At 40.8% G+C, this 1,100,137-nt stretch overlaps 36 protein-coding genes across 53 annotated transcripts; 24 read left to right on the top strand and 12 right to left on the bottom strand.

The window, feature by feature from the left end:
- Positions 1-20,368: 20,368 nt before the first annotated feature.
- spast (spastin) lies at positions 20,369-25,744 on the bottom strand. The gene is made up of 16 exons (XM_063491380.1): positions 25,407-25,744; positions 25,226-25,309; positions 25,067-25,150; positions 24,823-24,983; positions 24,588-24,721; positions 24,393-24,486; positions 24,207-24,281; positions 24,008-24,079; positions 23,840-23,915; positions 23,648-23,739; positions 23,437-23,516; positions 21,812-21,854; positions 21,526-21,605; positions 21,378-21,448; positions 21,244-21,284; positions 20,369-21,154 (listed from the first exon to the last, which is right to left on the bottom strand). Exons 1-16 carry the CDS (start codon positions 25,522-25,524, stop codon positions 21,029-21,031), a joined length of 1,431 nt encoding a protein of 476 aa, XP_063347450.1. The 5' UTR covers positions 25,525-25,744; the 3' UTR covers positions 20,369-21,028.
- Positions 25,745-28,695: 2,951 nt separating this feature from the next.
- Positions 28,696-37,381, top strand: memo1 (mediator of cell motility 1). Its single transcript, XM_063492250.1, has 9 exons — positions 28,696-29,164; positions 30,421-30,502; positions 30,592-30,660; positions 30,843-30,955; positions 31,409-31,520; positions 31,962-32,104; positions 32,224-32,300; positions 33,344-33,448; positions 34,837-37,381. The coding sequence occupies exons 1-9, from the start codon at positions 29,104-29,106 to the stop codon at positions 34,966-34,968; spliced, it is 894 nt and encodes a 297-aa protein (XP_063348320.1). The 5' UTR covers positions 28,696-29,103; the 3' UTR covers positions 34,969-37,381.
- A 116-nt stretch (positions 37,382-37,497) lies between these two features.
- LOC134640455 (3-oxo-5-alpha-steroid 4-dehydrogenase 2-like) lies at positions 37,498-45,083 on the top strand. Its single transcript, XM_063492251.1, has 5 exons — positions 37,498-40,385; positions 40,967-41,130; positions 41,236-41,337; positions 41,412-41,562; positions 41,670-45,083. Exons 1-5 carry the CDS (start codon positions 40,111-40,113, stop codon positions 41,734-41,736), a joined length of 759 nt encoding a protein of 252 aa, XP_063348321.1. The 5' UTR covers positions 37,498-40,110; the 3' UTR covers positions 41,737-45,083.
- Positions 45,075-48,851, bottom strand: mkks (MKKS centrosomal shuttling protein). The gene is made up of 4 exons (XM_063492249.1): positions 47,848-48,851; positions 47,467-47,648; positions 47,039-47,149; positions 45,075-46,940 (listed from the first exon to the last, which is right to left on the bottom strand). Exons 1-4 carry the CDS (start codon positions 48,821-48,823, stop codon positions 46,512-46,514), a joined length of 1,698 nt encoding a protein of 565 aa, XP_063348319.1. The 5' UTR covers positions 48,824-48,851; the 3' UTR covers positions 45,075-46,511.
- Positions 48,852-49,615: 764 nt separating this feature from the next.
- slx4ip (SLX4 interacting protein) lies at positions 49,616-82,835 on the top strand. Its single transcript, XM_063492230.1, has 7 exons — positions 49,616-49,642; positions 58,310-58,399; positions 58,701-58,827; positions 70,923-70,989; positions 72,489-72,588; positions 80,622-80,728; positions 80,826-82,835. The coding sequence occupies exons 1-7, from the start codon at positions 49,616-49,618 to the stop codon at positions 81,589-81,591; spliced, it is 1,284 nt and encodes a 427-aa protein (XP_063348300.1). The 3' UTR covers positions 81,592-82,835.
- A 1,197-nt stretch (positions 82,836-84,032) lies between these two features.
- jag1b (jagged canonical Notch ligand 1b) lies at positions 84,033-109,744 on the bottom strand. Of its 2 annotated transcripts, XM_063491200.1 has the most exons (26): positions 109,436-109,744; positions 108,839-109,144; positions 102,228-102,279; positions 99,262-99,519; positions 98,642-98,702; positions 95,471-95,601; positions 95,241-95,360; positions 94,085-94,198; positions 93,881-93,994; positions 93,683-93,796; positions 93,167-93,213; positions 92,524-92,697; positions 91,945-92,095; positions 90,907-91,071; positions 90,716-90,829; positions 90,466-90,579; positions 90,193-90,306; positions 89,641-89,757; positions 88,858-88,885; positions 88,465-88,550; positions 87,759-87,872; positions 87,540-87,649; positions 86,619-86,858; positions 85,896-86,033; positions 85,547-85,688; positions 84,033-84,976 (listed from the first exon to the last, which is right to left on the bottom strand). In XM_063491200.1, the coding sequence occupies exons 1-26, from the start codon at positions 109,490-109,492 to the stop codon at positions 84,501-84,503; spliced, it is 3,657 nt and encodes a 1,218-aa protein (XP_063347270.1). In that variant the 5' UTR covers positions 109,493-109,744; the 3' UTR covers positions 84,033-84,500. The 2 variants fall into 2 exon arrangements, with proteins under 2 accessions (XP_063347270.1, XP_063347272.1); XM_063491202.1 differs by lacking the exons at positions 108,839-109,144; positions 109,436-109,744 and adding an exon at positions 107,930-107,968 and having other exon boundaries at positions 84,036-84,976.
- A 54,261-nt stretch (positions 109,745-164,005) lies between these two features.
- Positions 164,006-191,692, top strand: LOC134640262 (uncharacterized). 5 transcript variants are annotated; one of them, XM_063491920.1, is made up of 17 exons: positions 167,259-167,385; positions 174,699-174,761; positions 180,290-180,340; positions 182,138-182,238; positions 182,437-182,575; positions 182,689-182,738; positions 184,835-184,940; positions 185,307-185,465; positions 185,557-185,674; positions 185,778-185,839; positions 185,997-186,122; positions 186,202-186,320; positions 186,412-186,573; positions 186,671-186,867; positions 187,110-187,239; positions 190,096-190,289; positions 190,946-191,441. In XM_063491920.1, the coding sequence occupies exons 4-17, from the start codon at positions 182,212-182,214 to the stop codon at positions 191,178-191,180; spliced, it is 1,824 nt and encodes a 607-aa protein (XP_063347990.1). In that variant the 5' UTR covers positions 167,259-167,385; positions 174,699-174,761; positions 180,290-180,340; positions 182,138-182,211; the 3' UTR covers positions 191,181-191,441. The 5 variants fall into 5 exon arrangements, with proteins under 5 accessions (XP_063347988.1, XP_063347990.1, XP_063347991.1 ...); XM_063491918.1 differs by lacking the exons at positions 167,259-167,385; positions 180,290-180,340 and adding an exon at positions 164,006-164,098 and having other exon boundaries at positions 190,946-191,692; XM_063491921.1 differs by lacking the exon at positions 174,699-174,761.
- A 29,867-nt stretch (positions 191,693-221,559) lies between these two features.
- On the top strand, positions 221,560-229,248 carry btbd3b (BTB (POZ) domain containing 3b). The gene is made up of 4 exons (XM_063491772.1): positions 221,560-222,529; positions 223,447-223,537; positions 225,298-225,416; positions 226,084-229,248. The coding sequence occupies exons 1-4, from the start codon at positions 222,219-222,221 to the stop codon at positions 227,114-227,116; spliced, it is 1,554 nt and encodes a 517-aa protein (XP_063347842.1). The 5' UTR covers positions 221,560-222,218; the 3' UTR covers positions 227,117-229,248.
- A 63,528-nt stretch (positions 229,249-292,776) lies between these two features.
- On the top strand, positions 292,777-312,287 carry sptlc3 (serine palmitoyltransferase, long chain base subunit 3). Its single transcript, XM_063491810.1, has 12 exons — positions 292,777-292,878; positions 295,835-296,026; positions 296,759-296,913; positions 298,234-298,382; positions 301,498-301,622; positions 302,841-302,934; positions 304,836-304,941; positions 306,227-306,446; positions 308,705-308,831; positions 310,613-310,748; positions 311,821-311,950; positions 312,036-312,287. The coding sequence occupies exons 1-12, from the start codon at positions 292,777-292,779 to the stop codon at positions 312,147-312,149; spliced, it is 1,650 nt and encodes a 549-aa protein (XP_063347880.1). The 3' UTR covers positions 312,150-312,287.
- Positions 312,288-316,875: 4,588 nt separating this feature from the next.
- On the top strand, positions 316,876-326,587 carry ism1 (isthmin 1). Its single transcript, XM_063491604.2, has 6 exons — positions 316,876-317,110; positions 322,371-322,586; positions 323,402-323,666; positions 325,183-325,326; positions 325,472-325,561; positions 325,867-326,587. The coding sequence occupies exons 1-6, from the start codon at positions 316,973-316,975 to the stop codon at positions 326,382-326,384; spliced, it is 1,371 nt and encodes a 456-aa protein (XP_063347674.1). The 5' UTR covers positions 316,876-316,972; the 3' UTR covers positions 326,385-326,587.
- A 4,148-nt stretch (positions 326,588-330,735) lies between these two features.
- Positions 330,736-361,474, bottom strand: tasp1 (taspase, threonine aspartase, 1). 2 transcript variants are annotated; one of them, XM_063491989.1, is made up of 14 exons: positions 361,318-361,474; positions 360,602-360,767; positions 360,336-360,403; positions 358,689-358,757; positions 356,347-356,467; positions 355,520-355,604; positions 355,364-355,443; positions 355,097-355,203; positions 350,937-351,056; positions 348,104-348,182; positions 343,662-343,772; positions 340,883-340,990; positions 339,476-339,549; positions 330,736-332,500 (listed from the first exon to the last, which is right to left on the bottom strand). In XM_063491989.1, the coding sequence occupies exons 2-14, from the start codon at positions 360,762-360,764 to the stop codon at positions 332,408-332,410; spliced, it is 1,278 nt and encodes a 425-aa protein (XP_063348059.1). In that variant the 5' UTR covers positions 360,765-360,767; positions 361,318-361,474; the 3' UTR covers positions 330,736-332,407. The 2 variants fall into 2 exon arrangements, with proteins under 2 accessions (XP_063348059.1, XP_063348058.1); XM_063491988.1 differs by having other exon boundaries at positions 330,737-332,500; positions 360,602-360,806.
- A 10,876-nt stretch (positions 361,475-372,350) lies between these two features.
- On the top strand, positions 372,351-786,844 carry macrod2 (mono-ADP ribosylhydrolase 2). Its single transcript, XM_063492022.1, has 18 exons — positions 372,351-372,560; positions 383,501-383,602; positions 385,408-385,521; positions 503,519-503,548; positions 547,296-547,412; positions 655,183-655,304; positions 689,570-689,600; positions 699,847-699,920; positions 751,380-751,458; positions 757,996-758,034; positions 759,680-759,739; positions 764,340-764,378; positions 764,812-764,850; positions 766,408-766,632; positions 767,181-767,243; positions 783,514-783,549; positions 783,967-784,029; positions 785,522-786,844. The coding sequence occupies exons 1-18, from the start codon at positions 372,524-372,526 to the stop codon at positions 785,539-785,541; spliced, it is 1,290 nt and encodes a 429-aa protein (XP_063348092.1). The 5' UTR covers positions 372,351-372,523; the 3' UTR covers positions 785,542-786,844.
- Positions 388,216-395,655, top strand: LOC134640370 (uncharacterized). 2 transcript variants are annotated; one of them, XR_010095464.1, is made up of 2 exons: positions 388,216-395,095; positions 395,414-395,655. XR_010095464.1 is itself a non-coding variant. In XM_063492114.1 (2 exons), exon 2 carries the CDS (start codon positions 389,021-389,023, stop codon positions 394,760-394,762), a length of 5,742 nt encoding a protein of 1,913 aa, XP_063348184.1. In that variant the 5' UTR covers positions 388,216-388,472; positions 388,791-389,020; the 3' UTR covers positions 394,763-395,655. The 2 variants fall into 2 exon arrangements, 1 of the variants encoding a protein (XP_063348184.1); XM_063492114.1 differs by having other exon boundaries at positions 388,216-388,472; positions 388,791-395,655.
- On the bottom strand, positions 454,168-464,366 carry flrt3 (fibronectin leucine rich transmembrane 3). Its single transcript, XM_063491717.1, has 3 exons — positions 464,102-464,366; positions 458,353-459,073; positions 454,168-457,333 (listed from the first exon to the last, which is right to left on the bottom strand). Exon 3 carries the CDS (start codon positions 457,289-457,291, stop codon positions 455,339-455,341), a length of 1,953 nt encoding a protein of 650 aa, XP_063347787.1. The 5' UTR covers positions 457,292-457,333; positions 458,353-459,073; positions 464,102-464,366; the 3' UTR covers positions 454,168-455,338.
- Positions 786,845-818,950: 32,106 nt separating the features above from the next.
- kif16bb (kinesin family member 16Bb) lies at positions 818,951-838,128 on the bottom strand. Its single transcript, XM_063492228.1, is given in 16 exon segments — positions 818,951-819,043; positions 821,871-821,950; positions 823,279-823,339; positions 823,670-823,789; positions 829,726-829,794; positions 829,875-829,934; positions 830,037-830,212; positions 830,359-830,478; positions 831,054-831,222; positions 831,455-831,594; positions 831,678-831,793; positions 836,130-836,227; positions 837,471-837,587; positions 837,741-837,848; positions 837,935-838,004; positions 838,082-838,128. Coding segments are annotated over 16 exon segments (1,644 nt in total).
- Positions 838,129-838,882: 754 nt separating this feature from the next.
- On the top strand, positions 838,883-841,056 carry mad2l1bp (MAD2L1 binding protein). The gene is made up of 3 exons (XM_063491532.1): positions 838,883-839,261; positions 840,055-840,335; positions 840,440-841,056. The coding sequence occupies exons 1-3, from the start codon at positions 838,913-838,915 to the stop codon at positions 840,965-840,967; spliced, it is 1,158 nt and encodes a 385-aa protein (XP_063347602.1). The 5' UTR covers positions 838,883-838,912; the 3' UTR covers positions 840,968-841,056.
- A 192-nt stretch (positions 841,057-841,248) lies between these two features.
- Positions 841,249-844,284, bottom strand: ephx5 (epoxide hydrolase 5). Its single transcript, XM_063491531.1, has 10 exons — positions 844,176-844,284; positions 843,994-844,057; positions 843,690-843,906; positions 843,429-843,609; positions 843,104-843,313; positions 842,901-843,030; positions 842,404-842,615; positions 842,154-842,262; positions 841,762-841,887; positions 841,249-841,670 (listed from the first exon to the last, which is right to left on the bottom strand). The coding sequence occupies exons 2-10, from the start codon at positions 844,014-844,016 to the stop codon at positions 841,469-841,471; spliced, it is 1,410 nt and encodes a 469-aa protein (XP_063347601.1). The 5' UTR covers positions 844,017-844,057; positions 844,176-844,284; the 3' UTR covers positions 841,249-841,468.
- A 159-nt stretch (positions 844,285-844,443) lies between these two features.
- Positions 844,444-846,068, top strand: cst3 (cystatin C (amyloid angiopathy and cerebral hemorrhage)). Its single transcript, XM_063491533.1, has 3 exons — positions 844,444-844,641; positions 845,236-845,346; positions 845,649-846,068. Exons 1-3 carry the CDS (start codon positions 844,444-844,446, stop codon positions 845,727-845,729), a joined length of 390 nt encoding a protein of 129 aa, XP_063347603.1. The 3' UTR covers positions 845,730-846,068.
- A 4,847-nt stretch (positions 846,069-850,915) lies between these two features.
- LOC134640130 (cystatin-like) lies at positions 850,916-852,899 on the top strand. The gene is made up of 3 exons (XM_063491748.1): positions 850,916-851,198; positions 851,903-852,013; positions 852,469-852,899. Exons 1-3 carry the CDS (start codon positions 850,989-850,991, stop codon positions 852,547-852,549), a joined length of 402 nt encoding a protein of 133 aa, XP_063347818.1. The 5' UTR covers positions 850,916-850,988; the 3' UTR covers positions 852,550-852,899.
- A 6,808-nt stretch (positions 852,900-859,707) lies between these two features.
- On the top strand, positions 859,708-861,472 carry LOC134640129 (glycine N-acyltransferase-like). 2 transcript variants are annotated; one of them, XM_063491747.1, is made up of 5 exons: positions 859,708-859,941; positions 860,026-860,136; positions 860,226-860,331; positions 860,738-860,864; positions 860,945-861,472. In XM_063491747.1, the coding sequence occupies exons 1-5, from the start codon at positions 859,864-859,866 to the stop codon at positions 861,354-861,356; spliced, it is 834 nt and encodes a 277-aa protein (XP_063347817.1). In that variant the 5' UTR covers positions 859,708-859,863; the 3' UTR covers positions 861,357-861,472. The 2 variants fall into 2 exon arrangements, with proteins under 2 accessions (XP_063347817.1, XP_063347816.1); XM_063491746.1 differs by having other exon boundaries at positions 860,223-860,331.
- A 1,924-nt stretch (positions 861,473-863,396) lies between these two features.
- Positions 863,397-864,925, top strand: LOC134640131 (glycine N-acyltransferase-like protein 3). Its single transcript, XM_063491749.1, is given in 6 exon segments — positions 863,397-863,531; positions 863,606-863,713; positions 863,809-863,836; positions 863,839-863,928; positions 864,253-864,385; positions 864,499-864,925. Coding segments are annotated over 6 exon segments (840 nt in total). The 5' UTR covers positions 863,397-863,456; the 3' UTR covers positions 864,905-864,925.
- Positions 864,926-868,656: 3,731 nt separating this feature from the next.
- On the top strand, positions 868,657-871,715 carry LOC134640073 (glycine N-acyltransferase-like). The gene is made up of 5 exons (XM_063491654.1): positions 868,657-868,832; positions 868,917-869,027; positions 869,111-869,219; positions 869,637-869,763; positions 869,844-871,715. The coding sequence occupies exons 1-5, from the start codon at positions 868,755-868,757 to the stop codon at positions 870,253-870,255; spliced, it is 837 nt and encodes a 278-aa protein (XP_063347724.1). The 5' UTR covers positions 868,657-868,754; the 3' UTR covers positions 870,256-871,715.
- A 4,124-nt stretch (positions 871,716-875,839) lies between these two features.
- On the top strand, positions 875,840-877,539 carry LOC134640344 (glycine N-acyltransferase-like). Of its 2 annotated transcripts, none has more exons than XM_063492074.2 (5): positions 875,840-876,011; positions 876,096-876,206; positions 876,300-876,405; positions 876,812-876,938; positions 877,019-877,539. In XM_063492074.2, the coding sequence occupies exons 1-5, from the start codon at positions 875,934-875,936 to the stop codon at positions 877,428-877,430; spliced, it is 834 nt and encodes a 277-aa protein (XP_063348144.1). In that variant the 5' UTR covers positions 875,840-875,933; the 3' UTR covers positions 877,431-877,539. The 2 variants fall into 2 exon arrangements, with proteins under 2 accessions (XP_063348144.1, XP_063348143.1); XM_063492073.2 differs by having other exon boundaries at positions 875,841-876,011; positions 876,297-876,405.
- mgme1 (mitochondrial genome maintenance exonuclease 1) lies at positions 877,514-879,333 on the bottom strand. The gene is made up of 5 exons (XM_063491295.2): positions 878,670-879,333; positions 878,350-878,578; positions 878,113-878,245; positions 877,872-878,002; positions 877,514-877,650 (listed from the first exon to the last, which is right to left on the bottom strand). Exons 1-5 carry the CDS (start codon positions 879,181-879,183, stop codon positions 877,617-877,619), a joined length of 1,041 nt encoding a protein of 346 aa, XP_063347365.1. The 5' UTR covers positions 879,184-879,333; the 3' UTR covers positions 877,514-877,616.
- A 422-nt stretch (positions 879,334-879,755) lies between these two features.
- snx5 (sorting nexin 5) lies at positions 879,756-886,411 on the top strand. Its single transcript, XM_063491958.1, has 13 exons — positions 879,756-879,920; positions 881,426-881,530; positions 881,683-881,793; positions 882,019-882,140; positions 882,291-882,414; positions 883,430-883,525; positions 883,633-883,738; positions 883,831-883,906; positions 884,001-884,040; positions 884,121-884,207; positions 885,278-885,437; positions 885,540-885,625; positions 885,829-886,411. The coding sequence occupies exons 1-13, from the start codon at positions 879,888-879,890 to the stop codon at positions 885,877-885,879; spliced, it is 1,197 nt and encodes a 398-aa protein (XP_063348028.1). The 5' UTR covers positions 879,756-879,887; the 3' UTR covers positions 885,880-886,411.
- A 3,467-nt stretch (positions 886,412-889,878) lies between these two features.
- On the top strand, positions 889,879-902,908 carry rrbp1a (ribosome binding protein 1a). 3 transcript variants are annotated; one of them, XM_063491676.1, is made up of 27 exons: positions 889,879-890,088; positions 891,847-893,059; positions 894,339-894,493; positions 894,616-894,738; positions 895,286-895,438; positions 895,654-895,772; positions 895,981-896,134; positions 897,048-897,186; positions 897,327-897,508; positions 897,627-897,661; positions 897,750-897,825; positions 897,946-897,983; positions 898,076-898,157; positions 898,246-898,283; positions 898,428-898,506; positions 898,596-898,685; positions 898,794-898,880; positions 898,963-899,052; positions 899,136-899,228; positions 899,374-899,424; positions 899,506-899,586; positions 899,990-900,073; positions 900,307-900,384; positions 901,021-901,104; positions 901,205-901,303; positions 902,162-902,305; positions 902,393-902,908. In XM_063491676.1, exons 2-27 carry the CDS (start codon positions 891,865-891,867, stop codon positions 902,429-902,431), a joined length of 3,588 nt encoding a protein of 1,195 aa, XP_063347746.1. In that variant the 5' UTR covers positions 889,879-890,088; positions 891,847-891,864; the 3' UTR covers positions 902,432-902,908. The 3 variants fall into 3 exon arrangements, with proteins under 3 accessions (XP_063347746.1, XP_063347747.1, XP_063347745.1); XM_063491675.1 differs by having other exon boundaries at positions 889,880-890,088; positions 898,243-898,283; XM_063491677.1 differs by lacking the exon at positions 900,307-900,384 and having other exon boundaries at positions 898,243-898,283.
- Positions 902,909-904,628: 1,720 nt separating this feature from the next.
- cfl1l (cofilin 1 (non-muscle), like) lies at positions 904,629-907,063 on the bottom strand. The gene is made up of 4 exons (XM_063491590.1): positions 906,978-907,063; positions 905,844-906,139; positions 905,527-905,603; positions 904,629-905,375 (listed from the first exon to the last, which is right to left on the bottom strand). The coding sequence occupies exons 1-4, from the start codon at positions 906,978-906,980 to the stop codon at positions 905,266-905,268; spliced, it is 486 nt and encodes a 161-aa protein (XP_063347660.1). The 5' UTR covers positions 906,981-907,063; the 3' UTR covers positions 904,629-905,265.
- A 5,656-nt stretch (positions 907,064-912,719) lies between these two features.
- LOC134639766 (calpain-2 catalytic subunit-like) lies at positions 912,720-920,804 on the bottom strand. Its single transcript, XM_063491146.1, has 21 exons — positions 920,568-920,804; positions 920,366-920,435; positions 920,074-920,192; positions 918,664-918,797; positions 918,397-918,565; positions 918,211-918,294; positions 918,023-918,108; positions 917,612-917,686; positions 917,001-917,161; positions 916,740-916,906; positions 916,626-916,637; positions 916,243-916,454; positions 916,058-916,094; positions 915,792-915,857; positions 915,659-915,716; positions 915,514-915,578; positions 915,328-915,396; positions 915,157-915,235; positions 912,985-913,101; positions 912,829-912,887; positions 912,720-912,743 (listed from the first exon to the last, which is right to left on the bottom strand). Exons 1-21 carry the CDS (start codon positions 920,802-920,804, stop codon positions 912,720-912,722), a joined length of 2,100 nt encoding a protein of 699 aa, XP_063347216.1.
- A 2,926-nt stretch (positions 920,805-923,730) lies between these two features.
- On the top strand, positions 923,731-933,911 carry capn1a (calpain 1, (mu/I) large subunit a). Its single transcript, XM_063491026.1, has 23 exons — positions 923,731-923,863; positions 924,925-924,942; positions 925,648-925,894; positions 927,547-927,616; positions 927,708-927,826; positions 927,909-928,042; positions 928,149-928,317; positions 928,415-928,498; positions 928,600-928,685; positions 929,711-929,785; positions 930,270-930,430; positions 930,551-930,720; positions 930,821-930,832; positions 930,987-931,198; positions 931,290-931,329; positions 931,436-931,501; positions 931,689-931,746; positions 931,895-931,959; positions 932,069-932,137; positions 932,214-932,292; positions 932,643-932,756; positions 932,863-932,921; positions 933,008-933,911. Exons 3-23 carry the CDS (start codon positions 925,649-925,651, stop codon positions 933,032-933,034), a joined length of 2,115 nt encoding a protein of 704 aa, XP_063347096.1. The 5' UTR covers positions 923,731-923,863; positions 924,925-924,942; position 925,648; the 3' UTR covers positions 933,035-933,911.
- A 191-nt stretch (positions 933,912-934,102) lies between these two features.
- On the bottom strand, positions 934,103-935,700 carry mrpl14 (mitochondrial ribosomal protein L14). The gene is made up of 3 exons (XM_063491025.1): positions 935,595-935,700; positions 935,289-935,391; positions 934,103-934,546 (listed from the first exon to the last, which is right to left on the bottom strand). The coding sequence occupies exons 2-3, from the start codon at positions 935,366-935,368 to the stop codon at positions 934,180-934,182; spliced, it is 447 nt and encodes a 148-aa protein (XP_063347095.1). The 5' UTR covers positions 935,369-935,391; positions 935,595-935,700; the 3' UTR covers positions 934,103-934,179.
- A 232-nt stretch (positions 935,701-935,932) lies between these two features.
- Positions 935,933-956,834, top strand: tmem63ba (transmembrane protein 63Ba). 3 transcript variants are annotated; one of them, XM_063491021.1, is made up of 24 exons: positions 935,933-936,245; positions 943,080-943,291; positions 943,566-943,645; positions 946,269-946,331; positions 947,071-947,161; positions 947,282-947,319; positions 947,415-947,557; positions 948,101-948,152; positions 948,260-948,368; positions 948,460-948,530; positions 948,997-949,074; positions 949,215-949,335; positions 949,801-949,934; positions 950,045-950,182; positions 950,671-950,824; positions 950,999-951,105; positions 951,225-951,311; positions 951,400-951,465; positions 951,756-951,918; positions 952,306-952,411; positions 952,605-952,772; positions 952,885-953,000; positions 953,122-953,193; positions 954,186-956,834. In XM_063491021.1, exons 2-24 carry the CDS (start codon positions 943,100-943,102, stop codon positions 954,363-954,365), a joined length of 2,529 nt encoding a protein of 842 aa, XP_063347091.1. In that variant the 5' UTR covers positions 935,933-936,245; positions 943,080-943,099; the 3' UTR covers positions 954,366-956,834. The 3 variants fall into 3 exon arrangements, with proteins under 3 accessions (XP_063347091.1, XP_063347093.1, XP_063347094.1); XM_063491023.1 differs by lacking the exon at positions 946,269-946,331 and adding an exon at positions 945,931-945,975; XM_063491024.1 differs by lacking the exon at positions 946,269-946,331 and having other exon boundaries at positions 935,934-936,245.
- A 1,726-nt stretch (positions 956,835-958,560) lies between these two features.
- LOC134640135 (zinc transporter ZIP9) lies at positions 958,561-961,068 on the top strand. Its single transcript, XM_063491752.1, has 7 exons — positions 958,561-958,820; positions 959,012-959,117; positions 959,338-959,499; positions 959,595-959,663; positions 960,000-960,085; positions 960,169-960,303; positions 960,418-961,068. The coding sequence occupies exons 1-7, from the start codon at positions 958,725-958,727 to the stop codon at positions 960,676-960,678; spliced, it is 915 nt and encodes a 304-aa protein (XP_063347822.1). The 5' UTR covers positions 958,561-958,724; the 3' UTR covers positions 960,679-961,068.
- Positions 961,069-963,054: 1,986 nt separating this feature from the next.
- Positions 963,055-965,385, bottom strand: LOC134640134 (coiled-coil domain-containing protein 177). The gene has a single exon (XM_063491751.1). It carries the CDS (start codon positions 965,287-965,289, stop codon positions 963,595-963,597), a length of 1,695 nt encoding a protein of 564 aa, XP_063347821.1. The 5' UTR covers positions 965,290-965,385; the 3' UTR covers positions 963,055-963,594.
- A 14,154-nt stretch (positions 965,386-979,539) lies between these two features.
- On the top strand, positions 979,540-986,050 carry nsmce4a (NSE4 homolog A, SMC5-SMC6 complex component). 3 transcript variants are annotated; one of them, XM_063492096.1, is made up of 11 exons: positions 979,540-979,590; positions 980,231-980,455; positions 980,560-980,640; positions 980,727-980,857; positions 981,780-981,925; positions 983,307-983,406; positions 985,094-985,184; positions 985,277-985,371; positions 985,457-985,505; positions 985,590-985,675; positions 985,787-986,050. In XM_063492096.1, the coding sequence occupies exons 2-11, from the start codon at positions 980,251-980,253 to the stop codon at positions 985,850-985,852; spliced, it is 1,050 nt and encodes a 349-aa protein (XP_063348166.1). In that variant the 5' UTR covers positions 979,540-979,590; positions 980,231-980,250; the 3' UTR covers positions 985,853-986,050. The 3 variants fall into 3 exon arrangements, with proteins under 3 accessions (XP_063348166.1, XP_063348168.1, XP_063348167.1); XM_063492098.1 differs by having other exon boundaries at positions 979,546-979,590; positions 980,206-980,455; XM_063492097.1 differs by lacking the exon at positions 979,540-979,590 and adding an exon at positions 979,649-980,141.
- A 1,911-nt stretch (positions 986,051-987,961) lies between these two features.
- tacc2 (transforming, acidic coiled-coil containing protein 2) lies at positions 987,962-1,035,787 on the top strand. Of its 3 annotated transcripts, XM_063491823.1 has the most exons (24): positions 990,837-990,937; positions 991,603-991,671; positions 995,668-995,912; positions 1,005,264-1,005,893; positions 1,009,504-1,009,788; positions 1,021,213-1,021,319; positions 1,022,269-1,023,676; positions 1,023,850-1,023,885; positions 1,025,397-1,025,454; positions 1,025,560-1,025,767; positions 1,026,128-1,026,177; positions 1,026,338-1,026,447; positions 1,026,724-1,026,877; positions 1,027,296-1,027,442; positions 1,027,779-1,027,820; positions 1,028,652-1,028,711; positions 1,030,251-1,030,280; positions 1,030,915-1,031,055; positions 1,031,153-1,031,229; positions 1,032,197-1,032,240; positions 1,033,611-1,033,771; positions 1,033,867-1,033,973; positions 1,034,676-1,034,796; positions 1,034,884-1,035,787. In XM_063491823.1, the coding sequence occupies exons 1-24, from the start codon at positions 990,905-990,907 to the stop codon at positions 1,034,947-1,034,949; spliced, it is 4,389 nt and encodes a 1,462-aa protein (XP_063347893.1). In that variant the 5' UTR covers positions 990,837-990,904; the 3' UTR covers positions 1,034,950-1,035,787. The 3 variants fall into 3 exon arrangements, with proteins under 3 accessions (XP_063347892.1, XP_063347893.1, XP_063347891.1); XM_063491822.1 differs by lacking the exons at positions 990,837-990,937; positions 991,603-991,671 and adding an exon at positions 987,962-988,367; XM_063491821.1 differs by lacking the exons at positions 990,837-990,937; positions 991,603-991,671; positions 995,668-995,912; positions 1,023,850-1,023,885 and adding an exon at positions 1,001,599-1,004,609.
- Positions 1,035,788-1,039,527: 3,740 nt separating this feature from the next.
- On the top strand, positions 1,039,528-1,043,163 carry ly6pge (lymphocyte antigen 6 family member pge). Its single transcript, XM_063491634.1, has 3 exons — positions 1,039,528-1,039,779; positions 1,041,188-1,041,304; positions 1,041,931-1,043,163. Exons 1-3 carry the CDS (start codon positions 1,039,719-1,039,721, stop codon positions 1,042,116-1,042,118), a joined length of 366 nt encoding a protein of 121 aa, XP_063347704.1. The 5' UTR covers positions 1,039,528-1,039,718; the 3' UTR covers positions 1,042,119-1,043,163.
- Positions 1,043,164-1,100,137: the final 56,974 nt, after the last annotated feature.

Below are 1,100,137 nucleotides of genomic sequence, written 5' to 3'. Positions count from 1 at the left end.
AATAACAAATGTATTTACCCTTGTCCAGTATCAACAGGCACCTAACATCAAGTGTTTGGGCAGCATTTACATTTAAGAAAATTTTATTGTATTTAGTATATAAACATAATGTAGGTGTATCTACTGGATAATAGATACTGATTTCTAAATAACTGTACATGAATAACTTTATTATACTTTATTATAAACTGTAATATTATACTGCAGTATATTTCTAACCAGGCAGCTCATTCTCGCTCTCTCGACAATACTTTTGTCATAGATATAACACATTTTGGGGATGTGAAAGAGATGTGAAATGTAAAAGTGAGGTCAGAGGTCAAATGTGATGTAATATTTGGATACTTAGAATCCCCATACAAAAGTATAATTTCCTAAATGTTGCGAATGGCAGTAAGAAACATACTTTGAAATAGAGTTTCAGATCAATCTATTGACCTAAAGAAAAGATGAGAGCTCAAATGTGATGATACTTGAAGTCTTTATGCAGTACTTTCTGTATGCTGACAACAAACATCACACTTGTACGAATTATAGTTAAAGTTATAAGGATTTTTGCCATTTTTTGATCAATAAATCATTAAGTTAACCTTGAAGACCTTGGTGGATGTAACCAAATTTTAATGGAGTTTTAACATGACTACGCTCTACACCCCTACAAAGTTTTAGGGGTAATTTCAGAACATTTCAAGCCCATCATTTTAACAGAATGACACGCACACACATATGTAAACACTACTAAGAACATCTGTGGAGGTAACAAAAGTCAATCCGAAAACAATTTTAAAAAAATAAGTGCTGGGATACTAATAAAATTGAGCTTTGGCAGCTTTTCCATCTTGACCATTCAAATATCTGCTTGCACTTTTAGTCCAACTCCTGAACCCCTCTCAAGAGTTGTGTTCCTGTTTCTGTACTTCCATTTAGAAGGAGGTGATGACTTTAGACCTGCTGCAGTAAACACAGAGGACATTCATCTAAACATACACCAAACCTCAGAAATATCATATGAAGTATAATTTAGTTTGTTTGAGCTAATGTGTGCACTGAGAAATGTGCTCTGATGTCAGTGTGAGAACATCTGGCACTTCAGAAACACGATCTTTATTTAGCTCCACCAGCAGATGCTGGTGCAGTGTTATTGATTAACATTGTTTTGTTCTGTGAAAACTTATAATTGCAGCACATCTCCCCTCCTCCACCTTCTCTCCTTCTTCTCTTCACAGTGAACTTCTCTGTGGTGACACACCCACCAAAGGGGTATCCTGAACACCCCCCCTCAGTTTGTATTTAGTTCACAGTGTGCACCTTGTTTCTCTCTTCTGGCTGCCACAGCCCAGGATGTGGTGGGAAGGGCTGCTTGTGCTTCTGATGCCAGATGCCTCTGTGCTTCCGCGTCTTCTTTCAGCCTCTGAAAGCCAGCGAGCAAGAGAAAGAAGGAGCCAAAGGGGAAAATGAACCTCTGACCCCAACTGTCACCCGTCCAGCAGCAAACACTGAACGCAGTCTTTGCACACCATACCTTCAGCCAGAGACTCAGAATGACACGGCTTCAGCCCTGCAGTGATCCCTGTGTATGCAGCCCGCAGTGTCACAAAGGTTTCCTGATGCCTCTGTGTGATGTGATAATGGTGCCGTTCATATGCGATGGTGCTAGATGTTAAAGTTCCTATTTTTGTTCGCATAATATGAAGTCATGACACTGTTGATGTTAATTTCCTGCAGCAGGCTGGAAAGCTATCCTCCTACAGTGAAATTAAGGTGATTAGGAGTGCATGACATAAAGTCATTGTTTAGTGCAGCTGCTCCTGAGATTAAACTGTTGCTAAAGGAAAAAGGACAAAGAAGACCCCGCATCCAATCTACAAGGACAAAGCTAAAGACAATGACATCTGTCAACAGAGGATAAATGTGTGAAGCTGGGATCTTGTAGTCTGTCAGCTGCTGTGCAGAGATGTGGGCTCTGTTCTGACAAAAATACAAAATCCATGCATCAAGCACAGGTTTTGCTGAGTTAAGAACAAAGCACCGGCACCTACCATACGCCGCACAGTGCTTAAGTGTTGCCACATTACAGGAAGACGACAAGATTACCTTAGCGCTCACCTGTATACCTTGGCACGTGTTTGAGTTCACAAAGCTGGGCAATCACGGTGCACCTACAGTAGGTCACTGTATCTTTCTCTCGATCTCGCTCTGTCTTAAGCAAAGCCAGAGACAGAGCAAGCAATTTTCCAAATGGAAAATCACAGACACATATGCTATTATGAAGGTGTGTGTTAAAGGCTAAGAGCTGTCTGAAGGCAACAAAGCCTCTCTTCACTGGGGACATTCACCAGGTCAAGAAACCAATACAGGATCTGCTTGAAAAAAAGTGTGCATACTTTTTTCCCTCCCTGTCACTGAACGACAGACACAGGGACTGATTGTATGAAGGTAAATGGCTTGCCTGTCATTTTTGTGTGCCAGTCCATGCATGGCATTCGTAGAAATACATTTTCACATCTACAGGAAATCTGTAATAAAAATTGTTCGAGGGGGTTTCTCAAAAGGTGGCCTCTAGCAAGGCTGGTAGTAGTGACAGTGATTCTACACAATTTATCATAAATGGATTCGAAGTAAAGCTATTTACTGCCTCTCCATGCCCCTGTGTGCTGGATCGTTAATATGAATAATAATCTCTGCAAGGCTGAAGCCTTTTAAGATTTCCTGCAGTGGCTCAGGAAGTAGAGCAGATCATCTACTAATCAGAAGGTTGGTGGTTTGATCGCTGGCTGCTCCAGTCTGCATGCCAAATGATCCTTGGGCAAGATACTGAGTGTGTGAACGTTAGATAAGCACTTAGACATAAAAACAGTGCTTGTGTGAATGTGAGATAGCTGTGCTCGAGTAGAAAACTGCTATATAAGAACCAAGCCATTTATATTTGACATAAAATAGGGGGGAAAAAACTTCAAGGAACATCAAGCTGGCTTACTGGCGATGGGATGGGATAGGTCCCATAAAAAAACACAAACCACGAATGCCTGCCCACAACATGTTCACACCTATGCTTCAAAGGCTTCGTCACTCTGCGCAAATATAATTTCACACAAGTTAGGAATATGTCTAAACACTGCGGGGCATCTTTTTATCCGATGACATAAACTTAAAGATTCATGCTGCAGTTAGATGCTTTGAAAAAGTTATAATTAAAATGTGGCTATTATACGCTGTATGTGAGGTAAAGCTCTCATGAAGTAAACAGAGACCACAGTTCCTAAGTTCACCTCAGACAAAGACCAGACTAATTTTACTGTTCCCTCTGCACCTAACTGTTTCATGACTCCACAGCCAAGCCTGCTATAACCACAGATTGCTGCTCCAAATATAATTATGCTAAAATAGTGCATGGTGTTACAGTGTTAAGTTGTCCAGTTGAGCTGTCTGAAATTGCACAGAGGAAATGAACACTTTATATTATTGGTCTTATCTGCCAGCTTTTTATTTTCAGGACAAAAGTGCAGCACTTTTGTCTAAAATACCGCTTTTTTGGATAAAACCTTCAAATAAAGCTCATATGAAATAACAGATGAATGGTTCAGTATGCATTTGAAGTGAACACAGGCTCTGTGTTGTGACCAGCAAGCAATGTGGACTGGTTCTGTGGCTCGAGATCTTTGGCTCTGGACCACATGCAAACATTTTTTTGGGCACTGGTCTAGTTTGCAATTTCTCTTCCTGAGTGTGTTTGTGTAAGCAGGTAACTTATGTAAGAGAGTCTCACTGAGGGCTGAATGTTCACCTTTCCTAAAGTGGTCTGCACATCACCTTTGACATAAGGGGATATTTGGCCAAAGTATAAATGCGGAAATATTAACCTACAAATCAAACTCTAGATCCTGTAAAACCTTACATCCTAAAAATATGTGAATACAACTGGACACCTAGAGCCACGTGCTTTTCAAGACTAAATTGACACAATTTCTTCATCTGACAGATGACGGCTTATGCTTCCATTTAAGTTTATATGGAAGAGCTAGTAGCTGATGTGAATGGCCAGCTCTTTGCATCAGCCTCCTTTACCTGTGCTCCAACACTTGAACTCTTCTTGAAACTTCTGGGGACTAAGAAAATTAGTGATCTCCTTTGACATCTTGAAGGAATCCAACCTGTCCCTTTGCATGATGCGTTGCAACACATAGGTGCCTGCTGGTGCGGGACAGGGGTAAACATGTTTCAGACATTTTAAACCTTTTAAAAAGCATGACCTTATTAGCAACAGAAATGTCCACAGCTGTCCTAACGCCTCATCAGGGTGAGTGAGTTGAGCCGTGTTTGACAGAAGGTTAGTGGGCTACATTATTATCCTCTCCCTGAGCAAAAACTTATGCTTAATGATGGCAGCTTCGCTACACCTAATCACCCAAATGACACATGCCTGGCTGGGCTTAAATAAGACAGCTGTTACTGACCTGTTTACTTGGAGGTCAGTGTAGCTCCTAAGGAAGAACATTTATACCTCTAGTCTTAAATTACTAAATTTCAGACACAGTTTTAAAAATGTAAATGTTTTCTGCAACTCAGAGGAAGAAAAATCCAGTTTTTGTTGTTGTTAGCAATGTGCTAGGTGTCATGTAAGCTAATAGCCAAGCTAGTTAGTGTTAGCTAGTGTGTACACAAGGCTAGATTAGTTTCCTTGTCATTACATTGAGTACCACGTAATTATAAGTCCAAACGGTGCATGTGCAGTTCTGGTCAGAAGTTTACATACACTCATCACAGGCAATGTCATGGTAATGTCATGGTAATGTGGGGCTTTTAATAACTTCATTTAACAGTTCTTTTTCCAGGGTGGAATGATTGTATAGGATACATCTTCAACGACTTTAAAAACAGGAACTGGGTGGACAGGTTTGAATTTATTCTGAATTTCCTCTAATCCACATAAACAAATTTATACGTGAAGGCTGAAATATTCACACCACTTGCCATTTGAACAATACTAATATTTGCAAATTTTATTGTTAACTTGTACAGCCTCCAACAGAGAAATTGGGAAAATACAACAATAGAAGAGAATGGTACTTTTAGGGATACTTTAACACCCCCACTAAGGGTCTAAACTCGACAATGCTAAAGACAGAAACTGAGGAATCTGAGGGAGGTGTATAAGGCTATGGCCCAGGAGGAGGAGAGTGATCAGGAGACCAGTGGAGCCCTGTTCCTCTGTAAGAAGATCCTGTCTTATTTATTATAAAGGAGTTATGTATAACAATACTATAAAGCTGCACGGAGCACTGAGGTTCAAAGTACAGTAATAAGTGGAAGAAACATATTTGTAGTGAAATCTACATAAAAATGCAGTCCTTTTCTTTTATTTGCAGATGTGGAATGTGCACAAAATCACTATTCACGTGTAACAACAAGTTATTTTTTCGGAGACACCCACATGGCAGGTAGAGGCTTTTACAGACGAATCATGTTTTTCGCGGTTTTAGTTAAGTTACAATGAACAACATCCACTTTGGGTCATCTTTCATAATCCCCACCTGCATTCCTACTCATTATCATTTATCCACCAGCTGCAAAGTTTAAAATTTAAACTTGTTTAAACTTTCACTCAAACCAAAATAATATATCAACATATTCTTCAATCTTGTAACAAAGCTAAAGCTGTTCTAACTGACCGCATTCCTGTTTTCATGCTTTTTTCATTTGTCACCCTTAAAAGGATTAGTCAAAACAAATACATATATTTCTTTATAAAATAAAAGCCAATGGTTAAAGTGGGACTTTCCTTGAGTTTTATTGTCAAATAAAGGAGAATTATTCTAGAACTACTGCCTGTCAACTCATTTTAATACAGTCATAAAAAAAATAAAGTTTAAGGTATTCAGATTTTCTTAAGTACCATCAGTAATGTTTCTAAACAATATTAACATTGAATAACACTCTGAAGCACAGTGAATTATTGGATCATTTGCCCCTGTTGGAGGAAGATGGGTGGAATCTTGTCAAGGCTGAACTGAAGAAGCAGCAGATTCTTTCTTCCAGAAAAACCTGAAGTGCTTTTTCTTCTTTTTCAGGCACAGTTCTTGGAGATCTTTGTTCTGCGCTATGAGATTTCACATCTCTTGGAAAAGCTCTTTGATGGAAAAGCTCTTGGAAAAGCCCTTTGTTTTTTTTCTCCATGTTCTAGAGCAGGCGTGTCGAGCTCCAGGCCTCGAGGGCCAGTGCCCTGCAGTTTTTAGATATCACCCTGGGTCAACACACCTAAATCAAATGATTAGTTCATTATGAAGCCTCTGGAGAACTTGAAGACATGCTGAGGAGGTAATTTAGCCATTTAAATCAGCTGTGTTGGATCAAGGACACATCTAAAACCTAAGGCCTTCGAGGCCTGGAGTTCGACACCTGTGTTCTAGAGCTTGCACTGCATCTCTTGGTGTTTTTCGTAAAGTTTGCCCTGCAGGTCTTTGTATTTAGCTTCCTTTTCTTCTTTCTCATTTTCCAGTTGTGCATTCTTTTGGAGCGCTTCATTAATTATCACTTGAAGCCCTTCGTTTTTCTTCTCCATGTTCTGGAGCCTGGACTGTATCTCTTGGTCTTGTTCTTGAAGCTTGCACTGCAGGTCTTTGTATTCAGCTTCATGCTCTTCATTTCTCTCTGCTTCTCCACTTGGTTGCAACCATATTTCTCTTGAAATATGCCTTTAAATTACAATATAATCAATTTTTTAAAAAAATTTATTAGTTTTCAAAAAAAAAGAAGAAAAATGTTCAGTCTACCTTACTTGTATGCTTTAGTAAACAAGAAGCAAATTCAAATCAGCGCATTCGAACAATGAGGCCGCTGTGTTGTATCATGGAAACGTCGATGCAGTTTGTGGTCTGTTTATTGATTCCACTGATAGCTCCACTGATATCTTTGGAGAAAGTGGGTCAGCCATAGATGCTGAAAGAATAGGGAACTGTGCAAAAGGTACTGAAACAAATTGAGTTGGTGAGACAGGCTGAATGTCAAATAAATGTGTTACAATGCAGTAGTCAATTAGTAGCCATGTAAAATACAAAAACAGCTCAGTGTTCTTATGAGATCATTTCTCATCCCTGAGCAAGGGTATTTATTTGGCTCACAGTGATAGAGCGTACTCAGAAATGTGTGCAGATCAGGTGCATGCAGACAGGTGATAAATGTGAGTAATTTACATAGATAAATGCACAGAACACAGAGGATTTTCAGCAACTCTCTCCAGCTCATTTCCATATGTGTGGGTTCAACCTCTGAGGCCTGGTCTCACTTAAAAGAAAGTGCTTTCCTGACCACCTGGACAACATACCAGTCAGTCCTTAGTGGGTCACTTAAAAATGCAATGCACAGATGTAAAACACCTAGTACAGTCTGGGCCATTGGGTATCCGGTCTTTAAGTGATGACGTGATAAACCCGGGTCCAAGCTACTCTGCGTTTTTATTACCACTATTCATTTTAAAGCTCAGTATATTATTTGAAAGTCCCAATGCAGCTTTCTTTAACAAAACAGACTGTACTGTCATGTCAAACACAGCAGGTAATGAGCAAGAACAGCTAATAAAGTTAGCACAGAATCTTGTTCATTTATTAGCTCCAGTCATTTAAAAGAACATGTCACAATCTTGTACAGATTCACAAATACCCTACCTAATCTCTGTTCTAGGATGCCCTCTGGACCCAGTTCAAATGCTCTCTACAGAAAAGGGCAGAGTTTTGGGTCCATTATTATTTTCTTTTTACATGCTTCCTTTAGCTGGCATTATTCAATCTTTTAGTGACATTTCTTATCATTTCTATGCTGATGACATTCAACTGCATATGTCCTTTAACCTCCTATGAGCCGAACTCTTCCATTACATGCATTTTTAATTTCTCTTTGATATTTGGGCCGATTGGGACCTGATGAATGTAAAAACAAAGAATTACCAGATCTTTTTTTTTTTTTTTTTTACCTAATTTTTGTTCCTAAGAAAAATGAGAGCCACATATGAGGATATTCGTTTAAAATTTCGATAGAACTGTAGCAGTATAATGTCCTCGTAAGTGGATGTCAGGCCCTTGTAGAGCAAAATTTAGTATTTTGGTCTAAATAACCCAAAATGTGATGTCCACATATGTGGACGCCAGGTCCTAGGAGGTTAAGCCTCATCAGCTGGATAGGCTGTCCACCCTAGTCCAGTGCTTAACTCAGGTTTCTGATTGCCTTTCTAGCAACTAACTTGTTTTAAACACGAACAAGACAGAGACCATGATCATAACTCCTCCTGAACTACACTCTAAAATCAGTCTGGTTCTTGCTTCTTACTGTCCTTCTGCTAAGTCAAATATTCGAAATCTTGGAGTAACATTTGATTCTTCTCTGGGCCTTGACTTACATGTAAAATCTTTGTCTCGTTCCTGTTTCTTTCGTTTAAGAAACGTTTTCCACTCACAGATAGTTTGTTGGTTGTTCCCCGTACATGACTGAAGACAAAAGGGGACAGAGTCTTTCAGTCTGTGGCCCCAAGGCTGTGGAACAGTCTACCACTACAACTACGTTTGGTTAGCTCTGTGGAATCCTTTAAAAAGCAGTTAAAAACTATTCTGTTTAAACAAGCCTTCTGTTGATCAATGCTTTTTAATTTTTTTAAATTTACATTTAACCTTTTATATTGTGTATATTGTCTATTTTGTTACTTAACATTCTGTTTATTTTAATCTTTGTGTACAGCGCTTTGTGACTTTCTATGAAAAGCGCTTAATAAATAAACTTAACTTACTTACTTAAGCACTCACATACACATTCAAGAGAAATCAGAATAGAGAAACAGAGAGCAAGAGTAAAGAAAAAAGAAAAGCGAATAAATCTGCGCTAGAGGCATGTAGACCATGACAGAGGTACTTTTAGCTGAGGCCCATGATAAGGAAATTACCATAATCCAAGCATGATGTAATGAAACCATGGATGACTTTTTTAAGGTCTGCTTGAGATCAAAATAATAATAATAAAAATAATTTTTGTAACATTTCTTAGCTGGGCAAAGCAGTTTTTAAATCAAACCAAAATTTAGAATTCAAGGTTCAATATTTAACAATAAACCTATACAATAAGCTTTAAACAAAGAATCATGTTTGACTTGATGACATAAAATCTTGACCCACAAATATTTTTAGGGAGAAAAGATTTCTTCATCTTTTCAGAAAGTGCTGAACGTTGAAGTGACATAAAACACTGAATGACACTGATTATAGAAAAACATCATATTATTTTGATATGATGGTGTATTTATTAATGATGACTGCTGCTCCTGCTCCTCCTTCTTTTCGTGTCCCTCCTGCAGCTCTGTCTTCTCATGTGTCCTGCTTGTTCTTGTGTTCCTGCTGCTCCTATCGCTCCTACTGCATCTCCAGCCGCTCCTGACACATTTCCTGCTGCTCCTGCTCCTCCTTCTGTTTCTGTCGCCCCTGCAGCTCATGCTACTTCTGCTGCTATTCCTACTCTTCTCGTCATTTCTCCTGCTCCTCTTTGTGTTCCTGCTGCTCCTATTGTTTCGACCATAACTACTGATGCTCATGCTCCTCCTGGTCCTCCTTCTTTTTCTGTCACTTTTATGGCTCCAGCTTCTCCTACCGCTTCTCCTGCTCCTGTTGATGCTGTTCCAAACGCACCTGCTACTCTGACCATTTTTGTTACTCTTATGACTCCGGTAACATTCCCCCTTTTACCGGAGTCCAGGGAACGCTAATCCCACGTCACTGCACTACCGTACACGCACAAGAGGCCACAGCTCCCACGCCGCTCCCACGCAACCGCCCCACATTCTGGACCCTACTGGACGCGTGCAAGAGGGCGCCACTCCCATGCCTCCACACAATCCGGACCCATCTCACACGTGCACAAGAGGCCACCGCTCCCACACCGCCGCCCCACATTCTGGACCCATACTGCACACGTGCAAGAGGGTGCCACTCCCACGCCTCCACACAATCCGGGCCCCTCTCACACGCGCACAAGAGGCCACAGCTCCCACACCGCCGCCCCACATTCCGGGTCCCTACTGCACGCGTGCAAGAGGGCGCCACTCCCACGCCTCCACACAATCCGGGCCCCTCTCACACGCGCACAAGAGGACATCGCTCCCACGCCGCAAACACCCCAGAGTCTGGGCCCGTGCTGCACATGTGCAAGAGGGTACCACTCCCACGCCGCCACACAATCCGGACCCCTCTCACACGTACACAACAGGCCACCGCTCCCACGCCGCAAACACCCCAGAGTCTGGGCCCATGCTGCTCGCGTGCAAGAGGGTGCCACTCCCACGCCTCCACACAATCCGGGCCCCTCTCACACGTGCACAAGAGGCCATAGCTCCCACGCCACTCCCACGCCGCTCGCACGCCGCTCCCACGCCACATCCCCACATTCTGGACCCCTACTGCACACGTGCAAGAGGGTGCCACTCCCACGCCTCCACACAATCCGGGCCCCTTTGCACACGTGCACAAGAGGCCACCGCTCTCACACCGCCGCCCCACATTCTGGACCCCTACTGCACACGTGCAAGAGGGTGCCACTCCCACGCCTCCACACAATCCGGGCCCCTCTGCACACGTGCACAAGAGGCCACCGCTCCCACACCGCCGCCCCACATTCTGGACCCCTACTGCACACGTGCAAGAGGGTGCCACTCCCACGCCTCCACACAATCCGGGCCCCTCTCACACGCGCACAAGAGGTCACCGCTCCCACGCCGCTCCCACGCCACAGCACCACATTCTGGACCCCTACTGCACACGTGCAAGAGGGTGCCACTCCCACGCCTCCACACAATCCGGGCCCCTCTCACACGCGCACAAGAGGTCACCGCTCCCACGCCGCTCCCACGCCACATCCCCACATTCTGGACCCCTACTGCACGCGTGCAAGAGGGTGCCACTCCCACGCCTCCACACAATCCGGGCCCCTCTCACACGCGCACAAGAGGACACCAATCCCACGCTGTCCCACACTCTGGGCCATGAGGTGCCGTAAGGGACATTATTACCGACATTACTACTGAAACGCTCTCACACACTCCACTGACAACCAAAGCATTTCAGCTAACAGGAAGTTGTTTCCTGACAAGGAAACTGAAGGAAAAAGTGGTACATTTCAAACCACTACACAGATGTCTACTCAGCAACCTGCTAGTAGCCTCAGTGAAGCAGCTGCATTGCTTAACAATATATTAGCCTCAGCAGAGACCATCAGAACTCAAATTCGACAGCTGTGGGGCAGCAGCCTGTTACAAGACTGTGGTCAAGTGAGCCCTCACATGCAAAGTCACAGTCAAGCTAGCCGCACCGCGAGCTGCACCTACATTCTTGTTGCACTTTACTTTCGCATATTACGGTATGGGTGCCGACTGGCTTAGAAACACATGTCTGATGCATACTGGCATTTATGTATGTATATATATATATAGCTAATATTTAAAAACTCAAAAGTGGATTGAGAAGAAAAATCGTGACAAATGCCAGTATGTAGTGGTTTGAAATGTACCACTCTTTCCTTCAGTTTCCTTGTCAGGAAACAACTTCCTGCTCAGCTGAAATGCCTTGGGTTTCAGTGGAGTGTGTGAGTGCGTTTCAGTAGTGTGTGTGAGAGCATTTCAGCAGGGTGTGTGAGAGCATTTCAGTAATAATGTCCCTTACGGCACCTTATACTGGACCCCTACCGCACGCGCGCAAGAGGACCACGCCACTGCACTCTCCGGTCCCCTCCAGCAAAGTATAAAAATCTAAGACCGTTCATTTGCTCTGGTTTTGCGATCAAATAAAATAGTTTGATGATTTTTTTGCTAACTGAATTAAATGCCTATATCATAACAATTCAAGAATAATTTCATTCATACACACACAGACACACACACAGACGCACACACAAACATATATATTTTAACTCTGTTGTAAATTTGCACCAAAGCCAATTCTATCTATTGTCTTGCAAATGTCTTCCATGAATTTTAACCAAGAATCCTTTATTTTTAATATCTTTCATATCTCAGCCTCTAACCATGGCCTAACTTATTAGTGATAAATAACGTTTGAATAACAGCTAATTATTTACTTTTCTGTTGAAAGCATTTCACACTAAGCAGCAAGCAGGTACCTTAGAACAGCAACACATCTACAGGTCCACACTGTGTTTAGAAAAGTTTAACATTAACGTGGACACTGACACCTTTACGTTTCCACTTTATCATCTGTCACTTTCTGAGCAGTCCTTACCTTAGAAAATAATCTCTTCTTCCTTTTCTGTCCTCCGTTGTTCTCCACTGCAATCCACAGCAATTGTGTATGCATCTTACCAGCATCCTACAAAAATGTTTCATTCTGTTAATGCTATGACAACATTCATTTGAATTAAAAGCATTCAAGGGCCTTTGGCACATTAGCAATAATCAACCTGGTTTCTATATTTCAAAATTTCATGTTTTTGTAAAATAACAAATTTTCCCCAGTCTGCAGGAGCCTCTGAAATGGCACAAATCTCAGTTTTTTTCAGGAAAGAGAAGCATTAAAGTGCCAGTGTGTTTTTTTACTGATGGATGACAGAAATTCAAGTGTGCTTTCAAGCATGAAATACAATTAAAACAAACAGACACTGACACACACATGCACATAGATGCATAGTTTCTGTAGCTAAATAACAAACAACACCAGATCCTAAGATACAAACATTTTCATGTCTCTGTTATAGGGTGTTGACTTCGTCTAGAGGCAGGCTGCAAAATGTTTAAACATGGTTGGTGTAAGAATGGGCTGTAAGAAAGTACTTGCTTTGTTATACCACACCAAAAGAATTACAAATACCCATGTACAATGCCATTGTCTCCTAAACCCAGTCAGACAAAATAAATAAGGAGGGATGCCAATCTGGAACAGTCTTTTATCTCCATGATCAGTGACAGGAGCCTTTCTTTACTTCAGTAAAATTATTACAAATCCAATAAGATAATATGCTACTACAAAGCAAAAACTTACTGAAGTAATATATATATATATAATTCAATTTTCTTTTGTAACAGCAACAGATGTACAAGTCCACACTGTGTTTAGAAAAGTTTAACATTAACGTGGACACTGCTTTGTCACCTTTACGTTTCCACTTTATCATCTCTCACTTGCTGAGCAGTCCTTACCTTAGAAAATATCTCTTTTTCCTTTTCCTTTGATTTGATAAACCTGCGTCCAAACTAAGGCTGTTGCGTTTTTAACATGTTTAAATGATTTTAAACTTGTTCTATTTAATCTGAACAAGCCTCTGAGAGATGCAGTAGTCACTGTCGGTTTTTCTGGGTTTTTATTACCACTATTCATTTCATAGCTCAGTTTTTAAAACCTTACCATGTAGCCCTTGCAGCAATAAATGAATGACTAACCTCGTATTCTGGATGTATTATCCAAGTTGCTCTCCTGACTGAAGTTTGGTCCGTTTACAGCACCCTGCCCTGCAATGGCATTTGTCCCTAGCCATCGGGAACCCTCACGTTAACTTTTATCAAGTGTAAGAAAGTTAGCCATACTCCAGCTTTACTGTGCTAATGTGTTTATATTATGCTAACCGTAGCTGTGTAGCTAGCCACCACGTAGCACACCGTTATATACCAGCTAGCTGTATCCAGCTGTATCCAGTAACCATACAAACGTCATTACTGTTTAGTTTTCTGTCTTCATTTATGTCAGAAACATAGCAGAGCTGTACGTTTGAATTTTTTCAGAAATCCCTCAGTCAGAACATGGTGTGTGTGTTTGCAAACAGCTGAGTCAACGGCTTACGCAGATACTGTTCTGCTCTGTTACAATTACATCTGGCATCTTTTTTTTAAGCAGATGCAACACACCTTTCACCAAAAAGTAACACCTCATAAAAATTCGAGCAGCCATAAATCTGCGATGAAAGCAGAGCAAGGAAAGATATGATAAACTTGCTTTTCCTTTGAGGATTACACTGGCACATGTCCAATAAAAAACCATCCCAGTTTAGTAACTGATCTGATCACAGCTAGTATCTTAATTTTTGCTAACAAGCAGAATAAAAAACTAAAATCTACAACCATATTTTACATGTTTAAAAAAAACATAGTTTAAATAGTAATCAATCTGTTATGAAAAAAGATTATTTGGAGCCATTTTTGGCTTCTTGGTGTGTTTATGTATGCACACTAGTCTCTGCTTTTGAGCTCACTGTTTGGTGTGTACCATCTCCTGGGGCAAATATCTGTCTCTTTAGCTGTTAAAAGCCCCATTACGTTCACTAACTATGTGATAATTCTGTCTGCCAGCTGTTTGGTGATAAGTAGGTAGTGCACAGGTACAATGAAGTGGTGAGAGTGAGCCCATCAAAAACACTGACCTGGCAGAGCTTATCGCAGTTGATTCCTTCCTCTGAATATCCCCATAATTGCTGAAAGCAGCCACATACAATATGACGCATATGGCATTTTCATGCTTTTTACATTTCGTGTCACTGCAATAAGCTGTAAGCTCTGTGGCTTTGAGGCTCAGATGGGCATGCAATATAATGCCAGGTATCAGTGGTATCACTGGGCACACTGTAGAGGTAAATTCACACCTTACTTTAACTTTAATTATACAGTGGTTTCCACAGGATGCTGCAATGGCACACATTAAACTTTAAAAGCCTCGGTGCTGTGCTACCCTATCATACACTGTATCAAAATTACCGTCTAAAACATTTAATAATTACAGCAGGATTTCTTCCTGTTCCTTATGTGGTACTTTCTCGGATGGCATCACTTTGAAAGCAGTTGACACATGCAGCTTCTTCTGTGACTCAGCCCTTGTGACGTACACTTCGGCTCAGTATGCGTGTAATTAAAGTTTGTGATGTTTGTATTGTTTCCCTGGAAAGAAATCACAGCAAGCGCTGACTTGAGGGATTTCAAAAACACTGCTCTCATAGTGGCCTCATTCTCTGGCCCTTCTCTCCAAGCGATTACGCTGCTTGATTCACTGCTTTGTATAGGGACACCTCTGTTTTACAGGTCATGTGGCAGAGGTCAGAGTCTGCTCTTGGATCAACTTAGTACTGCAGGGTGATCTGTTCGGTTCTGAGGCTCATGCTCAGTGGCAGAAACCAACCCAGAAGTGTCATTTCCACTTGGATTTCCTAAAAGAAGTCTATAAAATAGCGTAAAAATATGTGTTGTACTGGGTTGTCTTTTGTGTTGTGAGCAGTGCTGTGAGACACTGCAAGATGCTCTAGGATACATGGAGATGAAAGAGCTCCTGCCCTCTTCCTGGGCATGTGGCCAGGACATTCTGCTTTGAAACATCCCGATAAAACAAAATCTCACCATGGTGTCTTTGAGAGATTTTGTTGTGCTAGACAGAGGGACACCAGGGGGGCTATGGACACAGTATGTTGAATTAATCATGATAAACAGGCGGACATGACATATACCAACAGTAACAGTTTCGCTTCTGTAGCTCTCAGGGATGTGCTTTGATTGGATTGAAATCATCCTGTTACACATCTGTAAACGTTCCCTTGGTATGTTTTGCTGAAAACACGCAATGATAAATGAGCTGGAATTTATATAGAGTATTCAAAGTGCCTTTAACTACAAACCACACACACACACACAGTGCTTTTATTCTGCACCTTAGAAGTAATTTCCAACTAGATACATTAAGGGCAATTGGCAGAGTACAGGAGCCAAGGACTGAACCACTAACTTTCTGATTGGTAGATAACTGGCTCTACCTCACTGCCTTTAGTTCTGTGGCTAATACTGAAGCACTTTGTTTTAATTGCGTGCCTAACTCCTTCAGCACCTGCCAAAGCAAATCATATTCAAAAGGCATTTGATTACTTTAATCTTCGCACATTCTTACTTCACTACACACAGAAGAATGTTTGGGAAGGTGCAGCTGTTTTTGATCCATATTTAAAATTCTTAGAGAGCTTATTTTATCAAGCAGAAGATTTGATGACCAGCCCATCTAAACCATCCTTTTGCCCTGATCAAGGGAGTGTGATTATGGTTTGATTTGTCTTACTCTTTGATCAAGACTGAAATATTTCAAACTAATGAATGAGCATAAATCACCTGGTTTTTCCTTTTGTGCCATTATAAGGTTGACTTTACTAGTTTTGTGAGCTAATTTAGTGCATAATCAGTTTGGTCATTCTTTTACTTTCAATCGTTCATCAAACTAATGCTTTGTGTTTACACTAATTATTAAACTTAACATGCTACTAACCTAAAACTAATTTGAAACTGGAGATCCTGCTAAACATTAGCGCTGGACTAATCCAGACAGTGAGAGATATAAATCAGCCTGTTGTCAAATTGCTTCACACTGAACCTGACCAGGATCTGAGGTGGAGCTGAACGTCACTCTTGTTCTCACTTGAATGTCCCAAGGGAAGGGCAAAGATGAGATAAAGCCAGAGAGGATGAGGAGAGTGTGAAAGGCAGAATGACAGAGTATTATTCCTGTGAAAATGCTCAGTCCTTAACGGACTTGCACTTTTCATCAAGCGTTTTGGCTGCATATGAACTGAAGGAATGCCCCGCAGGGCAGCCTGCAACTCAACTTGACAGTGTACTTCTCCACCTCCCCCTCGCTGCACCAGGTCTACGTCTTAACATGTCCACCTCAGTCCAATTTAAGTCCTGAGCATCATCTCCGAGGGGTATTTCTACAGAGCGAAAATAAAACACACCTCTCATTCCTTACAGATGTGGCCAAAATTAAGCTTTTCCACAAATCTTATGTTTGGTCTGGGGGGCATCTGGATGCGAGACTGAAAACTGTCCGTTTTAGTGATGTGTGGACAAACTGATGTCAAGTTCAATACAGCTGCACCAGTTCTGTGAAGTCAAAGGTAAGGGGGTTGGCTCCTGAGATTAATGGCTTTGCAGGACATGTGCAGGCATGACAGACAGTTTGTTCTTGTCCATCCACCTTGGCTTTTTTTTAGCTTTGTGGCTGCAGGAGGTCACTTCGGGGCATACAGACATGTATAATTTCTCTTTAAGAGGACTTTTTTTTCTTGCGAAAAAAGAAACAAACAAACTTGATTTAAAAAAGATTGTTTTTCCTATAAACCTTGGCCTTTGAAAATTAGGTTGTGAGACCAACATGGCCATGTCTTTTAACTTGCTACTTGAATCCTGTTACCTCTACAATCCAAATGCATCCACTTAACCCTAATTCCAAAGAGGCTTTGTTTATTGTGTAAAGTCAGTGTGAGCTGATATGGGCCACAGCACCCCAACAACCCTAAAGGTAAAGCTACCGTGGTTATGTTAATAGATGGATGTGCTGTAAAACTATCCATTACTGCCTCACCACATCTTTATCGGCCTCCTGGAGTGAACATTTAAGAGGCCTTCACTCGCGTCTGCACTGTAAACTCTTTCTGAAAATACAAATCAGACAGAAAAAAAACCCCAAACACTCTACGGGCTCCTAGAGAAGCAAAAGCATCGCTCTTATTTTGGGGTTTTCCACAATGCATGCTGAAACTGTGTGGAATGTCTGCCATCCTTTCACAGTCTGTATTTTTCCACTTACTTCCCAGTGGTTACATGTATTGCATGCATATCGGCCCATTGTTTAGACAAGAAACATGCAACATGAGCTCGGTTTTTACTAAATTAGCATTACTACTTATGGCAATTGTTTTCCTTTGTTTCAAGTTCAAATAAAGCTAAAATAAACTAAGCTTCTTGTCCCGCTTTCTGAATACTGTCTTTAGTAATGACTTCATATGATCTAAATGACCCAGTTTTCCTCAGGCAGGAATAGGTCAGTTTTTCCATTTGTATATCGATTCATAACCATACACAAACAGCTCATTTGTTCTTAGCAAACACACCCACTGACACACACACACACACACACACACACACACACATATATATATATATATATATATATATACACATATATATAACAGTGTGCAAAAAAAATAAATGGGCTGATAAAGGACAGATGTTGCCTTTGGATAGATAATTAGTCTTGGTTTTGAGCTTCCCATGAGAGAGAAAGAGAAACACCCCTAAGGTAAATGAAGTTATGAAGAGGGTGTAGCAGTTGGTTATACAGAAAAAGCCAGTGCTAGAAAGTGGATACAGCTCAGGTCTTGAAGGCTCTCCAGTGTTTAAGCCCTAAACCATATCTTTACTCCAAGGGCAACATCACCGAACTTCCCTCCAGCTCAAATGATTTACAATCAGACTTTTCTTAGAAATATTTGAGCTCACAGCAGCTCTTGAATATGGTGCTGTACACAGTTAGTTTGAACTTTCTTTGGAGTTTAAGCAGCTAATAGGGCAACTGATAAATTATATCAGGGTAATAATTAAGTCCCCCTCAAACTCAAAAAACAATCCTTTACAATCCAAACTACCTTAAAGCGAGGCACGTGTAGTTGCTCCTTGCAAAACTCTCCCATCCACATGCTGTTAATGGGCAACTCAAAGAAACAATCACCAGTCATTGTTTGCTCAGTTAGAGAGAGATCCTCACTGTGCTGTTTTACTCTCTACAGGGTGGGCTGTTAGCTGGCGGTATCAAATGATCACCAATTCTGTTTTCCCTTGAGTGGATGTCGTGGTCAAAGCATCAATGAACCACTGTGGAAGTGGAGGCCTGCTGACACTCAGTCGAGAAGGGAAGCTGTCAATCATTTTATAGGTTTAGACCACCTCAGTAAAGCTCTGTCTTATGCCTGCTACAAGTAATGCGCAATGTGAACATATAATTGCTTTGCACTGTAATTACAAGCTATTAAAAATACTTGTAGGAACATTGCAATTACATGCTGCAGGTTTTTAGTTTCTACTCTTCTAAGTTCCAAGGTGAGAGAACAACATAAAATAGTCCTGCAACAAGTCTGCAATAAAATCTATTTGTTTACTGTCCAGGATAATCTCAGGGGAAGAGTAAACAGCGAGGGGGAAAAAGGTGATGACTAAACCCTAATGCTCTTCATTCCTGTCTGGCATCATGAAAGCAGCTCTTCAGTCATGACATGTAAAATGAAAAAAACAAACAAAAAAACCCCCCAAAATCCTCACTCCATCCAACAAATCTCCCCTGAGGGAAAGAGAGCAGTCTTAGGTGTGGTTCCAGCTCTATGAGTGAATGTTTTGCATTTTAGCCTCCCCCCTCCCCCCATTTTTAAAAAAGTCTTGAAGCAGTGTGGAAATAAAACTCATAAGAGCTTGAGAAAACTTCATTAACTGCAGAAAACGTTTGCATACGTAGAGTCTGCAAACAGAACTGCAGGAACCAGATGATGCAGCTGCTCGGCCACATAAACCAAAAGCAACACCGCCAGCTGACCATAGGAAGGGCCGTCGGGAGAGAGCTGGAATTTAAGCACACTTTTACAGTGAAAGAGATTGGAGGGCACTTAAAAAAAGATCTACAGTCAACCACAAGCATTTACGTTAGCTTGAATCAGCAAAGCTCCCACAGGTGGAACCTCCTGAATAAGCGGAGTTACACCCAGATAAGAGGTCTTGACCACAGAGCTGCATAATATAACTTCACTTACGACCTTGACTGCATATATGCTCGCACTGTTGCGCACACCCATGAAAACTGCATACTTCACTGATCTGTCAACCTGACAGTCAGCTCAGCAGAACATGATTTTTATTCTTATTAACAGCAATTTACTGCATACCACATAACTTTGGTTGCAGGCAAAAGAAAAAAAAAATCTGACAGCTCTAAAAATGTGCAGCATGAAGACGCAGAAAGTAGTGTGGAACGGGCAAAAACCAGATCTGCAGCACCATCTATCTACAAGGGTGAAGTACATCAAAAGGCTTCATTCTTCTTTAGTTCACCTCACAGGTCTTCAGGTCTGTCAAAGATGTTTATTAGAAGTGAGAACTTCACTACAATCCTCACGCCTGTAAGCATTAATATTTTAGATCTATTATAACTAGATGATAAAATATATTGTATGTAACAATTAGAATGACAGATACAAGCTGCTATTAAGTTCATGGGCATGTCTGGAGTGCTGCTGATATTAATCTGTTATGCTCCCTTACTTCCCCAGGGATCACCATAGCAGAAGATGCTCGTGTTTGATTTGGCACAGATTTTCTGATACAAAGCTCTCATTTATCAGAGCTTGGGCTCAGCACAGGACTACACCAGCTTGTAATCCCTTAAGGCAAAGGAAATCATTCACATGTAAGGCAAACATGTTAATCACTGCACCACAGGGCTGCTATTGTGACTCAGATACATGTGACATGAGTTTTGCTTGTTTATGAAAGTTATCAGATTTCTGTTATTAAAGGCAAAAACCCAGATGTAATGTAATGAATGCATTTATTGAAGAAGGAAAGTGGGAAACCACCACTGCAGTTTGGCTCAGTGAAATAATTTTCAGCTTATTGTAACAAAACAGCAGTTTACTGAGTCTCCAGCTGTCAAATACAAGTATTAATATCTATAGACGACTGGTGCAGATGGAAAACCTTCATAAACAAACTTATAATACAAAAAAGCCCACATAGGCAACTCTTCTCCCAATTATTGCTCATGTTATGCATCTAGGCACGGAGAGTGTTAAAGTCAGTGCCATCAATGTGTCAGAGTATCAGGTGACTAAATGATGTCATCTAAAAAAGGCGAGGTCACGCTCAAGATTGACTTCCTTCTTTTTGCGAGGCAAGTGGAAAGCTGTCATCTACAGGATGTTTTCAAAAATAAATATTACAATTTCAAGCAGCAATTCAGTATTTTAGGAGTGTAAAATTACAGTTTCAAGAAACCCCATAAGAATCGTATTAGCAAATTCCTTCTGTCAAACAGAAAAGGTACTGATAATGCATCCAAATGTCCCAACATTCATACATTATTGCTTTAACATTATTGCTTTAGGGTTTATTCCATGTTTAATTCAATTCAATTACCTGTAGAGGAAATAAAGGTAAACAAATGTGATTTAAATTCAGATTCTTTTCCAAGTGAGATGGTGAGTGAGTTTAAACTGCTGATGTATCACCAAAATCTTTGTTCCATTTGGTGTACACATCAAGAGTTGCTGGACTAACAGTTGGTTTGATTCGTTTCAGAGAATCCTCAAAGTCTTTCTTCTTAATGTTGCGCACCTATGGATATACACAACAGTATAACTGTACAAACAGTACAAATGAGACATATGTAGGATTGGAAGTACTTAAAAAAGCTATTCTCTCACCTCAGTAGCCGCCATATTACGGACTTGGTCTGGTCCCAACTCTGTGCAAAGCAAAGTTCATATAAACATTAAACTGCTTGAGCTCATTATGAAGTATGCGTGACTCTGTGACCAGCATGATAAAAGACTCATACCTCTTATTGGGCCAAGTGCAGCATCTCTGGCTAAGGCTGTCAAATCGCTCCCTGAATATCCTGCAGTCACTCTGTGAAGAAATTATTGAGGGATTAATGCAAAGTGACATAAAATTATCCCTCTGAAGTCTTCAGAAGTGGAACTCACTTTGCAAGACAGGACAGTTCGTTTTGGCTCAGTGGACTCCCGTGCTTTCCCAAAAGGTTTTTCAGCAGCGTAAATCTTGTCTGGAAGAACAAGAGTTACATCATATACAGTTATTAGATTTAAGGGGCAACTGCTTTTTCCTCACAGGGCCAGGTAGGTGTAGATAATCTTTTTCCCTTAATAAATGAAATAATAATTTTAAAACCGTACTTTGCATTTACTCAGGTTATCTTTATAAACAATTATTTCAGTATATTTGTGTATGTATATTTTTCTATGTATATACCTTCTCATCGGGTAAGGTCACATATACTCTTTTTGCAAAGCGCCTGAAGAACAAAAAACAACAAATGGTTGTGAGTCACGCATGAAAATAATCCTCCAACAAACAAAAATATATTTACAGTATTTACAAATTGCTTTGTAAAATGTAAATACAGCCAGAATGCAATGATATGCAAATCTCATAAAACCTTATTGTGTTCATGATTGAATATAGAAAACATAATATACTTAAACTGCGAAAATTTACCATTTTGAGAAAAATGCAAGGTCATTTTTAATTTGATGGCAGCAACATATTTCAAAACAGCTGCGACTTCTTTTCCCTATTTTTCATTTTATGATGTGACAAATGTTTTCAACTGGTGAAAAGTCCGGACTGCAGGCAGGCCACTTCAGCACCTGGACTGTTCTATGAAGCCATGCTGTTCTAATAGATGTAGTATGCAGATTAATATTATCTTGCTGAAATATGCAAGGGCTTCCCTGAAAATTATGCCATGGGAGCATACGTTGCCCTAAAACCTGTATATGCTTTCAGCATTGATGGTGCCTTTCCAGATGTGCAAACTGCCAACGCCATAGGTGCTGATGCACCTCCATACCATTAGACATTTGAGCTGATTGCTGATAACAAGCCAGATGCTCCCTTCTCCTCTTTACATTCCTCTGACCACAGAACAGTTTTGCACCCGATCCATTTTAAATGAACTTTGGCCCTGACAACCCAAACTGTGTTCACAGATCATTTCTGGAAGCAGCGATTTCCATGATAGAATCACGTCTGTTTTTAATGCAGTGCTGCCTGAGGGCTCACACATTGAGTAGATTTTCAGCCTGGTCCCTTGCACACATTTCTCCAGATTCTCTGAGACTTTTAATAAGATTATGTACTATAGATCAGCGGTCCTCAAACCCCGTGCCACGGACTGGTAGCGATCCATAAGTCGTTTGGTACCGGGCCGTGAGAGTTGAGGCTCGGGTGTGAAATTTATGGTTTTCAGAGTTTTTATCGTTAACTCGGTTTCCCTGCGTCTTTTCCCGTGTTGTAGTTGAAAGAAATGTTTACACGTTACCATAGCGACCAGAGAGCATAAAGGGGCAGAGAGGAGGATGTTACTTTCAGTGTTGTTGGCGCATTTCAGGAAGACGCTGCTAATAAAGTTACACAATTACACAGTGAATTCGCATTTATTATTACATTTGCAAAATACTACAGCTTTTGTCTTGGTCGTATCATTTTATTTTGTTGTATTTATCCGCAACACCTTAAAGGCTTGTCTGTGAAAATATTGGCTGACATTAAACCGGTCCGTGGTGCAAAAAAAGTTGTGGACCGCTGCTGTAGATGATGAGATGTGAGTTTTCACTACTATAATTTGTTCTGAAACTGTAGACTATTTGTAGACAGTATTTTGCAGATTAGTGAAACTATTTACTTCTGAGAAAGCGCTCTAAGAGGATCTTTTTACACCCCATCGTTCTTACTTACGTATGTAGTTGCAAAATTTTCAAATGTTAAAATTTGGTTTTATGAGATCAGAAAATTGATGCATTCTGCTTTTCTTTTGCATTTTACACAGGATTTAAACATTTTTGGAAATGTTTATGTAGAACGGCATAACATACCTTAATATTGCTTCATCGAGCTCCTGGGGCCTGTTAGTTGCTCCCATTACAAGTACCCTGTCATCCCTTCCTGACTGCACCTGAAACCCAGAAGAAGAACTTCAGGGAAAACACCACGGCTCTCCAAGTTAACTAGGATTTGAGCTCCTCTGACGATGTTTGATGAGTGAATTGCTGAGCTCTGCTGTGTTTAACAAATTTCTGAACTTACCCCGTCAAACTCAATGAGGAACTCAGTTTTTAAACGGCGAGAGGCATCGTGCTCCCCCTCCCTCCTTTCACAGAGCAAGCTGTCCACTTCATCTGAGTGTCAAACAGTAAACAGTGAGGTTTATTCATGAGCTGAAAATTTTTGAGATACACTGGTGTTTAAGGCACATCTATTCTTTAGTGTAACACACACCGATGAAGATGACTGAGGGCTGCAACTCTCTTGCAACCGCAAACAGTGCTCGTACAAGCTTCTCGCCTTCTCCCACCTGTGATGGTGACGACATGAAACATTTAGAAGGAAAAAAATGAACTAGTAGGCGGAGAGAGCTCATTAAAAACTGTTAAAAGTGTTTCTTACATATTTGGAGGTCAAACTAGCAGCACTGATGTTGAAGAATGTTGCATTAGACTCTGCAGCAACTGCTTTGGCCTTGCAAGAGGAAATAAATGGCTGTGATTCAACTGAGGATAATGAGGGCTATCAACAGCTATATGCAAAATACAAAACAGTTTAAAACGTGACTCATATGATTTGTTGTGCTGTAAAATGAACTTACAAGCATGGTCTTCCCATTTCCTGGTGGGCCAAATAAAAGCAAGCCACGTGCAGGAGCTCTCAGACCAGTAAAGAGCTAAACAGGAAAATGTAACAAAAAAACAAAAAAAAACTTTGCATCTTAACAAAGAAAAACTTTGAAAGTATATTCATGGTAAGCAGACAGAAGAAGTTTAGAAGTAATAACCTCAGGTCTTAAGGCAGGAAGAATGACAATTTCTTGAAGTGCTTGCTTTGCCAGATCCTGCCCTGCGATGTCATCAAATGACACAGTCGCTCCACTGCAGTGAACAGAGGAAATATTTTAAACGTGCAATCCTTTTTTTTTTTTTTTAATTTCACCCAGGGAAAAATGTCTTGTTGATTGTGATGCTTCTGATACCTGTCTACAATTTCATTCATAATTAAGTTGGCCAGTTTACTGTCCACATTCTTGAAGTTTTTCATATCCCTCTTCGGGGGCTGTTTCACAGCTGCCGGTCTTCCATTCTGAGTTTTTCCCACCCGAGCGGTTGTCTTAGCAGGAATAAGATTGTCCCAGAAAGCATTACACATTAGACAGGTAGCTTCAAATGGCATGTGCCTGCACTATTAAATAACCAAAAAAACGCACAAACCTTTGCATCAGTTAGTCTTGATGAAGGTCTTACAGGAGTGGAGGGTCTGATGGTGGTGGAAACACCTGCGGGTTGACTTTTAGGAACTGACTTTGGCTGTGGAAGAGCATGACGTGATGTCCTTTGGGGGTCATTTCTCCTTTTAGAGGCCAGTGTCGTCTCTGTGAAGGAAGACATTTGATGATCTTCAGCATGCCTTCTCAGCTTACATTTACTTTGATAAAAATAATCAAGGCCAACTCACCTAAAAGGGTAAGCCTGTCTTTTGCCATGGTGAAGTTGGTGACCATTTTATCCTGAAGTCTCTTTGCTCGGTCATACTGCTCTCCTGTTAAAAAATACACTGAGTATGAAGTTACAGCTGATTGACAACTCACAGCATACCTGGATGTATTTGTAATACCTTGCCCAGTGAGCTCTATTGCAATACCCCTTTCAAGCTCAGAAATCCCTTTCTTGTACCACTGCACAGCCTCCTTCTTCTCTCCTGTTATGACAGAAAGGATGAGGTGTTTATTACTCTCTTGCACACGTACAACAGCAGTTAATAACTCAGTAAAAAATTAATAACACAATAAACAAACCTGTGTCGTCCTCGTCGATCTTCAGTGCCTTGGATATATACTCAAACGCCTGCTTGTGGATGTTTTTTATAACTTCAGCGCTGTCTTTGGGCTTACTTGCGTTTGTTTTGGTCGACATTACTCTCGCGCTACTTCCCCCCTGTTCTCAGTCATAACACGGTAAGCTAGTCATAAACGAAAACGTTTAGGCTTTAAATCGCATTTAAAGGTGATGCAGTCCTCTTTCTTTGGGACAAAACACAACGCTTTAACTTCATAGAATAAAAATTCTGGCGCTTCGTGACAACACAAACATTTCCAACACAAGCTTCCGGCTTACCGAGCGACCCAGACAGACTCCGCCCCTCTCCGTTCGACGCAACAGCGCAAAAAGCTAGAAGGCGCCCGCAGAGCTCGTCCTCATGAATATACCGTTACAGTCCCATTAATGGACATTTTACTAGGTAAACAGAAAATACACTAATTAAAGGTAAAAACAAAAACATATTTTGTTTTATCCCTTATATAGTATAAGTAACGCAAAAGAAGCAAAGCCAATTTTTAATTTTTTTTACGTAATTTCCTTTTTATTAAAGAAAAATTATATAGAATAAGACGTAACTTCCGGTTGAATTCCAGACTAAAAGCATGCGATGTGTGCATATTTCCGGGACACAAACTGAAAATCTTTTTTTCTAAAACCTTAAAAATGTGCACTTACTGGTTCTCTTTAAAACAAAACAAAAAAACAAAACATGTATTATGGCAGCTATTTGCTTCAAGATTACATCTTTAAAAGTGGAAGGGTTAGCCATTCAGTCTTTTTTAATTCCACATTTTCTTTTAGATCCACCCATTTCTTATCACAATACCCGTGTTGTGTGCTGCACCCATATGGTTTAATGAAAACTGAATTCAGGTATAACAACATGACTACAGCTTTATTTGATAAGTACTTGTTCCCATCCCATGATGGACAAAAGGTGTAACGACCCAGCAGTGCTGGCACGAGACTAACCACTGAAGATCAGTGAGACAACTCTGAAGACCAGCTAAAAGTATATTAGGATAAATAATTGTCATTAGACATTCGTATTAGTGTAATAATGTGCTCATACTGATTTGTGATGCTGATTTTTGTTTGAGAACAGAGTCTCACTTTAACAAGACTCAACCACAAATCTAAATGTTTCCAGAAAAGTTATGTCAGTCCCACAAAACCACCTACAGTGAAACAGATCTATTTTGACAAACATTTGTGTTCATTGTTATCCAACACCCAAAAGCTAAACAGAAAATAAATCTGAAGAGCATAATTATGGTAAACAGAATTAAAAACATTTAGAAGGAATAACCTCAGGTCTTAAAGCAGGAAAGTCGACAATTTCTTGAAGCACTTTTCCAAATACTGTCCTGTACTTGTTACAGCATAGGAGGGCCAGATATCCTTGGAAACATCTGCAGGGTGGATTTTGGAAACTGGCTTTGGTTTTGGAAGGACAAGATTAAGTGTTTTCATTTGTCTCCTCTCCTTTTAAAGGGCGTTTTCTTACCTAAATAAGCTGATAAATAAGCTCTTTTCACACAGAGAAAATCCAAGCAAACAAAAATGCGCCACTACAAAACACATTAGAATGTTCAGTCCGCCCCAAGCACATCTGGCCAATAAAGCAGATGTGTCTGACCAATAAGCCAATAAGCTGACTGAACTCAAGTTTAACAGGGTTTCACACCTTTGTTATGAGAATGTTCAGCCCACTTACTGGACAGATGTGTCTGGGGCAGGAGTAACAAAAGTAAACAATTGTTAACAATTTTATCTTATTGTCTGTTTGCTCTGTCATATTGATCTCCTGGTAAAATATGAAAGAGGGCATAAGACTTTTAGCTGTATTTTTATCAGTTTTACAGCTTTTCCAATAGACAAAGACCTCCCTCGTGGCCACTCATGCTACACACAGGAACTGAGTAACAGATAAACAATTAAGTTACAGAAGATAATGCTTTTCCCACAATGTACTACAGAGGTTTTTTTTTGTTTGTTTTTTACTGTGGGTCCACAGTAAAAAGCCCAAAGTGCTGCACTGACCGTATTTTTTTAATTCACTATGGCAGCATTTCTTTATCATGGAGAAAAACTGAGACATACTGTTGAAATTTCACTTCTTCCTATATTAAGATAGCTCAGGGATTAAATATGTAGTTAAAACATCTTTCCATTAACAAAAAAGGCAGTTTCTCTGGTACAGACTAAAGTGGACTGTAGGCCCACGATGTAATATGAGTTTGACATCTCTGGTTTAGAAAGGTCTTTTTGAAAATAGAGAGCACAAGTTTTGTATTTTGTCATCCAGTTTTCTTACAGTATTTAAAAGTAGAATGGGAGAAAGAGCCTTCAGTTTTCAGGCCCCTCTTCTATGGAATTAGCTTCCAGTTTGGATTCGGAAGTCAGACACTATCTCTACTTTTAAGATTTGGCTTAAAACTTTCCTTTTTTCTCTAAAGCATATAGTTAGGGCTCGATCAGGTGACCCTGAATCCTCCCTTAGTTATGCTGCAATGGGTGTAGGCTGCTGGGTGATTCCCATGATGCACTGAGTATTTCTTCTTCAGTTACCTTTCTCACTCACTATGTGTTAATAGACCTCATTGCATTGAATCATACTTGTTATTAATCTCTAGCTTTCTTCCACAGCATGTCTTTTGTCTTGTCTTCCTTCTCTCACTCCAACCCAGATGGCCGGCCCTCCCTGAGCCTTGTTCTGCTGTAGGTTTCTTCCTGTTAAAACTGAGCTTTTCCTTCCATCCTCATAAAAGTGCTTGCTCATAGGGGGTCATATGATTGTTGGGTTTTTCTCTGTATGTATTATTGTAGGGTCTACCTTACAATATAAAGTGCCTTGAGGCGACTGTTGTTGTGATTTGGCGCTGTATAAATAGTTGAATTGAATTGAATCTAAATCCATGAGAAAAGCAATTAGTTTTTAAACAGTCATAAATCTCTCATGGTAGCAAACAATGACTGTAGAAATGACTGTTTTCTACAGTCATTGGTAGCAAAAGTACTCCTTTCAATCCTAAGAAGAGAAATAGGTACATTTTGGTTGATGCCCTATTGACGTCCCTGCTTCTTTGCCACGCTGTACCCGCTCACCTGACGGACAGCACAATTTCACAATCAAACAACATCTTAGTAATGGCTACGCCTCCTGGATTTTTTAACCAATCATGTAAAAATGAGCAGTCAAGCAGCCAATCGGACCGCTCTGACGTCTCTTTGATAACATTTTTTTTCAGACCCGCCCCTTGCCTGGCTTGACAGACAAGTCTGTAATCCTCAGATCCCAACTGTGACATCGCTGCTTTTATTATTACTGTTCTGGGTGTTTCATATCGGCACATTACAAACATTCTGTAATTTGTGCCTTTCCGCATTGCATGCTAATATTAACAGACTTTATGCCAAACGGACCCTAGCTACTCTCCTGGCTAACTTATTAACCGGTAACAACACAAGGGCCATCTGACGGTACACTGAGCTTGTTAGCCAGCTAGCTGCTGATTCTCCAGTCGAACTGCCCTTTGTCTTTTCAGGCAAGTCAGCTAGCAGGCGTTGGTTTCTTCTCTCGGGTAGTTAACCCAGGATTTTGGAGTTTTGTTTTTAATTTTTCGCCTGACAGGAGTGAAGCAAACCAAGATAGGCGGCTTGGGAACCAAGATGTCGAACCGAGTGGTGTGCAGAGAAGCAAGTCACGCCGGGAGCTGGTACTCTGCTTCGGGTAACTGTCAACGAAGCACCATCCGCGTTAGCACACTGTGTGCTAGCTGGCAGTCTTATTTGTTTGTTTTATGCTTTGTGTTCTATTAGTTTTTGAGGCTTCTCATTATGCGTAACTTACTGGCTTTGTAACTGGGCTCCTGGTGGCTTGCCACCGCAGAAATTGATAGCCAGTGTCAGGGCTGTAACGTTAGTCCATCCGATTTTTTTTTAAGTCGGCTAACTAACTGTTATTGACTGCCGTCTCTGTATTATCCCATTTGGTGTACGATTGGTTTGAACTTGTTCAGCACCTCCTCCTCGGATAGTGCGTGGAAATGTCAAAACAAAGCATTTTTGACTATCAACTCAACCAACGCTAACTTGGCTAATATTGCAGAACTTCCTGGCCTACGTGCTAGCTAGCCAGCTACACTTAAGATTTCCCGAAGCTGATTGCCTACATTAACTTATGCGGTTATTGTCATTATTGTGTTCTTGTTGGTGTCTGCCCCTGACCCGCTTAAGTTATGTGTACAAATGCTCCCTGCCACAGAACAAAGGATTGGGTAGGGCAGGGCAGAAAGCTGAAGGTTCATGTTGCACCCCTTCCCCCATTTCACAAGCTGTACGCTAGTTTCTTTTTTTATTAAATCCCAAAAGGCTGCCCGATTATCCATTAGAAGCTGCCATGTACAATCCCTTTTGAGACAACATATAAAGCAGATAAATACTCAAAACCACAAATGCTGAGCTAACATTGATTACCGTGATTCTGGTTGTTTTTCTAACAAATCATTCAGCTGTGTGTGCTGTTAATGTTGTCAACTGTTGACACTGGTAAACATGAACACAAGTAGTTTATACTGTAATATAGGCATTGTATTCCAGTGTAGTTAATCACGTTTAGTAAGGTTAAAATTGGATTATGACACATTATAATGAGCTCCAGCTTTACAATGACAGTTGCCCAGCATATAAAAGATTGACAATACTATGTTAGGCTTTGTAAAGATGGGCTCTTATCCATTTCTTTCCCGTTCCAAAATAACTGACAAGGAATAATGAACTGCTGTCACAGCTGGATTTCAGCCCAGTGCATTGCTATTACAGTGAGACATTGGTAGGGATCTAAAATGATTGTAGCCTTATCAAAGTGTATTTGGACTATTTCTACAATTATGATTTGATTTTGTGACCCCTCTTTATTCTAGTGTTAGTCTATTCTAGTGAAATATATATACGTGTATATATCTTTGTTTTTGTTTACTTTTTTAGGATCCCAGCTGAATGCACAACTAGAAGGCTGGCTGTCTCAAGCACAGTCCACCATCAGACCCGCTAGAGCCATCATAGCACCGTGAGCACACTATGACAAACGGAAGGAAAATGTCTTCTGAATGTGTTCAATGCCTTCTTAATTGTAATATGGCTTGTTTTTGTTTGTAGCCATGCTGGGTATACTTACTGTGGTGCTTGTGCAGCACATGCCTACAAGCAGGTTGATCCCTCTATTACGTAAGTGATTCCGTTTTCTAGCTCTCTTCCTCATTTAAGAAGATGCTTTGCATGATTGTTTATCTTAATTCCACTTTTTCCACAGACTGAGCAGATGTGAGTGTAGATAGCAGAGTACAGAAATGTTGGTGCTGTGCTTTTTGCGAAAACAGCTAATGAAATAAAGTTCTGTTGCCCTTCAGTCGTAGGGTGTTCATCCTGGGACCTTCACACCATGTGCCCCTCTCTCGCTGTGCCCTGTCACCTGCAGACATCTATAGAACACCCCTCTATGACCTGAGAATCGACCAAAAGGGTATTCACTGTTTTCAAATATGTCTTACATCTTAACTTGTGCTATAATTTATTTATAGGTATTTTGCACATGCTCATAAAAGGTATTTTGAGGATGTGCAGTGATGTGAGGTAGTAACATGACAGTTTGGATAACATTTACAGTGTAAATTTCATGTTTTGTGCCAAAAGCAAAGTGAAAAACAATTTTTTTTTGGAGTCATTGCTCTTAAAAATGTGAAATGAAGCAAGCACAGAGCTTCAACATACAGACCTTATGCCAGTTTGGCAGGTGATACACTTTTAATGATCCTCCAGCGACCAGACATTGCCTTGACTCTGTGGTCAGGGCTTTCTTTTTATTATTTAGATTTTCGTCAGCTAGGCACTTGTCAGAATTCTAATCTCACTGACTTTATCAGTAGTCGTGACTATGAAAAAATTCACAAAATAAAATGAAATCTCTCTCTTTCAGTTTATGCTGACCTCTGGAAAACTGGGTTGTTTGAGAGAATGAGTCTGCAGACAGACGAAGATGAGCACAGTATTGAAATGCACTTGCCTTACACTGCTAAAGCCATGGAGAGGTAATGCACATGAGAGTGACATTCATTCAAGTGAAGAATCAATCTATGCATTTAAAGGGAACTATCTGACTGAAGCTTTTTCTTGACCGTTTCTGACAAAAGTGAATACAAGGTACAACAGCTCTGTTACTTCTGTTCTCTCATTTTCCTTGACCTCCTATACTATGCACCAGGCACTATTGTAAACCAGAATCACACTGGTGCAGGGACACATGGATGTGCATAATTTATACAACCTTCTGTTAGGTTGGCTGGAGACAGAGCCATTTTCATGGTTCTGAAAAACAGGGATCATGTAGTAGAACTTGAACTGAGCTAAGTGACTCCATAATGGGAAATAACAAGTTGAAATCACACCATTGATGTTGACCAGTGAGACTAAAGTCACAAAGTTGTTGTTTTTAGCATGTAAAAGTTAAGTTATTATTATTTATGTTGCAGCCACAAAGACGAGTTTAGCATCGTGCCTGTGCTGGTGGGTGCGCTGAGTGAGTCAAAGGAACAGGAGTATGGGAAGCTGCTTAGCAAATACCTGGCAGACCCTTCTAACCTTTTCATCATCTCATCTGACTTCTGCCATTGGGGTATGTACTGACATGACACACTGAAAACAGCAGTTTGTGATGCAAGGATAATTTGGTCTAAATGGCATAATTACTTGACTGTACCCAGCTGTGTACTGCGGTGTGTTTCTCTCTTGAAGGTCAACGGTTTCGCTATACATACTATGATGAATCTCAAGGGGAGATCTACAGGTCTATTGAGCATCTTGATAAAATGGTAACTACTGAGATATGTAAGATATAAAATGTAATATAAATTGTTGGGAAAAAAGTAATTGTAAATTTTTTTTCAATGAAAAGAATAAATCTGATCTAATTCACTGAGAAAAAACACTTTTATCGGCCACATGCACGGCTGCTGTGGGTAATTAAGCACATATAAAACGCCCCCAACCAATAAAAGGTATTGTACATGGCATTTTGAAAATCTCAAGGCCTTAATGAGACAGTTTATTTGCTTGTTACAAGTTAAAGATTAACTAAATTTAATGATAAAAAACTACTGAATAGCAGAGAGGATTTATAGATTTTTCTTAGGGCCATGATTTTTTGTGATAAACTCCAAAATAATTTGTATATCAATTAAGTACAGTATGTAATGGACTCTGATAAGACTGATATATTGTTATATTGGTAGGGGCTTAGATATTGGCCATTTAACTACTTATGGATATCAGTATCTGCATTTATAACTGCCAATTAATGAAAATGTGAAAAGTGAAGAAGAAAAGGGAGACGTCATTCGACCACGCACAATTTGTCCACTAGAGGGCACTTACCAATTTATTGTGAAAGCAAAAAAACTACACTGCCATATTATCATAGTAAGGACTCAAATTTACATATAACCATGTGTAACTATGAGTGTGTGTCTCAAAGAAAAAAAAATTATTGGCCAATATATAGAATTTTTAAATTACACAGTATCAGTGTGAAAAATCTTATATCGGTCAGCCTCTAGTATATTACATGAATATAAAAAAGGAACGTGAATATCCAAGCTGATTTTCACTACAGGGTTTCTGATTAATGACAGTTGCATTCCGCTTATCGAAGATCGTTTTATTGCGCATGCTGATTCATTGTCATGACCTACTTGGCCAGTCGCAACACCTAATGGAACTGAGCCATTATGAGTGTTATTCATTTCACTTATTATTCCTGCTGTGGCGAGTCATAATGTGTTCTTATCCAAAAAAGATACAAATTTTTGCAGGTATGAGGGTACATTTAAGGTTTAATTTTTTTCTGTCTGTCAAGGGGATGGGCATTATAGAGCAGCTGGATCCCATGTCTTTCACCAACTACTTGAAGAAGTATCGCAACACCATATGTGGGCGTCACCCGATTGGAGTGCTGCTAAATGTAGGTAACCCAGGAAAAAGTCTTACCAAGTGTATTTCACTCACACTTGTTGTTATTAGGTACACTCCCTTAATTCTTCATTACATAGATTCAGGATATTGACATGATGGGGTGTGGATGCCATTTGAATACAGTGAACTCGGTGTCATGTTTAAGAAACCAGTTTGAGATGATTTGAGCTTTGTGACATTGCACGTTATCCTTCAGCCATCAGAAGATGGCTACACTGTGGTTAAAAACAGATGACCATATGTTTGCACATACTCAGAAAAAATACTATACTCACACTGTGGCGTTTAAACAATTCTCAGTTGACACTAACGGACCCAAGGTGTGCCAAGCAAATACCCCACACACCATTAAGCAAGGATTATACTTTCTGCATCCGTGAGTTCACTTGGGTCCCAGTGACATGAATTTTGTCATCAAACAGTTTACTGAAATTGAGGAATTTCGATGAGCATCCCTAAATAAGAGCCTCAGTTTTCTGTTCTTGGCTGACAGGAGTGGCGTCCTGTGTGCTCTTCTGCTGCTGTAGCCCATCTGCTTCGAGGTTTGACTTGTTGTGTGCACAGAGATGCTCTTCTGCATACCTTGGTTGTAACTAGTTGTTATTTGAGTAGATGTTGCCTTGCTATCAGTTTGAAGCAGTCTAGTCATTCTCCTCTGAGATCAACAATACATTTTATTTCTTTTTCGAGCCATTCTCTCTGAACTTCATGTCTATGTGCCCAAATGCACTGAGTTGCTGCCATCTGATTGCCTGATTACATATTTGTGTTTATTCATTTTTTGTGTGTATATGACAGTCGTTGATGAAATTCATGTTGTGGGCTGACTTTATTTGTATTTTTCATTTTGACCCCAAGTAGAGAACCTTCAATGAAATGAGGTTTAAACTACATGTTTTAATCAAGAAGTCAGCATCCTCATCAGCTTTTCTATACAAGAAACACAGAAAATACAGAATCTGGATTGATCTTGAGGTGATCATCCAGAAAATCCTAAGGAAATACTACACTGTTATATGATTTTAATATAACCTTTCAATGTAACCTCTAGTCCCACATGTATGACATCCTTCTGGGCTCTGGAAGCAGTGCTTTCCAGGTAGTCCATTCGTCATGACACCCCTATATTTCTTGTTTGTTTTTTATTTTATTTGGAAAAGCTAAATTAAGATGTGACATAAGGAGGATAGGTCTTAGTGCTACTCAGGTCCTCTGGCCAATGGTCAGTTAACATTCAGGATCCAAATTCATGTCCTTGTCGAGAATAATTCCCTAAAACGAGCCAATCTGTCGTCGTTATCGTCTTTGTTTGTCTAAAGTCTCTTGCTGTGTCCCATGATGTGAATTAGTGCCTAAGTGGATTTTGCTGTTTTGCAGGCTGTGGCTGAGCTGAGGAAGTCTGGTCTAGAAATGAACTTCACTTTCCTGAACTACGCCCAATCAAGTCAGTGCAGGAACTGGCAGGATAGCTCCGTGAGTTATGCTGCTGGGGCACTCATCGTTCATTGAGGTCAACTTTTTGCAGGGGCCACTGCAACGCCGCCACCCTGCCCTTACTATCTATCGCCATAACCCGACCCAGACACCCTCCCTCTCACCCCCTCCCCCAGTTATGCCCACTATTTGCAGGAAGGACCTAGACACTCAAAGCCAATACAGTCTTCTTTCTGTCTCTCCCTCAGCTCTCCTCTGCCTTTTCTCCGCCAGTTTGAAGTGTGTCTCAGAGCTTTTGGTTGAAACATTTTGCTTGAAGTGCAGTTTTGAGATTTTGTAGGAGCAAATGGTTAGTGGAGATGGGAAGAGTATGTAGTGTTTTGGCTTGGAGTAAGCAATGAGAGGGGAAAAATAATCTTATTTAGGTTTTTGCAAGGACTGTAGTCCTCTTAGTTCCCTTTTGTTTTCCTGACTAAACAGATTTGAGTTGTAAAAATGCAATCTTTATATTTGGACTCAATCTGTTCTCTTGTAATTTGCCTCAGATTAAGAATTAAAATAAAACTGCAGATATTAATGGAGACTATTTAAATGTTGCCAGATGAAAATGGAGTGTTTTGACTGACTGCTTCAAGCTACATGCGATTTAAACTTTGAAAACAGTGTCATAGGTAATTACTACCATTGCTCAGCACGTGTTGTAGTTGCTAACAAAGGGCTGCACCCAACAAAGTTCACTAACCCCCCTTACTGTACAAAACCAAAAACAATATTATTATCCTTTTAGTTTATTAAACACAATATTTTAATCATATTTTATTCCTTTTGTTTTCCTTATTTAGTAGTTTTAGATGTGATGATATTTACTCAATTAGTGTGTAGGTTTGAACAAAAGCCGAGTCGTCACTTGAGCTCTAAAGCCATCAGCCAGTTTGCCCAGTAAACTAGTGTATACAAACACCGCTTCCTGACTACAATCCCATGCTTTCTAGCATGCTAGAGCCAAACTGCAGTTATGTAGAAATACAATCAACGGTGGATATTGTGTACGTGACTCCATCTATGAGACGTCCAGTCTCCGTTTACAACTCCACCCCGACTTTCTGTAGTTACTGAACTGTCAGAATAGGAGAAAGACAGTTTTGTTACACATTCAGCAACATTTCTTTTTGTCTAAACAACAGGCAAAGCACTGAAGACCACAATGACTTGCTTAAATAAGATCTGTACCTCTCTCCAGTGCACTGCGTGGTAAACCTTATCTGGATTTTTTTGATTGAGGAATGCCAAAATTTATTGGAAAAATGTAAGTTTTCATCCTCATATTTGGTTTACAGTTTTGAGAATTCATTTCAGAATTACTAATGAGACAGTGCAAGTGTCTCTTAGGCAAGTACTGTGCACAAGGCAATTAAAAGATGGCTCGAGTATTAATATCAGCACAAATGCTTTCCTGGTAGTTTTAACAATCTACCCGGTGTTGCTCCCTGCTACATTTTGGATTTATCGGAAGTGTCAAGCACAAATATTTTATTTACTAACAAGCGAAATAGTTGCTGCCTGAAATAATTCAGTTTCCAAAGGAATGCTAAATGCAGACCCCCCCCCCCCAGTGATTCTTAGTAGCAGTTTAGGCTTTTAGTACCAGTAATGATAATAGGCAGCACACAAGTGTCTGCTGTCCTGTTGTTTAAGATTGGAACGTCACTTTTCTCTGACTTTTGCTGCTAAAGTTGAATATTCCTATTTAAGCAAAGCAGTCCTCTAACATTAGCCCCTCCCCTCTTGGCACCAAAAGAGGCATCACACTCAGCATTAAACTACAACATCTGTTCGAATGAAGTGGGCACAGACTGAAAGATGAAATCCCAGAATGGCTCGACCTCTATTGCTAATTTAAGGGAAACTAGTAAAGCATGACACACTGTGCTATTGTGCCTTTTATCACTGTTGCACATATACATATAAAGCATATTCTCACTTTTAGTCTTATTTTAGAATGTGTACTTGAGTTTTGTTTTTTCTCACGTGTACCCTCCCCTTTGCCTATTGCCCGACGGTGTCTCCAGCTCGCCCGACACACCAGGAATATTCTACCTGTCCCCCCCCCCCCCCGTCATCCGTTGGTCTAAAATGGCACCAACTGTTATCTCCTTTCTCCAGCAGGGAGTGGTATTCCTCTTTCTCCTAATCACCTCATTCCTGTAGAGAGAGACAAAGGCTAAACCTCAACACTGTTCATTTTCTGTTATATGAATATTTGTTTGTCTTTTAGAAATGTTTTTTGTATTTCTTTTTTTTTCTTTTTTTCTTTTCTTGGTTTGAGAATTGGAACTTACACGTCACAGACCTAAAAAATATACTACTTAACTACTCCCTTAATGGAGTTTTTTTGATCTCAGGTTCCACTGGTAAAGCATCCCAAAAGGCTCTTCAGATGAGGCCGAGGATTCATGTAACAAAATGAGTAAAATGTACTGAAAAGCTTGTCTGCTCTGGTGTCTCGTTCTTCTGGTTTTTACAATCACAGAAAACGCACTGATCTCATACATCCATGTAACTTCTCAATCACTGACTACATTGAAACCAATTATGTTTTTCAATACCAAACACTCATTTTCACCCCAGTTTACCAACTAACAGACATAAGCGAACAATAGGTTTACAGTGCAGCTTCTATAATAGACATCCTGTGCAAACTACATCAGTCACGAAGCAATTTTAAGGCCAATGTCACCAACAGGGGGAGCCAGGTGGGAGGAACACAGTAACATGACAACACTAGTGTGTTTATTTTGGGAAGTGAAATATGTGAGGACTTCAATAGTCAAGTTTTTGTTTCAGATAGGAACCGATTCCACTTTGTGGTCATTTTCAAGGCTATAGTTTGAGTTGGTGTTAAATTATACTGTTATACTGAGAATTATTTGTTATTTAGCCCATTCTTACTAATGGAGAGATAGTGGACAGAATATTACAAACACTAATCTGAAACTCTTTCAGCACCAATTGATCATTAAGTACTTTCTGAGCAGTTTTACTACACTATAAGGTTTCCAAAATGTACCTAATAAAAAGGCAGCCGATTGTGCTTGTGTGTATTTGCACAAAACTACTACAGATTGTGTTGCTTTTTAAGTCTGCCTTGCTTTATAATACATATTTCTACTAGTTTTTACATATTTGACCACTGAACTCAAATTTAATTGTTGTTTTTTTTTAAAGAAAATGTGTATATATAAGTGCTGCAGCTTTGACTTGACTAATGAACTCAGATGCTAGAAAGCTGCTGCTGGTTTCTTACTCATCCCATTTTCACACCAGTCGCATTTAAACAGTTGGAGAAGGAATCATAGTACAAGTTGAAGTTAACAAGAATTCTAACCACCAAAATGCAATGCTAAGGCTTTAGTTACCCTTCACTTTTTAATTAACTTGGTTGGTTTATTATTTCTTTGTTGTAACCTTGCTTCTGGGCAATAAATCATGTACAGTTCGAAAGCCTGTTTATTTCCCCTTAAATGGTCCCACATTCATGGAGATGCATTTGCGGGTTGTGCACATGAAAAACTTGCTAAATCATCTCTGCCAATGCCAAACAGCTTATTCCGCTATTGACTCTTGTTTGGTGTCGTTTATTGGACTGGATCACTGAGGTCTGAAGGAATAACACCAAAAAAGAGTGAATAGCAGAATAAGCTGTTTGGCATCAACAAAAAAATTTAGCAAGAATTTTCTGGGCTCAACCCACATACTCAACTTTGCTTCTCAGCCCAATTGTATCCCCTTAATGCCAGTTCCTTACTTTTTTATGTGAAGTTTATTTTGCTTTCAAGGAGGCAGACTGTTATTTTTGGTGCAAAAGTTCCTCAGGCTCTCTGAAGGTCTTTTGGAGTTTTTCTTTGGCTGACATTGGCTGCTTTTTCATTCATTTTAAGTGCAGTCCTTGTACCTGACCTTTTTCAGAGGAACGTTTTGTTTGTTTGTTTTGTTAAGCCACTTAATATTGACTTATTATTAAATAGACATAAAACAGGCAACATAGGCACTTTGTTGCCAGCGGCCTGTCACAAATACACATAATTCTTTCACATTTCTTTGGTTGAATATATGAAAGAAGCTTGGAGAACTCTTCTCAAAGACTACTTAAAGAAATGACAAGAAAATTTGACAGAAATATAAACTGCCTTTCCATGTATGCTTGCACCTTTCAGTTCATTGCTGCACCTATTTCCCATTTTCCTAGCAAAGTGTAAAGAAATGAGGGGTGGGTTGATACTTTTACACAGTATGTTTACTGGGGAATGAACATCAAAGACAATACAAGTTAAATGGTGTTGCACAGAATGCTGAATTTTTATATGTTTCCCTCATTTTCACATGTATTTAGAATCCATATGAAAATGAGGGAAATGTATCAAATTTCTACATTTGCTACATTTCTACATTTCCAGAACAGGTTCTGATGTTCTGTAACAGGGACCTAACTGTGTGCTTGTCATGGTTTTATTGAGGCTGAATGCTTCAAATCATTAATTTCAGTACTATATTCATACCGAGTTGAACATACCAAAAAAATGAACTTTCTGTGCAAATTCATATCATATATATCATCTGATCACTGAACCCTGAAACTAGGTGCATTTATGTAATCTATAATCAGGATTATAATCTGGACTTTGACTTTGCTATGAATTTTTGATGACTTCAGTCAGTCCTCCTGTGCCAGCTGTACCCTCTTGATGGTATTTAGTAGGAGAGAAACTCTTACTCTAAAGCTACCAGACTCTGAAAATTTACTCTCATGCCTTTTACATATCACTTGGAAATACAAGAAAGCAACATAACTGAAGTGCATGTCAGGGATTGCCATGTGCATCTGTAAGCAGTGGTGGTTTTGAGCACTTTGGTTACCTCTCATACTCGAACTTGTGGTGCCTCTTTTCATGTGTGTTACAGCTTTTGGAAATGTGACAGTTTAACATCAAAATGTTTTCCAAGGCAGAAAAGGCTAATCAAGACATTGCCTCTAGCAATGTTTGTACCTACACTCTGAAAGCTCAACCCGTCAACAGCCTGATGAACACACACACCTCTTTCTTTATTTGGGAGGAGTCTGCGTGGCGGTTTACATCCATTGAGCTTCATACATATGCTTAGTTCGCGAGTGGAAACGGTCACAGCAGCTTTTACCGGCTGAGGCGAAGACTTGCTAGGATGCACTGCCATCAGGACTTGGTGAGCTTTCTCAGCTGTGGACTTATTCTGGCAGGAGTTTGGCACCTGGTTTATCACAAGAAGTCACAGAGCTCCTATGGACGCTACATGGCATGCCCTCCTCCTGCTAGAACAGTTCCTGCTAGACTAGCCTGGTTCCTTCAGGAGATGCCGGCTTTCATCATCCCTCTACTTTTAATGCTTACCACGCACAAATCCACAATTATGGGGAAGTACCTGCTGCTAGCGACCTTTTGCGTGCACTACTTTCAAAGGTAAAAGCAGAAAAACAAGTCAGCTTTGTGCCATTTGCTATGCATGTGAAGGGAACAGGGAACAATGTATTCATGACAGTAAACAGTGTGTGTATTCCTATTTAATCTTTCCAACATCAGAGATCGACTTTGATGTTATTTAAAAAAAGGAAAGTTAAAATCCCTCTTCTCTAACAGTTTGTCTTTTCTATTTTACATAAAACAACAAAGACGTGGCGTAATCATCTTTTAGCTTCTGGATGTACATTACGTATTGAGACATTTTGTGAAAGCAAGAGACAAAATTTCAGATGGGGACCTGAAAAGCAAAAGAAACAAACAAAAGGAGGTTTGAAAAGGATTTTTCCTGCTGCTATAATTCAAAACAACACTCTGAGGAATGCTTTCCTAACCTCCCATGAAGAGTGGAGCTTAGTGGCACCATTTTAGTTTTCACCTTAATGCCAAATCATTTATACAGTGTGCTTCCTGTGGATTGTAAAACACAGCTTTTTCTGCATGTACCAGCATGGAAAAAATGCACCATTATCCCCGTCTTTCGCCACCCCTGCTGCATCTACCATTTTGTTCCCCAATCATAGAACATTTGTGTACTCGCTATTGATGAGAGGAAAGCCTTTCCCGCTGAGTGTGATGGTGGCAGCGGGTTTGTTCTGCTCTCTAAATGGTTTCCTGCAAGGACACTACCTGCTGCATTGTGCCCAGTTTGATGATGAGTGGTTTACGGGTTATTGCTTTAAAATTGGTAAGTGGAATATTTACTCTTTGGATGTGAAAGTCAGAATCAAATTGTATTTTTTTATATATCTCATATACTGAGAATTCTTTTTGTTGTTGTTGTTGTTTTCAGGTTTACTGCTGTTTTACATCGGCATGGCCATTAATATTCACAGCGACTTTATTCTACGCAACTTGAGGAAACCAAAGGAAGTAATATACAAGATTCCTACTGGTAAGAGACAGATTACAAGTGAGCAAACTCCCACTGTGCTTGTATTAACCTGCAGTCTACTTAATCTCCTGCAGGAGGTCTGTTTGAATATGTGTCTGGTGCCAACTACTTAGGGGAGATTGTGGAGTGGTTTGGGTACGCTGTAGCCACCTGGTCTTTTCCAGCACTTTCATTCGCTCTGTTCACCCTCTGCTTCATTGGACCAAGAGCCTACTACCATCACAGGTGCCTAAGATATTGATGTGAAGGAGTCCTGACACAAATACTAACCCCTCAACTAAGGATTTTACCCACATGCTGTTTCTAAACTGTTGTTGTTTCTTCTGTTGCAGGTTTTATCTTGAGAAATTCAAAGACTATCCCAAGTTTCGAAAGGCTTTAGTTCCTTTTATCTTCTGAGGGAAAACGTTCATGTATTGCAAAAAACTGTTTACCGTGGTCTATAACATGTTATACAACATTGTTATTAGTGAGGCCTTAACGTGGAATAGTCTAGTTAGCTTGGTTTAGTTAGTGTTTGTACTTAAGAAGGTACCGAGGTGAAGTGTATCAATAGTATTTGCAGCTTGTGAAATTTATGCATGATGTATTAATAAATGTATTTGTCTTGTTTATTACTGATACTCATACAACCGAGTTTCCAAAAGTCAGGAATGCTGTTTAAAATTAAATCAAATGTAAGAATCCACTGATTACCAATTTTACCAATCTTGCTTCAAAACTGCTGGTGCCATAATTTTTGGGACAATGTCACAGCTTTTGTAATTGTGTCTCTGTAGACCATCAAAGTGGGATTAAAACTAAACAAAAAGATGTTAGTTTCAACTCAAATGGTGTAACAGCAATAGGACCATAGCCCACCATTTTCAGTTGTTGTGAAACTAATTAGAAACTTAACTGACAGCCAGTTTCAGTTGGCCAGGTAAGACCAGTTCTGTCATTATTCTGTGACAAATGAGATAGATAAGAGATTTGGAGTTGATCCAGTTGTTGAACTTGACATTAGAACTTAACATGAGGTCTAAAGACATGTTGATGCAAGTGAGGCCCTCATTAGGCTGAAAAAAAGAAAGTATAAATTAAAAACAAACCTCTCTGTTTAAGAATGAACCAGCAAAATGAAAAGCCCACAGAAGGCAATTAAATTCCTTCTTTGATTAAGAAAAACAACTTCTCCACCAGTGGAAATGTGCCACTCGTATTTAATGATGATGTGACTGCTGACAGAAGTAGCAGGATGAATTGTGAAGCGTACAGGCCAATACTCTCTGCTCCAACTCAGCCAGATGTTGCAAAACTGATAGGAGACCCTTTCGCAGTGCAAATGGAAAATAACCCAAAGGCCACTGCCAAAGAAAGACATGAGTTTCTCAAGGCAAAGACATGGGATATTCTTCAATGGGCAAATCAGTGACTTGATCTCAACCCAACAAAACGTGCTTTTCAGTTACTGAAGACAAGACTGAAGGCAGAAAGTCCCACAAACATGCAGGAACTGGCTGCACTGAAGGCCTGGCAGACTATTGATGTTACCTAATACCATTTGTGAGCCACGGTTCAAATTCAAAGACTATCCCAACTTTCGAAAGGCTTTGTCCATAGGCTCTAGACTTCAAGCAGCCAGTGACTACACTGGCTACAAAGAATTTTCATCCAAGTTTTAAAAACAATCTTTATAATTAAAAATTTATATAAGTATATATAACCTCTTGAATTAAAGCTGAATATATGCACATCTGTCACATTTGATTTAAAATCTACTTCGTTGGTTTACAGAGGCAGCATTACAAAAACTAATGGACCTAACAACAAGGCTCCAAAAAAACCCCCCCAAACCTTAAAGTTACACTTTTAAAATCAGAATACCACATCAAGTCAATGTATCTTCTGGGATATTGAGCTGGTCAGTTCAGTAGCAGAGGGGGTTGTTAATCAGTTTCTTCATCAGTTTCCTCTTTGATGTTAATGATATTAACGACAGGTGCACTAGAGGGGCAACAATGAGATGAGCCCCAAAACAGGAATGGTTTTACACGTGGAGGACACTGACATTTTCACCTCCTCATCTTTTCTGTTTTGCATTTGGCTTAGGGTCAGAGTCACTACTGGTAGCACGAGGCAATACCAGAAGGTTTGCTGGGTCTCCCATCACAGTCTCAAGAGCATGGAGGAGATTCCAGGAGACAGGCTCTGGGAGAGCTGGACAGCTGTGCATGTAAAAGGTCCTTAACACATCAGCAGGACCGGTATCTGCTCCTTTGTGCAAGGAGGAACAGGATGAGTACTGTCAGAGCTACAAAATGACCTCCAGCAGGACACTCACGAGGGTGGTCTAAGGGCCTGACGTCCTCTAGTGGGCCCTGTGCTCACTGCCTGGCACTGTGGAGCAGATTAGCATTTGCCATAGAAAACCAGAATTGACAGATCCACCACTAGTGACCTGTGCTTTTCACAGATGAGAACAGGTTCACCCTGAGCACATATGACAGATGTGAAAGGGTCTGGAGAAGCTGTGGAGAATGTAATGCTGCCTTTAACATGGTGGTGGGTGAGTGATGGTCTGGAGAGGCATATCCACTGAGGGGCACACAGGCCTTTACAGGCTTTACAACGACACCATGACTGCCATTGGGTACCAGAATGAACCCCATGGACCCACTGTCAGACCCTATGCTGGTGCAGTGAGTCCTGGGTTCCTCCTGATGGATAACAATTCCCAGCCTCATATGGTGAGAGTAAGGAGAGTTCCTAGAGAATAAAGTAACTGATGTTGCTGACTGGCACCCACACTTGCCTGACCTAAATCCAATAGAACACCTCTGGGAACACCTCTAATGACAGGAGCTCATTGATGCCCTGCTCCAGATCTGCGAGGAGATCCCCCCAGGACACCATCCGTCATCTCATTAACGGCATATGCAGACGTTGTCAGGGATGCATACAAGCATGTGGGGGCCACACAAACTACTTACTAGTATTTTGAGTTGCTTTAATGACATTTCTGCAAAATGGACTAGCCTGAACAGGGCTCTAGACTAACTTTTTGACATGGGCGCACCGGTGCGCCTAACTTAAAAAAGTTAGGCGCACTCAAATTTTTCAACCGCATCGCTTAACACCGCAGTTTTACATGTGCACTTTTTTTTGGGGGGGAGTTGCAGTCCATACAGACAATTATAATTTCTAAATTATTAACTAACAATCTTGTGCTTAAAGTGCTTTGTCAATATTGTAGAAAATGTTAAACTTAATCATCATCTCGGCCTGACGACCTGTTTGCTGTTGCATGCTGCTGAAAGGCAGTGGGGAGAGGGGACACTTGGGCAGTGCATTTATTGCAGCATATAATGTGTTTTCTGGATACACTGTGCTTTTTCAGCGTTCAAAGATTGATGGCACTGTGTCAGAGCACTGGCTATGAATTTCAGACGTATCAGGCCTTAACTTAACAAAAAAGTTATCAATAGTTCTTTTCATCTTTTATTACCCACAGCTACATCCACTTCTGTCGGGCCTAGGCTGCTCACTAGGGCTGGGTATCATCACTGATTTCTATAATCCATTCGATTCCGGTTCTCAAAGTCCTGATTCGATTCAATTTCGCCTCAGACAGTCAGAAATATTATAATTCTGATCATTTATCAGTACTGATACACATGAGACTTCATCAGAATTGTGAACATCACAGCAGATGCCTTTGTGTCAAAGTAACTGAGAATAAAACACAGAAAAACATGAAGGAGATTTTCCTGGCCTGGCTTTTTATAGCAGATAACCTTAAAAATATTCTGCAATATTCTGTAATTTTGCACAATTTTAAAAAGTTTAAATTTCTTCAGTATTGAACAGCAGAAATTAGGCTTTCTTGTCCGAGGTCATTTAAGTGAAAAAAGAAAAAGAAAAGAAAAAGACAGCGGCCGACAGCGCTGTAAACAACGGTAGACTGGTGGGTAATAAGCGAATGAATAATGCAGAAAACAGATTTGAGACGGGAAACTGTTCTTGAAGTACAGAGAGAGAGAGAGAGAGCTGTGCAGGAGGTGTGATTTTTATCGTGGTGGAAGCAAAACAGCTGAAGTCAGAGGGAATTCATGACGACATTGAGCAAATATGAAGCGCAGTTTGCTGCTTCTTTTGCTGCTGGCTCGGTGAATTTTGGTTGGAGAGACAAAACCTGCAGCTCAGACTCAGCGCAAAAAGACGTAAACACAGCGCGGACCCGACGCATCAGAATCGGTGAGCTCCGACAGCGTGTCCGTCTACGGGCCGTCGGGTGAGAAAGCCGAGAAAGACAAGGCTGATTCTGATGCGTCGGGTCCGCTCTGTGTTTACGTCTTTGTGTGGAATCCGTGTACCTGCTCTCATTTGCTGGTTGTTGAAATAGTTTTGTGAGCTTTAATCTGAGAATCTGGCAAAACACAGTTATATTTAAAAGTCCATTCAGGATTTAATGAATCGATATCGCTTTATTCAAGCTACTCACCTCCCTCTTCCACCTGCACTTTCAACTGGACCACGGCCAATCAAAGAGGTCCCGCCCCTGACTATCTCTGATTGGTTTAGTCATGACCGGGATTCGAACCTGGCCCTTCTGGTCTCAAGGCAGCTACTTATCTCACTTAACCAAACTCATTCTCACATTGGTTTAGTCCAGGATAGGGGCATAATGTGTGTCTGTTGTTGACCACACGGAGAGTTGCAGAGATTTTTATTTTTTTTTGTTACCTGAACAGTTGCGACCAAATTTTTTTTTTTTTAGTCGCACCATCGCACTCTAGAGCCCTGCTGAAGTATCAATGTTTCATTTTTATTTTTGGGGTGTCTTTGAATTCAGCCCTCTGCAAGTTGATAATTTTCATTTCCATGCAACAACATGGTATCTCTTTATTGCTAACACATTACCCAGTCCAAATTATTATAAATGCCCAGCATGATTTTTTTTCCCATACACATCAGATGCGTTTTCAGCGTAGTTAAACGTTAATGCTACCTTCACAGATATAAGTTACCCATGTACTAATGTACCTCAGTGCCAGCATGGGTTTTAAATGATATGCAAAAGGACTCCCTACTGTTTAAACTTTTTTTTAAAATTTGAAACCAAAAAAGCAGCATTCAGTCCCCATTTTAAACCCACGAACCAGAATTCCACACTACACAAAAAATCTGTTCTGCTAATTCATATCTTGAATTATATATTTAACATCCAGAGCAAGATTAGCAGTTTCCACAGCAACTTGCAATGCGCTGAGTTTAGCTGTGAAGGAGTCTAGTACACGTGGCTGCACACGAGTGTCTCTAAACACGGGTGATGGACAGAAATCTGAATATTTAGTGTTTAGATAAGTCCACTTCTTACTTGGGCTACTTTGTACCAGACCGCAGCCACAGAAGCCCAAACTTTCCTCCATGGTTTCTTTGATGGCATCTGCAGGGAGCATCCAGCGATGAGCATGAGTCAGATCAATTAAAGAACTCCCACCATCGTGCTCCAGCGCTCCAGCTGCAGACTCCAGAGCACAGCAGAATAGCTCCACACCAAGAAGGTACTCTGTCTGTGAGCACATTAATACCGATGCAGTCTCTGGTACCTCACTCTTGCTCTAAGAAAAAAAATATGGCATCATGAAGGCATGTCATTGTGAAAGACATGTGAAATCAATAAAACTGGGGTAAGTGAAGACCAAATACTGGATCTCACCTTGTGTCTAACATAAGCAGCCAAGTTTGTCTCAGTACAGCCACCCCCAACCAAGGCAAATGGTTCCCTTAGAGTGAGCCTCAGTACATGTTCTGCCGTCTGGCACACCACCTTTAGCACAAACACATCAGGAAGTGACCACTTTGTCACATTTACATGACAATAATGGGTATTCCATGTCTCTGTGTTAAAAACGTATATTTTCTGAAGAAATTTGATCTCTCAATGGACGAACACTAAAACATTTACTTTGTGGGAAAATCCATTACTGACTTCTCATTTATTGAACTAACATACAGCAGGAATTGTAAATCTTAGCGATAGGGAGTCTTATGAGTGGAATCTACGTTGTTTCAGGCAATATGTCTCTCTATCCATCATTAACTCCAGAAGCCAACAGTACAGCTTTAACACCCACTTCATCTTACCTTCAGCTCATTTAACATGGTCTGGTTCCTGTGGCAGAGGATCATTGTGCAGATCGCAGACTCCCCAAGAGGGAATAAATGCAGCATTGTCTTGGATCCAAAGTGCTTTATACAGAGATCCTTCACCTTCCCGTAGGTCTTGGGTGGGATTGTGGTATGTAATGTGGCCACAGGTTGAGCCCCTATTTGAAAAAGGTATGCAACAAAACAAAACAAAACAAAAAACCCCCACCATAAATACAACACAAGTATATTCCACTTGGACAGTAGATAGATTATTACAGTACTGCAGTGAGCTGAATTGAAAAACAAATAAAGCTATTGGTGTTTAACTGGTGCTTGTATGTATGGCATGATTTTGCAGCCTGCATCTAGGCTTACCTGTCAGCTGAGTAAGTGGCTCCATAAGAGCAATTCCCAGTCTCTCTACCACTATGACACCATGACTCCTCAGGTATTGCTGCAAAACTGGGTGGATGACCTTCTGGCACATGAAGAGCTTCACTTCATCGTTAATCACCTGTCTGCCAAGCTCCAGAAGTTGACCCAGGATCTGTGAGTCTGTGTCTACATCCGGGTGGGCCTCAATTACTCCATCTCCTAGTTCAGAAATGTCCCCAGCAAGAGATGCACTGAAAAGCACAACACTGAGGGGATTTAAAAGTTTGTCTTCCTCGCTCAGGCCATCAGGCATCTCCACCAGTAAACCTGGAAGCACTTCAGAGTTTAGCACAGAATGACCTTCTACAGGAACAGTCACTATTCTGCCAAAACTGACTATACCTGGACTGCTGCAGGGAACGGTGAGCAAAAAAGCTTGCACAGCCAGTTTGCTAATGTGAAGCGTCTCGGGCTCTGTTAGTAAACATGCGGGTTTGCTGGAGATAACACTGCGAGCTAACGTGATCAAGTTCTGAGTGCTGCAGAAGTCGAGCTTCACTCTACAACCACAGTCTTCTCGTTGAAGGTAGCTGATACACAGAGTGAGCAGGTAGTTGTTCACTCTGATAGCCACGCTTTCCCTGAGAGCAGATTTTTTGATTTGTTCAATAAGAGAAAGGCACAAGATAGCTGCAAACAAACCGCAGTCGCTGAAGCGAGAGACGTGGTTGAGGATGGAGGTTTTTATGAGATTGATAAAAGGCTGCGAGGAGGAAACGGATGAAAGAAGAACCGAGGAGGCAGAGGTGGTCACGACGTGTCCTCCAATGTTGTTGTGAACTTGTTTCAGTCTACCTGTGGGACCGAAACAAGACGTTAGTATCTGTTTCAGCAGGTGAAGCTTGCTGCAAATATCAGTGTTGTCCAGTGGCATATCAGTGCAAACAGATGGAGATTTCTTGCTGAGTCGAGACATGACCGAAGCAGATTTAACATTGTTAAGGTAGACAGTACCAACATACGGCAAATCGGTAGTGATAAGTGTTAGTAATGATAGAATAGTGATGCTCGTAGCATTGCCTGACCAAATTGTGTTTTAAAAGAACGGGGAACAGTTGCAGATTAATTTATTAAATCCAACCAAAACCATCACTACCTTATTGTAGGGTCTAACATTTGATGCCATATATATTTAGATGTAATTTGACAGTGTGTAGTTTAAGAGATTGACAAAGGCGTTGTACAGACACAACTCGTTTCCATGGTAGCAACACAGCGCTTGGCCAACCTGCGGTCCTACTCGAGAAACCGTCGCTTGCCTCTAGTACCGGCTTTTCATAAGGAATAAACAAACTAAAAGTGAATTTACGAGTTTTTATAGTAGAAGAGTAGTTGTCTATTTCTATTATTATTTTTTATGCAAAAGGCATACAGTGAAACGTCCCACGCACAATGCGCTCAGTTATTGGACTACAAATTGAAGGTGACGTCATCTCCGGTCGCCCGGCTGTTGAAGAACCATTCAAAACTGTTGGCGGTATGAAGTCCTGGTTAACTTTAATATACTTATATGTTTTATGTCTAACGAACTTATAAGTTTTTATTTTATTTTATTATAACACTTGTTATGTTTTTGTAATTGTTGATGGTGGCGGTTTGTCGCACGAGCGTAATAAATAAAGAAATCTGTCTCTGTTGTCTTCAAAAAATACAGCTAATAGCTGCCCACCGTGCACTTACTCTAGTGAAGCTAACTGAATTCATGAGAATGGCTCCTGTCAAACTCGTCATTAAGGTAAGTGAAACGATATACCCAGTACACGAACTCGTGCGGTGTTGTGTTGAATTAACATACTGTATATTATATTTGTTGATGATGAATGAATAAAACGAGGTAGAGAAGGGAGTGTGGATGGAGGACAGTACAGATCAGGAAGTACAGATGATTAGTAAAGAGGAAGTGAGGGCGGCTGTGAAGAAGTTAAAATTATCGTAAGACTCATTTGCGAAAAATTTGTAGCAGTATGAGCAGTACTGTTTTCATTACTGGGATACAGCAGACACAGGAAGAAATCTACACAACAATGTAGGCTTGAATAGAATGCAGGGTAGGAACCCAAAGGAAGAAATGTTGATTATTTTGTTGACAATAGGACATATAGGCTAAACCATACACTCGAACAGGCAAACACCGAACAGGTCTCTGCATTTATGTAATCCACCAAAACCTGTTGAACATGTACCAATCCTTTGCATTAAGTTTGAGTGAAAAAGAAGAGAATAAGTGGCTTTATTCAAGGACAGAAATTACAGTTTTACACTGAGGAATTTGTTACTGAAATTAAACAATTTTTTATTTAAATAGCTTGAATTAGATGATTGATGTTAGTCTCCTGTCCACATTCCAGTCCACTAGGTGGCAGTAATGCACCTGTAAATTGGTTTGCCAACTTACAGGTGCTTTACTGCATTGACGAAAAAGCTACAAGAGGATGAAGAGTGGAAAAGCAGTTGGTTCAAATGACTTGCCTTTGGCGGCATAGAGATGTCTATATGGGATGGAAGCATGTGATAGGATGCCAAGGAAGGAACTGTGTTATTGCACGAGGAAGTTAGAAGTGGCAGAGGAGTATTTGAGGGTAGTATAGAACATATATGAGGACACCAAGATGATAGTGAGGTGTGCAGTATAAGTGACAGATAGGCTTTGCCGTGAGCCCATCCTTTTTGCTGTTGTGATGCACAGCTGAAATGAGTTCTGGCAGGAGTCTCAGTGAACTGTCATTTTCACAGATGACTGTGATCTTTAGTAAGAGTAGGGAGCAGGTGGAGCCTGGAGAGACGGAGGTGTGTTCAGGAGAGTAGAGGAATGAAAGTCATTAGAACCAAGAAAGAATACATGTGTGTGAATAAGAGGGAGATGGGTGAAGATGCAAGGAGTAGAGGTACGGAAGGCGCATGAGTTTTAATATCTTTGAACAACCATCCAAAGCAACGCACAATGCAGAAGAGAGGTGAGGAAGAGAGTGCAGGTAGAGTGGAGCAGGTCAGAGGTGATTTGTGGGAAAGGGATAGCAGCAAGACTGAAATGGAAAGTTTACAAGATGGTAGTAAGACCTGCTATGATGTATGGTTTGGAGATGGCACTGACAAAAAGACAGGAGGAGGAGCTGGAGGTAGCAGAATTGAGGAAATTCACATTGGTACTAATCAGGATGGACAGAATTCGAGATGAATATATCGGGGGACACCTCAAGGTAGTTTGGAGACACAGAGGGCCAAGTCTGTGCATGTGTGCAGATGATGGATAGTGGATATGTTGAGGAAAGGATGTTTGCTATGGAGCCCCCAGGCAGGATGAAAATAGATATACAGAGAAAATGAATGAATGTGAAGGAAGACATGAAGATGGTTGGTGTGAAAGAGAAAGATGCTAAGGATATGGTGAGATGTAGGCAGATGGTTAGTTGTGGGAGCGCGTAAAGAGATCAGCTGAAATAAGAAGGAGATAATATATATTTGTTAAATTAAAGAACATTGTGCTCCCATGTTCAGCTGTGCAACAGCAGTTGTGCCTCAAGGTGCTTTACATAGTATGTTAAAGACAGAGTTTGAAATTCTTATCAACACTCATTTTAAAAGCCTGCATCTCTGATGGTGCATTAATGCCCGTGGGCTTGGCAGCTAACACATCTGGAATACACTCTCATCCAGATGATGTCTTTTTCAGGGAAGGCCTTGCATATTTCAGCAATACAATGCTAAAGCATGTACTGGATCTATTACAACAGCATGGCTTCACAGTAGAAGAGTCTCAATGCTGAACTGGTCTGGCTGTATTCCAAACCTTTCACCAGTTGGAAACATTTGGCAGAATATAAAATGAAAAATAGAAAAAGGAAGACGCAAGACTTTTGAGAATGGGATAATGTTCCTCTCCTAAAAGCTCAGCATCTGGTCTCCTCAGTTTACAGATATTTACGTTATTGAAAGAAGAGGACATACTACGCAGTAGTAAACATGTTGCTGCCATCAAATTCAAAATGACCTTGTTTTTTTCTTGAAATAGTACTACAGTTTTCTCAAGTTTAAACATTTGGTATGTTTTCCATGTTCTCTTGTAAATAAAATGTGGGATTATAAGATTGCAGATCATTGAATTCTGCTTTTATTAACATTTTATACAGTGTCCCAGCTATTTTGGAATTTTGTCTGTAACTCTAATTGAAGTACATTTGCTGAGAGCTTTCCCAGTAAACTTTGCTCAGGGCTATAAAACAGTTTATAGCTTATTTCAGCGTCTTGTCAACAAGTACTTGCCATATGTATTTGGGAAATATTTTGCTTCTAAGAAGCTGTTTTGTGTTTTTCACTCACCACAAAATGCATTTTTCTGACGTAAGATGCACACAAGGTACCAAGCGACGAGATGAATATGCTTTCTTTTCAAACGTTTTAGCCGTCATGATAAACAGCTCTCTGTGTTTGTGCTACGTCCAAATAGTAGAACAGCTACACAAACTACTTCCAGCAAGTGACATGAGTTTTTATGGTCTGTGCTAAACCTTTGAAAAGCTCTCGTGCAGCCCTGGAAAATATGCAACCCAGCAATACAGCATGTGGTTGTTTTTCTAGCATTTGCTGTATTCATATTCTGATGTAAGATTTTCTTTCTTTTTTTCCCTCTAAGTAGCAATTTATTTGTCCACTAGAGGGCACTACAGATGCATGTTTCAGCTGCTGTAACACCACGTTACCATGTTGAGGTTCATTCTTTAGAAAAAGTTGGAGTTTCTGGTCACCTTTTGGAAATCTCATGCCTTCCCAAGAGCCTTTTGTTAATGGGCACAACCATACCGCGAAGAGGAAACTCATTCTATGAAAAATCCGAGCTGTTCATCCTCAGTCTGTTGCTCTGACAGAAATAATGCACATCAGATGTTTTTGTTAAGTGCAGGGAAAGCCGTTGGTCTCTCTTTTGTTGATGTTTCATTTATTGAGAGTTTTGGATGAGGGGCTGCAGACATTTTCGCTGATCTCTCACATCCTCCGTAATGCCGTGTGTGCCTAGCTGACCAGATATTGCGTTCATTCCCTTTTATTTGTTTCATATGCATGCCTGCATACAGGCTACCCCACCACCCCCCTCGGTTGGATGTGGGAGAGTAAAAACCCTGGAGGTTCACGGAAGGTTCCTTCCCACTGGGCACATAATGATACTGTTGTGTTAGTCTGCCTGAGAAAATCCACACAGCCTCTACCATGCTTAACCAGCTAACCACAACAAGTATGTTAGAAGGGATCAGACCAAACAATAGCATTCAAGGCTCTGCCTATGGCTTCACTTTTACAAGACATACAGCACTGCCACCATGTTTTCTTAATGACTGAATTAACTTCTTAGAATAATAAAGAGAAAAAAATCTCCTGGTTTCTGTTTTCACAGATGTTGCTGATTGTGTTTGCCATCTTGCACAGAGAATAAGGTTTATCTGAGAAATTGTGATTTTTATGTTCTTGGATTCATCGGGCCATGTTCAGTAGGTTGTTCGGGGTGTTTTATGGTCCTTTCTACTGGGATGTTTTCAAAGCAGCTCCCTCCGTGGTCTGTGGAACTGCAGGAGGTGTTGGTATGCTCCTTCTTAAATAGGCTTAGACCATATAGTGACCTGCCACTTCTCAGACCTCCCGAAAAGGCCCTGCGGGCTAAAAGGCTGATCCACTCAAGTGCATGCTGTGTCTGCCAGGACATTATTGCTACAGAGCCCTGCAATCTGCCTTCTATTAAGAGCATACACCACCAACTTTTTACCCATCTAATGTAGTAAGTTGAGACAGAGACCAAAGTGTTTTTTTAAGGAATAAAAGATCTGAGTTATCACAGAGCAGTTTAATGTCAGAGGTTTATGTGCTGTTTAGTGTTATTGTTGGTCTGGAGATGAGCTCATAACAGACCACACATCGTGGCTCTGAACAAAAATGATTGCATTTTCTTCTTGGAAACATTTTTGACACTTTCCATTTTCAAAAAGAGAAAGTGACAAGGATAAAAAAAAGAGGAAAAAAACGCTTTCATCTCAAAACTGGCCTACATTGCAGCACAGAAATCACATCTCCTAATGAGGCAAAATGCTTCTCGGCTTGCTATTTCTGTCTATCTACCAATTTCTCAGGGATGTGTCTGCCTACACTTTGTTTGCCGAGTGTTACCTGGAGATATTCTTGTCTGTTCTTGCTGCTGGAATTCCTCTCCTGGGTTGTGTCTCTTTTTATCATCAAATAAAGGAAACTCAGGTGTGCTAACATTCATTCGGAATGAAGGGAGGCTTGCACACAAAACACTTTGGTGCACTGTTTGTAAATAACATTTGCCTTGGGAATAATCAAGTCTCAGATGTTAATGTTAAGTAGCCAGTGGTTTGAAAAACTGGAAAACAGTTTTTTTTGTCTGTTTTTTGCTTTTTTTTTATAAGGGGAAACCCAGGTGACTCACAGCACAAAGAAAGAGAGCTGGGAATGAGAAAAATAAAGCCAAAGTTGTCACACCCACATATCTAAAGAGTTCCCCAGGGTGCTTTGCGGACTTGCAGAAAGAGTCAGAAAAAGAGAGAGAGAGACAAAGGGAGAGTTGGGATAGATGCAAGTTTTATTGAGTGAGACCGCATCTGCTGCCCCTTCTCTCCCAATGTAAACATCTGCGGCTGGTTAGTGTTAGCCTCTGAGCTAAGTGCAGTCTGAGAAGGTCTGGTTCTTACACTGCGATAGCAATGGCAAAGGGCAGCGAGGTGGGGAGGCGGGTGAAGCTGGGCTCCGTGCCCAAGTTTGAGCAGCTCAGGCAGGAGGTTTGGAGAGCTGGGTCTGGGAGAGAGATAAGGGAAGGTAAAGAGTGTTTTGGGAACTGAGTGTGACATAGACCAGAGCTCTGCAGACGAGAGAAAGTAAAAGAGTCATCGGGATGTGTTTATTTACAGGCAGAAAATAGAGAGGACCTTTCTTGTGTTGTGCTGTGGACTGTGGGCAGGTTTAGTGTCTGCTTTTTTTGGATTTTTTTCTCTTGGATAACCTTTTTTCACCCCCACGCAAGTTATCGGTTCAGAAGCAGGGAGACTTGGGATAGAGAAGCTGAGCCTTAGCCTGCAGGAAGACTCGGTCCTATCTATTCAATATGTGACAGCAGACCACAAAAGATGGCACAATAAAGGATTTGGGATTAAGTAGCGCTTCTTGCCGCCTCTCGTTCAGCCTTCAGCCTCTGTTCATAACTCTAAAGCCCGAGCAAAGCAGAGAACAAAGCGGTGCTGGCCCACTTTAGTATGTATGAAAAGAGTAACTTCCTCTTGAACTTGGCCCTTTATCAAACTGTTCCTTTCCAACAACAGTGACAGAAGCTCTGAGTATTTCCTTAAATGTGTCACAATATAAAATAGCTCTTCAATTTCATCAGTGAATATGTCACATTTAATGAAACCCTTAGGGTCCTGAGTATGACATAGTAGAAACTGTGTCACAGAAAGAATAAAATATGGAGTTTTTACTGATGGGGTGATGCAAAATTCTCTGTTGCCCTTTTACTGTGTTTTCTAAAAAAGAGAGAGAGAGAGAGAAAACTTGTGGTTTCATCGCTGCATCTAAAAAGTATCCTTGCGAGGATCTCACTTTAAAAAGAGTAATAAATAAATATAAATAAACATGCACGAAGGTTATAGTTCGTGGCATAGTTCAGCCAAGAGATGCACTGGCCACTCTTTGTGCTGGAAGTTGACAAATTTAGGCCACATGATGTGATTGTACTCAGAGCCTTTGTGCAAAATTAAATTAAATGCCAAATTCTGCTGCTATTTTGTCTTGTCTGCGACATTCAACATAAATGTCCCTTGTAAAAAGCTCTTGTAGCTCTAGTGCCCAAGCAGCACAGCGTTGGCCAAGATATCAATACTTTTGCAGGTAATTTGTCTCTCTACCAAACTGGCACTTTTGCTGGGCAAATTAATTGGTTTCTCATTTGGGTGATTGCATTAGTTTGCATTCCTGACAAAATCCCCCGTTTCCGAGAATCTGGCAGAATCACATGCTGTTTTTGTATAAGGGCAGACCAGTGTTTATCATTAACTTCCAATTCCCAGTCGAGCCTTGTCTGCTGTTCTAATGTGATAAAAAGAAGTTAGTCTAAAGCTTGATACTTGTCTGGCTTGCAGCCCAAAGGACACTCACTCAGAAGCACAGAAACCACGTCAGGGGATTTACAATGCTGTGCTTTTCTATAACGATCTCCCTCTGAACCCTATACTGATTGCATATTTTTAGCAAATTAATGTGACATCACACTTTTTTGTGATTGCAAAAAAGTTTGCATGGTATTTTGTCCCTTCCGATGTCAACACAGCTGAGCAGACAGATAACCGCTGGTCAGGTTCAGTCTCTGCCAGCACACATGAGATTGTGTGATTTTGAGCCATCTAATTCAATGATTGTAAGATTTTGAGAAAGCAGAAAAAGTGCACAAGTCCAGTAGCCACAAAAAATTTGACAAGTGTCAACTGAACATTTGTCTTGCACATTGTCAGTAAAAAGTAAGGATCATAAGGATCAAAGGGTGGTTAGACTGGATAATCTGGTAACTTGTACGCAGTGAAAAGAGTTAAGTCTTAGAAGTCAGGAACCAGTATACCAAAAAATCCAGTCTGCATGTGTCATCTCCACTAGCTGGTCTCTGTGTTTTGATTGACAGGGTCTGACCCTCTGTTGCTAGGTTTTCCCACACATGGGTATTTGTAGGAGGCCACCAGTCATTGGTGCGCAACTGTGAGACAAAGGTCAAAAGATGAAGAGAATGCTGATCTTTAGGGACGAGCTGATACTGACAGGCAACATGCACACAATTTAAACATGAGAAGCTGGCATTAAATGGGGCTCCGTTCTGGTCCGTGGGGTTCATTTCTTTGTGCAAGCATGCTATTGTATAAGAACCTTTCTGTATTTTTTGCACACTCTGTTTTTATTTTTTAAACAGTTTTCCATTTGTAAGTGTATTTTAACATTTAGACTTGCATTAGTACTTTAACATGAATTGGCATGCATTAATGCTGTAGGGCTGCACATACTTAATACTACAAGACATGTCTGAGATTAAAACCAGCTAGAAAGATTCACTTATCAGTCATGTGGGGGCACCCTCTGCACTCGTTTAGCTGTGGAAATAAGAAAGCAGCTTCACTTCAGTTATTATAATACAGAAAGAACGAGAGAGGATAATGCTCTCAAGGGGAAAATAATGCAGAGTATTTGGCAGGCTGATTTGCTCACATGTAGCCTTTAATAACATTTGATGAAAGGTTCACAGCCAAGCTTTACTTTTACCAGTTGAGAAACAATGCAGTACTTTAATGAGAAAGCTAAGCTAAGTCCTAACTAACAAAAGAAAGAGACAACTGGAAAAAGTTTGGAGGTCGAAGTGTACATTTGTGTCCAGAGTTAGAACATTAGTAGACAGTTATACCCCTGTGGGATGAGGTCTCTCACGTCATGCTGAGAGCATGCTGGATTGTAGAGTTTAGTCATCTTGTCTATAATACTATGCTTTAACACTAGCCCAGAGGATGTGCCTGCTTAAAAACAAAGCTTTCAGTGTGCACCAGTTTCCCCTGTTACTGAATGATCCAGTGATCCTTCTCCTCTTGTTACACACTCTTCAAGTTCCACAATGTGATCCTCAGGTCAGTGTCTGGTTTTGGCTTTTCGTGACCTTAGTGTTTTTGCACCGTCATTCTCATGAATGCTTTTTGCCGCATTATCACTCTGGGTTTTAGTACTCGCTGCTCCACTGTGTCATGTTGTGGGTGGTCTCAGTCCATCCATTACTTCCTTGACCATGGAGAGGCTAAGTTCACACGAGACTCACATCCATTTGCTCTCTGCAGAGGGCAGCTTTTTCACTCATATGTAAACCATAATCAGGCTAGCTTGAGAAAGATTTAACAGCAACTTAAACAGCAGCGGCACTTTCCTTGTCCCTTATTGCTTATTGTCACAGGGACATAGTGCTTCAGGAATCCACCCTGCTGCTCTTTTCCTTTCTTTCTACAACACACAAAAAAACAAGGTTTTATTACCTCTCTGATACAAACTGCGATAATAATCCTCATTTTGGTGGTACATCTTTAGATTTTCCTGCAGCTTACTGTGTCCTCAGGCACTGTATTGCAGATATAATTTACGCTGAGTGAGGGGAAATATGAGGAGACAGACGGGGCCATACTCTTTGTAAAGAGATTGGTAGAGAGATGGCTAGACAGAGAAAAAAGAGGGAGCGGACTGCTGTGAGAGGCCTGGGGTGATGTTTGAGGACACAGGGGGTCGTTGTGGTTTGTCTCGCTGTCAATCACCCGCACTTTGATTCCCTTTGTTGCCTGTGAGCTCAATGCCCCTCAGCAACCTGTGGCTATCCTTCCTCTTTGTGTTACAGTGTGGGAACTATGCTGTGCTGGTGGATCTCCACGTTCTATCCCTGGGCGGCCAAGAGGACACTAGCTGGTTCACTACGAGCCACATCGAGGTACAGACACGGGGAGATGGGCGTGGCTGTTATTAAGTGTGAAAGGGAATATATGGCTTCTTTCCTGCTGGAGACCTTTTCAAAAGGCAGCAGCAGCGTAGAATCTAAAATGACTCTGAGCCTCGTCTATTTTCATTGTTGGAGAACTTTTCCCATCTCCCTCTCAGCCACATGTGGAATTTCAGTAATCATCTTTGCCTCATCTGAACTTTAACTTTACTTGTTACGCCAAATCGAAACTTGTGTTCTCTTACCAATTCAACACATGTTTACTTTGTTTATCTTAAATATGTGTTTTTAGGAGGTTACAACCCTGGTTCAAGATTCTGTGGACCAGAGGGTTAAGCAGTATACCGAGTTCCTCCGCAGTAGAAGACAGCCCAAACAGAAGAAGGAGCTGGCATCAGCTTCAGCCTTTTCTGTGAAAGGTAAAACCCCATTATTCCGACCCTCGTTATACTGGATTGTTTTCTCTAGCAGCAAATATTCCAGTGTTTATCAGTTTATATAATTTAGGTGCTTTAAGAGCCATTATTTAGCACAACACTGTTTTTCAGTTGTTTTCCTCCAACATTGGTTTTAATTGTCATGTGCCAGTTGTATTTATTCTGTTTTGAAATCATTGTTGCTCATTCTGATGAAGTCATCTATGTCTTCCCTTTCCTTCTCCTAGGCGTGTCTGTCGTTAATTCTTGGATAAGTAAAATGGTTTACTTTGGCTTTGAACTCAGTACCATATTTACTCACACAAAGCAGAGATGTTACTTTGTGCAAGAAGGTGGACTGTTGAAATCTGTACGCAGAATGCAAATTGAGTTACAAAAAACGAAGTTACAGGAAAGCATTTCACGGCTACCTTGTTGAGTGGGTGAAAAGACAACAGAACTAGTTGGGACTTGGTGGTTCCCTACGCCCAGGGTGTGACCTGTGAAGGCAAGAGCTGATAGGAGTTTTTATATTGTGTTGTGGTGTTTGACTTGGCAGGTCTCAAGTGCATTTGTATGCGCAAGATGCATGTTCATTAAAACTTCTAACGTTTATTATCATTCTGTTTAATGCGCCACTGGCTAGTCTGAGTTTATCTGCACCTGTAGTTAAACGATAACATCAAAAACCAGCTGCTGTGACACAAAAAAGTATGTACAGTAAATGTCAATAAATTATGCACAAATTTACATAAGTCAATTCGGTTTGTCCCTGTTTATGCAGAAAAGATACATTCCCCCAGCCATCCACATGCATGCCTTTGAAGCACTATAAACCTATAAAGCATCAGAGGAACCTCCAGCTGCGTGTTGTAAGACAGACAGGTTTTGTCACAGGTAGCAGTTAAGGGCAGTTAAACTGGGCTCTCTCAGCAGGGCAAGCCTGACTGTTAGAGTGGGATTACAGGGCAGTCGGCCCCATAAAGTTTCTCCTGCGGCTGTAGCTCTGCCTCTCACGCTACCTCCCACACACACAACCACACACACTTAGTCCTACCACCTTTTCGTAGTTTTCACACATAGTGTATATGTACACATTTTTCAACTTTATGTCCATATAGTCCCGATATAGTACAACAGTGCGTGCACACAGGTGCTCATATGCATCAGAAAGAGTGTGAATCAGAAGTTGTACAGTGTGTTTGAGACACATATCCTCCCCCTGGGTTAGGTGTGAACAGGCTGACAGTGTAAGGTTACTGAAAAGCCTGACTCATATTTCCCATGACAGACTGACGAGAGACAGACATGTCTAATGATGGTGATCGTAGACTAAGGCTCCACGTGTGCGCGCGCACACACACACACACCAAATGGTTGTGCACAGTTTACAGTGTGAACAAGGGGACTATCAGTATTTCAGCAGTGAAATATGCATGTAAAAATGATTAAGCTCCTTGCAGCTTCGCCACAAAGAATGTAACCAGTGGAACATGACTCCATAGCATATCAGAGAATTTTCCCCTCTTACAACATGAAAAGGTATAGTGCCTCAAACAGGCCTACACAGTTCATGTTCTCTAGTCCTATTAAAGGTCTTAAGTGAGTGTAATGACATTCTTGGGCTTTTCATTGTCCCAAGTGAGGGAGGTGGCTGAGCAGTAAAGACTGAGGCTGTGACTGTGAGAAGTGAGCATGCAAGCAGGAGCCATAAAAAAGGGGAGGACAGACTATAGGCTTAGGGAGGGAAACCCAGCAAACCACAGGGTGGGTATTAAGTATTGATGGTGTCCATTCAGCAGTGGAGGTAGATATTAATCTTTCAGACTGTTGGAGAGATTGTTTTTTGTTTTAGCAGAGGACCTGTTTGCATCTGTTTGTTTTATGTTTGATGGCAGGATGGTCCTGGATATCAAGGGGTGAGCCACATGCGGTGAAACATGTGCACATGCATGTAGTTGCATATAGAGAAAGGTGTCAGGCAGGATAGTACTGATGTCTACGCCAAGAATAGGCAGATGGACCGTTGCGCTATGTGTGGGATGGTGCGGGAGGGGGCTTGTGGGTCTTGTGTGAGGCGACGTTTGAGCTGGTGCCAGTGTAAAATCACAGGGACTTCCGCCAACAGACAGCAGTAAGAACGGCGTAACAGTCTCAGCTGTTGGCACTTCAAATGAGCCATCAACAGCTTTTAGCATTCCAAGACTCTTCAGCACAAGTGTCTGTATCGGACTTCTTTCTGTGAGTTATGGTATTTATGTATGTACGCTGTGCTGAATGCATATGTGTGTGTATAGCACCCAGTGAACAAGTCAGAGAGCGGCTTATCTCATGTCTTCTGTCAACATAAATCTAAGCCATTTCTACAAATCTCAGCTGCAGAAGCCAATTCCAACTGTCAGCCCCCCACCCCTCTCGTTTTTTTTATACACGCTACTTGAGACTTCGTGATTAGCTCACAGTGATGTGATTTATTTATGTTTTTAGAGAGATGAACAGAGGGAACTTTTCCCACCAAGCATTTTGGCTCTGGACTTGCAGAATGGACATGGTAGACTTTAAAAGTCCAGGGAAGGGGAGCATGAGTGAGGCCTCATGCATTCTCACTGGTAGACCGTGTTCAACACACCCACATTTCTCATAGTAATTACAAAATGAAAATGAGTGCATAATATGTTCTCTGTGTTTTGAATGACATTTTTGTCATGCAAGATGATATTTGAGTAATGAAAATGAGTGCATAATATGTTCTCTGTGTTTTGAGTGACATTTTTGTCATTCAAAATGTTATCCGAGTAAAGAAGCTGGTGGTTATACGCTACAACAAAGACTATCCACAATAACGTTCATGAAAATTCATGACAGATGCTAATATCTTGATCGTCATGCTGTCGAAAAACATACAGACTTGGAAAAACATACAGACTGTCTAAAAGATTGCCATACACCACCTACTGTATTTCCTTTTCCTTTTCCTTTACCAGATTAAATATGATCCTGCACTTTCTTGCCTCATATTGTTTCCACTCAAGAGGATATTGATTTTGTAGACCATAATAGCAATATGTATGTGTCTATGGGTATAGTGTAAACTGAGAAGTCCCATTTTACATGGGTTTAGTTAACATGCCATTTCAACTTCCCAAAGTACATTGCCAGATGTCTTTTGTCTACCATTGGTATTGAAATAGGCACACTGATCTGCCTATGTGAGGCAGAGCTCAGGTGTGGTTTAACCTGGCATTTGGAATCCTGCTACCAGTCGGAGGACTTAGAGGCACTCTGGCAAAATGGTACCTAGAGTCAGTTTGAACCCATGAGCTGGTTCCTTCTTCCTCTCCCTGCACAGGTGCCAGGGCTTAGAGGGAGGGAACACCTGCCAGCCTGTTTCCCCATGGCCACGGCAGGCTGGAGAGGCATTTTCCCAGGCTCCCCAGATGAATGGTCACTAATAGCCGTGGGAGAGGGCTTTGCGAGTGCTGCACAGTGTACCACTGACTCCTTTTGGCAGGCCTATGAAGGGGGCTTAAGGCAGCCTGGACACGGCCAATGCGGGAAAAGCACAAGTGTTGCTGGATAGCTTTACCGTTGGAGAATGTGTTTACGAATGACCATCTCCCTTCCAATAAAGAATGCGGAGGATGTTCAGGGACAAGAAGGGAGATGGCTCACTTTTACTCAGCTCTGATTTAACTGTTGTTTGACTTAACCATGCATTTCAAGATCTACAGCCCAACAGTGAGTTTCTAATTAGGATAGGAATGTAGTAGCATAGGACATTTTCTGTGCAGATATACAAAGCAGTGCACGTGTTGCTTGGGATCATTTTGAAGAGTGTTCGGCCTGGATGCAAACCTTTCTGCTTAGTACTGTGATGCTTCTCTTGAGGCAGACTTTTTATCAAATGTCATTAAGTGGTGACGGTCTGATTTAACACACTTTGTTGGTTTGTAATGCAACGTCAGCTATTACTATTTATATTAGCACTATTATGTGGGAACTTGTCTGTAAATAGAGAAGCATGCCTGTGTGGTTTAGTTACCTGCCCTGCTCTATGTTACTGGGCGTGAGGCAGGCTGGGATTAAGGCAAGAGGGAAACGGAGACCTGTGACAGGAACAAAGGAATTCCAAGGCCTAGGCTGGAAATGGATCCTGATCAGAGTAGCCGCTCCATCCAGCCCGCCTCTCTCTCTGCTTGCTCTCCCTCCCTTGGCCCCTGCCAGGCAAGCCCCTTCCCCATGGTGCTTTGTGGTGTTGCTGTGGCTCTTTAAATCCTTTCTCTAAGCCTCTAGCCTTACTCAGCAGCAACACATAGGACAGTCCGACTCCATTGTTAACCCCACTACCTATTATTTCTCACAAACACGCACACTTCTCTTATTTGTCTTTCTTTTTTTCCCCTTACATTTTATGCATTTATATTTGTTATCGCCTCTTCTCTGCCTTCCATGTCTGCACTTCTTTGCTCTCCTAATGCCGTCTTTTTATGTTTTCCCACTTTCCCTGCTTCACTTTCTCCACAGGGTCAGCTGTAGTCTCTTAGGACACAACCGCAATCCCCACCATAGCTGTCACACCACACTCTTTTCCCATATAATTAGGGCCTGAGTCTTAGCCTGAGCATGGATCACATTCATGTGACTGTTCCCTTTTACCACAATCTGGTGTGGGAGACGGCACACACACACTCTGTTGAACTCATGCTAAGTGTTCAGCCTGACCAGAATGCCTTGTTGCAGGCATTACTAAAACATGTCAGAGAAAGCAGTTTCGTGCCCTTTCACTTTGGAAGAAATGGGCGTATGTCACGTGCTTTTGAGTTTTGTTTTTTTTGTTGTTGTTTTTTTTCCATGGACAGGTGTTATTATAGTAGTTTGCCTAATGCACTGTGTTTTGTCAACACTGGTGAGGTCATAATTTAAAACAATATTGCATTACACTTTTAAATTTTACATAAAGTAACAGTTTCTAGTTAATCCACAATCACTTAAATTGCAGCAGTATAACTTTAACATTTACATAAGACAGCATATCATGACAAATTTCTAGATTATGACTAGATCTTTGAACTTTAGCGTAACACGCTTGCTCTTTTACGCAACAAATTCCAAGTAATGTGTATATCTACTACTCACAAGTCGTAGGCCGCTCTTAAACTTTTCCCCTTGTTGCACAAGTGGAGTTGCAGCAATGCATTACCTTGTAATACACTACCTCCAACACAGGTTATCAGAAAAGCCTGCCCACAATGGCTTTAACAAAAGCAAATACAATGGATAGTGCACGCTGACCATTTCCAGTTCACGTAGTGTTACATCATTTAACTATTTACAACAGATTATAATAAGATTCAGACCTAGTCAGAGGAAAACAGTTTTGTTTTTTTGTTTTTCACTCACTCACTTTGTACCTTCCTGTTATCAATAAATAGTGGTAGACGTTCCAGGTAGCAGAGGCTTCTTTCAATGAGACTTTAGCCCTGGTTTTAAAGAGCGAACACTTTGCATAACTCAAAGCCCCAAAATGCACTTATTTTATTTAAATGCAGATTAAGCAGATTGCTTCCTCACTCTGAATGCTCCGTTTGACTGCACTTTGGGAAATTTGTAACCTCGCGAGCTACTTAAGATATAATGATGATTGAACACGACATTTTGTATTGTGACTTCATGTCTCTCATCAGATTATGTTCCTGAAAAATATATTTTTCCCTTTGGTAATTGTTCTGCACTTCAAAATGCTCCCCACCACTTTTAGTCACATGCTGCATTATGGGTTGGCCTGAGCTACCATGCTGCGGCGTATTTTGTAACTGCGATGAAGGGGTCACCCAAATGTTAAATTGAACACTCATGTGCAAATATTGTTTCAGGTGGAAGTTGTGCGGGATGATAAGGCACAGTTCTCTGCTACGGCCGTAGTTACAGTTGCACACAGAGAGTGATGTCCTTCCAGGAAAGCCCCCACTTACATATGGGTAACTTCCTCATGCACTCTCATCCCTCACCACTCCACCCCACTCTCGCGCACTAAGCCTCGACTCTCCACCCACACTTGAGGACAGAGGGAGGGGGTCTACATCAAAGAAGAGATGTCAGGAGATCAGGATTCTCAGGCACTGGTGTCTGAGTGTCCTGCTGGTTCAACTCCTGTTCGTAAAGAGGTTACGTGGGAATTACAGTTTTCCCGACATGCAGTCATTAGTTTTACATGCACACTAAGAAAATGTTAATGAGAGAAATTAGGTTAGAGGAGGAAATCAGTGCCTTTGCAACCACTGCAGTAATCAGATTTTTGTTTTTGAGGCAGTGCAGGCATAATTTAAACATATAATACTGTGGCCTGTAGAATTCTGTTCATTTTGATTTGAAACAGTTAAACTGACTGACTAAGCAGCTCTTTTTACCCCCAAGAGCCTGAATTTTACATAAAATCTTTGTTAAACTGTGGAAATTGGTTTCAAGGATGCATCAGCCACATGAAGATCAGATTACAAAACCCAGTCAAGAATGCACATACACAAGAAATCTGTATCCTACAGCAGAAGATTAGCTTTGAAAGATTTCTCATGGAGCTGTAGTTTTCCTTTTTTATGTTAGTGTAACAATATTGGTTTACTTCGTGAAGTTTTGGGTAATCAAGTAACTTAAGAGTCTGTAAACACAGAGAGAAAAAACTGAAGTTTTCCTCGTCACCACAGGACAGGCTGCTAGAAATGCAGATGGTAAGACGAAGTATGCTGTGTTTTCTATGGGTGTTTTAATGATCTCCTCAGGATATGACTGAAGTTAATGAAGTCTTTTCCATGGGTGCTTACCTTTGACCCTGGTCTGAATGCCTCTCACTCCTGTCTGGTCCATTTTACTGTCCTACTCACTCTGGACGCCTTCTGGTTTGTTGACTTTTCTTTCCTCTCATTGTTTTCCCAGGAAGTGGTGAAAACTGCACTGTGTGTGTATGTGTGTTTCGAAAGCATAGCACTCTAGCATTGGTCTTTCTTCTGCAGTTGTTCTGCGGTATGTTACAAGATGGCAGAAGTCTCTCCAAACAAGAGGTTAAAATATTATCTACCACATTTCTAAAAACATGGCATACTGGCTTGTTTTATTGTTTGATTTGACCTGTCATAATATTGTTGTGCATTGGATTTCAAAACAATTAAGCAAGGCCATCTTCTTTTTAAGGAAGTACAAATGAAACCTTTTAAAGTCTCTGCTCTGCAGATTTGAGTATTGCACCACTGTGGGCCACAGTTGCCACAAAAAGGGGCCACTTATTCCCAGAGGAGGGACCAGCAAACTGTTTGTGAGAGAGAAACATGAATGTAAGCTTAGCACGAGAGAACCTGGGCAGAGGGCCAAGAGCAACTCTGTGCTGCGCAGGACGTTTCAACATTGGAGCAACAGCTGATGTCTCGGGCCGCGGCGTTGCACTGGTTCCCAACTCCATGTCCAGACATCCCTGTCAAGTTTGTCCTGGGAATTGGCAAGCTCAACTCGCCAAGGGAAAGCAGTGAGAACAGTTGTACAGCTAGACAAGTGGCTAAGAGGGCTAAATCACAGCCTCCAAAAACAAAGAGTCATGAAAGTGCAAAGAAAGATGCTTGCTTCCTGGTTCCTCATGGACTAAGGGCAGTCAGAGAAAACAAAACGGAGATACAGATCAGCATTCCACAGTGGGTGATAAATGATTTGCTCCTTTGCTATTTAGGGAAAAACACAATATTAGATTTTGTTCCTGATAAAGAAATTCTGCTGTTAAATACAGACATGCTCAACATACCCAATCTGTGTGTTAATGCAATTTCCCATTGGGATTAATGGCGATCTATTTAAAGACTGTTGACTTATCCGTTATTATTACATACCTTATGTGCACCAGACTCTAAAGGAACAGTCTTATAAGGCTGGAAACTCTAAAGACAATTTAGTGAGAGCACTATCAATACCATATGTACTCCTACATTAAAGCTAACACCAGCACGGAGGTCCTCCTTCAAAGAGATGTGCACCAAGTATAGTGTAGTCAGTAGGAAGGACAGTGACATTTTTTTTTTTTCATTTCGGCTCTGTACTCATGCGCATTGTATCTAAACCGAAAAGACGGCTAGAGCTTAAAGTACAGCAAGCCACGTTAAAGGAATAGTAAATAATTTTCTTAGGTTATTTGATAGGAAAAAAAAAGACTTCTTTCAAACTATATATGCCCATTTAACATTTATACATGCATATTTTCATCATCTCTTTCTCATTATGTCTCCTCACCTCAAGCCTCATCTCCTGAAGTCAGGGCTCCAACACACAAAAAAGTGCACAAACATGCTTATTTATTCCAAGTATTGTCGCAGTTACTTGTTATCGTCTGACATTTGACCCTCTGAACAGCTGGCTCAAGCGTCCTAAAAATCACATTGATTGTATTCTCACATTGCATGAGACTTCATTTGCTAAGTGTCCAAGTTCAACAATCTTAGATCCACTTCAAGGAAGGAAACGCCAGCTAACAGCAGCAAAAACACCAGCACTTACGGGCAGAAAAGTTGAGGACATCCTCAACAACTCACCTCAGTATTGCTGTCATTGGACAATAATAAACCTTTTAGTTTTACAGTCTCCTACAGCAGGCACTGTTGCTAGGATTATGCATTTGAATTGGGAGGGGTAAGAAAACAGAATTCAGTTAAGTGCAACCTGCATTCTACGGTCGTCTATTGGACTTTAAAAAGCCCATTGACATCAGGATGGAATTCTGTATGATAGGACCGTGCATATTTTTGCCTGCCGAAATGTTTGGTTAGAAGTTATATTCGTTTTTTTGTCTTGCAGTCTTGCAGCAAAAAACTTGTATTGATTGACTGATTTGTACTTGACACAAACCCAGCAGCTACCCAACACAATCCAATATGTGCTTAACTTGATGAAGATTAAACATAACCCCTTAAAGCCTCCCCCAAAAAATAAAAACCTGAAGATTGCTGCATTACAGGAGCAGGAGAACACCTTAAGTAACAGTACCATGCTAATTTGTGTGGCTAATACATTTTAGGCATCATTAACTGTAAAGGCTTTGCTACCAAATTATCAGGCTTTTGACTTTATGTTATTATCTGCTTTTCATTATGGATAAGTGGATGTAATCCCGTATAGCGCAATGTTGGCAATTGAACATTATAATCACTGTTTTCTTGCAGACCTACTGTGATGGGGGCACATAGCCAGTAAAACAAATCATTATTATACATGCTGAGTGTGCTGCATTTCCAGAACTGCAAGCTCTCGGATGATAAAACAATTTGTACAATTCTTTTTTATTAATAAACATGGTCTTATGGGTCTTTTTGGAAGGAGCTTTTTGCTGCAAAGAAGCAGAGTTTAATGCCAGCCTGCGCAACCTAGATAGAGCTGTAGAGATTCTATTCACTGACAAAAAGACAACTGGGTTGGTCCCAAGAGATTAGTCATCCACTGATGGCTTGTGTAAAAAATCATTTGGCCTGAGGAGCAAGAGTTTTGTACAGAAATAAAGAATATGGTAAGCTGAGCTTCTTTTATCACCCCAAAGAAACATCTCAGTTTCACACAATTAATGTTATGTAACTTTTGAAAACAAATAATGTGATGTAATGTGTAAGAAAATATTTAACCAATATGCAGTTTGAGTGAAGAAATAGCTCTTTACAGATCTCACAAATGTCACTACTAAAAGTCACCTTGCAGTTGTGCACGTTAGATATTTGGGTTTTGTTCTCTTGCAGAGAGATTCTGTTGAATGTTCACAAATCATAGTTACGATGCTAAACATTTTCCAAAACAAATTTTGGTAAGGCTCAATTTATACCAATAGATTTGATGGTAAAAAGCATTCCTGAAGGTGTGAAATTGAAAAGATTGTAGCCTATGGGTAACAATTTCCCCTGATTGTCATTAAAATACTGATTGTAATTGCTTAGTATCATAGTAACTCATAGTAACACACATCCAGTTTCAAAGGCTCTGTGATGAAGTTCACGATTGATGGATTTCAGTCTATATTTATAATGTCAGACTGATTTGATTTGTGTGTTTCATAATCTATGTTGGTATTGTCTTTTCTAATGATGAATATTATTCTTGATGTGCTGACTCTAGTTGCTAATTATACCGCAGGCACCAACAGAAAGAAACCAGACATGATGCTATCAATCACTGGGTAGTAAACTTAAGAATATACAATAATATCTTGAAGTGTTAACACTGTTTTTGTAGTTTTGCCTCTGTACACCACCAGATTGGATTCTAATTTAAACAATTAAGATGTGATTGAAGTGGAGACTTTCAGATTTAATTCAGGGGATTTAACAAAGGTATTGCATTAACTGTCTTTTAGTCTGGACCTGTTGTTCTTGAGTGTAATGGGTGGTTTGCACCTTGTTGTAAATGCTCTGTAGTTTCACTCATAAAGCCATTTCTTGATCGTGGACTTTAACAGTGATACACCTACTTTCTTAAATTTTGTAAAGGGTTTGTCATGAAATAATGCAGCAACAGGCTTCACGGACATGGACATGAAACTAGTTGTCAGTCAGTTATCCAATTACTTTTGAGCCTCTGAAAACGGTGGACTGTGCATAACTGTGTATAAAAATGGCTGTATCTCCTAAAGAGGTAGTCCAGTACCTTTTTAAACTCCTTGAATTACGGATGAAATCCTGCCCTTCTATCACATCTTGATTGTTTGATTTAAAATCTACTCTCATGGTGTACAAAGGAAACTGTCATACTGTCATGTAGTCATACTGTCATGTAGTACTTTAGTGGCAAACTGCCTAACAGCTTATCACCATATAAATACAGCTTCATCTTGGAGACATTCACATTGGTTTGTGGGTCGTGCTTTTAATATGTTTTCTGCTCTCTGTATTGTATTGTCATGCTAATGGACCATGTAAGACACACTCGTCCTAGTTGTAGTTTATTATTTGAAGTAGACTTGTCCAAGTTGTTCCAAGTTTTCTTGATGGGTGACCGTTAGTGTCATTACCGGCAGATTTAAAAAGACTTCCAAAACAGCAGCTTTTCACAAATACAGACAGCCTCATTTTTAGCCTGATGACAGTGCACATTTGAGATTATCCAGGGACTTCTGAAAGAGCCTTAAGTGCAAGAGGTCAGGATTTTCTCAAACTTAGGAAGACATGTAATCCTTTAATTGGAAAAAAAAAAAAAAAACAAACCCAGACAGTTTGCAGAAAATGGGTTTTTTATATGTCCACACATGGGAGAGAATGTCAAATAAGAAATAATAGGAAGGTGGTGTTAAAGTTTCACATTCACTTTCTTATGAGGACAAAAAGGGTAGGAAGAAGATATCAAAGGATGAACTGGCTTGGTCAGCTTCCCAGCACTGTGTGTCTGTTTGCAAAGAACAACTGCATAGCGTGTTAGCCAGGCCCTTGCTTTTAGTCAACAAATTCCTGCCAGATTAGGCAACAAGCTGCTGTTTCTGCACAGCACATCTTACATACCATGAAATCATTCCATGACAAATAGAGCAGAGACCCCAGAAATGGTTTCTGTGCTTGTGCCAAACTGGAAGGCCTTTTAAATTAAAGGAGAATAAATTGTTTCACACTCAATAAATAATTTGGCTTGTTTTAGCGTGCTGTGCCTTAGACCAAGCATAAACTTAAAGTTAGTAGAAAATTGATGGGTATGTGTCCAAGCATATGGAGCCATGTGCAGCACTGTTATCTGCATTAATGGAGTGTGCTGTATTGCTGCAAAATACCCTAATCCTGTGTTCAGTTTTTTGTTTTTTGTTTTTAAAAAAAAAAAAAAAAAAGCTTTACTGTGATTCTTCTACTGCATGTGACAGCAGTAAGGCCAGTTGTGGAACTCATCATATGAGGGGCTTTATACTCACGTAGTGTGTCCATTATTTAACCACTTTGTCTCACTATAAAATTTGCAGCTGTTTCGTGTAATGATGGGAAATTGAATTTAGTTTGTAATCGGTGTATCAAAGCATGCCGGCATGCACCGTCTCACCAAAATGTGCCCACTGTTAGATAGGTAATGAACCTTTTATGTTAACTGTCTCTCTGTTTTGGTTTATACAGGTGAAAAATTCAACCTGGTGGCCAATTTTCTGAAGCGACACTCCAGTCTCAGATGTATTGTCAAGCAGGGTAAGTGACTTACATGTTTTCAATAAATCCAACCCCAGTTAAAACTCAGAAATAGACCTCTCAAGGGTTTATACTCAGCCAAATTTCCCACAGAATGAGTGAGGCATCTGTGGTCTGCATGTTGATGTTTCTCCCCCTCACTTGTTTTTATGTCCTGTCCCTACCTGATCGGGGTGTTGTTGAGAACAAGCGGCCATTAAGTGGTTCCCTTGAGAGGCTACTGAGAGAGGCAGAGAGAGAAGGATTCCTTAGCTGTCTGTGGAGGGCAGTGAGAATCTATCTCCATGGCTCATCTAATGCCTGTGACCCTTGGCCACCTTTTCATGGGACCAACATGGTTCTCTTCCTGTCAGTAAAGTTAATATCTGCTCCTTGGGGGAGGACCAGGCCTTGGCTGTTGAGGCAACGGTGACCTGTTGCTGGCTGAGATGACGGCTTCTCTCAGCAGGTCCACTACACATCAAATTAGACTCGGTCTCCTGAGGTCAAAGGTTGTGTAATTTGGTCCACTGAGTTGGCAGTACATATGTGGTTAGATCATTAAAAAAATCAATTAGCTATAAAACGGATGGTGAAAAGTTTTTATCGTGGTTGACGAGACGGCTACAAAAAAACGTTCTTAAAAGGAGTTCAAGGCTGAACCACAATAGGTCTTAAAGCTATGTTACGGTAATTAGTTGGTCAGAATGCAGTGAAATATTGTGATTTAGCTGACTTAAATTTCACTCCACAATGCCAACATTTTAAAGAATAAAGAAGGAAAAGCTGACATTTGGTGGAGCAAAGACTGTAAAGTTTGTCCAGGGGTTGGCATTAAAGGAATAGTTACGAGGTCATTGAGACTAAATGTTTTATTCCTCTTATTTAATATGATTTGCAAATTCCATGTCAATCTACTTGTTAGATTTCAAGAAGGCTTTTGGGTTTGCTTTTAATTTTAACTGGGATCGGGGTCCTTCGAAGAAAAGTTAGATTTCCAAAATCCAAGAAGTGCTCTGTCTAAAAGTGTCCTGAGAAATTTTCATTGAAGGTTCCAGTTTCGCTTGAAACATTTCATGAGCTCTGAACTTTTTGTCGAGCAATCAAGCAGAACCCAAACCCAACTGAAAACAGCAGATATTATAAATTTAATTATTATTAGTGTCACATGTCATCTGGGCAGAGACCTTTGGAATATAGCTGGACCTGAGTTCCTTGACATTGTTTGGAAAAGCGGCTTAAATGATCTTTCCTTCTGAAGTCAGTGAGACAGTATTATTACTCCCAAGAGCCATTGTTAATGTAAAATTTCCTAATATTTCATGCTGTTTATGCAGCTCATAAAATTCAGCAATTATATATAAACTGCTATTTTCTCCCCGGTCTGAGGGATAGTAAATACTTGGTACTGGTAGATGTAAAAATTAAACATTGACCACAATTCCCTCTGTCTGAGTTTGACTGATAATTAGAGGTGAGCCCACGTTATTAACCAGCAGGGTCTGTGTTGTTTCTCTGCCTGCTCTCAGATTTGCGTGTGTTTCCCGAACGATATGTTGTGTGTGTGAGTCGTCCAGAAGATGCCTCAGCGCACCATAGAAACCCGAGCCTGCCCGCGGTAAGTGCTGTTTATACTCCTCTATTTCCTCTTCCAGTCGCCTGGCAAAAAGTCGTCCATGTGTCTGTGTGTTATTATAGGGATGTGCTGCCAAATTGCACTCTCGCTTATATATGCTTATCCTCTTTATAAGGGGTGGACTCTGAACCTACATGGGCTTTAAGGAGACCTAGTGAGAGGAAAACCAATGATCGTGGGAGGCTGGGTGAAGTGGTGCCAAGTCACGCTTTTTTGAAAAGCTCCTGCTCCCACATTTTTAATTACTTACCTGCATAACTTTAGTTCTCTCTGTCAGTTTCAAGCATGAGGTTTTGGGGTTTGCATGCTCAAGAGAACCACAACAAAACCCTCTGTCCTTCGGTTGCATGTGCATTGTTTGGGTCTTTAAGAGAGAATTCGGTTAACTTTACTGTCTGCAGTTGAATGCCGCGTGCCTTGATTAATTGGACTCAAATAAAGTTAGGTTCAGTGGGTATTTCCCTGTAGTCTGTGCTGTGTAGACCAAGTTGAACTCTTGTCAGTGCCATAAGACCTACTGCTGTAGTTCTTTTTTTGTCCGCCTGTATTATAATCAGTTGTCCTTTGGTCAGTGTTCATTTGATCTCAAACTCCCCAGAGTATTCTGGGAAAAGCCTGTGGAGCCTCTCACCTTGGCACTCACATCAAGGACAGACATCTCTCCCATCACATCCCATGATCAGTGGCCTGATGTTTTTCTACAGGGTTTTTGCTATTGTTTCCCTTTGAAATGTCTCTGCACTCTCCACAGTTTGGCTTCCAATGAAAGCAGCGATTGTAATATTTTTAGTGGAGCAACATAGTCGTCAGTGAAAAGTTCAGATTGTGTAACCAATTTTCCAGTTCAAGGAGGCACTGTTGTCGATTGCGTTCCTCTCCTCAGGATGTGGTTCTCTGGGCTCATACAGTACAAGCTGAGGGAATTGGAGGGTGGGAGTCTTGTGGTGAAGCTCTCACTAGCTCAACCTCGAGCCCGCTTTGTAAGGGAAAGATACCAGACAGAGAGGCTGAAGTTTTTCACATGACAAAAACAATAATTTGTTTACATCCCTCACTCTGTTCTTATTTGTCAGAAAGGGAGTTTTTGCAGTTTTAATGCTGCCAAGGAAGTCAGAAATCAGAAAGGAAAAAAAGGTTTAGACTGTGAGTCACAACTGATGTAAGGTATAATGTTGCTGTCTATAAATAATGGGGTGTTTGGAGTTCTGTGTCAGAATTGATATCATGTTTAAAAAGGGGTCTTTTATCCCCCAATTCTTGACAGCACAAGACGGGCAGTCTCAAAAAAATGCCACATTTGTCCGTGTTTAGGGAGGTTTCAGGTTTGTTGTTAGGATTCAGTTTGTGTGACTAGTTGTGCAAAAATCTTCAACCGCAGTGGAAATGTAGACTCATCAATGAGCAGTTTTCACAAGGTCAGGGGGTTATGTTGTGAGGGAGCTAAGGTGACATCACTGAAAGGCAGCGTCTCACTCCCGCATTTGAGTGTACTCTATTTTAATTTTATACAGTTTGTTCACTCTATATTAGTCATATTTTCAACTGACATTTATTCGGGAAGCAGAAGCATTTTCCTTCCAAACAGCCACACACGATGAGAGAAAAGGTGTGCTATATAAAAAGGTGAGATTCTATTTCTATCAAACAACCTTCCCAGGAAGGGATTAGCAGTGTAATACACAAACTATGGGAAAGAGCAAACTTAAGGGGGAAAAAAGGCCAACTCCAGCTGTTTTGGTTTCAGATGGTCATTTGCTGCAGAAACAGCCATGATTGTCTAGTTTGAAATGCTTGATTCAGCCACCTCTGACTTCAAATGTTACTGGGGCAGAGAGTGTTCAAACATCCGGCAAATGTTTTGGTTCAGACATACTGAGTGCCATGTTTGGGATAAATGCTGAAATCCTATCAGCCTAATTGACTCTGTTTGTTAGGCACCTAGAATCCACTGTTGCTACGCAGAGGTTGGGCAATTGATGCTGCTTTGTTTTCATGAGATAATGGAAAAAAAAAAAAAAAAGGGCGTACGCAGAGGATTTGAAGATTTATGTCCTTCCCTTCATAAAAGCTTGCTCCTATTGTGAGTCAGCACCAACACTGAAGAGGGCAGCATGGGAAGGAAGATCTAGTGTTTAGGATTGCGGCCGTTGTTTTTTAGTCAGGCACAGAGTGGGCAGCTGAGGTGAGTGGCGTGCTGGGCTGCAGAAGTTTGGATCAAAGGCAGAACAGATGTGTTTCCAGTCTCCCCCCCTCCCCTCCTCTTTTGAGCTCTGGACGAGCTTGTGTGTTTACTCATGACCTCAGCACGCCTCTGTTCTTCAGAGCTCACAACAGCTAACAGCAGTCCGTTCCCAAGCGTCCAGTGTCTACTGACCTCCTCTACACCTAGGCCGAATGCACGACTATGATCTCTTACAGGTCCTCATTCCAGCCCATCTTAAACTGCTTTCAATGATTTACATGAAGTGTGTTCAGTTAACCACTTGTCTCAGTCCTTTGACATGGGTGGATCCAGAAACTCTTGTCATTGTTTGGGGATAAGAACTGTCCCCTATTTTAGACAAGTATGTGCCCATGCATGTTTGTTGACTTTGTTGCAGAGAAGATGTGGTGAGCCTACACAAACAGGGCATGCTTGCCCTGTGGGAGCAGGGTGGGTGCATGATGAGGGGTGGAATTTGTGGACTGCATTCACGAACATCTCTGCAGGAGGTTTTTCATCCCCTGACAGTTAAATACTCTTGTTGTTTCTTGGTGCCAGTTTGAGGACTTTGTATACTTAGATGTGTCATCAAAAAAAAGCTGCTCAAAAGAAGTTCCAGTGGAAAGAATAATTCATTTGTTATAATATGAGTGCTGTGAGGGATTCAAGCATTTCAAGCTGCCACAGATTTCAAGTTGAGACACTATTATTTTGTGACAGATGAGTGGATAATTGCTTTATGGGATTGCATCTCACTGGTTTTGTATATGTTAGGTGAGGTACAAAGATATTAAAGTAATCCGAGAACAAACAATCTGACTTCCACTGTGGCACATGAAAGTTGATGGTTCATCGGAGCCTCCCATGCTGACTTGTTAGATTTTTTTATTTGAAGTTTTTATGTTTTAACTTCCATGCTTAAAAGCTTTTGGGAAAACCTATGGGATTAACTGAAAAATGCTCTTTTTCTACAAATTGTTAAAGTAGTATTTAGATGAATGTGTATTTGTGCAGACTATATACAAAAAAAGCTGTAGTGTGTATAAATATGGCATTGTATATCAATAAGCATTGTCTTTAAACACCAAGAGAAGTTTGTCATCCTTTGCAGCAACATTTTAAACAGCTCAGAGACCTTTTGTCCATATCGCTGCATTACTTTTGAGTGCAGCTGCATTAAAAGATAACCAACATAATCGTCCTATCTGTGTTCTACCTTATCTTAGACGGCTTAGAAGCTGTTGCCTGTATTTTATGGAGGCTGTTGCTGGTTATCCTTTTGAAGTTTTTTTCCAGGAGTCATTCAGAGTTGGGGCAAGTGCTGAGAATCTGTCCTGGTAGCCTTTAAAACCAAATGAATCATTCTCTCTGCTATCCTTGCCCTTTTGCCAGGCTTATCGCTGTAATCTGACATCCAGATGTGCTGTTTTGTTGCAGCTCCTGTGGCGAGGCTGTGTTGTTTTGGAGGCTCTGGGGCCAGGGAGGGCACTGTTGGTCTGCTCTACATGTTGTATCACGAGGAGCATTTTTCAGCTTTGTGTGGGGGCGAGCAGACTGGCTGGCGGTGGGGGGGTTAAATCCTTTTTTTTTTCTCTCAGAGAGAGGTGGTAGCAACGGCGGGTAGACGTTCTTATTTACCACCATCCCTCCCTCCTTTTTCATGGGACTCTCTCCAGCTATTTAGAGTTTGCATCATTCCTTACAAGATTAGGCCACCTCGGTTCCCACACAATTCTTACCGTTTTATCCACATAGCTTGTGATAATTATAAGGTTATTTAATCCGACTGATTTCTTCTGTAGTTGCTATATACAGAATCTCCAACCTCTAGACCCCTGCTGAAAATAATTTATGCACAATCTCTCTCGCTCTCTCTGTTTATCTATCTTTTCTCTACTTGCTATCTATATCCAGCCTCTTCCTCTCTTCATGCTTCTTCCTTTCTCTGACTCTCCTCTTTCACTCTCTTGCTCTTTTGAAGTCGTGCCGACAGGAACAGAAAGGCACTAAACTTTCCCAGAGAGCCTCCCTTTAGCTGCTTGTTGATTTTTCTTTCAAGTTCATTTTCAAACGGCATTTATTCATATTAAACAGGCTAGAATACATATCAAGGCATTACAATGCAAATGATAGCACCCACATTTTTCTCAGAATTGTTGTTGTTGGGGTGGGTGTGTGAGTGTGGAGGCGAAATGAGAGTTTGTATGTGTGTCACTGTCCCAAATCCATGTTGAAGGTTAGCTGTAGCTCTGGGTATGAGAGAAAAAGTCTAAAGACCAGAGCTCTGCCCACACTGTAGCATGACTCCATCTCGACACAAAGAGGAGCCTGTGTGGAACTTCCTGTGTGAGGATTCTTGCGTTTGTGGGCATGCTGGAGAGACTGTTGAGGTCAGGCAGTGTGACTCTGAGGGGGTGCCTTTGCTTTTGTTGTGCTCCACTCTCTTTTTTTCTCTTATACACTCTGTAGTATCTTGTCTCTTGTATTTCGCCAGCTCCGCCTCCTTCCCTGCTGCCCGGCCTCCCCTCCCTCTGTCTGGCCTCTTTATTCCGTCTACCACACCACAGACCAGAGTGCAGTTGCTAGGTCTCAACACCCAGCGCAAAGCCACAATGCCCCAGCTTGCCCTCGCAGCTCGGGTCGATCACTCCATTTCCCCCTTGCGTGTCGGGTCACATGTTGTCACTAGTATCGTGACGTGCGGGGGAGGACATTTATGATATTTCTCTCAGTTTTCACAACATCTGCAGGATGCCAGAGCTTACCGCACTGGCTTTCCCCATCTTAGAGTGCACATTGATCATTTTACCAACCAGTTTATATGATAGTAATGATCTGAAAAATGGCTGATGTTGAATAAACATAGCGGCCACGACCTTGAATTTTCCCAGATTTAATTTCTGTCCAGTTGTTGTTTCCCCTTTGCGAAAACCAATAAAGTTTAGCGGCGTGAAGCTGTGGATAGCGGTCTCAGCCACGCTGATCCAAAGAGCGATAGCTTCAAAAGTATTGGATGGTTTGCTATGAGCTTGGGCATAGCATAGCGCAGTGGCCAGAGAATAGATCCTGATTATTAATAAATCCTATTTTTGGTGATCCCTTAAATCTTGTGCCGCCACTAGATCAAATTTTTCACTTGTCAGTGAAATAGCTCAACTTTTATTACACAGAAATACACTAGAGGATAAAGCTTAACCACTGTGGCGATCCCCTAACTTTTTGCTGTCAGGTTGATATGAATGTTTTTGAGTGAAATATCTCAACAGATAATTTAGCAGCCATGAAACTTGTCCCATCTTCTCCTTTAAACTATAAACTCGCTACCAGTACCCAGGAAAGTACTACTCAATACCATGGGGTTGAAAACAAAAAAACAAGATCACGTTCTTTTCCTGTCAAATTTACACTGTCCATTAACATTACAGACAGGCAGAACTTATAATAAATGCTGCCTAGCTCCAACATTAACATGATCATTTTATTATTAGCCATAACCTCTACCTTACTGAAATGGCTAATGTGGGCAATTGCTAATTGTTAAAAAGCTAATGTTAGCATGTGTGCCAGCCAGGTTAATATTTATTACTGTTTTAAAAATAAAATAAAATAAAATAAATTGTTGGAACAGGAGCTTTACTTACCTCACAAAAATATTCCTAAAGACCAGGGTGTCTGTCTTACATTTCCTTTGCCAGGGTTGTTGTTCTACTGTTTACATCTTCAGCTGCTAGTGAGGTGGGCAGAAAGGCCCTCCCCTATCTGCAGCCATCCTGTGCAAAGCTATCTGCCAACTGTAGGAGGTGAAGACGGCACTGCTGGTGTCAATAGTGAAATATTTAGTGGTCTGTCAAGAGACCTAAAAACAAAACAGTCAAAGACACATAGGTTAAAATGACAAGCTTTATTTCATGACTTTTGAACTTTAAAATTGGGTCATCAGATGGATTCCTATTTAATTCTGTAGCCTAAAAATGCACACACCACCCTTAAAAGGATTGCAAATACATCAAATGTGCATATCACTGCAAAACCTACAATGTATGCAAACACATAATAAAATCATTCTTACAAACCCACAAAGTAAAATTGAGGCCCATTATAAATTTCCTGACAGAGACCTCACCCAACCACATATGCATTAGGATTTAATTCAGTTCAACTGAATTTTATTTATATACCATCAAATCACAACAGCAGTTACTTCAAGTCACTTGTAAGGTAAAGACCCTACAGTAATAGAGAGAAAACCCTAGAAAAGATCGAACAACTCACCCCATCTCTCTTTGCCTTCATTGGCAGCAGCCCTAAACAGCTGCAAACAACCTCGTTCCCCTTGAGGTAAGTGCAGATACACCATATAATGTTCTGTGCCTTGCTTACACACACGTCAAATGCCCATTGTTCGCTTCTGTCAAGTCCCACAGTCTGACCGCCTGTGATATCAGTCATTCCTGTTGGACAAGTGACAATGAGTTCAGAGTTCATTCCAGTCACATATAATGCAGTTGCAAATGGGCGTCTAATCCAAAAGCAATTTTTAATATCAGTTAGTATCCAAGTATCAATTTCGTTGACAACCCAACTTGGTTGGTATGCCGCTTAGGTAACTACTGTACTGAAAAACAAAAAAGTACTGTAGCTTTTTCAGGTTTATATATAGATTACTTGTAAGTATCAGTTCTGGCAACATCCCCATTCTAGACCATGAGCTGATATAAATGCCCTTGTACGGCTTCAGACCTTTAGAAGTTCTAGTATGCAAAATATAATATAATATACTGCTTCTCCAGATAAAAACTAGCAGACGTGCTCATTTTCTAAACCATTGCTAGTCTATTCCACCAACTTTTTTTGATTTGATTAATTTATGATGAATTGACAGGGCTTCAGCCTTTGAAGTTCTGCTCAATTTGCCACCAGCGTCTCTTGTTCTCATAAATCCAGAGTCTGTTCTGGGGCAGCCAAGGAAAAGACCCCATGATTAACCGTCATTAGTGGCCTGTTGAGGGCACACGTTGGTGAGATCCAATTTTCAGCTTGTTCCTCGTTCTGCCTCAGAGGTTTCCCTTAGTATGTGGATATTTTGAACTTTCACCCCAGAGTTTTAGCAAATAAGACTTGCTTTTCAGAGACACTTAGGGGTGTAGCGGAATTACAGATGAAGGCTTTAGACACATAAGGACATAGAAGAAGCGCTCGGCACTCATCCTGCTTTGTTCAGTTACAGTTTCAAAAATCATGGCTGAAAGTAAAGAAGGGTTTTTTTTTTCCTTCAGCCTGTTTACATTTGCAGCTGTCCCATAGCATGCTTTTTACACCTTTTAAAAAAAATATTTTCTTTCCCACGCAATGCTGCCCTTGCTTCACATTTTTTCTCTATTACTGAATTGTTGTTATTCGCTGTTTTAACTTGTCAATATGGTCACCGTTTCGTAACTCTGCCTAAGGCTGAGAGCATCATTTTAAGCCTCAGATAGTGTAGGCTGAACAATTGTCACGCCATAGTGAGCCAGTGATTAATTTCAAACTTTGAGGTGGAGGATTTGGGGAGTTTAGGGTGGGGGGGGGGCAGCTGCTACTCTCTCTGAAGGCCCTTTCATCTTTCATCTCAGGCAGCATCATAGTTTAAATAGTAAAGTGACTACATTGATTGAACATCAGACGGTCTGACATGAACTCTTTTAGTTTTTAGTCTAATGGATTTAATGAAGGTGTTCAATGAAGGATGATGACAGCACTGTGAGGCGAAATGTTTCCAGGGTATTCCAGTAATAATATTTTTGTTTACACCGATTCTGTTTGTCCTCTTTAGACTGAGCTGTGCGAACAAAGCAGATCGGAATATTTTTCCAGTGTGGGAGAAACCCAAGAGCCTTTAAACAGCCCCACGAAAACAAAGAAGACTGTGCTTCAAAAGATGTAAGTATGATCTAATGCAGAACTTTCCAACCCCACCAGTCAGAGAGGACACTCAAGTATCTGTTTATATCCTTTTAACATTTTTTTTCTTTCTCAGAGCCAAACAAGCCAGTGTCCAGCGAGAACTTTGTGGTTCCACTATGGCAGAGCAGCAGATTGACCAGAGAGTCTGTGCTGAAAACCAGAGACCGGAACTTCAAGTTGTCAAGTCAGAATCGGGCTCAGTGAGTCTGTCCAGATCTGAACAGAAGGCCCTGTCAGAGGCAAACCACAAGGTGCCTTGCTCCAGTGCATTAACTGTAGCAGGAGCTCTAATTGGGACTACTCAAAAGCAGGAGCAGCATGCTGAGAACGATCTTCCAGACTGTATCAACCTAAATGGGACCTCAGCAGGTTTCTGCCAAAATGAAATCAGTCAGGAGACCAGCACGAGCAAGAGGTGCAAGCTGAGTGATGCTGGGGAAGACCCTCACCCACACAGGGCCAAGAGGACGTGCCTTGGAAGACCTCCAGCTCTAATGCAAACTTACTCCGCACAAACATCCAAGCACGACCTCCTTCCTCTGCCACCCCTTCCTCCACTTGAAGCCAAGGCAGAGTCCCAGGCTTCCCCTGTCTCAGAGTGCAAGAAAACCACACTGGAAGTAGAGCTGCTTACTCCAGGGAAACGAGCCCAAAGGCTCTCCCTCACAAGCAATAACACGGCACAGACAAACCAAAACAGGCTGGCCGCAAGTCTGAGGAGCCTATCTGTCAAGCCTGCATCCTCAGGCTCCTCTATTGGTTCCAGATCCACACTCGGAGAGGAGTGGAGTGAAAATGTGCCCAGAACCTCTAGATTACGACGACTGAAGAGGTCCTAAGGGGGAGAGAGAGACAGGCTACAGTAAAGATGCCTGACGCCACAGAAATAGAGATGAGACTCTGTCAGACTACATGCTTCCCCCATACTGTCCATGTGGTCTGCTCAGATGACTTGCATTTGTGCTTGTGTCACTTTTTACTGCGATATCTGTTCTTTTCACATATGCTGCACACGCACAGATCAAATGCTGAACACATTATGGCAACTGATACATGTGCATTTGAGTTACGCTTTGTCAAATACTTGAAACGGATCTCTGCCTCCACCCATAAGTAGTGGTGGTCAAGAGAGGCTCGCAAATGAAAGTCAAAAACCTTTAATTGGAGTTAAGATTTGGTTTTGTGTTAAAGATTGGGGATTTCAGACAGGCAGGAGCCATGCAGTACGTCATGGCTTTCAGACTCAAATACTGGCTCCTACGTGTCTCAAAACTGTCCAGTTTACCCGCCGAAGCTCGAGCATGATTGATTGCTGTTTCCAGGTTTATTTCATCACCCCATTCTCAAAAAACGTGTTTTTGTAGCTAGATATTTTTCATATACCAGTTAGTTGCTAAGCACCTGAAAACAAATCTATAAGTGGAAACATACTGTGCTGTTTTTTTAAACTTAACCTAAACCAAATATATGCAGGAATGTGATCAGTTTTCAAATCAGAGGTTGAACAACAGCTGCTGTCACCAGCCCGCTGCTTGGTATAGGTCCTTAAATCTGCCCACTGGCCTGAGCCCACAGAGAAAGCCTACCGTCAGCTCCGTTTACAACCCAGTATTTCTATTTCACAACAAAATGTTGACTGAAAATTTTACTCGTTTTATTTTACTGGAAAGACATTTCGATATAAATACATTTTCCCCTCAGTCAAAACAAAACAAAAAAAGCCCCATTTGAATCATTGTGTAAAATTCACAGAGAATTTCGGGAAAGCAGCCGGCACAGATCTCATTGCATTGTTTTCCTCTCACAGAGTCCAAACCAAATGCTGCTTGTGGCAGTTTGACAGTGGGGTCTGTCCAAAAAATGAAAAAAAGTATTAGTGGTTACAACTTGAGTGTCACGACTAGGAGCCAGTTCAGCTATCAAATAGGGCAGATTAGTGAAACTCGTCCTAAGGTTTTAGTCCCAACATGTTGAGGATCTTTCTCAAGGGGTGTTGTAATCTCTCGTCTTTGTTTTAATTCTGGCAAGAGTTTGCCCAAAAAAATAAATAAAGAACATAATAAATCACTTTTACTCCACAGCTTAGGCTTCTCCAGCCCAACTTTTTTAAAAAAAAAAAAAAAGCTTGCTACAGTATCTTAACCAGACCATCAAGGGCTACAATATCTGAGCGTTATGAGTACTGCGTCTCCAGGACTCGACTAGGAAACAATTAGCTGTAGTTCCCATGCCACCAGAGATCTTTAATATGCTCCAACACGTTTGGCTCAATGCATCAGACTCGTCACTCTCTCTCCAGAACAGAGACAACTTTAATTCTCGTTTCATACAAAATATTTAATAAATATGACTTTCAAAAATATATTGCCAGATCAACACATAATTCTCAAGTTCATAACACAAAGTAAAAAAAAAAAAGGGACAAAGTGTTGCCACGATCTCAAAGAGTTAACAAATGAGATAAAACATGTTTGTCTTTAAGAGCCTCAATTTTTAAAAAGAAACAAAATGTGCACAGAAACAAAGCGGACTCTTGCAGAGCAAGGCAGTGTATTTATCTGATACTACAGTGTTCCCATTGCTCCCCTACTGTTCAAGTACTCAGTCTAGCTTATGATATTATGCTGACTAAAGCAGATGGGAATTCTGGCGTGTCATACTGATGTGACTTGCCTTGCAACTTGGTTGATTTCGACAGCCTTTGAAATACGTCTGGGTTAAACTGAAGCTGCTGAAGAATTTTTGTTCCCTTAAGTATTTAACCATTAGTGGCAAGCAATGTGTCTGCCACCATGTCCAACCCTTGCAGCAGCCGTGATCTTTTGTTGTCCTAACCTCACTTGTCTACAATTAAGGTCCTGGCAACAAATAATGAAATGTCCAACGTGTGTATGGGAGGGAAACAAAAATGAAGTGTTTCTTTCAGGGCCAAAGCACCCATCTTTTGTCTTCTCTGAAATTTGGCTTTTATTGAATGCATTGGAAACAAACAAAACAAAAAAAAAACCTTGAAAGAAATGGTAGGCTTCCACAGCTATCAAAACCTTCAAACTAAACTGGAACGTATAAATAAAAAGGAATGATATCTTAAGGCTCTTGATTATTAAGTTAATAAATCAAATATACACAATGATTAATAAAAAAAAAAATGTACATATCTACACGTTCTAAATTGTCACATAAATTCTTCATATTGACAGCAACTGCTGACATCGAACCCCTTTCATCTCCCTCCCCACCCAACCCTAAAAATAAAAATAAATAATAAAGATGATCTTTTTTTTTTGTCTCATTTGACAGTTGCTGAAGTCTAAAGCTGAAAAAGCACTTCCTCCAAATAGAACTAGAAAAAATTCAAACACATACTAAAAATAATTAGCTCTAGTGTTGAACACGTCGGGTAGTTTAAACTCATTGTACAACAATTACACCAGGAGCCCCTTAAATGTGTCCGCTAAAAAAAAGGAAACGGGGAAATGAAATGCATAGGAGGACACGTTTGCAACTAGTTCTACAGTGAAATGTATACCAGTGCCTTGTGTTTCCAGCCAACCAAAGCAACTGTCACTGCCAGTGTAAGCCAGCTTGTCAAAACTTAAATTAGCACGGGGAAATATCTGAAAATACTGAGGGGGAGGAGGGGGTCACAACTGACATGACTATTTACACATGCCAAAGCTCCCCCAGTTTCACCCACCACCTGGGTGTGAAGGTGTAAGGCTAGGTTGCACAGCAACACAGCTGTCTGCTATACAATGTAGTCCATCCTGTTTATGCTGTTTGCTGTCTCCAAGTCTCTATTGTCCTGTTTGTTAGTCCAATTAGCGTGCTTGGATGTTGAGTTGGGATTGGAGATGGTCGCCTTCTCGTCCCTCTCCACCAGTGTGTATGCTGGCTGTTTGGCAAAGCGGCCCTTCTGCAAGTGCCTCTCCTTGTCGTCCTCATCTCCCTCGGGATGATTTGTCCTTATTTTGGCAATGATGGAGTTCTTATTTTCATAGTCTTTAATGGCCACTGTGAGGCCCACGTGCTTCTCTATAGGGTTCTTGATCTGGTTAAGCTGCTCCCGGACGTTGTTGGTTGTGTTGTCTTCTGAGCTGGTCGCTGATGTCCCGTTGTGGTTGCTCTGTTTCCGCCGCCGGCGCATGCACCACAGCAAAATGGAGACCAGCACGAGGACCCAGATGACAATGAAAATGGAGCTGAGAAGGGGCACTAGGTAATCTGGTAGAAGAAAACAATGACAAGTCAGAAAGAGACCACAAATAAAAAAGAATTGACTCAAACGGTGAATAGTAGGATTTCTGTATTAATGCATCAAGCTAGCTCAGTCATTAAAGCGCTTTTGCCTGAACAACCTGACCTCCAAGCCTGGAGCTGAAGAAGAGGCTGCTTCTACTTGGCTGTGGCAGCAGTCTGCTGTCACCGTACTGATGGATGGTGAACACAAGTGGGAGTCTGACTAAAAGTCCAGCCAGTTGTACCGCGAGCCAATCTAAAGCCATGTAGCCAAGCAGCTCTGCTCTTTCCATTGAAGATCCTGGCTAGATTCTTTTTAAGCTCCATCACAACTGCCATGAGTCGTGTGGGAGGCTAAGGAATCAGTTTACATATACATGGAATGTTTTTTCTTTGGTGTGCAGCTATGTTGTCACTTTTAGGGCTTGGCTCTATCTCATGATCTGATCTTTAGAGAAAAAAAAATTGAAAAAATTCCTCCCACCCATTTCAGCACATGCAGGTGTGTGCAAGTGTGGAAAACTTCACAATCAAACAAATAGTTTCAGTTCATACCAGTTTTGCTGGGACTTGGCACACGCACTTCTGCGATGGCGGAGATGATCGTGTTGTTCCCGTTATGCTTGCTAACCAGGTCAATTATCCTTTCTGTGATCTTTTTAACGGGGCTCCCGTCCAAGCGGTGGTCGTCAGTCGACTAAAGGCAAAGAATAAAGCGAGGTGTGAAATTTAAGTGTTTAGTTGTTGTAAACTGAAGCCACAGAAACTCAACCCTACGTCCATAACACATCCTACTGCAGCTGCAAGAACTCTGCGATGCAGGTTATAAATCAAAAGCATTTTTTTGTGTGTGCTTTAATGGAAGCAGCCAAACATGGCAGAGTGAGTGGAAGGAAGTACTCACGATGCAGACGTGGATCTCGTTGCTGGCTGAGAATGAGGGGTCACAGGTTATGGACACAGAATGCTCCAAGGAGAAATTCTTGACCACGTATAAGCTCCTCAGCTGCTTACATACTCCTTCCACAGTCAAGCCCTGGACCTGAAGGGAATGAAGCAAATGTTAACAAACACAGGGAAAAAAGGGAGAAAAAAGGGCAATCAAGAAGAAGAAAAAAAGAAGAGCCAAGGCTGCATTTTGGCAGCATGTTCCAACATCCTATCCACCTAATTTAGATTAAAGACCGCAAACTCATATGCTTGTCACTATCTGCTGTCATGCTTGTTAGGCAACTGGCAAGTGATCATTCTATGTGGTGACAGAGTCGCCAGTGGTCCTGTTCAGCTCAAAATCCATATCATCCTGAAATTAATCTCCCCATGTGGTTGGTTTAAGATTGGGATTGGCAGAAGCTAAAAAGTCATGAATGCCTCAGTCTCAGGAACAAAACTGGTATGCAGACAAGGCTCCGAGAGAAATATTCCCACATTTCCCCCACTCCTTCATGGAGCACATTTAAATACATGGCTGAATTGTTAAGGAGTCTCTCTGCCCTGGAGGAATGGGTAATCTTTCACAGTTTGCTGCTCCCATTCATTTAAGACTGCTGGTGGAGGGGAGGGATGGAAAACGAGCCCAAAACCTGTTAAATTCAATCTCTTCCTCCCTGGTGCCTAGGTAACTCACTCGAGGCATGATCTCCTTGTTGAAGGTGAAGGTGATGTTGGCGCAGCTGTTGTCCTGGTAAGTGGAGCTGGGGTGGCATTTGGTGGGGGGCTGGGGAGGGTCGGAGTGCCAGCACTCTCCCAGCTCAATGCAGGGCTTCACAAAGCAGTGGCCCTCCCTGAGGGGGATGCAGCTCTGGCCTGAAGGGCACTCGCCTCGGCCCTTGGCACCCAGTTTGCATGACATCGGGCCACACCACATCTGGAGAGGAAAAACATAGGAGCATTGATACATTTATATTATACTGAGTACACTATACAGTAGAAAACACTTTCAAACTGTCGCTGCCGTATCCCCAGATACACCTGCATAACTGTGGAAGAGATTTGTATTTAATTTACTACTCGGGGTCTCCAGAGGATGAGTCACACTGTACGAATGTCTAAAAACAAAAAACTGGACCAGTGGTAACAGCTGTCCAAAGATTGATTTGTCTCCACTGCATGTCAGAGATTGTTATGTATCACAAACAAACAATACTGTGATGTCAGGCCAAGTTTTAAATGCATCTCCCAGATCTTTTTCAATCCTAGGATGCATTTTCTTGCCGAGGTGAGCTCCACTAGTAAGCCACCAATGTTCATCTAGCGGTTAGACAGCCATGATGATGACAGCACTACTGTCTAACTCACCCAATCGTCCCTTAGTGGGAACCGGTGTGTGTGTTCGTGTTCTAAACAACTAACTGCATCAAGAAATTGGCACTCCGAGCCAACTCCACCCAGTGACACAGAATGTCGTGGCCCTGCCTACACCTTCTCATGGAAAACAAGACACCAAACATCAACGTGATCCATTTTGTGCAGTTCTCTGCAGCACTTCTTCCATTCGGAAGCATGACATAGACTTCACAGGTGTGCCGAGCATTCATAAATACTTTACCTTTGTGCATACAACTTTCCCATTGGAACAGTGGCAAGTGTTGCAGTCTTCATCCCATTTCATTCCATCAGGGGTGACGTGTCCATTAACGGAGCAAGGCTTTCTTGTAACTGTGTAAAAGCAGTCACATTGTTAGAAATATTTTCAATTATTATTTTTTTCCCCCTTCATTTTCATATTTGTTGGGGGTTGTTTTCCCCATCATGTGGAGGCTGCTACCTTCTTGGCAGTGGGATCCAGTCCTGTCTGGTGGGCATAGGCAGCGATATCCATTGATCTCATCCACGCAGGTGGAGCCCAAGGCACATGGAGAGGACTGGCACTCATTAATATCTGCCACAGTGGAGAGAAGCCAGGGGTAAGAATTGGTTCCTTTGTGGCATAAAGAGCACAGCCACACAGCATTCAAATATTTCAGTCTGCACACAAGTCTAATTCCTAGGCTAAACTCACTAAGGCTGTGCATCATTTGAACAGTACATACTAACCAGTTAATAATAATAATAATGATTACTTAGAAAAAACCAAACAAACAAGCAAACATGCTTTATGCCAGCCCTGGTCTTATTAGGCAGCATCATTAGCAGGTATGCAGGAGCTAAAGGCTGGACTTAGACGAACAAAGGGTTTGCAATGGGAAAGAATGTGGCCATCTGAAAGCCTTTAAGAGGGAAAACAATCTGTGTAATCAGTGTCAGAGAGCATGGCTGATTAGCCGTTGGCCTGCTAAGCTGGTTTCCCCCAGGGAAAGCAGCGAGGCTTGGTGGAGTGACACCAAAATGGCTCAGCCTGGCCTGAAGCCCAATGAAAAGATAATTGGCTGACTAGACCTTCCATTTGGAGTGACTGATGGTCCCGGGCATGCTCTAACTGACTGCTCAAACTGCGATCAGGGGGACGTTCTGGAGGCAGGGTTAATACTCACTGATCCGACAGTCTGGGCCAGCGAAGCCTGGGGCGCACTCGCAGCGGTACCAGTTATCCCCATCGACACAAGTTCCACTGTTGTAGCTGGAAAAAAAAAAAGAGAGAGGGGAGGGGGATAATTTCAGTCTGGAATTTTCTCACCAGTCAACTGAACAATTTCTCAAAGATAATTAAAGCAATCACTCCTATTCTTTGTTTTGGACAAGTGTGCTTGGGTTAGGGAGTTCACTAAACAGAGTTAACCGACTGCATCCCAGGAATGACAGGGGCAGGGTGTATGCCTGGTTCCCAGCAGAGAGTGAAAGCGTCGCAGGTGAGAAACTATCACACAAGGAGGAGCAGCTTGTTTACATCTGTCTAAATCTGCAGGAAATGTTTGGCTTCCACTTACCATGGGTGTGGACTGCAGTCGTTGGTATCTGAAAGAGAAAAAAAAATAGAATAGGGAGGGAGGGAGACGAGAGCAGTGAGCATGTTGATCGTTCTCATGTTTTGTGCACATGACAGCAAGAGCACGTCTGAGCTTGCGTGTGCAGAGGCGTGTTGGGCCGGTTGAGCCCGGACTCAGCGCTGCCTGATCACGATGCCTTATTAACAACACTGGGTCGACTCTCACCCTCAAAAATGCAACCCACCCCCCCACCCACCCCTTGGCAACACCCATAATTCCATCCCGACCTTCTCCCTCCCGTCCAAAAAAGTTTCAAGAGGAATTCATGTTTTAGAGTGCATGCATACAGGGCAGGGATCCCAGAAAAAGGGGGAGGATGATATATATATATATATATATATATAAAATCAGGGAAGTGGAGGAGGAGAGCTCTAGAACAAGCAGACATGTCACTGTTTGGACAGGAATGCAACGAATGAGAGGGGCGCGTGTTGAGCTAGCAGAAAGGGGGAGAAACATCTGTCTCCACTTTCCTGAGCCCTTTTCTCCCTCCTCCTTTGCTTTCTCCTCTCATGGCCGGCAGCAGCCAGGGAGAGAAGAAAGAAGAGGAAGGAGGGGGAGAGGAGAAAAAAAAAAGCTACAGATCAAAAGATGATGGGAGAGTCTGCTCTAATCAGATGCAGGACTTCACCTTTGCACTAGGTAGCACAATGTTTATCATAATTTAATGGCAGTAACTGTCCACCTTTATCTATTACACCACCACCCGCCGCCCTTTCTTACTTTGGGTGCATGTGGGACCCTCCCAGCCTTCCTTGCAGACGCAGGTGAACGAATCCCCTGTCACCACGCAGGTACCTCCATTCTCACACGGGTTTGGAAGGCAGCTCGAGTTTTTGGCTGAGAACAGAGAGAGAAAGGTAAAGTTTGATTTTGTCAGTGAGCTTTCCCAAACAACCAAGAGGATCATCAGCACAATCATGAACCTCCACCCAACTCAGAAGACTGCCTTTGACTGGGCTTTTTTTTCTTCTTCTCCCTGACAGCCTTAATTTTCCTTTTTTACCCCCTATATTCTTTGACTTTGAAGTGTACTGTCAGTGCAATCAGGCATTTTAAGCATACGTCTGTCAGCACTCAAAGGAGAAAGAGAAATGGGCGAGATGAGAGAGGGAGGGAGCGTTGACAGAACGAAGGGATAAAAACTGTTTGTGGACCTCGCAGATCTGACAGATCTGATTAAGATCTGACGCAACACGGAGCTCTCCCATAAAGCAAACTTCTTCGTGTGCGTGCGTGCAGAGATGAAACATTAAACCAAGCTGGATGACTCACCTATGTTGCACGTCGTTCCCTCCCACCCCGGGGAACACTTGCACTGGAATGTGTCACCCTCATCATAGCAGGTGCCTCCGTTGTTGCATGTGGCTTCATCGCACTGACTCTCGCCTGGAGGGTGCATGGACAGTCTTTCTTACATGACACTCAGCACAATGTAGAAAATACTGGGTAATTACAAAGAGCCATTAGCACATACCATGAGCCTGCACAGACAGTCTACACGGGTGTGGAAAAGCAGAAAAAAGAAGAAAAAAAAAAAAAGCTTACGGGAGTGGCAAGTCTTTCCCTTCCAGCCATTTTTGCATTCGCAGAAGAAGTCCGTCACCAGGTCTCGACATGTCCCTCCATTATGACAGGGGTTGGTGCTGCAGTCATCTATGTCTGGTTGCAACAATAGACAGCAGCGTGATTTATGTGCGGCATATCAAACAAACATCGTGTTGAAAGATGAATCGACAGGCACCATGAAGGAAGTGTGAGCTTGTTTTGAGGTTGCAGGATAAACAATCGTACTCACTGATCTCGCAGTGGTCGCCTTCCCAGCCGTCACCGCAGATGCACTGGTACACGCTGACTTTGTCAATACACGTGCCCCCGTTGCGGCACGGGTTACTCTCACAATCATTGATGTCTGAAAATGGCAAGAGATGTGTTAGATTTATGACGTGATACATTGTGATCAGTTGTAGATTTGGACTCTGTCCTTACTCTCGTGGCAGTAGGTGCCTCTGAAACCCTCTTGGCACTCGCAGCTGAACTGGCCCCCGGCCTGACTTTGACAGCGACCGTGAGGTCCACAAACGTTTGATGAGATGTAACGCTCTCCTCCTGGTGTGCTGTTGGATGCCACGGCAACCGTGCAGCTATCAATCACTGCAGAGAGGCAATCAAGTTAAATAGTAAAACCAATGACTTTATGAAAGGCTTATTGCAAATTATAAATAAGCCTTAAACCAGGTCCCATTTTGCCTTATGACCCATGTTTACCATAAACAAGAAGGGATGTAAGACACATTACGACAGATCTAAAGGGCAACAGGCCTTTACAGATATAATGCCCATGTGGTTAAAAAAAAAAAAGTCCAGAGGAAAAACAGTACTGTTAAAAAAGAAAGGCAAATAAAAAGAATGACAGAGATAAGCTGTTATGCTTTCATAAGCAATTCATTCTGATCTATTTTACTCGGAACTGAAATCCCTTCCTTTCCCCCTGTCTGATCAGGTTAGGTGAGCTGGGTGAATTTGTTCCCCTGTAATCACTTAATTCTTGCCAAGAGCAGAAAGAATCTTTCGCCTGGTATCTGACTCTGTGGTTGGTCCACTCACTCAATTACACAGACGGGGAGAAAGAGAGAGAAATGTGCGCATTCACTGAGGGGGAAAAGAAGAGGTAGCCCACCAAGTCATTACTAAGAACACACACGGTGCTATCAGCCCTTTGCCAGGTTTTCAGGGAAGAATCATTGGAAAAGCTTTGCTGAGGAGAGGGGGGGAGGGCCATCATCAAGAGAGCTGAACAAAAAAAAAAAAAAAAACCCTGCTCACCTTGGCCAAGAAATTACTTTGAGTGAAACTAAAATACAGGTATTGCCCTCATGGGGAAAAATGTGGGCAAAGTATCCAGGCAAATAGTGAATATCTGGCCTTATTCAGCATTATACAACATCACAGTGCACAGATCACCTTTCAGGCCCCTCGCTGGGGGGGGGGGCAAAGAGCTTGCAGTACTTGCATCAGGAGACGTACCTTTGCACGTGGTGGTGCGACAGTGGTCCTTAAGGTGAGAACAGTTTTTGCCCTCGTAGTCCTCTGGGCAGGCGCAGTAGTAGTCTGTGGCCAGGTTGAAGCAGCCTGCTCCGTTCTGACACGGGTTGGGCAAGCAGTAATCAATATCCAGCTATGGAAGAAAAGGTTTTGAATAGAGAGTAATGAACCTGATAGTTGACATAGTTTCTGCTACAGAAAACAGAGCAAAACCCACAGCATCCTCCCCACAAACTGTGCCAGGAAACAACACACGCACAGCGCTCAGAGGAGGGGAGGGGGGGGACGAGCCAGAGACATAGGACCCGTCCTCTGAGTCTGGGCTTCAGCGCTGAGGAATGTATCCCACTGTAGCCAGGAGCAGCTTCAACAAAGCACTCCCTTTTTAAAAAAGTAGGACTGTGGAACAACAGCCGTTTAAGAGGGTGGGGCAGGAAAACTTTACAACAAACCCAAAAGATACAGGCAGCGCTAGCAAAGAGAGGCTTAAAAACGCTGAATGAGGAAAGGGAAGATGCTTGCACGCACTGGTGTGGGATAGTGGTGGGAGTCATGCCTCACCTGGCAGAGATTTCCTGAGAAGCCAGTCAGACACAGGCACTGAAATCCGTTCACTTCGTCCTGGCAGCGGCCGCCGTTCAGACACGGCGAGCTCGCGCACTCGTCGATGTCCCTCTCGCAGTGCTCGCCAGCGAACCCAGGCGGGCACGTGCACCGATAGCCGTTTACCAAGTCCTGAGAAAGAGAGGGAGAAAGAGAGTATGAGGGAGAGAAGCCGGAGTTAACCTCGCACAGCCACAAATTTGATTAACTGCTTTCAAAGGGTGGGGTCCAAACAATAACTGTCAAACCAGGGCACAGAATGAACAGGACGGGGGGGTAAATATCACAGCTACACAATTATTTCAACACATTTTCCTGGCACGGGCTCAACGCAATAATGTTTATGGTAATTCTATCTAGTGTGGTCGAGAAACTTGCGCGCCCCTCCCTCAGAAACCCCTCTGAACCCACTCCTCTCAGATTTGATTTCAGAGGAATTCCACAACAATTCCACTGTCGGTTTGGAGGGAACCGTTTACGGCAGCTATTTATACAACCGCTGCAAATGTCTCTGGCTTTGACAAAAGAGACACAATAAAGCAAACAAGTTGGCAAGCAAACCAGCAATACCAGATAAAGCGAGATGGGTTTTTGACCTTACCTTACAAGTTCCCCCATTCTGGCACTGGTCCTTGCAGTCGTTTATATCTGCACATGAAAACAAATCCGAGATTTAATTCTGAACAGCTTAACTAAATAGTCTGTCTTTAAAAACAAGTCTGTGCTTTGAGTTTCCCATGCTAGGGGCCTTTAAAAACATTGTCGGAGCTGGAGAGTGCTGTGCATGTGAGCTGGATGATGTGGCTGCAAAACAGCGTATTGAGCAATCCCCTCTGCTGCCAAGTGAAACTAGTCCCTGCGATTGTTTTGAGCCACCCTTAATCACCGTGGCCTTGGCCACACACAGGCCTCATAATGATAAAGCAGATTCATTTATACTGCAGGAGGAAAAAATAAAAAGGAGGACTGCACTTGTCCAACTCTCCCTAACACCTTCACGTTACAGCTTCTATGCAGCATGTACACGATGAAAGGAACTGAAATATCTAAAAGAGCGACAGGAGCTGGACAGACATCCTGACCCGCAGCTGCCGCTGCTGACAGAATTCAGACTCACTGATGTCACAGTTCTGACCCGTCCAACCAGGGAGGCACTCGCAGAAGTATCCACCAATCAGGTTGCGGCACGAGTTGGCATTGACGCAAGGCTTGCTGTCACATTCGTTGGCATCTAGAGGGTGAGAGAAGGCGGTTAGTGGCATGCACACGTGTTGCCGACAGCTGTGAAGTGGTGTAGAGAGGGTGCGTGATTCACCTATTAGACAAGTCTTCCCCGTCCACTGCGAAGGACAGTGGCACTTGTAGCCGTTAACCAGATCCTGGCAGGTACCGCCATGGTTGCAGGGGTTGGGAAGGCAGTCGTCAACATCTGCGCAAGAGAAGAGGGTCTCGTGTAAGCAACAGGATATTTTCTGTGAAAAGGTACTGACATTAAGAATGTGCACACATTCAGGCTTACTGATCGTGCAGGAGGGGCCGGTCCAGCCTGGTGCGCACTGACATTCGTAGCCTTGACTGGTTTCTGAGCAGCTCCCTCCATTCGAACATGGATTGGAGAGACAGGCGTGTTCGGCTACAAAGAGAGATCACAAAACAAAAATCCTTGTTGTTTTAATGACAAACTAAGCATCACAAATATTAATATTTCTGCCACTGCGCCTGCTAACAGAATATATATTATTTTTATTGATACTGAAACAAATCATGATCTGAAAAAGCACATTCAGGTTCTGACTTTGATCCCTTAGAAACATGAGCCCTCTACCCGCGGTCCAAGCTGTTACACGTCCACGATCAAGTCATTCCTTCACCTCTGAAACCTCCTCCTCTGCCCCGAAAGGCCGCTCAAAAATCCCCCTCTCTCTCTCGCTCTCATTACCCGCCCAGGCAGACTACACCACCAGGAAATCATCTTTCATGCTAAGTTGACCCGGCCAATGCACCGTGACTTCCCTCTGACTCCCCGCCATTCTTCTTCTGAGAGGCAGCACAAGATGAGAGTAGCGGGAGGGAGAGCGGGAGAGGGGGCAGTCGCGGCACCTCCTTTACAGATGAGTTAAGGATGAGTGAACACCAAACAAATAAAAAAATTAATGATTCGCTCAAGGAATAACTCGGCAGTCTGAGGTGATCGGCGGACGTCTCCTCGGTATGCTGTGGGGAGGAGGGAAGGGATGCAGCGCTCGCACCCTGGGGCCTCCTGGTTACAATAGCCCAACGTATCGTCCGGTCTGCAGACCTCCTGTTATGAGGGGCATGGTTTCCTGACATCTCTGCAGTTAAGCTGTCAGCACCCTGTGAGCCTCAGATTTAATGAGGAAAAAAAACCATCATCTCCATGGTAAGTGTTTGCAACAGCTGAACCTTAGCAACACACCCCATCTGTCTCGAGGAGAGAAGGATGACAGGCCCCAAAAGATCAAGATCGGTGGATTACCTGACTCGGGGGCCACTTACTCTGAAGTGGAAACAGATTATTGCCGAGTTACTGCCTCCTCTGATTACAAACTGAAGGCACCTCTGACCTTTTGTCTGCAAGCTTGGTGAGCCCAGAACATTCCCATTTATTGTAACTGTAAGAATGCTTGGAAGATATAGCCAACACGGACACTCACCTCTCTCACAGTTGGCTCCAGAGTAACCCTCCGCGCAGGTACACTGGTACTTATCAGGTCCTGTGTTGATACACGTCCCTCTATTCAGGCACGGCTGGTGAGTGCCACAGTAGTTCAGGTCTGGGAGAAGGAGAAAAAAGAAGAGGGAGGGGGGAGGATCACAGTTTGTTTGGGCACAACAATGGCTGCTCCTACAGTGAGCGCAGCTGAAATAAGAGAAGGAAATTAACCTTTATCACAAAGGTGACCGCCCCAGTTGATGTCACAAAGGCACTGCCACGGCTCTTTACAGGTGCCGTGCACACAGCCGGGGTGGGGGATGCACTTGTCGCAGTACTGACCCTGCCAGCCATACAGACACCTAGAAAACACAGAGATATAGATGCAGAAAATTAAAAAAAACAAAACCAAAAAAACCCAAAAAAACAGTGACAGACGCACAGCCTTCAGAAAAGTTCACAACTTTCACAGAAGAGGTCAGATAATCCACGCACTGCCTGAAAATGTTAATATTTTAATCTTCCATGTATTCCAGATTCGTTCAGCAGCTACTGAGCCATAATCTTAACTTAATGAAGTACACACTAGCGTGAAACAAACAGGCTCCCACAACTGGGCTGCATCTTAAAAGACCGCAAATGAATTTTAAGTAGCAGGGTGTTTATGTAACAGCCTTTAAACAATACTTGGAGCCGACGACGACGAAAGAGGAGCATTTAGCATTTTACTAAACAAGGAAAACAAAAACCCAACACACTAAATTACAGTTCCAATGGGACCTTTAGCACAGCTAACATTAGCATGCGACTAGACGCTCCCTTTAACATCACTACGCCTGTGGCTTGGCAGCGGCAGACAAGGAGGGTTCAGCCTTCTTGGCTGTTACACTGCTGCTCGTCCTGGTTCCCATGAGTCAGAAGTCAGACTTGCGCCCCGAGGGTGAGGACACAGCCTGCTGACCACTGAAATATCCAGGTTCATAATTACACCGATAATGCTGCTCCCTTTCTTGCTCGGCTCCATAATTAAGACGGCAATCCAGCCCCGGTTGATAAATCAGCTCTTTAAAAAGCTGGCAAAGCGGCGATGCAGTCCCTGCTGCGGAGCCCAGCGACAGGAAACGCAGCGTCCCCCCCTCCCACTCCTGCCCACCCCCTGCGGGCGACTGGGGGGGAGCGGCGCGCTGATTAGCCTCAAGAAACGGACGGACTGTAAAAATAAACGCGGCGGTTAAGTAAACCTCAGTCTGTGATTAAAGAGGCTATTCTTAAAAGTGTGCTAATCCCCCTCCATGAGAAGTGGAGCTGGAATCCCCGCAGCAGGATCCCAAATCATTTACAGTTATTACACAGCCAAATTACTGGGGAATGTGACATTAGACTGTGCAGTTCTGCTGATGCACAAAGATTTCATACCCATGAGAATCTGATAGGTTGCTGCAGTGCACGTGTGCCTTCTCAAACTGTTGTGCAGGCCACAGGTGCACTGTTGTTACTCCATTAGCAACAGCGGACGCTCAGGGTATCACTAAAGACTCTAAAGTCATTAAGCTACGGCTTTGCTGCGACAACGGGGCTGCCCAAGCCTGCAGCTAATGTTGCTATGTACTGCAGTTGTTTGAGACGCCGCAACAGCCCAACGATGGGAAACTGCTCACTGACTACAGTAGCAGTAGATCTTGCTTGGAGAGTTTGTTGGCGGAGTGCATATAAACAGAGTTAAACCCAGAGCTTTAAATATAGCCACACCTGTACAGGGACTAAAAGACATTCAGGCTCTTGTTCTGCCAGTAGTCACACAAGCAATTACATGAAACTCGATGATGTCAAAAGCTTGGGAAAAACAACAAAGCTGCAGCACAGAATGAACAAACCTGATCATCCCTGTGCTTGATTTATGGCCAAATCAGACAAGTAAGAAAGCAACCATTGCCTCAACTGTGGGAAAAGCCGGAAGCCGTGGGGCCCTTCTCCGGGATGAGGATGAGAGTCGACTCTTACTGATCGCACACAATGCCCTAACGCCGATACCCTTCTGTGCTGGGCTTTTCCTCTGGCTGCGCGCGTAAACAGCATTAGGAAGCCATTAGCTACATAAACAATACACTTTAAGACTCATCCGAATGTTACACACGATTTCGCTGCTTAACACTTCCCCTCGTTTGGAGAGCTACATTTCCAGCAGGGCTGTGGCAGTCGAGCCCTACTGCGCAGACTGGCAGCCCCCCATCCACAAGAGCTCCACGAGAGATTTACAAGCAGCTCAGCCTACATCTCTGTTAAAGCCCTGGTAGTGATAGTCTGTTGGCCGGGAAGCCAAAAACATGTACAGAGAAAGATCTGTGCCATGTCAAAACTGGTGCTTGGACACGATCCCTACACATCTAAATGATCACCACCACAGGCTTCTGGCAACACACCCCACAGTAAGTAAAGGCACTTGAATCAAATGGCTCCCTGCGCAGGGTATTCCAGCCAAAGAAGATAAAAGGCTGGCTCAGTCCAAAAGGAGCGAAGACTGGGATATTTTGTGGGAAAAACAACATTTGGACTGTTAAAAGAAAAGAGGCTTAGATTAGCTGTTGTCCCAACTGATATTACATGACAACTGGTAAATAATCAGCATACTGATATACATAAATTGGAAAACATTGGTATAACTTATTTTGAGAACACCATCATACATTTTGCAAAGTAATCAAATCACTTTTTTTTACCAGAGGTTGCAAATAATTCAGCTCTGGGTAGTTTGTTTTCACTCGTGTGTGTATTTTTGCTTTGTTTTTAATCTGTGAAAATAAATCATTTGAGCACGGGCCCCTGATGTGCAAACATCATCACCCTTCAGCTTACGTCACTGCGACTTTGTGGCTAGATTTTTCTACTCTTTTCCCTTTCGCTTCAAAAAGCGCCTAGAGACACATCTAGCGTCAGCCACCAGTAGTGTTTCACCGCAAGCACGCGGCTCTTTCCCACCGCAGGCAAACTTCTTCTTTTTTTTCTGTGTCTGAGCTGTTTGCACCTGCAAAGTTTTTGTTTTTGTGGTTCGTTACTCAGGAGAAGAATGTGCATGCTGCGTAAAAAACTCTCTCATTTTACAAGGAAATTGCTCAAAAATCACAGAGTATGGGGATTTTGTTCGAAAGACACATCCCTCCCCTGCAGGGCGAAGGACGAGGAAACGTATGTTTATTGACAGTTTATTACTGCAGAAGCTCAAACGGTTATATTTGAGCAAGCGTTGGCATTTGGAATATGGAGGAATTTGGTCGAGGGACGTTCCCTTAGCTGACATCCTATGGATCAGGAAGTAGTGTAAATGTACAAGAAGGGGAACTGGGCAATCAACGGTCGGCATTTCATTTGGAAAAGTGCAGAAAAGTCTCACAAAGCAGCACTTACTTGCATCCACCTGGTTCCTTACATGATCCATGCTCAGTGCTGCAGCCCTGTCGACATATAGCTAGAAGAAGAGGAAGAATTAATCATTTAACTGCACGGTGACTAGATTCACACTTGGCCTGTGGCAGTTTTAACCGCAAATAATATGATTAGTGCTATTTGACATTTCTGTCTGTAGAACAATCAGACCTGTTTACAGACAACCATGCATGCCTTGCCAAAACTGCACTGGATCTCTAACTTCTCCTGGTTGCCCTCTTCACAGCCCACAACTGTTAGTCAATCAACATTTAACAACATTTTAGTGACATACAAATCAGCAGACTGACAGTCTAAGAACCGCAGTCTCATGGCATGGTAAGACACTTATTAAACTGACTACTGCCCAGGCTTGTTTTTTGGAGGAAATAAGATTTTTTTCACACTCCTAGCAGGAAAGAAGAAAAAAGAAAAAAAAAAAGGGGGGGGGGGGGGGGGGGGGGACGGAGATGTCATTCAATTCAACAGAAAGCATTTCCTTCATACTCATAAAGACTAATCCTGCAGTCTTACGCAGTTTTCTCCTGTTTCAAAGTGACTTCTTCCATTACTTCATGCTGCCATCTCACCAAAGGCCTCACCTGTGTTGCAGTCAGGTCCAGACCAGCCTTCCAGGCAGGTTTTGTTTCCATTGTTGTCACACGTATAATGCCCGAAGAACTCGTCTCTGGGCCGACAAAACTTGTTGCAGCCGAAACCGTAATAGTGCTCGTCGCAGCTGACCCGGATCTGGTATTCAAACTGGGCTACGGGGCCGTTGTGCGTCAGCTTCTGCCATTGCGGGCTGGGGTTGATCATGCCAGAATGAGAGGCTTTTTCTATCAACCTCCCATCTACACCTTAAAAGGGGGGAAAAAAAGGAAGCACAAGCAGTCGTACTTGTGAATTTCATAGTAAAGGAAAGAAAAATACTACTTTTTTCTGTTCTGGTTCTTTTGAGTTTCATCAAATGTTTGGGCCCGAGAGGAGAAAACAAAAAAACCCCAACATCAGTGGAATGCAGCATCCTACATTACGCTTTTGGCTTTTGCACTTTGCTCCTTGATCATACAGCGAGAGCCCAAAACCGGACCAAGAATTCTGACACAAATTGCAGAAGATCCCTTACATAGCAGATTATATGTAATTAAAGCAACTATGTGTGCTGGAGAGGAAGAAAAGTAGTGGGATGAAATGCAGGAAAAAAAAAGAAAAAAAAAAGGATGCGGGTAATGAGCACTTTTAACTGCTTTTTTTCTCACGCTTCCCTTTCCAACTCTGCATGGTTGGTTTGTGATTCTCAGGTTTACAGCTTGAGGAAACTGCTGGTCTCTGACGCTGCCCTCTGCATCTGCTCAGGCGAGGACAGAACTGCAGCCGCCGTAAATTACAGTGCGAGGACGCCACAGTCACTACTGGGAAGCCAGCCAGTGTGCCATCAGCACTTTTCCCCTCCAGTCTGCCTTCCTCACATGCATTTTTTTTTTTTTTTGGCACCAACAGCACCCAAAAGTATTGAAATCAACACTTGGAAGATTCCATCTTCACTTCAGGAGGGAACCAAGTTTATGTTTTGATTGTAAAGATCCACACAGAAACAGACCTGCGTTTTAGTCAATCTTGGAGAGGTCACAGCTCTGGCAAATAGAGGACGGAGGCGAGAGCAACGCTCGCAGAGCAAACACGCTCACCCCAACCTCCAGACACCGCACCGTCTACATGCAAGCCCTTTCGCATTAACACCACTCATTCACTCGCGCTCGCTACTCCATGTCTAAATCTTCCACCTGGGAGAGAATGAAAAATGTGTCAGTCATCATTTACTGCGCTCACACGAGCAGGGGTAGTTGACCGCGAGGTAAATCGCTCCTGTGTGTAGTATGATGCAACGCAGCGCGGGGGGGCGGGTGGATGGCCCGCTGTTATTTATTTACTGCGCTGTGTTGTGTAGGGCAGCGTCCTGAAATCACAGTGCCCGGTGATATTTCGCAGTACTCTGGAATCCAAAGATTAACCGTGTGGTATTTCTCTACCGACTGCTGGCCTGCAGTGTCAGGAGTAGCACGCCCTTGCTACCTGCTGCCTGGCTCGTAGCTTAACATAAATCAGACCAACTTTAAAAAGTTTAGAAAGGACATGCTAGAAAAGAAAAAAAAGAACTTTTTTAATCTAATTTTAAAAAAGAAGAAGAAAAAAAAGCAAGAAGAAACTGGTTTCTCAAACACGCTATAAACACTAAACGATTCAGGTTCTACATTTACACAGGTGTTTAACTTCAGCCAGATGTTTTATTCTGTTCAGGAATCTGTTTCGATGTCGGTCAAAACACACGAAGCCTACAGAACCTCGAGCCAGCCTGCTGGAGGCTCAGAGGCTTAAACAGCACCGCATATGTACATTCGGGGGGCTTTTCACACCGATGCCCTAATGGGTCTCCGGGGAGCGGCAAATACAGCAGAAAAGACCGAAACCTCGCTGAGCTCAAAAAAGACATAAACAAGCACGGGATAAGGCCCTGCCCTCATCTGGAATCACAACGCTGACCACCAGCCAGCAGGAATCCCAGCAGGAACCAGGATTTAGAGTCAGGTTGATCGCATAATTATGGGAAGAGCAGCTCAAGTCTCAGAGTGGCAGAGTTGTCAAAAATACAGACTTCTAAATTCTGAAAATTTCAAGCAGTTTAAGTACCAATATTTCACAGATACCCCGCTGGGCCCTTACTCTGCCCATGTGAAAATGCCCACATAGCGCCGCCTCCTCTCTCATAGTGGTGTCTACTTCTTGTCACTTGTCCTACTCACTCCAGTTCACTAGCATTTTACATGGTGATAGAAAGCCGCTTTTGTGGCTGAACATCTTTTTATAATCATCTTAACCCCCACCCGCCTGTGGTATTGACCATCTGTATTTTTCAAGGCATTTACCCAAACATTATTGACTAGTAGTCTTCCACCGCACATGCTCTGAGCTCAGCCCGCCTATATGCCTGTGGTCAGGCACAGGCCAGAGGTCACTTTAACCTCAAACAGAGCAGAGCTCTGAGGCTTCAGTCTCCTACACACCAGTCAAAGCCTCAAGCTGGTTGGCTGGATGAACTATGTTTCACGCCTCAGTGACAGTGAGACAGTGTGACCCCGACCCTGGCTGGCAGCACCCGCCATCAGTCATGAGCCAAATAAAAATGTTTTTTCTATTGGGGGAGCAGTGTGGCTCTGTTGTCTTTAAAAAAAAAAAAAAAAAAGGGGGGGAAGGGGGGGGGGGGCACCCGTCCTCTGTCTTGACAGCCCTCCCCAATCCCATCTTCTTCCTCTTACTTCCTTTAACTCATCTCCTCCCTGTAGCCACCTGTCAACACACTTTAACACACACGCACACACAAAACCACCCAGTGGACCATGTGGAAGAGGGCAGGGGGGTTCAGGAAGAATAAACTTCCTTCCCTGACCTTCAACGAAACTCCTCCCAGGCACTGCTGTGACAGAGGGGAAAGGAAAAAAAAGAAGAAAAAAAAAGAAGAAATGAACAGAAGGCAAGATGGAGATACCAGACAAGGAGAAATACTTACCACTGGTTTCATTGTTGAAGTCCAAGGCTTCCACTATCAAAGTGTAGGACCTCTGAGGAAGACAAGACAAGACATACAGGGAGCGTTAGTGGAGAGGAGGAGTTCCTGCATCATAAACAAAATGATTCAGTGGGAAATCTTTTGAAAGACTTCATGATAAGTCCAGTGAATTACGTCACAGTAGTGCCCTTGTGTTTTTTTACTGACCATGCAAACTAACTCGTAGGAGGTTCACACGTTCTCCCTTTTATCGGGAATGCTGCAGTTCTTGGGCCCATTTATCTGTGAGCTCTGAGGGCTGGAACGTGTTTTTCCTCAAGTGTCATAAATGGTACATTTGTAACGCCTACGAAAAAAAAAAGAGACTAAAACCCAGAACTTTTCCATTTCCCATGACCTCACCAACCTTGCCAATGACGTTTCATCTGCCTCTCACCGGGTTAGCCTACAACAAAGCCTAGTACAGAAACCAACGTGAACTATGAACAATAGTCCCGTTGATCTGATTAAGAGGATAAGCTCGAGGTGGTGCGGAGGTCTCTGTGATTAGAATGGCAGACACAGTGGGCAGTGGTCTGGTCTAGGTGGACACGCACCCGGCAGGACGGCGCTGGACGTGCCAAAAAAGCAACCATAAGTCAAAAATAAGAGAGCGCACAGAAAAAGCCTGCAGAGCCAAAGATCTGTCTTCATATTAGCCGTTGTAACCTTGCCCCTCTTTAGAAACAGTTTTTCCCCAAATACAGTTTTTCCACATGTTTATAAAACGGTGGTGAGAGGCCAGTTGATTCCTTTTTTTTTTTTTTTGCAGCGTAGGTGGGGTTTTCAGTTTCATCCTAATTTATGTACTTCAATAGGCGTGCTATGATGAAGCCAGGCAGAAGTGCTTCGGAACGCCACTTTATTTTTTAAAGGACAAGCAGAAAAATGGGACACACACAAAAAAAGCGTGCGTAAGAGATGGTGAAATGGGGAAAAAACTGAAATACAAGAAAGGGGAAACCACAGAGAAACTGAATGAGAGCTACACTCTGGAGGACCCGTCTACATTTCAGCACTGCCGAAAATGCTTTGTCCGATTCAGGGTCGGTAGCGCTCACACCGATATCGGCTTACACATCCACCCTGCGCTGTAGTTATGAGGGAATCGGACAATGTGTCTGCGAGCGCACACGACAGAGTCCCAGAAAAAAAGCATGCGGCTGTGAGAGGGTGTAATCCACTTACATTAACTTGGGCATCCAACTTAAACACCTACTTGTTACATTCACACGTGTACTCGGCCCTAGCAGCGATGCTTGGAGGCATTTCCGATATATATAATTTTTTTTTTTTTTTGCATGGCCACCATGCCCTCTTTGTGCCGCAGCAATGACTTCACGATAAACAAACCAGCTTGAAGGAAAACCCCTGGTCTCTTTCCACAGAGGAACAAAAGGGGGCATGAGTCATTCCTGATGCTTTTTCATGGCTTCACCTTGTTTTCTCAGGCATTCGCCTTTCCATCTTTCCAGGAGACATTCATCTCATCCCGTGCCAGTATTTCACTGCAATCAGGGCAGCCATTATTTGAGATGCAGCGCTCATCAGCAACAGCCTTTACAGTATATTCTGACTCACGATTGGCTGCAATCGCTTGCTGCAGAGCTCCAACAAGTGAGTCAGTAGTTATGTGATACCTAATCACCTAAAGCCACGGCCCAACCTACAGAGAGTTGCTTTAACAGTAGGAACAAGAGTCTTCTGGCTTCTCTTCAAGCATTAAGTAGTATTGTGTAAATGTTGTCATTCACCTCCTGTGACCAGCACTTGACACAGTTGCAAAAGAGTAGACTTCTCATTAGAGAACCAATACTCCAGCGTAAAGAACAGCGCTTGGATACATCTAGCAAATGTTTACAGACTTTTGAAATATCGGGATATCACCCATGTGACACCACAGCACACGTGGAGAAGTCATCCTAAAAAATGGGAACTCAACTGAAAGATAAATAAATAAAGATGAGAAGCATCTTTGGAATTTCCGAATCATGGTGACATTAACTTGATGTGTTTGTCATTTAATGTGTGGAGAAAAAAAAAAGGATTTTGTGTTAAAACCCTGTTTTTGTTTTGTTGTTTGCACTTGCCAACACGTTATCATTCTACTGGCAGTTAAATAGGGAACAGCAATGGATCCCTGCCAAGTGAAAACATCAACAAGCCCGGATTCACCTGCTCCACAGCAACATTTCACACTGCGTCCGAGACTGATGGGAAAGAAATCCCTCATTGTAGTGAACTGGGCGTTAACAGGCGGCAAGTCTAATGGAGTACTCCTTAAATAAATAAACAAACAAAAAAAATACACAGAAAAAATTCTTTAACGTGACACACACACTTACACACCCATATCTTCTATGATTAGACTTGCCTGAACACGGACGCTTTTGAAGCTATGCAATCATGCAGTCACGTGATCGTGTAGTACTCCTTGATTAACATGATTAATAGGGCTCGCAGTTAAAAACTGGGAAAACAAACAAACAAACAAACAAAAATTCGATATCGATGTTTTCTGTTCTGCACTTTTTGGCACACTCGTAATGTTTCTATACCACGAGGTTCCCAACATCAAGTGAAACGTCAGTGCGGCTTGATCCAACAAGTAGCTTCCCCATTAATGGGATGCTTAGTTTCATGCTAAATAACTGCTCCCAGAAAGTGAGATACTGGCTGGCTCCTCATTCGCCAACACTCCATAACTCCTTGGCGGTTATCAGCTCCGAACCGTCTGCCACTGCCAGGTTCACTTTTCCCAGGCTCCCAGCTGACTCACTTCTCCTCTTTGAACTACATAGCACACTCTCTAACCCCCTCCCCTCTCTCACACTTGCACACAGACACACACATCCAAGTGCAATAAGTGTGGCCATATGTCTTCTTATCTTTCCCGGCCAAGCAGGCACTGTCCAACAGACAAGCGGCATAAGCGATAAAGATCATTCCAGTTCGAATCACATTCACTTGCCAAAAAACACTACTGAATCCTCTCAGTAGGGGAATTTTCCCCTCACACACCCTCTTATCTTCCCTCTTTCTGAAAATGAAGCCATTTGATGTACCATTACTAAGAAATTTATGAAAAAAAAAGTACAGGGGGAGGGGGGGTGTCTCATGGAACAGGTCAAAGGTCTAAATAACGGCAAGGCAGAACAGATTGGACTAGTCTAGGCCTACAGTCAGCACAGAGGAAATGTAAACAGTTTCATCAAAGGCATGTTGACTTTCTGTATCAGCTCTCCTGAGTCAATCACTTTCATGGTATCAGCCTGCAATCTAACCAATGATTGGGGCTGCTAAATAACACACCCTGTTTGCCACCAAACCTTGGTTCAGTCCTGAAAAGCCCACTCTTGTGATCTTCTTTAAAGCCCACCGGCTTTCACTGATTGGGGTTGGAAGGAAGGAATGCATTGTTTCCCCAGGACTTTTTCATCACAGGAGTTACATGGAGACTCAGTTTATGTATCCTGTTAAAAGGTACGTCGGCCCATGGTACAAACAGAACCTCACCCCGACCAAAAGAATTTCACCTTTCGCCAACTAAAACACAAGGCACCGCAAACAGATTACTCACAAGGCAAACTTAATCAAAACATGAACCCGAGTCCAGGAATGAAAACCATATCGAAGTGTTTAAAGAAGCAGGCAGTCATCGGTCTTTGTCAAGGTTCACAGGCCATTAAGGGAAACAAACAAAATTAAAGGTGCAGGTTATCTTTTCCAGTTAAATACATATTTTCAATTCATGTCTCCCTTCCAAGAAGCTGGGAGCAACTGATAAGAAGTGAAGCATCAGAGGGTATTATGTAATGCCGCAGTGACAAAACACAGCAATTACACTATTATAAAAAAAAAAAACAACAACATTCTTTTCTCTCTTTCACTTGAGTAATTTGCACTTAACTGCCACATCAGAGCCAACTACAAACATGTCATTACTCCCACCGCTCCCACGCTCACAGTCCGACCGAGCTCAGCATTGTTCTTTGACGCACCTGATCCCGGTTCTCAGACTGCTCTGACTCACTCCAAAACCCAAAAACAGGGATACCACCGGGTCTCAGGCCTCAGAGACGCCAGAGGTTTTCTTTTTGTTTTGTTTTGTTTGGTTGGTTTTTTTCAAAATGGAAAGATACTTTGAAATCCAGGCATCACTGGAGCGAGGGAAAGGAATCGCTCAAAAGATAAAGACGATGGCGGGGAGGAGGGGACTCCAGAGCAACTGGATTGATCCAATTTTAAAGTTCTGGCCTTTTCCTTTTACAGGTGTTACACAGGCAAATTATTGCTGAGGTGGGCAGAGAGGCAATGCCTGAGAGCCAACCTTTATATCACTGCTGAGTCTACTACTGCAGCTTCCTGTTGCTTGCCCTGCGCTGGCATTACAGCTGCAGTGCATCTATTATGCTCTGTAATCCTCACTGTAGTCACCGAGGGCACACTATTGTCCCGGCTTGCCACTGTAGCAGGGCCCTCACTTCTCTGTGGGACACAAGCATGAGGTGGACATTAACCAGGACCTGCATGGGGCTCTGAAACACTTCTGAAAGAGATGTGCAGCCGATGTCATTCAGCTGGATGCCTGGCTCTTGCCCCTACCTGATCTAAGCGCATGTGTGTAGCCTCATTAAGTGCCGCAGTTACCGTGGGTGGCAAGGTTAAAGCGATGAAATGCCTGGGGTCCAACCGAGCGTGACTTAAACAAAGCCCTTAGCCTGGACAAGAGGCCAACTTCATGCAGCTCAGTAGAGAGGATGAAGGGAGAGAAAGAGAAGAGTGGGGGGCTGGGGGGAGTTTCATGAACTCAGAGTACCCAACAACCCAACTGCACCACACTGCCATCTGTCCACAACAGCCAATCAACTGATGAAAAGGACAAAGAGTGATATCATACCTAACCTGACAATTGTTAATGTGCAGTGAAGTAAAGCACTTGAAGTGAAGGATGGGAAAAGCTAGCGAGCAGCTCCAAACTCCCGTTTTCTACAGATATGGGTTCAAAACAAGTGACCTGATGGATTGTGCAGAACTTTTTTTTTTTTTTTTAGAAAACAGCATATTTCTATGTATCTGGACATTTTAAAACACGACATGGACATCCTTCATTAGGCCCAGAACATGCAGGCCATGTTTGGAAAGAAAGCATTCACATTATCAGCGTGCGAGAAGAGAAATGTGAGGAAAGCGAGCAGAGCGCCGGGTTGCATTTCAATGTCAACAATGTGCCGTTTCCAAGTAGAAATGGTTTTATCCAGTAAGATGAAACTAGTCCGGCTGCAAGGATTAATACTAACTTAGTGTTGCCATAGTGTGAACATAAACACAAACCTTTGTCTTTTAAAGAAAGTTGTGAGGTGCCAGAGACTAAGAGGAGAACAAATAAAAGTACAAGCTAGATCAAATTGCACACCATCCTGCTGAGAACATGATTTTACTGGCAGATTGCAGGGAAAACACAAATTTAAATGATCTGTTCTACCTCACAGGTAAGGCACACAACAATGAACCACATGAAAGGGGAAAATTGAAAAGTCCACTTCTTTTTTTCCCTTCTCCTCCTCGAGGCCTTTCAAGTGCGTGCAGTGCCTGAAATTACAACAAGAACCTCCATCAAGTTTGAGGTAAAAATAGCCTTGATGTAATTGGACAACACATACCAACAGACTGTGCCTTTCACCCATCAGGCACAGCAGAGGAGTTTGCGGGCCAAGCTGTGGGGCCAGTCAGTCTGTGCACAGTCCTTTTTTTTTCTCCCCCTTCTTCTCTCTCACTACATAGAAATGTGCTCCAGCATGGCAAATCATCTCCCTCTCACAGAGCTGCAACACTCCCACAGGCCTGTCAGGCCCATTTATTTATTCAATGAAGAAGAGCTGACACTCAAGGAAACCAGAAAGTGGGTTTTCACCCTGGAGTTTCTGTACTGTGCTACATGACCAGCTTTGCCAGGAAGGCAGACAAGGGGAATCTGAGAGTTAAAAATTCTTTTAATCTACTCAATCGGGCCAGACAAGGGGGCACACATTCATAAGGAATGGTAGGAAAGGAGCAAACCCATTTAACACATTAATAATAACAACAACAACAACAAAAGAGTGGATTTCTTGAAATGTTTCATCTTTTTTTCTACTGGATTAGATGACTCAGGAGTTCAGATTAACTACAAGTCATAATCTGCCCACTTGCACTCCCTTAAGCCAAATTCTAACTCGGGTTTTATGATTATATGTAACGCGGTTTTAACAACCTTACACATAAGCAGACAGGTCTAGGCCTGATGGTGCAAAAATGCCTGCACCTGGTCAATTAGCGCACATAATGAGGAGACATGGGGGGGTTTCTTGAGGGGGGGCGCTTTCTCAAAGGGACAATTCACTGAGAACCAAGTGCCAAATGAGAAACTCACTCTTTGTTTGTTGTGCTTTCTATCCTTTTTTTCTCCTATTTTTTGAGGGGAGGGGGGTTAAGAATGATTGACAGGCAGTAATTGCGCAGAATTGCCCTGCAAACACACATTTTCTCTCTTTGGAAATTTTTTTTCTCGCTTTCTTAGAGTCTCCACTCACCGGCCAGGCAAAACTGAAGGGCAAAACTATCCTGGATTTGTCAGTCCTGACAGAGCTCTTGAAAGAAAAGGTATTCCCTCCCAGGACAGGCGTAGATCCCATTCCGAAGCTGCAGGGCCCTGCAGCGGAAACTCTGGACTGGTATTCCTTTAGGCAAACTTTAAAAAACGTATTGCACTCGTCCCGTGTGCACTTTCTATCCGCGCCGCTCCGTGCGCCGTCGCAGCACACGCCGCTCAGCAGCTCTCCGTTCGCATTGCGCATCGATAAGATTTGTAACTCGAATTGTCCGGATCCCTCTGACACCTGTTGAAGACAGAAAAGTGAGTGCAATGGGACTGTGTGTGGAGGGGACTAAACAAAAAAACAAAAGCTGTACTTTTAACACTTTTGCGCCACTTGCACGCTAGTTTTTACGCACGCAGCATGCTAACTGTTGAGATTTGTCTTGCAGAGGCATGCCTACATGTAATGTTAGCATAGCTGTGAACTTTCAAAGGCGACACGCATGCAGAAAGCAGAGGACATCCAAACGGCCCGAACTGAGTGACCTTTCCCGCTTGTTTTCAGCGGAAAAAAAAGAACCAATCCACGTACCTTCGCGAGAAAGCAGAGTAAAAAGGCAGCAACCACCGAGCCCCGTCTCAAAATCATGCCTCCGGACTGCTGTTGCCACTCGTTTGTACTAATCGTCTGGCCGACACACGGCACCAGAGCTCTCCTCTGGTTTAAACATGCACGAGTGGGGAGCAACGATTTGGTCAGTGGAGCGCAGGTTCCCGATTCATAGACCTTCCTAGTACGTCCCTCAGGTTCTCCGAGCCTGTGCGCCTCTTCGTTTATCCTACACTCTCCACTTGTTGTTGTTGAGCAAAGTTTACACAGTAGCCATGCGGCGGCCGAGCTCACTGCTGACTGACTGCTGCTCAGAGTTGGAGAAAGCTACACAAGTTCAGCAACGAGGGAGTGTCCAAGCCTGCAAACTTCATATTCATGAGCGCTAAGCCCTGCCCCATATTTCTTTCTCTCTCTCTCTCTCTCTCTCTCTCTCTCTCTCTCTCTCTCTCTCTCTCTCACACACACACACACACACACACACGCACGCGCGCGCGCATTATTATGAGGATAACCATAAGGACTCTTTGGCAGTGCTGTGGTGGAAAAATAAAAGTGGAAATAATCTATGACCCGAAGTCATTTTGATGCTCATAAGTCAGCACAAGCCACAAACATAAACGAATTATACCTTAAGACACGCATCATGCTCCACCTCCCCACCTCTCCGTTAGATTTTATCTGTTTTTAAACGATTGTTATTATTTAAACGCTACTCTCACCACAGTGTATACTCTTATTTTACCTCATAAAGATTTATGTCAGCTTAAAAGATGGACAGAGCGAGTTCGGCTGGGTTTTACCCCCCCCCTTCAATATTTGAAGCAATAAGGAACATACTAAATCATCTGGGCTGCAAAATGGGCTCGCATCAAGGCCAGTGCTGAGTCAAGGGCAGATTCCAAATGCATGGTATGTCAGACAAGCCTTGGATAAAGAGCATAAAATTCCACTGTAAAAAAAAAAAAGAGAGAGAGAAAGAAGCTCAATCTCTCCGCCTTTTTTTAAAAAGCACACTTTATGGGCAGAAATACTTAATTGTCTGACATTTTAAACAACCTAAAAGTGGCAGCTTGATAGTATTAGGAGTATATGCAACAGTGCCCCAGAGTGGAAGACATGCCATAAGAAATGTAACTTACATTTTAAAGCTGTTTCCAATCAGCTTCTATAGCCAAGCATAATATCGAGATGGGAAACCCCGCTGTCTGGATTTAGAGCTTCAAGGTTCAAAATCGCTGATAGTTTGCTGAATGATGTTATTACCACACTGTCCTTTTGGTGTCAAAGGGCAACGTGTCCCAGGTGTATCTCTGCCAGAAGGTAATCCGTGAACCGGATAGGTGAGTGCCTTACATACACATGTACACATGTGGATATGAGAGGATGGAAACCACCCACCCCCTCCCCTCCCCTCTCTGCCCCTGTGGTTAGTGATTTGTGTGGACCAATTACACAGGTCACTCAATGGGTCAGAATCAAAGAAACACACAAAACTGGCAAAGTGAGGAGCATCATCAATCAGTAACTATGTAATACTTCACCATCTCACTTTATAGCTGTTTATGAGCCTATTGCATGTCTCAGATGTATCCGTTTGTATCTGATAAGCAGAAAGGTCATGGGTTTTCTCACCATTTTTGATCTAAACCCCACAAGTAACCGAGGTGCAGTGAAACATGTAGCTTATCTGATATTTTGTTGAGATGTGTTGAGATGACAGAGGGTTGGTGCATGGTAGCACTGTAAGTAGTGGTAGCCCTTTAATGTATTTGAATAGGGAGGCATGTGTGAGTGTGCAAAATAATTGAACCACCGCTTATTTCTTTAGAAATTTTCTTATAGAAAAATGGGAAACAGGTGCAGTGATTTATTGAAATATGTGCATACATGAATGGATGTGCATGATTAGTCAATATAAGTATGTAGCAGTCATACCAAATATTGCAATAATCACTATATTTCAAGTATGACCACCTTTATTCTTCAGCACAGTCTGAACTCTCTTAGTCAAACTTTCATGTCATTTCTTTAAGTAGTCTTCAGGAATAATTCTCCACCTGAAGGACATTCCCTCTGAGGACAGGTGTAGATCCCATTCCGAAGCTGCAGGGAAACTCATCCAAAGAACGCTTTGAATGTCACTGAAAGACATTCAAAGCTCTTCTTTGGATGTCGTCTGTCTTTAATATTCATCTCTCTAAAGATGATCCCACATTGCTTCAATAATGTAGAGGTCTGGGCTCTGGGGAGGCCAATCCATGACTAATAGTGTTCCACTGTGTGTTTCTCTATCCAAGTGTGCTTTTACTGCACTGGCAGTGTTTTGGGGATTATTGTCCTGCTGAAAAATGAAACTGCTGCCAATCAGATTCTTTCCAGGTGGTATTACATGGTGGTTCAAAATCTGATGGTACTTTTCTGAGTTCATAATTCCATCAATTTTGATAAGATGACAGAGCCTCCGTTGTGTTTTGCTGTTGTACCTCTCTCCAGACCACCTCTGAACATACTGATGACGAATTGAACCAAAAAAATTCCAATTTGGATTAATCACTCCAGAAGTCCACAAGAACTGGACTGATTTTCAGTCCAGTTCTTGTGTAATCTTGCAAACCTCAGCCTTTTCTCTTGTTTCCCTTTCTTAGGAATGGCTTCTTGACTGGTGTTTTCCCACTGAGACCATTTCTGATGAGACTTTGTTGAACAGTAGATGGATCAGTTGAAGGGCCAGATACATCTCTCGGGTCCTGTGTCAGTGTATGTTTTCACCTTATGTTTCTTTGGGAATCAGTTCTTGGTGTAAAAAATGCTATTTTGAGCCTGTCAAACTGTTATCTTTGGCATTTTTATGGTGATTCAACTAAAGAAATTTGAGCAAATGATGTATTTTGCTACAGGCTCTTAGTAACAAAGTGCCTAAAGATAGAATTTAAAATTGGTTCTTTGCTAAGTTGTCTGTGTGTAGACTCAACACTGGTTCACCTCATGAGTTAGGAGCCTTTTTATAAGCTTGAATGATTCGTAGGCTAAGCGGCTTACCAAATCGAACCAAAAGCATTCCTCTGAAAATGAGCCTGTACTAGGACTGGACTATAAATGAGGGAAAAAGCAGCCAATGTACAAAGAAAACCTTTGAAGGACTTTTAGAAAACCTGGAGAACTGTTACTCAAAACCACTTAAAAAAATACCAAAATGTCACTGGAAGAATAATATTTTTTAAAAATGAGGGGAGGCTCAAGACTTTTGCCCAGCACTCTAAGTGGTCTTAAATCACCGCTGTCAATATTCAGGTGTCACATTTCCTGTGGTTGAACTTCAAGATGAAAGGTGCAGCTTCCTCTACCCCAGCTCCACTCACTGACCTGATAAGCATCTCAGGTTACAGGCCTAATTTCAATGCTGTTCTGGGTAATTAGGGTTAATTGGAGAAGTTTTTAACCTCAGGGAGCATTTTTTCTTCTTGATGGGAAAAGCCAATCTTGTGGACACTTTGAGTGGGGCGGGGATATCTGTCGGGTCTTCACTGTCTGCCCAGAGGTGATGCTGGTGTTTGGGTTGATGACAGGAGTGGTGTGAGAAGTGAGAGTACATCCATAAAAATAAGAGGGGTCTTTCTTTCTTTTTTTTAAAAAGAAAGACAGGATGTTTTTTGTGTTTGCACGTATACACAGGAAGCCTCCACCCCCACCGATGATTGGTGCTCCCTGTAAGCATGGTTCGTAGCCGACACGGCGCACAGACAGGGTTTCTCCTCTGAGGCCACGGTGATAATCTCCTGCAGCCTTAATGTGATTATGGTAATGATCACACAAATGACCCCTGGGCTTTGGGGGATCCGTGTTTCATAGATCCCCACATATGGGCTGCACAGGCACTGTGACTCCATTGGCCAGCATAAGAGACCACCGGACTGAACCAGTCCTGGTGGGCCACTTCTGTTCTTATGTCCTTGCTGAGCTTGGAAGAGTAGAGTGAATGACCAAATAAATTCCAGCCAGCCACAAAAGAGCTGAACGGCCATGAGAGAGATGGATATCTTTTGTTGTCTGACACTCAGTGCCGTATACCAATCCAATTACCTCAGCCTTTTGCAACCCCTCCTATCACAGGGCATGGCATTGAAGCCTGCCTGAATTCAGACTCAGACCCCTAACAAGAATGCGGTGGATTAGATGGTTAGTGAGCACTCCCTTCCCCCCTATATTTACTAAGATCTGTGCACTCTCTCCTAAAGAGATTTACTCCTCGTACTATCTTTTAAAACATGTATCCTGTTCACATTTTAATGTCACTGTTGTCCTGCCAGCAAAGGCAGAGAACGGAATAATTACTTTCCTCTGTAACCAAACATTACGTGACTCTGTTGTTTCAACATGGACTTTTATTGTGGACAGTCAACAGTGAAAGGCAAGAAAGCACCGTGTGACACACGTTGTGGATTTGATCACGGGGTAGTAAAAGTGACGCTGCACTACTACAGACATGCGGCTGCACATCAGAGCTAAGAGGGCTACTTGTTCGTTAGTGACGAGTGTGTAGAGCAAAATGGAAGTCCCCCTTCCACTCAGAAATGTGGTTTTCTTATAACTACACCTCCATAGTGTACAGCATGTACTACACTGTGTCCGGAGAGAGTTGCACTTTAAGGTTGTTTGTGGTCATCTGCTGGAGGCGGCAAGATTTTCTGTTCTCACCATAAAATCTAATGTTAGACTATCAAAATGCTCTAAACATAAATCCTGTTTTCCCCCTCATGAGTTCTTTGACTCATAATCTTTAGCTGAGAATCTAAAATAATGCTTTTTCATGGTTTCAAAATTGTAACCACTCTATACAAGATGTCTTAAGATTCATTCAGTGTATGTATGTGGCAGATTGCATGTTGGCCCAGTACTGACTTCCAGCTTATTATTACAAATTATTATTTAAAATAGCAACAGAGTACTTTTTGTTGTAAAAGATGTCTATTTAAGAACAGCTGTGCATTAAAATACTCCAAAAGTTTGCTGCCCGTTGGGGGAAATATTGGAAACTTGGAAACTGACAGCTGTAGTTATGTATGAGCTCCTTTGTACTGCAGTTCTTCGTGAAAATACAACACCTCTGAATCATAGATGCAACTGGGTTTGTCCTCTGAACTTCTCAGATGATTTCATCTCTGCCAGTGCTGTAAATTACATAAAAGTACCTCATTATATTAATGTCTTCATAATGCTGCATGCTAAAGAACTGCTTTTTGTGTACAACTTGGGCTGAGATTTTACACAAACAGACCAGGCAGGAGGGAAAAGTGGCTTAAACCTCCCACTATCACATTTCCTCTGATTTTTCTTGCAACCCTTTGAAGGAGGTGTATCACTTACATTAGTATTAGCCACAGGCACATCAAAAAGGGCATAAATGTTTTAGCTTAAAGAAATCCAGTACTATGTCAAAGTCTTGCACCACCTCTCATTTCAAACAAATTTCTACTCATTTCTTTAAGTAGTCTTTAGGAATAGTTCTCCAGGCTTCCTGAAGGACATTCAAAGCTCTTTTTTGGATGTCGGCTGCCTTTTGTTCTGTCCTCTGTTAAACTGATCCCATAGTGCTTCAACAATGTTGACATCCATGGTCTGGGGAGGCCAGTCCATGACTGACGTTGTTCAAGTGTGTGTTTTTCTATCCAGGTTATGCGTTTAGTGCGCTGGGGTTGTGTTTGGCATCATTGTCATGCTGAAGAATGAAGCTGTTACCAATCAGATGCTTTCCAGATGGTATTACATGGTGGACCAAATCTCATGGTGCTTTTCCATGTTCATTATTCTACCAATTCTGAAAAGATCCCCGACACTACTGGCTGAAATACATAAACCATGACAGAGCCTCCACTGTCACTGTGTTTAGTCCAGTTCTTGTGTAATTTGTCATACCTCAGCTTGTTCTCTTGTTTCCCTTCATTAAGAATGGCTTCTTGGCTGCTACTCTTCCACTGAGACCATTTCTGATAAGACTTCATTGAACAGTAGATGGATCAACTGAAGAGCCAGATACATCTCCCACGCCCTGTGTCAGGTCTTTTTTCTTCTTCTGAAGGACAGGATTTAAGATACTGTCTCAGAAACCTTGGTGGTTGTTGTAAAAATACATTTTTATGCCCATCAGACTGTGTTACTTTTATAATTTTTGTAGATAGAAATCAAACAAATTATGTTTTTGTGAGAGACAACACACAACAAAGTGCCTAAAGATACAATTTAAAACTGGTACTTTGCTGAGTTTTCTGTCATGTGTAGACAACAACGATTTGCTTGAGTTAGGAGCCATTTTTACTTTTGAAAATGGTCAGGTACAAAGCCTGGATGAAAAAAACAGCGAAAAAGAAGCCAATGCCCAAAGAAAAACTTTGAATAACCTTCAGAAAGTCTGGAGAACTATTGCTCAAGAGCACTTTAAAAGATTCCAAGAAAGTCTGGCTCCTTGGAAGGAAAATATAAAGAACTTTTGCAGAGCACCGTACTGTAAATTAAGTTTTCTTTATGTCAATTATTATGGCCAGGCCTAGTTTAACTGCATGTGAGTGAAAGATGTGCAAGGTAAAAGAGGAGAAGGAGATGAGTGCCTAGACCACTATAGAGGGAAAAGGGAGGCTCTCTGTAGTGACATTTAAAAATATCACAGTGTTTACATGACGTGTTTATGGGACCTGCTTTTACAGAACGTGTGACAGATGGTATCAGCAGTCGGCACTGAGATAAATATTATTTTCCACCGTTAAAGGCGGCCTCTTTGTTATTTTCAACATTTATCCAAAAACCCTTTCTGTGAGGTGATGGTATTTTTTTTTATGTCTGAGTGTATATGTGGTAAGTACCTCAATGCGGTTAGTGCACAGGGAGTCCAGCTGCTCTGTAGAGGTTAAGTAAAAATTGGATTATGGAGGGTTTGTTTGAGAGCATAGGTTTTGATTTTCATTGGTTCAAACTGTGCCTAATTGCTGTGGTGATGCTGTGGGTGAGTCTTTTATGTCGTGTTTATTCTCCTCTTTCTTTCTTTCTTTCTTTTCTTTCCAAATTTGTGTTGTGTGTCAGTAATATAGAAGAACTACAGGGAACAGTGACAGCGTCATAAAAGATGAGTGGATCAGCAGTCTGTACAAGCACTCAGGTTAAGAACCTTTGAATGGATCATCTGTGTGTGTGTGTGTCAGTGCACATCTTTAATGGCCAGAGGTGTTCGATCCTCTAAGGGGAGGAGGGCTGCGGTTGGTGAAAGAAATCAGATTATCCCTTCTTACTCTACTAGCTTGCTACTCACCAGGTCTCGTGGTCCCGAGCTGACCCTCAGGATCATGTGATTAAGTGATTTGTCTGTGAGTGTGTAACGTCAGAGCACAATTGTTGTCACTGTGAGTTTACAGATGCATTTGATTGCCCCTGCAGGACACAGAGGAATGTTTAGGGGTTAAATCGTTAATCTGGGTGACAATTTCTTAGGTGGGAGGATGCAAACTATCCGTGCAGGAAGATTAGATACTTTGCCCATCACACCATTGAAGGTGGTCTCCCTTTGGTAAGGAGGGACTGTGAGTGTCCCCCTCAGGATCAGTGAGTCAGAACAGTGCTCTCTTCAAACAGGATATTGGCCTTCGCTTGAGGTGAGTGCAGCTAATTACCTGAGCTTCCTATCTGGAGGAGGTGACACTGATAAAACTCTTCCTTTCTTTTGTCTCCTTTTTTAGTCAGTCGCCTGACACTTTGGATCCTTCAAAAGAGCCCCTTACTCTTCAGACCTCACAGTGTTTTAGAAAAACAGCCTGTAGACTTGCAGAGAGGACTCTAAACTCGAACATGAGCCCCATCAAAATGACATCCACTGCCAGCCTTGAGGGGAAAATATTGATGCTGGCAAAGTCTTGACGTCCACTCGCACCATGACGTAGCGGTTTTTCCATGACACATTTGATGATTGCTTCAAAATGGTTCTGTCAGCTTTAATATACCCTAGAAGAAACCAGCATTTCACTTTCCTCTAAAGTAAACAAAATCCACTAGCTCTCTCCCACACACACACACACACTCACACACACACGTACGGATGTGCGATCACAGTCCAGGAATGAGTTTTGAGATAGAACAGGCATTTGTGAGCTGATATATGTTTTCATGGTCAATCTTTTTACTCTTGAGTGAAGCAGTTTGAATCGATGTTGTTTTTGTAAGTTTGCAGACTGAGAGCCATGGTGTTATTTCAGGAAACATGGATGTAAGTCCATGACATGGCGTTAAACGCTAGTATGTGGTGGATGTAAAGAGATTTTGCTTAGAGGAACCCTGTCAGAGAGTTTACCTTACGCTTTTCCTCACGGTAATAAATTAAAACATTGCTGAAGTGCGCTTTGTTAATTTTATATGACAATAAACCAATTTCTTGTCATACTTACTCCTGGGCTAAGACCCAATGCCAACATTTAGTGAGTCAATATACTGACAATTGGATTATTTAGTGTCAACTAACAAAAAGGAAGGACAACATCCAGTTTGTTTATAGGCATATGTGAGAGACTGGGCTGTAAAAAGCGGAGCGGTCACAAAGAACATGGAAATATGTGGGAACAGCGCAATTACAAGACGCACTGCGAAGCTGAATATTGGACGGGTCCAGTTCGCTGGAGCATGTCAACTACCTGTTAATGTTAAACTAATGAGTCTACTTTCTTTCCCATTTCTGTGAAAAGGCTGACGCACAATGTAAATCACCATGTGCTAGTCTGTGGTGGAACAGAGCTGATTATTGCAGCATGTGTTGCAACTTTTACGCACTGTAACAGCTATCTGTTATGACTTTAATGAAACAAACTGACATTTTGGAGAAGCGGGTTATTTGCTTTCTTAGCGGCGGTCTTGATTACACCATCATGCCTGTGTGCTAAAAATAATGTCAGGGAAACAGTTAGCCTGGTTCTTCAATGAGTGAAAAAAAAAAGTTTATATTTCTGTGAAGATTCAAAACTGAAATGCGGTTTTTCAGCTTAGTGTTTAAGTGTTAGTCGAATCTTCTTGTAAAGCTTTTAGAGAGTCACGACAATCCTCTGAGAGTTCATCGCTGTGAGTCACTCATTTCATACAATTTATAATTGGTCGTGTAATCCGCGGTTAATATAAAAATACTGACTTCTCTTTTAAATTGGATTAACTAATGTTTTGTTGATGCACTCTTTTAATCTCCACCTCGAGCTGTGTTTGTGTTTTTTTAGCCAGAAAAATTTTACGATGCTGTCACCATAATTTTCCCAAGGTACTGATAAAGCTGTTCAGCTGCTGGAATCTGATTTTAAATTATCCTGCTCAAAAAAATTAATGGAGAACTTTTTAATCAGAGTACTCATGACGTCAGTTAGACCTCTGGGATATTGATCTGATCAGTTAAGTAGTAGACGGGGCTTTTCTGTTTTGCATTTTGCTAGGGTGAGTGTCACTGCTGGTAGCATGAGGTTATACCTGGACCCTACTGAGGTTGAGCAGGTAGTCCATATCCTCCTTGATAGCACATCAATATGTGCCAGAAGGTTTGCTGTGTCACAGCATGGAGGAGATTCTAGGAGACAGGAAGTTACTCTCGGAGAGCTGGGCAGGGCCGTAGAAGGCCCTTAACCCATCAGCAGGACCAGTATTGGCTCCTTTTTGCAAGGATGAACAGAATGACATTAGATATCAGGATGAAATCCTTGATGCACAACAATGGATGGTGTCATGTGGTGAGAGTATCCCTGCAGTTCCTGGAAGATGAAGGACTTGATACCACACTTGCCTGACCTAAATCCAATAGATCTCCTCTAGGATCTTTATATTTCAGTCCATCCGACATCCCCAGGTTCCACCTCTTACTGTCCAGGACCTCAGTGACAAGTGCCCTGGCCCAGTGCTGTGAGGAAATCTCCCAGGGCACCACCTCTCATCTCATTAGGGGCAGGCCCCGGCGTTGTCAGACATACGTATGATACAGCGGGGCTCATTGAAACTTCTGAGTACTATTTTGAGTTTCTGTAATGAACTTTCAACAAAATGCGCTAGCCCGACGCATCATTTTTTCACTTTGATTTTTGGGGTGTCTTTGATTTCAGCCCTGTGCAGGTTGATAATTTTCATTTCCATCAAACGATGTGGCATCCTATTGTTCCTAACACAGTACCCAGTCCATATCAGTATAAATATCCAGCATGAATTTCCCCCCAATTGACATGATTCGAAATTGAAATGAAATTCTGAATCTGAATTTAACCCTGGAGAACCCATGGGGTCAGAGCCGACCCCATTGGTTTTCTAGGGAAACCATGGGGTCAAATTTGACCCCATGGGTTCTCCAGGGTTAAGTAGTTAGTGCAATAACACTGAAACAAAATAAACTTTATCGCTCTGCCTCAGCTAGTTGTTTATACAACTAGTTCATATACACTGCTAATATGACTGCCTTGTTGTTGTTGTGTGTTTTTTTTTTCAACTTGTTGTTGACAGATCTTGTTTCGTAAGAAACTTAGACATATTTCAGGCCGTTTGGGAAACACAAAGAGGACGTCACGCTTCTGTTCTGTCTGCACAATAGGAGTAGTGACACACCATCAATGGTAAACCTCAGTATGGTTAAATTTCACTATGGCTTAATAAGCAACAGGAGGGTTTTATTGCAATGTCTTTTTTTCTTGGCCATGAGTCTCAGAATGCTGTGAAGTAATCATAAAGCTGTCAGTAGGAGGAATATTTTCCACACAGCTTGATGACAAATAGCATGTAGGCCATACATGTGTGGGTGTTAAACAGACAACATACTGTAATGTGCAGTATTCTTTTTTTTCATTATCAGTCTGCATCAGTGGGCTGTCGTCTGAATGCTGTGTGTGTGTTTGTCCATGTAAGCGAAAGTAACAAAAAACAAAAAACAGTCTGGTTCCCAGTTCTAAAAAAAATCATAACAAAGATAAGAAAGAAAACATCCGTTTTTCTTCTGTTGAAACATGTTGCCTCCCTAAGACTTTTTCATCATCTGAATATAGTGGAAGCCTGTGCGTAAAAAGAATCCAGCACATCATGAAACGTGGGAAATGTTAATGTTAAGGCTCAAAATTTCCTTCACCCCGTACCTCTGATTATTTAGACAAACACAGGAAAAAACAAAACCTAAGCATGCAGTTCTGAAAGTGTCCAAAAGTCTAAAACACAATGCAGTTTTAAAACTTATCGTGCTGTTAAGTTAAAGATTCCATCAGCTTTAAGTGTGAATGTCAGAAAGAGGATACCTCTGCATGGTTGGTAGACTCTCAGCCCTTTGAAAAGGTGTCAGCTTGCAACAAGCTGGCATTTCTGCCTGGCTCTGTCCTCTTGTGGTTACTCCGCACTAAATGGTCCGAAACACTAAAGCAAAGCACGCTCATTAGCAAATAGAACAGAGGGGGGAAAAAATCACATTAAAATGTTGAAATTCAAAGATAATAGTGAAGGCAAAGAGATCAAACGTTTAACTGAAAGAGAATAAGAAGATGAGGTCTGCAGATCAGAGAAGGGATGGTGTATGGAAGAACTTCACAAAGCATTTAATAGTAAAAATACATGACTGTTTGCTGGGCTGGGCAAAAAGACGTGTTACTCTTTTATGTTGTCGTCATACGTACAAGAATGCACTGGATACATAAGTGCGTGAGCACAGAGGGTGACAGTAACTGTGCTTTGCTGCTTACAGTCTCTGTTTTGACATGAGAGTGCCTGTCTGTCACTGGCCAAGTCAACTTGTGCAGAAAGAGAGCGAAGCGCTGGCAAGTCTCACGGGATCCGTGAATCAAGGTCGGCGCAGCAGAAGGGGCCCAGTGTTTTCTTAATTCACTGACAGACACAGCTAACTCTGTTTACAGCAGCGTAACAAAAGCAGTCTGGAAACCATAGAGTCAAAACCTTGTTTTAATTATTTGCATTTGATAATGTTTTTTCACTCTGACCTAGTCAGAATTCCTGAATGCATTTTAATGTGGGGTGCAAATCCCTGGATGTCTCATCTCCCCTCAGCGCATTATGCTTTATGTAAATCAAGGCGGAAAAGGAGAGATCTTTTGTGTCAGCACATCTGACATTCTTTTGTGCTAAGTTAAAGGCTTGTCTCGCGAAATCATGCCTCGCTGCTATTGTGGAGTTGTGGTTTGTGCACATTCATTAGGAGGAGCTTGTGAGTGACATTATGTTAGCTCTTACGGTTGAAAGTGAGAGGCTGTGCTCATTAACAAGACTACAATAAGTCCCATTCGGGGACCAGTCTATCCAGTCTTAACGATCATCCACTACAATGCAACTACTATGGGAAAAAAAATAAATGAATAAGAAAAACACGAACATTTAGTCATAGTTACTCAACAGGTTTCCTTGCCAACTTATATATGAAAAAGAAAGGGGGAAAAAAGAAAAAACAAACTTTATATTAATTCTGGCTCAATTAATACAGAGTGCATTCACGTTAACCAGTAATCATTACGCTCCACTGATCTAAAGGCCATTGTCACTCAGGCACTTGAAGAAGTCTTTTGTGTAACAGAAGAATGGCAGAGTAACCCCCGACAGTGCCGAGCAAGGCCAGGGAGACATTTCTCCAGCCCCACTCCTCTCAGCAGCCTGGAGTAGGATTTCAGGGTCTGAGTGGCCATGAGTGTTGCTGAGTGATAGGCAAAGAGAAGAGACCCTAAACCCAATAGCTTTGATGATTGAAACAAAACACGGGAGTCCCCTCAGACCACAGCCTGCGGCTCTGTGACTAAGCAAGCTGTCATGCTAACTTGAGGGTTGCAGCTACCAGACTTTGAGTATGAGTGCACCCTTCCTTGCTATAGGTGTTTAGTTCAGACGTACACCAACAACCCACTCTAAAAGCTGATATAGAGTACACTTTCAATCAACAGTCGCTGCAGTTTTTCCCGTGAGACTGTGAGTAGAAGGCTGGAAAGTCTTGACAATGACAGTAATTTTACGGGGTCAAAGGTGGTTAGGAGTCGCACTTCTCTGAAATGAAACGCTGTTCTCATGAATTCTAATGACGTTCTGAATGTTCTTTCCATGTCGCCTAGAAAACATTTCTAGACTACGACATTTCTTTGCCAAATACTTTTGGGAGGAAACATAATTGCTGCCTCGATTACTTTAACTTCCAGTGTTTCTTTTTCTGAGTTCATGGACTGCGATGCTTTCATACCATCAGATCTATTTGGAAGCGATACAGAGAGACAGGACCACATGGCAACTTCACCTGGCCACAAAAAAGTTCATTTGTAGGCAAATAAGTACTGATTGCTTCATTTACTATTCATTTATGAACCCGCCAAAAAAGGTCCTGCAATGACAGGATGACAGTTTGTCACTGTCGCTGTTATTTTGCGAAAGTCATTTAAAAACAAGTTGAAAGCGGCGACATTTTGCTCCCTCTGAAGATTTAATGCTATAGCTGATGCATTTTTTTGGCCAGTAAAGTATTTGTTTACCCAACACTTGGACGTATGATTGATGTTTTCAATATTTTGAGGTATAAACCATGTCCTGTGGGTGTGCTTCCTATAGGTGTGGTGACCAGCAGTTCAGCTGGTTGTGGCTATTGAGTGGCCTCAGTGTTGGGAAATCATAAAGCAATAAGAAATGTAGAAAAATAGTCCCAGCAAAGCAAAGAGTAACAGGCCTGCATCTGAGTGTCACGTTGGACCCATGGAAGTTGACTGGTTATCAACAACAGGGATCATGCTGCCTCACAGTGAAAAGTTGGACATTACTTATTCTGAGCAGCCACACACAATCATGTGTTTCTTGATGAAAAATGTTCAATATCTTTATCCCTTTTGACTTGTTATTGTAGCTGTCATAAAAAGTTGTACATATTTACAGTACTGTGCATGTCTTGAGCAACCCCTCATTTCTTCATATTTTGCTTGCCAGACCATCTAGTAATTTTTACGAAGGCCTTTTGAAAGTTTCTTTTTTGTTGGACATTGGCTGCTTTTTCACTCATTTTTTGGCAATGGACCCATTTTATCTTTAGCCACTTTTTTTTTTTTTTAACTAGGAAAACAGTTTAGTTAAATCTTCAAAGCTGCCAAAGTCTGGCAGGCATAAAACTGTAATTTTGCAAGGTCATTCATGAAGAGCTTTTAGCTAGAATTTTTCTTCTTTAAAACAACTGAGGAAATTGACAAGTGGAAGAAAAAAGAAGAAGTGGAAGGCCTAAAAAAAACTATACAGCAGATTAACAGGATCTGAAAGTAAAGTCATTAATAAAAAGTTTTTTTTTGTTTTTTTTTTAATCTGACACTGACCAGACACAGTACGTGCATCTTCCCCTTTGGTTCATCCAGCTAGAATTTTCTGAACTTTTATCATAAATGATCTCAGTGCAAGGGTGGCTGTCAAAAAGCCACTCTTAAGTAAAGGAAACAAGGAAAAAAGGCTGAGTTCTGTCAGATTACTCAAGAACTGGTCTGAAAATCAATGACAACAGGTCTTTTGGAGTGATGGATCCAAATTTGAAAGTTTTGGTTCAGATTGTCATCAGTAGGTATGGGAACAGTCTGGAGCACAGCAGTGAGTGACTACAGCCATCTGTAAAACACAGTGGAGGCTCTGCCATGGTTTGGACCTGGATTTTAGTCAATGGTGTTGGAGATTTTGTCAAAATTGATGCACTTATGAACGTAGAAAAAGTGGGGTACAAAATTTTGGTCAACCACTTAGTACCATCTGGAAAGTATCTGCTTGGTAACGGCCTATTTTTCACCAGGACAATGAGCCTAAATACAGTAAAAGCATACCTGGATAGAAAAACACACAATGAAACAGTATCAGTCATGGACTGGCCTCCCCAGAGCCTGGACCGCAACATTATTGAAGCAGTTTGGGATCATCTTGATAGAAAACAGAACAAAAGACAGCCAACATCCAAAATAGAGCTTTGAATTTCCTTCCTTTAGCCTGCAGAACTATTCCTGAAGACTACCTAAAGAAATAAGAAAACTAAGTAAGTTAAGGGTAAAGACAGTAATACCAAATATTGACTTTCAAGCCCCTTAGAACTGTGCAGTACAGCTGTTTTTGCCTTGCATCCTCTATTTAAGTGCAATTTTTCAATAAACTGCTGCACTTATTTGTGCAAAATATGAAGAAATGAGAGGTGACTTAGGACTTTACTCTATGCTGTATGTGGAATAACTTCCCTGTTGCACGTTATAGATGTACCAATGAATGAAAATGAAACTGAATCTTGATCACATCATGGATTTGTAAATTGGCATAACAAATAATAATAATAATAATAATAATAATAATAATGATAATAATAATAATAATAATAATAATAATACACAGCTGATCTTAACTATAAATTGTTCTTCTTCTGTTTCATGTAAAGAAATAAAAGAGAATTGGAAACATTTTTATAACAAAATGTTAAACAAATGATACTGGTACATCTTGTAAGGTGTTTCCCTAAAAGAATTTAAAAAATGAGAATTTTACCTTTTTAGGCCGTAGCTCTTTAACACGGTTGCAGCCAGTTAATAAATGAAAAATGTTCAACATCAAAGGCACAAACAAACGTGAATCTCTTTGAGGGTTAAAAAGAAAATAATTCTCCGAGCCTTTCAACTCCGCTGCGTGCTTCACATCTTCAGGATGTGTGAAAGACGGAGAGAAAACACTGCATGCTAAAATGTTCCAGCTTCATGGGACGTGTTCAAAACTGCCGTTGCTCAATCAAAGCGCCGATAGCATCTCCTTCTCTTTTTATTACCCTTTGGAAACATGCTCAGAGTATTATGTTATCAAACTGGGAAAAGGGAGGGAGCGTGCAGACAGCTGAACAAAGGCAACGCAAACAGCTGTGCCAGTGCAAACAGCAGACAGATTATTTGTGAGAGAAAAGTTAGGCAGGCCTCACTATCATAACACTGTTCTAAAATCATAGCAGCCATGAAGTGCTCTTCAGCTGTGTTTATTTACACACTTTTTTTTTTTTTTGAGCAGTTTCTGGAAATGACAGTTGTGTCGGTAAAAACCAAACTGCAGCCTTTGATGTAAAACTCTGATCCCAGTCAGCCTGAATGACAGCGCTTGCCTCTTGTCTGTCAGGATGGTCTCGGACTCGACGGTTTCTCTCTTGAGGTGGCTGGCTGCAGTAGGAGGACCAGTGTTGATACAGCTGATCGCTGTTATTCCAAGTGAAATATATGGTCCTGTTTGTTTTCAGAGATAGACCCAATGCTTTGCTTCAAGTTCATATTCATCTATGTAGGGAAATATCTCAGCACAGATACAGTCTCTTCTGTATCAGGAGCATTTCTAGTACATTAAAAGTCCCACCAGGGTGGGATTATAAACCAGATTCTGAGCAAGCTCTGACTGACTTCCTGCATTTTTCCTCACAGCAAACTACACCAATTACACGCGATTATGCCCTGTGAACGCCATACGATGAGACGGTGGGTGGATTTTATGAGCCACGTTCCAAGAGATATGATTGCAGTTAAAAAAGAAAAAAAATTGACACAACAAACATAAGTGCCCTCAAGGTGTTGAAGGAGCGCCAGCAACAGGGGATAGCAGTAATTTTAGAGTTGCGTGCAAGAGACACTACCTTGTGGAGCTGCTGCACACCCATGTGATGGATTTCCCCTCAAGAAGGTTTCATTGGTATCTATCAGGGGGGAAACATGAAAAAATGACTAAAAGCATTGTTTGATGCTCTTGGCAGGAGTCGGGGTGATGCGTTCTGCTGCAGGACTCTCACAGGCTCATGTTACAACCAGAGGAAACTTTGTCACACAGCACTAAAATGTATTCAGCTCCAGCAACAATCCCAGAGTTATGGTAATGTTACTGCCTTAATATTTGTCAAGACAAATTGGCCTTTGTATATACTCTCACTTAATTTGGTCTTGGACTCTTAAGACAATATTGAGGTTAGACTGCAGCATTTGGTTTAAGTAATGATATTACCTCAGTGGTGGATGAGGCAATACAGTATTCCTCTACATCTTTGGAGGGAAGGGGAAGTCCCCGCGTCTGTGTGCTGTTTGACTGAGCCGGTTGAGTAATGCAGCCTGGGATTAGGTGGAGCAGCCTCACAGCAGCAAGCCCTCCCTCACACTGATCTGTCTGGACCCACACATGTGAACAGCTGGATCAGAACCGTAGCTGGCCTGCCTCCTTCCAAGGTGTCAGACCATTTATATATCAGTCCTAATGGAAGAACATTCTTTCTTTTTTAAAGCTGTAAAAGAGCAAATAAACCAAATTTACTGTTTTAACAAACCCTCGCTAAAAACGCACACAGAGGAATGCATTCCTCCTCTGATTTATGGTCACTGAGTGTTTCTATGAACAAAAGGCATTGTGCTTTTCCTCAAAAGGCCATCGCCAACAAGCAGATGATGAAATTAAGAGTCTGTGCCTCTGTGTAAACTTTTAAGGGTTTTTTTTTTAAAAGCAAAAATAAAGATTTACAGAGATAAATCCTGAGTACGCTTTAACTTAAGACTTTGTTTCTGGCAGAAACAAAAAAGAAAAAAACAGGGACTTTCAGGGCAGCACGACCTGCTCTCTCATTCTCTGTGTCACCAGCGGCAATAAATTAGCGGTACACTTCGTCACTTATTGCAAAAGCCACTGAATGTTTAACATAAATTGATGGATTTTTACGGCCAACTAAATATTTGTTTACCCAACCCATGGAACATGGACAATACTTCCAATATTTTGAGGCTTCAACAATGTCCTGTTTGTGTGTTGCCTATAGGTGTGGTGACCAGGAGTCAGCTGGGCTGTGGTAACTGAGGCTAGTGGCCACAATGTTGGGAAATCATCGCATAACAACAAATGGAGAAACCAGCAAGAGACATAAGATGTTGCTGGAAGAGAGAGCGTGAGAACTCAGGATAATAATGATGAGATTCTTGAGGTCTAAAACAAGTGGAAGTGAAAAAAGTAGCGTTGCCAGTAGTGTGACTTTTGTAGAACGACTTTCCAGACATGCTCCTCAAAAGAATGCTCCCCGCGCCTCACCATATCAAATCTACTACGATGTGGAGCACTAATTTGGTTAAAATGAGTTACGACTGCTTCATTGCATTAGAGCATCAGAATATATTAGCGGCAGAAAAACAACTCACTGTGTAATATGTCGACATTAAATCATTAGGCAGATGTTAAGGGTGGCAGCTTAAATGCGCGGCTAAAAAAAATGATTAATGCCACGACATGACAGAGTGAGAAAGTATAGAACAATCCAGTCATATAAGTGGTTGAAGGAACTGCCAAAGATGGAGAACACCCCTCGTTTAGAGACGACAGCAGCAAATATGTGACGCCCCCCCCTCCCTCCTTAGCTTGCGCTGCTGTATTGCAACATATTTATGGAAAATGAATTAAAGTGTAATTTACACACGCACACGTCTCGTATACAAAGAACTGTGTTCGCTTAATTAAAAAAGAAGCAATGATTAGTCTGTGAGAAAAAGTAATGGGAGCACAGCAGATGAAAGGCTTCAATTATGTGATTGTTTGTAATGCAGCACCGGAGACCTGGACCCATGCTGTTCATTATAAAGGAGTGTGATCCTGAATAAGGCACCGCCAGCTCTGCACCAATCAGATATATGTAGCAGTGTGGAAATTGGCTGTATATTATGAAAGATTACAATCTAAGCAGTGTGGTGTGTGCATGTAATTCATGCCATATCCTGTGAGGGCCTGGGGTTAAACAGGCAGACTTAGTGACAAGAACGAGACTTCAATCAGCGTGAGGCCCCAGTAGGGTACGGAGAAAAATCCACCGCTGGCAGTCGATTGCGAACGACATTAGCTGGGACGGAAATTGAACAGCGATAGCTGAGAAAATGTGTTAGGTTCGACTTGTGTGGTTTCAAGTTGGAAATGTCTGTAAGTTGGTTTGAGTTACAAATCTCATGTTTATTCTGGATTTTAGCATTGCAATGGAACGAAGCGTGTGCAGATAGAGGAGATGGGTGATATGGTGTGTGTGTGTGTGGGGGGGGGGGGGCTCACAGCTGGTTAGTGTGTTTCTTCCGAGGCGGCAGTGGCAGCCTCCGTGGAGTGTCTATATTTAATGTCCTTGGAGAGGCTCAGATGAACTCTCATACACAGGTCCAGGCTTTAGCGAAGCATGCAGCAGTGTGGAGAGACAGATTGAAATGCTGAGGGAAGTATTTAACCCCTGCCACCTCTCCAATTAGACAACTTATGTCCCATTTCCTTAAAGATCTTGAGAACATATTTATTGAAAAGGGGCTTTATTTTGGCCACGAAACAATGGCATGTCCCTGTCCGCAGCAGGCTTCAAGTTACCGTTTTTAGCTAGATGCTACTTTTCAACCAACATCTTCTGATTTTAAAAGGAATTGTGAGCCAAGGATTTTTAAGTCACTTTGTGCGATATTGCATTTCTGTTTGCTTTTCCTTTCATGATGTGTTGTCTTTACAAACTTTGTTCATTAATCTTAGTGCAGAAATATGCAGCGCCTCCAATCTCCAACCCTAACTTGTTCACTATGACTAAAACGGACAAACTTCTGATCGCACTGTTCTGTTCTTCTAGGATCAGTGATTTTAAATGATGAACAAAAAGCTTAAATGTGTAGAAACAAGCCACGACATGGGAGGAAGTATTGTGCCAGTTAAATGGAATATCCCATTAAATACAGTGGGAAAGTATACTATCATTAAACTAATCTCACAGGAAAAATACATCCACCAGCCACTTCATTAAGTACACATGTTCAACTGTTTACTAATGCAAATATCTAATCAGCCAATGACATGGAGTTAACTCAGTGCATGTATTCCTGGTCAAGGGAACCTGTTGAATTTCAAACTGATTATCAGAATGGGGATAAAGCTGCTTTGTGGTGCTTTAAATGTGGTATGGTTGTTGGTGCCAGACGAGCTGAGTATTTCAGAAATTGCTGATCTGCTAAGATTTTCCCACACAACCATATCTGGGCTTTGAGAAATGTTTTCTGCAACTTACTGAATCTGTTTAAGGCAGTTCTGAAGACAAAAGGGAATCCAACCCAGTACTAGCAAGGAGTACCTAATAAAGTGGCTGGTGAGTGCATATATTCCCGATTTGTATCAGAACAAGGGGAAAAGTCTAAAATCCCAAATAAGCAATGATGAAAAAATGTACACAGTAAGTACCATGCAGCTTCTTTGTTCCAGGTGTTGTTGAAAGGTAGATAATAAAAGTAGAACGTCATGAATCTGTCATGATTTCAGGGCTGCCACTGAGAACAAAGTGGAGGAAATGAAGTGGTGTCCAGGGATAATGCCTCCTTTCTCCAAACTCTTAAAGGCTCCCAAGCTGCCAGTCAGCACCTGATTAACACCAAAGGTCTCCCGTTTTCCACTCCCCCTTTCATCTCTACCCTTGGAGTGAAATGGAGACCGTGGACTTGTCAAAACTGAGTCTGCGGACAGTCTGTATCCCGTTATTCGCACATCAGTGGGTTTTACCGAAGCCAAAAAGGAATACAAATTAGACCTAGTCCGTCATTTAAGTGTTTTTTTCCCCTCTCAAAGCGTAAAGCTTCCAGGAAATTATCATGAGTCCAATCATGCGTCTTTTGAACAATGATCAAATCGGCTATTAAATTTCGTGATTTTTCTCGGACCTGATTTACAAAGTGATTGCTTTGAACTAGAATGTCACAAAAAAAAAGAAAAAAAGAAATTTGATCTGATGGGGGGTTTAAGATCTATACACTCCGAAGTCCTGAGAGACGGACTATCTAATGGTTCGTGTGGTTAACAGATATAAAAGGACTGGGTCACAGATGAGCCACGGCTATATCACCATGTCTCCTAAATGTGCAATAGTAAACATTTACTATTTCAGGGTTTCAGTGAGGTTATTGTGCTTTTTCCCCTCCACTTTCACAAATACTTCTAATGATTCAAATAACCCAAGAATTACAGCTTTGACACAAGTAAGAGTTTCAGGTTAGATCTAAAAGAAAAAACAAACTGTGTGCTCTGATAGCTGGGCTGCAAATTTCTATTTTTTTAGTTTAACAAGTGAAATGTAAATAAAAATTAACGGCAATGATAACAGAATTAACATACCCAATCGACTAATGCTGACTTCAAGTCCAGTTATACTTTGTGTTTTCTACTTTCCGAGATTTCCATACATAACATCTACTTCTGAAAAACCTCAGCCTTCAAAGCATGCGCGAGGATGTAGTAACAGAGAAAAACACACACAATCTGGGGAAGATTTCTGATGACAAGGCAATTTCTCGGGTTTACCACATTCAGGCCTATTAGAAGCATGTTTATTTGAGTTCATCCCAGCAACACATGCATGTAGTATTTTATTACTAAAGCATCGCCATAGGACTTTCAGGGCAGATTTGGGGTGTGCGTTCAGGAAAACACAACCACTTATTAAAGTCTAGACGCAACATAAAACCATCAGAAGTCCTGAAGTAAGCACTCACAGGCTCTCGTGGACAGAGCTGTCAGTGTCTGTTTAACCATGCTGGTTTTCTGCTGCTGTCTGCGCAGTGTTAGGAGAGATTTAGTGCAAACTTTGTGGCGGGACAATAAGAGCACAAACTAAATTTCAGTCATTGTCAGTCTTTTGGCCTACAATCGATTTCCCTGGTCACGATGAAAGTCTTTTGCAGCGTAAGAGATTGTTTTAGTCTCCAACTGATGCCTTCCTTTGCAGCAGAGGAATTCCACGATATCTAGAGGTTTCCCACCTGCAGTGCACTGAAGATATCCAAGTTTGATTTACAAGCTTTCTTTTGGTTGGACCTGCATGCACAGGAAAAATAAACCTGCGGGTAACACTCAAAGGAGTGAAAAACGTTCGCTTTTAAAACAGTATCCTGTCACACCGTCCCCTACAGGTAAACCTGCACAGATCACCTCAGTTTAATTACAGTGAAGGTGGAAAGCAGGAACATATTTCAGCGAGTCAGTCATGAATATGTGACCTGCTTATGTAACCCAAACAGTTTCTTTCTTGGTGATCTCTGCAGAATACAATTTGAAGTATTCAAACGACTTTAAATATTTTAAGGTCATCTGATGAATCCTGTTATTTTGTAGGGTAAGCTATCACAATGATAATCATAACTTTGTGAATTTTAACTGAAGGGTGAAGAAACTCAGACAGTTTGCCTCAGCCTCTGTCAGTATCTTGACATTCAAAGAGAAATTATGAGCACTTTTGGAATGAAAGCATTTCTCTAATCTTTTAGCGAGACATTGAGATAGAGAACATAGCAAGGTGAAAGGAATGGTGCTGCCTATGTCTGTGAACAGGAGCGGGTCTCAGGAGTCCGGAGGTCTGGCCCACTCTTCAAATGGCACAGTGTTTGTTGGGGAATGTGCAATTATGGAGGCCAGGCCTTTGATCCAGGTTTTCCATCAGGGCTAAATTGTCCTCACATTGAGCGCTGCAGTGTATCCTTGGGCACTCCTTTATATTCTGCTGCTCTTTCATGTGCACCCCTCTGGAACTCAAAGCATCCCCTCTTGAAAAGTGAGCTTTGGTCTGTCCATGCTCCAGTGCGATAAGGGAAAAAACTGCCCAAGCTGTCCGTGTGCATGTGCATTTGTGTACGTCTGTGCCAATGACCAAACAGAAAGAGTTAAGAGTTGTGCAAAGTTGCGCAGTAAAGTGGGATATAAAATGCCTTTGTGTATGGTTATAATTGTATGTGGAAGAAGTGTTTGTGACAGGAAGTTTGTGTTCCTGTGCTTGCGTGTGTTCGAGTCTGTGATTGTGATTCTTTCCACATGCTCCCATGTGTTATCTGTCCTCCTCATAATAACTACCACCTCTGTCAGATTAACCAGAGGGACTTTCTCCCTTTCTGTTTTCTTCCAGATAGTTTGTGTAACTCCTTTTTCCCCCCAAACATCAAGGCCGAATGCTTATTATGCTTTTTCTCAAAAGCATTTCATTATAGACTCAAGGCACTGTCAGTACAAGTGAGTAATTTCGGAGGCTTATTAATAGTGGCCATTTCAGATCATTAGACTGGCTCCTGGAAAAAAAAAAGAAAAAGTAAAAAGAAATAACGTACTGTCCAGTCTGTGTGCTCTTAATCATCTGTCGTGACACTATAAGCAAGCCAATATAATCAACCACAAAGTGAGACCACATGTTTTATGACAAATAAAATAACAGTGCCCTTAGTTGCGTGTTGCTGGGATGTTCTGTTTGAATTCTTCACGTGAGTTCTTAGAGAGATGAGTATTGAATGCTTTGACTTCGATCCAAATCATTTGTTATCTAAATTTGCTGTAACTTTGTGTATGTTGGATTACATTACTTTGATGTAAACATGGATCTACTGAGGAATGAAAGCATTGCATGAGTCCACCAATCCATAAATAATTGAAAGATTTATTCAAAGCATTTCTGAGAGAAACAGAGCACTGGTGTGTTTTTCTGCACAAAATTTGATTAATTTTGTATAGAAGTGATTTGACCAAGTTTAAAAGCTCTCCAGACTGTAAAAGTGGCCTTTCTTCAGACATTGAGCAACATCAGAGCACAAATATACCAATAAATCAGTTTGTTTTACAGCATATCCACAGAACACTGTTGCTAAACTCTCTTGAGCACTGTATGGCTAATGCTAACATGTGTACCATGTCAAAGCCAAGTTCCTTAAATGCTGTCTTAAGACATAAAGTTCTGCATTTTAATTAACTGGGTTGCCCTAAGTAAAATATGAGGGCCTTTTTTTGATTTAACTAGCATTTGGTTAAGCTAAACTCAAATCAGATATTTGCTTTCTAACTTTAAGGTCTCATTTAACGTCACTGAGTTATGAATGTACCTTGCTAGACAAGCTAGCTAGTGCTAGCGTTAGCACGTAACTCTCCTGGACTCTCTTGTAATCCAAATAAGTTCATACCCAGTTTAAAACCAGTGAACAAACTAACGAAATATACGCCAGGTTGTTTAACTTGATGCTTCAGAACAGTAGTCCAGAAACAAAGAAATAAGACGTGTCATGTGTAGCCTGTCCACCTTTTATATACAGCCTATGACTAAACTAACAGTAGACATGGTAAGTTATTTTTTTAGTTAAGAACATTGCTGCTAGTATGACTGTAGGTGTTTTGTGCCAGTCATACAGGCCTAAGGACCACTTGGTCAACTCCTGGCAACCTCTGGTTGCTACCGCTACAAGTTGGCGGGTTGTTATTGGAGGTTGATGATAGTCATGAAATCAGTTGCAAACACAGTGCTGCACGAAACAACAACAACAACAACAACAACAACAACAACCTCCCCATAAAACAAACAAACAACCAAGCAAACCAAACAACAAAAAAAGAACAAAAAAACTCCTTGTCATTTACTTTTTTTTACTAGCAGATTGCTGTCATCACCCGTAGTTTGCATGGAAGACAGCAAGTATTTGGCACACTCTCTAAATACTATCGAAGTGGTAGTAAAACTTAAAACTCAGTTTAAAACCTTTACCTTCAAAATAAAAGTTGAGCCAATGTTTTTCAAATAGCACAACTGTTATTATTGCACTTTTCACTTTCACTACCCTTTGGAGAGCAGTTTGCAACTGCTTGCAGACAAGCTGGCATATTTCATGGAAACTACAGGCAGCTGGAACAAAACAGTCACAAGGGTTTTTTTTTTGTTGTTGTTGTTGCAGCACCCTGTACTTCCTTGACCCCAATTTCACCTTGTAATTGTCAGCAGCTTCCAGCAACCATCTACCAATGTGTCTGGGGATAACATGTTTTCCCTAGTGATTTGTGGTTGCCAAGGAGTCACTGATCAATCTCTATGGCTGTGCGACAGGGTTTTAGTAATTGATTTCACAGCAACTGCTAGCAACCTCTCAGCAACCAGTTGGAGAATACACATTTTTTCCTAGTTACCAGAGGTTGCCAGGCTGTTGCCAACTGGCCTCTGGTGTGACTGGAGCCTTACTCTTGTGTGTGTTTGATTTTTGTATAAAAAACAACGTACACTGATTTATAATAGGTAGGTATCCAGACATGGCAAGATCCAACCTGTCCCTGTAATATAGAAGTTCTATTCCCCAATCCAAAGCTCTTACCCCTGCTGACATTATGCCCCATGGCTTCTTCGTTTGTGATCAGTTTGTCAGTTTGATCAGTTTGCTTTTTCCCACTGTTGTTGGTTACATTTTTTCCATCTGATAATTACTCTGTGATAAGAGGACAGTGACGACAAGTGCTCCCTGGAAACCTTAAGTTAGGGTTTATCAAAAGCACCTAGGCAGGAACAAATAGCTCAAGAGGAGTTTTAGGGACATTATTAGGTTTCATATTTCAGCGTTTTTCCTGTGGTTAAGGTAATAGCTTAATCCCACAGCCCCCACACTGTTTTCAGCCTTCTGCACTCGACCCCAACCAGTTCAACTGCTCTAAGAGTTTGTAAGACCTCAGCTGTTGAGCTGTGTTGAGCCGTTGCGTTAAATAGCTGCAGGAATGTGTTTTAAGTGGTCTCTGGGATTTGAATGAGGCGAGGGCAGGCTCCGCACTTAAACCCCTCCTCCCCTTCCCTCTCAGCTGGTGAGGTGCCAGGCTCTGCGGCAGGGTGGTGGGTCCCCTCTGAAGGTGATGGTGTGAGAGTGTGTGCGTGTGCATTTCAAGCATGTTGGTAGGGCAAAGTCTTCGTTAGTAGCTGTGGTGAGGAAAGTTCTGACGTGATGTCTCCTGTCTCTCAAATCTGGGCCTTGCATTGGGTTCATTGTCGCTCGCGTCCAAAATAAACATGTATCTTCTACACACCCAGAGACCAAGAGTAACCTGCACCATGTCTCAGAATATCTACTTGGTCTTTTAATACATTCTCACTGTGCTTTATTCACTGCCAGCCACTTATTACACCCTCTAGACAGTTTCTTGCAGCACAAGAAGAGAATATTTTAATATCTCAGGATAATTTTTTAGTGTTAAGTGACATTTAAGTAAATACCCCTGTTTTCACACAAACTTCCGATCACCCCAAGACAAACCCGTCTTGCTTTAATTTACCAACAAAGCGGCACAAAACAAAGACATGCCTGGTGCCTTTGCTGTTTTACTGAAGGTTTCAGGAAGCACGAATGGAACGAGATCCTTCAATACTATGAGACACATTCCCTTCTGATAAAAAATGTACTACCACAGACAAAGGGGAGTCGCTTGGTAGAATTAGATCAGACTGGGACTGGTGCCGATGAGAGTTTGGCTGGCTGCCTTGAAAAGCCACACATGAGCGTACTTAATTGCCAGACAGACCAGAATAATTCTTCCATAATCTCAATTTATACAGTCACTTGAGTGGGGCCATAACACGCTGACAGTGTGTGTTGGATATCAAGACAGAGTGCCTGCTGCACATCGGCAGAGGCAGATAGAGACTGATAATGTGGGTATTGTCGAGCCAAAGGGCCTCCTCAGTGTACCAGACCAGTGACTGTAACAGTCGTGAACAAGCTCTGCTTCTAAGTATCTGTTGGACACCGACTGAGAGATGTAAAAACATCCCTCAGCCCTCGACAACGCATGCCACTCTAGGGGCAGCTTGCAGTCCGGCTATCTTTTGAAATGTGGACATGAGGGGTCTCTCTGTGTGCAGCATTGTCAGCGGCAAAGAGTGAGAGTGGCCTTGGTTCCTCTCGAGAGTCTTCTGAGCACCACATTCATTAGAGACGTCCTGTCATGAAAAGAGGACAGATGTGTGTGTAGGGGGTGGGGTTATTTCTTTGTGTATGCTGTGGCGTACATGTATGCGTGTCCGGTTAAGGTGCCAACATCTTCAGCGAATGAAAGACAACTCCAGTAAGGTCAACACCCCTCCCCCAAGCATCCCTGTGTTTATCCTTGACCCTTCCAAGAGGTCACCTTGCCTTGTTGCATCTGTCCCACTCTAGAGACACTCAAGGAGAGCGGGTGCTTTTTAAAAGGCACGGTGCAAGGCTAGGCTTCCCTTCCAGTTGTAGATCTTTCATGCTTGCCTGGCTCTGGCCTTGAAGAGCCATGAAGGATTATTGTGTGTGGTCCGAGCTTTCTCTGATGACACAGCTGTCAATGCAGCATTTCATCTGCGTTTCTTTTTAAGCGCGGTGCAACCAGATTCTTGAGTCAACTTTTCAAGGAAAAAAATATTTTAAATCAATATTAGCTGAAGACATGTGTTCCTTATTTAGATTAAGATGATATTCAGTGAAACAAAAACAAAATCCCACCTGCTGGCACTTCCGAAATCCTGGAAACATTTTTGTTTCCTCTTTAGCTTTTCAGTTATTTGCATGAAGGACTGCAGGAGAACATTTATATTTAATAGTGAGCACAATTATTTAATCATCGTAATGAATTTTATTTCTATTAGCGAGCTGAAAGAAAAACATTGTGCATCGAATGCTGCAAAGATTTATGTTGCTCAGCTTAAATGCGGCCATGGACTATTTTCCTATTGCCCTCAGTGGGAGTAAATTTATCATATTACCTGCCATCTTTCAAACACAATTTCACCAAAAGGCGGTCTGATTTTTATAGTGCAACTGAGAGTTTTGAATTTGCGGGTAAATCTTGTCATCTGGAAAGTACATAACAAAGGTCCATCTGCTATCTACATCCAGCCCAGGCACGACATTAGATATTATCTTCCGGATGAGGTGGATGTGTTTTTGGGCTTGGAAGCAATCTGATGATTTTTTGACTTACTGAATGTGTTCTCTCCTTGACCAGGGGGTATGTTTTCATCCATCCCTCTTTAACATGTGATGAATGGTTCGGTCCCGAGTGAGCAATAAGTAGTTTTTATAGCTGAAGGTGGTGCACGGTGCTTGCAGCCCAACATTACGTTCAATTGAAGGTGAAGGATAAACAAGCGTGCACATGCCTCCCCCTCATGCATTTTCAGCATCAATCTCTCCCCTGAGCATCAGTCCTAATTAGAGCTCACTACCTCAGCTGGCTCATCAGTAACATAATCCCATCCTGAATCACATCTAATAGGAGGTGGGTGACCAGAGGTGACTCTGGAGCCCGGCTCTTTTTTTTTTTTCAATGGAAATTAATTTAGCGAGAAACACAACCTTGCAAGCTCAATAACAAATTGAACCTCAAGCCTTCTGTCTCCAACCGCCAATGATACAACTCTGGCCCCAGATATTCTTATTATTCTTTTATTGTGGTTAGCCATGAAACTGCACACCGCAGGAGAGAATTTTTTCCAGGGTTGTACAACTACGTGATAAATATTGCTCACACATACGATAGCTTGGCTCTTGGAAAATTCCGTGCAACATGGAGTAGAAACTTGAGGCCGCAGTCATGAAGAGGTGGGCTGGATGCTGCAGAGGAACCCCCAACTTGGAAGTAATTTAAGCTGAGGGGATGCACTCTAAATCATCTGTCTGTGGCTTGCAAAAATTCAGTGCGCTGACCCCGTTGTCGCTGCAGAAATGTTACTTGCCATCTTTCTTATGCTAATATTAGTGAATATTAACATAATACTGGTGTATTTTAGCATAATATTAGTGTACTTTGGCTGCATAAGATTCTGTAAAGTTTAAGTGAGTCAGCAGAATTGTTAATACAAAATTAAAAGGCTCTGTTTGATTTGCTGAAAAAAAGAAAAGAGACTAGATCTAACAACACCAGCAGGGAGAAGTAATACATAAAGGATTGTGGAATGTTTTAATTACAGTCATTTGGTTGAGGAATTGCATGTGGCTACTGCACTCTGGGCGAAATGTATTGTATGCACTCCACGGCTAGCCTATCATTAGTGAATGTGTGGGAGGACCTTCAGAGCATGGACCTGACCTCACACTGTAATCAAGTGGATCTATAGGTTAATAAATATCCAGTGCCTAGAAGCAAAACAAAGGTGGTTTGAAAACTTCTCAATCCCTTCTTTATCATTATGGAAACTGCTCGGTTTTGTCTGCTGTGATAATTTTTGGCCGCAGCCCCGATGTGTTTGTGTGCGACAGTGTCAAAGTTTAAAAACGGACACAGGATGTCAGGCTGTGAGAATTCCGCGACTGAGAGAGTGCACAAAAGCAAACCAGGGTACTGTGGTTCACAAAACTACATATTGTGATAGGGATTGAGAGAAAGAGGACATGAGCGAGGAAACATGGGAGAGAGAGAGAGGAGGGGAGAGTTCAACAGTGAGGGAGTTGGTGGGGAGGGCAGAGGGCGGGGTAAAAGCAGGAGGCCCAGACAGGCTAGAACAAGAAAGCAAAGAAAAATATCTAATTGGAATCAAGTGTCCTGACAGGGTGCGTGGGCGACTGAATTCTGCAAAGCGTGCTGCTTTTCCACTAGCAAAAAAAAGAAAAAGAAGTGCAAGATTGTGAGCAAGACAGAGGTGAAAAAAAATTGAAAATCCCCTTGCATTTGAGTAATTTTTTTTTCTGGGCGGGTTTGGTTAAGACAAATGATAGAGGGGTGTGGAGGCTGACCACAACAGCATTTCCATTTCAAACTCTTTTCTGCTAACAGGCGTTAGATACCACATTGCCTGCGTGGCTGGCATTCAGAAAGAGGAAATGCGGTCCGATGACAATCTATAACCACTATTAAATTTACATTTTCTAAAGCGTCCTAATTGCTAATGAGGTGAAGTATTAGCGTGTGTTCCTTTGTGCGTCTAGATGTGTGTTCCTGTGACCCTCGGAGGAAGGGGGCCTCTGACCCCTTCCATTTTCCCATTTCCATTTTTAAGGACCGGTTCCTGCAGCTTTTTTTCCCTCCTGCCTGCCTGCTGCTTACGAGCATAAAAGCTGAAGCAATCATTCTGGATTTAAATAAATACGCTTTCTTCTTGTGTGTTTGATAAAGAGATTGGTACTACTGTAATGGCTCGGTCACAATAGAGTGGAAAGGGGATGACAACCTTCTTGCAACTTAGAAAAAAAATCAGTGGTTGAACAGTGACTGAATTTGTTTTGCTTTTAGGGAGCGATTACAAGTAGTTTCAATGACCGCTTTAAAATCAAATCAAAGTTTATTTATGTAGCACATTTTAAACAGCCTCAGTTGACCAAATTGCTGTGCAAAATATACAGTATATTACAGTAAATTTTACAGGTCATCTGGTGAGAGGCAACACCAGTGTAGCTCACTGGGTTCACAGTGAGCTACACTGGTGCTGCTGAATGTAAACGGTTAATGTGAATTAGCACAGATAATGTAAATATCTGTGTATGTAGCTGCACTGGATTCACAGTTTGTATTATCCTTTTATTATCACAAACAGATTGCATGTAATTGCCAACTTGACCCGATTCAGGGACTCTGTCGTATTGCTTTGTTATCAAACCAAAGTCGCATTGAAGGTGGCAGCTAATTGCAAGCAGTCCAAGACCTGGTCCCCATCTTCAAAGCAATGTTCGTTGCACATGGTTGCAATAATTTTGGTCATGCTGCGGTCTCCCACTAATGTTTTCCCTGGTGTGACTGTAACATAAGTGAAACTGTAAGTTAGGGTCAGCAGTCAGTTACCTTAGCCTATCATACAAACAGCATACATAGGGGAAATATCTGTTCCTCGTATCTGTCCAAATGTGATCAAATCCATCCACAAGTACCTATCTATCTCTCTCTCTCTCTATATATATATGTATATATATATATATATATATATATATATATATATATATATATATATATATATTTATGCAGCTAATTTGTTTTCTAGTCTAGTCTTTCTAGTTCAGCTAAGCAAAGCTCACCATCACCAGGGCTCATGAATAACAGTGGCATCAATCATCTCATCAGATTCCTGCCAAAGAGAAAATTTGCTTTTTTCCCCCTGAAAATTACACATTTTTTGTGGTAAAAAAATAAACTCTACTTGTGTATGCAGTAGATGCTCCTGTTCCTGCCTTTAAAAGTAGATTCTTTAAGCTGTGGAAATATGATCTCAGTCAGATGGGCAACCTTTCCTCTGTCTGTTGATCTTTCATTGTCCAAGGTAAAGGTTGCTGTTTTCTTCCAAGTCTTGGTGGGGGACCACCGAGCAGAACCACAGGCTATAGTTTTATACATGACATATTGCAAAGGAAGCCAGCCATGTTTAAGCATGATGTGCATGTCAGCATTTTTTTCATTTTTTTTTCTAGCTGTCTGTTATAACTGATGGAAATCAATCCAAGCATGTTTTCCCATCAGACTGTGCTATGCTGTAGTTCCTGCTGTGTGGGCTTCCCCTACTTTGCTCCTCTGGAGGAGAACTGTGGTTCTCTGGATCAGGAGAGCAGACACAATGCTCTCACTCTGTGTCTCGTACTCGTTTCCTTTCTTTTTGTCCTGAACAAAGCTCCTTAAGAGGGGAGCTTGGGCTCTACATTGGTGGCTTGACGCAAACGCCAAATAACACATGTAATGCAGATGAGTGTGGAGAGAGAGAGAGAGAGAAGAGAGAAAGGTGGGTGGGATTTTACAGTGTTGTGTAGCTCAGGACCCCCCAAAAGCAATTAGGGGCCACCCGTGGAAATGCACAAGGTGACAAAAACTGACTGTGGAGAATTATGATGGAAATTATTAAAGAAAAATTAACTGGATATGGCAGCAAAAATGATGGAAATTTGCAGAACTTTTAAAGCTAATTGAAATTGGCAGCAGTACTCATCAGATTATGTTTTTATATCATAATATGTGACATATCTTATAATGAGAGACAATTGTATTCTTTGGCTTTGCTATGTGATAATTTGCCCAACTTCTAACGATGGGTTTAGCTGCCGTAATTAGTGGGTAAGAGGAGCAGAGACATTATTAGCTTGGAGTAACACTGGAGCAGAGAGACACGCATTTAACCATAAAGCACTCTAAACACATAAGGCTCACATTTGTTTTTCCCACATATTGCTTAAACATCCCAACACCTGAGCCAGGGGGAGCCACTGTGGACCCTTTGAGACTATAACTGAAAACCTAAAAAGCTCTCTCTGCGGTAGAGTCTCAGGGCACAGAGGAAAACTTCACTTCAGTTATTGTTGTGCCATAACCATGATCAAGGGAACACCCTTTCTCACTATAAAGTCAAAAATAGTCGTATGAAGTGAGAGTCTTCCACTCTCAAAATGCATTATGTGCAAAATAAAGCTATTTGTGAACCTTGTGATTTGTCTGGAAAAGAAAATAGTGGAAATCTCGTGTGCCAGAGCAGCTCTGTGGGGCCACGTCTGCTCCTGCTCCAGACTAAGAGGACATTTTTCATTAGAGACCGCGCTGTTGCTTCATTGTTCTGCAGCGTATCTACACTTGACATTGAAGTCTAGCCATGAATGCAGGGTGTACCTCTTAAAAAAAAATCTCTCAGCTGAACGCTCTCATCCTGACACACCCCTTAAAGCATAAACATTCAGAGATTCCAGCCTGATAGCTCGGCAGTCCTTCTCCTTCACAGGTCATTCATCATGTTCAGTCAGAGGTCGAAGTAAAGCCTCTGGAGGCCATTTGTAGGTCATGAAATTTAGACGTTTCATACAAGGTATCATTTAAATCCCTTTCGTAGAGGAGGTCAGTTTTATTTCCTTTTATCTTGTCTTTCACCGTCTTTTTTCTGCACCATTTTAAGAGCATGTTGTAAATTCTGTTTAGGCCAACGCCACTTAGTCACATTTGTAGCCACTTTGTTGCATGAAAATAAAATATGTAATATTGACAAAAGATGCCAATTAGCAGTTGTTCTACACACTGGTTCCACTATGTAATCACAGCATCCGTGCGGAAAGTATAAAAAGCATTGGCAGACCTGTTGCCCAGCCTAATATACTGTTTTCCTGACCATAAACACGATGATATGGTATGTTCTCACACAATAATCTAACGGGATCTAGCTTTACAGCATTTTTATGAGCGCAGCGCGCTGTTTGTAGCTTTTGAAACCATCTTCTCCATTTAATGGAGCTTTGTCCAAGCTTATTAAACAATCACGTATCACCTCTTGAATGCCGTTACCCAAGCTGCGCTCGTCGTGCCACAGCACATAAACAAGTATAACATTTTCTTTGTGACCTCCGAGGAGAACTTTTTCGGTGTCTCTTACTGTAACTGGCGAAGAGCTTGCGCTGCCTTACCCCTAACCCCGTCCAGATGGGATGTCTGAACGCCGGTTTGGAAAAGTTAAAAATAGTCCATAAAGTAACACTTCATCTATCACTCTCAGCTCTGTGGCAACCAGCTGAAAGAGAACAAAACCACGTCACTTTTTCTCAACACCGAAGGAGATGCTGGAAGAGCTCTGACATTTACAGAGATGTTGTTTTCTTTTTTGGTGGAACAAAGAAAAGACATTTTTCAAATGTTTAATTCAGACCATCCTGCTTTTAAAATGTCAAATTTAAGCCTGTACCGCACAGAAGCAATTTCTCTTGCACATTACAGCGGGCTGGTGTTACTCTTGGTTAAGCGTAGCTGCTTATACTTGCAGGAATTTGCATCATTTTTTGTCCTTAACTTTGCTTGTAATACCGATCAGACACAGTGTTTCACCGAGTCGCTGTTTCAGCTCAGGTAATATGTGCCTCGGGGTGAGAAGTATAAAGTTTTTATCATGTGCATGTTGTGACTTATTTTTGGTACAGGCATGGTTGGTGATACACGCAAAACAGCTGTTGCAGGTGTGCGCGTGTGTGTGTGTTTGTGGAGGGTGTGTGGGAGAAAGAGAAAAGGAAGTGAGAGGAAAAGCGAGAGTCGGCTCGAGCTCAACATGGTTCACCACAGATGGTTATTGTTTAGAATTCCAGGGTCATGATCTCATGCTGTGCTCTCTCTCGCTATCTTCATAGACCCTGTAGGCTATGAATTAATCAAACGAAACACAAGCCTTGATATTGTAAGTACTCTCCTATCAGATTACCGACTGTCAACAGAAATCGGATTACTTCAGCAATAGGCAGAGACACTTGTGATTATAGCTGTAGCCAGCAGCGCTATTGGAGAAGAACTCCGGGCTTGCCAAAGTTCAGGAACTAATCTTTTATACATCGAAAAGCATCTGTGAGTATCTCATCTCGAGTCTCTGTGACAGAGGTAGACTTCCTTTCTCTTTCTGTCTACCGTGTTTACTTTGCTCTTAACCGGAGGGGATATCCTGCCGGTGCGCTCTCTCTTTCTTCTTCCCTGGTCTCCTCAGCCGGTCACACCTCTCGGCTGCGTTGAGGATGTCTGTGGGAGAAGTCTCTCATAGATAACGCTCCAAAAAAGGCGCTTTGTTTGCACAAGACATCCAGGAAAAAGCCTTTGATGAGATGAAGTGTCCCGTCCATCACCCACTGCTGCACACCTCCCATTATCTCCGTCTGCTCCTCCTCCTCCTTGTGTATGATCCCCGCGTGAAGCCACGTAGGACTGAAGCGTTTAGCTCCCGTCAGTCAGTGAAAACAGGGCTACAGAAGAGGACGTAGAGGAGCTGTCTCGGCTGACTGCTGGCAAACGAGCCACAGAGGCCCCATTACTTTCCCTCGTTGTCAGGAAGGAGTTAACCCTGAGAAGGGGGGGGGGGAACTAAACATTGGACTCAGTGGTAACTGACTATGTAATTAATGCCGCAATGCGTCCAGTCCCCGGGACCTTCTCAACCTCAGGACCCTTTCTCAGACTCTGGAAGAGAGAGAGAGGTCAGCAGGAGAAGAGGGGGGCATCCGGGGCCCCTTATGCCATTGCATCTGTCCAGAGAGGGGATCTAGTCTCCAACTGGGCCTCAGGCGAATGACCCCTCGTCAACCATGAAGTTATGGGAGACAACAGATCGGTCTCCAATGACGGATGTGTGGAAGGAGAGGGTGTTTCATAGTCTAATGAGTTACGATGACTTCTTACAATAACCACTAATGATTGATGAAATTTAAAACAAAACAACAACAGCCATATTAACCCAAGTAAATCACTTCGACTGTATTCTTTTTCTTGAGAACAACATTCAAATGTCAGCTGCTGATTCTCCATTGTTTAATGAGTTCAATTAAAAATGAGTTCAGTTCTATTAAATTCTATTTTATTTCTATAGGACCAAATAACCTCAATGCACTTCATAGTGTAAGGTATTGTAAGACCTTAAAATATAAAATTACAGTTAAAAATATGTAAGGAACAAGTTTCATCCCAAAAATTGCTGATTGTAACAAACAACTAGGTTTTTATATTTCCACACTATTGACATGAAATATAAAATATCAGGCAGAAGCTCACAGCAGGTTTCTAAAAACCATGTAAATCTGTTTAAACACATATTGTTTTTTTCATACTTGGCCTGTTTGATGAAGTAAACACATTTGAGCATGTTAGAATTACCACAGATGGTTATGCCTGTCAGTGGACAGCAAACTGTATGTAACATCCATCTAGATGCTTTAACATCTTCTTGATCCAAGAAGATATTTTGTTGTTCCTGCACGGATTCCTAAAAGTTCTTACTTCATTTTTTGAAAAAAAAAAGAAGAAGTCCCCATTAGGTGAGCCTAACACTGATGTAGTTAGAGACCCTCAGAGTCGCTGGGACTGTGAGAGCATTTCTGAGTTGTATGAATAAATATGGAAAGACATTCATAGAATTACACTTGATCTGGGAAATGTAGCTGTTGGTCATGTCATTCCATGTTTGTTTCAGATCCTGGTAAGTGGTGATTAAGTGCATTTTTGGCTGTGTCAGCCAGTAAACAATAGTGTGATTGGTTGCGTTGAGTATGAAGTAAACAAATAACACGCTTTAGTAAGAGACTTGAGCCTAAAAGGAAACTGTCATTTGCAACCACGGCCTCAACTCTTGAAGTCAAATGGCCTCCTATGCAGCTCTCTCCACCAGGAATCTTGATGACCAAAAGCCATCCAACTCTCTTGTCAATGGTGGTGAGAGCCGCTCCACCACATGTGAGCATTCCTGGGGCACCACGGCCTCACCACAAGCTCATATTTATCGTGTGTGGTTGAAACGCCACAGAGGAGCCCAAAGCCAACACATGGCTCAAGGAACACACACACACACACACACACACACACACACACACACACACACACACACACACACACACACACACACGGCGTACACTGTCTGGCCTCGTTCTGCTTTGTCTGTCCAGCTTCTCTCCTCTGTAATATAGAAAGAATCAGCAGTATTGTCAAAGTCAGCAATTCAACTCCTGTAAAACAAGTTTGCAAAGACGTCTGGCAGCTGTGAAGTCACGATATGAGCAGCCGCCCATTAAGATCAGTGTACTGCTAACTTGCTTGAAGGGTGACCTACAAGGCTGGCACAGGGTAATTACTGCTCTTCTGAGTCTTTTGTATTTTAATTAACCCAAAGTTAATGGAGTTTAATCACTAACACAGAAAAAAGTTCCTTCTCTTTACAACGCACCAAGTGTGCGTTACAGGAGATATAACGACTGTCAGATAGGTTGTGTCTGATATATTCAGCCCATTAGCAGCCAGTAAGAAGTGTGGGGAGTCCTTCCTTTGGGCCCTTTGATTGTGGACTTTCTTAGTAGTTTTAGTGGTGCTCAGCTATTATCATCCTCCAAGGTAACATGCAACAGCGCTTTTATGTCTTCTCTGAACTTTGGACCCAGCTGGATGTGTTTAGAACTGTTATAATGTAACAGAGGTTCAAAAGATTTCACTACCTTCCATTTAGCTCTCCTGCTGACACTGTTGGGCCACTTTAATATGCTTCCACACAGGGTCTGGATCTCATCAAGGCCATATGAGGCAAGGGGAGAAGGTGGGTGGGTTGACAGAGGGGTTGGCTTTACAGGGGGAATCAATGTGATAAAGTACCAATCCATTAGCCGCAGTGGTGGTGAAGCCTGACAGATACAATTGGCTTGTGGGCTGATAAGCACAAGTCGAGAGCGCGACATTACACTAGGGATATCGTGTTGTGATAACAGCAATCAAATGTGATGCATGCTGTAATTTAGCAGCTTTGTTCTGCTTTTAGGGCGTGATGTTTGACTACAGTAACACTTGGAGTAAGCTGAAAGAAAAGCAATATCGAAAAACCAAACTTTCACAGTTTTCAGATACCTCAAAGCCCCCGACTGCACCAGAGTGTCAGTCCAGGCATGACTACAGAGTATTTTCCTAGGCCATGGCGTCACTTTCCCCTGGCCTCTATGGAGAGTGTGGTGGGACGCTGTAAAACTTTACTGAGGGGAGTAGTGCGACATGGGAGTGTCTCACCTCCATTAAAGTCCTTGCCAGGGTGCTGTGGCATTTAAACACTCATAAATAACGGTGAGATCCACAAACCCCAACAACGGAGTTCCGCACTTTGAGGGGAAACAGCAAAGGGGCACAACAGAAAGTGAAGGGTGAGCGAAGGCATACTGGTCAGATACCAAACTAAATGACTCCCAAAAAAGCTTTACAGTAACCGCTAATACCCTCTGGCCCTCCGTAGTCGCACAGAACCTCAGCCAAGCCTCTGCTCCCTGGGAGAACAAGGCCACCAATATAGCCATCATAACCAGGGTGTTTTTCTTACTCTTGTTTTACAGGCAAGGGGTTAAGTCACCAGCATCTGGATGCCCATGCTGCAGTTGAGGGAAGGTCAGTGGAGGAGCAGTCTTTTTCAATACTGCGAAATAAATAGCTGAACCAAATGGCCATGATGGAGTGGGCGAGGGCAGCTTACACAATGTAAATTTCAGTCAGGTGTGACATTAATAGGCTATATTCTTGGTCTTGGCAGACTGAGTTTGTACATGCAGTTGAGAAAGTGATGAGTGTGCGGTGGAGAGCCACGGATTAATCCGCTGGCAGCACTGACACACAGAGTGAAAGGAGGAATTGGGAGAGAGTGGCATAAAGCTGTTAGCAGCAGAGCGGGCTGACATCACCCGAGCTGATACAATCAAAGATCTGGTTTTAAACGAGCCCTCCAGTCCAGAGCGGAGGGGCTGGCCTATGTCTGCCTCCTGAGGTAATTCACACTGCTGTGAGTCCTGCTTGCTCTGCATGAGGAGGATTTGCAGGGATTTCGGGTGGGCCTTTTGTTGTGGCACCCCTCTCGTGTCCACAGTGACAGTGCTGGTGAATTGAGATTGATCTGCGGTTGGAGCCAAGCCCCGTCTGTGTGACAGTGAGCAGAATGAAGACAAAACGAAGGTCCCCGCAGCAGCCAGTGGTCCTCGTTGGTTACGCAGAGAGACAGAGAACGAGCAGGACAAGAGCTAGATCCTAGTGTGTTTATCCAGGTGTGTGTCGTAGCTTGCCAGCTGCTGTAGAACAGTACTGGAAGCAGACTGAAAGCTTAGCTGTATGTATAAACTTGTGCAAAAAGAGTGTATCCTTTACAGAAGTGACTCGATTTCATTATTTTCTCAAAGAGCTGAAGTGCATTTCCACACTCACGTCCTTCTTTATCTCAGTAAGGGGAATTTTCTGCAGTTAGTAGAGATCAGTACTGCAAAAAGAACAAGTCTTATTTAAGTGCACAAAACTGAGAACAGGCTGCTTTCAAAGAATTCACGAGAGAGTCATAACTAAATTTGTAATTTCAATTAATTCAAGCAGTTTGGCAGCTTATTTTAGAAATGCTCCAGCTGTGCTATACTTTTCCACAGAACATGAATTAACACTCAGTGCTGTTCAGTGAGTCTAACGGCACCAGAAAAGCAGAGGTGGTTTTGCAGAGAAGTTTCTGGCCTGCCTGTGTAGCGTATATCTGTAACACTGTGGATTCATATTCCCAACCCCAAATTTTCACTCTGCATGAGAGAAGGATTGCAACAGCTATTGGCAACAGAGATTGGCTACATGCTCTTTTTTTCACTTCAGTGTATAAAAGTATTAGTATGGTAGTCATGCCAGGAAAAGTAAATCCTCCAGAGCTCTGTGCATGCACATATAAGTCTATGCATGTATACTCTACATGCACAAGTGTGTACTCAAAGGTGTGTGTGTGTGAGACAAAATCAATCTCATCAATTCAGCGGGGTATTTCCAGCAAGCACACTGCTTGTAATTACAATAGACCTTGCAGTCATTGTCTATTTTCTCTTTCTTTCATTTGTCTGCCATCAGCTTCATATGGTTGCAGTTTGCATTAATTCATATGTGGTCCACATTTGTGTTTGTAGCCTCAGTAGTTTAATCTCAGCCCAATCACAACAGAAAGGTATGTTCCGGATGCTTCTAAGAGCGATTCCATCTCTGCCCTCTGGATACATCACACACACACACACACACACACACACACACACACACACACACACACACACACACACACACACACACACACACACACAAACATGCACACACATGCACTCGCAAAAGACAACATTGCAATGTAAAATTGTATAGGACAAAAATGAAAACTCGAAACGAGAGCAGTTATGGTTTCCAACGTGAAGCATATCCATATGGCAGAGGGATAGATTCATCATGTTACAGAAAACAATGAACAGAACCGCCAGGGGGTTTCAGTGCAGCACACATGGAAACGTGGAAGGAGGTCATGGTATCTGCATCTGCCAGAGAACTTATAAATTTAAAACAAACAGTACAGAAAGAAAAAAACAACAAAAGAAAAAAAATTAAGCGCTCTGTATATGCATACATTGAACTCACAGGCGTTTTAGGGACTTTAGATCTTTATATCGTTGTGCATTGTGCAGCACCGCCAAGAACCCATCCGATTTAGTCTCAAATACACTCTGCTGCATGGCAGCGACGCCAAACATACAGCCAGTCATAAAGATCTTAAGTGACAAGAACGGGTTGTGCAACAGCTGGTAGAGTCGCCACAGAGCGCCAATCTCAACATCTCTGGGTCAGGCTGGGATTACACCAAATCCTCAGAAGAAGTGCGGAAAGTTCACCGCGATGCTCAACAGCAGACCTTTCAAGAAAAAACTGTGTGCAAGTATACCCGGAGCCACTAGTAGTAGAACTATTTTTATTAATTTTTTGGTTACTACTGCCCTTTGGTATGAAGCTAATCAAAAATTAAAAACCATTGTTCTGGTTTTACTGAATGTCTGTCAGTATGTTCTGTTTCCTGTACATTTATTTGTCTTGGCAATGAACTCTGCTTTGCTTTGCCTTTTGCCATCATTTTGAGAGTGGAAGTCATTAAAGTCCAAGCCAAAAATGAAATTAATCTTCTGGCTAAAACAGTTGAATTTGACAATGAAAACAAAATGCAATATCTTTATGATTAGTGGGAGTGCAGGCAGTCAGCTCATTTTATTTCTCTCTAAATGGGGGCCAATCAGGGCAATAACTAAACTTGCCGGAGCTGGTGTGGTGCCACATGCTGAAAATGTGACAAATTGGCTCTCATAGTCAGTGCGGTTTTCCACAGCGATGATCTGACTTGACATTTGAGAGGGTATTCCTCCTTTGGCGGCGACTGTGGAAGATAATGACTGCCATATTACATCAACAGAGTGCCATGCCAGCTGCTCAACTGATGACACATCCCATGATGCAAAGCTTTAATATGTTTCCCGTCAATGGTTGTCATACGGCTCTCAATACTAGTTATTTCTCAAGCTGTGTAGCAACAGACAGTTACACAATAACAGTTTTCAAGTACATAGAGGGAGCTCCAAATGGATTAATATTTCATGTCTACTTAACTGATATGTTAAAAAAGTAACAATATCAATATGCATCAGTATTACAAATGACATGAAGAGTTTGTCCATCCATCCATTTTCTTCCACTTTTCCCAGTCCAGCTCTCAGAGGGGGAGTAGTCAAAGCAGTAATAGTATAAGTGTACCCAGGGCAGGAGTCAACCCAGCACAATGTAACAGTTTTCCAGTTTTTAAAACTTGACGTTGCTATCTTGCACTCAAAGCATCTACCAATAATCACCAATCCAAACATACTGCATTTCACCAGCATCTGGCAAAATAATCTCCTACCATCTCCAAATTGCTGCTCTGCTACTTTTTAATGCATCCATGCCCAACTGCAACTAACTGCAGGGCATCTACACACCTTGCTCTGGTAACATTTACTAATTTCTAACCACAGATGCAGCCAGTTCACTTCCACGATGAACCATGCAATCTAGCAAGAGCAGAATAGGTCAAACGCAAACACAACTTAAATGATAATGTCTAATCTATTAACTAAAATAACACTGTATGAGCAGCACGGTAATTCCTATCAATGGGAGACGGTTCACATTATATGATACTAAAGGGAAATAAATAAAGAAAGTTAGTTTGTGATGTTGCAGTGCTCCGTGTGTCCCCTGTGTCGATCTTTTGTGCTCTTTGTGGACTGTTGTGTAGAAATGTGAGTTAAAACTCTACACACTGCAAACTTCCCAGATCACTGTAAAAAGTACCCCTGCTCCTTTTTAATGCATCCATGGCGTGTGTCTTCTATTGGACAGCTACTCTGTGTCTTCCTTTTGTTACGCCACATTAATTTCTAAGCGAGGACTCAGTGGAGAACTTTGGGATGACCCCAAAGTTCCTGCACAACTTTGAGCCACCCCAAGTGTCAGTTACATCCAAATCTGATTACATTTCCCCCATGGCATTCCAAATAAATGAACACTCCTTGCAGCAATTATAATAGAGACGTCAAGCATAAAATAGGAGATGCTATTTTGTGTAAAATAATTGCTTAATTTCCAGTAAATGGCCTCTGTTTTTAAGAAATAGTTTTTATTGTGTTTCAGTTGACAGGTTGTTAGTTTTCATTGCCTGTCTCACTCCAGCTCTTATTTTGAAAATTAGCTTTCTCTTGTGCCTTATTCTGCTTTACTTCTTGCTTTTGTTTCTCTCCTTTGTAACTATCTGGCCCACCCTCATCGTCTTTGCCTGTTGTTGATTATTTTCACCTGTGCCTTGTTCACACCTCACCTCAGAAGCATTTGGGAGGCATGAAACTTAATTTTGAACACAACTGAAAAACAAATGAGTGAGTATGGCATTGTCAAGAATGATGATTCCCTGTACTGTAATTAATTAATTTGCCTGTATCTACAACTATTCATGGTCTTGGGTAGATAAACCTTAAAACAAAAGGAAAAAAAAATCCCTGCTTTAGTTTCCGTTTGTTTACTGTACAGTACTTGCCCTGCTGTAATGCTGGTACACAGAATCAGTCTAGAGAAAAGTTTATTCAAGGTCTTCTCCCATCTCAAAGGAACTGCAAGAAGAAGATTATTCTATTTGCTTTTACCACATTAATCATCACCGAGTCTTTGTTGGATTCATTTTCCTGGAAACTGTCTTTTGATCGCCATTTTACTTTCCTCATGAACCAGAACTGCTATATATTGTTGAGTATTATTAGAGCATAAATATACCTCACACCCTGCTGAACTGCTAAACAGTTGACCCGACATTTCAAAAGTGTGTAAATTATTTATTTATTTTTTTAAAACCCTGTTTGATTAATGCCTGCTTTTCCTTTCCTTTCCATTTTTTTATTTTGGATATTACCCCTGGATTGTCAGGTGTGGGTGGGCTTGGCTCTTCTTCAGCCTATTAGCTTCAAGCCACAGACTCCCATCTTGCCAGTTTATAAGTCACAGCAAGCCAAGACAAGGTGGTGGTCTAGATTTCCAGAAATCAAAGCAAATTGTTGTAAATCGTGATCATCACTTCCTTTCTGCATCCAAGGAAAGCATTTTGGAGATGGTAGGAGATTATTCTACCAGACGCTGGTGAAATGTAGTATGTTTGGCTTTACCTATGCATCTGGAACACATTAACCAACACATTGTACACACTGTCATGGCAACATAGGCAACAGGGTCCTCTGACCACAGGTCACATCATTGAACTTGACTCTCAAAGAAAACAACTAATGTCATGGTGTCAAATGAAGACATCAGGTATATTTTAGATTATGCATAAATGATCCTGTCGCTATTGTTGCACTGGATGCAGGAAAGTATTGCACAGTACTGGGGTTTGCAGCGTTTTAGGCTAAACTACTGCGGTGAGTGGACTCCCTGCTGGGTGCTGTTGGGAAGGGGCCACTCTGTGGTTAATTAGCGGGCAGTGATTTGGCCCCAAGAGGGCAAGGCCAGCCCACCAATGAGCTCACTTCCCCTCGTCTTCACACTCGCATGCACGGCCGCTCCCCGGCTATGAGTCAGCCCGTGAGAGTGAGAGCACGAGAGGGAGAGCAAGAGACAGGAAGTCATTTTACCCGCATTGGGCCCATCTCCAATCTTGTCGCCTGCCAACTCTAAGTAGTGTGATTACAGGCGAAACTGATTAAAACAAAACAACTTATGCTCCCCCCCTCCTCCCCACATATACAGTACACATGGACTGTGACCCTCACCATCCCCTATACAGCACACACATACAAACACACACACAGTCAGCAGAAACAGGATGTTAGTAGGATCCTAGATGTGATCTTTTTAGACTCTAATGGCATCCTGATGGAACACAGGTGCCTCCTGAGAGTTGCGGCACTTAACGCTGAATACACATGAGATGACTCAGTGCCTGTTTTCCCGGTTTAATCATTTAATGATTATTAAGTCTATAGGTATTTCCTCATGCTTATGCTTTGGTACTGCTTGGGAGCTTCGGTCTGGTCCTCTTTTACAGACAGAATTAAAAGACTTGATAATAAAGTGATGAGAAAGCAGGTTTCTGTGGCAGCCACATAAACATGCCTCTGACTTTTAAAGGATTTTCCCTGAGACATCGGATGCAGGTGCTCTGCTGAGATCAAAGACTCCAAGTAAAACCTACTTAGTTTGAGAACTCCAAGAGAGCTGATTTATTCAGCCGTCCCACTGTAAAAATGCCCTGTAGTTTGGTTGAGAACCTCCAGCTAATGATGCTGTATTCCTCCAGTTAAATAGGGTGATGCATTTTCTTTATTGGGGGAAAAAATGCTGGCACGGCTAATCTGCTTATCATCTGTGTGTGCATCAAAGTTGTGGGCATCGAGATGTGACATCTTACTGTCTACATTTTCTTTTTAACAATGTAGTGCATCATAGCACACATGGCTTTAATTGTGGGCTATGTGGTACTTAGGTACTGTAGTATATTGATGCCTTCTCTATAACTGCCATGTGCTCAAGGCTGGCATGTTGTAAAGTGAAAGAAATGTACTTAATTAACACAACAATGCCACACACTTGTTTTTCAGTGTGCCTCCAGTTACGCTGTCACACCAGCAACAGTTTTTATTAATAAGTCAATTCAGTTTGGACTGTAGACCAGAAAACTGGGTCAGAAATGGACCAATTCCAAAACACTGTGAACATTTACTGTTCACTCATCAAATCCACCAAACATGCAAGTCCAACCCAATGCACTGAACCATTGAGGGTGAGCAAATCAGCCTACAAACAAATAAGGCTTTCACCCCATTGCCATGGAAACTGGGTGTTTTAGTGTGCAAGTCAAACACAATACAGTAAAAACAAGCTAGCTTAATACAAGTGAGTTGCAGCAGAGCAGAGTGTTTAATAACGGGGAGTTAAAAGGGTTCGAGACAATGACATGCGGAGCAAATTCGCTCGAACACAGGGTTCTTAACATGAAAAACAAAGTCACAGTGAATGAGAAGTCTATCAGCAGCTAATCCCGTCCACATGTGTGGGTGCTCTGTTGAAATTCTGTATTGTGAAACTGTCCCTTTTTAAGAATCGCCAACTACAGTGATGTTGCATGAGAGTGTAACACTAAAAATATTACGTCAACACTGTAATCACAAAGAGCCTAAAGGAAATTATTCACATTATATGATCATAAGTCATTCGGTCCCAACCCTTTGGGTGATGCTGCAATGCCAAAAGTGACTCTCAATTCTGGCAATGACTGCCATTATGCTTGACCTGTCAATACATGCTTGCTTTTCCACTGAATCATGGCATTTACGACCGTAATGCAGAGCAAGCTTTCAGAAGAGCTTGACGGAAGACACCTGGCTATATGCTTTGTCCATTATTGCACATTTAATTAAACAAACTGTTCATTCACAGAGTTTTTGCTTGAAGCGAACATTTTGACTTCAACTACATATTGCAAACTCATTCTCAGCAAAAGAAAAATTTGCTTTGCGCTACTTTTAGGACTCTCCTCTTGGTTTGTTTTGCCAAGTACTTGAAGTCGGCTTCCGTGTGTACAGTTTCTCAATGATCATCTGTCAAAGTAGCCATAAATAACATTTATCCAGTGCTAAAGTAGCTTTTCCTCCTACATGGTTTCAGTAGGGGATGTATGCCTTATGTAGACTTGCAACTCTGAACGTCTAGCATGCACAAACACATCTATAAATAAACACACATGCTTTACTTTTACCTGTGTGATGTCCACAAAACACTATGTAGGCAGATTTTGCTAAAACATATGTACATACACCTCTCATATCTGTATATTAGCATTAATGAAGCTGGACAGGTTCCAGGCACTGCAACAATACTTGACATTGTACTCCACTGTACTATAGAGTGCTTCCGAGGATCACAGACCTCAACACTGCAAACACAGATCAGTCCCTATGGAGGACATGCACCCAGTCATTATGGAGCTTAAGGATCAGAGCACGGGTTTTGTTCCCTTGTCATGGCTGTTTAAGGCTGAAATCCCGTGTTTTCCCATGTGAGGTGCTCCTCACCTAAAACACCGTCTAGTCCTATATCATGTCAACATACCACATGTAATGGTCACCTCAGAGATGAGTGGATTTTCTGCATGGTTTGTCCCCAATGCAGCCTCCTGTAACCGCTCGTATCCCTGCTGAGTGAATGTTTCACAGACCTCATCACAGGGAGTTGACGGAGGACAAAATAGAGCATGTGCTACAACACCAACTACTTTGAAAGCAAGGGCAAACCAGAGGTGAAGCGCAGCTGTAAGCAATATGGGTAAATAGTATAAACAAAGCACTAAGTGCAGAAGTGAGCTTCTTGTTTTAACATGCATGTTACACTACCTAAAAAAGAATACTGGAGACGGTGAAGGGTGGAGTGATTAAGCACCTCCATCCAGTGTGTAATCACCTGAGGAAACATGCAAAACCCTCAGCAGAGTATGCAGGGTCCCTGTATTTTAATTTATTTTTTTGTTGTGTGTTCATGAACCACGCAAAAATGACACGCTGCCTGTAATGATCATCTGCTACACCAAAACTCAGTATGCCAAAGTTTGCCAAACTATTTGTGAAATTTTAACACAACTTACAGATTTATGCTCAAATTTAACACTCCACACGATGCTTTCCACACTGCCTCACTCAGGACAATGCTGCATGCTGTCTTTTGACCTGACACACAGAAAAGGTTAGTTTTAGCATCTTTTTCCTTGTTCTCATTCCCTTTTTGTTTTCTACCGCTGTGCTTCTTTGAATTTTAATAAAAACCCCTTCAACTTATTTATCCTGATATGCATTATGTTGGGAATACGCACTCATATTTTACAAAATTTGGATACCTGTGAGTATGTGTTTCAAATATCAGTCAAATGCTTTCATTTAATACTTGTACTAGTTGGTTGGACTTTTGTCTGGTATGATTTTGCAACTTAAACTAAAAAATTTGTACACTTTGGCAAGTGAACTACTAATTTCCTTAACACTGCCCCAATAAACCATAAATAATCTATGCAAATACTTACCTACAGAAAACAGAAATGTAGTTATTACAGCTATATTACATTGTATAACATGGATCATGTGGGTAAAGGCACATTTTTTGTTATCTATACACACCCATACATGGCTGATAAAAATCCTGCATGCAGTATTTGAATCAAGCATGTATGCACAAATGTAACTTTCTCCCTCTCTCTAAAAGATTTAGTTTCTTTAAGAAAGCTGGAGCAATTTGATGATATTTAATTGTTATATATGAGATATACATGGGGATCTATGCAAAGGTGAACTTTAGCTCTTCTGCACCACAATAAGACAGTTTATGCGGGTTTCATCTTTACATGTCATTTTGTGCTGATTTCTATATAAAGCATTTAACTGCTATTATATAACTACTCAAATAGCAGCATTTAGAGTTGTATGTAAAATAAAGTGCAATGGTGGTCGCAACTATACATGCAAAATTTCATTATACATAATATTTAAGTCATTTTTGAGATGCAGTGGTCAGGACTGTTACTTCACAAGAGGAAGGTTTGGACTCCGCCTGCTGGCTGTGTCCTTGCTGTATGGAGTTTGCATGTGTGGATTCTGCTTTCCTGCCACAGTCCAAAGAAATGCATTTCAGGTTAATTGGTGATTCTGAATTGGCCAAAGCAGTGAATGTATGTGTGAATGATTGTCTGTCTCTTGTGACTTGTCCAGGGAGTAGCCCACCTGTTGCCTCATGACAGCTAGGATAGGCTCCATCTAAATCAAATAAAAAACAGAGGATACCCTTAGTGATTGTTTAACAATAACTTAGCCAAATTGCAGAAGCAATATGGGAAAAAGTACACCCTTACTGCTTCCATGGTAATTAACAGAGCAAGTAGCAGCCAGGTACTGCTAATCAAATGCTAATCAGCAAGTGTGAGCGCCTCAATGAAAGCAAAAGTTCTGGCAGTTTGCGGGTTTGGAGCATTCAGGTTTGTGTTAATACAATGCCAAGATGGAAGTCCATCATTCTATAGTGAGAAGGTATATTCACAAATTTACCCCAGGGTCAGACTGTGCAACACAAAAGCTACATCACAAAGACTGAACAAGTATGCCCAAATATGCTGATTTGGGCTTGTTTTGCAGCCACAAGACCTGGACGCCTTGCATTTATTCAGTTGACCATAAACTCCTCTGTATACCAAATGTGAACCCATCTGTGTGATAACTAGAGCTTGGGACAAACTGCAATAGGACAGTGATCCCAAGCAAAGCAGCAAGACTACAACAGAATGACTGAAAAATGTAAGGAATTAAGGTGTTGCAGTGGTCAAAGTTCATATCACAACCCGATTGAAATGCTTTCTCGGGACCTTAAAAGTGCTCTGCATAAACTAATGACTGCAAACCTCAAAAAAGTGAAGCGGCACTGTAAATAAGAGCAGACCCAAATACCTCCACAAGGTATAACAGATTGATACAGTCAATCAGAAAAAGCAATTAAACAATTCAAAGTTATTGCTGCTAAAAGTGGTTCTACAAGCTACTGAATCGTGGGGGGCACTTCACTTGTTTTTCACAAGAATGCATAGTCATGTCGAAACTTTGCATTTCACATGAGTCATCCATGACCAACATAAAATCACCAGTGACTCCAACATGCATGACTTTGGAATATGGGAGTAAACCACAGCACCTGGTGAAAACCTACTCAGGCACAGAGAAAACATGCAAACTCTGCAAACTCAAAGAGGTTTTGAACCAGGAACCCACATGCTGTGAGTAGACAGTGCTAACCAATGCACCATTGTGCCACCAATACACATTTATGTGCCTTTGGTGATGATGTGTACCGATACCAACGAGTCACATTGCTCTTGGTAAATAAAGGTGAACTTTATTGTGTTTATAACATATGTAGTTGTTTTGTAACTAGGTTACTGCAGTCCAGTTACACTGACTTCTCATCTCTGAGAATAAGAATAAAGGGGGTTTTATTGCCTGAATGACTAGTGGCCTCAAATGGGATGTAATGACAAACATTCAAGCTTATTTCTCAATTGTGAAACATATACTCAGAGTCCAGGCCTAATAGCCTAAAAGACTGGACTTGGCCACAGCCACTAATTTGTAGTATAGTGGCCATTAGTGAGAGACAGCAGCCAGCTGCGGTGAACTGCTGCTTATCTGGAGGTAATGAGAAGTAACATGGGTGTAATGCGGTTCCATGTGCACATATTTGTCTCCACATCCAGTATGTCTCTTGACTCTCCCCCTCTCTCCATTCTCCCTCTGTCAAATAAATCCTCTGTGGCTGTTTTTGAAAAATCCATCCACCTTTTTTTTCTGCCAAACATTCTTTCTCCCTCTCTCTTTCTCCTATTCCTCATTAAAATGCTGAAAAAAAGAAAAGAAAGCATGTTCGGTGTGAGCTAAGAGGCCCCCTCGCTCAGTTGTGGGAAGAGAACGCTTTATGTAGGGAGGTCTCACCCAGGGAGAGAAGACACCCACATTCAACGCACACATAGATCAGAGACCGACGGTGCTTTTTTGTTTTTTCGGGTGATGCTCAAGGTGGCAGATGAACAGAGGAGCAGCGGGACTCCTGATGGGACGCTGGTGATGGAGGGGAGAAGGAGAGAGGAATAGCCCAAGGAGACACGGTGCTTGTCTGGCCTGTTTCCCGGCCTCCCGTGTTGGAGCATGAAAAGGAGCAGGTCGTTTACACCCCAGTGAAAAAGCCACCATAGCCACAGCAACACCTGGATGTTATTTAGGCTAATGGACTTGGGTCTTACTCAATAGTAATCAAGTGGAGGGGGGTGGCGGCGCAGGCTTCTGGCTTTGTTTCATGAGTCACCTTTCTCCAGAAAAAACTTTTCGCAGCTATTTTCTCTCCTACCTGCGCTCCCTCCCCGTGTGTCCTTATCGCTCCCCACCCTCTCACCTCATGTGTTTATTTTATTTTGCACAGAGCTGTGTTATGACAAGGCCTTCACTCCCCGGATGTATGCAGTCAGAGCTTGTGTCATGCCCTTATGAGGTATGAGGGCCCTCACAGCTCTACCAGCCCCACCCGGCCTGCCCTTCCCAGGCAGAGAGAGCGGAGAGGAGGGGCTGGAGGAGGTTGGAGGGGGTGACTCCTGCTCATACCCTGTCCCGTTCTGCCTGGTGTTGATGGAAACTTAACACACAACCACACAATTGCTAGATTCAACTGACAAAAGCCATTTTTATAGCTTTTGTTGTCCTCACGGACAGTTGAAAATGCTTATGGGGGACTTCCTGGGTCAGTCTGTTTACCTGTCTGGCTGCCCGTCTTACCTCATTCATCCAGGCTTCAGAAGGTTTGAGGATTGCTTACCATCCATCACAGAATCCCACAAGCCTTTAGCTGAAGTCATGTAAAGCTCAATACAACCATGAAATAGTTTATCACACAGAGACTCATTTATCCTCTGCTGGCTCTTTACATTCAAACCACCAGAGGGTCATTTTTTGTGCACTCCTCTGCTATGGAGTGTTTTCTATTAGTGAGTTTTATTCTCAGTGAAAACTTTGTGTCTCTTTTTATCCTTTCTTTGTTCGCTGTGAAATCCGCTTCATTTGTCATACCATGTAAGAATCTCAGGACACAAAGAGCAGATGCAAAGGGGATTTCCTTGCACACAGCATAGTCTGAGTGAATTTAAATGGAAGTTTTGAGGTGAAATAATCCCCCGGGACTGTGCTGAAAACATCTTTAGTTTTTCAGGTTTTCTTTCAGTTTTTCAGAGAGTTAACCGTTTGATCTCGAAAACAAAGATGCCACCCAAGACATGCCGCCTGGCATTGACTCTGCGAAGAGGAAATAACACGGGGCTGCACATGAAAAATAAACCCAGTGCGATAAAACTTGTCAAATATGTTTCCATCTGTCTCATCTTTTCTCTCTTTTTCTAACAGTTCGAACGTGAAAAAGCCCTAAGCAAAATGTTACATTTCAACATTTTTCCATTCTTTAATTTTCACCACAAAGCCTGACATGTTTTAAGAGGTGCAATCTAATATTGCCTGAACTCCAGGACCTACCACAAAGATCTCTGGGTAAATGGGAGGGAAGGAAGTGCACAGACAGGAGGACGGGTGTGGATGGAAAAGTGCGCAGTAACTTGGCTGCAGCACACCCTTAAGTAACAACACATGGCAGTGGAGGAATTCCACATTCATGGACACTCTACATGAGCGCGGATGCGACGGGCTGACCAGGCTGCTTGCAGCAAGTGGCTGCCCGGTCCCGAATGGGAAGCCGATAAGGCTCTGTCGTACCTAATTCCTTTCCATGTTCTCATCCTTGGTAGGCATCACAATGGGCATGATTCATGGGGGTAATTCCGCCTGCTACTGACTTGGCTCCTGTCTGCATTTGGGAAGAATGTGACCTCACAATATATCTCTTTCAGGCCCATCCCTGTCTGAATTCGACCAGCCTCTCCTTGAAGCCCTCTTCTGTTAGAGACTGCAGAGTGAGGACAAGGGAATGCAGCAGAAAGGCGAGGAAGAGAGGCTAAACTAAGGGGGAAAAAATTTTGCAAACATACTCCTCCTTCCCCACCTTCTCTCTTCCGACATCACTCTCCTTCCCAGTGTAATACCTAAATGATGTGCAGCGAGGAGGGTAATTTAAAAGTATGAAAATGAAAGTCAGCCACTGTGACAACCACAGAGACAAGCCCTGATTGCACAGGGGAAGTTGTAGGTGTGATGCCTGTTTCATGTTTCCATATATAAGCCCACAGAAACGACCACACGTCTAGCCGGGCAATGATCAGAAGTAGAGCGTGTGATGCAACAGTGTTTTGTAACATGAGCCCTCTGAAGCGCTCTATCTAGTGCTTAAGCAAACTGCAATCATCGCGGGTAATTATTTAGCTGTATTAGGTCATTTGAAGCTCAGTTAATTCCTGGTTACATTCCATCTGTCACAGACACAAAGGCTCTTGTCTTTATCTGCAGTCAGTGCTGAAATATAAATTACACTGCAGAGTGGCTCGGGGAAAAGTAAGCTTACAATGGAAGGAACATTAAAGTGTAGAATCACAGTCGTTGCCAACAGCAAGTTAAAAAACAAACATGTGGTGTGCAAATGCCTTAAAAAAATCATAAGGATTTAAGAGTATCCTTTAATGTTCCAGCCGAGCGGGTTGTGCATTTCCAACAGGATTAATTGAGCATCCAGCAAACGAGGCACAAGTTTGTCTCCTGACTGACTCAGACAAAAAAAAACCACTAAAAAAAAGGGTGAGCAAGAACATCTTTTAACAAGCAAATTTATCCTCTAAAGTACAATATATGGAATGTGGGAGGCATAATTTTAGTCACCAATTTCTCTGTCTGGTTGTAGCCTGCAGAAATATCAGTTATTCTACCTTTTCTTTAAAAAAAAAAAGTTGAATAATGCCTCAGCGGTCCTATAAATCTCCTTTTTCTTCATACAACTTACCTCTACCCTGTTTAACTCTGCTTCAGGGGAAAATGACTTTACAGACCTGCACTGACATCAAACGGTTGTACGGTACAATCTGGCACAAGTAACGGCACGCACACACTGTCGCACGTGTAAAAAGGGCGTTGACACCTACATACACGTTCATAAGCAGAGGTGGTTTTGTCATGTCACCCTCCTTAACATCTTGCTACAGGCTGCCTCATAGGAGGAGAAAATATGGTGTGATGTCACTTCTGGCATGGCCCCGGTGTCTGAAAGCTTTTTATGCGCCGCCCCAGTGAATGAGAGGCAGACATTACTCAGAATAAGAGTGGAGACTATCTGTTCTCCACAGTTAAAGCTGTTATTTGTTAGCGTGGACCTCTGCCAGAGTCGGGCCACTGTCTGTTGACTGCTGATCAACACAATGCAGATCAGATCACCGAGACTCCATAAAACATCTTTAGCATTTAACTGTGCCATACATTCAAACGTCTTCCTTGTCGCTCTCATTGGCAGGGCTGCACTCGCTCCACCAGCACCACTGGCACTCTCAAAGCAGCCTGGCGGCACCCCCTTAAAGCCACCAAGGGGGTTAGTCATAATAGAGTTTCATCTGGCCATCAATCTTCATTCTCTCTCCCTGTGAGCAGCACAGGACCACGTCTTGTGTTGCAGTTAAAAGCCTTGGAACCGCTGTTCCAGCCCTGCGATAAATTGATTGCTCTATACGGCCTGTGGCGAATGTTAGGAGATCCTGATCCATACTTGCAGTTTGTCACTGTGCATTAGGAACAGGCGAGGGGATTCCCAAAGCCTGACTCATAAGGCAAGCACCTTTCAAATAGAATTTAGCAAAAAACAGTCAAGTGGAAATGTAAATTGCACACTCATTTAAAACGTTTGGGATTTTTGCATTTATGTTTGAGAGGAAAAACAAAAGCCAGAGGCATTTCAAGCAAACAACGTGACAGCAGTTAAAAGAAATAGACTGCTGAAGGACCAGTGAAATAATAGATTTTGGGCAATTCATCAAACGCACGCACTCCCTGCTTTTCATCACTGTGAGCAGCAAAGGGAAACTCTCACCCAATTCTACTCCTTTTTCATGTTACTTCCAACTTTTTTCCCCTCAATTATGTTTTTTTTTAATATTCGCAAAAATGCACTAAAGTCATTACCCATTACAACTGTCGAAATTATGATTCTTATGCACATAGGACTCATATTTTTGTGCTGACATGCACTTTTTCCTTGCTCAAACATTTCACTTTAAATCAGCATTACATTATCATGCAAAATAGTGCAGCGGCCTTCAACTTTAGACCAGCTATCCTTGTTGCATCTCATAGATCCTCAGCATTAGCGATCCCATCCCAACTGCCAGCACTACTGAAGGGCGTGCTTACTTTCACTCATGAGAAAGTGCAGAGAAGGACAGAGTTGACACTCGGCTAAATCCATTCACTGTTTCTATTTCTGTGCAACGTCTAGACATAAAAACATTTTGCTAGGAACCAAAAGCCACAGCTGGGTTATGCAAAGCTGGACTAGACTCGGATCCTTCAAAAACACTGCACTACATGTTAAATTAAAGCAAGTGTCTGTTATTGATTTTCCTGTCAAGCACCTTGCTGGATGTATATTTTAACTCCCCAGATAAAATGTAGTTGATGAAGTCATGTGTTTACCTCCTATAATGTCTTTGTACTAGGGAAAAAGATTGTCTGCCGTCATAAAATGTTTATATTAGTGTCTTTTATTGGATGTTCCTTGTATACATAATTGTTCGCAGCATCATAAAAAACATGGCCAACAAAGTGCAAATTACAGGGTTTGTGGGGGTACTGACCACCTATTTTCCACACTCCAAGTCACAGCATCTGTAAACAAAGTAAATGTGTTGAGCCATCAACACACACCCAAAAGGGTGACCGCACATGATGTCATTCCAAGGCTAATGAACATTTGGAGCTGAGGGCCAAGCTGTGCATTCAATTAAAAATGAGGTTCTTGTTATTAATTTAAATATAAAGCTGTTGTGTTTTTGGCACAATTAACAGAGTGCACGAACACGAAGAATCAAAGTTTAGCGAAACAGAGCACAAAATTGCATTTCATGGAAAAAAAAATGTGTTTAATACTTGCCTATTTTTACTAATCTCATTTGCACCTGCTCAAACCAGCTATTACCATGAAAGGAAAGCTGATTTCTAGTACGAAAAGCTTATGCCTCAGTCACAATGAAATAATTTGGGTTATTTTTAAAGAAGCCTGTGTGATTCATCAGTGTGATGATGCATCACTTCCCTTTTGGGACTTCCTCAGCTTCCTACATCTGCTGAGTGAATCTCAAATGTCAGCATTGTCAACTCTGTGCTTCCCCATGTTTGTAGCACAGTGGGTGCCTGATATATTTCAGGAGAGAAGGACTGTCATTGGACACGTCAGCACCTCAGTATGCTGCAAAAGGAGCGCTTGCGTGATTGACAAACAGCATCTGAAATAATCCTCCCCCGGAGCTTTTGCTGGAATTCAGGGGAGTGTGTCACAGAATGCTGGAAATCAATCAAATAACAGGACTCGTACTTTATGGAGAGACTTGCAAGGTGTCCCGAGGTGAGAAAAACAGCAGGACTTTAAACAGCTAGCTGTATCGGTTGCATCAAGTGCAACATTATGAATGCTTTTGCAAATATAAGTCGTCGAGTGTGGAATATAAAGGATGCTTTCTCCCATGGAAAGCATAGAATATAGCCATAGCTATCATGATGTCACTCACTGGATTGTGAAGTCCTGATTCAAATATATTTTTGCTCCTAAATGTCGTAACAGCTTATAAAATACTCATACATGTTTATATGCTTACGTGTTCCCAGAAAAAGTATTTCACAATTAGGGCTATGATTCAACAGCTCCAACATTAAGACACTTAACATCAGGTCTTTGAACTAAATGAAACAGGCAGATGTTCAATAGATATTATTTACCATGGCCCCTGTTATAATGTAGGCCTGACCCGGGAATTTTATGGTGCTGTACAACCTGGGCATTAAAGGCTACTGCTATATTTTTAAAATGCATGTACATACATGTGTGCGAGAGAATGCTGTTTTACTGTAAATGTGTTTTACAGACATTTATGAGAAATGTGAAGTTGCTTGCACAGAAAAAAAGAGATGGACACAGAATGTATAGTTTTTGACATGGCATGGACTTCTAAGTATTTATTTGACTGAAGTCAGAGGTAAGACCACGTGCTTAGTTTGTGGAGAGCAGATTGCTGTGTTTAGAAGGATTACAGTATGAATCACCATAAAGACATAAAAGATGCAGGGAAATACAAGAACTTGACTGATGCAGAGCGGGAACGGATATCTGAACCTTTGCTAGAAAAGCTCCAAAGCTTCTTTTTTTTTTTAATCAAGCTTCACACATCCAGGGATGGATCAATCAAGAACAGCTTTATGAATTCCCAAAGAATGCCACCCTGATATATTTCCTGAAAAAAAAGAAAATGGGCCACTCTCCTAACGAATCATAACAAGACTGATCAATGACACTGCAAATAATCTGACAATAAATTTGAACTTTTTCCTCCTTGGCTCTGGATGACCGCGTTGATGTTCAGGCCAGTAGCTAATTTTTGAACGTGAGATAACAAAAGAATTTGAGATTATTGAGGAGCTGGCAGCAGTGAAAGGGACTAAGATGGGAAATGATTTGTTTGTGAATGTAAGTGCATACTTTGAGGCAGAAATAGGACTAAACTGGCAGGTGTTACAACTGATGGCTGTCTAAATCTGGCAGGGAAAAATATCTGACTTTTGAAGTGGTTGCAGTACAAAATGACTGAAATGATCCCAGAACTGAAACTGGTATTTTTGTATTGTATTAGCACCAGGTGGTCCTGTGTAAGCCAGTGCTAAATAGGGATGATGGCAGAGGTTGCTTCCTGTTAAAAGGGAATTGTTAGGGTTTCTAATATTGTAGCGTTTACCTTACAATATAAAGTACCTTGAGGCACAACTGTTGTTATGAATTGGTGCCATATAAATAAAAAGAAACTGAATTTAATTTAATTAAATCATAATCTACTCTTTGTATTAGCTTTTTCATGTGGCCCACCACAGCAATCCCAGCGTGTCAATTCTGGCTGCTTTGGAAAATTAATTGCTCGCCCCTTGTCTGGGCAGACAATTAGTACAGAAATGCCTAACAAATAATTTTATTATGATGGCATAAAAATAAAGGCCAAAGGATAACAAAAAACATTTAACCACTTTGGGTTGGGGACTAGCCAGTATGAAACTGCCATTGCTAACAGAAGCTTTCTGTTGAAAATATATTCCAAAATCCTAAAATAAAGAAATGTTTAAAAGGTCTGTCATTGTTTCTGTTCAAAGTCACAACTGAAAAATAAGCAAACAAATCATTTGCAGGTAAACTGCTGTATTTAACATTAAACAGATACTCTATTATGACAAATGTCTTTGCTCCAACAGAGAAAATTCTTTTTTCCACTAAAAAGGAAACATACTGATGCAAACAACCTGTTTCAGCACACCAGTAATGACTGAGAGTTTAGTCTTGATTAAAATAAGTCTAAATTGGTCCAGTCTCTGATACCGCAAATGGGAACAAAATACACAAAGCGTAAGCAGGAAGAAAAAGCCTCCATTAGCCTTCACTGCAGCCACTGATGATTGATATGATAGCAAGCCCATTCAAACTGCAAATTTTACACATGATTGAGGCTCTATTGGATGTAATGAAATGGCCTTCCTGAATATTGCACTTGAGTGACTGTGTTACCACCAGTACAATAGCTGCTATTATAGTTTTGGGCCCTCAACCCATTTTTCATTGTACCAGGTCCACTGTGTTATTACTGCAGAACTCAGAGTGAACCCGCGCGGCTTTGGTTTCTTGCTGTTACGGATGTGACCGTTCTCTCCACTGGGAGCAATTCATAGAGTGTTAATTGACCACCGCAATCACTCAGCAGATTTATGGAAAGTCTGAAGGGTCACAGGAGACTTCCAGGGGAGACCATCCAGGGAGCAGGGCTAGCCTCTCAGCTGCAGCTGGGGGAATTTCTAGGCTTTCTAAGTACACTACAGGTTCATAAACTCCCTGCCTTTCTTCAGTGACCCCAGAGGAGATTTACATTATATAGAAAAACTGTATTTAAACAGGCCATAAAAGAAATGAAATAATCTTGTGGGTGTCCTTGTGTGGGAATGTTGCATTATAGCAACACTTTAATAATGGCGCAGCAGTTATGATGAAAAAAATCTGAAAAACAAACACAAAATCTATTATCTTCAAATACAGACATGACCCAGTTTGTTTCTATTTTTCATCCGCTCATCCAGATGTGCATAATTCACTGGGGGGGAGGAGCTGTAACACTGACAGACTGGGTGTGGGCATTGGGGCCCATCTGGCCGACTATAATCAGCTTTAAAAAAAAAACAAAAAAAAACGGTGCTACAGACAAATGAAGGATACAAGGCGCTTGTAGAAAACCAAGGTTTCAAGCTACAGTAGCCAGCATCCTCTTGAATCTTGATTCAAGATCCAATGTGCAATGTTGACATGGGGCAGTGAAAGGATGGGCCCTGGTTTTGAGTACTGAAACAATAAAAATGGTTTTGTTCATTGTTTATTCTCCAGTGCAGTGTGTCAGTATGTCAGCGCATTAGTTTGAACAAATGCATCTGGACACTCTTAATACTGTTTAATCCCCTCTGTCAGCTGGCCAGGGTTGTCCTCGTGCCAACACACCATCTCCAGTGTGTCTCTTGTCTTCAAACAGAGAAAGTGAGCATCCAATAACATATTCCTCGTGTTCCACAGCCGAACTTCACACTCGTGGAATAGTTGTTTTTGTTCATATTAAGGTAAGAGTGAACCTTCCGTTTCTTTTTAATGCACTCTTCTTTCGTTTCTTGACTCAGGGCTTGTGTAGAGTGTTCAGAAGGAGCGCTTCTCCTTCTAATAGGCTACTAATGCTGGCTTAATTTTGAATTTACTGGGTTGTTTTTGTGGACTGAATGGTTAGGAAATTGCTCCTACAGTTTAACATGGAGCAGTTAAGATTAATTACCTTAGGCGTGCCAATAATTTTACAGTTATTATGTGATAAGCTCTATCACTTCTTCTGATGAAATGTGTTACAGTTTTTTTTAGTGAGAGTTGCCCAGCCATGATGATTTACAAGAGCTAAAAGTCTGTGTTTTGCTGTGTGGAGTCTAAACGCCATGCTCGCTTGCAGCAAAAGGCAGTACTAATGGGTTTGTGTTACATTACTAAATCAACTCGAGCTGTGAAGCGGCTCCCAGCAAACCTTTATGATCCATTAACCACCAGGGACGGTTTTGCCAGGGCCTCGGTGCCAGCTGGCAGAAACTGACGAGCCCATATCATAAGCAACCCCTGCCAGCGATAGCTTTACTGAGGTTTGCAGAACTCCCCCCACCGTTCTCTCGAGCTGATTACATACATGTTGTTTTCTCATTAGCCAAGGCTCCACGTGGTCCTGTCTCATGGAAATGTTTGATGGAACGAAGGTAAATGCGCTGTGTACAATGTGTTAGACTTGATGTCTGCAGACAGCTCGGGAAGAGAGACAAGTCTGTGGAGTGGTTTGAGTTTGGGTGGAGACAGCAGCATTTACTGTAGAACTGCAGACAAATATGCATGGACCCCACCCTAGGCTAGTGATCAACTCCTCTGTCATCAGTGTCTTTATCATGCAGACAGAGATTGATATCCAAGGATCAGATTCCCTGGGATTCCTCCTGCAAAAGAAAGTCCCATTTTTCAAACATTTGGAAACATGAAAGATTTCTGTAGCACCGCTCGACTGTTTTATTGTGTTACCCGTGAAAGCTGGCAGCGCTCTGCAATATCTACACACAAATAAACGCCTCGTTTTCCAAGTTGCTTTTCAACATTTATCAGTGCACGGCTCCTTTCTGAATATCCTTAATGAAATCTTTATGACTTTTTTTTTTAAGTTATGAGGCTGTTACAGTTAAATGCTGAAATCTTTTGAATTTGCAAGGCCTTTTCTCCCGAGTACACTTGTATCTTAGGGGTTTGTAGATGACTAATCGTCTAATGTTTCATGGCTCATTTTTTTAATGGGTGAGTAAAGGCAAGAACAAAAGAGAGCAGAACTATGCAAAAAAAAAAAACACAACTAAAGGATGACAAATGTGTGGGATTTTCTTTACATTGTAAAAGGTAATCATATGGATTGCATGTAATCCCACTGCATGTAAAATATCTATTTTTTTTCAAAATCTTACTCTTTGCTCGGAAGTGAATGTGATCTACCTACACGCCCATGGTTTCCAAACTGCATTTGTTTTATGACTCTTCGGTCAGATGGATGTAGGGGAATTCCAGGAAACAGAACTTTTATCAGAGTTTTAAAACATTAGCGAGCCGGAGCGAAGGCTGTTAAACTAACATGCATTCATTGAGTAGACACTGTTATCTAGGTCACAGGTAAATGAGATAGGCAAATCAGAGATTCCCTCCTCCTTTAGAATGAGGCACTTTCACTGGGTTGGATACCGAGCGAGGAGAGGTGGAGCAGAGGGTCATGGTGGGCATGAGCAATAGAGACTAACAACAATACTTCAAAGCCTCTTTGTATTTTGGTTTGTATTTGATCCATTGTCTCCGATGCTCTTTAGGGACCACCGCTAACAAGGCATCGTCTTACTCGGGTTGACAGAGTTTTGTATAGCTAAGATTCCCTGGGAGATTAGGTTCAGGTGAACCTCGGGGTTAGAACAGAGTGGGCAGAACAGGGAGTTCATCATTGTTGTAGGCTGTGTCTGCCAGAATAGAGGACAGTTTGATACCAACCTTTAAATGGCAGCTTCAGAGTTTTATACGCATTAGAAGTTGTAATTATGAACACTTTTGTTCAAGTATGAAAAATGTGCAATGCGGAAAAACCCCCAATAGATAAGCAAAATGACTGTTTCTTTATCTCGCAGGGATTGTAAATCCCTTTTAGAGGATTATCACAACGGCCCATTTTATTCCTCACCAGATTTTCCCTCCTCCATAATTGCCATTTGCGTCTATCTCTCTTTCTCCCTCTCTCTCTCTCTCAGTGGCAAAATTGATGGGTGGAATATCTTGAGAAATATGCGAATAAAAGCCAAAGAAGGAAACATCTCAGAGGCACACCACAATGAATGAGAATTTGAAGGATGCTAATTAAACAATGTCATGATTTATTGTCAGTAACAAAACATTTACTGTTTCAATCCCAAAGGCTTGGCTTCCTGGAAAATGTAGCATTTGGTCACAGCTCTGTTAACTTATTCGCTTCAGTTTGGGTTGCACTGAGGGTTTCGGAAAAAAAACCCCTCCTGACAGCCAGTATAATATGACCTAGATTATAGCCTCTGTGCCTGCTTTTGCCATTTTTACATCAATAAAGTTTTATTACGCTGTATTTGGATTTATACAAACATTCAAGGTAAGTGATTAATTAGCAAGCACCGAACACCAAACGAGTTTAATCATGCAGCGAGTTTTAGCCATTACAAGCTGTCAGAGTTTTCTTATCTTGACAACAACTCTAAACTGTTTACTGCTTGTAAAACTGTTGTGTAGCCTCACACGTTTTAATTGAAAAGGCTTCCTAGAAAGCCTCCCTACATCGACATGTGCAGCTCCCCGGGTTCAGAGCGCAGGCTTTTGGCTGGCTCGTGAATGGACAGGACAGAGATGTTATCTGGCCTTAGGGAGGATGTTTGCGGAGTGGGAGTGGAAGGGCTGTGGGGCTTCAGTGTGCTAATGCAACTAAGAGCCAGGAAGGCAGAGTGTTGACTCTGCAGATTTCAGCCAGCTACTGATGGCTACGGGGCTAAATACTGACCCCATGGACTAATAAAGAAAATCACCTCGGGCACGAGCCGCAGGGGTCAGAGGTAATGGCGTGGCTGCGAAAAACAGAGGCCGCAGCTTTCGATGACGACCCTGCCTAATTGAAATGACAGTTGAAGACCAGTGGGGGTAACAGTGTTTATTTACGTCTTTGTTACGCGGTGAGCAAGCACAAAGATATGCCGGGCCTGGCCATCGATGACATCGCTCCTGTATGCTGTCTGGCTCCGGGATCTCTGCGCTAGTACAATAAGGACTTCCTGTCTGCCATCAGATTCCCCGGCATTCGACCCAGGCCCTGGGATGAGGCGAGGCGGCTGCTGTGGATGTGGTTTTGTGAAAGAATATAAGTCCTAATCAGACTGACACCATGGACCTGTTCCATTCTTTTGACCTACCAGCTGACCCTCAATCTGATCTGCCGTCTATTTTGGAGCCACAGCGGTCTGCTATTTGCTAAAGCTGTATGGATTTTAGTTTCCTGTGCTCCAACAGCCTTAGGGAGACGTTGAGCCTGACTGTCAAGACCCTGTTTCACACTGCTGATGTCAGCATTTCTCTTAAAGCTCTACAGCAAGTCTGGTGACAAACTAGTTGCTGTAGAGCTAGAAATGTGTTCTGCTTGTCATAGAAAAAAAGGTTGGAGGCAATAAGCGCATGTTCCCAGCAGCAATATTGCTGAAACAACAAACAGTGGAATATAAGAGGCCAGAGGCTTAATCCTTTATTCCATTCAGTAACAACAAGGGGAACTAGAGAGAAAAAGACAGAAAAGGAGCAGCAGAACAACATACACTCGAAAATGTAAAGAATATAGCACGTAAAAAAAAAACCCTGATCTTGCTATCTGAAGAAACAGAGGAAGGCAGCATTCATGGTCTCCTGTTTCACTGGGGTCAAGGTGAAAGAGCAACCTTCAGCAACCCGAGTACTAAAACAGCCTGCTGCTGTCTAGCATGACTAGACATTCAGCATTAATGGCCTCCTGAGAGGACCTTCAGCACAGGAGGAAAAGAACACAAATACTCCCCTCTCACACCCAAGGAGCTTATACAAGTGGCGGCGTAGAGCACTGACACCAAATTGATCCAAGTTTCCAGAGCATGCCAGGTGACTGAACAATGGACACGGTACATGTACTGGAACCCTGTTTAGGACAAGTGGTTTAAAAAAATGGACGAACGTATGCATCTTCATGATATCTGAGACAAATGATAGTTTTTTTTCCCCTCTAAACATTTTTTTATAGCAGATAAACCACCACACATGTAATTTGTACAACATGTAATTTCCTGTGCAAGGATGACATAAATTAAATTTCTGATAATAGGACGCTGTGAGTTCTGAAGAAAAAAAGCTGCTTTGTGTCATGCAAATTCTGATCGCCGCAACAAGATGAGTGCGCTTGTGGTTATTTGAAAAGCAGGAAGCAGGAAATGAGCAACTATTGTCCTGCCTCCTCTTTAATTCAGCCGAAGGTTCAGGTTTCTGTCGTCACTTCAGTCCGTGAAGACTAAAACGATCACAGCCCTGCTTCCTCAAATGTTGGCAAATGTGCGTGAACACGGGGTGCCTGCCATAGGTGATTTATACGTACACAGTACATTTGATCTCATTGTGTTTCCAGGGTTTTGCTAAAGTCATTAATTCTAATATTGTGCTCTCAAAGGCGGCCTTTGTGCCGCTTTTGTAGCTTTTTTGTTAGACTGACATAGAAAAAAAAGTGTGCAAGTGCCCTTCCCTTTGCTTCCTTAACATCTTGGACAAAGATTTTGTGCAGTCTTTTGTTTGTTTTCCAGTGTTCAGTGGGCTTCTCCTCAGCCTGAGATATATCCAGCTAAATATGCATCCACATGCACACATGCAATAAAAAAACAAGTTAAAAACATGACGAACTGACTACAAGTCCTGAAGGGAAATGTGCCAGAGAAGGGAAAATAACATATCAGATGTAACAGCACAAGCTTTATTGATTCTGTGTAGCATAGGACATGCTGTACTAATCAGACAGGTTGGCACAGTAAAGTGGATAAACAAGCTCAAAAGTCTTCCATGACAGGCTGCATTCATTTTTAGATTTGCTCCGAGCAAAACATACATATAGAAAAATCCGCCTATAGTTCAATTTTGACCTTAAACTCAAATTACTGTTCTCTTGTACTGATGTGAACCACACCCTCCCCAGACACCTATGCAAGATGAAACAGAACAGAGACTTGCAAGTAATGGAGCTTTTTTCATTAACTGGAACTATCTATGGACATATGGCAAAAAAAATGAAAACATGTAGACAATAACAATTATAATAATACACAATAAGTATTAAACTGAAAACTGGCTGCTGTTTATATTTCAGCCACTGTTTATTAGGTTTCACCCCTTGTTAAGACAAAACCAAAGACAGATATACTTCTGCAGTATACAGTACGACTACACACAGTATAATAGTGTGGTTTATACACACTTGTAACGCACTTTACGGCCTTTCACATAACTTGTCTGTTAGAGCTCTCTGAATCTTTCTTTACTCTTTGTTAGTCTTTAAAAGTTGCAGGATTTCTCTCTGGTCCCATTTGTTTTATTCACGGCTATTTCCAAAAAGTAAACACATTCCCGTCTCATTCATCCATGACATGAATTTAATTAGAAGTTTCGCCTGTAGCTCTCTCAGAGGGGTCAGTGCCTTTTGAAAAAAAAGAAAAAGATCTGATTTATGTGTCCTTAAAAGGAGGAAATTTATCTGTGTGAAAAAAAAACTTGATCAGCATTCAAATATCTTTCTTAATCTGCTCCGATAGCTTAAGTCAGCAGACAAATTCAGACTTGCCTTCAAGCCTTTGTGTTCAGAACTTTCTCCCATGAACTGTATAAACTATAAATTTGTCAACTCAATCAAAACCAATAACAAATCCTTGCAACTGGCTAACTAGAATTTATATTATTTTCGATGACTCATAGCATTAAGAAGGATAACTTTTCTCACTCGACCACATGCTGACAATTTGTCCTCCCTCCAAAAAAGAATAAAAAAATAAAAAATCTTTTGTAGAAAATGCACACGGTGTCTGAAAGGGTTATTTAAAATTATTCTGAAGCTTTGGACCTCTGTCATATCTATAATGCCATTGACCTGTTGGCAAGCTTCACCTCCTAGTGCTAACACTTCAATGAAAACCTCATGAGGCCACGGTAAATTTGTTGCAAAGAAAAGACGTCCACGAACAGCGCTGATCGGGCTGAGGCCCGTGACTATTGTTGCCATCTGCTCACCATTTCCTCCTGCAAAGAAGATAATTGAATCTGAAATCACTTTTCTCTCTTGGTTTAAGAGCGAGGGTCATGTCTGTGACTAAAGTCTCCACCACAATAGTTCAGGCTCTTGTTTGTATTCTTTATGAAGCTATTTCACCCCGTGGTCGTCTCTTGCAACATCTGCCCCTCGCCCTCCAGATAAATATGGACCATCTAATCACCTGCCACACTTAATTAAAACCCCCATCAGTGGCTTTACGAGAGCCATCGAAGGGCACAGTGCCCGAAGGGGGTCGTGCAGATAAGACTTCGGCGTGTGCTTTGCAAGGTCTTTGCACAATAGAGGATGCTAAAAAATCTTTAAGCTGGTTTGGTGAAAATAGGTCAATGCTGGCAGCTGTGGGTAACATGTCCCTCGCCTGGCCTGTGGTCCAGCATGCCCCTCGTCGTCTTTAACACCCTTTGTGCCACCATCTCGGCACTAATCTGTCTTTTCACTGAGTGTTAAAATTAATTTGCAGTGATTTCTATGAGGGCAGAGACGTCGTTAGGAAACCTCAAAGGGAGAACAAATGGACAAGTTGCCAATAGTGGGCCTTTGTCCTCGGCCTGCCCCTTTCTAAATACCCATGACAGCAGCTTTGAAATGCCTCCCTGATGAGGCTCAGATGCTCTGGCCGGGGACATCACAGTGACCGTACTTGTCCGGCTGTGAAAAACATCTCATGACAGAGACAAAGTCAGCACAGCAAACAATGAAACGGACCAGATTCCAGAACTGCCAGTCAGAGTCCAGCCTGCACTGCTCCGGTGATGTATCTCGATCTGAACTTACAGATAAAGCTTAATTTTATTTCTTGCTTTATTTCCTCCGCGCTATCTTGACAGCATAGGTCCCGCCGGACCACATCAGTGAAAAGAGATAACTGTATTGCTTCAGAGAGCTTGGCTTCAACACAAAATGGTGTTCCCATGGGAAAATCAGAGACACAACTGTTTAGCTGAGCTTTCCAGTAGTGCTCATAATGCCATTAATTGTGTGCAGGGAGAGTTGGAGAAAGAGGTTGGCCACAGAGAGCTCCAGAGGAAGCCACATCGTGTAAAGCAGGTTTGTGTGAGACCGCTGCAATCTGCTGAGTTACAACCCCGATTCTCCTGCTCACGTCTTCTATCTTTTATCCCTTTTTTGCCTTTCTTATCTTTCCCTATTTATTTTTTCTCTGTTTATATCTCTCATCCACCCCTACTCCTGACACATAAACGCTCTTTCACTGTTTTACCCCACGAGGGAAGATTAATGACACAAACATTTTTGCAGTTTACAGCCGTGCGAGGCACTTTTTCTCCTTCAGCCTTACCTTCGCCCTGTAAAAAAAGGATAAACCTATAAATGCACAGGGGAGACACAGCAGGATTAAAGTGAGAAATCGAGAGCAAATGAGGAAAAGTGCGAGGAGGGCAGTTGTGGGTGGGTGTGGTGGGAGAGTTCCTCTCATCGAATTAAACTTCAATCACTGTCAAAGACACACTCAGATTCCAGACAGCCAATCAGCCAATCTAAGACAAATGATTTTGTTAAGCTTTCCTGCCACACTGGGCGTGGGAACGGCACAGATTCTCATAAAAAAAAAAAGGAGCCTGTAAATTATTTCCCTCCTGCTTCAAAGACCTGAACAACTGAAAAGAAAAAGATATGTGTTTATATGTGGTGTTTCTCTGTTGTTGTCTTGGGTCTGTCAGTCTCAGCTGAGTGGATGGGAGTGCAAACAATATCAGGGATCTACAACCGTCTGCTCACGTGCAACTGACTGAGACACGGGACACAAAAGGATGTCATCTTTCATTCTCGTGGATAAATAAAGCTCTTCAAGCATCATTTAAACCGGGGGGTATGCATTACGCTTTATTTGAGGCAGCATTTTGATCAAAGCTGCTCGGAGGAAGTTTTTTCTCTTCCCCCCTCCACCCACCCCCACATGCCACCCTCCCAGCCTCACACATCCCGCAATCCAGTCCCCCACCCCGCCAAACCACGTCTGCCTTGCTGTTGCTAATCACTGGTGGTCTCCTGACTGCCAACGGTAATTGATTAGAGAGAGGAGTGCTGGTTGGGGAGGAGGGGGGAATGGAGGGGAAAGTTCAACCCAGAAGTTCTCAAGGTCACTGCCCTTTTCTTCCCCCGTCTGAACTTCTTTTCTCATGCTATTAGGTATCAGCCACAGGGGAAACTGCAAATATTTGGCTCACTCTGTATGACTTCCAAGAGGTTTGGTGGTGGCGAGCACAAACAGGATGGTTTACGTAAGCAAAATGGATGCATCTGCTGAAGAGAAACACGATGGCGAAAAGGCTCAGAGTTTGCAATGTGTTGATTTAGGAACTCAACATCCTTGAATGAATAGGATTATTTTTGTAGACCTCCCCCAACATCGATGGTTCCCGAATGCCGCCACATTGTTTGGCCCCTGTGTGGCCACTCAGCATCCTTCACAATATAAAGACAGCTCAGTGGATGTTATTCTGATGAAATAACTCACTCCGTTCGTCCTGATTTTACAGGAAGATGTGACATTCCTTGCCCCTGGAAAGTGACTCACACTGCCGTCTTGTTTAGTAAATGCAATTACGGACCGGTTGAACCGTTCTCCTTTTCTGTGAAAAAGAGTCACGAAAAATACTCTTTCACTTTCCTTTTTTTTGTGCGTGTGAGTGCTCTGTATGACCAAACAGGGTCATGTTCACGCTATGGACACAGAGCCTATGTGTATGGAAACATGACTGTCACAGGAAATGTTCAACATGTTTCACAGAAATGCAGCCGAGCAAGAGGTGAGGGCGTTTTAGAGAGGCGCCCTCCCAGTGCTGCGGGCTGGTGTTGATGTTGGCTTCACGGTTGTCTCGGGGGTGCCCAGAGTTTACCACTCTCTGGTTGCGAGGCCAGTAAAAAAACACTCAGAGCATGCTCAGATGCTCACAGACCTATGTCTGGACATGTAGGCTAACTCACAGAGAGCGATGAGGACTAAGTGATGTAACTTTATGAATGTAAGGAAAACGTCAAACAAACCCAAGAGGCAAAGTTAAAGACAAATAATTAGAGTAGCTCGGAATTTATATCATCACTCAGGGAGTGCAGACTGGTGGGTTTCCATATTTGTCTCAGTCATCTCTCCCACTTTTTTTGCCCCAGGCTGTAGCAGCTGTAAAGCATTCATCTTTGTCTGCTCTGTCACTTACACTGTCTCTCAGCATTCATCATAAGGAACTCATTTTTCATAAATCTGCCAGTAAGGTCGCAGATTTTCAGCTAATTTCAAACACAACCCATATAAAGGAGACGGAACATTAATCCTACATATATCTTTTCGTTCCCCTACTGCTTAGGTATATTCAAACAACATGTAAAAAGGATTATGACAAAACTTGATATTCTTGCAAATACCAGATCAAGATATCATGAAAGCCAGCCGCACTAGCCCGCGAATGAAAAGCACTTGTGTGGTTTAACTTTATCCAGACTTGTGAATGCCAGTGGAGGTCCTTTTTAAGAAGTGGTGGGCTCTGTTTTCTGTCCTGTCAGCGTTGTGCATCTGCTCTCCACTGCCCCCCTTTGTTGGGCTTGAAGTATTGATAGTGATTATGTCAGAGACCCTACTTTCTAGCTCCCCTCATAAAAGCACTGCATTTTTCTGATGATGCACACCAACTTGTGCCATTTTATATTAATTTTAGATTATTTTCTCGTAAATCTTTAACCCCCAAAACAGTGGAAAGTATGTCATTTTGTCTAATGTCTATAGAGCCAGTAGCTCTCAGCTTGGTTCTGTGCTTTGTAGCTTTGCTGTCATGTTCATATCTGAGGAAAACTAAACATATACGTTCTCATCTGCAGCTAAAAGCATAAGTCAGGCTGCTTATTTTAGATCACCTTTCTTCCAGTAGAAACTACCATGTGGGTCTTTGAGTGATGCAATATAAAAGCACCAGAAAGCAACAAAGAGTCTTCAACCTTGCGCTAACCCTATCAATAGTCAACTGGCTTCACACTGAAATCATCTCAAACCTCTGTTATTTATGTTAAAAAAAATAATTTCTGGAATATTACCAAAAGCAAAAATCCAGTTTTATTGGAGCTTTACTGGGTTGAACTTGTTATTTGAATACGGTCGATACAATTAATTTTATTACAGATAAAAAAAAAAGAACATTAAACTGGGATTTCATAAATTGTAGGTGAATAAACACCTTGAAACTTGAAAGATGAGACGCAAACAGAAACAGCGTCGAAGAAACAAACAGTAGTGGCTTCCTTTCGCTCCACAAAAGGTGAGAGGTGGGTACTCAGGGAGGAGTAATTATTCCCATCACTCTACCGTCACTGTATGGGCGTGAGAAAAAAAGCACGTATATCATCTTTTCATACAAGCCTTCAATGTGGGTGGTGTGGTAAAATGGTTTTAAGCTGATGCTGGATGATTTATCAAGTAGCAGAGAACAGGACTGGGCCTGTGGAATGAAGGAAATGTCATCCGATGCCATACGGGTTGTATGAGCCAAGCATCCGCAAGCCCATATTCTCACCTGTGTCCAAACACGCTGACTGATGACCTCCAGAGAAACTGAACACTGCCTCATATTAATATAACTGTCTGCGCTAGACAGACATATATATACATATATGTACACATATATAAATAAATGTGTTTTTACTACATATTTAAAGATATACTAAACCATTAAAAAAAAGTTATCATCTCATCACCTTGGGTCATGGCCAATGTGGATATTACTTTGATATGTTTCACTAACACCCCTATATACTGCTCTGAACATGACAAAACTGTCCCAAGATCCGATCTGATGTATCAGGTATCAAGGTCACGGTGCCAGGCACTACTGGAGGTTACGAGGCTGTGACGAGCACCGCTGTAATACTGAGGTCCTCTGAAGCAAGAGTGTATCTGAACTGCTTATCATATCAAAGCATGCTGATTAAGGCAAGCATTCATTTCAAGTGTTCACCTAAGCTGAGGAGCATGAATTGGTGGCTAAGCAACATATATTGTAGCTGAGTGTTTGTGCTGAGTGCAGGCGCTGTGGCTTTTATCACACAGCAGCATTTTATACCAAAGGACGGGACAGTATCTTGTCTTATTTCAGTCCACAGAAGCTGAGCTGGTTATTGTGAAATAGGTGTGTTTAGTAGTATAATGAGCAGCCAGTCACAGGCATGGCAAAAGCAAATGCAGTAAAACAACGACCTCGGAGGTGCCCGTGGAGAAAGAGCCCTCAATGTTTTTCACGCAGGCTGTTCTGTTGCTCGTGTTTGCGTGGTGAAAAGGATCCTCTAAGGGAGCAGGAGAAAAAGATTAATGGGGCCCCTCTGCATGCACACTCGGATCAACGGGGATCAGGTGAGAAGGAGACTATCCAGATTACAGTGGAGGATCTGGGAATAGTTAACACTAACTTCAGCCTGTTTGATGAGGACTCTCTGACCCCGAGGAACAGCATGTCTCGCTCAGCAAGCTCTGTGTATGCCTGCTCAAGAGCTCTGAAAAAGAAAAGACTGAAGCCTCTGTCTTCACTCTGTGTACAGCCCCAGGCTGAAGCAGCAGTCACTTCTAGCAATGGAGAAGATGATGAGCAAGAGGATGAAGTGTTGTCTGGAAGCAAGTTGGATCCTGAAAACCTTTTGACACCACCTGTCATCAATCTGATTCCACCTACGCCCTCTGACTTTGCAGAGATTGATAAATTCTTTGAAATGAATTTAGAGGAAAGTGTGACACACACAACTGGCATTGATGGAAGCGTTGCTGCTTGTGACCAGGACACTTACGAGGATAAAACAAAGAGTGTGGAGACTGAGCAGCCAAAAAAAGTATGTGTACTGGCTGAGAGTACGGCCAATAGTGAAGTCGAACCTGAGAGGGGCCTTAGGGATGAGCTTGGAGAACAAAGAGAGGCTGTGCCAATTAAAAATAAAGAGAAAACTAAGGGTGAGCTCTTCCGAAGCACCTTCCAGGTGGCTCCTCTCCCTGAGCTCCAGGAGAAAAGTGAGTCTAACAGTTTTATTTAAATGTACACTACAGTTAGTCCTTTTCTGCCAGGAGCTAGTTGGATGAGAAGATTAATATCAAAGGATTTTTTTTGGGGGGGGGGGGGGGGGGGGGGGGGGGTTCAGTGGTGAGGTAGCACAGCCCAGCCTGGCCAAAACACTGAGACCACCTAGCTTAGCTTTGAATAGTGTCCCTTCAAAAACTCCAAAGCAGTCCTGTTTCCATGTTGCATACTCTAAACTCCAAAGTCAAAATATCTTGTGTTTTTGCACTAAACTCTGTCCAGGTAAGACTTTCAATGAACTGCAGACTAATCTCATGAAACACATTTGATGCATCACAGAAGGAAAGGCACAGATGCAAATAATAAATGTCAGAGTTGCATCAGCTGCCTCGTGCTCTGCATCCGCTCCATCCTGCAACGTAACAAGCTGACACGGCTAAATAGAGCACAGCTAAATATAAAGCTGGCAATGAGGCAAAAGAGAAAGAAAGAACAAAAGAAAAGTATGTGTTTCCTTTATCGTGTTTTATTTCAAGCAGATTTAAGTTGTTGTTTCCTTCTCTATCACAGGGAGCTTCAACACTGGAATAAATCTGTTACCATTTACTGAGAACAACTTGGGTGAGTTTTGATGACATGAACTTGCAAGTGGTTGTGTTTAAACCTTTTTTGTAAGCTTTAGAAAAAAAACTTAGGTGCGAGGTAAATGACACCAGATGATGATTCTCTTCATCCAACCATTAAAGCTCCTGTGCTGCCTCATGGTTTTGATCTTAGCTCCCTGTTCACATTAAAATTGCAGGCATTATTTGACACGGTTACAGTACCTCGAAAGCCTCCTTGGGGAGTTGCAGAAGTTCCCCTTTGTTGGAATCTCTTTTTGGCCATTGTGTGTGTATTCCCAGTGTGTAACTGGTCAGGCCGTTCCCAGGTTTTGGGTTCCTGTGACTCAGCATGCTCTCCTCCCTCTCTCAAAGAGATGACTCTCTTTTCAAACCAGAGCTGGACAATAACACTGGAAACGATAAGCATCGCTTTTGCCTATCCATTACATAAATGTGCTGAAAAGTTCTGAATCTCAAGCTTTGCTTTGTCACTGACCCCGTGTGTGTGTTTAAACAGTTGCCAAACTCTGTCACGCACAAACTTGGAGCGTTTAGTGTGTCTGCAGGTGTGGGTGCAAGGATGCAATGTGTTTGTCTGTGCCAACCAGTCAAGGGTAAGACATCTTATTTGTGTTTTGACGTGTCCCGACGGAGCCGACTCAGACTAGGAATGAAGTTCATCGTTCCATTATTGGAGTTTTCACCCTTTTAAGGCAACATCAGGCCGGGTCCCTCAGCCTGCACCAAATTCCCTGTCCTTTGTTTTGGTTGGCATTCTTTTTGGCTGTGCCAGGAGGAGGGGTACAGCTACCCTCCATTACCATTCTCAGACACATCTCCATCTTGTGCCCATTCTGCCATTCATGGTGAAAAGAAATCATGGAGTCAGACTGGAAGCGATTTTCTCAGCACTTCAAAGACACACTGTCATGTCTGAGGTCGGCTAGAGGATGGTGCTCCTACATGTCTTCGCATTAAGCCAAGATTCATCACTTTCCTTACATGGCTGTTCAAGTCAAGGCGGTTGTGTTTTGCACTGAGTGTTCTGAATCTGCTTTGCAACAGACTAGACTTTTGATCCTTCCCAGAGTGACTCAAGAGCAGCCAGGTGATGAAGAGAGTGCCAGCTCGCTGCCCCCCTCTATGCACTCCACTGTCTCTCCAGGTCCCAGACAAGATTCCACTGCTGACACGCATAAACCAATTACGCTGTCTTATCTGATTCTGACTCCATCTGAACCCCAATCCATGTCAAACCAGCCTTTCAGAGACAGGCCCCTGAAATGAAAAACACGCGTTAAAGATTTCTGTGTTGTTGTAATCTATTTGAACAGACTACTGTTTTTGAGTTCTCAGAGGGGTCCTGACACTTTTGTCTCAAAACATATAGTTAAGTCAGAGTAGTCACAATCACATCACTGCCTTGTGTTGCCTGAAAAAGCCAGGCTTTGATGTCATATTCTCAGCCTCATTCATCTTGCTTGTTATGATAGCAGATAATAAACATATCTGCTCGCTGACCAAGTGACATTTGGAAAATAGAAGAATATGCGCTTTCTGTGGGAAAGAACGCGGGCTGTCAGAGAAACATGTCATCAACTAGACAGACTTTACTGTGTTGCCCAGCAACTCCATCTAGCTGCGTCCAGTATCAGCACTGCAAATAAACCTGGTGACCTGGGCGCCAGAAAAAGGACACACTAGCTTAAAAGGAAGAAAAAGGACTTGATTGAATTGCTTCTTCCTCTTCTTTTTTTAAAAACACAGCTCTAATAATGAATTTTGCATTTATTGACTGACTTTGTCTTTGCAGATGACCTGACCAACAGAGACTTAAGTTTCTCCGATATTCTCAAACGTGAACTTTGCCCGCTTCCTCACACCACCATGATGGCTACATTTGCTCACCAAAGAGTAAGGCTATCAACCAAAGGTTTTTTTTTTCATGATTGCTTCATACTCTGTAGTCTATAGTCTACATCTTTGCTTAACGAGACTCAGGTAATATACAGAGCATCTACTTTAAGATATCTGACCTTTGCTCAAGAGATGCTCTGTAAGAAGTCAAAATTACAGACTGACTGTAAAGTGAATCTGCTTTTTCCTTGACAGAGGATGATAACTCGTTCGTGCAGTCTCGAGGACAGGCTGACTAGGAGTGCCACTTTCCACGGTTTAACTCAGACCACAGATCAACACCATGAAGAGGAGGGGTCGCCAAGACAGCGACGAATAACTGTCGGTGATTCTGGTAATATAATATGGCCAAGCAAGCTTTGTTACTACATAATACTACTATTCCAACTAATTAGAAACACAACCTTACAAGAAGCTCATCTGTTTTTCTTTGTGTATTTTGCGCAGCATCCTATATGCCTCATTCTAAGGATCAGAATGGAAACTTTTCCGAGAAGGTACTGTAAATCATCAAAGCCGAGCCTTCAGGGTGGCATCAGCACACAGCCCAGAGCTGCTGCAATTATAGAATATACTCTGTTTATATTTCCCAGCTCCCTTGATCTGTCAAAGCAATGACTCAACAAATAGTCTCAGGATTTTAGTCTTTGTGTCCAGGATTTGCCAAGCAAGATTGCTTGTATCCTTAGCAATCTACGTGTTAGCCGAAACACAAGAAAGTACAATTTTTTTTCAAGGCCAATCACTCATGTCCTGTATTTGCTATCTCCAGGCATTAACAGTCATTTAAGCAATTGTGCAACATGTATCTTAAGCAGCCACATCTCACGCTGGAGCACCATAAAAGTGCTGATGCTATGGATTATTTGCATGGTTTAATATGTTGTTTTTGCTGTGTCATGCAACATAATGGGGAAATCCCACAGACGAGGCAGACTTCATATATTTAATCATAGTTACTCTGTAAAGCTTCCCTTGAACGGGACATTGTAGGTTTTTCTTCCGGGAATGTCATAAACAAAACAAAAATAAGACAAAAAATCTGACTAAGGGAACAATTACACAAAAACCTGTGTTTAGGGTCCCCACTTAACTAAACATTTCATTGTCTTTGACGAAAAACATGTTTACAGTTAAACACACAAATATGTTTTTTTGGTGTAATATGTCCAAACACTTATATCCAACGTAGTCATACTAATTTCCATTAAAGCTGTGATTCAGATGAATACACGTCTGGAATTTCATTGTTATGTCTTGATGTTTTACCACCTACTGACTTGTTGTTGGGGGGGTTTTTTGCATCCAGATGTTTGAGTCACAATCGTCTTTGTGCGTCATTTCCTGCTCTCAGGATTTTCCAACCGCTACTACTGTTTGGACTGAAAAAAGACCCCCAAAAATCCCCAAAACAGTACAGAATAACTACTCAAACAGGACTGGAAATTGGATCACAGAGTAATCAGATCACTTTATGAAGTTAAAATAAAGTGATCTGATCTGTGCAAATAAAAAACAACAACAACAACAACAACAACAACAACAAACAGATTAGATCGGTACGACTGCAATTCAGCAGAAGTGATAACTGCACGAACAAGATTACAAAAGAACGTAAAAGTATTGCAGTGTTACGTTTTGGCCTGAGCTGTGCCTGATGCATCATGGCTCCTCATGGCAAAGAACTGACTGAAGCGAAAATGAATGAGCCAAAACACAGCTGCAGCAGCAGTTAGATGATATCAGAGGAGTCATACTACCAATAACGCAGCCATCCTTGCAAAATTATTTCACACAGCAATGGTTGTTTATGTGAACTTGCAGCATAGCAAGAAGCCTAATATGTGTGGGAAGTGCATGCTTTAGTCAGATAATATCAAAATAAAGCCGAAGAAAAGTTATGCTTTCAGTACACACCCAAGTACACACCCCAACAGTCAACATTTTTTGGGAAAAACAATTTTTCCAAAGAAGAAGGTAAAATAATAAAACTCCTACAGCAAGGAGCTGCTAAAGAGAAGTGCGTGAAAAATATTACAACATTTATGCAACTTGCTGGAAAGCAGATTTGTGCAAGACTTATACCAGGGAGATGTAATATGTAATGATACAAAAAATATGATGTCATTTTGGATAATTCACCATTCTAGTTAAAATACACAGAGATATACACATTTTGTAGTCCGCAAGTTGTATGCCAAAACTCATAAGCAATGGTCTATAGATGCTTGTGTGTATGGTATAATGCTATACACCCAAACAATATGAATGTCCAAAATGCTGACTTTAAGTAATTTGATTACACATAGATTTTCCATGGAATTTGTTACATAAGTACAGTGTAAATCGTTAAATGTAATGGAATCAAACATGTTTTTTTTTCTTAATATTTAACCATTTGAATAAATAAACCTTTGCTTTGATATACTTCAGTTGCATTTTACTTAAAATTACTGCTTCCTGTTTATGAGGGCAAAGAGTCATTTTTTTGAGTGTATATACTTAGTGTGGTGTGTTTTCACACAACACTTGCTCCACGCCTCTGTGTAATCTGGTACAAGTTAGCAGCTGTCTAGCCTCTCCTTCTCCCCAGGATGTAGAGAGGCAAGTGGCCAAATCTTTCAGGGATCTGAACACTGAAGAGGTGTGCCAGTGGTTTACCAGTATTGGACTACAAAAGTGTATCCCTTTCATCAAAGGTAAAACACAGTCTACTGGCAATGCAGATTGGTTTATTTTTAGTGTAGATGGAATAAACTGTAATTAATGAATGCTATTAAATTGAGATGAAAAAAATAGATGAGGATATAAGAGTATTAAACCTCTTAAAACTGAAACATGTCAGTGTCTAATGCATAAAAAGAGAAACGTCTTCAAGAAAGTCCTGTCGATTAAATCAAACAGCCTACTATCCATAGTATCTGCACTCTAAAATATGATGCATGTGTTTTGATTGCATTTTGAATATTACATGTCTTAACAATACTTGATTTTCAGGTCTTGATTGTTGCAGTTTATTGATGGTTGTTAAAATCAGCTGATACATGAATAAATGCTTGTTGCAGAGGCAAATCTGTGTGGTGCAGACATGGCGTCTGTAGATGTGAATACTCTGGACACCCTCCACATTAGCACAGTGGACGACAGGGAGAAGTTACTGTCGGCCATTTATAATGAGCTTCACCCTCCCAGCACGGTGACTCAGAGAATCGACTCGTTGCTCGGTATAGTTACTATGTCAAACCATGTCAAATAATATTTCATGCAATGAACAATGTAACAATGTAATTTATTGATGTTTTCCTTTTTAAACAGAATCATTGGGGCCTGGTGATGTGGAGACATTCACTGCAACGCTGGTGTCAATGTCCAAGTCCAAGTCTTCTCCTCATGTGAGCTGTTTGAATACAAATCGGCGTTCCTTCAAGCTGAGGTGAAGCCACTCATGTAATGTGAATTCCAGAAATTAAAAAAAGCAGCAAAACAAACACAAAAACAATCCATCATTTTAACCTATTAATCTAATTCTGCTACAGAAACAACAGCCAAAACAACGCAGTGCAGAGGAGTGCTCAACTAATAGAGATTACTATCAACGGTGAGTGCTGAAGCTCAGTTTGCTAAGATCTTCAGTGTCTGCACTATTTGCAATGAATGGATGTGAATGTTAAATATTCAATTATGTTTCCATAGGCAACAGACACTGAGGATGAAACAGGAGTCATCTTTACCTGTGATTTACTTTTGTGTTTCAGCGTCAGAGCGAATAGTTCATCTCAGAACCCCGAAGGAAACAACAGTGGGAAAGATTATGGACTCGTGCATCAAAATGCTGGGAATGACAGAAGACAAGAGTCTCTTCACACTAAAAGACAAGCAAGGTTCACCGAGCGTTATTCAAAAACACTAAGCCATACTGTTTACGCAGTAAACGTGTTAAATATATGATTTAATTTCAAGGTTCACCAGAGGAGCTCTCACCAGATCAACAGATTGGGACTCTACTTCCATCATCATCATCATCATCATCTGCAGCAGCAGCAGCGAGCAGTCAGCTGGAACTGCACTTGGTTAAAAGGGTAGATTAAAAACAATCATAATAAACAGTCCGGCATAAAATTCAAACACACCAAAACAAAGCTTTCTGTATGATTTTTTTTTAAATTGTAGGACAAACCGACTGCTTCTGCATCCCAAGACAGTCCAGAGGAGAACAGCCCCGATGAAAATCATAACATTAACAATGACATCCGAGGCAAACAGCTGGCTAAAGAAGAGCGGATCAGGGAACTAAACCAACAAGTGGCCTCACTACAAAATGTCATCCATCAGGTCCATATCTGTGTTTAAAAAATTTGCAACACTAAAAATATTGTACTCAATTAATATTAAACATCACGATCTGGTTGATCTTTACGTCCCCCAAAAGGTCCAAGAGCTCCATCATGGCCTGGTAGCTTTTTGCTCAGAGTTGAAGAGCATGGATGGAGACACGAATGTTGATGCACTCGGCTCTGCTGAGCTGAAGCAGAGACTGGAGCTGGTTAACAGCCGACTGCATGACAAGAGGCAGAACCTGCAGACCCTCAGAGACAACATTACCGACTTCACAGCTGACAAGCAGAAGTAGGAGGACCATCACCTTTAATTAGCAACTTATTTAACAATACAAATACTTAAAAAAAAAAAAAAGAAGCTTTTTTCACCTTCCAGAGACAAAGTGCAATTTAGAAATACAAGCACCTGTTGTAGTAGTTAATGATCTGTTGAGACTTTTACTTAGTTTTTAAAGAAATATACCTGAACCACATTTGTTTCTGTGTATGTGAGCTTGAACTTCCATGAAATGTGGTTCCTTTGCCTTTCAGGCAGTTGGAGGTTCATCTCTTGGAAAAGATGAAACTGAATTGCCACGTGTTTAAGGAAGAAATCTGCATCGTGCATCTCAATCGACAGGCGGCTCAGCTCCACAGTGCTTTGCAAGAAAGCTACGTTAAGGTACTGCTGATAAAACGAACCTTTCATCGATTTATTTTTAGTGCTGCTGTAGAGTTTAACTGGCACAGCGAAGGCCTGCAGGACTTTAATCAACAGCATGTGAACTGCAGCTACACCAATATGTGGGAAAGCTCTATGGTCTGAGTCAGAGAATGTTTTGACTGCTAAAAATAAACAATGAGAAGCTGATGTTTGCACCAAAACAACTCTAAATATTGAGAAAGGCATCCGTGGTATGGGATAATAAAATGCTACTGGAGAAAAAAAGGACAAATTTGGAGCTTTCGGAATTTCATGCCATTGCGCATGCTGTCCCTAACCATATCAGAGCAACTCATGTTCCTGACCTTTGCCCTAAAAATTGAAGCCAGACTTAGAGGATAAATTCATCTGCAGAACAAGTGACGTTCACACATTTGATCCGACTGGTGACTGAATTAGACAGCACTGGGAGGGGTGGTCTTGGCCTCTTAAAGTGGAAGGCCAATATCTGAGACTCTTAACTTTGGTCCTCTGAGTGACACACAGTGTCTGCTCTGTTTCATTAAGTTGCGCACTCATCCCCGTTGTGAGAATGAGTACACAATGCAGAGTGAAATCCATTGTACGAACATGCACTTTCTTTTCCTGAGAAATGATGTTTAGCGCTGACATTCGAGAGCCTGTGACCATACCAACAATGGAATGTGTGTGACAAAAGCCACTTGGAGAGAGCGGTGGCGAAACGGGCCAGCGTGTGTAAAAGTATCTCCATCTATCCCCCGAGGTGCCCACTTTTTTTTTTTTTTAATGTGGCCCTTTTATCCTGCTGGAGAAGCCCTAACGAGGTGCCATGAAAGGACACGCGCGGCTTCGGCTTTGAAAGGTGCCCCGTGTCACGTTGCCACCCCAAGGCAACGTTTTTTTAGGTGCCGAGTTTGTGGGAAAAGCAGCAGTGCTAATGTTTATCATATGACCTAATCAGAGTTAACACACAGGTCAGAGCTGAGGAGCAGCCTGGGAACTGATAGATCTGCTGTTCAAATAAGGAACAGACTGCCCTGTGTTTGGTCTTGTAGACTGCCCCACATTACAGACAATAAGGAAATATTTCATCATCGGCAGTCTAATCTCCTGGATCTATTGCAACTGGAGAGCATCAATAAAGCAGCCGAAGGGGAAGGCGAAAGAGAAACAGAGGCGCGGAGTGAAGGGAGGAGGGGAACGACAACAAATGGAGGAAATGACTTTAAATAAGCAGTTTAGCTTGGACGACTCAAAAACTTCAGACAGATTATTAAAGTGGGGAAGTTGGGAGAATTATGTTTCACCCAGGCTTGAGTCGCGCTTTGAGCGTGGGTCACGTTTTGAGAAGAACCTCCCACCTTTTATTTCTATTTTTTCGCAATGACATGCATGAGTTTAGGAAACGGATAGTGTGTTTCCGCTTTTTATGTAGACAAAGTCATCGTACAAGCTGCGGTTTATCAGTGTGGTCACACTGTCTCCCAATTCTCTATCCCTCATTTTCTTTCCCATAAGACCTCTGCTCTGTGAACAGCTAGGGCATCTGCATTCACAATGACAGGACTGAATGTAGATCTACTAACACCCTTCATTTCAAATGAAATATAATCCCTTCCACTTAGCGTCTATGTTATTTAGCCTGTCAGAGAATCTTTTCTCACTCTGTTTGAAACAAATCTCTTTCACAGATGATGTTTTAAACGGTTGCATTCGTGCAATATACGGCAATATTTCTTGTCGCCGAGCAGACGTGTGAGTGATTCCCACCTGAATGACCTTTGTGATCTTTCTGTTTGTGTTTTAATTGCCTGCTTTTGGTCTGCTCATGTGTCTGGTGGTGTGTATGGGGGAGGAGATGCGCTCCATGTCTGGCTCAGGTAGGCTGGGATTTGATCAGCTTTTGTGGGTAAACAAGAAGAATATGAAGAGAAAATTCCTCGGGTTCTTGGCGTGCGTCCAAAACGGAGCAAGCCAAGAGGGAAAACGGTGGGCATTAGAGTCTGTTCCTCGAGGGGCTTCGGCTGCGTTTCCGTGGATATATCCTGTCTGGCCCACTTGTCTGAAGAAAAGAGAAGCCTTAGCTTTGACCCCTGACCCCGAAAAAGCGGCATCTATTGCTCCAAGGCATTCACACGCCATGCGGGGGGGAGGGGAGTATGCCAAGAGGCTGGATAAGTGAACATTGGAATTCAGCGGTCGGACTCACAAGTTATTTCGGATCCCTGCAAGCTACTTGTGGTGCGATCGCTTCCCAAGCTAATCATTACATCTTGGTGGTCTCCTGGCTTTGACGCAGCCTGGGCCTTTATCTCCTGTAGATTTCCACGTACGATATCTGTAATCTTTTTAGTTTGTTTTCTAAGAAGCAAAAATAATGAAGTTACAAGTTTATCTTAAGAAAATGGTAACTGAGTTAGTTTCATGTTTCACTGGCACAGAAGCTGGTTTGGAAGTCAGTCCTTGTATAGCTGGCAACCTACACAGAGGAAGAAGAGGAAACCTGAACCCTATACTGAGAATGGTCTCTCATTATTTTGTAAAAATCTATGATGAAGCTGGAGGCCATCTGTAAATGAGTATTACTGAGTGGTATTGATCTTCTCACCATAGAAAACAGAATTATTCCCTCCAAATGTTGAACTACTCCGAACTTTCCTAAAAACCAGCTGTGGCTGAGACTTCACTACCCAGGGTTTGTGTATCTATTTACTGTAAGTGAGACATGGGACACAGCAGATTTTGCAATAAATTTGTATCACTCCACTGCAAATGCCTTCAAATCTCAACCATCTGTCTCTAAGCTGTCTCTGATTGCTTGCTTTAAGGAATACGCTCTTTTTCTGCTTTCAGGAAAAGGCTCGAAAGAAGACTTCGCCCATTGGTAGCCTGAGCCAGCTGGTGTCACCGCAGCGTCCGGCCATGCTGCTGGTCGTACAGGAGAACCAGAACCCCGATGGCCATTACGGCTTCTCCTGTCGCTATGGGGAAGGCAGCGGACTTGTGGTGGTCGAGGCGGACAACTCGCAGCTCTGTGTGGATGACAGGTGACTCAAACAAAAACAAAAAACGTATTCATAAATGCACGCTAGTTAGTGAGAGCGGAGCTCAGCATCTTACTCATTTCACCCATTCTTTCATTCACTCTCTCTCTGCGCGTGGTAGCGATGGCAACCCATCAGAAAACAAGCAACATAACGTAATACTTGGATGCAGAAGAGAGTGAGAGGGAACAGATAAAAGAACTTCATGCAATTAAGAAATTATAGAATTACAGCGAGTACGAACTGTGCTTAGAGACACTGCCCATCATTTAAAACAATACTGCAGGGGAAAAAGAAGTCTGTGTGACAGAATCACGGTAGCTGAAAAGAGTCTTTCAGGCTCGCTGTGTGTGTTCCTTTATCGCAGCATTCGCGCCAATGCTCTTTACGCAGCTAATGAAAAAATACAAGGAACTGCTCTAAGTTTAACCTGGGTGTCTATAAAGAAAAACTAATAGAGGGCTTTTAACGAGCTCTGTGTAAATGTGTAGCTTTTTCATTTTTAATGCTCTGTGATTCGTGAATTCTTCAAGAGCATTTTTTGTGTCTTACATAAGCCGAGGTCTTACATTTACCTGCAAAGATGTATTTTTTCTCCATACATAACTTGAAATAAAGATCTAACACGTTATCTTTGCATGTGTGTGTTTCGCTATCAGATTGGTGGAGGTGAACGGTGTGTCGGTGGTCAACTCAACACACGAAGAGCTGACCGACCTCCTGTGGCAGGGCCCCAGCATTCAAGTCGTCGTCCTTCGTCAGCCCCCGCCTGCCCTCCCCTCCCCTCTGTCCCTGCAGCACATGGTCAGCTGTGATCTGGAGCAAACATGCTGCCCAGGGGGAGACGTGGGCAGCACAGAAACCCGTCCACAGCGCAGGGTGATAGCCATATGATGACACACAGCAGTATTAAAACTGTCCAGTAATGTGAGACACCATGTCGTCTTTTGTTGTTTTTACTGATGACACTGTTCGTCATAAGTTGTTGACAGCTGCCTTTTAGTTCAGAATATCAAATAGCAATAGGCCTGTTTTTCACCATGTGTGCACCAGCTTGTTTTTGGTATTTATTAGCATGAAATGCATTTCAATGTATGCCTGGCGGAACAGTTATTAAAAAAAAAAGTAAGACAAGAAAAGACTACATTTCCCTGTTTTATATCGTCTTTTGTTTTCAACTAAAACGAAGAAGGACAGAGTCTGACAGTTTCACTCCACTAGATATGTGATAAGCATTTCTTTTAACATCCACCAGAGTAGGTGTCACAATGTAAGACTGATTACTGTGCATGCTTCAATTTTTTTAAAAACACATATAGAGCTGGATATAGTCTTACAAAAGTGATCTAATTTACAGGCACATCCAAAAGCATCCTGCCTGCACAGGTTTGTCTCTAAGATCGTCTGGTCAGCGTTCAGAGCAAAATATTTCTTAAAAAGATGAGTCACCCCCCCCCCCCCCCCCCATCCCCTTTCTAACTTGTAATGTAATCCACTGTGCTGTAGGAATAAACCCTTGAGCCCGGAAATGCCTCATTTCTCAGCCTCGTTCTCCCTCGTAAAGTGGCAGTGGATCATGCAAGTCTGACAGAAAGACAGCAAAAACACTACCAAACCCTGACCCAGACCCCAAGGGTCCAAAGAGCCTGAGAGGAAGAGTGATGAGACCAGTTTGGCTTGTCAGTTGATGAGAAAGGTCACAGGTCAGTCACCGACACATTTGTGCCTTAATGGTTTTGCAATCAAAGCCAAATGAGCTCCATATAATCCAGATGATGAGAGAGATGGTATTTTCTCGTTGCCAAACAGACCCGCAGCGAGGGAGGAGCGTGATACTGGCAAGCTGGAGATTTGAAATGCTTAGTCACAGGCATGGGAAATTGAAGTCAACCGCGCCACAACATGTTCATCTACCCACTGACACATATGAACCAAAATGACATACTTTGGGAAGGATAACAATACAATGAGAAGTTATCCAAAGCCACAAAACAATGCAATAGCAGGGTGTGGACACTTATAGCTTCATAGCAAGGCTGTGGGAGACTGAAAGAACTGAGAAAAAGGAGGAAGAGTGGGAGAGGAATTAAAAATCATGATCACGCTCGCTGTCAAAATAACCATGTAGCAGCAACTGAAGTCAGTCTAGCCTATTCTTCCACTCGGGGTAGAGAGACGAGGAGAGAAATTCATAGCTCAGTAAAGTTAAGCCACACAGAGACAGAAGGCAGAGGAGAGAATGTGTCATGGCTGCCTTCATGGAAATAAATTAACACTGGAGAAAATGAGGCAAAATCCTATAAACACTACTGCTGGAAAGAGAACATGGGATTCCCAGTGACCAACACACCCGAGAACACACACACGCAGGCTTTGATACCCCGGCTATAAACTACTGCAGGCTGTCAATCTGAAAAAAAAAAAATTAGGAGAAATCCATCTGGGTGAGTAACTGAAGTGACAACATGAGACCTGCTAAAGTCTTCAAAGTCAAAAAGATGAGCTGCGGGAGCTTACATTCTACTGTACACTAGTCGGTAACATCTGCAGTGAGTTTAAAATGTATACTGGCCTCTTCCTATTCTACTGAGGCGCCTCAGGTTGACCCAGGCTGTACCTGACACATAGTGGCACAGAGCAACTTACGCTGCATCTGGTTTGCCTTAGCAGCCTCGATAAAGCTACATCCAGCACATGCTGATAAGCTCAGAGAAGAGCCCGCTGTGGCTGGATTTCTCTCTTCCACCCAGCGAGCCCGAGCTTCCCACTCCTCAATCTCCGCTCCCTCCCACCTCCGTCAACTCTCTAACCACCTCATGACATTTAAGGGTGCCTGGCATCCGTTTGAAGTGGGAGAGGGGGCATTAGCTCTGGTTTCCTGCCCAAATCCCACACAACCCAATAAAATGCATGCAGGTCTGAAGCGAACCAAAGGAATTCCTTTTCACTGAAACGTTAAACAAACAAGTTTGGCATTTAGCCTCATATTACACTTTACAGTACAGAGCATTGTTTCCTAATGCAGAAACAACTCGGCCTGCTTGTTTTCTTTGTAATAATAATGCTTTAGTGTGTTGTGTTTGTATCCGCTCCAAAGACTCTAAATTACAGTTCACTGCAAATGTTAATTACAGTACACAATAATTGTTAATTCATGTAAAACAATTCATATTCGGGCGATTATGTAGCTTTGCGGTTAGGGATTATGTGGCAATTCAGCTCTGCACCTTCCCGTCTCTTATATTTCAGTAATCACTCAAGTGCCGTGGGAGCTAGGAAGGTCAGCCTCAAATCCCAGGGGCTTTTGATTTCATTTTGCTGAGGTGGAAATGGGACCTCTGCCTTTTCCTCCGGCAGATCTCACACTAAGTAGCTCCACTAGGCACTTGAGAAAGTCCCCGGTCTCCTGGTGACCACTATTTTATATTATTTGACCTTTGTCCCTGGTTTATTCTCCCCTGCGTTCATTACCACAAGGAGGACGTGAGGAAATACTGCCATCTACTGGGAATCCCACAAACATCAGTGATGCTCCCACAATTGTCTTGTTGGTGCGCATGAGAAAATGCCTCTTGGGCTTGATTATGAAGTGATTCTGATTAGATCCCATTATTCATACAGAACAGGCAATGTATAACAATTATACTCCTCGTGTGGATGAATTCTCGAGGTTGGGAAAAACACATTTTGAACTGTAATCAGTAATGTAATCTTCTGATAGATTTATTTGAATAATGTGCAAAATAGATGCACGTCTTCCTTGTCCAGGTGCTGAGCTCAAAACAAATCGACTGCAACTTCTGCACAACGGCTCATAACACTGATATTACACAGACTTTAATAACTTCAGTAGTCTCATGATTTTTGCACATCTAATATACATATAAAAAACAATTAAGTCAAACATTTATCATCATATTTCTGAATTTTGGCTAATTGCAGCTTCATCTGAAAAACCCTGCATGCATCGATCCTTAAAAATATAAATAAACCCCTGTTTACTCCATCAACAATTTCCCATTCATCCAAGAACTCAAACAATCAGCATTTGCAGTGAGATCACTGAATATATTGAAATCCTGCATTTATTCGTTTTCCCCTATGCCTGCAACACGAGCACGGCTGCTATGTAAATGAGCGCTCATCTCAGCTTATTTACTGTGCAACACAAGCATGATAAAGAAGAACTTGAGTAATTGATGGCTATACTTTGTGCTTAATGTTGGCTTAACTACCCCAAATTACCGTGTATAGGTTAGATATGACATAAGCTCCCGAGAGACATTTAACACTCACAGTGCAGCTTAATTAAAAGGGTAATGAAAAGGCCATTAAGATTAAGTCTAAGGTGTGCTTCGGATGAGATAAATATGTTGGGGAAATCGCTTTGTGTAGCTTTGCCAGCGGGCAGTGATTGAGAAAGGTCAGCATAAGGTGTTTAGTCATTTTCCCATCTATTCTCTGAAATATAGAGAGCATAATGGTCCGTGTCTCCGTCCAGTGAAAGGTTTAATTAAAACGAGATGAAGCTGGTGATAAGAAAAATCATTGTGGGATGAGTGGCAGGGATATTTTGAATTGTGTAGAAGAATTGTAGCACAGAGTATAAAGGGGGGAAAAAAACAACAAGAGAAGGAAATCATATGAAAAAATGAGGTGGATAATACATCAAAAGGGTTTTAAGCCTCTGATGATCCGTGGTTTCCTCTCTTCTTTTAGTCGCTGCTGTTGGGTTTACTTGTATAATAAAAAGAAATATCTTCCCACACTCTGAACAACAAATAGTTCATTTATAAACCTCCGGGCAATTTCTGGCAGTGGGAACCGTTCTGGCATTACTTCTATGCTGTGAGTAGGCTCATCGAGGAAGGAAAGGAGAGGCAGTAAAAGAACAAATCCACAAAAAACCAAACCAGGAATTGTCATGTGTTTGGCATAAATAATCCTATAATAAAGACAGAGTATCCAGTATTTAAACGATCGACACAGGGAAATGATGGGTGTCCGTGTTATGACTTGTGATGTGCATAATTCAAATAAGAGCTTGATTTCATGTACTGCATTGCAATTCACTTTGGTGTTGTAAAGATGATTAGAAATCCTATCTAGCCACGCAGCTCAGTCCCTCGTGATCCTCCTCTGATTATACTCTAGGTGGCAGTAGAGGTCTCAAAATCCTCCCTGTTAGCTACAAGAAATGGCAAACACTCTGAAAGTCTCTCAGTGAAACCCAACACTTGCAAACAGGGATGTTTCACAAGCATCCACGTTTGAAAGAGTGCCAGGCAAATCCTTAGCTCGAGCTGATTATTTGCTCCTCGATGGTTTGGAAACTAGGCCAAGGCACCACTGATTCGGATTTGCAATAAAGGTTTAACACAAGCCAGAATAAAAAAAAACCAACACATATCAAGCTGAAGAACAGACATTCTGATATACGAATATCAGGTTAAGGTTCTTCGTCCTCAAGTATCTGATTTTAGAGACATAGTCTTTAAATATAGCCGGTAAGAGTACACTACATGCTGTTTGCATCCTAATTTCAGAATAAATTCAACTGAACTCAAAAGGCTAAAAACAGTAGATGTGAACTTTCAACAGAAGATGTCTTTGGTGCCATACTTGTTGCTTTTAACACATTATATATGAAATATGACCCCAGCTAGTTCCTTCAAACTGACATCACACACCATCTTCACAAACACACACTTAGACAGCGTGACGAAGCAAGCTGCATGAAACAGTGTGCTTGACTATATATTATTTAATGTGATTTTATGGGCTGCAGACTGAGGCACAAACACACACACACACACACACGCACAAATAAAAGGGTTTACGTGGAGTGGTTGATGGCGAGTGAACAGGCCAGAAGAGATGGAAGAAGCACACCGGGGGGAATGATGAGAGGAAATGATGCGCATGATGAGTGCTGAATGGTTGGCCAGTGGGACAGACCCTGTCAGACTGTCTGCTAAAGGGGTGGAAGACACAGAGAGAGAGATGGCGGCAGAGAGGACAAGAAAGAGAGACAGAGAGAGCACAAAACAGCAGGAGCAAAATGATGATCGGTGTCAAAATTCTATTACTCTGTGACAACCAACCAAGGTTTCCCCTGTCTCGTTCACGAGCACAGTGACTGTGCTCCATCTCTGCCGCGTGGCTACAGCAGACCGCCGGGCGATTACTAACTCGGAGGTTTCGCAGATAGAAAAGCAGGCCAGTAGGATGTTTTATTTAACTCTTATTACATAAATTCTGCGTCGCAGTTCATATTCCTCCTTTGCACGGGTATTTCTGTAGCACAGAAATGTCTGCGGCTCCCGGTACTGTATTGAGCGTCATTTGCTCCTCTTGTCTTCAAGCTTTTCATCTGCAGAGCGGGCCCTCACACAGAAACAATGATGACCCAGTTCTGAGTTTGTCTCTGTCTTACAGCCAGTTCTCTTCTGTCCTAATCATAGTCCCTGAGCTCCAAGAGCTGCAGCGCTACCAAAACATGGGAGGGGAGGGGAGGGGAAGAGGGGCAAGGAGAGATAAAAAGAGAGGGAGCGGCAGAAAGAAAGTCAGCATAAGAAGGAGGGAAAAAAAACTTAATCTCCGAGGAGGAAGAAGAGAAAGGTTGACAAAATATAAGGCTGGATGGATAGATATGTTCACGTTTAGAAATAGAACGACAGAGAAGGTTAAACCACTGTACCTTCTCTGATTAGTTCCCTATGGAGAGCACATCTAAAGGCAGGATTGATGCCATGACAGGTTGGAGAAAAAGGCAAAAGGAGGCCTGATGCACCGTGCTCCTTCATCTGCACAGATGTCTCTGGAGATACAGGAAATCAGGTCATTCTGTTCCTCATCAGGTGTGACTATTCATTCGCTAGCAGGGTTGAGGAACCCTGTTGTGCTTATGTAATACATAACACAGGACCGCACTTCTCAGCAATCCACCTGAATGTACAATAAGCGCATCCAGCTATGCGCTCAGATCATTTCTTTTCTTTAATAAGTTGATCTTTTGAAAAAGAAAAAACAAAGATATTGGAGTGACATAAAAGCTTTAAGGCAGCTGTTTGTAATCAATGGATTTTCTTGGAATCAACAAGCCTGACAAACTGCAGCTTTTTTCACAGTGCTGTGTCCTGAAAATCTGCCTAAATGAGTTACATATACTGCAGTGATTTTTTCTGATGCTTTATTCAAGATGCATGTCTGAAGCACAACCTAACCTTCCTGTATAAGTGAGGAGACTCACATATTCAGTTCCCAGTTTGGTTCAAAATGTGTCTGTAGTTGCTTTTGAAATTGGTTTTAGATTTTCATAAATGCTTTAACAGTTTGAGTTTTCACATATTTCCCCTCTTTACCGAGAAGATCGATTCGACTCCTATTTCTGTCTGTTCCGCTAATGAGAAGCAACAGCAAGGAGGTAGGAAGCTTGGTCGGGAAACAGCGGGGAAACAGGCAGCTCAGCTCTATCCAAAGGTTAAAAGCTAAAGCCCACTAATGTACAAGTTATGTCTCTTTTATTTAACTGTACAATGAACCTGTTGTGTGCTAGCTTTTGGCATGGCTCTGGGATAATCACTGCAGCTTGTAAAGAAATAGTCCACTTATCGCTCCACACTGTGTGGGTACAATTCATACTTTGAACTCTGCTCCACTTTTTTGCTGAGAATCTATTTTTCCCCTCATCGTATTTCTCAGAACCGATCTCTTAAGATGCTCGAGGCTGTTTTGGCGTCTAGCTTACATGTGGAGTTGCATGTTGCATCATGGAAGCATCATATGCAGAATCTGGGAGATGATCTCCAAGTACGAGGAAAGCGGCACTACTCTGACAGTAGCTTCGTGTTAATGTCACTCAGATCTACTGTCAGTGATGCAAATGGACGGAAGAGTAAACAGTGGACAAATTGTGCATCCAGCATGAAACTCGCTCCCTCTCCCAGACACCCTTGTCACTGGGGTTAGTGCCAGATGGGGACTGTAGAGAGGGATTTGACCTTGCCTGTCTCCCTGTATCTGGCACAGTACTCAGCACAAGGATGATATTAGTTGACGATAAACATGTGGTTTATTGGGAAAAAATATAGGCAATTCTATTAGAGAATACAAGGTGACCTCTTGCGTAGCATTTGAATGTAATGTGACCAGACAGGACGGCCAAAGTGGACCGTATGCTGTCTCTTTACATCCTTTGCGAGTGGGGGAGGGGAGGTGTGAATCAAATTGAGTGAGCGGTCAAGAGTGCCAAAGCTGGAGAGGCACAGAGTTGGCATGAAGCTGGCAACGAGCATTTTTTTGAGGGGGGGTCCCTTGCCTGGCAGTGTCTTTCTACTGGAGTAGATGGGCCACATCTCAATGACTCCTAAGCTGTCTGTATTATGCTAAGACATGTATCCTTGAGGGAGCATGGATTGGAGTTGAATGTCACACAAGGACGGAGATTTAGCAGTGCCAATAAAAGGATACCAGCTACAAGTCCTGGATGACGCACATCCCTGCATTTACATAAATTTGTGTAAAGAGCCACATTTACATCCGTTGATATTGCTTCAGCACACAATCACTGCTAAAGTCTGCCTACTTTTTATAGAGCTGCAGTGAAAAGTTTAAAGTGGAAATTTAGAGCAATAAACATTGAATTGACACTATTTAGACGCATGGCTCAAAAGGCTAATAAATATAGACATCTGTGCTGTGTTTGTGCTGGTGCTATCTGGGAGTTTAACTGTGATATATATATCTCTGACGTGAAGAGATGAATTACACCCTCAGCTCATTTCCTTCTCCTTCCCAACCTTTACACAAGGTGACCTTGCGTGAAACATAATTTACAACTGAATGACACGTTTGCCGTTCAAACGGCTGCCAAGCTGCATCAGCAGCGCTTGTGTTGTGACATGCCGCTTAGCCGATCTGTACAACTAAATTGTACAATTCAACGACGGAGCAATTGCATCCATATGCGAGCCATCTGCTTTGCTTTTGCTGATCCTTTCTTTCCACTATGAGACTGCAAACAGCTATGGCACGTATGGGTGGATAAACAAAGCGCAGATGTCATTTCAGTGTGATCAACAACTTCCAGCTTATCTTCTGGTAAATTGGGAGCTAAACTGCTGCAAAAGCAGTGGTGAATGTGGACTGGGTGCTGAACCAGAAATGACTTCATGCTAGCTGGCTTGTGATTTGCCCTACTATATTTACTGCGTGTAGTGCAACTGTAACCAAGATGCAACCACTAACTGGATTGCCTTGACTTCCCTTGCGGTTTAAATCACTGACAGTATTGGGTGCACCTTGTCACCCCTCCTCCGTGCTCCACCAGCCGGTGGCTGATGTTGTGAAATATTGATTTGCATGTCACCACACCTTGCCTTCGCTGTCAGGTTTATTTAAAAGAAGCTTCTTTACTGGCCCTTCAATGCCAGTCTTGTGGCTTAAGCCAGAGCAGAGGTGCAAAAGGCGGGGTGAAAAGTCCCTCGGAGTGAAAGCCAAAATGCACACAAGAAGGCTAAAAAGCACAATGTCGTGCAGGGATTCTCATCATCTAGCAGTGCTCATAAGATCAATACTCTACTGGATGCCATGGTGTAGGAAGCTACACATAGGTGCTGTATTTAGGGCACAAACCTGCAGTTATTCATGCAAAGGAAGGAAGTTGCTCGGTGCATCAAATGAGGTTGTGCACTGTATTTCCCAATTAGTCATTTCAGCATGGATACACTTTTATGCTTCGTGTAAACAGCCCACAGCCTTGCCTAAACCTAGACATACACACACACACACACATACACATTAGTTGATACACACAAGCACAAACTTACTGAGAGAAAGGAGTGCTGGCTTCAGAGTTGCTTCTGAGACAGGATGGCCTTTGCCAAAAACATGAGGTAAAAGGTTATTCACTTGTCACAGAGTCAGTATAACGTCCCTGGTTCAATGGTCTATAGACAGATTTCAGGCTGAAAACTAATGTCACATAAGACCATGTGAGAGATAACAAGATGACCTTTTCATCTACAGTACGCAAACGACAAATTGATGTTAATGCCTTGACTCGAAAGCCTTTTAGTCTTCTTCTTAACTGCAAGGCTTTTTTTTTTGGTTTCGCTTAAGAAGAGAGACACTGCTGCAACCCTGGGCTGGCAGAGAAACCCAGCAGAGAAAGTGTCACGCAGATCTTTTTTTTTTGGCTGATGGTTGATGCATTTGTTTACCACTTTTTTTCCCCTACAGTGAATTTTAGAAGCTGCTTCAGTCACAAGACGACAGCCCATCATGAAGCAAGAAACCAGTGGCCTTTATTTTCCCTGCCATGGTCCTTGACATCGTCTGAATGGCAGTGAAGAAGAAATCTACTGAGACAACAGAGGCAGGCAGACAGGGCGAGGGGAGAGGAGCGAAGAAGAGAGGCAGAAAAAAGAAGACAGACAGACATGATCTGGGGACAGAATAAAGGAGAAAGGCCACATCACCGTCAATAAGAAAAAGACTCCAACAACCACCTTGTGTCAATGTCAAGTCTGTAAAAAACACACCGCATGAAAGCCAGAGAGAGGTGAGTCACAATATGCACTTGAACCATGAGAGGCCAATTCAAACACTACCACGCTGGGATGGATATTGCAGGGTGCATTGTGGGATAGCCTGATTATGGGGGAAGCAAAAGAGAGGAGGTGAGGGAATGAGTAACACAGGATTGGTCTCCATTATGCTCTCAGTGTGAAATCCAAACTCTTTATTGTTGTCATTAGCTCATCCTGTGTCCCACTTCTGAAGATTTGCATCATCCCCTCTAAACCCCGTTTATTTATTTATTTGCATGGAAAATATAGGTCATGCATTCATACAGGGCCATACATTTTTAATAGTTTTGCAGCTTTAATTCAAATGTCTGCAAGCTTCCCCGTGAGCCAATCTGCCACAGACGAACTGAGCCCAAACAACATCAACAATGCATGGAGGGGCTGGGTGTCTTTGTGAAAACCCGGGGTATTTAGAAACACCCCTGTTAATTTGTCTGTGGTGTGATTAATGAATCCTCTTTTCATACTGTGTGCTGTGAAAGCGAAGAACGGACAGAAATCTCTGCTTAATGCTGAAACTAACCCAGCATTGTTACTCATTAATGAGCATTATTTAACACGGGACAACATCAGGGAAACAGCAATGAAAAAGGTAGATGTGAAACGTCTATGCAGTGATCATCCGAGTAACCCGATCAGTTACATACTTTCGTGAGACAGCCGCAAATAATTTCATCCTTGTTTATGTTGATCAGTCTGGCTCCATTTCTAGGAGGCATGAAGGAGCCCAGAGGCTGTATGTGGCCTTTTCCTCTCCCACAGCATGCTCCATCATTTCCACTCTTATGTCCTTAAAAAGAAATAGAGAAAGGTCACTGTGTCTGTATCTTCAGCAGCAATCATCACTTCTGTCACTGTATGAGTCTAACATGTGTGCTCGCTCAAATTAGCATCCTTAACGTGATAGTTTAAAAAAAACAAAAAACAAAACAGTTTAGAGAAAATGTCCTCTTTCAGTGGGACTTCACTCTTACCAGTGGTTTGTTTACCTAGTGGTTTGGATGTTTCACCAGCACTCAAGTCCTACCGCCAAAGCACTGAGTCTCTGGTATATTGATGGAAAGAAAGAGAAAGATTGATACTGTGATTCCACCGATTCATTTTACGTCCATTAAATCTGATTAGACCGAGATCTGAAGCCCTCTGCTCGAGAACAAGAGAACGTCGGCGTCACTTTTAAACAGGGTTCCTTCTGGGTAGCAACAAAGCGGTAACTGTCTCTCGGATGATAACAGGAGATAAAATGACAGTGAGGGGAAGATGTTAAGGACTATTTGATTCTTCATTTATTACCTTTCTCACATCAGCAGTTTGCCAAGTGACACCGCATTTCAATTACCATCATTTTCCCGCTATGAAAGCCCGCTGCTTTAAATGTGTGCCAAATTACTGACTTCTGTTTGTTGCTTTTGATCTCAATAGAGGCGCATCTGTTTGAAACCTGTTTAGTTCGGTGTCTGCTGCAATCACTAATGACAACATTTACCTGCAAATAAAGCCACGATTGTATGTGCGCTTTAAAGTGTAATCTATTAAGTAATTGGGCTGCACACATTAACAAGTCTGCATTTTTTGTGCAGGAAAGACAGAGCCGCTTCTTTTAGACAACCGTCATCCAGCTGCGGCAACAATGATACAAATGACGGTTGTTAGTTATGCTTGATAGAACAAAAGCAGACTGTTCCTCAGCTGAGCGGAGCGGTACTGTTATATCTTGAATGCATTAGATGGAGAGAAAAAAAATCAATAAATGTCTGCATGTTCAGCCTAGCAGAGGAAAACATATTTTTTTATTTTACGCTCTGTCTAAAAATTAAATTGCCAAGAAAACAGAATTTAACCATGGCTAAGTTGAGGCATTTTTGCATTTGTGTGGCCAGGATGCCTACCCACCAGTCCTCTGAGTGACGGCAAAGGAATGTACTCATTGCATTCACAAAGCCCTATCCTAATTAATTCTACATACCATCATTATATCATGCAATTAAGAATTTATCTAGCTTGTCTAGTACATATTTCTGAAAGAATAACAGTTTTTCTTAATGATTAAAGTCAGGAAAGCCTCCACGCAATATGTCTTAAATAACCTTCATATGAACTAATTTTGTTTGACATGAAGAAATAATATAGTTTAAGTTAGTAACCACACTTACATTCACATCAGCAATGAAATAAACCACCTGTAGACTAATCCAAGAAGACATACAGCTGTAACTGCTGCTTTTACAAGTCAGTCTAATCAAAATCAGACTGCTGTGACCCTCTGTTCATATTGTACTACTGTTGCTTTACTGGAACACATACATAAAATATTGATTGGAGAAAATGACCATTTTTAAAAACTGTCTTCATTTTAGAATTAAATGCACAAGATAATAAAGTAGACAAAATGTGCATGAGTGGGAATACTTTGTGAATTCACTGTACCAAGCTAACCTGCTATTCTAAAGTTCAGGTTATGGTAAGAATTAGTTCCTTTAACGCGCTGAAGAAAACAGGGAGTGTTTACAAAAGATGGACATAGTTGCTCTGACACTGGATGTTGCTTTCTGTACTGTCCTTTTGAAGCTTTGGTTTTGGCATTTTCTCTGTTGTGCTCTCGGTTTTATTTCTTAAACCACACGCAGGAGCAAAGGGTGGACCAGACTGAGAATACTGTCACTCACGAGGTAGCCATGTCCACAAGCACATTCTGTTTGCTGTCTATTTAACTCTAACTCTCTCTCTGTTAAACTGAGCTAGAGACCATAAAATCATCAGTTTTTTCCCCTTGGGTCTCGAATCAGTTAGGGAGGAAGTCTGTTTTCTCATAGACTTCAGGGGTAGCTGTAGCTCAGGAGGTAGGGCACCGGTCAGAAGGCCGGTGGTCCGATCCTTGGCTCCTCTTTGGGCTAGGATGTTAAACTCAGAGTTTTCCCTGATGCATCGGCTGGATTGTGAGCGTGAGTGTGTGTGTGAATGTTAGGCAAGGCGCTTAGGCATAGAAAAAAAGCTCTTGTATAAATGTGTGTGTGAATGCGACTAACAGTAAAAAGCACTTTGAATTCTCAGTTAGAGTACAAAAGTACCAAATGTACAAGTACATTTGTAGAATCTTTAGACGTCTTTTTGCAACCAGAGGCTGGACCTCCTGACAGCAACCTCAAATAATGCAGGTTTGTCTATGTTAACATGAATGCTCACACTAGCACCTTGACAATTAACAAAAACTGTACCCAAACATAGGGGATGTAATGAGATAAAAACAACTTTAGGACCATAATTTGTACTTTTGAGAGCAGCACGTACAAATCAGGACCGATCTGTTTTGTTTTTTCCAGACAAACGACACTGTTTAATGATTTAACAGCGTCGTCAATTCTCAACTCGGCTCAAACAAAGACTTATAGCTGTGCTTGGATGTTTTCTGTTGATTTTTGCGCTTTGCACCAGCAGCGCCCGGTGCATGTAGCATCCCAGCTGTTGTAAAAGCAAAACCAGATATAGCCAGCTGGGTTCACAATTTATCAGGTTACAGTATAATGTCATTATATCACAAGTTAGTGGGAGCAGCTGGAGAGGCGGCATCAGGAAAAAGGGAAGAGAGAGAGATTGCCTAACGCTGATGCATTGTTGAGTCAGGGCTTTGATTAGGTGTGCTCTCATTCTGGAAGTAGATTGCAGCATCATTTTGTAAAATTCATTCACTTGTTCCAAGTCCCTTGACACAAACTGCTAGCAACTATCAAACGTAACCCACAAAAATCAAACTATGCACAATTATGATTCAAATTAAGGAACAAGTTGTAGAATAATAAAAATATTAATAATAGCGATATTATTTTTCTTATTAGATGAAGAAAAAATAATAAATAAAAAGACAACAAAAAGAAAGCAAAGCTATTCTACAAGTGTCTGTCTGCATGACTGACTCTAGGAAAGTATCTATGTGTGTGTCGACTATATATTTTTATCACAGTGAGTGCTGTGGTAATATTGCAGAGCTGCGATGAGCACCATCAGCCCTCTGTGGCACATCGGGGACAGCTGGATGTTGTCAGGCAGCTATAATGCTGATGAAAACGGGCTGATTGCAGCTCGCGGGCTCCTCCCACTTATAAATCAGCTTCACAGCACTCAGGGGTGGAATAGAGCAGCGACAAGCCGTGTCACACCTAGTGTACCGCATAGGTACTCTGCAGCAAACTGTATGTCCATATATCTGTCGTGCTGTCCTAGTGATACAGGAATATTGGCCAAAATGTAACATTTAGAATCCATGACCATAACCTGCTTTTCTCACACGGTGTGCATCACTGTCATAATAAAATCAGTCACATGCATGCTTGTTATATTTTTGTTGTTTTGCAACCTTTTAAAAATCAAAAGAATGACAAGTTGATGCTGAAGGCTTTAACGCATTAAGACAAAAACAGTCTTATATCGTGTTACTCAGTGACAATGTTCAGTGATGTTCGGCCTTTTCTCTCGGCGGTGTTGAACGTGAGCTGAGAGGGATTTACACCACCCACATGGGCCACACCACTGTTACACAAATTTGAAATTAGAAAGCATAGTTGTGGCATGCAGCTCCAAAAGCAGTATCATTCTAATTAGTGAGCTTTGGCTCCGCTTCAGAAACAAATTGAGATGTAAAAGGTCTCAACAGATTTTTTTTTTTCTCATAATGGCGTTGGACTTGATTGACGTCAGCACCTTTGAGAATGTAAATTTACAAATATGACACTGCTCAGGTGTACGACGCCTGTTATCTAATGTACCTCAAATCATTTTTGCAGTCAGCGGTATAAAAGGATGTTTAAATGTGCATCAGTGAAGCTTTGTAAACCCTCAGCGGAATGATACATGCAGCGTGAGCAAATTAACCTGAACTATTTATCATTCACTGGCAGGTAGCACACACAGTAAAAATGGTTTGTATTCGAATTCATTCGTTATCTCATTTTTAGCGGTGTTACAGAAAAAAATATAATTAAAAACAACATAATCTATCATTCACTATTGACCTTTTAACAAAGTCTACTTGAATTAATTGTGCTGAGAAATTACCAGATGCCCAAAGGGCGAGCACACACAACAATGAAAAAAAAATATTGTTTTGAACTGTCAAGTAGAACTGGCACCTTGCCTTGTTTGAGGCCTCAGAGAGGGTATTTTTTTTCATTAGCACAGCTGAAACCATAATATGATACCTTTTTTGTGGCCATTATCCAAGCCGAGCTTTGATGACATTCATTTCCACTACAGCCTCGCAGCAGGGCAGATAAGGTTTTTGGTGGCAGGGCACCAAAACAACAGTCTCTTCCTCCTCCTCCGTATTTGCTGGCTTAACCTGAGCATCTCTCAAACCCAAGAGAAACTAAAACAACTTACAAAGTCATTGAGCTCTCACTAGTTTCTTAACATCTACCCATTTATTTTTTTATGGTTTAAACTTTTGTGTCGCTGCTGACTTGCTGAACACTTTGAAAACCTTTCCAGTAGAGATCCAGCAGATTGCTAACTGCTAACAGCTTTGCCCACAGTAACACAGATCCCAGTGTTGTTGCTGTAAACTGGGCTCTTTGGGTCAGATAACAAATGTTATCAACAAAAATGTTCTCCAAATGTCTCAAAACAGTACACACTAATCAGCCACTTCATTAGGCACACTTGAAAGAGTTGCCAACTGCTCTTTAGGACAAATATCTAATTAGCCAATCACACGGCAGTAATCCATGTATTTAAACACGTAGACACAGCCAAGAAAACCTGCTGAAGTTCAAAGTGGGCATCACAATGAGGAAGAAAGGTGAATTAAGTGACAGTGAACCTTGCTGTTGTTGTTAGTGTGAGTATGTCACAATCTGCTGCTCTGCTGAGGTTTTCCTACAAAACTATCTCTAGGGTTTAGAAAAAACTGTCTGAAAAGAGAAAATATCCAGTGAGCAGCAGTTCTCTGGGTTTGGATGCCTTGTTGACGTCAGACGTCAGAGGAAAGTGGCCATACTGCTTTGGGCTGATAGGAAGGAAACCTGAACACACCACACATGTAACCTTGAAGCAGATGGGCTACAGCAGCAGAACACTCGTGTCAGCAAAGAACAGGAAACCAAGGCTTCAGTTCACAAAACATGAGCACATTACAACTGTGCTCGGCTCTTCATACTGGTTGCCTGTACATTTGATTGTTGTTCTTGAAGTTTTATTGTTTGCTTTTAAAGTTTTAAGGTGCCAGGAGGGCAACTTTAACTGTTGCAGCCCCCAAATTGTGTAATGAGTTTTCTCTACATATTAGTCTGGCAACACTTGAGGTCTTCAAATCACATTTAAAAATACACCTTTTCTCCATGACAATTAGCTTCTAGTCAGTTTCAGTCGATTTTTGGACACTTTTTAATCTTCTACTTTTAATAAAACCTTTTAAAGTCTTTTTAATTGTATTTATTTTAAACTTATTGTTTATTTTATTGTCTTATTTTTTATTTTTGTTTAATATGTGTTTTTTATTTTATTCCTGTCTCTTAATTGGAAAGCACTTTGATCAAGTTAGCTGTTTTGTTTTAATTGGTCTATAAATAAAGCTGGATTGGATTGGATTGGAAAATTGGACAACAGAAGACTGGAAAAACGTTGGCTGGTCTGATAAATCGTGATTTCTTCACATTTGGCATAAACAACACGAAAGCATGGATCCATCCTGCCTCTTATCAGGCCGCTGCTGGTGGTGTAATGACATGGGGGATATTTTCTTGGTACACTTTAGACCCCTTAGTACCAATTGAGCGTTGTTTAAACACCACTGTGTTGTTGCTGTGACCATATCCATCCCTTTATGACCACAGTGTACCCATCCTCTGATGGTTGCTTCCAGCAGGATAATGCACCATGGTACAAAGCTCAGATCCTCACAAACTGGTCTCTTGAACATGACAGTGAATTCACTGCACTCAAAAGGCCTCCGCAGCCTCCATATCAATACAATAGAGCAGATTTGGTATATAGTGGAACATGAGATTGCCACCATGGACGTGCAGCCAACAAATCTCCAGAAACTGTGTGATGCTGTTATGTCAATATGGACTAAAACCTGTGAGGAGTGAGGAATGAGCTAATCCAAGACGTCATACAAAATCTCGCAATCAACCGTGTTTTGGAAGTACTGACAACAGGCACACCGGATCTGAAATTCCATTTGGTTTGGTAATGGTTATATTTTCCTACCATCCATCCTGTTTCAGAAAATATGTCTGAGATTTAAAAAAAAAAATATGCAAATCATGTTTTGCAAATAAAAGCCAATCAAATATTTGGTCAGCTTCATTATTACCATCTGATGCTCCAAAATGAAATGGAATGAGATGTTTTTAAAGGTGTCATCACATTATCCTTATTAGTGTCATTTTGTTTATATTGCTGATAATAAAATTAGAAAAGGTCATTTTTCCCCCCCTGCGGGCTGCGTCAAGGCTTTGGAGAAATCATGAGAAATTAGCTGTGAGAAGGTTAAACCATCCACCTCCCACCCCAGCAGTAGGTAATTAGTATAAATGCATAAATCTAGGTGGTCGCAGCATAGGATAGATTCAAATAGCTGTGGAAAAATTTAAATGTTAATGCAGTGTCGGAGATTAAACTGAGAGAAGGAGAAGGGAGGAGGTCTGGGATAGAAAAGGATTAGGAAGCAGCTTTGAAGGGCTTTTCCCATGTGCTCCATACAACCATATCTCACTTTCTGCTTTTCTCCTGGTTTCTATAGGGACTGTTCTCACTCAGAAAACTCAATCTCCTCTCTGACCTTCTCTTGCCCAGCAATATCTGCTGTCTTCAACTTAAAATTTAATGATTTATGTTACGGGGACTTACTTTATGTCCCAATAAGGAGGACAAGCCTCTATAATGTGACCGTGTAAACAGATTTAGGTCCCAGTATGATAAGCACCATGTGGACCACAAACATATACACACACATAGAGTTTTATGCTGCAGTATAAAACATCGGGATTACCTGACAGCATCCATATTGCAGCAAGCTAAAATATCTGACCACACGACATCTCGCTTACACTATTTTACTGTTAAGTAAATCAATTTGTTTCCTCCAACCAAAAATATATCACACGGTTTAATAATCACATTGAACTGATATTAAAACACATAAATGTCTATTTTCATGTTTAGGATATGTTCACCATCCTCCCCTCGCTCTCCTTCTTTTTGTATGAACATGACAGATATGATCTAGACAGCTGAGCACATCATTAATACTGTCCCACTGCTGCCTCCCTCCTGCTTTATTAAGACAGCCAAGAGACGCCCCCTTCTTCCTTAGCAAAAGGATCCTCATTACAAGCCTTCTCTTCTTCTCCTTATTCTTCCCCTCGCTCTCTCTTTGTTTTCTCCATGCCTGTATGTGCCTTGTCAGCACTCAGCTCCTTTGGTGCAGCTTGAATACATATGAAGCCTGTTTACATTAGCAAATGCACATACAGTATTTATCACCGTCTAACACAGTAGAAGTGCTACAATAATGTGCAGTTCAAATACGTATTAGCAGACGATCCATTACGATCTGCATGATGGCTGGGCATTTTGTGTTAATACTCTGATTCCTGCATCTGCTTGGGTTGCAGACATTCTAAATCACATCACAGGATGAGCCATATGTTCAGCCTTTTCAGCGCTGATGGGACTCCCACCACCATCGTAGCAGCCTCGTCAACACATTGCTTTCCATATTTTTAGGTATCGGAGAGTCTGGTACTGTACTGCAGAAATAAGCATCTGTGTTCCACATGAGTCAGAGAGCATGCAGGCTTTACCTAAAGATCACTAAGCAGCTGATTTTATTTGACAACCACCTCCTGCCTGGTTGACATTATGCTAATCACTGAAATCATTTGCCGATGTGAGGTTCGCTCTGAACTGCAGCCTGTTTGAGTTAAGCTGTCACTAAGTGACATGAAAAACTGCGTGATGTGCAGGGGAGTTTGTCCAGGTGAGATTGTGGATTAGAAATCCAATGCTGACCTACTAGAAGTCTTGGATGCCGTAGTTGCATGATAATGAGCATATGAGGTTACAGTTTTTGGTAGCCTAAAATGATGGAATGAAAATACAATACAATTCTGGGCAGTAACCTGCATGCGCGGCCATATTGGAGGCACTCGGAGGTAAACACTGCAATGGATCAATATCCGAAACCACAGAAAAGCTCCTCAAAATGCGTTATAGATGCAAAGGCATACAGGGAAGGACTTGTTCCGCAGCAAATGGCATGATATTTGGAAAAGTTAAGGTTTATTGGTGGTGCAGATCCAAACGAGTTGGCTCCTTCATCTTGGATCAATGACGACCCGGAGAGTCTTCCGTCTATTGCGTATCCTGATATCCTCAACTACCTGGTTTTCTCGCCCAGAAGACAGCAGAAGACCTTAAATCTTATAAAGGTTTGGAGGCCTATAACCAGATGGTGTATGGATGGGTGAGGGATATGCAGTATCAAGTCATCAGCGACAGATATGTTTTGAATGCTAAAGTAAGTAATGCAATAACATCTTTAATCAACCAAACCTTAACTGTATGATATCATCCCTTACCAAAAAGTAGCATAATTCGAGTATATTTTATTAAGTATGCTTAACTATAGAAAAGAAATGAGCAGAACAAATTCGGATGTTGTCCAGATTTTTGCCTTGTAAGTAAGTAAGTAAGTAAAATTTATTTATATAGCACATTTCACAGATAAAAATCACAAAGTGCTTCACAATAAGATCAGACATACAAGTTAAAATTAATTAAAAGCCCGTTTGTATAAAAATGTCTTCAGCTGCTTTTTAAAGGAGTCAGTCGAGTCTAGACAGCGTAAAGACAACGGCAGGGAGTTCCACAGCCTAGGTGCCAGTGCCTGAAAAGCCCGATCCCCACGTGTTTTAAACCTAGTACGTGGGACCACCAGTAGCCTCTGACCTGAAGACCTAAGTGCTCGGGATGAAGCATGAGGTTTCAACAGGTCAGAGATATACTGGGGAGCATGCAGAGCTCTAAAAGTTACAACTAAAATTTTAAAATGAACCCTAAAATTTACTGGCAACCAATGAAGAGAAGCCAAAACTGGAGTAATGTGTGACCTCTTGTTTGTACCAGTTAAAAGTCTTGCCGCTGCATTCTGTACAGACTGAAGGTGATCCAGAGCTGATTTGTTGAGATCTGGTTTAGCTTCGCTAACCACAACCGCCTCCTTTCCTCTGATAACTTTCGGCATTGTTCTCCCTGATTTGTAATAACTTTTGGCAGTCTATAAAACTGCAAATGTTTTTCACGGTCTGACCGATTGGTACAGCCAAAAACACGGCAATAATTCACCATTTCCTTTTGTTCGACGTTTGGAATCTGTTTGAGTGCACGCGCTTTGTTTACCTCCAGTATCTCCAATATGGTGACTTCCGGTTTGATGACGCACCGTGAAAACCCACTATACAACTTTACTTATATAGCACATTTAAAAAAACCAGCGGTACACCAAAGTGCTTTACAATAGAAACAGGAACATTAAGACATGATTAAAGAAAAGACTATTGACAAAGTAACACATATGTCAACAGCTTGAGGGCACTAATTATACAGGAATAAAGAGAATATAAGGATAAAGTTACTAAGAACAGATATAATTAAAAGATAAAGTACATAGATAAAAATGGAGCCAAATATAAAATAGGGACACTAACTAGATGGAAAAGCTAGGTTAAATAAATGAGTTTTTAAACGAGATTTAAAAGATAAAATGGAGTCTGACCACGGATAGCGATGGGAAGGTTATTCCACAGGTTAGGTGCAACCAGGGCAAAAGCACAGTCACCCCTAGATTTAAGTCTAGATCTAGGCTGAACCAAGATTAATTGGGTTGAAGACCTGAGGGCTCGCCCAGGGACATATGGACAGGAGATCGACAAGATAGCTAGGGGCTAAATTATTTATAATTTTAAAGGTGAGCAACAATATTTTAAATTCGATACGATATTTTATGGGTAACCAATGCAAATCAGCAAGAACAGGGGTGACAGAGGCATGCTTTCTAGTACCAGTCAGGAAATTAGTATTTTAACTATTTAAAAATAACAGATATTACACTAAATGAAAGATTCATGATTTGGGAGACACCAGAAAGACAAGCAGAGGTGCGGTGAATAATTTTAATTCACCGAATCAAAAATTACATGAATAATAAACAAACAAACCCACAAACAATCATGATCATCACAGGCCAGGAATAAAAAAAAAACAAAAGTCAACACTGCTTCAAGAACTACTCACAGAGATATTTTCAGAGACAGAGGCTGCATTGCTGTCTATACGAAACTGAGTGTGGTCTGTTTGCTCTCGGCAATATCCTTCCTCCTGCCGGGTTTACCAAAACCTCTGCAGGGGTGTCCAGTGACATGCTGGGAAAAACTAAAAGTTGTGTGTGACTATCAGTGTTGGGGTAAAGATTAGACTCCTGTTAATATATTATGATTGCATCATGTAATAATTAATCACAATAAATCTTTTAAAGATATTTGCCAAAACAAAATAGACAGCGCATTGGGGTCTCTCCCCATCTTTTCATATTTGCGGTCAAATTGAAACAAGGTAGAAAAGGATACTTTCCAAACCGTGGCAGCGCCTGGACTTCAGCCAGTGAAAATCAATCCAAGGACCTGGCACCAGCGTTTGTTAAGATTTAAAACAGCAGCTATCACTCTGAGTGTAGAAGACCTGGGTAGCTTCCTGTAGCGGCCTCAGCACCCACACATCGGCAGCATCTCTTCATGGAGATCTTAAGGAACATCACGTTGAGAGAACATTAAGCATTTCCGCTGCAAAGCTTTCTAACAGCCTCAGTGATCTATGCGAGGCAGATAAGCTGTGTCCAGACTGGATTAGTATTGCAGGACAATCAATGTTGGTTATGTAATTTAGCACATTCCACGTCAGTGGTTTTAATGAATAATATGAGCTCATAAAGTACTGCTTTATGATTCTCATAAATTATTGAGGAAGCATATCCTTTAAGTCAGGCTCCAGAATAACTATGCTGCCAAAAGTGTTTGTAATTCAAATATTGATGTTAGGGAAACGGTAGTAGAATTAGAAAGTGGATGAAAGAAATCCTGTACTTCCTGTGTGGATGTATGACAAGTTATAGTCACAAATAATCTAGATCTTCACAGGACTACACTTGCTGAAAATTACCAGTGAAAGCCTTCACTGCTCCAACTGTCTGCCAGCACTAAATGCAGCTGAAAGAGGGTTTTACAGAAACGCCACACTGCAGCATCACCGACTAGACTGAGAATGCACTTTCAGGTACAACTTTTCCCCAGACAAATTTCAGCGTGAGTAATATCCTGACTCCCACTACACTTTAACAAAAACACTTTAAGGTTTAGAAATCAGAAACTAAAAATCATTTTCCATTACCCCCCTGAACTCGTCCTACAATGAGCTGTCACTTGTGGAACAGCCGGTCCTCTGGTTTTTGCAGCCTACCTGCTACTCTGTGTCCAATAGCTGCAAGCCTGCACTGGAAAGCCAGAATACAAGTTCCAGGCGAGACATTTTGGTCAGGATGTCCCTAACTGTCGTTGCAGTCTTAAGTTAAATTAAATCATTAGGTTTTAATTTAACGTATTCATTACCATCTGAAACAACTTCTCACTGGGTCGAGTGAGAAGTGGAAAACATACCACTTGATGTTCTCAGTTATTTCAGACATATCGTTGTAACAAAGATATTTGCAAAGTACGTGTGAAGAGTTTTAAATTGGTGTCTCACTATGCACCTGAGTAGAGTTTTGTAAATATGTGTAAATTTGTGACTGTGTGAAGGAAAACGCAAATGTGCTCAGATTTGCAAGTACAGTGTATTAAAGAAAGTGTGAAACTGTGAAAGGGTATGCAAATCTTCTGTCTTCCTGTACAGGAATATACAAATCTCCGTGTGTTGTTTTCTTTGTAGATGCTGTTTTCTTTGTGGACTGCTGACCTGTGCTGCTACTGCTGGAAAAAAATGATGCGTGTTGAGCGCGAGGATCGAACTGAGGGGTGTAATTATTTTCTGATTTATAATGTGTAAATATCTAGATGTCATCAGCTGAAAGGAACACCGGGCTAAAGCAAACAAACTCTATGTATGAATCCAATTTGCTTATTAATCCAATATGCTCAATTGTTCTTTAACCTCTGTATTTACAATTATTTACATGCACTCATCACAGGCATAAATTTCATGGCAATTCGGGGCTTTTAATAGTTTCTTTGAACTGTTCTTTCTCTGGGATGGAATTATTGTACAGCATTAATTACTCTAAAAAAAACAAGATTTGCACACGTTTGTATTTATTTTGGATTTTCTGTAAACTGCACAGGATCAAACGTATAGATATTAGGGGTGCAACGATACTCGTATCGATATTGAACCGTTCGATACAGTGCTTTCGGTTCGGTACGCATGTGTATCGATCAATACAAAATTTTTAATTTATTTTATCAACTTTTCTTCTGACGATGCTGTCTGTGTTGAGACCTCAGTGGATCTGCGTTCGACTACTCCGCCTAGGCTGCACTGTCGAGCGCAGATCCACTGAGCGCAGCGCAAGCTAGAAAGACCTCGTTGCAACATGGTAAATTGAACCTCCCCCACCCTCATTCAGATCTGGCCTTTGGAACTATTTTGGTCTTCATCTGAAGTATGACCCTGAAGGTAAGCGCGTCATGGACAAAAGTAAAACAGTATGTCGGATGTGCCACGCAATGCTCAGTTACATGGGTGGGAACTAGTGCGTTAGCGCAGTTTGCTCGTTAACGTGTTGACACCGTCCAGCCCCCCACACGGGGCGATCCGGGGTAGCTCGTTAACGGAGATTTGCCGTGTTGTGACGTTAACGTCATTTCAGATTAACGCTGACAACACTAGTGGGAACACAATGAATATGACTGCACATTTACGCCGACATCATCCTAGTGCAAAGACAAGTGGAAGCAGACAAAAACAACAAGCACGCATGCTACAAACTTTACCCGAGTCATTTAGACAGCCGTTAGCACATGATTCTCCTTATGGGGACCTGATATGTTTAATATGCTGCTGAGAATATAGCCCAGAAGAAGCGTATAGTATAGCTTTTATTTTGGAAAGAGCCATTTCTCTGTAATAAACTCTCTTTTCCAAAGATGAGGGATTTCTCCATCAGATATTTATTTTTTTATTACTTTGTTGTTTCAGCAACATTAAATTTAAAAACTGTACTTTTGAGTTAAAATATATATTTATAATTTTAATAAATGACAAATTAAAAAAGCATGAACATTTTTTTGTATCGAAAAAATATCGAACCGTGACACCAAAGTATCGAACCGAACCGTGAATTTTGTGTATCGTTGCACCCCTAATAGATACGGGTGCAAATATCTACATATCATCTTTTAATAAGTGGAGCTGAAAGTTCCACAATGTCTTTTAATTTGACAAGACCAAGGATTATTAACATCATGGTACTTTTTCTTTGAAAAAGATTAGTTTGACAGCACTAATTGGATCGACTGAACTCAGTGAAGATGCACAAAGGGGAATTGGAGCTTTATATAAGTTGTGAACGTCTTGTGGAGTCATTTCTAAACAATTCTGCATGTAAATACAAGTTCAGGCCTGTCACTTATTTGCCAAGGTCAGGAAGAAGACCCAAACTGTCACCCTCAAATGAGAGGAAATTGATTGGGATGTTCAGGAACAGGAAGGTTAAACCTGCCAATAACTGAAGACTGCTGGAAAACCAGCATCAATATCCAGATCATAGCAAGTTTTACATCACAATGGACTAAGAGACTGCCGATCAAGAAAGAAGCCCCTGCTCCAAAATCAACACCTTCAAGCTCGAGTGAAAGTGCAGCTATTTGGTCACATCGAAGCAGTGTGTTTGATAAAGGTGAGGCTTTCAAACCGAAGAACACTATACCAGCTGTCAATCATGCATATATAGCATCATGCACTAGGGCTGTTTAGCTGGAAGTGGTAGGGTACGCTGCACAAAGTGGATGGGATAATGAAGAAGGGGGACTACCTTCAAATAATCAAATTTCACATCAAATCAACAACCAGATGGTTAAAACTTGGACACAACTGGATGTTTGATCCCAAACACACACCAAAACTGGTTTTGGAATAGCTAAAGCAGCCTAATTCTGCCAAGACGCGCAGACAAATATCCAGCCAGAATTGTGCCAGGAGCTTGTTTATGGCTACCAAAAGGGTCCAGTCGATGCACAACTTCCTACCTATTTGACCAAATATTAGTGGAGGTGGATGGATATATTTGATCCTGTATGTATATATATTTTGACTTTGTGTGGGTTGGATAAAATCCAAAAAAGAACCACACTTCTTCATCAAATTGTCATTAAAGATCTATGCTGTACAATCTTTCCACCCTGTTCAAAGAAATATTTAAAAGATTGAAATTACTAGGACATTCATGCCCATGATTAGTGTATCTTAACTTCTGGCCACAACTGAAACTTTAAAAACAAATGTACATGTCTTTTATTATGAGTGAAAACTGAGTCACGAAAAACAGATAATTCAAATAAACTTCAAGCACAGCAAGACAGTAGAGAAATCAGGTGGATACAACATCAGATACCAATAAAACCATCCTGCAGCATAGCTCGCGTACACACCAAACACCATCTATCAAGGTCTTTCAAGGTTTCCCAGTTGCTAACACAAATGTCAAAATCTTTCAGCATAATTACCAATTTAATACATGCAGCGCCAATAAGCTGGTTTGCACACACAAGCCAGTAACAGTCTCCGACAATAAGTTGCAAGGTCAATGGTCTAGACAACAAATAAAAAGTGCCGTGATTGAGCTACACTGCCAAATTACCCGAAGGGCACAATACGTAATACATCTGCAAAGACCATCTCACATCACATGCAAAACATTTAATCACAATGAAAATTATGGCTATTGGGTTTTATGTGACAGCAGCGAGAGGGTGATGAGTGAGCAATGGTGGAAAGTGTGTGGGAGTCAGCGTGTGAGCATGTGGTGGGCCAGGGTTATAAGGTCTTCTCTACACTGTCATTACTGTGTCCACGCACTCAGCAGTAGCAGCGCGCGCACATAAACACGAATAGACATGCACAGACACACAATCGCATAGCTCCGGGACAGATGCATAAGGATAGGCAGATACATATAGAAAAAGACAGATAGTGTAAATGTGTGGGGGAATGAATCCATGCTAAAACAGCTGTTCCTGTGCATGTGATCCAAGAGTCTTTTGGCTCCTCCAGCCCACCTACAGTTTCTGTGTATTTCTGTGCTTTCTAGGCAAGTAAAATTACCCCCATACATCTTCTGCCTGTGACATATTGATTGTGAGCCAAAGGAGAGGCTATCATCTCATCTATGGTCTTGTTGTCTTCTCTGGTGTGTTAGGCTATTTGTTAGACAGGACGTTGTTAAAAATTCCCTTTGATAATCGATGTTGATTGGTTTTTCTAGAGAAATCTTTTATGTGCCATTGTTAAAACTAATTCTGACAAGCTGATTATGCAACGGAGGCTAAATCTGGAATGACAGGCAAAATTAATCCTCTGATACTCGATGTGAAGAAGCAGGGAAAACTGGAGAGTGCAGTATTAGAAAGAGGGTATCGATAAATGACACGTTTTAATTTCATAAACACGCATCACGTTGCGTTTTAACTTGCACGCACACACGCACACAAACTCACACTGTTCTTGTGTTTGACTGCCTGTTCACTCCTGGATGTCGCCGACTAGCAGCTCTATTTTTCAGGAGCCTTAAGCCCCATCTCTGGGCAGACGCCATCATTCCCCCCCCCCCCCATTCCACCTGTCAGGTGCCCTTGCCTGCTTTAACAGTGGCAGCAGAAGGGGGAAGGCTACTGGGAATGTGGGGGGAGGCACTGGACGAGTTGCTGGATCCTGTCCCTGCATTCGTGTGCCAGGCGTGCATCACAGTTCATTTCGCAGCCTCCTCTCTCCTCCACTGTGCTCAGCCAAACCTCTCAGCAGGTGTCTCTCTGCAGAAGAGTTTTGCCACTACTCAGAACAGGATCTCTGTGCGCCAGCTCACGAATGGCAAGCAGCCACTTCCGCAACATAATTAATGACCCTAGTACTCAGTGAGTTTTGAAAAAATTATACTTAGATCCTCCCACAAAACTCCATTAATATCGCTTATGTTCACTAATATTTTAACACAGAGAACTTACAACTCTGATCTCTTGCATAAGTGCATGCAGTTGTCTGGCTACATTCTGAAAATGCAATTTAATCTTAAATTTACCCCTGCACATCACTTCTTGTTTATTTGTCCTATATAGAAAACTTTTTGGAAATTTAAATAAGCTAAAGAGCAACTTTCAAATACTTAGGTATGTTCCTAACAACTGCAGTATCTGTTTCTACTTTGTCCAGCTTTTCTGGCTTGTATGCATTGCACACCGGCTGCACCGGTTACTTCTTAGAAGATGAAGGTGTCCCGGTATACCTACTTTGAAGATAAAGGTGTTGCATTGAGTACGGTCATCAAGAAGCAATCAACAAAGGCACAGCTGGACTTCTGCTGCTTTTTAACTTCGCCTTTTGAAGTTAATAAACCCGAGGTTGGAGCAATGCGGGGCCTTGAAAATATGAGGGAAATGTTTAAACCGCATACCTGCATGAAGAAAATAAGACGATTTAATACTTTAAGTGCACTGCTTTCGTACTACTACCTCAAAAACACGCAAGAATAACACGTTTGGCACTGGCTCTATCAGTAATTATTATTAATTATTAAAGATTAAAATATGACTTTTAGTGTCAGCCTATTCTTGAGTAAAATCATCAACATTTAATCGTCGGTGAGTCAAGAACTGCTATAAATTTTTGTCCACAATGCTGATTGCTGCTCTACGTTAATGTTTTCCTTTTCTGTGAAAAAGGCTGACTGTGTGATTAGAAAGTGTGAGACAAAAAGGTGATGTTGACACTGTGACAAACACCATCATTATTTCCTCCTCTCACTCCCAGCCTGAATGTGTGAATAACAAGATTACATTTTCTGCTGATGAATGGAGGGAAAATGTAATTAAAGAATGCAGGAAGCCATTTAAGGTGATATATAGTGACACTCTATTTATCGTGTACTGTACGGCCGCTTCACCGCGATGCCAGATAAATCACAAAACTGTCAGTTTTAACATGTGTATTCTGTCACCGGTTATCCAGATTGCCTCCTAAAAACACTACACAGCTTTAATGTAGCGTTTAGTGGTGACGCTGGATTGCTGTGAAATATTTAAATCAAAAGATGCACAGATACATTAGACCTTTTCATTTACTGTCCCTATTGTTGGTCTGTATGTTACATTTCTGTCCTGCTGTTGCTTGTGGAAGTGGTTACCAGGGTAACATCTCTAGTGGCCTGCAATTTGAGAGTATGTTGCCCTGTAATGTTGGCTCCATGTTACCATAGCAAATTTTCTGTGTTCTACAGGGTGCACTGTAGAGGGGACTTAGTGGGCTAATGCTCCTCAGCGCAACAAACACTAAGACAGTTAATTAAGGTTTATGGAAAAATCAATACAGTGACAGTGGTTCAGGGAAGACTTTCTCTATTAAATCTATTCACCTTATCTTGTTCTTTTTGTCAGTTTTATTCTCACTCTTACAAATATAATATGCTATTTTACACCAATGAACAGCATTTAATAGCTGCGATAGCGCTGCCTAAAATAGTACTGTTATAAATGTACGTGTACACAGTAGCAGGAGTGGCAACAGCAACATGCTATGAAATAAAGGAAATTAAACACCTGATCGCTACACAATATATGTCTGCAAGGCCATTTAAACCACCGGCAAACAACTGAATCATCCCAGACGTTTAAACAGAATCCCCACTGTGCTCAGGTTTAACTAAACAAAACCAAAAAAAAAGCAGGGAAAAATATGAGTCATGCATTTTAATTCATCTACTGTTTACTATTCTTTGAAGATGGCTTCTTGACAGCCACCCTTTCAATGAAATAATTTCTGATGATGTTTCATTGGATGTCTCATGTCCTGTGTCAGGTCTTTACTGGAAGGACATGACTTTCAGGCTCTATAGATGTTCTTTTTAGGACTACCATCTCTTCTTTTGTCCTCCACTTGTACAGTTTTGTCAGGTTTTTTAAGAACACATTTCACACTGTGCCAAGATATGCCAAGTTATCTGCTAATAGCTCTTTTTTGTTGCAAAAACAATCTTTTATTTCTTTTAAACTGTGTTGTCTTTGGCATTTTTCATGGATTCAACCAAAGAAATGAGAAGAAATTATGTGTTTTTGTGACAGGCTGCTGGAAATAAGTCCCTAAAGGTGCAATTTAGAATAGGATCCTTTCTAAGTTGTCTGTTCTGCTTAGACACAGCACTAGTTCATCATTTGAGTTAGGTGCTTTTTTATGCTTGAATGATTCATAGGTCAGTATTAAGTGGTTAAACAAACAAAAGAAAGATTTCTCTGAAAATGGTCAAGTACCAGCAGTGGACTGAAAAAAAGTGAACAACCAACCAACGTCCAAAGAAAATCTTTAAAAGACCTTCGGAAAGCCTGGAGAACTATTGCTCAAAACCACTTAAATATAAGAAAGTCTGGCTCCTTGGAAGTAAAACATAAAGAAATGATGGTTGGCTTAAGACTTTTGCATAGTACTGAATGTCAACAAAATATTTTAAACCACCACCACCGCCAAGCAGCTAAATCCTCCCTTCAGTTTAAACAGAATCCCCACTGTGCTCAGGTCTAACTAGAGTAAAAGAGCAGAGGGAAAAATATGCATCATGTTGTACACTGTGTAGAGAGTGCATTACATTCAGAGATTCATGTACTCTCCTGAAGAGATGACCTAACAAGGAAGCCTAAGTGCAAGCACATATTTGCCTTTTGAGTACTTCAAAACAAAAAAGGCTCTGAGAAAAGATCTTTGTTATTACTAAAAAGCAAAGAAAAAAAGCTATTAATTAAAATCTGAAATATTTAATGTTTTGGGGATATTTACACATTGCAACATGTTACAAGATCAAATTCTACAAATAAAAATATCCTGAGTATAACTAGCTTTTTGGCATGAACAGGCATGCTATAAATCTTTTACTGACTGAAGTCTACTAAAGTTTTGCAGAGGTAAGAAGTCTCATCAAAGCAGGCCAGGTGAAAAATGAAGTTCAAATTCAACTGTTTGTGTAAATGTACGGAAACCTCATTTAAATAACGAGTGATTGTCAGACCACTCAAGAATTAGGCAAATCCTGCCCTTAAAAAGACAGTGTAAGTTTACATTGTCCTTTTGCATTATAACATAGTCTGCATTTACTGGACTCAATCAATGCTGCTGCTTCAGGTAAAGGAACCACAGACAGTAAAGCCGGAGATAAATATATCATTCTTATGGGGCATGGCTGTCACTTTAATTGAGTTTAATTGACATTCACTATTGCATATTCAAGTATGTGCTGCTATAGGCTGCATTAGCCAATCATGAATGCTGTGTGTTGCCATTGGCTGAGCTCCGGAGAGAGCCATGTACTGTGCTGAGAGAGGGTGGGGAGTGGTGGGGGGGTCTCCTCCGCCTCCTCCTCCTCTCTCTCCCTTTCTCTCTCTCTGCACTCTCTCATTCAACCTCTGTAGTCAGCAGAATGAGAGGCTGAGCAGAGCGGAGCAACACGGCATCCACGGCTACAGCATCCTGCAGTGGACTCTTGCTCCATGGAGGAGAGGAAGGGGAAAAAAGAGGCCGTGTTGGAGAAAAACGGGTAGATCCACACATGAAAAGAGAGCAGAGAGGGGAGGGAAAGCACAGAAGGAGTAAGAGCGCAAAATGAAAGGAACTGATTAAACAGCGTTGCTTGAGGACCACTGCAGCTATACTAAATCTGGAGCTGTCAGGCCAACCCTCAGCGAAGCAGTGAGTGAGAGAGGCGAGGGAGCAGAGGAGAGAAAAAGAAGTGATTTAGAGAGCTGATCTCATCACTCTGGACTAACAGGGATGGGACCCACAAGAGCCTCTCCGTCAGCAGATCAAACTTCACACAGGAAAAGTGCCTTTCAATCACCAGTGTGAACCTGCCTCTTTAGAGGAGAGAAGGGAGTTATTCTATTAGTTCCCTAAAGGTCATACAAACCTCGCACAGGATCTTTGACCGCTGCGCTGCTGAGTGCAGCTCAAGTCTCCACTGTCCTTGCTCCCCCATCGCACCTGCCTGCTCCCGGTGAATGTTTTCTCTGCATGCACACTCACTGCTCGGCAGTTGAACACACTCATGGTCGATGCCAAGGGAAGGAACATGAAATGTCTGACTTTCTTCTTAATGCTTCCTGAGTCAGTGAAAAGCAAGTCAAGTAAAAGCTCCAAGAAAGGGAATGCGAGTGGCAGCTCCAAGCTGCCCCCAGTCTGTTATGAGATAATCACACTTAGGAGCAAGAAAAAGAAGAAGATGGCAGCGGATATTTTTCCCACCAAAAAGCCGGCATCCACCACCACAGTGCAACAGTACCAGCAGCAGAACCTCAACAACAACAACACAATTCAGAACTGTAACTGGCAGGGACTCTACTCCACTATAAGAGAGAGGTAAGGAAAATCTGCAAGTTTTATTAACATTTAGATCAAAAAGATGAATTGGATGATTAAATTTGAGAATGTCCCATAAAGTTCACTCCATTTTAATTGGTTTACTGAATTGCACCCCTCTTACATTTAAAAATGTACAACAAAACACTTCATCTAGTAAAGTAGTAGGTGTGACGGGTGGTGCCTGTGTTTGTGAGTGCATGTAGGTTTGAGCAGGGGTGGGTGATGTCTCTGCCCTGCCCTCCGTCTGACAGGGGAAACTCTGTTTACACCCTTTTTGCCTCCTGCAGACTTTGCCGCTCTGACACAACAGAGGGCGGACAGTCACAGCGAGTGCGTTTTTTTAATGCACAACAGGCAGAGGGCCGATCTGTACTAAAAGCAAAATATTTACCTTGGCCTATCAGTAAAGGATCCCAGCGGTCCAGCGCAAAATGTGTGTTTTCTGACCCGGCTTTGTTGTCTCTCCAGAACATCATGGGGCTGTTTACCCACCCCTGTGACATGTTCCACTGCTCAATAATATATGAACGCAGCTTTATTGTTGGTCCCATTCTTTCACGGTGGGGATTTTCCACTGACTTCATCATCTTCTCCCTCTGTCTTTATGTGGAAAGAATGAATAAAAGAACATAAGGATAAAAATGATGAGCTTTCATTGCTCTGTGCGAGACTTAAATTTTAATTTAAGCACCTGGCACACTTTGCACACTCATAAAACTTGTGTTTAGAGTGTTTAGAATAACAGGAAAGATCAGAGTAAATGTGATGTATGATATTTGGTTTAATTTCTGCTAAAAGCTACAATCCCTATTTGGTAAAAGGTTAAATTAAACAGAAAGAAAATCCTAATCGCCTAATTTTCTGTTTGTCCCCTCCCCCCGCTCCCTCCTTTTTTTTCCCCTTTCCCTTTGTAGAAATTCTGTGATGTTCAACAATGAGCTGATGGCAGATGTTCACTTTGTTGTGGGTCAGCCTGGAAGGACCCAGCGACTTCCGGGACACAGAGTAAGAATTTTAGCATCAAGTGAAGTTGCACTAAAAGGCTGGAAAATGAACAAACAAGCAGCCACGCAGGCTGGCCCATTGTTGCTCATATCATACAAGCTTGAAAAAAAAAAACATCTTTCCTCTTTGCCAGCCATAATGAAACTGATTCCTTTTGTGCTCCACCCTCACTTCTGCACCATGTGTCTTTTCAAGACAGTCCTCAATTATTTATGTAAATGAGGCTGAAGGATGGAGGCACAGAGTGAGCGACGGAGGAAGGGCTATCCTCTTCAGCGGTCGTTTCGCGCAGGATGGAGCGTCTTTGTCTCCGCTTTAGCTCAGCTTTTCATGAAAATGCTCTGCAATTACTCAACTTTTAATCAAACAATCCCAACAACACACCGTAACGATGATCAGACGCAGAGTGAGGCACGTCCATGTGTGCGCCTCGCACCCTGCACAAACTTTTGTACTCATTTAACTGATTATCCTTTAGGTTTGACATGACAATGCAATTTCTAGTGTAAATACAGCCGAGTGGGGCCCGGCTCACCCAGTCTATGGCTGTCATCTTGACTGTTTAGTCCACCCTCTGACCTCATGACTTTTTCATGATTAGCACATAAATCATTTAAAAGTCATTTCTGCTGTTTGATTGTGATTAGAACAGTCACATGAATTTGTAAGCGCACAAATTTCCACATCAACAGGCTCCGAATGGCTCTGCACAGGTCATTTTTAATGTTCTTTACATGGGACCAAAATGTGTAATCCATGAATGGTAGCTGCAATGCACTTTGTACACTTTAGAGCGCAGTTATGGAAGGACTCTGACTCGACTGTGCTTTATGCTGAGGCATTATGGCAACGAGATATGACACTCAGTGCAACAATCTTTATCGTGTCCAGTTGGCAGGAGATGGAATATGCCTCATGATCTGCTTTTTGTTAACAGCTCTATCATAGTGGGATGGAGGGTGGAAGTAGAAACAGTCATTTATGTCGATATCTTTAAAAAATAAAGGGCCGCAAGGTGAGAATAATATTATTCCAATATGCAGCGTATGAATTCTTGTCTCTAAACGCACATCAAAGAGCATCTGTCTTTCAGTTGACCTTGCTTAATGAAAATAAGCATGAATTTCAGAGTATGACAGCAGCCACAAAAACAACGGCATTGTTTCCAAAAACCTTTAGATTTGCAAGGTTTATTTTCGACTAGTGCGCATGCAGTTCACTTTGGAGAAATTCTGTGTTCTTTATACCACCCACATACCCACCTACACACACTTGTGCCGCACACACACACACGTATGCACAACGCAGGCATGAACACAGAGACCTTAAACTCGGGTTTAATAACAGAATTCATAGCATTGTCTAATAAACTATTAGTCACACAGTCATATTGAGTTGCATGTGATTTCATCATACGTTCAGATGACTCATTAGCTTCAGAAATTGAACTTTTGCTGCACTCGGTTCAGTAGTGTCACAAGCAAATACAAGTCTTCTTCATTAGAAAATTGCATCCGTGCCCTGAGGGGACACAGTAATTGTCTAAGCAGCGCTGAGAAAATCAACAGGTGCGATTTTGCCAACGCACAAAGGGATTTGTGTTTTTACGTGAATGCACTGAGATTCCCCACTTCAAATAATCTTCCTCCATTTTCCAGATGTTAGTACATGTCACATGAATTACACTGAAGTCACAGATAAACTGTTTTCATTTTGGTTTATCCCCTCCGTCACTCTGTTTTCTTTGCTTCTTTCAACAGTATGTGTTGGCTGTGGGCAGCTCGGTGTTTCATGCCATGTTTTACGGTGAACTTGCTGAGAACAAGGATGAAATCCACATACCAGATGTGGAACCGGCAGCATTTCTGGCAATGCTGAAGTAAGGATTCTCTAAATTCTTCCTTCGACTGGGCCCGTTGACCTCGTAGTGCTTTAGTTGAACAAGTGGTCTATGGGTAAAAAAAGAATAATTTGATAAGACTGATCTGTATCTATTTCTCTGGCAAATCTCAGATAAAACTGTTAAGTAAGCCTTGACAGACAAATGAGATGAAGTGTTCTTTATATATCTCAGGGACAGAATCTATATCTGTCTGTTGTACTTGTTCATTTCATTATACTTTCAAATTTTCCTGTTGAATCCCAGGATATTTTTTCTACCTCCTCGTTGCCTTCCTTTCATCACTTTTATTTCTGAGTTTTGTTTCTCTGTCCTTGCAGGCAAACTGTGATAGGTGGTAGACACAGACGTAGGAGGAATACTATTATGTTGGCCAGTTTGATAAGTTTGCGCAGCGATTTTTTATCTGGCGAGAATCTCGTTTCGTTCCTCTCTTACATATTTTTGAACAGATACAGGAACGTTTTCCTTACAGCACTTCAATGCCAATCACTTTCAATCATAAGAAACTAAAAATAAACCTCAAATGCATTATTGTTTGAATCATGTCATCTAAATTAACGATCATAGAAAACACATTTACACCGTGCCGTTTTCTTGTCATTTCTCCGGTGTTTGCTGAGAAATTCCTATTTTATGTCAACAGGTACATTTACTGTGATGAAATTGACCTGAGTGCTGACACAGTGTTGGCCACTCTTTACGCTGCCAAGAAGTACATTGTCCCTCACCTGGCACGTGCCTGTGTCAACTTCCTGGAGACCAGTCTGAGTGCCAAGAACGCCTGCGTGTTGCTCTCTCAGAGCTGCCTGTTCGAGGAGCCAGAGCTGACGCAGCGCTGCTGGGAGGTGATTGATGCCCAGGCCGAGCTGGCGTTACGCTCAGAGGGCTTCTGCGACATCGATGCCCAAACCCTGGAGAGTATCCTACAGCGGGAAACACTCAACGCTAAAGAGATAGTGGTATTTGAGGCTGCACTTAGCTGGGCAGAGGCCGAGTGCCAGAGACAAGAGCTCACCTCGTCGACTGACAACAAGCGTAAGGTTTTGGGCAAGGCCATGTACCTGATACGTATCCCTACGATGGCTCTGGATGATTTCGCCAATGGAGCAGCCCAGTCGGGCGTGCTGACGCTTAATGAGACCAATGACATCTTCCTGTGGTATACAGCTGCCAAGAAGCCAGAGCTGCAGTTTGTCAGTCAGCCTAGGAAGGGCCTCACCCCCCAGCGTTGCCACAGATTCCAGTCCTGTGCCTACCGAAGCAATCAGTGGCGCTATCGGGGCCGCTGTGACAGTATACAGTTTGCAGTGGATAAAAGAGTTTTCATTGCTGGGTTTGGACTGTATGGATCTAGCTGTGGCTCAGCAGAGTACAGCGCCAAGATCGAGCTGAAACGTCAAGGAGTACTGCTTGGACAAAACCTCAGCAAATACTTCTCTGACGGTTCCAGCAACACTTTCCCGGTGTGGTTTGAGTATCCGGTCCAGATCGAGCCAGATACCTTCTACACCGCCAGCGTGGTTCTCGACGGGAATGAGTTGAGCTACTTTGGACAGGAAGGAATGACAGAAGTACAGTGCGGGAAAGTAACATTTCAATTCCAGTGCTCCTCAGACAGCACTAACGGCACTGGCGTGCAAGGAGGGCAGATCCCAGAACTTATCTTCTATGCTTGACGAGACCTGGTTAAACTTCTGGCTGATTCTCAGTGCACTTTTGAAAATGGAAATGTATCACTTTGTGCATAGTGTCACTTTCTGTTATTTATTTTTGTCACTATTGTGCAGGAAAAAAAGATCAGATCTCAGACCTGTGAAAGGGTCTTATGTGTTTTGGAATTTAGTAAGTGGTCCACTTCAGTAGGACCATATATTGTATATGTTTCAAGATGTGGATTTACACAAATACACCAATCAACTGGTCTTAACCTCCCAAAAAAACAACAAAAAAGCAGACATCTTGCACTAAATGTGCCTGTAGATAGTAATATATTGTACATTCTGAAATGTATATATAATTCCACAACTGTGGCCAGTGCTGCCCACAAAGAAATCATATATAATGAATACGCTACAGTATGTTTATTATTTCTATGCTTGCATAGAAGGCACATATAGAGCAGCAATACTTCACATTCTGTATTGTATGATGAACATTTCATGTCATGACATCATCGGCATCACAAAGGAAGTGAAAGTGGCTGTGTGATATTCAAAACCAACACCAAATTTCAAGTCACGATTCCATAAAAAAAAACAAAAAAAAAAACACAACAACAAAAAAAAAATGCACTACTGATTCCTGTTGTATGTACGAACCATTTGAGAAAATTCAATCTGACTCTTGATTGATTCTTTGACTGTAGTAACAGGGCACTTAATGAGGGCTTAAGGGGTCTTAGATTAGGGAGCACTAGATATAAGTCACACAACCCCTCTGTAGCATGTTGCTCTACACCTACACCCACTCCACTGAGGTTCCATTATCTTTACAGTTAAAATTAGGACTTCTGGCTACTCACTACTACATGGTAGACCAAGGGATTTCTTTGATTTTCTATCTAAACCTGTCTGCACTGGAGTACTTACAGCATGGGCAAAGCTGCTCCATTTCATCTGATGTGTACTACTAATTGTTCTGGCGCCTTGGTTTTGTTTACAGTGAAAAAGATCAACATTGATTCTGTGTTAGAAGCCGTTTATGGACTTTTACTTCCCTTAAAGACCCTGCGCACTCTGAACTGCTGAGCACTCCCTCCCAATGTGATTGTACAGTATCAGTATTTGCAGAAGCATACTGTACATGCTACAGAATTGCACTGATGTTGGTTTGTAAATGAATTTGTTTTGTTTTACTCCAGTGAGGGAGTTTGTTTTGATTTTTTTTTATTTGCTGTGCTACTGAATATTCGCCTGCTGATGACAGTGGACGGGTAAACTGGTGTTCATGTCCTGTGTTTACGTGCTACAGTGCTGGGAGACCGACGAATGTGTATGGTTGTTGATGATGGAAATAAACAAAAAGAAGTGGTTGGTGCTGGCTGTGTAGCCCATCTGTAAAAAGTGATAAAGCTACGTACTTTGCCTGAAATTAGGAGGGGCGACAGATGATGCCCATCGGCACTGCAGTGATTTACAATGCCAAGAAGAACTCTGTTGATTGATGATGCCTGTCTTCCTCCAACTTTTACATCCTGTCTGTCAAACCTTAACTCTGTTCCGTCTCCCGATTAAACACGCAATATTACACCTCACAGCTTAGCCAATATTGTATGCCATCTTGCCTGCCATTATAAAGAATGGCTCCTTAAGGCCATCACATCTCATGATTCAAAAGATAGAAAACAAATCGAAAAACAATCTCAAAGCACCAAAGTTTTTCATTCACAGCTTGGCTGCTTGACCCAGAGTTGATCTCGAAGCATCTGTCTCCTGAGATGAACTCAAAAATTTCAATCACAGATACCATTCTCATAGATGATAAAACAATAAAGTAAAGGCAGATTTTTAATTCTCTCCGATTGCCTGATACGCTATAAAACTCCCAAACAAGAGTCATTGGTTGAATATATATAAGCAAATCTTTGTGAGCTGTGCGTTCAAAATGATAATCCCTCCTGGGAGCTCAGGGCAGGTACTTGATTACAAAGGCACTCGATAATACCGGGACTAGGTTTGACACTGGCAATGAGCATAAGGTTCTTGATGAATTGAGCTAAATCGGTTGGGGTTGCTTGGTGCTTTAGTGCAATTTTTCATGACTGTGGCACTGATGTTGTAAGCAAAATCATTAATTATATTAAAGGAGGTCGGGGACTAAAATGTGCCAGGACTCCAGCCTCCCTTCGACACACACACACACACACACACACACACACACACACACACACACACTTATTTTATAACTGTGACAGATCTACGGAGGAAAAAGACAATTCAAGTACACTTTCGATTTTGCAGAATGTTAATTAACATTTATAACACAAACAACCCCAGTGCAGGGATTACTGAATTCGTGTCACCTTCGATGCAAAAGCAAAACCCCCACATCACTGGAGAGACCTCTCCTCACTTTGTTCTCCTGGAACAGCAGCTACTCGAGCCCATCAATTTGCTACTTTTTTCGGAGTTATTCACAGTCAGCTCAGATGGCAGGAGATCTGCCAGAGGCTACCAGCTCACTGCCAGAGCTGCTGTGGGAACACCTCTGCTCTACGTGGCGCACATTACCAAAAACGACTACTGGATCAATAACAAGACTTCAATCAGCAATTGTATCGGGGGCTCTAATTACTCACAATTCCACGCTATATATTTCAAAACCCTCAAAAATATAAAGCTATCACGCACCCCTTATGCGCTTAGGCTATGTTTAATAAAAACAATATTTTTATTTTACGGGAGGTGACAATTACTGTGGGAACCCATTTTAATTATAAGAATGAAATGCAATTAAATCCAACTTGGCCAAAAATAAAATGCATGGTTAGGCCTCTAATTATGATGACTTTGTCAATAGAGGGAAACATATGAGACATATCACTGATAAGCAACTCAGTACTTTCATCCAAATAAGCAAAATGCTAAGATACAATGCTGGATAAGAACTTGCTACAGAATAATTTATGAACAAGTGTCATAAAAGGTGCTATATATACATATATACACACAGTAATATAAATGCAGAGCATTGACTGTAATTTGTAAAACATAAATGAGGTTTGTGAAAAAAAAAATTTAAAAACACGGTTCAGCGTGGGAAGGCAAAAAGGGAAAACGGGGGTTGGTGGGTATTGACTCAGACTGGGCACATATTGCCCAGGAAAACCTCACTCGGGGTTTAATTACTGTTCAGTACAAATTAAGGATGAAAAGATTCGGTCTGACTTGAGGGAGAACTGTGGATTACCATTGATCAACATTCTTAATGCTCTCTAAGATTGATTGTTTCAAGTGCAGATATGCCTGAGAAACGAACCAAAAGGTCATGCGGCATTTAAGAGGGATGGTGCTGTTTTCTTACTCTTCGCTCGCTTAACATGCCGCACCAAAAAGATCACCTCATTGACTTTTGTGAACGTTAGTGCAGTTTGTAGTGTGAAACTATACAGGAAAGAAAAGCCTCCCGAACCCACGCTGCTGGAAAAAAAGACAAAAATAAAGAAAAACAGCAATTCAAACATACGGGAAGGAAAGAAAATAGCGAGAGAAAGCACATTCAGTTGTGGCACCGCATCAAACATTGCTCTGTTCACTGCAGGCAATCACATATCCAATCCTCGACATCCTGATAATTTCCATCCCAGCAAAATGTCAATGAATTAATAATGGCCAAAGAGAGGAGGGAAACACAGCTGTGGGTTTAAAGAATTCATCAAAGAAAATGATTTAAAAATATGTTTTTTAATTCAACAAATCTCTCAGGATATCCTCTTTTCCCCTACGTCCCCTTAAACCGTATGTTAGACAATGTTCAAAGAGCAGGTTATGTTTCACCACATACTGCCTGATTCTGGGTGCAAAAACTGCCCGCTAAGTGTAATGAGAGTATTTGGCAAAGGTTACAGCGAACTGCTTGTAAACCTGACATAAAATAAGGGTATCTGAGCCCTCGACTACCCTTACTGGTCTAATCTCAAACTACTGGCAGGAAGTCAAACAAGGAGGTGAATGGAAAGGAGGCAACAGAGGCAAGCAGCAAACGTGGTCTGACTAGTATTCAAGTAATGTGGTCATTCCCTTGGTGATTATCACATAGATTATCAGCAGGCAGCCACAGTCGCAATTAATCACAAGCCAGAATGGCAAAAAGTCACGAAGTTCAGATGGAGGATGCGGGTCGAGGCAGGGAGAAGGCAGGTGTTTGACTGATGATAGTCGCTGTCACTTCGCAGCCATTCCCAACCCTGTGGTGCTGAAGACCTGCAGAAGTGTAAGGGATATTGCGCCAAATAATCTCCTGTTTCTTAGCTGTTGCTTCCCGACGCACATGGTTGGGATGCACTGCAGGGCCCCAGTGGGTTTCATTTATCTATTTATTTATTCATTGCCACCAGGCAGAGCTAAATCGCTTCAACAGGCCAGGACGTGGAGAGGCCACGTTTTATGTTAGATTAGCCTGTTTATAGGGATGTTGCTCTGCTCCGGATGGATCAATACAGCTCGGATTTCTGGAGGTAAGTGCTATATGTGTATCAAGTGAATTATGATTGCTGAAAAGAGTGGAAATGCGCTTTTAGTGGACAATGGGAGACGCAGAGCCTATTCAAAGTAGGCAAAAATAACACAGACAACAGCGGCAAGTGTATCAGCGACATGCTGGAAGCAAATTTTATTAGCTTCCAATGGCGCAGAGGTAAATACCTGTTTATGTAATTGTGTTTCTCCTATGAAACAGGATCCCAGAAGGTATGTGAATGCTGCAGTCGGGCAAAAAAGAAAGTAGTTCTTTCACGGGCTCTGAAAGCTAAATTTGTTGGTGATGCATTATGCTAATCAAGCTATTTATTCCCTCAACTGTGGTTTCGTATACCTGTCACCCACAGCCATTACAGCAAGCCTGATCAAAACCTTGAATGTTGGCAGCTTCCCACCGAGAGAGGTGATGAGGGCTGAGCATGCTACTTTTTTGCGTGTACTCTAGAGCCTCTATTCACACTGAAGCATGTCCTCTAAGGCAGCTCCATGGCTTTGATAGTATGGAGTGAGAGGGCCCTCCTCTCCCCAGGGTCTGATATAATGAGAGTGAGCTTACTAAACATGATCTGCAGCTCTCTCAAATAAGCTACTCGAAATGGCTCGAGTCTGAAACAGTACAACAAACAGCGCTGATTCATTTGTACACATGCTCTCGCTCTGTGTCTCCTGTGCGCCGCATGGGGGGGGAGGGTTTGGAGGGCTAATGTGTTTTAATGCGTGGCAGAGAGAGAGCAATGGAGAGATGGAGAAAGAGTGCAGAGTGGCACAGTAGTCTAGCTTTATGTGCATCCATTCAGAAGTCACACAAGAAATCTGGATTTCCAGTTTAATTATTTCCTGCGTGCACAAAAAAAAAACAACAAAAAACTCCCCAGAAAATCGTGAAGCGACAGATTTTAAATGATTGCATTCACGGTTTGCATTTGTACACACATGAATAGAAATATTCTCCGCAGTTATTGTCAGGGTAATAGTTTAACGTTGCCATTTCTCATATTCGGTGATTATCTTGTTCCAGGATCTTATCACCTGGCAGCGGGAAGCCTGGTAATCAACAGAGACATTATACTGGCAACAAGGTATTTCTTTTGTCAAACAAATCAGAACTATCAAACCGTCTGGGAGTCAGCACAATTTAACAGTATCGCTCGAATACATTTTGTATCCCTGAATATCCTTTTACAGGAGTGAATTATATCCACTGAATGCCCGTTTTTCTCACTATTCAACCTTTAAGTGACCGAACATTTTCCAACAATGGCAATTTTCATCTGAATTATTGGGAAAAGTACAATAACGCCTATAGAGGAGTGAAATTGAGGTTTGTTTGTTTTTTTTTTTAATTCAACCTAGCCTTAACAGCCTGCTTTTGTGGCCTAATTTAAGAAGTGGAGCGCTGCTCTATCTTCTGCTCCTCTGCCCCTTCTTTATGTCCTGCTTACTGCAAGAAGCACCAGTGACTGGGACTAAAAATCTGTGCAATTAGCATAGTTCAAAAAGGCATAACATAGACAAATATGGTCCAATTTCAAAATCTGGTGTCATACAATCCATTTGAAACTTTGCGGCGTCCAATCAAAGAGAGGATTGGGAGCAGTACACCTGCATTCCCAGCTGCTCCACATTTACGTATTGTGTCTACACGAACATCCTCGCAGCTGCACGATTCGAGCCTTATTGTCAAGCCGGTGATGAATCCGACGTTGGCGAAGCAAAGGATCGCTTCTCGTCTTAGCATTAACGCAGATCATTAGTCGCAGCTGCCTCGATTGTCAGGAAGAAAACCCGTTTCAAAGCTGTCATAAGTTATTTCTTTGTGTCAAGTCAGATGAAAAATGATATCAGCAAGGATTAAACACACAGCGATATTCAATTATTGCACTTTACCAGATGTCTGTCAGAATGGCAGGTAATGGGGAAAATTCAGTGTTATACATCATTCCAGAGATTTAGAGCGTCTGCCATCAGCGTACATCTGACCTAACAAAAAGTATTTCTCTGCCTATGTTTTTTTTTTTTTTTTTTTTTTTTTTTGAGTAAAGCTCGAAACTGTTCCCGCTCTGCCCTCAATAATGGCCTCAATTTAAGCTTTGCTGTGCCTCACCTTCCTCCTATTTTCACTTCCCTTTGAGATACCAAAGCTTTTCTCTCTGTGAGCTGCTGGAAATAATCACAGGACATGAGATGAATGTGAGTGTTGTTTGTAGAAGTTTTCCTCCTTGACTTTATGTGTTTTGTATTCTCCTCCTGGCTGTCTACCCTTAGTTTAATGCGTTATTTATGCTTTGTACAAAAGAAAGGCAGGTGACAGCTCTGATAAATGCAGGCCTTCATACTGTAGGACCTACAAAGACAATGCAATTACACGCGAAAGACATATAAAGAGCATCAGACCCTGACTTGAAGTGCTCATCCCATGAATGTGAGTAATGCGTGTTTACTGTATGCTGGCAGGCAATCATACATGTGCACAGAGTAGATGAACAGATGCTTTTTCACATGGTTGTAAAGGACTGAACATACTATATGTAACTGTCAGATTGTGGGCAGATGTCACTTCAGCGGCATGTCAGCTGAACCCACGATGATGTTGTGTTTGTCAAGTAAAGAGTACAAGTTGGACGAAAGAAAATAAAACAAGGAGTAAAGTGAGATCTAAATTTATGTTATGAACATTTTTCAAATTCAGGTTTACAGTATCACGGTTAAAATTACTGCAAATTGACTGTTATGCCCGTCAAACTGTGTTATCACTGGCATTTATCATAGATTCAACTTGAGAAATGGGAACAAATGATGTGTTTTTGTGACAGGCTGCTAGTACCAAAGTGCCTAAAGACACAATTTAAAATTGGTTCTTTGCTAAGTTGTCTGTCATGCGTAGACAACACTTGCTCATCCCTTGAGTTAGGGGCCTTTTCAGCGATGCTTCAGTGATTCATAGGTCAGTCTTAAGTGGGTTAACAAACATTAATACAAAGCATCTCTCTGAAAATGGTCAGGAATAAGGACCGGACTGAACTTTGAAAGACCTTTAGAAAACCTTGAGAACTACTCATGAGATTACTTTATAAGTGATTTCGTGATTTCTTTCACTATAAGAAAATCTGGCTGTTTGGAAACAAAATGTAAAGAAATAAGGGTTCAAAGGTTTTTCACAGTACTATATACAGTCTAATTACTACTTGTAGATTTGCTTCTGCTTATGGCTTCAACCTAACAGAATGAATTATTTGGATTCTCAGTATTGAAGATCTTGACCACCCAAAGGCAAGACAAAGTCAATGCAGTCATGTGTAATATCTACCAAACAGCAATGCATCTTGTTCCACCATAGTATCAATTCTTGTGTTGTCACCCAAGGCAGCACTAAAGCAAGCAGAGCAAGAACAAAACATCTGCCAGCATCTGCTGCTGAAATAGAATAGCTGATTTCAGAATTAGCATTTGTGAATAAAGGTGAAAAAAAATATGCACAGTCAGGAAATGTGCAGCGGTACAAGGAGAATGTGAGCAATTAATATTAATAAAGTACTTTTTTTTCCCTTTTTAAAATATTGGGATCATTGAAAAGGCGCATCCTGGAGTTTCTTCTCTTACACATTTTCTGTATTCTCAGTTTTCCATTACACTAAACGGGTTTTAAAGCAAGGTTGCCAGCTCTGAACATCTCCCCCCCTCAGCATCTTCCCATCTATCCCTCCAGTGCACAGAAAAGCAACATGAAATATCAAAAGGCCAAAGACGTCAGAGCTCAAGAGATTGGAGTGGAGGGGATTTTCCTCCAGTGTGCAGCGCTGCACCTCCAGCAACACCGAGGAGGAGGGGCAGCTGGAATTTCATTTCTCAAAGATGAAATCCTTTTCATCATGCCTCTTTTGCATAACAAAGGTGTATAAAATTCATTATATATAAGTGTAACTGTAAACCACCACAAGAAGATTACCCCAGAACACTCGTCTATTTTCGGGAATGGAATCAAACTCTGTTGCCATTGCCTTGCTGAGGTTAAAAATATCACCACCCACAACCGCCACCAATGTGCATGAGTCACTAACCACACGTTTAATGTGATTAGAGTGCTCATGTAATTTCAAAAGTAATTCATCCGGTGAATACAATATGTGAGGATGACAGCCTACTATTTCTTGATGTTATTCATACCTATTTGAATACATCCTTTTAACATGCTATATCATTAAAGCCTGATTAACCAGTGACTTGTTTCTTTCTGCCTCACACGGAGTTTAGCCAGGCACAGAGAAGAGGCTGTAGGTTTGCAATATTTCATCAGAGGTCTATTATGTTGATAAAAGGGATGGGATGAAAAGAACGGCCATTACTGCTGAGGATGTATGCCAGGTGTCACTCTAATTTAATCGAGGCACTAAAGACAAAGAGCAAACCTGGGGGAAGCCTCTCAATAACAGGCCTGACTGCAGATGACAAGTGGCAGGCTAACCTGTGATTGAAGGGACAGACAGTAGGCTTTGGGAAAGCGTCACCCTGCAAACCATGAGCGGATTTAGGAGCTCAAAGATACGAATGTGTGTGAATAAACAGGAATTTGAAATAAAATTCTATCATTTAAAATGTAGCAAAAGAGAAGCAAGTGGACCATTGCAGCTTCTAAAAAGAGAAGCGGCAGTTTGTTTTCATGCTAACCATTATGCTTATGAGAGGTAGAGCATATGTGCAGGCTTTGAACAGCTTTTAAGAAATGAGATATTCCAGATTCTCTGTGCCATATTGGGTTTCTTTTTTTTTCTGTTGCAGAACCAACTGTGGTCATAAGCTTTGTATGTGTAGCTGTAGCTGTGTAAAATTACTATTTAGATAAAGGTAATCCAGATAAGGTCTGAACAGTTCAGACGCCCTGGACACAATCGTCTTGACAAGCAGCAAATAAAGCTGCACAAGTCCAAAGTTTTTGTGCCACAGCCTCATTGAGTACTGCAACTAAATCTATTCTGATGAGGTAAAGGTTGACTGAACTTGAAAAATCACCGAGAACCAGTTGGAACGAACGCAGAAACAGCAGATGTATTATATAAATTGTGTTTCGGCAATGCTATCCAAGTCACTAAGATATTCAATACACCACTTCAGGTCCTCAACAAGATTTGCAGGATTAGAGGTTGTAAGCCGGGCCAGGTCAATATATTGATCCCCCTTCACTGAGAGCTGCATTCAATTTCCCAACAATTAGATGCACCTGAAGGTTAATATGGTGCTTTGTTAATCTCTTGCACTGTCTAAAACTAACCCTCTCTGTGGTTTTCACTATTTTTTCTCACTGCATATGCTGGTGCTGCTCTGACATAGTGGCATGTTGGAGGTTACCCACTTCTAAGGACTTAGACTCCATTTTTAATGTAGTTTTGCAGTTGAGGAAACTGCTATTTTATATTTTATCACTTGTGAACAGGCAATAACTGCTAACATGTTACCACATTCACCTAAACCTTTTGTTGCTCTAAACCACCAAATATATATGAAATATATACATATGAACCTTTGCAAAGGTCAAAGGTTTTGCATTCTATTCACCTTTGCATTTTATTTCTCTCCTATTTCTTAGCAGATCTGTGTAGTAGGAGATATCCAGTCCTGCATGGAGAGTATCAGCATGCATGAATAGCTCAGTTAGTGAGACAGTAGAAAGGATAGTCCCTTGGTCAATGAAGTATCAGTCTGCACCTCTTGAGGTGAAAAAAGAAGCCAGCGTGGAAATGCTGAACGCTTGAATGGTCACTTGATGTTAACTAAAGAAGCAAGTCAATCCTCAAAGACTCCCATGTTAAAATGTCCAAATGTCCATCAGAACAGACTTAAAACCTGCAACAAAAAAAACCTGTTTTGGTCTCCAGAGAGAATGTTTAATAGCAGAAGGGATTTTGTATTTTTTGTATAACTTAACTGTTTAATTTGTATTAAGGCTTAAAGTTAAGTAGTTTAAAGAGGATTTATTGACAGGTTGCTAATTGCAGTTAACAATAGCTAAATCTCTGCTAGGCATCACCTTAGCTAATTCAAGTCAACTGGTTTGGAGAGTCATACTTTTTCGTTGCAGTTAATCGTTAAGATGACTTGCTGTGCAGTTAACCAAGCTAAAAGCTAACTCAAGAAGTCTGGGGTATAGCTCTGGTGAGTGAATTTCTAGTATTTTTGTTAGTGTTTGCATGTGTCTGTAAACATGATGACTCAAAAAACTTAAAATGAATATTGATATTGAGCTGTAGAGTGGGGTCATGTTAACCATCCATTAAAATATGTCTTATGTCTAACAAGCTCTTCAAGGTCAACTGAATGATTTATAGGTTGAATTGGCAAAAGTATGATGTGTATTGTCAACATATAGGAAATACCGTATGAAGATTATGTCGTATAACATGTCACATTTGACCTCTGACCCCTGTTCAAGGTTAATAGATTGATCTGAAGGTCAAAGTGATAATAATGCTACAGAGGTATTTAAAACTATGTTTCTTACTACTATTGTTTGAATTGATAACATTTAGTAAATGATCCTGGTATGTGTGAATTCTAAATATCACATCATATTTGCGTACAAATATCATGTCACATTTGACTTCTGATCTCACTTTTACATTTTAGATTTCTCTTTCTTTGATTATTTAAGTACATTTTAAAAAGAAAAAGAAAATAAAATGAATATTTTTAAAATACAATACTATTAAAAGTAAACAGCTGCCTTGGCAGAGGCTTGCACTCTCGGAGTGCTTGTTTTATTCGTATTTATCCGTGCATGTGAACTGCACCACTTTAGTCTGTGGCTGTACCTTTCTAAATGATTATGTTTTATTTCAGCCCCTAATCTCATATGTGGTCACTTCTGGCTCCAAGAAACCAAGATGATGGTGATCATAAAGCTGAAATGGAAGCTTTGTGACGTATCTGTGACAACTCAAAGGGAAACAACCCAAATGCCTGACACTTGGAACCACAATTAAATAAAATAAATCCAAACCTTTATTTGGAAACAGGCAGAGGTCAAAACCACAAAGCTGCCAGCAAGACAAACAATTTCAAAAGAGAAGCAGGCAAAGTCAAAGTCTGTAAAACAGTCCAAAAGGTCAAACAGAAACACATCAACAGTAACAGTGGGAACTCTAAAAGGAACTGTTGGGAACACACAGAGCGCTAGAAGGCTTGAAACAACTCAAGTGGACAATCGCCAAAGGACTGAAACTGACAGCAACAGACAAGGACCAAAGATCACAAAATAAAACAGGAAATACCTTCAACCAGAATATAACAATCCATAAACCATCACAGAAATCCAAAAAAGAAATGGGTAACATCATGGTGATTATATCAATATTATGAGAAGTGTTATTATTTCACATTTGTAGATAGAAATTGTAGTGAAAAACAAACTGAATGTGTGGTGAGCTAGACATTTATTTTTAATTTATCTTAATTTTTAAGCTTTTAATTCTTGTAATGCAACATTTTTAACATAAGAGCACCAAGCACTGCCACACTGTCTGGCTCAATTATTAGCCTCAAATCTGTAAAAGGGCATTATCCATACTGCTACCACAGAGGCCATTTAGCAGTTAGTAATGCCATGATATTCAGGTCTTAGTGGAGATGCTTTCTCTCACACTGCTGAAAGGTAGGCACTGTAAGCCTAACCCTGCAGCTCATTCCAAGTCAACCTTACTACCCAGAGTAAATTAGTTTTTCCCCACCATGACCTTGTAACCACACTAACTCCTCCCATGACCACAGTATGTTTTTAAACAAGACTGCCTTGGATACCCTGCTAGTGGCAATTTTGTTTCCATCCCCGGTGCCTGATTTCATATTCTGAGGACGTTGCACGACTTATGGCTGTGTGAGAATGAGATTGCTCGCCTGGGATCTGGGGGATGTTGCTCCGGTGAGGTATACATTGGGCTAGGAGAAGCAGGAATGACAGCAACATTACATGGCTGAAATGAGACCTCTATAATGTTATCCATATAATTAACATTGCCTCTCTTTGGTTTCTGTTTTTGAATGCAGAGTGGCAGAGTGGATATATGTAGTAATTCTCAGGTATAAATCATGGTCAACATGGGGTAAACTGAAATTTTATAAAATGATATGGTATCTGTGGATGTGTAGCAAGCAGAGCTGGTTAGAGGGATCACACCTGTTCATTTTATACTGGAGCCACTGAAAGAGCAGTGAATTCATGCTGTAAATCCTTATCTTTGCTGAAAATGAGCTGCACAGCAAGGAAGTGGGGGATACTGCCCAACGAGGAAGAAGTACATTAGCTACAGAGGTTATTTTAAGGCACAAACTAAAGGGCCAAACAATGACTCCAGATTTGGAGCAAAAGAACCGGATACATGTACAAATCTGGAGCGGGGGGAGTCATACAATAATGTTACAGGTGAAAATGTAAGATAATGCTTAGTGCCACAAATGCTTTATTATCATTCAGCCTAGTGCACCTAACTCTTCCATCAAAGAACCATTTTCCATCCAAGCTGACACTTTAAACAGCTAGGGCTAATAGAGTGTAATAATTGGCTGTTAAAACAGTTTTTTTTAATTCCCTTTTTAGGCACATCCAGACTTTCCAGGCTGGACTTAAAGGCTGGGAAATGAGGGAAAGAATTGAAGATGTTGTAAAAAAAAAAACTTGTACATTACTTGCTGTAATGCCTTCATCCTTAATCGTTCTATTTAAAAATGAACAAAACTTCTATTGTTAGCTTTGTTAATTCCTTACTTCATAAAGAAGTGACAGCAATGCTTAACTAGTAAATGATAAAGTTTTTACTCTGAGGCTGACCACTCCAAGCACCTTTTTCTACAATCTTCAGTCACCCAATCACACTCACATTCATACAAGCACTTTTTCTATACCTTCACACATTGTCTAACAGTGGCACACACACACTCAGGGGCAACTCGAGGTTCAGTTTCTCGCCCAAGGATACTTCGACACGTAGACTTTCCCTTATTGGTACACGGCCTCCTACCTTCTGAGCCACTGCTGCTCAAACAATAAAGCTGGTATTCATGAGGGTTTTTTTTATTAGCACTTAATCCAGTAAGTGTGAAAACTACACTACACTGTCCAGGACTCTACATTTTCCTCTACACCATCCTCTTCTCACCACTATGATATTGTCAGCTCTACTACAGCTGATTCTGCAAAATTGAGAAATGAGACACGACGTGAGGGTGGTTCCACCTGTGTGTGTGTGTGTGTGTGTGTGTGTGTGTGTGTGTGTGTGTGTGTGTGTGTGTGTCTGTCTGTCTGTCTACTTGCCTGTGTAGTAATTTACTCCCTAACCATATGGTGGTGAGTGTTTGAAAACTCAAACCTTTCTACTCAGTGAATATAACTTACTGCTTTCCATTTAATGACTGTTGTCCATACTGATAACTGATCATTTATTAGATAGTCAATGAGTGCTACATACAAATGAATTACCTGCATAAATGTATATCTACATTTACACAACACTACGCAACACTTAGCTGCACTTAAAATGCAGTGCATTCAAGACAGCATCAAGCCATCAATGATCAAATATCTTCAAACTCTGTTACTAACTCTGTAAGTTGTATATAATAGATATCCTTCTCCTGCAGGTTTACTTTATCCTATAGAATTGCTAATTTCATCCATTAAATTGAACTCACACTGTTCCCAGAAACCCATCGTTTTCTCATCTCATCACACACCCTTCTACTTTCCACCCTGGTGGCGGATGGAGAAATGGTTGGGGGTACTGCCTCAGTAATTGGAGAAGCCTTCTGAAATATGCAGATGAAGCAGGGTGAGAAGAAGAGGAGTGAAAGTGGAAAAGGAATACGAACCAAATTCCTAATTATCCGCCCATTTCCTCCTATTCCCTTTTCTTGCTCTGACAGGGTTACAGTCATATGGTGAAGGCTCTGCTTCTGCTTCCCATGCTGGCCTCTGCAATAATTAGGCACAGTGTACATGGTTGAACAGGGATTGATGCTCACATAAAGGCCTGACTGAGGAGGAGGGGAAGAGGTTCAGAGGAAAGATGGGGTTTGACGAGATAGTTATGAGCACTGTCAGCACTCTCACAGTTACATATGTTATAAAGAATCACAAGGTCAGCTGCAATTAAAACCTGCATGCTAATCATATAGACAAACCACTTAATATGTACTGGGACAGCACATGCATTGTTGCATTAAGATGTCTCAAAGTAATCAATGTCTACTACATTTGGTGCATTTTCAAAATGAAGGGAACAGAGGGTAGTCCAAGATAGTATATAGGCATCTCAAATAAGGGCGCTAGTTTCAGTTAGTGACATTAATTTCCTAGTGGTTGGTGATAGGAAGGTGAGATAAGCAGTCTGCTTTTTTTAATGCATCTGTAGCACTGTCCCCTGTAGCACATGAGGAGGTGCAGTCCACTGTATCTTTCAGTGCTTTGACAGAAATTGATGACATTTGCACAGATGTGGTCACACGCTTTGTCTTTGCTCGACTGTATGTCTCCACGTTCAAAATGTCCTCACAAATTTGCTCAAAAAAATATATAAGTTGATGTTAAATACTGTTTTTTTTTTTATTCTAAAATTATTTAGAAATATTTTTTAAAAGTGAGCGGATGCAACATTTAAAACGAGGAAGAAAATATTCTGCGCTATTTTTGGAGCAGCAATCAAAAGCAGGCTTCTTATGGATTTCCTTCTTTTCTGTTACCATGGTAAATGTTCATGACCAAAGTTTCACATAATGAAGTCACTGCATGTAAAAAGAATCTCTGTAAGCAGTAGCTGGCATAATGTTATAGCTTATAAATAGATGTTGTTGTTGTCTAGCTGGCCCAGAGATGGCACGGTCGTTTGTCTAATCTGGTGACTGTAACAATATCGAGACTAAATAAGCAGGTTTACAGACATTATCGGTTCAGGAGATGAGGTTTGAGGCGGCGTTTTCGCTTCTTTGGTTGGTTTTCTCAGGCACAAGGTTCTGGCTATATACACAGCAGCCCCACCCAACCTTCTGTTTGCAAGTGACCCCTTATCAGAAGAAACCTGGCTTAAAGCGAGAGTGACCTTAAATAGAAAAGACATTTAATGGCTTGTTTCCAAAAATAAATTTAAAAAATTGCTGAACTGCAGGGCTATATTAAGGTCCATTATAAGATTATCTTTAACTGTGAGTCACACAAAGCCACCCTAACAAAGTAGCAAGTGGTATTCATCCATGAGAAGAAGGACTAGAAGAGGTTAATGACCCCAAACACAATTCAAGGCACTGGAAGAACTAGTGTCACTGGCTTTCCAGCACACTCACCTGACCTAAAAATCATGGACTATTTATGGACACAGTAACGACCCCCAAAACCTAAGTACTCCCAAGATGTTAAGTAGCTCTTTATGAGCTGTCAAATCACTCTAGGATAAAACTACTTTCAGCTTCTCCCTTTTTCACAAGTGGTTGCCACAGTGGGTACCTCCGCATGTTTGATTTGGCAGAATTTTTAAACAGATGCTCTTCCTCATGAAACCCCCAAAGGGATTTGTGTCTTCTCCTGGGATCAAATCGGGGATCTTTCACATTTTAGGCAAAAGAGGAAACTACTACACAATGGAAACACTTAAAATCATTCTAGGATATCATGGGTTATTAGGCTTTAACTTCTTATCCATTCCAATAAAAGGGAGAAAAAAAGTACTATGTTCCCTTGAATCTGATGTATTTTTCATATGAAAAGTGGATATCATCATTTGCAATGAAAAACTTTGTATTTCATTCTCTTGGATTTTTGGGCTCCACTGTATTCCTCAACCACAATGTTTCCCATGCTCCAATATGATATTGCTCTATTTTTTGCAAACTGAGAAGCAATTCCAACAACATTGCTGATCCCCATCCTATTTTTATCTTTATGCTACAGATGTTTTGACAGCCGTATTCTAGTTAATTTTTCTCCACGCGGTTTCATATTTAACAAACATACGGACATCTTTGAAAAAGCTAATTCCCACTGAAAGCTCTGATGAGCATTCTTCTCATGGTTAAGCCACCTACCGCAGCTAAAGGAGGCTCAGCACTGCCACTCTTGCAGTGCACCGGGCCGTTCTTATCGCCCCACCACGAGGCCGCAGAGGGGTAATAGGATTGTGACTCACAGAGAAAGTGCCATGCTTACCATGCAGGGAAGGGCTGAGGCACAAGTGTGAACGCCTCTGCGGCTGTCCAGCATCATGAAAGCAGAGAGGGGCAGGAGGGAAGGATGTGTTCTCCTCGCTCCATAAATAACTGTGCTAAATTGCAGGCTTTGGAGGGTCAGTGGGACACTGGTCTGCCAGTGTATATCTGAAGGCCTGGATATAACCTGTAATCCTGCAGCCCTGAAAACGAACAGCACAGCAGTTACAGCAAAATGTATTTTCTGTAAAATGGAAGCCTGAGCATTTATGAGCTTGGGGAAAGAGAGACAGGGAGAGGAAGAAGAGCAAGACAGAGATGAGGCGGGCGGAGTTGGCGGGGGGGGGTTGTAGTGTCTGTGTGGTAGAGTCCTTCCTTGGCTGGCTGGATCCCAGCAGCAGCACAGCATTCACTTTGTACTGGGAGGAAGAAGATGAAAGCAGCACTGGGTCAAATAGGGATGCAAGGGGAGAAAGAGGAAAGGGGGGAGGGTTGAGGCCCAGAACCCTTTGGTTTCAGATTCTGGCTGGGTGTGACTCTCACCATTCAGCATGAACTCTTGTGGTTAAGCAAGCATTCAGAGATTAAATACTAACTTCAAAAGGTTCACTGATTCTCTGGGATGACTTGAAATCAGAATTATGGGGCAAGAAAGTAAAATTGCACTTTTCAGTTCAACACATTACCGGAATACAGTGTAGCCAGTTCCAGCGGTCTGTCACTACAGCAGTGGGTGTGTACGTCAGTTCATGAGTGCCACAGTCCTCATGGGAAGGGCAGTGGAAAGCACAGCAGGTGGCGAAAGACCAAACAGGCCCATTTCGACTCTGTACTCTAAATGTGCACGTTTTACTTTTTAATGCAATTAAATGCTTGTGTTTGTGTGACACAGTCGGTGCAGCACTTTGGTTGGTGAATGCTGTGTTTTATAAATAAATTTAACTTACTTACTTTCGTATTTGAAAATATAAATGCCTGAGGCAGTGAGAGCTGAATGGAGGGCTGTAGTGAAGATATAAGGTTATGACTGAATAGCAGACACACATGTATAGATTTTATATCAAATGTGTGAGACAGGAGACTTCCACTACAGGATTGATTGCATGGAGTTACAATCACTTTGCTGCACCAGATAAGCATGACAAGACTGAAATAATAGTTCAGTTAAAGAGTTTATTATTGTGCGTGTGGGTTGCCAGGTTTACTGAGATCTTCAGTGCTATAAAGAGTCTGCACATTCACCTTCTGGTCTGGGGTTTCTGCTGAACCTTGTCTCCAAACATCATCTGACCCAACTAGCAGGTGTATGCTGCAAGTTTGAGCTAAATGCCTTTCCTGTCTTTCTGCACCCAGGTATGCTTTGCATTCTGGGATGGTACCATAGATGTGCAGAGTACACAAATGGTCAGTAGGACCCAGACTGTCTGATCAGAAAGACACTGAAACACTGTCCTGTATCATTTTAGCTACACAAAAAAGGACATTTTCATGATCTTACTTAATGTCCTCTTACCTACATGCTGTTGCTAAGAAAGCTAAAATCCATGAGTGGATATTTCGGTTCCCATGGATAACAGACTTATTTGTTTAGCTGGACTGAATAAAACACATTTCCCTCACAGGCTGGTCAAATAAACAACATTTGGAAATGAATAGAAGGAGAAGAAATTATTATTGTGAGTGTGGGTGACCAGGTTTAGAAAGCTACAGGAACAGCTGGAAGCCAGAGTGCTGTAAGGAATCTCTACATTCACCTTGTGGTTTGAGGTTTCTTATGAATTTGCCTCCAGATGAAAATATGTTTAATAAATTAATATTCACATCATGATGGTTGTCGTGACTAAATCTAAAAGCAGGTCTGCTCAGAGATCACCCAGCCTTCTAAGTCTCCAACCAAATATAGTGGAAATATAAGATATGCAGAGTCTAGGCCGTGTACACAGTTTACATAGTTATACAATTTATATCTGCAGTAGACAGAAAAAGTGTGCATTTACACATGTGCGAGTGCGAAAAATGTAGACAGTGGTAAGACCATAGTTAAACTGTTAGGGTTAATTAGCTTAACATGAAAACAAAACAGATATTTATTAATTTTTTTCTATAAATCTCTGTTTAATGACGCAAATCTGCTAAAGAACGTCTCGGAATAAATTTGTTGAAATTCCAGTTTAATGATGTTGAAGTAAAAGACAGCTGATGCTTCTGTCTATTTACTTTGAACAGCATTAGTGCTAATATAGCTAGCCAGCAATTGTAAAAGCAGTAACGGTGTACATTTTTAATACTTCTCCTTTTATGCATTTTTTTAAAAAAAGACTAGATGGTACTTGTTCAGCACTATTTCTGAATGGTTTTGAGAAACATGAATACCTCTAATTCCTCATAGAAAGGCTCGAGTAAGTTAGCAAGTTGCTGAAAAAGCCAGGTAGATTTCTTTAAAGTCTTTTTTTTCTTTGAAATACTTTTCTTTTGCCTTATTCTGTTGCAATAAGCTGTAATGATGCTCATTACAACCCAATGAAGCCGGAGGGCAGGAAAAATACCCATACCTGATTACTCTAACGGTGCCTAATGGGCAAAAATGAGTGAATATCACACTTGATTTGCTAAATGTACGTCTCGTTAACCAGCCACACTGCTACCTGCCAAGCTCTGTTTTTCCCGTTAGTCACATTATTTCATACTATTCTTTGTGAGGAATTGGAGACATAACAATAATATGTTATTTTGAAACATCTAGTGTCATAGACGTGTATTTCTTCCTATTTATTAATCTATTAACTTTATTTGCAAGCAGTTCAAGGTGACTTTCATAATAAGGATGTAAATTTTTTCCCATGAAATCCATGTCCATGTCTGAAAAGTGAAATTACTCACTAAATCACATCAACATAATGGAATATCATTTTTGAATAGGCAGCACCATCTCAATATCACATCCAAAGTGTGCATCCAGCTGTCAACAATCTTAAAATGCACATGCATAAAATTATTGACTTATAGCAAAACAAGACGGTCAGCCAATAACACGCGTGTCACAGAGGACACGGCTTCTGTTTCCCCCGCATTTGGTGTGTTCCCATTTATTCCTTGTCAAGCTTGATGATGATAAAGTGACACGTGGTAAAAGGAGGTTGTCAGGAGAAGACACGTTCTTTCTTCTCTGTACCTTCTGGTGGCTATCAGGGGTTTGGATCTGGCTGAGAGCAATGCTTGTCACACTGAAAGGTTCAATAGCCCTCAAACTGCAACAAAACCTGTTTTTGTTTGGTGACTGACACTGAGTCACCACATATATAGTTCCTGCTGAGTATCAATGTCTTAATGGAAAATAGGATTTGAGGATTTTTGATAGGAAAATTGGAAATGTATTATATATTGGATAATCTGAAAGACGCTAATCAATGTGACAGTTGCAGAAAACATTATCGTAGCACCTTAGAGCTTTCGCTCTTATCTACTAACAGACATGTATCTGGATGACAGGACCTCAATACAGCGCTAGAGAGCAGAAAACCAGGCTTTTTTATATAATTGTACCACTATTGGTGGAATTTACTGATTCATGCAGTCTCAAGTAAACCTGCAAAAGCAAAGTGTGTGAGGTATGTATGCTCATTGTGTGTGTACAGTGTTGGGAAGGTTACTTTTAAAATGTATTCCATTACAGAATACTGAATACATGCCCCAAAATGTATTCTGTAACGTATTCCGTTACGTTACTCAATGAGGGTAACGTATTCTGAATACTTTGGATTACTTAATATATTATCATGCTGTTCACAACTACGTGAATGTACTATTGCTGTGATTTATTACTGTTACTGAAGGTCCGCGGCTCCGAACCGCAGTAAAGGGACCTCTGACTAATACGGTGGGTTCCTGTCGGGCTCGTAGCTGAAAACTAGCTTTACTTTGTTGTCTGGGTCAACTTTGCGAGAGACAGAGAGAAGCGTTGAAAGGCTGCTCCAACAGAACTTATTTTTTCCGGAGGAAAACACGAACACAGTGTACAGTTGAGTCTTAATAGCTTACTTACAAATGGGCTCCTCAGGCACTCTTCTTGGCTGCGGTGGTTATTATTATATTTACATGCTTCCAGCTCCCGTTTTTGCTCCGTGACAGCTCGGACTTTTCTTTTCTCTCCCCCCCTCGCTCACAGACACATAACGTGTATGGTAGTCCATTCTCGCTGCAGCACGGACTACACTGCCCATGAGGCAACATTCTTTAGGGCCATGCCTGTAGCATTCTGCCTTTTAGCTTAGCACAACAACAACAACAAAAAAGCGCTCTCTCACCCAGGAAACACGCAGAGAGAGAGAGCGCGGCACCCTGTAACCATGGCAACCGTAACGCTGCCGCCTGGAACAACAGAGCGTAGCTGTCAAACAAACCCAAACAGTCCTGACCCGCGACAATATGAAACAGGAAAGTACCGCCGTGTAATCCATTTATTTCACCAAAGTAACTGTATTCTGAATACCACCTTTTAAAACGGTAACTGTAACGGAATACAGTTACTCATATTTTGTATTCTAAATACGTAACGGCGGTACATGTATTCCGTTACTCCCCAACACTGTGTGTGTATGTGTATTTTGCGTATACTTATGATAAATAAGCTGTCAAGTGGTATCTACTACTGTATCACAATGTGTACCATCAAAGTTTGGGTGATAAAAAGATTTCCATTTGTACATTTTTTTCTATTTTGCAGCTGTTGACGGTCACTTGGCAACCTGAGATAGTTTTTTGCCATCAAAGAGATTCAACTTTGAAATGTTTTCTCTCTTCTAAAAATATAAGGATTTTTTTTTTCATTCATGTCTTTAAGCTTGTCACATGAAAGGCCATTCTTTTTTCCTCTTTTGAGTTTTCTGCTGTCTATCTGAATGATCTGCTGGTCAGATCTGTGGGCTAAATGTATTTCTTTGATATCCCTTGTATAATCTGATATTTTAATGCTATAGTAAGGGTTCTCTTAATATATGGGAGTTTATATTTATTCTCCTTCTCCCCTTCTGATTTTTGTTTTAGGTCTGCTTTCTCTCTCTCCCTCTCTCTCTTTCATGTGAAGAAGTAGACATACTGTACTTTGTCACTGGGTGAGCTTCTGCTTCAAAACACACAATCCTGTTAGAAATTGGCACAGCCTCGTCCATTTGATGCCAGTCAAAATATTACAGTCTGTTCACTGATATAATAAACAATGGATATTATGCCGTCCATAATGAGATTTGTTTATATGTTTGCCTGGTGGAGTATGAGTTGGAACAGTGCCACGTGGATTAAGCACCTGAATCTGTTTACCTTGTTTTACAGGTTTAAGTGTGTGTGTGCGCGTGTGTGTCTGTTTGCAGTTGTTGCTGTTTGAACCTCAGCAGCAAGACGCGGATGCTATCGTGACAAAGCGATAGGCTTTACTAATATGAGCCAAATGTCTGATCAGGATTCAGCAGGTGTTCTGCGTGGAGGAGACTGACGTTTGCTCAGGACCATCCATCAGAGCTAAATGGCAGATGGTCTTCTCTGTGGCCAGGGAGGAAGTGCACTAACACAATTGCTGGAGAAACACAGGGAGCACTCTACCTGCTGATAATCCACTTACGCACAGACAAAGCCGCTTTAATCTGCCCGCTCCTTCCCTGCAGCCCCCCCACCCCCCCAACCTCCACATGACAAGGCCAGGCTCCGTGCTGGTGGAGAATCAGCATTGATCCACTGCACGTATGTACACAGGCTGAGCACTGACAGACCATGTTTTAATAAATCCCTAATCACTCTCGTATGTGGCAGGAGGATCACAGACATTTAGTACAAAGATCTAGAAATAATTATAACATTGCTACTTTACTTTTGCTTAATGAATGTTAAATACTGTCCTAGCATCTGGTTAAAGTGAAGCAAACACTTAAAGGTGACAAATTACATTAGTACTGACTTCACCGTGACCTAAAAAACAGAATTAATTATCCACCTGCATTACTACAAAGGTTGTGTAATGGTGCAGAAAACTAGTCTTAAAAGGCACCTGAACAATTTTAAGTGATTTGTTTTAAGTATTTAGAGTATATGGATAACTGTCTCACATGTTTGCTTGTTCAACAGTTTTAACAGGATTTAGCTCTTTTTGTTCATTTGGCTTCAGCAGCTTAACACACAATTTTAAACTGCCATTCAAATGTTTACCTAAAAACTAAACAAAGCGTACTTTGCGTGTGATTTTTGTATGATTTAGTGCAGTTTAATGAGCACAAATTAGCGGTTCACATTTGAGTCAAGCCCTTCCTCATTAGAAAAGACAGATTTGGAGCTAGACCCATCAGGTGCATCAGGCCAGGACCTGGAAGTCCCACAGGGAGTCATTATGTAAGAAGATGAGGTTTGATTAAGATATTTTCCAGGTTTTTCCCGCTGATTGGGCTTCATTAAACAACACTGACTTACTGAGAAATCTTATGCTCATCACTAAGGCATCAGAAAGGACTGCTGCACTGAACCACTGCCCAGATCAAAGCGGATTTATAGCAGGTTTATTTTTCTGCGTCCTAGTGTGCTGAGCTGTTTTGCCTATGAACTATTTAACAGTTTGAATAACGAGTTGTCCTCTTTTCATAAGGCGTGAGCAGTGGAGCTCTACAGGGAGGAGGTGTCAGAGCGGAATAAGTAGGAGAGAAGGAATGAACAATTAGTGTAGAGTGGTGGAACAGTTCCATGACAAGCAGAGGCGAAGGGGGAGGGAGCCCTGAAAGAGGCCAGGTGCAATATCACATCCTTCCTGTCAGTGTGCTTAAAAGGAGAGCAGAGGAAGAGCTTTTAGCTCCAAGGGACGCATGTGGAATGCTGACCATAGGCTGGAAGAATCGACTATTCAGTGTGCGTCTCATCCATGTGCCCTACTGGGTCGGGGAGGTATCTACCAAGTAAAAAGTGCTGCCAGCATCTTCTGAGGTGCTTGGAATACCGACAAGAAAAGTCAGGTCTGGAGGATGAGTACTGACCTTGATCACTGCAACTGTTATATTCATGCATACTAGTTAAAAGAAAGAAACAACATATATTGTTCACGTTTTTTCAAATAACATTCTGAGTTTACAGGGAGCATTTGTTACCTTAAGCTGTAAGAGGGGCAAAAAGAGAGTAAACGTTCTGATTTTGTAGGAATGAATTGGCATTATTTATGTCAAAATGTATTTATTCTGTCGCTTTAATCTATTCTGCTTTAATTTCATCATGCTGTGCTTAAGCATAAAAGTCACTTACCTTCACAGCGTATCAGGAGATGCTATTTTTTGTCATGACTTGGAGTTCTGAGGGGTTTTTGAGCACGTTTTTTGTTCCCATGCATGTCGTTGCTTTAATTCATCAGCTTCTCTGAGGGAACTTTGTTCTCCTATTTTACAGATTACATAAAATGCAAATTTAATATAATAAACCAAAAAAATTGTTTTAAAAAAAGCTATAGATAACATTTAAAGTTAGAGCACGTTGAGCTCAAAGGGAAGGATTTAAAGAGAAATAAAATAAGAAATCATAGACAGGAGATTGTTTTTTTACTGCTGTCCACGTCTGTCAGGCCTGGTATTTTTGGTTGGTAATGATCAATTTTAAATTGTATCTTTAGGCACTTTGACACCAGCATCCTGTTGCAAAAACAAAACAAAACTAAAAATCTCTTACCAAACAGTAGTTTTGCTCCAACAAAGTGATTCCCAAAGAGCTATTAGTCAAAAACGTATATATCTCAGAATAGGATGCAATGTGTCCTGAAAAACTTGTCCTGAAGCACACGAACAGTATCTGATAGTCATGTCTATAAATAAAAAAAACAAAAAACAAAAAAACAAAGTCAAGTAATGAATCCAAATTTAAAAGTTTTCATTTAAATCATTCTGAACATGTGCAGAGTGGACCAGGAGTTGTACCTGCATTTCAGTTGGCTGAAATAAAAAAGGGGAGGGGCACATTTTGATGCACCATGCAATCCTATTTGGAAAGCACCTCATTAGCAGCCGCTTCATTTTCAGCATGACGATGATCCCAAACACACTGCCAAAGCAGTAAAAGCATACCTGGATAGAACCCCCCCCCCCCCCCCCCCCCCACACACACACACACACACACACACACACACACGCACACACAATGGGACAGCCATGGATTGGCCTCCCCAGAGCCCGGATCTCAACATTGTTGAAGCAGTGTGGGATAATCTCTACAAGAACAGAACAAAAGGCAGTAAACATCCAAAGAAGAGCTTCCGATGTCCTTCATAAAGCCTGAATAACTATTTCTAAAGACTACTTTCAAGAATTACAAGAAAGCTTGTCTAAGAGAGTTCATGCTGTGTTTAAGAATAAAAGTAGGTATCAAATATTCACGTTCAAGTTTCTCTGAATTTTAAAAACTCTGATTTTGTCTTATATGGAGGACATAAATGTTCACTCAATGTCATTAAAACACAGCGTTCCCATTTTTCCCATGTAAAGAAATGCAGGGTGGCTCAAGACGTTTGCACAGTACTGTATGCTTTTACTACATAGATTAAAAAGTAGATAGCGAAAAAGAAGATAAAACAGAAGAAAAAATATCCATCTTTATATAAAACTATATTCCACTGGTCAAAATTACATTTTTCTCTGATCTACTCTGTAGCAGACCGTCAGTCCATCTAAAGGCTAACATTTAATGGTTTTTTTAACTTCCAACTCCCTGTCTCTTTGATTGACTTTAAGTGCCACCCAATCACCATTTACTGGTGATTGCTATAAAATCTTGTCAAACTAGTTAATTGGTTCTATTAGTAGAGCGTTTTTGGAAAGGGCTTCCCATTTCTCCCGAGGGTAGCAGGTGTTGAAAGAACAACAGTGCAGGCTCTTGATGCCAGGAGAACTGCTCCAAATTACATTCATTAGGGCCATTCAAATATAAGGACACTTATATAATTATGTGCTATTAAAGAATTCAAACAAGTTTGGGAATGGTTTAAAAATCAAGTCAAATTAACCATCCCCTAGAGTTTTAATTGTATTCTCGGTGTGGGGAACGATTTTAAACTGTGTTTTGAAAGGACGATGTGCTTCAAAATGTTAGCGGTGTCTTTTGTTTCTGTTCAGAGGGACATCACAAGATGTCTTTGCTTGGTCAAAGCCCCTGCTGGGAATTGCTGGTGTTTGTCCATCATTGATTAAGAGTGTCTGTTAACAGCATGCACTAACATCTCAATTCTCTTGTGATGAAAGTGCCAGGTTCAATAATCACCCTCTGCTCTCATGGCTAGAGTGTCTTTTTGCATGTCGCAAGCATGCAAAGCTCCTTCTTTTTATCTTCATTGACATTCTTCTAAAAGTCAATATCAGCCACTTTTTCAGAGTAGACCAGAGCATAAAAAAAGTAAAGCTACAGTGTTCTTTAAAAGTTTTGACTTTCAAAGCAAAAAAATAAAAGCTTTTCTTCTTCATGAGGGCTTAGAATGAAAATCAGAATCAATTTTTATTTCATGACATTAGGACATATCACAACAGACCAAAGGATTAGCAAGAACGTATACCTACTCACAGAGCTGCTCACAGAAACACAGTGAGAAAATTCTATTGATCAGTTTGCCGGCCTTTACCAGTTCACAAATGGGAGCTGACAAGGTAGAGGTCTTTTTGTAAAGACACTAAGGTTGCCTGGATCTAATCCTAAAGTAGTCATTAGACCACTATCTTGGACAAAAAATATACTGTCTGTGAAGCCTCCGGGTGCTCCTGTTTTGTCCTTGCAGGACTTTGTGCCTGCACTGTTTTCAGAGCACAACACACTGAAAACTTAGGTGAATTGAGCAGGTGGGGGGAATAATAGAATAAGCAAGCCATATGAAGTGATAACAACACTGACACAATAACAACAACAGGATAAAATCCAAATTTTCTTTTTGTTTTTCAGGTGGCGGTAATACATGATTTGGACATAATGAAAAGTAAAACACAGGAATGTATCACAACATGAAAGTCTGACACTGATACCGATGCACACAGACAATGTTGATATCAATGTTTTTCACGTCTGCATGCGTCTGTCTTTGTGTGTTTGATTGTTCCTATTTTGAAGAAGGAAAACAATGAAATCTTAATTATAAAAGTAAATTATGTTTCAAAGGCTTTCAGCCTCCTCATGCTTTTATCTTCCCGCCATGAAACTTTGTTTCACCTGTTCAAAGAACGATGTTTCAGAGACAGTCTCGCTTTTTGGTTTCTTAGATGCTTTCCTGGCAGAATCTAATCCATCCTCTCTGTTCTGCATACTGGTGAATTGTTTACACCTTGTGGTCTGGTTTTGGTTTTTTTGTTTGGTGTTTTTTTTTCTCTTTTTGCTCTCATCAAGTTTTCTCTGTATGGTAAACTTTGACAATGATGCCTTGCTATACCTTCTTCATTCAGCTGGATGCCCTGAAGCTATGTTTGTTTTGCTCTACCATAGAAAGGATTCTGTGATCATCCACCATTGCTGTCATTCATAGGTGCCCAGCAGTTTTACTTGTAAATGTAGCTTATGCACAAAAGAGCACTTGAAAGAGGCTTACACCACTTTGTTATGCAAAAGTTGAAAGTTTATGATGGCGATCACTACACAGCATTGCAACTGAAGAACCATTCATCACCAGCCTCAAAAATCAACAAATTCTAAAGTGTAGAGGGCAGGATATAAGGCTCATTCATGTGTGCACATTTATAAATTGAACACTACGTGCAGGTGTGTACATTCTGTGCACTCTTTTGTAGGCCCCAGGCATTTTTATGATGCCAAATCTTTCTTCTTTTTCTCATAATGCACAAAACTGCACATTTGGACACTTTAACTGTTCCTGCTATTTCTCTAATTGTTTTTTTTTTTTTGTGGGTTCTTTTTTTTGCAGGCTTTGACCTTTTCTCTACTAAATTGGCACACTTTGAATCATCCCCAGACCTTTCACAACTGTCATTTATGAAGGAGGAACAAATGAAGAGCACACCTGTCTATAAAATAGCTATTGGAGTGAGTGAATTGTGTGTGCATTACATTTGAGCCCCTGAAAATATTGGACTGGCCGCAACTCCCTGAGTGATTAAGAAAATGTTTTTGTTCAACCCATTGAATTAAAGTTTAAAGTCTGCCCTTTAAGCCCATATATATATATCACTGTATAACTTTAACCTTAATATATTTGGGAGCAGAGCTAAATTGTGTCAGTGTCCAAGTATATTTGGACCTAGCTGTGTGCACGATTCACCAGTAACATGGCAGCATTCATGTACAGTACTGTTCTACTATTAAAAGTAAGTTATAAAAAGCCCATGCTTGTCTATGCAATAGTTTTGATGTGAATTTCAAATGCATGACGCAACTTAAATACCATGTGGCACTGGATTTAATGAGGGGCAAAACATAAGAGCCGCTTTTTCAACAACAGCAATTGAGGTGTTTTTTGGGTATTCTTTGGGGCCCTCTAATGAATAAATGGCCAAGCAAATGCCGCCCGACTTAAGAACATGCTGCTACCCAGCTCCAGAGTTAAAAGCCTAAAGTGAGATTAATCACTGCTGCTGAGGGGGATGATGTTCTTTGTATCTGGTAATTTATGGTCTCTTTACCACTGAGACCCTGAACCAACATCACGCCTCTCACATACTGTACATACTCTGCCACTAATCATGAGCGGCTCCTTAGGCGCCTCTTTAGCAAATGTTCTCAGCAACAAGAAGATGGGCTGGACATAAATAAGGCATAAGGGCTAATATAGTTGCTTTCATGACAGCAACGCTTCTTACTGCTTTACAACACCCTACAATATCCAGGAATGTTCCGACACAGTCACAAGTCACTGCTGAAGTAAGATACAAGTATGATGCCTTCATAGCATCACAGAAAAGAAGCGATGTATATGGAAATAGCTTAGCATGGGAAGAGACAGCTTGTAGTCTGGAGGCCTTGCAAAGGATCAAAGTGAACAGTGACTTCTCTTAGCCAGGTCTGATGTGGGAACAGGATAGTAAGCAACGTTCTCCCTGCAGTCAGAACCTGACTCATGGTATAGTGAATATTTCATGGCAAGCGTCACAGAACTGACAGCGGTGCTGGCCACGGGGCAGCTCTGATAGACAGAAGAAAGCATGTGTAGAGTGGGGTGATAGAGTGGTTGGGGGGATTAGTATTCATACAGTAGTATGGACAGTTTATAAACAGGCATGTGCACACCATATGAAGAGTAATAAACTATCTAACACAGAAAAAAATCTCTGAAAAATTGTTTGGCTTCATAAGGAGGTTTGAATGTTGACCCGTCACTTCCATTTATACAAAAAGTCCCCTGCAAAGCTTCTCTCTAAAATAGTCCTCCTTATGAAGACCGAGCATACTGCTTACTGTGACTGGATCCTGTTAAATCATTTTAAAAATACAAATATTTCTCAGTTTAATAACATTGCTTGTCACCCACACATTTTCATAAGTGTGCAATATTAAGCCAAGCCTTTAAAGCGCTGTTGCCCCCTAACACTTTCAGGAGGCTGCATTCAGCTTCAAAAGCTCTGATGGGCCCTCTGGAGAGGCCAAATCATGTAGTCTTATTATAGAGGAGACAAATCAAGTGTACCAAAACCCTCCCCTTCAGCCCTACTTTCTCAAGGTTATTTTCAAAGATAGCTCATGTCTTAGTACAGTATGTGGGTTGGGCTTTAAGTCAGACCTGCCACTAGAGATGCAGTGTTACCCTATGCAGTTAAAAAGAAAGGGTTTCAGAGGCCAGGGGTGTGACTAATTTAAACCCTTGGGAGTCTTGGCTGGGCACTGGGTTTTGTCCCAGCAGAATAAAGTCAGGCCACTTAGGTTCTGGGTGTGTTTGGCTTCACACACAGCAGAGACTGTGTCAACTTATGTCTCAGTATTACAGCACTCAAAGGTAATGAGATTTAGGCTTTCTGCATCATAAAGTATGGACACCCTTGAGGCAGTGGCGCCCTTGTTCAGCCTAGGAGCACAAATCAGGCTTACATAATATCAGATTCACCACATATTACACTGAGAAATGATTATGGACTCTAGAGAGGCATGTTCCTTCTGTCAGTGATATTTTGGCTGTCACATAGGATATCTCTCAATAGCGCACTCACTAGCTCCACTTTCCCTTGCAGGACAAAATACCACATTTGCTGCAATAATAGCTCACTGAATTCAAACAGATGAATCTCAGCAAACATCCCTTCCACGCTGATAAGCACACTGTAATTTTCTCAAGGAGCATTTCTCAGCGATATAACTTAAATTTACCTGTACCAAGTGTCACATTTTCCATTTTTTAAACGCACTGCACTGTGAACATGAAAGCGAGAGGACTGCTGCAGCATTGTATTACTCTTTGGTGGGAATCCAGGCATCACTAACATTGATTTCTTATATTTTATACTGCGGTATAATGAACTCCCTTCAGTCAAGACCCGTCACCATGCATTACTGTCTGACCACACGAAATGAAAGCTATGCTGCCTTTCAGGCACTTTAAATGAAATACAACTAGATAACTGCATGCAGGCAGCCAGGAAAACAAGAAAAATTGTGCAAAAGAATTGCATATGAACATCTCTGCATTTATGTGCATGTATAAGGAACTCATTTAGAGAGGAGAATAAAGAAGAGAAAAGGAATACCAGGTGCTATGCATATAACTGTTCCATTTTTTTGAGATTGTACACAGGACTGAGTTGATTTCAGCTGTCTTGCAGCTTTATCTGAGCATAATGTCTCACCCTGAAAGAGCATCAAATGTTAAAACCTAAATTTATTAACTATTTAAGTCATTTTTAATTTGGATGCATTAATTTTTAAAGATGATCTTCTTTTTATTTGGCAAGTGAACTGATAAATCAAACCTTTGAATGGAAAAATTGCATAGATTTTCCAAGCAAAAGGTTCTGCTAAATGTAAAAAACGGTGTATGTATTTGCACGTCATTAAGGCATGTGACACCAGCTTGCAAAAATTTGACATATTAGGAGGATGAAACATTCAAGATGTGGTTCCAAAAGTGGAATCAAGAGGCACCTTGAGTAAAGTTCTTATAGAACTTTTACAAACCAGAACAAAACCAAGCTAGATGGTATCTACGGCTGAGCCGCCCTTCACATCGGCAAATCTTGCCTGATCAGGACCCGCCCAGCACGTTTTTCTCCATTTTGTCTTCTTCTCTATGTTTGGCTCGTCACTACTCTTCAGACCAACAGAACTATACCAGTAACAATAACAGAATGCAGGCTTATGTGCAGCGTACCTAATGGCAGATCTGTGGTTGTTACCAGTGCTCGTGGTACACTGCTGCTGGCGTCACACAACAGATGCGCTGGCCTCTTCACGTGCACTAAGCAGGAGTACAGAATTGTCATCCAGGCAGGTAATTGGCTGATGTTTACACCGCCCTTGGCATGCCCCTCCTCCCCCGCTTGACACATCTGTAGTGTTCATTAGAGCCGAGGAGCCCTGTGCTATCCTGTGTTAACAAATCTGACTTCCCAGGCTGCTCAGTATGCAAAGCAAGTTTCCAGAGCTCAGTGCTTAGATTCATGTTGGGACAAATCAAAAATTGAACTTGAATAGCCTTTAGACTAATTTTAGAAGAGAAAATGTAATGTAAATGCATTAAGATCCAGTTTACGCTTTGCTGAATCCTTTCATAAATAACTACTGATGTTCCCTGGAGAGCTCATGCTATTTTCTATAAATAAGTCATGCTTTCTCATTATATTAATATCATGGTTAAAACACACACAATAAGGCTAAGAACTACCAGAGAGTGCATAGGAACAAAATGAAAAAAAAAAACCCAAAAAACAGAGGGAGCAATAAGAAATATAAAGCATATAAAAACTGGTATCGGGGAAAAAAGCAGCGGAAGGCTTACCCCAGGTGCTCAAACGCCAGATGGAGAAACAGCTGAATCAAGTCCAGCAAAATAGACTCGTCATCAGCTCCAGCCTCAAAATCTTCATTAAACCCAAACTAAAGAGAGACAGACGAAGTAAGCGAGAAGGGGAGACGTAAACGCTAACAACAGCTTGTGTAAGGACAAATTAAAATTTAAAGTGGTTTCACGGCACAGCGATTTAACTCTGAAATCCAAGGCTTAATAGATTAAATCACAGAACTATGTGCATGCCAAACTTTCTATTAATTAATGATTTCAGAACACAGTAATTACACAACCACAGTCTATGCCCAGTGATTTCAAGAGAAAGGAGCGAGTGCTCTTCTATCATCTTCATTATGTAAGTCGGGATGTTATTCACCAAATGCATCCTTCATTGAATTACTGGATGTATTTCATAAAATTAGAATCATCTGTCACACCATATTCCCTCTTGTCTCTTTGAGGATGGCGTTACTTGACGACACGAACTGAACATAACTGTGAGTTATGTTTTAATCGCATTAATTTGCACACTTTGGAATCCTGACTGTTTATCGTGGGTATGAGAGTCTGACTCATCACATCGCTTCCTAACACCATTTGAAATATAAAAAACAATTTCCTAAAAAGCCTTTCATACTTACAGACTGAAATCAGATTCTCAGAGTGCTCGCTGTAATTATGATTAACACAAAAGTGGTGCAAGTTATGTAAAGCAGTAAAGCATAACAGGGCTCGTATAGAGTTACGTACTGTATGACTAAAAAAGTAGGACATGAGATGAGATGTAAAAAGTTAACTGTGACTATAATAAGGTCTGGTTAACACAGTTTGGCTTATTCTTAGTAATATGCTTGGATATATTTTGTTTATATATGTTACATTACTGTGAAACTCAAAAGACTTGATAAAAGAATATTTGTATAACAAACTGGTATAGTGTCACGGCTGGCGCGGCAGGCCGTGTGGAGATAAAGTGAGGACCACAGTGCAGGCAGAGGTTGGTATGAGGAGTGAGTTTATTTAAGGTGCAGATGGTGAGGACAGGAACTAAGAAATAACTAAACTGGGAAAACCTCAATACATGAAACCAAAACTCACGGAGTGGCATGCAAAGGAACACAGGAAGGACCACGGAGGAAACACAGGGAGACTCAGGGAAGATATCACAGACAAACCAGCAACCAGCAGGAGAAAACACAGGGCTTATATATTCACAGGGGCAATCAGGGAACGGGAAACAGGAGGGAAACACAGCTGGGAGAAATCAGAACTGACGAGACAAGGAAGCAAAGCATAATACACTAACACGAGACACAGACCTTCAAAGTAAAACAGGAAGTACACAGAGACAGCCTGGAGGGAGAAATAGAACATGGAGGAGCACATGACGGGATGAGGAAACACAGAACACAAGGAGTGGGAACACGGCACCAGAACTAACACCACAGAGGTCAACTATACAAGAGGAAATTACTAAATACACAGAGAACTAAACAGAATACAGGAAACCTAAACTAGAACACTGGATACTATGAAATAAACTAAGATACAAAGAGAACCTTAAACATCAAACATAATATAAAAGACGCAAGGAACTCAAAACGCTGGATCGAGAGACCTAGGATCCTGACATATAGTTGCTCTTTTCTAAAACATAATCCAGTGATCTCAACTACTTTATTTCATTTGCTTCTTCTATGTATCGGCCTACTATCAGCCTCCTGGAGGATCACAAAGAGGTTTTATTTCCTGCTCAAGGACACTTCAGCATGTGCAGGTGCTGAAAATCAAACAGTCAGTCTCATGGTTGCTGTAAAACTTGCTTTTTTCTTATGTAAGCTGGGAGTTTTGCATATGAAGTTACTGATGAATCTTCAATTCAGTTACAACAATTTTTGTTTCTCATCTATTAAACTTCATTTATTATTATCATACAGTGTTTTAAAGGTGCACCGTGTAGCTTTTATAACCAGTGTGGATATTAAGTCGGTGGACTAGAGGTATATAAAGACAATAATGGTTTGAATTTGCCTCATAAAGCACTTTCCCATATCTTTCAAGTCTTTTTGTGCCTTTCTCCATTTTAAGCGAAATTATAGGCAATTGGCCTCTGGGAAATCATTTCACTTGTGGTGGAGGGAACACAACAATGGACTGTAATAACACATGACCTTCAAGGTGTGAGGTGACAGCAAAACTCCTCTCCAAGATGGCCAGCCACAGCCAAATTAGTAGGTACAATGTGTCTTTGTGTGTGCCTCTGTGTGTGTGTGTGGGTGCGCGTGCATGTGTGTGTGCGCATTCGTGTTTGTGAGAGGGAGAAAGAGAGAGAGAGGAGCCTCTAGGCATTACCTGAAAGAGCTATATGTGAAAACAAAAATGTCTGACACAGTTGGATTGGAAATTAAGCATCATGTGTCCTGCCTCCTTCACGCTCTATCTAGGCAGCTCCCTCAATTAATTTCCAGAGGTGAGAGTGCTCCTGAAGCGTCTATCTCCTGTGTGCTGCATATAAAAGGGGAAACTTCAAACAATCTTTCAAGCTAAACGTTTTGTTTACATGAAAATACACCAGGCTGGCATAAAGCTTGCTACCCCGGTGTGTGATTTTAATTAAGATGCTGGCACTGTGGAATCAGAAAGGCATGATGCCCAACAAAAAGTTGCTGCTACCTTAAAAGGCACTCCAGCGAGTCTCCCTTCCGTTAAATGTCCGTACCTTTATGAAGAACCACACGCCGAAATAACACAGCAAAACTCACAAACTGAACAGATTGAACAGGGGTATGAAAGAGAAAAACGAGTAAAGTTCACATTGTGTACTTAAACATGCGGAAAGCATTCCCACCCTCATAAAGGAAAGTCTTTGTTTTTTTACTGTTTTAAATTATGTATTGTTCATGCTGGCTTGTCGTCTTATTTTTTTGTTTTTTTACTGGCGTATTGGTACTTTGCCATGCATTATTGCCACCGTTAACACCCTGTGCAGCTGGAGGAAATTAGAGTCACATTGTCTAGTGATCACGGCCTGCGTGTGCATGTTTGCAAACACACTGATAGAAGACATGGCACCAACAATAATCCGCCGCTCTCCACCCTCAGCAGTGGCAGAATTCAAACGCGGTGAGGTCAGAGTAGCTCCTGGCAGGCTAATGAAGCTGAACCATACATACACGTGCACATTAAAGACTTTCAAAAAAGGAAAAAGTAAGCTATTTCAATACACACACGCAATTACTGATAGCGCAAGCTTTCATTAAATGGTTTGATGAGAATGTAAATTACACAGGACTCGCTCTCAACATCATCACAATCAAGAAAATTTGCAGCATCTATGCCAAAGAGCACTGAAGCTGCTCTGCCAGCATGCAGCTTACCAGACTTGTGTTTTTCCTCTAATGTGTTTTGGTGTAGCTGTAGTTGTTGCCTATCCAAGACAGTCCAAATGATTTCAAATTAACCCTTGTAGTGTCTTCACAAAGACATTTCATCTGCATATTTCAAATGCAACTACGTGACTCTGAACAAACTTTAAATCTTGCTTTCCTGCTGATGTCCGCATATATATATATATATATGTATATATATATATATATATATATATATATATATATATATATACATATATATATATATATATATATATATATATATATATATATATACATCCAACAGGACATAGTGGTGGTAGGAAAACAGAAGAAGACAGCCGTAGTGATTGATGTAACGGTTCCGAATGACAGCAACATCAGAAAGAAGGAACACGAGAAGCTGGAGAAATACCAAGGGCTCAGAGAAGAGCTCGAGAGGATGTGGAGGGTGAAGGTAACGGTGGTCCCCGTGGTAATCGGAGCACTAGGTGCGGTGACTCCCAAGCTAGTCGAGTGGCTCCAGCAGATCCCGGGAACAGCATCGGAGATCTCTGTCCAGAAGAGCGCAGTCCTGGGAACAGCTAAGATACTGCGCAGGACCCTCAAGCTCCCAGGCCTCTGGTAGAGGACCTGAGCTTGAAGGATAAACCGCCCGCAGGGGCGAGATGGGTGTTTTTATATATATATATATATATATATATATATATATATATATATATATATATACACACACATTCCATACAAGAATGATATAGTTGGACCAGAGGCATTAAAATATTGTCCCTGAAAGTCAGTCCCAGTCTGACTTCATCATTACTGTGTCAGGGCTTGGACAGCCCCACATGGGGACCTCTGACTCGTTCTACTGCCTTTCTGATTGCCGTGGGAGATTAGCTGACCTCAGGACATGAAAGGAGCTGGTATTACTTACCTTGACCATGCTCTATGTGTTTGAGGGTTTTCAATCAGAGCTGGCACCAAGCTTCTTTTCCCCAGCAACAACACTTGGAGGTCAGTGTTCTCTATAAAATATGCTTGTGACAAATAGCTTTTAGAGGTAGATGGGTCTGCATAAAGGAGACAGGGAGGTAAAGAATGGCACAGAGCAATCTTAGGACACTTTCAAGTTTTGTAATTTTTTTATGTTTCAGACTCATTTTAAATGGATTTAATTCAGGTTTGTTTTTATCCACAACCAACAACAGTCTACAACAATAAAGAGTTTTGTATTCAAGCCATTTACTTGAATACAAAGTACCTTTGACAGGAATGAGACTCTTAAATGTTCTTGGAAATGAACCTACAAGCTTGACAAACATTATGCTCACCAGAATCACTCCAATAGGTCGATCTGAAGCACCGGGTCATGGCCATTTTTATGTCTCAGAGATGTTCTCTGAGAGATGTTCTCTTAGGTTTTGTCTCTCACAGGGCTTCTCCAGCTGGCTTCTTTTTTTTTAGCTCAAATACCAGTTATAAAATGTTCTTCACACGTGGCTGCTGTACTGCTCGAGACTGAAAGAAGCATCAAGTTTTGATTTTGCTGGTGTGACTGTTAAATGGTGAGATGGTTTTAAAAAAAATTAAACATTGAAATGAAAGGGTGTAATGGGTGTAATGTGTACAGGTCTATTTCGGTGGTCGATTTCTCCCCTATAATTTAGTATCTTCTGAGGATATTTAATAGTTTCAGCAAAAGAAACAAAAGTTTCATATCAATTTTAAAGCTTTGTTTTGAACCCATCTTTCATTTCATCGCTTTTAAGCTCAAAGAAGCATTTCCATACCAGTGGTCTCAGAACACAAAAAACAACATGCACTGTCATCAGCACCCCAACTGACTGAACGATGACTGAGGGCAACCTATTGGCTTGTCAGATGCTGATCCAAAGCTTTTGCTGCAGCCGTGCATGTCCATAAGAGAAATATCTCTGATATCAGTACTCTTGGTGGAAAACTAACTGGACAGAGGTACCAAGCTGAGGTGCTCTAACCTATACTTGGGTCATTCTTGCACCAACACCCCACCCTTGTGAGCCAGGTCTTCCTTGATCATAAGCATAATGAGACACTTCCTTAGCCACCATTCAGTCCCGATACGTCTCCTATTAAACGTGCCGGGTTCATGTGTTCATTGGAAGCAGCCACAACCAATGAACATTGTATCAATGCAGGCTGCACGCATCCAAGAATAGAGACCAACTCCAAATGTGGAAGCTTGTGGAGTACATGCATGGACAGATGACTGCTTGCATTATATCCAGAGGAAGCCATACCTCATATTAAATGTCCTGTATATGCATAAAAATTTATATTATAGTGCTGAAATATAAAACAAGCGGCACAGTGGTTGGCGCTGTTGCCTCACAGCAAGAAGACCTTGGGTTTAAATCTAACATCTCTGACTTCATCGTGTAGTACCCACAGAGTACTCTGGGTACAGTCCAAATACATGCAGTTAGTGGTGTTAGGTTAATTCTCTCTGTGTCGTCCCTGCAAAACACTGGTGATCTTTCCAGAGTGTAACCCACCTCTCACCCTATGGCAGTTGGGAGAGGCTCCAGCCCTTCTGAAAAAATGGATGGCTGGGTGGTCTATAAAATATATTTAAAACAGAAACTTGGATTGTCCCCTTATGTCCTTTTAATCTAATTTTTACCTTAATGAGACATTTGTAAATTTTGACTGCTAAAACACATGAATCTCATCTTATCCCTTTTTAGGCCTAGATGACATTCAAATGTATTTTGACTTTCTTCTCTCCAGTATTCCAAATAGGTTTAATATGGGCAAGCAGTCTCAGCAACGATGAACAGAGAGGACTCTTTTCTCAGCTGAGCTCTTTGGGTTTGGAAAGGTCTGGGACTAGATTTATGCTGATTTAACTATTTCAGAGCTCTGTTGTGAATGTTAATTATCAGTGGGTATGTGCCTACTTTATTATGTATCCATTTGTTAGCAGTTTTCTTTCTTTCAACCAAATGAAGCAGAGGGTGGGGTGATGATCAAATATTTTGAGAAATGTTCCTTATTATTACACCATGTACTTACACCAGCTTCCTATTTGCTTTTTGTCCCCAACCGTACATGATATATTTGGAACAAGTAAAGTTGTTCTCACTGAACACAGTTTTCGAAACTATGATATGATAAGAGCATTACACAAAGGGTCATTTAACACTGTAATAAGTTGCTTTGTATTTTTTGTTTAATTTAACGTGTGTGAGAAAATGGATTAAAGAACCAACATTGCAAGGCTGCACTTAATACAAGGATGTTAATGTTAATTTTTAATGTTAAACATAGTCAGTGTACCAGGATGTAATTTGGATGAGCAGATGATCATTGCTGTAAGCAGCAATCCGCCTCTTAAGTCTAACATCATTAGCCATTACTGGGTCCAAACTCAATCAAACACTGAGAGTTAAAAACAGTCCAAATGCTTTCACTTCCAATAAAATAATCAGTGAATAAATAATCCAATCACCCATGAAAAAAGAAAATTTCCGAAGTATAACAGAGTTTGCAGTTAGCAGGAAGTTAGCTGGCTATTTTCCATCTAAACGTGATATACTCTGAAATTGTATGGCAGAAAAAGAAGCTAACAAGGGACCAAACTCAGAAGAACACCTGTGATGATCTATCCACAACATGAGGTTAGTCATTAATATACTGTGATTTGGTTTGGAGTATTCCTGATGGATTACTCCTAATCCTTAGCTTCATGTACCCATTCAAATTTTTGTTAGCATCAGACTGTGAGCCTGCGGTCTGTAGTTACATTGTAAGGTTTTAAAAATTGAGCTTAAAGATGGCATGCACATGAGTATTGCTAATAAAAAGCTAGAGAGGCCTACAATGATCACAAATTATTTTTAGGAGCTTCTTTATATTAAATATAACAAGGTGCACAGCAAGACGTTAAAAAGACAGCAGCCTTAATGAAAGAAGCAGGAGCTTGGACAGAGAAACAGGGTTGGTATGTCATTACTTAACAAGCAGATACCGAAAGCCAAGCACGTTCCATAAAGGCATTTTTTATAGGTACTCTTCTAGATTTTAATACACCCGTTTTAAGAAAAAAATATATTAAATCCAATTGAAGTTAATTCTGAAATATTGCAAATTGTGGAACACTTCAAAAAGTTTGCCAAATGCACTGTATAGATTAGAAGACACCTATTGGGTGGAAAGTCCCCAAGCAGGCAGGCAGAATGATTCTCCAAGCAGCTCATGTGCAAAGTGCTAAAACAGAGGATACACTGTCATAACTGCAGAGTAACACACTAAGCAGTGCTTAGGAGTGAAAAGCAAAACACAGGATGATAATAAAATTGTACTTTTTCCTCAATTGCTACAAGCATCAATAATTAATTTCATATTTGGGGAAAAACAACTGTAAGTTTTTATTCCTAGCTATTCTAAACAGGCCTATAATTTTAAAAACATCAACAAGCATTTTAATATCCTGAATCGCTTTGATCCTGCATGCATTACGATCTCACTCTTGAGAATTTCTGGTATAATCCTTTTTGATTAGCATCTCTTAGCTTGTCCTACCTTTTTGTTCACCTCAAAACGTAAACACACACACACACACACACACTCAAGAGAGAGAGAGGAAGAGAGAAGGAGCGATCAAGAGAGTCCAAAGATGTTTTAAACATGAGGGGGTTTTGTTGCCTGTGTTTTGCTCTCAGCCATAATTAAATTCTTAATTAGCAAGCCCTCTGGAAGAAATACATCAAGATAGAATTCAATTTAGAGCCCTTACTCATTTGGCCAACAGTAAAAGAAGAGAGAGGGGAAGAGACAGCGCAGAGGTAAGGAGGCAAACCCAGCAGCAATAAACGAGCACGCTGTTTTAACTTTGACTTGCTCCGTGGTAATGCTGCTCCAGCAAATATAACTGTTTCTGCTGCATCCATATGAAAAACTCAGTGAGACACTCTTGGCTACATCTTGTCCATCAACTGTGGTCTTAAGAGCAATAATGACATACTGAGGGGATGTCATTATTAGTTTCTTTTGTTTCTCCAGCCCTTTTATTGTAAGAACTGAGAATATGACAGTCATTTCTATGTCTACTGGATGGACTACTTACCGTGTACCAGTATGCCCTGCTGCTGCATAGACACTCCTTAGACACGGTTGAGTTTTTTTGGAAAAGTAACTTGACGCTAAAAGAAAAAGTATTGTATGTGCAAAAAGTAACGTAACCCTGTTGTACACATCTTATGATCCTGATCATCCTTCTCCTTATCCCTCAGAGTTAACCACGCCACAGTGAACCAGGAAACCTCTACCCACAGGCTGGCCTGACAACTTCAACTCATCGAAGTGGGAAATAGAGAATCCATTTTTTAATATGCCTGCTAAGGTCTTTAGTCATGCCTGGCCTCTCCCTGCATCTGTCTGGCCTACCCAAGAACGGCTGCGACATAGCTCTGAGGTTCCGAGGAGGAGTGTGGATTTGCTGCAGCCCTTTGATGTGTCAGCAGTGCGTTGGCGGCACACCTCTGTGAAATATTGAAATGTGATGCAATGACGATAGGTAAGGGTGAAGAACTGCCAGGGGCTAACTGAATGTGCTCTTCCCTGCATGGCATTCCTTGGCTCTAGGTCCTCAATTCCTTCCTTGAAATTGGCAGATGTGTTGTGTGGTTGTGTGTGTGTGTGTGTCAGTGTGCGTGAGTTTGTGTGGAAATGCGTGACTGCATTACAAATAAGCGTGTGTCAACACAAGCGCCTGTTGAAGTGTTCGGTAAGCTGGGGTGCAATGAGGAAAACAAAAAGCCCAAGTGTTCTCCGGTATTGGTTTTGTCTAAAAATAAAGTGATATACAAAAATAGACTGATTTGGGAGAAGAACGCACAGCTCAGCTACACAAACTTGTGGTGTGCTACAGTGTCAGCTCCCAGAGGGTCCCAGTGTACACGGAGGCAAGATAACAAATTTACTCATAGTCCGACCTTCGCTTGCGCTGCAGAACCCTACGGATTTGGAGTCTGACCGCAAGCGCTCTGCATCCTGGGAGAACGGAGGCCTCACTGCCGGTAGCTGTGAAGCTCAGGTAGTGGAGCTGGGAGTGAGGAAGATGATTGTGCAGTCAGATCGGCTCTGCGGAGGCGAGGGTTTAGAGGCTTTAACATGTACGCAGCACATGTAATCCCCAAGCTCCAGGATAGGACTGCGTGCCAGTAGGATTCTCAATATAACTGCCATTCTGATGGAGGACTGAAAAAAGATGTTTTATTGTAACAACATTCACTTAGCACATGCTACAGCATAACAGATTCTTCATACGTGCCACAAAGTCCAACAGACTCAGGGCTCTGTGTTTATATTTTAGCTACATAATTAAATAACTCTGGAGGCTCAGTTTGGCTGCTTGCATCTCAGTCTACAAGTGAGTTTGCCTTGATTCATCAAATAAAATCAGCAGGTTTAATGAGTGCGTGGAGATCCTGGTATAACCTTAGTGTGCAGCTCTGCATGATAAACCCCTTCATCTAATCAACGAAATAGAGATACTACTCAGAGCATGAGGGATAATGCTTCATTTCCCCTAAAAAGAACTGGAAATTCTCTGAACTAGAAGATGAGGGCACAGCGGTCATCAAAGTTTTCTGCCTGTTTGTTCTCCCCCTCCTCGTTCCCCTATCGTACCTTTCCCTTCCCTTGGTTCACACCTCCCAGAGGGAGGGTGAGGAAACAACACATCAGCACTGCTGCACTGTGCAGGAGAACAAAAGCAGGAATACGGCACTCTTCCAGAAGCACAAGTATAGCTAGAGTTAGTCACTAATTTATGCATTAACTGGGACTAAAAAGGCAAATCTTTTAATACCTTTGTCAACTTAAGAAATTCCACCAGTGGATGAATTTATGACACAGATGCCTATATCACAGATAAAAGTAATTAATTATTGCTATATGTTAAATTCCATACATATACGCTCATGCACAATAGCATTGGTCTGGGAACATATTTTTCTCACTGTATTAGCAAAAACTAGCAAATACAGCTTCACAGAAAACAGATAATAAAAGTCTTCTTATTGTAAATCTTTTAGATGTGCAGACGTCTGGGCACCTTTTCATTTGCTTGACACCCTTCTGCTTTTAAAGCCTCAGAACTTCCCTAACTTGTTATGTCTTGCTGGACAGGTCAGTACCTTTCATTACAAATTGCCACCTGATGACATTTACAGAGCTTTTTAATTCCTCTGACAATGTCTCTACCTCGGGCCCTTCACACATGGGTGGCTGCCACTCAATACAATCCCTGAAACCTTCTGACAAAGCAGCGAAGTTGCTGCTTCAGTTCTGCTAATGCGCTGCCCACATTATACCTTCTCTGTGAACACAGCTCTTCAAACCTTGCAGTAACACTTAGAAATTATGGGCTCCTCAGACCTACTGACTTAGGACCTGCAGAGTATGGCTATAAAAACATATCAAAGGACTTCAAGCTGGCAGTTTCCAGTGACTGGTATGTCATTAAGAAATGGAAGTAAACAGGAAGTGGAGAATTCAAGATAAGATCAGGAAGACCAAGAAAATTTCCAAAAAAACTGGGTGTTAGTTCAACACAGACAAAGGTTTAGCTGGCCAAGGATTGGGATATTCTTAATACAAAGATGGGGTCTACAAAAAATTTAATCAGTAAAGCTAATGCCTAAAATATACTATATGGACAACAGTACTGTTCCAGCTACACAGTACACTTTACAGGAGCTGCTGGGCCATGAAAACCCATGCCATGAAACGTAGAAGAATGCTATTTTTGTGCATTTGTTCATGCCAGAGGAGGTTTGGGATTTTAGAACTTACAGCAGAGCGTTGGTGACTTTCACGCACTCTGCGCCTCAGCGACCCCAATCTGTAACTTTACAGTACATGGTCTGCCACTTGATGGTTGAGTTGCCACAGTTCCTGAAAGCTTCCACTTTACAATAAAAAAAATTGCAGTTCATCATGGAATATTTAGACTGTTGCAACAGTGGCATCCTATCCGGTCTTTAAGTCTGACATCATTAGCCGTTTCCAGGTCCAAACTCTGCTTCAGGTCCCAAAATCAAATGAACACTGCGGCATCACTGAGAGTTACAAACTGTCTGAATTCTTTCATCTTTAATAAAATGATAGGTGTGGTTGCTCTACCAGGTGTAACAATTAAGTATAAAATCCAGGCATCCATGAAAACAGGATTTATGAAATTTAACGGAGTTAAAAGTTAGCTCGCTAGTTTCCACCTAAACATGATATACCATGTTCTGACTGTGAGAATTCTGAAAAAATTACAGCTCTGCTATCACTTCCAACATAAATGAAGACAGAAAACTAAACAGTAATGATGTTTGTAGAGATTACTGAAGTTGGGCTAGCTGGTATATAATGATGTGCTACGTGGTGGCTAGCTACTCAGCTATGGTTAGCATAATATAAACACATTAGCACAGTGAAGCTGGAGGATGAATGCTAACTTTTTTCCATTCGATGCAAGTAAATGTGAGGGTTCCTGATGGTTAGTGACAAATGCAAGTGCATGGCAGGATGCTGTAAACGGACCAACCTTAAGTCAGGAGAACAACTGAGATAATCCATCCGCAATACGTGGTTGGTCATTAATATACTGCTGCATGGGCTGGGCCTGTAGTTACATGTAAGGTTTTAAAAACTGAGCTTTAAAATGAATAGTGGTAATAAAAACCGAGAGAGACCGACTGTGATCACTGACTATTTTTAGGGATTTGTTCAGATTAAATAGAACAAGATACAAAGCATTAAAACACGTTAAAAACACAACAGCCTTAATAAACGAAGAGTAGTTTGGACCCAGAACCAGGGATCATACGTCATCATTTAAGGACTGGATTACAGAACCACAACTCAGTGAGCTCTTTAGAAAAACCTTGAATTCAAAGATTACGGGGTGTGGCCTGATACTTTTCTACTTATAGTGTATATAAAATCACAGAATTCACAGTCATTTTGGAAGAAAGTTTGATAGATCAATGAATTTCAACTTGAGCTCTTTTGTTAGTCGAGCACAATTAGCAGCATTTAGTGAGTAACTTACCTACTTTTAAGGATTCACAAGTGAACAGAGGCTGGCAGGGCAATGATCTGACATGCACCTCATAATCCAAACGAACTGCTAAAATTAAGATGACAGTTTCTGAACAGCATTTACTGTCACATAACTTAAACACCATTCAAAACACCATTTGGATAGACCTTAAACATGCTGTGCATGCAAGACATCCTAAAAATATCTCAGCGATTAGAGTGAGCTGCAGGGAAGAGTGGGTAAAATTTTCTACACTGACTCTTCAAAAAAAAAAAATTGTCCTTTTTTCCGTGTTTTATGTGTGATAATAGCTCTGCAGAGCTCACATTGTCAGTGTGGTCAGTAAATAACTGATCCATTACCTTGATGCCATCTATTATGAAGAGATGGCCACACTCTAGTTATTAAGTTGCTGTGCCTTATTAGCCAATGTTCACAACTAATGACATAATGCCCCACATTACCGACTGGTGTCATGCAATATCTCAAGCCATTCAATACCATGTTTCTCAAATTACTAACAGGATCTACTTTAAGATATACTATGAGAATGTGAGCAAAAATTGATCTATTTCCTAATTTACAGAATTAGATCAATGTATAAAGAAATCAATTTCATGACAATGTGAACACTAAAATGATCTGATTGGGTGATGCCAGCTATTATCACCATCTATAATACAGTCCTGCCATTTTGAAAAAAAAATTCTTTAAACACATTTATATGCATGAACAAATGATGTTATATTATTAGGTTAAAGTGGATTGTGTGCTCATTCAGCCTAAATAATGTGGTACAAGTGGCTATCTGAGCGAGAATAAATTAGATTTTATTCCCTCAAGTGTCTGCGTGTCATACTACTACAGAAGCAAGTCTTGGTTCAGGGCATCCTCCCTTTTTTTTTCTAGTCAGTAAGTGATACTCATTTCAACAGTAGGAGAAGCTCTTGTTTTCTAGAAATCCCATGTTTCATATGAAATACCTGTCAGCCGGGAGACTGCTTTGAGACAAGCTTATTCATTCCATCACATGTCTTCTCTGAGCGCTTGCCCCGTGTGCTGCCATGCTGCGGGGAGTCCATAATATCACCCTCTATTAGGAACTTGACTTTAACATAGGGAGCAGCCCCATAATGGCAAGCAAAGCAGATTGATAGGTGCTGTGCTTAAGCACAGCACTATGCTGGTTTGAGGGGGTTAATTATATCTAGGTCACTGTTTTTTTATGAGTTCTAAGTATGAGTAAAACACTGACACAACTGAGAAAAAAAAGCTACATAGGAAGAACGCAAACACAAAGGAGAATTTGCATGTTTGTGTGCCTGTGCAGACAAGAGATACACACATGTGCACATATACACACTGCATAGTAAATCCAAAAATACTACATTTGGAAGCCTCAAGAGCAACTAAGCCACTGGATGGATGCATGCCTGGAAACTGGGTCATCTAAAGCCTTAAATGCAGACTTTTTTCAGATTCCAAATAATTCTTTTAATCTTCAACATCTTGCATTTGCATTTGCGCTACATGCTGTAGAATATGGAGAGCAATGTGACAAGCAAAGACTGTATAAGATTACAGTCTGAGCAGAACTGGTAACCATGGCCCACAACAGCTTCTTGAGAAATGTTACTTGTGAATGGAGTAGTGTACAATCCCAGTGCATGGCAAAGGTAAGTATACATCATCCTTCAATTACTGCAAAACAAGGCAAAAACATTAAAGGGAAAAACTGTTTTTATAAGTTCTTTATGCTATTAAGATATTTCTAAACACCCTAAATGGCTCAAACAGCTCTTTTTACTTGCATGCACAAGGCAAACCTGAGGTGACATTAATAGCATGACATCTCATGCTGTGGCCTAACATTTCACCCCCTCCTTGGTCAGCTAATTGGGTCATTCTCACTTGGGTTTGTTAATGTAACCCTTGATGCTCTCATATGCTGTGTATTTCATATTTCCTCATTTCTGCTTGATCTGATATATCCTCTTTGGTATTCATAAGGAGCGCTACGTTGCCATGAACTCTAAAACAGATTGCTAAATACATTTACATTTATACATTTGCATATCACAGCTCAGTGACCAAAAAGGTATCTAAAGACGGCCGCTGTGTTTAGGTGTTCCACTGCTTTTCCTTTTCACACTTGAGGCTTTGAGTTTGAAGATGTTAGTGTTTGCAGATTCCAATATAGTTTGATCTAATAATTATTTCATAACAGGAAGCACATCCACTGACAGCTTAAATGGGTCCAGCATCTGCCAGTAGCCACAGCTGAGACTACATGAGGGCTGTTAATACTACCTCTCAAAAGTTCAATCAGGGATCATGAATTGTTAGTTGTTGTAGTATATCGTAGGATGTAATTGTGGGTTAAAATAAGCAGTTTAAAGTTACCTAATATTCTGCAAATCATAGCCTGTTATCTTTATAAAGCTACTATAGTGGACAAAAGCCCTGAATAGTTTGTTGGTTCAGGCCAAAAGACTTGTCCACCACTCCAAAGAAATGAAATTGATTTTATATGACATGGTATTTCATACGAGAGATTGCCAAACAAAATGAAAAATGGAAGATTTTATGCAATACAATGTACTAGTGCCTTCGTACAACAGTGCAAACTTGCTCTAATCAGAATAGGAAGACAAGTGGGAGGTCCAATCACGCAACTGAGCAAGGAGCCATGCACATCAGTTGCTAGTATGAAAAACATACTTCTCACAGGTCTTGAACAGACAGCTTCATTAAATGATAGCACCAAGACACTCGTCTCAACGTCAACAGTAACGAGGTGAACACAAGGATGTTGGCCTTTTGAGCAGAGTTGCAAAGAAAGCACCACTTCAGCCACTCTTCAGTGACGTTTTTTTTCTCCATCTTTTAACCTTTTTGTTTAACTCCAGCTAGAAGCCAAGCATCCTGATTTTTTAATACAAAACAAGTTCAACATAGCCAGGCTTTCTATGCCTGTTACATCCTGGGTTAATAAAGCCGATGTGCACTTACATGAAAGGGACATTTGATGCATCATTTGAATCTTCTTCTGCAAAAGTGTACCCAATGTGCCGGCTAATTGAGATGGACAGGTTATGGAGCGATATGGAGAACGTAGTAGAGCAAGATCCAACACTGCAAACAACAGAGCAATGCTGCAGAAAATCTTAACTCTTCTGTTGTTTAAAAAAAAAAAAGATCAGATGGAGATTCGTTAGATGTCCACTCCAAACAAACCAAACTCTTCTTGCCTGGCAACTAAAAGAAGCTTGAAAACATTGCATGGGAGACTTTGTTTAGCCTGCTGTTGGATCAGTGGAGTTTGTTAAAAGTACAGATAAAACTAAAAAACTATCAGAGCAAGTAAAAATGTTATGTTATGGCTTTTCTTAGACAATATACAAAAATACTACAAGAGGGATTTTGAAGCACTCTGTTAATAAGCACTCACCATTTACTTTCTTAGGTACACCTGTCAGCTGCTAATTAACACAAATATCTAATCTCAGGAAGGTACACAAGTCACTACGTTTAGTAAGCGTGTAGACCTGGTGAAGACAACCTGCTTCAAACCAAGCATCAGGACGGCAAAGATAAGGAGATTTAAGTGACTTTGAACGTGGCATGATTGCTGGTCTGAGCATTTCAGAAACTGCCCACAGGGATTTTCCCACTTAGCCAACTGTGGGGTTTACAGAGAATGTTTAGAAAAAGAGAAAATATTCAATGCGCTTTAGTTATCTGGATTAAAAAGTCTTGTTGATACTAGAGATCACAGGAGAATGGACAGAATGCTTTGAGCTGATAGGAAGGAAACTCAAAGTAACTTAAATTACTAGAAGGGCATCTATGCACACAGAGCATGTCTAACCTTGATGCAGCTGGGCTATGGCAGCAGAAGACCATAAAGGATGCCACTCCTGTCAGCTAAGTGCAGGAAACTGAGGCTACAATTCACAATTTACACGGGCTCACAAATAATGGACAATAGAAGATTGTAAAAACTTGTCAGGTCTCATCAGTTTGAATTGCCGCGATGACATTCAGAATGCAGAGTCAGAATCAAAGGTTTGCATAAAAGGTTTGGGGTGGTGGTGGTATAATGGTGTGGGGAATATTTTCCTGGTACACTTTGACCCCTCACTGCCAACTGAGCATAGTTTAAATGTCTCGCTTTCCTAACTATTGTAGCTGATCATATCCATTCACTTATAACCACAGTGTACCCATCTTCTGATGGCCGCTATACTTTTTGGTATACTATGCCTGCTATCACAGTGTACCAAAAAGCATTGAAAGCCGGAGAAGGTAAAATGTTTGTGCATATGAATTATTTTATCCTCTCCACTCACACTTCTAAAAAGTAAGAAACTAATGATAACCATGATCCAGACATTAGAGAGCTACAGCTGTAAACTCAGTCTTTTCTATATATCTCAGCGTTTAACTTCAAAGTGGCGGTGGCCATTTTCCAAATAATCATCCAGAACTTCAACTAGAACACCATTATGCGGCTACTGTTCAAAAATTCCTATCTGCAATTTTAGCGTGCACCCTGGAGTGCATTATTAGGTTGCCGCTCTGATTTATTCTTACAGACACTGTATATCAATCTAAACGATGTCTTTCATATCTTGGTCTGTTTGGAATGATGCATGTAAGCGCTGTTTAATTGAGCTGTTCAGCTCCTCCCCAGCGTCCCTTAGTGACATTTACTGGCAGTTCCAATGAAAAAGGGAATTTGCATTTCAAACACTGGTTAAACTATTCCCAAAGGAAATGCAATTTTTTATTCATATAACATTGTTCTTTTCACTGTTGTTTATTATTTTTGCACCATGATTATTTGATTATTTCAAAATGAATGTGTCAGGATTGTTTACTGCACAAGGTAAGTGACACGAGGTGTTAGAAAGATCTGAGTGTTGCTGTTTTGAAGTTCAGTAGACAGCGTGGAACACACGCCGGGAAAATGTCCCTGCTTTAATTCTATGTTAGAGGTAGAACTAAAAAAAAATACATTACATAGTAGATTACTTTTCTACATTACTACATTTCACAACATATTAAAGCCTGATATCTGAATGTTTTAACAGCCTGATCTTATTTGGATATCACTAGAAAGAAGTGCATGTTAGATACAGCTTTACTGGACATTGGCCAGTTTTCAAGTCCATATGATGTTGGACTGCAACTATGTGCAAACAGTGCAGCTAACTGTGCATTGTACTTAATGCTAGTAAGTGGGTGTCGTATTTGCTGCCACCTGCACACTCTATCTAGGCAGATCTCTGGATTGCATTTCCAGAAGTATGAATATGCCTGAAGGGCACTGCTACATGGCATATGCAACAAAAGAACAACTTTGGAAAATATCCCAACCTAAATTCTCCTGAAATTGCTGAAATTATGTCAAGTGGGATAAGAATGACAGCTAAAAAAGTCATTCTTTTCTCTTATAGTAAAAATGCCCCATCACATGTGGCAACATCCGCCTCTCTCCTCTCATCACCACCTCCAGCCCTCATAAATAATTAAAGATTTAATCTGTGATATTTTCAAAGGTCAGATGCACAACAAAGAGAGAGAAATGCCAGTCCTTCCTCTGCAGGAGCGCGCTTGGTAATCACTCCATACTGGGTTTATGTTTTCACCTTGAAAGCTCTATCAAGTGGGCCAACAGATATGATGCATGCGGAGAGGGGGGCAGGCATGCTAGGAAGAAAAGGTGGCAAGGCCAACATTACCAAACAATACTGAATCTGCCATTGTCAAAAAATACACCTCATGAATGTTTTATTCTTTTGTTTGGAACTGGGCAGGACCGCCATGACCATGAGGGGGAGCCGCCATGACCATGAGAAGTGGGCAGCTGTACTCGGTGACAACCAGAGAGGACAGCCCCACTTAACCTGGCCCCTGGTTCAGAGAAAGAGGCCACGGACACTTTCATGCATAAATGTCTGCTTCATGCATTTAATGGATGTGGTCCTGATGGATTTTTTCTCCTGATGCATTATCAATGAGAGCTGCTCTCCGTATCACGGCTCCAGCACCGCCAGACAGGGCTCTATCATCTATTTCCTTCTTCAGTGCTTCTCTCAACTTAGAACCAATGGAAATTTAAAAATACACCTTCAGGTGAAGTTTGAATCTTTAAGTAGCAGGCTGTCTTTGAGGTAGCATGGGCACTTGTATTTCTTTCATGTTGCCAGGTAAAAACATGAGCTTATTACAATATTGGCATATTCTTCTTCTTATTATTATTACATGCAAAATACATCCATGAAAAATACAAAAGTAAAAGTATAAAAAATCTGATTAAAAAACATACGTTTCCATCTGACCTTTTCAAATCCCATTCTCTTTTTATTGTTTCCCTTTCTTTAATAATTCTGCTAAAGCTGTCAGGCTGAATGACCACTCACTGAATATGTAGGAGTTCTAAAGTGGGGTTTTTATTGAAATCATATTCAAACGCTCTTCCACTCTGTTAGCGTAGCTGACTCATCTGCTTGTTCTCTCCCTCAGATTTCAGCTCAGAGTGGAAGGGTTATTTCTCGTCGTGCCACCCTGGTAGTAAAATGTAGGAATATATGAAGCAAGTTTGCCTTCACTTGGAGGTAGCCTTAGTCTTGCTCTTTCCCTCTCTCTGGGTGACACTTCACTAGTGCTCCCTTTGTGCTGTCTTGTCCATAAAGCTGAAAAAGAAAGATGCTGTCAGACAGATGTGAAAAGTTGATTGTGTTTATCTTGCAAACAGAGAATACAGGACTTTGATTTGATGTTTTTTTGTTCCTCTACAGTCAAACACGACATCAACAAAGAATTGTAGGTTTTGTTGGGGGTTTTTTTTTTATTTGTTTGCTTTTAAATTCACTCACTGTCATATGCGTTACTGTCCACCGCCCGTACCAGCGTCTCTCCTCCACGAATTTCATTCACTCTCGAACCTAATTATCTTTCTCATCTTTTTTCAGCATTATCATCCCTTCACGCAAATTGCTTCTTGGTATTCTTAGTTTTCTTTTAGTAAATCTTTTCAGTGCTTGAGAGTATGTAGTGATATGCAGGAAATAAACCTGGAAACCCAGAAACAGGAAAAGATGGCCATGAGCTATACTGTAAAGGAGAAATCTGGACAAAAGTATTTTCACTACATCCTGTTTTTTCAATTGAATGAATTCCATTTTATATATATATATAATATATATATATATATATATATATATATATATATATATATATATATATATATATATATATATATATGTACATATATATATATATATATATATATGTACATATATATATATATATATATATATATATATTAGTGCTGTCAATAGATTTAAAAAAAACTAACTAATTAATCTCACAATTTTCTGTAATTAATCAATTAATCGCAATTACTTGATCAATAGCCTGGCTGCAATTACACTTTTTCAACTTTATATTTAAGCTTGTAACAGACATTTATGCAATATAATGAAGTAAATGGAGAATGAACACAAAGAATGTGTGCTTAAATTCAAAGAGAATTTGAATAGTTTTCTTTTAACACAGGTTCTCTCCTGTGAAATAACCTATATACTATGAGGTAAGTATACCCTAATACATAATATATATTAGTGATCTCAAACGATTAAAATGTTTAATCAGATTCATCACAGGGTTACTGTGGATTCATTTTGATTAATCACGATTAAATATCATTCATTTTTAATCTATGTTAATCGCATTTCATTTTGCATGAGCAAACAAAATCAGGAAAAAAGGGAAAATATACGCACTTAACTTGTTTATTGAACATCTTGAACATTCATGTTAACAAAAAAATTCTGTAAACATTTATCCACTCTCTCTCTGTCACTCTTTGGGAGGCACTTCAAGTCCTTGAGACGAGGAACCAAAGCTATGTAAAGCGTGTGTTCTCAACGATATTAACAGGTCTGCAATATGTCCGAGGTAGACTTACTGAGCCCCCGATGCTCAGTAAGTGATTTTTCACAAGCTGGGTGACGCGTTAGCCAAAGTGCTAGCAGCATCCGTATGCTTCGCGTCAGTGTGATATTTTAAGCTGGAAGTGCTTCAGTGAAAAGAAAATTCCTCCTTGCACAAAGTGCATAAAACTTTATGTCGGTCGACGGTTCCGTATGGTTATTTTTTTAATAATCAAATTTCCCATCGAGAGGGCCAATGTGCTTTTTTCATCTTCCAAATTTAGTTGATTGGCTCAGCTGCCCGTCACTACCAGACCAATTGCCCATTTGCTCCTGTGCGAAGGTAACTCTACTTGAACAAACTGCCCAAAATGCGTTGACAGAAACATTTCAGGGATTTTAAGTCATTCTGCACTCCAGATGCGTTAATAGCGTTAAATTTTTTTTATCGCGTTAATCGTGATGACGGCTTAATCTGCGTTAAAGCGTTAATTTTGACAATTAATTGACAATTAATCTCGTTAAAATGACGTTAACGCCATAACCGCATTAACACGGCAAATCTCCATTAGTGAGTTAGCGCAGATTGCCCCGTGCGTGGGGCTGCACAGCGTCAACGCGTTAGCACGGTTAGCTCATTAACGCGTTTCCTACTGTTCTTAAGTAGAATTTTCAGGTATCTGTACTTTACTTGAGTCTTTATTTATCTGTAACTCCCTACATTTTTACACAAATATGCCTGCTTTCTACTCAAAATGCTCAATAATTTAGGTTTAAGACATCTGATGGGACTTAGTATTTCCCATCACTGCTGTACGTTCAAGGGAAAGACAACAATGAGAAATAACTTCAGTCAAAGATGGAGAAAGAGTTGAGAAGAAGAAGAGAGGTTAGATTATAAGGTAAGGACTGCTCAGTGACATTTGATAAACTGGAAATTTTAACCCTACATGCAATGTCGTAATTGTTTTCTCATAATGTGAAACGTCCACCAAAACAAATTAAAGTATACTAACTAACTCTGTGTTATTCAAGCGCTGCATGATCATACTGTGAAGGCTAAACTCTTTACTTTACAGTATTGTGGTCACAGTTGCAGTAATGCACTGGAGAAGAGCAGCTGTGGTGATCATGGTCAGTGTAAGTTTACATCAAGGGTAGCAAACATAAAACTAAATTTAAGGTGGTGCTGATTAGACTGGCTCACAGAATCCCACATTTATACAAGCTTTATAGTGCATAGGGGTTGGAAATCAGGCCTCAAAAAGCAGGAGCAGCAACTGATCACGATCTAGTATCTACTGGAGCTCACAGCAGAAATGTTTTTTGTTGATCTATTTCTAAGTGATTCTTTTCCCCCCACTGCATCATTACAGCTGATCTTGGGGTTCCCACATCTGTTGGATCCCACTTTAACCCCTGACTACACTCATTTTCCTGTTTTGGATATGGAGGCAAAGTCACCCATCTTCAATATAAGCAACAGCAAACAGAGTTAGTTTTTTATTAATGCTCTTTGTTTTTCTCTGTTTGTGTTCCACATAGCAGATGTTCAAGCTGAGCGTCTTCATTACAGTTTGAATTTAAGTTGAAATAAAGTTTATATTCACTTCTGTTAATATTATTTTACTATGATGTTAACATCACAAGAGGTTCACTAGCTCCAGTAGCTACTTTTTACTCATATACGTTGAGTACATTTCAGAGCCTGTACTGTTTCACTTCTGCTTGTGTAAAGAAGATAAATAAGTACTTAAGCTTTTATCGGGGCACTTTCTAACACAGGGATCTGTACCTAAGTGATTGCATGTACCTTTGCCACCTCTGCCTAATGCACATCAAGGCTTTTTCACACCACTTGAGATTGTTATATGGCTATCTAGTTATCAATCTACCCTTTCTAAATAATATCTAAGGATGTTAATTAATATGGAATCCAGTCCTTGTAATCAAACGTGTGTCAAACTCTGTGCGTCTACGAGCAAAAAAGGGAGAACGGGAATATGTGTGTGAGTGTGTGTATTGGTGCATGTCTTTCTCATCCCAGACACAGCTGATTCCTATGAGTCTAAGGGGTGTTTATTTGTCAGAAGTTGTGTCTGGCACCCTGTGTTTGTAGCACCCACTGTTTTTAACCTCCGCTCTGCCTTTGAGTTAGAATGTTTCTGTCAAGCAGCAAACCCAGCTTGGCAGGCCCAAAACAGCCTGCCTTTCCATTAAACATTCATGAACCGCAGTGCAGTGGCACCAATGCAGAAAGGTCACTCAAGAATGATCGGTTTAGTCGTATATAGCACCCTGCAACAACATGCTTACTTTTAATAAATGAATGCATTCCTCACAGACCTGCACCTGGTACCCTGTTTGTTTTGTAACAGAAACAGAAGATGGTATTGCTGCACGTCTTCTTTACTGAATATTGCATTGAAGAAAATAATTTGAAACCATCCCTCACTCACTGAAATCCCACCTGTGACACTAATTGTACCGTTAAAGGGGCAGTTCACCCTAAACATCGCGGAACTTTCTCCTAAAGAATGAAGACTGCAGTCTACAACTCAAAAGTAGTAGTTCAAAAGTCCAAAAATGTGCATTTGTAAATATCAGTGTCAGCATGCCTTGTCAGGGTGAAATGACAATAGTTATCCTCTCAGTAAAATACCCGACATTCAAAATGAGTAGAAAGTTACTGCTAAAGTTTCCTCTATCTACACTGAGTTGAACAGCTGGCAGATGTGAATTCTCTCGGGCTTTGAGCACCAAAAAAGGCACATTAGTATAAAGTACAGTACTTCTATTAATGGACTCTTTTGAAGTGCATAATTATGTTCAGCAAATGATGTCCAACAATGGCTTCAGGCATTTAATGAAGCAAGAGCGAGGTCTTTTATATTGTATAGCGCGCTTCCTCCAAGTATAACTTTTTGCTGTTAAGCTCCTTTTCTTGCACAAATGTACTTGCAACACCGAGCAACTTATTGGTCACATTGTTATGTAAGCACACAAATATGCATGAGCACCAGTTGCAAATGTTATCATCACCCTTTTGGTTGTTGTGTTTAAGGACAGTTCTCTTAAGTACAAACTGCAGTGGTACTATAAAGATGCTGTGTAAATGGTCATAAAATGCATACATTGTCATTTTATCTTTAGCAGTCGTGGGTTGTTTTAAGCACACAGACGTAACTGAGGCCATTAGAGAGTAATCACTGGGGATCTGATTCAATGTACTGGGAAGGGCTGCTGGAAGGGGCAGCAAAACAAATCACATTACACCTCAATTAACACCAGGGAGGCCTCTGGAGTCCAGTTTCATTCGTGGCAATAAAACTCTCTGTCTCTCACTAGCACACTTTCTGCATGCAAATGAAACACACACTGCACATCTGATGCAATAAGCGCAAGCACGAAAAAGAAAAGAAGAGAGACACATTTACTGTATGTGTGTATAATTGCAATTTCAGCAGAGCTAGTTACAGTAGTGAACTGCCGCCCCTCCCTCTGACCCTTCCCGTCTCACTTGGTTAATTATGAAATGCTGCATCTGGCTCAGAGGGCGTTGAGCGGATAAGACCACCCTGTGGAGTGGCTGGTGTCACCATCAAGAGACAAGGACAGTTCCACAGTGCAGCTCAGGGCCAATTACCCACCTGCTGCATGACTGCAGTTCAGGGGTGTCATTTCATCCTAATACCACTGCTATAATTGCTGTTGTTTTCCCAGTTAGAGGGTTATGGAAATGAGATCTTAAGTGCCACTCAAATTAGACCATGCTTTATAACTGGTCAGCTTTGTCTGAACTGTTAGATTCAAGAGCAGGAATTGCTCAGTGCCAACTATGATATTAGTATTAAATGTTCATTTAAATGGATTAGGGAATCTTGGTAACATATTAATTTAATTACACGGTCAATTAAGCTTAATTATACCTGTTGAAACATTCTTATAGCCTATAGTGTTGCAGCTTTTTAATACATCATTTTATTTGTGGAAAAGAATTAATTAAAAAACATATAAAATGTAACTTGAACGTGTTCTCATTAAACAAACCCTTTCCACGCTACTGCAATTGCTGAAGCAGCATCATTGTTATTCAGCTGTATTCTGGTAAGATTAAGAAACTGGAGCACATGGTAAACAAAACAGTAGCACGAGGACTTATCGCTGTCACTATCTGTTTTTCACACTGGCTGAGCAGCGTTCTGGAATAACGTGTCTCCTGTTAATTTCACAGTCAATTCCAGAGGCTGAATGGCACTCTTCTTCTCTTGCCATTATTTCCCTCAGGGCACCACATGAGGGCTTCTAAAAGCAGGGGACAAATCAAGGTCAATGAAAAATTATAGACACTGAAAGGCTAAGACCTGTACTCTAATATGGCCTCTATGACAATCATTGCTGATATTAAGCAGGTGATTCACTGTTGGATGGGTTGTATAAAAAAAAAGGGAGGAAAAAAAGATATCGGTACAAGGCTTGGTCTCACAGGGATGCACTCTGAAATTGCCTTTCAAATTAAGTGTACAAATGTTCAGTAACTAAAGTAGAGAGCTTTCTATTCAGTGAACAGTGTAGTACAGATCTTAGCTGTATTAAATGTCCAGATAAGATGTTTTGAGTGGTAATGCAATCCTTCCCTTAGCTGCCCCTCACTCTGCAGTGACTAACCATTCAGTTCTATGCTTCAGCTGACTTTAGCCTCCAAACATATTAGTGAAGATGATGATGAGTGACAGGGACTTTTACGTCTCGCCCTAATTAACAAGACACTCTTGTCCCCCCTTAACATTTACTATCGTCGGAGGGTTGACACATGCCCGTCAGTCAATCACCTCTCCTTTTGCCCCTCTTCCAAATGCACACAACCCTCCCCCATCGCCTTCACACTCGCAGGCCCGTTGCCACCAGTGTCGCAGCCAGCTGGCATCAGTCTCGACGTCTCTTTTTCCCTTCTTCCAAACGCAAACTGAGAAACGGCACAGCAAAATAAAGAATATGAAAATCTCCATATGCCAGAATCAAATATGTACTTTTCAGTGCTAGTAAATCTATTTACCAGTCAGTCCAATATCGCTGGAGGAAAACAACTCTGAAGAGGCACTTGTTTTTTATTTTGTCTGGCTCCTTCTAAAATGAAATTGTGAAGGTAGCTTGAAAATAGCTAGTATCTTTAGATCAGCATACGATAATGATATTCATGTGAAGCCTGAGCTACAACAAATGCAGTCTGGTGGCACATAGGTGGAGCACAGAGGTGCAATTTCTCCAACTCACTCAGAGCATTACTGACTACTACTAATACTGCAGCTTTTAGAATCAAATAAAGAGGCACGATTTTAAAAAGCATCACCTACTGATGTAAGTTTGTTCACAGAATCTGTGACCACTGTAAAACAAGACAGAGTAGTACTGTGACATCTTTTCCCTTGGTGTAGTTGACCGAGTAGCAGATTTACTTTATGCTCTAACAGTAACAAGAGCTTAGCTAGAGGACATGCTAGACGCTTGAGAAAAACTGTGTGCTAAATGCATCCATTTGTTTGCATTGATCTTTATTTCATGGTGTGAAGGTGAACCATTAACGTCTTTCTTTGCTTTAGGAGTTTCCTGTATTGACTTTGGGATTCTTCCAAAGTGTGACCAGCCACTCAAATGTCCACAAATGACAAGAAGCACTGAACAACACAGAGACTGAGAATTTCATGTGCTTTTTAAGTCAACTGGCTCTTTCCTCAAGCTTCCCAGAACGCCAACCGCTGACACAGTTTTCCTCTTCTTTCCCACAATATAAAGATTTGCACTGCTAATTGCATTTGCACCCAGTTTTAGGTAAATGAGGGACACGAACGTCAAGCTTCCAGTTCGGGTTGCCTCACACAACCCAGGAAAAAACGTGCAGCACAGAAACAAGAAGTCAAAGCCCCACATAGCGTATAAGGCTTATTAACAGTAATTTCCAGCTGTAGTTGGAATAATAACAAACACTGAATATAAAATGCAGTACTTTAGTTTTCCATTGAGGCAAAGTGTTGAAAATGAGTGGAACTGCAGTGTGTCATAATGTGGATTGATACTCTCATAATAATCATGCTCCACTGTAAAAAAACAAAAACAAAAAAAAAACTAAAAAAAACCCTTCAGCTATCTGTCTTTCCTGCTCTTTTTATTTCTCTTTCACTTCGACTGCATGGCAACTCCAACCACAACTGGTCTCACTTATCTTGTAGCCTGACGCACTGATGTGCACAGCTGTGAGTGATTGCATATAATGAAATATCGCTGTTTAATATATCTGCATAGTGTGTACAGTGTCACTTTAGTGTCTTGCTTTAATCAACTTTTGTTACACACACACAATAGCGGTGTGGTTCGAACAGAGCGCTGGTTTAGTTTCACAGAGAAAGTCTGAATATTTGTCCTTTTATCTTTTCTTTGCAAAAGCCGCACACTGATTTGATTTGAAAGTTGTTTAATTTACTTTTGAACAACAACATAAAAACAAATCAATATTTCAAACTGGAGAGACTGAGGCAATCAGCCCATCTCAGTCTGCAACAAAGCTCCATGAAATGTTTTACATCTTAGTCTAATTCATGCTGCTGTAAGCAGACATTTTTTAACATAAAGGAAGCAGGAAGCTTAGAAAACAACAATTGTGCTCTCAGTCAGAAAGCCATCTATATAAATACGTGCTAGTTCAAATACGTGAAAATGCAAATCGATCGTGGAGACAGTTTTCACGCTAAACTCTCTATAGGCTAGTTTGGAGTGGAAACAATGGTTACGTTGCACGAGTTGTGCATTCGATCAGGAGAAAAGCAGCAGAAACAAAAGTCCTGCTAGATTTCAGAACAGAATACTGTCGTCGAAGGCAATCTCTAAGGCAAAAACACAGTTTATGACTGTAAATCGTTGGATAGACTAAATGAAATATTTCAGAACTAGAGTTCACTTCTTATCAGGCTGGATTTCGAGGTTTCGCTCAATATGAAACACAGTAAAAACAAAGTTAAATATCTAGTTAACAAGCATACATTTGCAGCTGCAAAGGTGACACTTTGGACACAATGTGAGCAACAGTTTATACCACTCTATATAATTTATGCAAGCTTTTGGTGAATTAATAGGGCTTATGGTGATATTACGTCTACAATATAAAATTTCCTTTAAACTGTGACTGAATATAGATCTACCTAACAACATAGAATTGTTGTTTGTAACAAGTTAACAGAGGACTTAATTGGAGGCACTCGTGGAGCCACAAATTACAGACTTTGTTCATTTATTTAAGGTTAATTCAGTGTGTGGAAGCTCCATCGGTACGTAGTTAGAATTGTTCATAACAGCCAAACATTAAAAAGGTCTACTCTCCTCTGTTCATTTTGAAATTGCTTCATTAATTTTTATTTCTAAAACAGCATGTGCTGTGTGTTGTGCTGCTGATTCAATCAGCTTTTTTTCTTGCAAAAGAATAACTGATTAAACTGTTATATAGTTGCTCTGTTTGGACACTAAAACCACAAACAGAAGTATAATGACTAACATCTGAGGCTGAGCTACCACTTCCCTCCACATATCCTCATTTACTCCTTTTTCTTGACACCCCAGCTCCTATAAACTTCTTCCTTTTTACAGCGGGAAAATGGCTGTCTGTGCCACTGTGTGTCTCATCACAGGAGACAACATTTCTTCTACGTTATCCTGAAGGCAGCAAACTCCCATCTATCCTCCCGGACACGTTTTGCCGAGTTTGACAATGACTTCAGAATGGCCTAGTGTGGGAGGAGAAATCATCTGTTATTCGGCCCACGACGGTCCATACATCAGCTGCCCTGGAGTGGAGCTCGCTTCCAGGAGGCCCTCCCTTTTTTGTGCCTATCCAGCTACCTATCTGGACGGCCAACTGACAACATCAAGGAGATTTAGAGCAGAGTCTCAGTGGGCCTGGTCTGAACAATCCCAGTAGATGGGAAACAGTAATTACAGCTAGAAGGCTCACTGAGAGTCTGGAGCCTTGCAGAGATTCAGTGTCATAAGGCCAATAGATTCCTGGGTACCTGGAACAAATGGTTGCTTCAGCTGTCAGAGCAGAAAAAGAGCTACAGATTTGAGCAAATTTGACTTCAGAGGAGGTGATTTAGTGGTTTAGCTGTCTGCTTAGTGCCATAATTCTACCCAGATGGGAACATTAAGACTTTACGTTGACATTATTACTTGTGTATGAGTTATTTAAGATTAATAACACTTCAAAGAGCCAATTTAACTTCACAAAATGCTTAGCTACCTATATTATTCTTAAAGCATATTTTAAATTCTCTCATGGTGTTAATAATCTGTGTTTAAGATCACTGCAATAAACTTGTGTGGTGTAGACCAAGATGAGACAATAGGGAAACAATAGGCACATAAATACATGACATACCCTGAGAAGATAGTTTCTCAAGCCCTTTAGTGACTCATTCGCAATATCTGCAGGATTTAATTAGGGTCAACACAGACAATAAAGTGCCACCCTGACCTACAGAGGCCCAGAAATTTACAGCAGGGTCCACACAGCCTCTGGTGGTGTCTGCAGCATTATCTATTTCTAAATCTTCCTGCTTCATATTCTCCACCATCTCCCTGTTTCACTCGACAACTCTGTCATTCTCCCTCTCTGTCATTCTGCCGCTCTCTTTTACTCTAACCTTTCAAGCCACAATCTCACTTTCTCCCACTCTCTCTATAAATATCTGTCTCTGAGACAGTCTTTTTCCCCACTTCTCCCGTTTGCTTCTGAAGAGAACAGGGAAATCTTCCATCCCCTGTGGATCTGAACACCCACTCAAGGTTAGGAGTACTGCAGATGCAGGAGCTAACAGATCAGGCTTTTAACCGTCACACAGAACTTAAGACATTTGTACAGGCCATTGCATTAATAGCCCTCACTGCCAAGTACTAACTCACTTATCTACCAAACAAACAAAAAGCCAAAAAAAAAAAAAAAACTATAGCTGGATTAAATTCTTTAATTTTTCATTCTGTTCCCGCTTTCTCCAAAATAATACAGCAGAAACACAATTAAACTTGTACATCCCATTTTGCTTAGTGAAAGCACAGTTTGTATTCTTACCCCTGCAAAGCAAAAGCAACAACATCTTCCTTTTATGCATCAAAGTTTTGTCATTTTCTCATTTCCCTTGGTGGTTTAAAAGGATTGATTTCTTTTGATCTGATGATCTGTACCTCCTAGCAAACTCAAAGAAAAACACAAAAACACTTAAGACTTATAAGGAGTCACCCTGAGAAAAGAGTGATTGCATTGTTTCCTCTAATGAATCATTCAAACTATGTAATATTCTTAATTACATCTGAAGCCATCCATCAATACAAACTGTCATTGGGCAAGAGGCGGTACGCCCTGGACAGGTCACCAGTCTGTCACAGGGATAATGTATGTGATAATTATGTAATATTTAAAACAGAGAGCATTGCTTGTTGTTTCTGTCTGGTCCATATCTATAAACTACTCCAGGTTAGTTTATTCGAAGGTTCTATGTGTGAGTTTCTACTTAACTGTTGGCATCATCTAATAATGCACACTTGAAAAAGCATCTCATTTGCACTTTTTTGATTTATATCGGGATTGTTACTAAGAGTGGTAGGATATGGCAAAGCCCCAACTGGAAAAACCAGCCAAGACTGATCACACCTCTCCTACCATTCCAACATCCGCATCTAAGGAATTGGAGCTTATTCTGTTTGTTAGTCTCACACGATGTGAATGTCTACAGTAGTGCTTAAATTTAAAATGCAGCATAGCACATAGATACAATTTCAATATTCAACAATTAATGATTTTTCTTTCTTAATTCTCTCTGATGTGGGTAATGGGGTCAGCCAGGCCTGACGAAGAAATTACATGATTTAATGGCACCCCAGGGGAAGTTTAAATATAGCTCTGCATTACAACTAGCCTCCGATGGCACAGCAGGACATCAGTTCATCCATAAACAAGTGTCCAAAGCCTGGATGGGCTCGACTTTAAGTATTACTGTGAGCAAATATTGCATGATAGGGATGACGTGCTCATCTGGTGATGTAAACACATTTGCTCATTCATTTCATTATAGGGAAAACATGGGTGTGGGTGAAGGAAAGTCAAGGCTCTATGTGTGGCTGTACATGTTATGGTGCTGTTACTGCACTGCCACAAGGTGGCAGGACAACACACATCTGCTCCACATGAAAAATCTTTATTAGTGTGTTCATCCTTGTCCTCTTTCACAAGAGTCACACAGAAATAAATGAGGAAAAATGTAATTAGTTAAGCTAGTAACCCAGTGAATGAAGGTTTATTGAAAAACATGCAAGCAGAATAAATATGGATTAGCATTCATCATGTTTTTTGTTTTTTTTAAGAAAAACCCATCTTATTTTACATTCATATGAAATCAGTGTGTTCAAAACCCCACCAGGCAGCTTATTCCCTGTATAGTGTCTCACCAATCATCTGTATTCATGTTAGGAAAACTCATGTGCTGAGCCTCAAAAATGGTTTTACCACCAAATCTTAATTAACAAAACACCAGTAATGCAATAATGTGGAATTGAGAGTAGAGACGTCAAGGTGATGAATACAAGAAACAATGCTGTAAGAGACCTAAAACATCAATGGGGTATTTAACAGGACAGATTTCAAGTGACGAATTTAAGTCCAATCCTCAGTCACACCACATAGCACGAAAAATGCTCAGTGAAGTGTAAAATTCAGTTCTCCCTGTGGAAATTAGTCTAATTCTGTGATCCTCCTTAAAGACTGATCACCTTTAGTTAAACTCAGGGTGACAGCACGCTCAAGCGCAAGCTGAAATATATCTAAAAGTTCAATGCTGGAAACGTCAAACTGTAAATCGTGTTTGCCTAAATGTGTGAACTGATTAAAAAATTAAAAAATAATAATATTTTTAAACCCAAAAGGAACAGTACTTTCCGGATTGACGTAGCTAATGAAGCCTGACAGATGTAGGTTACATCTGGTCCCACTGGTAAAAAGCAATCCTCCATTTAAGACTCCAAGCTAAGCTAAGAGGAGGTGAGAGCTGCGGATACCTTTAATTTACTCAGCCTGCTGAATGCTACCCTCCATTCAATCATTCTCTCTGCAACGATTGGATGGAAGGCTGACTAGTCTGGATTCATCACGTCCTTTTCTCTGCGCTTCACTCAAACTGCAATACCCACCATCTCCCAGCACTCTTCTGTCAGCTTTCCTAGTTTACCCTCATGCAAGTGTCAGCCTGTGTTTCCCCCCCTCCCTCCCTGACAGCGGTCTTGAGTTATTAGACAACACCAAACCTCATCAGTTAGTGTCATGAAAAGGCAGCTCTGAGATGATGGTGGATGACACATGTCATCCCATAGGGCTTTAGTGTTTTCAGCCAAAACATCACACAATGCATTCAAAGAAGATCTGATTCTAGCAGCTTTGCAATTTAAATGAAGACTTTAAGAAATCTAGACACACGTCAAACAGACAGCACAATTTCCGATTGCCCTGGGTTGGGAAAGGAAGAAATGATGTCTGTCAAATGAATGTGAACTCTATAGTCTCATATCTATAGTTATAAGTGATTGGTGTTTAAATGACATGAAAATGAAAAGTATCAGATGGTGCAAAATGCCCCATATTGCAGTTCAAACACTGCCAGCAGAAGAGCCAGAAAGAAAGAAAGCAGCTAGTGTACAACAGACACTCTTATCCAAAACACTTCCTAGCATAATGTTCAGACACGCACTTGCATTCCAAACTACAAGTTCCTCTTAACACTATCACTTGGATGGTCTGGTTCACATGTTCAGCTTGTGAACACCCACTGAGACAAACTCTCCTAAAGAACACACCAAGGAAAAAAACCCTCATTATATCTCTCATCACATTTACTGCCACTGCACCTCCCATAATCTGATTTACAATGCACAGAAAACTTAAGTCCGCCACAAGACCACTGTGTAGGTGCTGACCTTTCACCAACAAACAATCGCTTTGTGTTTGCCCAAAAGGGAAAATCTCAAAAATGCAGGCAGACACCAAACTGTCAGCAGCCCGCATGCAGCAGTACGTTTACGAGGCTGTTTTGATTTGGCTTATGCCAGCAACAGTGTGTCTGATTTATGACGCTTTGGTAGATCATCAACTACCAAGACTAACTGCGGTGACCGAAAATTGTCGCACACTTTTCGGCTCTCTGTGCTCTGCAAACTTAATACTTGCTCTGTGACAGTCCAACAAGCACAAGTTCAAGCTTGGGTATGAGGAAGAATGGCGCCTCAATGATCCTTGAGTCAGATTGAGAGAGTTTATCAGCTAGAGATGGACCTGAACAGGTCTTCTAACCTGTGAATGCACTGAGAAAAAAAACCCATGTTTACTATCATATATTCTATTTTGAGCTGTTTTATGTCAAAATAATACAGTTTGGTACTGAATTGTGCAATGCTGATAGAAAGCCTAAAAGTAATGAGTAATGTGTTTAGCATGATTGTGAATTTTATTACTATTATTACACTGTAATCAGATTATTGTGGGCAATAAAGCTGCTAATGATAAAAGTGGTTAAGCAATGCTAGTACACCACACACTCAAATGTAAGATAAAGCTAGAGGAAATGACGTCTGCAAACTAAACACAAGATATAAAAATTGCTTTTCTACACTCTAATCATGTGTTATTTCATTGTCTGGTGTAGCTGAATGACTACCACCGTAAACCTCTATTAATATTTACTGTTACACAACTATCTCAGTGTCAAAATGCTATATTGCAGTAAAAACACTGTTTTTAAAAGCTTGTTAATCTAAAAGTCTGATTAAAATTTGCAAAATATGAGTTAAGCATCAAAAGCAAAGGATAAGAACTTGATATGAATATCGGTGCTGATAGCTATGCTGTATTATCAGTTATATTTCTGGATTTCATTGATGATGATGATGCATTAAGGTGTCATAAGTAGGTGGAGTTCATTTCAAGTAGGTTATATTGTTGTGAAACAATGTTAGACAACTACTGAACAGGTTACCATATGTAGACTATTCATCTGCTAGGTAACAAATAACTAATAATGCAGTAAATGAAGAGTGCAAATATTAGAGTATATATTAAGTTGCACCTATCCATAAGAACTTATCTAACTGAGAATGGCAGTGGGTGCTGGAGCTTGTCCCAGATTACCAGTACACGTTACCAGTCCACTAACTAGTATTCTATTATTAGGCTCCATTAAATGTAAGTAATCAAATTACTAGAACTCTAATCACTAACGCAGCCTGAGTAAATGTGCTTTACTTTCCAATTATTTTTTAATAAAAACAATATTTTAAGAATTAAAGCAGATGTATAGCGTTCATTTTGTAATGCAGCCATATACAATAAGCGGAAGTTTTGGGGGGGGTCAAAATAAAGGAGAAGTCGTCCCATTTAAACAAAATCGAAACAGTAAGAATCGGAAGCGTGACTTTGTTTTGGAGAAGCCGTCAGTACAAGCTGAAACGTTTCAAAAGAGGCTTAACCGGCGCAAGAGAGAAGGAGGAAGTCACCTTTGGAAGTTGGGCACAGCACACCGGTTATACCTGTCAGTCAGAGCTGAGCCCGTGCTTTCAGGAACATGGCAACAACTGCTGCTGACGGCAACCTAAAACCACACTTGAGAAAGAATGGAGTGAAATGCGAACATATCGGGAAAAACGGCTATCATAACCACAAGGAGGTATGTCTGTCTGTCTGTCTGTCAGCGGAATGTATTTATGAAAATAATTTGTTTTATTTCGTGCGCTCTGTGTGTGACTGCCGGCTTTATAGCAATGGCAAGAATTTTAACACACAATAGTTAAATAACACAAGAAGTTTGCTTTTATTTTGAGCTCTTCTTCGCTAAACAAGACAAATGTGACGTCGGCATGTTTTGTAAGTGTTCACCTACTTTAAAAAAAAAAGTATCACACCACTACAAAAGTTAGGCAACACCCACAATTGCAACAGCACAACTGTGTCATTACAATTGTAATATGCCATACGAGTTTTATAATGTGCCAGTGCTTAGTTTACAATCGATTTAAACTGTAAAATATCTACAGCAGGATGATGAGTGCTGTTTAGTTCCCCTGCATATAAAAATGGGCAATGTAAAGAGCAATAATAATGCAATACCCCGCCCTGAAACCTCTTTTGAGTCACATAGATTTTCTTTGCCTTCAGGCCGACATGTGATTCAAGTGAAGTTAGGCTAGTGTTTGTTTTAAAATGCATTTGTCTGTTGTGTAGGATGCTGGTTGGTGAGTCGCTGGTGAGTGAGATGTAGCTGATTTATCTGAGCCAACTACATGAAGGTTCAAGCAATGTCCATATTACTTAATAGTTGAATAATTGAAAACGTGGACAGTCTTAACTGCCTTACAAGTTAAGTTTATATAACCCTACATACAAACAATCTATGCCGCAGCATATTTTGCTAAATTGACTGTATACAGTTACAAGCTATGGCTTAGCATAATTTTTGTGGTTGCTAGTTTTTTTGTAGATATTTCCAGTACTACCTACGTATTTAGTCACTGTCTTAAGGGTTCTTCACACTCCTGAAAATGTTTCTGTTAAAATGGCGTAAAAGAATTTAAAAAATGTTTTTAGCTTGACATAACCAAGATGCTACAGCTACCATAAGAAAACATGGCTGCCTGAAGTGAAATATCTGTGCTGCGCTTGTGGTGTAGTGGGTTAGCTGGCAGCCATATTTCTTCATCAAGGCCTCTGTGCTGGTTTTACAACGTAAAACAAGAGTTTCTGGTTGCCTTGTGCCCTTCAAAAACCCCAATGACACACGCACATGTGCACCGATTATGCTTGTTCTAGTTTGTTATTAAGAATGCTAGTTTATGCATTTATTACTTCTAGGCTGGACTACTCTCATTCGTTATTATGTACAGCAGGATGTCCAGAAGCAAGATTACTGAAAGGGACTACAAAGACAGAGCATATTTCACCTATACTCGCTTCTCTTTGTTGGCTCCCTGTTAAATCCAGAATCAAATATAACATCCTTCTAGTCACGTACATACATCTTGATTGATCACGCGCCATCTTATCTTAATGACCATAGTGTCAACCCAACAGAGCACTTAGTTCTCAGACTGCAGGTTTACTTGTGGTTCCTGGAGTATTTATTTAAAAGTAGAATGGGAGGAGCAGCCTTTAGATTTCAGGCCCCTCTTCTGTGGAACCCGAGACAGGAGACAGACACCATCTCTACTTTTAAGATTAGGCTTAAAACGTTCCTTTTTGGTAAAGCTTATAGGGCTGGATCAGTTGAACCTGACTTCTCATGTAGTTACACTGCAATAGGTCTAGGATGATGGAGGATTCTCATCATGCACTGATGTGCACAGTGTTTCTTTTTCATTCACCTTTTTCACTCACTGTGTTTATACCCATCTCTGCATTTAATCATTAGTTATTATTATTCTCTGGCTCTCTTCCACAGCGTGTCTTTTTCCTGTCTTCCTCCCCTCACCCCCAACTCCCCTGACCAGTTGGGGATGCGGGGAGGAACACAGGATAAAGAAGCCTGGTTCTGCCTGAGGTTTCTTCCTGCTAAAAGGGAGTTTTTCCGTCTCTCTATCCCAAAGCACTTGCTCAAAGGGTGTCATATATTGTTGGGCGTTTCACTGTATTTTTTTTCACTACATCTATAAACCTCCTTTGTGGTCTTCCTCCTTTCCTCCTTCCTGCAGCTCCATATTCAATGTGGAGCTGTCATTTCCATATTATTTGTCCAGTGTTTCTACTGTCTCTAATCTGCACAAGTCCAAACCATCTCATCCTTGCCTCTCATGTCCAAACTGCTCAGCCCGAGCTGCCTCCCTGATATACTCACTGCTAATATTGTCCATTGAAAATCAATGAAAATCCTAACATCTTCAAATCTGCGACCTCCAGCTCGGTGTCCTGTCTTTTTGTTAGTGCCACCGTCTCCAAACCATACATCACAGGAATTTTCACTACTATCTTGTAAACCTTTCCTTTAACTCATGCTGCTGTCTTCCTGCCACTGGGCAGCACGAGAAGTACTTCAATATGCACAAATCTCATTAATATGCAAATATATGTAGTGAGGCATAATCAAATTATCTACTGAATACCTTTGGTATGACGTATGTATGGCATTGCTTTGTTCTTTCACGATTTTGCTGACAAACATGTCCACAGAGCAAAGCAGCATTACATTGGTAAACAGTAGTTAGACCAAAGTTATTAAACCAAAGTATATATATTTAAAATGTATTCTTCATAACAAAACATTTACGATATTTATCCTTGTGACTCCAGTTTTAGGCATAGATTCGACAGTCAGCTGCCAGAACTCTTTTTGTGAAGTACAAAAACTATTACATGTAGTATATAATATTATAACAATAGTTACAGTATTATAACAAATTCAACATTTCCAGAAAAATGTATTTTTGTCCAGTTATCATTACTGTGAATGATCTTGTAGGGTTTTTTTTGTAATAATAGGCCTAGTCTACATGTTACTGATGACTAGGCCACAGTCTCTCTATTTTTCAGGTTAATTGGCACGTTAACTACAAACCCTTTATTTGAACTCAAAGTGTGTGTCTGTGTTCTTGTGTAGAATGTAAGACAGCTTATGTGGGTTTTTTGTTGTATAGAAAAATGGCCAGGGAACCGGCGTTGCCTCCAGACGCCACAAGCATGAGCCCTTTGAGCAGGCTCCCATGTATGTTGCCGTGCTAACATACCTGGGCTTTGGCATTGTCACCCTGTTTGGCTACCTCAGAGACTTCCTCAGAGCTGTGGGTTTGGAGAAGTGCAACATTGCCCAGGAAAGAGAGAAACAGAAGGTAGGTTACACATGCAAACAGTACAAACAGGCATATTGTAGGGTCTCACACAAAATGCAGACACAAATACCCATGCAGACAGTTGGAGTAGAGTAGCATGCATGTGGTGTCAGTACGTTTTGTTTTCCTCTAATTATGTCAATTTTTTTCCTTAAGCTCTCCCTCTGTTTTCATCCTCTGTGTTCCTCTACACTATAACGTTGCCATGAGTGAGGCAGGACACCGCAGAGAATATCTGTTGAAGATCTAATTAAATCTCAGAGGATTCAAGCGCCTTCTTTGTTACTGTGCTTCAGATTTTAGATAAGGCCTTGGCATTGCCACATAGTAGCCTTTGTGTTGCCACAGATTTGATTTTCCAAATCCAGAATTAGAGTTAGGATGTTTGTTGTTGTCAGATTTGTTTTTGTCTAGGCCTTATTAAAAAGGTAAAAGCCTTTAAGAAAAATCTGAAGCAGTACCCTGTCATTATTTCTGTGACTATTTCTTTTGTCAGAAACCTAAAAAAGAAATAACCAGTGAGTTCTGCCCTGTTTTTGGACAGGAGTCACTTTATGATATGACATATGGGCATACCCTAAAGACTAAGTCTCACATAATCTTGAAAATACTCAAACATTGGATATTGGATCAATGAAGATTTCTTGGACTAGAATGAAAACATAAAAACACAAAAATGCTAGATCTAGTACCAGTTTTTAAATGAATCCTGCTTATGCTTTTCCTCCTTAGGATTTTGTCCCACTTTATCAAGATTTTGAGAACTTTTACACTCGAAACCTGTACATGAGGGTACGAGACAACTGGAACCGCCCCATATGCAGTCTACCAGGACCTGTCTTTGACCTGATGGAAAGGGTATCTGATGACTACAACTGGACATTCAGGTACTGCAATCGAGTGATCTATGATAGACATACTGTAAATAGCATAAACAGTATCATGGAGGAGGTGAATCATTACGATCACTCACAGATAAGGTGAAAAACATTGTGTCCTGTTAAAAGCACATGTCGAGGTCTGAGATACATGGACAGGTGTGAAGAACTGAGTTAGTTTAGTAAGGGCCAAATTGTTATGGCCAGTCGACTGGGTTGGAGCACCTCCAAAACGACAAGGCTTGTGAGCTGTCCCCCACTGGGTTTTGGGTAATTTGCTGGAAAAAATCTGAAAGGATGTGGTGCATCCTAGCTCCAGATACCACAGGGCATCCGCCAAGGTCTCGTAGAGTCCATAGCTCAGTGGGGTGGACTTTTTTTGGGCAGCACACAAAAGACTAATAGCATGCTGGCTTAAAGTGTTTTGGCTTGTCAGTGTATACCACTCACCTTAAAAATGCTTAAAACTCGCCAGACAGTCTTTTTGCACAAAATCATCTCTCTTCTGAGGGTAAAGAGTGGACATCCCAGATTTAACTAGTTTGGTAACCTCTATAAGGTGTTTGCAAAGGTGGAAACATGGTTATTTGTCATCAGTAAAGATATGCCACTCCAAAGAATCTGGGTCATAGTTGATATTCCTCTTTGCTACAGAACAGGGTTGGAGAAATATAGTATGGAAAAGAGTATGAAGGGAGCCACAGGGTAGAAATATGACATTATGAGTGTGACGTAAACGTGGATTACATATTTAAACACGTTTAATGTGACTAGAAAAACTAGAGACGTGGTACTGTGGTGCATAGTTTTGATTGGTTTCGTAGCAGTATAAAGGTTTACGTGAAGTTTGAGAAGAAGTAGGTCAGATGACAAAAAGGAAAAATTCTTTTTAGATAGTTTTAGATTCAGATTACCTCTGATAGGGATGCGCACTCTTGAACTCGTGTGATGTTTACCTGAACTTGCTTTAGTGCCTGAAATGATTACACTCAGCTCTTCCAACAGTTCCCAGTGTACATACACAACCCTACATTTTATAGTGAAGCATAATCTCTTAATTAACACTAAAAATGTTTTATGTACAATACATAACTTCTACTGCTTTTGGATCCAGTCAGTGCCACTGTTGTCTTCAAAACATTTTTTATAATTCTATTTCCCATTAGCAGACCCCTATCAATAGAATAAGTGGAGTTTTTGATTAGCAAATAACATATTTAATTGAATATGCTATTTAAAAAATTGATATGTAATGAATTCACTGGGCATGTGTATGAATCAGGAAAAAACAGACAAACTAATTGAGTCCTGATGTTTGTGCACTTGCAGGTTTACCGGGAAGACAATACATGATGTTATCAACATGGGCTCGTACAACTACCTTGGCTTTGCTGAGAACAATGCTGATTTCCTGAAAACTGTGGCAGACAAAGTGCGCCAGTATGGGGTTGGGGTTTGCAGCACAAGACAGGAAATAGGTGAGTTTGTGGTTAAGATTCTGTTGTAAAGATAAAAAAAAAACAAACCTATTGCCACTTTGCTTTGTGTCACTTCTCTTTTTGAGCTGGTTTCACAAGGGCAGTTGAAAAAAATAAATGAAAAAATAGTCCACCATACAACAAAAACATAACAGCTATATGGTAGTGTTTATTATCCTCACATATCTTATATGTGCCTCTATTAAAAAAAGTTATCTGTCAGGTTTTGTTGATGCTGAATGGTCAGAGTATCAAACTGAAAATGAAACTTGTCACCGTAATTTTTTAGGTTTCCTGCATACGGCGTGCACATTTAAATATCTGCCAGTGGCTTCAGTGTTGTATGAATTATTCACCTTTTGCTAAATTATATAGCATTTGGGCATACGTTGAGATTATTATATATTGGTCCAAAGGGAGAAGCTGGGGGGCTATAGTCTTGTGGAACCTAACATTAACCTGCTGATACACTTTGCAGAGCTTGAGGAACGGGCGATGCAGAAAAGTGTTTCTCTCTCTCTCAAAGCAAACCTCTCAGCGAGGATTGCGTTGTGACACTTCAGAGACCAATGTGCTATTTCTGCAGAGAGCAGGCTAGCAGTAGGTTAGCTGACATGCAAGCTCAGATCAAGCGGAGTCACTGAGCGTTGCAGGATACCAGCTATTTGACAAGAGGAGAGAAAATCAGAGGAACTTAAGGACATGTGATTATTAGTTATGCGTATGTTTGGCAGAGCAAGTATGACTACAAGCTGAAGGCCCCCCCCCACACACACACACACACACACACACACATACACACATGGGTGGTGTGGAGTGTGCACATACACATCTATTATTCATCTATGTGATTTATTTATATGTTTATTTCCCTTTCAAAATTCAACTGTTTTAGCCTGGGTTTCTAATGCGTGTTTTAGCTGGCTCACTGGGAATCTTAAGGAATAACAAGCATTCTTCCCATGAGACATTATTGTGCATAAATTATTAAAGATCCCAGCGTCTCTGTTGCACTAGTGATGCCATCACCGACACAGCAGTTTTTACTGTTGACATGTGGAAAATCTTCAAAGTCAAATTGTCAGGATTGCTTTTGACTGAATTGTCAGCAATTTAGAAAAAATACAAAAAATGTAATTAAAAAAACATTTAGACATGTAATTCTTTTTTTTCTATTTCACTCTTGTCAGTCATTGACATCATTAATTTAATTTCATCTCATCTCGCCTCTCACCTTTTCCAATATTAAATCATCTTAGAAAATGCAGTTAAACACTTAGGTCAACTTCCAGTTCCGAACATTTAAATAAAAATGACTCACAATATGTTTCGAGCCCACACAGGGAGTTTTTTTTTTTTTTTATTGTCAAAAAGGCATTTTGAACTACACACAAAGTGCACTGAAAGCACACCCTGTGAATAAACACCCATGTCAAACATTCATAGAGTTACCTTAATGGGTAGCTCATTGGCACTGCTTTTCCTGTAATCATTAATAGATAATAATGTCAAACATTCAGATGCATAAAAATATACTGGGTGCAGCTATTAAACACAAGGTAGTAAAAATTCTGGTATTAGTATACTAGTGTAATAGGGCTGTTGTGCCTTTTTATATATTTAAACATGCTACACTAACTTTATAATGGTTCGCTGACTCAAGGTTAGTGTCAGAAATGATTAACCTTTTTATTCTGTCTTTTTTCTTGTCCTTAAAAAAGCCTTGGTCATATAGTTCCCAATAAAAGCAACAGATTTAACTATGAGAACTATGAGATTTGCATGCACATTCTTCACTGTGGCTGCCCTTCTCATCAACCAGCTTTGATAGCACAAAGGTGACCATGGTAACTCAGATGAACAGTGACCAATTTTTAAAAGGTGTAGGTTTTATTTTAAGCAAAGTGATCAGGTTCCATCCTGACTGTCTTATCTGAAGAGTATCGGGACCTAGAGTGGCCTTCTTAGGTTAACATATCAATAAGAAGGCATGGCACGCTTAAAAAGCCACAGCTCAATAAAATGTTCTATTAAGAGAGCAAATGCCAATGCAGCCTGATTTTTTTTAAAAAGAAGAAGAAGATGCTGCACATGCCGGCAGGGCCTGTGAGCCTGAGTGGTCGAGGAAATGTATGAATCGATTTTGGCGTAAGGCCTGATGGAAAGCAGTGAATGGGAATCGCCATAAAGACAGAACTGCTTCTCTGCGTTATGTTTTTTTTATACACATAACTCAATAACCATTTCTCCAGTCCTTCCTGAAACATCCAGGCTGTTTGAAGCTCGCTCTCTGTGGTTACTGACTGTTATTGATTAGTGTCCCACGTGTGTGCAATTAATGCCCCATTTTTTAAATGTTAATGCAGTAGTGATATATTGTATTATCTAAGCACTCATTAGAAATTTGCTTTACAAAGTAGCTTTAATTCAGTGCGCAATACCTGGTAACTACAACGCAGTATTACAGTAAGCACAGATGCACTGAAATGTTGTAATGATTTTGTGCTGTACAGAATACAACATTGTCCTGACACTGCAGAGATAAAATACAGTGTACGTGCACCTTTTATTGCCCACCTCTCTCCCCATAGCTCACAATTATAACAGCAATTCTTCTGTTTATCAGATAAGCACAAGGGCAGGTACCTGAAAATCCCACTTTATTGCACAAAATTGAAAAAATGCCACATCAGGTGACAGATTGCAATCTGATCAATTTTCCAAATGAATTCTGGTCTCCACCTGTCACATAGGGTTATCACCACCTGAGCTGGCTCAGTCCTAAAATGTACAACAGAACCATTTCAGTCCTCGCTAGACCTCCCTTAATATTACCTGGGATGAAATACGGCAGTTGAACTAAATTACAAATTTACCCCATCTTGGATCTTTATAAATCTCCTCAGATCCCCAGACAGCAAGAGCCGCTGATGCTGATCTAGGCGTTTGCTTCTGGGTCTCTTACTTTTTTATCAGGAGACATTCATCTCTGACAAACCTTGTGATTGGGTGACAAAGACCGGCAAAGCCTAGAGACTAAAGGATTACCAGATGTGCCAACAGGTACAGTGATGTTGTCGGGGTGAGTCATCTTTTTCTGATTTCTGTCATGTAGGCAACCTGAGCATCCATGAAGAGCTAGAACAACTTGTGGCCAATTTCCTTGGAGTCGAGGCCGCTATGACTTATGGGATGGGTTTCGCCACCAACTCAATGAATATTCCAGCACTTGTGGGCAAGGCATGTGAGATTTTATACACATTATACAGAAAATCTTTGCAAGTGTAATTTTCACAATGCAGATATCAGTCTGGATTTTTTCTCTTCTGTGGTATTGTCTCAATTAATGAACAGTCAAATAAACTTAACTGCAAACAGTCTGACCCACAGCTGCTAATTAAAATCATAATTACACAAAACAGTAGCCAGAAGGATGAGGATCTGGGCATGCATAGCTGCTTTCAGTCAGATATACAAGGAAGGGCAGATTTTGTTAAGAGCACTCCTCAAGGGTGGGATTACCCATCCTCTGGCCTCTCGGTGCACCAGAGTGGCTGATGCAGAGGCCTGTGGGTTACCAGGGGCAACACACAGCATGAATATTTGTGATTGGACTGGACAGGAGGAAGAGGAGGTTGACTGTTTAAGTGATGAGAACAGGGTCGTTTATGCAGCTCAAGAGGTGTAGCAGCCCCTTAGGCTGCAGCCCCCACAGTAACCCTGCAGAGGCTGGAGGTCAACCCTCACTGCCAGCTCTATCCTACAGGGACAGGCTGTGCCAGGACAGGCCTTGCTGTGCAGGCAGACCAACATTAGAGTGACAGCTGCTGGTAGACCAGGGACCAGGCTGGCTGGACCCCAGGCCAAACCGAGCAGATCTGTCACTGAGACAGTGTCAACATAGCCTCTACAAGACTCATTCAGACTAATGAAGTCAAATGCTTAGAGCTTGTGCCGTATATATATGCTAATGCACCAGAGAGATTTTCAGTGGAACAACTGAATTAATTTGCATACTGATTCTTTTTAACGAACATGGAGTACTGTACTGTCGGTTATGAAAATTGCAATGCGTCTGTGGGTCAGAACTTCAGACATCAAAGAAGTAAAAAACTGCTAACATGCAGTACATACAACTTATTTTTGCACAGAGAACCAGACCTGATTATGATTGAGGCCTGGATTAAGGGGCAGGGGAAGAGGTGTGAACTACCTTTATTTAGCCACACATTCTTCAGTTAGAAAGAAAAGATCAACAGATCAAGTTTTACCTTTTTATCTGTAATGAAAAATTTATGTCATATACCCCATTTAATGTGTTTGCAGAGGCATTTTGAGCATTAGATTAGAAATTTTTGATTCAGCATTGCAGTAGCATAACGATTGACTATTACCCCGAAAGCAGAAAGCATACCTTGTGAAATTTAAATAAAGTCTTTTCTCTTTGCTGTTCTCCAGGGTTGTTTGATACTAAGCGATGAGCTCAATCACACTTCTCTCATCTTGGGAGCCAGACTGTCAGGAGCAACCATCCGAGTGTTCAAACACAACAGTGAGTCCAATCACCTAGTACATAAGTAGTCCACGCATCATCTTTTTCTTTTTTATTCTTACGTTTAACCACCACGCCTTCTGTGCCTTTTTGTCATCAAGCTGACTCTTGAGAAAGTTTCAGTTACTGTTTGCAGCCACTTCTGCTCACAGTATCAGGTGTTTTCTTCACCTAATTGTATACTGGTGCTGCTGTGAGAAGAAGGTTCCTGTTCTTTTGTGTGGTACAGGATTTGCCTTAGGAAAGACCTACATTCTGTGTTTAATGCAATAGGTTTGGTTTGAAATCACGCTTATGTTTTATTCAGCAGCAGCAGCAGCAGCCGTGAAGCAATAGTGAAGTTGGTTGGGGGGGTTTGAGGGTTTTTTTTTTTAAACAAAACATCATCTTTACTTAAACTTTTTGTTCTCTGGTATATTGTCAAGAGGAAAAATATCAAGCGTGGACGGTACAACATCCATTGCTCGCATTAGATGCATCCCTGTCCTTTCAGCAGACAGCACAAATGAGCCAGTCCTCTGGCAGCAAATTTTTCCTGACAGGTACAAGCAGAGGCAGTTATGGGTCCTCAAAGCAGATCCCAGAGGCCTGTCTAAAGGCAAAGAGCCCTCAGGCACCTGAGCTGCTGACCCCTCCTTGCCACTAATCCTCCTGCGCTAGGCACTCAGAAACTCTTTTATTTCTAATATTTGCATAGAGGGTTATGCCACAACAAAAGATTTGGCCACAACAAAAGATTTATGAACAACTCCAATGCTTGTATTTTTTTGTAATGATACTTATTGGTGCAAGCACTCTCTAAAATCTCGCAAGGATTATTTTTAGCAGAGATGGAATTCATACTATGGAGCAGACAAACTGGTTTGTCCAGCAGATTTGTCATACATGTGCGTGAGAATTACCACGTTGTTTAGTTATAATGCACAGACAGTAGTCCTACTCTTTCGAATAATCAAATGTATTTATGTTTTATTTATTAAGCCAGTAGCGTGGTGTGTACCCCGAAGGTGAGAGTACAGATAAGATATCGTGGAATCATTTTATGGATCGAAGCTGAAGATAACCATCCTCAGTCATACAGTATCTCATATCACACTGTGGCTTATCTTATATCAGTGTTTCACTGTGAAATAATCTTTTGCTCACTCTTGACTGTGCAGACAGAAAGCCACAGTGAATTCCTTTTTTTCATTTCTGCTTTCCTCAGCCGAGACATTGTTCTGCTAAGCCTCGGGAAGGAATTTTAGCAGCGGAGCATCTGTTGCCTCTTAAGTGAACCTGTTTTTGTTTTGAAGTAGGAGCATCAATCATCTATGACAGATTATTAGCCACGACAGCTTTCCTCACTCCTCAGCAGGAAATGGTTGGATTGCAGTCATACTTTGAATAACACACTTTCATAACAACTGGAGCTGTTTAATACTGCCATCTGCTGGTATGCAGTAAAGGATCATTAGTATTGTCATAACTGAGTTTTAGTCACCAGAAAATGTTTTTGCCAAGTAAACAATGCAGATATGCAGATTGCACATCATCGCTCAGGCTTAGCCACATTTTTAACCTAGTTAGATATCTCAGGTGTTTGTAAGCGTTACAGTGCAAAGGTATTTCCGGTGTGTTGTTTGTGAAAGGTGTCTTTGGCAAATAAAGTAGTGTCTTGTGAAATCTATGAACTATCTGCCCCAGTGGAAATGATTTCTTCCCACTCTCAGGTTTGCATTGATGTCGGTGTTCCGCACAAGCTATAGCACTGGAGTGTTATCATGTATGCTGTGTCATAACACATATCCAAACTAGGATTGCCGGCATACTTTTTTTTTAATTGTTAGGGTCTGTCTTCTTTTGCTGTGTCTCTTCCTCTTATTCTCCCTTATGTGATGTTTTGTGTGCACATATGTCAGACATGCAGAGTCTGGAGAAGATGCTAAAAGAAGCAGTTTGCTCAGGACAGCCTCGGACCCACAGGCCCTGGAAAAAGATTCTCATCGTGGTGGAAGGCATCTACAGGTCAGCCGTCATTACACCTCACACACATTATAATATAGCTGCTTTCACAGACACATGTCTTGGGTCTCTTGTATCAGTCTTTGTAACTATGAGCTTTCAGGTGGTCTATCGGAGAGCTTTGCACAGCCCGATTTGAGTAGAAATTTAAATTTATAACCTGAGGTGATCCTGTGCTTAGTCGTCCCTGTTATGGTCTCTTTTTCAATCGCTTCCTTTTCTGCGCTCTTGAATAATAGATTGTCTGTGTGTATGCAAGCGTATGGCAGCGCATGGGTGTGTGTGCATGTGCATGTGGTCGGGTACCATTTGATTACCGTAGAAAGGAGAAAGGTATTGTCTGCCTCTCCTGCCAGTGAGCTATCCTGAGTCTTAGTGACCCTCTCCATCTGCTCATTAGCTCCAAATCAAGGCCAAATGGAGCCATAGAGATTGACTTGGCTACACCCCCAGCTCCAACTGTTTATCATGGCCATTTTCTGTTCTCCTTTCTTCCCTCTTTTTGCCCTCAGCTGCACTTGCATTTTAGTCCTCCTAAAGTAAAATATGATGCCGTGAAGATTACTTTGTTTTATGTCAATTTTTTTCATCAAAAAAAGAAGAAAGCCTTAAACGTGGCCATCAGCTGGTCTTAATATAATGTAATTAGTCCCACAACAATCCTGGTACTTTGAAAGACAACCTAATTGCACATCCTCAGACTGTCTTTGTCAGACAGTAATGTCTAAGACATGAGAATGAAATGGCGCCTTTCAGCAAAGCACAGAAAGAACTAATGCTCCGTCTATCACCTCCCAGCAACATCAAAAGGCTTGGATAAAGAGTAAGCATACTTTAGCTATAGCCCGAGTCTGCCTTTGATGTCCACATCGGTCCTGGTGAAACCCTGTCTTATGTCATTTGGGCTGCAGACGTTCTCAGCCATAGCAACCAGAGCAGGTCTGGGATTGCTCCATTCCCCAGCTGTATAATCACTCATGCTGTCTATTTGTAGCCTTAAAAGGTTTGCATCTGAGGGGAGGAAGAAATGGAAGAAAGGTGGGAGTAAAGTGAAAGAGGCCAGCAGGAAAGATTCTTGGAAGACTGTGGCGTGTCAGATTATATAATATGCATTTGTAGAAGCAGAGATGCTCTGCTGTGGATATGGTTAGTTCAGGGTCAGACTCTTTCCTTTTAAAGTTAATCACTTTAACAGTTTGGTTTGTAATTTCTTAAAAGTGTGTGTCCATGTTGATCCCTTTTTACACGTATGCTTTGTGTGTGTGTGTGTGCGATTCTTTGCCAATAGCATGGAGGGTTCAGTGGTGCGACTGCCTGAAGTCATCGCTCTGAAGAAGAAATATAAAGCGTACCTGTACCTGGATGAAGCCCACAGCATCGGAGCAGTGGGCCAAACAGGGAGGGGTGTGACCGAGCTGTTTAATGTGAACCCGGCTGATGTGGACGTGATGATGGGGACTTTTACAAAGAGCTTCGGGGCGTCTGGAGGCTATATCGCGGGGAAAAAGGTTACTACAAATTTACTCTCATTTGATCAGTGCTTCTCAGTATTCGTGTATTTATATTACATACAAGGGACCAAGTAAGCAGTCATGGTCCTCAGCGCTGCTTCCCAATGCATATAAGCTTTCCAGGACACTCCAGACTTGACACTTTTCTGACCTTCTTAGGGAGACTGGACAGATAAGACTCTATCGTCAACACGGCAGTGATGTTGTTACATTTATAAGCCTCCCCGGCTTTCTCAAAAGAATACGATCCATCATCGCTGTTTTCATTTCCCTCCACATCGCCAGTTCATAGCAATCTTGTGAAAGGCAAGAACTGCTGCAGACCTGTTGCTTTACAGAAGAATTAAAAATGGAAATAACACTCCTTGGACAAAATAGGGTCGTGACAGAATTTTTTAAGAAAATAAGCTGATTGGATTAATCGCACTGAAACAATCCCAACAGCCTTGGGTGAATTAGCATCACAGAAAATCAAATTAATGAGCCGGCTTTTTAAATCCTGACATGGTTTAAATAACCTGACAAGCATTGTGTAACACAATTAACCCTTCTGGCTCCGGAGCAGGTTTAAACATCACACAAGAGTATTTTCAAATATTTAGATTTTGAAATGTAAATTTTTATGATGCATGTTATATTCTGCGCCAGGGCTGTTTATTAAAAATGTATGGAAGTCAATTATATGCACTTCCTCTCGCTTAGCCCTCACATGTCCCACAAATGTTCCCCAGGCTGCGTCTCTGGGCACTTTTTTTTCCTTTTCTTTTTTTTACTCCATTAAATAGTACACTTTGGTACATAACCACACCAGTTTTGTGGCAGTTGATTAGAAAGCAACAACGGAAACGACCATGTTGTTTGAATTAGGTATTCAGAGAGGGACCCTTCCTTCTTTCCCCCAGCCCTGCTCTGCCATAATAAGAAGGTAAAGCTGGCAGAGGGCCAGCCCCTTCTTGTGGCAGGCATCAGAACTGCGCTCCAGATTTAACAGGATGACTTTTAACAAGCATGATAATGTTTGAAGTATGAACACTCTTCCTGGTGTGACAGCTGGCTGCAGTAAAGTCCTAAAGGAAAAAAGGCAGGAAAAGAGAGAGAACCTTTAGATTTGATGTATTTGTTGTTGTGGTGAAATACCCCAAGTCCTACATTAACTGGATTTGGGTTGACCAACAAAAGACTGTGCAGATGTGCTCTGGAAAACAGTCATGTTATAGCTATTTTATGAGGGTACCAAAAATAAATACCCCAATAAATACACCCAGAGCTATTTCTATGTCACTGCAAACTTATATTTAGGAGTCTTTATTCATTAGGCCATCTCTGAAAATGTGGATGAGATTGAAATTAGGTTATTAAATAAATCTGTTGAAGTTCAAGTGGGCTTGCTGTTCTGGAAGCGCCTCTACTCCAGGGCTTTGTGAACACGTATTCCCACATCGGTGCTGTGGCCACCGCGCGGCTGAGGAAACCCTCTGAGCTGTCAGTCCGTGCCCCAAGCATGAGATGAATTTTGGACGTGTCCTCTTAAACGGTTTATCTTGGTTGCACCGTAATCCTGCAGGACCACAAAGCTGTGAAAATCTCCCGCCTTAAACGAAAACAGATGTCAGGTTGTTTCAGGGTTCTTATCCTACATTCAAGCACTTCCCCTGAAATCCTTTCCCCTCGTGCGCTTGAGGAAGCCGCAGCCACCGCCCAGCAGGGACAGATGGTGGTGAGTGGAAGCGGTGGCCAGACAGCATCTCCGGCTTACGTGTCATCACCCCGCAACCCTGGCTTGCCACCGAGCAGCAGCCCATCACAGCTCCCCAACCTCAGGCCGCTTACACACATACGCTCTAGGGACCCGTGACCAAATCGGTTTCCTGAAATCCTCCTCTTCTCTTGTCAGCCACTAGCAGAATTAATCTCCTGCTGACATTTAGGAATAATGAGCACGACAGACCTCATTCTGGCTCATTTTGACTTTGGTTCTTTCTCATATTCATGTGTTGGCTTCCCCCACCCCAGAGTGGAGAGCAGGAAAGGATCCAGGGCTATTTTACAGTCAGTGCCAAGACAGCCACAGTGACAGAGAAATGACTTGAAGTATTTTAATTGCTTCTCAGGTGTTGACTATACATGAGCTCTCCCTAGTGGTGTTCGAATATACTGCAGGGTCACACAAGAGGTTCAGAACTGTTGCTTTGTTTTCTGTGAATAGTTGTGCAGTTGTGCTTTTTCAGCGTTTGACTCTGTATCCCATGTTGCAGGAACTGGTGGACTACCTGCGGACACATTCTCACAGTGCAGTATATGCCACGGCCATGTCCCCTCCTGCCACTGAGCAGATAATACGTGCCATGAAGTGCATCATGGGAAAAGATGGAAGCACAGAGGGTAAGTATAGCGGCCGTCACACGTCTTTGCACGTCTGGTTTATAAAAATTTCTACACCTTTATATAATTTTTATGGAAACAACAGCAAACGGAATCCAGAGGACACCACCGATGTTAACATTAGCAGTGAGACCTGCAGGGAAATGCAAACAGCTGCCTGGTCAGAAAATGTGGAAGCAATTACAGGGGTCTGCAGCGGTAAGGAGCAGGGAGACGTGCAGTCCCTGAGCACACGTGACCCTATCGTGGAGGAAATCATTTTCATGTGTGTGTTGTAGAGAACGCTGCTGCTCTGAAAAGTTGCTGCTCTAATGGCATCAGACACGAGGGCAGGGGAAGCGGTCGTTACCAGACCAGACGCGATACCACCGGGGCAATTCTCTCTGAGTTATTGTAGCTGTACTCCTGGTAATGGAAGGAGTGCTAACGGGAGTAGCATTAGTGCATCTAGTGCCTAGTAAGTAATGACAGATTACACATTAGAGTTATACCAAATTTACAGTATTTACAGCATGCGCCATGAGGCAAAGCTAGGCAGCCGTGACAAACAAAATGAAACGCTTCTGTCATCACTTCAAGGTCTAGACCCTGCTGCGTTGCAGTCGAGGTAGATGCTGCAGTTTCTTGCTGAGATGAGTAACTTTTTCATCTGGCTCTGAAGCAGAAGTGCTTTGTATCTGACGTAGTCCAGTGAAATATCTGTTGTGGAAAAAAAATTGCCTTGACCTGTCTTATAGAGGGGAGGGAAGGCAGTTTTTCTAAACATCAGTCCCAGTGTCCATAGAAAAAAAAAAGAAACAACAACTTTAAAATCTCACTGTGACAAGAAACCTAACAGAGCCCTTGAAGATCTGTGTCATAAGTCTTTATTCCTCTTCCTCCAAGTCCTCCTCTGTCTTCTTCATCTTTTCCCTTTGATGTTGAATTTCACACAAGTCCGACAGACAGCAACGTCCACACGTTCTCGCCTGCTCGTGCGATTCCTGTGTCTGGCAGCAGGTTTTTGACCTTCGTGCCCTCTATCTTAGCAGAGAGAAACAATTTACAAAATGGGGCCTGGGCTTTTTTGGCAGATGTCCGAATGTTATGTTTTTTTCCCCCCCTTTCTCTCCCTCTCTCTCCTTCTCCCTCTTCTGAGATAAGGGGATTTAAAGTGCTCTCTTACATCCCTTTGAAAGAACTGCCAATCTGTTCCCAGGTAATCAGAGGGAAACAGAGCTGTGTTCCAAGGCCGGCCATGCCAAACTCTGCAGCAGCTACAGAGCAAGCGGGCTCCCCAGTGAGTCGCATTGTTCGGGAACACTGAGGGTCAGCAGAACAAGCCGCCTCTGCTGCCTTTGATTTATTTTCTAGTGCAGTGAATTTATAGGAAATGCGTGTGATACTTAAGCATTATTCGTGTTCACTATATGTCACGGCTACATTCTCGTGGCAGCCCACAGTCACTAATTCCACGCAAAATCCATCATATCCAATTTGCGAGACCCCCACTCTGGCAACATGCAAGCGCATATACCATGCTGTCAGGCGGACAAAACTGAACCATCTGCTGCTGCAGCTGAGCTGTAATCATGAACAACTTCATAGAGGAGGCTGGAATGGCCCAGATGGAGGTGCAGGACTCAGAATGAGATGGCACTGCACAGGACTCACAGTACATTAGCTACTACTGACAGTTAATGTCCTTCCCTACAGGGCACGGTAGAAATATGGAGGGGAAATTCAGTGAAAAAAGGTGCTTTACTCATGTACATCTGCTGGTGTCCTTGTTTTAATTGGAGGAATTAGACGGATTCGCCAACTGGCAGAGAACGCCAAATACTTTAGATCCAGACTGAAGGAGATGGGCTTCATCATCTACGGCAATGATGACTCACCTGTGGTTCCAGTGCTGCTCTACATGCCAGCCAAAGTGGTGTAAGCACACAGAAACACTCATGAAAACACACGCCTTTTACAGAGCCAGATGATCAGGATGTTCCTCGTTCCTAGCTTCAGTATAGCATCACGTGCAACTTCTGATCAGCTCACCGTGTGTCTCCAAAGTTTCCAACAATCATTTGTGTAGTGTTATGATGTCTTTAACCTCTTAAGAGGCAACATCAGGTACTGATTTGGTATAACCCTAGACTCCCACTCGGGTATGTAATCAAGTGTCCTTGATTATATGACAGTCAACATTAATATCTGCACAAATACAAATTCTGCTCAGTTATTGCCTTAATCAGATGGCATCATCATATAGCCTGTGATTTTAGATCGCTCTGCTATCGTGAGTATCAGTGTTTATTGTAATAAAGTTGAAATTTCACAGGTCCCCAAACCTTGTTTCAAAAAAAATAAATGAATTTTTTTCCAGAGCCATAATATTTATTCCTGTAACAACACTGAAGTCCGTTTATTAGCATTGAACATATTTCTGTAGATACTCATCACCATGTTTATATAAAATATACCGGGTCAGATTCATCAAACCATTTTCAGGACTCATTTTAAGGTTTTAACCTCTTCAAACTGTCCACGGTAAAGTGAGCCAGAGCAGGTTGGCTTTGTTAAAATGAACAGATTTGCTCTGAGGTCGTCAAAACAATTACTGCACCCTTTTTAATTTATGGTGCTTTGCAGAAATTATCACAAGCCTCGCAAACCACACGTCCCGACTGCATATTTAAACATTTGGAAAGGCTAGAAGGAACAACGTTCCTATGGATTTTAAATTTGATGAGGCATAGCACCAAAACATTTCCTATCGTAATGTGACTTGCATGCTCATTTCGGTGATCTCAGAACTCGTAAATATGAGTTACACTGCTGTGTTATGTAGGTGCTGTAACAAATATAATGTGACAACATTATAACTGACTGCATTCAGTCGGAAAAGGAGGACTCAAAAAAAGAAGAAGTAGAAGTAGAAAAAAAGCCCTCGTGTTCCTAAAGTCATTTGTGTGCTGCGTGTTTAACCCGTTTCTGTTTTTTTTATGCTGATCAGGGCTTTTGCGCGAGAAATGCTGGCAAGAAAAATCGGCGTAGTTGTGGTTGGCTTTCCAGCAACGCCGATCACAGAGGCCCGAGCTCGCTTCTGTGTATCTGCTGCACACACCCGGGATATGCTGAACCAGGTACAAACACACACAAGCATTTCCCACTTTGATACTTTGGATATATATGAAACATACATGCTCTGAGACTTTCCATTGTCCTCAGGTGCTCGACTGTATGAATGAGGTGGGAGATCTTCTCTGCCTGAAATTCTCGCGGCGGAAATATTCCCCTCAGCCCGACCTGTGCGATGAGACAGACTTCGAGCTGGACAGCTGATATGACCTTTGACCCTTTGACTTCACAGTGTCTAAACTGAGCAATCATAAGCACACAGTGAATTCATCAGACAGCAGGAGAAGAGCCAAATGTTTGGTAGCTCTTTGGGGTTTTTTTTTTTTTTTTATGTGTGTCAAATCATAATGTTGGACTATGTATTCGTTCTTTTTTAAAAGACAAATGTTTTGAACTCTTGAAATGCCGTTTCTTTATGAATATATGTATATGTGAAATGAATTCACGAGCATCTTTTGGATTGGTGTAAATCTCAAGATTCTTGAGTTATTTATTCGTGGAAGAAAATCATTTGTTTTGTTCATTTTAGATGTTAACCTCCTCTGCACTGACATCTGAGGGCATTTTTAAAGATTAAAAGAGGGCTCACTTTTTTGCAGATTTTTTCTAATTACTTATGTCTATATTTAGACGTTGACAGGTTTTTATGGAAGCACTTTTTTGCTTCTCCTTAATTAATATTTGAAGTTCTTTAGAGATGCCCATGGCAGTAATAGTTAGATTGTAATATACAATCCTGTTTACTTATACTTTAAGAAACTGACAAATCTCTAAACTTCTTTTTCACTAAATTTTGAGGATTTTTATACCCATTGTTCCCAAATGCTGTGTACGAATGCCTTCCAAATAATAAATTCACCTTCCAGATGGCATATTTTCTTTTGTCTTTTTCCAAAGAGTCTTCCCTTTGTAACTTATATCCTGATGCATGAATGTTTACACTACTTGTGGCTGAGCAGATCAAGCAAAGGGAAGATTTTGTGTTCCATGGTGAACTGTTTTTATAAAAACGTCCCCAGTGAAACACCACTTTCATCTCCACAGTAAATGATAGCCTTTCTGTAAATAATAGATCATGCAGCAATTACTTCTTTGACATGCAGTTAAATCTCAACAGCCCGCGCGCAGAATAAAAAAGGTGTTATGGCTTGTTTTGTGGCGAGACTGCTCTTATTCACCACGTCTTAACAGCTTAATTGTTGATGTTTTAAAGACCTGCTGTTCCCTTTCACACACAACACTGCGTTACAGTCGTGAAGGTAAGCATGCTGAGCATGCGGCACCTGAGCCAACAGAAACCTTACCCAGCAATTAGCTCTGAACTCTAAATTCTCGTGGTATGTGGTAATCATTTGATTAACACAGGAAGGATTATAGATAGATGATGAATGTGTGTTCACAGTGTGTCGGATTTGGTCTTGTCTGCACTTGTTTTTCCTCGGGATGTTTCTATGTTTGTGTTTGCCTCGCCATAAACAGCATAGTGATAACATTTTACAAGAGGAGATTAAAAAAAAGCAATATGCAGTTCTTGGGAAACATAATGAAGTACAAACATAGATAAAAGTTTCCAAAAAAAACCAGCTAACTCTTGAAATCTGTTCTCTGTACTTGATCGCTTTGTGCTGTAAGTGAATATCTCACATCTGGCTCCTATAGCCAGCAACAATGGAAAACAGTTTCTTTAATCCGCAAATCTGTGATGTCATACCAATGTGCTGTTTCATAAAGATCTGGAGGAGATGGGGAAAGGTGGCCTCACGTCTTCCAGCGGGGTGCTCTAACGTCTAACGGATGCCTGTTATTAATTTTTGTTTACATTCACCTTAACTCTAAACGTGAGCAGTGTTAAAAATTCAGCGTGGGTTTGCAGCAGGAGGGAGACGTGTGGAGATAGAAGCTCAAAAGCTTGAATTCATCCTCTGCCCTAACGCGGTGCGTCACAGACATGGAGTCTTCAAATACTAAGCTCCAGTGTTATTATGCAGAAAGGCAAACTCTAACGTGCCGAGACTTACCAGCAATATTTTTGCATAGCTGCACACCAGGAGAAAGGTTTGCTCCAAAAATCTGATATTTGACGATGACTTTTGAGCTTAAAAGTAAACTGGGAGAGGACAGCCTATCTGTGGCTTTTTTTCCCACCTTTTTGTTGCATTATTCAGTATGCAATACTAACATGTTAAGAAACTGAATGACAGTGACTGCTGCAGGATAAATTTCAACGGACTCAAGCCTCGTGGCCCTAAAACATGAAAAAAGAACACTTCTACTTTACTTGAAGCAGATTGCATAATTTATTTTATTTATTTATTTTTTTGTAAAATCCTACAGCTATCAGCAACAAAACTGTCATTTTTAGTTAAATGTGTCCTAATCTTTAAAAGACTGCTTAGATAAAAAAGCAATCATGCTGGCAATCAACCTACTTTTAAAGCTACAGCTGTCACTGACATATGGACTTTTTTAAAAAATCTACTCCAAAAACTGTCAAGTTCAAACAGGCTCCTGAGGCAAACTGACAAGAGTTCAGTAATACACACTGACTGCCAGGCAAGGTGGGGAGCGCGAGTCTTTCCGAGCTTCTTTCCAGTCACTTGTAACTGCCTTCAGCTTCAGCAGAAGTGGCAAATGGTCTGCGCTGGCATTCAAAACATCTGTGCAGCCAGACTACTGGTGGCAAGGCCCCAGAGACCTGCCTGCCTGCCTGCACCAGCCTCTTTTGAACTGCAGATCCAAATACACTGCACTTATTGGAATGGCATGTAGCTGCTATTCTGAAGAGGGATCCTCTGCTACGCCTTTGATGTCCACCACTGTGTCCAAAGCAGGCAAGCCATTCTTACCGCTCTCTGTTTTCCATTTAGACAGAGATTTTTCTATTCTAAAAAAGATCTGAAGATCTGAAGTGAAACAGGACAGAACTTGCATGCTTTGGACAGCTATGCTTCTCCTGGGCTAAGAAAGACTGAAGCCTGGAGTAGAGCTGGGCTGGAAACTACTGATATAAGGGAAAATAATGAAAAAGGTCAAGGTTGGGGCAATAATGCAGAAGACAGCTGAAAGTATTTATTGTGTGTTTTAAACCCAACTCAGCCTCATCAGATATTCATGGGGTTCTATACATGATGTCAGGGGTACTCTATTAAATATTTAAGTTGTTGAACTCTTCAAGCACCTGCTCTTTATTTCCTAACGTTGGTCATTAGATTTCTTTGGAATGACCATGATGCGTTCTGGTGCAAACGGGCATCAGGAGACTCTGCAGCTACACCAGTAGAGGTAAACTCAGGGCTTCAGTTCACCAGACCTGTGGATTTTTCTCACTCATCGCAATCCTACACCAAGATCCCAGATTACGCATGCACAGAAATAAAGCGTCTTTCTCCTGCGGGTTGAATTGTGCCACGAAAACCAATGTCAGGATGATTCCGAGCTTATTTTAGCTGTTACGACGCTTACAAATCATTTATGACCGCTAGGTAATAGGATCTTGTTAGTCGTCGTCAGGTGACAGATGACACGGAAAGCGTGGTCTTTTCCGGGCCAAGTGGATCAAGCAGAGCTGTCACCCACGTTAAAGTAGCGAGCGGCCCTGCTTGGTGCATAATTTGACACAGCGGCCTGTCCTTTGAAGCGGACAATAAATAGTCTCATAACAGCTAATCACATTATGCACCATTTGTCCTGCTTAAGTGAGATGTTACAACACCTTCTCCACAATCTGAGACGTGGCTGCTGCTGCTGTTGCTGCACACACGCCAACATGTGCAGACCTCCTGCAGAGCCGCTACGGGTGTCTACCTCTGCGCTGCGAGGCGCTTGCGTATACCACTGAGCCTCCCTTAAAGTCTCCATTGTCCAAACATAGTGTGGTTTTTTCCTGCTTGTCTGATTTGATAAGAAATTATGTCATATTAATTAATCTCACATATCAAACATGCTCCTTTAAGAAAATGTAACTTATAAAATTTACTTCTGTTTTAAATATTTTGATCAGGTGACCAGAGCGCACTTTTGGAAATCGCCTGCAGCGGAAAGCAGAGGGTACCAATATACTTTCTGGGTGTTTCAGTTTTCACCTTTCTCAGGAATGCTGTGGACGTGAAAAGCTCCACCGGATTTCAGTTTTGCGAGCACTGGTTCAGAGGGACGAAAGAGTTAACCGGGGGGAGGGCGCCTGCACGGGGGCGTTTGGTATAAAACCACCTCAAGAGCGCACAACAAGAACAGCGTGTGTCGGTAGTGTGATATGGTTTCTCTCCACCAGCGGCCTACGACTCCTTAAGAGACGCACGCGAGCCCGAGTCTTCCGTTTCTGCGGGGTCCGCAGTCCCGCGCGATGGATGCGCGCTGTTTATGAAGCAGACACAACTCCGTCGAGAAGTTTGAACAGTGAAGAGCTACTTTTTAAACTACCTGCACTTTCTTTTATTCCCTCCAAAGTTAGGGCTCACCGGAGAATGCGCCGGTTAACGCGGAGTGCGCACATGACGAGAAATGCGTAAAGCGGCTGAGGTGGAAGTTGGGGAAACTGAAGCATGAGGCTCAGCGTGTGGGGGAGAAACGGGGCTGCAAGTTTCCCGAGCTCGGAGAAAGGAAAGCGTTAATGCTGCACGCTGGATCGGCCCTGCAGGATTCGCTGCACCGCACTGATTGGCACATCAGCGTTGGCTCACCGCGTTTGTCTTCAGATCAAACTTTGTGAACCTTCAGTGAGAGGGACAACCTTCACGCAGGACAATACAAACATCTGCAGAGAACAAACACTGGATCCAAACTAAAACCTCTTTCTCTCTCTCTCTCTCTCAACTATTTTTGCTGCCCCACCTCCGCTCCGTTTCCCTTCATTCTTTGTTATTTTTTATTTTTATTTTTTTGCAATTGTGATTCCCGAAGTGGCTTCGAAGTGGTGTTGCGGCTCCTCGTCCCCGGCGGATCCGGAGATTGGAGTCTCTGCACCGGGAGGAGGCGGAGTCGGAGCTTCGACCACACCGCGGGCTCCAAAGAGCGGTCGCGTCAAGAGGATGGTGCGACTGGCGGCGGAACTGCTCTTGCTCCTGGGACTTCTTCTCCTTACCTTGCACATCACGGTGCTGCGGAGCAATCCGCTTCCCCAAGGGAATGTAACTGTGAGCCTGGATCAGAGCACAGCGCTTACAGAGGTGAGTGGGGGAAATCTGTGTGTAGCCTCGTTGCTGTTTGTTTGTTTTGTTTTGTTTGTTTTGTTTTTCCATAAGGAGACATCTTCAGGGAAATTTGACACTAAATTTGGGAAATCTGAGGGGTGTCCGCTCGCAGATAGTTCTGATCAAATGTTCATATGAGTATGCAGCCCAGGTAAAACAAACCTTCATTACCTGGGGGGGTTGTCCTGTGAGTGAATGGAGATTGACATACGCACGGGATGTCCCCCGGGGATCTGTGGTGAGCCAGCCGAGGGGTAGAAGATGAGGCAGGGTCAGAGATCAGTGCCTCACACCAGACACACCTCCCTGTTGTCGGGGATTTAAATGCTAGCTGCAGGCACTCCTCTGTCATCACGGGCTCATCACTGTCATCCAGGCCAACACTTGATAAGGCAGAGAGGTCAGAGCTGAAGCCCTAAAGGTGCCCACTTCCTGCCCAGGGTGTGTTTGCAGGAAAGTCATGACATTTACCCGCTTCAGGTCAAACCTTAAACTTCACTTTTTAAATCTGATCCTGCGTTTTACACCTATTAGTGTAAGCAAGACTGTAAAGTTTGGAAATCTCAAGACACTATGGTCAAAAGACAGTTTTGCTAAAAGCTTGTGGTCCACTTTAGAACGTCTTGATGCATTCTCAATCATCCAGGAAAGTAAATCTCCAAAAGTTGAATCTGTTCATCTGGACGTAGCGTTTTGTGGGAGAAACGTTTCATCACTCATCCAAGTGACTTCTTCAGTCTCAGCTGACTGCAGTCAGCTGAGACTGAAGAAGTCACTTGGAAACGCTACGTCCAGATGAACAGATTCAACTTTTGGAGGTCCACTTTAGAAGGTGTCCCAACAGAAGTTCACTGGAGGAGACATTTGTCAACACGACAGCACTTAAGGCAGGTTTAATGGTTTTAACTGCCCATTTTAACATAAAGCATAAAGCGCAGAGTCTCCAGCAGAGCCCCAAATCCTGACCTGCGGGTTAAGACGGGTCTGGGATCAACAGGCTTTTTTAGAGAGTGTTAAGCATCCTTCAGCTGCTTTTTGATGTATATTTAGCATGCTACTGAAATACTTTGTTCTTCTCCTGGTGATAAATGGGTATTTATGCCTACTGGAATGGTATCCCTGTGTAAATGCTTTAATGGGGCTTAGGGGAAATGAATGGAAAGAATTTTTACTTCACCAGATCACTGCCATCGTTGTGACACCCGCGTATATGCCAAAACAAGCCCGTGTTGTGTGGGATATAAGGCCATGCAAAGCTGAGGAAATATTCCAGGAATTTATTGAATATTTGTCACATGACCAAATGCTGGATCGGATGAGGAGTAGCAGGGAGTTTCTCCAGCTGAATCGCAGTAAAAATAAATAAATAAACTTCATGCATGTCAACTTATATTCCAGCTTCAGGATCCCGTTTGGCATTTGTCCAGATTTACAAGGGAGAACGTGGCCTGTGACGAAGAAGTCAGACGAGCCTTGAGGTTTCTTTTTTGTAAATTTTCTTTGCTCACGAACGCTGCGACTAACTGCAGATACGCTTCACTGACCCTCCACTGAAGACCCTGATGTCATCTTTCAGCCGTGCTTGTCACAGCCCAAGGGGTGTATTGTCATCCCGAGGTGTCATATTTAAAGTGCCATTCACAGAAGAACAATTGGCAGGATGCAGCTCCATGCACCTGAAGTGGAAAGAGAAAACTCTTTTGTCTGAGGCCTATTATCATCGCTGGAGCAGGAAGGCCACTGTGGCTGCGGGAAATTAGTTAAATTAAAAAATGAAAATGCATGCAGTCAGATTTTATGAAATTGTGCTTTTCTTTTCAAGAGGTCCTCCATGGCTTGTATCTTCACCGTTTCTTCATGTAAGCAAACATTTGGGTACGCCATGTGACTAGGGAAAGGATGATTTTCTCTTCCACCTACAGAAGCGTAGTGTTGAAAAGCATCTGGCACAATGTGGACGGCCTTCATTTCCTGCCAGCTTCCCAGGGGGAAGGACCCCTGAGTTGCTCCCAATTGAAAATAGAGTCATGCCCCTTTAAGCAGCCCTCACAAAGTGAAAAAGGGGGAAGCGGGAAAAGAAGAAGAGATACTGTGAGGATGTAAAGGGGGTGGCTTGTGTGTGCAAGTGTTCATTAATGGCTTTTTTTGGGGTGGGGTGGTGGTGGGGGCATCCTGGGAGGCCCCCAGATGAACCAAAGATTGTGTGTCACTTTTGATCTTCAAATTAAAGCATTTTACTTTGTCGAGGCGGATCTCAGATGAGTGATCAGGAACACTGCTGATTTTTTTAACATTCAAATGAGTTTTTTCTGTGTACTGTTACTGTATGAGAGCAAAGTTAGACGTAGAAAAAAAGCACATTCTTGGAGTGGCAAGTAGGGAAAAAACATAAAATCAATAATTTGGGGGTGTAACATTTCATGACTTGTCCTTCAACACTGCCGAGCTCATAACACAGAAATCTAGAGCGATAAAAAGCAGCTTATATTGGTGACCGATGATGTCAGAATGCTGTTCACATGCTAGCTCAATAGCAGTCAGAAAACCATCATCTCTGCTCGTGGCACCAAGGAAAGCGAGAAGCCGGCTGTTCAAAGGCAAAAGGAAAGCATGAAACATGAATTATTAAGTCAAGCTGATGGCTGCAACTCTGTTTGGGAGGACGGCCAGAAAAAGTAATTGTTTCTTTGGTCTTTGGTGGCAGAGAGAGAAACGATAAGACCAAGTGATTTGTAAATAACAGGGATGTTGAAGTGAAGTATCTAAAGGCTGGGAATTCCACATTTTTAACTTCTGTATGTGATCTTAGCTCAGTTTTTAATCTACTGCAGGTCTACCACATGTACAGAGACGCAATTTGCCATCACAGCAAAGCAAAAACTCTCCTTCCATTTTCTGTGACATTTGAGCAACAATCTTTAAATAATCTAGTCTGGAAACTATCTTTAAGCTGGCTCTTACTGCAAATGGATACAGTGGAAAATTTACTAAATACAATTTGATAGTAAATGACTGCTTTTATTTTTAGTGCAGCACAATAGTTCACATTTATTTCAGTTTGAAATGGAAAAAAATGGAAAAAAGTTCTGTAATATGGTGCTTTCCCCCCCTTGTTTGCAATATAATTAATGTTTAAGCCATAGATTAGGTGGAATTAGTGCTGATAAACTACCAATATTTGCCTATACGCTGCCAAACTCTGTGTTTACAATCGAGTTGCAGCTCAGCAAGTGTCAACACTGAGTAGCAGTGACTCCAGCATAAAGGAGAACATGTTAAAGATTGACTGTAAAGTATTCATATTTGTGTCAAGACTAGATAGTAAGTCTGTAAATACCCATAATATGAAACAACAGAAGATTCTGATATGACTAGACGGCATAATTGAGGAATAATCTCTTTGTAAACACAGCGACTGGGTTTTCATGGTTAAAAAAATTTATTTCTACCTCCATGCTTTCTTTTGCAAGACAAACACGTGGGGAAAAGTCATTTTTGTGCTTTGATTAACCGTCTTAGAGTCTTTGGATAAGTTTCCATAAACGATGAGTTGTAGGGAAACAGCAAAAAAGTAACTTTTCGTAGCATTTGTATAAAAAAAAAAACAGGTGGCCTCCAAGATAAGATCAACCACACCTGTTTAATTTGTTTACAGATGTGTGCTTGCATTTACACAGTGGACTGAAGCTGTGAGTGTTGCATTCAGGGCTGCCCCCCCTCCTCCTCCTCCTCCCTCAGCGGGGCTCAATTACAGCCACTGAAATCTGAAGACTGGGAACTTGAAAGGCAGGGTTATCACATGGGCATCTCAAAGTCCAAGTACTTGTGATACATCCAAAGAGAGCCCTGTGATGTTCGCATAAAGGGTCGATAGCCGACGCTGCTGGAATGATGTTTTCCAGTACTGAGCTCTCCGCCGTAATTGGCTGGTTGTGAAGACGTCTGTGGTTTTTAGCTGGAATCTCCTTTTTCAGAATGTCAAATTTTACAATTGTGGACATAAATTGTCATTAAAAACTTGTCGTCATATGTAAGTTATAACCTTTTTTGTGTGTGTGCGGTTCGAAGCAACAATTTAGATGCATCTGCTCTTCTTTCTCAAAGTTATGGCCAGCGGTATAATCGTTGTAATTAAAGCAATCTCTCAAATTAAGAGATGGGATTTGAACGTTTTAAAATTCTTTGAAATCCATTATCACATTATCTCCATCTGGTTTTGAACTAAGGAACGTAATGCTCAGTGGATGTGGAAGTCTTTCTGTGCAGCCGCCTCGCTTGAATACAAGTTACATTTATAATCCTTCCTCCCTTGCTGTGCCGTTCCATTTACAGCGCCTATATTGCTCCGGAGTGCACCTTGGCTGGACACAAACAGCTCCACTGGGGGCTTTTATACCCACCACAATGTGGCTGAGCTGACACTTTGTCTGTGACTGGCCACCGCAACCGTACAGCGCCGCTGCCATATTCTCAGGCTTCAGCCTGGCCACAAAAACACTAGGCAGGAAGAAACGGGACGTGAAAAAAGAAAACAAGGAGCGTGATTGATGGCTTTTTTTGATCTTATTTTCTGCCACCCCACAACGGGGATGATTGCCGACTGCTTATGGCTGCCCGTCCAATTGCTCCTTCTGTGCATACCTGATAGGGGACAAACGCCTCAAGTGTCCTTCTGGGATGAATTTACAACACTCCTGTCAGTGCACCAAATGTTTTTCTGCCTACAAGATGGCAGATGTAATTATTTTTGCAATGTTTGCTTAGGTTTCTCTGTGTAGCCCCAAAGCAGGAAAACCATAGGTCCTACATGGCTCTTTTCTCCCAGCCACCATCAGCACATGCTATATATGTCCATGTTATATTTCTATGGTAAAGCAGAAGTATACTCTGTCAGTTAAAAATGGAAAAATATACAGTCTAGCTGTGACATTGGCTCTGAATGCAAGTTCTTGACAGATTATATTTTGGTTTAAGCAGGCAGACACACAGAATGTTTATCCCAGTGGCTCCTTCTTTCTGGGCTCCCAGTAGTCCACTGTCTGCAGGATTTATGACAGAGGTCATGGTCGAGTGAACCTCTGTCAACACGAGAGATCAATCTTAATGTTGCTGAGTGTGCAAACCCTGGATTTCTTACATATAGGGCTACCTAGTTTTTACAGCCAAACCAAACCAATTAGATTTTTTTTTAAAAGTGATGACAAATTAACATTGCCCTCCTTTCTGTCTTCAACAGAACAACATAAATGCAAAAAGCAGCTCCTCAGCCCAGCTGGCCTCTCAAGACCGACGGTCTGGTCCAGAACACCGACTGGCCCATCGGCCTGCAACCCTCCCCTGGGCACAGGGCGGCAGCGTACACAAGGACGGCCCCGGCGCTTTCCTCCTAGATCTGCACAACTTCCCCGACCTCTCCAAAGCTGACATCAATGGACAGAATCCCAACATTCAGGTAAACGCACGTGTCTCCCCATCTGCCAGCGTGCTTTGCCGCTTTTTGCCGCTTAAGACAAGACTACTCAAGCACACAGGACAGGAAGATCAAACAGGAAGAAGGAGAATAGTTTAGCGCACGTCGTTAACTCCCTTCTGTCGCCTTTCCTCCTTCCTTTTGCCCCCCTTGTCCCCTTTCACACTTCCTGGCTCGCAGCAAAGCTAAAGAGACACGGTGAAGCCTCACGTCGATCATAATGACAGCTGAAAAGCAGATGCTAACCGGCAATGCTTCACTGCTACGTGTGATGGGAGACAGACAGCAGCTTATGTAAATGTGCGGCAGACCCTTGCCCATAAGTCCCTCAGTGATGCAGATGGTCGAGTAACCGCTGCCATGTTTAAATAATTCTCCTGTCTAATCTAGCAAGGGGGTCTTTCCATTTCTTAGGGCATCGCTGCCAGATCTGAGCACGAACAAAGTGTATTAACATCTCAAGATGTGGGAAGAGAGCAGAGCAACCAATTGAGCAAGGGCGTGAGGCTATGGGAGAAGGGGGGTCGGGTGGGGGGGTGTCTTTGATCCTGAGATTCATCTGGCTTTCATGGTCTGGAGGAGGCTGAATCGCCCTTTGAACTCTGTGTTTAGGTGGAGAGAGCCCGAGAGGTGGGAGGGTGACTGCGGGGCAGGGGTAGAGTTCCCCCCTCATCTGGGAGGCACATGTGTGAGGACAGAAAACAGGGAGTGGGTAACTCTGTGTGTCGGGGTACCAGAAAGTGCCACCATCGATAGATCAATTCTTACTGACTTTGAGTCGACTTCTCTTAATGCAGGTGACCATTGAAGTGGTGGATGGACTAGAGGGCCATGAACCAGAGAAAGGCCTCCGAAAGGAAACCAAGCCCAACTGGGCTTCGCCAAACTGGAGAAACTGGTGGCCTCACACTTCGTCGTCGTCCTCTTCCTCCTCCTCGTCTTCCTCCACTCATCAAACAGAGGAGAATGAGCGCTCTTATGGGAGCAACACAGAGGACAGCAACTTCCTCAGGCCACCGGCAGATTGGGACAGGAGGGGAAGCAAAGCTCAAACGGAATATGGTGAGGATTACAGTGTGTGTGTGTTTACAGGGAAATTTATGCACACTGCACAATATTTGGCCGCGTCTTATTCGAGCACTGGTCCTCGGCGTTTCCACACATGGCTGTCGTCTGACGTGGAATCTGTAATTTGCAGATTTGCTGATTTAAGCTGTCACCATAATAAGTGCAGTCATCCCAGGCGAGCCTTTGGGAGCCCTTGATTGAAGCCTTTAACACTCTTTTATGAGATGGATTCCTCTGTGTTGTGGAGCTCGCTATGTGACACGGTTTAAACGCCTCGCTACATCAAAGTTCGGGAGCAGGAGCCGGGCCAGAGGCGCCGTTAAAGTCGCCACACCGTCCTCGCAAGACTCTCCCAAAGTAACCCCACAGATAAATCTGCCGGTGAAGAATTTACGCTCGCTGTCAGGCAGTATGCGTCCGGCCCGTGTTGTAGCATGCCCAAACCAACATGGTTGAACAGGAATGCGTGTGCTGTGGAAAATCTCATTTTATTCACTTGCACTACAGTGATTAGGCTGCCAGAGATATAATGTTTTTTGTTTTTTTGTAAAACCAAAGCCCACGTTTAATGTTTCTGGCTTATCGCTGTGGTCAGATCTCATTCGTCGGTCATTTCATACCACACAAATGGACGAGGGAATATTTTATCATCATTACTGTCTCGGCTTTAAACTTTATAAGCATAATTGTGGACAGGCAGTGAGGATCATCCACTCAATCGTCTCATCTGTGGTCTCAGCACAGGTTATTATCTATTTTTTTCCTTGATTTTTGGTTAGTGTTGGCACCCAGCTCTGTAATATGCTTTAAAAGGGAGAAAGGGCAGCAGTAGAAGAAGCCTATCTGGCCTGTATTCATACAAAAAAAGCTCATAATGAGGGGCAGATGGCAGCGGGGGGCCTATAGGAAGGTTGGAACCAAGCCAGAAATACTTCCACCTCAAAATGCCCACAATAATTCTTCTCATCAGTGGAGTATGGCTTTTAAGATGCGTGTGTGCATGTGTGCGGTACAGCCATGGTGGTAGAGGAGTGAGGTGGTCGTAGAGCCTTATGTAACTGTTTCCATGTATGTGCATAACGGTGATGGGCTCAATGATAATTGAACTTAAACAATAATTTCTTCCCATTTCACTTCCCATTTTCAAACTAATATATCACAGACAGAGCAGCTCAGTGGCATCCGGTGCTTCTGTGCCTGGGATGCTCAGGTAGCAAAGAAAACTTTGATTTTTAAATTGTCTCCTGGATGCACAGAAGCTTTGTTGGAATTTCCAAAATGCTTTAACTGGCTCACTGAAAATGCACTTTGACACAATAATTTTCAATTAGCACAGAGAGCACGTGCATGTGGATAGATGAGCATATGTTGTATGTGCTTTGAGGAGCACACTATAGAGTGAACCCCCTCACTTGCCTGTATCCAAAACTGTCCAGGCTAGACTGATGTAAGTTCAGCATATGGCCTGCAACAGGGCTGAGGATCTTTCTTTCTTTCTCTCTGATCCAAGACTACATGGATGGAGAGGGGGACTGGAGTAGCTGGTCAGCGTGCAGTGTCACTTGTGGAAACGGAAACCAGAAGAGAACGAGGTCATGCGGTTATGCCTGCACAGCCACTGAGTCCAGAACTTGCGACATGCCTAACTGCCCAGGTAAAGTCTTATCAATAGCAGACAAAAACCCACATCACTAAATACATTATTCATAGTAAGGACACATGGTATGTATGTCCATGTGTTGATTTAGTGGTCTTTCATCTTTTGATCCAGCTTTCACTGTACTTTCATCTCTCTGAAGGTATTGAAGATGCCTTCAGGACAGCTGCTACTGAAGTGAGCCTGTTAGCTGGAACAGATGAGTTCAATGCCACAGAGCTCTTTGGAGTTGGTAAGATTTTTGCCTCCTCATGTGTTACTCCACACTATCCTTCATTCAGATGTTCTTACTCTATCAAAGGCATTTTCTTCCATCTGGCAGCAGTGCTCCTGCACACTCTCAGCATTCCTCATGCTCGCGCTGTGCTCCATTACTGTGCAACAGGACAGGAAGAGCGCAGCATGCAGCTGCCCACTCCCTCTTTGCTTTCTGTTCTTAATAAACTCAGCGAGCACACCTTGATTTTAAACATCTCACTTCTGGTTTCATCCTCTGCAGTTGGAAAGTGTTAGAAATTGTGTCCTGATTTCTTCCAGACACAGACAGTTGTGAGCGCTGGATGAACTGCAAGAGTGATTTCTTGAAGAAATACATGACTAAGGTGGCAAACGACCTTCCCAGCTGCCCTTGCTCTTACCCGACCGAGGTGGCTTACAGCACGGCAGACGTATACGACGCCCCCACGCGCAGAAATTTCCGCTGGAAAGACGCCAGCGGTCCCAAAGAGAAGCTGGAGATCTACAAGCCCACGGCTCGTTACTGCATCCGCTCCATGCTGACCCTTGAATCCACCACGCTGGCTGCGCAGCACTGCTGCTACGACGACAACATGAAGCTCATCACCCGCGGCAAAGGAGCTGGCACACCCAATCTAATCAGCACAGAGTTCTCTGCCGACCTTCACTACAAGGTGGACATCCTGCCTTGGATCATCTGCAAAGGAGACTGGAGCCGCTACAACCAGGCCAGGCCACCAAACAATGGGCAGAAGTGTCCAGAAAACCCTCAGGATGAGGACTACTACAAACAGTTTGAAGAGGCAAGGGAATTCTAGCCCGCAAAAACACTGCCCATATATCCAGCTAAACCTCAGAAATGGCGCTGAAACCTTTTTTAATTCTGTTTTAGGTCAATTAACACATGAACTTTTAGGCTCTGAGGACAGACATACTGCTCTTATTGAACCACAAAGAATTCTAACAGAGTCAGAAACCATTTTTTTGTTTGTTTTTTCTCACAAGGAACTTCTCTCAACATCATCACAACCAGGTGTGAAATATCACGTCTTTTTTATTTGATTATTGTTTTTATTATTTTTTTACACTTTTAATAAATGAAAATGAAATTTTGTCAGTAATTATGTTGCCAATTGTAACTCGAGATTTGGTTACTAAAGGGAGGACTGACTTCATATTCTTAAAAGGGAAAACTGTCATTGTAGAACTGTTTTTGTTATCGTGCCCGTGTCGATTGTGTGTGTGTGTGTGTGTGGCTCGTTCGGATCGGAGAGAGACCTGTGGTAATAGAATAACGACACCCCCCTCAGGAATGTGTTACCCAGTTTCCCTTAACTTTGTCATTCACAGTTATCCAGGGTTTTTTTGTACGCTTGATTGTTTATTTAGCATGCACACGTTTTCATTTTCATTCACCCCTGTATACCCCCCCATAATTTAACTGTGTGTCTCTGAGGCAGATCTTCATTGTAAAAAAAAAAAGCCTTGCATTATTTTTGTAAAGTATTTATTAAGTCGTAGTTGAGTTTAAGTCGAGCGTCTGTGGCCAAAGTTGAGATTCCTCTCTGGCTCATGCTTCGCCATCAGGGTGCGTATCCATGTCTCAAGTTAGGGTTAAACAGAGCAGAAAGAATGTGTGAACTGTACACGACAATGTTTCTTTTTTTGTTATTTTGAGATATAAATCTATAAATAAATTGTTTTAAAGCCAGTGAATGTGTAAGATGATAGAAAATTGAAATTTCAAGCCATATCACACAGTCCTAAGAGTTCTCCCTTGGCATCAGCGGGAAAAGATAAAGCATCTTTAGCCGATCACAAGACTTTAATTAGTTCTATCCAGTGTGGCTGTCGGGACAGGCTTTTTGATGGGATTGTGATATTTCTTCAGAGGGCGAGGAGAATAAGGTTCCCTTGAATGCAAATTCTTTGTCTTTGGCATGTATCCTCACATTCCTGAGTAATTTCTCAGTGTACACACGCACACAGACACACACTCGGTGCTGCATCTCTGCAGCTGAGACCCCTGACCGTTGCCTTTCCACTGAATGCTGCAGTCATTGTCACACAGAGAAAGCCATTCATGGTGCCCTCATTCCTGCAGTTTTGTGTGCAGCACAGCTGGCTGGGTGTAGGGCTTGTCTTTATAATGCAGCAGGCCCCAGCACGTTCCACACCCCTCAGGCACAACTCGCAACCGCCTAGTTTTTTTTTTCTTCCCCCACTATTCGTAGAAATTTTCTCCGCACGCCTTTTTCGTCTTGTTTTTCCTCAAACATGATGCTTTATCAGCAGCCCACCTTCGAATACTCACTGCAAATTCCATTCCATTAAAATGTAGATATTCTTCCCCTGTCCTCCTGTCCTCCTCCTGAGCGGTTTAAGGCTAAGATTACAGTAACCTGCATGGATCGTTATCTTTAGCAGCAGGTCTACTGAACAGGCCACGAAGATCAAAGCGGGGTGTTCGTCTTTATTTTGAACCATTAGTGCCAAGCTCAAATTGATGACATACCTCCAACCCCACCTTAACCCAGTATCTCTTCTCCAGACAGGCTCCACGTGTCTCCAGAGCAGGCAATTACTCGTACACCCGACTCATTTTTCATCTCTCGTTTTGTCTCCCCTCCCCTGCGAACACAAGGCACAATTTTGCCCCGTCTTCTTGAGCCCGTGTAGCAGATTGAGTGTTGTGAGAGTAACTGGCATGAAAATGTATAAACTGTGCTGACCGTAGGGTGTCAGCGAGGCCTCGCTTTTGTGTTACTATTTCCACGAGTCTACTCTGGTATGTTTCAAGGGACGCAAAGCACCATATTAGTGGTATATTGTCAAGGATCCGAAAGGGCTCATTAAGCATCACCAAGATATGATTGTTGGGATTTTGTCTCTATTTTTGTTATGAGAAGGAAATCATGTCCAATGTACTTAAACAATTTTAGACCAAGTTTGACAGGGTCGGCTCTGGGAGTTCTCAGCGAACTGTGGGAGTAAAAAACAAAACAAAAAAGAAAGAAAGAAGAAAGCAGTGGAAACTTGGATGTGTTCACGTAGTACATCAAGATAAGCTTTAGGTGTTCTGCTGTGGGTTTTTTCCTAGAAATGGTTCACATTAAGACAAGTTCAGGTGGTTTGTTTGCCATGCTTTGGGAGTTAAAGAGCCAGGTTTTATGGTGGCAATTGGGCATCTCTTTGTTTTGTGGTGTGGTGCAGATGTGGTGGGGCCATTTTTAGCCTCTCTCTTTCTCTCCCTCACTTTCCTTCACTCGCTGCCTTAGCTCTGCTACTTTATGGGTGGTGTAGCACAATGCAGGAAGTGTCTGGGCCACAATACCGCAGGGCTCTAATTGCACGGCAAACTTAATTAAAAGGTTAGTCTTTCGTCTTCTAATCTGGAATAGCTGACCTGGATCAGGAGTTTGCTTATCTAGCAGCCACCTACCCTCCACCTCCCAACCCCAACCTTCGCCAGCAATGCCCCGCTTGTAACACAGGATGGGCCGTTGGCACTCTGCCCGTCACAGGCTCTCATCTGTGGCACAGCGACACAGGAGGGAGTGGGTCATGGGGGCATAGGGGCGTAAGTGCCTGCTTGTACAGCTGAACAAACAGGTCGAGCAGATATGGAACTTCTGAGACAGCACGGTGCCTTGCTGAACCCCTGCTGCGATGACATTGCTGAGAGGGCATGATCCTTGGCTATAGCATGTGAGGCAGAACGATGACAAAGCAACTTCCTGAACACACATTTTGTGACACCTGCTCTTGCCTCATTCCCTCTATAGGTCAAAAGTAAATCCACATGCACGTGTCCATCCCACAGACAGAGATGACACTGGAAGTGCCTTAAAGACATACAAGCGTTGTACTGGCAAAGTCTGGTCCACTTGAATATCTGCTGGTTTGAACTGTGCACTGATCACAGCTTTGCAGACCTGATTTTTTAAGAGATGCACAATTTAAACAAACAAAAAAAAAATTATATGAGACAATAAATACTTTTTTTTTTTTTTAAAAAAACAGCAAACGCAGAGTATTTGAAAAAGGCAGAGTTCATTTTAAATCCATCGGATCTTTACAAAGAAATAATAATAATGCAAGTACTATACACAACATCTTTGAAATCAATATAGGAAACAAGGGAAATAAAAGCTGTGAGGTCTCAGTGAGTAAAACTTTTGCAGAACTGTTGAAACCGTGGCGCGTCTCTAAGGGAGCCACGTGCACTGCCTGGTTTCAACCCCCTCTGTGAATACGTGTTGATGTTAGACACTGGCACAAAGTGGCAAAAGCGGTGTCGACGGGATGGCGTCCCTGAGGTGGTGAAGGAGGGGAGTCGGCATGAGCACGGAAGCTGCAAGGCCATGACTCACTGTGACAGCACCGCTTGGCATGTGAGGACAGCAAGCCAGACAGGCAAGGCTGCTGCCTTTGATCTTTATTTGCTCCACCGTCTGTTTTGCATTTAAGAGCCTTGCTGAGCGCGAGGCACTGGATACACCTTGAATGGCTCAGGATCACGGTCCACTTTTTAAAGACCCAGGATCCTTTTTCAAAGCTAAGGGGATTCAGGACGAAGAGGGATGATGTTTGAAGGCGAAGGTTTGGAGCTGAATGGGGCAGAGGGTCTCCCGGCAACACAGATTAGCTTTGATGAAAAGGGGGGCGCTCTGTAATAACACATGATCAAGCTGACGGACATTGGGAGGGTGGGTGAGGGGAAAGGTAACACGTGTCCATTTGGATGGACTCTCGAGATGAAACCCAGGGTGAGGCAAGTGTGGAATAAAAACAAACACGCACAGCACCTCCCAAAGCAACCTCGCCATCCAACTCCTGCATATTATTCCACTTCACCAACATCTAATGACTGTAACGTGTTCCATGTGATTGGAAAACTGGCTGGGAAGCATTCCACAAGCAGGCACGGTGCACTGACAGGGAGGCATTTCTGCCTTCAAACAACAAATATATATTTATCTTCTTGAGCAGCTCTATTGCACATTCCTCCTAGACACTACAGTGACCACAATCCAGAGCGAGGGCTAGCACTTTGACGAGCCCTGCCCCGGAGCCTGATACAAATCACATAAATAGCTTCTCTCTCTAATCAGAGGCTCGAATTGTTTATTTATGAGGGATCAAAACAATACAACTTAGAAGAAAACACATTTTGAGAAACATTTAAAATGGAAAATTTCGATGCCTTCACGAACACAGATTTCTTTTCTTCTTCTACTTTTTCTTTCCTCCTGCAGATTTTCTGTTCCCATTTCAGTTACTTTCCAGTATGTAATTTATTCTCAGACTATACATTTTTGGGAGTCCACACTTTAGATTATATTTATTCTGTCTGCGAGGGCTTACACAAACTGCTCTCCAAATAGCAGTGAGCGTCTTATTTCGGAAAAAAGGTACGGCTGGGAGAATACGCCTCATGTCGTGGAGTTTAAAAGGACTCAAAGACAGACGCGGATACGTAGCAACATACATTTTATTTTACCTTCTGAGCACTTTAGAAAGCGGTGCATGTATGATTTACATAGCTTATACCATTTTATATTAGTTGCATTTTTTCAAGTAAACAATAAACAAGCTATACCGTGGTTTTGCTGGGACTGAAAATCTGAGCAAAGAAAAAAAAAAGCAAAACCAGAGAAACCAAATATCCCAACAAAAGTTTCAATTCAGACAATTATTCTTTTCAAGTACAATTCTCAACAGCACCATTTCATGGGCTTGATGCATACATTAGTTTTTAACTGTACTTTGTTTTAGCAAGAAAATACATGTCTCTGTCACTGGGACTGTACAAATATAAACTGTGATTTCTATATGATGACTAACAGTCATGTTTGGCGCTTGGGTCAAATGTTGCTGCCTGAGCACTATATATAGATATATATGTATATATAAGCATCACTCTGGAAGTGCATGGCTTCCTGCTTCTTGAGCATTTCTGCACATCAGAGAAAAGAAAGTGGCTTATTGTGGATTTTGCACATGCAGTATCTAAGTATTCACATTTAAAAAACAAAAAAAATAGCAAAGCAAAGTCTATGGCTGAAACAGTAAGAGAAAGTTCATCAAAGATGCACATGATGCTACATTAAACAATACGCTGGAGGATTAATAAGAGCATGTGTGTACGAGTATGTGTGGAAGTTGTACGTGGAAAACTAAGTAGGCTTTGTGTCACCGTCCAACCCTTGCAGCTTTAATTCTTCATTCCTGATAACCTCGAGTCGCAGGCACTCCACACGGTGCAATCTGACATCTTTTTAACAACGAAAAGTATTTTAAAAAAGCAACAAGGTTTTGCATTTGAAATTCCTAAAAGTTTGAAAATAGTCACATCTGTTCAATAATATAAAATAATATGAATATCCACCCTGTTTTGCCAAAAAAACAAAATTATAGCTTATATACAAAAGGAAAGAAGCCACTTTTAGTTGGAAAACAGTAACAAAGACAAAAGAACATAAAACGGCGCATCAAGGCAATGGTGCATCAAGTCTAGTCCAGGTGACACTGGAGAGCTCGGGGATAAATTGGCATAGAGTACATGCTGGAGGCAGACAGTGGCAAAGGGAAGTCCTGTAAGTGCACTAAGTAGAAGCTAACACTCCTCCCTCCTTCCTGGACACCTGTTTAAACAGCGAAAGCTTATTACTTCTGGCATCACAAAGGCCGTGGGGAGGTGAGGGTGGTGGTGGTGTGTGTGTGTGTGTGTGTGTGTGTGTGTGTGTGTGTGTGTGTGTGTGTGTGTGTATTTGAGGGTGGATGGAAGAGTTTATATTGGAGTATTGCTGAAGAAGCCCAGAAGGAAGGAAAACACGCTTCACTCCACTACACCCACCAGCCGACACACCCCTCCCTCGATGGCCAAAGACTGTCCAGGAACTGTCCCAGGTGGCAATCTGGATATGTGTGTCTGCAGGCAGCAAAAGAAAACATATACACAATAAGAAGACGAAAAAGTCAAGGACAAAGGCAGATCTATATGGAGAATAAGAAATGCTGATAGGATTTTGATTTCTTAGATTCCTGTACAATCATCAAAGTTCAGTTCAATTGGCACCAAAGAACAACATAAGTTTTTTCAGGGCACAAACTAAGGTCTTCTAATACCGATTTCAGAGAAAAGCCCAACAATTTCCTCTGAGCCAGTATTTGGTGAGAGTGGCTTAGCACCGAGCTTAACTACTGCATCCCACTCACTAACTCCAAAACCAACACCAGCACCCAAACCCATTACGCCTGATGCTGCACAGCTCCCGGAGATTAGCGGCACAACCAAACCACACAACCACAATGAAGTTTTTAACTGCTTGGTGGGTAAACAGAAATGTTGAGAAAGTATCTACGTAAGAAGCTACTTTTGGATCATTCGAGGGGTCCCTACAGCAGGTAGCTCTGCGTGTTTGATGTGACAGATCTTTATGCTGGATGCCCTTCCTGACACAATGCCAAAAGGAATTCGTGTCTCCTCCTGGGATCAAACCAGGGATCTTTCCCTTTTTAGGCAAATGTGTAAACCGCTACATGAAAGGACACATCTAAGTAGAAGTTAGAAAAAATAAATACAATGCAATCAGAGGGAGCAAAAACACACACTACTACTGTGCCATCATGCGTTTTTACCTTTGAAGTCCAAAGGTGCCAAGTCGGTATTTGCAGAGACACAGAGTAAACGGAGAAAGAGAACAAACTGCTGGTGTTTTCTTTTTTGATTTTTTTTTCTTTCGTTTGAGCAAACACTGAAAAGCAGTAAGAAGAGGAGGGAAGGGGCAAACACAGCTGTGAAGACGGGAGTGATACTTCCACTGGGGGATCAAAGGTGACCGACACTCCCTGCGCCAATAATGGCTGTCATGCTCCTTCCTCTCTTCCCACAGAGGGTAACGCTGGCTCTAGCCTTAGGGGAATAATACATCCACTTATTTACCGGGGCACTGAACTGGCCTGACATCTCTCTTTCAGTTCCAGGACTCTACTGGTCTTTTTCTGTGTAGCCAGCGACTATGGCCCAGAGCACCCTGAGGGCAACTGTCACTTCAATGGGACAACAGCCAGACAAGGCCACGCACACATGGTAACACTCTGAGGGGCCCATTCTGCCTCCAGTACACGTTTCTGGACTCATCTTCTTCCCTTCATTTTCTCAGGACAAGGTTAAGGAAAGCCCTAATTTAAATGGTTTGGAGTGAAGGTCTGTAGTGAGTTATAATAAACTAATGTTGACAAGCTAAATGTTTTCCTTCAGATGTTTGCATGCCAGGGAGAAAAAAAAGTCTTTACCTCACTGACTATACAGCTGAAAACTGTGTGCAGTTACCTGCTAGCTTTCTCAATGCATATATCCGTGCATGTGTCTGACAATGACATCTTGTGCCCTGCTCCCACTCCGATTCAAATTCGTGCCACATGTTAAGATCTTAATTTTGCTTTTAGCTGACAGAAAGGACAGCACGACTTAGTCAGCAGGAAGAGTCAAAGGCTCAGTAAACCAAACAAGTGAGTAATGACAGCACTGCAGGGCCAAGAGCACTGCATGTGTTTTACATGAACTGGGACAAAGTAGCGAGGATGCTTCAGGCTCAGAAATCACACAACAGATGTCCCGACACTTTGGTGGCACAAGTCAGACAAATAATGCTGCAGCCTTATGTGCAAACAATAAAAAGCTCATTCATATTTAAAAGGTCTCTCTCTATCTGGAGGAATAATTAAAAACTAAAAAGGTATAAATATTAGTTTTAAAAAAGGGAGGTATAAATGAAAAAAATACACTACAACCTGTGAAGTGCGGAGAAACAACTGCAAACAGAAATACTTTAAATATTGCTTTAAATAAACAACCGTTCCACCTCGATGTTTGGTTAAATGCTTAACGGTTTATGGACTGGTACTTCAACTGCTCATTAATGCAAATACCTAATCAGCCAATCACATGGCATGCAGACATGGTCAAGGCGACCTGCTGAAATTCAAATTGAGCAGCAGAATGTTGAAGCAATGTGATTTAAGTGACTTTGAATGTGTCATGTTTGCTGGTGCCAGACGGCCTGGCCTGCATTTCAGAAACTGCTGATGTGCTTGGATTTTCCCACATAGTTATCTCTAGGGTTGTCAAAGAATGGTCTGAAAAAGAGAAAACATCGTGTGAGCAGCAGTTCTTTGGGTAAAAAGGTCTTGTCGATGTCAGAAGCGAATAGTCAAACTGCTTCAAGCTGACTTAAGGCAACAGTAACTCAAATAACCACAACCAATGTATGCAGAAGAGCATCTTTGACTGCTGAACCTTGAAGCAGATGAGCTATAACAGCACAAGGCCACATTCGATGCCATTGCAATTAGTTAGGAACAGGAAACCAGGGCTAGAGATCACATGGGCTCACAAAAATGGAACAATAGAAGATTGAAAAAATGCTCTCTGAGGAAAAATGTCCGGCATCTCGTTGAATCTACGCCACGAGGTCCTTTTGCCTTCAGACTTTTCATTGGCAAAAGTACCCAATGAAGTGGACGGTGAGTGTATACAGGCCTTTTCCAAACTTAGTGACTACCATCAGTTGAAAAAATACTCCTTATCACCTTGATAATAACTTATTTTAGTCTGCAGCAGTAATTTGACTCACATGAACAAAAACAATACATTCTTTTAGCTATTATGCTCATTAATACAAATGCTAAGACTCAAACCTTGTTGCTGTGCTAGTCAATATCAGTGACCAATTCATTTGACAGCAACTGGTGATAACCAGTTTAATTAAAAACAGGAGCTTGTAACCGTGATTGTAACACCATCTGTTGGCGATCCCCAACATAACTTGTCTTCCAGTTTAGTTTGCAATGATTCCTTGATGCAAAACCCAGGCTTGCAAAAAGCAGCACAAGCTAACTATAAAAGCCAGACAGGTTAAAAGTAAAGCAATGAGATGTAGAATTATGTGACAGCGGGGCAGGACAGACAGAAAGAAAATGACAGCATGCAAACCTACAGTGAGCCTCTTGTCAGTTCGTTACCCTGTGACTAAAGCGACCACATGACAGGACTACGACTGAGTTAAAATATCCCATGAAAAACACATTTCCATTGTATCTGTCAGAGAAAAACAACATTCTTTGGAGATATGAATGTGTTTAGGAGTGAGGAGAAGCCACTCATTAACACCACAGCGTAGACCAAAGGGTAAATTTAGCTCTATGACTACGCTGTTGTTTTTCTCTTGTGGTTTTCACATTCTTTGAAAATATAAAAATAAATAACAAAAACAATCATATGCTATTTATTCTCCTTGCAAAATGGATAATAAAAACAGCATGTAACATAAGAAAAGACGTCTGTCGTGTAACACACAAAGCAGACAATAACCATAAGGCCTGAGTTGCACGCCATTTGATTGTGTCTGGCCTTAAAAATCTTTATAGTGGTAATGATGTCCACAAGGAGGAAACCGAGCCATATTCGCTGTGTTGTGGATCCTTTACTTCTCTTTCATCTGTCCAATCATGACAATCATCATATAACAATGGTCCGTTTCAGAAGTACCGCCACTGGCTTGTCCGTGCAGTTTTGTGTGTTTCTGTAAAACACAGCTTGATGTTCTGATGTCTATCCAATGCAAACAAAGGTGAATGTTTGAATAAAACCAGATGCTCTCACTCTTCTGCACCGCTGCCATTTCACAGTGTAACGTCAAAAAGATTAGGACGCAGACTCGACTTTCCTTAGAAACAACATCTGACTGAGAAGAAAGAAAAACCGGAGCAGAGTTTCCAGCACAGTGTCAAACAATCTGGTCTGAGATTTTTTTGACTGGCCTGCAGCAATTCAATCTAGATATTGCTCGGCCATAAAAATACATGCATGTAAATCTCACTAAAACACTGTGAAAGAATAGAAATCCAACCTGACCTCTAGCCTAAATACTCCTGCTACTGTGTATCAGCTCTTTCATGTTCTTATCATGGAAAAGCAGCGGTAGATGGACTCTGGGTGGTTTGAAATGCCCAGCGAATAGGAATGGGAGGAATGTCTGCTGAACAGCAGCTGAGCCAGTGTATGGCTGTGACTCTTTATGCTTAGAAAACAGGCAACCAAATGCACAGAAAATTGGCTTAAACTCAGAAATGTTAGGCCAGCGAAATAAAATCAAATCAAAATATGACTCCATACAACTGATTTTCTTTAACAGATTAACAGCAACACAGTCAGCCAAATCTTCACTAGAGGCACTCATTCCCTGTTACTTGCTCTGCTCCTGGTGCTAAAGAGCAAGATTTCGACTCCAAGACTAAGGCTTTGCATTATACTTGCTTCCCCTAGCCAATTTTATTTGAAAATGCCATTACTATGCAGATAACACCCTACTGTATTTATCTATGAAGTCAAATGCTACAAATACATTAGTTAAAGTACGGGCAACTCTTAAAGGCATAAAGACCTGAATGATGTTTAATTTTCTGCTTCTAAATTCAGACAAAAGTTATCAGACTTGGCCTTCTAACCTGGTTCTTAATTCTTGATAGCTTGACCTTAGCCTTCCATATTAGTGTGAGGCGCTTTGGAGCATTTTTGATGAGGATATATCCTATAACAGTCCCATTAAACAAATACACTGAACTGCCTTCCTCCATCTGCTCTCTACTGCTAAAATTAGAAACATCCTGTTCGGTCCAAAGGTTTAAAATTCTAAACTGGACTACTGTAATGCATTATTAGGCAAAAGTACTCAGCAGGACGTGAAAAGGAAATCATATTTCTCCCATATTAGCTTCTCTCAATTGGCTCCTTGATAAATCCAAAATACTATTAAAATTAAAAATTTTCTTCTTACAAAGTAAGACCTAAACTGAACTGAATACTCCCTCTCAAGATGACTTATGTCCCCCAAACTCATAGCCTGTTCTCTTCTGCTTCCTGCCTGTTAGCCAGAATTTCATCACAGGTCTGCCGTAAAGACACGCAGGTGGCACTTCCTGTGCCTCCATACTCTAGAGACCACAGGAGACACGACTGGAGCCTGGCAGCATTAAAGTGCTCCTCTTTGGCTCTGTTCTCAGTAGGCATAAAGGACAGGATAGCCAGATTGCTCTGGTATGCAGATGGTCAGGCACAGAGACACATCATAACTTCAGTTTCACAACAACAAGCTACTCAGTCTCTGTTAGAGCAGTGTGAGATTTGGTGGAGCAGCTGTCTTCTTGGCTGCACTCTCCAATATCACTGTATCACCAATCGCCCCACAAGAGGAAGTGGATACCCTCCCCCAAGAGACCCAGAAACCACTACTGACAGATGATATTTCTGGATCTCCACCCACTGAGCACATGCACTTTACAAAGAACATTTTTGCATGCATATCTCAATGAAGTGACGCTTGGTGACTTCACCACAGTAGATTTTAAAGCTACTTTAGTGCTTCTTTGGGACCCAGACCCTAAACGTTTCTGCTGTTTAGATTAAAGGGTAGCCTACAAATGCTCTTCCCGAGCACTCTGCACTACTTCGAACTCTGTCAACAGAGCAGCTTGAGCCAAAGTGGCAAAAAGAAAATGTGTAGAACAGTAAAAGACCACCACATTTGAATCCTGCTTTCATGACGCTAGTTGTCTAGGGAATCAAATTCTTCTCTATTATCTGGTTAATATCAAAACATATTGTGCTCCGTAGTCACATAATGTTAAATTTAATGCCTCCTACCTGTTACTGACATTTAAAAAAATAGCAGCAGATGGATTTTGATGTTGTACTTTATTTATGGCTGAATCATTCACAAATGATTATGGAACTGACATTTTGCTGTAGCAGCAGTAAACCTACCCCACGTGTTAACTTTATGTGAGTGTGTGGGGTGGAGGGACAGCAGGCGGAGGAGTGCAAATTGAACATAACAAAGCAAACAAAACAGAGAGTTACAAACAGGGACTTTATGTTCACTGTCCTCTGCTTACCTCTCTCTATTGGCACTGCCATGACAGGAGAGCGTGCATGCTCACATTCCATCCCAGAGCCCCATGCACAGAGCACATCTGACAAATATGCAGATTGATACTGATATCCCCAGTGGCGCATGACTTTCTGTAAACTTTATGGTACTTTAAGACCAGGTAGTGGCCACAGAGAGAGGGTGATGAGAGAGGCAGACCACGAGAGAGAGAGAAAGAAAGGGAAAGAGAGAGAGAGAGGGTGGAAAAGACGGGTGAGGGAGGTGGAGCCAGGGGACACAGGACAAACACTTTGAAATCTGAACCAGACTTCAACAACAGTGCCCTCTCTTCATACAGAGTGACAAAGATACATTAGCCAAACAAATCAGTGCGAGCTGAGACTGAGACCCCACTTAGAGCCAGGAGACCAGGCCACTAGCCCCTACTGCTTAAGAAACCTCAGCATTTATGTAAAACAATATCTTAAAAAGGCTCAGAGATGCCTTTTTTAAATATCATTCTACGACAGCAGACATAAAAGTGACATTTATTACCAAGTATACCATACCAATACACAATGCACCCCACCGCAAAAAAAAAGAAAAAGAAAAAGTTTTTTGTTTTTCATAAGAAATAAAATAAAAAGTGCCTGGCTAAAATACTAAAATATGCTTCATTTCATTCACTCAACTCATAAAGCACTGGACCCTATTGAGGGAGGAGGGTGGACCCATGTGGCTCCTGTGTGGTGAACGTGGGCAAAAGTTCCCGCCACAATGCAGAGGATCGAAGCATATTCCATAAACTACCAAAAAATCTTTGAACTGAAAGTTAAAAAAGGAGACAAGCTATTTTAAAGCCGGCTTTAAACCTTTGGCATTGGTCCAAGATGCAACCATTGTACGTTCACTTTAAGACTGTATTTAACTATAATATGTTTCGGTTTAGTTGGTTGGCTAATTGCAAATCTCACCTTTGCTTTGCTATCTTGGGCAGACATGTAGCCAACACACATGCTCTCTGTGGTGTGACTCCACAGGAACTCCACTGTAAATAAAGACAGATACAGGTTACAAACACCAAGTCTTCATACACAAATATCCATACACAGATTTAGCAGCCGGAGCAAAGGTTTGATAGAAACAGGAAACCATACAGAAAGAAAGGTTAGATTTCGCTTTAGTTTCCTAAAGCGAACAGAAATGAGTAATCCTGCCGAAGAAGAACATCGGGCAGGGAGCCGGTGGACTTAACGCGGAACATGCCCATTACAATGAAAATATATGACTGGCAGTTGTGACATAATTGCATAGAATAGCAGAACTTGAGAGGTGAAATGTAAACTCAATTACTGCACCAAAAGGATGTGGTCGACATGATGTTTATTCATGTAAATCAACAGTCTGCAGCAATCTGTGGTAGGTGACACAGCACAAAAGCTGCACTACATACACAGCATCAAAACGGGGTCTGCACATGACTCAGTGTCATTTGAAAATATTTTATTATCCATGCAGACTTAATGTTTTATGCTGCACTCCATGATTTGGAGTTAAAACAAAAGATTTATGAAAACATAAAGAGCCCAAACTTTGAACTGGACACAATGAGCACTGAGGTCAACTCCATAATAGTAGAAATCCAGAGAGTAGGATCATTCTCCTAAGCTCTGGGCAGAGAAACCAAATCCATCAATACAATCAGTTGGCAGTATTCAGAAGGCCTCCACTTCTCTGAAGATTAGTGGTTGATTCCATAGTGGGAGGTCTCTGCTTAAATCTGAGATGAAGGGTGTGAAACCAAAGCCTGATTGTGCAAGTTAAAACACAGACCACCTGCCAGGAAAGCCACAGTGCCTTCTCTTCTGTCTTAACATCTCACTAATAAATCAAGGAGTCACCCTATGTCTGTGCTTTCTTCACATTTCTCAACAACACTTCATCCTAACCACTTCACTCTTGGTGGGTGCACTGCAAGGAACCCAAAGAATTGCAGTGTCGAGTTTGAAGTCTGGATCAAAGTTGTCTTTTTCTTGTTTTTGTACTTTCATAACTACTGCCGTCATGTGCGGCATTTAGGGAACAGCTGTAAATTAAATTCCAGCTGCCAATCAAAAAAATGTAATGTAAATTTCTGTAATGATGCCGTCGCAGGCACGGAGGAGATGGACTGGACACCAGTGTTGCTACTGTCTGCTTGGATTTAAAGTTTTTATATATGGCTCACGAACCATCTGATGCTGGCAGCTGCCACGAAAAGAGACGACTTTTATCTATCTATCTATTTTATTACCAACCTGTCAATTTAAAGACAGACACTTTAAATTGACACTTTCACTGCCATCGCAAGCGGCCAAGTCTTGAAATTATTAACATCTTACCCAGTATACCCTGAAAATTTTGAGACGGCTGAGCCTCCACACATCTGCAACATCGCAAGACAATTACTCCCCCCAAAACACGATCTTCACTGGCCAGAAAGGGTGAACCTGGACACAGAGGAAAAACAATACATTTAAGATGATTAAAAATGGCATATGTGTTTAAAAAAGGAAAAGAAAGGCTCTTGTTAATCAATAATGTCTCATATTTTTTTAGTTTTCCAACCCTAAAACATAAAACTAAGCATAGCATGACATAATTAGGCAATACACAACCTTTGATGTACGAGAAACAAAAGTTTCCAATCCAATTCTCTCCCTTCATATCCAAATTATACAAATTGAAATAATTACATCAGTTTTATCAGGATTTAACCCAGAAATAGTGAATAACAGGTCGTGTCATTTTAACTCTTCATACTGTATGTACTGTTATAACACAAGGTTTCATTTTAAGATCTAAATAATGCTCAAATATGTTTCAGCTGACTTTAATAACACATAAAGAAAGGGCCGTTCTTGCTCCCTGACTAAATTCCAGGAGAGACAAACTTCAATGAGGTGTTGTGTATACAGAAAAACTTGGACGCGGCCATTAGCCTAGCGCAATAAAAGAAGAAAGGGCTCGGTTTGGAAAAAAACAATCTATAAACAGCTATAGCATGACTTGAAATGTCTCAACACAGCAATGAGCAAAAGGAAAACAGGACCATTTGGTGCAACTGATATAAATATTGTTGTGTCTGCATACCATTGTTCTTTTGTTGCATTTCACTCAGATTTTGGTTCCATGTTGTAATGTTCCCTTCACTCTATAAAAACTTTGTGTGTGTCTCTGTGTTTGTGTAGCTTGGACAGCGTCCACACACAAAAACAGATATTTGTTCTATATTTTCAAAAAGACAAAATATTGCATGAAAAACTCAACTTCTTTAACAAGAAATAAACAGAAATGAACATTTTTGAAATATCACCCCATTTGATATGTAATTGGCACTACAGTCTTTTATTAGCATTAAACAGAAATATTTTTTTAAAGTGTTTAAAAGTTTTTTTTTCTGTAGACCAGCGGACCGGTACCGGTCCAGGGCCTGGGGGTTGGGGACCGCTGCTATAGACTGAAACACCTGACATTGCCGTGTTCTATCTACGGTGTTGTGCAAAAGTTTTGAGCCACCATCATGTTTTAAATATGGCTGTAAAACACAAAACTCACTCACATTTTTCTGACACCTCATACATCGAACCAGAAATGTAACATTTGGATCATTCATAAGACCTGTTATCACTGATTTTCAGTCCACTTCTTTCAGATTTTCAGTTTTTCTCCCCGTTTCCCTTCATTAAGAATGGCTTCTTGACAACCACCCTTCCACTGAGACGATTTCTGATGAGGCTTTGGTGAACAGTAGATGGATCAGCTGTTAGTCAGATGTATCCCTCAGGTCCTGTCTCAGGTCTGTGCTGGATTTTTTTCCTGTTTCTTACTTTCAGATGCTGTTCATTTGCTATAGATACTGTTTTTTTAGACCTGCCACTTCTTTTGTCCCCCACTTGGTGAGTTTCATCAAAATTTTTAACGGCACACTGCACACCACGCTGAGATATGCCAAAGTTTTGGTATATAACTCTTTGGAAATTACCTTTTTGGTACAAAAATACTTTTTTATGCCTGTCAAACTGTGTTAGATTTGGGATTTTGCATCTATTCAACTAAAGAAATGGGAACAAATGATGTGTTTTTGCCCAACAATACTATTTAAAATTGCTCATCCCTTGATAACTTCCGTAGCTTAACAAACAAACAAAACATTCCTCTGAAAATGGTCACGTACAAGAACGAAGTGAGTGAAAAATCAGGATGAAGAATGAACCTTAACCAGGCAACATTTAAAAACTTCAAAAAAATGCAAATCAAAATCAAACCGCAGTATCCAGGGCGAAAGTCCTGTTTGATCCATTTATCCAACAGGAACATGCTGAGTTTGTCAGTCTTTATACTCATTGTCCCACTGCTGCATAAATCACATTTTTGTATTTGACACAAACCTATGACATCTTAACAATGCAACAGGTAAATTGCAATGACTGTACAGAAGCAACATTAATATGATGTTGCAGGAATACTAATAACATAATAACATTCCTGTCTCATTTCTACTGATAACATGGATTCTGCAAAGACAGGATTTGTGCAGCTTTGTTTGAATAAATGTGAATTTTGAGAGGAAACGACAGAAGAATTAACTCCAAACTTTCATTCAGTCCTCAGTGTTACAGATATCTGCGACAAAGCCAAACTGAGACGGACTTCCAAAGGAGGCCGGAACAAGGCAGAAACCACCACATGTTTCCACATGTCCTTTTTCCCTCTGCTCTGAACTATCCCAGTGGTCATTCACAGGCACAGCAAACACGGTTAACAAGGCTTTCAAAAACTGACCACTTCTGAGAATAAGTGAAAAAACAAAAAAAAAGCTCTTCATATAAACCTATAAACTTTCAACAAAACACGCATGTCTTCCAAAATTATCTGTGGCTGTCAGCTATGATGTGTGCAACATTTGAAGGCCCTTTTTAAACAGTGAAAAGGAACCATAAATCAAATACTGTCTCTGATTCTATAATTTCCAACGTTTCCAGTTGTTCTCTCATTCCTTATGTTATGCAACATCTGTTTGTATAATTCTCTCCACGTGTTTCTCACAAACACGTTCTTGGCTGACAAATCTGTGTGTATGGAAAAGAGCGGTAATCAGGCTACATGTGTGTGACTCACTGATGAACTTGTTTTGCATAGCCTCCAGCAGGGCTTGGTGGGCATCTTCAGACTGCATGGCAGCAGAGCATTCCCGTGCCAGCATGGTGCGAATCAGATGCTCCCCGCAGCCTGGCAAAAGACACAAAATGACACACATAATAAACTGAGTTAACTTTTAGAGACTTGTGGCACATCTAGACTAAACAACTTCCTCTCAAATCCAAAGCACGTGAAAGTCTTACTTTTAAAACTTGTAAAAAACTAGTTATTTATGGTGGTAAATGCACTGTGATGGTTCTCATCTCGTCATTTAGGCAGTTAGTACGGACAAACTTTCTCTGATTAGCATCATAATACGATGCTTTGATATTTAAGCCTTGTTAAACATATATCTGGTTATTAGGTATATAATGGAAGTTATTCTAAAAATCAAAGGGTTAAGTTTTGTTTATTGAGTTCAAATAAAAATACAAATGATAATGTAATCCTTTGGCATATTCTCACAAGTGTATTACACAGTTTATTTCAGGTAATACTGAAATCACTTCCAAAGTACAGCTGCCTTGCTCAAGGGTACACTGACAGTGATTACAAAGAGAGGGTTTTTGTTTCAGTTTTCCCTGCCTTGATCCCAGCTGGTTTTGGAGCTTTAAAACTGCCAAACACCCAGTATTAATTCCCCCTCTGTAAATCCTGTGCCGTAGCTGGCTCTCGGCACAACTGCAGGGTGTGCAGAGAGCCATACTTACTTCTATCGTCATTACACATTTATGCATCATTTTTATTTAAACAGGTTTAGAATTTCCATGTTACGATAATATGCATTTTTAGAAACAAGATTTTCCAACTTTGTCTAAGGAAAAGAAACTATTTTTGATCAGATCACTGTTTAATATTTATAAAAGCAGTGTAGTGACTGCATGTACAACTAAATAGAAATAATAATAATAATTTTAGAGTACACAGTAATAAAACTGCAGTATAGAGGTTGTTTGCTAGAAGAAAAACCTAACCCTGCTAACCCTGCTAGCTCCAATTGGTTGTGGTAGCCACCTGAATCTGTCTGATGTGCTTCCTTCATGGTGCATGCGGTAAATACTCCAAGGAGAGAAACAAAGCATTTTGTTAAGAATTCAGGGAAACCAGGAACCATAAAAGCATGGGCAGCCTGCTCAGTCTCTCACATTACCTTCGACCACTTCCAAGTCAAAACATAGCAGGTGTGCCTTTTTATATCAGAGATAATATGCTACTTATTCCTTAAAGGGCAAGCATTAAATCAAATGTATTGCTGTTTTTAAGGAAAAGACAGTTGCTGAATGCAAACTGCATGCTTACAATACAGCCTATCTCACATGTAAAGTTTGCACATACTGGGGAACAAGACAAGAAATCTTAAATTGTAAACAAAACACATCTGGCAAAGGCTCCTGTGAAAACCCATAAAGACTGAAGAATATGGCCTCATTGTTTCTGTAAACACAAATGAAGGCCCCATAAAAAAAGGTAACTACAACAGAACTGAATGCAGGTCAGTAACTGTGGAGAACAAACGCCCGGAGCAATTTGAAGTCCTTTTTTTAAGGCAAGTAGAAAACTGTATTGGCAAAGTACTGTGCCTTTTGTGCTGTGTTTACCATAAACCCCCCTGAGTCTAAAGGGAACTGAATATTATGGCAGCGCAAACACAGTTGAATTAGAACGACAGAAAGAAACCTAAAGCAGCAACTCACCAGGAAAAAAAACCCAAAGAGACCAACAAATGTGGACACAGTATGTGACAGCCGACAGCGGCACGAGTAAACAGTAAACTTTGTGAGTTGTTGTCTCGCTGGCCGCAGCAAAGCAAAGGCCAGATGAAGCAATAAAACAAAGACACACATGAGCCGCATATTACAAAACTGACTACAGTGGAAGAGGTGGGAAGGAGAGAGGGCGGGTGCGTGGACGGGCAATGTGTTGGTGTGGTGGAGGGAAGAAAGGGACATTCGGGGTGAGGATCACACTCCTTGTGTCAGAATGGAAATGATTCTTTCTGTTTCTTTTTGATGGAAACATCTTTCATGTTAGGAAATGAAAGACAGGTGTTGTACTGGAACACACATTATGCTCTCTGAACCCATACGGCTCGCTCCTTTTTTTCACTAACTTCAAATACAAAGCCACAATATAGGAAGACAGGGTGAGAATGCACACAGCGCAAATATCAAACATACAGCCTACACTTGATCTTCTTGGATAATTAATGAACAACAGACCACTACCACAATAGTCGTCATATACTGCTTGTTTAATGTAAGAAATGCTGAACAGAGCTGCCGAAATGTATCCAGCCTATCACCTTTAACCTACAGACGACAAGCAAATGACAGATCCTCACCAAACCAGACTGGATAAAAAAGCATAAAGTCCTTAGCATGTCTTAAAATTAGTTAAATACACTTCCAGATGAACAACAACACATGAAACTTGTAAAAATTTCATTATTCATTTAACAAAAATGACACCAAAAGCATTTGTGAAACACTAAGTAAATTGTTACTGCTTCCATAGGAATTAAGGGAGTGTGACACCTCTATAAAAGCAAAAGTTTTGGTAGTTTGCTGGTCTGGAGCATTCAGGTGCATGTTAGCTCAGTGCCAAGGAGGAAAGACATCAGCCATTATCTTAGAGAAGCAGCTGTTGCCATTTCCAAACAACTTAAAGTCCATCATTCTACAGTGAGAAAGTTTATTCACAAGTGGAAAACATTTGTGCCGATCTTCCCAGCAAATTTAGCCCAAGGTCAAGACAAACTGCAAAAAACCCAAAGAAGCTACATCTCGGACTCTACAGGCCTCGGTTAGCATGTTAAATGTTAAAGTTCATGGCAATAAAATTAGGAAAAAAGCTGAACAAGAGTGGCTTTGCAGAATAAAGTCTCTTCTCTCTAAAAAAAAACATGGCAGCACAGTTTAGGTCTGCAGAGTTGCATCTGAACAAAGACTTCTGGAACGATGTTCTTTGGACAGAACGAGACCAAGACGTCTGGACTTAATGCACAGCACCGCATTTAGCAATAACCAAACGACGGTTATGATTTTGGCTATTTGCAGTCTTTGAGTCAACCATGAACTCTTCTGTATATCAAAGTATCTGGAGTCAAAGTGAGGCCATCTGTCCAACGGCTAAAACTTAACCCAAATTGGATATTGTGAGAAAACAGTGATTCCAAACACAGCAGCAAATCTACAACAGAACAGCTGAAAAAGAAAAGAATCAAGATGTTGCAATGGACCAGTCAAAGTCTGAACCTCAACCTGAATTAAATACTGTGCAAGGACCTTAAAAAAACAGTGGGAATGTCTGAAAACTGTAATGAAACAACACTGACAAGAAAAGTGGCCAAAATTATCTCTACAATGATAAGAGACACTAATAAAAACAAACATAAAATGATTACTTATAAGTTACTAAGTTATTGCTGCTAAAGATGGTTCTACAAGATACCAAATCATTTTGTGTGCATGTGTTTTTCACACACTGCTTCTGCATTTTGGCTTCATTTTTGTTAAATAAAAAAATGACCCTGTGTGTGTATGTCATGGTTTGCAATTTATTTGATGCTGTATTTAAATAATTTTAGACCTGATAACCTGATAAGGACCAAATGATTTTTTTTTAATTATATGCTGATAGAGAAAACCTTGCAACCTCGAAACAGCTTTAATTTTCACATGACTGTTTGCTCTAATAAAAACCACAAGACAGCTAATAATTTAAGTGATTTACTCTGATTGTTTTTATGGTGAAATGTTCTAGATAAGTGCAGAACTAACCACCCAAATCTTAAATTCTAGGGCTTTTAGACAGCAGAAAGCATATTAGGCCATCCTGAACTACAATAATGATGTCAAGTAAAAGTCCTGTCCAGAGCTTTTGTTTTTAGTTTTATTTAGATTTTTATATTATATATGTACTCTAAGTAAAAGCTTGCAGTACATGAAATGCAAAAGTTTCCTACTTGATTTAACTGCCAACTATAACACCAGTCATTATACCAGTCAAGTTATGATCCAAATCTGGACAAGTACACTTTACAAATTCACCATTTTAACACTGCAATGCTCTTCCAGCAGCTCTCCTTCAATCATATCTACAACAGGTGTCCCATGTCACAAGTCACTGGAAATCCAAAGAGCTCTGCAATGCACCTGGTGTGCAGCTGACTAACACAGAGTAGAGAAAGATGACTCAATCACTTGAGGAAGTGACTGATGAGAAATCACTCAGCGGGAAAAGTTGAAGGTCATCGGAAAGTATTATCAGGCTTTTTGAAGCCTGACTCGCTCGAACTGATTCATATCATCCTCAACAACAAAAGAGAGGCTAGTAGTGAACCCAGAGTGAACAGAGTGGAAACAAACACACACAAATACACACAACTGTAAAAGTAGATTACAGAGAATGTGCTGGTATACCTGAGGTACTCACTGCTGTAGAGTAAGAGTTCATATTACAGGCATTTTCAGCCCAGCAGCCACATCCATAGTGAGCAGCCTGAGAAATTAAAGACAAAAAAGACATTTTAGATGAAAAGGATTATTGCTTTTGCCTTGAAATAAGTAGAATAATTTCTTAAAGAGTAACTTTAAGTGCATCAGAATCCTTAAAGACCATAGTCTGGTTGGTTATAGCAAACTTATTTATATTTGCACATCTTTAACTAAAGCAGCATGCCAGGCTTTCCAGCTCTATTGCTCTGAGCTTCAGGTTTTCCTAACACTACAAGTGATAATTAGGTTGAGGCAGTAAATCCCACTGATTCATTCATTCTGTTCAGCCTCAACTGTTACACGGCTGTTTTTTCCCGTAAAGCTGCTTTTAATAGAAAATGACAACTTCCTTTGTTTCCTCGAAGTAAAAGTTCTTCTTCAAAGAAAAGTTTTGAATTAACATTAAGTAGAGCCCAGACCACTAGTTATTATTTTTGACTATCTCCATTAAAAAGTAAAATTGAAGCTCTGTTAATTACAGCCAGCAATGGGAGAAATAAAAGAAAGGGAACCAAACTCTGGGGGTCTTTACTGGAAACCGCTGCTTCCTGAAAAAGTCCAATCTGCTGCCCTTAACCCTTCATAAGGTGCACTGATCAGTTAGACTTCTGGCCACTAGAGGGGATCAAAACTCACGTAACACAAAACCCTGGCACACACTTTTCCTCCTATGATTTTAGTGGATAGTGAGTTAACAAAGAACATACTGCAGACGCGCCACCTCTCTACTGATAACACATTTCTGGTCAAGTCTAAAAGGCCTGAAAAAGTCTTCACCTGCATCACAGAACATATGCACTCCCATCAAGTCATAGTGACGCCAAAATGGCAGCCCAGGGTGATTTTTTGCACTCCAACTCTATCCTTTTTGGCTTCCCTCCAAAAGCAGGTTAAATTTAAAGAGCATATCCTTAATGGCTGCTGAGCTTTCAGTTTCATTATACCCAGATTCCCCACCAACTATGAGGTTGGAATCTAATACAAAAGCTAATATACAATTCATTTTTAGCTCTGCTTTGGTCCCCACCAAAGTCACCAAAAAATATCTGCGTTTAGCGGTTGGAATTTTTTTTTTTTTAAACTGGAGTTTTTACAAATTTTTTTAACAGCTTGCAGAAAATTTGAAGCAAAAATGAGACTTTTTTCAAGCAACACTGTTCTTCAGACAAAAAAATACATAGGCATGGAAAACTGACTGATTACAAAAACATTAAACAAAAGCTGCAGAAACACACTGATGTCAAAAAAAGGAAAAAATGTCTATATGTTCACTGGCAAAACTATAGTATTGCTCTGTTGTTGGTTTTGGACAACTGAGAACAGACCACTGGGAATAACGTGACCTAGGTAGAGAAAAACAAAGAGTGAGTTTTTTTGGCCACAGTCAGAGGAGACATGTTCAGCACAGAGCAAAGACAGACTTTCAAAAAGAAGAACTGCATGCCAGCTGTAAAACATCGTGGTGCGAATGTGCTTTGATGCCCTTGGGACTGGACAGCTTGCAGGCATCGGTTTTACTATAAACCAGCATCGTATCAAAGAGTGCTTGAAGATAATGTGAGGCCATCTGTTCAAAAGTTGAAGTTAAAGCAAAGCTGGCTCTTCTAACAGAATAATGATCATAAGGGGTCTAACAGATCCACTGAGAAATGGGTCAAAAAGAAGAAATAGAAGGCTATGCAATCACCATCAAAGTCCAGATTTGAATCCCAATGAATTGGATGATTTTAAACAGGCACTACTTGCAAAAAAAATTATTATTTTTTTAAAAACAAACAATAAAAACAAAATCTCTTCCAACTAAATGTTGAAAAAATTTGGTGGTAAAATTACTTAAAACAATATCAATGACCAGTGGACATTTATGGAGAATTGAAGGAGGCACACTAGCTTTGAGACCAAGAGGGTAACCCCACGGAAGAATGTTACATTTATGGATTTTTCAGCTTTTCAGCCTTTTTTTATATTAGTATATCACCTTTATTTGAAGAAAAGAAATCTGTATTAAAGAAGAGGAAAATGTTTGCCTGTTAAAGTCAAACAGGCATACGTCCATCCATTCTCTCCTGTTTACCCTTGTCAGGGTCGCAATGGGGGGGATGGAGCCCATCCCAGCTACCATATGGTGAGGGGGTACTTACACCCTGTACAGGTTGCCAGTCTGTCGCAGGGCTAAGACAAGAGACAGACAACCATTCACACTCACATTCACACCTATGGACAATTTAGAAATACCAATTAACCTAACCCCACTAACTACATGTCTTTGGGAGGAAGCCCGAGTACCCGGCGAGAACCCACGCAAACACAGGGAGAACATGCAAACTAAAAACAAACACTTCCAATGGATTTACTGACTTTCCACACATGAAACTGAAATTATCCCCAAGCCAGAGGCCCATAATTTGGAGCAAAAAAAAAAAAAAACCTCCCTCTTTTAGACGGCAATAATTTGGATACGGACAGACATCTTTTGAGCTTCAATTACAGGCAGCAGCATAACATTAGCATTAAACGCAAACAGTGTGTAGGTGCACAGTGCACTTATTTTGTTCTCTAAATAGAGCCCTGTATGCACGACATAGAAATTATATCTCACAATGTTGAAATATTTCACTACAGAAGAAATGATGTCTATAGTAATAACTGCATCAAATATAATTTGAGTTATAATTTAATTGAGTTACATTAAACGTTTATTTAAAGAAGTTATCTGGACAAAGATATTGTAATAAAAAGAAGGAAAGGGCCTCATTACCTGGCCAACCCTGCCGGGATGTTTCATAGCCAGACCTCCACTGGACACTGCTGCAGCTACATTCCCTTCCAGGTCCACAACAACAGCTCCAACTGTGTCGAGGCACCCTGAGCCATTTTCCTATATGGCAGTAAAGGAAAAGAGTCACATGAACTGCAAAAAAGGAACTAAAACATTCAAAAGGACATCTTCAAATGACAATTTTAAGTAACTGTAACTATAAGAGGTGGTAAAATGAAAAGAAACATCACTTTCTGAACTTGAGATGGTAACTTCTGACTAACAATCACACTAGTAGGTGAAGGAACCTCTGTATGCATCTGTTTGCTTGTACTGTCTTCACAACTATTCATTAATTCGCACCTCTTAAGTCCAGTCCTGAAGAAGTGACAGTGTCAATGAGCTGTTCTCCTATTTTTGTTCAAAACTGTTTTCTATTAGGCTTTTTTAACCACCATTTCTGTAAATATTAGCACCTTGCAATAATGTGTTTTTAGGGCATGGCATAAAATGACCTAGGCTACACTTCCCTGCACATGTTGTGTTATCCACCAAACCTCGTAAACTAACAAGTGTTTAAAAAACACATCAACAAATTTTAGCACCGTAGTAAAAGAATTAATAGAAAAAAAATTGAAAATGGAATATCACTACACTGTGCATGCTGGCAATTGTGCTAAACTCAAAGTAAATGCTATCTTTAGTGAGTAACAGCTGCCTCCTTGTCTATTTTAAAAGGGAACTGATTCCAATATTAAGACAGCACTGCATGAAAATATGAACTGCTCTTTCTTGCTCTTCACATTTCATTAAGACATGCTGCTGTAATTCCAATCGTCTGTTTTCTTCCTTGATTGCAGTTTGCTTTGGAAGTGACTTCCTTGTGAACCATCATGAGTCAGACTGCATGATAAATGAACTTCTACGGGGTAAATGTGCAAACTGGCATTATTACACATGATCACAACCCGGCTTTTACCAGAAACTGAAGATCTTGATTACACCTTGGACTAAAAAGACAACAGTTAAAAAAAACAAAAACAAAACAAAACAATGGATCAGCTTGTCTCCTCTGCTTTCAGCTCTCCTAAATCGCCCCTGGGACCTGAGCTCCAGAGGCCAAAAAGATCCAAGGCCAGCTATTTTCAAATGCTACAGACACCATCCTGTCATACATGATCAGTGTATTTGAACCCCACAGTAAATGACGACTGTAAAACGTGTGAACATCTTTGGAAAACACTTAATCTCGCCATGAGGACACAGGTACCAACCCTGGAAAGATTTTACTGGCTGGCAAAAAGACAGAGCCATAAAGAAAAGGCCTTGCATGTAAATTAAAACCAGGCTGCAATAACATTCTTTGTTGAGATCCCTCGCTCATAAGTCATTCTTGATACATAATGTTATTTCCTATTAGCTGATTTTACATGTCAGTGGCAGAGGAAACATTAAAGATGAGGTAAAGTATATTAAAATTCTCAACATGAACCGTCCCCATCAGAGTACAAGCAATTTCCAGATCAGCTTTAACTGCACCAAATGGCCACTTATTAATCTTAAGTGTTTGCCATATGTACGTTTTAAATAAACATATAGCAGACAGATGAAAACTGGGTGACTCAATCTTTTAACTCTAATTAAGCAAACTAGCTATTTGACATAAAAATCAATCACCGAATCAAACCCCATTTGATCACGGCTAAGTCAACAAACAGCTGGTCCTAGATGTTAGTCTTTCATTTAATGGATATATCATTAATAAAGACGATTGATGTAACTGAACTAAATAAACCACAATAGAATTCAAAAACAGATCCAATGAAGCAAATCAGGCTGTGTCTGTTTACACGTTTTACTCCATTTAACACAAATCACATATGAACCAAGATAAACTTTCCCACCCTCTTCTGTGCTGCTTCCTCTGCTCGTGAGTTTGGAGCAGAGGGAGTTTGCGTTTCAGCTCATCATGAGGCCACCCTTCAGCTGTGCTCCTAGGAGCCCTGAAAGTCAGCACTAACTCTCAACAATCTTTCCTGGAAATGTCCACACAGCTGTCTTGTAATGCAATTGTCTTTGATGCCCCGGGAAGAACATGAGAACTGAGAAAATGTATCTTTGTGTCTTGGTTGTAAAGCTCCAAGCTCTCCTTTGTTTTTTGTTTAAAAAGAAGAAGAAGAAAAATTGCCATGGCTTGTGTTTGCAAGTGATTGTATCAATATTTTCAAGCCATCCCATGACTTTCCTTTTTAACTCTGTTTGATGCGATGCAGTGAATTGGATGTTTCCCCCTTTTACTGCTTTTGTGAATTGAAATGAAAATAAATATAATTCAGCTTTTTTAAACAAGATTTTTTATATTTAAAAACATGCCTTTTAACCATCTTCAAATTTACTCTAATCTTCTTTGCAAGTTCTGTCAGGCATGAACAGCCCTTTTCAAAACCCCCACAAATTCCCTATCGGACTGAAATCTGAGCTTTGACTCGGACGCCCCGCAACATTCACTTTGTCTTTAAATCACTTCCGTGTAGCTTTCGCAGTGTGCTTCAAGTGACTGACTTGGTGAGAAACAGATCTTCTGCAAAGTAGCAGTTCTCTTGCAGACTGAGTCTGAATGTCCTCCAGGATTTCCCTTTTATCCTCTACCTTTAGAAGCCTTGCTGCTGAGAAGCATCCCCACATCATGATGCTTTACAATGGGGTGGCGTCACATGTGCTGACATGTGTGGTGTCTGCCAAACACAGCATTGAGTCTGATGCCCACAAAACTCTTTTTTTAGACAACCACTTATGTTCTTCCACTTGACTTTTGAGTCTCCCACATGCCTTTGGGTAAACTTTAATTCAGACTGGCTTTGTTTGTGTTGCTGTCCCATTAGAACCTGGGCAACAGGTTCAGAGCAGTCACAGGTGTCTTAGTGGCATCTCACATTTGTCTCCTCCTTGTTAATCAGTTTATGACGACACATGCCATATATCCTCCACTTCTTAATGAACTCCTTCTTTAACTGAACTCGGAGCATTTTCTCAGAGCTGCTTGGAGTGTTTTATTTTCATGGTGTTATTGTAGCCAGGTATGCCAATTAACCCATGCCTGGACTGTCCAGATACAGATGTCTATATTCTACAATCACATGAGACACATTCAGTGTACTCAGGTTACCTCCATTTAACTAATTGTGAGACTGCTAGCACCAACTGGCTGGATCTCAGTTGAAATAGGTCAGTCACTTTAAAGGGGGTGAAAATATTCAGTTATTTTACATCACGTGTTTGCAATAAATTAAAGAGGTTTTTTTGTAAATTCTCATAAAAAACAAAAAAGCCAAATTATAATGACCATTATTTTTTTTTTAAATGAACAAAAGGGGGAAAATCTAAAGAGGTAAACAGCTTTTATAGGAACTGTATATCTTAATGCATAACGTTTAATAACCTGAGTTTCTGACCACATCAATCACCACCAAAAACACAGAGCAAGTGGAGTCATCATATTCATGCTGATTTCTAAGTAAACCATTTAAGACTCATACTTTCTGCCGATATAATAATCACATGCACTTTTTTCTTGTCGTTTCTGCCCTTTCTAACCTTTGTTAGTCTGAAGGTTTGGGTTTATCACATTATGTTTCTTTCCAGCGCACAGTCTGAGTACTGCTTGCTCTGTTCAATACTACAGTTCCAAGTATATTGATTAGATGTTGCCTTTATAAGTTTATTTACCAGTTCTAGCTGCTACATTTTTCAAATGTCTTATAAAATTCAGAATTATTCAGAAGGAATTTTGTGGATATGTGGCTGTTATCCCACTTTTGAAAGCTTCTATTTTGTTAAACTACTACTTTTCTCTTACTTTTCCACCTGTTTTATTTTTTAGAGTCCCTGTTCCTTCCTGCCAAGCACTTTGAAACTGTTAGTGCTAAAGTCTGTATAACCTTGTTATTATAATGAATGCTACTTGTTCAGAGCATTTTGTTTGACATAAATGGTAAAACAGTCAAATCTGTGGAATGAAGAAAATACAATTTGACTGCTGAGAGGAAAAACTACCTGAATAACAGCAAACTATCCATGCTGACTGTTAGAATGGATATAACACAGCTGAGAAAGAATATACTTACTACTGTTAAAATTTTAACTGACAACATATCACTCACATTTTCACTTGATTGTCGTCTTTTCTTTGTCTGATTATGTCCTGTGTCCATTTTCTCTGCCAGCTCCATCTTTCGCTTGTTCCTCTTGTATGCAGATAAACTGAACTCTGGGTGTGACAAAATAGGTTTTTTTCCCTGCATCCACAGAAATTCAACCATGTTTTTCCAGATATTTTTAAATGAAAGTATTGTGGGGTCACTTTTACAACTCCGGTTAATTCACGTCTTGGATAATTTATGTTTGCGAATCAGTGCAAAAGTACTCACTGGTGGCCATTTTATCTGAAGGGCATGGTGGTATTCCATGGCTGACAGCCCAATCATGTGCTCCCCGCCCCACTAAAAAGCTGAGAAAACAACAATTAAATTAGGGGTGGACACCATCACATTAACGCAAAGTTATTCATTAACCGCAATAATCACCAGGGTGGTATTCTGCCAGCTGAAAGTTTCCCTTTCTGTGCTTCACTCAGCAGACGGTTTGCAACCATTACTGGGTTCCTTATACCTGAAAGAAGAAGAACTACTACAGGGCTTGCAGTTCACAGTAAGTCATGGTATTACTGTGTGAATAAATCAAGACACCAAAACTATTATTTGATTTTTTTTTTAAAACATCATATATCATTGTGACCCTTGACGCAAATCAATAAAAAGACTAAACAGATTAGAAGATGAATATATATGTTACTTTCTAACATATTTTTGTTTTTGTTAGTAATTGTCACACATGTAGCGCTATGAATTCTGAATCTCTTTCAGCCTATTTAAACTCATTTTTTCAGAATTGTGAGACTTTATAAAAAGCACATGTTGGCTAGCTAAGCCAAATGCTTAACATCATGCAGACCTGGCTAAAAAAAAAACAACAATCTGTTGTATTTTGGACTGCATGGTAAGTGTCAGTTTTCACACCTTATCTGTTGTTTGGAGTTCTTGCAAAAGCAGAAAAAAAGAAAGGGAAAAAAAAGCATTTGCTGAAAGCCTTAAAGAAAAACACAGAATACAGTGATTGTCTTAACATTAACATGTTAAAAACACTTCCTGGTTGTCCTTCATCTAAAAAAAATTAGATGATCCCACACTGGAATGATTAATGGTGCCAGCTGTTTTTAAATAGTAGAAAAGTCTGTGAGGAAAATATGACCTAAATTCTTGTCTTACTGTCAATATGTCCAGGTGACTGAAGTGCATGTAGCACAATAATGTATGAGTATTATGCAAGTATCACCACACATGTAGTAACTCACCACTAAGAGCTCCTACGGCGCCAAAATGCAGAGACTTTCCATCCATGATACTTGCATCACACTCAATTTCCCCTGACAAATTAAGGTTGGAGCCCATGCCAGCATTTGTAAAAGGAGAGTCCTAAGGACAATTAAAAGAACAGAGTCCAGAATAAGACAGTGCCTTTCATGAACTGTGTTGTCAGTGTTAATATGATGAAGGAAAAACATTTTTCTTTTTAAATTTTAACCACAAAAGAAAGCTTCATTCTTTGTTTTTTATGATCTTCAGTTGGTCATTGTAAGTCTATGTTACTTTGTCAAATCGTTCAGATTCAGCATGTTTACCACAGAGAAGGTTAGGCAACAACACTTACAAACACACGGATACTTTCAAAACAGATCTACTAAAGGAAAACCGCTACAATGATCAACCAAAAACCAACAATCAAAGAAAGATAATTAGCACCACTTTGAGTGTTATGAACCAAAAACCTCTGTTGTGAAACTTCTTTCTGTAACACAATAGCAATCAGACCCTGGAACACGCACACTGTTATTACTCTGCTGAATGTACATTTTGTGAAATTCTGGGGAAATGACAATGGCAACGATTTTAAGACGCAAACACTGAAAGCAAACGCCCGTATTTTTTCATACCATCCAATTATGATATTTGTTTTTGAGGCCAATTCAGTGATTTCATTCTAGATTTAGTTCTTAATTGCCTGCTTTCTAAGGAATTTCTCATGTATTCAGATTCGCAAACACAAAAGGGTACGTCTATCTCAGCTAGCATGGAGAACTTACAAAAAATATTTTTTTAAATCAGAAAATAACAAGTATGTAATGTGAAATATGGACACATCAAGAGGAAAGTGCTTCATTAAAAGTCAGTTCATTTGCCAAAGGACTGATGAGCTTCTGTCGTGGCAAGATGGCCATTATCAATCATTCTATTCACAATTCACAAGAATCACTACTCCTTTTACAGTATTGGTCAGAACTTGCACACAGTGGGTCTTCATCCAAACTGTACTCGAGGTTAAGTCCAGCAATTTGTAACTGCTGTTTCTGTCTTGTGATGCACAGAAACTCTTCAAATAAACCATTCCTTTGCAAATGATCAGTTTGCAAAGGAAACAACTGCTCTCTCAAGATTTTTTTTAAATAAAAGGAAGGTTAGAAAGCAGCCTATAATTTGCTAAGAGAGCTAAAGTAATAACTTCAACTATAGCCTTAAAAGCCTATAGTTCAGTTCATAAATATATTTATTCCAGAGAGGCTGTGCTCAATTTTTAGAGTAAGTTTAACAAATAAATAATGCAAAATGAAAATACAGTTTTTAATATTTTGCCAATTATTCAAAAACAGTCAGTACAGTTTGTGTAGCCACACTTCATTTCTATAGAATAGCTGCTCTGAGCCTTAAAAGCACTCACTCTGTAAGACTGTCTTTCACTGAAGCTGCAATCAAAGGCTTTCAAATGGATTTGAGAACAGCCCAAAAGACCATTATTTGAATGCATATAATGTATATTTATTAAGCTATATACATTCTGCTTATTTTAGCTTTTTGTTTTACTTCTTTAAAAAAAAGATTTTCTCCAAGTATATCTTAACTTCATCTTAATGGAGGATTGCCATAGCCAGCAAAAATTATGGTTATCTTGAATAATGCAAACTTGTATTACTGTTTAAAGAAAGTATTATCCAGACACTGTCAGTAAGACTGGGGGTTTATTTTAGTCCCTATTCAACACGAAAAGGTCCAATTAGGTCATCTTCAATGGTAGCAGTTCATACCAGCACACTTTACGCTTTAAAGTGCTGCCCTACGCCTATTAGTGATCCAAACTGGAGCCCATCCGTCTGGTCCATCAAGACTCACTTTCTTGCCATCTGACCATAAAATCTTTTAAAAGAAAATCTGTCGTTGGGTATTTCTTGGCCAGATCTTACTAGTGTACTTCAAGTTACGAATTTTACTTGGTGGCAGTTGTGTTTCACCCTTCTTTCTTTGGCCACGTCTCCAAACACTTAAAACTTTGTACTTTCTCAACACTCCAGGGAGGGTATATTTCAAGAGTATGGTGGCAGTCAAATAGGTTCCCAGTGGACTTATTTAAAATGTCTTCTCCTTCCATTTTCTTGACACTGTTGTTAGTCTCAATAAGCATTTATTTGTGCAGTAAACAGTCAATCAATAGTCTATTTCAAGAACCTGAAAGGCAAACCATTCCAGTGATCTGGGACTTGTTTTTAAGATGTATCTGGGGCATAAAATACTTGTAGATCTGGTGTAACTGAAAACTGCATCAATATAAGTTGATTTTCTATAATCTGGATCAGAACCAACCAACCTCAAGTTCAACTAGTGCTGCAGCCACTGCCTCCACGGCAAGTGCCCCAGCTTTGAGCTGGTCGACAGCCTGCAAAAGAAACAAAACAGGTTTATAGTGAAAAAACAGTAAATATATAACTAAACACAGTTCATATGAACAATAATGTCAGTTATTTATATGAGCAAGATTTTTTAATATCCCTCAAGCACCCAACTTATACCAATTATCAAAGACACTTTGAATATAACCTAAAGAGATACAAAAAAACCCTACATTAACAGGTTTAGGTAAAAAGAGGCATAAAGGATGTAAACATTAGATTAAAAAGACTCACAACTTGTCTCACAGTCACACTGCTTCAAAACTGGCAAAATTATGTTTTCGCAATTCATATTTTACTACTTAAAGAAACTATTAGGGATTTCATAATGGAAAAACACTGGCGACCACCAGCACTAACCCTCAGAGTCCCAGTAGACACACCTATGGGATCAATTGCAAAATTCTACATCGGCTTGTTCTTAAGTTTTGGCATTCAGAAGTTTTTCAGAAAACTTAACCTCTGACCCCTGACCTTGAGGTCAAGTTCACTGAGATTCAAATTCATCTGAAATTTTTAGTAGATAAGTCCGCTCACCTGCCCGGTGAGATAATGACAATACTCCACAGGCCTGAGGGCTAAAAACTGCAGGCACATTATTATTATCTATCTAATCTAAGTGTGTGTGACAATGTCTCTCTCACATGACACATCATTTTCGTTTGATGAAGAATGCGTTTGATTAGATAAATGCTGTTTTTCACTTTGCCCCCGTAAAATCAATCAAAAGATACACGTCTCTCTGTGTACGAGAGGAAAAGAACACAGACAGAATGCTAAAATATCTTAACAAGGAAAGAAATTATCATTGGCATACAAGCAAAGACTCATTTTCAAAGGGAACTGTTTCTGCATCCTGTTGAAACAAGACAGAGCTTCTTATGCATCTACCACTTTATTGTATTGCTTTGTTGTAACAGTGCTGGAAATAACCTGGGGCTCAATATTAAGGATGGAAGCACAATAAATAAAACTCAACATAAGTAAAAGAGGGTGCTTTAGAATGCAAAACAACAAAGCCTTTCCCACTGTAAAATGAAATTAACACAGGCAAATAAAAACTGGAATGATTCTGTATGAGTACTACAGTCAAAACACAGAAAAATATGCAGAGACAGGTGCTCTGAGAGACCCCCCATCTGACCAGAGAGAAACTGAGCAAACAAAAAATCCCAATAACTTGATTTTTAGGATGAAATGCTAAAAGTTTGGTAAACAATCTCAAACAGAAAACAACTAAGTTTATCTCTGTATAAAGTAAATCAAGAGTAGAAAACCAGTAGTAAAAAAAATTGACTCTAAGGTATCAACAAAATATGACTACCAACATATTTAATTACAGTTAAAAGTAAATGTACATGCAAATTAGATCATTCTTTATAAAAAAGCTACCTCAAATTATGGTCCATGACGAGGTTATCTGTAATCAGCTAGTATTTTGCAGAATAGTGCCAAGTTATTTAGACAGAAGAAATACATTTACTAACATTACAATAAAAATGAACTGATTATGGGTAGCATAGCAAGTTTGCAGTTTGCTATAGCAGGCCTAAAGGTAAACTTACTCGCTGGCAGGCTCTTTTGCATACATGCTTGTACTCCTTGGCCTTAGATTCTGAATGGTATCCTGCACCTAAAAGTAAATTGTTAAAAAAAGAACAAAAGAGGCTTTAAAAAATACCATAGATGACCCCCTAAAACCAGGAAATACTTTTGAGAAAATGGGCAAATGCAATGTGAGCAGGTGTTTTGTGAATATCATACAACAAAAATATACTTGTATTTATATTTGTGCTTGATTCTGCCTACTAATTATGGTATATATAGTTACCTGCATGCACTAAAACAAAGCCACCAACGCCATTTGGCTTTTGACTCTTGCTTGATTCCTGTTTTTTGGCCCATGAGTTGGTCAGTGGAGAGGAGGGCTGCTTCTCTTCAGCAGAATTCATTAGACTTTCCATAACCCCCGCATAATTCGTCAAGCCTATCATTGCCTATCACACAGTGGTAAGAAAATCATTTTCATCGCATACCTGGGAGAGGAAAAGAAATACAGACGTTGTCATTTCTGTCTAATATGACACTGTGGAAAAGAGCCTCTTGTATACCAGCAAAGTAGCTCTAAACTACACAGATTTCCCATTGACTTAAAACTATAATTTCACGTGCACTGTATTCTTTTTAATGTTACTGTTTGCACATTTACAAAAACCAATCAACTTCGGGGATCATTCTGAATTGTCAGGGGCCAGAGGTGGATAAAAAAACACATTTCATGCACCCATTCTCACCCATGACATCACTCATCTCGTTAACGTAAGTTCACGTTATCAATAACTTTCAAAACAGTCGTTTCACTTAATGCAAAGCATGCCACTTTATGATTTGCGTTGTTTTATAATAAAGAGGCGTTATTCCGTTTGTGTTACGTGCACGGTTGATAAGAAGGACACTGCAGACAAATAAGTTACTTCGAGTCAAGCTAGCAGTCTTGTGTTTTGCTTGTTAGCTCGCTAACACACCAATAAAACAATCCCGACTTACAACGTGCCCTTCTTTCCTGTAAGCGACACGACTGTCTGCTAACCACGACGTTCACCTGGCATATGTCTTACAGGCAAAAGCGTAGCATGAATCAAACTGAGACAAACTTTACTGTCACACAGTTTCACTCTGTGCTATCCACGGCTAGCTAGTTAGCTAAAGGATACACAAGTACTTCCTGGTTCAGATACACGTTGCTAAGGAAGTACGTTCAGCGCAAACATTGGTACACGTGGATGAGACTCACTTTTAGAGGAATAAAGAGTAAACGCTGGTACTGATGTTGTGAACTTTGTGACAGCTTTAAAATAAAGGAAAATAAGGTCACGCGAAACGAAAGCATCATCGCTGAATGCTTTTTTTTTAATTAATTTGACGTCAATATTTTTATCATTTGAAAAGCAAGAGCAATTTCAGTTCATTTTGTCTCTCATGCGATTCAGAAATTTCTATTAAAACTAATTAAAGGTCTCGCGTGCTTTAACGTCCGCAACCTATGGTTAAGTGCCATTCACTCAACTGATTAGTTTTTGTGTATTATTATATTGTTGTTTTTGTTGTTATTTGCCCATGTTATGTGCTTTTTCAGAATCTACCACTTCAGCTATACATAGATGAAGGAACTCTGTTATATCTTTGAGGTACTTACTTGAAAAATCATCGGATTTCCTTTAATTACAATACTGCAGAGCGTCTGGTTAAGGAAGAAGTTCATAACAATGTTGGTGTTGTTCCCCTATGAACCGATGTGCTTATAGTTTCTGCTGATGTATAATAAAGCTTAGCATGAATACTGATGCTAATGGTGTTTTAAAATATATTTAACTGATAGAACATGAAATTTCCCTGCCATGATAATACTTGAATAAAGTATATACAGTAGCTGACCTGCTTTAAGGGTCTGTGCACATATTGTAGCCCTGGAAAAATCAGTGTTTTATTTCAGTCAAACTGATTAATTAAATAATAAATTACATCTAAGAAGAAATTGAGGTATTTACAACCTGTTATCACAGTTGTCAGCAATATTACTTCTACATACTTTTTAGTTTGTAAACTGAGAGAACAGGACAAACAGTTTTTTGTGGCTGAGTAATAACAGCTCAGCAGTTGTACTTAAATACACCACAGACATGCTCGCTGTTGAATTGTTGTCTTGTTAATGTGTTCGTGTCACTAGCTCAGCATTTATATGTCCCTGTGGTCATCGTAATAATAATACCTTTAGACCGAGTTGTACAGAATTTTGCCTACAAACATTAAGGAAATGAGAGTCCTACGTGTTCTTCTACAATAGATTTCGCTCTTTATGGGTTAAACTCTGTGTGAAAAAAACTGGAAACATGAACAGAACTAAGCACTTTGTCTTGGATTATAATGCGGTTACACAAAAAACTGCAAAATGGAATTCTTTTAAAAATAAAAAGGCACACAATTATATAACTGTGACTGGCCTTGTCTAAATGTGGTTATGGAGCATTGCTGTATGGAATCCTCTCTTTCTTTTCTTTCACTTAGCATCAAATGTCCAAGAACAGAAGGCAGATTGTAAAGCTCCATGGGACAAATTCATAATTTGTGCCATTTTGTAAAACGAAAAATGACTTGACATGACCCGATTTCACCTCTCTTGCTGTGTTTCCTGGCCTTCAAAAGTACCAGAATTGTTACTGGCATTGTTGAGGTTCTTCAGTCTTCTTATATAACTTGAGTGTTTTGCAAGACACCAGACTGTTGAAAACTTTTAATCAACAACCCTTTTCTGCTCAAGGTTTTTACTGCAACGTTTAGTCCCACAGCATCCAAAGCCAGTTACACATGGCTTTCTCAAGAACATTACTGGGGAGTTTCCTGGGGAGGTAGAGGAAAGAATGGGATGTCCATCTTGAACATTTTCTGCTGAGCCTGTCAGGCAGCTGATAATTAAACCTCCGAGAGAAGCATTCAGTTCTTGCCTCACTGTGAAGAATGACTCAGTGTTGCTGTAGACACAGACAATTACAGCATCCGTGACTACAATTAGCTCTTTAAATTTCCAGGCCAAGAACTCTCCAGTCATTTTCCCTCTTTCTTCTTGGTCGACACAAGAACTGCAATGTAAATAAAATATGCTCCATGCACATGTTGAACATTTGCAAAGATTGTTGCTGAGACAAAAGTAATACTATCTGAAGAAACTAAAAATCGTTAAAAAAAATTCACCATAAATGTAGCAAATCTATTTTTATTTAAATCAAATTAGTTACACTTATTCTGTGCTTTGCCATAAGACCCATTCATTACTAACACAGACTTTTATATTTACGGTGCAGCAGAAGTTCTAGAGTTGGACCAAAATGAAGCACATTCTCTAATCATAATGTGAACTGTAATGTTATTTGCTTTGGATCAAGTTAACAGAGATGAAAGAGTGCTGCTGACCAATTAATGGAAAGAGGGCTGGGGCCAGGGTGCACAGTGCCAAAGAGGGGCCATTCAGGCTTTAGGGGGTTGCTTTAGTATTGCATACCATCAAATCTCTGTGGAAACTTCTGCTAGCTGTTGTTAATGGTGTGCAGAGGGAAAATGCCAGTAAATCTCATTTTAATAGACATGATATCTGCCATGACCACACAGACTGGAGATAAGATTCATCTGATGCCTTCTCCACTTCGTTATCTTGACCCAGGTCACAAAGAACAGACTTTGTTAGTCTTTGAATCACGTTGTACTAGGTTTATCCAGAAGAGCAAAAATGGAACAGAAAGATAGTGAATTTGAGTTGTATAAAAACAGCCCCAATGCAACAGTTCGATGAGACTTCCATGTTTTGTATTCATTAAAGAAAAACACAAAGAAACAAAAGTTTGAAATGCTTTGGCACTATTGTACTGAAAGAAAAAAAGAAAATGGGGAGAAATAACTCAACTCTCTGTGAGCAGCATTCTCCTGGAAAGAAAAGCTTTGATACAAAGAAGTTTGGAAGCATCTTGTGTCATTTTTTTCAAACATCTGAGCATCTCTCCACGCTAAATCTAATCAGCATGAGTTCAGCCAGCGATCAAGATGAAATTCCTGCTGCTCTGAGTAGGCAGAAAGCAGGCGGGCTCTGGTATGAAGAGACATGCTGGATATGGGCTTTATTAAATAAAGTAAAATAAACAGTCATAGTCATTGCAACATATTTTTCTAAAGTTACAACCCACAAGAATTCTGCATGAAAAGAACACTTGCAGTGTGATGCTTATTTAATCCAACCTCGAAACCACGCAAGGGATGAGGGCTGTGCACATTACCACTCAGCGAACAGCTCACATAATCATTCTAGTTAAATTTTTAATCTGGACTAACTCAGGAGCAAAAGCAAGTGGAAAAAAAGTTAATTAGGTGATTCAAATTTATAATTCGGAGATACTTTGAGATATATTATATGTACAAAAGCTGCAAATGGGATAGTTTTATAAATGGGGCTTAATAAGCGATCTGCATGTTCTTCATTAAGGAGAGGCAATGAGTAATAATGAAAATCTTGGCAACATTTTACAATTTTTCTATTCCTTTAATCAGCTCTCTGGAAAGTTACAAGAAAAGAATCTACAGCTACTTGAATTACTGACGTGAAATGTATGCCAGCTAGTCAAGTTGAGGTTTACATCCATGTTTTCCCAAATCTGTGTAATACACTGTATGACATGGAAGAAATTCAATAGGCAGCCTTTAAAAATTACTGTCACCTACTTAGTTTCTGAACAAATCTGAAATATAATCAGAGTCTCTTCCTCTGTTCCTGAGCACGCTGTCCTGGTATTGAACACTGGCTAGAAAAGTGGGGCTTTTTTGTTGTTCTGGGTTTTGTTTTGTTTTTTGTTGGTCTTTTTTTCTTTGTATGTTTCTTTTACATAATGATGTAATGTAAACTTTTGACATTTGGATGTGAAATGTCATTACTTTTTCATTTATTCTTTTAGACATTTTTGTGGAATGTTGTCATAACTAGTCCACAAAAACTTGATTTTATTGCCAAAAATTTGCTTTGTGAGGTCACAGCAACCTTTGGCAACCAAAATCTAATCGTATGCCACGGAGCTGAAGTTAAAGTTTGTGGAAAATTTGAAGCAAGTGTTTTGGTGAAACCTCTCATGGCTCTTTTTAACCTTTCCATCAATAGTGGGAACTTTCCCAATAAATGGAAGCAAGCACTGGTGGGTTCAATTTTTAATTCAGGTACAGCTGAATTAAAAATTTTACAGCTAAATATTTAATGAATTACATTGAGTCAAATAATAGTCTGCATCAACTACAGTTTGATTTTCAGCCTCATTATTCCACAGACACTGCACATGCTTTTTTACTAAACAACTTAACTCATCAGTATACAAAGGTGATGTAGGAGCTGTCTATCTGGACATTAAAAAGGCAACTGATACATTAAATCAGCACATTCTTATCCTCAGACTTTCTAAGGTTACATAACCTGACAAAACCTTAGAATTGCTTAAATCTTATCTTTCTAATTGGGAAATATGTGTTATTAATGAAAAATTAATCTTTTCTAATCTCTAAGGCAGGTGTTTCACAAGGGCCTGTTCTCGGCACACTTCTTTTTTATACTAATCAGGCATAACATTAGAGCTACTTGACTAATATTGTGTTGGTCCCCCTTTTAATACCAAAACAGTCCCAAATGGTTGTGGGACTGAAACCACTAGATCCCCGAAGGTGTGCTATAGTATCTGGAATCAAAATGTCCTTTAAGTTGTGAAGTGGGGCCTCAATGGATGTCCAGTGCATTTCACAGATGCTTGGTTAAATTGAGATCTGGGGGATTTGGGGGCCAAGTCAACATCTCAAATTTATTGTGCTCTTCAAACCATTTCTGAACTACTGGACTGTTTTTACTTTGTGGCAGGGTGCATAATACTTCTAAAAGAGGCTACCGTCATCAGGAAATACCATTTCCATGAAAGGGTTCATGTGGTCTGCAACATTGCTTAGGTAGGTGATGTGTGCCAAAGTAACAGGACCCAATGTTTCCCAGCAGAACATTGCCCAAAGCATCACATTGCTCCGCTACCTTGTCTTCTTGGGGCCCCGGTTTGGACAGTCTCGGTCGTTGTGTCCTTGGGCAAGACACTTCACCCGTTGCCTACTGGTGGTGGTCAGAGGGCCTGGTGGCACCAGTGTCCGGCGGCCTCGCCTGTGGCTACAATGTAGCTTGCCATCACCAGTGTGTGAATGTGTGTGTGAATGGGTGGATGACTGAATGTAGTGTAAAGCGCTTTGGGGTCCTTAGGGACTAGTAAAGTGCTATACAAATACAGGCCATTTACCATTCTTCCTGTGGAGCATCCTAGTGTCAGATGTTCCCCAGTGAAGTGACGCACACACACCTGGCCCTCCATGTAGTGTAAAATAAAATGGGATTCATCAGATCATACCTCGGTAGTCCAGTTCTGATGGAGAGGGTCACCGTGGTCACCCTGACTGGTCAATGTCTGTGCAGCCCCATAAGCCACAAAGAGCAATAGCTGTTCTGACAGCTATCACAATCAGCATTACATTTTTCGATAATTTGAGCTGCAGTAGCTTGTCTGTTGGACTGGACCAAACAGGTCAGCATTTGCCTCCAACTTGCACCAATGAGCTTTGGCAACCCATGACCCTGGTTCGCCATCATTCATTTTTTGGGTCAGTTTTTATAGATACTGACCACTGCGGACAGGGAATACCCCCACAAGAGCTGCTCTCATCCAGTCATCTAGCCATCACAATTTGGTCCTTGCCAAGCTCACTCCAGTGTCACGGCTGCCTGAGCAGACGTGTGGAGTGTAGAGAAATTGTACCCAAGTGCAGACACTGTGAACGAGCTTTTATTTGCAGTGGGGACAGAAAACAAACAAAAGCGGAACATGACAAAAACTACACTAAACAAAGACCTAAACTAGGAGGCAGCTACAAAAGTAATATAAAGGAATCAAAAACCTGAGAGAAGACGTAGAACACGGGACATGAATGGCTTGGATGAAGAACATGGAGAAAGGACATGGATGATATGCAGACAATCTGACAACAAACATAGGAAGACAAAGGGCCTAATACACAGAGGAATAATGAGGGAATGGGAAACAGGAGGGAAACACACCTGGGAGAAATCAAACATGACTAGACAAAGGGGAAGCAAAACTAAAAACATTAACAAAGGACACAGGACTATCAAAGTAAAGCAGGAAACATAACAAAGGCACAGAGACACGGACTTTACTCTGACATAAGGAGACATGACTGACAGGGGAGACAGAGGGAACATGGATCACAGGTAAAGCACAGAAATCAAGAGACTAGAAATTCTACATAATAATGAAAGCAAATCCTATTAATAATTCAAAACACAAAACACTGGGTCACCGACCCACGACCATGAGATCCAGTCTTTATGATTGCCTATTTTTCCATAATGTTATGCCTCTCGGTGTATATGAATGATTTTCCACTGTCGTGCTTTAGTAGGTTTTCAAATACATGCTGATGATAAAGTGATATATCAGGAAAAAAAATGCCTTGTCTGTCTTCTTGCAACTGTTTTATCATTTGCATTGCTTGGTAGCATAGCTTGAAAAGTGTTGTCTTACACTGAACATCAAGGAAACTGTATCAGTTTGCGTTCCCTCCAGGGCTCACTGCTTAAAAGAGGTCTATGAGCCTACTAGCACATTGAGGCAACTGTTGTGATTTGGCAATTTATAAATAACATTTAATTGAATTGAACTAAAGGTGATTTTATAGATTATTGGGCAATTAATAAAATAGGATTCAAGTAAAAAAATCTTGATCTCATTTTAGAATTCAAAATTGGAAAAACATATTGAAAAGGTGACCAAAGTAGCAAAAACAAACATACATTTAAAACTTTTAGAGACAGTTTATCACTCTTAAGTCTCAGCTGATGAAATATAATCCAATAAATAAAAATTTGGATAAAAAATCTATAAGGGTGCACCATTGCAATGTGCTTAAGAAACTAAAAATGTGAAGTTTTGACAGTTTATCACATTTACTAGTCTAAAGTTAATATATAAATATTTATATAATCTTTGTCACTGATTCTGTTAATAATTTGTATGAACAGAATTTCTAGCCAAGTGGTGGAAGGCTCAGAACCTTGTCTCTGCTTTTTGTAAATAATGTCATTCTGCTGGCTTCATCAGGTAGTGGACTCCAGCTCACAATGTTGCAGTTCCCAGCTGAGTGTAAAGTGGCGCGAATGAGAATCAGCACCTCCAAATCTGAGGCCATGGTCCTCAGAAAAGGAAAAGGCCAGAAAAGGATGGAGTACCCAATACAGGTCAGGGACGAATTGCTGCCCAAAGTGGAGGAGTTTAAGTATCTCGGGGTCTTATTTACGAGTGATGGGAGAAGGGAGCGGGAGATCGCAAGACAGATTGGTACTGCAGCTGCAGTGATGTGGATGCTGTACCGGTCTATCATGTCGAACAGAGTGCTGAGTGTAAAAGTGAAACTCTCAATTTACTGGTCAATCTAGGTCACTCCCCTTCCCAATGGTTACGAGCTCTGGGTAGTGACTGAAAAGAACAAGATCACAGATACTAGCGGCGGTAATGATCTTTCTCTGAACGGTGCCTGGTCTCTTCCTTAGAGATAGGGTAAGGAATTTGGACATCCAGGAGGGCCTCAAAGTAAGGAGCCAGTTGAGGTTGTTCGGGCATCTGACAGGGATCCCTCCTAGGCGCCTCCTGAGTGGGGTGTTCTGGGCACGTGCCTGGGATGAGACGCCAGGGCAGACCCAGGACATGATGGAGAGACTAAATCTCTCTGCTGAACTGGGAACGCCTTGGTGTTCCCCCAGACAAGCTAGAGGAAGTAGCTGGGGAGAGGGAGGTCTGAGCTTCTCTGCTAGGCTGTTGCCCCCGCGACCCAGCCCATAATAAGCAGGAGAAAATGGATAGATGGTTCCATAAGTGTTCAGGGACCATATGGCTCCTCTTAAAGTCCTGGGTTCAGTAACATGCAGAACAGATCTTAGACACCTGATTAAGACTAAACAATCAAGGTCCTACATAAATATATACCTACAGTACATAGAAGTTTTTTGTTTCAGATGAGCAGAGACTATCATAACACATAATAGTTGATATGGTCAGACAAATGCTTGATTGATCAGGTAGGATGGAGGAGAAAAAAAAGCCAATACATGCATTATTTATGTAGTCTAGGGACACATTAAGACATTATCTAAGGCTTTCAGAGCTGTGTCCTGTAACCCTGTTAAAGTCCCTTGCAAGATATGGAAATTTATGAAAAAACACCAGATAAGGGAAGGCATCTAGAAAAAGCTTCAGTGGGCCAGCTGCACAGAGACTAGGCTTAAACCTTGTTTTCCGCCGGAGATCCCGCTGAAGTTGAAATATTTTGTCTACACTGACTGATTGATCTGTGACAGTGAAAACACTAATTATTGTATTAAGTAATTATGTGTTTTATTATTAGGCATTGACTGAGAACAGATATGATGACATAATCCCTTCAGATAAAACAAATTAAAAAGTCACAAAAAACCTTCAAAGGGCATGTGGATATTGACATAAGAACACATTTAAACAATAATTACATAATTGCATACTTATAATTACTATAGCCTTTAGGCTCACTTTAAGTCAGGTATAATTTTGTGCATTTCTCTGTAGATAATTGCATTATGTTACTGTTGTCATAAGTGGGATATGACATATATAGCCAAAAACAGATCAGACGATGCAATGTTCTTGCCAGTGACTTGTAGGTACAGCCTCCGGCTTAATCTTCTTGTGCTGTAACCATGACAATAACAATAGCCTACGCAAACTTACAAATATAGATCCTCCTCTTTTGGGAGTATACAGATTGCCCTAAAGAATCAACTCTTCACTGTGGCCAGCAAGCCAAGACTTATCTTGTTGCTTTTTGCAGAATCATGTCCTCACTGTAGCCAAGACAGTCAACATTTATCTTTCTGCTGCTCACCAGACATGCAGACATGTTGTCTGCATTACTGCTCCCTATTATGCAAACTATAACACATTAGTTAAGTAATACATACAGTATGTAACTAATTTAAATCGATTCCAGTTTTTAATAAAGTCCAGACAATGGTATTTTTGTTGATTTCTAATTCATCACCCTATTAGAAAAAGAGAAGACATTACCATCATCGTAATCAAACTCAGAAAGCCATGCAAACAACATTAAATAACACTTTCATCTACTTTGGCTGATTAAATATCTACTTAGGCCAGAGCTCTGTTTTGAAAAATATGCTGTCACAAATTTTCAAAGGAAACAAACCACGTTAGTTATTCCAACATGACAGACACAACAATTCTAAGAGTGAAATGAAGACCAGTGAAGCATAGATTGTATATGCAAACAATAAAATAAGATCCAATCAGATAACATAAGCAGAAAATGCGGATATAGGTACTTGAATGTGAATACTAGACCTATGTTATAGTTGGTTATATTTTAGTATAATAGATATATTATATTGGGTATCGTGTAAACAGACGCTAAGTTTTAAAGAGTGTATAAGAGCTTTTGAACCTGAATATTTACTTTAAAGTCCAAAATCAGTCCCGCTGGCTAAAATGTAGCAAGGTTGACACCCAGTGGTTTGATCCGAACATTACAGCTGTAAACCCGCAATCTCCGCCTTATTCAAATACAATATTTGTTCAAATACAGGTCAGAGGCAAACACTTAAGTTTGCTATTCCCAGTGTGGGTGGTGTTCAACAGTTTGGTAAATCCGTAATAGGCAGTGAGATTGGAAACTAATTAAAAAATTATGAGGAAATTACGAGTTTCTGTGCCAGATGTGAGAGCTGATTACTTTGTCTTAATTTCCTAAAAGGTGCACCAGCTCAGTGTGATAAAGATCATTAATGTGACTGCATTAAGAGGCGGCTGGCGAGCACGTTTAAAATAAACTATGAGCAAATTGTAAACCGTCATGGCGTCCATTTATTCTGCCCCCTTCTTCTATATTTTTCCCTCAGTTGAAATGACTGAACTGCATTTAATCTGGATGCATTTCATCAAAATGATGCTCAAAATGTTTGTTTGTTTTAAATATGGATAGGGATTATAGTTCAGATTGGATGAAAGAAATTTTCCACTCTCGCATAATGTCAGTGGTTTTAGGAGCAGATGGGTCTGGACCAGACCATGGCTAATACAACAGATGACAGACGGTGGTCTCTGGAACCAGTCTCTCACATATGACAGCCTCACTTACTGGTTTGATCTGGTCTTTCCAGTCCTCTACCATCTCTGTCCATTTGTATAAATATCATTTTTATCAGCCACAACTACAGCCAAATTATCACAAAAATCACCCAATGCTGTTAAGAATTACAAATAGATCGCACAATTGCATTGAGGCAACATTACTTCCTCACACATTGCAAATAGTTGCTCCATCATGGATAATGACATGTCATAAGAGTACTAGGAAAGGGAAGTTTAGTTAACATGATTAGAAAGGTCAAAAAGTCAAAAGGGCTGCTACTCATAAGCAACAACCCTTAACATTACTCTCAAAGTAATAACTACAGTGTTTCTTGGTTTTTATCAAGCTGTTTACATGTAAAAGACAGGAGGTTATATCAGCCTACAGCCCATATTCATTGATTATTATATTTTATTTATACTGGCTACTCCGTTTGTTTCCGGAGTTTGTTCAGAAATTAATTTCAAACTACCGTAATTATTATTAATAATAATAAAAACAAATGCATATTTCAGGTACAAACTTGCAGGACTGTTTGCTTGCAGTAACTGAAAGTAAACTGCACTCTTTGCAGTGTGGCTGTAACTAGACTGCCGCCTCACACGCCAGGAGGGTGAACCGCCGGAAACAACCTACCCTGCCTACTCCGTGCGTGAACCTTACGTGATTGACGGATCAGCCGGACCAATCGCACGCCTACTTCCCCTTTCCCGCGCTCCAATCACTTGCCCTGGACGCGCACACAGAAAATTTTACGGCGCAGTCACGGTAGGTTGAGCCGACTGAGGTCCATAGAAATTTGACAGCTTCACAGGTGAGACAACCGTCCAGAGGCTGTTTCACTTTAGCTTCCAGGTTTTTTTTTTCTCTCGGAACTCTATTCACTGTGAGCCTGGGGTTGCCACAGTCAAAAAACAACCATTCGAAGTCTAATCATTCCGGCAGCATGAGCAAAAAGAAAAAGGACTGGAAGACTGAAAAAGGTAAGGCTTGTTTTGGAAAGGGGGGGAGGTGGAATGAGGCTATCATCATCTCCATGGCAGACGGCGTGAATCTTTACCACGCCAGAAGACTGACAGACACTCTTTCTGTCTTGTCCGTGTGCTGCAGTAGTAGCCTACTTGTTTCCTAGACTGCTTGATAATCCCACAGGGCGGACTGTACAGATGTTGTAATGATGTTCCGCCTCCTGTTTGTGCTGCCGTAATGTATGTTTGACATTCGCAACAACGCTGCCGACACAGTGCTTGCTTATTAGCTTACATTTAAGGTGCTCACAGATCTTTCTCGAGTCCTCACGTACCTGTCAGAGTACCCCACCACCCCCAACTAACAGTTCCCGTCTCCCACCTGTATGATGCACCAGCAGCAGTTCGCTGAGTTGCAAACAGCATTCTCTGCAACTGAATGCCCTTGTAGGTAAACAGCTCTCTTACAGAGGAATTAGCGTGCAATAATATAAACCGTGCACTTATTATTAAAGTCGACCACAGTTTGAAGCATACAACGATAGCAGGTTATTGTGAAACTTTTCTCTTTGACATACAGGACAGACCTGTTGTCTGACAAAGAGGCAGAGGCAGTAAGGGAGACTTCAGCACTTTGTGAAGTTTACTTGTGAGTTGTAGCTTTGTAACTCACAGCAGAGCTTTTTCGGGGTAAACTTCTTTCTTTTGGCTTAGCAGCTGTGGTTAGTGTGGCAGTCACTGGTTGCATTGCGTTTCTGCCACCTTAAAAACGAGCAAACACCAACTAGACTGCAGCCACAATTATGCATGTCGATTGCACATGTATTTTCCCTGCTATGACATGCTTATAGAGAGAAGCAGTGCTACATAATGTCACATTAGGGGCAAATTTTCTTGTCTGATCTAGCTCATTCAGTAAATGAAACCATGTTTTTTCTTTTTTGTTTTGCATTATATTGGTTGTCGGCTTTCAATTTGAATTATGCATTTGTTTTATGGTGCAGTTCAGTCTGTGTCTAATGGATGTTTCTATAAATGCTTCCAGTTTGAGCAGGAAGCACCACAGAATGAATATGAATGTAAGTACTATTGTTAATCTACGTCAAATCCTTTTAATAGCAGATCGTGGTAAGTCAAAACATGACAGAAAGAAAAACCTTTTAAACTTAAGGATATTAACATTCTTATTTCTTAAAATGCTCCTTGGCTTGGGCGAGTCTCTAGGCTTTGGGAAATCGCGCTATGTAATAACACCAAAGATGAAATAATTTCCCTCATTTTGACTCTTTTAGTTTCTCTGGAAAGATCAGCCTTATTTCTGAAGTGGTTGAAAAGCTGATTTGCCACATTTACCAGAATTCTGACTATAGTAAAACTAGGGAGATTTCTGAAAAAGAATGAACAACATATAGAAACATAACCGAGAAAATTCATGAATAAAAAGACAGCATATGCTGTTCAGGCTGCAGGTACTTGAATAATGCCAGTTTTTGTAGTTTTGCCTCTGTACGCCACGACACTGGAATTTAAATCAAACAGTCAATATGCATTTAAAATTCAGACATTCAACTTTAATTCAAGGGGCTTTGCATAAATTTTTTGCATTAACTATTGAGGAAATACTGTTTCCAATGCCTCAAAAGTAATTGGACAACTGGCTGACAAAATGTTTCATGGTTAGATGAGGTCAGTTTGCTCATTGTTCCAGATAAAAGATCTGGAGATTATTCCAAATCCTGAACTTGAATATGGTAACTTTTCACTGGAACTCTAAATGTGATGTCCAAAGTGATGTCAGCGGGAGTGAGGGAGGCCATCATTAGGCTGAAAACCCAAAAAATAAACCTATCAGAGAGACAGTAAAAACTTTTAGAGTGGCCAGATCAATCAAAAGAATGAAAACACTAGCTCAGCCAGCTCAGCCACACCAAAAAGTCTGAAAGACCACAGAAGACTAAGTAGATGAATTCTTCTCTTAGTTAAGAAAAACGCTTCACAGCATCTAGCAAAAACACTTTCAAGGAGGTTGGTGTATCATTACCACTGGTTTCACTCATGAAGGGTTTGGCAGCAAATATCTAAAAGAGCCTGCACAGCTCTGATTGATTGGAAGAGAAAAGTCTGGAGAATGAAAGGATCTGCTCCAAATGCATAACCCTAACCCTGATCCAAAGCATAAAACATTATCCATTGAACATAAACGAGGCAATGTTATGTCACAGGCATGTATGGTTGCCATTTCAACCATGGGCATAGTTTTGATGATGTGACGGCTGATAGAAAAAGAGGGATGAATTCTGAAGCGTAGTGGGCTATACTCTCCGCTTAGGTTCAGCTAAATGCCGCAGGGCTGATCGGACAGCACTTCAGTGTGCAAAATGAACCAAAGCATACTGAAAAAGCCATGGAAGAGCTTTTCAAGGCAAATATTCTACAACTGCCAAGCTAGTCACCTGGTCTCAACCCAGTAGAGCAAGCTTTTCAGTTAGTGAAGAGCAAGGAAGGAAACACAGTATCTAGTTATGGCCATTGTCTTGAAGTATTTAAACCAGTCCTTATATTTCAAATTATGTCAGTTTGTCCCATCAGTTTTGAACCTCTGAAAATGGGGCCATATGCATAAAAATGAAATATGTAAAAGGTTGATGCATTTTTTTTGTTAAACACCTTCAATAAAGCTGAAAGTTTTCAATCACACCTTTTAAAACCACTGGAGGCAAAATTAGAAAAATTGCCCAAAACTCATTGATCTAATTGTAATATATGTTATATGTGTGCAGCACTGGTGACTTGCCCTTTCAGCCAGGAGTTTAGAAAACTGTTTGGGCCCTTTGATTGATATGATACTATGTGAAATAATCTCATGACCTCTAACCCAATCTTTGGGATTCTGCAAAGGACAGCAACAAAGTGCTTCACTGTAGTCCAGAGAGCCTTACTGTGTTCAACTCTAGAACTGCCTTTTTATTCATCCATGTAGAATAATAGCTATTTTAGGAGTAACAGCAGTGGGCAAGAGGGAGAGAGAATACATCAGGGATACAACAGATATCCCCTATTGCTGCAAGGCCTTCAATGTAAGCCTGACCTCCTGTGATATTCTGTGTAACGATGATCCAAGGAAGCTTACATTTCTGACCAGAACATAGTCATCTCTTTTTCCCTGAATATGTAGGCTTTTATTTGTGCAACAGTCTCATAACCCATAGTGCCATTTAAAAAGAAACAATACAGTGTTGATATGACATGCATTTTATTTGATCTGTTACAGAGGTGATTTCAAAGTACACAGTGTAAACTAGGCTACTTATCTGGCAATGATTTCACAGTAGCACATAATTAGAATGATTTGCTTTTGCTTTTGCACAACAGCCCAATGCTGTCAACCAGTAGCAAGCAAAGGCTCTTTTGCAGTCAGAGCAGAAGCAGCAGAAGTTATTTGATATTAGACAATTATAATGTAGGTTGTTTTAAAAACAAACACATAAGCAAAACAAAGCACAAAGCACTGAGATTTCTTGTACATTGATTAGATAGCGCCTAGTATGAGTTTAAATGTAGTGAGATTTTAAGAAGTAAGTTCTTTGAAATAGTTTCTTGATAGACAAAGGGCAGGACATTGTAGATATAGTTAGTATTTATTGATGTCCATGGGTTCTGTATTTAACTCAGTGGCTGCAAAGGATTTTCATTCAGGTATTAAAAACAATCCTTCCTAAAAAAAATGATGTTAGTTGGTCCAATTAATTTTGAGTCTCTAAAAATGGGGGATTGTGTAAAAAAAATGCTGTATTTCCTAAAGAATTAGTGCAAAAAATTTTGTTAAACCCTTCATATTAAAGCTGAAATCTGAACTTTGATCACATTTTGCTTGCCTGATTTAAAACGTATACGTAATTTAATTTAAACTTTATAAATAACTGGAAAACTTCTGGTCTTATTAGAAGAGATGACTTCATCTCACTTTGGATGGGCAGAAATCTGTGCCATCAGAAACTGAATATGAATAAGTTAAATTTGAATTTGAATTGCTCAGATTGAATCTGAATTGTAACTTGAATAAATGCTTTTGAAAAATGAATTTGAATTAGTCTAATTTGAAATTGAATTTATGGTTTGAAAATGATCATCACTAAATTGAAATTGAATTTTATATTTTGAAAATGAATTGATTTGCTTTGAAACTGCATTTTATCCTTTAAAAATTCAGCTCTCGAATAATTTCAGTTTCACTTCTCACCATTCAGTTTCAGTTCTACAATTCAATTTCAGTTCCAAAATTCAGTTTTTTGGAACTTACATCCGGTTTCCGGTTCAAGCGCAGATTAATAGAACTACGTTTTACTAGCGGACCGAAAGTGTTACTGACGGGATTCTACAGCATCTTGAGCTGAATTAAGACTTCAGAAGTCATTTGTCATGTCGAATGACCAGCGGATAAACTCTCAGGTTGGTAATAAATGTATTACATGTATAAGAACAAGCGTCATGTTAACAAATGATAGCCGTAAGGTAACTTTTATGCTTATTGTAGCTGTCAGCTAAAAACGCTAATTTTAGCGTAGTTTGCCCTGAATTCAGCTTTGACAAACAAATATGATCGACTGTTTCTAGTAGAATTCCAAAGTTGTCATCTTGTACCCTCTCAGAGCCCTGTATGCTTGCAGAGACCCCTACAGTAGGGAAACATGCAAAACGGTGTCCAAACCTTTGTATTTTAGCTTTATTTATATCTTACACAGCATCTCAACTCTTTAGCTGACTTAATAACTTTAGCTAAAGTGAATAGTTAGTCTAATTCATTAGTACAGCATTACTGGATCACATGTTTAAAGTGATATAATATGATATACAACTATCACTGAAACAGCAAACTTTGTAAATAAACAAACAACACTTCTCATTCTCTAAACGTTTGGGCACAGCTGTAGATTACGCTATCAGTGCTTGTTCACACTTGACAATAATTACATTTCTAAATTCTCTTTGTGCATTTACAGTAGGGCTGCCACGATTAGTCGACTAGTCACGATTACGTCGACTATCAAAATCGTCGACGAATAATTTAATAGTCGACGCGTCGTTTGAAGCTTTGTAAGATTCCAAAAGACGGAGTAGTAGGATTTAAGAGTGTAATAACGGACTTAAACAGAAGATGGCAGCACTGCATGTACAAGGATGCCAGCTGCCGTTAAACCCCGAAGAAGAAGAAGCTGTGTCCCAGAATTCATAGCGCGGCCCAGTTTAGTTTCCAACAAAGGCGGCAGCTAGTTAGTTTTCATATTTCTCTTATTATTCTTTCTGGGTCACAAAATAAACGTTTAACATATTTTCAGGCGAGAATGTAACTGTGTAAACCTCAAATATCTGCTCAGTTTATCAAGACACCACATATTTTCAAAAGCGCTCCGACATTTTCGGAGACATCTGTTACCCAGTAGAACGATAGCTAGACGGGGTTTAACGCTCACTTGAGCCAGTCAGAACACCGGATTCCGGGCAAACCATTTTCAAACCCACCGCCGTCTTTCGCTACTCAGGTTAAACATGATATATAAGTCACTTAGATAATTTAAAAATGTTATTGTTTGGCTTTTTTTCAGTATTTTGTTTGTTCCTGAGTAAATCTTTGGCTGAGATTAAAGTTATAGTTTTTACACAGCTGAATAAACGTCAAGCAGACAACTGATTGTTAGAAGTGTGAGATGCTCGAGAATATACTCCGGTGTCCTGTTATATTTTATAATAATAATAATAATAATGGATTGCATTTTATATAGCGCTTTTCGGGACCCCTCAAAGCGCTTTACAATACCACTATTCATTCACTCTCACATTCATACACTTTTAGATAGCAATGAGCAGACGGCTGAGTTTATTAAGCTTCACTGAAACAATCTGCAAATTTCAGTAAAATGTAATAAACTATCATCTTGTCTTTATTTTTAGTTAGCACATACCTTAAACACTTAAAGCTGTAAGCTAATGATCGTTATATAAGAGCAGATGCGTGCTGGTGCAATAAGCTGTACGTTTTACGTCCAATGGATGCATGATCTGATTAGTCGACTAATCGCAAAAATAATCGGTGACTAGTCGACTATCAAAATAATCGTTTGTGGCAGCCCTAATTTACAGGTAAACAATATCTAATATTTTATCTAAATGACTGCTTTGTCTTTGAAAAGGTGAAGAGCCTGAGGCCGGTGACAGTCCTGTTCTACTCTAAGTACATCCTTACGGTGGCTCACAGGACAAGGCCACATTCCTGTCCTGCCAGAAGAGAAGAGAAACTTCAGAGTCTTCATGCAGTTCAACCACACCTGTCATATTCCATATGAAAGGGGCCTCAAACTCCAGTCCTCAAGGGCCGGTGTCATGCAACTTTTCCATGCCCTCGAGGACTGGAGTTTGAGACCCCTGCCGTATGGTGTTCATGCTGTTTTCTACCCCACAGTTACAGCATGTCTGACTGCCTGTTCAGCATATGCAAAAATATATGATGAGTTTAAGCATGTGATGACTAAGGCCTTCCATTGTGGTGTTTGTCATCACGTCACAGACATCTGGATGATCATTTGGAATAAACAAAAAACTAAAAACTTGTTACTTCATCTTTTATCTTTATTATTATTATTGTTCTTATTTTACATTTTTCATTGTTAGGCATTAGGTTTATTTGTAGTAGTCCTTTCCAACTTCTTTCCCTCTTCCATGTTACTGTGTCAGCTTGTCAGTATCTATTTGGGGTTGGGAGTGGAACAGAAAGTAAGAAAATCCAAAGTGCCATTAAAACCAGGAGAGGTTCTTATATTTCAGAAGAAGGGATTAATTCAAAAGAAATGACCTCAATGCCATATTTTATTTAGGAACCCTAGAGAGCACTTTGCAAAATAACACATTCTTATAATTTCACCCTCAGATGAGCCAAGCTACGACTGTCAGGGAAGGTGATGTAGATGCAGATTAAGTTAATGTCTCTTGTCTAGATGAAGGCACAAGAGGAATCAATGGCAAGGTGTAGAGATTCAGTATCTTCAGTCTTCAGTGGACACTCCATTTCTGGCACAAAAACACCTGTAAAAGATGGTCGATTTAGGAGGTGACCCGACAACTTCAGCCTGTCAAACATAGCAATGGAGCAGTATGTTTTAAAAAAAAAAAAATCTAATTAAGCATGCACTCAGTGCCCTAAGAATTATTATGGTAGTTAAACACAGTGATAGTTGTATATCATATTATATCACTTCAAACAGAGGTGATCCAGTAATGCTGCACTAATAAATTAGACTAACTAGTCACTTTAGCTAAAGTTATTAAGTTAGCTAAAGAGTTGAGATGCTGTGTAAGACATAAATAAAGCTAAAATACAAAGGTTTGGACACAGTTTTGCATGTTTTCCTACTGTAGGGGTCTCTGCAAGCATACAGGGCTCTGAGAGGGTACAAGATGACAACTTTGGAATTCTACTAGAAACAGTCGATCATATTTGTTTGTCAAAGCTGAATTCAGGGCAAACTACGCTAAAATTAGCGTTTTATAGCTAACAGCTACGATAAGCATAAAAGTTACCTTACGGCTATCATTTGTTAACATGACACTTGTTCTTATACATGTAATACATTTATTACCAACCTGAGAGTTTATCCGCTGGTCATTCGACATGACAAATGACTTCTGAAGTCTTAATTCAGCTCAAGATGCTGTAGAATCCCGTCAGTAACACTTTCGGTCCGCTAGTAAAACGTAGTTCTATTAATCTGCGCTTGACCCGGAACCCGGATGTAAGTTCCAAAAAACTGAATTTTGGAACTGAAATTGAATTGTAGAACCGAAACTGAATGGTGAGAAGTGAAACTGAAATTATCCGAGAGCTGAACTTTTAAAGGATAAAATGCAGTTTCAAAGCAAATCAATTCATTTTCAAAATATAAAATTCAATTTCAATTTAGTGATGATCATTTTCAAACCATACATTCAATTTCAAATTAGACTAATTCAAATTCATTTTTCAAAAGCATTTATTCAAGTTACAATTCAGATTCAATCTGAGCAATTCAAATTCAAATTTAACTTATTTATATTCAGTTTCTGATGGCACAGATTTCTGCCCATACAGGTCTCAATTCTAGAAATCTAAATTGTATAAATTTCCTGTGAGACCAACAAAAAACAAACCAAAAATCAGCAAAAATAATGTAAATATAAAAATTCACAAAGAAGTCATTAATATAACTCTCTCGACCACATGAAGGAGTAAATTAATTAAATGTAGACTGGAGGAACGTTGTTTCGTTTCACTGTGTACTAACTGTATATGGTTGAAGTGACAATAAAACCAACTTGACTTGACCCTTAAGTCATACTAACTGACAGAGGCACAGGCTGAGGAGGAGGAGCAATCTTTCACGCTAGCTTAGTTTAATCAAGCAGCCATTAACTGTTTTCCTTTTTGTTTCTTGCTCGTTTTCAGAGTTTCTATTGATTTCATTAATGCGTTTTCTTTATGAAGAAAATGATAACCATTACAGGAAAAAAATATTCCGAGTTGACCCACAGAGCTATCATGAAGAAAAGCAATTTTAATAAATGCTGATATATATTTAGGCTCTTTCTCTCATATCGATCTTTAAAGTTTAACTTCATGTGTTTACTAGCTCCAAACCATCAACAGTCTTGCAGGAATAGAGTCGATTAGACTCAGTTCCTACAAGACTATTGATGGGTCTAATGTACCCCATTCCAACAACACTGTTCAAAGAAGTTTTACCATTATTTTATTTAATACGATCAGTTTATCTTTATTAACAGGCTACATATCACAGGCTTTTAAGGTGGTTGTAATTAAACCACATGAGTTATTACTTGGCTCAGGCAGGATTTATACCTTTCATTTTATTTTGAAAAATTCTTGAATGAGTAGTTGTAAAACAGGTTGGTGATCCCCTGCAGAGGAATGGTTTGTTTGAACTTGCAGCCACTGTTGGTATTAAAGAAAATGAGTTGCAGTTGTTTGAGTTGTATCTATCTGACAGATTCCATATTGTTTATGTAAATCATTTTGCTATGTAGATGATCTCCAGCTTTATTTATCAATATAGCCACATGAGATTTATTACTATGAGACTGATCTGTTGTACTTGATTATTATCAGGTCACTCTAAAAACACTCTGAAAAGTTGCTCCAGAACACTGCATTACACTGTAAAAAAAAATCCTAATATAAAAGTATTTTACTGTGCATTTTACAGTTTTGTTCTGTTCTTCTAGAATATCATTAAATTTACATAAATAGACTGTGATTTCACATTTCAAATGTAAATTAACGTAAAATCACTGTAATGTAATAAAACATAATTTTCTTGTTTTTTAAATGTATTTGTCTGTACATATGCATATTTAGATTGTTAAAATACATTCACAAATGTATCATGACTTCACAAATATTTGTCCGTTATTTGAAAGATTGAACTGTTAAATTCAAATGTAATGCTATGGAAAAATATATAAAATGATTCCTAGAAACTTTTTTTACATCAAATAATTATTATTATTATTGCTGTTTAGGGCGATCGTGGCTCAAGAGTTGGCAGTTTGCCTTGTAATCCGAAGGTTGCCGGTTCGAGCCCCGGCTCGGACACTCTCGGTCGTTGTGTCCTTGGTCAAGACACTTCACCTACCGCCTACTGGTGATGGCCAGAGGGGCCGATGGTGCGATATGGCAGCCTCGCCTCTGTCAGTCTGTCCCAGGGCATGCAATCCATTATTATTTAAACCAACTGTTAACTGTATATTTCTGTACATTTAAGTATTATCATTCATATTGCCACATTCATTGACCTTGTTTATAGGTAATTTCATTGTTTAATCACATTAAAATGTTCCTAATTTAATGTTTAAAAGCACTTGAAAAAGGCAAAATCCCATGTAAAATTAGGGCAACAAACTGTATTGTCATTACTGAAAATAACCGTATTTTCATGAGAAAGTTATTTTCTGTTATTTTCTGGTATTATTTTGGTGCCCCAGCTGCCGGAATATTACTGTTTTTTTAAGATGTTTTTTCTAACAGTGTAGAGTACTAACAGGGGCGATAAAGAGACACCATATTTCTCCCTCTTGCACTGAGCATTTTTTCTTTTTTTAGTTCCTTTCACTTTCACTTTCTTTTCTCCTTGTACTCCTCCCCTCACCCCTAATGGGTCACAGCAGAAGGCTGTCCCTCTTTGAGCCTGCTTCTGCCAGAGGTTTCTTCCTTACCACTATCACTATGAAGTGCTTGCTCACAGAGGACTGTCTGATTTTTGGGGTTTTCTCCAGAAGACCATCGGGTTCTGGGGCAATATATTAAGTTCAGTTCAATTGAAAGTTCACTGTGGTTGAGTACAGAGGCAAAATTACAAAAATTGTTTAACTTTTCAAATATTTATATACCTTGACTGTATTTTCAATGACCTGTAAGTCATATAGTTTGTGCAGAGAAAAAGCAACACAGAGCTTTGAAGAGGGAGGACTAAAAGCTTGGACTCATGCACGAAGCCTGCACTAAAATAATGCTTATCTGACAGGCGTGTGGTGTCCACAACTGCCAGTTTAAAGCGATAAGCGATGGCTAAACACCCTCCATCACAATGCTACTGATGAAGGGTCTGTCTCATGACAGGTCCCACTAACTTGTGGAGGAGAAGTTCCACATTCGCATCAAGGCCTGAAACTATTACTGATATGGGTGGGGGCCTTCAGTAAAGCAAGAGCACTTATCTATGACTTTGGTTAAGAGAAGAAAAAAAACCTATATTAAGTTAAAGTGAAGGAAGGATGTTTGTGATTTTTAACATAAATCAATATTGCACCTATTTGTGCAAGGACTACATTTTTGGACTGTTTTTATCAGTTATTTTTTTTAGTAAAACTGTTTTTATTTTCTCTCACATGTATGCAACTTGTCTTCACAGAGAGACTGCTCCATCTAAGTTTGGATGACAGGCGCAAGGAGTATCGTCGTCAAGATTTCATTTCTCTGGACAAGATACTAACCTGGAGAGAGAAAAACAGATGTAAGTGAGGGAGTGTGCCATTTGGGATGCTGAAGTGTTTGTAAGTGTGTGGTCGTACACATTGTGGTAATTTTTACAGGTCAATCAGAAACCAGGAGTGCTGTTTGTCAGAAAAGCTTGGTCAGCACAAGTACAATTAATTTAAGCTAAAAATTTAAGCTGAACAGCTGTATTTTCATAATTTCACTTATCTAAAATATATGTATTATCTATCTTTTTTATTTGTTGACCATTTCAAAACCTAAATGAGAAACTGGTGTTGGATTATATAGCTGTAACAAAATTAACCCTGAAAATGGCTGTGCTACATGAACATTAATCAATTGAAAGAGACATTTGTAAACAACAGTATGTTACTTAGTCTTGTATCTCAAACTGTGGACTACTGCTCTTCATTGATAGCTGAAACTTTGGTGCTCTGTCACTTGCTGAACAGAGCAGAGGCAGAAAGACAACGTTGTGCAAGAACTTGTGGCAAAATAGTGATGTCACAGACCCCTTTCCTTTAAAAAATTATTGCTAAAAGGGTGTGAATGGTTTCTTAATCTGGCCAAAAAGGTAAAGTGAAGTGGTGGGGTTACTGCTGTGAGTAAGAATGATGCCAAAATGGAAATGCATTGTAGCACACCTTTATTGCTTCCATAGCAATTGAGAGAGTAAGGATCAGCCAGCGACTGCTAATCAAATGCAATTTAGTGGGTGATCATCACATGTTTAGCCAGCTCTATAAAAACAGAAGTTTTGGCTTAATTCCCTGTTCTTAGCTGACAGAAGTGGCAACCGGTGTGGTCTTCTGCTGCTGCTTAAAAATTTAAAGTGTTGTGTTGTCAAAGATACTCTTCTGCATACCTTAATTACTACAATTGGTCATTTAAGTTGCTGTTACCTTCTGGACTCATTTTCTCTTTTCCTGACAGTTCTTTGTAAGATTCTGTTCAGAGTCTTTCCCATCCTGATGCTCAGTTTTAACTTTAGCAGGTTGTCTCAACCATCTCTACATGCAGAATCTTATCTAGTTTCTGAGTGGCTAATTAGATAGTTACATTAACAAACAGTTAAACAGGTATACCTAAAAAATTGTCCAGTGAAGTATATTTTCCCATATTCAGTTACTTGGACAGGAATTGTATTGATTTAAAGTTGGAATTAGTGTATTTAATTAACATTACAATTCACAAAGCATATCAAAATATGATGTAAAATAGAGATGCAAGTGAAAGATTATGAGAAATAATTTTTTAATTGTGAAACAGCGTGATGGATTACCCTGTAATAGTGTCAGAAATAATAAGCAGAACTCATTTAGATTCAGAAAGCTGGATTATATTTTCTTAATGTACGAAGCTACCTTTAAATGGCACATTTAAAAAAATAAGCCATTTGTTATGTAAAAAAATGTCATTTTAAAGTTGAAGATAAGAGTTAATGGAAGGCTTAATATGTTAATATTATAAATCGACCTGTCATTCAGTATGTGACTGTGTATGCTGTATGTGAAGCAAGAAGCAAAACTCATTGCTAATAAAAACCAACACAGGCTTTTAAATTGATTATAACAAAAAAATCTGCATCAAGGAAAGCTGTTGATTTTTATTATTAATAGACACTGTGAAATGGTTATAAGTAACTCGTCTTGCTTGTCCACTGTACTTAACTGGTTCACAACAAAAATCAATACTACACACTGCATCACACAAGTATTTTTAGACAGCTTCTACAAATAGAATAAAAATGTGAGTATTGATGTATAGGACACTGGAATCATTGACAAAGTGATCCTTACAGTCTTTGTTTTCTTATTTCAGGTGATGACCAAGAAGATGGGAAGGAGGTGACGGGCGGAGGAGGTCTGAGTGATAAAGTATCTCTTTACAAAGGAGATATTACCGTCTTGGAAGTGGATGCCATAGTCAATGCTGGTAGGCACTCTGTTCTCTGACCTTTTAGAACAGGTGGATGGTGTTTGATGCTTGAAGGCTGTTAAGTTGTCCTTGGCTGCCCTCTGCTGTTAAGACTTGGGAAATACTGGTTGTTTTGGCATTACACAGTGGTCAGCATGACTGAGACAAATGTTAAAGTATACATCTGCTCTTGCTGATCTGACTGTCCAAAAGTTAAAATACAGTGCTGTTTAGACTATAATTGCAGCTCATGGCCTTTCTCGTGAACGTGACAGACAAGGGTTCACGACCAGCTGCTTTTGGTGAGGTTTATCTGGTTTGTCAGTGATGCGACATAGATCTGTCAGTGATTATTCAGTGCTGCTGTTGGGGGAAACAACATAAACATCTTTCATAGTGAGTGAAAAAACAGGATGAAGAAAGGTTAGCAGAAGTGTTTTTTTTTCATTATTGCATCGCTGTTATATAATATTCTGCATTCTGTTCACAACCTACACACGGAGTTATAAGTGTGGAAGAATTGCTTTACCTGTTGCTACAGCTGATCCCGAGGACAATTTTTCAGCTTAAAGTTGTGGTACCTCCATAACTGTGCAGGAGCAGAATACATAGTATATATTGGATTTCTGTTGTTTCACAACTTTTCTTTTCTCACAAAGTGTTTGTAAATACGTTCATATTCTCATTAGAGTCTACTAGGCAGTGTTCACCTTGTGTGAAATTAGTGCCCTATAATTTATGCAAGATTAATAGATGTGAAAAACAGACTGCTCCATCGGATGAGGCTAATGAACTTAATGTATTATGTAAAAAGCCATGCTGATGAGGTTGGCATGGCGTCAGCATTATGTAAAAAGAGTACAACTGACATGAACCTTAATCTCATGGCTGTTGTGTCTGTTCATCAGCATGTTGACCTACAATGTATCACATGCATTATTATAGAGGTCAAATAGATTCTCACGCTAGTTTTATTGTTGCATGTTATTTACTTTGGTGTTGTGACAGAATCAACTAATTTTGATACAATATATGAAAAAATATTGATATTCAACACTATGTTTGATACTATGGTGAGGAAAATGGCCACAACATTGAGCTGTGTTAAAAGATTGTTACTTTGAACTTTTACTAAAAGATAAAAACAATGATTATTCTTTTACATTAATGAAAGCTTATTGAGGTACTTATCTGTACAACTAGTATCTCTGTTCAGTATACATACTTTGATACAGATAATCAATTATTGCACTCAAAAATGATCCTTGCCCTCATGAACATGACACAATAACGTTGCATAAAATGCAGCCAAAATATTTAAAAATAATGGTGCGTTTGTTTAAATAATTAATCATTAAGGAAAATGTGCCTACTATAAAGTGAATGTATGTTTCATTTGAACAGATGCCACTAAATTTAACATGTAAAGCAAAAAAACATGTAAATTTGACATGTAATCAAATGATTTAAAATCTGAATTTTGGGCATACATATTTTTTTGAGTATAATGCTATAAACATACTTTATATCACATACTCCTATGAAAGTCAGGAAACTTCTCTTTGCAATTTTTCATAATTTTACTGTTTAAAATTGTTACATGTAAGTCTGTGCCCTCAAAATGAAGTATTTAGGTTATGGATAAAATGAGCAGTGCTTTGTGGCTGGATACTTAGGGCACACGAGAAGAGAAAATAAGGTTCAGGATGCAACGTTGCAGGTTTTTGTTTTACACTGTTTAATGCTATTGCAGCAGAGGAAGGTTGTTTACTTCATCAGCTAATGCAGCCAGACATCCAGGCTGTGATTGAGCAACATGCTGGCTAGGAGGCAATTGATTCTGGTTAGCAGGCTGTCAGAGGGCTCGAAAGGTCAAATGAATTGCTGAAGCCTTTTATAATTTTTAGGTCTCAGCATTTGGCCCTCTGTACCTCTATTCATACTGTCAAGCCACTCGTCTTTGTACAGGTGGTAGCACTGATAAGAACACAGTGATGGACTTTACTGTCCAGTTTTGTTTACAGTCGGGGGCAGCTTTGCACAGTAGTTTGTTATGAATGGGAATTTTAATGTGAATGGAAAGTTCCAGTCCCAGTGTTTTTGTCACTGGTAACAAAACATTTTACAGGATGACATTGTGCTATACAAATATTGCTGGCAAACGATTTAGTTGAATAGGCTGCACATGCTCTTGGTCCTGTGGATCTTGCCCAAATTTTTTGTGACTAACACAGTTCTGAGCAGGCATTGTGGATGTTGAGCAACATGCACTGATAAGATCTTTTGGATAGCTTGTTCAACTTCTTGCCTTTCATCTATTCAATGGTTCCAATCTCTGGCCTGCAGTACTTCCATTTTCTCATGCTGTTTTTCACTTAGGCTTGGCACCAGCAGACTGCTGTGTGTGAATTGTGGGAGTTTTTGAAAGTATTACTCACAAGCTTAATAAACAGTCCGAATGACTTTTTCTCACCACGGTCCAAAGTGATTTACAAATTGAGATATTACGAGTGCAAATTGTAGGTATATGTGGAGGTTGGTGTGAAGGAATACATCTTTGTGACCCCATATTTATTTAGGCTACTAATTATGCCCTTTGGTCCATTTATTTGGCAGTTTAATATCCTGTTGTGCAGGGCTGTGATGTGATATGGAAGACACAGCTTGTTCTGTCCCAAGTAAAAGATTAAAAATGATTCATAATAATTTAGTGATAAAAATGTCATATTTCATCTGTGGTAATTTATGTTAAAAAAGAGAGTCATTTAGTTAAAAAATATTTTCTATACAGTCAGCATTAGTTTTTCTGTATCTTATTTTGAAGGAGTAGTCTGTGTTCGCAATGCATTGTGGGAAGCGGAAGCTGCATTCAGTTGGGAAAAAGCATTGTACAGAAAGCCTGCCTATCCGTGTTTAAACTTCATCTCCTGTGCCCTGAATCTTTATATACACCATCGAAAGCAATGGCTGTAAGTTTATTACATGTTCTGGTTTGTTTATATGTTTATAACAGCTGATTTAGAGATCGTTTTTGGTGAATGTGTTTGTACCAGGAATTAGCCTTATCCCAGAAGCGGATTTTGCTTAGAGCATGGTCTATTAACATAGCAATGATGCTAGCGACCTAATTTGCATATCAGAGGATTGCTAAAACTACTGTTTGTCATTGCTTAGCAGCTAAGACTAACTTTGATACATGTTTTCTATCACTAGATATTTCTTTTTGTGCATTTATTTCACATGTCAAAGAGCTAAATGATATTTTATTTTCTGGTTTATTTTTTTAGTTTCACTCAGCACTTTCATCGAGCTATTCAAGCCACAATTGTAAAAGATTGTAAGCTGTCGAGAAGACCGTAATAAAGGAGCAAGACGCTCAGTTTCCTGGCTCATGAAAATTGAGTTTGGCTTGCTGTTGACCTGCGTTAACATACACAGTGTATCCAACACGTAGCGATAACAGTACAGTGAAAAGCCAAGTCAGCAGTTGGTGGAAGATAAAGTTTTTGCCACAGCGATGGATGCCCACGGGGAGAAGGCAGAAGAAATGGCTAACTCAGGAGACAAAGCATCATCAGAGGCTAGCTCCCGATCCAAACACTCTGGCTCCAAGCGCTCATCTTCCAAGTTGTCCTCAAGGTCCAGTGTATTGGAAGCAGCCATCTTTGCAAGAGCTTCTGCTGAAGCTACAAACGCCAAAGCCTTGTACAGTAGGAGACAATTGGAAATTAAAAAGCAGCAAGCAAATCTGGAAATGGATTTACAGATGTTAGAGTTAGAGAAAAAAGCTGCAGCCGCTACTGCGAAAGCAGAGGTTCTAGAAGCTGCCGCAGCTGTTGAACAAGAGCAAGGAGAAAGTTTAAAAAGTTCAGTCCCACCACAAGTTACCAGACAGAGAACTATGGAGTACGTGCAACATCAAAGCCAGCTAAAGTCACATCCGGCTGAAGAAGCAACACCTCAAGTCGAACTGACAGCAAAGGCACCATCATTCACTCCTAGGAAACCAACCTCCTCTCCATCTGTACTCTCAAAAATGTACATAGAGGAGGAAACTTTTGGCCCACCAAGAGAGTATGTCGAGCCGAACAGTCACCATGCTCCTCACAATAGTGATGCACCTATGGCCGACTTTGCTAGGTTCCTTGCACGCAGAGAGTTAATCACAACAGGGCTCTTTAAGTTTGATGACACCCCTGAAAATTTTAGAGCATGGCAGTCTTCATTCTTAAATGCAACTGGAGGCATTGATCTTACATACAGCCAGCAGTTAGATCTCCTAGTCAAGTGGCTCGGTAAAGAGTCCTCAGAGCATGTTAAAAGAATCCGGGCTGTTTATACCAGTAACCCCAAAGCTGCCTTCCAGTTGTCATGGGATAGGCTGGAGGAGTGTTATGCTACACCTGAAGTAGTAGAGAATGCCCTGTTTAAAAAACTGGACAGTTTTCCTCGCCTTACAAACAGAGACAATGTTAAACTTAGGGAACTGGGAGATTTGCTCCTAGAGCTGCAGGTTGCTAAAGACGAAGCCTACCTCCCAGGCCTCGCTTACCTTGACACACCACGTGGGGTTAAGCCCATAGTGGAGAAGCTGCCTCCAAGCTTACAAGATAAATGGCTCCACACTGGTTCAAAATACAAACAAAAATATAATGTGACGTTCCCTCCATTCTCATACTTTGTAAAGTTTGTCCAGGAGGAGGCAAAAGCGAGAAACGATCCAAGTTTTGCGTCATGCAGCAGTCAACCCCTCAACAAAGGTGAGAGACCACCATTCAAACAAACTAGCTACAAATCACCTCTAACTGTAAACAGAACAGAGGTTGATACAAGTGCTTCTGCTAGTATCAGAGAGGATGATCTAACACGTTATTGTCCAGTCCACAAGAAAACGCATCCTCTAGCCAAATGTAGAGCTTTCCGGATCAAACCACTACAAGAAAGACGAAACATACTCAAAGAACACAAACGATGTTTTCGCTGTTGTTCTCCCATGCACACAATAAAGGTCTGCGACCTGAAGGTCAAGTGTGAGGAGTGCCAAAGTGAAAAACATTGCTCTGCCATGCACCCTGACACGGGTCAAAAACCCCAGCCAGAAAATGCACCTGAACCAGAGCCTCAGCCTCAAGACAACACTCTACCCAAGGTAACGTCACGATGCACTGAGATCTGTGGTGAAGGCTGTCCTCCGCGTTCTTGCTCCAAGGTATGTCTAGTTCGAGTTTTCCCTAAAGGTCAACCAGAACGGTCAGTTAAGATGTACGCCATTCTTGATGATCAGAGCAATTGCTCGCTGGCACGTCCTGAATTCTTTGAGCTATTTGGAATCAAGGGTAGCCCTCTGACATACCATATGAGAACGTGTGCTGGTTTAACTCAAATGCTCGGCAGGAAAGCAGTGGGGTTCCAAATTGAGCCTGTAGGTGAAGGCCTACGTCTAGACCTTCCTCCTCTCATTGAATGTGATGAGATAGTATTTAACAGAGACGAAATACCTACACCTGAAGTCGCTCTTGCCCATGCCCACTTGAAACATCTGGCTCCTCTGATACCTAAGCACGACCCAGCTGCCCAGATTGCAGTTTTACTGGGCAGAGACATCATACAAGTCCACAAGGCACGACAACAAGTCAATGGACCCCACAACGCTCCCTTTGCTCAGCGCCTAGACCTAGGCTGGGTAATCGTGGGGGAAGTATGCCTCAATGCTCACAGGGCAACGGTCAATGCCTATAAAACTCACGTGCTCTCCAACGGACGTCCATCTCTCCTCACTCCTTGTCCTAACAGCATGAAGATCAAAGAAAAACCATGCTATGGCGGGGAGCACAAGAGTAGCTTCTTAAAACGCAGTTCAAAACCCAATGCAGCAGAAGAAAAGCTTGGAGAGAAAGTTTTTGAGCGCACAGAATATGACAACCAGCATGCCCTGTCCTTTGAGGATGAGACCTTCCTTAAGATAATGGAAAAGGAAGTCCACCAGGATGGAAACAATAACTGGATTGCTCCTTTACCATTCAAGTCCCCTCGCTTGCCACTTCCAAATAACAGAGACCAAGCGCTGTCTAGACTTAACTCACTGAGACGCAACTTAACCAAAAACCCTCAAATGAAAGAGCAGTTCTCAGAATTTATGGACAAACTGTTTAAAAACAACCATGCAGAGATTGCTCCACCCATTGATGATAACACTGAGTGCTGGTACCTGCCTATTTTCGGCGTATATCATCCCCAGAAGCCCGGTCAGATACGGGTGGTCTTTGACTCCAGTGCCGAGCAGTCTGGCGTGTCACTCAATTCAGTGTTATTAACGGGCCCTGATCTCAATAACACCCTCCTTGGTGTCCTGATTCGGTTTAGGAAAGAACTCATTGCAACCACTGCTGACATCCAGCAGATGTTTTATGGGTTCCTGGTTAGACCAGACCACAGAGATTATTTGAGGTTTCTGTGGCACAAGGACAATGACTTGTCAAAAGAGGTGCAGGAGTACCGCATGCGGGTACATGTTTTTGGTAATAGCCCGTCACCAGCGGTAGCCATCTATTGCCTTCGAAGAGCCATCCAGGAAGGTAAGGCAAAGTTTGGAGCAGACACAAGTCACTTCGTCGAGAGACACTTCTACGTCGATGACGGGCTGATTTCAGTTCCCACAGAGTCTGCAGCCATCGATCTGCTCAAGCGCACATGTGCATCCTTAGCTGAGTCTAACCTCAAGCTCCACAAAATCGCCTCAAATAGTGTCTCAGTCATGCAAGCATTCAAGCCAGAGGATTTGGCCTCCGGCATCAAAGACTTGAGTCTCGGTGACGATACTTTACCGGCCCAGAGAAGTCTAGGAATGTGCTGGGACATTAATACTGACTCATTTACCTTCAAGGTAGCTGTCAATGACAAACCCTATACCCGCCGTGGGGTTCTCTCAGTGATTAATAGCATCTTCGACCCCTTGGGACTAGCATCGCCAGTGACAATCAAAGGCAGACTCTTGTTACGCAAAATGTCAAATGGAGTCCAAGATTGGGATGCTTCTCTCCCCCAAGAGGAGATGGACGCATGGGAAACGTGGAAAATGTCCCTCCAAGATCTGAGCAGCCTTAGAGTGCCGCGCTGCTATGTACCAGCCTCCCTTTCCAAGTCCACTTACACTGAACTGTGTGTCTTTAGTGATGCCTCAAGCTGGGCTATTGCAGCAGTTGCATATTTGAAAACAGTCAATGCAGAGGGAAAATGTGAAGTCGGATTTGTGCTTGGGAAAGCAAAACTTTCACCCCAACCAGAACCCACAATACCTCGTCTTGAGCTTTGTGGAGCAGTTCTAGCGGTGGAGATGGCGGAGCTCATTCTGGATGAACTTGATCATAAACCGAACACTGTCAAATTCTACTGTGACAGCAGGGTGGTTCTTGGGTACATTTGCAACGATTCAAAGCGCTTTTATGTCTACGTACATAATCGAGTTCATCGTATACGCCAGTCCACATCCCCTGAACAGTGGCATTATGTTACATCAGAGCAAAACCCAGCTGATCTAGCAACCAGGTCGGTACCTGCATCGCAGCTCATGGACACTATGTGGTTTAAGGGACCAGACTTCCTTTACAAACTACATGAACCAGAGACACATGAATCGTTTGAGCTGGTTGAACCTGAAGTGGATGCTGAAATCCGACAAGTTGGTACTTTCGTTACTCAGATTCAGAAGAGCGGACTCACACCAGAACGCTTCCAACGCTTTTCAAGCTGGACGTCACTGGTACGTGCCATTGCCTTCTTAGTTCACCAAGCTCGTTCTCACTCATCAAGCAACTCGTCAAATCATTCATGTAGGGGCTGGCATAGATGCAGAGAACCACGCACTCCAGAGGAGATGGATGCTGCCAGTAACCTCATTCTCCAGTCTGTTCAAAAGGACGCCTTTCCTGATGAGTATGCTGCTCTCCAAAACAGTCAAACCATCCACAGCTCTAGCCCCATTGTGGCCCTTGACCCCTTCTTGGATGAAGGCCTCATCAAAGTTGGAGGTCGCCTCAAACATGCTTCATTGGACCCAACGTTAAAGAATCCAAAAATTCTGCCAAGCAAGCATCATGTGTCAAAGTTGCTTGTCCTGCACTATCATGCTAAGGTTGTGCATCAAGGAAGGCAGTTCACAGAGAGTGCAGTTAGGCAAGCTGGACTGTGGATTGTAGGCTGCAAAAGACTGGTCTCATCCATCATCCACCGCTGCGTAACATGCAAGAAACTCAGGGGGAAACTACAGACTCAAAAAATGGCAGATCTCCCGCCTGAAAGACTTGAAACATGCCCTCCATTTTCATACGTCGGGTTGGATGTGTTTGGCCCATGGTCAGTGGTCACTCGACGCACACGAGGTGGCGCAGCACAAAGTAAGAGGTGGGCAATACTTTTTACATGTATGACTACAAGAGGTGTACATATCGAAGTCATTGAATCTATGGACACTTGCAGCTGCATAAATGCAATACGCAGATTCTTTGCAATAAGAGGCCCAGCCAAACAAATGCGGTCAGACAGGGGCACCAACTTCATCGCAGCAAGCGTGGAGCTTGGCATGGCACAACCAAACAAGAACCCTCCCAACATTGTCAACCATCTTCACGCCAACGGTTGCACATGGGAGTTCAACCCCCCACATGCTTCCCACATGGGGGGCGTCTGGGAAAGGATGATTGGGGTAACTCGCCGAATATTGGATTCTATGCTCTTGCAGAACAAACACACCCGTCTGACACATGAGGTGCTTTGTACCCTAATGGCTGAGGTATCGTCTATAATCAATGCAAGGCCCTTGGTCCCTATTTCAACTGACCCTTCCTCACCATTCATACTCTGTCCTGCAATGATACTGACCCAAAAGCAGGGCATTCCTTCTCCACCAGGAGACTTTTGTGGAAAAGACTTGCTCAAGAACCAATGGAAACAAGTGCAAGCACTCGCCAATGGTTTCTGGAGTCGCTGGAGAAACGAATATCTCAACACCCTCCAGTCAAGGCGCAAGTGGCATGGAACACACCGCAACCTTCAGTCAGGCGACATTGTGTTGTTGAAACACAATCAAGCACCCAGAAACGAATGGACAATGGCTATCATCACGGCGACCTTTCCAAGCAGTGATGGGAAGGTCAGAAAGGTCGAAGTGAGGACATCTTCCCAGGGAGTCTCAAAGACTTACCTGCGTCCCATTTCAGATGTTGTTGTGCTCTTAGAAAAGGAAATGACTGATAAAAAGTAGTAGTGGCATCAGTAATGCCAGGCGGGGAGTGTTCTGTCCCAAGTAAAAGATTAAAAATGATTCATAATAATTTAGTGATAAAAATGTCATATTTCATCTGTGGTAATTTATGTTAAAAAAGAGAGTCATTTAGTTAAAAAATATTTTCTATACAGTCAGCATTAGTTTTTCTGTATCTTATTTTGAAGGAGTAGTCTGTGTTCGCAATGCATTGTGGGAAGCGGAAGCTGCATTCAGTTGGGAAAAAGCATTGTACAGAAAGCCTGCCTATCCGTGTTTAAACTTCATCTCCTGTGCCCTGAATCTTTATATACACCATCGAAAGCAATGGCTGTAAGTTTATTACATGTTCTGGTTTGTTTATATGTTTATAACAGCTGATTTAGAGATCGTTTTTGGTGAATGTGTTTGTACCAGGAATTAGCCTTATCCCAGAAGCGGATTTTGCTTAGAGCATGGTCTATTAACATAGCAATGATGCTAGCGACCTAATTTGCATATCAGAGGATTGCTAAAACTACTGTTTGTCATTGCTTAGCAGCTAAGACTAACTTTGATACATGTTTTCTATCACTAGATATTTCTTTTTGTGCATTTATTTCACATGTCAAAGAGCTAAATGATATTTTATTTTCTGGTTTATTTTTTTAGTTTCACTCAGCACTTTCATCGAGCTATTCAAGCCACAATTGTAAAAGATTGTAAGCTGTCGAGAAGACCGTAATAAAGGAGCAAGACGCTCAGTTTCCTGGCTCATGAAAATTGAGTTTGGCTTGCTGTTGACCTGCGTTAACATACACAGTGTATCCAACACGTAGCGATAACAGTACACAGCTCATTATTTATTATGGCATACCTTAACTATTACTTTAAAACTGCATTAGCATTGTGTTCTCCAGGTTTGGCTCACTGGAATCACCAGTGGCAAAATTCTTGCGGTTCATTGCAGTGATCAGCTTGTTAAAGCTGACACATTTATTTTAATTATGTTCCATTTTCATCCATTTCTTAGGGAAAAGACTTTACAACAAGATTTTGTCTCTACAGCAGCAGTATGTGGCTTATAAAATGAGAAATGTCCAGCTTGCCGTTACCTGTTATGGCTTCTGCCTATAGCTTTAAGAGGGTGTCAAGTTGCTTTATGTGCTCCATTAAAATTTAATTATTGGGCTCATTGAGTTTTTAATTCTTCCCTAATTCTGTTTAGCTGGAGGTTGCACAGGAGGCGCTTAAACTGTCACCCGTGTGCGAACCTGTGGGAGGTGGTGTTAGTTAAGTGCAGGGTTAGAGGGCAGAGCGGCTATAGCATGACACGGTGAGTCAGGCTGCAGCATCTTGTCCCAGCAGATGTTCAGACTTAGCCCAGAGTATAGAATGACCCTGCTGTAAAAGTGATGTCAGACCACACTCATGCTTCTTGCAGTCCTCTCAGAAAATGTAATGAAAATGATAGGAATGGGTACAGATGCAGACATACCAGTTAAAAATAAAAATCACACAGTTTTCTAAAATAAAGTGAAACGGATGAAAGTGTTTAGGGTCAGGCATCCTCTGTTTAACTGAGGAAGACCTTTGCTCTGTTTCTCCCTACATATTGAAATGATCACAAGTATCAAATGTTTTGATATAATTTGATCGTTCCCATAGATCTCAATCAAGGCTGAAGGTTTAGTCACTGTTCCTAATGAGCCATTTAGGCAGTCTCTGTGACGGGAAGCACCTTGTGCTTTGGAACATTGGTTGTTTTTTATTGCCTTTTAAATAAAAATTTAGATCAATTGGGCATGCTCAGTAGTGCCACAAAGCATGATTGGATACAATTACATCACTGTACCATGCAGTCCTCCTGTCTGGATCATATCCATCTGTGTTGCTTCACTTTCTGTTAGAGTTTTTCATGTTCTTATCCCAGGATGGTTTGTTAGTCCTCTAGTTTTATGCTGCCCTGATTCAAAGCACTTTGTGCCTGCCTCTGGAAACAAACCGCATCACATAACTGGGCCTCCTCCGTGTATTTCATTGGGATTTTTTTGTTCATAATGTTTCTCTTTCTTCTTGTGTGAACATTTCTTTCATCTGCCCACAGCTGTCCAAAGAACATATTTCCTCAGAAGTGTTGTGGCTTGACAACATGCATTTTAGCAAACCCTAATCTGGTTTTATATATATATGTGTATATATATACATATTTTTACAAATAAATTGAGGCTGCGTTTATCAAGAAAGCAAAATGTGGTGTGACTGGAAACCATACAATTTTTTTGTGGTCATCTTGTCTATGTGTGTTTTCAAGATTTATAACTAACAACTGGCAAAGCTCTTTAGACTTATTTTTGAATATGCTTGCATTTTCTTTCTTCCGAATCTCCTCAGACAACTCTTTCATCTTCTTTCTCTTGTTCATGTTGTTGTTGGTGCATGCAGTGAAACTAAGAGCACAGTGATTACTTTTCTCCTTTCAAAGAGGCTGAATGACTAATTATAAGATTGAAGACTCCTGTCAAAATAATTGAAGACAATAGCCCGCTATGTCACTACAATGCAATTGCTTATCACTACGTCTAATGGTGATAAATAAGGTTTTTCCAATAATAGCATTCAGGCTATGTTTGAAGATCTTTTAAGACTAAAAATGAATTAAGTTCTTTCACTTGTTTTATTCTATGACAAACTGAAGGTTTGGAGGTAAACATGACAAAAGGGCTTTTAATTTCACCTCTGTGAGGATGGGGAGTTATGTCAGACATGAGCGGCACATTTGCTCGTGTATGACTGAGAGACACACATCCTAAAATCTGGATTTGCTCAGATTTTGGCCCTGTACATTTCTAATCCTGTGTACTCCATTAGTATAAAGAGTTGCTACCCAAATTTTTGTACTTAGTGCATTTTTCTTTTTTTTTGTATAATAACTGTAGCATGATCTTTTGTTTTTTCAAAAAATACCCAGCAATTTCTCTGATTGCTAATTCACTGACTACAGTAGACTGTGTAGACCATAGTTAAATTGATAGCAGGATGATGAATGAAAAGAGACAACTATCACAGTTAATCAAGCCTTGCTTCATAGAAAATTACAGGGTTCACTAAAAATGGGTGTTAAATTTAATGTATATAATTTATTTTGGTTTTAAATGGCAAACACAAGAAAATATCGGCCTTCTTTTTTTCCGCTCTTGTCTTTCTGGATGGAGTTCACACGAGTGTCACCGCCCTCTCAGTTCAGAATGAGATAGCGAAGATAGCAGTGCAAAGTAAAAAGGACCATTCTTATCATGATGACTGTGGTAATTATGCATATGGGGTTGACTCCTAATCCATTACCTGCTGTAAACCTTCCCATCTTTCTGTATTGGATCATTTTTTTACAGGAGCCAATTTAATGTGCATAGAAAATCTAGTTATGAATGCCATAAAGAACCTGAATGGTTTGAAATGAGTTCAAGAAATTCAATTGGTATTCAGTTGTATGGGGCCACTTGTACTGCAGTCATCACAGATTTGATGAGAGCAGTGACCCTCGGAGGGCAGAATAGCATGATCCAGTAGAGATTGACTTTTATATATCTTTTTGATATGCCACCGCTTCAAACAGTGTTCGCCTATGGGAGTTGCTTGGCACAAAGGCAGCGTTGTTTACTTTCACGGTCATTCATTCATAATCTATGGTACAGAATCCTACATGTCCTGGTGTGGTCAGTAGTGAATAGAATACAATGTTGTTCTGTGGTGAGAGCAAAGTAATATCTAGAGGTACAATGCTTTCTTGTATAATGTTTTTTGAGCATATTGTGTGTGTGTGTGTTTTTTTTTCTTTCTTTTTTATCCTATATTTGAAGTAAAATTTGGATAATCAGCAAATAAATACATGAAAATGACAAATAGTAACATTAGCAAAATTTGAATCATCTGACATTATTGTCATGATAGGAAATTCAGCTGCTGCAGGCGAGGATATGTACGTTTTTATTTTAAAGAGTAAAGAAAGTCATGGTTCAGGCTTGTCCTTCCCCCATTTATTGAAAACCTCAGAAGCTGCTGCAGCACTGCAACAATGCGCAATAATGGTGTGTAATGTCCAGAGAATATTATGTCCTTCTCTGAGGCAGAAGCTTTAATGGAGACCACAGCCTTATTTATTTGGGAATGACTCTGAATGCTCTGCTAATATTTTAGCCAACAAAGAAAGTGACTTTCCAGAATAAAAAGGTAGCATCTTTATTCTCTTGCTGAATTCTCAGTCTGTAGATAGACGATAAAATGACAGACATTTCACTGTTGCTCTTCCCAGCTAGGGTGCCTTTAAAGGTCTGGTTGTAATATATGTCTACATATTCTTCTTTTCCGCTTCATGAACTCCTTCTTTTACTGCAACTAATATATTGCGGGAACTCAACATCACTTTTATCAAAGGGAGGATTTTTTCCCCTCTTATATCGAATAGTTTGTCCCAGCTTATAAACCAGTATGGATACCTGACTGTGGCATAACATGCCAAACACTGGTGTGAAATGTACTATTCACCTTTTACTTTAGCATTTTCCTGTGACTGATAAAGCCTGAGGTATCTGGTTTTGTTTCCTGCTGCTGATGGATCTTGTCAGCGTAGACTCTTCATTAGATTTGGTGTCAGGCCATGGATGTGCTGCACAGCACACTCAGCCCCTGGAGAGTCTTGCTCAATAGGCCTATCTGTCTCTCTGCAGATTCACACCCTGTGCCATAACCTCCCTGAGTGATGCGGCCATGCTCACAGCAATATGACTGCAATTGGAGGTCTCTCATTCTCTGTTTGTTGATGCACGCACATGCTTGTGCACACTCGCAACCACACACACATTTGCAGCCTGTCTTTAAGGCACTTCAGAGGCTTTTTGGCCTACATCTGTTTCCTAGGCACAACCCATAATGATAACTACTACTTGCCTGATTGAACCTCAACCTTATCTTGACGTAAATGTAATGATTTATGTTTAAGGACTAGATATTAGACCGCAGAATGGAAGACATTCTCCACAATGTGATTCTGTAATAGTGCAAGTGCACACACACACATGCACAGTACATAGGAAAGCATGGCAGAAGGGTGGTAACTTCTTGAACAAACTTGTGATTGTTGTGCTATCACACCAAGAATGAAAATCAATGCCTCTGGCTGAGAGAACTTGCTGCTCTGATGAACAGTGAAATGACTCCGGTGAGTGGGTTGCATCGGGCCCTGCACTAAAAGGTCCAGGTAATCGTATCACCTCTGAGTGAGGTACGGCACAAGGACAGGGTTTTCCCTCACGTCACTTCGTAAATGTGAACTGAGGCAACAAACCAGCTGACGAGCTTCCCCTTCTCCCGATTTCAGCTCGATTTCTCCCCTGCTAGCATCCAGTGATGATCCGTGCATCCCTTCGGCAGCAGTGTTTGCTCATCATCGCTGTTCACCTGATCTCTGTGTGCCAACCTGGCCAAATAGAAATCATTTTTCATGAGGTGTTGCTAATGGAAAGTAATCATGGGAATCTGTGCTGTCAGTGTGTGTCCATCTCCCACTTAGAGAAATGTCTGCAATTGCTTGGACCGCTAATGGTCTATGACCGTATTGAGCATTTGGGAGAATGAGCCTACCCTTTCTTCCCAGTCATACATTTTGTGACCCACCCACACTTGAAAACATAAAAGCCGCACATATCCGCACAAAGCGAAGACCGTGAAAGTGTGGATGGGATTTTTTGGAGACAGTTGCCAGTGCTCATGAGGAGACCTGTCATTCAGGTCAGGCCTACACTCATCTCCCCAGTGGAGAGGAAACTTCACTGAAAGTCATTGTAGGTCAGAAATGTTGCAGTTTGCTTTCTCGCCTTTCTTCCTAATCTGTTGTCTCTGTTCCTGGCTCTCATGAAACAAACCTCTCACAGTACCTTATGCCTTTTGCTGCACACATGCCAGATTTTGCCCACCAGGCCTAGGATTAATCGACAGGGGCTGATAGGACCATGAAAATTGAAGATCTTTGAAAAATAGTAATAACAGTAGAGGTCACTTACAGAATACAGCAAGGCACTTATCTAGTAAAAAAAAAACTAATTGCCATTTTTATTTTTTGTTAAAAATAAAAAAGTACTTTAAGTGTTTTCATAAAAAACCAAATGCCGTGCTTTTTAAGTGGCTAGGTAGAACACGATGGTTACAAATGACTCATATCCTATCCCTAAGCATACACTGTGAGAAGGACTGCCTGCCTGCGTGTGTGTGTGTTTATGTGGGGTAAGGATACGAGCCTCTCAAGTGGATGAACTGACTCATTTTTAGCAGCACAAAGCAGGCAAAAGTTCAGTGTAACTGGTAACATTGAAACAGACCACCAGAAGAATGGATACAGTGCTCATGGAGCTTATCTGTCTATCGACCTGTAGGGGGCACTGTGGATCCATTCAAGTATCATTCACATCTTTTGATAGCAGAGTTAGTTTGAGAAGTGGGATGACTGAGCTGGTTCTGCATTTCACATAGATAAATCCCCCTTTTCTGCCTTGCTTTCACAGATGTTTCTTTAGAAATGTTTGCGGTGACAACTGGAAATTCCATCCTACACATTTTCGGCATCTCCTTCTCAAGCAGGACAGAAAAATGCCCATAATTGTGCTGTTTTTGGAAACAGAAGCACTATTTTAGAACAAAATAAAACCCTTTACAAAACAGATGTTGATTTTGGTGCTCAGTACAAGGTTTCAGCTGTTGGACTACGTTAACACGGAAGAAGCGAGAGTGTGTCTGTGCACGTCCGTGTGGAAACGGTAGAGATGTGAAAAAAGCAGCATGTGTGTAGCTGAATGCACGGGAGAGAGAGTGAGTTCTTGTATCTATAAGAGAATGTGGAGAGATGCTGGGTGAGACTAGCTCTTTACTGGTAGAGTGGAGCAAGGGTGAAAGGAGAGGGTTGGAGAAATCATCCTCTGATTGCTGGCTGTTTCCCTGCACAATCCCAAGGCAGTGTGCTCTGCTTTGTCATTAGCAGGCGATTCACTGGTGTTCTCACTACCTGTCTTTGAACATCAAATCATTCTCTCTTTGTTTTTATATTTTTTTGTAGTTTCCTCATTTTCTTTGTTTCATTTCGTCTCAGTTAATATGTACGCCTGAAAATGCTGGAAACCTTTGCAGAAACAAACAAATGCACAGCATGTACACAGCCAGCCCAGAAAAGTGTGCACCTTAGCAGAAATACTGATGAGCTACTTGGTTACAGGCCGGCAGTGGCACGGTTTTTCTATAATGGCTTTCTATGTATAATGGCTAGGTAATGGTAATGGTCCAGGTAATGAGCAACATAATGTTACAAGTAAGTAAAGGAATATAAAGTTCCTCCAGACACTCCGTTTTATAATTTTATGCTTGGGCTTCACAGTCTCAGTTTCGTCAGAGGGGAAGCAATAAGAAAGAATCATGCTATACAGCATAATAAAATACCACAAAAAAAACAATCACATGCAGCGTTACTGAGTGACTAAATCACTCTTTAGATTCCAGGAAATCACAACTTCATGTATTCGTGAAATTATATCCTCTTCACCATTTTTCTGTTTGCTAAACCGAAAAAAAGACTGGACCTCTAAGCAAGTCAAATGAAAGACTGATGCTTTCCGAGCAGCTTTAAATGAGAATGCAATTCATAACTGAGGGCAGTTCATTCAATATTTGTGAGTGTTTGTGAGTGTGCATGTTTTCTCTGAGGAATCGGGGAGGGGGCCGCATTCATAAAAGTAGCTCTCAGCTGGCCATTTTGAATGCGTTTCAAAATAACTGTTGTTTTACTCTGCCTTTAAAAAGTTTTACTTGAGAGATATCTCTCAGAGGAATATGGTGCTGTTACATTTCCAGAAGCACATTAGTAAGTTCTTCTTGCCGCTAACTAAACTGTTACAGATGGGAGTAAACACTTCCAGTTCACGGAAAAGTATATTAAAAAAAAAAGTATAATTTCTTGCACTGTAGCAATGTATGTAATAACAGCGATAATTCTCAGAATAAGCCTCTGGGTTTCTAAGTAGAATAATTCTGATGTTAGCATTTATTTTGCCAAAGCCATTATTGTTAGATGTTTAACAATTCAGTGTTTATTCACATTACTTTCTTTCGTGTTACAGGTAGTTTTTGCTCAGCTGTAACCTGCAGTTTGTTTTGTCTCATTTCCTATGCAAGCAGCAGCTATGGTAGTAGTAGTAGTAATAGTAAACATTATTGCTTTAGCAGATTGCATTGCGACATAAGATGTCAGCCAGCCATCATCAGTCTGTTTAAATGAGAGGCCCTATTATGTTGGAGATTTTTATAGCATGTTCTTTTTCTTTTTTTCCCTCTTCACCAAATTATGTTTTATAGCAGCACTAATACCACTGAACCAGAAAATACTCACATTATCGTAAAAAATCACCCAAGGTATGAGAGAGACTCTTTCGATCTCCTATAATGAACCTGGTTCATAAAAACAACAGCTGAGATTGAAACAAATAAAGCATGCGTTCAGAACAACATAACTTTTATGCATTTTGAAGCTGAAGAAGAAGAAGAATCATAAGAATAATGATAATAAGAGGAGGAGGAAGAAGAAGAAGAAAACATTAACGTCACAGCATTATGTTGTGGTTTTGGAAAGCACTTCTGATTAAATTTATCATTGTAACAAACTGACCTGTGATGATGTTTTAATTGAGTTCGCTTCATCTTTTTGCCATTTATAATGAAACACACTCTTTGGAAGTGCAGCGATCGGCAGACGATCAGCAGATGTTCTCAGGGGCTACACGGCTGTACGGACGTTGCCCTTGCGTATGATAATGAAGCACTGACTGGACATCCTGATGAAATGGATTTCCTCTCTGTTGACACAAGTGATTGTGTGGTTACTGTAGGGCTTAGAGAATGTGGACTCATTATATACAAAGACCTTTGTTCAGCGGACTGGTACTAGACGCGAGGCGATGTTCTGTTGGTTATGATGAACGGTAAGCTTTATGTGAAATGTCCCGGAGATATGATTTTATTAGGCGTGATTGAGTTATTATTTTGAAAGGCCTTACAGCTTACAAGTCAGTGTTTGATGTAAGTAGGCTGCAAACAATAAGAACTAATGAACTGCATCAGTTTTCCCAAACTGGAACCCATTTGGGCTCACTTATGACAGAATGATCACAACCCTATTCATTCCAGACTGTTTTAGGAGAAGGTACTCCATACTGCAAGGATTTATTTCTTCAGTTGGCCATTTAAGACAGCAGTTATTGTAACAAGGCCATGGATATTGAAATTTTTCAGTCAGATGCCTGACATGTCATGCCGTCTTACAAACTCCCCGGAGGAACAAAGTGATTTTAGATTGACCGGGAAGGCCATGAGATTGGATATTATACTCATAAAAGTGTGATGCATGAGAAAGAATTTTTGAAAAGAGGAGAAAAAGAGAGACTGGAACGAGAATACTTGTTCCTTAAGTGCCAGTAAGTGGAAAGGGGGTTAATGGAGCTGGGTTCACAGGGTTGCATATATAAAGTAGTTATAGACAAGCTGATGATTTGTTGTGATGTACCTGGGGGAGCGGCGAGACCTGACTTGGAGGTAGTGTGACCTCAGACAAACTGCATTTGTTTAACCTCGCTCAGCTGTGGAGCTATAATGGGATGATGGCTTCTGTCATTAGAATGATGAAATGGACAAATAAGTGGCTTTAGTGAAACCCACTCAAGTAAGGGGCTTCAATTTGGTTGGCCTTTGAAGCTATAGAAATAATTTTATCTCTTTTAATAGAAACTTAGTTCTCCCCCCACCCCCCCAACCATGCACAAACAAAGCAGATTAAGGTTTCCAAAAGGCAAAGGCTATGCTGTGTGCAGCTGAATTCACAATACTGCAGATGGCACTGGGTTTTGTTTTCCACTGCATAACCCGCCAGGTCAAAAAACAGCATCTTATATAAGTTACAGACGAGTAGATGCATGTATGGAAATAAGAGACGGCATAAAACATAAAAAGATATTTTACCTTGTCTGCATAGCAGCAAGATCTCAGCTCAGTTACAGCATTATTGTGTTGTGCTACAGCTAATTATATCTCAAGTTGGTGAAACTCGGACTGTTATAAATGGTCAGCTTATAAGCAGTTTGCACATAATTCTGTGTTTGATATGACCAATAAGGAAGTGATCCTTCTTTTTCTTTTCTTGCCTCCTTTTCTGCCACGAGCAGGTGTTGATTAATCTGCAAGCAGGAAATTTGATGAGGATGAATGTGGGAGATATAAAAAATCTAGTGTTTGTCATAGTCATGAGGTTTTTTTTTTGGTGTGGTTTTTTTTTCATAGCTTTTCTCACTAAGACAAATGTTAAGCCGCTGTATACTCGTAGGTATAATGAAAAGCTGAAGGCAGAGAACTGGAAAGAATACATATAAGAAGAAATGAGAGGAGACCGAGAGGAGACTTTTGTCTACTCTCAGCAGATTTAATTTTTCATGCATTCTGGATAATCAGGTACCACATGGCCATCCTCCTGCCACTGCATTCCCCAAGGGGCTGCACCATGTAACTGATGAAACATGCCATGTCAATAGTGGAAGCAAGTTGGATTCAAATTGTCTGACCAAAGGGCTGGAAGAAGTTTGGCCAATAGACTCGATTGCTGTTTCAATTATGCAACATCTCTTTAGAATAGAAATCCAGATGGCCTGTATGCAGCAAAACCACAGAAATCAAGCTTTTACATAAACACTGTACTTTTTGAGACGTGACTCTGATCACTCCACGTGTGGAAAATATTTCTAGCCTTACAATTTGGTATGTGGCTGCCAACAAAGATATATAAATAAGTGTCGGTGAGGGATCGCATTCAGTTACGTCTCAACAAACGTTACTGTCAAGGCTAAAAAGAAAATAACAAAACAGTGTTTCTATTTAAGCATTTAAGATCATGGTAAAGATTACTGCTTCCTCAGTAAAACATTTTTGCTGGAGCTCTGCTGTAATGAGCTTGCTTGTTTGCATCTGTTGTTTGTGACTTTGTTCCTGTCGGTTACAGAGAAATGCAGCTCTAAAGAGTTGCAGGGTTGGGAAGGTGATGCATACACTGGTGTATGAAAAAACTAAAAAATTGTTAGTTTGAATACAGTTGACATACATTTATACAAGAGTCAGCGCAGTTTTGCATGAAAGGCTTCAGTGTTAGTATAATTATGATACATTTAGACAAGGACAAACATCACTACTCAGCTCTTTACACATTTATGACTGTAAGTTGGGGCATTTAATTTGTAATTAAACAGCCGCTGCATAATGCATTTCTACTTTTACTGTTAAAACAATGTATCCCAGTTTATGTTTAGGAGAGTACTGTATGTGATAATGCTGCATAATGCTGTTTTCTCACTTTCTCTCATCTCACTGGCCCTCTCTGAATAAGTGAGAAATTGCACATCTGGGGATAACAACTGAAACAATGCAAACACGGGGAAGAACATTTACCTTTCTTGTGCTTTTGGGAACTAAATCTTTAGAGTTCGCCATCTGATGCAAGGTGCTGTAAATGGTTGCATAGCAGGTAAACATATTTAGGAAGATATTAAAGATGACTACCCTTTGAGCTCGAATGTGAAATCTGAAATCTTCCTTGTCTTCCTTTATTTTTCTTGATGTGTTTCCTACTTACTAAAAGAGAGCTGTTTGCCATACATTGAAACACTTAAGGAAGTGTGTGTGTGTGTGTGTGTGTGTTGGTGGTAAAATGAAAGTGTCATGAATCCTTATAGCGTCATTATATTTCAAGAGCTCATTTTGCTTCTCCCGTTACGCGTAGCGTCCACTCGTGTAGGACAATGTTAAAACAATAGGTGTCCAGTTGTTTGCAGATTTAAATTTGCAGATATCCAAAAGGATATCACTGCAGTGCTGCTAATTTACTATTGTTTTCCATTATTTGATTGTATGTAAATGAATGTGAACACAATACAACAAACATTTCTCAGTATATTTGAATCCGATAAAACAGCACAATGGAAAAATCCTCCATTTGAATCAGCACCTCTCTGATCTCTGAAACTCACACCGTCAAATAAACCGACAATTAAAAGTCTCTGCGAGATGTTTTTCCACTGTTCTTGTATTCCACTGCAGTAGATTAGATCTGCCTATTAAAGTACTGAAATAACTCAGTGCATATACTGTACCTCAGTAATTCTAAACCTTATCTAAAACATAAATCAACCTGTATTCGGTTTCACTGCAAAACTGTATAATATTGTGAATGTGGTAATGTAAGATAAGTGCTTTGGAAAATGTGTTTCACATTACACATTAGTATGTCAACGCAATAAAGCACTGAAACGAGGTGTGCGTTAGATTTTCATTTAGAAGACACCCCAGATAACTGCTGTCCAATTAATGCTGCCTCTGTTGTTGAAATCAATGAAGAGGCATGCCAGTGCAGTATGTGTGAGGAAAGGGAAGCTCAGCTACGGAAAATTTTACTTTCAAGAAGCTGAGGTCACAATGTCTCTGATTAAAAAAAAAGTAATCCCAGCTTTGTAACAAGTGGAACTAAGTATTAAGATTTGTGCTCCTGCACATGTCATGAAAAACAAGCGTGTGTTCCACTGTAAGCAGAAATAAATGGTATACTTAAAAAATACAGCTTATAGACAGCTTAAAGCTGTGAGAAATCAGGGGTGGGGGGATTTGTAAATTGACTTCCATTCTCCTCCCCTCTTCCTATTATGTTAAGAAAAAATCCACTCTAAGAGCTGAAAATCTTACCTTTGTACTACTACTAGTACTACTATCACTTCCGCTTTACTCTTTTTTTGGCCAGTAATTTCAAAAAAACAATATTTAGCTTCAAGGTAAAGAGATTTGTAATTAATGACCATTTATTAATTTAACCTGAAAGTTATTTCCATGAGAAAACATGGTAACAGACAGACTTTCTGACTCTTCTTTGAGATGCCTTTGTGGCATTTTACAGTGTGAAAAACCAGAGATAGAGCATGGATTTTGTGTCATTGACCATAATTGTATGTATACTTTTTTGGTGGCTTTTTAGCCTTTATTAGGACAGTGGAGAGAAAACAGGAAAGCTAGGGAGAAAGCGAACAAGGGAAGGCATGCGGTAAATTGCCTTTGGGCAGATTTGAAACCGGGTCTCTTCATTTGCCTTTCAGCAAATGGGTCACCTGTTCAACCAGTTCAGCTAAACCAGTCAATTAAATGTAACTCAAAGGCATTTTGCTATTCTTGGAAAAGAATTTGCTGTAAGAAGCTAGGTTTGACTGATTGCTAATCTATCGTCCAACTAAGGTTTGGCCTGGAATCACCTAAATCCTTTCTGCGATGAAGCTGACCTGAAATCGCCAAAACACAATTGTTGCAATTAAGAGGTTGGTTGAGTGCGTCAGCTGGCAGAAGAGTGATGTTAGTCACAGGGAGGCAAAGCTACGGGGTAATTATCCAGGGCAGGAAGGCACCACCATAATGCTTGCTGTTAGCAGTAATAAGCATATTTCAATTGATTTTTATTTTAAATTCTAACATTCTTGGAACAGACTTTTTATTTTCCAGAAAAAAGCCAGCTATCAACAAACAAGTAAAGCATGTCCAACTGAGAAAGGGCAAATTATGTTTACCCATCCTCCGACAAGTTGGCACCCCAAAATGAAGATCGTTTGTGTTGGGGTTTTTTTTAGACACATGCAAATTGGCTTCAACTGTTCAGTCATTTGTTTAGCGGAGCTCTTTTCAAGCTGTGCAAACACACCCAGCGCCACTTTGTTGTAGCGACGATGAGGGAGATATTGTATTTGTCCCAATCTATGTGTGTACTTTTCAGGTTTGAACGTGTTAAGAAGCCAAGTAAAGCAAAATGGCGCGGGGAGTGCACTGCTTCCCTCTGAGAGCTTCATTATGGTAAACTAGATTTAGGCTTTCGCTCTAAACACCAGCTGGTGTCTCAATCACAACCGTCTGCTGCGGTATGTCAACATATTTAAATGTTAACGCTTTTTTTTCTCTTACGACTGTTTCTTTCCTTTTCTGTTGCAAAAAAAGAAAGAAATGTCTAGTTTATTGTTTTAAATGTAATCATCCTAAAAAAATGGACATTGAATTTTTGGAGATGACAGTTTTGCGTACTTGCTTAATTTTAGGTTGTTGCGTTTGCCTACAATCACTTGGGGGAAGTTTCAAAAGCCTACAGAATGTGGACACTTTGGTTATTTCTCTCCACCTTTGACTCGTGAATTAAAATTGAATTTCCTTGTATCTGCAGATAGCACGTTTGACAATATCGATAATAATATCTCCCCAATCTGCTCAATTACTCTGCATTGTGGAGGTAATTATCTTGCTTGCCATCAAAAACAAGCTGTAGCACAGTCCAATATCAGTTCATATCCCTCATTCATCTATGTTTTTTTTGTCAGTAAAGGACAGACAGACCTCTGTTTGTGCCATTCCCGCTGCAACACACTCTAGTATTAGCCTGTTCCTTTTCATTTGACCCAGAGCTGTGGAGCTGCAGGCAATCATAGTATGATTTATGGTGAAAGATGTTGGTTATTCTGCTGAGTACAATAGGCTGTTGCTGGATTCAAAACCTTCAAAACCCAACATATCACACCCTGTTTTTTTTTAAAGACTCTTATCAAGCTGTGTACAATCTTCACAATTTTGTAGTTGCTCACATCTGTGATAGTCTTAAGGTATATTATAATTAACAATCAGAGTTTCTTGTCGAGACCCTCTTTTTCCGCTCTTTGTTTCCTAAAGGAAGCAGTATGGTTTCAGAGGTAAAGCAGGGTTTTATATATAGCCAGCATTGAAGTAATTGTTTCACTCGCTCTCTTTTGCTCCTCTGCTCTGTGAAGGATGAACTTAAGAGCCTTGTCCCCTGTGAGACACACTGTTCCCTCATAGTAGGGTGTTAAGAATGAGGAGGGTACATCTGTACTCTTTGTTTTTTAGGCTTGCTGTTGGGTTCCTTCACCCAGAGAGTTGATGGAGAGGTCTTGAAAACCTGTGCGCTTGCAGATTAATCATCATAAAACACAGCGGGGTTGCGCTTTATACTGCCAAATGGTGCATGGTGGAACACACCATTCTTGCCAGCACTCTCTGGCTGCATGTTTTCATTCACTTTCTTTCCTCTCTCTTGCTAAAGCAATCGCAAATGCAGCTTTATGAGCAAAAAGTTACGTTGATAATAAAAACAAAGGGACACATTGACGTCCTACGCCAACGACCACAAGGGCCCAGGAAGTTCGGGTTCACACATGCCCGTACAGGCTTCCAAGGGGAGGCAAACATTAGGTCAAGCCTGGCCTTCATTAAGGAAATGCACTCAATTGCAATTAGTGGTAGACATATTCTTCCGCTCACTTACCGTTTGATTGCATTGTTATTGCACAAAGGCAAGATGGATAGCTGTATATTTGACGCTCTGTACTTTTTCAATTAGCTAACTTCTCTGGATCTGTGGCTATGTGTCCCAGGGGCACACAATGAGAGGCAGACAACCTGAAGAGAACAAAGTTAGGCTTGAATTCATTAACAGTTAGCTTAGCTAAGAACACATTGGATGTTACAAATGAAGATTGGATGGTACAAATGGAGGACTTTGGGGTTTCTCATCCTTTTTAGTACCGAATTCACCAATTTGCTCTGAAGTCTAAATTATTTATTATGCTTTTCTTTTTTTTCCTGAGATTTCTCAACATTACAAAACCTGAACTTAAACAAAGGTTTAGATAGTGATATCAGCTTTAAACACACAGATTGGGATGTTTTTTATATTCTAGGCTCTGGATGATGTCAGTTAGAGCAGGACAGAAATCTCCCATGCTTGTTGTTTAAATCGTTTGCTTGTGAGGTGCACCAAATTAGAGCAAAGCTGACTTAAAGACAGGAGAAATGGAGCAAAATAGCCTTGTTTCAGACAGTAGTTCAACTGAGGGGCTGCCTAGTGGAGAGTAAATAAGGATTATTTTTGATCTGTGAATCTCTAGTAAAACTAATAAAAACGTGGAGCTGGAACTGAGCATAATAGGTTCCATTTTAATATACAGTGTGTTCTTGGAGCCGACTGTAGTAAAGTGGCAAAACGGGGAGTTTTTTGACAAATGTGACATGATTATTTAATCTTTCAGGGCACGGGAAGCAAAAATAATTCCCTATAAAGCATATTCAGTGGTGACAGTGCTGATAAAGCCATTTACTGGGGTAGTGGTTGGCATGACAGAGATTTTAGCCATTCATTTGTGCATTTATGACTGTGAGGCAGTGTCCTCCCAGTCAGGGCCACAGCGGAAGGAGGCGGAAGATGAATACCTGATAGCTACACTCCCCAGACATTACTAAATGAGCAAACTGGCAGTTTACAGCTGCCTCTCAACGTAACCTGCATGTTTTATAGATGAGAAGAATCTCACTAACTGTCAGAGAATGAAAGCACCTCTCAGGATGGTACCATAATGGCCTCTCAGTAAAATGAGACAGGGTTTTATGGGTGTTTATCATTGCACATTTCACCAACTTTCTTTTACAGCCCAAAAGGAGATGGCAACAAAGCTTGGGAGAATGTTGAAGCTTTTATTTCATTAGCCAATATGTCAGTTTGATCAGAGAGGACAAGAAATGTTCCGGTGCTTTATTATTCAGACAGCAATTAAAGTGAGAGCACTACTGTAAAAAAAAAAAAATCAAGTAAATACCTACTGGTGTCTGCTAACTGCTTCATTCTCCACAGGACTTTTAATGTCGTGCTATTTAGGTGCTCTTGATGAGGAGCCTTGGTGCCTTTCTGTTAATATTATGTTTATCAACCCTGTCACCCCTGGCTTGATTTTACTTCGCATTTAACAATGGTGAGGCACGATACTGTGCAAGCAGCATAGTTTTAAAAGGGAGACGCTTAAAGATGCACATGTTTTCAGTGGGTAATTGAAATCTTTAATTTGACTATTTGCATGTGAAATATGCAGATTTTGTCCCTGAGAAATTTTCTTGTCAGTGTGGAAAAATAGAAACTGCACTCCACCTTGGAAAAAGCTCTGAAAAGCTCTGCCATCCAAATTAGTGAAAGTCTGCTATGGCTAGTTGCTTCTTAAAGCATGATCCTTCCCAAAGAAGACAGCCTGCTCTTTGCACAAATATTATAAACTAATAAAAAACTGAAAAAGAAATGTCAGACAACCAACTCCTACTTTATTTAGGCTTTGGCATAGGAAACATAATTTACAAAAATGCAACCTCATAACTGCACAGACCTAGCTTATAAAATATGCAGGAAGTCCCCCAAACTTTACAAAGCCACAAGGATACATGACCACGAGTTTCTAGCCAAGTCGCAAGGTTGTACTCTATTTTTCTCCTTACCACTGGGAGGTCATCAGGAGCTCATATGCCTGAGAACTGCTGAATTAGCTTTAAGTGGACAAAGATGGAGACTTGTAAGGAATTAGCAAGCAGGTAAAACAAAAGGGCTTACTTGGAGGCTAACAGAACTCATCAGTTTTCTCAATTAGTTGGCTGCTAGGAGACAGCGACTGAAGCGACTTTGGCAAAGACAGTTTATTACAGTAGCTTGGAATGGATGGCCATGAAGGTGGAGTCTTTATAATTCCTAAATTATCAGATTTTGCTCCAAGAAAAGTGTAATTGGAATTCAGTCTCATGATATTTGATCTAATCCAGCATGTATAGCAATCATTATGCCATTACTGGATGCATGAATTTGTAGTTTCCTGTTAGCATTTAGCTTTTCTTTTTCCATATTTCACCTTTATAAAAACATATTAAGCCAACCTTGTGTGCCTGGGGCAGTTTTGCATGTGTAGATTTTGATTAGCATCAGCCCTTAGCTGCTGTCCTACTTCAGGTCTAAGAGAGCATATATCACACACTTGTGATACACACCAGACACTGGAGGAAAAAAGACAAGAGCTGCTGGCCCTATTATTGTCTTATAAGTGCCTCAAGCCATCAAGCTAACTTGCACCCCACCTTGCTCCCCATCAGAGTAACTCAGTAGCTCTCTCCACACCACCCTTTAATGTCTCAACACCTTTCCGAGGTTGAAAAATGCCTCACACCAGTTAGCGCCCCAGGATGTTGACCTGGCAGTCCAGGTCATCACTTTGAGACAAAGAGATGCTTATCAGCCCAGTTGTCCTCTCCTCACCCACCTCCATTCTCTGCCCCTCACGGGGTGAGCAATGGCTTCTGTGAAACTTAATATCAGTGATATCATCAAGGTGCTTCTTTACCCCTCCCTTAGGATTCAGAGGGGTGTTGTGAAAAAATGCCATCAGGCGCTTGGCTGACAGAGGACGCCTCCAGGGAGCGTTGGTCAGTTTAGTGCCATTAAGCGGTGTGTAATACAAGACTGAGAGAGAGAGACCTGTATCCAAAGACAGAGAGAGAGAGGGATAATTGTGAATGAAGAGGTTAATGCTCCGTAACTCATTTTCCTCTCTTCTCCACCCTATAATTCAACAGCAGGGAGAAATTACAAACTGCCCTCCTGCACAATCCATTATGTTTCTCCTTTAAGCTGTTTTGCACTTTCAGTATTATGCTTAGCAGCCTCAATCTCCTTTTAAAGCGAAAACTATTGGATTTGTTTCATATGGAGATTCCCAAAAATAAATTGGTGAATCCCTGTATAAAAACAGTCTTTTTGTGTTTGATATTGGGTTAACCAGTAAGGAATCCTCTGAAACATGCAGTACTTGTTTAAAAGAAATAACAAAGTGCTATCAGACTATTACCATGGAATATTACTGCACAAATCACATTGTGCTGGTCTTAAAACACAACAGTAATTGGACTAAAGTGTTTACACGCCTCAGCATACCAGATAATAACCCAGCTCGTATATTCGGGCTTCTAGCAACTGGGATATGATCTTAACTGGGTTATTATAAACAGGACATGATGGCTGGAATACATGAGCATCCTAAATATTAAGGAAACCCTGCCTTGCATGTAAATGAGGCTACCAAGGCTTCAATTAAATTGCATATTTACAAAGATTTTTTCCCCTGTGGTGCCACTCAGAAGAAACTGCTTCAGATGGATTATTATTGCACATGACTAAGAAGAACGTCTACGAATATGTGAAATTTTTTGATGATGATGATGATGACGATGATAAAGTGATAAATAGATGGAGAAGTAGTGGGGACTTTGCACAAAGTTTTGCACACTTTGCTGTTATTTTAATAAAGACAATGTGGACATTTTTTGTCCATGCTTCACTGCTAAACAAGCTGTTTTCTTCTTGTTGAACCCATTAAAAAGTAGTAATGCACGCGTTATAATCACAATAAAAGCAGGTTAATATACAAAAAATAAAGCCAACATTGCCTAATAATATTTCTTCTCAGATGAACGTCTGCTTTCACTGTGCACTAGCTCTACAGAACGTGCACATTTATATTCAGCCCCTCAGAGTGTATTCATAAAGTTTTCATGAGGAATGAATTAATTTGATCCCTGAATGCTTAGCTATTACAACTCATATTGTGGCTGTCAACATGCATCGAAAGCTTGGACAGAGGAGAAGCCCAAGACTCAAGCAACCTCATTACAAACCTCTTTGAGCTTCTTTCAGCGCTGCCTTTGTTAGTCTCAGTGTGAGATTTTCTCCTCTTTTTTTCCACGTAATGCACAAAAACAGAATTATTTGAAAATATTGTCAGATGGTGTCTCAGCTTACAAACAGAAAGGTTCTTTTTTCTATCACTGTCTGCAGCTACGCGTCTAATCTAATGAATCCACTGTCTTTTAGTCAATCGGTCAGGCTTAGAGATTATGTCCAGTATCCACTCTGTTTATCAGCTTATCGCCAAAGAAGGCTATAATCAATCAATAAGCCATTTGACCAGAGTCAATATCCCACCTTCCAAAGCTGCCAATTTAGCTTTCCATTTATCAGTCTGATCTAGCACTTTGGTCAATGCAACATCCTTTTATACTATCTGGCCTAATTACATAATTACTTTAGTTTAATCAAGCTATATCTGCTAAGAGGCAGCTGTCATCATGTGACCATTTTGCTATCAAGAGAAATTAGAAAGTGGACAGTATGATTTAAAAAAACTTTTTTTAGTCATTTTAGCATTTATCCCTGATGATTAGCGCAATTTATGTTAGGTGAGAGTCAGAATGAGCACTTACCTGCGTAATGCATAGCATTTGGAGGAAGCACAGGCCTATAAGAAAGCAATGGTTAAAAACACAGCCCATAAACTATAGATCTAACAAATGTGTCAGTAATGCAATATTCATGCAATCGCACAGGAGGAATAAATAAGAGCCAGTCTGAAAGGTGATGTTATTTCTCTTCTTTTATCTGTAAAAGTGGCACAGTACATCAAACACATGGCTATTATGTCCCCGAGGCTCCAGACAGTTCTGAAATTGAGGAAAAAATAACCACCACCCCATCTTTGAGAACTAGTCTCAGCTGTCTTTTCGCATGGCAGGTCTTGACATTGGGGTGCTTAAATTCGCTTATAATGAACACGGCTGTCTCCTTTGGTCATGGGCCAGAGGTGGTGTGGCGTGGACAGGGAGCTGGTTTCATTAGCAGGGGTGAATAGCCAAATTTCAGGTCTCTGATGGACTGTGACATGGTAGGGCAAGTTTTCCTTTTGGGCAGCACAGGGTCTGAACTCTGTGGAACTAAGCCGCTGTCAGTCCAGATGGGGTCTGGCCACAACAGATTACTACTCCTTCACTCGACAGCTATTGGCTCCGAAGAATTATTCAGAGAGTAATACAGTGTAATCCCTCACTTTACCGTGACATTTGCCATTCATGGCACACAATCCCTCTGACACCTGTCAACAGTCCCTCCATACATCTCAGCAGTATACAAAATGCAGCTTTGAAGACGGATGTGTTTTGCCTGCTGTGTGGATGTTGGTAGATGATGTCAGAATAGGCAGAAAACACAAATCGCTAATTCCATATTTTGTGACATGGAGCTATTTTTGCCAGTACAAATTATTATTAGTAATAATACTAATAATGATAATGATAATATTACTATAAAAACACACTGCTGGATTCATGAACCAGATAGGCCTCTTAACAGAAATGACTCAAAACAGCAAGTTTAAGTTTGGATCTTATCTACTTTTTGACCTTCATGTCTGCCGTTTTTTGATTCAAAGGCAGAGTGAACTGAACTGAAATCAGAAGCATCAGATCCAATAAATAACCCAAAGCACACACATATGGAGCTAGCTTAGTCAGTCTAATGCTGGGTTCAAAAACCATCTTTCCAAGTGTTGCCTTTCTTTTCTAGGCTCACTGAGAGCCCTACGTACACGTTCACTATCTCACCGGGGAAATTCCCACTGCTGCAGATGGCCTCAGCACCCCTATTCACTGCAAAGTGAAACAGGAATTTAGAGACATATGGCTCATCTCTCCTGAATGCTCTAAGCAAAGACTGAAGCAATAGCTGGACATGCGTCAATGTTCGCCGAGTGAGCCTGTTTGTTTGGTTTTCTTCTCACCGAATACATCGAGACAGTGAAGGACAGTCTGAGGTTAAGCCCTTCAAAACAGATGGCTAAAATCTGCTCAAATCTCTGGGTTAAATACCCTCTTTATTTCTTCAGGTATCCTAAGTGTTATATGGGTTTTACACAAAGCTAGTGACATTAGGGTCAAACTGTTGATCAGTTTGCTGTTTTTAAATGCTCTTTTTGGCTTTGAGTTAATCTTGGCATTTACTTCCACAGCTCTTTGTTCCTGCAGCCATATGGTCAGATTCCAGCATCTGAGGTAAATCCACAAAAATAGCTGTTTGGATGACATCAGGTACCACCCATAGGTTTTTGGAAATAAGAAGCACTGACCATATTTATAGCAAAGCATATCTCTTTTAAAGAAGAGGGGAGCACAGGGGATGTGAGCAGACCACGAATGAGAACTAGTTTAGGGGCACAGTGGACAGGGAGGAGGGAAGTCATAGAGGGCGTAGACTTTCACACTGCCTGGCCTTAAAGAAAGGAGCCTGGAGGATTTTGAGAAAGCTCCTCCACATTCAGTGGTTCAGTGCCTCTCGCTGCATCTCCTTGTCATTTACACAGCTGAGAAACTCAATGGACAGCTGGGTTAAGCTCAACCAGTAGATGGGAAAGCGATGGACTGAGTCTGAGTCATGCTGCTGCACAGGGAAGAAAGCGACGATGAGTAGAACAATCAGAGGATTTGTCAGAGTGGCTATAAAGCTTTATTGAACCTTTAGGTTGCCAGTAACCATGATTACTGCCTGGACGCTCAAACATTTGGAGTGATGTGGTTTTGGCCTGGTCATACTCAAGAAAATGTGCAGCAGTGCACTTTCAGACTTCCTGCAGTAGTGGATAACGAAATATCTTGAGGTGTTATATGAAATATTAATTTTCTGCTGTGTGAACAATCTATATTACTAATTATTTAGCTTTCTCTGGTATTGACCTAAGCTAGTCTGGCCAGTGAACACAACAACTATAATGACTCTTGCCCACATTTATCCTTTCAGTCAAATAAACCTTACCTCTTGGCCATAAGGCTTCTTCTTTAACCAGGCCAGTGTTGATGTGTGCATTCAGATTTCAGCTGCAAATTTGACTTACGTCAGAATCAGATTGGTACGAATAAATTCCCTGCGATTTGACTCGGTGTGTTTGCAGGGATACCTTCGTTTGCTGGTCTCTTCATTTGTGTCTGCGGCACTCCTCTGTCACAATTCGTCCAACACTTACGTCAGTAGCGTTCAGTGGGAAGTGTGTGTAACGTGGGTGATACTAATGCTTATTCCCCCGATCCAAGCATACCCAAGAGAGAGACGCGAACGATGCCAGAGAGTAATCTGTCATGGAACATACATCATTGTCCAACGTGGTCCTGACGAATGTCAGATTGGCAGAGCGGGAAGTGGAAGAAGTAAGAGGTTGTCAGGGAAGGTCTCTGCCCGATGAATTAAATAAATGTTTCATGAATTTTAAACAGCTTGCTGTTTGTCCGCCTGCAGTTTTAAAAGACCAAAGGTTTAAAAAAAACAAAAAAAACAGAGTACAGGCTGATAGAAGGAATCTGCATATATTTGCATTCATTTTGCAACACGTTAATTTGCCTCCTTCTCTTAGAAGTGCATTTACAGCGCCCGAGTCTCTTGTGCTTCTTTCTCCACGGTGCCTCTGTATTGGAACAAAATTCCTTTTCTTTGCCATTTTCCTCCTTTAATCTCAGATCTTTCAGTATGTTTAGAAAAAGAAATGTCTCTGCTCTTTCTTTTATTCAGCTGTTTGGTTTTTTTTGAAAGTGCAGGGTTTCTTTCTTCTTTTTTCCTCTTTTCTTTTTAACTCAAGGTAAAATCCCAGTTTGGTCATGGAAGAGTTATGCAGTTCTAGTGCTAATTCATTTTCATTTTCTCTGGTTTCACTCTTGATAATTGCTTCATTTGTCAAGTATGTAATACCAGTTTCAGCTTTTATAAGAAATTTACTGCAATTGGTTTGAGCTGAATGCTTGTTTTCCTTCTTCTTTTTGCTTGAATCTTAATGGAGACACTGATATAATTGTTAAAGTCACAAACATTTTGTGACAGGTAGTATGCAGACTATCATAATGAGAGGTTAGACAGAGAATCGGATGTGTCTGAACTTTAAATTTGCTCCTCACCCTTCCATCTTGCTTATTTCAGCGTTTTTATTTTTTATTGCATGTTGCTTTCAAGGCGCTTGCTGTCTTTTCCTTTACGGAGGAATTCGAGCTCTCTGACCCAATTACGTTTGAAACATTGCCTGTCAGTAGAAAGTTATTTCCCCTTTAATTCTGAGGCTCTATTCTTAGATACTTATTTTAGCCAGTCTTAATGGTGGGAGCTAATTAGATATTTTTTCATAGTCTTTGTAAAAAATATTGAATGATTGTGAGGGGAGTATGGAGTCCAGATTTGCTGGTGTTTGCATTAGAGATGTGATATTCTGTGCTGCAACTTTTTTAAAATTCAATTTTATTTTTGTTATTTTCTCCTGCTTTTATGTTGGGGAAACAAAGAAACTTTCATTATGAATAAACATCTTTTAAAGTTTTCCAGCCCTTCATTACAGTATATGTACGAACACTCGATTCCAAATATAGGGACCATGAAATTTATGATACCCTACAGATAAAGATAGGCTTACGGTGCTCAGTAACGTGCATATTTTCTGATACAGATTTTGTCTGATAAACCGGTGCGTCCACAGTTTGCATTACTCAACTGTCCCTAAATAAGAGCTACAATGTTTGTACAGCCATTACATCACCTGACCTTTCACTTTGGATTGGACAATCAGAAGCTGAATAAACAGTAACAGCTAGTCAGTCAGTACTATAAAATTATATAATGACAGTTATATTTAATCAGAGTGTGCTTTGGTGACACCATTGCCAGCATCTCTAAGCATCCTTTACGTGCCCTCTTGTTATTAAAATGAATGGGTAAACCAAGTGACAGCAGGGTAGGCGAGGTCAGTGAGGTTCAGATGATTGCCCCTTGATTACAAGATCTACAGCAGGTGGAGATGAGAGTGCTCATTTTCTGCTTACTTGGGTCTCCCCAGAAACTCTTTTAATCCTTAATAGCTATATTTACACGCCCAGAGGATTCTGGCCATTTATCTGTTACTTTGCTGACAGACTTTTTTTTTTTTAAACATGTGTAAATGTTTCGACATGATTTAAGTCAAGAGGGAACGCTTTGTTCCCACGTAGAATAACTTTATGCCGTTAGAGTGAACAAGAGAAGAATTAAAGCTTATGTAAGGCAGGGGCAGAACATGAACCATCCCCGTAACTGCTTTGTTGTTTGCTTTGATAGTGGAAATGTTTCACAGGCGTCGAGGACATTTTGGCTACACCACTGCTGTTACTGAAGCATTTAAGATTATTGCCTTAGATTATTTTTCCCGAACATCCTGTAAAAATGAGAAAGCCTGCTTTTCTTCTTCGATACATTTTGTGTGACTTTTAAACATTTTACTGCTTTGCTACTGAGATTCACAAGGGACAGTGGTGATACGGCAAAATGTAATCGTGGCATGGACATCGTTTAACGCAAGGGGAGTTTAATATTTTTAATAGTGTAAGATAATAAAACATTTTCTAGAGTAGGTTTCAGGTACAGCGTTTTTATGTTCTCAGTCACGGTCGTAATCCTTCTGAAAAATTCATTGTTCATTCTTTGGCCTCCCATTGCAAAGTTAATTCATCGGATAAAAAAGAACAGTCATTCATCTTTCAGTTGCAAAACATTTTAAGCGCCCTCACATGAGCTAATAGGCGGGTTTTTATACAGAATTTAATCTCTAATTCTTATCCAGGTCTTCCCCACTGGCCTAAGCACAAAGGATAATTCTGAGCTGGCCACACTGAACCCTGACACATCTTACTCTTATTGGGTAATGGCTCGAGACAGGCCATATTGACTCGCCTGACTGATGCAGCCCCACAAGGTTTTCATTACAAACCATCCAGCTTACTAAAAGGTCTTTTATATTAGCTGGGGCTCTATCTCTATTTGAGAGGCATTTTTGTAATAACTATTTGAGGGGAAGTAACATTGCTTTATTGAACCACGGGTTAATTCAATAGCAAAGTGCTGCTGCTGATGACCTGACACCGCAAGTATTGATATAGCAGTAGCACGGGAAGTCGACGTCATTTTTGTTACCCGTGTAGCTGTCAATGTCACAGGCATGTTGGAGTCAGCAAAGGGTCATGTGGTATCTGAACAAGTGATGTCACAAGGATAGTTGTGACATCATCTGAGAGGCCTGCTTTTTACCAAAAAATAAGATTACTGCTCATCCAAAAATCTTTACATCCAACGTCCTAGAGTCCCCAGAAATACACCCACCAAGCTGGAAGTAGATTGCATGAATGATGGACGGACATTACACGTTATTAGATTGGCTCGGTTTGTGTCTCGAGACGTATTCTCTAATAGATACCTTGAAAAGTAAACTCAATAAGATTCAATTCAGCTATTGCTCAGAGAGATGTTATGAAATATAATGCGATATATTACAGCATGATTTAATTAAAGGTGTCCCAGGCACCGCTCACAACCTGTGTGCTGTTTTTCAAGTAGTTCCAGTATCAAATTGGCTCGCTCATGTGTCAGTACATTCGCACTGACACAAAAAGTGCTCTGTCAACCAGCAGAGTTCACTTCACCTTTGCTTTTGCAGCACAAAAACCACTTGCCATGTGTATGCAGCAGTGGAAATCCTAAATTTCTTGGATTCTACCATACATGTTGTTTTGATTTGGACCAGCATTTTAGAATTCCTTCGTCAAAGGAGCATCACTTAATAAAATGATTGATTATGATTATGATAAGTCATGTTCTTGAAGACGAATTGTCGGTTTAGCGCTGACTTTTAATTTTCTGTGCATTGTCTCTGGTGTTGTGTTTTTGGTGTTGAACCTACACTTGAATGGTTTTGTTTTGACCTATAGAGTAAATTTTAAAAAGGAAAATATGTTCCATTGCAAAGGAGTAGGCAGTTTTCTTTTAGTTCAAGTAGACATCAAAGATCAAAGTAAAATTACTTCTGGGGTTTGTAGCATAGTAGCAGAGGGAAAGACGGAGACAGACCGAGATGAAGTGAAATGACGATTGCAACCAAATGCACAGTTCAGTAATGTATGTTGTACAGTTTTTAATATTTAAGTTATTAGTCATGTGCTTGCAATTTTTTTTAATCAACAGACAAATTGCATAATCTGCATGCAAAGAGTACAGTTTAGAAAATAGCCCGTGCGGTCATATTATTAGTATAAGCTGTGTATCATGCTGCATGAATGGTAAGTCACTTTAGCTTTGTGAAACACTGTCTTTCAAGTGAGGTGTGATTATATTTGAAAGTTTTTATTTATTTATTTTTTAGAGCAGCTCTCATCTTATTTGAGTCTCAATCTTCAGCACAGCATGAAAAGATTGGAAGTGCGGCCACAAATGTTTTTTTTTTTTTCCTTTTTGAAATATGAAAGAAACAGGTACGACGTTTTAAAGCACGCTTGGTAATAAAGGTTATAGACTGAAAGTGTTAATGAGACAGAAATGTGTCTTGTCTCTATTCTCCCTCTCAGCACCCTAATTGTAGGAGGCCTTTTTTGTAGATAGTCCCTGGAGGAAAATTGTAGGCGCACTCGAACTCCGGGGCAGTCTGATCCTATTACCTGTCTCCATGCTAACATCAACTTCAATCAGCAGGTAGAGCACTACCACATATTCCCCTCATTCTGCTGCTCTTCTGTCTAAAAGGGCTGACATTCGGTGCAGAGAAGGTGGGATGGCTTTCGGTTAAAATAAAACCTAAAAACCCAGTAGCTTCTAGTTTTACGCCATCAGTCATTATTAGTTTCTTTCTTTTACGTTAAAGGCAACTGTAAAGTTAGTCCTCGGGGTAATAATGAATTCATTTTTCTAACTTGGCTATTCCATTTTACTGACATAAATGGCAAAAAATGTAGTAATTCTCGTAGTTGGTGCTAAGCGTGTGGGTAGGATGTATTTTAAATTACAGATTGCGCCTTTGTTTATGATGTTTTTCTAGTTTATGGCTCTTTGTGTGCCTCATATTTCCTGGATATGAAAGAAAAGTTTCTCTCTTGCAGGACAAGAATAATTGTGAGTTAGATAACAGTTTTTTTAGTGACCTGCCACCCTGAATTCGTCAGAAAGCCCGTGAAAGAAAATCTCAAAACACTCTTTTGCTCATGTTACGTAAAACCTAAATAATACAGAGATGGAAGAGGCTTGTCTGAGGAGGTGACTCTGCTATGGTCTACAATTTATATTTCCCTCTTCATGATTTCTTCAAATCCCTCCATTAATCAGCAGCTCCCTTCCATAAAATATTAAATCTAGATATAGTTGTGGGCGCTGGAGCAGAACTACTCAGCTTTCCCTCAGCCCCTCTCCTTTGTTATCTGGTGCTTACTTGGCATAGCCATCCTGGATAGTTCAAGACAAATGGACCAAGTGGCAGGCCAAGTAATCAGCTTTGAATTTCAGGTTTGAAAGGGTGAGCTTTAATTAAATTGACTTGGTCTGATAAGAAGTTTAAGTCCAAGGTTAGCTTGAAGAATGAATGAGTAAAAATAATTTTTCCCCAAAGGCAAATTGGAATACAACTGGTGGGGGTATGAAAGAGGATTTTTCTTCTTCGCCTATTGAATATTTTTACAACGGTAATGGCAGTAATGAACCAAACTGATATTTTATGTCACAGATTGAGTATCGCACCTGAGCACGTCTTCTTTTAAGCAGATTTTTAATAAGGTTGCTTTTTTGTCGCCCGTGTGTATGCATGCGTAAACCTAGCCGGCCACGAAACAAATAACTCGGTCGCGGTTATTAGCTTGACAATGTGCTGCATTTCATGAGAAAATGCATTTCTCAGATGGGTTGTCTTGAAAATATATGGCTTCTTTCTCTCCGTGCAGCGATGAGTCAGTTAGAACCATAATGAAGTTATTTTTCCTCAGAGTGAGAAATGGGAGAAAGAAAGGGAAATCAATAGTGATATCTTGAAGCTAGAGTCTGCCATCTAATCTCTCAGTGGTACTGGAAGTGCTTCATTTGGCCTTTTTGATGCTTCCCCACCCACACTCTGCTCACAAAAACACCTACTCCCCAGTGTTTCTTAGAAGTAAACATGCATAAATGGACCTCATACATGCTCAAAATATCAGCTTACTCATGCAGTTGAAATTTAGAGAAGTTTCAAATGAAAGTTCAGCACAGACTGGGTGCTAAAATATGATTTTTCTTCCCCATTAACCATATTTTATTTAGTTACCATATCTTCACTTTATTCATATCGGTGCCCAGCTGCAAAATTGTCTATCAAAGTATCTTTTACACAGCTGTAGAGTAGTGTGTTGGTGGGGGCAAATGACCCTGCACAAACACGTAGATCCCGTCGGCTTTTATTGATTAACCCCGTCCCACACTTATCGGCTGCTGGTGATAAACAGGCATCCGTGTAGTCCCAGTTACAACTCTGTGTAAGCTAAGAAATGTAAATCAGGAGTAATGGATGAAGGCCCATAAAAGCACCTGCACATGTGATGCTAATGCTCTGTTTCACATGATCCAACATCTGAAAGGGTGAATCTAAAGGCCATGAATAAATCACACGCTTTCAGGCAGAAAGATCTTTGGCTTTTCACGTTTTGCTGGCCTTTATTTCAGTGCAAGAATGGGCAGCGTTCTCTTGGTTCTCTACTAACCATAAAGTGGAACCACGGTCTTGGTGCGCACGTCGGAGGAGCGTCTGCAGTGAGCCGAGGCTGGCAACCGGTTCTGATGTAGGCTCTAAGCAGCGTGACACAAAATACTTGCAGATTCTCTCTTAATCTTTGTGCCAGGAGTAGCTGTGGTTTTGAAAGACGGCAACGACAATGTGATAAGAAAGCTTTCCGAGAGGCTGAGAAATATGGATGCAAGAGTCTGTTTTTTTCACCCAGACACTTCTACCTTTGAATTTAACTTTTAGGATGAAGACACTGCAACATTGTAGTCAAGCAGTGCATCGCTTGACACCCAGAGCATCAGTAGCAGCCATAGTGGTGTACCTATATAAAGCATGCTGAAAACTAACTTTTGACTGCCCCTTAGGATTTAAATCTTTAAATCTGGGTTGGGAAAAATTTCTTGGCCTTGTTACTGGCTGTTCTGCAAATGCAAGTCTGTTCAGATGGTGGAAAGCCTTATTGAATGGCTCGAAATCCTACAGGATTTCTATTCCAGTATTGGCAGCGACTATCTACACTGCAAAGCAACCCAAAAAATTGAAGATGGACTGGAAGAGTCTGAAAAGAAACACAATTGTGTCTGTATTGGCAAAGGCTTACAGAGATTGCATAATGAACACGTCAAGCTTCCAATATAAGACTATGGTGACTGATTCTGCTGTGTGACAGCCAGATAGCTCAGTACATTAGAGTACAGTCTTACAGTTATATGGGTTGCAGGGGTCCTTGCTTGTGTTTTTTTCTGGCTGTGAAAACTAAAATTATCATGCTATTGTTAAGATCTGAAAAAGGACGGATGATATCATTGCACCTACTGTTAGGTTGTCTGTGTTTTTTTGCCTTTTCGTCCTAGTGCAGTTTTAAGTAATTTGATTAGTAACTCGATTTCTAACCCAAAGAGCTATCCTTTATGTTCCCTTTATGTGGAAACTAAATCTTATCAGCTAATGTTTGTGTTTATATTATCTTATAATGGTTGGAGTCTGGGTTGTGGTGATATGGGTCTACCTCAGGGTTTCTTTAAAATACTGATAGCTAATACTGATACTGATCCAAGGCACCGGGAGAAGACTAACTGCCAGGAGAAGTGAAGTTATGGCAGGGTGTAGGACATCAGAAACCAAGTTTCAAAATATTCCGTCCTTCAGATACGCAGTGGTGAGGACTAGCCACCTGTTCCAATATGTGCTTTGCTGATAAATGGTTTGTGGACTAAAAGGAATAAAAGCTTTTGGATATCTGACAGGTTGTAAGTTCAATTTTTACCATCGTTCTTTCTCCGCAGCACAAAGAGAAGTGACAGAGCAGTACACAAAGATACCCTAATGTAAGCTATTGAACATATTTCATACAATGACTACTCTTAATCATGCTGCTGCGACTTCTGTGTAAATTAGCTGAGGAATGTTACACTTGTTTGCCCTGTTTCAGCGTCCCACCTGTTTTTAGCAGTCACAATACATCCTGAACTCAAACCCTCTATTGCCGCAAGAGTTTTTGGAGGTACATTCCTCTCTCTGCAGGGGATGCAGGAAATGCTTCTCTTTGCAGAAATTAGGAAATGCAAACAGGAAGCACAACAGAAAAAGTTCCTTTTTGCCCCCCCCCAGTGAAACTATAGAAAAGTATCTGTTTGTGCAAAGTCAAGGTAAGAGCATACAGCATTCATGTGAAAGCACCTTCTTTATCTAGTGCATACACAGGTGTGAACACTAAACAAAAAGTGGAAACTTTGGTGCTAAGATCAAACATTTACTCCATCATTCAGTGCGATGTGCTTTCAATTATTCAGTTATTATATAAATTACATGTTCCTTCAGGTAACATACCTCCTTCTTCTAGTTTCCTCAAATATTAGCCTACATGTGTTATTTACATGACACAGTTGTTTTCAGTTTCCCACCTCATGCCTTGAACGGTTAACCTAACAAGCAGAAGTCGCCTTAAGGCCACCTGATAGTTGTCCGCGGACAAAGAAAGTTTTCTTGTATGCTGAATTGTGCGAAGAACTGTGTGACTAATTGCTTGACAAATAATTTACATTCAGACAGTGACAGCTGGTGTCCACACATTCATCAGAAGCAGAGTGACACAAATGAATGATATCAACCAAGGCAGGATTACTCAGCTCAGAAGGAGTGCACTCCAATCAGAACAGGCAGCCTCCTCGTTACTGATTAGGTCCACAAGCTGTCGGCTACATGTTGTTTTTGGGCCAGGTAATGTTCACGTCAGAGGAAGACTAATAGATTCGCTATTTAGCCCGGTGACAGTTTAATTTTTTAACTACCTTTAATGGAAATATTGTTCATTAAATTGATTATTTTGTGCTATTGTTATTAAAACACAGCCAAATATATTTGTGTTGCAGGGTATTTCTGTTAAAATTACTGAAATGAAAATAGACGTGAATGAGGTAGGTGAAGCAATCAGCTTGAAGGCTTTACACTAGCAGCCACTGCTCATATTAACTTATTTCAAGGTGGAAAGGCTGTCAGATTTTTCTGCACCTGTCCCATAAACCTGTCATATCTCTCAAGCCTTGTTTTTCAAGTCTTGATGACGTATCAGTGGCCAGGAAGCTCATACCTGCTCTGGATGTCAGGGTGATGTAGTAATGAATCAAGCAGAGGAAATGAAATGAATGAGTGTAGGGCTGAATACTGCACTTTACTCTGTGCCAGTCCTCAGTTAAAACTCCATGCCCAAGGGGAGATTTCAGACACTCAGTGAAGTTCTCTTCTCAACCTCCCTCCTCTCCCTCCCTGACTCTCTATCCTCTTCACTTTTCACCCACTCCACCTCTCCTGCTTCTGTGGATGCTTGCTCTCACAAAGTTTCTCAGATTCAGGTCAGAGGGAGCTGACAGTCTGCCTTTGGCAGCTATTAAAGTAAGGTTCAGTGGATAAAGGCCTCCAAGGATAGCCATCCATCAGGGAGGAAAAAGTGGGAACAGCCTGTTGTGGGCTCTCATTAGAAAGGTGACGATCACCAAAAGTAGAATTGCTAAGTCTAAATGCTTTGACCCGCAGAGTTTCAGTATTTTAAGCCTTAGATCTTTCATTTCTCCTCCTGCTTCCAACCCAGTGGACTATACATTTGAATGTCATTATGGTCCAATCCACTGAGCTCCACATCCCTGTCTCCTAAGAGCTATATGCCTTAACTGGGGTTCTTGAGGACTTTGCTTCTCTACCCGTGGGAAGGAGGTGACTCCTCCTTCTTTTCCCTCAGGCCACATGTTAACTCAGCTTCTCGACCTGACTAAACTCAATTTCTTCCTCCACTGCCTCGAACTGCCGCATCAGAATAAGGTGCGATAGAGCCAGAGCGTATTCCCAGTGGCCAGATTTGCATACTGTACAAAAATCCACCGCTCTTAGTCGTTTCAGAGGTCTGTACCTCTGCTTCTTTCATTGCTCTAAACGGTCTTTTTCTGCCTTTTTTCTCCCTTTACTTGTGTATAGATCTGTCTTTTTGAACAGCAGATTGTATGTATTATGTTTAGTATGCGAAGACAATCCATGACTGTATACCAGTCTTGCCACCCGAACAGGAAGGAGGCTGGCGGGCAAACAGCAAAACAGGATGTAAGCCAAAATGTGTAAACTGTTTTTGCAGGTGCTACATTGGACTGAAAATGTCTCCTGGCCACTTGCCTGGGAAAACCCCAATTAACAGCTATGCTTTGTGTCTGTCTCAAAATGGCTAAAGTCAACAGGCATTTTGTGTAGCAAGAGATGGCTAGGCCACAACAAAAAGCAGCCGTGCAGTTTACCTGATTCCCCCAGCCATTCAGTGCTTGTAAGTCCAATCTGCACGCAGCGTGGAGGTGATCAGACAGCCCGAGCCATAGAACTCAACTTAATCTTGATGGATCATTACAGTAAACTCTGTTTTAATACGATTTTAATGGACATGGGATTACTTTTTGTGTTATGTTTTCTGTTGCCTGTGCTTTGTAAAGGCATTTGTATTTGATTGATGTTTTGATGTTCTCGCCTTTTATTGTATGCGTCTAATATAATTTCAAAAGGAAGTTACCTTTCATGGAGGCAAGAGAGGCATCCTTTGAGGCAAAATAAACTTGATAGAGCAAAAAGGCTAATGTGATTTCAGCTGAGGAGCTATCAATTTTGTCAATCTGTTTGGGTTCCTGTGAAAGAAAAATACTCGCATTTTATTTGTGGCCGAGCAAACGCTCAACAAAGAGCAGTGAGCAGCCAAGACTGCAAGTGAGGTAACAGTTAACTTATAATAAGTATTTAAGTAGAAATAAAAGTAGTGTTCGAATTAAGTGCTTGAAAAATTTACTACCAAATGAAAAATATACAGGCACAGCTGTTCTGCTTCCTGCTTCATTTATTTGATATGATTTTGATTGACATACTGTCATCCACAGGTAAAAAAAAGTGAAGATATACCTGTACTTATGCAAATTCTGTGATGAAATATCACATCATCTCTTGATTAGATAATCTGCCATGTGTAAACCAAGACAATATTGCTAGTTTTTATCTCTCGCTGAGAATCCCATGTGAAAATTACATTCATATTATACTCCATTAATGTTAACTACACTTAATTTTCATTACTTTCCTTGTTGTCTTCACTACTGTATTACATTACGATCTGGGAATAAATGACCAAAACGGATAAGCAGGGCATGTCTATTAAATCAGGAGTGTCGACATGTTATTACAGTGTCTTTAAACACTGACAAAATTGGACAATAATAAGATTACAGAAGTGCCCAAATCATTCTAATTCTTCTGAAGATACACCGCCATCCACATCCTTCATCAGCGTAAAGCATAGCAAACAGTCTACAAGGAGCCATATCTCTTGGCCTGCCTGATTCCGTACAGTGATCGTGCTGTGTGGATATTATTTTTGCACACTCCAAACTGGAAAACAGCTTAAAAAAACAATAACAAAGAGATCAAGCTTTTGGTGCTGCACCCACGGGTTAACCGGTCTGATCGCAGATCTGTGCAGTGTGCCAGAGCAAGCGTGATCAACAAAGAGTCCACTCTGCAACCTCATACCCCAAGGATCTGCGCATGACATCCTGTCACTAGACACCAGGGAACACCCAGATTCCATACTGTGTTGGGTCAGAGCTGTTCAAGTAGCACAATGTAGGCCTGTGCAATAACAAGCCGTTATTTTAGTGTTGTGGCTCACCATATGCCCAAGTTATGTCTTCCTGAAGGCTATGCATTATAAGAATATAACGAGCCATAAACTGTGTGTAAAATAAAAGGCTTCAAACACAATCAGACATGCTCACAGAAAATAAAAGAAGTTGCGTCGATAATTTGGGTTCTACTTTTCCCACTGTCTTCGTCAGGCTACACGAACGATCACGGTTGCTACAGTTGCCAAGATACACATTTTCAACTTTTCTCACAACACTGTACCATTGTTTTGAAGCACAACATACTGTGTGTGCATATATATAGTCGCTTATTAGCGATAACACAGCAGACGCACTTCCTGCTCTCTGCCGGTTCAGCGTCTGTGAGTTTCTCTGATGTTGTGACCTCAGACCGGTGTTCACAGCCGGAGTTCACTGTGTTCTGTGCCGGGGTCTGTTTGAAAGCCAGACTCCAACACTGGAGAAGGGAAACAGAGATTCTTGAGTACACTCATCTAAATCTCCCACTCTTGTTTCAGCAATTATTCTGCTGTAACTGAGGCATAATGGAGCATGGCTGCGACTGGATAACAGTGCCATCAGACCTTGAATCAACAGACCAGTCTCAACAATGGAATGTGCATGACAGCATACAGATATATATAGACTCAAAGTAACCTGGTGCCTGAAAAGTTACCTAAGTAAAGGAGCATATGTGATATATTGCTGCTGAACTCTGATTGTCAGTGGGAAACTCCGAGTATCCGGATGAGCATGAATGATGACTGCAGTCTTTAGAGTTAGACCTCACAGAGTGTGTTTATATTTATATGTAGAAGAGGAGGGGGGTAGTGACACGATATGGAAATGGTAGCAACAGGAGTCTCCCAAACAGTCGCTCGCAGCATGGGTGGCAGGCCCTGGCGCACTCATATTTTTACAGCTGGACTCTGGATCCCATGGCGTCCACAGATGCTTCGTAGCACCATTCGAAGCTGCCAGTTGCACGTTTCACCTAAGGATATCTTTTGCTCAAGACACAATAATTGCCTCTGAATGTGGAATAAAGTTACTGCAGGTTGCTGAATAATAATTCGGTCTGTTGAGTGATTCGACTTGCTCATCACTCACAAAAGTGAAACAAGCTCAAAGTGCTAGCCATAGGCCTTTTTAAAAATTAAGTTACAGTTGAAATTGCTTTGTAATGCAATTCAAAAGGACACGTTTGAGCTTGGATTTGCTCATTGATCCCCCTGAGAAATGATGCTGCATCACCTTCTTGATATCTTAGTGTGGGCGTCTACCTGGGTGCACACTTCTGTATATAACAACCTCTCATGCTGTCGCTTTCAATAAGATTTTATCGCAAGCGAGGCAGACTGAGATGAGCTCGTAAGAGATTAAAGTTTAGTATATTTGATTGTTTCTCCTCAGTGGTGGGACTTTTAAAATGGGTCTGACCAGATGAGTTCAGTCTGAATTAGCCTTAGCGGGAGGGAGAGAAGGGGCGCTGAGAGGGACTGCAGCTAATCCCAGGATATTGAGCGGGATTCCTAGGATGAGGCTTTGCTCCTTTGCTTTCCCAAGTGTGACGGTGGGGTGTGTGTACGGGGGATGAGGGGAACAGGGTGGATTTTGGATCTCTTTCTCTTCACAGTCCCCATTGTGAGTAGAGTTTTCACAGTTTAGGGGCACAGTGTCTGGGATTCTCTGTCCACTGAAGTGAGTCTTTTTGGGGGGAGAGACGGCCAGGCAGTGCTAGCCTCTGAGGATTAGACCCACTGGGATAATCAGGATCAATTCACAGTGTCCTCGAAGGGGGTCTTAGTCTATGTCCAACCGAGTAGGAGAGAGGACGCCACTGTCCCGTGTAGTCGCTGGCTCTGCCCACATCCCCCTCATATCCTAATAGCATTAGCTTCCCTCTTCTTCACTGTGTATAACCCCTCGACTATGACACCTTTTCAGATCCTGCATTAAATTATCTTGCTTGGTTTAATATAAGACTGGTTCCCTGGTGAAAAAGATAAAATTCAGCAATACAAACATGGACTACTGGGCATATTTGCTACATTTTCCCCTTGTTTAGAAAGAACGGGTAGCTTTAAGTGTGCATTTAGATGGTGAGAACCTGTTACCTGTTAGTTTTCTCACGAAGGTTTTGTGTTCTGGTTGACTGGACTTAAAAAGGAAAAAAGAAAACAAAAAGGATGCCATTTTGTTGGCAGCCACATCTGCTTTTCATCTTATAATTCATACCTTTTTATATCTTCTGTGACAAACTCCGCTGAAACAAAAGCTGAGGAAGTGGGTGGAACTGAATGAGATGGTCTAAAAGCATGCGCGCTAAAGGTTACACTGACGCTCATGCATTTCCAGGTGGCGTAGCTATTCTCCCTTCACGTAACAAACACGCTTTGAGAAATAAAGCAGGATGTTTTCGGTTTTTGTTAGCACAATTGATTTTGCTTCCCAGTCTGAAACACACCCTTGGCACCAAAGTTGGCAAAAAATGTATTGACAATTTCATTTTCTCACAGACAGGCAGCAAGCTCTTTTCTCTCACTCAGTTTTCTATCATATCTACAGTAAGACCCTCAACCAGTGCTGCTTTCCTTGTGCTGTTACTAAGATACAAGCGCTAACAACCATAAGTATGCGGGCGAGCTGGTGTGTAACTCCAGCACGCGCGCAGACAGAGCAGTTCACTGCACAAAGGCCAACAAATAAGCGCTTTCATATCTACCCTCCCCCTTCTTTGGGACAGTTGAGGAGTTGAATGGAAAGCAGGGTTTTGAGCGGAGGGGGGGGGGGTCACTGGGTAGTATAGGGGAGCCAGTGTTAGGAACATTGTGTTGCAGAATTTCATGGCTCTGTGCTCTTGTTGTTTTCTTGGTGTGTTGTGATGAAATCAGGATGGCTTTGAAATCTTGTTTGTTCTTTCAATATCTTTGTCACTGTTTATTTGTCACAATATTCAGTGATTATCATGGTTTCCAGACCCAAAAGAGTTTACAATGCTCAAACATGTTGTTCTTTTGCGAGGGTGACGGCACTCGTGACATGTGGCACTTACTGGCTTACACAACCACTGGTGACATGTAATTATGGTTTCACTATATTAAAACAAAAATTATCAAAAAACTCTAAAAGAAATGCAATATACTTGTAGGGATCTCTTTAATTGTTGTATTTTTTTTTGTGATACTGATATAATCTGTGGTATTTAGTGCCTCAGCAATTATTTAAATGTTATTTTTAGTGACCAACAAAATCTCAAATTCATCAAATACATCATAATAAATTCAGGTGTTCTGTTTGTAAGATACCTACTGATGTTCCAGCTGTAGATCAACATGGGGCAGTACTTGTTGCTATCAGTTTGTGCTTCATATGGTACCAGCACGTCGCAACAGCACTTCTTGTTGTGTAATTTCGTAGCATTATAACTGCATCCTTCGGGGCAAGTGCAACAATATGAGAAGAAATGGCAGCACGCTATTAGTCTTGTGCTCTTCTGGCAGGCACTCTGTCTCAATAGAGTTCATCGCAGTCAGACGGTGCCTGTGCAGCACTGCAAAAAGGGTTGGTGCTCCCCTAACACACAACATCTTCTCTATTCCCTCTGCGCACAAGACCAGACCCACTTACTGGATGCCGTCAGCCTCCTGACAAGCACTGCAAGCATTTAAATGCCGCCCCTTTTAATACTTTTGTATAATTTTGCGATAAATAACTCTTCCAAGGTCGTTAAGGTAAAACATTACATGTATAATATATTACTTCTCGTAATCCCGAACAGTAATAAATTTATTAACATTAACAGCTGCTCTTGGGGGAAAGGATGCTCACTCGTGTCTTTTCTAGGGCGTAAGGAAAAGTACTTATAATGCTGTTCTTCCTGCTTGTTGCAAAATCAGAATAAAGGTACAAACCTGCATCCTTCGGTTGTTATTACCGCTTCGTCTTAGTCATTTCTTGTCTGCCGGGTCTCCTATGCGTCCTTACACTCCGTCCTATTGTTTGTGCATGCATGAACAGGAACATGATGAATCAATGGGTTAAATAATGCATTTTTTTCAGTAAACGATTGAAACCAACAATATAGCATTTAATGGGGCCTTGGTGTGAATTGATCAGTAACTTTATGTTTTTATACCTTTTTCTGTTATGCTGCTACATACACTGACAATAGCTCACAGAAGGTCTTTTTTTACACTCTTACAGGACTTATTCCCCACATAATAAACTTTCAATTAATGTTTGTGGTTTAGCCTTGCTCCCTTGTTGAGAACACTCTATAGGCAGCACTGTACTGCTAAGGAATGTATAGCGATGCTATATTTCACCTTGTAAAAATATTGGGTTTGCCATTCCCATCCTTTCTCCCACAGTGGAAATAACAGCGAGGGTCAGTTTCAGTGTTGGCCAGTCTCTGATGCACAGCTGCTGTACTGGCGCTTTATTAATGGGATTCAGGAGCTCATCTGAGCGTTCTGATAATGGAACAATGGAAGACCCTGCTCTGACAATTCTTCATCTCAGCGATGCTACAATTGATCACCAATTCAATTGCTAACTGCAGAAAATTGAATTTCTAGCCCTAACATTGTTCGTTAACCACGGTGCCGATGAGATGGCCATCCAGATTAATGATAATGGGAGCCTGAGATGGCTTCTGAGACGGCTTGTGAATTTGATTAGCTGTAGACGGCTGTAGAGACAAAGAGTAGCTAGTCAGACTCTTATGTGGAAGTACTTAATGAAAACCCAGCATGGACGGTAATTGGGGAAATGTTTGTCTGGCTCCACGCTTCTCAGCTTACTGTATGAAGTCTTTAAACTCGTCTCGCTTGCATTTAAACACACATGTGAACAATATATGCAACAATTGATTTTATTTACTCTAATAACATTACCTTGTTTATTGCTTCCTCTCACTGTATAAAGGGTGCAAAGAAATAGCTCCATAAGCAGAAAATATATATATATTCATACATGTTAGACTCACTCCATCCTTACTCATGTGTTTTGGTAGTGACTGCGCTAGTGCTAGTCAAACACTGCCAATTAAGAAATGGCTCTTATTCTCTCCCCTTCCAACCTCACCAAAACAAGACTGACTCATTTTAGGCTATCGAATAGAAAGATAGTGTTTAGTATGTAAATTTTCCCACTGTGTTTGACAGGATAGCACATATATCCCCTGTGTTATGTTGTAATTTTTATTTGAAGGTTATATTATAATTGTATTTGGGTGAAGCGGCAATGAACTGCTTCCCTTTTCACATAATACAAAGTATATTACATATGCAGTATATGACAGTTATGTACAATTATGCCATACCCAGTGAAGAGTAATGACACTGAACGTACAGCAAGATAAATAAGCAAGTTTATAACTATGGCTGTAACACGCTTCTTTGGCCCTTGATTAGAAAAGAATGGGCGCTTCAGTGGAATGGAGGGTTCATTGTCTTGTTTAATTACAACTGGTGGGACGAAGTAAAAAGTCCCCCGTTCCTCAGCCTGTTTAATATACGCGCCCTGAAATTCAAAGCACATATTTTCAAGGATACCGTCCTCTTAAATCTGTACCTACGGGCACGCGAGGTCTGCATGACTGTGTTAATTTTATTGTTCTGGAGCAGCAAACGGATGCTGCAGTGAGAGATGAAGGCGGTTGAGGAGAGATGAGCCGTTCAAGGGGAACTCCCACTGGTGATAAATATCTGTAAATAAATTGGCTTTCTCCATTGACAGAGATTCACTCAGTGCAGAAATCCCTTAAGATTTTCCAAACTGTACGTTCTCGCTGTTATCTTTATTACATCTGTGTTCGGTTTCTGTGATACAGACTACATCCCAGCTGAGGTTTGACTGCTGTGTCATTTGACACCAGTGGATCCACATACCCGCGGCTTCTGAGAAAAGCGTCTTGTGGTAGGAAATGTATATTTGGCTATTTCGTTATCAGCACGCGCCTCATGTTGAGCATCGTTCTTCTCCCAGCTTAAGGACGTGTTCAGGAGCCAGCATTGATTAGAAACCTGTTACATTTTGGATGCAAAAAGGCAGCCAAGGTTAATTTACTGGATGAGGAGGCCGTTATAACTCTCCCTTTAGCGAGTCTCTCCATTGGCCTATTTTAAATCCCCCCCTGAAAACAGGAGTTAATTAGGAACACCAACAGAAGAGAAATCCAAGGCAAGACGCAGCTTTTAGACTGAAAAAGCACAAAATGTGTTTGCATCCACACTCAATTACTTGCCAATGCATTTTTTCAAGTGTCTTCCTTGGACACCATTTTTTTCCCTTTTCTTTTTTTCCCTGTTATAATTCATTTACATGGGGGCAATATTATTAAAAAGTAAACACAATAGAAGCTTTTTGTGAGGTTGAACCTGCTTCTAATTAACAAAGAGCGAATTTGAAACGGGAATTAGTCTATGAAAAGGAGCTTGTTAATGAAGTGTGTGAATGGAATGAAAGAAGAAAGCACGTGGCAGTCCCTGCTGGAGAAAGGTTAATGACTGTATGGAGCAGACCAGGAGTGTCTTCTCGCTGTGCTCTGGGTCCTGATCCTCAGGGCATCGCTTCTTGTTGGTCTCCGCATGAAGCGCACTCCTTTTTAATCACCCCAGTACTACTGAGCTATCTGTTTTTAAAGCATTTCAGTGGCTGGTGAAGCTACAAATATTACTGATATACTTTTATGCTCACATTTTCTAGTTTTTGCAGTTAACATGCAAAAGGATGTGCATATCTCTGTTTTGATATGTTTGAAAGCTCCCTAAAAGCAAATGCCACATGCTAAGCTATAAAATGAAGGATTAATAGTAGTGACATTCATTAATCTTTCACTTTTTGTGTTGAACTGTAAAAAAAAATCAATTCAAAGAAAATACATGCAAATTAACCCCGCTGTGTAGCTGCACAGGGACACCTGTGATTGACTCAGATTTTCTGCATATTGTTTGGATATAAAAAAAAATTAAAATTGCTAGAAACCTCTAACTGACTCATTAAAATTCAAATAGCAGTTAGCTCTTGACATGCTCCCATGCTTAGCATTAAATAAGCCATGCTTCATGTACTCATATTCATCTTTTGATGCCAGAATGATATGACACAACCTCAAAGCTATCATGTTTATTAGCTCAAATAATATATCAACAGCTATACATTAGATTTACTCAAATATATGTGCTGGTACAGTGGTTAACACTGCAAGACGGCTCCAGGTTGGTGTTGGCTGTAAGGTCGATAATGTGATTTAGGTTTGTGTGTGGTTAAAAAAAATAAGTATACCCTAAAGCAGCGGTCCCCAACCTTTTTCGCGCCACAGACCGGTTCATCCCTGACAATATTCTCACGGACCGGCCTCTAAGGTGTCGCGGATAAATACAACAAAATAAAACTAGTACCGGTACTGAAAAAAAGAAGATTTATTCATAACACGTGAAAAGACCCAGGAAAACCGAGTTAACGATAAAAACGATAACAAAATAACGCTAAAAACCGATAAAAATCCTGAAAACCATACATTTCACACCTGAGCCTCAACTCTCGCGGCCCGGTACCAAACGACTCACGGACCGGTACCGGTCCGAGGCCCGGGGGTTGGGGACCGCTGCCCTAAAGTACTTTAAATGGTCATTTAGCGTAGAAAAGCACCATATAAATATACTACATTTATCAAAATATGAAAGACTTTATTATTAGAGTCTGCTCATTACTACTGGCATCATAAATTAATTAATATTCCTTGTAGATATAAACATGCCATGTCTGTCATGATATAAAAATGTATTACTCAAGCTAGTACTGTTGCACAGTTGCTCCCCAGATGTTCCCCTTTAGTACTTTGGCTGCCTACATGAGATTGTTAATGGCAAAAAGCTCTTGGAGGAAAACAAAACCAAATCATTACAGCTAAGAATTTAAGAAGTGGAACCACAGAAATTATTGCTTTTTAAATTATGCTGATTTATTATGCCGACTTAGTGACTCAAAGGGGAAAGACGGAGCATTTTAGTGATATTTATGTTTTTTTGATGCCGTGATAGGTGCAGCAGCTACCGTGTTCTGTATATAACCTACATTAATTGTGCTGCAGTCATTATTTTTAATGAAGGCTCACTGTCTAAATTGCTCATTTAACTCCACCACACTGTCTGAAGTCATGCCAAATCATTGTAATTGTCCCAGACTTGGAGATGAAACAGAACAAAGACAGTTTTCAGCGTTCAATTTGAACAACCACTTTCATATTTATTAGGAGGGTGATTGATTTGAAGAGCCCATGTTATTATCATTTACACTTTTATACTTTATATTGGTTTAGTATTTAGGTTTTTGTGCTTTAATGCCTAAAAAACCTAAAGCAAGTATAATTATTGTACATAGTGGCAGGACCTCTTTTCCCTCGCTGTCTTAAACACTCTACTTTTGCTCATGTCTTTTTAAGGGCCTTTGTCCAGCCTTCCCTGATTAGCCAGAAGCAAGATAAAATGTTATTACTTACTTATGGTAAGTCAGATTTAAGTATAGGTATTGGTCTCTGATAGCTGCCAGCTGGTAGCAAAAGTTGAGCCACATATATATTAACTTGGGTCACAGCCTGAACATGAAAAAACTCCTGTAGCTAGCATTAGCCTAGCAACATGGCTAGACACAGCTTTTCTGCTGCACTGGGGGCATAGCCATTACAAATAAAAGTAATCCACTGGGAATGGTTGTAGCAACTGGTTGTTAAAAAACAGTCTTAAAGACTGTGACTTGTCTTTAAGACTGGTTTTTAACAACCAGTTGTTACAACCATGACACACCTGATTGTGGCTGTTGCCTGGTAACATGCTGTCTTGTTAACTTGTCGTTTTCGATAGGCAGCACTTAAGACAGATCAAAGCAAAAGAAAAAGCTTGCTTTCATTGATATTGGAATAAGAACATCAATAAAGCTGCACAGTTAATACAAGAACATGCTGATTGCCAAGCAGTTCAACTTGATAACAAAAGAAAAAAGAAATCTCTTTAATTGTTGTATTTTGTATTGTATATGTCATTATCTATCTATCTATCTATCTATCTATCTATCTATCTATCTATCTATCTATCTATCTATCTATCTATCTATCTATCTATCTATCTGTGTTTGACCTGGGCTTTCAGAAAAAGTGGAAAAACCATCTGAATGAAATAAAAACAAAAAAGAAAAAAAATCATTGAACTGGAGGGGTTCTTCCCCCAAAACACATCATTATATTTCTATACATTTGCTCAATATTTGCTTTTATTGGTTTGGTCATTTGAACAGCAGCAGTGCCGACCAACGGATGGGTTGTAATCTGATGCAATCTGCATGTCTGGCGACAGCTTTTCAGTGAGTCGAAATAGATGTCTCACACAGAATAGAAACCTTTCATGGCACATCATGCAGTGGCAAGTATCCAGCTGTTTGCTTCTGTCCCTTGATGTCAAAAAGTCTGCATGTTGTAAAGTTGAGATATGGCTTACGACACTGCTACATTAATGCAGACTGTAGAGAAACCAAGTTAGATTTTGGCTTCATGCCGGCTCCTGACTAGTCATAAGAGTTGTAGCGAGAAGAAGGCTTACAGCTAGATGATGCAACTGGCTTGACTCTAATGTCAAACTTCCCAAGAAAGCCCTCGCTTGAAGCCAACCGCCGGGTCTTTAGTTCTTCAGATGCTGCGAATGCATGTAAACTTTTACGCTCACTCTCGCAGCCAACAAAACATTTGGTATGCTTTTGTGAGCAGTGAGGTGTTTTGGGGGGTTTAAGAGCTGCTTTCTGTGGGAGAGAATAACTCCCTCTGACATAAACTTTCTGCATGCACACAAAGCTGCATAACAATTGAAAGGATAGGGGCACGCCCCCCTTTTTTGGTACGTTTTTGCTTTTTTTATGTAGCTTGACACATAATGGTTTCTGAAAAAGAAAAAATCCCAAAACTTCAACTTGTTTCTCTGTTTTGTAATGCAAGGAAATGTGTATTTGCAAGAATCCCCAAATATTTAAATTTAGCTGGGGTCGGTATAAAATGTTTGTGCTCATTCACATACTCCACTGATGGTTATACTCACATTATTATTTTTTAGTTTTTTTGTGTTATTATACACATTACTGACAAAGATTATTTTTTTTATACAAAGACTTTTTGTTGAACTTGTATGTGTGAACTTGATTTACCATTATGGATATTGTATCAGAACAGTAAAACACACTTAATTAGAAGAGATGATGTATGGGATTTTTAAGCTAATCAAAGAGCACTTTAAAGACAAGGTGTACATGCCAGAGATTTCATCTTGAGGAGCTGCTGCTATCTCCTCTTTATTTTTCTTTTTGTGAGAACATCTTTAGCAAGGGGGTATCAACCGTAGCCAAAAATGCAGGATTCATGCGTTTCCCGCACACTCACATAAGAAGACACAGTGTTAGAACAAACACCTGTAAAGCTTCCCTCTGATCCTTTTTTTTCTCCTCCCTCCAGCTGGCCTCGATACTCTCGCTGAGGCCAGGCGTACTCTCACCCTGGCTTTTCCATGTTGGCAGGGAGTTCTTTGCCTCTTTCAGGAGAGCGTGCTCACAAACATCACTGACTTCTGGGGTACTGAAGCTTTTGCGGTTTCACTTGCATTTTGGCCCACCTCCTCATCAACCCTTATGCAAACCAAAATTGACTCTATAATTTATCCCAGGCAATCCAACAAGAATGTAAATAAAGAACAAAAGTTGCCTGTTCTACGCATTATCAGAGGGCCTCTTCGGGAACAGAGCTTTCATAAAACTGATCCTGCAGCAGGCCTGACCCCGACCGTTTCTCTCCACTCCATTTTCTAAAGCAACAGTACGAGGCAGCGCGCCATAGTCTGTGCACTACGCTTATCTCACATTGGCAGACACAGGGTCTCCCCATAGTCTGGATTTCCGTCTGAGCCAGAGCTCCTGTGGCTTGACTGTTTCTCTCATCTGCACTGCCATCTCCTCCTTCAGCCTGGCGCAGACTAATTGACTTTAAATTGTCTTTTTTGACCTCTTACAGTGAAGTGTACCTTTTTGAATTTGTCCGTCGTACCAAGTGTCTATTAAAAAAACATCAGCCAATAAAATGTATGAACAACTGATGTTAATTAATATCAGAGGTTTATTGTGTGTGGTACAGGTCCCGGCAAGGCTCTTAGCACTTGATAACCATTTAGCCATGCAGTTTGAGTGCCAGTTTAGAGGCTGAGACTAATGAAGCTCATCGGCTAAAAATGAAGCCAGTCCGTGAAATAGCCTCATCAGGTACATTATCTCAACACAATCGGCGCATTAACGCTTGCATTTGGACTCGGCATCGCGCTCGGGTTTTTTGAAGACCATCAAATAATAATAGGACAAAAATTAATTATGAAAATATAAAGAACTGCTCATAAAATCTGCATAAAACATCAGCAAAAATGTAATGTGGGCTGCCTACTGAATGCACTGATTTCTTTGTGAATATAATCATTACTCCTTTGTTATTTTCTGTTTACATAACATCCTAATGGTCAGATTTCAGAAAAGCTAGACACCTCATGTATTATTTACTGGTACAAAACACAAATGTTTTTCAGCAAAACACAAAAGTAGAAAAAAAAACATCCAAAAAAACCCAAACCTTAATATCAACGTGCACACTGATGCCTATTACTGCAGTTTCATTATTAATGCAACATTTCATGGACACAACAATTGGGGACACTAAATACTGCTATAAAAATAGATGTTAGAATTACTGCAGACAGTGAACATACTCTAATATGCAACGGCCTGATGGATAATTCATTTAGTGAATTCAACCTGCTGCATTTATTGAATAATGCAATGTTTACTCTTTGGCCTTTTCACAGTTTTATGTGATGTATTTACATGATCAATTTAACCAAGGTGCAGTACAACTGTTTCCATTTTGCAGTTTGCTTGGAGTTGCAGTTTTTGGATTAATAGTTTATATGGGTTGATGGTTTTCATTGTTATTTTCCACCAGTATCAAGCAGACACAAAATCAATCTTCCTCATAAGGTCAGTGTTTTGCTTTTTAAAAAAAAGAATCTGTTACATCAAGTTTTAAAAATGCATTGTTTTTGAAATGCAAAAGCGTTTTGACAAGGGAGTTAACCTCTACTCTACCCATTTCACCAACTGGGGTTTTCCTGCATAGAAGAATTTTTGGTGCACTACAAAGCGGTTTTAACCACAGGTGGAAGAATATCACTATCATGTGAACAGCATTTGTTTAACAGTGTTGTGAATTTGGTTAAGCATAACAGATGTTTTTGTTTAACACATGGTTTGAACAGTTCCTAGAATTACGGCAGATTAGGTAACACAAGCTAACTGCCTTTTATGCCTTTATGCTATTGTGCTATTGTAGGTAGCCAACCCCCACCAAATGTCCATTCTCGGCCAAGGACACCCCGAGACTATCCGGTAACATCTGGCCACTGAGTAGTGCAGATTAGCTGATGGGATCTCATTTGTGTCACTATAACACATTTCCAAACAACACAGTATTAACTTAATGGTGAATACTGCAACAGTAGGTTTCGATTCATTTTATTAAAATTAAATTGAGCTGTGAATTAGTCACTGAGGGCCTAATGAGTAACACCATTCACAAAGCACAATGTCATGCTTAGACGTAAGGTCACCTGTCTCTCTGAGCTTATTCTCTGTCCATTCGTGGGTGAAGGTTGATTTTTAGCAGCTTCTTGAATAGGTCACAACATACAGTAGAAGATTAAAAGAGGTATAAAACATGAAACTCGTGGTAAGAACCCCTGTGGAGTGTAATGTATTTCCAGCTTAACATTTAGAAATGTACATGCCTGGGGGATAAGGCCAGAATGACCATCACTGGAGACATTTGGTCTGTTACCCTTCATTCCTTTTCTCAATATATCACAGTTTACTTCATGCTTTCTAGGTCTGCGTTTTACAGGTTTATGTCAAAAAGAAGAAACCTTCATTAGTAACAATACCCACATAGTATTCTTTGTCTAAGCTCTTGGACTGCTGGCTTACTTGTGGTTCCAAGGTTTTTTAAAAGTAGACTGGGAGGGAGAGCCTTCAGCTTTCAGGCCTCTCTTCTGTGGAATCAGCTCCCAGTTTGGGTTGAGGAGACAGACATCCTCTTTGCTTTTAAGATCAGGCTTAAAACTTTTCAGGTTTATAAAGCCTATAGGTGACCCTTGCTTAGTTATGGTGCAGTAAGGCTAGGCTGCTGGAGGTTTCTTCTTCACTCACCTCTTTTCACTCTCTATGTTTAGCTTTGCATTTAATAATTGTGTTATTATAAATCCCTGGCTCTTTTCCACAGTGTGTCTTTTTTTCCTGTCTACTTTCCCTGAACCCCAACCAGTCAGTTCAGATGGCTGCCACTCCTGGTGCCTGGTTCTCCTGAATGTTTTTTCTTCTTAAAAGGGAGTTTTTCTCCCCACTGTCACCAAGGACTTGCTAGTAGGGGGTCATCTGATTGTTGGGGCTTTCTCTCTATTATTGTAAGGTCTTTACCTTACAACTTAAAGTGCCTTGAGGCAACTGTTGTTGTGATTACAATAAAAATTGAATTCAATTAAATTGCTAGGCGTCTGTGATTTATTGGCAGTTTGACACCTTACCTTACAAGGCAGTTGGATTCGTGCAATATTTGGGGGAACACTGTAAAAGAATACTTCTTGCAAGGCTTTATGTGTTTAACGACTAACTGAACAGCGGGTAGTTGAGACCAATCAGTGTTCCATAGGCACCTACCAGCTGATAAGGTTGGAACTACTGATGTGTTTTGGTAGGAAGATAGACAGATGGTCTTTTCAATCACCTGCTAAGTAATTTCTTTGAAAAGGACTGCCTGCAAGTGCCTTTTATCTGCAAAATTTTTCTTGCAATGATGATGACTCATCTGTAACTATCCACACTGATTGCTTGCTAGCTTTCAAAGCTCCTAAGGAGGCAGCGTCTTTTTCCTTTTCTGGCTTCTTCACGTCCGCTTCTTTTATTCTTAAGGACTATTTAAAAAACGTCCTTGCTTTCTTTTACAGTTTTCAGACAGTTTAAGTGATACTAAGAAAATCAGTGATGCAATTTTTCAGTTAATATGTAACAATGGTTTAACTATGGTAAAAATGGTGAGTTCACCTGTTTCTTACACTCACAAAACCTCGTAAAACCAGTCTTTTCATGTTTAGCATACCTTGTGGGTAATACATGGTACAAATGACTCATAACTCAATTCATTATTGAGTCAAAAGTCACAAATATAGGTATGTAAACAACAGCAGCTTGATTTCCAATACAGCTTTGGATAATTGCATTTGGAATTTTCCGCCAAACATTTTGATCTTCAACAATCGACACAGAGTAACTGAGTTGATTTTACACAGCCTCCTTTTTTGGTTGATGGTCTGTTAATTAGTTGTTTTCTTTTATCATCTTATCTCTGATTTCCTTTTTTCTCTACCCCTGTAATGGTTTTAATACCACCTTGACGGTATGTTGGTAGTATGAAAGGAGCACTCCAACTCTATTAACTACTCAAACACCAGCGCCTCAGAACAAAAGACGTCTTCGCCACAGACATTCCCTCATGTTTCTCTCACTTCAAAATGGTTAAGTGAGCAACCTTGCTCTTTTTCAGCAGCCTCTGCGATCTACTAAAAAAGCCCTGCTAATTGCTGTCTTTTAAATGACAGGCATCCAATGAGGCCCATTGTCTTGGTTGAGTGTCTGTCAATATTTCATCAGTTTGTTCTTCTGCTTGCCACGCTCTTACAGTGTTGCCCTGAGACCTCTAATAATGATGTGTCTTTCTGTTATTGCACGGGACCTGCTTATATTTCAATGCGAGATTGAAAGACGGGCGAACTGCAGCTCGGGGGATGGAGGGATACTTGAGAATTGGATGCCCAGTGTATTTAAGCTTTCATTAAGCATTCAATCAATTTTAAATATTCTTCTGATGGACACGGAAAGCATAAAGTAGTATTGCTTTTATGTATGTCGTGGTCTTTAGCACAGCTGGTTGAATTTATATTGACCTTGCACTGTATGTGCCTGTATGTACCTTCAAACTGTGCAGTTTAATTTTCCCAACACCTTTTGCGTTTATTGCAGTGATTGATTAAAGCGATTCTCATTTGACTCTGAAATACAAATTTCTCATGAGGATACGGCTCCCGCTGTTCACCTTCACCGTATTTAGTATTCTCACTCAACACCGGACAAGGTGGCCATATTGAATTTCACTACCAATGCGTGCAGTCACCCACTCTGGCCCACTCCAAGGCATGAAACAATGGCAGTCACACTAAGAGTTTCAATTAATCATCTTTGGACCAGATTTACATTTCTCAAGGATTTCTTTAGATGTGGCGAATGTATGATCGAATTTATATTCAAATCACATTTTGTGTGAAACGTGATCTCTAATGGTCATTGAAATGACAAATTTCGCAATGCAAAGAACCCAACGGTGATAGTACATCTTCTACGCTCTGTCAAATTCACATTAAAGATGCTTAAATTAACTGCACCTCCAGACCAGACCCAGAGTCAGGGGAAATGAGCAGACAATATATCTGCAAGTTCCCACTCGGTATATCTTAGCCTGTAAAGGAGGAGACTCAATCATAGGTAAATATTGTATTATTATTGCATTCATTAAATATTCTTAACATTTACCAAAGTCATCTGAGGCCATGTGTTTCTCTGTTTCTGCCCATACGGGTCAGATTTGTGGTGACAGACGGTGGCTTTGTGTGGTTAGGGAGTTGGCGAGTGACCCCAGAAGGAGCACCTGTCCAAGAGCGGACCTGCTGCTTTCTATGTTTTGCCTTTGGGTGGGTTTGGCATTAACCCCACTGTCATGTTTCTCTCTCCTCGCTACCCTCTCACCCGAGCCTCAAGACATACATAACCTGCCAGACCCGCTCTGTCATCGCAGGATTAATTAAAATGCTACAGAGCAAAGGAACCGGATCCCTTTGGGATTGTGCCGCGTGTGTGAACGGCACGCACATGTATGAGTGTGTGTGCATGTGTGTCGTTCACACGCATGCCCACACACGCAGTCCTGTCTGACATATTGCCAAGTTGTTGTACCTTAGGAGACATATAACAAATGACCTCTGTTGATTGATGGACAGATTTCACCTCAGCAATCCCTTCTCGCATGTGTTGTCCTAAAATACAGCGGGTATGTGTAAAATGTGAGACATTACTTATGTCTAAGTGAATTTGCCCCCAAACTATGACCATCTGGCTCATGTTGTTCACTTGCATTTGCATAGTTTCTTTCTTCTTTTTTTTTTTTTTTATCAGATGACAACTATGTATGTCAGAACTTCCAAACTGCCTCCTCTCATTGTTGTGTTTAATTCATGCTTCTCTCGCAAGGCACACTATTCATCTGAAAGGATTCAAATAAATTGAGTAGAAAAGGGGAGGTGGTGCGGGGGGTTACTTATTTATCCCATACCCTGGTGATGTGCTGGCAGAGAGACAATAGAGGTGATGAAACTAAATGAATTCTGTTGTCCTCTGTGCTTTTCTTGCCTATCACAATAATTTGATTAGTGACCTGGTAACTATGAATATATGGGACCTCTTCATTCAAGTCCATTGGGGCTCCTGGGGCAAGAGCCATGTTACAGGGTCCAGCCCCCTTCCATTTGTAACCTTGCCCTCGTGTCATGTATGCACAACCGGGCGACTGAGTGATTAATGACCGAGCTCGTGGTACCATTGAAAACTTCTGGTGACTCCAAACAAAAGCCATCACCGTTGTCATTAGCACCAGTCTGGGAACATTTGGCTGTTGGCCTGCATCACGGCCAATATGTTGTAGACAGATGTATGTGTACAGAGTATGTCTGCCTCAAACTAAACATAGTCATATTGGAAAGTAGTTTTTCATTATTTCAGTATTTCTTCTGTTTTCCAGCAAAGCATAAAGCTGCTTGTTGGCGTCTGTGTCATATACAGTACAGTATCCCTTTATAATAACGTTATTTGCTCGGCGTGCATTTCCTGGCATCTTCTGATTTCATTAGTGCTTCGTTTCCATCAGTGTATGTCTTCTTTGTCAGTTGTGTCTCCAGCTAATAATAATCCAGCATAATTAGAAAATGAAGAATGGCGCTGCCAGCATTCCCAGCAGTGTTTTCTCGCAGTGGAAACTTTCCTTCTTCTGCTTCAGTTTTTTGTTTAAATGAAATATCTGCAAGGAGATGAATAATTAGCAGCCCTAAAGCTTCAGGTTACATTAAATTTTTATCTGACTCCTGAAGAGCCTTTAATTTGTGAGCTGCTCACCATCTTTAGTTTATTAGTTGGTAAAGGAAACTGTCCCACAAGTGAAAGGAAAATGCGTATCATTTAGGCAGCGTGATTATTTTTCGCAGATAATGCAGCTGCCAAAACTGAGATCGCGTCCATAATAAATAGGCTCTTTTTTTCCCGTCAGACTTCCACTGTGTTTACATATCTGTTTGCCTTCAACAGAAACACTGAAATGTGAATTAATAAGCCCCACTGCTGTCTTCTTCATCTAGTGGATCCTGTTTTCACCGTAGCTATCACCTGTAATAAGAATAGTTGTTAATGACATCTGTTGCTAGGGTGTAACCTTTAGCACTTCAACCCGACTGCTGTACGTCGCTTTCTCACAGCTTAGGTGGGATGTCTTTCAAAATTTCCCAAGATATTTTTATTTTACTTTTCAACTTTGCTGCTAATTAAGTCACTGAATCTGCAATTAAGATCCTCCAAAAGTGCAGGCAGAAGTGCTGAAACAGATGTCAGCTGCCTGCTCATTCCACCTGTGTTTTCTTTCTTTTCTTCCTTCTTTTTTCTTTCAGTACTGTAAACATTACCAAACAAACAAGCTTCAGTTGTATGACGATCTTGTGCTCGTATAGCTTTCTACACATTTAAGGTTTTATCGTGCATTTTTAGATTTCCTTACGTGTTCTTGTCTAAGCCACACTCGACAGTTTGACAGCTAGCACAGCAGAAGCTGAAAATCCCTTTCAGTGCGTTTACATATGCTAACAGCAACCAGATGTCGCTGAGAAATCAGAGGACGGCTCGACGAAGGAAGTTTGACATAGCCCAGCTTTCTTTGTGTTTGCTGACTCGACAAAACCTAAATCCCCGTTTAGAGTTGATGGGTATCTGAATGTTGGTTACGAGTTATCTTTGCTCACCCAGGCTTTCTGCTTTAAGGCTCCGCCCACACTCACGCGAAATTATTCTCCCGACAGAGTGCTGATGACTCCAGTGAAGAGCCACAGATCACGGAGAACGAATAAAAAGACTATTATGGCAAAAAGAAACATTGTTCCTGAAAATTTTATATCCATATACATTTTCTGCTCTCTTCTAATGTGACAACTGCATATTAGAGGTGGGAAAGACCTCCATTGTTGTAAAGTTTGTCAGATCATCTCATCAGAGAAAAGCCTCCACTCTGTTCAAGTACAAGTTCACTCATAGATTTGTAATGGCTTTACAGAGGAAAGTGTCTTTTCACTCATCAGCAATCTTTTAGCCGGCCACTGGGAAAGAGCGCATTAACCAACAGAGGAGAGTTTCAGTGTAGCTGTAAAGACATTAACATTAACTGGCTACAGCTGATATACACTGCTCTCTTTGATGCTGGAAAGTAGCACAGTCTATGGAGAGCCTATAAAGGAGAGGGCGTGCTTTTGGTATTAGTCTTGAATAATTATGATTAGAGGTTTAAAAAAAAGAAAAGAGAAAGACAGAAAGTTCAGTATTTGATAGTATATGTTATAATTAAACGTAATTAATAATTGTTATCATTAAACATCAGATGCCAGTGACTGCATTGCCGTCTGTGGCAATGTAAATATTCAAGAACGTAGAAACAATAACTTTTAATAAACTTTTAATAGATTGTTTCCAAAACCAAAGCTATAACTTTTTTAGTGGTAGAAGGGCAGAAAATGTGAAGTCATATGTTCAAAAAAAGTGTCTAATCGCTGCAGCACACGATTATGAGCTGTGTTAAATTGCTATGGAATTATTGTATCTTTTGATTTGATAATTGTGTCGGCATATTAGATGCGACAAAAGGATTACCGAGCATGCCGAGAAAGTCCAAAGTTGGATAAAGTACGCTTGCCAGATGTTAGTTTAAGCTGCGTGAGTGTCACAGTGTCTATAGACACACACACCACCCTGTTAACTCGAGCAGGTTTTAAGCAGTGCAAGCTTGGGATTATAGTGGCTTACATCCTTTGACCTCCCCCTCCCTTCAAGCCGGGTGTATCACTTGATTGAAATAGATTCGGCAGACTTTTTATTTTAAGATAAGAATTTCACTTCATTCTTCCTCTCTCTCACCCCTCTCTCACCCCTTTCTCCTCACCTTTTTTTGTGATGGGGGGTTGGATTTTTAAATTCTTCCAAATAAAAAATGATTCCTCCTTTGTGTTTAGTACAACAGACGGTCCCATTTTTGGCCCCTCCTTCCCCCTCCTCAATAGGGAGGAAATGAGTTGTGGGAGCAGATTCCTCACACACAGAGATCTCAGTAATCGCGTGGCTGCGTGTCACCAGCGCACCACAGTTACAGCAGCTTTTAATTAATCCCACCACCCTCCCTTGTCCGTTTGTGCCATTCTCCCCCAAACTTTTCACGACTTAACTTTTTTCCTCTGTGTTCGACGGAGTGTGTGTGTGTGTGTGTGTGTGTGTGTGTGTGTGTGTGTGTGTGTGTGTGTGTGTGTTTGGGTGTTGCGGTGGGGGGCATTTCTCTAACTTCAGTCTGTCAGCCCACTGCAGCGTTCTGTGCACAACTCGTGTAGTTACAGAATGACAGCGCTGTCACTTTTCCACACTTCTGAAAGTAGAAGATAGCCTGCTAGCTGCATTCATGCTTAAACCCTTCAGTGTCAACTCCACCGATTCTGCCTCTGAAAGTTTGTACACTTTCTGAACCCTAGGAGACCAAGTCCACATGTAAAGTTAATAACCCTTTGTGGTGGTTGGCCTACACGAGGTCAGGGATGTTGGCCCTCTGCTGCGCTGCAGTGAGTTATGCTGTTCTGCTCGAGCACTGTAAAGAAATGATACCTTGAAGTGTCTGTGTTGTCTTCCTGGTCCCCCTATGAATTGTGACAAGTTGTATTTACAATCCTAAAAGGTGCTGACACTGCTGAATTCCCCGCCTCTTGGAGAAATACCAAAACACTGGTACCCTTTAGCAAATTTGTGCGCGCTGGCTGTCATTGAGGTGTGAAGGGGCTGCTGTCTCGGTGAATGCGGGGCAAGCTAGACCTCTCTGGAGAGATGGACTGAGTTCTCGCCTGAAGGTCATCTTAATAGAACAAATTCGGGCACACGTGTGGGAGAACTGAAGCCTGCAAACATGAGATAGATATGTGTCGGCCTTCTTGTTACATCCATGTTAAATAGATGTGGTGGAGGCAGCACTGTTTGATGGTCAGCACTGAATGTTTCCTGTCACTGCGGATGAGCTCATTATTTTTGTTCGCTGCCTTTCTTGCGTTCCTCTTCCTGAAAGCCAAAGTGAATAAGACAGCTGCAGACGAACACTGCAGATGCAAACTTGGCCCTGCTATTCAGTATGACTTGGCTGTAGCGAGCATTAGGTTCGTAAAGTGGGCTAAACTTGCATGCGATTAGGCTGTCAACATCTGAAAATAATGAGCTGCAGACAGAGCCACATTGGCATGCAAATACTGTACTGACATTCAAAGCTGGCTTAACATGAATGAGAGACGGGAATGAATCGAAGAGGAACTTTTGCCTCCCACTGCAGCGCTGCAGACCTGCTGGGTGAAATGGACAAGCTGGACTCTCAGAACCTTTCAGAATGAAATAATTATTCCCCTGCATCAGACTTTGTGGACAAATGAGACTGAGGGTCGATTAAGTTCTAAGGGAGACGTGGTGTTGATCTCATAAAGGGCAGCAGGAGATGTATGGCTACTTACAAGATCATTTAAACCACTTAATGGAGGACAGGAATTAATGGCTGCCATAGAGCCGAGTCAATTATATGGATATTTTCATAACATATTGTGTATAATTCATAGTGTAATGGCATCAACACCAATCAGCCCCTCTGCTTTTGTTTTGGTTATAGCCTGTTTTAAATGAGTTTATTGACTTTGTATTTTTGGCCGTACAATAAGTTGCCGTCTTCAAACAGTGATATAAAAGCAGTGTCATTGTCTGCTATTGTGGGGTGGCGCAATCTTGATGGTGGTGCTTCTTGTTAATTTGTATTAATGTCAGATAATTTAGAGTTACGATGGATATATGTGCACGCCTTGTGCTCTCAGGCAAAAAATTGGATTCATTAAGAAGACGGAGGAGCTGGTTAAGTTTTTTGGCCTTGTGGTTTCAGGTCACTGAGTAATGTGAAGAGATGGAGAGGGTCCCGGCCTGAAGGCTGGGGGAAGCTGGTCAGAGATAGAGGGGAGAGGACAACATCCCCGCATAGGACCGCATCACTCACACTGACACAGCTCACACCACAGACACTTTTACTGCTGGACCAGATTGTGTGTCTGTGCGCGTGCGTGTGTGTTACTGAGAGCGTCACAGTCACGTGAGAGTCTCGGGGAGAGCCGCGAGGAAGGGAGCTGATGACTTTAGGTTAGCTTTGCCTGCATGTTAGTCTGTTTTAATTAGATGTGTGAACAGTGCGCACTAGTTCACATGAGCGCACAAGCAACGCTACAGAAACTACTAAAATATTCATAATAACATATATAGACAAGAGCGTGCTCACACATGCAAGCCTTCACGTGAGCCTCTCGCTTACAAATGCAATCATGAATGAGCGATGAAGATGGCTCGAAAAATTAAAAAAACATACTGAACCCTTTTAAGACTCTGGCCTTGTTTTGTTCATTGGAGAGTGCACAGCAATCCTCAAATGATGGAAAAAAGTTTTACAATTGCTGGGAAAAGTGGAACATTTGAACGACGTAAGAGCTAAATTTCGACCTGATTTATGCGTATGAATCGTACACGTGGATAAAATAAAAAAGCAAGTCCTTGATATTCCCTTTTTTCATGTTCTTCTAATCCACATACCAAATGAGCAAACATAGCACATGCTAATTTTACACACTGGCACAAGTTCAAATTTATGGGGAGACCCTGAGGCCTTGGTTTGGTTTCAGCATAGCTCGCTATTAGAAAACCATTAAATTATGGATCTGTATGATGTGCAAAATGTATCGAACAGGAAGCAAGGGACGGGGTACCACAATCACCCCTTTTTCTTTTTCACAAGTTTTACTTTTTCGGTGGTTTACATGCAAAAGGGTTTTTAATCCTGGGCTGAATATTACATTTCTATCATTTCATTACATTCAGGGTTCTATTGGTTTATGTTGCCTGTATTCAATCAATTACTCCCATTTTGTAGTTAATTAAGGTGCCCCAGCCTAGCATGCCTTATCAAGATGATAAAGCATCTCAGATAAAAACCTTTAAAAAAACTTAGATTATCAGCCTTACCCTTACTTTTTTGTGTTTGTATTGTATTAAAGGTAATTAAGCCATTAGATAAAGATCTGATCTATTTCCTTAGTATATTTTTCCATAATTTCTAGGATCCCTGCTAAAAACGTCCTGTAATCAGTTCCAGAGTTTCTTTCCTGAGCAGGATGTCTTTATAGTGGACAGGTTGCCTGTCGCACCTCCTCGTGATTGGCTTTGTTTTGCGGACACTGACACGTATCGGATTTTTCATCTCTCGAGATCTTTGAACTGCGCCTGACCTGACCTCACTGACCTCTAATCAGTCATAAGGTTACACGGCCTGTACTTTTTTTGATCCTAATAATGGCGACGATGGAGAAAAAACAGCTACAGGCAACGGTGAGGTCATCCAGGGGTGGTTTGATGGGAGCATCTATAGGAATGCAAATGTGACCGGCTGCCTGACCAGTACATTACAATAGGAATAACAGCAGCCTAGGGCAGACAGTGCAGCTGCCCCCATTAGTTTTAATCGCTGGGTTACATAAAAGACAAACATAATTAAGCTTTGGGTGTGTCACACAGAAGACAAATGTATGGGGCACCTTGTGTTGTTTAGCAGAGACTTCTCTGACCTCAGCGAGCACTTGAGTGTGATTAAGGAATTGTTTAAAGGCAGAGATCAGTCAGGGGTCATGAGTGATAAGTGAGGTCACATGGGGTTGTCAGCAGTCTGGTTCATCAATTTTGTCTCATACTTGGATCAGCCGAAATGCACAAAGCAGCTCTGTTATGTATTATTTGCTGTGAAAGCCACAACAATAGCCTGAAACCCCCCCAATCCCCCTTTTAGATAAACTGTAATTTATCACATAGCTGCGTGAATTTGTGAGAGTGACCTGGAGCTTCAAAGCGATCATCTCACTTCAGTCACTGCAAACTAATTTAATTTATTTAATCCAAGAGCTAAGATTGCTGCATCAGTTAAGGATTTGCACTGCGATGCCCTGCGCTCATAGTCTTAGCGGCTCAAAAATAACACCTGAAGTGTTTTGAGAGGTTCTTGCAAGTGCTCCACATTTGGACACTCTGCTCAAGCACGAGTGATTTTCCATTTCTCAAAAAGTTTTTGAGCCACCCAAGTTATCAGTGAGAAGCTGATGGCTGTGAAGCTAGTCGAGATCCCTGCTTAAATATTTTGAGTCATGCTCGATAAGAGAAATAAGAAAACGTATTCTTGGTTGCTTTAAAGGCAGATGGAGGCGCATTATTTTTAATGTTTTAGCTGTCTTACCCTCAAATTCCTAATTCAAATGTGACAAAACTGCGACTGATCAAAGAAAAAAAAAAAAACTATTGACGGCAGACACATGACAGCTGTGACTATTCAGTGTACTAAAATTGAACCGTGTGTTTATTTTAATTTGCAGTTAATGTCATATTTTTAGCATACGGGGCAGGCTTACCGTATACTTAAGGTTTAGATCACTTCTGCAGCTTTTAGTGGCTTCCCTAGCTGTAATTAAAGCTTGCACAGTGTTAAGAGCTTGTGGGTGTGTACATTTTTTTATTCGTACTGAATACTTTAAAACTAGTATAATCTAGATAATATGTTGTATTTTAATAGTGGGCTTACGTGTGATTTTATTGCTTTTGCATGCATAGTTTTTCATGGGAGGAGCTGCAGCCATGTCATTAATTGTGCTGAGCACCGAGCTGTGTATATATATTTCTGCTGTGTCCTCTGCAGAAACAGGTCTGCTTGTACCACCCTCCATATGGTGGCTTGTTATTAGTTTTCAGTTGCCCTGGTGCCAGGGAGGTTCATCTAACCCTAGAGTCCAGTGTCTCCATAGCCCAATTTCTACTCCACTGCGATATTTCTCTTTCTGGCCAATCGAATAAGTCACACATGACTTAACTGCACGAAAGAACAACAGCAGCCTCAAGCAGATGTTGCTCTGTACACTGCCCGTGGAGTGGAAAAGTGATTTCAAGAATACTATCCGAGTTTCTGTTTAAGGGCTCAGCATGTCTCTGAAGGGGAGATGTGGCTGTGAGCGAGAGCCTCAGAGTAGTGATCTTGATGAAGGATAAAAAATACAGCACGTTGTGTTTTTCATCCATAAAGCATTTTTCAGATTTTGTGCCTACTCTGTAATTTGAGACATAAATCAATAAAACAGGTCCCGTGTAGCCTTCTTTGTTACCTAACTGCACTTAGATTAAGCTCTCTTGAGTGCAAAAAATAAATCAGAAATTTCATCAACGCCTTGTGCGATGGTAATAATTAAACAGAATAAAAGAAATATTATTCTTAAATGGTGTTTGTTGTACTTAAGAAGTAGGTAAGGAGGAGCAACGATATTTTTTTTCACTTTTATTCTGTAATATGACCAATATTTTTCATATTCAAGTGTGTATGAAAAAAAGTCACTGGTTTCTTAAAAAGCTAAATACAATAAGCATTGGATCAAGGCACATACAAGACTGGCCAAAGGGCATACAATGCACTTTGGTTTTCAATTGTAAATAACAGTTGACTTCAAATTGTGGCAACATAAGTGTGTTCATTTGAAAGAAAAAAATACTACAAAATAATACTCATAACAAGAAAGAGCTGCTGACACTGTGTAATTCTAATAAAAGCCAGCATGTTTTGTGTTTTTGGCCTGGTCACTACAATGACGTATGGTACACGGTACTGAAGAATGCCGCCATTGTCATTTAGCCATTGTTGGCTTGTACAAATAGAGATAGTGGGGGTCCTCTGTGTCAGCCTGTCCTGTCTACTTGTTTCGAGGAGCAGAGGGCTCCTTTAGGTCAGTGTGCTTTATCTGCCCTGTGCTGTGGCCTACAATCCTATCAGAGACATTTTAACCCTGCTTGGGTTGCTTTGCTGTATTTCTTCTTCCTGCAAACAGAACAAAATAACACACCGAACAAAGAGAAAAAAAAGCATGACACGTCATCTTTAGTTTCCGTACTCCACACCTGGTGAATACTGGAGTAAGATTCTTGGTCCATAATAAATGGAGACAGCTACTGACTGCTCATTGTTTTAGATGGCAACATGTCTGCTTTGTATATTAGTTGATCAGCTGTGCCTTAGTTTACGTCATGTCATTTTTTTGCCTTTTTGTTTTTCTGACAGCCACAAAGTTAAAAGAATGACCTGTGCTTATACTACAAGGTTTTCTAAAGTCTGATTGTTCAACACAGCAATGAAAACCCACTTTCACAGTTGACAAGTCATCATATCTTAGTAGAACACAGAGTTTCTTTTGTTGGTCGATAACCTTAAGCAAAGGAAATACAGTACAAATTACTACAAATCCCTAAAATATAGAATTGCAGTTGGTTACCATACCCACTGATGGTTCAGTGATGGCCCGCAACTGGAACGTTCTCCATCTCCATAAAATGTCCTTAAATATAAATTATATGGCAAATGTACAGAACATTGCTTCCTTAGTCTTATAGATCCAGTGTTTTGTAAAAGTCTTGCCACTCTGTTTGAGTCAAGCACACCTCATGAATGTCCGTATGCAATATCATGAATGGGAATGGTCTGAATCTGGTATTCCACTGTCTCTGTAGCTCCTGTTGTTAATACTGTTGTCATTATGTGGACTTTTGTATAAACTCAGGCCATTAGGTGGGAAAATTGTGTGTATCACAAATTCCTCCTTGGACACAGGCAGGTGATTTATAGGTATCATCTGAAAAGAAGTTTCTCGTATTTCTAGGATGGAGTTGTCCTTTTTAGTGCCAGCCTCAGCATAGTCATCCTTTCTCCGACGGCCTTTGTTATAGGTGCAGTTCCTGGAAAAAAGTGAACCATTCCTATGGACGTACCAACACACCAGCGCCAACATGATTATTGCCAAAAGAGCCACAGCCCCTCCAATGATAGCAGCCAAAGGCAGACTGGAATTTTTGTAAGGCTCCTTCTCCTGTTCTCTGTTTAAAGTTGTAGTCGGGTGGTATGACTTGTGAGAGCCAGTCTCTGTCTCGATGCAAACGGGGGTCTCGTCAGACAGGTAACTGTTGCTGGTCTCCATGGGAACCATGCATATTCTATAGGAAGACTCTGGCTCCAGCGCCGTGAGCAGATACTCTGTTCTCTCCCCCTGCACAATGGTTTCAGTAATAGAACCAAAGGCAGGGCTGTGCCCCAGCTTTAGCCAGCTGAGCCGCAGGGCAGTCATGGGTTGCGACACCCTCCATGATATGTGTATGGTATCTGCACTACTTGACTTCACACTGATGGTGATGATCTTTCTGCCTGAAGAGGTGGTAGTGCTGTGGTAATTTTTACTGATGTCAGGCCCTTTTATTATAGGCCTCCTAGTCACAAACACGGGCCACTGGGGCTGTGATGGGCGTAGAGTGTTGGAGACTGTGCTCGTCTCGTATGTGGAGAAGAGCTCTGAATCTGTGCAGTCAAACATATCTGTAGTTAGGTCTTTAATCGCCATCCCTTTGACCTTATCAGGACCCTGGCACATGAAACCCCGTACGTTCACCTTAGATGGCAATGACCGCAACCAGTCACGCACCCATTTCATCTTGCAGGTGCATTGCCAGGGGTTGTTGCGCAACAGGAGCTGTGTGAGATTGTCCAGATCTTCAAATACACCCTGTGGGAGGCTGCTCAGGTTGTTACCAGAAAGGTCCAGGCGATACAGCTGTCTAAGGAAGGCAAAAGCCCCAGGTGGAACCCGATTAATATGATTATCTTGTAGCTGCAGCTTCTCCAAACTGGTGCCTGGCAGATTGGCTGGCGGCATAGTGAGGGAGTTCCTCACCAGCGAAAGTTCAGTCAAGTTGATCAGGTTGATGAAAGCCATCTCGCCAATCCCACGGTTGTTGAGCAGGTTACCATCCAGGATTAGTCGTTTCAGGTTGATGAGATCTTGCAGCGATTGCTCTGAGATGGTGGAGATGCGGTTGTCGTCAAAGCGTAGCTCCTCAATGCTCATAGGCAGGCCTAAAGGGATGGTGCTAAGGTGGTTTCTGGAAAGAAAAAGCAGTCGGAGATGATTACTGTCCCTGAAGGCCCCCTCCTCTATGCTGACTGCTGATACAGAGTTATCATCCAGGTGCAGTTCTTCGATGTAGGGAATTTGAGCTAAAGAGGCATGGGTAATCATCCGAATGTTGTTCTCCTGAAGGTGGAGCTCTTTTAGCCCAAGGGGAAGGTTAGTAGGAAACTCATCCAGATTATTGCAGTAAAGGTAGATCTTCTCCACCTTTATGAGCCTTCGAAGCTCTGCAGGAATGCCCGAACTCTTAATGCGATTGTTTTGCAGAAACAGCACTGTAGCGTCCTGGGGTATACCAGTAGGGATGGAAGTCAGGCCACGGTCATTACAGTAGATAAAGGTCCCATCGCAGCGGCAACTTGAGGGACATGAGGCAGAGGTCACCAAGGGGTTAGCAAGACCCAGCAGCAGCCCGATCCTGATGAGGAAGAGGACGAAGGACTTGCACTGACGCACCATCTTGAGGGTGTGTTGCCTGGCAGTCTAATCACTCAAGAGCCCCTGGGGAGAATACACAAGTGTACATTTAATGCACAATGCCTTGAAAGCGCAGCCAAATTCCTGTTTTCAGAATTGCTGGGTGTTTGAAAAGCCGCCTGCAGCACTGGCTCAATTAAATATGTGCTGAAAGAATCATTTGAATCCCTAATTTTTAATTTATATGATTTGTTTATCAGGATTATCACACAGTGAAAATATATCTTTTGTTTCACAATATACTCATTACATAAATATTCTAATCTTTGTGTAACTTTACATCTTTACCTACCCTGCATTCCAAATAGTTAAATGATTCTTTGTCTTAAATAAAAAATGTTGCACCTTTGCACCTCTGTGAATTAAAAAGTGAGAGCATCGACTTTTTCCCCACGACTTCTGAAATGTAATGCATTCCCAAGCTTTACACATTTCTCAAGCTGAAGCCTCTCTCTCATTGCCACAGATCACAGGGGTGAAAAAAGTCAGGCTGTCTCAATGAACTGTCGTGAACCTGGCATACCTTAAATCCTGACAGATTAATACCAATGTCCTTAGCTGTTTGAAATCTGAGTTTAACCAACTGATTAGGAAAAAATGTCTCTTGAATAAGGCTTGATTGTAAATGTTTAACATATTAAAATTTTAGATTTAAGAATTTATTTTTCAAATGAGGTTTTCTAAAGTCACAAGAATTTTGCACAGCAGTATGTTAATGATTTTTGCTGTAAGTGTGTATGGCATGTTAAAAATGCTTAAAAAAAAGACAGCGACTGTTACATTATTATAGTAAATATATATATATTATATTTAAGGGTTGTGGACTTCAAACAGACAGCCTTGACATCAACAAAATGGCAAAAGCAGAAAGTATCTCTCTTTTTTCGCCACCTATGTGTGTGTTGCCCTTTACTTTAGGTACTACTGAATTATTTCTTTCATTATGCATTCCTGCCATGACCTCTCTTCCTGTACTTCTAATTAGAAAATGCTGATCTAGTAAGTGAAGTGGAAAGAAGCAAAGCCTTCTGTATTTGTCATACCTGATTTATACGATGTGGTAAATCCTTTCCAGCCACCTAAAAATCCAATCAAGATTTCCTCTTGAATTTGCTCTTATCCTTTCTCAAAGGAAAAAGTTTGTCCAAGGGGTTTCTTGTGATATCCTGACCTGGTCAGTGTTTGCTGAGCTGATCCTTGTTTGGACGATGACCTCCTCTGTGTGGTCAGAGGCTCATGTCTTCAATGAATTTACCATGGCAGATAAGCCAGTACAAAAAGCATCCCCTGCCACTGACAAAGCATGTACTCTCAGGTAATATTGAAAATCCTAACGATTGCTGCAGCTGTCAAGCTTAACAGCCATAACCGCAAATTAGATTTTTGGGGTGTTGTATTGTTATCCGTTTGTTGTACGTGGCGGACTTTTGCAAAGGCTCCTGTCTGCAATCATGGCCGGCAGGCATGATGAGTTCACACAAAGCTGGTCTGAGCCATGCCAATCCCCTCTGCCACAGGCTCAATCCAGGCCTGTTCACTTGTGTACTCCAAGTCTTCAGGTAACCCAGAATCCTCTGCTCCCTTGTTGAGCCTGTATACACATTAATCCAGGGCTCTGGTCCTTTTTCCTGAAGCAGATAACCAGTGTTCTCCTCTCCACTAAGGAGAGAAACAAGGCAAGTTGCTTATCCTTCTGGGCACAGCCTCTCTCACGTATCTGCAGCTTGAGTCATGCTGTGCACTCCTCACACCTGGGATGGTGCTCTGAAAAATAACCAAAGAGCAATGCATTCAGTTTTTAAATGATCAGGTTTCATTGACTTCACCTTGTAAAATTGCAAAAAATTTAATTGCATTTAGAGATGTTTGATCATGGCTTCTGCCCGGCCTTATATTGTGACTTTGTATTTAGAAGTACCCTCTAATGCAATACTAAAAATACGCCTCTTGACCTTTTACAGTGAGCCACTCCAACAGACCACATTTCTTTTCTATCCCGATACAAGAACGTCCGTGGATAAAAAGACAGCACTGATTCAGACCCCACAGCTCAACAATGGCTACGGGTGGAGCTCCTTTCTTACTTCAGTACGTGTTTTAAAAAATAGAGCAGGCCCTGTGATTTAAAAAAAACAAAAAAAAAAACGGTTTCTGGTAGTTTAGAAAGTCCAGATATTAGAGGTGGAAGAAGAAACGATCCAGTCGGCGCCTGCTGAATTACTCACATTGTTAAAAAGCTTTCATGGCAAATGAAGGCTGTTTGAATTTCCTAAGAAGAGGATGTCTGGTGTGTCCATCCCTGTCAGTCCCAGCACCTCTCTGTGACCTCTTACCTCCACCCCATCCTCTCTTTACATTCTGTGAACGCTCCTTCTGTTCGTAAAAATAGAATTTCCTTTGCCAAGGAAAATGTTATGGTTCCCTTTTACAACACAATAGCTTTGTGTCCTAAGCATCCATGTGACCTGTTTGCTGCCTCTATGCTGTAAAACATGTAAAGGTAAATTAGGAACAAGAGGCCCAGCCATTTAACAGTTGTAACCCATGACAAGGAGAAGATTAGGGAATTGAGAGGCTTGTAACTCGATTACAACTCCTGAGATGCTGTCTCATAATAACGCCCCCCTTCCTTCTGTTCCATCTAAACACGGGTGCTCGGTCCAGTATTACATTAGTAGTAGATTAGAGTCTGGGGAAGAGAAAAAAAAGCACCAGATGTGACCTCTACTAACTTGTAGACTAAAGGAGTCTGATGAGGGGAAAAAAAAGATTACATTTAGTAATGGAGTTCTTTAGAAAATGGTGGGATGATAGAGGAATATGTGCTGTCTGTCTGGTGGAATGAACTTTATGTGCAGCACTTAGTCAGGCTATTTCAATTTTAAATAGCCTCTTTCACCTAAAAGTTCTTCTTTCCCTAAATGTGTGCCGTCTTGATTTGAATACTGGAAATGTTGGCATTAGGGTAAAAGAAAAAACCGTGCCTCTACTTTTCTGCCGAAGGAAGAGCTCTACGCACTCAAAATAATAGACTTTTGGGGTTTTAGAAAGAGTGATTGTCACAAAAATGATATGGCACAGCATTTCCTTTCTTTAGCCAGAAAAACCCTAGCATAATAGAATGTAACTCAGTGTCCAGTATAGGAGATGATGAGATGTGGGTATTCATTAAGAACATGTGGTAGAATAATCTGTCGGCCTCGGTGTGCTCTGTTATATCGTGTGTGTGATTTATCAGAAGTGTGCTTTGAACATAGCACATCATGCTTATTTTACAAGAAAAACAGTCAGGCCTAGACGCTTGATGGTCTCCCCCACCACCTCCACCCAACCCCAATTTTTTTTCCATGCTCTTCGGATTTCAGGAGAGTGGCCCCCTCTCCATTGTTCACTACAAGGCAAGCATGTGGACCGTGTAGCCTCACAGAGGGGGGGGGGGTCTAAGGTTTTTGGAACTTTTATTCAGACAATTTACGAAATGCCTTAACTTAAAACAGTGCATTATGCAAACCTCCTCTGTTCCCATTTACAAATGCACGCCCAGCCAAATGCATGCAGTTGCGCGCACGCAGTGCTTTGTTTCCCGTGCACACAATCATTCTGAGAGCAATAAATGGTGGGTTCAACGTTTTTAGTGATGGATGTCTTTCTCCATCGTTCTAATAAGCTCCGCTGGCAGAACAAGGGATTTCTCCAGCAGTCAGAGTGGATTCTGCTTCATTTAATCTGAACTGGCAAAGTTAAATTGAGCATCCTAGTAAAATTGCGTGTTGGTGTACAGCAAGTTACCTTTCAGTGAAGAGCGTGGGAGGCTCGCACAAAGCTGGACACCGATAGCCATTGTGAGCTGAACACGCATAAATGCACATTAAGCTGCAATAACAGAGCCCAAGACTCTGTGCCCTGTAGGCATACACTGCACAAGAAAGGCTTTGGTAGAAAAAAATTCATATAGGAACAATTTCATGCCTGTCAGAAGTATTGCAGATTATAATGACTTTTAGTTCAGTAAAATACAGAATAATATTACATGGGCTGCATTGGTGGGGGTGAAGCTCAAGAAGTAGTAATGGCTGACTGCTAAATTATTCATAAGCCCTGAAATTAATTTTGAAACCACGGTAGAGCCTTCCATTGGGAAATCATTGTTGTTTGTATCTGCTGTTGATCTTTCATTCTAATTCATAATTTAGAATTATGATAGATTGCACAGTACAGTCATTGTGGGCTATGTTTTGCTCAGATTCGCTCTCTAAGCTGTGTGCCTGCAACATCAGCTGGCACAGCGATAGCTCTTAAGGAAACAGTCAAGGTGGACAAAGATTGTTTGGGGCTGTATCAAAATAATTGGACACCTTTAAGCTGATATAAAAGCAAAATTAATAGTTTTCCCTGCTTTTAACAGAGGTGAGATTTTGTCAGTGGGAAAGCTTGCATGTAGCATTGATTAACAATTTAGGAGATTGTATGTCAAGACACCTGGCAGCGGCCTACTGTGTGCCGCTGAGACACAACAGAACATTCATGGTCACATCTGAATGCACAGGGACACAGAACACGTTTCAGCCAAATAGAAAATGGGTAGAAATCTCTTAGTTTAACGGATTTGGTATGTGGCCTCCTGGTGTTGTCTTTAGATGGGCTGAACAGATGATACTTTTGCTGGACCATTAAGAGCATATATAGGCCCAGGACAGACGGGGGTCCCTCTTTTGTAATAGCCTGAAAGGAAAGATCTGTAGCAGCTGCAATTGTTTTTCTCCACATGGGGGTGGTAGGCACTGCAAGATAAAAATGTGTGCGAATCTGTATGTGTGTGTGTGTGTGTCTGTATGCGACAAGCAAACGCAGAATATTCATGTTAAGCTCCAGGAGCCTATCTCGGCAGAGGCCAGACAACCACCCAAAATAGGGGGGATTTGTTCAGCCTCCCTACTGGCCCTACTACAGCTTGTTCTGAGTCATATGGCTAAGTTTCCCCCCCTGCAGCATTTAGGCCTTGAAGCCCTGTTTACGCTTTTACTTTCAGTAAGCAGTATGAAATGATGTGTCTCTTGCAGTTTAGGATTGATCATAAAAGATGCTGTCGAGTGGATAGATAAATTATGAAAAGAAGTGGATTAGGCCTGCTCAGAGCACGGTGGTGAATCAGAAATACGCCTTGGTGGTAATGAAAGACTTTCCCCCCCTTTTTCACCACCCCCCAAACCAATTTCACTTTTTTTTAATGCTTTGATTTTTTCAATCAGTGGTGACCTGGTTAGTTGTCGAATTCCCTCTCACAACAACTGACTGGGGACTTTTGCCTCGGGCAGCTATCAGTGAAGACAATTGGCTCTGTTCTCACAAGTCTGCCACGTTTTAAAAGGCTATTTATTTTTACTGTCTGTCAAACACACCGAAAAACAATGAGCTACTATTTGCATTGCATGACAAGTAGAGTCAAGTTTGGATCCACTGCCGGTGATGTGCGGAAATTAGGCTCCAGCCTACACACACATACACACACATACACGTATACAGATATGTTGTTCAAAGCCTGGATGACCTTATCGTCTCACGAAGATAAAAGGCTGTGTTAAATTGGATTAACCACTGTCCTTGTCCTGGTGCTGCTGCTAAGGAGGCGTCCACTTTTATTGTATTGCTGGGATGGTGATCAGTTTGCATGCACAGAGACGAACACGGCTTTTCGTTAACGTGACAGACTGATCGAGTGAAGCTATCGCTGACTGTAAAGGCGCTTTTATTTCTTGATGCTTTAATAACACGGCTGTCACGGAGTCGCAGAGAGCTGCAGCTGCAGCGAAATGCCACACGTTTGTTTTAAATACTCGTTAAAGTAACATAATGTGCTTTGAATGAGCTGCTGATTATAAGCGAATTGATGAAACTTAAGTGGATTTAACTTTGTGCATTTAAAGGGCTTCTACTTTTTTTTGACTACGCCCGTGCAGCAGGGAAAAGCTCTCACTGCCTGTGATTATTATTGTTATTATTTTAGTAGCAGAGGAGGGTGGCGATGGGGCGTCCAAACCTGGGTTTGAGTTTACAGTTGCACAGCAGCCTAAAAATTTCACTCCCTAGTAGGTTGCATGAATAGTAGCGGGTCCGATCCAAGTCGTCTAGACTGTGATTGTGCAGACGCTTTCAGTGGAGTTGTTTTTTTTTCTTGGTTTTTTTTTTTCAGCTGTCTCTCCGTGTCTAAATCCGCGGGATCTGCGCTGCAATTCCAGCAGCACGCCGGGGTGTCTTCTCGCGCTGCGACACTGAGGCAGAAACAGACAGGAGAAGCAGACCGGGTGTTTGCTCTCAGAGACACACGCTGGAAAAAATAGAGGGACGCAGTACCCTATAGCAGCAAGTTGTAGGCACCAAGAGGGGGGTTGAGACGAAGAGAAGAATGATTTCTGTCTGATTTCTATCTGCCAACCTGGGAAGAGTGTCTACGCTCAGTGTGTGCGTGCGCGCGTGTGTGTGTGAGTGCCTAATTTGGATATTTTAGAAGAAAAGAAAGTGCACTTGAGATCTTTTTTTTAATAAAGATCGCCCTGAGACAGTCACCTCTAAGAAACGCAGTATCTCTCGCCTGAGCCGAGTGTTAGAGATAAGGAGGGAAAGAGGGCAACTAATTAGATACAAGCAACTCCTGAGGATTCCGCATTACTTTCAATTCCTTCTGCCAGAAAGAAGATCCAAAAAAGATGAAAAGGATGCATTCCCAACAGGACTGTACCATCAAAAAATAAAAAAATAAAAACCCAAAACAAAAAAAAGCAACTCCGCACTTACCTCAACTTAATCAACCAAAAATGGAAAGTAACAGGTATCCTCTTATATTTAGCTTCACAGCGTGAAAAATAATAATCCAATCCACGCTTAAATTCAGATCCCGAAAAATACAAATAAAAAAAATTATAATTAAAAAAAAAGTCCACACTCCCTCACAAGGCTAGAGCTATTCGGAGTTTATCAGAAGCGCCACTGCTATGTTTACTGGTGACCCCATCACACGCATACACAATCTGCTGGCTGTGCGAGGACATAGGTGCACGGATAGATCTCAATACAAATGTGGAGTTGTGTTTGCCTCTAGCTTTGCTTCAATAGAGCACTGATGTCATATGGAGGCGGGGTCTCTCTCCCTCTCTCTCTCTCCCCCTCTCTCTCTCTTTTGGAGATGCACGATGCAGTGTTGTTTGGATACACTAGAGGGAGTGGAGGAAAGGGGAAAGCCACTCACATCCTTGTTAGATGTGTGCACTTAAGATGAGCGAGTAGTCACTGGTTGGAAAGCGATGCTGGCTGGCATCAAAAGACAAAGAGGTGGGAAAAAAACTGGAGATGTACAGTATGTGTGTGCATGCTGGTGGAAATGAGATACGCCCTAAGCACTTTGCCGGCAGTGGTTTGCTTAAGGAAGAGATATCAGCAGCTGTTATTATCATTGGGTGTTCGTTTCAGATGTGCCAGGATAATTGATGATCAGTTTGTGGTTTTTTTGTGGGATAAGAGGGGTTAGATGTCATCATATTTCATTAATCTTTGTTTCTTTTTCTTCTTTTCTAAAGTAAAGAAATCCAGCATTTCAAATGCATGAACTGCTTCATGCAACAAGAGTAGGATTATATCTTTTTTTTCTTAAAAAAAAAAAAAGTTGACAGGTAATGAATATTGGATGATGTTGTCGCAGTGAGCCAGAATAATTCATCACAAGAATTTAGGGCCGTGTTGCTAATTCCTAATATGTGGTTGACTCTGTTTGTGTGGCTAAGCACTAATAGAGGATCTGTAAGAGTGTGTCTGTGTGTTTATACATGATGGAGGTGTCGGTTGCTCAGAGATACCTGAACTGTTTCTTGCCCCTCGTGCCTTGTCTTTAACCCTGTTCGGTTTCATAGTTAAACGAGGCCAAACAGTTGGTTTGCTTCCTTCTGGGCCCCGAGCATCAGTGACTCATCCTGTTAGTCAAAGGACTGTACAGAAGAGTTGACCCAACCAACACTCTGTCCTGCCCTGCGTCATCTCCAGTGTTTCCCCCTCTGGCGAACTGACAGGGCAGACACCACAGCCGGGCGCATTGAGCTGCAGTGGAGCAGCTCTGTTCATCTGCCGCTGAATATCAGCTTCCTGTCAGTGGCATTGGGTCAATAATCAGATCTGCGTGATGTATGCAGCTGTCGGTGCAATGTGGAGACTCCTCTCTTGCGTGTCATTCACTCCTGCCAATACCACTTTTTGTTAATTACCTCAAGCCTATTATACTATTCAGCTCTGAATGCCTGGAGGGTCTGCATCCATTTTCAGTAAACAAACAGGTTTGTTAGAGAGGTGTTATTCGCTTGTTCTGAGGAGACTAAAATATCAAGCATAAAATTTATCATGCATTCTGTTTGTCATAAGAGTAGTTGCCCTGTAATAATTAATGACAGTTTAAAGAAAAGCCAAAGAGGAAGAAAAGCAGTAAAGTAGCATAGAGGCTCAATAATAGCACGCTCTTACAACAGCTGAAAGGAATTAGACACTGTGCAGACTGAGGCCGGTTGCAGAAAATTACAAAGTATGCATGCCTAGAAAAATGCCGTTAATGGATTTAGATTCCTAACATACAATCAAGAGCAAAAAGTCAATTATTATACCGTTTAAAACTCCATCCCTGCTTTTGTTATTTGGTCTCCCATCGTCTGTTCATGAGCCAATGAGGACCTCTACTCCTAGTAATTGTTATGGCCTCGTTAGGATAGGGAGTGCTACAACCACAATGACTAAGTGTCTGACCACTGCTGACATTTCATGCCCAGTTATTTTGCCAGGATAGAACATGATCCAACTCCAGCCTCAACACATCAGTACACAGTTAAACCATGATTGCCATCTTAACTGGAGTGGCTGATTGAACAGACACTTAAGCCTGGAGCATCTGCCAAAACTACTTAGACCTCCAGTGGTGTTTTTCAGATTTGTTTGCTTTCCAGCTGGAGTGGCTCTCACTTTTGTTTGAAACACAAAGGGATCTCTAGACAAGTATAAACTGTCTGTCTGTATATTGTTCACTTGGAGGCAAATCTGTATGAAATGCAGTTTCTGTTGTGTAAAGAAGTTCCTACTGAGGCTCTCTTTTTTTGCTGCTTTATTAACAAAAGTAGCTATTTTTTATTAGTTCAGGTGTGGCGACAAGGACTGCGAGGTGAGAAAAGGTCAGTCTCGAACATCACGGGCTGACCTGCGTCTTCTTCCTTGGCGGGCAGAGCTGCAAAACCCGAGCCTGACCTCGGTGTGGCTTCCTCTCCTAAACTGACTGCAGACACATCTGTCAGCAGCTGTTGATAGACCTTCTCTTAGATGTACAAAGAGCCTCACTGGAGGGTGATGGTGTTGGGTTTCAGTTATCTCAGGACCAGGGGGAAAATCTGTTGCCTTGTTCATCTTTTTGTTCAAGAGGATATGTGCTATGGTTTCCCAAGGACGTGCTTCAGTCTGTCTGGCTAGTTTCACTCTGTTTAGACAACACACTTTGTTTTGGCTCTTAATTTTTGGGAATGCTAGCTAAAGTGCCTTCTGGGGTCTGATAGCAACTAACAGGTGATAAAGTGCACTCGGTCTTGCTCTTTTATTTGACTGTCCTGAGAACAGTTTTTGTCGCTCACGACAGGCATTCGACCAGGTAATTGATTTACTTTTGTGCTCATGCTGTGGTCAATAGATTGGGTTTGCAGTTGGCAGGCTTAGGTGTCCTACTTTTCTAACTGTCTTCCAGAACACATGGACCCAGTCTGATTGGTGCTATGTAAGCTCAGTGCTATGGATATCATTATTATTATGTTGTTGTTGTTTTTTTAACTCCCTCAACTTTCCATTTATTTGTCACTTAAGCTTAGCATTCACAGAAAAGCTTATGTGAAATACAATAGTCCTCGAAACTGCTCAGGGGCTCGCAGGGGAAAATGAAGACTGATTTTTATTTATTTGGGTTTTTTTCCCCATGTCTCCTTCTGTGCTCTGACTGGAATTCAGTATCGATAGACTTTTTGTGTTCTTAAATGATGCCAAATTAAGGGGAACATGTAAAAAGCTGCTGCCAAAACCCCCACTTTGTTTTTCATTTACTGCTTGCTTTATTTGCATATTCATCCTCTACAGGCAATCTGCAGCGATCTTTGCTGTGGGTTTTTTTTATCTACACTTTGTCATTCTGACAGGCAGTCTTTCACAGTATCACAACGGCTTACCTACGATTTGTGGATGAGAGGCGCTATTGGTTCGGTTAGAGTATGTCATTTGTGACAGGGATAAAAAAGAGACTTTGTGGGATAAAATATAATATCATTGAATGGGTTAGAGCAGACATATGTTAGGTTTCATTAGTGCTGGTTTGTATACATGTAATTGTAAAGATTATTAGCATTGCCCAAAACGGTTATGAAGAGGAAGCTTTGACTGATGGAGCTTGTGGGATCTGTATGCATATGCAGATTCCAGTGACATGAAACGTCGCTTTGCCACAGGCATTTTTTGCTACCGTACAGTAAGATGCCGGTCTTTTCTGATGCAGATCCCACATGTCAAAGGTTAGCCTAACCCCTTAATCTCTTGGTACTGGGATGAAGGTCAGAGGGGTGGAAAAAAGAGCCAACAGCAGCTAGACTAAAGAGACTGACATCCTGCTGCTCATGCAAGCCCAGTGGCCTCGGTCAGTAGTCATCTGGGCCTTGTGTTTGTGAAAGAATGACAAGGCATGCAAATAGCCCCATCGGCTGTTTTTCCTCTCGTCTTTTGTTTTCTTTGGCTTTTTTTGTGGTTGCTGTTGTGTTTTCTGCAGACACAGAGGAACTCGGGGATGAACGAGTTCCATGAAGAAGGTAAAAGGGGGGAGGGCTAGGAGGTGACTTGTCAACCTCAGGACCTCCCATAGGTTAATGACCCCAAACACAATGCTCTGTGATCAGATTAGATAGAGCACTCTCCCCCCACTGCACTAATCAGCACAATAAAGGAGATAAAAGGTAGAATTACCATACAGTGTTTTCGCAGCTCAGCGTACATCTCCAGTGCAGCTAATTGAAACCTTTTTCTTTTGCTTTGTAACTGTTTTCCTTTTTCTGCCATAAACGTGTCATTACCCCTACTCGGCATCTTTGTTTGTGGAGGCACAGACAGGGCCTCAAAGACAAACATGCAGTTTTCCAATGCTTTAACTGAGCAATGCAATATTTCAATATATGGGTGAATTTAGTACCTTGGACTTTGGATGGCTTATGAAAGGGTCACTCGGGGTTTAAAGCTATAAGAAGAAGAAGAGGAACTGTGAGTTAATGTTATCTAGTGAAACAAACTGAGTCTTTTCTGTTCTAGATAAGATAAGATAGATTATACAGCACCTCACAGTCTGTAATGGCCCTGTTGATTGGATCACAAACAGGAAGTGTGGCTCTATGGGAACAGCATTTTGGGTAAAGTGTGAGTGGGGGGGGTGGGAGGGGTGTAAGAATACAGAAGGGAACTCTTGTCACACAGAGCTGCCACCATTGAGATCAAACTCTTCACTTATCTATGCCAAACACTGGCTTAGTTTGCTTAGTGTGTGATCTGGATCACTCTGTTTACTCTCTGGAGTCATATCAAAAATTACCTTTAAAAAAAAAAAGATTTCTATTTGGGTTTTTCCACTGCTGAGCACAATAGTGCTCTCAGATGGGATATGATACTTCAGTCATCTACTTAAAACACATTTACATTATCTACTTCACTGATTCTGCATGATTGTCTACAATGAAATAATTCAACGCTGATGAGGTTTTCTGTCAAAGCTGGGTAGATTTATGTTGATATTTTCTATAAAGGCTTTTCACTTTACTTCACTCCACTTTACTTCACTCTACTTTACTTTACTGGGGCTGCTTGACTGACATTAAACGCCACTTGAAGGTGTTTTTGGGTAACACCTCCAACCACTCCAACAAAAAGGTCGCGTCTATGCCTCAGTGTCTGACACCAGTGCTTCAGCTCTCGTCTCGAGTGGCTTGCATATCAGGTATCTTATTCCTCTACAGCCAGGAGCCACATCAAAGGAAGCTCCATAGAAAGCAGTGATGAGGGGAAGAAAAGGAATGGTTGAGAAGAGGGGACATTTCTGACTTTCCTGAAAGAAATAGACGTCGACTAGCCACCTACCTATTAGCGCAAGAGTGTAAGGTGCTTGTGGTGGAGTTGTGAATGACACGTTATATTTAAACCGGGAGTAACTGGAGTAGACCCTTTTTATGCTTTTCTATTGCTGGGGTGTTCCTGAGGTTAACCTTCACCAAAAAGAAGTGTATATTAGCTGTGTATTGCATTAGTGGTGACGGGGATGAAGTGTTGGTGGATTTCTCTGTTGGGGAATGAGAACCTTGATCTTGCATGGTAATATGCTTCTCGTGTACATGTGCATTGAGTTAAAGTTCAGGGTGAACTTACAGCGAGGTATGCATTTTCTTTCAATATTGAATACAGTCAGGTAAGTTAAATTAGTTAATTAAAAATCAGAAAGTTATAAAGAGACAAGTACACCAGGAGGGTTTGCCTCCCATTTAATTGGAAAGTGTTGCACAGCATAACATAAAGTACTCACTCACTGATGTAGAAACTATGAATGTATAGACTTCTGTGCTTCTGTGTGTCATTTAGTAAAAACTTAAGATTGACTGTTTGTGTTCTTTAGACTTAGAAGTGTGCAAGTCTGTACTAACAGAGACAAAAGTAAACAAAGATTTGTTGTATATGCTGCGGTAAAGGCGTTGTGCACAGAAACGGTGCTTTTCCTCTTGTAATATGACCCTCTGCGTTCCAGTCTCACAAACGAACAGTAAAGACAAAGCTGTGACATTTCTCAGGCAGGTAAGAACTCCTTACAGCTGACCCATCAAAGACAACCAGTAAAAGTCAGAGGAAGTCAACCAAGCAAATCATGGATAGAAGAGATGGGTAGGTGTGTTGGGTAAATAGAAGCGGTGTCATTATACCCAACATCAATCACACAGGCAATAACAGAGACGTGAATTTATACACAGCCATAGGAATAAACACTGGGGGCAGGAGCTGCCAGACTTTGGCAGGCGCTGATGCTGTCTCAGTGTTGGTGTGAGAATGGCTGCGATTTGAAATGGAAATGGTCCCTTTCTCTAGTGGGTGTTATTGGCGAACAGTCTTTCTCTTGATTGAATCGTAGCTGACTGCATTACGTTTCTGCATAACATTGCAAGAGGCTCTCAAAAACACACTCTTTTCTTTGTAAAGGTCACTGTTGAATATTGAAAATGCTAGCGTTTCCTATTTAGGCATCCATCGCTCTCTGGGTGTAATTTGTAGTTTATGATCCTTTTTGCTATGATCATCTAAACTTATGTGTTTTTTTCATCTCTAGTCTTCCATATTATTTCGTATACTGTAATAATATTTAAAAAAATGCAACCAACAAAGGTATTTGTTATATTCTCTCTGCTGCAGCTTCTGATATGCAACACAGATTCTGCATTTTTTCTCTCCTCCAGCGCTTCAGCTATGCTCTCATAATGTAGCCCAGTTGAATTATTTTGCATTGAATCTTCTTTACTTTTTATGTTTTTAACTACAACTTTCCTTTCTGCTTCACCAGTGACCCATTTTTTCCCGCCTGTGATCATTAAAATTTCATTACCATGATAAGCGGCATTCCTCTAACTCTTGCTTGTCACCTGAGTATCTGCCTTGGGATGCCTTGAATATAAGCGGATACAAATCCAACATGAATTGTTTTACGCGCTGTTTCAGTGTCGCACTAATAACTGTAATTCTTTTGCACAGTTTGTAAAAGTTAAGCCAAATTTCTGCCAAAATCCATTAAAGTTCAGTGTGCATCACAGCAGCAGCCGCCCCCGGCTCTCCCAGGGAAGGGCAATCCCAGAGGAGGGTCCATTTAACCCCTTAGGATTAGTGCTCATGCCTACTTTAGCAATGGTAAAAGGGAAAACGTCTCAGCACATTGAGTCAATAGGGACTCAGGCTTGCTCCACTAGCTTCCCACACAAAAATGGACCAAGGGAAAAAAAAGTGAAGCTTTAGCTCTGACTTGAATAGGGCTAGATGTTTGCCCAGCCTGCTTTACCGTTTGCCCTTCCCGGCCTTCACAGTACATTACCAGACCAAAAATACGAGGCTGTAATCTCAACAATATATTCAAAGCAAGTATGTGGAGCTTGCCTTGAATATTTTGTCTGCATCAGTTAGTCCACTTAAAGTGGAAGGGAGATTATCACATTTTTTTTTCACACCAGCAAAGCACGCAGTGTAGAAAGGGATATGTTTTATTTGATTTAGCCCCAACATTCTGCCACCCTTGTCGTATTTCTTCATGGGTTTCTTTTGATCTCTGTCACTCTCTAAATCACGATTCACACTCTTTTTACATGTCTATATTTTATCAGACAGCATAGTTGTTCCTCTGTTAAGTATCTCTGTCTTGTCTTGCTTGGAGAGGCTGTGGGAGAGGAGAGGCATGGAGACAGTCCGGTGTTGTGTCAGAGGACGTGGCCCCTCTCACAAGGGTCCCTGGTAAAGTCTGTCAGTTGACTTTAGCTGTCCACTGACATTCCCTCGTGTTTGTCAGGCTTTCATCAGGGCGCTGTTCAAACAAACGCTGGCAACTGAAAACACATTCTCTCAGTAACTCGCAGAGAAGCGCACACACACACACACACACACACACACACACACACACACACACACACACACACACACACACACACACACACACACACACACACAGATGTATGGACAGACTTCAGTTTGACTTCATAGCAACAGGTGACACCCCATATAGAGCCATAACTCTAGCAGCCATATTTAGTGTTTTTAGAACAGTTATCATAAAAATATACTAGACATTTATATTTGAGTGTATTTACAGCTGTGCATAATGTGGAGATATCCGGCAATGACTAAAAAAAATGTAGTTTGATGTTTCTTCTAATTAATTTGATTCTGTAGAGTAAAATGCAAGAAAACAAGTAAAGTCTTTATTTCCTTTCAAAAAGGAAACAAAAAAACACCTGTGCTTTTACATTTGGTCTCACTCTGCCTTGGACATTTTTTTCTGTCGGAGCTGACGGGTTGGAGCCGGCCAGTGGGAATGCATCTGCCAGTCAAGCAGGAGGAGCGTCTCCTCCCGGTTTAGATTGCCTGTCTGTGCGGACAGCTTTCCAGCCTGACAAATTTCGCGCCTGCACCAGGCGCCACTGAGGTGCTGTATGAGGAACAGAGGAATGTAGGGTGTTGGGTCGTTAGCAGTGGGGGTGTTGGGTTGGGAGTGACATCACAACTGCAGAAAGGGACAGTGGTAACATCCCAGTGTGGCTGGAACAGGGATAAGCGAGAGTTTTGGAAACCAGGTGCACCCCACACCTGCATGTGTTCCTTCCACCTTGCTTAATTAGAGTTTGGTGTCCTCCTAATGAATATTCTTGCTCTTGTCTGTTCTCCAGTTGCGTGTATGTAGTTGTGTGTGGGAGCCAATGGGATCAATTGGGAATTATCTTGCCCTCCCAGGAGGAATCCTCCTTTTTCTCCTCTCTGTTTATCCACAAGAGCATACTCATGTCAGTGTAAAGACTCATTTCTGATCGGCCCGATCGATTGTTATGATTTCTTGTGTGTGAGTATTAGCGCATTCTTTCTTTTACTTCTATCTAAGAACACTGGTGCTGCCTGAAACAAATATTGAGAATATTAGTAATTAGAGTCTGGACTAAGTGAGTTACAATTGCATCAGGTGGCTTTTACTCTTGTTTGGCAAGCAGGAGGTTCTTATTCTCATGCAGGGTAGAGAGACCCAGTTCTTTTCTGTCACCAGATCTTTGAGTGGGATGGCAGGGATCAGTCACATCATTCATGTCATCTGAAGCTGAGTGTGTCAGAAGTAATAGAGGAGTACTCAGTCCCCATCTTACTGTAGCGTAACAGCTTTCTGTATGTTACACAGTCATCTGCTGGGTTATAATTGGGGCTAAGGCTGCTGAACCCCTGCCTGGTTCTTCTGAAGGCAGTGACACAGAATCCTCCATAGAGACTTGCTGTGTGATTTTTCTCAAAGTCTGACAGGCGTCTGAAGCTTCTCACGTATCCAGCCGTCAGTTTACCTGAGCCATTCTTCATGTCTGTTTTTGTCAGTGGGAGACTTGTGTATGACTGTGGGGATACAAGTGTCAAGCATCGGTTTACACCACATAAGGTCTGCTAGGTGCGCCGCTCACGATGGCAGTAAACTGCAACAAAAGGAAAGTTTTCTCACTGTTACTCCTCAGCGCAAATTCAGTCACAGCAACAGAAGGTTTTCTAAGTCAAAGAAGTTCTGTTGTTAGTTTCATGCAACAAGTTTGCCCCTGCACCCTCTGCGTGTGATTGCTGCTGCTTCCACCCACATCACATGGCCAGCTGACCTCTTCCCCCCCCCCATATTTAACAAATTGTCTTCCTTTGTTTACGAAGCCATGTTTCCATGGCAACAGAGCTGAATCAACCCAAACGGCATGGGTTTGCAGCCTCAGAAGGCCAAGCTGGCCTAGCAAAAGTCCACAACAGTTTCACAATAACCCTGGAACACAGTATTAGTGTTCTTAGGATGAGACACAATGAAGAAACGCAGTCTGATGTCTTGTATTTTTGATTCCTGTCTGGACACCAGTATGATGATCAAAGTGAGTCGTGTTTCTACAATTTAATCTAGTAAGCAACAGCTTAGAAATACATCTCCCTCTTTATTAGCGTGGGTTTCTTTGATTATTTAAATGGTTTCTTGTAAAGATGCAACAGGTGACATACTGATGTTAGAGCACCACTGGCTCATCTATTTACTCACTTACAGAAGGCTATTTTTGTCATACTGGAAGACAAAGTGGTCCTAGTTTTTCCTTAGCTCCTACTACCTAATGAGCTGAGACCTGAGACCTGTCACAAGAGTGCTGTTGCTTTCAAGTACTCAGTAGCTTGAAGCGGACAGTGGCCATGCACTCGTTACTGTGCATACCTGCTTGGGAAGACTGCAGAAGCAGATGTGTTAACGCACAAAGAATCAAAAAGCAAAATGTGCAGTCACCGCTGCCCTGATGCCTATACAGGCACAGAAAATACTCTATGAGCTTAAATCACCTTTTTAAATCTGTAGGTGGTTGTATTGTACAAAGCTACATTAGGTTTCATGCACAAACCTTTCCACTTTAACACTGCTCATGTGTGAATTACAGCTTGTACAAAGAGACATAACAGAGAAAAATTTTAAAGAGGGGAAAAGTACTGCCATACTGTAAAAGATGGCCTCCACTTTTTTTCTTTTTCCCTCTCTTTAACCAACTCACTAACTACAGTTAGGTTTTTATGTAAAGCTCTACATGTGGTGGCCATGAATATTCATTAGGTAATCAATGAATAAAGCCAAGGGCACATTTTTATATTATATGAACATTAAAAAATGATATGATATGAATCGTGCTACTAAAAGGAAGCTGGCTCAGTTTATTTATCTTCAGAAAAGTAAATAAAAGTAGACCCAAATATGTTTTCATGTGAAATCACTGAACAATTGAACACTGGTCTATTGCTTTTTGTGTCCACACATATTGCATGTTGTGTCTGAACCTACAGACCACTTAGTCTCTTAAACCATACACCTTTGATTGCACTGTTTGTCATGGAAATTGCAGAAGAGAGTTTTTCTTATTAGCCCGTCAGTGTTGTTGCGCTCCTGCAGGTGTGCGTTTCGCTTTGCTGTGTCCACGGTGAGATTGGCTGTGTGGCTGCAATTACTTATTTAGCTTAAGTGTGGGGAAAACAAACAAAGCAGGAAAAGCTGGAATGATCAGACGGTGGCTTTTTCCCAGCCCCGTCTAATTCTAATCTGCACAGGTAATTCTTCTCAAACCCACCGAGTCCATACGAGCGATTGGATTTCAATGCATCTCTGATGAGATGTGGGGTTGGGGGAGGGGGTGGGGCTCTACCTTTGCACTCAGCCGGATTGGCGAGCAGATGCTCGGTCAAAGTGACAGGTGATAAGTGCTTTGGCAAGGTGTAAGTGAAATCTTTATGCATGTCTTGCTTGTATGTAGCTGTGCTGTCACTGCCCATCCTTCGTATGGTCGCTCTTATTTGCTGTGCCTCTCAGAGCATTTTCTTAGCTATAGAGCAACAGCTCTAACAGTCTGATAAGCACCTGTGACCTTTTAGATGGAGTGTTCTGTTTATTTCAGTGACTAGCGCAAACAACCGTCTGCTTCGCAAGGTGGTGTGCAAAAAAGAAATGAGAAACTCCAACAAGTTCTGGTGTTTCATTAGTGCCGACCTTACTAGCCTCGTATGGTAATTTGTTGTTGAAATGGATTTTAATTTGTGCTTGCAGAGATAATTTCACTCAAAGCCTGCTGGATGCAGTTGTAAGATGAAATGTGAAAAGTAAAGCACACTTGGACTCGTAGATAAGTGGTGTCAAAGATAAATACTAGCAAAAATTTCACAATGAGGTCTCACCAACTGCAATGGCTGTCAGCATGCTGAGATTCCAACCCATGAGTGCTTTACTACATTACTGCAAGAGTGCTCAGTATTAATGGGTCGGATCACACCCGACTTTGAAATTAGCCTTCACTTTGAGTTAGACACTTGTAATGGTTTGTGAGTGAGTGACAGATATGGTGAAAGCAATACCAGCAATTAATACCATTCATCTAATAATGTAGTAATCCAAAAGCTTTGTGTTTTAACTTTTAATGCACTTAATAAGTCACTTACCAACAGGCTTAAGTTATGGGTGCAACTGCTTGTTTACTGGAAGAGGTAACTGTGGGCCAGATTCTGGCCCACACTACAGTATTATTGAACTAATAGATTAACAGTTATCGACTATAGAAATGTCTGTTTTTTACAAGGTGTCCACTGTAAAATAAGATAAATAAAACAGGAAAATTTCTGTGAATTCATAAGAATTTTCTGCTCTAAGGTTACAGCACAGTTGGGCCAATGAGCTACCAGAACTTTTTCTGTAATTTTACATATTTATTTCTTAGAATTTAAACCCAAAGAGTCATGCTGAGAGATTTCTTTCATTTATTACAGCAGCATTTCTTTATCATGTAGAAAAACAGAGATGTACTGTTGAAATTGCACTTCTTTTTCTTACTTTGAGATCTCAAGGATTGAATGTGTAGTTAAACTACGTAAGAATGACAGAAAGGGGATTTTCGCTGATTTGACCCACTTAAGATCAAAGTGACTGTATGTGGCCCGTGATGTAAACTGAGTTTGACATCCCTGCTTCTACAGTGTGTTTCTGTTTGAGCGTTATGTGTGCAATAGGCTCTTTTGGGACAGTGCGTGACAGTGAGCGCTTTCTCTGGAAAGTAAAACAAACAACCAAAAAGTTTCCTCATCATCTTTGACAGTTACTTAGTATCTGGATTTTCTCTGGTTGTGGGAGTAGTGAAGGATTTTTAAATAACGACACTTTCAGAGGGTCCATTTTGGGTCTGCTTTGCTGCTATCACTGTGGGTTTGTCCCTTTTTTGAGGCATCTCCAGGCCTGATCATCCTTTCTCCCGTAGCGCGCGAAATGCAATTGTTTTGGAGAATGCCCTAAATAGCAATAACAATGTACATGATTGCATTGTCTCTCACCCCGTCGTTTTTTTATTTGTCTAACTCTGAATTGCATTTTTGTCAGTCTGAATCCAGAAGACGTTCCTGTCTCTCTCTGAGCCAGTGAGCATTACTCATCGCCACATCCTGCAGTACACACAGAGACCCTGCTCTTAGCGACAATGCAGGCGAGATCTTAAAGTTTAGAAGTGTGGTTACACTTCACTAGAGTCAATGCTGACAGTGCTCGTTGCCACAAGTGCAATGAGTCTTTTTGCACATATGGCAGAAATCGCGTGTGCACCGCAGCTCTCTTCATCACTGTTGTGGATGTGACTGAATGAATGAGGAACGATGACATAAAAGTGGCCTATATCTGAATGACACAAAGCCGTCACTTCAGCCAGCAGTGCTATGCATCCCACTGAAAAGAGAGGATTTGTCATGGCACCAGCAGGCTATGCAGTACATGCAGAGCAGCTTAAGGTGATTTGGCCCATATTTACCCCATTGTTTATAGTAATGTGAATCCCCATTTAATTAGAGTCCAGGGAAGAATCTCTGGGAGCGCTCTCGACATATTGCACCCCCTCTCGTTGTCTTGAGGTCAGAGGGTAACTCTGAGATTTACTTAAAGTTCTGCGGCAGAGCATTTAATTTAGAACAGCAGTCAAAGCTTCACAAAGTGTTCTCAGACACCTTCATCCACCGTATGCGTTTATCATCTGTCTAAATCAAGAGCAGATTCTGCTTTTAGCCGAGAACAGCGCGCCAATCACATCATGCCAAAATCACTACAAAATGGGCAACTCGAGATGCTATCTTTACATATGAAATTGAAGGCAATCAGTAAATTGCTGCCTTAAGTGCAATAGCAATGCATCGGTAATGGGTGGCGAACATAACCAAAGAGCTTCAGATCAGGGAGGCTAAGCCTATTGTCTCTAAGAACAAAGCAGTGTTGGAGCAGGCATGGGTGACTATTCTAACCCCTTTTGCTTCGGGCCACAAAGTTGAATTTTCCCTGATGCAGAGGTCTAATCCCCCTTTTCTCAGTCTAGCTCTCGCTCAGTCAGCCATTAGGTCTTCTCTCACGCTTGCATCATTAGTTGAGGGTCAGTTGTATCCTGTCTTTAGCCCCCCTGTGAAGTCCCTGTTGCTCTTTTTAAGAATTGTCACAATTTCCAAAAGCATTAACTCTTTGGCTGTTGAACTGTAAAACTCTAATGCCCGCATCTTAAGGAGTATTTAATCCTCTTGAGCAAAGACCCTTAAAACATAGTGATAAAACAGCTCATGCATGAATCTACACAACTGCCAAATCTATTACTGTAGCAGCACTGTTGTTGAGAAATAATTTAAACTTTTATATTTGCAGCAAATACATTTCTTCTTATTTACTGACTCTTTTCTTCGCATTATGTTACAAAAAGGTCAAAACTATTAAGAAGCAACACAACAGTTAAATAGCCATAAAAACACAAGAAGGAACTGTCATTTTTCTGTTGTGGCAAAACAAAAGGTTTTTTTACAAGTCTTCATTCATACAGTTATTTGTGGGGCTTTTGCGGTTTATTTGCTTTTATTACAACAAAATTAGAACTGATGAAAAATTTCTAATTTAGTGTTTGCACAGAATAAACATAATGTCTTGCTCTCGGCCGTTTCTGTGGTTATAATGTTCTTTGCAGCAGAAATACAGGAGCTCTCAGAGGACATTCATGCTAAATAGAAATTGGATTTAACAGCAACACATAGACCTTCTTTCAGGACGATTAGAGCTGCAGCCAGGCATGGTGTCCTTCTACATTTGCCTGTTTAGTGCTGGATTAAGCCAGTTGGAACCTGCACGTTCACGTTCCCTTCCTCTAACTAAGTGTTTTTGAAATATCTCCTCTTGCTCTCGGGAGTTTGCAAAGCAATACTCCTAAAAGTTCAGGTGAGGGGATTCATCACATTTCCTAAACAAAAGTAGCCACTCATCTGCTAATGGCTGCTATTATCTCTCTGGCTCTTCGAGATTTGTTTTTCTTTTCTTTTGCATTATTTACTGAGTGCTTTTCTTTTAAAAATCCTTGTGGAGTCTGATCACATTTGCAGCAGTTCAACAGTTTTCGAGAAGTCTTATTTCACTCCCTCCTGTAGTTCTCATGAGGGCGAAGTCTCACCATGCACTCGTCAAATTTCCAAATCTGATAAGAACTTAAACAGCAAGTGTGATGCTTTTTGCAGCGAGCTGAGCTGTAAATAGTCTGCCTCGTATTGGAGGTGGAACAAATGTCCTATTGTACTAATTTGCAATCTGGCCTAAAGCATTATTTATGTAATGCAATCATTTGGGAAACAAGAACATGGAGCTTTGGGGGGGATGACTGCAGAACTATTAGCCACACAAATAATTATATGGTAAATGTTATGTAGTCATGAGCTGATAATTGTGAAATAAAATTGGCATATTTTGCAGTGTGCTTGAGATGTGGTAAGTGGATTCTCAGTAGAGAGGAAATTGGCCATTATAAAGCCTAATTAAGAAAAATGAAGGCTTTCTTTAATCATGAGAGGAATCAAAGTGATATCCGAGGTATTATCATAGCATAAACAGGCTGAGCTGTTCTTGTTGTCCCTATAATTCCTGTCTGTCTACACAGCACTGTCCATGTTGTCTTATCTTAAACTCTGTGCTCCCCTTCCAAACTAACCTTGATTAAAAATGTATGTATTTCAAAAAAGGAGCCCTATGTAACTAGACAAGGGAAACAAGGAGAGAAAAAAATAACTCTAATGTCAACCCACTTTGTCAAAATTCTGTCATGATTGTAGGAGGCAATTAATCTCACAGGAAATAATTGAGCTTGTCCTGCCAAAAATACTCCTGCACAACTTCTTGAAAGATGACACAGAGCAGGGGTAAACATGGACACTAGTGGCTTGTATAGTCATTAATTAGGCACAGCATTGTTATTTCTCAAAAGTAGAGGCCAGCTCTCTATTATTATTTAAATTTAAACCAACTGAGTGACATGGTGTTTTGATTTTGGTGTTCAGCAGTGACCATCTCATCAATAGAAGAACAATAAGCAAAAGAAACCCTATGCTAAAGGACCCTGTTTCTTTTTGCTTGGACGTTATGATTACATGACTAACTCTTTGTTTCCAAAAGCTAGAATACTGTAGGCATCATAGGGTCCTAACTTTTCACTAAAACCATCTTTTTAGGTGCTCTCTAACTGTAGTTTTGACATTATGCTGAGACCTTATGCCAGAACTGCTAGCACAAACTTTTTACTGTTTATTTGTTGGGAAATGAATGCATACTGTTAACCTTTGCCCTGCTGCATGCAAGAGAGTCATTATTAGGGACTGGAAAATGCTTTGCAGAAATGTGAGCTTAATATGTTGCACATATAGATTTGACCCTTGATTTTCTGCCAGATGTGTTGGGGTCACATTCTAAACATTTAAGCTTTAAACTTGGCTATTGAGAGTATGTCCTTTGGTTCAGTTGTTCTATAATTACCTTTTCTACTGAGTTGGTTTCAGCTAGATTTGATAGAAAGCTATTTTCTTCTTCTCTGCAATTACAGAAATGCACAATATGTGCTCATTTTCATTATTATCTAATTCACAAGATCCGAAAAATACATTTTGGCTACAGCATGCTTAGAAAGTTGTTGCCATAAATCTGATCCTAGAGATGCTAACTAGTATTTTTACAATGACTCTTTTCACCTAGAAGACTAAATTTGACTTTTTTGTTGCATGAAAAATGTTTTAAAAAACTGACTGGTCACTTTATAAGTGATGTGGTGTTAGTGTTGGATTTGACCCCTGCTGCCTTGATACTTCTTGGCACAGATTCAAGCTGGAGACGTTCCTCAGAGATTTTATTCCATAGTGCAGTGGTTTACACATTCACCTCACAGGCAAAGGATCCCCAGGTTGATCCCAGGAGGAGACACAAATCCTTTTGGGTTTGCATCAGGAAGGGTACGGCATATAAATCTGCCACATCAAACATGTGGAGCTACCCACTGTGGTAACCTGTTGTGAATAAGGGAGAAGCCGAAAGTAGCTTGACATGACAACAGCACACAGCTTCTGCAGATCTGTTGGATACACATTTATGATGGGACTCCAAAGGTGAATCTCCAAAGTCTAGTTTCAAATCTGATGACTGTGGAGGCCGTTTGAGTACAGTGAACTCACTGTGATGTTCAAGACACCAGTTTGAGACGATTTGAGCTTTGTGACATGGTGTATTATCCTGCTGAAAGCAGCCATCAAAAGATGGACACACTGTGGTCATAAAGAGATGGACACAGTGAGCAACAATACCCAACTAGGCTGGTGTTTCAGCGATGCTCAGCTGGTACTAAAGCGTGCCAAGAAAATGTACCCTACACCATTACACCACCACCAATCTGAACTATTGATACAAGGCAGGATGGATCCATGCTTTCATGTTGTTTACACCAATCTGGCTCTACCACAAATGTCAGCAGAAATTCAGACTCATCAGAGTTCGGAGCATTTTTCCAATATTGTGTCTTGAGTGTGTAGGTCTCGTATTGGCGTATTTGTTTAATTCTTTGGATTGTGGTACTGTATATGTGAAGATGTGAAGAAGCATTGCTAGATACATGATTTCGAAAGGGACAGATTTAGATTTGACATAATCGGTGTTCTCATTGTGACAGGAGTGACGAACATGCTCTGGCATACTTCCCAGTGAAAGTCCATGAACTATTGAATGATCTTTTGTTTTTTTTACTGGACCTTGTTCGTTTCTTGGCAGCTGATATCAAGACTCATCAGACCAGACGGCATGTTTCCAATCTTCTATTGTCCGATGTTGATGAGCCTGTGTAAACTGTGGCTCCAGTTTCCTGTTCTTAGCTGACAGGAGTGACACGTGTGGTTCTCTGCTGCTGTAGCCCATCTGCTTCAAGGGTCACTCGTTGTGCATTCAGAGATGCTCTTCTACATACCTTGTTTGAAACGAGTGGTTATTTGGGTTACTGTTTCCTTCTTATCAGCTTAAAGCAGTCTGGCCATTCCCCTTTGACCTCTGGCATCCATAATGCTTTCCTTTTTTTCGGACAAATCCTTGTAAACTCTTGAGATGTCTACATGGGAAAATCCCATTAGATTAGCAGTTTGTCAGACCACTCCTTCTGTGTAAGCAACTATGTCACATTTAAAGTCACAGCTTGAACTTCAGCAGGTCATCTTGATGCCTCAGTTGAGGTTTGTATTGAGTTGCTGCCACTTTAATGTTTTATTAGTTAGACGTGCAGTTAAGTAACCTGTTAAACTGTGTGTAACTACTGCGTTTTCTTTTGATTAAGTGTTTGTATGTAGAAGTCATGGATACGGACATCTGTAAATTACAGGCTTGAGTATACAATAAAGTTGATTACCAATACTTCTTCCTTAAGCTGGGATACCAGAAAGCTGCTGAGAATGCATACTGACCAGCTGCTCTGTGCTATTGTTTTCTGATGAGTCAGAGCATCTGTACAGAGTGATAAATCAGGTACACACATTTGATTATTGGCTTTATTCACTTTTTTTAAATACAGACGCCTAAGAGGAGAGCAATTTTGCCAGCTGCATGTATACTTGAATGACTATTTTGTGTGTTTTCATAATGCTCTTACATCTTTGCTAATGAAACTGACGCTGCTTCGTGTGTAAACAAAACACGCTTAGTCAATGTGTAGTTAGTGAGCTGATGAAGGACGGATTTTTTTTATTTGTTTGAAATAGATTCATTTCATTTAGTGAGCTGTTCCATCTATTCAGTGTGGAGATGATATGAAAACACTTAAGCCCAGAACCACATGTAAAAGTGCAACTAATCCCTTGGAAGAGTGCAGGTTAGGGCGCTCTGGGACAATACAACTGTTCTGGTTGCTTCTTTTTAGTGGTACATGTAAAAATTAGGCTTTACACTATTATGGCTTTAAGACACAAGTATAGGCACAAGTGTAGAGGTTAGCATGTGAATAATCGGGAGTCTTTCGGCGAATGCAGACAGCACATAATTGATCACACTGCACATTTCTACAGCAGTAATACTTCTCGTTTCCCTTTTCTTGGCTTGAATACTCATTATGTGTTCTCAGTTGAGTTGAAACGTGTGTTGGGACGCCAGGCATGAACTGTTGTTTCCACACTCCTTCAAAGTGTAGCTTGTGGGAGTGGTCGTGGAAAGTAGTTTTGGGGGAGGAAGGTGGGGAATTGGGAGTGTCTTGCAAGTGCAGATTGTAGGCAGTTTCTGTTCCCAAATAGAGAAATTTTGAAAAGTCAATAGCCTTTGCTGCTGGCAGACTTTTAATTTGGCGGTGATATTATCAGATACACAGTGTGCTAGATTTTTTTCTTTTTCTTTTTAAAAAAAAAAAAAAAAAAAAAAAGCTCTTTACCCTTTGAAAGCGTACTAGGAGTAACCCTTGAAGCTCTTTTCTGAGGGATTTCTGTGATATTTCAGGCCTGCTTATTGCACAAAATGATTGGGTTTTCATTAGAAGTTAGTGGGAAAAATTGAAACTGTTATTCTGGTTGTCAAACCACGTCTTTATTGATATAGACTGAGGTGTTAGAACTCCTCATTAAGGGTAATGGGGAGGTAGTCATGGAGTTATGGAGGAAAGAGTTAAAATCATCTACACACAGTGCACATATGAAGCTTTAGATTGCAGCATAAGTGAAGATGTGAGGCAGCATTTCTAGATACTTGATTTGGAAAGGACCAGACTCAGATTTGACATAATCAGTGTTCTCGTTTTGACAGGAGTGATGAACATGCTCTGGCATACTTCCCATTGAAAGCCGCTGAACTATGGAATTATCTGATCAAATTTGCTGAAGTGAACATCCTGCCGCTGTCTTCCTAAACAAATAACTTTCATTTCATTTTTTTTTCTGGACCTCCTGTTCCTCTTTCTTGGCAGCCCATTTCCTGGCTGCATGCACTGTTGTTTCCTGTTCCACGAATCGGTGGAGTGTGGACTGACAATAGAGCGATCTGAGGGGATCTACAGGCCAGTTCGGAGAAATCAAACAAGGAGAATCAAATCATAGCCGAGTGCATTTTAATAACTTTGAGAATCAGGCGCTCACGCACGCTTAATTTGCGCTTTCTGTTTGGTCATTTCTGCACATATCAATTTGTGTAAAATTGTATACCGAGGTGACTTCGGGGTTTTTACAAACCCAAAGTTGTTTACCTGTGGAAATCAATTAATTATATACACCGCACTGTATGCTATTACTGAACAAAGCTCTGAAAAACACTGTAATCATCTAATTCAGTCAGCCTTCACTGTGATTTCAACAATGAAATGTTTCAAGCTAGACGTGTTTATTATTGCTCTTGAGCAGTACTTTGTTTTAATGTGCCGAGAACAGTGGCAGCTTCTTTTCTTTTTTTCTTTTTCACTTATTGATGTTTCCTGAGCCTTTCGCACCTCCCGCGGCTTTAGAGCTGAATGTCTTCAATTTCAGTATTCTTCTTAATATATCACATACATTTCAAGGGGGGAAACTTTTAACAGTGAGATCAATAAGATGTAACCTGTTAAATAGCCCAGTTGACCTTAAACCCTTTGGTAAACATTCAAAGGAGAACGCGCCTAACTGCTTAAATAAAACAAGTGTCAGTAGGCTGTGTTAGTCGGGGACAGAGTGTTGCTACAATGCTCCAGATGGGCAGGGCTGTATGTGCAGTTAGCGGGCTCAGAGGCATGAGGCCTGCGTGGAGCCTAAACAGATGCTGCTCTTTAAATGAGACTTCTGACATTAACAGCGGTTAGTGCACTCCTGTGAGGCCTCCCTTTACAGCTGTTCTGAGGCCATTTCGTCTTTTAATTGGGATGGGAGAGATCATAGATTACATTAGTCGAACAGAAGACTCTGTGGGCCAATGGGCTCCCACAGTGGGACCCCTCCCTTTTTTTTAACATCCTCTGGGCTGCTAGCTTCAACTTAGCCTCCTGCTTAATCACCCTCCCATATGGAGCACCGGCCCTCGCGGACCAACCTAACTATTATCGTGCGAGAGACAACTGTATGAGCAGGTTTTGCTGGGAGAGCCTATTATTTATGGCTCTTAGTTTTAATTTCCTTTCTGTGTGTGTGCATGTTGGCAAGAGGAGAACATGTGTTTGCTTTAAAAAAACGTATTGGAATCAAATCTTTACCTCGCTCCATATTTCGGTTGCAAAATGTTAGCTCGAAAGAGAAAATACATAAATACATATCATTTTTCTCAAAGCTAGTATGCCGCCAGTCTAGACTGGTTGGCTGTAACCAATACCTGCTGTCTGGGAAGCAGTGACATATTATATATTTGCAGGAGACAATCCCTGTATTTATGTATGAGTTAAATATGCCCAGGAGACACTGCTGGAGATTACATATCTGCAGCTGGAGTGCTAGAAAAGATTGACATACGACTGTTAACTCAATTCAAACTTGATTACCCCAAATTGAAAAATGAATGCTGCCTCTCTTTGAGCAAGAAGGGGGAGGAAAAGCAAAGAGAGGTATTGACAGAGAGGGTATCAGTGATCCCCGAGCAGGCCACAGAGCTCAAAGATGATTTTTTTATACATCAAAGCCTTCTGGGAAAGAGGTCAGAGTTTGTAACGATAATATAAAGTCTATGCACCGAGGTTGTCGATTGAATGTTTGCACACCCTGTTAGATGGATGAAAAAAAATAATGTCCAATCAATCTAGTGTGTCTTTCACGGTCCTATTTCACATGTCACAAGAGAGAAGTATACGCACATGCTTTCCCTCCTAACGGACACGCTAACATGACAGGGAATGCCGGCCAGAGGGCAATGAATTTGGGCCGATCCATTTCATTTAAGCAGAAGGTGCGTGGAGAGGTTAATCCTGCACTACTAGCATAGCTCTTGAATTTCCACCTCTCATGTCTGTGGGCTGTTTTTACTTAAGTTACTACTCTCTCACAGAGCTTTGCGTGGCGAGACTGAGGCAGCTAACCACAAAAACGTATTTACTACAGTCCTAATGGGTTTCTATATATCAGCTTATCTCACAGTGTCTCTTCCATTTCTATGTGCAGCTTTAGCGTTGTTTTAGCAGCATCCACAGGATCCTGCTTCATCCTGCACCAGATCTCATTAAAGATGGAAGCGAAGATTAAACCACATCCTCTTTAGCACTCTGCGGCACTGGTCAGGAGGCATCCTCTTCTCTTGTGTTACTCATAAATAAGATTGAACAGGCAGTTCCTGCAGTGGCAAAAATAATGCTTATTTGCCACACCGGTGATGGGTTTATTTAATCAGACAAGCTGACAGATGCTCTGGACACTATTATCAGGACTTGGATGTAGCAGGGCCTGAAGTGTGCAGTGGGTATTTGCAGAAAGACTAGTATAAACCATAGTGTGATAAAAGCTTGTGGTGGGAGTCATGAAGAATGCATTTAAGAGCTTTTCTGGATGCATCATCATACGTATTGCACCACCATTCTAAATCATTCTGGTCTGTACTGAATTATTTTCTCTTTTTGCTGCTGTCTGCCACCTCATATTTTTATGGATTATTTATATAATATATCCTTGTTGATTAGTATAGTACGTGACTTGGCTTTGTGACACTGACTTGATTAGGGCTGTTAGATGGTGCTTCTCTAAATGTGACTGAAGCTGTTTCCTTTGTGCTTTGTATAGCGGAAGGAGAGATAAGCCAATTAAACGCTTTGGAGGTTTGAAACTGTAGCCCGGCTTCATAAATGATGAACGTGGCAAGAGCCAGCAGTGGCCCTTTACTGGTGGCTCCTCAGTAATTAGAACTTCCATTAATGATCACAAATTCCCTGTTCTTTGAAGTAGCTCCTTAATCCAGACAGTGTCACATTCTTTCAGTGTATTCAGGGAGAAAACTCAAAGACACTAATCTGATGCCAAATCTGAATTTAGCAGTGTAGCAGTTATTATGCTGTAAAGGGATGCCTCTGTCGATTAATTAACAAGACAGAAAGAACTTGTCTTCTATAAATTTTTTTTAGATCATTAAAATTTTGTGGTTTCACTTTGTGATCAAATTCTTCATGTGTGAAATCTGCGCACAATAATCTTTGGTTTGATCAACTGCTTAACTTTTCTTTTTCCACATTTTTAACTGATGGCAAATGGGAGGCAGATTAAAAGCCACTATTGTACACTCGTTTAGTCAGAGTCAGTCTACCTGTGAAGCTGCCGACTCCATTTAGGTCATTCATCCATCTCGCCTTCCGAACTGAACTGCATTTTGATCATGAATGCTTTAAGCAATCCGTAGCTTCAGTTTTCTCTTTTCTCCTCAATGCACTCAAATTTGGAGACACAGGAGCCCTTTTGCAACACAGACTGCCCTGACTCATGACTGAGGTAACCTTGGAATACAGATAGATCTGTGCCTCTAATAGAGGTCACACAGACATTTCCATCCTTCATGTTTCTAAAAACGCTTTTCCAAACAAATGTTTTACAATTAGATTATGTTTGTCAGACATGTGTTGTGCTGACCTGTTAAATCTATCGCACAATTTGTCATATTTACCTCTTGCCCTAGGAAGTTGTAAAGATACAAAAGGCACAACAAGGAGTGCTCCGTGTTTGTGTGTCAGGACTTGGGACCTGTCCCCGCTCATACTCCCTGATTGGTTGGTGACAGGAAAGACTAGCTAAGGTTAATTCTGGAAAAAAGGATATATCAGAGCGCTGTGGCACCCAATGCATTTCAAATGATGTGTCCTTGGGATGCAAGGTTACTGCTGAGTCCTCACCCTAGAAACAGCCTTTGTAACTTTTTTGTGTTATTGAAAGGCCTATCTATGAAAAAGCTCTGTTGATTTGTGCAGTGTGTGGTTACATGAAAGGTTTGCCTGCCCTCTGACATTATATTTTTTGATGAATTCTCCAAAGCTTATTTCTTTGTTGGGATCCAATGTATTAAGTGTGCCACTGCAACAGCCTCTGTATTTCTGCAAGTTGTCTAAGGGACAGCAGGTTGATATAGTCGCCAACTCCGTCTTCGGTCATATTAGATATTGGGGAATAGTAGTGCTGTGCAGTAATTACTAGTGTGATTGATTTTGCATACCATTATGGTGTGTTGACATGCACTACTGTGCAAAAGTCTTGAGCCACCGCTCTATTCTCTATTCTTTTCCTCTGAAAATGGGAAATATGTGCAGCAATTTATTGAATTATGAAGAAATCTAAAATCTGAGTTTCTGTCATTCTAATTATCTATATTTCTAATGCATAACTTACTTAGCAAAGCTTTGTTGAGTAGCCATCTTTCAGTAATGCTTAGGAATAGTTCTCCTGGATTCTTGAAGGACATTCAAAGCTCTCTTTTGTTCCTTTCTTTGTCAAATGATCCCACATTGCTTCAGTGATGTTGAAGTCCATTCAGTGTTTTTCTATCCAGGTATGATTTTACTGCATTGGCATTGTGTTTGGGATCATGGCCATTATGAAAAATGAAATCATTGCCAATCTGATGCTTTCCAAATGGCATCGTGCATGATGGATCATAGTCTTCTGTGTTTGTTATTATACCAACATCAACAGCACTCACCCTGTTCTTGCCTGTCTAGTTCTTGCTTAATGTGGCACACCTCAGGCTTTTCTCTGTGCTTGTCTTCTTTAAGAATGGCTTCTTGACAGCTGTTCGTCCACTAGGCCATTTCTGATGAGGCTTCAGAGAACCGTAGATGGATCAACTGAAGGCCCAAATGCATCTCTCATTTCCTAAGAATTTTTAAATCATGTTCATACAGTTGTGGCGGATTTTCATCTAATCGTTTTTGGGGAATCTCCCTATTGGTGCAAAAATGCTGTTTTTGTTAAACTGTGTTGTCATTGGCATTTTACATGGATTCAAGTAAAGAAGTGGGAACAAATGATGGGTTTTGTGGCAGTATACGAGTAATACCTGCTGTCTGGGAAGCACTTTAGTGCCTAAAGATACCATTTAAAATTGGTCCCCTACTAAGTTGTCAGTTATGTGCAGACATAACACTGCTTCATCCCTTGAGTAAGGTGCATTTCATATACTTGAATGATTCATAGGTTTGTGTTTAGTGGCTTAACAAACAATAAAACATTCCTTGAAAATGGTCAGGCACAAGAGCTGGACTGAGAATGCGTGAAAAAGCAGCAACTGTCTAAAGAACACTTTGAAAGTCCTTTAGAAAGCCTGGAGAAATGTTGCTCGAAACCAGTTTAAAAGCTCACAACTCTTCAAAAAAAAAGTTTTTCCCCAAATGACAAGATCTTATTGTTCATTGTCTTTCTTTTTCAATATTCTCCAGCTGAGTTAAAGCTTTACCTGCTCACAGTTTCCACCTTTTTCCAGTAATAAAATGAGTTTGGTGTGTTCTGTTGAATAGCAAAATTATGTGTAATAAGTTGTGGTGTTTTTTCAACTTGTAATGCCTGTGAGAAAAAGACTTGGCACAGTCTGTTTTTATTTCTCACTAGTTCTATTCAACAAAAGAGGAGAATTAATCATCTGCCTCTTTCAGTTTCTCGCCTTCAGTTTTTGGCCTCACAATCTGAATTCCAAAAAAAAATAAAATGCTGAACACCTTTCGCAGGTTTTATTTTATCACAACCTGTTTGATTCTTATGCAGAATGCTGTTACCAGCAATCTGGCGATATCACCAGCACCAAACAGCCCCCACTAATTTTCCCATTTCTTAGCTGTATTTTCTTGTTCTTGAACATTCTCTTCTATATTCATCATTTGTAAAAGAATCGCTAATCGTCTCTGTTCTGTTACAATGTAACCAGTGTGATAGTTTTATTCGGTGTTGCCAGAGTAAAGCAGCTCTCTGTTTACTGCCCCGCCTCCTTTTGCACTCTTAACACAGGAACACAAAAGCTAACAGACTTGTGTAAAACTAGCTCGGTGTATTAGCTACATTCTTCTTTACCTGCTGACACTAAAAATACAAAAATCTATTCTTTAGCACCTATAGCACCTAACACTGGCTGCAGTGGCTATGTGTTTGGGTTCAACAATGAAGTAAAGAGCTTGGAGGCAAGCCAATTAATGGCTGCAATTAAGCAGTACTGCAAAGTTCAGCAGGAGGACGGCAGTATCGTTTAGAGAGATAGAACCATTGTCAATCTATTCTGCTAGTTAAGCATCCCCAAGATAACTGCTTCAGTCTCTCAGACGACAACATGTCTGTCAATTATTTAGTTTGATGTGGCTGATTATGCGTTCCCTGTCTTCTGAGTATGTTAGAGGAAGACTTTTGGATAGCAAAACGGATGCAAACATTATGCTCTGAAGTGAAGTGCAATGTGTATACAACAGGGCTGTAATAAGCTAACTTGCGTTATCAATCAAAATGATGGCTAATTAGTGAGTTCCTTGCCATGCCTTATTTATCAAACACAGAGGATTGAGTATTCTGATGAGTCCTTATGGTGGATAATAGTTTTTGTCTCTGTAGCTAATTTCCCGTGAGCCTGAAACATGATTGCAAATTTGCCAACATGGCTTGCGATGACCACAGCGCAACTTCATAGTAGATGTTTTGTTCTTGATGAAGGAGTTTTTAGGCAAGAGTACTTGATTTGAGCTGACTGATGGATTGTATCAATTCATTTAAGAAACACAAATGAGTCTCAGCAGAAGCACACTGTTGAAAAGTGAGGTTGGTGGAAACACTCCCACAGGTTTTTTTTTTCTGCTCTTCATGTCGCCACTTGTGTTTCTTATTCAGGCTTAGATTTATTTAGTGACCTTGCTGAGACAAAATGCTGCCTGTCTGATTGTATAATTCTTAGTCTTAGCCATGTGTTTTTACTACTTCAGAGAGTGCACTCGAATAGGCAATTGAAACCGGTTGTCTTTTTTTTTTCTTCTGTTTTCACAAAAGGCTACTGATGGCAGAGAGAAGGAAATTAGCCACTGGGATTCTGTTTGAACGAGAAAAGAAAAACAGATGTGAGTCCATATATGACTCAAAGGAAACACGCACAGAAAAATATTATATTAATGGTGTGTCTGAACATGATGTTTTCACTCTTCTTCAAAAATGTGCAGTCTGGGAGATATATACAGTTGTGTTCACAAGTTTGGGCACGCCTGGTAAAATTACATATTAGTTTTCAAGTAAAAGGCCATAAGAGGACATTGGCAGGTAACAGGCGGTTACAGTGTATTTCACAAACTAGTTAGAAGCTTGCTTAAGCACAGTGCTTGACTGCACACTGCTTTCTGCCCAGCTGTAGTGTGCATTGTTAAATGTGCTGCAGGCAGTGCTGAGAGTGAGTAAGCAATGAGGTCAGAGCTGCTGTCCTGGACAAACTATTTGTAATGACACCAGTTCTGACATATTGGTGCATATTGGAAAACATATTCAATTCAATTGAATTCAATTCAGTTTTATATTTATATAGCACCAAATCACAACAGTCACCCCAAGGTGCTTTAAATTATAGGGTAAGGACCCAGGCTAGACTGGTAATCTGGCGTACCAGGCACCGACGCACTTGCCGGCTGATGGTGTAATATCATTTTTTTTCCTTGCTAATATAATTTTACAGGCTACGGGCCGGCTTAAAGTTGCTCTGCACCGGCCCTACAAGCGCTGACAGCAGCCTGTTCATTCATTTTCATTACTGACACTGGATTGCTCAATCAAATCTCTTAACGCAACAGCCCACACCCCTACCTTCCCTGTGCACTTATGTACCTTGTAGACCACAGTATAGTGTGGAAGAAGTGGTTGATACAGATGGACACACAAAAGTGAAAAAGTGGATGTGAAAAGCTAAGTAAGAGAGGAAAAGAAACTGCAAATAGATGGGAGCGATATGTGTCAAATTAACTTACATGTTAGCAGCTATACCGTCAATAGTAGTACCAGCAATAACTAATAACAAGTCCTCGCAGTCATAGCAGGCTACTGTTAATAGCACTGGGAGTGGAGAAGTGCAGGGCGGTGGACACCAGTCCCAACAACAGATTGAGGAAGCAATGGAGGAAAGTGTAGTTAACATGGTAAGAAAATAAATGGAGGGACATTATTAAGAAGGCGGAGATTCAAAGATTCAAGTGAAATGAATGGCTACTTTGACCGATTTATTCTATTTACTCAGCTTTACCATTGCTTTGAGGAATTGCACAAATACGTGCACATATTTAACTGGACCATCTGCAACAGTTTGATTGTTCCGGGTGGGCTACCTGGGCCAAAAATACAAAGGCTGATTTTTTTATTGTCCCAGTCCAGTCCTGGTAAACAGCAACAGTCACCACTTGGTGACAGTGGGAAAGAAAAACTGCCTTTTAACAGAAAGAAACCTCCAGCAGAACCAGGCTCAGAGAGAGGCAGGCATCTGCTGAGACGTGTGAAATGAGGAAGACGGGACAAAAGACAAGCCGTGGAAGAGAGATTAATAATAACTAATGATTAAACCAAGAATCTTACTAGTCATAGATTAGGAAGTTACACCGAGTCTGAAACAGCAGCGGATGTGAAGTTTTTGAGGTGTCAAACGAATTATATTGACAAAATATTCTCAAAGTATTAGCTCTGTCAAAATAAATACACCCCATTATAGTCAAATCACTACAACTGCTGCTATTAATGTTAATGCAGGTTTGATTTTTATGAGATTATTTCTCATCAGAATGGGATGGCCTAGCTTTATAAGTCTTCATGATGCACTACAGCAGACTAACATGTCTTTGTTAGATATCTGCTCAGTTCAGTTTAACTCTGTTTATTTCAGAGCACTAGATCCTGTATTTCGTATATTTATGCAAGAAAGACTCCTAACCTTACTGTTTGCTGTTGTGCAAAACTAAAACAGTGATGCATCACCAGCGCTCCGCTCCACGGCATGAAACGTACATTCGAACTGTAAAAGGATTAAGAGCATTTTGATAAAGTGCCTTTAATTAAAGCACAATCCATTTTAGCCTTCATGCTCAATAAGCAGAAAAGAAGATGCTTCACTCTGATTGCAGTTGGCGCTCCGGGGAGATTAGTTTCTGTGACATAAACGGTGTGCCTCTGCATCCGGGGCTCGCTTCACACATCACCTCAACACTTAGATCATTGTGATCAAATAGACGCTGGTGGGAATGGATTCTCTTGAGTGCCCGTTAAGTGCATTTTGCTAAGGAAGTAAGAGAAGTTAAAATACATTTAGCTTTAAAAAAGACAATGCACTCTTCCTTAATGCAATGTTCTGCACTTAAGCTATATGGACTCTAATACTGAGTGTATATACCCTGCCCAGGCTATCGAGGTCGAGACCCTTATTTCCAGACTTCTGTTTTCCACAAAGAGAATGCAGCGATATGTAAAAAGGAAGTCGATTCTGAAACCACACTTCAGTAGCCAAGGATCTCCAATTTAATGCTGTCCTGGCTTCTGTGTCTGGAGAAATCCCAGCCGTGTTTTTTTGGATATAGTAAGGGGAACTGTCTGGCTGTCTGGTGGGTTATGCACTGGGGTTAGTGGACTGTGAAGACCCAGAGGAGCCTGTGAGTCTTTACCATACCAGCAGGCCTGATCATCAGTAAAGAAGGGTCTGTATTAACATGAGGCTGATAAATCCAGAAATGTGCAGCTGCTGGCTCAAATCCTCCAGGAGCTCTCTAGTGACACTAGGTCCTGTGAAGTTTGCAGATAACCCGTTTAATCTAAACCGCAGTATAGGGGTCGACTCTTTAAACACTTGCACAGGGTGAATTGGAATATCATGCTCTCTCGTAACATTATGTCAAATGAACAAAGTTTAATGTTGAATACCTATCCTGACTGAATTTCTTTATAGATTTCTTTCCCCATTATGCATTAGCCTTCTGCTCTTGCAGTATATACTAGCGTTCCCTTATGAAAGGTCTGTGAGATTTGCGGTTTCCTTAGATGCCATTAAAAAGATTTAAGTCTTTGCCTCTCTGGATGGTTAAACGTGTCAGTAAATGCACTTTAATTTGAGTATTTATGTTGGTATTTGTGGAAATTATTGCTATCGGTTTGTATCAACATTACATGAAAGCTGAATTTCAGAACACTTCATGGAGACATAGATGAATGAATAAGCCATTAAATGTCGGTGTGGATCTGAATAGCTTAAAGTAAAATTGCCAGTTAGGTCATTGGGCTTTGCAGAGGATGCACACACTAATTGCACTTGAAGTGTACCATTAAGCTTTAAGTTGTTCATTTTTTCATTGCAGGACTCTTGACAGTCCTTCCGCATTTATATCATGTGGAAGTTTCACCTTTTTAATATTCACCAAACTCTATCACACCAATGCAAAAAATGGCTGGAATAATAGAACAAATGAATTCGTGAGTGTGCCACTTTTCTGAAACTGTTTGTGGTTTCTTACAAACCAAAGAGATTTTTTTTGTCACTGTTGTGACTACCACTGTGCGTTTGAGATTAAAATTGTGGAAGCAGATTGAAACAACTCATCTAATGAACCCTACTCTCACGATGCCCCCCTGCATTGTGCCTTCAGAGCCCATGCAGCGAGTCTTTCTCATTCATGTTAATAGGCTGCGTCTTTAATGTTGAAAACGATTATTAACTAACACGTCAATCGTCGGGAAGTTGTTGTGCGCGTCTAACTTTGGTGGCATTGACTTTTCCCTTGGTGTCAACTTCAGAAGAAATACAAATGCGCGCTTTGCACGGCCCACCTACATCTTCATTTTCTTGTAATTTCTTCAAGCTTCCTTTTTAGGACTGGGGGTTGAGCAGATGCAGGTGGATGTATATTTATGAGGGGGATGTGTATTTCAGGGAGAAGCGGTGTTGTGAAAGGTGACCTTGTTAGATAAAAGGAGGGCTCGGAAGCCAAATGATGAAAGAGAATGGGATCATCCTGGGCTCATTAATGTGGATTTGAAGGTCAGGTAATTATAACAATAGACGTGTGGGCTGGCTTTGGCATCTGGTATTGTTGCTTTGTTATGATGGTGACAAGCCTGCGGAGGAAAGGGATTAATCACTGTGACACAAGCCTGTTGTCACATTGATACATTCAGACATCATAACACTGGTGCTGAGAGAAGCTGTAAAAACAACATAATTTCGACTATCAGCACTATATGACATGTACAATTGAGACTATGAATAGGTTTAAGAAGCGACTAACGGGGCGCTCTCATATTGTAATTTGTATTTCAAAGTCAAATACAGCTTAAAGAAAGGTTCACATTAAGCTATCAGCGATTCTGAGCAGTTAAGCCTCGTTTCTTTTTATAAGCAAATTGTCTTTCAAATCTGGGGATACAAGTTAAAAAGTGCTTCACATGACATCCTCGGCGCACAGCTGAGGTAGGTAGTAACATTTTAACCCCTATGGGGGAAGCAAAGAGTACCACATGCGTTTTTAAGCTAGAAGAACTTTAAATTATGTGAACCAAAACCATTGTTTTACTCTTCTCAGTGGTGTGTGCACACTCACAGCTGGAGACACCACTGATGAGTAGTTGTTTTGATGTTATTCCGTAATGTGCTCGGGGTTCACTTAGACAACGCTTGGGTAGTGGTGCCCTACAAGTGTAGCGTCTGCACAGATGAGTCAAAACAAAGAAGTTGTTCACCCTCTGACATAATTTACATCACTTGGATCTAAGTGTATATTTGCTGGTTAGTGGAGTGTACACTGCAGTAAGTCATTTCCTTTTGGCCTGATTGGTCATACTGGCCTCCTGTGAACTTGAGTTGCCATAATAAAAAGCAGGAATGAGTTGATGAAACTCTGTCACCCTTACCTATAGGTGAGGTACCTCTGATCTCAAGTCAGTCAAAAACACAAGCAAAATCAGAAATGCTTAGCGTGTTTGCGTTTTAGCTTTCAGTGAATGTGTGTATGTGTCGTTTTTCGGTACTTGATATGGAGTTGAAAGTCATTTGAAAGTATCTCAATCGCTGTTTTTAAAAGGCTATGCTAATCCTTTTATATATAAAAATCTGGCTTTAGAGTTTTATGCTTTTATATTTGTGCTATGATTGCTGTATTTTGAGTGAGATTTTGAAGGTGTGCCCTTGAAAACTCAGTGTTCACAATGGCCTCTTTGTTAGTCCTAGTATTTAGGATGCTGAACATATTTGATTCTTATGGGTTTCATGGTATACCTGCTTGTATTGAAAATAACTACAATATTTAAAAGTTACGTACTGTATATTGTTAATAACGCATATAATATCTTAACCAGTCATTTCTTCTTGTACAGCGTTTGGGGATTTATGGATACACTCTCTTTCCGCCTCCCTTGTCTCTTATTTCTTGTGTAAAAAGACAAAACGCACAGCTGTCAGAGAGAACAGTTGCTCTTTTTTTTTTTTTTACAGTTTTCTATGCTAGATATCCTGCTATATTGTTAACAGTATTTTGCCACAGTAATCGTGTAGAGAAAATGTGATATCATGACAGCCCTAAATAACAGGGTAAGGCTTTATGTGAATAGAGTGGACCTGAAATGGAGTCAAATTCTCAGTCTGAATTATTGTTTTAAATCCACCCCTGATACTCATGTAGATAGCAAATGTGTTTTTATGAGATTGAATTTGCTATAACGAAATACTGAAACTCTAGGAGTGCTCCTTTATTTTAAATGTGGATATTCTCACAGCGTAGGCCACGATTTAGAAACCACACTCCTGTTTTCTGATTTTTTTCATAACTAAACAAAAAAGTGACGATCCAAATCAATCACGTCAGTTAACAAGGCTGTGAATATTGAACTGCCAAACACTTCACACTATAGATGTTAAAGCCAAATACAGCACTCAGTGCTGGGCCACTTTTCTTGTGCATCTGGCACAGTCACACAAATGCCAGATTCCTTTGAATTCATTGTGCAGAGAGTTGTTGTGCTTTAATTGACGCACACACTCCATATCAATGTCCCTGTTGTCGTTCCTGGCGCTCCTTTCATCTTCATCGACGTGCCAGTGACTCGCAATTAAAATTTCAGTAAATAGTTTGACATATTGACGTCGAGATAACGATAGAGCTTTTTTAATTTTATCCACATTTCATGCACACCTTGTTACAACCATGACTTATTTGTTTGAGACAGTCTTTTTTCCCCACATAAAGCCATTTTGTGTGTGAACGGACTTCTGGGATTGTGCCACCTCGGCTACGAGTTTGCCTGCCTCAGTCAGGCTCCTTGGGGACCTCTGTAAGATATAAAGAACAAAAGTGCCAACCAGTATTATCAGGCGAGGCAGCATGTGTGGTGCCGCATGCATTTTTAATGTGCCACAAATAAGAAATACCACTGTGTCCTCTCTCTCATTTCACAACTGGTGGCTCATTTAAATTTTATTTCTATTTGTGTGAATTTCAGCAGCTACTAAAAGCGAACAGCCTCCATCATTGACGCTTAGAGTAGTCTCGATTTAACACGGAGCTGCACAGACATGAGATGGGTTGCTCTAGATATCAAATTTGGAATGCTTCCATGTACACGCACGTATGCATTTGATGTGCGCGCGTGCTATCACACAGTATCAGTGCTTGTTAGGAAGGCCGGTGGAGTGGAAAAGTCGGCTGTGTATGGAGCAAACATTATTCCACTCTAAAAGAAAGTCCTTCACTCCGCTGACTCTTTGAAGATCGACTTTCAGAGCTGACATGTTAAACATCAGAACACCAAAAAGAGGAACAGCTAATGACCGTCTAAGTGTCAGTCAAGCCTTCAAATGATTAGCTTTTATTTCCGCCAACTTTTTCATTTTTTTTCATTATTCAAGGACTTCTTTTTTTTGCACTTCATTGTGCACAAGATGCTTATCATCTGCCTGTCAGACTAGCTGTAAGTAAGATTTCTAATTAAAGCCGAATAATAGATAATATGGCTCCTGGTAACAAAGAGCAGCTCTGTTGACCTAGTTAGTGCTTTTATTTGGGACAGTTTTTCTGTGTAACGTCACATTTGATAAAATCAGAACTCCTTCCTTGTGGACAGGTAAGGCACGCTTCAGAAGCAGCAGTGAGTGATGTGGAACAAAGCAAAGAGCGCGCTTATGACAGTTCATTTGTTCTCGGATGTATTTACTAAAAAAAAACAACAACAAAAAATCTAAGAAAATGCTGGTAAGATTTGTAGACCCAGATAGGCCCAGCAGCGTTTTATTGCTGTGGTGGCTCTGGTTGCTGTGAAAAATTGCACAAGGATTTCTTTTGACTCAGCAACAGAGCAGGCAACCTGACCCATAAAGATTTTTTATTAGTTTCTGTAGCCCACCTTTTATCCCAAAGTCACAACGGAGCACGCTATTAACGTCTGAGCTTGCTGAGAAGCGTGTGCGAGGCTGCTAAGGATAAGGTGAATGTGCATTTGATGGAACATATTTAAAAGGTTCAGTTAAGGTGGCAGAGAGCAGAAGGTAGACAGTGGATCTGTTTACCACCTTGAGGTTTTGTGGTTACGGTCTAGCACTTCCTATTTAACTGCATGATCTAGGGCTCTGCTGACGACACCAAACATGCAACCCAGATCCATGCCTTGGTGCCCTCTGCACACAAACACACACATATACACACACAGGACTCATACACTGAAGTGCACAAAAGCCATTTTTATGAATGCTCTGCAAATATCTTGACACACTGAGATGAGACAGTGGTTTCAATAGCCTTTTTTTCATTGTGTGTGTGCGTGTGTGCTGGCTTCTTCAGTGGAGATTCTGTTATCAATATTTTCTTGCCCTAAAAATACACAGCAGTGGCACCACTTTGTTTTCATTGGGTGAGGGGTATATGAGGTTGCAGTTGGGGTTAAGGGTTCAAAGGGCAGAAAGGAAGTAGGTGTTCCCACAGTGACAGTCCAGACACGTGTTTGATGAGCCAGCCTAACAGCATGGACCAGCACTTCCAAATGACCTACCATCTGCAGACAATCTGGGGAGCCTTTCCACTGAGATTTATCTCCCATGTTATGGCTGCTCCTGGAATGACACACTAGCACTCCTGAAAAACTCCTAGTTGTAAGAGCTTCTGCTTCTGCTTTTTTTCTTTCTTGTCACTGCCAACAGTCAAGGCTTACCTTCACTACAACCAGGCTGAAAACTCAAACTTGCACCTATATTTTGCCTGCTGTGATGGGATCGTTTCCCCTGTTTAAAAGGTGAAGAAATATTCTGTTCTGCCCGCTAAAGAGAGGATCGCAAAGAAGGAAATGCATAAACATGCTTTAAAGAGACAACTCAACATGTAGGCAAAAGGTAGAAAACAAACAAAACAGATAATATGAATTGATATGTGCTGGTCCAAAAGATTGCCAGACTGAGCCGAGAGCAGGGAAAACTGCAAGGAGGTCTAGTTTATAATTAATACGCACACTGTAAAATATGCATTATGGGATGGATGTGGCCAAATATGGATTTCTGTTTTGATTTTCACTCAGAATAATTGACGCACTTCTTAGGCAAGTCATACTGAATAAAGCACCAGCTCACAGCCTTTGTTGCTAGGAGCGTTGGCTTCTCTGCCAGCTGCTTCTTATTTGTCTTATGTCTTAGACCTGTTATTAAACCAAGTCCCCGTTCATTTTCACTTTTACGTGTTTCTGTTGATATGCATGTGGGCTGAGCTCGTTGAATCTGCGTGTTACAGATACAGTATTTTGTATAAAGAAAGACATTGTAATTATTCAATGAGAGGAAACAGGAAAGGGTGGTTGGGGTGGGTGGATCGGGCGGGGGGGCTCATAAAAGCACATAGCAACATTTTTACCTTTCCCCACAAGCACACATTCATCGAACTGACTGCAAAGATGAGAACGCGCCTCATCTCCCAGTGGGCTATTCCCATAAACACATTAAAAAAGTATCTCGCATCTCAACCCCTGGCCTACCCTGTTCACTACTACCACTGCTCTGCCTCACACACACATACACATGCAGGAGAGTTGTGTCAGACTGATTAGCAACCACATCTCCAATCTCTGATTAGGTGTGGAGTAAATGAAGCGCCCCCCTCAGGCATGCATTTCCATAATGTCAGGTAATTAAACCCCAGTGTTTTAATAGCTCAGGAATAGGAAGACTCCCCAGGAGACTAGACAATGATGATAGACTTTGCTGAAAACTAGCATAGTATTAGCTTGCTTTAAGCTGGCACTGAAACTACCACTTACATTGTGCTTTTATACATGAATGACTTCAAACTTTGAAAATTTATATCATGCAGAAAGATATACACTGATGAAAATTCCTTTAGTTTAGTGGGGTTTTTTTGCTTCTGAGCTTCTTCTGTGATCTTCAAACATGAACAGAAAAATGTCCCAACCTGGTTATGAAAGGCTGTTCTAGAAACGATGCACATTCGAGTTGCGTGCTTTCCGTTGATGGCTGTCAGATTCCCGAGCTAAACAAAGGCTGGGAGAGCACGAGTGTCTTTTTCATCACAGAAAAACCTGGAGAGGTGCTATTGTAAACATGACAGTGCATTGTCAGTACATCCCTGTTTGAGTTGCTGTTTTTTTTGTTTGTGTATGTTGGTGCTCATATTGTATGTGCACACACATACACACAACAAAGGGCCTTTGATGAAACACATTCTGCAGTGGGAGAGGTTTTTTTTTTTTTTTTTTTTTTAAACAACGTGAGTTATGCCCACTCATGTTGGGTGCCCAAGTGAGAACAAAACAGTAATGCTTCCACAGACACATGCAGAAACTGAGTGAACTCCAGAAATCACTTATACATGTAATCAGACCAACAAAAAAAAATCATAAAAGCCACAGGACTTTGCTGTGATTGGATTACTCTCCCTGATAACACACGTTCATTATCTATTACTTCAGCACAGAACGTTTCTGAGAAATAATAAGCTTTTAATAGGGAAGCATTGACTGCTAATGATACCCGATGCATAGCTGGATCTGAGGATCATTAAAGGCATGGCACGGTGTATGGTTCCTCCAATATCCGCTGTATGAACTCCGCTTCAAACACATAGTCTACCTTCTTCCAGAAACTTGCAAATTAACAGATGTACTTTAAATCCCCTCTAATCTTCCTTCTCGTGTGTATAAGGAATGTATCTTACGGGGCAAGAATGAAAACAGGTTCACTTTAATGATACTCTCCCAGCTGGTATATCACAGTGACAGTTAACTACCAGTAAACTACAGTAAATGGAGGAGACTCGGCCATTCGTGAACAGCACGGGTCATCGTATGGGTGGTGATGAACTAAATGGTCTGAAAGCTAACAACAGACATCAGTGAGCTACGCTTTACCTCAGGGGTCTTCTACGTATCTACAGTATGTCAGAAGCCTCGTGCTAAAGCTTTCCTCTCAGCTAATGTGCTGGAACAAATTGCTTTAGAAATGCGGCAAACCTGATACAGGGAGTGTTGACAGCATGCTACTGTACACGTTTATGGTACATAACACATTTCTTTTTTGGCAAGTGCATAGGCTCGATGAGATAACATGTTAAGGCCATTCATTTTATGGTGTATTGTGACGATCATGTCAGTTACTTGGTGTTTAAACTTGCTGTGGATATGTGATGGTAGTGTCCAGTATTTTTGTGACCAAGAACGGCATAACAATAAGATTGCTGCTGCCAATATTCTCATCCAGCCAGAATTCACACCAGCAGGCCGCTCTTTGTCAGTTTTTCTTTTCTAGTCTACATAACGTCAGGGAGAGAAGGTGAGAGGACAGCCCCACTCATTTGCTGAGGAACTGAAGTGCACAGTGAAAAACAAGGGGATTATTTTTTCATTATTTCAAATTTGTTAATCATGAAAAGCTACAAAGTCCAGAAATAAAAATGTAAAGTTGGAAATGAACATATTAGGTTTTCTTTTAGCAATGCATTTGTGGAAAAACTTAAGCTAAAGCATAGAGATCCACCAGCTGCAGTTTTATTGGCTGATTCTCATTCAGATTTAGGAGCTATAACTAACAGAAGCAAACAAAAATCACTTTGCCATCAATACAATTTTTTTCTTGGTCCTTCACCCTGTCAGCAGTCAGCCTGTTTAATACCCACGCAGGATAAATACTGTCTAAAAAATACATGTGTATCGTTATTGCTCCTACTACATTGTAGTGAATTTAACCAACGTGGAATTAAATGAAGTCTATGTCTATGTTATTGTCATAGTAAACTGCAATAAATTACAGGATCTTTTTTTTTAATACATTTATGTTATTTAATTTCTTTTTTTAAATTTAAACAACTGAAAATAGGTGCTCTGCAATTGCAAGTAGATAAAAATAATTACATGTAAATGAGTTGCTGTACACGCAACTTAACCTGACATATTTAATCATGTCAAATTAAAGTAGGTACAACAGATTTGTGTAACAAAACAAATGTCAGTTACTTACATACATGCTCCATAATTTCCCTTGTAACTGCTTTAATCCTTTGCTCATACAGAGGCTGCTAGCTCGTGGCCGGCTCTGACCTGATGATTGGTTATCTTCGACTTTAGCCACTTTCCATTCGTCAGCTTCTTTAAAATGTCCATGTTCAACTACCTTAGTGTGTTTGATTAGGGTTGTTGTTATGTTGTTGGTTCCCTTGTGGTTTACTTTGGGGAACTTGAATTGCAGTGAAAGGCTTCCACACTGATGACATGTTAGCACATAGCTGTGAGTGTACGTGACTATTTGCCTGTGCTGCTGCATGCTTTTTTCACATGCATGAAAGGGATGGACTCATATTTCAACATATGGCAGGTCGGTCACTGGTCAGGTCAAAGAATGCTGGAAATGAGCTCAACCTGGTTATTGTCCGGTTGATTGTTGCATCACTATTAAAACTGATACCTTGTCCTAGTGATATAAATTTATGTTTGTTTATTATTTTTGCAATAGTGTGAAACTCTATGCCAAGGTTATATTTCATATACTGCACAGTTACCTACAGCATACTGTTAGTGTAGATTATAGTGGACACACATAGTAGAAACAGTTTATTGCTTGCAAATATATCTTCCAGTAGTGCCATAATTTCTTACCGTGTCTCCATCAATTTGTGTGACATGTTCCCCAGAGAGATGAACAGACCCTGCAAAGCCATGACAATATCTGGATTTCACTGTTGCACAGTAGTATAAAACTGTCTCACACTGCACACTACTCTTAATTGCTTTTAATGAATCGCATGTCTTATTGAGCACAACCGCTGTGATTTTGCCAAAGAAAATCCGCCAAGGAGTGTATATTGAGTAGCTGCTGACTGAATCACACATTTGTTGCCAAGTTGCTAATTTGATATTTAAAGGGAAAAAAAAACTGCCTCACACATTGATCATTTTTGTCAACTGGAGATTTGATAAACAAACTGTTGGATGACATTCATGTTATATTTGCTAGACGGAGCTATTGAAATGTGTCATTATAGGCTTTTCCTTTCAAAGCGATACAAAAATCTGTTAAATAACTGTTATTATTCGAGCCAGTTTCAGGCTCGTCACGCTGTGATCTCCTATGCTGTTGAATTATCCATATTTATGTATGTTTTTTACATTTTTTTTTACTAAATGTACTTTTTTTCCCTCTCTTTTCAGCAAACTCCAGTCTTCTGGGAGGAGGCGGAGGTGAGTGAATGCTTTTGTTTTTCACTATCGCGTCCCATTGATTGCTCCTATGGTAAAGCAATTAAAGTTGCACTTATCAGATCAGGCATTCAGCCCATCTGTTTCATTGCATTCATGGCAGATTTTAGTGTCTACTTCAAGTGTCTGTGTTAAATGCGGCTGAATGTAAGGCCAAAATATTAGAGCGTGGTACAGAGCAACCTTGCGCTGTGCCACACTGAGAGATGGTCATTACTTTAGCAGCCTGCCGAAGGACATTATCATCAAGGCAATGCTGGAAATCTGAGGCAGCCGATTGTAGTGTGGGAACAATGGTTAGGGAGCTCCAGTAGAATGCTACCGCCCAATCACACGGCTCTTCCTTTGTAAAATTTGACTTATGCAGTGACATGATTGAAATAATCATTCTTTACTGCAGTGAGATGAGGTTTTGGGTAAAATGCACCATGCACCAAGTTACACTGTTAATTTTTAGTCCCCAGGGAAATTTTTCATATGTAGGGATGGTATGACAGTGAAATAAGGTCACTGCTTCAGACTTATATGTTTATCCAGCTACATTAACAGCCTTCAGTTGTATAGTCGGATCCCGACTATGACAGTCTGCCTTAGCAGAACTAGCTGTCTGATATAACTAATCAAAATATGTATTATAGATAAAATCTTCCCTATGTTGTATTTTATGAAGGTCTCTATCACAGCAAACATTTTATTTCTTACGCCACATTTTAATGCAACCATCAAAAAGCATCTTCACTGTATCGTATATTGCCATTTTTCCCAATGTGTATGTGTTTATAGCCTGTATCATTTTATTCCTATTGCTGTGTTTTCTTTAGTGAGAAAAATGCAGTATTGTGGATGATTGGTTCATTTTTTATGCTGCATCTGCTTTCTTTCTTTCTATATAACCAAAACTATATAGTTCCTTTTTAAATAGGTTTTATAATTTTGTGTACCAAAAAGAAAGGCACATGCTGCACCTTCTGATTACGATGCTTCTGCATTTATTCAGTCATTAGGGTTTACCACCTGGCAAAGATGACTCATCAGAAGCAAAGGACGGGCAAAAAGGAAGATCAAAGCCACTCGACGGTTATATGCTCTGTGCACATGGTGTCCATTAGAGTGTACATTGAGCTGTTGAAACCTTATTCGCATTTAATCATGCAGCTTGGAGTGCCCCTTATCTCGTCTGATACATTTTTAAGACTGCAAAAGTTGCCGTGTAGAATCTCAATCCATCAGCAGCATGAAGAGGCCCTCAGCGCACAGCCATCTTAGGAATTTCTGTGATTGAGATCAGAGGGTCACAAACATGCTTGTCCATAACCAAGCCAGACCCTGTAAAGCAGGTATACTGTCCGCCTGAATGGTGTCTGTCTCCGCTGCGATTCGCGCTATCGATTTGCCATGTACAAAGAAACACAAGAAGCAATTCTCTTTGCTATTACAATTTCATTATTGTTATTTTGTGCCAGATCACCTTTTTACAGTTCTTTAAATCTTGGCCGTGGTGATTGATCCAGTTTCTATTTCAACTAATAATAGCTCTGAGGATATTACAGATTGCTCTGTTTCATAACAGCAGCAGCGAAAAACAGAGGCGAATTGGAGGCTGTCAACATGAGAACGTGAGATCTTATGTGTCAGTTAATGTTGTACTTTTGTAGAAAACATTTTAGCTGATTGTAACCTGCAGCTGCGCTTATTAACTCCAGAGGAATTTCTAATTGTAGCAAGTGCCATTTTTTTGAGAGCAAAGCCTCTTTTCATTCCTAATTGACTTCCAGCGATGCTATTCCTAAATTACTGGCACAGGATACGAGGTCGGTTAACTCAAAAATGCAAAGAGTCACTTTTAATGTGCTAATAATGACCATAAGTTGAACAACATGTATGTCATACGTCCTTTATGTGTATTTTTAAGAAGAGTAAAGGAAGAAGAAGCCAATTTCCACTGCTGCCTTATTCACAAGGGTCGCCACAGCGGCTAGTCTTTCTGTTATTCTTTTTTTTTGGCCATGGTAAACAATGATGACTATAACCAGAGAGAGATTACTATTATCTACCAGGGAGCTGAAATTGTTATTTTCCCCCTAAAACAAAGCACTACACCGTTTGTCTTTTATCTGCATGAGGCCAAGAGGGGTTTTATCTTCCAGTGTCTTTATCACTCGAAGGTGTCTGCTAAACCTGCAAAACTGTTCTCTCTGTTGTCACCCTGCCCTCCCTCTCTACCTCTATCTGCGGTTTGGCATGTGAAGACCTCCTGCCTGGTGGCGGCGAGGATCGATGTGGAGAGGAGATGTGCTCTCATATAGGGTCCTCCTTATCTCCCAGCTGTCTTCTCGGGGCTCTGCAGAGGGGTAGCTTCACAACAGGATGATCCATCATGCTGGCCTCACACACCTGAGCCATGTGTAACTCTTAACAGTTCTGGAAGTAGGACTCTGAACAGCTCAGGAAAACTGGACATAGGCTTTACTTTATTTAAGTTTGTTTACCACCTAGGTGTACTTTGAGCACCCCTGGCTTCGCATGGTCTCTGTTATTCCCCCATATGTTTATATATCTTTTCACAGAAAAAGGTTTTACTTCTCTAGAATGCATCAGTTATTCAAGTGTGGCATGTGGTCACAGCAAAACAGAAACAAAGTTTTGCTGGTGATTGTTTTGTCGCAGTCAGAGTAATGTGAAAAGATGGAAATAAATGACAACAAAGCTCTTTCTGAGCCTTTTTCAGTGCACAGGAACGCTGCATTATATTTCTTGCAATAGTTATACAGAGAAACGATTCATAAGAAAAGATTCTTATGTCCTGATGCTCTATTAAATCCTTAGAAATCACTGATGGGAATTTTCTCTGGGTTATGCATCTTCAGTATTATGTACGCAATGGGGTTAACCAAAATAGCACTGTTATCTGCTTTAGACATGTTGGTCTCACTGGGATTTCAAACATACATAGAGGGAAATAACAATGATCTCTGATAATAGCACGCCAAATGGGGCCTCTGTGAATAGAGGGTAATTATGAATGGTACCAGGTTGCTCTTGTGATGTGTGTCACAGCATGGCTGGATGCTGGCACAGTCCCAGAAGAATAGACCTAATGTAAACATCACATTGCCTATTCTGCCTTCCCCATCCCTTTGTCTTTTTTTTAATCCACACATACACAAACACAAGCATTCAAGTGCAAACAGGGCTATGCAATGATACCATGAAGCCCTGTGTAGCCGGAGAGGGGGAGCTTCACTTGCCTTTGATGTCTCCATCCAGGAGGGGAATTTGCTCATTAGCATTCTAACCAGAACCATTGCCCTTTTAGCACTAGGCTTTAACTAGACCACCCAAACAAATCGTTCTTCTCAGGTTGGACCTCCTTTCTGTGCTCCAGTCAAGCAGTGGGTCACTGACATGGCTTGTTGTGTGTGTCTTGGCTTGGGCTAATTCAGCCACGGCAGTGGTCACTCTCTCAACCCGTCCAGAATGACACAAATGCCTAGATTCTTTAAAACAGGGCTAATAGCATTAAAAAAGTCTGCATTTTAAGTGAGCCCTAAAACAAATATGTATCAATGTCGACGTGGTTATCAACATTGCCTGCGTTACTCGTTACGTAAGAGCCGTGGGCCTTTAGCACTCTTCCTATCCTAAACGCTGGCATGAGTCATGGCAGGTATTAACACATTATAATAGATGAGAATAATTATGTTTGCTGTCGTGGTGCTTACGTCCTTTGTCCTCTTCTGCAACTAAAGATGTCATGGGATGTAGGCTCCCGAAGATATGACAAGGCAATCGCTTCTGCCTCTCGTCAGATGTGAAATGATGTGAAAACGCCTGCATGACGACCGCGCTTTACAAACACAGTTAACAGATGGAAAACAAAATGTTCCGAGCTCTGGCCTTTAAGTGAAATATGAGAAAAGATTGCTCATGGTAAAATTATCCAATCAGAAGTGCAGAGCGTCATCATCAATACGGATGCACCAGCACTATGCTGTAAATGCAAGGCTGGCCATTATCGCAACACAACGGTTAAAAAAGACAAAACACGTGTTCAGTTTTAAGACATGTTTGAATAATCCTTTACTGAGATTCCTAAGTGCTCCACTGTGCTTATCTTTATCTCCATTCGTTATGCAAAGAGCTCTGTTTTCTTTTCCTGTCACCTCCAGGTGAACCATTATCCTCTGTCTGGCTCTTACCCGGGGCTTGTTTGTTGAGTCGATTGGAGGGGACCATGCAGGGCGCGCTGTGCGGTTGCAGGGGGAGGGGTACAGGTCGAGATATAGGGTGGTGTTGGGTGACGGTTTGGGCGAGATGACTTTCTGTCCCTTACACAGCTCCCTGGAAGCCCCCAGACTAATCGCTCAAAGATGACGTATTATTCTCATAACTCAAAGATTACACACTATGCTTGACTGATGGTCCTCAGTTCACAGATGGTAGTAACAGCCATTAGCATAACTTATGAGAGAGATAGCGTATTTCCCCATGGAGTAACCTAAATAATGTAAAATGATAAATTGAATGCAAAGATTCCTCAGTCAGTGGGGCACCCTTGGGATTTACTTATCTGCTCATATTTAGAGAAGAGTTAGTTACACTCCGATCTAGGCCTGCCCTGTATTCGTGCTGTAATATTCCATGTTCTTTTTTAAGCGTGTTCAAAACAGCAGTGATGTACTGTAACTGTATACTGTAGCACCCAGCAATTCTCTCTTTATCCGTGTAATTCAATGACAGCAGCTCAGTAGGCTTGGGTCAGGACATGTGCCATGCAAGTATGGGAGTGCCCTCTCACATTGGTTTTAGCCAGTCAGGCTGATTTGAATAATTGAATTAAAAAATATATTTGAATTGGCCCCATTCTTGCATAAGCAAGGAAAGTCATTTTGTAAATTGCACTTACTTAGTGAAATTATAAAGCAACTTAACTCTACAAATCTCAAGTGTAGTGAACTTTTAAGTGAGTGTATGCATTAAAACTGCACTGTGTGCTACCATTGAAGTGTTTCCTTGCCTTTATTAAATGTGTAGCACAGTGTAATGCAGGGGTTATATGCTATAAAGCCATAACAATCTGCTCGTCTTACTGGAATCTAGATCCGTTTCCTTTTTTTTTTAATCAAAAGTGCTTTTAGTGTCTTGCAGCAAGATGATGAATTATTTGTGTTGTATACAACTGCATCTTCACCTAAAGCGTCTCAGTGCTTCAGTCATCATATTGAGTAATTATCGCGTGAGAAGCGTCCTCATGCCGTCAGATCATTTATGACGGAGGTGATGTGATTTAGAGGGCATTCCAGTGAAAGTAACAGGACAAGGTTATCTGCTGGACTGCAGTTTGTGATACCCAAATAGTGGTGAAGATAACATTGCCGTGTGAAAGCTTTCGTGTGCCATTTCTGTCTTCCCATGCCACCACAGAGAACAGTCACGATGAACAACCCCCTCTCTTGCTCCTCATCCTCCAATCAGCAATGATGGATGGACTAATTGATGCAGAGTGATTGGGCCATTTATTTTATCCTACAACAGTGGGTTCCATATTTAGGATTAGCGCTGCATTATAATGGGAAGGGAAGAAGAAATGGCCAGCGAGCGAATGAATCCGAGGGGGGTAAAGAGGGACACTCTGAGGAACAGTTATAAAAAATGTAGAGACAAAAAGAGGAAGAGAGAAAACAGTCATGCAGCTGTTACGAGCAGCGTTAACAGGACTGGTTAGTTGTGTAATGCTAAGCTTATGAGGCATAAGGGAGTGTTCCAGAGAGTTTATGGTGAGGTCAGTATCCACGAATAAGAGCGGGCGAGAGGGGCATATAGTTTCCACGTGTCCCGGTATCCCTCGCTCAGCCTATGAATCATTCATCTCTGTCCCCATGTATAAATCAAGCTGCCCGCTGTTGCCTGCGGCAGTCATGTCATTAGCTCGTTGATGGCATCGCTTGATCTCTGGCACTGCAGTGCAGGTGAGGGAAGGGGTCTAACTTTAAACAGCACACATAGCAGAAGCATATCAAACTTTGTAGAGCTTTTGCTGGTGGCTGTGGTATAGTGAGCTTTATGGAGCCGTAAAGAAGCATGTTTCCCATGCACGTTTTCTTAAAACCGCTCTCACATCTGCCGTTTTCGGTGTGTAAAAATGATCTTTCAACACTGTAATTTGAATGTGCTTTTTGAGAGCACAAGGTTGCTACGAATCTGACTTTGTTGGCCTTTGAGAGTAAAGCAGAGAGAAAATTAGGTGTCTGTGATGGAGACTTATACCAGAGATTCTCTAAAACGTGATCACCTATTTTCTATGTCATTTTCAGGCTGATCCAGAGTCTTACGTGGCCTTTTGCCACTAAAGAGTCATTTGAGGTGGAGAGCTTTACTTCTCTAGAATCTCTTCCATCGCCTATTGAGCAAGAAGACTGAGAAACCCTGGAGCCTTATCGGTTTTAAATGCTAGCTCTGCCAGTCACAGAGTGCTGTTACACTTTGACTTACAATCATGGTAAAGTATAAAGTGCTTAAAATGCATATAAGCAATCCTCGCTTTTTTGAACAGTTCTGGTACATACCTTTTGGCGTCCACCTTTCTTTGCTATTGCACACATTTGAATGTTCCTACCTCTGAATCATTTTGTTGCAAATAAATATATGTGATATTACAGTCAAGGCCTCTTCTTCCCTCAGGGTTGCTGTTCTAAACATATTGGAACTGCTTGTTTTACTTCATGTTTCACCCTTGCAGCGTCTCTCTCTCTCTGCGTTTTGTGCTCTCTCTTGCTGTCTCTGAAAGGAGAGATATTTTGCACTCCCACAACATGTAGATTTCAGCTTCTCTGTAATTCACTTGCTTTTGTACAACAATGGATATTCAACCTCGTTTAAGAATCGTCCACCTTATTCTGTCGCCCCTCATTGAACACAACGTGAGAATATCTCCACAGGGCTCAAGGAGCAGGCAAGAAAGTGTCAATTTAGTTCTCTTCCACACTGCATCACACATGACCTCCCCACGTACCCCAAACATCCCTTTTGTTCACCAGCATTTCTGGGTCACTTGTTAAGATTTTAGACAACTCAGTGCATTGCCAACCACAGTGTCAGAGCACATTTGTATCCTGCATGGGCTTTATAGTGGCCGTTTTGGGGGTGGATCCTGCACAAAATTAAAGGTGCTGTCTGTTTTTGCATACATGTGTCTGTGTGTATTACATATATATGCCTCCTATTAACTGTGCACTGTCATGACAGTGGCTGTGAGTCTGAATGGTACTGTGGAAGCATTTGCTTGCATGATGGCATGTCTGTGTGCCTGCCTGAATTTAAACGCCAGTGTGTTTGTGTCTATGTGTGTGTGTGTGTGTGTGTGTGTGTGTGTGTGTGTGTGTGTGTGTGTGTGTGTGTGTGATCCTTACTCTGGCATAACTGGATGCTGAGTTGTCTTGTCAGTTGACTCAGTGGTCAGTTTTGGTCCTGCTGCCCCCAGCAACGCACTGTGGAGTGATGAGATCTGACAGACGGGGACAGTTCTTAGCAGGGCACTACCCCATCCCATAGTCCCACCAATCATGGCAAGGCTATTACAAGGACATCAAGAGCTTAGGCACACGCTCACAAGTGATTCAGCACTGGCTGACATGCCAATATACCAATCATATGAAACCCTGTCATTTTTGAAAACATTTACCCAGGATTGCATCCTGAGAAATATTTTGTTCCAATAACACAGAAGGGACAAAAGGGAAATAGATAGTCTGAAATATACATTCAGGTATTAAAAAAAATCAGCCAAACACCGAGGCTCCTCACTATAATATTAAAAAAAGGTAAAAAATGAATTTGTGATGACTTTCTTTTAAAGTTTAACAATTAATGTTCTTAACATGGTGGTTCAATGTATTTCCTCTACCCTTTATACTCTTTATAGTGTATTTTTACTCTGCCTTTAAGCAGAACCATTAGCTAACTCTCAAATAACCTCACTCCTTGAGCCAGCCACAGTGAGCAGAATGATCTGTTTTAAATAAATGCTTAATTTAGCACATACTACACAGATTATTTAATACTGTCAGCATGCTACTGGTGTGGGCCTGAAGTAGTCTGTGGTATAATTCTCCTTCAGCTTCCAGTTGCTGTTATTAACATGAGGCCACACACTACTGATGGGAGGGAACCAAATAGGTGTGGTAGCTGGTACAATTACTGACCTGCATTCTGTGATGTTAATGTGCCATGTACTATTCTGCTATGTTAACTGTTGTTAGCTGCTGAACCAATGCCGTATGGGCTGAGTTAGCAAAACGCACACGTGCAAACTGCACGTAGCCGAGGTTTGCATTTTGCACCACAAATAAACATCCAAAGGCCTGACTGCTCCCGACTATAAAAGTGTACAGTTACATTAAGGTGGTATATAGATAGAAATCCATACACTGCACTGGTAAAAATCGCAGCGGGAGTATTTAGGTGAGAATATCTAAATTCCTGGCTGGTGGCTGATTAGTGGCACTGTTTTTTTTACGCTATCTGTGCAGAAACTGACCCGCTACAGCCTCATGCCAACTAGTAACAAACTGTCAAGCTTTCTGCATCTCTCATGGGGCAGCCTAGTTAGCTGTGTCTGACAGGCCTCTTGCCTACAAGAAAGGTTTGAGTCCAGGGAGGGCAGAGCAAGCTCCAGAGGAAAACTGTCATCTTTTTTTCAGACCAGAGGGAAGAGGAGGAGTTTCTCTCTCCCTCCTTCTCTCTGTCTCTCTCTTTTTCACCCTCCCATCCTTCCCTCTGTATCAGCCTGTTCCCCTGGTGAAGATCTTCACTTTCCCACTGCCTGTTATGCTCCTCTTAGCCTGACTGTGCAGAATAAACAGATGGGTGTCAGAGGATGAAACACCAAGCTTCCCCGAGGAGCAGGGCCCACCGTTTTTTTAACCCACTCGCAGTTTTCTCCTGCAGGGCCGCAGCAGCCATCCCAGTATGCTAGCTGAGAGTGACACCAGGACAGGCAGTTAGACTGAGGTGAAAGACGCTCCATGTGTCCTTCTTAAGGGAAAGATGAGCGTTTATACCACGGGGATGATGCCCGCCACTCCACCTAATCCTCTTTTCCCAGACACTTCATTATCACCTGCATTCTGCAGCCACAGTATGTGTGTGCTGGCAGATCTCTGAGGAAAGCTACAGAAGCTCGCGTAAAAGTGCAGTGTGAGGAAGGAGCACTGAAAAAGCGAGAGAAAGATGAGGAGGATGGCGGTATGAAGAATGACAGTGGATACGCAGAGTAAAAGGTGTGGTGGAGGTGGAGAACAGATGTCAGACGTAGTGGGTGGTAGTGAGAGGTAAACAGTCGGCGTAATGTCTTCTCGTTTTCTCTCCACATATATAAACATATATATATATATATATATGTATGTGTGTGTGTACATATATATATATATATATATATATATATCTATATATATATATATATATATATATATATATATATATAATTTTTTTTCCTCATTTCAGAAGCCGACAGCATGCCAAACTGTCCTCCCATCAAACACATCACTTTATCAATTAAAGTGAATAAACCATTAGTGGATTTAGCTAAACAGCTAATTAATAAGCATTTTTTGTAGGGTTTAAAATTGACAAATGTAACAAATTGAACTAAACGATCACATGTATTCTAGGAGAAGATGTTAGATAGGACTTGATTTTTCAATGTACACAGACCAATTAATACCAGTATATTTGTTGTTTTCTGTGTCGGGCATGAGCAGAGACGTCTGCTGGGAAGAAGATTAATTTCTGAGTGGGAGAGTGCAGCAAAGCTATTTGAGCCCACTGAAACATGTTGGCTCTCTACTGTGAGACTCGCATTAGCACATGCCATAATTGATGGAGGAGCATACTTAGCAGTAATAATGGGCATGGGCTTTATAGGGGGTGGTATCAAGACATTATTTTCAGAAAGCTCTAATTAAGCTTTTTTGCTGTGGCTTTGGTGCAGCAGCGACTGTCCAGTGTCATCGGGAATGCTTTCTCTGATAAACACGCTGCTTGCCAATCGGTTTGTTCTGGGCCTCCAATGTGCAGGGAAAATAAACAAGTTCATCAAACAGTGCGAGACAGCGCTCCTCTCCACTGACTCTAGTCCTGGCCCTGATGAAACGGCAATCAGCTCAGTGCCATTGGGAGCCATTGTGTTTACAGTTAGTGGGTGGATAGACTGCTGCTAGCTGGGGGAGATTAGACCTTTGAGACCAGCTGGGACATTCCCGCCACCGCGCAACTCCACCTGTGAAATTGCAAACGAGACCACGTCCCTCCCCTCGACCTCCGTGGCTGGTTGAGTGATCAGCACGACACTGACACTTTGCGAGGTTGGTCACTCAAATTAAACTGAGACCCGGTGTACACGAGAGTGTGTGACTGTTTTGATGGTGGAGGCGCATGAAAGCAGACACAGCTGTAGGTCAAGATGTGGGTGGGAAGGGACACAGTTGACTTTGATGTCACTTCTCCAACCTCTCACCTCCCTGGAACGTTTCTTCCCGACTCAGATTGAAGATTCACTCTTCAAAATTTGCTGCCGCTGTCTTTAAAATAAGGAGCAAAGTAAGGAGGAGTCACCGTTTTTTCGCAGGCCGCATTCTACATAAACGGTAAACCTGAAGGAAATCCGGCAGGATAGAGGGTAGATGTGAGCCTCAGCTGACAGCCCCTGGAACGTGTTTCTCCCCCTTGGTCGGGCAGCGTAGAAAACCTCACCAAGCGTGACAATAACAGAATGCCAAAACATGGATCGGGCCAAATGAGCTGTGAACGCAAACAAAGTAGCGAATTTGTTCTGTGGCATTTGGGGTGGACATGTGTCCCCTCAGCATGTTAAATACTGCACCCAGTCTAACTGACAGACAGGAAGGTGGTGAAAAATGAAGAATAATTAAGGAAAGAGGGAGGAAGAGACAGAAAATGAAGAAAGGCAAACAAAGCAGCAGTGATAAAGCCATGTCTCACACGGTTATTGATGTATATATATGTTCTTATTCTAGGATTGCAGCGTTTCTGCAGCTATGCTGTTTCTTTGGATCCCACCAGAGATTTGTCATGCCTTATGGTAAATTTACTGAAGCATAAGCTGAAGCGCTGGAGTACTTGTTCTGTTTTGTTATCCACTGAGAATTTCTTGGTCTGTATATGACTTCATATTACCTCATGAATATTGATATCCTGTAATTTGTGTCTGGCTTACGTTCGGATGCGTCGGATGCTTCTTTGTGCTTTATGTGTAAAAAATACGCACACACACACACACTGACTCTATAATCCTGAGTCTGGCTCAGCTGTTAAATGTTTTATTTACTGAGCCTTGATGAGATAAGAGCCGGGTGTTTTGGAATGTCTGTCTGAGGACATCAGCATGCCTCTCTGTGTGTGTACGCTTCTTTTAAGTGCTGATTGGTCATTTGGCATCCGTCCCTCAACACCAAAATGGACTCTTGGAGCAACTCATGAAGGCTATAAACATAAGCAGCTGATAGCGGGGCTACTCTGAAAGAGGGGGGGAGAAAAATAATAATCTTGATAATACACATTTATTTTGAATCGTTCTGCGGGGCTATTCAACAAATGCATTTTAGACTTTTAAGTGTGTTGCTGATTAGCGAGGAGCTTAACGGTTTGTGGGGTGAGATTGTTGCATATATTTCAGTTTTTCAATCGCTCTCTCTTTCTACATGTAATACTGAGGCAGGCCAGTTAAGGAATCAAAAGAGCCTAACTGCACGGAAAATGGATCTGTGCTGGGTGGCTTGTTAATTCCCTGGTGTGCCTCCTGAGGTGAATCGCTCTCGATGCGGACGTTGTCTTTGATCATTCACAAAGCATGTCGTAGCAAGGTCTGCACAGGCACCCAACAGATGGTCATTAAATCGTGCATTATATTTTACTGGAGCTTTTTTTACATTCCTGCAAGATCTCTGGGCTTTTATTGCTGCTGTTTAAGATGGCCAGCATGCTGATTGTAAACAAGCTGAGACTCTTTTTTGTGAGTATGCCAATAGAGCCAACAACAATGTGCATGCAAACCTTGCATAATTCTCACTCAGCACTTCCACTGGTTACAGAGGCATAACCATTAGACAGGATTAGCCTTTACATTTTTATTGATTATTTGATGTACTTTAAAAAAAAAAAAGTGTTTAAGGTGTAAATAGTGTAAAATGGTATGCGGCCTGCTCTGAAGAAGCTCACTGGTTTTAGATGCCATCAAACCCTAACAGAACCTTGCTCACCAGCTGAGCAATAATGATGACCTCTGAACTCCAGTCAGCTGTGCTTCAGCAGCTCGCCTTAGTGTCAGTAAGCATCACGGAGACAGTAATCCCTAATTACCTCTGTATGATTGGCTACTGACCAGAAATGGAAATCCACCTTAATGATGTATGTCATCTAGCTGGCATTTAAATTGCTGACTTCCACCAGCTACCGCAGTAAAGCGAGAAACAAATGTTCAAATCTCTTCAAGGTGACTCTGGTCTGGGCCTGTGCATACAGAAGCAGAAAGCTTGAGAGCGAAACTGCGAAACTATAGGAGGTAATGGAAAAAGAAAATGTTGATGAAGTTGTATGTAATGCAACTTAATCTGCAAACCTAGCCAGCGGTTTTGTGGTTTAGCAAGGCTTCACCGGTTACTGGATCCAACTTGGTGCTGCCTTTGTTTTTTATCGCGTTTCTTTAACACGCGATATGCTGTATGTCTCAGCATGCACTATAAGAATGTTATGCAAAAGCAGATATTAAAATTAAATAATTCGGTGTTTAAAGTATCTGTTTTTGGCTTGCTGTAACTGTGGTTTATGCCCATCTGTTTATGTTTTTGCACATCTACATTCAGATCCAAGTGCACCACCCTCCTTTAACCTGCTTGAGCTTGAATATATATTCATTTGCATTAAATGCAAATCTATTTCAGTTCAAACTGTTGCAAATCAACTCTTTTGAACACCCATGCAAACTCCTACATAAGCCCACGTTCTTTATTCATTATTTTGTCATGTGAATTTTGCTGCACCATATAGCCTTTCCAGATCTTTTCATATTAGCAGGCAAAATGAGGGACAAAGGCTATGTGTTATATTGGTATGGAGGCCAAAGTTCCTGACAGGGCAATTTGCTGTCTTTTCTTTTGGGTGAGGGGAGACAATAGACAGCTGTAGGCTCATTCAGGTTCCCTGTGTGCTGCAGTGTGAAAGCAGCTTGGCTTTTTGCCCCTAGGGTCAGTGCAGGGATCTCAAACACCACGACTGATGAGCACTAATCGGGCCTCCTCGGCAAACACAAGTCTTTCTCTGTAACCTTCAAGCCGTGAAACACAATTTCCAGAGGCAGCGGGGAGTCCGGGGGACCACGAAGTCAACAAGCAAATTGGGGGAGTGGTTGCAGAGCACACACAACACATAGTCAGTACATCTGTTTTCAATGTAGCAACCTGATAAGCCCCTGCTTTCAGAAGTGATCCGAATTAAAAATGTAACATTTATTCGCCTATATTTCACATTTTAATATAGAAGATGTTTGTGAAAACAATCTTGTTGTAAATAACTTTTTATGTTGTTTGACAATACTGATATAACAGTTATTGATCGTACCAATTAGCAGTTTATAAAAGTGGTTGCTACATAGGACGAACGGTCTCATGAGATCCAGTCCACAAGACCTATAATGAATTATAAATCTAATTTTAGTTCCCCAATGTTTTTAGATTTATAATTCATCCCTCCGGTAATGTTGAAGCTGTGTTTGTGTTTGAGCTTTATTGCAACACTTTATCTTATACATTGACACGTCTGCTGGTTGTCTATGTAAATAAGAGCAGACAGACTTAAGAAACTGTAATAAAAAAAGTCTTGTAAATAAAGTAAACTACAACACGCGAAAGGATCATTACATTGTAATTTGAAAACATGCAATAATAATTGCATGTTTATTGACCTATTCCTTTGTGCATTATAACTGATACATATACTGCATGTTTTTGTGTGTGTGGGGGGGTGGGGGGGGGTGGGGGGGTGTTGTATGGGTTTATATAGGTGTATCTATTAACACCTCCTATTTTATATTTTTAAAAGAAGCATTAATTTGAAATGTTTCATCTTTTACATATTAACTGTTTTGATGACAGCTTAGCATTGACCTCCTTATTTGACAGATGTAACCACCCGTACACGAGCAGCATTCCTTTCATTGCAGCTACGACTGGAGCTGATTAAAGAATTGAAATGGTCCATTTAACCCCTAACACAGGCAAGACCTACCTGTGTGATGGTACCATTACTTTGCAGTAATTCCTGCAGGCGGCAGCTTGAATTGATCCCCCCTCAGCCATCAGGAAGTTTTAGTGCTGCTATGTGTGTGCTCAAAGCCCAGTTTAATAAAGCTAGCTGGTCATGAGCAGTTAAACCAGAGGAGAACAATAAATAAACAGACTTGCTCTGTCCTCATCTACTCTACCACCACTTTCTTCTGCACCACTTCAGCCACATGGCGGAAGTGCTGCATGCAGAGAGGTCAGCATCTCGGCATGGCTGGCTTCTATCTGGGGACCAGCACTGACCCTTCGTGCCATTATTAGAGCAGCACATCTGGGTGAGGGTTTTATTTTGAAGCAGACACTTCTGATATTACAACAATAATATGTATATATATATATACATATATATATATATATATATATATATATACACACACATAGTATACTTTATGGGAAATCAGTGTTTTTATTATGCATAAGCATGGTGATAGGAATGTGTTATGAGACTGCTGCCACAACACAGGCCATCGGTGGGGCAGATTGATGTTGAGGGGCCTGGGCGATGGAGATAGAGTTTATCTGCTGCAGTCTGGGATATGAAATCTAATCACATGAGTGCCAGGTGAGGAAGAGCAGCCGCAGATGAGCCACTAACGCACGCCATCACACTTGTATTCAACAAATGGCAAGGAATTTCTCTCTGCTGGGTTGAGACAGGCGATAAGCTTCAGACAAGAACGCTCTCGCTCCACAGATCTGTCTTTCAGAGGAAGAGGAAGTGAATGAAAGAGGATGGCATTAGAGAGAGAAGAGGGAAAAAAGGTTAGCTATGGAAAACGTAAAAAAAAATCCCCCGAAAAAACTCTCAAAATACCCGGCAGCCAAAAATAACATACCACTTTGGCATATTTTTTGTTAATTGTACTCTTCACAATATGATCTGGTTTTTCTATTTTTATTTGACTGTAGTCAATAAAGGGCTTAAAAAAAATCTGAACACTATGTAAGATAACAGAGTTAAAAAAATCAACAAGTTTACATTAATAATGGATTGTTGTTTTTCTCAGTACATCCTCCCAACCCATATAAAGCCCTTTATACAAAAGCATTAAACCAAGCTTTACTCACAGCCCCAGGCTTCTGCGCCTAGGTGGTTTGTGTTGCACTCTTTACCTGCACTTCAGCTGTATTGATGCCACAGGTATGATTTCAGTGCTGTTTGAAGCTGCGTCCACACAGAGAACGATTTGTTGTTCGTGCATCGCGTTGAAGCTGAATCTGAGTGCCTAGGTAACCCTACAGTATATTTACTACCCTGTGACACACAGGCTTCTCGCATAACATCACGTTGCTCGAGAGTTGTCCACCATGTTGGATGTGACACAACCATTCATTCCCAGGGAAAAAGGTATATCCCCTGATTGGCTGATGAGTGGTTCCTGCAGGCTGTTGGCTATTGCTAGAGGGTGCTGCGCCAGAAACCTCTTTGGGCTTGCTTTGCTTGCTAGCAGATTGCTGTGATTGGCTGTAGTTTGCATGGAAGATGCTAGCTTGTCTCTAACAAGCAGGTTAGTGATAGTAAAACTTGAGAAAGTGTGATACAAACCAGAAACGGACAGTGCTCGGCCTCAAAGTAAAAGTTGCCTCAGCGCTGCATTTTAAAAGGTATCTTTGGTAACACTTTTTACAGTTTCATGGCCACTTGGAGAGCAGTTGGTAAGTGTTTGCAGACAAGTTGGCAATTTGCTGTTGACCAAAGCAGCTGTTTGGGGAATATACCTTTTTATTTGTACTGATTGATCTCAATGCCTGTGTGACTTGAGCTTTAGTCACCAGCATTCCTGCACTGGGACCCACCTACTTCATGTTAACAGTGTTGATAAAGTTGATAATTGTTATTGACTTTTGATGTTGTTTGTTCGCCATGTTGCTGCTGATCTCTTCTGTTTGGATGCAGAGTAAGCTCTCCATAGTTTGAGCCACTTTTATATCATTTTTAAAAAATAGGACCCCTTTTCAACCTGTGTCTATGTTTTGTTTTGTTTTTGCCTTGTTTTATATCTTCTGCATTCTTTCCTACATCTTTATATTAGGGCTTTTTGGTATCTTAACTTACACACTCTTAGGTTACTGACTATAGCCCAAAGTCCCACATAAGACATAAAATATGCTTCTGTCTAAATGAATTGCTTGGATTTATGACATAAGGTGATATGAGTACCGTACGTATACAAGTTTATGTTCTGCCATGAATATGCTTTCCCGTGTGTCTGTGTTTTTATGTATCCATCCATCCATTTATTTTCTACCACTTATCCAATTCAGGGTTGCATTGGAGATGGAGGCTCTCCCAAGCTATCACAGGGCAAGAGGTGGGGTACAGCCTGGACAGTTTGCCAGTCAAGGGGCTAACACATAGAGACAGACGACCATTTACGGTCACATTCACGCCCAAATTAGAATCACTGGTTATCTAACAAGCATTTCTTCGCACTGTGGTTAGAACACAGAATAGCATGTACTCAGTTTTAAACTTTGCTCTTTGTTTGGATTCTTAAATCTTTGAAACTTGGTTTATTTTTAAACATATCAGTTTAATATCATAGCGTACCTGCACTTACAAGTTTGATAGTGAGCCCTGAAAGGAATCAGCAACTTGGTACTTTCTATGTTTTACTTGGTGTAACAGGCAGGAAGTAAAATGCTTTTGAGTGAAGATCACACAGTGTGCTACACATGGCTATGGCAAACTGCGCTGAGATTTTTACTGACTTTTATGTACCACATAATAAATTCAACTTTTTAAAAAAAAAAATAAGACATATGTGGATATATGTGGTAAATGAAATAAACTCAATGTCAAGATCAGGAGAATCTTGAGGGAAGGATTATTGTTCCATGCACATGTAGCACAGGGGGTGCAGATGCACTCTTCCTTGGTATTAGGAACGTATGTGAATAGTCAGCTAGATGATTAAACTCAGTGCCCTTGCTAGTCCACCTGAAACGCTCATAGGCGTAGGTTGAACAAATTATTCATATTTTAATAATGTACAACTCAAAGGATGTTATGTAGCCACCTGCCCTTGGTTGGGGCAGCGGCTCAGGCAGACGGCGGCACACACTATCTCTATCTATCTCTCCGTCTCAGCAATTCTATCCTGAAAAACAGTTTTATGCATGTTGTGTCACAGTGAATTGACATAGAAGCACTTGAACAAGGCCGTGCTTAACTATATGCTATGCATTGGGCTTCAGGTTAACCTGCAAGGAACCTGGTGATAGCACTGCTAACATTAGCCATTCTCTTTAGATAAATCTGACATTATGTTTAGAATATTTAGCAAAACTGGCAATATGACGCATTTCAGCTGTATTTGAAATATGATTTCAAATGTGGTTCATTGTTTTAAATGGCTCCTAAATACAAACACGCTGTTTAACCTCATCCATCGGCTTGAGCTCAGTCGGGAGTCTTTTTTCCCTCCTTAATTGACTAATAAATGACGCTAGCATCAGTAATTGCTATAGTTACAAAGGGCTGAACCAAGAGAGATGATGCATTCATTGTAAATGCCGTCATCATCATTATTAATACTATGGATGTTTACACGTGGGGGAAACAGGTTTAAAAAAATGTTCAACAACAGAAACTCCACTTTGCCGTGTGGCTATTAGGGCCCCAAAAATGTCATGAAACAAACTCCTATTACTCATTGAGCAGCAGGATAATCATTTTGACAGGACTTTTAGATGGAACGGGCAAAGAGAGAAAAGTACAAATCTGAGGGAGATAATCAGCAAATGGGAGATGTCCTCTTTGCCTTTAATTTCTCCCTCAGTCTGAGACCGGTAATGGGTGCACAGTGTTTATCCTTTATGAAATAGATGTCACAGATGTCACAAAAAGAAAAATATTTAATATTTAGATTTTTTTAAATGCAATCTCAAGCTAAAATGGGAGTTTCACTCTTTGAGTTGCGACGTATTATCCTTTATATGCAGTCTTCTTTCTGGGTAGTTTCTCATCTCCTGCTCAGAAGAATCTTATAATGCTATTGTAAATCTCTAGAGACCAAAAGGTTCAACACTCCAAAAGTAATGAATTTGTCGGAACATGTTCAGTATGCTGTGCTTTATATTAGCCGTTAAATCCCACTTGCCTTAAGTTCATATATATAGTTTCTGCAAAATGAGTGTTGGAGGGTGTGATGGTGATGATGACCTCTTCACCCGGTCACTGATAAAGCCATCAGATGTCTTTATGAAAGGGCAGCTGGATACTTCTCTTATTTCCTTTACTCGCCCAGCATACCTACCCATCAACAACCACATGCTCATCCTTCACGCTTCTCCCGAACTGGTGACCCCAGACTAGGATGCAGTACCATCCGTTTGCCAACACGGAGATTGTTTTTCAGCCATTGAAATTTTACCCTGCAAGATCAATGTTGCAGCTGGCCTGAGAGATCGCACAGAGGACTAGAAGGGGGGTGAGGTCAGGGTTTTCTCCCAGACTCCCTGTGGTGTGTTTAGGGTAAGATCGGGCACTCTGAAATCAGTCTTTTTACTGACAGCTGAGGTTTAGTCTTCAACCGGGGCCTGACAAGACCAGCTGGCCTGGCTGATATTCTTAATATCCTTTTACCTACTGGCTCTTAGCTACTGATGAAACTTTCAACAACTCAGATAACATCTAACTTTGATAAGTTATTTAAAGCATGTTTTTCTTTTTCACTCGGGCTGGGTAATTCCTAAACTGCAACATTTCCGTGTTCCCCTTCGTATCTCATTAACTAATCTGTTTATTCAGAGGAGATGAAATTGGAGATGAAATTGTGTTTTTTCTGCTCTGCGTTACAGGCCCAACCCACCCCATTGTTCTTTTATTCTCTCATTTTTTTATTTTTTTTATTTTGCTTGTTCAAAATTAGATGGATGCAGAGTGATTTTATGCTTTCAGCTTAGTAATGGTATAATGCAAAATACCATTACCCTCAAAAGGACACTCCAATGTGTGGAAGCGGGTCAAGCGCTTATTTTAAAAAGGGGTTATCTGTGGAGTTGTGAAAAAAAAAAATAAAACCAACACAAACACCCATGTCTTCCTTACTCTTAGCTTCGAGAGCCATTCAGCAGAGAGGGAGACATTTTAGCTGGAATGGTGGTGAGCAAAGGTTTCCTGTAACTAATGGTCATTGTTAGTTTGGTTTAAGAAGCACACTAGACTGAGACATCCAGAGCTCCCATACAATATTTTTCTTTCTTTTTTTCTTTCACTCCCTTCCTTTTCTCAGTCTCGCACTCTCAGCTTGTAAAGGTGCTGTTGAGATTCTGGTGAATATGCCATAATGGAAGCTCTTTGTTTGCTCAGGTGCCGATCCTTCACAATGGGCGGATAATGGAAGAACACTTTAGAGACAGATGTTCCCTCTTCATCACACTCATCAGTGTGACCCTCTTTGAAAGGAAAGGGAGGGAACCGAAAGAGAAAAATCATATTAGACAGATATGCCGTCCTCTATCCCTTTGCAGTAATATTAGCTGTTTACATGTTGAAAGCTTAATCCGACATTGCTGTTCGCATGTTCTAAAGTACCAGAGGACCTCTGTAAGACAAGAGTGCCTGCTAATCATGTTGACCCCCAATAATTTGCTTAATTTAGTTTAGCTGTGGAGCTACAAATGAAAGGTATCCCGTCAGCTCAGTGAGCGTTCATTAAAACAAGCATAAACCAGACAGAAAAAGCAAACAGAGGCATATTTCGGGTTGCAGCATGGCACACTTTTCCAGAGTGTTTATTAGTTATGGGTCACCTTGAAGGTTGAGGAGTGGATGGAGGGCAATCAATAGCAAAGCCAATAAGGAAGCAAGAGGCTAAGGTTAAGAGAGTAATCCTTGATGGTAAAGCAGGAAATCTATAAAAAGAATGATTTCTCCACTCCTGCAGGGCAGAAGATGCTGTTTATTAGAACAAGGTTGAGGCCAGAAACACGGGGTAACACCAAGTGGAAAAAGATTGACCTACTATATATCTATATATGTATAACTCTCCATCCATCCATCCTAATCTAATCTAATCTACAAAAACCTGTTCATCACTGATGAATGCTATTTTTAGAATTAAAGTCTTGTGTTTTTTTCTGTTTAATCGTATAGAGATTTGTGTCCTGTATATTAAATTTGAAGTAGTCTGGCCCAGTCTCCAATTATACAACTTTTCTTGCTTTCACAGAACTTCACTAAATCCACCGTAATATACTGTGATTACAGACTTGAGGATACTGCCAGAAAAGTTGTTAGGGCTGGCAGCTGTGACCGATTTAAGATAACTTTGCTACAATAGGTAAATAGTATTGTTTGTGTTTTCATCTTACACATGAACCTTTAATAATAAATGGCAGCAAACAAGTATGGGCTTTCACCAATCATTACTTAATCCCTCACATAGTTTCAATCATAATTAATGCAAATCTGGAGAGAACAAAATTATGTCGCTTGTGTTATTACATCAGTCAGACATGCTGACTACTCCTCAGTTTCTTCTTCCTCCCAGGGACAATGCACAGTGATCAGCAGCACTTAAATAAAACTTGAAACATCAGCTTGTGGTGTTTAGGCTACTATTTCTTTTTTTTTCTTTTTAAAAACTACAAGCAGCTCTGGATTCTGCTCACGGCTTGGTATTTGTTGACGTGTCTCTTGATGCAGCACTTCTCTGACACATGTCATCTTACCTGCTTTTTACCAAGTATCCCCAATTCTTTCTATTTTACAGACAAAACTAAGGATTTCTTTATGTCTCACAGCAGTAATCTATAATCAGCTACTGTGTTTTTTTTAACAAATTAATAAATGATGTTAACTAATGAGTCTAAAGCTTTTTTATTAGTATTATAGTATAAATATTTCTTAAAATACTTTATTTATTCCAACTCTTTCCAACTGAGATTAATGATTGCTGTAAAAGTTTTTGAGTTTTTGACTCACAGTTGTTTCCATGCCAAAAAGTTCTTTTTTGCAGTGCGCAGCCATTGCTTATTTTTGCTGCTATTTTTCCAGCTAGTGCAACCGTTCAGACTCAATGCAGCTTGTCTTACCTTGCGACAGCTGCCTCCTATGCTAGAAAATGCGTACTCTACAAGTTTTAAGCCTCTAATAAATCTTGGACGCTTGAGTTTATGGGCTCGCTGTTTTGCGACAGCATAAGTACATGTTTTATTGAAATATAGCAGCTTTTGGCTTTACCTTTGTAGCTAAGTGGTGATGTGTCATACGAAAAACAACTCTGAAGTGTCTTGTCCAAAAGCAAGGTGTATTCTTTATTTATAGCAGGGTTGTTATTATACTCGGTTTAATTGAGCAGGAAGAGTGAGATGCTAATGTTTTTTTCAGCAGCATATGTTAAGTGTCTCAGTATTTGAAGCCTGACCTGTCAGTGAAAGCAACAGGGCAACATTTTCCTTGGTAAATAATTAACATTGCAATTCTGCCTTCCACTGTACTCGATGCATATTGATACAGGCAATTTGTTCTCTCATCTAAGCACCCAGGTTCCTTCTGTTGGAGAAACACATGGCATCCTCTATATTCATAATGGCCACAGCAACAGCTTGTTAGGGTAATCGCTGAGCCAGTTTTTCTTCTGTTATTATACAATATGTGCAGACTATCTGTGACAAGCACTTCCTGCAGATCTCATTATTTTAAAATATTTTTCACTGTATATTTGCTGGGCACTATTGATGTGGAAGGGCCAAAGGATGCCAACACATTCACACTAGGCGCAGGGTAGAGGTCTTCATGTCAAAAGTGACACATTTCCTTTGATAGGGATGTTCACATATTTTCTTTTTTTGCTGCAGTGGGACTCTGAGAATTAGCTGTGACATTGACATATTGCGTAACTGAAAGAAATCATAAGATAAAGCAAGTGTGTCGGCATCGATTTCACTTCTTAGAATGGTAATTAACAACTTTGAAATCAGCTGCAGAGCAAAAGAAATTCTTTTGTCATTGTCAAAGGAGGCTGACATTTTCCAGACAAGCTTTGTCTCTCTGTCAGGAAAAAAAAAATCTGTTTTTCTCGCCAGTTGTATGTGTTTTCCATTTTACTCCCAGCGTAGTGTTTTGTTCAGTGAGTTGAGTGGCTAGCCTGTAGCCGACTGTCAGCTCGTGTCAGTCGCAGCATCAGTAAAAGGCTGGGTGTCTTTTCGTGCTCCAGTCAGCTCACTGTCTGTGATGGTTGCTTCCACTCCACAAAGCCTACGCTCTCAAACATCCCATTAGCACCTGCTAACTCAAGCTGAAACTTTTTAAAGCCAGCCTGACTTTGTGCATGTAATTACTCTCTCACCCAAAGACCTCTCATTCCCCGTAAAGGCAATTGGCTGGGTCATAGAAGATTACTGATTTAAGTTTAACTCTCTCTTATTAGAAAAGTAATTTGAATGAAATAAGAAACCCTAAAAGACAAGCTATTTTAATCATAAACTGTATGTAAAAGATGGCAAAACAGCTACAATGACAACCACTGTTTTTCAACTCAGTATGAGTGTTTTTTGGGCACTACCATGTTAGTTTTTTGTAGTGAAAAATTACTGTATTTATTTGTGATGGTGAAGCTGTCAACTAATTCTGAGTTATCAGCTAATGCTTGCAACTTGGCTAACAAGATGGATCCGTAAACAACTCTGTTGCAATGCACAGATACTCATATCTGCTGATTATTGTCAGATAATTCCAATAGCATGCAGCACAAACACTGTGGAAAGGTCCAAGGCAGTCACTACAAGTTAGTGGAGGCAAAAACTGAGACGTCACCAGTTGGCCACAGCTGCCTTTCTTGGGACTCATGGCAATCCAAGCTGCCAAAGCATGGATGCAGCAAACATGATTACTTATTAAGCTGACTTTTTTTGAAAGTGGACGTGATGAGCGAGGGATGGATCTAATTGTGAAACCACAGACACCACAGCTGATTGGCTAACATTTTGTGATTCGCTAGTTGTAAGCCAATTAGCGTATCCAAAAAAGAATACTCTTTTCCGACTGTAATAAAGACCAGAACATAAAGAACAAACTTCATGTTTTATTCAGTATAATTTGAAAATAGCAATTGAGCCCATGAAGTCATTAGAAAAGCATTTACTGAGCTCCCAAAGGAAGTAAGCCAAGTGTCATTTACCTCTATGCTTCTATACAACTGGAAGTCTTTTCGTGACTATAGAGGCTATGTCCATCTTGGAGACAGCCTCAAGTAGCCATAAGAGGAAATGCAATTTGCTATTTTGCACTGATTTTATTTTCTGTGAGTTGGCACTTGCTTTTACTATTTTATCATCAGCCTGCATAGCCCATTTCGACCTGACTAGTGAGCGACGCTATTTGAGCACTTGTTCAAACTGTGCGTGCTCGTCATTGGTCAACTGGAGGAATAAGAGACGTTAGCAATTAGCATAGCAGTTTTAAATAAGGCATATGGTCATCTGAAGAACTTTGTATTAAGCACTAAGTGATAAAATCTTATTTGATGACAGGCCAGGGTGATGTTCTCTCATTATATAATAAAAAAGCAGTTAACTATTTCCGTGCTGCATTGTTAATATTCACCCTGGTTTTTCATTTGTTTATGTGAATGAAGAATTTAGTTTGTGTGAACCTGAACATTTTGCATTTAGACTACAAGCCTCTGAGTTTGTCAGGATGCCCACGAGTCTTGTTTCAATTGTTGCAGCTCATTTTTGAATCCTATTGAAAAAAATGCTTGCCAGATGCTAGCAGTCTTTTGACACATGATTTCAAGTGATGTTAAATGGGCTCATAAGGATGATGTGTCCAGGGGTCAAGCAGGGTTGTCCTCATCAACCTTTGACACCAGGGTTTCTTATAAGGTTGTGCTCCAGGCACAGCTCTATTGGTAAGGGTCATTGAAAGGGTCGTCCTCGCCCTCTTTAGTTCTGTCCAATTAAAGCATCAGCAGCTGAATCGGTGCCTGGTGTTCATTGGAACATTAATTGTGCTCATTGATTGGCACATAGTTCAACTAAGTGTCCTCTGAGCGCCACACAATGACATGGTTGTTTCTCATCTCCACCGACAGTCGTTTTGTTGTTTGCAGTCACGTAAAGACTTGTAACACGAGTACTTGGAAGAAAAGCTGCACACTAAATCAGGTGGGTGTCTAAACGTATGAGAACACACTCAGCTTCACCATGTGCCTTTACCTTACTGTTGGATCCTTTACTCTAGCTGTGATACTTTCCTCATTGCAGGTGAGGGGTTGTCTGACATTACTCTGGAGTGATTGCCAATCATCCACTCAATTTACAGGCTATGTGGAAGGCACAACCTGTTATTTGTACCTTACAATGGAGACACTGTTATTTATTTATTTTTACCCCAACTGGAAACACAATCAGTATTTCTGTGTGTGTGATCGATCTTTGTTTTTTTTTTCCTTGTGAAAAATAAAAAAACGCTGACTGACTGACTTCCTTTTTTTTTTTTTTTTTAATATACGATCATTTATCAAAGAATGGTCAATAAGAATTGAATCAAACAGTTAATTAATTATTCGGCTAAGATGGCTGGACTAACTGGACCTTACACAGTATGTCATAAACACTATGACGTGAGTATCTCTTGTCAGGGAGATGGGTTTTAGCTTGTTTTGATTTACACTTCTGAAGCTCATAAAAATGCACAATTATGTATTTTAGAGTAGCCTGTGCACTCATGCTTTTAAATGCAACTTCACAGAGACTGTTCTGTCTCAGAACTGGGACAACACTCCCACCCGTTTGAAAATCTAATTAAACAAAACTAGTTTTTATCTGTTCTAAATGACTTCAGAGAACCCATTCATTATGCCTGCCCTCCAGTCGTGTCACAAATACACTCCAATATTGCAGTTATTTAATAAATAGGTTACTAAATGCCCCCCCCCCTCTTTTTTTTTCTTTGTTGTTGTCTTGCACTCAGTGAGGTGTTTCAGCCTTTAAAATCTCACAGGGAGTGAAGACCTTTCCCCCCTTAGTATCACCATTTTTATTGAACTTTTTGATGTAGCTCATTGTAATGCTACCAATCCAATAACACACTTCACCTTAACCACCAGATATAATGAAAGTATAACCAAGTGATCAATGAAGGGATTTAGACTTTGCCTCCTTTCCCCCCTGCTGCCATGCAACCATGGCAACAAGGCAAGTATAAATCTTCTATTTAGTGAAATGACACAAGAATCACCCTCAGATTTGATCATCTGCTTTGCGCCATTCCTCCATTTCCCCCTCTACCAATCTTCAGCAGAAATGATCTGAGAGAAATGAATTGCTTGCCTCATACCTGGTTTTACTAAAGCAATGTGAGTGGAAATGGAAATGATTACCATTTAGCCTGTAACCAGGATGCTTGGCTCGTCTTTGGCTCTGCTGAGATGAGGACAGATATGCTCACAATTTGCCAGGATGAAAATACTACAGTTTAGTATAGTGAATTTACGTTGTTAAGATGCTTTGCATATTATTTAAGTGGCAGACATGCATAATGGCCAATGGTGGAATGAATGGCATGTCAAGGAGAGCTACATGTTGTAGATATCTTCTTCTTTCTTTTTTTAATCTCTCTGAGCAGTCAAAATGTCCACATTTAGTCTTGAAGAGTCAAAGCTGGAGTGGTGCTGTTGTTGTTCTGGATGTAAAATATTTGCAAAACTTGTCTAACCTTGCCAACCTGTCTAAGAGTGCTTGCAGTCAGTCTGAGTTAGACCATGATTGTTGCCTCCCACCAAGCAACCTGTGCGATCTCCATGGGAAGTTTTCATCTAGAGGTTTAAGGCGTTGCATGGTCAATGACTGAGTGACCAGTAGCTCACCACAGCTACATCTAATCAGTAACCAAATGTGAAAAAATTCAACGCAACCGCCGATTTTTCCTAGTCACGAGAGGGTTGGGACACATAACATATGTACATGTGTACTTCAGAGTCATCAGAGGAAAACCTTACCTTCCACCTCATTAGAAATTTATTAAGTAATCAAAGTAACATCTAGATAAGAGACACAAGATTACATGAAAAATAATTCAGCTTAATATCAGTCAGTTCTGTATGCAGATGGCACACAGTCGCATAAGAAAGTGAGACTGTGAGGAACCTGACTTCTGCAAGTATACAATGATCCAGATAATACCCCAAAATCTACCATGAGCCCTTTGAAAAGGTGCAAGCTGTAGCTTTTGGATTGACCCTGAGTGTCATTAAAATCTGTGGGTAGTTTTTGGCATGTGTACACAATACAATGATAAAGTATATAATAGATTATGCACTGATTAAAAGCATGGTATCTTAAATTCCTAATTTAGATAATATCTACACTAATATCCAAGTCTGCAAACTCTCAAATATTTAGCTTATAGTGCAGGAAAAGAGAAACTCCTTTCCTGATTGAGATGAGTTGGTATATTGGTGTTTCTGTCCTCGATCATGCTGCCTGCTCCAGGGATTCCCATCTAATTAGAGTGACGGCGATGAGATGGCCACGGCGCCTGACAGAGACCGATGGCTACTCAGGAAAAAAGATGATTTCTAACAATGACTTCTAATAGTCAGGTTGTGCTGCAGTGCTGCTGCACAGGCCACACACTGTTGATTGATTTGCATTGCAGATTGGAGAGACTTGGAGAGGACCTGGCTAGCTTTCCACGCTGTCGCTGTCTTAAACCCAGCATAATCCCTGGCTAGCGGCCCAGTATGCTTCTCACCCTTTCATTAATATGGGAGTGCCAGTACACCTGGCCACTAGACAAACATTTGAGGCAGCCTTAAATGAAATACATCAGTCATGCCGGCTCACTGGTAAATAGACTGCTGACCACAAAGTAAAAATCATTCTGTTTTGCTTGGCTTTTAGTTTCCACAATAATCATATTATGTTGTAACTTGCACAGAGTTCTTCTTGTAAATGCATGTAATATTATTAATGCTGTTGCTGGCTTTATATAATTCTACAAAAGATATGTGTCTATCTAGAAACCCTTAAAAAATCCCTCAAAGTTTTAGACATAAATATTTGATAGCTCCGAGTTTGTTTTTAACTAATTTCACAGACTATAGACAACCATAGTGTGTTGCTTTTATTTTCTCTTGCTTGATCAAAGTTGTCTGGTGCTGCCACTACAACCTATTATTCACACAGACTAATTACACTTATAGCTGACTACACATTATGTGTGGTCCAAGGTTTATTTATTCTCTGCCTAACCAGGAATCATAACTGATGTTTGAGCCCAAGATGTCTTGCAGCAAGTGATTATTTTGTAGACAGTAGCTAAAAACCAAGGGTTTGCAGTATTATCTTTAAGTAGCCTAATGTAGTATTTTACAACATAGCGGTTTCAAAGTGTCTGTAGCTTGGTTATTAGCTGAATCAATAATTCAAAAGTGTAAAGAACTGTAGTACATCTTTTACTTAAAATGAGATGGAGAAAAAAAAGAGCCACAGCTGTTGGTCTCTGTGTGTGTGTCAGCTCCACTGGCACTGCCAGTTTGATGGTGTTTACTAAGGCTGTGCCACATCTGTGCTCTCACCAGGTTTTTGTTTGTCCCCTTCTTGTTGACCAGATCCGCAGTTTTAATGGTGCATCAACTGACATCGCACACTAGAAAGTATATTTACAGGTGCAGAGCATCGTTTACAGTTGCAAATGGAGAAAGAAAACAGTTTTTCACTGTTGCTCAGCATTACATATGACATACATGTGTCGGCTTAAATTCAATAAGTCAAAATACAGTGACTCATTGCAATGTCCACTAGGCCATTATAGGAGTTGATCAATTCTACCCACTGCTATTGGCCCATCTCACATAATACAAACTGCTAGCATGCATCAACGTCAAATCTTTTTATGCAAAACATAACGGGGAACTAACTTGTGGGGTAATTTAACAATCATACCAATACATGGTTTGTGCAGAAGAGCTGCTCTGAGTTTTTTAAGCACACGCTTAGCACTGTCTGCAGCATATGTAGCGGAAATGTTATAACAGCTATGGAGACAGTGGTCTAGATAAGCTGTGTCTTCCTGCTCAGTTATTTTGCCTGAAAAGATACAGTAACAACATTAGTATCTCTTTTCAATATAAATATAATTTATTATTATTATGTGTACAGTGCAATATCTCAGGTCATTTTGATTAATTTTGTGTACAAAGGCTCATTCTTATTCCAGGGCTATATAGATTCATCAGAAATGAAGGTTTAAAAAAAAATAAACAATAAGAAGAACAGTAAGTAACTTACTTAAGGTCTGTTTATAAGAATGTAATATTTAGCACAGGGCTATAGACTCAGTCCTTAACAGACTGCATGTTATGCTTATCAGTCTTTATGCCGTGCTACTTTGCAATGCACCTGTTTTTAAACAAGGCCAACATATGGATGTTAGCAGAGCTGTGAAGTGCAGCTTTAAACAAACTGCAACTGTGAATGTGTTCTTTTAAACTTCCGTGCACAAATCATTCTTTGATTAAAAGAAAAAAAATGTGTTAGCCTTGAGACACCTTATCTTTGCGTCATCTAGTTTCCTGTTGCAGTGTGTATAGAGTCCATCACAGAAGCATCATGATCAGAAGTGATACAAAAATGAGTGTGATTAGTGAAAAGAAAACTTCCAGAAAGCAGACACAGCTTCTTTTTCTCCTCCTCTATCTATCTTTACTCTTCTTCAATTTTAGTGACAGAGCCTCTCCCAAATGCTAACAGTGTTACAGATATCTGCCCTTCAAGCGTGTAATTTTGCAAATGCCTATCTATTAGTTTAGAAATAGTTTCAGTTTAATATATTATTGTGTGATATAATATCCTGGTGACGACAGGTAGTTGTGAAATTTTATGCTTCATACACACTAGGGAACATAGTGGTTAGAGACAAGAGCGCAACCAAAATTATCACAACTGTGTGCAATGAACTAGCAATCTCATTGCTTCTGTAAGGGTTACTCCTGATGGTGATGGTGAGTAAATATGACAAGTGGAATGTGAAAATCTGTTACCATCTATATACATTGAAATTTACAATAATTTCTTGTCATGAACTGCTGTGTGTCTGGTGTGTGAGGTTACGGATCCAAATGCAGAGCTCTTGAGAGAGGAACAAACAAGTTTTAATTGTGTTTGATCCAAAAGCACCAAGCCAAGGAATCCAAACATCCAGAATTCACTTAGAAAACACAAGGAAAACCAAGCAAGCCGAACACACAGCAACATGGAAAACTTGACAAGAGGCAATGGGAAAATCTTGACCCTAAGGAAAGCAAACAGGAACAGAGCTAACATTAATCAGGAACAACGAGAAAAGTGAAGTAAAACTAAATAAAAAGCATCAGAGATGCTTGACTGTCAGATAACAGGAAGCAACTACTGAAACACACGCAAAGAAGTAAATCAAACTAATACACAAAATGTAAACAGAACCCAGAGAACAATAGTAACGAGAGCTTAAAACCTAAAGATCCAAAAATCAAGCATGCAAAACTCAGAACACATACTGGCATAAATTAATCCACAAATAGTGACATATTTGCAGCAGGACATTGATTTGACTGCAAAGTATCACAGGTGCTCAGTAACCTTACTTTTATGTACGAATATAACCAGAACACAACCAGCTGATTGAAATCGCTATCCAAAGAGACACTTTGTAGACGAGTTACTCTAATTGTGTGTTTACCAGTAGAGGACTGTTTCAAAAAGTCATGTAATTTGCAAAATAACAACCCTTATACTCGGTACAGCTGCTATTCTGCCCAACACTTGGTTGTCTCTGTGTTTTAGTTAAACATTAGCAATTCAATTCCAATGAGCATTTCCAGATTTAAACTATTAGACTGGTAATGCACAGTGATTGGGAATTGATAACTGTCCAAACAGTGCATTTGGATAAAGATTTTATATCAGTGCCAGATCTAAATAGTGCTAAACCAATCTTTCAAGTCCCCTAGACATGCACGGAGTAAAATCATTGTGAGTGTTAAAGTGTAACCAAAAAACGGTTCACTCTTGGCAGTTTTCCTACCAAACATTATGACTTAAAACTTATGCAACGTGACTGTACGTCTCTACCCGCACTGAGATTAAGCAGCTCATCAGTAATTCTTGTTTCCAATTTGTGCAGTCTTTATTATAAAAATAATCAGATTTTAAAAAATATATCTTAAGCTCTTCTTTAATGGCATCAGCAATTATGCCATAAATGGATTTAGTATATCCCATCTTTGTATAAGACATGAAAAATGGATCATAACCTGCTTAAGGGCTATAAAGAAACGATCAGATTGGCTCCAAAACAAAAAATGTGGCTCGCTATTCTGTCTACATTCATCACTGCTGCTTCACCGCTCTGATGACATATATGCTGACCTGAGAGATTTAAAGTCAGAATTGATAACTAATATTCTCAGAGGTGACAAAGCGCACTTCATTGTAAGTCCACATATCATTTCTGGAAGGTCAATGGCTTCCATCATAGCCTTAATAACTGATATCCTGCCAGTTTGTGATACAGAAAGTGGTGTGCAGTGGCATTAGTGTGTAATGTGTAAACACAGCTATTACTCTTCTGCAATCCCCAAAGCATAAAATCTTGACACTAAATGTAATGTATAACGCTGGCTTTTCACTAAAGAGAGAAAGCTCAGTGGAAAAATTGAACACTTTCTGACTTATGATGCTCATCTTATTTTTTTATGCCAAATGTTTTACCAGAAAAGTATATTTTTCCCCCCAAATGACCATATTCACTACTGTTTCAGTTCCTCCTGGGGTACATCATAAAAACAGTTTGGTTTCCTTTTGTGGGGGTTTTTAAAATTAATGGGCAGTGAGCCAAGCTGTGAACAAGCAGCTATCTGAATGCTGTCACTGTAGAGGCCATTATATTGTTCCATTTGAATTATAAAACCTTGCCCGAGCAAGGTTGGTGCTGCATGGGTGCATGACTGCTCACCGGATGGCAGAGATAGGTCTCTTCAGTGAAATGGTTGAATGAAAGGGTGACCAGGCATCTCTCTCATTATTAGACTTGTCACTGTCACTCACAAAGGCATGAGTGACAGAAGACCCTATTACCCTCCCAAGATTCATCTCCACCCTTCAGAGATAGGGCAGCTTTTATAGTTGTCACTGAGATGGGTGGGTGGGACGCCAGGAAAACGCTTGAGCAGTCTCATTATCATTCACACCCCCCCACTGATTTTTTTCTATCAAATGCAGTCCTGCGATAGCCCCGGATGTGATATTGTTTAGGCTTTCATGACAAAATAATAGTTTTGATTCATCAGATTTTTGCCACAGCTCTGAGAAGAGGCCACTGTCGAAATAGCCTGTAAGTATGTTAAAGCTGGTCATCCCCAGAGAGAAATTATCTACTTAATTAAAAAGACCAGCAGGAAAGGCCTGGAATCATGACGGTATAATTATAAAAGCCCAATTTCGGTTAATCCTTGGCTCTGCAGTGAGGAGCCTCACATGATGAAGCCAGGCCATGGCTGATGGTTAAGCACTGAGACCACACAGGTCTTTTACAAGAGGCAGTGTTAGGATGACAGGCCTTAACTGAAGATCTACGGAGCTGAGCAGGCCCAGTAGTCTGCCCAAGGCTTTTCTTTTTCTTTTTTTTTTTTTACTACAATGGAGCCTGGGGAAAAAAAGGACAGTAAGATCATTTATGAAGGACAGGGAGTCAAGAGGCAAAACATGTTTAAAGTTAGCTCAGTGACTAGTGTGGCAACCACAGATGTGTTACTTTAAAATACACTCGGCGTTATATCACCTTGAATTGATCTGAATCATTGTTTAAAAATTCAACTTTTAACTGTCCCCGCCAAAGCGTGTCACTGGAGATGTTTACTAAACTATAAATCACAGCAGGACATTACTGCTGATCTTTGTGTTTGGGTTGCATGGAGGTGGGCTCCGTCTTTTGTCTATTCGTCTCGGTGGCACGGCCTTTGATTTGTGTCTCACAGCTGGGCCTGGGGAAGACTTTTCAGTGGGCAGCTGTGGATGCTTAATCTCCCCTGTGCTGACACAGGCTCAATTAATAGATAGCGCACTTTGGGATTCTGCAAGAAAGTTGTCAGGGCCCCGTCAGATAAATCACAGGAGAGGAATCCACTCTGGCTATCTCAAGCTTCGGCCCCAGTGGCCTTTTTCCTCTTTGTTTGCTTACTCAGAGTTACACAAGGGTAATGATTTTTATAGCATCGAGGCACACCGGGGGTCTGCTTGACAAGTGCTGTGATTGCCCTGAATTATAGGCTACAGTTAAAGGAATATCCATAATTATAATTTTGTTTTTAATGGAAAAGCAATCAGTATAATTGTTGACTAACACTTGAGAACTTCATTACAGTCATTTTTGACTTTTATACCTCTCAAGCAAACATATAATTCTGTGAAGATCTATCAAATCTATTTGTTCTTAGAAAAACCATATCTCAGGATCATAAAATTCAAATAACAATTTTCTATACGCCAGGAGTTTTCCCTGATTTAATTCAGTTTTTGCTCTTTTTAATCATTTTGTTTCAGTTCCTCCGTGATGGAAAAAGACATTATTTTCAGTACCTGTTTTAAAAGAATAGAACACACTTAGGCATGATTGTATTGATTTCAGCACTTTAAGTCTGTAGCTCTTTCCTTTTCAGGCAGATATCACAAAAATGTTTATAATGAAAGAAGAAACACATTAATATAACTGCTGTACATCTTCATATCCAGCCTCTTTCCCCACTGGCCGCACATCTAAAACATATTTGAGGCTAATGTTAAGACTAAATAGATACGATGGGAACTTACATAATCCTTTCTACCACTGTTATTACCGTCTAATCTAATTTCGTACTTTTTACCATTATTTTTGTTTTTATGTGTTTAAAATTCTTAATTGTGATATTTCTGAGGTATTTGAAGCTATGCAGGAGCAGGAATTAAATTAAGTCAACTCTATACCTTAGGGTATATCACCCTACCTTTGCTGTTATCTACACAATATAATGTGTTCATTGTTGTAATACAGCAGTAAGAGGTAATAGAAGAAAAAGACTTACCCCCTGGCGTTATTGACATTAGTTTACATTTAGCTTTTAGTGTATTTTATATTGCATATATCAATCTCAACTTTTTAGCAGTATTTAAAGATATTTTATTTTGTGTGGCCCCCTGTCGGCCCCCGTTGTTGTTACGTCATTTTCTTCTCAGTGTGATACACAGTGTACGTCTGTGACTTGAATATTTCATTCCACAAGAGCTGATGCAGTTTAAGTGTTCCTTTGGTTTTTTAAGCAGTATTTTTATTTTTTCTAGTTTTTATGGAAATAAATAAGGATTCAATTAACAACATATGCAATGTAAACTATACTGTATAAACTACATGCCACTATGGTTGCCCCTCCATGATCCTGATTCTGCTGCAGGTTTCTTCCTGCAGTTTTTCCTTTCCACTGTCGCCAAAGCGCTTGCTCATATGGGGTCATGTGATTGCTGGTGTTTTCTTTGTGTTATTGTAGGGTCGTTACCTTACAATATAAAGTGCCTTGAGGCAACTGTTGTTGTGATTTGGCACTATATAAAGAAAATTGAATTGAATTGAATACTACTATGTAAACTACTGAGCTGTGGTGATTTGTGGATGGCATGGCTCTCACCATGAAAGCTGGAATAGAACTCCTCCATAGTAATATTTAGTGTTGAAAAATAAAAACTATTAATATTAGATTAACTGAATAGATAAATATCGAATCCCAATTCCTAGTAATATACCGAAACCATGAGGTATTATTGTGTTTTTTGTCCTTTCATTAGCCGCAGCGAAGCAGGGATTCAAACAGTGTATTTTTTGCAGTTAACAGAGTGGGGCTGAAAATGAAGGAATTCAAAACTATGATGATATTTTAATTGTGTAGCTTTCTCTGGCTTTGCAAGATTCTCATACTTGTGCAAATGTAAATGTATCGTACATAACTGTAGGGTTTGCTGAAGATGCGCTTTGCACCAGCAAACTCAAAGAACCATGCATAATAGCAACAGCTGTTCATGCATTTTAATTGAAAGCAGTGGCCTTTCATTGAACGGCTCCATCTTTCTTCATTTCCGCAATTACGAACTTGCCACAGAGTTTTGGCCCCGAGATCCAAGAGTGTGAAGCAGCAGCCATGCTTGTTTTCTCTCCTCACGAGCCGTAAAGCTTACTATTCGGATTGCCCAATAATTACATGCATTTGTCTTGTCCTGTCCTGATTGTTCTCAGAGCCCGTTTGCATTGAACAAAGTGCTTCTGTTCCAACTCTCACCTCTAGTCAGGTTGTTCCTAGAAAAGTCATCCTTTACCTTCCTACAGCTGGCTCTCTTGGGAAAATCAAAAGATGAACTTTGTGCAGGGAAGTAATTTATGATGTAATTGGCCAGGATCTGCTCGGGGGGAATTGTGTTTTCCAGCCATGTTTTCTCAACATTAGCGTGTCCCCCATTAGCCTAACTTTTCAAAGAGAGCAATTTCTCCAGGAGGCGGCATTTAATTATGTTTGGAGTGTGAATAGGTGTGTTCTATCGATTCCAGATAGTTCTTTATCCAAAGAGGGCTTGTCATGTGTTAAGCAACTGATAGAGCTTCCTATACTTAATATATTACTAAAAAACATGAAAGGCTGATGATGTGTTAGTGGTGGAAGTGATAGATCTGCATTAATATTAAGTGAGAATAAGATGTACCTAATCAATAATTCAAATCTGGTTTTGACTCTTGATGTTGTCCATAGGGAGTCCTTAATGGTCAGCGGTGGAATTGAAATCAGGAAAAAGAATATTTTATGTTATCTTCTCTGGCAGCTGATTTGCTCTCAACCCATTGAGATACGTGGCAAGCTTATTGATAGGAGATGCTTCCTGGTTTTGGGTTGACTACCTTTATACCAGAGATGTACACATCCGAAAGCTCTTTGATGTCAGAATCACTTACAGGGCCGGATTACCTGTCATGTCATATTGTTTTTGTTAATCAAGTCTCAGATTGATCAGAAATGGGTTGATTCCTCCTGGGAGCACAAAGAGGCATTGATAAAGTTTTTACTTTTAGAAACATTTAACACATGTGCACATGAACACATGAAGCCATGTATGGCTTCCATGCCTATGATATGTATGATGCCACATTTATGGGAGTTAACGTTACTTTGTGCACAAGAGACACAACATGTGCTTGGGTGCACAATCATACATGCACAATACACTGGCCTCCTATACTATACAGTCTGGGGAAACTCTCTTTCGCCCCCTCTCTCTAACGTTACAGTGATAGTAAAGCTTTGGGTTCCACTGGTAATCTAACTTAGGAGAAGGGGCGATAATAGCCACACTGGCAGAGTGCTTGTTTGTAATAAGAGAGTGGGTGAGGAGTCAAAGGTGAAAAATGAGTGCGATATTGAAGGAGGGAGGAAGCTTTAAAAGGACGCTTGTGTTTATCTGTGATTATTAGCGCACCTCACACCCTGAGATGGAAGAGGCTTTTCAGACCCAGGAAGTCTAATAGAACAGACAAATTTTGGATTTCCTTCCGGACGGATGCCATTCTGTAAGCACAATGTGATGTGACATGCCAAGTGTGATTATAAATGACACAGTCGTATCCTGAGACATGGTACCTTGATGATAGGCTGGCACACTTTTTGCACTTCACCTCTGCATCCATAACTATTGAGACAGGCATTTCACTATAGGATTATATGATGTTAAAGACATCATGCATTCATTTCTGTTTGGGTGTGTATAGTCTACCTGTGCTGTGAGGGAATACAAATCAGTATAACTTTGGTATGGAAACTACAAAAGAACTCCAGAAACCGTGCTGGGCAGCTTGTCACAACTAATTTGAATAATCGTTTGTTGATACTCCGTGTTCTGTCCACTCTGTGCAGTTTGAGACTAAAATCCCAGCCGAGCTTTAAGTGATTCTCATTATTATGTCTGTATGTTTTCACCGTGAGCTGCTCGTTTTGGGGGTTGGATTTAGGATGATAAGGGATTCACTTGATTAAATAGACTCATTGTATTAGATTCTCCAAAATAAAGTATTGCCAACCTGGCTGAAGTTAAGAAGAATCACCCCGTCATACGAAGAATGCAAATCATACATTTCACTGTACTGGGGACAGAGTGACTCCGCTACTTCAGACAAGGAATGCCTCAGCGTGATGGCAGAACAGTTAAAACAACATCTTTATATGAGCGCCGGGGCCGTCGCAACTGTCTCGGAAAGTTCAACACGGCTGGGGTTTGGCACCGAGTCGTCCACAGCTGTCAGACTCTACATTTGCGACGACAGTGTCAGATGGCCTTTGGTAACCTAACCTGGCATTCCTTTGCTGACCTCGAACAACAACATGAAGATTCTATTCTCCTAATAAGTCAAGCTTAAGCTCTGCAAATGCACACTTGGGTTTCAGTGCAGGTTTGAGAAGTATGACTAGAGATATCAAAGAAACTACTTAAGTAACGTTATGTTCCATTATTCTCATGAATGGTTGCATCAAGTATTTTAAACCAACAAGTAGATCTATGTTATGATCCTTAGATTTAAAAGAGGTTTCTTAATCAATTGCAATGAACACTTACACTAAAGGAAAATAATCAGGAATGCAATAAAAAAAAACTTTGCAAAAAGAGTTATACATGTATATCATTTTTTTTAAGTTGGAGTTTATTTGCTTAAACCTTAAAATACAGTGACTTTTAAGGTAACTTACTTGCTTACTTGCACAGTCACCTCCTAAAGGCTTGTTTTGATCCATGAAAATAACTAATAACAAAAAGCAGGTTTTGGTGGAACTAGACATGTACTACACTTACATAAAGCATTAAAAAAAAATAAAAATAAGCATTACCTTTATGTACAGAGAAGACAGTATGTTCCTGTATGTAAGGAATAATGACACCTGGAGGAATATACTCATTTACAGTGATAGGCATATGCTACAGTCCTGGACTGATCGCTGTTTTGCTGCTAGCTGCTTCACTGAATCACCGATTAAACACATCATTTCCAGCCATGAGACAGAGCTTGTATCATCTGTAGGATTTTTTTCATTAGGCACTAATAATTTATTAAGCTGTTCCTGGTGACTAATTACTTGTTGATTACGTGGAAATTAAAATTTTGGACTTATAATTAAGTCTCAGAGTAAAAAAAGAGTGTAGCTAACATTAGCAGCTATCACTGACAACCTTCTACATTTGCAGGTCTGTTTGAACACTCCTGCGCTCAGTCTGGTGACACACTGCTCTAGTTGAGTGGTTATGTATATGTCAGTTACATGGCAGTTTACACACAGCTGTGTTGTAGTTTTCTAAGTCAAACTGTTGTGGTTTTACAATTTCCATCTGTCCCATTTTTACTTTTTAAATCATCCAGACAGTACTACAGGGAGAGGGGGAGTAACACTACAGAGATTCACCACCCAAGCAGCACTGTGCAAAAAAAAGAGAACAAATTAATAATCAAAGTCTTAGTATTTTTCATTCTGATTACTGAGGGTAGCAACATTTAATTGTTTAATAACCCACTGACATGCTTCTCAGGTTTAGATACCAAATTACATTGTTAGCTTCAGGAAAAAGTACATGGTTTAAATTAGAATACACTTATGCATAATGTTAACCAGATGTTAGAAGCTTCTCCCTCATTTTCTGGTCACAAGAGAGATTAAGCCCACCCTAATTGAGTGGGGTAGGATTAAAAGGAGTGACAGTGAAGTCACCATGCCCTCTAAGGGTTGCAAATAAAGCTGCGATCCATTTTGTCCTTTTCAGGGCTAGTGGTTATACAATTGTAGTTACAGCATACTGCGTTCGGTCAGCTATTTTATAGAAAACACTTCCAGTCTTTGCAGAAATTTTCTTCAATAAGATTATTAACTTACAGGAACCTGCGATTGTCGCGTCACTAGCTCTGCTTCCTGCTTACATCGCAGTGCCAGTGTTAAGTAAGCCTGTGGTATTTTATATCACTTTGGAGAGTAACATCAGTGACTATGTGCCTGGCACGCTATTAGCCCAAATCCCTTGTTTACCTGAGTATTACAGGTAAAATGGAGATTATTATCCCTTTCCTGGGAACTTGGTTACAGTGCAGAGTGAGATCAGGCTCCTGTTGCATCCAAAATTGCTGTGATTAGGACACATAATCCAGTATCACAAGGGAGTAACCACAATGGCTTGAATATATTCCACCTGACATTTAGTTCAGCCAGATCTCTGATTGGCACTTGATTAGCAACTAATCCATGTCATTATCTCCTTCAGTGAAATTAGTTGAGTAGAAAATGGTGTCGTAAATCACAGAGGTAGGACTAAGGAGGGGCTTTGATCAGTGTACAGCTCTAAAAGAGCTAGGAGGAGAGTTGAAATATGTTGTTGCCATGGATACTACAAAAAAATAGGTGAGAGGCAATATATGGCTCAGTGGTTTCAAGAATGTGCTTGGTTTTGTGTGGAAACAGCAACTCTCGGTGTGGGAAAAAGTATTGACAAAAGTTTCGGTTCTCATCTCCTGATCTGCCCTCACACCGAGTTGGCATTGCTCACATCGTCGCAGAGGCTGAAGTTTAGATCCACCTTGATATAAGTGACTATTTCTCTCCGTTAGTAAAGGAACTGATATGCAGACCTCTCTGTTTCCTGCCAGGTAAAATACAGAAACCCTCCCCCCGTTTCCTGCCCACCCCGGCCTGCCTTCTTTGGCTCCAGTCCTGAACCTAACCCTCAGAGGAGTGGAAAATAATTAGGAGAGAAAATTGCTGCTGACACTATTTCTGAAAAGCAGGGTATTGTAATGAGAGCAGAGCAGGTATTCATTGTGTCTGAGGGAGCGATTGAAAGCCCTTGGTTTTCGGGCTGCCTGGGAGAAGCCCAGGGAGAGTAAGCAGAGCTTTGCTGAGTCCCTTAATGCATGTGGGAACGGAGCCTTGAGAGGACGAGGTAGAGGTGTCTTCAACAATGGCAGGAGCCAAGGTTACAGCTGAGTAACTAATTCAAACTGCTCTAGACTGACACACACACTCATACGCACACACTCTTGTCTCCTTTGTCTCTCTCAATATGTCTCTCCCTCTGTCTCTTGCTCTCTCCTAGTTCCCATTATGTGTTCAGAGAGATGCCGTCCAGCCACTGCTCAAAGTTATCTTCATTAGCTGTGTGGACTTGCTGGAGTGGCTGCTCTGGGAAGCTTTTTTCTGAGCAAGGCACTCAGAGAAGATGAATAAATGTTTTGTCCCACATAGGCCCAGCCTAAAGCAGTGGCAGGCTGCGAGGAGAGAGATAGATGAGGTATTAACTGTTATATTTTTCAGCGGGGGCCGAGGAAGCCCAGTGGTGGGGTTGATAGAAGCAGATGCTGCCGCCTGAATATTAAACCCGTTAAATGAAATGTCCTCTATAAAGAAGTCTTAATAGGAGTTAAAATATAGCACTGTGCTCCACTGGTTGTGCACAACGGAGCTGAGCACATGCTCATCTCAGGGCTGCTACTTGACATGTGATTCAGCCTAAAAGCTGGGATAAAAAGAGGTCACTTTGATCGTCTCTTAGTGCCGTGATGCAGGTGCAGCATCAGGATGATGATTTAGCATTTGAATGATTACTGCATCTAAGGATAATGAAACAGGGACACAGAAATAATGGTGTGCACGAGTCTTTTGAGACTGCTGAAACACGTGGTGCTGTGGCTGATGACAAAACTTCATTAGACCTATAGAAATGAAATCCACTGAGCTTAGATGGCGCGGCTGCAAAATATGACAACAAATGATGTTTTACTGATGCTTAAATACGTCGAAATAAAAAGTAATTCATTGTTTTTTCTTGTTGCTTTGATGTTTTATTGTGACGGAGAGTGAACAGACTTGTCCTTTCCCTCCAATGAATGTTAATGCCATTCTTAGTTAATGAAAATCTGAGACCGCCTTTGTAATGTTGCAGGCATCCATAATAGAAATCTGCAGGGAATAATGGTGAGATCCCACTTAAATGAGAAAATAAATTGATGGCCAAATTGCATGTGGGTCATATCTCCACTTATGGGAACTCAGATCTGCTTTTAGTTGCCTAAATAATGGACAGAGAAAACTGTACTCACAATCAAGTTTAGATTGCCTCCACTCTGCAATTTAATTTCAAATTACAAAGTACATCTGAAACCTCTCTCTGTTTCTGTGCTTCCCTGCTCCTCTCTATAGCTCTTTCTCAGACACAGAAATAAACACGCATATTACCCACAATGCATCTGCTGTATTCCATCCATTTCTGTGAAGTGGTTAAAGTAAAACAGGTAAATTAAATCTGTGGCTTTGCAATCCGAGATTCTGGCAATCACCCAGATCAGTTTAGCATCTCCTTCTGTATTTCCAGGCACTGTGAAGAAATTTCCAGGCTTTTAGGGGCGTGCGATGCACAGCGACACATTCAGTAACATCAGAAAAAGTAGCTAATGCAACTATGAACAGGGGGAGCGGTGAAATAAAATCAGAAACTATTATCTGCAATCTCACTTTTCAGGTACCGAGATAAAACACAGAATCCCATGTGCTTTTGTTCACCGTGTTCCTGAGGTGCTCGTAGGTAAAAAGATCGGTTATGCTCAGTAGTGATAAGTGTAGCCGGAGTGTCTGTGGAGGGCGGGCTCCCATGGGAACTCTGCACAACAGAGGAGGGCAGTATAATATTTTCCAAACCCGGATGTCTTCTTATGACCATTAGAAGATGGTAGTTTGCTTTTCACCTGTGCAAGGGAAGCATTGATATTGATATTTGCTAAACTGTGTCTCCTTCCCTATTTCAGGCTACAAGTTTTTTTATTTAAGGGATAATTTGCCTTCAGAACTGCCTTAATTCTTTGTGCCACAGATTCTTTAGAGATTTTGCTCCATACCCTTACACATTTGCTGTAGATTTGTCAGCTGTGTGATGTGAATCTCCCGCTCCATCACATCCATCTGTTGGACTGAGTTCACTATGTTCACTATCACCATTTGAGTACACTATGTTCAAGAAATCGGTTAGAGATTGTTTGAGCTTTGTGACCCTTTGCTTTATCCTGTTGGACGCAGCCATCAGAAGATGGGTACACTGTGAGCATAAATAGATGGACATAGTTTGCAACAATATTCCGGTAGGCTGTGGTGTTTAAATGAAGCTCGGTTGATACTAAAGGGCCCAAAGTGTACAAAGAAGATATGTCCCACACCATTACACCACCAGCAGCCTGAACTATGTGATATAAGGTAGGATAGATGGATGCAATCCTGGTCCTACCATCTGAATTTCACCACAGACACTGAGACTCATCAGATCAGGGAACATTTTTCCAATCTTCTACTGTCCAGTTTTGGTGAACCTGTGTGAATTTTAGCTTAGTTTCCTGTTCTTAGCTGACAGGAGTGGTGAGTGACGGCTGTAAGCCATCTGCTTCAAGGTGCAGGGTATTGCACGTTCTTCTTCTGCATAGCTTGGCTATTTGCGTCACTGTTGTCTTTCCATCAGCCCGAAGCAGTCTGTCCATTTTCCTCTGACCTCTGACTTCAACGAGGCATTTTCACCCAGAGAACCGCTACTTACTGGATATTTTCTCTTTTTTTGGATCATTTTCCGTAAACCCTAGAGATGACTGTGTGGGAAAAGCCCAGCAGATCAGCAGTTTCTGAAATACTCTGAAAAGACCAGCCTATCTGGCATCAACAACCACGCCACGTTCAAAGTCGCTTTACTCATCTTTCTTCCCCATTCTGATGCTCGGTTTGAACTTCAGCAGATCAATCTGACCAGGTCTACATGCCTAAATTGCCTAAATCCATTGAGTTGCTGCCACATGATTGGCTAATTGGATATTATGCACATTAACACGCCGCACATTTAAATAGGTGTACCAATTTGAATTTAACAATTCATGTTTGCAAAGATGCAAGTAGACATTTGTGATCAATCTTGTTCGCACAGTGGATATTATAAAAATGCCAAGCCCACAGCCAGCGCTACATCTGCTCTTGTTGTGTTAAGTAGCTTTCATTGGCACCATAGCGATCCCTCCTCATATCCACATCACTGTCAAACTCTTGTTACTTTTTTGAAAAGCCATCAGGATTCGTCTCTGTCAAGTGCCTGTCCCTCAGTCCATTAAAGATGATTGATAGAGCTAGAAAATCTTCCACCCAGCTGTTGTTGTTGACTCATCTCTGAGAAATTGAAAGGAGCGGAGAAAAAGACCATCCCTCATCAAAAGACCTTTTGTCTGTGCTGACGATGTGAAGCAAAATAGATTTTAGAAGATAGGTTATAACTAATCTCCAGCCTTTTTTTAAGATGTTTTTTCTAGCTTTGTATAGGAATAATTATTAGATTATAGATGAAGATAGTGATTAGTCACATTTTTCTTTAATCTGAATATTACAAAAATGTTTAATGTTATCCTGCAGGCTCTTAATTGTCTGATCTCAACTCTCAACTCTTTTAGTTTTGATAGATAAAGTTAGTCTGGGAGGCTTTTCCCCTCCATTGATCTCGTCTTAACGAAGCACAACCAAAAAAATGGGTACGTGTGGTTGTCCAACTGCCACTGTTTCCTCCTACCTATGTTTTCCTCTAATGGCCTGTGAGGATTTTTACAGGACAACTTGAAGAGGATTTTATCATGTTTCAGTGTGATTGATAACATGCTCTTGGGGGGATGTCAGGCTTTCAGAGACGGATAATGCGGATTTCTATCTCTCTGCCTTCTCCTGTAAGACGTGCCATCAATCAGATGTATCATGGCCTTAACCTGGTAAAATTAAAACCTTAGATAGGTGGGGGGATGGGCAAGGGTCTCCGTAGAACCAGGACACACACATCAACCGGGAGCATGACAGAATCAGAACACAGATCCACATCGTGGCAGGCTCACCGCAGAGAAGAGGGTGGATTCCACAACGGGCCAGAAAATACAGTTAATGATCGGACTGCATATCGCTGTTGACAGAGGAGAGAGATTACAGGAAGAACAGTCTCATTTTCACTGTGTGCGGAGGCGTTATTAGATCCTAGCCCAGCTAATTTCATTCCTAAGCTTGTCAATATTTACCAGCAATAGGCACAGCACTCTATGGCAGACGCAGCCTCCCTATAGAGAGGAGATACAGCACCAGGGAGCTGATTTGAAAACGTAGACATTCACTAACCGGAATCAAACTCATAAACATAATTTTCAGCTTGTTGCTGGTTGTTTGTTTTCTCATGATAAAGCACGCAAACTCCTAATTAGCCCAGCTGGCTTGGGATATGTCGAGTGCCTGGTTTTACATGCTTCTCCTCAGGTAGGCCCTTACCTCTCTTTGTATGTCTGTTTGTTTCAGTTGATGGCTGCATACACAAAGCGGCTGGGTCCTGTCTGTATGACGAGTGTCACTCGCTAAATGGCTGTGAAACCGGCAAAGCCAAGATCACCTGCGGCTATGATCTCCCTGCAAGATGTGAGTATCAGTAATTATTAGCTTTTTCTGTTTGTTTTTGTAATGTGCGCCGAGGTGCCTTCCAGGATAATTCTCTAATTAAAACTGTTGCCATTGAGAGCTACATCACCTGACAGTGAACATTAAGAATTAGCGGTAAGCGTTAGAGTGCGGTTTCCAGCATTAATCTGTAAAGTTTTTATAAAACAGCTCATTTCTTTTCAAACACAAGGCTTCTGAACCAGCTGGCATATTGCTCTTACTTTGCAATATTGCCAAAAAATCATTTGTAGGGATTAAAAAAATACTTTTTGGTCTTTTGATTGCTTTTAGATTTAAAGAATTTTGTCATTTATATGTATATGTGTATTATATTTCAACCTGAGGCCATTGCTCCTGTCATTTTTGGGTAAAGATGATCGCTTTTGCAAACTAAACACAAGCACACATGGCCCCACATGTCTTTTATACACACTTGTATACTCTCATATAATGACTGAGGTCATTAGTGCCCAAAACAGAGTGGGACGCATTTGATGTTGAACGGAAGAACCTGTGAATCCAAATTACTTCGTTTTTAGAGCTCATTTGTAATAAATAGGGAATTGTTATTTGGAAGATAATTAATATGATTGGTGCTTGCTGTACTGCTGGATGAAAGTGTCATCTGCACACAAACAAAGACATTAAGGAAGCTATTAGTTGCTTAATTTGATTGATTTTTCATCCCTGATTTATTCCGTTAACAGATCACATAAATCTTGCTATCATGAAGATGAATGAATAAATGATCAGAATTTGGACTGCACAGTTTTCCTTTTCCCTCTGTAACGGACATAATGTTTTTTAATCAAGTTAAGAAAGCCAATGCGTGTTTGTCGTAGACATTTCCAAACGAAATTCTTTTGCTAATCGTCCTTAATACACGTGTCACTTTTCAAACTTTGTCACGAGCTCCTTTCCTTGCAAACTTGAAATGGAAAACATGACAGGAGTGAAGAAATGTCACTTGGTGTAATTCGGTCGAGACAAACGTCCCAGCAGTCCTAACCTAACCCTGAAGGATTTCCGTGAGACAGCCAAGAGAAGACATTGAGGCTCAGATGAAATTAGGTTGTGTTAATACGGTATGTCGTAAAGATGTCAAACAAATGGAGCAGATAAACTGCGAGTCTGTCTTGTGGGCAGCAAGTTTAAGTGTCTGCAGCTCCAAAACAGGGTGCACCGTGACAATTTAATAACCTGCAATGTCACCTGGGAGCAATCATGCTGCCATTGGGTACTGTTATTGTAATTATCTCTGGGCAAAACACCTTCTCTACGCTGATAACTCGTTATAGATTGTGTAGTTCTTTACCAGGAACAGCCGGTTCATTTTTGAATGTGATGTTATTTTATATTAAAGCATCTTTACTCCGAGCCAGTATCATCTTCTAGCTCTGATCACTGTCATAATAGCGTTGTCTCTCGTCTGCTCTCGGGGACTGACAGTTGCTTTACTCTTCTTTGTGAGCTCAGCTCTGACAAGCCTAAAGTCTATCCACACTTTGGATTTTATTCTTTTTTTTGCATTAATTTCTGTCTCTGACTTATTTGTTCCACCTCCACACACATTATAAAGCTGCCGTGACTGCAAACAACATCTTTTCACTGTACAAAATCTCAAATAATAGTCTGTCCACCCCCTCACCACGGAACAAAGTAAACAAACACGACAGCAGACAATTTTCTCATTTTTGAATTTCCCTAAATTCAGGGATGTCACATGTAGGCGTATCAATAAAAGGGTAAAAGCTTGCAGTGAAATAGCAGAATATATTTTTTATTAATTGAAAGTTAATATGATGTTAATGGCCCTCTGCTGTGGCTAAAGCTGAATACATAAACTGGATAAAATGAGTTTTTAAATGTGTATAATGAACTGAACGTAGCAGATGGATCATCACTATTGATGAGAGAAGTGTCTGTTGACGATGCAAAAGTAGCCCTGTGGTCAGTCTCATGCTTAGAAGCAACTCCCCCCCTTAGAGAACATCTAAGCATAGGCTGCTTCTTTTTATTTTCATTTATAATAATTATAACAAATCTTAATTATATATGTAAGTCTAAATAATGTAGAATACAGTTTGAATTTTGATCTTTATATGGTAAAACCAAACTGAGGAACATGATCCCTGGATTTTAAATAACATAAGGTTGAGCAAGCACATGCATGAATGAAAATTCAAGAAATGCATTATAGACGTGTGACAAATGAAGGGAAATCCCAATATGAAGGTCCACCGTGTCTCTCCATTGATCCTACTGAGTCAGCCTATCACATTACTGCACATTACTACCCTAATGCAGGCACAGAGGCTACTTTCAAAAACACAAGGTCAGTTTTTATCAACCAAAGCTGAATACAATAAATAACTCCATGAAAGTTCATGATAACAAACAAGAACAGCAGCAGCAAAGGTGCAGAAAAAAAACTTCAGGAACACACAGATAGGAACACAAAAAAACACACTCACACGCAAAAATAGGCACAGATCTGGGCCTCATGCCAAAATCCAAGTTTAGTAAAACTCACTAGAAATACAGTTAACAAAACTCTGATTCAAATTAAGGATACACACATTTAAATCTAACAGATTTTTTTAAAAGCCACTCCATGATTCCTTCCCCGCTGCTACATTTGAACCAGGTAACTAACGCGCTTATATGGATGTCAACACGCGTAGCGAAGCACCTTAATTTGGGTGTGCCTAATATCAAGTAAACGGTGTCTTATCTGTTTCTCCATATTTTTATCTTCAGTTCCTGCCACGTTTTGCCCCTATCACGTTACAACTGAGTAATTAGATTTAAAAATCCAATCTCTGGCCCTATGATAGATTGGGTGACTGTCCAGGGTGTATCCCGTCTCTTGCCCTGTGACGGCCGTGGTAGTCTCCAGCGTCCCTGCTCAGCCTGTTCTTTAAGATAAATTTCTCATGCATGTTCATAATTTTCAGTCCTCTGGATTAAAATGGAGGCTCTGCTCTTTATTTACTCATTGATATAGTGAATCCTGGTTTTGGAGCTCCGCTGATGATGGCTTTCTTTAATTACTGATACACTTTCTTGATCCAGAGTAAAATACTCTGATTTGATCAACTCAAAAACCCAGACTCTAAGGTTTTGGTTAGACTCACAATTTTTTCCTGGAACATTGCAGAAGTGTGCATTAGAGACAAAGGTGTGTGAGCTGAGTTAGGTTTCATATCTCATTGTGTTGCCTCTCAAAACCAAACCAACCAAAATTTTTGTTATGTTCACAGCACATGTTGTTTGCCACATATTGATTTCTGTAGCTGCAAAGACATTTAAGCTGTCAAACAACACTGCGGTGTCTGGATTTAATTGGTGAGACAGATATCATATGAACCAACCTGTTATTGAACTAACAAGTGAACACACATTTTATTTTACATTGTTAGCATTTTCACTATGTAGTAACTCCATACTGTATCAACAAGCGAAAGATCCCCAGTTCAATCCCCGGAGGAGACATAAATCCTTTGGGGTTGCGACCCGAAGGGCATCCGGCCTACAAACTCTGCCAAATCAAACATGCGGCGCTGCAGTGACCCCTTGTAAATGAGGGAGCAGCCAAAAGCAGCTTAAGTAATTTCAGCATAAATTAAACTTTTTACATTTTTAAATTGTCAACAACAAAATATAATTTTTGTGTCTCACTGCATGCAAAACCGCTTCTGCTGACGCATATCTGCAGATGGTGGCTCCACGGCTCTTCCAAAGTGAGAAGAACACAGACAGATGGACTATTTAGCGTTTACATCTTGGCAAAGCACAATATTTCCAGCGTGGGCATTCTCTTTCTAGTTTTTCCTGAACATTAGTCGGCTTCTCACAATTTTCTATAAACATATAAATCTCTTAGAGAATTGCAGCCTTCTTTGGGGACTCCCCTCTCTGGAATCTATTCCACTGGATGTAATTAGACAGTCTAAACATACAATGCGAAGAACCAACTGTATATTTCTTTGCTTTTAATTAGGTTTGCAGGGATTTAGGCTTGGGTTCGCAGAAGTCCAGAAGTCGTCTAATGACTTTGCCAACAATGCATAGAAAGCCATTCATCACGCCATGTGCTCGGCCGATTCTCTTGAAATTATAGCATTTGCGGAGTCTTAAGTGTTATTTAAAAATATCAGCCAAGGTGTATCATTTTTCAGTAGAAAAAGAAAAGAAGATTAGGCTGGTCAATTTTGTTGTTTTTGTAAGAAATTGAGAAATGACAATTTAAACCTAACACTCGAAGTCACTGGTAAAGCAATAAAATGCTTCCTTGTGTCCCGGAAAACTACTTAGTGCCCACGGGGAGAAAAGAAGTAGATCTGAAATCAGAGTTGTCCTTGTTTGGAGATTTGATGTGCCGAGGCAATGGAAAATGACCGGGCTAACCTATCCCATATCAGCCTTTTTTTCCCCCCCTCAAGACAAGAAAATTGCTCTCCATTACATCCTTCTAAGCAGTTCAGACTGTGAATCCCAGTGGCAAATGAGCCTTTCCTTTAAGAAGGCCAAGCACATGTGGGACTGATTATTATGGGGCTGGCCCAAGATTATTTATCAATGACAGTAATTACCCACCTACCATAGCGGAAAGACTCCAACAAAAGAAAACTGTCTATTACATCAATCTGACAAGGAAATTGTCTGTTTGACCTCATGTTAGACAAGTTACTCATCCGTCCGCAGATTAATGATCAAACGAAAATACAATGTCAAGTGTAACCAGCTATGTCTCATATTTACGACTTTCCTACTGGAAGCTGAGTTTCAACACTGTGCAGTTATTCCATTAGCATGTACGTTAAAATGTGGACCATGCTTAAAATGCTGCAAAAATGATACATTTAGATTAAGCTTTCTCACAGTTATTTATACCACTTCGGTTGCTCTCCTCTGCTCGGTTAAAGTTGTACTCAACATACCTATCTTAAGATTTTATAGCTTCGTTTGAAGAATATCCATATGCAAAGCATTTTTTAATGTTACTGTTACAACTTTGTCTAATATCAAAATGAACTTTATTGCTAAAATGTAAACACATTTATTAGCTTTTCTTTAAATCCTTCTGTGAACATGAACGTTTACACAGGACTCTGTGTAGGCTGCTGAAAATTAAGCACTCTTATTGCTTCCATAGGAATTAAGAGGTGCATCCAGGTGCTGCTTATCAAATGCAGTTGATTAAGTGATCAACAGTAAGTGGGAGCACCTCTATAAAATAGAAGATTTGGCTGTTGGTGTTGGTGTGGAGCACTCAGGTGTTTGTTAACACGAATGCCACAGTCATCTCAGGAGTCTACACCCCAGCAAACTCACCCTAATGTCAGACAATGCAATGCAAAAAAACCAGGAGTTGCATCTCAGGCTCCTCAGGCCTCATTTAGCATGTTAAATGCTGACATGCTAGTACAGTTAGAACAAGACTGAACAAGTTTGGCTTTTTTGCCAGAGCACAGCCTCTTCACTCTGAAAATAACAGTCTTTGGTTTGTAAAGTTTTGAATCAGCATCCGAACAAACCACAAGATTTTTGGAACAATGTGCTCTGGACAGAATGGAGACGTCGGACCGTAATGCACTGCATCGCATTTGGTGAAAACAAGCACAGCACAGCAGCACAAACAAACTCATAGCAACTGTCAGTACAGTGGTGGAGGGGTGATGATTTGGACATGTTTTATAGTTCCAGGACCTGGGCACATTGCAGTCACTGCGTCAACCAACAAAATACTCAGAATAAATAAACACCTAAATATGTAATAATAAGTAATAGCTAACACCTAAAGTGTGCAACAGAATGGCTGAATGGCTGAAAAGGAGAAGAGTCAAGGTCAAATGCTGAGGTGAGACCACAAAAATAGCTGTGCATGAAGAATGCCTGCAATGAACCCCAATGAACTGAAGTTATTTCTGCTAAAGGTGGTGCAAAACTAAGCTATTGAATCATGGCATGTACTTAACTTTTACAGGACTGCACAGAGACCTGTGAAAACTTTTTTACATGACTGTGTATGTTACAAACTTAGTGTTTGTCTTTTACCCTTTAATGACAAATCATCATCATTATTAAAAAAAATCATAAATATAGCGCACTTATTCCAAATTACTACGACTCACACAGCAGGCAAACGTTTGAAAAGCCAAATTGGAATAATCCTTTAAGTAAAATATAACTCACTTAATGGCAATAATCTGCATTTATCTGGTGCTGTTACGGTAATTTAAATGTGTGACAGTTTGTAGGATGATATGCAGCGGCTGAACTCGACAATGGAGATGTCTGAATCTTATCATTATTATGCTGGTCCACTAGTCCACTCTAATAACGTTTAGCAAAGACCTCGTGGGTTAATCAGCACTTGCACATTTCAGCCCTAGCTGTCACAGTAGACCTAGAAAGTATTTAGGGTTCAAACTAGAGGTCTGCTTGAGAAAGTTAATGTCCCAGAGGAACTTTTAGATAGAGGTTGGATGTTTTCATTCTCCAGTTTCATCTGAAATCTTTTACCCAGTTTTGTTTTTCTCCCTAGGGCTACTTTAGATTGACAGTTCAAAACATTTGCACTGTTTATTGTTTTGCCTCCCCCCCCCCCTCACCCCCTGAATCCATTATTCCTTGAGCTCTAAGTATATGCTTTAAATAATAAATCATATTTGGATCCAAGAAAGATGGGCCAAGATTTAGTTTTATCGTCTTGCTGTCATAACAGTGGCCTCTTTCGACTTTAATCTTTAATTATTTGTGAACATGTTTTTATTGAGCTTCTTTGTTACATGAATGCAACAGTGCTGTATTCATTTATTTGTATATCTAAAACGTCTGTAGTCTCATTGAGCAAAGAACATGTTCAGTCCGCTATTTCACGAACTCTTTAAAAGAAACAGTGATCATTGAGATTCATATGACGTTTGTATTCACTCTACATTATCAGTGGTAAGGTTTTAGATTTCAGCCTTTGGAGTATTGCCTCTAGCCCGCTCTGATAGTGTGGAGACACAACCTTATCCATGCAGCACTGAGATCCTGGCAAACCTTTGATTACTCTCTTATCTAAAGCTAGATGCTAACTGTTTTTGGCACACTCAGCTGACGCTCTGTGTCGGCAATGACTTTGCAGTTCTCCACTCAGGCTTTGCTTGATCAACATATCACATCACTTCATTCATGTATTTTTTTTCATACTGCTGCCACACGAGCCTGCTGGCATCCTGTGTCCACTGAAACCATACTGTGGTTTTAGCTTCTGAGTGTGTGTTACTAAGATCTAAGATCTTTAAAAATATCAGAGCTCTCTACCGTTCTGTTTTCACATGACATTGTAGTTTGGCAGCATTTGGCAGACAGAGCGACTAGATCTAAAGGATGTTATTTCTGTATCTGTCTCACTTACCACCATGACTTAACCGCTAAGTAGAAAATCATTATATTTATAAAATAAGTGCCTATACAATCATGTATATTTTATGTTATTATTTTGTAGCCTTCTGAACTGTAACAGTAGCTGACAAAGGTGAGAAGTTATCAGTGCAATCGGTCTCGGTCAGCTGTGTCAAACATAAGGTCCAGAGCGCCAAGACTCCAGTGCGACCTGGAAATCTGAAGGAGGGCATAGATTTTAGACTTTTAGTTGTATTTTTATAAGTTTTACAGCTTTTCCTGCTGATAAAGTCCTCCCCCATGGCTGTTCCTCCTACAAAGTAATAAATAAACATTTAAATGACCAAAATCTCTTTCACTATCTACTATAAAAATATCTTTTTTTTATAGTGGTTCCACAGGTTAAAAAAATGAATTTTCTGTGAATTAACAAAGAATTTGTTGTATTATTACAGAACATTTTCTGTAATTTTACACATCTATTTTTTATAATTTAACTCCAAAGAGTCGCGCTGACAGATTCAGCACATCAGCATTTCTCTATCGTCTAGAAAAAGAGACCTACTGTTGAACTTGGAATTCTTTTTTTCATATATAAAGATATCTGAGTATTTCAATGTGTAGTTAAACTTATTTACACTGACAGAAAAAGGAGTTTCACTGATCGGGCCCACTTAAGGTCAAAGTGGGCTGAATGTTGCCCAGATGTAAAATGAGTTTGACGTCTCTGCTCTCGGTAATTCTCGTCTACAACAAATCTCATAGCAAGTGATGTATTAAAGAATGAATATTTGCCATGTTGCTCTGGTTTATTTTCATAAAATATTTAAATACCAAGAACTGATTCTTGTTTCCAGTTAAAACTCTTTAGACGTAATACCTATTGAACTAAACCATCAAGTGCACACTAAGTTATTTTTTTTGATAATCCTGTTTCTTTCCCGTTCTGTGGAAAAATCAGTCTGATGACTAAAAGTGCTCACTTTAACTGCATGACGGCGCAAAACATGGACAAAATGACCAAACGCTGTGATGGTGGGTTCAAAAGTTTGTTTCAGCGTCAGTGTGGAAACGGCGTTATTGCTGCGAGCTCTGGTGGAACTTCCAGGACCGCAGTTAGACGAAGCACCTTTGGGAGATGCACCCTAGTTCGTTTCACCTCCTTCTTTATCTTCTGCTCTCTCTCAGTACAAAATGGGAGTCTCTGGTGTTTACTGTAACTGCACCTGTGCTAATAATACTAATCACACGCCTGTGATAAATTTTTCTCCGTAATAGCATGAAGAATCTTTCCCATGCCCTATTTAATCTGGGAGACCAGGCCGTCTGTTTCGTCTCTTTCCACTCAGCAAACACAGATAAATCACAGCAAAGTACCCGCTATTAGTAAGTGGCATATATAGCTCATTCTGATTAAATTATCCCCTAGAACATTATCATTCTGCCAAGCTTGTTTTTCATAGTAGTCTCCGCCCCATCACATCCGGCGGCGCCGACACATTCGGAGGACCATTGGACAGCCCATAATTTGCTAATCTGGATGCAACCTGTTTACAAGAAAGATTTCATCATATATAGTAGCTCTGTCGGCCAAGGTTTCGCTTCAGGTGTGATCAGCAGTGATTGAAAGGTTAAATCCTCTATGTAGGAGGAGATTGTTGTCATTTTTTCTTGCTTGATTATTTTAGGAATGTTAAAAACATGTTAGGTTGATTGGATTTAAAAAAAAACCGTATTATTTAGGCATTCAGTGTCTGCCCAGTCTTTTGAAGCCAAAGTATAAATATAAATAGATAGAGGCATTTTATTGCAAAAGCAGTTAGTAAGCAATTTCCTGGCCTCCCTTTTCACAAATGAAATGGCTAATGGCTTTATCTCTTCATAATGCATCAAACAGAAGTGGTGAGACTGCTACAAGGTGTTTCTTTTTCTCAATTTGAATTCAAGTCTGGAGTTAAATAAATCCTTTGTTGCAGCAGATAAATTAGCGGGGCTTAAATCAACCCTGGTGGCCATCGCAGTCCCAGCCACACGCACACAGCGCTAAGTCAACGTCTTCTCTGCTGCACGCTGTTAGCGCTCACATCATAAATGTCACTTCATCTCTTCACCCACACTCCATTTACCAGGCGGGGTCTGCCACGGACTTTCTCAGACAGTCTTGATTGTTTTAATGTTTTTGTCTGGTAGCTCGGTCGCTCGGCCTGCCAGTTGTTGTGTAGTTTTAAATATAAAAGCTGAACTTTTTGTTGTAATAGTGGCTGAAGTGATTACAATCTTTAGTCTGAATAAAAGAAGGCATTAAATCAAGGAAAGGTGAAAAGCTTTAAAAAAAAAAGTATTAAACCTTTGTAAAAAAGAAAAAGAAAAAGAAAAAATGGCCAGACCTTGCTGCTGGGTTGAAATTTTAAGCTGTTTGTGATTATACACTCTAGATTTCCAAGATGAATTAATGATAGAATTAACTGAGTATGAAAAGGAAAATAGTATATCAAGGAGAGGCCTTTTTTGTATTATTTATGAGACAAAAACTGCTTCTCCACACTAATCATCTCACTCTTTAGCTTACTCTTTAGCTCAAAGAACAGAATAAAACTAAATTCACTCTTTATCTGTGAAGTCTCACATACTCTTCTGTGTCGCTCTCCTTTCAGATATTTGGGTTTCCTTTGTTGGCTGGCCTGTCAGTCTTCCAGGCCTCTTGAGAACCGGAGTAATTTGGTAATTTTGCCTAAACGGCGATACTGTAATTATGTGGCATCAGCTGCCTAGCTGTCAGTGAGACGGCCAACGGTCATTCATCACCGGGAAACTAGAAGTGTGTGTGCGTCTCTTTGTGTGTTTGGTGGTGGGGGGGTGGTTGTGACTGATCGGGTAAACACGAGCAGTAAGAAAGTGCGGTGGTCTCTCACAAAAATGGCTGAAAATAGGAGGTGAGAGGCCTTTGGAGTAATGGGGTGCAGGAGTAGCTGCAGCCTGTGTGGTAGACTGGTTGTTTGACTGATGGGGTGGGGGTGGGAGGTGGTAGTGGCAGCGGTTGTTTTCTGGAGGAGGGGGTGAAATCAAGGCGTGTCCGAGCCCCAGGATGACAGTGATGCGTCAGGAGGGGGTGGGGGGGTGGTGGCGGCGGGAGGGGGAGGGGGCTTGTGGGTGGCAGATGAAGTGGGACCAGTGGCGGGTCAGGTTTGAAGTGGAATGTGGCAGCAGTTCTAATGCAGTACTGCCGTCCTATCACACACAGCTCCCATCTGTCCGTGAGTGAGCCAGGCTTAATGAAGGCTGTCGTTACAAAGGGCTCATCACCCAGCGGTGGCACATTTACACACACAGAGAAAACCATCACTGGTGAAGTGTTGCAGCTGCCAAAATCTGTTATATTTTTTAGCATTTTGTTTTAATGTAGAGTCTATTTTTTTCATACCACAGTAGCAGGAATGCTTCTAGCTAATACTGTTTCTTTAGCAATGATAATATTAGAATTCCTATACAGGGCAGATCACATGTGTAGCACCACCTCATATCATTCCTTATATGTTGTCAATTTAAGCAGTAGCAGTAAAAAACATTGTTTTCAATAGCTCTGTAGAGCATTATTAAGAATTTGGCCTTGAAGGACAAGTCAGAGGTCAAATATCACCTATTTTAAATCTTAATGCGATACTTAATATATGTTGACAATACACACCACAGTTGTAAGAATCATAGTTTCTAAGTTATAAGGCTTTTTATCAATTTTCAACAAATCACAGGAAATCGTTGAGCTCACCTTGAAGATCTTGGATGAAGTGAGTCAGATTTGAATGGATTGTTAACATGACCCCACTCAGAATTCATTCAAAAGTTTTCGAGCTACAGTGTTTACAGAATGACACGCAGTCAGGTAAATGCTAGCAGCAACACAACCTCCTTGGTGGAGGTAATAAAAGTAATAAATGAATAAATAAAAACACATTTAGAAAGTTTTTCTTGTTTTAAACTCTACCTTTAGTCTCTCTTCTTTGAAGACTTACTTTTGGCATGGGAATGCATGAAATGGGTCTTTCTTGTTACTTCCCATACTTGCATCATCGAATAGGGGATTTTGTGGATTACTGCCGCTCCAAATAAAGCGTTCCTTTAAAATCTAAAATAATGACCAATCTGTGTACATATATTGTCAATTTATTGCAATCAGGTAGGGATAATATAAAAAAAATATTTCACCCTAAGTCAAATGACACTTTTGTGATAAAATAGCTGAGATGTGCGTTTGGGAACTGAAAGAAACAAATGTGGTGCGTGTTTATTTCCCAGCCTGAATAAATGTGAAATACTTGCGGAATGACACATAGTGTCTGGAGTTAGTCTCTTCCAGGCTGTCTCTAATAAGTCAAATGTGACAGAAGAAAAAAAGACTGTGCAATTTGGCTTTCAAATATATATTTTTATTTGAAATTTATCAGCCTTTTTATACTCTCAAAAGACTTCCAGGGCAAATTGATCTTAAATTGATTAAGAGGAGAGTCTTTCACAAAAAGTTGCCGGAGCATGATGTGATGATACACCCGAAGTTAATATTTTTAAACACTGAAACCCCTCTGCTCCACTAGCTAGCTGTTTTTATTCAAGTTTAATTATATGCTCAGTTCTGAAGATTGACTGTCGTGCTACAACAACAGCATTGTAGTGTTAAGCGGGGCTTCGGGCTTCCTTATGCCACCACCAAGACCAATACAGAACACTGCCAGTCATTCCTGGGGGACAACACTGCAGAGTTTCGGGTAAAACTCGGCATGTCTCCACCGTTGACAGCGTCGTTGTCACGAGAAGAAAGCAAAGTTTTAATCTGATGGCTTTGTTTACCTCTCATCCAAGACTAAGGATAAAAACTAATTAAGAACAGGGAGTAGCAGACTCCTGTAGTGCCATTTTCACAGCTAATTATGCATGAATACAGCCTGCCTAAATAGTTGCTCCCTAGTCTTTGATGTTCTTTTCACTAAATTGCTATGGTTACTTCCGCTCATTAGGCTTTTAAGATTGTAAATGTTGACAGGTTTTGGCTTCCTTTCTTCATTGTGCATCCCAATATCTCTCTGCTCAAGATACACAGGCATGGCGACATCAGTATATGCTAAATTTCATTCCTAAATATAATCACGTGTCCTGTATGCATATCCCTGGTTGCCATTCGTGGGTTTAATGCTGTGGATCCAGAACTGCGCTGTGGCCCTTTAAAAACCATTAACCTACCCATAAAAGTACATATGGGTCTCTATAAACTCTAATGGGGACCAATACACTGGAGCCAGTGTGTTCCTTCAGGGGCACCACTTTGAGAAATACGGAAATGAGACTCCATAAAAAAGGAAAATAAAACTTCCTTTTTGATAACATTATGGGCTGGATTCCTACCTTGGTTTAAGTGCTTTCCCAATCAATATGTTCCCAGGATAGTCAAGTTTGTCGACTTGTGTGTAGATTTTATGGCCCAAGGCTGTTTGAATATCAAACTTTTTATACATACATTGTGCTAAAAGATTTTTGGGGGGCATAATTAGGAAATACTCTAATTATTTGGCCTCAGCACTGAAAAATAATCACTTATGCTGCAAGTTCACAACTGAATAAATGAATAAATGTGAGCTATCCCAATTCCACATTAAGCTGTTGTTTCTTTTTTAAATATTGCTTTTAAGAAATTTTTTAAAAAAGCTCATCAGAAGACATTATACACACAAAGATTAACGGCATTCCAGGGAAAACTCTGAATTTGGTCAAAACAGTTTCTATGTCTGCATCAATTAAATGTGAAAGCAAATACATCAGAGATTTCTTTTGTAACCATTTTAAAATGATCACAGTAGACTTTAAGTTTTTATGACACATATTGGCCCGAGGAGGTGTTGCCGTTGCATCACACTGCTTCCGTTTCCTGGGTTGTTTTAAGGGCAAAGTGAGAAATGGCTCTGTGGCAAGCAGTTTTATGGTGATCACCTTAGCCGGTTGCTCTGGCCAGGAGACCAGTGAGTGCAATGGATCAGTTGGGAGCCCTCAGTGTGGATTTATGAAAGTGCAGAGCTGGGTAAAAGGATCACTCACCTGCCTCTGTTTTCTGCACACCAAAAGATGTCAGTGAATAACGTCAGAGAGCTAATCCAAGGTGGCAGCGCTCTGACAAACAATTCGCAGATGGTTTCTGCTGGCTGCTGCTGATCCACAAAAGTTCACTTATCCCAGCACTTCTAGAAACTTTAACATTCCAAACACAACACGTTAAATTTTTAATTGGGAACAAGCCACTGTCTGGGAAGTGATCTTGCCCCAAAAGTTTGCCATATCCTTTCCAAATAGTTGCACGCACACGGCCTTGCACACATACACACCCGATTCAGCATGTCGCCCAGCACGTGGCAGGGCACCGAAGGGGACCAGGACGTGCCTGTAAAGGTCCCCTCCGTGCGCGTGGTGGTTAGGTTGGCAGGGCAAAGCAGGGGAGCGTCCGGATCAAGTTTCCCCCTCCTGCTGTCTAATTATTGACCCATCTGGTATTGTCTTTTCAATTGTTTCAATTATGATGGCACTGGTGTTGCTCGGCATCCTGGCGTCAAGGCATGCATAATTCATGTGTAACACCCTGGACTCCACTCAGAGCTGTGGGTTTGAGCTGAATGTCAATACCTCCTCATGCCCCCAGTGGAGCAGAGGGTTGTCTGTATTGACAGCAAGGCCGATAAGGAAAGCCAAAGCAAGTGCTGTGAAAGACACTGGATAGTGATGCTATCACAGAGCATGTAGGTGAAAAGATTTCTTCTGTGTCAGCGAGAGGTAAAGCTGTCTTCACAGCTCGTGTTTACTGTCGCCTAATATGTGGCCTCATTATTGTCACCCCCAGACCTTAGAATCAATAGTGTTCAATTACTCATGAACCAGAGGCGCGGCGTTGTTTACTGGGGAATCAGAGCCGACCAAGGGTTAACTCTCTCATCGGGGATTTGACCAGTGCTTCCACTGAGGAAGGGTCCAGAGACAGGGAAAAAGGTAAAACTCAATCAGGAGGAAAAGGTTCAGGGAGTGTGAGTGTTCATTAAGAGGTGTGAAGATGAAAGAGAGAAGGGGTCACATTTTTTGACACCCCGCTGTAATGGAGGTGCTTCTCGGAGGGCAGTATATGATATCTATAAAATGTGTCATTACTAGATGCCGGTGGCAATTGTTTGCCCACAGATTGGAACTCAGCAGATGATCAAAAGAATCTCATATTGCTCACAGTAACAGGCTTATACACCACTGCGTTTTGACAGTACATTCTGTCGTGACACACGAGACATAGGAAAAATTCATGTTTATGCAGTCTGCATGAGCGCTCAAGAGTACCATCACCATCTGCACTGCTTTTAAAACATTATTTAACAGCTGAGGATTTTAAGGTTGTTTTTTTTTTCTCCCTGGTTGAATTGCAGGTTACTTTGCATATCCGTTTATTATTCCCATCATCATGGTCATGGAAGACTCATTGATTCAGTACTTGTGGACCCATGCGGCTGATTCAGTATTCATACGGTGACCCCTCACAACAACACACCGTCAATTGCAGAGGTGCTCTCATGGACACTGGCCTACTGGTCTTCGGGTCTCTCTCTAGTACCCTTGCAGTCACATCGATGTGTGCGAAATAAGCTGTCAGAGCTGTAACTGGATGGAGATTTAATTCTGCATTCCTAAGGACCTGAACCTGCAAAAACTGAATGATGCCGCTGCCTGTAGGGGAAAACTTCACACTGGGAATTTTAACCTCCCGCACTTCACCAAAGGTTGTTATTTTAAGTGACAAATTAGGAAAAGATTATGCAGTGCCCTGGCTTTAACAAGCACCGGTAGCAGTGAAAATGAAAATGTGTATTTCGTCCTGTGGTTTTTGCTTTTTGTGAAAAGATGCCGCGACTGTCAAAAAAAGAAGAAAAAACTGCTTTTATGTTCATAAAAGCAGTTGACACTAATAATATGGTTATTATGGCTGTGGAATTGCATGTTATTGTGCTCTTTGTCTCAATATCCACAACAAGCAGTTTGACTGTTGAGCCTTTGTGGTTGTCATTCTACAGTCACGTCAGGGATGAAGAATTAAACCTTTTGCGGCAGCTCTTACTCTCAAGCTGTTGGATTGTTGAGGCAGCTTACAGCTCATGAGGCTCAACTTTCAGCAAAATGTTTTACAACATTATATTTCATAGTCCACAAAACACATTTGCTCAATAAATGAGAGGGCCCAGATTGAAACAGCAAAGCGATGAGATGGGTTAGGAACGTGCTTCATGCTTGCTTCTTTTTTTTTTTAACAACTAAAAAGTCTGTGTAGGCAGGACTTCTGACTTCTTTGTAATTATTAAAAAAATGTTACAAAAGAACGGTCATCTTTGATTTGTGTTCATCATGGTTCGTTAGTCTCAAAGAGCCTTGAAAAATGATTTTTAATCATTGTAATTTTCCACTTTCCCTCCCTAAAAAAAGAACCTCTTTCTTTTCTTTCTATTGTTTTGTGGGAAGTTGAGATCAGAGCTTTCTTTTGGTTCAAACTAGCTTATGTGGGGAAGTTTTGATGTGAGCAAACGCTGATAGGTGTGAATTTTTCAAAATTAAACCCGGCCTGTTTATTCTCTGTCTCAAAAGGTTTGTCGTGTGTGAATTTGAGGCAGCGTGTTGAATTATTTTTTCATTTCCTTGTCTCTGAAAAATTCTGATATTTGGTCTCCAGGCAGGTATTTCGTAGGCACATCCTTTCCTCTGCTGTGTGAGCCCTGTGCACATGGAAGAAATGACAGCAAAGCATGATGATGCCTCTTATGAGCAGATCTACCAGTCAAGACTCTAATAAGCTTTACCTCACTAGTTACTCATGGCAAGCCTCCGACACGCCACAGGAAAGCAGAAATAGATAAAACATCGGCACAAGACACCCATTCCTCAACCCATTGTGCTCGCTCTAGTGGAAACATTATTTTTCTGTTGATGTAGGACACAAAGCCAGGCTGTTGTCACCCTCTCCTGGCATAGCGACACACGCACAGCTGCACACCCCACCCATCTGCTCATCCACCTCCTGCTCCGGGGGCCATCGATCGGATGCTGTCACGCTCCGGGGTGTGGGAGGGCGGGGTGGAGGGGCAGTGTGGGCTTCTTCCTTGGCACAGCATTGCCCTTCCCAGCGAGAGTCGCGGCGCAGCAGGGGGGCTAGGGGAATGGAGGTTGCAGTGGGAAGGGGAGCGTGGTGGCGGGTTGTGTGGCGAGCAGCTGCTTTCCTATGGATCACTTCATTAATATCCCAGGGCAGAAATTTGAGGGGCTGCTGCAGACTAATTAGCCTTGTCTGACCCTCACATTTCAGAGAGGTCGCTCCTTTCCAGTTTTGTGCAGAAGCAATCCACAGCCAAGTAACACCCCCACCCCACCACCTCTGCTGTCTACCCAACACCCATTCACCATCACTGTCGGTTTTATTTTACAAATACAGTGCAGAAGTAGAGAAGTCTTGTCTGCCTTACAAGTCTTGCAACTTGTTGGAATTAAAAAAGGGATTTTTTTAAGTCTCCCGTCTCATGATGAATCGTCACCCAATCTTATCATGCTGTTAATCTGCCCCATGTTATTTCTTACCTGTCTTTGTCCATCACTGGGAGTATGTTTGCGTAATGAGCAGTGTCTGTGACTCCCAGTGGGCCCAGGGACAGTGTAGCACAATGGGAGCAGTGTGTGCCTTTGGTACCCTGAGACAAGAAGCCATCCCTCATTAGTATCATCTGTTTTCCCAGATGGCAGGGTCAGGGTAATAGTGAAGCCTGATGAAAGGACTCGTCCTGCAAGGGTGACACTCATTCTGCTGCACAACACTCACTGTGGTTCCCAAAGTTGCCCGCTCTCACAGGTGATGCCGGGGATTTAGTGGGATTCACAGTCAGAGAGAGCTGAAGTTCATGTTTTCAGTCTCGCTATACAAGCTTGTACCCGTGCTGCAACCTGATGAGTTTAACAAAGAGATACAAAGAAGAGGAGACATGTTATCTCAAGAAGGTGGAATTTCAACTTGTTGCTCAAAGAATGAAAAAAAAAAGAATGTGAAAATGGGAAAGTAATTACTTTGACACTTGCGAATCTCAAACACAACTTTACTTTTCACCTAAAATATTTCCATGCAGCGTATTTTAATGATTTTTCAGTGACTCATTAGAGTAGAGCCCAAGTCCAAGAGAAAGGCCGTAAGCCTTATGTCACGGCTCAAACACTGCGAGAGAAGGCGGAGGGGATCTCTGTCATGGCTTGCGAGGCAGCGTCAGCTTTCGGGAGAAGGAAAAGATAATGAGTGCTTTTACTTTTACCTTGAAAACTCACCAAACGGCGCTTATACCAATTAAGAGCATGGTTTTCACTGGAGTGGCCATTATCAAATCTGACCTTCCAATTATTTTTCTCATTTTTCTCCTGATTCTGTCACCCCAGTGTGCCTGGTCAGCCCTCAGAGCCCCAGAGGATAGACAAGGAATAGATAATGGTTCTCCAAGCTCAAATCCAAAGACTTGAGACGCAGAGACACTGCTGCTAAAGTGCTACTATCCCTCTGTTTCATCTTTATTTTCTACTATTTATAACATGTACTTTGCCCATCTTTTGGCACAGTGTGTTCTTGAATATGTTGATGTGCCTTTTTTGTCCCTTTCTATTATTTTTTTTATATGTTCAACTTAAGAATTATTTAAAATTTGGAAACACGGAATTCCAGGTTAAATGAGTGCCTCTATATTTATATGGAATAAAATATACAGCCATACGTTATATTATAAACTGATATTTATGTTCAAGGATCTAAAGAGTTTAATCTGTTTTGGACTGAAGTAGGATGTGTTGGTGGAATCAGGTGCAGATGGTTAATAGCCATGTTATGATGTTTGCCTTTGTAGCTCTTTGTTCCCTCTTCACATTATTGTTTCATGATTGGTGGCAGTCTGCTCTTTACCACCAATTTTTGTTTTTTGGCAATCACTGGCCTAAGTGTTATTTTTTACTAGGACACTGGAGAATCTGTGGAAGATGATGTCTTTTTATTATGTTTTCTGGATTTGCTTGGATTTGTTCATTTGTTCCTCTCACTGTGGCACAGGATGTCCAGGAGAGTTTCTTTTGATATTTTGATTTTGGTAGAGAAGGTATCGACCTGACCGGAGACCCAGAGTTTTACCTCCCTCTTTTATATCTCTTGGGTTTTGATTTGTGATTGGCTGGAATCAAGATGTGCTTTGAGATCTTTTGTAGGATTATTTGAATTCAACAAAAACATGCTTGCACGCAGTCCTCCAACAGGCTGGCGGCATGTAGATCACATGCTGATTAGCTGAAAGTTTAGGTTGAATAGAAAAAGAAACTACCACAGTAGAGTTTAGCACAAAGAAGTACAAAACAGCTAAAGGGCCAGCAACTGCATAAACATGAAAAAAAAAAGTGCCCTACTTTTTCATTTCGCATATTTTTGTCCACGCAAGTAACAGGATGCAGCTATAACAGGTAGACATGGGCCTGCAAAGCCTTGTGTAGCATGAACACAATAACATGCTGGAGCCTTTAGTGTGCTTATCTGATCGTGTGATGGGGACGGTTGCAGAACAGCTGTAGCACAGTCAGTAATGTGTCACCGGATACTCCTTCTGAGCCCCCTTTTCTCACCACAGAAACACACACACACACACACACGAACACACAGATGGAATAATGAACATGGCTTTGGTTGCTTGTAAAGAAGATAAAGCTGTTTTGTAGTAGGCAGGTTAGGCAGGAAACAGTGTTTCTGTTACTTCCCATTATTTCTTCTGTTACTTTTTAATCTGCATTTTAATTAAAGCACTGATTGTAGCAGGATGCCTGTTATAGCACATTTATTTTCTTGTTATCAAATCTGCCAGTCATGTAATAACGTCCACTTATTTATTCATTTATACTTTTTATTTTCAGAGATTTAATATTAATTTATTACAAACTTGTGAAAAAGTAACTGTAGAATTATGTTAACGTCCAGTCTTTTTGACCAGATTGTAAAATCAGCCACTCAGATGATTACTCATTTTATAAGGCAAGGGATGGAATAGAAGCAATGCACCTTGCTTTTAATCTGTAGATGTGTGGGTTGATATATAATAACATTAATTTAGAATGAGAGGAATTAATGATTGGTGCTATGGCAGACTGACATTACATTAGAATAAATGTTATTCAGAGCACATTTCAATGCAAAAGTCTACGTAGCACCTTGAAATTCAGCTGTCAGAATGTTACAGGAAATGATTATATATCAAAAATGGCCGGGTTGTCGTTCAAGGGCTTCAATTAAAACCAATCACAAAGACTTTACAAAAATCTATGCTAACCACCCTGACTGAATCACAAGACTTTTTAACGGGTTTCTCACTCAGCTTCGTGAAATAAATGGTTAATTTGAACCTGGAAGAAGACGTGACCTCTGGCTGTATTTCTTTGCTTCGGAGGTCTTCTCAAATCCCGCTACAAGAGAAGACATTGTTCCATTCATCATCCCTGGAACATTGTTTCTGTCGGACAGCAAGTAATGACTTGATTAGCATTTTCATCAGACTGGTGGAGACAACCTGGAATCAGATGCATAAAACTGAGATTATGTGAAACAATACACAGTAATTAGGAAGATGGGAAGAATTAAACAAAAACAGCTCTTGAATGGGGCTTGAAAAAAATTAAAATGTAACTATCACTTGTAACATTGTAGACAGACAGTCTGAGTAAAGCTTCACTGACTAAATCTTCATCATAGCTTAATGTCACTGAGCATTTATAAGATCTGTAAAACAAAAGGACAAATATATGTTGCACTGTTTGATTTCTAAACTTTGAAATCGTCTGTAGTCTCACTTAAACCATATAAAAGCAGAAAATATTGCTCAGAGTGGCTTTTTAACACGCTCTTAACACCTATGCTGGTGTCAGTCATAATCCTTCTTTAGATATCGCCTCATATTCAGAGTGTTTTTACGCGAGATAATTTATTATTATCTTTTTGAGCAATACTAGTGGTCTGTGACAGGAAACCTGAACGGACAGTGTCGGGGATCCAGTCAATATATGTCAATACTCTCGAATAAGAAGATACTACAGCAATTACAGCACAATGGCTAAGTTCACTGAAAAGGAATAAGGCAGCAGCTGGTGCGCCCGCGGTTCTCGTTGTGGTGTGTGGGATGAGGAGGAGATCAAATGAAAAGATCTAAGGGTGTTTCCAGACGTGTTTGCATGAAAAAGTTCCTAAAGGTATTTGTATTGATTTCCTTCAAAGTAAACAGTGGTCTCATTGTGTGTGGCTACACAGTGATTAAGGGAGAGCAGAGAAATTTAGGATGTGCTGTTTGGGTTCTTTTTTTAATATATGGGTATCTGATTATAGTGTCTCGTCTGCCACTTGCACTGCCAGTGGACTTCACTGTTTCCACAGCATATCTCCACTAGAACATGTAGCACACTTGTTTGTATTAACTATACTGCTTAGTGGTAAAGATCCTCATAAAGTACAAATCTGTTTCCAAACAAAAAAGTTGCAATGCTGTGTAAAATTGCACTCATTGAAATACATGAAAATTCAAACTTTCAGTCCTAGACTGTGACTTTGAGACTTTTTTTAACTTGTGTGACTTTTTTCAAAATGTTTCATTTTTGTGCTGCAAATTGAGGTCAGTGAAGTTACAGTATACGCTTCATTGCCCATTTAAGGTATGCATGTTTCCTTAAAAATGTGTATATGCTAACCATAAGGAAAACACATGAATTTAAAGGATGGTTTATTCACAAACATTTTTCTTGATTCACACTGTCAATTTTCATAAGTGTCATGACTAGCCCTGTCTAGTCAGGTTGTCAAATACGGGTTATTCTATTCTATGGCATGGCACTTGATGGGCTGGCTTTCATAAAAGAGCTGAGTAGACAGCTGTAAAAGAAAAGTGAGTACATTTTTTTTAGTCAATATTGAGCCAAATGTGAAGGTAAACAGTAACAGTGAAGTGCAGATCTGCTAAAAATAAAATATATACTGAAAGACAAACTGTAAATATGTAACAAGAAATGAAAAAACATCAATATAACTACTGGTGGTAGCCTTTATTTTATTTTATTTTATGTGGAATTCAATCAAAACTAACTAAATAAAAAATATTGAATTATTAAATTCATTTTAGCAGTAATATATTTCACTATTTCTAGCCTGAAAATGGGTTACTCACTGAATCACTATATATAAATATACGCTACTATCCAGTATACTATTTACTACTGTCCTACATTTATCACAGGGTTTTTTTTCCCAGAAATAACACAAATATAGCCTATTAGATACATGTGATGCATGTCTAAAATGGACTTACCATCAGTTACAGTAGTTTTAAGTGAATATTGTACATGATCAAATGTTTCTCACATAACCTGATCGTTGCTGTTTATCTGGAAGAGATCCATGTGGTTCTACAGCCTCACAGTGAGTCATGAGGAGGCCAATTTAAATGTCCATTTAAGTGTCTAAATATGGTTCCTTGTACAATAATTTTTGTTCAGTCGATCCAATTTTAGCTATGCACTGTAAGCTCATATTCAGCATATACATGTAACTAATCTAACAGCTTCAATAAGAGTAATGACACATATGAATCTAAATCTATGTTCATTTTGAATTTGAAGTCAACACCAGAGGTAGAAAAGTAGTCTGGTGTTGCTTAAACACATACATCTCTACCACATCCCATCGTTTATGTTTTTTTTTCTAAGTGGTTTGTTTGTAGCTGAACACACACAGAATGCTAGAAAAGACAAATAATTTGCATCAGCTGGATGAATGACAACAGCTGAGATTGTCATCTTTAACAGGAAGCAATCCCCTGGCTTCTCTCAGTAAACCATCACATGTGAACCATCTGCTGTAGAATGTACCACACAATAAAGAGGCATTGACTGAACATTTGTTACAAAGATGACAGAATAATTACCCCAGTATCATACACATCACACTCAAGATTTTTCTTTCATTTTTTTTCTCTCCACTGGACAAAACATCATTATTTTTGTCATTCTTGAAATATTTAAGTCAGAGTGCCCGGATTCGGGCCGCTTTGTAATTCCTTTGCATATGCAACAGAATTCGAATTCGGTGGAGTACATTATGAAACAGATGGTCCCTTAGCAACCAGACACTTTGATGTTAGATGATGTCTGGTCTCTGACTAGCTATGTCAGTTCAATGAATCTACTGATGTAAAATGCACCAGAGCCTTTTTTGCACCAAGTACCTCATTCAAACCTTCTTTTTGGCTGAGAGGAGAAACTCAGAAAGAGAATAGTTCTACTGACTACATCTAACTGTGTGTATTTACAGTCCGAATTGCTATTTTTCAGGTACCTCAATATGAAATTAACATCAATTCAATCATAAATCAGGTCATAGAGAGTTGTAGTTCTGCTGTTATGGTGACTTACTAATACATTATAATGATGCCAGTTTTTACTAAAAAGTAATTAAGACTACAAAGAGAGCAGCGAACACTGCAGCAGTCTTTGCTGCTTAAGTGGTTAAAAAAGTATAGAAAAAAAACATGATGTATGACATATGAAACAAATCAGTTACTGTAATGCATGAATGTTACTGTAAGCACAGAGCCAGGATTCATTTTTAGGTTATGGCACTGTGGAGAAGTGTTGAGCCAGCCGTCATCGTTTTATATTTTGCTGGAAAGTAGAAAATAGGTGCAGTGATTGATTAAAACACGTGCAAGCATGAATGGAATATATGGAGGATACAAGGCAAAAATCAGAGTTTGCACAATCCCAACAAGCCTCAAAGGCAATAATTGGTTTGGCCAGCTTTATTCTTCAACACAAGCTGAACTCGCTGAGGCAAACTCTCTTGTAAGTTATTCTTCCGGTCTGAAGAACATTCAAAGCTCGTCGTTGGATGTTGGCTGTCTCCTTCGTACTTATTGATGACAATTTCAACCAACAACTTCAAATTTGGATTTATCACTCTGTTGCCACTGGTTTTAGGTCCAGTTCTAGTAATAATTAGGAACACTTGAACCTTTTTCCCCTGTTTCCCTCCCTTGAGAATGGCTATTTGACAGTTACCCTTCCACTGAGACCATTTCTGATGAGTCTTTGGTGAACAGTAGAGCTATCAAATGAACTTTAAAATGTTCAAACTTTCATCTGCTGCAGTTTTTTTGACCCAGAGACGTCTTCTTTTGTCCTCTACTTGTCCTCAAATTTCTAAGGACACGCTGCACACAATGCTAAGATATGCCAAAATTTTTTATCTATTAGCTCTTAAGGATTCACATTGTTGGTGCAAAAATCCATTTTCAGATCCAGTTAAACTCGGTTATCTTTGGAATTTTTTTTGTAGATTAAACTAAAGAAAAATAAAGAGCAAACTAAACACTAACTGACTGGCTAGTAACAGAGTGCCTAAAGATACAATTTAAAAGTGGTTCTTTGCTAAGTTGCCTGTCCACTGTGTGTGTAGAAACAACACGGGTCTATGCCTTGAAACTCTGAAAGACCTTCAGAAAGCCTCAAGCTCAAGACCACTTTAAAGAACTACAAAAATGAGGGTTTTTAAGATCTTTTGCAGAGTACTGTATGTTTTCAGTGTGAAAACATATTTAAAGTGTCTTATCTAAAACAGGTTCAAATTCATTCTCAGCATAAATCTTTGGGGAAAGAAAACAAAAAAACCAAACATTTAATTTGTGTGGTTATTCTGGCCAGCAGCCACTGTAGAATTATTTCCAAGGTGAAATGCTCCTGGAGGCCCACAGCTTGTCACGTATTTAACACGTCTTCTTTGCCTTCTTTAGTAAACCTGGTGGATGGAGATCTGCGTTATTGCTGGTCAAAGCACTTCTCCAGAACTTTTATTTCATTTCCTCTCACTTTTATTGTGTTATTGATAGAATTATATGAAAGCAATATCTCTGTCAGACTCCTTGGGCGGTCTTTGGGAAAGATGAGATTCTGGCATTAAACCCACCTGTTTCGCCTCAAGTCAGCATGTGTGCGGTGGGGGTGTGTGTGCTTTCTCCACAGAGTGCACACACATGCATGGGGGCATATTTGTACGTGTTAGTAGACATTAGAGCAGGCATGAGTGTGAAATTGACCTCAGCCATAGTATTAACTGCCCCCAGAGTGATGGAGTGGCCACCCACATATCACACAATATCAGTCCCTGAGGTTATCACTGCTTTTGGATATCTGTTATAAAGTAATGCATTTGTTTAAACTTTTACTTTCCTTTTGCTGTGTTTTGGGATTGTGTGTTAATCACTGATGAGCTGGTTTTTAATTTACCGCTAATAGTGAGACAATTGTAAGCTTTAAAATTTCATCAAAAGAGCATAATTAGACTTTGAAGTCTGAATACTAATTAACTAACTAAAAATGCTTGAAGAAACAAGATCACTGAGGCAAAATGTCAGTTATACCGTACCAAAACAAACAAAAACAGATATGCTTATTGACCCTTCGCTATTTGCCTTCATTGGCTCATTACTTTGTCACACTGGCTCACAGCAGAGCTGCTTTTCTGTGTCGCAAATAAAAATAACATCAAATAGATTCCTTTCATGGATTAGCAAGTAGCCTCGGACTTGATTGGCAGATGGTGGGTGGTTAAAGTGCACATTGGAAGCACGTTCTTCATAAAGTTAGAGGAAATGCTGCGTCATCCAAAACTTCTCCTTCCAGGTTAAAGGCCTTAGAAATCTCGCTGCACTGAGGTCTAATATTCCTGTTCACTTGTGTTGCTTTTCTTCATGCCAGTTTTCCTTTTAAAGATACTAGCAACTTGTTAAATTAAGGTAGCATTGTATCAGGGTACTCCGGAAAAGCACGGCTAATGTGTGAATTAATGTGAAATTTGTGCAGTGAAGTCAGTGTGTTCATTCACAGGAGAACACTGGAGGTGTTTTCATCTGTGTTGATTGCGTTTGATATTTATCAACTGTTAATGAGATGGTGTTGACCTTTCATTAATCCCTGAAATTAAATATTTTACCTCAAGTGGTTGGTATGGCCTTAACAAAATCATTGTGGTTTAAATGTTAATTTTAAAATTTGAAGTGGAGCTTGTGTTTTAGAATAGATATGCTGTCTTTGGCACACACTCACACCTTCACCAAGTTTCACCCACACTTCTGTAAAGTTCTTCAATAATTCATCATCTGGAGTGTGCCAGGAGCAGGGTTATTATTAGTGAGATTTATTTGTGAGTTTCTGCACTCCCAAATGTGCATGCGCTCGTATATTACTCGTGTACTGGCTCGTATGATTATAAAGAAAATTACATTACATTATCGCGAGATTCCAATTTATGAATCTACGCATGGTTCTTGCATTTTTTATCTCTCACATCCATGTTGCACATTTTCCAACCAGTTCAATTTGGTTGCTCGTAGCTCAGTCACACTAGAGACTAGGAAAAATCAGTGGCTGCCCAGTGGTTGCATTGGATTTTTTTCCACATTTGGTGGCCAATTGCAAGCAGTTGCAGCAACCAATTGATCGCTCAGAGGTTGAGCATTCAACACCCTCAACCTCTTGGTTACCACGTTCAATTTCAAGTCACAAGTCACCTTGTAGGAAGCAACCTTTCTCCAAACAATCGCTCTTGAAAATAGCCACCTAATTTATAAACGCAGACAGATCATCTGACTCAATAGTGGGCTCAACTTTAATGGTTGCCAACTGGTTAGCCAATGCCATGTGAGTGCCAATGACATTTTTCTACTACGTCAAAATATGTAGAGAAATTTTTGGATTTCATTGTTTCAAATCTATGAGGTCTGGCTGGACTAGATTTTTGCTTTAATTGCTGTGTTTGCATGTTATTGCCAACTTGACCCCATTTAATTGCAAACTAATAGCAGACTGACTCCACCTTTTTGCATGTTTTTGTTATCTCGATACACCAAAGTTGCTTTCTGAATCTGTTTTGCCAAATTTGGATTTGCTGTCTCTAAAAGAAAACTCAAGAGATATCATCCCAGAAGAGAAAGGTATTCAGCGGGCTTTTTCTGGGGGTAGATTGCCATGAAGATTATATATTTTCATCGAAAGCTTTCACAGAGCATATTAAGGCAGCATCCCACAGGGATAGAATCGCTTATTTCTCTGATGCTATTTTGAACACAGTAGGACCGGACACGTGGCATCTTGCTGGTTAAAGAGGCGGATTACCCACGGAGGTATTTCTATGTTGATTTCTCCTCCATGAGAAGCCATTAGCCTCCGGGGGCAGTGACGAGGTCTGCCCATTATTCAGGGACAAGGTGGTGGAAATGGAGAAGGATAAGACACAATGTGCTCAGGGCCAAGCTGCTCACTCCCCTGACCTGCTTCTCAAATGGCTTTTCCACACTCTCATAAAAGCCATTGCGCTGCATTTTAAAGAATAATAGAATCGCTGCCTCCTCCCTGAGAAACTATTTTAGCTTTGTAATTCCTTGGCACTAGGGCATTTCTTTGAAGGTGACTTCACAGCAAGTTTTCTTTTTACACCTCACAAATGCCTATAAGAAAAATCAAAAGCTCCCTTAAACAAGGGCAACGTGACCATTGCCGCTTTTGTCGCTACATCAACTTACGAGAATGATGGCTGCGGAGAAAACAAACTGCCTCCACGTCTTCGAAACACGCAGGTCTGTGAGGGGCATGTAGAGGAGTTGTGCATCTGTGACGCCTCCATCAATGTTACACTTGATCTTTGCCTCTCAATATACTGTGTGGCTCTGCATGTTTGATTCATGCTATTCTAACCAACTCTATGTGCAGGAAACGCCAAATTTAAATACATTTGCTAAATCTGCTGTTTTTCTAAAAGTTCGTGTTTTTCTGTACGCTCTTGGTCGGTTTAAATGAGATTAAAATTTGACATTAAATAAGGTCATATTTTCTTTGAAGCTTAAAATCTACCGCCAACTGCTGATCTGAGCCATCCCGCTCATCGGCTTTTTTTTATTGTCACCACAAGACTATTTGAGGGCGTCGGTGTTAAAAAGCACCGACCACGCTGACCGCCAATGATTACAGCTCTGTCTGCACAGTATAGTAGGTACAGCTATGTTGTTGAGACCTGTTACACACACACACACAGACACAGGAAATCTGCGTATTCCAGTGTGGACATAGTCAGTAAACATGGACAAAATAGCCTCAGAATATGACGACATTGTTATACTCAGGGACCGTGTCCGTGAAGCATCCTGCACCTGAGTGAGTGATCGCATACTCGGTTCAATTTATTGGTGCAGGTTGAACTTTAGCAGTTCTTGACCACTGCGAGTTGTTTTCATTTTTATAGAGAATTACTGTGCAAACCTTGCCCTCTTAAGCCGCAGTCACTTGGATAAGAAGCTTAGGCAAATACAGTATCACCTGCTGCATCCCCCCCCCCCCTACTTTAAGTAGCACACTCACTTTATGTTTATAACACAAAACACACCACTCCCCCCACCTCTTCTTCTAATGCCAGGGGACCCTGAAATTGCTCTTATTAATCAGAGCAGTGATAATGAGCAGTGAATAATAACCATGGGTGGAGGCCTACTGAATGCAATGAGATGAGGGGAAAGTACCCCTCTCCCCTAGAGAGGTGTTTATTTGAGATTTTAAGATTTGAATGTTTCTCTGGTTATCCCCTGAGACTCAGTGTGAGTATTTCTGCTGACCTTATCTCTTACATGTAGTAGTACCAGCTGCTGTCCCCCTCCTTACTCTCTCTCTCTCTCTTATATATGTAGACAGATAGATATTTAAAACTGGATAATACTGAAGCAGAGGCTTTCCCAATGAGCCTATTATATAAACCCTAAAGGAGCTTTTTAGTTTGTCAGAGAACTAGATTGGTTATTGTTGCCAGTATTTGACCCTCACTGTCAATAAAAATGTCTCCTTATGGGATATCAGTGTAGAGCTTACTCGGCGTCAGAGTTGTTGGTTGTAGAACAGAATAAAGATGTTATGGATTTTGTTTGTTTTTTAGCTGCACTGGTTTCAAAGCAAAACACATTATCCTCTCTCTCTGTCGCCTTTTGCCCAGTATGAGTGGGTGAGTTGACATTTTAATTCCCTTTTTACCGTTGTCTGTTTTTGTTTTTTGTTTTTGTTTTGTTTTTTTCAATTTGTATTGTAGCATAAATCAAAATAGAAAAATGCTTGCCAAAATATGTTTTCACATGTTGGAAATAAGAGAGACAAAAAGAGTTTTTCATGCACTACTCTGGTTTTAAACCATTATTGCAGACCTTTGCTCGGGCTTGGCTCCAATCTGCTTCAGCTTTAGTAGCGGTAATTCTTATAATAGCCACTTTTTTTCCATGTTTCCACCCAAACTACCTGAAACTTTTGCCGCAGGTATTGTTGTGTATGACTATATAGCAAGCTACTCCACTCTAGTCCAGTATGTGGCAGTAATTTAGAAGATAATACATCAACAATGAATTTATACAGCGTGAATGATAACAGTGCAAAAACAGTAAGCATGGCATGATGCTATCGTTTAGGATTTCCTGCTTTGCGTATGAGTCAACACTGGAAAAAAAACTGAAGATCACAAAGTGGGATCAAGCTCTCCAAAATGTTAGATGTGAGTGGTTTTCACTCATGCATTATAGCTCTGAACTTTTCTAGACATCACCAAGCAGAGGTTAACCAGAGAACCCAAACACCTGATGCAGCTGGGGGGAAAAAAGCAGCAACAGGGGTTACTTGCACATACAAAATCAGGAAAAGCACAATAGGTCTGCTTTAATTGCCCACTAGTGCCTTTAGAGTTCAGCTGCAGGAATAACGCTGCTGTCAGTATCCACATGTGGCAGAATATGTGTACATATTTGTTAAAATCAGTGGAATAATATCAAATATATATCCTACCCTGATTTCTACAGCAGGTTTAAGCATTTCAGTACATTATTTATTATGTTTTAAAAATTTTTATATATGTTATTGCTTTATTTTTGCTTTATTTTGATGGAAAATGGGGAAGACGTGCAGCAAAGTATCTCGTCCTCTGCTGTTTGTTTCTTTAGTTTTCTGTATTTATTTCGGCGCTCTTAGCTCGTACTTTTAATATGGGTCAGTTTATTTTTATTTGATTATTTTGGAATGAGCTTCTTCTTCTTCTTTTTTTCACCCACCTGCACCGCATTGTGCTGCAGCACATTTTATCAGTGCGAACGCTTCTTATTGCCTTTTTTCAGCACTTTATCACTGCACAAAAAGAAAAAGGAACAAAAAACATGAACTGAAAGGTTATATCGACATAGAAATATGTGCTTCAGGTGCTCGTTTCTTTTACAGTCTCTTTATCCAGTCTTTTGCTTTATTATCTGCTATCACCTGAACAGCTCTGTGTCAGTGAGGAGGTTTGGTAAACTGTAGTTGTTCTGAGGAGCTCTGTCTTTATCCACGCGGCCTGTTTGTTTTTGATAGCACATGATTAAATTTAGCTCAGATTTGCTGCCTCCTTCCACCTTTCTAACCGAGCGCGTGAGGCTTTTTTAGATGCAGCTTGTGATTGATGAGCTTTTGATTGGAATTGCGAATGAGACACTTTCATTACTGTCTGTCGAAGTGCATCCTGTTAGGGGGCAGTAAAGTCTGCGGCTGTCTGCGAGTGTGTGCGTGCGTGGGTGTGCATGCTGTTTGTGTGTGTTCACATCCTCGTGCCAGTGTTAGCGTGAGAGAATGGCATGACTTGATGATGAGGCCCGCTTAATAACATTTCACAATTGGTTTCTTCCAAAGCCGTGACTGCTCACAGCTCGAGAATGAAGGCCCAGATCACTTCCATAAACAAGACGCCTAACGACTGAGCTCCGATTGGCTTTTCCTCGTACTTATAGAAAAATCTGACCAATAATCTCCTATTCACTCCCACCGAATAAAACCATTAGTCAAATTTGTATGCACAGCAGGTGAATAGGTGGGGAGCTTGCCGGGAGCCGGCTGTGCTGGAAAACAGAAAAGAAGATTGCCTGGAAAGTAGTAGAAAGCTGCACCACTAGGAGCAGGGGGAAAAAAGCTGTCGTTACATGTTGCTGCTGTTAATGTGTTGCCATGTCTGTTTTACACTTTAAAGTAAACTCTTTGTGAAGATAAGGTGCCCACAGGAACACTTGAAGAAGTGTGTCTTCATTAAAAAACTTGGCTCGCTTAAAGTAAGAACATAGACATTGTAATAAGACGGGTTACTTTTTCAGGTCTAATTTGATTATGCTTTGTAATTAAATTAAGCTATAATACAAAGGTCCCATGATATATGTCTCAGTTTGTACAAAGCATTTATTATACCCCCCGCTGTGATCAATTAGGCTGTCAAGACAAGTTTTATGAGATGCGCTCACCTCATAATCACCACTACGGGAAACAGTTTACATCTGCTCGCTCATCTATTCAGCGACCAGCTCCTAGTTAGCAGTGACACAAATGCATTGTGGGAAAGCTATTGATTGTTTTCCACCTTTTTAATAGTAGTGGTGCCAGATTTATTTGCAAAATAGTTCTCATCATTTCCTCATATTGGGGAAGCGTGACAGGCCATTTTGCTCCTGGCAGTGTCCCTATTTCATGTCACATTATTTCGTGTTTTGTTCAGGTCACCTTGGCACTAAACAGGGAAGCAGTGCCTGCAGCAGCTGTGATTAGAACAATGTTTATCAGCAAATGATGTTTCCTCAACAGAAACAAACGGCACATCATGATTACTGCTCAATTAGTGGGAGCCAACTCATTTATTTTCAGGTTTAGCCCGAGGTTCTCTTCTTTGTCTAAGTTGCTTATTAAAAAAAGGGAACAAAAGGTTACAATTCTTGCTCAAGAAGACAATAGGTGGGTCCTAACTCCTTGTTATAAACTAATACCATAAAGTACATTATACTTTACTAGCCCTGCGCTGCTTGTTGGCACATTTGCGGTTCATTTATCTTGTTATTCTCAGAGTCTCTATATTAAAACGGTTGTTTGTGACAACTTAATAACAGGATAATAAATGTATATGTTTATTTACTCTTCTTCCAAGCTCCATAATTATTGTACAGAACAAACTAATCAAATTTGTATTTGCATGACAACCACTTCCACTGGCAGTTGTTTATCAGAATTTATTTATAAGCAACACAAACGCCATTCTGTCAGAATATCACATAGAAATACCGATAAACATTTAATCTTGTTTATGTAGACACTTTTTTTGGTAGGTACCCAGACACATATATAATATTTGTCGTGTGTCGCAAAACGAGAGAGATTTGTTGGTTTTTGCACGTCTGTGGAATTATTACATTTGCAGCAAAGCACTCGACACTGCCAGGTTTCATTATCACCTTGACACAGGCAGTTGGGTTTTTACCCACAATCTGGATTTTATTCTACATTTTTGAAAACATATTTAATTACTAACAATTTCAAACCATTAGAAATGAAACAGGAAGGAGGAACTTGTAATAAAAGGCAGAATGGCATGTGCTACTGATCATATTACTGTCAGCTATTTACTTTGGTTGTTATAAATTATTCTTCTGTTATTTGTAGATGTTGATCTAACTATTAATGATAGCCTGAATAGCTTAATTACTACTTTATTACTACTAAATATGATTTAGAGCAGAAACTACATGTTTACTAAAAGAGGAAAGGTCAGACACTTTAACCCTCAGACTAACATCTTTTAATTGTGAACATAGAAATTAAGACGGAAATGACTGAAAAGGCAAGCAATACCTCAAAGAAACGACTACCTTTATTTAGCAGCCTTTTATTTGGATCATGGTTCTTTGGACATATTCCCAGAAATATTCCCCTCTCTCTGCTATCTTGACTGTCTTTCACCCTCACTTAATGGTGCAGAACGGTAAAGGCTGGTCAGATAGGAAAATGAAAACTTGTGAATTCTTAAAACTTAAACCCTCTGGTGACAGTTTAAACGTATGTATAATGCATATGAATGTGCAAACGTTACATTTGATTTACCCTTGTGAAAACATGTCGGTTTACCAACCGGCCTCTATCACGCAGTTTCTGTATATAAACACACAGAAAAGAAACTATACTTTGAAGTCCATATCTATATCAGTCACCATAAAGATCTTAAAAATCTTGGTGATTTGGTAGTTTATAGACACCCTAACCCAGACATACGATAATCTTCTGTTAAAGGAAAAACCCAGAATAGGTTTCTCTCTTGTAACCATTTGTGTTTTTAACTAATCGAAATCATCATTTTATTACCTTCTCTTACTTTTTAAAAATATCTTGCAGTATGATACAGTGTCTACAAACACTTTAGTGAAAAATAATCTGCCAGTTTAAATAGAAACTTTGACATTTTAGCATTTTCTGCTAACATGGAATGTAGTTAAAACCCTTTGCTTTAAGTTCATTGCAGCTGCCGCTCACTGCGATGTTTTAAAATGTCTTAAAATTAAGACAAAGAGTATTTTTCTCAACAGTTTCATGAGAAGTGATTAATACAGTGTCTCTTCCTTAACCGTGACTCAGTTAATAGCTGTAAGATGTGAGTCATCTCTGCTGTACAAGGCAACTACGCTTTTCTTTTGCCTTCAGAAGTCGAAAAAACAGTCCCTGAGCAGCCGTGCCTTTTTAGGTTGAAGCTGTGTTACGAGATGTTTGAAGATTATTTGAAAAACCTGCAACTTGGTTTTTGTAGTCGAGTCATCAGGATATTGAACATTTGAATTTTAGCAATACCTGTAGCTTGACTGGAACTGCCGATTTAGATTAGACCGCTGCTGTGAGTCACATTACACTGGTATAAGACAACCCCCCCCTAAAAAAAAACACACATGCACCCAGCTCCAGTGAGTGCCAGTTTGACTCTGTGTGAAAATAAAACAGGACATCATGACTGATATTTTCCTGTCGACTTTTCCTCACACCGCTCTCGCCCTGTTTTGTCGAGAAGCTTCCTTTTCTTTCTGTATTTTCTACTTTGGTTCAGTGCACTTTGTATGTGCTGTGCCGTGTGCGCGCATGTGTGTGTTTGTGAGAAACAGCATGCATTATTTACACAGAATTTGTGAACCTGAAATCAAGCCATGTTTTTCTGTGTGGGAAACAGGTGTGTTTGGGGGGGGGGGGGGGGGTTGTTTTTTGTGATTCGTTTTGTCAATGGGTGCGGTATCCAACCTGTATCTGTGTCTGCAAAATACAATCAGCATCGCGGTGGTTCTTCTAATCCTTGCTTGCTCTCTACGCTGCAAAATGAAAGCACATCTCATCTGCTCTCACTCCAAAATGACAGAGCACAAGGTAATCCCTGTTCTCGAATGCCATCCCCTTGCGTCAAGTGCATAAAGATGATTTCTACATTTATTCCTCTCCTTTTCTCCTCTGATGAGTTGTATGGCTGCAGGCTTCTATATCCGCCTCTTGTCATGTTGCAGTGATGCAATTAGGTTTGTATCCTCCGTGGTCTCTGTTCTTTTGCAGAAAAAGGATTGCTTATAAAATACCTGTCTGTGCAAGCAGCTCGTGCCGTAATGAGTCAAACTCCAGCGTTGGGCTCACATAGGTGACATTTTTAGCAAAGCAGCCATCTCAGCAACAGATCATTTGTGTCTCTATATCTGGAAGTATAGTGGCAGAAGGCTTCGTTTGAGTTTTCATGGATGAGAGATGCTAACAAGAATCCAAATACTTTATGCAGTTGCTTCTTCAAAACTCACATCCGCTACAGTGACTTTTACCGTTCCTGCTCTGTGTGTGGAGTTCTAACTAGTGTTATCAAAAGCTCTCTACCAGAGGAGGTTAGGGCCGAGGGCTGGAGTGCCAGAGGTTAACTAGCTCATGTCCTAATGGATCTTCTCTGCAACTTGACCTGAGAGTCTTGGTGTGTTTAGCATTCCCTGCATGTAAGCTAACATATTCACCTCCACAGCCAAAAAGACTGCTCAGCTAACAAGGTTCCTACGCAGTATGGAAAAGTGTGCAGTTTGACTTTAGTAAGGTAATCCAGGTTTGGATTACTGTAGGAAAAACAGTGCTAGCCTGGAATAGTCTCTGCTGTTATCCTTATTTTTAATTAATTCAGAATTTCTAAAAATAAATTCATCGAATAAGCACCACTGAAATTAAAGCAATATGGCTTATTATTAAACACATACTCCTAAGGACACTGGTCATATGTATATATGTCTTATGACGCTGTTAATCACATTACTAGACAATCAAATAATAATCTTACTATAATCACTGTAGCATACATAAATATGTTTGTAAGGACTCTGTCTCCTTCTTACTAGGTGAGCCAAGTAATACTTTGCACAAACGTTTTCATACATACCGCAATTATTAACATCTACTCGATAAATGTTTATTACAAATCCCAGTTCTTTTGGTTTTTTTTCTATAAATTATGTTCATTTCGTCTTCCTCTTGCGAATGCGATGATATGCTCACTGTTTGTGTTTGTTGCACATCGCCCATACGTAAGTTAACGGTCATCCAAATTTGTGTATTTTGTTTGAACTTCTGTTGAACTGAATACAGAATGAAGAATTTGAAAATGCGTTAAATACTGCTGAATTATGTATAATGTTGCAAAAACACATGCAACGCCAGATTAGTTTGCAGAGTTTGGCTATCCTTAGCAGCGCAATCAGCTGTAGCCTTGCTTTCTTCCAGGCTATTGCCCCCCGCAGAACGTCGCCATATTCATTATAGTCCCGTTTATTCTTGTACAGCACACGTACAGCTGCTCTTTTTTTCTTTTTAAACATTAAAGTACTGCAGAAACACTGGTACGCCGTCATCTATTTAATTCCCTCGTTTACAACTTTACTTCATACAGACAGAGAGAGAGATGCAGCCGTCTGTCAGGGCTGCAGCAACAGTCAGTGAGTGGTGGTGTAGTAACATCTTTAAACTGTTGCACATTAATAAAATAAGAGCCACAAAATTAGCTGTGGTTATTTGGTTGTGGATTAACATTTAGATGGTTAAGTTAGCAACTAGCACCTAGTCATTGTCCAGTATGCTTTTTTATGCATTGAATGACCTGCTCTGCCAAAAATGGGGCCTTCACTGTGTTCTGGGACCCCTGATTTTTTTCTTTCTGCTTAATAAAACACATACTTCAGCAATATGACAATATAGTTCTCCCTCCGTGGAAGCATAGACCTGTTTGCATATTCATTGACCTGTGCATACTAAATGTGACAGAGGTATAGAGTTACATTTTGGCTAGTTTAAGGCATGAAGTAATTCTAAAAATCTCTTATTAAAATGACATGTTGATGAACAGATAAGAGTTTTCAGAGGCTTAAGCAAAAGCAGGAGAATGACTTCTAGCTTTTATGAGTTATGAACAGGTCTTTTCATATATTTTCAAATCTTTTCTATGTGAAGAAACTTAAATTTTAATTTTTTCACCTCATTTTCTGGACTTTTATGATCACAGTGTTCTTGAAATTATTTGGCAACATTGCAGTATTCATACTGAGTCATGTCATTTTGAAATAAAATGGCGACATGTTAAACAGTGTTGCGGAAACACTGTTTCTCTTCTGATCTCAACAAACTTTTTCTATTTACCAAGGTAATGTGTCATAGAATGAGATCAGCACTTGTGCCCCTGCTGATATCCCCTGTGACTCACATTTTTCTGATCTACAGGAGGTTGACACCCACTGTGAACTCTCTTGCAGTATTCCTGTGGACCTTATCTCATATATTTCCTCTACTTCCCTTTCTCAAATTACTTTAGTCTCTCCATTTCTCCAGATTGAATTTTTCCCCCTTAACCCTTACTAGCCCCACTACATTTTGTTTAAAAATGTTCATTTTCTCTGTAAATTACAATTAAAATGTGACCCTCATCTCCTAAGTTAACTTCATCTTTCCAGCTGGCAGCACACGATTGCTTCCCAAAACTATTTAACAGAGATGATTCCCCTAACTGCTCTAAACATCCTTGCTGCCCCCTTTGCTGCTTTTTTCTTATGGTCAGCACATTGCTCTTTGCCCAGAGTGGAAGAAGCCATTCTGCTTGCTGTCACCACACAGACAGATTCTGGGCTGCTCTTGTCTGAATGATGGATCTGGAGTAGTCAAAGACTGCTGACTCCTTACTGACCACCTCTCTCTCACCACCACACGTCGGCTCCTTAGCCCACCAGCAAGGGCCGCCATGATGGATAGGGCATCCATCGCTCAGCCCAGCCCACATCTCCCCTCCACCCTGCAGGGCCTTTGTCAGTCAAGCCTCTGGTGGTAGAGCACTGATTGACACAGCAGAAAAAAAGACAAGCAGGTAAACATTAAAAGCCATATTGTTTTCTGCCGATCAGTGTGAGTGTTTTGAGGTCACTTACAGTTCATCAGCAGACCCAGAGAGAGAACTGAAATGCCTGGTCGTGGATGCAGTTTTTCCTTTTCTGTTGATGATTTCATTCGCTTTCTTAAATGAGTTTTATAACATGACTCTGTGTACTGTCACATTTACTGTAGATGCAGAACACTTACAGCATTTTAGGTTTGGTATCCCAAACTACTGAGCTAATTCCTTAAAGACACTAAACACCCAACAGCACATCCTGCAGCTTATTTTGTCAACTAACTGACTGGAGTTGTTTCACTTCCCACTAGAAAAGTTAGTATTAACAGAAAGGCTTAAATGCTGTTGGTGCCCTGATACCATATTGAAGTGAGTGATTCCCCCTGGACTTGAAAAGACTAGCAGCAACAACCGAGTAGATTCTTTGCACATTTTCTTTTAAATGCTGACCTTTCATTCATTAGCCGATCTTTTTTGGCCTGTCAGTTTAATTTATGTGATCACTTATCCGCATGAGGGCATTATTTATTATTCATATTATATTAAATTAATCTCACTGATGTTTTTGGGTGTGCTGACTTTGCTGATTTTTTTTGTCTCCATTCCCTCTTTTCCTTCCAAGTAATACATGGATATTTATTAGTATCAGGTATGAAGTATACACCACCATATTATTATAATTTTTAACCACACATGATACACTATGTGTTATTTTAAGCCTCTTGCAGTTATTCTTGGCTGTGCGTTTATGTTGCAAGAAATTAGTGCTGCAAAAATGACTTTACACCAGCATTGTCTTCCCATGGCTGAATGTAAACCTACCAGCATTTTAAAGAAACCTGAAATATACAGTAATATGCACTAGTCAAGTTAATAGATGCTGTATCGAATTGGTTCAGTACACAGAGTAAACAGTTTCAAAGCATTATGGCAGTGTGCGTGCAAACTATTACCCAAAATAAATATAATATATGAGTGTATGTCTGTTTATGTGGAGATGCGCTTCCTTTTCCTTTTCTTTGCATGAGCTTGGAAATGAATGAGTTTAGTTAATCTTTGCATGTTTTTGATGCATGTGCTAAACTACATTTAGAGGAATAATATCAGTCTTTTTCCAGATTAGACATTTGTGACTCTTACTGCACCGTCTTTGCACTTGATATGTCCCATTTTAGTGATAAGATGATAACTAAAAGCAGAATACCCCCTTCGGTTTAGCTGGAGTACCCCAGGGTGCCTCACCGGGAGATGTTTTTCAGCTAAGGCGAGGTAATTTTCACTTCCAGTCTCTTGGTTTAATAGGCACAGCGTGTCACATTGGCTGTGTTCCCTCTCCAAAAGAAACAAAGAATGTAAAAGTCAAAGTGACACATAATTGCTCCGTTACCAGTTTAGTTTTTCTTTTTAAATTCAACATAAAATTGAAAATCTTACCGGGTATTTTTATTTCTTAAATTTCACGAGGAACAAAATCTCAGTTCAACTGATGCCTGAGTAAAAACTGTGCACCATGTTACTACACAGCTTAGCAGCTAAAATGTTTGTTGATTGTTGTTTGGTTATCGAGTGAACTCGTCATTGTAGATCAGATTAAAAAGTCTTTTAATAATCAGATTTTCCAAGTGGACTTAGAAAAATTATTTTTTTTGCACTGTTGGGTTTTACTGTATTATCAGTGTTTTGGGGATTATTGTCATGCTAAAAATTGAAGCCATTCAGATGCTTTCCAGGTGGTATTAGAAGGTGGATCAAAAATTTTTTTTTTCTGTGTTCACAATTCCACCAATTTTGACAAGATCTCCAAAACCACTGGCTGACGTGTAGCCCCAATCCATGGCAGAGCTCTCACTCTGTCCATACTGACAACGATTTGAACCAAAATGTTCAGATTTGAAGTCATCACTCCATAAGAGTCCAGTTCTTGTGTAATTTGGCATACCTCAGCCTTTTCTTCCCATTTCCCTTCCCTCCATGACAGCCACCTTTCCACTGAGACCATTTCTGATGAGGCTTCGGTGAACAGTAGATGGATCACCAGAAGGGCCAGGTGCATCACTCAGGTCCTGTGTCAGGGCTCAGGTCTAAAAGGCTGATGGGGTATTTTTGTCACCCCACCAGGCAGGCAGGTGGCATAGTCACCTCGGATTATCAAATTGAACCATAGTTGTATCTACTAGGACGCTTACGGGTACTGACAGGGCTGGTACTGACAGAAACCAGTATATTCGAGGACTAAGCACTGCCACTTCTTCTTTTGTCCTCCCCTTGTCCATTTCCTCAGTTTTTTTAAGGACTCACTGCACACCATGCTGAGTTATGTCAAGTTTTTGGTTAATAGCTCTTATGGCTCAGATTTCACTGTTTCACTGTACGGTCCCATTTCTCTGAAAATGGGACCGTACAAGGATGGGACTGAAAATGGGTGAAAAATGTATCCGGTGTCCAAAATTAAACTTTGACAAACCTTCAGAAAGCCTGGAGTTCTGTTGATTGAAAAATGCATGATATCACTGGCTCCTTAAAAGCAAAGTATAAAGAAATGAGGGCTGGTTCAGGACCTTTGCACAGTACCGCATCGCACAATCACAATAAACATGTTGTCAAGTTTTAATAATTTCACTGACACATGAATTGCTCAAATTATATTTTATGATTCAAAATAATCAATTTCCTTTTTGTAATAAAGGGACGTTACATCCAATCCTTAAAACTGTTATATTTGATCTTTCTTTTCTGGGTCACCAGGCAATAGCAATTCAAGCCTGAGCCCACAGTACACGAGGAGGAGGATATTGCATTCAAAGCAGTTTACAAGCTCATTACTGCCCTTTTAAATATCTACTTAACTGGTGTATATTTGATGAAATACCAATCCAAGCAGATATCACCATGCTGCTTTTTTTAAGGCTGAAAATATGAAGCTTTCTCTCACCATTGGTCCAATTGCCCATTAGGTTTGAGTTGAGTCTGATGAAAAGAGAAAAAGAATCGGTTTACCCTCTGAATAAAATCTTTTTCACCTCATTCATTCATTGCCATTGAGTGAATTACTCCCCTTTTAAATTAGACAATTCCACCCACTGTTTTTAGTAGAAAAGGCAACCAATTTAAAAGCAGAAAAACCGAGCCCTTCAAACTGATTTTGTATGCAATGCAACCCTGTGAAAATAAAGCAGAGCTGTTTTTCATAGGGCCAGGGAAAGGCGGGAGTGATGAAGGCTCTGTTTTTTTCCAGGCTTACTGTAGACAAAACTAAGCTATAAAAAAAGTTATCAAAGAAAACTGATGAAGCAATGATCAATGAAAGCATTCCCAACCAAACGGTAATTCGCGGCAAAAAAGTAAAATTAAAAAGTGATGATTTTATATTCTTCAAGAGCAGTGTTTCGGCGTTGTTTTGAGCGCGCCTCCCAATCAGAGGAGGTAACATTGGAAGTTGAAAAAGTCTGTGAAGTGTGTAATGAGGTGACACCTGATATTCTCTTGAGTCTGTTGCATCGGGCTGTAAGCCCTCCATCTGTCAGGGGCCACCAGTGGCTAATCTCCCCCTGCATACTAGGAACTGATCCCACTCACCTCCAACCTGAATTATTCATTATTCACACACAGACTTTAGCCCACACTGAGCTCTATTTAGTCAGAGGAAAATGTCCTGCTCTGCAAGACAAACAGGGAGCCTTACCTAAGCGTGAGGTAGCAGTTTTGGCTGTCCCTGTCTCACTGCACTTCTTTACTTCTCTCTGATAATTCACACCTTCTGCTGCTCCTTTGTGCTGCTCAGATGACTAAGTGGGGAAATGGGCTGTGGAAAATGATCATCAATGCAGCTGGCCTGCTGACAAGAAAGGAGCATTTTCTCTTCTGTTCTCAAGAAAAGGAACATCCATTTAAGCCCTGCACGATTCACAGCGCTCTTTTTTTTTATTACACGCGATTGTTTAGATTTCTAAAGATTGGATGTTTTTTATCTACATTTTGGTCAGCTTATACATGTTCTTTTTATTAGCTGGCGAGGTTTGAAAAAGTATTATGGTTCACGTGTTATTCTGATAAGTGTACAAAGGATAAATAATACCATGAATCACAGCGGAAATACTAATTGTTTAGCTACTCTGTCGTATAAATCGTGGATTTTCTTTGCTCTGCTGGATTTTCCTTACAGCTCCTTAATGAGACATTTCACATGAATATACATCCCTCCATCATATTTAAAGATCGTGTATTTGGTGATTGGACGGCCGGGGTTGAGGGTGTTACAGAACCACAGTTTGCTTTAAAGCGACGCCGTTCGTTACCAGAAACAAAAGGAGCAATTTGAAATCATAATGAAGCGTTTATTGTCTTATGGGGATGGGAAATGTGGCGTGTGGCACGCTCTGCCTCGTAAATCTCTGGATGTCACCCACGGCATGTAGATGGATCTCCTCTCCTGCGGATGTCTCCAGCCCCATAGAGCGCAGCTTCGGCAGACTAATGAACACAGAGAGCCTTGAGAATGGTAAACAAGTGCCTGATTAATTGGTCCTCTGCTTCCATTATTTTAGCAGTGGAATACAAAATGTCCCTACAATGGAATATTTTTGATCAGTTTTCCTTTTTTTGTACCTTACTTCACTAGAAATGCGGGTGGCTTCTCTGTGAAGGATAGTGTGTGCCAGTACTGTCCTGCTTAAAAGAATGGAAAATACTCTCAAACTATTGCAGCTCAATTAGATTACAAGAAGAGCCTTGGCACTTGGAACTGTATGTAACTGACCCTGTTTAGAAAAACAGGCAATCTCATAAGAGAGCTAGTTGATTATGGTGCATCTATCAGGAGTCCTTTAATCAGTGCCAGTCTTTTTTGTTGTTGTTGTTGTTTTTCAAAGGCACTATTTGGCACTAAATTAAGCAATGCAAAAAAAACAATATTTGAACCTTGAAAATGTCCACTGCAATCATTTAGTATATCACTCACGCACAGCAACTTTGAAAGAGTTGACAGGATGATCAAAAGATGAACCACATTGGATGTCTCTGGCTGTCAGAAAGCACTGTGGATCATGATTTATTAAATTATCTTTTGATTTTCGTCTTATGAAATATATTATGTAACTATCTTTGTGCCAAAAAAAAAAAAAAAAAAAGTCTCAACTTTCCCTTGTAATGCGTACATGTCTGATACTGTGCACGTAGACAGGCTCAGCGGTTGGTAAACTCAAAAATTCCAGGCAGAGGTCCGTGTCTCGCGCACTTATGGGTAAGTTGAGTGACTCTGGAAACTGCAGCTCTTTTGGAGCGATCAGCTTGACGAGGTGAATTGTGATTGCGAGTGTCTGCAAAGGCCCTGCTGCTCCAAATCCTGCTTTAGTTTACTGAAATTTTTAAAAGGCCCAAAGAACTTGAGCTCTTGGCTGCCTCTCACCACACTGCTCTCTGAATCATTGAAGGGCCATTGGATTATCAATGCATGAGAAAGTCCTCAGTACTAGCACTTTAGAAAAAGCCTTTAAAAAAAAGGCATCCAAACAAGTGCGACTCATCCGAACGTGTCTCCAAAAAATACGAGTGTGCTTCTGTGAGTTTTAAGTGTGCTCCTTTGTCACAGTGATCTGACAGCTCCTGTCACTGTGGAGCCTACAGCGCTCATATTATTTGACTGCTTGCAAGCAAATCTTTATTACATTGTTCCGTAAGTATTCTTTTTAGCGCCACATCCCAGTTTGCTTATTGTCACTGATTATGATGTTAACGCTTTTGCTGATAGATGACTTGAATTACCATGAACAGTCATTAGCTGCTTGCCTAGCTGTGACAGGTGGTCAGAGTTGACCTCTCCGCACTACCTTAAGCATGTTATGTCTTCATCTCTGATTGCCCACCACTCCAGACAGATCATTTTTCAGTTTCATAGCTGGATACACTTTCATACGGACATAACAACGCCAAGTCTGTTTTCCCCTTTCAGCAAAGGCAGATGCACCATTGTAAATACGTACTTATCTGTGCTACAAAAGGACTGTTGTTGAAAAAAGTATCAAAAAGCGAGCCTGCATATTAATGTTTGCATATTTTGGCACAGATGAGTCATTATGCTTTGAATGTGCCGCACCCCCTTAGCGAACACGCGGTTGCAAAAATCCACACAGTGTTATAAAAAACATTGCACTGCTACTCTAATTTTCCATGTGTTTTGGTCCATCATTTATCTGAGCAGGCAATTGGGCTGCAAATGTCATGCTGCATGACCTCTTTTTCCCCCTCGATTAGACATGTTATAATTTGTTTGCATGCAATCAAGTGCCATTGTTTTGGCATTTTCTAGTTTTTGGTTTCTTTTTGCCATCTTAATCATGAGTTTGCAGCGATCAAAAGTTAGTAAAAAGAGCCCATGTGCATAAATTTGTTTCCTGGAGCTTTGATTGTCAGGAGTCTATTCGGAGGATCAGAGAATGAACGTGTGAATGTTTTCATCACAGATCCAGTGGAGCATCTCGTATGATTCTCACAGCAAAAATTCTGCCACATCACAGCAGACGTGCTATATCAAATGTATCCAGTATAACCGTAATGATAAAATCGTAAACCTCCTCGGGCTTGTAGATAGCCTAGTTAGGCAGCAGTTTGAATTTTGTCTTGGGACCCATCACTTTTAAACCCACCTTGATTCTAAAGACACTCTTGTTCCCTGTGAGTTAAACATATTGTAAAACAGCGATTGTTTTGTGAACTCTCAGTGATTCAAAAGGTTGAGACTTCTTATACTGTAGATACTGAACAAGGATTTTTTTTTATATGTATGGTTGCTCTGTTGGGATTGCTCTGTTCTTTGTAACTCCACGAGTTTTCCCGATGAGAACCAGCATTTAAATGTGAGACTGAATGGAGCTGTGGCGTCTTACTGTAATGCAGTGTTTTTGTGGCAGGTATCTTGCATTGCAGTACTGGAGGGGGTGCACTGCTTGAGACTGCTGAACATTTCTGATAGATGTAGAACTGAATGCTGAGTTTTTCTCATGCTTCCACTCTCTTTTTCCGAGAGTTCTGGGTAAAATGTTTGTAATGCAAATAAGGGCACTTCAAAGAACAGCTTATTAGCATTTTCAATAGGAGAAATGTTCCATTGTGTGGAAAATTCGATTATTTGAAATTTTTTTCCCTCCTTTTGTATGTTAGAACGAACTAAATGAAGCTTGTGTTATCGTTTTTCTTAAAGTTTCTAACTTTGCTAAATGTTAAATACGTGACCTTGTTGGCTCTTATCTCATTCTTTGGCTCATGTGCAAGAATTAGTCCGGCCGGGATAGTCGGACACATCTGATTTTGGAAGCACAGAGATTGATTGGGTGCTGTGTTTTTATTCAGTGTTTCGCCACCTCGGGCGATGTTTCTCCCTTTGTGTTGTGGGATTCAGCAGCCCAGGCTTAGTGTCATTGTTGAGTTCTATATTAAGACTATTGATTACACTGTAAGTGTGGCAGTGGGGCTGAAGTAAGTAACACACCAGTCCTATCACTGTTTTGGTGTTTCTGAACAGGCACACTCGTCTGGCAGGTGAGCAGATAAATACCCTTAGTGTCATTTTTTTTTTAAAACCAATATTAGTATTTAATAATGTCAGTCAGCTGTCTGCAGCCTTTCCCTCTTAAATGCCCCTGAATGAGCCAAATAGCTTAAGCATTCAATTTAATTGGTTGAACCTGTGTGGAATTTTCTCCATTCATGGCAACGCCTTGTGCTCCTGTGCCGAACAGATGCCGACGTTCCCTGCAGCATCGTTGATTATGACTGGTATCGTAGTAATTGAGTTGCTGTCACACTGTTGCGCCTGTGCTGAACTCCACAGCCTGACTGGAGCCTGCTTCTGTCAGAGAGCCTTGGGCAGGCGGGTGGCAGTTGATGGAAAAAGACCGAGCAACCACAGCAGCCCATCAAAGAGCACCAATTACACCCTTTTGAATCATTTATGATCTCCATTGTTTTCTCAAAAAAAAAAGAAAAACTGCACAGAAACACTTCACATCCTCTCGGCTGTACTTTTTTTTTAACTTCTTCTCCAAGCTGAACCTGGCGACTGCTGCTTCCAGGAAAGACCTGGACAAAGATGTCATCCTCGGCATTTGTGCGCCTCTCTCTCTCGTGTCCCTCGAACAGGTGCCTGTGAATGAGTCACCCCTCTTGTGTGCTAGAACAAATTTTGAGGGGAAGTAATGACTGTTAAGAGCTTCACAAACATATGCAATGCAATTATGCTTAATTATGGGTGATCAACATTTGCATAATCTTTATCCCAGCTACTCCTCAAGAACCAATCAGATGTTGTTGTTTTTTTCCAGCACGAAAGTCACATGAATAATTTATATCAGTAAAATATATCTATTCTGTGTGTCTCAGTGATCTCAGTGGCTATTCAACCTCCTCAGTCATCTATCATTTATGATGGAGAGAGTTAGGAAGGCTCCCTGATTGAGCTAATGAATGCAAATGCACTGTGCAACTAGCAGGGGTCAGTAGCTTCACTCCCCCCTCCCTATACCTGTTTTCTTCACTATCAATTCGCTCCAAGCCCATAAACAAATGTGGCATGTCATTTACTATGGCTGTGAAACGATTAATTTTCATAAAGAAGGAAAGAAATGGCCATCTCTTTGGTACTTGGGGCACCTGCATGTGTTTTGACAGTGATGATAAGCGTACATGGCAGCTCAATTACGTTCTCAACCCTCGTTTTCTGTTTTATTTAGGTGATGGGAATCCTCTCTGTGAGCAACCCTTATGGTTAAATACATGGAAAGTTGCATTTTTGGTACCACCTGCACTATTTCTTTTTCATTTGGCACCCCGGTGCGTCGCATGATACTCTGGTGCTCGCCCTCATGTAAAAAGAACATTTTTAATAAATGGGAGGCACATGCGTATACTCCACAGCGGGCTGCCTCATGCATAAATGCTGCACTTTGCCTGTTTCTGTAGTCGCTGTGGTCCACAAGAAGCTCGTGAAAAAGCATTGTATTGTATCGTACAACAGCTGCGTGCCATTAAGTTATGCTGTTATGTGCGTCGTATATATATTTCAATCTTTTCTGATGTATGCTGTGCATCGCACTCTCAGTTTCTGGCACGAGTTAAATGCATTTAAAGAAACCTCATAATCGATGCGAGACATCTTTACTTTGAAGAATCGTTTGGCGTCATGTATTAACAGCTTCTTTTATCTGTGAACCTTAGTTGATCCGACTTTAAGTGTTTTTTTTATAGAGCAGCTACACTGAAAGCAGACCAGAAAGCAATAAACGATGCTCCTCTCCTTTGTTTCGCACTATCCCAGTAGATTTAACCTTTGATTATTAACTATTATGTCTGTTCAGTTTAGTGGATCTTTAGCTTCTCTATTTACCGAGTCACTGATGGATGAGCGTTTTTCCTGAAATCCTCTGGACACCCGCTTCTTGCTTTCCGTGTCATTTTTTACCCGCCTCAATTTGGTAGCGCACAGACTGTGTCCAATTGAAATTAAATTCATAAATTGTCTCACTAGCAGATGGTTTTGACATACAACACTTTATGATTTGTACCAGTCAGACATTTAAAATGCATTTTATGTATTTGGCATTTTGTTTGTTATTTTACAGGCCTATTATGCCAAAGAAAGACTAATGATTGGAATTGTGGATTAATCAGGCCTTAAAGTGGAATTGTTAGACGCAAGATTCAAAACTGAGTGAGACAAGCCTCTATCCTAACTATTATCTTTCCTTACAGTAATGTGGCTAACGTCTCTTTAGATGTTCAGGTTTTGTATGCTGTCTGTTTAGAGTTTTTCAACTCAAAATGTAAAAGTTTTATTTAATAAACACATATCTAATGGACAGTGGGTTTTCACTGACACGAGTGGCTGATTTTTACAGAAAGGACACATAATGGACAGTCACTGACTCGCCGTATTCTTTCACTGCAGCACTTTTATTCTCTATATTCATATATTTTAGCCAGAACTGAAACACCCGTAAATACAAAGACTGAGTGACATTATCTGCTGGCAGTACTTATATGCTGGGTTTTTTTCCTCTATCCCTGGCTTCCACAGTTTTGACAGCACAAAGCAGTCCTCCCTCTACACAAAAGCACACACACACACACACACACACACACACACACACACACACACACACACACACACACACACACACACACACACACACACACACAGTGTTTCCTTTTCCACATGTCCAAATGTGAAGCTCTACCAGGATTGTCTACCATTGCCAGTGTGACCTTACTTTTTTCCCCCTCTGTAGGCAGGCAGAGTCTGTTCTGACAGCTCTGCTTTTGATATTTATATTTCTACAGAATTTTAATTACTTTGTGCTTCATCTTTCATGCCTCTCCATTGTAAGCATGCCCATAACCACACACAGTTGTGTTGTTTTACACCCTGGCTCCCAGATATTGACTTTTTCATTCACAAACACATGTGTCCCTCTCTGTTTTCCCCAGGGCATTAGCATGCTGTGTTCACCTGCCTAACAGGACGAAGCACGCTGTACCGTAGACATAACACACGCAAAACTTCTCTTTGACGTTTTCTGTTTTTGCTTACATGTAGGTAAAGCTCAGACTTTGTTGCTATTTATCTGATTTCTCTTTTCTTTTTTTTTATATAATTGATTGTGAGCCAGGCTACGATGTACAGTGCTGGTTCTGCATTGCTGGCTAAAGAAAGAAGAATAAATGCAACAAGATCCATTTAATGCACAATGCACTGAAGCAGGAAAACATCCCATGTAAATGTGTAATACAGCATACAGCATTATTTAATCCGTAAACACATGCCGTGGAATGGATTATCCTGCTTATGCTCTGGTCATTCAGACAAAACCCTAAAACACCTTCACTTCTCTACAAATCAGCTCTAAATGCTTTTTTTCATAATTACATTTTTTGCTTGCATCACAGCAATTGATGCAGCGCTATTACAGTATTGATAAAAAAGTAATAAGACATTACAGATTTGCAGTGGTTGCACACAAAAGTTAGACATATTACACATCATCCGGTAGTATTAATGAAGATAATTTATTAATACATAATTGGCATGAACAGATGCATTGAAAGTCAGCTACAGTATATATTTGAGTGGACTGAAATGCCAACAGTTTTAACAGCAAGTGAAATAATTAAATGAACATCTATTGTTTGCAAACAACACTTTAATCAAAAAACAAGTAAATTGTAACCCTTTAGCAAAATAACTATGACAAACTGCCAGCGAGATATGAAAATAAGTCTCTAATTTCAGGTGGATTTTGATTGCGTCACTTAACCGTTGGCGCGCCGTTCGTTAAATTCGGCTCCCGTGTTTTCAATAATTGCAGCAAACAGTAATCACAACAAGACAATTTCTGATTTTTGTCAGCAGCCTCTGTGCTGATGCGATCAATCTTTATACTTTACTAATGAGTGTAAAACAAATACCTCAACCAACGCGTTAATCCCAGCTATAAAGGACAATCTAAACCATGCCTCCAGTTAATCAGAAGAGATTTGCTTTTCCACACTCTCACCTTTCTTTTATCCTTTTTGAATTTGTTCAACTTTACTTTGCGTTTATCGTGGCTAGATTCACACCTGCTATCATTTATAGTGCCTGCTAAGAATTAGGGGGGAATAAATAGCGTTATAGCCCTACTGATGCTATCAGTTTAACATAAAGAGGCTCTTTCCAGATAGAGAGCCTAACATGCTGCCTTTCTGCATGCCAGATATTCTGTATGAGATGAAACGGGGCAGCAATAAGTAATTGTGAGTGACATTTTTCACTTGAGCACATTTACTTGCTTTTCAAAATGTCCATTATATGCAAAACAGAAGAATGTGTTTTCTCTCTGCTGGATACATGCATGTGGTTCAAGCGGCATGAAGCCCTTTAAAGGGTATTTATCTAATCATATGCATAGTTTAGAAATGCGATAGGTTTGTCAGCCAGTTATGATGTGACGGTTTGTTTTTAGATACTAAATTTCCCGACAGCCCAGTGTTTGTGTGGACGTACAGGGGGACCCAGGTTAGGCGAGCATAGCATCCGTTCTGTCATGTCAAAGTACATTGTTTGTGGCAGCTCGGAGACAGAGTCTCACTCCACTTCCCCTCATGGCCGAACTTAATCTTTCCCTCGGCCCCCATTGAACCATTCCTCCTGCAGACCCTGCTCCCGTGAGGAAAATATCATGAGAACGTTCAGGTTTTTCTTTTGAGCTGCATTTTTCTTGAAAGCAGGCAATCTGTAGTCTAGATAGTGTTACAGCTTACTTCTACCTCCCTGTTTATCTTGCCTGTGACCTGTGAAATCATGTAAATGCTAATGGAGCTTATGCCAAGAAACTAGTTTCTTATTTTGATTTATTTAACTTAGAGCTATTTAAACTGGAATTCTATCCAGCAAACTTTCATTTTCTTCACAGCCCTGTCATCAGGTAATTATTAATAAGGACACGAGCAGCAGGAGACACCAGTTCAGCCAGAAGGCATATTCATTATGTGTTCTCTGTGTCTGCAGTGGTTTTAGGCTAGTCTGCGGTTGGTAGCTTGAAAGCTCAGGGTGAAGAGAACAAGATGGCTACCTTGGGCACCATTTCTGGCACCGTTGTTGGAGAGAAGCAGTCTGTATTACTGCTTTAGCGTCATGAGTACGAGTGAAGCCATTTTCTTTTTCTCTGACAACTAAGCAGAAACATTAAAGATTCATTAACTGCTGTCAGCTCGAAGCTTATTTCAGAGTGGCACTCTGATGGCTCTCAACATAGGCTCGTCCTGAAACTAATTCTTCTTTGTACTTCACTATATCGCTCTCTCTGTGTATATATATGGATCACAGGAAAATAATCCACTTTGTGGTGTGATTAAAAAGTGCAAAGTCAGTCAGCCAGATCTTTTGTGTCCATCAAGTCCATTTGCACTGTGCATGCAGATGGTGTGCACTTCAGTTTCCCGTGTAAATGATAGAATCAACAATTATTCCGTTCATTTTTGCATTGATCCCTGTGATAGTTTAAATTTAATGGCTTTGTGCATTAGAGCAGTCAAACACCGGTGCGTTTCGATAAGAGGATCTGCTTGATAGGAGCTGCATCCTGAAACACTTTGTTGCATCTCCATAATCTCATGTCCTTCGAAAGATATTTAGAAATCTGAAGCATGCATAATATCCTCCTCTTAATCGCAAATGGAAATTTTGCTCTGTGATTCATGCAACAGCTACAGTCAGGATCTTGTCATTATTCAGACAAATGAGGATTTGGATTCAGAGAGCTGCTTTTTAATTTTACTGGCAGTGTTACCAATCTCCAGCCTGTTTACCTCCTGCTTTGATAAAGCTTTTTAATCCTCGTTTTCAAAGCCCTAACTTGTTTTTCCTTATGTTTTCCTCCCTCACGTGGATAATAAACAAAACTTTTTCAAATAGTTGTGTTCTAAACGAGAATCTAATTTGCTGTGTCTATTAATTAAAAATAATTGAAATACTGTGTGCGCATTTCAGATAACAATTTCTTTTCTTATTAAGAGGTTTTACTTTTTTCCTATCCAGAGAAGGAAGAAAGGCTTTTCATTCAGTATAAAAAATACAAAACTGATGGCTATTAGTTGCGCATGCTGACTGCTGGCTATATAGTTAATAGCTGTGTCTTCTCAGCCGGTCTATATCTGTGGAAAGCGCAGACCAACTGAGACCACTAAGACACAATGTGGAAAAAGGAAACATGGAAAGACTTTTGTGGGATGGCATCTCATCAGCTGTTCCCTGTCATCCAATTCATTTTGCATCTGGAGCCTCTTGGGTCTGCAGGAGAACACACTTTGCATTATTTAGATGGGCAATCACTCAGAGATCCCTCTGTTTGGCCCTGCAGAGGAGCAGGGGTCTAAAAATATCACCTCAGCAATGTGTGATTTTCTGTGTCATATCAATGGGACCTCCAGGTATGTGCATTTGTCTCCAAAACCATATTTCAATGTGAAAGTGGCAAAGGGATGAATGCCTGTGTGCATGCGAGAGGATTCACACAGTGGGTTTCCTAAATAGGTGTCCTAGATTCCTCACTCTACTGCAGCCATTTGTTTGATGGACACAAAGACAATTATGTATGAAGGAATTGTCAAAAATTGCTGACGCTGATGGACGCAATCATTTGTGCCAGGTCGGCATTATCGTACGATCGTCGTCGTCATTCATCGTCAGTCTTTTGTACAGAACAATGAAACCGGGTGGGGGGAAAAAAACAATATCCTAAATATGTAAGCTCAAGATAATTTTGCACCGCTGCTAAATGTCAGGGCTTGCATATTCACTCCAGAATTTATTATCCTCATCAGCATCATCATCACCAAACCATTTTCCTAGCATATTTGAATACACTTGTGTGGCAAGTTTGCATAACTTGGCAGTGGTAGTCGCTCAGACTTTAAAATGTTTACCAGTGTCATTTGTCATTTGTTTCCACAGATTCATCGTACTGCAGACCTCTGTGGGATTAAAGCAGTTTGAGCTGTATCGGTTGAAATAAATAGCTGCTAAGATCTTACAGCAGCAGCAGCAAAATTCAAAGATTCATGTAGTTTCATTAAAAAAGCGCTTCCGTTTCAACAAAGTGATTAATTAGGTGTTTTAAGACTTAAAGAGTAGTTCGTTTCCTTTATGCCGTAGGAAAGTTTAGAAAGGCGCTACAAAAAAAAGATGAATTAATGAATGGCAACTTTATCTTAATGTGAATGCATTCCCATTTTTCCAGTATAAGTGACAATAAAAGATGAAGAGAGCCCATTCAGGCAGAAGTGTGCGTGGGTTAAGAAAAAAGACACGTAGCCCCATCCGAGTTGTGCTTTTTTTTTTTCCATGGATAACAAGCTCCCTAGCCATGAGGACCACATCTCCAGACACTGTGGAGGCTTTTCAAAGAGCAACCATCTCCTTTCTCTCCCCCCCCCGGAGCCCAATCTGGCCTTAGTCGTTAAGGCATGTTTCAGCGGCGTACCCTCTGGCATATCCCCTGCTGCTTCAGCCCCCCTGCTATCCTGACGGAGCCGTTGCCGCCGTCTTCCACTTGAATTTTTGAAATTAAAAAAGGGGAAGAATGTAAAGGGAATGACTCTGCATACATGAAAGGCTGGGAAAGAAACATAAATGAGCAACAGGCAGAGAAAGAAGTTGAAGTAAACAACATCATTATGACTCCCTCAGCTATGGCCTTGTGAACTGGTCCAAAGTGTTTGTGCAGATGGTTGTTATGGTTGTTACTGTAGTGTTTAGACAAGGTAATTATTGCACACAGCTACCAACTTAGTTGAGCAGTCTCCCACTTAGTGAGTAGCCTTGATGAAGGCAGAAGGATAAAGAGATGTTGGCATTCCCTTTCTGTCTGGTGTACAATGACCTTTAATGCCCAAGCAAAGGAAATTATTATATTTAACTTCACAGTTCCGGTCTGCATCGTTGCTGATGGCTCAGGCCGAACGAGAGCCCCGACATCGACACCAAGCTGTCTGTCCGGTGTTACATGAAAAACATCATTTAACTTACTCAATTATTATAAACGATCCTCCTTTCACTTTTTCTGTGCTGTACCCAAACACAGACCTGCAGAGGCCTAACAGGATGGCTCTGCACAGCTTTCAGCTGAGCGCATATACATGCTTTAAAATTTCCTCCGACAGAAGTGGGACACAAAGAAAATGCTAACTTCACACAAAAAATGACAACAGCCTTCAGAGAGGTTAGAGTGCAGAGACAGTGACTAGCAATGTTGTCAGAGCAGGAGAGGTTATGGTATTTTTTTGTTTGTTTTTATTTCTTTTTTTTCTCAGCACAGTGATACGTGACACTTTAACCAAAATGCAAACAGTATTGGTTTTGTTTCTTTATGTATTTTTACATCTGGGATAAATGAAACATACCCGACGGTTCCCCAGCATCTCACCTTTCTTCTTCGTCTAGCCCCATGGCGTGGGTGGGCCATGTTAATAAGACTTCTTAATTAACCCCCACATTTCATGGCTCTGATTAACATTTGGGGTGCGCTGTTCGGGGTGCATCTTGTTGCCTCTTTCTTAGCCCTTGCCCACCAGGCAGATGGTCAGTTATTAACAGTAATTAAAACTCCCATCATTGATCACGGTTCGTAATTGTATTTAATTTGAAAAGTATTAATGATTAAAAGCCGCAGCTGCGTGGTTTGAATGTTAATTGGGACGGGGACCAACAGAGGGACACAGAGTGCCAGTGGAAACATCTCACAGGGCTCACCCTCGCGGTTGCTGGCAGACTATTCCAATTACACGTTCAGGTAATCCCGATCACGGCATTACTGCCGCTTCTGAGACGGCGATAATCATTAGCTGAAGCTTATTTCATCGCAAGCCATTTGTTTATTCCTGTAACTGATTTGGAGGTAAACACACTGTAAACAATGCTAATATCATTTGCAGGCGAACTCTACGCAATGACATTTTCTGGATTTTAATGAAGACAAAATGGTGTCTTTGTTGTGGAGGGGATCTTGAGGGAGCTGCAAGACCTTACAGAGAATAAAGTAGGTCAGCTGGCTGACATAGGGTGCCTGTGGACATGTTCTTTATGCTGTTACTGCTTTGCACACAGCAGCCTTGCACAGAAAGGAAGAAGCCATAGTTAACATTAGTAACAGCTTGTCATTAGAGGAAAATAGCCTGAAGGTATTTATTTGATCATCTGAGTGGTTCTTGTCCATCACGTTGTGGAGTTCGACAGATACTCAGACAATGCACTGAATGCCTGAAACTGTAGTGTGTGATTTGGTACCATTGTCTGTGTGCTGGTGTGCTTCTCACCAAAAGACAGCACTATGCATAAAATGCTCATAATTTCAGTCTCATTTTTGCATCTTATGTTATTATTTCATTCATCATTCTTAACTCTGCAGAACATTAGTTTTCTGGCTTTTTATTTTTAATAAAAATGGATCCGTCAATCAATTCATCACCACTGGGTCTACACACTTTGAGGATTTTTAGCTTTTTTTAGGCTTATGATGGCTATATATATAACAGCCAAATGACAGTACAATGTAATGGAATAAATGATTAATAGAAACAACAAACTTTGAACTGCTATAAGTAGATGCTAGATGTTTATTATTATATACTGCGTGTCGAGTAAGTTAAAAGACACCTGATTCTACTATAAAATTGTCACCTGTGAGTGGAAAAAATGACGAAGACGGCTGATTTTGAAACGAGACGGATTGACAGCGAGATTTAATGACAGGAAGTCTTGCCTACCGCTCAAGCTTCGTCTTTATTGATTTGTTGTCAAGGATATTATAAAAGAATCTGCAAAATCCAAGTGTTACTGTTGACTGCAGCCCATGAGTGACAGACAATTAAAACAGGAATGGGATCCTTGGAGTGACACCAAGTGAAGGCTCTGTGTGCCAGGGAAAGCAGTCTCCGGAGTTAATAACAGCCTCTATCGGAGACTGTTAAAAGAAACAGGCAAATTTTTCAGCTGCTGAAATGTGAGGATTTTTTATATTTGGTGTTTTTTCTTTCTTTCTGTCTTTTTTGGTTACACTAATGCCTTTGCCTAGACTAATTTTCCACTAGAGAGTTGATGAAAGAACACTTATTTCATGATAATCTAATATTTTTGTGTCCTAATTAGTCGACGCTGTGCCAAAGCTGAGGTTTCGATTAAGATAAGACAACCAGTAGATTATTGACTGTGTACTAAAGATTGTGTCGTGTTCAAATTGGGGTTAATTATCTCACGGCAGAAGTTTTACTGTAGTTTTAATGTGTTTGGGGCCGGTTTTCTGTTTGCTAACATCAGCTGTAGAGTTTGGCGAAGGAGGGAAAGTATCCTTTCACCCTTGTGGATTTCTAAAAAGAGGGAAGGCAAACGTAATGCAAGCCATTTCTCGTCTTCTGATATCTCCAACAGCCACATGTTTGTATTGAAAATTATTTGGAGTTTTTTTTTCTTTCCTTTCCCCTCCTTTCTCTTGAAACACTTGCTTCTGAAAGCAGCAATCCCCTTTACAGCCTAGTTCTCCACAGTGCAGCACTAGTGCTTTTGTGCGTCGATAAGAGTTTGTGAGAGCATGCGTCTTTGATCTGCCCTACCAGAGAAGATGTTGACGGTTTAGCGGGGAGATGCCGGTGTTTACTGTTGAGCTTAGATATCGCCCCCACTGAAACCCACCCCCGCCACCCCCGCCCGCGTACTTTACACGAATCGCCTGTGTGTGCCGCCGTACTGCGGTTAGCTCCTTTCAAGCGTGTCTCAAAAATTCTGTCGACTAGCTTGTTCCCTCTAAAGAAAAGGATTTACACAAAAGGCAGGCATATCACAAGAATGAAATGATTCAACGCAAAGTAATACCCCTTGTAATTGAAAAGCGATGAGCCCTCACAACAAGAATGCTGGTCAGTGAACATTAAAACCATACACATGTACATAGAAATCCTCAGCTCCTAAAGTGAAATTGATATTTATTAATGCGCTTTTTGTAATAATTTACAAAAGACATGCATTTCTTGCTTTAGTCATCTTCACATTGTAGATGCAAAGTAATTGAAAAACAAATGTGAACTGAAGAATAAATGAGGAGCCTAAACGCACCAAAATCCCTCTTAGTGGAAAAAAGACGCATTGACAAGAACAACAACAGCTTTCCAAATAGCCAATATTCAGGGCAACGATTCAAACGACTGTTTGATCTAATTGCTGTCGAGTCCTTCGCGAATATGACAACCAGCATCGATGATTTCATTGTTTCCTGTGCTTTGCACCAGGTGACCTTTGGACGACTCGTGCGCACACAAAGAGCACGTCACAGCAAATGAGATATAGATTCTTTGCAAATGTGCACAGCATCGCATGGATTATTGTAGCTTTCTAATCATGTCCGATATTGTGGGGAAACGACTGAACAGCGGAGAATGTCACCTTTACAGACATTACAGAATGAGGATATCAGTGCAGCTTGACGAAGTTGGTTAGCCTACGATAGGTTTCCCAAGCTTGCTTTACAAAGTGCTTCACATGAGCCGATCGGGAAAGCGAGTAAAATAAATCACGATTACTCGAGCTTTGTGTCAACAGCGAGAGATGTGAGGTCTGAAAAGCCACAGTCATATCAAGGTGCCTTTGAAAATATTAACTAGTACATAATGGTTGATGTGATGGAGCCTCTATTTTTCACTGCGGCCCTTTAAATCCTGTCATCAGTTAATGATGGCGCTGCCAGCTTCCTCTGAACTCTGCTTCCCGACTGTTTGGATTTTTACGGACAAATGGAGTGAGAGGATGCAGCGAACTGCCTTTGCGTTCGTTTTTGCTGTGCCCATGATAATCATTGCAAAGAAGCCTCAGTAGTTAAAAAGTGTGCCCATCTGGTGAGGAAACTGGGACAAAGTGTACTTTAGAGGGAACAGTGGATAACTCTCCTGGCCTTTAGGGCTGGAGCTGGGGAGAGCCAAGCGCTCTGAAATAGTTAGGTAAAGATGCTTATTTTTTCATTCTTTATTTTTAGATATTCCTCGGGGAAGTTGCATTTGTGTGGTTGCAAAGGTCATCAATTTAAGTTCCCCTTTCATTTGTTAATGAATGCTTGTGCTGTGAGGAGAGCTTTACATATCACTGGTCAAGATGCAGAGACCCTCATTGAGAGGCTATATAGGGTCTCGGCGGATGCCAATAGTGTTCAATAGTAATGACATCCCGGCGTCAGGAGGAGAGTCCACAAATTGACTTTTCAGCTCCCAGCTAAGTCCTGAACTCACCCCCTTGCAGTGCTTTTCCTGCCCTTTAGGATTTGGGCCATCCCAGCTCAAGCGTTCCGAGCATCATTATTCTCGCATCTCTTATCTGAAGACGGGATCAATAAATCTATGAATCCTGCCCTGACTGGACTCTGGTGTCCCACCAGCCTCCTATTTTTCCTCTTGTCAATCCACTAGAACACTTAACTGCAGGAACACAGAGATGCATTGTGCAGTGCCTTGGTGAATGTTCATTAAGTTGTTTTTCGATGAGTAGTGGGGATCAATAGCAGACTAAGGTGATTCATGTATCTGCGCTGATTGCTCCTGTAGATTAGCATGCCAGCAGACTTGTGCATGTTATTTAGACAACAGCTGAATCCGATTTTTAGAATTTTTTCTAATTGCAATTTGAAGGATTCTCATTTAAAGGTTTTAAAAGTGCAAGTATGAATAATATATTTTCATGTTTTATGAATAGGCTAAGCTTAATCTCTTCTTGGTGTAAACTCAGAAACAATCTTCGAGTTTTTGCTGCCATCAAATCCCTACGAAGAAATATAGTGGAAGGCTAATTTAGAGTCTTGGCAGGCTTAACAGGATTTCCTTGTTTTATGTTCCAAACACAACACAGACCCATGGGGGTTTAACCTAAATACACACATCCTGCTTTTTTCCTTTTGTTTGTTTTTTTTTATATTTCAGAATTACATTTGAAGCGAAGTGGACCGATCGATACTTTGACAACTCTCAAAACTAAGTTCTGGTTTGTAAAGATCCACAGTACCATCCGTGTCTGTTATTGTATCAAATAATAGCACGTAGCCTCTCCTTATCACTCACCTGTATCTTGCATACATTGGCAGTAAGAAAAAAAAGACAGTCCAGCGAAAGCCCGACTACACGAGTTTCAGCTGCACCTCGTTTAACCCGCCTCTCCACCCTCTGCAAACATTAAAAAAAAAACATCCAGATGGAACGACTTGTTTTTCCAAACACATTTTGCAAATGTGCCATTGATGGACACGTGTGGCATTTTGAGTTTGGTTTAGTTCATAAAGTTTACAACACTCGCAATTTAAATTTGCATCCCAAATAAATGGATTTTGCAGCGAGCCGGTTACATTTTTTTTCCTATTTATGTGCTTAATTGTGCTTGTAGCAGAAAATGAGCAGTTAAGTATCTAGGACTACATTGTGAATCTGCTTAATTGCTGCATTTAGGAGAAATCAGAACATTTTTTTTGTTGTTGTTGCACTAATAAGCCCTGATTTTATATCACTTGTGTTGTCTGTTTGTTTTATTGTTGGTGCGTCACTGTTGGAAGAAAAAAGGCAAACGGCACCTAACGTTTTTCATGCTGGGATTTGAGAGGAAATATGTTACAGTTCTTGGAAATAAAACAGTAATGCGGGCCTATTTCCAGAGTTGTTTGACATTGGCTGACATCATTTCATATTCGGCGCATGCATGCGCGCGGTGTACATGTTTAGAAATTCCCTCATCATGGAGCAGGGTTAGGTGCAGTATGTGTGTTTTTCAGACGATGGTTTACTCCATCTGTCAAATGTTGTGAACCTGGGATGCACTGCTTGCCTCACAGCCTGAGGTGCTGTGAGGGTGAGAGTGTGAATCAGGCCATGAACCTTTGCCATCCTTGTCCCAGCGCTCTCTTTTTCTATATTTCCTGTTCCTCTCTGCTTATCTGTAGCCAAGGCAAATTGCTGTAAGAATAATCTTCTAAAAATGTAATAAGTCTTATTGAGAATGTCTGCTTAATTTGATGCACATACAGTTTCTTACATTATCATTAATTTCTATATATATTGAGGTAATGATGCTAAACTGTCATAATTCTTTTTGATCCTACAGTGTCTTTCTTACCATAACCATTATTTGTTTGCACTTTTATATTATGTACAAAGTACATATTTTAAAAAACTCCACCTATAATAATTCAAATTTAATGACTGTACATTTGATGAATCTTATGTTGAATGTTTATTAGGCTGTAAGCTGCACATGCATCTCAGTGTGTACTGTAAACTGCTGCAACTGAGATGTGGAGGAAGACAAAGCTTTTGTTATATAAACATTTCCTTAATAGCTGCATGCCCTTATTTCTGCCAGAGAAGTTTAGTTTCATTGGCCAGAGGCATTTTTTCTCTTGCTCCCTACTTAACCTTGGCGCTAATCTCAGTGTGATGGGCCTGGAAAGCGTTAATGTATGGCGCTAGTGGAACAGATGGGCGTTCAGTACAACGTAGTGGACCACTGCGATAGAGAACCACAGATTGCTCTTTCTTGCTACATCGGCGTGGAACTTCCTAATCTAGTGCAACTGATGAGAGGACATCTTCCTCAGCTGCTCTCTCCCAGGGGCTTATCAGTCTCTCCATCCTTGTATCAATCACCTGTGAGTCAAGCCGTTCCGTCATGCTACATATCCTCAGCCATACCTCCCACGGTGTTTCCAACTGTACTCTGTTACACTGCATGTGGCCTCCTACATATTGTCCCACCTCCAGTTTAGATCTATGTGGTTTCCCAGTGAATAGGACATATGTTTGAATGACAAAACGGGAAGTAAGGGAACAACAGCTGGAAGTAAAGAAAGTTCACACTTAATATTAGTTTCACTTGTATCCTGCTAAACAATGAAGATGAGGGGTAACCTATTGTCTGATCAGCTCTGCTGTGGTCGTGTTTTCTATTCATTCACTAATTTGTACATCCCACACACCTCTAGCTCAGTTTAGCGGGAGCAGGAAATGACCGACCTCCCGTGGCTAACCCTGTGGGACCCCGCTGACCACAGCACTCAGCGCTAAACCAGCATTACAAAGACGTCATTACAAATAACATATGTGTGACTGATGGAGACCAACTGCCTTCTAGTCAAAAGAAACATCAACATGGACAACAAAGAGCATCTTTGGAGGAACATTGCATTCATGTGACGGTTGCAGAGGCCCTTTGGGACAGGCTGAAAAAGCTCTTAAATGAATGGGATGAATGGGAGTGATCGACTGCTGTCAGACAAAGGAGGATAGACTGGCCGTGTCATCCAGTGCTGTGTCAATTTATGGATTTGCTGTTAATTGAAAAGCTTGGCTTTTTCTGTCATAGTCAGATTTACGAAATGCTGCTTTGAACTGTATTAATATTTATATCGCTCTCAGCTTTATGCATTGCAGAGCAAATGTAGAATTTCTGAGAAACTGCAATATGGAGTCTAGACTTGCAATGAGAGCATTTTTTTTTATTTTTAGAGGGCGCTCTTTAAGATTTAGGAGGCCTCTCACAAATCTTTTTCATCATGAGTAGATATTCACTATTGCAGTGCCAGGAGAGCGAGTAGGGATTTCGAACAGTTTGAAAGGGCTTTTATTTTGTTGGTAATGTTTATTAGCTGGTATTTGATGAAATATATTATTTGGCCCATTTCCATTAAAAATAAATAGCTGAATTAGCTGTATTATCTTCCTACTATGAAATAAAACTGTTTACATTATCATATATTGATGAATTGAAACAACAGCGCTTAACTTATTCACATGTGAGCTTCTTGGTTGAACCCAGTGTTCTGGCAAATACACAATGCTATTATAAAAATGTATATTTTGTTTCAGTGCAGTGTCCTGGCCTCAATCAATGCGGTTCTTTTTTTTCTGGAATCACTCAGCGTATTGGAAATGTCAAATCCATCTTAGTGGCCTCTGTAATGAGTAGAGGGGCGCTGGCTTAAAGTCATTCATTTTTTTTATTGACCATTGGATTCCATAAGGAAAATCACACAGCGAGGCCTCAGTCACATGTTAATGAAAACACGGTGGACCTTGAATATATTGCTAGAGGACCTTCCAGAGTCGCAGCCATAGAGCATATTTGGACATGGCTGAGCTAAATCAAATCAACAGCGATGTCATACACCAGCCGTAGAAAGTTGGTTTTGCACAGAAATAATTTGAATGTGTCCCCATGGTGATTTTCCTCTTGAATTCCTGCTCTGGCGTAACCATTTTGCTCTTGCTGAACATCTTCTGGGAGCTAAAACTCCATTCCTTCATGTTATGTATAAGTCATCCAGCTAAAATGTTAACTATGAGAAAATTGATTACAGTTGAGTTCTACTGCAAAATCTGTGTTATCTTTTCTTGGGAATCTGTGTGGAAATTGAAATATGTTTTTATTACCTGGTGAAAACAGGTTAATGTTACGTCTATACCTTGAAGTGTGGATATGAGTGCAGCTTGTATGATGGCCCCAGTATTGTTAAGGGGTACCAGACTGAAGCACATATCAGCATTTCACATGTGGGATTTCTCTCCAAATAGAAATGGTTAAAGGTAAATGCTGTATACTTAAGCGCCCTTGGGCCAAGGACTCCTCTGGACCAAGGGGGACACTTTGTAAAGCTCACTGTTGGACCAGCATATGGCTTAGGCATGTAGAGAAAAGAAAGGATGTGCACACGGTGAAAGAGCTGGGTAATTACATTTCCAATTGGACACATCGCAAGAAGATACATGGAAAAGTAAGGGATTGAGTGTGTATTCAGGAATAATTCTGGTGAGAGGATGGGCACGAAGGCTCAAGCTTTGCAATTACCAGAAGAAAGAAACAACACAGGACTGCTAACATCTGCACTGAACAGCGCGGCTATTTCCTAATTTCCTAATTTAGCAAAGAAACCAAGTTCACTGTGCCCTGAAAGAGGCCTTTCCTTCTCGGTGGGTCATTGCTCTGTCGACTTGTCACTCTGTCGAGCTTCCTGCTGAATTTACATCTTGTTGGCTGAGTGCAAAATGTTGTCCAAATTCCGCCTTTGTCTGAGTGCAGCTTATATGACTTTTCTGTAGGTATCAGGTATACATCTGTGTTTCCATTTCAGTGACCCGTTTTCTGTATCCTGAGGTGCTACCCAGGCTGTCCCTTAGATTTAAATTTGTACAAAGGAGTCCAGTCAGGGACTTGGGGCCCAAAGGCGAAGCAGGCAGCGAGCCCTAATGATGAGAGGAGGGGATTTGCGGCCAACAGTATCAACCCTACTCGGGAAGACACATGTACACAAATCTCTGTGTAGCAGCACGGTGACAGTGGAAAGGCCCTGGAGTGTCAACCCAGTTGTCTCTGAAGTCTGTCTACAGAGTCTTAGATACCGTATACAGGTCAACATGGCGGCCACAGTCTTATGACACATGCTCTTCATCATGGAAACGGAAATCTGCGTACATGACTAATGACAATATAAGATGAAAGCTGCAGTCAAAAGCTTTCATAATTAACTAGTAGTAGCAGTGGTAGATATCTGCTTTTTAACTGTTGTGAAAATAATTAAAAAAAAACACACTATTAGAGATAATGTAACACTGGAAATATGATGGCAGATATTATTAATGTGATTTACTGAGCAAGGTTACAGTGCTATTTTTAGTGCTAATTTGTTATTTATACAACACAGTCAATCAAAAGGAGATTGATCACAGTGCAGAAATCAAAACAACAGACGCCTCAAGCACTTGGCGACAGTGGGAAGGAAAAACCTGCGTTTAACAGGAAGAAACGTCCAGTAGAACCAGGCTCAGTGAGGGGCAGCCAAAAGACACATCCAGTTTAGTCTGATGAAATTAAAACTATATTAATAAAGAACATAGTGATTGTCAGATTCTCTTCTTTTGGAACATTTTATATGGTATTTACCTGTCCCCACCTGTATATACTCTTGGCATGTGCAAGTTTATCTTTTTTATCTCAGCTCTTGTGTGCTAAAATTAGAATGGCACCGTGCATGTTATCTCAACACCTTAAACTAAATATTTGAGTGTATCGCAGTGTAATTATATTGATTAATAATCATATGTTTGAATAATGCACTACTGTCCTGTGCAGTGGGTTTGCACTAGTTAACAGGCAGGACCAAGCGAGAATTCTTTGTTTCACATCACTGTCACTCTCTCTCAGCAAGCAGCTTGACAGCATCTTAGTGTCAGGATTTGGAGAGTCCCTGGCTTTTAACCATCTTAGTTGACAATACCTCCATTTCTTGACAGTTTAAATTCACCCACTCTGTTGCTATGTGACAACATGAATTTCTCCTGCCTACCCCTTCCCTCGTCACTTTTCTTCCCTTTTCTTCTCTCGCCTGGTTATGCCTCTCCGTATTCAACAATCAATTATATTTAATGGCATTTCCTGGCCGAGATGAGTAAAGTCAGAAAACGTTATTTTTCCTAATTCCCACTGCAAACTGGAATGAGTTCAAGCTTTTTCTCTGAGCTAAAAGGGACAAGGCGTGATTCAGAGGACGGCAGGTGTAGGAGCGTAATTATGATTAGAGCTTTGCAGAAGTGTCCTGCCTGGCTTTGGACTAGAGGCTGGATGACACTAAAGTGTTTGCACAAAATAACTTCCTTGGCAACAAAAATAAATGGCCACTGTGGGTCAAAAGCGATGGTGAGAAAATAATCTGCTGCTCCCACTTTTCACCTCAGCTGAATTCAGCCAATGACACTTTTCTGCCCTTCATTAAAAGCCTACCTCTGCAGGTGTATAATATTCATCGGAGGTACAGGAATACTATTTTGAATATAGTCTGCAAAATGGAATGCCATGCGGTGTCAATATTGCTTTTATGGTGCAGAGGAGAGTGTGCAAGCTTCCCCGCAGATCCACAGCTAATTGGCTCACTCCGTAGTTTGCCAGGTCCTGTCCTATGGCTGTTCCTCAGTGCCCATTCACACCTTTCACCAACATCCCCGCAGGTGGAGTGTGAAATCCATTTGTTTCAAGGCAGGAACCAAAGCGATCTCTACCCTGTGACAGACCATTTTGTCTGCAGCTCCAGACAGTTCCTATTGAGCTAAACAGGTATAACTCAACGGTATAAGTCAGGCGGCTAATAGTGAATCATTAGCTTTATACCAAAGCGAGGTGTTTCGTGCTTGATGTGATGGCCACCCATTGTTCCCACATTTTTCCAGTGATAAGCAGACAATTAGTGGTTCGGCTCAACATCAGCGGGGGTCATGAATCATGTAGTCGCATCATGTCGGCCTGATTCAGCTTGCTCAGTGCAAAATTAACCCCCGAAGATTGTGCTTTAAAAAGCGCCCTAGCGTTGTACAACTTACACTTTCCTCCCTGAAAGTGACATAAATGGGTCGTTACCCAACAGTGAAGAAGGGGCAGTTACGCAGTGTTCTGTTCTCATGGCATGGTTAATGACTGACCTTTTGAAACTGTGTACAGGGGTAGCCCTGAGAAATGAGTCTGCCATTGAGAACCACTGATGACCTGCAAGCTGACCTTGACTGGAGGTAAACACCACGTTTGTTTGTGACCCTTTGTAGTAACTACAACCATTAGTGTGCTCTGAAGGCACTTGGGACCTGCCATTCCTCTGAGACTCTGTGGAAAGATTTAGAGACTAGTGTCACAAAGTTTGCTTCCTGACTGAGGAATAGTGCAGGCCTAATGAGAATGAGGAATTCAAAATGCTAAATTACCACAGTTAGGGCACCACCTGTCTCTGGTGTGCCCTGGTAATTATCTTGCATCACTACTTTCTCATTTCTGCCCACCGAGATGACATTAGCATAGAACAGGAAGGGCTCTGCATACACTAGATGAGGCACTTGGCTGATTGCATGCCTGTCCTGACCCCTATGTCCAACACACAGCTAGCGGAAGCTCTCCAGATCATAATGAACCCATAGGATGTTTTCTGGCTCCTCACAAATAAACAAAGGGCTCAAATGTTAGACTTTGTATAAATTAGCATTAATGACTTCATTATGTTTCTGGACACTGTTCTGTTCTCACGAACAGTACTTCATTAAGTGGTGTTGGGCATTTAATTGAAGTTCCTGTTCTGTTTAAAAGGTAGTTTGACAAGTTGCACAAGTGAACACCTGGCCCCATTTAGAGCAAACATAACAGATGAATGTTTATGAGCACCATGTGTCAGTTTAATGTGCTCAAACCAAGGGAAGGTGTTTTGGTTGAAATTGAAAACACATTTTGTGATATTCTAATATATCTTTGATGTTGACTGCAGTCTTAAAATGTGTGTGTGTTTGTGTTGGCCTGTGCATTCACTTGATCTTGAGTATTCTTAAATTAGCCTAAGGCACAATGAGTTGCCCGAGGACTGGCTGAGAATATTTAAGTTTAATATGTCTTCAAATATGTGTATTTAAAGTTATTTCTTTACCTGTTTGAGTTTGTGTGAAACTAATTTGCACCTTGTATTCACATTATAAAATAGTGTGATGTATGTCTAAACATTATGTATGGTAGTGATGTGTTGCTTTGACATTTTGAATGCCTTCTCCCAGCCTTAGGCTAGAAAAAAAGATGAATAAAGTCCACAAAACAGATAATCTTAGTGATTGTCACTGAAGATATTTGAGTGCTGATTGCCTTATTTCCAATGCTGACAACAAGACAGCATTACAGAGTTGTCTATCGCAAACCGCAGCTAAACAAATCACCTGGTGATGAGACATGGAAGAATGCAGTGCAGATGAGACAACTGATTATAGGAACACCTGTGATCAGAATACATTATTTAAAAGGATTTATAAGTAGTAGTGTTATCACAGAGTTCTGTGCCTGGAATGGAGTGAACTGAAAGGGAAAAAGCACACATTTCTTACAAACATAAACAGTGAGGGGGGGAAAAGAAATTGTTCGCCTGGGTCTGTGCATTCCTGTAAAAAAAACCGAGTTAAACCCCATGATTCAATGGCTTGTAGGACCACTTTTAGCTGCAATAGTTTTCTGTATGACTGTATCAGTCTCTCACATTGTTGCGGAGGTGTTTTGGCCCACTCTTGGTTCAGTTCACTGACGTTTGCAGGAATTCATTTATGCACAGCTCTCTTAAGAGCATTAAACAATGCTAAGTCTTTTGCACATTTCTATTGCACTGTTGTGCCTGCAATGTCTTGTATCTGTATCATTCTGTTCTGTCTGGCGTTGCACTGTGTTTGTTTTGTTTTTTTTGCAATTTTTGCACATTGCACTTTATGCAGTCCTTCGTTGATTGTCTATTATATGTCATATATAGCAGCATGGTCTGGGAGGAACGTTGTCTCATAAAGCCACTTGACCTGACTCAACTTGACTAAGGTCTCGCCACAGCATTTCAGTCCGATTCAGGTCTGGGCTTTGACTTGGGCATTGCGACTCTGGACTCTTTTCCTGTTCTGTCATTTTCTTGTAGGTTTGCTGCTGTTTTTGGGATTTGTTGCATGACCCAATTTGAGCCCAGCTTTAGCTCTCAGACAGATGGCCTCACATTTAACACTAGAAGACTCTGGTATACAGAGGAGTTGCTTATCTTAACGACTTCAAAGTGCACATGTCCTGACTGCAAAACAAGCCCAAAGTCATCACCCCTCCACCACTGTGCTTAACACACTCTTTATTCACTCTCCTTATTCGTATAGAAACAGTAGGAGTCTACTAGCTCTGTGCAGTCCTGTGAAAACATTCCTTTTAGATGACTCTGTGACAAGGCGGCCTTTAAAAGTCCACTATTGTGTTTTAGCTTAACTTTTCACTGTTTTGTTCTATATACAAAAACAAAAAACTAACAGTACCAAAATGTTAGCTGTCAACATCACTGTGTAGAACAGTATTAAGACACTGTTACTAAGAAATAGGTAACACTGTCACAGTGACACTATGATTAACATATGTCTGTTATTTATTATTCCATGTTCAATTAGTCTGAATTAATTATCTGGACATTTTTTGGCCTCTTTAGTCTTTCCTGGGCTTGAGCTCTGCCAGATGTGCCTTAGGGACTTGAACCTAATAGCCTTTATCGATTCAAGCAATAGCCGTATGAAAACCTGCTTTTCCCAGGTCTAATTTTAATGTGGCTTTTGCACCTATGCCCAAAGAGCTGTCAATTGGTTTTCTGCCTCTTTATGGACCTGTAGGGGTGAGTTGGTTAATGATATCACCACAGTGTGAAGATTAGAACTCAATTATCTGCCTATGCCACAGACCTTGGTCCTGGCCCAACATATTAATCATGTTTCTTGATAGAGCTGAGCTAACATGGGGGAAGAAGCTCATAGCCATATGGAAACTGTGCAGAGAAGAATATATAGTAGGGGAAAAAAAACAACTTTACAATTGTTTTCTTATACTTTCCTTTTCTACAGTACTGTATTGTAAATGTTTTCCTTATTTTAAATGCAAATCTTTCTTAGTACACTGCATACTTCCATTCATGAGTTTGCGGTTTAGGCTCCAGGATCAAAAGCTTTCAATTATTGTAAGTATTCTGAGAAACCCATGTGAACTAATTGAGCCCTGTAGTCCAAATTTAAAGTTCCGTTTTAATATTCAAATCACTTAACTGTCCCAAGGCTTCCTATATTTTCCATTCATGTTAAAGATGTGCTTTGAAAAGAGTCTGAAAATAGAAATTCTCACTGCTTTTCAGCTCGAGCTTCAAAAGCACTTGGCGAGACAAACTAAATGGCAACATTAGAGCTGTACTGAATACCAGGAGATGCAGCCAGTTTGTTGATTATAATCTTGTTTGTTTGTTTGTTCTGCTTAATTGTAATGCATTGTTAAACCAAAATAGAAGGCACTCAGTAATTCTGCGATATATAGTTTTAGATATTGTTGTAGCATATTTTATGACCCTATTTAATTTCTGCACAGTGAAATGCACCTTTTATTATTGGGTAAACAGGTGCGCTGCGTGCATCAATTTTCCCAGTATAACTCAGGATGTCTTATCTTGATCCACTGCTATTTTTCCCTACAGGTGCATTTGCATTCACCTTGCTTTTTTTCTTTAATCATGAAGGATCATGGAGAAGAAAAAAAAACCTTTTTATCTTCTGAAGGTCAGTTTCAATGCTAGGCTCTAGTCAGACTCTGCCTAATAGAGGTGTGTTTCATCAGAGGACTCCTGTGCTTCCTGCAAGGCATATACAAGATGCATTTTTGATGTGTTTTTCTTCTTAGAAAAATAGAAAACCTGTGATAGTAATGACATCACCCGCAGACTGCTACAGAAACTGATTGAAGAGTCTATTTTGGCTACAGGAGTTCTGTCAGTGGGATGCTCACTCCTGGAGCAGGTCACTGTGATCTTTCTGGCACCCGCTGGAGCTCACAAAACAGGCCCCCCTCCCAATCCTTCACCACATGTCCTGGTGGAAGGATACGAGTCCCCAAGGGAGGCTGCATCGCAGCCAGATGCCAGCCGACGCTACCTCCAACTGCTGTAGCGCTTCCATTAACATACTGACAGACACGACATGCATAAGAGCGCTTTATAAAGCAATCCTCCGCTCTAAACACTCACAGAATAGCTTCTGTTGAACCTCAACATTCCCAGTATTAAATTACTTTTTTTTCTGATATTTTGCTTCTTATGTCTCTGCGCTTACCTCCCTTTGTTTTTGACTGTGATGAGATGAGACAGGAAAATCAATAAAGAAAACATTGTGGTTTGACAGTGACATGAAACACCCAAACTCATGCTTGTCTGTAAAAGTGCGAGTTGTCAGAAGAGTTTTGGTTGATATAGTAGCTGTTTTGTTGACTTTTTTTGGTTTGTTTATTTGCTTGTTTTGCTTTTCGGAGGAATAAGTTCCATTTTGTTTGTTCGGCCAGACACAGCCGCTGGATCAGTCACAGATCATCAGTGATGGTTGTGTCAAATAGGGATTGATTATATTTCAGATATAATAAAAGAAATACAGTGGTGCAAGAACACTACAGCGCCGTAAGTATGATGCCTGACAAAAACAACAACACTTTGGAAGTTTTACTTTACACGCTGCTCGACATCCGGGGCGTGTTGTATCGTTCGTATAATTTTGCCTTTTATGCTTATTTACTGGTAACCGTGCTCCTGCCAGTTTGTTAAATTACCTATGACAAACTAAAATGATCTAACTCATTAGCATTATTGTCTTGTTCTAACAGGTATGCAGTGTGCTGCAGTGTTACTGACAAAGAAAGTAAAAGCTTTCCACCCACACAACAGGGTGACTTTCACCCCCTCATTGCTTTGAAGTCGGATTCAAAGCATAAACCACAGAGGTTGGGAAAAGATAAGGGAGTGTTTTCCCCTATTTTTTTCCCCTACCATCCTTTATCTTTGTTGAGCGAGTGCAAGTTCACTGTCTTTGTGGTCAGCCCAAGTTTACTTTTCATCACAAAGCAGTCTTGCCTCTGTCATCTGCTTGGAAAAAAAATGTGGATTTGGACAAGCTCAGTTGTTCTAGTTTTGATTTAAAATTTAGTTGCAGTTATAATAAAATGATGCTTATTTGAATAGAACTTGGCAGATGACTTTTTGCTGGTTTATATTCAGCGGAGTGACAGCACACCTTTGTGGCAGGAGGTGAGGACAGTAAGAGGTTTGTCATGGGGCAAGCAAGCGTAAATAATTTAAGGAGTCGGGGAGTGAAGGGTCACGGTTCCTGCATACCCTGAAACATTGTGAAGGCAGCTTTGGGGCTGCAGGCAGGCTGCACACTTCGATACTTGTCTGAGATATTGTAGCCTGGTTTCAAATGATTTCTCACAGGAGCAAACTCCCCCACAGACTGACTGAAGTAAGATTTCAAACGTATACCTTTTGCGTTTGTATCCTCATCGAAACAGATATGCCACAACGAAGGAAAAGCTCATAGAAACTAAATGGTTTTCAGCATTTTGTATGCGGCATCAAGTTTCCTAATGATGCAAAAACACCGATGTCTCCATTATCTGAGTAATTACTTTAGATGTTTAGATTTAATAAACACACTGCTGGTTAGTTAGAGTGTTGCAGAAAGCCTCTTGAAGGCTATTATTAGACAGCTATAGTCTACATTAGTGGCATCTGCTATTCCCATGCTCTCCTGCTACTATCTGTGCAGGCTAATAAATCACATACTGTAGCAGTCTACAGCATTGTGCTACAGGCAGGGCTATAACAACAGCAGTGTTGATACAGGCGTACCTATGTAGCAGGCTCCAGCCCCCTATGATCTCTTTCATTTCACTCCAAACCTCTACCCTGCAGCACTCAGGCTTACACAGAGGACACTATCAAAGCATCAGCCACAAAAAAGGAGACGAGCGCAAACATATATTTAGGAAATGCTGCAGTGTTCAGAGCTGTGGCAAATTGGTATTGTTACGGTTCCTCATTTTAGGCTGCTCTGCTTCACTGTGCCATTGCATTAGCCTGGTAGACTTTGATGGTGGAAAAGAAAGGATGAGGCTAGGATTAGTTTAATGCTACTAATTAACAAAAGACAGAGGAAAGGAACATGCTATCTGGTTCTGGATGTCATGCGGCCCTTCAGCACCTCCTCTGCTGTTAATTACCTCTGGCGTTTCGCTATCTCTCCCAGGAATGGACAGGGCACGCATCTCTTGAGCTGCTCCATGCATGGTCATTAGAAGAAACAGATTTATCCCAACCAACTGGCAGCACTCGGCTGTCATTAAGTGACAGCACAATGGCAACCTATTTAAAAACATGTTTCCAACTATAACAAATGCATATTTTTGTGACTTATGTTGGGATTGTGGTCTTTTTGAATCATGCTAATAGTATGCATAATGTTTCTATGTTTCCTAACATTACTATTTGAGTACCAGGCGTTATAATAGGTTCAACTCTTATCACATCCCTCACATTTATTAAATAGATGATCTATCAAGAGCTTGATATCCAATTAAGATAGCAATTGAGTATGGGATTTGCCAGATGGATAATGTGAAAGTGAGCTTTCCCACTGTAGGGTAAGTGGAAACAGCAGCAGCAGATCTCTGTATTGTCCTGCAAAGCCACGTGAAGTCCTGCCATACAGATGTTTTATGTTGTATAGTCTTGATAAGCGAAGAACAATAGGCTATTGCCTATTTCCCCATTTTTAGCAAAGCTCGTGCAGCTCATTCATTCGGCTAATGATGTGGCAGCTATGGAGTGCATAATCATAAAGGTAGGGGTTAGGAGTTACAGTCAGTGTTTACATCAACATATGAAAAAAGGGGGGTAATTAGATTGGACCAAGACATAATAGTTGGTGCCACATAAACTGGTTTGAGTCTTTTTGAAACTGTGTATCCTGTGAGGATTTTTATGCACATCAACCTCTGAGCTTTATACAGAATAGTGCAAAAACAAAAGCAGCTACAAAAAAAAAAATCAGTAACAGGCAGTTCTATGGACAGCATGACTGATGAGAGAGGTCAGAGGAGACTTGCCAGACTGGTTGGAGCTGACAGAGAGGCAACTTTAACTCAGATGACCACTCTCTACAGCTGTGGTGAACAGAAAAAAACAACTCTGAATGCACAACATGTCCAAACCTGAGGTGGATGGACTACAACAGTAGACCATGTCAGCCAAAAACAGAAAATCTGTGACTGCGGTGGGCACATACTCACCAAAATTGGACAGCTGAAGACCTAAAAACACATGGTCTTAATGAACCTCGCTTCCTGCTGATGCACATTGATGGTGAAGTCAGAATTTGGCATCGCCTGCATGAATCCACGGCTCCAACCTGCCTTGAATCAACAGTCCAAGCTGCTGGTGTTGGTGTGATAGGGATAAAGTCAGTCAGTGAGCACTTGGAAGCTACAGCCTGAGTATTGTGGCTCACCATGTGCATCCAATACATGGTCACAGATTACCCATTTTCTGCTGGCCACTTCTAGCATGATAGTTCATGTTAGTTAAAAGGAGTTCAGTGTACTTTAATGGCATCCACAGCTGCAGATGTGAATTCAATAGAACACCTCTGAGATGTGATAAAATGAATGATTCACACCATTAATATGCAAACCTGCAGAAATGCAACAATACTGTTCACACAGACATAGGAATGATAAGGAAGGATAAGGAAACTGAATCTTTTTCAGCATAATAATTAATGTTACAAATATGTTTCAGTTTGCGTGTGTTGTTGTCAACTGGATGTAAATTACCAGTAGCTGTTAATAGCCACCACATTGTTCAACAAAGTCGAGACTTTAAAATAGAGTGCCTGTGTTAATTGGTTGTTGAGCCATTTGCATTTGTTTCCAAGCCTCATCTGCTGAGAGCAGGAGCATCTGATTTTAAATAACTGGTGCAAAACTTTATAATCACCACCTTCAGAAGTTTTCTATAAAGGTGTAAAACATCCTTAGCAGTGCAAGTGTTTCACAGTCTTGATTCATATTTCTGTGGCAATGAATTCACTGCATGCTGACCTCTAGAGAATACCTCATGGCCAGAAGGCCTAATCCAGTTACAATGTGTGCACCAACCATACTTTATCACTGGCAACTGTATCTACCTTTCCTCAGGCTGTGGGACCACACTCTGGAGAAAAGATGCCTCAAAGCTCTACTGTAGACTTGGATCACGTTGTCCTAATCCATTCCAAAGCATAACAACTACATCCTAGGAAAACAAAACTTGCCCTTGGCTAGAGCTTAGGGGTAGCTCACACCTGTCTGCTTGGTATAGTCTCTGTTCTTGTGTGTTTCCAGAAGGGAAAACTGAATAAACAAGACACGCCATTTGTCCTGTCTTCCTGGAGAATTAATTAAATGCTAGATTTGTATGTGCTTCTCATGATCTATAAGTGGACTGAAAAAACAGTGACTTACCTGTAAATATTAAAGGTGCAGTTAGTAATTTTTTTGAGTTTATTTAATACAAAACAAGCATACTTGTTACATAGATTAGTCTGTAATTATTTCAGTTTGAGAAAGTCACCATGTTGTCCCTCAATCTTGAATACATGAGATGGCTGCGTTGGACATTGCCGTTCTACCTATTTTGGTAGAACGGCAATGTTGGCTAGAGATCGACCACATAGAGTACACCAAAGATGGAGAAGAGACCTCATAGGTCCTTGCATGTGGTGGAGGCAAGTTGTAACTTGTGTCTGCACCTTCAGCCTCAAGATATGAAGGGTCATACCCATATTTTATCTTATGAGAAGGGTTCCCCCTCACCAAAGAAGCAAAAACGCAAAAGCAAAGACAGGTTTACCAATGCTGGCTAACAGCAGCTAATAGAGGCTAACAGTGGCAAAACCAGAATTGTTTACCAACAGAAAGGTTCACCATATTCTCAAAAACTCACCACACTTTTGCTGTTATTTCACAACAGTGAGTGTCACTGGCTTATTGACTGTCACTGGACTATTTTTACAAAGTTTTACAGCCTCCGACAGAATAAATAGTTGTGGACATGTCTCATCTGAGATTGACAGGTGAGGTAAACAATGGCCAATATCCAGAAGCCAAAAAACTCACTTTGATATATGGGTACAGTCACTACAGATCAACCTTGTTCAAAGTTTTTGAGGTGACTTGGGGTGAAAACTTAAAATACTACCAAATATTTAATTGACACATATGTGGGTTTTTTTTGTTTGTTTGTTTGTTTGTTTCCTGATTACTTGAAGTGCCGATATTATTCAAATATACTAAAATATGGTGTGTACAAAAATGTGTCTCTTACACAAACAGCAGCAGAAGGAGACTACAATTACAGTCTACAGTTAATATGTTGATCTCTCTTGGCTAACTAAAACATGTTTGTCCTGCAGTGGCCACCGTAGCTTGAATTGGCAGGTGGTAAGAAAACAGAACTCAGTTGACTGCAGTCTGCACTCTACTGACATCTAGTGGTGATGTTTTACTCAGTGTACCTTTAATGTGTACAAGTAAATATAGAAGGTTTTCTTATTAATCTGCTTCTGCAGTGAGATATCTGCTTAGTCTTCCGACCCTTGTAACTTTTAAGTATACTTTTAATTTGACTTTTTCTTAAATCAAATCTCACACAAAAGAAAGGGAGCCACATTATCCAGCAGATGCTTTGGTTGGGTAAATATACAGCGCTTACTATTCTTTGTAATGCGATTGGTTCTCTGTCTCTGAACATTTTCACTCGCTTAAGCAGCTATTTAAAACCAAGTCTATTTTCAGGTAACATAAAACTCTTGGAGACAAATGGCTAAACATCTGAGTACGCCTCCATCTTTGTTGAATTTAATCCTTATTGTAGAGAGCAGATGACAAACGGTGGAGTAGAGGGTACTTTACCAGCTAATTTTGGGATTTGTGTTTTCTGGCTTGCACATCTGATGCCAGTTTTCGTAGGGGTTGGACCAGATTGTGTCTGGAAGTTGGATCATAATTCAGAAGGCTTATCAATCTGGTCATGTACAGTAAATATTGATATGTTTAAATCTTTAGTTTGTTTAATATATTCTTATAGTGCAGTAGCCATCGTTCAACAGGCCATTCTTCAGTCTCCCTAATATGTGCCATTTTCCTTCATTTTTCAATGTCATTCATTTGAACCCCTCAACTCTTCCTTGTATAACACTGTGCAGGTAAGTAATAGCTGCACTGTTTATTACTGTATTTTTTTAATTTCACATGAAAATGATGTGGACAACTCATATCCTCTAGCTGTCTAGTTGGTTGAAGCAATCACTTCTGTTGCCTCCTCGTGGCTCCTTTTTATTGATTGTCTGTATTACTCCCTGCTATGCACTCAAAATTACCTGCGCTAGATGATACAGATAAATTAAAGGCCAGGCATTTTAACGTAATGCAATTGCAGGGGGTTTGGAGGTGGAGGGATATGCTCCTCTGAATCTCCTTTCCTCACTTCTCTTTTCTGCTCCAGTGAAGTTTTGTAATTAGATTGTCATAGCACAGACTGCTCTCGGGCCTGCTACTGTTTTACATGCAGATGGCTCAAATGATTTGTCTCATGATTTCATTGTCACTGTTTACTTGACTTTGTGTTGCAGTGACAGTTCTGTTGCTCTGGAGGTAAGAATGGCTTAGGGGAAAGCACAAATCAGAGAGAAATAAACAGTGTTTACATGAGAGTGCTCATAATTAGTCCTTTTTGTGTTCTTGGAAGATAATCCAATTAGAGTGTCCAATAATGATTAACTCACTGTATATTAATCACTTTCTAACACAATAGTGCATTAGTTGTTAGGAAGATTGCCAGTGGGACTAATGACAAATCACAGTGATATGAAGGATTGTGCAACAGCTTAAACTCAAGTCCTTTTGAGAAATATTACTCAACTTTTTTTCCATGCCCTTACTTGTATATATGTGCTAATGACTGTATATAAACAGGATGTGCAGTTCTCTGGTGACATGTCCAAAATACTTTATGAGTTGTACTGTGGGGAATGACCTTTACTCAGTGTTTTAACAATCCCACTGTTCAAAGCTCAGAATTCCAATTCAATTCCCATATTTAATTGTTGCCTACCGTACTTACAGAAAAGTCATGTGTAAAGTGGTTTGGCTGCTGTACAAGCATGTTTGCTAAAGCCCGGCCAGATCTGTGTTGTGCTCCAGAGGAGCGGGCCAAAACCAACAGATGGGTAGAGCAGAGGAAATGCTGCTGCAGTGTTTGTCCCAAACACCATGCCGAGCGGGTGTCCCTCCTCAGAGACTGACCACTTGGCCTTACATCCACTGTGCTGATGCCAAGAGAGAAGGAGAAAGCGGGAGGGAGAGGAATTGTGCAGCAGACAACAAGAGGAATGCCATGGGAGGGGAAACCAGAAGTCAGCTAAGCTAGATGACCTCCTTTAACCGTCCAAACCTGCAGAAATATACGGATGGTATGCGTAGACACATTAAGTCGAACAACCTTCAGATTTAGCCTAGCAGGATTTGCTCACTGATGTCATGATGCAGATGCCTTCCACATGTTAGCTAGAGTGCAGGTCAGCCAGGTGCCTGCTATTCTGTGTGTGTGTGGGTGGAAGTAGTGCAAGGGGAGCACTAATGCTTAATATGAGCTGCTTCCCTTCTCCCTCCAAATAGGATATAATATCTGCTCTTCATTAATGATGCAGGGCCCAGCCCCGTGCAGCAGAATGCATTAGAGCTTTAATCAGCAGATATGATTGCTTTGTACTTCGTCTGACTGCACTAGGGGGCTTAATGGGGGTTTGGTGGCGGTTCATGACAAGGCTGATGACAGGAGAAAAGTGAAATGAAAAGAAATAAAACATTTTAATGATATTCAATCTGACAGCATCTTAGAATGATTTTAAAAGGACGTAGTCAATATAGTCGGGTTTTTTTGGCTCTCAGTAGCTTTTGTATTTGGAAGCAAGAGTGTAAAACAAAATCCCTTAGTCATAACCAGCATCTGAGTTCTTTTCAGTGGTAATTTGGCCATAGAAACCAGGATTCTTTCCAAAGGGAATAAAGAACATGGCAGAGTGAGATGATCCTTAGTGGTGACTTCAAAAACTGCCCAAGTGCCTTTCAAGCCACATCTAATCTTTCTTCTTTTTCCTTTTTCTGCCATTAATTTTCATCCCAAAATAATGAAATGCAAATATTTCTCATCAGTTCTCTGGGAAAAGACTTGTGACTAATTAGAGATCTACAATGTAAAGAATCCAACAAGGGACAGGAGTTTATCCCTTTGGGACTCCTCTGGTTCCCACTGTTATTCTTGTACAGCATGCATACTGGAGGATGACTTTGATGGGGGGTTTTTTGTGTTTTTTTCTGGCCAAAATGTACCCCAACTGTCTTCCCTGCATACATTAGACACTGCATCTATCATATGTTCTCTCCAGCTTTTTGAAGCATTACTATTTCATATCATGGTACCACTTTCTAGTTGATGGTATTACAGTCATAATTGTCTTAAGAGCTTGAAAAAGAAGGAAACTGGACTTTTAAATGCAACATCTGATGAACAACACTGACTTAATACACTGTGTCATTATTTATTTAACAAAAACTGAGCCAAAATGCAGAATCAGTGTGTGAGAAAGTGCACCCCATGATTTAATAGCTTGTAGAAGCACCCTTAGCAGCAATATCTTGAAATAATGACTTTTTTGGTAATAATGTGAGAGACTTCATCAGTCATTCACATCTTTTTGACCTACCCTTCTTTACAGCGTTTCTTCAGTGCATTGAGGTTCATTGATGTACATCTCTATTAAGGTCTTTGGAACAGCCTTTCAGTCAGGTTGAGGTCTGGAGTTCTGGACTTTGATTCTTTTTTAGTTCAGTCATTCAGTTGTAGATTGACTGCTGTGTTTGGGATCATTGTACAGGTACTGTCATTGAAATTTAAGAAATTTAACATTTAGCATAATAATTGAGACCTGTAGTCCTAAATGTAGCTCTTTGGTGCTCTTGTAATATCTCTGAGCAGTGCATGTTCTGACATTTAGGTACATTTACTATGGTGTCCAGTCCTGGGTAGGTTGGCAGCTGTCTAGAATTTTTGTCCCAGATTGATGGTCAACAACAACTAGTTCTTTAAGATCATCGCGGATGTCTTTCCACCTTGGCATTGTGTTAGCATGCACCTGAATGCTCCATTGTCAAAACTTCAGCTTTTCTCGAGGTTGTCACACATGCTGATGATCTGTTAGTCGAGTGTATTTGATTATCACCACCTGGCTGCTATTTACCCTCTTAATTCCTATGGCAACCGTAAAGGCGTACTTAGTTTTTCACACATCGCTTCAGCATTTTGGCTCAGCTGTTGTTAAATGAATAATAGCACGGTGTAATATATCATGTGTTTTTCAGCCGAGGTTGTATTTAACCAAATTTACCACCTGTTCAGGAAGAGAGGATTTTTTGATAATGTCCGGATGTGTAAAACCATAGAATTGAAAAAGGGTGCGCTTTCTTTATACCATGACTATAAATGTGAAGATTCAACTATGTTAAAAAAAGAAGAAAAACAATGTGTCTTTCAAACGTAGGCCCATCCAGCACCTTGTCACATACTGTCTTTAACTTTAAACTTAAGATTTAGGTTAAGCAGATCTATTTTGAACTGAAATGTATCCTGGTTTTTGAAAGAAGTCAGAAAGTTTCCAAATAAACTATTCTCTTGAAGAAAAGTGTGTGTACAAATGTTATCTCCATTATACTTGCCAAACTGTTGTTTATAATACCTTCTTTGTCTCACAGTGGAATTTTTGGGTTGTGTGAATGAATCTGCCATCTGCTGAATGGGTTGAGATACTTTCATCAGCATCATCCTTGAATCCCACTCAAAGGACTGGTTATTCATGCATTTGGCACACACTTGTATCCTGGAATGAAAAATCCCTGAAACGCTGAACTGAGTCTGGATTTATCTGACCATACTGGGGTCTGAAGCTTTGGTCCAAGGTGAAGAATCAAAGCTGCCAAGAGCTTGTGCACCTCGTGTCTGCCAGTGCTGCCAGTACCCCTTCCCTTTTTTACACTGTTGTTACATTATGTTCTTCTTTTAAATGCGTTAATATAATATTCTTAGCAATTCAAAAGAATTTGTACATTCGTGAAACAAAAATGCAAGTACTTTAAATGAATGCATCAGTGCATCTTTGTGCAGACCTGCAGTTTCGAGTAAAGCAAAGGTTTGAATTTTTAAGTGCAAAGGCAAATCATTCAGGGAGAGTCAATACTACAATATCTAAAAATATATACCAGCCTGGCTCTGCTTGAAACATTTGGGATAATGAGTCTTTTCCTTGATCTCTTTTAGGATAAATTATCCAGCGTGTCTGTTTTGATTCACTGCAAAGGTCTTATTGCATTTCAAGAAGCTGTATAGGTCAAGACACTGATATAACTTTTCCTGCAGTGTAGGATATGCTTCATATTAAGATATTGCCAAAGAGGTAATCCCCCCCCCCTCCAGGTTCTCTTCCTAAACTTACCTGTTTTTCATTGGAGCCATTATTCTGCACTGACCTCACTGGGCGATAATTTTTAGGTGGGCATTTTAGATACAAGGTGCAGGGTGAAATTTAAGTACGTTAATGACTCCTGCTGTACCCACCAAGGCAGAATTAATTTTACTCATACACTTAGTGACTCTGCTCAGAGATGTCACTTAGCCCTTAACAGAGGTGGCAATTTGCCTGGCAACATAAAACTGTGTTTGTTTAAGAGCTCATCAGGGATTATTGGCTGTTATTATGTCAGTGGAAATCATCAGCCTGCTGTGGAAATTGCCTAAATGGATTTTGTGCATCAGCCATCATGAGGGATTTATGTAGTAGATATTTGATAGGTACGGTCAACATAATTTTAACATTAACATGGAAATCCCTCACTTGTCCATGCCCTCGCCTGCCTGTCAGCGTCGTTTCCTTTTTGCAAACAAAGTCGGGCTGCTACTGTTTGTTGTCATGAAAGAATCTTATTTGTTGTGACAGCTTGGGTCTGTCTCTGTATGTGATGGGGATTTGGCCTGGGGAGGTTATAGTGTCTGCTGACTACCCATGCCTTCCTTTATTCTAGCACCACTGGCCCTTTGTCAGATGTTCATTCACCCTGAATGTGATGTGACACTTGCTTTCTAGTGAACAGTTTTGCATGACGGCATATCCCTGCTCTCATGTTGGAAAAACTAATAGATGAGCCATATATACTCAGATAATAATGCTTGCCACCCACACATTCTCCAGTGGTGTTCTTCTGCAGGTTGAGCCCCATTGTTAAAGGTTATAATGCTGAAAATAGGACATGATCTGATATATGTATACATGCAAATATATTCCTAATTGATTTTTGGTGTTTCATATGCGCAGATCTGTGACAAGATGCTTTAATGAGTTGTGATCTACATCCTAGTAGCGCCTTGCCCTTCCTGTAATTCACCTGCAGAGCCCCAGTGGGTAACTGATTCTTCATCTATAACGTCACAACTTTGACTGACAGGGAGGTGTACTCCTTGTGGAGAGTACACAGAAGCCACTCACAGATTATCTATCCTGTCCTTGGGACATGGCTTTTTTTCCACATGTAGACAAATGAATATCAGTCACGCAATTTAAAATCCTCAGTGTGTTTTTTTTAAAGACCTTTGGAAGCCCCCCCCCCTCTTTTTTGTGCACAGAAAAGCTATCTCTCTCTTTCTTTTAAGCACAACAAAGTATCGTACAGTGCAGGATTTTATTTATTTATGTTTACAAGACTCCTCTGTCTTCCTGAATGCTAAATGTAGATAAGCTAATTTTCCTGAGCCGATTATCAGCTTCAGAAACAAGTGGGCAGGCCACAGAGCACATTCAAACATAAATTGAAAGAGCAGCAGAGAGAGGAAGAGAACTGTTTAGTTCCCCTCCTACGTAGCTGGAAATGGATCTCAGCAGTGGCATTTCTCCTCGGCTCAGTCCTGAGATTTCCCCCCTAGCTTTAACAGACTCTGCTGCTTGCCACACTAAATGCCCAGTAATTTATTTGTCCTGTAACTCAATAGGAGTGCAACTGATATGATGGAGTTTCACTATAAACAAAAGGAAAGACCTCTCTCTGTAATGATTTGGTGGTAACCTCATAAGATCCTCATTTGGTTCTTCTGCTCTCTATATAAAGTTGTATATTTAAATAAACTTTTACTTTATATATGGAAGTAGTAGTATTTTATATATAGGACTATATAAACCATTTGACTTTTGTTGTTGTGAAGTTAATAGGTTTTTAAAAAAAAAAAAATTGTAAACAGTACAAGTTCCAGTTTATGGAATTTGAAACCAATAAAGAAACACAAGAATATTTCCCCTGACTCAGCTTATTAGATTAGGCATGAATGAAATATTAGACTTTGCACTGAGGGTTTTTATATTTTATAAAGAGACTTCAATAATCCTGAGCTTGGGCCAACTTCTCTGCAATTAAGCCTGTGCTTGCATGGACTTCCTTAACTTTGTGATGGAAGCAAGCACTGTAGCATGCACTGCCTTGAGGTCACCCTGACCTTCAGCTACTTTTGTGAGACTATTCAAATCTATGCAGCATGGACACAAATATGACTCAAAACGCCTGCGCTTGCCTGTTTTCCTGTCACAGCAAGGGTATGCCTGAGAATGACTTCATCCGGGGGACATTTACATTAGTAAATAGCACAAAACTGACAGGCTCTTCTATAAATGAGCGAGTATGCTGTCCTATCAAAAGGCGAGATGGCTGCTGGTGGGGAAATGGGACGTGTTAGGGGCATATGAACTGTATATGCCTGCTGACAATGATGAATGTTGGCTCCAAAATACAGTATAAGTGATTTTCTGTGCTTTATTTATTTATATACTCCATGAAATTGGGGCCATTTTGACCAATCTGATTAGGATGCTACTGTATGGGAAAGGAGGGGAGAAAGCTGCCGCAAAGGACACTCGCCAAATGGCCAAATGGATATTGGTCTCTGTCAGAGTGCCTCTAACAGCACTGGTAAAGGGTAAACAGTGACCCCCTGTACCTCCTGGCATGCTCCCTAAATGCACTGTGTGGAGACAGTGTATTAAACTCCTTCAGCTCACAGTAAACAGAATCAATGCACCGGTAACAATAAAGATGTTAGTTTGTGTTGAGATGTCCGGTCCCTTTCGTCATAAGCATCCTCATTCTCCTCCACGGACAGCATGTGATTGAAACCTGTCTTGTGCTCGCTCTCGTTTATCTTTCACCTCTCGGGCAAGCACCAGCGCTAGGAGTCACATTCTTTTAGGAGCCGTGGTACAAAAGCCGTAAAGTTGCCTCTTTACTTCATAAAACTGTTTTATAGGCCCTGATGTTTTAATGGTGTTTACAAGGTTTGGATGAACGCAAGCGTTCTGTCAGAGACTCGTGATCAGTGCTGCTGAGCTGTTGCAGTCTGGCACTCGGCTTTCTTCAAACCTGTTTTATGCCTTGAGAAAACATCACAATTATTCAGTTTGTAGACAAGTCGGTAAGGAAGCACTGAGGAAGTTGCAGTACACTACAGCGGGAGTGTGGGGAATTCAGATACCTTTCCTACAGTCCATTCTCATGGAGGAAATGGAAAGCAAACTCTGAGCTACAGTTAATGCTACAGCATGTACATATTCCAAACCTAACTAATCTCCTAGTGGCACCGATCTATGCCAATAGTCTGTATACATGAGATATTATTGAATCCACCATAGTCACTCTTTATTTGTAGCTCCAAATGTATAGAATATTTGAAGCACCCCCAAATTTGTCGAGCTCTGTCAATCACAGCATAAACAAAATGTTTAAGAAATATATGATGATTGCTCCTAATTGGACTAATCCTCTTTCAAATTGGTCTAGCACATATTTTATATAGTCAGGGTTTGTTTCCCTTTAAGAACAGCTACAGATAGGGCTTGCAGTATCAACACACTACTGAATGACCAGTGTGTCATACTACTCAATTCCAATGCCCTTTACACTTCTGGGGCTTTTCCTTCTTTGCATTTTCCCTCTGATTTATTTCAGCCCCGGGGGGTGGTTAGGCAGGTTAGCAAGGTTGAAGCATCAATACATACCCTCTGTGTTTGAACAATCTAAATTATATTAATATTTATCAAGCACGGGCCACCTGCTTGCTTTTTAACTAAGTTTGAAATGTTGCACCATTGCCGTTGTCACAGTTGCTGTCTGCTTTTGGGAACAAAACAGTGTAAATGTGCATGCTGTTTGTAACCTTTCTCACCTGTCTTGATCTCTGCTCTCCCGCTGCGCTTTTTTAAAGTGTCTGTTTGTGAAGTGCGTCACCAGTGGCCTATTCATTCTTCAACAGTGGCTGACATTAGGCTCTGTGTTTACATAGATCCGTAATGCTCTCAGTCAATGAGATGATGTCTTATGCTCTGTTGAAATGCTGCCATGGAACATATCCATCCCAGGTATGGGGCTGCATACCTGAGATGGATATGTTCCAAAGGCCCAGTCCATTAACACATCCACTTCTGACCCATAAATCACTGTCCAAGGCCTCCTCAGACAACACCGCCCTTTTGGCAGACTCTGGTCTCCTCCGCTATTCACATATGAACCACCTCAGATAAACCAGGTCATTCTCTGCTAGAACTTTCATTCTTCTTTCATTTCTGCTGGTTATCTTCTCTCCACATCTCTTCAGACAGATTTTTATTATCCTATGGCCAGGCACTGAGGTTTAGTATTTATTTTTTCCTTTGCACACTGTTTAGATAGAGGGTAATAACATACCATGAGATATTGTGCAGTGAAAGTCAACCACAGTGGTCTTTTACAGAGACTTCTTCATTAAAACTGCTCTTATTATAACCTTTAATTGAGTAGTTCTAGATTTGATTAGACCTGATCTGTGATTGGCACAGATTCATTAAGGTCACAAATGAGAAAATGTGTGACCTGGCACCTTTTCTCAATGCAAAGAGAAAGCAGGAAGCTGTAGATGCTGCATTGTGTATACAGTCCTGTGTCTTAAAGTGCTCCACATGCAGTTCTTTGAACCCTCTTGCACTCATGAAGTGGCATTTCTCTCCCTGTCAAAGAAATGGAGTCAATGTGGTCTGTGTGATGAAGCTTTATGCTGGACCCCTGACAAATTAACTCATTAATGATAGATTTAAATTGAACATGTATGAAGAAACCATTCATCTATTCATGGAATCCCATTTGTCCTGTTTTATGGAGTGGTGCTTTTGACAGGAAGTAACAAAATGGAAAAACCTAATCGTCCAGGAAAGATGGGCTTTTTTTTTTTTTTTATGGAGGCCTTTCTCTCCATCTGCCTTACAATTCCCCAACACAAAGAATTAATTTGAGTTTTTCTTTTTTTCATGGTACAAAAATGATGACGGGTCCTGATTAGAACTTATTATTGTACTTAAATTGAAATGCAAGATATGCCCCTTTTTATGATTATCTGCAAATTTCTAAAGCTTTTATTCACCTCATTGTAAGTCCTGCATTTTTTTTCTTCTTCTTCTCCTCTTGCATACCTCACACCCTTGGCATGGAATATGGGACAGTGAATGTGAGCACAAAGAATATGAAGTACTATGGCAGAAAATATTTCTTGTAGCAAAGGATGGTGGTGTTCCTCAATCCCTTCTGGAGTATTATGAATGCCAACAGGAAGAAGATTGGATGAAGAAGAAAAAGAGGAAAAGAAAAAGTGAGTGCAAGCATGAAGGAAAACCAAAGTGAAGAGGAGGGGGGGGGGATAAACTGGAAGAAGAGATGCCAGCTCATTAAACATGTACAGTTAAGAGCCATGAAGCAAAAAGGGGGGGAATGAAGTTTTTTCTCCTGGGCTTAGAAGCAGACAAGCTGGGTATGGCCGTGCTCAGTGGGCCTCATGCAGAGCAGCAACCCCCTATTCTGTCAACACACATACGCAGCATGTCATCACTGATAAACCCTCTGTGAAAATGAATACAGTCTAGTTCACAAGAAAAACAGATAATGTGGCGGAGGCAAGATCAAAAAAGAAAAGGCTCAGATTCTGAGCGATTTCATACAGTGGCACTGATTACTTTTCTCCTCTCATGTGTTTCTAAAACATACATTAACAAGAAATGCTGTAGCATGTGGATATGGTCTTTAATGGAGAGGACCCCATTATTTCTCGCTACTGAGATAATATCAGCTATTACATTTTCTCAGAAGTCATAGAGGCCTCTGCACAAAGAAAAGTGCCTCCTTTTTTGCTGGCTGAGTACGTCTGTAAGGGTGTTATTGTGCAGTCTTGGTAGTAGTAATAGCTGATGGGAAAGTTTCATAAAAAGATTTGGGTTTTGCGGAAGGAATGAGATTTAAAATAGTTGAGTAATTTTTTTTAGTTTGTTAGCAGTCATTTTCCAAGTCTTTCATTTATCTTCCTTCACTCTAAACGTATCAGCATAGTATTAGTGCTATGTGTTCTCTGGTAGTTTGCAAGGACAAGTTAATCATTATAATTTTAAGGATTTAAGCTGGATAGGTCTGACAGCCCAAAGCTTGTTTAATGACTTATTCAAAGAATAGAACAGGATTTTTTTTTTTTGGGAAGCAAAATGTGTTCTCATAAGTCTCTCAAATAACTGCCATGATCGGGCTGTCATTATATTACAGAGCCATTATCAGTTGGCACTTTTCCTGAGCAACAGTCCAATGATACAATACGCTGTGTTGCCCTGTATTCCACCAAGCATAACACTGTGTGGCAAACATTACATTATTGAATAAGTGTAGCCTCCTTGGCAGGCCAGATCCTGCCAACAGTTATTCTTATGAGGATCTGATGTCATTAGTTATCTTTTAAGCACTTTTCTCTTTGCAGTAACAAGATTAGTGAGTTCCTCTGCATATTGGAATTAGCTATACCATGTGCAAAAACAAGAACTTGTCTGAAGTTTGTTAAACTTTGTGTGTGTGTTGGTAATTACAGCTCCAAAGCACAGGGTTTAGACCTTTTTCATTTTTGGACCTGACATTATGCTATGGAGCTTTGTGCCTTTGTTGCATAATCCAAAAACATTTGGGTCATGTGAACTGAACCCACAACTGTCTAAAGTAGATTTGAGTAAATCATTTATGTGCCTTTTTTCTGTGAGCCTACAGCCGTATGATGGACAGGGACGTTTTCTTCCCGTTCGCCTAATTCATGTTGAGGTAGCTTTCACTCTTCCTGTGACCCGTGATGAGCAATGATCTGTCATGCTGTCTATCTGCTATCATCTATATCTGCATTTCTGGCACCGCTGTCTCCCTCCTCCGGCGCCGTTTCTGTGGATATCATAATGAAGGAATGAGGAGAAGATAGGATTCCTTGTATCCTTGTTTAAGTGTGATATGCAGCACTATGGGCTGAGGAATGTGTGTTCGAATGAGTTTTGACATTCACTTTGCTGCATGTCCAAACTGGTAGCACAGTGCATTATTCACTCATAATGCACTCTTTGTGTAATGCTAATGCTTTCTCCCTGTTCCAAATGCCAATTACATTTTAGCAAACTTGTCACTGCATAACCCAATTTAATGCCAATCCACTTGCCCAATTCCAAATGGCAGTCAAAAAGTTGCCGTCTAGAAAAATAGAGATTGCCGCTCATAATATTAATGTCTCTGAACAGTCTTTGTGGACACGAAAGACAAAAAAATATGAACAACTTTTGATTAAATGTTCGTTCATAGCTCTAGAAGAGTAACCCCCACCACCCCATAATCCACTACCTTCATATGAATTTCTGTGGCTCCTCTTGAGAGTCGTCCAGTATAACTTATTTTTATGTCAGAGCACTTCAGTGCTTTTCCATTTGCAGTTTTGCAGGTAAGAATTGTTAAGCGTGGGACATAAAGTTTCACTCCCGACTGATCGCTAGGTCAGTGGCAATGATGCGGGGAGCAGAAAGCAGATGTTCGGGCTGGAACAAAAGTAGCCAAGGGTTTAGTGGCCAGAAAATGCTAGGATCTCACGTTGTGAGAAAAAGACTCGCTCTCACATTATCAGCATTCACATTACAAGCTCATTAACAAGAATAATGGAGCTCAATAAAAGCAATCAGGCTCTGAAATAAACTACAATTAAACAACCTTATTTTTCCCCATTAGAGGAGAGGCACCCCTCTGGGCCAGAGAAGAGGGACATTGCTTCAGTCTTTCCCCATCTGCCACAGACAGACATTTTTACTTTGCAGTCATGACAGCCACATACTGTAAACATCAGAGGGAAGGCAAACAGGACAAAGCGGATTTTTGAGTGTTCCTGTGTTTTGAAGCCTCATAATGCGTCTGTCATGCTAAACAAACACATCCCAAAGCTTTTAATGTCTAGTTACATTGCACAAACACATTGTTTACTGTTGTCTTTCTGCAGAGCATCATTCCCTACATAAATCCACCCAAAGCTCCAGCATGAAGTGCGGACTGTAGTGCTCGAGCACGTCACAGGGCTTCGGTTTTGGAGCTGCCGCACCAGGAAATGCCTGTCTGCTTAGGAGCTGTAATTTAATTGAGGGATTAGTATGACTGTGCAGGGTGTAATATACTACTTTCAACACCTGCCATTTAACCTTGCTGGTGGTGAGCAGGACTTTCAGGAACAGAGAGAGGGGTTACCTTTAATCGTCAACATGCTGGAGCCCTGAATGGTGGCTGGGGGTTTTCAAGCCCCCTTATTGATTCCAACAGATGGCAGAACCAGAGAGAGTTTTTTTTCCGCTGACTCCATGCCCAGACGAACAGCAGTGGAGAGCCTGCCATGGCTTCATTAAATATTCACTCACAGCAACAACACACACACAAAGACAAGACACAAAAGAAGCACAATATAACTTCCAGTGTGCAGATATTTAGGCAGACCATCAAGCTATATCGAAAGAAAACGACATTCACCTCATTTCCAACTTTTTCAAATATTGAACAGTCTGCTCCAGTGCCTTTAAAACGCCAGTGAGCCTGAAAATGCAAGTTTGAATCATGTTAATTATTAATTCTGAGCTTTCCTCCTTCTATTATCAATCTTAGTTGGAAAAAGATTATCCATTTATAATCATATCTAACAATTATCGTGCTCTTTCGGAGAAGCTGTAATTTAGCATTTCATAAAGCACTAATGGAACAAGTTGGGATGTGTCGCAGGAGAATTTGACAGCCTGTGCTATCAGACTGCTGCTATGCATGCAAAACACTCCCAAAGATCTTGGACCACCTGAGGATTTGTTTATGTTAGAAATTAACTGCAAGAAAGATGATTGCTGGGCAGGTCAGGAAAATAATTACAGGGCTCCGGCGATGTCAGGCGTTACATTAGGCCGCATCAAGACCTGTCTCTGTTGTCCAGAATTAAATATGAAAAGATGCAAATGAGACTTCAGCGCTTTGCGAGGATGCGCTTCCTGTAGCCCTATAACAAGCTCATTGAGATGCGGCGCCACTGGTATGAGATAGCTGCTATTTATTCTTGCAAAATGCCTATTTTAATACGGGCTTCTAGACTTGCTTATGCTGAGGCGGTAAAACGATGTTACGGCATAAAAAGGTTTAAATTGCAGCAATTATTTGAAATCTTATGGGGATTCTTAGAGTTCAAAGAAAGAGAGTTTTTAATTGCAAGTTTACTGCGGTTGGAGTGGCAGCATGTTTCATGTATGCTGCAGCTGAACGGGACTTACCAGTCGGATTCCTGCTGGGCCCATTCAGTTTAAGCATTTACGCACTTATACATAGTGAACTAAAGCACATACGCTAAGGGCATCCACCAAACGGCCGCTGAGATTGTATGAGTATTCACAGTGTACGACTTACCGAGGATGAATACCTACCATTAAAAATATTCTTCATCTTAATGAACAGCATGTCCTTTAAGTTATGTTTATATCCAGTGATCTTACGGGGACAGGAAGACAGGAAGTTATTTCTTATAATGTCCCTTAATGGTATATGCGGTTAAACAGAACTTGGAACTAATTCAATTGCGCATATTTGTTCATGCTTGAGTTTCAGTGTGTGTTTGAGAGAAGGAAAGAAGGAGTAGGAGAGCGAGCTGTAGGAGATGCGAGCTTTGTAAACACACACAGCTGTATCCTCTTAAAGCAGACCCTGTGGCTGTCCCCTCTTATTCTCTGTTTGTAAGCTATCATACACTTCTGTCACGATAAGAGCCGATGAAACTCAGGGCTCAAATGACAATTATCAGTTACGTTCTGCGGTTCTTTTTCTTTGTTGCTCGTTCCTTGTGTCTATCTTGTCAACTGTTCGTATGGCTTAGAGGGGGCATCTTGTGTACTCTGTGGTTTGTCGCCTAATACGATTAATTTCTGTTTTGGTGTTGGTTTCCCTTAAATTTATTGTGCTGCAGGAGCAAAGAAAAGATCAAACCCTCTCGCCCAAAATCATTTTTACGGGAAAAAAAAGTGTTTTTGTTTGAAGCTTGTTATTTTGACTTGTCTCTGTGTTTATTCAAAGCCATGACTTAGCCATGCTGTACTGGATCCTGTACAAGCAGTTTCAGCGTGGTGTTCCTCTCTATCTGCTTTTCTTTGTTTGCATGTCTCCCTCTCCAGGATCGCCAGACTGTGCAGCATAAATCTGATTGGCAATGCATCACTGCAGCAATGTGTTTTTCTTTCACGCACACATACGATGTGTAAACTGCTAACAGAGACACACTGAAATGGCAAACACGGGGAAAGATATTGAAAAAGATGTTCAAATTTTGTGGGGATATTTGTTTGAAACAGTTGCTTCTTGTTTTCAGTTGTCAGGTGTTTGATGCTAACTTTTCCCTTAAACTCTCTTTTATAGCCGTTTTAAAATTTTGACCTAGGAAATGGTATATTTTACTATATAGTAACTTTATTAAGTTTTCCTGGCTAACAAGTTAAAGCAGAGGGCAGCTTCTTTTTTTCTCATGGTGATATTTGTAACTTTCTGCACAGGTATATTTAAAGAATTTGTTAATAGATAATGCTTTAATCCAGATAATGCTTATGGGGATTTGCTCACAATATAAATTTAAGGATCACTATTAGACATAAGAAGATAAAGCTCTAATAATCCCTACAACATATTATACTCTGTATGCTACAGGAAACCATGCAGAGAGGTTCTCTGGAACGGCTACTTTACTGGAGATATTCTGCAGAGCAATTAGACTCATCAAAGCTATACTTTTTTCTATGGGATACCATTGTCTAACACTTCTTTTTGAAATATCCTTGCTTAAATTGCAAGCTGGTGTCCTCTTTTTCAACGCTTCATTTGTCCTAATGCTCTTTTAAATGGGCTCCGGGTGTAGAGATGGACAAGTATTCTTGTGCAACTGCAATGTGCGATAAGTAGCCTCTCATTTGACCGCCCTTGCAGGCCAATTATAAATCTGTAATAGGGCAACACCTCCTCAGTCTTTCTGTTATTGAACCTCACTGGTCCCCCCCTCACGTTCCCTTTTTGTCTTTGTCATTTTGCCACGTTTCCTTTCTCTCCCTGTCTTCCTTTCTCTCCCCCTGCGGAAAAAGGGTAGAGAGGGCAGGCGTGGTGATGGCCAGCCCTAGTGTCCTTTAGTGTCCGATAACAGAGCCTTCCCATCAGCTGCCTGCCTCAGCCAAGCAAGGCCTGGCTAATGGATTTGGCTGGCAGGCATACATCCCTTCTTCCCAATTGAGCCACCCTGCTCTCTCACACACCTCTCAATTATTCAGTCTGCACTTCTATGCAAATGCTTTTCTATTGAAGAAAAAAAAATCTGCCGTTATTTTCATCCGGTTGTTATGTGTACTGATGCGTGTGGCTCTGGAGACTTGTCGGGTGTGACATATGGTAAAGCTAGTGAGATGGAGGATGCTGCCTACTTGCCAATCCCTCATCTCCTTTTAGGCGAAGCTCCATCAGACCTGAACCATTAGAGGCTGATCTATCGAAGTGCCGTTCACAAGTGGTAACACTCTCTAGCAGTTCCCTAGCAACCGCCGCAAGCGCTGGTCTCTTTCACTGTAATGCTCAGTTGCTTAGCTACAGACACTGACAAAACTACACACGGCTTATCTCCCCATGGAGTTAAGGACCAAAAACCGGTAGTATCATTCCAAAACTGATAACTGAATGGGAGCACGTTATAATAGATGACACAACACAGCGTTCTCTTAGCTCTGAAATCGCAGTATGAATATTGCAACAACATTGCATTGTTTACATACTCAGTAGTTGCCACCGGTTGTCCAAGACCAATACCGATCATGACCTTCCCCTGCACCGTTGTCCGTGCAAACCGCTCTGGAACATTTGTGATATAAGGAATAGAGGCGTTGACTGGACAAAGACATGTTGTAAAAGTTAGGCGAATTAATGTAAACAGAGAAAAACCAGGAGGAGGGTGACAGAGAATCTGAGGGATCTGTAGGCAGCTGCAGGGACAGTACTGAAAAATGTTGGCCAAGCTTGCGGTGAATTGAGTTTAATCATTTCTTAGTAACAGCATGTTCGCTGTTTGCATAGCAGCATGTGCGTAAATATAGGATGAATAATGGCAGATGAGAGCTGCTAATGCCTGCCTAAAGCAGCAGTCATGATCAGGTCATTATATCTGTGTTTGTGCGTTGCTCTTTGGTGTCATAGGGTGGATGAAGGGCAGTAGGGTGCAGGGAAGATAGGATAGGGGTGATGGTTTTGGAGGACTGGGTAATTAAGGCACATAAAAACAGCTAGCCTCTCCGGTGGCAGGAAGGTATGCTGCTGATTTAGCTCTCCACCCTGCATGCTGGCCACCTGTTAAAGGATTTATTTCCCAGGCCAGTGGTGGTGCTTGACATCATCAGGCAACCTGCTTCTTCTCTTAGCACAGCAGAGGACAGCAGAAGAGAAGAGGTTACTCTGTTTAGCAGAAGAAAAAATAACCCAGAGATTTTGTTTTCGCCTTTTCTCATTTCAGGCTGTCAGTTCCCATTAGAACAGATTTAAAAACAAAAAAGTTTTTGTCTTCAGGTACATTTTCACAGGTGTTAAGAGTGTTGGGAAACATATTGTTTCCTGCTGCTCTTTTCCAAGTGTGTGGAGAGCAAGGTGCAAGGAAGAGAAACTTCCCTTCTTAAGTCACCTGGGAGACATCGTGCCCTTCCAGTAGCCTACCTCAGCAATGTCACATCCCACCTTAGCAGATGCTTAAAGAAAACACCAGCAAGTGCATTTACCCCCATTTCACACTCTCATATTTCATTTTCGTGTCCACTGAGGTTACTTTTCCATTTTCTTCTCCACTGCAGATACTGCAAGGTGAAAATTGTTTGTTGCCTGTTTATTTATGAGAACTGCAGTAAGGGGCAATGTGTTTACCTTAGCCACAAATCTGTGTGTATTTTGAAGAAGTCTCAGAGGTAATTTTATGAATCTGTAGTTAGGTTTATGCTAACAAGGCCAGAGTAGACACGCCCCCAGATGGCAGCATCTCTCTGCCCCCATGAGAGGCAGGCACCGCTGGGCACCGCCGGGCTGTGGAAGGACCTGCTACTGCCAAAAATAATTAAGCATGCTGTCACAGACTTTTTGCTGTATTAACACAAAATGTTCATCCAAGTCTCAACATGGGAGAAGGCCCCTGCCTCCAGTCTTTTCTTTTCCAGATATGCACACACACATATACACACACAGTCGCACACAACCACTGCAGCACTCACTGTTTACACACGATGTCACTGCCAGTGCAGAAGTAAGTTGTCTTTGATCAAGTGTCTCAGAGGAGCAGTGCTTTGTAAACAGCCAATAAGATTAGGCCCTCACAGGGCCGCAGTTCCTCATTTGTTATTGCGTACTTTACAGATGCTGTATAATATTACAAAATATACCTATAATTGTTTTCCTGCATGCAGTACAAGTCATATCAGTGTGCAGCATACGTGATTATGGATATACAGTTGGATTGTTGCAGAGATGTGAAGTGCTAAATGAAAAATTAAGCTGAGTTTGTGTACAAACCTAAACAAGGTGTGAATCTCATTTCTAGCTATATGTTGGCACAGTGTGATTTTACTGGCCGCTGTTTCTATGACAACATGGTAATCAGTGCGAGACTGATCTTGCAAGTTATTGCTGCGCAGTTATACGGTGCCATATGTTTTTTTTTTAATGTTGATTGACGTATTTGCATTATTAACTGGGATTGTAGCAGAAGTAAAAGAAACAGGGATATGTGCCGCATTCACAGCCGCTTTAGTGCTGAACAGTAACGGCTCTCTGAGGTCTTCATAATTTTTGTCATTATTCATTTTTTTATTCGTCACATATTTTCTGTTTGTCATTCAAAGTGCCTTAGGCAGTCCTCCACAGTGTTTCAGGTAGGATCTTTTTAACAGCACCAGGCAAGGCATTAAAAAGCCAAACACTGAGCTAGCCTTTTTATGATAGCTCCAATGCATCATCCCTCATGAAAACAAAAGTGTTTCATTTGTGTTGTTATAAAGAAATCAAACATGGTAAAGCAAAGGCTGTCAGTGAAATATATATATGTGGTTAACCATAGAAACCCAAAGTATACCCCTTTCTGCAGACAGATGTTTGGACAGCTGGTGCTTTGGGAGAAGCTTCACATATCCCACAGACAATTTTAACTGCGCGTAACTCTTAGTTTTAAGATGTTAAAAATGTCAACTTATCTTAATACTCGCATCTTTTTTATCTCACCTTACCGAGTTATATAATTGTCAGCTGTGAGGCTTTGGAGTGTAAAACTCATCTGTTTCCATCATTTATTCTGAAGTGTGCAGGCACACCGACAGCAACCTCGAATTGCTGTCCATCCTTTAGATTCTCACTGTCTCTTCACTCAGGTGTGGAGAACTATTTTCAGCTCTGCCAGAGCGGCAGCACTGATGTGTGCAATGTTTTTCACCTGCTCTTCATCATTTCATTTCATATCCTGAAAGTGTTTACTTTGAAGAAGTGCTATCTGGCTGATGTGTCTGTGTTGTTTTTTTGGCTGCTTTGGGCTGGATTTAAGAGGTTGTTTTCTTTTTCTTTTTTTTTTTGCCTCTACTGAAAAAGAAAAAAAAATCCTTGGCTTTTACAAGCCTTCTGATCCGCACAGTCTAACTGCCCCGATGTAGCTAAATGAAAAACAGCATTTGTTTGACTTTTCTCTGATACCTGAACAAAGGTTTTCATAAGCTGGTGCTATTTGGAAGGAAACGCTTTGTTTAACATGAATCTGAATCCTTGTTTCTTTGTGGGGTTTTATTTACTACTTACTGTTTAACTATATAACCAGCAGCGTTTGGGCATATTCCTGTGCCTCGATGTTTTATTTATTTATTTATTTTGGTTTCCTACAGTGGGCTTAAATCTAAAATCAGATGGTGAGGCATATTTTAAAGGTCACTGTGGTAGTAGTAGACATCTGTTGGATCTGGCAGAAAGGGAGACCTGCTTGTGTGCTTAAAGGCTCTGGTCTAAATGATTTCTCTTAGCAGGGATGAAACTGATTGCTCTAATCACCGTATAAATTTTGTAGGTAAAAAACACCCAAAAATGTTTTAATCCTATTGCGTCTTGCATCCAGCACTAAAGTTCCACTGCAGTTTCCCTCTGTCCTTCTCTCTCCCATGTATGCATCACCTAAAATAGCCAGCTTGTTCCCTTTATTGAGCGAAACTACCAAGTTCTCATAGCCCTGACCTCATCTCTGCTTTGTAGAGACCACACATCGGAACGTCTCTGCCCTGCCAATCTAGCATAGTAGCCCAAATTATTTCATTAAGCCCACATTTTTGTGAAAGTAAGATAAATGTCCATGCAGCATGTGGCTCTGATTGCCAAACTGCTCTGAAGAACAAGAGACTGTTGTGCAAAAGTCCAGGCGGCTGTGAATTATAGGGACTGGGGGGTGGAGGCGGGGATGGAGCAGGGATGGTCTCCCGTCCATCAGGCTGCTGCACTCAGCGCTCTCGGTACACAGTCTGTGACTCAGCCATACGGGGCCTCCCATGTTTGTTGAACATATGGAAACATCAACCGGCTGCCTGTGTCATCAAAGCTAACCCTAAAGTGCACTGTGCATTAGTAACATTAATGCAGGCCTGCTGAGAGATTGAGCTTCACTCTGTTATCTGCTGTTTGTGTTTCTTATCTAACAGCGATACATCAGGGCACACGGAAGGCCGACAGGTTGCTGCGCCAATTCTTTCAACTTTTAAACTGCATCAGCAAGTCTTTCCCCTTTTTTAAAAAAAAAAAAAAATCAGTTGCATTTAGAAAGCGTTATAAAGCATCAAACCACAACAGTAGTGGTGACAAAACCTGCAGGAGCGAGACTTCTGAGGAGGATGAGGAGACAGAAAAGAGGGGAAAGAAGAGCATAAGGAGACTACAAATAGGACAAAGCACAAACTACAAGAAAGCAAAGACAAAATACTTGTCAACCCAACTCCATATGCTCCATATGATGACACGACCACATATCTAAGTCACTCCTACGAATGCGATAAAGACCATTAATTATCCATTGTTTAAAACAGTCACTTCAGCATTTCCGAAAGGCCTGCGCAGAGCGGCGGCAAGGTCAAACTCTGAGTTTAGTGCAGCACTCAGAAAAAGGCCCCATAAATGTATGCATTTCAGCATTTCCCATGCCACTAAAAGGCGAGAGTTTATATGTGCTCTACTAAAGGCTTCTCCCTGGTGAGACATTTCTGTTGGGGGTAACAAAGTGAGCGTATGCACAGCGTGGCACAGCCCTCGGTGCAGAAATGGCTGCATCCGTGATAAATACACACGGCAAACAGATTGCAGTAAAAGCAGGTGGGGAGCTGACTGATGCTACGCGTGACCTTGTGTTTTCCAGACATAAACCTTTCTGCAGTTCAACGTATTTCATTTACAACGCTGCTGAGAGACAGACAGAGCCATTCAGGAGGAATTGGGGGGGGGAGAAAGAGAGATTGATTTGAAGCAAGAGAAAAACGAGAAGGAAGGAGAATTGAAAAAGAGACAGAGCTTGGCCTGCTTCCAAACTGGCACCTGATGAGATTTTATTCTGCCATCTATCCAGGGTGTACTTCCTGTGGGTTTACGTCAACTGTACCCAGCGAGTCTGATCCGCGTTCGAATGTGGCCGTATGTTATCCGATGAGTAATGTATTCCCATAAGAGCGTGTTTCTTATAGCTTTTGGTTGCATTGCACGGGAAGTCACCGAGCACAGAGTGTATGTGTGTTCCCTGTCTTTTGATATATTATGTGGCAGGTGTACCACTGCTAGCTAGCTGCTCCCTGGAGGAGTTTGGTCACAGTTCTGCTTCTTCCACATGGGACTCTGAAACTGTCTACGTGGGTGTTTGGAAGCACAGGTGAAGCAGGGCTGAGAGAAGAGACGAGTCTGAGAGTGACCTCTATTTATTTTGATGGGGACCTCTCACAGAAATCACTGCAGAGACACACCGTCGGGCAAGTTTTGATGCTGCTGTAGATAATCCGCATGTGTGCGAGTGCATGGAGGATCCTACCTTTTGGGACCCAGGTACTGTGAGATCTCACTGGCTGGATGGGTCCTTGTTACAGCTTCTTCAGTGAAGGTACCTGAAAAAGGCACAGATAAGAGCGTGCTCTCACAGATGGAGTCGTAATGGGGCCATATTCACTCCACTGACTCATGTCTCTTGGAAAAATAGGACCGCCGTAGTCATTCTTGTGTCATTTCTACAAGGTCATACTCTGAACATGCAAGCAATTGTACTATTGATATTGTGGTGGGTGGACATGGTGATTTAGCGGTTAGCTGCATTCTCTTCTTGTGGAAAGACACAATCTTAACCGCCAGTTTTTGTCTTTTTGTTTTTGTAAATGATGTTGCCTATGCTGCACTGGCTTCTTCAGACTGTTGTCATTTCTTGAGAAAAATAGCAATGCATTGAAAATTGCTATGAAATCAGCAGCGACTCCTCCAGATTCTCTCTCTCCTACTATACGGAGAAAATGCATGAAGTGTTTCCTCTTTCTTGTGTTACGGCGTTGTTAATCAAAATTAGATAATTCGCAGAATCGAACGCCACGTAGCTGTAGTAGTAATCTCGAAGAAAAACGCGTTGTACGTTGAACTGATTAGCCGCATTGAATCCCTCAGGCCCACATTACTCAAGCAGCTGGTTCACTAGTGAAGGAGATAGTTTGTTGTGATTAGTCTCGTAATTAAACCGCAAAGGCTATGAATACATGAGTAATGAGTGGCACCCTGTATGTGAAAGGAGTTGATAAGTAGGCTGTCTCTGTAGTGGAGCTTTTGACAGAGAGGAAGCTAAACCGGGAAATAAGAAAAGTGCTGACCGCTCTATTATGACTCAAAGGTAGCTCCCAAAGGTCACTGCCCACCAGTTTCCTTTTTGTACAAGCTTACCTGTGTTTTTTTCTTGCCTTTTCCCTTCTTTTTTTCCTTTTAATTTTACTGTGGAAAGGACAGGCTTCATAAAAAAGCATGTTTTTGTGTTAGTATTTGTTTTGTACCCTTCTTCTCCAGCTGTTTTAACTCATGTGTAATAAGTGAAATGAATCTTTCAGAACATGGAGAAATTTTAAAACACCTCTTCACATGCTCATGAAGACAGGCCTGAGTAAAGCCCCGGGGACAGAGCAGCAGTTTCTCCCTTATTGCAGCCTTGTGAGTGTCAGCATGTTAGCCATGTCTGGCACTTTTTTTTTGATATGTAATAACAAGATTTTCAAAGGGCTTGTGGCATTATCATATTACTTTGAACTCAAAAAATAAGAAAGAGGAAGAGGGGAAAAAAAAGGTGTGTGGGGGGGGGTCATACTTAGGTCTGCATTTGTCAAGTTCATCATTCATTTGAAAAAAAGGAAAAAGGGTCTGATTAGCAAAAATATTTATTTGCTTGAGGCTGAGATATGAAAAACAAACAACAACTCAGTTTTAAGACGTTTTTAGAAGCAAAAACTGACAAAGTCAAAAGCACATTAAAGACCGCAGAAACTAGTGGATCGTTTGATGGTTTTCAGCTCCATTTACATAGATACTTTTTTTATATCTATGAACAAACTTATCATTAAAAAAAGACAAATCTGCTGGCTCATTTTAGTTGTTTCACACTGCTTAGATACACACTCTAGCCTGGCTAAATAGTACTTTTTTAAAGGTTTGTGACACTAAATGTGTGCGAATGATTCCAGTTTTTGCACAGAGATTTAATAATATTTATTTATTTTAATTATATTTATTTTGCATTTGCATTTCTACTGAATTTTAACCATTTAAAAGTTGTGTTGCTTTCCAGCTCTTGGGCATTTGTTTGAGTTATTGCTCTGCACTTTACACTGATAGCTGTGGGGAAAGGAGACATCAGGAAAACCTCTTAATGACTAAAAGAAAAAGTAGTGTGATTGTTCATCATCTCTATCTCTATTGGCGAAATACAGTGCAGCCATTCACAATAATATTTATACCCATTTCCTAAGCCTTACTTACTAAACATAGATTTGAATATGCCTTTGTAATTACTGTCATTAGGATAATTTGGAAAGCGTGTGGCACATGTTGCTGGAACGAAAGCACGCGTAATCTCTCCACCCGCTGTTTTTTTCTCCGTCAAATCCACGTTGAGTGAACATATCTTAATTAAAATCGTCGGTAATAGCATTTTTGAAGGCCACATCACTTTCACTCTTCCTGCAGCTGTGCTTCCACAAATACATGTGTGTATGTGGAAATCTACTGCCATTTAAAGATTCATGAAGCCCAACTCAAGGACCTGTTGGTACAGACCCCCAGCAGAATTACGATGCACCGCCCGAGCGATTCGGTTGCCCTAATCAAAGTAGAAATGGGATATCGCTGAATTCAGGTAACAAGATCACAGTGTAATGTTGCTCGGCGGAGATGAAAGGCTGCACTGTGGCTGTGTGCGCTTTGTTTTTGTGCATTTAATTCAAAACAAGCAAAGAAGCTTTACAAGCAGGTTGCTTTTAAAGCTCTGTCTTCGCAGGGCACCTTGCTGCAAGAAAAAGCACCAAGAGAGTAATAAATATTGTAGATCCCTGCTGCATGGGACTGTACAGATGACATCTTTCTGTGGAATTCAAATATCTGCAGTCTACCCGTAGTTTACCGGCCCCGTCAGATTCATCAACCGCATCCCTCAAAGGTGTTTCTGAGGGGCTCCGCGTCCTAGCGGAAAATCAAATAATATATTTTCCTCACTACAGAAACGTGGTTGATGTGACCCGGCAGGGCTGCTTCTTACAAACTGCATTATCACTTCATGTTGGATCGAGGCTTCATCAGCCCCTTTACACAAACCGAGGCCTGTAAAAGCAGAGATGATGTATCTGATGCTGAATTTTCTCAACCAAAGCTCCAGTTATACTCTTATTCTCACACATGCAGGCATGTAGGGCAGTGTATATGTGCTGTTGCTTTAAATATTTTTAATGAAACATCCAGATTCCCTCCTTACGGTGCAGTGAAATCAAAGTTATTGTGATGTCATAAATGGCTGTCATGTAATGAGGATTGTAGTTTCTGTATCAGTCATTAAGGTGGCAAACATAGGTAAACAATACGCTTTGTGTGTTGTGATTTTGTTATGTTGTTTAACACAGGGGCGTAATTTCCAGGGGGGTTAGGGGGGTTATGATGCCCCCAATTATCAGACCCAGCCAATATAACCCCCCTCAATAAAATTATGAATTATCTTGCATAAATAGGCTGTTGATTTTCTTTACTCATTTCAGTTATTACCAGCAAAATAGTTGCGTGTTTAATCATCTGGGAATTTACCCAGATTTATTTATTTATTTAGACAGAGAGATCTTGACCCCCCCAATGTTCAGCACAAAGTTACGCCCATGGTTTTACAGAAATGTGTTTACACTGTATACATGAAGTTTTATTGTTTGAGCTTGTGAATTGTGGCTGTACTGTTTGTTTTTTCAGCCAGTCTTGCCTCACACGTGGCAAAAATACACTCTTTTTTCACATTTTATTCAAAAATGTTTTGCAAATCGGGAAAAGGAGCGTGCAACAAGCTGTCGAGAGCAGTGTCACCTGGTAGCTCATTCAGGCTTAGGGGAATATTATAGTAAGCCCAAAGCAATGAAACAGCTGGCAGTGCTGCTCGGTGACTTTCTCCCTCTGTTTTTACTCTGGGCCCATTGTCCCTGTAGACACTACCAGGGCCATTCTTACAGCATGTGTAGAGCAAAACAATCATTGCACTCCCACTGTCCTTCAGTGTGGAGCCAGTGCATACTCACTCAGTCATGCACACACACACACAGACACACACACCTCACCTTCTTTTCAGTACAGTAAAGCAGTAAAAAAAAAAGTGTGCCAGCGGGCTGAGAGTTGGCTTTCAATTTAAGTGGTCTTTGCTTTTACTCAGAGAGCTTCTTGACATTTGAAAGCAGCGCGGACTGTATTGTACTGTACTTTATGCTGGCGTGGATGTGTGTCGGTGCCGCATGTGCGTGACTCCAGAAGAATGACACATTTCTTTGTGAATTGTTATGATTGACAAGCGCTGATCGGTGCGTCATAAAAATGCCACCTAAAATGTGGAAAAAGTAGAGATGGAGCCTCAGTGTCTCACGCAGGCAAACCTAAAGACGCACAAGATAATGAAATGAATGTATAGCTCACTTTATGCATAAAATATATCAGTAAATGTTAGCTTAGCGTGTTTAATACTTTTTGTCACAATCATTGGAAAACATTCGTGTGATATTGCATGTGTGTATGATGGTCTGTCATCATCCTTTTGTAACTGCTCCCCCTCTTGCTCTTTACCCCCTTAGCCTATTTAAGTGTGACAGAACCTCAGTGACACTCACAATGGGAAAGCTCTTTGAAAGCCAAGTGTATGAATAATCACTAAGACACCCCTAATCCATTTTTAAAGAAGGGAATATTAATGCACTAACAACTGTATCTGCTCAGTATGCGTCAGATGATTCCAGGTCTGCAAAAAGCCCCCTCTTTCATACTGGAGCTTCAGCAAGCATTAGGGGATCGCTCTGCACTCTGTCACCATGACAACACCAGTTCCATGTCCGAGTGGGTGTACACACTTCATTTAGTAATCCTTAGCGAGCAACGTGGGACAGCTGTGTGCATGCTGAGAGGGTTTAGGCTAGCAATCATGCCAAAATACACTTAATTTCTGGAAATGTGGTCACTCTTGTGGGTATTATGGAATTAGAGTTTGAGTGGCAATGCCTGGCAACTACTGTATACATTACAGTTTTACTGGAAAGAAATTCGATCTTTATCTGAACAGGTACTCTCTTACTGCCATGGCTATTTGCCTCAGCGCTACAGTATGTTAAGAGGAGAAATACAAATACAATCACTTGATTAATGTTGAATTCTATTAACATTGAGCCGTCACAGAGGCACGCTCGCCGGTCTTACTGTAAGTGGCAAGAGCTCCGTTGTGTGTCTCTACCTCAACACATGTGCACTGTGTGTACACACAGAGTGCTAGAGTTTATGTCTAAATTTAAAAAAACCACCTCTTTCACTCTGTTTTTACAGCTATGTAGTAGGTGGAGCTTCGCCTGCAAAAACCCCATGGTACACTCACACAGTGGATTAGGCTGGCTTGCTGACAGTGAGTTACTTTGGGAGACTGAGGAATAGGAAGCGTGAGATGCTACCTGCTTTTTGTTTGTTTTGTTTTTTTATGGGACATTGAGCACATTGAAAAGAGCCTCATGACTGACAAAAGATGGATGAATCCTCTCTGCTCACAGTGACTGGCACGTACTTGCTATCATGTGGAAGCAGTGTTTAATTAATACAAGCATGAAAGAGCTGGAAAGAAAGTTGGAGTATCATTGTTTCGTTCTGATTGGTTTGCCAAGACCATGAAATTATAGAGCATTTGTGTAGTGTATGTTATCACAATATTACTGGGATTATTAGTACTATCTCCTATTAATGTTACAATTACTAATAAGTCATGTAATCAACAATTAAAGTAAGTGTGCTTTTTAAATAGATAGCAAGTTTATTCAGAACAAATAAATAGAATAAAGCACAGAAACAAGATACCTAGCTCCTTATATAAGAATAAAGAAAAAAACTAAACATTATGAACAGATATGTCCACACTGATGTGACTTCTTGTGTTTTTTCATCAACCAGTAAAAGGGAAATGACCCGCTTTGATAGATTTGTCAAAGAGCGACAGATGCTAACAGATTTCTACCCCATGTAATCACTGCTGAACCTCCCTTTAAACAACTTCCTTGCTCTGTTTTTCTTTTTTTGTTTCAGTTTAGGTTTTTTGGTGGGAAATTTAAAAAAGAGAAAAATCAATGTTAATGGCAGACAGACGACATATTGCAGTCGACTGCAGTTTCTTTACTTTATTGATCATTTTTCTTCAGTTCACCCTGAAGTATTTCTGTAAAGTTTTCTCTGTCTTATAAAAGGAGACTTCCAGTTGACGCATAATACAGCTTTATTTGTGATAAACGTTGTCATATTTGTAAGAAATATATAAATCAATACATTTAAATGACATAGCAATGATACTGTTATCTGCCCTAATGGAGAACAGTTAGTGAGTGAGCTACCTCTGACTTGAATTGAAGACAGCTTAGCCAGTGCAGTGAAATCATGAGTACCACACATAAAACACAGTCACTAGTTTTAGGCATCAGTCATAAAATTTATAGAGACACTTAATTCTATTAGTAAGGATCATACAAACTAATAAGACTACAATTCACTCTCCATATAACATATGACTTAGCACATAAAAATAGCGACTGCAGTTTTGGCTGAATTTCCTAATGGACTGTAAGTCATTATGTGCTTTGTTGATTCTTAAGTGTGGAAGATAATTGCCAACAGGCAACACAAAGTGGTTTGATTACTGTCTTTTGCTTGTGGATCATAATAGAGCTGCACCCCTGTTTAAAGACTTCAGGAAGCTGTGCAAAATGTAAACAAAATGCATCGATTTGCAAGTAATTAAACCCTGTGTGTAACTACGAAATGAACAAAGACAACACAATCCCAGTGTTTACAGGGGTTTTATGTTCTTTGTGGAAAAATATGCTCGTTTTGTATTTGACTCCAGCAACATGCGTCAACAAAGCCGGGACAGTTTAGGCACGTTTACCACTGTGTTGCATCACGCTTTCTTTTAACAGCATCCTGTAATTGTCTGGGAATTTAGGGGACAAATTGCACTCATTTTATAATGTGATTTTTTTTCAATAGCCTTGCTTGATTCAGCATTTCAGCTGCTCAACAGTTCACATCCCCCTTTGTCATATGTGCCGTTTCTCGGTACACCGAGTGTTTTCAGCAGGTGACAAGTCTGGACTGCAGGCAGGTTATACTGTAGAGCTCTTACTACTAGTGAGCCATGCTGTTTCTGCTGTGTAACTGTCTTGCTGAAACATGTAACTGATCCCTGAAATCTCAAACATCATGGCCGTTCAGTAGTAGTTGTCAACCCCACACTTGCATACATAGATTTTCTTGAATTCCTCTATTGTGGGCACATATGATGATCCCCAACTTCATACAATTTTATGTTGAGGAAAAATGATCCTGAAAATGTTTAACTGTGTCTTTCAGAGCGGCAAAGCTCTGCGTATCTTTAGTTCTCTATTACTCAGCATCTCTTTGATGCTCATTTTATACCCAATCCTGTTTAACCTAGTGGTGGGATTTTCTACCAGCAGTTTATCCTACTCATTCAAACAACAGCAAACAATAACTTATTAGTCATAAGTTTTCATCTTGTCTTTGTACAATTTTAATAAAATATAAAGTGTAAATGATCTTTTGGAAATAATGGGCTATAAATAAGACTGCCATGTCCTCGTGCAGTGTCAGGATGACGCACGCAGGTTTGCATCTCCCGTTCTGTTGCCAAGAATCAGATTGTTCAGAAGAAGAAGAAGAAGCCATGCTACAGTAAATGTGTTCAAATATTTTTTAGCCTTTTGGAACAGTTATTATCTGGGATGGTACGTGGCACATAAAAATGAAAGATTGATTAGGCTGTGGAGTGCTGGTCGCTCTCTGAAATAGCACGGTACTTCACTTCTAAATGAAGTCTAGATTTTTCAAAAGATTTTGTAGTTGCTAAGAAAGTGGCGTCTTTGAAGTGAGCATGTCCCCTTGGTAGTTATTCCTGAGCTCTGGGAGAGCTGAGGAGTGCTTTAGTGGGCTTGTCTAACATGTTCTCAGACATTCGCTACATTTGGTGTGTTCGGGGGTCATTTTGTGTCCAGTCGTTCTCCGATAACAGAAATATCTCGCCACAAGGGATGTCTTCATCTCAGGATTTATTTTTTTAATTCTTTTATGTTTTGCCCCTGATCTGAGGATCTCAAATAGCTGAATTCTATGAACACTATCAATAATGCCACTACTGAGTCGACGTTTCGAGTTGCCATGTGTAATGCAGACGCACCATGCACAGAGTGCAATTCACTGGAATATGTGAAAGTGCATCTGACATTTGAAGGTCTGCATGAACTAAATATAGACTGCATTACATTTACCTTCTTATGGTTTCCTATAGATTTGTATAGTGCACTATTATCTATAATACATGATGGCCTAGATGAGGAGAGAACAGAATGTGGACACAGCGAGCTTTTATATGGACAGGTAACAAATTACAGAGGGGAAAAACAAAAAAGCAACAACATTGTCTTAACTGGGACATCACATGCTACAAGAACAGTAGGATGTCTCTGCGAGTGCGCTTTGGGGGCGAAAACACCTTTCTTCTAATTCTTGGTCTTTTAAGGATGATAGTGGAGAGCGCTGTCTGACCAAATCCTCCCTTAACTGTTCAACTGGAGTGAGAGATGGCGACTGTGAAGGCTGTTTTGTGGATGTTTTGTGATATAAAATACTTCACATCAGTTTCTTATCAAACCATTCAGTGACTCCCCCCACACCTTATAGACAAGGACACTGTCATCCTGCCAACGATACAGTCATTTTCTAAATAAATGATCATTTTGGTTGAAACGAGGATCATTTTCAGTCTGTCGGATGGCTAGTTTGTGTCTAGTGCATAAACATTTAACAGCATCTTCACCTTTATACGTGCTGCGGTGTTCCCTGGAGTCTTTTGCTGTTGAACGAACATAACACGTCTCCCTTGCAAAGGAAAATGTGAATCACAGCACAGTTTCTCAGGTTATTCAGGCAGAAATTATTATTGTTTTTATCCAATAATGCATTTATGTTGTAATTTTCAGTGTTGATTGGGCTTTAACGACAACAAAAAGACCAGCAGCAACTCTTTATTTTTTCTCAAGTAGAACTTTTCTTTTTCTACTCTCTTGGCTTGCTGTGCGTTTTCCCATTTCACTTCTGTTTCTATTGACTGCTAAGAACTGATTGGGGGGAAATGTATGATAATTGTGCCACATCCGCAGTACAACAAGCAACATAATGTGACATGTTTCCTTAATTTATAGTGGAGGACTTACCAGTTTCAGCAATCAAGACACCCACTTAGAATTAATGGTTAGGCATTTTGGAGTAAACCTGCCCACACTGAGTAATCATAATAGACAAGATAAACATCAAGTAAATTGTTTATGCTTGAGGAAAAACAACAAAAAAATAATATAACCCAGTATTATCATCACAGAACAACAGATCAGATCTTGAGGGCCGGTTGTGGTATTTAATGCTGTCCAGCGACCGCAGGTTTAACGCATAAATGTTCTTTGGGTCTCACGGGAAAAGGAACAAACCTTGGGATTGCTTTTGTTTTTCTTTGAGGAGTCTGTAGTCTCATGGGGAGAGAGCACGAAGTTTGAATGGCAGTCATCAATCTTTGCTGCTGCAATCATGTCACTGACGTTATAGCCCCGAGCAACCATCAAGACCAAGATGAACAAATCCAGTCGATCAAAAATTTGCCAAAAAGAAAAAAAAAAATCTTTGCTGAAAATGGAAGCTGAAGGCAAAAGCGTGTGCATGGGTTTTGTTGTTGTATGAGTGATAAAGCTAAAGAAGACATCTGTGAAATTTCTAAAGACTTTCTGTATGCTCATAGATTAAACTCTGCTGGCTTGTCTGGTATAAAGAAAGCAACCTTTAAATGTGTTTCATGAAAACATTTAACTCTGTTTTCCACGTTTGTTATCTCCACAATTAAGCCCAACCGGCGCAAGACAACCACCAGGAATCTTTTCAGCCCTGTAAAGATAGAAATTTATTTGCCTCTTGAAGAAAGGCAGCACTGAGATAATGGTCTACATGTGTCAGTATGCTTACAAAGGGGAAAAAGGAACAACACTGATGCGTTTGTAAGCTAATGGGTGCAGTTGATGATAAAAGCTGAGGGTTTTACCAGGACAGAAAAGGAAAAATGATGTTAATAATGACCCGTCAGAGCTTTTCAAGCTCTTATTGCGAAGAGCATCTGTGTGCAATTTAGGTGTTGGAAAAACATCATTCAAAGCATTAGAAAAATAACTTTTTATGCTAAGAGAGACTTCTGTCTTTTAAGCAAGGTTAAGCTGCCCATAGCTAAAACGCCATACTAACAAGGTTATATTTGTTTTTGTTGTTGACATAATTCTTTTGTACGTCAGCGAGTCTGTGCAGAAGGATTGACTTCACACCCCCACTGTGCACTCAAAAGCCTTTAAAAGAAGTATGATTCAATACATGGATGTTGAGTCATGAGCCTATATTTTTAGTGATATTAGCTTGATGGAGTTTATCACCTTGTTGCAAATACTTGGATTTCCTTGAATTTACAGAAATACTGGGTTTTCCTTTGAATGGATCATTCAGGTCCTTGTAAATTGGGGGGTAGAAAGGTCATTTGTGTTGAAGTTTACTGAGATGGTGAAGTAGCTGCCAGAGTCTCTCTGAGCTCTACGGTAACAAACTGTCCTTCCTGTAATAACCCTCCTTAGTTACAAAGTGAAACATGTCTTTCACCTTACAGAAACACAGTTGTATAAATATTTATTTGATGTGGAAGAGTTGAGGATACAAGTGGAGGCATCCGTACTGGTGAAATAAGAACTGCTTAAATTTTCATGAATTCACCAGTAGTCTGGTTTTTGGCGCTTGCCCACACTCTAATTGGCATGTGGCCGTTCTTGTAGTGAAGAACTTCATGAATTATACACGAAAAACAACTTACCACGTGTCCCATTATAACCACATTGTGCTATGCAATTTTTAGTCTGCTATTCTGGAAAAAGGCAATACTTCAGACAGTTCTATTCTCATTACAACCCAACCTCGGTTTAGCATTGGGATCAACCAGGCCCCTTGTTTCATACCTCTCCCAAAAACTAAATATTACCCCTTAAGCAACATTAGAAAACTCTTCTTGATGATAAAGGTCCCTGCTTTTTATTATCACGAAGTATTAATGATTGTCACACTAAAATGTGTAATAGCTGATCTGTGCTTTCATCTCAACAAATTGTGACTTGAAAGTCGAGTTGTGGGCGGTGTGACTGATATGCTACACTTTCCGTATGGGGTTTATATCCTTTCTGGTATTTTCTGACATATTCTACTCGTTAGCCGCTGTTTACTTTCTTTTAGTTCAGTCTTTTGTCTTCAGTATTTAGTAAAAACAATAGGAGTTTGGGTTACAGTAAACCAGTGGTTCTCAAACTTGTGTGGTATAGGGTGTGAACTTTTTCCCTGGCTTCTGCAGTGGCCCATGCCAGAAAAATGTCTGAGAACCACTGCTGTAGATCTTTTCACAACCATAACCACACCTTTAGGGGAAAAAACCAAAACGTTTTCCTTTTTGCTAACTTGCCAGGGTGATGACTCCCATCCCATGAATATGCCCCATAAATATATGCATGTCATAACTTTACAGCCTTCTTTTGTAAAAATGCTCCTTTATGAGCTGTGGTTTAACAATGTGCTTTGAGAGTGAACCAAGAATCAAATTTTATCCAGAAATTATTTATGGCAGAGTAGATTAGGAATGTAGCTGATATTTATTCAGCAGGAAAATGAGCCTGAGTGTTTCATATCAAATAATTGAGGTCGCATGTAAGAAAACATATGAGGAGACTGCGGTATAAAACGCTGGCTGCACTGCGATTTATTTGCAAGTCCTTACATGAACCAGCTCTGGATCTAAGTCCTTCGAGAGGGTTTAATATTTTAGTAATGAGAATTTGCTGCATTAAATTACAAATCTAAGGGTCAGAAATGATCTATATTTCATTTGCTTAAAAATGAAGATTTACTGGCCCACACTGCTGGATATAGTGAAATATTAGTACTGTCTGGGTTTGAATAAGCAGAAGAATGGCATCATGACTTTTGGTGAATCATCATGTATATAATCGTTTTTGTTGCAGACTTTTGGTTTTTGCATAAATTACTTTTTCTTCGTAGTTAGTCTTTGCGATCTACCCGGTATGCTATGTGGGCGTTGCAGAGTAACATCCTGTATATTGATGTTGACCTGGCCTGTCCAACATTGAGAAGGCCAAGGGTAGCCACGCAGAATGCAGAAGATTATGTTTCTGTCAAGTCACTGAGTCGATTCTTTTCTACTTTGCTGTCATCGCGCCTATGATTCATTTAAGAAGTTGCATTCTTCAGTCTGGCCGGGCCAGACAAGGAGACCAGTGATTGACAGGTAAAGACATTACTATGCGAAGGGAAAGAGAGTACAGGGAGAGATATGAATATTTGAGTGGATAGCATAAAAGAATCTTGTAATTGATTTTCTATCTAAGCTGCTGCTTCATTTACTAAATAAATGCACTCACTTAGGTAGCGGGTTCATCTTGCCTTCCTCATTGTCTCATTGTGAAGACAAACTTTCTCACGTTGTGTATTTTGATGATGATTTTGCAGATTGTTTTTATGGCCTTGCACTTACCACCACGGAGCTTCAAACATTTATCCTTGCTAAAAGTAGGCCGTGCTCAAACGAGCTTGTGTTTGTCCTGTTCCGACAGATGTGATCCACACCGTGGGGCCGGTGGCCAGAGGTCATGTGGGCCCTACAGAGACCAATGACCTCACCTCCTGCTACCAGAACTCCCTCGACCTGATGAAGGAGCATGACTTGAAGACTGTGGTGAGTACAGTGCACTGCCAGGCTGAGGAAAAACTGGACTCTGTTCAGAGCAGTTTAACACTAGAAGTCCCAGGCTTTTCTAACCCTCTGTCAGCCAAGTGGAAGCTAACTTGGCTAGTCTGTTAGCATCAATTCATATGTAAATTGGGTCGTTACCTGAGAATTGTGGAGGGGAGTGGGGGTGTGTGAATGATTGCGGATTTCTAACTGCAAACTGCCTCTTTGTTTGTGTGTGGGGAGGGGGAACTGCTAAAAGCTGTGAACTTCATTTTGTGTTCGTCTTGATGCATTCTCAATCATCCAGGAAAATAAATCTCCAAAAGATTTATTGATAAAAACAGTACAAAAAAACCAAAAAATATTTCTACAAAAACAACCATTTGTACACATATTTACAGATAATAATAAAAAGTGAGTGAGTACATTTCAATCACTCACAATCCTGGCACTGCCATGGTAGCTGTAGTCTGCATTTACCACATGTGTATCTGTAGCAGTGAACACATCGCACAGTGGCATGATTGTTCTTGCATTTGTGTTTGACCTGACACGTGGCTCTTTTTCCAGGGCTAGGTGTGGAGGGTTGTGTCCGAAGCAACTGTTCTTTTCTTGCCTTCTTCCCAGCCATATGAGAGTTAGCCAACTCTTTTGCAAGCTGCACCAGGAAGTCCACCCGTCTTTCCTGCGTCCCGGTGCATGCTTGATACAGCACATGTGCATTCAGTGCTGCCATGTCAATCATGTTATAGGACCGTGTACTCCCGCACCATCTGGTCCATCACATCCACGCCACACTTTGTGGTGTTGTAAAGGGTGACAGTGTTTGGCTTCCTTTTGGTGGTGTTATCAGTCTGAACCACGCTGTGCATGCTGCTAAGAATATAGACTGTCTTCTTCCGTTTGGCTGCATACGCCGTCAGCGTGGCAGCAGAGGTTGAAAACACCTAAGAAATAAGATAAATTGTTATTTCCATAGCACTTTTACACACAATGAAACACATAAACATAGAACCACAAAAGACCTGCAGCCTACCTGAGTGGTGAATTCATTGCGATTTGTGTATCTAGCGGATTGAGGAATTTCCCGGCGAATCTTGCTGACTGTGCCGAGGATGGTGGTTTTCCGTCTAAGAAGTTTTTGCGCAAGTGAAAGTGATGTGAAGAAATTGTCCGTGGTAACATTTCTGCCCTTGTCTAGGAATGGTTCCATCAGCCTCATCACTACATTTTCAGACAGTCTCTCCCCACTGGGACGATTGGGGTCCTTGCCAAGATATGTGAGGACATTGCAAATGTACTTGGATTTTAGGTCGCAGGCCACCCAAAACTTGATCCCAAACTTGTCAGGTTTACTTGCAATATACTGCAGGAAACAGCACCGAGTCTTTGATCTTGATCTTGATCAAAGATCTTGATCTTGCGGGGGGTTACTAGGGTTCCATCACTACGTGACTGCTGGTCAGCAAACCTGGGAAACCCACAGATCATTGGAACTATGCCGCGTAACCGCTTCCAAGACATCATGCAACACCTACGCTTTGATGACAGGTCCACCCGCAGTGATCGAGCAAAGACTGATAAGTTCGCTGCAGTTTCCAGTGTGTGGGGATCATTTGTCACCAACTGCATCACGTGCTACAACCCTGGTCTACATATCACCGTTGATGAACAGCTCTTCCCATCAAAGACTCGGTGCTGTTTCCTGCAGTATATTGCAAGTAAACCTGACAGGTTTGGGATCAAGTTTTGGGTGGCCTGCGACCTAAAATCCAAGTACATTTGCAATGTCCTCACATACAGTGGCTTGCAAAAGTATTCGGCCCCCTTGAACTTTTCCACATTTTGTCACATTACAGCCACAAACATGAATCAGTTTTATTGGAATTCCACGTGAAAGACCAATACAAAGTGGTGTACACGTGAGAAGTGGAACGAAAATCATACATGATTCCAAACATTTTTTACAAATAAATAACTGCAAAGTGGGGTGTGCGTAATTATTCAGCCCCCTGAGTCAATACTTTGTAGAACCACCTTTTGCTACAATTACAGCTGCCAGTCTTTTAGGGTATGTCTCTACCAGCTTTGCACATCTACAGACTGAAATCCTTGCCCATTCTTCTTTGCAAAACAGCTCCAGCTCAGTCAGATTAGATGGACAGCGTTTGTGAACAGCAGTTTTCAGATCTTGCCACAGATTCTCGATTGGATTTAGATCTGGACTTTGACTGGGCCATTCTAACACATGGATATGTTTTGTTTTAAACCATTCCATTGTTGCCCTGGCTTTATGTTTAGGGTCGTTGTCCTGCTGGAAGGTGAACCCCCGCCCCAGTCTCAAGTCTTTTTCAGACTCCAAGAGGTTTTCTTCCAAGATTGCCCTGTATTTGGCTCCATCCATCTTCCCATCAACTCTGACCAGCTTCCCTGTCCCTGCTGAAGAGAAGCACCCCCAGAGCATGGTGCTGCCACCACCATATTTGACAGTGGGGATGGTGTGTTCAGAGTGATGTGCAGTGTTAGTTTTCCGCCACACATAGCGTTTTGCATTTTGGCCAAAAAGTTCCATTTTGGTCTCATCTGACCAGAGCACCTTCTTCCACATGTTTGCTGTGTCCCCCACATGGCTTGTGGCAAACTGCAAACAGGACTTCTTATGGTTTTCTGTTAACAATGGCTTTCTTCTTGCCACTCTTCCATAAAGGCCAACTTTGTGCAGTGCACGACTAATAGTTGTCCTATGGACAGATTCCCCCACCTGAGCTGTAGATCTCTGCAGCTCGTCCAGAGTCACCATGGGCCTCTTGGCTGCATTTCTGATCAGCGCTCTCCTTGTTCGGCCTGTGAGTTTAGGTGGACGGCCTTGTCTTGGTAGGTTTACAGTTGTGCCATACTCCTTCCATTTCTGAATGATCGCTTGAACAGTGCTCCGTGGGATGTTCAAGGCTTGGGAAATCTTTTTGTAGCCTAAGCCTGCTTTAAATTTCTCAATAACTTTATCCCTGACCTGTCTGGTGTGTTCTTTGGACTTCATGGTGTTGTTGCTCCCAGTATTCTCTTAGACAACCTCCGAGGCTGTCACAGGGCAGTTGTGGAGCTGTTTTGCAAAGAAGAATGGGCAAGGATTTCAGTCTGTAGATGTGCAAAGCTGGTAGAGACATACCCTAAAAGACTGGCAGCTGTAATTGTAGCAAAAGGTGGTTCTACAAAGTATTGACTCAGGGGGCTGAATAATTACGCACACCCCACTTTGCAGTTATTTATTTGTAAAAAATGTTTGGAATCATGTGTGATTTTCGTTCCACTTCTCACATGTACACCACTTTGTATTGGTCTTTCACGTGGAATTCCAATAAAATTGATTCATGTTTGTGGCTGTAATGTGACAAAATGTGGAAAAGTTCAAGGGGGCCAAGTACTTTTGCAAGCCACTGTATCTTGGCAAGGACCCCAATCGTCCCAGTGGGGAGAGACTGTCTGAAAATGTAGTGATGAGGCTGATGGAACCATTCCTAGACAAGGGCAGAAATGTTACCACGGACAATTTCTTCACATCGCTTTCACTTGCGCAAAAACTTCTTAGACGGAAAACCACCATCCTCGGCACAGTCAACAAGATTCGCCGGGAAATTCCTCAATCCGCTAGATACACAAATCGCAATGAATTCACCACTCAGGTAGGCTGCAGGTCTTTTGTGGTTCTATGTTTATGTGTTTCATTGTGTGTAAAAGTGCTATGGAAATAACAATTTATCTTATTTCTTAGGTATTTTCAGACACTGCTGCCACGCTGACGGCGTATGCGGCCAAACGGAAGAAGACAGTCTATATTCTTAGCAGCATGCACAGCGTGGTTCAGACTGATAACACCACCAAAAGGAAGCCAAACACTGTCACCCTTTACAACACCACAAAGTGTGGCGTGGATGTGATGGACCAGATGGTGCGGGAGTACACGGTCCGCAGAGGAACACGGCGCTGGCCAGTTGCCGTGTTCTATAACATGATTGACATGGCAGCACTGAATGCACATGTGCTGTATCAAGCATGCACCGGGACGCAGGAAAGACGGGTGGACTTCCTGGTGGAGTTTGCAAGAGAGTTGGCTAACTCTCATATGGCTGGGAAGAAGGCAAGAAAAGAACAGTTGCTTCGGACACAACCCTCCACACCTAGCCCTGGAAAAAGAGCCACGTGTCAGGTCAAACACAAATGCAAGAATAATCATGCCACTGTGCGATGTGTTCACTGCTACAGATACACATGTGGTAAATGCAGACTACAGATACCATGGCAGTGCCAGGATTGTGAGTGATTGCTGAAAATGTTGAAATGTACTCACTCACTTTTTATTGTTATTTGTAAATATGTGTACAAATGGTTGTTTTTTTATTTTTGTTTTTTTGTACTGTTTTATCAATAAATCTCAGCAACAAAGGAAATACACCCATGTGTGTTGATTTCTCCCTAAGGCAAACTGAAACACAAGTTTCCTTGTGGCTCAGGAAACTAACCACTCCAAGTGGTTCAGCATGGCCCCACCTTATTTACATAACAAAAGCAGCTGTTCACAGGTGATTAAGGATATTAGCTAAAAGCCTACCAGCCATTTGGCTCGACGGTGGGTTTTATAGGTAGAAAAGCCAAATGGCTCTTCTCTGGGACTTCTAGTGTTAAAACACACAAATTATATGCTTTTGGTGTTTTTGTTTAACAGCGAGTAAGCCTTCAGTGAGAAAAGCTGTGTTTGAAAATTTTGGAAATTTGGAAAAGGTACAGGAACAAAAGGATTTAGCATCTTTCATTTTAGATACAGTTCTGAAAAGCCTTAATCTTCTTTATTTAAACAAAAGCAACAGAGAACACAACAAAATGGTAATGTTTCATGTTTGTCAAATGAAGGCTTTTCATGTAGACTACTTTGGGTTGTGATTAAATGAAAGGCAGGCCTTTGTACCCACCTCTCTATTTTATGACTGTGAATAACCATGCTGTTATTTTTCTTTTTTTTTGTTTGGCAACCCACTTTAAGGTTAAAAAACTCTGCCCTTTCTCAAATTCTACAAAGGCTTTGGTGTAGATTTGTGATGTGTCATTTTTGTTTTCAAGAAATTAAGTCTCTCGCACCAAGAAGTAATTTGTGATGTTTCTTGGACACATCTGTGCCACCTCTTCAAGCTGAATTTTCTTCTTTAAAACAGCAGAAGAACAATGGGTACGGTGCATGCGACTGAATCATAAGGGCTTTAGATGAGACAATGCCCACACAATCCACAGCTGGCAGATGATCATTCACACACTATCTAAGCTTCTAGCCATGCGCGGACTGTATGTTTCAGGCTGGGCTGTGTGATATATGGATTTGCCCTGCCCACAGAGGGTAAACAAAACAGTGTCACACCAAATAGCCACAAATCCCACTTTCTGTGTCAGTGCAGCCTCATCAGAGGTCAATCGATGGAAGAAAAATGAGACATACATGAGTGCCGGTTTCATTAAAGACGATGATGACAAATTCCTGCTCTATAGATGACTTATTGTGAGTGCAACAGACACCTCTATGTTGCAATTAAATGGATTGTGAAGCCAAATGTCTGAAGTAGTTAGGTTTTGCTGCTTCGAGGTTATATGAGAATGAGTGGCAAGTATTCTGCAACTTCTCAAATATTTACATCCACTAAAGATGAGTCACAGGCGTGACATTGCATTAGAATATTACACAATTACACTGTGTTCTGCTCAAGAACTCACTGGCAAAGGGAGCACCTCGGCAAAATCACTTGGCACCTCGGGCCTCTTCACAGGAACCCACCACCTTGCTTACGTGCTTTCATCCACAAACCACAAAATTCTTGTTTTTTTGCACATTCCAAAGATTTATTTAGATTAGGTCTATCTCTTGATTTATTTATACAATAATCCATATATTTATAAGAAACAGAGTTTCTGTTTTTACTAGGAGCAGGCAGGATTCTGTCTAATATATTTACACAGCTGCTGTGAGTTGAGCAGGCCTTCAGTGAAAACAGTGGTTTTCTGTGATTGGCTGGCCTTGTAGGATGAACATTACATTATCTTAGCCACAGTCCATTTGGTCTCTCCTTGCTGCAAGGACAATAGACAGCCTTTTTTTTACCAAAACCGAAAAGGAAATAGCTGTTTCTTTCTTCAAGCAAGGCTGTGGCCCTGATTTAGTTTTACTCCAGCTTGCCTTGATATGCAAGACACACTTGAAGAGAGGCTGAAAGGGTTCTCTGCTAATTCTTTGTTAACCGACTATCTCACAGGCTCTTGGTGCACAACACAATGTGTCTAAGTTTCTGGTTAGCTGTTCAGCACTAAGCTCATTTCAGCTTCTCTGAAAGGGTCTCACTATGAGGTTTGCTGTTTGAGAGATCCCACTGACGACAGGCCCGCTGCCAAGTGGGTCTGTAAAGTGGGCAAAGGAAGGCAGGACAACAGGGAATCGTAGAGGGCTGCCTCCCTAAAGGGGATTCCAGGGCATTACAGAGGAATAGGAGTCAAAACAAAGCCTAACACAAGATAAACTTGAGCATGAAAGGAGAACCGATTGGTTGCTAATCCCCATTTCTTTAAGCTCAAAGCCACCCTTCAGGCTCCAAAACGGTATGGCTACCACAGTCATCATATCAAAAACTTCTTGTGCATGTAGCATGTCAAGATGGGGAGTTTACAGAGAGTACCACTAAATTTCAGGACTGAAAATGCACTTCCTTTACCTTAGGGCAGCTCAGTGTGTGAGTGCGTGCTTACTAGTATTCCAGTGGTTAGAAATTAGATAGAAGAGCATTCCTTCTCCTACACTGTGCTGGGCTGATTTGCAGCTCTGCTGGAATGGAAGTGAGGAAGATCGAAATTGTGACTTTTAGAAAACCTCAGGCAGTTCCTGGATGGGTTGCAGAAATGTTTCTGATTTTTTGGGGTAAATTTCCAGCGTAATATTTGTATGGGTTAAATGTCCTGCAACACTTGTAGAATATACAGTAGAATACTTCTACCGCTTGACCGATTTTGCATTTTGTCTTGTTCTCTGGATAAATAGCAGGCTGGACGATGTGCCGTTGAAGCGTGTTTTTCCAAATCATTTGACTGCAGTACACGCAGGATAGTGATAGCATGTGTTTGTGCACACATAAACTTTGCCTTTTACGTGCGTCATCCTCAGGCATATGTGAGTGTGCCCGTGTTACTGCAGCATCTTTGCTCAGTTCTTCTCTGCCTAGAGGACTCTCATGCTTCAGTGCTTTTTTTTTTTTTTTTGCTTTTTTTTCTGCGGCTGAAAGAGCAGCAGGCTGTCACAGCTCCCTGGGCTCTGGCTGACCATAGCCCACAGCCAGGATGCCAGCGTTCCAGCAACACACAGGGGAACTATGGGAGCTTTGCAGGAAAGTTGCAGCTCTGGACTATTGAGCAGCACGTTGTCAAACAGCCCCCTCCTCTGCTCATTGCTTGTTACACTACACTATGTTGTTTGTTTCCAAAGGAGACTCAGGTGAAGACCCAAAGAGGAAATATTGGACTTGTTTAAAGATTGATTGTAGTTATGTAGTAATAAGTGATAATAACACTAACTGCCCTTCTAGAGCAAGAATATTCTAGCAGGCCTTTAGCTCCATGCTTAAGCCAGGACATATTAAATGGCTCTGATAAAGGTTTCTTTGATATATGAAAAGGTTTTTCCTAAAGGAAATCAGACAAATAAAGATTTTCTATAATGTGTCTGTGTGCAGAGGTCCCAACAAATCATAGCACATGCAGTTCTTTTGCAGCCAAGAACCTTGCTAATGAAGTTCATAACTCAAAGGGTATTTCTTCAAGTTAAGGTTTTCATTACTTGATAAAAGTAAAGTCATTCGCCTGTGTGCATGTATATTTTATTAATACACTTGGGAGTGTGTGTGCTTTACATGTATATGGGGGCTTGTCTCCAAAGAGCCGAAAAGCCTGAACTGAGGAGACAGTAATACAGGTCCCCCATTATAGTTAGTCATGGACAGCTGCTCAGATTCTTCCCTGGAAGCAAGTATAGCGTCTATCAGGCAGAAAGAGATATGGAGGGAGACGCCACCATCTGGAAGTCATTCAGATTCAAGCTCAGAAACTATATTAACCACTTATACTACAGTATGACTTTTAACATAAAAAAATACCCAAGTCTTTATTTGTATTATCCTTTCGGAGAGTATCTTGTTAAGATATTAGAACTAAGATTTTACTTCATGGTACATGAGATAGAGGGAGCGTTTTACTTGTTGACTTGTGATTTTGTGGCTATTGCGTGCCTCTTTTTTTGTTCACAATTTGACTTTGACGGGCCACAATTTGATGGCTTGTGAAACTGTTTGTCATTAAGCTATTTCTGGCAGCATATCGTGGGTTGGCAGCTGCCAGTGCGGACAGTGACAGGGTCGCAGACTGTATTTAGTGGCCTCCTCTCTGACTCCCATGCGGCCTGGAAGTGTTTAGCAGTCATAACACACAGGCTTCGAGGAGATCCAGCAGGGAAGCCACAAATTGCCCGTTGAGAAAAATGCTGAAAGCCAAGTGGATTGCAGATGAATGGTGTAGAATGATAGGATTAGCTCCCCCCTTTCTCTGTGGGCTTTTTCCAAGGCTGCTAGGAGCATTAGCTTTCATTCATTTTGCCCGAGAGCGTTCCCAAAATGCATTCCCACAAACAATATCTTATAAACATGCACACTCGGCTAGAAGATGACAGCTGATAGCTCCTACTGGATAATGTGTTTGACATGACAGTGACAAAACAAACCCTTGTATTATAGTGAACTTGCCCCCAAGGTGGCGTCAAGATAGAGACACTCTGGGATTTGAGTGAGAAGTTGAATTTAACCTCGACTGATGTTCTGTTTTGGCCTTCGAGTTTTAACAGCATCCTATCGGCTCTCAAGAATGATATAAAATATGCAGTAAATAACTTTTACTGTTCCATCTTTCTTAATGTGGGTCACCGGTGATATTGAAAATGTGTTTTTTACTACTGCGTTTAAGTGCACTAGAGGGTCTTTGTTCTTATTTATGTGTCTAAATATTGCCATATCAAACTTAACGACTTTGTACTTCATCCTTTTCCATTTTGGTGTACCCACTTCCCAAGTGATTAATTAATTTTCATTTATGCACTGAGCAGGTCACGCACAAACCATTCCTCTGTGTACTTCTCTCCCCTTTCTGTTTTTTAAGATGTTTCCTGCTTATCTGCTTGCAAAATATAGTTGTTTTTGTACCTTCATCACCTGGTATTGCATTTAGTTAATGTTATTGTAGTTATAAATATAAACCCCCATATATGTCATAGGGATACATAGTAACTGTGTGGCTAACAAAGGGTACCTTTTTTGTTGTACAACTTTATTACTTTACTTTGCAGTAAAAATCTACTGCACTTAAATTTATTGCAGACCAGTCCACTCATATGTGTAATTGGTGGATATGTATACTGGATGTATATGATTGGTTCATATAATTTTTGCTGACCCTGACGCAGGCTGAAGGCCAAAACGAGCAATGATGTTGTTCTTCATACAACAGATGTTGTTGGAGCTTCAACCTCTTTGTTTGTACTTCTCTGTGTACTTTGGAAGTAGCTGTAGTTTGACCAGATACCTGTTTCCAAAAACAGGAGATTGTACTATAACTATTAGGTGTAATAAAAAGTTTGCCCTTCAAGATTATGTCCTCGTGCATTTTTAGCATTACAGATATTTTTAGATTGCTAGCCTTTCTGCAGTTTCACTATGAATGTAAAATGTGCACAAATCAAACAAAAATCTCCTTTTCAGATTGACTTTTGTATGCAGGATAATGTCTGATGATGAGACCTTGACCTCATCAGGACTCCATAGTTTTTAAATTATTAGTGCTGTCAAAGTTGCCACCAGGAGCTAGCTTGTCATTTTTTTTGCTTTGCTTTGTGCCGTTCCTCTGGGTGAGAGCATCCAAATGTTCACCCATGTTCCCAAAATGAAAATTGCCATGAAGGGTTACTGGTTTGATACCATGGAAAAGATCCTTAGCACACTGCAGCAGCACAAGCGCGAAGGGCCGGATTAGGACTTCAGTGGAATGATCCAAAAATAGCAGTCGTGCTGAAGTCCAGAGGTACATGAGAAGTGGGCCCTAAAAGGGACATCGACCAAATTTAAATAAGATGTTTTTTAATGATTTTTATGGAACAAGTCCCAGACGTTTTTAATCACATCTTGAAATTATTTTTTAATGACTTGTAAATATTTTTTGGTCCACAGCTAGCCATATTTGCAGTCCATTTTCATTTTCTCGATGTCAGCAGAAATTTATTTTTGTAAATTTAGCTTTCCAGTTGGGATTATTATACTGATCTGTGCAGACACTGTGCTTTATTTTTCATCTTGGCTTTGGTTTGTTTTGTTAATATGTGAGCAATCTAGCTTTTTAAAATCAGTATTAGTGTAATGAAAAATCTATAATAAATCGAGACACCTAGGCTTTATGGAGAAACTGTAGTGCACTGAATTTATAGGGTGTTGTCCTTAAATTAGACACACAATTATAACACAGACCCCTTCTGTAACCAATCATTGCTAGGAGCACACTTCCACATACACTACATTACCTGCTTGCATCGACAAAAGTTAATTAGTCTGAAGCTTTCAAAAGGTCACACCGACATTTAAATTAGTCATTTCTATTTGTCTGATCCAAATCATTGGCAACACTGGGCCAATTAGATCCAATTATAGTGATAGTGGTTGCCGTGGTATGCCACCTAGTCGGAGTTAATGACCACTGGAACCCCAATTACCTGAGCAACCTAATACAGAAGGAGTCAACCACAGGGGGAAGGAGGAGCTTCAGGTGCAAGGAGAAGTCAAAGCCCTGCCGTATCACCTTCCCGTGACACCCCTTCACTCGGGGAAAACTTCAGAACTTTATGTGAGGTGAAATGTTAGGATATGTAAAATGTGACATTTCTGCACACCTTGAGAGGGGCAATCACAGCTGATGGGTATAGAAGAGGTAATCTCCAGAGTGTCTATGTGCAGAGGGCTGATACGAACATGCTAGTGTCTTGATTACAAGCAGAGTGAGCCCACATCAATCACACTAAGCTCTGTCTTCCACTAAAGGCTACTCCATCTGGTTGTTCTATGAGGAAAATGGCAGCAATTGCATAATATGTTAATGTTCCCTGACAATAATAAAAGCGCTTCCCATAATTTAAGTACTAAAGCATAGTCAAGTAGTATAAGACCCACTCAGCTCTCAGGCTAGTTTTACTTCATCTTTTTCTCTTCTGCTGTGAGGAGTCTCCTGAATTTCTATGAAGCTCATATCTCTCTGTGGTACCATCTGAGAATAGAAGCGACAGCTCGCACCCAACTGAGGGACTGTCAGAGGAAGTTGTTGATTGAACAGATGTCGTTCCCACCAGACGCCATGAGAACGAACACCACAAAAAGCATGCATTAATTAAACATACCTGAAGAATGTGGGCAATGCAGGGGAACAAAAGGCATTTCTGTCTACCTTTGTCGCCGCTTCACAACAGGAATGAGAAAGTGAGTTGCTCCTTACCTGTGCTTTGACTTTCAGAGAATACAGAGAGTTTAAACAGGCTACGAGCTTAGAGATCAACCCAACAGAATAATAGCGATAATTAGGTCTGATTAGCGGTGTCTCGTTCAGCTAAAGTGCAGTTTTGGAACGGGTCATTTGGAACAATGCTGATTTTCAAAGAAAGTCCCAAGTTATTTGCCTGAAGGAGGCTTCTTTTGAATCACATTGTTTCTGACAAAAGAAAAACTCTCAAACAGACGATACGTGGACGGTGGCATTTGTTTGCTTTGAAATCTCCTCAGCCTGAACCAGTACAGACAAAAATGTTCTGGTCCTTGCTCAAAGCTTGTTTTTCCACCAGTAGGCTCCCATCTGTTTCGAGTCGTGCTCGAGTCTGAAATACCTGTGTCATCAAACATTTCCTCCACCATCTGATAAATGCTTCTTCTTTGATCAAAGGAACTGAGCATGGAGGAGGGATGTGAGATACATTATTGTACATACAAAGGCTTTTCTCATAGCCTGACAGTTACGCTTCAACTGAGTAAATCTCAGCAGTCTCATGGATACTGCAACAGATTGGTGTTCATCGGCAGCAAACTCAGTGGAATGAGTTCTTGTTTACATCATTATAGATAATTACCATGCCGAATCAGTCCAGCCAACAGCGCCTGTGCAGTGTGTGTGTGTATGTGAAAACAGAGACGCCTCTAACACTCCTGGTCATCTTATTACAGATGCAAAAGCGTCCCCTCAGGTAGCAGCTCATGTTGCCTGGGTTTATTCAGTCATGGCTTGGGTGGTAGAGCGGGTACTCCACAAGTTGCGTGGCCGGCGGTTTGATCCCATGGCAACTGATTGCCAGTAAATAGATAAATGAGAAATACTCAATACAATTTACGATTTCAATTTGAGACGATGCCTGTGGGCGAGTCTGTTCAAACAGAGTACACAAAGGAAGAATCACAGAAAACCTTTTGTATCATGTGCAAATCAGCAGCTAATCTTTTACCACCAATCCAGAAATCCAGATGGTGCATCTGTGATCGTGATATGCATAGGAACAGTTTCAATTTAGCACTCGCAGATGGATGCACTTAAACCTAAAAGCCAAGACTTTTAACACGAGTCAGAAAATACATTTCATGTTTTTTTTGTTTGTTTTTGCCATGTAGGGCACTAAGAATATTTAATCTTTTAAAGCACAGCATTTAAAATGCTTTTTTTAAATTAAAAAAAACACAAGATCATGAGGCATGAAGTCATTGTGAACATGTGATCTATTAGCAATGTTAGTAGCTTTAGCACGGGTGTGAAAGCCAGCTTTACTCCAGTGTTGAATCTAGTTAGCCTCAAAACGCTCCCTCGAGGTGTTTTCATTTGGAGCGTTTATGAAGCCAGGTGTCGAACCCAGTTGTGACCTTGCCAGGGCCGTGTCCATGAAACTGGAATTTCCTGGTCTATCACGGGGTTCCATTTCAACAAGCTTGCACCCAATTATCCTTCAATCATAGTCTCTGGACTTACAGACGTGTTTGGTTGGAGTACAAGGTCTCTCTAGCCCTGGGTCGGCACATTGGGGACATTTATTTCACTACACATGGCATCTTTTCAAGGCAAAAAAAAAACCAGATAGCATATCAGGTTAATATGGATGTTGCAAAAGTTTATTGTTCTGTTAGTTTCTTTTATACTGGATCAGTATCTCAAGACACAGCATTATGCACTGTATGAACATCACATTAGTAGTCTGATGAAGGGTTTTCCTGATTATTCCACCCTTTATTGTATGCTGTGCAACTGGGAAGTCCATAGCTCAAAGTTGGTTTTGCATTTTAGAAGTACTGTAAAAATATATATCACAGGAACACAGAAATTGAAATGACAAGCAGACTGTGTAGTAATTGGTTTATTAATGAGAGAATGGGTTTGTTTAAAAAAGAGAGAGAGAGGAAGAACAAAACAAAGCCACCCCTTTGATCCTCTTAAATCCCCTTTGGAAAAAGAGATAGTGCCTTTCAATCCTCTTAAACTTCATCTTGTCGTTGATATTTCCTCCTTTCTGACTTAATTAGGCTCTGATATTTTATTTTACTTACTTTTTAGTAAGTTATGTCTTGTTGAGCACATACAGGGAGTTAAATCTTAATATCATACTGCTGGCTCATTTTCACTGCATTTCCCCCTCCCATAAAACATGCTTAAAATTTAGAAGCTAAAATATACTAAGCACAACTCTTTGTTTATGCATCAGTTCCCATGTGTTTTATCAAAGAGAATGCTTAACATAGAGAGCTGACAGGTACTGGAAGCCTTGGGAGTCTCTGTAGTGTTTTGTGCATTTTAGATATGAATAACTACATATCTTCATCCTGGCTATACAGTCAGAAATTTAGATTATACTGCCTATCAGCTCCGTACATATTGTGCTCATTGATGTTCGATTTGGCGAAAGCGAACTTGGAACAAAACATGATGAGATGACCATTTGTCCAGACCATATTTATTCTAGCTTATGAGAATATCAGGACGCTCTATGCAAAATTGTTGATTTATACACAAACATACACAGGGACAAAGTCTTGCCCACTCATCATTTTGTTATCAGATCCGCAGCCTTCCACCTGCAGGCTTGAGCGGGGGAATAATTGTGCACATAGGCAGACAGGCCAGTGTTTATGTTCTTCTACATATTTTGTTAATTACAGTGCTATTACCCCACACATATATCCGGTTTAGTGCCATGATTATCTCCCAAGGTCATCGCTAACGAGAGCTGATGCGCTGTGCCTGGCCTGAGCTGATTGACTCACGATGTTAAACTGGCTCAGATTGATCCTACTCAGCAATTCAGGAGGCAATGCAGCACCTTTCACAGGTTTATGAGAGAAATATATTGGGTCTCACGCTGCAGAATTGTATTGCTTTGATGCTGAAGATTTCCACGGAGATGTAAAATACCTATTTCTGCCCCAGCAAATGTTTTTTGTTGTTGTTTTTTTAACTTCCTGTGTACTATCAGTGACATTTGTGTTTGGACAGAGAATTCAGCTTTACTTCTACAAAATTATCTTACTGTTTAGTAATATTTGAAAAAAAGAAAAAGGAAAATATAAGCATGGCCTTGTTGCTTGACTCCTAACATTTACCTGAATTATCTGCACTCTGCTGGAAACAGGCTATTTCTCTGTGGACAAGTGTTTTCTGATTATTTTGGTGATTCAATTTTCGATAGCGAAGGCATTTAGCAGCTGAATATTTGACACCTGATTTTCAATGTGGAGCTAGTCCGTCCACGTTCTATCTTGCTCCAAGTTAATTAAGAATTATACAGCACGTTAGCATTAAATCATTATGAAGTAGGCCTACTGTAGTAATAATTTAAATGGGGTCATTTAAAAGATTAAAATTTCCTTTTATTGTCATCCAGCGACCTTAACATCATAAATGTCACAGTAGCCTTTTATGAATGATGCCACAAGTGTCTTTACCATAGGACAGTTTTAAATTTAAAACAGCCATTAGTGCACCTATACACTGATTTTCCATATAGATCTAGTTAGCTCAAAGATTTAGTCGCCGTGCCATCTCCTGAATGAATTAACCTGCCAGAGAGAACACATGGGCGAATCGTGTTTCATGGTTTGACTTCTTACTCACAGCTTGGAACGCCAGATAACCTCCAAATCTTACTCGGCTTAATGTCAAATGTCACATTCATAAACCCCCGGTAACGACGACATGCAAGGAATAAAATGTTGGGTGCTCTTTCTGTAGGATCTGAGCCCCGTCGTGGGAGAACAAAAACCGTAACGAGTTGAACATGGAACGACATATTAAAAATCTTTTTTAGATATGCCAGAAATTGTCGCAGAAGATTAATCAGGTGTAATAAAGCGCAGTGTTTGCATAACGTGACTTTGAACAACTGTCTTATTCTTGTGACAGAGTTGAATATGTGTATCCGTGCGTGTGTGCGCGCAGTATTTGTTGCACAGAGGAGGACGGCGCTTTTTGATCTGCAGAGCACTGAGCACAAAGGACACCGATCAATTGGGATATTGAGAAAGCACTTCATCTGATAATTTCCCTTACAGGAACTCTTCCCTTTATCTGGACTCAGCACAGCAAAGTCACTGAGCAATTAAAAGAATGAGCACGCTACAGTATACTAACCACACACTGATGCAGTAAAAGGGCCCTATTATGAAATTGGAAAAGAAGTGAGTTGAGATAAGGATACGCAACATATTGTTTGGGATTAATTAAGACGATCATGGCTTTAAATTCCTACTGTAAATGAGTCCAGTCTTGCAGGAGGAGGTTAAGTCATGAGGAAGTACATAATAGTCTCTTATCCATGTTATGATTCACACTAAATACTAATCAGTGAGCTGTGGGATTTTTTGTGCTTGCATCCAGTTACTGATTAAGAGAAATTATTTAAAAATAGATGCACTCTTTTAGTTTTTCAAAGAAATGATATTTCCCAAGTGGCAGGATTGTTTGGTCAAATTATTTCTTGTAGCCGAATGTGAGACTTCCTTTAGAGGGATCCAGTGCAGTTTTGCTCCAAAAACATGTGATGTATTTGGTGCGGAGAAAATGGTTTTCCACTTTTAGCAACTAATTAATTCTTTATCAATATTCATGATGAACTCCACATTTAGAAAACTGTAATTAGCTTTATTATCCTCTGGCCATTTGTGGGGGGGAAAGTTATCCATATAGTTCGAATCAAACCAGAGACACAAATCTAGTTTCTCACCAAATTGTACACGGCGTCATTAGACGTTACCTTGCATGGAAATCAGATCAGATCAGTCCAGATGCAAACTGCATGTGACAAGATCACTTCACACCAGCATTGTGTGCTATGAAGGCAGGCAGAGTTGGGAGGATAGTGTAATAATTCACATGAGCCACCTGGTGATTCCTTCAGTCACCTTCCGGTTTCCTCTCAGCCAGCTGCTCCCTGTACTCCTAATCAATCCGCAGTGCCAATGCTTCTGCAATTCACCGTGACCTTGAGTAACATGTCCTCTCTCTTTCGTTTTGGACGTTACTCCTACTCATTTGAGGATGCACCTGTGCTCAGACCAAGACAGCAACTCTTTATGATGCAGCTCTGAGATTTTACTGTGATTAACAAGAATCTTCATCTACATACATTAGACAGCAGGTCCTCTACTGCTCTTAATGTTAGTGTGGCAGGTTTTACCACAATTTTTAGCATTTTGCTCTATATCTGGGGCATCAAACATAAGGCTCAGGGGCCAGAATTAGCCCTGTCAAAGACTATAATCTAGCCCACCTGATGGCTTTGGATACATTTTGGAGTGTATTTTAATATGTTTTACAGCTTTTCCTACTGATCAAGATCTCTTGCATGGCCATTTATACCACACATAAGTAATTTAGTAATACATAAACAGTAAAATGAGGGAGTTTCCTGCCTTTTCATTATCTACTATAAAAAGTCTGTTTACAATGTGTTCACGGTAAACTAAATATAAAAAGGGTAATTTTCTTCAAACAAACATTTCTATTATCAAAAACCTTCTGTTTCATAATTACTGCGGAATGAGCTACCACAACTTATTCTGTAACTTTATGCATTTTTTTTCTTACAATTTAAGCCCAAAGAGTCGTTCTGGCAGATGCCTTTCATTTACTACAGCAACATTTCTTAAGCATGTAGAAAAACTGGTTTGTACTATTTGAAATTCCTGTGGCTAATAAGATATCTGAGGGATTCAATGTGTAGCTAAACGTCTTTACACTGACAGAAATGAGAGTGTCATTGACCCAGCGACCTTAAAATGAGCTCCATGCTCCACCTCTGTATAATTAAACAAGAAGATATTACCACAGTTTGGCAGTTTTAGTCACTATTTGTACTAATTGTACTTCTAGTGGATAGTTACCTAGATATCTAAAATCTATTGAGGTAAAAAATTCTAGATTATAATCCATTTCGGAGACTATTTTAAGCATTATTGTTGCACAATATCTGATATAAATAATTACACGGTTAGCTTGTGCAGCAGCTGGAAGTGCATTTCTGTCCAGGGCCTAAATTCTCTGCAGATCTGTTTCTTTTTGGTTGGAATCTGAAGGAGGCGGGGGACTTGTTGTTCTGCTTGGCTGACCATATACATGTATTGTCTGAGCCAGGCCACAGTGGCAGAGTGGCTCTCTTCATGACCCCAGTGTGACAGAGCTGTCTCTACATGAAGGTGACCCTCTCTCTGGAACCTCCACTCTGCCCAGCTTGCCTGTCAGGTCCTACAGGCGTCATGGTCTATTAAGTACTTTAATGATGACCACCGCCTCATGCAGTCACACAATAGCCCCTCACTCCTTCATATCCCTCCATAATTTGCGGTGCCGAATGTGTATATTAGTGTATATTTTCTCTGAGTCACCATGCTTGTAGAAAGCTATCTAACTTGTAACCAGCTTGTCTGTGGGCAGATTTTGATTAGGCCAGAATCCTTGGTGAAATAAATCTCCTCTGGGATTTAAAGGTAGATACTTTGAACAGGCAATCCTTCAAAAGGCTTTTACACTCAATAAATCCACTAACGCCCCAATGTTTCAAAACACTGCTTTTATAGCCTCATACTTTATATCCATATCCTGCACTGTAGTGTAAAAGTGACAGGACTACTTGAAGATGGCAACAAGCCTTCGGGAGCACTCTTACCGATTCTTTCACATCTGTTGATCCCCAATATCCCTGTACCTGTCATGAATAAAGGAAGTTCGCTACGTGACAAGTTTATTATCTTCTCCCCTCGAGGTTGGCAAGAAGACACCTCTGTGTTCAGATGTCAGATGGGTTCAGTGTCTGTGCAGTTTTAGATGAGTAAAAATGTGGGGACAATGGATGAGACAAGGTCTGAAGGGTATCCTCAGTGCAGTTCATTCCACCACAATCACTTTCATGCCGTGTTTACATCTAAAACACCCGGTGTCTATCCTGCAAAGTTCTCAAAAAGCATGAGTCAGGGAGAAGGCGAGAGCAGGACGAGTCCCCCACCTAAATTGTAGTCCCACTGAAAATACGTTTCTTTTCAATATTACAATGAAATGGTAGTCGTAAAACTCTCTTTACTGTGGCTTTAACAACACACAGTGATATCAGGTGTATAATCTCACAGAGAAGCTCCAAGGAAAGCTAATATTATTTAGCATTATTGGATTTTTTATTTTGGCAGCTGGCATCAAATAAAGGAGAGCGACATTTCTTGATGCATAATGCAATATGACGCCTGTTATGCTACAATATTAATGTGATCACTTTATACTCAAACTGTGGCTTATATCTTAAAGTGTCATTAACTAACCAAAGGTATAGCCAAGATTGCTAGCAGGAAGGTGTGTTGAATTCCATAGCAGTAGTTTTCAAGGCATTTTAAAGAAATGAATTTTGCAATAAAATGTTATTTTAGTTTCATGTTTAACTATGAATTTGGCCTAGCACATATCGCCACTGCTGACACTGTAAAAAAAGAAAAAAAACCCCACGTATATGAACTTGCTATTTGCAGATCTTGTGTAAGCTCTGTGAATTATTGAACTGTTATTCAGCCAGTAATAACAGTAATTTCTGAGAAATCTGTGCTTTTATGTAGCTTTTCCAGACAAGCAGAGGTGCTATAGGCTCATCAAAGAGACGCATAAAATGAAAAGTGTATTATTGTTGTCACCTTTCAAAACGTATTTCATACAGAGACAGTGAGATGCAAGGCCCTTTGTTTTTGCCGTAGGTACGAATATCATTAGCTCTACCACGAGTGCAATAAATGTGAGTAGGTGCAGTAGCCTTTGCTCACGAGACAATAAAACACATATGGAAATGAGCCGACAGCATGACTAATAGTTTGCAGTTTCCACCACGCGCCCATCTTAGCAAAAAGCCTGTTCTCTCAAAGTGAGCCATTATACAGTTATCAATGAGCCTGCCTCGCCTTTGATCTCTCTTTTAAGGGGTTGAGGATTTGATAGCTAAAAAAAGAAACACCTCAGAGAAGCTATCGGTTTGCATGCTGTCTGACGTTATGCCCAAAATAAGGGATAAAATGAATACAAAGCAAGCTGTCACTCTCCATGTCCCTCCTGTCCCTAATCCTTCGACTCCTGAGTCTGTGCCTGCCACAGCATCATCAGAGCCCAGATCAAAGTGTAAGAGAATGGCCCACAGGTCTGCACAGAGGGAGAGCTGACCTCCTCAGAGCTTACTATGTCCTTGGACCAAAGTCCTTTTAAGGGCTAGACATATTCATTGAAAACCGATTCTAAGCTGTGTGCCTAAATTGAGCGTTAGTTTGTATCAGCAATCTGGCTTTATGGACATTCCCCGAGGTGGCTCTTGTATCTAAGGTGTCATTTCTATAAGGACAATTTAGCCACCTCATTTGAAAGCACTTATGTTCATACTGCTGGAATTAATTTACTTTGGAGACATGCACCCTTTAGTATACAGTAAAGCAAATACATTAGTGTTCATGCCCACACTACTGCAAGCTTTATTACTTAAAGCGTACCAGGCCAGTGCATATACTATAAATTGAAAAATAATGTTTTCTCACGCTAAAACGACATAGGCCTTGACCTCTCATACCGCTGCTGTTAATTAGTGTTGGTTGCTCTTACCTCTGGGCAAGCTCAGATTTATGGCTTAATGTTGTGGGAGCTTAAAACGAACGTGCGCTGCTGGGGCCTAGTCTGCCCATGAACTACATGGATAAACAGGTTTTCATACTCAAACCAAAGCACTGATATGCTTCTTGTGGATTCCCTGACTGCATGTGTGATATTGAAATTTTAGATTTTAGCAAATGGATCCCAAATGAGCAAATTAATTTTGAGATTAACTGTTTAATCAAGCACAGGCTTTATACGTTTCATTTTCTGCCAATTTCATAGCTTAGTCTCTGCATACATTAAAGGAAACTTTAACATGTTGAGATTATTATTATTTTTTTTGTGGGATTTATTTGCGGATTTATCAAGCACCATGTAGGAGATCGATATCAATTTCATCCCTGCACATTAAGTGGGGAGATAGATCAGTCGCATGTTTAGCCTACCCAAGCACAATCCGTGGCAGCAGAGGGAAACGGCTAAAAAAAGAACAAAAAATCTTTCCAGTTATCCTGGGTACTGGTTATCTGTCTGCCGCTGTGCATCTTTTTCTAATGCCTATTCATCTCGCTCCGGTCTACCTTGGCTCACAAACATGCTGCCGCCTGTCTTTTATTCCTTCACAATATTGCATCACCGGAGTTCACACAGGCTATGTATCACTGGAGCAAATGAGACGAGATATCAAGTGTTGCGGAACTGTGCACGATGAAGGCAATCACAGAGCACCCAGAGCTTCTGTTAACAAAGGGAGTTCATTAAGTCCATTAAAATCCCAGCTGAAAAAAAAAAACCCGCTGCTTGCTTCGAGTCTTTGAGTAATTATTCCTAAAGCACAAGGCCAATGAAGAAATCAGAAGAAACAGACTTAACCCTGTCTTACGTCAAATGCGTTGCCGTAAAGTACACAGGAAAAAAGACAAACATTCACTCTTCTAATTGGAAAACGTGTCCCTGTGATTCAATAATAATTATGTATTTACCGTGCTTCCGAGGGGTCAGTGCTACACCAGGGCGGAGTGTGCAATTCGATTTGCAGTTAATGAGGTTGGGTCTTTTAATGAATGTTAGTTTTTATTCTGTATATAGTGCTGTGGGGAATATGGTTATGGCCTCTTTTATCATATGTTATGATTCTTTGCTTGATTCATCTGGGTAATATTTCACTTAGCTTTACTATTTTATACATTTAGACACTTAATAGAGTAGTCCAACAAAAATGAATCACAGAGCTTCTTAATTAAGCATAGAAGCCTTAAATAATTCCCAAAGGTGATTTTATATAAACAAACTTATCTCATTATCTTAAGGAAAATGAATATAGAAGTGAAGCCTCTTTCTTTGATGCTTCTTTAATACGGTTGCCTTGCTGGAAAAATACTACTTAGTCATATTTTAACTGTGGGAATGGCCTAAATGCTATATCGAGTTATTATCTGGTGTAGTCACTCCTGATGTCAGCTCCTTCAGTGACAGTCCCTCCTTGATTCTGGGTGACTGCTGGTGCACAGCTATGCCTAATCTCTATTTTCACATCAACCACATTTTTGCCGCCCCGCTGACCACACGCTATTGTTCGTTCTGCGTTTTATCTTGTAACACTGACTCCCTTAAAAACCAGTGCACAGTTCAGCCACGCAGTAGATGACCCTTTACTACTGTAAATAATGCAGGGCAACAAAAGGGGTTGATTTCAACCAAGCAATCATTCCTGTGTTGACAGTGGCAAGGTAACTTGGTTGAAAGCACTTGGGTGGGTTTGGGGCTCCTGTAACTGGACACAGCCTGAGTGTGACCGGGCCATTAGTATGCATGCTGCAGCTGACGTGATTTTAGTTTCACATTGGTCCTGCCACAAAGACAGGGGGCATACAGTCTTCATATTCGTGCCGTTCTGTCAACTCAAAATTCAGAGTGGGATTTTGACTTTGAAGCCACTTTGATATGGTGCTTTTGAAATGTTGAAGGGCGGCTTGAAAGGAAAAATGTTTAATTAGTAGCCTTACATTGGAAGGGTACCATAGGCTGGCTTTCACTCTCCATGACCAGCACCCTCCCTCCCCTTCCTTTCCCTGATTAAATGTGCTATTGAAGTTGATTTGTGAATGGAAATTAGTGTCTCTTGAAAAATGCTCGCTGATTGTTTTACTGTTCGTTTAGATCAGCCACTTGGGAATCATCTGTTCTTACGGTACAAATCACGAGCTATATTTTAGGATTACTGATAATACTAACCTTCTAGCTCCATATGCTGCTAATCTCGACTGAGACAGTTTGACACGGGGTATGGATATTTGAAAATCCATGTATGCCCCGGTTTTACCTTTCATAGGATATATGGCTTGGCTTGTTCCTTTAGCGCCGTTTTATCTTCAGTATTTCAGAGGCTCTCTCTCTTTGAGATACCCCATGAAACAGCAGCTTGATAGATTCAGACAGAATCCTCCTATTCATGTCTTTGATCACTTTCTTTATGACCACCTGTAATTTAACCCACCAAAATGCAAATGACTCCTAATGCTAAACACCACGCACGCATGCTCTACATATCTTAAGCTCTCGCTGAAATATTCACAGGCTTTAGAGGCCCCGAGGCATTTTGAATGATGTCTTATACTCTGCTCGGCGCTGAGGCTCAAATATTCAAATCAAACATGATGCTCAAAATTACCACAAATACATTTTCCTCTATTTATCACTTTCTTTCCTCCAATCTCAGGATTCAATCAAAATGCCTCTTTGGTTTATAATGTCATGCCTCTTGTGCTAAATACAATAAAAATTTCATAAGATCATCATAATTATGTCAGGCTAAGGATTGTAATCAAAGCAAAGTTCAAGGCTTTAAAGGAAGCGGATGTTAGATACTATAAATTGTCAAATAAAAACCTGCATTCAAACAGAAGCTGCATGTTAAAATGAAAGATTTTTGATACCCTAGTGGCTCACAGTGTAAATTTGGGGCAGTATTTGCTTTTGCAGCATTATTTCTAGTAGTAGAACTAAACTGGTGTATGTTAATTTCCACTATTTATGCAGTGTTTGATTGATTGATTGTTCGTACTGGACAACCAGACAGACACAAAATATACAAGTTTTTGCTTTAAAATGTGCTCTGCTCTGTCTCTAACAACAGCCTAAGTGTTAGCTTTCCAGTAAATAACATTGGTTAACAGTTTTTCAGATGTTATCTGCTTTGAAGTTAAAATATTTATGAGCTGATTCCAAGTATCATAATTAAAATAGCTTATTGGGCATTTTAAGATATTTAACTTTTTACATTTTACGCCTATGTATGCTGTTTCAGTTTGTTTTAATCCTAAATTGTAACCTTCTCATCTGTTTCTGATCGCTTCATGCAGTGATTTTTTAGCTTTCTTCATTATGTAACATCATAAAAATCTGAAAAGGTCTATTTAGCTAGAGAAGACGTATTCTGAAATATTAGAAAGCATAGTAGGGTTATTCCAGCACAAACATTGCACAGACTTTATTTAGAGCCCAGACTGCCAGGTCAGATCAAGATGTTGTGTTAGGTAGGATGTCAAGAAAGTAGATCTGTTTGTGTCATCACTTGAGGTGGCTGCAAGATCAGGAAGAGCAGGTAGTGCAGGTCTTCTACTAATCAGAAGTTTGGTGGTTTGATCGCTGGCTCCTCCAGTCTGCATAGGGTACCCATAGAGTAAGTGTGAACAGTTCATGCATTTACTTGTGCAAGTTCTGCTGAATGTGATTGACGATACTTCAGCAGCACGTTCTTCTTTCGGCTGCTCTCTTTAGGGGGTCGCCACAGCGGATTATCTACTTCCATCTCATCCCATCCCTAAGATCCTCTTTTGTCACACCAACTCTCTGCATGTCTTCCTTCTCTACATCCATCCAAGTAAAAGAAGAAATTTGACAACCGCTTTTTACACAAGCTGCTTTTTCGATGATGCAATCAAAATTGGAGGAATAGTTTAGGAAGAGTGGCGCTTCGAAAATTAGCACCTGCCCCCATTTGGGCTTTTCTTGCCAATATTCTGGGCTCAAAATGTGTTTTAGTCATTTGTAGTGTCAATGAAGAACGTTTGGCATCAGAACTGACCTAGCAGCATAACATACAAACTACAGCCAACCATCAATTTCAGTTCAGTAACCCAAAATTAGTAAGTCTTGACGTGACGAGTGGGTGAGCACTTTCATACTCACTGCTTGCTTTGTGCATGTTAATTTTACACATCACAGCATATTGCTTTTTGCACACATGCTCTGATTTGCCATTGCTAAGGTAACACCGCTTCACTTACCATCCCGGGTTTGTTTGTGTTAGCATTTTGTTGCATGAAAGCAGTTTAGCAGGTTAAAACAAATGCGCAGCCATATGTTGTCAACGTTTCTTTTATTATGCTGCAAGCTTAAATACTGTTTGTTCCTTTGTTCATGCTTACTGTTACTCATACTTAGGTCAAAGGTTAGGAAAGGAGCCTACCCGCCATTTCCTGACTTGTGGACTTGGTGATATCATGCTTGAGGTCACTGGGCTAAGCCAAGCAGAGGGGTTTTCTTTTTGTAGGACTTTTTACTTTTGTTTACTTTATGGCTTGTGGAATAATTTGTTCCGAGTATTTGTCTTTGTAGGCAGTCATTAAGCTGTGTAAATGAGCAGTTGATGGGTTAGTGAGTGTTCTCAGATGCTCATGTTGGTTTCTGTGTTTACTGGCTTGAGCGACTGGTACTGGCTAGACTAACTGGGTGTGAATGGGCATCCTTTACAGTCAGTCAGGAGTTGCTTGAGATTAGTCTGCCTGCCCACCCCTTTCTTAACATTCAAGCCAGATTATTGTATGCTTGATATACAGTCATTTCAAATGCATTTTGACTGTAAACTAGTGTAATACCACAAGCTGCTATTTATGAATTTACTGCTCTATGATGATACTTGATCAAAGAACGAAGCCACAGCTTTATTCTCCGGCTGTCAATCCGAGTCCGAGTCTGACTTTCTCAGCTTTTCACAGCAGTCTTGATTTCACCCACCACAAGTATGATAATTTAATCAATATCATATGTCTTTAAAAAACTGAATATATCCAAGAAGAAGTCTGCCTGCAGCTGTACAGAGGAGGTACAGTGGAGCAGCAGGAATGCATTTTGCTTTTGAGTTTACTTGACATGGTTCTCACCTACACTCATTTGAATTCTGTCAGCCGTGTGCGGGTCATGTAAAGGTCAGTTTTTCTCACAGATGTGAATTTCTTCCCTTTGTCTTTGCCTCTCTGTTGCTCAGTGGCCAGTGATATAATTTCAGCTAATCCTGAGCAGGAGGCCTCATACATAAATATAAGCCGACGTCTGATTGCATGCACCTTCACATCATGTTCCTACTTGACACTGACAGGATCATTGTCACGAGTTAAAAATTTTCCTGTGAAAACTCACTATGAAACGAGAAATAAAAGAGAACAGTTTCCTGCTGTATTTTCGCTGCACTGGTTTAGAATACAGTATGTATATTTGTAATCTTTGAAGTGTGTCAACTTATAGAGTGTAGCTCTAAATGTTTTAAAGTTGTTTTGTAGTTATTAGTGCATGACCAAATTGTATTAAAAAACACCTTCTTTGTGTACCTTTGCACTGTAGGCTTCAGGGTAAACTGTGCTCGATCAACCATACAAGCTGGTCATGGATCAATGAATCAAGAAGCCATCAGTTCGGCATCTCTGTGTATTTGCCTCACCGCTCGGCACTGTCCAAAGGCTGAAGCATTTACACCTTTTTTTGCTGCCCAGCCATCTCAACACTGACATTGTTTGGCTGACAGACACGCTGCAGCCTGCCTTTCTTCCCCTGTAACACTGCATCCTTTGCACGTGCAGATGGGATCAGTGCTGTGGAAGTGAGCGCAGTGGAGGTAATCATAGAGCAGCCTGAGCTCCATTATATCCAAAGAAAGTTAATTATGTCCAGCTACTATCTACCATTGATCCAATCCCAAAGTGCGCCGTTGTTTACTTCCGAATCTGTGTTTAGTTAAGTCAGCGAGGACTCGGGATTGTCCCGCTGTACCATTAGCAAGTGCTTAAGGGCTCACTTGTAAACTTTCTAAGCCCACTTTTCCTCATGTCTGGAGTAAACACGGCTTGAGCAAATAAGCTACAGATTTCTTTTATAGTAACAGTGAGAAGGGATGTGGTGAGGATGAGTCATTTCATTGAACTGAAAATAAAGAACATGCTTTTGTATATATTATAGTATATTATTTTGGAATTTAATTATGTCCATATAGGCTGGGGATTCAATAGTAAAATGCAAATATTCAGGGTACTGAAGTATATCTGAAGTATACTTTAAAATGATAGCCGCTGTCAGTGATTCCACTTTTTGTTTCTTTGCTCCCTTGGACTCACATTTGCACAAAAAAATAGATGGATCTGGATTTGAAGAAAAACATTTTGATAACTACTCTTCTAAAGGTCTATATTTTCATTTCTGTTTTTGTTAAATGTTACCTACTATTTCTTAAGGATAGAAAATGCTTTGTGGCAGCACAATTTTGTATTTATTGCTGGCAGGACCTTCAAGGAGGAAAGAGATGTTCTGTACTGTTCGTAACAATACGAATGCTCTACCTGAAGGCTGATTCATGGCATTTCTTCGCAGACACCGTAACAATTTGTGACCACGCAAACACGTCAAATGTCCACACAGCAGGAACATAAAACGGTCATTTTATGTTCCGAGTTTCATTATCCCCACCCTTACAGCTGCTCATCGGAGGAGCTGGAATTGCCATAGTCACTGCTGGATTTTGCACACGTGCTTTCCATCAGTGGCGCCTAAAAGCGAGCGTGCCGTTCCTGAAACTCTGTGCGCTGTCTGTGCACTCTACCTGGGAAGTGAAATCATCCCCTGAGTAGCAAAGATCCATCCAGGCAGCTTAAACAAAATAAGCTGCTTTAAGCTGAATACCCTGGCTCGCGAGTAATTCCCTACACAGCCAATGATGCTGAGACCTTAATGGACAGATGTAATTGTGATAATAGTTGTATTTGATCTTGGCACATATGAAAACTGGTGGTGGGACTCGGGCCATTAGGTGCCAGGTTTCCTAGCCTCTGCATTTCTCTATCCTCCATTTAGCATAATGACACTCCAACAATCGGTGCTCACAGTAGAGTATTGACTGTGGTATTATGCAGAATAAAATGGTGTTAATGTGTCATATTTAAATATCCTGATCTGTAACTGTGGCATGTTCCTTTCTGCAGCAGCAGGTAGCCAATTCGTGAAACTGAAAACCCAGGCATGACCTACATGCTTAAAGAATTACAGCAGTCAACAAAGAGGATTCTGTTGGATTCCTGTTTTTGATGCCCTGATGTAAGCCCACACTGTGGCATCACTGGTGAATAATAACATACTTGTGGTCACATTTGCGCAAGATCTCCCCATGCTGCTGTGATTTATAAGCATACCTTCCATCTGCAAACAGGCTAGGAGGCTCCTACCTACTGGGGCAGCACCCCGGGTCCAGTGCTATTTACTCAGCCAGCCGAGACGAGGTGCTCCCCCGGCAGAATCCTGCAGTCACTGTGCCCATGCATGGTTTTCTCTCCATTAACCTGTCTGCTCGTGGCTACTGTGAAGTGCCTGCAGCAGGTACAGCAACGCAACAGCATTTTGCCACAGGTTGAACCATCTTTATTGTGACATTTCCTGCTGTTTAACAAATGATAAAAAGCTGCAGGCCATCAAACTTAGCGGTAACAGTGGCTAAGTTTTATGAGCGCTATATTTGGTAAACTCCAGTCACAATATGCACTCAATAAATCATGCTTTAATAAGCTTTGTTGTGTCAGTTTTAAAATGAAAATGCAGTCTCTGTAAACATGCAGATATTTGTCAGTGCGTTTGAGTTATACATAACACCAAAGGTACAAATAATTTTTTTTTCTTGAAAACATTGCACACTTTATTCATTCTGTGCTGTATCTAATGCATTTTGAACCAAATAAGTGTGTAGAAATACTGAGAGGAAAGGTGCTCCACTTTAAAGTGATGTGATAGATTAGGGAGGAGCCCTGGCAACAGAGTAATTTCCCTGGTGACCAATTTCTGAACACTCTGAGCAAAGAAAATCAGCAACAAGCCTACATGTCAGCTATAGCCCCATACCAGGGTGCAGGCGTACACGCTGACTCATTTCTAATGAGCAGCCAGAGATAGAAATAATAACCTAAACAACAAATCATAGGTCATGACTGCAAATATAGTGCTGACGGCCCTAATTAACATTAGACCTTATTCAGTGTAAGCAGATATAAAAGTATGTATGCAAAAATGGCGTCAATGGTGGCCCAGGGTTGATGGGGAAAGAAGATGAGAAGTAGGTTATTCTTTACTATTCTTACTTTGCTGCACTCTCTGGTTTGCCTCTGAAAACTACTGTAGCAACTTTGTTGCATTTAGTGTGATTTTGGCTGAAATTCCACTCATCATTTCTTTTCTGTCTTTAAAAGCACTACTGCTATATGTGATACTATAGCGTATTATGTGCAGAAGCATTTTGAGGGGCTGTTGTTCTTAAAAAGTTTATTATAAAATCTATAAAATATTTTTGGTTAGTGAAAAATAAAAGTAAACTGGTTTTAAATATTACACTGGACGGTTACTGCCTGATAGATCCATATAAAGTGGATTGAGCATGATTTTTGCTGACAAAGTCTTATAATGTGCATTAACAATGACATCATCACAGTATCGATCTTTCTCTTTATGTAACTTGGTTCCCCCTGTTGCTGCACCTTCATATGTAAGCTTAGTGTTTCCTGCTGCTCAGCATGCTCTTCCTTATCTCTTCTACCGTTCTCCGAAATATTTTCAATTCAAAACTGCATGGGCATGGTAAAGCTACCATTTAAAATATCAAGAACCTTATATTCACTGCACTTTGCAGATTCCACAATTAAAATAATAGTTGTAAATGTCAGACTGCATTATCATCTGTCTCAAAGCAAAAATTGCACTACAGTAGCAAAGAGCGATCAATTTAGTGTAACTAGATGAATTTTTATGGACGTGATGCTGATGGCTATTTAAGGTATTTTGCTTGATCACCAGGTTGTCCTGTGCTCTCTAAATTTGAGCATTTATGGTAAAGCACTCTTTAACATTGTAACATGTTCAAAATGACTAATTCACAGAATGAGTAGAATACGGATATAATGAAATCTGTTTTGTCATTGATTTAAATGTTCAGGTTTTTGTTTGTTTGTTTGTTTGTGTTGACAAATGGCAGATTTGCATTTAATTCATTTTACAGAAAATGGTTGCTTGGAATTTCTGTCAAAGTACTTCAACTGCTGGTCACTCCTCTTAACATCCTTTGTCACCTGGTTTTGAAATGCATTGCTTTCTTAAATTAATGTATATTATGATCTAAAAACATCAATTAAATTATCAGCTTATGAAATAAGGTGGCTTGTATCGACTGCATCTGCTTGGTGGTTGAAAATTCATCACAACCTAAATTAAGTTTGATCAAGAACATGACCAGCAGCTCATGTCAGGAGCTCTTCGTGTCATTGCCAATGTAATGCAGTTGTAAAAAGACAAGCCCTTCATTTTGCAGAACCCTTTCTCTGTGTCCTTCAGAGGGGTGCTTAAAAACTAAACCTAACTGAAGTTTGAATGTTGTAACATTCAAAGTAGAAGTCACTTTTTCGAGGATGCCAATGTTCACATTTTGGACAGAGAGAACATATGGTTTGAAAGAGGAGTGAAAGAAGCCATCCATGTCCACTGTGAACGACCATCTTTGAACAGGGATGGTGGCTTACGACACCAAGTGTCTGCAATCTATAATCCAGTTTTGAGATCCCTTCCCAATTGCCTTAACACCCACTCACATCCTGGGCCATTTGACCTCAGTAAATCACATGATAGGGTGGGGCTAGGTTTCACAGTGAGATCACCTGAAACCTTGGCTGATTGTGACCCACACCCGTTTTCACACCTTGGCTCGTGTGATTAAGTAGAGGATCAATAGGGGGTCCATGACCCTCTTGGGGACACTCCCATAGGGCTTAAAATCTGGGACTCTCCACCAGTTGCTCTTAGAACTGAAGAAGCTTCTCACATGAAGGGTGAAACGTCTTCAAGAAACCTAAAGAAGTCCAGACGCTTTTCTTTCCAAGCTGCTTAGACTACGATGACCTGGATGACCGAGAACCTTCACAGACACGTTGTAGCATTTCATTTTCATCTAAGGTCTCGCCATAATCATCACTCTGCATTAATTTGACTGAATATGTTACTAAAGCAGATGTGCATTAAATCTGTATACTAGTTCTTCCATTTTTTCCCTATATATTAGGTTAAAAATTGAGCTTATTTTATGATAAATAGTTTGTATCATTGTTTTGCAAAGTCAGGTAACAGACATTTAGTCATTTAAGTGTTTGCTTTACCTTGAAAGCAGCTCTAATTCTTTTCTGGGCACTGGCTGCAGTGTTTCGAGGTACAATATTTGGCAGATATTTTGTATGTTTGTCTCTTCATGTCATCCTCGAGATCCTTGAGAATCTGGGTTGTTGCGTAAAGACACACTCCGGCTGCATGCTTGGGGTCATTTTCGAGCTACTGATTGATTTTTGGACCGATTAGGCAACTCCCTGACGTTGCTGAGTGATGAATAAGAATCTAACCCTCTTAAAGTGCTTAAAACCTTTCCACATTACTGTGTACTACTTTTCCCTCTTGCAATCAAATGCCCTTCAAACAAGTAAATGAATGTGTCACAGCGGTGTCGCATTTTGACAGCATCCCATTAAGTGATTACCTGGTGCAATTTCACACCAGCGTGATCAATACTCCTTTAATGGATCAGCCAAGGAACTAATAAAAAGGATTTTAATTGATTACGCTGATAGGCCGTCAGTTCCACTGCCTGTTATATGTTAAAGTTTAGGTGCAATCGGAGCAGAAGTTCAACGTCAGGTGACTGACACTTTGGCCTTTAAGCTGAGAGAGGATAACGAGGCTTCTGGCTCTGGATCACCTTGGCTGACTGAAGCCATTGACAGGAAGTAACTTTCCTTATTATAACAGCCCTTCATATCGTTTTCTTCTGCTGGGGCAATTTAGATTCCAGCTTCAATAGACTGTTGCCTATATGTAAAAGTGTCATCAATTTTTATAATTGAGATACTCTGATTTTCCGTGCCTCTAATGAGTCAGTCTATTATAAGTAATCCTATTTGCACGCAGTAATTCCTTGAAATATTGTTTGTTGTGTTAGGATATATGTGACAGTTTTGCACTTTTAATCTCAGTATGCCTCTGCGCGTGCCACGGTCTGAGCCTGGCACAGGGCTAAAAACGGCCATGCTTTTCCACGCTTCATCATCTGTGGTTTGTGTCAGACCCAGACAGTCATCTGGAAAGGTCAAAGCATCAGTAAAAGATTTAAATCAGCCCACAGAAAAAAAGATTTACCTTGACAGGCGGAACCTGAAAACTGGTAAATAAGAATGCAAACAGAGTCTTTCCTCTTAACCTAAACCAAGGAAAAACAGACCATTGCATTTCAAAGCTAGAGTCACAGGTTGTGATGCTTTAAAGTAACAAAAAAAAAAGTTTGAATATCTTTTTTGTCCTTGTAATTAATTATTTGCTTTCTTAATGCTATACGTTGAGACGGCTCAAAGATTAATGCGCTGATTAATGCATTTATATAATCGCCTTATGTGGAGACATGTATGGTTCGTTCTCTTTCAAATCTATTAATCGTGTTTTCATTTCTAAAACGAAGTGATCTTGGCACAGCTAATAGAAACAGCCTGTTTCTAAATGCAACTTGACAGGGTCAGTGTGAGAAAAGCAAACTGTTGGGCTTAGTTTTGGCACTGAGAGAACTTGACGTACGGGTGTTATTCTTTGATTAATCTCTGTGCTGTTTTGTTGTTCTATATTCATCCAGCTTTATGAGCTGCTAGAGGAAACATTTTCCTTTTTTTTCTTCATTTGTCATCTTATTATATTAATGTTGTAGCCACGCCTTTTGATGAATGCAAGAACTAAAGCACGTATTCAGCTTGTTTTGAGGACAAATGGGACCTTTGAAAAAAATTCTTTCTCTTTAGTGTTTATTAATATACTTAAAAAGATGAATGTGAAATAGGGAAGCTTATAGCAAGGCCTATGTATCATAATATATTAGCTCACAGTAAAGAGTAATGAAACTATTTTCAGCTATAAAGCCATGCTTGAATAATATGTCTGCTGCAAAGTGCTGCAAAGCCAGAACTATTACAAGGTGGTTACTTTTTATAATCTTTTTGGAAAAGACGTCCATAAATAAATATGTGTTGGTTTTGGCTCTTTGGGTCATGAAGATAATTATATTTATCCTTCTTCTCATTCTCCACATGTCTCTTTTGTTTGGTGTATGTGCTTTCCTGCAGTTTGGTGGCTGCTATATTATTGATTTGTGCTATTGATCCAAATGTGGCAGCGATTACTGGGATTTTGTGTTTAGCTTTATCATCATGCACTAAAAAGCCTCCTGCTGGGATGCCCTTGTTGCTACTGAAACACAGCTGAGTCACTGCTGGCAGTTTGTATTTTTACTCACAATAAAGTTTGTTTGTCTGTGAGTCACAGACTGTGTATTGAAATCAAAGACACTTAAACCTTAGACACTAAAAGTAAGTGACAGACAAGGTCGATCTCATTTGGATAGTCATGATTAATAAGATGTGAAATCCACTGTTCCATCATGAGCTATACTGGCCATCAAGTATACATATAATACATGCATTATAATACAGTGATTGGTGTAACAGTCAATGATGGAACTTTAAGTTAATGGAATCAAAACTCATAAAATATGTGTGTAAAAAGGTATGTTTAATAAGCTTTTATTTGGATGCTAACAAAAAATATACTGTGTATCTATGCAGTTCTGTGAAAAATTAAGTATATCCTTAATCTTCTGTAGGAATAAAGTGGGTAAATAGCAGGTAGTTTGCTGGTCTGGAGCATTCAGGTGTGTGTTAACACAACCTTCCCAGGACTGGTCGTCCTAGCAAATTCATCCCAAGGTCAGGCTGTGCAGTGCATCTAAGACTCTACAGTCCCCAGATAGCATGTTAAATATTAAAGTTCATGGCAGAACAATTACAAAAAGCTGAAGAAGTATGGTTTGTTTGGTAGGGTTGTCAGGACGAGGGTTGTCTTTTCTCTAAAAAGAGCACTGCAGCATGACTTAAGTTAGCAAGGTTGCAAGGAAAATGTGGAGCTGTTTGGTCATGATGCACAACATCATTTCTGGCCAAAATCAAACCCAACATATCAGCACAAACACCTCGTACCAACGGTCAAGCACAGTGATGGAGGGGTGATGATTTGGGCCTATTCTGCAGCCACAGGACTTTGGCCTCTTGTGGTCTTTGAGTCAGCCATGAACTCCGGACACCAACGTTTTCACACATGAGGATAATTATCCAACATTTAAACTTGGCCAGTATTAGAAGTGTCATCCAAAGCCCAGCAACAACAAAATGGCTGAAAAAGAAAAGAATCAGGGTATTGCAATGGGCCAATCAATGCCCAGACAAATTATTGAATCATGTTTTGTACTGTAGTTTTCCCAGGACTGCACAGAGTCCTGTGAAAATGTTCTTTTTCACTTCAGTATTTGTATTTATGCATCTTGCATTGAAGCTGGAATATGGTTTACGACACACTTCTGCATCGTCACTGCAGGGAATTCGTCAAGTGTTATTGTAAATTGCTGCTCCTGGGAATAAACAAGTGAAGCAGTCGCGGTAAATGGCAATCATACAAGTGTACAGTAGCTGCCTGACAATAGTTACAGTTTAATGCAGATGGGTGCAGTCGTGCAACATTTTATTTCAGTAGATGACATTTGAATTCCTCCGCTGCAAAATTAAATGTTTGGCTTCAAAGCGACTGAGAGGAGTTACTTTTGTCTTAATTTGTGTGATCGTGCTGATTGTTTTCTCCATCTCTCTCTCTCTCTCTTTGCGCAGGCCTTCCCATGTATATCCACAGGCATCTACGGTAAGCTCAGTCTCCCTTCTTTTATTTCTGTTTTTATCCATTTGTTTTGTTCTTTCAGTGCAACTCATTGATAACAAGCTGCTCATATTCCCCAGTTTGTGGCTGAATATTTTAAAATGATGCACATAGGGCAGGAGGTTACTTAGATATAAATACTAAATATACCAACAAGTTCACCTTAAACCATGTTGCACAAAGGCAGGGCGTAGAAGAAGGTGAACAAAATGCCTGAATACTGCTTATGCACCCTCATGAGATCAAGCCAAATATGCTGCAAGGCATTGCTGGCAGAGAGCTGATGTGCTCATTAAACTTAAAGTCACACTGAAAAGAAACCAGACTTGTTGATATGAACAGAATTTTTGAGTTTTGAAGATAAAAAAAAGTTAAATGCAAGAAAACATGTTGATTCTTTGACTCTTTTGATCATTTAAATTGCCTGTTTTTACCCCACACCGTACACTGTACAGTTTATGAATTTGCATACAGCTCTAATACTTGCAGTAGGTGCCAAATGTGTAAGGATTAATTAACATGCTAATTTCTGTTGTTTGCAGCTGACTATTAGCAGCAATGTAGTTCCACATAAACAGCCACAACTGCTCTGTAAAGTTATGCGTAATTGCAGATACCTACAGCATTCTGCCAATTTTAAAAAATGCCAGTGCGAGGCAGCAACTGATAAATGATTCTGGGTCTATACTTCTTTAGGCAGGGATCTCATGAGAGTCGATAAGTGCCTCTGATCATTTCATAAGACGAAGTGCTGCCAATTTTACAAACACTGTTTCCTCAAGATATGTACATGCACTGTTCGCGCTCTCAATAGGCATACAACACAGCATTTATTATGTCCACGTGCCCAGTGTAATGCGAATTCAAAAGTGACATATTGAACTCGAATCCTTTTATACCCTCCACAGAAAGCAAAACTAACAAAAGTTTCAAAAGCCCTCGAAACCTTCTTCTAAAAACAGCAAAGAAGGGTGGATAATTCCTTTCACATTCCTCGGTAATTCAGATCATTTTAGATGATACTTGTCTTTTGTCCATTTTACGTCGGGGAATTATATTTCCGGTGCTTTCTGTACTATTCTTCATGTGGTTGACCCTGCTCAGATTTATTATATACACCTATGCAGCTGTTGTTGTTCTAATAAAGCTACATAAAAGCTACCTAATTTACTAAACCTACTGCAGCTTACTTCCACAGCTGTGTCACTGTGTGAATTTAATTTAAAAGGGTTTTTTTTAACAACATCATTGGTGTAGATAAGCACAGACACAGCTGAGCTATTTGAGTGTGCTATTAAGACCTGATGCTGGTTTTTTATTTAAAATGCAGACATTTGAAGCCGTATCTCAAACTGTAAGCGAAGCATCAACAGCCACTGACTGGATTTAATTAAAAGCTAGGGACTGGACTGTAGTGCACATGTGTGTTGGTGCAACTATCCGGTCACAGCTCATAAAGAAAATGATAAAATGTTGATGATCAGTGACAGTTGAGCACCTAATTTGTGATTTGCTGTGCATTTCAGCGGCACATGTCTCTACAGTGCTAGAATATTTGCCATAACTTGCAAACAGAGTGCATTCAGCTGGTAAAACATACCCTGAAAATCATCTGTGCAGACGCTTGTGAGGTGCGTTCAGCTGTGATTATACTCAGGTGGTCTCACTATGGGTTCTGACTCGTTTCCAGTTGACGTGCCAGAGATTTGTGCTGCCATTTCATGTCCTGAACAAACATGTCACATGTGATGTGAAGACACAGATCAAACTGGATGAGCTAATTTTCACGACTATGATTGGAAACTGTTTCTGTATGAAAAATGACAGTTTCGTTATTGATTAAACCCGTTAGTCCTGTTAGTTATTGATGTAGTCCTAGTCCATTAGTGAAAGCACAGAAGTCTCTACCTTTCCATATTTCTTTGGTTTTTTAAACGTCTAATGAAAAACAAAGTAATTAAAAAATGCCTGTTAAGGATGTAGTCTGAGTTTTGTGTTTTGATTTCCAACTGTAGACAGTATGCAAAAATAAAATGATTCATCCGCAGCCACTGGGGAACATCAAAAAAGCCTCTGCCCACATGCTGGGTACCTTACATCTGTTTGTGATTGTTTTTCTCTCCAACCAAAGCCATTACTCCTCTGCCTTTATCAAACCTGGACTATAACTAACTGCCAGCTGTTGCACTCTGAAATACTACAGACGCAAAGTACTGATTATAGAGCCTGATAAACTTTGGCAGTGCTCATTAAACTAGCTGAAACTGCCCGGCATAGATAAAAGATAGTCCGAGTGGCGAGCTATCCTGACACGCGCTATTGCATATGTGTGTTAATAAAGACCAGTCTTTAGTAAAGCGTGCTCATAAATCACAAGACGTTTAATTATGCTCTTGATAGAACACTTCCCATTTGGGATTTTGAATAAATTCCCCCTGTCACTTTTTTGCAGTTCACACACACACATCTTTTCTGCGATGTTATGTTTCGTTCCACCTGCCGATGCACACATCTCGCAGGGGCTTCTTCTTTTTTTAGTCCACTCTCCTTCCTCTTCCTGCAAAATATATCTTATGTTAAACACTAGTGTCTGACTTGTTGTGACGTAACAAATTACATAACAAGCTGAATTCAAGAAGTATAGTGAAGAGTATCAGCTAATGGTTATATACAGTGTTTTGTGTTAAAAGCAAAAATATGGAGTAGAGTAGCTGTAGTGGCACAAAGGTAGTGCAAATGCATGCAGGGAAGAGAGGGGGGTGGGGGTCATTGTTTGTACTGCGCGCCGCTGACGAGGGCACCACTTATTGCCGTTCACTGTGCTACTGTGTGCTGCACTGCCAGTGGGAGCCTGTCATACCACACCACCAGGAGCCCCCTCACATCAAAAGGATGGTCTGTGCAGAGCCAAGCATGCAGTGGAGTGGGAGGGGGGAATTAAACAGCCTGTTAAATAAATAAACAGCTTAGCGCTTCCATAACTACATCTCCACAGAACAACAGCTGATTAAGACTAAAGATCTTCACACAGCAGAGGGCAAATAGAGGAGGGACTTTCAAAGGAAGTACAGTATAGATAGCACAGAGCTGTGTTGTTGTTCTCCGAGTCCTCTGCGTGCCCCCTGAGTACTGCCATACTCTGAAAGGGCCTCTGCTCTCTTGTCAGGAGTTCTGACATTTTCTGTGCATTTTAGATAACCTTTAAGGTCAGCTTCCATTTTAGCAATATAAACAAAAGCTCTTTAGCGTGGAAGTCACATCTCCCCGATCCCGATGTTTGCGTGTGATTTTTTTCTAAAATAAAAATCTCTTTCTGTCTCTGTTGAATGTGCATCATTTTGAGTATGCGTTCATGGTCATGCAGGTACTATGCTTATGTACACGTGCTTGACCTATTTCTGCACTTGAATTGGAGCAAGAAAACAAATTCCGTGCCCCAAACATCGTGACACAGAGGAATCAGGAACAAGTTATCCAAGGCCATTGTGGTGAGACAAACAGATTTGTCAGGAAAAGTTAATGCTAATTGACACCCTCTCTCACGCCTCCATATTCCCGAAGACTCAGTCACCACTGACAGATGATGGCAGAACAGGGAGGTTGGGTGTAGTAGAGGTGCGCAGGGGGTACCTTAGACGCTTGGAAAGAAAAATGAGAGATCACACTGCGCTGACAGTCCAATCCCTCAGTCCGGCCCATTAGCCACAACAGAATTTCTGCACCGATAGTGTGTCGGAGGTACCACCCATAAACAAACTGGTGCCCACCGTGGGCCACGAGGTCACCCAGCATGATAGAGGTTATTAAGTGCTGCTTCTGTTTGCACATCAATCACAGCCGTGCGACCTGGGTTTAAATGGATTATTCCTTCCACGGAGGAGACACCTCTCAATGTCTCACAGGATCAGTGCCAAGAGTCCAACTACCTCGACTTAGAGAGGTCATTTTCTCTTTTGCAATCCTTTTGTTTTCTGTCCTTCCTCCTATGCAGCCTCTTGTCGCTAGTTCTCCCTGACAAGTCTGTCTTATTAGCCATACAAGGAAAATCATATGAAAAAACAACTATTTTCAGATGCATTTTAGACTTTTGCACCTTGTGCAGATCAGGTCTTAGGCAGTGCTGAAAAAGCACTTTTTAACAACCCCATAATGAGGCATGCAGTTTATAAGCAAGGACATGTATATTATTTCTGCTGTTTGCTGGATAAGAAGCCATTGCACACATGTATTTATAACGCTATCAAAAGAATCAGAGGCGCTTGATGTGGCAAAGCTGCTTCTCTTCTTTGGACAAATATCTTCCTGTTTACTGCTAACCCTTCACCTCTGGCTCATCTGTCTCTGTAACTGATCCGAGATTTGTTGACAAAGGACTTTTAGCACTGACTGGTGGCTGTGGGAGATATGTGGATGTAATCCACCAAAGCTCTACTGGTATGTCCACACTGCCATCCCGCTGTACCGTCCAGATCAAAGGTGTCAAGCAGCTAAGATTTTTTTTCTCTAACCAGCATCATGGTCTGGCTCTCTTTATCCCTGTCTAGGATTAGGAGGGCTGGAGACATTCATGCACCTTATCTTTAAACAGTGATTGCTTGCTGCTAGCTTGCCAGAAATGGCCCAGGCAGGTTCCCCCTTCTCTCAAAATACATGAAGCCTAATCTAGCTGGGTTTTGGTATTTCAAGGTACATACAGTAGGAGCAATATGTTGTATCAGTGGGCAGCAGAGTGTGTGCTCAAAGAAAGCAAGATCTCCGTGGCCCAATGTGCATTTGTGCTCAACACTTTTTTTTCCTGCAATTTTCACAGATGATAAGCCAAATGTAAAAACACCTCCCACCCACAGGACAATAGATTTAAGCCTTTGTGAAACTTGTTCAAGCATTAAACTTTTTCATTCCACAAACTTTTCAGAATGTTTCTACAAAGTAAAACGTCGGGTGTTAATTTTAGCATGTAGGACAAAGCATGCTATCACCTACATGGATTATTTCCAAGGAAGGTCATCAGCTGTTGTGCTCTGCCCTCTTTCTTCTCACCTCTTCTCCTCCCCCCCCCCCCCCCCCCCCCGCCCGCCTCTCTTCCTCACATTACACCCTCCCATCCCTCTTTGTCTCTGTCTCCTTCTGTGGGCTGCAAAGTCGGTCATGGTCACAGCCCTGCTGTCGTGTCCCAGTGTTAGTGTAGGAGCAGCTCCGGGCCATTTGACACCCACGCAATGGCGTCTAGAGTCCTGGGGCGCTACTCTGTCCTCCACCCCGGGTCAACTCACCTCTCCACTGGGCCCTGATGGGGTGACTACCCTGTTCCCCCGCTCACTTTTCAGATGAACGCACAGCATTGATGCCTCCAACTAGAGCAGAGCTCAGCTGTGCTACGCTTAATGATTTTCTACTGTTCAAACCACATCCACCTAATCTACATTGTTTTATACTGAGCTTAAATGATTCCAGCCTGCCTGTCTCTTATTACAGCTATCTTTAATAACAGCACTAAAGCTATCAACATTTTATTGAAAACAGCAGCAATAAAAAGTCCTTTTTTTAATAAAAAATACTATTAAGATATTTCAAGGAAAGCTGTGAGGCATTATCTTGCAAAAGACCTTTAAAACAAGTACAGATCACTGTTCTAAACATAATATAATCATAAGAAGAATCAGGAAAAAAACTGTATTGATCCCTGCAGGGAAATTGCTTTATTACTGTTGTTAAAAATACAGCTAAGAAAGGAGCAATTACATTTTACAAAAAGAGAAAAATGGAGCTGAGAAGTAATAACACTAATTAAAAAAGATACATACTACTTAACTAGAAACGTATACCTGGTGATTCAGAATATTACGCATGGTCAAACATTCGCATGTTTGTTTTGTGTTTGGTTTTTTGCGCTGCGGTAGTTTACTGTCATTCCAACACCTGTGGTGAGTTTGCCAGCCCCAGCTAACTCAGCCTCGGGCTATATACAGCTTTAAGGTAGACAGCTCATCAAAATGAATGACGAGTGTTGAGACATGAACTTGACCAGCAACAGCTGTGGAGAAGGAGAGTGGAACCAACAATACAGTTTCTGCCTCAAGGGGAGAAAACCTGCACTTGCTGTATTTCTGAAGAATTCAAACATCATACAGCCTCAGTTTATCAGACTTCACCATTTCTGTTATCTGTTGGCACCATATCCTTGGAAAAAAAAAAAAATCAGAAGACTAGGTGCTAAAAAAGAGAGAGAGAGAGAGAGAAAGAAACACTAGAAATAATGAAGCCCTAAAATAACAGCAGGCTGTGGTATTCTCTGCACAATATAAGCCCACTCAGGAAAAACAAAAGTGGTGTGATCTGCAGTGTGCGCCTACAAGGCTACCCATGCATTTGCAAATAAAGAATGGGAATGTAACATAGCCCAGACATGTATTCAACTTGTTGACTTTCTACTGCTCACTTTATCAGGTGATGCATCCACTTCTCACCACAGGAAAAAACACCTTAGCTGCACAAGTTTGTTGCAAAAGTTAACTCTGAAAGTTGAGTTAAAGTAAATTTAGGATGTGAAAGAGCTGCCATGCTGGCAACAGTCAGAGCAATGGGCCTGCTTGTTCTTAAAGCCAAAATTTCCCCTAAGGCAGAGTACACATTTATATATTTTTTTTCCTCCCATGTTACAGTTGAGTGGATATTTTTGACCACGAACATCTATTTTCTAACTGTTACAGAGTTGACTGCAATTGCGATGGGAGCTTTTTTTTTTTTTTTTTACTATTCTGAACAGAATATCTGAATTTTTAGCTTTAACATCAAACTCAAGGGATTTTCTTTGGTTTTTAGCTTCATGTAAAATACACAACCTACTATATGCCTGAAAAATCACATAAGGACTTGTGTAAGAAGTGCTTTTTGCATATGACCAGGATCTCCACCCTTTCTTTGCAAAGAAAGGGTGGAGATCCTGTCGATTGGCTACATCAAAGCAAGTGTGCACATGCGCAAGATGGATGTAACTTGCTGGATGGGGATAAAAATAAAGCTTTAACTGAAAGGAAATTAAAAGGAAATTAAGCAGTCCTTCTCGAACAGTTCAGTGTTGCTGCTTTAAGTCAAAGGAATGAAATTACTGGATGAACGCTTGGCTTGTAGCTGCTATAGTGTCAACATTGTTGACTGCATATCCCAATGTTACGCAATAGTGTTGTTGTGTCCTTTTATTTACACGGTACATGCAAGTTTCTCTCCCCTCTCCTCTCCTCGCCCTGTGCCCGGTGATGAAGTAGAGGAGCCTTCAGCAGAAATAACACTGCGCCACCTGAGCCCTCATCAGCGGCGCTGTGCTGCACATATCCCATTAGTGCACCTCACTAAGACAAATCTCCCAAAGCCGAGCATATTCCCAGCATAGGTGAGAGGCGAGCCAAGTAGAGCAGGGACCCTGGAGGGCCCACCATCACTGCGCCCGACGCCAGCTGCCCGCCACCTGACAGATTGGTTTTTCCCGAACTCTCCACACGGCAAATGGCAAAAAATGAGAAGGAGGTGTTGAGAGGAGAAGACGGAGAAGTAAAACACTGAACTCTGTCATTTTGTGCGTACTTGAGCATATAAAAGAGTCAGAGCTGAACATCATTCAGGAAGCGGGGTTGTCGACTCCTGCTGTGACTCGCAGGTCTGAGAAAGACTCTTTTGGAAGTGTGGACCGAGAGTTTTTCTGTCTCGCTGTTTCAACGTACGTGGCCAGGCTGAAATGGACAAAGAGAGGAGAGGTGGTGAAAGTTAAAAGTTGCAGAAGGAGACAAATGATGAGAGAGCTCTCGAAATGCTGCCATTGACCTTGATGTTGCAGTTGAGCAGGGTCGTTCTGCCAGGCTGCCCTCAGCTGCTCTGACACCTTTTACAGGCTTTCCATCTAAATCTCTGTCCAACATAGACTACCAAGTCTATCATTTCACCTTCCTGTTACTGTTTTCATTATTTCTCCAGCTAACTGCTCTCTCTGCCCCTCTTTTCTTCTACGCTATGAATAATAGGTATAGCTCTCGAATCAATAAAGCATTTGTAGAAACTCCACATAGAATAGATTAAATGTACTCAGTGCCATCCACACTTCTGGTGACCAGCATGTACTATTATCGAGATTTAGACCTGTTTTTAGCTCCGAATATAATGTGTGCCTGTTTAGCTCTCTCTTAAGATGAATAGAGCTAGAGCACAAAGGCAGTTATTTACAATTTTAACAATTTACTTATTTGTTTCATTTGTTTGTGTTCTACTTCTCCGACACCTCTCTTTTTTCTCCTGCGGTTTCCTAAACAGCTGGTGCTTTCTTTGTGGATCTATTTTCTTAAGCTTTCTTGTCATCTACACATCTGTTGGCTTGTGTTACTTGATCTGTTGTTACTCCTTCATAGGTGTGGTAGCACTTTTCCAAAAGGTAACATTTAAACAAAAAAGAAATGATATCACTGGAAAGGTTAAGTGTGCTTGGGAGACAGGGAGAGTTAGCTGACCTGCAGACCGATTTGGCATTCTGGATTAGGTTCTGAGCACGCAGCTCTCGGGGCATCTTTTGAAGGACAGGAGCTGTGAACGGGGCTGTGCACTGTCTGCAGACACTGTCTAACAGAGCCATAGAAGCAGACTGGCTGTCACTGCTGGCCGGTATGCAGCTCACATCTTGCTTCACCCAGAGCTTGAACAGGAGCTCGGCTAGGGCTCAGCAGCGAGTCAACCCCTCTTCTCTCCTCTGTGTAATTCGGCCACTCCTGTCAAGCTGTGGAAGGGGAGGGAAAGAGAAGCAGTAAGGAAAAGAGACATCAGCAGCAGTCAGATGGGTGAAGGTGGTAGGGTTAAAGCGCTGCACACTATATCTTGACTGTCAAGGCAGTTGATGTGAAGCATTTAGAGAATAGTTATTGAGAAACTGTGACAGCAGGTGGTCTGAGAGAGCGCGATGAAAGAGTAGAGGAAATGTAAGGTTAGTGATTTCTGGCTTTTAATTTTTCTTTACATCTGACTTAAATGATAGAGGTTGTTGCAGTGCTTATAAGGCTGTTTCATAGGTCATAGCGCGCTACAGTCATGGCAATGACCCAGGACAGGAACGATGTTTGAAAATGTGACACGTTCAATACCCGGCAGGCTACAAGAATGGCTTTGCTCTTGTATCAGTTTATGTGGGTTGAAATTGAAGTCCTGACCTCTTTCGTTAGACTATGACACCGTCTCCCGTAACCTGTGGTGCCTTACAGAGGTCAGGGGTTGTACAATAGATGAGCGACTAGTTTTTAATCTTGAAGTGGGTCATTGTGACTGAAAAAAAGTAGGCTGTGTTTATCTGTTAGCTTGTGGTCTTTGAATTAGACATATAGAACTGTAAAGGTTGTACTCAGAGAGCAGCAAACTAACTTGTGCATTTGTGCAGAGGATCTAAAAAAAATGTGCCTGAGTCAAGTAGTGTGAGCGACACAGACAAACAAACTCAACTATTATTACTTTGAAATGAAGACAGCTGAAACACTGCTCTATAGCAGATTGTCAGCTCTTTTGGTAATGGCATATACTGTCTACTCTTTAGCTCTAGCAAGGCTGGCCCGAAGGGTTTTATAGTCAATAGCTCATTCTAAGTGTTTGCACTTGGGAGTTGTCTACAGTGGAAGCAAATGATCCTGAGATCAGCATCCAGCAAAGTCTTCCCTTATTAAAAATTAATAAAGTCACAATCTTTTTTTTCCATCGATACAATCACAACAGCTTGCACAGTTGTTGTGATTAATACAACCACATTGCTTGTTAGCCACGCTGCCTTTATGGTTACTCTGGCATGCGGGTAAAATAAGGTCGCTTAAAAGATCATACGTCTAAGTGTAATTGTCCCCATCAAGACAAAATCTTAATCAGTTCTGCTTGAAGTGAGGGTTTGAATAGGGCTTTATACTTCCAGATGATGCTTGCAGATGTGTCTTTACATGAAACTTGTATCTGCTCTCCTCACCCCCCAAAAATAGCACTTTTTTTCACCCTGCATCTGGCAACAAACTTCTACAGCAGTTGAACGGACAGCTGTGCTCATCTGCCAGTGCCGAGCAGATTGTGCTGCTTTCTGTTGATTTAAGGAGAAATGCCATTACCTTTGGAGATATCAGTTTCTGTTTGTTTGCCTGTCTGTTTTTGTCTCCCTCTGGTATCTGCATGTTGTATACAACAGGTATTGACACTTCTTTTTTGTTTTCCTTTTTTTGTCTAGGCTTTCCCAATGAGCCTGCAGCTGACATTGCTTTGAACACAGTAAAACGCTGGATCGAAGACAATCCTGATAAGGTAGGACACGCCTGCAATATTCATGTTGTCGATCTGAGGCCACTTCCTCATTTGTGAAGTCACCGCCTATTTCTCACGTTCGCTGATTTGCTGTGACCTGAGATGATTGGACCACAGCAGAAACACTGAACTCCAATTGTCATGCGTCTCTGTTTCAGACAGACATCTTATCCACCTGCCTTGCTTGGTCTGCATGCATATCAAATTAAAAGCCAGTCTGTGACTAATCGGGTCTTAAATGGTCTGTTGACTGTTTAATTGGTCAGTGCTAGGAAGAGCTGTCAAACCCAGAAGAACATAAACACATCAGATGGAATAATCTCAAATTGCTATTTGTTTTAGATAAATTATAATCATGCCTTCCAAGAACTGAAGGCTCAGATGCAGATCTGCCGTACTACCACATTTTCTCTGGTCAAAAACATAAATTCACACATTTATCTTAAACGAACGGAAAAGTCTGGAAAGCAGACAATCATCTTCAATTTTTATCTGTTGCATCTCTTGTCATTTGCAATGACTGTAATGCATCCATTTGCATTGTGCAGAGCTAAAATGTATGCCACATTTGTAAGAAAAATCTTTACCGCCGAAGTTATTTTTACTCGCTGAGAAAAACACTGATATGCTCGCTGACAGAGCTCCTACTTCACGCTTTCAACACACTGTGGACTTGATGTCAGATAGGAACCGATTATCAAGTTGTAATCTTGTTTTGTGAAATTTTAAGTTCTTCACCCAGGGTGCTGTCGCCTTTATAAAGTACTTTATTAATTACTAATGTGTTAGTACTAATTAACAGGGTCAAAATTCATGAGACTGTTGTAAAATAATAACTTAGGAGATAGCTGTATGTGGCTTTTATGGCGGTCGTTTACATGCATCGTGACTTTCAAGTGATATTTAACAGATTATTATATATTTAGTCCACGATGATAAAAAAATTTGTAGTTGTCAGGAGACTGTTTAAGACTTTGCGGAACATTTGCCAGCTTGTGAGTCAGTGAGTGATGCTAACCTTTGGGGGTCGTCTCTGTTTACTGTGGTACTGTTTATATCTGTCACTTTGGATTGAGGTGTTTTATAGAGCTCACAGCTTGATGTGCTGCAGCATCCTTCAGCCGGTATTATGGATGTTCTCAACAAGCAGCGAAACGATACAGAGTTGCTTGATTATTTTGCCGTTGTTGTGCACTTGCGCTCTGCCTGATGATTCCTGTAGCATGTAGTTGGGGAATCCATCAAGCCTCTGGCAGAAAGAAGGTTTCAACCAGGTTATTGCTGACTGTAAATAACAAGCTAATGTTCAAAGCTGACTTTCGGAGTCATGATGTTCAACATACAAGTTTGAAATGTTTTACAAGTGATGGAGGGGGCGTGAGAGACATCTGCGGAGGCTTCCCTTAGCAGTATTTGGCAAAACTGTGAGCACAGTCTGTAGATCTTCAACTCTAACTAAACCAAGAGTGATCTTTGAATAAGATCTGGGAGAATATAGCGATATATTTTACCCAGAAGCACAGCATAACATGCACTTGCACAGGAGGGCTTCCCTGCAGATTCAGATTCATTCACGGTTGCCTGGCGTTTTGTTAATCTTCGTGTACCACAAAGAAGGATGCATGATGTGATTATGTTTTTTATTTTGTTTGTTTGTTTTACCACAGAGAAATGAAGAGCTCAGGAAGAATCCAAATACATGTCTAATAGAATTCTCAATGCTCAAAGGAAAAGCATGTGAGCGTTTTGAACTGCGGTAAATCTTAAGATGAATACCTCTGGATTTGTGTTCTATGTTTAGAAAAGCAATTTATCACTGCAACGTTTACTCAATAGACACACCCAGTGTTGGCATGATTGATGATTGATATAATTCAGTTTTTAGGCGCTGTCAACTCAAAAATTGTGAATGGGCAGTTGTTTACCATGTGTAAAGACATTCTCAATCAAAGTCTTGAAAGTACAGTATTCTACAAGTTGTTTCGCTTTCTCAGTTTCGCTTCAAAGGCAATCCAGAGGTTGTGTGCATATAAGTTGCATGCGATGCCATCGAAGGTTCAGCGTTTCTACTGTGGCTCGCATCACAGATTGTTGAAGGCTTTGCGAGCAAGAATGAAAGGTTTGGATTCCATTTTATGATGCATGGAACAAAAGGGATAGATCGCGCTGCCGGCTCATCTCCAGCTCTGTACGCTCAGTCTGTGTTGTAGGCGTCTACAGAGACAAGTCATCTCAGGGCCATGTTTTGTAGAAGATACCGTGTGGCTGAATTTTAGCACAGTGGGTTGGCTGAGCGTCTAACACGGTGAGGGTAACAGTGTAGACAGCAACCAGTTTAAAGACATTCGAATCTGGCAGGTTTTAGTCACAAACATCTATTGATCTGTAATTGTCCACATAGAGGTCTGAGAACACAGTAACGTCAGGTGGCAGAAGACTTTGTGTGCGTACGGTGTGTGTGTATGTGTGGGTGGGTGCAGGGCTTGATGGGAAGATAGAATGAAAAGAAAACAAAGAACGGGACACTGTGTGATTGATTAACAGAAAGTTTATCTACCGGGCCAGCAAAGTGTAGCCCTAATGCACTCAGCCACACACAAAGGGCCCCAATTCCAGTTTGAAACTCACTCTTGAAAGCACCTAGACTTCCATTGTGGAGGAATAAACAGCCTCAATGTGGTCAGGGAGAACAGATCCTTTAATCTAGAGATACTTGAGTGCTGAACTGATTCTTTAGATCATAACAGATGAAAGAATAAGGGGCTCAGTCCCTGCTTGCCCGTATATTCCATGTGAATTAATGAAACAGAATTTGTATTTGTAAACAACAGACCATAAGGCTCTAATGACTTCAAAAAGTGCATAAGGGGCCGAGGCAGTGACATCCTAGAGAACCACTCCTCCATATGGCCTTTGAGCGGTTTCCCCCCGGCTCACAGCAGACATGCCTCTCCACTCATCTGGCTTTGGTTTATTTCTCATTTTCAGATCTAATTTGGTTTAATTCAGGCTTACATAGGTTTAATCTGCAGATGAAAAATGCGGTCTGACACTTTATTTGGCTGCCACGGATGTGCTCTGGATAGCCAAGCTTTTTAATGAAGCGTTTCGAGGGCCCCGCAGCCCAGCATTACTGACATAGTCTGAACACTTGAGACAGATTGAGAGTCTGTAATAAGCTCTGCTGCACTGTGCTGCTCAGGACAGAATTGATGTGTAGAGATTTCACCTTTCAACATTACTCTGGTTTGGGCTTTAGTATTAAGCACTCCACTGTGCCAATGATGCTCCCAAAACAGGTGTTTACATCCTATTTCCTGTTCTGTCAATGATCTGTTTACCTTAGTAGCATTTGTCATTTAAGACACCTGATAATAAATTCCATCTCAAGCCAAGGCTGAAGACTCTGTGACAAATGTCAAGTGTCTGTTACAAATAAATGCAATATTTTGTATGCTTTGTATGATTGTGGCTTTCTGTGTGAATGCGTATCAGCTTAGGAGCCTGTCTGGGTTTTGGCAGATGGAGCTGCAACATGACAACTTTGAGGCGTTCATTGTCATTCGGTTGAATAAGATGGATGGTTGCTGTTACGATGGCTATATTGTGTGATTCATATTTAGAAAATCTAAACGTTGCGACCATTTTTATCTGGCATGCTCGGTAAGCAGACAGTATATTAAATATATGGTGCTTGCTTATTGTCTCCTATATGTGACAGTTATGATGGTAATGAATTCCCCAAAAGAGAGACCAAAAAAATAGAGACAGAGTTTTTGTTCCATTAGCCTGATCCAGTCAGCTTTTTTTTTTAGATCACAGAAGATCCATTTTATTCGACTTTCTAAAAGGCTGAAACAGGGGAACAGATTTAAAATAAATGATCGCTTTATCAGTTGTGAGAAATTTGAGCTTTTTTATAATAAGATAATACCAACTTCTTTATCAAAATCACCGATATCAGTAAGCTTTCATTCAGTGTGTGAAAGACAGGCTGAATAATAATGTTAGTATTGTTTGTGTCTACATATATGTATATATATTAGTCTTGTTTACATATCATATAATGAAGGAAAAAATAGGCACATTAAAGGCCCCGATATCCATTTGAATAAGAGCCAAAGAAAATAGAGCAGAAACAGTCATTTCAGCTTCAAGTTATGAAAGAAGCCCTCTATGAGAAAATACTTTGAGACCCAAGAGCAATTGAAGCAAAAGCTGCTACTAAGTGGGGTGGTACTTGAGCTCTGTGTTGCTGCATTGCCTCTTCATGGTGTTTTTTTATTGTCTGGTATCCAGTGAAAACTCTTTGCCAAATGATGCATCTGTAGTCGATGCTGATTTGCTCAAATTTGCTCTCTGCATGCCTTGAGGATGCTGATGTGCCACTGATGGGTTGTGCAACTGGCATAGTGTTCAAAGCCAGCGTGGTCTTTTGAAGTCAGCGTCTAGGCCCTTTGAATTGTTTGCTGTGACTGGGAGCATCAGGGAGACACGGCCTGATCAGAAGAACATGCCTAACCACTCAATTCTGCATCCACATGATATACTGTCTCGTGTGGATGGAGGAGCTCAGCTTGACCTCCGAGAAAAGCATTCCTCCTCTATGCGTGTCTGTCAAACACCTGCAGATTTTCCTGGGAAAATGCTTTAGAGTGAGTATATGAATGCCTTAATAGTTTTCTCTCTGAGAGAATTACTTTACTGGCACCAGTGCTAATGCATACCATGTAGTCTAATACATTAGTGGCAGCTATTTGGACCACGGCAGTAGAATGGATCTTTTATGGCTTTTATGATCTGACAATTTTATTATCTCACTCACTCTGGATAATATGGCGTGTGCCCTTTGATTCCCTTGACCTCAGGTTGGTGAAGTTATATACTCCTAGTTTCAGTGTTAAAATAGATTTAAGATGATATATTCAGTTTGTAAACCGACACTCTTCAAAGTTAATTTTTACATCTTTTGCTTTTAGCTCTGTTATCTGCAGAGCGAACCGCAGCTTTGATAAAGTCCTCTCGCTGTCAGGGATTTTTTAAAAAAGTTTATTATGAAGATCAAATGTTACTGTATTTTCAGTGTTTATCTAAACGGTTGCATGAAGCTCTTACCATCAGAGAGAAATCCTTTTTCTGCACGAATGAGGATTAAGCCTATCATCTTCATCTCTGCCCAAAGACCAAGGTGTTGCTTTACTCCTGGTAATTGCAGAATGATCACCTTAGTCTCTGATGCAAGATGACTGAGAGTTTTCTGTACTGAGGGAGATTAATATTGAATTCTCCATTAATGTTCTGTCCCCACTTAGAGTCAAACGAATAATAAAGGAATAAATATAGCTCTACTCTACTCACAGAATTGATTGCATCTCACTCAGAAAGTAATGGATAAGCTGTTTGTGACGACTTAAGTACTTAAATCACCGTGGCCATTAATGCAGATTACAGAACTTATTAACAAGTAGCACCTTCTGCAATAATGCACACTTGTCTTTATGGGCTCTACGTATTTCTAAGGCTTAAAACAATGTTAACTCTTTATGCACGACTAGAAAGCCCTCAATGTTTTTGAAGTTGGAAACTGACGTCTTCCATAACCAGGTGCTCTTTTACACATGCACCCACCAATAAACACAGCCCACTGCACTCTGACACATGGACAGTAAGATATGATGCCCTCTGAGTTCAGCTCTTTCTGGTCCTGTAGATACTGTAGCGCCACTCCATGCTTACTGTGCTGGAACAAGCTATCTTAATGACATGCTAATTGATTTAGTGTAGCGCAGATAGCGGTAGGCTGGCACACCGTGATAAAGCAAGAGTGGGTCGAGCTATTGGTTCAGAGGAGGACAGGAGACTCATCAAAGTCCAACTAGCTCATTCACTCTATTTGAACACAATTTTACACCACGGCGCCTCATGCTGATGCATGGAGACCTTTACCGCGGAGGTGCTTTGTCTGTGTATGTGTGTTTGCAGTGTTAGGAGTAAGCTGGGTCATGTACTGCAAATTCAGACGACAACAAAAACAACAACAACAAAATCGTCGGCTGTGTTGTCACAAGAGCGCTCATTACAGCCGATAATTACGTAGTCTATCTGTGACCTGCAGAAAAGGATGAGAAACACTGTGACTACTCCACTGTCCTCTCACTCACTAGTGTTGATACTGAGCCGTGAAGTCTGGAACACACAAATAACCTTGCTTAGCATTGCTTCTGTAATGAAGTGTGTGCCGATACTGCAAAAGAAACTTGTAAACACTTGGTTATGAAGTGGATGTGGACAGTAAAGCACCCAACTTATAAAACAGTTGCATGCATTTGCATTGTATATAGCAAGTCTGAATTCTTAAAGTCAGATGTTAATGGAATACATATTATTTAAGCAGTTCATTATCTCCTGCAACTCTGTGGAAGTATATACAGTACGTTCACCATATTTGGGGGGCATCTATATATATGGAGGTGGTGCGGGCCGTCTGCCAGTTGGAAGGTTGTTGTCTTGATGTCTAACTATCCTTGGGCAAGACAAAGGACCCTGAGTTGTCCAAAATACATTCATCACAGCGTGAGTGTGGCTTGTAATAAAAAGGGCTTTGAGTGTTGGATTAGAGTAGAAAAGCACAATTTAAATACCAGTTCATCGACCATTTATATTTGGAGGAAGAGCATGCCAATTTTAAAAGTTCTGAGATGTAGCAAGGCATAATAGTCCATAATTAAATATAGCAAACACACCTTGCTTTGATACAGTAAGCAACATCATTACCCAACTACCAGAAGAAGAGAAAGATGGCTGATTTGTACTCGGTAAGCTAATTAATTTCAGCAGCTTAACTCTTTGTAGTTATCAGGTTGGTATGCTTTCTTTTTTTTCATATTAGCATAGTATTATGTTCTATAAACAAAAGCATAGTCTTAGAAATTATCATAAAAGAAATAAAAGACGCTGGAGATTGGTTGCTTGCACCATGTGGCAACATGTGAGTTAATGTACTGCAGCATTTAGTCGAGGGTTCAGACGCTGAAAGGCAAGAGCTAAGCACCTAACAATGTTCAACCTTCTTGTTCAAATATTTGTAGCTGCATGAGTTCACTACTCTTTCGCCATTCACAGCTAGTCATTATCCACCATCCCATCAACAAACACGCTCTCACTGTGAGTATTGGGGTCCAGTTCTACAGGCAGCTGTGTGTCTGTTTCTGTATGAGCATCACATAAGCAGGCCTTCCCAGTGCTACTGATGTTGTAGGATTGGGGCTCGGTTCAGGGAGGAGGGTGGAGACCACCACAGTGATTACTTTAGCTGTTGCTGTGTGATTGCACGGTCTCTGGCATGTGATTAGGGGGAATGGGCCATATCTCTCACCATCTCAAAGGGGGATCAAATCAGCCTCAAAGCCTGGCTTCAGGCGGTGGTGCATTTGAAAGTCAATGTTTTATTTCTAAGCATAAATTACTTGATCAGGGCACTTTTTAGCCCAAGGTTGTATTCTGAAATAAGGGTTGCCACATTTAGAGAGATGGGAGAGGATCTAATGATTGCATATGTCATGTCACACGCGTCCCCATCGAGTCTATAGGTATAACAGAATTTTCAAACTGAATCAGCTGGCCTTGCAAATAGCTTGCCTGTGTCTCAGTCACTTGTTTTTTCTGGTGAATTCAGTTAAATAAACCTATATTTAAATCTTTTGCAAAGCAGGAGTATACACAAGGATATTCAAGATAAGACTAACAAGGTCATTTTTTCAGCAATGGCCAATTGATTCGGTAAAGCGGAAAAGGGTGTCGGTGCTCTTCAAAGTTGTGTTAAAGGTTGACGGCGTGATTTAGTTCGAGTCATGCTGAGTTCGGTGGAGCTAATCCCTGATACAGTAAGCTTTCTTTGGGCTGCAGAAAGAAAGAAAGCTGGAGACAGCTATGGGTAGATCATGATGTGATGATGTCATCCCTTTGAATATTAGGTCCTGAAATTATCCAGGTGTGTGACTGTTGTTGAACATCTCCGTAGTGGTGATGGACAGAGAAATCTGTTTCTGTGGGTCCTCAACCAGCAAAGCAAGAGGAGTGGTGCATGCTGTAACTCGACAGGGCTACAGAAATCAGTCTCAGCAACAAGGTACAGAATGGTAAAGTGGGTGATAGATAGAGCGGGAGGCACCAGCTGCATGAAGGCTCTGGGACCACAATTTGGATGGCGGAAGATTTAATGTGCTCACTGTTCTTATCAACAAAAATAAAAAATCCTAGATCTCAACAGCCCATCTCACACTTACCTGTTATGAAAAGTTTTACAACATTTTCTGTGAAATTTGTGAATTTTTTGTGAATTTTGTGACTGCAGAGAATTAAAAACAAAGGTTGATGAAGCTCCGTCACAGTGTGTTTATCCAACATTAATATGCAAATGCGCAAATAATTAAGCAAAGCTGCCTATTTTTTTCTGATGTTTATAACAGCTTTGCATGTTAACAATGCGACCCAAGCTTGAACCTTCTTCAGAGCTGTCTCCTCTTTGCCTCGTGCAACAGTTCTGGACCGGACACTATCCGCTGGCCTCCTGTATCCTCAGGCTGTCTAAAGTAATCAAAGGAGGGCAGCATTAATTGCTTGACCCTGGCAAGAAGCCAGGTGGTATGGGATGGGTCATCACCTGCCTAGGGAAAGGTTGCCCCTCATTTTTTTCATCGCCCATTCTTCCCCTCTTTCTTTCACTTCACCACCTGCCACAAGCAAACACCAGGAAGGTCTGGCTAGTTCTCTGTGGGGTACTGCAAAGTCACCCCAGCTAAACGCCCATCCTGTCTACCAAGCAACAGCCAACCTTAAAAAGTAATAACCTTCCATCCGAAATAATAGTTGAAATTGGAATTGGGCATGCCCACTTTCCATGAACCTATTTCAGACAATGGCTCCAGTCCTATTACACAATGTCTGCCTCTGTACCCTGGCATAAACATCTTAGAGGGTGCTGTTCCAGGAAGGGTTGGGGTTTGTCTGACTTATGGCTGATGCATTCATCAAGCTCGTGCCAAGCCAATATCACACTGTCAGAAGGGAGCATGTGGCATTCTATCACCATGAGAGGCTGTGACAGAACAAGTCCTTTTCCATTACGCTCTCTCAGGGCAATCTCTGATATTGCCTTTCTACTGCTCCATAATGCTGTTTATTTCAGTTGTTTGCACTGGTAGATTCCACTCTGCTTCGTTTCCCTTGCTCGGGCCTAATCAGTGTGAACCTCGTCGAATTTCACTCTTGAAGAGTATAGAGCTCTCAAAATTGTTCTGTTGTGCCAACATTTTAATGTGGATTCTGAACTATATATCAATTTTAAATAAATAAAAAAGACTAAATCTGATCTGTAATGCCCATCTGTGCAGTTCAGGGCTGAGTATTCATTACTGTTTTTAACTGTCTAAACTCCTCTTTCTCATTTACTCGGCTGACAAAGGATCTTTTCCTTCCTCGTCACAGATGTAATAGAGAGCATTTGATGTGCCCAACCTTTTCCCATCACTGTATTCTCTATGTTTCCTATTTTTCATTCAGTGGAGGCTGTTAAGAAGCTGTCGTCCTGTAGAGTGGTCCCCAGTACACTCCTGTGTTCTCCTCGCCTGAAGCACTGAATTACTATTTATGTGCTGAACTTTGACAGTACACCAGAGTCTGTCCCTGCTCAACCAGCATAACTAAAGCGGGGTAGCTATGAGGTTTTTTTTTTACTTGTCTTCTGCTTTTATGACTTCCTCTTCGCTGAATAAAAGGTGGGCTGGAGTGGTTGTGGGGAAGTAGTGTGTGAAAGCATCCCATTGGACTCCTTAACAAAGGATTTGGCTTGCAGATGCTGCACAATCAAGACAGAAATCTCTGCTTTGATTCACCTTCAGCTTTCTCCTAATGCATTGTTTATTACCGATGTCCAACACGAGCATGTTTCTGCAACAAATAAATTAGGTTTGCAGCTATTTTTTTAATCACTCCTAACAGTCTCTCCTGACTGCTGAAATGAAAATGTACCTCTTCGTGAAGTCATCGGATTAGATTTGTTCACAGTTAGGGGATGAAAAGCACACTCACTTGGTAATGTGAACACCACAGACAGAGTTTTTCATAAAAGCTTTGATGGACATCAAATCTAATCTGGAGGATACAGAGCCAAAGTATTCTGGCAAATCTGGTACAATTTTCTGCCTTTGATGCGCAGTAATTCTACTTTCTCATCCGAAGAGGGCAAACCTCAAACTGAGCAGACGAGATTTTCTCAGAGAATGAGGTTATGCTGCAGACATTCATTCTCCAATGGGAACTCTATTGATTATCTTGCATATCTGTCTGGCTATGAGATTTCTCAGCACTTTCATGCCGGAGTTTTCTGTGAGATATCTGTCCTTCCTCGTAGAAAGTTCAGTGTTATAAAAGCGTTGTAAGTTAAATGTCGAATCTCTTTTCTTCGGTGCTGAGAGAGACTGCTGCTACATTGCATGGTCACTTTTTAGCTAGCTGCTGTAAAATTTGTTTGAAATGTTACAAAAATAAAAAGCCGATGATTGGTTTTTTTTACACTGCAGCATTAAAGGCAGTAAAAGAATCACTGAGAAATCCATATAGCGTATATGTGTTACATTAAATCAAAGGGGCAAACCTTTAAACGATGTTTGACAATGAATTCCTTTACATACACCCAGCAGATTTTCTAAAAACGCTTCTTTTTTAACTTTTAAAGAGTTTTTTTTTTTTTTTTACTTTTAAAGATTGATACAACATGTAAGCCAAAAGAAAAATAAAACAGACTTTTTGGTCCGTTGGGAAATGCTACAGGTAGTAACAAGCTTTAGATAAAACGGATTCATGGTGACAAACAAAGCCAGTCGAAATATATATAATCTACTGAGTAACATGGCATAATGAGGTCTCTGAGTATGCTGATAATGATATCAATTATACTGAGAACTGAAATTTTTAATAATTAGAAGTGTCTGTAGTACTCATAGTCAGCAGGTAAAAAAGCCTGTTATCAAGCTGATATGCTGATACCTACATTATATTGTGACAAATATCAGTGTGGGGTGTTAAGTGTTATCAGCCGGATGCCTGTGTCTAATATTGTTGCTTAAGTGCAGCGAAGATTCTTATCAGCACCTGTGCTGTTGTTTGGGAACTGAGGTTATATATATATATATATATATATATATATATATATATATATATATATATATATATATATATATATATATATGTATATATATATATATGTATATATATATATATATATATATATATATATATATATATATAGAGAGAGAGAGAGAGAGAGAGAGAGAGAGAGAGAGAGAGAGTCAGGCAAAAGGTCTGAATGGTGTAGTTCAAAGCATTACAGGCATTAAATGTGCTGTCACATTCACAGCCAAGCTCTTATTCTGAGACGCTATCCTCTCTTCCTGTATATCATTAAACAAGACTGGGCGTAATGAAGATAGGCAGACTGTCTGAGGCATGACCTTCAGAACACACAGAGCGCACTCGAACCTGCTCCGCTCTCCAAACACGCTGTTTTAGAAGTGGTCTGCTCTCCGTCTCTGACACATCCTCTTTGCATCTAATATCCTCTGATGTTTTCATAGCACGCTGTTTATATAACACTGGCTCCAGACTGTAGAAAACAATTTACACAAGCCTTGTTTAAAAAAAAGAAAAACTACAAACTGCAAAATAATTACCCACTTTGTGTTTGTCGCTGTTGAGGCAAACTGAATGACATTAAAGTATGAGCACCGGGTAGCTTTAGCACAGCCACTTTTCATCCTCTTCTGACAGAGAGACTGAGGGGGATCTCTAGAAGGCTTTGAGGTTTTTTTGTGCTGTTTGAGTCCTCTCAACATGACCTGATCAGACCCCATTCATGCTCTCTCCCTTCATCAGCCAGAGGTTGGACCGTACCCAGATTGAGCCTGTCTCATAATCACAGAGACTACAGGGATACTATTGTCTAAACATGCTGCCAACAGAGGGCTCATTGGCTGCTCGTGATTTGGTTTTAGCAGCGAGAAGACTTTTGTTTGTTCTCTTTTAATGGCGCTAACAAAGACGTCATTCAGGATTAGGTATAAGTATAGCCTTTACCTGAATGTACAGTATGTCAGTGCACATATGCATAATTATATACAATCCAGCCAGATACTGCTATATTGCATTACACGACATTCATCGACATCTTACTGCAATACGAGCCGATTCTAAAATGGTCCAAGCATAGTGCAGCATCAATTTGAGTCATACCAACAAATCGTTTTTTGTTGTTGTGTTTTGGTTTTTTTTCGGGGTGATACTGAGCCTGTGCATCGTAGGCCTGAGAGGGCTGCAGCTGACAGCTTTGTGGTTTCTTCTGACAAAGGAGACTTATTTATGTCTCTCATCCTCTGTGCAGCCTCTCTGAAGGCCCATGCTACAAACCACAGAGGCTGCACAGCTCTTGACAGAGTATCTCACTACAAAGCCCTCACACTCATTTTTGACTGGCAGCAGCCAACCTTCAATTTCCCTGTCTCTATTGCCATGAAATCTGGCTCTTAGCAGGTTCTTGACATGTTTGATGTCTGGATTTTATGGTTGTGTTATGACTCTGCAACTAATCGGTGCCCTTGGATTTAGTAACGGCTCTCTGGATCATCGGGGGGGGGGGGGGGGGGGGGTTCCTTTAATTTGACATTATATATTTTTCTTTATTTTTGTTCACTTCAAAAGTTTGACTTTAAAGCAACGGCACTGCATGATTTTACTTTTGTAGAGTCAGTAAGTATTGCCAGGTTTATTCTAATATTTGATAAATTGTTTCATATTCCAGTAATAAATGAGTCAAAAAGGCTCCTAGACGACACACTGAATGACTTAAGTGTAATAAAATTAGTCTCACCACCATACCTCAGTCTACCATTCATCTTGGGGTTGCAATTCCAGGAGGAGTTTTGAGAAGAAAATTAAAAAGAAAATTAAAAGAATTTCAATTAAGTGATTTGCTGAATTGGAGGGAAAACGTCAGTGATGTGGAAAAGGCTTTTAATCTTGGTGAGCCACCTCTTGTTCCATTAAGCTCATATCCCCTGCTTATCTCACTAATCATTCTTTCCAATGCCAGCAGTCTTGGCGATTTTTAATGAACCCATTATGTCCTGATTCAGTCCACCAGGACTGGCAGGCACACCGTACGCTCATGAAGTGGGCTGGAAACAATCAAAGTACAATCAGGCTCTTGGAATGATGCTATGGCCCTGTTAGAGATGGATCAACAGTAGAGCAGAGCGAGGCAGATATATCATTTGGCCTGTCACAGACATATATCAGTATCGGTGAAGTTTTATGTGCCTATAAGAGTTTGTGTTTTTTCTGCCTGCTGGAGGAAGAATGGCCTCAGAGTCGAACTGTTTACATCATTACAACGTTGCTACTTGACGACTGACACTTCCAGAGAGGCTGCGGTGAATCATCTCTGTGAGAGAAACTCCTACCACCCTTAACTATATAACAACAGTTTAATGTGTCATAGATATGAGCAGAAGTAAATAATAGTGCTGGAGGAGTCCTGTACTGTAGATGATAATGATGATGATGAATAAATGGTATTAAACAGCCTTTGTCCAGCGTTACTGCTCTTTTTGAATTATTCTTAATTCCAGGACTCTTTGCTGGATTCACTGTTCACAATTCTGTTTATTTATCTCATACTGGCCTCAGTCTAAAACAAGTAGTTTGGGCCTATCTCTCTTAAAGGCCAGCAGCCAGCTTTCTTCTGCCTAACCGGCAAACAGAAGATTTGAACAGGAGGTGAGTGGGGCTGCTGTGCTCACAGCCAGAGCTGTTTTCCCCGAACATATTGAGGACATTCCCTTTCTTTGACATCATTCAGATCCAAGAGTGGAAATAACTAAATAAATAATAAATCTGAGTATTTAGAGCGGGGCTTACTTAGGGATTATTTGTACATAAACTAACCTCATTATTTGAAACTTTGACTATGTTTAGTATGAAAATCCGCTATTGCAACAGTATATATCCATCCTCTCATGCAAGAGGTGGGGTATACTCTCTACAGTTTGACAATCTGTGCAGGGGATAACACAAAGAAACAAACAACCATTCACACTTTTGGCCAGTTTTAACTGGTTAATCTAACACGCATGTCTCTGGACTCTTGGAGGGAACCCATGCAGGCAGAAAGGCACCAACACACCACTCTACTTGCCTAATAATACAGATAAGACAGAAAATATTGAGAAACATCATATGACTACTTTAATAATGCCCTTTTCTGTGCAGTCTAAACTACTGATTTTATCATATGTCGTGTGTTCCCGTGTGGGACACAGAATGCTTCAGCCATCCATCTGCATTACAAATCTAAAGATATATTGTGTTTAGATGTGTTTTAGATCTTCTAAACACCTCATGTGGTAACTGTCCTTTTTCTTTATGTTGTTTGGATGCGGATTTGACATGTTTGCTCTGATTTGTATATGCCAAACGTAAAAGGCTTTGGATGATAATGGCTGATGCACACGCAGGGCCACTCAGCTGTTTGCTGTGTGTGTTGGCTTAAATCTCAATAAATATATTCACGTTTTATTTATTCAGGTTTTCCAGGTGTTGATATACAGGAAGTCTCCTCACTTCTCACTCCTAGTTTCTCCAGAAGCTATTTTAATCACAGAGTCTGTATATAACTGCATGCATAATGTGTAGAAACAGGTTTCTGACACATCTTGAACAATACCTTTATGTTCTTGGTTATGAAACAGAATAGTCTGGGCCTTGTTTCATATTATGTAAGCTGTAAAATATTTAACCATAATTTGAAAGGCCATAAAATCTGAGAAATGGGCTTTGCTTAAATATTAACAAGCATTGTCAATACTGTTAGAATTTTAATTCCATGCGTTTCATGCTTAATAAATAGTCAGGTTTTAAGTAACAAAAAAAAGAAAGAAATCTATAGCTACACCCAAATTTGTTATTTTGCTAGTAAAGTCATGAATCAAATTGCAATTAAAAGTGTGGCGTCTATTGTGTGCCAATAGAAAAAGTACAAAAAGTTTGCTCAAATTTTTCCATTACTAATTGGGAAAAGCCAGACATTTGGAAAATATATATCATCATCAAGTGTCCTTCAATGCAAAATTAAATAGAAATGTTAGGCTTCTCAATGCAAATGTGACTTCAGAATCTATATTTTACCCTTTAGGTTTGGAGAAGTGATGCTAATTTACGGCTCCTGTTCGACAAAAACACCCCCTTTTCCTTTTCGAATCAAAGGGCTCGAGACCATATTACACTGGATAATTTATTTGTTGATGCAAAAATTAGGTCTGATAAAGCCTCTAATTGCTACAAATGTTTAAAAGTAATTGCGTGTACAGTGGTGCACTGAAATCGTTATTTGCTGTACCACCGATATGGTTTCCAAGCTGATAGAGTGTGTTGCTGTGCCCTTTGTCATTATGCACGCTACCCAATCGATTCTCCACTATCCCATCCAATCGGGTAACTTGACTTTTATTCATAATTAAAGCTATCTAGATGCAAATCAGGGAAAGTCAGAGGGCATCTTGTGCTATATGCATATCAAGCCTTACTATCCAAAGATACTTGGACAATTTATTATTTTTATTTATTTATCTAAAGTAATGAAATATGCACATTTCCATGTGCATTAAAGCTCATTTACCTCATTGTTGAGAGATCAATCAATTATAAGTCATTAAGACTGATTGTAAATCGTAAATGTTAATGTGATTACTTGTTTGTGTTAATGTTATGGTTTTCCTCCCCATTTCCATATTAACTTCTGTTCTTTGTCAGTGACTTTCTCTGTGCTAATAGCGCTGTCCCCATTAATCAACCCACGGATAAATATTATAGGTGTTAACTATGTTTTGACCCCTCTCTTGTGTCTCAGAATGACAATTTACCCCATCAGCCCTACATCACTTAATATGCAGGAAAAACTTTTGAATTGGAGACAAAATATTGTTGCATTTTCCTGTGCCAACCTTAATTACATGTGATGTGTCTGAAAAAAGGAATATACCAATACATCTCAGTAGAGGCTCTCAAGGTTTTCATTTCCCCCATGCAAGGGAAGCTGTAATATCAGCTTTAGCCATCTTTCAAAGGCTGACATATTTGAGCTCAAATAGAACAGGTCTATCGGTGAACAGACAGGTAATGTTAACATGATATGAATATGATGACATTTTTTAAAAGATACATAATGCATTTTTGCTCGCAGCAGAGCTCACATCATTCGTTTAGAGATGAAAGATTGTGCAGCGCACTGGAAAAAAAGGGAAGAAAACCCACCAAGCAGCCTAGTGTGATTGGCAAGTAATAACCCCACATGTCAAATCATACAGTTGTGTCAATCCCAAATGTGACTGATTATTTTGACGTGTGCATCTTTTTTTTTTCCCCTCACTGTTTCAGGCTGAGAATTTTCTGCCTGTCTAATGGGTAATAAGGCATGCTATATGTTCCAGCTTTCAAATGCCAGCTCATTTTAGTGTATTTTTCTCACATAAAATCACATGCCTTTTCGGTTACGGTACTTGACACCATGTGAAGCGACAGCCTCATTTTCAGCTTCCACGTGTGAAAATCGATGTACACTTACCAAACATGTCGAAGACAGACAGTTTACAGCAAAGCTACACCGGTCGCATATCAGAATATCAGTTAGGAGGCTCACTTACCATATTTTTAAACTTTAATTTGATACTTTAATATTTTTATTTGAAAGTTAATCTGGTAATGAAGAGAAAATAATTGATTTTCTTGCGCAGGATCTAATAATGCTGTCAGGGGAACAGAAACCTGGAACCTCGGAAACCTTTCCACTTTTCAGAGTTTATTGTGAGATCTCTATCTTGTGCCTGCGCGCGTGTGTTTTTATGCTCGTGCTTGACTTATCAAGTGTTTATTATCTGTGGTATCCATATTAATTTTCGCTAGCTGTTATTGCAGCTCATTTGAGATTGATTTTGTGGCAGGAGAGAAGGTGCAGGAGGCAGTTCGTGCATGTGTGTGTGTTTGGAAGTGTAACTAACAGCAAATTCTGTCTGCTCACAACACACACATCATTAGAAGCATCCAAACAGCGCAACACGAGTGCAATAAAGATAGTCATTAAGAGTGAGACTTGAATGGATTAATGAAGCATTTTCGTTGCCGTTGAGGTATTCTAATTATTGTGTCGGTTTGAAACCTGTCCTCGCTCAAAACTCTTTTCACGTGCATGAGCATGTGCACTAAACCACAGTTGACAAGGTAACAAGGAAATATGCTCAAGGAGGCAGAGAATGCAGCGGTCCTCTTTTAGTCATTTTAAAGAAACAGTGTGTGCTTCTCACAAGTTGATTTCTGTCGGCGCACATCAATGTTTTCACCGCCCTGCAAAGCTAGGGTGAAGGAATGTTTTAAGAGGTCTGTGACCTGAGATGAATTGCTATGAGGGCTTGAATTAACAAGGCAAAGGTTAATGTTATTGTAATTATCAGTGTGGAGTCTTACGGGAGATGATTTCCTCATCACTGAAGAGCCCGTGTGATCACATCTAATGCATTAGACTAATAATTAGATTCGAACACCGCCTTTTTCATACTTTATTAATACCAGAGCCGCCCAGTTTGTCATTGCTATGCCTATTTCAGGGGTTAAAGATGTCAGCGACCAGCTAAATGAGAATTGAGTAATGACAGACACGTCAACACAGTTACATCAACCAATGCGTTTGGAAGCACACTGCTTACTTAACAGTGTCCCCGCAGCTTGTTGAGTCACATGCAATTATCATGCATGGTTTCTCTCATCAGGCCAAGGTGTCGAGGTGTAAAAATGGCCTTGGATGAGTCACAGCAGTGCACTGGAGGCTTTCATTTGCCCCAAAGGGAGATGAGGAGGAACTAGAATGACTGTCCAACATAATACATAATCTTGCTCTATTTTGCTCGTTCACCCCTTCCAGTGTGTATAGTTTAGGGACAAACCTGACTCATATTGAGGAATATATTTGGTGATATTCAACACTGCAGAGAATGTATGGCAGAGATGTTATTTGAGAGTTAGAGGCTCTTTTCTCAGGCAGAAACTCTACTGGCACAGTTATATCAGTCTCGGGATAAGAGTGCAACTGGTCACTCAGGCACTACTCTGTCTGCTGATGACTACTCCCAGATGTGCATTATGTGTTCGACAGAGTTGCGCTGTCAGGGAGAGAAACCCCGACTGGATGGCTTGCAGTGTGTTGCAGCAGATGCCCAGACTGGTGCGTCCATCATTGCCTCTTCCCCCCATAGGCAATTTAAAATGCAGAGTCCGCAGAAAAAAGAAAAAAACAGCCGTGCTGTGATCCAGACAGAAATTGTGATGAATGAGGGCTGGGGGCTAAGACCTCAATAGTGACTGAGACCAGAGACATTGCTCTGGACCTGCTGCTGGGATTCTGGGAACTGTCTAAAAAAATGCATGAAATGTATGCACGCACATGTAGTCCAGTGCACGCGTGTGTTCCTGTATCTGTGCTTGTAAACTCTAATCAGGATGTCATTTACATGTGATGGAGTGTCAGAAAACGTGTGGTAATGTTTGCTATTAACAACCCTATTAACAGACGTCTGCAGTGAATATATCAGTGTAGTAGCTCGGAGCAGTTTCTGTTAGGCGGAATTTATTGGTTCATGAATCAGTGGAGGTGGTACACTATAGTGAAAATAATCTCATACACTGTTTTAATTTGCATCATGCTGGGATTTGTCACTGTTACAGATGATGCCATGTGAAACCACCAGAGCCTTGTTAGGTGGAGCTGTGTGAGAGCTGACACAATTTGCATTATTCAGAGCATGCTCCATAAGTGTTTGTTAGCTCTTGTCACTCCACGAGGGTCCGAGGTGTTCTCCCACAGTGTACACAGTGTTCCCCATGAGGAGCCTCCACCAAGGCCTGCTGTGGTCTGGTAGAGGAAATAATCAAGTCCCTTACTTTTTCTGCTCCTCTACAACATCACTAAAATGCTCAACATGGTTGCGCATTGGTGCCAGTCAGATATTTGGAGACTATATTGTATGTGCCGTAGCTGTGCACAATCACAAGGAAGCATTGTCAGAAATCTGTGTAGAAACTGCTACTGCTAGCATCTTTATTTTAACACTTAGTCTCAGTTCACTGCAAAGATGCTGTCATCTGCAGCCATTGTCTTTGCTTGTGTTTGCTTATGTGTGCATTTCTCACTTTTGATTTTTTTTTTCCTACTTTTTTCTTGTCAGGGTGAAATGTGTTGTTGTTTGTTTCAACCAGTCTGTATTCTTCGTATGGAAGACATGGAAAATGTGTAATAGGTGCAGCAATTTATGGAACATACAGTATATGAGGCACATAACCCCATTCTAATTAGTTTAGGCAAGCTTTTAGCTGCACATAAAGTCATCGTGTTTGGGTTTGGCACTGCATTTAAGTATCTCTTTGTTGCTCGCCAAGGTGGGACTATAAATTCTGGTGGACGTGGACAAGTGCTCATGGGTGAATCCTGTAGTTATATTTCCCTACTCATAAGAAGTAATTTTCACTTTCTCATTACAAGAAAACTGAAGTGAATTGCAAAAGGTAATTGTTTTTGGTCTTTTTATCGTTCTTCCTGAATGGAAAGAAAAAATGGAAAGGAAAGGCACTGCATTAACCAATCACTATTTTCTACTTGAGTCCCTGCAATAGCATGAAATTACCAGCCTTCGGTGTTCAACAGTCCTCAGCAGTGCTCAAAGACAAAGCAGTGATGGAAGATAGAGCCGGTGGAGCTCAATCTGTCAGTGAAAGCTGTGTGATTAACCAATCCCTGCTTCTCATTAACATGACCCTTGAAGTCAGCAGTGGCCATGGGGCTCATTAGACCTAAGTTATTCTCAAGACTGTGACAGAAGGCGCTGCCTCTATCATGCTATGTATCTAGCCATTCACACCATCTTCTGCTCCACCTGTTCACACGGTTGCCCATAGCAGGAACATATGCCGAATCACATCCCTGCAAATTTGGTGAGAAACTGAACCAATCAGGAGGTGTGTGTGTGTGTGTGTGTGTGTGTGTGTGTGTGTGTGTGTGTGTGTGTGTGTGTGCATCTTAGGTTGGTCCTTTTTGTACCATGATGCTTTCCCACTCAGTTGGACTAAATTAAAACTGGGGCCAAGCTGGTGTGCCCTCCTTATAGTGACTCACAATTGATAGTCATAATTACAACGACTAGAAATCAATTAGGGCAAGTGAAAGTGATTTGTTGCTACCTTTTCCTGGCTAATTGCATTGTTAAAAGGCAAAGATCCAGCCAATATAAGCATTAACCCGCCTTTGAGGAGAATCTATACTACTGTCAGAGGAAATAAGTTAAAGCAAACATGTTTTTCATCAGTAGTGTTGCGTCAGCCTTGTGTAGACTCTCCAAGGAGTTAGGAACATCATTACTACTCATTTATTATTCGTATAACCTTGTTCTTATTGTGAAAATAATAATAATAATAATTGGTATTATTATTATTATAACATTTAGACAGCTCCACATTTAGACAGCTGTTAGGACATCATTAGGATCATTCCATATTTTAATATGAAAATGGGAAATAAGTCCAGAGATTTATTGAATTTCTGTACAATTTTGATGCACTTGAAAGACGATATTTGAGACAACTACTTTTATTCTTCAACATTGCCTGAACTCTCTTAGATAAGCTTTGCTGTCATTTCTTTAAGTAGTCTTTAGGAATAATTTTCCAGGCTTCTTGAAGGACATTCAAAGCTCTTCTTTGGAGCTCGGCTTCCTTTTGTTCTGTTCTCTGTCAAGATGATCCCACATTGTTTCAGTCATGTTGAGGTCCAGGCTCTGGGGAGGCCAGTCTATGGCTGATAGTGTTTGGCTCTGAGCTTTTCTATCCAGGTATGCTTTTGCTGCATTGGCAGTGTGTTTAGGATCATTGTAAATCTGTTACCAATCAGATACTTTGCAGATTATTGGAGAGTGGATCAAAAGCCACTGATACTTTTCTGCCTTCATAACTATTAACAATGGGTTCCTCACAGCCACCCTTTAACTGAGACCTTTTCTGATGAAACATTAACAAACTGTAGATGAATACAGCTTTTATGTTTTTACAAATGCAGTGCAAGTCTGACTCAAGTAGTGAAGATTTGGAGATTCTTAATGACTATCCTTACTACACTTCTATTCAGTGAATTACAAAAAGCAGAATAATCCTGCATGCACTCGAGCTGGCATGGTGTTTCTTATGTTTGTGTAAAACCTGTTACCCCAGAGTGTCTTGTGATGTCAGGAATGCTTAATTTTCTCAGGCATTCTCCATCTTTAAGTGGTCTATAAATTTTCACTTGTGTAGAGGTCAGGTGAGTGTGGAGGAAAGTCAGTAACAGCTAACACTTCTTTGCTCTTAAGTAGTTCCTGCAAAGCTTGGAGGTGTATTTAGAGTTATTATCCTGCTGCTGTCTGAATCCTTCTCCACAAAGATGTCCAACTTAGAGAATGCAAACTATTCCCACCACCGTGTTTCACAGTGGGTGTGATAGACCGCAGTATCATTCTTTCTTACATGCACAATTCTGTTACTGCAGGAAATGGGTCTTTTTTTTCTCATCCACTGTGAAGTAATGTTTTATCCCTCTCCAGAAATTAGGGGTTGTTTCACCTCATGAGAAGTGGTTTTGAGACTAGTATTCATCCTGTTGAGAAGACAACCAGACAGCTTTTTATTGACCTCACTTTTTCTAATTGGGGTATTGCTTTCTTCATTGAGCAAATTCTGTGTTTCTGATGAAGTTGTTTATCTATCACTCAGAGAGAAAAGCTTGATGTATCGATCTTCTAATAGTGTGACCACTTTTGGTCTGCCTGATCAGGCTTTCGATATAAATTACCCAGTTTCTGCAAAGAGTTTTAGAGTGCCATGCACTTCCCTCCTCGAAACCTTCAATCTAGCTAAGATTTAATTCCGAATAAGCCCCTCTTTGCCTTGAATAATAATATGTCTTCTGACTCTTTAAGTTTTCACTCTCAGTTTTGAAGTCATGTCTCCTGGTATTGCAGTGCTACTAAAGACAGCGATGTTCTCCTCTGAACCTCACGCACAGCTGCAATTATAACATTTTAAAAAGGGTTTGCAAAATGTGATAAAAAATCCATCTGTCTCTTTAAAGAATCAGACCTTTTATATAAAGAACACCCCGCATTAAAGTGGCCAGTATAACAAAGATGTTCAGCTGCTGATCGGAAATTCCAAATACCTCCAGGTTCAGATAAAAATGTGATCCCACTGTATGTTCTTCCTGCTGAATTACTTCATCAACCAGGCTTGGCCTTTTTCACTAGTCTTGAACTTCCTCTGTCTGCATCTTGCAGGGAAAAAAGAAGCCTTGAAGCAATGCTGTTTCTAATTGGGCAACTAATCAAATGTCACTGTGGAAATTCACAAAGAGCTGGATTGATTAAACTGTCCGGGACACAGGTGAGACTGAGATAAAGAGAGGATGGCTAGCTTGACAGCAAAAGCTGCAGGCCTGCTCTTGTCATGTCCTTTACTGTTACTTTAACTTTCTCCAGGGCAGAATGCAGAAAAATAGTACTCGAGTGGTGAAGCAAGCCAAAACTCTTGAGACACAAATCTCTCACCAAACCAGCCCTTGACTTTTTTTTTTTTTTTTTTTTTTTTGCACACCACTCAGTGGGCATTCTCGCCCACTCTATTTGCTATGTTTGCTTACTACAACGCTGTTTCCAAGAAAGTTGGGACACTGTGTCAGTTGTAAATAACAACAGACTGCAATGATTTGCAGACCGTTTTAACCTCATGTTTAATTGTAAATAATTCAGTGGTAATGTACTGTTATTATGCTGTGATAAGAGCAACAAAAGACTGAGAAAGTGGAACATCCTACAACTAATTAGGTTCATCAGTGCTTTTCAAAAGAGACCCTCTGTGTGGTTTAGTTAGTGTACTTGGTATCAACAACTTGCGCATCTGTCAAGAAACCACTAGTGCTGAAGGACATAAAGATTTTGGAGCGACATATTTTTCCATCCAGGCAGCCAACAAACACTTAGGAAACATCCAACAACATGGCTCTGTATTAGCTAAAAAATGACTTCCTGTCTTTATTAATACTGCATAATAAGTGTCTTTTCATTAGCTCCCTGTTATATTTATATTCAAATTTAAAATCCTTCTCTGCACATACAAGTTCTTAGATAATCTTGGCCCCATCTTATCTTAAAGACCTTACAGTACCATATTCCCCCAATAGAGCACCTCGCTCTCAGACTGCAGGCTTACTTGTGGTTCCTAGGATATTTAAAATCAAATGGGAGGCAGAGCCTTCAGCTTTCAGGCCTCACGTCTGTGGACCCAGCTCCCAGTTTGGATTTGGGACACAGACACTCTCTCTACTTTTAGGATTAGGCTTAAAAGTTTCCTTTTAGATAAAGCATATAGTTAGGGCTGGATCCTTCTGTTTCCAGTGACAATTGAATTGAATTGATGCTAAACTGACATGAATCTAGTCCAGGCTGTCACTCACTAAATAAATTTGATGCACTGTAGAATAAAAAAATGTGAACTGTTGAGCAGCTGAACTCTTATATCAAGAAAGAACGTAGTAACACTGGAACTACCAGACTGCAGCAGCTGGTTCCCTCAGTTCCCAAACACTTGAGTGGACGTGTTGCTGGCATTAAATATAAAATGAACAAATATTTTCCAAAAGAAACACTGTCATCATCTGATATGTACTATTTTCAGTACAAATATAGTTTTGAATGATCTGCAAATCAGCAGTTCTGTTTTTATTCACATATTACACAGCAGCCAAACTTTTCTGGGAACAGGCTTGTATTTGAACATCACTATCATTTTGAGGTGAGTGTGACACATAGCCAGCCATGGGTTTCTGCCAAGGGTTGATACGCTACATTATATCTTTACTCTGGTTTATCACTTACTTCTCTTTAAATGTGCACAGGTCATCCTTGTATGCATCTATTTTTAATAGCATTTTTATACAGCCGCTTTGACAAATAGTATAAGCTTGATATTTATGCCACCTTCACTGTGTATAATGAAGTGAGAAACTGGGCAAAATGGAATGCATATAAAAGTCAGTCGCTGAGTTGAATGTCAAGAGTGACAAATGTGATTTGAAATATCATTCCCTGCCTTCATCACAGTAAACGCTTTTTCCCGTGAATGTCATTTTATTCCCCAAGTCCGCCTTTCACTCAGTGTGACTTGACCACAGCGATTAATTTTGCACTGTTGTTGTTTTCCTGTTTGTTGCTCTCTGCGCCTTGGCACAGGGTGTTAATGTAATGTCAGTTCAAGTGCCTTGGGAGCCGAGCCACTCCATCAGCCGGCACTCTCATCCCTGAGCTGGAGTGTCTCTTCAGTCAGCTTCCAGCATTACTGCTGATAACTGTATCAGAGCCTCAAGAACTGCTTAATCACAGCAATATCACAGATAGAGTGACAGACAACATCTTTCACTGCCCCCCCCCCCTTCTTCATAGCGGCACAACGTCTGGTATAGACTAGACAAGTCTCATCTGCACTGGCTGACAGGATACAGTTGTTATTCCCCTTCCATCTAGGCTGATGGAAAACCATAACTGCCAAAAAACATGCGCTAATACACAAGGCCCACGATGACATTTTAGAGGAAGGCTGCGCAGCCCTCAAAGATGCATTTCTCTGCTTTAGATGGTGACGGCAAAATGATGTTTGAGCTCACCTTGACCAGAAAATGAAATTGAGGGAGGCATTGGCAGGAAAATGACTAGTTTTTTCATAGATCTTTAAAATTTGGTAGCTTTCCAAAAAAAAAAATTTATTATGTTAGAGACGATGGAAAGGGATCACATGAGTCGACAAATATGAAATCAGTTATTCTTCACTACTAAATCTAGTGGAAAATGTGGCTAGTTTGAGTGGACACAATAGTATAGTGAGTTCATTCTGGTTATATAAATGATAAAAAGAAATATCAGAAACGGTGAGTAGACTAATCTGTTTGTAACTCTAACAGTATTGCACTGTCACCCAGGGCACCCGGGGCAGTAATTCTCCTACCCTCTGCAGACATTTACAAGGAAACAATGTCACCAGTTCAAACCTAATACTGTAGCAAGAGCACAGAGTAAAGATGTGTGCATGTTAGGTGCTGTCTGTTTCTCTGAGCGTTTGTTTTGCTGGTCTTCAGTCCGAAGGGTCTTTGCAAATATTCATATTGTTAAATTACAGTACCATTCATCATATAAGCGACACTGTATATCAGTAATAATATATGCTGACTCAGGTAACCTATAATGTAATAAAGTTATATGCATGAGCCCCAGCACAGATGTATAAATATTCATTTCTTTATACTGGCTAATGTCAAAGTTAATACTATTTTTTCTGGCCTGCTTCCATGTTAGCAGTTAGGTATGAATAGTCTCTTTGGCCCCTGCATAGTTACAGATGAGTTTCTACCACAGTGATCAAGAGAACTGACTTGGTCCTGCCGCCGTGCTCAAGGCAACATGGCGATGATTACACCCCCTTCAGCAGCGGCAGCCCAGCTGGGAAGTACTCTGCTCGCCATTCCCTGGACAACTCGCACTAGCGGCTGGCATTGCCCTCGCCCTCAGAAGGGAAGGAGAGAAGAGAAACAGGCTCCTCAGGCGCAAAAAACTGTGGAGCATGTGATAGAAAGTGGGGCAACTTGGTCACATCTGCAAGAGTCACTCTGCCTGCTAATGTCTTATGTTTATTCTGTCCTGCAACAGTATCGGGACAATGACTCAGGCCAGATGAGTTAAATGGCACGTTTTAAATAGGAACATCGTTCTGATTTCTTTTGCTTTGTGAAAATGATAATGCTCTTAACTCTGCTTCGCCGAATCAAAGGTGAGGAGGAACAGGTAGGGGTGATTTATCCCTACTGTGCTGTGTAGTCGCCGTCCTCTGGTGGGCAGTGCTGTCAGACAGTTGTAAATCGGTGACAGCGGGGAAGGTTATTTGTTTGGATTTTGTTCAGGCTGACCAGCCAGGCCTGTGGACTGTCCTTGGGTGTTGATGTGTTCCTGAATGGTGGAAGCTGTACTGACAAAGTGCTGTGACCAGGGCAAAAAGGAGTAAATCAGGAGGAGATCTCACACACACACACACAGTGAGAAGCCACTAGACACTTTCCGCCTAGGAGAAGAAGCAAATCATGAGCAGCATTTTTCAGGGCATGTTTAATTCAACAATTTTTGTAACATTGTCTGTTTATTTATGGTGGCAATTGTGTTTGACCTCTTCAAAGTGGAGTGAAGATAACAGCCAGCAGACAAATAGAAAATCCAAAAATCTACAATGAAACATATCATTGTGAAGTGTATACACTGAGAGCTTCACAAGAGCGTTTTGATCCTCTGTGTGGCTCTCGCACACACAGACAAATATGTACACGCGAATGCAATCGTACAGAAACACACACATAAAAACGCAGCCAAGCTACAGAGGGAATTGCTCGCTCTTGCAGCCACATCCCCATGAAGGTCAGGGAAAATGGCACAGATGGCCTTTTGCACTAAATCAGCAGCTTTTCCAAAGTGTGGTCAAACACACATGGAGTTGGTTCACACGCTGTTCCTCATGTAACGCACAGTCATCCACACGCATTCACTCACCATCTTAGTCAAGCTTTCCTTTATTGCTCATCATTTAAAAAGAAAAAATGTGAATTAACTGTGGCGTTACCAGCATAAAATAATGATAGTAAAAAATACTACAATTCTTTCCAGCTATTCATAGTTCAGTATTTATAGTAAGGTTATGTTTTATAGGAACACCCCCGTGGAGGTCAAAAGAAAACACTCTTACCTGCTACTGCCAGTGACTTTTAGCAGGTGTGCTTAGCTAACATGCTATAAAAGCAGTGGGGAACTCCTTTCTTTTCTAAAGCAACAAAGATTGTAGTTGGTGGGTCTTTGAAATTAATAATGAAATGATATAGTCATCCACAATATTAGCACCTGCCCACTGTTTCTGCAGAACACTGACTATAGTTACCTGAAATTAACAGCTAGTCAATAGATAGGTAGCTAACTAGCATTAGTCTTTGCTTTGACAAATATTTTTTTCACCTCAAAAACTGGAGAGAAAAAAACATAACTCTGTAGACTTTTGTTAAAAAGACGTTTTAGGGCAAAATGGGGGAATTGGAGGTAATGAAATAGGAAAGAGAACAAGGGTAAAAAGTTGGTGGTCTTTCTACTCAGGTTGGCAGAAACAAAGAGGGAGCTAACAAGAAAATACAAGAAGAGTCCAAAAAATAGTGGACGAAAAATGACATCAAGAAAGATAAAACATTCAAATTAACTCAACCCACAGGAGCTGTTAATCAGAAAATTCCAAAAGACAAAAGGATATTAAAAATATGACAAATAAATTAGGTGCCAGACCAAGAGCAAGAAAAATAAAACTTTCTGGCAGGTCAATACAAAAAGAGGGGGGGGATTAAAGCCATTGATGTGCAACAGTTTCTGAAGCTATGAAGAGAAAGAATAAACTGTTCCCCATTTTCTGGAGCTACACCAGCACTAGTTGTCTTTCTTCATGGACGTCTAAGCTAGCACAAACACTGTGGATACGCCATTATCACTTAGACTCACTCAATCCTCTCTGGTCCTTTGCTACACCACCGGCATCATCAGCACCCTGCAAGGCAGTGCAGACAACTGACAGTAACCAGTCCTACACAGCAGTCTTTCATTTCCCTTGATTTTAGTCTTTCATTATTATTCAGCATTCATTGTCATTTTCAGTTTTACACCCAGTTTTCTGTCACATTTAGCCTTAAGGTTTGGTTTTCTGCTGGAATTTACCCTCTGAGTATTCCACTTTTGCGTGATTGTCAAAGCACTGTTTCTTGATGTTATATTAAAAAAAGTAATAATAAAGTTTATCATAACATAAAACCTGTCTCTGTATCAGGAACTCAAAGCTCGTACTGCTGGACAGAATTCACCCGCTGTCGCCAAACTCTTTTGCTTTTAGTTGTCTCTCTGGCTCTCCTTGCCTGTAGCACGCCACAGCTGCACATTTCTTGGTGTTTTGCTCTCGACCCCACACTGCTAGAACTGTTTCCATTGTTGCTGGATACTTAACCCCCCAAAAATGAAAAAAAAAAAAAAACACAAAAAAAATTCATGGCTTCCAAATCACAATTTTCATCCCCTTGGAAAGGAAAAAATGAACATATAAAATACAAATAAGATGCTTCCACCAGGTGAAAGACTGCTTTCTTTCCTGGCTGCAGTATATGTGGACTGAATCTAAATTTTTGTGGCCTAAAACAGATGGAAACTTGACAGGCCTGTGCTGCATTTCTATAATGTCCAGAGTTGGCTGGTATAACAGTGTTTAGTCTAAATGAATGGCTGCACATATTTCATCTGACATTTTGGCTGAAGGATTCAAGTTAAACTAATAATAGAACAACTTAAACACGGTTTATGCAATTCTCTCTACTTATACACACAGTTGCAGGTTACATACTAGATTGCGACAGTGAGAATATAATCACATGCTATGATAGCTTTAAAGACTCAAACTTCACAATGTCTGGCTGAATCGTTTTTCCAGAATGTGCCGTGAAATGCAGAGGTGGTGTTTAGTGATAACAAACTGAATAAATGTACAAAAAGTCTTCTAACAGAATGAAATATCAAAATTAAAGAAGTCAATGCAGATATACATATTTGTATGTTCTTTTGCTATATACTGTGGCAATGTGCCGCACGTGCATGATATTATGCAACCAGCATCTCCACAATCATGTGTGGGGGCGGGGGGGGGGGAATAGATCAAATAATCCCCCTTTGATTTTGCTGTTATTGTGCCGCGTGTCATCCTTCATCCATCTGGCACACAATTAGGATTAAACAAACCAAGAAATTAGGAGCGCTAGTTTAGCCGAGCCTGACCACCAGAACCGGTTGAGCGCCGGTGTCAGAGGAGAAAGCACCGTAGCATCATGGCGGTGAAGTGAGGTGAAGAAATGGTGTGTGACTGGGCGGATATGACAGAAAGTCTAACTGTCACCTGGGGTCCCCGAGGCCCAGCTGCTCCACAGCCAGAGTTTAGAAGAGAGAAACAGTCATTAACCCTGTCACATTGATTCAGCGCTGTTAGCTTGCTTCTTGTGACCCATACTGTGAAATAAAGCTGCTGAAGGGCTGTAATGATATCCCTTTTTGCCATTGTCGCAGTCTTTACACTCTTATTTGCTCAGTGCGCTTGTTTATTGTGTCGTCAAAAGCCCAATGTATAGTGTTTTCTTATTTCTGTGACATATTTGATTTTCTCCTCCCTGCATGGCTGCTCAACTGCCTTTTGATTTTCTGACACCTGGGATTGTTAGGAAATGCTGATAGAACCCAATGCCGTGTGATAATGAACGAATCTGCTGTCAGTCAGTGTTAGATCTTTCCACTTTTGTTGTGTTGTGTGTCAGTCAGGAAGTGCAAACGCGCACACAGAGAAACATCCATTTACTTTTCCTCTCTGACTAATGCTTTTCTTCTATAGCGAGGAAGCTCTCAATTCTTTCTGCCGCTCCGTCTCTGTCCGCATGCTGTTTGTTCATCAGACGAACCATCTGCTAAAGTTGTGTGTTTTTCTCCGCACGCCGTCCCCTCGGCACACAGCTTCACGTGGCGGTGCTCTACCAATTATCTGATGCACGCGGGGCGCCCAGCGTGAGCCGCTGCCCACTGCACAGCCACGAAAGCCTGTGTGTTCACACCAGGTAGCCTCTCTGCGTGCCACCGGATAATGGGGCGAGCAAGTGGGAGACCTCTCTTCAGCTCTCCTCATCATTCACTTGGCAAACTGATTAACTCCTCTCCACGACCAACGATAATCTACAGTATTTCATGGCCCATTTCAGAATTAGTACGTCTTCATTTGCTTAAGCCAGTCTTTACTTGCAGCAGTGTTTGTGCCGCGCAGCGACTGTCGCCCCTTGTTTTTGTGCAGTGTACCATGTAAAACAATAAGGCTGGCGTTAGCGCTTGTAATTACACTCATTCATCGTTGTTTTAATGCGCGACACGGGTAGTTTCAGAAATATTATACGAGGAGAAATGCGGCTGAATTTGATGGAAAGTAAATTAACAGGTCACAACGTGACAAATATGGCAGCGCTCTGATTTATAGTGAATAAAAATAGAAAAGTATAGAAATGAATGTGTGCCAGTCTAGCACCAGCCACATCCCATAGAACAATTAATTTATTCATAAATATTTCACATACGGCGTTTAGGATCTTGTGTCAGTGTGACAGGGAGCCACGTGCCACAGCAGACTTTCATAACTGCCTTTGTGCGAGAAGATGAAAAACGTCTCTCCCACATCATCTCCTGCAATACTTTCTTATGCCCTCTGTATATCAGTCACCTCTCCCCCCCTTCAACTCAATCCATATCAATACTTCATCTAAATTGATTTGGATTTTTCTTTAAAGTTGTGAGAGTGTGCCGTGTAAAGCCTGTCGTACAGCATGTCAGTAATACTCTCTGGATTGATCTTTTATTTCATAGTAATTGGGAAAATTGAACGGGGAGATAAGCAAGGCAGTGTTGTTCAGAAGCTTTATCTGTTGTGCAGTATGGCTTCAGTCAGGTCACATGTGGTAAGAGTTAAAGGAGGGGGAACCATGCAGCCTACTGAACACTGACTGAAACGTACAAGTGTTCCTGCAGGGGACTGGGGGGGGGGGGTGGCTGAAATTTAGAAATGTGATATGGGGAGGGGGGCTCAGTGGAAGAAAAACAAAGTTATTTAAGCCGCAAGCCTTTCCTTTTATTAAAATAGTATGACGCTCTTATTGAATTAAACATGTTTAAGGTAAGGGCAACAAAAATGACCTGTGTGGATTCAGCTCTTTCTCTGAGATAGTCATCTTTTTTTCACATTTTCGCTCAAAACATGACCTAACCTGTGTGGGTGTGCATTTGTGACTTTCCCCTTGTCGAAATGTCTTATTTTTCCCCCCTCATACAAAAGGCTTTCCGCTGCAGCTTTCCTGTTATTTGTTGGCATTTTTGAAGGTGTTATCAGCGAGCTCTTTCTTCAGCACTCCATTACATTCTCACTCTGTATCTAATAATCTTGTCATTTTCCACCACATTTCCTCTACTAAGCAGTCAATTAGTGATGCAATACTTAGCTGCCTTCAAAATCCTCTGAAAATTGTGTCTAAAAGGTTAATGTAATTTCAAAAGCATAAAGTGGATGGAATAGCCTGGATGTAAGTGTGTCTTACTCATTAGAGTTCATCTCCACGCCCACTGTCCCAGCCTGGAATGTGATGGAAAACAGGCATTTAAGCAGTCAAACTAATATGAACTAGATGACATTCACTCTATGCATAATTTATAGAGGAACAGAGATGCTGTAATTTAAAATACATCTATATGTATTTAAGCTGTGATTGTAAAATGCTTGTCGCAATATTTCATCTAACTTCCTCTGACGCGTTCTCGTTTTGTCTGGGTGTACCGTTGTTTCCGCAGAGTCAAAAGCATCTGCAGCCATTGTGTTCTTTGCAGTTTGTGACATTTATCAACATCACATCTGACAATAAAGGCGCGATGTTATGAAGATATATAATTGAAGGGTTATGAAGTAACACACTTGAGAAACCAAGCCTCATATCTGATTTGAAAGTATCTATCAGCGGTGTGATATCCCTGCTATAGCTGTTAGAGTTCTGGGTAAAAGGTTTGGGTCCCTGTAGGCAGCGTGTCTGTATTTGTTATTTTTAAAAAATGGCACAGTTGCTCTAACCTGGAGAGACCGTGGATTCAGCTTCCATGAAGAGAGGCATTTATTCTTTTCTGTTGCAGCACCCTTTTTGTAATGTTGGCAGATTAGGTGTGATGTCAAGATGTCTGTCAGCTTCTGTGTATTCTAGATTTGCAGATGCTTCGTGACCCGTCAAAAAGGACTTGATGCTACGTTCAGAAACCAAATATAAATTGTAATTATTCAGATGCGCCACTTACAGCACTTGTTTAAACGTTTGATCAGATGTTGAATGCACTTTTCAAGAGGTTAATTTTCAAACAGAGGTAAAAAAAAAAACAAAGCTGTATGGTAAAGCTATTTAAATCCATGCTGTACTTCTCTACTTCTCGTCTTGCAAGTCGAGTTCAGTGAACAAAACCACATGAGCTGGCAGCTGCACATACTTACATCAGGTTTCTTCACAATCCACTTCTAAGGACTGTGCTCGCGGCCGTTTCTCAAGACGCTGGTTTGTGATTTGTGGCATGCAGGACGGATCTGAAGGACAACCTTTCAGTTACAGACGGAGAACAGAGGCAGAGCCTGAATCTCCCCTTAATCTTTTGAAGTAACTGGTTTATGTCTGAATGTGACAGGTCACAAAGCCCGGACCCATGCTGATTCACTGGGTCCAGCTCATGTTATCATCAGTACTGATTCCTCACCAATGTGCTCTTTTGTTCTCCTCTCCTCTCATTGGTTCAAGGGTACAACCCATTATCCACTGCTAGCAAGAGAGTAAATATTTTCATCCTCCCGGCTCACGTTCACATTCAAAGAGCAGAGATAAAGGCACAACATCTGCGATAGGTTTATATAGCTTCAGACAAAAACTGAACAACAGAAAATTGTCTTTGGCACATTTTAAATGCATCTTGAACCTTTGACTCATTGTCACCCTTTTTATCCTGCCTCCCTCACTAGAGGATAGCGATAAGATGTCTCATATCCGTTTACTTTTCAACATTATTCATGCTCCTGGAGGTGTTTTGTAGTTTTGTTCCCAATGCAAGCTCAGTGTGCCTGCGCCAAAGGCTTTGGAGAAACACGAACTGATCCGAAAAACAACCATTTTCTTGTGAATAATGTATTTTTGCTGTTGTTTTATGAATTATACAAAAGGTTAAGTTAAGTCATTCGAAGAACAGGACATTACAAAAAGAGTCAACTTTGTCAACTCATTACTTTAGATGCCGCTGCATCACACATGTGAGGTGAGAGTGTCACTAATACCAATTAACCCACTAACCTGAGTTGTTGGGCGGGGCGTGGATGGTGCTGGAGGGATAGGTATCATACAGAGACAGATGTTTTCTGAGGTTCTGTTGAGTTTTTGGTGTGAAAGACCGGCTTTCTAATGAGTTCCCTGATGTGCGAGCAGATGAAAGCGGTTGTCCTGCAGTAGCACGAAGCCAGATTTTAACTGCTACTCGCGGTTTTCTCTAAGTGCCCGTGTATATGATAAGGATTTCATCTTATTAGTATTTTCGTCAGACTGTAGCGAGCCTATTTTGATCTCGTGCCCAATGCAGCGTCTCGTTGAAGCAGACACACAGGAGTTGCTCTCTCCTCAACAGAGCAATAAAGACCTGTGCAACATCCATGAGGCTGGAGCCATCCCAGGTAAATTAGTTACCGAATTAGCTCCTGTAGAATTCACAGTGGATGCGTGATTGATGTGATCCCGGGTCTGACCTCTGCCCCTTTAAGCCCAAGGCTGTTGTGGGGACCGGCGCGGTAGTTATGATGTGTACCTCTCATCAGCCGGCAGCCAATCAGAGGGAGCCCCAGCCTAGCTCACCTCATGCTGAAACAGCATGATGGTGTTTTTATTAGCTTTAAAAGGATTATAATTGTGTGCTAAGTACTCGCCTGTCCGTCACACAGATGGAAGTTGAACCTTAATCCTCATTCTGGAAGATTTCCTGCAGTTTTGGGTGGAGAGGTTTTCATGCCTGTTTTTTGTCTTTTTGTGAAACTTCAAAATCCTCTTTTCTCTCACAAACCCTCTGGGAGTCTTGTAAATGTCCCCTGGCACCTGGATAGCTGGGCATTCTTTTAACACACCATAACCTGGGATGTTTAAATGACACCGTCTAAAGCACATCAACTATCGACTTTCTAAATGTGTTACAGATGTTTGGTTTTTTTTCCTCGACAGTGTTGGCAAGCCAATCCTCTAAAGCGCTAAAACCGAACAACTCTGAAGTGTAAAACATGTGAGACGATTTATTATTCCTGCAAAACATACACAGTCCCACATATGGGCTTTAGCCTTGCGCCGATGGGACATCCACAGCTCTTTCCGCTTAATCTGAGCCGCTCGTATAAACCAGCTAATTAGAATTAGTTTGACTACACTTAAGCTCATGAAAAGCGTATCATGGACGTTTATCCAATGCTTAATTGACACCGTAAAGGAATACATATTCATAAACACACACACTGCCTGCTTAAAGCTGCCAAAAACTGAATGTCAAATTTAATTGGGGTGTGCTGAAAGATAGATGTGCCTGCTGATGTAAAATATAGTATATGTATATGTATATATGGTAGTTTTGTTCATTCATATTCATGCAGTTGCCACAATTACAAAACTATGCCAATTATAACACACCAAGATGAATTTCAATAGGTTAAAAAATGTAAATTTGGGTTATCACTCTATGTTGTGACAGTTTATACTGCCTCAGTATAAATTTTCTTTCTGCCTCAGTGTTCAGATTATACGGTGAACATCGTGCATAGTACGTGGCATTATCCGTTTTTTCCTTGGGCTTCATGAAAAACCATCTCACCCGTTCATTTCCCAGCTTTGTGTTATTTATTTTGGCTGTTTTACTTGTTCTTTGTAAAGCAAATTTTTTGAATCGAGCAGCACAGATGAAGAATAAGACATTGTGATTGTAGTTGAAAGATCAATGAGCAAATAAATTCCTTTCTGAAGTCTGCACTCCTTTTTCATAAAAACCCGGCGTCGTTTTTCAATAGACTCGTGCTACAAAAACAGAAGGGCTTCACTATGTCGTGCTGAATTGTAATTTTAAAAAAAAATCGAAAAACACAGGGATGTTATCCCCAAAAACCTATTAAAACTCAATCAAATGAAATAAGCAAGGTGCAGAAATGAAAGCGCCGTCAGACTCGGTGGCTTATCTAAGTGAATGCAGGAGAGATATACCTCTCAGGTCTGCATTTCCCTTGAGCTGCTGTGATCTCTTCTCAGCTTCTTTCTCAATATGTCATAGTGATAAAAAAGTGACCGGCTGTGTTTCCGTGTGTGCAGCATGGGCTGCAGGAGAAAAGCTGTCTGCTGACCCCGCTGACCTGCAGAAACCGCAAAGCAGGAAGTGAAGTTTGCCTTTCAGATTCTTACATCTTACCATCTGCCTCGGTTTTTAAATTTACCCAACCCTACCGAGTTCAAATCAACATTTTGGCCGTCAGCCAAAATAAAATGAGGACCCAAACGTCGAGCGCACACTTGAATTAAAGGTTTTTGTTTCAGCGCACAGCGCAAAGGATGAACAAAGGCCAGCGTGTTACCGCTGCGTGATCGCTATTGTCAACATGCCTCTCTGTATGTTTAGGTCACAAAGACAGTAGGACACTGATGCACTCTGTGTCAGTACCGAGCCACAGCCATATCCCCGCGGAGAGAGACATATCAGAGCACACCACTGTCACTCTGAGCTATAAATATCTGACAAAGGACCATACTGCAATATGTACTTGTTGAAGTTCCGCTGTTTATTTAACCCACTTACATTTTCTAGAAAATTCTATTTTTTAATCCTACAAATTGAATTGTATTGCATCTCCGTCTTGCAAGAATTAACAAAAAGATTGAAGTGGAGATGAACAGATGAGATAGGCCAAGCAAAACAAAACCATTCCAGGAGAGAACGGATATCAAGCTGAAGATGCATTTGTGGAAATAATTCTATTTTCCCAGCGCACAAAGATAAAGCGAGCGAGTGCTTCGGAGTGCAGACGTGTCATAACCCTCTCATTAGCTTGCCATGGTTCCAGTTAGTATCTTAATTAGATTATTGGAGGAATTATGGGGAACTGGGGGCTCTGTTTGCCTTGGGCGTCTTTACGTTTGGTTACAGACTGTTTCCAACTAATTGTTTTGTTTTGTTGCTAAATCAGACCCGCCTGATTTATTATGACCTCTTCTGTGGTCAACTGCGGCTTCAGAACAATTTTCCTTCTCTTCTGTTTGATTTATTTATACGAATGTGTTGTTTCTGTCTGGGAGGAAGACAGATAGAGAATGTTCTGTTGCAATCAAACCAAAACTTGCAAACACATTTCACAGTACATCAGGAAATTGGCTCGGGGGTTAGAGTAGAGGTGAGATCATTCCAGCCTGCTTTGTTACCTATTCTCTCTTTGTTGTTTTGGATTTACATCCTTTTTTTTTGAGCTCTTCATCTGTTGCAATCTTCTCAGCTTCAGTTGTCTGAAAACATAAAAGCTTTAGCCGAAAGGTCAGGTTCCTAACTTGCACATTCAGGTTAATAATCCTTTATATTCAGTCGGAGTGGGGAATATAGCCTCAAAATTACATTGTGATGTTTCCAGAGAATTTGTGATATGATAATTATGATGATATAGCTAAAAAATACAGAAAGACTTGCAGCAAGCAGTTTTTAGTAGTGCAAACAAAATAAAAGGAACATTTGCTTGCCTGGAAAGCAAAAGTACAAAATACCTGCTTAACACTTTAGTTTAAAAGTAACTAAAGTAATAAACAATACCTAAAGTAACTTCACCTTGTAACTCTTCACATGATAAAACTGAAACTGGGATGTCGTATCTTGGGTCGAGCCTTTTAACCAGATACATAAGGCCCTCCTTTACCAGCATAAATCGCATCAGTCATTTCCGTCCACCTTCTGCTCTTACTGTGACGTGGACGCAACTAGCGAGTGCTCCGGCAATGCTAAGTCGTCATCAGAGCCTTGGGTGCTCCGGTTTCTTCCCATAGGCAAAAGACATCCATGGGATTAGGTTAACTGGGGATTTTAAATTGGCCGTAGGTGCAAATGTGAGTAAAGAGCATCTTTGAAATTTGGGATTTCAACAATAAAATCGAAATATTGAGAATGAAGTGGTGTCTTAATTCTTGATATTTCAACTTTGTTCTTGAGATTTGGACTTTTTCTAAAAACGCAGAAAACAAAATAAGAGAAAGATGTTTTTCGCCCTGATGGTTTCCATTTTACTGAATCTAGGTCTATGAAGATTTGAGATAAATATTAATGCATGTGTAAAGAACACTGAAAGTTCAAAGGACCTGACACAGTTCTGTTGTAATAAGTGATCAGTGTTGGCCTATACTTGCTCAGCCTTGTGTTTCGTATGTCCAAGCACAGACATATCACAGACAGATTAAATTTTCAGTGGGTCCTCAATGCCATTTTCACCTCTCAGTGCAGCCAAGCGATGGGCTTCCTTTCAGAGATCCCTCTAACCAATCATGCCTAAAAAGCTTTCCAAAGTGCTGAGTGGAGGAGCACTTGAGTTTGAGGAAGGGTTATGTTCTCCGAGCAGCAGGTAGAACAGAGTGGTGTGGAGAGCGGTGATAAATATGGTTCTTTTAATACAATAGCTTTGTAGGTCAGGCTGTGGAGAGACGAGGTGCGCTCACTCAGCCAGCTTCCCCTGCAGAGCCTGCGCGGCACACAGACACAGGAGCACGCAACCTTTAAAGAGGGATTTGAAAAGGTCAAAGCACAAGCATGCAGAATGGTAATATAGAAGTACGCTTCCAGAGGTCAAGGGTCAATATGGGCTTTATTCCTCCGTGCTACTCCGACCCTACATATGGCTGTATGGAGTATGTTAGGGGTTCTTTCTAACAGTATTTTCCAATGATTTTGCACTCCGTGAAACGTAACAGCAACTTTGTAAATTGCTTTAAACTATTTATCTCAAGAGTTTATTTTCCATGTGTGGTGTTGGGTTGACCCATTTCTGAGAATGAGGTAGAAGTAAGAAAATTAGTGTCCGCCCGGACCTGGTTAGAGGTGCGGTTAAGACAGGCTTTCACACCACATTTCTTCACTCCCTCGAAGAGCCTGTCCCTGTTCATCTTTACAGCTCAGATGTTGTTTAAAGTTGCAATTATCCACGCGTTATGCATTATTTTTCCCTCCTGGTTCATGCACTGGTTGTTATTTTTCGATCTCGAGATTTATATTGGTCCATGTTTTCCTCTTGATAAAGCATGCAGGATTTCCTTAAGACTGAACCAGCTGGGTCTCTGCCACATGACAGAATGCTCTCCCTCTTTACTCCACAGTCCCATGTGATAGCACTGCATGCTTAGTGACTCTTATTCCATTGATCTAATTAGTCCCTAGACGCTTCTTTAACGTTCTGTATTTATCAGAAACAGTAATTAGTAGCTCACCTAGACTGGATATATTACTTTGAGGGCTGTGGATGTCCTTGTTTATTAAAGTATTACCAATAGTGAGGTGGGGGGTGATGGGTTGGGGGGGCTCGTTCTCATCCCCTGGCATTAGCCACTTGGTGAGTCTGCTCATTCATCATATACCCTTTCTGCAGTATCCTTTCTTCTCCTACTTATCCTTGTTTGTCTTTTTCTAAGTGCACATATAAAGCAATGTTGGATTAGCATAATTAATTACAGCAGCTCACAGAGCCCATGTTACACAGTTGTCGCCAAGTGTCACCCATCTCCTGTGGGTAGTTACTGAAGTATTAGGCTGGAAGACAACTGGCTCTTGCTTTGGTTCTAGTCAAGTTTAAGGAAGATTACAGGAGACAGTGTGGAAAACAGTTTGCTGGGCAATGGGAGGTCATTGATTTTCTAAGCGACAGCTTGACCAAAACGGACACTCTATTGATTAGAGTTTTCCTTGGGATATTTGTAGAAAGCTGGAAGAGACTCAGAAAGCTTTAAAGCACAAGTCTGTATATGTGCTGTATGACTGTCCACACAGACTACTACAACATCTTGCACTAATTTGGTTGCTGTAGAGATTCCCCTTCTACTCTACAGCTCTTTTTCTTCTAATAAAAACACCTCTTTTTATTTATACCCCTGAACCTGCCACCTTCAGACGCTGTCTTACAAACACATTTTTTTCCTCTCCTTCTCTTTTTTGCTTCTATTATTTAGCCATAGCATCACATAGCAGCAGGCTCCATACTGTCTGAACTGAGCGAGGGTCTGTGTGCACAGGTGGCACAGCCTCAGTAAGTAATTATTTACATCTTCTGGCGTGCCATTGCGATCTTACCTAGCCTTATTAACCTAAACACTCTTCTGCACAGCAAACAGTGGATGTGCTGCACACATTTGCAGTTGTTGTAGTGAAGGCACTGGGAGTGAAGCAGTCATCATTGCAAACTGTTATAATATATTTAGATATAATATATATATAATACAAATCTTAATAAACATCTCTTCCATTGCATTGTTTACAGGTATAGGCCTGTTTTGGGGTATTTAGGTATATCATTATTTTTCTTCTTCAGTTTTTTTAAAAATATATGTTTCTTCATCAAAATCTGAAAAGTTTGTGGTTGTTTCAAAAGTTAATATTGTTTCATTTCTAAAACAAACTTGACAAAGATTGGCTTCTCACAGCTGCTGTCCAGCTTTTTAGACAGATTTTATTTGAGATATCTTACTCTAGAATTTCACTGTTTTTGTTTGTTTAAGAAATTTTAATTTAGAAACTTCATCTGATACAGTGCCTTTGTTTCTATGAACTATCACATTTGATCCTTGAGCCTCAAACTGACAGGACAAAGGCTGCTGTTCGTGGTAAAATCCAGTTTAACCCCCTGTGAAGGCATCATGTCTCTTAGGCACGACCCTCTAAAGTTACCAATGTAAAAAAAAAAAACTTACGCTGAGTGTAGCAACACTGTCTGATATCCCTCTGTCTCACCCTAATGTGCATTAGCTTTTTGCTTATTTACCAGTAAACTAGTCATTGGATGCCGCTGCATTTTTTATGTTTTGTTTTGATCTGCCACCAAGTGAAAGGTTGGATTCACATTCAGGAGTTGAGCACAGAGCTTGATTTTTCTCCTCTCCACGCTAATTCGACCCACTTTATCAATTTATTATTACTTTTGAAAGTTGTTTTTGTTTTTTGGTGTTCGAAAGGCACAGCCCCGCCTATTTTAGTAACCCTCCATGAACACTTTGAACAGTCAGGCTTCCAATTTTCTCTGTTGTCTTTTAAACTTTTATTTGCATCCACATAAGTACGTGTTTCTGCACGCTGCATGTACATTATCTGATATGTAAAAGTACAATTTCTAGTATATTTCTAAATGTATTATTATTTTTTTTTACCATTTTTGTTGTGAAGCACTTTGTGATATCTTGAAAGTTGCTATATGTAGATAAAATATTACCTACTTACTAACTTTAAGAAAAAAATAAACTAAATATGCAACCAGTAAACACGTCGTCATACAGTGGTGCAAAAAAGGCTCCTTATGTTTTTTTGGGTGTGAGTTATAAGTGTGTTTCTGTTCCCTGAAGTGCACAGGATGCAAATACACATAAGAAAACTGACAGTAATATGGATATATTACTGTCTGAGAGAAATCATGCAAATCACTGAGAGTAAAGAGTATTACCTCCTCCTCATGATTGTGCTAGTCTATATGCTAGCCTGTATATGATGACAAAGATTACTTTTAAGAGACTTTCCTCACTCTGCATTTTGCAGGAGTGTATTCTAAATTTAAGGTCATGAAGAGTTGAACGCGGTGTGCTCTCAGTGCTATCGGTGGCTTTTTGAGGCCTTTGGTTTTCTTTTATCTGCAGCTAAGTTGGATTTTAGCTTGACAGCACTCACAGCTGGATGCTTATTACGTTAACGCTCAGCCATAAACGCCAGTAAAATCCCAGCCGGATGCAAACTCATTAATTCTTTCACATGTAAGCTGCAGATACTTACATTCAGAGTAAACACAAACAGGACATAAAGTCAAAAACTAAGAAAAAGCATGTTCAGTGTTTTAGTTATTTGGCTCTCCATCTGCGTTTTCAATATATTCAGTCATACGATAGAACTGAGATGTAATCTGCCTTTAGGAATTTATACCAAGACATATTAAATTTCACTGTTAATGCTTAGATAATTTTTTTTAAATCTCAGATGCTAATGAAATCCAGATATCCAGATGTGCGATGTGCGTGTTGAGGCCAGCTGTAAAGGTAACCACTTTGTCATAATATAACAGCACGTAGCTGAGCCTTTGAGTGACGAGATCTTCTATTACACAGATGTTTGTCATCAAAAAGAAATATTTCAGTGGGTGACACTTATTTACACAAATCTGCATGGCTTACCTCTGCTTTGGTTGATTAACCCACTATAAACCTCATGAGCCACTTACATCTACAATATCTAATCAGGCTTCCATCTGTAGAGCAAACACCTTCAGGCACCTCCTATCAGTCTCCTGCTGTCAGTTACAACACAGAAAGAAGCAAAACTACAAAACTGTATTTTAATCACTGACTGTGTTTTGTGCTTTCTGTAAAACTCATTTATCTCACTAACAGATGGATCTCCTATCATTGTTGTACTGTTCAACTAAGCTGTGTTAACTACCTTTTAGCATATTATAGTCTGCAGTCAATATTCTCCTACATTTTTTTTTATTTATTCACGATTTATGCATCTTGTAATGTTTAACTATAATCTCTATTTTGGTGATTGTCCTAATCTACAAGGCTGTCGCTTTAAATAAACACACTCTCTACCGTTTGCATTAAACGGGACGTTTTAAATTTGCTTAATGCGTCTGACAAAAAACTCATTTCAGATCTTCATTCCACTTTGTAAGTTATGTCAAACAGCACCTCTGGTCTCAGGCTTGCTTTCATGTTTGATGTCGCCCACACAACCATATGGTATTGCTCTCAGGATTTTTTCCCCTTTTTTGTGTTGCATTTCTTGCCATTACTCACATCCTGTGTTTTCTTCAGCAGTGTGTAAATCTGTCAGATCCTCTCAGTGGCTATCGCGGTATTTTAACGTGAAAACGGCCCCCTTTAACACAATTCTTTTAAATACTCAGGGTCCCTTTTTTTGTAATGAAAATCTCTGATAACTATTCCTATGACATCACAGGATGGTTTTTAGAAATATGATGAGAATATTTAAATTCTGAGTTTGTCTCTAAATGGCAGATAGAAGAAAAATAACAGGTTTTGAATTTGACATTAAATAATGAAGCATTGAGGACTACTCAGACTGTCTCGCTGCTAAGAACTGGAAGGGAAAAAAGGGGCTTTAATGAATCTTTTCTTTGAGGTTTCAGCCAATTCTAATGCAGAGACTGGATGAAGTAACAAAAGGGAAAAAATATTCATATTTCCGCCTGAAATTGTGGCTTATTATAAACGTAACACAGGGGTAATAGCTTCACTTAGAAGAACGTGTGTGCGAAGCAGCGTACTTTTTAATGCCTGCGCCTCCTGACCTTATGGCATTAAGCTCCACAGGAAAAAGAAAAAACAGGTGGGTAACACCTTAGAGAAAATTGTTAGCATTCCCGTGTAGCAAGAGATAGGAGAGCCCACACGCTGTCTCACTCATCATCATGCTCAAGTATTGGCTAGTTATATACGAGTAATGCACAGGATGAATGTACAGTCTTCTAGTAGTTGAAGCACATCTCTTCCCCTGAAGAAGCATGGATATGTTATTTCCTTTTTCTTTTTTTTAAAGATAAAATATAGATCACCAGTGTCCTCTGTGCCTCTCCGCGGCCTGTTTGTCCTCCATTTACAGTTCATGGCAGCCGGTGTGTAGTTCAGGGAATTCTGCTTTGGGGAGCTGTGATTGGATTTCCATTCATCTGGCAGCTTTTGTATAATACTCGAAGTGGAGAGGACCTGGCTGGATCACACCACATATTTCCTCCAAGGAGAGCCCCTTCAGAACCAGTCAGGCACAGGCAATGCAAACATGCAGCTGAAAAGGAGAAGCCAGACATGCCAAACAATCATTCAGAGACTCACACTGACTGCTGCAAAATCCTGCGCACTGCAGAGGGATAACATCCAAAATGATTTATCTGGGAAACAGAGAGATTTTTGTTTTCAGCGGTAAACATCATTGGGTTTAGATTACACCGCGGTTTTCATAAATTTGCTGCTGCGGGACCCAAAAGTATTCGCTCTTGTGTGAAACTAGTATCTGACAATAAAGAATAAATAAATAAATAAACCACTGTGTTATGACTTCATCAGCCAGCAAGGTCTTATAGGTTCAGGGTGTCTATACACCACTTTCCCTCACAGGCAGCTGAGTTTACACTTATTGGCCTCCTCCCAGAGGCTGAGCAGTTACTGATGAAAGAGAAACAGGAAATATGAAAATATTAGTGGATTTGACAACCAAGTAAGATAACCTCTGTATGATCCTGGAGAGCTGATGAGTACATACAAATCCTGACGAAGCTCCAGTCCTTCAGCTTCTCATTGCCTATTGGTGGTCAATATGGGAATTAAGAGGGAAGCAAAGGTTTTGAAGTTCGCTCATCATGAGGGATAAACTCATGCAGAGAAAGAAATCCTAGCACAGAATGAATATTTTAAGAAAGTGGCACCTGGTGAATGCCTTTTGTCTAAACTGGAATGTATCTTTATTGGGGGCAATGAGAAGAAAACGCCGTGCTGGGTCATAGGATCTGTATGGATAATGGATGATGAACGTTCTCATTTTTGGTTCTTTTTTTTTCTACTAGCATTGAGTGTATTTATTGTTACCACTAGAGGCAATGTGGGGCATTTTTGGGGGAGAAGTTTCCCAGGCTTACAACCAATTTTATCAGCAAGTGCAATTGTGGGCATGTGGAAGCATGTTTTCATATAACAGATAATGCATATCAACAACTGATGGGCGATAAAAGCTAGCAACGATAGGGTAGGAAAACAGAAAATAAGCAGAGCGTCAGAAAATTCAAGGTTTCGTGAGGTAGGAAATGTATATGTTTCATCCAGTTGTGGAGACAAACTGAGAAAAGCTGGTATCATCCCTTCACACAATTTAAAGATGTGTAGAAGAAGACAGCAGCATAAATCAGTTAGTAGGTATCTATTTAATCTATCTAGTAGTAACATCTCTTAATGAAACCATGCCTTTTTCAATAAACTGTCTTTGGACTTTTCATAGAATATGTGTTTTTGCTCTACAGACAGCCATTAGTTGCAATGTTGAAAGATGTTACAATAGGAAGGATATTTGCAGTAAAACGCTCAAGAAGGCAAAATAAAGAAGTTAACCGCATTACCTTGACTCAAAACAAAAAGAGAAATATTGTGTTTCCTTTTTAGCTACATAAAAAGGTCTGACTTTATGCATCCGTGAGCGTTTGAAGAAGTTATCACAGTACACCTCCTTCTGCCTTAACACAGACACACACACCTCATCAGTATAGGTTGTTATAGGCCAGCGGCAGTCCAGAGGTCAGATCATTACCGATGCAGTCATGGATCATAGATACACCTCTTATATTCGTCCTTCCTTTATCATTCCCTCGTGACCTCATCTGCTGTTGCACTTCTCATCTTTAGGATTAGAAAATGAGCCAATCTTTCTCCTCCACACTTATGCTATTCCCTATAGAATCAACACAGGTATTCCATCATTATAATTATTTGACCATTCATATTAACTGGCAAATTTATCAGCGGTGGCTATTGCACCATTAGTCACATTCTTCTTCATTTTGCAGAAGTAAAGCAGCCACTTCAGAATATTACAGCTGTTGTGTTGGATGTTCTTAACATACTGAGGAGTCCATAAAGAAGTAAAATGCACTAGATGAACTGTGACTTTTCCCTGACGAAGTCATGTCTGTCTTTTTTTTTTTTAAAATCAGATAGCACAGAGCTTGTGCTGCTGGCAGTGGGAGCTGGCAGGAACGGCTCAAAGCCTGTGAAAGTCAAATGCTGTCTCTTTCAGTTTGAGAGAACAATTTTTGAAAATGTGAGCTACAGTAAAATGCACGATGCCTGAAGCATGCTGTACTTCCAATTTTCGTCTACAGTGCCACGCAGCAATGAAGCCTGAATAATACGGTGGGAACTATTTGTTCAGCTCTAATGTGTAAAATATGTGAGGCACATGCAGCATTTGTTGAATTAACATACAAATTGCTGATATATTATCTTATGGAATTTTCCAAATCTAGCAAGGCAGCGTTTTCTTGTCAAAACGTTTTATATTCTGCACTGCGTACAGCCTTAGAAGCGGCGTAGTGATGTTTTACACTGATGAAATAACCAGGCAGCTTACCAGAATGTTATCACTTCTATTTAGTCACACTGTGCTGAGCACTCATGCATAATTGTGTACATAAGCGTCTATCAAAATCGGAGGTCTGTTTTACAATATTAAGCCGACTCCATTGACGATCCCCTTGCCCTTATCATGATACAGTGGGCATCTAACGCCGACTGGCTTTTGGAAGTAAGAATTTGAGCTCAGCACTTTCTTCCAGGCTTTGGTCGTAACCGTGCCTTCTCAAAGCCCACTGTCAAGCTCGTCCTTTGATGTATGGATGGAGGCATTTTGTTCAAAGGGATAACCTTTTCTGGGCACTTCTTTGAAATGATAATTCACCAGTCTGCTGCAGGTGAAGCTGGAGCTCTCTCGGCAGAGAGGTCAATCAAAGTCAAATGGAGGAGCCACTCACGGCTTTGCCTGCGTAACCAGTGCCAGCGTCTGGCTTCTACTGTCAGTCCTGCTCCCAGCTTAATCTCTGCTTTAGATAAACGGAGCAGGCACGGGGGATGTCACAGCGACAAGGAGACTTGAAGTAGCAAAACGCGCAACCGCCCGTTGCGTCATCGTGGTCGCGAAAGATCTAGGAATGTTTCGGCGTGGTTGTGTGTTTACACAGTCCCGACGATACATAAATGCCATATACAAGCTGAGTTTTTCCATCGCTGCAGGCTCCGCGCACCAGTGGTGAGGGGGACACAGCTGTGTGTAATTACGTCAGTAATAAACCTGGATATGGTCCACCTGCCTCAGAGTGAACCCTCTATCCAATCCAGCGCGTCCGACAACAAAGGAGACGAGTGCTCACTGATTATGGCTTTGATGATGCAGCTAGACGGCAGCGTTTTATGGAGATATTTCTGTCTCACGAATAATTCCCTGAAATTATTCAATCAGTATCAAACAATGACATGTGCTAGTGGTGTATGATAACTGACGAAAAAGACCCATATGTCACACATGTAACGTCAGAGATGAATAAAACCCAAAGAAAACGAACACAATACAGTATATATTTACAGTATATGTACGTATGGTATATACAGTGATATGCTCCTCTGCGCTAATGGATTGGCAAGGTCTACTTCTACCCAGGGTCCATTCACTAACAACCCTGAACATGTTTTGAATAAAGGGAATTAATTATTTCTGCTACAAATACTGTATATCAGTCTCTTGTTGCTGTCCATCTGGATGTAAGCTTTCAGGATTCTACATCCGCCAGCGTGCCTGTAACGAGGCGGCATAGGATACACAGACACAGCTCTCCCTTGGGTTCAGGCTCCAGCTGGCGGAGACATGCTAGGGCAACCTGTCCCTATTATTGTTTGTGACAGAACCAAGAAGGAAATGCAAGTAGCAAAAGTGCGTACGTGGAGCCTGCATGTCAGATTCTGCTGGCAGTGCCTCCAATGTAATTATGGGCATGGGTGGCCAGCTATGACAGCTTATCTGTTAGCCAGCCAGTAGGTGTCTGGTGCACCTGGTGAGCTGCATGCCACAATGATGAACCACCGATACACAAATTAAAAATCACGTACAGATTTTCATGAAAACACGAGACGTTTGCTAATGGCAATTTCATATCGTCTCATGCTGCTCATGAACACAGCAGCACACGCGTCTGGCACCATGTCACAGAGCTAGCCACTCCCAAATCTTGTTTCTCAGCATTTCATGTGCCACGCTAATGAGTTACAAATGCATGGGGTGAACTCATGGCATTATCATTTTAATTAGTCTCATACATAGACAGTTTGGATGAGACCTGTTTGTTCACAATTATAATAGAGTTATAGGTTTTGAGTTGATTAGGCTAGATGAACAAAGTGTTTTAGAGAGCATTTTAATGAAACAACTGAAAATAGGCATACTTCATTGTAAAAATCACAACAAATTAATACTAATTCATCAGGAATGAAATACTGAACAACCTTTGTCTCCTTTAAAGTTGAGATTTTGTGGGAAATGTAACTAAAAAGAGACCCAACTAATTTGAAAATACTTTAAACCCGATATTAAATTGAACATAGTTCAAAGGCATCATGTCAAATTCTAAAATATTAAGATATTATTGGAAAGTGTTAATTAGTGAGAGAATCTATCAAAAGTAAAGGCAGGGAGAGTCCTTGGCAGTCAGTGAAAAGCGACAATGGGAAATAGTGGAACAGTTCATAGTTTACAGTAATGTTTTCCCACTTGGGGATTTCATCATATACATAATATTTAAAGATTCTGAGAATCTGAAGAACTATCAGCAATCGCATTTGCAAAGTGAAAGGCCAAAAACAGTACTGAATGTCTATGACTGTGTTGAAAACCAATATGCAGGAAATCAATGCCTTGGCAACGCTAAATCCACAAATCATAATTAAAACTTGGCCATGCAGAGAGAGAGAGGGAGAAAAAAAACAAGTTCCCGAAATATCGCCACCTTCTCTGAGCCCAAGCTTGCTTATTTAAAATGGGCAGAGGTGGAGTCCAACTTTGGGCTCAAGAGTAGAAGAACCATCCAACTTTTAGTTCACAATTCATAAGCCAGGATTTGTAATGCAATTGGGGGGTGCCTAAGTAAATATGGCAGCGAGACTTTGCCAGTCTGTGAATATACGGGTTTTAGAACCATATATGACATAGTAAGTCAAAGGAAGTAAACAACATAATTTCAGTGTTTCAAATATTTTGATTTCTATCATTTAAATCATTCACTCTCACACTTGGTGATTTTCATCTGTGGAAAGTTTACTAAAATAAGCATTGTGCACCATTTTCAATTAGCCCTGTTTTAAAAGTGTTGTGATTAGGATCTCAACACTTTTAAAACAGGGCTGGAATACATTAAAAGATATCTTAAATTTCACTTTAACTGCTTTTAAATTAAAGAAGGGTCTGTTTTGTTTTAATAAAGCATCCACAAGCTTACTCATGCCTAAGCAAAGACAAAAAACACATCATTTCTCTCAATAACCTTTGCAGCATTTCTGTTAATATGACCGTCCGCCCTGTGTACAGCCAGGGGACGTGGTCCTTTTGTGCTCACCCTAACAAAAATCCCTCCAATCAGCGATGAGTAATGAGTGGGCAGGTTATCATGCAGTGATCCCAGCTTTCTAATTAGTCTTCCATTAACTTTTCCAACCTTGGTAACCACAGGGTGCACACACACATGCGCGATTCACATCCTCAAACTGAAATATGGGATCTCCACTCCAAAGTCAAAAATCTAAAATTAAGTATTTAGTAACAGTTTATTTACTCTGCAGTGTTCATTTAATCCTTACTTTCACCCTGGTTGGCTAGAAATGGCTTTTTTGTAGAACCAATTTTCACCATGTCGTCCTTCCAGAATAACAGCAGTCACATTATGTGTATCATCCCATAAAATGATTTGTGTGTTGTTCCCTGTCCATGTAAAATAATGATTAAAACATTAGTTGCACAGGAGTCTGACTGTTATTCAGGGAAACTGTTAGTCATCGGAAAATGATCCATCTATGCTACCATACCTGTGCACGCAGGTGACACGCTGCCTCTGTTTTTTTTAAGGTACAAACTAGTGAAATGTACTTTTTTTTAAAGAAAAAGTCACAGATCAGACCTTCTCTGGCTCTTATGAATTCTTTGCAACACTTTGTTTAGATACAGACTGAATGTCAATGTTCAGCACCGGCATTTTTGGTTTCATTTGGCATCCTGGTCTAGCTGATGTCTGTCAAAGACCATACAATGTATTTCTGATCTGCAGAATAAAAGACGCTGCCTGAGCCTTGTGCAGAATGTGGACGCGGAGCAACAGAAACTAGACAAAAAGATTGACAGTCGGGGAGAGAGAAACAGAGAGCGTATACATGACATGGATACAAAGATTTTCTGTTTTGGTTTTTTGGCTTTAGCTCATATTCCCTCAGAGCAGTATTTCCCATTTTATCATGTCTAATAGTGCATACGCGAAATGTAATCAGCACCCCTGGTATGTGTGTGTCCAAATGCACGCGCACACCAGTCTCTTTGTGCGATGCAAAGCATGAATCCATGATTCATCCTGTTTCACAGTGGGCAGTCGGTTTTAGAATGGAGCGTCACAAAAGAGTGATGGAAATTCCTGGGGAGCTGCTGTCCTGTGGCCTTCCAGCACCCAGTGGTATGCACTATCTTGGCGTATTATTGCTTTTTCTGTTTGTCAGCGAGCCCACGACTTCAAAGGAGGCTTAAAGCATTCTTTCATTTTCTGTCAGGGTTGAAGGGTTGAGAGAGTGAGTCTACATTTTATGAACAAAGCCCCCCCAAGACATCTAGCAAAATAAAATGTTACCATCCGAGATGCAGCTCCTAACATTTACTCCAAAGCACTGATCATAAACTATTAATAGATGTATGTCTGTATGAGCACCAGAAGGGTGTCTCTTTGAATTGGATCCTTGTGCTGGGCTAGGTCAGGAATGGGGCTAAAGCTGGTGGGCCCCCTTTATTCCACTGGAACATAAAATCCTGCACGGAGGAGGATGGCGAGCAGATAGCTAGCATTACGGCTGTTGTGTAAAATTGCCATTATTCAGTCAAGCGATTATCTGCTGCCGTGGTGTGTAATGCGTCTCTGTGACCGTGACTGATGCCTGCACATCTAAGACTCTGCTGGAGAAGGGTGAGACTGAAAGAGGTGACCTCTTTCTTCTGAGTTCTGTGAATCGTTTTTAGACACACTGTCAAAGTGTGGAAAACACAGTGCCAGTGGATCTGTCTTAAACCCAAAGCAGCCCTCTTCTTTTAAAAGGTGAAAAATTAAACTTATGTAGAGGTAAAGAAAACAAAAGTTTATCTTTGTGATGCATTTATACAGATTTATTCAGATTACATGATAATTTGCTATTATTATTATTATTATTAAGTCCTCCAGGCAACCAGACTTCTGTGTAACCTAACATCTATCCATCCTCTCTGTGCTTTAAGGTTGAAACCATTCAGTATTCAGTGTGCTTAAAGTTTCTAAGTGAAAAACATAACGATTATGAATTTAGACTGGGCCAAAAAAACAGTGGAGGAAATAGCAGTCAACTAAAGGTTAATTAATATTTAATATTTGCAACTATAACTTCTTGCCAAGTGAAGTGTAGGAGTCAGTGAGCTCATTCAGCCATTTATCTGTTGTTTGTTTAGTTCATAAAATAGAAAGGAGCCTTCATAACCCCCCTGTGCTGAATTTTGTAGACCTTTTTTTTCCACTGGCATACAGTAGAATACATTTGTTTACTTTATCTTAGCAGCAAGTAGAAACCCATGGCAATAACAAAAGACAGTAGGCTGTGGCATCATCAGTCAAGTCACTTTATAGCTCTGGCTTGTTTTAGGCTCTTATGCATCACACAGTTTCAGAGGGTCTGATTGGGGCCAAATTTATTAGCATGGCAAGCATAAAGCCAGATGCATAAAGAACTAACTTCAGTGACAAAAACAACAAGGAAACTTGAAACAGATGGTATCCCCCCCCCCCCCCCCCCTCCACCCTCCACCCCTGTGGAGCTCTGCTTCCACGTAGAGACAGAAGCACCTGAGACAGAACTGTGGCAAGATGCTTGGAACAACCTACTAAATAACAGTGCACTGACACAGTGCAGAAGACCTGCCTGTTTTAAAGGGAAATGGTAGCGGCTCCAGATATTTCAGGGTCTGACTGAAGTTTAATAGCTAATGAAACGATCCTTGTTGTTAGTTTTGGAAGCATTCTCAGAATACTGTTTTTTATGACATCGAAACAGGAAATAATAAGTCAAAATCTTGTTTTATATTAAACGCTTTTGATTTTGCAAAATATGTATTTGTGGCATTTAAATGAGGTTTCAGTACAAAATGTAATTACTCCGTGTTTTTCTTTTCAGCATTTTTAATTATGGCTTTATAATTAATTTGCTACTCCTCTTGTAATTTTCAAGTTTATTCCTTAACTTTTAATGTTGATTTCATGTCCTTTCACATACAGAGGCTTATGCCCTTATCACACGCCCCATTAAATAATGCCTATTCTGATGTAATGTGCCGTACTATGTGCCAAAAGTTGTCCCAGCTTGTATTGTTTAGATGGTCTTTGGGGTAACTAATTAGATTACCGCATGGCGACCACTATTGTCAGATCTAAATTTGTCCGGTTAGTTTTTCTTCATCAGATTCACAGAGAGCCCTTTCAGCAATGAACACGCTCGTTAATTACTCTTCCGTATCTTTTCTTCTTCCCGTGCAGATCAAACGGGTCATTTTCTGCGTCTTCCTCGAGACTGATTTTGCCATCTACAAGAAGAAAATGTCTGTCATGTTTCAAGGTACGTGTATTCACTCGCATCATTGCTGGATCGTTACATTTTTTCTGCTACCCGACACTTTGTTGTTGAATTGATTAACACGCCGACTTTCTACAAGTTTTCCAAGTTTTGGACAACCTGTGATGTCACCGCCTAAGTAACTGAACATATGCATACATGTGTTCAGTTAGTTAGGGAGTGACCTTGTGTATCCTTGGAAACATCTGCAGTGAGAATTATCCTGTTCTTGGAAGCAGTAGTGTAAGGACCTGTCAGGTTTGGGTGACACCTTCAAATGCAAACATATTCAGCGCAACCAACCGCACAGCCTTTGGGGAGATTAGCGGTGAGAATTTATGCCGACAAGGTTGATAAAATAAGTGTCAGGTTCTCTACATATTGCCTCACGATCTACCTGACCTATAATAGCTGTCTAATGGTTCGTGTGCTTGCCGTGAATGAGCGAGCTGATATTTCACGTGATCGCTGATAGTTTGATGAGAATTTAATGCCGGATTTGATTGACTGTAATAATAGTACACAACAGCAATTGTCTCCTGAAAAAAGCTAAAATATTCCGGGATGCATAGCAACCGTGACCGTCCTCTTGGTTACTGCTCTCCAATTGTGTGTGTGTGTGTGAAATAAACAAACATCCATTATCTTCTACTCCCACTCTCCTTTCTGTCCCTTGCTCAATTCCCTCCCCCCTTTCATGCCATCATCTTTTTTTTCCGGGGACCAGGAGCAGTCACCAGCTCTGATGGGGGCTCCACAGAGGATTGAGTTGAATAGCTGGGGAGCTGAAAGAGGCTGGCTGGCTTCACCAGCCTAGCATTACCTTCCATTTACCTCACTTTTCGCTCCTCACCTCCCCAACGGAATACCGGCTCTCAGGCCTTCATCTCGCTGCTCCCAGATGGAGAGTGTTTTGTTCTCCCTGCACTCCCGTCATCTCTCCCGCTCCCCGCCCAGACTCTTCCCTGAAAGATTACATTCTGAGGAGAGACCTTAATTATACTGCCTGCCCCCATGCACCCAGTACCCGTCTCATCATATTAGTGCTTTGAGATGAGAATCTGGAGCTGTTGTTCTCCAGTTATCACTCTCACCATTTAAAAAGTGCTGTGAGTGGATAAATGGCTTGTATCTCCCTGTGATTGGGAACAGGGAAGAAGCAAAATGACAGCTTGTGTGTATGCGTGTGCGTGCCACGTAAGGCATTCAGAAAAGTTTTGAGACTCACATTACTCTGAGCTAAATCTTTAAAAACTATTGTGTACCAAAATGTAATGAGTTGCTAATAAGGGAGGCCGAGGTCAGTCTTTGATTAAATTTGGGGTCATTTCAAAAGGTTACTACAGCACACACCGTGATGCAAGTGCTTTTGACATCAGTGTCTTACCTGTCACGTGTCCTTTGACCCCTGAGGTCAGGGCCACCTTTGCCCATCTTTGCTCTTTGCGGGCAGGAGAGGATAATTGGCTTAATAAGCATGACATTCCCACTCAGGGTCACTGTCTTAGTTAGGCAGACACCTTCATGCCGCCCTCACCCACACCTCTTCTCATCTTTCACCTCATGTGGAAGTTGAAAGAATTTAATTCTCTGTCAAAACAAAACTTCTTTCAGGTTTTACCTTAAGGAAGAAAAGAATGCTAAAATAATTACTTATGCTGTGAATGTAGGCTAGACACTCACAGAAGCGACTGGATTCGTGTGTTTTATCCAGCCACGCCGCACTACGTAGATGGCTTCCAACAGTAGTTGAAAGGTGTTCTTTGAAGAAAGAAGTGCTGATTGGTATGATTGCATCATGGTAGGTAATGCATAACCCCATAGTGTGAAAAGACTTGCATTTAGCCTGCGCAGAATGGCAGTAGTGAATCAGAGGCTGTGAATTAGCTCTGCAGGTGTGCTCGAGCACTTTCAGCACATCTCATCATCCTCTCTGCTAGTGATAGACAGTCAGGTAGATCTTACGGCAACACTGAATGCATCACACAGAGACTTGAGACCATTCTGTCTCCTGCAGCATCCTCTCGCTTTCAATAACCCTCTGTCACGTCTGCACTTCCTGTTCTCCTTACTTATTCTCACTCGTGTCTCCCTTTATTCCTGTGCCACATGCCCATTTCCTTAACCCTTCACACCCTTCATCCTTCCCCATTACATTGAGGAGAAGCTTCTCCATCACCTCCTTTATTTGCATACTGTTATAGAGCTCTTGTGAATGGTGGCCTTGATCTTTCTGTAATTTGTATGTGTGTGTGTGGTTATGCGAAACTCGGGATTTTCCCCGTGACATCAGTTTCAAGGATGTCTACAGCGGCAAGTACACATACAATGGATTTTTTTTTTTATTGAAGTCTTACTATTCTCATTTTTCATAGTATAGCCGCTTTCCTCATATTCAAGCAATCTGTCAAGTGACAATGACTGGAGCAGGAATGTGTAAACAGGACATTTGCATACAGGAAATTGCTTTATTACAATGTGCATTTCCACAAGCTGTCAGTGTGCGAGAGCCAAAATACGGTTACTCCTTTGCAAAGGGAGGAAACTGAAAAATAGCCTGTGCTGACATGAATACTCAGACACACCTGCATGCAGGCACATAAGCTGTGACACACGTGCACAAAACAGGAAGTGGATTTTTTAATTTATTTTTTAAAGATTAGAACAAAGATTAGAACTGCGGTGTGCCTGGTATTTGAGCAATGGAGCAGCTGTTTGATGAGTAACGATGGAGTCCTCACAGTCAGACAGAGTATTTTAAGTAGCTCATGAAGATCGGCATGCTTTTGGATCTTTTGGAGTCATGAGTTTTCTCAAAGATCCCCCTCTAACATCAACACTGAAACATGCAAATACACAAACAAGCTAAAGCACACAGCAGCACAAGCTGTTTGTTGTTGGGTTTTTTTAGAAGGAGAAACTATCAAGTATGAACATTAATTGATTAAGTAGCAGAGCTCAATCAATGCAATTGATCATAAAACACGATTCTATTATGTATTCTGATTGGCGTGATTGACCACACGCTTCCCGTGCTACATATTATTTGCGCGCATGGAAGCAGTCAGGCATCTGTAGTTGTAGAGAGTGAAAGCATGTTGAAATTGATTCTGGGTACACTCCTCCACTAATATGATCCGGGTGGCTGCCCACAAGCTGGGCTCCATCTCGTCTTCTCCTCAATCAGCCACACTGCTGACAATATTAACACAGACCACAGGACTGCAGAGGCTGCTGCATTCTCTCCAACTGTTTCACCCACTTTCCAGTTGACATTTATTTACATAGCTTTTTAATACACACTGTATGCTCCTCGCCTCTTAACCCCTAACCCACACACACATGCACACACCCACCCAGCCATCAAATGTCCATAGTAAAAGAACCCCCTCAAACCACACCACTGCTTTTACAGCAGTAAAGCTGTGGTATGCACAGGCTTTTATCACACACATGTAATTTGTTGACAGAGGATATGAAGGGCTACAGGATCCCTGTGAGGGGTGAAAATGAAGTCTGTGTTGGTTTCACGAGGCTATCCCTCAGGGCAGGGAAATGAGGAGACCACGGTGTGTTAGTGATGTTATTGTCAGAGAGCACACTGAGTTTCTCAGTCAGCTTCGGCAGATACGAGGTTCCTGCTTTACCCCTTCGTATTTGAAAATGTTGGGGAGCCTGTGCATAAATCAGACATGAAAATGGACAAATGTTATGTGCTGCTTATCTGTGTTTTTGGTGTTGGCTGGTCATGGTTACTCGCTGATAATTTAGAGGTTCAGAATTGCTCGGTTTAGGGACACTATTTAAATTTAAATATGGCCATATCGTTTGTCACAAGGTATTCCCATTTGTGAGTGAATATGTAACCCTAAAGGAATAGTTCATTCATCGTCTATTAGGAATTTAATGATAGGGTCAATACTTCTTTCTAAGAGTCATATGAGAGGATCAATAACACTCTCATATCTATTTGTTAAAAAGCTGGAGACAGCTAAGCTTAGCATAGCATAAAACACTGGAAAAGAGCTGAGCTCCATCAAAAGTGGAGAAAAAATACTGAGTACCGTGCAAAAGCCTTGCAGCAATCCTTATTTCTTGTTTATTTTGCTTCCAAATAGCCAGACTTTCTTGTCATTTTTAAAGTGGTCTTGCACAGTAGTTCTGATAGTCTTTGCATGTTTATCTTTGTTTTTTCAGTCCAGTCCTTGTACACCACCATTTTCAAAGGAGTGGTTTTTAGTTTGTTAAGCCACTGGATACTGAACTATGAATCATTCATACATAAAACAGGCACCTAACTTGAGGGATGAATCAGTGTTGTGTCTACAGACAGCTTAGCAAAAAAACAAAAACAAACCAGTTTTAAATTGTATCTTTGGGCATTTTGTTACTAGAAGCTTCTCACAAAAACGCATCATTTGTTCCAATTTCTTTGGTTGAAGCTATGAAAAATGCCAAAGATAACACAGCCTGACAGACATAAAATATTATTTTTGCACAAACAGGGTGATGCCCGAAGAATTGTTGGCCAAAACACTTGACAGATCTTGATATGGTGTGCAGTGTGTTCTTAAAAAATCTCAGGTAACTGGACAAAACAAGTATCTGAAAATCATGGCCACGATCGTTCAGCTGATCCATCTACTGTTCACTGAAACCTCATCAGATGTGCTGTTATTGGAAGCGTGGCTGTCAAGAAGCCATTCATAAGAAAGGGAAACATGCAGAAAAGGCTAAGGTATGCTAAATTAAACAAGAACTGGACTCACAATCAGTGGCAACACATCCGATCCACTGCTGACCCCTTTGGAAATAAGGGGGTAGTTGCACATTAGATTGTACAGTTTTTACTGTACAATCAGTTTTCCCTATTTTTACCTTATATACTCGATTTCTACATATGTTTGCACGCTTCAATAAATCTCTGCACCGACTTCTAGTTTCCCTAGAAAATATAAAGAAATGAGTGGTAGCTCAAAACTTTTGCACAGAACTGTACCTATACATTATTATTGGTCCAGTTCGGGAACATTCCTGGAGTTTCACTGTGACTCTGATTGGATTACTTAACTTTGCTACGTGGTTGTAGATTTCTCTTCCCCTGCTTAGAGAGTCTATGCTAAGCTAACCATATACCAGCTATTGTTTCACATTTAGCATACAGACATGAGAGCAGAATCAGTCTTGTCATCTATTTCTTAGAGCGTGAATAAGCCTGTGTACTGTCAAACAGCTGATCCTTTCTCATCAGTTATCATATCACGCCTTCCTGTTTAAATGTGTATGTGTATGCGATTTCTTTGGTTTTATGGCCTAGAAAGAAAGCAAGAACCAAAAAAAGGTGTCACACGGGTCGTTCTGGACTAAAACATACTGCACCTTCCCTGTATTGAGCCGTGATCATAGCAGAATCATGTGTGGCCAGAGATGAGACACCTGATGTTTCCATTCTTGCGCTGTTGTAGTACTGTATCAGTGGACCTTCCTTTGTTTCCCCAAGCAGGGTTAGATTAATGCACTGTACCCTTTTATTCAGTGTTATACAAAAGAAAAGCCTGTCGCTGGATCCACTGGGAGCTCTGATGGTTACACTTCTACAGAACAGATGACAACAGCCTTTCATCAAAGCTAACGCTTGCTTTTGCTTGTTAACCACAGTGCAATCATTTCACAGACTCCTGCACAGCCACACACACACACATAAAAATACACGTGCCCTCACGAATAATGTAATCCATTCATATGAACTGTGCACATAAAAAAGGCAAGTACACATGTACTGTGTATATAGTGGCCTGACACAAGGCATCTAGAGGCATGCTGAGCTGTGCAAGATCTGAGTGTCTATGAGTGTGTATTGTGTGTAGGAGCCGTGAGCAGGCATCCACAGTTCCTCTCTCGCCTCATCTCTCACTCTGCAGTTCCTCCTGAAGCATAAACATCCAAAGCATCCGTCTCATCTCGCACTGTGCAACTCAACTCATCCACCCAGAACACCTCTAGTACACTCAGTCTGTCTCACACAATAGACTTACAGACAAAAGAAGAGAAAATCAAAGGGGTTTTTTTGGTGTTTTTTTTAAAGACGCAGTTGTCCACGCCAGCCTGCAGTCCTTGTATTTTCAGGAAATGGGAGGCTTTATGTCATTTATGCTGAGCCTACCAGCATAGATATAATTGGAAAAGAATGTTTCACGAATGTGACCCCCTCTCCCCAAACATATACCCACATACTCAGTCATTTGGTGTAATAACTCTCGATATCCAAGGCCATCTGGTGGGAAATTGAAGGAGGTTGTTGAGTGTGATGAGGAACAGGAGGTGAAAGAGTTTCGGCGAAAAGCTTTTGGAACACACAAATGTGATCGTATTTCCCCGATTTACAGGGGTGGGTGCAGGTTTGAGTTTCATTGTTTGGTTTCAGCAGACGGCATCATAACACTGTGATATTCTAATATTATAATCATGTTGCCATGAGTCGGCTCGTGCATTATAAAAGAGCCTGGTTTGACACGCTGTCTTTTTCTCCCCCTCTGCCAGACAATGACATGGAGGTTACAGAGGAGCCGCCGAAGGAAGGTGAGTGACAGAATATTTCATGGTTGCCTTTTCACCTTAACACCTCCATTAAAGCACACAGAGGGTGAGTGAGTGGTGTAGCTTCAGCTTATGACAGTGATTTGCTGGGTTTCGCGAAGCAGACGAAATTGAATGTTTATGCATTTAGCGACAAGTTGAATCCCAGGCCTGACTCATCGCTGTTAAAAATACTTCATGTCAGGTGCATTACATTACAAGAGCTTATATCAAAGCCAATTCCCAACACCATTCTCTTCATCCGGCTTACGGGCACAATGCCTTCAGACCACCTAAAGCGAGTGACAAAGAAGCAGCAGAGCTACATCCCTCCGCAGCGTGCACCGGGTGATAGCACAAACACAAACTGTCAGCGCATAATGCTTTTATCACCACACCATCTTGGCACGAGGCCTGAACGTACCAGATACTGCTTATCAGGATAAACTACTGACATTTGTCTGTGCGCTGATGTCCTGAATAAACAATGGCACAAACTGATGGCCACATAGAAGCGCACGTGTGCGTTTGAATAGCAGAAACAATAGCCATAATAACATAATAACAATAACAGCAGTTTGGTTGTTATTTGCAGACGTACAGTATAAAATTCAGTTTTATGAGATGCTTGATAAATGTTTGATACCGCCTGTAGCAATTCTCTCCCAGGTAGAGTGTTGCAAAGCAGTACATGAAGAGCTTTTATTTTTTTTTAATTGTGATCACAGTGGGATTAGCAGTGAGGTTTTCCCAAATCTAACTGCTCAAACCTCATAGTACATGTGCAGCCATCTGAGCGAAAAGCAATGTTAGTTTTACTGTCTGCAGAAGAAAGTCTTCAGATTACTGTAGATGTAGAAACGAGGGTGCTATCAAAATGTTTTCCTCCAAAAGTCACCCCCATGATCTACCAATTACACGCATGTGTGTTTTCACTTTGGGTGAACATAAAAGGGCTGTTTTATAAGTGCACTGTAAAATGTGATATTCCAAAGTGAAACAATGTGGCTGAATCGTAAAGGCTTGGTCGAGAGGAGCTGTTTTTTTGTCTTGACCAAGTGTGCTGTTTTTTTTGTTTTTTTAAATTGTATTCCTCACCAGCTTTTTTTATGCTGCATACAGTACCACACTATACTGAAACAACCCCTGATAATTCCTGGCTCTGTTGTATCATCATACTAGCCCTTTCCTGGTCCAGTTTGGCCTTGTTTGATGGGCTTCTGCACTGGTGCCAAGGACTGGCCTTTTATTCTGCTCCATCAGCCAGAGTTTGAATCAGTCAGCCTGGAAGCTATTCAAAGGCTCAAATGACTGCAATTCTCACACGGAATGACGCTTTTGTCCCAGACTGTGGTCTGGAGTTGGTGTCAAAGCCTCACATTTTTCCCCTTTTCTCCCACCAGCGTCATTTTTATCAGGCAGGTATAAAACAAAACACAAGAGCCATCACGCTCTCCCACGGGCTTTTGTCACATGGTCCACAGAGACAGAACGGCCAAGAATAATCACTGCTTCAAAGAGTCAGCTTTACTCACACCATCTCACTCACCTTGATGCCAGAACGACATGCTCTTTGCTTCCTGGTAGCGTTTTGGGATAAGGATGTGTCTGCCCAACTGAATCACCATTTATTTTTGTTGATTTATAGATAACACAAAACCACCTACCAAAGCAGCAACCGAGGAAGAGAGCGAGGACGACACCAGAGGTAGAGTGTGCTCGTTCTGACTGTGCACGTTTGTTCCGGCTCCTTCTCCTTAACGCGCCAAGGAAACTTTACTGGCAGAGGAAACACTGATATGTGTTTACTTTAAAAACAATTGTTGTGTGTGTATAAAGTAAAGGAGCGTTCTCTTGGTCAGTAATCTCTTGCTCTTCTGATGCCAAGTTCCTCTTTGGGGAAATGAATACAAGATGAAGCTTGGTCTTTTTAAAAGAATGTTTTCTTAGAGGCAAACTTGTTTAAGAAGCCATTATCTGGCTATTCTGCAGTTTCAGCCCCTTTGGATGTGTAATATTGAAACAATTATAGGCTTCTCCGATACGATGGACCAAAGATAATTAGATTCTTACACTGGAGGGTGTTAGTAGGCAATTAAAATCGTACACCATCCATTTGTCTTCAAGCCTTAAGGTTGCAAGGAATTTTTTGAAGATAGCAGTCATGGCTGTTGTCTTTGGGGAAACCGTTCCTCTCACTGATTGTGAGAGGCTGGTCTAGATAGTGCAGTCACTTCAAGGGCGCCACAGCATTCTGTGTTCCTCAACAAAGCACAATAAGTCTTTCTCCCTGCCTCTTCAACATACCTTTGCCATAATCCACAGTAATTCAGTATGATTCACAAATTCAATCATCAGCATTAGAAGGGCATAAGTATTTTGTAATAATCTTTATAAATCCTAATTTATCAGGCCCCGCAGCTTAATAGTAACTAATCCATTCACAAAAGGCCTTGGCACAGCTTTCTAGCATGGGAACAGTCAGTCCTTGACACAACCTCTCTCACAGGGAGGCAATGAAATGATTTTGTGCTGCCTGCACTGTAAAGGTTAGGTCTGGTTCGATGTAGCACATAGGTGGGATTAATCATCGAAAACACTCAAGATTGCACAAAGCAAAGGAAACGCTAAGTGCAAAAACACATTGTCAGTTACATAAAACAGACATTATAAGGTGCTTGAGAGCCTCGTGCTACTTCTGTGTACCAGAGCAAGCTCTTCTGGCAACTAAAATATGTATTTCACTCTTTCATGCACTATAGTCATTGGTGTAGAGAAGGACCTTTTTCAAAAAAAAGCATCAACTCTGCAGCAGAGTTGGTGAAGTGTGTCTGTCAATATGCCTCTGTGGGATCCATTACTCTTCAGGGAATTCACGCCACAGTCCATGGGTCAGATATGAGGGGCTTTTAGTCACAGTACTGATGAAGGGAAAACATCAAGGCTTTCACCAATGTTTTGCCCTGATAAATACACTGGTTAGTGGACTGAGGGTAATTATAGGATCTCTCCGTCCCACACAGAAGCACTGCTGCACTTACAGTTCTTTTGTCACCTCACAAGCAAAAGGCCTCTTTCGCCTCAGTGGACTCAAGGAAGGAGACAGTTAAAAGCACACAATTAACACATACACCCAGGTCAAACATAAAAGAGCAAGTAACCTGTGGTAGAACTCACCATTCAAACAACGCAGCAGCTTCTGTTTTTGAACACTAGACAGCATCAAAATACAGCTTATTTTGATGCATATATTTCATTTAATTTTCAAAAATGATATTTCACTACACAGCATAGCATACATGATGCACGATTAAGTCATATTAAAAGAACAATGCAGGTGGCTTTCAGGTTTGATCAACAGCATTTTATCTCTTCTTCAAATGAAGCTAACATGATCCAACATCACCGGCAAACATCCCTGGGGAGTATTTGAAAGGTGGGGGTCACAGACTGACTCTGTGTGTGTGTGATGAGCTGTGCTGTGATGTAATCCACATGAAACAGAAGCACAGCATGCAGACGCCACAAGCTATAGAAAGAAAAACCGAGAGAGGTAAAAAGGTGGCTGAGACACGGAGGTGAACGCTGGCACGGAGTTCCAAGCTGGACTCTAACCTCTTTAGTGGCCACCTGAGTTGGCAAGCGGCACTACAGTGCCCATTATTTGATATCAGATTGGTATTAGTGAGATTAGTGTGTTACAGGACACAGTAAAATGTGGACATTAAGCCAGAAATCATTGCCTGTTTGCCTGGAATGCTTGAGTTTAGTGGGAAAGACCAGGGATAGAGAGGGGGGGATGGTGAGAGATGGCACAAAGTGGACATGCAGATTAATAACGCTACGTGTGGACAGACAGTGAGCCTCTCTGTGGGATGCCATCTAGCTCCGTGGTACACTATAAAGCATCTCTCACAAACGCGCTTACTCTTTACTCTGTACACACACACCTCACGTGCAAAAGGTCTTTGAACGATTGCTATTGCTCATGTTTTTCCTTTTTCCTTTACAAATGTCTCATGAATTTTTCACATTCCCTCATTTTTTATCTTTTTTTCCTGTCCTTTGCTCCACTTTGCTTTAATAAAAGGAATAGTAGAAAGGCCTGGGGGGAGGGGGGGATTGGAGCCGAGCTAATGGTTGAATGTGAGTGTGTGTGAGTGTGCACGCATTCCAGTTAACTTGTTCCCATTTCCATTTATTCCCGTCTGAGATATTACTTTTATTTACTAGTAAACATCAACCACAGGTGATGTTTACTTAACAGGCGTGCAAGTAGGGTACAAAAGGAAGGTTGAATATCAGTCTATAAATTGTTTATGTCCTTGTAATACTGTAGCCCTGAATGTGATGTAGACATTAATAAATCATTTAAGTGTGTGTGAGACGAACATTTTATTCAGAAAAACATTCCGCTTTTGCTCAGTCAACAGAAGTGCAGGCGAGTACCTAAAATTGCCTTTTTGTCACCATGTTTCTTGAAGTGGAATTCATCAGAATATTGACAGTAAAAGTCTCGAGGTGTTGCCCGAACCCTTCTGTGTGAAGTATGTCAGACCCTTATTTACAGTGATGACAGTATTGTATAGCGAGCACTGAGTAAGAAAGCTATGGCAATGCTGCCACCTGGTGTTTCGTATTCATGAATGAGCGATATCCTGAAGGTGTTATTTGGGTTTTTACCTTTTAAAGAGACATTTAAATTGATCTTACCTCAGAGCCTTTAGAAGTCACATCTGCACAATACATTTATTTGTTTTTCCTTCATTTTTGCATGTGGTCTTTTGGTCTGTGTGTGTGTGTGTGTGTGTGTGTGTGTGTGTGTGTGTGTGTGTGTGTGTGTGTGTGCATTTGATCCACAATCTGTCCCACGTTTTCCTTTATCACAAATTGAATGCAGTTTCATTCAATAAGCCAAATACAAATGATCAAATAACAAAGAGGAAATTACAGTCTGCCTTTTGTCATATCTGATAAATTGTTGTTTGGGACAGATAGATACTTTGGACAGATACAAGGCCCTCGCATAATATTAAACAAAAAGGTGACCTCAAGGCTAGCGGAGGATTCATCTTAAGTTGTTTTTCCCCCCAATGAAGTATTCTTTTCAGCCCCCTGTCTGTGGCTCTATCTCAAATGCCAGTCATGATTAATAGAAAGGCTCGCCATCTACTGTGTGTCACCAGCATTCTGCATGATGGACAGAGATACTTGAGACAAACATGCAGCACTGGTAGAACTGGCCTTTTTCCCATTTAATGGAGGCTGGCATTTTTATTGTTCTGAGTGCAGGGCAAAATTGCATAGATATGAAAAATGGTTTCTCTCTGCAGCTTGTTAAAAAAGCAATTATAGAAGCTGCACAATAGCCATTGTAAAGCATGTTCTCTTATTGGTGTCATGGCTTTCATTTACTCAATTTGTCCCAAATGTCATTGGTTTATGTGCCTGTCTGTGTGTAAGAGTGCAAGAGTGCAAGAAAGCGGTGAGGAGGGTGGGAGTAGTAACAGATAGGATTTTTATTCATATCAAATTCTGCCTTTTGTGCATCCGGTGGACATTTCTATGGAGTTCAGTTTATAGGAGGATGTAACAGGATAAAGGCTCTAATGACTTGAAATTATAGTTTGGTGATGGCAGCACCTGTGTGTAATGTACGAGTAACGTTCTTCAAATATTGCTATATGTGTAGCATATATATGCTTTTATATAAAAAGCTGTAAGATGATTCATTTTTATTTGTTCATAACCAAAACTGCAAACATATTTATATTCAGTCTAGCTGACCAGGGTGAGTTTGGGCAACACTACAACATCGGCATGTTACTTTATGCACGCAACATAAAGTAACATGCCCTGCAAATATTCAAAGCACTACTGTGGCTTATTACTTACCCAATGCTACAAATTTAAGAGCCTCTTTCTTATAACAAAGACCCAAAACTGCTGTCTTAAAGCTAGATATGTTAAAGACCGCCTGTGTTAGTCCCCTGTTGTGTTTATGCAAAATATAGAGTAATTAAAATGTTATTAGAAACATTAGTAGCAAATACCTGTAAACTCAAACATGGACAGAAAATCCCTACAGTGTAATGCTGTTTCAGTATTGAAAAATAACTTAGGTTGGACGTTGCTGCTTTAAAATGCAGCGTCAACACCCTCAAAATAAATCCTTTGCATTAGGAAGATAAACAGCTAAACAGTGATCATTATTATGACTGTTTCCTTTGCTTTTCGAAATGAATGACTGGTATTATTCATACCGATGCCTCTGTTTGGCTGATGATTTTTTTTCTCTCCCTTTTCAGGTACAGAGGGAGGAGGTGATGAAGATAACGGTGACAATGGTAATGTAGCTCTACGGACCATTAACGCATGTTCTGAGCCTCTCGGCTCTACCGATGCTTCTTGATGTCATTTGTCATCAAAAATTGAATTTTTTTTCTTTGTTTCAGTACAGTCTTTCCATCCCGTGTGTCACCACTCTAACAAAAAAAAAAAGTTCTCTTATCACAGAAGCTTGGAACAAAGAAATCCCTCAATTATGTATGGCTTTAGAAGTGACATTCTTTTTCCCTTCGTTTTTGTCACTTAATTTATGCATGTCTTTGTGGATCCATTGCTCTCATACTGTAGAACAAAGGCAAAGCTACAGAAAGAGATGGAATGAAAAGGCTGTTTGAGGTGATATCGAAAGCCGAGTCGATTCAACTCCAGACGCTGGCGCTAAACTCATATGTTTTCTGCTCTTTTGAATTTCTCTTGTCTTTCTAAATGTAGGTGAACCTCAAGATGTGGAGATGGAGAGTCAAAGTCAAGGTATAGTACAGTTACAAATCAAGGGTCCAACACTGGTGGCAGCGCGATTACATGTTGTCTGGGTGCAGACTGAGATTACTGTCCAGCACTCACTCAAATAGAGTTTTAATCATTAGCTATTATTAATCCCTGGGTCTCCTCCACAGTGTGTTATTTTTTTTTTTTTGTCCTTCCTCTGGTCGCGGCAGACGGCTGCCCCTCCCTGTTTCTTCCTGTTAAAAAGGGAGTTTTTCCTTCCCACTGTCACCAAGCGCTTAATGAAAGGGGGTCATTTGATTGTTGAGGTTTTCTCTGTATTATTGCAGGGTCTTTGCCTTACAATATATACACAACAGTGTTGATGTGATCTGGCAATATGAAAGTGAAATTGAATCGAATTGAATTGAATTTGATTTAAGCGATGAACACAATGAGAGTTGACCAACATCCAGCTTCTCAGTCGCTCTATCTTTTTAGTTCAGAGTATTTCTTCCTTTTTAAAATCCAACCTGAGCCATCTTGTCAGCAGAGCAGAAATAAGTAGTACACACTGTTTTAAATGTGTATGTATAACACAGCCAGAGGCTCTGATGTGTTGTATTGTGCTGACAGCAAGAGCCTCAAATGAACTGTGTGTGTGTGTGTGAATGTGTTTTAAAGGAGCAACTATTAACTTTGAGCCAGAACCATTTCTCTTTTCTGAATATCCTCTGTGCTGCTGGTATATAATTAAGATTCTGCATTTGCATACTGGCAGCGCCTCGTCTCTCCTCTGTTTTTGTTTTATTCAAATCCAATCCCATTGACAGCGATTTGACAGATAGAGCTTCTCTGAACATGAATTTTGCAGATATTCCATGAGCAAGTTATAGCAAATGCTACCCTGGGATGGTATCCAAGACCTGAGATATGTAATTACTTTCTCATGAGACATAAACAGAGAGTTAGGAGCTTGGAAGAGCAAAAATATACAATTTAAAACAACACCTGCAAGATAATTCTACAAAAAAACAACAAAATAAATGCTGCTGTTACATTATTCTCAAGTGTGTGTGTACTGCAGGTGAAATCCAGCCACCACAAATCAATATGATGTTCAATCTGTGGTCTTGGTTACTTAGTAAAAAATGTAGTCTTTGTGCAAAAACCAATATTAGACAATTTATCTACATCAGATACTGTTTTCATCCACATTTAGCTTTGCGTTATTTTTTACACTCATATTTTGTTCTTTGACTATTAATACTAAACATATTTTTGAAATATAGATGACTTTTCTTTAAAAAGTTAAAAACTCTTTTTGGCTGCACGCCCCCAAAAGACACCCTTAAAACCTCCACCATTCCAACTCTTTTGACGAGATTTCCTTCTTTTCTGTTACTTCCATTCAAACTGACAAAGAGCTACCTGTTGGTGTGAATATGTTTGACAGATTTCTGTCAGCAGTAATGAAGCACAGGTTTGTTTCGTGGCACATGTAGCTAGATTTAATAGTAAGAGCTTTGACTACCAGTGTCTGGATTAATCCTTCAAAATGCGCTTCCTTGTATTTATTTATTTATTTATTTGTGCCTTTAGATGGTGATCCAGCAAACGCAGAGCAAAAACCAGAACAGTGCGACAGTAAGAATGAAATTCAAAAGAAAGATGGCGATAAAGACACCGATGGCGATAAAGAGACCGATGGCGATAAAGAGACCGATGGCGATGAAGAAACTGGAAATATCAATGAAGGAAGCCCCGCCCACGATGAAAACAAAGGTCAAGAAACTGTTACCAACGACAATACAGAGGGGAAGAAAGGTATGTACAAGAGAGCAGTTTGGCTGTGTGTTTTATCCATTCGCATCAAAACCTCTGAGATACTCAGTGTTGATGATAAAAATGATTCCTGATGATGATGATTTCCTTGTTTTTCTGTTGTTTCTTAAATTACAGTTTAATATCCACAGGGTATTAGGCAGGAAGATATGAATAAATCAGTTCAGTTCATGAAACGTAGCATAGTAAAATAACTAAAAACTAAAATAACTAAATGGAAAAACAGATTTTAAGATGTTTTTTTCTTTTTATCAGTAATGTAATGTTACATTACAGAGCTGGTTAATAATAAATGCACAAACGTTTCAGCTGTACAGACAGAAGAAACAGACCCAAGTGAGGAGGTCTTGGATCTTAACTGTATGCAGACCGAGCCTCACGGTCCACAGCACATGCATGTTTTAAGGCATATTAACAGAGCTGCTCTGACTGAAGACAAGACAGGCTGAGCTGTTTTTTTGCAGGCCAATGAAGACACTTGTGTCATGTTAGAGTAGTGTAATGTAACATCTGCCTCTTTTCCTTAACAGAGGAAGTGCAGCCTCCTCAAATGGAAGTAAATGTCGTGGAAAAACCTGACGACAATATGGAAGGTAAGATCTGATTTGTTGGATTTGACTTGTATGAATGTGCTTTTCTGGTCCAGTGTGATGCATTTGTATACTTGCATACTGAATTTGTATTTTTTTTGGTCTGTTAGTAGCACTAGTTTATACTTGGAATCAGTTTCTGCCCACCTGAAACATCAATCAGTATAGAAAGTAACAACGACTGCAGGGAACCACAAGTGGCCAAACACATCTCCAGCAGCCATGATGGTGATGCTGAGAACAGCCAGCATCACATTACAGCATATTCTAAAGTTATCAGTGACTATTATGACTATGTGGAATCGGCATTGTTCTTTACTTGGCAGATTTTCCCTGAACTGATCATTTCAGTCATAAAAATGACTGTATTTAGCTGTCAGCTTGGTGAAGACGGCGACAAACCGTCTATTTCTCACTTTGATTAGCTGGTATCGCTTTGAGTAACTGCAGCCACTCCAATAATCAGGCTTGCTTTGCAGACTAATGGTATCAGCATATTTTTCCCCACACCTTGCATAGCAATGATGCTGTGTGTCATAATTGTAGCATGCTAAATCACAGCCAGTGGTTTTTACTACTACTAAAAACATGTACTATTTAACTCGTAATGCAATAGTGCTCTTATTTTCTCCTAGCAGAGTCTGGTATGGAGTAACATTTTAATGCTTCTGATTTGTGTAATAGATAGCTTAACGTAGCAAGAAGCTAGGATTAGAAGAGACTTTGCAGGAGAGTCTTGTGTCAACAAATCCTTTGAAAAGTGTTGAGTCTATATCCAGGGCCTTGCATAGCTTATTGCTCTGTCCTATAAACCAACACTGATGTTCCAAACAACTGAAAAACAGATCAATGGGCTAAACCATTGGGTTATTTGTACTTCATCAGTGTGATCATGGGCACCCTAGTTTATTTGTGGTCATCCATATACCCTCCTGCTGCTGGGGTGGCTAGGCTCAGGAGGTAGAGCAGGTCATGTACTGATCAGAAGGTTGGTGGTTCAATCCCTGGCTTCTCCAGTGTGCATGCCAAAGCACATTTGGGCTCATTAATTAAAGTGTGAATGACACAAATAAAGCATGTGTAGGAAAAAAAGTACTTGTTATAGAAAAGCGCACTATCTAAGAGTAATGAGTATATACTAATCCACAGATGGAACTTTTTAAGAAAACAAATATACATTTTTATAGTACTTTAAGCTCTATATATGTGTACTTATTTAAAATATTTTCATGTGCAGTAAGAAAGTGTATTAAGGCTAGGTGTAAAATAAAGGATTGTTATGTCAAGTATTCAGACATAGGTTGAGATATTGTTTGTTGTTAACCAGAATAAAACCATTAAGTATGCTTTACTATAGAAGAAAACAATCTCTTAAAGTAATCAGCTGAAATTGTACTTTACAGATACTTTGTTGCCATCTCTTTTTTAGCAAAGTTTCCATATATGTAGCCTTTATTTATTTAAACTTCTTGAAGCCATCCACTTACGGGCTTCTCTCTCAGCATAGGCACAGTTTGTTTCTGCACAAATAGATTATCTGTCTTTGTTACCACATTTTTCTCTGGCTTCTCACTGAGTAATTCTTTTAAGAAGTTAAGGCTAAAGTTTGGAACCCCAGCCACCCCACTTCCACTAACACAAAGGTCTCAGTCACTCTCTTGCCTCTATTTCACTTTCTCCTTGACTGACATTCAATTAATTTAGGGTGAGAGTGAACATTCCTGATAGATCTGTCTCAGATAGCCTTCTCCATTCTCCCTGAAAGCCAGTGAAATATAGCCTTCAAACTCTACAGGATTTCCTTCAGTGGAAAGCTTCACTCCACCCTGTTGACTGCCTCTTGCCTGAGCCCGCTACTGTCTGTCACCGTCTAGGTTTCCATAGGCTACATACTGCGTGGTGGCACAGTCAGGCAGTAAACAGTGGTGTCACTCCTGATTGCAGGCAGATTGCATTTGGTATAGATGAGCAGGGGCCTTGGACGGAGTGCAAACACAAATAGTCTGAGATATTGAATATCATGCAGACCAACACAGCCTGGCTTAGCCATGCGTAACCAGCTATTCACAAGACAAGACCAAATGATTCCAGAGCAAATAACCTTTTATTAAACACAAGTGTAATCAGGCTGCCTGCTCAAGACTGTAAAGGTTAAATCTGCTTCACTGAAAGAGGTAATATAATAGTTCATAATGATGGGATGAATGCATGAGAAATCAAACAATTTGAGGACATAATATGAGGTTGCTGCACATATACCTATATATATCTATATGTAAAGCCTTTGTGTGTCCACACAGGGATCTTCTGAGCTTCCATGTGTGACCTTCTGCTGGATTTTCAACACTGACATGAGATTATATATCCACTCTGTACATTAGATTCCTCTTCATGTTACTTATTGATTGCTTCTGTCAAAACATCAGGCAGTAACTGAAAGCAAAACGTACCTCGGTTAAGTTTTGTAACAGATTTGTGCATTTCTAGAGTATATAAATATTTTTGAAGATTATCTTGCCATTCAGTCAAACAGATGTTACATCTATCATATCTTATATTTGCCTCATTTCCCCAAGAAAGGATTTATGTGTCTTATTTAATTTTTAATCTTTGATGAGCTGAATCATTTTTGCTTACTTTTCAAACTGCCTATAACTAGTTAACAACTTATGCTGGTTGCCTGGCTTTCCAGTGCAGCCTTTCTTTGCAGGACTACATCTCCCAAATTATTCACAGACAACTTTTATTTTCGCATCCCTCCTTCCCTCAATGGGCTGTTGTTCTCCATAGTGTTCGTGCAGTAGCAGCATGGATTCTGGTCCGCGCCACTCTGTCGCTCTGAGTTTGACATTGTTGTGTGTTGCATTGCAAGTGCAACAAAAAGCCCTTCTAAATCTTTGAGTGGCCAGAGCGTATGGGCTGAAACTGATTGGAAATCGCTCCCAAATGTATCTTGGATCCAAACTGCAAGAATGTTGTCTGTTGTCCAGACTTTCTAAATCCATTCTGGATAAAGTCTGAACGTGCCATAAAACGGATTTGGGCTGGCAGTCTGTGCATCCTGAGTAACTTGGCTGCATGCACTAATCTCAAATGTGTATCCATAGGATCAAAATCATTGGAATATGGTTAATTATATATATACATATATGTATATTTTTACCAGTGATCTTGCCCTGCCATTTCCCATTATGTGCCCTCTTAGTGTGAGCTAAAATTACCAATTCAATCATCTCCAAAAGTCTCTTTTTACAAGAATTAGCCATATCTGACTTACCTCGCCTCCTGCCAGGAAGACTGACAGTAGCAAAAATACACCTTTACTTGCACTTCAAAGACCAAAGGCACTTGTAAACAAGCATCTGGCTTTGGGCTCAGTGTGTGTGTGTATGTGCATTTCAGTTTGTGATTAAAAAACAAAAAGAAACAGAGAGGTAATCCCATAAAAATGCATGAAAACTGATGGCCACGGAGCTACATTGTTTAATATTTCTTCCCCAAATGTATTACAAAATCTTTTTTTTAAACAATTCTTAGCTCCATGTATCTGGTTGTTAATTGCTTGAATTTTTTAAACACTTTCTAACCTGCGTCGTAACCCCATAATTTCAAAACATTGACTGGATTCGTACGTCGTGTTGAGCTTAACTAGTGCTTTAAAGCATTGCAAATTAAAACTCTAAACTTCAGTCTGAACATTAACGAGTTAAGATGAAACCATCGTTGCCAATTTGCTATCAGTATCCAAGATTAAAGATAACTCGGATGCCCCTAATCACAAAATCAAGGGAAAAAATCAGTTGAGAAAGGAAGACTCGTTGGCTCTTGTTGAGTAAAGCTTTCTAATTTGTTGCTGGGATAATTGTTCACTTGTGTACATCATTTTATTGACCACAGAGCAGGATTTTCAGTAACTGTAGCAGACATCAAAGAGCTACACTGTTCCTGAGGTTGTGGATGCATCCTTATTTAAAAATTACCCACTTGGTATTTTCTAGTCTTTTAAACATGCATACCGGGAGGCCACGCTGATTAACCTCATAATGAGCAGGTTACAATGTTCATATTATTATTCACATTGAAGGATTTATTACAGACAGACTGTGTATGTCTTTACAATTTTCTTAAAAAGCCATCCTGTTTTCCACTTGCACATTTATATCTGTGGTCTCCCAGTTGCCAACAACATTGGTTGACACCCCGCAGCTCTCACATAGCTCAATATTACACATATGGAAGTGTGTATCACAGCTAAGCATGTCAGTCCCAGAAGAGTCACACTAAATATCGCAAAGCTGAATAAAACAGTTTTGTGTTGTTCATTTTCACTGTCGTCATCTTTATAACTTGTTAATATAATAATTTATTCAGTGAGTCAGGTTTTATCACTTCGTATTACCAACTACGCCCATCTCGTGTTTATCTTTCTTGCCTGTTTGTATACTGTAAATATGTAGCTCGGTTCAAGTATTTAGTCCTCCTGTTCTTAACTATATATCTATATCTGTCTGACTTCAATGCAACTTTATAAGCATCTAAAAGCAATAACTGAAGTGAAGATTATATTATGGGTTTTGATCTTGAGTATCTCTGCGAGGAAGAGATATATATGGAGGAAGGCACAGTAATATATATGTATATCCACACACACATCATCTTGCACGAGAAATACGATTCTTTGCCTGATAGGAGGAATGCTATAAAGGCTCCACATATTGAATCAAAATCTAAGCAGCCTATATTTATGAATATTCATAACATACTTTAGAATGAAAATCGGGGGCTAGATTGTAATTGTGTTTGGAAGATCTGTTCAGCAAGCCTTGTTCTGGTGACTTGTGAGAGTGGGCACCCGCTTCAGTGAGCTCCTGGAACACTCATAAATTAAAATAAGAGTCTTTGCCTAAAGCTAGGAATAAATAAATCTGAATTGTGAGCAGAGATTGTTTTTCCTTCATGCAGCGTGATTTTCCTACAGTAGTCGATAGCTATTGTCTTAGCTCCAAAGGTAAGATTTAATGGCTGCACAGGTTCAATGTCACTGAATAAACAGCAGCTCGTCCTTCTTTCTTATCAGGTTTTTAGCTGGCTTTACCTACGTGGAGCTTTTACATGTTATAGATTGCAAATGTTTTATTTATTTTTTTGCTCTCTGATGATATTTATTGTTACGTGCTTGTCAATTTAGTATGTGACCATTAGACTTACAATTTTGCTCAATATATTCCTTGAAAACATTGCTCAGGAAACTTTGCAATTAAGGAAGCCAGAATCTTCTATATGTAAGTGATCCTAAAATTTTCCTACCTTTGATTAAGCTGGCCTCTGGCAGAGGCTGAACAGGGATGAAAGGAGCTCCTTGACTATGGAAGGAGGCTACTTTAGCGGGGTGGCTGGGTGCAGACCAGACGAACAAATAAGGGACAGACTGTAATGGGATACTAAAGCCAAGCAGAAGGAAGCTTGCAGGGGAGACAGAGAGACATACCCAGCAGGTTATCACAAACATTTCAGCCTCAACACAGCAGAGACAAGGCCCCATTACACAAATACAGAGCTTACATCCCCCCTGCTCCTGTGTCCCTCAGTTTTTCTTTGATTCCTTTTCACTGCTCAGACTTGTTCTGTTGTTTAAAGCATCACAGCAACTAAAGAAAACTCAACTTCATCATAATTATCCAAGTTTTCACTTGTTATTTGAATGCCTTCATTTCACAAACTGCAAGCACCAAATGTGTATTTTTTTCCCCCGCTGCCCTGGTGGCCGGGATGTTTTGAACATGCCGTATTGATGGCCGTGACTGCTTTATTTAGCACTGTGGCTTTGCCACAACCACTCACAGCTTACTGTATGCGAGGTTATGATCAAAAAGCCCAGCTGCATCCACGAGTACCATATGGTGCCCAAGAACATGCACACAATCCAGCTCTCGCCTCTTCACAAACAATAACAAAAAAGTTTCAAATAGAGGCTCAAAAAAATCCCCTTCTAACAACCGTCTGGAGAATTGGTTGCATTTTCTTGTTAGGAAGGTTTATTTGGGGGGATATTATTGATTTCTATGTATTTTACTTCCTTATTGTAGCAGCTTGAGTGGTAGAGACCAACAACAAGCACAAATGGCTCTTCTGAGTCCAGCGCACTCGGAGGCTCGAAGTTCCAGTGAATTTATCCCACAGTTACTAGTATACTCCACTTAGAGTTTGATGTCGCTTTGCATTTATGGTCCTTTGTCTACAAAAGCAAAAAGCTTTACTTAATTGGTTATATTGCACCCCTTTGTCTTGGTCTTTTGTGAACAGTGGGATACTGGTGATGTAAACCTAATTTTGGAGAGCAGCGCAGCCTTTCCTGTGGCTAAGGGGTGTCAGCACACAATTAACTTTTGGCATAACATTGTATACTGTAACACTGTGTGGCTCCTAGGGGAGCAGGCTGCCACTAGATGAAGATACTAGACTAAACTTATATTTTATAGCCTTTTATACCGACTGAAAGTTCAGTAACAGCAGCTTTACCAGTCACATGCTGAGGCATTGTTTCTGAGTACCGAGTGGTCACATTAATGCAGCTTTTCTCCTTATTATTAAAATCAATTTGACTTTTCGGTTACTCCGTATCAAATAAACATAACAGAGATAAAAACACAAACGTTTCTGAAATCCCCACTTAAAAAGTGTAGCATGTTCATATCCAGTTCATTTAGACTGATAATGAAACCAGCAGTTAACTTCATCTTTAAGCTGCTCATTCACAATTCGCATCGCTGTGAAGTTGACGACTGGTCAATTCGGACGTTCCAGGATCCGGTTGCCTAGGTTACCCTCTAACTTATTCTTAACAACATTCTTTTCTCTCATTGGTAGTTGGTTTAACTTTGCTTCAAAGTTGAGAAAAGTTTATCTTGGACCCGCCCACTTCCCATCACCAGCGGTTATTACACCCACAGTCACGTTGTGGAATTTTATTCAGTTTCCGTGGTCCCTGGTCACCAGGTTACTGCGACGCTTCCAGTGTGGATGTAGCTTTTAGAATTTCACAACATAGTTCTGCCGTTCTCTCATTTAGTCAGCAACATACATAGAAAGAAGGATGTAGCACCCAGAGAGGTATACTACCAAGGAAGTTCAACACAGCCAGAATTTTGTTGCAATAGCTGGTTGCAATAGCTGGTTTGGCAAAACCTAAAACCCTGAGATTACAGGTAATGCGACGGTGGTTACAGCACCTGTGTGCACTAGCATGCACATATACAGAAATTATTCATATTGTAGTCTCTTCTTCTCTAGAGAGATTATCAGGTAAAAATGGGTGCTAAAAATCTACAACGAACAATAATAAAATAAAGAACAATGAAATGCAACAGTGTTACAAATAAGATGAGAGATTAATGCTGCAGAAATCTGGTGATTTAACATACAGAGAAGTTAAATTTACATTTTTATTCAAGTTTACTATTTTACGGCTGAGTTTATTTGTAAGGTGATGGCTTCACATTAGAGTCTGAAACTTTAAACTGCATTCATTTAAACATGAAATTAAATCGCTTTAGTTTGTCAGCAGATCAAAGTGAAATTTATTTTATTGATGGAACAGGTGTTGATGTGTGCTCTGTGCTCTGGTAGCTGCATATCCAGGAGTTTAAAAGAGACTTAACAGCATATTAGAATCGACTAAAGTAACATTTAGACATTTTCAGGATCAACACCTGGAGACTCACAAGACAATGCAAGAGTCACAGAATCGATGTTGCACTTAAAACGTGCTGTAAATAAAAGAATCGGTGAAATTTTGAACATAACCTCCTGATGTTCAGCACGAGTTACCATGGTGATTTAGCCAGGTTAAAGAGTGGCGCTTCTGACTTTAAGCTCACTCCACGTAGCTCGCTAACTCTTTCACGTCGTTTCATAGCACAACCCTCTAGTAAGAATCGTAATGCCAACACAGAAGCATCTTAAACCTTCTTTCTAATGACCAATAGGCAGCGACGACTCTGGCTGCAAAAAAAAGTATACATATATAGGAAAACATCCCTCCTGCTCCTTTTATCCGTGACCTCAGTAAACACTTTCCTGTCAAGGCTGAGGATACAGCCGTCTTACAGTGGCACTGAGAGCTTTGAATGCACTGCAACTCCACAAACACAGAGAAATAAACAAACCATCTTCACTAATGTGACAGCCCATTGCGCATCATTTATGCTGCAAAGTGTGAAAAGCGAACCACATACTGGAACGTGCTGCAAATATACAGAAAAACTGTTAGTAGCAACCAAAAAAAAGCACTGTTGTCGAGTACTAAAAACTGATGAACATGGTTAGGTACAGGCTTGATGTTGCCATGGTGACACATGAAACGACTGACTCGACTACCTAGCAGTGTGCAGCTAAATATTCTGTATTTGAACACCTAAAAAGTTCATATATTTCCCACATAGCAGCCTGGATCATTTTGCATTGTGGAGAAACACAGAACGCTGGTCATTTAGTTGGAGATGGAGAGCAGCACACACTGTCCACAGTGTCCATTACGTTGGTCACCTCTGGCCCAGAAGCTGGCTTCAAAGAAAGGGGGCCTCATCCAACAGGCTACACTTTTTCTCTTCTTCTTTGAAGCTCCTCTTTTGATCAGTTCTCTTATCCCGTCCCCACCCACTGTTTGGTTCACAAAAACGGCAAATGAATCAACTCTCAGCAGAGAGAGAATTTGTCAGCCAGAAGAGAGGCAACAAATGTGTTTTTGAAATGTCTGGAACATATTTTAGTCACAGTCACCGAGACACACGTATTATAAAATACACACAGCCACAAAAGACGCTGTTTGAGTGATGATGAGTGATCTCTGTATGGGTTCCCTGTCTCCTGGAGGGGGAGAGGAAGACTTGATGGGAGAGCTACTTCAGGTAGAAACACAAGTAAACCCGGGTGGAATACAACAATGTTCTTTGAGACTGAGACAAGCCAGTTGGGATTTTATGTCTTTTTGACCCTTTGAACTGCAAAAGTCTTGCACATTTGACTCCCTTGTATTTTTCAGACTTTGACCCTTCTCTGATCTCACAAGTTCACTCAGAATATGATGCAACGGGATACAACATGTTATCAGAGCTGCAACATGTAGTCGATAAGTAGTTAAACAACATAAAAAAAGCAGTGTTTCCTTTTATTACATTTTAGCAGACAGAATTTAGGTTTTGGACTATTAATCAATCAAGACAAGACATCTCTTTGAGCTTTGGAAACTTTGATGTCTACAGTTTTTGTAGAATATAATGAACTGATTCATTAAAAATTAAAATATTCATTAACTGCAGTCCAACATTATACTATATATAACATCAGCCCACTCTTGTCTTCTATTGTCAAGCTCACTTTTGATGCTCGTGTGCCGATTTTGGCACTTTAGTTGGGCGGGCAGGGTCCACATGGGCACCCTGACTGTTCTACGGCTATGCAGTCTCACACACAACCAGCTGTGATGCACTTTATTTTTAAACTTTTCATCAGTTTGAACTACAATAGCTCGTCTGTTTAGACCACATGGACCATTTCTGACCAATGACCATGTCGGTGGTTCACCACTGTAATTTCTTTGGACCAGTTTTGATAGATACTGATTACTGCAGTTTAGGAGACGCTCTGACCCAGTCGTCTGGCCATCACAGTCTGGCTCTAGTCAGACTCACTCATACCCTAACGCTTACCCGTTTTTCCTGCTTCTACCACATCAACTCTGAGAACAAAATGTTCGCTTGCTTCATTAGTTTCAACTTCAGTACCATACAGTTTTTTGCCGTCATGCTATGTCATTAAAATGTATCACTGAGAATATATCTGCAGAGAAAGAGGGTGAATAGCTTTATCCTTTATTATGACATCTCCGTTACGTCCACGCTCCACTGCTGAAATATACGTGGTGCTTTTAATGAGGTTCGCCAATCAAGCTGCTCCTTTTCTGACCTTTCGGTGATAAACAGCTGCTCTGCCCGGGCTTCTGTTTTCTCTGCAGTCTAGACAAGCACTTTGATTATATTGACCAGTCCAATCCATAAGGAAAACCTTGAGCTGCCCAGAAGAGGCATCACTTCATAACTGCAAGTCAATGCATAACTGCAAAGACGGCAACACACACACATACACATACACACACACACACACACCCGGGCCATCCTCTGCAAACATGCCTCTTCCACACCTCGCTCAGACGTGACGTGTCCCATTTTAATGTATCACAGGGGTTAGCCGGATCACCTAGCGCCGGATTCATCTCTCCCCCTGCAAGACCGTCTGTGTCTTGATATAGTAAACCACAATAGGTATTGAAAACAGCAGCGGGCATCTACCTGCAGCAGGCCCTTTAGCAGCACAGGGAGAGTCTAAAGATTATGTAAAGTAATTCAGTGAGTGATGAGAGAGGAGCAGGCCACCACTGACAGCAGGTTTAGCAGGTATGTAGGTCACACAGGGGGAGGCCTTTTTTGCATTTTTCCCTTCCGTGTCTATTTTTGTGTTGTCTCCCTCTCTTACTTCTTTACTTAATCAGTTATTCACTTATTCCTTTCATCTCTTTGCATCACAGTGTTCTGGCTCTTTTTACAAAAATCCACTCTGTTGTCTTCTGACAGACGGTGGTGACTTTCTCGCACTACCTTGGACGAAATGGGTAATAGAAAAAGACTAAAAAGAGAGATTAAGGAGAGACTTTGCCAATGGAGACAACATTTTTACTGGCTTTCGTGTTTCTTTCAAACCCTTTGCATTATCAAAGGATTGCCACTGGTCATTTTTGTAGCATATCTGAACCCCTTTCTTCTCTTGCCATCGCTGGCTGCCTTCTAATCATCTTCACTTCTCCCCGAGTAGTAGCTTAACCCCAAAGCAGATGGTGTCCTGTTCTCTTTTCACTCATTCGGAGTACTTTGTGTTTTCTCATCTTGTCAAGCATGGCCCAGGCCTCTGTAATGAGTTTGGGCCTTTTCAGTCTGTTTAGAGGACCCTGACACAACTCGGAGCCGCCCCACCGCAGCCACCACTGCAAGGTTACCCAAACCCGCAGGGGAGCACAATGCTACTTAGTGTCCACAACCCCTTGGCCTTTTCTTGGGGAGAAGAAAGGCAGAATATTAATGAAGACTCTTGGCTTTTCAGGAGGATAGCAGTAGAGAGGGGCGGTCAGTGTTTACTGAACAGGCTTGTTTTCATCTCCCTAGCCCGCAGGTCACAGCTCAATGCTCTTTAATTGGCTCAGATTGTCAGACAGTGTTCCATCTCATAGAAAAGAAAACTCTAGCTATCAAATGCTGCCTCCAGCACCACCACCACCACCCCCTACTGCCTCCCTTTACAAAATCCCCTCCTCTTTTTACTGCTTTGAGAGTGGCAGCTCATGCAGCTAAGCTATTTCCACAAGCATGTACTACAAACTTAAAATTAACATATGAAAATGGGTTGCTTTCCACATTTACCAGCTCATTAGTTCTTTTGGTTGGGCACTTGTTGAGCTCCACCCGTTCTTGTTTTGCCTGAGCAGGGATGTCTTTAATTATCTTTGCAGTAGGCATATCAGACCCAAAGCTATTAGCCCATGCAAAGTTCAATGAGGGACTCTTTGATACTTGTTAAATATACATAACTCAGGACAGACCAGGCCCCAGTCCCCCGTAGACCACCCAGTTTACATTCTGAAAATAATTTTCCTCTCATCCCCCTGAAAAGAATAGAGCGCCCACAGATACTGGCATCGACCTTGACATTTTCCTTCTTTTTTCTCTCAAGATAACGTGCCATTGAACAAGCGGTGGCCCTCCAACTGCATCACAAAAGCTCCAAACAACAGACTGAACTCAGGCAAAATAGAAGTACTTAATGCACTCAGTGCAAGACGTCGTGCATTCTCTAGTGAACCGTTCATGTGCTGATGGCTTTCAGTTGTTCCTAGACCGATATTGCCATGGCTCATGTTCATTGTTAGAGTGGAAGCAGCTGGACACCTGTGTGATCTGCTTGGGATCAAAGCTCCGAGATGTGTTCAGACACAACAGACCAGCCTGCCATGCCATGCTTTAAGGATCAAATGAACAGAAGAAATTCTCCTAAGGGAACTGACACTGTAGAGCGCAGACACTTCTACACCTCGATCGATTTTTTTTCTTTTCTCTTTCGTTTTTTTTTTTTAACTGCTCAAGATGACGAGATTAAAAAAGACTGTGAGATGTCCTGTGGCTAAAGGACAAAGGGAACCTCCTGTTCTGCTCACGGCTCCTGTCTGGAACATTAAACAGAGACGGTTCCCATGCTGCTATGTGGGTGACCCATGGGGACTGCCTCCCTTGCGAGCTGGCTGAGTTGGAATGACAAGACCATTAAAAGTTGCGCAAAAGCAGAAATGCTGGTGGTCATGACAAACACCATTTAACAATGATGAGTACACTTATCACACAAAAGCTACAGCTAATCAAAAATCTGTCTCCTATTCAAACATTGTTTTCACATTTTAACTCGTCGTTGCTGCAGTTCAAACACACTTCCTGTCGTCGCTGAATATTGTGCTGCGGTATACTAATGCTGACCAACAAAACGCTAACTACCGCTTGTCTAATAAATGAATGGAAGGTGGGGGGATGTAATTTTCTGCTTGTCTGCATGCGAGGGTGACTTATGCCCAACTCTCTTCCTTCCTCTCCCTTCTCTCATGTGTGGAAATGTGAGCGCATGCAGTTTTCCTCCTTCTTGATGGGTTTTCTCTCCAGGATGTTTTTAACTGAACTTCTAAAAGGCTGAAATGACAGAAAAAAATGTTAAAGAACTTAAAAGTTAGTTAACGTTTGAAATGTTTCTGATATTCTGGGTGACCTCTGCCCATCTCTAAATTAGTCCGGCTTGATCTCCGTCTCCCTCGTCTTCACCAAAACACGATGATATCATGACCGATAATAACTGATTACAGTTCAAATATGTGCAATCAGATCAAAAACCCTTTTGGAAAATCTCATTACCAGTCACCTCATCCAAGTTTGCCGGTCTCAGTGAAGTCGAGTCTCTCTTTTGCACGCCCTCACTCATAAATTTGGGGTCGCTCATCTGTTGGGATGGCAGATTTTGTCACCTAATGTAAAGTCTTTCATGCATAATTGATCAGTAATTCCAGTTATGACAGCACATCTGAAAACTGCTGTGCTGATTAAAGAAGCAGTGCATTTGTCTAGTTCGGTGTCTGGGATTAGAAAAAAAACCCCACAAGAGATGTCAGTGTGTTGTAATAAAAACATCATAAAACATCAGACCGTTGACCTATGGCCCTGAAGCATTACATACTAAAATGATGTATATTATTATCTTCATCCATAAGATTGGAGCATAACTGGCAGAAATCTTTGGCTTCTATAAGCTATGAAATCTTTACATTTTAAGATTTGTTCATGCGGTGTGGAATTGTTGCGAAAATTAACTAAATTTGCTAACAAGCTGACAGACAGACAGTAAATAAGATTACAGATGTATTTGAATTATTCCTATGATAATGTTATCGTGAATGAGCCTCGTGGCCGTGATCGTTCGAAAGTAAAAATCTGATCTCTCGACAGCCCTGACGTGTTCTGCTTTCTTCACAAAACAACACAAAGTGGCTTTTAGTAGAGCTGAAAGAGAATTAAGAGACCTTGTTGCGCAAGTGTAGAGGACAAGTACATTAGAATCTCTGTTTTATGAAACAGATGCCTCGCAGGTCCTCAACTGGCAATTTTATTAAATGGCAGCAGCAAAACACCAGTCTCGGTGTCTGAGGTGACTCCTGCATCCTGGCCTTCCAGCCAGAGTACAAAGAAAAAGACCAATTTCCTCCTACAACAGGACAACGACCCAAAGCGCAGCTCCAAGCTATGCACGAAGAATTTCGAGTGGAAGAAGTCAGCTGATAAGCAATCAGCAGAGAGGCCAGCACAGTCACCAGCTCTCAATTATTTTGCCCTCTTTCTGTAGACTCACATTAACCCATGTACATACAAATTCTGCAACCAGGGCTGAATGCTCGTAATTTACATACCAGCATGGAGGCTGGGGGTCACCATCAAGGACCCCTCAAGTCCTTGGTATTAAAAAACATTGCTGTAAGCTGTCCACTTTCCCTGCTGAGGGAGTAGTCAATTCACTCTGTTTTTCTTCTATTTTTCTTATCTGCCCTCTGTGGACTGTGCTTCTCCTTCACCAGAGGCCCATTTTTCTTCTCCCCCCCCCAAAAAATCTTGTTTATGTGTTTACCACAACACCCTCAGATGCTCCTCTAAATGATAGCCCTTTCACTGTCAGCACACAGGAGTCAAATTAGAGAACGAGACAAACCAATGCTGCTGTTCCCTCCGAGCTTCAGTCAGAAAGAAGCTGAAGCCACAAACAACTGAAAATCTGAACTTTTTTTCCTTTGTTTTGATCAGTGTTGGGTATCGAAAGGGGAGGAGAGGAGGATGCTACCCTAGCTCTAAGACTGTGTTGTCATTACCTAGGAGAGAACAAAAAAGGAGCATCTGGAATGAGGCCGCCGCTTCAGTGAGCTCCTGCTGCTACGCGTAGACATGCTAAGCTAGTTCATACGACGGAGGCTGTGTTCCAGTGTCGGGCACATTTCCCATGTCTCGCCATCAGCTTTAATGCACATAGAGATTATGTGGAAAAGCGTTAATGAACAGCATATCATTTGATGCGTATGCATAATTAATTACTTCACTATTGATGCCATACGGGTAACACATCCAAAACACATCTGGCACAATGTGCGCGTCATGCTTCCTGTCAGTTTAGTCTATTACAGCAGGAAAATCTGCTTCTTTGATTAATTTATAATAAGCCAGAAGACATTAAAGGGAAATTCTGGGTTATTTAGAGCTGCTTTCCTTTTCTGGTTATTTTTCATCTGGATGAGTCATTTGGTTCTGATAGCGTTTTACTTAAAGTCACGTCTGGGATCTGGGGACAGACTGGCAAAAAATTCAAATTAAGTTTTAAATAAGTTCATTTAAGCCAGATAATTTAAACCAATGAGCACTTGGAGGAGAAAAAAAAACAATTTGAAGCGCACTTGTCGCACAGAAAAAATTGCTGGCAAGCACAAACGAATCAAGATTTGTAGTCTACATATGGTGCGTGCGTTGCTATTTTCCCACATCAATTATGCTCCTAAGTATAATTACGTTATTACTGATAGAAATCACAGGCATTGTGCCAAAGCAATAAAAAATAACATCCAAGTTATAAATAACCAGAAGATAAAAAGGACATAATATAATTCCAAGGCCGTTTCCATGCCACAGATCAAACGGTAAAAGAAAGCAGGGGGATATTGTTGTTGCTTCATCCTTCCTGCTTTTCTGCAGTCCTTGAGTCCCGGTGGTGTCTTGGAGAGGAGAAATTTATCCCAATATGTTGCAACAGATTAAATCAGTTTTATACTGAAGAAGCAGTATAATGGATTTTCTACACAGCTGACAGAGTCCTAGTGAGACAGCCAGCGAGGGAAAGCTATTGTGCAATGCACAAACTTTCATCTCGCTTTGAGGACCTTAGATGACTGCAATTACAACCGTGAGTGTATAATGACCTCAACCGCAGCCTTGTTCCTCTGAACATACAGAACACTGGAGCAGCCTTAGACTCCATGGTTGCTTCTATCATGCCGAAGCAGTTGTATTTGTTTACATTATCACCAGACTGCCTGGGGAGTGTGGTTATTTTTATGGCCTGCTTTGTTTGGTTGATTGCTGTTGCAAAAGGGGGAAGTGCGGAGGTTTGCTCTGGGAGTGACTACGAAGGAGTTGTGCGACTACAGAGGTAACGGGGAGGATAGACGGGGAGAAGGAAGCGTGTAGAGGAGGGTTGGGGGCGTCTGTGTGTGTGTGGTGGGTGGATGTTGGGGGGGGTCTCAAGCTGCCTTATGGGAACGGTGGTTTGTAATTAATTTTGAATGCATCTCTCTCCCTTCTCAGATTTTGTTTTGTTCTGTTTTGAAGTGTTACACTTCAGGAAGGCGCTGAAATTCCAGGCTTGAGAGTTTAAGCATCAGGATAAATGGAAATGTTTGCTCATGAAATCCTGGACTGGTTCCAGGATGATCGACTCTGTTGGTTATAAAGTAATTTGACAAAAGCACAAAGAGTCGCTGAATAATCCTGCATAATGGCTGCGTTTACTCAAACTTGAGTCTGTTTAACCGTATCTGCATGCACGAATCGACTTTTAGAATAGCTAACATGTGCGTATTTGTGTGTCCTCCATGTTACAGATTCTCAGACGAACGACACTGGCACCAGCAGTGGAGGTGAGCCGAGATTATGCGTTTTCAGAGTAGAGACTCCCTAACAGCCTGACAGCCACATCCCTTCCTCAATTTCTTCCCTTTTTCCACAACACAGTACATATTAGCCTTTGATTATATAAAAGATGTATTTAAATTTTAGAGCTGGGAAGCTGCAGACAGCATCAGAAGTCAGTTTTGTAATGAATTCACATATAAAAAAATCATTATGAGATGTTCGCATAATCTTCAGTCCTGATCTGAAGCCGTCTCTCTTAGCTCCACTGTAACTACAAACCGAACTCAGACTCACAAGCTTGGCGAGGCAGCGCTTGTTTAGGTATATTGATGCTTCTTGGCACAGTACAGTGGGAAGGGCTGCCTGATTTTCATGGCCTCTTGTAATATTTCGCCGCTCTCCTTTCTTTTACTCCCTTCTAGGAGAGACGAACGATCCTGTCGAGGACTCAGAACAAGCTGATTCAACTCTAACTCAGTCCAAAGGTAAAAGCTTGAAAGAAGCACTCACACCCGCTTACTGGCTCACACTGATGTCACACACATCTCTATAAGTGGATTCTTATTAGTGGCCACAGCTGCTGAATTAAAATTCACTTCTTTTCGAGAATCCTCCGCTGCGCACAGCCAAGTGTTACCCAGCTTCACCCTACTTGTCTCCATTCCCCCCCCACCCCGTCTGTCTCCATCTCCTCGTCTCTGTAGGGGCGGGCAGCAGGCAGTTTGTACGTGCTCCTTCAGGGCCAAATGCATTTGTAAATCCTCTGTACCCATTTCAGGTCTGCAACTATAACCCTGATATTTTAGTATACGCGCGTCGGCACGTCTTTGGAGATTGAGTATGATGAATTACCTGCACCCTCAACTATTGGACATTTAATAAATCAAGTGTGCAAAGCATATTGTTTTAACATGCAGCCAAAACAGACTGTAGGGGTAATAATAATGCCAATAAATCATATCTGATAAGGATACTACACTGGTGTTATCCTCAGGTCTTCATTGAGATTTAGGCTAATAAGACAGCATATAATTTGAATGTAGTCATCTATAGAGAGTGCTATTAATTCCTGTGAACACGCTTGTTCTCTGTGTGGGTCCAAAGAAGCGATGAGCCAAAAAAGAAAAAAATGGCTTTCGGATTTGGGCGTCGTATAGTTTCCAGGTAGAAAAAATTCATTAAGCAACTGCTACGAACAGATTGTTGGGGTTGAATAAATAGGACAGGGAAGCAGCATATGAAATAACTTGGCAGAGGTAGGCGGGTTGGTGTAGAAAGGAGAGAGCTTAAACAATGCCAGACAAAGCAGCCAGGAAAAGGGGAAAAAAGCCTGTTGCTGAACAACCGTGTGCATCAGGGTGGGACTGTGTACGAGGGAGATGGTTAGTTCATAGTGTGCCGTTAAAATTAGCCAGAGTACAACATCAAAACTTACTGTATGACATTTTTAGAGCAAAGTTGATGGGTTGTTTTATCTTCAAACACAAAAAACCCCACACAAAAATCACGTCATTTGCGGTGAAATGGGAACAGAGGAAACGGATCTGCCTCGATGTCTCTGTCTACCGCACGCAATTTTTCGAGCATCACTGAGCTGGATTTTGACAAAGCTTTGAGTTGTTATAAAGTACGTGTCGTCCCTGTTTACTGGCATTTACAGATTAGTGCTTTTGTTTCATTTGACTTTTATTTATGTACTCCTTTACAGTCTAATGCAATCCACAGCCAGAAATCTTGAACTCCTTCCCCAATGAAGACCTGCCCTTTACCCTTAATGATGATCAGTATATATCAATAAAGACGTGGTTTGATGACCAACAGTTTTGGGGTTTTTCCACTAACTTCTGATGATGATGATTCTGATTACGCCAAAAAAAAAAAAACCCGTTCAGTTTAGAAAAGAGCTTCAAGGGTTGCTCCTAGTACGCCTTAAAGACAGAGTGTTGAGGAAATGTCTTGTTATTTGTTTCCATCTAGGCGCTGAGAAGAAAGAATGACCAGCTGAAGGGAAGACAATCAGCCTCATCTGACAGCCAGCAAACTGTGCGACGGCCACACTGGTGTCAGCCTGGCCCATGTCAGTATGGGCTCTGACACTGGCCCAGGAAAACCAGTTACTCACAAGATGCTCACATTCCCAACTTTACTTACCCTCCCCTCTCTTGGTTAAACTATTCATCCCTGAAATATGTATGTACTATATGTATATGTATGTACAAAACCTTACTTATAGGACTTGAACATATCAACCAGAAAAGATGAGCCATACCTCACTGTGTGTTAGAGTCATACATCATTCTGCCCGCAGGGTGCAATGAGATAAACCAGGTTCAAGTCTTGCTATTTGATAAACCCACTGTGAGAGCATGGCGAAGCTGTCAGAGGACAACAGCCACAGCTCCTACATGTTGACACTCCCGGCTGGGTGATGCTAAACATCAACCATCCTTTTTAGTTTTTACTGACGCCACCAGTACAGTCACGATGGCACTCGGTAGTGGGACGACAGCCTGCATTTGTAATCTGCTTTGGAGTGCAACACACTGACACCTGCCATGTCTCCTCACACACCGCCGCAGCTTCGATTTCCATTCTTTAGTCAGATCGGCCAATGCCCCGATTCACGTTGTGGTCTGTGAGGCGACGTGCCGCTTGCCAGGCCTTTCATCTGAACATCACTAATCAAGTCTCATCTCCGCTGCTGCCGTGACTGCAGCTTTACTCATTTTAACCAGGAAACTGTTCATTAACGCCCGTGCACATAAACGAGGATGTGAGTGTCTTTTCAACAAATCGATTTGAGTCTTCTTTTTTATTTCCCCCCCCTCCCCTTTCCCTTTTCTTTGCCATTTCCAGTGCATGCCAGGAAATTGCTTTGAACTTCACCTACATAAACAAGAATTGCAGTCTTCTTCGCTTTCGCTTGTCTTCTTACCAGATTGTCTATAATTGTATTGAATGAATCTGCCTTATTTCATATCAAATTACAAAAAAAACCCATCACAATCACAGACCTGAGGAGGAGATGTATGAGTTCTTGGTTGTGTATTGCTTGCAGATGATTTGTATTTTTAAGTACATGTAATGGCTAACACCTGTTTTTTTTTTCTTTCTTTAATTTTTAAAAAAGGGGTTTTGGTTTGTTTCAAATGTTGGTATGAGTCATTAATTATTTTCAGTGGTGCCATACTAAAGATCAGAGAAATTGCAGTTCTTAGAAATGATGCCTTCATACTTTGATGTTTGCTTTGCTAAATTATAACAAAAAAAAACAACTAATAAAGTTTAAGGTGGAAGCAATGGGTCAGCTTTTAATGTACCTTGTTTTGTGTCTTGATTTGTTGCCATCGTCATGACAGCAGCGTATGTTTTATTTTATTCTAATAGCGACCAGCACAGTCGGTTTCCTCTCAGCTGTGTGCGAAATTCAACAACTGTAACAGAGCAATCAGTCGTGTGTCTCTGGGCAGTCAGAAACAATTAGTCTGTCCTTTGATCTCCTGCATGCTCACTCCCTGGCCCTCAGGCTCTCCCTTGTATCAAACGAGACAAGATATCTGGCAGAACCTCTAACCCCAGAGCCCTCCCACCCTCTGAGAAACGCCTGAGACCTCACAAGGAGCTTGTTACCACAGTCTCAGCAGCTCTCCAGAGCCGAACTTATCAAAGAAGCTCTTATCTGCAACAAAACCAGAACATATATAAACAATTAGTCGCTGTGGCCACAATTCAAAACCTGAAAGTGGTCCTCTTGGCTACACAGCACCTTATACTTAAACTCACCTTTATTTGAATTTCTGCTGCACACTTAACGCAAAATCACGTGACTGCCTGACACATACAATGCTGCAATGAGAAAAAATACATGCACACAATAAAACACAGACTTCAACTACAGTACAGGAATGTGCAGAACTTTTGATGGTTTTCGGATGGTATTACATGGTAGCTCAAAATCTGATGGTACTTGTCATAGTTCCATCAATGTTGACACATTACTTAGCATACCTCAGCCTTTTCTCCCTGCTTCCCTTCCTTATGAATGGCTTCTCGACAGCCACCCTTCCACTGAGGCCGTTTCTGATGAAGCTTCAGTAAACAGCAAATGGATCAGCTGAAGTACCAGATGCATCTATCTGATCCTGTGTCATGTCTTTGGTGGATTTCTCCCTATTTCTTAAGGACGCGATTTTTGGATGCTGTTCATCTGCTATAGATACATTTTTAAAGGCTGTCGCTTCTTTTGTCCTCCAATTGTCCAGTTTCCTTATTTTTATTTAGTATGCTTAGATCTGCCAGGTTTTCAGCTAATAGCTCCTTGGGAATCACCTTGCGGTACAAAAATACTATTTTATGCTTGTCAAACTGTGTTATGTTTGGCATTTTTCATAGATTCAACTAAGAAATGAGAACTAATTAATTTTCTTGACAGACTGGTTTTAAAGTGCCTAAAGATACAATTGCAAATTGGTTCTTTGCTAAGTTGTCTATTATATGTAGACACAGCACAGGTTCAGCACTTGAGTTAGGAGCCTTTTTATTCTTGAATGATTCATATGTCAGTGTTAAGTGGATTTAAAAACAAAAAATTCCTCTGAAAATCATCTGGTACAAGGACTGGAATGGAAGTGAGTGGCAAAAGCAGCCAAAAGAAAGCCTGGAGAACTATCTCTCAATACCACTTTAAACATTACAAGAAGGTCGGGCTAAAAATACAAAGCAATGAGGAGTGGCTGAAGACTTTTGCACAGTACTTTTTGTCCAATTTGAATCAAATTTGCTGACTTAATGGCACCCCACATATTAAAAGTTAGATGTAGCCACTGTGACATCACCCACTGGTGTGTGTGGACCTGCATGCTGAAGCTTCTTTGGACCCAGAAGTGAGCACATTTAGAAGAGAAGAGGAAACTGAAAGTAATTACCTTACACTAGGTCAGGAAAGTGCACAGCACAGACATAGGTGCCTGCTAATCCGAGCTAATTAACACACTAATAAATCAGTCAGCAAAATTCGAGCATAGACAAGCTATACCAAATAGTGACACAGTGAGCAATATTTTTGTTCACGTTCTTAAAAAAAACACCACACTACAAACAGTCGGTACAGTTCATTAACTTGAATTAGCTGAGGTGAAGTCTCAAGTCAACACATAATTGCCAAATAAAACGGTCATGCCACTTACTGATGCAAAACCTTTTGCCTTAATGAAATCTAAAGGAGTGAATCATGAAAAATCTTACTTCACCTCCCTAGACACCCGTCTGATTCACCAACGCCAGGTTTCCATATAAATTCACAAGCAAGAGTACCAGTATGGCAGCTTTGTGTGGTTCAGTGTAAATAAGCAAAGCTGTTGTCTGAATACCATTAAGACAGTGTTTTTATAAAAAGAGCTATAGATACATGAAAGGAGAAAATACCCAGCCACACTCAAAACCTCTAAAAACTGAACAAACCACTGTTTTGATTTGATTACCCTTGGTACTCAGAAAGGGGGACATCTACTGTTACTACTGTGACAACAAGCATGTGAGGTATAATTACAACTACTTTGCTAGGCGGCCACCAACTTCCCAAAAGGAAACAAATTCTTGCATGTTTCATTACCCAACAGAAATGGGCATTCATCAAGAGCTGTTGGCTTTGCTGATTTACGCTGTAATCCAAGCACGAAACAGAATGATAATTAGACAAGAAACAAAATTTGGAGGAGACAACACAGGCTGCTGCAAAGAGCTTTAGGTGGGGAAACTTTATGAGTGCAAAGCGGAAAAACTGTACTTTATAAACATAGCTGCTCTCCCGATTGCAGTATTTGCCATTAGCGCAACCCAGGTTGCAGGTTATGTATACATATTATTTCTGTACATGTGACCTCAGTGCTCTTTAGTTCAGAGAACACCGAGTTCAGATGAGAATGTGACTCCAGAGAGAGGTAAGGTAAGACGACTGTGTGCTGCAGATGCCTTCTGCACTAAACGTCCACCATGGCTGGCCTGTATGGCTGTCGACAGGTTTTGTCGGTATGATTGTGTCATAATTGTGCAACAGCCACTCAAAATGATGGATAAGTGTGCAGGTGAGTGTTGTTAGACCACTGGGTTGCATACTCTTGTATTAGTGTAATCACTACATTACATGTGCATGCTGGCATGGTTTGGCAGTTGAGATCCCAACTTCTTAAAATACATTTTTTAAGAAAGCTGAGCTAAGTTTCACTAACTAGCTAACACAGTATTTTATATAAAGAACATCATTAAGTCAAACATGGTAGTGGTAGTATGATGATGTGGGACTGCTTCGCTGCTTCACAGCAAAACCTGTAATAGACGCACCAGCCCACCGTGTCCATTTCACACTGTGTCTCTACAAAATGTGAAATGGACATGTATGCAGAAGCAGACATACAGTAGCAGCAGGGGGAGATAATATATTTAAAGCCACTACAACTTTTGGATGTGTACACTTCCCATTTTAAAGAGGCACAGTGTGAGATGGACACCCTCAGTTCACGCCCAGGAGCTTAAGATCACCTGGGTTATGCAGCGGCACAGTGATCCAGAATACACCAACAAGTCCACCTCTGAAAGGTTAAGAAAACAAAACAAAAAAGATTTAGAGTGGCCTAGTCAATGTCCGGACTTAAATCTGATTAAGGTTGTTTGGTATGGCCTTAAAAAGTTTGTTCATACCTGAAAGCCCTCTAATGTGATTGGATTAAAACATTTCTGCAAAGAAGAGTGGGTCAAAATTTATCTACAGCTACTGTATCTGATAGGCTCATTGCCAGTTATTGCAAATACTTGACTGCAGTTCTTGCTGCCAAGGGTGGTTGGACCAGTAGTAGTATGGACGTTTTTCCCTTAATAAATGAAAAAATCATTTAAAAAACTGTATTTTGTATTTATTCAGGTCATCTTTCTCTAATATTAAAATTCGTTTGATGATCTGAAAACATGTAGGTGTGACAGACATGCACAACCTAAACTATAAGACTACGAGGACACCGTCAGACTGCTAATCCAAATGCAGTCCAATACAAACAAAATGTTTGTCCTAACAGTGGGGAAAACCCCCCAAAAAGCACATATTGTGCTGTTTCCACCAGAGAAGCGTCTATCAAATATGGAAACATGATGTTTTAAATATTGTGTTGTGATCTGAGATTTGTTTTCACTGACTTTATTTATATTTGATAACTCAATCAAAAGCAAGCTTTAAGAAACAGGTTTCCATCTGCTGGGAAAGGCAAATTTAAAACCAGAAAGTTTCACATGGTGTTAGCAGCCACCATGTTTGTATTCCTTAACTTGTCGCATGCCAAGCAGATGTCAGCAGCGATTGTCCCCGGAATGGAGACTGTTTAAATTTTAATGTCTTCATTTAAATGTTGCATGTCGGAGCAGAGGGTTCCCTGAACCTGAGCAGTAGGTAGTGTCGGGGGAAACGGCTTCAGCACACAGACTCGCTGCTGCGCACTCGCTCCTTTGCATACAAAATATGTCAACGCTAAAATAACAAACTAGTTAGAAAAAAAAAAAACTTCTGTCCTACTTTATAACAAACAATGATGGATTTTCTTGCTTACATAAGATTTTTGATGTTAAGCAGCTCTTCAACAACAGGTAAAGCTACTACACCTGCTTCACACTCCAATAAATCATGAACACACACGATAGGGTGGTTTGTGTGTGTTACAGTTGTGCTGATTGACATGTGTAGGAGTTAGCGTCTCGTTAAGCTGCTGTGGGCTGATGTGATTCGCTCCATTCATTCCATTTTACAAATGAAAGCTCTGAGGACCTCTTCTTATATAACCATGAATTACCATGTTCTCTCGCCTTCTTTAAGCTCTCTCCACTTCTCTTATAACTCCACCCACCTTCTCCCAACTCTCTCGCTACACTACAGCAACCCAGTGCCACAATAGCTGTTAACACACCGCAAACAAATTGGAGAGAAAAAAAGTGTTGAAAAAACAGCTTTAAAGCTTTAAATCCCAGCGCTAGATAAGCTGTTTTTATCTGAAGTGCAGAGTTTGTCCTTCATGAAAATTCATCGTCCTCACAAGAGGCAAAGGCAACACTATAGGTGAACTAAGCCGAGATAAACACTCTAATTGGGATGAAAATTGACGCCGTTCATTATGGATGCCTGTCTTCAAAGGCGGCGAGAGCCACTGAAATGTTGAAAGGAAATTGACTTGCAGTGTTGCTAGTTTGCTTTGAACATGTGAGAATATGTCGATTAAACTCCACCAGCACAAGACGGTTATGCAGATTACGTTTGCTGTCGGACCAAAAAAAAGCATGTTTGTCTCGTGGTGATGGCCCCTCGTGATGAAAAGAACAAAACAGAAAGAGGAATAATGATTTCATTCTCTTTATCTCGCTTTCTGTTGTTGCTCTAATTATCAACTTGATAATATGCTTCTTCAGGTGATGCAGCAAATTCTCAACGATACTTAAGTTATAGTAGAGAGAAGACTCGAGCAGCTGTCCCTTGACCATACAAAGACGTGTCTCATTGATTAAAGTATAGAGGTGGGTGGATAATCCTAATATCGATATCAACACTGGTATTGGTGTCGAACGATACTAGCATGATAGCGATAGTGATTTAGTGGTCATTAAAACTGATGACTGATGATGATGACTCACTGCCGAAATTTGCAGAAATCACAACGCACAATTTAACCACCTAAGCATGATGACAATGCCAGAAGACAGCTGTTCATCCGACCTGCTGCACACTCCCCGGATGTCTCGCTGGGAACCAAAGGAAGCGCACAGTCAGGTCTGAAGTTGTTGGTATGAGTGCCACTCATGTTTTGGCCAAAGGTTGTTTTCTGTTCCACGTTAATCGCATGGGAAGCGACACCCATTAGTATTCAATTAAATTTCAGCAAGAAGCATGCGAGCAGCACGACTGGCGGGCGCAGTCCTGAGAGACTTGCTGCTCGTGAGCACACATGGAGAACACGCCCACCTCCGAGTTGAAGAATATTAAAATTTTGAGGTGGCAGCAGGGGATTTATCTTGTTTAAGCAATAAAAAATTTATACTCTCCTTCAAAGTGACAAGATAGAAGAAAAAATAATAATTTAGGCAGTGGCGAACAACCCCGGGTACAACTCAAATGTACAAATTAAAATTTTTGAAAAGTGTCTGGAGTGGCCTTCAAAAAACACGAGTGCTCCAAGGGGGGGAAGCAGTTGCATGTGGAACGAGATCATTGAATGCATCGTGAATGCTTTTCGCAGGAAGGTTGTCTTGTCCATTCAGCTCCACAGAAGAGCGTTGGAGGCTGCTGGTGATGGTCACGGTGTTTCAACCTGCAGCTCCAACCTACAAATGGTAGTAACACATATCTCATGCATTTGTTTTTCTCAACACCATTCATCTCGCTTTAGCATGCGTTTGATCAGCTCTGTAAATATGGGTCAAATCAATCATCTTTTAAACACAGCAGTTCCTGTTACTATGGTGCTGCTAATTGTTGAAGAGGAGCAGGACCGGCTTGGCTTGGAAGCTGTCACTATTTAAAAAGAAGAGAAGCATATGCTGCTTTTATGTAAACTTGGAAAGTAATCAGGTTAAAAAAAATTTTTCTTATGATCGGTTTATGAAAAGTTTAAGTCATGCCTCGGAAACTGAATTTCTCTTGATGGAGTATTTCTGTTGTGTTTGGGCTTTTAAAATGATTATATTTGTAATATTAGACTCTATGTAAATGCGTCCAGCGAGGCAAGCATAAACCTAGTCCCTAGGAGACTGCTGCATGAGCTGGCATCTTCTGAAAAAAAGTTGCCTTGGGAAAAAGGATGAAAGCTAGGCTATTATCTACCATAGGGATTGTGGAAAACCCATGTAGCATACCCCTGTGGATTCCGGTGAGGTTACACATAGTTATATAGATGTGCACAGCTTTTTGTGGTCAGAAATGGCTGCCACCACGGTACTCATGCTAATAACCAGGGTAGATTTGTGTACTTTTAGTTTCTATTAAACTTACAGTTAGTGCAAACTCTAACTTACAGTTTAAAGTACCTTAATTTGAATGTGCTTCGTAAAAGTGAAATGAATTGTCTGTAAAATTCAGAGTTGAATGGATCCACTTCAGCCCCTCAGCACAAAATACTACAAAGTGTCTGCTCGTCGCTGCAGCTTCTTTGTAAGACTTTCTAACCAAGCACAGAACTGGCAGGCAGTCTGAGGAGTGAGGCGTGGACTGCAGAGGGCCAGAGGGAGGCAGCTAATGCACAGGTGTCATCACCTTCTCTTCACTTTTTGGCTGCACGATCGTGCAAGAAGGATGGGAGAACTCAGGTTGCACAGGTACGACATATACTGCAGAGGCAAAGTGAGAACCAGGACCTTCAACAGGGGTGGCAAACATATGGCCCGGGGGCCAGAATCAGCCCAGCAAAGACTCCAGTTCAGCCCACAGGATGGCATTGGCAAATGTGAAAGAAGGCATAAATTTCAACTTTAAAATATATTTTAATAAATTTTACAGCTTTTTCATGCTGAAAAAGACCTTGCATAGGAGATAAGATAGATAAGATACTATCAAAGCCCAATAGTAACATTTTACTGCTGTGAAGCAACGAATCCCCAGGTCAGTTCATTGCAACCTCACCTGATTCAAAGTGAATAAGAAGCGAGAGTGGTGGGAAACGTGCATCTGTGAGCGCAGGCTCATGTCTGCATGCTAAGCTGTGCTTGTGTCTCAGCGACAGTGATCTGCAAGCAATTACAATGATGCTTTTACAATAAAAGCATTTAAAGAATGTTTTTAAAGTGTAGAATCTACAAAAAGCTCCAATGTCAGATTTTAAGCATTTAAATTTGTAAATTGTAGCTGTATAAAATGACCTGCGTTACACACGCCACCAAACTTACTCCCTATATGCACACACACCACCCACCACTACAGGTAATTTCACCACCAGAAAACACAGCAGTGAAATTTGGGCACAATAATAAAAAGATTCACTTACATTTTTTTTTTTTACTGTATTGCCATTTCCTTTGCTAAACTGTAGAAGTCTTTAGTAACTTTCACATGTCTCATTATCTGCTTTTTGTCACTATAGTGATTTTGTTATGTCACAGCACTCATCGGGCACATTTTAGAATGAAACTGTACAAGTCTCTCTCTGTTTTCCCTGCTCCTCACTGAGCAGTAAATTAGGGCTGGGCAGAGCATGTCTCTAATGGTTTTCCCATCAACTTTATAATTCACAGGGGTGGTGTTCACACCTGACTTCATTTCACTGCCGTTTTCAAAACATTGCTTGGTTCAGTGTAAAATAAGTAATTTCACTGGGCTGTGAAACTAATGCGTGTGGCGCGGCTGTGCGGCAGTTAACTTGTTTTGCTGCTTTATGGCTCGAGCTGTTTACAGGCGAGATCGGAAAAAAGCCGTCAGGACTAATGTACAGCCTTGTGTTTAACTGGACACCCATCAGCAACGTCTGCTGATGAGCGTTAGTTAAATTGGCATCGTTAGCTGCGCATTGTCGTCATTATCCTATAGGTCAAAGCTTTTATGTTGAGAACCAACCCTCTATTTGGAACACATGTGAATAAATGCATGTAGCTTGTTTGAGTGCAGTATGCCCTTTGCGAGGGAGTTACACTGAAACAAGAAATTTAAATGATAATATTTCTTTATGCAGCACTAATAAACTAAGTGCTATTAGGAAAGGAATGACAAAAATGTTGCTCCCCTTTTTACAAATTTATTTCAGAAGTAATTATATTTTTTTCCATGTTGATTTTTTTAAACCAGAGAATAACACCCTGAAAGCCTAATGAAAGAAAATGAAAAGCAGCAGCTCTAAAATCCTCAGTAATTACACTGGACATTAATAAATGCATTAGCTTTATTAAGCTCTAACTTTTTGAGCTGTTTGGTTATGCTGATGTTCGAATTCATTACGGCAAAAAAAAAAAAAAAAAAAAAAAAAAAAAAAAAAAAATGCAACCTGCAACTTGAAGTTACCACAAAGTGTGGAAATGAATCATCAATGCACGGAAAGATCGAGAACTTGCAAGCCAAGCAGAGGGGAGATCGGGGTTTTCACCTCGGCCATCTAATATGAATGGACTCAAGTATACAGAGACTGAAAAGGATACATGAAGAAAACATTAGGCAAGTTGGGGTTCAATTTAAAACTCTACTTTTCACTTGCCAGTTTTTACAAAGTCAGGTGTCATTTATATATGCAAACAGTTAAACAGATAGTAATATATACATTTGTGTGATGGGTTAATCTGTATGTTACTTGTCAGGTGGAAACGGTGCTAATCCTGAGACAAGCAATACTGTTTCAACAGGATCCAGGTTATTTCTCAAACTTAGATTTCAAGTCTAAAATGTGGGCGTTTCCACTGGTTTTCTTATTTATTTATTCTTATATTGCCCTCCTGTGCTGAACCACATTATCAGGTTAATACCTGATCTCACTACTTACCTCTGCCTACTATACTCTGATGTGTGCATGTTTATGTCAGTCAAAGGGTGGCAGAAACCCCACTTCTCATATTCAGTCAGGCACCAGCAGCTGTAGTGACACAATAGAGCAGTTTGAGGATTGGTAAAAACCTTTATTTATCCAAAAAGTGAAAATCTTCAGATTCAGGAAGTCTTTTGCAAGAGTCTCCTGGGCCACAAATGGCAGCATTAAACTAACATGCTTTTGTCCCACGGCAGAAGAAACCAGCTAAAAACATCCAGAAACTTGAACCCTCAACCCTCTTGCTGTGACATAACTGAGCTCTGACAGAGACACTCAGATCAGTTGCAGGTGTTACAGTATTAGAACTATGAGTCCTTCTAACCCAATGCGCCATCTTGTTGGTCTGGAAACTTATGTCTGCATTTTGGTCTCTCGTTTGCAGATTCAGATCAGTTGACATAAAAGTTGCTGTTTGCTCTATGAACACTATGAGTGAAGCAAACAGCTGGTGCCGCGTTCAAAATTTAAATCAGGTAAGGTCTTTTTGTTTGGGTTTATTTTTTGTGAGCAAAGTTATGACTGCACCTCCGAATTCAGGATTTGCTCTTTCATCGGCTTCTGTGTACTTAGAGGCTGAATTTCGCCAACTTTAATGTGACACCAAACAGCCCGAGCAGTGATGGTGCATTTACTATCAGTATTATCTGCTATCGGGGCATCACAGTATAAAGCAGTGGTTTCTGATATCTCTGGCCATTAAACTGTGCTGCTCATGCTAACGTTTTCAAATCTAAACCCGAGGAGGAGTCGGAGCTTCCTTCCTGAGAAATGAACAGAAATGTGCTGTAGGCATTTTATCTGAATAAATAAAAATACTGCTGCTGTAGTGACTAAATCCATTGTGGTAATTCAACACCGGGCTTTATTACGAATACTAAATCTGTACTACAGACAACAAGGCCTCAATCAAACCAAGTAACATTATAGCCCACTCTGTATGAAAATGAATCTTGATTATTTTTTGTGTTTATTTGCATGGATCTTTTTTAATAATTCTCCTGAAAACCCCGCAACAAACAGTTCTCAGAGGAGTGATTCTGCAGAATTAGTTTGTCTAAAATATGGTAACTAGCGCTGCCAGTTTGACTATAAGTGTGTTAATATTACATAGTTTTTTTTTTGCAAATGGCCAAATTCACAGCACTAATCAACAAAATGAGTCACCATCTTAAGAGCTATTCGAATGCTGGCAGAGTCCTGTGCCTGTGTGATTAACCTAACCACTCCAGGCAGCATGTTGGCCATTGTCAGCACTCTCGGTTGCCAAAAAAGTTGCCACAAACTTGCACTGACAAATGAGTCTAAAATGTAACACCGATTCCAGCCTCTTTTTTTGTGTGCTTTTTCTCCTGTTGTCACAGCTGATTGTTGACAGTGCTGCGAAGAACTGCGCTTACTTAATTATTTTTTCCAACAAATTTGAGATTACATCTCGTTGAGAAGCAGATAAGCTTGATTGCTCGAGCATTTCAGCATCTCGCCTGTCACCGCTGATGGAACCTTCGGGGTTCTCTGGTGCCTCCGAGAACTGTTGCCGTAGCAACAGGCTGTAGTATGCATCCGGAATCAGGTGAATGCAGTTTAGGAAATGAAGAGAGAAAAAGTGAATGGGACGCTCCAGTCATCCTGTCCAATTTTCCGCGGCTCCGTTTGCGGAGGAAATGTGCAAAAGGGTCAAGCTATGATAGGCTGATGTAATAATAAACTGCATGTGATGATGAAATAAATATTTAAATAAATGCATGGCTGGAATAGTGCACTACAACCATTTCACACTTCACAGGTGAGTAGCAGTGTGGTTATGACACCTCCAACTGATCGTGGTAACACTACACTACTGTTGGATTTAACTTTCGACTAGGAGCTGCTTTGCTGTGAAAGGCAAATTAGAAATATCAGACCATTAGGTGGTGGAGGTGACATGCTCCTCTCTGAACCCACCACCTGTAAGCCACCTTTCCCTATTACAGGGCCGCCATTGCATTCATTTCTCTCTGTGGAAAGTTAACAGTGAGAAACAGCTATCTGCTGTGGTAAGTATGTGTACGTGGTGTGACCCTTAGGTGCACACTGTATGGGTGTTTATTAATTCACAGATAAGGGTGGAGGCCGCTGTTCCTTCCCACTAGGATTCATTATTTTCTGTTCCCAACTCCTGCTGGTTATGTTAATGTATCATGAATTTCCATAACAAAATAGGCATCAAGGTAGGCAGAAAAATCACTCCAGCACAGCATGCAATTTAAATGTGCCATTTCGCAACGAGTCATTCAGCAGTGAAGTGTGGATGGTTACAGACGCGCTAGCAGTCATCTTCCCAAGCTACCGCAGGGGAGGGTGGAGGGTAAAGCACAGCAAGTAAGGACATTTGTCAGTGTCCCCTTCGCTTTTTTAAGCACCGTCGTCTTTTGTCCTCTTTAACGCTTCGCTCTCGTTAAGCTGAATAACTCAAAATATATTCTTCACATTTCATTAAAAGTGAGACTTTTCATTTGTTTACTACGACAGTAATGGGAAAACAATTCAGGGAGCTTAACACTGCTGTTGATTTATTTTGATGATGCATAGCATTAAACTCGATTAATAAATATGATTCATTTAGCATCATTGTCAAATTGTCGAGCCTCCTGGAGAGGTGCTAACAATTCAAGCGAGCTGATTAAAATGACACCAAATGCCTCCTTTCAGGCTTTTCTGTCACCGAACGCCACAGCTTCTCTGCTAGATGCGACTCACGAAACACCTCAGACTGCAAAATACAGGGAGATTTTCTCATTCGGTGTTAATTGGCTCATTTATTATTTAGAAATGAAAGAACGGGGATTAGAGGAACTTGCCTAACAAAGTTTGGGTCTGTCGGTGCGGAGATGTGACAATGACATTAATGGAGGGAGGCTGGAGTGTCTGCAGACAGTCCATGCAACCCATCTCTCTCTTGTCAGCAGGCTAAACGCCTCCTGCCACAGCTGACAACTTTTGCAATTGATTAAGTCAGTCTTGTTGACAGGAAGACACAAGGTCACAATTATGATGAATGCTCTGCTGATTCTTTTAGTATTATGGAGACTCGGGGAAACAGTTGAATCTGCTTTTGTTGAGCGTATGATTATTAGATTGGACAGTCAACATGCGTTAATTCTGCCTGTTCATGCCAGATTTAAGAAAATGAAAAAAAATTCAGAGTTTACTTGGATGAATCTTAAACACGTCCCAATGTTGCAATTTTCCACACACATACACGCACAGAGGCTGAAGCAGAAGGAATGAAAATTAAATTTCTGGAGCTGAATCGGTTTATTCATCGTACCATTTCATTGTGCATGTATCAGTTCACCGATCTATTAATGTAGTCTGTCAGATATAAGCTTGGGCCTCTTTCACCTTCAGCATCTGCGCACCTCAATATCTCCCATCGCTCCAGCTCTTCACGGCTCAATACTCTCTGCTCTAATATATATGACCGATCCTTTCAGAAGCCAATTCAGAAGCTAACCACCACATTCCGGGACTTCTATCAGGTCCTGATAACGTGAGGTTTGACCATCTGTCAGCGCTGTGACTGCTGGCTATAAACTTCACGCTCTGTCTTTTTATTCATCTGTTTCTCAGAGGAGAGATGCAGCCGGCGCCCGAGAGCCACAGGCGGAATCAGAGACGAGAGAGAAATCAATTACTGCCTTTGCCTCCGCCTAAAACAAGCCGTGTCGGAGACCATCTACAAAAGGAGGACAAAAGGGGCCGGTGGCCCCTCAAACTCTCAAACCTCAGGAGACGGGGCGGAGAGCATCCTGTCACGAGCTCTGACACACAGCCATCACTGCCACCAGTGCAAAATAGGCCCCTGTCACACCTCAAAATGGGATCCAGCCACTTCATGTGCAATCAGGCCTGTATCAGTGATTGATGACCACAAAGTGAAAAATGAGGGAAGACCACAAAGAAATAGGAGAGAAAACTGAAACAATTTTGAAAAGTAACCTTTACAAAATAAGAATACTACTAGCTACTACTTTTCTAGAGTTATCAAAAGAATATGCTGCCATAAAAGAAATTAATATCTGTGTGTCTGTTTGTGTCATTTGTTTGACCTTTCGTTCTGACATTACCGGTTATATATTTTATAATTTAGTATACAATGGATTTACCTTCAGAATGACTATCTGCCACAGCCAAAGCCTATTTATCTGTCTGATAGCCAGAAAACAGCTCAGTTTTGAGACAGCGGTAATAATATAGTCAAAACATCCAGAGCAGGGTTTGACATTAAATTTATCAGCATGAAAGCTCTTTTTCATGTGTTAGTGTTTCTCTGTTTTGCATAAAATAAGTCCCTGAACTGCATGTGAGGAAGCTGAAATTAACTAAAAGCCATTAGAGAAAGGAAATGTCTTCAAATATCTTTTTCTTGCTGAAAGAAGCTCTCGAATTCAGAATGGCCGCAGAATCTGCAATCATAAATGCTAAGTGAATGAATACAAGTCCAGAATGCAGAACTCTTTAAATAAAACAGGAAAGCTGTACTGAAAAAGTGAAAGCCTTTATTCCACAGTTACTACTGAGCCCTGATTGTTCCAAACACTGAAACCTAATTCTTCCAGCAACGTTGCCCAGAAGCCAGAGAGTTAAGCAGCGTGATCCTCACTAAAGTCGAGCTACAGAGATATGGACTCGATACCATTCCTTTATTTTCTACACCCATGTGTTCCAAACAGCTGGTAAGGCCAGAGACAAAATGCAGCATCTGGCAGGGGAGACTGTGGACCCCTTGCCACGGCGTGCATGTGTGTGTCTGTCTGTCTTGGTATGTGCAAATGGAATGGGGAGGATGTGCATGCACGGCGTCCACAGAGAGGAGATGTGTCACAAATCGCTGCTTCCAGCCACGCGCCAGGGACAGCGTGCCCATCAGCTTAGCATGATTACGGGCATGAGAGAGGCTCTGATTGTGGGATGCTGGAGCGTGAAGGCACTGGAGAGGAACAGAGAGGGACATGGCAGGGCCAGAGAGGAGGGCTGGAAGAATGGAGGGGAAGCCCAGCTGGCGGCTGCTTCTAATTGGGCTGAGCAGGTTTCCATGGCTGACCAGACCCATATGCAGTGCGGATCTAAAGAGAGAGAGGCCCGCAAACAAAGTAGCAGGGCAGGCCAGGCCGTTGGGGTGGTGGAGACGGTGGAGAGGGGGGGGCGTAAAGCGGGCAGGGGGGCGAGAGGCTGGTCACACTCCAGTCGTCACAGCCTCTTTGTGACGGGGGCAGAAAGAGCCAGCTGTCACCCCCTGACAGGAGTGCGCGCGCGCACACACACACACACACACACACACACACACACACACACACGCACACACACGCACACACACACCCTCCTCGATGTGAACTGATAACACAGGCTCAGTGAACACACAAAACAGAAACATAACAAAAACAACACACTTATGAAACAACTACTTTAATCAAGGCATCCGGCACTCACCGAGGGAGTAAATGAATAGGACACACACACAAAAAAAAACATGAAAGAAAAGGACCTGATGAGAAGAACCAGGGGGTATGAATGTTTCGCATTCTTCCTGCCGGATATTTACTGCGTGCCATTGGAAACAATTAGAAGTGATTAAAACGGAGGTGAACTGACAGGGATGGTGTCGATTCCCCTGCCTCCACCAAGCTACTACCCACCATGGCTGGTAGATGAGGGTACTAGTGCATGTCCTGCTCAGGGGAGGGGGGCGAATCGATTCACTTCACACTCTCAGCAGCATTAATTAATGATCTGTTCTCTGTATTGTACAGTGACTGGCTGTCATGCTATACCTTCTCTCCTAGCTTCGCTCCACTCTTCCTCTCCTGAGTCCTCTTCCTTCCTCGCAGGCTACGTCCTCCCTTCATTTTACAAAGACATAACACAACGCAGATGCACTTAAACACAAACGCTGACACAAACAATAAATGTTCCAATAAGGATTAAAATATTGAAACTGAATATATGTTTGCATGGAACATAAATTCTTGGAGCGTCATTCATAGGCCTTTGTTTTTATTTATTTGTTCCTTTTACAACCAAGCAGATGTCTGGAGGGCAGACCACAATCATGTTTATGAGAAGGGAGAGGGAGAAGAGAAAGGCAGGAAGTCAAATCTAAAGACCTGCATGGCTCACTGGTGCCCCCTACTGTATTAATAAGGGTACTTGGCACACAGTGCACCACATGCTCAGCTTTAATGGGGACCCAAAGAAGGGGGGGAAAAAAACATAAAAACAAAAACATATTCTTGATATTTTCTTATAGCCTCAAGTCTGCAGATTGATTTCTCTGTTCATAAACGTGTCAGCACTTTCTGTGTGGATACAAAAAACACACATTCAGAGAATATGCATAACAAAAGTAGGCAGACATGTTTGGTGTTCTATCAACATCCTGCAGCCCTTTGACACTGGAGTCGGGTGTTTTAAGAAGCCAATAAATCTCAGAAACTTTTCAACTATGACTCAAGAAGCTTAATTATATGTGAAGCACCTTTATTGCATTTTATTCATACCCACTCCTACTGACGCGAGTGGTTAGGCGAGGAGCTAGAGGAATAAGAAGAAGTGACTGCAGGAGTCTCCAGGGGGCTGAGAGAGACAGTAAACTAAGCCATGAAAAAAAAAATCAGATCACCTTGAATTTGCATAAACAGCCTTCAAACGGCTGCACGGAGGGTATAAGTGTTAGCCATCCAAGCCTGAATAACTCCCAGTCGTGGATTAGTATTGGGTTCACCCAGGTCATTTAACACTTAAGACAGTCTCCGGGGAGCCTATTCATGTTGGACAAATTGTTTTGCCTTTACTGCAGCTCTGCGATGTACACGGGTGTTCGGAGAAGTAATTTGCCTCCTGTATTGAGGGACACTTTGCACCCTGTTCCTTCCACTGAGACAGCGCCATATCAAAAAAAATATTAAATGGAGGCACAAGCAACACCAGCACCAATTACACAGAAATAGTAACTGCATGGGTTAAGGACACGGAGAATAACGAGTGAATGTGTTGGCTTTCCTTCTTTCTGCTTTAAGACAAGCACACGTCAGATGAAATATGGAACACAGACCTTAATGAACCTAGTGAGGACTTGGAGGTGGACATAGCTTGTCAAGTTAAAGGAGGAATCAGAAGGTTATCAAGAAACTGTGCGTGTGTGACCTGCAGAAAATTGCTTTTGTTGGCTAAGAGTCAGTTTAGTTTGGCTTTATGACACTGCAGAGAACAGGAACATACATCCCTTTAGCATCCTGCCAAGTGGGATTTACTGGGTGAAAACACACTTCCTGTTTGGCACAGTGCAATCATTTGAAAACACGAAGGACATCCAAGATATGCTGAATGGTCAAGCATGTTATTTTGTTCCTTTTTCTTTGCTCTCATTTGCATCAGGTGAGCCAGCAATACTTCTGCTATCCAGTAGCAATCATTATCCCTGCAGAAAAACATTTGCAACAAAATGCATCCCCAACTGAATACAGTAGGACTGTAAAATAGATTTGTTGCAAACTAATTATGCATTTCCCATGCAATTTATAACACAGCAATGCCTGCAGTAACACTTAACTTCTGGAGCATGATTAATAGCACCACGCTGGAAGCTGGAAGACTGGAAATAGTAGGTGTGGAGAAGGAGCTCACATCGCCAGCATCAGCAGTCTAGACCCACTCCTTCTGTCACCACTCTCACCCCGCTTCCCATAAAAGTAAAATGCAGCAGGTTTGGAAAACAGCCTTGTCCTGTTTGTCAGAGGGCTTGTCGTAAATATCGTGTTTGTCAGGGCCCCACAGCAGAAAGCTTTGGTGATAGCAGTCATCACCACCATGGCACTTCATCTGCTAGTGCCAGCCTCACTTAGTGCGAACGATTGTTTCAGATAGTGCTAATTTGTTGCACTGCAAGGTGATAATCCTTTACTTACAGCTTCAATGATTTTTTTTTCTCTTCCAACTCGCAGTGTGTAAATGACAACAACAACAGAGCTTTGATAAGGTTTTTGATCAATACCATTATGAACGTTTTTTTCCCTTCAGTGTGTAATTACATTTAAAAAAAAAAAAAAATCTAATTCACCTGCTCAGCAGCGGAGGACAGTTACGGTTTAAGAAAAAAAAAGCAATCATAATTTTGTCAAGCTAAATTATAAAGCACTACTATCAGCATCTCTTGTATTGGTAATAAATTAACTCAATTTCTTTTGGATATAATTAAGTAGATCACTCATATCTTTTGTTAATATGTGGCTTTATTATCTGTTTCAATTACCGCCCTGTAGGAGCCATGACACACATTTATCAGTGTTGTTGCAGTTGGCTGCTTGGTGGCTCATTATTTGGTGACCTGTATTTTTCCCAGCTATACTTTATTCATGTATATTGTTGGACCATGAAACTGAGTTATACGCCTGATTCAAAATCACGTCATTGAACAACAGCCCTCGCCACTGGCGTACGCGTGATGATAGTATTTATCACATCGTTCAGTGTCTTCCTTAATTCACATTTGTAGCTGAACCAGCTGATGTTAAGATCTTTGCGAGGCCAGGTTTGCACTCTTGTCAGTCACCAAGGCAGTAAGCTTTATTGGATCTTTGTACCTGAGAGAAAAAAGATGAATACAGTTATTGACCAGAACTACAATCATGCAGTACTGAAGACTGTGTTCCTAAGGGGCAGTACAGCATTTATAGTTTTACACTAGTCTACTCTATTTCCAACAGGATAAACACAAATTTTTCACCTTCATTTATTCTGAAATGAACAGCGAGATCCTGTCCCATTCTCCACAGACACAAATGAGACTCCCGAGCAGAGACCTCAAGGTCAGGTCACCACGCTCCAGAAAGGCTCCACTGAGCATAGCATTTCAGACTTCACTAATAGAAAAATCCATAACAAACACGAAGAGCAAAAAAGCGCATTCTTTATTCTTGGGTGGTTTACATGCAGAATTGCCTGGACACACAAACAGGCCTGTTTCAACTTCATGCTACTTCAATCAAATGCAGCGCGACACTGAAACAAAAATCCGGTTAAAAGGAGAGACCTGCCTCTTCTTATGGACATTATGCTAACCCATCAGTGCTCCACTGACTTCAGCCCAGATTGAATCACCATTAAAATGGCAACGACACTGACGTTCGCCCGGTAATGAATCTAGAAGTCGAAATAGAAGTGTCATCTTTCCAAATGAAATATGCTGACATGGCACACACATACAGACAGCTGCACCATGTGACTGTCAGCCATTCTTCTCATCACTCACTAATCCCTCATCTTATTTACAATTAGCTGACTTTTTGACTGGAGACTCAAACCGCCGGGATGCGATGGAGCTTTATTGAAGGGCACACGAGTGAAATACGCGGACATAATTTTCCTCGCACCAAACACAGAACTGGAAAATCCTAACAAGAGACACACACTAACACTTCAAATGTCTGTGATCATTGCAAGCCCATATAATTAACCCTCTAAAACACTGTCTTTTTCATTGCCTTATATTCATTTATTTTGTCTAAAATGTGCAAAGCTCTTCAGTTAAGCATTACTCATGAATATCTGAAAATCTCTCTTTTTCCAACTTTTATGAGAGTCTTCAGAAACAACTCTAAAAGTGCAGCCACTCAGAGCAGCTCCTCTTCTCTGTGACCCGCTGCACAGCACCTCCATCTCCTTTTATTAGAACATGATCAGAAATTTTCCAGGTCTCAAAAGACTTCACTGCCAGCAGCAGAAAAATATGATCTGGGCCGCCGTTTTAAGATGTCAGCTTGTACACGGCACATTTAGGGGAGGGAAAAAAGAGTTGCACAAAAGGTGGCCATACAAGCAAATCGTTAAGTTGAAGCTAATTAGCAGTGAGAGTAATCTTTTTATTTGAGTATTGAAAACTAAATGAGGTTACTGTATAACAAAAACGGTCCCTGGAGCAATTTAAAACACAGATGAACATCTTAAATAGTCACTTGAGGAATATTTTGGCAATAAGTGTTTAATCGGTTCTTCTTGAGCTCATATATTAACATCTACGGTGTTTGTTTTGTTATGCAATCGCAAACATTGATAAGCTCTAGAGTCTCTCTCCTGTTACCTGTGCCAGTCATTTTGTTCAGCAGGGGCTAAGCTTGGTTATTCATGTGGCCAACAGTTTGACGTTCAACTGTACTGCCATGATACAGAAATCAAGACTAAATTAAACGTTTTCGCTCCACTGCCAGTTTTCTAGCCTTAAATATTATCAGAGTGAGCAGTGACTGAAATGCTAGCTTTAACAAGTCAAATTTAAATGTCACATTTCATCGCAAACTTTAAAATTAACTTTGACATCTAATAAATTAAGAATGCATGTTTTATGAGCTCAATGAAAAGCAGATTTTTTTTTAAAAAAAATTCATGCTTTTGCCTGGAGGTCTGGTTAAATCAAACTTTAAGTGTTTTTCCACTTCTTGTGTATAGACCAGAACTGTCACTGGACTGTTAGCCATGGCAGTAAGGAAGCCTCTTATGGAAGTGCCGGGTACAGTCACAATCAACAGATGGCGAGCACTGCCTCTTCCCTCCCCCCGGGGCAACAGTAAAATTGAGCTTGTGAAATCTGTCACAATCCATGGTGGTAAATGTCTCGTAGTTCCTGCAAATGCTAATGAAGCTCATGTGAGGTCCAAAACCGAGCAGGGGTGGGCAGGGAGAAATGGAGCCCAATTTAAAAATGACACTGTGTGACAAACTCATTCTTCTAGAGGGCAGAGAGTTTTCTATGGCCCGCGGACAGACAGGCACAAATGAGCGCAGTCGAAAGTTGCCAGTGACATTCAGGTCACCATTGTGTCCGTTTCCTTTGAGATTCACCCCCCTCCCAACATGTTCCATCAAAAGCCTGGATAAAACCTGCCATTACAGGCAAACACTAGACTTCATTAGATGGCAGGATGGTGACAGACTTAAGTACATTGCCCTCCTATTAAGTGACATGAATTTAAACAAGCATGGATGCACATACTGGACACAGACCATCACTCAGCTGGATTGAACTTGAAAAATATATATATATCACCCTTCAAAAATAGCACTGACGGGACTTTTTGTTTTTAAATATACTAAACATATCTAGGTTTCCCACTGCTTCACATGCCCACACTGAACTTTTTATAATTAACTCAGTGTTTAAGCTACTTTTTCAAAGTATCAGATCAATGAGAAGCCCTCCAAGGATAAATAACAAAAAGAAAAACTGATGGTGTGCACTGAAGTGCAGATGAATGATTGGGTAAATATGTTAATGTACATTATAAATGGAGCCTCATTTATTTAAAAAAAAAAAAAAAAAAAAAAAAAGGTTAAACAAGTTTATAGATTTTCACTGAACTCAAGTCTCAAGATTTTTCTCTTAAGGGAACTTAAGCTAAGGATAAGAAACTTTACTTAAGCAGGTTCCATGAATCCCATTTTATAACTTGTGCCCATTTAAAGGATGCATGCAATCTCAAAATCAGCCTACACCTGCTTCACCTTCCCTTTGATATAAAACCCAGCATAATAAAAAGCTCGAGTCCAGAACAGTCAAAGACTTAAAGTGAAAACATAACTTTCTGGAAAACTTCACAGATGATCAGAGTCAGACATTTATTATTTAGGAATTCAATAGTGGGCGTGTGCAGCACAAATTTAAATACTCCTAAGGTATAAGATATATACCTCATAAGGTATGTAACCCATCATTAAATCATCAGCATGAAAGCGCGTCTATTACCAACCAAAAGACAACCAGCCCTGACATTACATCATTGTGTCATTACAACTTTTGCACTGAGGTAGCTAGCGGCTAGCTTGAGCAGTTCAGAGTAATATCACCAGCCACAACCAATTTAAGTCGGTCAGTGCCCAGTAAGAAAGTCCCAGACTTACATACCGGAAGGTGTATAGTTAAAGCTAGGAACGTGATAGTGAAACGTGGATGTGTTTTTTCTTCTTAGTTTAAGAAAATGCTTAAGTAGCCAAACAAGCAGCTTTAAAAATCACCAGAGTACACGGGTATAAAGAAATGTCTGGCCTTCAAGCACCGCACGCTTGCAGTAGCACTCCCACTAGAGCCAAAGAAAGGCAAATCAAATCCTGTACTCGTCTAATTTTATGCATGTCTGCATCACTGGGTAGACATGAATACAATTTTGCTCCTCTGTGTTTAAGGTTATTGTAAATTACCTTTTTTTTTTTTAAAGCACTTTGAAAAATAACAGTTGGCACTGTATTTATTTCAAGGTTTTACAGGTTGGTTTGCAATAATAAAAAAAACAACTCACCACCAACTTTATCAGTATTCGCAGCTGATCTGTTGGCCTGTTTTCCAAAGGCACGGTGTTAATACCAGGTTAAATCTGCAAGCCAGCTTCTGATTGGTTATTGGCTTAACAAGATGTTTTCTTATTCAAGAGTATCCTAATTTGTAAGTGGGAAACAGACTCTCCAGGCAACAAAAACCTAAAGGAGATGGGGGTAGTTTGTCAGTGAGAAACAAATTTAATTATAAAACATTATATAAACATCCTCAGGACCAATTTAGCATCGTGCAGTAGGGTAAAAACTAGTCTCCAAAATCAGTGAAAAACAAAACAACTCAATCGAACTATTGGGGCTACTGTGGGGCTGGAAAGATCAAAATAGCCTTAAAGATTTAGCCCGTCACAGCTAAGCAGTGTCCAAACTGCCTAGGTCACGTTCTCATGATTCTAAAGGAGGAGGTAAACAAATTACCCGGTTATGTGCCGTCAATCGTAGTGCGTTTTAAGGCCGGAGAACCCAGTAGGACATCACACTATAATCACTAGACATTCAAAGCCTGTCAGTGGGAAAGTATCAGCTGTCAGAGTAAGTGCTTCCTTTAACCAGGCTGTGCACAACAAGCGCTCCTGTCCATTTGATATACAAACACGCAGAGTTAGTAGATTAGCCGTGTTTCATGATTAACAGAAAAATACGCGATTTTTAAAAATTATTATCCAGACACAACTTGCCTCTCAACTGTCAATCCTGAAGAATTACATGAAAACCAAAAGAGGCATCATGCACAATACAGATGCAAGGTTATCCAGATGTCAGCCAAATGCTGCAAGGAGGAAACCAGCCTACATTAAACATGGAAAAGCACAATAATGAGTACAGTTCCCCAAATTTTAATAATCAGTGTTATGTGATACTGGATGGAGAATTTATTTTAAAGCCATTATCAGATTTTGGCAGAATTTATTAACTAATCTGCAAGAGGAAAGTCTCAATTTTCAGTTTAATATAGACGAGTCATAACCTGTGACAATATTTGCAATAAATTAGCCTTGATCTAAAGTGAAAATGTGTAAATTAAAATCCTCAATACTAATCTTTGTGTAGCATGTAAGAAACAAGCCTCATCTTCAATACATGAGATTATGATCCGTCTGCCTTTTGTGTTTTATTCACAAGAAAGTTTGATATACACTAGATCGTTTGAATGCTAATTAACTGTCAAGCAAAAAAGGAGAAAATCTTTTACATCCCCCGAGCTTTCATTCTGGCCCAATCCGCTTTGCTACAAGGTGTGAGGAGTTGGAGACAAGCCCAAATCTCCATCATTCATGCTGGAGCAGACAAGGGGATTGATTGCACTATATTGCCCCTGCAATTTTCCTTCTTGGATGGGGTCACTCAGTCAAGAAAAGGAGCACAATCTTTGGCTTTAACCCTTGAAATGTGATTTAAACTCGAGTTCTTTCCCGGAGACACAGCATGAGCAACCCATCTGTAATTTTAGTTCTTCTACAAGGCTTGTCATCAAGTGCACAGTGTTGACTGGCAGAAGTAAATCCATTGACCAATTGTACAGGTAGTACAACTACAACTTGACCTCAGACACAGATTGCTCAGTTGCAGTGGACACTCCTACATCCAGTGGGGGCACAGGCACAGGTTTATGCAAAGTAAAGAGACTGGGCCGAAAGTAAAAATAAGTGGAGACACAAAGAGAGCCAAAAAGAGATGATAGGAAGACAAAATGACAGACATTAAAGAAAGCAATGAAATGCATCAAGCTATTTTTGCTGTCTGCATTTCAAGTCTCAACCATCAGAGCTCATCTGCATTTTAAGTGGTAAAAAAAAAAAAAAAAAAAAAAACTCTGGAAGCATTGATTTTACTTTAACATGTCCAGGGATTTATTGAAAAATATAAAATATTAGAATTTTGAAAATTAATAAATACACAAGCAATGCAAGTCATCTTAAGAATTTGGTCACACGAGACATTTAAAAGGCTTCAAAAACCTTAAAATGTCTATTAAAACAAATGAAACTGCTAAGCACACTTCTTTGATCTTCAGTGCTAGACCTTCAAAATATTTTTTAAAGACATCAATGCAAGAACAAAGAAATTCAAGCGTTTTAAAGATAAAATCTTCCAAGTGCCAAAGTCATGTAACATTAATATCACAAACTTTTAAAAAAGCAAACTTCAAACTTTACATTTTCATTGTAATTTCATAGCAAAAAAATTATTCTTTGCACTGTCTGCTTGGGATGCACTTTTGCCATTGCTCCCTGTGAGTGAGTTTTCAAGCTGGGCTGTTCATTACTGGCCGTTCAGTCCTTGATCAGACATTTGACAAGTGATTAATCAGGCAGGCGGCCTCAGCGGAGCAACTGAAAGTTAATTTCCACACTTCTGCACGCGGAGATGAATTTAAAGCATGTGCACTCGGGGTAGCCGCCTTAGTCACGCTTTCAGGGTGACCCCTGCCCTGTGCTTTTGCAAAGATTACATCCAGCCTGACAGGCCGGTTCTCGTTTTCGTCGTGCACCAGTATGCAGCGAACATCCGAGCACCGCCGAAGAGTTAAGTCGTGGAAGTGGGGACGGCAGGGAGCTGTGGTGACAGAGTGTGAAAGTGAGTGACAGACAGCGTCCTCTCGTACCAGACCGAGGTGTGTATCTGTAAGTAAAAACTGAGCCACATGCTTACTGTGGGTCCTGGGACTGACATGCACTGCTACACTTGTGTAAAGTTTCAGCTGCACCTCTCCCAGAGTGACGGTTTCGTGATTCATGTTACAATGAAGAAGGTATATCAGATCGGCAAGACTCTTCTGAAATTGACAGCAAACCCTTAAACCAGCATCCAGCAGCAGCTCAGGTACACTGGCCTGCCAGCCTAAAGACATCTCTGTTAAGTTTCCATGCAGCAGTGGGTGCTGAGGTACCCTGCAGTCCCCAGGGCAGATGATATCAAGTATTGCCCTACACAGCAACTGAGTATGCTTTTGGCTGTAGGTATAGACAGCAAGGATGCTTTCCTCTGTAGCACTTATCAAACGCAGACTTTGGCCTGCTAGGCCTATCTGAATGTCCTTCAACTGACACAAAGGGAGGTGATGGAACAAAACTAAGAGACCAGATTCAGAGGTTAGTGTATAAAGCACAGATTCCATCAGGATCAAGAGGGCAGACTGCGGCTCTGGTTGGTTGCATTTAGCTACGTTCAGCCAGTAGAGAGTAAGAATCTTCTGAGTTGGGAGGCCTGAAGTGGAGATGACGGACTGTAGATGGTCCATCATGCTTTGGGGTGGCAGATTTTGCAGGTTTGCAAGGGAATCGGGAAATTTTAACAATGTTTCAATGAAAATTTGAACTGTTTTTGAGTTTTTAAGTTCACAGGCAACCTCTTTCACACTGCTGTGCTTCAGTTGCAACCGCTTTGTAATAAGTTCATCTCCTTGTTTCACATTACCATCAACCATGTTCCGTGTTGACTCCATATCCCACATACTTTCATTCCTTTTCAAGATATCCCCAGAGACAAGCTGTGCATCATTTGGCAATTCTTCAGCCTTACTCAGGGTTTGTGTTGGTGTCGGGACAGCGAGTTGTGCGTTTTCAGGATTAATGCAGCCTTGAATCATCTGAGCAGCCTCCTCAGACTGAAGGAGTTGAATTATATCCATCTGGACGTGCTGTATGAGAGGCAGCTCTTTCACCATGGAAAAAATGTGACTGTCCTTTAACAGAGAGAAGATAAAGCTGCCTCTAAATGTGGAGAAGACACGGCTGTCCCTTAAAATAGACAGAACACCGCTTTCTCTTATCAGAGAGATAAAATTGTTTGACCAGCGAGCCCCAACAGGTTGAAATCTGAATTCTGTGACTTGCTGCAATACAGTGGAAGAGCTCCAAAGCAGACGTCCTGCATCCTGGACAATCCAAGAAACTCTGCTGAATAAAGAGCTCAGCTTCAAATTCTGAACTGCAGCTGCTGCAGCCTTTGTCGCACACACTCCAGGGATCTTCTCTAAATTTTCAGATTCATCCATCTCTCCACAGCTACACTCCTTCGTGATGGTGGTTTCTTTGGGTGGACAAAAGCCTGTGTGACTGTCAAGAGGCTTTGTGTCAAGCTGAGAATGAGTGTTGCTCTGTGGGAGGATAGACATGGAGCTGGTTCCTCTGCTGCTCTGCAGGTGGGACATGCCGCTTAATGAGCTCCCACCAGAGCGAGGTCTCCCCTTGTAGCAGTCAGTGCCATCATCTTGGATCTCATTAGCATTCCCCTCTGGCTTTGTGCCACATCCATCACCCAGGCCCAGGACACTTGTCTGCTGGAGGTTGGCATCCCCTGACCAGCCCTCTTCTCCCTTACAGCTTGCAACTCCAGTCCCACTTTGAGCTTTCCTCTCAGACCTGAGCCCAGGCCCTGATTGATGACACAAGTCCCTCTCCCGCTCCTGGCCATCCCTGGCGCTTACTCCATTCTGCAGGGTCTCTCCATCCGATTCAAAACTACTGTGTGAGATGAAATGTCTTCTAGGTAGCCCAGTGTCCTAGTTTACATTGGATATGTGGAAAATAAAAGGACATTTTTAAAAATGACTTTCAATAAGCTCTCTTTAAAACATGCATATTCATTTATATCTGAATCGAGACATGCATAGGAAAACAAAATGAAGAACACCGCATTAAGAAGCAAATATAGAACAAGTGTGCCCTCATTGCAAAATGCTTTCACAAAATGAGTGTCATTTTCTTTGAAACCTCTAAAGGAAAGTTTAATAGGCATTAAATATGTGCATAATAAAAAGGCAAGAGAAAGTATTTCATGGCTCATAAAAATCTATATTAAGCCTGGCTGGAGAGGGGGTGGATATTGACATTTGCTCTGACACTAAAAAGGGACTAGAACTTCAGTTGTACAGCGACGATGCAGCACTGCATTAAACAAAAACTGCAAATCCAAGTCTCACTATTGGCACACTGTGTTTTAGCTTTAATACATTTCCTTAAAAAAAACAAAAAAACAACTAAGTCATATCTAATTCCATGCATAAATCAGCAGCGGCTTTATGACTAAATCCCTCCATTATCTTAAGTTTGATTTTTTTTTTTTTTGGCAACTGCACAAAAAAATAAATATAAAAAATGCATACATACTGTAGTCGCGAACGTTTTTGCTGGGGTAGGGGCAAGACAGACGCTTGAGGCTTTGGACATTACTTCTGCATTTTTAGCCAGATGGATGTGTTGGCTGAAGAGACAGCAAACATAAACAATATTCAAAAACTGTGTGTCAATGGGAGGATGTGGGAGCACAATACAGATGCAGTTATACGCTTATATGTGTTGCTAGGGTCTTTGTTTTCAAGAAGCAATTTAATTATTTGCTGTAGTGTCACACTGGAGACATCAGTTTGCATAGAAAAGACAAGGCTGCAATACCCTCCCGACCCTATCCTCACAAAACCCATCCATTAGATTTGAAAAGCAAACAGCCCAAATGGCTGGATGAGATTAGAGCCACTCGACTAGCTGTGAAATTAAATAGAATCTGTGCATGTTGATTTGAGGATTTACATACAATACTCAGCACTCCAGAGGGAGGAGCAGAAACCAAATATACAGCTGAGAAAGACTTCTGACAGTAAACACTGGCTTTGGCTGAGATTTGTATATAAGCAGCAGGTTGATGAAGGGTGCAAGCGGGAGCAGTAAAGCATTGACAGCATCAACAAGAGGGACACAGTGCAGGTCCTGCTGATGATTAAAGGATTTTTGCAGATCCTGAGGATCAGTAGAGGGGATGTCCTGTACTCTGCGATGTTTGCTCACCAAAGGAAAGAAAAAAGAAAAAACAGGTACTGGGATTCCCAAGCTGGCCACATTTTCGCAATCAGTTTTTCCTGCTGTTCACAAATTGTAGCTCACATGCAGAGGCTCAGAGTTCTGTGACATGGCTGCATAAAATCGGTACACAGAAACTGATTCATTAACACCAACACAAAGTACAGTTTGCCTCCCTGTTGCTTCCCTCTGTTCCTCCATGGCCTCCTAATCCTTGTGTTGATTGCGTTCCCCACTGTTTTCCTGGACCTGCTGCTATCCAACCCACAGGCTAAGCTCTGTTTCCACCCATGTAGTCATACAGACACCACCACAGATTTTATGAATTGTGATATACGAAGTCCTAGCTCGTTTGACGTGCACCCTGTATCATACAGGGTGCACTAAAATGTTCATTGTTGACTTAATGACTTAAAGTGAACAGAAGAACAAAAAATAAAAAAAAACTGACATTCAGAGCTAGACAAGTGTTAAGTTACACAGGAGCTCCCAAAGTGAAGAACTTTAACCAGTGAAATTATACCATTTCAGGTGATGTAAGCTCCTAATAGCAGCTTGTCAGTGGTCAAAAATGGAAGAGAGAAAAACGCTGGCACTTGGCCTTCTGACCAGAGATGGAGGATACTGAGAGGGTTGTCAGATAAGGGACTTTCAGAGCATAGGGGGCCATTAAATATTGTTTCGGGTCAAATACCAGTTGGCTGGTTCCATTGCTGGAAGCGCTCACAGTTCAGACTTTCTGGGTTTGAAATGGCTGCATTTCAACCTGGACTTCAAAATTGTGGCTCTGCTACACAGTCCATTTAATAAAGTATGAATCAAACACAGTGGGGCCCCTTTTACAAGGGAAGAAGTGAGTCTTATGGGCATAGATTTATACACAATATGAAAGCATATGACCCGGCCTCTACAGGCAACATGGCCCTTTTCCTGCCTCTCCTAGGAATATCCATCTTATGTGTACATACTGAAAGCTCAAGTCATGACATTTACAGTGCATTTGGAAAGTTCTCAGACGCTTTCAATTTTTCTACATTTGGCCTCATCTTCAAATGGATACAGTCCATTTTTCCTTCAATAATCCACACACAAAGGGCTTTGAGCGTTATGCATATTGACACACCTTTAGTTTGAAAGACTCATTCTTCTCCACCGAATCTTTCAAGTTCAGTGTGACTGGATGAGAATCACCAGTTCAGAAGCCTGTACTACAAAGGATTTGGGGCTTAGCAAGAAAAAAAAAAAAAAAAAAAAAAAAAAAAATCACAACCACAGGTTTTCAGTACACTAAGTTACCATTGTGCTAACAGGGGTACAGCGGGGTAACTTATGCTGCAGGCCTTATCTGCTTCAGAACAAATTGCTTTTGAGAAGAGACAAAGAAGAATGATATCACAATCTAGGGACCAAACTCATAACATCACCATTCCTTGTGAAACAGCTTAGCCTGCTTACCGTTATAAATTCTATTTTTGTTTTTCCTTCTTTAATTGCTCTTGATACTTAATACTGCCACAACTGCAGATGAAAGAATAAGGCTAAAATGGTTTTACATCCAGTCATTTAACAGAATAAGCAACCATAATTACCCCCTTCACCTCAGGTCTTAATGACATCCTAATAAGTCTATTATAGTCAGCATTTATATAGCACTTTCCCAGTCTTAGCTGACCACAATGTTAAAGTGCACACATAATCATAAAGTGCCTTAATATTCTACAACTTCACAGACCTACCACTTATAACCATCTTTGTGTGACTACCGTATTATATCCTTCTTTTGTTGTGCGGGATACTAGACTCCACTGACACTTGGTTTTTCTCGGCTGTATTTTGCCGTTTTGTTAGATTATAAACAGCTGGCCCCATAAGAGATGGTGAGTAAGGACTTTGGTTCTTGTGGCATTCGGCTGTATTTTACCTCACAACAGGCTGTTACATTCCTTTCAGTTAGGACCAAGTTCTCCATCTCTACCATAAAGGACTGATTGGTGAAGTGATGCAATGACAGTTGTCTCCGCACAAACTCTGAAACATTCACTGTAACCACCGTCTTCCTGGCTGCTTGTCTAACCAAGCACATTTGTCCCACATTACCCCACTTGCCTGGTTGGCCAAGTTGGTCTAGACAAACTAGTGGTTTTAAACTTCTTCCACTGGAGAATAATAAAGAATACAGGTTGTTATAGCCTGTTCTGTGCCTTTACACAAGGTTTAGGGTGTATACTTTGATCTTGTGTCCCAGTTTACCCTAAAACTTAACACCTAAACCATCAAATGTGAGATCTTTTATAAAAACCTTTCATGTCCGATGAATACAATCAGGCACAAATGGACTCTAAATTGTAAAAGCATCTCAAGGACCGCTGGTAGGAGGATGAATCAAAGCCCAAAGGAGCTGAATAACCCTGTAAATTAAATATTTTTAGTATTTCTTAAATTATAAAAACACATTAACAGTTCTTGCTTTGACATTGTGCAGAATCGTCTGTAGATTGATTAACAGGGAAAATTAAATCAGACCTTTTCTAAAGACAAGTCTGAAATCAGAAAGAGTGTACATGCCTTCCAAATGCACATTTCATATTGTCCTCTAATATTTATTCCAAATCCCTGAAAAGGCTAGTGAAGAGTTGTTTTTTTAAAAGCCCGGGAGTAATTTTAGTCTTCAAATATCCTAACTGGCTACAAAGTCATATAATTTTTTTGCTAATTTTGTATCATGTTCAATTAGGAATTCGATATCAATGAAAGGACTGAGTTTGAAATGTTATTGTGCAGATTTGTCACAACATCTGGAGGTGATTTGACCTTATTCTTGGAGGCAAAGCCAGGTGAGGAAAACAAAACGATTTGTGGTGATGCATTAAGCCTCTTCCTGCCCAAATTATTAGCGCTCTCAAAAGTGTGCAATCCCACTGAAGTAGCCGAACAGGCAGGTTGCTTTTGGTGCAATAGAGCACCTCCCCTAGTAGCTGCAAGTCCTTTCACTGATGGCTTTTGTCATTCCCAGACCCCAACAGCTCTCCAAAGCCAGCATTTGAATTTAAATGATTTTCTCTTATTTATTGTTCAGGATCATTTCCAAAATGACTCAGTAAAGTGAGATCCATTCTGTCCTTGCTGCGAGGGAGTTTCTGCTATGCAAATAAGAAGTAGAAAAAAGATTGAACACATATCTGAATACAAAGTGAAAAAGTCCTTCACTGAACCATTATCTTAACCATTATGCTCAAACAGTGCATATGGGCACTTTGCCAGGTGAGAGGAGGCGATGTTAAATACAATGAATACATCATTTAATATTTTATGATGCGTGTTAATTGACACCCAGAGCAGAACCCAATAACCAAAGTGTACTTTGCAATGTGCCTCATATGCATTGCATGAGTTTTTCCTTCTGTCGACAGTCTCTCTCTGATCTGCTGTGAACACTGACAATCCATGTCTACCACTCACTACGACTGACTTCCTTTCTCCCTTTAGCAACAGACCAAGTGTTTCTGATGTAGGATAATGAAGACACTATTCCGCCAACATAAGCCGTGTAGTAACCCATATACATCTGTATTCACCCTTTCATATCTAAATCAAACATCACCAGACCAGTGGATCGGGAAGCAGGTGTCAGACTGAAAGCAGTATTAATCACATGAGTAGGATGGGGATACTGCGGTGTGAAGGAAATTATGTGTCAGACAGCTCCACATGCTGTAAAACATCGGGGTTAGCAGATCATGAGACCAGGGATGTCTCTCAAAATGCTCAGACTGTTAGTAGGTGGTGAATTAGATTTTGGACATTAATTCACTGAACACTGAGACACTGGCATCAATGAACAGTCACAATTTCAAGGCAGTGGCAAGGCATGAAGATTTCACTTTACCAAACGCCGATAAACATCATGGTACGCTATTGTTTAAAGAGGGGGGGGGGGAGAGCTGCAGTGCAAGTACCTTATTTTTTTTTGATGGCATATAGTCAAACCTCAAACTTGGTTAGCTATTCAAAATTAGAAACGAGGCTGCTATTTTGCATTACTGCTGCTCATTAAAACAGTCTTTACTCTACCAAATTCACACAAATCAAATACCAATAAATGCCAAAAATATGATAGAAGACAGAACGGTTTGAAGCAAGTGAACTGTACTTTAAAAAAAATAAAAGAAATCAAACACCACTTGGATCATTCATTACTGATGACATTTTACAAGTACAGAGAGGAAAGTGAAAAAAGGCCTAACAAGAGAAGAATCTGCTGCAGATGGAGTAAAACAAGGGAAATTGCATAACTACTAATGAACATTAGATGCCCCCCCCCCCGTTCTTTTTTTTTTCTTTTTTTTCTTTTTTTTTTAAACTGCATTGTGGGAATTTTCAGGGGAGCTGAACTTGAAGTGTGTTGCAGTAATTTTGAAAATGGGACACTGGGCAGGTCACTACCTAGTGAACAAGGTGCCATTCTTGGACATGCCCTTGGTTGTAGGAGAGCTGCCTGCTCTGATTTCCATGGGCTCAGCAATAAGCACTACAGAATGGCTTTTTGTATGTTCCCACCTCTCCTCACAGGAATGGTGCCATGATTTATGGCTTTGATTTGGTCTGTGTGCCCAATGAATGCTGCTCAATAAGCAGGCACGTTGCGGAGATTGAGGTGGAATGAATGCAGTTATGCTGGGCTCACAAAGTGCAGAGAGCCATTACACATGTCTGCATATGTCTTACCCTCGATTTTGCACCATCGCCTTGGACAAATTCTCAGTAGAGTTGGATGAGTCAGTCACAGATGGGCTGGACACAGATGGCAATCCACTCTGCAGACAACAGAATGACACAGCACTGAAATCTGCCTCGGTATAAGAAACAAGTGACAGCTGCCTATGCTAGATTTGCATTTGACCAGCGGTTTAGTTGATGTGTCTTCATTTTTAGCAAATGTTTGCAGAAATGTCTAAACAGGTAACAGAAAAATACTGTATGACTCCATCGCACATGGCTAAAATAAAGTGGTAGTATGCAAAGTATTTCATTCAACACAATTTCCATATTTAGTAAAACTGTATTAATATTCAGACAGAACACTTTAAAAATATATATATTTTTACACAACAGATACAGGCTACATTCTAGATGTGCTAGCACATATTCAGACTAAGCGAAAGTGAAACTCTTGAGACCATCTCATTTAGAATCGATGTTAAAAATGAATGTTAAAGAGTCTCCTTGGAACCACAGCGGGGCCTGGATGCCGGTGCTTTACTTGGCTGTAATAGCGTGCCGCTTTCAATAATGCAAAGAGCAGAGAGCTGTCAAAAGCCAGAAGTACAACTGTGTCTAAAATGGTGTGTGAATCAATTTTACAACATGAAATGCTATAAAGCACAGGGTGCTCAAAGTTGCAGGCTTGACAGTCCATTCACTGACAAAGTTGTTTTCTTTCATCTCGTAACTTTACTTTACCGAGCACTTTAATAAAAGTTCCAATTTCTTAGTGTGATCATTTTAGCAACATTAATTAACATTGTACTACTCATTTCATTAGAAGCTCAAAACACCAGGGTTAATAATCAATCACGCTTATAAAATTATTCATACCCCAGTTTATTTGGCTGAAAACACCAAGCCACAAATACAGTTTTCAATATTAAAAGGGCTCAGTGTATGGTGCCTTAAGTGCTCCATGGACAGCCTGAGAAACTCAGCCCTCTTCCACCTTTCCACTACATTAAGGGCGACTGCATCTGACATTTCTTTAACTGTCCAAAACCAAAAATGTGACATTTAAACACAAAAGTTGAGAGAGAAGTTTGGGGAAATACGTGTATGCTTTAGTTACATTTTTAACACTTGTGTGTAGCCAAGTACAACATTATGATCTTCTTGGAGACGAGGTCTGAAAATGTCCACTGCAGGGTCCACTCAGTGTCATGACATCATGATTTCACTGTGCTATAAAGCTTTGAGTAGTGAGCAGCCAAGCAACATTATATATAGACAATGTCTCAGCGTCATCTAATGGGTTCAGAGCTCCTTTTGTTAACATGCTCCACTAATGTTTCTCATATAGAGGCTCACAGAGAATGGAGTCTTTATTTTATATATAGAAGGTATACCACTGTATTCTCATTTTAAATCACTAACCTTACTTTTCCTTTTTGATCAAGAGGTGGTTTCAGTAAGTCTGTGACAAAGACGTTGTGTCATATCTTGAATAGATGAACCTTGGAAACCTACTCAGCAGCAGCTGCACCATACAGGATTTTAAGCCCACAAGAATCTGTAACACACCAGGACTCACTCCACATTCAACTTCTAGCCACAAATGGCCACGAGTGAAATAACTCAAGCATAGTGATTCGTTTTCAGATGTTTTTTCTGTTGATCAGCGTAAAATAAATCCCAACGCCTGCTACCATGTAAAAGACAAAAATGTCAAAAGGAGTCGATGCTAACTGTACACTGTTCATTTCACAGCATAGCTCTAAATATATATGGAAAATAAAAAGTAAATGAGAGATTGCTCTGTCATTTTAAAAGACTATTTATTTATTTGTTGCCACAGTGTTGATGGTTAGAGTTGTTTTTAATTTACTGGTATTTATTTTTGATTCAGTTTAAACTAGTTTAGCATCAGTACATTTGCTGATTTCAGCTATATGCAGTTTAAAAATGTTCAGAACAGTGAGGATAAGAACTGAGCACTTGCAACAGAGTCCATGCATATTCTGCATGTTGCATTTACAACATTTGGATAAATGAGACTTAAAGCCATATTGTTAAAATGTTTAGGTTTTATTTCATTAACTGAAATGTTTTTCACACCCAGTTTCAGTTTTTAGTTACAGTTGAATTAACCGTAATAAATTTGAACAGTAACAACTGCTGCGGCAGACTTTCAGTTGTCGAGTACATCCTTCGCGTTAACTTTTTCTACTTTAATACTGCACTAAATGTATCCAAGTCTTCTTACATTTATTTTATCACCAACTTAAAATATGCCTTCAATAGATTTTCTCAGGAATGCTTTACATTGATAAATTACTGAAGAGAAAACAGTGCCTGCGGCATCCAAGAGTGTGAGGGAGTTTGTATTTTCACACAATGCTTCTTTAAAAATACTCCTGAAAGCCAAGAGGACGCTGTTGCAAAAAGGACGAATAGCAGCCAGCATTGAAAGGCACTGCACCTGGCCTCCTTTCAGGAACAGCAGGAGGCTTTTCTAGCGTGAGAAAGTTCTAAAGTTGGGAACATATTGTCCATGATATGAGCCAATTATTCAAAACCAACAAAAAAAGAGAGTTTTATATAAACAAGCAAAAACCTGCACCAATTGAAAAGCTCATAGTTAATATTCTGATCAAAACAAAGACATATGGATCCCACTGGTGGTGTGGTGGAACTTTCTCATGTAGATTTTGAACATGATATCAATATGAGTAATATTTGTCAAAGGTAGCAGGCATTACAGCAGGTAGTTATGGCAACAAAGAGCATGATGTTCACTTGCTTTTACAACATTACCAGCAGAAAATGCAGCTGAGGCACTTTTTCCCCCCAGAGACACTACACTTTAGAAAAAGTCTAGTAGTAGAAGACTTGGGATCTTTTCTGCATGTGTCGGTTTTTAGCATTTTACCATACCTGGTATTTCAGTCTAAGTTGGGAAGCAGTCGGTTGGTTAAACCAGAGTGTGGCTCCTTTTCCCAACTGTATGATGGCACCTAAAAGGAGCCCAAAGAGATAATACATGAAAAGAAAATGGGAAAATACCAATTAACTAGTCATTATGAAATTCATTACTACTTGGTGCCCACAATAAATAAATAAATAAAAATAATATGATGTGATTCATTGCGAAAACAACTGGTACAGTCAAAATGACAGATGCCGGTGACAAATCTGCCAGGAAACCTTTGGAGGTGTGGCACAGTCTGCATAATGCATAATTTTTCTGTTGCCATGAGAATCTTCCCTTCGTTGTGGGATAGCAGTGACCCATATCTACACTGAACACTGGAGAAACTCGACAGAAAGCACAAAAATCCCCCACACAGTTTCGTCTGGTGAGTTAATGAATTGCCATCAGGAACACAATCCCCAATATGATTGGCAGTGGACAAGACCAGGGGGATAATTTACCAGAGAAAATGGTCCAAGGAAACTTGAGAAGTCTTGTAAAGCTATAGAATTGAAGTGATATTGGGGTTTATATATATCAGACTCACGTTCATGTGGCCATATCCACAGATTTTCACGAGGTCTCTCCCGCTTTTCCTTCTCCTCTCTCAGCAGAGCGAATACTAATCTTGCTACTACTAATGACTTCTGACGAGTGACAAAGCACCTGAGAGAGCAGCCTGTGATGGAATCCAGCTGCTGTTGGGCTGAAAATTACTATCATTTGTTCAAGAAAATAGGTTCAGATGCAGCCGTTTCTGAAGGGGATATTGGATAAATTGAAATGCTTATAAAAGGGACTAGCATAGCCAGGCCCTGTGCTGCCTGGCTCTGTTTAAAGTTTTTATCTCTCAAAAGCCAAGCAACGGGGATGTGGAAGCAGGAAACAGTGAAAGCTCCCAGCCCTGGCAAGAAGTGCCAGCTCAGGGGGGCCAGAGTTCCAGCCTGGCTTGCCTCTGTCCTTTGAAAGGTTAATGTTCTGGCCCACTTCAAACCTGTCGGCCCTATCAACTCCATCTGCCAATTAAATGGAGGGCCTGGGGCTTTGTCTGGAGCTTTGTCCGGGGCCTCTCGCCCTTCAAAATGTTTAGTAAAAGAAATGGCATCTGCCCTATGGAGAGCTGTGTTCAGAATCCGCTCATGCCCCGAGTGCACGGCAGTAGGAGAACCGGGGAGATAAAGTGGATTTCATTTGAAGATGTGATGCAGCGATCATATATAACTGCATTCAAAATGGATGAAAGTCGTATTGGCTCCCACAAGCCAAACGATTATGTATGAATGAGAGAGAAATCTTTTTTCTTATAGATTTCCAGCACCAGTGTTCATTAAAGAATGTCAAGAGTAAATTAGATATTACAGAACTGCTTACCCTGAGTCAGCTGGCAAGGATCGGTGACCACAGAGCCATTGACTAAGCACAGTGCACCATCCTGAGGGAACAGGGTTACAGTCCCAGCAATGTTCTCAAGCACACAATGCACACTGAGGAGCCAAGGCCCATGGAGCACTAAAGTACAATTGTGAAAGTCAGTATAAGAAAGCAGCTGGCCACCTGAAGTAAGAAGCATGTAGTTAAAACCCCAACTCACCAATGTCTTGAGTGCATGATGCTTTGCCGCTTCCAATTATGGTTCTGCCTTCCTATAGATTAGAAGATCATAAAAAATACACAGAAAGTTGTTGTGTGACAAAATAATTGAGATACTTTCCGATTAAATCAAGAGTAGTGCATAAATATGAAGCTCAAATAAACTATTCACTTTCAAGTAATAGAGGGTGATTCCAGTGCTTTGCAGATCTTCACCAACAGCGATAAGGTGAGGCAAACAGCAATCCAAGACCATTCCACTCCCCTCCTTCCTCAGAGTCACCGTCTCCTCCTACAGAGCACAAGAGAACATACCACAAGACAAAAAGCTTATTTAATAGCCTGTAGCTGGAGTGGCATACAATATAAAATAAAAATGCTGACAGACATTTAATGGCAACCAGCAGAAAGCTGAATTCTTTATGACTGCTCTTCCTTGCCTGAAGGCCAAGCAGAATTGCAGCATTCCAACCATGTGTCACCATGAAACAGCAGATTGGCTACCGGCAAGAGAGACACTATAAATCATTTAGATTATCATGGCGAGAGTCAAACTGTACATCGTGATCAGCGAGTGCGACAGACGCAATACTGCTCACCCACAACACATACACACAGGTGTGCGTTATAACATGTGCTGTTGCCTTTAGTGGTACATGGCAATCAAAATACTATAGAGCTTGTAAAGTATGTTGCCGTTACTTGAAGATGGCAAACTTCCACTGCTTTCATTTCAATTTACAGTGTTGCCCAAAGCAGTATTGTATGGAAGGTCACACTAAAGTGAATGCCTGTGCTTATTTTTGAATTTCTTTCACCATAAAACATTGCATGAGTCGGCACAAATGTAAAAAAAAAAAAAAAAAAAAAAAAAAAAAATCAATTAGTGAACAACATTAAAGAAATCGCCACACTTAATTAACTTATGGATCATTACTGCACTGTAGTTATAGATAAAACAATAGTTAAATCAGAAGTCAAAAAATAAGAAATTACTTTACTTAAAATAAATAAATAAATAAATATCTGTTAAGGATACCTCTGCTAAATAATAATTTGATAGTGTTCTCTATGGAAATCCGATAGGTAGAAATATCGATTTAATCCTCAAAAGCCATTTCTAAAGCTCAGGAAAGCTACACTTAAAAGTCTGATCTGCTTCATATTCCGCTTCACTGCCTCCAGCAATTGTTGCAGAGGAAATGTTGCAGCATTAGTCAGACAGCTATACCGCATACGTGTCTGTCAGGCAGTGATATTCATTTTACTTTGTATAATTCCTTTCTTTACTTGACTAAAAAGGTATGGTTCAGTTAAAGAAAAGACCTGACACGCTGCTGACTGAGTAAATACACAGAGCAGTTCATTTGCCAATTATAAAACAAGAAATTTAACACTTTGCCTCGGATGAACTGTAGGTTTAAATGACACAGAACTGAGCAATAAAGAGAGAAACTCAGCACTCTAAGCGTTTAACCTTTTCCTCCCAGTGTAATGGCTGTTGCTCTTGAATAACCCAGAGTCTACCCATGTATGAGTGCCCTATGACAAGTATCCTCCTGTTAAGCTGGTGGACCATTGCCTCACATTGCCACGGATTAGGAAAAGTAACTTTCAACCTCATCCTGCTGCTCTATCGAATAGATTGGACCGTGAAGCGAGAGACGCGTCCACCACCAGCACCACCTCTCTCATCGGCAGTTGCGAGATGGAAGAAATCCTTTTTTTCTAATGAAGAAGGAGAGGCATCGACCACAGCCCCTGTACTTAATTAAAAGGGATTTTTCACAGACTTCATTAGGAGGTGAGGAGCAGCCTGGCAGATTAATGCACTGTGTCACTTTCCTCAGACACCAGGAACAGATGAGATCCTCTTATTTTCCCCTCACATTCACACACGTAAAAGAGTTGCTTGCTCCTCACCACACCCAGTCACTCTGTGTGTAACGCAAGGACAAAAAATAAAAGTCTGTGTTCAGACTCAGGCAGCTGGTGAACATACTGTAATTAACCGTGGCCTAGACCAGCAGCCAGGCTTGGGCAGCATTTAGGATTCCATTAAAAGCCATCATTTGTGGTTGGGTAGAATTTTAATGGACTTTACAGCACTTTGACAGGTCAGGTTCCCGACTTAGACAATATGCATTTCAAAACACAGTCAACCAATCGTCTTTTCCGACTTCTTTGTCAAGTGGAGCAACTTGCCAGAGCAGTTTATGAAAAAACAAATGGCATTTAGATTTCTTTGTCACATTAAAAAGGTTAAATCCCAGATTGCAGTGTTTTTAAAAGTTAAAATGACATGTAAAAGAAAGGCACGTTTTCAAATGGCATAAAGCCTTTTGTTTGCAATGAATGCTAGTTAAGAATTGAATAAGAATCAAAGAGACCTGGCACCTCATTAAGAGTGATTTATTTTTAATATGCTTTGTTATCTGGGAGCATACTACATGTGAGAGCTGAATTTCAACCAACTGGTTATCAACTGTTGTTTTATTAGCCTGATATGCCTTCTAGCCATCAGCATGTGGTCATGCATTCATGCATGCAGTCAATAGCTGTCACATGCAATGCTTTACATAACATGCTGAACTTTCACTGATTCAAGGAGACTGCAGCGACATTAACTGTTATCTTGCCACTATGTCAAGTTTAACTGATTTTAGGGACAGAGCAAGAAGAGTGTAGAGGTGAAGTCAGGACCGCTATAATAAAAACAGACTGTTATTTCCATCTGCATAATTTATATTTGGCAGTATGGCCCTCTCCTCCTTCCACATGCATAAATGGAAAGCAAAAAGGTGGGGAGAGCAGCAGCAAGACCTGGCACAGAACGGAGCAAGCAAGTGTCAGAGACAATCCTGCAGTACCTGGAGTTGAGGTAGGTTGCAAAGTGGCTTGCGTGTTCTCCAATAATTTCAAAATAAAGATAACTAAATAAAAACTAATCAATAAGGGACAAAAACTATCATGAAGTCATCGACAACAAAAATGAAATGAAAATATTCTGGAGAAATGAGATCCAATCAGAACTAATTAAGTTCTGTTAGAAAGGCAGGCCAGGTTCGTTCCCCCAGGCGCTATTTGTAAACTGTAAAACTAGCTCATGATCAAAGTTTCTCACAAAAACAACAAAATATTAATACTTGGGAGGAAGAGAAGTCATATGGACACTTTGCGTTTGATGTCAAGGAAAATAAGTCTTCCTGTAAACCCTGTGGAACAACACTCACAGGTCAAAGCAGAACAAACTTAAACACTTTATATTTTAAATCAACTTCACAATCAATGATCTCATGATCTCTGGTAAACTAAAACTAAAAGAATTCAGATGCCTAAAGTATGACTAAAAAGGCTATGATTGAAACTGAATCAAAATTTGATGACAAAATTAACACTGGTGGTTTGCAGGTGTACATTAATGCAATGAGCTAGCACTGTCATCAGCTGGTTTGTCAGGAGTCAGTTAAGAACACCTTTGTTTGTTTTAACTATGCTCAGTACTTTAAAAAAAAAAAGAAGAAGAAGAAAGAAAATCAGTTCAGTTTTGAGCCAAGCTTTACCCACATGTGAAGAAAGGCCTCTTATACAGCTTGTGAAATGCTATAATAATTACATTGTGTTAACTGCTGACACTACAAATAAAATTCACATTAAACAGAGCGAGGCTCAGAGCGGGGTTTAAGTTGTGCTGTTGTGCTGATTGTAGCATGTCTGGGAAATGCAGAGACTACTACGATCAAAGAAAAGCCGTGGTTCACTTTATCTTACTGAAATAGAAGTCCCTCCCACAACACTGTGTTACAAGGGGACCCAAAAGGTTGGCTGGGGGAGCAGGGTGCAATTCTGCTCATGAAGGAGGAACTACTTACAAATATCTGTGCGTGCGTGTGTATATTATAATTTTGTTTAAGTTTTTTTTCCCCCACCCCCACCGCCCTCCTTGCAGTAAAACATTTAACTTTACCCTCTTCCTGCCTTTTTTGTTCTCTCAATCTCTTGCCGCCTCCGTCTGGTAAGAGGCTGCTCCGGAATCCATCTCATATTAATTACTTTCTCTTTCCCACATGCCCTGTAACCAATCTGGGAAGCTGACGATGAATAACTTTGCATTCTAAATCTGCTTTGAATACAGAATTCAAAATTCTGTTTACACCGCTCTTGGTCAACTTGTCTCCTTAAGGCCTGAGCAGAAATTCTCATCAAGCTTTCAGCAACAGGATGAACTGAATTAAACACAAAATATTTGAAACTTGGAGATGTGGAGAAGACTGTTCTTAAATTAAAAACCATATGCTAGATATAGAGAACAGGTAATGTACATAAAACCCATTTCCAACCCTTTTTCTCATATGAAACGTGTTAATGCCATACTGCATCTGCATTCAACCTTATAGCTTACCCCTCCCTTAGGTGCTTTTGCTGAATTTTAAAATGACCATCTTCCATTTTGCACTTGAGGTGCATCTCTGTACTGATCCTAGTACAGACTCCACTTCTAATATCTGCAGCATTCCATGCAGGAATCCCACTTATCATTTTGCACCCAGGCAGAATGCAAATGCACAAGAAGACAAATGTCAAATCCATAAAGTCAATCATCAAACACTTAGAGTTTCGCCAACACAAATGTGCCTACCGGTCACCAGTGCACTGGCCTTTTCACCTAGGTGTCACATTGTATCATGCATTTTAACCAATGTGTCTACATGAATGAGCACAGCTGTTTAAAAAAAAAAAAAAAAAAAAAAAAAAAAAGGATGGGTGGTGTTGCCTTTGAGCATAAAGTTATCACTGCTCGAATATGCAAACAGATTTATACCATAGTAACTCTAATTAACATGCTGGACAGACAGAAATGAAAGTACCATATGTCAATAATCAAGACCTCTTAATTAGGATCCGTGACAGAAGCTAATGAGTTCCAATACATGCTCGGGAATAAAAGGGCTGTCAAGCCACTAAATGTCACCTACTAACCACCATCAGAATAGAATGTTAATTATTCACCGTACACATATAGCTGACATTCATGTGTATGGTATTTAAATCCTTACACAATGTCCTCATAAAAGCAAAGTAAACCTCTTACTTTGCTGCTGCATTACTAATGGCTGACACACACATATTCAGACATCATTCAAAATCTGAATCAACAAAATAGCTTAACGCCATGAAAAACCACTAAAAGGAACGCATTAATAGCATGTATAATGACAGAGACAAGAGGTCACGCCATACTTTTCATGACTGGCACGCTTCACGGTTGAATGCATAATGCAAGACGCTTCTTGGCTGAACACAAGGAGACCCAAACAAACGACATTTGGTGTTTTTTGGGAGGTCGGGCATAAAATCAGCAGAGGAACAGAGTTAAGTTTCATTTTCGGCTGGCATTACTGCCATTTTTTGTTTCACCTCGGAGTCTTTCGAGGCTGCTGCCACCCCATTTTTGCCTCAGAGAAGTCATATTTGTTGAGGGACAAGACATATCTGTTCTGTTTCTCTTCGTAAGACTCCCAAACACTGTTGCAACCCAACTATACAACCATTATATGAGCTCCCCTTTTGGATGCCACTTACATCCAAATAGATGTAAAAATTTTATTTAAATGCTAGACTGAGTCTACTCCCTGTGAAGCAGCTATTCACAAGACTTGCAGTGACACCAGCTGGCAGGATCTCCTCACTGCAAGCAGTAAAACCTACTAAAACTGCTTTGGGGAGCTTGCTGCTTTGCTGATTAATAGTGATAAAAACCTTTTCTGTACTCTGTGCCCTCCTGTTCTAATCACATATTTTTCTGCTCCAAACTTTAAGTGGAATCATTTTTACATCTTTCTTAACATAATTTATTATAACACAAATAATTCCAAAGAGGGACATAGAAAATTAGGTAAGCAGCAAGGACGCTTAACATTACTCTTAAACTGCTTCACATTTTATTCTAAAGTGTTTATCCCAACTGTGCAAAAGAAAAGCAGGTACAGGAGTTTGGGCTGTCTGTTCATTCTGATTAAATGGAAGAACTACAACAAACCCATTCAATGGAACAATGCAGGTCAACAAGTACTTCTCTCCGGTCTTATTATCCTCTAGCTCATATCCAAGAATCAAATATAACCCGCTGGCATTTGTGAGTCAAACAAACCATTGGTAAATTGGCCCCCAGGATTCTCAAGCAGACGTTCATATTTAAATGCATGAATGAATGAATCATTTTTGTACCTGCAGAATATTCAGTGTCTCCCTCCATGTGCTGCTTCTGTTCTTGGTCAATGCTACTGCCTGGAGGGACTGCAGAAATAACAGGTTTATTATTTACAAAAGGGAACTTCAAAATGCCTTTCATTTCTATTCTGCAGAGGATGACTCACCTTTGTCTCATTCAGCTCCTCCTTTACATCCACAGAGGATAATGGCACCTCATGCCCAACCTAAAGTAACAGCGAGAAAACAATGCAACCTACAATATAAGCTTTGAATAAGAAACACTATAAGATGTTTATGACTCCTGTGGATGTGAGCATATGTAGGACCTGAGTGGCTTCTTTTAGTAGTTGATTGAGTTTGGTAACCTCTGACTGCAGTTCCCTCATCACCTTCATACTGCCATTATCGTTCACTATGGGAGAGTTCACTATGTCTTTAGCTCGACTGGCAAAACGCAAAGTGTTCAGGGTCTCCATGTAGTTCACATCAGCAGGAGAAATGGCTGCCAAAGGGGAGGGGGAGGGGGGGGTCATCAAGAAGGGACACATGTTCATGAGAAGTGTGAAAACAGAAGATGGAAAATAAAAGAATTATGTGCTTAATAATGCTATCAATATCAAAAACAGGTAAGAATTAAGTGTTACATACTTGCTATCATAGTAGTCTTAGAGTTTCCACCCAGGCTGTCTTTTAGCAGCCATGTCAGCACAGAGTCTCTGTAAGGAATGAAGATCTGTTTTGTTGTTGACACTCCCACACCAAGGTCAGCTGAGAGTATCAAAAACAAAAAAGTACTCAGTCAAATGCTAGAAAGGTAAAATGTCTCATCCACAAGTTGTATATACATTCTGAGAACTAAATGCTCACTAATAAATATGCATTCTTCAGAAAAAGGCATCAAATTATGGATGGAATATGCATTTCAACCAAAATTTCAAGGGTTGTTTATTTTTTTGTTTTGTTTAAGCATATCTTGCTTAATATCCCTTTTTATCCTCTAATTGACTGTCATTTGCAAAACAAATATTATGTTACAGTAAATAATCCTTGAAAGTAAAGACTGAGACATAAACCCATCTAAAGTCTTTACTGAGGTCACCGATCAAGGAAGCATCCCACAAACATCTCAACAATAAACCTCATTTAAAAAAAAATAAGCAGAGTCGCCCTCTGCTGGCCATTGTAAAAAGTATACGTCAAAGATCCTTTCTGCTGCACAGCTACATCCATCTTTCACAAAGATTTCTATGTAAAAGAGTTTGATTTGACAGCTAAGAAAAAAATGAGGGTTGTAAATAGGTCCCAAACAGTAATTCCACAGCAAACTGACTGACTGCCTTTACCTAGAGCTGAGATCACATGTCCTAATGTGACCAGAGATTTGTTTATGTTGGCACTTTCCTTCAACCTGCCTCCTACTGTGCGTGTAGGATCAACTTTCTCGCTGCCTGCCAGGTCTACCAGGTGGATCTTACTCACTGTCTCGTATAACGGTTCTGCATCACACCACACCTGTCCCAGGAAACAAAAAAAAGGCAATATCACAGAAGAATATACTTCGGTGTATAAGTGATATCACAAACAGAGAAAATGAAAGCCTATGAAAAATAACACCACAACAGATCAGGTCTCATTATCTCATAAATGTCTCAGAGTTTTTGGGGGACGGCTTTTGTTAACACCCAAAGCTCTCTAGCAAACATTTTACTTTGGCCAAATTCAAACATCAAGCACTGTGTTTCACCTGGGTGAACATTATGGTGAAGATGACATGGGAGCGCTTGAAGTCATTCACTCCCCTGCTGGCTGTGGTGCGCTTGGCATTGCCGAGAATGATCAGGCCCTCCACTTCACTGTAGCTTTGTACTAAATGCTTGGACAGATCTATGAGTTATAATTTTTTTGCATCAGATTTTATGCAAACACAGCTAGGATGGACATAGAATACAAGATAAAAACAGTCTTACTCTCTACATAGGGACCATGCCTGGGATGCTCCCTCACGCTCAAGCCCCCATCATCTGTAGGTGATGCTCTCTTTTTGAGAAGATCCTGCATCCGCTCATTGCAGATCTCAAGACAGCTGGTACAAAGATAAAAATACAATGTAGAACCATGATTTATTTTAAAAAGGTGACAAAGATGCAATGGAATATCAGTTTTCATTGTTAATCTGCATAATGTGCCACCAAATACCAACAAAGTTACTATTAACTGTCTAAGAAAAGAGATCCACAGTGAGGTCAAATTGTTGTTCTTGTGGCGTTCTGCATGTACTGGCAAAAGAAATAATGAAAAATATGGAAAGCAGGTTTGACAGAGTGCTTTAATCAAAGTTATGGTGCATCTGTGCAAGACGCAATGGGACTAGTGTCTGATTCAAAAAACAATGTGGGGCATAAAGCAATTAGGCTTTAGAGAAGCATGCATGGCAGTAATAAAATGGGAGGAACCATGCCCTGCTCATGTAGCCGTGTATGTTTTTTCCTGGCACAGGGCTGAGAACTCAGAGAGCAAACTTAGCATTTTGTTGTTGTTTTTTTTTTTTTTTTTTTTTTTTGTATGTATTCTGAGGAAAAAACGACGTCAAGCTCTGCAGCTTCTTTCGCTTATTAAAAAAAAATAGAAAAAAATACGAACAAGTACAGATGTGTTAATTGTCAAATGTTGTACCTGATTCTTTTTAAGATATTCTAAAAATCACGGACAAGCAAACGCGATCAAATAAAATCCAATTATAGAGTTAATTTAAACGCAAATAATGTGCCAGCAGCGCACATGCAAACAGATGGCAAAACAATGATTTCAAAGTAGTTTGACTTAAAAGCAGCAATTTTATCTCCTAACATAATAATTCAGGGGAACAGCTGGGACATAAAACACACTGTGATGAGACTAGATTTCATCTGGGATTTTGAACATTACAGGGTTATAGCAATAAAACTTTGTGCCTTTTTCTGGTTTCATTACATTTAGGCCTTTCAATTTTTCTAAATGATGTGACTGTTCCAGCAAAGTGAGAATAATGATGAACGGGAATGGGTTTTTTACCCTTTATTACTGCTGGCCCATTTATATTCTACAATCAAGAACAACTCAATAAGAATCATCACGGCACATCACTCTGACTTCTGAGTCGAGGACTAAGTTACCATTGGCTAAAAACAGTAGACCTTTGCACAAAGTACATAGTTTCATATAAACAACAGGAAAAACTCTGTATCCAGATGCTCTCCAGCAACACCAGTAGTTTTATAAAACTGTTTAATGCTCAAAGTCTTTTTTAATATCTTTTTAATTCGCTGGCCTCCATGTCTCTTGTGAAACAACAGCATTGCACACGTTTTTGCTTCATATCCTTCGTTCTCCACATTCTGCATGATAATTAACCTGCCCAGCAAAGCAGAACCACCTCTTTAAATTTGTTTCCCTTCAAACTGGTTGACAATTCTCTCTGAGATTAATGCTTATATAAAGTTTCATTTCAATTCAACTCAAGCTGATTTATATAGCACCAATTGACAAGAGCCATCTCAAGGTGCTTTAAACCATAAAGATCCTACAGTATTCTGAATAAAACCACAGTAATCAGACGACTCCTTATGAGCAGCAATTTGTGACAGTGGGAAGGAAAAAGTCCTTTTTAACAGAAAGAAACCTTTGCCAGAGTCAGTGTCTGAGAGGGAAAAGAGAAAAGAAAATGGAAGAGCAAGAGCGTAGGGAGGAAAGGCAAAACTCAATGACAAAGTGCTCATTGCATCACATGAACTCCTGCAGCAGTCTGAGCCTGTAGCAGCATACCTAAGGAAGGATTCAGGGTCACCTAATCCAGCTTTTATCAAAAAATGAAAGCTTTAAACCTAATCTTAAAAGTAGAGCGGGTGACTGTCTCCCAAACCAAACTGGGAGCTGGCTCCACAGGAGAGGGGCCTGAAAGCTAAGGTGCTACCTCCCATTCCAGTTTAAGAAACTTAACAACAACAAGTGAGCCAGTCTGAGAGCAAAGTGCTCTATTGGGATAATATGATGGTATGAGGTCTTTAAGATACGATGGGGCCTGATTATTCCAGACTTTATATGTCAGGGGAAGGATATTAAATTCACTTCTGAAGAGAACTTAATATAGAGGAAATGTGCTTTCTAGTCCCTGCCAGTGGTCTTACTGCAGCATTTTGATTTAACTGAAGTTTTTGGTGGAAATTTTTGGAACAACTTAATAATGAATTACAGCAGTACAACCTAGAAGTAATAAATGCATGAACTAGTTTTTTAGCATCACTCTGAGGCAGGATCTTTCTAATCTTAGAGATATTACACAAATGCCAGAAAGCAGTCCAACATATTTATTTAATTTGTGCATTGAGGGCTACAAGATTCCTCACAGTGTTACTGAAGGCCAACTTCAGTAACAGGTTTTTAGGGCCAAATATTGCAACACTGGGTTTGTCTGAATTTAGAAGAAAATTAAATGTCACCCAGGCCTTGATGTCATTAAGCTAACCCTAATAACTGATTTTTCTTATCTGGTCTCATGGATAAAGAAAGCTGGGTACCATCTGCATGGCAATGAAAACTTATGCTATGCCTTCTAATGATACTGCTGAAGCAATTTACTGAAGCATGTATAATGTAAATATAAACGGTCCCAGCACAGAACCCTGTGGAACAATGACTAAGCTACATGTGTTAAAGACTCCCAGTTTACATGCACAAATTACAATCTGACAGATTTAAACCATTGGAGCACATTTTCTTTATTATCAATGCTGTGTTTTAATCTCTAATAACATTTTGTGGTCAGTGGTATCCAATGCCACACTGAAGTCTGCCAGGACAACCTGAGAGAAGTCCACTGTCAGAGGCTCTAAAAATAATATGGAAAAAACAAAAAAACTTGAAGGTCCATCACCAGTGATGGGAATAACGGCGTTACAAGTAACGGCGTTACTTTTTTCAGTAACGAGTAAACTAATTACTATTCCTATCGTTACAACGCCGTTACAGTTACTAACAAGGAAACGCGGTCCGTTACTATTTTTCAACAAACAGACGGTTGAAGCTGTGTTCAGCTTACCGCATCTTATATCAGTTGCAATCTGGACGCTACAGCTTTAAGCAGCTGCGCGCTCCCGCGGACGGTAATCACGATCACTGTCTAGCACAACACCTGGAGCTAAGGGGGCAAAACAATCGCATGAGTGCTGCTGTTTGACTGAGGAAGAATAAAGTAGTCGTGGTAAGCCAATCACGTGACCACTTAAAGACAAAGCAAGAAGGTGATATATACCAGTTTTAAATTGTGTTGATAGGCCACGTAAAACCAGAGTCACGATAAACAATATATACGCGGCGTTTTTTCCTCAATAGTTTCGTCACGTTTACTGTCTAAGCACAGCACTAGCAAGCACTCTCTGCTTATGAGCAAAAAAAACCCAAAAAACAAAACAGCGGAAGTTTTAGGAGTGACGGCGAGAGAGAGAGCAGAAAAAGAGAGAGAGCGAGTTTTGAGATGTGAGAGATTTGTGACGTTTAGCGTGTTTGGAGTGTGTAGTTAATGTGTTGTCTTGTGTAGTTAGTGTGTAGTGTTGTGTTTTGTGTTGTGTGTCAGAACAATGAGGCGACTGCTGTCTCCAGGTAGAAACAGGAGTGATACACCTGCTGCTGTCAGATCTGCAGGTATCAGGCTGTGGTGTTCTCCTTTATAGTGGACAGAAATTATTTTTTTGGAGTGGCACAAATAATTTGTGTGGCATCTTATTGAAGAACAGCTGATTGCTCTGTAAATAGTTTGAAATGGTTATTTAAAAAAATCAAGGTAAAAGGTAAATGGATGCAAATAACTTTGTTTGCAAAACTTGTGCATAGGATTTTAAAATTGACAATTTATATTTGCATTTAAAGTTATGAAATATGATTCAATAAACATGTTTGTGGTTGTTACAGTAAAATATATAACTTTTTCTACTCTGATTTTATGGTTTGTCTGATTTTAGATCAATTGTGTTAATACAGTATGTCAAAATGAAAACATGACTGTAAATTCAGACACGTGAGGTTGTGCTGAAAAGGATGATACCAAACAAAGCAAAGTAAATAGTTTTTAAAGGTAAAATGTGGAGGGAAAATCAAAAGTAGTTAAAAATGGCCAGTTATACCCTGGACCCCAGAGGGTTAAACTTTTTTTTTTTTTTTTAAAGTAATGCAATAGTTACTTTTCAAGTAATTAATTACTTTTAGAATATTGTAACTCAGTTACTAACTCAGTTACTTTTTTGAAGAAGTAACTAGTAACTATAATTGAATTACTTTTTCAAAGTAACTTGCCCAACACTGTCCATCACTGACAAAAAATAAGTTTCTCTCTACTGAAATATGATTTCTGAGCACATGTTTGAAAGTTAAATGTGATGGTTCTTTACCTGACTTCTGTGTGGAACATCACGGCATCGCTCTTGCTCCTGTGAGATATCTCCCAGAACAAGCCTTCACAGATCCGTGGGATTAAACCTTTATCGTGCTGACACATTAGAAAGGAAACAAAATGATACAGACACTTTAAAATGACAGTTATGCCCCTGCTATGCTCTTTTAATTTGGGTGTCGTACTATGTAATGCTGTGCCATGACCACAACTCAGTATATGCAAAGTCTGCTGAATAACACAAACAGCTCATCCTGATATAGAATTACTGAAGCATAAAAGCAATTCCAGTCTGAGCTACATGCCCTCTTGTTTTAATTACAAAGTAACAGATAGTAAGCATTAAAAGCCATATATAATTATCTGGGATGTTGACAGCAGCTCTGGTGATGACCTTGCAAAAGTCTCCTGGTAGACAAGCTGAAACCTCACTGATAATGTGAAATTCCCATTGCTGCGCAAGGTGAGGAAAAAAAAAAGAAAAAAAAAAAGTGGTGGGTTGCTGGCCTCGTCAAATTTTCTGATTAGTAAGGAGAAACAAACACACCTGATGAGGCCGCTATCAGCCAGCCTCTAATGCGGTGAGAAGTCAGTGCTGTGTGCACAGTGGGGTTAGCACTACCGCAGTGTAATCTGTAAAGAGCTGTGAATGCTGTAACATCCCATAAGTCCCTGATTATGGTCGGGTTTATTTACAGGTCACATTCGGCATGCATTTTGAAATGAGGCATGAAAATTAGGCCCTGTACCTCGAATAAAAACAAAACTAAAAAAAATAAATAAATGCAGTTTTTCCCACCACAAATTATTCACATTATTCTGGTAAAAAAAAAAAAAATGGACAATAAAAAAAAAAATCTGAATGAAAGCCACCTTCAAAAAGGACTTATCACAACTACTGATGGCATGTCAAAGACTTGAACCATTGACTCCTACAGTGAAGGGATTCAGTCCCTATCCACAGGGCACGATGACTCACAGAAGCAGTGTGAAAATGAATGAATGTGAATAGTACGCTGTGACCTTTACAGTCACCAGCTCTCAAACTAATTCTATGTGAAAGTTTGGACTGATGTGTGTGACAGAGCTCTCCATCCCTGTCATCATAATGAAAGCACCAAATAAGTATCTTTGAGATCCATGCTTTCCCTCAATTCGACTTTGAGAGACTTGAGACAATATTAAGGTACCGGGACACCACAAAGGCACTTAAGGTTGTCTTTTCTTTTAATTTGTCACCTGTCAGTAGATTGGAAGCTAAAAAATACATTTTAATGAAAAAAAAAAAGAAAAAAAAAACTTTTGCTACAATGTTTGCCAAGTTAATAGAAGACCTTACTGAAGGACCCATCATAGTGTAGGACTTCCCTGTGCCTGTTTGCCCATAAGCAATCACGCAGGCATTGCAACCATCAAATGCAGCTTTCAAGACTTCAAACCCCAAGTCTCGGAAGATCTGAGGCAGCAGAGAAAAGATTATTTAAAAATGAGGAAAATGCAGAGAGGAAAACAGTTCTTTCACACTTAAGTCGTGGTCGTTAACCTCCACTAAAGGCTCACAAGCAATATAAAATCTCTAAACAGGTGAGATATTGAAGAATCCAGATACCTTCTCCTGGGATGCAAACGTGGGACTTCTTCTGTCAGATGAGTCATATGAAAAATCATATGAAAAGGTTTTCCCTACGCCCTTGAGCTCGTCCCCTCGAACTGTGGGCTAAAATTATAAACGCAGGTACCGCTGACTTTCAATAATAACTTCATTAACTGCAGTATAGTGCGTTTCATTTTGTGATAATAGACCTATACCTTTTGAATGGTTGTTGTCTTCTCCTTCGTATGAATTATCACCTTCGAGGATAACTGCTTTTCTCTGTGAAAAGTGTATGGGGGTGACACACAGCCCATTTTGAAAGCTTGGGGGATAATAAAAGAAGTCATTCTCCCTACCTTTTGTTCAATGGACGGACTCGGACTGCTACTCGCACCGAAGTCATTATTAATATTTTAAAAAGAAATCTGACAGAACAATGTCCAGCCGCTTCCTCCACCTTTCTTTGTGCTTCTCTAAAGGAAACGATTGGATAGCTGTAGAAGTTTTCACTGCTAATTATCACACCTGAGGTTTGCCCTTGTTTTCTCCATGTACTGCACAAACTAACCGCTAGGGTGCACCCCAACTAAATTCTTTTATTTTTGCTCACCTTTACAAATAACGTGACTGTCTGGTGTTCTTTAATGAGGATCAGTCAATATTTATGCATTTAAATGAGACTTTAACTGAGTTTCAAGTAGTTTAAATATCTAATAAATAAAACGGTAAATATACTCAATGTAAAAACACGCAGGATTTATTTGATAAAACCCAATAATTTCCAAATGGCTGGGCGTAGGAACCTAAGGTGATTTGAATGAGGCAGTTGTAACTGCTCCAAGTGAGACTCAGGAGTTACGTTTATTTTAGCCAATAAAATGTTTATTTAAATGGTCAGGGGAAAAATTACGTTGAGTTATTTTAACCACTTAACGAGCTGTTACAGGCTAGCACAGTTAAAAGAGTTTAATAAACGCCTTATTCGAAATTATAATCGGTAAGAATAAACGCATTTAAGTGTGTTTTGTTTGAGAACCCAATAAGAAGGCCGTCGGTAGTTTAAAGTCAACGTTTGTTTTTCTATTTTTTTATATGTAACGTGAACGTGGCTTTTTTTTTTCTTTGACGAGCATTTCCCATGATGCACCGGGAAAAAAAGACGTAACCCGGCGCGGATATTCAAAACTATGGCAGAAGACTCGAGCATATTAAAACTAATATCAAACTCCGAGGACACGGAAAATGTGTCCACTGATAAAAGCAGAGACCTCGGGATAAAGAGACGCCTTTCCTTCTCCTCGGAAAAACATATTTGCATAGCGGAGGAACCGAAGACACCGCCTGAGGTCCAAGCTGTATCCGACGACCCAAACTCAAGCCGAGTTTCCCCGGAAATCAGAAAACAACGTTCCCCAAGTCCCGTAAACACACATTTAAAGGGTAAACATGCTGTAAAATTAAAAGACGACTCTTCTAGACAGCACTGCGTGAACGACACTGACGATAAGGAAAACACCGCTATACCCTCCGCTCAAAGTAGGTGACATAACCGGTGTGAGTCTGCATGTGTTCCCCAACGAAGGAGGGGGTGATCACAGTAGACCCACTGCTGTGATCACGTTTCTTAAACTATATTAAGGTTTTTGTCTAAGGATATTAGTACTTTGTGGTTATTTTCTTGATGTAAATTTGATTTCAAGGGAGAAAACAGCTAGAGCTACTTCTGTTGTTCTACACTGTAAATTTTGGTATCGACTCGGTACCGAGTAAATGCAGGGTCAGTTTTGCAAATACTTTTAACCTATAAAGGCAACTTTTGTAGGGAGAGCAGTGTGTCATGATTTATCAAATGAATTATCGTCAATATGCAAATGAACACATTTAACGACCATTAAAAAACTGATTTTTTGTTTCTAACTTTCCGCTATAATTATTTAATACAACAAAAACACACCTTTCTGTTTTTGGTGTATTTTGAAACTGGAGCAAATAGTTTCTGTTATTTAAATGTGCTATAGGTCATAAATAAAACAGAGGTGCCAGTCAACGCAAAGACATTCAGGCATTTTTCATGGTGCATGTTTGAGGGTTTAAAAAATATTTAATATAATTCAGTTTTACACACTGAACTGACAGGACTCTCACACTAGTAGTGATCCGATACTATCGATATTGAGATTGTTCAGCCCAGCTCTATCAGCTACATCAGAAATGCTGCATACCAACACATCCTACAACTCTACAAATATATAATCTAGTGGTATAGTAGATGGGCTTTTCAGATAAATGTTTAGCTGATTTTTTGTTTGTTTGTTGTTGTTTTTTCCAGATAACAAAGAGGAGGACAACACTTCTTGTCAGGGAGGTTTTAAACATATTAAAGTGACTGCCAGTATACAAAGTGATGCAGAGGACAGAGATGCCGAGGTGGTGAGGAGGGCACAGGAGGAAGGCTGCGTGAACGTGGTCTTCCCGGGGATTGTAACTCAGGAAGGCTGCTGTCGTTTCGTCAGCGAGATCCTCAAGTGCATCCTCTATCAAAGACAGCAGCTGCCCATGACGTACGACCAGTTGGTGTACTCCCAGAGGAAGCAGCAGGCGTCGGTGCAGGTGAACAGGAACAGTTTATGGTAGATGCCTCCAGCTGTACAGTTGACGAAATGTTGGTGATGTGAGATTAACACGACATGTTTGGTGTCTCTTTTGCTTTTCAGGATAAAGACGTAGTGAATCGAAGACCGGTGCATTCTGCAGACATGGACTGGCGCAAGTGTCAGCAGACCCTTCAGGAGCTGGAGGAAGTGCTGCAGCAGCTGGAGGTGCTGTTCTCCCTCAGCAGGGTGCCCCAGGTGCTCCTGTTAATGGGTGGCTCGCTTGTCCTCCCCAAAGAGCTGTACGAGATAAACATGGAGTCCCTGGCATCATCCGGTGGGAATCAGTGTCTACGGGTGTCATCGTGCTTGAGGCAGATCTTCCGCACATTGTTTGTGGCTGACCTTTTGTCTGACGCCAGACCTGTTCGTTTAATGTCCACCACAGTCTTGGTGCTGGCTCACAGGGACTGTGGTGTAGGCTGGTTTCGACCCAAACTCCAATTTAAAGTCCCAACTCGTGTAAAGAAACAAATCATCGTTCTGTCTAGCGATCCAAACGTCTGCAAGGAACTGAGGGCAGAGGGGTCAGACTGGGAGGATTATGTGTGGTTTCAGGCACCCGTGACTATTAAGGGCTTCAGTAACTGACCCTAAAAATTGGACAGTGTAAGTCTTTAGAGTGTAGCACTTTCTTTCTGGTGCTTGTGTACTACAATAAATGTTAACAGCAATCCAAGGGAACTTTAAACATTTTTGTTTTTTTATTAAGATGTACATATTTTAATCAATTCTGACTTATTCTTTTGTTTCAGAGTATGTCCATTCAAACAATAGTGAAATAAACAGTATGGTGTGCTACTCTTTTTTCTTTTACAAATTATCGTTTAAAAGAATGTTTGTCCTCATTTAACACAGAGCAATACACACACTATTAGTGCAATACATTTTTAATGACCAAGACTTCTTTATGCCAGTGTCATCTGTGTATGTTTACATATATCAAAAGCTTGCAAATGATTTGAGTGTCACAAATCAAGCGATAAGATGCTGCGTGGTGTAAAAATGTTCAACTTAAGGATTTGTATGTCTCCTGCTTGAAATAATAAAGGACAGATGTGCCATAACTGGTCTGCGAGTTCACTGCGGGCTTCAGGACTTCTCCATCTTCTTGACAAAATTGAACAGGTCGTCAGCAAGCAGCTGGGGCTCTTCAAAGGCTGCAAAGTGGCCACCCCTGGGCATGAAAGTGTAGGACTGGATGTTTCGGTACCTAATTTGTGCCCATGACTTGGGGCAGTGCATGAGCTCATTAGGAAAGGCTGCAAATCCGGTGGGCACAAATATCTCTGTGCTAAAACAAAAAATATATAATGTATAATTAGAGGCATCACATGACATGGTAAAACACTCTTGTGTAGTGTGGAGAGTACACAGCGACGTACTTAAAATCCACTCTGTTGTTAAGATTACTCCCCAAGTTCTCTTTGTAGAAGCGCATGGATGAGGTGATGGAGCCTGTGGTCCAGTAGATCATGACATTTGTCAAGAGGTCATCCAGGCTGAATTTTCTGCACAGATGCCACCATTTCTAATTAGTCACAAACCAGCAGCTATCACATAAACCTTGCTGAATTAAAAACAATAATCAGTAATTGTTAGAGCTGCACCGATCTAGGTCGATCCTTGCCCTGTTGACTAGTGTTGGTATAATTGGACACTTACCAATATTAAAAAAACTAAAATATTTGTATAAAATCAATTATTGATCAAATTGTTAATTTAAATATCTCCACAGTCCTAGAATTTAGAGTCAAATCATTCAGACGTCATGTACCTCTCCAGCCCACCGTCCTCCAGATCTCTGTTCTTCAGATCGGCCCAGGAGGAGAACTTCTCCAAAATCCAGGCTGCCAAGCCTACAGGAGAGTCATTCACCCCACAGCCTGTAACAACAAAGCGGTATCAAGAGCTGAAATCACTAAATTTAAGGTCGCTTCTCTTACATTAGCTTCTGTTTGACCTTTTAATCCAATCACTGTGACTATCAGAAACACTGAGCTTGATAAACTGTGTTATGTTCACACCTGCAGTATCTGGTTTAGTGGCCTGAATGTGAAAGTAGCCCGATTCTCTCAGCATCTCAAAGACGTTCTTCTCAAAAAAAGGGAACAACCGGCGAACATCTTCCCGACTCAAACCAACCAGGAAGGGCAGATACGGACCAATCAACAAGGACAACAGCACTTTGAAACCCCTATTTGACATACACATGTTTAGGTGGAGACCCTTCACGCACCTGCAAAAGAGAAATGGTGGAAAAAAAAAAAAGACGAGAGAGAAAAACGTTACCAAGGTCACAGCAAGTGATCTTAGTTAGTGCCAGTTTTCACATTAAATCAGCTTCACTCTTCAGGAATTTGCACAGCCATTTGTTTTTTTGTAAATCTATCTGCACAGTGCAAACAATGCTTCACAGTTCCAGTAAGAACTGTCACAATGTTTCTGTTAACAAAAAGCGAACGAGGGACTTTCTGTTCCAGCGAGTAACCTGTGGCATGTTTTCTGTTTTTGTTGCACTTACTGAGGCTTCATCTGTGCCATGTTGGTGGTGATGAGCGAGCCCCAGTCCCCTCCCTGCAGATAGAACTGAGAGAAGCCCAAACGCTCCATCAGCTTCAGGAAAATCCGGGCCGCGGCGAGGCTGTTGAACCCTGAAGCGGCAGTGGAGACACATTTGTGAATATCTTCCGCCAGATTTATTTACAATTAGTAGAGGTATTCTACCTTGTTTATGAGAGGCTTCTGAGAAACCGTAGCCAGGGATAGATGGGCATATGACCTCAAACACAACACCGTCGTGGCTTTGCGTGAGAAGCGGCAGAATCTTGTAGAACTCGTAGAAGGAGCCGGGCCAGCCGTGAACAATCATGATAGGCAGAACCTTCTGATTCTCGCGGTGCGGTGGACGCACATGAATAAAGTGCACGTCCAGTCCTGACACACGAAAAACAAAACAACAACATTAATAATAACTGCTGATTGATTATTGCGCAAATATCTGTGTGGGTTGAAGTACATCCAGTATACTCACTGCTGAGCTGTTACCTACCTTCTATTTTGGTTTTGAAGTGTGGATACTTGTTGAGCACTGCCACCTGCTTTTTCCAGTCAAATTCGTGTCTCCAATAGGAAACAACTTTCTTCAGATAAGTGGAATTGAAGCCATAGTGGAACTTGCCATCTTCTAAAGGATCTGCATACCGTGTCCTGTCGATGCGCTCATAGAGATCCTGTTGATCAAGAAGATTGCTTTGCATAACTGTGCCCACATATTGTTTGTTCAGAAGTTGGATTACCAGCTCAAACCTACCTCGATCTCTTTGTCTGAGGTCTCCACTTGAAAAGGATAGATTTTCTGATCTTCTGACAGTGTCTTCTCCCCCACTCCCCACCATCCGTCCCCAAAAGGAATGGTTCTTGGTTTTTTTCTTTTGTAAACTATGTAGGCCATTATTCCACCTGCTGCCACGGCTGAGCCGATCAGTAGCTGCTGCTGCTGAACAGCACTCAAGCCGAAGAAAGTGTCCCTGCAAAGTGTGGGAAAATATTAGAGGAAACTTAAAGAACAATTTATTTATTTGTCCATATAACTGTAAAGTTAAGTGCCTCCCTACTTCAAAATCTGCAGTCTCTGCATCGTGCTGTTCCAGGAGTGGGCGTCCACAGGTGACTTTAGACCTGGACAATGGGACAGAGGTCAAGAATGCTTTTTTTTTGTTCCCCTTTTTTTTCCACGCAGCAAAGCGCTTCAAAAGTCGCGTGTGCGGAAATCAAATCCCAGCGTGATTAAACATACCTTTTTTTCGATATAAGTTGTTTGATTTCCGCAGATAACCGCGGGCAGCTGGGTGCTAGCTGTGCAGACGCAAAGAGTGCGAGCGAGTTCGCAACAACAGCCTGGATCAGACACGATCTCTGCTGCGGGGATTAGCGATTCGCTGCGAGATCTCTGCGAGATACGCCACTCCTCGCGCGCGGTGACGTCGATGTTTATATAACTGGGAGGGCACGGTGGGGAGTGTTTCACTTCGTCTCCTGTGTGTTTGTTAGGTTAAAGATACAAAATGTGGAAGGTCGCTTTGACTGTTCTTGCGGCCGTTTTGGCCGTTGGGTATGGGGCCATGGTCGGGGGTCTTAGAGACGCCGATATCAACGATGAAGGTGTGCAAAACGCTCTCCACTTCGCCGTCGTCCAACACAACAGAGGCAGCAACGATTTGTACCTCAATCAAGTGGCAGAAGTGATCAAGGTTCAGTCACAGGTGAGAAAAGCTCAGATTTGTGAATAACTGAATTGTTCTTTAGGGGAAAGCCATCCAGTAAACCATCGTAGTGATGTGAGCCCTTAAGAAAAGGCCTGTGAAGCACCCTTTAAAGGTTTCACTTTTAAAGTCCTAGAGGCCGATGGTCGTTACACGCAATTTATTTGCTATATGGCTTCTTAATGGCGTTGGTACTCCCCAAAATATGGCTGGCCTCTTTAATCTCCTCTCATCCTCTCACGCCTAGCTTTAGCAGTACGTCGGCAATGTTTTGTGTGCTTGTGTTGAGGCAGCCATTGGCCCGCCTGAACAAAAGAGCTGTGTGGGTTTAGGGCAAAAAAAGGAACCCGACAAAAAGCACGTCTTTGCTAAAGATTGGTTAATATGTTGACGAATCATGTATTTATTTATTTTTTTTTAAGTTTATTTGGCTCTCATCTTGAAACCTGAGGTAAGGCTAGCATAGCAGTGTGTTGATGTTTGTGTTTTCTCTGGTCATTGGTGAGCTTCTTGGCTCACGGGCGGTTTAAAGAGGAAGAGGAGGAGGGGTTAATTTGCTGTAAGTCTTGTATTCAATTTTCTTTCCCATTACAGGTGGTCGCTGGCATCAAGTACGTCATAACTGTGAAGATGGCAAGGACCCCCTGCAGAAAGGATGGTGTAGAGGAAGTGTGCGCAATCGAGACAGACCAGGCAAAGGCTAAGGTACTGATGGCATCTTCTCAAAAGAAGCAAGATATTTGATCTGTTCTTAAACATCATGCAGCAGCCTTGTAACTAAAGCTGCATTCACACTGGAAGTGATTTGCTCGATGCACATCTCTTTGCAGCTGACGGCCGGTGTCCTGTTAAAAAGTGATCATCTGAAAAAAATTGATTTATGATGTTTCTATGTTTTGTTTTTTATTTCATAATAATAAATCACCATTTTTTGCGTACTTGACATGACTTGACAACACCACCTGAAAGATCCTATTGTTAAATGCATTGTCTGTTTTTCCTTTCAGTCCTACCAGTGCACATTCGAAGTGTGGAGCCGCCCATGGCTTAATTCCATTCAGTTGCTGAAGAATGAATGCAAACACTGAGATCCACGTGGGACGCTAGAACGAGAACGCTTGGGAAATCTTACCTTTGTGTCAGAATAATCTTCTCTTAGACTGCAATGCACTTTCCTGTAGGTGGAAAAAAATATTTTAATGTTAGTATTTGCTGCCTTTACTACTGCACTGCTTAACTAATTAAATTTGTTTTAAATTTCCAAAATTAACTATCCAGTGTTACAAACTAGGTCTCCCTGATTTTTTTAAGAAGCAACTTTGCCTCCTCAGTAAACCAAGCAAATAAACTTTTGTGTAGTCAAATTGATCATTAGCTGCTTTTTTCAGATAATTCAGTTTTGAAATAAAGTCAAACTTGCACCCAAACTTTAATGTGTCCGTGTGGTAAATGCACACAAGGATGACGTTTTAGCTCAATAGAGCTTCTTTGTTGTCGTTGATGGTGATGAATTCTCTGGATACCTACCCACTGACTAAGAGGAAGGAGAATGGAAACAAACCTGGGACAGACATAACTGACAACAGAAAATGCCATTCACATTCATTTTCATTTTAACATCTATAAGGAGCTTTGTTTAACCACTCTCCCACTGCTCCCAGTCTACCCAAACGTTGGTGTATAGAGCAGTTAAAGTCAACGAAGAAGCTTGATGTCAGATCATGGGTCAAGTGCAGGTTTGGCACCCTGTACTCAAAATTAAAAGTGACCAATCAGACAAACTATGCAGATTAGTGCAGAATATGATGGAACTACAGCAAATAAAGACTGCTTGTAAGTGGTGGAAGTCAGTGTAGGCTTATTCAACTACAGAGGAAGAGGGAGATGTGCATTTGTCCTTCACACACTCAACTCCAAACACTGGTCAAAATTCGCACCACCTCTCAGCAGTCATCTATGTGTCTCAGACAAGCACAGTCTTTGTCCCACTTTCTAAAGTTGTTGGGATACAATAAGTGGAAAAATATATTTCTATATTTTATATTTCTTATTTTTCCTGAACAATCCATGAACACGCTAACAGATTTCATTATATCTTCAGTCTTACGCAATAGATAACTAATAAACCTATATTTTTTATTATTAAAACTTCTGGCGGTGACGAAGTTATTTTTTATGACAGGAAGTTTGTTTCACAAGTTCACAACCGGAGCAATGCGGTAATATCGTAACCCTACGGACTTTGCCTGAACTGTTAATAAATTATAAAGCTTTGTCCATTTTAGTCGATTGGGATGTTTTAAAACAGCAGTTTGTTTAAAATGCATTAGTAAGAAAACTCCGGTATCCAAACATGAAGGTCCTGAACAGAGACGAGCTGCAGGTCGCTGAAGGAGTTCTGCTCAAACACTTACCGAAGAGTTATAAGGTATCTGCGACATAAACCGCGTGTCTTTGTGCTTTACAGCCTCAGCAGCGCTTGAAGGTGTTTCATGCTTTCAGGTGTACGGTTTCCTGTACGGAATCAACAGGAACAAACCGACTACACTGGAAGTTGTGGTCGATAAGTGGCCTGACTTTAAAATTACCTGCAGACCGGACTCCGAGGTGTGTTTAAATCCCGTTGGAAAACTGTGGATAGCTTTTCTCGACGGAAATCTTTCGTTTGTCACGTGATTGTGACAGCTTTTGTTTATTTCACGGAACAAGCGTGCCCTGAATTTCAAGGAAAAGATGGCATACTACAGCATGGATGAACAGAGTTTGAGGAAAATGCTGACAGACGAGAATGCTGTTGATTGGAGCACTTATTTCATGATAGGAGGTGAGCTCAGATCACTGCTTAAAATAAGCACGAAATAAATATGTTGGTTTTTACGTCACTACATTTGACAGCTGTTACTATTTACACATACAGTTTTATAGACAGAGCACACACTTTGTACAATATCCTAATAAAAAGCTTAATAATCATATGGACATTTTTCCTGCATTAAATACAAACTGCTGGGATAACCTAAATAAACCTAATAAAAAGGAGAGAAAGAAATTAATGTGAATACTTTCCATTTGACAGGGTTTGATGTTTCCCAAGTGTCTTCTGGCAGAAGAGTGAACCACAAAGTCTATACTTCGGTGCATCTGTATTTGCCAGACACCAACCATCTCCACATGCCAGCGTATGACAGGTATAATCTGATAAATGAGATTCGCTTTAAGTTATATCTGTATATAAGTCATGATTTAAAAATAAACCAAAAAAGATAGTACACCCTGTGTCTGTCATGAAACGTCTGTGTGCGGCAAGCAGGAAAGGACCCAAATTTAAGAGTCAAGATTCTTTATTTGTCACATGCCTAGTTATACGAGTACAACAAGCAGTGAAATGTGTCCTGAAACGCTCCTCGACTGTGCAAAAAAGAGAACATTATATACAGTAAGTAAATTATATACAAAAAGAGGACATTATATGCAGTAAGTAAGTGAATTGTATACATTAAGTGAATTAAATAACAATCTGGAAACTTTAAATTGAAAATCTGAACATGCACATTGTGCGAGTGGGATGTTAAAGTGTCTTGTGCCTAGTGAGGGTTAAGGTTCACTTCAGACTCGTATAAAGTGTAGAGTTAAGTGCGTCCCTACTCCAAAATCTGCAGTTTTTGCATCATGCTGTTCCAAGAGTGGGCGTCTACAGGTGACTATAGACTTGGACAATGGGACAGAGGTCAAGAATGCTCCCCCCCCCCTCCCTTTTTTTTTTTTTTTTTTTTTTTTTTTTTTTGTACACAGCACAGTGCTTCAAAAGTCGCATGTGCGGAAATCAAATCAAATAAGTTGTTTGATTTCCGCAGATAACCGCGGACAGTTGAGTGCTGGTTGTGCAGACGCAAAGAGTCTGAACGAGTTCACAGCAACAGCCTGGATCAGACACGGGCCGTTTATCAATATACGTACTTGTGCGTACTTGCGCTCTCGTGTACTCGTGATACGTCATCAGTCGGAGACCAAGTACTGTTCCAATTCGAAGTACGCATCAAGCCGAGAACGCGAAAAAGTCCCGGATGTGTTCTCGCTCCGCCCGTTTTATTGAGCATGCGTCGGTGTGGACTTGGTACAGCTAAATATCCCAGAATGCATTTCGTCCAAAACTCAACAGCGGACTCCCGGCACATCGTTTCCACGCCCCCCCACCCGCTCGCGGTCTTCTCACTACTCAGGTTAAAGAAACCCCAGCAGCTGTCTATAGTATTGGGTGTCCACTAAAATAAAAATAAAAGCGTTCTAACATCTCACCTGCTTGTTTTTATTAAGGTATGTACACGTATGTACATGTACACTATTTTTATTATTAGAGGTTTCACTACTGAGGTTAAAAATGATATATAAGTCACGTAGATCACTTCTAAATGTTAATGTTTGGTTTATTTCAGTGTTTTATTTGTTCCTGAGTAAACCGGTTTGGCTGTGATTAAAGCTAAGCTTCATAACATGTTACTCACAGTTAAATTAAGAGGGGACGGCAGTAAAAACTCCGGACCTGTGACATCATCACGTACGCTGGTGTTCCAATTGTACAAATCGCGAGTCCGTGCTCGCGTTCTCGGCGAGTCCGTACTCCCGTGCGTTCTCGGCCAGTACGTACTCGCCGAGAACGCGAGTACGTACTCGCGTACTTGAGAATTGATAAACGGCCACGATCTCTGCTGCGAGACTTTTCTTATTATTATTCTCCTTCTAAATTATATCTGCGGTTGGCAAACAACAGATGGGGCATTACCGCCATCAACTGGTATGGAGTATGGACTGGACGTCGCTCAAAACAAACAAACAAACAAACAAACAAACAAACAAACAAACTCAAATCCTCCCAAACAATTTACCCTCTTTTAAAAACTGGAATAAGTCCTGATAACTTTCACTTCCTGAGTCCTTTTGCAGTAAATCAATAAGATCTAGTTTTGTTTTTATATTACTGAGGTTTTGGGACAGTTGTCTTCTCACCACCTGATTTTTCTTACAGTGTAATATAACATGTTCGATAGTTTCCTCTTTTCCTGTCATGTTCAATTTTCTTCAGAAGGAAGTACAGGAGAAATATGTGTCGTTTAAAATATTTAATTTGCTCCGGCAGTTGGAATTACAAGGACCTCGATGTGAACACAGCCATCTGTCTTCACACGAAGGATAACCCTGATCGGGTCGTACAGTTTTTGTAACCCAACAATAATCAAACCAAAATCAAATCACTTTTATTGTCACATCACATGTGCAGGTACACTGGTACAGTACATGTGAGTGAAATTCTTGTGTGCGAGCTTCACAAGCAACAGAGTTGTGCAAAATACAATAATGTAAAACAAGCAAAATATAAAAATGGCTAATCTAAAAAGTAATAAATATATGTACAATATGTAAAGGTATATACATTACTGAATGTGTATACTAAATATGTTTTTCTACGTGTGTGTGTTTGAGTGTGTATATAGTATGTATATACATGTTTTACAAATGAAATAAAGTAAACAATAAAATAAGATATATAAAATATACAGAGGTTGGTATGTGCAAAACAGTGGTATTTATATACAGTATGGAGTGCATAATGTTGAAGTTCCAGTAGTGAGGGTGAGGTGTCTATGACGTGTTCAGCAGTCTGATGGCCTGATGGAAAAAGCTGTCTCTCAGTCTGCTGGTACGGGACCGGATGCTGCAGAACCTCCTTCCTGATGGTAGTAGTCTGAACAGTTTATGATAACAATAACAAATAATTATTATGTCTGTCTTCTTCTTCTGCTTACATCCGCTCATACCGATCCCGTTATTTGTTCTTTCTTCGAGGAATGATAAAGACAGACACCAAAACACCTCCCTGCCTAGCCTTGATTATTTTATTATTATGCTACTACTGATTCTATATATCTAGTTCAGGACATTCTGTTCAAACTCCCTTTGGTGAGAGAATATCCTTCTAAACATTATCTAGTGTGACGTGTAAGCATGTAGCAAAAACCCTCAAGCGCTCTATGTTCATTCTCAATATTTCAGCCCAGACATACAACTGGACAAGTCGTTTTAACCCTCAAAACACGGAGCACCAACTCGTTTATTAGCACATTGAGTTGTGTATATAAAAATAATAAAAACAGCTTTATTTAATCATTTTCCACCCTAACACTCCATAGTAATCACATTTCTCAGCTGTGGGGATTGCCGATTGGCTGCGAGATGTCTGCCAGATGTGCCACTCCTCCGGCACGGTGATGTCCATGTTGATATAACTGGGAGGGCACCATGCGGAGTGTTTCACTTCGTCTCCTGTGTGTTTGTTAGGTTAAAGATACAAAATGTGGAAGGTCGCTTTGACTGTTCTTGCGGCCGTTTTGGCCGTTGGGTATGGGGCCGTGGTTGGGGACTTGGTTGGGGGCTTGACAGACGCTGATATCAACGATAAAGATGTGCAAAACGCTCTCAACTTTGCCGTCATCCAACACAACAGAGACAGCAACGACTTGTACATCAGTCAAGTGGTAGAAGTGATCAAGGTTCAGTCACAGGTGAGTAATGTGAGTCCTTACGAAAAGGCCTGTGAAGCACCCTTTAAAGGTTTCACTTTTAACTACTAAACTAAAGTCCTAGAGGCCGATGGCCGTTACATACAATTTATTTGCTATATGGCTTCTTAATGGCGTTGGTACTACCCAAAAATATGGCTGGCCTCTTTAATATCCTCTCACGCCTAGCTTTAACAACTGTACAGTACTCTGCTCTGGTAACTATTGTCCATGATGTAAATATGTAAAAATTGTGCTTCTGTTCTGTGTCCTGCTCTGTTTGTATATGTGTGTTTTTGCTGCTGATACAACCAAATTTCCCCTTGTGGGACAATTAAAGGATTATTCTATTCTATTCTATTCTAGCAGTAGGTCGGCAATGTTTTGTGTGCTTGTGTTGAGGCAGCCATTGCCCCGCCCAAACAAAAGAGCAGTGTGGGTTTAGGGCAAAAAAAGGGAACCCGACAAAAAGCACCTCTTTGCTAAAGATTGGTTAATATGCTGATGAGTCATGTTTTTTAAAAGTTTATTTGGCTCTCCTCTTGAAACCTGAGACAAGGCTAGCATAGCAGTGTGTTGATGTTTGTGTTTTCTCCAGTCATTGGTGAGCTTCTTGGCTCACAGGGGACAGTAGGGGGATTAAAGAGGAAGAGGAGGAGGGGTTAATTTGCTGTAAGTCTTGTATTCAATTTTCTTTCCCATTACAGGTGGTCGCTGGCATCAAATACGTCATAACTGTGAAGATGGTAAAGACCCCCTGCAGAAAGTATGGCGTAGATCAAGTGTGTGCACTCGACACAGACCAGGCAAAGTTTCAGGTACTGATGGCATCTTCTCAAAAGAAGCAAGATATTTGATCCGTTCTTAAACATCATGCAGCAGCCTTGTAACTAAAGCTGCATTCACACTGGAAGTGATTTGCTAAACGCAGATCTTTTTGCAGCTGACAGACGGTGTCCTGTCGAAAAGTGATCATCTGAAACAAATTGACTTCTGATGTTTCTGTTTTGTTTTTTATTTCATAATAATAAATCACAATTTTTTGCATACTTGACATAGTTTTATAGAACTGTTCTGCTGCCCTCTTGTCGCGATGTTGCTGTGAATCCCTTCGAGTGTGTAATGCATATTAATCTGATCGTTAAATAGTCATGTTCTCAATAGACATTATGCTATTGGATTTAAAAAAAAAAAAACCTACAGCATTTATATGTGTAAATAACACCACCTGAAAGATCCTAATGTTAAATGCATTGTCTGTTTTTCCTTTCAGTCCTACCAGTGCACATTCGAAGTGTGGAGCCGCCCATGGCTTAATTCCATTGAGTTGCTGAAGAATGAATGCAAACACTGAGATCCACGTGGGACGCTAGAAAGAGAACGCTTGGGAAATCTTACCTTTGTGTCAAAATAATCCTCTCTTAGACTGCAATGCACTTTCCTGTAGGTGGAAAAAATATTTTAATGTTAGTATTTGCTGCCTTTACTACTGCACTGCTTAACTAATTAAATTTGTTTTAAATTTCCAAAATTAACTATCCAGTGTTACAAACTAGGTCTCCCTGATTTTTAAAGAAGCAACTTTGCCTCGTCAGTAAACCAAGCAAATAACAAACTGTTGTGTAGCCAAATTGATCATGAACTGCTTTTTTTCAGATAATTCAGTTTTGAAATAAAGTCAAACTTGCACCCAAACTTTAATGTGTCCGTGTGGTAAATGCACACAAGGATGACGTTTTAGCTCAATAGAGCTTCTTTGTTGTCGTTGATGGTGATGAATTCTCTGGATACCTACCCACTGACTAAGAGGAAGGAGAATGGAAACAAACCTGGGACAGACATAACTGACAACAGAAAATGCCATTCACATTCATTTTCATTTTAACATCTATAAGGAGCTTTGTTTAACCACTCTCCCACTGCTCCCAGTCTACCCAAACGTTGGTGGATAGAGCAGTTACACTGCATGTTTAACCCTTTTCTCACCTGCCCTGCATTCTGAGACACTATCCTACATTTTGATTAACCTCAGTTAAAGTCAACGCAGAAGCCTGTTGAAAGTTTCTTTAATCTAAGGGTTCAGATCACAGGTCAAGTGCAGGTCAAAATTGAACCCTTAAAAGTAACCAATCAGACAAGCTGTGTGGTTGAACTCGGTGTAGAAAAGAAAGCTCACTTTAGGCTTATTCAACTACAGAGGGAGAGCTGAGATGTGCATTTTTACTTCGAGTGCTAAACTCCAAACACCTGTCAAAATTCACACCACCTCTCAGCACTCATCTACGTCACCCACATTATCCCACACAAGCACAGTCTTTGTCCCACTTTTAAGTTGTTGAGATGGAAAAATGTATTTCATATTTTTCCTGAACACTCCATGAACACGCTAACAGATTTCATTATATCTTTTCTTACACAATAGAAAACGAACACGCATTTTTTTTTTTAATTAAAACGTCTGGCGGTGAATTAACGAAGTTATTTTTTATGACAGGAAGTGGCCTGCTACGTGTATTTCAACCCGTTCTCACTCCCAAATCGTAACATTTTACGCTAGGTGACAAATCGTCAACATATTACGTTTTCGGGCACCCAAGGCGTTCCTACGTCACGACATCGGAAAACTGCGGACACATGAGAACCGTTTGGACTCAATCTACACATCTTCGCTTTTTCCCTTAAAATCGCTTTAGAAAACACTATTTCACCTCATTAAACTGCTGGTTAAGGTTAGGAATAAGGTTATGGTTAGGTTTAGTGATAAGGTTAGGTTTAGGCTTAGGTATACGGTTATGGTTAGGTTTAGGCATAAGGTTATGGTTAGGTTTAGGGATAAGGTTAGGTTTAGGCGTAGGGATACGGTTATGGTTAAGGTTAGGAATAAGGTTATGGTTAGGCATAAGGTTATGGTTAAGGTTAGGCATAAGGTTATGGTTAGGCTTAGATAAGTTTAGGGCTGCAGTACAGGGCTGGAAACCGCGGCGTACCATAACAACGTGGAAGGTCACCTTTCGCGTTCCTCAGGAACGCCGCAGGACGTGACAAAACGTCGGGATGTTACGCCTCGGGAGTGAGAACGGGCTCTGTATTTCAAAAGTTCATTCGGAATACAACCGGAGCAATGCGGTCATATCGTAACCCTACGGACATTGCATAAACTGTTAATAATTTATAAAGGTTTGTCCAGTTTAGTGGATTGGGATGTTTTAAAACAGCAGTTTGTTTAAAATGCATTAGTAAGAAAACTCCGGTATCCAAACATGAAGGTCCTGAACAGAGACGAGCTGCAGATCGCTGAAGGAGTTCTGCTCAAACACTTACCGAAGAGTTATAAGGTATCTGCGACATAAACCGCGTCTTTGTGCTTTACAGCCTCAGCAGCGCTTAACGGTGTTTCATGCTTTCAGGTGTACGGTTTCCTGTTCGGTATCAACAGGAACAAACCGACTACACTGGAAGTTGTGGTCGATGCGTGGCCTGATTTTAAAGTTATCATCTGCAGACCAGCCCCCGAGGTGTGTTTAAATCCCGTCGGAAAACTGTGGAGAGCTTTTCAAGACTGAAATCTTTCCATGTCACATGATTGTGACAGCTTTTGTTTATTTCACAGAACAAGCGTGCCTCGAATTTCATGAAAAAAGTGACATACTACAGCACGGATGAACAGAGTTTGAGGAAAATGCTGACAGACGAGTTCAATTTTTTGGATTAGATTTCACAAAATAACTGTACTCATTTTTATCAGGTTCATAAATGTGTAAAAATATAATGAAATGAATGAAACACAAATAAAAATATAATTATTAACATTTATTATTTATTATCCCTATAAAATTGATAGGATCTAGATCAGAATATGATATGGAAATATAGTATGAAATGCCCAGTGTTGTTCCCTTTCACAATGGTAAAAAAAAATCCCTCCGAGAATTCCTGGATATGGATCAACTCCAATCACTTCTAAGTTGGGCCAACTCCCAACAGCCATAACTTAAAAAGATAAAATTATAGGACAGAATTTAAAAGTTATATTTAAATTAAACTGAGCTCCAATGATTCACACTCTGAGCCAGTATCTTCCTATTCTTCTTTTGGCTGCTCCATTTAAGGGATCACCAAAGCGGATGATTTGCCTCCATCCCAGCTTTGACCAATCTGGTATGGAATTATTCTGAGCCGCATAAAGACTTGGAAAAACTTTTCCTGGGTCCCTGACACAGTCCTACTCATTTATCCAGACATGAGACTGGCACAAGGACTATACTGGGTTGTGCTACTTAAAACAAAATCAAATTGATTTATTTTTCTCACATTCTCACACCATCCTCACTTATATCAGAGAGACTGGGCTGTCTGTAGAGAGTGGAGAGTCCACAGCTGAGTGGAGAAATAAATAAGTAATATGAGGCAGTTATGTGATTTCTCGGTGAGGACAGGTGAGTGGGGTTAATTATGTTATAGGAAGACTAATGAGGTGGAAGAAACTATTTTATTTGGCAGGTATAGAGGGCAGGATTCAGCTGTATAGGCCAAAGCAATGTCAATAAGGTGACCCAATAATGTTTCCCCCTGGTACTGAGTGCTTACAATCAAACACCACAAGAGCCAAAAGATTAAATAAAAGAGATAAACGATTTTAAAAACTGATTGTAGACCACTATTGTACGGATTAACAAAACAGTCTGATACAGCTAATTGATTCCCCACTAAAAGCCTGCTATGTCTCAGTATGAACAAGAATCACAATAGATTTCAGCTTATTCAGCCTGCAGTCACGAATGTCATGCCACGGTTGCCTTCAATGTGTCTTTTGTGTCCCTTTTCTCACACATACACTCCTGGAGATGTGTCACCACTGTTGTGGCTGTCTGTTCCTTCATATGAGGCAATCCCCTTTTTTAAACACCACTGAGTTTAATAGTAAATGTGTCTCCAAAAGCCATTTTTTCATATCTTGCTGTAATTTATTCATACCTCACAGAGATATGTTCTCTTTCCTTCTTGAATTACTGTAAAATTGTCAGCACACCCATTGTTTAATGTCCCATTTTCTGTTTTAATAATTCAAATAAAAGTTTCATATTGCTCAGAAAGTGTTTCAGACATTCTTCGACGTATTGTATTGCGTGAGCAGTATTACATTTTAAACCAGGATTTTCCTTTGGTCTCCAGAAGAAAGCAGAAATGTTCTGAGCTGACAGGAGTGACACCTGGTGTGGTCTTCTGCTGCACAAGCCCATCTGCTTCAAGGTTCAGGGTGCTGGATGCTTGGATGTAATGAGTAGTTATTGAGTTACCTTCCTATCAGCTTGAAGAAGTCTGGCAATTCTTATCTGTCTCATTTATTTTTAAAAAAGCCTCTATTTTTTGGAAAGCATCATTGTTATTGAACTTCTGTTCAAAATGCCTCAACAGCGACAGCTGCAGGTTATATTGGGCAGAACAATCTGTGTGATTGTGCAGAGAGGAGACCAGCAGGAGCAGGGGTCTCAAACTCCAGTCCTAGAGGGCCACTGTCCTGAAACATTTCCATGCGTCCCTTCTGCAACACACCTGAGTACAATTAGTACGTCATTAGCGAGAATCTATAGAACTAGAATGCATGCTGAGGTGGCAATTGAGCCATTTGATTCATGTTACAGCAGCTCATGAGTGAATGAACATGGTGCAATAAAAGTACTTTTAGAAGTACATTTTTCCAAACACTTACATTTACTTAAATTTATTTAAGTAGGATTAGGGTTTGCCACTTCAGCATTCAGTCAAGTTCTATACTCTTGCTAATGATCTACAAATTTTATTCAGGTGTGTTGCAACAGGGACAAATGGAAAAGTTTCAGGACACCGACCCTCAAGGACTGGGGTTCGAGTCCCCTGAGCAGAAGTTTGATCTCCTCACCTCCACAGAATAGGAGACCAGCCTCCATTTGTACGCATCTTTTTACAGTAATTACGTAATGATGGCTGTAGTCTACACTATGTTCATTTATATAATAATAAAGTGTTGTTTTTGTTTTGTTTTTCTAATGTACTAACGTGAAACCAGCGTGTCGAGCTTCTGTGGTGACCTGTTGGGGAGTGTGACATAATTAGAGATCAATTAAATCCATCCAAGCCAAACTGACATAACATAACATATCTGGTAAATTCTGAATAACTGATAGAGGTCAGGCTTAAACATTTTATTTTATTTTTGCTTACAATATTGTTCAAATATTTTAGACTTCAGTGGAGAAGTCAGATCCCATCTCACATCACTGCTGAAAATATGATCAGCCTTTGATGGAAGGAAGTCAAAGCACACTCAGAGAACAGTGAGTTACTATCACACACACAGCACAGACCACCTAACACACACCTCAATGTCTGTTTGCAATGAAGTGTAAAGGGAGGAAAGAGTGTGTAACGAGGAAGAAGCTAAAACGCTTCTTAAACTGGTAAAACTGGAGAGCTGGCACAACCTGTAGAAAGTTGTAAAGAAAAAAAAAGTTTTTAAAATCTCTGTTTTCATAAAACCTTTCAACAACACTGAATTTTATGTGTTTTTAGTTTAGCTGTGTGTAGCAAACATCAGCCAACAACATGAAAGACACGGTGTTTGAAGCCCAGATGTTCCTCCAGTTTCGAGAGGCCATGCTGTCTAAATTTCATGGAGTTCCATTTGACGTGTAATTATTAACAGTTAAACGACAGTGTTGCAATATTTCTGTGATCCATTGAACATGTTTAAAAATTAATTCTTGTATAGTTAATCTACGGACAAGCTCAACTCCTCAGCATAGTCAAAAAGTACACTGTGGGTGTTTCCATGGTGACCTCCAGACTGCTCGATGCACAGGCCTACTTCCTGTTCTGAGCTGTCACATGTGGCACCCGGTGGGGTCTTTTTGCCCATCTACTTCAAGGTTTGATGTGTTGCATGTTGCATACTGTGACTGTGATGAGTTATTTGAATCATTTTTGTCTTCCAATCAAATTAAAGCATTCTAGATATTCCCCTTTAACCTCGGGCATCAACAAGAGAGTTGCTGCTCACTGGATGTTTTCTCTTTTCGAGCACATGAAGACCAATAAAAAAAAGATTTGTAACATGTCTATCAACCAAATGTTCAAAATTACAAAAAAATATCAGTTTATATTGTTTTTATACAGTAAATATGGGTAACAGAGTGGACATGTTTCCTTTAACGCATTTGTGAAATATTGTAAAACATTTTTGTTTTTTGATGAAACAATGACACACAGGTTTGTTCTGGTAGATGATTTTAATCTCCAAAAAACAAAACAACTCGCTATAAGTTGTATGACTAGATGACCAACGAGGGGACCCAATCTAAAGGATTTAGGGGGGCTCAGGCAATTCAGGAACACGACTGATTTAAAATACTTTTAAGCATTTAAAAGTTGTATATAATATTATATTTATTTTATGTATCCATTTATTTATTTTAATATACAACTTATATAGGTAACTCAAGAAAAAACTAGATAGCTATGGACATGGCATTTTAGGCTACATTTGCTAAAAAAAAAAAAAAAAAAAAAAAAAAAGTTTTAAAAATCTGTAATTATTATTGTCAAATTGAAAAAACAAATGATGGCCAGTTTCTGTCATGGAGACTTACATGGTGGCACCAAATAGTATAAATCACTCGTGTTAGCTAATAAAGTGGTCGTGTACATTCAAAATATCTTTAAACTTCACAAATCTGAAAGTTAATCAACATCAGTTACAATGCGAGCTATTCGTGGGGGAGGTTTTTTTGTGCCTCTTCTTCAACTTTAAGCCTTGAAAGTGCGAATCACGACCAGTGTTGCCAACTTAGTGACTTTGTCGCTATATTTAGCGAGTTTTCAGACCCCCTTATCGACTTTTTTTTTCTAAAAAGCGACTAGCGACAAATCTGGCGACTTTTTCTGGTGTTATTGGAGACTTATTTATGACGACTATTTGACGTGAAAACGCGTATCGCTCTTACTCTTAACAAGCAGCGGTGCTGCCATAAGCACCTTGGCACCTCACCCGTGCCAAAGTGCTCACAGGCGGAGGATGGTCCTCCCCCAGCTGCTATCAGGGCAGGAGACGTTCAAACTATGCGTCCAAACGGCAAATGACTCGCGCATGAGCGAAGCCGCTGCTCCCGCACTGACTGTAACGCAGTCAGTTCTTTTACTGTTATGCTGTTTTGTGGATCACAAGGTTTAAAACTACTTATAAACACACACACACAAAGTAACTCCACCAGAGTGCCAATTTCGGGTCACTTTTGCGTGTCCAAGCCCGGATAAAGGAGTAGGGTTGGAATTGTGTCATTAAAAACAATAATTGCTAAAACAAATTTAATTTGTAGTTCTAAATAAATTCTAAATGCATTTAGGACGTTTTTTGCTCACTTTATGTCTCTTCCACGCTGTTATTTCTCTCTCCAACAACGTAGGTTACAATTACGTTAGCATGACCAATTATGCAAATTAGGCGATGACGTAATTTATCGACTTCTAGCGACTTTAAGGACAGCCAATGGCGATTTTCCTTACTGAGGAGTTGGCAACACTGATCACGACCTCAGCCTTTAGAACTAGCATTTCCGTCGTATAGACCCCCGATTTCCGATCACTTCCGGGATTTACCGAACTGTACGCTTCATTTCTTCATGAGTGGAGAAAAATGGCTTTTGAATTGTCCGAGGATCAGTTAAAAACAGCGGAAAACGAGCTGAAGAAATATTTACCTATGTCGCAGCAGGTATGCTCGGTTAAATCTGTTATATTGTTATTTCTACAAGGAGCTGAATGTACTGCAAATAACCAACTACTGAATTGATTTAAGGTTTACGGTTTCCTGGTGATCAGAAACAGAGTCAGATGCGACCCTGTACGGGTTGTAGTGGACAGGTGGCCACAGTTCCGCGTCATTATGTGCAAACCACACGGTGAACAGGTACTGTCTGTGCGGGGGGGGGGCTTGCGTGCACACAATACATTGTTTAAATGCCAATACAGATCACGTGTCTATTTTTCTTCCAGAAGAGTGACCTCTTCAAAGATGCACTGCTTTTTGCAACTGACGCTGCTGTTCTAGAGGAAATCCTCAGCAAGTCATCTGTTTTTGACTGGAGCAAGTACTTTTGTGTTGGTAATGGCAACAAACTCTTTTATTGTTCGCATTGTTACTGAATCAGTTCAATAAACTGTTTATTCGCTGGCTCCCACACTGCAGCCCTGCATATGGTCACTGAAGTCTATTACTGCAAGTGATTTTTCCATTAAATTATTACATCAGCCAGTGAAAAGTCATCCTAACACCTGGTGTTTATGTACTTCTAACTTAACTTATTGTCTTTCATTGTGTTCAAAGTGTTACGATATGTCATTTAGTGATAGAAAGATATGGCACTGCAAAACAAAACAAAAAAAGTTGTGACACATATTTGGTTAAACTTTGCACTTCTCATGTTGGGAGCAAGTTAATCTTTAATAAATCATTTTCTCAAGACAAAAACAGGTTCACACATATAAGGTTTTGATTACTTGTGTTAAAGGAACCAGTGTTTCCCACACTGAGATATTCAAAGCAGTGGCATCAGCAAAGGGTGTACCCTGTAAAAGAGTGGCAACATGTCACTTGATGACACTGGAAGATGTGAGCAGGCTTCCCTCTGTAGACAGGTATTATTTACACATACACATATTTAATCATAACTTTTACGTCCTGATAATAATACAGGCTTTGCTCTGTTCCATGTCAGTTCAGGGATCTCAATAAGCTCTCTTGATGAATCGCACATTGGCTTGGTGAACCAAACGTGGAAGTTTGGAAAGGTCGATGTGGCCGTTGCGATGATCCGCAACATGATTGCAAACTTCCCCTCCTGCTGCGTGCTGGATGCTGATAGAAAGCCTGTGTCCTGGATTCTGACCTATGCATCATGTGCTATAGGAATGCTTTACACGCTGCCAGAGCACAGAGGGAAAGGCTATGCCAAAATCCTGGTCAGCAGCTTGGCCAAGAGGAATCATGCACTGGGCTACCCAGTTTACAGCTTCATAGAAGAGGAGAACGCTGTGTCCTACAGGCTCTTTGCAAACCTGGGCTTCACTGAAGATCCCTCTTACAGGGAAGCCTGGTTTGAATTCAATAAATTTCAAATATTTCAATGAGGGACAGAATAAAAGTAAAAAACATTACGCTACACCTTTTTCTATAATAAGTTAAATGCACAATGTGAGCTAATTCTTTTAGAAAATAGTTGGAATAAAGACGATTGCCAGATTGTTGGGTTAATAGCTCTTTATTTGGCCCTCTTATTGCCTTGGAACATTTCTCTCATTTATAAAAAGAGTGATCACTTCTGGTCTGTTATCTATTTTGACTGTATAGCCTCTTAAGTGTACAACAAATCTGGAAAAATTGCATTAAACCTAGACTGTAAAAATTAAAGAATAAGTGAATTAGGCATTGATTGACAAAAATAATACAAGCGTAGCAGTCCCAGACTGCGTACCACAGATAAGGCTGATAATTCCATGTATGTTCCGAGTGTCTGGATCCAGTAGGATCCACATCTGGATCTGAGTGAGTATGTGATTTCTTGGAGAAGACACTAATTCCTTGGGGCTTGCTTTTGGGTCAGAAAGGGCACCTGTAAGTAGCTTTATTTTCAAGCTAACTTCTCCCAATTTCATTTTGATATATTTGTTAAAATATGGTGTGAAATGTCCAGTTTTGCCCTATTTCAGAATAGCAAAGAACCTTTCCACAACTTCCTGGATCAACTCCAAAAGTAATCTTCTCTAAGTAGGCTCAATCCCTACCATCGATAGTTTTGCTTAGAAACAATCAAATCAATCACATTACCTGCATGACAGAGATAATGATGTAAACTTTTGATGACATTAAAGCATTTAAAGGAGAAGTAGAAATGAACCCAAGCTGCACTGATTTGTACTCAGTAGCTTCATATTGTTCATTAAGCTGCTTTCTTTAAGGGGGTCACCACACCGGATCATTAACCTCAATCTGAGCTTTGGCCACTCTGTTGTGGAATTATCCTGATCTGCATAGAGACTTTCTTCCTGGGTTCCTGACACAACCCTTTGCATTTATCTGGCTAAATCAGCTCTGAATCTTAAAAAACAGACATTATAATATTATTAAGTACAAACATTTCAAACTGAAGCTAATATGCTTCTAAAAATGGGGACAGTTTAGTGCTTCATTAAAAACTGAGGGGAGTAAATAAAGCTAACTTGTCTGTGTAACCTAGACATGAGGTAGGCAAGACTGTGGAAGGCTCTCTCCTGTCTGTTGACCAAGGCTTGAGGAACCAATTAATGTTCACATCTGAGTAAATATGAGACAGTTATGTGATCTGCTGGTGAGGACAGCTGAGCGGGGTTAATTATGTTATAAGCGGAGTAATGAGGTGGAAGAAACTTATTTTATTTGACAGCTTTATAAGCCAAAGCAGGGTCACTAAATTCAGTAAGGTGACCCAATAAAATGATTCCCCAGGCAATGAGTGCTTACAATCAAACATCACAGGAGCCAGAAGATTTAACAGAAAGAACAATGAAAGTCGCTCTTGGTGTTTGCTGGCTTGTATAACAATGATTAGCAAAAGTGTATCCTTCACAGCTTCTCCTTTTCTTCTGCTGTGCAATAAAGAAGTGGTCTATTGTTGGATGTCTTTCCCACGTATATGATGAGCGTTAATTTTAAACACCAGTGCAATTAATACTATCCATGGTTCTCCAAAGTAAAAGACATTTAATTGAAATCTTGATGTTATTTATTACTGCTTAACACAAAACAAACTGTGTCTGTATTTAAAACTTAACAAATATAAAAATAATGAGTAACAGGGACGCTGAGCGTTGGTGGAGGTGGTAACAATGATTTTCGTACGTTCTCTTCAATTTTACGTCTCGAAAGTGCAAATCACGACAACCTCAGCCTGGAGGAAAAGTCCAGTTAGCGTTTACGTCCACTTCACATCACTTCCGCGATTTCCAGAGTTTCATACACTCCGTCTTTGATTTACAAAGACACACAAATGTCTTTGGAACTGTCGAAAGATCATATTTAAAACAGCTGAAACCGAGCAGAAGAGATATTTATCTCGGTCACAGCAGAGTCCACAGGGAGTTTCATGTGCTGTAAATAACTATTTACATTTCATTGATTGCCATCATTGCCATCGCAGTTTAACCTGAAAAGGTTAAAGTGCATTAGTCAGAAAACTGTGCAACTATCCAAACATGAAGGTCCTGAACAGAGACGAGCTGCAGATCGCTGAAGGAGTTCTGCTCAAACACTTACCGAAGAGTTATAAGGTATCTGCGACATAAACCGCGTGTCTTTGTGCTTTACAGCCTCAGCAGCGCTTGAAGGTGTTTCATGCTTTCAGGTGTACGGTTTCCTCTTCGGTATCAACAGGAACAAACCGACTACACTGGAAGTTGTGGTCGATGCGTGGCCTGATTTTAAAGTTATCATCTGCAGACCAGACCCCGAGGTGTGTTTAAATCCCGTTGGAAAACTGTGGAGAGCTTTTCAAGACTGAAGTCTTTCCATGTCACATGATTGTGACAGCTTTTGTTTATTTCACAGAACAAGCGTGCCTCGAATTTCATGAAAAAGTGACATACTACAGCACGGATGAACAGAGTTTGAGGAAAATGCTGACAGACGCGAATGCTGTTGATTGGAGCACTTATTTCTCGATAGGAGGTGAGCTCAGATCACTGCAGAAAATAAGCAGTAAAAAATGTGATGGCTTTTACGTCACTACATTTGACAGCTGTTCCTATTTACACAGTTTTATAGACACAACACACACTTTGTACAGTGTGATCCATTATTACTAAAGAAGTGTAAGTTACAACAGATTCATTGATAGCACTGGATCAGCATTATTTAATGGTCATATGGTGATTTTCCTAATGATAGTTACACCTTTTTATGTTGTTTTGCTGTTTTTACAAATTACTGTTTAACCTCTTGCAAGGAGAACAACAGAAGAAGTATTCACTGTAAATTATTTTTGTCCAACAGGACTTGATGTTTCCCATGCACCAGTCCTCAAACAAGTGTCTTGTGACAGAAGAGTAAAATACAAAACTGATATTTTAGTACACCTTCTGTATTTGCAAGACACCAACTATCTGCACATGCCAGCGATTAACAGGTATAATCTGAAAAGCATATGTCTGTGCATATGTCACATAAAATATGCTGTAGAGCAATGTAAATTATATTGCTTCTCAACAACTTTTCCTTCTTTTCTTTTTTTTTTTAAAGTGAGCTTGAGTCGAGGATTTCATCTCTTAATCTTTCTCACGTTGACTTGGTGAATAAAACCTGGAAGTTCGGAGGAGACGAGAAGGGTTACAGGAAGATCGAAAACCAAATCAGTAACTTCCCATCATGCTGCATCACAGACGGCCAGGGTCTGCCCGTGTCCTGGATACTCGTATGTGATTACTGTGCTCTGGGAATGTTGTATACGCTGCCAGAGCACAGAGGGAAAGGATATGCCAAAGTCGTGATCAGCACTTTGGTCAAGAAACTCCATGCTGAGGGTTACCCGGTGTTCTGCTACATAGAAGAGGACAATGTGCTGTCCTACAAACTCTTTAAAAACCTGGGCTTCATTGAGGATCCTTCTTACAGGGCTGCATGGTTAGAGTTCAATTTTTCGGATTAGATTTCACGAAATAACTGTACTTATTTTTATCAGGTTCATAAATGTGTAAAAATATAATAAAATGAATGAAACACAAATAAAAACATAATTGTTAACATTTATTATTTATTATCCCTATAAAATTGATAGGATCTAGATCAGAATATGATATGGAAATCTAGTATGAAATGCCCAGTGTTGTTCCCTTTCACAATGGTAAAAAAAATCCCTCCGAGAATTCCTGGATATGGATCAACTCCAATCACTTCTAAGTTGGGCCAACTCCCAACAGCCATAACTTAAAAAGATAAAATTATAGGACAGAATTTAAAAGTTATATTTAAATTAAACTGAGCTCCAATGATTCACACTCTGAGCCAGTATCTTCCTATTCTTCTTTTGGCTGCTCCATTTAAGGGATCACCAAAGCGGATGATTTGCCTCCATCCCAGCTTTGACCAATCTGGTATGGAATTATTCTGAGCCGCATAAAGACTTGGAAAAAACTTTTCCTGGGTCCCTGACACAGTCCTACTCATTTATCCAGACATGAGACTGGCACAAGGACTATGCTGGGTTGTGCTACTTAAAACAAAATCAAATTGATTTATTTTTCTCACATTCTCACACCATCCTCACTTATATCAGAGAGACTGGGCTGTCTGTAGAGAGTGGAGAGTCCACAGCTGAGTGGAGAAATAAATAAGTAATATGAGGCAGTTATGTGATCTCTCGGTGAGGACAGGTGAGTGGGGTTAATTATGTTATAGGAAGACTAATGAGGTGGAAGAAACTATTTTATTTGGCAGGTATAGAGGGCAGGATTCAGCTGTATAGGCCAAAGGTGACCCAATAATGTTTCCCCCTGGTACTGAGTGCTTACAATCAAACACCACAAGAGCCAAAAGATTAAATAAAAGAGATAAACGATTTTAAAAACTGATTGTAGACCACTATTGTACGGATTAACAAAACAGTCTGATACAGCTAATTGATTCCCCACTAAAAGCCTGCTATGTCTCAGTATGAACAAGAATCACAATAGATTTCAGCTTATTCAGCCTGCAGTCATGAATGTCATGCCACGGTTGCCTTCAATGTGTCTTTTGTGTCCCTTTTCTCACACATACACTCCTGGAGATGTGTCACCACTGTTGTGGCTGTCTGTTCCTTCATATGAGGCAATCCCCTTTTTTAAACACCACTGAGTTTAATAGTAAATGTGTCTCCAAAAGCCATTTTTTCATATCTTGCTGTAATTTATTCATACCTCACAGAGATATGTTCTCTTTCTTTCTTGAATTACTGTAAAATTGTCAGCACACCCATTGTTTAATGTCCCATTTTCTGTTTTAATAATTCAAATAAAAGTTTCACATTGCTCAGAAAGTGTTTCAGACATTCTTCGACATATTGTATTGCGTGAGGAGTATTACATTTTAAACCAGGATTTTCCTTTGGTCTCCAGAAGAAAGCAGAAATGTTCTGAGCTGACAGGAGTGACACCTGGTGTGGTCTTCTGCTGCACAAGCCCATCTGCTTCAAGGTTCAGGGTGCTGGATGCTTGGATGTAATGAGTAGTTATTGAGTTACCTTCCTATCAGCTTGAAGAAGTCTGGCAATTCTTATCTGTCTCATTTATTTTTAAAAAAGCCTCTATTTTTTGGAAAGCATCATTGTTATTGAACTTCTGTTCAAAGTGCCTCAACAGCGACAGCTGCAGGTTATATTGGGCAGGACAATCTGTGTGATTGTGCAGAGAGGAGACCAGCAGGAGCAGGGGTCTCAAACTCCAGTCCTAGAGGGCCACTGTCCTGAAACATTTCCATGCGTCCCTGCTGCAACACACCTGAGTACAATTAGTACGTCATTAGCGAGAATCTATAGAACTTGAATGCATGCTGAGGTGGCAATTGAGCCATTTGATTCATGTTACAGCAGCTCATGAGTGAATGAACATGGTGCAATAAAAGTACTTTTAGAAGTACATTTTTCCAAACACTTATAATTACTTAAATTTATTTAAGTAGGATTAGGGTTTGCCACTTCAGCATTCAGTCAAGTTCTATACTCTTGCTAATGATCTACAAATTTTATTCAGGTGTGTTGCAACAGGGACACATGGAAAAGTTTCAGGACACCGACCCTCAAGGACTGGGGTTCGAGACCCCTGAGCAGAAGTTTGATCTCCTCACCTCCACAGAATAGGAGACCAGCCTCCATTTGTACGCATCTTTTTACAGTAATGACGTAATGATGGCTGTAGTCTACACTATGTTCATTTATATAATAATAAAGTGTTGTTTTTGTTTTGTTTTTCTAATGTACTAACGTGAAACCTGCGTGTCGAGCTTCTGTGGTGACCTGTTGGGGAGTGTGACATAATTAGAGATCAATTAAATCCATCCAAGCCAAACTGACATAACATATCTGGTAAATTCTGAATAACTGATAGAGGTCAGGCTTAAACATTTTATTTTATTTTTGCTTACAATATTGTTCAAATATTTTAGACTTCAGCAGAGAAGTCAGATCCCATCTCACATCACTGCTGAAAATATGATCAGCCTTTGATGGAAGGAAGTCAAAGCACACTCAGAGAACAGTGAGTTACTATCACACACGCAGCACAGACCACCTAACACACACCTCAATGTCTGTTTGCAATGAAGTGTAAAGGGAGGAAAGAGTGTGTAACGAGGAAGAAGCTAAACCGCTTCTTAAACTGGTAAAACTGGAGAGCTGGCACAACCTGTAGAAAGTTGTAAAGAAAAAAAAAGTTTTTAAAATCTCTGTTTTCATAAAACCTTTCAACAACACTGAATTTTATGTGTTTTTAGTTTAGCTGTGTGTAGCAAACATCAGCCAACAACATGAAAGACACGGTGTTTGAAGCCCAGATGTTCCTCCAGTTTCGAGAGGCCATGCTGTCTAAATTTCATGGAGTTCCATTTGACGTGTAATTATTAACAGTTACATGACAGTGTTGCAATATTTCTGTGATCCATTGAACATGTTTAAAAATTAATCCTTGTATAGTTAATCTACGGACAAGCTCAACTCCTCAGCATAGTCAAAAAGTACACTGTGGGTGTTTCCACGGTGACCTCCAGACTGCTCAGTGGACAGGCCTACTTCCTGTTCTGAGCTGTCACATGTGGCAGCCGGTGGGGTTTTTTTGCCCATCTACTTCAAGGTTTGATGTGTTGCATGTTGCATACTGTGACTGTGATGAGTTATTTGAATCATTTTTGTCTTCCAATCAAATTAAAGCATTCTGGGTATTCCCCTTTAACCTCGGGCATCAACAAGAGAGTTGCTGCTCACTGGATGTTTTCTCTTTTCTAGCACATGAAGACCATAAAAAAAAGATTTGTAACATGTCTATCAACCAAATGTTCAGAATTACAAAAAAATATCAGTTTATATTGTTTTTATACAGTAAATATGGGTAACAGAGTGGACATGTTTCCTTTAACGCATTTGTGAAATATTGTAAAACATTAATTTTTTTTTTTTAATTTTTTTTTTTTGATGAAACAATGACAAACAGGTTTGTTCTGGTAGATGATTTTTATTTCCAAAAAAACGAAACAAGTTGCTGTAAATTGTATGGACATGGCATTTTAGGTTACATTTGCTGGAAAAAAAAAATCTGAAAGTTAATCAACATCAGTTACAATGTGAGCTATTCGTGGGGGCGGTTTTTTTGTGCCTCCTCTTCAACTTTAAGCCATGAAAGTGCGAATCACAACCTCAGCATTTAGAAACAATCCCAACTAGCATTTCCGTCGTCGTGGAGACCCCCGATTTCCGATCACTTCCGGGATTTACCGAACTGTACGCTTCATTTCTTCATGAGTGGAGAAAAATGGCTTTTGAATTGTCCGAGGATCAGTTAAAAACAGCGGAAAACGAGCTGAAGAAATATTTACCTATGTCGCAGCAGGTATGCTCGGTTAAATCTGTTATATTGTTATTTCTACAAGGAGCTGAATGTACTGCAAATAACCAACTACTGAATTGATTTAAGGTTTACGGTTTCCTGGTGATCAGAAACAGAGTCAGATGCGACCCTGTACGGGTTGTAGTGGACAGGTGGCCACAGTTCCGCGTCATTATGTGCAAACCACACGGTGAACAGGTACTGTCTGTGCGGGGGGGCTTGCGTGCACACAATACATTGTTTAAATGCCAATACAGATCACGTGTCTATTTTTCTTCCAGAAGAGTGACCTCTTCAAAGATACACTGCTTTTTGCAACTGACGCTGCTGTTCTAGAGGAAATCCTCAGCAAGTCATCTGTTATTGACTGGAGCAAGTACTTTTGTGTTGGTAATGGCAACAAACTCTTTTATTGTTCGCATTGTTACTGAATCAGTTCAATAAACTGTTTATTTGCTGGCTCCCACACTGCAGCCCTGCATATGACCACTGAAGTCTATTACTGCAAGTGATTTTTCCATTAAATTATTACATCAGACAGTGAAAAGTCATCCTAACACCTGGTGTTTATGTACTTCTAACTTAACTTATTGTCTTTCATTGTGTTCAAAGTGTTACGATATGTCATTTCGTGATAGAAAGATATGGCACTGCAAAACAAAACAAAAAAAGTTGTGACACATCTTTGGTTAAACTTTGCACTTCTCATGTTGGGAGCAAGTTAATCTTTAATCCTGCTTTAATAAATCATTTTCTCAAGACAAAAACAGGTTCACACATTTAAGGTTTTGATTACTTGTGTTAAAGGAACCAGCGTTTCCCACACTGAGATATTCAAAGCAGTGGCATCAGCAAAGGGTGTACCCTGTAAAAGAGTGGCAAAATGTTACTTGATGACACTGGAAGATGTGAGCAGGCTTCCCTCTGTAGACAGGTATTATTTACACATACACATATTTAATCATAAGTTTAACGTCCTGATAATAATACAGGCTTTGCTCTGTTCCATGTCAGTTCAGGGATCTCAATAAGCTCTCTTGATGAATCGCACATTGGCTTGGTGAACCAAACGTGGAAGTTTGGAAAGGTCGATGTGGCCGTTGCGATGATCCGCAACATGATTGCAAACTTCCCCTCCTGCTGCGTGCTGGATGCTGAAAGAAAGCCTGTGTCCTGGATTCTGACGTATCTATCATGTGCTATAGGAATGCTTTACACGCTGCCAGAGCACAGAGGGAAAGGCTATGCCAAAATCCTGGTCAGCAGCTTGGCCAAGAGGAATCATGCACTGGGCTACCCAGTTTACAGCTTCATAGAAGAGGAGAACGCTGTGTCCTACAGGCTCTTTGCAAACCTGGGCTTCACTGAAGATCCCTCTTACAGGGAAGCCTGGTTTGTATTCAATGAATTTCAAATATTTCCATGAAGGACAGAATAAAAGTTAAAAAAAAATATGCTACAGCTTTTTCTATAATAAGTTAAAGTCACAAGGTTAGCTCAATCTTTTAGAAAATAGTTGGAATAAAGACGATAGCCTGAATTTTGGGTTAATAGCTCTTTATTCGGCCCTCATATTGCCCTGGAACATTTCTCTCATTTATAAAAAGTGTGATCACTTCTGGTCTGTTATCTATTTTGACTGTATAGCCTCTTAAGTATACAGCAAATCTCCTGGAAAATTGCATTAAACCTAGACTGTAAAAATTAAAGAATAAGTGAATTAGGCATTGATTGACAAAAATAATACAAGCGTAGCAGTCCCAGACTGCGTACCACAGATAAGGCTGATAATTCCATGCATGTTCCGAGTGTCTGGATCCAGTAGGATCCACATCTGGATCTGAGTGAGTATGTGATTTCTTGGAGAAGACATTAATTCCTTGGGGCTTGCTTTTGGGTCAGAAAGGGCACCTGTAAGTAGCTTTATTTTCAAGCTAACTTCTCCCAATTTCATTTTGATGTATTTGTCAAAATATGGTGTGAAATGTCCAGTTTTCCCCTATTTCAGAATAGTAAAGAACCTTTCCACAACTTCCTGGATCAACTCCAAAAGTAATCTTCTCTAAGTAGGCTCAATCCCTACCACTGATAGTTTTGCTTAGAAACAATCAAATCAATCACATTACCTGCATGACAGGTTAAGGGGGTCACCACACCGGATCATTAACCTCAATCTGAGCTTTGGCCACTCTGTTGTGGAATTATCCTGATCTGCATGAAGACTTTCTTCCTGGGTTCCTGACACAACCCTTTGCATTTATCTGGCTAAATCAGCTGTGAATCATAAAAAACAAACATTATAATATCATTAAGTACAAACATTTCAAACTGAAGCTAATATGCTTCTAAAAATGGGGACAGTTTAGTGCTTCATTAAAAACTGAGGGGAGCAAATAAAGCTAACTTGTCTGTGTAACCAAGACATGAGGTAGGCAAGACTGTGGACGGTCTCTCCTGTCTGTTGACCAAGGCTTGAGGAACCAATTAATGTTCACATCTGAGTAAATATGAGACAGTTATGTGATCTGCTGGTGAGGACAGATGAGTGGGGTTAATTATGTTATAAGCGGAGTAATGAGGTGGAAGAAACTTATTTTATTTGACAGCTTTATAAGCCAAAGCAGGGTCACTAAATTCAGTAAGGTGACCCAATAAAATGATTCCCCAGGCAATGAGTGCTTACAATCAAACATCACAGGAGCCAGAAGATTTAACAGAAAGAACAATGAAAGTCGCTCTTGGTGTTTGCTGGCTTGTATAACAATGATTAGCAAAAGTGTATCCCTCACAACTTCTCCTTTTCTTCTGCTGTGCAATAAAGAAGTGGTTTATTGTTGGATGTCTTTCCCACGTATATGATGCGCATTAATTTGCAGCTAATACTATCCATGGTTCTCCAAAGTAAAAGACATTTAATTGTTATCTTTGTGTCATTTATTACTGCTTCACGCACACATACAAACACACAAACACTGTCCTTGCGTGTTCTCATTTATTTTCACCTGTTTAATCCAGGTTCAGGTACAGCATGTTTTAAAGTCCACTTTCTTTTTTTTATCATTAAAATAAAGGGTTCAGATTCCTGAGACAGCGTTTAGGGTGTCACTGTCTTGGTGAAGTATTAGTGGTTACACCCGGATTTACCCGTGGTCTCCAGGAAAAAAACAAAAACAAACTGTGACTGTATTTAAAACTTTACAAATATAAAAATAATGAGCAACAGGGACGTTGAGCGTTGGTGGAGGTGGTAACAATGATTTTTGTACATTCTCTTCAATTATACGTCTTGAAAGTGTGAATCACGACAACCTCAGCCTGGAGGAAAACTCCACTTAGCGTTTACGTCCACTTCACATCACTTCCGCGATTTCCAGAGTTTCACACACTCCGTCTTTGATTTACATGAGCGCACAAATGTCTTTGGAACTGTCGAAAGATCATATTTGATCATATCATATCTGAAACTGAGCAGAAGAGATATTTATCTCAGTCACAGCAGAGTCCACAGGGAGTTTCATGTGCTCTAAATAACTATTTACATTTCCTTGATTGCCATCATTGCCATCGCAGTTTAACCTGAAAAGGTTAATTATGTTATGAAAAGACTAATGAGGTGGAAGAAACTTATTTTATTTGGCAGCTAAAGAGGGCAGGATTCAGCTGTGTAGGCCAAAGCAATGTCACCAAATTCAGTAAGGTGGCCCAATAATGTGTTTCCCTCTGGTAATGAGTGGTGTTGGAGTTATTTGTTCTTTATTTTTATTATTTTGAAATTTGTTAGAGTTTGTTGTTGGTTTACTTATATTTTTTGGGTTATTCACAAGTTTTATTTGTAGGTTAATACTTGCTTCATTGTTTTGTTTTGTTGTTTATCTTGTTAAGTCAGCCAGGAAGAACTGTAGGCCATTTTCTATAAATAAAGACACTGGTATAGGACCAGCATGCACTGGGGTGGGCCTATGTTTTTTTTTTTACTAGAGCAGGAGAAGCAGCAATAAGCAACAAAAATGGATCTTGTTTTTGCTTGCCAAACTGCATTAAAAAAACCAAAGAAACATAAAAAGCAACTTTCAAAGTTTTGGACGGTGGACTTCTTTTGCCTGCGTACAAAATGTTACCTCAGTGCAGTTGTAGCTTGTAGATTTTTAATTGTTGGATGTTTGTTTGGTCAAACAAAAGGAATCACCACTACAAGTGCTTACAATCAAACACCACAGGAGCCAAAAGATTAAATAAAAGAGATAAACGATTTTAAAAACTGATTGTAGACCACTATTGTACGGATTAACAAAACAGTCTGATACAGCTAATTGATTCCCCACTAAAAGCCTGCTATGTCTCAGTATGAACAAGAATCACAATAGATTTCAGCTTATTCAGCCTGCAGTCACGAATGTCATGCCACGGTTGCCTTCAATGTGTCTTTTGTGTCCCTTTTCTCACACATACACTCCCGGAGATGTGTCAGCAACTTCCCCTACTCCTCTGCTGTGCAAGAAGTCGTCCATTGTTGTGGCTGCCTGTTCCTTCATATGAGCCGATCCCTTTATTTTAAACACCACTGAGTTTAATAGTAAATGTGGCTCTCCAAAGTGCTTCATATCTTGCTGTCATTCATACTTCACAGAGATATGTTCTCTTTCTTACTTGAATTACTGTAAAATTGTCAGCACACCCATTGTTTAATGTCCGATTTTCTGTTTTAATAATTCAAAATAAAAGTTTCATATTGCTGAGAAAGTGTTTCAGACATTCTTCAAGCCCCTGCGTTGGGTGAGCAGTATTACATTTTATACCAGGATTTTTCTCCCCAGAAATAATTGTGAAATACACTCACTTTTTTTTCTTTAATCTTTTTTTCTTTTTAGGTATGCCTTGCCAGTAGAATGCTGGAATATTGAAAGGATAGCATCAAATCAGTTTCCGGTGTGGTCTTGTGCCGCACAAGCCCATCTGCTTCAAGGTTTGCGGTGCAGGATGCTTGGATGTAATGAGTAGTTACTGATTTGCCTTCCTACCAGCTTGAAGACGTCTGGGCATTCTCATCTGTCTCATTTATTTTAAAAAAGCCTTTGTTTTTTGGAAAGCATCCATTATTGAACCTCTGTTCAAAATGCCTCAACAGCGACAGCTGCAGGTTATATGGGGCAGGGCAATCTGTGTGATTGTGCAGAGAGGAGATCAGCAGGAGTCTGACCTCCTCACCTCCTCAGGATAGGAGACCAGCCTACATTTTTATGCATCTTTTTACAGTAGTGACCTAATGATGGCTTAGGTCACTACTGTATATAGTAATAAGTGTTGTGTTTTTTTTTTCTAATGTACTAACGTGAAACCAGCGTGTCGAGCTTCTGTGGTGACCTGCTGGGGAGTGTGACATAATCAGAGATCAATTAAATCCATCCAAGCCAAACTGACATAACATGTCTGGTAAATTCTGAATAACTGATAGAGTTCAGGCTTAAACATTTTATTTTATTTTTGCTTACAATATTGTTCAAATATTTTAGACTTCAGCAGAGAAGTCAGATCCCATCTCACATCACTGCTGAAAATATGATCAGCCTTTCATGGAAGGAAGTCAAAGCACACTCAGAGAACAGTGAGTTACTATCACACACACAGCACAGACCACCTAACACACACCTCAATGTCTGTTTGCAAAAACAAGCGCGTTCATGCTCACAGGTGTACACACGGGTGCTCACACACACAAACTACACCCTTTTTGGCTCCTTCCTCAAAGCACACTGTGCGCTGTCGATCTTACGTGCTGCACAATAATGTTTAATATTTAGTATTTACTGTCATATTCCCATATATCATTGTGATGTTGTTTATTATGTTGCTCTCCTTTTCTTCTGCTTGTTTTCTTTTTTCTTTCTCAACAGGTGATCCAGGTGATCGATATATGTATTTTTTGTCTGCTTATTTTGTTGGTTTTTGGGGTTTTTTTGCCCATTTTCCCCCTCCCTCTTCTCAGTTGTTTTTCTTTCCCTCTTTCTTTCTCCCCTTTCTTTCCCCCAATCAAGTCTGTCCCAGATTCAGCAAATGAAAATAAAATAAATAATAAAAGGTGAATCAAATGGACCATTACGGCAAGGCTGGGATGGTCAATTTGGTAAAGTAAATCCGTTGGGCATCTTTCTTCGCCTTTAAACAATAATTCTGATGGCAAAAGAACCAGACGGGACAGGCAAAAAAAAAAACATGAAAGACACGGTGTTTGAAGCCCAGATGTTCCTCCAGTTTCGAGTTTCGCCATGCTGTCTAAATTTCATGGAGTTCCATTTGACGTGTAATTATTAACAGTTACATGACAGTGTTGCAATATTTCTGTGATCCATTGAACATGTTTAAAAATTAATCCTTGTAACGTTAATCTACAGACAAGCTCAACTCCTCAGCATAGTCAAAAAGTACACTGTGGGTGTTTCCACGGTGACCTCCAGACTGTTCGATGCACAGGCCTGGGGTCTTTTTGCCCATCTACTTCAAGGTTTGATGTGTTGCATGTTGCACCTTTCTTCCAATCAGCTCAAAGCAGTCTGGATATTCCCCTTTAACCTCGGGCATGAACAAGAGAGCTGCTGCTCACTGGATGTTGGTGGTGTAGAATATTATATATATATTTTTTTTTTCCATTTGTTTGTTTATTTTTAATATATAACTTATATTGGTAACTGAAGTTAAACATAGACGGCTAGGGACATGGCATTTTAGGCTACATGTGCTTGAAAAAAAAGTTTAAAAAAAATAATCTGTGAATATTGTAAAAAAAAAAAATTAAACATTAAATAATGGCCAGTTTCTGTCATGGTGGCACCAAATAGTACAAATCACTCGTGTACCTAATAAAGCGGTCGTGTACATTCAAAATATCTTTAAACGTCACAAATCTGAAAGTTAATCAACATCAGTTTCCATGTGAGGGCGGTTGTTTTGTGCCTCCTCTTCAAATTTAAGCCTCGAAAGTGCGAATCACAACCTCAGCCTTTAGAAACTATCCCAGCTAACGTTTCCGTCGTCGTGGAGACCCCCGATTTCCGATCACTTCCGGGATTTACCGAACTGTACGCTTCATTTCTTCATGAGTGGAGAAAAATGGCTTTTGAATTGTCCGAGGATCAGTTAAAAACAGCGGAAAACGAGCTGAAGAAATATTTACCTATGTCGCAGCAGGTATGCTCGGTTAAATCTGTTATATTGTTATTTCTACAAGGAGCTGAATGTACTGCAAATAACCAACTACTGAATTGATTTAAGGTTTACGGTTTCCTGGTGATCAGAAACAGAGTCAGATCCGACCCTGTACGGGTTGTAGTGGACAGGTGGCCACAGTTCCGCGTCATTATGTGCAAACCACACGTTGAACAGGTACTGTCTGTGCGGGGGGGGGGAGGGCTTGCGTGCACACAATACATTGTTTAAATGCCAATACAGATCACGTGTCTACTTTTCTTCCAGAAGAGTGACCTCTTCAAAGATACACTGCTTTTTGCAACTGACGCTGCTGTTCTAGAGGAAATCCTCAGCAAGTCATCTGTTTTTGACTGGAGCAAGTACTTTTGTGTTGGTAATGGCAACAAACTCTTTTATTGTTTGCATTGTTACTGAATCAGTTCAATAAACTGTTTATTCGCTGGCTCCCACACTGCAGCCCTGCATATGGTCACTGAAGTCTATTACTGCAAGTGATTTTTCCATTAAATTATTACATCAGCCAGTGAAAAGTCATCCTAACACCTGGTGTTTATGTACTTCTAACTTAACTTATTGTCTTTCATTGTGTTCAAAGTGTTACGATATGTCATTTCGTGATAGAAAGATATGGCACTACAAAACAAAACAAAAAAAGTTGTGACACATCTTTGGTTAAACTTTGCACTTCTCATGTTGGGAGCAAGTTAATCTTTAATAAATCATTTTTTCAAGACAAAAACAGGTTCACACATATAAGGTTTTGATTACTTGTGTTAAAGGAACCAGTGTTTCCCACACTGAGATATTCAAAGCAGTGGCATCAGCAAAGGGTGTACCCTGTAAAAGAGTGGCAAAATGTTACTTGATGACACTGGAAGATGTGAGCAGGCTTCCTTCTGTAGACAGGTATTATTTACACATACACATAATTAATCATAAGTTTAACGTCCTGATAATAATACAGGCTTTGCTCTGTTCCATGTCAGTTCAGGGATCTCAATAAGCTCTCTTGATGAATCGCACATTGGCTTGGTGAACCAAACGTGGAAGTTTGGAAAGGACGATGTCGCCGTTGGGCTGATCCGCAACATGATTGCAAACTTCCCCTCCTGCTGCGTGCTGGATGCTGAAAGAAAGCCTGTGTCCTGGATTCTGACCTATGCATCATGTGCTATAGGAATGCTTTACACGCTGCCAGAGCACAGAGGGAAAGGCTATGCCAAAATCCTGGTCAGCAGCTTGGCCAAGAGGAATCATGCACTGGGCTACCCAGTTTACAGCTTCATAGAAGAGGAGAACGCTGTGTCCTACAGGCTGTTTGCAAACCTGGGCTTCACTGAAGATCCCTCTTACAGGGAAGCCTGGTTTAGAGTAAATGAATTTCAAATATTTCAATGAGGGACAGAGTAGAAGTAAAACAAAATTATGCTACAGCTTTTTCTGTTAATAAGTTACAGTCACAACGTGAGCAAATTCTTTTAGAAAATAGTTGGAATAAATATAGTAGCTAGGTTTATGGGTTAATAGCTCTTTTTTTGGCCCTCTTATTGCTCTGGAACATGCTTGATTTTTTGTCTCTACAGCTTATCTCTTTTCTGCACTTGATGCACAACTGGATCTGAAATGAAGAAGGAAAAAACATGAAATTATCTGCACTACAAATGAGCATAAGAATGTAATTCAGTGCTTAACGTCCAGCATCCAGATACAAACTCAATTAAACTTTTGGTGGCATTTGTGATTTTTGTAAGTGTAATTACTTCATATACATATATTGTAAAATTTATATACAATGTGACAAAATGTAGTAAAATGAGAAACTGCTCTTGACTGCTTTACCTTTGTTCTGTGAATTCTTCGAGTCGTAGCAGCCATGTTTTCCAGTACTCCAACATCAGCTCTGAGTTGAGCTGGTGAGCATGGGCAGGAGAGCCATCCTTGTATGCCACGACAATGAGTCCATTTTCAACCTGCAGCAGGAACAGATCAGCAGCACACAATAATCACAAAGACATATTTTGAACAGTGCAACCTTTGTGAAAAATACAAGCTCATCACATCATTTATCTTAGTAGATCACCTGGTACTTGTAGTTGGCATCACTGTTCAAAGCCCCAGCATAGGCCGCCACTTGAAGAGGGTTATCGTACGTGTTGCTTAGGAACGGTTTGGGTTTATCTGAAGTTTTCCAGTCAATAACACATCGTACACCCCTGCAGGAAAAAGTTTGGATGAGTCAAGTTAAGGAAATTAGTTTAAAAAAGATAAATAACTCAAGCCTGTTGTGGAAAAGAGGTCTGGAAACCAGTTTTTTCACCTGTAGCGAGCAACGCAATCCACAACTCCCAGGTAGTTCAATGTTTCATGCTGTACGGTGCTTTCTATAGCTCTCACCGCTCGGATGTCCTCCAGGATGTCAGAGACACTCTGCATGTATCCCTGTACCTCAGGTGGATACTCTGAAGGAATTCTATCCTTCCATGTTGCATGTGAAGTAAGAACATCTTCCAAGGCTGAATGGAAAAGCTTCCCTTGCCTAAATAAATCTGTTTTTGAGTACAACAAAAAGACAGAGTCGCTTTTTCATTTGATCTCACCACATTCACATTAAGATAACTCAAATCTTTCATATCTTACTTTGGCTGTATTCTTTGAAGCCTTCCTCTCCAAGCTCCGCAATCATCTTCTTCCTCCACCTCTCCAGGTAGAAGATCTGGTCTGGGGAGAGGGTCTGCTGAAGGATGCGGGTCACGCTTGGTACCAGAGACCTGCCTTGTCCTCTGTTTAACAAAATCCGAGCTGGAGCTCCTGACGCTGGCTCTTCTGTTTCTATAGGCTCTTGACAGTTTAAGAATGGATGAAGGATTTTAGGTACCCTCGTCTTTGCTTTTGTAGGAGTCTGAGCTTTGACAACAGGTCCATAAATGTGGTCGTCTTCCGCTTGGAGGGTCTCCGGAGTTTGGGAACTGACCCTGGTCGACATGACGGACTTCACGAGAGAAGAGTAGCGCTCCGTGTCCACTGAACTGTACGGACTGCGTCTTTTTGCCGATCGTAAACAATGATAAGCAGAAAAGTGGCTCACGGGGAGGGAGGTGCTTTGAGGTACAATGATGCCTCTGACAGACAAAACTCGTTTAAAAGTGAACATTCTGGCGACTTTCACACAATTGGCCAACAAGGCGATATCTTATTAGCCAAATTACTACAGACAACTACAGCGGGCCCGAAGCTTCAAAGTATATTTAAGGATTTTGTGTTTATTTTCACCGCCGGTGATACTTGCCCCAACATGTTCTCATGTGACTCCAAACAAATCGGACAGTTTCTGAACGACGCGCCTTTTCGTTACACAATATCCCGTAGCTGGGAAATGGAGTTCCGAGCGGTGGTTTCAACGAATAAACTTACGACCTTATAAACTACGTTACCCATAATGTGCGGTGTAACATCAAAATACATCCGTCGAATTACTTACTCTGCCGTACAGTTGACTGAGCTGTCCTTTTACTTTTTTTGTTCGTTAGTACACAACTGTCCGCTACTTAAAAAAGGTGTAACACTGCTGTTTATAAAAATAAGTAATCACAATGCCCGTGCTTTATGAAAACTTCGTACAGGAGTGTGATGCGATTGATTAAGCGAAGAGCCAATCGTAGCTTTTGTAAATTCCTACACTGTCCAGTCATATTCATGTAAGGCGGGATTGAATTTGTCGTCAGTGGGATGTGGGCGAAAAAAACGTTTTGACAGTTCGTTTGGTAGCTAACTAGCCACCAGAGAGTTCGCTTCCTGCAAATAGTTGTGTTATTCCAGTGATCGTCTTCCTGGCATTCTTTCGATTTCAGTGCCATTATGACATCAATAGATGAAAACAGTAAAGAAAAGGTAGGTTAAACCTTTCGTAGCAATAAAAATTGCATTAATAGTCAGCACCAAGATAGCTAACGTTAACGATTGCTTTCTGGCTAAGTTATTGAGTTCTTTTCGTTCTACATAACGATAGCCTCCAGCTAACGCTAGCCAACAGTTTATCGGTGAGGCTGTCAGGAAGTGTATTTTAAAACTCCTGGTGGGGGTGGGGATTTTGTTTTCTAATAAAATTTGTTGCAGCGAACGCGTTTAAACATGCAACACATTGCGACAGAAAAGTCGCTTAGCCGGTGCTAAATTCTGACTCCCCCCACCCCCTCCGCGTAATTCAACGCATATAATAAAAAGAGGGTCATTTTCTGCTAGGCACCAATGTCATGAATGTGGCGCTTCTGCTGTGTTTTGTGTCCAACAAACTGGTGTATTCAGCTGCTGTGCAGCACAAAGCTCAGTGGCATCGCAGTGTGGTCTGTATGTGAAGTTTTTTTTCCTGCTGTTTTGACAGATGCTAATTAAACCTCACAGTAACTGTGACAGATGTAGCTTGTGGTGCTGCTGAATCATACCATTTATCTCAGTCGAGTTAGACTGCAAAAAAAATAAAATACCAAAGTAGCATTAAAACCTCATCACAAGTTGCAACAAAACCTGAGGAAATGCAGGAATTTTAGATGACTATATCTAATAAACTGTCAGTAAAGTGTAACACGTCGCTTCGTCCAACAAGACTGTAAATAATGAGAGATGTTTACTCTTTATTTACCAAGGGTGTGGACCTAGTTTTTAAGCTCAAGCAGGACTAGCGCATCTGGAGGCACAGTTCTGTACACTTGTCTTGAATCCCTGTGCATTTTAGATAAAATGTTTAGTTCTTTTTTAAAATTGATAATGTCTATAGATTGAGCTCAGTAGATTTCATAGTTTCTTTCATTCAGTTTGTATCTTAATTCCTTGTTGGGTGTTGAATCAGGATGAATGCTTTGGGCTCAGCACTGTATCTGCTTACAATATGCCTCAGAGATGTTTGTATATTGTGAAGTTGCAGCCACTGAGGATTTGTAGAAGTGCTTTAGTGGCAAGTTTTTACTGGTACTGTTGCAGTTGGGAAATATGAAACATGAGCAAAGGAGATTGTTTGTGCACTTTGCATAAAATATTTATATCCAATACAAAGAAATAGTCAGCGAAGTGACCCTAGAGTTATTGAGGTTTGTTGATTACCAAATCGAGCTGAAAGAATGTGTATTGATAGTCACATACAATTCTCTGTGGACACTTCTCGTTTTCCAAATGCAAAATCTCAGTCTTTTTATGAGTATTATAAAGGCATCTTTTAAAAATACAGGATTCAATAAGCTCTGCCTGTCTTACTGTCGAGCTACACAAACCAAAGATCAGGGGTATTAAGTCGAAAATGGCAAGACCTGTTGAATATGTCCTAAAAGCAATGTTTAAAAACCAAATGACTTCACACACAAAAGCAATGTGTTTATGTTTTTTGGTCTGTTATTTCTCCTCAGTTGCGCTCTGTGTCTGTGGACCTAAACCATGATGCCTCTCTTCTTATTGACATTCCCGATGCACTCTGTGAAAGAGACAAAGTCAAGTTTACAGTTCATACAAAGGTGAAAAAAAAGGAAAAGAAAAGAATGTTTGTGTCTCAACAATGAGAAAGAATAACGTTTAAACTTAATCCTAGCCTTTCATCCCTTCTATAATAGTGTTTGCTGATATGTTGTCAGTAATATTTACAAAGTGCTATTAACTGTTTTCCCAGACCACACTGAGCTCTTTCCAGAAGCCGGATTTCTCTGTTCCCAGGCAGCATGAAGATTTCATCTGGTTACATGACACTCTGGTGGAGACGGAGGATTATGCTGGCCTAATAGTGCGTAGAACTATTTACAGAGATGGCTCACACCCAGAGACAGAAGCTGTTGATTTCACAGTTCAACTTAACTTTTAAATCCTTTGCATTCAGAAACCAACAGAAACCATAAACACAAAATTAAATTCCAAAAGTATAAAATAGACTTTTTTTCTCTTTCTTGAAGCCTCATAACCATTTAACTGTCAGTGAAAATTAATTTGTTTCCCGCTTCATTATTCACAGATTCCGCCAGCACCCCCGAAGCCTGACTTTGACAGCCCAAGAGAGAAGATGCACAAACTGGGGGAAGGTGAAGCCACTATGACCAAAGAGGAGTACACTAAAATGAAACAGGAGCTGGAGGCGTGAGTGCGACACTCAAATCAAAACACTGGATTTTGCTTTGTATCCTTTTGTCTTCATGGCATGCTAGATTTCTATCAGTAAGCTATGTAAAATATTGTCCACCTCACCAAAAATGTCCATGTAATATATTCTGTTTTGTATTTTTTTAGTGAATACCTGGCTGTCTTTAAGAAAACTGTCCAAGTGCATGAAATCTTCCTGCAGAGACTGTCTTCTCACCCTGTTTTAAGCAAAGACAGGAACTTCCAGATTTTCTTGGAGTATGACCAGGATGTGAGTTCCTCTTAGTGCTGACTTCCTTTCACGGGTTATTCGTTGGAAAGAGAGGAAGTAGAGTTTATGACACATGGTTTGCATCCTGCTGTGATCAGCACACTTATCTGTGTGGTCAGTCAGTAGCAGCAGCCATAGAGTTCAGATAAGTGTTAAATATTCTGTATACACTTTTTAGAAATGTCTATGCAAAGTAATGAAATGTTGGTAGATTCACAAATAATACTAAAGTCTTGGGCTTGAACTATTGATTATTTTAGTAAACATGTAGTCTGTCCCATCAATTAATTGGATAAAAAATACTTCTGTCATTATTAATGAGGAATAACAAATAATCAAAAAAGAAATATCACAATATCACTGCTCATTGGTTTTTATTTTAGAAATTGTCATTTTAATAGCACTTAATACAATTGAATTCATAAATAATTTTTTATATTTATGGTAATCTAAGTCTGTAGAATAATGTCATTGAAGCCCTGAAACAAATATTGTCTAGTACACCCCATGCTCCCCTTTAGACACACCCCTGCTTGCTGCAGGTATCGCTGTGATAGAAAGTAGGACAGCTGCCGTCAGCCTTCAGCAGCTGCATAATTTAAACATCATGTCACACTAAGCTAACGGTTCACCTGCACACATACACTTTTATTTTAACTTCTGTAGCTTTACTGTAAATAAATCCTGTGTAAAACAAATGGCGGTGAAAGGGGACAGCTACAGAGTTCTCTTTTCTTTACACTGGAGCTTTGTTGAACAAGCAGTTTGATGAGGGACTCCCACCAGCTTTTTCCTAATAAAGGTTTTAATGGGGACTGCAGTGGTCGCTAATGATAATGGCTCCACCTCTGTTCTTCAACGTGTGTGTAGACTGCTCCATGTCAAACTACTTACATGGTACAAATGAATCATTGCAGTCTTACTTCAGTCCTTAGTTTTCAAAGCATCATGTATGAAGTTCTCATAAATAAATTACAGAATTATTGATTACTGTGTTCAAATTCTTTCATTTTAGCTCAGTGTGAGGCGAAAAAATGCAAAGGAAATGTTTGGAGGATTCTTTAAAAACATGGTAAAGTCAGCTGATGAAGTCCTTATCTCAGGAGTAAAGGTGAGACTTATGCACAGTCTGCTTACAGTTAATGTTGGATAGTGTCCCACATGAAGCATTGTAGCAACTTCTTTAATGACTTTTGTGTGTTTCTGTTTCACACGCAGGAAGTTGATGACTTTTTTGAGCAGGAAAAAACCTTCTTGCTTGACTATTACAGCAAGATCAAAGATTCCACCGCCAAAGCAGAGAAAATGACCCGTGCACACAAAAGTATGTCCTGTTTATCTTAGAGCATTTACTTGGTTTGGATGATTTAATTTATGTGTGTAATTTTCTACATTTTGATATTTCTTTTGTTACAGATATTGCAGATGATTATATTCACATTTCTGCCACTCTGAACAGTCTCACAGCTGATGATATGACAGCAAATAAGAAGTGAGTGCAAGACGTGAAATATGTGTTATTACACAGATGTACAGCTTGGCTCTGTGTGACATTGTAGTGATTTTTTTTTCTTTTTTTCCCGCAGAAATCTTGAGAAGCTGTCAGACTTGTTTGAGAAGCTTAGAGTAAGTAGAGCTTTAACTAATAACAAACAGTGACACTTACTCTGCTCTGGTTTAGTTTGAACATAATATCGTCTCTGCAGAAAGTGGAGGGAAGAGTGGCGTCTGACCAGGACCTAAAACTCACAGAGTTGCTGAGATACTACATGAGAGACATCCAGGCTGCTAAGGTGAGACATGTTCATCTTCTGTCTTCACACAACGTGGACAGATTTATAACCATTGTGCCCAGTCGCTGTATCTCTCACTCTATATACATTTAATGGCCACTTTATAAGGTGCAGCTGTTCAACTGCTCGTTAATATTAACAAATATCTCTTTAGCCTGCCACACAACAGCAACTCAATGCACTTAGGCATGTAGATTTGGTCAAGACAACTTGCTGAAGTTCAAACCGAGCGTTGGAATGTGTTAGAAAGATGATTTAAGCGACTGTGAATGCATGGTTATTGTTGCCAGATGAGTCTGAGTAGTTCAGAAACTGCTGATCTATTGGGATTTTCAAACATAACCATCTTGGCATTTACTGAACACTGTGCTAAAAAGAGAAAATATCCCATATTCACCCATTCCCTGGGTGAATATGGCTTGCTAACCCAATGAGTTACTCAAATAATCACTTCTTACAATTAAGAATGCGCAGAAGAGCATCTCTGAATGCACAGCACATCAAACCTTAAAGCAAATGGGCAACAGCAGCAGAAAGCTACAGTGGGTGCCACTCATGTCACCTCAGAACAGGAAATTGAGGCTGCAGTTCACACAGGCTCACCAAAATTGGTCAATAGATGACTGGAAAGTAGGTTGGTCTGATGAGTCACAATTTCTGCCGCGACCATCAGATGGTAGGGTCAGAATTGGGTGTAAACTACATAAAGGCAAGGATCCGTCCTGCCTTGAATCGGCGGTTCAGGCTGTTGGTGGTGTAATGGTGTGAGGGATATTTTCTTGGCACTCTTTTGGTACCCATCCTCTGATGGCCACTTTCAGCAGGAGAGCACACCATGTCACAAGCACAAGTAATCGCAAACTACTTTCCTCAGTATGTGAAAGAGTTGAAAGAAACTCTAGATGAGGAATGCACTTCCTTCTTTCTGTGAATTAAACTCAATATTGTCCATGCCTTTTTATAACAGTAACAATTTGAATATTGTAAAGTGTTGCCTGTTGAACGGCTTCTTTAGGTCTACTGCCAAACTTTTATTCATCTCGTAAAACTATTTCTAACATGGTTTTTAGGACCTTCTGTACAGACGAGCCCGGGCGTTGGCTGACTACGAGAACTCTAACAAAGCTTTGGATAAGGCCCGACTGAAGAGCAAGGATATTCCCCAGGCGGAGGAACACCAGCGGCAGTGCCTGCAGAAATTTGACAAGCTCTCAGAATCTGGGAAGAAAGGTGTGTGCGTTCATGCGTAACCGATGCAGACTGCCTCTGTACTCGTTTCTTTGTGTCTAAAGTGACATTTTCTTTTTAAACTGCACAATCTTATCCTGACAGAACTCACCAGTTTCAAGGGCAGACGAGTCGTGGCCTTCAGAAAGAACTTCATAGAGATGGCTGAGCTTGAGATAAAGCACGCCAAGGTGAGCAGTAAAGTAAAGGAAGATGCATATGTACTAGCATCTTTTCCCTTCAACGCTCCAAAGACAAATGACAAAATTTTAATAAAGACAAATATTTAAGTTAAAAAAAAACCCAGTTATAAATAGCTTACATGTCATTACAAGCATGTGATACAAAGCTTTTCTCAAGCCCAATGAATGTTCTGTTGCTTTTGTGTCCACAGAACAGCGTGGCTCTATTGCAGGGTTGCATCGAGCTGCTCAAGAGCAACTGATGCGCTGAAGTATTCCTGTGCTGCCATCACAAAGTGACCAGTCAAAGAACGGAAACTTGGCGTCCCCGGGGGAGGGGGCCTTGCACGGACATGAATCTCAGCTCTGTGCCCGCTCTCGCCTGGGTCTGATGCCACTTTTAAACCCTGCACAAGATTAAGTGTCTTGTATGCACAGTGTCTTCATGTTTACAGAGTCCCTGTCCTCTGGTCTGTGGTCCATCCTTTTCCATTAATTTAAGGAAGTCTAGCTCAATGTGAATGGCTCCAGAAGAGAATGTGGCGGCCCAACATCAAGGTCTTCCATATTTTTTTGCAGCATCAAATCATTTTGGGGGTTTTTTGTTTTATTTTTTTTTTACCTTAAACACATATTATATTTCTTGCTTTTCGATCATGTTTCTGCCTTCATTTCCTCCACTCTAACCTCTTTCTTTATATATACTTTTACACAACTTTAAAATACTTAGATAATCATTTCCACATAATTGATTGATTTATGATTTATGTGTTTTATCTTTTGGGGCTTTTATTTTTTGTTAATTAAACAGTTTTACAGAAACAAAACCGATGCCTGGAAAAAAACCATCCTCATGCTCTGCATTCCTGGGCTCTGAGATTAGTGAACAGTCAAACCAACCCTCTAGTAAGAAAACTCATGACTCACATAGAAGATAAGACAGAAAATCGTAGTGTACAAAAATAGCTGCACTTCTCCTCAGGAATTGGATTGGTTTCCCGCATTCTGGTTTGTAAGACGTGGCCTGAAATCTCACAGTTATCAAAGATGTGGGATGGAGTCAAATAGTAGGCTGTTTGAGCATAGAGCATAGAAAAGTATACATTTATAGTTTTGGTTTCATTTGAAGACACTCATTGTCGCTGCACATGCCTGTTTACTCCCACCGTGTCCATTGCTTATTCCTTTTCAGTTTGCAGTTATTTTATCTTTATTTACTTTTTCTGATTTGTTACTGATAGTCTCACAGAAACCTCCTATATTTTCCTGATCCCCTCAACAGTTTGTTTGGAAAAAAAATAAAATGGAATAAAAAATGAAAGATGCACTAAGCTGAAAACTACTTTACAATCACGACCAGGCTTGGTGAAGTGTTAAAAATGCATTATAGTTTTTTAAGAAATTGAATGTATTTCTAATGGATTCCAGCTGTGTGAATTCCTTCACATGATGTTTTTTCATACAGAACATTAGCATTTTATAAAATTTTTATTAATGCTGTTTAATAAACCCTACTTTCCCAAATTCCATCTTGGTTTTTTGTTTTTATGTCACACATGCAGTCTCTTACTTCGATCCTTACTATTCTCCGTTCACGTATCAAGAGCCTGAAGCTCTTCCACTACTACCTCTAGGTGGCACTGTCAGCCTTTCTACGGTGTCCTTGAAGTTACACACAGCTGTATGCACGTTTGTGTTAAATCCATCGACCACAATGGATCCTGCAATTGGACGGTATCGTGTATTGGGTAACCTTTGAGGAAATGCCAGGGGGCTTATGGGAATTGCCATGACCAACATGCTCACTGTGTGACCTACTTTAGCAGTTGCACAAAGCAACGTACCGCTCAGGTAGAACTACCAATATTTTGTGTAACAGGTCAAGGACTTATTGCTAGTATGCAATGCACTCAGTATATATTTATTATTATTATTTAAACCAAAAAAAATTAAGGCCATTATTATGATGAACATCCTAATGGATAATAAAGATTCTTTAATGAAGCTTTTGCTGTTGGAGTTGTAGAAAAGCAGAATTGCAATGATGATGCACGTAGAGTCTACTCATACATCCATGGGGGATCTGTCAATATTAGACAGCCCCAGTCTTTCAGTCACAGTGACCTGTAAGGTTCGCGCTAGTCACTGATTGGTTAAAACAGCTGACTATAGCCAATGACATTATAACAAATAATCAGTACAAACAAAGGATCCTGCCAGCTGTGGTAAGAGCAAACAGGATTTAGAAGTGCAGCATCAAAGAGTTAAAACAAGACCTGCCTTTGGAACAAGATGATATAAAAAAAAAAGAGGCATAGATTTCAACCGTATATGTGTGTTCAAGGTTGCCAAAGAAGATCCATATACTTATGTGGGGTTAAAGTCCCTTCACCACAGCTACAGAGCTATATGAAACAGAAAGGTATCAGTCCTAAATTTAGTCTATTCATGTTCTCTTTGTGCAGCTCCACTGATCTGATAAGTCACCTCAGAAACAAAACCGTCTGAGGAAATGACGCACTGTGTGAAATTTGGCTGCGTAAACCGATATAAAAAGATAAATGGTGTTTGCTTCAAAGATAGACTGTAGTTAGATGATTTTGTGAATTTCTGTATCTCCCCCTAGGCACACTTAGATCATTTACAGGCTGTGATAAGAAATGGGTTTTGTGCATTCTTAGAACTTCTGGGTAGATTGTTAGTGATTTACCAGTAATAATTTATTCAGTACCATCTTTATATTCCACTTTTAATCCTCAGTGGCATGCAAAGCACTATTACATAATCAGGCCCAGGATTTTTTAAGAAAGCACAATAGAGCGCGAGACAAAGGGGACACTGCTTCAGGTGTACGTTTGTCTGCTGTGTCATATAGTCTTTTTTCACTTTGGTTTTGTTCATGGTTGAGTGAGCTGTGACATCCTCTCACGCTGACTGAGCCTGTGAAAGCACCTGCCTCATGGCTCAGAGCTCAGCAGTGGTCACCAGAAAATCATCATAAATGCTGACATAAACCTTACAGTAGGACTCAGAGCCGTGACGCATGAAAACCTCCCCATAAAGAGAATGTGCCCTCTGAATGTTTTTTTTTTTTAACCGCACCTGCAGGGCTTATTGACGTAACTAGATCATCTGTGCTTCCTTATTGAAACGGGTTAGGATGCTTCTTCCTGGTCCTGCAAAGATTTTTTGAAATTCTCAGCTACATTCGCACCTTCTGAGAGTAAGAAGAGAAAGCAGCACTTCGATTTTGGCCCTCAGCAATATAAATATCTAACATTGCCTCCTTGCCTGCCCCCTGACACAGAAGCACAGGGGACTGGCACATCTTGGGTGTGAAAGTGTGAAGGAATGTCTGGAGGACAGTGCATGTTCGTCCTTCAGTAATGGAATTCCATCATTAACAAAACATCAAAAGGACTCAAAGCAAGGTGCGTGTTATGACCAAACCTTTTCTGGGTTAGTGCACCCTGCCCTGCTCAGGGAATCGTTTGCTTTTATGCTTGCATTAGTAACACACCGTCATCTCAAAGTCAAAACAATTGCTGAAGAATGACAAGGACAATCTGCGAGCTCACTTGAACAAACAAGTGCCACCACTTCTCAAACTGCTTTTTAAAGGAGTTTGAGAAGTGGTTGTGCCAAGGTTTTCGCAAATGCTTATTATGGGATGTGAAAAGACCCTGATGTGCCCTTGTGTATCTGTGTATTGGAAAAATCTGAAACTCACTTGACACAAAATTGTGAAAGTGTAGAAAAAGATAAATGGAAGTAGTGAAAAGCAGAAGTCCTGCTCACAGCAAAAATACTTTGACAAAAGAAGAGGTCAGTAGGTTACACTTTACTTTGCATTAAATTAAAGATACCTCCCATAGACCTACTCCTTTCAAAGTTGCTGTGGCCTTACAAATAAAAGCACTTTGTTTAAATATGTGGATATTTTGAATACTTCCTTTTGCCAGAACAGGGCAGTCCTCAAAAACGAAAAAAAGTGCTTTTAAGTGTAAAAAAGTGTTTCTTCTCAACTTTACAAAGCATACCCTCCTCCAGTGTGAGCGCACTTAAAAGACATAGTAACAGGAAACTTACTTACTTACTCTCCGTTTCAAACAAATCGCTTTTGTTTGACTGAAAAACCATCTCACTGTACGAACTTTTTCCATGACCGCAGTAAACTACAACTCCCAGCAGCCTCATTTCCGCCTTGAGAACATTCCAGCCAATCAGAAACCTTGTGGATTTATGGTAGCTATCTGGGGCATGGGGCCAGCGCGTCTAGCCAGCTCAAAGTGCCACGACTTCATAGCAGACCGAGGATTCTCCAGCGGAGTGAGGAGGAGAGCACTGGAAAAAAGACAAGTTAGCCAGATAGCTGGACATATAGGTAGCTTTGCCCAAAAGCCACTTCATCTATAACTCGACCTCAGTATATTCCCTTTGAAGCGAGCAGACGTAGCGTTATCAGCGCCGGGGTAAGCGTGGGATTCTTGGAATTTTTTTTATTCATTGAACCATCTTTAGCTAGCTTGGAAAGCTGTTAACTGCTAGCCCCTAAGAAAACTACTGCCACAGAAGCAGACCAGACGGAAGTTATTTAAAATGATTTTAGACCCTTTTCTCTCTAACTGTTTAGTCTGCAATTTTTTTTCAGCTTGTGTTGTCCATTTTTGTTGCGTAAGCGACGCTTATTGTGCAGGACGTTAGCCAATTTCATTGATTCACAGTGTTAGCTGCAGTGCTAGCTGGTAAGTATTGATTAAAACCATATAAAATTTAAAATAAATAAATAAATGAAATACTTGGGGCATTTGCACATCACTACATTGTTTTAATGCGCGGCACGTGAAATAGGGTATTCATAACGGTTTGTAAACTTTGAAAAATCCCTTTCACTTGTGGTCTTGGGATAATTTTAGGATTAGCTTGAATAAACTATCTTTGAAGTTATTGAAGTCGATGTGTGTGTATTAGATTATGGGGAACAAGTAAGCTATTATTATATACATCTTTTTAAAACCTTCATGACTTATTCAGTTTCACGCCTTTTATCTGAAGACAGTTTCAATATCTTCAGTACACTCTCTATGAGAACCCCTATACCCATGAATTAAAGTCAGATATCTTAGGCTCTGTCTTGGGAATGTTTTTCGTAATAAAGTTGCACTTCTTTATAACAGTTGGGGTCGAGTTGGTTTTCTTTCAGTCCTCTTCTTCAGTTCAGCCTGAGTGAAGATGCGCTGGTGTGTGACATCACAGATAAGGAGGCAGGGCCGTACCTTCCCCTTTAAGTCTAGCTTATAGACCCTGCAATGAACAGGGACTCTGGACTCTTACTCTGCACTTTTCCTTTCCGTGTCACATTGCTTTGTTTTAAAACAATAAACCTCTACATGTGTTGGCTTCTTGTGTTTATGCATTTCTGTTAAGATAACATATCTGTTACAGATATAAATAATAATTCTGCTAGAATAAATCAAAGTGTTTTAGTGACCCACAAAAATCAGTCAGCCAACTGTCCTACCCTGCAGGTGAAATGTTCTGGTATGTGACAAGAACTTTTAAGAGCCTTAAAGAAACAGCTGCATACTCTTGAAGGCATTTATTTTAACCACAAGTCAGCTTATGGAAATCTCTGCATTTTCTGTGTGTATTTTATTGGTTTGTAACCATTTTTGATATGATTGATCTATTTTTTGGAGCATCTGTTTAAAAAAGGTTTTTGATTTTGCTTCAGACGATATCGTGCATTAGTGGTTATTTACTGCAGCCAAAAGTATGGGCCTTTTCTGTTATAAAAATACATTAATCAAAATGATCATTTTAATGTTAAAAAAGTGAATGGCTTTAAATGACACTTTGTTTGAGGTCGTTGCACTTGTATTCAGTGTTAAACTGACTGTATGAGATGCAAATAAATGTGAGAAAAACACATTCAACCCGAAAGGAAGCAACTATTTGGTTTCAGAGTTAAAGATTTATTGTTCTGCTTTCTGTGGCCACAAGTTATTGGACTTGACAGTGACACCTTGAGGCCGTTTGAGGTAAAAGCTAGGATTGTTTCTCCTAAGAGCATTAATTGTAATTCTGTCTGATCAGTTGCTTTGTTAATGCAGCTAATGTTACTTACATTTTCTCTTTGGTAATATTACAGTTTTGTCTGAGTATGAATGACAAAGTGAATTTTACCTCCCCCCCCCCCCCCCCCTTTTTTTTTTTTTTTTTTCCCCCAGGTTTACTAAAATTTAGCCATGGATATCTATGACCCCCAGACCCTTGGGATTATGGTTTTTGGTGGATTCATGGTGATCTCTGCTGTTGGGATTGCCCTCGTCTCCACCTTCTCCATGAAGGAGACCTCTTATGAGGAGGCCCTGGCTAAACAGCGCAGAGAACTGGGTAAGACGCAGTCTGTTCGCACTGAGAAAAAGAAAAAGGACAAAGTGTCTGAGAAGAAGAACCGTGGAAAGAAGAAAGATGAAAAGCCTAATGGGAAGATCCCAGAGCAGGAGAAAACTGAAGACGTTTCTGAAGGCGATGCTGACACCGACGCTGACATAGTCAGTGAGGGTGTAACTGCGCCAGCTGTAGCTCCTTCTGTTTCTGAGCCTGTCTCCACTTTTGAAGTTGCAGCAGAGATGCAGCCCAAGTCTGCTGCTGAACCAACCCCAGCTCCTGAGCCCTCACCTGCACCTTCACCTAAAGAGAAGAAGAAGAAGCAGCAGAAAGTGGCAAAGGTTGAGCCAGCTTCAACCCAGTCATCTGTAGTTGTGTCTGAACCCATCAAGTCCTCTGCAGCTTCTGCCGTAACCCAGGCTCCAGTCTCTGCCCCGACTAAGGTAACTGCTCCATCCTCTGCACCTGCCCCGGCAAAGGCTGCCCCAGCATCAGCCAAGGCCGCTCCTCCACCTGCTTCAGCCAAGGCCGCTCCTCCACCTGCTTCAGCCAAGGCCGCTCCTCCACCTGCTTCAGCCAAGTCCGCTCCTCCACCTGCTTCAGCCAAGTCCGCTCCTCCACCTGCTTCAGCCAAGTCCGCTCCTCCACCTGCTTCAGCCAAGTCCGCTCCTCCACCTGCTTCAGCCAAGTCCGCTCCTCCACCTGCTTCAGCCAAGTCCGCTCCTCCACCTGCTTCAGCCAAGTCCGCACCTCCACCTGCTTCAACTTCTACAACAGCCAAGTCCTCTTCAACCAAATCTTCCACTTCTGCTGCTCCTGCATCTAAGCCTGCCCCTGTCACATCCAAATCTGCTCCAACACCAACCAAGTCTGCTACAGCCCCAGCCAAGTCTGTACCAGCTCCATCTAAAACTGCTCCGGTGCTGGAGGCTGTCACTAAAGACGTCCCAGTGATGGCTGTGCCCCCGGTGGGATCCCAGCAGGCTCCTGCTGTTGCAGCAAAAGCACAAGAACCCAAGAAAAAGGCATCAAAAAAGAAGACTGAGCCTGGTAAGCATTTATATTTTAGAGATCTCTGATTACTGTGTACTAGATGTTGCAAAATGTATTATTAATCTTATTTGAATATTTATATAGTTTAATTATAAAGTTATTAAAGAAAGAGGAATTGCCCCCGAAAAAGGCAGTCTACACACAGTAGATGATAATGCACATAGCTCAACAGAAACCGCAGCTTTAGTTTCAGATATGACCACAGTGCTGCGCTGGCTGCTTTTTATTATGCTAATATGTCCCTTCATTTCCCTCACATATGTCTTTCTGGCATCTTTTACCTCTTCCAAAGAGAGATGTGAGGGAGAGATGAATGGGAATCCTTGGTTCCAGTGCTGGTGATTTTCTGTGTGTGCATACAGAATACGTTTTAGGATACACATGTTTCCTTGCGTAAGCTCCTCTCGAAGCCTCCTCCCTGCTCTTTTTGAGGCACGTTTAAGGGACTGGTCCATCTTCGGTGGTGGAGGAGGAATGAGTTCACATCAGTGTAAAACAGAAGATCTAATGTTGCACATGTTTCAAAATGAGAAGGACACACTGTCTTTACTTCCTTGGTAACCCTCATATGTTTTAGATATCAACATTTTTTCTGGGAAGCTGGTTGTTTGCTCTTTGATTAACTCTACAAGCAGATATTCTTTAATGTAAACAAGACATTGTTTGCTCAATGCAAAGGCCTGCTATTATGCTATGTAGCTATCTGCTGTTACTGTTACAGTTTCTAAAATAGACCTACTCATTTAAATCAATGGAAATGGCAGGAACTACATTAGCCATAACACTGGTTGTTGTAGTGAGAGTTTAATGTTTAAGAGTTGGCTTGCATACGCATACTTAGAATCTAAGTCAGGAATAACTTGTCAGTACTGATGAGCTTGAGCTGTGGACTTGTGGAAATAGTGCCAATGGCAGTGGTGGGTAACGTCTGGCACTCAGCTCTGGAGGGCAGAGAGCACACCAGCTTGTCCAAACACTGTTGCTCTGTTTTGTTAACTTACAAAGCCTCTCAGTGCTGCTGACAATGAGAAGAGAGGTGGGGTCGGCTTTCTCACTTGCCCGAGGCTTGTCTCCGCCTGGTGCCACAATGCCCCATCATTTTGCCATCTGAAAATGCCCAGGGCCCCAGACCCAAAGGACAAGTTGTAACGTTGTCCTTTTCCTAAGGCGGTGTGAGAGAATTCAGTCACCTTTGTCTAGACCACTTTATTTTAGATATTAAATAAATTCTGAGTTTATCTAATTCTTCTGCATTATTTTGTGTTTGCCTTTGCAGTTGCAGCAGTGGATTCTGCCGATGCTCCGCTGTACCTGCCCTATAAGGCCCTGGTATCCACCATCAGCAGCATGGTGTTCAGTGAGGGAGAGGCACACAGGCTCATCGAGATCCTGTCTGAGAAAGTTGGCATCATCCAGGACACCTGGCACATGGTATGGAACTGCAGAGTCAGTGAAGGAAAAGCCTCACATAAGAACATAGTTCACTGAATACATTTGAGAGTTGAAGAAAGATTCATTCTTTTGCATCTCTCTGTGTGTTTGTTTGTGTTTAGGCCACTCAGAAAGGAGACCCAGTGGCCATGCTGAAGAAGCAGCTGGACGAGCGAGAGAAGCAGCTGGCAGCAGAGCAAGAGGATGCTTCTGCAGTAAAGAATCGTCTTCGAGAGCTCACCAAGGTCAGACATAGAAGAGTCTCAAAAACAGCAGCGATAGCCTTGTTTGCTGCCCAGTGAGACTATTATTACTTATAATATGGATGAGAATCTTTGCTGCCTTTAAATCCTTATTATAACTAAGCCTGAAAGTGTGGTTTGGCTTTGTGGCAGCAGATAAAGAAACTAAATTAAAAGGATTAATATCCTGTTGCCATGACTGTGCACTGACAGCTGCACTATTCTTCTTTTGTCCTGAGGGTGGCACTATTGGAAAGCTAACTTGGTTATCAGGTTACGATAGAGAAAAGAAATCTTTAAGATGCAGGGGCAGTAGTTTCACTTTGATTTGGTAGCCACTGCTCTGTTTTACACCGTATTATGATATATTTTTTTAAAAACCTGATGGGTAGGTGCTAAGTGAGAGGTAAAGCCATAATATCTTCCAAAATGTATAATCCTTTCATCTTCTGTGAGATTGATGGACAGTTGGGGAGATTTCATTCTTAAGTGACTTGTTGTAACACAATGAACGTGGATCCTTTCTCTGAATGTGCTGTCCATTTATCAGGAGTTGTCTGCTGAGAAGACCAAGGTGGCCAGCGTAGAGACGAGGCTGAGTTCTCAGCTGAGTAAGAGAGAGCAAGAAATGGTTGCTCTACAGGCTCGCATGCAGGCCAGCTACCAGGACCACGTAGCCCAAACGCAGAGACTCAATGCAAAGGTCAGTTTAATACACATTACATTGAATTTAAAAATCAAATGGGTATATTTGTGTTTGCATTTTATTATTTTATGGTTCTCTGAGTAATCTGACTCCTGTTCGAAAGGAAGATTTCGTTTACTCTTGAAACACATTAAACATTACTCTTGTGAAAGAGCAGTAGCACCAGGCTTAATGGTTTTAGCAACATAAAAAAATCTTAAAAATGACTGCAGATCCTAAGCCTTCAGGACCAGCTGGAAAAAGGCCCCAATGCCCAACTTGCTCGCCTACAGCAGGAGAACTCCATCCTGCGTGATGCGCTTAACCAGGCTACGAGTCAAGCTGAGAGCAAGTGAGTTTTTACCAAACGCTGACACGGTAACTGACTAGCATGGGACAATAACAGATTTTTACCTCTTTATAAATATATTAAGGTTTAACTTCAGTACAGTGTGTACTGATTCAGATTCTTTGTTTAAAACAGGTCTAAAGTTTGACTCATGCTTGAAAGGCATGTGTCTTTACTCTTGAGCTGATGTCTGTCTCCCCTCTGCCCTCAGACAAAATGCAGAGCTGGCCAAGCTGCGACAGGAATGCGCAAAGTTAACCAAGGAACTCGGAGAGAAGACGGAGAGTGTGCTTGCAGATGAGAACATAAGGAAAGGGCTGGAGGCCAAGGTCTCTGCTGCTGAGAAGCAGCTCTCACAGCTTCAGGTTGGCCAGCCCTGTGGAACACCGCATTATCTTTATTATCACTACATAAGACCTGATCTTTTTATTTTTTTTCCCCCTGTCTGTTTTGCTATGGGACCACATTTATTCTAGCTTTTTTATATAATCTTGTTCTGCAGCGAGTTGCTGTCTGAGCATCTACAAAATGCAAGCCTAGGCCTTTCCCCACCAATCTCCAGACTCTCTAATGTTAAGGGACGTCTAATTGCCTTGTAATCATAGAGCCTAGGGCCAGGAATGGAATGCAGCTATAACAATGACGGGGGCTGTAGGTGCCAGCTGGAATGCGTTCATGTCCGAGCATCGCTCCTCCCCAGCCTGTTGTAATCGGCCATAAAAGCGTGACACCATTTCCAGTTTTCAGACAGGAAGTACAACAGTGTGTTTTGGTCTGTTAATTTCCTTGTTTTATGCACTATCAGCCCACACAGTCCCACTCATGGAATGCTGCTGCTCTGAACTATTACTGGTAATGTGGAACAAGTGAGTCAGCACTTCTCACAAGTCAAGTGTGCCTTTTGTTTAATCATTTACTTACTGCCCTCCTAGCAGTCTAAAGTCTTTGAACATATTATGCAACAAGTCACGCTCACATGATGAAAGAGTTATTTTTTTGGACTGTGACTATCAACAACATGGAGCCAAAGGAAATTCTGTCATTTCCAAATCAAAGCTCTCCTGTGATGCTCGTAAAAAGAACTGCTTAGCTTAGAAATAAGATGTCTGTTTAATGTAACTGTTAATAATTTTTCTTTTTGTGACATTTTCTGTTGGCGCTTTCTTTTTGTGGAACTTTTAAGGATGCATATGACTCAATGCTGTCAGTTACAAAAAACGTTGTAGTGATACTTTGCTGCCCTCTGCTGTTTGTAACAACTTAAAATTTCTTCTTCAGACCAGCCACGCAGAGAAAGAACAGGCATTGCAGAGGAAATTGGAGGAGGTGTGTGAGGAACTCAGAACAACACAGAGTAGAAATGGCAGCCTGCAGGCAACTTTGGACAAGGCCCAACAGGACAGTGGCACACTCTCAGGTCAGTGAGCAAAGGCTATCATATTTAAAAGTGTTGGCATTTTTTTTGTCAGTGGTTTAAATAGAAAAAATTAATGTTAGATAAATCTTAGTCAAAGTATTTAAAGCTAAAGATTAACTTGCAAGTTTTTATTTCTACAGAGTTTCAAGTACGTGTTAAGAAGTTGGAGGCTGAGCTCAAGGAGCGTTCTGCTCAGGTGGATGCCTTCACTGTCCAGCTGGAGGAGACAAAGACAGAGAAAAGCCAGCTTGAACAGCAGGTGGCGTCAATCAACTCGCTGTTGGAGGCCAGTCAGAATAAAAAGGAGGAGGATAACAAACAGGTAAATGTATTTTAAGTTTGACCTCTATGAAAGAGATGACGAACACGTAACCACACCTAAAATTGCTGACTAGTATGTAGTCACACCTAAAGATGTTTGTTATTTTTACATTTTCCAGGTGAACTCTGAAGACGTGGAACGTCTAAAGCTCAGGTGGGTGTTTACTCTTCCTCTCTCGTAAATCAATATCACATCCAATGCTGGTTTATTCACTTTCTAAATATCACGCCCTTATGTACAGCTTGCAAGAGAGAGAGAGCCAGTTAAATGTGCTTCACGAGGAACTGAAGCAACTGCAGATAAAGAAGGAAGCTGCTGTAAGCACTGCATGCATTTGACATTTAATTTGTTACCAAAAAGTATCACTTCTCAGTTTCTCAGGACAAATATAGATCGCAAAAAATGGGCTAATGGCAAATAATGTTCCCTTTCAATAGGAGAACACTATTGCTGAGCTTGAGCAAAGAAATAAGAGGTAAGGTGCTTTATAATTATCTTGGGCTAACAGAAAGCACTGGTTGGTTTTGTTATTATTTATACCCCTGTGTAAATTCTGTAACCTTTTAGTGAAGATGCCAGTCAGGTCACATCACTTCAGGATGAACTCAAAAACCTCAAAGAAGAAATGGTGACACTGAAGAACACACAAGTAAGCGTTCCTGTTGATGTGCATGATTCTGCTTTTAGAGCTGCCCAGAAGGAAAAAATTGATTTGCATGTTGTTCCTGTTTCAGCAGTCAGATGGCTCTGCAGAGCTTGCACTACTACAGAACAGGTAATGCACTTAAAAGTGGCCGTTCTGCCTTAACAGGCAAATCGTACACACTCAGGTTAATAAGTCTGCCACATGTAAAGATCAGCCTCACACAAAATTAGGTCAGTTATTTACATCTGTTTTGTCTTTTGTTTGCTTTAATAGTTTGACTGAAAAGGATGCTCTGGTCACGTCATTACAAGATGAACTGAGGGTAGCAAAAGAGAAGGTTGCCACTCACGCGGTAAGTCTTTTCACCTGCTGGTGGCTTATCAGCCGAAACCAGTTTGCTGTCAGTCACCTTACTGATAATGTCGTTCACTGCTTAAACAGAACACTGCGGCAGAACTGGCAGCTTTTCAAAATGAAACCAAAGAAGCTCTCCAAACACTTTTCCCACATATACCTGTAGAGACAGAGCAGGTAAGAAAGGGGGATTTCACTGGGAGAGTTGCTGAATGAGCTTTTTATTCCGAAGCGGTTGGTAATGTGCCTGTGACTCATTTGTGTCTACTTTTTCTCCTCTCTTAGTTAAACTGGTTAAAAGTGTTTACACAGAACGCTCAGGGAGCTCTGAGCCAGCAGAGCCAGGAGTCTCAGTCAAGCACAGCACATTCAGTAAGCCACTTTACACTGTTTCCACATACTGGTTTAAAGTAACCTGGCAGAAGAGGTTGTGAATGTGTGTGGTTTGTTATAGGAGTTGCTTGAGAAACTGAAGGAGGCAGAGGAAAGCCATGGTTCCCTGCAGGCTGAATGTGAACAGTACAGGACAGTACTGGCTGAAACTGTAAGTTTCTAAAATCCAGTGGTGAATTACGGATTACAAAGTTGATATGGTCCATCTATAGATCTCTCCATTTTCTCCTTTAGGAAGGAATGCTGAAACATCTTCAGAAGAGTGTGGAGGAGGAAGAGCTCGTATGGAAATCCAAGATGGCTAACTCAGAGGAACAGCTGCAAGAGGTGACTAATAATACCTACTTTAAAGATTTTATCTTTATCTTGTTTTTAAAAACACTGTCACTTTCAGAGGTTTTCACCTTGGATAAGTTCCCTTAAATTATTTTTTTTTAAAAACCTAATTTACGGTATCTTGTTACATTGCCAGGCTTTGCAGAAAGTCAGTAAGCTGGAAGCAGAAAACCAAAGTATAGAACAGGTGAGGATTTCTCCACTCTATTTAAATCACCTCCTGGGGGTAAGTTGGCAGGTTTTAAGTTGTCATTTTTTTTCTCTACAGTTGAAGGAGCAGATGATGCTTCTGGAAGCCCAGCTGGAAAAGCAGACAGACAGTCATCTAATCTCAGAGGAGATGGAGCAGGTACACAAGCAGCTAAGATCTACAGCAGGCTTACTAGAATTGTATTATATGTATATTAAATGATAGAAACTTGTATATTACTGGCATAGTTTCACCTTTATTCTTGCATTCAGGCTATACACCTGGCTTCTTGAGTAGTTTAATAAATGCATGGAAGTTGTTTTTTTTTTTTTTTAGTGCAAATGTAACACACTGATGTAGAAGTCTCAAAAACGTACAAAAGCTTCCTTTATCAAATATGATACATTAAGCGTTAAGGGGTTAACCTGGAGAATATCTGACTAATGATAAATTTGCAGAATTATCTGTTCATATTTAAAATTATGTGTTATTTACATCTTTTGTTCCACTTAAAACAACAACACTAACATTGGCTCCTGTCTGTGCTCTCCTCTGCGTTCAGCTGAAGCTGCAGCTGTCGGAGTATCAGAGCCAGCTGGATTTGGCCCGGAAGGAGGCCAAGGCACACAAGGAGGAGCTCGCACAGGTGACTACACCGCCGTGACTCGCTTTCCCATCGTCTAGCCAATAATATGTAAAGCATTCTTATGAAAGTGTACTTGAGTTGAGAGGAGGGAATTTTCGTTAAGGAATCCATGCGACTCATGACTTCACATGCAGAACCAGCTCAGTAAGCTGTCACTGACTTATGAGTGCCAAGCGAGAGATTCATGGATGGCGGTTACGTAAACAGTGACGAGCGGCGGCTTCCTTTTTCAGGTCAGAGAGCAGCTGAGCGAGATCACGCTGCGGGCCCAGCAAGAACAGAATGGCCCGGCTGAGGCTCAACCCACTCAGGTCAGGGTGCAAATGTCACCCTTCACTTCCTGTTAGAGAGTACTGGACAGTGACATGAACAGTTTAAATAAATCTCCTTTGTTTTTTTGTTTTTTAACATTTCCTTCACAATTGGGCTTGGTTCCATTTAATAGGACATCAAAATAAAATTTGTAAGGATACAGATGTTTTGTCATGTGAATTAGAAACACATTTGGTCATTTCCTTCTCCTAAATGAGGGATGTTCCACAAAAAACAAGTACTGATGACTCCGATATAGTAGGGCTGTAATTCCAGTCCGTCCAGTACTCCTCCAGCAGGGCAGCTGTTTATGCTAACCACTGTTTGCACTAACAGAGTGAGCCTAACTCTTAACTGCTGCTGATTCTCCACTTGCATGCTCACCTCTGTTTTGTTTCCAGATATTTGTTTATATGTTTAAAAGCCCAGAAACCTCGTGTTTGATTTTAGTCTTTCACCTAGAAACAACGAGAGAAAGTACTAACTTGGTCCACAGGTTGAGCAGCTTTTGATTTATGTGTGTTGGCGTGTGCACAGTGCTGGCTCTTTAACAAAGAATGTTTGTTTATGCATCACTGTGCTGCCTATTAGTGTGTGTATGTGTGTATTTATAGTGTGCCTCGTTCTGCCGCCAGGTCCAGAACGAGTTGAGCCAGATGGCAGAGAAGCTGCACGGGGAGGCAACCCACAGGCAGCAGCTCTCAGAAGAGTATGAGAAGGTATCAGCTAATTTCTGTGCAGTATTTATGTTCTTCTTACACCTTTACGTTTCTCTAAAGTTCTCAGTGGATAACAGTGATGTGTGCTGTCAACTTCCAGGCCCAAAAAACTGTAGCAGAACTTCAGGCTCAACTGGATCTTTTAAAGGATTCCTCAGAGTCGCCACAATCCGACACTGAAGACGTAGCTCAGCTGAAGGTGCGCATTGGCTACAATAGCGTTTTGTTAGAAAATAGCAACCAGAAATAGTTCTGTCCGATCTTGTCTAGTCCGATCTTGTAATCGGAAGGTTGCTGGTTCGATCCCCAGCTCTGTCTGTCTTGGTCGTTGTGTCCTTGGGCAAGACACTTTACCTACCGCCTACTGGTGATGGCGCAATATGGCAGCCTCGCTTCTGTCAGTCTGCCCCAGGGCAGCTGTGGCTACAACTGTAGCTTGCCTCCACCAGTGTGTGAATGTGAGAGTGAATGAATAGTGGAATTGTAAAGTGCTTTGAGGGTCTCAAAAGCGCTTTATAAATTCAATCCATTATTATTATTATTATTATTATTATTATTATTATTATAATAATAAAAACTATTGATATGGTTGAAACTGTGCATAAACATACAGATATAGCGAGCCTAGTGTGAGCATATTACACGAATATGGTTGTAGTATTTCATAGGTGAGTGTGTGGCAGGGTTACCGTATAGGCTGGGTGAGTGCTGGTCTATTATAAATCTTTAACCCTGCAAAGTATGTCAGGATGACAGTGGCCCTGCTTCTAACAAAAAGAGACTTGATTGTCATGCAGTCTACACACCGAACAGTGCAGAACGAAAATACATCACCTGGCTCAGAATAGTGCAGCAAAAGAACAGTATAAAGAGGTCATGAGTCAAGTCACTTGACTTGATATAGAACATGGAATGAATAAGCAAGAACAAGATGTGCAAATATGTATAATATATAATAAAAAAGAATACACCTGTTTATAAAAACATGTAAAGCTCTTTCAAAGTGTTTTTTACCTTAGTTCACTGGTGTCATGTTTGCTCCTGGTTGTTTGAACAGGAGCGCTTGGCGAAGGAGAAGAAACTGTCCAAAGACCTGGGCCAGGCAGCCACTAAGCTCCAGCAGCTTCTTAAAGCTACTCAGGAGCAGCTGACCAAAGAGCGGGAGACGGTGAGAACACTACAGGAGCACCTGGAGAACAAGGTGAGTAAATGCAGTCCCAGCGTGTACGCTCATAATCTTTGGTTCTTACATATCTTCATGCTACCATTTCTCATATTTCTTTTCAAGGGAGAATACGTGGAACTGAAGGAAGGAACGTCTGTGTGAGAGGAAGTTCACTGCAGACACTACAAAACTGCCAAATATGCCTTATAATTACCATAGTTATGCATTCCAAAAATTTCTTTTCTTGTACTGTAGTTGATTGCATTTATTGCAGCTGTAGGAATCAAGTATTTGATATTTTTAAAAACATTTCAAACTAAGATTAGAGGAGATAATCCTGCTGCAATCTTTATTAAAACCCACATTCCCTCAACAACTCTGGCTATGTCAGAAGTTATTTATCCCCCTGCCTTATATTTCTGACATTCCCCCATAGTTCAGTGTTAAAAGGGAAACCGAATGTACGTCAAACGTGCATCAACCTGTGCAATTACTTTGTATGTCTTTTCTATGTGGTTGAATGATGGGAACATAATGTGGTTCATCACTGCAGGGCCTGCTTTTCCTCTGTAGCTGGTTGCCATTAACACACATTGAATCTGAATTTGTATGAATGAATAAACTACAGTGTTGGCACTCTGTAATTGTGTTCAGTGCGTGTGTGTTGTTGCTGCAATGCAGTCAATGTAGGCAGGAAGCGAAGCATAATGGAACAATTTTAGTTCCGGTGTGATTAAAAACCACACATCTTCAGTCATGTGTCCTGCACAGTACATTTACCTTTTGGCATTCAATAGAGTTTTTATTTATGTTGCACCGATTCTCACAACAGTATTCCCTGGCATTGCACTACTGTAAAGGACCCTATGGTTTTATAGAGGAAAACTCCAATTCTTTTTTTTTCCCTCTAATTATTCTCTAAGGAAAGATTGGTAAGAAAGAAGAACGTGATAAGTTTTGACATTTGGCTTAGGACCACTACACTCTAAATCATTGTGTCAGGCTTAAAAGCTGTTTGCCAAACCATTGCTATGTGAAGAAAGACTACTGCTATCTATCCGGAAGCCCTGTTAGACAGCAACATGCTCCGTGTACATTTGTTATACAACTGAATGCAGATGTGAAATCCAGCCATAGTGCTCAGACTAAAGCCACCTTTAGGAAAAAAAAAAAGGTGCCACTGTATTTTCTTAAAGCTTTAATTTTAATAAAACTGTTAGAATTCCCCCAAGAGTGTTTGGCTGTTTCCTTTATGACCACTTCAAGGACTCTACGGAGAGTAGAGTCTCTGAAAAAGTGACTAATTTCATATTTAGTTCAAGTAATTTTCAAAGTAACAAAGTGAGAGAGCTCAAAGTGCAACTTCTTTATAAATTAAAAAGAAAACTATAAATCTAATGTAGTCAAAGTCTCACTAATTGCGCTTTCAATAAGAGATGTCAAAGTTCCGAGGACTGTTAAACTACTCATCTGCCGTAAATCACTTTGGGGGGAAAAGGCGTCGCTGCCGCGCGACTTTTTCAAATCGCCGTGCGTCATTAGTTCCCTGAAAGCAAAACAGCCAATCACGACCGACCAGAGCGCACCTCTTGTTCATCCAGTGTCGTATCAAACCCCGCCAAATTCTGGTGCGATGGTTTCTTTTAGCCCAAATACTCGAAGAGCCACCTGCCTGTGTTTCAGGTCCACTGTGGTGCATGCTTTTTTTTTTGGTAAGTAGACAGGGAAGGAGGCTAGGCGGTGCTCCCACACGGGTTTCAAAATTGCTTCCTGTTTTCACAAATCAAGTGCCGGAACTGGATTATATTTTGTAATCGAGATCCCCGAAAGTCTCATGACGTTCAGAAACATTCACATGTTGTTCCTGTGGGAAATCTCGACAATTTAAAGTCGAAGACAACTCATTTTTGAATTACAAGGACGTGACATAATATACAGGGAACAGTTCTTAGGGATGTGATGCTACAACTAGTAATCAGCAAATAATATCGCTCTGTCCTAAGGCAACCAAACTCAATGATTAGCATGTTATAGCTTGTCATTTATTTTTAACTTGATAAAATATTCAAGCAATCTGTTTCTGCCGTCTTCCACACGTTGTGCTAAGCCAGAACTTATGCTACATTGAGTTTCTGCATTTCCTTGTGGTAGAACCCTGGCTTCTTAGATGACACAGGATCGGTTTGCTATACATCCAGCTCTCTTGATTATAAATTTTTTAGTTACTCCCACCTCTTAAAAAGCACCCACTTTTCTACCTGTAATATTTATAAGTCATATCCTGAACACTGAAATGTGATAGTTGATACCAAATCATAATTGCACCGGTAAATCAAAACGCCAAGAAAAAGATCACACAAACATTGCATTGAGTTTATTTGACAACACATCGACAGTGCAGCAATTCCAGTGATTTTTGTTTTTCCCTGTACTATAACTGTAGGTGTCCGTCAAAGAAACACCCCTAGGAATATTTCTATCAAACTTAAATCCCAGCCATTTTGGCACTACAGTGGGTTGTTAATATTGTTTTACAGCACACGTTTGCTTTCTTGTTGTGGAGAAATATTAAAGGAAGACAAATGGTGTATACTGAGATATGCAGGGATTCGAGAAGTTTGTATTTACACGGGGGAAAAATAAAAATTGGAGAAATTTCAAGGTACCAAGAGTCAAGTAACCAAAAAAATAAAAATAAACCCCCCCTATAAAACCAAAAATGAGTAAAATACCATCTGAACAAGGTTGATTTCACAGCCAGACTGTGTGCCCAGATCATTTTGAGTTTCCCTGTGTTAACACTATCAAAATCCCGTTCAGAGCCCAAGCCTCCCCCCCACTTTAAGCTTTGTCAACCCTCTCCCAACCACAAAAATCACCTTTGACGTACCATTTCAAATCTGTTTAATTGACCTCATTTTGAAACAAGGGAACAAAGCAAAAAAATATATATTTTTCATTCATTTATTTATTCCTTATTGCTTAATTCAGTGATCTCACACAGCGTGGCCCTCAAGCTTGACTACACCTTTTCCCATTCTTTCTGCAAAACTTTCCCTGGTTCCATAATCTGAAAGGTCATTCATCTCCAGCATGTGTTTGACTCCTGTTAGAAAAGATAAATAAAATAAAGGGAAAGACCATTCAGCTTGTGTTAACAATATCATAGAATTCCAAAGTAAATACACGTAAATAAGAACGTGGCATGTTAAAACATTTTCTAAAAGTATTAAAACACAAAAAAAACCAACACAAACCTGTTTGGATCTTCTTCAGGGAATCTTTGGAGCTAGCGTATTTCATTTTTTCTTTGATTGGTGCCGTATCAGGAGCCCTAATGAAGAGAAGCCATTATCCATGTGTCCAAAACTGAGACTGCTTAAACATTTTTCCTATTCGTGCAAACGTCTCCTTGGAACGACAGACTCTCAAACGCATCAGAATCCAGACATTATGCTAAGTTCTTTTATTACTTCCTGCAGATCAGTTGGGTGCAGGCAAAAAACATTAAAAAATAAATAAATAATAATATGTAAAAGTGGAGGGAACACTCAGCAGAAATTTGAGGACTTACCACATCACAGCGACCAGTTCTTCTTTTCTACTTGATTCCTTTGTTTCAAAGTGGCAGTCATACATCAAGTAGCGACAGACTTTAGAATCCAGGAGGCTGATGAAGAACTTGAAGACATCGTCCTTGTCTGCCAGGTCTTTCTGACGGTAGATTTTATCGACGACGATGGCGCCCTCGCTGTCATCGATTTTGAATATCACCAATCTTACACGTTCGTTCTGGTCAGCATCATTTTTCACTACCTTCATTTCATTGATGAGGTCCTTAACGGCGTCAGTGACTTTAACTCCAGATGCCTGGTAAGAAGACAAGATATTATAAAAAGGAAAAAAAAAAAAAACAACCCAAACCTCCCCCCCCCACACACACACCTGCTCCTACTACAGACATGTAGATTTGTGACACGCCTCTCATTTAAACAATGGGATTTATAAAGTTAAGCGCTGGGAGTAATTGTATTAAATACCAAGATGCAAAATGAGCACTTTAAAATAAATTGGGCCTTGGGTCGTATATCTGCAGATATTCTCAACTTCGACAGTTTGTTCCGAGAGAAAAAGCAGAAATGAAAGATGAAGAAACAGGAAGCTGTTCAAAAAAAGTTCAGCTTTGGAGAGACGTGCTGTTTAGGCAATTAAATGTGCAAACATTTAACCAACTTTCTTTAAGCAGCAATGCGCCAAAGGGTGTTGCTATCCTTTCCCCAGGTTTTTAAGGCCTTGAATCTGTCACATTCCAGTCATTGTGGAACAAGTTAGCACAAGAAACACCGCCCCAAGGGATTCTCTCTCAACAAGTTTGAAGCACGAACGAAGCTTCCTCCATTTTGGAGGCAAAGCCACACCATGAATGAACAAACCTGCACCAAGAGCAAGCCATCTTTTTATTTCCTCCCACTCCACAATAATCACATGTAAGCCTTACACCGTCGCTCTACTGACAACCAATTTCACACAGTTTTCCCTTTTTTCCTCCTTTTTTCCCTCCAAATTTGGTTTTAAAAGGAGGCTTAAAGCTGTCATCACTTCTAAGGCTGCATTGTTTAGCAGAGCGCACAAATCACACAAGAGTGACAGCTCAAGCTAAAAAAAAAAAAAAAAAATCCTAGCATAATTCTTTGTGAGAGGTACTCACCATTTTGCTTCTGATGTGTGACGGAAACAAGCAGCGGAGAAAAATGGCAGCAGCAGTCAAAAAGCTGAAGGGTCATAAGGAAGGAGAGCAGGTTGACTCATAGAGGAGGAGCCGTGTTGAATTGAGCACACCTCCAGAAGGCGGCCCAGCCCTCCGTTCCCAGGTGTGACACAGTTTCATCTGCAACCTCAGCATTTGCATTTAATCACAATTACATTTGAAGCTTAAATCACAAAAAAGGTGTGCATGCGCTTAAGTGCCTAACACAACGTGAGTGTTTTTTGTTTTCTTTGTTACTTTTTTTCTATGCGCTTTAGTCTTGTTAAGCTTGATATCTTTTATCTTTCTCAGGTGAGGCTCCCAGGTGTTATAGACGGGAGCGGCACATGACGTCCATATATGGAGAACAACCGCGTCTACACTTTTTAAGCCATCTGCAGCTCAGATGGATTTCTATGGCCTTATATGGTAATAGGTAGGATGAGCACAGAGATGTGTCAAAAGAACTTATTTAGCTACCTGTGGAAACCAGACTGTTTCTGCATAGTGAGCTGTGAGATACACAAATGACTGTTTCAGGCCAAAACCACACTTATACCTACATGCATATTTGCAACTCGTGAGGACGGGTTTAGAAGAGCATGTTAGTGTAAATGTTGAGTTGCCGGCTTTGTTTCTTAAAGGTTTTTTTCTTTTTTTTTGTGACACGGTGATGACTCAGTTTTGTTTTTATAGCTCAGAAAAGTTGCACCGCTGCTCTTAAAGTCATAGCACCACCAGCCCTGTGTTTCTCTCTGTTGCATTGACCTACATGTAAAAGAAGTGTAATCATATGCACATGACATACAAGTGTAAAAGGAAGGAGGGGCCTGACTGGCCCCTACTATGCCTGCACCATGACTCTTTCAACAAGTAACGTGCTAAAACGACAGTTCCAGGGTACAGGGTGTACTTCACTGAGTTTCTTTCTCTACGTTTTTTTGCCCTACTGCCTTACATGCCCACTGCAATTCAGAGACAAATGTAATGTTCACATTTATTTAATATTTGATGGTTGCTTTTTTTTAGATTAGGATAAGTAGTATTCTTGATCAAGATAGCACCATTGATTCCAGGAGGAAGTTCAAGTGCACAAGCTCCTCTCCAGAGTGAGGTATTTAAGATTCATTTAGATTACAATGAATAAATTCACCTCAGTAGTGTTTAATCACAAATAACAGGACAAAATTCAAATGACATTCATGCAAATTTGAAAAGGCTTCCAGTCCTGTCAGGAATAACTGTACTGAAACAAGTTTTTGTTTTTGTGTACTACTCCTTTAAAATCATACACGTGCCAGAAGAAAACTGAGTCTCCAATCAATACATTCAGTAACTCATGTAGTAAATCATACTTTCTCTGTCAGCACCTTATCGTATCAGTAGATAACTTTTTCATTCTTTATCTTTTCTTTTCTAATCCTTTTTAGATAAAGGGCACGGTGCTTTTGTCAGGCCTGTCCTTTTAATTGCACCTCAGAGACTATTTTTAAATGCAGATACTCTGCTTCAGCAGCACAGTGGCCTCGCTTCCTCTCTGTGGATTCGTGGTTTACAGAGTCAAGAGTCCCGCCCCACATCCGGACTAACGTCTGTTCCAAAAAGCCAGGGTGTGCAATAAGTACAACGCCTAACATCAGAATTTGTGACTTGAACAAGACTTATATTTATCCCACAGTTGGGAAGCTGTTTAGCAAAAGGTGTGATCAAACTGAGCACAGAAAACTCTTTCAACAGTGTTCCTGAGATTTTCTTTTTCTTTTTTATTTTTTTTATTTTTTTGGCATTTATTGTCACATCTGTAACAAGGCCTGTCTGCCAGAGCTGAAGGCAGCCAGCAGCAGCCACTCTCAAAGTTTTAAAAGAGGAAATACAACCCTGAACCACACAGGGCAGGAAATGGCTGCTGCATAGCTCTCTGTGAGTTGAATATTTCATGCTGCTGCAAGCATATTTGGAGTTTTGCCACAACCCACTCTGTTACGTCAGAACAGCCGATAACCAAATGTGTGAGAACTGTGACATCTGCTGGTAAATCATGGGTACTAACATGGTTGACACTGCTGGGCTTTTCTGTTGTATGTATGGCATTTGTCAGTATCCTCTTCTTCTTTCGGCCGTTCCCTTTAGGGTCACCACATTTGATCATCTGCCTGTTTTTCACTCTATCCTTAGCATCACATTTTATCACACCAACCTTCTGCATGTCCTCATTCACTATATCTATGAATCTTCTCTGTGTTCTTCATCTTTTTCCTTCGGCCTGGCAGCTCCATCCTCAACCTCCGCAGTCCAAATGTAGTCGAGTGGTTAAAATGTACTTTGTACTTTGTAACTTGATGTTACAAACCTCTGCCACAAGGTGGCAGAATCGCCAAGAACAGTAGTTTCTACTAGGGGTGGGTTTCAATAATCCATTTTCCAATTCAAATCGATTTTACAACCACCAAACAGCTAAAACAGCAAATCAGAGCAGGTAAACGGATTCCACACAAAGACGTGAACACAAAGCGCGGACCCAATGCATCAGAATCTGCGAGATGTCGGCTTTCTCTCCCAACGACACAGACAGAGTTCCTGGTAAATATGCTTGGAATGTGTTGAGACTTTGTTGTGTCAATACTTTTTTAAAAAGTTATAAAGCAACATTTTAATGAGATGGTGTATATGTTTGTAGTTGTTATTAGTGATCGGCACCTGCAGGTGCTAGAGACCGCCATGTCCTTACATGTGTAGCAAGACATAGTCTGCAATCTCCAGTGTGTCCAAGCATGCTGCTGGTGAAACCCCTGCAAAATGCAAGTTTGCAATTTTGCAGTGATCACGTTTGGCATTTGGCATTAGTTGTTTATGTGTGTAGCCTTATGCATATTTTTTCATTGGATGTTTTGTGTTTTTAGTTTTCGTATCTTATCTGTATGCCATTAAATCGCTTCAAGAACTCCTGTTATTGTGTCCTGTGTGGCAACTAGTTTCCCAGGCTACACACGCTATACTCTCCACAGCACATGTCCAAAATATCTCAGCCTTTGTCTCCAAACCGCTCAACTGGAGCTGTCCTTCTGATATACTCAGTTCCAGTCTTGTCCATCCTGATCACTAGCTCTGCCACCTCTAGCTAGGCCTCTGGTCTTTTTGTCACTGCCACGGTCTCCAAACCATACTTGTAACCCAGAGATTTATTTTATGTACACTGACCTCATAATTTGTAATTTTGCTCAAGTTTAATTCTAGCACCCATGCTTGTAACGGTGCTGTAAGTAAGCAAAAGTGTAACAGGTCCACTTAATGTGAAAATCTATAAGTGTTATTATTTACAACGTATTGAAGAACATATGATATATACAGTGACTATACAGCTCTAAAGCTGCAGTTGCAGTTGTCTGGGCCTTATTTGATGCATGTATGCAGGCCCACTGCACGGTGCAGTTTAGAATTACATTTACATTTTTACATTTGTTTTTCAGGAGAGTTTGTGTTTTCATCTGGGAATATTGTAACCCAGGTGGATTTGGTTTGATCTCTAGATAGTAATTCCACACTTGCATGGACAAAAACCATTGTTCTTCTGACCTTGGTTTAAGTTTCTAGTCTATTCAAGTGTGCTGTACTGTTGCTGTCGGGTGTGGTCAGCACTTTTCCAAGGTGAATCCAGTTTCTTATTTCTGCAGGTGAGACTGGTTTTACTTTGCGTAATGACTTTGTGAATGCTGAAAAGGAATTGGCATCAAAAACAAACTGTCAAAGTAAACGGAAAGGATGTCATATAGACCTGAGACATAATTTCCAGAAGTATTTCGTTTTGTTGCAAAAGTAACAGTGAAAGAATGATTAATCTGAATCTAAATTAATTTGCCTAATTCTGATCAACAAAAAGCAAAACTGTGAAATTGAAAAGTTATTTCTTTGGGGTCTAATATGAATATTTCCTCCCAAAATGCAATAAATGCAACTGCAGCTAGCTTTCCTCCATGTTTCAGCTATTAATGAGAGAGAAGCTACAGGTCATCAAGAAACAAGCCAACTATCTCATGGATTACTGACTACCTGACAGGCAGTGTGTGAGGCTGTTTGATTGGTTATGTGCATTCAAGAGCTCCACATGGTGGCTGCGCTGTCTCCATTCGTGTTTAGCTTGAAAACCCTCTGTTAGTAGAAATCCAGGTGGTGTCACCAGACTTGTGGATGTTTTTCAGATCATTGCCCTGCTGCATAACTCAACTGTGCTTGAGTTTCAGGGCACAAACCGATTGGCGGAAATTCTCCTTCAGGAATTTCTGATAGATAGTTTCATCAAGTATGGCAAGTCTCCTAGCAGGAAAACAAAGAAGCATATTCCTCGAAACATCACATTTATTTCATGCTAGTTTTTAAAGGACAAAAAGTGGAAAAAGAAACAACTGACTGTTTTTTGCCCGAATAAAGACATGATTCTATGAGCAAATGCACTGTAGATTTAAAATCTTGCAGATTTAAAATCTTCAGATTCTCACTCAAAGTTGCCATCAACTAATTGAGTTGCATGAAACACAAACAAACAAATGTGTAGATATATATGACTTTTCAGCACAAGCTTGAATTCTTCAGCAGAGGTCCTCTACAGCATTTACGCATGCATCCACTGTGGATTAAAAAACAAGAACAAAAAAAAAACAGGCACAAGTTACTATCTATCCATCCATTCACTTCAGTTCAGTTGAGTTTAATTCAGTTTTATTTATATGGCATCAAATTACAACAATGGTTGGTATTTTATTTTGCAGTGTAGAGACTCATGATCATATCTGTAGCAGATGGGTTCTTACTTCTGAAAAATTCACCTCTATTCGACCTGTCCCATCCTTGTCCAAGGTTTTAAAGGAGTCTGTTGAAGTTAAGTGAACATTGAAATATTATGTCTCATGTCAGTGAGACTAAAATATGATCATGAGGACAGAAACTCCCTGAAGAGTGACTCCAAGCGAACCAGGCAGCACAGGAAGTTGTCAAAGTCAATGGTGGGATTTGCTTCAGTGTAGCGGCCACAATTATGTAATGCAGAGATTTGTTGATTGTGAAACCTGAGAAAAAAACAAAGGCAAAACGTACCTGACTGCTTCAGTCTTTACTCTCTCAGACCTTTCCAATCTCTGAAAGCCTCTTTAATGTTAGGGCAAGGGTAGAGAAACAAAAAGGGTGAAATCTTGCACTTCTCGCCGGCGTCCTCGACAGCATTTCGCATCTCAGAGGAGCTCATGCAGCCACTTTGGTGGAGTGTCATATGTGCAGTTCACCTGTCACCACACCCTTTATTTTGCATGCCAGAAAACTTGTTCCAGCTCAGCAGTTTCAGCCACAGATCACCTCTACTGAATTTTGCTGAGTAATTTAAACATTTGATTTGTAACAAAAAAGAGTACAGATGCCATAGTTTCTTTTTAACACGTTTTTATAGCTTGACAGAAGTTGTAAGAAATTAAAAGCAAAACACCCACCAAGACTACTAAGTTTTTCCCTACTGAACAGAAATATTTGCAGAAAAACCTGAAAAACCAACTAACATGGCATGTTATACATGTCAGTCATAGTATAGCCCAAAGGGACTTTAGCATTTGGAATATACTGTGTGAAAAGTAGATCAGAAATGAAGGAACTCTCTGTTGATCATCTGATCTTTCTCTGTGCTCACATCTGAAAGGGGTCCTTGTTGTGTTGCTGTCAGGGCTAGTAGATTGCCAGGCACAGCCACTGCAATAAAAAACAACATTATGCAGCTAACGGTCCAAATGAGAAGTGCTGAAAAACCAGCAGCCTTTGTTATATTGCTACACACCTGCTGCATGTTCAGCTCAATCTTGCCCGAGTCATCCCTTTCCAGGGTCTTAAACACTTCTGGTAAAGCAGCAAAGACAAAAAGACATTTCTTTGGTGAATGACAGACAATGATAAAATATGTAGAAGTGCTGTTGCTGTGTTTAGTGACACTTACTGAAGAGCATTTCCAGTTTAATGAGACAGCCTACAAAGCTGTCAAAGTGTATGGCATACTGAGCATCAGCGTAACGATTTACAACAGCTCTCAGCACTGCACTGTTGATCTGGAACCCTGGGAAACAAAAACATTTCCATCTTCCATCTACGGTAACCATATTTTGATTTCCAAAAAAGAGGACACTTGGCCCAGTCATGAAGAACTTTAATAATACTGTTTGCTTAAAGAAAATTTTAACATATTTAAACGATGTCTTCTGTGTGCAGTTAATGAATGGTGAAATAAAAAATGTCATATAGGCGTTTACAAGTCAACAAGTGCAAAAAAAACCCCAAAAAACTTAAAAACCTCTGGAATAAAATAATGGTACAGAAATAAGGCCTCATCTGTATAAGAAAAATTACCAGTATTGGGTTAGGACAAGGGAAATTTCTTTTGCAGTTCATCTGAAAAGCTGCACTTGCGCATTGGCATCTTTTAAACTTTTAAACAGGCGCGCGCTGTCCCGTCTGTGAGGCAGAACAACCATTCACAAAGCAGCAGCTCGGGGATGACGTCACACATATGGGTCCTCTGTAGGCCCATAGAAAAACCGGGACATTTTCATCAATCTCAAAAATCCCCCCAGATGCCCTGGACAGAACGTGAAAAGTGGACATATCCAGGGAAAAGAGGACGGTTGGTCACCGTAATCTTATCTCCATATATTTGAGGAAGATCTGATGCTGGGGAAGTGCAGTGTTGAAAAGATTTCATATATACGTAAGCTCTACAATAACTTAGGAGTCGTGTTGCACAGCCTCACCCATGCATGTTTAGTTCCTGTGGAACAGTACACCTGAATTGTACATACAAGGCGGCAGTCCCCTAACTGGCTGATCTAGTTCTGTCACTTCTTTTCTATGTCACACAAATTAAAACACAGATAAACATTAATAAGCACACACATGCTTTTGTCTGTTTGTGTAAGTCCCAGAAATCAAATACAATATAATCCCAGAAAGATAAACTTTTGAAATGTGAATTTCTTGGTTTTTCACAAGCGTATCAGGCCTGGCAGTTTCTAATATGTATATCATCCTATAACCACAATGCCACAAGGACTAGTGACAGTGTAGTCACACCCTAAAGCATACTCTTTATGCTCTTTTTGACTGTTGGGACCATTAAATAAGACTTCAATACACAAACTTCTGTACAGTCAGACTTAATGCAGTCAAAAGGTGATGCACCTGTTGGCCACTAAAATGAATATATGTTCTCAATGGTGTACAAAGGTGTCTAAACATGAAGTGCTGTGAAAAAAATACTTGCTCCCTCCTTAATTTCTTAGGCTTTTTTTTTTTGCATATTTGTTAGACAAAGATAACCTGAGGAATTACAAAATGCTGCTTTTAAATGATGATCTGTTGACATCCTCAGATCCTTCTTCAGCTGTGTGGCGGACCCCTGACCTACTGACTCACTGTGTGAGAGAAACAGGCATTGCAGAGGGTGGTAAAGTCTGCCCAGAGGACTACTGGGTGCAGGACATCTACACCATCAGCTATTTCCTGTATCCTATATGACCCCACCCACCCTACATATGAACTGTTTACTCTCCAGCTCCAGACTGAGAAACAGCTTAAACCCAAATGCAGTCAGACTGCAAAACTGCTCCACCCTCAATGCTACACCTTAACGACATGCTTTATTTAATATAAGTTAATAAGTGTTAATTATTAATTATTAAACATCATGCCATGGTCAAAAGAAACTCAAGGACAGATGAGAAACAAAGTAATTGACGTCTATCAGTCTGGAAAGGGTTGTCAAAGCCACTGCTAAGGCTTTGGGACTCCAGTGAACCACAGTGAGAGCCATCATTCACAAATGAAGAAGACTTGGAACAGCGGTGATATTTCCCAGGAGTGACCACGGACTCATCCAGTAGGTCACAAAAGCACCCAGAACAACAAAACTACAGGTGTGACTTGTCTCAGTTAAGGTCAGCCTTCATGATCCAACAATAAGAAAGAGAGTACCAAGGAGAAAACCACTGCTGACCAAAAAGAGCACAAAGGCTCGTTTCACTTTTGCCAAAAACATCTCGATGATCACCAAGACTTTAGGAAAACATTCTGTGGATTGACGAGACAAAAGTGGGACTTTTTGGATGGTTAAAGTTACCTGCTTTACTGGCAGCATCTCTCATCTCATGGGAGCTCATGGTGCCAGATTTGTCTGTATCATGACTCTTGAAGATCTCCTGTATGATCCAAGAAGCCGTGCCTTGCGTTAACATATACACAGATGTGTTCAAGGATAAGCAGCATGGATTTGAAACTATTTAAATCTCACCAAGTATTTTTGGATTTTCTTCCAAATCAACTGGAATTCCATCAGTCCCAACTTCCCACTTTCATCTTTCTGGAGAATGTCAAGGTTACTATGAAGCTCACCATCAGTTATTTATGCACTTTAAGTTCCAGATTACACGATTACTTAAACCTAAAAAAAATTGCAGTCGACTCATTAATAGGATACATCCAGCAGACTGACCATAAGGCGACCTGTCTCAAGGCTGAATCCATCAGTTTTAATGTCAGACCCTGCAGGAAAATGACAACATATTTCTCACTCCAACTCTTAATTCATAAAAAAGAGTGTTTTAAACTTTTGTTGTACTCACGCTGAGAAACGGCGTTGTTTAAAATTTTGATCAGTTCAAAGGCAGACACCTCCGTATTCTGTTTGAAAAGTGGCAGTCATTAACTTCAGAGCCAAATAACAGTAATAATAAGTTCTCATGTCCCTCAACCTACATTGCCAGCCAGCTGCTTGAAGAGTTGCTTCAAATGAGGATCTACATCCTTTTCAGATACCTTGTCCTGTGAGAGAAAAACAGAGAAGATAAAAACAAAGAACTGATCAATGTGGAATTAAACATTTAAAACCACAAATGTTGAGCATTTAAGTTTCAGGATGGCATATATGCTTCAATTTCAAATGTAATGAAGAAAGAAAAGTAAGTCTTAAAAAAAGCAGTTTTATTTTATGCACGAACAGCTGTCAGGTGTCACATTATTACCTCCTTTATCTTAGCGTCAATTTTCTGCTCCAGTCGTCTGAGGAAAGAGAAACACACCTTTAGCACAGTCTTTCTGATTAAAAAACTTACTTTTTTAGCTTTAGCTTTGCTTTTTAACTTCAATTGCAGTAGAAAGTAAAGTGCTGAAATCTGAGGAATTATTCTGCTTGTCACATTACAGATACCTGGTTGCAGCCTCTTTTTCTGTGAACACCCTGAGAATGAAGCTGCCGTTCTTGTGGGGATGGAAGGTTGAGGGAATTATGGCATATTCTCCCGGTGGGAGATTGAAGCGGCCACACACTTCCCGTGTGTTGATGAAAGTGGGGCTCATGGCTACGTGTTTCTGACGCAGCAGGACGTCAGGCCCGAGGCGGACATTTTTGCAACCTTTGTACTGAACAGATACAGAGTGTTGTTACTGCAAAAAGTCAGGCTCCTCTCAGGCTCTCCGCTCCCTCTCTCCAATCAGTCGAGCTATGTTTGTGATTCTTGTGATTTCCACTTTCTTTTTCAAATTTCAGCTTAAAAGAGAAGGAAAGAGTTAAAGGAAAGTAGACATACAAACCTCATCTGGAACCTGCAAGAAAGGAAACAAATATATCTTATATCTTAGAAAATTTGTCAGCTGTCAAAAAAAAGTATGTGATTTTATGAGCAATATGAAATGAAGCTAAGGTACCTTATAAATGGCAAAGCCAATTGTCTCGATGGGGTTAACCTTCATCAGCCGTCGTCCATCCTTTTGCATCAACCCCACCAGAAAGGTGCATCCGTGCTTCCCATCCAAAGGATTATCATCCACATCCTCCAGACGCAACAGGAACTGAGGATTGGATGGGAATGTGGCTGGACAGCAAGTCAAAATAATAATAATTTTTATAATCTGGACCATGAAAGGAGTTCTTATTTAGACATACAAGGTTTTTGATTTCATTCTAACCTCGGTGATTGGCACAGCCTCCAGCAGTGGAGCCGACCCTCCACATCCCTTCAAACTGGCAGTAGTTCCAGCGACCCACATCATCACTAGTGAGCGTATCTGGGGTCAAATTACAGATCTCCAGCTTGGAGAAATTTCTGATGAAGTCTGAGTAGGACATCCTGAGGAGAGCAATTTCTCATTAAGATAATTTTTGGATCATTTTTTAAAGCATGTGTCTTAATGTTTAAAGGTACTTTTTGTCCAAACCCTCTGCACGATTTCAGGAAACCACAAGGTGGCAGCATTTTACCGGAAAGTAGTTGACCAGCTTGAACAGGATTACAATTTTCTTTGCACTTTTAAAATATTTTTTCTTTCTATGCTGTTGTTCAAAGTGGTATTACATACAGTCCAGCCTTAACTCAACTTGAGCTGATGTCTTTTGCAACATAATACCTGGATGGTTTGTCATTCTTTTGATAGTTTTGGCTCATTTTAGAAACTTTTACACGATTCTTCAATGAAGGCTTTTTTAAAGCAGTTTTGATCATAAAGAGCTTTTTGATATTATTCTATTATTATAAAATTGTAATTTTCAGTCAATATAATGTAGAAGCATGTAGAATTACCAGAACTCTCCATCTTCAGCCACATTGTTTAACTTCAACTTCTCATCTTCAGTAACGTGGCTCCATTCACTGGATCTAATTTTGATATTAGGAAGAATCCTAGTATTAATAAATAGTAGCAAATGATCCATCCATCCATCCATCCATCCATCCAACCAGCCATCCATCCATGCCACTTATCCAGCTCTAACTTATTCCTGGTGCACAGAGGTGTTCCCAGGCCAACTGAGAGGTATAATATCTCAAGATTGCCTTGTGTCTGCCAGAAACACCTCACCTAAGAAGCATCTAGGTGGGATCCAAATCACATGTCTCGAACCACCGCCACTGACTTCCGTCAGTGTGGAGAACCAGTGGCTATATTCTGAGCTCCTCGCCCTACCTTTATATGTACAAAATATAAATATTCACCCATCACTCCAAGGGCCTGTCCATTCCACCTCACCCCATGGGTTCCTGATGCGAACCAACTGCACTTGCTGCCCTTTAAAATGAACCTTGAAGAATAAAGCACATTTAATAGGAATCCAATGTAGTGCACGCTTTTATTTTTATTTTTTAATTTGAATACCAGTTCACAGTCTATATAATCCATGTACCTCCTCTGCACCGGTGACAGAGTATGCATGTCCTTTTACAAGCTTAAGAGATGTAACTGCCTCTGTCTCATAGGCACTGGTGATCTGAAAACAGCGAAAGTTAAATCCAGTGTGATAATGGCTATCAGACTGATGTCATGCTTATGTGCAAACTGTAATGCAAATCATGATGAAAATAAGACTTACATCAATAGAGCAACCCATCAGTGAACCCAGGCTCAGGGCCCTCTGAATAATGTGAAAGAGATTTGCTGGAGCCTCTTTTAGGTTGTATGTTTCTGCAATTCCCCCGGTGAAATCCTCAAAACCCTCAATAGTGTTTCCTCCTGTCAAAGCCTCGTAGCTGCCATACACCCTGTCAGACACAAAGGAACATGGGTAGTGTAAATGTATATTTGTACACATACACGCCATTATGATGAAGCGAAAAAATATACGAGGAGCTATCCATACTTAGCGTAGGCCTTCTCCAGCAGTGCACTCCAAAACTCTGAGCCCTCCGCTGAGTGAACAAACAGCAGCTTTCCATCTTTGGTGGGCAAACGATCATCAACCACCACATCCACCCACTCACCAAACTGCCAGAACTGATAGAAAACATTGATAGGTATGAGTGCTTTTTTATTAATGAACAAGATTTTGAGATCAAGTTTGTTGAACTGTTAACTTAGCACTGTTACCCTAGCTTCTGGTCGGTTCTGAGTGACAGGTTATACATAATCTGGTGAATGGACTGGTTCTTAAAGCACTTTCCTAGTCTATTTGCACACCCAAAGCACCCTAAACCTCTGAAAACATTAAATACACACTCGTCTTGTAAAAGTACAAGGAGACTTTTTTCCTCGGGTGTGATTATTCTATCATCTAACTAGGCAGATAATAAGTAACTTCTCTGAATGCTTTCTCATACATTTTTACTGTAAATGTATGCGTGTGTGTGCGTGTGTGTGTGTGTGTGTGTGTGTGTGTGTGTGTGTGTGTGTGTGTGCGTGTGTGTGTGTGTGTGGGATTGGCAAGCGCATCACCTGGACATGCCCTCAGGGGTTGTCAACATTGTCAACATTGTGACACGGAGTAAGCGCTGGGGCTTATTAAAACTTATCCAAACACTAGTGCTGTGTGATATTGCAAAATTCGGTGTCGATCTGATAGCAAGTAAATACGGAGCCAGTATCGTTGATACTTTCAAATTAAAAAGGGAACTGTAGTGGTGATCTGTGTGCCAAGAGTTATGAGATGAATCATCATCAGTTTTCAAATTCTGAAGACATTTTAAGGACCACTAAATCTTTGTGATTTATACTAGTTAATTTTACAAATAGTAATCCACAATACACAAACAATTTTTTTAGACATTGAATGTAAATGTGCTTGTTTCACAAGGCCTTTGGCTCAACCTCTGTTGTTTAAATAGGCTATAAATAACATATACAGTCAGCACAAAAAGGTTCAGACATGTTTAATAGTGCATGTCTAAGGTATATTTTTTCATAGCCAAAAGTAAATCATAATTTATCTGACACCATGCAGTTGGCTATAAACTGAACTAAAAGGATATAAACAGTATTGACCCTAGTATCAATCTGATACCAATACCAGCATTTGTATCGATGCAATCACATTTGGACTGATCTTCCCTTCAGTAGTTGGTAGAGGTGGGAATAAGCACTTTGGTCAAAAAAGTTAACTGAAGTGCTTTAAATGATACAAATATGAATCTGTTTGAACTACCACAAGGTACCGCAGAGTGTAATCTAATTAGTATTATATGTATGTCACTTCTTACCAAAAGTGTAATTTTATTTAGAATTTATTAACAAAACCAGATAAGAAAAGTAGCAAGTGGAGCAAACGTTTCCTGACCTGAAAGTGAAATATCCCAGCATAACCTTCAGTAAAGCTTTGGTCAGGAGGCACCACACGAGCCAGAATGTCCTGGTCCAAAGTCAGAGAAGCTATGGCAGCTAAGAGCCAGCAGTCACCTGCACGGTAAGGACAGATATATGACTACATGCTCTGAGATTGGGCAACATGTGCTGGTCTCAACAGCGTAGCAGCTTTGCAACCAACAAACAACCATTGCAGAATATGTGGGTGCTACTCACAAATGCCAAAAAAACACAGCTCACCTCATCATTGAGCTGTCATCACTTACCCAGAGTTCCCTGCCGAATGTCCGTCCTTGTAGCGCCGTCATCAATGAACTGAGGGTTGGAACAAAGCTCCTACAATGAAAGCAAAACATCCTTCAGTAATGGGAAGTACAGTATAATTAGAGTAATGAATAAAATAATGAAAGTCTTGTAAATATGATATGTTTGTGTTAAAAATGATTGTTTGCTTTATTGGCCTCTTACCGTTGGCCTCTTCCAAACGATGCCCTTAGTCTTTGATGAGTATGGTCCCAGCTGGTTGTAGCCCAGTGATTTAGGCTCAGGAGGAAAGCGATCGTCCTGAAACAGGCGGCCGGTCTCCAGACACTGCTGCCGCAGAGCCTCATAATCTTGCTGGTAGAATTTCACTGCCTGTGCGTTGGTGCCAATGCCCAATTCCCTGTCTTGCTGACGGGCCAGTCGACTTGCTGTAGATGTCATCTTCACAACTCTGTATGTAGAATCCGGTCGCAGTAAATGTCCTTCTTTGTCCTTTCTTTCAGGCTTCACTGATGAACAAATCTTTCGCCAGGTGAACACAATCCGAAGTACCTTTGTGTCAGCCTTCTTTATAGCTCTCTCGGGTTCTTGGAACACGGGGTCAGGTGACAAATAGGGTGGGGCTGCTAGGACAGGTGAGGCAAACAGCAGCCAACAGCAGCTCTAAGCAAATCTGCACTAATATGGCAGTGACCACAACTGAAAGACAAATACGGACCACACCCAAGGGACATTCTCATCCTACATTTTAATGTCATCTGTATGTATGGTGGAGATAGGTATGCCTCCCACTTTAAATTTTGACTTTTACACATTCTGTAATAATCTATAGAAGTACCATAACCCAAAAAGATAGAGATGTTTTTTCTCCAAGCGTGATTACATGTGGTAACTATAGTTTAGAGTTGTGAAAAGGACTCTTAAAAACATATAGAATGAAGCAACCATCAAACTGAGCGTGAAAACAACTGGGATCTAAATGACACTGCAACACTAAGCCTGGCTGATGCACAGATCCAATTGCGTGTAAACATATATTCTTATTCATCACATCCTCCATGCAGAGCACAGCAAAGTTAAGCCTTAGTCAAACACTTCCTAAAGTCAGTTTGATCAGCAGTTACACTCACTGCAAGCTGTTGGCACGAGTTGTTGTTTGTTTGTTTGTTTTTTTCTCTTTTAATAGAATATGATTCATGTGCAAAAGGCAGAAAAACACACACCTGAATACATAAGACTTCTACTTTTTTTCTTTTAAGAGCCGATTTCCATCTTAAGCAGAATTTTAAGTTGCACCCAATAGATAAACGGTGTCTTCCCAGATAATAATTCTGGGTTTATCCAACGCTGGAGCAAAAGCAGCTCATTGAACGTTGCATCATAAACCCCTAACTGCTGTGTTTACACTGTCTTGTTTATGAACATAACATGGAAAATGAGTGTCAAAAACAAGCATAGCCTTCAGACTTAATAATTCATTATTATTTACCACAGGGTGGGACTGCACTGAGCTCCCTGTTGCAGCTACTGTGAACCAAAAGTTTTGCATGAGAGACAAAAGCAGGAAGAAGGAACAATGCCCTGGGGCAGGATTAAAAAACAGGACATTAACCACATGGTGTCTGTTACCTTTGACAAACAGGGTACTGACTTCACCTGCTGTCTTTGTGTCAGCAAAAAACCAACACTCTTACAGCTACTCCTTCCTAAATAATTCAAATCCATCTATAAGTACAACAGTTCTTGTGTGCTTATGACATGTTGTTTTAGTTCTCTGCAAAGGCCTCGGCCGATTCACAGACTTGAACTGCAATATTAACTTTTTTGGCCACTTGGAGGCACTGTGTTAGTTGCGTATTTTTAACATCCGTTAAAAACAGGCCAGTTCAAATACCTGCACCTGAACAAAGGATGAGATCATATTTACACCAGCTATATTTGTGTGTACCTTAAGCTTTGTAGTCATTTATAACACTTTATCTCCCTGGTAATAATTATTTGGTGTTATCAAAGTGTTTGCTATAGATCAGCGCAGAATTTCACCCAGCTGAGCATTACACACGAGCTTATGATTAACCTTTATAGCGATGATATTAAACTGTCACAAATTTAGTTTTGCTTTCTGTCCTATAAACACTTTTTGAATATAAACATGAGAACTGAAGACAGAATCATTTATGATTGCATTTACTTTTTAGGATAAATCCGTGTTTCTTTAGCTCGCACTTAAAGAGTGCGGTTCAGCTATTATTGGGTATTTAATATTTGGTTACCCTTTTTCAGAAAAGCATGATTGTTAGTGTTTTATTCATCTACTCTTAACCCAAGATAAGCACTGATGTGTTGACCAAAATAAACTCTTCATTGTTAGAAAGACAACCTGAAGTCAGTGCAGGGCAGAGGGTTATGTACTGTAAGCATGTGAGACAATGTGCCCTAAAAAATGACAACTACAGAAACTGACTAAAGAGACTTGAGAGCTCTGACTTGACTGCAGTTCATTTATAATGCTTCTTCTGCGCTGGCACTGCGTTTAGGATAATTGCCATACAGAATAATGAAGTCACTGTTAATCAGATGCTTTCCAGATGGTATTCCATGGTGGATCAAAATCTGATGGTACTTTTTGTGTTCATAATCTCCAACATTACTGGCAGAAAAATATCCGAAAACAATGACAGAGCCGCAGATGGCTGCAGAGGCTCTCTGTTGCAACCTCTCCTGAACCTTGTCTGTACATATCAATCAAAAGTTGAACCAGAAACTCCAAATTTTGGATTCATCACTCCATTCTTAATGATTTTTAGTCCGGTTCTTGTGAATTTTGTCATACCTCAGCCTCTATCTCTGTTTCCTTTCCTTTTTCTTGACAGGAAAAACTTAATTTTCTGATAAAACTTCAGAAAACAGATGGTTTAACTGAAGGGCCAGATGAATCTCTCCGATCCTGCCTCAGTTCTTTGATGAACCTTTTCCTATTTCTTAAAGAGATGACTTTCAGATACTGTTCCTCTCCCAAGGATAGTTTTTAGGCCTGCCACTTCTACTTTTGCCCTCAGGTTGTCAGGACCCACCACACACTGTGCCAATATACCAAGTTTTAGGCTAACAGTTCAAAATAGTCAGGTACAATAATCAAGAAGATTTCTATTTAGGCCTAAATATGACGGTGTTATACAGTATTACAGAATAATGTTGCAGTCAGTTGTAATTTCAGCCTTTCATATTTTCATAGTGTGATATTGACCAAGTGTTTTGTAAGTGTTTTGGTCATGGTTAACTGCCATCTTTAGCGCCTCCAGCGGCAGTGTGTGGTGGGTGTGAGCGGTGGCCCCTCCTCCTGTAGGGGCGGGGGCGGTGCAGCAGTGTGGACGGTGCAGAGGGGTTGGACCTTGGGCTGGACCTGCGATCCAACGGAACCAGTGTCTCCACCAGATTTATACTGTTACTACTGTATCCAGTTCATTTGCAAAGAGCTGGAAATTAGCGTGAAAGCGGCGGTGAGTGTCGTTTTGTGCGTTTTATTTCTTTGTTATTTGGAGAGCTTGAGGTTAACGGTGCCTTGTGAAGTGCAGGCCACAGTGCGGTTTGTTTGATTTGATTTAATGCAAGCTTTATCTCTCGCAAGAGTCAAGACAAATAACAGCCGTCTAATTCGGGGATCACAGATTTAATTCAGCTACGTTATCCAGGGTTAAAGAGAGTGTGAATGTGCTCTGCTGTTACCAGAAATCTTTAAAGCGGGTGCGCGTAAAGACAGGCCTGTAGCACACTTCTGAACAGGTGCTCTAAACCATTTGTGTAATGACATAATGTCACTTTTAAGTCTCGGGCCTGTGAAATCACAAATGAACTGAAGCAGCAAACGTGCATTACTCAGACACTAATACTGCTCCTCTGTTTTTTGTTTTAAGTTTTTTATTGACAGACTGTTGTTTTTTGTTAGGGTGCTGCTGAAGTCCTATTGATTACTTTATTGGGAGGAAATAAAAAGATCCTTGTTATCAGCAGCCTTTGAAAGAGCAGAGAGGAATTCCCGCAGCTCAATGGGGAGTGGGGCCTCAGAGCAGGGGCACGATGGCCCTTTAAACAATGTTCCTGTCTGCGGATTGTTTTTACTAAAAGCATAGCCTGTTTTTGCACACCAGCTCATTCTCCAACCTAGCCATTTTTCTCACGAATGTCCTGGCCCCCTCACCACTGCAGCTCCAGCCAAGTTTACCCTTCCAACTTTCAGCGCCCAGACTATTTACCTAACTTGGCTCATTGGGATTCCTTTTGAGGCAAGCAGAGAGCCAAAGGATCTAGTCAGCACTGATTAACGAGGTACCAAATTCAAGTCTAAGGGAGGTTTACTTCTTTTGAACTCATGATTTCCTTGCATAGGTCTTTTCTTTTCTTTGAAGATTTGAATATAGCCTGGAAAATAAGACGCCCCCCCTACCCCCAATCAATTTTAAACACTGCATTTCCCTTGTATTGTGCATCTGATTTTTTTTTTAAAATAAGCAGCTTATGTGAATGACCTTTCTCTCTGTTTTTGTCTGATTCTCCCTCTCAGCTTGCCAATACAGACAAGGTATCGCATTTCTTCTTTTGCTGCTCTAGGTTCAGGGTGGTGATTCTTATAACACAGTTACCCATAGTCACTATTCTTTTTCTGTCTGCCAGATGTTTTGTTTATGCCATCACTTATCATTTTGTTTTCATGATCATACAAAATGAACTTGGAGCTAAACTAAGAATGAAAAAACTGACTTATGACGAGTTGTACCAGGAAAACTTGCAGGATTTGCTTTCTGTGGGGCCGTAACCTGGAATCAGGAAATACTGAGGTCATAAATCTGGTCACTGTGCACCTCACTACACTCAGAAAAACAATTCTTAAACATTTTGAAATGTTAATTAAAAAAAAATGCATTATAAAGTTTATTAAGTGAAGGAATTGTTATTTTTTTGCATATGAAATGTAAAAAAAAATCTGAAATGCCTATGTTTTAAGTTGTTCACATTACCTATAAGGGACAATAATAATAATAATAATAAATGACTTGACAGACCTCAGTGTTCTCAGAGCCTACAGCCTTCACTTTTATGCTAGATGCAAGCTAACATCATAATGCTGAATTTCTGCGTCACAAAGGGTTGCCAGCTAGCTGAATGCAGGTTTTGATTGCTGTATTATAACTCTTAGACATGAGTGTGTCACAGATTAGCTTGCTGCTATTTATAGATGGCACTGTGCATACCCAACCACCAACTCTGTATTTTTATCTTGCACCAGCATGTATTCAGTTGGAGGGATATCTGCAAGCATATATGCCAACAGGCTCCGGGCGGAAGGGATGGGCTCCAAGGACCAAGCTGTGCACTTTGCGGGCCAGGATTACGAGGCACTGAAGCAGGAATGTCTGGAGTCAGGCTGCCTGTTTGAAGACCCCTATTTCCCTGCCGAGCCTCCATCTCTGGGCTTTAAGGAGCTTGCCCCCTATTCCTCTAAAACAAAGGATGTGGAGTGGATGAGGCCCACGGTGAGATAACCGAGAGGATGCACAGGCACCGTAGTCTGTAGTCTCATATGAGAGTCTGAAATTAAAAATAACACTTATTGTGCAGACATTTATACAAAGACAATTAAAAGTTTATTGCTTTTGGCCCATCTCATGTGATATTTCACAACTTGTGTGCTGTTTTGTCTGTCGCTGGACATGACTGGACCTGCCAGCAAACATATCGATGGCAGTTTCTCATTTCATGTCTGCCAGCTCAGACAGAATAAGACAAGTAGGGACAGGGACCTCTCTGACCACGGCAGCTGTTGGCATGTAACACATTCTCTGACCGCTCCCTCACTGGGACATTTGTTTACAGTGCAGGAAGTTGGCACATAAATGATATGATGCCTCAAACATTACAGTCATGATAACCAGAAAACACACCCTCTTTTCTAAGGTTTTACATATCAGGACATAAAAATTATCTAGTCCTCTCCAGTTCTTGGAATTAAATAAATACATCCTCACATGAACAGCAACACGCAATGTGTTACACAATGTCATTATGTTCTTCAGTAAAGATGACGCCATTACGGAGAAGCAGAATTTGAAAAACTAAGCACTGCCCATGATTCATTAGCTTGTAGTGCCACCTTTAGGAGCAATAACATTTTGCTTTCTTTATGACTTTATTAGTTTCATATCACTGAGGAGGAATTTTGACCCACTTTCCTTTATGGCAGTGCTTCAGTTCATTGCTGGTATTTGTTTATGCACAGCTTTTTTAAGGACCCACCACAGCATTTTAGTCAGGTTGAGGTCTGGACATTTGCTGCTGTGCTTGGGATCATTGTCCTGTTGCTGGATCCAGTTTGGGCTGCAAAACAAACCCAAATCATCACTCCTCCACCACCGTGCTTGACAGTTGCTACAAAGTGTTTGTGCCGATATACTGTGTTTGGGTTTGTGCATCAAGACCAAACATCTCCCCTTTGGTCTCATCTGTCCAAAGAACATTGTTTCAAAGTTTTGTGATTTGTTCAAATGCAACTTTGCAATTTTAAGCCATGCTGACATGTCCTTTGTTTTGTTTTTTCGGAGAAGAGACTTTCCTCTGGCCACCCTTCCAAATAAGCCACACTTTTTCAGTCTTTTGCCAATTGTGCTGTTATGAATGTTAACATTTTACATGCTAACTGAGGTCAGTAGAGTTTGTAGCTCTTGGGTTTTTTGTTTTTGCAGTTTAACTTGCATGATTTGACATTGGGGTGAATTTGGCGAGATTTCCTCTCCTGGGAAGATTGGTCTGCCTTGAATCTTTGCCACTTGAGAGTAATATTTCTCACTGTTGAATGATGCCCTATATTTCATTTGGAAATGGCTTTCTAACACTTCCCAGATTGACGAACAGCACCGGTGTCTTTCTTGCTTAGCATTATCTTTAACACACTTGCTTCAGTGAAGCAGTAAGGGTTTTCCACAGTCTACTTCTGTGTTGTTCTAAGACATGCTAAAGGTTGTATTGTTTTTATTATGTCCCAATACATAAAAACCTCAGAATTTAAAGAGGGTGTGCTTTCTTTATACCATGACTGTAGATTAAAAAAAATGTTCAAATCTTTGACTGTTTGATTTTTGATTTCCAAAAATAATTCTCAGAACGACTTATTTTCTTTTTTTCTCCATAGGAACTAACACAAGACCCTCAGTTCATCGTTGGTGGTGCAACCAGAACAGACATCTGTCAGGGAGCACTGGGTGAGTCATTAATGCTGAATCTGCCATGAAAACCAGGAAGCCACAGATGGATGGAGGTTCCTAAAGCTTTTTTTTTTTTTTTTAATTGCAGGTGACTGCTGGCTCTTAGCAGCCATTGCTTCTCTCACGCTGAATGAGAAGCTTCTTCATCGGGTTGTCCCACACGGTCAGTCCTTCCAAGACGACTATGCAGGAATCTTCCACTTTCAGGTACTTTCACATCATCTTCTACAAACTCTCTTTGCAAGCACTTCGTTTGGATGGAGTTCTTGATTATTGCTCTGTGTTGCAGTTCTGGCAGTTTGGCGAATGGGTAGATGTCGTGATTGATGACAGATTGCCAGTGAAGGATGGGGAGCTAATGTTTGTCCATTCAGCTGAGGGCAATGAATTCTGGAGTGCACTCATGGAGAAAGCTTATGCTAAGTAGGTGTCTGCCCACTACATCGCTTAGCATTTAACAGCAAGCCGTAATCTGAAGAGCTGTTGTGTACGGCAATCAATGTGAAGTGTGTTCATGATGTGCTATCAGGCTGAATGGCTCCTATGAGGCTTTGTCTGGAGGGAGCACCACTGAAGGGTTTGAGGACTTCACTGGTGGTGTGTCTGAGATGTATGAGCTCCGCCAAGCTCCAAGAGATCTCTACAGGATAATTGGCAAAGCGCTGGAGAGAGGCTCCCTGCTGGGCTGCTCCATCGATGTAAGTGCTGAACACATTTTATTAAGAGCACTCCTGTTTCTTTCCATGCTAAAAGATTCATACTGAGATGCAGTAATCATGTTTTATATAAATACAGATCACCAGTGCCTTTGACATGGAGGCTGTTACATTCAAGAAGCTTGTGAAAGGCCACGCCTACTCAGTCACTGGGCTGAAGGAGGTCTGTTTGCTGTTGTTTGCTGGATTGGGCATCGTTTTTAGTCTCTGCCTTGATCATAAAAGTTGTGGTTTTAATTTTTCTGTCATTCTGCTGTTATGTAGGTTGATTTCCGTGGCAACAACGAACGCCTCATCCGAATACGTAACCCTTGGGGCCAGGTGGAGTGGACTGGTGCATGGAGTGACAAGTGAGTGTGTTCAAATATGAGTGTGCTGTATGAGAGTAATAAAACCTTTCCATCTTTTCTTGTTTCCCATCTGTTTTGTCTATAACATATGTGCCTGTGAAAAAGTATTTTCCCCCTTCTTGATTTCTTAGTTCTTTGTATATTTATTACACTTACATGTTTTGGATCAAACATCTTTTAATATTAGACAAAGATAATCTGAGAAAATAAAAAATGCAGTTTTTAAATGATGATTTCATTTATTAAAACTGAAACTTTGTTATTCAAACCTACCTGGCCTTGTGTGAAAAGGTAATTGGCCCTTAAACTGTAACTGGTTGTGTGACCTTGGAAGCAAGAACTGCAGTCAAGCCTTTGGGATAACTGGCAATGAGTCTTTCACATCACTGCGAAGGATTTTGGCCCACTCTACTTTGCATGACTGCTTTAATTCAGGCATGTTGGAGTGTTTTTGAGCATAAACAGCCTGTTTAAGGTCATGCCAAAGCATCTCACTCTGATTCAATGTCCAGACATTGACTAGGCCACTCCACTTTGTTTTCTGTTAGCCATTCAGAGGTGTTTCAGATTGCTGTCCTGGTGCATAACCCAAGTGTGCTTGATTTTTAGAGCATGAACTGATGGCCAGACATTCTCAGTTAGAGCAGAATTCATGGTTCTATCATTTACAGCGAGTCATCCAGGTCCTTTAATAGCAGGTTCTATGTGGTCTCTCGCTTCAGCAGGTTTGGCAGCAAACAGGCTGGTGTGTGGCTAATGAAATTGAACTCAGCTTTCCAAAAATGTAGATAATCACAATTAATTCACGATTTAACAAGGAGGGCAATTTTTCACAAAAGGACCAGGCAGCATTTTTCTTTTAATGGATGAAATCATGATTTGAAAATGGCATTTTGTTTTAACTTAGTTTGATCTGAAACATGTAAGCGTGACAGATATTTAAAAGAAATAACAAATCAGGAAGGGTCAAATACAGTGCACCATCTTCACTAATTGTTCTTACCTGCTTTTCTTGTAATTTGTAGTTCTCCTGAATGGGATCAGATCGACCCCTCTGAACGAGAAGACTTGCATCTGCAGATGGAAGATGGCGAGTTTTGGTACTAGATGATTTTAAAGAAACAGACAGATATTTTTGCCTGGATGAGAATATTGTGTCTTTGTCTTAACAATAAGCTACAACAAGGCTTTTAGCAAAAACTCAGCATAAACAATGAAAGTTTAAGAGTAAACACTAAACTGACTCTGACCATGGATAGAAAATCTTTGCCTTTAAATCCATTTTGTAAAGATATAAATGTGATTTTATTCCATCCAAAGACAACTTAAAAGCAGTGACTTGCTGCTGGAGTGTTATCTTGTAAAAAACCCCAGCTGGTTTGTTTGTACAGCTGTAATTACCAGTGTAATGTGCTGTTAATTATTTCCTTCTGATCTATTATAGTGCTAAGCTTACTGTTTCCCAGCTTCAGGTTTATCATTAACACACAGATATGAGAGTGCTGCTGATCAAACTCTTATAGTGAGTGAAAAATCACAGTGTTGAACTAGCTGTTTAAGGAAAGCTACACCTACATCTTCCAGGATGTCCTTCAGTGATTTCATCAGGCAGTTTTCTCGACTAGAGATCTGCAACTTGACTCCAGATGCTCTGAGTGACGACAGCCTGAGCTACTGGAACACCATCAAGTTCTACGGCACGTGGAGGAGAGGGAGCACCGCCGGGGGCTGCAGGAACCATCCCAGTGAGTCCTAACTGTGTATACCCCACAAAAATGACTTTTACAATCAAGTGTACACAGTTTCCGCAGGTGAGTGACTGTTGGACCATGAAGCAAGCTAACACAAATGTCCCGTCTGTGCAGACACGTTTTGGATCAACCCTCAGTATAAGATCACGCTGCTGGAGGAGGACGACGACCCAGAGGACGATGAGGTGGCGTGCAGTTTTTTAGTAGCCCTCATGCAGAAAGACCGGCGCAGATATCGACGTCAAGGTCAAGACATGCACACCATTGGCTTTGCTCTGTATGAGGTGCGAACAGAGAAAATCTGTATTGTCCCTTTGCCTTGTTTGTATGTTTAAAAGGATCCTCATGCTCATTCCTTAACTCTTTCCCCTGTTGTCTTTGCAGATTCCAGAAGAGGTAAGCAGAGCATCACTTTTTACTACTTTTTTAAAAAAATTCATTACCATTACTCTTAGTGTAATGTGAACCATGTATGACTGTGCTTACAGTAAATGGAGCTAAAAGCCTGCATATGTATTTTAACCAATGTTCTGCTTGCTGCTGCCTTTAGTACAGAGGCTGCCAAAATGTCCATTTGAAGAAGAATTTCTTTTTGAGCCATTCCTCCTGTGCTCGCTCGGAAACCTTCATCAACCTCCGGGAGGTGAGCACACGGCTCCGTCTGCCTCCAGGAGAGTACCTCATCGTTCCCTCCACCTTTGAGCCCAGTAAAGAGGCCGACTTTGTCCTAAGGGTGTTCACTGAGAAGCAGTCAGAGACCGAGTATGTTTCCTCTTGTATTTTGTTATTTATTTTCACCGATTACAATGTGTGGAAAAGGAGGCCTTGTACCAATAGAGTTTGTCTGTTGCAGAGAGCTGGATGATGAAGTCTCTGCCGATTTGGGAGAGGATGTACGTATACATCAGTTGGGAAATTTTAAACTTTTACACAAATTGCAAGAATGTTAAGGCTTTTTGATTTTACACCCTGTACCTACCATGCTTTGCTTTCCTACAGGAAGAAATAACTGAAGATGACATCGATGACTCTTTTAAGGCCATGTTTGCTCAACTTGCAGGAGAGGTAGGTTTTGAAAAGATCTCTCTTACTGGTTAGCATCTTTTCACCTACGTACTACTACTTTTATATAATTATCTGATAAAACACCATATGTAGTGGTAATAGTTGCGTTTGCAGTATTCATGATAGGAACAAAGCCAGTAAAGTTGCTCTTAGTTGCAAACTTTAATTGTCGTTTGTTGTTTTGCAGGACATGGAGATTTCTATTCATGAGCTGAGGACCATTCTAAACAGAGTCGTCGCCCGGCGTGAGTGTTCTCTTTATTTTGGGTGCAGTTCACATATTACTAATACATCTCCCATTACTGTATTAGATTCCACTGTAGTGCCCATTCCCTTTAACTGTGTCTTTTTTTAGCCAGACGGTTTGAAGAAGGTTTTTTTTTGTCATTTCAGACAAAGACCTGAAGACTGATGGCTTCAGTATGGAGTCTTGTAGGACCATGGTGAACCTGATGGATGTATCCTCTGGTGTTATCACATCTAAATCTTGCAAAACTGACTGTTTTAGGAATTAAATTGTGCCTTTAGCATGTGATTTGTTTGACCCCTTGACAAAATGTTTCCTAGAAAGATGGTAGTGCTCGCTTAGGACTTGTGGAGTTTCAGATCCTCTGGAACAAGATCCGAAAGTGGCTGGTAAGAGCGATTAAAACAGGAACGTTATACTTAGATTGTCTGTATTTCTATTTATGTTACTGTCTCTGTCTCTCAGGTCGTTTTCAGACAATTCGACCTCGACAAGTCAGGGGCCATGAGCTCATATGAGATGCGACTTGCTGTGGAAGCAGCAGGTATAATTTTTCATATCAAAGCATCATATTGACACAGCTACACACACCAGTCACTTCATTGGCTCGACTGCTTGTTAAACCAAGTATAGGTTAACAGCCAATCACATGGCGTCTCTAGGGTTTACAGAGAATGGTCGGAAACAGAAAAAAATATCCAGTGAGCAGAAGTTCTCTGACCAAAATCTCTGACGAATTGTTTCAAGCATTTTGACTCTGTGCTATTAAGAACTAAAGCAACTCTGAAGGCAAAAGCAGATCCAACCTGGCAGTAGCAAGGCATACCTAATTATACTATAAAGTAGTCATACTGACCACTAAGTGAATACTAACCTGTTTTAAACTCTTTGTAGGTTTCAAGCTGAATAATCGACTCCACCAGATTCTGGTGGCTCGGTATGCAGAGAATGAGATGATTGACTTTGACAGCTTCATATGCTGCTTGGTTAAGCTTGAAGCCATGTTTAGTAAGTAATGTTGACAGACACATTATTAGAAATAAAAGCAGCATAGTGGCACCATATTTCATTATTAATGCAGTGGCAATAAATGATGAAAACTTTGAATTAATAGGGTCTTTCCGAAACTTTGACGAGGCGGGATCAGGAGAGGCAGAGATGAACCTGACAGAGGTGAGTGCTGTTTTAAAAAGAAAATGTATCCAGTATCCTTTTGTCAAACTTTTCTGTTTGTCTAACTTTATTTGTTACCTTGCTAGTGGCTTTATCTGACCATGTGTGGTTGAAGAGAACCTTCTGTTAAGGTGTATCGAGTAAGGGCACAGTGCCTGCAGACTGCCGCGAAGCTGGAGCTATGAAGACCCTTTCGCCCTAGAAACCTTCAGATCCTTTTACACATCCCACCTCAGCTTAAATAAAAGTTGCAAAATAGCTGTGTAACAGAAAACCAAAGTCCAGCAAAGCCAACGTGGTGTATCCTGGACATATTTTAGGATCTATGCAAAGCTACAGCATGTAGCCGTCACCATATGACATAAATGTGTCATCTTTATTTACACAGCATGGCCATGTGCATGTCGAAAATCACTAGCTGCAATGTTTACTGCGAGTTGGTTTTACATGTTTTAATTTTGATGTCACTCTCAGCTGAAAATTTCAGTCTTTGAAGTCTGTCTGAAAATCTGTTTTTGTGGTATTTCTAAAAGTGCTTTAGTTTCTCAGTAATTGTGCATTCATTTGTTTAAATCTTGTTTTAGAAAATCTGAAGTTATCGTCAGGGTGTTGAGTCAGCAGTTTCACTCTTACACCTGTAGGTGTCACTACGGAGCCAATCCGATGTCAGTAACAAACTTGAAACATTTAATATGTACTGAGTTTAACCTGTTTAATATGACGTTGATGAATTGAAGCCACTCACCTTAGTTTTTTTTTTTATAAACTGCACTTGAATTATAGTTGAAGGAAGCTGCTTGAGAAGTTGCCTCACATTAATAATGTATCCGTTCACTTTTAGTGACCTTTACAGGAATCACATGATACTGATGATTGCCTTATACACACACAGGAAAAAAAAAATCATGGTACGAACAACCAGTAAAATGTGCCAGTCATGTGTTTTGTGTTACGAATGTATTTCGTGCCTTCAATAAATATTCAAAGGCTCATGATATTTTTCCATTGTTTCCACAACACAAGTTTGGCCCACATTCTCTTTGGCTACTGGACTAGAAGTGTCTATGCTTTAAAGGTAAAGCCTATATTTATTGTAAGCATTGGGATGCTTCTGTAAAAAAGACATGTTGATAAAGATTTGACCTAATTGCAGTACCAAGTTAAAAAACAAAAACAAAAAAACAATTGGAATAACATCTGTTCTTTTAAAGTTTATTGAAGACAACTTGAGCACAAAATGTTCACATATTTGACACAGTTAGACAAATGAACTGGCAATTGCCAATACTTTAGAGTAATCTCCCTCTAGTTTACGTAGATGTGTGGGTACAGGGACTTTAATCCTTGTTCCTGTGGGGTTCCCATTGTCCTCAATGAGTACAACATTGTTAGAATCAAAGCGTGGAGCCATCCGCTCTCCGGGCATTTTGTGTCCAACGATAAGCGCCTTCTTCTTTTGTCCTTTAATGGCAAGTAACACTCTGTCACCAACTTTTCCTACGCCGTTCTTGGTGTAGACGTGGATCACTCTCGGCGGACGGTGATATGGAGTATTTCCAAGAGAACTGTTGTCCACTACACGTACTCTTGTCATTTTTTGAATGGCTGCAGCAACAGCAGATACACTGACAAGAAAAATAGTATATTAGTCATGTCCAACTTAAGGAGTTAAGGACATTACTCATTACATTATTGACCATGACAGTCACTTAGATCCCTCAGTCAGCAGGTATGCAAGTAATCCACTTTTCTACTAAAATATAAAGCTAAATATCATGTGATATTATAAAGTGAACAAGTTGCTTCTTATACTGCTCCATAAGCACTGAATAAAGAAATGATTCAGGGCTGGCTCATGGGGGTAATTTAAGGGCACAAACTGCACCGGATAACTGAATTAGAAAATTCAATTGTATAATAGGACATCGAGCTCTTGCATATCTTTCAGAAAAACTGTTTACATGTGACTTTAGAAGAATAGGGAAAAATACTCACACATGGAAGGACTTTCCCTTCAAATAATAAAAAAACAAACCTCGCATCCTTTTTTTCCGCATGTCTGAAAATAATCAGCTCATAAAACCCAGCACTACAGCTTGACTACTAATGACTTTAGATATTTACTATTCAAAAGTTTATTTGGGTTTCCATCCACGTCTTAAACTTAGATTTACAGTAAATGCAGTTTAAATATATAAGAGTTTAAAAAGAGCACTGCGGTGTCAAAATATTACGCATATTACGCAATATATTTAAAGTTGCAATAAAAAAATGCAACGTTTTCTGGTCAGCTGGATAATTTTTGCTGAATTGGTTTCTTTAGATGGTCTAACAAAGGACACAATCCAACATTTCTAAGAATTTTACCTGAAATTCCTCTGACAATTTAGGGACGCCGTCTCCAAGAGTAGCCTAGAAAGGGATCTTGAGAGCCAGGGAAGAGCCATAATTACAGCAAATACTATGTCCGCTGAAAAGAGAAATAGTATGTAGTTAGCAGCTAGTAAGCTAAAGGCATTAGCTAACAATCACATGGAAGCCATACTAGAGCTTATAACAGAGCCGAACACTTCTTGCTTTATAGTCTTTGCAACAAATACTATATCACATATAATAATTATAGAAAGAAGCGTCAAGTTTTAAGTTTAAAACAAATGTCTCGCTAATCGTTACCTATATTCTAATTACGCTCCATGCCAATGTCAAAAGTATGGCGTCATCAGCAGGCGACCACCAACCGACCTAGCAGATATATGCGTTATCATGTTGTTGTTAAATAATTCTTATTCCACTTAAGAAAATATGTTTTTATTTATTTAGTTTTATACGTATTACTGCGAACCATTTTATATCCGTACAGACAGTCCTCAAAAAAGGAAAAGGTTAAACACAAAAACGGAGCTTGTTTGTCACTTGATTTACGTCATAGAGAGGCGCCAGCGGAATTGTAGAAATAAAACAGAATAGAAGCTACACGGTGAAGCGCTCCCTTATGGAGACAATGCCTATGTGATCTACTTCTGCATAAGACACGCTCCAACCCGGGCTGCTTCCAGTGTAACTGGTTGGGTTAGCGATAGTTGTTTAACCGGCTCACAGACGGTGATAGTAACTTGTGTGTTAGTACTGACACTTCGACAAACTACTTCCAGCTGGCTGTTGGTGGGCACACAGTCACTGGGTCGAAATCAGTCGACGGTCTTTAAATGTTGGACACTCTCCACCTGTTATTTGCTACGTTACGGGGCTACGTTAGCTGAATTGATTCCTAGCTCACCTTAGCAATTTGTTAAAGTTTCTGTGCCTGCTGCGTAGCATATCAAGGTAAGTTGATTTTCTTATCAGTAAACTTATACCAGCAGTTCGCAGAAATTAAAAAAAATATATATTACTTTGTCGTTTACAGTAGCGAAAGCCCATCGTAAGCTCCTGTCAAACAATAAGAGGGTAAACATGCAGTTACTATTAGCGTCAGGCTAACTAGCCTCAGCTGTATTGAGAGCTGGTTGTTTACACAGTTCATGGAAGTTATGAAACAAAAATTAACCTCGTTGATAGTTATTATTCTGTTAAAAAATATGCTTTAAGTTTGGTTTTATTTCAGTTGCCCTACTCGCACTACACGCCCAAGAACAAGCCAGTTCCTTAATGATCTTTTTTTTTTCTTTTTTTCCACGATCGGGTGGATCAATGGAGACATGCCAGAGTGTTTGTCATAAAAGCTTTTAAGAATATTTGGAGTTCCTTATAATTTCATGGCTACGCAGAGACTGCTTGTGCATGGAGGCGTTAGACAATGAAGCTTTAATTTGCAGTCGTGACATTAAGCTGCGTGTTCAAAGGCAGTAGTTTGACAAGGGTTTAGCTAATCAATAGAAGATCAATAATTCCGAACATTACTCGGATGTCCATCAGGGTGGTTTTTAATCGCTTTGTCTTGGGATTTGCATCATAGTAAAAAGCTAAAATGTACTGGCTCTTCTGACATTGGCTTCTTCACGAACTGATGGCTGGTGGTAGCTTGGATATAAAACTAAATGCTGTACTTGTGCGTAGCCTATACAGGGAAAGCACAGGCTGCTACCAGGCGTATTGTTTGCTCATAGTGTGGTGCAATAGCATGAATAAGCATAAATGGGGAAAACCTTTGAAAAAGTATGCGTCTGACATGTTGCCACTGATACCGTTTTCATATAAGCTGCAAAACAAAGGGACCTTCCATTTTTCTTCTCCTTCTTAAATGCCTTATTAACTGCTTTGTGAAATACAAGCCTTTCTTTGGTCAGGCCTTGCTTCCATAAATATGAAAAATATACATAAAAGCACCTTTCAGACTGAATGCAAATTGATGCCTTAAATTCCATCCAGCTGCTCAGTCTTGAATTAATAATGACACTGAAATGGATAACCTTCCCTTTGCATTAAACCTCAGTACAACCACTACAACTTTAAAAACAGTTTTTCTGTCCTATCAGTTTAAATGATTTCAGTAGACTGGAACATGTGCCTCCTTTTATTTTTATTTAAATTGGAATTAAATTACAGTAGCTGGATTACCTTTACAGGCATAATGCATTTCATTGGATTTATGTAACTCTTAAGGCTATGTTGTACTGTGTAGTAGTCTGCTATAATATGGCATCAGCTGCAATTTGTTGTCTAGTTTTATTAGTATAGCAAATTATCTTTGTTATTGAATTTATGCAGTTTCACTGTAACTATTTTTGACCAACAAATACAGATTTTTATTTGAATTTCAATGTGTAATGTTTCCTAGTAGGGAATGAGGCCTTATTAGGTCTTTGACTTAATGCTTGAGGACATTATGAAATCAGCCTGACATTGTCAAAATCTGTGATAATCAAAGCTGAGCCTTTGTGTATTTGTCAATGATTTACTGGCTAACAATTCAAATAGATGCAATTCTGCATTATCAGCCATCAACGTTATTGGAAAGCTCTTGTGAAGTCTGATAATTGTCTTAATGCAGAGCACAAATTCATTAAAATGTAAAGGAAGTTTTTTGATCGCAAAGAGGAAAAAGTACCAGTGGATTCAAAAGTAGAGAGTTTGAATAAATGAACAGTTGTGGACATGCTGTGTCTGCCAGGTGCCTTTGGCAGTTTTCTTACAGGGTGTGCACGGATTCTTTGTTTTTCCAGTTTCACATTGCTGATAAGTTTATCACGCAGTGTTTGAAAGCTGATGGCAGAAAGTCAGTTGGAATGAGATGCAGAAGAAGTATTTGTTCAATGGTTGTATACATTCAGTGCTGCTGTTATGAGCGCTAGGAAAGAATTTACAAGGTGACTGCTTTGAACCAACACTTGTAAAAAAAAATACAAATGAAATAACATTTTTTGTTTTTTCAAGTCACATGTCATAGCAACTTATTGTGAGTTGACCAAAACCAGTTCAGCTTCCTGCAAGCGCCTCATGTGTGTCCCCCATGTGTTAGATTTCACTATATTTAGCTGGCAAAGTAAGCCAGTGTTATTTGACAGCTGCAAATCTACGACCTAACCCAGTGTTTTAAAGCACGGGGGGGGGGGCTGTTCAAATATTTGACTTAGGATGGTTAAAGAAGAAATGACTCGCATGCAGTAATGGCATAAATGTGTGTGCTGTTGCTAATTATAGATGTAAAATATGAGAGTTTTGCAACATTATGCATTAAGATGAATGTGGTGTGTGTATGTGTCTGTATTAAGGCATCAAATTGAATTAGGAAGTCTTTCTGCTTTCATTTCATTTGTTGCAGTAGAGATTTTCCTGTGATTATTGCTGACTAATTAAATGGCTATAGTATCTGAGAAATTTAAACAAAGAATTTTTTTCTTTCTTTTAAGCTGCAACAAAAGGTCTAGAGTACATTTTCAGCGAGCTTCAGATGGAAAAGCTTTGACTATCATCCCATTACATTCACCCTCCTCATATTTGTAGTTGGAGGAAGCAAGCCAGACTGATGGTACCATGACAACTAGTGTCAGGTGGAAAGGTTCTACAATATTTATGCAACGCTGAGTCATGCTATGATCACACAGTGATGGCGCTGTTCAGATTTTTAAGTCATTCAAATGCTCCTTGGATTTGATGTTCGTTGCAATCCAAAAGCAAGAAAAATCAGCACTTAATGAAAATTTCATTGGTGTTATTGGTTAAGGAAATATTGCAAATTAAAGTTCCTTATTGTGTATTCCAAGTATAATTAGTTTTTTGTTTTTTTTACTAACAAAAAATAAACAAACCTTCAGGTTTTGGATTTAGTTTGAGATTGTATATCATTTTCATTATAGTTTATTTATCTGTCATTCTTTCAGTTGATATCTTCTGCTTAAACTAGATCAAGGTTGATTTTTGGCTTGGAATGACCGTTTAGTGGTGACAACACACACATTGTTTCCTTATTTGACTAAAATCTATACATTATATTAACAGAACTGGTTAAAACATTATTACAATGGAGCTGATTTGCTTTGGGTCCAACAAATTGTGCCAAAAATGACTCCATGCAGGAAAAAAAAAGAGCTGTTATTATTGATTGGTGTCACAAGTTTTGGTCTAAAAAGACAATTTTAGGCTTCTGTTTTCTTTGAATCATTCATATGAGTAACGAATTTGGAGGAAATGTTTGCAATAGAGCTGTCAAACAAAATATCTCTGTGAGGCAGAGCAAAAAACCGCATATGTAAACAACACAGGATGGTCTGGAAAGAGTGCTCTATACAGATAAGTTAAAATGCTGCCCTTTGGCCACAGTTGCCAAATGTATATTTGGAGAGAATAGGAAGCAGTACTGTACTTGTTAATCATAGGGGTGGAAATTTTCTGTTTTTGCAGATGCAAATGCTGTGTCATTAGGGAAGATACTGATGTTAAAAGGAAGGCTGCACTCTAAAATGTATTAGTAGTTCACCCATGAACTATCAAACATAAGCTGGAGATTTTGGGCCCTCACAGTGCCCAAAATTTGAACTTCACTTCATGGGATATCTGAGCATAGATCCTAAACAGAATAGATGGGCTAGGTTATGACTTTAAGTGATTTGCAAGGATGAGTAAGTGCACATTCCTAATGCAGATTGTAAAATGGCTTGGGTTACTAAGTAACATGTTGGATTTGAAACAATTGCCCCAGTTATAGTTTTGTTTTTGTTTGGGTTTTTTGGATTTCATGAAATAAAAAGTAACCTTGCATTATCATTGTAAGAAATGTCCACACTGTATGTTCTCTACAGAACACAAGCACTTTATTACTGATGCTACTGATCCTTTGAACTTTCAGCCACAAGTTTCACTGTGCTAATGTGGAGAAGCTCCTGGTCGATGTACACAGACTCTATTCCTAAGCTGGTATTAGCTAATGTTACACACTGTTTACAGTAAAGGGAAGGTGGAAAATAAAGATTAAGACGATGAGCTCATGGAATACATGTGAGCGCCACATCCTTTTCGGTTTGCTGGAAAAATTTCTCAATTTCTCCAATTTCTCCATATCAGTCACAACTGTTATAGCCAAAAATCTGTTACAATGCGTTCAGACATTAAAATTCATTTAAAAGCAATTAATACACATAAAATGCTTGATGTTTGATGATGATTTGTCGATAAGTTAATATTTCTTTTTACTTTTGACGTCTCTAGAGGCAATGTAGAAATGCACTTCAAATATGTATATCGATGTAATGATCAGTCTTTTTTTGCTAAGGAAACAAGATGACAGTAGCAAGCAAAATATGAATAACAAAGGTGTGTGTGTGTGTGTGCGTGTGTGGGTGGGCAAGTGTGAAGCCCTTTGAGTCAGTAAGACTAGAAAAGTCCTAGTGTAGTAACACCATTAAAAACAATTTTTTTTTTACCCCCAAAGACCTTTTTAGTTTATTATAATCAAATATAAGCATAAAAATAAAATTCTTTATTGCAGAGTTTTACTGTATTGTTTTAAAAAAACAACAACAACTTTCTACTTCTTCAAAGCTTTATTTAAAAACTGTCAACTTTTTACATTTTCCAACAATATTTGATTCAACCCACAACTGGATGAGTTCAGATTATTTTAAGCTACATTGCATAACAAAAGACATTCGGTACTTGGTTAAACTGTCACATGTGGGTGGCTGTAGCTCAGGTGGCAGAGCAGGTCAGCCACTAATCAGAAGGTCGGTGGTTCGATCCCAGGCTGCATCCTGGCTGCGTGCCAAATATCCTTGGGCAAGATACTAACCCCATGTTTGCCTACTGGTGGTGGTCAGAGGGCCCGGTGGCGCCTGTGTCCGGCAGCCTCGCCTCTGTCAGTGCGCCCCAGGGCAGCTGTGGCTACAATGTAGCTTGCTATCGCCAGTGTGTGAATGTGTGCGTGAATGGGTGAATGACTGAATGTAGTGTAAAGCGCTTTGGGGTCCTATGGACTAGAAAAGCGCTATACAAATGCAGGCCATTTACCATGTGTAAATCTATACAGTTGTGGGATTTGTATATGTCATATAGATGCTGGCAGTCACAGTGCTCTGGGCAATGTTTCATTAAGATTGGTCCAGTCGTCTAGGAGGAGATGGGGAACATACATGCATACGGTACAGTCATTATATTATGGTGGATGACATCACTCTAGAATTTCTGTAGCTAGGCTTACTATGACAAATAATATATAATATAATGTGTATAGCAGGTCTTACAGTATGTTCTTCTTGATATACTTAAGTTGCTGGTGTCTGCTGTTGCAGTGGTTCAGTGTTGCTGAATGTACCGGGGGCATGTGCGTTGTGTCCTCATTGGGTTGAGACCGGTCCAGTTGAACTCTGTGGTCTCTATCGGCTTATTGTTCAGCTCCGGCTACGTCCCTCTTGAGTGAAGTCACAGCATTCCAGGGAGCGGATAAATGACTTAGTGTTATGGCAGATGAGCAGCATTGTGGTTGCTGCTGATAATAGTGGGTAGAAGGGCACAAGTATAGCAGTCCAACTATCAAAACGCCCTCTCCAGCTCTTCTCAGAACAGCTTTTTGGTTAGTATTTGTGAAATAATCAGTCTTCTGTGTTACCCTGTTTAATTAGGTTTAAAAATGATGTTTTGTGTCCTCCCTCCCAGCCAGAATGCTGTAATATTTTTACATTTATATGACAACTCTGCAGCATGTTGGGTCCAGAGCTTCTATATATTAAAGTCTCATTAGAGGGTAAAAGCACTGAATGGATGGCTAGTGTTTTATCTAGGCAATACTTTTACCCTGGCCCTAATATTTGATACAGTAGTAGTAATTTACATTTATTTCCAGACAAATGTTATCCTTTTTCTGGGTCAGCAAATATTTACCTTAAGTAGTCTGGAGTAATCCATCATTTCTCTGTATGGTAGAGAGGAAAATTAAGTTAACTTAAACTCACTTTGAAATGTTTGCAGTAAAATCCTTTTTTGGGGGGGGTTAGACGGTGAAACGGTACACTTCTCCCATAATTCATTATAACGCTCAGACTTTTAAACATGTCAGTATCTTTTCATCATTAGCCTTTAAGTAGATTTTTAAGTCAGCTGTTTGTTTCCTTCTGAAATGGATTAGAGAAATTTTGCTACTGGTAGGCTTATCCCAGTAGGCCAGATCTTTTAAGCCTGACTGGACTCGTGTTAATGACGTAAGCGCTCACTTCGATGTTGTCTAGAAACAATTCTCTCGTGCGATTACAGTGTTGGTCTCTTTACTGTTGCTGGAATGAAAAGGAAATGTCTGCTAGCTCACTGCCAAGATGCGCAGAGTATACATTTGTGCTTACCACAGTTGTTTCCCATGAATTCAGTACAAAGTTAAATATGTGTCATTAACACCAAAAGTGTCTGTAAAGAGGGAACAGAAAGTGTACTACGTTTTAAAAGCAGGATTTCAGTTGTTGTGCGGTCAGAAGTGACCTCTCCAACATGTGATTATTGACATGACAGAAACACCAGCTGGTCATTAAAATGGGAAATAAAAATTTTATGACATTATCTTGTGTGACAGGGCCTTTCTGGTTGTCCCCCTTCCATTTCTGATAATTTACTGGGTATGTAGACACTGATGTAGTCTTCTGAAAGTAGCTGACATAGACGGACGGCGTGACCGATGATTTCAGTGTATGTGGTTGTGTAAAAAATAAATAAAATAAAATTAATCTTTCTTTTTTACAGGTTCTTGTCATGCTGCAGTGATGTACAAGGTACTGATTTTAATACTAACCTTCTGGGGGGTGACAGTGAGCTGCATTGGAACATCGCCGGCACCATCCCGCAATGAATCTAAGGAAATGTGTTACTCGGCTCGAATTAGGAGTACTGTACTCCAGGGTTTGCCCTTTGGTGGGGTGCCTACTGTCCTTGCCCTTGACTTTATGTGCTTCTTGGTGAGTACTTCTGTCACTCATATGGATCATAACATTACTATTTATGAGCACCTTTTTACATAAGTCATAATGCTATCCTCATCATCACATGTGGGCCCTTTAATATTGTTTATTGTGTTGTCATTACAATTCTAAGAACTGAGATAAAAATAGTTCCAGGAAAGTGTTTTTAAACTATAAACAGCACAAAGCACTTATGCAACTTTAGTTCAGTAGGTCTCTGTAATGTAAATAAAGGTACTGAAGGTGTTGACCTGCTCTCTTGTGCTTTTAGGGTCTGCTGTTTGTGTTCTCTATCTTGAGAAAAGTGGCGTGGGACTATGGGCGCCTCGCTCTAGTGACTGATGCCGAAAGGTAATAAGAACACACTGGTCTGCTAGACTGGACCAGTCAAGCACCAAAGCTGTTAACTTCATTTTATCATACATTTAATGGATTAACATGATTGGTAATGGTTATTCATATCTCTGGATGACGTAACAAGGTATTACGATGGTCTTCTAAAAATATGTATTTAATGTAGTTGATAATGGAAAACATTCATGTATTCACATTCATGTTTTTCAGAGCTGAAAAACACATTCATTACCTTTTTGGTGGATAAAACGGACTGAAAACATTGTTCACAGGGTGCCTTTGAGTTGTTACCACGTTCTCTAAACTACAGATTTTTAAATCATTAACCTACTCATTGTGTTACACTTATGTTACACATATTTAACTACAAAATTATTTATACTGGTATGGTTATACTATATTTTATGCACCATATATTTATACTAAATTAGGTGTAACTTTACAAATGGCAAACAGCAAGCCTGATTTTTCTGCTGGGGTTTGGACCAAGGTTTCATGGAAGGCTTGTTTGTTAGCGTAGGTGCGAGCAGCTTGGGACTTTGCCAGACTTTGGTTATCTGTGTACACAGTTGGATTGTAATGTTACCTTTTTTAAAATGGTGAAATCATGACGATGTGTGTTTCTGGGCACGGATTAACTGGATAATTTGCAAGAGATTTGACTCTGCTGTGTATCCAGCTTTCTTTATCTGCGGTTTATTTACCTTTAGACATTTGGCTCAGCTCCGAGTATAACACTGTCTGGCTCACTCTGTCAACTCTATCAGTGTAAAGATATTTAACTACACATTAAATTCATGAAATGTGGTTCTATAAGGAAAAAATAGTAAAATTTCAACAGCATGTCTGTTTAAAAAAGAATTATATAGACAGAAACTTTATTGTCACATAATTGTATATCTTAATCCCTTTGGTTTATCGTGAATGGCGATCAGGGAGGTCTCTATCAATAGGAAAAGCTGTAAAACCTTTGAAAATGGAGATAAAAGTCCAAAACCTTTTGCCATCTTTCACATTTCCAGCCTTCCGTTGGGCCGTGTCAATTCTAGCACCTGGATCTTATGTTTGACACACCTGCTCTGCAGGATTGCTGATTTGATTTTTAAATTTTACAACTTTTCAAACTAGTTTTCAAGCTTTTTTGAAACTAATTTTAATCATAATAAAATAACCCAATAGATTAGGCCTGAAAACAGAGAATTGATTTGTTTGTAAAAATATAAATTATATCATTTAGCCCTACAGGGGTTGTAATTTAAGTCCTGCCATCGTTTCATTTTGGATGTTTTTTGACCCAGAAGAGGAGGTTAATTCCTCTGACAGAAGCAGACATCGTGAAGATTTTAGCCCAGACAGGAAGTCAGTTTCAGCACTTTTTCCTTGAAAAGCACCATTTCTCACTGGCATGTGATGGTTTGTACTTCAATACATAGTTCATCCACTTTGACATTATAAGGAAAAAGCCTGAAATTGACAAAGAAGCAAAAATAATTAAACTATTGGTCCTTTATGTACCCCTAGTTCATCTCAACATTAATGTTTACATCTAAGCCCAGAGGACTGTAGTTCGTGCTATTATATGATGATGTATTATTGCCAGATAAATTAGGATGCTTAACTAGAAAAGTTTTGGAAGCAGCCAAATAAATGCCTATTAACAAAGAATGATTTTAGGGCTACACCATGAAATTAAATTGATCGGATTAAGAGACTGAATTCAGACCTCTTTGACTGTGAACTCTGGGAACTACATGACACAGTGCTCCATTACCCATGTCCCCCCTGCTGTGTTTGTGTGATGTTGCAGCTAGACTATTTTTGCAGCTGCATGTGAGCAAAGGATGAGGTTGCAGCATGGTGGGAGGATGGGAGGGGGGTGGCAGCATGGAACACTTTTGTAACAGACAGTGTCACCACGACACTGTGCTGACTTCAGATCATTGTCTTTTTTTCATGTTCTGAAAAGAGGCTGTTACCTTTCCAGGAAAGTTGGACAATCAAAAACGGGGATTACATATGATGCATGTTTTGTTACAGCTGCAAAAACAATTACAATACAATAAACAAAGTGGTTACTACATCCCAGGTCCTGAACACGTGTATATGGCTGGATAATGTATCCTAGTGTGAACAGAAACCTTCATTGGTATGCTTGTGGTGTAATATGCCTACCCAGATTTTCTCTAAACCAGTTCCCCTGTTTTTTTTCTCCCCAACAGAGTGATTTCCTCTTAACTAAACTGAATGGCTTTGATTTACTTTTTTTTTCTTTTTTATTATAGAAGAAAAAGGGATGCATTTTACAGTCGTCTGGAAGAACAGGAATTGTATGTTATCTCTCCTTATCATTGAGTTTTTCTTCTTTCCTTTTGACTTTCTGTAGACCGCCTTACTCATAATTCTTCTCTGCTCAGGGTGCACTGGTTTCTTCATGTTTTTCCTCTTTTTTAACTCTTGATGGTTTGGCATTTTCCTCCTTCAGGCATTTCCTAGCACCAGGCTCCGACTCATTCTCCTCTCTTTGTCGCTCTCATGCTTTTGCCGTTGGGTGTCCCTGTCCTCTCTCACTGTCCTAATCAGATCTTTGTCTGCTAATCTGTGTATTGACCTCTTTATGAAGCACGGGCTTCTTCTTTGTGAGCACACCACATGAGCAAGACACACAGGATGCTTACAGGGAAAGGTAATACTTCCCTGATCTGTGGTTATTCATAGACAGGCCCTAACATGGAGCACCTACAGTGTAACCTGTGTACTAGACCTGGCATGTGCAAGAGGAGGACTGATTTTTTCCAGCATCAGGCTCCTTACTCATTCCATCAGAGATTTCTTAGAATCCCGGGTGACGTCATCCTTTAATGTAGTATTGAACTCTGAGTAAAATAAAAATTCCAGCAGAGTCGCAGTTCTCTTCATAATGATATATGTAAAATCAATTGCCATTTCCTCCCAGGGGCATGCATTAAATTTGCATAAAGTAAATAGATTTAGCAAGGACAACCTATGGCTCTGCTGGAAGAACTCCCCAAGTCTGTCTCTGAATTGTTGCTTTGTTTCTGTTTCTTCCTCTGTGAATGGTTTCTGCCGTGTAACTTTTATTGCACCATTTATTCTGACAGCAATGGTGCAAATAACCTGTAGCTCTTAGCTCCTAACACTGCATGAGATGTGGCTGCAGAGATTGTTTCTGAGGTTTACTGGTTTACCACCTTAAATCCGCTGTGAACCACACACAGCATTACCTTGGGTGAATCTCTTCAGATCATTTCACAGCGTGTTTGTTTTGTGTCATTACCTTTGCCATACTGAAGGTTTGTCCTTTGTCCTGAAACCTAGAGCTAATATCCTTGTATGGTATATGGTGATGTTGGGTAGTTGTGTAATGTCTCATGCAAATGCTGTGTGTTGTCTTTTTCATATAGTATGGTTTCTCCCACTACATCTGACATGCATGAACGCTATGAGCGCCTCACGTCAGTCTCTAGCTCGGTGGATTTTGATCATAGAGACACAGTAAGTATGCTATTGCTGCTGCATAATATTGATGATGATAATAATAATAATAATAATAGTAATAATAATAAAACAGGAAAACTGGTACAACATTGTGAAATATGTGCTATTCTTCTTTAGGGGTTCTGCGACTGGTTAACTTCTATATTCCGGATCAAGTGAGTCAGTCTGTTTAAAGCCTATTTTATGTAAAAGGCTGCATTTTTCTTTGTTCTGAATAATGATCAAGGTGTCCCCTGTTTTCTTTCTAAAGGGAAGACGAGATAAGGGAAAAGTGCGGTGACGATGCAGTGTATTACTTGTCCTTTCAGCGCCACATCATTGGCTTGTTAGTAGTGGTGGGCGTGCTCTCTGTTGGCATCATCTTGCCAGTGAACTTTTCTGGAAATCTGCTAGGTGAATAAGAGTAACATTTAAGAGTCTACATTTTCTTTTAAATATTTACAATAGTTTTTCTCTAAATGTTTGACCAGTTTGATGCTTTTGTTTATTATTTTATTTCTTTTCCTTTGGTTTTTGGTATTTTATCTTTATTCTACTTTGGGGTTGTTGGTTTTTTGTTTTCTCACCTTTTGACAACCTTCTCTACTGCATAGATCTGCATAGTTCTGTGAATGTTTTAGAAAACCTATAATGCACAGAACCAATGCAGTTGTTGGTGTTACATGTTACTGCAGACCAATGTTGTGTGTTACCAGTTATGTTCTTTAACTTGTGCGAGGATAGTCATTTGCTAAACTAACAGGTAATTGGTTACTACGGTATAAGCACTTTTTAGATTTTTGGAAGGTCAGTAGTCAAAAGATTCTTTTTACTACAACAAGTGATCCTTTTACTTTTCTCCCAATTAAAACCACTTTCCACATTTCCTTGCTGTGTTCTGTGCAGAGGTTGCTTTTCAATCAAGTGATTCTCTTGCTTCGCTTTTTCTTTCCACAGAAAACAATGCCTATAGTTTTGGGAGAACCACTATAGGAAATCTCGGAGCAGAGTGAGTAACGGAGCGTCTTTTATACAGCATAAAATGCTATTAAAGAAGTTAATTGGGTCTTCCCTTTGTGCCACTAATTAAATCCTTTTTACATTCTGTTTTTCAAGTAATGCACTACTGTGGCTGCACACCATCTTTGCATTTCTTTACTTGTTACTCACGGTGTACAGCATGAGACGGCACACATCCAAAATGCAATACAAGGAGGATGACCTGGTGGGTGGCACGGTTTCAGAAAACCATGTTTGGATGCACGTCAGTCTGTGTGGTGTTAGTGATTGTCGCTTTTTTTTTCATCTCCATGTAGGTTAAACGCACTTTATTCATAAATGGGATCTCCAAATATGCAGAGGAAAAGGAGATAAACCAGCACTTTGAGTAAGGATTTTGCCCCCAGCTCCACAGTTAATTTTAACTATAATGAGACTTTATCTGTGTATATAAATGGTACAGTACTCTGGTGCCATGGCAGCTTTGCAGTAACTTTATTAAGTTAGATGAGAACCATTCCCTTTTCTGTTAAGAGTTGCATCGTCATGGCTTTTAAAGTTAGGATCAGACAATGGCAGGACTGTATGTGTAATTTTCCATAATAGAAGGCAGATGAGCAGAATTAAGTAAGACACGTGCCACAATGGTTTAAGATTGAGGTTGGGGTGGTTTGGCTCGTATCCTACCTGACCGAACAGTATTAACTGTAATGCTACATGTGTCCCCGGTATTTTGACTTGCAGATGCTATTGTAATATTTGAAAAGTCCCTTTGCTGATACGAGGAATGTGTTATGAATCGTTGTACTTTAAAATATACTCATTTTGTCTCCTTCTCTGCCCTTGGTTCACAGGAAGGCATATAGTTGCCGTGTACTGGAAACTCGTCTCTGTTACGATGTAGCCAATTTGATGTATCTTAGCACTGAAAGGTAACAATGTTTTAACCAAATATGTGTTTGCGTGTCTGAAGATTTATTTTATTTTATTTTTATTTTTTTTTAAATGTGTAGTTAAAATACTGGAAGCTCTACATCTTCAGTAATCCTAATTGCTGATGTATTAATTTCAGGAAAAAGGCAGAACGCAGTAAGAAATTCTTTATTGACCAGAAGACACAGGGGAAAACTACCATGGTCAACCCAAAGCCCTGTGGACACCTGTGCTGTTGTATCGTTAAAGGGTGTGAACAGGTGAGTATGATGTAACTTTACCTTAAAACAGTGCATTCTAATACTGGCGTAGCTTATATCGAAACATAATGTATGAAGTGTGGACTCTGTAGTGAGATCAGTTGAATAGGTATGGGTATGAACTGAATCTTTTTGATCAGGTTAAAAATTCATGGTTTTTCCACTGCTCCTTCATGAAGCTATGGGACTGTGTAACCCCTTAACACACTAAATGGCTTTTACTGGTTAAATGCAACAGTTTCACATTGTGCAGCTTGTCATGATATTATTATTATTATTCATTCTGTACCTCTGGCAACTACGTAACAACTTTACACTACTTAAATGCCATCAGAGATTTCCGATATCTAACTTGATAAATGTTCTTAATGAAGTAGATACCAGAGAGTTATGGAGTAATCCCAGTGTATCCTAGTAAACCATTAAAAAATATCATCACTTTTTTTTTTTTTTTGTCTTTCATAGGAAGAGGCAGTGAGCTTCTATACCCGTTTGGAGGCAAGCTTAAAAGAACAATGCAGGAAGGAGAGGGAGAAGATCAACTCGAAACCTTTAGGAATGGCTTTTGTCACCTTCGAGGATGAAGGCACAGCTGCAATGTACGTACGCTTACCCTCATGGGAAAATAAATGTATATGTGTCTGCTGCATTGTTTTTGAACTGACAAGCTCTTTGGCTCGTTACCCAACGATCCGATCTCTGTTCCCAGAATTTTAAAGGACTTCAATGCCTGCAAGTGTCATGGCTGTCAGTGCCGTCGTGAGCCCAGAAGCTCTATATTCAGTGGCAAACTGCATACACAAAAATGGACCATCGCCTATGCCCCTGATCCACAAAATGTTTACTGGTAAGAACACATTTAAGTAACAAGTGCTGCAATTCTAACTGTTCGTAACTGTTTATTCATAACGCTCTTAACTGATTAATTTGATTCAGTCCCATTACTTTTCCATATAAGGCGACGGGTTGTGGGGAAGTAATAATAAGGTATCTGGGTGAAATAGAAGTCACGAAGACAGGGTGGGTGGAAGGGAACTAAAACTAAGGTTTTATTTTATCAGCCGTTCTACTCTAAGAAAATCAGCCAAGGCACATCTGCTACTCAGCAATTGTGGCTTGCTTAGTGGGGAGAGATCTACACAACACGCCCACACAGCAAAACCACAGTAGGGCTGCTTGGGATGTAATGAGTCCATTTTTTCAAAAAAATACTTCCTCACTCCAGATGATCTATTGTCTTTTAAGCTGCAGTATCAGTTTACCAGCCAGCTGTGTCCATAACTGCAGGTCATCAGACTGTGTCAGTCTAACTGCTGTATAACCTTTATCCCACAGGGATCATCTGTCACTGGGAGGATTCAAGTGGTGGATCCGCTGCTTGTTAATCAACAGTGTCCTCTTCATCCTCCTCTTCTTTCTCACCACTCCTGCCATTATCATCTCCACCATGGACAAGTTCAATGTTACCAAACCAGTGGAGTACTTAAATGTGAGCGTCCCAAAATTTGAATGCTTAATTTAATTTTAATTTATAAGCATATTCATGTTTTTCTCTCAGCATTTGAGTTCAAGGCATCACAAGTCTGGATCCTAATACATAAGCACATGAATTCACCCGTTTAGTTACATAAACATATCCTTGTCTGTCTGATCTGTTCCTCAGAATCCAATCATCACCCAGTTCTTCCCCACCCTCCTCCTGTGGTCTTTCTCTGCCTTACTTCCTACTGTCGTCTACTACTCTGCCTTCTTCGAAAGGCACTGGACCCGGTATGGTTTAAATTCTCTGCCGTCAACAGTATTTGAGTTATGTAGTTTTTATTTTAAGTTTAAAGTGATTTGGTGTATTGCATAATTTAATGTGTTCACCTTTTTATTTGGTTGTATAGGTCAGGAGAAAACAGGACTACGATGCATAAATGCTACACTTTCTTGATCTTTATGGTCCTGTTGTTGCCCTCTCTTGGACTCACCAGGTACAGTATGTTTTTATTTTGCACTGCCCAGCAGTACAAGCATCTGAAATATTTCAGATAATTAATTTCATTTCCTCTTTCTTTGCAGTTTGGATGTTTTCTTCCGGTGGCTTTTTGACAAAAGTTTCTTGCAGGAAGCTAAAATAAGATTTGAGTGAGTAGTGTACTTCTATGGAGGTTTCATTAAGACACAGCAGAGTGAAATTTTTAGATGGCAAATTCAGAGAGTAAACAATCAACGGCACAGTGCTATGCTATTATATATAGAGCAGTATGTGATTTTTTTTTTTTTAAATGTATTTTTAAATATTTATATCAGTCCTTTAGCAATACCAAAACATCTCGAAATAATCTGTAATGAAACTGAATCCTGCAATAATTTTCAAAGCTCATTTTAGTATTTTTGAAAATTGCTTCTTTTCATTTTTTTTCTTTGCTTTTTAGGTGTGTTTTCCTTCCTGACAATGGAGCCTTCTTTGTAAATTATGTCATAGCATCTGCATTCATTGGTAATGCCATGGACTTGCTGAGGATTCCTGGTTTACTGATGTACATGATCCGCCTCTGTCTGGCTCGCTCTGCAGCTGACAGAAAGAATGTCAAAAGGGTTAGTGAGACCATATGATGTGAATAAGTGTAGATACACTATGTGCATTCATGTGTTGTGGCTGTGCTCTTAATGTGAAAAGATATTTACATAAATGTCTTAGCTTTTGGAGTATTGCTGACATAAGATACTTGACTAGTTTGAAAATTTTTCTCTGACAATTTTCATATTAGATCAAATGTTTGAGTAATATTTTAAATCGACTGGTGTGATTATGGTTGTTTCACTGCCACTTTTATGTTTGTACTGTGTGCTGAAATACAGTGATGAAAACTATGTAATCCAGCCTTTTATAAGAACTGTCGATTACTACTCAAAGAAAAAAAAAAAGCCACATTTGGTAGTTAAAATGTTTATGTTTTAAGTTGGCTTGTTGTCTCTTTATAGCACCAGGCTTATGAGTTCCAGTTTGGGGCAGCTTATGCCTGGATGATGTGTGTCTTCACTGTGGTCATGACCTACAGCATAACCTGCCCAATCATAGTCCCTTTCGGTGAGTTCTACTGTTTAATAGCCCCGCTAGCTTGCTCCTGTTTCACTTTAACATAGTTTGCTGATTAAATTACAGCAGGATAAACATGTAGAGGACAGACAGCATGCAGTGATTCAGTTCTTTATACAGTGGCTTATCGGCAGGCCTAATTGGATTAGCTCTACTGATTGGCTTGCCTCTGTTCCCTGTGCAGGGCTGATGTACATGTTGCTAAAACACCTAGCAGACAGATACAACATGTATTATGCGTATCTGCCATCTAAACTGGACAAGAAGATCCATTCTGGAGCTGTAAACCAAGTGGTGGCTGCTCCTATCCTCTGCCTGTTTTGGCTTCTCTTCTTCTCCACTGTTCGCTCGGGTAGGAACACGACTCCACCTAGAGGCCACTATGATCCTTAACACATGCCTGGTGTTATTTATGAAAGACAGATCCCAGTGCAATAAATGTCTCTCCCGGTTCTTTCCTCCAGGGTTTTCAGCCGCAACATCCATGTTTACATTTGTGGTTTTGATCATCACAATCATCATTTGCCTCTGTCACGTCATCTTTGGGTATTTTAAATATTTCAGCGCTCACAACTACAAGGTTGGTAGATGGTCACTTTTTATAGCGTATTACTGTTTAGAATCATGCTGATTAACCATTCTAGTGTTTTACTCTAGTATCATGCTCTACTAATTACTTTCAATGTGTGTTTCTCTGTCAGATTGAAACTGAGGCTGTGGACGGATTGGAAAATGGAGACTCAGCATGTCCTTCTACTGCCAACAAGGCAGCGGTATGTATTCAGTGGTTTATTCGATGTCAACATGAGCCTCAGAGCATCCTGTTAAAAAGCAGGATGTTCTGCCAAAGCCTTTAGTAGCTGATCGCAAAAGTCAAAAACAAAGGAGAAAGATGGGTAACATATAGTTTTAATGCAGAATTGTGCTTTTTCAGTGCATGTGGAGCAATGTTAGTTTACAGATGGATTATGGATGGGGTGAGATTGTGAAGAACTTCACTACAGCAGGCTGGACAACCAAAATTATCTAACTTGCTTGATTTTGAAATTGATACCGTAGATATATCTGTTAGGAGGCCGAGGGGCGGTAGTGGCAGGTGCCAGTATTTTTAATGATGGCAAACCACATCCATATATGCAGACAAGATGCATGCATCAAACAGAATCTGTTAAGAAACCTACCTATCCAAGACCACGATTGCCAAAGAGATATACTCCCATTGTCCCCTGCATGTCCAAAGACATGCAGTTAGTGGGGTACGGTTAATCAGTAGGCCAGCGTGGTAGCACGGTGGTTAGCACTGTTGGCTCACAGCAAGAAGGCCCTGAGTTCAATTCCACCATCAGGCAAGGGTCTTTTTTTGTGTGTGGAGTACTCTGGCTTCCTCCCACAGTCCAAAGACATGCAGTTAGTGGAGATAGGTTCATTGGAAACACTAAATTGCCGATAGTTGTCTGTGTCTATGTGTTAGCCCTGCAACAGACTGGCATCCTGTCCAGGGTGTACCCTGCCTCTCGCCCTATAGTAGCTGGGATGGGCTCCAGCCCCGCCCACAACCCAGGCAAGGTTAAACAGAAGAGACAAAGGGAGTATAATCAGCATGCTTCTTGTTTAACAATACATTTCAGTTAAGGATAAACTAGGAAAAACACACATATGGTAGAACCTGTAGAACCAAGCCTTAAAAAAACAAAAAACCTTGTAGAGAAACATAAAAATGAGTACCAAACTGTAATGCTCTTTTATTTCTGACTGTCCCCTACAGCAAATGTACATTGCTGAGGTACTACAAGAGCCAAATTCAGATGAGACTGGTTCTGGCAGCGGTGAGGACGACGGCCAGGGGTCCTCACAAGACGAGGAAATAATCAGTGTTGACAATGGCTTAAATGAAGCCTTTCAGTCTGGTGAGGACAGCCTAATTGATAATGAAGTGCGGCAATGATTCCACCTGGGAATAGAAAGCCAAGCCACTTTAGGAGCGCACTGAATGAGTGAATTAAATGAGGAACTGAACCAACAGTTCTCCGAAACATCTCATCCTCCTTGGGGGGGCCTTCCACTAACATAAGCACCCTGCCCTTCTACTAAGATTTAAATGAACTGTTGCACAAAGACACTCACATTTCCTTTACTGGGCCTCGCCAGGCCGCATCCTATGTGTACCTACTGGAGAAGGAATCTACTCTGGCATCGAAAGGGTAGCAACATCTTTGTGCTCCTGACGCAACTGAGGCACACCCCAGTCGCTTTCTCTGGACCAATGGAAAGAAGACATTAATGCATAAGGAAATCATTGCCTTGTCTTGTAAGGGGAGTTACCTTGGTATTGCACCCGAATGACAGGACCAGTACGCTCCACTTTCACTAAGGTACTGCAGTATGGCATGCAGCTTCAGAAACGTGGAGAGATTTTTCCCATAATCGCTAACTGCACTAGATGTTTTCAGAGAATAAGCAGATTAGGAGAGATGAGCGCATGAGATGATGGGAGCAGCCTTTATGCCAGATAGTGCTATCAGTCCAGATGAGATGGTCTCACATGATTCTTCCAGTTCCATAGAAGCCTTTAAAAACTGGGAAAAAAATGCTACTTAACACTCCAGGAAGCTTTGACACTGTACAGCTATTAAAAAAAATCTCTGGATTTGTAAAATAGCCTTTTTCGACATGTATTTATTGGTAGGCATGGAGTTTTTAATGCTGTCATGCTTTATACACCCTTTAAGCTGTGGAAGAAGATAATTCATGTCTCGGCACACTACACTGATAATGATCTTAGTTTCTGGGTCTGAACCTTTTGTTGGGACTGCAGTTGGAATGCTGCCTCCAAATAAAAAGTGGGGAAACCTTTGCACAGTTGCTGCAGAAGGACCAGAGCTGAGAGCCTGTGGAAGTTCTAGCTATGAGGAAGGAGAGAAAGGCCTTTTTGGTTCCCCCTTCCCCAGGTCAGTTTTAGATGACGCTGACTGTGCTTCTGTACGCGTTGTTCTCATTTCCTTTTTGTTTACGTTTTCATGTAAGTTGCTTGAAATTAAGATTTAGTTCAGGCGGCTGCCATTTTTTTTTTCTTTTGTCCTGTCAGGCCCTCTTTAATGTCAATGTTTATGTAGACACTTTATCATGCAGATAGCTTATTTTAAGTTTCTGTAGGCAATGAGGAGAGATTATGGGTGTAGCTATGTTCTTTTTTTCTTTTCTTTTTTTCTTTTTCTTCAATAACACTAAATAATGAGCAAGATTTAACTATAACAGTTACAGATTTTTTATTTTTTTTTTAAGTGTCGTACTTGTCTTTAATAGGAAAGAGGGGATTGTAAAGGAATCGAGTTTGACCCAGAAGTGTCTTTGAGCATATAGACATGCACTAAAAGACCACATTTGATCAAGAAACGCAGAAACTCTAATCAGAATACTTTAACAACATTGCAACACTACGAGCTACCCTATGAAATATTTAAAAAATGAAGAAAATTTATGATAAAAGGCAAAGCACAACTGCTGTCTGTTGACTTAATGATATGGGATCATATTAAAACATGTTTTGTACCAGCTTTTGGAACCATAGACAAAATAAATGTGCACTAACTGGTCTTCCACTTGTATGACTGATGGAGAAGGGCACACCTTGATGTATTTGTACCACGTATAGGTTCATCATCATGGTACTAACAAGACAATTGTATGACACCGCTGATTCCTGTGCTCTTTGCATCACGATTAGGTGATTTAGTTTGTTTTGTTTTTTTTAAAATATACCTCTGAGCTGGCTTGAACTGTCTGAATGTGTCAGCACAGGTAATACATCTTTTCCAGTAACTCTAATCTCAGCTCAGCTAATATTTCCATGTTTCCACTAAGCACTGAATGTAGTTAAATATATCACATTTGGTGAGATAAAGGTAGGATACGAGTGGTTCTGTATTTAAGCAACTTTAATGGGACGGTTCTCTCACTAAGCCAGATGTTTTATACTGTATTCAACCTTACTGTTGTCCAGCCCAGTGCTCTTGTATTTAATTTGCATATAGATCTACGTTTGTTAGTCTCATGGTTTCAGTGATTTCTGTAATGATGGATTTTTCTTTTTTACTATCTTTGTAAGATCTGTATAAACTTACTGCAAATAATGGGGTTGTATTTTTTTTTTTTTTAAACAGCCGATCTCTATCGGAGGTTGTGGGCTTGTTTGTCTCTGCATCTCAAAAAGTGCACAGTCACAATGTTTTGTTTTTGTTCTGTTTTTTGTGCTTTGCCTTTTTTAGGTTTAGATCATTCTAGATATTGAGAGTAACAATGGCATATCTCAACATTCGACTTACTCGTTTATCATTCTTTCCATTGGTCTGTCTGTACAGCAGACATATTCTGTACTTCCCCTGAGTTCATTCAACAATAAATGTGTTTAATCAGCTTAGTTGATAAGAGTTTCTGTTCAATCATCCAGTGGTAGAGGAATTTAAAGTAATGATATCTCTCTGATATTATTATTTTATTTTATTCAGTTGCACATGAAAGCTGAATTTGTGTTCAGTTCTATACAATCGGGTTTTGCTGTTGCAGCTTTATTTGGTCAATTAGCAGCAGCTTCATTAGTTATACCTCACTAGTACTGGGTTGGACCCCCTTTTGCCTTCAGAATTGCTTTAATTCTTCGTAGCACAGATTCAGTAAGGTGCTGGAAACATTACTCAAAGGTTTTGGTGCGTGTTGATGTGATAGTGTTGTTTAAATGGATCAGTTGGTACAGAGGAGTATGCCCAAAAAATACACCACCACCACCACCTCTGGGCCTTTGATACGAGACTGGATGGGTCCATGCGTTCACGTTGTTTATGCCAAATTCTGACTCTACCATCCAAATGTTTCAACAGAAATCCAGACTCGCCAGCGGTCTTCTTCTTCTTCTTCTTCTTCTTCTTCTTCTTCTCCTTCTTCTCCTTCTTCTCCTTCTTCTCCTTCTTCTTCTTCTTCTCCTTCTTCTCCTTCTTCTCCTTCTTCTTCTTCTTCTTCTTAGCCGACAGAAGTGACACCCACTTTGGTCTTGTGCTTGCTGTAACGAGAGGTTGTTTTAGCTGCTACTGCCTTTCTGTCAGCTCGAAGCAGCCTGGTCATTCTCCTTTTGAGCTCAGACATCAACAAGACATTTTCACTTAGAGAACTGCTGCTCACTTCTCTTTTTCTGACCATTTTCTGTAAACCCCAGAGATGGTTATTCAGCCATTTCTGAAACACTCAAACTAAAGCAACTTTCTGTCTCAATCTGTTTCTCACTTTTGAACTGTATGGCAGGCCAATACAGAAAATGACATATTAAATATTTAATTAAATGTGTAGTGAATTAATTTAAATTGGAAATAAATATTTAAATAATTTAACATCTGTTCATTTCATTTATAAGAATTATTTCTAATTTCAATGAATAAATGACATTTAATTCTTTAATTTGTATGTAATTTAATTTATTTTGGCACTTGTCGCCCTCTATACATTTTTTTTAAATTGTGTTTTACTCTTTTGATAGCGTGTTTTAATTGTTGCAGTGCTTTGTAACTTTTATGTCAATGGAAAAGGGCTATTAAAATAAACTTTACTTAGGTACTAAACTATATTAGTGGTATGCAAAAGGGAGTGTATCGACTTCTTATGTAACCTGTGTAATTCCAAGTCAAACAAAACTTTCCTGCCAGTGACCTACACTCCCTCTTCTTCCATCAGGAGCCTCGCGTTGTGAAGGAATTCGTCTATAACACGCTCACTGTGCTCTTTATAGTGTCCACTTAGTGTGGTCTGGGAGTACTTTGTTGAGATTGAGATGTTACTCCAAACTGAAAACAGGTGGTGAACAATTGCGCAATCGAAGCCTAAAAGATGCAATTAAGCGCCTTTGTAGAAAGAAAAGTTGGATAATGTGTGTAACAGATGTGTTGTCCTACAGTGTAAGATGGGCGCGTAAAACCTCTCCAGAAAATAACTTTTAACCCACCCTGTCAAAACCGGCCTGGGTTATGTTTAACTGGGCCACAGAGGAATGGAGTTTTGCTTCCACTCAGGTTGCAGTTCTCGCTGTCGGACACTTGGTGCTGCTGCTTGGGAAGCAGCTGTGTAGCAAACGAGGGGGGGCGGCCACGGCGGTGCGACGTGGAAAGGCAGAACAGCATTCTGGTGTTCTCTGATAGTAGAGATTAAACTCCAGCGACCCAATGAGAACACACATCGTCCCGGATCTCAGTGGGAGCTAACGCTGAAATGAAAGCAAAGGGGCGAACTGGGTAAATACTTGAGTTAGGAAGAAGTCGTCGCCATGGACGGAGGGCTGATTATTACATTTATATCTGTGGCGATGTTTGTAGGCTCCTTTCTCCTTGGATTCATCCCACTGTTGTTCAAACTGTCTGAGGTAAGTGATTTCCCACAGTCTTTGTTTATATCCAGTCCGCTATCGCATCGGACTGTCTGGATCTACTTCGTATTGTCTTATTTGTCGTGCCCTCATAATGTGCAAGGCTGTTGTTTTGGAAACTTGCTGAACAAGTAGCACTTGTGAGGGGAATCTCAGTCATCTGCTGAAATCACGTGTCTTAACCCTAGAAAAGCCTGCAGTTCGTTTCCATCCTGGGGGCAGGTCTGCTGTGTGGGACAGCGCTGGCCATCACCATCCCAGAGGGAGTGGGTTTGCTGGAAGACTCGTGGAAAGGTGAGCAGGAAAGCTCAAACATGCACATGAAAACGAAGCAGAATGGCTGCTGTGCAAGCTTTGTTTATGTGGGTGTGCTAACCCACCAAATTTGCATGTGTTTGATTGTAGCCTCCAGATGATTGATGAGGCAGGTGGGAGATGAAAATGCTGCTCTCTGTAAAAACAACAAAAACAAGCTTATCAAAAGCTCTTTCTGTTCTTCATCTTCCGTCTCCAGCGTCATCCTCTGATGTGTCATCTGGTCTAAATTCCAGTAAAGAAAATGGGGCTGTGGCAGAGAGAGGCCTCCCACCTCGGTTCCTCATTGGGGTGGCTTTGACGCTCGGGTTCACCTTCATGTTTGTCGTCGATCAGATAGGGAGCTACCTTTCCACACGCGGCAAGTTGTCAGAACTCTCACGCCAGCTTTACATTGCAGAGTGTTGCCTCCACAGATTTGTTAACCACCTCAGCGTGTGCGATGTCTAATTTCAGACCAGACGACTCGTTTGTCCAGCAGCGTTCACTTCACAGCCACGTTGGGCCTGGTTATTCACGCTGCAGGTACGTGACACAGCCATACCTCTCCTCTGCATATTTATTCTCTTGCTTTTGCTTGAAACGCACTGTTTCGCTGGCTTCGAGGACACAGGGGTGGAAAGTTTACAAGGAAACTGTGACGTTCCTTATGCCCCCGTGTGACTCAGCATGTGATTCTGTAGCACAGCCTGTAGGATCTAACTTTAAAGTTATTTAAACAGGGATAACCAAGCTTGACAGCAGTCACAAATCAAACAGCAATCATCCATGATGCAGATCCTAAAGACCGGAGACCTATACAAATCCACATAAAAGAAGTAGGTGTACCATCACAGTAATAATCTCTTTGTTTGCTTTTAGCTGATGGATTTGCTCTGGGTGCTGCTGTGGCTACAGGTCAAGTGACAGTACAAGTTGTAGTGTTTTTTGCTGTGATTCTGCACAAGGTGAGAGAACGTCTCATTGAAATGAACAGATGTCTGGGTGACGAGCACGATGCCATTGACTGTCTTTCCCGTCTCCTGTTTAGGCGCCCGCCGCTTTTGGCTTGGTCTCCTTTCTGATGCACGGAGGCCTCGAGAAGAAGTTCATTCAGGGACACTTACTGGCCTTTTCAGCTGCAGCGCCTATAGTTGCTATTGCCACTTACTTCATATTATATGCGGTAAGAAAGCACAATCTGGCAGTCGTGTCTGCTTGAAAGGAGATGCATTAAATCCCAGTGACTAGACGGTTGCTGGTTCTGAATTATTTAACTTGATGTGTGCTGTGTCTGCAGTCTGGAAGCTCATCTGAGAATCAGCTCAGTGCAACAGGAGTGGGAATGCTCTTCTCAGCGGGGACGTTTCTCTACGTGGCCACGGTGCATGTTCTCCCTGAGGTCAGCAGCAGCAGGACTGATGAGCTGCCCTTGGACTCCGAGCAGCAGTCTGGAGCCGAAGCCCACCAGCAGAGACACTTGGGGCTCCTGGAGAGCCTCACTCTCATCATCGGTGTGGGGCTTCCGATGTTGCTGGCCCTCGGACTGCACGATGACTAAAGGAAAACATGAGGGCAATTTATTTTAAAACTGGGTGAAAGGAAAACTCTGAGACCTGTACTGTATGCCACAATGATTGGAGGACAAAATGGACTTTGGCAGAGTCTACCTTGGTCCTCTTATTTCAGTGTAACTTGGATTTGTGCCAGGCTATTGTTTGGGTGTCAAAAAGCTTTCCGGGAGGTGATAAAGAATCAGGTAACTAATATATTTTCATAGCTGAATTGAGTTTCCATCCAGAGGAAGCAGAAACAGCTCTCATTTGTTGCCACGGTCCGCTGAAGGCATGCCATGTTGAGGTATTAAATATCCCAAAAGGTGAATAGATTTACAGGAACAACCAAATAATTCGATACTCTCTCACCTAGAAAATAAGGTCTCTATGGCGTACACTTTATATTATTATATTTTATGGCTAAGAGTTTGAAAATATGGCCGGATTTTCAGATTATAAATGTGCAATAATACAAACTACAAAGTTTTTTTATGTTGTTTGTCCGAGCAGGTTTATGGTGGGGATTGTGTCGAGTGAGAGGCAGCCTGGACAGGTTACCGTCTGTCTGTCTGCTATCACAGAGGCACGGGCCAACTGTTCACACTCACAGCGACAGCTAATGCTAATTTAGAATCATCTCTTTGACTCAGCATTCATGCTTGTGCAGTGTGGAATAAGGCTGGGACAAAACCGGGGACACATGGAGAAAATTGAAACACAGAAAAGGGGCAAAGTTTTGAACCTCTCAATGTGAAGTGATAATAACTGCAGCCAAATGAGATTCCTTGTGCGAGTTTTGTGATTTATCTTTTGAAATAGTCAGAACAGCGTCTTTAAGACCAACTGGTAAACCAGCAACTCTCATGTTAGGTGATACGTTAGACGGAGACAGGTTCCTGGCAGCAGGTGAGGTACATATCAAGAACTATCAAGCAGATTCTGGAGGTTACAGATGTTTTCCTGACTCACTGCCACTTAGAGCAATTTTTACCTTTACTTTCCTTTTTTCTTCTTTCAGCTCCTTTAGTGTGTGCAACATGTGAAATATTGAAACATGTGAAATGTCTTCTGGTTTTAAAATGGCTTATTTATTTACCTTATACTTGATTCTTTTTTGTTTTCGTCACACAACGCTGTAGATTGCAGCATCGACTGACCTAAAGCTTGTTTACTTCTTATGTTTAACGTGTGGAGCAGAATTCGCCTTTTAACAGCTACACTAAATATCTTGAGATTGGTTTACTATAGGAAAACTATGAAATTAAAATTCAACGTTAAGATATTTTACACTTAAATTTGTCCTTCATTCATTAAGCTCTAAACAGTTCATGTATGAACCCATATGAAAACACATGCACAAGTTAGAGACCAATTAGGTTTCCACAAATGTAACCCATCTGCACTACAAACCTTTGGAAGTGACCACAGAAGACATGACAAAGGAGTATTAGCCAAAAGGAAGGTTTTTGGGTTTATAAATGACAGGCCACCAAATACCCTGATTCAACCTAGGACTTGGATTTTAACTACTTAAAAAAAAAAAACCTTTGTCTTTAAGGATGCCTTAAATCACTGTCTGTGGTTGATGCTGTCGAGTGTTGCTTATTTAATTTTTGTTTCTGTCTGATAAATATTGATCGACTCCTGTTTCCTCCTACTGGTGGAAAATTCCACTCTGACCCTCGGTGGAAGCTTGCCATTGGTGGAACACCGCTAGAAAAAAATCCAGTGTTTTTATGAACTCCCTGATCAGGGCTCATTTGCTGGAATTTTTTTTTTTTTAAGGTTGAATACCGTGCCATGAGAATAAAGATTTCTTTAATATTGTCTGAAAAGAGAGTTCCTTGGAGTTCTTTGATGATTTGTCCTACATGTGACCCCCATTTGAATACAGGAAGTGCTCCCGTTTACAGTTCATGTAATTATTAAAAATGTGGCATACATGATCACGCTGCTAATGGTGAAATCAAACATCTGTTATGGTCTAGCATTGAAGTGATACAGCATTGTTCTGTTTGAATCTTGCACGTGATAAAAAGCTTCAAGTGGCATAAAGATTTTATAACACACTAGCAGTAGTCAGACTAACAGGAAAACGGGCAACACCGTGGTCTAGCAAACATTAACTCTGGCCTCTCGTGTCCTCGTAGCTCATTCAGAGCATTGCAGTAGGACTGCACTTTGACTCCTTTCCAACCTCTGCAGACTATCCCCTCCCCTCTTATTTGCAGTCCACTAACAGCTAAACGCTCTAGCCATCAATCTTTAAGTGCCTGATGGTTATATTTGAAAACTTCACACAGTTGTTGTCACTAGTTTAATGTGGGTTGCATATATTGTGTTGCAACACAACCAAACAAAAAAAATTGTCTATATGTCAAATTTTTAATTTCATACAGCAGTATTTCTCATCTCAGGCTTAAGAACTAGCCAGGGGTCAAAATATAAATGAATACACTGTTGTGAAGTACTGAACACAAATGGTTGAGGAAACACAATGGTGCCTGTAAAGTTTACCCTGACAGGAGGTCACTTAGAGGTCTTGCTGATCTAAGCAGTTAACCTCAACTAAATAAAATGAAATGAAACCGTTTGGAAGTCTTTGAAACTGTATCCCAACTACTGCACACTATCAAATGAAAAGTTGACTTTTTGGATTATTAAAATCACCAAATGTTCATGTGTCTGTCACTACAATGGACAGAAATGATTTTTTAAGAACAGCTCTGATATGATGTTCAAGGGCCCTTGCATCTCGGGGACCATTTATAATGAATTTAAATTCATTTACATTCAAAGTGCAGAGAACAGTGATGTGTCTCAGTATTTCTGGAAGTCTCTGGAGCTATTATTTGATTGCAGATCCTTTTCTAAGCAGCTCTGGGTGGGTGTACAGGTGCAAAACCGAGTCTGAATAGAGTTCACAGATTCATGCGGTTTAAAGACGCAGTCAGCTGAGCCTCAAGCGCCATCTGATCAAAGGTCCGGCTGTGCGTCTGCTGCCTCACTCTCTCCCTCATGTGAAAGGAGGCCCGAGCCAGCCTCTGTGCCTCCTCCTGTATCTGCTCTCGCTGCCTTCTCAGCCGCTCCCTCTTCCGCTCCTTTGTGGAGATGCGGCTCTCTCTGACTCTCCTCGCCGCCTCCTCCTCTCTCTGTAGTTCCTCTCTGAGCCTCTGGTGGCAGAGCTGCCTGTGTCTGTTGTGCTGCCGGGTTTGCTGAGCTCTGCGTCTGTGCTGCGCTGAGGCGTGCAGGGCGGCTCTCTCCATGCGTCTCTGGCTCAGCTGGACCAGGATCTGCTTGTGTGTGAGCTGCTGGACGCTCTGCAGCTCAGCCCTCAGCTGCACTCTTTGACTCATCTCCTCCTCCCGGGCAGCCCGCTCCCGAAGCTCTTCGAGTCGTGCCTCTACAGACTTGGCACGCCTTTGGCAGGAGTGCTGCAACTTCTTCTCCAGTGTGCTCCTCCTCTGCGCCTCCTCTTCCTCCCCCTGCAGCTCAACCTGGTGTTTCAGCAAGATGTGTCTCAGCAGCTCTTTATGGTTTTCCTCCTGCAGCCTCTTCCGCTCCCCCTTCTCCTTCAGCATCTTGCTCCTCAGGGCCTTCTCCTCCTTCTCTGCTGCCACCTGTCTCTCCCTCTCTCGCTCCCTCTTCCCCGCCTCCTCCTTCTCCCTCAGCAGCTTCTCCTGGTAGTGTTTGCGCTCTTCCACCTCCTTCTGTGCACCCTCCATCTTTGCCCTGCGGTACACTTCCACCTCCTCTTTTAGCCTTCTCCATCGGTCTTCTTGCAGCAGCACCTCCTGCTTAAGCCGTTCTGCTTTCTCTTTTTCTTGATGCTCCCTCAGCCTCATGCGGGCCTCCAGCTCCTCGTTCCAGCGTTTCATTCTCTGCTTCAGCTTCTTCCTCCTCTTTTTTTCTGCCTGAACTTGCTGGGCCACCTCCTGCCTGCGGGCCTCCTGTCGCTCCCATTCCTCCTTCTGACTGAGCTTCAAACGAGCCTGTTCCTCCTCATGCTTCACCAGCATCAGAGCAGCTATCTTCTGGTCTCTCTCCGATACTGTGACACACATCTGCTTTTGGATGTTCTTGGTGAGCCTCTTCAGCTTCTTCTCGGTAGCTGGGGAGTGTATGAGGTCTCCCAGGTTGAAGCTGCACACTGTGCTCCTCTCTGGATCCCTTTTACTAGGAGCAGAGCAGGAGGACCTGCTAACAGCCTTCTCTTCAGAGCAGAGATCTGCATAGGGCATTTCTGTTGAGCGCTCTTCCAGTCCGGTGTCAGGCAACACCTCCAAGCCTGAGGCTTTACTGCTGCATGGCCGCCTGTCCCCGGCCGCCTGGATAATCCTCCGCCGTTCCTGGCCGCACTTTTGTAAAATCTTCAGCCTCTCCTTTTCATAAGATTCATGCATGACTCTCATTGTCTCAAACGGCAGGTCCTGTCGCTCAGCAATGAAGTCGTTTAGCGATTTAATTAGAAGCTGAACCGGTTTTACACCCAGCCGAGCGCAAGACTCCAGCGAGCGAGGGTTTGTTAAGACGTGTCGGCTGCTCTCTGCTCCGGGAGAGTCGAAGTTGCTCAGGTCCAACTTAAGCACAGGGGAGCTGCACCTCAGCTCCTCCATCCTAAAACTAAAAAGCTAAATTAATGGATGCCAGATACGGAGGTCCTGAGGCTCACAGGTGCTATACCGAGCAGCGCTTCCACACGGTCTGCAGCACAGAGAGGTCAGCAGGGGATTAGCTACTTCCTCACGGACAAATAACAGTCGGTATCTCATTAACCGTCTTTACCTCAGCTGTGAGCAATGACAGGACGAATAATAAACAAAAGAACCCAACTTTATTTAAGCAAACGGGAACATGTTAAATAAACGCTTGCAGTCAAGCATGGATTTAAAAAAGGGTCAGTCTGTTGAGGTTTACAGGGATTTATTTACGCACAGCTCACTTAGGATCCCACCAGAGCGTTTCATTCAGGTTTACTTTGCCTGGATCACTGGAACGCCTTAATCTTTTTTTTTTTTCTTTTCCAGTCTCACTGGGCTGTTGCGTGCCTGCTTCAGCCAAGCTTTAGCTGCTGCCACAAACTAAAATCACCGCCATGTTTATCAAAAGAGAAAGATTTTAAAATGCTAAACTATATATAACTGGGACTCGGACGCGTAACTCATGGGCTTTTGAATTTGCTGTTGCTGTTTGCTTTTGATGAGTTTAAATGATTATATATCCCTGCATCGCTGTATGTATGACAATGCAGTTTATCTGCAAAATAACAAGTAAGGAAAGCTCAAATAATTAGTATGGAGTGAAAAGAACAATGTTTTCCAACAAAATACAGCCAAAACTGAAAATAGCATGACCTAGACATACTTAGATCAAGTAGAAATACATTAGAGCTATTCAAGTTGTATGCCTGCTGTTCATGCGCTCATCCAGCAGTGTTGGGTTCTGTAAGATTAGATTTTGAACTTTTGTCTTTATACATGTTGACTTATTTAGTTTTTAACTTTTTATTTGGTTTAGTTGTTTTTGTGAGTTGTAACCTGGACTTTTTGTTTTTGAAGAATATAAGAGATTTTTATATCCTGTGGTAAATACACCACAGTTTGAAGAAACATCCCAGGAAGCATTTTGGATTGGGTGCTGTCATAAAATACTAATTTTCCCCTGAGCAAAAGGTTATCCTTAACAAGACTCATTCTTTCTAGTTCGCCAGTGTGGCGGGGCGTGGCCTGCGGTGCCGTGCAGGGAAGGCGGACGCACCTGCACGGCATCTGCAATCACGCCCCGCCGACTTAAATATTGTAATGGGTGCTGTATTTGGGGTTGTTGTTGTTGGGATAATGTTGAGCGGGTGGCGGGAGAGCTGCAGCTCTGTGAGCATTGTGAACAGCAACCGTGCGAGTCAATAAAGTATGCTGCATAGCATGAACGTGTCATCGGGTCTGCCGTGGTCGTTTACAGTGGTGCCGAAACCCAGGAAGGGAGGCGCGGCAGACCCAGGACTGGGGCGGCAGAGGGAGGAGCTGGTGCGAATGGTGGCCGAGCTAGCGGCCACGCAGCAGGAGCAGGCGGCGGTGTGGCGCCACCGGCGGGAAGAGCTGCAGGACCAGACTGAGCGTCACCTGGAGAGGATGGAGTACCTGGCGGCGCTGATCCGGTCCTGCCCGACACCGCCGCCACCCCCAGCGGCGCTCCCCAACTGCGATGGGGTGGAGGAGATCCGGGCTGTGCAGGCGCCCGTGCCGGCCCCCAGGTTACGACCAGCCAGGGACCAGCCTGCCGCTGCACCCATCCCCACTCCGCGGGTGGGAGTGGCTTGTGCCCGGCAGGGGCCTGCGCCCATTCCTGCTCCCCGGAGGAGGGAAGTGGAGCAACTGCTGGGCCCACCACCAGCTCACCCACCTGCCCAGCCCGAGCCGGAGGTCAGCGCGGGGAGAGCGCGCGTGCCAGTGTTCGAGGAGGTGCGCGAAGGCCCGCGCATGCCGGTGGTCGAGGAGGCGCGCGAGGGTCCGCGCCTGCCCGGTGAGGAGGAGGACGAGAAGGTGGAGGAGCCGCTCCAGCTGGGAGCGGCGGCTGAGGAGGTGCCGCGTGAGGGGCTGCTTCAGCCGGGAGCGGCGGCTGAGGAGGTGCCGCGTGAGGGGCTGCGGAGCGGCGGCTGAGGAGGTGCCGCGTGAGGGGCTGCTTCAGCCGGGAGCGGCGGCTGAGGAGGTGCCGCGTGAGGGGCTGCTTCAGCCGGGAGCGGCGGCTGAGGAGGTGCCGCGTGAGGGGCTGCTTCAGCCGGGAGCGGCGGCTGAAGAGGTGCCGCGTGAGGGGCTGCTCCAGCCGGGAGCGGCGGCGGAGGAGGAGCCGCGTGAGGGGCTGCTCCAGCCGGGAGCGGCGGCGGAGGAGGAGCCGCGTGAGGGGCTGCTTCAGCCGGGAGCGGCGGCTGAGGAGGTGCCGCGTGAGGGGCTGCTTCAGCCGGGAGCGGCGGCTGAGGAGGTGCCGCGTGAGGGGCTGCTCCAGCCGGGAGCGGCGGCGGAGGAGGAGCCGCGTGAGGGGCTGCTCCAGCCGGGAGCGGCGGCGGAGGAGGAGCCGCGTGAGGGGCTGCTCCTCCGCCGGGAGTGGCGGCGGAGGAGGAGCCCGAGGTCCCCGTGCCAAGGGAGCCTGCTCGGCCGGAGGGCGAGCTGTGTGACGGGCCCGCCAAGTCTGAGGGCGGTGTGCTCGCCAGACCGGCCTCAACTCCACCAGAGGTCGGCGTGCCAATTGATCTTAGGTCGGCCCGGTCACCTGTGAGCCGTGACCACCTGCCACGCGGCCGACTCCGGACCAGCTTCGCCGGCGCCGCTGGGTTCGCGGGCGGCCACCCGAACTCACAACTCCCCGTCGCTTGGCCAGAGCCCGGGGGCGCCGACGGTCCGGGCTGACCCCCACTCCCGCTCGCGGTGGGGGGAGTAGGTTTGGCCGGATGGCTCCCCGGCCTCAGTCGGGCGATGGGGGTATGTGGCGGGGCGTGGCCTGCGGTGCCGTGCAGGGAAGGCGGACGCACCTGCACGGCATCTGCAATCACGCCCCGCCGACTTAAATATTGTAATGGGTGCTGTATTTGGGGTTGTTGTTGTTGGGATAATGTTGAGCAGGCGGCGGGAGAGCTGCAGCTCTGTGAGCATTGTGAACAGCAACCGTGCGAGTCAAAGTATGCTGCATAGCATGAACGTGTCATCGGGTCTGCCGTGGTCGTTTACAGCCAGGTAGGTGCCACTTCCTCTTTGTTCTGTGTTCACATACCTAGCTAATAATATGTGCACCTGTCTTATTTTATTTTATTGAAAACCAGAGAATCTGCAAGGACCTACCCAATCTGCAATCAATACAGGAGAGAGTGATGCGTTTCCTTGAAAATTTTATTCAAAAAGCAAACGACACAGGTTGGTCGGTGTAAAGCGCTAATGCTACCGAGTCATGTGCAAAGTGTTAAGTCCAATGTGTGACACACCTATCATTGAGACACATATTTTACTACAAGAGCAGTAAATGTAGGTCAGAGTAAAGAGAAACATCACAATCTTAACCATCTCCATTTTTTATATAAATAAAATACATTTATTTAAACATGTAACAGCGCAAACTTGTAAGTAATTTCAAACAGAATTTCTATTATTACGGAACCCCACCCAGGGGGCTACAGCCAACACTTTGGGTACCTCTACTCTATCAGCTCTAAGCTTTTTTTTTTAACGTCAGGATAGCATAAGGAAATATCTAGTGGAGGGTGTCAGCTTCACTGACCACTCTGGAGATACCTACCCACTGCTCTCGTCTTCTTTTCCAGGAATCCCTTGGTGTGCAGCTCCACATGTCTCCATGGCTTTGTCAGGCTTTGTCAGTCTACTTGGAATCGGACTTTGAATATGTACCTGAGTGCCTACTCGCCTGTTATATGGTTGTGCCTCTACAAAGCGCAATTGGACAAAGACTACATTTTACACCTAAGCGCTTTTCTATCTAACATTCAGACACATTGGCACACCAAGTAATGCATTGGAGACCAACTTTGGGTTAGCTATCTCACCCAAGGATACTTTGGAATCATTTTTTAAAATCCTTGTTCCCAGGTTGTTGCATTTACAACATTTTGAGAAAACGTGACCTCTGACAAAGTCGAGCTCACTGAGATTAGTGATGTGTCGGTTGCGAACGAAACGGCTCTTAGAGCCGACTCTATGAAGTGAACGACACAAGCCGGTTCCTTATTGGGAGCCGTGTGGTTTTTTTTTTTTTTTTTCGGTTTTTTTTTCTTTCTTTCTCTCAGCCTCTCTCTCTCGCACTTTTTTTCCGCTTCACTCCCAGTGTTGCCAACTTAGCGACTTTGTCGCTATATTTAGCGCGTTTTCAGACCCCCTTAGCAACTTTTTTTCTAAAAAGCAACTAGTGACAAATCTGGCGACTTTTTCTGGTGTTATTGGAGACTTATTTATGACGACTTTTTGACGTGAAAGCACGTATCGCTTTTACACTCAACAAGCAGCGGGTGCTGCCGTGGGCACCTCGCCCATTCCAAAGCGCTCACGGGCGAAGGATAGTCCTCCCCCAGCTTCTATCAGGGCAGAGGATGTTCACACCTATGCGTCCAAACTGCAAATGAATCGCACATGAGCGAAGCTGCTGCTCCCGCACTGACTGTAACACAGTCAGTTCTTCTTTTACTCTTATGCTGTTTTGTGGATCACAAGGTTTAAAACTACTTATAAACACACACACAAAGTAACTCCACCAGAGTGCCTATTTCGGGTCACTTTCGTATGTGGTACTGAATCCGATACATATCCGATGTTTTAGAAAGCGACTGCTGTTTGAATGGTCAGGTCGCATTAAATCCGTCTTTTACGTCACTGACACAAGACAGACGCCAATTATCAGCTCCGGAGAAGCGCCCGAGAAGACATCGCGAATGCTTCCTGGCCATCCAGTGTAGATGTTAGTGAAACTGTTGGGAAGACAACGTTGGAGAAACGTGAACATTTTATTTGTACTGTATAATCTGCAGATTCTGACAGAAATCTGCAACTATCCTTTGACGCACCGCTCCTCTCTAAAACAGCAATAAGGATAATTATTAGGTTATTTACATTACTATGTAAATAACAAAATAACTTAAAGCAAAAAATTGGGAAACGTAAAGTCCGATGTCTTTATATTAAGGGCCATCAGTCAAACAATATTGTTTGCTCTGGGTCTAAACAGAGCGCGTTATGTGTGACGTCTTGTTTTGCACATGCGGGCCGCTTTGAGGGTTCACACTAGAGCGCATTTGCTGTCGCATTTTATTTGTAGTGTGAACAAGCAGACAAAAAAATCGGATTTCATCAAAAAATCGGAATTGAGCATTAAGACCTGCAGTGTGAACGTAGCCTTACACTCGCAGTAGCACAGGAACAGAGCAGGAGGGAAAGAGAGAGAAAGAGAGCCAGGGACAACAATGTCACATTAGAAAGGTATAGTAATAGTTGTGGATGATAAAGGATTCAGAAAGTTTATTCGTGCAGGGCCATATGACAGAGAATGTGCATCTTTTTGTTTTCATATTTATATTTAATTGTGTTGTGGTTTGCAGTGTTTTGTGTTGTTTCACTTTAAATTTGTTTAAAAGGAAAAAGCTGAAAATTTAAATTGTTAAAAGTTGAAATGTAAATAGTTGTTTTTTGTATTATGTGATTTATTTATTAAATGTTATGTGGAGTGAATAAATAAAAGTATATTTACGATGGCCCCCAGAGACAGCACGTAAAAACTCCAAAACACGTAAAAACCCTGAAGCACGTAAAAACTCCAAAACACGTACGAACTCCAAAACATGTAAAAACTTAGACGCACGTACAAACCCCGAAGCACGTAAAAACTCCAAAACACGTAAAAACACAACAGAAGTGCTCTAGGATGCTAGGGGGCAGTGTTGTGCTTTTGTTACCTAGTGGCTACACAAGCCAGGAAGTACCAACGACCGGATTGAGAAGTGGTGGGGGACCGGATTTGGTGTGTGGTAGTAACAGGTAAATTAACATTTTTTTTAAATTATTTGAATATATATCAGTGCTTGTGTATAAATACACAAACAACACACATATGCTTTCAATTGTGTAATTTAAGTGATCTAGGTAGCTCTGTTTTGGAAGTTCAGTTATCGCTTCAAACACATACACTGTACAGTTGTAGTTATGCAGAGAAGCAGACATGTTCAGACAAGTTTGTTGCCAATTAATTTTTTATTGTCAGATTAGAAGTGCTATCCACTGAGCCTTCGTGCTGCCCGTAGACTGAGAGCGGAAAAAGGAGAGACAGGAGGGGGGGGGGGGCTTGAGGAAAGACAGAAGGTCAGGGGAGGAAGGGTGGGGAGGCGGAAGGGAACGAGATGGAGTCCATTTTTTCTTCTTTTTCTGATCTTTCTTTCGTTTTTCCTCAGTGATGCTTGGAGCTTTTCTTCAGGTTGTTGGTGCTCCTTTTCAAGTTGCACGTATTTTTCCTGCTGTTCCATCATTTCTTTGTGCATTTCAGTATTTCTTTCGTCTTTCTTTTCATTTTCTATTTCCGTTTTTGTCTGCATCTGTGCATCTTTCAACTTTGCCTCCATTTCTGCCACTTCCAGCTGAAGCAGTGCCTGTGCATACTGACTCTCTATGATCTCCACCTCTTGACGCATTTGCTGAAGCTGCATTAATTTCTCCTCCTGGAGCTGATGGTTTTCCTCCAGCAGTTCCACATTTCTGCACTTCACTTCTTTATGCCCCTTTTCAAGTTGCACATATCTTTCCTCCTGTTGTATCCTTTCATTTTCTATCTCAGTGTTTCTGGCCTCCAGGCTTTTGTACTTTCTTGCCAGTTCTTCATACTCTTGTACTTTTTTTATGCTGTCCTGCTGCATTTCTGCATTTGTGTTCTCCAGCTGTTGGTGCTTTAGCTCCAACTCTTTGCATTTCGGCCCCAGTTCTTCTTTCTGTTCTAGATGTTTGTTTTTCTCAAATTGCTTGTATTCATTTTCAATTTCAAGTGTCATGTGTGCATTTTTCAACTTTTCTTCCATTTCTGCCACTACCAGATGCATCTTTTCCTCCATTTTCTGATGTTTGTGCTCCAGGTGTTTGTATTTTTCCACCAGCTGTGCATACTGGATGTTCTCCGGTTCTTGATGCTTTTGCTGAAGCTGCATTAATTTCTCCCCCTGGAGCTGATGTTTTTCCTCCAGATCTTTGTACTTCTGCTCCAGCTTTTGTATCTCTTTCAGATGTTTCTTGCTCTGAGATTCCACCTGTTCCTTGAGAAATGCAGCTTGGATGTGTGCATCTTTATCTATTCCCACATCCATCTTCTGTCGTTTCAATCTTTGGTTTTCATCCACCAGCTGGTTGTTGTTGTCTTCAAGTGCCTTGCATTTGGCCTCCATTTCTTTTCAAAAATTGGCAAACTTATCCATGTGAAAGAAATTTTTTCGTTCATTCAGGAGGCCATTGAGCCGACTCCTCAGCATGTAAGTGCTCTCTTTCAGCTGGCGGTTTTCCTTTCGGAAAGCATAAATCTCATTGGGATTGGCATTTTCATGCTGTGTATTCCAGTGAGGAGGAGGAGGACCACAATTATTTTTGCGGGGTCTGAGGTTGTAGTTTCCTTGGGACATGGCAGCAAACTAACCATGTGTCTTGTATCTTAATAAAAAGACGAGTGGAGATCCTTCTTGGATACAAGAGTTGAAAACGTGTAAAAATGTTTTTTTCTAAATTGCAGACGAACTGTAGTGAAAATTTGACAAAAGCAAATACACTGTGGTGCAGACTGAACGCGGGTCCTATATATGGGGTTTTTTCGAAGACGTCACAGTTGCCGAAACCCTTTGATCCCCTACCACGTGATATTAATGAGTCAAATGCATGCATTTTTTGATCTCTTCCATAACAACTGTAATTGTTGATAGTCTTGCATAACAACTGTAGGTCCACAAGTTTTGTCATTCAAATACAGTCAGGGTAAAAAGAGCGTACACTCTGTACCACTTAAAAGGTTTTGCTTATCATCAGGACATAATAAAAACGATCTAGTCTGTACCAGGTCAAGTCCGTAAACACAATCTGAGGTGAACAACAAAAACTCATTAAATATATTATACCTTGTCTTTATTTATTTATTTAGCAAAAATAAAACAGAAATGCAGAAGCAGCACGTGAAAAACTATAAATATGCTCCCACGAGTCAACAGCTTGTCAAAGCAGCAACAACTCGATGTAAATGTTTTTTTTGTTTGTTTGTTTGTTTTCCTTTTTTGGTCTACGTCTCTCGAGGGGTTACGAAGGAATTTTGGCCCACTTCCACTGAAAGAGGAAACATTACCGTTTAAGTCTGCATTCACAACGAAATCCCCTCAGATCGGCTTTTATACAAAACTTATACTTTTTAAGTCAATTTAATTCTTTTTTAAAGAAAGGACAATAATAATCTGATTTTTATTTGTGACATTTTGAATTGAAATCATATTTTTTTTGTAATTTAAAGCGCCTTAGGCAACTGATGTTGTGATTTGGCGCTGTATAAATAAAATTGAATTGAACTGAAATGAACTGAATTGAAATGAATTTAATTGAACTGAATTGAAGACTTGAGACGTCTGAATGATCTTGCAGAAATAGTGATGCTATTTTCCAACATATTGAACAGTAGACTGTGATTTCATAGCTGTTGGCAAAACAATGTGAGGAAGAGCCCAAAAACTGTGGAGGTAGAGTTTCCCCAACTGTTCACAGCTGTTGTCTGGATTATAAAGTGAAAGAAATAATAATAGTTAGCATAAACAATAAGAGAACAGGACATCACAGATAGTAAAATCCCATTTTGATGCCACTGTCATCTGTGTGAACTATGTTGGTATGTTGTTTTATGGAGTTTCAACAACAGCTCCACCTCTATGATAGTTCAATTAAAGTGATCTGAGGCCATTAAAATGAAGCCTGTGTTATACACAAGCAACTCAACCAAAAAAGTCATTATATATATTATGCCCTGTCTTTATGTATGTATTTATTTACCAACAATAAAGCAGAAATGTAGAAGCAGCAGTGTTGGGTAAGTTACTTTAAATTAGTAACTTAGTTACATTACTAGTTATTTCTATCAAAAGTAACTCAGTTACTTCAAGTTACTCGTTACTTTCAAAGTAACTAGTTACTAGGGAAAGTAACTTTGGTTTTACTCAGAATTCTCTTGTTAATGTGTTGCTTCCGTAACTGGATACCCAGCAAGATTGCCAGTCTTCTAGCTTGCTTACTTGCCACAAGTGCACTGTGCCACCTACCAACAGAAAGGAAAAAATAAGCTGCATATTTCCAAGAGAGAAATCCCACGCCTGGACCATCGTTGATCGCCGACATGATTCTAGCCTACGTCACAGCGTCATGTGCGCTTTTTACATCAACACAAAAACTGCAGTCGTGGTGCTTTCGATTGTACTCAGAACTCGGAAATTCTGCCTTCTGAATAGGAAGATGTAGGTAACACCAGACTGCAGATGAGCTGCATACAGGGCTGGACTTGGACAAAAAATCGGCCCGGGTGTTTTGACTGACCGGCCCACCATTATAGGAAAAATCATAAAGCCTTTGAATGAAAACAAACGCTGTTGTGACAGTGATGTACACTGTTTTGATGTGCATCAATCTATCAATCATTTGTTGTAAGATTCAGATAATCATTTAATAAAAGCTAGATATTTTAAATGAGAATAAGAAAGAAAAGTATTTCTTTGTGCCCCCCTCTCCCTGTTAATGCCCTACCTGGCCCCCCTGGCAACACTTTGCTAGACCCGCCCCTTCACAGTTACCAGCTGTCAGCTACATAGAAAAGGATCCTGGTGTTATTTGTCTCTCAGAAACAGTTCATGACTTCCCTTCAACTCATTCATGTCACCCAAAAGGTAAACCTGTTTCTCCATCACCTGTTCAGCTCTGATGATTCAGTAAGGACATCTCCTGGTTTCATCTTCATGTTTCCCTCTCACCAGATAACCAAACCGATATCATGACCAGCAGCTTTTACAGCTGTGGCTCCAACAAACATCAGCTGATACTAGAAAGTAATATTAAATAAATTCTAACAACAGCTGATCAAGCTTAAATGTGCTGCTGTTGTTTAACGCGACATTCGCTGGTTTCCTCTTTCTGGCGCAAAGTGGGAGATAAACAAACAAGAGAGAAAAGCCAATCAGCTGATCATTGATCAGTTTCATGATTGAAGTAGAAACGGGAGAGGGAGGGGGAGAGAATGAGAGAAGAAGAAGCAGCTGTGCAGCAAAGACAGAATAAATCCAGCTTTGTGTCTTTTTCATTGTAGCTGAAGTCCGGGACAAACTGTGTTCCTTTTCACCTCAATACGAAACGCGTAATATTTTTTCTGAATACGGAACGATTCCGTTTTTTACGGGATGGTTGGCAACTCTAATAATTAACCTTATGAACAAAATAAAGTTCACTATCAAATCAAATCACTTTTATTGTCACATCACATGTGCAGGTACACTGGTACAGTACATATGAGTGAAATTCTTGTGTGCGAGCTTCACAAGCAACAGAGTTGTGCAAAATACAATAATGTAAAACAAGCAAAATATAAAAATGGCTAATCTAAAAAGTAATAAATATATGTACAATATGTAAAGGTATATACATTACTGAATGTGTATACTAAATATGTTTTTCTACGTGTGTGTGTTTGAGTGTGTATATAGTATGTATATACATGTTTTACAAATGAAATAAAGTAAACAATAAAATAAGATATATAAAATATACAGAGGTTGGTATGTGCAAAACAGTGGTATTTATATACAGTATGGAGTGCATAATGTTGAAGTTCCAGTAGTGAGGGTGAGGTGTCTATGACGTGTTCAGCAGTCTGATGGCCTGATGGAAAAAGCTGTCTCTCAGTCTGCTGGTACGGGACCGGATGCTGCAGAACCTCCTTCCTGATGGAAGTAGTCTGAACAGTTTATGGCTGGGGTGACTGGAGTCCTTGATGATCCTCTCCGCTTTCCTCAGGCACCGCTTCCTGTAGATGTCTTGGAGGGAGGGAAGCTCACCTCCAATTATCCGTTCAGCACACCGCACTACTCTCTGGAGAGCTTTGCGGTTGTGAGCGGTGCTGTTGCCGTACCAGGTGGTGATGCATCCAGTGAGGATGCTCTCAATGGCACAGCGATAGAAGGTCCTGAGGATGCGGGGGCTCATGCCGAATCTCTTCAGTCTCCTGAGAAAGAAGAGGCGCTGCTGCGCCTTCTTCACTGTTTTGTTTATGTGTACTGACCACGTAAGATCCTCAGCCAGATGTACACCAAGGAAGCGGAAGCTGCTCACTCTCTCCACAGCGGCGCCGTTGATGGTGATGGGGGTGTGTACTCCTCTGCACCTCCTGAAGTCCACTATCAACTCCTTTGTCTTTGCGACGTTGAGGGTGAGATGGTTGTCTTGACACCAGTGGGTCAGGGCGCTGACCTCCTCCCTGTAGGCCGTCTCATCACCGTTGGTAATAAGACCCACCACTGTAGTGTCGTCCGCAAACTTCACAATGATGTTGGAGTTTCTAGTGGCCGTGTTACATCAGTAACATCATAGCACCACCCAGCTGTATAGAAACTCTGTCATGCTAGCTAGTACGCAGTACGAAAAGGTCAGCATAACGAAAATAAACTACACCTTAACTTGGTTTATATCTGACCCAGATAGACTGCAGGTCATAACTTCTTACCTGAAGTTCAGTTCACCTGACACTCGGACCGGCGGCCGCCTCGGGTCTCTGCTCCTCCTGCCTCCCCTTTCCCTCATCCACCTGCTGGCCTCCACCACTTGCTAATGTTACTGAAACTGTGGAAGCTCCACGATAGCCACCACACGAAGTAACGAATAATGAGCCTATCTGAATCCCAGTAACGATTAATGCGTTCCTGATTTTGGTATAATAACTAGTTACCGTGCTCGTTACCACAATAATAACGTAGTTACTGTAACGCGTTACTTAATAACGCGTTAGTCCCAACACTGAGAAGCAGCGTGTGAAAAATTATAAATATGCTCCCACCAGTGGCGGTCCTAGCCTGTTTGGCACCCTGGGCGAACACTCCCTTTGGCGCCCCCCCCCCCCCACACACACACACACACACATACACACATACAACACATTAATGATTGTACATTAACATAAAACTGTTGTCGGAACCATACTGAATTTCACCAGAGAAACATACACACATATGAAGAGAGAGAGAGTATGCATAGTATGCAAACGGCTACCAGACAGCCATCATAATTTATCATACAATGAGAACAGGACAAATCAACAATTTACAATGACTAATTAACATTAAAATCTGTAACATAATGTATTGTTTGGAGTTTAGTCTGTTATAGTGATGGGATTTCCGGCTCTTTTTAGAGAACGGCTCTTTCAGCTCGGCTCACTAAAAAGAGCCGGCTCTTTCGGCTCCGAACCGGCTCTTCAGGTTGTTTTGTTGCTTTAATTAATTTATTATTAACAATAATATAAAATTATGCCCAAAAGGAATTACTAATATAAAAAAAGTGGTTTTATTTATATATGTTTATATATAAATATATGCGGTGGCACCTAGAGACAAAGCATGTACAAACTCCAAAAAGCATGTACAAATTATGTTGTACATGCAACAGTCTGCAGAAGTTAGTTTCATATTGACTAAAGAAACTGTATCGATTGGTTGTTTAACAGCAAACAAAAAAGTTGTTATTTGTATTAATAATGTATGGTAAAAAAAAAATACATACACAGATGTCGTTATTTAAAAAGTCGCCCTATTTTCACTGCCTTTCATAGAGAATGAAAGCGAGAGAGAGAGAGAGAGAGAGAGAGAGCGATGGATGAGCGGTGGATTTGCAGCATATAATTCAGCAGGAGACACAACTTTTTTGAAGTTAGACTTCATTCAGTATCAGGCACTAAGACTCTGCACAGGTGCATTTAAAACAACCCCAACAGCAGCGTTACAGGTAGAGATGGGTGAGATGCCACTTGGAAGCAGAAGACAACAGCTAACACTTAATTACTGGGAAAATCCACAGGACCATGGACAGGATCACTGAACATAACCTTGCTGGGAGAAAGAAAGGTGGGTAACAAAGAGCTTTGGATGGACTTTGGGTAGAAGAGCAATAGAACTCAAATTGGACCAGTTCAACATCCGTCAAAGATTGCCGTTACCAGCAATACCTCGATGGATACTTGCCACAGGAGATTTCACATTATTTGAAAAGAAGAATAGGGTTGGGGCATTTAATTTAAACTCACACACAATAGAAGCTTACATTGACCAGCATTATAATTATGTTTAAATATATACAGTAACATTGCTGAATTTCCTTCTTCACTGGTATTAGTTTAAGTCTGTTGAGCATTTGACAGTCAAACTGGTGTAGCATTTGTTGTCCTGGAGTTCAAGGTCAAAATAGGGAAAAGGATCAATGATGGAGTGTCAGTATACACTGGAGAAATGCTAGCAATACTGTTAGCTGTTTAATGGGTAGAAGACATGAGACCATTAAAAGCAGCCATTTGTTCAGGCTCAAGCTCGTCATTGGTCAATTTACAGTGTAGCCACTCAGAAAGTAGAGCAGATATCCTAACAGAGGCTCAGCACACACTTTACAGAATACACATGATGGGACTTACTTTTGTGTTTTTATGGATTCCGGCGCACTGTGGAGTAAAAGCCAATGAACTGGCAGCTAGAGCTGCGAAGGAAGCCACAAAACATGTGGTAGTTGACCTGGGTATTAGCTGCGGTCAGACAGAGACAAAGAGTATTTGAAGGCAAGAAATGAAGAAAAGATGGCGAAAACAGTGGGAGTAGGAAAGGAGGGGGCAGTGTTTGTACAAAATTCAAAGGAGGGTAGGAGAAATGAGGAGGTGGTCATATCGAGAATAAGATTTGGACATACTGGTGTGAACACTACACTATTCATGATAAGGAAACATAAAACAGGGAAATGTGACAACTGTGGAGAAGAGGAAACGATAGAACACGTCATCTTACACTGTCAGATGTGCAGGTGGAGAGAAGATAACTGACGCAAGACCTCAGTAAGATAAAAATGAAACTAGATCTTATTTATTTACTGCAAAAGGACTCTAGAAGTAAAGGTTATCAGGCCTTATTCCAGTTTTTAAAAGAGGGTAAATTGTTTGGGAGGATTTCAGTTGTTGTTGGTGATGGTGGTGGGTTTTTTGGGGGGGGCGACGTTCCAGTTCACACTCCATACCAGTTGGTGACGGTAATGCACCATTCAGTTGTTCACCAACCGCCAATAAAATTTATTTAGAAGAAGAAGAAATCGATTTCGCTGACACCCAATTGGCGCGCCTTGTGTCCGTTTGCCTCACAGGTACGTTGAAGCAATTATAATAAAAACTGCGCACGGGTGGATTCGTGACACTCACAACAGGCTGTGTATTTGCTTTTAACCAAGATGTTATTTGGCCGTGACAGTCAAACGTCCAACAGTTGAGCTAAGCTAAGCGGCTATTGCTTTTGCTAGCTAACGTCGGCTAACGTTGAACACCAAAGATGTACACGAGTAACGCGAGATATGTAACTGTGCAGGACTTCCGCGTTCGCGTATTCAGGCATGAGAGGGTTCTGTTTTGTTAACTGACCTGTTAAAGCTAACATGACATAGTAGTTGTTTTCAAAAAGCAACTGTATGGTAAGATTTGCTAATCCGCATTTTATATTATATTTGGGCTGGGTTTACCACGTGCAAGCACTAGCGTATGCGGATTTGTATCTTGATTTTTTTTTGTGTCTTTGGCTAAACTTTGAGAAAACCGGTGTGGCTACGTTAGGTATATGTACCAATAAAACACCGAGCATCTTGACAACCGAAGCCGTAAACAGACCGTTTCTGTACCCTGTCTCCAAGACTTGTTTTAGAAGGTAATAATTAGCCCTGCTCATCGATAGAAACGCGCTTTGTTTATGTTTATTTGATTTCCGTCAGCCTGCTTCCCTTTCACAAAACACAGCCGAACTAGTGCGAGTGAAGATGAAGAGATCCAAAGGCGGTGGTGACGAGGAAGCTCCCCGGCATAATGGCTCAGCGGGCCGAAGGAAAGCAGACCAGCAGCAAAGTGACGGGGACGAGGGTGGCAGTGACATCGGCCCAGCCGACCTGCAAGACGACGACAATGACCAGGGCCTGAGGAGAGAAATAAGGAGCAAATACAGAGACCTCATCAGCTCAGTGCAACGTGAGTGACTACAGGCCAGCAGGTTTGGGGATGGCCAGAGTTGTTGATTTGTATGTATTCCAAACAAATCCTTGATGTGCTTTTCTTCTTGTTTTGTTTTTCAGAGAACAGGGAAGATATGCTGAGCCCTTCAAACAACAAACTAACAGAGGTTTTAGAGGAAGCAAACAAACTTTTTAAAGATGGTAGGTCTGATACATGTAAATGAATAACACAGGCCAGCAGATCAATCATTTAGACTTTACAGTTTTTTGGGGTTTTTTGGTGGCAGTTCGACAGGCGAGAGAAGCAGCCCTGGATGCACAGCTCCTTGTTGTGGCTACAGACCTGGGGAAGGAGAAAGCCAGCCAGCTGTTCTCCGAGGGAACCGCTTTCGATCCCACTGCTTTTGCTGAGCATCTCGTGAGTATGATTACTGTATCGTGTCTGTCCTTCAGTCACCTTGCACGAGTGGTCCATACAGACCTTGCAGTTTTGTACAGTTGCAGTATTTCTGTCTGGATTTGCAACTCGAGCTGCACATGCTTTTCTTTTACCTTAAGTTATGTATGGTTAAAAAAAAGGCAAGGAGGGCAAAACAAAGCTGACAGGAGTTTGTTTAGTGGACTCATTTGATGGCCAGACACAAACCCCAGTAATCATGAATTGTTAAATATGTGTCTGTAGGGCTGTGCGATATGATGAAATATATCGGATGATAAAATGAAAACATCTATCGTCATATTATACGCTATCATTTGTTTCCTGGTATCACAAAGTACACTGTTTATGGCAACATTTATTTCATTGTTTGGATCGTCATCATGTGGATGCAGGCACAGAGGATACCAGCAGAAAGAGTATGGAGAGAGTTTACGGATGAGAAGCAAAAAAAGATCTGTCAGGTGCTCAAAATAAACCGTAGACTCAAACATTAGAACAGGCTTTTACCCGGCTTGTAATAAATACAAAGGAAATGGCGGCCGTTACAACTTGTATCTAAAAATATATAGTTTAATGCATTAGTCCAAACACTCGACTCCAGCTGAAAACACTTCACACAAGTCAAGTTGCCTGAGATTCACAGAATTTACAGAAAATGCACTATTTTGTGATATATATCATCTGGATGAGAAATGTCTTATATTGGGATATGAGTCATATGGCACAGCCCTATGTTTCTTTAGCTATAGCAGCTTTGTACTAGTTTTTTTCCTGCTCGTTTAAGTGAGTAATACAGACACAAATGCTAATAAATGTAGGAAAATGTGCGATTTTAAACAAACAACTTCCAAAGCATCACATACTGCAGTGGTCATGTGGTGATGTCTATGTTTCTCTACAGTTGTCTTTCATGGGTCTGAACCGACTAGAAGATGATGAAGACGAGCAGCAGAACACCGCTAATGGCTACCTGCCGCAGGACGCCTGGCACCGATTGGCCAGGAGAGCAGAGTGCTGCTTTAGGACAGCACCCTCTTTCCACTATATGTGAGTGATTTAGCAAGTCTGTTTACTAGCTGGGACCGCAGTGCCAGGGTCTTTGCCTGCCAACTAAAAATAGACTGATGTTCTGTGAAGAAGCAAATTAATAACACAGACGTTTTCTTGGGACAAGTGCACGTGGTCTTCTGCCAGTCCGTAAAAGTAGAATAAGTGGTTCCAGATTTGCTGCCAGTAATCAAAGCATCCTTGAACAGCTCTGTGTCGTTTCCTAAAAACCTTCCTTTCTCTTAATTCTTTTTCTCTCCTCTTCCACCGTTTGCTCCTCCTGTCTCATGGAGTGCAAATAACAAGTGCTCGAGTGATGCCAGGTTGTGTCGTTTGCTGTCATAGCCTGGGTATACTCAACTTTGTACTTTTGTCTCAAATGGCAAAACAAGTTTGTTGTTTCTACCTTTAACAGGAGGAGATTTCTTGCATATTTTACAAAGTATTTTGTGGTGTTGGAATTTCTTGGCTGTTGTTTACGCAGTCTGGGATTGTGTCATTGTTGTGCCTGCTGGGGAATGTAAACGCATGACACTGTCGTACCACTCATATCAGGTTTTATATCGCATAAAATTTTATGCTAGTGTATTATGGATGGTATGATGTGGCACCTAAGTTTTACTGCAGCAGGGTAATGCTTACTCAGTCATACTCAGGCTTTTGCAGTCATGTGATGCTATTTTGTCTGCTATTTTGGGAATTTGATGCTGTACGGTGACGTGAATAAGGTCCCAGTCACACAGTCACCAACGCCCTGGCAACCAGCAGTCGTGACGGAGAGAGATGTGTATTTCCTGACCAGCTGGTGAATGGTTGCTGCCCTTCACATGGTGAAATTGGACACAAAGAGGTCGGCTGTTCTGCACAAATATCCTTCTTTAAATTGTTTTTCACTGGCAGATTGCTCCAGCTGCCTGTAGATTGCACGCAGGATAGCTTGTCTGTAGACAGTTGTGACCCAGTGGTCATCTTTTTTACTACCACGATGGAGTTAGTTGGTGAGTGTTTGCAGACAAGTTGGTGTCTTCCATGGAAACTACAAAGCAATCTGCAGGACTAAAATGATCACAAGGAGGATTTTGGTGCGGCACCCTCTTTATGGCTGATTCAACCTACCACTCACCAATCAGTCAGGGAAGACACATTTTTCCCTCCCTGGTGGCGGTGTCATGTCCAATATTGTGGACAACTCTCAAACAATGTGAGCATAATGTCATCAACACAACCTCACCTGTGGATTTAACATATCAAAAGTTCTAAACAGAAGGCGCATTGTCAGATTATGGTGTAAGATGGAATAAGACAGTGGTTTTATGTGGATACATTTTCTGTTTTTTTTTTTTTTTTTTTTTTTGTTTCCCATCCTTCTGGTTCTTTGCAGGATGGGCTCGTTCTATGCAGAACCACCTCCCCCGAAACAAAGGACAGAACGGCAAAGAAAAGCACCCAGCAAAGAAGCCAAAAGGATAATGCCTACTCAGGTAACTGAAATTACATTTCCATGGCTGCCGTTACCTACATGTAGTTTAAGATAAATGCAGTAGCCACCCGTCCCTGTTTCCATTTTCCACACATACACAAAGCTTCTCCATATTATCCACCACATTGTTGGTATTTGGACCCAGTGATCCCTGTGAATCTTCTTCTGTTGATTTGGAACCCCTGGAAGTTTATTTTAAAGCTATTATTACTGATCTGAATTTTGAATTGAATTTTTTTTTCTTTCTAGGCAGCACTTTGAAACAGTGATCCATGCTTTTATTTCATCCCATCTGGATTACTGTAACTCTCTTCATGTGGGAGTCAGTGAATCGCTACTCTTGCGCCTGCAGCTGGTTCAAAATGTGGCTGCACGAATGTTAACAGAAACTTGTAGAACAGAAACTTGTAGAACAGAAACTTGTAGAACAGAAACTTGTAGAACAGAAACTTGTAGAACAGAAACTTGTAAAACAGAGCATATAACCCCTCTCCTGGCCTTACTCACTGGCTGCCTGTATATTTTAAAGTTCAATTTAAGATTATTATGTTCATTTGAAAATCTGTTCACAATCTTACCCCACCGTACCTCTCTGAGCTTCTTCACCCCTACACACCCTGTCCGTCTCTCAAGTCAGCTGACCAGCTGCTCCTGGAAGAGATCCAGGTGGAATCTTAGAGGGGACAGGGCCTTTTCTATCGCTGCTTTAAATTATGGAATAAATTTCCCTTACATGTTAGAGAGGCCCCTTCACTTCACAAAGTCTTAAAACTTTTTTGTTTGGCTCTCAGCTCCAGCGAGAGTTTTTCTTTTAGTTATCTGACCTTTTTAATGGGTTTTTATTTATATCTTATGTATTTTCATTATCTGACTCCACTCTGCAGCATTTCATGTCAGCTATGGTTGTTTTAAATTCCTTTATAAATAAAGACAGATGGATGGATGTTTGCATATAACCAGGGGTGCACATAAGTGGTCTGCAGGTGCGCATTCACTGTCAAAATAAAAGACGCGCACCAGATAAGAAGTTGCAACGCGCATTTGCGTACATAAGATTTTCTGGAGGAGGACAGACATTTGTTTAGAACTCTTAAAGATGTCGAAGAAGCAAGCTCCTTTAAGCAATTACTTTGGTGTTCCTCCACCTCCAAAGAAATGTCAGAAGGAGTCCGAACTGCAAAAGAATCGCGTATTCTCGGAAAAGTGGTTGCAGGAGGTGAGCTGGCTTCAAACAAATGATGAACGCACATAGATGTGGTGCAGAATATGCCGTGAAAATCCCACTCTAGCAGACAAAAACAGTGCCTTTTATATGTACGCAAATGCGCGTTGCAACTTCTTATCTGGTGCGCGTCTTTTATTTTGACAGCGAATGCGCACCTGCGGACTACTTATGTGCACCCCTGCATATAACACACTGAGCATTTTAGGGAGTGAGAATACACCTGAATAACCCATCTCTTTTTCCTGTGTAGTATGTATGAGAGCATGCATTGAATAAGTATTATTTTCCAGAGGTCATCTGTTTAAAACAAATAAATGGCATGATTCCGTAATCTTCATCTTTCAGAGCATATCTTGACTTTTTATTTTCTAATTGTATTTCTTACAAATGAAATCAACAGATTTCTTTTTTTAATTTTGTGGACCTATCCCACTTACGCAGTGTGTTATTAAATGTCTTTTAGCTGAAGAAAATGGAAGAGTCGCAACAAGAAGCGACCGAAAAAGAAGTGGAAAGGATTCTGGGGTACCTGAAGAGCTATTACCAAGATGATCGTGAGTTTGAAGTCGACCTCAGAGAAATCGCATGGCTGTGTAAACTATTAGTTGCTCACATGTGCTTTTTTTTCCCTCTCCTTCTATCACAGCAACCTCACCAATATCATATTACGAGTTTGTCATTGACCCCAGCTCCTTTTCCCGGACAGTGGAGAACATCTTCCACACTTCTTTTCTGATCAGAGTAAGGCATTTACTAAAGATTTAAAGTGAACTCCAGTGCCTCCTGGTGACCATAAGCAGGCATGACAGTTTCATTTGTGTTTCAGGATGGATTGGCAAGAATGTATCTTGATGATGAAAAATTGCCGTGTATAGGTGAGATGGTATGACACTTCTGACTGGGGGATGGCATAGAAAATGCTGTAAAAAATAAAATAAAATAATGTTTTCATGTTTCAGCTCCTGTAGAGGAGGGGGAGGTGGAAGCCGGAGGTTCCACCAGCCGTAAACAGTGTATCCTCTCTATCAGCCCAAAGATATGGAAGGTTAGCAGGGTTTGGCCTAAAGTGCACATTAATAAAAAGCATGGTAGTTACAATCAAGATTTTGTTTTGTGCCTGTGATATTAATTGTAAAGTTTGCTTTGTCCTTCTCAGGAGCTCATAGATGCCTTCGACATCAGAGATTCAATTATTCGGCCTCCAAACACACAGAATGACTGACAGACTACACCACCTTCCCCACTGGAAAACCTAAACATTGTTCTTAAACGTTTTACATAATAGAAGTCAAGTGACGTGTTACAGTTTTATCAGTTGAGGTAAATGTATAATAATTGTTCTATTGCACATTTGTTTATTTTTTACTGCTTTTTCAAGTTGGAATAATAAAAAAGAAATGAATAAAAGTTTTTAAAATTATTTTATCGCAACTCTTTCATATTGATACACAAAAGCCTTAACACAATATACTTCTGATAATCTGAGCTTTGACATAACACATTGGTAGAAATGAACGAATGTAGGTTCAGATATTTAAGCTGCAGTTTGCAGGAGAAGGCTTCTCTCTGAAAAGATCTTGGCAGCACAGCTTACATTTACAAAGTTGCTTCTGAATAAACTACAAAACATCTGGAAGAATGTTCTTTGGACAGATGAGACCATAGTAGATGTTTGGCCATGATGCACAGCACCATGACTGGCAATGGTCAAACAGGATATTAGCACAAACATCTCATACTAACTCACCATGGTGGTGGATGATTTTTATTTCGGCTTGGTTAGCAGCCACATGACTTGGGTACCGTGCATTTACTCAGTTGACCTTCAGTATGAGGTCATCTGTACAACAGTTAAGATTTAACCAAAAGTGGGTAATGTAACAGGACAATGATCCCAAGCAAGCAGCAAGTGTGCAACAGAAAGGCTGAAAAAGAGAAGAATGGAAGTGTGGCAATGATCGAGTCAAAGTCCAGACCTCAAACTGACTGAAATGCTGTGGTGAGACCTTAAAAAAATCAGTGCAAATGCCCGCAAACCTCAATAAAGTGAAGCAACATAAAGACAAATGGGCTAAAGTTGTTCCATAACAATGTGAAAGACCAATGAAGTCACATAGACAATGATTGCTTTAAGTTGCTGCTAACAGCAGTTCTGCTAGTGACTAATTTATTTTTCACAGAACTGTATATCCTTAGTGCAAGAAAGTTTGCAGTAAGGATTATTTGTTTTTGATATTTTGTACATATCCCATAATTTCCTATGACAGATTAGGCTGTCCATGACATAGGTCTTGCGCAAATCAAGGGAAAGGGAAAGACATTCTGCCTGTCAGGTTTCTTTTCCCAGTGGTTTTCTTCATGTAAACCTACTATGAAGCATGATCACTGGTCTGCTGGTCTGATCCCTGGACCATGTCAGAATCATTTATCTGCCTGTATTTATGATGCATGGTTGTCTCAATTGGAAATTTTGTGAGTTGCTCATTTTTAAGGAGCCAAAATGTTATCTTAGTGGTATTAGACTGCCGAGTCCGTGCATACTGATGTTTTGGCTGACCTACCCTTACATATTTTTTAACCTTAGAGGTTGTATATCACTTCACAGTGTATTTATACACATACTCACACACAAGCAGCCATTCAAAGCCCTGGCCTGGCACCGGGAACAATTTAGGCTTCAGTGTGTCTTCCAAGACCAGTCTGTTTTTTGCTTGTTTGTATAATTGGATGTAGTCATGCTACATTAGACACAACCCAGGCCAAAACAAGCCAGACACAGTGCTTTTCTATTGATCCTCCAAGTTTGGATCTCTACGAGAGACCACTCCCTTCAGGAGAAGAATGATTCATCATAGGATAAAGGTGATATCTCAAAATAACTTTGTATAATTTGCCTTTATGCCTCTTTCTAAGGAGAAAAGGGACCCAAACAATGCCTGCAAAATATCTCCAGAAGCATAACAGGGAGCAGCCACTGACCTCCTCTCTGTAGGTGTCAGGAACTCATCAGGTATAGATATGTCCCTGTTACCATGCTACAAAAATGTAACAAAAAGATTGAGTTAAACAATAAACAGCTAAATTGATAAACAGCTAAAAGATAAAAGTTCTTTATTCTGTTTTGCTATTGGGTTTCTTTGTTATTCCATATTGGCTGAGTGAATATCAGTATGATCGGATTCATTTGGCTGAATGCACTGATACTATCAAACATACCCATCATGATGATGTACCAGCATCATCTTGGTTCTTTTAAAGAGACAGGCACACTTCGTGCTGCCTCCCATCTCTTCCTCTCTCCCACTCTGAGCTTTTTTCCCTCCAAAGCAGTGCTTCAGTCTGCTCACCCTGTGCACTGATGTAGAGCGAGGCTGCATTAAGACTGGAAAGAGTGGCTCCCTTTTTTCACTCTGATTTGATTTAGGTTGGACTCCTTATGTAATGTAGATTTTATATAACAATGGCTTGAAAATATATGTCAGAGGGACACCATGGGCAATGCAATGCAGAGCTTTTATTAGTCGTTGAGGGACACACTCACACAGACACAGAGGCGTGCACACCCTCACTCTGTAGCTCCTGCAGAGATCTGCCTGCTTTGGCAATGCTGAGTCTGACTAACAACGATGCAGTTCTGCAGAAAGGTGCTTTGCCAGCCGTGTAGTGCCAGAGTCACTTCACCAGAGGAGGACATGGAATACAAGATGGGGAGCTGCATCGGAATCCCACACGGCAAGGTAAACAGAGGAGAGGTGGAAAACTGTGGGGCTGTCAGAGACTGGCTGCAGCATTGCATCCATGTCTGTGGGACTGAGCAGGGGATAGCATGGGAGAAGAAACATAGCAGGTTTTACTGGTCAAGTGCTGAGTCTTTACTGAGGAGAAAGCGGGGAGAGGGAAGGTGCATTCAAGTGTTGGAGGAGGGGCGATGTCAGCAGTAAAATAGGAGCTGCGGAGACAGATCAGGGAGTAGGGAAAGGAGGAGCTGAGTATAAACGTGAGAGTGTGAGGCTGATCGTAGTCGAGGAAAGATGGGAGACAGACTGACAAGAGAAGGGATTGTTTACATCTGCAGATTCATTTAGTCCACAGCCTACAAATAAGGAAAATCTATAACAAGTGTGTTTGGTGAACAATGCGTGTACTGTTATTTATAGGGATGATGCTCTCAGCACACACTGGGGCGCTTGGCTGAAAATAGCCTTTGAAGATGGCAGATGAGAGGATCCAAAAAACATTTAAAGCCTCTCTGTTGTCAAATCTGTAACTTGGGCTCCTGTTTGTTATTCTTCCCATCTGTCAGGTTGCTGTGTGAGTGTGTTGGTGTTGTCCTTACACGTCAGTCACAGGGAAATTTACAGGGAGGTGTTGGACTTAAAAGAGGACCACCAGACTGAAATCGAGGGGCTCAGTAGATGTAAAGGTGTAGATATTAAAGGATGCTACAGGTGGTTTGGACACTTTAACACCATCTGCAGCCTCTTACGTGACAAGCGAGGTCTGACATGCCATCCTCCTCTCCATAACGTGCGTCTTTGTTTACAATCCATCGGCCCACTGACTCCCTGAGCAGACATGGCTTCCCCAGCTCCAGTTCGGTCTCCTCCCCTCCCCTCCCCTCCCTCCCTCCCTTGATCCTGTCCCAACTTCTGTCCCTGTCCTGCGTCCAGTGCAAAAAATAGCAACAGAGGAACCGGGGCTCCTCAGAAGACAGGACAGAAACACTGGCCTTGAGTCTGACAGTAAACACAGGTTGGAGGGGTTTGTCAAAGCTGGGGGGCACACACTGTAGCAGAAAAAAGACTTTTGTTTGGCGTGGTGAGTAGTTTGTTTTTGAGTTGCAGCTGTGTTAAAACTTTGGATTATATTACGGTGACATTGTTAAAACCTGTACTGAGATTAGTGTGACTGTATTCGATTAAGTGTGAGTGTTTACGGTTACTGGTGGGCATGATGGTGAATATGGGTTTAATCACAAATGTATCAACTTTATATGCACATCAATGCTTTGCAAAGTTATGAGAAATTATGTGTTGTGTTGTTTAGTTTGGCGGTTTGTCTACCTGCTGATGGACAAACTCATATTTGTCTGACCAAAGACATTCATGGCACTGAGCCAAACCCGTGAACTTAAAAGATTACTCACATTGAGTGATGGTCAGGCCGTGATGAGGTGAGAAGAGACCTGGCAACAGCCTAATCACATGATTTCCCCTCAGTGCTTTCTGGGCTGCCAAAAAGCCCTGAAACACTGCTGCCACTTAAAGTGCACACGTGTCAGTATAGTGGCTGAAATTACACCCCAATCACACAAATAGCAAGCAGGCGAGCAGGGCCGATAAGCTGCTACAGCACAGAATAGGTGTGATTTAATATGTGAGGATAGGATGTCCATTTTGTCTTTTGTTTTAATGTAAAAATGTGAGACAAAAAATGATTTCAGGCCATGCTTTGACTGCACGGATGGACTATACGGCCTCTGCGTTCTTTTGGAAATCTAGTTTGTGTGACAAAATTGTGCATAAGACTGTAATAAACTTTAACAGCAGTGAACAGGGCAAATATCTATTTATAAAGTCTTGCATATTCAGGTCAGTGCTTTCTGACTAAACACAGAGCTACCATGCAGTCCCTGCAGTCATACAAGGAATGCATGAACGGCCTTTCCCTGGAACACTTTCACGGCTCAGCTGCATTACAGACAACACAAAAGTATCCTCATGAGACAGGGAGATGATTGTGAGAGAATATTTCTGCATCTGATGTATCCTCCAATGTGCTGATACATGGATGCTCTGATGCTAGGAGTCCGTTTGTTTCATGTCTTTTAGACATGAGGTTATACAAAGTTACTGCAGCTGGAGATTAATCTGACTAATACACATTTCATGTTTAGAACAATTAAAAAAAAAATTCAACTGTCCTTCTACCAACGAAGCTCCAGCTTTCCCACATTTAAGGCCACATCAGCAGACTTGAAACCTGCACTTTGGTCTTGGTGTAAGGTTCTTGCATCAGACGTCCCTAATCTCTAAAACAACACACTTACAATTCCCCCTCACTCCACGGAAGTTTAACCTCATACCAAAGACTTCTAATCCTGTGACGCAGGAGTCTGTGACTACTGAGGGACGGCTGTTCAGACTCCAGGTTTCCTTGTTGACCACAGGGGGGTAGCTGTACGCTGATGGTGTCTCTGTTGCTAGTGTCTTACAGCCAGCTGATGTGAGAGGCTGTTGCTCTGGGCAGTTGTGGCCCTGCAGCTGGGTAAGCCATGGGGAACGAGAGCAGCACGACTGAGACATTGGTAAGGGCAAGCTTGCAGATGTTGGATAGCTAGGATCTCTATTTGCTGCTATGCACACCTTGAGCTCTTTTAACTAACACAGTCGCATGATTACTAACTTTTTGCTTCGGTGAAATACACTGGCTTTAAATGCTGAGGCTTGTCTAATGAGCATTTAGATAAGATAACATGGCTTGTCTCATTTTGTGATTTACCCTCGTAAAGCTGGGATAACGATAAAGATCAGATGTGTTATTTAATGACTCACAGCATGTGTCTTAATCTATGCCCATTGCTACACACCCTAATAATAATTCATGCCTTTATGATGTTTAGAAGGCCTTTGCGTGTCTCATTATTGCAGTGTTGCTGTTGTGCACTTCTAATTGCAAAGACAAACATACCAGAAAAAGGACACCTATAGAAAAAAAGGAATTTAAAATGTGACTGAAGGACTTCAGAAGTGGAATTCTGGATTAACCTAATAGGATTAATTTAAACATTTGACTCATGAGCTATATGCTCCGGCACTAAGTACTCACAGACTGACTGAGCTTAACATGCTACTCCCCTTAAAAAATAGTGGCGAGTTGTTTTTAGTGCACTCTGCATGCAACTGCTTCTATCTAATGTAAAGTTGTTCCTTTAAAAATCTCTTTGTGAACCATTTCATTCCCTCGTTACAGCCAGAAGAGGGCGCTGCAGAAAATGTTGTTCTATTGCCACCTAAGGAAAGTCAAAATGACTCCGTGCAGGTACAATGTGTGTGTGTGTGTGTGTGTGTACGTGTGACTGCGACTGTGATAATATTAGCTTGTGTGTGGGTACGATATTTGTAGTGCTCACAGGTACGGATGGCTGTGGGTTTTGTTTTGTTTTTTTTTTTTTTGGGGGGGGGGGGGGGGGGGGGGGTGTATTACCAGTCAAACTGTGCCCGTTCGTAGCAACTTTCATCATGATCAAGTCACCATAACCCATTCATGCCATGTGAAAGGTGAAAGTTGTTTTTTTTTTCATGCTAAAACCTTTAAAAACACTGAACTGTCATATCAGTATGTTTAATCATGTTGTGATGACGCACTTGAACCTCATCGAAAGGTCATATTTAAAGCAGGAAGCTGCGGTCAATGCAGGAAGAAATTGTGGTGCACATTCATAAGGTGTTTTTTTTTTAACTACTCAACTATTATTGTATGTTGTGCAATGAACAATGTAATGAACATTTATGCATATAAACATTATTTAACATGTTTTCAATAGAGTGTAATATTAGAAGAAAAAGACAGAGAAAAGGGAAAAAAGAAAAGTAAGAATATCATAGCATTTATCATTTTAAAGATTTGATATAAAATTTAAATTTGCTCACGATAATTTGAGGCGTGGTTTCATAATTCTGCTGTCATAAGAAATGTGGCTATACACAAAATAACATTACAGCACAATTAGTCATTTTTGTTTTATAAAATCAGGCCAAATCAGATTCTTCTTAGTTTTATTTCTGAACAGCAGGCTAGAGTGTCTGTATTACACATGGGGAAAATGCATTGTCTCTAGTTTCAATTTGGTTGTTATTTTTATATTTTCATTATTATTAAACTCTAGTCTTATGTCAGTCAGAATTTTAAAATGACTCTGTTGATTGAGTTTTTATTAAATTCTTGTTTTGTCTTCTGTGGAATAGTTTATCCGTGAGACAGCTTCTTATGGAGCTGTTGTTAAGTTTCTTATCCAGAATTGACATTCCTTGGATTGACAGCGAGGTGAGCTGTGGCTCTAAAGGGGATACATGCCCACGTTTATGTGTAACCACAGCTTCGTAGAGCGTAACCTGATCCTCTCTTTGGGGGTCACTGCAGGCCTGACTCTTGGCCCAATTCCCAGCATTCACCTGCAGAGACACTGTCAATGCAACCAACCACAAGACACAGCAGCAAGAGAAAGGGGGAGGAGGTGAATAGGGAAGGAAAGAAAAGAAAAGAGGGAAAGTTCTTAGACTAGGAGGAGGAGGAGACAGAAGGAGAGCTGAGTGGAAAGAGTTTACAGTAGAGGGGGAGGAGAAAGCTCAGCACTTCCACGAGGCCAGCGCAAGTCAGGTTAGTCAGTCTCAGCAGCGGCGGGTTTGGTAGTGTAGTGTTTCTAGAGACCACACACACACATACACACACTGGAAGAAACAGAGGAGGCTCATGGAAATTTAAAGGGGGAGCGGCAGTGACTCTACAAAGAGGACAGGGCTGTGGAGAGGAGGAGAAGGAAGTACAGGAGAGGAGGAGCGGGAGCGTCAGCAGCATGTGTTGCAGCATGTTTGTGTTCTCGACTGCCCTCCTTCAAAACACAGAGCCCTGCAGAGCCTGCCTGCACAGTGTGAGCATAGTACAAGGGTAGCAGAGGAGCTGCACTGCACTGTAGAGTCACCTTCAGGACAGTGGAGCACACTGCTGGGTAAGTGCAAGAGGGATGAAATGAGATAAAGCATGTAGGACGTGCAATCAAAGGTGTGTTTTATACAGGAGGGTGGATGGAGTGGATATGTTGAGTCGGTTTTGTGTGTCTGTGGGTGAAGAGGGGACCTGTTCCTTCTTCAGCACTCTTTCATGTTTACAACAGTCATGTGTGAAGCATTAAGGCTTTTTTTCAGGGCTCGAGCATTGACGTTTTGAATAGAGAGCATTTGCTGCACAGGCAGTAATAACCAGTCAGCCTCGCTGTCTCTCACTGTTGCTTTTCGTTTAGTTCCTGTTGGTTAAATATTAACAAAAGGTGCTTTCTGCGTAGGGATCGAACAAACGAAAAGAGTAGGTGTGATTTTCCACCTTCTTGACTTTCCACATGTGACCCCCACTCATGACCTTTTAAGAAATGTTGAATGAGTGTTTGCTGTAAACTTTGGCGTGCTTTTCCTCGTCATTCTCTCATTTGAGAAAAGGTACGGGTTGTGTGTTTTCTGTCTTATGCATGACAGGCAGGAAACAGGAAACTCGACACATGGCAACATACAGTTTTCTCATGACTGTGATGATCCCAGTGTGCATCACTGTTAAGGTGTGAAGGAATTGTTTTAACACCTGATTATATAACATTAATCCAGAAAATAGGAGCAGCAGGGAGATCACAGACATTCAGAGTGACACTCATACCTGCAGCAGGTCTTTTTTTTGCATCCAGTTTCTTTTAATGTTTTATCTTCTCCTCAAGTGTATAGCTGGGTTTCTTGCTACAACAAGAAAAAAAAGAGTCTAAATTAGAACATTTAAAAATAAACTAAGACGGCATGACACCATTCTTGTGCAAATGCCTTTTAAAAGCCTAGCACACACAATTTTTGTGTGTGTGTTTGTGTATTCATGCAAGCACATTCTGTGCTTAATATGTCCCACAAAGGAGGCTCTTTGTGGTCACACAGGTGAGGCCAGTGACTCAGAGCCTGCAGCACAAATTTATTTGTTAATGTGTCTCCAGTTGCCACATTAAGGAAGTACAACACTAAAGTGAAGCTCGAGCGTAAGTTGGTGTTTTTCTAGTCGGTCTTGAATATATTTTTTTGTTTCTGGCTTGAAATAGTTTGCAGCATTACTGTAATCACATCATATGAGTGAAGACGCTAAAGCAAGTGTATATAAGATAAAACCTGCTCTCGTATAAGTGCTACATTGAATTGATTTAACCTTAGTTTCTGCTTGCAATGACTGTGCGCTGCACGCCCGCTATGAATGATTCATAAATAATCAATGTGCTTTAATACTGAATCTCAGCAGATCCTCAAAGGATATCATTACCACTGTGTAGCTGTATCCATACTCACACGTAAAATCAACTCACTGGCTAAAATCAGGATCTCTGTGTAAAAAAAGAAACACTAAATATAACAGGCAGGGCTGTGTTAGACCTCTACATCTGGACACATGAAACAAATGAAAAGAAATAGGAAAAATAACCTCGAACTCTCCACCTCCATCCACAGACAAGAGCACCCCAGCTCTATTGCATCGCAGCTTAGCTGAGTGTTGTGCACCGTGAGAGCGTTATTGTCCTCATAGTGAGTGCTGTTGCTGTATCCTTTCCAATTGACTGTTGAACAATCAGGAAATAAAAAGCAGATGAGAGTTCAGATTATTTCATTTACTGTATTTCAGGTTGCTTGGAAAAGTGATTGGCTCACATCTGAAGCACTTAGTCGCTGAAGATGTCATCCAAAATACCTGCTCTTGTCTGTGCTGCTTAATTACGCTTGTCACCATCCAGCAAAACTGGTTTGGCTTTAATGATTATTATTTCAACACCTTGGGAAAAAAAACATTTGTATTTCCTCAGAGGTGTTTGTGAGGTGGAAAATACTTCTGATGACAATATTTTTCAATTCATTAGTTGTTTTTTGTCCCATTCAGAGGACATGCTCAAATGTGGGGTGTAAACAAAGCTGCAGAGATTAAACTGCAGTGAGCCGGGATAAATGCTAGGATTTAATACTGGAAATAATCTTTTAATAGCATAAGAAAAGCAAGTTGAGAGACGTTTTAGATAAGACGTCTGAGTGGAAGGACGTAGTTCAGCCACTGTGGCCTTTACATTATAATACAAACACATGGGTGGAGTTATCTGCTCATGTGATGTCTGGCTTTGAGCATTAATTTGTGGGTGTTCCCGTGTTTGCCCGCGACATGTTCACACTTGCTTAAGTACACGTGTGTGTGTGTGTTGTGTGGCAGAGACTCCCTCGTGTGGCTCACTGGTGTCCTTTACCGTTCCTGCAGGCTGAAGTTCGAGCCGAGAGTTCGACCCAGAGGGACGACGGAGCGCTACTGACCGAAGTATCCACCAGCCAGCACAGCCTGCTGTCTCAGCCTGTGCTGCCAGACATCCCAGTCATCACCGGGGTGGAGGAGAGCCGAGGCACGGCCGCAGACCAGGAGGACAAGGAGGAGCTTGAGTTTCCTCACGACCTGCTGCCCAGTTTAGATTTCAGCAGCGAGCTCAACATCTGGGAGTCCTCACTGGGGTAAGTGGAGGGGTTACACACACATACACACAGACTTTTACACTTCAGAAGACATAACTTCCTGGAGACTTACTTTAACTCTAACCATAATCACTACTTCTCTAACCTGAAGCCCTGCACTCACCCTAAACAAAATCTTCCCCCTTAAATTGAATCTTTTATATAATTGGTGACATCTGGTGGCGTTACATAACAGATCTGCGCCCAAACACAGACTGTACTTGTAATACCACAACCATTTTGGGATGGTTCCAAGTTATGCCGATTTACAGAAGTCCTTTTAACTACTCTGACTTAAGAATTGAGGTAATGCTTTGGCAATTTGTTTTTGGCTTTATCGTGCATAATCAGATGACGATTATCAGGTTTGATTTGCTGCTACAAGTGGCAAAAAAATCATTGAGACAGAGCTGATTCTTAGTGTTGGTGGCAGAATTGATAGTGCAAGATTAAACCTGGCAGTTTTGTTAATGTCATCATAAACATCAGTGACGATCAAGAAAATGAAGAAAGACTCATTCTAGAAAGACTCTTTAGTACTGAGGAATGTAAACGGCTACAATTGTTTGGTTTCTTTGTCTACTTGCTGATAAAAGTAAGTATTCTTCTTTTTCCATTAGTGACAAATGGGCCTCATAAATTACTACCCACGCATTTTTTTGCTGGCTTTGTGTGCCGCAGGTGATTTTAAAGGCCTGAAAAATGAATTTTCCTTTTTCTCCTTCTCACGACTTGAACAGATTCGTGTGTTTGGGATATTTTTTTGTCATAACTTTCTGGTTTTTCTCAAGTTTCTCTTTTTCTAGTTTAAAGTGAGCAATACTGAAAACATATATACCCGATCAGAATGCTCTGTTAGCTGGAACATCTGCAGTTTCCATGTATTTCTTTCATCGTTACATTTTTTTACATTTAAAGGGAAAAGGGGTCCAACCCTGGACTAGCAAGGAGTAACTAATAAAGTGGCCAGTATGTGCATACACTAATAATACTGTATAATACGTTAAATATTACGTTTTCTTAATTTATGGCTGTGAGGAAACACACTTGTAACAGTTTATTTAGTCTTCAGGTGAAAGCAAACCTGTTGTTGATTTGCTTCATGTGTGAATATGTCTGCATATGTGTGTGTGGGTTTGTGTTAGCAGAGCTAAAACCAGCTCAGGTGACAGGAAATGTGAACAGGTGAACCCCCTGCTGGCGGGTCTGCAGCATCACATAGAAGTCAGTCAACCGTTGCTGTTTCAAGATACAAGGTACCTCATAGGTTCAGCATGATGATGGCTAGACGGCTGTCCTCTGTGCTGTCAGCAGAAGACGTGATGATAAAGAGTGAAATTAGGGAGCATGGAGAGGAACAAGAAGATGGCAGGGTGATCTAATGTTTCTAACTTATGCTCGAGCGTGATGGCTATGATCGCTGTGGCTCTGCAGCAATCACGCCTTAACATGGTCTGATGTGGTCAGCGTTGCCTGACAGTCTGCTTTTATCTAAAGTTAAATGCACTAATTTTTCTGATGCTTTGATGTCTTCTGTCAAGCAGAAGTATAAGTATCATTGCTTGATGTGAATTTGTAAAAATGTACACGTAAAACAAGAGAAAAGCTTTGAATAACTAGAAATATCAAAACTACAGAAAGGACAAATTATTGAAAAAGCAGAGTTCCTGCTTTGCTGCGTAGTAAAACTGGACACCTGCACACAGTTTAGTCTGCTTTGCTTCTCCACCCTTTAGCAGAGACTGCCAAGTGAACATGTGAGGACAGACGCTGTGTTTACAAGGATTTGGCAGAGTCTTTATGCAGAAGTCATGTGTGACTGTGCTAACCAATCCCTCGTAGTGATATTCCTACTCACTTTATTGGGACTTCTTTAGAGAAGAATGCATTAAAATAACGAAACTTGAATGGACCATGTGATGACGACAAACATCGTAGGTTGTCTTATTGCTTAATAATGATGGTTATTCTCTGTAGTCAGACAGCATAAAAGATTAAAATGGTCCCTCATTTTCCTTTAATGCAGGTAATGTCTTAGCAGTGACTCAGCAAGTGCAGATGAATGGCATTAAAGTAGCATGAATGGTAAATTATTTAGGCTATAAAACTGTTTCCAATAACCCAGAAACTACCGATCACTGTAATCAGGATGAATGACTTGACATTATTTCTCATTATATATAATCAAACTAAGGTATGATGAGACTACAGTAAATAATTTATAGTTCCAATAAGAAATTAAATCATTTTAATTAGATGATAAATTACGCTAGGCTTTTAAGCTTTTGATACACACTGAAAATAAGAAAGTCATACCAAAATACTGAGATACTGAAGGCTTGTAGCAGCAGAGTTTGAAATAGGTGAGTAAAACTGCACAAATGCTACTTACTGCAATGTTTTTGGAGTGCATGTCCATTAACAACCGTCTTGTATTCTTAGAAACGGCTGATATTATTTCTTGTAAGAGAATCTGTATCTTAGAAAAGGCATCCCGGGTGCAGTTGTGTGTCATCTGTGCATGTCACAGAGTGCTGTGTCAGAGCATGGCCTTCTACTCTATCAGCTGCATCGTGGAATGGGCAGCTGTTTCTGTGTACTCCTAACTCTGTCACCCTACCCTTGCCTCAGGCCTCACGGCTGCGACCCACTTGTCGCAGATGTCCAGCTCTTAACTCAGCCTGCTGCCACACCTTACCCGGGTAACAGACTCCTGGCCCCTTCCCCATCCACGTTCTTAGACCGGGAACTCCAAGAGGCCTTCCAAGAATGTGAAGAACAAATGGTGTCACTGGGCATACTCACTCCCACTCAGCCTTGCAGCCCCGAGCCCGGGACGTGGTGCAATGAAGGGAATACAACCGGAAAAGTGATGGTTAACAAGTCCAGTGAGTCATCGTCTCCACCTCCAATCGTTGTCCAGCTAGGACATAGCAACGGGGGCCATGGAAACAGGAATGCACATGGAAACAGTGAGACAGCAGACAGTCAGAAGGATACAGTTGTGTTTAGTTTTAGGGATTACATACTAGGTACTGAGAATAATGATGGGACAGCAAAGACTGAAAACCTGAAAGCAGAAAAAGAAATTAAGACAGATGAAGAGAAGGAAGCACCCACGCAAATACAATTAGAAATGCCAACAGATTCAGCTGGAGAACAACCAAAACAGGCTGTGTTTAGTGATCATACAAACGATCTAAGAGAGGGAAATGCTAATTCCAATGCATCTGTGGGGGGGAGTAGCACTGTGGACGCTGATGTAGTGATTAGGAAGAAAGACACGGAGGCAGAGACAGACAAAGAAGAAAATCTAAGTGATGATTTCAGTGCTGGTGTTTGTTTTGAAACAAAGATAGGTAATTCAGCTATGGAAACATCAGAGGGTAGCCCTCGTTTAAGGGATAGAGATGCATTACCAGAGCTGCAATCAAAAAGACAGACAGGAGCAGGCAAGCACACTGTGGAGGAGGAGTCAGACACATACAAGCAGAGTTCAGCTGGTGATAAACAGGCTGCCCAGAACAAAGAGGCAAAGAAAAAGAGACACAGGAAAAAGAAAAAGATGGAGAAAAGCCCGGAAACTGGGCAGGAGGCACGCACAGCAGTGCAATCTGAAAATGAAGTCATAAATGCTGGAAATCCCACAGATTCACCTTCAGGCCCTGTGATTTGTGGGGAACACCCTGACAACAGGTTTGATTACAAGGAGCAGCTTGAAGGAGAACCCACATCCAGCTCCCTGCTATCATCTCCTCATAGCAGTCAGGATCATCTTACTCCCTCGGCGTGTTCACCTGTGCCCATGTGGGCTCTTTTGCAGAAGCCTCATCAATCAGACAACCATAATGATGCCGTAAGCAGCATAAATCAAATCTCCAATGAAAGCCTGCAGTGGGGGCAACATGTAACCGGAGGTGAAACCAGCAACCAAAATATACCCGTGACACATGTCCAAACTACAGCGATCAATCTAGCTGCTTCTAGTGATAAGAGATCAGATACACAAACACGCCAGGCTTCAGTTACAGAAGCAAAAATACTCACACCCGAGAATCACGTCCCACTCTCCAATAGCCGAACTTGTGTGGGAGAGAGTTGCGTGGAGAGCGTCCTTGAAGAGGCTTTAGCGGTGGTTACTGCGTTGCCACTGACAACACCCACACTGCCAGAAGTGATAGAAAGCGAGCGAGAGGGAGAAAGCGTGAGGCGTGATTTAGTGGAGAGAGTAGCTGCTGGAGCAGTTGCAGCGAGTGAGGAAGGAGTAGGGGAGAGAGGGACAGAAAAGTGCCTCGTTTCTGCAGACGGAGAGAGGGACGAAGTCCTGGGCAGCCCTTCTCGGCTCGCGTTAATCTGTTCCCAGGCAAAATGCTCACTTGCATTGTCAGCCAAAGAGGGACAGGCTGCAGCTGAGGAAAGCTGCACCAGCAAAATGCCACACAACTCAGCCGTGAGCGAAATCAAGGCACCAAGAGAGGCGACCGTTCGGAGTTCACACAGAGAGCTGTCACCGGCCGAAGAGGGAGATGCAGAAAAGGAGCCACAGTGCTTAGAGGCTTTTATCAATACTTCTCCCCTTGGGCTACTTACTGGTCCTGATTGTCAGGATCACATTGCTGCGGGATCAAAGAGAGAAGGAGAGGGAGGAGGAGAGGAGGTGGTAGAGAAAGGAGGGCTGGTGAGAGAGCACAGTTCATTCAGCCAGCCAGAAGGCTCTGCTAGTGGGCTGTCATCTGCTCAGACTGAGAGGTGTCCGCCCACCGATGTTGCCGAGTCACAGCTGAAATCACATTGCTGGAGGGAGTCGATCGCTACCATCACCGAGAGCATCTGCACCGAAGAGGAGCGTCTCTGTCGACCCCGCCGGGAGCACCGTGGCGCATCAATTTCACCTCTCCTCCCTGACGCTGAGCAGAGCTACAGTAAAACAAACGGAGGCAGACGGGCCGATCTCGATCAGAAGTTAGTGTCAGAGGAAGGGCTGGCTCTGGGACGCACTTTCGAGGAGTCATCCGTCACAGAGACAAACTACAGTCGAGTCTTCCCGTCTTTAACCTCACGCCAGCCTTTGATCAGTTCAGAGCAAATCCCAGTCAAGCAACAAGCGAGCAACAATCAACAGGTTCAGCCTCGTAGCACAACAGAAGCAGGGACAGTCGAAAGTGCAGCCAAGCTTCAAGTCGAAGCCTATAGCCAGAGCAACAGTAGTAGCACCGCTATGTCTGAAGTCGGTGTGTATCTATGTGACAGGAGTGGAGGTAACAGAGTTCACTTTGTGGATGCAGAGAAGGAAATGGGCAGTTCCTCCGTGGATCTCAAGACCATGCCGGTGCCAGCTCTGGACTGTGCCTCTTTACCCCCGCTGACTGTTCACGAGCAGTTGCGTCATCCTGTTTTTGAGGCCAGCTATACTTTCACAGACTTTCTCAACTCAAAGAAGCCAGAGATCCCTATAAATCCAGCTCCTACCAAGGATGAAGCAGCTGCGTTTTCAGAGGCACAGAAAGATGTCTGTTTGGCTAAAGGGGACACGAGGACTAAAGAAACAAAGGAGAACATTGCCACAGATCAATCACATAGTGACAATTTGAAGACAAACACTGTAGATTCACAGTCGGTGAACAGCTCACAACAGCTTCCACGTCCTGCTGAGGAGACTCAGACTGGTAATAAAGGGTGCTTTGATGTTTTACAACCACCAGGAAGTGCCATCTCTGAGTCAGATCATCTGACATTTGAACTGGTCACAGCAAAGGCAGAGGCGGAGACACAGAAAGATGCTGCAATTGTGTGTTTGCCCAAGGAGGAGGAGGAGATTAAGAAGGTGGTGGCAGAGTCTAAAGGTACAGCTAACATTGACCAGCCTCAGGAATCACCTTTAAGTGCTACTCCTGTCATTCTTGAAGAAAACAAAGGGAACCAGCATAACTGTGCACCTTTAAGTGGTGTTGACACAAGTTCAACATCTGAACCTGTGACCTTGACCTGCGCAGCTTCTCTGCAGATGAAGCATTGTGACCCAACTGATCAGCCTGTTATGCAATTAGGTGAAACACCTCCTAACGAGCCAGTTAACCCAGATATTACGAAGGCTGGGGAAGGGCCCAAGTCCCCCATCGGCTCTGCCGATCCCACAAAGGACGCGTGGGTGACTTCAGAAGTGACGGCGTCTGACGAGTCAAGCACGTTTATCGGGCAGTGTGTCAGTAATCCTGCTTTTGAGCTGCGGCCTCCTGGCCCAATGTTGAGTCACCTGGAGTTCGTTACCGACTCTGATGCATCTGTCTCTGAAAAGGCATATAACTGCAGTGCTGATGGTGACAGCAGCAGCGTCTCCAGAGAGGTGAATGCCCATAAGAGCCGAGGAGTGACACACACTTCATTAGCACAGCATGCTGAGATCGGTGATGTCTATGTTAACGCTAATGAGGTCTTGCCAAAATTGGAGCATTTAAATTTTGATACTATGGAGTCTGCTGCTACCAGTAATGTAAATAGTCAGTTATCACAAGAGGAAAATCTGATTCCACCTCAGCATCCCAGCGATGCACTGACAAGAAATAAACCTGCTAATGTAATTCCTCTATCTCAAACAGTGCCAGACTCTGCTGGCATTAAACCTATTATTTGTGAAGCCTCCATTAGGGATGACATCACAAATGTCAGCTACCCATTTAACTCCGACCTGCCCGCCAACGAGGTTTATGATACAATTAAAGGGGACAATGTGAAAGAAAACCACATAATGGGAGATCAGACCGCCATGTTGTTTGAAGAGCAAAAGAAACAAGCTAAAGAGGCAGCAATGGATAATCAAAAGGAAGCAGCAGACAGCAGCAAGCCACAGACAGGAAAGACAGGCACAATGCCACAACAGAATAATGAAGCAGATAAAGAGACTATAGAAGAAAGTGGAGCCCTGCAGCCACCACACGCACATATGGGACAAAAGAGTGAATCGTCATTAAAGGATGTGAAGAAGGAAAAAGAAATAAAGAACTGTTTTGAATCCAAAAGCGAGACAGAAACTTGTTCCTCATCTCCCAGCAGATTTCCAGGGTCATCCGAGGACGTGCTGCGTGCTGACTTAGAGTCTAGTAGCGAACCTCTGATTGTTTATGATTCCAGTTTGCGCCAAATTCCGACAGCAGCGCTGGAATGCAGCTCTGACTCTGCACCAGATTTGGGTGCAGCTCTTGGCCAATCACAGTCCACACCAGATCCAAACTGTTTTGCTCAGCAACAGGAGCACCATCAACAGTATCTGGGATCCAGACATCCCACAGAGGCAATGTCAGGTGGCTGTCTAGAGGCGGAAGCTAACGATCAGACCCAGACACTGGTTAAGGGAGTAAAAGGAGCCACAGAGGAAGGAGACAGCTCTGCTGGGGATATTTGTCAGTCAGAAAGCAAGGATGAGTTAGCAGGTGATGCCAGCATGAGCAATGAAGGAGTGATAAAGTCAGTGAAAGGCGAGGATGCTTCACTAGAGGTTCATAGGTTACCATCTTCCCTTGATTCAAATGAAATTGATGGGAGAAATGCTTCACCTGATGCAGGGATAGCAGCAGGTTACTCTCATGTAAGTGAGACAAGTCAGGAGACAGATGAGAATGAAAGCCCAGGGTTAGAGGGGTCAGGTAGAGATTTAATGCCAGACACTGGGTTTGTGAGTGATCTGAGTGATAAAGATCAGCAAAAATGTGATCTATCAGCTGTCTGCCAAGAGCAGAGTAGAAAATCCGAGCTGTCAGAGAATCTGGCTGTATCTGTTGAGCCTGTTTCACAGGAACACGAAAGCTCATCTTTTCACATTCCCATTTTAACTAAAGATAGCACAGCTAGTGATGCCATTCATGCAGATGTTTCACCAAGTACAAACCAGGCTGGTGAAATTTCTATGCACACATGCAGCTCTCTGCCAGATCCTGCCGCGCATCCAGAAACTGGAGGAGAGGATTTCAGTGCTGCCGTGGCTCTAAAAAGCACCGGTAGTGAGAGCGTTGCGTGTGAAAGTCAGGATACAGTGTCCAGGCCTCATGAGCTGCAAAGCCCCAATAAAACCTCAGCCACACAAAACAGCCCAATAGAACAAACACCCATAAAAGGGCCTGATGTTGAGGAGATGACAAAGGAAGATAAAGAAGCTTTGGATGAAGGGAATGTTAGCGAGCAGGGTGAGGAACAAAATCGGATAAAAGTCATAGATGGTGGGGCTTTGGGAAAGCAGGGGGTGGTGCATTTAGCAGGGAGTGATAAAGAAATCACCGTTTTAGGCATCTCCCAAAGTGGGGAGGCACAGATTAGCACGGAGGTTGCTGTTTGTCACTCTGATGGCAACACTGGTCCTTGTAAGGCAAGAGAAAGTGACAGTGATGCAACCGAAAAAATGACTGCGGATGTTGACACAGGCCCGTCTGTTGTTTCATCAAAACGCCTAGAAGATTTCGAAACTCTTACCCACTCAGAGAAACCACAAGATGTGGCGCCACTGTCAAAGCCCCCAGATGACATTGTGGTTAAACCCACTGCTGCTGCCTCGCGGTGTAAATCAGAATCAGTCGATAGAGCTCCGGCCCGCCGCCCTCCTGCTGAACAAGTAGAAGCTGCTGAAGCAGACACAAACTGGATAAAAGCGCTCAGGGAAGCTGCATCCCATTCTCAAAGCGAACAAGTGAACCCAGTGGATGCCTTAAGGTAAACGAAAGAGCGTGTGCTTATTTAAAATGATCATATGAGCCAAATATGTTAAGAACTGCAGATCAGAGCAGCACAGTGAGAACCTTACAGTGATACAGATGTATCATGTTGCACGTTAAAGCGTAAAAGGCAAAGAAAATAGAAAGAGGAAAGGAACGAATTATGAACTGGACAAAAAGCTACATTTTTTTTTCTTTTCGTGTCTTTTACCAAAGATTTCTGGCATTTTGTTCCCCTAACTTAGCATTCAAGTAGCACCATGTTCAAGGCTTGTTTGAAGGGATATTACAGAGAGCAGTGTGACAATGAATATGAATGAGGAGGTAAACACAGAGCTGCACTTTGTATTAACTCGAGCTCGGGTCAGATGACTGTGCCTGTTGAAGTCTAATGGAAGTAATGCAGCCCTTTATATTCAAAGAGTGACATCAGCCGTGACATCGTCCCTGGTCCCCGGGGCAAGAATGAGCCTTTTCTTACACAAAACACACTGCTCAGCACAATGCAACAACATACCTAGAGCACTTCACCCACACACATCCTCTTGCTCACACACACATTTTTGATTTGTGAGTAATTCCTTGAGCATGTGCTATAAACTAAACAACAAACCCCCCACCCTCTTCTCTTCTTCTGTTGTTTTTTTCTCAGACCCTTTCCATCTCTGGAGTCTCCTCAACAAGAGTTTCTCACTCCGACTGAGGAGATAGCAGCTCCCGTGAGACAGGAGAAGACCCCAACACCAGAACTAGCAGCGGAGGAGACAGCAGAGATCCCACCTGTGAATCTTGTGAAGAAGCCAGTAGACCTTCCCAGACCTTTAAAAAAGGCAGGAGATCTCCTAGAATCAGCACATGAGATAGCAGAGCTTTCCAAACCACCGCAGAGTATAAAAGTAGAAGAAGAAGAAACGGCAAAGGCAGAGCTTCCAGAACCAGCCAAGAAAGAAGAAGAAGAAGAGCATCCAGAGGTTCAAGAACCAAACAGGAAGCAAGTTACTTCAACAGAAGTAGTGAATGAGGAACAGGCAAGAGAAAGGACAGATGAGATCCCAGAACCAACAGCTAATGATAGTGAGCTTGTAGAACCAACAAAGTATGAAGAACCAGAAACAACAAAGCCGACTGCAGAGTCAGAGGAGAAGCCGGTCAGCGAGCTGCCAGTGGAGCTAGTGGAAAAACCTTTAGACATCCAGCCCGTGGAGCCAGCTGAAGTCCTAGCTGAGGAAACTGCAGCGACAGAGGCGGTCCAGGATCTGGCTGCAGAGCTACGGGACAGTGGGTGAGTGTTTTTACTGTCTGTATCACATGCATGTCATATTTTTGAATTGATCCCCACAGTTTCCAGTGGAAACACATTTCACCACTTTAAGTAAAACAGCCAAATAATGTTTCCTTAGAAACTCCTTTAACCAACAGACTCGCTCTTCTTCACACCGCATTCAGGGTCTGGATTCAAGAAAAGACGTCCATTTAACCCCCAGCTGAACTGAAGTCAGAGGAATTTTTTGTGGTTTAGTGATTTCCCAACTGCAGATCATTCATAATTCAAACAAAGGAGATTTTGTCATAACATTTCCTTTGTACTGATCTATCAGATGCATTTCATTGGAGCAAACATGTGTGTAAAATAGGGAGCTTTGGGGGACATGTGCTTTACAGGTCAGCTGTGCATGCCGCACATTTAAAACTGATTTCCGTGTGCTTGGAAAATAACCTTGGTGGATTTGTTTGGCTTTCAGACACTTCAAGGGTGTCTGGGTGACTGTTCTGACTACAGAGGTTTAATAGTGCCTACGAACTAATAAGAATCTCAGATATATACTGGTTTATATGTAGTTGTTGAAATTTCTAAGTTAAATAAGCGCTGTAAAGCAGTGTATCAGTCAGTGTTAATGTAAGCATTTCAGCAGCACAAGCTGGACTGACTAATTCCTTTAGCAAAAAGCCCGATTTCTCACTAGAATTAGGTAAAAGCACAATGCTTTTCCATTTACCTCTCCGTGTGAGCCATCCCTTTCGGCCTATCTTAATTAACTCAAATTCCCTTATTTGTCACTGTCTCCGACCACATGCCGTGGAGCCATCCCACATGCCAGATTAGCACTTGCTGCCTGTCAGTCTCAACACTTGTCCCATCACTGCTGTTGGATCCACACAGCATTGTTCAGAGCAGGAAAAAGGAAGAATGTTATTTCCCTGAGGTTTCATCAAAAGATACAGTTACTGTTGCGTACATGTGCCACAGAAACAAACGTGACAGCATATGATATATGATATGATACGCGGGTGTGTGTGTGTGTGTCTGTGTGTACATTGTGTTTTTTTTTCTCCGCCCCCGAAGGCTGTCCGAGCTGTCAGTCCTACTCAGTCTGTGCGGCTTTGTGAACTGAAGCTTGTAGTGGGAGGAATTTGGGCAGGCACTCAGCCCCACTGAAGTCATTTGCACAGACCAGACAGAGTGGAACAAAAGCCAGGGTTCAGAGAAACACTCGAGCATGTGCTGCGGTGCGAGTTTGTTTGACAGAGTTAGTCCGAGAGTCAAAGAGAGAGGAGAGGACGACTGGGACGTGCGGTCATCGGCTCCGCTGTTTTGGAGTTCAGGTCATTTCCATTGCTTACTGTAATTACTGTAACCTCTGAAGTCGTGTGATGGCTGAAATCTGGGTGAGTTGACAAACAGTAGCTCTGGTAGTTTTATGTGTGCATGTGTGTGCGTGTTTGCGTACGTCCTTCCAGGTGGATGCAGCAGATGGTCTGTAGGTAACTAGTTCTAATTATGCTCTGCCTCTGCTGACCTCACCAGATGGGTGGAGGGGAGGGAAGAGCAGAGAGAGGCGAAGGGAAGAGAAGGCTTTTCCAGAACTAAGTTGTGAAATGAAAGGTGCACCTCCTCCCATGTTAAAAGAAAAAACTCTAACAGGTTAGAACACGTTATGCTTCCTTGGAAATCTCCTCAGTAATGGTAAAGATCAACACTAACAATCAAAGTTTTCCATAAATCCAGTCTAAATCATAGCTCTGTGATTTAATAAATGTTTTTGGGTCTTCCAGGAAACATTGAGGGCTCGTGACTGCATTACATAAAAGTATCATATAAATTTTTTTCTAAAAAGCAGCACAGCTAGTTTTTTTCTGTTGAGGAACGCAGGAAAACAGCTGTGACTCTTTAGCCCAGAATGTGGGATATTTCTCAAAACAGAGGTAGGATGTCCTATAACCCACATTGTACTGTAAATAGATGTGTTGCCATGGTAATAGTAGGTTCATTTGCCTGTGCCGGCGCAAGTGGAGTAAAAAAAACCCCACTTTCATGCCTGCCTAATAATACTTTAAGCTCAGCATTGGCTAATGATTATAAAACGCGCATTTGTGTGTTCTTGAACAGTCATCCTTATAAACACTCATTAAACACACTCTCTGGACTTTGTGTCTTGTTATTTCTTGTTGGTTGCTTTCAACTTGTGTGCGTGTGTTTGACTTGAATGCTGTATTGGCAAAGTCATGAGTATGGGAGTTAGAGAATCGGTGCTTTTTTCTGAGAATTGTCATATCTGTGCTCTCTTTGAACTGCCCGTGAGGTGCCTTTGAGTAATGCGCACAGCTGAATTACTTACAGTAAACTCTGTATTGAGTAGACTCCAGGTGTTAATGCCAACAGTAGAACTAAGCTGTTTGATGTCTGGCTGTAAATGAGCACATGTGCTCCATCTAATTTGTTCATCCCACTCTGGAAGGAGAAGCCTCTGTTACTTCATGCACGTTGGATCTGGAGGCAGAACTCGGCTGGAAATCTCCAGCTGTTAACCTGAGCGGGTCAGCTGATATTAGCATCACTTAGAAGGCAGCGAGTCAAAAAATACAAAATGTTTTTGTCTTCATGCCCCCCAGGATCGCTTTTGTCCATCTTCGGAGGCAGCAGTGAGCATTATGACACTTCTATGCTTCTATTTTCAGACTGCATGTGCCAAGTTGGCCGCAGATGCTGGCACATGTATAGCTTTGGCCTTCTGGTGTAAGTTTCTAATTGTGGGTAAAAAAAGAGGAATGGGACTAAATTAAAAACAGAAAAAAATCTGATTTGAACTCAGAGAACATTAAAAATCATGTATGCAGTGGCCTTGCATCAATTAGAAAATTCCCTGCTTTGTAGTGGAATGATAATAACCACATTGTTAAATGTAACCTGTAACTTGCTGCGCCCTTAAGAAAAGCACACACCCTCATTAAATGTTATTAAGTTCAGGCTTTGCTGTGGAGAGAGAGGGCGAATAACCGAGCTCTGTTTCAGTCTGACACGAGCTGGCAGGGGCATTTAAAAAGTGCAGCTCAGCAGATGGTTGAGCGTAAGCACACGATACATGTGCTTTACTTTATGGAGGCATTGTGAAGCTCTATTTTCCAGAAGCGACTACTGGGATATTTTTAGCTCTAAACAGGAGGCATGCCCCAAGTGGGGAACAGCTGCAAGGGCGTCCATCGCCTTGCCTGTCAGATTAGAAGAGCCTACCACTCCTGATAAGCAGGGCCTGGATCAGTGCCAAATCCACTCCACCAGGTGGCCGATGATGACAGAGCCGCACTCCCTCAAACGGGCTCCGCAGGGCAAGTAGGGCAAGCATGGACTATCGTGTAAGGGGAGCGATGAGAGAGGTGACAAAACGTTCTTAGGATGGTTGGAGCGAGTCTTCTGTTTTTCAAGTCGCTGCTAGGTTTAAGTGATGGCACAGAACAGAGCGATCCTCCTTACATTTACTCTGCTCTGTGGTGAGTTTACTTCATGGGCCATTGGATGGGAATTTGGAGAAAAACTGAGTGGGAACTCCAAATTTCCAAACTTGGCTTTCTTGTTTTGGTCTGTTTGTTGATGTTTTGTGTTCCTTCCCATGCAGGCCCTCCCTCGGTGACAAAGTAGAGAGCGGTCACCTGGCCCCCGCCTCTCCACAACCACTACCCTCCGATCACCACCTCCTTCCTACTCACTTCCGTGACACCGCAGAGTTCCCTATCCCCGTCCCCACACTTCCAGAGGGTCACGCACTTGAAGCCCTACCAACCCCGCCTGCGTCCCCCTGTCCTCCTCCTCCTCACCCAGCCCCTGCCTCCCCTCCTGCATCTTCTGCTGACCGCTGTGAGGATGTTTACCCCGCTTCTGCACCCTGCCATATCCCTTTAAGGTATGAACATGTGGCTGCTCCTGAACCTCTTCATCTTTTTGGCACTTGCCTTTTGATGTGGTAAAAAAGGTGATGTGACTGTGTGTTCTCATTCAGTCCTTGATGTAGGTTTGCTGACACTTTTCTCTTTAGCGTGCTTCACAAAAAGTAGTCTTTTCCTTATCCTGTTAACTGTTCAGGTCAAATTACAGCATTAAACTGACATCTGGCACACTTGATTAACAAGTCTTGATTCTTAGAGGTACTAAACAGAAAACGAGTCAAAATCAATCATCTGTGCTGTTTAAATATTCAAATCTAAAGGACTATTTTAGCATTGTGGTTAATATTCTTATTTAGTTTCTAGCTGATTGTATAGCGACATCTGTTCAAGTAAACAGCAGGCAGGTGGTTTTGTTACTTTAGCATAAAGATGTGAGATGGGGGAAAGAAGCTACCTATCCAAATATAAAAATCTGTCTTTTTATATCTTTGTGTGCTTGAATATGTCTTTGGTGGCTGCACACTTTTTTGTCCAGTGAGAAGTAGATGCACATCAAAAAAGACACTATTATACTTTGTTCTTTGTGCAAACCAAGAAAAAAAAGATAAAATGTGTTGTTTTTTCTTGTGATTGGGGAGAACTGGGTTATATTTTGTGTCTTTGGGCTAAGTTAAGCTAACTAGCTACAAGCTCCTTCTTCATATTTACTATCAAGGTGGCATCAGTCATATCTAATTGTCAGCAAGAAAGCATTAGGTGTGTTTGCTTAAATATTGATTTATTCCTATATGAAAAATTGTGAAATATATTTCCTGACAGTGCTGACCATATATAGACAAATGATACACAGCATTGTTGACATTCTCTATATAAAGAACCACAGCTATGTGAACACCCAGTCTCATTACACCACTGACAAAATTACAGTATACCATTGCTATGCATGTCCACCACATGGACTCAAAGAAAATAGGATTTGCAAAATGTGAACTTAGTGGTCATGGAAAGCCAAATGTATACTGTATAATTGTGGCTTGTTAATGGCGAAAATAGCAGAAACACCAAGACAAAATGTACATATTGATACTTAAACATACTGCAGTTTTTACTATTGCAGTACAGTCTGACCAAGTAGTCACTTAATGTGTTATAGCACATATCTTGACCTTTAACTGACTGTTTCAACTTAAGAAACATTATTTTTCTCACTGAATTACTTGACACTGTGATTATTATTTTATTGTTTCAAGTATAGTTTATTCATTTAAACATTCCCCTGCAGAGCATTTTGGCCTTTGCAACTGTATCATAGACTTTATTGTATTAGAAGGAATGACTCAGCCACTTTCCCTGTTGCAGTGTCATTTACCACCAGCAGAGGGTTTGCAGAGTCCAGTCTTCATTTTGTGCTGCCAGACTGTGTCTGCACTCTGCCGTCTGGATGCTGCAGTAACCTGGAGCACACATGAATACACCTCAGCTCTCCTGTGCCAGATTGTGCACATATGCTCAATTAGAGCAAATGACCAAACCTGTTTTCTGCACATTTGGTTGTGGCAGATGTAAAGTGTGTGACTGTTCAGCTTTGTGAGCATACCCCTCACTAAGAGTTGATTTTGAGAATGCAAGGCGAGCATATTGATGCTACATTATTTATATCTGAGAGGCCTGTTAGATAGAACTGGAGAAGAGTGGAGCACCAGTGCGGTAACATTGACTGAATATTCTGATTGGATGCTAGAATTTCTCATTTATCTGCACACACAGCAACAGTGCCAGTGCGGCTGTATATATAAATTTAATCTGTAGATTGCGTTTTAGAGTTATGTGCACTGCAAAAACACCTCTTAAACACAGATTATTATAGTATTAGAGTGCATGTGCCACACCCTCTCTGCTCCTAGACATTAATTTGACTTATACACTGGGCAATATTAAAACTATCCTGGAATTGAAAATTGGCCTTTGTTGCTATGAGGTAATGAAAATGCCAATACGTCAAAAAACAAAAACAAACGTATATTTTGTCCTTTTTTCATAAATGACTCATTGATTTTCATGAGTAATAATTATATCACTTTGAGATGAATGCAACAGAGCCAAAATAAATATTCTGAATAATTAATCTGTTAAAGACTCCCACACATCTTAGAGACATGCTTTTTTGTGTGAAGTAAGTTCCTGACAGCTGACGGGATTCTGGCAAAAGCCCTAAAAAAAAAAGCTCCTCCCATGCCGTTCCATTAATTGGCAATTCATGTTTTTCAGAATATGGACAAAGCAAGATTATAGTATTTAAACAACTCACGCTCTTCTTTGAAATGTGTTTGTGGCAAATGTGTTCTCGCCGCTATTTTACGTGACCACATGACTGTAATCAGGATACTAGACTGATAGCTATCTCAGCTCCAATTTAACTGCTTCTTTTTCATTTTGAGGTGCTCCACTTACTCGCCTGTTCTCGTCTTTTACTTAAACAAAAAGAAATCCCACTGAATCTCAAGGTGTGGTGGAGGAGTGTACTGTAAGTGCCGACTCGAGGAGTCAGTCCCACAAGTGATTAATGGGAGGAATGCAGGTTTTTCTTGGCATATAAGAATTAAAGCTTGAGACTACTCTGCTCAGTCAGCAGCTCTAAGGCAGGAGGATCAGAGGAGCATGTGTCATCATCTAAAGTCAAGATTCCTGTAAGATGTATCCTAGAACTTCTTGATTTAATGGAACGAAAGCATAGCTATTCCAGTCTCCCTGTACTTAGGAGTTACACTACTAACATGAACAAATGCGGAGTTAGTGTCCCATTTCCGATTATTGACACAGCTTTGTCACTGGTAACATATTTGTCGGTGACCCCTCGTGCCCCGTGGATGGGAGCATTGTGACCCTGGAAGTGAACACTCCAATCAGGAGGTGAACTCTCAGTACAACTTTGATTTGCATTGACCCTTCCCTCAAAGGGCAAAAGTGGGCCATGGAAGCAAAAAGCCCCCTACTGCTGACAGAGCCATGGATCGTTCTACAGCTCACTGCTGAGGGGTATCTATAATTTGCCGAATTTTTGTGGTCTCTTATGAAGTTTTCCTCAGGGTTGTTAGAATTATCTTGTGTCCTTGATTTTTTTTTCGGTGCCACATTATTCGTTATATAATTGGTTTTGTTTGTTTTTTAACTTTGAGACTTTACTTGCTCTCAATGTGGACCAGCTACATTGAAGTTCCTGTCATAATGAAGCTTTCTACATCATAAAATTCTAGTTATGCTTTAAATGATTATTTTCCAACATGTCCTGCATTCTGCTATTCATATTTAATGCAGACAAAGCTGTATGTTGTGGATTTTTAATACACCTAAAGTCCATTTCAAAAGGCCTTAAAACAGGGCTTTTTTCTGCCACCAGCTATTAAACGATAAAAGTCTGTTATAACCAATGAAAACAGAAATTATTAATCACCTATCAGGCCATATGTGTGTGTGTGTGTGTGTATTTATATTTATATACTGTATATATGGATTGTGATGACCCTGATTCTTCTTGAGTGCCGTTATGAATTTTTCAGATAAATCTGCCAGAGCTATATCTTCCAGTGCCTGAGTCTGCTGAATTTTTTATTTCTTCATTTTTTTCAGCGTGCAGTCGAAGCTCAAGTTTAAGGCAAGGCCCTTAAAGCTGCGACAAAAGGTGGATGTTTATGTCAGACATTCAATATGACAGGAACATGTACTCCACAAACAGCACTACCCTAGATACTACAACCTGTTTACGGAATCATCTAGAACTTGTATGTGCTGAAGTCTCAAAAGGAGTAGAAAAAGAATAGAAATAACATCTTGTTTTGTTTTTTTTACCTAATTTCTCTGCACAGAGATTAGAGTTTCCATTTTCCAGATGTGCTAGGCTCTCTCCTCTGCTTTTGGTTTTACCTTGTGTGTTGAACTGTTTCGCCATGCTTCTGTCTTTGTGTAAAGCCTCTCCACTCTTCAGACGAATCATCACATATTATTCTAAGTGCAATAAAAGACCCAGTGAAGGTTCCACATAATGCAAAATGGGGAGACTCCCACCCAGCACACCCAGTCTCCACCCACTTTCGTGTTGCCCGCCTTCCAAAGCAGCCAATCTTGGGGGAACACTGGGCAATCAATATTTTTTAGAAGGGGTCTTTGTTGTGAGTTGTGGGTTTTGAGTTTGCTTGTCCCCTCGGGTCGTGGAATATCGATTGTCATGCCCATCGGCGTCTCGGATCACATCAATATTCTTTGTGAAAATCAGGGTTAATGGACTCCCATGTTTACATGCAAACACTTCCCCCTTTCAAATGCTCTGTTAGGTTTTGGGGGCGGAATTGGAGATTCCCCATTTCATTGTGTTTTTTTGTCCTCCCAGGCAAAGATAAGATACCTGATACCTCAATACAGCAACTCACTGTGACTACCAGTCCCTTGGGCTCATGTTATTGTAGTGAGTCCTCAATTCCTCACTTTCCCATGAGTCTACAATGGATTTATTCTTCTCATATTTCCAGTGCCTCTCTTTCCTATTGCTCATTGACAGTCAGTAGGAAATATATTGTTCCTACTCTTATTTCCAGGGCACTGAACATTCTCTGTATGTCACACAGAAATGCATTAAAAAATGTTTTCTTTCTTTTTATAATTTATGTTTTTTTTCATAGAGGCACTGTTGGATTGTCTTCAAGGGAAGACTATAGTGGAGCTGAAGTTGAATAACACACATTCACACTCACGCATAGTTTCTCAGAGTCTATTGTTTACCCCGTGCATCACTCTGGTTGGCTAAGCCGAGTGCTGGAAGCTTCCATTGTGTGAAAAGGAGGCACAAAAATGACATTTTCACTATGCAGCTCATTGCACGAGTCAGAGGGACCCTGGCAGGAGAGAGGCAAATTTGCAAGGTGCTGGTAATGCGGGAGTGAGGGACGAACAGAGTGAAGGGGAAAGCGTCTCTTAATCAGACTGGATTTGGGGGGAGAAACTGCTATTGTTTGGCTCCCCCATAGTTGCATTAGCAGATGAAAAAAAAAAAGAAAAGCTGCTTGTCTTTTTAAAGGCACAGGAGGCTGGTGTCAGGGGAGAGAGTGAAGGAAAGAGGGGGGAGGAGGCAGCGAGAGCAGCAACACCGCTCGGCGATATCAGCAACCAAAGAGACAAGAGGCACCTCTGAGAGACTTGCATGAAAACGGGATTACACTTACATCCTTTTTGTTTTGGTTCATTCCCTCTTTTACATCCTGCTCTTGGATATTTTGTTGCCTCCTGTAGCTTTATTTAATGCCAGATGTGAAGCAGGAACATTCCCCGTCTGTAGAGGTGTAGAGGATCGGGGGTGATGTGCATAAAGTGAGGAGCCCTTAATCATCCCATGTTTTGCTCCTGATGCGAGAAGCTCGCTCATCCTCTGCACTGCAGCACTGTACGCTCAGCCAGCCTCCGATACAGGCTGCCTGCCTGCCTGCTCTGCAAGGATCACCGTCAAAAGGAGGAAGGAGTTTTGGGGGTGGCAGGTGGATGTGGAGGGTGGCCGGAGAACAGGAAGAGGCGGGGGGGGCAGGGGTGCTGAGCTAGTTGAGGATGGGAGCCAACGAGTCCATGGAGCAAGGACAGAGTCCCTGTCCCTCTCAAGAACACATGTGAGTGAACTTAACTTTAACTCTTGCATCGCTGCTCAGTGTGTTGTCTGAAGATGTTCAGAGGTGTGATCAAACCCATTCACAAGGAGAACAACATCATAGATCCATCGAGAACTGAGGCGTACTGACATGTGGTGTGTTTTTTTATGAATTCATGGCTTTGCCTTAGTCTTCCATGCCACACAAATGCTCAGTGTGCCGTCACTTGCGACTATAGGTGCATACAGGGCTGATTGTTGGTTATGTCACTGATACGGCTGAGAGATGAAGGTTGAAGACAATCCCTGTGGGTCACTTTTTTGTTTCCCTCCTCTGTTGTTGTTGTTTTTGAAACCTTCCCACTTCAGCCTATTAATGCTTCCTCGTGCATTCTGCCCACAAAACCTTTCCAGCCTGTAACGCTCCAGTGTAGCCAGCTGAGGATGCCAGTATTGTTGTTGTTGTTTGCTATTGTGATGTCAACAAGGATGAGGAAATCGGAGCACGTGTGCATGCAAATGCGCATCGTTTTGCCTGCGACTACAGTACGGATGAGACCTGGCTCAGCGGAGCCAGAATACAGTGCAGCAAGTACTGCTGGGAAGCTGGTGGGGTGATGTTTCGTTCTCTGGGAAGGAGGACGCGTCTGACGCGCTGGGAGTGGGACATGGTGACTGTGTTGAAATAGAACACGCTGCATGTGTGTGTGTGGAGTGGGAGGGAGTTACCACGGGAATATCAGTGGATGAGAGAAAGGGAGTTAGAGGGAGCGAGACGGAGCAAGAGTGCTCCACTTTGCTTTGTTTTATTTATAACTCAGACACACTACTGCGCCCGGGGGAGCAACAGAGGAGAGAGATCAGGGAAATGGACTGAACGCTGGTGTTTGTGTGCTGTAGAAATTAAAGATTAATGGCATAATAAAGTCATTTTTCATCTTAAAGTCCTACAAAGTCTAGGCCTCAGAGGACTGGATACTTTTGTATTAATATTCACAACTCACTGCTGTGAGCTTTTATCACAGGGTAGCTGTAATAAAAGTCAGCAGCTATTTTTCTTAAAGGTGTGCAGAGCTGTCCCAACCATTAATAGTACGACTTCTACTTTACTCCATCAGTTGTGGAACACTGTTTAAGGCACTAATAAGAAGCTTTCACACATCAAAACATTATATGTTACTAATCGGAGTGTAAGAAAAATGACTTTTAGTTCTTTTCAGTCTCATTTTATTTTAAAATGTAAAACAAGAGTCCAAGCTCCTTAATCATTAGTTATTATTAATCTCTGGTTCTCATGTCCTGTCTTTCTCCCTTCATCCTTAACTGGTTATACCAGATGGCTGCTTCTTCCTGAGCCTGGTTCTGCTGGAGGTTTCCTCCTATTAAAAGGGAGTTTTTTCTTTCCACTGTCACCAAGTACTTGCTCATAGGGTGCCATCTGATTTTGGGGGTTTTCTGTCTATTACTGTAGTGTCTTTACCTTCCAGTATAAATCATCAAGAGGTGACAATTTTTGTGATTTGCTGCTATGTAAATAAAATTGAATTTAACTGAATGAGGACTGGGGCATTGTCTCTCGCCTACCTTTACTTTCCAAGGTAGGAGAACGAACCAGGCGTCTGATCTCATAATCCAAATGGAGAGAGATGTTGCAGCCCCCTACTTGCCGATCGCCTGCTTTACTGGCGTCAGCCTGGCCTGTTGCCTTTTAATGCGCCATCTGCTTACAGTCATTGGTCAGATTAGGCTAAGTGTGGTATTACTCATAAAGATTATCTTAGCCTGACATTCTATCTTAATGGCTTCCTTGTTCTGAGACTTTGGACAAATGACCCCAGATTACAGGTGATCGCTGATCAGAGTTGACGTCAGCCTGGATGGAGATGAGAGACGAAAACTTCAAACCATCTGCTGTTTGAGAGATTATTTTGATAGTGCAGGTTCAGTAATCAATTGCAGATGTCATAGTTGTTTGTGTTTTTTTTCCACTGTAAATCCTCTGCAGGCTGCTCCCTGTTAATCCCATCCTAGAAACTGTGCACGTGCTTTTGTAAAATGAAAATAGGTTGTAGCGTACAGTGGCTATGATGCAATATTTCATATTCAGACTCATTCATCAGTAGGATAAATGTGTCGGAGCTCCCTCTGTTGGCCTCTGTAGTTAAACTATCTAGGACAGGCATAGTATGCCTCTATATTTCATTATGATGCCATATTTTCCTCTTCCTTCTCTGTTCCTAGTATAGATCAAAACAGAGCGTTACCTTATTAGAAAAGACACTTTGTAAAAGTTGTGCCTTTTTCATTATCCATTTTCTTTGGTGATAATTAGTTTGTCACTCATAATTGCTATGAAGCATCCAACAGATTAAGATAAAGATTATTGCTACTGCTACTTTACGCTGTTCTTTCCCTTTTTGTTGGGGGGGGGGGGGGAGTAGGTTCTTTGTTGGCCAAAATGCTAAAAGCATATCACAAATCTGCCCGATGCTGAAACCCGTGCAGAGCTGAGAGTGGAAAAAAATCGCTGGATCAGGAGCAGAAAACAAATATGTAATGAATTGTAGAGGTTTAGCTTTGGGGGTGTATGACAGTCAAGATTTGATGGAGGGAGTGTGCAGCAGCTAATCCTTTAAGGCTAATCAAATAGCAGCTTGGAGACCATCAGCCTGCCTCTAGTACTCCCTCCCTTCTTCTTTTCCCCCCCATCTCATTCCATGTCTCCTTATTTCTCTCTTTAGTGATGATGCCAGATTTACTCTTTTTGCAAAAAACAGGCGATTGCTCATCTCAATTTACAATTTAAAATGTATTCTTTTGAGCCAGATTCTGTTTTTGTGTCGGTTTTAACCCTGCTCCCCATTTCTCCCGGCGGCTCTCCCTCCAGCGCTCTGAAAGCTGTTTAGACTGCGTTGGATTCGGTTGAAAGCAGCGACACAGCTGGCTGTCCGAAAAGCAGCATCTTCCTGCCTCACGCTGCAGAGTTTCTGTCTCCAGGCAGTCATCTCAGCCTGCGAGAGGCTGCTATTAACTGCTGCTCTCTTTGTCTCCGCTCATCCCCATACCCCGACTGCTCTCCCACACGCTGCTCGTCTTCTTTCTACGTTTCATCAGCTGCTATATAGCACAGGAGCTGCTGATGATGTGGTTGCATTAACACAGTGGGCATTCCCCGGTGATTATTATTCATCTTATTAATTTCCATGATATCCACATTTAATTACATCATTTCTGTTGGTGTCTGATCGAATAGATGCCAATGGAATAAATTAGAATAATGATGGCCAATAGTGACATTTACTGGGTGAAATAATAGAGCAAAAATAAATAGAAAGTGATCATGTTTTTCTTAATGAGCTTTGAACAAAAGGATGCTGATGCAACAGCTGCTTACCTCTGTGTAGATCTACAGTGTGCATTTATAGCATTTCACGTATCATTTAATATACTTCACTCAGTCAGCTGTGGGGGCATTTTTAGGTTGTGTGTGTATTTTCAACAGCGTGGATCCAGACAGCTTTTCTTCTTCCGTATTCGTGGAACATATGGCGCGAGCAACCTCTAGTTACCATAGCAACACTGTGTTTGCAGTTGCATGAAAAATGCTATCCACAAGGACATAAACAGAGCTCTGAAATGAGCCCTAATTACTTTGTTATTGCCTTTTTGCTTTATTTGCATACATCTGGAAAGTAGAAGCTTTTGAGAGTTTATTTTTTTTTTAAATTTAAAAACATTTACTAGGCGCCTAAATTTCTTTTTTATCGATGAATTAACTGAGTGGCTTTATTTTGTACAGTAAACCTAGATCGGTGGTCTGTAAGCTTATTTGCTCTTTGCATATTACTCCCTGTAAGTGGGTCCTTGTCCTTGAAGCTGTCTGTGTCACTGCCTGCCTGACCACCTGGATGTACAAAGCAGTTACTAGTGACTGATCCAGATGGATTTGTAGGCATACCCGTCTTATCCTGCTGGGACACACTAGGCCCTCACAGAGATTACAGCTCTGTCTCACATCTAGACCATGTGCTGTCTCATCTGGCATCACAGCACCTTTGCAGAGTTAAGATAAAAAACAAGTATTAATTATGTACCTTTAATATTTGATACCCTGTTGGTGTATTAACATGCATTTTCTTAGATACGTGCCATACTGTTAGTTTAAATGTTTACATCTCTGCTGTTGCTGTAATGTAATGCTAGATTACTGCTAGCTTGCTTGGTTTGTATTATTGAGCACATTGAAGGCTTAGGTGGTGTCCCATGTGCCCTTCTCATGGTACACATATTTATTTGAGCCATTGAAAGCGTTGGAATTTGCCTGGGGGGGAAATCTCTGCGTGTCTTTGCTTGAAGAAAAGCAAAATTTAATTCAAGCAGGAATGGACAGTATGAATAGAAAAAGATTAAAGGGTGCTGTAATACATTACATGCCAGTTGGAGTGGTGTTATTGCAGTACAGTATAATATACGGTCCAAGACAAAGAGGTTTAACACAAGGGGTTTGGCTGGTGTGTTTTAGACCTGTGCAGTGTGGATATAGCAAAGTATTTCAGGAAAAAAGGAGGAAGGGGTAGGGATGGAGGAGTGAGAGAGGGAGAGAGAGCGAGAGAGAATATAGTGTACTGCTGGAGGTGGGCTTCTGCAGACGGTCTCATTTAGATTGGGAGACAGCATTTCCTACTGAACAGGAGTGGAGACAAACTGATATGGCTACAGATGACAAAGAAGAGCAGCATGAAAGGACTGTAGATTAGAGACAAAGAGATCTGGATACTAGACGACAGAGAGAAGGAGACAAGGCAGAGGGAAGGCTGCATCCAGGATCCTATCTGTGGGCTCCTACCTGTGTGTCAGGCAGTAGCTCTGTGGTGCGGAGAGGTGCAGCCCACCAGCAACCATGGCAGTGAGTGCGTGGCAGGCTCTGTCTCCACTGCAGTGGGCTCGATGGGGCTGGGACACTCTGCTGGGTGGGGCAGGAGACGGGAACAGCCCAGACGCTGATCCGGCTCTGGGGCTCCTTCGCCGTCTCTCCTGGGGCTCACGTCATGACAGCATGATCAGGGCTGCCGGGGAACCGGTCAGACAGAGGTGAGACAGGATGGGGGACCGGAATCATATACCGTCAGATAATCCATTGATCAGCATAGCATTAAGCTGGGTAGCCAAGCTATGTTTCCAGCTTCGCTGCCACTTGTGTACTTGAGTGTGTTTTGCTGAGAATCATAAGATGTACAGACTTTATTTGCACACTGAAAGCTTTAATTTCTCATTGTTTTAATTCAGGTGTTTCCGTATTTCCTGTGCATTTCCTGTATTTTATAGCTGTCATATCTCATCAAGGCTCTTGAGGCTTTCTGGTATATTTGAGTCTTAGTGTGTGCTATGTAAGGTAATGCTTTGTCTCAGGCGTGCCGTTATCTGTCACCTCACTGCAGATTCAGCATTCTCATTGGAGCACCTAGAAATGAAAACATAAACACATCATAGCCTGGAGCTTTTTAAATTTTTTTAAACCATCACACATGACAGGAAATACTCTTACTGCCGTTCCCACATGATGTACTGCAAGTGCGTAATATAATGTGTAGCCTCTGATTAAAAATACCTCCAACATATAGTGACATAAAGAATAACATTAGAGCTGTACGACTGGAAAATAATTCTGTCCTTCGTGATGATATTATCTTTCACCTTTTTCTTGAGATGGATGGATATTTGTGTTAATGAGCCTGATACGGGTTGTTATAGTCCAGTGGGTATCGGCCTGCTTCACAGCACCTTTCATTTAATGTTTCCTCATCTTTTATCGTAGGAGCTCAGACTCTGATGGCGCTTTTGAGACCCCTGAATCTACAACTCCAGTGAAGGCTGTTTCTCCAGCTGAGCCTCAGATAAAGCAAACAACATCTGATGAGAAAGGTACAGCAGGACAATTATTTCATGATCTTTGCTTAGTTTTATACCGATTTAAGCTGTTTCACTATTGAAAAAGTATTGTTACTGGATGGATTGTTACACCACCTAGTGGAATGAAGTTGTAATTGAAAGCTGGCTTCTTCTTTTTTTTTTTGCCGTGACAGCCTACAGCGCTCAGAGCTACAGCTCTGGGAACACTTTTATGTGTTTCTTTCATGCCTCTCTGTCCAGTTGAGACATTCATTGAATTATTTATAACACATCTATCTCTAGAGTTTAAAGTGTCACACAAAGACACTCACAGAGCAGTTAAATTCTACCATAATCTACAGTACTGTGCAAAACGTTTGAGCCATCCCTCATTTCTTTATATTTTTCAGAAAAGCAGGAAATAGGTGCAGCAGTTTATTAAAATATGTGCAAATACAGATGGGAATAAATAAAGTTTTTACAATTCTACTGAGCTTAGTCAATATTTGGTACGACCATCTTTATTTTTCAACACAGCCTGAACTCTCTTAGCAAAGCTTTCGTGCTGAAAAATGAAGCTGTTGCCATTCAGATGCTTACCAGATGGTACTGTATGGTGGATCAAAATCTGACCATATTTTTCTGTATTCATAAATCCCATCAATTTTGACAAGATTATCAAGAAAAGGCTAAAACGCCTCCCCAAACAATGATAGGGTCTTCACTGTACTTTACAAATGTAGAATATAGACACTCATTTTAGACACTTAAATGAATGTAGACAGTCTGTGCACTTAAATTTTTTTCTTTGGTGTCTGACACACAATACTGAGATTTCTGTTTTTGGCTAATAATTCTTTGGCAATCACCTTGCAAAAATATGATTTCATGCCTGTCTAACTGTATCTTTGGTAATGGTTGGATTAGTTAGACTCTTGAAATCTTTGTCTTATGTTCCACATCTTTCAATCTCCTTTTGCAGTAGAAGACACCTCAGTCACTGATCCTACATCTGACTTCACTGCAGCTGAACTACCATGCCATTCTGCATCAAATGCTTTTGATGAAAACAAGCCCATCGCTGCTAGCGGTACATATAACATTGACGTTTTCGCTGCAGAATCAACGACTCACACTCTAACCCGTTCTCTGAGCCTCCAGGGAGGAGAACTAGATACTTCTGCTCTGTTGGACGGATCAGCTTCAGGAGGTTTCCGTCCACATTCCGAGTCTTTCAGTGTAGGCACTGAGAGTGCCCCAGGGACACTCCGCAGACCCAAGAAAGTTCGTCCTGGGTCTGTAAAGAAAAAGCCTCTTCTCAGACAGAACTCTAACCCAGAGAGCCCAAGGCCAGACTCATCCAGCAGCACCCCAGAAATTAAGAAGCAGGCGAAACCTCGAACGGCCAGCCCTCTCCAGGCTCAGGAGGAAACAGAGGGAGGCTCTGCAACACCGAGTCCTGGAGGAACGCTGCGAAAAGCCAGAAAGACCCGTGTTGAGACTCCTCCTCCCCTGCCAGAGGAGACCAATCATACCACCCAAGAGGAGAGCCTTATTGTCCCTGCCTTACCTTTATGCCAGGAGGAGATACCCCTCCCTGAAAGTCAAGCAGACAAAGAAGAATCCCCCATCCCTCCCAGTGGCTCCTACAAATGGGATCCAGACAACTTTGAGAACATCAACCCCTTTAAGACCGGAGGTAGTAAAATTGCCAATTCCCCTGTTTTGGGTCGTAAGGAGCCTGTGTGTGCCCCCATTTCCACCCCTCTAGAGAGTCCCCCCGTCCCATCTGAGGAACCACATCACCCCAGTCCACCCGCTCCTATTAGAGAGCCAGTCACGAATCCTGAGGAGCAGCCCATTATACCCAAGCGTCAGTCACTAAGACTGGAGTTTGACTACTCCGAGGAGAGTGGTGAGGCATCGCATCAGGCCTCTCCTCCACCTAAGAAGCTAGGCAAGAAGCCAGGTGCCAAGATGCCTCTGAGGAAACCAAAGCTGGGGCTGAAAAAGGCGCCTCCAGCACAGACAGAGCAGCTGGACAATATTCCTCCGGCAACTCACAACAGCAACGAGGATGAAATCCCGGCAACTAAAGCATCTTACACCTTTGAACTCGACAAGTATGAAGATCCAAACTTGAATCCATTTACTTCAAGGAAAAGTATCACCAACTCCCCCAAACTATCCAGGCCGCCTTATAACTTTGATGACTCCATAGACCCTTTCAAAACCTCCAACAAGTTGGCCAATTCCCCTCCTAAGACTTCTGCCTCATTTGAACTGTCATCCAATGACAATGATAATGAAAATGACAATGACAACCTTGGGGAATTAGAGGACCAGAACCAGAACAAACCTGCCAAGAAGAAGAAAACTCCCATCAAATCGTAAGTTCACTCTGTATTACCAGAGGATTGTCCATTCACAGAAAAGTCTGCATCAGTCTGTGAGGATTTTAGGTTAGTCCGTGTTTGTATGTGGTTCTCTAGCCAGTTTTGCCAGTGTCCTCTGTCTGTCTGTCTGTCTGTCACCTGTGTCTGTGTATTCTCATATATCACAGGAAGTCCAGGGGTGTGTCTTCTCTATGTTGTTTTTTGTAAGTACAGGGACAGCACTGCCATCTACCCTTTTTGCCCTCTAATTCAATCTGGCCCTCTTTGAACCAGCATGTTGCCCTGTTGTCCCTATTAACAGAAACATCAAAATCATTTGCGCTCACTATTAAATCACTGAAACTCGTTTGAAACGTACCCATTTTAACTGGAGTATCCATGCCAGTTTAAATCACCCATAATCCCTCCTATAGAAGATCCAGTTAGTAAATTAATGCTATATTTCTATTGACTTATGGATGGATAGTGGTGAAAAACTCTTTTGTTTTTTTTTGCTTTCCTTTTTTACACTGAAGTATCTGCAATAATTTTGTTCATCTGTATCCAGTTGTGTTTAACAAAGGAGGTGCTAGTGCCCCCTCTGGTGTTCATTGTTTGCTATTGATGAAAGAACGAAAGCTACAGTGTATCAGCATATGCCAAGATCACATACAGTTTGAAACAGGCTGGACCAGTAAGAAGCTACCTTTCTTTTAATGCAATGAACTACAACTGTGATAATATTTAATGAACAACCCAGATATCTTAAAAAAAAACATGTACAATGTCAACAGTATGTTTTATTGCTTGTGAATTACAGCAAATTTGGCTCAGGCCACATGTCTGATACTACTGCTATTTAATATATTTTTACAGGGATACATAGCCCTTTTATTAATTCAGGCATGCATTACTCATTAAACACTGAGCATAAAAATGTGCAACATCTGCAACGATTCCAGAAATTTTACAGACTGAGTAATCCATTACATGCAGTCATCTGAAAAGTTTTTCACAGGGTCTATGCAGTCCTGTGAAAGCACATCATTACTGCTTTGATAGGAATTAAGGGGGTAAGTAGCAGCCAGGTGCTGCTAATGCACCTGATTAACCGATCATCAGCAAGTGAGAGCACTGAAGCAGCACTGTAAAGAAAAGTTGGTCAAAATTCCTCCACAACAATGTGAGAGACTGATAAAGTGAGGGAAAAAAGAAAGCTGCATAGAGCCGTGTGAAAACTTGTTTTTGCACGTGACTGTATGTATTTACAGTGTAAGTAAGTGTAAAATTGGATAATTCCTTCTAAAGGTTGTTGCAAAGTTCTAATAATTAAGCTACCGTATATTTTGTTTACCTCATCATCCTGATGACTAAACTGTCTGAGATCTTTGGTGTAAGTAGGAAAACCAAGCTTCTCATAACATAATATTAATTTTCCATTACTCTTCACTGTCCAGTTACTAACTATAGATTCAGCCCTCTTCAGAAGCATTTCACTGTTCTATCCATTTCAGCCACACACAGTAAGCAGCACTGTTGCACATGTGGAAATGAACTATGCAAATTATTGTTTTTTGCAATGATGATTTTATGCAAAATCCAGTCTTTCCAACTAGCTCATATTTTAGCATCTGCGACTACACAAATGCTATATAAATGTGCAGCAAATGCAGAATTAAATACAGATAATGATTGACTCTAGAGTTTGACGGTGGATCTTTTTATATCCCCTCAGTAATACTTTCAGAGTGAAGAGGTCGCCAAAGAAATCACCCTTATCTGACCCATCACAGGTATGTATCTGATATGCAATCTCGCTTGGCTCTCCCGCTTTATCTATGTGCATTTCTCCCTCTTTCATCTGTCATCACTCTCTGCCACCTTTGTTCGTGTTGCAGGATCTTACACCCGCAGATGAACCTTCCTCCCTTCACCAGCAGGATGACCATGCCACAGATGAGGAGAAACTAGCCTCCTCCACCAGTCATAAGTGGGCAGCCCTGCACGACATGGATGGAGATTTAAACTCTGACCAGCAAGACTTTCCTCAACCGTGCGACCTTACATCCTTTGTTAATGAGAACAGTCTTCCTAAGGAGACTCCAGGTGAGGCATAACTGTCTGACTCTCTGTAACTCTCTGTAATTCAGAGCTTGTGTCTGGATAAACCCTCACATACTGTATATGAATCCGAAACTTTACCTTTTATTCATACTGCAGTGTTATTGATTTTTCTTGTGGCAGCGATATAAGTCTGCTGGCCCAATTCTGTACTACCCTCTGACCTTACGCAAGAGCCAACGCTTCCCAGAGGCTATCTGGTTCACCCCATCTGGGTCAGAGATGGGAAAACAAACAGCCCTGCTTCGTCCTCTGAACTCGTCAAACCAGAGCTCAGCACACCACCGATGCGTCTCTTCATTTTGTTTACTGTATCTAATGCTTTGTTTTGCCTTTGCCTCTCAGTACAAGACTATGAAATTGAGTACATGGAGAAGATTGGCTCCTCTTCCCCAGTGAGTATTTAATATTACAGAGAGATTTTATTTGAGCTTGTCTTATGCTCACTACTTTTAGTATTTATAGCATTTATTTTACATTGTTTGTGTGCTATATGATATTTTAGCCTTTAAAAGTAGATAGTCTTCTTTTTTTTAAACCTTGTGTGTCTTTTAGCCTCCGTCTGCAAAGAAGCCATCTTTGTACTTGAAGTTGGACTCAGTATCTGACAACTTAACCAAAAATACATGTGCGCATGGATCTGAACCCAGCTCCCCCTGCACAGGGTAAAATAGTTTACTTGTTACGCTTGCAACTTTGTTTCTTTGCTGTATTACATAATGGGGTTTTTTAACGTAGACTATGTGAGTTTTATACTGCATTTTTCAGTCCCTTTCTTATTCTCCTGTGTGCTAAGCGTACACCACAAATAATGTATAATGCATTCGTTTCAGCTCCTTCAGCAATGTTTTCGTTAACGCTGCCATCCATCATCTACAATACATTACATGCCGTGCCTTTCCCCGCCTCATCTCCTGTCGGGTTTTTCTCATTCTGTGCAGGAGTTTTGAAGAGATGGAGGCCCAGATTACAGCAGGTATGAAGACACCGGTGCTCAGCTCCCGGCCTGGCCCCGAGGGCTCTGCTGCAGACAAGGGCAGGAAGAGAGAGAGCGAGGCGCTCAGTCGAACACAGAGCACCGAGATGGAGGAGCAGGTAAGTCAAGTGCCTTTTTGGACATTTAATTACAGTTAATTTGTTGTGCATAAATGTAACTTACACTCATGTCTAGTCATTACCATTTAAGGGGAAACTGTCATGTTTTTTGAGTTCGGAGCATTTGCACCATGCTATTGTTTAGTCACAAGGGGGAGACAGTGCCACGCTGTAAATGCTTTCTCATAGGCTGTGACTCAGCCCTCCAAAGTGAACGCCATCAGTCACAGGGATTCTTATTAAATCCTTGTCACTGATAATGAAAAGCCAGTCATCCACACTAGGTTCCCAGCTCAGATTCAGCAAACCACCTCCCAATGCTGCCACTCAAAAAAAAATCTCAGCGCTTGCTTTGCCATGCTGTCCCCCTGCCCCCTCCTCCCTCCCCCTCTGCCTACTCCTCCTGGTGCCCTTGAAGCCCTCTAGCCAGGGCCCCGTGGAGGCACTTGCGCCAGCCCTGGCCATGCCCCTGTTAGACAGGCTGTCTGAGTGTGACGACCCCCTGCAGTACCTGGAGCCTGACCTGGCTGAGACCAACCCCACAGCATTCGCCCAAAAACTGCAGGTGTGTTGAGAAACCACACAAGACCCTACTTGATAAATTTGCCGACCCATATTTGGGCCTTGATATTTGTCTCTGTGTGTGTTTTTGTACAAAACATTATTCCCCATTGTGTCACTGTGTTACATCCTGCCTTTTCATTTTCCCATTTTTTCCTCCTCCTCCTCCATAAGTTGCAGTTTTTTTTAGCTTGCTGGGTAAAATAGATTGCTGGTGCATAAAATGTAGATGGCAGCTCAACTCAAATTTCATGTGTTTCCCTCTTACTCTGTCATTCTTGGGCTGCATCCTCTCCTCCCTTACCACTGAAATTCGGCCCCCCCAATGTGTGCGGCCAAGGAGGAGCTGGTGCTTGCTGCCCTGAGGATAGAGGCTCTGCAGGTAGCCAAAAACATCTCTCAGTGCCCCTCCCTCTCCACTGTAACCCCCCAGGTACTGCGCTGAGTCAGCCTGCACCTGCTGTATGCAAGCGTGTGTGTGGGTGAACAAGTGTGTTTGCAAGGGCAAAAGATGCATCTTGAATGAGGGATTAGCGAAACGCAGGTGTGTGTGAGATGCATTTGTGCGTGATTGTGTGTGTGACTGTATGTGTGTGTGTGTGCATGAGTGTGTCTCAGCCTGCCTCTCCCTCCCCTTAAACACACCATTTTGAGTGTGACTGTGAACCCATGGCCTTATCAACATGGTGGCTGTACAACTGCATCCACAGTCCCGCCACCTTCCGCGTCCCCACATTGGACTCTAACATGGCTTGATGCGCCCCAGCTCCCACCCTGACTACCAGCGAGCTCCATTAAGCCTTAGGAACCAAGTGCTGTGCCGTCTTAGTCCCTTGCCTTTGTGATGCATGTTGGGCAACATGCATGTTGCCTGTTTCATGAGAGACTTACGTCGGCATGAATGTGACTGGGAATGTCTCACATTAGACTTGGCAGCCGAGGAGTTACATATTACGCTGCAGATCTGTTGAGGTTTCATGATCACCTCCACAAATCCCAGGTCACATTCTTGTTTTGTGATTTGGTCCATCTATTTGACTAACAGTACTAACAAAACAGCTTTAGGTGGGGTAAGTAGTACCTGGGAATTTGCTGGTCCAAATTCTGAGGCAGGTGCTGAACTTAAACTCTTGCAAGAGTTGGAGCAGGGAACGCACTTCCCACCTACGTCTTTCCTTCCATGTCTCATTCTGTTGTCCCACGCATTTTACAGTCTCGTCTCAAGAAACCCAGTACTCGGCGGTGGAATATCAACGGTTCACCCTTACTCAAAGTAAGAGCAACATAGTTCCCCCTGTGATGTGTTCACGTCCACCCATAGCGCAGTCCAAGTACTTCATCATAAACACATAGTTTTTAATGGCTCAGTATGCCAGCAGACTGGATTAATGTCCTGAATATAAGCTTTAAAGGTGATTAAAGGTGTTCACATCTGCACTGGTTAAGAATTATAGCTTACTTTTTTGTAAAACCAAGATAAGGGCTATAAACGCTATTATTCATAGAGTTTGAAGGTAATTGCACTCCAATTAAAGCTGAAATTCAGCACTTTAGCCTCCTAGTACTGGACTGTGAAGCCAAAACTGCCATCCAAATTCTTGCAGACTCCACTAGATCGTCTACGTCTAATAGATCCATAAGTTACAGAGAGTCCATTAATTTGCTGCCTACCAAAAGCTCTTTGTGAGCTGTTTTGTGCAGTTACAGCTATGTAGTATGTCTGTTGTAGCCTTTGTGCATCTAATAATCAGTCCTCTCTGTCTTTGAGGGATGTGGCTTGTTAGCATTAAATCTACAATTAAGGCATTTCGTGTAAAGAGAGGTTAGATTTCAGTGTGCTCACCTTATCTGTGTCTGAAATTGCGTACTAATGTGTTATTTATTATGCTGAAATAATGTGTGTGTTTTTTAGCCAGTCCAAAACATCTCAGCATTACCTGTGTAGTACCTGACGTGCAGACTATTTCTGGAGGATTATTAGAGTGTGCCAGCAGAAAACATATCCCACAACATAACAGACATTTCTCAGTGATGAGTAAGGCAGCAGAAATTAAACAATCCAGTTTATTTTCCTTTTTCTATTTTTTAGTCATTACTTTGTGCATCTCAGATGAGGTTGGGTTACCATGGTAACTCATCTCCAACTTGAAACCTGGCTCTCACTTCAGTAGTTAAACAACAGTGAACATTTTGAGTGTTTAGTTCATGGTATTTGGCATGGTATTTCAGGTGCATCGTTGAGGTTTTATAAACTTGAGTCTTTCCTAGCAAAACAAATACAAAGCAGGTTATCGTTAAAAATCTGAATCCTGCATGTTTTGTCCCATGCAGTACAGTCAGTGCTGTTAATGAAAAGTCTGTGACATTTGCCTGAAGTACTACTAAACGAAAAAAGCTCTTTATTTAACATGTGATTCAGGATGATTTACTAAAAGGGGCTTTTTATTAGCGGATTCTTGCTGCAGCTTTACCAAAGAACCACAGGTTTGATTTGTTTCCTTAAAGTTTCTGAACCTGAACCTTTCTGTATTGGTAGATAAAAACCTAATCAGTATCTGACTGATGTTTATTGTTATATGTACTTGACCGTATCTGTCCAGAGAAGTAATGCAATTAGCTCTACAGCCGGACCAAACACTTAACTCTTTCCAAAGTAGTGGTAGACCTCTCCTTGTCTCCTGTGACCCCCCCATTATCAAATCCTCCTGTAATCCCTATCTACCAAGGATAGCTAAATCCTTTTCAGAGTTTTCAGGGAACAACTGTATTTTAATATGATAAAGTGAGGAGGCTTTTATTTATTTTGTCATAGGTTGCAACGGACACTTGGAGATGCATTTGGGTTTGTAGTGTCTATACTGTAGATCCAAAGTCTGACTCTTTCTAATGATTAACCCTGAAGATTTTCTGATTCACCTTAGCCCACATCACATTACGGTCTCTGTAGCTGTAAAAAAAAAAATGAGTTAAATCCTGTGATTCTAGGAACAACGGGTAAGACCTGTTAACTATGCTCTAACATGCTTTAACATTAGACTAACATATCTATCCCTTGCTGCCCAATCTGCCCCCCCTAACCTCCCTCTCCTGTATACTGTCAGCTGCTGCCCACCTTCCCCTCTGTCTTGCTTGGACCCAATCACATTCAAGCTATTTCAATGAGCAGTTGACCATGACTGCTCGGCTGGGGCCAGCATCAGCCAATAACACGGCTAATACTGTGGCAATGAAGACTGTTTCATCCAATCATGTAGCGGCTGACCAAGTCTTCAAGAACATCCCTGGCTTGCCTCATTTTGTATTGTTTTTGCTGTGTGGCACATTTTGATATAGTTTGAGGCTGCCTAGCAGTTTGGTTCAGTCCAGAATGTGCGAGTGACCCTGAGGGCGAGGGTGTCCCGCGGTTGCCACAGCCTTGTTGGTAACAGGTTATGCTTGCGTTCCTTTCTCTCCTCTCCTTTGCTTCCCGGAAGCAGCACAGAGACGTGTCATCTTCACTAGAGAGTGGCGTGTCCAAGAACTCGCTGTACTCCAGGACCACGGCCAGCTACATCGAAGGGGAGAGTCCCCACTTGCCCAGAGAACTGGACCACTCTTTGGGAATTGCACGAGAGGAGGTGCCCTGAAAATATTTCTTGTTCCTCCGTAAGTCATTGTTTGTTCCTTTAAGTCTGCATCTCACATTTAATGAAATGATTTTGTCTCCATCCTCAGATTGTGACAAAGGAGAAAGAAGTGCTGGAGTGGCAGAGGAAGTATGAAGACAGTCGACAGGAAGTGGTGGAGATGAGGTAAGAAGAGACACCTTGGGTTGTTATCGCTTTCATACACCAGTGTCCCACATGCAGACACTGAAGCATGAATCTAACACCTAGCTGTGTTTCGGACTCCACCCATTATCAACTGCTGAACCTCTCAAGCGGTTTATCTCGCTTAAGGTGTCAGACAAGGCCATGATTAACGGGAGACTGGATAGCCATTTAAAAAAATCAACACCTCGTCCTGTTAGCAAGGAGTAGAGATAAATAGATGGAGATCATGTGATATAAATGTAGAGGTTTTACTGTTAAAAAGTTATATGTGAGAAAATATCCTAGGTTATGCTCAACTAACTGAGCTCGTAACTAACAATAGCTACACTTGTTTCATGATGATCAGTCTAGGTTAAATTCATGGCTTCCAATTGGGGTTTTGGGAAAGATGTACAGTAAAGAAACTTTACTGTGTGTCAGCAGGTGGCGGGTGCAAGTCCAGCTGTCTGCTGCTCAGTTAGTGTGGATAAGTCGGAGCTTACTTCATTTGAATGATTAGACTTTGGATAAGGAGAGGCTAAGAGGCTAAGGGGAAGGCATGGCTAATCAATCCTCTTACCTCTGGAAACTTGCTTTTAAAAAGACGACGCTTCGTACTGGTTCCTGTTGCTTTTCTACGAGTTGTGTCCAGACACTTCAAGCAACAGAAATTCAATTTGATTTTGAAAAGTTGTGCAGTAAATTTCGGAGCTTGAGCTCCAAATTCACCATTTCCTCTAAATACGGCGCGTTTACTGTAAAACTGGACCGCGATAAGTAGCTTACAGGTGCTTGCTGGAAGGGTTCGAACAACAGGCGGGTGGTGCAGGGTTGCACATGTCAGAGGGAGAGATGGGAATTTTTGCAGCTTAAAAAAATAGACTTCTTGGTATTCGATGTGAGGAGAGTCTTCTTCTTTTACTTTTTATGTGACATATACTGAAGATTTGCAACTTCTCATCCATAGGAGAATTGTAGCTGAGTATGAGAAGACGATTGCCCAGATGATAGGTGAGTTCACGTAACCATAAGCACGCAAATTTTATTTTAAAGCTGCTATTTTTGTTTCCCGTACTCTTCCACTTTATTTTACTCTTGTTCATTTGCAAACTGATCTGCTATAAGGTCCTTGTGAGGCCTTATCCAGTGCTACTGATCACAGATATTTGAATCTTATTTGAATTTTTTTTCTATCCTTTGCAAAATTTCGCTTTTCTCTGTGTTTGCTTTCATATTTGAATGACGTGAACTGAATCCTCATGTCAGTGGAGGGGACAGCACTCTCCTTTGCTCGCTCTTGTTCAGCTTCTCTGGACTCATTAAATTTCACCGCAGGCTCACACTCCTGCATTATTCCTGCTCTCACCCACATCTTCCTTTCCACCTTTGAACATCCCCGAAGATTTGATTTTTTTTTTCTTTCACTGCGACCGGCTTTTTCTTTTTCCTACTCTCATTAAAGCACTGTCGCACACAGGAACAGTCTGCCTCTGCTAATGTCTAACACTCGGCTCTGTCACGTGTCTTGCCCTCCCAGCTTGACTTAACACAGTCCCTTCTTTTCTGTTCTGCTCCCATCTTTGCCCCCCTTACTATTTGATAACCCTGACAGGCATGCCAGGTGAGTAACGAGGAATTGTCTTTCATTTGTTTGTGTCAGCTCGCATCTCTCCATCCGTCCATCAGAGAGGGGAGCAGCTGTGCTCACTTTCTTCATCTCATTCAGAGCCATTCATTCATTTGTTTGGTTTTTTTTTGGGGGGGGGTTGGCTTTCACCCTGTAGGATGAGACTAGTTTTTAAAAGAGAGACAGGACTGAATCTAATGCCTTTTAAAAAAATGACTTTTTTGTTGTTGTTGTTGTTGTTGTTGTTCATGTAAAGTACAATATTATACATATTCAGTCAGATGTAATACACACTGTAAATCTGTACATGAACACGTGCACTTCACCCATGACTGGCGATGGCTGTGAAGTCATTCATGCAGATTTGGTGAGTTAACCGAGTTGCTCGTCAATGGGAAATGAAAGGGATATTTGTAGTCTGAAATAGTGTAGGCACATTGATATTTAACACTGAAAGGTCTTGAGGCCACTCTGATGTTCTGCCTCTGTTTTTCTTTTCTCATTGTTCAGTGGCTTTTTGTGTTTTGCATGCTACACTGGTTTATCAGAAATCGTCATATAGTGTAGTAAAACATCTTGTTGAATCATACTACCACAAATACATTTAGATATATTGTGAAAAATGTCAGAGAAGTCTTTTGTGTGTGTGTGTTTGTGTGCTGATTGGGGTCTTTTAACAATATTTTTACCCACAACAGCAGTTTCTTCACCTAGTAGACTCTTTATCTGCATCCTCTCTATGTGTGTCCATCAGAGGATGACCAGAAAGAGAAATCTCTTTCCCATCACACCATCCAGCAGCTCATCATGGAGAAGGACCAGGCGCTGGCCGACCTTAACTCTGTGGAGAAGTCTCTAGCCGATCTCTTCCGTCGTTATGAGAAGATGAAAGATGTGCTGGAGGGCTTTCGCAAAGTAACACAATTTATTCCCAGGTTTTTATCAATATGAACATCTCGGTTGGTCATCTCAGATTTTTTTACTTGCCCCCTTGTGTCACCCACATACAGAATGAAGAGGTATTGAAGAAATGCGCTCAGGAGTATCTTTCAAGGGTTCGCAAGGAGGAACAGCGATATCAAGCCCTGAAAATTCATGCAGAGGAGAAACTAGACCGGTGAGTCTGTACATATAATTATTATGTCACATTTTCTGCAATAACTGTGTTATTTTCCCCATCACACTATCTACACTGTAACAAATGCAGTAAATGTAGTACAGTAATTGTCTTATGTGAATGCAAGTAAATGCTGGTGCTTTTTAGGAAAAAAAAGTGTTAACTGTAAGCTGCTAATTTTTTCACTATGTACATTTCAGTTTTTCTTACTTCCTGAGCACAAAAGCTCATGAATAATATAAATTTTTGACTTCAAATACTTCGGTTTTATTGCTTATTTCAGTTCTTTGTAGTCATATTTTATTTTTTATTTTTTCTCGATATTTGATGTGATTTCCAGTGTTTGTGGGACTGAGAACAGTGTTGAAGTTTAGCTAGCAGTGAGTCTCCATAACATTGGTACTTTCCTGTACCAAAAACTGTTCTTTAAGTGTACAGCATAACTTATTGTCTGAGCTGAAATATGTTTGTATATGAGTCAGTGTAATTGGAAAAAAGTCTAGTTAACTAGCTAGCAATGAGTCTAGCTAACATTGCTAGCTGAAGCTAAACCAGTGTTTACAATGGCTCGTATCGAAACATATTTCTATAGATTATATATGATCCATATAACGCTTTGTTGACTTTTATTTGCTTTTTAGATTTTATAGGCTTTTGTGAGTTGCATAAAGGTGATTTCTTGTATCACTTGTGTGCCTCCAGGGCCAACGCAGAGATAGCTCAGGTGCGGGCCAAGTCTAAGCAGGAGCAAGCTGCCTCTCAGGCCAGTCTGAGGAAGGAGCAGATGAAGGTGGACTCTCTGGAACGCACTTTAGAGCAGAAGGTCAGTTTTAGGATATAAGAAGATATTAAATTAAAATTTTCTAAAGTTATCCAAGTGTATAAATTGTTGTTGCTAACTGTTTTACAGAATAAAGAGATCGAGGAGTTAACAAAGATCTGTGATGAACTAATTGCTAAGATGGGGAAGAGTTAGCAGGCTACATCACAATGAAGCCAAGCAGAAAATGAAGAGAAGGACTCCTTCTCAAATTGATGGACCTCTAAGGCCAAAGTGGTCTTGGGGTTGTATTTCCTACTGACCATGTGTATACATCATCCACAGGATTGGCTTCCTCCTAATTACTCTGTATATTTTTGATGTTTCAGTGTATCGTACTGTATCAGGGGGTCTGCTTTCAAGTTTTATCATATCACTAATGAGTATGCCTGTGTGCGCGAGTGCGTGTGTGATAATGAGAAAGTGCAAGCATTGTTTGTGGGTTAAATTATCTATTATGATGTTGCCATGACAGCCACTGAGGGAGAAGACTGTTTACCCACTCCTGTTATTGTCTCCTCTTAATAAAGAGAAAGATAGACTTTGAAGATGAGAACCAGATTGTTAGAGTTATCCATAAAATGGTGATGCACCACTAAGAGAATACAAGCGATCACAATAGATTCTTGCATGTGAGAGATAAAGAAGAACTTGTAATGTTAATGTTTGTATATACTGTAGGAAACAACAAGACTTGTGCATTTTTGATAGTTATTCTGTTGTCTTCAGCCACTTCCCTCACATAACATTGTAGATATTTGTCATACTTGTCATAGCTTTTTTGATGAAATTGTGGAACTTTATTTTTGGGATTTTATTTTGATAAAAAGCAAACTAATTGTGACTGTGTTCAGTTGTGACCAGAAGTAATTTAATTTTGGATGAACCTGTCCTAGTCCTGCAATGGTTGTTTGTCACACTGAGGAATAACTTCTCTGCACAGCTACTGTACAGCATCTGCTTACAAAGTGCAATAAAAGATGGCAATACAGCATGCTGAGTTTAATTTGGTTCTTTTTTCTCATTTTTTCCCCATTTTTACATCTTAGATAGTCCTCTATGTGATATCCACCCATCTTAATAGTACCATGTTGTATCCCTTCTTTCCCTTTAGAGATTTTGGCCCATATTGACATGACAACATCACACAGTTGCCTCAGATTTGGTGGCTCTACATCCATGATATGCTTCCAATAACACCACATCCCCAAAGGTGCCCTACTGATTTAGATCTAGTGACTGGAGGCCATTTAGGGACAAATGGCACATTATCATGTTGGGAACAGGAGAAGAAGGTTACACTGTGCTCATAAACATGGTCATAAACATGATCTACATGGTAAGCGTGAAGTAGTCTGACTCGAGTGTTTAGTAAGGTGGTAGGTAAGCAGACGCAGCAGAGATTTTGGGTTCCCAGTGAGCTCTGTTATACGTGAAACATAAACCAAACCTCCCCCAAATTAACTAAAAAAACAAAAAAAGGCACATGGAATAGGACTAGCCCCCAATCATAATGTCATGCATACAGTGCCCTGCAATTAACACTATTAGAATATGCTGCATCTAAACATATCCAACCCTTTTCACTATAGTGAACTTCAATTCAAATCGTGTACACTTTACTTTCAAACTCAGAAGAATTAGTTGAATGAGTTGTTGTAATGCTTAGTTATCAAAACTGAAACACAGTATCAATCATGTTGATTACAACTTTCCAGAAAGTTGAGAAAATACTTAAATTAGTAAAGCAGGGAAGAGGTGAAACATGCACAACATTGTTTTAGCCTCTTAACCATTTAGAGGCAGTCCACAAAATTATAAAGCAATTAAGTAAGTAGTAGCATTCAGCAGACACAACAATCACTCTGCTACTCCATGTACGCTGGACAAGAAGCAAGCTGGTAAGAGAGCTGCTTTTATATCAAGCTTTTCCAGTTTATACAAACCCTCGCTTTGTGCAGGCCATTACACCAGTTTCAAGTGGTGAAATAGATTTTAGTATTTCCTAGAAGTTTTTTTTGTCATTTTAATTTTAATTTTGCTAAACTTTAGTTTTTCTCTGAACTTCTGCCAATCTGCTCACCTTGTTCTTCTCTCAGTCGTCACTCTCTTCACGCTCCTCTTTTGCACCTAAAATCACATATAAACATATTATATTTAACAATAAATTGCCATAAAAATAATTTAAGTTAAATTATTCTAATTGCAGGCGGGGGATGTGTGTTTGATGACGGTCACTTTGACTTATTACCTTGACTTTAACTGCATCCACTGTCCATACGTCCATTGTGTTTCATTTTGCTGTGTCTCCTTCTCTTCCTGTCTCTGTCTTTGTGTTGTAATCCAAAAGGTCAAAGTAAAAGTGAAACCGAATTTATAACTTCAATAACGTTTAGAACTACACTCAAACTGAATGTGGGCTGCTGCTGGCCATTTACAGGAACATCCATCTAAGTTGCTCTCACCTGGATCTGAAGCTGTACTGTAATCAAACACAGAAGCCTAATTCGACCAGAATAGGAAACTTTAATAAAACTAGACAGTAAAGTACATCGGCTCCTTGGCTGGCAACTAGTGATAGTGCCAGCAGACTAGGAAAGCTAAAATTAGCTAATAATCTCTGGTGAGCTAGCTGATGTTAGCTAACGTTTTGGGTGCTATTTAGAGAGCAAATGTATATAAAACAGGCACTTTTTAAAGTCACATCAGTGACCCTGTGTTATCAGAAGAAGTTTCCCTTTTGCTTCCTAATGTTTCAGTAAACTGTGTTTTGAGCATACATCACTGATTTGTGTCAAGAAATTATCTCTTCATCTTCTTCTTTCTGCTGCAGCACCACAAATCTTCTCTAGTAATGATAAGCCACTGCTAGTGAAGCACACAGATGATGTAAAAAAAAAAAAGAATACTAACATGTAATGCTATTGCTACTGTTATGGTTATTTTTAGTGGTGCTTGACCACTCCTGAAATGGGTTTAAACTTACCAGAGGTGGCCATTCTCATATGATATATGAACTCAACAGGGCACTTTCAACCAAATAAGTTTCGCTCACAGGATATTTTCTCATTTTTGGACCATTCTCTGTGTGGGTGATCTACAATTTCTGAAATGCTCAGACCCGGCAAATATGGCAGGAGCAGTCATGCTCAAAGTCACTTAAATCAACTTTCTTTTAATGCTCATTTGTAACTGCAATAGCTTTTTCGTCACATGAGAAATGTGAGGTTTAGACCAGGCAAAAATGATGAAATACACTTGCACAGCACTTCTTGTTTTTGAAACTTTTAATTTTTCAAAGATCTAAAATGAGGGATACATATAACTCAGAGTTTGTTTTTGCAATCAGTAAAAGGTATGTGAAGACATGCTGATTAAATATGCTATGATTTAATAAAATAGACACATTTTATTTTGAATTTGGGTTCTGCAATAACACAAAATCACAAAAATAGAGAAGGGTGAAACCATTAGAACTTAAAAACAGCCAACAAGAAACATCACAGGGTGGGATAACGAACACACCAGGAAGTGATAAGAACTGCAGGGAACAACACAGGTCTGAGACTGGGGTAAGTAAACTTGAATACTAAACACACGAGACCAGTGGTTGACAACTTGAAACAGTTAGTAACTTAACAGGAACAACTAACCTAAGGATTAAGGTTAAACACGACACAAGGGAAGTGGAAACTATGACGAAACCTTAAAGACTAAACTGAGAGTGAAACCAACGATTCTTGTTTAAAGAAAAAAAAATGCAAAGCTCCAAACACTGTTTGAAGGAAGAACAACTCAACAAAGGATAAATCAATCTACACCAGTAATCAGAAATAAATACAAAGGAATATATGATGGGGAAAAACTAAACTGTGGACAGAAGGCATTTGAGTTGTCCAAATTTTAGTGAAGCTTGAAGGTGCTGATTTTGGAGCAAGGGCTTTTTTCTTGTTCAACATTCTCATAAATCCAGGGTGATGTAAAACTCACCTAATTGTGGGCAATTTTGCAGGTGTTCCAGAAGTTTCCACTGTATGACAGTCTTGAACCTTTGTGGTTCCTGAGTTGTTCATGAACATCCTTCTTCTTATCTGAGAGTGGCTTCTTCCAGACTTTGACAAAGTGAAGACACATCCAAAAAAAAAACAACTTATATACAACTGTTTGAACTGATTATCTTGGAAATGGCTCCAAGAGCCCTCCAAAGATTGTGTAGATCTGCAATTCTCCTTCTTAGATCTTCACTTGGTATTTCCCATTGTTCTGAGTATTGGTCAGTCTAATGAGTGCTGTCAAACAAATCCTTGCTTTGCTGGCAAAGATGAACTACCTGTTGCAATCAACTATGGCTACTAACAAGAAGTTAATAGGCCTTGTTCACATTCAAATTTGTTCACCCAATTCTTGATTATTATTTTTTTAAGTGATTAAAGATATATTCAACATGAGAAAAGAACATTTCAAAGAAATCAATAAAAGCACTAATTAGAAGAGTATGCAAACTTCTAACAGGCCTTAAATCGACCTGGTACCCGCCAGCAAAAATGTTTTCTTTGTGACCAGTCCAGGTGCAGCAGGGCGATGCCCCTACCCAACACCTTCCATAGGTAAGTACTTTGGCACGACAACCGGCAGGGACAAGAAAGCAAAGAGCCAAACTCAGGATGGGTGTGGCCTCAGCAAACTGTTAATGCGAGAGATTCGGAATGAAATCCATTATGTGTCCTCTGTCCGTCCAGGTTGCAGAAGCAACTGTTGTTGTTTAAGACAGAGCTGTGGGCCCCAGTTGAGGGGCTAGTAATCTCCTGGCTAGTACAGGAAGGAATATCAGCTCATCTGATAGCCCAGATTAAGCTCAGGGGGCTTTAGGAGCAAACAACCTGCTTTTCATTGTGTAGTCGGGACAAGTGAGGACCAACATCGCCATGAGAGCTGTCAACTATTGTCTGCTGCTTCTGTTTTCCCTGGTCCTGCTAGCAACCACCTGTAAGAACCTTTTCTTCTTTATGCACCTCTGCTTGCTGCTTAACTCTCTGTCCATCTTTCATTTCATCTTGCCTCCTTTTAGATACTGTACATTTCAACCCTTGCATTATAAATAATAGTTTGTGTTTAGCGTTTAGTGTGTTTAATGTGTTCCTGAAGAGTAAGACCGTGTTAAACAAATAACTAAAATGAATGGCTCTACTGTACATTCTGACTTAAGGAGCATAGATGCTGGACATGATGGACCTACAGTTATTTCTCGGGAAAAACCTGACATGTTTCATAACTTCAGTAGGACCATTAAACATTAAGTCCTTATACTGACCTTATACTTTATTTATGTCATGTTCACTAATTGCTGTCTGCAGTGATTCTGATGGGTTTCGTGTCCCTTCAGTCCATCACGCTCCACTATACACCCAAGAAGCACGCACTCCCTGCAAATAATCTCTTAATAGGCCTGGAGGCTAATACTTACAGCATGTGTGTAGAGCGACAATGCCGTGGGGATAGATTGGGGCCAACTGCAAACAACAGAAAGTATTTATATACCAACTCAATATACGTGAGAGCACATGTGCAGAAAATGGGCTGATTATGCCATTTCTTTGTTTCACACGGTGCTTTTGTAGCTTCACTGTTTATTTGTGGTTTGGTTTTGGTAAGTTATTAGATAATTTAGCTGGTTTCATTTGAAAATGCCACATCTTGTTGTATATATGGAAAAAAACTTTTTAATATCTGTTTCTATCAAAACTTAATGATGACAGACCTATCCGGAGTTGAAGGAGGTTATTTTGATGGCCAGTACAGGAGATATGCTGCTGCAAAGTATGTTTGAAGCTTTTGGTGACTCCAGTTCTGATCCTCTTAGGAAGCAGCCTTAAGTTTGTCTGGAATTTAGGAGATGGATGGAGAGTTTCAAAAGGAAGCCTTTAAGTATTTCAAAGGTCAGTTAGTTTTCAAATAACAGCTCCCTCCTCGGGAGAGCTTTAGAAAGACATTTAAGTGTTTTATGTGCTGAAGTGGGCTCTGAGGCATTAGCTAAAGTTTACAAAGATGTATTTTTTTTTAAATGTGTGGGCACTGGTGAAACACTTTGGTTGATTTGGGAAAATTCATATGAAGGAAGTTAATTAATTAGTGCTGTTTCTCTTCATATTCCCTCTGGACCCAGGGAAAGTCACACATTTATAAGCCCTTCATGCACTTGCCAACCTATAGATCCTGTGTAAATATGAATTAGAAATATCCAAGCTTGGGACACTTGTTGGCACTTTCCCACGCAATCATCTTCAGTTATCTAAAGCAAACATTTGCGTCCTATGCTGTAGAGGTTTTTCACCCAGACAAGATATGCATGTACAGCTGACTCTTTGTTATATAGTAGCGCTCTGTTTCCTTTCAGGTGAGACTATACGATGTTATACATGTATGGGCTCCAATAACGATGACTGCAACCGACAAGGCTCCAAAGCTTGTCCTGGCTACTCTGATGCCTGTGCTGTAGTGGTGGGCCATGACAGTGAGTCCAACAGTGATAGTGTATTAGCCTTTCTTTTTACTAGTTTAATTTCAACCTTCTACCATAATACTCCATTTGTTTCTCGTGCATGTGTGCGTGTGTGTCTTTTTTGTGTGTTAAATAGACGACAGCCTGCTGTCTGTAGACACATCTCGGGCAGCAGGGGGTCTGAGGCTTTTAAGGGAATGAAGAGATTTGCTACTCCTACTCAATGAATATCCTTAATTAGGACACCATGTGTTCATGGCACCAAGACAGATTTACCAAATCTCAGCCAGCAGATCTTTTTTAAATTTTTTTGGCTGTAGATATGATATTTTTATTTTAATATTTTATAATCAATATCAATCATTTGGACTAAATTCATAAAAGGTGGTAGGTTTAGCATCAAACCTGCAACTTGTAATATTTCAGCCGGGAGTTGTTTACTCTAATGCTGTGTTTAAACCTGCATTAAGTGTTTCAATGGTGTGCTGTGATGAAAACAACAACAACAAAGAAATCGCTGAAAGCAAGACTAGCCAGGAGAGTTTCTTAAAGCAACAATTTAGCATCGACTTATATTGATTGGATGATGGCGGACAGCTTCTAAATGAGAGTAACTGGCTTCATTTTCTGTTTGTTAGGTGGCGTGATGAAGTCATGCTCTTACAAGTCCTTTTGCAGCCAGGCCAACAGTCAGGGCTACAGAGCACCAGGTGTCAGAGTTCACTGCTGCTACAGCAATGACTGCAACGTCACAAGCTTCGCCAACCAGCTGCCTGGACTTACCTACTTACTGCTGTTTTCTTCCATTTTCCCACTGCTTTTTTAAGTGGACGACTCAATCAAGCCCGCATGTATCCGACTGCCAAATAACACTGCCAAATTCCACATTCCATGCCATCCTTGTTACCATTTCACTTTGATTTACCTTATTTATCTGCTAGATGTGACTGTGTGGATTATATTCACCGTGTTCCACTGAATCCATTAAAAAGTACTCAAGTGAATGTGTCTTTCAATGGATTTCACTAAGCCAATAAGTAGAAGATCCTAAGGGAAGCGCTGAAATAACAGGCAGAGATTTTTTTTTTCCTGCATTGAAGGGGAAGAAATAGCATTTGAATTTTTCATGTTACTCATCCTGGTTCCATGCAAACCCTATAATTTTTGAAAGTGCAGGATAAAAAGAACTAGAGTAAGTTTTTACCAATCATCTGTCAAGATATTACTCCGTGCATCTTTCAGGCTTCACATACCGATACAACCATGAGTGTCAATGTAGTGTGTCGCGTACAAATGCAGCACTAAGAGTTCACGCCACTGGTGTGTTGTTACATTATTAGCCTTACCTCTCAATCTCATGGCTGAGCTGTGTGAAATATTATGAAAGAATGCTACTCATACACTGAAAATCCATATAATCCTGGTGGTGGCCAGATGTGTTGCTCTGATGAGGTTAATCCATGTCAGAGAAAGGAAGTCTGGCCACACTTTAACAGTGGATGGTGAACAGGTAGATGCTATATAATAACTATCTATGCTGTCAATTGTGTCATTGTTTTTAATTTTATTACCAGCTTCTTTTCAATTTCATTGTGATGTACATTAAACAGGGCTGTTGATATCTTTATGGATTTTATTTCGATCATTTATTTTAATATAATATCTGTATCTTTCTTTTTTTTTTACATTTAAAAAAATACAATTTAATCCTATCTGAAAAAGGGGATTCTTATCCTTTCTGTGTAGTGTATATACTATGTTGTAAATAAATATATATTCACCTACTGAGTGGCGCAAATGTCAGATGTAAAGATACATTTATCTTGCAGTAATTCTATAACTACAACCAATAAAAGAAATCTTTTGTGAAAGTCGCTGGGTTAACGTCATTTTTCTGTTCCCAAATATCAAAACAGAATGAAAACTATCTTCTTTAATCAAGTTGATTTATGTTTTTGTGTTTTTCTAAAAATCCTGCTGATTTCAGCTTCAGACTGAATAACTTAACCTGATTGCTATGTTTTTGCTTTCATATATTTTTTAAAAGGGTTATTAACTTTGCTATGGCTGGCTTAAGCTCTGTTTCTGACACAACACTGGTCAAATAATGGATTGTTTGTTGTAATGCACCTTTTTACTCACTTGCACACTCAAAAGGCTTCCTACTGCAAGTCTCATTCACCCAATTAAACACAAACACTCACTTTCATACAGCCCTTTTATTTATGCCTGAGCACTTTCTAACATTTGTACACACACTTGCACTCCGATGGATACATCAGGGGTAACTCTGGGTTCAGTATCATGCCCACGGATGCTTCGGCATGCAAAATGGAAGTGTCAGGGACTGAGCCACTGACCTTCCGGTTGGTACACCTGAGCCACAGCTGCCATCATTATTCTTCCATTATTATAACATCACTGACTGTCAATCTCATGCACAGTACCCGAGGAGAAATATGACTTCCTTTTTCAAAGAGCAAAAATATATTAAACATATGACTGTGTTAATACTGAGAGATCTTTTATTTGACCGAGACTTATTTTGTACAGCAATAACACTCCAACACTCCTAGGTTCTATGTGAATTTGGCACTAATGCACCATTTACGTGAGGTATTGCATTTAAATGTGTGCTGACACATTTAAATGCACCAAATATTTGCAAACCAAACAGTTGGACACAACAGCTGCTGTAAGATTGATGCTAACACTCTGCATTATGTTCATACGTGGAGAAGCTATAACACTGAAATCTGTTGGACTGATGATACCCGCTGCTTATAGCAGAGCTTGTTGAAATATAAAGAAACTGCTTGTGTGTTAATATGAATGCTCGTTTATTTCCTAGCTATGACCACACAGTGAGGGTCACTAGGAGGACAACATGATATAAATCTCTGTATTCATTCGTGTGTGTGCTCACCAAAAGTTCCTGCTCTGGTACTTCTCAATTTCTCCACTGTGGGGCAGTCTGACCACACTTGTGACTGCAGCTGAAGCCATCGACTATTACTGCAATTCATATTGACCAACCACGCCTCATGGGTACTGCTGAATCAATAGTGATAATAATTATACTGTTTTATTGCTGTCTGATGGGGACTGTGCTTTATTTAAATGTGAAAAAACCCCACACCCCCCTCACGCTTCCTGCTTTCAAAGACTCGCTCTCTTTTTCAGTTATATTTTTTTCTCTCGTGATGTCCTGCTGCTCTCTCCTTTGACAGGTAGGTGTGAGAGTGTGAACGGATTGCCCCGGTGGGGGATAGACACTGACCCCAAACCGTGAGTCTCCAGGACCGCTCAGCCGTAGCATGTTTTGGGTATTCACGTCCACAGACAGCTAAAAGAGCGGCCCCACGTCAGCCCTCATCAGCTTCATTTGAAAGGCCTCTTTCACCTTAATTAGGATGGGAGGTGAGGGTTTGCCTAAACATGGAGGGCCGATGGAGGGTCAAGAGGTCACGGTGCAGGCGGGCTGGGTGTCCAGTGTTTGTCTTTTCGGACTCATAGTTCACTTCAGAGTGTTCAACATTGTTAAAGTCATGCTTGCAAGTTCGTATCTCGGTTGCACGACTGCCATGACTGAAATGTCACCTGCACTTTTCTCCAACAGACATATTCTAGGACAGAGTTTCTAATTTGATGGAGGATTTGAAAGTGCAATCATGGACAAAGCCCCCCGCTGAATAGGAGCGTCTCCGGACAATAACACCATGCCCTATTCCCCACATGTCTGAGTTAAAACTGAAGGTCATTGCCATGGTAACTTTGCTGTTTAAATTGGAGTATGTTTAATCCCAATCCTCTGGCACCTGAAGACATTATCACTGCAAATCCCGCCGTCAGTCATCAAAAGGATGAGCCGGCTGCCCTTTAAGGGAGGCTGTGCGAAAGTAACAAGGCTGAAGAAAAGTCGTGTCTACAGTGGTTTCTAAAGTAAACCAGACAGGTTTCACTCCTTGAGAATGCCACCAAATGTCCCACATACTGACATATCCGTGATTATTATTATATTTTTTTTGGATGTGTGGGTTTGTGTTTGTTCTGTCTTTTTGTGGGAGGTTTTATCAACTGTGTGAGTGTGTTTTGATTCGACTATGCCTTGGAAAAAAACTGACATCTTCCAAGGAAACTCATCTGTTGTCACACATATCATGCTTCAGTATTTTTGCTCTAAGACTGCCTGTTATGGTTATGGTCTTGTGATATTTATTAGGTTGTTATGCTGATTGTATGACCTGTAATGATGGCAGAAAGTAGCAGAACTCATAAAATTGGAGAATGCAAATCGTTTTTTATTTTTTAAAGGTATCTTTGTAGCAAAAATGTGTTTTTCAGTAATGATCTGTTTTTTCCAGCGTGCAAATAGCTTGTTGGATAAATTAGGTTGATGACATCAGGCAGATGGTCTGGTTAGAGGCTCCTCCCAATCAGTGAAATGAACTTATGAACCACTGGTGGAATCCAGGTCCTGTCCGCATAATCAAACCTGTTCATCTAGGACAGAAAAGGCTTTTCTTTTTTATTATTTGTTCCAGGATAGATTAGACTGTCTTGGGAACACTGAATTTTGGATGCAAGCCACCCAAATAGCTATAACAGAGATAGAAAAACAAAGATGTGTGTCGAGGCCAGCAATCTAGCTTTAAATCATTGATCAGTCACTGTCAGAGCAATGACGGTCAATATCACTTACGTGGTAGACACGATGACCAGGGGTTTCGAAAAACAAGCAAACACATCCCAGATGAAAGCACACACTCTGCTTAACATCAAATGCTTGTGCTTTTTGTGGAGAGAGCAACAAAAGCACTCAGGGGGAATGAGAATGGGTGAGACGATGACTGTGTTTACAAGTGCCCAAGCCCTGGCTGGTTGGCCCGGGTTCACCCAGCGGTCACCGGTTCTGAGGTCTCTGGGTCTCGGGTCTTTTTGAAAAAGATCCGTGAAGCAGAATTAAAGTGATCTACCTCCGGACTCTGGACAGAAGACCATAAGGTCTCCTGGTCTATGAAACAGGGAGAGGAACGATACAGAGGGAGTGAAAGGGGGAGAGTGGGGTGACTGAAGAGGGAGCCAAATAAAAGAGGAGAGGAATTATGTGTAATGAGTGTGTTCCCCTGCCAGAGCTACTTTGAAATGTGACTAAATAGCCCACCTTCCGTGAGGCTGGTCTACGGCTTACGGGCAGCGAAGCCGCCCACTGAGAGAACCTGAAGCTGACACATTATTGCAAAGACTCAGGCAGTGTACAGCTTAGACGTTTGGATAATATTTTGCATTATAAAGCTTTTCAAGAAACATAAAGCCAAAACGATTAGCACGGACGTAATGTGCTTGAGATGAAAAATAGTAAGTCTTTCCATTAAAGTTAATCCCTACTACCTAAATTTCCTCCAGACGAAAGAACTAGTTTCTCTGTTTTTGCCTTAAAGTTTCTACGGTAATTAACTTACATGCTCAAGCATTGCCTTTTATTACATCTACCATACTGGGAAGATGTGTATGATAATTGTTCCAACCTCTAAAGGAGTATTTTAATTGAAAGAAAAGCAGGCTGTTTTGAAATCATGAGCAATTTTCATGAAATATAAGCATTTTTTCTCCCTCATAAACAACAGATTTCAGATTTCACAGCTGTTCATTAGTGGATGCATCCTATTTAATATGCTTTGAGATAAAACATATACAGAATCTCCACTATATGTCCTCTGTAGTTTTTATATCCTGTCTTTGTCATCTTATATGAGGAGACACTGTTTGCACTGCTTGTGTTTCAGCTATAGCTGCGTTACAAGCTGACTTATTTGTGTTATCCCCCACAGAATAAGCAAAGCAGCAGGATTATATGGAGCGAGGGTTCCTATGATGAGCTTTTTGTAGAATTAACACAGCTCTGCTATTTTTGTCTTTACAGGAGGAACAAGATCCAGACTCTGAGTTTTTAGTTTCTTTTTCTTTTTACTGGGAAATTTTAAAACTATGACAATTTATCATGAACAATTTACAAAATACAACGAGTGTCAATTATATCATGGAGAGTTCTGGAGAAGGACTGTGTAACTGTGTTGAATGAGTGGAGAGGGAAAAGGGTAACAAAAGAGAAGACAGGAAAGCAGACCTTGGAGCCAAAACCAAATCACATCAGTAATCGCTGCGCCCCGGGGTGAGGGCAGGCTCAGTCAGCCGTACCATGCAACTAGGATAATTAGTTTTGGAAAGGAATATCAACTGATATAATTGAACACTCCCCACTAATGAAGATCCTCTGTGTTGTCGCTATTGAGGCGCTAATTGACGGGAGAGGAATGGATGGGATGGGTGCAGGTCGGGGGGTGAAGGGCTGTGCAGGATATGATGGTGGAAGTGCTGCCAACGCTGGCAACCAGAAGTTTTTAGGTTTGCTGATCTCTATTAGACAGGTTTTATTTAGTAGTGGGTGACTCACTATCTGCTTTCGCTCACATAAAGGTCTGTTAGTGTGTGCATGGCGGGCTAACTGTTTACTGTGTTTCCTCTTAAGGCTTGCATGGGGATGAAAGAACATGCCACAGCGTTTAGACTGTTTAGAGCGGTAGAGAAAAAGGTGGTTTCTAAAAAAAAATATTCACAGGAGGCCGCCGGTTGAAGGCGGTGGGAGCGTAGGGGTTGCACGGGTCGTGTTGGGAGTTTCGATTGAGGGAAGCAGAGGGTCGAGGATTTGTGGAGGGAGGGCGGCGAGGAGGGGTCGTGGCGAAATCAGTTCAGGGAGTAATAGGAAAGCAAATTGGTTTTGACAAGTTTGGGGAACTGGAAGTAATGCCGTCTTTTTAAAGGGGAGTTGAGGGAATATCCAGCAAACCTATGAGATAATCAGGGGTACTATTCAGAAAGCGGGTGAGCGGAAGGAACACAGGGCCTGCTGATGACCCTGAAGGGACAGAGGAACCGGGTCAGGACTCATGCACGGCCAACAGGGGGCGACAGGTGGAAAGCAGAGTGATATATTTATGAAAAAGGGAAAGGTATGTCAAGACATTCACAGTTTTTGTGTTTCAAATTTTCAAAACGCAGAAACTTTCACTTCTTTTCAGTCACAAATAATTAAATAATGAAAAGTTTGATGACCGAGGACCCCGTTCGATGTTTTTATTGGATAGAAGACATACAATGACTGAAAGAAGCCGTGTACCAATGACTAGATGTCTCAGAAATACAGATGCAGCCATAATAAATCAAAAGGAGCCAATGAAATCAGTTTGCGGGCTGCATCTAATTTGTAAGTGATGGTGATGGGGAATAAGATTTTACCATAAAATCTACATAAAAACATACACATAACCACTGTGGACCCATTAATTTATGTCTTGATTATAGTTTTGGGTCCCCATCCCATGTTTTCTTGGAGTCAGATGTTATCAGTTATGACACAGGCACTAAAACTAAATCACAAAGTAAAATAAGAAATAACATCACTCACTGAGAAAAGGGAAAAACATCTTGTATGGAACACAGCAGGGGGTACAGCTAAACACACAGCTAACCATATCATTGGTCAGGTAACTGCATTAAGAATACTTTGAAAGGACCAACACTTTGAACATGCTCAAGAGGTTGCTCTCAGTGACTCAGATTACCTGAGGTGACACCAGCTGCCTCCTATCAAAGGTTAGAGTTAGAGTTCAAGCCTTTGTAAAACTTCCTGTCAAACTGACTCCACATAGAGCTGCCTTACAGGGAGAAATGAATGAAGTTAGAAACATCCATTTAACATATACTATAACTACCGAACCATTTTAGAGATTGGTCACTCTAGTTTTTTTTTCACTTCCATGTTTACTTTATTTTTCTGCCCTAGAAATTGCTGCTTGGGTTTTTAAGCCACATTGTTAGCTGCTCCATAAAACAGTCCAATCAAAAGCTCATGTTTCCCTTCTTTTTACTTCAGTGTCACAGTCTCTTAGAATTTGTGTCCGTCCTTTGCTCCTTCTTTGCGCCCCCATTCAGCATGTCAGGGTGAAACAAACATGCTTGTGTTACCCATTTGACAGCAACTCATTATTTTAAGTGCAATAAAAGCTTCCCAACAAGTGTTAATCCATCTAAATTGTTTGTTTGTGATGATAGTTTTGTGTTGTTTCTGGGCGGTCTGAAATCTTCTTTTGGCTGCCCACAGCAAAGGAAATGTTTGCAAGGGGCAGCTGATGTGTGCGGTTTTTGTGTTCCCAGTCAGAGCTGTGTGCCTGAGATAACCACTAAAATCCTTTTATATTAATTCAGATCATATTTGGATCAAGGTGGGGACCATCAGTCGACACCTTGGACAACTAAAAACTGACCCAAAGCAATTTGCTACAAATGTGGATCATTTTTTCAGTCAACATCTCAATTGAGATGTCAAAAATCTAGTCCAGTCTTACTACATACAGATTAGAAATACTACAAACATCAAGACGCTGCTTCCAAATAATATAATTGAACTTCTTATCCACACCCCCACTGCCTTAGATTACTGCAAGTCATTGTATGACTAAACGATGCAGCAGTTTCCCATCTATTGTTAGCACACAAAGGCAGCTGCAAGACTACACTGCACACCACAAACACTTGGCACAGGGAACGCATCCAGCATTATACTGGTTTCCCATTTGCTACAGAATCCAATTTAAGATTTTACTGATTACTTTTAAATCACTACATGGTATGGCTCCACTTTATATCTCACAGCTCCTAACACCTTATACCGCCCCCGGATCTCTCAGAGAGAGAATCAATTACTGTTACAGGTTCCACAGTTCGGGCTTAAAACAAAAGGGGACCGTGCTTTCACTGTTTCAGCCCCAGCGCTGTTGAATAGACTTCCTCCTACAATTAGATCAGCACATTAAAAAGAAAGAAAAAACTTTATATATTAGGGATATCCCATCTCTTTGACATCATATAGATACAAGAGTTAAAACCAAATGTGTAAAGCAGTCTAAGCCTAAGCTTTTGATGATTGTGGTTACTTGTAGAGATTACTGAGCTCATTCTTGAAACTTTGGCTGTATTGAGTATGAGTATAAGGCAAAGCATGATAAATCCAGTTTAAGGAGTGGGTTTTCCCTCTCCTGTTTGCAAAACACACTCATCAGCCAGTGCTGTGTCTCCTTTCAGCTTCACTGAAACAGAGAGCAAGTGAGGTAAAATTGCAGTTATTGTTGAAGCACTGGTCACTGCTTGCGTGAAAAGTGACGTCAGCACAGAGCCATAACCGTTTACACTTGCACTTGAGGAGCACTCCACTAGCTGCAGTCTTTGCCTAAATAATAGGTGTTACTGCTCAGAAAAGGAAAAAAACAGGACAAGTCAGAACAGGAACAAAAGCAGTTGGAGACATTTTTGAAAGTTTTCAGCAGAATCTCTCACCTTTTCCAACAATTTCAGCAATTTCCCTTTGTGCCATCTAGGATTTTGTCTATTCTCCTGCAGTGATGTGTCATAGATGTGCCTGCACCCAGTTCCAAAAATTGTGAGGTCCACAACAAGCTGAAATGATGCTCAAGTGCACCAGTTGACAGCAGTAATGACGTCACTGACAGTGAAGCACAAACCATGCTTCAGCTGACAAGGGGGCAAAAGGGTGAGGAGTAATTTAGACAGTGTCTTTTTGACATGTTGTTAACCTTACAGCTGTTTAATTGCAATTATAAGTCATGAATCACTAATAAGCATAGCATGATGCATTTTTGGAACAAGGGTTTGTTCATACCAGGTTTTACTTTAACTGCAAAAAAAGAAAAAAAAGGGGGGAAGTAATCTTATAGCTGATATTGAAACTGTGTGAAATTAAAGGTCAAAGCAAGGCGTAGTTTGCTTTTAACTTATCCAGCCACCTTCATGAGCACAATGTGACATGCTCCAAATACAGGAGAACAAGTACCCATGCAGACTGTTTGGTATTCAGGTGACTGTGCCACTCATGCACAGATGCCATTAGAAAAGCTAAAACTGATGATTTCTTTACCTACACTTCAAACAATTTCAATACTCCTTTGAAATTTTTGAAGGTTGTTTTGAAGACTTAGTTGGACACTGGCATAAAGCTTCTCCCATACAATATTAAGGACTTGCACCAAATTTCTGACAAGGCCGACATGCTTGGTTGCTTTAACAAGCATTTATTACCTCTGGTCCATTGTTTGAGTCTCTAAATATCACTCGTGAGGACTGCTGCTTTTTTCGTTTTATTCCTGTGACAATGTCAGAGGTGCATAAAGTCCCCAAGCTTTTAGATATTAGATAATCAGCATTTCTTTACCTTTATTTTTGAGCATCATAGGCCCATGTCCAAATCAGCTCTGGTTAATGTTTAAGCTTTGTTAGTGAAAGAGTTTCTTTATCTATTCATAACTTTTGACTGACTTGTAGAAAAACCACTGTACAGCTTTAAAGTGATAACTGTGTAGATTCAATAGACAAAAAGTAAAATGCCTACATCTCTACACACCTTTACTGGATCATATAAAATTAAAGCAAAGACTTTTCCATAAAAGTCTGTCAGAAAGACTCAATTTGAAAAAGATCTACACGTCACAGATCTCTCAGTGCATGCAGCACTAGCTTGCTTAAAGCGAATAAGGTTGTAGTGTAGCGATCAGTGATTGCTTCTATTTATTTCAATCAGGAATTTCAATTGATCTTTATAACCTGACATCCAGAAACTGGTGAAAAAATTGAAGTTGAAACTTGAGTCTGTGTTTGCTTTTTTGTGTCTTCATCATTACTTACACATGCTGGATATTGTCTACTGTGGTTTGCTTGTATTAATCTGAACCTTAAAACATTTACTTAGCATTGCACGTTATGTGCTCGAGTTGGATGATCTGCTTTGAAGACGCAACCACTGAGACATTCATATTCTGCTCTAGCCTGCATCTTACTTACTTGCATCCATCAAAAAAGTTTTCATTTTCAATCCCAAGACTTCTTTTTATTATTCCTAAAGCCTAGACTGAATTTGAAAAAAATGGTGTTCAGATTTTAGTCTCTCTCGTCTTGGAAATTTACTAAGAAATAACTAAACGAACAAAGCTGGTTGCACAAATGTTGGATATTCGTTTTAAATGACCTGGAGACATTTGAGGCTGTAGATATTATGCCTGAACATTATTCCCTGAGATATTTACTTATTCACATGTTAGGTTTCCTCAGCTTTGAAGTTTATAATTTAAATTTTCAGTTTTCCTGGTGTAAATAAATAAACTAAATACTTTTTGTTTATTTTGCTGTTGTTTTTGTGAGCATTACTAGTCTATATAATTAATTGGGCCAAGATACTTCTGCACAAGAGATTTTCACTATCACATTTTCCTAGTGGGGTGGTCAATCCCCCATTTAAGAAGGGGAACAGGAGGGAGCTCCAACTATTGTGGGATCATACTCCCCAGGAGAGTCGGTGCCACGGTGCTGGAGAGGAAAGTTAATTCGTTAGTCGAATCTACGAAGAACAATTGTGATTTTCATTTCAAAACACTGGACCAGCTCTTTATCCTCTCAAGGATATTTAAGGGTGCTTAACAATTTGTCCAACCAGCCTATATGTTTCTGGAGAAGACACCTGACTACTTCCTTTGGGGTATCCTGTGGGAGGTGCTTCAGGATTGCTGGGTGTTGTTGACACAGTAGCAAGAGCTTGGTTCATATTGCTGTCAGTAACTCAGACTTCTGTCCAGTGGACAGTTGGACCCAACCAGGGCTGCCCTTTGTCTGCTCAAAGTTTTTATGGACAGAATATGTAGACATAGCTGGGTGGTGGAGGGTCTCCTCTTTGATGACCTCAGGATTTCATCTTCACTTTTTGCAGATGATGTAGTTCTGTTGGCTTCATTAAGTGATGGCCTTCAGCTTTTACTGTAGTGTTTTCAGAATCAGAATCAGAATCAGAATCAGAAAGGGTTTTATTGCCAAATGTTGAGCAGGTTTACAACATTAGGAAATTGCTGCGGTGCTTAGTGCATACATACTGTCATATAATGCTTAAATAGACATAAAAATAAGAATTAAAAGTGCTAAGTAGATAGATATATACATGAGTGCAGGTGGTGATCAGTGCCAAACGTGGGATGATGCAGTGAACACAGTGTAGGGTCATGTGTTAGTGGTGGGAACAGTCATATGGTTATTGTTCATGAGTCCAACAGCAGAGGGGAAGAAACTGTTCTTATGGCGAGAGGTTCTGGTGCGAATGGACCGGAGCCTCCTGCCTGAGGGGAGCAGGTCAAACAGACTGTGTCCAGGGTGAGAAGGGTCAGCTGTGATCCGAGCTGCACGCCCCAGTGTCCTGGAGGTGTACAGGTCCTGCAGAGATGGGAGACTGCAGCCAATCACCTTCTCAGCAGAGCGCACAACACGCTGCAGTCTCTGTTTGTCCCTGATAGTGGCTCCAGCGTACCACACAGTGATGGAGGAGGTGAGGATGGACTCGATGATTGCGGTGTAGAATTGCATCATCGTCCGTGTTGGCAGGTTGAATTTCTTCAGCTGCCTCAGGAAGTACATCCTCTGCTGGGCTTTCTTAATGACGGAGGTGATGGTGGGCTCCCACTTCAGGTCCTGGGTGATGGTGGTACCCAGGAAGCGGAATGAGTCCACAGAGGTGATGAGGGTGTCAGTCAGGATGATGGGGGGGGAGTGGGGCTGTGTGCTTCCTGAAGTCCACAATAATCTCCACTGTCTTCTGGGCATTCAGCACCAGGTTGTTGTGGCTGCACCAGGACACCAGACGTTCAACCTCCCTCCTGTAGGCAGACTCATCCCCGTCCGAGATGAGTCCAATACCGGTGGTGTCATCTGCAAAGTTGATTAGCTTGACAGACTGGTGGGTGGAGGTTTTGCAGCCAAGTGTGAAGTGGAAGTAATAGGAATCAGCATGGAGGATCATGGTCTCTCTAAGTCTGAGACCACGGTCCTCAGCCAGAAAAGCCACTTCGAGTTACTGCCTCAGGTGGAGGTGTTTAAGTATCTCAGGATCTTTTTCACGAGTGAGGGGAGAGTGGAGCGTCAGATCGACAGACGTGTCGTCGCGGTGAAGAGAGAGCTGAGCATAAAAGTGATGCTGTCGATTTACCGATCAGTCTACGTTCCTACCCTCACTTTTGGTTCCAAGCTCTGTGGTGGAATAGAAAGAATGAGGACATGGATACAAGTAAACGAAATAAGTTTCCTTCAAAGGGTGGCTGGCCTCTCCCATAGAGATAGGGTGATGAGCTTGTTCATTGGAGAGGGACAGAGTAGAACTGCTCCCGCTGAATATTGAAAAGACCCAGTTAAGATGTTTTAGGTATCTGAGTAGGATGCCCCCTGGATGCCTCCTAGATGAGGTGTTTTGGGGATGTTCTACTGGGAGCAGGCCCTGGGGCAGACCCAGGACTCGCTTGAGAGATTATCTCTTGGCTGGCTTAGGAACACCTCGGTATACCTCCCTGATGAGCTGGAAGAGGTGACTAGAGAAAAGCAAGTCAAAGCTTCTCTGCTCAGACTGCTGCCCCCATGACCCAAACCTGGATAAGCGGTAGAAAATGGGTGGATGGATGGATGGACACTTTCCTAGTTAAAAAAATCTAATTGACAAATGAGACAAGATAAGTAAGATGCAGAGGTACATCTAAGCTATTTTAGGAATGACGGGCTCATTTTCATGAAAAATTTCGCTACTCACTGCTAAATATTTTCACTTTTGATAAAGAAAGATACGATTTTTTACGGGTTCAATCAATGTCTGTAGAGGAAGGCTTTTAACAGACTAACTAGCAGACAGACAGAATGAAAGACAGAAAGGAAGATGTGAACAGTGACAGAAAAGCAGATATCCTGAGAGACACAAAGGCAGGCAGGAGGGCAGGCAGACGATATCAAACTACTGTCCGCTGTCACACATCTCTGAAATCAGTCATCGTCCCTAACAGCAGGCTGCCAGCCAGATCAGCTCCACTGGCAGCCGACTAGACAGACTGCTCACAGCAGCCAGCATAGAGATGGACTGATGCAGAACAACCAGCTAAGGTGTTTGAACACAAACAGAGGATTAACAGAGTTCTGGGCACTGAGGTGACAGTAAATAAAACACCAAACAGGTCCACTCCACGGGACGGCAGGTCCAAGCAGGCGTATGATTTCACACTCATTTCAAATTAGCGTTGGAAGATAATGGAGTCATGTTTAGGCTTCATGCTGTCCAGTTTGCTGGAGCTGATTTAAATTGGAAAGAGGGAAGGAAGGCGTCCGTTTATCAAATCCACTTTCCCCAGTTAGACCAGAAAGGCAGAGGATGATCTTTTGTTGAGCTGAAATTGAATTTCTGATGGTGTCAACACAGAAGTAAACGGTTGAGATAATGTCAAATATTCTTCCTGTGCCTGCTGATACCTGCGTAACTTGATCCCTTTCTTCAGATAACATCACTTATATAATGCGGCAAGAGAAGACACACAGGTCTGATGCAAGGATGCTACCGCAACCCTTCAACCCGTAAGAGTCTGACTCAGAATGCAATTTGCTGTTATTGTCAACTTGACAATTCCCAGCTGGAGAGAAAACATACACACACCTGTATACATGCACACATACGTTAGCTGATGTTTCACAATGTGGCAAAAACTTAATCAGATTTGTGAAGTGTTCAGCACTTGGATATCGCACTGTCAGATAACTCTATTTGGTGAGACCAAAATCTAAGGGTACTTTAAAATTATTCTAGTCAGGCCAGCATGTCATCTTACCACTAACAGCTAAATTCATGTTTTTCATATTCACTAGGTTGCACCTAAGATTATGTCTCTTAAAAATGCATCACCTGACCAAGTTTGGGGGATTTTACTAGTTAAATCTGAGAAGTAGAATTTCTTAAGGAGGCATTTTAATACATTTATAGTGATAACAGGTTATACCAAGGAGTCTTGATTCAGGACTGATTTGCTCCTCATTGTTAACAGCCTCCTTCGCCGTGTTTTCCATGTGACTCCATATCGCTTCACATTAGTGCAGCTCGCCACAAAGTAGCTGCAAGAATCAGCACGCGGTCAGAGAAAAAAGACGGGTAAAAAGAGAAAATATTTAAGGCCTTGCTCCCTCTGTCAGCTTTCACCTCCTTTCCCTTCTTGTTCTTGTTTTCACAGCCCTTAATCCTGGCGGCTCCAATGTGAAGCGGTCACAGGTTTTGACAGCAGACTGTAATGACCTAAGCTGTTCTCTGCAGGAGGCGAGGAGGGTAGCTGGGGTAAGTAATTGGGAGGGGTATGGCCGGATAGAGGAATGTTGTTGGGGAGGCATTTATTTGTAGGTGTGATGCAGTTTTACTTTCTTGCCCATAAGGGCCTGTGTGGATAAAAAAAAAAATCTCTGTCTGTCTAGGAAAAATAAAGAAATGCCATCTTATAAGGCAGATCATCAACATCTATTTGTGTTTTAGACCAAGATTGTTGAGTGATGATGAGTATATTCACAGTTTGATCATGATGCATGCATGAGATCACAAAGCATGAGCTCCATTGTACATTTAAAATATTTCTAGTCAAAGCAACAAATTAAATGTACCAGTGGCATCAGAATCCAGTCTCTGCATCTTGCGTATGATGTGGTTCTGTTGGCTTCGTCTGGTGGTGGTCTCCAGCTCGCTCTGGGGCAGTTTGTAGTCGAGTGTCGAAGAGTGTGAATGAGAGCGGGCTGAAACCATGATCCTCAGCTGGGAAAGGATGGCGTGCCTGCTGCAGATCAGGGACAAATTGACACAGGAAATGCCAGAGTTTAAGTACCTTCATGAGGACGAGAGACTGACAGATGGATTGGGGCTGCATCTGTGATGTGGACGCTGTGCCGGTCCATCATCGTTAAGTGAAAGCTGATCATAAAAATGAAGCTCTCAACTTGCGTGTCAAAATACGCCCCTACATTCACCTATGGTCAAGAGCTATATGTAGTGGCCGAAAGAATGAGGCTACAAGCAGCGGGAATGGGCTTTCTCCAAAGGGTGGCTGGCCTCTCCTTTAGAGAAAGTTCAGTCATTCAAGAGAGGCTCAGAGCAGAGTTGCTATTCCTTCAATAGAAAGGAACCAGAGACAAGGTGGTGTTCTAGGCATATGATACTAGAAGCAGGCCCTGGGGTAGACCTAGGACCTGGGTCACAATGCAGCAATTCAGTTGATTTAGGTATGAAGACGTGCTCAAACCGAGCATGGCAATTTAAGTGACATGAATGCGGCATGATTGTTGTTATCACGCTTGTTGGTCTGAGTATTTCAGAAACTGCTGATCTAACAGAATTTTTCCACACAATCATTACTGGGGTTTACAGAGAATGATCTGAAAGAGAGAAAAGGTCCAGTTCTCTGAGCAAAAATACCGTGTCGATCTCAGAGGTCAGAGGAGGACTACTTCAAACTCATAGAAAGGCAACAATACCTCAGATTACCACTCATTGAAACCAAGGTGTGGAGAAGAGCATCTCTAAATGCTCAACATGTTAAGCCTTGAAGCAGATGGGCTACAGCAGCAGAAGACCACACCATGTGGAAGTCCTGTCAGATAAGAACACAAAACAGAGGCAGCAATTCCCACAGGCTCACCTAAGCTGGACAAACTTTCTGCCAAAACATTCAGCTGGTAGCATCAGAAACTTGTGTAACCAGTATTAAAGCATGATTCCATCAAGCCTCATATCAATGGTTCAAGTTTCGGATGCCTTAGTGAAAGCTGAGGATTGTTTAAATACCACAGCTTACCTGAATAATGTTGCTGACCATGTTCATCTCTTTAGGTAGAGCACTGAAATGGCCTCCATAGTCCCTAAGTCTCAATCCAACAGAGCATCTTTGGACTGTGGTGGAATGGGAGGGTTACATAAAAACAAGCAAAAGCAACTGTGTGATGCTGTCATATCAATATGGACCAAAATGTCTGTGGAATGTTTCCAGCATCTCATTGAATCCATGTCACAAAGGGTTAAGGCAGTTCTACGGCCAACAGGGGGTCAAATTGGGTCCAAGTATGCTGTGTAGGCTTTTGTCAATAAATAAGAAGTCACTTTGGTCTCTGAAAAAGAAATCTGATAATTTAATTAATTCTATTTCTCCAAGTTTGAATTTTCCTAAATGTGCCACTGTTCATTCATGAAAGTGATTCTAGAGGCAGTCTACCTCTGACAAGGTAATTTGCTTCCTTTTGCTGCTCTTGGTTCTATGTTTATGAGTTCAGTTTGGGCAGCTTCTGTATAAAATTTTCATTCCTCTGTAAAGTGTGAGAGAAGCTGTGACCCACGAATGATGGTCAAGCACATCAGTCAAGCTGGAATTAAACAAAACTAGGGAGCATCAATGTGTGCAGCCCAGTGACGGTCTGCATAATTTTGTGAACCAACAATTCCTGAAAACCGAGCCAATAAACGCTGATGCTTGATGCATATTTCATTGTAGTGCTAAAAGTTTTAAATGGAAAAAAAAAATCCTCACATCCCAGATACCAGGCCCTGAACACATATTCCAATATTGAAATTCAGTGTTGTTCACCTTCAAAAGATTTTTTCTTCACTGCTGTTAGTGTAATTGCTTTCTACCCCCAGCCACTGAAATAAAATGTCCAAGGTAATAAGGCTTGCTTTTCTTCCACAGTGTTCTAGTCTGATGGTAGTGTGTTTCAGCCCCAGACAGATCCATTTTTGCATTATTCCATACAATAGGCAAAAATATGAGAATCTTTATCAGGCGTGAATTGCTCTTTTTTGTTTATTATTTTCATTCCAGGGTCTGTTCCTCAGTTCTATCTTTATTTCTTCCACTGTTTTACAAACCTCATCTCATTACTTTTTATCCCTCCACAGGACCACTAGCTGCCTCACCTTCCCATTATTAAGCCTCTAGCTTGCACACCTATGCAAACTATAGCACTCAAAGGGCCCGATGTTCAAATTATTAAAGGCCTATTCCCTCAGGGCCGGGCCACTCAAGTCCCAATATGAGATAGAGAATTGCAGAGTGTCCCTTCTTATATACCAATCAAGTAGATAAATAAAGGTTTAATTAAGAAATGCTCCTCAAAAGGGATGTAGGGTTTGGGGGTTGGTGAAGGAATGGAGGAGGGGGTATGAAAGGCACTTTGAACATGAGAGGCAATACTCGAGCTTCACCAATGGAGTAAAGCACAATAAAGGGATATTTATTAAATATCTTAGAGCCCACAGGTTATTGAACATCCCAGACAGCATAGACCATTTATAATGGGAAAAAAACTCCATTAAAAAGAGAACCATTACAGCTTGGTCATTACAAAACATAAATTAATCAATTCAATTATTTTGCATTTTATCACCTCTACCAAAGAGCGGAATGCATCTTATAGGTGACGCATCAAGATTAATTGCTGTGAAAATTAATTTGGAGAGTAATTCTAATCATAAACAAAATTACATTTTGCTTTATCAGGATGAGTCACAGCAGCGGTATATGCTGTGCGGATGTCCTCTCCCCACGGCGGAGTTACTCTATGAATCCAATCTGTTATAAGCTTGCTATTAATTTGAACGTATTGAAATGCCCGGTGAAAAAAATTCAGTCATACATTTAATGAAAACTGCAAAAAAAAGAAAGAAAAAAAAAACAAGTTTAGGAATAAAATAGTCTTGTGTTTACAGGTGGACAAAAAAACAAAACTGGGGTATCCAAAGAGAGGGGAAGGTGGGTGATTCTGTGTAAATTCAGTTTTTGTATCTTTCCAGGGACGGTGAAGATAATTAGAAAACCTTCAGGCTTTTACAACGCAGTGTCATCCTAAATTTATGCAAGTGCACCCAGGATAACCGGTGCCACTTCTAAGGAAAAAGAGATCCCACCAAGTACTGATTTGCTTCATTTCACTTTTTAGTTCAATGCACTTTATATGAATTTAATTGATAAATAAAGATTACTCATTGTTTTATTATTGATACTGTCCTCATGTTGAGCCATTAAAACCTTTCCTGGCCAAAGAGTTTCAAATCTTTATCATGTGAATAAAATTCGATGAATGAAATGAATGCAATCATATCTGGCAGCACGGTGGTTAGCACTGTTACCTCACAACATGAAGGTCCTGAGTTCAATTCCACCGTCAGGCCAGGGTCTTTCTGTGTGGGGTTTGTATGTTCTCTCTGGGTACTCTGGCTTCCTCCCACAGTTCAAAGACATGCACGTAGTGGGAATAGGTTAATTGAAGCACTTCCAGTTCTGGTTTCTCATGCACTTTTGATGCCCGTCTTTTGGAAATTCCTCATTTTCTCACTTAGATTCTGTTTTCTGCTGGCACTTGGTCTCTCTATAAGCACAGGGACATTTTTGGAGTTGTTTTTCCCAGTATATGATTACTCTTGGAGAAGTTGTGCCCATTCTTCAAATCCAAGAAAGGTTTGTTTAGTAGCGTCTTCTCTTTGTTTTGCCATGTTTACTTCTCAAACTCAAACTGAAGCAAATCACAGTCAATACAGTCTTCAAACACTTACCAGTGTTCTGCAAAAATGTACTTGTCTTTGGAGAATAAAAATAGGAGCAATAGGTAAGGGTTTGATAACCGTACTATATCCATAAGGTTAAACTCAGAAAAACTGTATTCAAACTGGAATGAGATGTGGAATGAGAATGGAAATGGGCTAAGGAGAGACCGAATAACAGAAAATAACAGAAAGAAATTTTTGCATGCAACACCAAAATAGTGGTACAGTGGCTCACGTTACCCTTTGCTAAAGGTAAGTTAAACAACAACTGGGTGAACAGTTATTTACTTTATTAAACAGATGATAAAGTATGACTCTAGCCATAATTATTAGTAATCAAATTTCCCATCCCACTAATTTTATTGGTATTTATGAAAAAATACTACAGCTAAGTTGTTTACACTTCTAAAACCAGAAGCTTCTCTGCAATTTTCAGAAGGAATATGCACGGGGTCTTAAACTGAATGAAACATTTTTAAGCATCATAAAAAATAAAACTAAAAAAACCCCAAAACAAGCTCAGTCGAGCAACTCTGAGTTACACTTTTGCTAATTCATTCACGTTTTACTCACTGCCACTTTATTATCACTTCTAATATAATTAGCTAAAATGAAATAAAGGACTTTTGATGTGAGGTTATATCAGTGGGTGAAAAAAAGCATCCATCCATTTTTTTCCACTTATCCAATTCAGGGTTACAGCTGTCACGGGGGCGAGAGGCAGGGTACACCCTGGAAAGGTCACCAATCTATCACAGGGTTAACACATGGAGAGAGACAACCATTCACACCTTCGGTCAATTTAGAATCGCCAGTTAACTTCACCCCATGAATGTTTTTGGACTGTCGTACTCAGAGAAAACCTACACAGAGGCGGGGAGAAGATGGAAGTTCCACACCAAAAGTCTTCAGCTTTTTTGAAGTTGTACTTAAGTTACTTAAGTTATTCTTTAGCAAGATGGAAATGAAAATTATGAATAAATTTTGAGTAAGATGACAAAAATTCTATCTGGTTGCCAAGATACCTTGGTGGGTCATCTTACCCCACTCTGCTATAGTTCATTTGTCAGTATCAATTTCAGAAAACATGTGCTAACTTTTATATACTCAGCAGGTTTGTCTTTCTGTTTGTACAGACTATATCTGCAACATAACTTGACCAGATAAAAATGTATTTTCTCCATAAATCTCCATAAGGGTTCGCATGGCAACTATGTTATGAAAACTTAATGGTAGACTTCACCAACCTCACTGCCATTATACAGTACTTTCCATAAGTGGAGGCTTTCTGCTCCATTGTGCTCAGTGATTACAGGCCTGTGCAGTGGTGTGCACTTGAAAAAATGCTGTTCTTTTTTTTCTTTTTTCCCCCCACTGGCTTAAGTATTGACAACTGCTCTAAATTGCAACAGAGAAAAACATGTTTTCAAAGTGCAGTTTTGTTTTTTTGTTTTTCTGGGAATACGGTCCAAAAACCTGAGATTAGAACACGCATGTCAGAAGTCAGACTGGTTTTGGATCTCTCTGTGTATCTGAGGTGAGAATCATTTTTTCTTCCATCATCACACATTTGCACCTTTTTCCAATCTGGTAGGTTTTGGAAAATATACCCAGAGGTGACAATACAAGACCAGTGAAATGGTGTAGCCATGCTTGCAGATGTGCTCACACCTTATCCGCTGTCTGCCTGTCTCGTTCTGTCACTCTGGATATCTCCAGCATCAACACACACACACACACGCCCGCGCGCACATACGCACGGAGAGCATATGCCTTCAGTCACTCAAATGAGTATTGTGTGGTCAGATCCCACAGCTGCGTGTCACAGTTTATGGGCCTGCTAGCTTTTAAGTGGCCTTTTAAGATGTTCTGCTGAGCCATTAGTAGCACTTCACCATAAAACTACATCATTTAGGGAGCTGACTCATTGGATTGTGCCTGTGCCCTTAAAGACTGAGGTTGCCCAGCAGGACTAAGCACAGTTCTGTCCTTTGTGAAGCGAGTCTGTGCCAGTGCATGCTATTTTGTTTCTGCACTCACTGCACATATATATATGTACCACATCTATGTCTGCAAGTAAGCAAATGTTTAACAGAGACACTGAAATAAATTGTAATCAGTCCCCCACATCTCCACCAGGGACCTACAGGGTCCAACTGACCCACGTCCATCCTCCTTCCCTCCCTTTCTGTCCACAGCCACACTACACACATCACACTCCTGCCTGAGGCCATGACTGACTTTCTCTGGAGTTTGCCATAATGTAGCATGCAGTGTAGACAAGCTCTCTCCACGGTCCCCTCAGAGAGGGGTGTGTGTGCTAAGGTTGACCGATTTAACAGCTGCTGGGTAATACACAGAAAGTCATTTGTTAAAATCTAATTGATTGCTCCATTTCCACCTCTGCACTCAGTGGATGTTGTATCTGCTGTGTGAGTGTGGCTGAACAACAAATGTCGTCTGTCCGGTGTAAGACAGCCCTTTTATTTCAAACACTGTAGGACTTCTATTAAAGTCTATCAGACTACCCTTCACTTTGAAAAATGAAAAAGGGGTTACGCAGCGCATGTGATGCCAACAGCTCCTGACCAGTTTTCAGCCTTTGGATGACTGTGCGTGTGACAAATAGGGGAAGATAAAAAAACACTTTACACTGTCATGTTGTCTTCATATATCTGGAAAAATATGAGTGTTTAATACCCCTTGTGTCGTATCCCTTAGCTATAGATACTTTGTTTGCACATGCAGGTATCTGTTTATAGTTAAATAAGTGCAATACAGTGATTGCACAAACTTCTGAAGTTTGCACTTTTATTGCATGCTCTACTACTTCTTGCACCATTTATTTTTACGTCTAATCAGCAGTCCTTCTTCTAGCTATTCGCCGACATTGGAGGGATGTTTCAGGGATCAAAGCAGTGCCCTTGCTATCCCATGCCAGAGAGACCTTTCTTCCAGTTTCATTTTCACCTCCTTGCAAGTACCAGACCCTTTTATCTGGACACATTACCCAGAGATGCAGCCGGCAGCTGTGTTCTCACTCCTCATAACACATTTGTATACCAACAGTTGCATCTAACCCCCCCCATCCCTTTGGACTCTTGGGGAGCAACTGGGATTGAGTACGGGCTAACTTAAGCCTGTCTGACCATGTGACAATGACACCAGGGCCATGCCTGTGGTCCATGCACCTCAGAGCCACTTAAAACGCAATCATTTCACATCAAAGCAATCAGCCACCACCTCCAGGCACAATTCTCACCTGCTGAGCAATGACCTGGCGAGCACTGTGTACACACTTTCCCAAGCCTTCCCGCCTCCCTCTCTCACCTCGCTCCAGCATGTTTCTGTGACCTCAGTCGGCATATACCACCATACGCCTACATATTATCATCAGCGGTGCCTTGCTCATGTTGAGTGCCCGCCAACCATACATATGCGCTCAGAAGGAGGCTCTTGTTCTCTGTGCATTGATGGCATAGAGCAAGCAGCTAATTATAAAACCCACTCCGGGTCCCTGGCTGTTCGTAGACGTTGCTACTGTGCTGCTTCCTGCAGAGTGGGGAAAATGAGCCTGTCAGCCCAGTCCCAAGTTGCTGTGTCGAGTGCAAATGAGGTACGACCCCGGAATCCTCATGGGGAGCTCCACGAGGGAAGGTGGCGCTGGAGGCTGCGTAAATACACACAGACACGCATACGCACTCTAGGCTGATGGCTCTGATTTGTGAGCTGTCAGCCAAAGTGGGTCAATATGTGACAAACAAGAGGGACTTTCAGATCCTCCTGCCAGCCAGAGCAGTGTGATCGACCAGCAGGTCTGTGCCACTCTGGGGCTCAGTTTAGACAGCCCAAATACCCATAGAACATGAAGTCGCATTAGGGCGTAATGAGATTTTCTCCCGTTCTTTATGTATACAATGTGTGATTAACTTCCTCCCTGAATGCCACCTTTGTGCTACTGTTGATAAAAAAGAAAGAATGTCTGGGGGACCTGATTCAAATAAAAAGCCAGCACTTTGCCTGAGTTCTTGTGCAATCAGTGCAGTGTAATGATGGCCAGGTGCAGCTTGTCATTATGGAAACTCAAAGGAAAGCACAATACTTTCTCAAGTAGGCAAATGGGTGACAAGAGACAGCAACATGCCACTGAATATTAGAAGTGTCCTGGCACCCCCAGCCCTTCCTGTCATTAAGTCCCATCAGTGTCTGAGCTAATTTCGTACTGAGTGCCTGCCATGATCACAGTCTCACATGTGCACAGACCAGCCGGCTTTGATTCCAGACTGCTTTCATTTATCCATCTCTGTGCTTCCCTTTTTCCTGGCTCTCTTCATCTACACTCCTGCGTTCCCTTTCTGTAGCGTGGTATTATTAGCGGCCGTACAGAGTTTTTTATTTCATTTTTGTGATTGACAGCCAAGGTGATACCTTCCTTTCATTTGCATATTATGCCGTTTACTCTCCGTACCTGCCACTAACGGTGGTGATTCCCAGACTGCTGTTCCTGAATTAGTATGCTCCGGCCTGGGAGTCACGGCTGCTAATCAGAGGCTGTGGTGAGAGGAGAAGGATGGCTTCAAATTATATCCTTCACAGTCAACAGGAGGTGCACATGAAAGTGCGACATCCCGCCGTTTTTCTCCGAGCTGAGGAAGTTTGCAGATCGACAGTGACAGCACCCCGCTTACCTCTGAGACACCCACTAGAGCATCTCCAATTAAAAGCCTCCTATGATTTCCTCTATTAATAATAAATGGTTCTGAGCTTGGCAGAGCTGTGATTGGTACGTGTCTGCGAGGCTTTTTAGTACATGTACACATTTCTGTCAGCAGCATATTTGCTCGTTGCTGTGCTCCTAAGCATGCCTGTCTATCTTTTTTTTTTTTTTTTTAGAAGAGTGCCCATGTGCAGTGCCTTTTCATATACTTTCACTGCGGTGTTCAGTTTCATGTGGTCTCCACCTCCTGTCTGTGGTGGTTGTTACCTCGTAATCACAACTGAAAGGCCATAACGCGCCTCTCTGGAAACTGAAGATGCCACATCGAATTTCAGCAGGAAATCCAAAGAGGTGCCACTGTCTTCACCGCCGAGGTAGATGCCGGGAAGCCAGAGACAGTTTTCCAGGAAAAAATGTGTTACTGCAGACAGTGTGTGTCCCTGTGACTTTTGGACAAACATTGATCAGGTTCCCAAACACCTGGAGTGATGCAGCTTTTTACGAAAGGCATGGCTGTTCTGTTGTTAGCGTGATTGCAGATTAAGGGCTTCATAATCACCTCAAACCCAGATAAAAAGCCGGTCGTACAGTTGGTTGAAGCATGCTGACAGCTGCACCGCACCACCTCTCATCATTATAACGATAATTGAAGACACACTGGTGTGGAAGTAGAGGGCAAACCCTTGTTTTTGTTTTTGTTTTCAGGGCAATTTGCACAAATGAAGCTAGTCAATGTAGTGGATAAAAAAACTTCCCCATAAATAAACCGGGAAAATGTTTTCTCAGAGGACAATGAGGCTGTCTGGTGAGGGCATGACTTCAAAATGACACATGCACCTGGTTGCACTGTTTCTCATTTAGCAAACACAGTCCATCACAGTGGTGTATCGTAGCAGTGCAGGCTGAAGCTAATGCATCCTGATTGCAGGTTTATTTACATCTCCTATCTCTACAGAGCAGCCCTTTGTATTAAACTGTCTTTAAATGCCTTTCACTCACTGTTGCAGGAGTATTCCCTCAATGTCTCCTTCCTGCAGTTTCAACTGATTTTGCTAATGCCTCCGGGACTTAATCAATATGCATGACTTAAGGTGTCAGTTATCAGCACAAGGGTGGGTTTTCAGGAAACATTATCTTTCTCCTCTGCCTGATTTCTACCTGAATAATGACTTCCGTTGTGAATGCATACAGTGGGTAATCAACTCAAAATTCACTGTGGCTGTCATGCTAACCAAGGCCTGTTCCAGAGCATGTCGGCAGGATACAGTTTAATGACCACAGAGCATACTACAGGACCTAAGGACAACTGTGAAAAACACACAATGACAGGAGAGGGTATGGTTTTGGAGGAGGTATTTCTCTTTTTGACCTCCTTCTCCTCACCTCCTCTCATTTGACTTGTTTTTTTTCTCCGATCGCTTTTCACTCTAAATCACCTGACAAAAAAATATCCCTTGTGTCATTCCTAGTCTCCTGCTTTTTCATGCTCTTGAATTTCTATTTGCTTTTTTCTTTGAATCAAATGAAAACCTTACTCACACATTGAATAGTCACCATCAGTTTTTGTTAGCAATCCAATTTCAAGAAACGTGACTTCCCAGACCTCCATTACAAGCAAAGAAACGACTGAAAAGTACAGAGAATTTAAACTGCAGATTACGATATTATTGCATGTGTTTATCACCTGATCGTGTTTATACATATATTCCTGTGTGTCATTATTAATCTATGTTAATGGTGGTGTAATGCCACAGTCGGTTGAGCCTGTGCTGCTCAGGTCCCAGATTTTTCTTTTTCATTCTTTTTTTTTGTTTTGTTTTGGTTCCCGTTAGATTGGTCAGCTTTGTTCTCCTGCCTTTGACATCTTTGGGCCCATTAGTACCTAATGAGTATTGTTTAAATGACACAGTTTACTTGCATATTGTTGCTGACCCGTCTTATAACATTTCGTTAGAACGTTCAAAATCATCTTGGACTGGTTTGTTAAACATGACGGTGAGTTCACTGAACTCAAATGGAGCACTTTTAGAATGGGTTTGAGAGATTTGCATCATGGATGTGCAGTCAACAAACCTACAGCTGCAGTGATGTTTTCATGTTAATATGGACCAAAATTCTTGAGGAATGTTTCCAGCACCTTGTTGGATTTATGCCATGAAAAATTACTGCAGCTCTGAACGCAAAGGGTACTAGCAAGATGTACCTAACAAAGTATCTTCTCTTTTGTCACGTAGCCTGTTCCTGGTGATGTTTTCCTAGTTTTGCACCCTGTTTAAGTTTTTCATATTTCCACATGTCCAGTTTAGTTTTAGTTGTGTCTCCAGGTTTTTCAGCCAATAAGGTCACATTTCTGTTAGTTATCTTGTCTTCCTCTTCTTGCCACATATTTCACCATCACTATGCAACAAAGGTAGGTCAAACTGCAATATGAGGAAGCAGAGGATGCTGAAGTAGCTGCAAAGTAACAATATGACAGATACATTTTAAAATCTTATTTTATGAGCGATCAAAAGTGACCGAATTCATTTACATGATTACGCTTACGGCAAAATGACATACATATCTGATTAGGGCATTATTCATTGGTGTCACTCCTGACATTTCCTTTTCACTGATGACAAATGTCCTGCTGCAGATGTCAGCAACTCACTAATCACTCCACACTCAAAACATTAGCTAGGCAAGTGAGCTTGAAGGCTTCATGGTTCTGTAATAGCAGGTAAGACAAAGCAAGTGCACACACACAAATTCTCTGAGGTCATGTGTCCATTTTTGGATGCCAATGTGCTTATCTCACTGCTGGAGTTTCTCACTGAGGTTTTCATGGGATTTTTCCCACCCCAAAAGCGTGATCACTTTATATGGTTTTTTTTTTTTCAATTTATACGTAATAGGCTAATCAAATCCGCCTTTGCTCTCTGAGCCTTAAATATCTATTCATCACGGAGTCTTTGATAAACTGCATAAATGATGTAGCTTCACTTCAAGACATTTGCTAAATTCTGTAGTGCAGAGTTAAGTGTTACAGGCTTGTTGCACACACTACATGCTTAGAGGAGTGTGGATGACAAAGTTGGTGCAATTTTGCAGGAAGAAATGATCTAAGGTAGAAAAAGTAGTGATGCATTTTCTGAGGGGGCACAATCACAATAGGACACGACCGGTCCAACACTCTCACAGCTGCTCTTAAAATGGAAAAATTTTCTTTTCACTTACTGCAGTTTTGCTGACAGCATCAGGCTCACAGTTGATGGTTCTGGAGTAACTGAATTCACTTCATCTAATACTAGTGTGAGGGGAAGAGGGTAATCTAAAGAAGTAAATCCCAACAGAGATCAGAAAATATCTGCTGGCGTGCACTGAATTAAAGAAATAGATAGTTAGAGCTTCTGTAAGGTTTCCCCAATGATGTGCAACTCCATAGTAAATACATAGCAATTAAATGTGGTTTTTTTTCTTTCATAGCACAACAAAGAAAAAAAAAACAGTCACCCACAGGAATTACAGAGGTCAGTTCACAGCTCTAAGTGTTGGACAAAACAAATATATCACCACATACATAGACTGCATTTGGTTCACTGAGCCTTCGCAGTCCTTTGCCACAAGCCATAACAGATTAATTAAATCCATTTCAGTTGCTGATTGGCTTCATTTTTCTCTCTGCCCAGATAAAGTGGAATGTAAATGCCAAAAAGTAAAGCTTTCTAATCTAAAAGCAATGCAGTGCAGCAGTGGATTAATCTCTTCAATGCCCCTCCACACCAACCAGTGTATAATGTTTCAGACAAGTTTTATTAGACTGGTTTTAATATGTCACTGAGAGGATAAACAGAAGGTAGCACAGTCATGTGGTGGTCAGCCTCACAGCTAAAGGGCCCTAGGTTTGAATCCACCTGCCAGCTGGGACGTTTCTTTGTGGAGCTTGCGTGCTCTCCCCGTGGCCTTCCTCTGTACGAAAACATGCATGTTACGTTAACTGTTAATTCTAAACTGGTTGTAGGTGTGAATTCTTGTTCTCTCATTCTATCCCAGCTGGAATAGGTCAAAGCCCCACCCACCCATGACCCTGACTTGGATAAGCACAAGAAAAGGAATGGATGGAAGACCTAATTGAGAGTAAACACATGATAAAAAGGTAATAATTACACTATATTATTGCTTTACTTTACTTTTTAATAATGCCATGATCAAATATAGGCATAATACATAACTTTATATTCTGTTTTTGCAAGTTGCACTGCACTGATTAAATGTATAGAAAGCTGCTTCCAGCTGCTCCTTTGTCACAAAGGGTCACCGTGGGGGGGGGTAGCTCCACATGTTTGATTTGGCAGACCTTTATGCTGGATGGCCTTCCTGACCCAACCCCAAACGGGACTAATGTCTCTGGCTGGAATCAAAGCAATAGTCGTTTGCCAAGCAAGTGTGTTAACCACTACACTATGGAGGCACTATATTAATTCAATGTATGTGCACTAGTATTAGTAACATTATATGTGACATAGTTTATTATCTATTCATTAAAAAATGTGTATTGCTTGTTCAAAATGGGACAGATTTCCATCTTGAGTCGTAGCTTTTGTTTCATATTTATGTGTTTCTTTAAAGCACTTAAACTGAACATTCCAGTAATGATTTTCAGTTAGTTTTATTGAACAAAACTGAGGTGAAAACTTTTCTTTTAAAAGATTGGTTGTCACTCACAAGTAAGAAACATGAAAGAAAGCCAAAACATAATCATTCAAATTAGAAATAATTGCCAGTGAGTGACACTGTGAGACATTCAGCTCTGTGCACTTATGGCCACAGTCTCTTGTACCCAACAGGTATTTATTGTCATTATAGCTGCTGTCATTTGCTTTCAAAAAAAAAAATGCTGGTAAGATTTAAAAGCACTGCTGTGGTTTGTGATCGTTTTGTGAAACACTACAGAGGAACTGAAGACACTTTCCCATTTCAGTGGCTGTAGGACAAACCTTTGTATCTGCAGTGTTGAGAGAGCTTGCTATGAATTTTTGCTCTGACAGCATGTAGTACAATATGACTGTCCGTTGTTGTGGCCCTTGTTAGATGAAGAATGGCCCCCTCTACACAGAGCCTTTTGCCATCTTTTTGTCTGCAGGAGAGTAGTATGATGTGACCTTTAATGGCTGGCAGGCCAAAGGAGAGCACAGGACTTATAAGAAATGGCAGATCTGCAGCTGACCTTTAAAAAACCCTCATATTGCATTAAGACTCTTTGATCACTCGGATTATCCACTGCTGTCTGAGACCTCACTGGATCATTTCGAGCAGCCAGTCTGCGTCAAGGTACTGAAGAAAAGAAAATTACAAGCATCATAAACAAGGGTCAAACTTTAACTTAAAAACAGAGTTTATAATTTATACTGGTGTGTTTTTGATACTACACACCGAGTCCTTTTAAACATGACAGCACATAATCGCCAAGACACGCAATGTAGCACACATCAGCGATACTGTATGTATGTATCATGACAGTTAAAAAGCTTGTGGAATTTCTCTTTAAATTGTGGACAGTTCTCAGGATTAAAGCTGGCTATTTCAAGATGTTTTTTTTACCCTCTGTGTCTGTTCGTGTGACTCATTTGAAGTTGTGACAGTCGACGGATGAGCCCGTATGATCACGCTATAACAGCTGTATGAGTCTTGTCAGAGCCACTGAGAAGATGATAGACTATTATATAAAAACAAAGTTAAAGGTCGCTCTCAATAACGTTTAAGTCGACCACTCAGCTTTCATGTAACTGAATCAATTAACTTGAAATCTGTCCAGTCTCCTTTCATTAGAAGAAAATATGTCAAGCTTGTCACTCCATTTGGCATACAGAAATGCTTCACATAGATTTTATTTAAAGACCTACACAAGTTCTTTGCAGAAAAATGTCATATTCTTAGGGCTACAGCAGAGCAAATGACCTTTAACCTGATAATTACCATATTTGAGCTCTTCCAAGTCTGTGATCAAATGCGATGTATATTTTAAACTATTACTTCTCACTATATAAATGCCAATTCACTTATTTAAAATGAGATGCATAAGTGGAGGAAAAAGCTTTTCATCTCTTCACCAGCTCATTGTAATGAATACTGGGTTTCCACTTCAATGTAGATAATATTCATTGAATTGCCACTTTGTCAGTCAAAGTCTTGAAGTTTCTGCTGCCCTGACATCGAGTGGACCAGCCGCAACATTAAAACCACTGACAAGTAGGCTGAATAACAAGCATGCATCCTCCTCCAACAGAACAACGGGACGCAGCAAAAGCTGCTTTAGTAAACACGACGAAGAGCTCATACGAGATGACCAGGTCACCCCAGATGGCAACCTGATCATGCATCCCCACATCCAATAAAGGATGTGTTGGAACAAGTCAATCTAGGTCAACACAGGAACCCCAGAGGCCCCGTGTGTATTGTTGGCAATGAGGAGCTGCACAACATTAAGCAGGTAAATTATTGCAGTAGCTGCACTTGTTCTTGTATAGTGCTATTCTACTCCACAACATGCTTCACTCACCCATTCACATGCATTCATACAAGCACTTCTTTTTTTATACCTAACATTCACACAGTCACACTCGGATGAACACAACCCGGTGTTCAGTATATTGCCCAAGGTTACTTTGGCATGCAGCCGTGGATCAAACCACCATCCTTCTAGTTATCAGATCACCATGTCAAGCTTCAACTCTTTTGCCTTTTTACGTTCACAAGCTCTCCGTGTCTGTTTTGTGTTCTCTGTGTTCTTCTGGTCCTAACCACCAAGCTGTTTACCTTGTGGTTCTATGTTTTGTGTGTGTCAGTCCTGCAAAATGTGATTCTAGACATCCACCATTGCAGGAATTAAAGCAAAAGTCTCAAGCACGTGGCTTTTGTCAACTTGATAGCGTCTGAGATTTGATGATGCATTTCAGTTTCAGCCTGCAAAATTAAAACAAATGAGCTTACAGAAGCTGAAATGCTGAAGATAACAGACAGGAACTGCAAAGTCTGATAATAGATTGGGTTTATCACTGTTAGTGGATGCTTTCAGATCTATCCATCTATGCATTGCTATAAAAAATATAATGAGTTGCTTTCAATAAATGTATTATCATATAGAGTAAATCAATTAGCTATGAAGATATTCTGTCATTTCCTTTTATCTAAAGAGATCTTTTCAGCAGTTTATCCGTCATACTGTAATTATAATATATGTAAATGTTCTGCACACAAAATGAGAACATGCAAACTGCACACTGAGTCTCAACAAATCACAAAATGAAAAACAGCTCATGGATCCTTCAGCACATCCCTCCACACCAATGCCTGTTGCTGCAGTTATTCTGCAAATTTACAGAAATACAATGTTAGTCTACAGAAGTCCTCAGTAAATGTTTTAAGATACTTTGTGATAACCATTTTTTATGACGTACAGCTTACTAAAAATAAACTTTAAACCTTTGTCTCAAGCATAATGTTTAGATGACAATCTGGCACATGAAAATATATTTGAAAACATCAGGCGCAGGTGTTAATGAGGTGCCAGACACATTGTGTTTTCAGAGGTGCTATAATGTGAATGTGATGCTAATTATTGAAGTCCCTGGAGATGCTAGCAGTTGCTCCTGGACCAGGTGCTCCATCTTCCATCTCATCTCAACTTGCTATTGCTGCCAAAGCTATCACAACCAGCACAGCCGCGAATCAGAGTCAGTGAGGTGTTCATAAGTATAGCCTTGAGGGGCACGGCACAGCTAAGAGAGACTCCTTTGATACAGCCCCTTTTACGCTCAGCTCCACCCATCTCCAATATCCAAATCACTGCTGTCCCATATGGACGAGGTAATTGACTTAGTGATTTAAAGGGAGCCTGACCATCTCAACTCTCTGCATGAGTCTTGGAGATAAAATGTAAAAGATTGTCCTGTTAATCTGCTCACAGACCTCTTCCATTTTGCCACAGAAATGCAGCGACCCGTCAGCAATGCTAGGTTACCAGGATGTGCAAATCTTTCATTCTGCCATAATTACCACGTTACAAAGGGCTGTATTAAATTACACCAGGAATAACAGCTTTGTGCATGAAGAACTGTGTCTGCGTGTAGATACGTGTGTGTTTCTAAGCCCACACATGTAAAAAAAATAAAAAATAAATCTATATATACATATATATATACATATAGATATACAGTCAGGTCCATAAATATTGGGACATCGACACAATTCTAACATTTTTGGCTCCATACACCACCACAATGGATTCCAAATGAAACGAACAAGACATGCTTTAACTGCAGAGTGTCAGCTTTTATTTGAGGGTATTTACATCCAAATCAGGTGAACGGTGTAGGAATTACAACAGTTTGCAAATGTGCCTCCCACTTCTTGAGGGACCAAAAGTAATGGGACAGAATAAGAACCATAAATCAAACATTCATTTTTTAATACTTGGTTGCAAATCCTTTACAGTCAATCACAGCCTGAAGTCTGGAACACATAGACATCACCAGACGCTGGGTTTCATCCCTGGTGATGCTCTGCCAGGCCTCTACTGCAACAGTCTTCAGTTCCTGCTTATTCTTGGGGCATTTTCCCTTCAGTTTTGTCTTCAGCAAGTGAAATACATGCTCAATCGGATTCAGGTCAGGTGATTGACTTGGCCATTGCAAAACAGTCCACTTCTTTCCCTTCAAAAACTCTTTGGTTGCTTTTGCAGTATGCTTTGGGTCGTTGTCCACCTGCACTGTGAAGCGCCGTCCAATGAGTTTTGAAGCATTTGTCTGAATATGAGCAGATAATATTGCCCGAAACACTTCAGAATTCATTGTGCTGCTTTTGTCAGCAGTCACATCATCAATAAATACAAGAGAACCAGTTCCACTGGCAGCCATACATGCCCACGCCATGACACTTCCACCACAATGCTTCACTGATGAGGTGGTATGCTTAGGATCATGAGCAGTTCCTTTCCTTCTCCATACTCTTCTCTTCCCATCACTCTGGTACAAGTTGATGTTGGTCTCATCTGTCCATAGGATGTTGTTCCAGAACTGCGACGGCTTTTTCAGATGTCGTTTGGCAAACTCTAATCTGGCCTGCCTGTTTTTGGGGCTCACCAAAGGTTTACATCTTGTGGTGAACCCTCTGTATTCACACTGGTGGAGTCTTCTCTTGATTGTTGACTCTGACGCACATACACCTGCCTCCTAGAGAGTGTTCTTGATCTGGCCAACTGTTGTGAAGGGTGTTTTCTTCACCAGGGAAAGGATTCTTTGGTCATCCACCACAGTTGTGTTCTGTGGTCTTCCTAGTCTTTTGGTGTTGCTGAGCTCACCAGTGCGTTCCTTCTTTTTGGGAATGTTCTAAACAGTTGTTTTGGCCACGCCTGATGTTTTTGCAATCTCTCTGATGGGTTTGTTTTGTTTTTTCAGCCTAATGATGGCTTGCTTCACTGGTAGTGACAGCTCTTTGGATCTCATCCTGGCAGTTGACAGCAACAGGTTCAAAAAGCAAACAGCACACTTGAAATGAACTCTGGACCTTTTATTTGTTCATTGTAATTGGGGTAATGAGGGAATAACACACACCTGGCCATGGAACAGCTGAGAAGCCAATTGTCCCATTACTTTTGGTCCCTTAAGAAGTGGGAGGCACATATACAAACTGTCATAATTCCTATACTGTTCACCTGATTTGGATGTAAATACCCTCAAATAAAAGCTGACAGTCTGCAGTTAAAGCATGTCTTGTTCGTTTCATTTGGAATCCATTGTGGTGGTGTATGGAGCCAAAAATGTTAGAATTGTGTCGATGTCCCAATATTTATGGACCTGACTGTATATGTACTCAGAACAATGTCTTAACTACCCAAGTTTCAAATAACTATTAAAGGTGTTTATTTAATAGCATTTAGAGAGCTAAAGGCCACTACACAAGCGACACGAAATAGAGAATATTTTGGATTCGAACTTGTTGTGTAATGCATATACACAATGAAAATGTTATGTTTTTGTGGGAAATTCATCCTCAAAAAGCTCACAGGGGAAAAAATGGAGTCAACGTCAAGCGATGATGAGCCGATCCTGATGTTTCTAAACAAGAAAAGGAAGAAAGAGAAATTCTGAATTCATCAAATTCTCATGAGAAGGCAGCTGCAGGGAGATTTTCATGGTTTGATCCAGGAGTGGATGCTGTATAGAGACGACTTTTGTTGTATTTCAGTGGGGACTCTTTTCTGTCAGTGGGGTAGTTTGAGCTCTTGTCAGCAGAGTTAGGACAACATCTGAGGAGGCAGAGAAATAATTTCAGAAAACTGATTGACCCGAAACAACGTCTAGCTGTGGGTCTGAGGTAAAATAAGACAATTTTATTATTTTTGAACAATGAAAGCACTTGTTTTTGGCTACTTCTGTTTATTCGGATTGTATTCATCAGAATAGTCACAGAAAATAAAACGTAATTTATTGGTGCAGTAAAACTATGTTATGTTTAAGGTACACAGTCAGCACAATTATGATACAATTTCAAATGCAATTTTAGAAATATTACTGCTTGAAGACTGTTGCCAGGTCAAGGTTTGTGATGGGTAAATTAACAGAAAAGTGAAGAGATGATGCGCTAATATACAACTGTCCATTTAAGCAATGGAGGGGACAATAAAGTTTATCACTTATGACATACTAAAAACACATAAAGCTCAGACAGCTTTGTGTGTCATTAAAAACTGTGCTTTTTAACTGAAAACAAATGTCACATGCCACTCACGTCCGTTTAATTCTAATAAAAATGAATTCCTCCGCAGCTCACTGGCTGCGATTAGAAAGTCCCTGTCTGTCAACCATGTTCCTCCAATGATTTATGTGCTCTCTGTTTAATTGCTGGTTTGGGAAATGCTCAAGCTTGTGGCAATTGGCACATTCTGACCTGGACACAAATTACATCCATTCAAAAGCAATGAATTTCCATCACCTTTCTTGTCCGTACTCTAGATTGGTTCTGCGTCAAACTGTCATTAGGATCACTCACATAATTCACAAAAAATGTGGCTGATGACATCATTCGTGTGGACTCTCAATTAATCAATCATTTCATGCATGCTGAAGCAGAACAGGAGCACTGGCAAAAACTTGGACTAAGAAAGCAACCATAACTTGATATATTACATTAAACGTGTGGGTACAGTGTGCTTTTGCCTGTTAGCAAAAATGTATCCAATTAAAAACAACTCTTTTTGGATTAAGCAGGAATACTGTTTCATGAAGCAAGTTGAGTGGAAAGCATCTGTAGCTTCTGAAGTTACCGCAACTTTTTCTGGTAAATGCTAAAGTGTGATGAATGATCAAGCAGTGTTATTTTACAATTGGTGTGTGTTGTCCCATTTTAAAGTCAAAATCTAGGAAATTTGTTCTGTAGTGGTTTTTGGAAAAGCTATTGACAGCGTGCTTGCTTTATACTGTATCGTGTAAGTGTCGAGGAAAAAACATCAAAAGCTTCAAATGTGTGTCCATTGTGCTTCCATCTGGTGTCAAGCCTCAGGAAGAAAAAGGACAGTCTAACAGCTTCAGACTTTTTGTTTATGCTGACCCCCACCTGTGAGATTCTACCAAACACGACAGAATAAAGCTACCTCTAAGCTCTTAATATGTACCTCCTGCTCACAGATCTGTCTGGAAAGAATGACCCCTGGTGCACGGTGGGCTGTAAAGCCAGGAGGAGCTCTCTGCCTTGACTGTTAATGTCACCGCTCAGCTCAAACCTCTATGGATTTCTGTGTTTTTCACCATTATTTTCTCAATCTGTGTTGCTTGTCTTTTTCTTCCACCTCACCTGTTTGTTGTCTGTCTGTAACACATTACAAAAAATGTGTTTCAACTGAAAATGTCCTGTTGACCTGCGCTGTTCTTGTTGCTGTTTGCAGTTCCTTACAATTACACCGGGTCTGTCTCCAGACAAATCGAAGGGGCCAGCTTTGTCTCAGTGACTGTGCGCAGCGCTGACCGATCAATGGGCATCACAGTTAATACCCTCTCTTGTTTTTGTTGAGTTCTGGAATGTTTGTTGCTGATGGATACGCCCATAGGCTGCTTTCCTCTTTGTCAGATCAAGGCCTTGCACTGCCTGGGGACGGCTTGTCGATCCCAGCCTGTTTAAAGTGATCAGAGTCACTGTCCACAGAATCAATAGGCATCTACTTCTCCACCTCCTCCTTCCTTGTTTACTGGCTCCTTACAAGACTGACCAAAATACCCCTGTATATCCCAGCCGTCATAGGGCGAGACGCAGAGTACATCCTGAACAGCTGACCAATCCCGAGCAGGGCTAACACATAAAGAAAATCATTCACTCTCCCATTAACACCTACTGTCAGTTTAGAATCACATTAACACAATCCCATGCATCTCTTTGGATTGCGGGAGGAGCCAGGATCTTCTTGTTATGAGGTGACGGTGAAACTATTGTTTCAATGCCGTGTTACTGTCTAATGTGCAGAAGAAGCATGTGTGATAGAAAACTGCAATCCTCACTTACTACTGACTTCCTCGTCAGATTTGCCTCCTTGCATCTTCATCCAGTCACCAAAAAATGAAATCCGGCACCCATCACACAGAGACAAGTACAAGGAACGATAGCAAGACTTGCACTGCGAGATCTTGTTATGGTCCTGGCAGGTTTGGGGTTGTCTCTTTATTCTCTCTTTCTTTCAGTCTCCCTTTTCTCTTGAGTCCATCTCTCAGTATCGGGTAGATTTGTGGGCAGGTGCTTCCTCATCGGCTTCCTACAGGTGAAGCTTCTCCCGCTCGAGCTGTCTTTCCCACACCTGTTTCCAGTCATCACATCAAGCTCTTAGTATTTAAAGGAGGGATGGTGATGCTGTTTTCCACCAGGTCTTTAAAACCAATATGGTGGTAACCAGGCCCTCTTTGATACCTGGAAGTTAACCCTGTTTTTCTATCTACACCTTGGCCACTCCAAGCATTGCTTTCAGTTACACTCCAGCTCAGGCCTCCTTTTTAATGAACACTATGTTGCTATATACACTATGCTGCTGCGACTGTGTTTAGTTTGATTCTTAAATTGTGCTTCAAACATAGTCCAGAGGTGTATGAGAAGATGACCCTGAATGTGAGCTTTAAATCAAGTAAAATTTAGATTTTCATGGGCTGTTCTTAGGACTTTTTGATCACATTTCCTGTGTGGTGGGATACACCTAAGGTATGATGCTGCAAACTGCTAAAAAACATGAAAAGGAAGCTGGGGAATAAGAGCTTGTAGTGGCTTTGTCGTGCAAGGCTCATCCTGCAATGCTTTGTGATGTGAGAAATTACTTTTTTGGGGGGGGGGATGTTTAATTCCACTCACCTAGAATATTTGATTCCTATACCAATTCATTCATTTGATTTATGTTTAAAATAATATCACACAGTCTTACAGCTTGACTTTTAGGAATGAAGATCTCTACTGCTACTAAAGCTGCCAGAATAACTGTCTACATTGTTTAAGGATTGTGCAAGTAACCTGTAAGCAGGATTGGTACCGGCTCAAAGAGATACAGACAGGTTTTGATATGGCCAACTCCAACAGATTATTCTCTTTCCTACTGTCTAATGAGCCCTTTTTTGACATTCACATTTCTATAGTGGTAGTGCAATTATTTTAATCTACAGTTTTGTTTTTAATATGCAATGGAAGTTGCATTTTATAAAATTCAACTGTGTTTTTATAGCAATTTACGAGGCTTTTAATAATTTAACACAAAAGTACACATCAACTGCTTAATATGTAGGTAAAAGACACTGGGGTTACTTGTTTCATTTGTGTTGACAAAGAAAGTTTTAGTTAGGATAAAACTAAACTTTATAATACAGATGGATGGAGTTAAAAAATTGTGCAATTAAAGAACTTAATAGGCCAAAAATATTTTGCAAAGCACTTGTAAAAATACCCATTAGGAACTGAAAACCTTCCAATCAATAGGTCAACACATTTATGTCTTTGGTGAAGCACTCAGTAGTCATCACGGGGGGGCAGTGACAACTCAGCAGAGAAAGCAAAAGCTATTTTTACTCTGAGGAAAGAAAGTATTGTTTTACACAGAAACTGTCAATGGAGTTAAAATATCTTTGCGCATCACAGCTCAGGAAAATAAAAGCCATCTGAAAAAGTGGGGCGAACGAAGATCAAAAACTGTCTTACGAACCTACTGTATGTCAAGACTGCAAGTCTACAGCAAACAAGAAGCTGTAGTGTTTTTATAGGTCATGGAAAGTTTGACCTTAAGACAGTTACAAAACATCCTGCAGACTTCAGATTTAATAGGTTCGCAGAGGGGTTGGGAATGCCTTTATTTTTATGGGATAGGGGCCATTTATCCAAAAGTAATTATTTGTAGTGGACACTTTGGCTTGATGATTATGCAGGCAAAAAAAGCATCAAAAATTAACATCTTAGTTTTATTTACAGCAACATCTCTTGCCAATATTATAATATAGATAAAATATAGAATAGCTAATACTAGAAATAACTTTAAAGCAATTACATGGGATGCTGTCTGCTTCATGAGCCTCATTAGTAAGGAATCAATATCTAGGCCATTTCCATATGCCATAAAACAGACAGTCCTCAAATCTTCCACAGACTGCACTGGCTCTGGCTGTACTCCATTTGGCTGTGCTAGTGTATGGCACCTTATGTAGCATCAAGGCTGATGATACCCAGTTTATTAAAGTGCATGTGGCATCCGATAGACAGCAGCAGGTGGTGGGGATGCTCTAAACTTTAATTTGAACATTTCAGAGCTTGTGTTGCAGATTCCTGCGACACCACACAACATTTCCTATTTGGAGTCAGTTATATTAACCCCAGTTTGTGCCCTTCATGTCTCTTCCTGTGTTTTTATTGCTATGATCTAAAACATATGAGAGGAATATCACATTTATATTATGTGAGTGACGCAAGATCCTATCCTCGGTTTGCCAAAATAGTGGAAGTAAAGCTTCACTACCTGAGAAATAATTATCTTTTTTTTTCATGGACAATATGGGATTGGTTTTTTTTCTTTTTCTTTTTAGATCCAGATGTTTAGAGGAGTCTTTGAAGATTCTGGGAACACCTTCTGAATCGATGTTGTCAAATGACCTTCTGAGTTTTTGAAAGATTATGGAACTGAAAATGGGATGCTTAGCTCTGTGACTTGAATTTATTACACAAACTGAGGATATTGTAATGTAGTCTGTGTGCTTTACAACGCTCTTGGCTGGTATTTTGACTAATGCTTTCCAATGACATATTACACATGCTTTCACCTTTGACATTAGAGCTTTTGTGTTAGTGGTCCCGACATGAAAAATGATACGTCACCAGATGCATGAGTTAATTATTCATCAGTACATTTGTAGTGCAGTCTAAGTATCTTGGAAGCTGTGCTGTGCGTATTGTGTGAGGATTAAATTTAGAGAATCGAGCTGCAGTAATGCAAAAGACTGGATTCAAAAACTTTTATAAGTCTGAGAGGGTTGACAGCAACACAGGACCTCTGTTTCCTTATTAGGGTGAAGTGAGGATCACTAATGTATCAGATTAAAGAAACTGCTGCAGCTCGTGAACGCTCGGGGATTTAAGGCACAAACTGAAGTTCAATCTGGAAAGAAAAAGCATTTTACCTCTGCGAACAAACATCGAAATAACATCATCCGCACAAGTCTTTCCCGGAGGATTTTCTATGGTGATTCTCTCATCTCTTTATGGGACTTTTACATCTGAGCAACTTTATTCATAGCCCAAAGAGGAAAAAACAGGGAATCCATCTTACGGTGTTTTGAATGTGAGAAGCAACGTGGCTCATGCTCATTCGCCTTACCTTGCCGCTACCTTTCCCACAATAAAACATTACTCACGCTAAAAGCAGCTTAGAGAAATTAAATCACCATGTGTCCTGACGGCTCAATAGATTTGCGTCTTCACTTGGATACACAAGAAGATACGATTAATCCTCTGGTGTTTGGGCACAGCGCAGAACTCTACATCACAGTAATTACTATCATCTATGCCAATTTACACCACATGATAATAGAAATCTAAAAAAACAAAAAGAAAACTAAACAAGTCAGGTAATTACACAACAGTGCTATCACAATAGTCTTGTTGCATTATTATTTATAAGTGCACGGGCCTGTGTTTGAGTCAGTCTCTAGGTCCCACTGGAGTCTGTGATATGTTTATGTGTTTATGCGAGTGTGTCACCCTCCCTTAGTGCCATTCTCAGTGTCAGTGTTGTAGTCATTCTGGCTACAGTTATCCCGTCGCTGCGGTGGATTTACTGGCAACATGCTCCCCCTCCCAACACTCCCCTCCCTCCCCGGCCAGCTCTTTAATTACCCTGGCCTATTGATCCTCCCAGGGACATGGCACTCTGCAGCTGAACCTTGGCCTGCACCAGTTAATGACTGATTATTCCTCCTTAGGCCCTTGGGAATGAGCATGCAGTATGGGGACAGAGGGAGCCTGAGAGCGCCGTGCTCTGCAGCAGCATACCCACTTTCCACCAGCTCACCTGATTGCACAAGTGGCTCAAAATAGCATTTTGTACCTCTTGTTCTGCTAGCTCGAGGTTTTTGCCAAAGTGGACAACGAGTTTAAAAGTTTACACCATCAGGCTTCTGTTACTTATTGCAACTGCTCCTGTATACGAGACATGTCTGTTTCTCCCAAGGAGGTAAAAAGACAAAAACATATAAGTGAAATTGTGTTGTGTTGTACTTGTATAGCTGAGGCCCCGGGAACACAAGTGCGACAGAACGGCGTGGAATCCAGCAATGACATAATGATGTGCGAGGAAGTAGAGAAGGTCGTGAGACAGCAAAGTGTTGATGTAAATGCACAGAGTCCTTTGAGGTCACAGTGTTAATCTATTTTTTCCTATAATCATTTCACACTGTGCTCACACCTTGACGTCTTCTTCAAACTTGTCGGCCTACTCAAAGTAGACAGGTAGCTTTTGAAGTCAGAGCGAGTGCTAATCATCGGCAGAAACTTTAATGCTCCACGCTATTAAAGTCCTCCACTTTAAGTTTGCTTACATGCCCATTTTCTGCCCTTCTCAATCAATGGGAATAAGCTGGAGTAATAAATTGAAAGGACTGAAGAGTTCCTGGCTCTCTTTAATGAGAGCTGATGATGAGTAGTCAGTGGGGGTCCACACCGTGTCACTTTGACTCATGTTCTCAGAGGGGAGACATATTGGTTGAAGTTCATCCTTTATGAAAGAAAAAACAAAACATTGAATGGCATGCTTGTCTTACTGTTCTCTCTCCCTTTCATCCATCTTTTTTTCCTTCTGAGAGCAACAGCTATGTCTGTTTGGAAACTGCAACTTTTTCCCCCTCAGGGATCGCCTGAGGGGGAAAAAGATAGTGCTCATGATGAGTGATCTTTAACAGTCACTCCTCTGGAACTGACATAAGTCAGAAAGATTAAGGGGAAAGTGCTGAATATTTCAAAGGAGAAGAAAGACAAAGATATAAATGCAGAAGGTAAAACGAGCCTGCGAGTTGATCTTATTCTTTGTATCACTGGTATAATATCAGGGACTTATAATCCTGAATGATAAAGCAGCTTCTTTACAGAGGCTATATCATACCAGTCTGTTGCTGCATCTGAATGTATAACTTTTTAATGTATTCATCAAAGCCTTGCAGTTAAACTGAAATTAAATTAATTTTTACTTCTTTATCTTAAGTGGTTGATTTGATATCTGTATATATTTTTTCCAGGCTGTAATTAATGGTAATGATTTTCCTGCAATGCTAACACACTGTTGATCGTACACTGATCTGGGAAGCTTAATTGTTGCTTATAGAATGAAATCGATACTGTAAAGACAGTTTGGTGACTAGCAAGAGGCCAGAGGAGGAGCCAGAGTTTTATATTAGCCCACGTTTTTGTTTTGATTTAATGAAGCTACATTTCAGTTATTTCTGTTGTGGAGGTTTTATTATTGGCATCTTCCTCATCGTTCTCCTCAGTGGCACCACTCTGAGGAACCTGCTGTTCACTCCCTGGTTTCTGTCTGCGTCGCTTGCACTTTTTGTTGTCTCTCAGCATCAGACTTTTCTCCATTAAGTGGCATTAAAAAGTCAGAAGGCCAAGCAACCATTGATTCAGCAACCCACATCTATTATTTAATAATGTAATTTTGACATACTTTAAAATGCCGTACATTTCAAAATTCTAGATTTGTTTAATGAGGGAAGTATTTTACTGTGCACAAGGTCCTGCTTCAATTTATTTGTATTTATGGGAAATTCTTTCTGATATTAAGCTATTCAAATAAGCTACTTGCAATAGCTGCATGTTCATTTACCCTCTATAAGTATTATTGATGCAAAAACTAAAAAGGAAACAAAAAAGGCTAAAGCTGAGCTTTTTGGGCCATACCAACTTTGAGTATATAGAAGGAGAATTCCCTCAGTTTTTAATATCTGTCTGATCGACTGTGATCCACAGGCTGTGGTGTCACAGCTGTAGAACGTATAGTCTACTTTTAGAGCAGATTAATCAAAGTGGTGATTGAATTAAATTGGCCTGTTTTATGTATGACCAGCACACCAGCCCAGTATAACAGTTTTTCTCTTGTTTGGAAGTGATTTCCTGCGGCCACTCTGGCACAGCAGCAGGTATAGCATACACACTGTGTGATACACTGGTGAGCAACAGAGACACACTCTGCCTGTGTAGTTTGCAAAATGAACATATTAGGATGAGGTTAGTTTTACACTAGCCCCCAGGACATTTTCCTGATTTCACCCAAGAGTAAGGTTTTGTTCTGCTGTTTTTAACTGAAAATGCCATTTATCTTGACATTTTAAATTTTCAAGAGCAAATTTCTCCCTCGTCTCACTAGAAAAAAAATGTGTTATTTATGCAATGTCCATGTCATAAAAGCTGTTGAGTATACACATGCTGCTCTGAGGAAACTATATGCCCTGGGTATGTACACAACTGACTACAGTTTTGTGGCTGACATGTGTTTAATTGCAAAGCTGTGATTTTAATTAACTTAAATTTAATCTAACACAGGGACTTGTTACTACTTTAGATCACAGGAACATCTGATTGATCCACACTGTTTGATGACCATTTTTTTTACAGCGAGTTTTGTGTTTCCATAAATTTACTGAACATGTATATTTTCACTGTCGATCTATATTAAACCACATCTGGACAACAATTAAAAACATAGCTTCAGTTTCCTCTTGTTTGGAATTGATTTTATATACATGCAATCTAATAAGTGACTCAAAGCATCTAAAGAAAGAGTCATGGTCCTAAAACCATTCACAGATTCCACACGGCTAAATGGAAAAAAAAAAACAAAACGTTATCAGACTGAATATCTGCACGTAGTCTAGTCTAGTGTGTTTCCTCTGTAGAGGTCCTCTGCTACTCCTTTACTGCAGCCTCCTTCAGTTCCTGCTTGTTTGTTGGTGTCTCTGCCTTCAGTTTTGTCTTCAGTAACTGAAAAGCATGCTTTATTGGGTTGAGATCAGGTGACTCACTTGGGAAATTCTTTGCCTTGAAAAACTCGTGTGTTGCTTACAGCAAAGGACACCTTCAGCATATTCCTGTGACACCGGTGGTATCAGAGTATTTCAGAGCCTGGGATGAGGATTTTGAGTCCTCCTTTTGCTACTCCTTGCTTACTTTTCTCATTTTATGGCCTTCAGCTTCACAGTCCAAAGACACTGTCCAAAATAAACATGTCTGGAAATTCTGTCTACATCTGCTGCCGTTTCCTCAATGAAGCCAAATTCAAATTGGCAGCTCAATCTTGTTTAGTTCTTTAAACAGTATTATCAGTTCACCCAGCAGCTTTATCCTGTGAAGTTTTAAAGCCAAGATTGAAAATGACATATCCTGTCAGTTCAGTTACTGTTTGTTTCACTTTGTCAAAAAATCCCACTGTGTGGGGAGCACAGTGGTGCTCTGTGGGTCTGGATATAGAGCACACAGAGTAGTTTGAGGGGGGCTGATTGATGCGACTCGGAAAGTTAAGGCGACATTTAAAATCACCCTTGACCAAAATGAGCACACTGTCATTTGGTTGGCATGCCAAAGGTTCACCAATTCAGGACCCGATCATTATCTCAGAGGGAGACCTGATGCGTTATCCCCATCTTATGCTTCATTGATATTAGTGACTGTGTGTGGCTTTCTTAAATCAACTTGTGGTGAAATCTTAATGCCCCTATTTTGAGTAATGAGTAAAGTCAACATACGTTGAACAGTCACAAAAATTTGTATCCAATTTTGTTTGACTCTCTAATAAATATGTAATGAAAAATATAAATTAAAGTCCTTAAATATCATATAGACATATAGCTTAGCAGATTTTATTAAAGCTGAAGATGTTTTTGATGGCTGTGTGAATCATATGGCAAATATTGCTAAATTTTATGGGACAGTTTATTTTTTATTTTAAATGTTTTGTTGGTGGTTTTAATCATTCCTGTATTATATGCAGAAAATACAGAGAGATTTATTTGTTTAAAATATAAATAAATTACTATGAAAGCAGTAGTTTGAGGCTTAATGATCAGATGTAGGTACATTTAAATCAACAGCCAAGATATGAATCCAGTAGGGAACTATGGGATCTTAAATTATTGAGTAAAGAAACAAATACATGAACAATGTCCCAACATTAGATTTGAATTACATGTAGCTTGCAAAGATAACAAATAAATATATATGTAAATATCATTCTGTTGTTAAGTCTTTTTAAAACAATGACTTTTTTGTCATCTGACTATATTTATGTTACAGTGACAATATTAAAAGTAAGAAGATAAATAACCATACATGTCTGTGCAACATATGAGCGAGAATAACAAATTCCACTTGTATACATATACATATTTATTTGTCTTCTTAGTTTAATAAATGCATTGATGTTTGTTGTTTTATATTGGTTCCATGTAATTAAAGTTGACTTATACTGCTGCCTTATGAACTTTTGCACTATGAAAAGAAGAGTTCATTTTCGAACTTTAAACAAAGATGCTTTTTTTTTTACTCCTTTGGCAGTTCAGCTCTGACTTTTTCTTGCAACGCTGCTTTCCCTCATGTATCAATCTAGTAACAATTAAGTAATAATTACAACTTTTGTTGTACTTCTCAGTATCAGGTTGTTATTTCTCACATGGGTATATTCAGCTTGCAAAAGTTCCTCCTCGTTTATTGTCTTCATGGACGTTATCAACCCCCAACTTGGATGCACATCACACAATGTGTGAACCTTAAGGCTAGCTCCGAGTTGTTTAATACAGGCTCATACCAGGAGTTTTTGAGTGAAACAAATATAACCTCCACGCTTGTTTAGCAACTTCAATGCAAATCTAATCAATGAAAATCACATATTCAGACAATACACTCAGCTCAAAATTCAATGGCTCACCTGTTAACAATCACACAAAATATCTTAATTACTTGGTAAAATTAGTTTTCTCCCTGGATTGTATTTTCAGGAGGAAACATAATTGTCTGCCATCTAGCTCCATGCTGGATCAGTTAAATTAATACTTTGACAAAAATGTAATAGAAATTTTGTTCATTGTGATGATTTAATTAGCTTGACCGTGTTTCAAGTCCCTACAATTGGATTTTAATAGTATACTGGAGTTAACTGAAACAAATGACAGTCTGGGTGATAGGAAGAAAAAAACAACTCTAATATTTACTGCCCCAGTAGGATTGTTTTTTTTTCTTTTAGAAAATTGTTGTCATTTACCAAGCCAAACATACAAAATCACTGTTATGGTCATTTGTAGAGAGCAGAGCTCACTATGAACACGAGGTTAGCAGAAGTGAGTTTGCTTATTGTGTGTGGAGGAAAAAGACGATGCCTGAGAGAGGCTACTTCTTTGGTGTTTTCTTCATTCTGATTACTCTCCATCTGTTTCTTAAGTACTGTAATCATGTCTCAACCATGTCTCCAGACTCAAGGTTCTATTGCATTTATTGAGGTTTTCATCTTTTGAACATGCAATAATGATTTTACTTTAATTTAATAGAAATATGCCCCACCTAAGAAAAAGAACAAAAAGAACCAGTTGCTTTTAGTCTCTCTGCCTTTTTATTATCATCATGTGTAACATGTTATTAAAAGGGTAAGGTGTACACTACAGCACATGGATGAATAATGTCTGAACACCGGAGCAAATTTGGAATTAGCCCATTACCTACAAGAGTCCATACATAAAAGCGATTTGTGGAAGCCACCATGTCTTGAGCAGCAGTGAGTTTGCTTAGAGTGGTCAGGATGCTCATCGCCATTCAGCCTAATTTGCCGAATTTGTAGGTGTTCGTGTGCGATCAGGGTATATTTTAATCTGTGTCTGCATCTTCAGACTCAAGACATGAAGTACAGTATCACACCTATGATTTATCCAACCTGATATCACGGCAAACTGTGTAATCAACACGCATGTAGAAGTTGCAGTAACAGAAATTTTATTACTGACACGAGCTGGCTAAATAGCAACAACTGCTTAGGTTTAGGTCCCATAAATATTTTTTAAAATCCCATTTTTGGTGTCTTCTTCCTGCTTAATGATGCTGTTGATTTCTGCCCATCACAAAATTTTAACCCTTTTCCTACCTTCCCTTTGGTGTTGTTTTTATAACAGCCTAGCCATAGCCATGTTGCTCTTCGCTATGTAAACTAGCCCAGCTTCAGTAAACCACTAAATCTCAGTGCTGGTTAGTTTTATATCTTTGTTTGCATGCAAAGTTATAGCAAAACTGTATGTTTTAGGTTTTTTTTAGAGAGAACATGATATATCATCTTTAAATGGAAACTAGATGGCTAACTCCCTGCTAATTTCTAGCTCTGCTAAACCTTGTGAAACCTCCTTTTTTTATAGGTGCATACTATGAACAAAGTTCAACACAGCCAAGCTTTCTTTTTGAGCTGGTTTGACAGGGTGTATCTGGGTGTATCTGATATCCCAGTCAATCATATTGTTACGATGCCATAGCTTTGCAATGTGGGGAAAATGAAATGCATTTGTTTATACAAAACTCTCTTCTAGAACAAATGGTAAGCATTTCATTAAGAATGAATTTATACAATAAAATCAAAAGTCAGGTTTACCATTAACCAAATTTAGGTTACTCATGCTGATTGATAGATTTTAACAGCATGAGCTAAATTATTTGCTACTGCTAACTAAAGAATCAAGTATGACAATATTTCTTCTTCACCAAAATAATACACGAATATGCATTAAGAACAGACAGTTTTAAACACCTTTATTATATATTTCCTTACACAAAAATCTTGCCAATCTATTATTTAGGTTAAAATGTCTAAATAGCAGGACTTCAGGCAATGCAGGTTCAAATCCACCAGTTTCTCTCTGGGAGAAAACTGAAGGACTGAAACATCGAGATATAAACAATGTATTGATCATGAGTCCCCCTTACTGTGAGGTGACAGTAATAGCATATGAGAGATCACAACTGATGGTCAGTGAGAGGCCACAATTGATGGTCTCCTGGGGTTTAGTTACCCTGAAGATGATGAAATTACCCAAGGTCAAGAACCCGAAGATTACAGAAAATGTTCTCTGGACGCACTGAAAAGACAGCTTTAACGTTTTACTCTGAGAGAATCACTTCTTTTTTTGTATATCCAATATCCAATTCCTATGTGTTTTGGTTTGGGGATGAGTTATCACTTTGAGACATTTTCGTTTGCTTAAATTGTTTTTATTCATTTAATTATGGGAAATGGTGCACGTGTGTATTTGACAGCTGAACATATATATTTTGCTACCTAGTTGCTGACTTTGGCCGATGCTGCCCTTGTTCTGTTGCACCTCTGCTTGCATGTGACTAAGAGGCAATAGTAAAGCAGACATAGCAGTCTGGCAGCAAAGGAACATTTTGCAAACACATGCATATGATTAATGTTCCAACACATACCATCCATCCCTGCCTCCCACCGCTGTATTACCAAAAAAAGGTCTCACAAGATTGAACATTCTGTATGAGAAATACATCTTTGACTCTGAGAGAGAATAACCTTAGAGTAAAGAATTAACAAGCTTTAATAATTCCTTAACTTTTTTCATTTGGTTATAATGCACCACTCTATGAAGTGCATGTTATTTTTGTCAGAAAGCACAGTTTGTTACCAGTGTGTTTGGTAGACATGAGAATTATGTGATAAGCAAGCAGTGGTTTGCTGTGCTGTTAATTGTTGATTACAAGATATATACTGCTGTGGTAATACAGTTTGTTTCCGCCCATGTCTGTGAATTTGCAATTATTGCGTGCTATTTCTAATTATCATTAGTCACAAACAACAATAGAGATTAAGTAATTGGCAGTCTAATCTTGCTTTTCTTCTTCATCGCCTGCCTGTAATACCTCTCGTTTATCACCCACTCTCTTGTCTTTGCCTCGTCACTGTAAAAAAAAAATATTCATCACAGCAATGAAAGAGTTCAGTCAACTACTTCAAATGCCTGTTTTTGCAACTGCTGTAATATGAACGCTGCTTTAGCGCTTTGAACAAAACGAATAAAAGAGTTGCTGAATGAAAAAGCTGTGGATAAACCTGTCATGACATCTTTCCTAAATGACTCATTTGCAAGCAGAAGAGGTGTAATAATACCATTTTTTTTGGCCTGTATAAATTTAACATGTCTAAAAAATATTTGAATGTTTAATCAATAAAATAAATGTGTAACAGTCACATTTATATTGAATATAAAATAAATACAAAAGCACAGTTAAGTAATTCTTTAAAATCAGAAGATTTTAAAAAATAGTTGAGGAAATGACATTATTGAAGGTACATCACAATATATACCTTAGCACTAACATACTGTTTTCAGACTGCTGTACTCAGAAGTGTAAAGAATGGAGTCGTTTCCTGCAGTTTTATTTCCTGTGATTGGATGTTTTTAATTTGTGTCACTTGTCACTTTGTCACATTCCTTTGACACTCCTCCCTCAGTCATTTCCCTAATTAAAGAAAAGAAACTTTCTTATTTTGTCATTAATTTAATTGAATCTAGGGGAAAGAAGCTCTCTTTTACATGTGGCACCCTTGATGTTTACACACGAGAGGAGAACATGCATTATAACACATTCCCTGCTATTTGCTGTTTGGTCAAAATAGCAATTAAAGGTTTACAGCAAAGAATAGCGAGCATACATCAAAATGCAAAGATAGAGAATTCAGCCTTTATATATTTTATTACTATTATTAGGTAATTCATAATAATAGTAATAATAGTAATATTTTATAATATTTGATCAAGCTTGTATCATGATTCATCATTCCACCATTTATTCACTAAGCTTAACCTTGGTCTTTCTATTAATATATTAATAATACAGTATAAATAAGGACGGATGCAACAGATAAGAACAGAAATTATTTTGGATAAACTGGCAGCGTGCTGAAAAAGTTGGCTGCCAAAAAAACACTGTTGGACAAGAAATTACATAAAGAGATGGAAAAAGAAGGAGGAGGCAGAGAAGAGACACATGGAGCAGAAGAGATCTGAAATTTTGAAATCACGAGATGAAAGTATACAGGTTAAGTCAAAGCTGAAAGAAAAAGAAAAGTGTGCAAGACAAAGGGCAGTGCGAGACGGTGTGAGGCTGAAATTAAGTATGTATTACAATAAAAGGTAGGAAGAGGTTCAGAAGAGGTGGGGAGCGGAGGGCAGAAGATCCTTCTCTCAAGGCTACAGAGCTGACTGCTGAGAAGGAGCAACTTTCCAGATATTTTAGAAACAAGCTTGGGAGGCTACAGCATCCTTTTACAAGGAGAAGAATGTAGTTACTACTGTGCAAAGTTAGATGCCCCAATGCCCAAATTCTCTTTTGTCCAGACTCAATTTGTCAGACTCAGTCAGGAGCTCAGTCAAACAAAAGCTGCCATATGTATAAAACACCCAGCACGCCCCTATGAGCGGTTTATCCTTCAAGCTCGGGTCCTCTACCAGAGGCCTGGAAGCTTGAGGGTCCTGCGCAGTATCTTAGCTGTTCCCAGGACTGCGCTCTTCTGGACAGAGATCTCCGATGTTGTTCCCAGGATCTGCTGGAGCCACTCGCCTAGCTTGGGAGTCACCGCACCTAGTGCTCCGATTACCACGGGGACCACCGTTACCTTCACCCTCCACATCCTCTCGAGCTCTTCTCTGAGCCCTTGGTATTTCTCCAGCTTCTCGTGTTCCTTCTTTCTGATGTTGCTGTCATTCGGAACCGCTACATCGATCACTACAGCCGTCTTCTCCTGTTTGTCCACCACCACTATGTCCGGTTGGTTAGCCACCACCATTTTGTCCGTCTGTATCTGGAAGTCCCACAGGATCTTAGCTCGGTCATTCTCCACCACCCTTGGGGGCGTCTCCCATTTTGACCTCGGAACTTCCAGGCCATATTCGGCACAGATGTTTCTGTATACTATGCCGGCCACTTGGTTATGGCGTTCCATGTATGCCCTGCCTGCTAGCATCTTGCACCCTGCTGTTATGTGCTGGATTGTCTCTGGGGCATCTTTACACAGCCTGCACCTGGGGTCTTGCCTGGTGTGATAGACCCCAGCCTCTATGGATCTTGTACTCAGAGCTTGTTCCTGTGCTGCCATGATTAGTGTGTATATATATGTATATATATATATAAATATATATGTGTGTGTATGTATATATGTATCTGGCTCTTTAGAGGGGGCACCAAGCCAAACCAGAGATATCACCTGTCTATAATGTCCTAGGTCCCCCACAATGCTTCCTCCCAGTTGGCCATGCCCAAAACACCACACGTAGGTGACCAACCATGAGGCATCCTAATCCGAGGCCCAAACCACCTTAACTGGCTCTTTTCAGCTCCAATGTGAGTTCCTCCAAAATGAAGGGTAGCCCAGACACCCTACAGAGCAAACTCATTTCCTCCACTTGTATCCATGAGCTCATTCTTTTGGTCAGTACCCAGGGCGCGTGAGCAGAGTTCTGCTTCAGTGGAGTCATTTTCATTATAAATATTTACATTTCAGGACATAAAACAGATCAAAGAGATGCAAGGATACACAGATTACACATAATCATAGAGATACCACATGAATAATCAAATTATCATTTCAAAGACGAGGCTGAGCCAAATTACAGTCTGTTGAATGCAATTTAGCCATGAATGCTGCTTTAAAAGAAGAATAAGTTATTAATAAGCTCATCTGCAAATAAAAAGGAAGATTTAAAGCAGCATAGTAACTATGTCAAGGAAAATGACCTTAAAGACAAAACAAGACAGAAAAAAACACACCCACACTCTGCCAAACACAGTTAACATGTGCCAGTAAAGACACAGCTTGAAAGCCACTGTCAACAGCAGATAGGCATTTATGTAATACTATAGATGTTGACCAGTCTTTCAGTCTCAGCTGTCAGCACAGTATTAAGTGATGAGTACTGTGCAGTCAACTATACAAAGCTGATATTTCGTTGGTGAAGTTCCTGTTTGAAAACACACTGTCCAAAGGCTACAAATGAATGTATATAACCTGCTTTAAACCGAGACCTCGAGCATCAGTGAGAGGCATATCATCTCATGACTCATCTTCCATCCTCTCTAGATTCTGAAGAACGCTAAATGATGCTTTCAACCCACAGTGTCTGTTGCTGACGGTTAAACATTGCAGCCTAGCTGTAATAGTAGGGGCAGCCTCTACTGGGGATCATTAGGTCTGATGATTGCTCTGCATGATTGTGTAACAGCCAAGGAACACGAAGGTATTTTGCACGAGCAAGTGCACCCCGTGGCGTAAATTTTGTACTCTTGTGATGGGCCCGTAAACCAAGATGATAACACCGTGACGCCTGCTGCTAAATAAATTAAAAAGTGTTTCCGTGAACAACAGGAAGAAGTCACAGATCTTTTAATTTAAAAATATCTAAGAGGAAATTTTAACCAGTTTCCCTCCATTAAAGAATGCATGCTTTCTATCTTGAAGAATTTTTTAATAGCACACTGTACATAGCATGACACAGTTTCACAGGGATTTGAAGCTACCCAGAGGGTTAGCTTTACAACTTTAAAGGTGACGCATGCTCATATTACAGAAAAGGTTTGATTTATTGCTTTTCTACCTTATATATGTCAAAGGTGTGTTGTAGGTTTTACTCTGTTATTGAATGTTACTCTACAGTCCTCCGGTTCTACAGTCTATGCCTGCCTCGGGGTCTAAATAGGAGAAGGTACCTGTCTCCTATAGGTGCATGATTTATGATGGTGAAGTCTCATTTGTGCTCTCTATGCAGAACAGGTGCATTTTGTTTGTAGCTCTATACTTCCTGGACTTGTCACTCGGCAGCTCTGTCCTTTCCTTTATTTTCAATTAAGCTGCCATTCTGCCCATGGAAAGCTGCAAGTCACTGATCATTGATTCATATTTCTGTCCTTGTCGCTCTGGAAGAAGGTTTGGATTTCATAAGCAAGAACACTCACTTTCATCTTTAGGCTGAGAAACTGGTAGTAACTAATCTTTATAGATACATTTTTTAAAGTGACTAAATGTGGAAAATGTATTGACTTCCCAGAAAAGGTTGTCCGACATCATATCCTTTCAGTGACAAATTATATGAAAATAACAGTTTGTGAGCTACGTTGTATGTGGTTATTTTCACTTCCGTTTCTAATTTTTTCTAATTTACACAGAGTTGTCTTCTTAGACCTTATTCAGAAACTTGCCACAAACTTGCCATAGCCAAGTTTTTTGCTAATCTGTGTCTGTTAAACTGAATTTTTTCTTTTGAAAAAGAAAAGAAGAGAAAAGAAATCATTCTTGGTCTTTTCTCTCAGCTCATTTAGTTTGTTTATCCAGTTAGGTTACAAAGCTGTCCTTAGCAGAGCTACCACACATGTTGTTTATCCAATTAACAATTTACCACTAAGACATGCTAAACTTCTTTTCATGTCAAAAAGTTGTCATTAAAAGTACAAACAAAAAATTTATATATTTATGTGAGAAAACATAGTTTTGAGTAGAGTGCCTGTGTTGCTAAGACACAGTTCTCAAAACTCCTAATACAAAACCCAGTTTTAAAATTACATTTAGAAAACGTCTTATCATAATGTCACTGCATCAGAACAACTTTATCTCCAAATATCACAGTATTTTACAATTTTTTCCCCCAAGAAAACATTTGAACTTGTATTTAAATTTAAATTTCCAAAAACGGTGCCTCACATTCTCGAAACCTCTAAACGAAAGCTGAAAAGAGCTGACTGCTTTTTCATAAAGTCACACATCTCTTGCAAAATGAAACACAGCAATTCAAAATGGATTCAGTTTGCCAAACAATACACACAGCTATTATCTGCTCATGTCTTACAGAGCATCAAATAAACACTGATGTGATCAATTCAAAACGCTGCCATTAAAGTGTTCATTTATGTTTTGGCTTCATGATGCACATCACGTATTAAAATATATAGAAGTTTACAGAATATAAGTAAAGTTTTGGTTAATGCAGGCTTTTTTTTCCTTTCGTTATTGCCAAATTCTGTTGCATATGCATCCATTTATCACAAATGTGGGCCTTTTGCTCGACTGATTTTCATAACAGCTTTAACATCCAAAGTTTGGACGTATAATAATTGCTAATAATAAAGCAAATAATTTTCAAGACATATATTTTTGAAAAAATGGTTGTCTGCCAACATTCAGGCCTTTTGTTAAAAATCTGTGTTGATATTTGAACATGAATACATCAAAAACTATTAAATGTAAAAGCTTGAAATTTTCACTGGTCTTTCGTAGCATCATAATGAATCAGGAACTGTAATTGCAGTGAGATATAGCATTTTCTTCATTTTTGTGACTAATTATTTCATTGTGAAAACTATTCTATGTGTTTTATTTATTATTAATATATTCTTGTGTGTTTTATTAGTGTGTGTTTAAATAGGGGACTTTAAGGAGTGCTGGACTTTTTTCATATTTTAACAATACACAAACATTTTTTCAGTTTGGGGGATTTTCGTGTTCAAATATAGCCTCAGATTTTCATCTGTTCTATAACCATTCTCTTCCGCTAATGCCCAGATGTCATTAGACAAGAGGTAGGGTACATTACAGATCAAAGTCTGTTGTAGGGCAAAAACACAGAGAGACAGACAACCATTCACACCAATGGGCAATTTAGAATCACCAATTAACTTAACTGCACTAATTGCATGTCTTTGGACTGTGGGAGGAAACCGGAGTACCTGAACAGAACCCACCCAGACACAGGGAGAGCATGAAAACTCCACACAGAAAGGCCAAGAGATGGAATGACCTAAATGCAACACAAATGCAACTTATTTTGCTTAGTATTTGGCAAAACTCTGTGATTTCCCAACTACAAACACTAGAAAGAAAATCGGCGCACAGATACAAAAAGGTAACAAAAGGAATATATATATATGTGTTACTGCATTACAAAGTGTTCTGCAGAATGGTCCAAAAAAACCTGCAAATTGCTTTTTGCTGCCTCCTAGGCTTCTTCTTATCCTTATCCTTACTCATCCTCTTCTGTTGTGTTCTTGCTGCTCTGTCTTCTTGCACAACTATGTAAGTCACTCGAGATCTCTTGTATACTCTGGCACATAACACAGTTGTTCTTCCAATTGAAGTTGAACAGGTGCAACAGGAGTGAGACTAATTGGTAATCATTGTGTTGCATTTTCAAGGCCAGTGTTCCTAGGCGAACAAAGTGTGTTAAATGATTCAATTTATACTCAGAGACTTACGAGTCTGGTATTTTGAAAGACATGTGAGGCCAATGAAATTGTGCTTAGAGTTTAGCAGTTTAAAGTCATTTTGTTGATACATGAGCTTCATGTTTTCAGAATTTTGTGCACATGTGGTTTTTTTGCATTTCTACAAAAATCCAAAAAATAATTAAAATAGGTCTGAAAATTGTGCCTAAATAGGTTAAAGCTGCTTAACCCTCAAGCATCCAAAAGCTATCATAACCAGGGGTGCACATAAGTGGTCCGCAGGTGCGCATGGGCTGTCAAAATAAAAGACGCGCACCAGATAAGAAGTTGCAACGCATGTTTGCGTACATATAAAAGGCACTGTTTTTGTCCGCTAGAGTGGGATTTTCACGGCATATTCTGCACCACATCTCTGTGCGTTCATCATTTGTTTGAAGCCAGCTCACCTCCTGCAACCACTTTTCCGAGAATACGCGATTCTTTTGCGGTTCGGACTCCTTCTGACATTTCTTTGCAGGTGGAGGAACACCAAAGTAATTGCTTCTAGGAGCTTGCTTCTTCAAGATCTTTAAGAGTTCTAAACAAATGTCTGTCCTCCTGCAGAAAATCTAATGTAACCAAACGCGCATTGCAACTTCTTATCTGGTGCACGTCTTTTACTTTGACAGCCCATGCACACCTGCGGACCACTTATGTGCACCCCGTTCATAACAACTGAAGTCACAGAAGGGGCTCCTTTGTGAGCCAATTATATTTATAAATTTAGGAATACATTTTTAATGACTCTGTGTGTTTATCAGACATATACTGTTCCCTTTCTCTAATCTTAAATGGAAGTTCTGCTGATTATCTGCTTGAGAGATGTGCTGAAAGCCAGATATAGGCTTTCCTGTGACTGTCCCTGTGGCAGCAGACTTAAATCAGTCTGTCAGAGAAAATGTTTCCCCCGGCAGAGCATAACAAAGTCATGATGGGAAACTGTTGAATGAAAAGAATCTCACAAAAGCACATATAACATATATACAAATATCTCCAGTCTTTTAAAGGTTAGAGAATTTGTCAAAAAAGTGACTGATTCCAGGCAGGCATTGAAAATTAAGTTTTATAAATATAGTATAAAGAATTTTCCGCTTTCCTCTTTAAGTGGCCAGTTTCCTCATGCAGTTTACTGAACAAAAGTCAAACTTTAGGTATTTTATGGTGTTGTATGGTTTCCATGTCTTGATCACCAAGGCACAGTTGGAAGCTCCTGTGCTGAATTTTGAATGTTGAATAATAATTTTCCAAGCTTGTTTTCTGTAAGCGTTGTGATGACTGTTCTTAAATGGTGAGTGCTGCCACACCGTTGCCATCCAGACACCTGAGGCTGCTCTAAAAATGGATCTATTTTACCGAGGTTTCTGCACCTGCCCGTTGCAGGGGGGGTGTTTGCTCTAACATCGCATCGCTGCCTCTTAACAAGAGCACATCATGTTCAGACAAAGTGCTGCTGACAGGCAGTTCAGGGTTTAGCAGCAGCCGTGCTGTGCCAGGTCTCCCCCGGGGTATTTCCTCAATGCCTCCCATAGAGACACCCAGCGTCACGTAGCCAATCCCATACTCCAATGATTCCATACACTGCTCTCTGATTGGCTTTAAGGAGGCTGAGGTGAGCTCACTGAGGTTCAAGATAGAGCAGCGTGGGCGCAGGATGGATTGGGAGGAGGGTGATGTTGGGAGTGGGCATAATTAGCCTGTTGGGAGCCATGGTGATAATGGCCATGCTCAGAGCACGGGAGCTCAGGGAAAGCACTTTAATTGAGATATAAAAGACTTACCTCCAAGAGTACTTCACAGGAAAGGGGGATGCCAGCTACAAATGCTTGCTCTGTGTAAACATTAAAACAATGTCACAGAGCCCTTTGGTCTGTATTTAGAGCACTGTTTATAACACACTATGTAATTAATTCCTAATTGACGTTAACAGCTAATGCTAACTGTCTTAATGTTTCAATAAGCAAAGGAAGTAAACAAGATTCATCAGAGATTGTTTGCATGAGCACATTTGGCATCCTTTTTAGTCAAAACGACCGTTGCCAATTGCGCACAATGACACTCTCAGAGTGCTATTTTGGAGTATAATGAGTCCTAAATATGTAGAATGAGAATGAACCAATCGAAAGTAACATCACTCTGTTTTCCAGTGTAGGTGTTGCGATAGCAGATGGAAAGTGCCTGGGACAGCAGGATAGCAGGTAGGGTGTGGCACATAGCAGGATACATGTGCTCTTTATTCTTCTTTCTGCCTACACACTGCTGTAGTCAGTGACAGTCAGCCATGACTGCGTGCAACTTCAGGCAGGTACGTCTTCAAGTTCAGTTAATCTCTAATTCAAAACACATTCAAATCAAATGACTTCTGCAAATACTAATGACAAATATTTTCTTGTTTAGTTAGAGAATTTTGCATTTGTCTTTAGCCTCAATGAGAAGAATCATCATTACGAGCCCTATTTAGCATTTTCAACCAGTGTAGCTTTGTTTTTCTGCATTTGCATACAAATATTGTCTTGTCCTGCCTGGGCACAATTTTTAGTAATCAAAGCCTAATAGTGCTTAATTCCTGAAATAAATGTGTGTAGTCTAATGTGTTCCAACTGACTTCATTTGTATATCAAAACACAACAGACAAACACAGCTGAATATAATGTTAGTTGACGTGAATTTACATAGAGTGTGCATGTTGCTTAGAGACAAACATAGAGGTTTTGGTACATTTCCAAGCTAATATTAGGAAGATCAAATCCAGTCATTCCCAGTTTCTTTCTGCAGCTGTGTTTCTTGCTATGCACACTCTGAACACCCCAAACTCACATGCAATCAAAAGCTCTCTCTTCCTATCTGTTTGCTTCTTGTCTTTAACTGACACACGCACAGAAACACTTACCCTCACTTTTGTCTGAGTCACTTTAGTTCAGGACTTTGTTATTCCATTGATTGAACAAGGCCATCAATAGCTTTCAAATTCAGCTACATGTCTGAAGAGGAGCTGTGGAGCATGAACAGAGGCACCTCAAAAGATTTCCTGCTAATGCTCTCCTTCCCTGGGCACTGAAGGTGCTCTGCTATTATTTCCAGCCTTTTGCCTTTGGCCATTTCTCTCTGTTCTGAGGTGAGAGGGCTTTGTCGCCACACGAACGCAGAGCCACCAAGACACCTTTCAAAGTCAAGGTAGGAATGTTTCCATGGTACCCAGCTCAAGGTCATCTGGACAACAATATAAAATTAGCCCTCCTGGGAGCAAGCCTCCTTTGACACCTCTGCTTACGAGTCCCATTTTGCCACCAGTGCTCTTTCACATCTCTGTCCCACTCACACACACAAAAACGAGGTTGACTGGATGGATTTTTTTCTCTCTTTTTTCAGTGTGCTCCACTGGGATCTCGCTGAGCAGAAGAGCTGGCACCTGCAGGGGTAAGAGAGGCGAGGGGTAGTGCTGGTTGTGGTAGCTGAGGTGGGCAGAGTAGTCTGAAGCTTGAAGGAGAGTGGAGCAACTTGGCAATAGCGGCTACACAGGTCTCCCAGGTTTGGTCGGATGGCCCCTCATGGCCCAACCTACTGCTGGTGGTCAGATGGTCTGCTCTACTACCAGGCGACAAGGCCAGGGGTACGCTTTCACATTCACTTCAGGCCGTCTTTGTCAAAGACTCTCAATGACTTTCCAAAAATAGGCAAGTGGGAATTCAACAGAGAAGGTGTAGAGTGTGCGAAAGAGGGAAAAAAAAGACGTGAAATAAAAGCCAGTCTTAAATCGAGAGGTGTAAGGGAGTAACATATGTTGCTTTAGTGCTCTCATTACAGGTCCTCTTTCTCTTCCCGACGTCCTCAG

The sequence above is a fragment of the Pelmatolapia mariae genome, linkage group LG13, assembly GCF_036321145.2.
Source record: "Pelmatolapia mariae isolate MD_Pm_ZW linkage group LG13, Pm_UMD_F_2, whole genome shotgun sequence".
Taxonomy (NCBI): domain Eukaryota; kingdom Metazoa; phylum Chordata; class Actinopteri; order Cichliformes; family Cichlidae; genus Pelmatolapia; species Pelmatolapia mariae.
Note: the sequence above shows the minus strand (reverse complement) of the source record. Positions and strands in the feature narration are given on the sequence as shown.

Bases quoted from the DNA above. Each gene is read 5' to 3' on its own strand.
- jag1b (XM_063491200.1), bottom strand. From the start codon at position 109,492: ATGATTTTGAGACGGGGCTCGGTGGTTGCTGCCTTTTTACTCTGCTTT. The intron at 93,797-93,880 runs GTGAATCACGCA...CTCACCCTCTAG, and splicing joins GGGGAAGACTTGTCTAATAG to ATGCCAACGAATGTGACAGC. The intron at 89,758-90,192 runs GTGAGTCATCCA...CTCTGTTCTCAG, and splicing joins GGGAACGACGTGCAACATAG to CCAAAAACTCGAGCTGCCTT.
- sptlc3 (XM_063491810.1), top strand. From the start codon at position 292,777: ATGGCAACAACTGCTGCTGACGGCAACCTAAAACCACACTTGAGAAAG. The intron at 298,383-301,497 runs GTGAGTTTGTGG...TCTGTCATGTAG, and splicing joins CAGCACAAGACAGGAAATAG to GCAACCTGAGCATCCATGAA. The intron at 308,832-310,612 runs GTAAGTATAGCG...TTTTAATTGGAG, and splicing joins AAAAGATGGAAGCACAGAGG to GAATTAGACGGATTCGCCAA.
- tasp1 (XM_063491989.1), bottom strand. From the start codon at position 360,764: ATGATAGGCTTGACGAATTATGCGGGGGTTATGGAAAGTCTAATGAAT. The intron at 355,204-355,363 runs GTGAGTACTTTT...TGTCACACCCAG, and splicing joins TTCAGATAAAATGGCCACCA to AGTTCAGTTTATCTGCATAC. The intron at 343,773-348,103 runs GTATACCAGCAC...GTCTTTTGCCAG, and splicing joins TACAGCAGTGAGTACCTCAG to GCTGCGGGGAGCATCTGATT.
- LOC134639766 (XM_063491146.1), bottom strand. From the start codon at position 920,804: ATGACATCTACAGCAAGTCGACTGGCCCGTCAGCAAGACAGGGAATTG. The intron at 920,193-920,365 runs GTAAGTGATGAC...CTTACCGTGCAG, and splicing joins CATTCGGCAGGGAACTCTGG to GTGACTGCTGGCTCTTAGCT. The intron at 918,295-918,396 runs GTAAGTCTTATT...CGCTGTTTTCAG, and splicing joins TGATGGGTTGCTCTATTGAT to ATCACCAGTGCCTATGAGAC.
- LOC134640130 (XM_063491748.1), top strand. From the start codon at position 850,989: ATGTGGAAGGTCGCTTTGACTGTTCTTGCGGCCGTTTTGGCCGTTGGG. The intron at 851,199-851,902 runs GTGAGTAATGTG...TTCCCATTACAG, and splicing joins TGATCAAGGTTCAGTCACAG to GTGGTCGCTGGCATCAAATA. The intron at 852,014-852,468 runs GTACTGATGGCA...TTTTCCTTTCAG, and splicing joins CAGACCAGGCAAAGTTTCAG to TCCTACCAGTGCACATTCGA.
- macrod2 (XM_063492022.1), top strand. From the start codon at position 372,524: ATGAGCAAAAAGAAAAAGGACTGGAAGACTGAAAAAG. The intron at 759,740-764,339 runs GTAGAGTGTGCT...CTCCCTTTTCAG, and splicing joins GAGCGAGGACGACACCAGAG to GTACAGAGGGAGGAGGTGAT. The intron at 767,244-783,513 runs GTAAGATCTGAT...TCCATGTTACAG, and splicing joins ACCTGACGACAATATGGAAG to ATTCTCAGACGAACGACACT.
- LOC134640262 (XM_063491918.1), top strand. From the start codon at position 164,035: ATGCTGGAAATCAATCAAATAACAGGACTCGTACTTTATGGAGAGACT. The intron at 186,123-186,201 runs GTTCACCGAGCG...TTTAATTTCAAG, and splicing joins CACACTAAAAGACAAGCAAG to GTTCACCAGAGGAGCTCTCA. The intron at 186,868-187,109 runs GTAGGAGGACCA...TTTGCCTTTCAG, and splicing joins TTCACAGCTGACAAGCAGAA to GCAGTTGGAGGTTCATCTCT.
- cfl1l (XM_063491590.1), bottom strand. The intron at 905,604-905,843 runs GTAAGTCCTCAA...TCTCTTCATTAG, and splicing joins GAACTGGTCGCTGTGATGTG to GGCTCCTGATACGGCACCAA. The intron at 905,376-905,526 runs GTTTGTGTTGGT...CTTTTCTAACAG, and splicing joins CCTGAAGAAGATCCAAACAG to GAGTCAAACACATGCTGGAG.
- mrpl14 (XM_063491025.1), bottom strand. From the start codon at position 935,368: ATGGCTCTTCCCTGGCTCTCAAGATCCCTTTCTAGGCTACTCTTGGAG. The intron at 934,547-935,288 runs GTAAAATTCTTA...TTTTCTTGTCAG, and splicing joins AATTGTCAGAGGAATTTCAG to TGTATCTGCTGTTGCTGCAG.
- LOC134640134 (XM_063491751.1), bottom strand. From the start codon at position 965,289: ATGGAGGAGCTGAGGTGCAGCTCCCCTGTGCTTAAGTTGGACCTGAGC.
- mgme1 (XM_063491295.2), bottom strand. From the start codon at position 879,183: ATGTTCACTTTTAAACGAGTTTTGTCTGTCAGAGGCATCATTGTACCT. The intron at 878,246-878,349 runs GTGAAAAAACTG...TTTTTCCTGCAG, and splicing joins GATTGCGTTGCTCGCTACAG to GGGTGTACGATGTGTTATTG. The intron at 878,003-878,112 runs GTGATCTACTAA...TTCCTGCTGCAG, and splicing joins ATGCCAACTACAAGTACCAG to GTTGAAAATGGACTCATTGT.
- LOC134640129 (XM_063491746.1), top strand. From the start codon at position 859,864: ATGGCTTTTGAATTGTCCGAGGATCAGTTAAAAACAGCGGAAAACGAG. The intron at 860,137-860,222 runs GTACTGTCTGTG...TTTTTCTTCCAG, and splicing joins GCAAACCACACGGTGAACAG to AAGAGTGACCTCTTCAAAGA. The intron at 860,332-860,737 runs GTAATGGCAACA...CTTGTGTTAAAG, and splicing joins GAGCAAGTACTTTTGTGTTG to GAACCAGTGTTTCCCACACT.
- cst3 (XM_063491533.1), top strand. From the start codon at position 844,444: ATGTGGAAGGTCGCTTTGACTGTTCTTGCGGCCGTTTTGGCCGTTGGG. The intron at 844,642-845,235 runs GTGAGAAAAGCT...TTCCCATTACAG, and splicing joins TGATCAAGGTTCAGTCACAG to GTGGTCGCTGGCATCAAGTA. The intron at 845,347-845,648 runs GTACTGATGGCA...TTTTCCTTTCAG, and splicing joins CAGACCAGGCAAAGGCTAAG to TCCTACCAGTGCACATTCGA.
- slx4ip (XM_063492230.1), top strand. From the start codon at position 49,616: ATGGCTCCTGTCAAACTCGTCATTAAG. The intron at 58,828-70,922 runs GTAAAACCCCAT...TGGTTTATACAG, and splicing joins TTCAGCCTTTTCTGTGAAAG to GTGAAAAATTCAACCTGGTG. The intron at 72,589-80,621 runs GTAAGTGCTGTT...TGTCCTCTTTAG, and splicing joins GAAACCCGAGCCTGCCCGCG to ACTGAGCTGTGCGAACAAAG.
- snx5 (XM_063491958.1), top strand. From the start codon at position 879,888: ATGACATCAATAGATGAAAACAGTAAAGAAAAG. The intron at 883,907-884,000 runs GTGAGTGCAAGA...TTTTTCCCGCAG, and splicing joins GATATGACAGCAAATAAGAA to AAATCTTGAGAAGCTGTCAG. The intron at 885,626-885,828 runs GTGAGCAGTAAA...TTGTGTCCACAG, and splicing joins TTGAGATAAAGCACGCCAAG to AACAGCGTGGCTCTATTGCA.
- memo1 (XM_063492250.1), top strand. From the start codon at position 29,104: ATGTCGAACCGAGTGGTGTGCAGAGAAGCAAGTCACGCCGGGAGCTGG. The intron at 32,105-32,223 runs GTATGTACTGAC...TCTCTCTTGAAG, and splicing joins ATCTGACTTCTGCCATTGGG to GTCAACGGTTTCGCTATACA. The intron at 33,449-34,836 runs GTAGGTAACCCA...GCTGTTTTGCAG, and splicing joins CGATTGGAGTGCTGCTAAAT to GCTGTGGCTGAGCTGAGGAA.
- tmem63ba (XM_063491021.1), top strand. From the start codon at position 943,100: ATGTACAAGGTACTGATTTTAATACTAACCTTCTGGGGGGTGACAGTG. The intron at 949,075-949,214 runs GTAACAATGTTT...TATTAATTTCAG, and splicing joins ATGTATCTTAGCACTGAAAG to GAAAAAGGCAGAACGCAGTA. The intron at 951,106-951,224 runs GTATGGTTTAAA...TTGGTTGTATAG, and splicing joins TTCGAAAGGCACTGGACCCG to GTCAGGAGAAAACAGGACTA.
- LOC134640344 (XM_063492073.2), top strand. From the start codon at position 875,934: ATGGCTTTTGAATTGTCCGAGGATCAGTTAAAAACAGCGGAAAACGAG. The intron at 876,207-876,296 runs GTACTGTCTGTG...CTTTTCTTCCAG, and splicing joins GCAAACCACACGTTGAACAG to AAGAGTGACCTCTTCAAAGA. The intron at 876,406-876,811 runs GTAATGGCAACA...CTTGTGTTAAAG, and splicing joins GAGCAAGTACTTTTGTGTTG to GAACCAGTGTTTCCCACACT.
- flrt3 (XM_063491717.1), bottom strand. From the start codon at position 457,291: ATGGTGCGTCAGTGCAAGTCCTTCGTCCTCTTCCTCATCAGGATCGGG.
- ly6pge (XM_063491634.1), top strand. From the start codon at position 1,039,719: ATGAGAGCTGTCAACTATTGTCTGCTGCTTCTGTTTTCCCTGGTCCTG. The intron at 1,039,780-1,041,187 runs GTAAGAACCTTT...GTTTCCTTTCAG, and splicing joins GGTCCTGCTAGCAACCACCT to GTGAGACTATACGATGTTAT. The intron at 1,041,305-1,041,930 runs GTGAGTCCAACA...TCTGTTTGTTAG, and splicing joins TGTAGTGGTGGGCCATGACA to GTGGCGTGATGAAGTCATGC.
- ephx5 (XM_063491531.1), bottom strand. From the start codon at position 844,016: ATGCAGAGACTGCAGATTTTGAA. The intron at 843,314-843,428 runs GTAGGTAACAGC...TTCGTGTGTCAG, and splicing joins CTTCAAAACCAAAATAGAAG to GACTGGACGTGCACTTTATT. The intron at 841,671-841,761 runs GTACGTCGCTGT...TTTTTGTTTTAG, and splicing joins AACAACAGAGTGGATTTTAA to CACAGAGATATTTGTGCCCA.
- capn1a (XM_063491026.1), top strand. From the start codon at position 925,649: ATGTATTCAGTTGGAGGGATATCTGCAAGCATATATGCCAACAGGCTC. The intron at 928,499-928,599 runs GTCTGTTTGCTG...GCTGTTATGTAG, and splicing joins CAGTCACTGGGCTGAAGGAG to GTTGATTTCCGTGGCAACAA. The intron at 931,330-931,435 runs GTACGTATACAT...GCTTTCCTACAG, and splicing joins CTGCCGATTTGGGAGAGGAT to GAAGAAATAACTGAAGATGA.
- rrbp1a (XM_063491675.1), top strand. From the start codon at position 891,865: ATGGATATCTATGACCCCCAGACCCTTGGGATTATGGTTTTTGGTGGA. The intron at 896,135-897,047 runs GTTGGCCAGCCC...TTTCTTCTTCAG, and splicing joins AGCAGCTCTCACAGCTTCAG to ACCAGCCACGCAGAGAAAGA. The intron at 900,385-901,020 runs GTCAGGGTGCAA...TTCTGCCGCCAG, and splicing joins CTGAGGCTCAACCCACTCAG to GTCCAGAACGAGTTGAGCCA.
- LOC134640370 (XM_063492114.1), top strand. From the start codon at position 389,021: ATGGATGCCCACGGGGAGAAGGCAGAAGAAATGGCTAACTCAGGAGAC.
- ism1 (XM_063491604.2), top strand. From the start codon at position 316,973: ATGGTGCGACTGGCGGCGGAACTGCTCTTGCTCCTGGGACTTCTTCTC. The intron at 323,667-325,182 runs GTGAGGATTACA...CTCTGATCCAAG, and splicing joins CAAAGCTCAAACGGAATATG to ACTACATGGATGGAGAGGGG. The intron at 325,327-325,471 runs GTAAAGTCTTAT...ATCTCTCTGAAG, and splicing joins CGACATGCCTAACTGCCCAG to GTATTGAAGATGCCTTCAGG.
- mad2l1bp (XM_063491532.1), top strand. From the start codon at position 838,913: ATGGCAGAAGACTCGAGCATATTAAAACTAATATCAAACTCCGAGGAC. The intron at 839,262-840,054 runs GTAGGTGACATA...TGTTTTTTCCAG, and splicing joins CGCTATACCCTCCGCTCAAA to ATAACAAAGAGGAGGACAAC. The intron at 840,336-840,439 runs GTGAACAGGAAC...TTTGCTTTTCAG, and splicing joins AGCAGCAGGCGTCGGTGCAG to GATAAAGACGTAGTGAATCG.
- spast (XM_063491380.1), bottom strand. From the start codon at position 25,524: ATGTCGACCAAAACAAACGCAAGTAAGCCCAAAGACAGCGCTGAAGTT. The intron at 23,916-24,007 runs GTAAGAAACACT...TCACCATCACAG, and splicing joins CTAGTTTGACCTCCAAATAT to GTGGGAGAAGGCGAGAAGCT. The intron at 21,855-23,436 runs GTATGTTATGCC...TTTGTTCTTCAG, and splicing joins CTCGATGAAGCAATATTAAG to GCGCTTTGCAAAAAGAGTAT.
- tacc2 (XM_063491821.1), top strand. From the start codon at position 1,001,917: ATGAAGCATTGTGACCCAACTGATCAGCCTGTTATGCAATTAGGTGAA. The intron at 1,025,768-1,026,127 runs GTGAGGCATAAC...TTTGCCTCTCAG, and splicing joins TCTTCCTAAGGAGACTCCAG to TACAAGACTATGAAATTGAG. The intron at 1,031,230-1,032,196 runs GTAAGAAGAGAC...TCTCATCCATAG, and splicing joins CAGGAAGTGGTGGAGATGAG to GAGAATTGTAGCTGAGTATG.
- btbd3b (XM_063491772.1), top strand. From the start codon at position 222,219: ATGGTCGATGCCAAGGGAAGGAACATGAAATGTCTGACTTTCTTCTTA. The intron at 222,530-223,446 runs GTAAGGAAAATC...TTCCCTTTGTAG, and splicing joins TACTCCACTATAAGAGAGAG to AAATTCTGTGATGTTCAACA. The intron at 225,417-226,083 runs GTAAGGATTCTC...TTATGTCAACAG, and splicing joins GCATTTCTGGCAATGCTGAA to GTACATTTACTGTGATGAAA.
- LOC134640455 (XM_063492251.1), top strand. From the start codon at position 40,111: ATGCACTGCCATCAGGACTTGGTGAGCTTTCTCAGCTGTGGACTTATT. The intron at 40,386-40,966 runs GTAAAAGCAGAA...CCCCAATCATAG, and splicing joins TGCGTGCACTACTTTCAAAG to AACATTTGTGTACTCGCTAT. The intron at 41,563-41,669 runs GTGCCTAAGATA...CTTCTGTTGCAG, and splicing joins AGAGCCTACTACCATCACAG to GTTTTATCTTGAGAAATTCA.
- nsmce4a (XM_063492096.1), top strand. From the start codon at position 980,251: ATGAAGAGATCCAAAGGCGGTGGTGACGAGGAAGCTCCCCGGCATAAT. The intron at 985,506-985,589 runs GTGAGATGGTAT...TTCATGTTTCAG, and splicing joins TGAAAAATTGCCGTGTATAG to CTCCTGTAGAGGAGGGGGAG. The intron at 985,676-985,786 runs GTTAGCAGGGTT...TGTCCTTCTCAG, and splicing joins TCAGCCCAAAGATATGGAAG to GAGCTCATAGATGCCTTCGA.
- mkks (XM_063492249.1), bottom strand. From the start codon at position 48,823: ATGTCTCGACTCAGCAAGAAATCTCCATCTGTTTGCACTGATATGCCA. The intron at 47,649-47,847 runs GTAAGCCTAGAT...TTTTTCAAATAG, and splicing joins GCCACTTACTCAGCTGACAG to GGGCTCAACCTGTGGCCACA. The intron at 47,150-47,466 runs GTAAGATGAAGT...TTTGTGCTAAAG, and splicing joins CCATGTTAAATGAGCTGAAG to GTGGTGTGCCAGACGGCAGA.
- LOC134640073 (XM_063491654.1), top strand. From the start codon at position 868,755: ATGGCTTTTGAATTGTCCGAGGATCAGTTAAAAACAGCGGAAAACGAG. The intron at 868,833-868,916 runs GTATGCTCGGTT...AATTGATTTAAG, and splicing joins ATTTACCTATGTCGCAGCAG to GTTTACGGTTTCCTGGTGAT. The intron at 869,764-869,843 runs GTATTATTTACA...GTTCCATGTCAG, and splicing joins AGGCTTCCCTCTGTAGACAG to TTCAGGGATCTCAATAAGCT.
- LOC134640135 (XM_063491752.1), top strand. From the start codon at position 958,725: ATGGACGGAGGGCTGATTATTACATTTATATCTGTGGCGATGTTTGTA. The intron at 959,118-959,337 runs GTGAGCAGGAAA...TTCCGTCTCCAG, and splicing joins GCTGGAAGACTCGTGGAAAG to CGTCATCCTCTGATGTGTCA. The intron at 959,664-959,999 runs GTACGTGACACA...GTTTGCTTTTAG, and splicing joins CCTGGTTATTCACGCTGCAG to CTGATGGATTTGCTCTGGGT.